The 1,073,877-nt window shown below is 47.7% G+C and overlaps 410 protein-coding genes across 410 annotated transcripts in view, besides 2 other annotated features; 190 read left to right on the top strand and 220 right to left on the bottom strand.

The window, feature by feature from the left end:
* Window positions 1-318, bottom strand: part of N7479_008485 (DNA-directed RNA polymerase II subunit RPB1) — a gene marked incomplete at both ends in the record, with an annotated part of 5,452 nt that extends 5,134 nt beyond the window's left edge. The window contains 2 exons of the mRNA XM_057256179.1: window positions 1-83; window positions 190-318. The exon at window positions 1-83 is cut by the window's left edge and continues 74 nt beyond it. Of these exons, the coding sequence (XP_057110041.1) occupies window positions 1-83; window positions 190-318 (212 nt within the window). The remainder of the gene's footprint in view (window positions 84-189) is intronic.
* Window positions 319-1,160: 842 nt separating this feature from the next.
* N7479_008484 (Set1-mediated histone H3-K4 methylation subunit Swd1) lies at window positions 1,161-2,867 on the top strand (the record flags this gene model as incomplete). Its single annotated transcript, XM_057256178.1, has 5 exons — window positions 1,161-1,230; window positions 1,290-1,351; window positions 1,432-1,520; window positions 1,587-1,727; window positions 1,793-2,867. The coding sequence occupies 5 exons, from the start codon at window positions 1,161-1,163 to the stop codon at window positions 2,865-2,867; spliced, it is 1,437 nt and encodes a 478-aa protein (XP_057110040.1).
* A 990-nt stretch (window positions 2,868-3,857) lies between these two features.
* On the bottom strand, window positions 3,858-5,199 carry N7479_008483 (class I SAM-dependent methyltransferase; the record flags this gene model as incomplete). Its single annotated transcript, XM_057256177.1, has 2 exons — window positions 3,858-4,758; window positions 4,814-5,199. The coding sequence occupies 2 exons, from the start codon at window positions 5,197-5,199 to the stop codon at window positions 3,858-3,860; spliced, it is 1,287 nt and encodes a 428-aa protein (XP_057110039.1).
* Window positions 5,200-7,513: 2,314 nt separating this feature from the next.
* Window positions 7,514-9,397, top strand: N7479_008482 (WD40 repeat domain-containing protein; the record flags this gene model as incomplete). The annotated part of the gene is made up of 6 exons (XM_057256176.1): window positions 7,514-7,823; window positions 8,091-8,190; window positions 8,339-8,405; window positions 8,533-8,870; window positions 9,029-9,155; window positions 9,257-9,397. 6 exons carry the CDS (start codon window positions 7,514-7,516, stop codon window positions 9,395-9,397), a joined length of 1,083 nt encoding a protein of 360 aa, XP_057110038.1.
* A 635-nt stretch (window positions 9,398-10,032) lies between these two features.
* Window positions 10,033-10,824, top strand: N7479_008481 (uncharacterized protein; the record flags this gene model as incomplete). The annotated part of the gene is made up of 1 exon (XM_057256175.1): window positions 10,033-10,824. The coding sequence occupies one exon, from the start codon at window positions 10,033-10,035 to the stop codon at window positions 10,822-10,824; it is 792 nt and encodes a 263-aa protein (XP_057110037.1).
* A 197-nt stretch (window positions 10,825-11,021) lies between these two features.
* On the bottom strand, window positions 11,022-12,444 carry N7479_008480 (tRNA guanylyltransferase; the record flags this gene model as incomplete). The annotated part of the gene is made up of 8 exons (XM_057256174.1): window positions 11,022-11,234; window positions 11,305-11,409; window positions 11,461-11,549; window positions 11,629-11,804; window positions 11,883-11,927; window positions 11,986-12,117; window positions 12,287-12,376; window positions 12,431-12,444. The coding sequence occupies 8 exons, from the start codon at window positions 12,442-12,444 to the stop codon at window positions 11,022-11,024; spliced, it is 864 nt and encodes a 287-aa protein (XP_057110036.1).
* Window positions 12,445-12,801: 357 nt separating this feature from the next.
* On the bottom strand, window positions 12,802-15,981 carry N7479_008479 (Fibronectin type III domain protein; the record flags this gene model as incomplete). Its single annotated transcript, XM_057256173.1, has 3 exons — window positions 12,802-15,725; window positions 15,782-15,889; window positions 15,954-15,981. The coding sequence occupies 3 exons, from the start codon at window positions 15,979-15,981 to the stop codon at window positions 12,802-12,804; spliced, it is 3,060 nt and encodes a 1,019-aa protein (XP_057110035.1).
* A 728-nt stretch (window positions 15,982-16,709) lies between these two features.
* On the top strand, window positions 16,710-19,126 carry N7479_008478 (putative lipin Smp2; the record flags this gene model as incomplete). The annotated part of the gene is made up of 3 exons (XM_057256172.1): window positions 16,710-16,818; window positions 16,883-17,242; window positions 17,298-19,126. 3 exons carry the CDS (start codon window positions 16,710-16,712, stop codon window positions 19,124-19,126), a joined length of 2,298 nt encoding a protein of 765 aa, XP_057110034.1.
* Window positions 19,127-19,871: 745 nt separating this feature from the next.
* N7479_008477 (putative transcription initiation factor TFIID, 31kD subunit) lies at window positions 19,872-20,753 on the top strand (the record flags this gene model as incomplete). The annotated part of the gene is made up of 1 exon (XM_057256171.1): window positions 19,872-20,753. One exon carries the CDS (start codon window positions 19,872-19,874, stop codon window positions 20,751-20,753), a length of 882 nt encoding a protein of 293 aa, XP_057110033.1.
* Window positions 20,754-21,521: 768 nt separating this feature from the next.
* Window positions 21,522-22,110, bottom strand: N7479_008476 (uncharacterized protein; the record flags this gene model as incomplete). The annotated part of the gene is made up of 2 exons (XM_057256170.1): window positions 21,522-21,781; window positions 21,930-22,110. The coding sequence occupies 2 exons, from the start codon at window positions 22,108-22,110 to the stop codon at window positions 21,522-21,524; spliced, it is 441 nt and encodes a 146-aa protein (XP_057110032.1).
* A 415-nt stretch (window positions 22,111-22,525) lies between these two features.
* N7479_008475 (rRNA-processing protein UTP11) lies at window positions 22,526-23,499 on the top strand (the record flags this gene model as incomplete). The annotated part of the gene is made up of 2 exons (XM_057256169.1): window positions 22,526-22,631; window positions 22,723-23,499. Exons 1-2 carry the CDS (start codon window positions 22,536-22,538, stop codon window positions 23,497-23,499), a joined length of 873 nt encoding a protein of 290 aa, XP_057110031.1. The 5' UTR covers window positions 22,526-22,535.
* A 395-nt stretch (window positions 23,500-23,894) lies between these two features.
* Window positions 23,895-24,148, bottom strand: N7479_008474 (uncharacterized protein; the record flags this gene model as incomplete). The annotated part of the gene is made up of 2 exons (XM_057256168.1): window positions 23,895-24,062; window positions 24,086-24,148. 2 exons carry the CDS (start codon window positions 24,146-24,148, stop codon window positions 23,895-23,897), a joined length of 231 nt encoding a protein of 76 aa, XP_057110030.1.
* A 53-nt stretch (window positions 24,149-24,201) lies between these two features.
* N7479_008473 (Zinc finger C2H2) lies at window positions 24,202-27,644 on the bottom strand (the record flags this gene model as incomplete). The annotated part of the gene is made up of 5 exons (XM_057256167.1): window positions 24,202-24,998; window positions 25,066-25,162; window positions 25,214-25,839; window positions 25,891-27,021; window positions 27,044-27,644. 5 exons carry the CDS (start codon window positions 27,642-27,644, stop codon window positions 24,202-24,204), a joined length of 3,252 nt encoding a protein of 1,083 aa, XP_057110029.1.
* Window positions 27,645-27,873: 229 nt separating this feature from the next.
* On the top strand, window positions 27,874-28,991 carry N7479_008472 (uncharacterized protein; the record flags this gene model as incomplete). The annotated part of the gene is made up of 2 exons (XM_057256166.1): window positions 27,874-28,266; window positions 28,329-28,991. The coding sequence occupies 2 exons, from the start codon at window positions 27,874-27,876 to the stop codon at window positions 28,989-28,991; spliced, it is 1,056 nt and encodes a 351-aa protein (XP_057110028.1).
* Window positions 28,992-30,253: 1,262 nt separating this feature from the next.
* Window positions 30,254-31,275, top strand: N7479_008471 (Cytokine-induced anti-apoptosis inhibitor 1; the record flags this gene model as incomplete). The annotated part of the gene is made up of 2 exons (XM_057256165.1): window positions 30,254-30,896; window positions 30,968-31,275. 2 exons carry the CDS (start codon window positions 30,254-30,256, stop codon window positions 31,273-31,275), a joined length of 951 nt encoding a protein of 316 aa, XP_057110027.1.
* A 481-nt stretch (window positions 31,276-31,756) lies between these two features.
* On the bottom strand, window positions 31,757-34,510 carry N7479_008470 (histidine biosynthesis protein HIS4; the record flags this gene model as incomplete). The annotated part of the gene is made up of 2 exons (XM_057256164.1): window positions 31,757-31,956; window positions 32,029-34,510. The coding sequence occupies 2 exons, from the start codon at window positions 34,508-34,510 to the stop codon at window positions 31,757-31,759; spliced, it is 2,682 nt and encodes an 893-aa protein (XP_057110026.1).
* A 316-nt stretch (window positions 34,511-34,826) lies between these two features.
* N7479_008469 (uncharacterized protein) lies at window positions 34,827-35,066 on the bottom strand (the record flags this gene model as incomplete). Its single annotated transcript, XM_057256163.1, has 1 exon — window positions 34,827-35,066. One exon carries the CDS (start codon window positions 35,064-35,066, stop codon window positions 34,827-34,829), a length of 240 nt encoding a protein of 79 aa, XP_057110025.1.
* Window positions 35,067-35,413: 347 nt separating this feature from the next.
* On the top strand, window positions 35,414-35,871 carry N7479_008468 (GFA family protein; the record flags this gene model as incomplete). Its single annotated transcript, XM_057256162.1, has 2 exons — window positions 35,414-35,737; window positions 35,785-35,871. 2 exons carry the CDS (start codon window positions 35,414-35,416, stop codon window positions 35,869-35,871), a joined length of 411 nt encoding a protein of 136 aa, XP_057110024.1.
* A 1,063-nt stretch (window positions 35,872-36,934) lies between these two features.
* Window positions 36,935-38,638, top strand: N7479_008467 (glycoside hydrolase family 47 protein; the record flags this gene model as incomplete). The annotated part of the gene is made up of 4 exons (XM_057256161.1): window positions 36,935-37,161; window positions 37,211-38,258; window positions 38,309-38,483; window positions 38,553-38,638. The coding sequence occupies 4 exons, from the start codon at window positions 36,935-36,937 to the stop codon at window positions 38,636-38,638; spliced, it is 1,536 nt and encodes a 511-aa protein (XP_057110023.1).
* A 696-nt stretch (window positions 38,639-39,334) lies between these two features.
* N7479_008466 (arylsulfotransferase family protein) lies at window positions 39,335-40,954 on the top strand (the record flags this gene model as incomplete). Its single annotated transcript, XM_057256160.1, has 3 exons — window positions 39,335-39,890; window positions 39,948-40,013; window positions 40,065-40,954. 3 exons carry the CDS (start codon window positions 39,335-39,337, stop codon window positions 40,952-40,954), a joined length of 1,512 nt encoding a protein of 503 aa, XP_057110022.1.
* A 2,428-nt stretch (window positions 40,955-43,382) lies between these two features.
* On the top strand, window positions 43,383-44,575 carry N7479_008465 (uncharacterized protein; the record flags this gene model as incomplete). The annotated part of the gene is made up of 2 exons (XM_057256159.1): window positions 43,383-43,464; window positions 43,515-44,575. 2 exons carry the CDS (start codon window positions 43,383-43,385, stop codon window positions 44,573-44,575), a joined length of 1,143 nt encoding a protein of 380 aa, XP_057110021.1.
* Window positions 44,576-45,052: 477 nt separating this feature from the next.
* Window positions 45,053-46,720, bottom strand: N7479_008464 (TPR domain protein; the record flags this gene model as incomplete). The annotated part of the gene is made up of 1 exon (XM_057256158.1): window positions 45,053-46,720. One exon carries the CDS (start codon window positions 46,718-46,720, stop codon window positions 45,053-45,055), a length of 1,668 nt encoding a protein of 555 aa, XP_057110020.1.
* Window positions 46,721-47,178: 458 nt separating this feature from the next.
* N7479_008463 (uncharacterized protein) lies at window positions 47,179-47,756 on the top strand (the record flags this gene model as incomplete). Its single annotated transcript, XM_057256157.1, has 2 exons — window positions 47,179-47,462; window positions 47,525-47,756. The coding sequence occupies 2 exons, from the start codon at window positions 47,179-47,181 to the stop codon at window positions 47,754-47,756; spliced, it is 516 nt and encodes a 171-aa protein (XP_057110019.1).
* Window positions 47,757-47,898: 142 nt separating this feature from the next.
* Window positions 47,899-48,775, bottom strand: N7479_008462 (superoxide dismutase; the record flags this gene model as incomplete). Its single annotated transcript, XM_057256156.1, has 3 exons — window positions 47,899-48,006; window positions 48,074-48,550; window positions 48,611-48,775. 3 exons carry the CDS (start codon window positions 48,773-48,775, stop codon window positions 47,899-47,901), a joined length of 750 nt encoding a protein of 249 aa, XP_057110018.1.
* A 792-nt stretch (window positions 48,776-49,567) lies between these two features.
* On the bottom strand, window positions 49,568-50,653 carry N7479_008461 (uncharacterized protein; the record flags this gene model as incomplete). The annotated part of the gene is made up of 5 exons (XM_057256155.1): window positions 49,568-49,925; window positions 49,979-50,038; window positions 50,106-50,177; window positions 50,242-50,461; window positions 50,521-50,653. The coding sequence occupies 5 exons, from the start codon at window positions 50,651-50,653 to the stop codon at window positions 49,568-49,570; spliced, it is 843 nt and encodes a 280-aa protein (XP_057110017.1).
* Window positions 50,654-57,508: 6,855 nt separating this feature from the next.
* On the top strand, window positions 57,509-58,197 carry N7479_008460 (Acyl-CoA N-acyltransferase; the record flags this gene model as incomplete). Its single annotated transcript, XM_057256154.1, has 2 exons — window positions 57,509-58,131; window positions 58,161-58,197. 2 exons carry the CDS (start codon window positions 57,509-57,511, stop codon window positions 58,195-58,197), a joined length of 660 nt encoding a protein of 219 aa, XP_057110016.1.
* Window positions 58,198-59,268: 1,071 nt separating this feature from the next.
* Window positions 59,269-64,278, top strand: N7479_008459 (Sec7-domain-containing protein; the record flags this gene model as incomplete). Its single annotated transcript, XM_057256153.1, has 7 exons — window positions 59,269-59,632; window positions 59,692-62,261; window positions 62,314-62,603; window positions 62,656-63,004; window positions 63,056-63,450; window positions 63,504-63,996; window positions 64,075-64,278. The coding sequence occupies 7 exons, from the start codon at window positions 59,269-59,271 to the stop codon at window positions 64,276-64,278; spliced, it is 4,665 nt and encodes a 1,554-aa protein (XP_057110015.1).
* A 2,383-nt stretch (window positions 64,279-66,661) lies between these two features.
* Window positions 66,662-73,993, bottom strand: N7479_008458 (type I polyketide synthase; the record flags this gene model as incomplete). Its single annotated transcript, XM_057256152.1, has 4 exons — window positions 66,662-67,489; window positions 67,549-73,169; window positions 73,225-73,479; window positions 73,549-73,993. The coding sequence occupies 4 exons, from the start codon at window positions 73,991-73,993 to the stop codon at window positions 66,662-66,664; spliced, it is 7,149 nt and encodes a 2,382-aa protein (XP_057110014.1).
* Window positions 73,994-75,141: 1,148 nt separating this feature from the next.
* Window positions 75,142-76,650, top strand: N7479_008457 (cytochrome P450; the record flags this gene model as incomplete). The annotated part of the gene is made up of 1 exon (XM_057256151.1): window positions 75,142-76,650. One exon carries the CDS (start codon window positions 75,142-75,144, stop codon window positions 76,648-76,650), a length of 1,509 nt encoding a protein of 502 aa, XP_057110013.1.
* Window positions 76,651-77,216: 566 nt separating this feature from the next.
* On the bottom strand, window positions 77,217-78,352 carry N7479_008456 (uncharacterized protein; the record flags this gene model as incomplete). The annotated part of the gene is made up of 3 exons (XM_057256150.1): window positions 77,217-77,518; window positions 77,579-77,984; window positions 78,038-78,352. 3 exons carry the CDS (start codon window positions 78,350-78,352, stop codon window positions 77,217-77,219), a joined length of 1,023 nt encoding a protein of 340 aa, XP_057110012.1.
* A 1,847-nt stretch (window positions 78,353-80,199) lies between these two features.
* Window positions 80,200-81,470, bottom strand: N7479_008455 (cytochrome P450; the record flags this gene model as incomplete). The annotated part of the gene is made up of 2 exons (XM_057256149.1): window positions 80,200-80,979; window positions 81,027-81,470. The coding sequence occupies 2 exons, from the start codon at window positions 81,468-81,470 to the stop codon at window positions 80,200-80,202; spliced, it is 1,224 nt and encodes a 407-aa protein (XP_057110011.1).
* Window positions 81,471-82,650: 1,180 nt separating this feature from the next.
* On the bottom strand, window positions 82,651-84,370 carry N7479_008454 (cytochrome P450; the record flags this gene model as incomplete). The annotated part of the gene is made up of 3 exons (XM_057256148.1): window positions 82,651-83,084; window positions 83,152-83,491; window positions 83,552-84,370. 3 exons carry the CDS (start codon window positions 84,368-84,370, stop codon window positions 82,651-82,653), a joined length of 1,593 nt encoding a protein of 530 aa, XP_057110010.1.
* A 1,082-nt stretch (window positions 84,371-85,452) lies between these two features.
* On the top strand, window positions 85,453-86,211 carry N7479_008453 (alpha/beta hydrolase; the record flags this gene model as incomplete). The annotated part of the gene is made up of 1 exon (XM_057256147.1): window positions 85,453-86,211. The coding sequence occupies one exon, from the start codon at window positions 85,453-85,455 to the stop codon at window positions 86,209-86,211; it is 759 nt and encodes a 252-aa protein (XP_057110009.1).
* A 1,712-nt stretch (window positions 86,212-87,923) lies between these two features.
* On the top strand, window positions 87,924-91,294 carry N7479_008452 (General amidase; the record flags this gene model as incomplete). The annotated part of the gene is made up of 6 exons (XM_057256146.1): window positions 87,924-88,039; window positions 88,103-88,417; window positions 88,475-88,885; window positions 89,224-89,710; window positions 89,777-91,073; window positions 91,137-91,294. The coding sequence occupies 6 exons, from the start codon at window positions 87,924-87,926 to the stop codon at window positions 91,292-91,294; spliced, it is 2,784 nt and encodes a 927-aa protein (XP_057110008.1).
* A 582-nt stretch (window positions 91,295-91,876) lies between these two features.
* On the top strand, window positions 91,877-93,524 carry N7479_008451 (uncharacterized protein; the record flags this gene model as incomplete). The annotated part of the gene is made up of 5 exons (XM_057256145.1): window positions 91,877-91,973; window positions 92,029-92,137; window positions 92,197-92,312; window positions 92,383-92,625; window positions 92,686-93,524. 5 exons carry the CDS (start codon window positions 91,877-91,879, stop codon window positions 93,522-93,524), a joined length of 1,404 nt encoding a protein of 467 aa, XP_057110007.1.
* A 670-nt stretch (window positions 93,525-94,194) lies between these two features.
* On the bottom strand, window positions 94,195-95,459 carry N7479_008450 (Winged helix-turn-helix transcription repressor DNA-binding; the record flags this gene model as incomplete). The annotated part of the gene is made up of 2 exons (XM_057256144.1): window positions 94,195-95,253; window positions 95,301-95,459. The coding sequence occupies 2 exons, from the start codon at window positions 95,457-95,459 to the stop codon at window positions 94,195-94,197; spliced, it is 1,218 nt and encodes a 405-aa protein (XP_057110006.1).
* Window positions 95,460-96,122: 663 nt separating this feature from the next.
* Window positions 96,123-96,623, bottom strand: N7479_008449 (uncharacterized protein; the record flags this gene model as incomplete). The annotated part of the gene is made up of 1 exon (XM_057256143.1): window positions 96,123-96,623. One exon carries the CDS (start codon window positions 96,621-96,623, stop codon window positions 96,123-96,125), a length of 501 nt encoding a protein of 166 aa, XP_057110005.1.
* A 2,947-nt stretch (window positions 96,624-99,570) lies between these two features.
* On the bottom strand, window positions 99,571-100,565 carry N7479_008448 (RTA1 domain-containing protein; the record flags this gene model as incomplete). Its single annotated transcript, XM_057256142.1, has 3 exons — window positions 99,571-99,806; window positions 99,867-100,246; window positions 100,306-100,565. 3 exons carry the CDS (start codon window positions 100,563-100,565, stop codon window positions 99,571-99,573), a joined length of 876 nt encoding a protein of 291 aa, XP_057110004.1.
* Window positions 100,566-101,007: 442 nt separating this feature from the next.
* On the top strand, window positions 101,008-103,208 carry N7479_008447 (Zn(II)2Cys6 transcription factor; the record flags this gene model as incomplete). Its single annotated transcript, XM_057256141.1, has 6 exons — window positions 101,008-101,102; window positions 101,170-101,241; window positions 101,309-101,743; window positions 101,809-102,021; window positions 102,079-102,338; window positions 102,409-103,208. 6 exons carry the CDS (start codon window positions 101,008-101,010, stop codon window positions 103,206-103,208), a joined length of 1,875 nt encoding a protein of 624 aa, XP_057110003.1.
* A 110-nt stretch (window positions 103,209-103,318) lies between these two features.
* On the bottom strand, window positions 103,319-103,709 carry N7479_008446 (uncharacterized protein; the record flags this gene model as incomplete). Its single annotated transcript, XM_057256140.1, has 2 exons — window positions 103,319-103,595; window positions 103,648-103,709. The coding sequence occupies 2 exons, from the start codon at window positions 103,707-103,709 to the stop codon at window positions 103,319-103,321; spliced, it is 339 nt and encodes a 112-aa protein (XP_057110002.1).
* A 625-nt stretch (window positions 103,710-104,334) lies between these two features.
* Window positions 104,335-104,789, top strand: N7479_008445 (kinase-like protein; the record flags this gene model as incomplete). Its single annotated transcript, XM_057256139.1, has 3 exons — window positions 104,335-104,357; window positions 104,388-104,533; window positions 104,623-104,789. The coding sequence occupies 3 exons, from the start codon at window positions 104,335-104,337 to the stop codon at window positions 104,787-104,789; spliced, it is 336 nt and encodes a 111-aa protein (XP_057110001.1).
* A 280-nt stretch (window positions 104,790-105,069) lies between these two features.
* Window positions 105,070-106,830, bottom strand: N7479_008444 (putative pyridine nucleotide-disulfide oxidoreductase; the record flags this gene model as incomplete). Its single annotated transcript, XM_057256138.1, has 1 exon — window positions 105,070-106,830. One exon carries the CDS (start codon window positions 106,828-106,830, stop codon window positions 105,070-105,072), a length of 1,761 nt encoding a protein of 586 aa, XP_057110000.1.
* Window positions 106,831-108,233: 1,403 nt separating this feature from the next.
* N7479_008443 (Hsp20/alpha crystallin family protein) lies at window positions 108,234-109,694 on the top strand (the record flags this gene model as incomplete). The annotated part of the gene is made up of 1 exon (XM_057256137.1): window positions 108,234-109,694. The coding sequence occupies one exon, from the start codon at window positions 108,234-108,236 to the stop codon at window positions 109,692-109,694; it is 1,461 nt and encodes a 486-aa protein (XP_057109999.1).
* Window positions 109,695-109,978: 284 nt separating this feature from the next.
* Window positions 109,979-111,399, bottom strand: N7479_008442 (uncharacterized protein; the record flags this gene model as incomplete). Its single annotated transcript, XM_057256136.1, has 3 exons — window positions 109,979-110,453; window positions 110,529-111,319; window positions 111,385-111,399. The coding sequence occupies 3 exons, from the start codon at window positions 111,397-111,399 to the stop codon at window positions 109,979-109,981; spliced, it is 1,281 nt and encodes a 426-aa protein (XP_057109998.1).
* Window positions 111,400-111,816: 417 nt separating this feature from the next.
* N7479_008441 (RTA1 domain-containing protein) lies at window positions 111,817-112,819 on the top strand (the record flags this gene model as incomplete). The annotated part of the gene is made up of 3 exons (XM_057256135.1): window positions 111,817-111,976; window positions 112,043-112,285; window positions 112,368-112,819. The coding sequence occupies 3 exons, from the start codon at window positions 111,817-111,819 to the stop codon at window positions 112,817-112,819; spliced, it is 855 nt and encodes a 284-aa protein (XP_057109997.1).
* A 232-nt stretch (window positions 112,820-113,051) lies between these two features.
* Window positions 113,052-116,438, bottom strand: N7479_008440 (ankyrin repeat protein; the record flags this gene model as incomplete). The annotated part of the gene is made up of 1 exon (XM_057256134.1): window positions 113,052-116,438. The coding sequence occupies one exon, from the start codon at window positions 116,436-116,438 to the stop codon at window positions 113,052-113,054; it is 3,387 nt and encodes a 1,128-aa protein (XP_057109996.1).
* A 1,045-nt stretch (window positions 116,439-117,483) lies between these two features.
* Window positions 117,484-120,202, bottom strand: N7479_008439 (uncharacterized protein; the record flags this gene model as incomplete). Its single annotated transcript, XM_057256133.1, has 2 exons — window positions 117,484-119,592; window positions 119,657-120,202. The coding sequence occupies 2 exons, from the start codon at window positions 120,200-120,202 to the stop codon at window positions 117,484-117,486; spliced, it is 2,655 nt and encodes an 884-aa protein (XP_057109995.1).
* A 1,071-nt stretch (window positions 120,203-121,273) lies between these two features.
* On the top strand, window positions 121,274-122,805 carry N7479_008438 (aminotransferase-like domain-containing protein; the record flags this gene model as incomplete). Its single annotated transcript, XM_057256132.1, has 3 exons — window positions 121,274-121,762; window positions 121,875-122,260; window positions 122,346-122,805. 3 exons carry the CDS (start codon window positions 121,274-121,276, stop codon window positions 122,803-122,805), a joined length of 1,335 nt encoding a protein of 444 aa, XP_057109994.1.
* Window positions 122,806-124,401: 1,596 nt separating this feature from the next.
* Window positions 124,402-127,366, top strand: N7479_008437 (glycoside hydrolase family 55 protein; the record flags this gene model as incomplete). The annotated part of the gene is made up of 2 exons (XM_057256131.1): window positions 124,402-124,657; window positions 124,713-127,366. The coding sequence occupies 2 exons, from the start codon at window positions 124,402-124,404 to the stop codon at window positions 127,364-127,366; spliced, it is 2,910 nt and encodes a 969-aa protein (XP_057109993.1).
* A 1,293-nt stretch (window positions 127,367-128,659) lies between these two features.
* N7479_008436 (uncharacterized protein) lies at window positions 128,660-133,906 on the top strand (the record flags this gene model as incomplete). The annotated part of the gene is made up of 4 exons (XM_057256130.1): window positions 128,660-129,196; window positions 129,251-129,875; window positions 129,928-130,531; window positions 130,597-133,906. The coding sequence occupies 4 exons, from the start codon at window positions 128,660-128,662 to the stop codon at window positions 133,904-133,906; spliced, it is 5,076 nt and encodes a 1,691-aa protein (XP_057109992.1).
* A 1,458-nt stretch (window positions 133,907-135,364) lies between these two features.
* On the top strand, window positions 135,365-136,429 carry N7479_008435 (Ribosomal protein L10e/L16; the record flags this gene model as incomplete). The annotated part of the gene is made up of 1 exon (XM_057256129.1): window positions 135,365-136,429. The coding sequence occupies one exon, from the start codon at window positions 135,365-135,367 to the stop codon at window positions 136,427-136,429; it is 1,065 nt and encodes a 354-aa protein (XP_057109991.1).
* A 1,402-nt stretch (window positions 136,430-137,831) lies between these two features.
* N7479_008434 (cation diffusion facilitator family transporter) lies at window positions 137,832-139,312 on the bottom strand (the record flags this gene model as incomplete). Its single annotated transcript, XM_057256128.1, has 2 exons — window positions 137,832-138,073; window positions 138,163-139,312. 2 exons carry the CDS (start codon window positions 139,310-139,312, stop codon window positions 137,832-137,834), a joined length of 1,392 nt encoding a protein of 463 aa, XP_057109990.1.
* Window positions 139,313-139,996: 684 nt separating this feature from the next.
* On the top strand, window positions 139,997-140,546 carry N7479_008433 (uncharacterized protein; the record flags this gene model as incomplete). The annotated part of the gene is made up of 2 exons (XM_057256127.1): window positions 139,997-140,287; window positions 140,376-140,546. 2 exons carry the CDS (start codon window positions 139,997-139,999, stop codon window positions 140,544-140,546), a joined length of 462 nt encoding a protein of 153 aa, XP_057109989.1.
* Window positions 140,547-141,110: 564 nt separating this feature from the next.
* On the top strand, window positions 141,111-141,778 carry N7479_008432 (uncharacterized protein; the record flags this gene model as incomplete). Its single annotated transcript, XM_057256126.1, has 4 exons — window positions 141,111-141,159; window positions 141,207-141,379; window positions 141,435-141,566; window positions 141,626-141,778. The coding sequence occupies 4 exons, from the start codon at window positions 141,111-141,113 to the stop codon at window positions 141,776-141,778; spliced, it is 507 nt and encodes a 168-aa protein (XP_057109988.1).
* A 222-nt stretch (window positions 141,779-142,000) lies between these two features.
* Window positions 142,001-142,789, bottom strand: N7479_008431 (Trans-aconitate 2-methyltransferase C-terminal; the record flags this gene model as incomplete). The annotated part of the gene is made up of 1 exon (XM_057256125.1): window positions 142,001-142,789. The coding sequence occupies one exon, from the start codon at window positions 142,787-142,789 to the stop codon at window positions 142,001-142,003; it is 789 nt and encodes a 262-aa protein (XP_057109987.1).
* Window positions 142,790-143,212: 423 nt separating this feature from the next.
* On the bottom strand, window positions 143,213-144,115 carry N7479_008430 (lytic polysaccharide monooxygenase; the record flags this gene model as incomplete). The annotated part of the gene is made up of 1 exon (XM_057256124.1): window positions 143,213-144,115. The coding sequence occupies one exon, from the start codon at window positions 144,113-144,115 to the stop codon at window positions 143,213-143,215; it is 903 nt and encodes a 300-aa protein (XP_057109986.1).
* A 1,539-nt stretch (window positions 144,116-145,654) lies between these two features.
* On the bottom strand, window positions 145,655-146,653 carry N7479_008429 (NADP-dependent oxidoreductase; the record flags this gene model as incomplete). Its single annotated transcript, XM_057256123.1, has 1 exon — window positions 145,655-146,653. The coding sequence occupies one exon, from the start codon at window positions 146,651-146,653 to the stop codon at window positions 145,655-145,657; it is 999 nt and encodes a 332-aa protein (XP_057109985.1).
* A 918-nt stretch (window positions 146,654-147,571) lies between these two features.
* Window positions 147,572-149,100, top strand: N7479_008428 (uncharacterized protein; the record flags this gene model as incomplete). Its single annotated transcript, XM_057256122.1, has 9 exons — window positions 147,572-147,613; window positions 147,667-147,713; window positions 147,763-147,873; window positions 147,899-147,940; window positions 147,995-148,108; window positions 148,174-148,199; window positions 148,262-148,448; window positions 148,505-148,933; window positions 149,004-149,100. 9 exons carry the CDS (start codon window positions 147,572-147,574, stop codon window positions 149,098-149,100), a joined length of 1,095 nt encoding a protein of 364 aa, XP_057109984.1.
* Window positions 149,101-149,697: 597 nt separating this feature from the next.
* Window positions 149,698-151,207, bottom strand: N7479_008427 (VHS and GAT domain-containing protein; the record flags this gene model as incomplete). Its single annotated transcript, XM_057256121.1, has 4 exons — window positions 149,698-150,438; window positions 150,495-150,869; window positions 150,940-150,996; window positions 151,049-151,207. The coding sequence occupies 4 exons, from the start codon at window positions 151,205-151,207 to the stop codon at window positions 149,698-149,700; spliced, it is 1,332 nt and encodes a 443-aa protein (XP_057109983.1).
* A 422-nt stretch (window positions 151,208-151,629) lies between these two features.
* N7479_008426 (putative haloalkanoic acid dehalogenase) lies at window positions 151,630-152,340 on the bottom strand (the record flags this gene model as incomplete). The annotated part of the gene is made up of 1 exon (XM_057256120.1): window positions 151,630-152,340. One exon carries the CDS (start codon window positions 152,338-152,340, stop codon window positions 151,630-151,632), a length of 711 nt encoding a protein of 236 aa, XP_057109982.1.
* Window positions 152,341-153,060: 720 nt separating this feature from the next.
* On the bottom strand, window positions 153,061-154,106 carry rpl17 (60S ribosomal protein uL22; the record flags this gene model as incomplete). Its single annotated transcript, XM_057256119.1, has 4 exons — window positions 153,061-153,210; window positions 153,280-153,467; window positions 153,720-153,933; window positions 154,104-154,106. The coding sequence occupies 4 exons, from the start codon at window positions 154,104-154,106 to the stop codon at window positions 153,061-153,063; spliced, it is 555 nt and encodes a 184-aa protein (XP_057109981.1).
* Window positions 154,107-154,494: 388 nt separating this feature from the next.
* Window positions 154,495-155,830, bottom strand: N7479_008424 (D-mandelate dehydrogenase-like dehydrogenase; the record flags this gene model as incomplete). The annotated part of the gene is made up of 6 exons (XM_057256118.1): window positions 154,495-154,701; window positions 154,788-155,069; window positions 155,123-155,232; window positions 155,308-155,539; window positions 155,592-155,690; window positions 155,744-155,830. The coding sequence occupies 6 exons, from the start codon at window positions 155,828-155,830 to the stop codon at window positions 154,495-154,497; spliced, it is 1,017 nt and encodes a 338-aa protein (XP_057109980.1).
* A 676-nt stretch (window positions 155,831-156,506) lies between these two features.
* N7479_008423 (NAD(P)-dependent alcohol dehydrogenase) lies at window positions 156,507-157,790 on the top strand (the record flags this gene model as incomplete). The annotated part of the gene is made up of 2 exons (XM_057256117.1): window positions 156,507-156,563; window positions 156,618-157,790. The coding sequence occupies 2 exons, from the start codon at window positions 156,507-156,509 to the stop codon at window positions 157,788-157,790; spliced, it is 1,230 nt and encodes a 409-aa protein (XP_057109979.1).
* A 232-nt stretch (window positions 157,791-158,022) lies between these two features.
* On the bottom strand, window positions 158,023-158,903 carry N7479_008422 (SDR family NAD(P)-dependent oxidoreductase; the record flags this gene model as incomplete). The annotated part of the gene is made up of 3 exons (XM_057256116.1): window positions 158,023-158,294; window positions 158,347-158,777; window positions 158,848-158,903. 3 exons carry the CDS (start codon window positions 158,901-158,903, stop codon window positions 158,023-158,025), a joined length of 759 nt encoding a protein of 252 aa, XP_057109978.1.
* A 241-nt stretch (window positions 158,904-159,144) lies between these two features.
* On the bottom strand, window positions 159,145-161,581 carry N7479_008421 (uncharacterized protein; the record flags this gene model as incomplete). The annotated part of the gene is made up of 5 exons (XM_057256115.1): window positions 159,145-159,594; window positions 159,654-159,687; window positions 159,743-160,028; window positions 160,079-161,370; window positions 161,481-161,581. The coding sequence occupies 5 exons, from the start codon at window positions 161,579-161,581 to the stop codon at window positions 159,145-159,147; spliced, it is 2,163 nt and encodes a 720-aa protein (XP_057109977.1).
* Window positions 161,582-162,090: 509 nt separating this feature from the next.
* Window positions 162,091-163,025, top strand: N7479_008420 (putative 2-deoxy-D-gluconate 3-dehydrogenase; the record flags this gene model as incomplete). The annotated part of the gene is made up of 3 exons (XM_057256114.1): window positions 162,091-162,219; window positions 162,270-162,485; window positions 162,576-163,025. 3 exons carry the CDS (start codon window positions 162,091-162,093, stop codon window positions 163,023-163,025), a joined length of 795 nt encoding a protein of 264 aa, XP_057109976.1.
* Window positions 163,026-164,237: 1,212 nt separating this feature from the next.
* On the top strand, window positions 164,238-166,094 carry N7479_008419 (ferric reductase family protein; the record flags this gene model as incomplete). The annotated part of the gene is made up of 1 exon (XM_057256113.1): window positions 164,238-166,094. The coding sequence occupies one exon, from the start codon at window positions 164,238-164,240 to the stop codon at window positions 166,092-166,094; it is 1,857 nt and encodes a 618-aa protein (XP_057109975.1).
* A 531-nt stretch (window positions 166,095-166,625) lies between these two features.
* On the bottom strand, window positions 166,626-171,113 carry N7479_008418 (pleiotropic drug resistance family ABC transporter; the record flags this gene model as incomplete). Its single annotated transcript, XM_057256112.1, has 1 exon — window positions 166,626-171,113. The coding sequence occupies one exon, from the start codon at window positions 171,111-171,113 to the stop codon at window positions 166,626-166,628; it is 4,488 nt and encodes a 1,495-aa protein (XP_057109974.1).
* Window positions 171,114-172,484: 1,371 nt separating this feature from the next.
* N7479_008417 (clathrin-mediated endocytosis regulator UBX3) lies at window positions 172,485-174,114 on the bottom strand (the record flags this gene model as incomplete). Its single annotated transcript, XM_057256111.1, has 2 exons — window positions 172,485-173,915; window positions 173,980-174,114. The coding sequence occupies 2 exons, from the start codon at window positions 174,112-174,114 to the stop codon at window positions 172,485-172,487; spliced, it is 1,566 nt and encodes a 521-aa protein (XP_057109973.1).
* A 559-nt stretch (window positions 174,115-174,673) lies between these two features.
* On the top strand, window positions 174,674-177,366 carry N7479_008416 (PAN-complex poly(A)-binding subunit PAN3; the record flags this gene model as incomplete). The annotated part of the gene is made up of 9 exons (XM_057256110.1): window positions 174,674-174,746; window positions 174,871-174,936; window positions 175,002-175,053; window positions 175,126-175,268; window positions 175,330-175,427; window positions 175,687-175,872; window positions 175,936-176,080; window positions 176,134-176,289; window positions 176,342-177,366. 9 exons carry the CDS (start codon window positions 174,674-174,676, stop codon window positions 177,364-177,366), a joined length of 1,944 nt encoding a protein of 647 aa, XP_057109972.1.
* Window positions 177,367-177,645: 279 nt separating this feature from the next.
* N7479_008415 (fasciclin domain-containing protein) lies at window positions 177,646-179,267 on the bottom strand (the record flags this gene model as incomplete). Its single annotated transcript, XM_057256109.1, has 2 exons — window positions 177,646-178,350; window positions 178,425-179,267. 2 exons carry the CDS (start codon window positions 179,265-179,267, stop codon window positions 177,646-177,648), a joined length of 1,548 nt encoding a protein of 515 aa, XP_057109971.1.
* Window positions 179,268-179,921: 654 nt separating this feature from the next.
* Window positions 179,922-180,974, bottom strand: N7479_008414 (intradiol ring-cleavage dioxygenase; the record flags this gene model as incomplete). The annotated part of the gene is made up of 2 exons (XM_057256108.1): window positions 179,922-180,192; window positions 180,256-180,974. The coding sequence occupies 2 exons, from the start codon at window positions 180,972-180,974 to the stop codon at window positions 179,922-179,924; spliced, it is 990 nt and encodes a 329-aa protein (XP_057109970.1).
* A 531-nt stretch (window positions 180,975-181,505) lies between these two features.
* Window positions 181,506-183,523, bottom strand: N7479_008413 (Zn(II)2Cys6 transcription factor domain-containing protein; the record flags this gene model as incomplete). The annotated part of the gene is made up of 2 exons (XM_057256107.1): window positions 181,506-182,842; window positions 182,911-183,523. 2 exons carry the CDS (start codon window positions 183,521-183,523, stop codon window positions 181,506-181,508), a joined length of 1,950 nt encoding a protein of 649 aa, XP_057109969.1.
* Window positions 183,524-184,865: 1,342 nt separating this feature from the next.
* N7479_008412 (U6 snRNA-associated Sm-like protein LSm7) lies at window positions 184,866-185,438 on the top strand (the record flags this gene model as incomplete). The annotated part of the gene is made up of 3 exons (XM_057256106.1): window positions 184,866-185,049; window positions 185,172-185,243; window positions 185,311-185,438. 3 exons carry the CDS (start codon window positions 184,866-184,868, stop codon window positions 185,436-185,438), a joined length of 384 nt encoding a protein of 127 aa, XP_057109968.1.
* Window positions 185,439-185,909: 471 nt separating this feature from the next.
* Window positions 185,910-189,758, bottom strand: N7479_008411 (uncharacterized protein; the record flags this gene model as incomplete). Its single annotated transcript, XM_057256105.1, has 2 exons — window positions 185,910-189,532; window positions 189,608-189,758. 2 exons carry the CDS (start codon window positions 189,756-189,758, stop codon window positions 185,910-185,912), a joined length of 3,774 nt encoding a protein of 1,257 aa, XP_057109967.1.
* Window positions 189,759-190,432: 674 nt separating this feature from the next.
* Window positions 190,433-192,758, top strand: N7479_008410 (CCAAT displacement transcription factor COY1; the record flags this gene model as incomplete). The annotated part of the gene is made up of 2 exons (XM_057256104.1): window positions 190,433-190,562; window positions 190,609-192,758. The coding sequence occupies 2 exons, from the start codon at window positions 190,433-190,435 to the stop codon at window positions 192,756-192,758; spliced, it is 2,280 nt and encodes a 759-aa protein (XP_057109966.1).
* Window positions 192,759-194,535: 1,777 nt separating this feature from the next.
* Window positions 194,536-195,349, top strand: N7479_008409 (uncharacterized protein; the record flags this gene model as incomplete). Its single annotated transcript, XM_057256103.1, has 2 exons — window positions 194,536-194,799; window positions 194,855-195,349. 2 exons carry the CDS (start codon window positions 194,536-194,538, stop codon window positions 195,347-195,349), a joined length of 759 nt encoding a protein of 252 aa, XP_057109965.1.
* A 770-nt stretch (window positions 195,350-196,119) lies between these two features.
* On the top strand, window positions 196,120-197,448 carry N7479_008408 (rRNA 2'-O-methyltransferase fibrillarin family protein; the record flags this gene model as incomplete). Its single annotated transcript, XM_057256102.1, has 4 exons — window positions 196,120-196,192; window positions 196,318-196,517; window positions 196,586-196,771; window positions 196,921-197,448. The coding sequence occupies 4 exons, from the start codon at window positions 196,120-196,122 to the stop codon at window positions 197,446-197,448; spliced, it is 987 nt and encodes a 328-aa protein (XP_057109964.1).
* Window positions 197,449-198,798: 1,350 nt separating this feature from the next.
* N7479_008407 (SDR family oxidoreductase) lies at window positions 198,799-199,767 on the top strand (the record flags this gene model as incomplete). Its single annotated transcript, XM_057256101.1, has 1 exon — window positions 198,799-199,767. The coding sequence occupies one exon, from the start codon at window positions 198,799-198,801 to the stop codon at window positions 199,765-199,767; it is 969 nt and encodes a 322-aa protein (XP_057109963.1).
* Window positions 199,768-200,051: 284 nt separating this feature from the next.
* On the top strand, window positions 200,052-201,795 carry N7479_008406 (mitochondrial processing peptidase; the record flags this gene model as incomplete). The annotated part of the gene is made up of 5 exons (XM_057256100.1): window positions 200,052-200,272; window positions 200,328-200,453; window positions 200,511-200,588; window positions 200,649-201,343; window positions 201,405-201,795. The coding sequence occupies exons 1-5, from the start codon at window positions 200,123-200,125 to the stop codon at window positions 201,793-201,795; spliced, it is 1,440 nt and encodes a 479-aa protein (XP_057109962.1). The 5' UTR covers window positions 200,052-200,122.
* A 665-nt stretch (window positions 201,796-202,460) lies between these two features.
* N7479_008405 (2EXR domain-containing protein) lies at window positions 202,461-203,393 on the top strand (the record flags this gene model as incomplete). The annotated part of the gene is made up of 1 exon (XM_057256099.1): window positions 202,461-203,393. The coding sequence occupies one exon, from the start codon at window positions 202,461-202,463 to the stop codon at window positions 203,391-203,393; it is 933 nt and encodes a 310-aa protein (XP_057109961.1).
* Window positions 203,394-203,477: 84 nt separating this feature from the next.
* N7479_008404 (tRNA (cytosine-C5-)-methyltransferase) lies at window positions 203,478-206,292 on the top strand (the record flags this gene model as incomplete). Its single annotated transcript, XM_057256098.1, has 4 exons — window positions 203,478-203,501; window positions 203,569-203,759; window positions 203,841-205,943; window positions 206,007-206,292. 4 exons carry the CDS (start codon window positions 203,478-203,480, stop codon window positions 206,290-206,292), a joined length of 2,604 nt encoding a protein of 867 aa, XP_057109960.1.
* Window positions 206,293-207,318: 1,026 nt separating this feature from the next.
* On the top strand, window positions 207,319-210,691 carry N7479_008403 (glycoside hydrolase family 35 protein; the record flags this gene model as incomplete). The annotated part of the gene is made up of 7 exons (XM_057256097.1): window positions 207,319-207,453; window positions 207,511-207,587; window positions 207,652-207,954; window positions 208,016-208,397; window positions 208,450-208,584; window positions 208,637-209,309; window positions 209,364-210,691. The coding sequence occupies 7 exons, from the start codon at window positions 207,319-207,321 to the stop codon at window positions 210,689-210,691; spliced, it is 3,033 nt and encodes a 1,010-aa protein (XP_057109959.1).
* A 532-nt stretch (window positions 210,692-211,223) lies between these two features.
* N7479_008402 (uncharacterized protein) lies at window positions 211,224-211,880 on the top strand (the record flags this gene model as incomplete). Its single annotated transcript, XM_057256096.1, has 1 exon — window positions 211,224-211,880. One exon carries the CDS (start codon window positions 211,224-211,226, stop codon window positions 211,878-211,880), a length of 657 nt encoding a protein of 218 aa, XP_057109958.1.
* A 1,375-nt stretch (window positions 211,881-213,255) lies between these two features.
* On the bottom strand, window positions 213,256-213,681 carry N7479_008401 (uncharacterized protein; the record flags this gene model as incomplete). Its single annotated transcript, XM_057256095.1, has 2 exons — window positions 213,256-213,594; window positions 213,664-213,681. 2 exons carry the CDS (start codon window positions 213,679-213,681, stop codon window positions 213,256-213,258), a joined length of 357 nt encoding a protein of 118 aa, XP_057109957.1.
* Window positions 213,682-214,667: 986 nt separating this feature from the next.
* N7479_008400 (DNA-directed RNA polymerase core subunit RPB5) lies at window positions 214,668-215,582 on the bottom strand (the record flags this gene model as incomplete). The annotated part of the gene is made up of 3 exons (XM_057256094.1): window positions 214,668-215,193; window positions 215,317-215,399; window positions 215,487-215,582. 3 exons carry the CDS (start codon window positions 215,580-215,582, stop codon window positions 214,668-214,670), a joined length of 705 nt encoding a protein of 234 aa, XP_057109956.1.
* Window positions 215,583-215,883: 301 nt separating this feature from the next.
* On the top strand, window positions 215,884-217,599 carry bfr1 (putative nuclear segregation protein (Bfr1); the record flags this gene model as incomplete). Its single annotated transcript, XM_057256093.1, has 3 exons — window positions 215,884-215,994; window positions 216,160-217,326; window positions 217,384-217,599. The coding sequence occupies 3 exons, from the start codon at window positions 215,884-215,886 to the stop codon at window positions 217,597-217,599; spliced, it is 1,494 nt and encodes a 497-aa protein (XP_057109955.1).
* A 738-nt stretch (window positions 217,600-218,337) lies between these two features.
* N7479_008398 (putative integral membrane protein Pth11-like) lies at window positions 218,338-220,051 on the bottom strand (the record flags this gene model as incomplete). The annotated part of the gene is made up of 2 exons (XM_057256092.1): window positions 218,338-219,604; window positions 219,681-220,051. The coding sequence occupies 2 exons, from the start codon at window positions 220,049-220,051 to the stop codon at window positions 218,338-218,340; spliced, it is 1,638 nt and encodes a 545-aa protein (XP_057109954.1).
* Window positions 220,052-220,917: 866 nt separating this feature from the next.
* N7479_008397 (histidinol-phosphate transaminase) lies at window positions 220,918-222,338 on the bottom strand (the record flags this gene model as incomplete). The annotated part of the gene is made up of 3 exons (XM_057256091.1): window positions 220,918-221,968; window positions 222,034-222,204; window positions 222,259-222,338. The coding sequence occupies 3 exons, from the start codon at window positions 222,336-222,338 to the stop codon at window positions 220,918-220,920; spliced, it is 1,302 nt and encodes a 433-aa protein (XP_057109953.1).
* A 390-nt stretch (window positions 222,339-222,728) lies between these two features.
* Window positions 222,729-223,483, bottom strand: N7479_008396 (uncharacterized protein; the record flags this gene model as incomplete). The annotated part of the gene is made up of 3 exons (XM_057256090.1): window positions 222,729-222,936; window positions 222,965-223,394; window positions 223,459-223,483. The coding sequence occupies 3 exons, from the start codon at window positions 223,481-223,483 to the stop codon at window positions 222,729-222,731; spliced, it is 663 nt and encodes a 220-aa protein (XP_057109952.1).
* A 2,254-nt stretch (window positions 223,484-225,737) lies between these two features.
* Window positions 225,738-227,230, top strand: N7479_008395 (uncharacterized protein; the record flags this gene model as incomplete). The annotated part of the gene is made up of 3 exons (XM_057256089.1): window positions 225,738-226,694; window positions 226,749-226,790; window positions 226,859-227,230. The coding sequence occupies 3 exons, from the start codon at window positions 225,738-225,740 to the stop codon at window positions 227,228-227,230; spliced, it is 1,371 nt and encodes a 456-aa protein (XP_057109951.1).
* A 941-nt stretch (window positions 227,231-228,171) lies between these two features.
* On the top strand, window positions 228,172-229,011 carry N7479_008394 (DUF1115 domain protein; the record flags this gene model as incomplete). Its single annotated transcript, XM_057256088.1, has 1 exon — window positions 228,172-229,011. The coding sequence occupies one exon, from the start codon at window positions 228,172-228,174 to the stop codon at window positions 229,009-229,011; it is 840 nt and encodes a 279-aa protein (XP_057109950.1).
* A 379-nt stretch (window positions 229,012-229,390) lies between these two features.
* N7479_008393 (phosphatidate cytidylyltransferase) lies at window positions 229,391-230,953 on the bottom strand (the record flags this gene model as incomplete). The annotated part of the gene is made up of 1 exon (XM_057256087.1): window positions 229,391-230,953. The coding sequence occupies one exon, from the start codon at window positions 230,951-230,953 to the stop codon at window positions 229,391-229,393; it is 1,563 nt and encodes a 520-aa protein (XP_057109949.1).
* Window positions 230,954-231,374: 421 nt separating this feature from the next.
* On the top strand, window positions 231,375-234,116 carry N7479_008392 (uncharacterized protein; the record flags this gene model as incomplete). The annotated part of the gene is made up of 4 exons (XM_057256086.1): window positions 231,375-231,512; window positions 231,577-231,855; window positions 231,926-232,035; window positions 232,085-234,116. The coding sequence occupies 4 exons, from the start codon at window positions 231,375-231,377 to the stop codon at window positions 234,114-234,116; spliced, it is 2,559 nt and encodes an 852-aa protein (XP_057109948.1).
* A 213-nt stretch (window positions 234,117-234,329) lies between these two features.
* On the bottom strand, window positions 234,330-234,971 carry N7479_008391 (U4/U6-U5 snRNP complex subunit SNU23; the record flags this gene model as incomplete). The annotated part of the gene is made up of 1 exon (XM_057256085.1): window positions 234,330-234,971. One exon carries the CDS (start codon window positions 234,969-234,971, stop codon window positions 234,330-234,332), a length of 642 nt encoding a protein of 213 aa, XP_057109947.1.
* Window positions 234,972-235,540: 569 nt separating this feature from the next.
* Window positions 235,541-235,999, top strand: N7479_008390 (uncharacterized protein; the record flags this gene model as incomplete). Its single annotated transcript, XM_057256084.1, has 1 exon — window positions 235,541-235,999. The coding sequence occupies one exon, from the start codon at window positions 235,541-235,543 to the stop codon at window positions 235,997-235,999; it is 459 nt and encodes a 152-aa protein (XP_057109946.1).
* Window positions 236,000-236,796: 797 nt separating this feature from the next.
* N7479_008389 (blue light-inducible protein Bli-3) lies at window positions 236,797-237,563 on the top strand (the record flags this gene model as incomplete). The annotated part of the gene is made up of 3 exons (XM_057256083.1): window positions 236,797-237,003; window positions 237,061-237,469; window positions 237,541-237,563. The coding sequence occupies 3 exons, from the start codon at window positions 236,797-236,799 to the stop codon at window positions 237,561-237,563; spliced, it is 639 nt and encodes a 212-aa protein (XP_057109945.1).
* A 309-nt stretch (window positions 237,564-237,872) lies between these two features.
* N7479_008388 (uncharacterized protein) lies at window positions 237,873-244,439 on the bottom strand (the record flags this gene model as incomplete). Its single annotated transcript, XM_057256082.1, has 1 exon — window positions 237,873-244,439. One exon carries the CDS (start codon window positions 244,437-244,439, stop codon window positions 237,873-237,875), a length of 6,567 nt encoding a protein of 2,188 aa, XP_057109944.1.
* Window positions 244,440-245,476: 1,037 nt separating this feature from the next.
* On the top strand, window positions 245,477-246,966 carry N7479_008387 (FAD-binding oxidoreductase; the record flags this gene model as incomplete). The annotated part of the gene is made up of 2 exons (XM_057256081.1): window positions 245,477-245,572; window positions 245,650-246,966. The coding sequence occupies 2 exons, from the start codon at window positions 245,477-245,479 to the stop codon at window positions 246,964-246,966; spliced, it is 1,413 nt and encodes a 470-aa protein (XP_057109943.1).
* Window positions 246,967-247,359: 393 nt separating this feature from the next.
* On the top strand, window positions 247,360-248,869 carry N7479_008386 (Winged helix-turn-helix transcription repressor DNA-binding; the record flags this gene model as incomplete). The annotated part of the gene is made up of 5 exons (XM_057256080.1): window positions 247,360-247,590; window positions 247,640-247,769; window positions 247,818-247,941; window positions 248,016-248,500; window positions 248,550-248,869. The coding sequence occupies 5 exons, from the start codon at window positions 247,360-247,362 to the stop codon at window positions 248,867-248,869; spliced, it is 1,290 nt and encodes a 429-aa protein (XP_057109942.1).
* Window positions 248,870-249,412: 543 nt separating this feature from the next.
* On the top strand, window positions 249,413-251,480 carry N7479_008385 (MDR family MFS transporter; the record flags this gene model as incomplete). Its single annotated transcript, XM_057256079.1, has 6 exons — window positions 249,413-249,702; window positions 249,780-249,858; window positions 249,929-250,199; window positions 250,259-250,762; window positions 250,830-250,990; window positions 251,049-251,480. Coding segments are annotated over 6 exons (1,737 nt in total), but the record flags the coding sequence as incomplete, so codon positions are not given.
* Window positions 251,481-252,047: 567 nt separating this feature from the next.
* Window positions 252,048-253,193, bottom strand: N7479_008384 (zinc-binding alcohol dehydrogenase family protein; the record flags this gene model as incomplete). The annotated part of the gene is made up of 1 exon (XM_057256078.1): window positions 252,048-253,193. The coding sequence occupies one exon, from the start codon at window positions 253,191-253,193 to the stop codon at window positions 252,048-252,050; it is 1,146 nt and encodes a 381-aa protein (XP_057109940.1).
* Window positions 253,194-253,900: 707 nt separating this feature from the next.
* On the top strand, window positions 253,901-254,971 carry N7479_008383 (uncharacterized protein; the record flags this gene model as incomplete). The annotated part of the gene is made up of 2 exons (XM_057256077.1): window positions 253,901-253,986; window positions 254,074-254,971. 2 exons carry the CDS (start codon window positions 253,901-253,903, stop codon window positions 254,969-254,971), a joined length of 984 nt encoding a protein of 327 aa, XP_057109939.1.
* Window positions 254,972-255,098: 127 nt separating this feature from the next.
* N7479_008382 (uncharacterized protein) lies at window positions 255,099-256,066 on the top strand (the record flags this gene model as incomplete). Its single annotated transcript, XM_057256076.1, has 2 exons — window positions 255,099-255,345; window positions 255,489-256,066. The coding sequence occupies 2 exons, from the start codon at window positions 255,099-255,101 to the stop codon at window positions 256,064-256,066; spliced, it is 825 nt and encodes a 274-aa protein (XP_057109938.1).
* A 1,335-nt stretch (window positions 256,067-257,401) lies between these two features.
* On the top strand, window positions 257,402-257,694 carry N7479_008381 (uncharacterized protein; the record flags this gene model as incomplete). The annotated part of the gene is made up of 2 exons (XM_057256075.1): window positions 257,402-257,436; window positions 257,529-257,694. The coding sequence occupies 2 exons, from the start codon at window positions 257,402-257,404 to the stop codon at window positions 257,692-257,694; spliced, it is 201 nt and encodes a 66-aa protein (XP_057109937.1).
* A 793-nt stretch (window positions 257,695-258,487) lies between these two features.
* N7479_008380 (transcriptional regulator SPT3) lies at window positions 258,488-259,948 on the bottom strand (the record flags this gene model as incomplete). Its single annotated transcript, XM_057256074.1, has 3 exons — window positions 258,488-258,493; window positions 258,546-259,373; window positions 259,427-259,948. The coding sequence occupies 3 exons, from the start codon at window positions 259,946-259,948 to the stop codon at window positions 258,488-258,490; spliced, it is 1,356 nt and encodes a 451-aa protein (XP_057109936.1).
* Window positions 259,949-261,449: 1,501 nt separating this feature from the next.
* Window positions 261,450-262,462, top strand: dph5 (diphthine synthase; the record flags this gene model as incomplete). The annotated part of the gene is made up of 3 exons (XM_057256073.1): window positions 261,450-261,584; window positions 261,682-261,806; window positions 261,865-262,462. The coding sequence occupies 3 exons, from the start codon at window positions 261,450-261,452 to the stop codon at window positions 262,460-262,462; spliced, it is 858 nt and encodes a 285-aa protein (XP_057109935.1).
* Window positions 262,463-262,982: 520 nt separating this feature from the next.
* N7479_008378 (putative MFS transporter) lies at window positions 262,983-265,028 on the bottom strand (the record flags this gene model as incomplete). Its single annotated transcript, XM_057256072.1, has 2 exons — window positions 262,983-264,121; window positions 264,191-265,028. The coding sequence occupies 2 exons, from the start codon at window positions 265,026-265,028 to the stop codon at window positions 262,983-262,985; spliced, it is 1,977 nt and encodes a 658-aa protein (XP_057109934.1).
* Window positions 265,029-265,568: 540 nt separating this feature from the next.
* On the bottom strand, window positions 265,569-266,258 carry N7479_008377 (uncharacterized protein; the record flags this gene model as incomplete). The annotated part of the gene is made up of 1 exon (XM_057256071.1): window positions 265,569-266,258. One exon carries the CDS (start codon window positions 266,256-266,258, stop codon window positions 265,569-265,571), a length of 690 nt encoding a protein of 229 aa, XP_057109933.1.
* Window positions 266,259-266,984: 726 nt separating this feature from the next.
* Window positions 266,985-268,869, top strand: N7479_008376 (aminoglycoside phosphotransferase family protein; the record flags this gene model as incomplete). The annotated part of the gene is made up of 2 exons (XM_057256070.1): window positions 266,985-267,134; window positions 267,184-268,869. The coding sequence occupies 2 exons, from the start codon at window positions 266,985-266,987 to the stop codon at window positions 268,867-268,869; spliced, it is 1,836 nt and encodes a 611-aa protein (XP_057109932.1).
* A 1,312-nt stretch (window positions 268,870-270,181) lies between these two features.
* On the bottom strand, window positions 270,182-272,392 carry N7479_008375 (arylsulfotransferase family protein; the record flags this gene model as incomplete). The annotated part of the gene is made up of 4 exons (XM_057256069.1): window positions 270,182-270,468; window positions 270,535-272,023; window positions 272,082-272,210; window positions 272,276-272,392. 4 exons carry the CDS (start codon window positions 272,390-272,392, stop codon window positions 270,182-270,184), a joined length of 2,022 nt encoding a protein of 673 aa, XP_057109931.1.
* Window positions 272,393-274,792: 2,400 nt separating this feature from the next.
* N7479_008374 (sulfotransferase family protein) lies at window positions 274,793-275,830 on the bottom strand (the record flags this gene model as incomplete). Its single annotated transcript, XM_057256068.1, has 3 exons — window positions 274,793-275,231; window positions 275,301-275,577; window positions 275,686-275,830. 3 exons carry the CDS (start codon window positions 275,828-275,830, stop codon window positions 274,793-274,795), a joined length of 861 nt encoding a protein of 286 aa, XP_057109930.1.
* A 2,767-nt stretch (window positions 275,831-278,597) lies between these two features.
* Window positions 278,598-279,339, bottom strand: N7479_008373 (AP-2 complex subunit sigma; the record flags this gene model as incomplete). Its single annotated transcript, XM_057256067.1, has 5 exons — window positions 278,598-278,699; window positions 278,808-279,038; window positions 279,115-279,144; window positions 279,211-279,250; window positions 279,305-279,339. 5 exons carry the CDS (start codon window positions 279,337-279,339, stop codon window positions 278,598-278,600), a joined length of 438 nt encoding a protein of 145 aa, XP_057109929.1.
* Window positions 279,340-279,787: 448 nt separating this feature from the next.
* Window positions 279,788-280,526, bottom strand: N7479_008372 (uncharacterized protein; the record flags this gene model as incomplete). The annotated part of the gene is made up of 2 exons (XM_057256066.1): window positions 279,788-279,829; window positions 279,936-280,526. The coding sequence occupies 2 exons, from the start codon at window positions 280,524-280,526 to the stop codon at window positions 279,788-279,790; spliced, it is 633 nt and encodes a 210-aa protein (XP_057109928.1).
* An 822-nt stretch (window positions 280,527-281,348) lies between these two features.
* On the bottom strand, window positions 281,349-282,533 carry N7479_008371 (IST1 family protein; the record flags this gene model as incomplete). The annotated part of the gene is made up of 1 exon (XM_057256065.1): window positions 281,349-282,533. One exon carries the CDS (start codon window positions 282,531-282,533, stop codon window positions 281,349-281,351), a length of 1,185 nt encoding a protein of 394 aa, XP_057109927.1.
* An 8,340-nt stretch (window positions 282,534-290,873) lies between these two features.
* N7479_008370 (dual specificity phosphatase catalytic domain protein) lies at window positions 290,874-291,224 on the bottom strand (the record flags this gene model as incomplete). Its single annotated transcript, XM_057256064.1, has 1 exon — window positions 290,874-291,224. One exon carries the CDS (start codon window positions 291,222-291,224, stop codon window positions 290,874-290,876), a length of 351 nt encoding a protein of 116 aa, XP_057109926.1.
* A 194-nt stretch (window positions 291,225-291,418) lies between these two features.
* N7479_008369 (terpene synthase family protein) lies at window positions 291,419-292,768 on the top strand (the record flags this gene model as incomplete). Its single annotated transcript, XM_057256063.1, has 5 exons — window positions 291,419-291,431; window positions 291,807-291,896; window positions 291,954-291,982; window positions 292,044-292,303; window positions 292,393-292,768. The coding sequence occupies 5 exons, from the start codon at window positions 291,419-291,421 to the stop codon at window positions 292,766-292,768; spliced, it is 768 nt and encodes a 255-aa protein (XP_057109925.1).
* Window positions 292,769-294,034: 1,266 nt separating this feature from the next.
* Window positions 294,035-294,989, bottom strand: N7479_008368 (uncharacterized protein; the record flags this gene model as incomplete). The annotated part of the gene is given in 3 exon segments (XM_057256062.1): window positions 294,035-294,636; window positions 294,758-294,885; window positions 294,901-294,989. Coding segments are annotated over 3 exon segments (819 nt in total), but the record flags the coding sequence as incomplete, so codon positions are not given.
* A 452-nt stretch (window positions 294,990-295,441) lies between these two features.
* N7479_008367 (putative transsulfuration enzyme family protein) lies at window positions 295,442-296,672 on the top strand (the record flags this gene model as incomplete). Its single annotated transcript, XM_057256061.1, has 2 exons — window positions 295,442-295,594; window positions 295,647-296,672. 2 exons carry the CDS (start codon window positions 295,442-295,444, stop codon window positions 296,670-296,672), a joined length of 1,179 nt encoding a protein of 392 aa, XP_057109923.1.
* A 78-nt stretch (window positions 296,673-296,750) lies between these two features.
* On the bottom strand, window positions 296,751-298,406 carry N7479_008366 (Zn(II)2Cys6 transcription factor; the record flags this gene model as incomplete). Its single annotated transcript, XM_057256060.1, has 3 exons — window positions 296,751-297,450; window positions 297,522-297,999; window positions 298,052-298,406. The coding sequence occupies 3 exons, from the start codon at window positions 298,404-298,406 to the stop codon at window positions 296,751-296,753; spliced, it is 1,533 nt and encodes a 510-aa protein (XP_057109922.1).
* A 567-nt stretch (window positions 298,407-298,973) lies between these two features.
* N7479_008365 (uncharacterized protein) lies at window positions 298,974-299,273 on the top strand (the record flags this gene model as incomplete). Its single annotated transcript, XM_057256059.1, has 2 exons — window positions 298,974-299,112; window positions 299,140-299,273. 2 exons carry the CDS (start codon window positions 298,974-298,976, stop codon window positions 299,271-299,273), a joined length of 273 nt encoding a protein of 90 aa, XP_057109921.1.
* A 513-nt stretch (window positions 299,274-299,786) lies between these two features.
* On the top strand, window positions 299,787-300,119 carry N7479_008364 (uncharacterized protein; the record flags this gene model as incomplete). Its single annotated transcript, XM_057256058.1, has 1 exon — window positions 299,787-300,119. The coding sequence occupies one exon, from the start codon at window positions 299,787-299,789 to the stop codon at window positions 300,117-300,119; it is 333 nt and encodes a 110-aa protein (XP_057109920.1).
* An 803-nt stretch (window positions 300,120-300,922) lies between these two features.
* On the bottom strand, window positions 300,923-302,374 carry N7479_008363 (SUN domain-containing protein; the record flags this gene model as incomplete). The annotated part of the gene is made up of 1 exon (XM_057256057.1): window positions 300,923-302,374. The coding sequence occupies one exon, from the start codon at window positions 302,372-302,374 to the stop codon at window positions 300,923-300,925; it is 1,452 nt and encodes a 483-aa protein (XP_057109919.1).
* Window positions 302,375-304,299: 1,925 nt separating this feature from the next.
* ppm1 (protein C-terminal leucine carboxyl O-methyltransferase ppm1) lies at window positions 304,300-306,825 on the bottom strand (the record flags this gene model as incomplete). The annotated part of the gene is made up of 5 exons (XM_057256056.1): window positions 304,300-305,231; window positions 305,312-305,584; window positions 306,013-306,169; window positions 306,231-306,410; window positions 306,469-306,825. The coding sequence occupies 5 exons, from the start codon at window positions 306,823-306,825 to the stop codon at window positions 304,300-304,302; spliced, it is 1,899 nt and encodes a 632-aa protein (XP_057109918.1).
* An 856-nt stretch (window positions 306,826-307,681) lies between these two features.
* On the bottom strand, window positions 307,682-312,948 carry N7479_008361 (ubiquitin-protein ligase RKR1; the record flags this gene model as incomplete). Its single annotated transcript, XM_057256055.1, has 8 exons — window positions 307,682-308,203; window positions 308,265-308,564; window positions 308,623-308,996; window positions 309,046-309,459; window positions 309,514-310,361; window positions 310,417-312,142; window positions 312,199-312,592; window positions 312,649-312,948. The coding sequence occupies 8 exons, from the start codon at window positions 312,946-312,948 to the stop codon at window positions 307,682-307,684; spliced, it is 4,878 nt and encodes a 1,625-aa protein (XP_057109917.1).
* Window positions 312,949-313,288: 340 nt separating this feature from the next.
* Window positions 313,289-315,844, top strand: N7479_008360 (TFIIH/NER complex ATP-dependent 5'-3' DNA helicase subunit RAD3; the record flags this gene model as incomplete). The annotated part of the gene is made up of 4 exons (XM_057256054.1): window positions 313,289-313,305; window positions 313,366-313,822; window positions 313,873-313,989; window positions 314,048-315,844. The coding sequence occupies 4 exons, from the start codon at window positions 313,289-313,291 to the stop codon at window positions 315,842-315,844; spliced, it is 2,388 nt and encodes a 795-aa protein (XP_057109916.1).
* An 822-nt stretch (window positions 315,845-316,666) lies between these two features.
* Window positions 316,667-317,924, bottom strand: N7479_008359 (alcohol dehydrogenase family protein; the record flags this gene model as incomplete). The annotated part of the gene is made up of 5 exons (XM_057256053.1): window positions 316,667-316,724; window positions 316,773-316,817; window positions 316,872-316,923; window positions 316,974-317,752; window positions 317,806-317,924. The coding sequence occupies 5 exons, from the start codon at window positions 317,922-317,924 to the stop codon at window positions 316,667-316,669; spliced, it is 1,053 nt and encodes a 350-aa protein (XP_057109915.1).
* A 601-nt stretch (window positions 317,925-318,525) lies between these two features.
* Window positions 318,526-323,757, bottom strand: N7479_008358 (DNA-directed RNA polymerase I core subunit RPA190; the record flags this gene model as incomplete). Its single annotated transcript, XM_057256052.1, has 4 exons — window positions 318,526-320,163; window positions 320,226-322,944; window positions 323,011-323,508; window positions 323,573-323,757. The coding sequence occupies 4 exons, from the start codon at window positions 323,755-323,757 to the stop codon at window positions 318,526-318,528; spliced, it is 5,040 nt and encodes a 1,679-aa protein (XP_057109914.1).
* Window positions 323,758-324,037: 280 nt separating this feature from the next.
* N7479_008357 (U4/U6-U5 snRNP complex subunit PRP3) lies at window positions 324,038-325,768 on the top strand (the record flags this gene model as incomplete). Its single annotated transcript, XM_057256051.1, has 1 exon — window positions 324,038-325,768. One exon carries the CDS (start codon window positions 324,038-324,040, stop codon window positions 325,766-325,768), a length of 1,731 nt encoding a protein of 576 aa, XP_057109913.1.
* A 292-nt stretch (window positions 325,769-326,060) lies between these two features.
* N7479_008356 (RNA-binding snoRNP assembly protein NAF1) lies at window positions 326,061-328,076 on the bottom strand (the record flags this gene model as incomplete). The annotated part of the gene is made up of 1 exon (XM_057256050.1): window positions 326,061-328,076. The coding sequence occupies one exon, from the start codon at window positions 328,074-328,076 to the stop codon at window positions 326,061-326,063; it is 2,016 nt and encodes a 671-aa protein (XP_057109912.1).
* A 171-nt stretch (window positions 328,077-328,247) lies between these two features.
* N7479_008355 (dolichyl-P-Man:Man(6)GlcNAc(2)-PP-dolichol alpha-1,2-mannosyltransferase) lies at window positions 328,248-330,188 on the top strand (the record flags this gene model as incomplete). Its single annotated transcript, XM_057256049.1, has 4 exons — window positions 328,248-328,303; window positions 328,355-329,027; window positions 329,078-329,872; window positions 329,934-330,188. The coding sequence occupies 4 exons, from the start codon at window positions 328,248-328,250 to the stop codon at window positions 330,186-330,188; spliced, it is 1,779 nt and encodes a 592-aa protein (XP_057109911.1).
* A 526-nt stretch (window positions 330,189-330,714) lies between these two features.
* Window positions 330,715-332,191, top strand: N7479_008354 (heme-dependent oxidative N-demethylase family protein; the record flags this gene model as incomplete). Its single annotated transcript, XM_057256048.1, has 5 exons — window positions 330,715-330,901; window positions 330,960-331,062; window positions 331,121-331,173; window positions 331,235-331,358; window positions 331,426-332,191. 5 exons carry the CDS (start codon window positions 330,715-330,717, stop codon window positions 332,189-332,191), a joined length of 1,233 nt encoding a protein of 410 aa, XP_057109910.1.
* Window positions 332,192-332,402: 211 nt separating this feature from the next.
* On the bottom strand, window positions 332,403-334,411 carry N7479_008353 (exonuclease V; the record flags this gene model as incomplete). The annotated part of the gene is made up of 2 exons (XM_057256047.1): window positions 332,403-333,838; window positions 333,973-334,411. The coding sequence occupies 2 exons, from the start codon at window positions 334,409-334,411 to the stop codon at window positions 332,403-332,405; spliced, it is 1,875 nt and encodes a 624-aa protein (XP_057109909.1).
* A 5,606-nt stretch (window positions 334,412-340,017) lies between these two features.
* On the bottom strand, window positions 340,018-341,159 carry N7479_008352 (Mpv17/PMP22 family protein; the record flags this gene model as incomplete). The annotated part of the gene is made up of 2 exons (XM_057256046.1): window positions 340,018-340,450; window positions 340,570-341,159. The coding sequence occupies 2 exons, from the start codon at window positions 341,157-341,159 to the stop codon at window positions 340,018-340,020; spliced, it is 1,023 nt and encodes a 340-aa protein (XP_057109908.1).
* Window positions 341,160-341,699: 540 nt separating this feature from the next.
* Window positions 341,700-343,632, bottom strand: N7479_008351 (MFS transporter; the record flags this gene model as incomplete). Its single annotated transcript, XM_057256045.1, has 2 exons — window positions 341,700-343,160; window positions 343,267-343,632. 2 exons carry the CDS (start codon window positions 343,630-343,632, stop codon window positions 341,700-341,702), a joined length of 1,827 nt encoding a protein of 608 aa, XP_057109907.1.
* A 3,024-nt stretch (window positions 343,633-346,656) lies between these two features.
* Window positions 346,657-347,566, bottom strand: hhtA (histone H3; the record flags this gene model as incomplete). Its single annotated transcript, XM_057256044.1, has 3 exons — window positions 346,657-347,208; window positions 347,284-347,391; window positions 347,542-347,566. 3 exons carry the CDS (start codon window positions 347,564-347,566, stop codon window positions 346,931-346,933), a joined length of 411 nt encoding a protein of 136 aa, XP_057109906.1. The 3' UTR covers window positions 346,657-346,930.
* Window positions 347,567-348,247: 681 nt separating this feature from the next.
* Window positions 348,248-348,831, top strand: N7479_008349 (histone H4). Its single transcript, XM_057256043.1, has 3 exons — window positions 348,248-348,303; window positions 348,371-348,646; window positions 348,706-348,831. Exons 1-3 carry the CDS (start codon window positions 348,294-348,296, stop codon window positions 348,729-348,731), a joined length of 312 nt encoding a protein of 103 aa, XP_057109905.1. The 5' UTR covers window positions 348,248-348,293; the 3' UTR covers window positions 348,732-348,831.
* Window positions 348,832-350,316: 1,485 nt separating this feature from the next.
* N7479_008348 (uncharacterized protein) lies at window positions 350,317-351,310 on the top strand (the record flags this gene model as incomplete). The annotated part of the gene is made up of 2 exons (XM_057256042.1): window positions 350,317-350,477; window positions 350,509-351,310. The coding sequence occupies 2 exons, from the start codon at window positions 350,317-350,319 to the stop codon at window positions 351,308-351,310; spliced, it is 963 nt and encodes a 320-aa protein (XP_057109904.1).
* A 6,008-nt stretch (window positions 351,311-357,318) lies between these two features.
* On the top strand, window positions 357,319-359,415 carry N7479_008347 (stress-regulated transcription factor RPN4; the record flags this gene model as incomplete). Its single annotated transcript, XM_057256041.1, has 2 exons — window positions 357,319-359,293; window positions 359,354-359,415. The coding sequence occupies 2 exons, from the start codon at window positions 357,319-357,321 to the stop codon at window positions 359,413-359,415; spliced, it is 2,037 nt and encodes a 678-aa protein (XP_057109903.1).
* A 4,890-nt stretch (window positions 359,416-364,305) lies between these two features.
* On the bottom strand, window positions 364,306-364,989 carry N7479_008346 (uncharacterized protein; the record flags this gene model as incomplete). Its single annotated transcript, XM_057256040.1, has 1 exon — window positions 364,306-364,989. One exon carries the CDS (start codon window positions 364,987-364,989, stop codon window positions 364,306-364,308), a length of 684 nt encoding a protein of 227 aa, XP_057109902.1.
* An 865-nt stretch (window positions 364,990-365,854) lies between these two features.
* N7479_008345 (sulfotransferase family protein) lies at window positions 365,855-366,646 on the top strand (the record flags this gene model as incomplete). The annotated part of the gene is made up of 1 exon (XM_057256039.1): window positions 365,855-366,646. One exon carries the CDS (start codon window positions 365,855-365,857, stop codon window positions 366,644-366,646), a length of 792 nt encoding a protein of 263 aa, XP_057109901.1.
* Window positions 366,647-367,022: 376 nt separating this feature from the next.
* N7479_008344 (putative integral membrane protein Pth11-like) lies at window positions 367,023-368,387 on the bottom strand (the record flags this gene model as incomplete). Its single annotated transcript, XM_057256038.1, has 6 exons — window positions 367,023-367,491; window positions 367,548-367,918; window positions 367,973-368,040; window positions 368,094-368,130; window positions 368,179-368,198; window positions 368,252-368,387. 6 exons carry the CDS (start codon window positions 368,385-368,387, stop codon window positions 367,023-367,025), a joined length of 1,101 nt encoding a protein of 366 aa, XP_057109900.1.
* Window positions 368,388-372,338: 3,951 nt separating this feature from the next.
* On the top strand, window positions 372,339-374,110 carry N7479_008343 (cytochrome P450; the record flags this gene model as incomplete). The annotated part of the gene is made up of 5 exons (XM_057256037.1): window positions 372,339-372,570; window positions 372,623-372,810; window positions 372,870-372,994; window positions 373,048-373,918; window positions 373,979-374,110. 5 exons carry the CDS (start codon window positions 372,339-372,341, stop codon window positions 374,108-374,110), a joined length of 1,548 nt encoding a protein of 515 aa, XP_057109899.1.
* A 263-nt stretch (window positions 374,111-374,373) lies between these two features.
* N7479_008342 (uncharacterized protein) lies at window positions 374,374-375,273 on the bottom strand (the record flags this gene model as incomplete). The annotated part of the gene is made up of 1 exon (XM_057256036.1): window positions 374,374-375,273. The coding sequence occupies one exon, from the start codon at window positions 375,271-375,273 to the stop codon at window positions 374,374-374,376; it is 900 nt and encodes a 299-aa protein (XP_057109898.1).
* Window positions 375,274-375,937: 664 nt separating this feature from the next.
* N7479_008341 (pentafunctional protein ARO1) lies at window positions 375,938-380,683 on the bottom strand (the record flags this gene model as incomplete). The annotated part of the gene is made up of 1 exon (XM_057256035.1): window positions 375,938-380,683. The coding sequence occupies one exon, from the start codon at window positions 380,681-380,683 to the stop codon at window positions 375,938-375,940; it is 4,746 nt and encodes a 1,581-aa protein (XP_057109897.1).
* A 584-nt stretch (window positions 380,684-381,267) lies between these two features.
* On the bottom strand, window positions 381,268-382,566 carry N7479_008340 (uncharacterized protein; the record flags this gene model as incomplete). The annotated part of the gene is made up of 1 exon (XM_057256034.1): window positions 381,268-382,566. The coding sequence occupies one exon, from the start codon at window positions 382,564-382,566 to the stop codon at window positions 381,268-381,270; it is 1,299 nt and encodes a 432-aa protein (XP_057109896.1).
* Window positions 382,567-383,366: 800 nt separating this feature from the next.
* N7479_008339 (uncharacterized protein) lies at window positions 383,367-387,102 on the bottom strand (the record flags this gene model as incomplete). Its single annotated transcript, XM_057256033.1, has 6 exons — window positions 383,367-383,441; window positions 383,507-385,882; window positions 385,936-386,399; window positions 386,477-386,672; window positions 386,722-386,772; window positions 386,827-387,102. 6 exons carry the CDS (start codon window positions 387,100-387,102, stop codon window positions 383,367-383,369), a joined length of 3,438 nt encoding a protein of 1,145 aa, XP_057109895.1.
* A 441-nt stretch (window positions 387,103-387,543) lies between these two features.
* rat1 (5'-3' exoribonculease Dhp1) lies at window positions 387,544-391,028 on the top strand (the record flags this gene model as incomplete). The annotated part of the gene is made up of 7 exons (XM_057256032.1): window positions 387,544-387,850; window positions 387,934-388,214; window positions 388,274-388,399; window positions 388,461-389,660; window positions 389,714-389,747; window positions 389,810-390,356; window positions 390,419-391,028. The coding sequence occupies 7 exons, from the start codon at window positions 387,544-387,546 to the stop codon at window positions 391,026-391,028; spliced, it is 3,105 nt and encodes a 1,034-aa protein (XP_057109894.1).
* A 672-nt stretch (window positions 391,029-391,700) lies between these two features.
* On the top strand, window positions 391,701-395,344 carry N7479_008337 (isoleucine--tRNA ligase ILS1; the record flags this gene model as incomplete). The annotated part of the gene is made up of 7 exons (XM_057256031.1): window positions 391,701-391,862; window positions 391,923-392,014; window positions 392,089-392,257; window positions 392,318-393,567; window positions 393,630-393,755; window positions 393,820-393,864; window positions 393,961-395,344. The coding sequence occupies 7 exons, from the start codon at window positions 391,701-391,703 to the stop codon at window positions 395,342-395,344; spliced, it is 3,228 nt and encodes a 1,075-aa protein (XP_057109893.1).
* Window positions 395,345-395,571: 227 nt separating this feature from the next.
* Window positions 395,572-395,854, bottom strand: N7479_008336 (uncharacterized protein; the record flags this gene model as incomplete). Its single annotated transcript, XM_057256030.1, has 3 exons — window positions 395,572-395,592; window positions 395,645-395,740; window positions 395,792-395,854. The coding sequence occupies 3 exons, from the start codon at window positions 395,852-395,854 to the stop codon at window positions 395,572-395,574; spliced, it is 180 nt and encodes a 59-aa protein (XP_057109892.1).
* A 363-nt stretch (window positions 395,855-396,217) lies between these two features.
* N7479_008335 (Sfi1 family protein) lies at window positions 396,218-399,565 on the top strand (the record flags this gene model as incomplete). The annotated part of the gene is made up of 2 exons (XM_057256029.1): window positions 396,218-396,281; window positions 396,330-399,565. The coding sequence occupies 2 exons, from the start codon at window positions 396,218-396,220 to the stop codon at window positions 399,563-399,565; spliced, it is 3,300 nt and encodes a 1,099-aa protein (XP_057109891.1).
* Window positions 399,566-400,276: 711 nt separating this feature from the next.
* On the top strand, window positions 400,277-404,705 carry N7479_008334 (uncharacterized protein; the record flags this gene model as incomplete). The annotated part of the gene is made up of 7 exons (XM_057256028.1): window positions 400,277-400,357; window positions 400,454-400,642; window positions 400,736-403,015; window positions 403,063-403,503; window positions 403,555-403,801; window positions 403,857-404,107; window positions 404,157-404,705. 7 exons carry the CDS (start codon window positions 400,277-400,279, stop codon window positions 404,703-404,705), a joined length of 4,038 nt encoding a protein of 1,345 aa, XP_057109890.1.
* Window positions 404,706-405,770: 1,065 nt separating this feature from the next.
* Window positions 405,771-407,207, top strand: N7479_008333 (Cytochrome P450; the record flags this gene model as incomplete). Its single annotated transcript, XM_057256027.1, has 2 exons — window positions 405,771-405,879; window positions 405,949-407,207. The coding sequence occupies 2 exons, from the start codon at window positions 405,771-405,773 to the stop codon at window positions 407,205-407,207; spliced, it is 1,368 nt and encodes a 455-aa protein (XP_057109889.1).
* A 500-nt stretch (window positions 407,208-407,707) lies between these two features.
* Window positions 407,708-408,469, bottom strand: N7479_008332 (putative allergen; the record flags this gene model as incomplete). The annotated part of the gene is made up of 1 exon (XM_057256026.1): window positions 407,708-408,469. One exon carries the CDS (start codon window positions 408,467-408,469, stop codon window positions 407,708-407,710), a length of 762 nt encoding a protein of 253 aa, XP_057109888.1.
* A 1,964-nt stretch (window positions 408,470-410,433) lies between these two features.
* N7479_008331 (SMP-30/gluconolactonase/LRE family protein) lies at window positions 410,434-412,066 on the bottom strand (the record flags this gene model as incomplete). Its single annotated transcript, XM_057256025.1, has 8 exons — window positions 410,434-410,651; window positions 410,704-410,783; window positions 410,846-410,945; window positions 411,002-411,211; window positions 411,271-411,378; window positions 411,434-411,627; window positions 411,694-411,848; window positions 411,905-412,066. The coding sequence occupies 8 exons, from the start codon at window positions 412,064-412,066 to the stop codon at window positions 410,434-410,436; spliced, it is 1,227 nt and encodes a 408-aa protein (XP_057109887.1).
* A 1,198-nt stretch (window positions 412,067-413,264) lies between these two features.
* N7479_008330 (uncharacterized protein) lies at window positions 413,265-415,016 on the bottom strand (the record flags this gene model as incomplete). The annotated part of the gene is made up of 2 exons (XM_057256024.1): window positions 413,265-414,332; window positions 414,393-415,016. The coding sequence occupies 2 exons, from the start codon at window positions 415,014-415,016 to the stop codon at window positions 413,265-413,267; spliced, it is 1,692 nt and encodes a 563-aa protein (XP_057109886.1).
* A 320-nt stretch (window positions 415,017-415,336) lies between these two features.
* On the bottom strand, window positions 415,337-415,587 carry N7479_008329 (uncharacterized protein; the record flags this gene model as incomplete). Its single annotated transcript, XM_057256023.1, has 2 exons — window positions 415,337-415,377; window positions 415,449-415,587. The coding sequence occupies 2 exons, from the start codon at window positions 415,585-415,587 to the stop codon at window positions 415,337-415,339; spliced, it is 180 nt and encodes a 59-aa protein (XP_057109885.1).
* Window positions 415,588-419,364: 3,777 nt separating this feature from the next.
* Window positions 419,365-419,697, bottom strand: N7479_008328 (uncharacterized protein; the record flags this gene model as incomplete). The annotated part of the gene is made up of 1 exon (XM_057256022.1): window positions 419,365-419,697. One exon carries the CDS (start codon window positions 419,695-419,697, stop codon window positions 419,365-419,367), a length of 333 nt encoding a protein of 110 aa, XP_057109884.1.
* A 505-nt stretch (window positions 419,698-420,202) lies between these two features.
* Window positions 420,203-420,698, top strand: N7479_008327 (uncharacterized protein; the record flags this gene model as incomplete). Its single annotated transcript, XM_057256021.1, has 2 exons — window positions 420,203-420,337; window positions 420,528-420,698. The coding sequence occupies 2 exons, from the start codon at window positions 420,203-420,205 to the stop codon at window positions 420,696-420,698; spliced, it is 306 nt and encodes a 101-aa protein (XP_057109883.1).
* Window positions 420,699-430,437: 9,739 nt separating this feature from the next.
* Window positions 430,438-431,584, bottom strand: N7479_008326 (putative C2H2 finger domain protein (Kin17); the record flags this gene model as incomplete). Its single annotated transcript, XM_057256020.1, has 4 exons — window positions 430,438-431,090; window positions 431,149-431,170; window positions 431,226-431,383; window positions 431,434-431,584. The coding sequence occupies 4 exons, from the start codon at window positions 431,582-431,584 to the stop codon at window positions 430,438-430,440; spliced, it is 984 nt and encodes a 327-aa protein (XP_057109882.1).
* A 487-nt stretch (window positions 431,585-432,071) lies between these two features.
* N7479_008325 (uncharacterized protein) lies at window positions 432,072-434,243 on the bottom strand (the record flags this gene model as incomplete). The annotated part of the gene is made up of 3 exons (XM_057256019.1): window positions 432,072-432,637; window positions 432,693-434,064; window positions 434,118-434,243. 3 exons carry the CDS (start codon window positions 434,241-434,243, stop codon window positions 432,072-432,074), a joined length of 2,064 nt encoding a protein of 687 aa, XP_057109881.1.
* Window positions 434,244-435,474: 1,231 nt separating this feature from the next.
* Window positions 435,475-436,154, bottom strand: nctB (negative cofactor 2 transcription regulator complex subunit NCB2; the record flags this gene model as incomplete). The annotated part of the gene is made up of 4 exons (XM_057256018.1): window positions 435,475-435,594; window positions 435,663-435,922; window positions 436,047-436,073; window positions 436,133-436,154. The coding sequence occupies 4 exons, from the start codon at window positions 436,152-436,154 to the stop codon at window positions 435,475-435,477; spliced, it is 429 nt and encodes a 142-aa protein (XP_057109880.1).
* Window positions 436,155-437,012: 858 nt separating this feature from the next.
* On the bottom strand, window positions 437,013-437,921 carry N7479_008323 (SDR family oxidoreductase; the record flags this gene model as incomplete). The annotated part of the gene is made up of 4 exons (XM_057256017.1): window positions 437,013-437,049; window positions 437,099-437,469; window positions 437,517-437,830; window positions 437,882-437,921. The coding sequence occupies 4 exons, from the start codon at window positions 437,919-437,921 to the stop codon at window positions 437,013-437,015; spliced, it is 762 nt and encodes a 253-aa protein (XP_057109879.1).
* Window positions 437,922-439,025: 1,104 nt separating this feature from the next.
* Window positions 439,026-440,386, top strand: N7479_008322 (NAD(P)/FAD-dependent oxidoreductase; the record flags this gene model as incomplete). The annotated part of the gene is made up of 2 exons (XM_057256016.1): window positions 439,026-439,486; window positions 439,537-440,386. 2 exons carry the CDS (start codon window positions 439,026-439,028, stop codon window positions 440,384-440,386), a joined length of 1,311 nt encoding a protein of 436 aa, XP_057109878.1.
* Window positions 440,387-442,420: 2,034 nt separating this feature from the next.
* Window positions 442,421-443,102, top strand: N7479_008321 (zinc finger CCCH domain-containing RNA-binding protein; the record flags this gene model as incomplete). Its single annotated transcript, XM_057256015.1, has 2 exons — window positions 442,421-442,721; window positions 442,774-443,102. 2 exons carry the CDS (start codon window positions 442,421-442,423, stop codon window positions 443,100-443,102), a joined length of 630 nt encoding a protein of 209 aa, XP_057109877.1.
* Window positions 443,103-444,547: 1,445 nt separating this feature from the next.
* N7479_008320 (non-structural maintenance of chromosomes element 1 family protein) lies at window positions 444,548-445,673 on the top strand (the record flags this gene model as incomplete). The annotated part of the gene is made up of 3 exons (XM_057256014.1): window positions 444,548-444,659; window positions 444,729-445,345; window positions 445,401-445,673. The coding sequence occupies 3 exons, from the start codon at window positions 444,548-444,550 to the stop codon at window positions 445,671-445,673; spliced, it is 1,002 nt and encodes a 333-aa protein (XP_057109876.1).
* Window positions 445,674-447,001: 1,328 nt separating this feature from the next.
* treA (alpha,alpha-trehalase treA) lies at window positions 447,002-450,368 on the top strand (the record flags this gene model as incomplete). Its single annotated transcript, XM_057256013.1, has 4 exons — window positions 447,002-447,013; window positions 447,071-448,783; window positions 448,835-449,122; window positions 449,172-450,368. The coding sequence occupies 4 exons, from the start codon at window positions 447,002-447,004 to the stop codon at window positions 450,366-450,368; spliced, it is 3,210 nt and encodes a 1,069-aa protein (XP_057109875.1).
* Window positions 450,369-450,640: 272 nt separating this feature from the next.
* Window positions 450,641-453,099, bottom strand: cat1 (catalase catB; the record flags this gene model as incomplete). Its single annotated transcript, XM_057256012.1, has 6 exons — window positions 450,641-451,548; window positions 451,607-451,781; window positions 451,835-451,999; window positions 452,050-452,465; window positions 452,519-452,744; window positions 452,803-453,099. The coding sequence occupies 6 exons, from the start codon at window positions 453,097-453,099 to the stop codon at window positions 450,641-450,643; spliced, it is 2,187 nt and encodes a 728-aa protein (XP_057109874.1).
* A 1,672-nt stretch (window positions 453,100-454,771) lies between these two features.
* Window positions 454,772-455,432, bottom strand: N7479_008317 (GNAT family N-acetyltransferase; the record flags this gene model as incomplete). The annotated part of the gene is made up of 2 exons (XM_057256011.1): window positions 454,772-454,983; window positions 455,039-455,432. 2 exons carry the CDS (start codon window positions 455,430-455,432, stop codon window positions 454,772-454,774), a joined length of 606 nt encoding a protein of 201 aa, XP_057109873.1.
* Window positions 455,433-457,308: 1,876 nt separating this feature from the next.
* N7479_008316 (calcium:cation antiporter) lies at window positions 457,309-459,233 on the bottom strand (the record flags this gene model as incomplete). Its single annotated transcript, XM_057256010.1, has 6 exons — window positions 457,309-457,339; window positions 457,394-458,184; window positions 458,229-458,246; window positions 458,301-458,496; window positions 458,623-459,019; window positions 459,083-459,233. 6 exons carry the CDS (start codon window positions 459,231-459,233, stop codon window positions 457,309-457,311), a joined length of 1,584 nt encoding a protein of 527 aa, XP_057109872.1.
* A 1,974-nt stretch (window positions 459,234-461,207) lies between these two features.
* Window positions 461,208-462,338, bottom strand: N7479_008315 (SDR family oxidoreductase; the record flags this gene model as incomplete). The annotated part of the gene is made up of 3 exons (XM_057256009.1): window positions 461,208-461,975; window positions 462,034-462,271; window positions 462,319-462,338. 3 exons carry the CDS (start codon window positions 462,336-462,338, stop codon window positions 461,208-461,210), a joined length of 1,026 nt encoding a protein of 341 aa, XP_057109871.1.
* Window positions 462,339-462,657: 319 nt separating this feature from the next.
* Window positions 462,658-464,337, bottom strand: N7479_008314 (putative aromatic-L-amino-acid decarboxylase; the record flags this gene model as incomplete). The annotated part of the gene is made up of 3 exons (XM_057256008.1): window positions 462,658-463,225; window positions 463,287-464,217; window positions 464,289-464,337. 3 exons carry the CDS (start codon window positions 464,335-464,337, stop codon window positions 462,658-462,660), a joined length of 1,548 nt encoding a protein of 515 aa, XP_057109870.1.
* A 342-nt stretch (window positions 464,338-464,679) lies between these two features.
* On the bottom strand, window positions 464,680-464,913 carry N7479_008313 (uncharacterized protein; the record flags this gene model as incomplete). The annotated part of the gene is made up of 2 exons (XM_057256007.1): window positions 464,680-464,866; window positions 464,900-464,913. 2 exons carry the CDS (start codon window positions 464,911-464,913, stop codon window positions 464,680-464,682), a joined length of 201 nt encoding a protein of 66 aa, XP_057109869.1.
* Window positions 464,914-464,922: 9 nt separating this feature from the next.
* Window positions 464,923-465,130, bottom strand: N7479_008312 (uncharacterized protein; the record flags this gene model as incomplete). The annotated part of the gene is made up of 2 exons (XM_057256006.1): window positions 464,923-465,076; window positions 465,099-465,130. The coding sequence occupies 2 exons, from the start codon at window positions 465,128-465,130 to the stop codon at window positions 464,923-464,925; spliced, it is 186 nt and encodes a 61-aa protein (XP_057109868.1).
* A 458-nt stretch (window positions 465,131-465,588) lies between these two features.
* Window positions 465,589-466,173, bottom strand: N7479_008311 (cupin domain-containing protein; the record flags this gene model as incomplete). Its single annotated transcript, XM_057256005.1, has 1 exon — window positions 465,589-466,173. One exon carries the CDS (start codon window positions 466,171-466,173, stop codon window positions 465,589-465,591), a length of 585 nt encoding a protein of 194 aa, XP_057109867.1.
* A 231-nt stretch (window positions 466,174-466,404) lies between these two features.
* Window positions 466,405-467,421, bottom strand: N7479_008310 (Sirtuin family; the record flags this gene model as incomplete). The annotated part of the gene is made up of 1 exon (XM_057256004.1): window positions 466,405-467,421. One exon carries the CDS (start codon window positions 467,419-467,421, stop codon window positions 466,405-466,407), a length of 1,017 nt encoding a protein of 338 aa, XP_057109866.1.
* Window positions 467,422-467,775: 354 nt separating this feature from the next.
* On the bottom strand, window positions 467,776-469,957 carry N7479_008309 (transcription factor domain-containing protein; the record flags this gene model as incomplete). Its single annotated transcript, XM_057256003.1, has 2 exons — window positions 467,776-468,850; window positions 468,903-469,957. The coding sequence occupies 2 exons, from the start codon at window positions 469,955-469,957 to the stop codon at window positions 467,776-467,778; spliced, it is 2,130 nt and encodes a 709-aa protein (XP_057109865.1).
* A 369-nt stretch (window positions 469,958-470,326) lies between these two features.
* Window positions 470,327-471,813, top strand: N7479_008308 (uncharacterized protein; the record flags this gene model as incomplete). The annotated part of the gene is made up of 5 exons (XM_057256002.1): window positions 470,327-470,361; window positions 470,414-470,630; window positions 470,681-471,457; window positions 471,509-471,606; window positions 471,660-471,813. 5 exons carry the CDS (start codon window positions 470,327-470,329, stop codon window positions 471,811-471,813), a joined length of 1,281 nt encoding a protein of 426 aa, XP_057109864.1.
* An 886-nt stretch (window positions 471,814-472,699) lies between these two features.
* N7479_008307 (glycoside hydrolase family 32 protein) lies at window positions 472,700-474,615 on the top strand (the record flags this gene model as incomplete). Its single annotated transcript, XM_057256001.1, has 2 exons — window positions 472,700-474,447; window positions 474,498-474,615. The coding sequence occupies 2 exons, from the start codon at window positions 472,700-472,702 to the stop codon at window positions 474,613-474,615; spliced, it is 1,866 nt and encodes a 621-aa protein (XP_057109863.1).
* A 621-nt stretch (window positions 474,616-475,236) lies between these two features.
* N7479_008306 (ankyrin repeat domain-containing protein) lies at window positions 475,237-476,228 on the bottom strand (the record flags this gene model as incomplete). The annotated part of the gene is made up of 2 exons (XM_057256000.1): window positions 475,237-476,132; window positions 476,177-476,228. 2 exons carry the CDS (start codon window positions 476,226-476,228, stop codon window positions 475,237-475,239), a joined length of 948 nt encoding a protein of 315 aa, XP_057109862.1.
* A 1,371-nt stretch (window positions 476,229-477,599) lies between these two features.
* On the bottom strand, window positions 477,600-479,340 carry N7479_008305 (cytochrome P450; the record flags this gene model as incomplete). Its single annotated transcript, XM_057255999.1, has 4 exons — window positions 477,600-477,772; window positions 477,851-478,117; window positions 478,172-478,838; window positions 478,891-479,340. 4 exons carry the CDS (start codon window positions 479,338-479,340, stop codon window positions 477,600-477,602), a joined length of 1,557 nt encoding a protein of 518 aa, XP_057109861.1.
* A 217-nt stretch (window positions 479,341-479,557) lies between these two features.
* On the bottom strand, window positions 479,558-481,337 carry N7479_008304 (putative serine peptidase, family S28; the record flags this gene model as incomplete). The annotated part of the gene is made up of 3 exons (XM_057255998.1): window positions 479,558-480,803; window positions 480,854-481,068; window positions 481,128-481,337. 3 exons carry the CDS (start codon window positions 481,335-481,337, stop codon window positions 479,558-479,560), a joined length of 1,671 nt encoding a protein of 556 aa, XP_057109860.1.
* Window positions 481,338-483,320: 1,983 nt separating this feature from the next.
* N7479_008303 (SDR family NAD(P)-dependent oxidoreductase) lies at window positions 483,321-484,293 on the top strand (the record flags this gene model as incomplete). Its single annotated transcript, XM_057255997.1, has 4 exons — window positions 483,321-483,604; window positions 483,661-483,890; window positions 483,946-484,047; window positions 484,100-484,293. The coding sequence occupies 4 exons, from the start codon at window positions 483,321-483,323 to the stop codon at window positions 484,291-484,293; spliced, it is 810 nt and encodes a 269-aa protein (XP_057109859.1).
* A 146-nt stretch (window positions 484,294-484,439) lies between these two features.
* N7479_008302 (ankyrin repeat domain-containing protein) lies at window positions 484,440-485,470 on the bottom strand (the record flags this gene model as incomplete). The annotated part of the gene is made up of 2 exons (XM_057255996.1): window positions 484,440-485,305; window positions 485,434-485,470. The coding sequence occupies 2 exons, from the start codon at window positions 485,468-485,470 to the stop codon at window positions 484,440-484,442; spliced, it is 903 nt and encodes a 300-aa protein (XP_057109858.1).
* A 6,424-nt stretch (window positions 485,471-491,894) lies between these two features.
* On the bottom strand, window positions 491,895-493,521 carry cp8 (putative carboxypeptidase Y; the record flags this gene model as incomplete). Its single annotated transcript, XM_057255995.1, has 4 exons — window positions 491,895-491,966; window positions 492,022-492,485; window positions 492,545-492,905; window positions 492,955-493,521. The coding sequence occupies 4 exons, from the start codon at window positions 493,519-493,521 to the stop codon at window positions 491,895-491,897; spliced, it is 1,464 nt and encodes a 487-aa protein (XP_057109857.1).
* Window positions 493,522-494,259: 738 nt separating this feature from the next.
* N7479_008300 (putative nucleoside-diphosphate-sugar epimerases) lies at window positions 494,260-495,149 on the top strand (the record flags this gene model as incomplete). The annotated part of the gene is made up of 2 exons (XM_057255994.1): window positions 494,260-494,588; window positions 494,645-495,149. Coding segments are annotated over 2 exons (834 nt in total), but the record flags the coding sequence as incomplete, so codon positions are not given.
* A 2,589-nt stretch (window positions 495,150-497,738) lies between these two features.
* N7479_008299 (uncharacterized protein) lies at window positions 497,739-497,921 on the top strand (the record flags this gene model as incomplete). The annotated part of the gene is made up of 1 exon (XM_057255993.1): window positions 497,739-497,921. One exon carries the CDS (start codon window positions 497,739-497,741, stop codon window positions 497,919-497,921), a length of 183 nt encoding a protein of 60 aa, XP_057109855.1.
* Window positions 497,922-498,126: 205 nt separating this feature from the next.
* rglA (putative rhamnogalacturonase B) lies at window positions 498,127-500,290 on the top strand (the record flags this gene model as incomplete). The annotated part of the gene is made up of 12 exons (XM_057255992.1): window positions 498,127-498,385; window positions 498,435-498,536; window positions 498,589-498,710; window positions 498,767-498,836; window positions 498,886-498,961; window positions 499,008-499,059; window positions 499,109-499,320; window positions 499,373-499,594; window positions 499,649-499,895; window positions 499,959-500,099; window positions 500,148-500,204; window positions 500,261-500,290. The coding sequence occupies 12 exons, from the start codon at window positions 498,127-498,129 to the stop codon at window positions 500,288-500,290; spliced, it is 1,590 nt and encodes a 529-aa protein (XP_057109854.1).
* Window positions 500,291-500,545: 255 nt separating this feature from the next.
* Window positions 500,546-502,230, bottom strand: N7479_008297 (uncharacterized protein; the record flags this gene model as incomplete). Its single annotated transcript, XM_057255991.1, has 2 exons — window positions 500,546-501,816; window positions 501,891-502,230. The coding sequence occupies 2 exons, from the start codon at window positions 502,228-502,230 to the stop codon at window positions 500,546-500,548; spliced, it is 1,611 nt and encodes a 536-aa protein (XP_057109853.1).
* Window positions 502,231-503,098: 868 nt separating this feature from the next.
* On the bottom strand, window positions 503,099-506,272 carry N7479_008296 (glycine decarboxylase subunit P; the record flags this gene model as incomplete). Its single annotated transcript, XM_057255990.1, has 1 exon — window positions 503,099-506,272. One exon carries the CDS (start codon window positions 506,270-506,272, stop codon window positions 503,099-503,101), a length of 3,174 nt encoding a protein of 1,057 aa, XP_057109852.1.
* Window positions 506,273-506,802: 530 nt separating this feature from the next.
* N7479_008295 (putative phthalate transporter) lies at window positions 506,803-508,653 on the bottom strand (the record flags this gene model as incomplete). Its single annotated transcript, XM_057255989.1, has 8 exons — window positions 506,803-506,926; window positions 506,991-507,452; window positions 507,501-507,718; window positions 507,773-507,918; window positions 507,979-508,096; window positions 508,151-508,279; window positions 508,335-508,374; window positions 508,433-508,653. The coding sequence occupies 8 exons, from the start codon at window positions 508,651-508,653 to the stop codon at window positions 506,803-506,805; spliced, it is 1,458 nt and encodes a 485-aa protein (XP_057109851.1).
* A 1,341-nt stretch (window positions 508,654-509,994) lies between these two features.
* N7479_008294 (putative MFS transporter) lies at window positions 509,995-511,902 on the bottom strand (the record flags this gene model as incomplete). The annotated part of the gene is made up of 4 exons (XM_057255988.1): window positions 509,995-510,316; window positions 510,377-511,438; window positions 511,493-511,655; window positions 511,704-511,902. The coding sequence occupies 4 exons, from the start codon at window positions 511,900-511,902 to the stop codon at window positions 509,995-509,997; spliced, it is 1,746 nt and encodes a 581-aa protein (XP_057109850.1).
* Window positions 511,903-513,366: 1,464 nt separating this feature from the next.
* On the bottom strand, window positions 513,367-514,395 carry N7479_008293 (uncharacterized protein; the record flags this gene model as incomplete). Its single annotated transcript, XM_057255987.1, has 1 exon — window positions 513,367-514,395. The coding sequence occupies one exon, from the start codon at window positions 514,393-514,395 to the stop codon at window positions 513,367-513,369; it is 1,029 nt and encodes a 342-aa protein (XP_057109849.1).
* Window positions 514,396-514,901: 506 nt separating this feature from the next.
* Window positions 514,902-517,445, bottom strand: N7479_008292 (non-ribosomal peptide synthetase; the record flags this gene model as incomplete). The annotated part of the gene is made up of 1 exon (XM_057255986.1): window positions 514,902-517,445. The coding sequence occupies one exon, from the start codon at window positions 517,443-517,445 to the stop codon at window positions 514,902-514,904; it is 2,544 nt and encodes an 847-aa protein (XP_057109848.1).
* Window positions 517,446-518,688: 1,243 nt separating this feature from the next.
* On the top strand, window positions 518,689-519,144 carry N7479_008291 (nuclear transport factor 2 family protein; the record flags this gene model as incomplete). Its single annotated transcript, XM_057255985.1, has 1 exon — window positions 518,689-519,144. One exon carries the CDS (start codon window positions 518,689-518,691, stop codon window positions 519,142-519,144), a length of 456 nt encoding a protein of 151 aa, XP_057109847.1.
* Window positions 519,145-519,302: 158 nt separating this feature from the next.
* N7479_008290 (tyrosinase family protein) lies at window positions 519,303-520,238 on the bottom strand (the record flags this gene model as incomplete). Its single annotated transcript, XM_057255984.1, has 3 exons — window positions 519,303-519,957; window positions 520,030-520,152; window positions 520,222-520,238. The coding sequence occupies 3 exons, from the start codon at window positions 520,236-520,238 to the stop codon at window positions 519,303-519,305; spliced, it is 795 nt and encodes a 264-aa protein (XP_057109846.1).
* Window positions 520,239-521,534: 1,296 nt separating this feature from the next.
* N7479_008289 (laccase TilA) lies at window positions 521,535-523,521 on the bottom strand (the record flags this gene model as incomplete). The annotated part of the gene is made up of 3 exons (XM_057255983.1): window positions 521,535-522,621; window positions 522,702-523,176; window positions 523,257-523,521. 3 exons carry the CDS (start codon window positions 523,519-523,521, stop codon window positions 521,535-521,537), a joined length of 1,827 nt encoding a protein of 608 aa, XP_057109845.1.
* A 2,506-nt stretch (window positions 523,522-526,027) lies between these two features.
* N7479_008288 (WD40 repeat domain-containing protein) lies at window positions 526,028-530,350 on the top strand (the record flags this gene model as incomplete). The annotated part of the gene is made up of 3 exons (XM_057255982.1): window positions 526,028-526,440; window positions 526,506-528,084; window positions 528,137-530,350. 3 exons carry the CDS (start codon window positions 526,028-526,030, stop codon window positions 530,348-530,350), a joined length of 4,206 nt encoding a protein of 1,401 aa, XP_057109844.1.
* Window positions 530,351-531,097: 747 nt separating this feature from the next.
* Window positions 531,098-532,728, top strand: N7479_008287 (dienelactone hydrolase; the record flags this gene model as incomplete). The annotated part of the gene is made up of 3 exons (XM_057255981.1): window positions 531,098-531,347; window positions 531,417-531,854; window positions 531,908-532,728. The coding sequence occupies 3 exons, from the start codon at window positions 531,098-531,100 to the stop codon at window positions 532,726-532,728; spliced, it is 1,509 nt and encodes a 502-aa protein (XP_057109843.1).
* Window positions 532,729-533,574: 846 nt separating this feature from the next.
* Window positions 533,575-534,813, top strand: N7479_008286 (uncharacterized protein; the record flags this gene model as incomplete). The annotated part of the gene is made up of 1 exon (XM_057255980.1): window positions 533,575-534,813. The coding sequence occupies one exon, from the start codon at window positions 533,575-533,577 to the stop codon at window positions 534,811-534,813; it is 1,239 nt and encodes a 412-aa protein (XP_057109842.1).
* Window positions 534,814-535,592: 779 nt separating this feature from the next.
* N7479_008285 (NAD(P)-dependent alcohol dehydrogenase) lies at window positions 535,593-536,711 on the top strand (the record flags this gene model as incomplete). The annotated part of the gene is made up of 2 exons (XM_057255979.1): window positions 535,593-536,231; window positions 536,283-536,711. 2 exons carry the CDS (start codon window positions 535,593-535,595, stop codon window positions 536,709-536,711), a joined length of 1,068 nt encoding a protein of 355 aa, XP_057109841.1.
* A 503-nt stretch (window positions 536,712-537,214) lies between these two features.
* Window positions 537,215-539,702, bottom strand: N7479_008284 (uncharacterized protein; the record flags this gene model as incomplete). Its single annotated transcript, XM_057255978.1, has 3 exons — window positions 539,472-539,702; window positions 538,725-539,419; window positions 537,215-538,276 (listed from the first exon to the last, which is right to left on the bottom strand). Exons 1-3 carry the CDS (start codon window positions 539,629-539,631, stop codon window positions 537,215-537,217), a joined length of 1,917 nt encoding a protein of 638 aa, XP_057109840.1. The 5' UTR covers window positions 539,632-539,702.
* Window positions 539,703-540,526: 824 nt separating this feature from the next.
* Window positions 540,527-542,228, top strand: N7479_008283 (FAD-binding oxidoreductase; the record flags this gene model as incomplete). Its single annotated transcript, XM_057255977.1, has 4 exons — window positions 540,527-540,889; window positions 540,945-541,642; window positions 541,691-541,899; window positions 541,957-542,228. The coding sequence occupies 4 exons, from the start codon at window positions 540,527-540,529 to the stop codon at window positions 542,226-542,228; spliced, it is 1,542 nt and encodes a 513-aa protein (XP_057109839.1).
* Window positions 542,229-542,980: 752 nt separating this feature from the next.
* On the top strand, window positions 542,981-543,865 carry N7479_008282 (uncharacterized protein; the record flags this gene model as incomplete). The annotated part of the gene is made up of 1 exon (XM_057255976.1): window positions 542,981-543,865. One exon carries the CDS (start codon window positions 542,981-542,983, stop codon window positions 543,863-543,865), a length of 885 nt encoding a protein of 294 aa, XP_057109838.1.
* A 432-nt stretch (window positions 543,866-544,297) lies between these two features.
* On the bottom strand, window positions 544,298-545,837 carry N7479_008281 (putative MFS transporter; the record flags this gene model as incomplete). The annotated part of the gene is made up of 4 exons (XM_057255975.1): window positions 544,298-544,687; window positions 544,740-544,857; window positions 544,928-545,392; window positions 545,446-545,837. 4 exons carry the CDS (start codon window positions 545,835-545,837, stop codon window positions 544,298-544,300), a joined length of 1,365 nt encoding a protein of 454 aa, XP_057109837.1.
* A 402-nt stretch (window positions 545,838-546,239) lies between these two features.
* Window positions 546,240-546,941, bottom strand: N7479_008280 (Cytochrome P450; the record flags this gene model as incomplete). Its single annotated transcript, XM_057255974.1, is given in 4 exon segments — window positions 546,240-546,317; window positions 546,334-546,667; window positions 546,729-546,759; window positions 546,809-546,941. 4 exon segments carry the CDS (start codon window positions 546,939-546,941, stop codon window positions 546,240-546,242), a joined length of 576 nt encoding a protein of 191 aa, XP_057109836.1.
* N7479_008279 (putative cytochrome b5 reductase) lies at window positions 546,927-547,620 on the top strand (the record flags this gene model as incomplete). Its single annotated transcript, XM_057255973.1, has 2 exons — window positions 546,927-546,981; window positions 547,007-547,620. The coding sequence occupies 2 exons, from the start codon at window positions 546,927-546,929 to the stop codon at window positions 547,618-547,620; spliced, it is 669 nt and encodes a 222-aa protein (XP_057109835.1).
* A 1,429-nt stretch (window positions 547,621-549,049) lies between these two features.
* Window positions 549,050-549,513, top strand: N7479_008278 (uncharacterized protein; the record flags this gene model as incomplete). The annotated part of the gene is made up of 2 exons (XM_057255972.1): window positions 549,050-549,204; window positions 549,252-549,513. The coding sequence occupies 2 exons, from the start codon at window positions 549,050-549,052 to the stop codon at window positions 549,511-549,513; spliced, it is 417 nt and encodes a 138-aa protein (XP_057109834.1).
* Window positions 549,514-549,860: 347 nt separating this feature from the next.
* N7479_008277 (uncharacterized protein) lies at window positions 549,861-550,529 on the bottom strand (the record flags this gene model as incomplete). The annotated part of the gene is made up of 1 exon (XM_057255971.1): window positions 549,861-550,529. One exon carries the CDS (start codon window positions 550,527-550,529, stop codon window positions 549,861-549,863), a length of 669 nt encoding a protein of 222 aa, XP_057109833.1.
* A 570-nt stretch (window positions 550,530-551,099) lies between these two features.
* Window positions 551,100-551,990, bottom strand: N7479_008276 (uncharacterized protein; the record flags this gene model as incomplete). The annotated part of the gene is made up of 2 exons (XM_057255970.1): window positions 551,100-551,780; window positions 551,832-551,990. 2 exons carry the CDS (start codon window positions 551,988-551,990, stop codon window positions 551,100-551,102), a joined length of 840 nt encoding a protein of 279 aa, XP_057109832.1.
* A 463-nt stretch (window positions 551,991-552,453) lies between these two features.
* N7479_008275 (uncharacterized protein) lies at window positions 552,454-554,435 on the top strand (the record flags this gene model as incomplete). Its single annotated transcript, XM_057255969.1, has 11 exons — window positions 552,454-552,578; window positions 552,630-552,785; window positions 552,838-553,012; window positions 553,060-553,153; window positions 553,207-553,292; window positions 553,346-553,476; window positions 553,528-553,657; window positions 553,709-553,805; window positions 553,855-554,124; window positions 554,182-554,266; window positions 554,318-554,435. 11 exons carry the CDS (start codon window positions 552,454-552,456, stop codon window positions 554,433-554,435), a joined length of 1,467 nt encoding a protein of 488 aa, XP_057109831.1.
* Window positions 554,436-554,569: 134 nt separating this feature from the next.
* N7479_008274 (phosphatidylinositol-specific phospholipase C/glycerophosphodiester phosphodiesterase family protein) lies at window positions 554,570-555,853 on the bottom strand (the record flags this gene model as incomplete). The annotated part of the gene is made up of 2 exons (XM_057255968.1): window positions 554,570-555,593; window positions 555,636-555,853. The coding sequence occupies 2 exons, from the start codon at window positions 555,851-555,853 to the stop codon at window positions 554,570-554,572; spliced, it is 1,242 nt and encodes a 413-aa protein (XP_057109830.1).
* A 306-nt stretch (window positions 555,854-556,159) lies between these two features.
* Window positions 556,160-558,112, bottom strand: N7479_008273 (3-oxoacid CoA-transferase; the record flags this gene model as incomplete). Its single annotated transcript, XM_057255967.1, has 7 exons — window positions 556,160-556,294; window positions 556,355-556,694; window positions 556,746-556,777; window positions 556,828-557,206; window positions 557,263-557,449; window positions 557,498-557,782; window positions 557,836-558,112. 7 exons carry the CDS (start codon window positions 558,110-558,112, stop codon window positions 556,160-556,162), a joined length of 1,635 nt encoding a protein of 544 aa, XP_057109829.1.
* Window positions 558,113-559,205: 1,093 nt separating this feature from the next.
* On the bottom strand, window positions 559,206-560,609 carry N7479_008272 (uncharacterized protein; the record flags this gene model as incomplete). Its single annotated transcript, XM_057255966.1, has 1 exon — window positions 559,206-560,609. One exon carries the CDS (start codon window positions 560,607-560,609, stop codon window positions 559,206-559,208), a length of 1,404 nt encoding a protein of 467 aa, XP_057109828.1.
* Window positions 560,610-561,010: 401 nt separating this feature from the next.
* On the top strand, window positions 561,011-561,922 carry N7479_008271 (uncharacterized protein; the record flags this gene model as incomplete). The annotated part of the gene is made up of 2 exons (XM_057255965.1): window positions 561,011-561,147; window positions 561,499-561,922. 2 exons carry the CDS (start codon window positions 561,011-561,013, stop codon window positions 561,920-561,922), a joined length of 561 nt encoding a protein of 186 aa, XP_057109827.1.
* A 407-nt stretch (window positions 561,923-562,329) lies between these two features.
* On the bottom strand, window positions 562,330-563,742 carry N7479_008270 (uncharacterized protein; the record flags this gene model as incomplete). The annotated part of the gene is made up of 1 exon (XM_057255964.1): window positions 562,330-563,742. The coding sequence occupies one exon, from the start codon at window positions 563,740-563,742 to the stop codon at window positions 562,330-562,332; it is 1,413 nt and encodes a 470-aa protein (XP_057109826.1).
* Window positions 563,743-564,749: 1,007 nt separating this feature from the next.
* Window positions 564,750-564,957: a sequence feature (Protein overlapping with rRNA (N7479_008269, KAJ5961119.1) was converted to a misc_feature.).
* A 49-nt stretch (window positions 564,958-565,006) lies between these two features.
* Window positions 565,007-565,140: a sequence feature (Protein overlapping with rRNA (N7479_008269, KAJ5961119.1) was converted to a misc_feature.).
* An 832-nt stretch (window positions 565,141-565,972) lies between these two features.
* On the bottom strand, window positions 565,973-568,522 carry N7479_008268 (Zn(II)2Cys6 transcription factor; the record flags this gene model as incomplete). The annotated part of the gene is made up of 7 exons (XM_057255962.1): window positions 565,973-566,655; window positions 566,705-566,778; window positions 566,831-566,907; window positions 566,990-567,128; window positions 567,181-567,705; window positions 567,762-568,265; window positions 568,335-568,522. 7 exons carry the CDS (start codon window positions 568,520-568,522, stop codon window positions 565,973-565,975), a joined length of 2,190 nt encoding a protein of 729 aa, XP_057109824.1.
* A 1,444-nt stretch (window positions 568,523-569,966) lies between these two features.
* N7479_008267 (uncharacterized protein) lies at window positions 569,967-571,286 on the bottom strand (the record flags this gene model as incomplete). Its single annotated transcript, XM_057255961.1, has 1 exon — window positions 569,967-571,286. One exon carries the CDS (start codon window positions 571,284-571,286, stop codon window positions 569,967-569,969), a length of 1,320 nt encoding a protein of 439 aa, XP_057109823.1.
* A 562-nt stretch (window positions 571,287-571,848) lies between these two features.
* On the bottom strand, window positions 571,849-572,562 carry N7479_008266 (putative SNF7 family protein Fti1/Did2; the record flags this gene model as incomplete). Its single annotated transcript, XM_057255960.1, has 2 exons — window positions 571,849-572,433; window positions 572,518-572,562. The coding sequence occupies 2 exons, from the start codon at window positions 572,560-572,562 to the stop codon at window positions 571,849-571,851; spliced, it is 630 nt and encodes a 209-aa protein (XP_057109822.1).
* Window positions 572,563-572,899: 337 nt separating this feature from the next.
* Window positions 572,900-574,231, bottom strand: hacA (transcription factor HAC1; the record flags this gene model as incomplete). Its single annotated transcript, XM_057255959.1, has 2 exons — window positions 572,900-573,977; window positions 574,029-574,231. The coding sequence occupies 2 exons, from the start codon at window positions 574,229-574,231 to the stop codon at window positions 572,900-572,902; spliced, it is 1,281 nt and encodes a 426-aa protein (XP_057109821.1).
* A 1,414-nt stretch (window positions 574,232-575,645) lies between these two features.
* On the bottom strand, window positions 575,646-577,319 carry N7479_008264 (snoRNA-binding rRNA-processing protein ENP1; the record flags this gene model as incomplete). The annotated part of the gene is made up of 4 exons (XM_057255958.1): window positions 575,646-576,278; window positions 576,310-576,517; window positions 576,565-576,809; window positions 576,861-577,319. The coding sequence occupies 4 exons, from the start codon at window positions 577,317-577,319 to the stop codon at window positions 575,646-575,648; spliced, it is 1,545 nt and encodes a 514-aa protein (XP_057109820.1).
* Window positions 577,320-577,756: 437 nt separating this feature from the next.
* N7479_008263 (SPRY domain-containing protein) lies at window positions 577,757-579,547 on the top strand (the record flags this gene model as incomplete). The annotated part of the gene is made up of 1 exon (XM_057255957.1): window positions 577,757-579,547. One exon carries the CDS (start codon window positions 577,757-577,759, stop codon window positions 579,545-579,547), a length of 1,791 nt encoding a protein of 596 aa, XP_057109819.1.
* A 122-nt stretch (window positions 579,548-579,669) lies between these two features.
* N7479_008262 (glutamyl-tRNA(Gln) amidotransferase subunit HER2) lies at window positions 579,670-581,323 on the bottom strand (the record flags this gene model as incomplete). Its single annotated transcript, XM_057255956.1, has 4 exons — window positions 579,670-580,535; window positions 580,588-580,763; window positions 580,811-581,135; window positions 581,188-581,323. The coding sequence occupies 4 exons, from the start codon at window positions 581,321-581,323 to the stop codon at window positions 579,670-579,672; spliced, it is 1,503 nt and encodes a 500-aa protein (XP_057109818.1).
* A 325-nt stretch (window positions 581,324-581,648) lies between these two features.
* On the top strand, window positions 581,649-582,916 carry N7479_008261 (enoyl-[acyl-carrier-protein] reductase; the record flags this gene model as incomplete). The annotated part of the gene is made up of 2 exons (XM_057255955.1): window positions 581,649-581,827; window positions 581,875-582,916. 2 exons carry the CDS (start codon window positions 581,649-581,651, stop codon window positions 582,914-582,916), a joined length of 1,221 nt encoding a protein of 406 aa, XP_057109817.1.
* Window positions 582,917-583,031: 115 nt separating this feature from the next.
* N7479_008260 (metallophosphoesterase family protein) lies at window positions 583,032-584,851 on the bottom strand (the record flags this gene model as incomplete). The annotated part of the gene is made up of 2 exons (XM_057255954.1): window positions 583,032-584,649; window positions 584,697-584,851. 2 exons carry the CDS (start codon window positions 584,849-584,851, stop codon window positions 583,032-583,034), a joined length of 1,773 nt encoding a protein of 590 aa, XP_057109816.1.
* Window positions 584,852-585,277: 426 nt separating this feature from the next.
* Window positions 585,278-586,589, top strand: N7479_008259 (pyruvate dehydrogenase (acetyl-transferring) subunit E1 beta; the record flags this gene model as incomplete). The annotated part of the gene is made up of 4 exons (XM_057255953.1): window positions 585,278-585,531; window positions 585,593-585,716; window positions 585,777-586,063; window positions 586,118-586,589. 4 exons carry the CDS (start codon window positions 585,278-585,280, stop codon window positions 586,587-586,589), a joined length of 1,137 nt encoding a protein of 378 aa, XP_057109815.1.
* Window positions 586,590-586,903: 314 nt separating this feature from the next.
* Window positions 586,904-587,581, bottom strand: N7479_008258 (putative C2H2 finger domain protein; the record flags this gene model as incomplete). Its single annotated transcript, XM_057255952.1, has 3 exons — window positions 586,904-587,434; window positions 587,496-587,522; window positions 587,573-587,581. 3 exons carry the CDS (start codon window positions 587,579-587,581, stop codon window positions 586,904-586,906), a joined length of 567 nt encoding a protein of 188 aa, XP_057109814.1.
* Window positions 587,582-588,106: 525 nt separating this feature from the next.
* On the top strand, window positions 588,107-589,144 carry N7479_008257 (MCP1 family protein; the record flags this gene model as incomplete). Its single annotated transcript, XM_057255951.1, has 2 exons — window positions 588,107-588,311; window positions 588,366-589,144. The coding sequence occupies 2 exons, from the start codon at window positions 588,107-588,109 to the stop codon at window positions 589,142-589,144; spliced, it is 984 nt and encodes a 327-aa protein (XP_057109813.1).
* A 477-nt stretch (window positions 589,145-589,621) lies between these two features.
* N7479_008256 (tRNA (guanine26-N2)-dimethyltransferase) lies at window positions 589,622-591,706 on the top strand (the record flags this gene model as incomplete). The annotated part of the gene is made up of 1 exon (XM_057255950.1): window positions 589,622-591,706. The coding sequence occupies one exon, from the start codon at window positions 589,622-589,624 to the stop codon at window positions 591,704-591,706; it is 2,085 nt and encodes a 694-aa protein (XP_057109812.1).
* Window positions 591,707-592,151: 445 nt separating this feature from the next.
* Window positions 592,152-598,397, bottom strand: N7479_008255 (tetrafunctional fatty acid synthase subunit FAS1; the record flags this gene model as incomplete). The annotated part of the gene is made up of 1 exon (XM_057255949.1): window positions 592,152-598,397. One exon carries the CDS (start codon window positions 598,395-598,397, stop codon window positions 592,152-592,154), a length of 6,246 nt encoding a protein of 2,081 aa, XP_057109811.1.
* Window positions 598,398-599,600: 1,203 nt separating this feature from the next.
* Window positions 599,601-605,282, top strand: N7479_008254 (trifunctional fatty acid synthase subunit FAS2; the record flags this gene model as incomplete). Its single annotated transcript, XM_057255948.1, has 3 exons — window positions 599,601-600,117; window positions 600,179-605,118; window positions 605,172-605,282. The coding sequence occupies 3 exons, from the start codon at window positions 599,601-599,603 to the stop codon at window positions 605,280-605,282; spliced, it is 5,568 nt and encodes a 1,855-aa protein (XP_057109810.1).
* Window positions 605,283-605,770: 488 nt separating this feature from the next.
* Window positions 605,771-606,333, top strand: N7479_008253 (GFA family protein; the record flags this gene model as incomplete). The annotated part of the gene is made up of 3 exons (XM_057255947.1): window positions 605,771-605,836; window positions 605,902-606,064; window positions 606,128-606,333. 3 exons carry the CDS (start codon window positions 605,771-605,773, stop codon window positions 606,331-606,333), a joined length of 435 nt encoding a protein of 144 aa, XP_057109809.1.
* Window positions 606,334-607,127: 794 nt separating this feature from the next.
* Window positions 607,128-607,385, bottom strand: N7479_008252 (uncharacterized protein; the record flags this gene model as incomplete). The annotated part of the gene is made up of 1 exon (XM_057255946.1): window positions 607,128-607,385. The coding sequence occupies one exon, from the start codon at window positions 607,383-607,385 to the stop codon at window positions 607,128-607,130; it is 258 nt and encodes an 85-aa protein (XP_057109808.1).
* A 1,204-nt stretch (window positions 607,386-608,589) lies between these two features.
* N7479_008251 (transcription factor IIF subunit TFG1) lies at window positions 608,590-610,835 on the bottom strand (the record flags this gene model as incomplete). Its single annotated transcript, XM_057255945.1, has 4 exons — window positions 608,590-608,822; window positions 608,880-609,105; window positions 609,153-609,449; window positions 609,498-610,835. The coding sequence occupies 4 exons, from the start codon at window positions 610,833-610,835 to the stop codon at window positions 608,590-608,592; spliced, it is 2,094 nt and encodes a 697-aa protein (XP_057109807.1).
* Window positions 610,836-611,477: 642 nt separating this feature from the next.
* On the bottom strand, window positions 611,478-616,374 carry N7479_008250 (uncharacterized protein; the record flags this gene model as incomplete). Its single annotated transcript, XM_057255944.1, has 12 exons — window positions 611,478-611,540; window positions 611,591-612,224; window positions 612,476-612,980; window positions 613,029-613,182; window positions 613,233-613,592; window positions 613,638-613,993; window positions 614,045-614,780; window positions 615,094-615,879; window positions 615,940-616,050; window positions 616,103-616,206; window positions 616,254-616,299; window positions 616,354-616,374. 12 exons carry the CDS (start codon window positions 616,372-616,374, stop codon window positions 611,478-611,480), a joined length of 3,876 nt encoding a protein of 1,291 aa, XP_057109806.1.
* A 441-nt stretch (window positions 616,375-616,815) lies between these two features.
* On the top strand, window positions 616,816-617,798 carry N7479_008249 (inositol monophosphatase family protein; the record flags this gene model as incomplete). Its single annotated transcript, XM_057255943.1, has 3 exons — window positions 616,816-616,933; window positions 616,984-617,069; window positions 617,133-617,798. 3 exons carry the CDS (start codon window positions 616,816-616,818, stop codon window positions 617,796-617,798), a joined length of 870 nt encoding a protein of 289 aa, XP_057109805.1.
* Window positions 617,799-617,940: 142 nt separating this feature from the next.
* Window positions 617,941-621,205, bottom strand: N7479_008248 (lipase ROG1 family protein; the record flags this gene model as incomplete). The annotated part of the gene is made up of 2 exons (XM_057255942.1): window positions 617,941-620,947; window positions 621,018-621,205. The coding sequence occupies 2 exons, from the start codon at window positions 621,203-621,205 to the stop codon at window positions 617,941-617,943; spliced, it is 3,195 nt and encodes a 1,064-aa protein (XP_057109804.1).
* A 273-nt stretch (window positions 621,206-621,478) lies between these two features.
* Window positions 621,479-622,801, bottom strand: N7479_008247 (diacylglycerol/lipid kinase family protein; the record flags this gene model as incomplete). The annotated part of the gene is made up of 1 exon (XM_057255941.1): window positions 621,479-622,801. One exon carries the CDS (start codon window positions 622,799-622,801, stop codon window positions 621,479-621,481), a length of 1,323 nt encoding a protein of 440 aa, XP_057109803.1.
* Window positions 622,802-623,324: 523 nt separating this feature from the next.
* N7479_008246 (inositol polyphosphate kinase VIP1) lies at window positions 623,325-627,275 on the bottom strand (the record flags this gene model as incomplete). Its single annotated transcript, XM_057255940.1, has 3 exons — window positions 623,325-623,433; window positions 623,487-624,798; window positions 624,851-627,275. The coding sequence occupies 3 exons, from the start codon at window positions 627,273-627,275 to the stop codon at window positions 623,325-623,327; spliced, it is 3,846 nt and encodes a 1,281-aa protein (XP_057109802.1).
* An 827-nt stretch (window positions 627,276-628,102) lies between these two features.
* Window positions 628,103-631,437, top strand: N7479_008245 (rRNA-processing protein UTP21; the record flags this gene model as incomplete). Its single annotated transcript, XM_057255939.1, has 5 exons — window positions 628,103-628,210; window positions 628,271-629,758; window positions 629,820-630,071; window positions 630,136-630,774; window positions 630,826-631,437. The coding sequence occupies 5 exons, from the start codon at window positions 628,103-628,105 to the stop codon at window positions 631,435-631,437; spliced, it is 3,099 nt and encodes a 1,032-aa protein (XP_057109801.1).
* A 390-nt stretch (window positions 631,438-631,827) lies between these two features.
* On the top strand, window positions 631,828-633,625 carry N7479_008244 (PIN and XPG domain-containing protein; the record flags this gene model as incomplete). Its single annotated transcript, XM_057255938.1, has 2 exons — window positions 631,828-632,087; window positions 632,161-633,625. The coding sequence occupies 2 exons, from the start codon at window positions 631,828-631,830 to the stop codon at window positions 633,623-633,625; spliced, it is 1,725 nt and encodes a 574-aa protein (XP_057109800.1).
* A 515-nt stretch (window positions 633,626-634,140) lies between these two features.
* N7479_008243 (rRNA-processing FCF1 family protein) lies at window positions 634,141-634,897 on the bottom strand (the record flags this gene model as incomplete). Its single annotated transcript, XM_057255937.1, has 4 exons — window positions 634,141-634,222; window positions 634,286-634,648; window positions 634,702-634,770; window positions 634,827-634,897. 4 exons carry the CDS (start codon window positions 634,895-634,897, stop codon window positions 634,141-634,143), a joined length of 585 nt encoding a protein of 194 aa, XP_057109799.1.
* A 589-nt stretch (window positions 634,898-635,486) lies between these two features.
* On the bottom strand, window positions 635,487-636,702 carry N7479_008242 (S-methyl-5-thioribose-1-phosphate isomerase; the record flags this gene model as incomplete). The annotated part of the gene is made up of 2 exons (XM_057255936.1): window positions 635,487-636,114; window positions 636,179-636,702. 2 exons carry the CDS (start codon window positions 636,700-636,702, stop codon window positions 635,487-635,489), a joined length of 1,152 nt encoding a protein of 383 aa, XP_057109798.1.
* A 1,957-nt stretch (window positions 636,703-638,659) lies between these two features.
* Window positions 638,660-639,028, bottom strand: N7479_008241 (U4/U6-U5 snRNP complex subunit LSM6; the record flags this gene model as incomplete). The annotated part of the gene is made up of 3 exons (XM_057255935.1): window positions 638,660-638,682; window positions 638,751-638,864; window positions 638,917-639,028. The coding sequence occupies 3 exons, from the start codon at window positions 639,026-639,028 to the stop codon at window positions 638,660-638,662; spliced, it is 249 nt and encodes an 82-aa protein (XP_057109797.1).
* Window positions 639,029-639,680: 652 nt separating this feature from the next.
* Window positions 639,681-640,856, top strand: N7479_008240 (Ubiquitin supergroup; the record flags this gene model as incomplete). Its single annotated transcript, XM_057255934.1, has 1 exon — window positions 639,681-640,856. One exon carries the CDS (start codon window positions 639,681-639,683, stop codon window positions 640,854-640,856), a length of 1,176 nt encoding a protein of 391 aa, XP_057109796.1.
* Window positions 640,857-641,192: 336 nt separating this feature from the next.
* N7479_008239 (RNA methylation protein TRM112) lies at window positions 641,193-641,722 on the top strand (the record flags this gene model as incomplete). The annotated part of the gene is made up of 3 exons (XM_057255933.1): window positions 641,193-641,378; window positions 641,468-641,657; window positions 641,718-641,722. 3 exons carry the CDS (start codon window positions 641,193-641,195, stop codon window positions 641,720-641,722), a joined length of 381 nt encoding a protein of 126 aa, XP_057109795.1.
* A 439-nt stretch (window positions 641,723-642,161) lies between these two features.
* set1 (histone methyltransferase SET1) lies at window positions 642,162-645,843 on the bottom strand (the record flags this gene model as incomplete). The annotated part of the gene is made up of 2 exons (XM_057255932.1): window positions 642,162-642,265; window positions 642,321-645,843. 2 exons carry the CDS (start codon window positions 645,841-645,843, stop codon window positions 642,162-642,164), a joined length of 3,627 nt encoding a protein of 1,208 aa, XP_057109794.1.
* Window positions 645,844-647,754: 1,911 nt separating this feature from the next.
* gfa1 (glutamine--fructose-6-phosphate transaminase (isomerizing) GFA1) lies at window positions 647,755-650,030 on the top strand (the record flags this gene model as incomplete). The annotated part of the gene is made up of 4 exons (XM_057255931.1): window positions 647,755-647,759; window positions 647,812-647,882; window positions 647,941-648,172; window positions 648,257-650,030. The coding sequence occupies 4 exons, from the start codon at window positions 647,755-647,757 to the stop codon at window positions 650,028-650,030; spliced, it is 2,082 nt and encodes a 693-aa protein (XP_057109793.1).
* Window positions 650,031-650,340: 310 nt separating this feature from the next.
* Window positions 650,341-651,935, bottom strand: N7479_008236 (uncharacterized protein; the record flags this gene model as incomplete). The annotated part of the gene is made up of 2 exons (XM_057255930.1): window positions 650,341-651,647; window positions 651,701-651,935. The coding sequence occupies 2 exons, from the start codon at window positions 651,933-651,935 to the stop codon at window positions 650,341-650,343; spliced, it is 1,542 nt and encodes a 513-aa protein (XP_057109792.1).
* A 1,052-nt stretch (window positions 651,936-652,987) lies between these two features.
* On the top strand, window positions 652,988-653,735 carry N7479_008235 (lumazine synthase RIB4; the record flags this gene model as incomplete). Its single annotated transcript, XM_057255929.1, has 3 exons — window positions 652,988-653,030; window positions 653,089-653,254; window positions 653,336-653,735. 3 exons carry the CDS (start codon window positions 652,988-652,990, stop codon window positions 653,733-653,735), a joined length of 609 nt encoding a protein of 202 aa, XP_057109791.1.
* Window positions 653,736-653,935: 200 nt separating this feature from the next.
* Window positions 653,936-655,174, bottom strand: N7479_008234 (proteasome core particle subunit alpha 7; the record flags this gene model as incomplete). Its single annotated transcript, XM_057255928.1, has 5 exons — window positions 653,936-654,262; window positions 654,337-654,663; window positions 654,802-654,960; window positions 655,036-655,101; window positions 655,172-655,174. The coding sequence occupies 5 exons, from the start codon at window positions 655,172-655,174 to the stop codon at window positions 653,936-653,938; spliced, it is 882 nt and encodes a 293-aa protein (XP_057109790.1).
* Window positions 655,175-655,781: 607 nt separating this feature from the next.
* N7479_008233 (uncharacterized protein) lies at window positions 655,782-656,562 on the top strand (the record flags this gene model as incomplete). The annotated part of the gene is made up of 2 exons (XM_057255927.1): window positions 655,782-655,880; window positions 655,945-656,562. 2 exons carry the CDS (start codon window positions 655,782-655,784, stop codon window positions 656,560-656,562), a joined length of 717 nt encoding a protein of 238 aa, XP_057109789.1.
* Window positions 656,563-657,140: 578 nt separating this feature from the next.
* N7479_008232 (mating alpha-pheromone PpgA) lies at window positions 657,141-657,488 on the bottom strand (the record flags this gene model as incomplete). Its single annotated transcript, XM_057255926.1, has 1 exon — window positions 657,141-657,488. One exon carries the CDS (start codon window positions 657,486-657,488, stop codon window positions 657,141-657,143), a length of 348 nt encoding a protein of 115 aa, XP_057109788.1.
* Window positions 657,489-658,303: 815 nt separating this feature from the next.
* N7479_008231 (isocitrate dehydrogenase (NAD(+)) IDH1) lies at window positions 658,304-659,834 on the top strand (the record flags this gene model as incomplete). The annotated part of the gene is made up of 5 exons (XM_057255925.1): window positions 658,304-658,333; window positions 658,438-658,495; window positions 658,556-658,630; window positions 658,698-659,601; window positions 659,660-659,834. 5 exons carry the CDS (start codon window positions 658,304-658,306, stop codon window positions 659,745-659,747), a joined length of 1,155 nt encoding a protein of 384 aa, XP_057109787.1. The 3' UTR covers window positions 659,748-659,834.
* A 500-nt stretch (window positions 659,835-660,334) lies between these two features.
* N7479_008230 (18S rRNA methyltransferase BUD23) lies at window positions 660,335-661,243 on the bottom strand (the record flags this gene model as incomplete). The annotated part of the gene is made up of 2 exons (XM_057255924.1): window positions 660,335-661,154; window positions 661,221-661,243. 2 exons carry the CDS (start codon window positions 661,241-661,243, stop codon window positions 660,335-660,337), a joined length of 843 nt encoding a protein of 280 aa, XP_057109786.1.
* A 216-nt stretch (window positions 661,244-661,459) lies between these two features.
* N7479_008229 (uncharacterized protein) lies at window positions 661,460-662,198 on the top strand (the record flags this gene model as incomplete). The annotated part of the gene is made up of 2 exons (XM_057255923.1): window positions 661,460-661,529; window positions 661,588-662,198. The coding sequence occupies 2 exons, from the start codon at window positions 661,460-661,462 to the stop codon at window positions 662,196-662,198; spliced, it is 681 nt and encodes a 226-aa protein (XP_057109785.1).
* A 604-nt stretch (window positions 662,199-662,802) lies between these two features.
* Window positions 662,803-666,874, bottom strand: N7479_008228 (GTPase-activating protein BEM3; the record flags this gene model as incomplete). Its single annotated transcript, XM_057255922.1, has 2 exons — window positions 662,803-663,452; window positions 663,505-666,874. 2 exons carry the CDS (start codon window positions 666,872-666,874, stop codon window positions 662,803-662,805), a joined length of 4,020 nt encoding a protein of 1,339 aa, XP_057109784.1.
* A 919-nt stretch (window positions 666,875-667,793) lies between these two features.
* On the bottom strand, window positions 667,794-669,488 carry N7479_008227 (mitochondrial distribution and morphology protein; the record flags this gene model as incomplete). The annotated part of the gene is made up of 3 exons (XM_057255921.1): window positions 667,794-667,925; window positions 667,979-669,180; window positions 669,233-669,488. 3 exons carry the CDS (start codon window positions 669,486-669,488, stop codon window positions 667,794-667,796), a joined length of 1,590 nt encoding a protein of 529 aa, XP_057109783.1.
* Window positions 669,489-670,237: 749 nt separating this feature from the next.
* N7479_008226 (pre-rRNA-processing protein PNO1) lies at window positions 670,238-671,109 on the top strand (the record flags this gene model as incomplete). The annotated part of the gene is made up of 3 exons (XM_057255920.1): window positions 670,238-670,307; window positions 670,361-671,001; window positions 671,053-671,109. The coding sequence occupies 3 exons, from the start codon at window positions 670,238-670,240 to the stop codon at window positions 671,107-671,109; spliced, it is 768 nt and encodes a 255-aa protein (XP_057109782.1).
* Window positions 671,110-671,327: 218 nt separating this feature from the next.
* Window positions 671,328-672,161, bottom strand: prs3 (proteasome core particle subunit beta 6; the record flags this gene model as incomplete). The annotated part of the gene is made up of 2 exons (XM_057255919.1): window positions 671,328-672,015; window positions 672,070-672,161. 2 exons carry the CDS (start codon window positions 672,159-672,161, stop codon window positions 671,328-671,330), a joined length of 780 nt encoding a protein of 259 aa, XP_057109781.1.
* A 370-nt stretch (window positions 672,162-672,531) lies between these two features.
* Window positions 672,532-673,326, top strand: N7479_008224 (HCNGP domain-containing protein; the record flags this gene model as incomplete). The annotated part of the gene is made up of 3 exons (XM_057255918.1): window positions 672,532-672,578; window positions 672,628-672,710; window positions 672,773-673,326. The coding sequence occupies 3 exons, from the start codon at window positions 672,532-672,534 to the stop codon at window positions 673,324-673,326; spliced, it is 684 nt and encodes a 227-aa protein (XP_057109780.1).
* Window positions 673,327-673,759: 433 nt separating this feature from the next.
* Window positions 673,760-674,425, bottom strand: N7479_008223 (uncharacterized protein; the record flags this gene model as incomplete). Its single annotated transcript, XM_057255917.1, has 2 exons — window positions 673,760-674,035; window positions 674,063-674,425. 2 exons carry the CDS (start codon window positions 674,423-674,425, stop codon window positions 673,760-673,762), a joined length of 639 nt encoding a protein of 212 aa, XP_057109779.1.
* A 458-nt stretch (window positions 674,426-674,883) lies between these two features.
* Window positions 674,884-675,793, top strand: pre4 (proteasome core particle subunit beta 7; the record flags this gene model as incomplete). Its single annotated transcript, XM_057255916.1, has 3 exons — window positions 674,884-674,913; window positions 674,966-675,113; window positions 675,189-675,793. 3 exons carry the CDS (start codon window positions 674,884-674,886, stop codon window positions 675,791-675,793), a joined length of 783 nt encoding a protein of 260 aa, XP_057109778.1.
* A 184-nt stretch (window positions 675,794-675,977) lies between these two features.
* Window positions 675,978-676,976, bottom strand: N7479_008221 (fumarylacetoacetate hydrolase family protein; the record flags this gene model as incomplete). The annotated part of the gene is made up of 3 exons (XM_057255915.1): window positions 675,978-676,110; window positions 676,174-676,895; window positions 676,962-676,976. The coding sequence occupies 3 exons, from the start codon at window positions 676,974-676,976 to the stop codon at window positions 675,978-675,980; spliced, it is 870 nt and encodes a 289-aa protein (XP_057109777.1).
* Window positions 676,977-677,140: 164 nt separating this feature from the next.
* N7479_008220 (succinate dehydrogenase assembly factor 1) lies at window positions 677,141-677,566 on the top strand (the record flags this gene model as incomplete). The annotated part of the gene is made up of 2 exons (XM_057255914.1): window positions 677,141-677,247; window positions 677,443-677,566. 2 exons carry the CDS (start codon window positions 677,141-677,143, stop codon window positions 677,564-677,566), a joined length of 231 nt encoding a protein of 76 aa, XP_057109776.1.
* Window positions 677,567-678,241: 675 nt separating this feature from the next.
* Window positions 678,242-678,841, top strand: N7479_008219 (Hsp20/alpha crystallin family protein; the record flags this gene model as incomplete). The annotated part of the gene is made up of 1 exon (XM_057255913.1): window positions 678,242-678,841. The coding sequence occupies one exon, from the start codon at window positions 678,242-678,244 to the stop codon at window positions 678,839-678,841; it is 600 nt and encodes a 199-aa protein (XP_057109775.1).
* Window positions 678,842-679,587: 746 nt separating this feature from the next.
* On the bottom strand, window positions 679,588-681,549 carry N7479_008218 (uncharacterized protein; the record flags this gene model as incomplete). Its single annotated transcript, XM_057255912.1, has 1 exon — window positions 679,588-681,549. The coding sequence occupies one exon, from the start codon at window positions 681,547-681,549 to the stop codon at window positions 679,588-679,590; it is 1,962 nt and encodes a 653-aa protein (XP_057109774.1).
* Window positions 681,550-682,826: 1,277 nt separating this feature from the next.
* Window positions 682,827-683,701, top strand: N7479_008217 (ATG3/ATG10 family protein; the record flags this gene model as incomplete). The annotated part of the gene is given in 4 exon segments (XM_057255911.1): window positions 682,827-682,955; window positions 683,072-683,176; window positions 683,193-683,495; window positions 683,517-683,701. The coding sequence occupies 4 exon segments, from the start codon at window positions 682,827-682,829 to the stop codon at window positions 683,688-683,690; spliced, it is 711 nt and encodes a 236-aa protein (XP_057109773.1). The 3' UTR covers window positions 683,691-683,701.
* Window positions 683,702-683,805: 104 nt separating this feature from the next.
* N7479_008216 (U2 snRNP complex subunit MSL1) lies at window positions 683,806-684,488 on the bottom strand (the record flags this gene model as incomplete). The annotated part of the gene is made up of 3 exons (XM_057255910.1): window positions 683,806-684,081; window positions 684,140-684,356; window positions 684,415-684,488. 3 exons carry the CDS (start codon window positions 684,486-684,488, stop codon window positions 683,806-683,808), a joined length of 567 nt encoding a protein of 188 aa, XP_057109772.1.
* Window positions 684,489-684,742: 254 nt separating this feature from the next.
* On the top strand, window positions 684,743-686,002 carry N7479_008215 (WD40 repeat domain-containing protein; the record flags this gene model as incomplete). The annotated part of the gene is made up of 4 exons (XM_057255909.1): window positions 684,743-684,965; window positions 685,031-685,617; window positions 685,669-685,906; window positions 685,962-686,002. The coding sequence occupies 4 exons, from the start codon at window positions 684,743-684,745 to the stop codon at window positions 686,000-686,002; spliced, it is 1,089 nt and encodes a 362-aa protein (XP_057109771.1).
* A 312-nt stretch (window positions 686,003-686,314) lies between these two features.
* On the top strand, window positions 686,315-687,628 carry N7479_008214 (lipase family protein; the record flags this gene model as incomplete). Its single annotated transcript, XM_057255908.1, has 2 exons — window positions 686,315-686,536; window positions 686,597-687,628. 2 exons carry the CDS (start codon window positions 686,315-686,317, stop codon window positions 687,626-687,628), a joined length of 1,254 nt encoding a protein of 417 aa, XP_057109770.1.
* A 385-nt stretch (window positions 687,629-688,013) lies between these two features.
* On the bottom strand, window positions 688,014-692,030 carry N7479_008213 (WW domain protein; the record flags this gene model as incomplete). The annotated part of the gene is made up of 3 exons (XM_057255907.1): window positions 688,014-688,547; window positions 688,611-689,217; window positions 689,278-692,030. The coding sequence occupies 3 exons, from the start codon at window positions 692,028-692,030 to the stop codon at window positions 688,014-688,016; spliced, it is 3,894 nt and encodes a 1,297-aa protein (XP_057109769.1).
* A 613-nt stretch (window positions 692,031-692,643) lies between these two features.
* On the bottom strand, window positions 692,644-695,304 carry N7479_008212 (uncharacterized protein; the record flags this gene model as incomplete). The annotated part of the gene is made up of 8 exons (XM_057255906.1): window positions 692,644-693,066; window positions 693,172-693,693; window positions 693,750-693,932; window positions 693,986-694,650; window positions 694,717-694,791; window positions 694,989-694,998; window positions 695,081-695,090; window positions 695,147-695,304. The coding sequence occupies 8 exons, from the start codon at window positions 695,302-695,304 to the stop codon at window positions 692,644-692,646; spliced, it is 2,046 nt and encodes a 681-aa protein (XP_057109768.1).
* Window positions 695,305-696,475: 1,171 nt separating this feature from the next.
* On the bottom strand, window positions 696,476-702,198 carry N7479_008211 (ECM29 family proteasome component; the record flags this gene model as incomplete). The annotated part of the gene is made up of 3 exons (XM_057255905.1): window positions 696,476-696,852; window positions 696,940-697,201; window positions 697,288-702,198. 3 exons carry the CDS (start codon window positions 702,196-702,198, stop codon window positions 696,476-696,478), a joined length of 5,550 nt encoding a protein of 1,849 aa, XP_057109767.1.
* Window positions 702,199-702,572: 374 nt separating this feature from the next.
* Window positions 702,573-706,915, bottom strand: N7479_008210 (uncharacterized protein; the record flags this gene model as incomplete). Its single annotated transcript, XM_057255904.1, has 2 exons — window positions 702,573-703,100; window positions 703,160-706,915. The coding sequence occupies 2 exons, from the start codon at window positions 706,913-706,915 to the stop codon at window positions 702,573-702,575; spliced, it is 4,284 nt and encodes a 1,427-aa protein (XP_057109766.1).
* A 3,984-nt stretch (window positions 706,916-710,899) lies between these two features.
* On the top strand, window positions 710,900-711,877 carry N7479_008209 (uncharacterized protein; the record flags this gene model as incomplete). The annotated part of the gene is made up of 1 exon (XM_057255903.1): window positions 710,900-711,877. One exon carries the CDS (start codon window positions 710,900-710,902, stop codon window positions 711,875-711,877), a length of 978 nt encoding a protein of 325 aa, XP_057109765.1.
* Window positions 711,878-718,726: 6,849 nt separating this feature from the next.
* N7479_008208 (BTB/POZ domain-containing protein) lies at window positions 718,727-719,598 on the bottom strand (the record flags this gene model as incomplete). Its single annotated transcript, XM_057255902.1, has 3 exons — window positions 718,727-719,296; window positions 719,361-719,487; window positions 719,540-719,598. 3 exons carry the CDS (start codon window positions 719,596-719,598, stop codon window positions 718,727-718,729), a joined length of 756 nt encoding a protein of 251 aa, XP_057109764.1.
* Window positions 719,599-719,980: 382 nt separating this feature from the next.
* N7479_008207 (uncharacterized protein) lies at window positions 719,981-721,860 on the bottom strand (the record flags this gene model as incomplete). The annotated part of the gene is made up of 2 exons (XM_057255901.1): window positions 719,981-721,560; window positions 721,617-721,860. 2 exons carry the CDS (start codon window positions 721,858-721,860, stop codon window positions 719,981-719,983), a joined length of 1,824 nt encoding a protein of 607 aa, XP_057109763.1.
* A 715-nt stretch (window positions 721,861-722,575) lies between these two features.
* Window positions 722,576-723,665, bottom strand: N7479_008206 (CCDC90 family protein; the record flags this gene model as incomplete). Its single annotated transcript, XM_057255900.1, has 3 exons — window positions 722,576-722,678; window positions 722,737-723,070; window positions 723,137-723,665. The coding sequence occupies 3 exons, from the start codon at window positions 723,663-723,665 to the stop codon at window positions 722,621-722,623; spliced, it is 921 nt and encodes a 306-aa protein (XP_057109762.1). The 3' UTR covers window positions 722,576-722,620.
* Window positions 723,666-724,032: 367 nt separating this feature from the next.
* Window positions 724,033-725,084, bottom strand: sec53 (phosphomannomutase SEC53; the record flags this gene model as incomplete). Its single annotated transcript, XM_057255899.1, has 5 exons — window positions 724,033-724,282; window positions 724,343-724,417; window positions 724,497-724,813; window positions 724,864-724,926; window positions 724,983-725,084. 5 exons carry the CDS (start codon window positions 725,082-725,084, stop codon window positions 724,033-724,035), a joined length of 807 nt encoding a protein of 268 aa, XP_057109761.1.
* A 572-nt stretch (window positions 725,085-725,656) lies between these two features.
* On the bottom strand, window positions 725,657-726,465 carry N7479_008204 (putative DnaJ chaperone (Caj1); the record flags this gene model as incomplete). Its single annotated transcript, XM_057255898.1, has 4 exons — window positions 725,657-726,233; window positions 726,282-726,342; window positions 726,394-726,405; window positions 726,459-726,465. The coding sequence occupies 4 exons, from the start codon at window positions 726,463-726,465 to the stop codon at window positions 725,657-725,659; spliced, it is 657 nt and encodes a 218-aa protein (XP_057109760.1).
* A 793-nt stretch (window positions 726,466-727,258) lies between these two features.
* Window positions 727,259-727,786, top strand: N7479_008203 (uncharacterized protein; the record flags this gene model as incomplete). Its single annotated transcript, XM_057255897.1, has 1 exon — window positions 727,259-727,786. The coding sequence occupies one exon, from the start codon at window positions 727,259-727,261 to the stop codon at window positions 727,784-727,786; it is 528 nt and encodes a 175-aa protein (XP_057109759.1).
* Window positions 727,787-728,587: 801 nt separating this feature from the next.
* Window positions 728,588-729,910, bottom strand: N7479_008202 (uncharacterized protein; the record flags this gene model as incomplete). The annotated part of the gene is made up of 3 exons (XM_057255896.1): window positions 728,588-729,621; window positions 729,731-729,796; window positions 729,844-729,910. 3 exons carry the CDS (start codon window positions 729,908-729,910, stop codon window positions 728,588-728,590), a joined length of 1,167 nt encoding a protein of 388 aa, XP_057109758.1.
* Window positions 729,911-730,524: 614 nt separating this feature from the next.
* On the top strand, window positions 730,525-731,043 carry N7479_008201 (putative COPII vesicles protein Yip3; the record flags this gene model as incomplete). Its single annotated transcript, XM_057255895.1, has 1 exon — window positions 730,525-731,043. One exon carries the CDS (start codon window positions 730,525-730,527, stop codon window positions 731,041-731,043), a length of 519 nt encoding a protein of 172 aa, XP_057109757.1.
* Window positions 731,044-731,069: 26 nt separating this feature from the next.
* N7479_008200 (uncharacterized protein) lies at window positions 731,070-732,209 on the top strand (the record flags this gene model as incomplete). Its single annotated transcript, XM_057255894.1, has 1 exon — window positions 731,070-732,209. One exon carries the CDS (start codon window positions 731,070-731,072, stop codon window positions 732,207-732,209), a length of 1,140 nt encoding a protein of 379 aa, XP_057109756.1.
* A 995-nt stretch (window positions 732,210-733,204) lies between these two features.
* On the top strand, window positions 733,205-734,214 carry N7479_008199 (Frag1/DRAM/Sfk1 family protein; the record flags this gene model as incomplete). The annotated part of the gene is made up of 4 exons (XM_057255893.1): window positions 733,205-733,259; window positions 733,321-733,402; window positions 733,457-733,726; window positions 733,791-734,214. The coding sequence occupies 4 exons, from the start codon at window positions 733,205-733,207 to the stop codon at window positions 734,212-734,214; spliced, it is 831 nt and encodes a 276-aa protein (XP_057109755.1).
* A 420-nt stretch (window positions 734,215-734,634) lies between these two features.
* N7479_008198 (tyrosine-protein phosphatase) lies at window positions 734,635-735,862 on the bottom strand (the record flags this gene model as incomplete). Its single annotated transcript, XM_057255892.1, has 5 exons — window positions 734,635-735,130; window positions 735,199-735,399; window positions 735,465-735,544; window positions 735,641-735,677; window positions 735,756-735,862. The coding sequence occupies 5 exons, from the start codon at window positions 735,860-735,862 to the stop codon at window positions 734,635-734,637; spliced, it is 921 nt and encodes a 306-aa protein (XP_057109754.1).
* Window positions 735,863-736,444: 582 nt separating this feature from the next.
* On the bottom strand, window positions 736,445-739,550 carry N7479_008197 (glycoside hydrolase family 35 protein; the record flags this gene model as incomplete). Its single annotated transcript, XM_057255891.1, has 4 exons — window positions 736,445-737,576; window positions 737,628-738,129; window positions 738,187-739,263; window positions 739,316-739,550. 4 exons carry the CDS (start codon window positions 739,548-739,550, stop codon window positions 736,445-736,447), a joined length of 2,946 nt encoding a protein of 981 aa, XP_057109753.1.
* A 435-nt stretch (window positions 739,551-739,985) lies between these two features.
* Window positions 739,986-741,650, bottom strand: N7479_008196 (uncharacterized protein; the record flags this gene model as incomplete). The annotated part of the gene is made up of 3 exons (XM_057255890.1): window positions 739,986-740,419; window positions 740,633-740,895; window positions 741,118-741,650. 3 exons carry the CDS (start codon window positions 741,648-741,650, stop codon window positions 739,986-739,988), a joined length of 1,230 nt encoding a protein of 409 aa, XP_057109752.1.
* A 1,223-nt stretch (window positions 741,651-742,873) lies between these two features.
* On the bottom strand, window positions 742,874-744,628 carry N7479_008195 (uncharacterized protein; the record flags this gene model as incomplete). The annotated part of the gene is made up of 2 exons (XM_057255889.1): window positions 742,874-743,991; window positions 744,175-744,628. The coding sequence occupies 2 exons, from the start codon at window positions 744,626-744,628 to the stop codon at window positions 742,874-742,876; spliced, it is 1,572 nt and encodes a 523-aa protein (XP_057109751.1).
* Window positions 744,629-747,117: 2,489 nt separating this feature from the next.
* On the top strand, window positions 747,118-747,612 carry N7479_008194 (uncharacterized protein; the record flags this gene model as incomplete). Its single annotated transcript, XM_057255888.1, has 2 exons — window positions 747,118-747,431; window positions 747,486-747,612. 2 exons carry the CDS (start codon window positions 747,118-747,120, stop codon window positions 747,610-747,612), a joined length of 441 nt encoding a protein of 146 aa, XP_057109750.1.
* Window positions 747,613-748,474: 862 nt separating this feature from the next.
* On the top strand, window positions 748,475-751,167 carry N7479_008193 (uncharacterized protein; the record flags this gene model as incomplete). The annotated part of the gene is made up of 3 exons (XM_057255887.1): window positions 748,475-749,076; window positions 749,142-750,299; window positions 750,357-751,167. 3 exons carry the CDS (start codon window positions 748,475-748,477, stop codon window positions 751,165-751,167), a joined length of 2,571 nt encoding a protein of 856 aa, XP_057109749.1.
* Window positions 751,168-751,854: 687 nt separating this feature from the next.
* Window positions 751,855-754,339, bottom strand: N7479_008192 (ankyrin repeat domain-containing protein; the record flags this gene model as incomplete). Its single annotated transcript, XM_057255886.1, has 5 exons — window positions 751,855-752,911; window positions 752,969-753,039; window positions 753,111-753,834; window positions 753,895-754,117; window positions 754,186-754,339. The coding sequence occupies 5 exons, from the start codon at window positions 754,337-754,339 to the stop codon at window positions 751,855-751,857; spliced, it is 2,229 nt and encodes a 742-aa protein (XP_057109748.1).
* Window positions 754,340-755,067: 728 nt separating this feature from the next.
* Window positions 755,068-755,736, bottom strand: N7479_008191 (uncharacterized protein; the record flags this gene model as incomplete). The annotated part of the gene is made up of 2 exons (XM_057255885.1): window positions 755,068-755,459; window positions 755,514-755,736. The coding sequence occupies 2 exons, from the start codon at window positions 755,734-755,736 to the stop codon at window positions 755,068-755,070; spliced, it is 615 nt and encodes a 204-aa protein (XP_057109747.1).
* A 1,114-nt stretch (window positions 755,737-756,850) lies between these two features.
* On the bottom strand, window positions 756,851-757,078 carry N7479_008190 (uncharacterized protein; the record flags this gene model as incomplete). Its single annotated transcript, XM_057255884.1, has 1 exon — window positions 756,851-757,078. The coding sequence occupies one exon, from the start codon at window positions 757,076-757,078 to the stop codon at window positions 756,851-756,853; it is 228 nt and encodes a 75-aa protein (XP_057109746.1).
* Window positions 757,079-758,446: 1,368 nt separating this feature from the next.
* N7479_008189 (Cytochrome P450 E-class group I) lies at window positions 758,447-759,401 on the bottom strand (the record flags this gene model as incomplete). Its single annotated transcript, XM_057255883.1, has 2 exons — window positions 758,447-758,971; window positions 759,021-759,401. 2 exons carry the CDS (start codon window positions 759,399-759,401, stop codon window positions 758,447-758,449), a joined length of 906 nt encoding a protein of 301 aa, XP_057109745.1.
* A 440-nt stretch (window positions 759,402-759,841) lies between these two features.
* N7479_008188 (alpha/beta hydrolase) lies at window positions 759,842-760,862 on the top strand (the record flags this gene model as incomplete). Its single annotated transcript, XM_057255882.1, has 2 exons — window positions 759,842-759,961; window positions 760,029-760,862. 2 exons carry the CDS (start codon window positions 759,842-759,844, stop codon window positions 760,860-760,862), a joined length of 954 nt encoding a protein of 317 aa, XP_057109744.1.
* A 214-nt stretch (window positions 760,863-761,076) lies between these two features.
* On the bottom strand, window positions 761,077-763,592 carry N7479_008187 (uncharacterized protein; the record flags this gene model as incomplete). Its single annotated transcript, XM_057255881.1, has 2 exons — window positions 761,077-762,107; window positions 762,161-763,592. The coding sequence occupies 2 exons, from the start codon at window positions 763,590-763,592 to the stop codon at window positions 761,077-761,079; spliced, it is 2,463 nt and encodes an 820-aa protein (XP_057109743.1).
* A 923-nt stretch (window positions 763,593-764,515) lies between these two features.
* N7479_008186 (Eisosome protein 1) lies at window positions 764,516-769,831 on the bottom strand (the record flags this gene model as incomplete). The annotated part of the gene is made up of 3 exons (XM_057255880.1): window positions 764,516-768,801; window positions 768,875-769,435; window positions 769,675-769,831. The coding sequence occupies 3 exons, from the start codon at window positions 769,829-769,831 to the stop codon at window positions 764,516-764,518; spliced, it is 5,004 nt and encodes a 1,667-aa protein (XP_057109742.1).
* Window positions 769,832-770,687: 856 nt separating this feature from the next.
* N7479_008185 (uncharacterized protein) lies at window positions 770,688-771,799 on the top strand (the record flags this gene model as incomplete). The annotated part of the gene is made up of 4 exons (XM_057255879.1): window positions 770,688-770,757; window positions 770,816-770,934; window positions 770,996-771,331; window positions 771,353-771,799. The coding sequence occupies 4 exons, from the start codon at window positions 770,688-770,690 to the stop codon at window positions 771,797-771,799; spliced, it is 972 nt and encodes a 323-aa protein (XP_057109741.1).
* Window positions 771,800-773,945: 2,146 nt separating this feature from the next.
* Window positions 773,946-774,330, bottom strand: N7479_008184 (uncharacterized protein; the record flags this gene model as incomplete). Its single annotated transcript, XM_057255878.1, is given in 2 exon segments — window positions 773,946-774,174; window positions 774,185-774,330. The coding sequence occupies 2 exon segments, from the start codon at window positions 774,328-774,330 to the stop codon at window positions 773,946-773,948; spliced, it is 375 nt and encodes a 124-aa protein (XP_057109740.1).
* A 507-nt stretch (window positions 774,331-774,837) lies between these two features.
* Window positions 774,838-775,364, bottom strand: N7479_008183 (uncharacterized protein; the record flags this gene model as incomplete). The annotated part of the gene is made up of 2 exons (XM_057255877.1): window positions 774,838-774,843; window positions 774,933-775,364. The coding sequence occupies 2 exons, from the start codon at window positions 775,362-775,364 to the stop codon at window positions 774,838-774,840; spliced, it is 438 nt and encodes a 145-aa protein (XP_057109739.1).
* Window positions 775,365-775,369: 5 nt separating this feature from the next.
* Window positions 775,370-775,672, bottom strand: N7479_008182 (uncharacterized protein; the record flags this gene model as incomplete). Its single annotated transcript, XM_057255876.1, has 1 exon — window positions 775,370-775,672. The coding sequence occupies one exon, from the start codon at window positions 775,670-775,672 to the stop codon at window positions 775,370-775,372; it is 303 nt and encodes a 100-aa protein (XP_057109738.1).
* A 283-nt stretch (window positions 775,673-775,955) lies between these two features.
* Window positions 775,956-776,851, top strand: N7479_008181 (Mg2+ transporter protein CorA-like/Zinc transport protein ZntB; the record flags this gene model as incomplete). The annotated part of the gene is made up of 5 exons (XM_057255875.1): window positions 775,956-776,004; window positions 776,160-776,215; window positions 776,275-776,589; window positions 776,648-776,782; window positions 776,837-776,851. 5 exons carry the CDS (start codon window positions 775,956-775,958, stop codon window positions 776,849-776,851), a joined length of 570 nt encoding a protein of 189 aa, XP_057109737.1.
* A 655-nt stretch (window positions 776,852-777,506) lies between these two features.
* Window positions 777,507-779,567, bottom strand: N7479_008180 (putative MFS transporter; the record flags this gene model as incomplete). Its single annotated transcript, XM_057255874.1, has 7 exons — window positions 777,507-777,577; window positions 777,644-777,811; window positions 777,861-778,269; window positions 778,318-778,785; window positions 778,849-779,238; window positions 779,315-779,451; window positions 779,522-779,567. 7 exons carry the CDS (start codon window positions 779,565-779,567, stop codon window positions 777,507-777,509), a joined length of 1,689 nt encoding a protein of 562 aa, XP_057109736.1.
* Window positions 779,568-781,009: 1,442 nt separating this feature from the next.
* N7479_008179 (nuclear transcription factor Y subunit beta) lies at window positions 781,010-781,642 on the top strand (the record flags this gene model as incomplete). Its single annotated transcript, XM_057255873.1, has 1 exon — window positions 781,010-781,642. The coding sequence occupies one exon, from the start codon at window positions 781,010-781,012 to the stop codon at window positions 781,640-781,642; it is 633 nt and encodes a 210-aa protein (XP_057109735.1).
* A 485-nt stretch (window positions 781,643-782,127) lies between these two features.
* Window positions 782,128-782,885, top strand: N7479_008178 (CFEM domain-containing protein; the record flags this gene model as incomplete). Its single annotated transcript, XM_057255872.1, has 3 exons — window positions 782,128-782,211; window positions 782,278-782,407; window positions 782,530-782,885. The coding sequence occupies 3 exons, from the start codon at window positions 782,128-782,130 to the stop codon at window positions 782,883-782,885; spliced, it is 570 nt and encodes a 189-aa protein (XP_057109734.1).
* Window positions 782,886-783,143: 258 nt separating this feature from the next.
* N7479_008177 (uncharacterized protein) lies at window positions 783,144-783,961 on the bottom strand (the record flags this gene model as incomplete). The annotated part of the gene is made up of 3 exons (XM_057255871.1): window positions 783,144-783,215; window positions 783,289-783,711; window positions 783,824-783,961. 3 exons carry the CDS (start codon window positions 783,959-783,961, stop codon window positions 783,144-783,146), a joined length of 633 nt encoding a protein of 210 aa, XP_057109733.1.
* A 280-nt stretch (window positions 783,962-784,241) lies between these two features.
* Window positions 784,242-785,678, top strand: cdc43 (protein geranylgeranyltransferase type I subunit CDC43; the record flags this gene model as incomplete). The annotated part of the gene is made up of 5 exons (XM_057255870.1): window positions 784,242-784,746; window positions 784,860-784,934; window positions 784,981-785,324; window positions 785,384-785,492; window positions 785,545-785,678. The coding sequence occupies 5 exons, from the start codon at window positions 784,242-784,244 to the stop codon at window positions 785,676-785,678; spliced, it is 1,167 nt and encodes a 388-aa protein (XP_057109732.1).
* Window positions 785,679-786,397: 719 nt separating this feature from the next.
* Window positions 786,398-789,288, top strand: N7479_008175 (non-specific serine/threonine protein kinase; the record flags this gene model as incomplete). Its single annotated transcript, XM_057255869.1, has 5 exons — window positions 786,398-786,448; window positions 786,546-786,574; window positions 786,638-786,755; window positions 786,809-786,956; window positions 787,019-789,288. The coding sequence occupies 5 exons, from the start codon at window positions 786,398-786,400 to the stop codon at window positions 789,286-789,288; spliced, it is 2,616 nt and encodes an 871-aa protein (XP_057109731.1).
* Window positions 789,289-790,031: 743 nt separating this feature from the next.
* Window positions 790,032-791,404, top strand: N7479_008174 (uncharacterized protein; the record flags this gene model as incomplete). The annotated part of the gene is made up of 2 exons (XM_057255868.1): window positions 790,032-790,139; window positions 790,598-791,404. 2 exons carry the CDS (start codon window positions 790,032-790,034, stop codon window positions 791,402-791,404), a joined length of 915 nt encoding a protein of 304 aa, XP_057109730.1.
* A 1,743-nt stretch (window positions 791,405-793,147) lies between these two features.
* Window positions 793,148-794,128, bottom strand: N7479_008173 (uncharacterized protein; the record flags this gene model as incomplete). Its single annotated transcript, XM_057255867.1, has 2 exons — window positions 793,148-793,584; window positions 793,792-794,128. 2 exons carry the CDS (start codon window positions 794,126-794,128, stop codon window positions 793,148-793,150), a joined length of 774 nt encoding a protein of 257 aa, XP_057109729.1.
* A 1,246-nt stretch (window positions 794,129-795,374) lies between these two features.
* On the top strand, window positions 795,375-795,682 carry N7479_008172 (uncharacterized protein; the record flags this gene model as incomplete). The annotated part of the gene is made up of 2 exons (XM_057255866.1): window positions 795,375-795,424; window positions 795,517-795,682. The coding sequence occupies 2 exons, from the start codon at window positions 795,375-795,377 to the stop codon at window positions 795,680-795,682; spliced, it is 216 nt and encodes a 71-aa protein (XP_057109728.1).
* Window positions 795,683-796,082: 400 nt separating this feature from the next.
* Window positions 796,083-796,606, top strand: N7479_008171 (uncharacterized protein; the record flags this gene model as incomplete). Its single annotated transcript, XM_057255865.1, has 2 exons — window positions 796,083-796,341; window positions 796,464-796,606. 2 exons carry the CDS (start codon window positions 796,083-796,085, stop codon window positions 796,604-796,606), a joined length of 402 nt encoding a protein of 133 aa, XP_057109727.1.
* Window positions 796,607-798,310: 1,704 nt separating this feature from the next.
* On the bottom strand, window positions 798,311-800,077 carry N7479_008170 (putative l-fucose permease; the record flags this gene model as incomplete). Its single annotated transcript, XM_057255864.1, has 6 exons — window positions 798,311-798,517; window positions 798,578-799,014; window positions 799,092-799,436; window positions 799,516-799,733; window positions 799,792-799,892; window positions 799,943-800,077. 6 exons carry the CDS (start codon window positions 800,075-800,077, stop codon window positions 798,311-798,313), a joined length of 1,443 nt encoding a protein of 480 aa, XP_057109726.1.
* A 961-nt stretch (window positions 800,078-801,038) lies between these two features.
* Window positions 801,039-804,577, bottom strand: N7479_008169 (calcium-transporting ATPase; the record flags this gene model as incomplete). The annotated part of the gene is made up of 6 exons (XM_057255863.1): window positions 801,039-801,144; window positions 801,202-801,524; window positions 801,581-803,896; window positions 803,973-804,130; window positions 804,192-804,322; window positions 804,429-804,577. 6 exons carry the CDS (start codon window positions 804,575-804,577, stop codon window positions 801,039-801,041), a joined length of 3,183 nt encoding a protein of 1,060 aa, XP_057109725.1.
* A 3,054-nt stretch (window positions 804,578-807,631) lies between these two features.
* On the bottom strand, window positions 807,632-808,542 carry N7479_008168 (uncharacterized protein; the record flags this gene model as incomplete). The annotated part of the gene is made up of 2 exons (XM_057255862.1): window positions 807,632-808,156; window positions 808,237-808,542. The coding sequence occupies 2 exons, from the start codon at window positions 808,540-808,542 to the stop codon at window positions 807,632-807,634; spliced, it is 831 nt and encodes a 276-aa protein (XP_057109724.1).
* A 1,424-nt stretch (window positions 808,543-809,966) lies between these two features.
* N7479_008167 (uncharacterized protein) lies at window positions 809,967-810,221 on the bottom strand (the record flags this gene model as incomplete). The annotated part of the gene is made up of 1 exon (XM_057255861.1): window positions 809,967-810,221. One exon carries the CDS (start codon window positions 810,219-810,221, stop codon window positions 809,967-809,969), a length of 255 nt encoding a protein of 84 aa, XP_057109723.1.
* A 1,852-nt stretch (window positions 810,222-812,073) lies between these two features.
* On the top strand, window positions 812,074-813,469 carry N7479_008166 (14-3-3 adaptor artA-like protein; the record flags this gene model as incomplete). Its single annotated transcript, XM_057255860.1, has 8 exons — window positions 812,074-812,085; window positions 812,229-812,236; window positions 812,301-812,347; window positions 812,414-812,433; window positions 812,490-812,501; window positions 812,572-812,846; window positions 812,919-813,006; window positions 813,089-813,469. The coding sequence occupies 8 exons, from the start codon at window positions 812,074-812,076 to the stop codon at window positions 813,467-813,469; spliced, it is 843 nt and encodes a 280-aa protein (XP_057109722.1).
* A 2,335-nt stretch (window positions 813,470-815,804) lies between these two features.
* Window positions 815,805-816,293, top strand: N7479_008165 (uncharacterized protein; the record flags this gene model as incomplete). Its single annotated transcript, XM_057255859.1, has 1 exon — window positions 815,805-816,293. The coding sequence occupies one exon, from the start codon at window positions 815,805-815,807 to the stop codon at window positions 816,291-816,293; it is 489 nt and encodes a 162-aa protein (XP_057109721.1).
* A 338-nt stretch (window positions 816,294-816,631) lies between these two features.
* Window positions 816,632-817,621, bottom strand: N7479_008164 (eukaryotic translation initiation factor 3 subunit J; the record flags this gene model as incomplete). Its single annotated transcript, XM_057255858.1, has 3 exons — window positions 816,632-817,330; window positions 817,416-817,498; window positions 817,603-817,621. 3 exons carry the CDS (start codon window positions 817,619-817,621, stop codon window positions 816,632-816,634), a joined length of 801 nt encoding a protein of 266 aa, XP_057109720.1.
* Window positions 817,622-818,012: 391 nt separating this feature from the next.
* On the bottom strand, window positions 818,013-819,737 carry aspf22 (enolase acuN; the record flags this gene model as incomplete). The annotated part of the gene is made up of 5 exons (XM_057255857.1): window positions 819,602-819,737; window positions 819,382-819,521; window positions 819,268-819,324; window positions 818,863-819,202; window positions 818,013-818,808 (listed from the first exon to the last, which is right to left on the bottom strand). The coding sequence occupies exons 2-5, from the start codon at window positions 819,503-819,505 to the stop codon at window positions 818,013-818,015; spliced, it is 1,317 nt and encodes a 438-aa protein (XP_057109719.1). The 5' UTR covers window positions 819,506-819,521; window positions 819,602-819,737.
* Window positions 819,738-821,188: 1,451 nt separating this feature from the next.
* rpt4 (proteasome regulatory particle base subunit RPT4) lies at window positions 821,189-822,546 on the top strand (the record flags this gene model as incomplete). Its single annotated transcript, XM_057255856.1, has 4 exons — window positions 821,189-821,396; window positions 821,462-821,848; window positions 821,911-822,367; window positions 822,426-822,546. 4 exons carry the CDS (start codon window positions 821,189-821,191, stop codon window positions 822,544-822,546), a joined length of 1,173 nt encoding a protein of 390 aa, XP_057109718.1.
* Window positions 822,547-823,417: 871 nt separating this feature from the next.
* N7479_008161 (glycoside hydrolase family 47 protein) lies at window positions 823,418-825,580 on the top strand (the record flags this gene model as incomplete). The annotated part of the gene is made up of 3 exons (XM_057255855.1): window positions 823,418-823,871; window positions 823,925-824,569; window positions 824,622-825,580. The coding sequence occupies 3 exons, from the start codon at window positions 823,418-823,420 to the stop codon at window positions 825,578-825,580; spliced, it is 2,058 nt and encodes a 685-aa protein (XP_057109717.1).
* A 314-nt stretch (window positions 825,581-825,894) lies between these two features.
* On the bottom strand, window positions 825,895-827,232 carry N7479_008160 (M20 family metallopeptidase; the record flags this gene model as incomplete). Its single annotated transcript, XM_057255854.1, has 1 exon — window positions 825,895-827,232. One exon carries the CDS (start codon window positions 827,230-827,232, stop codon window positions 825,895-825,897), a length of 1,338 nt encoding a protein of 445 aa, XP_057109716.1.
* A 1,404-nt stretch (window positions 827,233-828,636) lies between these two features.
* Window positions 828,637-831,942, top strand: N7479_008159 (putative NRPS-like enzyme; the record flags this gene model as incomplete). Its single annotated transcript, XM_057255853.1, has 4 exons — window positions 828,637-828,915; window positions 828,969-829,236; window positions 829,286-831,462; window positions 831,562-831,942. The coding sequence occupies 4 exons, from the start codon at window positions 828,637-828,639 to the stop codon at window positions 831,940-831,942; spliced, it is 3,105 nt and encodes a 1,034-aa protein (XP_057109715.1).
* A 1,724-nt stretch (window positions 831,943-833,666) lies between these two features.
* N7479_008158 (uncharacterized protein) lies at window positions 833,667-835,204 on the top strand (the record flags this gene model as incomplete). The annotated part of the gene is made up of 2 exons (XM_057255852.1): window positions 833,667-833,946; window positions 834,009-835,204. The coding sequence occupies 2 exons, from the start codon at window positions 833,667-833,669 to the stop codon at window positions 835,202-835,204; spliced, it is 1,476 nt and encodes a 491-aa protein (XP_057109714.1).
* Window positions 835,205-836,844: 1,640 nt separating this feature from the next.
* Window positions 836,845-838,597, bottom strand: N7479_008157 (putative DNA 3'-phosphatase Tpp1; the record flags this gene model as incomplete). Its single annotated transcript, XM_057255851.1, has 8 exons — window positions 836,845-837,212; window positions 837,267-837,327; window positions 837,381-837,517; window positions 837,592-837,719; window positions 837,771-838,076; window positions 838,129-838,241; window positions 838,300-838,457; window positions 838,507-838,597. The coding sequence occupies 8 exons, from the start codon at window positions 838,595-838,597 to the stop codon at window positions 836,845-836,847; spliced, it is 1,362 nt and encodes a 453-aa protein (XP_057109713.1).
* A 783-nt stretch (window positions 838,598-839,380) lies between these two features.
* N7479_008156 (uncharacterized protein) lies at window positions 839,381-840,225 on the top strand (the record flags this gene model as incomplete). The annotated part of the gene is made up of 4 exons (XM_057255850.1): window positions 839,381-839,538; window positions 839,675-839,741; window positions 839,856-839,924; window positions 839,989-840,225. The coding sequence occupies 4 exons, from the start codon at window positions 839,381-839,383 to the stop codon at window positions 840,223-840,225; spliced, it is 531 nt and encodes a 176-aa protein (XP_057109712.1).
* N7479_008155 (uncharacterized protein) lies at window positions 840,222-841,713 on the top strand (the record flags this gene model as incomplete). Its single annotated transcript, XM_057255849.1, is given in 4 exon segments — window positions 840,222-840,298; window positions 840,433-840,651; window positions 840,663-840,820; window positions 840,896-841,713. The coding sequence occupies 4 exon segments, from the start codon at window positions 840,222-840,224 to the stop codon at window positions 841,711-841,713; spliced, it is 1,272 nt and encodes a 423-aa protein (XP_057109711.1).
* Window positions 841,714-847,649: 5,936 nt separating this feature from the next.
* Window positions 847,650-849,807, top strand: N7479_008154 (MDR family MFS transporter; the record flags this gene model as incomplete). Its single annotated transcript, XM_057255848.1, has 6 exons — window positions 847,650-847,895; window positions 847,975-848,374; window positions 848,529-848,922; window positions 848,987-849,057; window positions 849,148-849,286; window positions 849,354-849,807. Coding segments are annotated over 6 exons (1,704 nt in total), but the record flags the coding sequence as incomplete, so codon positions are not given.
* Window positions 849,808-850,002: 195 nt separating this feature from the next.
* Window positions 850,003-852,384, bottom strand: N7479_008153 (uncharacterized protein; the record flags this gene model as incomplete). Its single annotated transcript, XM_057255847.1, has 4 exons — window positions 850,003-850,802; window positions 850,877-851,157; window positions 851,213-851,732; window positions 851,793-852,384. The coding sequence occupies 4 exons, from the start codon at window positions 852,382-852,384 to the stop codon at window positions 850,003-850,005; spliced, it is 2,193 nt and encodes a 730-aa protein (XP_057109709.1).
* Window positions 852,385-852,626: 242 nt separating this feature from the next.
* On the top strand, window positions 852,627-854,971 carry N7479_008152 (uncharacterized protein; the record flags this gene model as incomplete). Its single annotated transcript, XM_057255846.1, has 3 exons — window positions 852,627-852,756; window positions 853,749-853,769; window positions 854,748-854,971. 3 exons carry the CDS (start codon window positions 852,627-852,629, stop codon window positions 854,969-854,971), a joined length of 375 nt encoding a protein of 124 aa, XP_057109708.1.
* A 484-nt stretch (window positions 854,972-855,455) lies between these two features.
* On the bottom strand, window positions 855,456-856,324 carry N7479_008151 (mediator of RNA polymerase II transcription subunit 18; the record flags this gene model as incomplete). The annotated part of the gene is made up of 2 exons (XM_057255845.1): window positions 855,456-855,774; window positions 855,834-856,324. The coding sequence occupies 2 exons, from the start codon at window positions 856,322-856,324 to the stop codon at window positions 855,456-855,458; spliced, it is 810 nt and encodes a 269-aa protein (XP_057109707.1).
* A 1,066-nt stretch (window positions 856,325-857,390) lies between these two features.
* Window positions 857,391-857,812, top strand: N7479_008150 (alpha-ketoglutarate dehydrogenase subunit KGD4; the record flags this gene model as incomplete). The annotated part of the gene is made up of 2 exons (XM_057255844.1): window positions 857,391-857,466; window positions 857,529-857,812. The coding sequence occupies 2 exons, from the start codon at window positions 857,391-857,393 to the stop codon at window positions 857,810-857,812; spliced, it is 360 nt and encodes a 119-aa protein (XP_057109706.1).
* Window positions 857,813-859,037: 1,225 nt separating this feature from the next.
* Window positions 859,038-860,815, top strand: N7479_008149 (RUS1 family protein; the record flags this gene model as incomplete). The annotated part of the gene is made up of 4 exons (XM_057255843.1): window positions 859,038-859,050; window positions 859,378-859,718; window positions 859,794-859,838; window positions 859,952-860,815. The coding sequence occupies 4 exons, from the start codon at window positions 859,038-859,040 to the stop codon at window positions 860,813-860,815; spliced, it is 1,263 nt and encodes a 420-aa protein (XP_057109705.1).
* A 1,043-nt stretch (window positions 860,816-861,858) lies between these two features.
* N7479_008148 (regulator of G-protein signaling domain-containing protein) lies at window positions 861,859-862,929 on the bottom strand (the record flags this gene model as incomplete). The annotated part of the gene is made up of 1 exon (XM_057255842.1): window positions 861,859-862,929. The coding sequence occupies one exon, from the start codon at window positions 862,927-862,929 to the stop codon at window positions 861,859-861,861; it is 1,071 nt and encodes a 356-aa protein (XP_057109704.1).
* An 8,108-nt stretch (window positions 862,930-871,037) lies between these two features.
* N7479_008147 (casein kinase I) lies at window positions 871,038-872,644 on the bottom strand (the record flags this gene model as incomplete). The annotated part of the gene is made up of 6 exons (XM_057255841.1): window positions 871,038-871,042; window positions 871,099-871,668; window positions 871,727-872,132; window positions 872,187-872,335; window positions 872,391-872,460; window positions 872,516-872,644. 6 exons carry the CDS (start codon window positions 872,642-872,644, stop codon window positions 871,038-871,040), a joined length of 1,329 nt encoding a protein of 442 aa, XP_057109703.1.
* Window positions 872,645-874,027: 1,383 nt separating this feature from the next.
* rtt106 (putative negative regulator of DNA transposition (Rtt106)) lies at window positions 874,028-875,669 on the bottom strand (the record flags this gene model as incomplete). The annotated part of the gene is made up of 4 exons (XM_057255840.1): window positions 874,028-874,596; window positions 874,689-875,045; window positions 875,136-875,480; window positions 875,567-875,669. 4 exons carry the CDS (start codon window positions 875,667-875,669, stop codon window positions 874,028-874,030), a joined length of 1,374 nt encoding a protein of 457 aa, XP_057109702.1.
* A 297-nt stretch (window positions 875,670-875,966) lies between these two features.
* Window positions 875,967-877,150, bottom strand: N7479_008145 (mitochondrial 54S ribosomal protein uL24m; the record flags this gene model as incomplete). Its single annotated transcript, XM_057255839.1, has 2 exons — window positions 875,967-876,650; window positions 876,734-877,150. 2 exons carry the CDS (start codon window positions 877,148-877,150, stop codon window positions 875,967-875,969), a joined length of 1,101 nt encoding a protein of 366 aa, XP_057109701.1.
* A 2,784-nt stretch (window positions 877,151-879,934) lies between these two features.
* On the top strand, window positions 879,935-881,280 carry rho1 (Rho family GTPase RHO1; the record flags this gene model as incomplete). The annotated part of the gene is made up of 6 exons (XM_057255838.1): window positions 879,935-880,149; window positions 880,338-880,405; window positions 880,497-880,524; window positions 880,635-880,832; window positions 880,923-881,057; window positions 881,113-881,280. The coding sequence occupies exons 2-6, from the start codon at window positions 880,338-880,340 to the stop codon at window positions 881,278-881,280; spliced, it is 597 nt and encodes a 198-aa protein (XP_057109700.1). The 5' UTR covers window positions 879,935-880,149.
* Window positions 881,281-882,105: 825 nt separating this feature from the next.
* N7479_008143 (uncharacterized protein) lies at window positions 882,106-884,805 on the bottom strand (the record flags this gene model as incomplete). The annotated part of the gene is made up of 4 exons (XM_057255837.1): window positions 882,106-882,954; window positions 883,006-884,256; window positions 884,306-884,399; window positions 884,456-884,805. 4 exons carry the CDS (start codon window positions 884,803-884,805, stop codon window positions 882,106-882,108), a joined length of 2,544 nt encoding a protein of 847 aa, XP_057109699.1.
* Window positions 884,806-884,886: 81 nt separating this feature from the next.
* On the top strand, window positions 884,887-886,240 carry N7479_008142 (methionyl-tRNA formyltransferase; the record flags this gene model as incomplete). Its single annotated transcript, XM_057255836.1, has 4 exons — window positions 884,887-885,145; window positions 885,204-885,274; window positions 885,322-885,449; window positions 885,508-886,240. The coding sequence occupies 4 exons, from the start codon at window positions 884,887-884,889 to the stop codon at window positions 886,238-886,240; spliced, it is 1,191 nt and encodes a 396-aa protein (XP_057109698.1).
* An 82-nt stretch (window positions 886,241-886,322) lies between these two features.
* N7479_008141 (SDR family NAD(P)-dependent oxidoreductase) lies at window positions 886,323-887,625 on the bottom strand (the record flags this gene model as incomplete). The annotated part of the gene is made up of 10 exons (XM_057255835.1): window positions 886,323-886,339; window positions 886,389-886,467; window positions 886,532-886,594; window positions 886,647-886,735; window positions 886,796-886,847; window positions 886,916-887,023; window positions 887,079-887,141; window positions 887,194-887,280; window positions 887,360-887,504; window positions 887,576-887,625. The coding sequence occupies 10 exons, from the start codon at window positions 887,623-887,625 to the stop codon at window positions 886,323-886,325; spliced, it is 753 nt and encodes a 250-aa protein (XP_057109697.1).
* A 2,278-nt stretch (window positions 887,626-889,903) lies between these two features.
* On the top strand, window positions 889,904-891,083 carry N7479_008140 (glycoside hydrolase family 16 protein; the record flags this gene model as incomplete). Its single annotated transcript, XM_057255834.1, has 3 exons — window positions 889,904-889,994; window positions 890,042-890,602; window positions 890,665-891,083. The coding sequence occupies 3 exons, from the start codon at window positions 889,904-889,906 to the stop codon at window positions 891,081-891,083; spliced, it is 1,071 nt and encodes a 356-aa protein (XP_057109696.1).
* A 1,231-nt stretch (window positions 891,084-892,314) lies between these two features.
* N7479_008139 (uncharacterized protein) lies at window positions 892,315-893,081 on the top strand (the record flags this gene model as incomplete). The annotated part of the gene is made up of 2 exons (XM_057255833.1): window positions 892,315-892,836; window positions 892,899-893,081. 2 exons carry the CDS (start codon window positions 892,315-892,317, stop codon window positions 893,079-893,081), a joined length of 705 nt encoding a protein of 234 aa, XP_057109695.1.
* A 304-nt stretch (window positions 893,082-893,385) lies between these two features.
* On the top strand, window positions 893,386-895,624 carry N7479_008138 (ketoreductase domain-containing protein; the record flags this gene model as incomplete). The annotated part of the gene is made up of 2 exons (XM_057255832.1): window positions 893,386-894,874; window positions 895,047-895,624. 2 exons carry the CDS (start codon window positions 893,386-893,388, stop codon window positions 895,622-895,624), a joined length of 2,067 nt encoding a protein of 688 aa, XP_057109694.1.
* Window positions 895,625-895,933: 309 nt separating this feature from the next.
* On the top strand, window positions 895,934-896,281 carry N7479_008137 (monooxygenase; the record flags this gene model as incomplete). Its single annotated transcript, XM_057255831.1, has 1 exon — window positions 895,934-896,281. The coding sequence occupies one exon, from the start codon at window positions 895,934-895,936 to the stop codon at window positions 896,279-896,281; it is 348 nt and encodes a 115-aa protein (XP_057109693.1).
* A 260-nt stretch (window positions 896,282-896,541) lies between these two features.
* On the bottom strand, window positions 896,542-899,024 carry N7479_008136 (Zn(II)2Cys6 transcription factor; the record flags this gene model as incomplete). Its single annotated transcript, XM_057255830.1, has 2 exons — window positions 896,542-898,330; window positions 898,396-899,024. 2 exons carry the CDS (start codon window positions 899,022-899,024, stop codon window positions 896,542-896,544), a joined length of 2,418 nt encoding a protein of 805 aa, XP_057109692.1.
* Window positions 899,025-900,701: 1,677 nt separating this feature from the next.
* Window positions 900,702-902,164, top strand: N7479_008135 (MCT family MFS transporter; the record flags this gene model as incomplete). Its single annotated transcript, XM_057255829.1, has 3 exons — window positions 900,702-901,232; window positions 901,286-901,580; window positions 901,632-902,164. The coding sequence occupies 3 exons, from the start codon at window positions 900,702-900,704 to the stop codon at window positions 902,162-902,164; spliced, it is 1,359 nt and encodes a 452-aa protein (XP_057109691.1).
* A 710-nt stretch (window positions 902,165-902,874) lies between these two features.
* On the top strand, window positions 902,875-904,170 carry N7479_008134 (bZIP transcription factor; the record flags this gene model as incomplete). The annotated part of the gene is made up of 3 exons (XM_057255828.1): window positions 902,875-902,955; window positions 903,009-903,993; window positions 904,046-904,170. The coding sequence occupies 3 exons, from the start codon at window positions 902,875-902,877 to the stop codon at window positions 904,168-904,170; spliced, it is 1,191 nt and encodes a 396-aa protein (XP_057109690.1).
* Window positions 904,171-906,277: 2,107 nt separating this feature from the next.
* On the top strand, window positions 906,278-908,792 carry N7479_008133 (uncharacterized protein; the record flags this gene model as incomplete). The annotated part of the gene is made up of 2 exons (XM_057255827.1): window positions 906,278-908,249; window positions 908,305-908,792. 2 exons carry the CDS (start codon window positions 906,278-906,280, stop codon window positions 908,790-908,792), a joined length of 2,460 nt encoding a protein of 819 aa, XP_057109689.1.
* A 697-nt stretch (window positions 908,793-909,489) lies between these two features.
* On the top strand, window positions 909,490-910,938 carry N7479_008132 (putative aminotransferase family protein (LolT); the record flags this gene model as incomplete). The annotated part of the gene is made up of 2 exons (XM_057255826.1): window positions 909,490-910,169; window positions 910,245-910,938. 2 exons carry the CDS (start codon window positions 909,490-909,492, stop codon window positions 910,936-910,938), a joined length of 1,374 nt encoding a protein of 457 aa, XP_057109688.1.
* A 360-nt stretch (window positions 910,939-911,298) lies between these two features.
* On the top strand, window positions 911,299-912,037 carry N7479_008131 (beta-class carbonic anhydrase; the record flags this gene model as incomplete). Its single annotated transcript, XM_057255825.1, has 4 exons — window positions 911,299-911,384; window positions 911,472-911,509; window positions 911,576-911,715; window positions 911,804-912,037. 4 exons carry the CDS (start codon window positions 911,299-911,301, stop codon window positions 912,035-912,037), a joined length of 498 nt encoding a protein of 165 aa, XP_057109687.1.
* A 983-nt stretch (window positions 912,038-913,020) lies between these two features.
* N7479_008130 (uncharacterized protein) lies at window positions 913,021-913,287 on the bottom strand (the record flags this gene model as incomplete). Its single annotated transcript, XM_057255824.1, has 1 exon — window positions 913,021-913,287. One exon carries the CDS (start codon window positions 913,285-913,287, stop codon window positions 913,021-913,023), a length of 267 nt encoding a protein of 88 aa, XP_057109686.1.
* A 939-nt stretch (window positions 913,288-914,226) lies between these two features.
* On the top strand, window positions 914,227-915,196 carry N7479_008129 (oxidase ustYa family protein; the record flags this gene model as incomplete). Its single annotated transcript, XM_057255823.1, has 4 exons — window positions 914,227-914,494; window positions 914,549-914,671; window positions 914,727-914,863; window positions 914,927-915,196. 4 exons carry the CDS (start codon window positions 914,227-914,229, stop codon window positions 915,194-915,196), a joined length of 798 nt encoding a protein of 265 aa, XP_057109685.1.
* A 1,424-nt stretch (window positions 915,197-916,620) lies between these two features.
* Window positions 916,621-917,581, bottom strand: N7479_008128 (oxidase ustYa family protein; the record flags this gene model as incomplete). The annotated part of the gene is made up of 3 exons (XM_057255822.1): window positions 916,621-917,075; window positions 917,140-917,265; window positions 917,533-917,581. The coding sequence occupies 3 exons, from the start codon at window positions 917,579-917,581 to the stop codon at window positions 916,621-916,623; spliced, it is 630 nt and encodes a 209-aa protein (XP_057109684.1).
* Window positions 917,582-919,165: 1,584 nt separating this feature from the next.
* Window positions 919,166-919,843, bottom strand: N7479_008127 (mitochondrial fission 1 protein; the record flags this gene model as incomplete). The annotated part of the gene is made up of 4 exons (XM_057255821.1): window positions 919,166-919,495; window positions 919,576-919,669; window positions 919,748-919,766; window positions 919,828-919,843. 4 exons carry the CDS (start codon window positions 919,841-919,843, stop codon window positions 919,166-919,168), a joined length of 459 nt encoding a protein of 152 aa, XP_057109683.1.
* Window positions 919,844-920,094: 251 nt separating this feature from the next.
* N7479_008126 (kinetochore Spc24 family protein) lies at window positions 920,095-920,810 on the top strand (the record flags this gene model as incomplete). Its single annotated transcript, XM_057255820.1, has 3 exons — window positions 920,095-920,121; window positions 920,182-920,579; window positions 920,633-920,810. The coding sequence occupies 3 exons, from the start codon at window positions 920,095-920,097 to the stop codon at window positions 920,808-920,810; spliced, it is 603 nt and encodes a 200-aa protein (XP_057109682.1).
* A 201-nt stretch (window positions 920,811-921,011) lies between these two features.
* N7479_008125 (uncharacterized protein) lies at window positions 921,012-921,986 on the bottom strand (the record flags this gene model as incomplete). Its single annotated transcript, XM_057255819.1, has 1 exon — window positions 921,012-921,986. The coding sequence occupies one exon, from the start codon at window positions 921,984-921,986 to the stop codon at window positions 921,012-921,014; it is 975 nt and encodes a 324-aa protein (XP_057109681.1).
* A 143-nt stretch (window positions 921,987-922,129) lies between these two features.
* Window positions 922,130-922,789, top strand: N7479_008124 (med21 domain-containing protein; the record flags this gene model as incomplete). The annotated part of the gene is made up of 2 exons (XM_057255818.1): window positions 922,130-922,171; window positions 922,232-922,789. The coding sequence occupies 2 exons, from the start codon at window positions 922,130-922,132 to the stop codon at window positions 922,787-922,789; spliced, it is 600 nt and encodes a 199-aa protein (XP_057109680.1).
* Window positions 922,790-924,040: 1,251 nt separating this feature from the next.
* Window positions 924,041-927,909, bottom strand: N7479_008123 (DEAD/DEAH box helicase; the record flags this gene model as incomplete). Its single annotated transcript, XM_057255817.1, has 2 exons — window positions 924,041-926,817; window positions 926,883-927,909. The coding sequence occupies 2 exons, from the start codon at window positions 927,907-927,909 to the stop codon at window positions 924,041-924,043; spliced, it is 3,804 nt and encodes a 1,267-aa protein (XP_057109679.1).
* A 1,840-nt stretch (window positions 927,910-929,749) lies between these two features.
* Window positions 929,750-932,116, bottom strand: N7479_008122 (1-phosphatidylinositol 4-kinase LSB6; the record flags this gene model as incomplete). The annotated part of the gene is made up of 2 exons (XM_057255816.1): window positions 929,750-930,565; window positions 930,620-932,116. The coding sequence occupies 2 exons, from the start codon at window positions 932,114-932,116 to the stop codon at window positions 929,750-929,752; spliced, it is 2,313 nt and encodes a 770-aa protein (XP_057109678.1).
* Window positions 932,117-934,034: 1,918 nt separating this feature from the next.
* N7479_008121 (putative GATA transcription factor (AreB)) lies at window positions 934,035-935,031 on the top strand (the record flags this gene model as incomplete). Its single annotated transcript, XM_057255815.1, has 2 exons — window positions 934,035-934,262; window positions 934,363-935,031. 2 exons carry the CDS (start codon window positions 934,035-934,037, stop codon window positions 935,029-935,031), a joined length of 897 nt encoding a protein of 298 aa, XP_057109677.1.
* A 1,083-nt stretch (window positions 935,032-936,114) lies between these two features.
* N7479_008120 (uncharacterized protein) lies at window positions 936,115-937,918 on the bottom strand (the record flags this gene model as incomplete). The annotated part of the gene is made up of 5 exons (XM_057255814.1): window positions 936,115-937,316; window positions 937,369-937,473; window positions 937,524-937,656; window positions 937,707-937,778; window positions 937,838-937,918. The coding sequence occupies 5 exons, from the start codon at window positions 937,916-937,918 to the stop codon at window positions 936,115-936,117; spliced, it is 1,593 nt and encodes a 530-aa protein (XP_057109676.1).
* A 1,209-nt stretch (window positions 937,919-939,127) lies between these two features.
* On the top strand, window positions 939,128-940,744 carry N7479_008119 (serine incorporator domain-containing protein; the record flags this gene model as incomplete). The annotated part of the gene is made up of 4 exons (XM_057255813.1): window positions 939,128-939,178; window positions 939,255-939,334; window positions 939,389-939,977; window positions 940,028-940,744. The coding sequence occupies 4 exons, from the start codon at window positions 939,128-939,130 to the stop codon at window positions 940,742-940,744; spliced, it is 1,437 nt and encodes a 478-aa protein (XP_057109675.1).
* Window positions 940,745-941,018: 274 nt separating this feature from the next.
* Window positions 941,019-944,213, top strand: N7479_008118 (ATP-binding mismatch repair protein PMS1; the record flags this gene model as incomplete). The annotated part of the gene is made up of 3 exons (XM_057255812.1): window positions 941,019-941,051; window positions 941,107-941,203; window positions 941,275-944,213. The coding sequence occupies 3 exons, from the start codon at window positions 941,019-941,021 to the stop codon at window positions 944,211-944,213; spliced, it is 3,069 nt and encodes a 1,022-aa protein (XP_057109674.1).
* A 74-nt stretch (window positions 944,214-944,287) lies between these two features.
* N7479_008117 (uncharacterized protein) lies at window positions 944,288-944,809 on the bottom strand (the record flags this gene model as incomplete). Its single annotated transcript, XM_057255811.1, has 1 exon — window positions 944,288-944,809. The coding sequence occupies one exon, from the start codon at window positions 944,807-944,809 to the stop codon at window positions 944,288-944,290; it is 522 nt and encodes a 173-aa protein (XP_057109673.1).
* A 3,410-nt stretch (window positions 944,810-948,219) lies between these two features.
* N7479_008116 (uncharacterized protein) lies at window positions 948,220-948,520 on the bottom strand (the record flags this gene model as incomplete). Its single annotated transcript, XM_057255810.1, has 2 exons — window positions 948,220-948,363; window positions 948,419-948,520. 2 exons carry the CDS (start codon window positions 948,518-948,520, stop codon window positions 948,220-948,222), a joined length of 246 nt encoding a protein of 81 aa, XP_057109672.1.
* A 291-nt stretch (window positions 948,521-948,811) lies between these two features.
* On the bottom strand, window positions 948,812-950,710 carry N7479_008115 (putative alpha-1,3-mannosyltransferase; the record flags this gene model as incomplete). Its single annotated transcript, XM_057255809.1, has 1 exon — window positions 948,812-950,710. The coding sequence occupies one exon, from the start codon at window positions 950,708-950,710 to the stop codon at window positions 948,812-948,814; it is 1,899 nt and encodes a 632-aa protein (XP_057109671.1).
* Window positions 950,711-952,978: 2,268 nt separating this feature from the next.
* On the top strand, window positions 952,979-953,539 carry N7479_008114 (aminoglycoside phosphotransferase family protein; the record flags this gene model as incomplete). The annotated part of the gene is made up of 1 exon (XM_057255808.1): window positions 952,979-953,539. The coding sequence occupies one exon, from the start codon at window positions 952,979-952,981 to the stop codon at window positions 953,537-953,539; it is 561 nt and encodes a 186-aa protein (XP_057109670.1).
* A 309-nt stretch (window positions 953,540-953,848) lies between these two features.
* On the bottom strand, window positions 953,849-954,379 carry N7479_008113 (uncharacterized protein; the record flags this gene model as incomplete). The annotated part of the gene is made up of 1 exon (XM_057255807.1): window positions 953,849-954,379. One exon carries the CDS (start codon window positions 954,377-954,379, stop codon window positions 953,849-953,851), a length of 531 nt encoding a protein of 176 aa, XP_057109669.1.
* A 483-nt stretch (window positions 954,380-954,862) lies between these two features.
* N7479_008112 (uncharacterized protein) lies at window positions 954,863-955,252 on the top strand (the record flags this gene model as incomplete). The annotated part of the gene is made up of 1 exon (XM_057255806.1): window positions 954,863-955,252. The coding sequence occupies one exon, from the start codon at window positions 954,863-954,865 to the stop codon at window positions 955,250-955,252; it is 390 nt and encodes a 129-aa protein (XP_057109668.1).
* A 1,002-nt stretch (window positions 955,253-956,254) lies between these two features.
* Window positions 956,255-958,043, top strand: N7479_008111 (sugar porter family MFS transporter; the record flags this gene model as incomplete). The annotated part of the gene is made up of 6 exons (XM_057255805.1): window positions 956,255-957,089; window positions 957,144-957,184; window positions 957,243-957,511; window positions 957,565-957,647; window positions 957,697-957,782; window positions 957,846-958,043. The coding sequence occupies 6 exons, from the start codon at window positions 956,255-956,257 to the stop codon at window positions 958,041-958,043; spliced, it is 1,512 nt and encodes a 503-aa protein (XP_057109667.1).
* A 408-nt stretch (window positions 958,044-958,451) lies between these two features.
* N7479_008110 (uncharacterized protein) lies at window positions 958,452-958,902 on the bottom strand (the record flags this gene model as incomplete). Its single annotated transcript, XM_057255804.1, has 3 exons — window positions 958,452-958,561; window positions 958,612-958,690; window positions 958,840-958,902. The coding sequence occupies 3 exons, from the start codon at window positions 958,900-958,902 to the stop codon at window positions 958,452-958,454; spliced, it is 252 nt and encodes an 83-aa protein (XP_057109666.1).
* A 667-nt stretch (window positions 958,903-959,569) lies between these two features.
* N7479_008109 (DUF1996 domain-containing protein) lies at window positions 959,570-960,816 on the bottom strand (the record flags this gene model as incomplete). Its single annotated transcript, XM_057255803.1, has 2 exons — window positions 959,570-959,848; window positions 959,911-960,816. The coding sequence occupies 2 exons, from the start codon at window positions 960,814-960,816 to the stop codon at window positions 959,570-959,572; spliced, it is 1,185 nt and encodes a 394-aa protein (XP_057109665.1).
* Window positions 960,817-961,558: 742 nt separating this feature from the next.
* chsE (chitin synthase class Va) lies at window positions 961,559-967,278 on the bottom strand (the record flags this gene model as incomplete). Its single annotated transcript, XM_057255802.1, has 4 exons — window positions 961,559-961,590; window positions 961,642-966,866; window positions 966,919-967,107; window positions 967,169-967,278. The coding sequence occupies 4 exons, from the start codon at window positions 967,276-967,278 to the stop codon at window positions 961,559-961,561; spliced, it is 5,556 nt and encodes a 1,851-aa protein (XP_057109664.1).
* Window positions 967,279-969,282: 2,004 nt separating this feature from the next.
* On the top strand, window positions 969,283-974,736 carry csmB (putative chitin synthase; the record flags this gene model as incomplete). Its single annotated transcript, XM_057255801.1, has 4 exons — window positions 969,283-969,578; window positions 969,632-973,219; window positions 973,276-974,579; window positions 974,639-974,736. 4 exons carry the CDS (start codon window positions 969,283-969,285, stop codon window positions 974,734-974,736), a joined length of 5,286 nt encoding a protein of 1,761 aa, XP_057109663.1.
* A 532-nt stretch (window positions 974,737-975,268) lies between these two features.
* On the bottom strand, window positions 975,269-977,427 carry N7479_008106 (glycoside hydrolase family 2 protein; the record flags this gene model as incomplete). The annotated part of the gene is made up of 3 exons (XM_057255800.1): window positions 975,269-975,452; window positions 975,526-975,942; window positions 975,995-977,427. The coding sequence occupies 3 exons, from the start codon at window positions 977,425-977,427 to the stop codon at window positions 975,269-975,271; spliced, it is 2,034 nt and encodes a 677-aa protein (XP_057109662.1).
* Window positions 977,428-978,144: 717 nt separating this feature from the next.
* On the bottom strand, window positions 978,145-981,464 carry N7479_008105 (KH domain protein; the record flags this gene model as incomplete). Its single annotated transcript, XM_057255799.1, has 6 exons — window positions 978,145-979,206; window positions 979,264-979,628; window positions 979,681-980,005; window positions 980,061-980,522; window positions 980,576-980,857; window positions 980,946-981,464. 6 exons carry the CDS (start codon window positions 981,462-981,464, stop codon window positions 978,145-978,147), a joined length of 3,015 nt encoding a protein of 1,004 aa, XP_057109661.1.
* A 4,975-nt stretch (window positions 981,465-986,439) lies between these two features.
* Window positions 986,440-986,800, top strand: N7479_008104 (uncharacterized protein; the record flags this gene model as incomplete). Its single annotated transcript, XM_057255798.1, has 2 exons — window positions 986,440-986,451; window positions 986,519-986,800. The coding sequence occupies 2 exons, from the start codon at window positions 986,440-986,442 to the stop codon at window positions 986,798-986,800; spliced, it is 294 nt and encodes a 97-aa protein (XP_057109660.1).
* Window positions 986,801-986,961: 161 nt separating this feature from the next.
* Window positions 986,962-989,485, bottom strand: N7479_008103 (uncharacterized protein; the record flags this gene model as incomplete). Its single annotated transcript, XM_057255797.1, is given in 2 exon segments — window positions 986,962-987,553; window positions 987,573-989,485. The coding sequence occupies 2 exon segments, from the start codon at window positions 989,483-989,485 to the stop codon at window positions 986,962-986,964; spliced, it is 2,505 nt and encodes an 834-aa protein (XP_057109659.1).
* A 415-nt stretch (window positions 989,486-989,900) lies between these two features.
* N7479_008102 (putative pyrimidine 5'-nucleotidase) lies at window positions 989,901-990,872 on the top strand (the record flags this gene model as incomplete). Its single annotated transcript, XM_057255796.1, has 5 exons — window positions 989,901-989,969; window positions 990,029-990,041; window positions 990,088-990,138; window positions 990,199-990,624; window positions 990,691-990,872. 5 exons carry the CDS (start codon window positions 989,901-989,903, stop codon window positions 990,870-990,872), a joined length of 741 nt encoding a protein of 246 aa, XP_057109658.1.
* Window positions 990,873-991,226: 354 nt separating this feature from the next.
* On the top strand, window positions 991,227-995,399 carry N7479_008101 (uncharacterized protein; the record flags this gene model as incomplete). Its single annotated transcript, XM_057255795.1, has 2 exons — window positions 991,227-991,655; window positions 991,716-995,399. The coding sequence occupies 2 exons, from the start codon at window positions 991,227-991,229 to the stop codon at window positions 995,397-995,399; spliced, it is 4,113 nt and encodes a 1,370-aa protein (XP_057109657.1).
* Window positions 995,400-995,983: 584 nt separating this feature from the next.
* N7479_008100 (uncharacterized protein) lies at window positions 995,984-997,445 on the bottom strand (the record flags this gene model as incomplete). Its single annotated transcript, XM_057255794.1, has 2 exons — window positions 995,984-997,284; window positions 997,340-997,445. 2 exons carry the CDS (start codon window positions 997,443-997,445, stop codon window positions 995,984-995,986), a joined length of 1,407 nt encoding a protein of 468 aa, XP_057109656.1.
* Window position 997,446: 1 nt separating this feature from the next.
* Window positions 997,447-997,716, top strand: N7479_008099 (uncharacterized protein; the record flags this gene model as incomplete). The annotated part of the gene is made up of 2 exons (XM_057255793.1): window positions 997,447-997,488; window positions 997,540-997,716. The coding sequence occupies 2 exons, from the start codon at window positions 997,447-997,449 to the stop codon at window positions 997,714-997,716; spliced, it is 219 nt and encodes a 72-aa protein (XP_057109655.1).
* Window positions 997,717-998,051: 335 nt separating this feature from the next.
* Window positions 998,052-1,000,216, bottom strand: N7479_008098 (OSTA/TMEM184 family protein; the record flags this gene model as incomplete). The annotated part of the gene is made up of 7 exons (XM_057255792.1): window positions 998,052-998,184; window positions 998,263-998,618; window positions 998,675-999,697; window positions 999,756-999,843; window positions 999,908-999,961; window positions 1,000,014-1,000,031; window positions 1,000,116-1,000,216. The coding sequence occupies 7 exons, from the start codon at window positions 1,000,214-1,000,216 to the stop codon at window positions 998,052-998,054; spliced, it is 1,773 nt and encodes a 590-aa protein (XP_057109654.1).
* A 341-nt stretch (window positions 1,000,217-1,000,557) lies between these two features.
* Window positions 1,000,558-1,010,275, top strand: N7479_008097 (uncharacterized protein; the record flags this gene model as incomplete). Its single annotated transcript, XM_057255791.1, has 2 exons — window positions 1,000,558-1,000,613; window positions 1,000,747-1,010,275. The coding sequence occupies 2 exons, from the start codon at window positions 1,000,558-1,000,560 to the stop codon at window positions 1,010,273-1,010,275; spliced, it is 9,585 nt and encodes a 3,194-aa protein (XP_057109653.1).
* Window positions 1,010,276-1,010,632: 357 nt separating this feature from the next.
* N7479_008096 (aminotransferase-like domain-containing protein) lies at window positions 1,010,633-1,012,728 on the bottom strand (the record flags this gene model as incomplete). The annotated part of the gene is made up of 9 exons (XM_057255790.1): window positions 1,010,633-1,010,890; window positions 1,010,972-1,011,334; window positions 1,011,358-1,011,795; window positions 1,011,849-1,011,925; window positions 1,011,983-1,012,150; window positions 1,012,203-1,012,245; window positions 1,012,301-1,012,332; window positions 1,012,419-1,012,455; window positions 1,012,558-1,012,728. The coding sequence occupies 9 exons, from the start codon at window positions 1,012,726-1,012,728 to the stop codon at window positions 1,010,633-1,010,635; spliced, it is 1,587 nt and encodes a 528-aa protein (XP_057109652.1).
* Window positions 1,012,729-1,015,000: 2,272 nt separating this feature from the next.
* N7479_008095 (uncharacterized protein) lies at window positions 1,015,001-1,017,006 on the bottom strand (the record flags this gene model as incomplete). The annotated part of the gene is made up of 3 exons (XM_057255789.1): window positions 1,015,001-1,016,629; window positions 1,016,732-1,016,854; window positions 1,016,914-1,017,006. The coding sequence occupies 3 exons, from the start codon at window positions 1,017,004-1,017,006 to the stop codon at window positions 1,015,001-1,015,003; spliced, it is 1,845 nt and encodes a 614-aa protein (XP_057109651.1).
* A 3,358-nt stretch (window positions 1,017,007-1,020,364) lies between these two features.
* On the top strand, window positions 1,020,365-1,021,699 carry N7479_008094 (uncharacterized protein; the record flags this gene model as incomplete). Its single annotated transcript, XM_057255788.1, has 5 exons — window positions 1,020,365-1,020,526; window positions 1,020,582-1,020,689; window positions 1,020,742-1,021,133; window positions 1,021,190-1,021,254; window positions 1,021,302-1,021,699. The coding sequence occupies 5 exons, from the start codon at window positions 1,020,365-1,020,367 to the stop codon at window positions 1,021,697-1,021,699; spliced, it is 1,125 nt and encodes a 374-aa protein (XP_057109650.1).
* A 723-nt stretch (window positions 1,021,700-1,022,422) lies between these two features.
* On the top strand, window positions 1,022,423-1,024,520 carry N7479_008093 (T6SS phospholipase effector Tle1-like catalytic domain-containing protein; the record flags this gene model as incomplete). Its single annotated transcript, XM_057255787.1, has 2 exons — window positions 1,022,423-1,023,185; window positions 1,023,271-1,024,520. 2 exons carry the CDS (start codon window positions 1,022,423-1,022,425, stop codon window positions 1,024,518-1,024,520), a joined length of 2,013 nt encoding a protein of 670 aa, XP_057109649.1.
* A 516-nt stretch (window positions 1,024,521-1,025,036) lies between these two features.
* Window positions 1,025,037-1,027,372, top strand: N7479_008092 (IQ calmodulin-binding motif protein; the record flags this gene model as incomplete). Its single annotated transcript, XM_057255786.1, has 6 exons — window positions 1,025,037-1,025,441; window positions 1,025,502-1,025,807; window positions 1,025,874-1,026,384; window positions 1,026,434-1,026,565; window positions 1,026,636-1,027,028; window positions 1,027,098-1,027,372. 6 exons carry the CDS (start codon window positions 1,025,037-1,025,039, stop codon window positions 1,027,370-1,027,372), a joined length of 2,022 nt encoding a protein of 673 aa, XP_057109648.1.
* A 400-nt stretch (window positions 1,027,373-1,027,772) lies between these two features.
* On the top strand, window positions 1,027,773-1,029,310 carry N7479_008091 (putative 2-methylcitrate dehydratase (PrpD); the record flags this gene model as incomplete). Its single annotated transcript, XM_057255785.1, has 2 exons — window positions 1,027,773-1,028,103; window positions 1,028,172-1,029,310. 2 exons carry the CDS (start codon window positions 1,027,773-1,027,775, stop codon window positions 1,029,308-1,029,310), a joined length of 1,470 nt encoding a protein of 489 aa, XP_057109647.1.
* A 96-nt stretch (window positions 1,029,311-1,029,406) lies between these two features.
* N7479_008090 (alpha-ketoacid dehydrogenase kinase family protein) lies at window positions 1,029,407-1,030,855 on the bottom strand (the record flags this gene model as incomplete). The annotated part of the gene is made up of 2 exons (XM_057255784.1): window positions 1,029,407-1,030,580; window positions 1,030,659-1,030,855. 2 exons carry the CDS (start codon window positions 1,030,853-1,030,855, stop codon window positions 1,029,407-1,029,409), a joined length of 1,371 nt encoding a protein of 456 aa, XP_057109646.1.
* A 508-nt stretch (window positions 1,030,856-1,031,363) lies between these two features.
* Window positions 1,031,364-1,031,735, bottom strand: N7479_008089 (uncharacterized protein; the record flags this gene model as incomplete). The annotated part of the gene is made up of 4 exons (XM_057255783.1): window positions 1,031,364-1,031,451; window positions 1,031,511-1,031,579; window positions 1,031,633-1,031,673; window positions 1,031,721-1,031,735. The coding sequence occupies 4 exons, from the start codon at window positions 1,031,733-1,031,735 to the stop codon at window positions 1,031,364-1,031,366; spliced, it is 213 nt and encodes a 70-aa protein (XP_057109645.1).
* Window positions 1,031,736-1,032,299: 564 nt separating this feature from the next.
* N7479_008088 (urea carboxylase-associated family protein) lies at window positions 1,032,300-1,033,287 on the bottom strand (the record flags this gene model as incomplete). Its single annotated transcript, XM_057255782.1, has 2 exons — window positions 1,032,300-1,032,496; window positions 1,032,552-1,033,287. The coding sequence occupies 2 exons, from the start codon at window positions 1,033,285-1,033,287 to the stop codon at window positions 1,032,300-1,032,302; spliced, it is 933 nt and encodes a 310-aa protein (XP_057109644.1).
* Window positions 1,033,288-1,039,265: 5,978 nt separating this feature from the next.
* On the top strand, window positions 1,039,266-1,042,963 carry N7479_008087 (GTPase BMS1; the record flags this gene model as incomplete). Its single annotated transcript, XM_057255781.1, has 3 exons — window positions 1,039,266-1,039,323; window positions 1,039,400-1,039,470; window positions 1,039,529-1,042,963. The coding sequence occupies 3 exons, from the start codon at window positions 1,039,266-1,039,268 to the stop codon at window positions 1,042,961-1,042,963; spliced, it is 3,564 nt and encodes a 1,187-aa protein (XP_057109643.1).
* Window positions 1,042,964-1,043,815: 852 nt separating this feature from the next.
* On the top strand, window positions 1,043,816-1,044,324 carry N7479_008086 (uncharacterized protein; the record flags this gene model as incomplete). Its single annotated transcript, XM_057255780.1, has 3 exons — window positions 1,043,816-1,043,967; window positions 1,044,021-1,044,151; window positions 1,044,206-1,044,324. The coding sequence occupies 3 exons, from the start codon at window positions 1,043,816-1,043,818 to the stop codon at window positions 1,044,322-1,044,324; spliced, it is 402 nt and encodes a 133-aa protein (XP_057109642.1).
* Window positions 1,044,325-1,044,785: 461 nt separating this feature from the next.
* On the bottom strand, window positions 1,044,786-1,045,318 carry N7479_008085 (uncharacterized protein; the record flags this gene model as incomplete). The annotated part of the gene is made up of 4 exons (XM_057255779.1): window positions 1,044,786-1,044,801; window positions 1,044,963-1,044,972; window positions 1,045,018-1,045,189; window positions 1,045,211-1,045,318. The coding sequence occupies 4 exons, from the start codon at window positions 1,045,316-1,045,318 to the stop codon at window positions 1,044,786-1,044,788; spliced, it is 306 nt and encodes a 101-aa protein (XP_057109641.1).
* Window positions 1,045,319-1,045,365: 47 nt separating this feature from the next.
* On the top strand, window positions 1,045,366-1,047,053 carry N7479_008084 (uncharacterized protein; the record flags this gene model as incomplete). Its single annotated transcript, XM_057255778.1, has 2 exons — window positions 1,045,366-1,046,085; window positions 1,046,148-1,047,053. The coding sequence occupies 2 exons, from the start codon at window positions 1,045,366-1,045,368 to the stop codon at window positions 1,047,051-1,047,053; spliced, it is 1,626 nt and encodes a 541-aa protein (XP_057109640.1).
* Window positions 1,047,054-1,047,381: 328 nt separating this feature from the next.
* On the bottom strand, window positions 1,047,382-1,049,384 carry N7479_008083 (MFS transporter; the record flags this gene model as incomplete). The annotated part of the gene is made up of 7 exons (XM_057255777.1): window positions 1,047,382-1,047,396; window positions 1,047,447-1,047,524; window positions 1,047,578-1,047,672; window positions 1,047,744-1,048,202; window positions 1,048,266-1,048,697; window positions 1,048,776-1,048,853; window positions 1,048,913-1,049,384. 7 exons carry the CDS (start codon window positions 1,049,382-1,049,384, stop codon window positions 1,047,382-1,047,384), a joined length of 1,629 nt encoding a protein of 542 aa, XP_057109639.1.
* Window positions 1,049,385-1,050,274: 890 nt separating this feature from the next.
* N7479_008082 (transcription factor domain-containing protein) lies at window positions 1,050,275-1,052,663 on the top strand (the record flags this gene model as incomplete). Its single annotated transcript, XM_057255776.1, has 3 exons — window positions 1,050,275-1,050,359; window positions 1,050,419-1,050,473; window positions 1,050,530-1,052,663. 3 exons carry the CDS (start codon window positions 1,050,275-1,050,277, stop codon window positions 1,052,661-1,052,663), a joined length of 2,274 nt encoding a protein of 757 aa, XP_057109638.1.
* A 463-nt stretch (window positions 1,052,664-1,053,126) lies between these two features.
* Window positions 1,053,127-1,053,992, top strand: N7479_008081 (uncharacterized protein; the record flags this gene model as incomplete). Its single annotated transcript, XM_057255775.1, has 3 exons — window positions 1,053,127-1,053,257; window positions 1,053,312-1,053,479; window positions 1,053,644-1,053,992. 3 exons carry the CDS (start codon window positions 1,053,127-1,053,129, stop codon window positions 1,053,990-1,053,992), a joined length of 648 nt encoding a protein of 215 aa, XP_057109637.1.
* A 542-nt stretch (window positions 1,053,993-1,054,534) lies between these two features.
* N7479_008080 (O-methyltransferase) lies at window positions 1,054,535-1,055,360 on the top strand (the record flags this gene model as incomplete). Its single annotated transcript, XM_057255774.1, has 2 exons — window positions 1,054,535-1,055,012; window positions 1,055,161-1,055,360. The coding sequence occupies 2 exons, from the start codon at window positions 1,054,535-1,054,537 to the stop codon at window positions 1,055,358-1,055,360; spliced, it is 678 nt and encodes a 225-aa protein (XP_057109636.1).
* Window positions 1,055,361-1,055,623: 263 nt separating this feature from the next.
* On the top strand, window positions 1,055,624-1,056,332 carry N7479_008079 (putative lactoylglutathione lyase (Glo1); the record flags this gene model as incomplete). The annotated part of the gene is made up of 2 exons (XM_057255773.1): window positions 1,055,624-1,056,232; window positions 1,056,294-1,056,332. 2 exons carry the CDS (start codon window positions 1,055,624-1,055,626, stop codon window positions 1,056,330-1,056,332), a joined length of 648 nt encoding a protein of 215 aa, XP_057109635.1.
* A 147-nt stretch (window positions 1,056,333-1,056,479) lies between these two features.
* N7479_008078 (CCCH zinc finger and RRM domain protein) lies at window positions 1,056,480-1,058,870 on the bottom strand (the record flags this gene model as incomplete). Its single annotated transcript, XM_057255772.1, has 5 exons — window positions 1,056,480-1,056,794; window positions 1,056,851-1,057,830; window positions 1,057,879-1,058,550; window positions 1,058,604-1,058,722; window positions 1,058,806-1,058,870. The coding sequence occupies 5 exons, from the start codon at window positions 1,058,868-1,058,870 to the stop codon at window positions 1,056,480-1,056,482; spliced, it is 2,151 nt and encodes a 716-aa protein (XP_057109634.1).
* A 632-nt stretch (window positions 1,058,871-1,059,502) lies between these two features.
* N7479_008077 (elongation factor 2) lies at window positions 1,059,503-1,062,527 on the bottom strand (the record flags this gene model as incomplete). Its single annotated transcript, XM_057255771.1, has 5 exons — window positions 1,059,503-1,059,639; window positions 1,059,696-1,062,127; window positions 1,062,196-1,062,253; window positions 1,062,450-1,062,465; window positions 1,062,520-1,062,527. The coding sequence occupies 5 exons, from the start codon at window positions 1,062,525-1,062,527 to the stop codon at window positions 1,059,622-1,059,624; spliced, it is 2,532 nt and encodes an 843-aa protein (XP_057109633.1). The 3' UTR covers window positions 1,059,503-1,059,621.
* A 2,633-nt stretch (window positions 1,062,528-1,065,160) lies between these two features.
* Window positions 1,065,161-1,066,776, top strand: N7479_008076 (uncharacterized protein; the record flags this gene model as incomplete). The annotated part of the gene is made up of 3 exons (XM_057255770.1): window positions 1,065,161-1,065,343; window positions 1,065,433-1,065,730; window positions 1,065,785-1,066,776. 3 exons carry the CDS (start codon window positions 1,065,161-1,065,163, stop codon window positions 1,066,774-1,066,776), a joined length of 1,473 nt encoding a protein of 490 aa, XP_057109632.1.
* Window positions 1,066,777-1,066,808: 32 nt separating this feature from the next.
* On the bottom strand, window positions 1,066,809-1,067,288 carry N7479_008075 (uncharacterized protein; the record flags this gene model as incomplete). The annotated part of the gene is made up of 1 exon (XM_057255769.1): window positions 1,066,809-1,067,288. The coding sequence occupies one exon, from the start codon at window positions 1,067,286-1,067,288 to the stop codon at window positions 1,066,809-1,066,811; it is 480 nt and encodes a 159-aa protein (XP_057109631.1).
* Window positions 1,067,289-1,073,877: the final 6,589 nt, after the last annotated feature.

The following is a 1,073,877-nucleotide window of genomic DNA, read 5'->3' as shown; positions in this document are numbered from 1 at the left end:
GTCTCGCAGTTGTATTGACGGTCAATGGTACCTAGGCGAGGGTCGTTGATACCCTTGGTCCGAGGCCGTTGGCGTTGGTCATCCTATTTCCCAGTCAGCAATCAAATCGTTGTCGCGCATAGGCAGGGTAGGCCTTATCTGAAAATAATTCATATGCTGGCAAACGAAAAAATACCGAGAGTTACTCACCAGTGTTTCAGGATATTCGATATGGACCACACTCATGCGCTTGATCTCTTCGGGGGCAAATAGACCGAACTGGATTTCCTTAATGGTGCGCAAAGGCGCCTTCGAATAAGGGAAAAACACGTTAGACATGATGGCGGAGTTGTAGTGACAAAAAAAATGAGGATGAAAAAAGGCGGATATGACCAGTCACGCAGGCGTGTCGTAAAACTGGTGTAAACGACGAAAGTCGGCTCGTAAATGTCGCGGGGAAGGAAGCGATAGACTCTATCGCAAGCTAGAAGTCAAATCTACACGTAGCGGCGATAAAAAGAAGGTGGTGTGGAAGCAGTTGGCCGGCTGAGGCCTTGGGCAGCCCTTGCCACGAGGGCGCCGGCGACCTAGAGGTCCCGAACGTCACGAAGAAGAAAAGAAGGAGAAAAAAGAGCGCGGCAAAGAATATTGTCTTCGCAGTATCTTGAAGAAGTATCGCGATGAGAAGACGCGATCCTCCTGAGTTGTAAAGGCGGTGGGTGGATGGCGTGTCGGGGAGATGAAAGGGTGATGTTCTGAGGTTGCCTCCCAGTGATGGGGCTTGAGTTTTCCCTGCACGATGGTTGCCGTCTAAACGGAAACTCACCGCTTTGGCAGATTTGTGGGTACCTTCCCCAAAGTACAGGCAGCGGCAGATTGAATGTGTCATTCACTATGGTAGATGAAAGCGGTGAATGATCCAGGCATCAATGTTAGGCATCGACTTGGGTATATTTTAGATGGGCTTTGTCACCGCCCTAGCATCTTCCAGATTCTAAGGATATCGACACTGGCAGAAGGAATTAAGATTATTATCACTACGCTATACATATCAGGTGTTTCACTGTATCTGGAGGTCACACTGGATGCTTGAACACCAGTTATTATCCTGGCCTATCTAACAGGCTGAGGATTCATCTTGAATTCAGATATCCCACATTCATCTTCATGCACCTAGCGCAATGAATCTCTCACTCGTCGATCCATTTGTCCTGGCGCAGGAATACCCAGATACTTTGACTGAGAAGCTGAGTATATGCCACCTACACTTGCTGGCAATGGATATAACTGACCAGGTCAACACAATATAGGCAGCGGTCATGCGACATGTTTAAGCTTCAATCACAAAGGCGACTACCTTGCCTCGGGACGAGTTCGTGAACCCCAATAATCCAAAAAAAAAAAAAAAAACATATATCAATATAACGGCTGGAAGACTAAGAAATATTCTAGGTTGATGGCACAGTGGTAATCTTCGATATTGAAACTAATGGCGTGGCGCGCAAATTGCAAGGTCACACGCGACAGATCCAGTCTCTGAGGTACAATTTCCCCAGACCAGACACGCCGATCTACATTGAGACCCAAAATACTGACTGAATGTCCAGTTGGTCTCGCGATGGTCGATACCTTCTCACTTCCTCCCAAGACTGGAAATGCATCCTCTGGGATCTCAAAGACGGTTCACGAATCCGCACAGTCCGGTTCGAGGCGCCAGTATACATAGCCGAGCTACATCCTTTCAATCAGTACAGCTACCACAATTCCCCTACTATCTATCAAGCTATATCAACTAACTCCTTGCGTTCTCCAGCCTCCTCTTCGTAGCCTCTCTCTTCGAAGACCAGCCAGTACTGGTAGACGTCTCCGACACAAAACCAATCAAACGAATCCTCCCTTCCGCCCCCCTCAGACCGCAAGCCTCAAAAGACGAAGAAATCGACCCAGCCGTAATCGCCAAACAAGCAGCACAAGATGCTAAACACTCAACATGCGTAACCATCTTCACAGCCTTCGGTAACCACATAATCGCCGGCACCTCAAAAGGCTGGATCAACATAATCGAAACACAAACCTGCACAACAATCCACTCAATGCGCCTCTGCAACGGAGTAGTGATCCTCCTCCGTCTAGCCAGCAATGGGCGCGACCTCCTAGTCAACAGCTCAGACCGAGTAATCCGCACAGTATTAATGCCAGACCTATCACAACTGGGGATCGACCTAGAACCATCGGCGATAAAACTGCAAGTGGAGCACAAGTTCCAAGACGTGGTTAACCGTCTCAGCTGGAACCACGTGACATTCTCATCGACCGGCGAGTTCGTCACCGCGACAACATTCATGAACCCAGATATCTACGTATGGGAACGCAGCCACGGATCATTGGTCAAGATCCTAGAGGGACCACGGGAAGAGCTTGGCGTTGTGGAATGGCACCCGAGCAGGCCGATGGTTGTGGCGTGTGGGCTGGAGACTGGGTGCATATACACGTGGTCGATAGTGTCGCCGCAGAAATGGTCGGCGCTGGCGCCGGATTTCGGCGAGGTCGAGGAGAATGTTGAGTACATGGAGGCGGAGGATGAGTTTGATGTTCATCCAGCCGAACAAGTGCATCAGCGGCGGCTGGATCAGGAGGATGAGGAACCGGATGCTGTGACGCGTGAGTCGGTGAAGGGGGATGGGGATGCTGATGGCGTTGAGCCTTTTAGTCTGCCTATCCTGCTGGATGTTGAGGACAGTGATTCTGGTGAGGATGTTGTCGCTATTGGGCCAGGGACTATGCGGCGGAGGACGCCTGGGACTGGGAGGGAGGGTGCCAATGGGGATTCGGAGAAGCCTACGGCTAATGGGGCTTCAAGGGGTGTTACTAGGAATAGGCGGCGATAGTAGGCAGGTCTTTCTTTTTTTTTGTGTGTGTTTTGTGTGCGTTATACTTTCCTTTTTCTACCTTCTGCATCTCCATTGGAGGGCTGTGCTAGCATGTTTTGCATATGGTGGCGTTTATTTTCTCTAGGGGATGATTGGTCTGCAATCTGGCGTTGGGGAGGGGAAAGCTTCCGGGGCTCTGGACTTTGTTTGATCTCGTGCAGCCAATGTATGATAAAAGATATACGAATACCCGTGGACATATGTATACGACGTAGTCAGGTCATGATGATTATAATGGCCCAGGCTATATTCATCGGAGTTACATATGTTCCTTCTGAGACTCATGATCTTTTTTCATCGATAAACTAAAAATACAAAGAGCGAAAGTTGATTCCAAATAGACATATTGACTCGGCATTCAGGTAGCAAAGGTCAGAAACTATAGGAACCTTGGAAAGTAATCTGGGTATATATAAGCCGAAAAGATTCGAATCCTTGGCTGAAAGCCCAAAACGCCAAAAGATGCAAAGTCCAGCATGCAAAAAGTAAAGAAACAAAAGCAAAAGAGAGTAGAGTAGAAAGAAAAGTCATGACCCGAATGGGCCGTAGGTACACATACACATCGTGTCAGCCGTCAATCCTCCAACCCTGCTTAAGTCAATGAAACACCATTCATAGTCCTGCCGTTGGGGCCTACAAGGCCATTTTTTTCGGAGATAATAGATATCTCGGTTCATACAGACCTGGACATGGAACAAAAAAAAAAAAACAAGAATCATAAAGCTGTGCTGTAAAGTGGTTCTAGGGCAAACAACCCGTTGCAACCACTTACAGCAGAAGCACATTCAACGTAACGTGGCAAGTGCACACTCTGGGCCAGCCAAAATCTGTGAGTGGCCTGGTCTATTTTAAACCCGTTTGGGCCATAACCCCAGAACTGTCGAGATCACCTCCTTCGAATTGGAAGGCGGTAGGTACCCTTTGGTCCGCTGCCATAGCGGTTAGAATTCACTGGCTTTCCTCGATGGGTTTTCGCGCTTGGTAAATATGCAGAAGGTTGTACGTTTTGATCTTTTTGTCGAAAGCTTCCTGTTTAACGTCGAATGCGATGCGGTCAATCTGCTCCCTAGACCAAGAAAGAACCCGGCTGAAAGGGGCCAAACACAATGGCTGAACGCTCTCGGAGATAGCCAAGTTGTACCAGCGCGCAACCTTCTGCTCGTGGGAATCGGGATGCCATGGGTTCATAGGCAACCCCACAATTTGGTGGTCGATCTCGGTGAAGCCTGCTTCTTGCAGATTCCGGATTGTCTCGTTGGAGCTGTGGGCCAGCGGTCGCATGGTAGCTTCAGTTGCATGCTTCAAGGTCGAGTACCAGCTAGCCATAGCACGTCCCGGTTCGCCGTTTTTGTCCTCGACGCGGGGCCGGAAATCGATTTCAACCTGCTCAAACCAGGCGCCCGGCCGGAGATGCTGGAAGACTCGTCGGTAGAGACTTGGCCAACTTGCGACACTACCACATCCCATCTGCATATGGATGATGTCCCATGAATCCTCTCCCATGGTCCAAGGCGCCTCGAAGTCAAACGGGGCATAGAAATCGCAGTTCTTTGGGAAATTGGCCGGTTGTATTGGCGCAAGATCAACACCGACCACGAAGGAATTTGGGTATTTGTTCGCAACTTCGATGCTCCAGATACCTGTTCCACAGCCTAGGTCGAGAATTCTAGATCCCGGAGGGTGTGGTGCATAGATCAAGCCATCCTCGGCCCGTGCAACAGTGAACAATTTGTGGAATATGTCGAGACGGTCCTGTTCTTCCTCGTCGCACGGGAGCGGATATATTCCTTTCCGATAGCCATGGTACAATCGACCGTTCTCTTTGTGATTCGGATACTTCTCGGGTATCCTATCAGGACAGAGGTCAGTCATTGAATTACACAATTGAGTATGGAGTGACATACTTGCGATCGGAAATTATGATTGGAGACGTTCGGGATGCTTGAGATGCGTTTGACGTGTGAGATGCCTGTGTGGCTACTGATCCATTGCTAGTAAAGCGAGCATTCCTGCGAGGATCTTTATCAATGGGATCTCTATCGATCAGCGTGTACAAGTCCATGGCGGAAGAGGGTTGTCGTGATCGGACTCGATCAGTCGCGACGGAGTGTGAGTAGTATCTAGAATGGCCGGCATCACTCCCTGGAGTTGACTCGGACTTGTATCGTTTGGGTGGGGGTGGAGAAGTAATGGGAGGCAGGTGTCGCAGCCTGGTATCCCCATTAAACATTTTCGGCAGCGATGTGCGGTCAGGCACAGGGAAAGAACCAGAAGATTCTCTGTAAGACATGTTGATATCGACCATCAATGATTGTGCAAGATATCTAAGGCGGTTGTGAATCGAGTGATTATGCCAGTTACAAAAAAAAGCCTCCCAAAAGATTCCAAGGGGAAAAAAAAAAAAAGCAGATTAGCTCTCTGAGATGCTAAAACGCAGCGAAAGCACACGAGCAAGAGGTAAATGGCGTGAGGATTTGAGGAATGGACGGTCGGGTGAAGCTCTCATTCGAATTCCCAAACTGACTCGGAAGCAGTTCAAGGTATATATATATATATATATAGCTAGGTAGCTCTCAAGAAAGAAAGAGAGCTGAGGGGTGAAGGGGGTTTTTAAGGTTGTGAAGCGATTTCCTTCCCGTCGGGCGGGATAGCGGGGTGCGGGCCAAGCAGGTAAAGAAAAACAAGGATGAGAGAAGGGGAAGAAGTTGCAGAAGTTGCAGAAGTTGCAGAACTTTTGCAGAAGGGAAAAGTACGACCCGGGCGACTGGTACTTGGTGTTAAAAAAAAATATTTAGTCGAAAGTACTTCATAGAATATCTATTTTCTAGCAACTTACGATATTTGAAATGATAGTTTGTTTATATTTTGTTTATATCTTCTTTCTATTATTTTTTTAATGTATATTTATATATTTTTATTTGATTTTTTCTATGTACGGAGTAGTATATATATTCAGTTTTGTACACTTTATGCACAGGAATCCCAGAACACCGGATGAAGAAACAGCTAAACCAATTAGGGGGTAATTCTACATATATATATATATACTCCGTACACATATAGGATTTTATTCTTTTTATTCTCTTCTTTTGCTTTTTTAAATAGGAACTTCTAGGAATTCCAATGTCTTAGGTAGATCGGGAGCAAAAGTTGACCCACGTAGCGGGACGCGGACCGTCTGGGCCTACCATTTCCTGGGAATGAAAAAAAAAGATTTAATAGTTAGGCCCAGTAGATTGGTAAAGGCGTTTACTTACGGCGTGGCGCTTTTCTGCCTTGGATACGGGAATACGGAGAGTATATTACATTATATATACATCCCTATCCATATCTCTAAAAAGTGCCCGGGGAATGTCTATCTCCAATGAGTTTACATTCTCTCTATATATATATATATATAAAACCTATACTCTGGACTTTGTGTCTGATAAAGTCCCCCCCTCACCGCAACCCAAATCCCCGGGTCCGTGGATGTGACATTGGAGCGAATCAAATGAGATACCACATCTTGGCACCTTAGCTGCCTTTTAGCACCTTGGCCCTGGTAAATCATTTTACCACTTTGTGATATGTAAGAATGACCCTAAGACCGGACCACCGTGCTGGGTCTCAGGTCAAAGCACATGAGATATTTTGTTTCTAATTCTATACGGAGTACCCGTGGACTATCCACATGCATACATAGATAATGTACATATATGTATTACGATATTATCATACGTGTCAACATTCCCAATGGTGTTTCCCCATTTAGCCTTCCCAGGACACCGGGTCGGTTTCCACCCCGGGATTCATATTACTAATACATATTACCTATGCCCCAAATAGCCCGACAGGGATTGATCTACTAGTAGAAAGTACTCCGTAGTGTACAAAGAAATATATATATGGTCATAGCGTCAAATCCCGAGTTCTCTCCTTGCATCGTACATTAAATCTACAATAATATAGGAAAGTGAAATATACAAGGCGCTTGCCGCGCTGCTCCACGTATTGAGGTCGCCGACTCGGGGATATTCTACCAACCCTCCTTGGTACTGACAGCTCATGCCAACTACATGCCCGGGTGGGATTGGGTTTAGTGTGCATAGTGCATTGTTTGGGACTAACATCTAGCGTACATTGTACATGGTACTTTTTTGGCCCCTTATTTTAGGAAACAAGTCCCTTTTTCTTTTTTTTTTTTTTTTTTTTGGCTCGATGTTTTACAGTAAGGGAATCGATCCTTTCCTACATTTACAATGTTGTATAGTCTTATTCGAGTAAATAGGTTTGTAGTGAACAAGATACATCGATACATCGTACATCGTACATCCGTACATCGTATATGCGCAGATATTGGCCCCACAGCCAGGAAATTTTCCCTAACCCTCCCCCGAAGAACTTCATCCAAACCCAGGAATTGATTAAATTGCTCCTAATAATACAACGTAATACTCAAACATCATTACAGCCAACACACTTGAAGACAATAAACAAATCGGATAATCGCGTGTTGTATCGCATCAGCCACAGTGGGATCAACCCCTCCAGAGATCAATATCTCTATATCAAATCCAGACAACACTGCAGGGACTAGCAGCAACTAGCTCTCAAATTCTACAATGCACACACTCAAAGCAGTGGCCTCATCGACTCTGTCGCTACCGGCCGATAATTACATCTACTCGATCGTCCCATCGGCGCCGGGAACATTCGCCGCCATCTCGTCAGATGATTCGCTGCGCGTGTTTGACGCCGCCGATCTTGATCGTGGGTCTGTGATCTCAAACGCTACTCACAATGGTGTTACCACATTGCGGAGCTTCGCCATGGGCGAGGCGCACCTCTTGACTACGGGTGGCCGGGATGGGAAGGTGAAGGTTTGGGATGTTCGGACTGGGAATGGGAGTTCGGTTGTGGAGATGAAAACCGGTGAGTTTGTTTTGTTCAAGCTTTTTTTTTTTTAAAAAAAAAAAGAAAGAAAAACAAATGGTTTTATGCATCTATTGCCTCTTTTGGTCTTCGGGAACCTGCCGTGGCAAGGGACAAGGGCATTTTGTGTTTTGCTGCATTTCCGGTGGCCTGTTACTGGTTTTCGGAGAATTTATCGGCGCTTGGATTCAAGGATGGTCCTGGCTTGATTGGAATATGGCTGCTGTTCTCCTCAAATGCATATTTGCTAATTGTCTACGTCTCTAGCGAAAAATTCGCCTGTTCTGTCTGTGGCTTGTAACCCGGGGACAAACACTATTGTTGCGGGTACGGAGCTTGTCTCTTCACAGGCTGTTGTTGCATTCTGGTAGGTTTCATCTTAACACTTCGGTTTTGATTTGAATGCTGGACCCAGCATTGTTATTTGATAACTGTATTGGGATATGTCTTCCAACCTCAAGACAAGACCAACTGTGCTCTATTATCAAAAGCCAGTCCCACTAATCAATAAACAGGGATATTCGATCCCCCCAGGAATTCCGCCTCCAATATGTGGAGAGTCACAACGACGATATCACCGAGGTAAGTGTACCTCCATTCTAAGCTCAGTCCCTCCAACATTCCCCACCATCCCCATTTAATGCCTACATGCAGCACCAGCCAGACTAACCATTACATCGGCACCTTGCCTATTACCGGTGGTACACAGCTCCAATATCACCCGACGCGCAGCAACATCTTACTGTCCGGCAGCACGGACGGACTAGTTAACATCTACGATACAACCGTAACAGACGAAGACGAAGCCCTGGTGCAAGTGATCAACCACGGCTCTGTACATCATGCCGGGTTCCTATCGGAGCGCACAATCTTCGCCCTCAGCCACGACGAACACTTCTCCGTGTACCCGGCCACGGACCCGGACGACGCCTCGCAGGAGCCCGAACCTGTGCACTTCGGTGACGTGCGCGACCCGCTGGGCTGTGAGTATGTTGCGCAGCTGTGTCTTGGTGCACAGGGGCCGTATATCGCTGCTGGAAATAAGATGTATGTTTCTTTTCTCTTATTTTGTGTCTTTTTTTTGTGTGTGTATTTCGTGCTGTGAAGAAGTGATGGCGTACACATTCACACCTGCTGGTGTGCTTGTATTTCTTGGGTTGTTCGTGGGCTAGTTTTTTAGGTGTTTGCTAACTAATGACTTGTAGTGACAACCGTCTCGATCTTGTCCCACTCGTTTCCAGCCCGTCGTGGAAGCTAGACCGGGATAATCTGTGGCGCTTGCCCCGTGCTCATTGCGAGGAGGTTGTGCGCTCGGTTTATTTAGATGAACAGGTACGTTTGAAGGGAATGATTCTTGTTATTTGTTATTATCTGTTTGGCTGTTTTTGGCTTTTTTTTATAACCCTCGCTAATCCCACTACCTCGTCTATCAGAGTCAATCAGTTTTCACCTGCGGCGAGGATGGCTTCGTGCGAGCATGGAGACCAGCTGAGGAGAGTAATGCTCCAGTCCAGCCTGGGTCTGCAAAGGCTCGGCCGAAGGAGAAGAAGAAGGATAGGTTCAAGCCGTACTAGTCTGTGTACTGTGTGCGGGTGAATGCATCTGCTGCTGACGGTCTGTTGTGTATCATTGGTGTTTGGGGTGTGGGTAAAAATAGATAGTTCCGCACTTGAATCATATGAGGTTATCTCGTTAGTTTTTGAATTGCTGTGGTGTGTAAAATAATTGTTCATTGAGTTGATAGTATAGATGTTGGAAATATATTCCTAGACGTTTGGGCATAAATTCCAAATCAAACAACATCCATTATAAGAACTACCTACCAATTGGACTAATTTATATGGTTTAAAATCACATTTACTCTTTCTAAAATAAAAAGAAACCCAGAGCTATTTGTGTATTGTGATAGAATGAATAGCAAAACAACGAAAATAGGAGTCGCGGCATTGAACAGGGAACATTCTCTGACTGTACACTGACGTCCCCTATTGTAGCCTGATCCTTGAGGTGTCGAATCTTATCTCAAACATTTTTTTCCGTATCAAAACTTTTCTTCAGGCACAAGGGACCAGCTCCAAATTACTTTTCCTCCCATTCCACAACGTACCTAGGTACATGCTCAACTCCTAAAATATCCAAGTCTCAATAACTGAACCTCATTGTCCACCCAAACCCCACACCTCCAAGGGAAACTAAACATACCCACAAAATGGACGCCCAAGCCTACCTAATCAAGCACGGCTGGTCCGGTCCAGGCAACCCGCTGAACCCAAACAAACGACCGGGCGCACACAGCGGACTCGGCCTCACCCGTCCGCTCCTCGTATCACGCAAAGCCAACAACCACGGCGTGGGCAAGAAGACAACAAAAGACCCGACAAACCAGTGGTGGCTGCGCGGGTTTGAAGATGCCCTGAAGGGCGTCGGGAATGACAGTTTTGAGGCTACATCTGCGCGCGAGAACAATGCGCTGACGAGTGAGCTGTATCGGCATTTTGTGAGGGGGGATGGGTTGGCTGGTACGCTTGAGGGGGCGGAGAAGAAGAAGGATGACAACGGAACATCTACCTCCAAGTCGAAGCGCAAGCGGGAGAATGAAGACGATGGCCTTGATCGTAAGGCTAAGAAACTAGCGAAGGCTGCGCGGAAACTAGAGAAGGCGGAGAGGAAGGAGGGGAGGCGTGTAAAGAGGGCCGCAAAGGCGGAGAAAAAGGAGAAGAAGGCTGCTGAGAAGCTCGCGAAGAAGGCTTTGAAGGAGAAGAAGCGGACTGCTTCTGAGGAGGAGTATCCTACGCCCACATCGATTGATCAGGAATCTGATCAGACTGGGGCAGAGACCACGGAGACAGATGAGGCTGTTACGCGGTTAGAGGAGAAGACGACGAAAAAGGAAAAGAAGGAGAGCAAGAAGATTAAGAGCACAGGGAGTGAAGTGGATGCCGAAGTCCTAAAAAAGAAGTTTAAAAAGGAGAAGAAGGACCGCAAGGAAGCCAAAGCCTGATGTGTTCATTTTGTTACAACTATTTTGATATTGGAGCGCTTCACATGCATGCCAGGACCATGTATAAAATTTTGCATATCCAACTTTTTCTTATGCCATCTAGAAACCAAGATACCCTTTTTGTTTGGCGAAATCATGAGTATTACAACCATAGGAAATGTAATTGCCTATCTTTGGTTTTTGTGTGGGAAGCTAAACTACGCTGGTAATTTTCCAGGATTACCTGATAGAATCCATGGTCGTTTCTCCCAGAACTCATCCTTGATGATATCGACATGGTCAACTACGACCTGTGCCTTCCGGCGCAGTTTGCGAATCTTATCTTGTTGTGACCTTGACTGCTTAGATTCGACCACTGGTGGTTCTTTGCCTGCAGGTGATTTTGTAGGCTTAGGTTCCTCTAGCTCATACTGTTGAGATGAATGTTAAAACGCGTCGAAATACAGAACAGAGAAACACGGCATAGAAACTGGTACATACCTGGCGATAGAGAACAGTGCCCTTTTTATAGATCTCTAGCTCGTTATTGTAGTTGATTCCAAACCGCTTGAAGAGAATCTCGTTCTTGTCGGCAGACAAAGTGCCCTAATATCAAGTCAATTGCCTGCAATTCGAATTGGAAGAATAGTGGCTCACCTTTAACTCTTGCTCGGCGTCTGTGTTGCTCATTCCACCTTGCAGCACCATTGTCCAGAACGTAGTATTGTAGAGGTTATTGATATGACCTAGGTATATTGGGTCAGTCGGATGTGGTTCGGAACTAGGGGCATTGCGAGGCCATTTCGCCATGACAAAGTCACTTACAATCAACTTGTCTCCAGCTCATATAATCACGGAGAATTTGGTAATTTGGGTAGATGACCGCACGCCCATCAAAAGATGGCAGATGAGATGGTAGGAGAGGTCTTTCAGGGAAGTATTCGCTCCATTTGTAAATGTAGTGTGCTGTAAACGTAGAGACAATGGTGGTCACTAGTTTCCTGGATGGAAGAAGTCCTGTCAACGGCCGTTCTTGCAAATTACACCGCACGAGATAGAAGCAAAGAGGAAATACTCACCCATTACGCCGCTCAAAAAGTTGGCAGTTGGGGTGGAAAACAAAACTGAGAGAGTACTGTTAGTAGTAATTGCGAGGATACCGATGAAACGAGCTGAACACACCTGAATTCATCACTGACTCCGTAGGCGATACATAGGTCCGGAAGCTCCTTCATGACCTCAACTGCCGCAGCATTCATCAGATCCAGTGCCCGGCGGTCATTTGGTTTCGCGAACGCGTAGTGATCAGAGAGTCTATATATGTTAGATCCGGAATACAGAGATGGATGCATTGCTTGAGAAGAACAGCATATCTTAGTGAAAGATATGTATAGAAATATGGATATGTAGATGCTATTTTATCTTCTTGCATGAAGATTCCTCAGACATGCATCCCTAAAAGTAACAAGAGATGGAGACTCACTTGTGAAATCCTCGTCCATCAATGCGGACCACAATCCAGGTATTGGGGAGCAGCACATCCGGCTGCTCGAAGGACTTGACGTACTCGAATCTGTATTCTTTTAGGAGCTGGATATAATTTTTTTTTGGAATTTTCAATACGTACCGTGAGTTCGCCATTGTTTGATTTATTGGACTTTGATGTTAAGTGATGAATACGTCCGAAGAATGGCAGTTCTCATTTTGTGCGATTTCTGCCCGCCCGCATTTGCCCCAGTCAACTCGAAAGGTTCTTGATTTCAAGGACTTGGAAGTGATTTAATGGATAAGAGTAATACATTTTTTTTTGTAAAGACTACACGCTAATACATAATCTACAGATACTTAGGTAGCTATTATTCAGAATCAAAATTCCATAAATAAAACTAGTATGTCGTTGAGATGTATATCAAAAACCCTAATGGAGGATGATGCTTTAGAATCTAGGAAATGAAAGTGAAAGGACAGAACCAAATGGTCTATAGATACACGTGAGAATCAAGAATTCTCAATCTCCTCGGGTATCTCTTCATCGCCAGTTTCACTGGCTCGTTCGCTAGTCTCGCTGGCCTTGTCAGACTTGCGGGACTTACGAGAAAAGAATCCCAGGCTGCTGCGGGTTGAGCGGTCGGCGGATGTCACGCTTGAGACAGTGCTATCGACACTTTTGCCGAGCTGCGCTTCGCTCGCTACATCCTCGTCAATATCACCTTGCGAGGATTCAGCTTTCTTAGAGAAAAGTCCCGAGCGATCCTTCCATGAGCTGAACTTGCTGGAACTGCCCTTACGCGTGATCTTGCGAATGAACGACTCTTTAGAGGCATTGTCCATGGAAGTCGCGGATGGCATGAGCTCCAACGATTCATATGAATCGCCAGTGAAAAGGGAGAGGGAACGAGATGTACGAGACTCTGAAGGAGATCCATCGTACTCATGAATATCAAGTGGACTGTCAGGATCATTGCTCTTGCCTGTGCCTATTTCCGACTTCTCGTCCGTCAAAACCGCCGTGAACGATGGAGCAGCTGGATTTAGCTTTGGGGTCAGTGGTCGATGAGACGATGATGGGCGAGTGCCAATGGGTGCCTGGAGGGGTCGATAGTGGCGGTCAAACGTGTCCTCAACGAAATCAGGCTCGCCGGTTAGACCGAGAGGAAGATGACCGGACGATCCATACTGTATTGAAGGTCGCCGAGAAGGGGCTCGAGACCAAGTGGATGGCGCAGCCCAGTCGAATCCAAGCGGGCTGTTGCGATGCCCGGCATTCTCAGTCGATGGCCACCCGAAATGGCGGTTGTCTGTAGAGGTGTGCGGCAGCTGATTCGGTATGTCGAATGAGGTCGATGAAGGTCGCGGAGACAGAGAACCTCGTCGAACGCCACCGAGAAGTGATGATGGATCAATAGGATCATGTCGAGGACTGAATTGATTGTATCCACTGCTAAGATCGGGATTCCCACGGGTGCCAGCACCACCGAAGCCAAACTTGCTGGATGAGAAGATATTTGAGAAAGCAGCTCGCCGGGAGGGTGCATGATCAGAAGAGCTGTCCAAGGTGACACCAGCCGTGTTGCTTCGAGGGAACAATGACATCGGGTTTGCCCAATTGCCAGTATAGCTCGATCGTCTCCGGCGTGCACCGATTGGATCCAGCTCATCAATATTGCGAGGGAATGATTGACTCTGACCGGGTTTCAAACTACCCAGCATAGGAGATTCATCTGCCAGGGTTTTCCCACGAGGCCGGTGAAAGCCGAAAAGTCCAGAAAGCTTTCGGGATGCGCTTTTCGGGGCATCCCCAGCAGCAGACAAATGCACACCTTGGGATTCGTCCTGCCGATTTTGAGTTTCTAGTGGACTGGCAAAGATGCTGCCGGCTCGACTGTCCGAAGAAACAGGCGACACTGGGCCATGGCCGAAGCTGTCTAATGGAGTACTAGACGCCTCCATAGTTGCGAATCTTGGACGAGTTATAGATCGTGGGAATTCTGGCGATTCCTCGTCACCAAGGAGATCGGATGGCAAGAGAGCATCTGCACGGGGACTCATTTGCGGGTTATTGAAGGCAGCTTCCGTATCTGAGCGCATGATCTCGGGGGGATCAGACAGGCCCGGAAGAGCCATGCCATTATTGATATTGAAAAACGCAGAGCTCGGAGGAAATGTAGGTGAATGACCGGACGGGTAGTTGATGGTAGTTGGAAATGACGTTTCGATACCCGGGAAGTTCAGAGGGGAAGACATATTGCTATTGAGTGAGCTGCGATGGCGACGGGGCCGAATGGTGGCAGAATTCGACATATCGAGATCCAAGGTCGGGAAGGAAAAGGGTCCTGAGCTGCTGGGTCGTTGGGCTGTAAGCCACTTTAGGCGTTCTTGGGCTTCTTGATATTGTTGCTGGGCTTGCGCGTGCAGATTCACAAGTGTGGCATAACGTGCATGTAGGTTGCCCAGTTTGTGCTCCCACTGACGAGCTCGCTCGTTGTCGATCCGATCCAGCTCCTTGCCATCTTCACTATCGCCCTCTTGTAATCCCATTCTTTCTTCTTCGAGCTTCTTAACCCGTCCTCCTTTATCCTGAATCTCATCATCGATGGTCTTCATCTCCCCCTGCTCTTTCGCGATCTTGGCTCGGACCTCATCTGCGCGCACCGTGCCTTCTTCTTCAATCCTGGCTTTGTCATCCTTCGCTTGTATAGCATCGGAGTTCATGCGCGAAATCTTCTCCTGCCATCGCAATATGTCATTCTTGCGCTTCTTGCGCTCCGCCTCTTTCTGTTGAAGCAGTCTCATGCGCTTAGACTTCTCGCCCTGCACGGTTCGGTTGACACTTTCTAACTTATAGACATGCTTTTTCAAATCGCCGCTTGCTTCGTCCTTCTCCCTGACGCGCTTCCGCAATTCACTGCGCTGTTTTTCAAGGTCCTTCAGGACAGCAATATGCTCATCTTCCTCCTCTGCTGCCTGCTTTTCCATGCTCTCATTCTCGTGCTGTAGCGACTTCAAGCGGTCTGCTAATTGCTCCAAAGTCTCGTCTTTGGCAGTCTTTGCTCTGCTCTTAAATGTTTCTTCGAAATTGCCGTGTGAGACGTCCGTGGTACCAGCCGCGGGCGAAATTTTCCGTCCTGCCGAGGGCCGTTTCCCCGGTAATTGGCCTGCACTATGCTCGCGAGACATTATCGGGGCGGATGGCGTTGGTAGGCCTACTGTAGACCTAGGAATCGAGGCGCGGATAATGGGACCTCCAGCGTTGCCATTCTGCTGTGCTTCGGACAGCGGAAGAGATTTTGTTCGAACATGGAGGATCGCGCTGGGTGTTTGGAAGTTGGCGGCGCTAACGGAAAGAACACAAATGTGATAGATATTCCCAGGTAATAGATTTGATATTTCCACCGCTGTTTCTGCTCGTTTGGATTCGCCAACTAGAGGCTATTAGTGCTTTGCTTCGTTGTAGGAAAGAGCCAAGTCTATCTCATACCTTTCACGTTATTCACTTGAATGATATGCTTATGTATTGAGTTATGGAAGTCGGGTTGTTTCCAAGCAAGGCGGATCTCACGGGCTGTGATCTCTTCGAGGGTGACCTCTGGCGGCGGAGGAATGTCGAGACCCAACTTCTCCACCAGGACCTCATTTGAAGTCTGACATACTTGCCATGCACGGTATAGAAGCCTTCATAAATTGGGTCAGCCGAGCAAAGGAAACGTTGGAATGGACAAAGGACTTGCCAGATCAAAGCCCATAATATCGAGACGGCGAGGAAAAGTGCCATGACGCCTCGCACTCTCACGCGAGGGACCACTGCTGGGTAAGCGTCAAATGCAAAGTATAGCGGCTCATACATCCCAACGTCTGTAACCCATTGGACGCGGGCAGCGGGATACAGGAGAATTGCAAGGATCGCCAATGGCTCTACGGAGTGGGCGGTGGGATATGAGCACGTGATCCAAATTATTGGCCACCCAAAATAGGTTAGTGCCAAATGGAGATCAGCCGCTACGGGACCTCGGCATCCATCCATTCCCCAGTGCTGACATAATCGGAATTGTTGGGCGTTGAATGCTGTTGACGAAACCAACAAATGTTAGAAATACGGAGTATCTCGGAATAATTTATATGTCCTTCTTTCTCATCAGCCTGAGACTCTATCCTCTCATTTTCGTCACCGACATTGTGCTGATATTGTCCCGTGACAGTGGTTATGTAGCCGTGACCCATTTGTCTCCAAGTGTCAGTCACATGGGCCAAAGTTAACTTCCCGATTCTCCAAAACTCATCTCAGTCTTTTTGACCGTTCAGACCTTCTTTTTACCTCTCCGAATTTCTAGAATTTGCAAGGTTACTTCGGATTGGCCTGAAAACTTACCCAAAGCCGTTGTTAGAGGTGCTAGACACCACTTGGCGGGATGCAGCTCTATCGCTCTATAAGTGGTTCCGTCTCCAAGACATGGAATTCTATCAACCCAGCCACCCTTAGCGGGGCTATTGATGTTATTGTTATAGAGCAAGAAGATGGTATATACAGATCTCCGAGAAGTGGCATTCACACACGATACTGATTTGGCTTTTCTCTTTCAAGGCACCCTCGCTTGTTCGCCCTTTCATGTTCGGTTTGGCAAGTTTTCGCTCTTGCGTCCATTTGAGAAGAAGGTGGAGTTCAAGGTGAACGGCATAAAACAAGAATATGCTATGAAACTAGGAGAGGCGGGCGAGGCATTCTTTGTGTTCGAAACGACCGATGACATCCCCGCATCCTTGCAGACTTCGCCGTTGGTGTCTCCAGCAGCCAGCCCAAGAGCCCAGAGTGAGCCGGATATTCCCAATTCGTTGCAGGAACCAGATTACCTTGACTTGGACAAAGGGAATGGGGATACTTTGTCAGAAGGCGCAAAGACTCCACCGATGCCATCGAACCAGGTACGGGCAAACACAGATTTAGGTAGGACAGACCTCTCACCCTGACTCTCGATCTATCTCGCTGACCATTTCAACAGGTACAATAACTCCCTTATCGCAATCTCCCGACGAATCCGACATCACTCATTCACGGCACGGCTCCTTGAGCGCCAAACCACTACTTGATCACACACTGTCGGACAATGTACTTTCGACCAGCTCTCCTAGACTATCTCTGCCAAATCGCTCTGCAAATGGGAATGGCGAACCCCATGATATCGAGGGCGAAACAGACAACCGCTCTCGTAGCCCTCCTCTGTCTCCCCAAGAAGCGGTGTCTCGTGCTATTTCACTGTCAAAGAAGCTATCTGGTTCAAACATTCCATCACATGTCACAGAGACTGGAGATTTGATGTTGGATATGACTGGGTATAAAAGCAACGAAGAAGATGCTCTTCGTGCGGAGGTTGTTGCGCGCAAGATTCTCGCGGAAGAACTCGAAGGAAGTTATGATATCGGAGCACTGATTGGTGCCGATGAACACGGCAACCTATGGATCTACAGCAGCGAAGAGTCAAAGGAACTGGCTGATCGGAGAGCCACCCTCAACTCGATGCGGCCGAACATAGGGATAAGTGATGATGCTCTCTCTGACCCGGGATACCACAGTGAAGGCGAACACGCTGTCTTGGAGCCATCATTGACTACACGCCATCACCGAACTAAATCAGACGTCCAGCCAGGCTTTCCCACACCTCCTCACTCACCTTTGCATGATTATTTCCCCGTTGAAACCCGGAACTACGCCAAGACACTCCGCTTGACAAGTGATCAACTTAAAGCCTTGCAACTGAAGCCTGGCGGCAACACAATGTCTTTCAGTGTCAACAGAGCAGTTTGCACTGCGAACATGTATTTGTGGAATGGCAACACCCCGATCGTGATTTCCGATATTGATGGAACTATCACTAAGTCGGATGCGTTGGGACATGTTCTCAACATGATCGGACGCGATTGGACGCACGCCGGAGTCGCAAAATTGTACACCGACATTGTCAACAATGGATACAATATCATGTATCTTACGAGTCGGTCTGTAGGCCAAACAGATACCACCCGGGCATATCTCAACGGCATTTGCCAAGATGGTTACAGACTACCAAGGGGCCCAGTGATCTGTAGCCCAGATCGCACGATGGCCGCTCTGCGGCGGGAGATCTACTTGAGAAAACCCGAAGTTTTCAAGATGGCGTGTCTGCGGGATATTCTCAACCTCTTTTGCGGCAAGGAAAATCCCTTCTACGCTGGTTTCGGAAATCGACTGACAGACGCATTGAGTTATCGTTCTGTGAATATTCCATCTACTCGGATTTTCACAATCAACTCTAATGCTGAGGTGTCTCTGGATTTACTTAGTCTCAACAAGTACAAGAGCAGTTATGTGACGATGCAAGAGCTGCTCGATCATTTCTTTCCACCAACCAGCCTCCTTGTGCACTCCGGTGGCGAGGAATATACGGACTTCACCTACTGGAGAAACACACCGCATGAGCTCGAAGACTTCTCGACAACAGACAGCGAGGATGAGGATGAGGATGAAGACGAAGACGAGGAAGATGCCGATGAAGACCTGGCTGAAGAAGACGAAGAAGGTGATGATGATGATGAAGAATACGACGAAGACTTGAGCGAGGATGAAGGCAGCGAGTACCTTGACGAGGCTGAGTTGGCCGAGGATCTCGGCGCAAGCTACATGTCGCAGGACTCGGTTGCCTTATCCAACCCAGCCGGCTCAATAATCGAGTCAGTTGAAGGGGATCTCGGTGTTGAAGAGGAATTGTCTCCTATCGCCGAGAAACCAGAAGCAGCAACTGAGCCAAGCACAAATTCTCTTCCCATCCGGTCTAAGATGCCTCAGAATCTTTGAACATACACTCACCGCTATGCCTGTTTGATAAGGGGTCGATCCTAGGCATTTCTTGCGTCATAGATACCCGTCTTGCGAGTGCTTAACTGAGTCAGATTCTGCAGTAGACTGCTCCGACAGCGATATATTCGCGTTCAACACTATTGCATGCAGACCTGGAGTTGCATACTGCATTATAAACGGCCATTTGTGCCCGACTCTTTCTAATTCATGGCATTCATGGTGCTCATGGCGTTTCTGGTTTTGTTTTTGTACATTCATGGCGCACATACTTGGAGGGTTGAATAGGGTCATGAGATGAATGGGATGTAATGAATGAAACAAGTGAATAGACTTGTGCAAACACATTGAATGGTTAATAATTTATCTGTTGATATTCCATAGTGAAAGCATTCTCAAGCTCATCTAACCTCCCGGTAGGTAGGTCCACGGGTAGGTAGGTACCTACCTAGGTCCACAGGCAACGCGATTACCTAATCGTGATATTGGCTGGAGCCCTGGAACTCATGCATGCTTCTTTTCGGCCTCATTTAGCTATCACTTTCTCTCTCTCCATCCATACACTGAATGCTGCTAGCAAATTTGGCTATTCTCTAGCCCCTGAGAATTGTGATAGGAATCCTGCTCGACTACCTTTTCCAGGCCTTCTAATCACCACTTAATTCAACATCTTGACCACTTTCGTAACATTGCAATTCGCTCTTAGCCTCGTGCTTTGCCTTTGATTAGAAATCCAAGCAAAAAAATGGCATCTCCAGGCCAAACACAGGGCCAAGCGCCCACAACACAACCTCTCACTCCACCCGCCGAATCTTCCTCCGCTGCGAACGGGGCCTCCGCGCCCGCCACAACAAGCTCCCAGAGCCAACCCCATGTCCCGGCAACAGGCCCTTCGGCAACAGCTCCACAGCCGCCACCAGTCCCCGGCATATCAACTCAAGACAGCGGTAAAACGCGACGACCACGGGACGTGCGGCTGGTCCACATGCTCCTCGCCTCCCTCGGGGTAACATCCTACCAAGACCGGGTGCCACTCCAATTGCTCGACTTCGCTTACCGCTACACCGCCAATGTACTACAAGACTCCGTGCACCTTGCGACGGAAGGATACGCTGCGGCAACAGACGGTACTCCCGGCGCAAAGGCCTCCGGCGAAGTGAATAGTGTTTCTCTGCCTGCATTGCGACTGGCTATTGCCTCTCGATTGCATTTCCAGTTCCAGACAGGGCTGCCGAAGGAGTTTCTTATGGAGGTTGCGTCGGAGAGGAATCGTATCGCCTTGCCCGGTGTATCGCGCGGCTTTGACCCTGCTGCCGGCGCTAATGGTGCTGTTCCTGCGGCGAACCAGAGTGTTGTTATTGGCGGCATGCGCTTGCCTCCTGAGCGCTTTTGTCTTACTGGAATGGGCTGGAATATGAAGGACGAGTGGGACAGTGAGGGCGAGGAAGATGATCTGCCGGATGTGATGCAGCAGCCTGGGTCTGGGAGGGGTGTTGGTGGTGATGGAGCTGAAGACAATGAAGAAGAGGATGATAATGATGGCAAGATGGAGGATCTATTCGGCGAAGATACTACTATGGGCGAGGCAGGCGATGGAGATGAGGACCGGAACATGACTGATGTTTAAGGGAGTGCATTTACGTCTAGGGGTTCTTCTGCCATTTGGCCTCGGACTGGTGGTGTTTCTGGCGCTTGGTGTTGTCATTCTGCATTTTCTTTTTAATCTGCCATGGGGCAAGGCCTGCTTTTTACTATCATGGAGAGCATCTGTTTCATGACTTGTGTCTACAAATTGGGGTCAAATTCCCCCCCCTGACCATGAAGGCAAATAAATCGATAAAGAAGATATCTTTCTGGTCAATTAAGCCAAAATATGCAATCGTCTGTGTGTATATTGTACATAATTCAGTCCATCCCATCGCTCCGCATTCGGGATGGTCATGCAATGTAATAAAGATGCCCAGCAAAACGCCTGCTTTGTTTGCCTTTGTGCGCCATGAGGGGAGAGAGAAAGATAAAGTATGAGCGAGTCTGGCTTGGCCAAGAAAGTCCAGGGTTGACCTGTCCAGCGGGGGCAGTCTGATATCCGTCGATCATACTGAGGACGGGAAGAGGGCCAGGCTGGGCCACCAGGACTGTGAATTATGGGCCAAGTACTTTGGGATGTACAAGGTCCAGCCAATTAGGCCGTCAGGTCAGGTAAGAGTCCAACACCTCCCTTCCCCTTGTCCAAACGCTTAGCCCAAACACGAAAGCCCTCGCCCTCCGACCTCGGAGAAACGCAAGAAGCAGAATACTCAAGACGCCGAAACCCATATAGACAAGAAATACTCACACAAGAAGTGAAGAGAGCGAGAGAGGAAGGGATACATGGAGTAAGAAGGAAAATCTCCAATCATTTTCCCGCCGCCGCTCGTGTCCGCGCCTCATCCTCACGCATCATGCGAATAACTTCCGCACGCCGCTTCTCAACACGTGCAAGTTCCTCTTCGCGTGCGCGTCGCCGTTCCTCATACGATGCGAACCACTCCTCACGTGCGCGGTCCTCTTCTTCCGGCTTCGCGTGGGCAAGCATGCATGAATTCATTGCGAGACGTTGCTGGCGGCAGACCCATGTTGCAGTGACAGTCCGGTTAACGGCGCACTCGGCAAATGCTATACCATAATTAGGTTAGTAGGTTGTTCTAGGCATCTTCCAGGTGTGGCCGCTCGAGACTCATGACCGGCTTTTGCAAGTTCAAAGCTATGCATTGATTGCAAAGAGATGATGGATATGGCATAGAAAGCAATGCAAATTGCGTACCTTTAATCTCGGGAGCGCAATGGGCGCGTACTCGCTTGTAGTACAGCAGTTTCACTTCTTGTTCTTGGGGGGCTGAGAGTGGAAGCGGGTTGCGAAGATTATATTGTTTGGGTGCACTTTGGGGTGCACTTTGCGGTGCACTTGTTGAAGAGGTATCGGAGGATGTGGAAGACGCAGCCATTGGGACTGTAGATCAATTTCAAAGATCGAAGTTGACTAGATTGAGTGTATGGGACGGTCGATCGGAGAGTTTGTTTTCGAGGGGGATTGGGCCCAGTTGCTGAGGCACAAGATGTGAATTGGGCTGCCCCGGAGCTCAGGAAAACGGACTGAGAGAGGTAGAAGTAGGTTTAAGAGAGGTTTACTAAATGGCTTTGCAGAGAAGATCGCGGCCAAGTGGGAGTGTTGATTGCGAGTGAGCCGAGCTCGGGCGGAGAGAATGTTACCATTGGCAGAATCAGAAAAAAAGTTTCTCCGACTTTGCATCTGAAGACTACACTCTTCTGTTAGGGACTTTGCATCTTTTCGTTTTTCGGGATTTTATTTATTCTCCACTTTCTTCTGCTCTACTTCTTGTCCCGGGAATCACCGACCTTAAAACTCAGCATGTCGTCCATGCGCAACGCCGTCCAACGGCGGAACCACAAAGAGCGTGGTCAGGTTCAGGGCCGCGAGAAATGGGGTCTCCTCGAGAAGCATAAGGTCAGTTTCTGTGGAGAAGCTCTTGGGATATTTACCAATGATCCAGGATTACTTTCATGCCTAATCTCAAGACATATGCTAACTTCAACAGGATTACTCGCTCCGTGCCAAAGATTACAATGCTAAGAAGGCTAAGCTGAAGCGCCTCGAAGAGAAGGCGCGGGATCGCAACCCCGATGAGTTTGCCTTTGGTATGATGGGAGACAAGAACCGGACTCAGGGTCGACACGGGCGTGGCAAAGGCACAGCACGAGAGTCTGCCGCAGCGCAGGGACTGAGCCATGAGGCAATCAAGCTGCTCAAGACGCAAGATAAGGGTTATCTTCGGACAGTCGGCGAGCGGGTGCGCCGCGAAATCGAGCGCCTGGAGCGCGATGTGGAATTGCAAGATGGCATGAACAAGGCCCTTGGCAAGGAAGGGAAGAAGGGCGAGGAGAGCGACGACGAGGATGACGGGTTCGACGATGATTCCGATTTCGATTTCGGAGCCCCGGTGCAACAGAAACCAACCAAGATGGTGTTTGCGGATGATCGACAAGCCCAATTGGCAATGAAGAAGCAGAGGATACAAAAGGAAGAACCTGCTTTGGATTCAGAGGAAGAAGATCAGACATCAAGCAAGGCTCGTAAGACACCTAAGCAGATTCAGGCTGAGGGGCAGGCACTTGCGGATGCTCGGCGGGCTCGCAAGCTCCGGAAGCGAGCCATTGAGGCTCGCAACAACAAGCTAACTGCGCTGCGCAAGCAACATGCCGAAATTCGGACTGCAGAACAAGAGCTTGATTGGCAGCGGGCCAAGATGGAAAATTCCGTGGGAGGCACCAACAAGGACGGAATCAAGTGGAAGATCCGTGAGCGCAAGCGCTGAGTGCATTTTGTTTCGACGGAGTTTATGAGTGATGACTCGCTATCATCTTTTTTGTACATATTGATACCAATTACCATAGAGGCAGTCCGGCGCATACCGTAGCATTCAAGGAACCCACTTCAGTTCTGGCCATCGACTCCTGGAAAGTTCGGTAATATCAAGAGCTTTGTGTCAGGCAATTGCTGGAAGACCTGTGATATACCAGTAAACTCGACCACCAGATAAAGTACTGTGGCCTCGCTACATCTACATCTAGATGTGATTGTTGAAACAATATCAGAACCGACTTCTCTTTCTTTGATAAAACTTATGAACACTCAAAAGAGTGTCCATTCTGTACTGACAAACCTACAAAAGGCATATCTATACAGGAATCTAGGGTATAGACGATATAACTATACTGGTTTGGCCGCATCCAATCCATTTAAAGGATGTTGCGATTGTTTGATGAGGGCCCTGCGGGAATTGCGTATGGCCATATCGCCGCCTGGATTGGTCACTTGCGCAATGATTGTCTCACTCAGCTTCATATGCTTGACATATAATTTCTCAATATTGGCCGACTAGTGGGCTATATATCCGTCACAAAATCACAAAGCGGGATGATAGCACGTTCAAAATACCTAGCCAAGGTAGAAAGTTGCTCCATCGCTGTACGCAATGTTTTTTAGTTCCATGTGTGGCGTGATGGGAGGAGGGTAATTATGCAGTTTCGGTTTCATCACGAAGAGGAGAACTATGTATAGTCTGCTTGTTCCTCTGATTGACATCAATTTTGGAATGGGCCTGAGGCGGACCGCCGCTTTCATAGTCGGAAGAGTCGCTCAGTGTATCAGTACCTATTTCGGAGACGACACATAGCACTTGTGAGTAATGCCGGAGCCCCTCTGCTTTGCACGTTTGTTTGTCATCTTTTAGAAGATTTTCCTTATACATTAACCTAATAAGGTTGGGAAAAGGGCTTCCAACTTTCCTTGCAGCTTCCAGCCGCAGGTCGCGAACAGTGAGCACACCGTCATTGATATGTGCGCGGAAGAGAAGCGGATATATGGCTCCACAGTGAATAAGAGCGATAACATCGGGTTCACTCTCATCAGATTCACTCCCATAGTGTTCACTCCCATCGTGTTCATTCTCATCAGCGTCCCATCGGCGGTCCCAGTGCATTGGCTTTGTGGACCCCACGTCCACAAGATAGTCCGGGGTATAACTGAAAGCATCCTCCCTAATTTGTGACGAGTGATCTTTTGACGAGTGGCGCCAAAAGTTGGGTGTATCGTAGGTGCCGATTGCTGGCTCATGCACCTCGAGATTAATCTTCCCAGGCAAGTTATCCTCCTTCGCAGACTGAAGGTCCGGCTCTAGTTCTAATATGCCTTGACTCCCTTGAGGCCTTGTTTCTTTCTTTGCCGCATATTTATCTCCGGATAGTTCTGAACTCGAATCATGGTCAGTGGGGGAGTAGTTATAGTCCGGTTGGTCGACGGGGTCTTCCACGCCTAGAAATCGAGTTAGTGTTACTCTTCCTTGTATGAACTTGGGGGTACGGATACGGATATCGCTCACTTTCCACGGGTGAAGACCGCCTAAAATCGCGGCTTAAGCTAAGTACTTCGTCGATCGGGGCCTTCGATAATGCGCTTTGAATGACGATCAGGTTTTTCTACTTAGGTTAGCAGCCGATAATAGCACTATCAAAAAACAAAACACCAACCTCTTCCTTAAACGCATACCCTAAATCCACGAGGGCGTGGATATGAGTAAGGTGACGAGGAATACAGGTCTTCCCTTTGCGCGGGTAAGGCTGATCCTCATAATTTCCAAGAACAGTAGTGCTAGAGTGGCGGCCACGATCAATCATTTCTCCATCATCGTCCACCCCAGCGAGGTGGGTGTGATTGGCAGCCTCGGGGGAATTTTCTTGCATCACCTTGAGCATTACACAATTGTCAATGTGCTCGTAGAAGTCCTGGGCATCCTTGAAGACTTCACTGCAGATAGAGCAATTTCCAGTGGAGTTACTGGTGTGATTCATGCCTATCTTGATGGAAGAAGTCTGCTTGTGATTACGCTGATTTGGTAGCATCTGCTCCACCCCATGGACAGACACAAGGTGACGTTTGAACACATCGGCCCGATAGAAGCTCCTTTCTTTTGGTTTTCCAGAGCCTAAGCAAAGGTCACACACCATGATGCCCTTGTAGTGAATCAGGACGTGGCGCTTCCTATCGTATGCGCGAACGAACCCCTTGGTGTGGTACTCGCATGTTACGACGGGGCACTTTTCTGGGCGCTCGGTTTGGGTGTGCGTCACGATATGAGCTCGTAGGTCGGGGAAGACTTGCTCACATTAGGAACATCGTCCCTTACCAATCGAATAGCGTGACATACCAGAATCCTCATCAGAAGAATATGCAGCTATATTGTCGTCTTCTTCTTCGGACCGCGGTAACGCAAAGAGCGACAGCTCTTCCAGATGTCGGCCCACGTGTCTTTCAAGCTGCTTCCCAGACGGAACCGAAGATAGGCAAAGTGTACAGTCCACATGTATCCTCGGGGTTTCAGATATGGAATGCTGGCTCTGCAAATGAGAAAACCAAGCCCGGCGGCTTTCATACAGTCGATGGGGTGTCGGGCAGCTAGGGAAGATACACAGATATGGCATCAAGTCATTAGAGACATGACGAGCCCAGGCCCTTCGGTTTGTGATGGTGATAATTACAAAACAATAGGGACATTCAAAGGGGGCTCCATCAGCCGAATCTTTCGGAGGAGGCGGGAGAACAGTCCCTTTTGCCCCGTTCAATATAGTTTGAGCATACGAAGTTTGAGAGGCGACAGTCAGCAGTTCTAAATCATTCTTTGCCGCCGGTAAATCTTGCACGAACTTAGTCGCGACAGTGTCTGATAGAATGGCTGATTGCCCGTCTGCCTGATCCAAAATAACCCGATTGAGACCCTGAGCGAGTTTAGTGCGATGACGCTCACGATACCGCATAACGGCTCGACGTTGTGATATTGCCGGCCCAAGACGGTTCAGTATATCTTCATCCGCTTGTGGGTATTTTGCTACGACATGTAGCCGGTCAAAAGGTTCGTAGAAGACTGCATCTGATCTTTTGGTGCCAAGAAGTCGATCGTGTTGGGCTGGCTTCCGGATGACCATTGACAACTGGAAAAGGTTGTTGACGGTATCTCGCAGAGCATGATATATAGACTGTATCTCGGTTTGATGCTCGTCATCATCTTCATCCTCGCTTAGATCCGAGAAGTCGTTATCTTCGGGTGAATGATGCAAAACATCATTGATATCTTCGGTGGTCTGTTGCAGCCGCCGAAGGACGCGAAGTGTCTGCTCTTTAATGTGCGATGCGTCTCGTAATCGATGATCTAGTGACGATTGACCAGTCTGGTGCGCCCCAATATTTGCAGCCCAAACCCGTAAACGTCCTAGCTCATCTTTCCATAGTGCTGGCGGGACTTGCGATGCGAACGATGACAAGTCTTCGGAAATGAGCCGACCTAAATCTTTGAGACATTGTACCACGACAGACGAAATATTTGACGAAATATTTGTCGTAGAGATACTCGCAGCTGGGGCTGTGGTCGCCTCCAGCATAGGCGCCCCCCCCATGCTCCCCAATTGGCCTCTCCGAAAAGGCCGCTTGCTTATCGAAATTTGGTTTATTAATTGGGGATGAGCCCTGCATATTGTTTTCCGTTTTGTCAGACCTATCCTCAAGAACAGTTTCTTCAATAGAGGAATCAGGACGACTGAGTGGTGCATAGTGGCGAGCAATCTCCTGACTCGGATCCGCTTCATAATTCCATCGTGACATTGGAGTATCGAGTGTCTCCTGAAGCTGTTGGAGTCCGGATTGAAATAGGTTGAGGCGATCAGAATCAGTTGCTATCTGAGAGGCTCTCAAATCGGCCACGTTACTGTACTCTGGCTGGGGCGCGAGTTGTGGCGAACTATACGCACTAGAAGCAGAAATGAAGTATTTTTGCTGCTCTCTCAGGTCTTGACAGTCTGAAATTACAGATTGGTCGCCTGGGGCCAGGGTATTGGTTGTGGAATTCTCATCTTGGGAACCGCTCTTCCGCTTGGAATGCTCTGGTTTAGTGGCTTTGGGACCTTCCATTCTTTCAGATTTTGTGCAAATGCCTTTGCATTTCTCTGAATATTCTAACAAAGAACAGCACCTGACTTTGTGAGACCTGACTTATGCGATTGGGGTTGACAGGGATCCTGGCGGAGTTGTGGCCGACATGGATGTCAATTGGAAGCCCCGCGCTTACGCGGCATGACCTTTGGATTCCTTTTACCCTAGGCGATTATTCATATTGTCCGCTTCAATTTGATGCTCGAAAATGGAAGCAGCAGGAATTGCCTTGGCAATTCTCCCGCTTCTCATCAATCAGCTCGATAATTATGTCCAGGGTCTTGAGGTTATCAAGAGCTTCGGAGCCAAGCGCTACCGCAGGGAACTTGAAAGCTATTCATCAAGTCTTGGAACCCAACAAGCCATCTTTGTCAATACCCTAGAACGGGCCCTGGATGGAGTGGTAGAATATGAAGATGGGCTGGATGAACTAAGGAACAATCCTCTGGGCAATTTGTGGAAAAGGCCGAGTCTGCAAGCGAGTCTTCATAAAAAACTAGAAAGAGATTTCAATCCTTTCAACCAGAAGATGATAAAGATTGCGACTCTATTGGAGGAATTGTCCCGAAAATTAGGACTGGACAAGAATGTCCCGGTGAACGTGAGTGATCGACAATGAAATGCTTCAATCCTCGACTAACCAGCGCCCTGATAATACTACAGAACTATCGGGCCGACCAGTCTTCTATCAAGAAGGAGGTCAAAAAGTTCAAAGATATTTTCTCGAAAAGCATCTACCTCAGTCTCTTTGCTCGTATCGACGCAGCCAATATAATTCTGAATATCTTAGTGGAACAGTCCGATTATCGAAGCACGATACAAAAACGGAGAGTATCAAAAAGACTCCAATTGCGCCAGAAAAGGGCTCCGAAAGTAGCTCGCAGTCTGCATAACGCAATAATACGGGGCAAGTATTGGAAATGTGCTTGTCTGAATCAACACTCAATTCATTTCGTTCTTAGTGATCTGCCAGAGGACTTGAATGATGGGTCAAAAGAGTCCTCCCATTGCTCTCGGTTTCGAATGATTTTCACTTCCAACAGCTCCATAGATCTTGCAGAGGGATGGTGCGAGATCGAAGCCGAATCGGATACTATAGAATCGGATATCATCCAATCAAGCGTGGATCCGTTGAACGGATTTCCTCTCAAGGGCAGTGAAGAGAACTTCCTTTTCGCTAAAAAGAAGGCCAAGGTACAGTTTGCGTTCGATGAATCATCTGAAGATGTTGCACCATCCATGATATCTGATATTGCCTTCGGTGCCTCCAATTGTGGACATCTGCTCAACGCTGTCTACCGTGGAGACCCACGGCGAATCAAATGAACTTATTGGGTTTATCTCCGATGAAAACCACCGGCATAATATGTATTATGTTCGGAAGCTCGCCGGGAATCTGAGATCGCAATCACTTGCTGAGCTCATCGCAGCTTCAAGTGATATCTTCAAGGTGACTAGTGGGGGCAGCTTTCTTTTCACATGGGACACCAGTTGCGGTCAATCTAACCTGCAGCGTGCTCCAGTTTCACGGAAGCTGGTTGAAAACACAATGGAGATCACGAGATATTATGTTTACGAAGAATTCATCTGGGGATATCGATAAGCCATGCGTCCTTTGGAACGTAGGCTGTGAATTGGATGCCTGGAGTCTATGCAAAGACAAGCCAACATTCTCGCTCATCCAAAGCGAGATTTTGTTTCCCTTGGGCCTCGTTCTGGTCGAACTTTCTTTATGTCAGACACTACGCGCTACGTATACCGGAGGATGACGATCGTGTGGAAGCATATGTGAATCTAAAGACTGCGACTCGCCTCTTGCAAGTGGTGGAGGAGCAAAGCGGTGCAGAATACGAAAAGGTAGCGAGACGATATCTCCTTTGGCCTGGAACCAAAGAATCTTCACTGGAAAGCGAGCAGATGCAAGATGAGATATTTCAACTCATCATCTCGCCATTAGTCGAAAATCTGAGGAATTTTGAGGGTAGGTCTTGATTCCTGAATGTATAATAAAGTCAGAGATAATGCCAATTATCAATCAAGTGCTGAACATGTCCCTACAAAAAGCCCACGTTAAAATGAAGTAGTTGAGTTAATTACATAGTGTATCTTTCAGCCTAGTATTCTAACTCTGGAAGCTTCAACACATCTTGTATAACTGACTTGTTAACTAGCTGAAAAGATATCAGGAATGAAGGCCTGATCAAGGTCGATATCCCCAACCCACGTGCGAGTGCGATTGCCTACTTAGGAAGAACATCGAAGAGTCGGAATGAGGCTGGTCATGTGACAAGAGTTGAGTGTGCCATTTCTAATACCTACATAGGTTAGATCTAAGTACTATTAAACTATTAACGCCACAATTGCTAATCATTATCTCTGACTGGCATCAAGATTCCAAGGTTGTGATACTCAAAGAGTCAGCCGTCTAAGTAATCACACCATCGCTGATAGGACAATCTCTCTCCCTAATCGGCACTGGAGCGCATCCACAAGGCTTAATAATCATTTGCCACCCCTCCATCGAGGATTATATTCTTTCTTTTTCTTTTGTTCCCTCCAAGGACCTCATATCTCAAAATAAAAGTACAATGGCTCCTTCATTTGTGACCATTGATAATAACGATATGGACGTGGATTTCTCCACGCCCAAGCCAGTCCAGGCCAAGCGCACCCTTCTCCTAGCACCCCCCTCCATCGCCACCCAAGAGGACAAACTCCGAGGCCTCTTCAGCACATTCGACCGCTCAACCACAGATCTACAAATGCTCGATCGTCTCTCCGCAGGCGTCGTCTCCCTTCCCGCAACAACCTATGACCTCATACTCATACTCACCGACACAGACGGCACACGACGCTCCGAGGCACTGAAACTTCTCACCCGAGATGTATACGCTATATTAGTCCCCGCCATGAAGGCCGGCGCCAAGTTGCAAACCCAAGACTCAACTCTCAATGCCTCAGAAGCCATGGAAGCCATCCTGGCTGGCCTCGTGCAGTCCGATAACGGCTTCGAGAAGCCAAACTTCGAGCCCTCCGCTGCTATTCCTTTAAAGTTTGGCCTGAAGAAGAAGAATAAGCCTACGCCAACTGCAGTCCCTAATATTCCCACAGGATTTACGGCACCTATGGGGATAGATGCGCCAACTAATCACGACCGTGACGACGATGACGAGCTCATTAATGAAGATACGCTCCTCTCCGAGGAAGATTTAACAAGACCCATAATGCCGCGTATGTCCTACACCCCCTCCCTTCAAACATTGCATTCCTACAAGATCTATCTCATCTAACTCCATTTTCAGCCCCAGAGTGCCAACCCAAGACCGGCCGCCGGCGACGCGCCTGTAAAGATTGCACATGTGGTCTAGCCGACAAACTCGAAGCAGAGGATAGAGAGCGCCGCGCAAACGCAGATAAAGAATTGAAAGTGATGAAGCTGGATACGGACGACCTGGCTGAGCTGGATTTCACCGTTAAGGGCAAGACTGGTTCTTGTGGAAGCTGTGCTCTGGGTGATGCCTTCCGCTGTGACGGTTGCCCTTATATGGGTCTTCCTGCCTTTAAGCCTGGCCAGGAGGTTCAGATATTGAATGATGTTGCACAGCTTTGAGATATCATCTCTACCTTACGATTCTGGGTTACTCTCTTTTTTTTTTCCTTCAATTTTTGATGACGGAAGTGGGGGTATTGGGTATTTGCACTGGGTATTTCTCATCCTTTTTTTGGGGGGGCAATTCATACAAAATTATGCTAGGGGCGTCTGGCTTTAATTTGATTATATCCTATTCTTCTTATTATTTGATCGTGACTCATTGAAGATTTCCAACTGAAATTTTGGGTGGAGCCCAACGTCATTAGGCCTAAGATCAGATAAGTGGGACGATCAGCCTCAATGCCGTTGATCTGATACAATTTACATATGTATCTGATTTCTAAAATATTCTATTCATTGTCTAAACATAACCAATTTCAAGTCAAATAGCGACCAATTGCTTTTTAGCTATGTATTTATGTTCATGGCACATCCCATCATGATAAAAACCGAAAAGTAAAAAAGAGAACGAAAAATATATATATATGGTCTACCTGACCTATGACTGGTTCGTTTTCATGTGGGCAACTCGGATACTCACAGCACGCTTGTGCGCCTCCAGGCCCTCCACAGCGGCGAGGGTCTCAACAGTCTTGGCGAGACCGAGCAGGCCATCGGCCGTCAGATTCGAGCTGGTGATGTGCTTCAGGAAGGAACCGAGGTTGACACCAGAGTACTGCTTGGCGTAGCCGTAAGTAGCTGGAAACGAAAATGTTAGCAAGATTCAGACAGGAAGGTAAGAGGGAAAGCCGCCGAGAGAGAGAGACTTACGCAGCGAGTGATTGACTCCGGCAGAGTAATCGCCAACACTCTCGGGGGTCCAGGGGCCAATAAAGACACTGCCGGCGTTCTGGACATCCTTGACAACAGACTCAGGGTTTTGGACTTGCAGGATGAGGTGCTCGGGCGCGTAATCGTTGCTGAGGGTCATGGCCTCGTTGATGTCGCGCACGACGAATGTGACGGAGTGCTCGAGGGAGCCACGGACGATATCCATGCGAGGTAGGGCCTTGGCCTGTGCATCAACCTCGTCTTCAATGGCACGCAGCTCGGCCTCGCTTAGGTCGACGGCGATGAGGATCACCTGTGAGTCGATGCCGTGCTCAGCCTGGCTGAGAAGGTCGGATGCAACAAAGGCTGGGATGGCAGTCTTGTCGGCAATCACGAGGACTTCACTGGGACCGGCGGGCATGTCGATGCTGACGCCTGCGGAGGTATCGTTGGACACGAACATCTTTGCGGCTGTCACGAATTGGTTGCCTGGGCCAAGGATCTTGTCGACCTTGGTGATGCTTTCGGTGCCGTAGGCCATGGCGGCCACAGCCTGGGCACCACCAGCCAAAACGATGCTCTCAGCGCCGACCTTGTGGGCGACGTAGACGATTTCGGGGGAGATGCTGCCGTCTGAGCGGGGAGGGGAGGCCAGGACAATCTTGTTGCAGCCCGCCACCATGGCAGGAACACCTAGCATCATGGCAGTGGAGGGTAGCACAGCGGTTCCGCCGGGGATGTACAAACCGACACGCTCGATGGGGCGCGAGAAGCGAGAGCAGACCACACCGGGCATGGTCTCCATCTCAAGGGCTTCATTGCTTCCCATCTGTGCGGAGTGGAAGCGTTCGATGTTGCCAATGCTGATATCAAGTGCCTCCTGCACATCAGGGGACAGCTTCATGAGTTCAGCGGGGAACGGCGCGTGGATAACGGGGGAGGTAAGTGATGTAGCATTCTCAAACTTGTGGGTGTATTTGAGCACCGCGGCGTCGCCACCGTCGCGGACATCCTGGATGATTGGCTTCACCAGATTGACAATGGCTTCATTAGATTTCTGGGAAGGACGCTTGAGGTAATCAGTGACCACCTGGGGGGTAGTAGAGGCAGTGATCACACGCTTCATCTCAATTCGGGATGTGCGATCCTCGACCGGGGCGGGTGCGGGTGCAGGGGTAGGTGTAGGCTTCGACTCAGGCTTGGCTAGGCCAGCCTTCTCAGCCCAAGGTCCCTTAGCGTCGCCCTTTCTCCGCTTCACCTTCAAGCTCTTGAGGTCAAGGTTCCGCTCGATATCCTCCAGGCTAACACCCGCAGCAGTGCACTTGGTCAGGGCAAAGTACAACAGGTCAGCGGCCTCGAAAGCAATCTCCTCCTTGGTTTCCGCACGGCACAACTCATCCGCCTCCTCCATGATCTTAGCATCAATGAGCTTGGGCTCATTGAACAAACGCGCAGTGTATGATCCAGCCGGAGCATCCGCCTTACGAGCATCCAAAGTCTTTTGGAGACGAGAAAGACCAGTAGATGCGCCGAAGCAGGTTTCAGTACCAAGGTGGCAGAATCCTAACGAGTCATCATGGTCAGTATATAGGTAGACATCATCCATCGATGTAGATAGTTGGCTCTTACCACGTCCAATTTGCTTGACAACAAAGACCAAACAGTCGGCATCACAATCGAAGCCGATGCGAATCAACTCCTGCACATCTCCGCTGGACTGGCCCTTGTACCACAGACCACGCTTCCGGCTCTGGTAAACACCAGTGCCAGTACGCAAGGCCTCGACAATGCTCTCATCACTGCTCCAAACAAAGCCCAGACAGGCTCCCCGCTCATTAGTGACAGAAGTGGCATACAAACCATTGGCCTGGTCCGTAACAGCGGTCGATGCAATAAGCTTAGCGGCAGAGATCTGGCCAGCCACATCCCGCTCAAGGGTCAATGCCCGCGAGGGAACGATAGCAATGGCACCCTGCTTTGTAACCTGCGTAATGGCATTTTCTGACACTGTCTGAGTACCGAAGGTAGTGAAGAGCCGTGGGGAGTCCGAGCTAATCTTCAATTTGTCGGCGGCGGCGGGGACGGTGGAAGGTGCTGTGCAGACGCTAGCTTCGCTGCGCTCAGTATTGACGGCGATCCATTTCTGGAAAGTATCCAATTGAGAGTCTGACAGGGCATTAACGAGCAGACGGGACGAGGGCACGGATTGTTCTTCGGAGAGGGTAGTTAATTGGTCCAAGTTGATCAAGATCTTGGCAGCACCGGCGTTAAGGATATCGACAAGATCGCCGGTGGAAGAGATCTCAGTTGCATCGACGAAGACATCGAGGGCGCGGAAGTTCTGACGCAGGAATTGCTCTGCCTGGGCGAGACTCGAGACCTTGATCAGTACACGGCCGAAGTAGGCGATCTGCTTGAGCGAAAGTCCGGAGTCGGAGGTGGGGGAGGAGGGGTCGTGGGAGATAAGGAACGGGGTCGCCATGATGGGTAGATGTAGTATATTAAGAACAAAAAAACTGAGAAGGAGAATTATATCTCCTGAATAATAGGACCCTTTTGAACAATTGGGGGGAAGGGGAATTGTGGAGGAGAACGATGACTCCCTCTGGTGCAACCTTTTTTTTCGGCCCGCAAGCCCCGCTGAATCATCGATTAGCTCTACGGAATTTTGATATTAGTGATTTTATTTAGTGATCTATAAAATTGTGATATACTGTATTTCTACTTAATATGATGCGTCATTTATGAGGAATCTAGAGCTATGTCTATCTTAATCATGAATTAGAGATTTTGCTATGCTAGTGCTTCTGGAATCCCTGGGGAACAGAGTCTAACCCAGGGAAGACTTTAGCCTTGCTTCGACCACGAGCGAATATTCTCGAAAAGCTTGCCGTTGATGTTAATACAAACAAAAGAACAAATGATTCTGCAGCAGAGGCACTCACAGCTGCCACCCCATACCAAGATACTGGTGCCTTGGGGACCTCTGAGTGATCAATGTTCAAGCAGCCCCTCGAGAATAAGGCGAGCCATGCCATTGTAACAAGAATAATGGGTCTTGCCTCACTCCCGCGAGACGCTTATAGGAATCTTGAAGGAAATGCGCTGTGATTGTATTCCAGCACGGGTCATCCTTGTCAAGTTGACCGTGTTTCTTACTCCGACAAAACCACATACATAGCTCTACTATGTACCTAGGACCGCCGAACCATCGGTAGGGAACTGCCCAGAAGTGCGGCCGTACAGGTACATATGTAGTTAGTGCCATGTGATACAATCCACGAGTAAACTGCCTCCGGTCTTCCTTTCCTAGTTCTACTTTATATTTGATCTCACCTATTAGATATCATTCAAAGTACCAGAGCAAAATCGATGCTATTCCAATATGCCATTCCCACCTATCCCCACTGGTGAGAGCAGCTCCCACTCCGGCAATTGTCATTGCGGTGCCGTGCGGTTCAACTTCACATTATCCCCGCCTCTACATGAATACCCCACCAATAGCTGCAACTGTTCCATCTGCACAAAGAACGGCTACTTGCTGGTGTATCCGTTCACCAAGGATTTTACCATCGAAAAAGGCGAGGGTGCGCTAAAAGATTATTGTTTTGCCGAGCACAAGTCGAAGCACCAATTCTGCGGGGAATGTGGAAGTAGTTGCTTCATCCGTCTTCTCGAAGAGGGAGCCCCACCGATCACTGTCGTTAATGTAAGTTGAACGGCCAAAGTTACGTTGCAATTACTAAGTTATATTAGGTCCGACTACTGCGCGACTTTGATATTGAGAAACTGAATATCAACAAGGTTGATGGAAGGTCGGTCGGGCAAGAGTACAAAGTCTAGTCTAGATTATGATCCTAGAATTTAGTTTAAATTGGTGACTTACTATTATTATCTAGTGTAGAGATGGTAGATAACGTAGAAAGCATATGTTATGAGTAAATTATATATAGTGAAATTCCAGAACATATACGCTTTGGTAGGTATTACCCATTATATATTCGGCACATATGTTGGATTCTCAACCGAACCGAACTTCAATTTTTCAAGACAGGTGGTTGGAGTTCAAATGCACACAATATGTCGGCACGGACCTGTTCCTGATCGACATAAATGTTCCGTGGAATTACTCCGCAAATCGATCATGCTTTGAAACTGGAGGCGATTTTGATGTATTGACAGGTCAGACACTCCAGTCCGGTGACAAAGCCCATCACATTGAGGGGTATGTTGCATGTCAAAGCGGCGTGATAGTACGGAGTAGTGTTTTTTAACAGCCAAGACCGTACTAGTCAGGAACATCCTGGACTGAGCATCCGAAGATGATATCTTTTCTCATCACGCCAACTGGTCGTCTGGCTTCGTCACCCGTATACATACATATGTATAGTTATGATCTGGGAAACTCTGAATCAAAGACCTGAATATGGAGTCTTAGGTATATCCTAACATCTCAGCTTGAAAATTGAGACCCAAGATACTTCGGCCAACTTTTGCATTCTCCTGCGCACCAATAGTTGGTGGCGTCCTTGCAGATCCCTAAGGCCCCTGAATCTTGTCCGAGTGGAACCTTTTTCTTTTCCCCGGAATGACATCAAATGCACACAATTCCCAATTTTATGGAGGGTTAGAATGCAAGTGACATGGAGAAAATAGTAAACAAGTCGGGGTCGCGTGCCCGCGCGCCTGCATGCTGCCTTCCCCTTTCGCCCTGTTTCTTTCGTCGACTGCAACCTCACTATATCCTCATTCCACACCCCCAACATATTTAAGAATTGCATTGGCCTGCTGCCGTTGCAGCTTAGGTGGTCCCTCGTTCTGCAATTGAATTATTCATACGCCCCTTGCACCGAGCAATCCTGCCTAAATATACCCCGTATATCTATATCCAATCACACGCGTAATCATGCGCGTGTCCTCTTTGTCATTTCCTTTGGCAGCGCTGGGCCTCGTTGGCTCTGCTGTCGCCTATCCCTACCCTGAACCAGAGGTGGTCTTGCGCCGAGACTCGGACAAGCAGGCCAAGGCCAATGCTGTCAAGGAAGCCTTCCAACATGCATGGAATGGATATGTTAAATATGCTTTCCCTCATGACGAGCTACACCCCGTGAGCAACGGTTATGGTGACTCCAGGTGAGCATATCCGATTATACAGTTCTTGCCGTGAACTGACACGCGATAGGAATGGATGGGGGGCCTCCGCTGTCGATGCGCTTTCAACCGCCATCATCATGGGTAACCAGGATGCTGTTCAGAAGATCCTGGACCACATTGAAACAATTGACTTCTCGCAGACTGAAGACGAGGTTAGCCTGTTTGAGACTACAATCCGATACCTCGGTGGCATGTTGTCCGGCTATGATTTGCTCAAGGGTCCTGCAGCGAATCTTGCCCCCAAATCAAGTCAGGTCGATGCCCTGCTTACCCAGTCCAAAAAACTTGGGGATATTTTAAAGTTTGCCTTCGATACACCATCTGGTGTTCCCTACAATAACCTTAACATCGCTTCCAAGGGAAATGATGGTTCGAGCACCAATGGTCTTGCAGTAACCGGAACCCTGGTGCTGGAGTGGACCCGATTGTCTGATTTGACTGGAGATGATGAGTATGCCGATATAAGCCAAAAGGCCGAGTCGTACCTTTTAAATCCTCAACCATCAAGTGGAGAGCCATTCCCCGGCCTGGTGGGAAGCAACATCAACATCTCCAACGGCCATTTCACCGACGGCGCAGTCTCTTGGAACGGCGGCGATGACTCATTCTACGAGTACCTGATTAAGATGTACGTGTACGACCCCAAGCGGTTCAAGTCGTACAAAGACCGCTGGGTCCTTGCAGCCGAGTCGACAATTAAACACCTCCAATCGCACCCAGCTCCTCGCCCAGAAATAACCTGGCTGGCCTCATACTACAACGGCCAATATGATCTTAGCTCACAGCACCTGACCTGCTTCGACGGCGGCAGCTTTATCCTGGGTGGCACCGTGCTGGATCGGCAAGACTTTATCGATTTCGGTTTGCAGCTTGTGGATGGCTGCGAAGCTACTTATAACCAGACCCTGACTAGTATTGGACCAGACTCTTGGGGGTGGGATCCGAAAAAGGTGCCTTCCGATCAAAAGGAGTTCTACGAGAAGGCCGGATTCTACATCAATAGTGGCGCATACGTCCTGCGCCCTGAAGTGATCGAGAGTTTCTACTATGCGTACCGCGTCACAGGGAATGAAATCGTGTGTCATTCTTTCCTCTACTGATGTTTCAAGCATACTGACTCATATAGTACCGCGACTGGGTGTGGAATGGATTCAAGGCGATCAATGCCACCTGCCGCACTGACTCGGGCTTTGCTGCTGTAAGCAATGTGAATGCAGCTGGCGGTGGCTCAAAGTACGATAATGAGGAGAGCTTCCTCTTTGCCGAAGTCCTGAAATATGCGTACCTTGTACATGCAGAGGGTAAGTTGTTGGCCTTTCCAGTCATCTATCTTCTTTCTCAAACATTGCTAATGCTGCGTTTTGGTATAGATGCTCCATGGCAAGTCCAGAAGGGTCAAAAGAATGAGTTCGTGTTCAACACTGAGGCTCATCCCATGCGCGTGTCGCATACCTAGTTTAGAGGATGGTTGAGCTATCACTACAGTATATAGTGCATGCATCAATCCTATATTATCCTTTGTCATTGGTTTTGAGATGTAGAAAAAAAAGACAATGTTGTAGCTCGCTAAACCATTATCCTATTATGGACGATGTTTTCTGATTTGAAAAATCCTTCAACTCTCGACGTCGCAAGCAAGGACGCCAGGTCTGACACAGTTCCATTGGCCATTCCAACATGCGGGAATGACAGCCGATACTTGCCCAAGGACGGATTAATAGCAAGCCATGTGGCTGATGCCAAGAGAGGACCTCGGGAGAAACCCCAACATTACTCATTTTATTGATTCTAGAGCTGTCTGAAGGATTATGTTTATACAATAAGTGGGAAAGAGTATAAAATAGTACAAAAAAAGTCTTATCGGCAAATGGTTTTAACTCGGCTATACATATTCGACTTGCGTCATTTGCACAATCAGTGAGACAATAACTACAGAATGCAATCTAACCAAAGATAGAAAAATCCCCATAAAACAGTGCATAGATACGGATAGTACAGACACGATGATACCATTCAGGATTATATTACGAAAACGCTAACTTGCTAGTATATATCCGAGAACGGTTGTGTTAGTGTATAAAATGGCTACACAACTCTCTTGGAACATAGAAAGTAGAAAACCGACAATTAACAATTGAAATCACACGAAGCTATGTCTTTCCTAAAACAAACTCTCCTAGCAGCCCTAGCAACAGGATCCTTACCCCAATCAAGCGCCAACAGCTACTACCGCTCACGACCCGACCTCATACCGCCTCAGTTAAACATCACCACCCCCGCCGCAGACGCCAATGGGTCCGAATACATCTTCATTACCCCTTACTCTATGGGGGGGACACTCGAGAGGCCTGGTCCTTATATCTACCGCAAAGACGGTGACCTAGTGTGGGCCGGCACAGGATACTATGCCGGGTTCGTGGCTAATTTCCATCCTACCACATACAAGGGAAAACAGGTTCTCCAGGCATTTCAAGGGAATATGGATATGTCCCACGGTGAAGGGTTCGGTCAGCATGTTTTGCTGGATCAGAGTTATCAACACGTTGTTACCTCGACCGCCGGGAAGCATCGTGTTTCGTCGCTTCATGAGTTCAATGTTATTCGGGGAGAGACAGCTTTAATTGAGGTCTTTTATACCACTCCGGCAAATTTATCGGCTTACGGTGGGAATTCGTCGCAGCAGTGGTTGGGGAATGGGATTTTTCAAGGTTTGTTGGTCGGGAGAGCTGGATGATGACCTTTGCTGATTCTAATTATTATCATAGAAAATAATATTGCCACTGGAGAATTGATCTTTGAGTGGAATGCTTTGGAACATGTTGACCCATCTGGTGAGATTAGTTGCCGTGACTCGACAAAGACCATAGCTAACCTCCAACTAGAAAGCCTGGTGACATTAGGTTCTACAAATGATAATAGCGGCTTGTCCCCCGCTAACGCATGGGATTACTTCCACATCAACAGCCTTGACAAAGATGAAGAAGGCCACTACCTACTCTCATCCCGACACACGAGCACGATATTCAAGATCAACGGCACAGATGGCTCAATCATCTGGCGGCTTGGTGGCAAGTACCCTAGCTTTTCGCAAATCGGCAACTGGACCTTCGGATTCCAACACCATGCCCGCTGGCAACCACAACTAAGCGAGCCCGGGACTGAGGTAATCTCGTTCTTCGACAACTCTGGCGACGGTACTATCACATTCAATGAGGTATCCCGCGCATTGGTCGTCCAGATCAACCATACAGATAGCACGGCGACAGTGCTCCGCAAGACAACCGCACCTTATCATTTGCAGGCAGAATCCCAAGGAAATGCGCAGCTGCTTTCTGGAGACCGAATCTTTGTTAACTGGGGATCGGAGGGTGCTGTTACAGAATTTGGTGTTGACAATGAGATTCTGTACCACGCTTTTATCCAGACTGGGTCGGTCAGCTACCGTGGTTTCTTGGGGAACTGGACTGCTAAGCCCAAGGAAAGTCCGGCGCTAGTTGCGCTAAAAACATGTTCTAATATTGTCGAGCTGTATGTGTCTTGGAATGGAGATACCGAGACTTCAGCTTGGAGATTCTTTTATGTCGACGGGAAGAAGAAGACGCGAGTTGGCCAAGTGGATAGGAATTCCTTTGAGACGGCTTTGATTTGGAAGTCGACTTTTGAGCTGTCTCCTTCTGCTAGATTTATTGCCCAGGCTGTTGGAGCGAATGGGAAGTCTCTTGCGCAAACGAGTTTGACTGCTATCACTGCCAACGTGAAGTTGCTGGCGTGATGACCAAGATTAGGAAGTTTTAGACAATGATTGTCCTCAGACCTTAAGCGCAATTATTAAGATTACTTGGCCATGGAGTAAGCTCAATGCCAAAGGTTCTCAAAGATAGATACATAGAATATTGATGTATCGGATAAGACTATAAACAAACGTTGCAACACTAATTAAGCATTAAACATTAAAATTTAACGTCACTCAGTAGGGAATAAGTCACAAAACTACCTCCAATAGCGCATATAGGAACAACCGCCAGTAAATATCACGCGTCGAAAGTCTGTTTGGTATTTAACCGCTTTCTAGCCTTTCGTAGCCTATGATAGGCCATAGAGGCACGCATACAAAGGATGAGATTGAAAAGGCTGAAGAATAATTTTTCGTCAGATATAGAAACAAAATGAAAACGAGGAGAAATAATGAACTCACATCCCGAGAAGTATCATGGAACACCCCAAACACTCTGCTCCATACAATGGGCCAACATCATGGGTACTAGAGTAAGAATAACCACCGAGGTTCCAATAGATAAGCTCATGCAAATCAAAGCAGACTGTGATTAACTGGGCAATGAAAGCAATGCAGTCACATGCAATGATTGCACCAGGGTGTATAGCGTAGTTGTAAAAGACGGCGATGAGAAAGATAGTTGACCATACAAATCCATATGATGCCTGAACATGACAGGAATGTAAAGTCAGTAAGTCTCTCTAACATCTAATAGAACCATTGTAGTGGGTATACTTGGACTCACTGTGCCTAGGTTGATGCTAGACCATGCTTCTCCTAGCCCATCGCTTGAAACAACTCCTTCATGATGTTGAACCATCGCCCACGCAAAGCAAATTATCGCTATTATGGTACATAGAACAGCGCCAAATCGCAGCGACAGAAGCGAGAGCCATTTTTTCTCTTTTCTCGGTACTGCTTCAATGCAGAAAGAAGGGAAAGGTTGAGGATTCAAAGCCATAGACATGGTTGTAAGTAGCATGGGATATTAAATACTAGTGTAGAGTAAAGAAGAGACGATATGGACAAACCATGACAAGAGCACTTATATAATTTGTATGCGACCACATGAAGCACAACAACTGTTCACACGTCATGCCAATCATTGCCTCTTATATGCTAACACAGCCCTCAAGATGAGGTGGCTTGGAACGCCAAGGGCCTATCTAAGATGACCCCCCACAAATTCCGATCCTCGATGAATAGGCTACAGAGCATTTATGCAGGGTCCAACCCACACTGGCACCCCCCCAAATGAGCCTCTTACTTACCTATTTAGCTAAACTATGAGCCATTTGCACCAGTACTTCGCCGCCAGAGTGGTTGTCTTAGCTCGCCTTGGCGTTGTTCTCGGACAGGAAGGGAGTGACATATCACAAAGCCTTGAGATAAATCAAAGTTTTTCTATAAATATGTTAGCTTTTACTTTTTGAAAGTTCCTCTAGTGGATAACGCGAAGCTGAGGTAAAAGATGCAGTTGATTCGATGTTTAAATGCTGGTGAATCCGCACATACTAACCATTTTCTTTGCCACTTTAATTTTTATCACCATCTCATTCTTTATTAAACGGTATGATGATTGGTATGTTATCTCAGCTTGAAGTCTATGCCTTTTTACATAGTACCTCAACTAGCATTCTTGAACGTTATCATGAACGAGGAACTGGCTTTGCTGAATTTTTATAAGGGACAAGAGAGAAATACATGACCTCTGGTAAGATGAAGGCAAGAATACTTATTATTATTTCGTTTCTCGCGGTCTTTCAGCTATATTTCACTTTACACCTGTGGTTCTCAACCAACTTCCCTAAAATTTTGATAACAGAGACTAAAATGGGATTTGGTGAGCGAGATATAATTCGTTGCGAAGTGTGACTGGAGAAACGTGAGTCAAACATGAGGGATCCCGTCATAGATGGCATCTCTGTATGAGTTTTCTTGACTTCGGAATGGCGGCCTGTCAGAATCTGCTATAAAACAGTGCGATCACTGGGGCATCATGGCTTTGACTTCATTCTAAGATCTTGAATATTTTGATCTGATTGATACCCCCCAAAAAGCAAGAGTCCCTGTATAAAGTAGTTTTTATTGCTAACATCGCTACTATTGCTACTATCTCTTTTTATTTCTATTATTTCCGGTATCTGTTGGGGTTACTTTTAAGAACCATCTCCAGATGTCTGTTGGTATCTTGGATCACATTTCTTGTTTTCGTTCTATTCGGGCCAAATTCTATTAATGAAGACCATGAATCTTAAAATATCATATATCGTCACTTATAGAGGAATGAATAACACTGAGTTTGACAATCACTTGCCGAGGGATCACTTTAAAAACTTCCACCCTTCACAAACAAATCCAATCCACAACTCAGTTAACGACACTTTCCATTCATTTGAAGATGATACAGCAACGCCTTTTATCAATGTCTAAAGGTCTACGTTACCTCCCTCGCGATATTGAGCCTAGTAGTCAACACGGTGCTAGCCAAGACGGGACCAGACAAGGTGAGGCAGACCAGAAAGTGAAAATGTCGGCATGACAACTAACTAACTAGCTCCACAACAATCCTCGACTTCACGCCTGATACGTCAAACATCTGTTACCAACACCAGCGCCGAGAGTTTTGCACTGCGCCACTACTCTTTTGACGGACCTGGCGACGCTCCAGCAGGCCACCGATCACCCTCAGCAGCTCGTCGGAGGAGAGCCAACCGCACCAAAGATGACACGTCTTCTGACCAGCCTACTCGACGGTGCAGCTCTGAGAACGAATCATCTGAACATGATTCTTCTCCACCCCAGATACCTCGAACGCAATCAGCAAGGCCACTGCGGCAAACAAACCCAAAATGGCAACTCTCAGATGCCATTCTAATACCAGCGAGACGACCTTCTGATCAGCCTCTGCCGTTCCCCTCTGAAAGACCTTGGAATGAATATTTCTCAGATGATACTGTCGCCAATTACCGAGCCATTGGAGCTCAATATCAAGCATGGATAGCCGGTCTAACCACGACAGAATGTCCAATTCAACGATCAAAAATCACCTGGGCAGACTTGGTTGATCACCCGATCGAAGAGCACAGCTTCGACGTGTGCCTCAACGAGCTTAGATCTACACCCGAGGAAGTGGGAAACATTGAATCAACCGGGCTCTCGATGGGTAATAATTGGCGTTATGTCCTTTTGAGAAGATATCAATACTGGGATCATGGTCGCCAACAGGGCGAGACAGTTTACCAGCACCGTACCGGACTTGGGGCTATTTTCGTTGAGAACATTGCAAGACGATTTGGGCCATACTGGGCTCAAGTGGCTCAAGCGCAATACCAGCTCGATAACCACGTTGATACGCTCCGGTATGTTTATTTTCTCAACGTTCAGAACCTGTACACCTGGCCCTACGTGGAGCTTCATCTATACCCTCGTCATGGTTTGGACTGGTTTGACAATCCTGAGCCTCAGTGCTGGAAATATGGTACTAGAGAGTACCAGGAGCTTCTGGGCACAAAGCTAGGAAGGGGGTGGCTCGTCTGGTTCTGGGGGCTTGGCCGAGAGGCACACATCGTATCGATGCAATTTACACATGGACTTTTTTCAGAAATCTACAGATGAAGTTTGATATCAAGCGAATTTGATTCAATATTTCAAGCTCCATGGAGCGAAAGGTCATCTTGATTCAACCTAGAGCCAATTATAGAGATATCAGAAGTATTAGTCGTTACTGGAGGGTTGACAGAATCTTGAGGTAGGACGTCTATTGACCATGGCAGAGAATAATGTCGCTGTGGCCAATAAACTGCCCGACTTATTGTGACAGTTTTAAACCCTTACATATACAGTATGATGAGACATTTGAGACATCACTTGACAATGTCGCCCAATCTAGTAGACAAGATAAGATGTAAACTTCAACACTCTCATACCAGTTCTTTAGTACGGCCAAAAAGGTTAGAGTCAGTACCTATGTCAACGACTCAGTGATATATCAGGCTCACGAACCACAGCATGTATTCCGGCCACCTCAAACGAATTCATGTCCAACAATATTCCAAAGATCAAAAGACATACCCCCAAGATAGGAAAGAGATATCACTCAGTTCTCTGCCGACAGAAACAAGATGATTTAATAGGCACATCCGCCCAGGCTAAAGAACTCTTCAATTGCGGTAACATGGCGCGCGCCTCATATTTCCGCCCCATTTTGACCAAACACTCATGATACCCATGCGAAGCCCACACATTACCCGGGTGTCTCAAAGCGCGAGGCAGAGATGTGTCAACCCCAAGGTCTGCAGAATAGACGGCTGCAGCCTCCTCAATGCGATCCTGTTCGAGCAGCAACGCCCCCAGGGCGTGTCTAGTCGGCTGCATCCAGCCCCACGGCTCATCATATGGCAATGCATCGTCACGCTTAACAGCATCCCGGAGATAGGAAAACGCAGTATTGTATTCGCCACGGCGGTAAGCGATCTCGCCATCGAGCATCGCCTCACCGACACTGAGAATGTCAACGCAACGGTTATTGAATATTGTCCGCGAATCTGGGACAAGCTTTATTGCTCGCAGAAACCTTTCTCGCTCTTCCTCTGCTTCCGAAACACGACTGGTAGCAGCAAATGCGATGCCCTTTGCATAATGGATCATAGCAGTGGTGACGCAGTATAGCGCTGCATCTTCCGGCAGCTCCACAGCAATGATATCCTCCCAGCGGCCGAAACGCACAAATCCATGCATTTGCATAGCGACAAACCCCTCTAGCCAGTCTGCCATCGGCGGAGACTTAACGCGCAGCAGAGGCTCGGTGATTATCCGCGCGAGCTCGGCCCCAGACTCAAGCGCGACCTTCGATCGGCCCCCTAGCATAGCAGCATACATCCGGAAGTGATAATCGTGTGCACGGTACAGATTATAGAAATGGCCCAGAGGCTGGTTGGCAAGGAACTTCTCATCTGCGCGGATTGCAGAGGTATTAGCCGCGACTGCTCGTTTGTACTCGCCACATAGGACATCGATATGGGATGGCATATGCTCCAGATGGCCAGCATCTGGTACAAGGCCTCGCAGGTATCCCGCTATCGGCAAGGCAATTTCAGGCGTGGGCGACATTTCCATCAGATGGATGTAGAGATGCAAGATACCGGGATGATCCAGGGATTCGTCTCGTTGTAAGACTCGATCTAGCGCTTTTTTCGCTTCGAAGGTTTTTGCTCCTGGTCCGGCCTTGCCAGTCTTCACGTCCCACAGACCCCATGGAGTCAGGTTCATCAGCGCATCGCAGTACAGCGCGGTCACGTCGAGGTCATCCGGGTGATCATTGTACACCGATGTCATTGCCTCGGCGTATTTCTGATCCCATTCTGTGCAGTCTTCTACGGGCTGTTCTCGGGGGTATCGGTGCTGCAGTGCATCGATAAGAGCATTCTCCAAAGGCGTCACGGTGGGAGCGTATTTTTTCGCCTCCATGATCGCGCGATGGGCGCGAGTTGTGGTGGCGCAGAGATCTTCTCCGTCAAAAAGCTGCCATGGCTTGTTATAGTTAGGCCCCAGGGCAAGCGCAATGCCCCAGTATCCCATAGCGCATGTCGGGTCAAGCTCGACGACCTTTTGGAAGCATCGGGCGGATTCTTCGTGATTGAAGGCGTAGGCCCAGATCAAGCCCCGACTAAACCAAAGTTGGGCATCTTCATTTTTTGTGGTAACATTGCGACGGTATTCGCCTAGATCATAGTAATCCTCGGCGGGAGATGGCTTGTCCATTTTGTTGATGGTGGGGTTGATGTTGTGGAGAGGAGGGGTAGATATGGTTGCCCAACACGGTCTCCTACCCCAGACTCTCATCTAACCATTTTGATCGCATTGGACACTAAGACAAGCGCTTATAGTGAAACGAAGTGTATAAGGGGTTATTTATAAATAGTGACAGATGAGTAAAATGCCTGAGGCAGTATTGTATCCCTGAGGCAACAAGGCAGTAAGGCAGTAAGGCATCACAGGACCCCACATGAGCAGATTTGAGGAAATCCACTTTAATGTGCTCAGTCATGCTCGATCACTCTCATCTTGAGCACCTTGGGGGTTTATTGGGAATCCTATTTAGATTATCTGCCTTGGTCTTTTTGTCTCTCTTTGTCTTTGGTCCATACATTCAATATAATCACTTGTATATCAATCCTCCTTCTCATCTCATTTCAGTATTTTCACTTTTATAGATCAGCATGTGTGGGAAAACCAACCGCCCAACATATGGAGGCACCATTGCCGTCCTGTTTCCTCGAGGAACTGATCAGAGCTCAACCATTTCGCATTCATCATTATCCTCGCCACCGGAATCAGTATCCTCATTTGCATCATCGTCGTCCACCGCCTCAATGTCATCATACTCTCTTTTCTTCCGCGATACGGATGCAACTACCAGTAAAACTAAAGCAATTCTCCGAAAAAAAGATACAGAGACATACCACGTACTCGGAATGTCTCGAAATGTCGATATACGCATTGAGTGAGTTGATTCTGTCCCACGAGTTATTTAAGTACGGATAAAGGTCTGACCGTTTATCTCAGGAAATATGGCGATCTCTCCACTACAACACAGCCCATCTCTCCGCTTTATCAATTCCACCTAAATTCAGAACGAGACAAGAACTCTAACACGACAAATCTAGCGGAGATTGAGTTCGAGCTGCCCGAAAGACTGGACCTGGGCGTCTCGGAGAAGGGTATCATTGGCCGACAAGTTACGGTCAGAGAGCAGGGCGGTTCAATCCTGTGGATTGGAGTGGTGGGATACAATTAAAGTGACGAGCCCATGATATCTAGAAACATATTTCATAGACATAATTGAAACCATGAATCACGTTGCATGAGTTGGAAGTACTAAGTCTCCTTAGTAGAGTACTGAACCGTTGAAATCAAACCAAGCTAGTTTATTACAAACCTCACAGTTTCAGCAAGCTCTCTAGTCCAGAAGCATAGCGCTTCTCTGCTTCTGCCCAGTGAATGATTCTCCGAATCCCCTCGACATAGTCAGCCTTGTTGTTCAGGTACTGTACCCAACGTGGATTAGCATGCAAATACACCCAAAAATGGGCAGAGGCACGGGAGTCAACCCACCTGGAGGTAGTAGGCATGCTCCCACATATCCACACCGAAGACAGGCACATTAGGCCCATTGACAGGGTCTTGATCCTTAGTCGTAACAATATCAAGTTGTCCCTTGGCACCACCCTTGCTCACCAGCCATCCCCAGCCACTCCCCTGAAGATTGAGTAGCTCGGCGTTAAAAGCCTCGACAAACGTGTCCTGCGTGCCCCAACGAGAGGCTATGGCTTTGCGTAGAGTAGGTGCGCTGTCGATGTTATTTCCAGGTGTTCCGGGAGGAGTCAGATTATTCCAGAACAGGGAGTGATTGATATGGCCACCGCCGTTGAAGCGGAGCTTTTGTTGCAATGCAATCAAGGTAGGGGCATTGTTTGATGAAGCTGCGGATGCTTGAGCGGAGATCGCTGCGTTCAGGTTGTTTATGTATGTCTGGTGGTGCTTTTGATGATGGAGCTCCATTATCTGCTTGGAGATGACGGGTTCCAATGCCTGTTGGTTGTTAGCTTCATGGTGAGAGATTCTCGCAATTCATAATCAAACGAGGCTTACATCGTAGGCGTAGGGGAGAGGAGGTAAAGTATGAGTTTGAGAAGCCATGGAGGAATTGTGGATGTAAGCGTGTGTCAAGTGTAGAGAAGAGTGGAAAGGAGGAGTAGAAGTGTAGACAATAAATAAACCACCAAGGTCCCCCTGGATACCCATCTTAGGTGACATTATGTTACGGATCTTGAGGCCACAAAGATAGCATACCCACCTGTGGATATGGACGGAAATATGAGTTAGATTGAGTATAATTTAACCAAATTTGCTCTAATCTGCTCACAATGTGATTTCTTTTTAAACCGATAGCTGGCCTCCTTCTTTACCTACAAACTTGTGTCATATGACATATCTATTATTGCCTCTTTAGAATTTCCTCGAATGTATAAGACAGTCCAATTTCTAACAAATGCATATATGATGATCTTTCTGGTCGGACAGAGCAAGGTAGGGAACCTAGCGCTCTATGCTCACATTGACCTTGAATAAATATACTAATAATGTGCGAAATAGAGTGAAAATTAATAAGCACATCCTCCAAAATTTATCAACGGTAAATAAAGAAATGGTGACCTAAGTATTGAAGAGGGGAAAAGAGAGAAATATATTCTGGTTTTATATGTATCCTGGGTGATGGCTCAAGATAGGAGAGACTGAATTTTGTTAGTTGTTTACATATAAAGTGTAAGTACTAGCTGTCCTCCTATTTGACAGAAATGCGGTGTATAAATTGGAAGTCGGTGAAAAGGGCGGTAGATAAAGCTAGGTGTTGAGGTAGGAGTGGTACCCAATTAGGAAAGTACACCTAAGAAGCTAGGCAAGGGAGGGGAGAGGGTTGCATATGTCAATTCCCTGAAATATAGTCACCAGCACTAAAATCCTGGTATCAACGAGAATTCCTCGCCTATTAAATTTTAAATCTGAGAAGTTTGCGACGATTGAAGAAACTTGATTCACATGGAAACCCTAGCCCGCCATAGTCAGTTGTCCCCCCATTTGAACTCCAACACCTGGACATCTACCCTCAATAATATGAGTATTGCGTGCTGTTTTGCGAGTGAAAACAGCTCCACATATAGAACATTCTGCTTTAGTAACTGCGCCCGACCTTTCACGCTGGTGTCGCAGAAGATTGCTAAAGCTCGAGAACTCCCGACCATTGCAGCCATGATCCCAATCCCAACATTGAGGTCGTCGTCGCGAGTTTAACACACATACTAGGTATCCATTATCGGAATCAACTGGTTCTGACTCTTGTTGAGGATAAACAGGGTCCTGGACCATGGAGGAAGCCTGCGAGCTTATAGAAGCGTGATGGGGAAAACTAACAGTTTACCATTAGAGCCCTCTCTAGATGACATGAGAGAATTGACTCACAAAATTGGGGCCGCTTCGGGTATATGATAGGCATGGTGATCCACCATGTATGGCGGGGAGCTGCGCAACCAGCTGTTAGTGACTCAACTCTTGGTATATATTTTTCAGGGCTGGTATCAAGGCTTACGAGGTAATCAAGGGTTGGTTGTACCAATGTGTTGGAGCAAAATAAAATGGGAGAGAATGAGGCATCGGATGACTAGAGAGCAGGTCAGTTCCATTTCGCTCTGCCCCATCTTTCAATTACGTGGACCTTCACACACCTTGGCGAGGGACTCTGCCGTTCAGCGCTAACGGGTGCTAGGAGAATATACGGGGATGCTGCTGGCAGATCCTGGGAATAGCTATGAGCCGATCTATCTGCATGTCCATTGTGACCGAGAAAAACTCCCGGCGAGTACGGTTGTAATTGCGGGAAATGCTGGTTCAAGTGTCCTGGTGGTGGCTGCGACGGCTGGTAAGTGCGGTTGGCCCATATATAGTCTATATGTTGGGTATTAGACGTTTCTTATTTTAACAATCAAGACATAACTTTTGCTTACGGGCCGAGTTGTGCTGCATTGAGTCAGCAAAGTAAGACTCCGATGGTATGAGCATGGAGTATGGCGCGATCTTAATGTCACTAATCTCGGATCTGGTCAGCTGCAACACAATTATAATAAGTGCAGAGGACATATGAACTAGAACTACCTTGCATGTTTGACCGTCACTTTCCCCCCCCCAATTCGTATCAAAAGACAACGGACCACACTGAGCAGAAAGTGGCGAAGTCAAATCCAGAAGGGGAGAAGGCGAACCTGTGCTGGAGCTGTTTAGAGAAGTATTTGAGCCCTGGGGAATAGTAGATAGGATTGATTGGGATAGTTGTGGATCTCCCCCTATGGCGGCTACAGGACTATTAAAGGACCATGAGGATTGGATTGGAAAATCGCCTTGTTGGTAGCCTAGCACGTGCACTGAGTCAATCAAAGAGGCGTATACATCGGCTTCTGCCTGCGAGACTGGGATATTTTGAAGATCATTTTGATCCCAGTGATATAATGGGAGATCCTGTGAGCAGGAATTTTCAGACATTAGGACTGATTCGTAGATCAGGGCTTTCGTGCAATATAATCGAGCAAAAGGTAATAAAAAGGGCCAGGAATCATCTGGGGAGAACGGAGAGGGGGTCTGAGTTTAGGAGTAGCCAGAAGAGGACAGGCAATTTAGAGAACGACATATAGTACAGTTAAGCAAGGCAAGGTTGGTATCGGCAGACGTGAATGCTTTTGTTCTTCGCGGATGGCAACCAAGTGTTGGTCAAAATAAAATGTTCATACGGAAGAGCAGGTCATTGTGAGTCAGGCGAGGCCGCGCAATTTATGTATTCGGGAGAGCTGATTATGTACCATCCACTCAGGCCCCCCACTGGGGCAAAAACGTGCTTCGAGATCCTCAGTGCCAACGGGGAACGTTCGCGGGCGATCAAAAGTGGGCCGCATTTGGCGCACTCAACCCCAAAAAGGAGGTCATTGAATCTTGCCATTTGATTGGATTTGGTGCGCAGACGTCCCGTATTGCCTATTGTCAGACTACAAGGTCCCAAAGAACCTATGATCTTCAAACAGTGGGCCAGCATGGCCTACAAGAGGGCGAGTACTTTTCTTACAGCCTACGACGTGACACCAAGACCGCCCCCGTTACTTAGCTAGGTTAGAGCCAGAAATGCTCGAGATAAATTAGGTTTATAATGATTCTGAGTGGTATATGCAGTCTTTTTCTGACCGGAGTTCCGGGTGGCTTGAACCCTATAGAGTAAATGAGGCTGCTTAATTACGCTGGCCTCTATTCTTGGCTATAAAAGAGAAAATTTTAGTCGCGGACGACTCAGCTACGATTTTGACAGTACATTGAATTCTAGCCCCATTCCACTTCGAGGTCAGATACACAAGTTACTACGTACATTCAAGTGACGCTCCGGAGAAATAGCAGCTCTGATGGCCTCACGGTATAACTGGTCGGAAGCAATGCGAAGATGCGAGCGATTGATATTGGTGACGTCGAGTTGAAGTAGCCGGTGTAAGACTTCAGTTTGGCAACATAAAAGTGTACGAGCTCCATAACTATACTCGGAAATTGTTGTTTGAAATAATCAAGGCTAGGTTTGCGAATTATTTCTTTCCTTTGCACAGTGAAGGAAGTGGTTTGGGACCTCTGGCATTTTACTAAGTACAGCACATATATGCGATCCGATTATGTCTGGCCGAGATCAAAAGCAAACCTTTCTACTGGGCCATGAATACATAATTAACCTCGAGTAATCTGAAGAAGCAGATGGAGGAGAAATCGATGCATGAATTGAGTACATACCCAAGAACGAAATCCACTACTTACAAGCGGGAGTTAAGGTTATCATGCTACCTACCTAGGTAGAGATGAAAAAAAACTAACCTCGGGGCGGTCCGTTACCCGCAGGGCGCTAACCTTCCACATGTTATCCATGGTTCCAACTTAACCTCACCCAAACCTATGGACACCTATTTTGCCTACCTACCTAGGTACCTTACTACGCTTACAGACGGGCCCACAAGTACCTAGTATAGGTGGATGTTTAAGTATGTTATGATTACTCTGCATTATTACCCATAGTAGTATATGCACATGTGGATGCGTAAGGGGGCTTAGATTTGAATTTAAATTTGAGAGATTCATCCGCGGGCAACTCAGGTATGGAATTATGGATGTATCAATACACACATAGCGTATTTTAATGGACTACTTCACTAAACAGACTTCATACATACCTACTTTTTGAAATATAACCCTTGATATAAGCAGACTCCCGGATAACCAAACTGGAATAATTGGCTGAGATTCTTACGACCACTCCCTTATACTTTTGGCTTGACTGTACTATTTGCTAATAAATGATGATAATGTCTTAATGAATATAATGCTACATTTCTAGATATGTATATATGGGTTTTAGGTTTTTAGAGTTCAACATTCCTAGATGTAGCACATCCTACATACACGCAATGGGAATGTATAGTCATCGTAGGCTGGTTATCGCCTCAGCAAGGGGTCAGGGCAAAGGAAGCCATACATATATACGTACATATATACATACTTTGACATCTGAAAACTTACGCCATATCAATCCGGGCCTAGAAAACCATGTAATTATTGTGAAGGATGGACGTTACTATAATTCGGCGTTATCATATTTTGTTTCAGCCTAATTACACCTATAGTATGGGTTGAAGTGAAGTTCATAATACTCTGGATGGTATAATGTACATGAAAGTCAGAGAAACGTGAACATGCACGAAATTCCCAGCACCGAATAACACCAACACCGAATAATACCGTGACACCGATCTCGCAGATTCATCGGAAGTACCTGTGTTTCCGAAAATAAATGCTGAAACTCAACTCTATCCAAGTTTCTGAAAAGATGTCGGATGGTATCTGACGTACGTCATGCGTACATACGATCTGACATGACTCGACACCCTAAAGACAAAGCGGCCATCTCCGACTGCTATCACTTCCAAATAATAGCGCATAGCATAGATGGTATTCTTACTACTACCTCCGTGGCAGTAGGCTGAATTTCGGACATGGAAGTAGCATTTGAATTGGCCGTGAAATCCTATGGGCGATCGCCGCGATACGTACTTAATGCTTATAATTCTAGATTCCTTCGCATTTATGTTGGCAAAACGGGAATTTGATAACTGGTGTTCATATAAGGTGACATTGGTTACAGAAAACGGTTGAGCGTGATGAGGGATCACATGGCTTAGTCCCTCAGCCACAGCTCTGGCTTGGAAAGGCTTACTTTGTAAAGCATATACCTGCATTAAAGCCTTACCTAGATAGGTATATGGATGGAGGATTGCCCAGATGCCTAGGTGGGCACCTGAACACCCAAGTAAGCTGGGGCAGCCCTGGAGAGACTTGTACTCCGTACTGAGATCTACACTTTGTTGCCTATCTTGTTCAGATGCCTATTGTGGTAACTCTTCCTGTTTTTGATAGGACCAGTTTAATATTTCTGAAAACAATACCCCGTACTTTGTTTGATCTTCTAGTGGAAAAGGCGCAATATGCACTAAATCCCCGACACTTGACTAACACCAAAACCCCTGAAAGCTACATTTGAGGGGTTATTTTGTGGTAAGATAAGGCAATCTTGTAATCGACGAAGCCCCAAGTCGATCTCAATTGATACTAGGCTATAGATGTGGTATATTAGAGCCAGTTCTTGGGGTCACTGCATCCTCCTCTTATGAACAATGAAAAGAAAAATGCCTAGTTACACATTCAAGTGTGCTCTATGTACTCCGTACCCCGTACATATTCTAAGCCCTTTCCCGCTAGAATAACACCACCCAAAACGACATAACAAGGCGGTTGACTGGATATGTAGTTTATGTGAATATACATAGAGATACCAGGCTGAGGAGGGTAGGAATCCGTACTGGGGCTTTTATCTGGTTGTACCGTTCTAATTTTAGGTATCATAAGCAGTAGTAGATATAACGCAGTATTAAACCTATTCAAAAAGGTGGACCGGGGATTCAGGCGGCAAGATAAAGGAAGCAGGGATTATTTCAGATCGAGTATTCCTGCTGCCCCAGGAGCGCGCCGTTTGCTACTTTTCTACCCAGAAGCTGTTCCACGGTGTTACACTTGAATGTGTTCTAAATGTTTCAGATTTGGCCCCTTAGCGCAATACCGTCGCTATGACAAAGCTTGACTCGATATGAAATATTTGTAACGCGGTGCAAAAAGAAAGGCAGAGTCTGGTCTATCAGGACAACTAAAAGAAATGTGAGGTTACTCGGCATATCTATTTAAGAGGGTATATTTCTAAAGAGACCATATTAACTAGCATAGGTGCAGGTATAGCCACACTAAAAGATGAGCTGCAGATAGGATCGACTAGAGAATGGGCAGGGTAGTGAGGTAGTATACGCCCATATTGATATTTGTTAAAGCACGATACCCCCACAGTACTTTGTTCCGCCTAAAGAGCGTCTAGTACGATCAACTATATCCTATATCACCCTAGCTAGATGGGAATCTGTCTCGCCACTAAATATCATAACAAGATTTGTATGAAATGTGGATGTTGTATACCACTAAAACCTCGGTACTACAGTGGTGGAACATTATTCCGTCTTATAACACGATGAAATTCTATTATATAGTACTGTTAGCACTGTAACACTGTACGATAGTTGATCCTGCCAGCCAGGGACTAATACCAACAAGTAGACTTCCGCACCGGCCCACAAAGCCCAAAGCCCAACCCGACCTAACCCGTAAATGGGCCGGGTTTTGTGCCCGGTCCTTAGGCCTATCGATGGGCTATGGACCCCAAACAATGCAAACATCCTAAGTTGAACCCCCTAAAAGGGTTTTTAGAATTACCCTTCGTTTTACCCCCGTTTCTAACCCTTATTCTAAAGGTAATATTTTATTGGTTTAAATTATTTAGAATCAATTACTAGTGATCTCTCTAGGGGATTGATACAGCCACCCCCCATGCATCCCATCACCCCCCTTTGGATCAGGCCATCCCTGCTGCCTGATTTTTCAGTACCGCCTTCCCAATTGGGTGAGACTGATGATTCTGCCATATATCCTGCCACCACCACAGTAATTCTGGTTTACATAGTAAAAACTGGACCATTTTAATCAGAAAAAATCGTACATTTTATTGGTTTCTGCATTGATCAACTCTACAAATTTAGTATACTAGTTATCAGCCCCCCCCCCCCCCCCCCGGCGCGCGCGTTTTCGTCCACGTCCACGTCCACGTCCCCGTCCTCCGGTCTCGGTATCATTGCTCTCTTCGGTACCCTCAGTGGTAGTTGCACTCGCTCCGCGTCCCCGTCCCCGTCCTCGTTCCTGCGCAAGCACGTATTCGAATCCTGAAGGATCTCGTTGGGTAGATCGGTGATTGGCTCAGTGGGAGGAGACTCGGGAACTATTTCTGTATAGTGATTTTGATGAGATTGATGGTGTTGATAATGAAGAGATTGATGATACTTAATAGGTGTAAACCAGAATTGGAGTATCAATTTGTTTGATCTAGTCTATATAACAAGAGTGACTTAATTTTGTACAGGGTTTGTATACAAATTGCAGGTACCCGTTGTCTACTACTATTGTGGAAGGAGTGTACCAGGAAGGCGGTGTGGAAAGCGGTAGGCAGATCTAGGCGGCGAGGCAAAAGCGGTACCCAATTGGGAAGGCGGTACTGAAATTTCAGGCAGGGGGGGGTCCCATTAGCAAGGGGGGGGTCCCATTAACAATCCCCTACTTATATAGCTAGTACAATTCTGAATTCTGAACTTGAACTTTATATAGCCAGTGGAAGGTCGTAATACAGCGATTACAGAGGCCGATAAGATAGGCTTTAATGGGGGCCTCATGGGCCCCCATTAGTGGGCTACGGGTTGGGTCGGGTTTCGAAGGTTAGGCCCATAGCCCACTGCGGGTTGGGCTTTGGGCCTAGGGTGGGGGCCCATTTGTGGGCTTTGCGGAAGTCTACCAACAAGTGCCAAGACGGCCACACTCAACTAAACCAGGAAATATCACATCCTACGTACTCTTGTGCTCTAATTATACTTGCAGTCACGTTAATAAGTCCTCAAGTGATGGAAGAACATAGGATTAATTTCTCACTGATGGCAAAAGCAGCTCGCGACTACCTATCCATCCTCTTGTCAAAGGTTGGGATTGAACCCGATTTCAGTAATCCTAGAGATATCTTGGGCCTGAGAAGACACTGTCTGAATGCGAGGACTATGCGATGGCTTATCCTACACACTAGTATTGAAAGGACGGTATTATATATAAATTCCTATTGGTGTAGATTGAGGGCTTGTATATATTTCGCCGTTTAAGCAAAGAGTATGAACTTTGATTTATCGGGGTTTAATAAAGTGAATGGTCATGTATGATACTTTACTATATCATTGAATATGAATTACTTGTTTCTTCATATTTGCAGATATTCACGAATATTCATATATGGTCATATTTCGTTCGCTGCCCTTAACTCCCAGCATCAAAAGCATATTGTGGCGAGATTGCTCCTATACATATGTAGTTACCATATTATTTTGATATGCGAGCAAAAAACGGGTGCCAATGTCAGAACAGCAGACTGCACTTGCCTGAGCAACAGATCAGTCTAAACTCTAGAGGTGTTGATTCGATATGTCCAGCAAGTACTACTCGCCGGTTGCCGAACACCGCACCGTCCGGCTTCAGCTTTCGGTAAATGAGGTGCCGAAGTACTTTCAAAGTAACCTCTTTCCCTGAAATATCCTTGGAGGCGCAGCGTCCTGCCTAGGCCCAGATATTGATCAGACTGGTAGAGTTCAGATAAGAAACCATGACGTGATTTCGGTGGATTCCAAACTATGTCAGCTGAACTTTCAGCGCAGGAGTCTGGTGAACTGCGTCTTGCGCCCTTTCTCTGTCGCAGACTGCCTCAGGATTTGGGCTTCCTAGTATCCCTTATCTAGCATGGCTCCCTTTGTAATCTCTCAATGCAGCATCGCTGACGGTACCACCCTAGCCGCCAATAGCATCCCCGCTTTCTGGGCTGACCCGCACTGGGTCCTGGCCTGGCGCCATCGGACCCTCGAGTACCACGTTTCGCAGATAGCCCTGCGCTTCCCGCGCAACCTGCTGAATAACCGGGAGGCATTGCGACATCAGAAAGCAGTGGATATAGATACGGGTCGCATACTCGGCTACGCCCGATGGCGCTTGCCAACGTCTTATGAGATAAACACAGATGATGGCACGCCGACATGGCCTGACGCCCAGGTCCCGGCGGTTGAGCCCGGAAAGGAGGCCGAGATCCGGCGGATTGCCAAGACTGTTATTTGGGATCCCAACGATGATGCTGACGAGCTGTTGGATCGCATAAACGCACTTGAAAAGGAAGTGACGCCAAAAACACCATATTACAGAGAAATATTCCCTGGTCTGACACGTCGGTTGATAGGTCTGGAATACCTTGCTGTGCATCCAGAAAACCAGCGTAAAGGAGTCGGGACGGCATTGGTGAAGAGCGGAATGGACCAGGCTGACAAGATGGGATTAAACATTTTCGTTCACGCTTTGAGAGAGGGAGCTGAACTGTATAAACGAGTGGGTTTTCGGCTCATAGCAGAGCTCGTCCAGGACGACTCCCCGTATGGTGGTAGTGGGGTGTACGGTACATATTTCTTCATCTATGAGCCTGGATCGAGGGCCGATTCGGCACAACTCCTGGTCCTCCGTGTACTCGATACTGTACACTGTGCTTCTATCAAGTCAAATATAGTAGAGTCATTCTGCTATATATTTACTTAGCTATCCTGCTTCCAAGCGATAGACAGTACCTAGTACTGATCAGGTAGTTGCAGATTGACAATACACACTCCTGCACCCCTCTGAATTCGCTTCTTGGACGACTGTCCTGGTCCACTTTGTGTGCCTTAGTTGGTATGAGGACGAATTGCAAGTGCTGAATTGACCCGTATGTCTAAGCTAAACCCTGAAACCTCTTCAATATGTATGGATGTTATACTCCGTACCTATAGCCATGTAGATCACCAAGGTTAAATCACATAAATCATAAATCAGTCGGCCTGACCTTACGGTTATAATAGGCCACACAGAGGTAACTACTAAACTTCAACAAATATTTGCTTTTTCGGCTGGGTAACCCCTGAATTGTGTACAACATACCACGGAGTACGGAGTACCGAGTAGCGGTCTGTGTGATTTCCCACCTTTTCGACGAAAAGACAATAAAACACTATCCATGAACATCCACATAGAAATAGACTTAGTGGAGGAAGCGGGGCAAGATTCGGCGATATTTTTTCAATTCCTACATGGAATATCAATACCTGCGGATATTGAGGTCACATTCCTTTCGGAACCCTAGCCATAGTGGCATGGAAAATGTTTGAATCTGATTAATTGCAATAACAAACTTTGGCTGAAATCACAGTAATTTGGTATTACATAGATATATAGATATCTACATGTACTCCGTCGATGTGTTGTATTTGGCTTAATATATCAAAACCTATATACATACCTACCCTGCGTACTCAGGGGTGATCGGCTGCGGGACCGCTCAATTGATCGCCCACTAGAAAGAGATTGTGGAGACATAGTGGTAACTCTCATCTCCACTTGTACACGACATAAATATATCCGCCAAATACTTGCATTTTTCCTAAGTGATCTCGAGCTCTCACAGAATGAGTAATCACGTTGTTAAAATGCATAGCTCCGTGCTGAGCTTCGGGCTGCCTCTTAGGACTACGAACCTTACGTGCACATCCCCTGTTACGATGGCTATTAACCCAGTGGCCCTCATTGTTACAGAATGTATAACGGTAACAACTGCTCTGCGCAAGCATGCGCAATGGGCACATTCTAGTGTATCGGCCATCCTTGGGAATAGCCCTCGAAAACCACCGCCTACACGACGTGATGGAAAAATTGGAAATGTGGTGATGCTGGACGAAGATAACACGGTATCGAGTCGTTGGGGCTTGAGGGAAAAGAAGGGGGGAATCGTCCAAGACAACCCGCTCGTGGCGGCATTCTTGAGGCTGCAATCAAACCTGAGCAACTGTAAAGGTACAAAATGGAAGTTGAAAGGCCGGATGGTTGGCATCATCACTGCTGACCACGAACAGACATCACGAAATATGACACACCTGCTCTACTACACCCCTTCCTCCAAGTAATACGATCATCCTCAACCTCTGCTGCGATCACCTCCCGCTCTCTCATCGCCATCACGAAATTCCTCTCCTACAAAATAATCTCCGGTGACTCCGCTCGGCTGGCTGAAGCCATGCAGCTCCTCTCATCAGCTCTCACGCACTGCCGGTTCGAGGCAAGCGATTCAGCAACGGACGAAATTGTACTCCTGCAGGTACTGAATCTCATGGAAAGCATTATCTTGAGTCCAGGAGGTGAATCTCTCTGCAATGAGAGCGTTTCTGAGATGATGCAAACTGGACTGAGCATGTGCTGCCAACCCAGGCTTTCGGAACTCCTACGACAGTCTGCTGAGATTGCCATGGTCTCTATTTGCCAATTGGTCTTCGAGCGATGGAAGCACCTAGAAGAAGAGGTGGGCGAAGAGCTAGGGGCCTTGGATCAGGATGTCAGGGCCGATATGGGCACGATGAAGCTCCTTGATTCAAAAATGCAGACCTCCTTGACCGGTCCAAACTCCAAGAATCTTAAATCTGAGGAGAAGACACGGTCTTTTGCGAGCGTGGAGAAGCTGATCAATGAGTCCACAGGGATGACACTGCAAAAGGGCGACGCCACAATTGATCTACCGTCAATGCACGATGAACAGGATGAAGGCGAGGCGCTCCCAATCAAGCCATACTCCCTGACGTTGATACGAGAGCTTCTTGTGATCCTCATCAATATACTAGATCCTGAGGACAAGAAACAAACAGACACAATGCGTATCACGGCACTGCGCATTCTGCATGTTGTGTTGGAAGTAGCGGGCCCATCAATCGTCAACCATACTAGTCTAGCAACCCTGACAAAGGACACGCTATGCCGATACTTGCTCCAATTGGTTCGCTTGGATAACATGAAGATTATCAGCGAGTTGCTCTGTGTGTGTGTTACTTTATTTGCAACATGCCGAGGTGTACTCAAGCTACAGCAGGAGCTATTCCTATCGTATGTGGTGACCTGTGTGTTTCCGACAATGGATATTCCGCTAGAGCCTGGTATCGACCCTTCTCTTTACGAGGGTGTACCGCAGTCATTCAGCCTCCTCAAGCAATCAAAATCACAGTCACCTGCGCAAAAATCTACAAGTGGCAAATCGACGCCCAAGTCTGCCAAGGATCGACAGAAGCTGGGACCCGAAGACAGCATAAGGACACCCGATGCTCGTGAGGCGATATTAGAGAGCGTGAGCGCCTTGGTTAGGATCCCCTCTTTTATGGTCGAGCTGTTCGTCAACTACGATTGCGATATTGATAGAAGCGACCTATGTTCGGATCTGGTTGGACTTCTTTCGCGGAACGCTTTCCCAGACTCAGCCCAGGGGAGTACAACAAACCTCCCACCGCTATGTTTGGACTCTCTTCTATCCTATGTGCAATCCATTGCAGATAGACTCGATGATGCGCCCCTGATAGAGGGCTTCCGTGACCCCAATGCCCTACGACAGCAGCGGTCACGTAAGAGTATGATTATGAAGGGTGCCTCGAAATTCAATGAGAACCCAAAGGCTGGCATCGCATTTCTAGTCGCCCAAGGGGTCATACAAGAGCCTGAGAATCCTAAGAACATTGCGGAGTTTATCAAAGGCACTACGAGAATTGACAAGAAGATCCTGGGGGAGTTTATTTCAAAGAAAACAAACGAAAATATATTGAACGAGTTCATGAAGCTTTTTAACTTCGCCGGAAAACGAATTGACGAGGCTATACGCGAGTTACTGGGTGCATTCCGCCTTCCTGGTGAGTCGGCACTTATAGAGCGAATTGTGGAGGTGTTCGCTGCACAGTATATGGACGACGCCAAACCCGCAGGAATTGCAGACTCCACTGCAGCATTTGTTCTCGTGTATGCCACCATCTTGTTAAACACAGATCAGCATAATCCCAATTTCAGGGGCCAGAAACGTATGACCATTGAGAACTTTGCCCAGAATCTCAGGGGTGTTAACGATCAGGGGGACTTTGATTCCAACTTCCTTCAGGAAATCTTTGATTCTATCCGGACACATGAGATTATCCTGCCAGAGGAGCATGATGATAAGCATGCCTATGATTACGCTTGGAATGAGCTGTTGATCAAGGCCGAATCCACTTCAGACTTGGTGTCTTGCAACACCAACATTTTTGATGCGGATATGTTCGCGGCAACATGGAAGCCAATCGTCGGGACACTATCATATATGTTCATATCCGCGACTGACGACGCTGTGCTTTCAAAAATAGTAACCGGTTTCGGCCAGTGCGGTCAGATTGCTGCGAAGTACAGACTAAGTGATGCCTTGGATAGGATAGTAGCCTGTCTGTCGCATATCAGCACGCTTGCTCCAGAAGTCACACCAAGCACGAGTCTCAAAATCGAGGTCCAGCATGAGAAACTTAGTGTAATGATCTCCGAAACCGCCGTTCGATTTGGGCGTGATGACAGAGCCCAGCTTGCAACAGTAGTGCTGTTCCGAATTCTCAATGGTAACGAGGGTGCAATTCGGGATGGATGGGAACAGGTAAGACTTCCATCAACAAAAGCAATTGAGATATATAAGCTCACAGCTGTAGATTCTGCGAATATTGCTGAATCTTTTTATAAATTCTTTGATACCCTCCTCGTTCTCCTCAGCTCGCAAATCGCTTGAACTTCCATCTATCCCGCTACAAAGCCCCACTCAGATCATCAACAAAGATGATAGAGCAGCGGACACCAGCCTGTTTTATGCCTTTGCTTCTTATGTTTCGAGTTTCGCGAACGGTGAGCCACCGGAACCTTCAGACGAAGAGATTGAGAACACCTTGTGTACAATCGATACTATCAGCGCTTGTTCGTTGGACGAAATCACATCCAACATCTTGTAAGTCATAAACCGCGTGGCTAATCAGGACATGAATTAACAAGACCTCTAGCGACATGTCCACAGAGGCTTTGAGACCTCTGTTCATGGCGCTTTTGTCACGACTACCCGAAGATACATCGCTCCACGGTATTGCAGTAAAGCCTGATATTCGTCCCTCGGTGCCCATTGAACAGAGTCACAGCGAGATAATTGTACCAACGACAGCTTACGACCCATCGCTGGCTTTTATTTTGGATCTGCTTACGAATCTGACACTGCGAGACCGGAAGACAACGGAATTATTTGGCAGAGAAACCGTGGGCGCATTGAAGAATTTCATACATGACGCAAATCAGGTACACCCAGTACTAGTCTCTAGGGCTGTCTACCATCTACTGCAATTCGTAGGATCAAGCAATGTGAGTGATGATTTACGTAGCTCAGATCTATATATATTGATGCCTTGACAGGACTATGACTTTATCAAGACTCCCATCATCCTGCATGCCTTATCTAGCTTCGATGCCGATCATCTGCAACAATGCGCCAGGCCGCTACTGCAAGGACTTGCAGCCTGCATCGGTGGTCCACAGCCCCTACGGAACGAGATCGCTACCTCTCCCGATTTCTGGTCAATCCTTCACCAGCTACTCGTCATACCTGAGACGGCTGCGGGTGTTTTCCAACTTGCGGAGGACCTAGCTAGCACTGTGCACACCAGCATCAGTATGAAGAACTATGAGGCGATTGTTCAACTACTCAACAAATTTGCAACCGCTGCTAGCGTTGGTGCTGTGCCAGAGCGGAGAATAACACAAGGGCGGAGAACAAAGTATGAAGATCAGCCTCCCCCAAAGAAAGCCGAGTACATAATCTGTTACTCCTTGAGCAACTTATTGCAGGCTAACAGCTCCCTAGACCCGATGAAATGGTCCAACGCGGCGTCAAAGCCACAAATATTATCTACAACCTCACAGTCCGTGTCCCGCAACTCATCGCCCAATCCCAACTCTCTACCCCCGAGGCCTGGAATGCGTACTGGTCCCCCATCTTCCGCGTGCTCATAGCGCAATGCCTCAATCCCTGTCGCGAGGTTAGCACCCAAGCCTTAGAATTGCTTAAAGATACGCTTCTTAGTAAGAATACATTATTCTCGGGGGACCACACAGAGTGGATCAAAATATTTAGCCAGGTGCTGTTCCCGTTGGTCACACAGCTGTTGAAGCCGGAGGTGTACCAGCCTGATCCCGTAGGTATGGGTGATGCAAGGGTCAGGGTATCGACGCTGTTGTGCAGATGCTATCTGCATTATTTGACCGAGTTGGCGGAGTCAGTTGGGTTGCTGGATGTGTGGTTGAATATCATTGGTCTGATGAATCAGTTAATGAATTCTGGGCAGGGGGATAAATTGGTATGTAAACTACTCTCTGTGTCATTTCCCTTTGGTAAATACTTCATCGCTAGTTACTCCATACTAACCAACGTATAGGAAGAGGTTGTCGCCGAAAACATGAAGAACATACTTTTAGTCATGGCAAACGGCGGATATCTTGTCCTGCCTGAAGAGAAACCTCAGCAAGCAGAGTTATGGGACGAGACATGGAAGAGACTGGAGGCCTTCCTGCCGCATTTATTCAAGGAATTGTTTCCTGGGGTGAAAATGCACAGTGAGGCCGTACACAATCCGATTTAGGACGGTGTAAATGCAAGAAGCATCGGCGACATATATAAAGGCATTTTATCGATGACAAACAATAAATCAATCAATCGTCCTCTCACGCTTGGACCATACCTAGTACCACTTCTATTCCATGCTGATTTCCTAAAGTCTGATACTCTTCTACGACCCCGAACTGCTCAAACACTGTCGCAGCTCCGAAGCGCTCACCATTTAACGGGTTTGAATACAATATCGTTAAGATGGACTAGGACTATGGAATTAGAGGAACATTGAGCTATATAGGACAGACGCGATATGAGATACGAGTAAGACTAACTCTTCGTACAGATCGAAAATATTTCTGATATTAAAGTATAATTAGCCCTTTTTTCGACCTCCACTGGTTGGATTTTATTCATTTAAAATTAGAGTACACGCTTATATAGTAGACGAAATTTTAAATTCTCAATTTCAAGTCTATACAATTAATAGAAGGATCAGAATACAACGATTACAATATCCTAGTTGAAACCCCAAATGGGTTATAATGGGGGCCTTAAGGGCCCCTACGAATGGGCTGTGGGTTGGGCCTTGGGTCTGGAGTCTGGGCCCATTTATGGGCTTTGCGGAAGTCTCTAGACGCCAGTGCGCCATACAGTGACTGGACATAAGTAATTGCATACCCCTCGGCCCCACCCAACTCACCGCTGATACCGCCTTCCTAAAATATATAACATGTATGGATAGAACTACCTGGAAATAGTATAGGAAGCAGCGGTTTTTTGTAGGCAAATCCCTGTCTTATTTTTTCCCTGACTCTTAAAGCTAGTGCTCTTATATATGCAGTGATAGTGGAGATAATTATACTTTATGGAGATTCTTTTGACGGGCAGAATATTAGGTAATCTTAGGGGTGTGGGGCGGGATGCAATTATTTATGTCCACTGACTGTACTCATTTCGCCAGCAGTACTTTCTAACATTTCCGTATTTTATAGAATGCAATACACAAATATCGCTCTGATTCTTCAAGTTATAGTAGGTATATTACTTAAATGTTTAGTTTAATTCTCGATAATCGAATTCTTGATGCTTAAATTGCGGTTGAACTAGGCATTATATGGGAAATAATACAGCCATTTTTACTACTAGACCTGTCATGTCATATGTCAATTACACTCGTATCTTGAAATATATGGGTCCAATCAATGGTGTTAAAATCTCTGTATTGCAGTATCCGTTTTCCTAGCAATTTATATGGATAGCGGATTACTAATTCAAAATTACTGCACAACCTGGATTAATTAAATCCCCGGTATGCCGGTCTGTATGCTCCGACATCATATCGGAGCCTGGAATATCCGAGTGTAATGCTCAGATATAGTGGTCTTTTTGGCCTAGTGTGTAACTCGCCAGTCCAGGGGCAGGTTCTAACAAGACCATAACAAAAACTAAGGTTCCTGTTTAGGGCCTGGGGCCCGTAAACTTCCGCACCGGCCCATAAAGCCCAGAGCCCAACCCAACCCAACCCGCAAATGGGTTGGTTGGGTTTTGGGCCCCAAACAATACAAATATACCGAGAAATCTAAAGTTGAACCCCCCTTTTAGTTTTTTTTAATTACCCTTCGTTTTACCCTCGTTTATAAGCATGATCCCTAGTGTAATATTATATTAGTTTGAATAATCTAGAATTTATTACTAGTTATTTCTGCAAATCACGTTTAAAAATGCGAAAAAACGCGTTAATTTAGAAATTTTAAAAAATACAGAGGTTCTACAGAAAGTAGTACTTCTCTGTCTAAATATATATTCAACATCAAAACATCAACTGTTACCTCTTCCGCGATAACCCAATCCTTACTGGCTGTAATTTGTTTAAAATGAAAATGTATACTTATATAGCTCCTGTAAATCTAGGTTCTAAACTTGAACTTTATACGACTGGTAGAAGATTGTAATACAGCGATTACAGAGGCCGATTTGTTAGTGCCGAAATGGGCTTTAATGGGGGCCCATAAGCCCATTTGTGGGCTTTGCGGAAGTCTACCTGGGCGGGGGGGGGCCTCACAGTCTGACACATTGTTATGTGGATTTAGTAAAGTTCCAGTACTTCTTGAAATTTTTGAATTCGCTAATTAATTTGTACTACTCCGTACCTTAATTCTTAATAATTGAATTCTGTATTTGATATTTATTTACATCTAGAAATAGAGCAATTAGATTCAAAGAGCTGATTGAAAGGTATTGGGAATGAGTACATAGATAATGCCGAACAAGCGGTAAGCTAGGCGGTCAAAATTTACGATTGGAAATGCGCACTGGCGGTTGGAGACTACCTGCAACACTGAGGAAACTCAGAACTCTCAGAACTCCAATGAGTGATATCTAGGCAATAAAACGGTTACAAACAAATCGAGCTATGCAGCTGTCAAACGCGCAACAATCTTCTGAGCCAGCTGCTCTAGACTTGTGGCAGAAATGATGTCTAGAGTCGTCACTTCCACCTTAAGCTCCAACCTCACCCAATTTCTAAACTCGACTGCAGCAAGTGAATCTAACCCATAGCTGGAAGGAGCCTTGGCTGGTTCCATTGGCTCGCTCAAACTCAGCATCGTGGTGAATTGACAAACAGCAACAGCAATAATAGCATCATGAATCGCGGCAATGGCTGCCTTGTTTTTAACCAGGAGATGTAATGCCTGAAGACCGGCATCCTTGCTGTCCTTGTTGGCGCCCAAATCTTCGCCGTCACTGAAGTTGAGAGTGCTGAACCGGGCGTCGCGCAAAAGATTGGAACTCTCGCGCTGAGGTACGGCAATCGAGGTGACGAGCTGGCCAGCACTGGCCTCGCTGATGGCCGCGATTTGCTGCGTGATGGAGAAACCGACGATCTTCAACATGAGAGCTTCGTTAATCGGGGTCCAGGCATCGGAGCTGAGATTCTGTAGTAGGTCGACGTGGTGGCTCATGTAGCCGACATCTTGAATAGCGCCCAGGTCGACGGAGTTGCCGGCTAGGCCGAGGCTCCGGCGGTAGATCGCGAAAGCGTCTAAGAAGGCGTTGGCAGCAGCATAGTTAGCTTGCCCCTTTTGACCCACGACACCGGAGATTGATGAAAGCATAGTGAAAAAGTCGACCTTCATGTTCTCTTCAATGAGAGCATTGTGAATGTTCCAGGTTCCCGCAACCTTACAATCCACAGCGGAATGGTACTCTTCAATGCTCATATCCGTGAAAATACGATCCTAGATCAACACGTTAGCACACATCATTCAAATGAGTCATTCATCAGAAGTAGACTTACCCGAAGTACCATGGCTCCCTGAATCACACCCCCAATGGATACTGGAGACTGTTTAATTACCCGACGAACATCATCAGCCTTGGACACGTCTCCTTGGCCAAGGGTAACACCGCAGCCCAGAGCAGCAAGATCCGAAATCACGCGCTGGGACACTTCGTCGCCATAGCCGCTTCGGGCCATGACGACAATATGCTTTGCACCAAGACCAGCTAGATTGACAGCAACGCTTCCACAAAGACCTTTCAGTCCGCCAATCAAAAAATAACTAACGTCACCTCGGAGCTGAAGCGGCAACCTGCTCGGACGTACGGGCACATTGACAGGCCCGTCTCCACTCGTAATGACAATCTTTCCAATATGGTTTGCGGAACGCATGTAACGCATCGCGCCTGAAACGTTATCCCATCCAAATGTCGTCGCCACATGGACGGGCTTGACGTGGCCAGCATCGAGGAGAACAAACAGCCTCTTGAGCAAGTTGTTGATCATGGCGTCAGACACCACATCGTGACCCATGTCAAAGCATCGGTAGGAAGCGTTGCGGCTGAAAGGCTCCATGCTCAGGCCCTTGCGGTCAAGCATGTCTCTCTTACCAAGCTCGACCATGGTACCTTCAGCGGCAATACAACGCCAGGATTCGTCGAGAAGGTCGCCCGTCAAAGAATTCAAGATAGTATCAACACCATAGCCGTTTGTAGCTGCCATGATATCCATTCCAAAAGAGGCATCACGAGAGTTGAAGATGTGATCGGTGGGGACACCTGCATGCTCAACTAAAAAGTCACGCTTCTCATGATTACCACATGTCGCAAAGACCTCGGCGCCAATGTACTGGCAAAGCTGGATACAAGCCAAACCCAACCCACCAGATGCTGAATGGATCAACACTTTGGAACCTTTCTTGGTATCAGCAAGGTCGAAGAGAGAGTGGATGCCGGTCAAGTAAGAAGATGCCAAAGTACAGGTCTCCTCAAAAGTCATGGAGTCCGGAATTGGGAACACACGCTCAGCCTCAGCGTGAACACGATTGGAAAAAGCGCCCTTCTTGAAGACGAGGACCCGTTGCCCGATCTCAAGCTCACGAACATTATGCACATTTTTCCCGAGGCGGCGAACAATACCAGCGCCCTCCAATCCGAGAATATGCTCGTTCTCAGGCACAATCCCCATGGTGATGACGACATCCTTATAGTTTAGTCCGGCAGCATAGACTTCGACTTCAACCTTGTTGTCATCCAGCGGTAGCTCGTGGGGTGCGACCTCGGAGTAGATAAGAGAATCTGTCGTTCCAACACGCTCGCACCGCAAGCGGATCATATTGGGCGAATCGTGCAGAGACTGGTTGACCAGCTCAGAGCCCTGGAAATTCTCACTTGCGGCAGCATTGACTTGATCATCTGGCTGGATACGGTTTATGTAAATCAATCCATTGCGCTCAATAAACTCGCTGTCAACGTGGTTGAATACTTCGGGCTGGCCCAATCTCTCGAGAATGGTCTCCACTGACTCCAATGTAGCCTCTGTCGAACTACCGGAGACATCCAAGGTTGTTAGTTGAACCAAAGGATCCTCGGCACGAACAGTGCGACCTAATCCATGAATCATAGCTTTGTTGGGGCTCGAGACGCAGGTCTGCGACCCAGTGGTCACCCAGAGGATGCGCTTATCCAAAGCAAGCAGACTCTTCAATGATTCCCATTGCTCAGATGATAGGGTTGGCAATAATGCTGCATCAAGCTCATCGAGCACTAGCAAACGCTTGGGAGCTTTGCCGGCCTCACCGGCACCATAAGTGGTAACATTCCAACCGCGTGCCTTCAGTGCGGCAATGAGCTTAGGTGCCGAGGTGCTCCGCTCCAAGAACTGGTAGATTGAAACCTCTTTACTGGTGCAATCAGCCTCAGCCTGTACACAAGAAAGATTCAGACTTGCGAACTCGTTGCTCTCTGCAAATGCCAAGTGGCCGGCAAAGTTCAAGCCAGCGGATTTGAGCAGGTCAGCGTACGAGCCGTTGTCGAATTTCTCAGCTTCTCCATTAATAATGTCCTCACTATGCTGAACAGCGCGATGGCGAAGGAAGAGAACTTGGCCACCCTTCTTGACGACATTTTTGAGTTGTTTTGCCACCTGCTCGACATTTACCGCTGCTGGTGACAGACGGACCACAACAAAATCGAATTCATCCTCGGCAGAAGCAATGTTTCCAGGGTCGAACAGGGAGACCTCCATCTTCTCAGATGTGTATTGCTGGCCGGCCTCAACGAGGGCCTTCGGGTCTGTGAGACGATAGACGAACTGGCGATAGGTTTTGCCAATGATGTCTTGACCCGCAATGGAGCTGGCCCATACGCTCTGGCTTACTCCAGGAACAAAATTGAGTTCGAGAACACGCTGGGTGGGCTTCTTGTGAGCGGCGAGCTTGATTATCTCGCCTGCGACGCCTACACTGGGGTCCTGTGAATCTTGCTCCTTCTCGGCTAGTTGTTGCAAGCTCCGGGTGGAGAGGAAAGAGACGTCAGGCTTAGAGACCACGGCGCTGAAAGTATGGGCATCGTACACGCTTGGGCCAGTATCAATTCTAGTATAGCGGAGGCCAGACAAATGCAAGAGGAGGCTGCCAGTCTTAGGGTCATATACCCTCGCGTCGGACATGTAGTTCTTGTTGTCGGTGGGACGACCAAGACCGACATAAGCAGCGGAGGTCAGCGAGAGACCGCGATCAGCCTTGCAGGAGGTTATGACCAGACTGTCGATCATCGCAGGAACAAGAACAGCGTTGATCGCATGGCGGTTTCCTTTCCAGAGAGACGGCGCGCAAGTCTGAAGGCATCCATCCATGGCAGCGGGATGCATGGGGTACTTGGACTGTGGGTACTTGGACTCGGGTACTTCTAGCTCCAAGACTGATCTGCTAGTCCGCGCTCCTGTACGTGCTTCAACTTGAACTTGCTTGAGAAACTTGGGACCAAAGCTATATCCGGCGTCGAGCATAGCCTTGTGCCATAGTCCTGCCTCGACTGGATGCTCAAGAGGCTTGGTGTCTTCAGCAGAGGCCACTTGAGGAATGTCCTCGTCGATTCGGATCAAGCCACGCACGTGTTCAGTCCACATTGTGCCAGAAAGTGAAGATACCCTGAACTCAAACCAGTCACCAACGCCAGTGTGGGCAGTCAAGCTCAGCGACATCCGGGTAGATTGGTTGTCTGGCAATACGAGCGCCTTCTTAAACTGCACGTTCCGCAAACGGTACCGAGGGTTCTCAACCTTCTTCCCGCCTTCGAGGATATGTAAGGCGTCGGATCTCTGGTAAATAGCCTCGATCGCCATGGAGATATAACCAGTAGCTGGGAAGACTATGTCGGGACCCATCTTATGGTCAGCAATCCATGGCAGGTCCTGCACGTTCAAAGATCTCATGAAAGCTGGTGATTGCCATGGGCTTCCGAGGACCTTGCTACCAAGCAAGTCATGCGGCGGGAAGAGTCTATTGCGCCAATCTTTTGATGCTTCGCTCTCGTACCAGTACTTTGTCGAGTGGTTCCACGAATAATTTGGCAGATCAACCACCACCTTTGGGTTCACGCCTTCAATTTTGTTAACCTGGTTCAGGCTGACCTTGCCACCAGCGATGTGAAGAGATCCGGCAACTTGGAAAATGGACTTCATGTCTGTTGCACCACGAGCCATGGCGCTAGTGTATTGAGTCTTGATGCTCCCGAGACTCTTCAAGACCTGCAAAGTCGGGCCCTTCAGAGCACCAGCAGGACCAAGCTCGATAAGGAAGTCGGGAGCATCGCTGCCTGTCAACATGTTTGTCAGAGCGGCGTCAAAGCGGACAGGGCAGACCATATTCGACTTCCAGTAGTCGGAGTCTGTGGGTCCAGTCAATTGCTTTCCTGTCACAGATGAGAACATTCGTACAGCACCCTCTTTAAATGGAAGGTGCTCAAAGTCCTTGGCCAGCAGATCCGTATAGCCATGACTGATCTCATCCATGAAGGTCGAATGGTAGGCTACATTGACTTGTAGCATTCGGGCAAATTTGCTATCCTTAGTCAATTGCTTCTGCACCTTGGTGAGACCCTCCATGGTACCGGAGAGTGTCAAACTGCTCGGGCTATTGTAGCAAGCAATCTGCACGCTCTGCCCCAAACCCTGAAGGTAATTGGTGATCTCTTCGGCACCGATACCAGTAGCCAACATACCACATGCTTGCCGATGCTGCTGTACCTGAGACGCTGGGCCCTCGGCAATTATTCCAGCCAAGGCAGCAGCTTGACCACGGTAGTAAGCTGCCCTGATGGCTGCTTTCTTGGAAAGCAGGCCTGCTGCGTACGCGGCAGCAATTTCACCCGAGGAGTGACCGACGACAGTCTTTGGCGATACCCCCCATTTCTTAAAGATATCGACCAAGGCAATCTGGAGAGCAGTGACCAGAGGCTGGGAGAATTCTGGCTGGCGGAGATGTTCTGCCCCGCGCGGTTCGATCAGTTCACTCAAGAGAGACCATGATGGAGGAAGTGAGCTGTCCTGGAGGAACTTGTCAAGCTCAACAACGATTTCGCGAGCTTCGGGGAACGTGTCGATAATTGCTTTGCCCATTTGGGGCCATTGAGCTCCCTGGCCAGTGAAGATAAACCCTACACGGGGCTCAGTGATAGACTTCTTACCAACCACAAGAGAACTTTCATCGATGAAAACTTTATCTGTGATCAGATAGCCGCGGTTGAAATGGTGCGACCGACGTTCTGAGAGCGTATGCGAAAGATCTTCTAGCGAAACTTTGACATTAGGGTTGGTCAGATGATTCTTCAACGCCGTCGCGCTTGCACGAAGGGATGCTTCATCGTTTGCAGATAGTACAAGAAGTTGGGGCTGGCCTACAGAGGCCTCCTCCTCGTCAGCAAATAGGTCAGCTTCAGCCTGGTACGAGGAAACATATGTGCTCTCAATATGAGGCAGGAGGACTTTAGGCTCCTCGACAATGACGTGTGCATTTGATCCCCCGTAACCAAAGGAATTCACGCTTGCACGCTTGAATGGAGCGACTGGCCAGCGGCGGTTTGCCCGACTGGCTTGCACCTTGAGACCTTCGAAATCGATCTTTGGGGTGGGGGTAATGAAGGTCGGGTTTCCAGGAATCAGGTCTTTCTCAATGCTCAAGACAGCCTTGATCAATCCACTGATTCCCGCAGCCGGCTCCGAATGACCAATGTTACTTTTGACTGAGCCAATATATAGTGGCGCCTCCGGCTTCCTAGTCGGGCTGAACACTGACGATACACCACTCGCCTCAAGAGGGTCTCCCGCCTGAGTTCCTGTCCCGTGAAACTCCAGGTAACTGGTGTCATTCAGATTCGTAATCCCCGCGTGGGCGTAAGCAGACCGAATAGCGGCTGCTTGAGCTGCGGAGTTGGGACTGGCGATACCGGGCGTGTTGCCATCACTGTTGGTCGCGCTGCCTCGAATGACTCCGCGAATAGGGTCTCCATCGCGTACCGCGTCACTAAGTCGCTTCAAATAAACGCAGTTGATTGCCTCCGCCTTGCAATACCCGTCTGCCTTCTCGTCGAAGGTATGGCAGCGACCGGAAAGGGAGTTCGCGACGCTCATAGCACCAGCTGAACGATAATCCTCCAGTCAGTTTTGTTTACTCCCTTGACAGATTAGACTCACTGTTGAGGTTATGCTCCGGGCTAAAGTACATGTTCGCTCCACCAATGATGGCGCCATCCACTTCCCCGGTATGAAGATAACGGCATACCACATCCAGACCAACCAAACTCCCAGAGCAGGCAGTGTCTATCGTCATACTAGGCCCCTTGAAGTTGAAATAATGGCTGATCCGGTTACTCAACATCGCACGCCCGATACCAACAACTGCTCCTGGCGCCCGATCCTCAGGATCACGAGCCTGTATCGCATCGTAATCTTTGCACCATCGTCAGCGTTTCTTCATATGTACATACCATGCTCAAAATTAACGTTGATTATACTCACCAACGGCATAAGAGCCTACATGACACGCGACCTGTGCCCCATAAAGCTTCTCAAGTGGCACGCCCGAATTCTCCAAACACTCATATACAACTTCCATCAGCTGCCGTTGCTGTGGATCCATAGCCGCCGCGTCGGCTCCTGAGATACCGAAAAACCCGGCATCAAAATCCCGCGGGTCGGCTTCCTCGATGAACATGCCGCCGGGCGTGCGCATCGTCTTGGGTTTCTTGGAACCATCGTGATGTGCGGCGAGGTTGAAGCGCGTTGAGGGTGTGTCGTTGGAGGCAATACCGCCCCGTTCGAGGAAGTCCCAGAGCTTCTTTGGAGTGGTAGAGTGGCCGGGGAGACGACAGGCCATCCCAACGACAGCAATGGGTACTTGGAGGAAGGCTTTGGGGGAGGGTAGGACGCCATCTTGGAAGGGCTGTGAGTTATGAGTGGCCATGATAGTCAACTAGGGCCAATATTTCTAGTGTAAATAGGTCTAAAGAAGGGTGTCTCTGTGGAAGAAGAGGAGGTTGAGAAAGTGCTATACTTGATTGTTGCGATCCAAATATTATATATACTAATCAATCTAAACCACCCAGCATCGAGTGTTATATAACAACCTTGAAGTGGTCCTTTTTGCCAAGTATGTTCACTCAGGCTTACTATTCAACAAGCCTCGCGCTCTATCGTGCCAGAAAATGCCTCTTGCGTGAGCCTGCAGCGAAACTGAATTTGCATATTCTGTCAGCATCACATGTGATATTTCTTGGTCTCGCGCAATATAATTCTCATTACTCCGTACCTACTCTAAGAATTTCAGCCTCTTCTCGAGCTTGTCCTACTGAGGAATCCTGCGGGAATAGATTGTAGATAACGATGTACGAGGAATCCTAGATCCTTACCCCGTATGTTGTAGGTAGCGATGTATAAAGAATCCTGTAGGAATAGGTTGTGGATAACAATGTATGAAGAATCCTATAGTAATAGATTATAGATACATACTCTATTCGCTAAACGTCCCTGTCCCTATGTATGTAACAGGGCATCCTATAGCGGTATAGATCATCAATGCTTCAAATGTTGTGACTACAAAGTAAAATGATAATGTACGAAGAATCCTGCAGGAATAGGTTGTGGATCGATGTGTGAGAAATCCTGCAGGAATAGGTACCTTCTAGGTACATGTACCTCTAAGGTTACAAATAGTCTTTGCCCCACTAGGAAGCGGGCCGATCCTTGCCAAGGTAACCCCATCCCTCCGCATGGGGGGTCTTTTGGTAATGGCTGGCGCGAGGGGTACGATAAGAATTAGGAAGATGGTAGAGAGGAGTGACGAAATATATTGTGGACACTTCTACTACTCATAGGGGCTTTCTCCCCATAAACTGTAAACGCTTGTTCTGAGTTTGATAGACTATATCTATATCTTTTGAACTTTTAAAATCATTGCCAATATTCATTGATCCAAATAGGCCGTCGGGTACTGGCATTACTATTGTACAATTATACTATTACACCTTTTTCGTCAAGATCATCAACGCATTCATTTTCCCCATCGAGCAAGGGGCTTTTGGATCTCCGAGACTGCTTCCAACCCTATCGAATATGTTATCATTGTGGTTATTTGCAGGGGCTCTTGCAACCTACCTCATTTGCATTTCTATATATCGTCTCTTTTTGGATCCTCTTGCGAACATACCAGGACCCAAATTATGTGCCCTTACTGGGTGGTATGAAATATTCTGGGACATTGTGGTCGGAGGCCAGTTCACCTTCAAAATCGAGGAATGGCACAAAACCTACGGGCCCATTATGCGCATAGGACCCAACGAAGTGCATTTCAACGATCCAGACTTCTACAATGAGCTTTATACAACTACAGCAACCTACCAGAAGCCAGCAGAGTGGCGATACCGCTTCGGCTTCGGGTCTGCGCTATTCGATACCGCTGACCATGAGCACCACGCCAGGCGACGTGCTCCGCTGGCAGCATTTTTTTCACGATCGAAGATCTTGGATTTCAGCCCATTTATTCAGGAGCAAACTGACCTTTTGGTAAAGCGGATCCAAAATCACAGAGGTCAAATCATCTGCGCCAATGAGGCATTCGACGCCCTCACGATGGATATCATCGGATACTACGCTTTTGGCCTATCCTATCACTCCGTGGATTACCCCAAATTCCATGCACCCTATAATCATGTTACTGAGGATGTGGCCCGTATGGTGCATACTGGTGCCCATTTTCCTTGGGTCTTCACGGTCCTTAGGTCGATTCCCCAAGCTATCGTGTCCTCGTTCGCGCCGCCAATGAAGAAGATTTTCAAGTTCAACGAAGAGATTGCCGCCCAGATCGGAAGAATACTCAAAGATAGATCTAAGCACGATCAGGAAAAAAATTCTCATCAGACTATCTTCCACGAGATCCTGAACTCCAAACTGGATCCTAGTGAATTGACCCAGGAAAGGCTGCAGATGGAGGCTGGCAGTTTGGTGGGCGCTGCTCTCGAAACGTCAAAGATGACTACTGCGCTGGCAATCTACTACATCCTGGCCCAGCCCGATGTCGAGAAAAAGCTCCGCGAAGAGCTAAAGACTTCCATGCCTGATCCGAACAAGATTCTCACGATACCCGAGCTCGAAAACCTCCCATATTTGGCCGCATGCATCCGCGAAGCACTTCGACTCGCGATTGGTGTATGTCAACGTATTCGTCGCTACAACACCCATGCTCCCACGCGATACAAGAATTACACAATTCCCCCCAACACCGTTTTCGGCATGTGTCACTGGGAGCAACTTCGAGATGCCCGCATTTGGGATCGTCCCTACGAGTTCCTGCCCGAGCGGTGGTTGGCTAATAATGGTAACCCCCTGGCCCTTAACGGACAAGCATTGAGCAAGTACTTTGTCCCTTTCCACCGAGGACCGCGTGGCTGCCTAGGCAAAGAGATGGGGATGGCGCAGCTAAATATTGGGCTTGCAACGCTGTTCCGCCGTGTCGATCATCTTGAGTTATATGAGACCGATCAGTCAGCTGTGGATATTGTGGCTGATTACTTCGTGCCGCTGTGTGTGAAGGGCTCAAAGGGTGTGCGTGTTCTCGTAAAGTAGGCATAAACCTATTGAGCTCCTTCATAGCTCTGGTGCTGGGGTATCAGTTCCCAAGTCTCGGGGAATCTTAAGACAAGGGGAAATTTCATCCATTAAAGCAGAACATGAAAGAGTGGCTACGCCGACCTGGATTTGCAGGCTGCCATCAAATACGAGGGGCAATTTGTGTTGAATGCCTCAAATTTCTCCCTGAGATTCCCTATTTCTCCTATCAAGGTTGTGGTATAGTATTTGGTGTATTCCATAGTTTGAATATATCGGAGATTCCTGGCTTCTTCCTATTCTTTCCAATATAGCTCTCACCACTCTACTTACCACTATCTAACCGTAAACTAAAACTTTGTCTCCAGCACTGTAAATTCTTTTACCCATATCTGGTATCAAGAAGAACTTATTGCACCGTCCTCACAACCTGGCCTGTCTGTTTACAATTTTTTTCTTCCAATTCCACTCGCCGAAGTTTTGTATTAGATATGTCCTGCTAGAAGTTTGTCTTCTTTACATAGCTCGCTCGTTCTCAATCATCCGATTCGAGCGTTGTCTGACTTTACAGGAAGAACGTTCAACTATGACTTCGACTGGTGTCGCCTGGTAAACTTCAAGCTTAAAGATGCAGCGACCAAGGTGAAGGCATCGACCTTCCCGTCGAGAAAGCCCTCCTCTGTCTGATCCGGGCCAAGCGCAATATCATATCTGCAAATTATGGCAGCGATGGCACGGCGCACCTCCATAAGTGCAAGTCGTCTACCTACACATGCGTAGGAACCAGTGAGAAAAGGAATAAAGGCAGACTTGTCTTTTAAAAGCTCAGGGCGAGTCGTGAAACGTTCTGGAATGAACTCGTTTGGCTGTTCGAAGGATCTGGGGTCTGTGAAAGAGAAGGTTGTTCAGACGTGAGGAACAATTTGGTTCGGAATAATTCGCTCACCTCGGAAGAGAGTATACATTGGGACTTTAACTATCGTCTTTCCTGGGACATATCGATCACCGATATGGATTCCTTCCTCCGGGGTTTCTCGTTGGACTCCAGCTGGGACTGCCGGGCACAGCCGAAGAGTTTCATTGATGCACGCATCTAACAGTTCAACATCGCGGAGGGTTTCATCTTTCAGTTCATCTAGTTTGTCTAACTGAGCTTGAAGCTTTCGCGTGAGAGGCTTGTTGCAGGCCAGGTAGAAGAGCATATGAGTAATGGTCGAAGCAGTCGTGTCGCTACCTGCAACGATCACGAGATATCCATCTCCATGCAGCTTCAGAGTGTCTGAGCTTGTCTGAGGCCCATCCAGGTATGCTTTATGGAGCCAATTGAAGACATCAGGTCGTTTTTGCCCTCTCTTCATATGTGTCAAAAGGAATTTGAGAGGATAGATCAGGAAACGTTACTCACTGATATCCTTTGCGTGAATTCATTTTCAATCCACTTCCAAAATTTCAAATGATTCTGATTTAGCCCTGGGATCCTCATAAACAGATATGAAAGCCAAGGTAAGTTGAGCAGATACCCAATAGCATTCATGTCTTGTCGAATTACCTCCAAGAAGTAGGCCTCTTTCCGTTCTTTCAACATATTGAATGGCTTTCCAAAGGTCAATTGCCCCATGACTTCGAAAGCATATTTGTCAATCCATTCAGTAATGTTGATAGGGCTCTCCGACAATTCATCTATGATGTTGAGAAGGTCTTCTGTCAGGCCTTGTATCATTGGCTCATAGGTGTGCAAAGCTAAACCACATTGTCAATAACATATGCTGGGCAATTAGGTGACTCAATTACCTGCTGTACTAAAACCTCGATCCCATGTGCGGCGTCTTCTAGCATGCTCGATTAGGTTTCTCGTCGAGGAGAGATTCGTTCGCGGATCCAGAAGCGTATATACCGGGCCCTTGGTGCATCTAGTTTGTGAACCATAGATAGCTTGCACGCACTCAGGATCAATTATAGAAAGCTCTCGAGGTCCTGAATGATGTCAGTTCATATATCTGGGTGGCATGATGATATTTCACCTGTCCTAACGTAGTCTCCATATCGGGAATGCAACACATCAATTTCATCATGAAGATGAAGTCTCTTCGCCGATAACCATGTCAGGTAGAAATTCGAGAGTCGCGCGATGAACGGTCCCCGAAAACTAGAAAGCCTATGGAAGAAAAGCCGGTAAATGGTGATGCTAGTAAAGAGCCCCGTGATATGAAATGCAAGAAGGTGGAGGAATTCAGTAGACCCAATATTAAATACGCCGCTGGTGGCTGCTAGCCTTGATGCACTGAGCCACAAGGTCCCTCCAAGTGCAGTAAGTAGATAGCTGAGGATTATCGTAGGAGATCTGATCTCCCATTCTCCGTGCCTAAATACAGAGAGATGGACCATTACCCCGCTAGCCAAGGAGAGCAGAGTAAGCATGTTGAGAAAAATGCACTCTGCTTTGACTAGGTGAGTGTGTCGTTATCTAAGTATTCTGACTTTCCTTGCCATTCTTATTGCCATTCGATTTAGTTCTCCACTAGCAACAGGCGGTATCGAATAATGCACCTAAGAGTCGAGTACAGTAATTATTCTAGCTTAGTGTAAAACTTGACTAAATCATGATGCCTGGCCCTGCAGCTAACTGGTCTTGCATATTTTCCGCCATGCCTCTGAATCCTTCGTATTATTATTTGGTTAAAAAAAACTCTGCTCGACCTCATCTCAGGGTCTTTTTTAAGCAGTAAGTGAAGTCTAAGGCTGGATAGCGAAATTTCCCATGCCTGATTTTTTTTAATATAAGCATTCCTTAAAAATAGTGCGTACGTATCTCCTCTTATGTCTTAGACGTACGAGGAATCCTGCAGGAGTACATAGGTTGTAGATGACGATGTACGGTACGAGGGATCCTACAGGAATGTGTACGAGAAATTCTTTAGGAATATACATGGAGATTGTAAGTAATATGTTTGCCATATGTCAGTATCTATTCACGCGGTAAGTACCAGAGCTTCAATAAATAAAGAGTGCAATCAATTCAATGTACTAAATATGTAAAGATGGTAGTAGGAAGATCTCATCCATAGAGAGGGATGACAAAACACCACCAATGCAACCACACCTGGGCAGTGTGACCCAATATACCACAAGGCAAACAAGGCAAACATGTAAACAAAGCAGACAAACTAGCCCTGGAGCATCAACATGCTTTTTAGCTCCTACCAACATTCTCGACTATCCCTGAGAACCAATCGTGATGATTTGCACTATTTTTGAGCGATCAGTCTATTTCATGCACGAGTATCCCACACCACACGAGCGAAACCTTCGCCTATAGCTACACACGTACGTAGCAAAGGCCGATTATATATGGTTGGAAGGCACAGCCGTGGGGAGATAGTCTGAAAGATAATGATAAAGCAGGGGGGACGCGAAAATAAACTGCCGTGGAGATACAATTGGGGAATCGCTATTCGTCGTCACCAGGGTCAGGGTGAAGGGAATTGAAACCAACTCGCTTCCTCCCCAACCTTGCTGTCCGCAAATACCATGAAAGCATTATTTTCAAGCTGCTCTATTATCTGACAACTAGACACCCCTAGCTTCGAGCTTCTTCACCCTCACTCCCTTACTCCCGATCCTTGGTCGCGGCACAAACCGATCCCGAACAAACGTGATATCAGTCAGGTCAGTGTCGAACAGATCAGCATCGAAGCGCGAGAAGAACGACGGAATGGCAATATACATCTCGGCGAGAGCTAGTTGCATGCCAAGACAGCTTCGGGTGCCCCGACTGAAGCTGAAGAGATACCGTGTCAGTGGCTTCCCGTCGAAAGCCTGCGGACTGTTGAGCCATCGCTCAGGTTTGAAATTGTAGGAGTCGGGGAAGATTCTCTCGTCGTGGTGCGCCGGGGCTATATCCATGCTGAAGATCACTCCGGGTGGTATTACCCACTCACCATACTGAATTGGTATGTCCGAAGTGCGAGAGATGCGCGCGTACATACCATATGACAGTCGAAGCGCCTCGTTGATGATCCCAGTGAGGTATGGTAGCTGCCATAGGATCTCAAGACTAGGCATTGAGGCATCTAACGACCGGGAATCAGGTAGGACAGCAGCCAATTCCTCGTCAAGCCGTCTCCGAATATGCGGGTTGTTGAGGATATGGAAGGTCGCGACAGATAGGGTGGCTGCGACAGTTTCTGTACCTGCAGCTGCCATTGCGATTGCTTCTTGGTGAACTCTTTCAATAGATTTCTCGGCGTCTGGAAGGTTCGAGCTGAAGATTGCGCGGAACACTGTGTCGTCTTCAGAAAGATCTTTCTCAGAGTTGGCTTTTGCGATTCTGACTTGGTCTAGGATGTCCTATCTTGGTCAGCAGGCCCTTTTAAAAACTCTTATCGATAACTTACAGCTTTGAATTTGTTGAAAGCAGCAATGTGCGGATGCAATGATTCAAGCACCGAATTTGGCAGTGCCTTCAATAAATCTGTGAGCCATGGAAACTGTTGGGCCAAGTGCGTCGGTTCCGAAAGGTGCACTAAGGCTTTAGTGAAATCGGCCTTGAAATCTGGCCGGTCGATGAAATTATAGCGCCGTTCAAATGCATATTCTGCAATCAAATCGGCGGTGTACACACTCCACATGTCGTTAATGCAGACCACTCTGTCCGAATGGCCGAGAAAGTCCTGTTCAAGGCGCTCAGAAAGCCTGTCCATCACCAACTGGATTTTGGGGCCTCTTTTCAGCAGCTCGCCCTTCGAAAAGAACGGATTCAAAGCCTTCCTCCGAATCTTGTGCAATTCTGGATCCACGGTGGAGAACCCCGATAGCTCATTTTCGAAGACCCTGGCCATATGTGGGAGCTTCCTCAATGGGCGGTTTGTGGAGTACAAGATTTCGAAAAAACACGAATCCGAAATATGAACCTCCCATGGATTGATGCGAATTATGGGACCTAGATATGCTGTGAGTCCAATGAAATGCTCACGGCTGTTGTCAGAAAGGTTTCTACCGTATTGACGATGCCACTCTTTGTAGAGAAATATAAATTGGCCACCTTCCCCGTGACAGAGCTGGTAGTAAGTCTCGACCCATCCTGTCACAGCAGCGAGCTTCGGGCCTGGGAACTTCGCAAGGGGACTGAAAAAAAAGGCGATATATGACAAGTGCTAGAGTATAAGCAAAACCCAGAAGACCGATCAGCGAGATAAGATGATACATTGTTGTGATTTGAGGTGCAATCAAGATACTGGATTCCGAAGGCTGGCGAGAGTTGGATTCTTCGGTTTGAATGTGCAAACAAGGCACTTTTTCCGTCTGGTGGTACGATTTTTCTCTTAGCAGCAGTATCTTCCGTACGTTTTCTTTTATATATTCGGATGTCTTGGCGGGGTTACGCAGGTAGGTATTGTTGACTTCAGGAGTGTCCGGAAGGATAGATTCGAAAGGTTTCCTGCTTCTTCCCATGGACTAATTCCAGCCCCGTGATATAACCTTGGAAGGTGATTGCGCTTACTGATCTGCAGAAATCAGGATTCTCCAAAACGGGTCTATATTTGACCTATCTATCGAATTCCTTCAAATCCTTTCGACTTCCTGTCACTTCTACTCTGCCTGCCCCACCACATGCAGCAAATACGAGGTGGTGTTCAACTGACTTGGGACTTTTTAGAGCGAGCACTCAATTTATTTCACGCGATACCACGTTACCCTAATACACTGCGCACGAATGATAATATCTTAGAAGTATAGAAATATCCATCGATGCTCAGCCTCTAGATGTATGAATATCCCAAGGTTGCTTTCATGAGAGTAGCGGTCATCCAGAGCATGCAAGGTAGATCTTGGCACACTATCGAGTCTTTTCTGCTCTACTCCGTACACTCTGCCAAAAGGAAAATCTCACCTGACTCGACTCAAAGCGTGCGTGACCACCTACAAACTTTTCATAGCATCCAACGATGATTTCTATACAATAGTGCTAAACGTATATTCGCTCCGGACCTTGCAGTAGGCTGAGGAAATATCAGTCTCTCATTTCACCGAAACCCTCACCCCCTGGCTCTCCTTCATCGTCAAAGGCACAAAAAAGTCTGCCACAACATCCACATCCTTGCTGTCTGTCTCGTACAACTCAAGCTTGATATCCTCCTGGCGGAACAATGTAGCAAGCCCGATGTTCAGCTGCGCCATACCGAATTCCTTTCCCAGGCACATACGCGGGCCGCGATGAAACGGCACAAAGTACTTGTTAAGTGGTTGGCCGTTGAGCGCCAGCGGCCGCTCTCCTAGCCAGCGTTCAGGAAAAAATTCGGTCGAGCGGTCCCAAATACGCGCATCGCGGAGCTGCTCCCAGTGGCACATTCCAAAGACAGTGTTCGGCGGGATAGTGTAGTCTTTATACGTAATGGTCTCGGTTGGAGAATAACGACGCATGCGCTGGGAGACGCCAATGGCCAAGCGGAGGGCTGATGTAATTCAGCCACATGTTCTTTGAGGTTGGCACAGTTGAGAGAAAGGAGGGGAAAGGCTTACCTTCTCTGATAACTGAGTTTAGGTACGGCAGAGCCTCCAGCTCGGGGAGAGACAGGCTTTTTGTCTTATCTGGCATGGCAGCGATGAGCTCAGCGCGAAGAGTGGTCTCTACGCCTGGAGTGGCAAGGATGTAATAAACAGCCAGCGCAGTGGTCCTCTTTGACGTCTCGAGGGCTGCGCCGACAAGACTGAGGGCTTCGTGATAGAGGCGGCCCTCGTTGAGCTCGCAAGCGGGTTGGTCGGAGTTGAGGATCTCATGGAAAACAGTTCGATGCTCATTCACATTCTTATCCAGGTACTCTTTGTTCTTTTTAATCCGACGGATCTGCGAACCGATTTCCTATCGACCAATATGATTAAAAACTAACGATAGTGCCGCCCTAATCAGATCTTAATGTACCTTTCTGAACATGAATATCTTTGACATAGGAGGCAGCAGGTTGGTGATGTACTTCTCCGGCAAAACATTGAGAATCTTGAAGACCCAGGGGAAGTGAGCCCCCACATGGACCATGCGGGCAATGTCCGCCGTGACGTTACAGTACGGTGCCTTGAACTGCGGATACTGAATGGAATTATAAGACAATCCGAAGGCGTAGTAGCCAATGATATCCATAGTCAATGCATCAAAAGCCTCGTTAGCACAGATAACTTGCCCTTTATGGTTATCCCGGATCCGGCTGACTAAGATATTAGTCTGGTCCTGGATAAAGCTGCTTAAATGGAGGATTTTCTGACGCGAGAAGAAAGCAGCGACAGGAGCTTTTCTCTGGGCGTGGTGCTCGTGGCCGATGGTATCAAAAATTGCAGTGCCGCAACCAAATCGCCAGCGCCACTGGGCAGGCTTCTCGTACATGGCACCTATCGTCGGGTACAGCTCGTTATAGAAGTCAGGATCATTAAAGTGTACTTCGTTAGGACCGATTCTCATGATCGGGCCTACTTCAGTGAGCGAAGGAAGAATAGGTGGACAGGAAAGGCCAATACCGTATTTCTTATGCCATTCTTCCACCTTGAAGGTAAATTGGCCTCCAAGAAGAACGTCCCAAAAGATCTCATACCAGCCTGTGATAGCACAGAGCTTAGGACCAGGAATCTTAGCAAGAGGATGGAAAAATAGACGGTAAATCGTCAGCGTCAGGCTGTAGGTAGCGACGGCTGCAGCAGATGCGCCTAACGCCATTGCTTTTGGCGAGTAATCATAAAAGAGCTCGAACATCTTGGTAGATGAATTGAAATAAAAGTCTTGTATTCAAAGATAATGGAACTTGCGTTATCTTAGGCAACATGATGATATATGTACATTGGCAAGCCTTCCTTGGTGTTCACTCTATTGGAGTCGCATGTTGAGGAAGAGGCATTCCAACCGTAACTAAGAAACTCTGACGTGGATCTTACTACTTGCACAAGTAGCACAAGATAGCTCCCAGCCCCCGAGAGCCTAGTATTCAGATATTTCAGACTTTTCAGCCTATGCAGAATGTGTCATTCAGTGTTTTTACTAGTGAGCGTACTTGGTTTCCAATCGCATGGTATAAAGTTAGATGGATAAATTCACTGCCTTATTTGATTTTTCGCCAACTACATAATCAGCAATGTAGCGTATATTTAGGTAGAATTCTCGTCTATATGTAACGATGTATGCATAATCTTGTAGGATTAGGTTGTGGATCACTGTACGAGGAATCCTGCAGGAGTAGTTTTTGTGTGTGAATAACGATATATGAAGAATCCTGCAGAAATACGACAATAATGTATGAGGAATCCTGCAGGAATATGTTTTGCATAACGATGTACGAGGAATCCTTTAGGAATCGGTTGCGGGATAGTCTCTTCATTAAGCCTGTAAATTAAGGAATCTTTCCGATTATTAAATATCTCATATACATCAAGGTCTTAGGTGCGTATCTAGTATCTAAGTATAGATAATTAAAGATTATACTAATCTTTGGCTCCGCTAGGAAGCGGGACTTGAGAATCTTCACATTACATATATTCTTCAGCCGTTCAAACTTCGTTGCCAATAGTTCCAAAATTCCCTTCTGCCAACATATTCACAGACCTCTCTTCTTTCGACCATAAACCTCACCGGTTATACATTCCTTTCGCAATGCCTGGTCGGGCATTTCCTCCTCGACAAAATGTTGAGTTCCCCACTCTTGATGGCCTCAAAATTCGCGGATGGCTCTTTCCAGCACAAAGTCATGGCCCAGCTGTCATTATAACACCCGGGGTAATGTCCCTTGTCCCCTGTGCGTGGCTCCGTGTGCTGAATATATCTAGTTCAACTGTGTTAAAGAGATGTTCGTCTCGGAAGTAGCACAGTCGTTCCAGCATTCCAATGTCACTGCCTTAGTTTACGATCCTCGCACGCTGGGCGAAAGCGATGGTCTGCCCCGCAACAACATAGATCCATTAGCTCAGATTTCGGACTACTCTGATGCTCTTACCTTCCTTAAAAAACATGCCATCGTCGACCCAGACAATATCTCGTTCTGGGGAATGTCCTTCTCTGGCCTTGTGGCCCTCAATGCGGCCGCCTTAGACAAACGAGCCAGGTGTTGCATCGCAGTGTGCCCGTTGACTGGCATGCAACCTGAACCTCACATGCTTCCCAAAGTTCTTGCCAGATGCATGCAGGACCGAGAATCACAGGTGGTCGGTAACCCACCAGTTACCCTTTCTGTCCTGACAGAACAGGGGCGAAATCCCGCCGGCATGGGAATTGGCGCCGACAAAATGGAATATGACTACATGGTAAATGCCAAATTTAGAGGAGCACCTAACTACGAGAATCGAACAACTCTGCAAAGTTATTACAAGATGATGGCCTGGCAACCCTTCGAGATCATGAAGTACCTTTCGAAAACAAGAGTACTCATGATCATCCCGGAAAATGATACGATTTCACCCGCTGTTCACCAGCGGGCGTTATTCGACAGTTTCCCGGAGCCGAAGACGGCCTACGTGGCGGAAGGGAAGGGTCATCTTGACGTTCTGAGTGGAGCAGACTACGAGATATTGGCGGATATGCAAGCGAATTTTATTAAAGGACTGTGAAAATCGTTCGTACCAAGCTTGTCCCTGCTTTCCGCCTTCGAAGAGGATGTATGGCAGTGTTTTGATCTGAAACCTTACGGGTTGTTGCATCGATGCTTCCACAAGCTTGTCCTTTGCTATTCTATATTTTTTTACCAATGTGATTTATAGTGTTCCGCAAAGCCCATAGCCCAACCAGCAGTGGGCTGTGGGCCTAACCTTCGAAGCCCAACCCAACCCACAGCCCATTTTTGGGGGCCCATAAGGCCCCCATTAAAGCCAATTGAGAGGGGTTCAACCTGCGTCTTGTAATCGCTAGACAATATTATATTCTAACTCTTCTACTACTTATATAGAGTATGAATTTAGAATTTAGAATTCTAATAGCTATATAAGTATATATTTCAATTTTGGATAAAATCTGACGGGTAGAGGTCGAGATACTACGAAAATAGGATGATATCAATGTTTTGATACTCGATATATATTTTGGATTTGTAGGAATACTACATACTACTCTCTACTACTTTCTAAGTGAACTTCTGTAATTTATAAGTTATCTAAAGAACGCGCTTTCTCGCGTTTTTAAACGTGATAGTTAGTTAGTTATAGAGAGATAATTAGTAATTAATCCTAAACCATTTAAACCAATCAAACAGTACCTTTAGAGTAAGGCCCAGAAACGGGGGTAAAACGAAGGGTAATTTTAAAAACCCTAACAAGAGGTTCAACTTCTGAATTCTCGGTATATTTTTACTGTTTAGGGCCCATTTTGGGGGCCCATTAACCTCCAGTGGGCTTCTCCTCAGGCCCATAACCCACCGGTGGGCCCGAAGGTAGGGCCCAAAGCCCAGCCCATTGGCGGGTTGGGTTGGGGTGGGCTATGGGCTTTATGGGCTTTGCGGAGCTCTAAATGTGAACGATACGCGGAGATATACATGATAGGCATTTTCTAACAGCATCTGCTTGAGCTTTATGTGACTGTATTGATCATCCGCTAGTGCTATTCCCGTTAGGTATATGGGTGCCAGGAGTATGTACATACTAGCAAGAAGAGTCAACAAGTGTGACATTGCACTATGCTAGTGGGGGAGTTTGCAAACCCCCCTGCTAGTGCTATGTGCAGTTCCCATCATTTCCTCACTGTGTGCGAGTTGCCGACTGCCCCTATGTGACGGGATACGAAAGCTGCCATTTCAATTGCAATGATGGGCGCTGCGTGGAGTACTATGCTCCCATCCCCCCAAGACCCAGGTGGTCAATCTACCCTGAGCCCGAATACTAGTATCGCTCGCCGGCTCCTTGTTCGCACTCAAGCAGGACTGGAGGTACTTGAGGCTGCTACCATCGCCAATAACATGTAGCATGAATTACTAGAAATCTGATAGTAATCATAGTGGTTTGAGAAAATTGCTGGTCTACCGCTGGATAGAAATAGAGTTGTGTACAAATTGGATCTTTTAAGAGCTAATTTGACGCATGGTAAGAAAAATTTACTATAATGCATACATGATCCGCGACTCTGTATCCCAACATAATTCAAAGGCTTTGTGCAGAGTTGATAATCTACGAGCAAAATGATGTACTAGCGCACTGACGATAATAGACTACTTCAGTTTTCCAAGCGGGGTTGCCTCGGCCATTTCGCTCATAAACCGAGGAACGAACACTCTTAAAGTCTCCCTTCACTCTTCGTTTCCAATCCTCGCACTTGACTTTTAATCAATTCCATAATGTCCGCCGCCGAACAAGTCAATCTCTCCGACTTTTCCAGCATCTTCTCCCTTGAGGGCAAGGTCGCTGTTGTAACAGGTGGTTCCCGGGGACTAGGACTACATGCAGCCTCAGGGTATATTTCTCTATCACTTTATCAAAATATCTGTTAATGGGCAATTCTCACACATCTCTATAGTCTCCTCCAAGCTGGCTGCTCGAAGGTCTACATCACCTCCCGCAAGAAGGCAGGCTGCGACGAAGCAGTCGCAGCTCTCAACGCCATTTCTAACAAGCGGCCCGGAGCACAAGCTATCTCTGTGCCGGTCGACAGCTCGGATATGAACGAGCTAGATCGACTTGTCGCTGAAGTTGGCAAGACTACAGACCATGTTGACATTCTCTTCGCCAATGCCGGTGCAACATGGGGCGAGAATTTCGATACATACCCCGAGAAGATGTTCTCCAAGGTTATGGATTTGAATGTGAAGAGCGTGTTCTACACGATCCAGAAGTATGTTACTATCTTACCTGAAACCAAGGATGAGACACGATTCTAACATCGAACTAGATTCGCCCCTCTCCTTACAGCAAAGGCAACCATGGAAGATCCATCCCGCGTTATTATCACCGCCTCTGTAGCAGGTATTGGGATTGGCTCAATTGGCGAGAATGGAACTCCGGCCTACTCTGCTTCCAAGGCGGCTGCGATCCATCTGGCGAAGAACTTGGCCGTCGAGCTTGGACCACGCCATATCCTGACCAATGCTATTGCACCTGGTTTCTATCCCTCGAAGATGGCTGCTGGACTTATTGAGGCAAAGGGCGGTATGCAGGATCTTGCGAAATACTCACCGAATGGTCGGCTTGGCAAGCCTGAGGATATTGCTGGTTTGGTTGTCTTCCTCGGATCTCGGGCTTCGAGTCATTTGAATGGAGCCGTCATTGCCACAGATGGTGGAGCTGTACTCAAGGGCAGACTGTAAGTTTTTGATTTGATGTTGTTATAGGTGTTACAGGTGATACTGGATCACATTTTCCATAGACAGAGAAAGATCAAAATACTAGCCTGATTCATGTTCCGATGTAAAGCCCCATCATCAAATGGAATTAGAATGCCTAACCAGAGGCCCTGATGGAAATGTATCGGAATGAAAAGCTTCATAAGTTCTAGAATTGGTATAAGGCGGGTGGCTTCTGGCCCGTTCAGGAAGTTTTGATTTCGGACACCCGAACTCTGCTTTTTGCCGAGATCTTCAAAGAGTACACCTGCCTATCCAAGTTGATTGGGGTTACATTGTACATATGTAAAATCTATAGATATATGTTTTGGGAGCATCCAGTCGATCAGGATGTTCTTTTGGCTCAAAGTAACTACCCGTGGACAAATACTCCTTCTCCAACATCTGGGCCGAGGTTGATGTTCTCCTCATTCCCCGCCCCCGCATTAAAACCCACCCCTCTCCGCGATGTCTTCCAATCTTTCAACACATCTACCATGACCTCCCAGAAACCCCGTTATCTTGCTGTTGCCCAGCGCAAGCAAGCCGAGCTTGCTGCAGCTATCCCTACCGAATGGCGGTTGCCCACACACAGCATCCCTGAGGGGATGCTCTCATTTTCTGAGTCGATCACCGTGGGCCCAAAAAGTTACCAACGAGTCAGGGTGATGGATATTCCTCGAACTTGTGGTATACTTACACCCAAGGAGTTGGAAATAACGGAGAAATATGACGTGCGGAGCCTTGTAGCGGAGATGACAGGGGGTCGGTTGAAAGCCGAGGACGTGGTGCGAGGGTTTTGCAAGGTGTGCTCGCATAATAGCTAATCCTTCTCCGATCATGTCATTAATATTATATATGATATACTGTAGAGAGCAGCCATCGCCCAACAACTCACCCGCTGTCTAACCGAACCCCTCTTCGATCGCGCATTGCAACGAGCCCGGGAGCTGGACGATCACTTCCAGCGCACAGGAGCCCCGATCGGGCCCTTACACGGGCTACCGGTATCTGTGAAGGATACATTCAATATAAAAGGTGTGGATTCAAGCATTGGATTATCTGCATTGGCATTCCAGCCTGCAAAAGCAAATGCCCCGCTAGTAGACCTGCTCCAGTCTCTGGGCGCGGTAGTGATCGCAAAGACAAACGTCCCACAAACCCTTGCAACATTGGACAGCTGCAACCACCTTTTCGGGCGCACATTGAACCCCCTCAACTGGAAATGGACTGCTGGTGGTAGCACCGGCGGCGAGGGTGCGTTGCTTGCCATGCGCGGGTCCATGGTCGGCTTTGGCACAGATATCGGTGGTAGCATTCGTGTACCAGCTATGTGCCAGGGTATCTACGGGTTCAAACCGAGTGTTGGACGCGTGCCATTCGGAGGCCAACAGAGCGGCCAGATTGAAGGGAAGAGTCGGATAGGGTTGCAAGCAGTAGCTGGACCGTTAGCTCGCTCTGTCGCGGATATCAACACCGTCATGGCGGAGATCGTGCCTCGCGCTGAGCTATTCGGCGCAGATTGTATTCCGGGCTCCTGGCCGTCACAATCGGTACCGATTACTCTTGGTCCTTCGCGCAAATTTACTATTGGTGTTCTCAAGACAGACGGGCTGGTCACACCTCTGCCCCCAATTACCCGAATCTTGAACGAAGTCGCCAGCAACCTGCGCCGTACACCTGGCATCGAAGTGGTTGATATCCCCATTTTATCGGTTCTACCGAAATGTCAAGGCGTTGCTGGTCGACTGATGGGCGTCGACGATGGGTCTCACATGCTCGACCTCATCGAGAGCATGGGTGAGGAGCTCATTCCATGGCTACAAGGCCGTATGAAACGTGGCAAGGCTCTAACGGTGGTTCAACTGGCAAACCTACAAGCTCAGCGTGTCGAGATTGAGCAGGAGATGATGAAAATGTGGACGTTGACGACATCACAGGCTTCGTCTGGCACCCGAAGCGTTGACGCCATAATTTGTCCTGTGGCACCACACCCGGTCCCAGAGATCGACCGGTACAATGCCGTTGGATACAGCTCAATGTTTGTGCTGCTAGACTACCCGGCTGGCTCGGTTCCTGTCCGTTCATTCACAGAATCCGATCTTGAGCTTGGACGGGAAATTGATGCGCCTGTATTAGGAAGTTGGGATAAGGCTAATCGGCAGTTGTGTAAGTTTTCTATATTAACACTCGATGTTATCCGAGTGAACTCTCGCTAATTTGCTTTGACAGGGGACGAGAAAACGGTTGACCGTCGTGTGTACCTTGGGTCACCTCTCAGTGTACAGGTTGTCACTCCTAAGCAGCATGATTATCAACTTTTCCAAGCTATGGAAATTGTTGATCGAGCTGTCCAAGGCCACGGGACCTCGACTAGTGCGAAGCTGTAGTTTCTTCGAATGTACTACATAGCAAAGTGAATTTCTGGATACAATTTTTTGTTCCCAAAAAGGGGATAACCCGCTTAATTTATCTTCTGATTGCAAAGCGATTGTCCAATCAGACCCAATTGGCTGATAAGCAAAATGATAAGCAAATAATAAGCAAAACTGACAAACCTTCGAAAGTAAGCTAAAATGGGCTAAAACAGACTAAAACAGACTAAAATGGACTAAAATGGACTAAAATGGATCAAAATGGATCAAAATGGACTAGAACAATACTAAAATAACACTAAAACGAACTAATCCCTGACAAGCTAAAGCCAATATCGTGATGCTCTTAATTATGGCGCAATACTTGCCCTTTGGCCGTTTATGGACTCACCTCGAAGGGGATTACTTTTGTATTAAACGCCAAGGCAAAAAAAAAAAAAAAAAAGGCAAAAAAACAAGCAAAAAATAGAAAGGAAAAAAAAAGAAGAAAAAAGAGTTTCTCGATCCACGTGTAATGTGTGTCTCATTTGTTTATAAACGTAGGGCTGATCTTACCTAGACTTACCTTCTTACACATCTCGATCTTATCTTGAAAACATGTCTCAGGACGAGAAAAAGGATCCAGGCTACGTCCTGGGCACAGAGACTGATGGAACAGACTCTTTTGATACCATCACTGCTTTGGTAGCTGCAGGTGCGCATTCTCCTGCCTTGAATATCTCACCAAGCTGACATTATTTTTCGTCCAGACCATGAACATGATATCAAGCTTCGGACAATGTCGTGGCAGAAGACGGCCTGCTTGCTTGCTGGTGAGCAGGTCTGTCTGGCCATCATGGCACAGTCATGGTCTCTCTCGTGAGTACCCATTTCCTTCCAATACTGGTTTTCAATGAAGCTGACAGTTTTCCCCGCAGTGTTCTGGGATGGGTTCCGGGAATCATTACTATGGTCCTATGCGGGCTCCTCTTCTGGGTCACCTCAATCACAATGCACAAGTATATCATGAAACATCCTCATATCATGGATATCTGTGAGTTTGCGACAGTCCAAGCATCCTAATTTATGTGTGCAATGAAAGCTAATAGCTCCATTACCGACAGGCGACTTTGGATACCACATATTTGGACAGAGCAAAACTGCCTATGCCTTCTCCGCATTCATGATGCTTGCGAACAACATTCTTCTCATTGGATTTCACGTCCTGACTGGCGCCAAGGTCTTGAATACCCTCTCGGACCACTCAATGTGCACCGCTGTCTTCTCAATAATTACGGCCGTTATTGGAATTGTCATGTCCATGCCCCGGACCTTACAGCATATTAGCTTCATGTCAATGTTCTCATGTGAGTAGCTAAATACCCCCTCTCTAGCTCTTAAGTGGCTCCAACTGACCATCCCCACAGCCGCCTGTATGGGTATCGCAATTATTCTCTTCCTCGTTTTCGCCGGTATTGAAGAAGCTCCTCTCTACGGATACAAGGGCAACTACCCGACAGCCGGACTCGTGAAGACTTATGCCTTCCCACTGCCAGGTACAACATGGGTTGCGTGTATGAATGCTGTGTTGAACATCACCTACCTCTGGGTCCCGCAAATCCTATTCCCAACCTTCATCTCGGAGATGGAAAGGCCGCAGGATTTCCCCAAAGCATTGGCCGTTCTCGGCGTGATCTCCGCCATCCTATTCATCGTCCCTTCAGCGATTGGATTCCGCTACCTAGGTCAATACGCAACCGCCCCAGCTTTCGGCAGTCTAGGAGTCGTATCATACAAGAAATCATCCTTCGGTTTCGTGATCGTCCCCACCCTGGTCATCGGCGTGATTTACGCCAACGTAACCGGGAAATGGATCTACACCCGCGTCCTCGGCAAGTCCCGACACTCGCACAGCCACACCGTGATTGGATGGGGTGTCTGGGGGGTAATCATGGTCGGGGTCTGGGTCCTCGGGTTTGTTTTCGCAGAGATCATTCCCAGCATGGGTGATTTTCTTTCCCTGCTCAGCGCAGCCTTTGATTCTTTCTTCGGGTTCATTTACTTTGCCGTCGCATACTGGCAGCTTAACCGGGGATCGCTTTTCAACGGTCTGGGAAAGACCGCTATGACTCTACTTAATGTTCTCATCATGATGGTTGGACTGTTCTTGCTGGGTCCCGGGCTATATGCAGCTGTTGAGGCGATCATTGCTGACTATTCGGGATCTGTCACACCTGCCTTTACTTGTGCCAATGTGGCTATCTAAAGCGGAGACATTTAATAGCTGCTTTTGACCGGATGTGTGATTTGATGTCCTTCTTATGTTTTATGATCGCGCAAGGCCAGCAGGTCACTTCAAAAAAAAACGAAATGAACTGGAATATCACCAACAGGTGAAAATCCAGGTTTCGGTCTATCATGTATTTGTAGAGTCCCTTTGGGCGATATTCTGTTTTGTGATACCATCGCGCACTGCGCAAATTTCCCACAACCACCTTCAATTCCCTGCCTATCCCACCCTCGAGACCAGTTTCACATCGTTCTACTAATTTCCGGCGTCCAAGATATACATCATTGGCTACCATCTCTTTCGGTGGCGTATCCATTACTTCTACCGAGCAAAGTATCCGATGAACAGGCAATTGAGCTACTGCTGATTCAAATACTACAGGGCAAGAGCGTAAATGATAACCAGAACGTGAGTCACTAATATTCTTGGACAGGGAGGTCTTTGATCTAAAAAAAAAACCATTTCAGCAAACGGCCGCATAGCTGCAATACAGCGACTATAACAACGTTTTCTTCAACCCTCCAAACAGAGATTAGAGAGTGGACATGTCGGAATCCACCTATGCGTGGCTTAAAAGTGTTATGCAGTCAGACTAACCCCATCAGGAACACAAAAAATACCTTAAAAAAAGCAATCAAAAGTCAAATTATGCCAACTGAGCCTCAATCAGACTCTCCGCGACACCGGGGTAATTATATATCCTAACAACTCTCAAACCAACTCTCGCCAAAATCTCCTCCCACTCCACCTCTGTTCTCTCCCTCACCGCAAAATGTGATAACATCATCATATCCATACTCGTCGCCGCCAGCGTCGGCTTCTCCTCACTAATAACAATCTCATTCAAGAGAACCCATGAATATCCCCTGACCAAAGCAGGCACCAGATTTTCCAAAATTCGCACACAATCGTCATCGCACCAATCATGCAAAATAGAATGCAAAGAATAAGCCCTCGCCCCCTTCACAGGCTGCGGCGTGAAGAAGTCATAAGCCTGAACTTCGAATACCCTCCCCTCAGCACTATCCAAAATACTTGCAATAACAGGCTCACGGTCCTGGAGCACAACCTTCCCAGGCAGGTCTCCATGAAGTGCCACAAAGGCAGTAACATCATGACCCCGTCCACCACCGATATCAACCAACAAACCATCACTAATCTCCGCATCAAACCCACAAACCAGCCGTTGGGAAACAGGATAAAACTTCTCCTCGAACCAATTCGCCTTCCCAGCCCTGTAGACACTCATAAACGAATCAAAAAGCTGCAGCCGTGGCGGCGCGGCAACAATCCAGTCAAAGAACCGTAAGTCTGTCCCATGTGCGTCCTGAAAGGGTCCATCTGTGCCGCCGGGGGTCGGAGACCGGTATGCATTTTTCTTGAAGTAAGTCGGCAGCCCGCCCAGCGCTAGCCGCGAGTTTTCATAACAGCACACAATACTGTGCTGGTATCGTTCTTCGGCAAGAGCGTTGCTCAATGCTGTGCTGTGGAACGCACCGGAGTGGAAGACTAGCACGTTCATGGCAACTAGATGCCGCGCAAGACGGGCCAGGAGGTCGACTTCCACGCCTGTTTTCTCAGACAGAGCTACCGGGCTGAGACCTGATGCTGCTTCTTGAAGGTGCTGGAATAGATGTACGTCTACAGCAAGCCGAATTATCGCCGACTGGGCTGGCTGTAGCACAGTTTGAGCTTGCTCGTTGGGCTATTGGGGGAAGTTTTATGACACCGGAATGGAACTGGTCTTCTTACCTCTGCCCAGAAAGTGCGCTGGATAAATTCACTTGGGATTTCAAGTGCAGCCACCAGCGCACGGCTATGTGCGATGAGAGCTTCTCGTGAACCGGGTTCATTTTCTTTGAATGCTTTTCCTGTGGAGGCGATTTGGTTCAGAATTAGAAAGGGATCCATGCTTGAAGTATAACGTGTAGATTTAGATATCAATATAACACACCATGCAAGAGGACTCAGATTAAATATCTCAGAGGGCTTGGGGTAGCACTGGTACCATTTTCCGTTGAGGTGTGCCGTCCCACCCGGTACGCCCTCAATACATGGTGATCTATTCGCGTCTTTACTCCCCGGAGTCCTACAAGTGTTTCGAATACGTACCTTCTACATTTTGGAGAAAGTTTTGAGCGAATTACCGGTCTTTATATTGGCCCCGGGGAATATTAGAGAGCCGCACTAGAGGGACCCTATGGAAGTGAACTATGGTTGATGACCCTTTGGGCAAGTCGATTTGTTTGATATCAAACAGCATCTGATACTTGATTTTATAGGTCACACAGCCAGGATATTATTCCTACATGGAGCAATTGTTGTTGGGGACCTTAGATCCTCCAATAACCTCAGGGCCGTGTACTCATATCTATCCTCTGGTTATTTCTCTATTTCTTTCTCTCCCCTCTCCGCTCTGCTACTTGTCAACTATTTAGTGAAATAAAGTAAGGCGCCCGGTCTTTGTAGGGATTCTAAACTTGTTGCTGAAAGGGGGCATAGACTAAATCAAGAGAAAGGACTAAATCAAGATGTACTCCTGAAACAGGGACGTTGAGACTAACATATGTAATCTTAAGCACTAGCTATACGTTCATGCCTCCACTGAATTAGACCCGCATTGATCAAGATCGGAGTAGCTTGATCCTCAACCCACTCTGTACATTTGATCAACGGCCGACGAGGCTCTCCGGGCTCGTAAAACGTCACAGGATCCCAACTCTTGATAGGCTCTGTCTTCATCGTCACTATGTTAAAGGCTTTCTGCTTCCCTGGCGCAGGGATAGACTTGAGAATATCATTCCAGTTCTTGGGATAGTTGAGAGTCCTGGTATGTCCAATGAGTTCCTTTGAGAAGAAGTTTTCGTCGGTCTCGGGGTCGTCGTATTTTGCTGGTTCGTAATGCATGCCTGTGACAATGTCGCCGGTGACGTGGTGCTTGATGCCGCTACCTGGTCCTTGCGCGTCTGTCTGGACGAAGAGTATGGTGTGGTATCGGGGTGACGGCATATCTGGGTCTTGCATGCCGAGTTTCAATTTGACTTTGTAGACTGGGTAGATCTGGGAGGTTGACATATTGATGATGGTAGCTGGAAACGAGGATAAAAGAAATCAATGTGGCTTTTGGTCAAGTGCCTAAAGGTGTAATGACAAGAACCTCCGGTCTTTAATACCTTTCTCCCCGCTTTCTCCTAGCAGCAAATAGGGTATCACGGAATGCGCCTAACCGCCCCAGACAAATTGGAAATAGTAGAGTATATGTGCTGACCTTCAGTATGAGGGCTTAAGATCTTGTCTGACAATTGATGCCGGTATTTCCAATATGTCTAGTCTTAGTATCTCGCTTTCTTTGGTGTACGCTTTCCGTGTCTTTTACCCCTCATTTCCTCCCACACCCTGCTATGATTTTCTATAATTGAGTCAATATATAACAACCAAAGTCCGAGAGCGGTGGGAGAAGCAATGGGAGCGAGAAAGGACCTCGGCTCCTACGAAGCGCTTGGTGCAGGCGCCGAACAAGAAGACCCTTCGTCTGTACGAGGGGTCAACGAAACCACAATGTGCGATTCTGATCCAAATGCGCACGATAGGGATTGCCTCCGTCACTTCTTCTACAAGATCAAGGCCGCGGAAACAGACCAATGCAGCTGCGACGCAGACTCACAAACGCCGAGATATATCCTGATACAATTTCCGTTGTATATCGGGCTTCGCGTGAAAATGTGGAAGCAGCTCGACAAAGTGGGAATGAAAGATAAGGATTACGACAAGATCGTATCTAACCCACAGGCCATCCGCTACGTGACTAACTTTATACACCGAACAGGTCTCCTCTAACAGTTTCGATATGTGGGAGTCGAGGATGACGACGACGAACCGACAGGCCTTGCGGTAATAGAGCTAGGTGTGGAAGATGATGGGTATTAGCCAATGACGAAAACGAAGCTAGAAAACGAGAAGCTCTGCCAAAGTCGACAAATATACCAGGTAAATAGCTATGAATAATACACAACCAATTGCAACTGGAGCGGGGGGAAGATACACGGAGGAGAAAGAGAGAGAGAGGGAGAGGGAGAGACTCAGAGAGAGATAGGAGGCGGAAGGCGGAGGGTGCACTCCACCGTATTCATTTGATATTTTTACTATGTATGGATTTGTGGGTTTACAACATGCGGAAATGGGCTGATTCCACGCTCTTTACAAATCAGCCTCTGTATTTACTTCCGGGGGGAATCCCAACTCGGCGTTTGGCTTCGAGTTCTTGCTTCAGCTGGATGAAGCGCCTGCATAGTCATACGCAACTAGTCAGACTGCAACAGGTTAATTGAACTTTGATTGATTGATTGATTGATAACAACCAAAGGAGAATTTGTACAAACAGTAGGAATATTCATGCAACCCTCGACAGAACAGCCTCGGGTATCAATAGAGTATTCAACTACAGCTACGAACTCCAAAATTCAAAGAGCCTACTACAATGGCTATTTTGATGTCATATGTCGTGTCCTCGCAATTCAATGGCTTTTCTTCCTATGCGAAACTCTGAAGAGCAAAGCCTTTACGATCATTTGTTATATTCCTATAATAGGTAGCATCTCAGCAATCCAATGCCTCCTCTTAGAGGAGTTATGACATGTTGATGAATAAATTGCTAGATTACATAGCTGCAATAAATATAGCAGTTGATGCATTTTCTAGGGAGTCTAGGAAACTGATTATTTGTTCAATTATTTTTCGTGCCAATGATGCTATCTTTGACATATACCCTGCGGTAAGCAAAGCACGAACATCGGCTTCGACTAGGTCATTGGCGCCTATTTTACTGTGAGTATTCAAGGAACATGAATAAAATTTGCTAATGTAATGTGCTATGTCCGCTCATTGTACCGACCAGAGGTGATACCAATGATGATATAGCAGATCCCGGAGAACACATATGGAAGGTATATCAGAACAAAGGTTATCTTGCTGCTAAAGCCGAGACTTCCAACGAAAGTGGGGAAGTTGTTGAAGCCGCAGGCCCTTAGATGCATATTCTGCATAAAAGCTAGTAGGTACACGCGCGAGTCGGCCATGGCTTGGTTCAATCCGGCGAGAGCGCCCTTGGACTCCTCCCTATTGACCGTGTCCCTTTGAATTCGGCCGTGGGTAAGTTGGCGCTCTTTCGGAGTTAACCATCGTCTTTTTTTAGTGGGTGATCGGGCAGCATGAATATGCCGAGACCTGCAATACCAAATGTAACTGCACCCTAGATGATAGTGTCGCTGTTGTAGGATTTATCATATCCTGCGTGACACTAAATAAGGGCGCAATATAAGTGGCTTGTTTCCTCTTTGCCAGAGTTGTGCATCTGCTGTCAATTCGGTGATTTTGGGCTGGGTCTCTGCCAAACTAGGCCAGACGCCAGAGAAGAAAGCCGCTTCTATTGGCTTTATCAACGTTGTGACTAACGCATCTTATATCTATACGGCCTACCTCTACTCAAGAACTAATTGCCCTCGTTACTTGACTGGATAGTCGGCGAACACGGCATTTGGCATTGCAACTATTAGAAGTGCTTAGACTTTGAGATGGTGGCCGCAGAATACAAACAAGACGATTAGCAGGGGTGCTCTGCCTAGTGCTGGTGATGTTCTTTATGCCTATTGAGAGATTATCGGGGATGATATTGTCCAGTATTTTTATGTCTGTGTTGAATAGGAAACATGACTTTTTCCACGGTTGACGTTAGCTTACGGCGATATTTAACTTTGAGCTGATCTAGGAATCCTCTGAGAGAACTGCCTGTCTTTGAAAGCAGATATCAAATGATACAAGTGCGTCATATACTTATCTATAAGCCAAATAATCTAAATCTGAATCCCATCAGTCATTGCTGTATAGAGCCTTAAAATAGCTCCTCCATGGTTTCAGTTGATATCCAATAAGCATTCTCGTGCGCATCATGATTCAAATTAGCGGCTTAAAAGCCGCCAAACCCACAGGTTCATAACCAGCTTTGATCCGCCATTCTTCTTGTGGTTTATTTATCCTCCGTTTCCATGTCTCGTGAAATTGCCCGAGGCGTTCTCCAATTTTTACCCACAAGCAGAGCTGGATGTAGAACAGTCAAGCAAATACACGCGATTGAAACCATAACGCCCTCAAGGATCATCAAGGCTACCTCGTCGTTGGCCAATTTACTGTCAAATCCACCCTGGAGCTCGGCCACTCGGAATGAAGATCGAATCAATATAGTTAGAACGGCAGATGTCAAACCTGATAATCAAACTCGAGTCAGTGGAATGCCCTTAGAAAAGATCGAGGGGATATACATACCAAGCAAAAACGATCTCCTCATCCAGCTTGCCGGCCGTTCCTGAGTAGGGGAATGCAGGCGTCTTCCTCGTAAAACCCGGACTCCATACTCAATCGCTAGAATAGAGAACACTACCAGCGATGCAACTTGAAAGACTAGTCCAGCGATCATGATGTTGACACCAGTATCGTGAAGTGACTGTTCATCGGCAATTGAAGTGATGGCTCCACCGGCTGCTTGCAAGACCAGGGAAATCAAATCGCAAGCCACGAACAAGTAGGTGTAGGTTCTTGGTTTCAAGCGTGAGAACTCTTCGCCGTAAACTGTAATAATACGACCGAGGCATAGATAGATTCCAGCTGTGAAGAATGCCGGGGCAATGGTGAGACATATCAAGTACCTAATGTATCACGCCTCGGTCAGCATATATTCAATCATGTGGTAGGCTCGGTAACTTACATCAAGAAATTATTGAAGCTGAATGGGTTATCATGTAAGAGAATTCGGCCCAAATATCCTATGATCTCCAGTACAAGGCCCGCGACCATTGGCACCATGAAACTCCAAGATCGGAAGACGATACCCGTGCCGATCTGTCCAATGAGTAAGATGGCGAAAAGAGCGAGATAAAATATGTTTCCAGCCATGTTAGGCTGATACTGGATGTAAGCATCACTTAACGGACATGTTTGCAAAGTACAATCATCCGTATTTGACATGATCACGGATAGTAAAGAACCTTGGAAGATTAAGTAGGCTAAAATGAAGTCTGAAGACAATGAGTGCTGCGATTGAATATATTAGCAAAACCATGATAGATTCGTCACTATTTATGTGCAGACCCAAAGATGTTTGACGCTGCCTATTCACAATCAATAATCATCATGAGGCTGTGTGGGTATTTTTAAAACTTCAAATTGATAATCTCACTCCCAAATCCTTCGAGGTTTATAGTCAAACCAATAATCAACGCTGCCATGAAGATTGATACGATACAGTGGATCCCATTTAAGCCGTTGCCTGACGGGTTACCGGTGCCAAGACTTTTGCACTTCGACCGTGTCCTTGTCCGTGTCCTTGTCCTTATCCTCTTCAACTCGCCCATTTCCTTGTCCTGGTGTACCTGTCACTAGAACAGATCGACTATACTCAATTTGGAACATGGCATCTACGTCGGGACACATAAAAACGTGTCAAAACTGTGCTCGTGGCAAAATCCGATGTATCCGAACTTCGGATTCCTCTATCTGTGATCGGTAAGTAGTGAAACTTGATCATCATTTTTATACTCAACTATAACCATATTCTAATATAAGGTATTAGATGTCGTCGCCTTGATAAAGAGTGCTATTTTCGGGCCGCTCGACCTCGTTACAACCCCGCTAAGAAGGGGACGTAAGGCTCCCAAATTCCATCTGATTCCTGACAATGAATATAAGCTGACGGAAGCTTAAAAAATCAGACGAGTCGACGCTCTCGAAGCCAAAGTGGATCAGCTCTTAGGGCGAGTCGCTCATAGCCAGCACACTAAACACCAGCCTGATGTTCCTTTAGCCCTGTCTGACCCGGGACTTCATTCCATCCCAGATAAACCCCGAGATGTTATTGATCGCGGGATTGTGAGATTTGATGATGCCGTCACTCTTCTTGAATCGTTTCGGGAAACCTTGATGCCATGTTTTCCATTTATCTTTATCGCACCGGAAGTGACGCTTGCTCAGCTGCGAGCGGAGAAACCGCTTCTCTTGCTGGCTATCCTCAAGGGCTCATCATACAAAAGTGCAGCCGCTCAGCAGATATTGGAAGAAACATTTCAAACAGCAGTTGCTGATCAGATGATCTTCGCCCATAATCCATCCATGGACGTATTGCTGGGACTCCTTGTGGCTTTGGCATGGTGAGTCTAATTTAAAGTGGTTTGATTGAAGACGGCACTACTGACTCAAAGCTTCAATATCCCAGGTTGCAGCATCAGTCTCAGCACGAAAGATTTTCCAGCTACCTTCATCTTGCTTGGAGTATAGTCGGTGATTTACGGCTTGACCAGTTGTCGGAAACCCAATCATTCTATTCACGGATGGCTATGAGCAAGGTCTCTTCAGATGAAAACAGTAGTAGATATTCACTGAACGAGAGAAGACGAGCTCTGATTGGATGTTACATGCTATCCTCCTCGTCAGTAAAAATGCCCATATCTCCCTAATATTACTGACTGAGTATGGGTGTGTGCAGCCGCTCGACAATATTGCAAAAGGATCGTATGATGACTCGGCTGTCATGTGTTGAAAAGCATGCACTTGAATTACTATCAAATGCTGAGATTTCCAGTGATCGCTGCCTAATACAATTAGTAAGATTACAACAAATCTTTGAACGGATCGATGATGCTGTGGTCACTACTGCGAATCCAGTACGAGAGGTTGATATGCATGCATTCCAAACCGAAATCAATGAGTACAGAACGAACTTGCCGGCAACGTTTTCGGACAATTGTAAGTGACATCGCTTGTGAGTTTGATTGAATAGACTGGAACTAATACTAACTCAACGTCCACAACATAGCCCTACTACAATTTCACCTACACACTCTACAATTGTTTCTATGCCAGGCTTGCTTATTTGATAAACATGAAACAGCCAACTATTCGGCTTCGTCCGCGCCTCGCTCCCATGCAGACTCAGGGCTCTCACCACATCTCCAAAGTGGCCACCAACCGTTAGACTTATCACCCTTCCAGGTTGAATTTCTCAATCGCGGCATGACTGAAGCAAAGAAATTCTTTGATTACGTTTTCACATTTGCTCCGGATACCTTTCGACGGATCAGCTATACGCAATGGCTGCAAACAGGATTTAATTTGGTTCTAAGCTGCAAACTGGCCGTCACGGGGGCAAAATACGCCCCACGCAGTCCACATGTTCGTGCCCTATGCTCGGCTTTGAATATGCCACACGTTCTGCGGGCCGTGTTGCAACGGATCCAATGGCTCAGCAAGGACAGAGTGACTGTAGATGGGAAACAGCACTCCAAATACTTCTACGAGGCATGGCTGTGGCATATTCTTGAATGGTTCGAGCAAAAGTATCACCTGGTTCCCTCTGAAGATACGAACCAAATACCTACAGGATTACCCGATGGCGGCCTCGGACCGTCTACTTTGGCCAACAGCGCAACCTCGCAGGATGTCCCCCTGATAGGTGAAAATTATGGCCCCACACAAGTAGCACGGGTAGATGATACTGCCTTATGGCCGGACTTCTTCTGGAACATAAGCACGGATGACATACTCAATGGGTATATTGGGTTTCCGGATATGCCGTATCCCACATTACAGTCTGGATATGACGTGCCACTGTCATGAGAACAAAAGACATTGACACTATGCGAATGCATAACACCGAAAGAGACCAAATAAAGAAACCAAGAGCTTGTTCCCGCGGTGGCATCGCTTTAACTCAAATGTGTTGCTATTTACACCAATAATCCAAGCTCAACAGGAGCTGATTTGATTTGGTCCTCTTGGATCTCGCAAATCAACGCATTACTCGGGTAGTCTTCCAGATCCAGATCCATGTATCCGCTGGATGCCCATTTCCTTCCTGAGACAAAGAAGGAATGCCCATTGATACTCCTGACGCTGAGGATTCTCAGCAAGCACTGCGTTGCGTCTTCCGCCTGTGCAAACTCTACCCCAACACTGGAAACACGCTTGAGCGCCTCATCCGACAGAATTTTTGTATTCACATACCTTGTGACTTGATCAGCAATTGTACTTCTCATGATAAAACGGCCGTGCTTACCATGGGGAGGTGACGTTGACCCGACTACCATAGAAGAAAGCAGTTCTTCTCAATGAATACATGATCCCGCGCATGGGCCTTTGCGTGCACAATATTGAGGGGCCCGCGGACAGCCCAAAAAGGCTGCCCCTGATCCAATCGAAATCAAAGATGTATCTTCTTGCTCGGGTGAGTTTTTCGTGCCATTTTGACGGATGAAATGGTGGGCGCAAGACCCAGGAAGAATGGATACGTTGGTGTATCGCATTTGAGAAGAAGCTGTGTTAGGCGCTGTAAAGCCAGATCCTCGAGTCCGGAGAACAAAAACTGGTGTGCAAAGTAGTAAACCTTGGAGTGCATAAGAGCGATGTCACCAAGGCCCTTCTCATTCTGATTGATACGTACAAGACCCTACATAGTGGGGTCTTCGCAGGTTTCCTATTATTGCTCACTTATATTTACCATTTTTATGAGTCTCAGATCTATCTATGTTGAAAGATCAAGGAATTTATATCAATGGTATACTCATCAAACAACACTAATAGCACATTGAAAGATCGCTGAAGTTCGGATTTCTGATTTGTATGGTGAATTGTAACAATCAGGGTTTGAGGGACACAGTTGCCTACAAGTATGTAGTATGTGATGTTCTTTCCTTCGGCCTATCTCTGCCGGGAAAGGGTTAACCCACCCTCATTCACCGTAAGCATGAAAGATGATATCTATGTAAGGTGAGAGGCATCTAGAAGTACAAATCAAAGAGTAAAGGATGCCAAATACCGCATTGCTCGACAAGCAATCGAGGCAGTGGTCTTTATTCATGGAAAAGATGTTATTCATTCCGATCTAAGCGCTCGTCAATTCTTGGTAGACAGGAACTACAATGTCAGATTATCCGACTTCGGAGGTTCGTCATTACAGGGCTCAGAGGCGATTCTCATGGAGAATGCCTCACACTTCTTACCACGAGATGAAGATTCTCCAAATTCTGTGCAGACCGATCTCTTCGCTCTGGGTCTACAATCTACGAGATTTTGCTCGGCAAGAAACCCTACGAAGGAACAGAGGAGGAAGAAATCCAGCGCCTTTTTTCTCAGAAGACTTTCCCAGCGCTGAGTGGAATAATGGATCGACAGTGGAGTGGTGTCATTCAAAAGTGCTGAATGTACAAGTATGACTCCGCATCCGATATCTTTAAAGATCTTCCCTCTGTTTCATGCTTTGGACGTTTTATCACCACAATTAGGCCCACACCATGAAAAGGTAAGCTTGGCTAACGATCTAGGCGTATGTGAGGGTTGTGCAATGACATCCTCTTTCATTGTACTGCTAGGCACCTAGTTGGCCACCCAGTCTATCAATGAGCTAGATTTGCACTTGATTTCTTGGATTTCATGTTGGCTCTAGGCATACTGAGTGGGACATATTTTGTCTATATTATCTTTAAAACCGCGAAACATCCCGCCCAAAGAACCTATTCAATATCCACCGGAAAGCCACACGCAATTTATTGCGCCAGCTGATGGACATGCTGATGTACGCCATCTTCCAAATGAGCGAGGCGGTTCGTCCCTTGATACCTTCTGGCAGAAAACTGTTGGAACCACGATCACCCTTATGGGGTATTTGCATCAATGCCCGTTCGTCGCCGATGTACGCCATCGTGCCCAAGTTACGGAAAGAGAACGGCGGAGTGTGAGCCATGTCACCTTTGTTCAAACGATCGGCTAGCCACTTTGATTCTTGGTAAGTGGCCTGTGCCGTTGCAGGAGGGGCACCATTTTCCGGCATAGCATTGTCACCCAATGCGAACACGTCCTGGAGGACGGCTGTTTGGCCTTTTTCGTTTTGCAGTTGTACGTGTAGATGCCCATCGACAAGAAGAGGACCTTTCTTAGGAGCTTTCTTGAATTTCCACGATGCGTTTCCGGAATTTTCGGGTTCCTTTGAGGAGCTCCCGATGCTATAGACTGAATCTGTAGGGAATTCTTCGACTAAATCGAGCGATTCGGTGATAAACTTGGGCATGGCATTGCCCGTCGCCCAAACACACATTCCAACGCCCATTTCACCGTTCTCTTCCGTTGTGAGAGTCAGACAGCGCTTTGGATCTATATGGTACGGTGGAGGTGCACCAGGCGGGCCCCAGCGCAAGCTTTTGACATGGTGGGAGGTCTTAATATCAATACCCTCGCGCTTCATAGTCTCCATCGCATAGCGCGAAAGCGACTCGTCGAACATTGAAAGTACATTGGGCGCAACGTCGTATAGGGTGATCTTTGGGAGTTCATCGAGACTCGGATATAGCGCCATCATATCAGAATAGATGAAATCGCGCAGCGATGCCGCAAGCTCGATGCCGGTTGGACCTGCTCCGACAATCGCGAAGTTCAGCAGCCACTTTCGCATCTCCGGGGTAGTTAATGGCAGAACTGCTAGCTCAAAGCATTCCCGCACGCGCCGCTTGACCCTTTTTGCGTCTCCGATATCTTTGAAGAACATTGCATTCTCCCGCACTCCCGGTGTTCCAAACGTCTGGCTCACAGCGCCCACCGCGATAACAAGCTTATCGTAGGGTACTTCGAATGTTTCTCCCTGTTCCCATTGACGCTGCGCTTGCATCGGCTTCATATTTGTTGTCTCCGGGCCTTCCTCGGTTCTTCGCTCCTTTTCGGCTGTGCGAGGTGACTCGGTAACACCGCTCTTTACGACTGTTGCTTCGCAAAGAAGAGTCTTCTTTTTCAGGTTAACTGCACGCGCAGCTGCTTGAATGAAATCGACTTTGGCACGCGGATCACGCACGGGCTCGACGATGTTTGAGAAATCGAGGGATCCGCTGGCTGTATTGGTGAGGAGAGGAGTAAAGACAAAGTATGACCGAGGTGAGATTATGAGAGGCGCATAGTTCTTTTTGGAAAGCCTGCGCGAGAGTGTGTATCCACCCCAGCCGGATCCAAGAATTACAACTCGTTCTTTTTTAGTATCAGACTGCGGGGCTGCGGCGAGCTGTTTAGCTTGTGTTGCGAGGCACCTCCGACCTGGTGTTGTATGAACTGCCAGTGAAATTCTAGAAGAAGATATGTATGTGGAGGTGGGGTGCGCGATGCAGGGAAATGAACTCCATATACATCGGGCCTGGCGCCGGAGAGGGAGCATCGCTCTCAATGGCCGTGCTTGCATGACAACACAGAACTCAGTGTTCATCAATGGATTGAAGGTAGTCCGTTCAAAATAGGCCCATTTCAGCACCAAAACCCGCTATATAAATGCGGCATTGGTGCTGTTAAAGAAAAGTTAGCTTCTGCTGACACATCGATGACTTCACTTCGGCAGGGCAAGGAAAGGAGATGTCCGGAGCGGGTCTCGTGTCTGGTCCACTTGGTAGGGTCCATAGTGTATCGGATACTCATGCTCCCGTGAACTGTGAGCGTGTTGCGAGCTGAGAACTGTTGTTACTGCTCTATCTACGCCGTACTCCGTACCAAGCTCGTGGACACCCGGAACTCTTCGGAGCTGTCGGTGAGAAGGAGCTGCACGTGTCCTCGGAGGCGATCGGAAGCTTTAGGCACATGCTGTTCACATGGCATTGAAGAGTTTTGGGAGGTTTCTATCAGATGTGAATATTTTTGAAAGTTTATGAACAAAGGAGAGAAACGAAAGATATTATGAGTTCGAGGGGAGTGTCATATGATAGGGTTGGGCTAGGGCTTGGCAAGATCACATGGATAATATAAACACAACAAGTTGTTTCAAGGGTCTCGGGGATTCTAATGGCTTGAAGCTTTGATGCTACTAGGGTCCGGATTGTTTTCTCGCATTGTCTTCCGCGGTCCAACGGGCGCCATTGTGTTCGAGAACTTGAGAGCCCAAATTCCTCAGCGAAAAGAAGCCCGAGTCCAAACCTATCCCGTTTATGACGCCCTTCGGTAATACCCACGCAAATAGCATGTGATGGATTGAAATGAACTTGTCTATCAGTTCATATCAACGATCACTACTCCGTACCCATGTCCTGCTTCAGATTTTGCCTCGATTCTATAGGCGGTGTGCAGAGCGGTATCAAGTAGTCGGTGTTATGACGCATCCATGCGTGACAGCGTGTGGCGCATACGAGTACACCGAGTGGCGCAGCCCTGGTGAGTCAAAATTCGGATTTAGGGGGTAATTGCCTAATTGGGATGGTCCTTTTTCCCCGCGGTATACCGTCAGCCTCCATTCTATGTATCGTTATTCGCCCCTTCCAGTTTTAGGTTTCTTCTTGGTCCGGAGATCATCGTTCAATACATTCTTATAACCGATATATTGCTACATGGGGACCAATACTCGGCTCCGAGCCCTGATGGCGAATTCGCATGAAGATTATGCACATGGTTAGGCAGGGCTGTAGTACGTATACTTCCAGAATGACGGCTAACACGGCTGCCTGGGTGCGACACCAGTTGCATATAAAGAGCAGCTTGTCGTAGCTCGCATATTTCTGGTATCAGATCAAGTTATCTTTCACTTCTCTGGCTTTTCTGGCTTTTCTTGAGTCCCTTTTCGATATCTTCCAACGTATCACATATCATTTCCTCTCGCAAGTTCTCACAACAATCTACCACACCAAGATGGCTTCCATCTACCAACTCAACCAACCTTCCAATCCATTTTGGGACATGGTCAATGGCAATCTAGAGGACCATCCATTCTTTGCTCCTCGCGGCCACCGCGGCCACCACGGCCACCACGGACATGGTCGTCGTGGATGGGATAATTCCCAGCAGAGCGACAATACCTCCCGGGGAGCTCAAGCAGCTAAACCCACTAATTCCAACGGCAACATGGAGAAAGACGAAGCATCAGCGTCGGAATCTGACTCCCCAGAAAACCACCACCATCGTTGCGATCACTGCGGAAAGGGTAACGGTATGAGCAAGGGCCACAGGGGTCCAGGCCCATTCCATGGAAAGGGTGGCAAGGGAAAGCATGGACATGGCCCTCACACCGGGCTATATGGCTATGGTCACCATGGCCACCACAACACCTCCAAGGAGTTCTCACGCGATTCCGAAGCAGTCGGCGAGCTCTCAGAGCCCAAAGCTATTTCATTCGCCTCTAAGGAGAAAATTGAAACCTCGGCATCGGACTCTGACTCCCCTGACAACCACCACCGCCGCCACGGCGAAAAGTCCAAGAATAAGGGCCATGGAGGCCCCGGTCACCATGGACCAGGTCCCTTCCGCGGCAAGGGCGGCAAGGGAAGACACGGCCATGGCCCTCACGTTGGGCCATATGACTTCCACAGTTCCGGCCATGGCCACCTCCACGGCGCCGGTGCTTTGGGGGGCCCTGGGCGCGGCGGAAAGGGCAGACATGGACATGGACACGGTCCCTATGCTGGTCCATACGGCTTCCCGGGCCACCATCACAACGCCAGTCCTCACGATTTCGGGTTCCACGGACAGGGTCACCACGGAAAAGGAGGTCGAAGTGGTCGCGGCAGACACCATGGCGGTTTCGGCGGTCCCTTCGATTTCCTGCGCCAGTTTAGTGCAGGACTTGGTTTCCCCATGGATGGAGCTACTGCAGAGGGCGTTGACTTCACGCCTTCCGTTGACGTCTTCGACACTCCCACCAATTATATTGTGCATGTCTCACTGCCCGGAGCTAAGAAGAGTGATCTCAGCATTGACTATGATGCTGATGAGTCTGTTCTGCATCTGGCAGGTGTTGTTTACCGGCCCGGCGTCAATGAGGATCTGAACCAGGCTCTTGTTATAGAAGAGCGGGCTCAGCACGTTGGCGTCTTTGAACGCGAGGTCCGTCTTGGGACTCGTATTGCCCCGGCTTTTGTCATTGTTGATGAGATCTCGGCAAAGCTGGAGGATGGTGTTTTGAATGTTACTTTGCCTAAAATTGTCCAGGATCCTGAAGTTGGGAAGAAGAAGGTTTCTGTGGAGGATGGCGAGTTGGAGAATGAAAAGGACGCCATGGCTATGGATGAGAGGACTCTCACTCCGGTGGAATCTGAAGAGAGCGATGTTGAAGATGGCGACGCGAGAGAGTATGTCAAGGTTCATGTGCAGTGAACAAAGGTCAAACTTCTGTGATTTTGGATTAGTTGGATTTTTGTTATGATTTTTGTTATGATTTTTGTTATGATTTCTGTTATGATTCTTTGTTTTCATCTATCATTTAATATTTGAAGTTGTTTGTCGTGAAATAATCAATCGCTGCTCAAATTTGGGTGGAATAAGTACCAATTTTGCTCTCTCTTATAAACCAAAGTTCCATGGCGAATATCGATGACCAAAATGCCGAAAATCTATCAATAATTCAGATTTGAAAATCACTAAAACAGGGTAGGTCGAGATCATTTCCCCAAGACCCATCGTTTCGGCCATATTAGCCACTCTTTAAAACCGGGGTTGAGCTTGAGCTCAATCTCCTCCAGCAATTGAAGCGAAGTGCCTTTGATGAACCAAGAATCGTCAACAATATGCAGCAGCACACACCAATGACTCAGCAGCACAAGAGCTGCAGGATGACATGCTTCCATGTCATCTCGAAAGTGTTTGGAAAGCGAGTATGCCCACATTAGGACCATTCCAACCTCCACATGGGGCCCTGCGAGCTCTATCTGACGAGTTGAGTTCTCAAAGAACTTCAGTGAGCGCTTGTAGTCTGCAAGGTGATCTGGAGGACGTGGTAATCCATCCGAAGCGCTCAAGTTCTGGTGAGACTGCGGTTGTATATGAGGGAATGGATAATCGTCAACAAACCGATGGAGTTGTGATATCCGAACCTGGATGTCGGGAGGAAGTAAAGATTGCTGCATGCCTGCTGGGCTGGAACGGAATCAGTTGGTCCAGTTAAGGGTTACCATGATCCCGATATAGGATTACAAGCACTCAAAAACTCACCTTGCAATAAGCATTTCACTTTCAAGCCAGACACAGTTAACAAGCGGTGCGAGCCGAGTTCTTCGAAGAGAGTGCAGCCATGGCTCCATAAGAGTCTGTAATCCCTGGACGACGGAGAAGAGCTCTACCATATTTGATATCGGAGCTGGCCAACGATCCTCGCCCAGTCGGACCGGTGAGGCACAGACATATACCATGATCATAGAGGCAAAGCAGAAAACAGGCTGCCAGTTGCTAGGGTCGATTGGGGAGGAAATGAGCTCCCGGAACTCTTTTAGCCCGGCTGCCTGATGGTAGGCAGACGCCTTGATGTTCCTTTCTTTCTGGGTTGGGAAGAGATAGGCGCGGTGCAGGGCAGCCAGAGCTAACAGTCCGTGCATCAAATATCGATTGGAATATCCCTCCACTGGGAGAATAACTCGCCAGACATGCCGTGAGTCTTCGCGGATTGTCAGTGTGTTGCATGTCACGGTACAGTAATGGTGCATGAGTTCAAGATCTGATGCCCAGTCATCTGTGTTCAACAACGGAATTTCACCTGGCGAGTCTGACAGGAATTGCAGTAGACCAGATCTACTCTCTGACTTGGGCTTGGTATCACCCACAGCCCCTGAGCTCCCAGCGGGAGTTACCGGGTATGACTCCGCGTTCAATGGCGAAGGTCCATACGACGATGCCAATGACTCTGACCGAGTAGCTGGAGTCTCGGCGGGAGTTGATATGTCACGCTCAACATAGGAGCATTGAATAGCATGTTTGGTACAGTTGGTACATGGATATTGCTCATCACACTGCGCTAGTTAGAAAAATCTGAAGCCGGGGCATTTTTGACGCACCTTCAGTCTTCGTGCCTTACATTGGGGACAGCCATTTCGTGACTTCCGATGTGTTCTCCTTGGGCCCATTATCAGAGTATATTTAAATTTAAAAGCAATATAAAGCTATTCGAACGCGGATACGGGGATACGGGGAAACGAATACGGAAACGGAGACGGAAACGAATTCGCTGAAAAGCCTCCCCAAGCCCCCACTTCGCCTGTCAAGGCTGCGTAAAAGCCAAGACATTTCCCAAAATGATAAGAATAACGCTCGAATCAATGTATTCAATTCGAAAGTCTGCTAAATTTATAGTGGATCGTAGACCCTGTCTAGGTGTCAAAGCTATGGGCTATGGTAGCGATGGTTGTTGCCCAGCCGATGGCTGTTGCCAGTTTGATATAATTCTCATCTGACCCCCAATTAGCAGAAATGAACTAAACTTCTTCAACCTTTCAAATCTCATTTCAAGATGGCGTCAGGCGAAAAACATAATATCTACGGGTACAATCCCTCTCTTCCAGCCGCTATCATCTTCATCATTCTCTTCGGCATCACTACCGCTTACCACGGCTATCAGCTCGTCAGGTCGCGATGCTGGTACTTTGTGCCATTTGTGATTGGCGGGATCTGTATGTCACCCACGCAAGCTACTTGTTCGATTATGTTCAAGCATCACTGACTCTGAACTCATACAGTCCAGATCCTAGGATACATATGTCGAGCTGCATCGCATGATAACTTTTATGGAATCCCCCTATATGCCATGCAGACTCTATTCATCCTGCTCGCTCCGCCACTCTACGCGGCCTCGATCTACATGATCCTCGGGCGAACAGTGACATATCTGAACGCGGAACACCTGAGCTTGGTCCCAGTCAAGTGGATGACCAAAGTCTTCGTGGCAGGAGATGTGTTCTCGTTCCTTCTGCAGTGCTCTGGTAAGTAAAGCCGCTATTATCAAATCATATAGCAGGTTAGTCATGGACTGAGAACATAAATACTAACTACATCTCATCTCAGGCGGCGGTCTTATGGCTACTGCGGGCTCTATGCGTGAAACAGGCTCGAACATAACCATAGGTGGTCTCGTCGTCCAGCTTCTCTTCTTCGGCTTCTTTGTGGTTGTCACGACGGTCTTCCACTTCCGCATCTCACGCAACCCAACTGCAAGATCGCTGTCAGATCGCGACCAAACTCGCAGTCAGGGGTGGAAACAGCGCAACTGGTTCACCATCATCCTCGGACTATATATTGTCAGCTTCTTGATTTTGGTGCGGTCCGTGTTCCGCTTGGTCGAGTACAAAGAGGGCTACGATGGGTACACCATGACACATGAGGTCTTCATGTATATCTTCGATGGTCTTCTGATGCTTTTCGCTATGGCCGTGATGAATGTGTACCACCCCGCTGAGATCCTAGGCAATGGAAAAGGTGGGAGCCAGGGGTATTCGGATGGAATGGAGATGGAATAAACACTAGACACTGTTTTTTACGAGTGCTAGAGCTAGCGCCTTTTAATTCATCACAGTGTCTTGAATTCTCATCCAAAGGTTCTTCAATTCTAATCGAAACTCCAATTACTTTCAGCGTTATTTAGAGGCGGGTATATCCAAGTTTTGCCCAAAGATCGAAGCAGCAAAACGGCCAAGGTGAAATGAGAAACCAAAAGACACGATATCCAATCATTACATGCCGTAAATCGTATCATCGTGATCTGTAATCCTGACTAAACCGCAGATCGTAACTTGTTCGCACAGTGCCATTGCCTAATTCACTGACGTATAGATTAGGCCGCCTCGACGCCTCAGTGCCGCGTGTAGAAACAGGTAGCAGAGTGCCACTATATCCAACGTCGATGCTCCTCCGCATGCGCGACAAACTTATAATTTTCTCCATTTCTAAAGTCTGGAACGTGTCCTCGCCCTGTTCACCCTTTGCAAGCATCTTCTCCCGGTTAGATCGCCAGCGTCGGCTACCCACGCGGAAGAAACCACCAATATCATCAACAGTGAGAGCAACCCAGATAAGTGGGATGGAGATTGCAAAGCCGATACCAAAAGTATACTTTGCCACATAACCAAGACTCAAGTTTTCGAATTGCTTCAGGTTGATCGTGAAGACAGAAGCGATAAACGATAACGGCAGGAAAATAATAGTAACAATAGTGAAGACCATGATTGTCTTTCCCTGACGGGCTGTACCGGCTGCCTGGTCACGGGCAAAACGTGCTTCAAACGCATTGGCGTGTTTCTGCTTGAGATCGAGCAGGTCCGTGATGGAGTGGTAGATTCGCTCAGCCTGTTTATCCATGCGGTCAATATCCTTCAGATGCATGTCGATCATGCGCTGCTGGTCTTTGAACCGTTTTTTGACCTCGAATTGAGACCGGTGCTGGCCTTGATAGGTCTCACAGATGACATCCTGGAAATCAAGCAGTACGTTATTCTGGTACTCCAGCACCGTCCGGATCATGTTCAGCTCGTCTCGGATGTCCTTTATCTCGGCTAGGAGATTAGTTTCCTGTCCGATATCCAGGAGCCGGTCGACGAATAGTGGCTGCCCGTCCTCGTCGCAGTAGTTACTGCTTTGATCGTTGTCGGTTGTTCCATTGCCTGACTTTGGTGAGGAGCTGTAGGAGCCGTTCAGCTTCCGGTGGCTTTTCAGCCAGTCTGATGCCTGTCCGGAGGCGTGGTTGAATTGGTTAAAGAGCACGGTTTCTTTGTCCGTAGCTATACCAATGGATGACTCGAACATATCTAGGAATTGGTACTCCTCATCGCCCAAGCGGTGTCGATCAAAGACTCCCGAGCATCGATTGGTGATTATCATGGCTAGATCATAGACAGATTTAACAGGGTCTCGGGTTTTAGAATTGATATCCTCGATAATCCCATCCAGCACGTTGAGCGGGTCATTCTTAGGTTGATCCCATCTCTGTGGGAAGGCTGTTACAATCAGATTTGTACCTAGAACCCACATCCATAGTTGATCCACCATGAATATCTTGGGGTCTGACTCCATTCCTGGACTTTTGGTCTGGTACCGGTACACCACTTGATCCTGGTCACGGCTCTTGGTATCGATGTTTGGGTAGAAAAACTGGTCCAGTGTTCGACGGACATGGAGGGAGGTTGTTGAGGATGATAGATGAGCGTCGATGAGCAATACGTCTCTTGTGCGCAATCTCTTTATCCCATTGGGTGCAAGATCAAGCGTTTCTGCTCGTGAGATTGCATCCTGCATCCTTTGTCTGCGCTCTGTGGTCTCAAAGTGTAAATATGGCATGAATACGCAGACATTACATGCAGAAACCAGAGGGTGAGGATCTTTACAAAGGGTTGATGAAGGTAGGGTTGATGACCTCGCCTGCTTCTCGCCCTGGCCCCACGGTGACTTCCCTTTCGTCTCCTGCGGCTTGGGAGTTCCCGGTGCGCTGCCCGACTTGCCACGCTTTGGGTTGGTTTTACCCTTTTTCCCATGTGGCCCTGCCCCTTCATCGGGGAAATAAGAATCCACCTTTTCAGGCTTGCCACTTGTGCTTTTTTGCTTGCGGGCACCGCTATCTGTGGCCTTCGCCTGTGCATGATCAGATACAGGCTCCTCGGAACTCTCCTCCTCATATCGCCGCAGCATCGTCCGGGGTGTATTCTGACACAACGGCCGCATAAAGTGCGAGTGAGTTCTTTGACCCCGATGCTGATAATTGAAAGACTTCTCCAGCCCCTTGAACCCATCAACATCGTGAGCCCCCTCCTCGATAAAAGACTTGGTAAGCAGAGCTTCCACCCACGCCATATTATTCGCCGGTAGGTGAATCCACCGGAAATCAGTTGCGCGACTATCAGCTGGCACAGTGGTAACAGCCTGTTTTCTAGGATTCTCCTGGTCTCTCCCATAAAGCAAATTAAACACTGACATGCGCTTAACCCGATTCTCATTATGAAAGTTTCCAAAATCAACAACAGTAGCATCGAATGCCGCACAAGCCTCCTTGACATCATCGGACAGACTCTCGACATTGTTAAACGGCGCAAGCAACAACACAATATCCTTTCGCTTGAACTGCGCCGCGCGCAGAAACGGTGTACTGCCAAAATTATCCCTAACACGGCGTTTCAGATCCGGCCTCTCGAGAAGACACCGCACAACCTCGCGGTGGCCCCCCTGCGCAGCAAGATGCAGCGGCGTAATTCCATTTAAAAGCTGAGCATTGATATGCGCACCTTCGCTGATCAAAATGCGTACAATCTCCTCACACCCATTATCACAGGCATTATGAAGCGGCGTCCAACCACCATCACTAGTAGCATTAACAGCAGCCTTGTGCGCGAGCAGCAGCAGCACGATATCCGCACGGTCATGAGCCGTAGCAATATGCAACGCCGTCTTACCACGCAGCTCAACTGCATCGATCTCTGCGGGCATCTGGACCTCCTCCCCGTCCCTCTCAATAGTCCTCGTCAGCAACAGCTCCGCCAACCTCCAATTCCCCGTTGCACAAGCCCAATGCAGCGGCGTACGCCCAAGTTCATCCTTCCCCTCATCCCCATCAACAAGACACTTTGTTCTCAATAACAATTTGACAATCTCATCCCCCCACCCCCATCGGCAAGACTTATCAGCAGCGAGGTTATGCAACACATTCCTTCGGCGCAAATCGTGCTTGTTCATATCTGCCCCGCGCATAATGAGCAAATGCAGGATGTCGGCGTGGTTCTTCCATGCTGCGGTCATGAGGGCTGTGCGGCCCTCTTTATCGGCGGAGTCAGGACTCGCGCCGTGGTCAAGGAGGAGACGGACGATTTCGTAGTGGTCGCGCTCTACAGCACGGAGGAGGGGTGAGGCTCGGTTGGAGGGGACGTCTGTTTTCGCGCCTTGGGTGAGGAGGTATTCTGTTGCGGCGATGCATCCTCGTTCGGCGCTGCGCATTAGCCCGATGCGGAGGAAGTTGTCGGTTAGTTGGTTGTACTCTTGGGCGAGGGTTATTATATTTTTGAGAGAGTCGATATCGTTTGATTCTGCTGCGCGTAGGAGCCGTGGTTCGAGGCGCTCGTGGCTGTCGCTCGTCACGCTGGAGCGGGAGGGTGGCATGGTGGGCAAAGGTGAGGTGTGAGGTAATAAGGTGAGTTGCGACGATTAAATTATATATGGTTGTGTACAGGGTGTCGTTAATTCATGGTCGGCGTTCTTGATTGAGTGATTGGGGTTCTTTCACTTTTTTTTTTTTTTTCCCTTTTCCCCCGGTAGGATAAAGAAAGCACGAGGGGATGAATGGGTAGGAGAAATTAGACAAGGCTAGACTTGAATCAAGCTCAAGCGACAGCATATGGTACTTTGCCCAGTCCGGAAGAGATCTGCAGGCGTGAAGGTCCTTTCGTCGACTCTGCACCTAACGGTGACAAAGGAAAAGAGGCTGTGTGGCTGGTCCCTCTCGTATTGCCTACTTAAGTGGGTTTTGCTTCAGCATATGTATGGTATGCATGATTTCACAGTCTGATAGGTTCGATCTTTTGAGTGGGAGAAATGAAGGACATTCGTGTAAAGTGCAGCCCCTGGAGGTCAATCCATATGGGGGGAAAACAAAGAAATTAAGAATATGGTTACTCCAGCCAGAACCATGGATCCAGGACAACTCAATGGTCACATGAACTACAAAATATCAACTCCACACAAAATCAGGAACTAAATATATAAACCCATACAAATTTGCACATGGAATTGTACATTAGAATCTATATTTCTATTGGGCAGCTTCCAGGGTAAACTACGGGAAAACAGGGGGAATCCATGGCGATGAGAGAAAGGCAGAAAGAGGAAAAAATTAAAATAACAAGGTGAAAGAAAAGTCCCTCCTCCGGAGATGCTGTTGCCGATATGCTGATAATTATGTGTTTCCTTCCCCATGCACGCTGCCCCCGATGAATTAAAAAGTTCTCGCTTTTTGTTTTCGTTTCCCTGTGCATCACGCCGACCCAACCCAGTAGTTCATGTCACAAAATGCGCCTATCAACAGAGAAATTAAACAGTCAAGAGTATGGAAATCAGAGTTACAAAACAAGTTTGTATTCTGAATATGCAGGCCGTATCGTAGTGCCATGGAATCTAATCATAGAGAATAGACACAAGACAATGGTATTTAGTGCTTCTTCTTGTTGTCCTTCTTCGGGACTTCCTTGAGAATATCGTCGAAACTCATGTTCGGGTTGAATCGACTAATCGGACGTGTGGGAGGTTCGATGGGGGCAATGCCTGCGGGAAGGGGTAAGGCTTCCAATCCAGGGTAGAATGAGTGACGATGTTCAGATCGTTGGGCAGTGGCGGGCGAGCGAGTTCGGGGAATGGCTGGAGGTGGGGTGAGTCCACCCGGGACTATCATAGGGTTCGGGTAAGGTTCCGAAGACGATCCAGCCGACGAATGATGGCCTGGGTAAGGCGATGATATAGAGGACTCCTCATCATCGTAGGCGACATCTTCCACCATAGGTGGATCGAGAAGAGAGCCCGCCTCGGCCCACTGCTCGGCGACTTGCCAGCAATGACTACGGCGGTATACACCTTCCACTCCGTTAATGACAACGTCAGATGGCAAGCTAACAACTCCAGCACCACCTGCAACTCCGAACCAGCTGCGAGCAGTCTTGGTGTCGTTGTGGATCCAGGGAGCACCGCCACGTGGGGCAATGCAGAGGAAGTACTCCACGCCCTCGTTGAAATGAACATCAGGGACATCCACCACCAGCATGGGAAGGGCTTGAATGACGGCGTATAGGAAGATCCACTGGCCACATCGGAGGTCGGTAATTTCATTAACATTCTTGCTCTGCGCGGAGCGACGCTCGAATTGCATGAAGCTCTCAATGAAAGGAGTGGGCCGCATGGCCTCCCGGGTATAAGATCCCATTAGGACAGCATTGATGTCGGAGTTCTTGAGCTTTTTGACACTCTGCTTAGCCTCCTTCTTGGTGTCAAGCGGTTTCCGATGTAAGGGCTGCAGCGAAGGCATCTGTGGAATATCGAAGGGAATGGGGGGTAGCACTGGTGGTGTGCTGCGGTCATACTCAGAGAGAACTTGTCGCAAGGCACGAACGGTCATTTGCTTTGGATCAGATGTATCTACCAATTCACTGCCCGCGCCCGAAATATCAATTGTGCGCGTCGTCAGGGACGTGCGATCGACCATCAAATCGTAGAGATCGGTGAAGTCGTGGTACAGATCCAAAAGGAGAAGACGGTTAAGTCCACTTTCCTCGAACTCGTTCTTCTTTGACCGAGCCTTGGGCGGCCACGAGCCGTACTTCTGTCGGTAGTACTGAATTGTAAAACGGCGGAATTCTTGGAATCCGGTCTTCCAGTTCTTGAAGCGCACCACCTTGCTTTCCTCGGAAGTAGTTGAGTTGGCGATACCTGAGAAAACAGAGGGGAAATCAAAATCTTCGATTTTGCCGTAGAGACCGCGCAGACGAGTGTCGAGATCAATGAACGCACGCTCCATTCGTTTCTGCGTGATAGGGTGGATGAAGGTATATTTAGGGCTCCGCAGTTGTTTGAGCTCATCCAGTTTTCCAACACCATGGACAAAGCCCTCCACATAGAGCGGATAGTAGCGCAGACGCTCGCCCAAGACGATGGCCTCGATCGTCTTCTCCCTGCTTCGACGGACATCTGCAAGGCGCAATTCTTCACAGTAATTACTAAAACTAGAGGTGGCAGTCTCACCAAAATTGGACGCATCCAAGTTGGAGAACTCAAAACGGGCCAAAAGGACTGCCACGTCCATGAAAATTGAGAAAAGAGTGGATGACTTGGGTGAGGCAATTAAAGACTGGCCAAGCAGGAATGCGAAAAGGTTGCGGAACAAAAGCAGAGTCTCTATGTCCTCTGGAGTGAGCCTTGCTTGCGGATTAGAAACATCGCAGTTCAGAGGAATAGGGAGATAAAGATGAAGCTCCTGCAATTCGTCTGGTGTATCTTCGAATGCCATTCTTTGGCTTCCAGCACTGTCGTTATCGTTGTCGTTTTCGGGTTGGTGGTCCAGCGGTGACATAGGAGGAGACATTGGGTTGAGTGATAGTGTTCGGGTTGGCTGCTCGAGGCCGCTCTTGCCATCGTTGCCGCGGGCTAGATAGGTCAGGGAGGGGGATTCGGCAAATATGGTAGAATCGACCTTGAAGGATGGGGCGCGGCCGGTATTCTGGGGGAACATGTACACATAAGTGTCACCTTGTTCGTTCCATAGTTCCTGGATCTAGAGAGTAAAATAAATATCAGCTTAAAGCCTCTCAAGACGGAAAAGGCTCGCGTATGCATACTTGTTCTCCTCTGGACAATGGAGACAGATCATAAACGACCTTCTGGTCCAGCCCTGCGATCCACGCAGCCGGGAGGGCGGGGGATGGCCGCTTATCGATTGAGCTGGCGCGCGAACGACCCGGCATCCAACTTCTGCGCTTCGACGGTGTGCTGGGGCGGGAATCCGGGGTTGACCCGGGAATAGTCAATCCTGCCGAGCTGGAGGGCCTGCTCATATCACGACCTCTACTCTGCGGACGGCCAACGGGCGAACTCGGAGTGCTGTTGGCCAGATCTTGGTTCACCGCCAGCAGTGAAGGTGGCGGAGGTAGACTCTCCATATCAAGGCTATCGGGCATGGTTCGAGGCTCGGAAGAAAAGATGGCATTCGGGGTCGAGACATGGCGACTGGGTTTTGAGCTGCTCTGGCGTCGTTTATCGATCGGGGTGTTTTCTGAGTTCAAAACTGGTGAAGACGCGGGCGATGAATGGGAGTCCCGATCTTTGGATCCTAGGGAAAACAGGGAAGAGATCCGCTTCGCCGACTTAACGGGAGCCGACAACATGGTGATAATAGATGGTGAATAGGTTTGAGGAGGAAGGCGACCCGTAGGTAAGAGAAGGTCAATCCCGCATGGGAGCCTTGGAAGAATGAAGTGTGTTACTTGGCAGCTGATGAGGGGAGTTTTAGGGGGTTGTGGAATGGATCGGCAGGAGGGAGAAGAATGGCAGGGAAACTTGATGAGCCCTGACCTCACACACTACCACAGAGAATGGATGAGGCTGAGGTGAGCCAAAAAGAAAACAAAACAGATTTAGTTAAAAGGGAGAACCTTTAGGAGAACTAATATGTTTGAAAAAAAAAAACAATATATATAAGGCTCCGATATTATTTTTTTTTCACTTAATAACATCTTACAATACGAAAAATGAAAATGACGGAGCACATTCGATCCAGTTTATTGCCAATAATAGAACTATAAGGTGGTCCCCTGGCTGTGCATGTCTTGGATGTGGACCTAATTAATTACAGGAGATTTGGGTGTTGTAGAGTATTTATATTATCTAGTAATCATATTGATATACACAATTGTCTATATATTGTAGAAAAAAGGGAAGAACAATATATATAGACATGTAGACATGTATATATATACCAAGCTTGGATATAGAAATCAACTTACATATCTCACCCCAGCATTCCCCATCTAATAAGAGTTCATATCCAAAACACGATCATCCTATGCATTGAGGGGATACAAGTGCATACTAGCCTGTATCGCCAAGGCACCTTCTTATGACATGCCTTGGGTACTCTATATATATATATATATATATATTAATACAACATATTCAGATGACATTTGCATGTCAACCTAACATATATTGTAGTACACAAAATATACAACTTTCAATGCCTGTATATTTAGACACATAAACAATAGCCAATAGGCAATTAGCTAATTCTATATGTTCCTGTACCTCTCCCCCTGGAACCGTTCCATTCCCGATCTCGGATGTAGTGTCCACCTTTGCCACATCTTAACCTTGGAAGCCCAAGCTTCATTAATTATTGGTTTCAAGTTTCAACCTGTATATGAGCACATGACACATATTCACAATTTAACATATTCGTCATGACTGTCACCATCTCCCCTGACCAGCCCATTGACCTCCAAATCGGTTGGCCCAACCCCGCGCTCCTCCCCGCCCCCATCCTCCGCCACTCCGCCACGACCGTACTGTCCAATCCCTCAATCGCAAACCCAGCCCTTCTCTATGGCCCCGATGAAGGATACGGGCCACTGCGCACACACATTGCAACATGGCTGAGTGATTTCTACCAGCCACGCGAGCCCATCTCATCACAGCGCATTTGCATCACCGGCGGGGCTAGCCAAAACCTAGCATGCGTGCTGCAAACCTTCACAGACCCGGTCTACACGCGGAATGTATGGATGGTCGCACCGACGTACCACCTGGCCGCGCGCGTTATGGATGATGCCGGCTTCGCCGGGCGCCTACGTGGAATTCCCGAAGATGACGAGGGCGTCGACATAGCGGTGCTGGAGAGCGGGCTACGCGCTGCGGAGGATATCGCCCTGCGTGCTGGGAATATCGAGCCGGTAGGATAACCCCGGGTCCATGATCCGTTTGAACTGGCATGAGCAGCGTCACCATGTCATGCCACTGTGCCATCGTTTATTGAGTCCCGGACTGACCCCTCTTTCCCTGCAGAAACTGAAACCACCCAGACCCTGGCGCAAAATCTACAAGCATGTTATCTACGGTGTACCGACTTTTGCGAATCCCTCTGGGAAGATTATGTCGCTACGTAGACGTGAAGCGCTTGTTCGCCTCGCTCGTCAGTACGATGCGCTAATTGTTACGGATGATGTCTACGATTTCCTTCAGTGGTCGGCTAAGCCGGACGGAGAGGAAAATCTCGGTGATCGCGCATGTATTGCGCGTATTGTTGACGTGGACCGCTTCTTGGACGGTGGTCCACAGGATGAATGGGGACACGCACTAAGCAATGGCAGTTTTAGCAAGCTAATCGGTCCAGGGGCCCGCACTGGCTGGGCCGAGGCGTCGGAAAAGGTTGCCTATGGATTATCACAAACGTACGGGGCACCGCTCAGGATGACTTGACTGACCACCCTTCGTTCTCACATACGGATTCGCAAACTAACCCGGTATCGCTTACAGAGGCTCTTCCCGATCGGGCGGCGCTCCTTCTCATCTATGCGCCGCTATCATTGACCAGATGTTCCCCACTGGCATCATCCAAACCCATATCCGCGACGTCCTCCAACCGAAATACGCCGAGCGCTATCACACCTTGCTATCTGCAATCCACAAGCATCTCGTCCCGCTGGGCGTCACAGTCCCAGCACCCACTACCGCAGCTGGAGGCTACTTCATGTGGATTGGTCTACCAGCACCATTACTCGCCGCCAACGTAGTCCAGCGAGCGCAGAGCGAAGAAAATCTGCGTTTATGTCCGGGTGATCTGTTCCAGGTGCCAGAAGAAGACCCTCGGGTGCCTAATGGGAAATTTGCGGACCATCTGCGTCTCTGCTTTGCGTGGGAAGAACCACAACACTTGGCGGAGGGAATATGTAGACTAGCGCGTGTTCTCAACCGTATGACTCGTACCCAGGTCTAGGTATTGATGCGCTGGATTTAGATCCCACTACAGAGTCACGCCGGTTGTTCCGGAGCACGGTCCAAGCGTGTCCACTAGGGACGCGTGGCGCATGGAATTCAAATACAATACTCCGTATTCGGAGTAGTTAGACAATTTAAACGTAGGCTTGCCAGCTCATACAAGCCCATCGAGTTGGATATACTACTTTGCACGCGTGTACATGTTGAGGCTCTGCGTCGGGCATTGCACGGACTGTGCCCGAGTTGCCCCTCAGGTGCCTCCAAAGGGTATTTTTGGAACCTTAGTTCATGAGGCCGACATCGCCACCTGGGAATTGAGCCTTGGGAGTCGATGTAATTTCCCTAAAAACAGGGGGTTAATAATAAGGGCAAGAATAAGAGACAGTTCGAGGGATGGGAAGTCAGAAGGGCAAACCAATCCCGAGCCGGTCTGGTTCAGGGGGAGGGGCAAAGCTTGGTTTTAACACTTTCTTCGCCTCTCTTCTCCTTACCAAAGCCAACTCTTAAGTTGACCTGGAATTCCGCAAGTTGTGACCTTTGTGTCCTGACCTTGTCTTTGTATTCTCCGTCATCAGGAATCCTCCCAACCCCTATGGAATGTTCACCCATAACAACACCCCTGACAACACAACACTCGATCTGAGACACTGGGAATATAAACGCGTTTTTGACTCGAGGCATCGAGTCTGATCTGTGCTACATATGTTTATTACACAGACACAAACGCTGGCCCTGTTTCTAAAGTAAAAAAGGAAAAAAAAGCAAGCAGCGTTTGATCTTTTCCAAACACGATGGTTGGAATCGCGGACTATCATCAGTACTATTTCATGATTGCATACATACTATTGGGGGATCCACCCGGGTCAAGGACATAGTGATACCCGGCAACTTGCAATGCTCGTGTCTCCTAACTACATCTAGATGGTTGGAATGGACGATCCAGCATACCCTGTTTGGGGATGGATTTGGTTATATAGCGCGTAGACCCAGGGACCCTATTATTGTTCATTTCATTTGACTCTTCTGTTGATAGAATTTGGAGTTACCTACCAATCAAACACTTCAAGTGCAATTCGAAACACTTCCCGGCGCTATTTAACCGAGTCAATCTGCAAGAGTGATCTCCTTCAGCGTTTCAACTCCGGACTATCACGTTTCAAGCTTCGTTGTCGCCAACCTCTGGAGTGTGATTGGTGGAGTGTGGGAGGACTTCAGGGCTGTGGTGCATGTGATTGGTTGAGAAGGGGAAGTTTGCAAACGCCTCGTTTTTCTTATAGGTATGAATCCCATCTCTATATTGTGCCCGATTTTGTGTGCTATTCATTCTTCTCTTTCCTTCATTTCCCTTCATTGTCTTTCTTTCGGCATAACTCCATTGTTTTGTCTGTGCTCTTTTAGGCAGGAACGGTACATCTGAAGATTGACTCTTTAAATCTTCTGTTGTTTTCTGCCTGCATATCGCTGCTGGTCAAGCGTTGGACTCGATTCTTATTTCGATTTATTCAGTGCTGGTTGCTGAACTATCTTCATTCCTTAGTCTTTTTTTTGAGGCATTTTCTACTTCGCTGCTGGTCCAGCGTTATCGATTTTCAACATGGCTGTTCTACAGACCTCCATCGCGATTTTCGTCGCCCATATCATCCTTTTGCTTGGCTTGCCAGGCTCTTTGGTCGCAGCTGCGCCAGTCGCCGCCCCAGTTTCTCTGGTCAATAATGTGTTGGCGACAACTGAGAAGAGATCTGCCGCTTCAAGCTACTGGGTCGCCAATGTAGAGCGCCAGGGTGTCATCCCCTTCGCCAATACACCTGATTACAAGATCTTCAGAAATGTAAAGGACTATGGTGCTAAGGGTTAGTCATCCATCTGAACTCTGCGCTCTCGGGCAACATGCTGACTATATAATAGGCGACGGGTCCACGGACGACACTGTCGCGATCAACAAGGCAATTTCTTCTGGAGGCCGCTGTGGTAAGGGTTGTGATTCCTCTACCACAACTCCCGCTATTGTCTACTTCCCGCCAGGTACCTATGTTGTCTCAAAGCCCATCCTCCAGTTCTACTACACTCAGATCGTCGGTGATGCTGTCGAACTGCCCATCATCAAGGCCTCCGCCAAATTCACAGGTATGGCTGTGATTGATTCAGATCCATACGAGGACAACGGCGACAATTGGTTCACCAACCAGAACAACTTCTTCCGGGCTATTCGTAACTTGGTCATTGACCTGACCAGCGTCCCCGCTGGCTCTGGCGCTGGTATCCATTGGCAAGTCGGCCAGGCTACTAGCTTGCAGAACATTCGCTTCGAGATGGTCAAGGGTGGTGGTCAGGCCAATAAGCAGCAGGGTATCTTTATGGACAACGGATCCGGTGGTTTCATGTCCGACTTGACTTTCAACGGCGGTAACTACGGCATGTTCCTTGGTAACCAACAATTCACCACCCGCAACTTGGTCTTCAACGACTGCCAGACTGCTATCTTCATGAACTGGAATTGGGCCTGGACTTTTAAGTCCCTCAAGATCAACAACTGCGAGATTGGACTGAACATGTCTACCTCGCCTTCCAACCAGACTGTTGGCTCTGTGTTGATGCTGGACAGCAAGCTAACCAACACCCCCACTGGTATCGTGACTGCGTGGACCCAGGAGAGCATTCCCATCGGTGGTGGTGACCTTATCTTGGATAACGTGGACTTCTCTGGCTCCAAGGTCGCTGTGGCTGGTGTTAATGGCAACACTATCCTGGCAGGTGGCTCTGTCGTCGCCAACTGGATTCAGGGTAATACTTACACCCCGTCCAGAACTATTCACAAGCGTGCCAGCGAGCCTCAGCCTGAGCTGGTCACCGTTGTCCAGACCGTTACGGAGACTGTACTTGCCTGTTCAGCCTCAAACGGCCTTCCTAGCGCTAGCCTTGCGGGCGGCGAGGCTCCTGCCCCTGCGAAGACTTCATCCCTTGAATCTGCCCCCGCTCCTTCTCCCGCCCCGGGTCCTGGTATCAGCAGCGACACCGATCGTTTTCCTGGGCCTTCTTCTCCCACTGGGATCCCCGGGCTGAATTCTGTGTTCTCTCTCCTGGCTGGATGGTCTTCTGAGGCCTTCGAAGTCCCCGAGCCCACTCCCGCAGCTGCTCCTTCCAGTGAAGCCCCTGCAACTTCCGCAGTGCCGATTAGTTCTTCGCACCCCAGTGCACTCTCTACCCACCAACCTGCTGTGCCCGCCGCCTCCACTGTTGCGTCTGCTACAAGTTCTGCCAGCGGCTCTGAAATTAGCCAGGGCCCCGAGTCTGATAGTGATGGCGACTTTGGCTTTTGCCCAGGCGCACGCCCCGTCGGCTCTGCCCACACACAGAGCATTATGAGGACTGCTTCCAAGCCCGCTGGTCTGCTCAACGGGGGCGCTATCTTCGAACGCTCCAAGCCACTGTATGAGGACCTCCCAGCCTCCTCTTTTATCAGCGTCAAGTCTGCCGGCGCCAAGGGTGACGGAACCACTGATGACACCGCGGCCATCCAGAAGATCTTTGATAGCTACAAGGATGGCCAGGTCATTTACTTCGATCACGGTGCCTACGTTATTACCTCTACCATCAAGGTTCCCAAGGACATCAAGATCACTGGTGAGATCTGGCCCATGCTCATGGCACATGGCGAGAAGTTTGCCAACCAAGCGAAACCTGTTCCTGTCTTCCAGGTTGGCCAACGGGGTGAAACTGGCTCTGTCGAGATGAGCGACCTCATTATCACCACAAAGGGTCCCGCCCCTGGCGCAATCCTCATGGAGTGGAACGTTGCTGGATCTTCTCAAGGTTCCGCTGGTATGTGGGATGTTCACTTCCGCATTGGTGGCGCAGCTGGCACCGAGTTGCAGAGCGACACCTGCCCCAAGACCCCTAAGGAGGAGACCACACCCAAGAAGGAGTGCATGGCTGCCTTTATGCTCCTGCACATTACCCGAACGGCCAGTGCCTATCTCGAGAACACCTGGTTCTGGACTGCCGATCACGAGCTGGATCTCAAGGACCACAACCAGATAAATGTCTACACCGGTCGCGGTGTGCTCATCGAGTCGCAAAATCCCGTTTGGCTGTGGGGTACCTCATCGGAGCACCACCAGCTGTACAACTACCAGGTCTCAACTGCGAAGAACGTCTTCATGGGCCTGATTCAATCTGAGACTCCGTACTACCAGTCAAACCCGAACTCACTGACCCCATTCACCCCACAACGCTTCTGGAACGACCCTGAGTTCTGGAACTGTAAGACAAACTCTTGCCGCAAGGCCTGGGGTTTGCGTGTACTACGCTCCTCGGAAGTCTTCGTCTACGGTGCAGGTCTCTACAGCTTCTTCGAGAATTATGCTCAATCCTGCCTCAACTCCGAGGACTGCCAAGAGAATATGGTCGAGGTCGATTGTTCGGATGTCAAGCTGTATGGCCTTAGCACAAAGGCCGCTGTCAACATGGTTACCTCAAACAGAGGCAGGCCTCTAGTCCCCGCCAAGCCAAACAACAGCAATTACTGTTCTACCATTGCTCTCTTTGAACAGCTCGTCTAGATGTCTAGATTACTCTTCTTTTCCTCTGGAATCATTCTTATTCTCCTTCCTGTTCTCGTCCATTGTTGTAAACAATACCATTTAACTCTTTTTGTACCTCCCCCACCATTCTATGAGATTCGATTTCCCTCTTTCTCTTCTACCTTCCTGTCCTTATGTTCGCCCTAGACACTTCTTTCTCTCAGGTTGTTATCGTGCATTGGGAATGTAGCTAGACTGCCTTTTGCTCAATAACATTAGATTTGAATTTTATGAATGAGATCAGTAATAGACTTCTTTTCATTCATGATATATAATGCTATGGAATCCAACTTTCCAACTTTATACTTGTAGTTCCCATGAATTGTAGACTGGAACTCGCACCGAAAAAGAAAGCGAAAACCACAGCACGGGCTGTCCGAGCCAATGATATGAGATTTTCCATCTTACAGTTAGACAACCCGAAGCCACAAAGCGGGTAGATCGCGGAAATGGCCCCGTCCTCGGAACCTGAAACCATACGGCTCTGATATGCATCTGCATATGTACATATATACATTATGTATGTATATATATAACGATAGACAGGACTTGGAATGTCCGCCGGGTGGGGCCCTTCCTATCTGGGCTGCCTCCTCTCTATGAGGGCGCTGAGGCTCAGGCTTAGTGAGCATGGATGCTCTAGTTAGTTCAGCCACGACGGGTGTATGTTGACTAATTAGCAGCATGGAGGTCAGTAAGCGAAAGTGCGTGTCCATTAGTGAGTGCTTCATGGAGTACTTAGTTGTGGAAAGAGTCATGGTAGAGTTGTGTCATTTCCAATATTACCAAGGGAATACCATCCATGGCCGAATAACATATAGATAACCTTGAACTATTTAACACAGTGAGAAATGCTGATAAAGAAGCGCCTTTCTCAATGTGGCTACATATATGTGTGTAATTATGTAGTTTAAACAGGTGTGTACAGGGCTAGACGTGTATCATAAGAGTACCACATGCTAAGCGCACAGGTCCACACCTGGGCATTCATGCATGCTAGCTCATGCATCCCACACAAGACACCATAATAACCAACCATTCATTCAGATCCTGGGCTCCGACCCAATGGGAGAACTCCCCCTCCAATGATAGGGTGATGGCTCAACTATCCGACTTGTTCGCTAGCCATTGGCTAAGCCCATTTTGGGACCAGCACAGCCCTCGATTGGGCCCCAATTTCTGCTTGCCAGGAGCCTCAGACCTGGCAAAGTTCCAACTTCCTCCATCTATTCTCTTGAATGAGCAACCAAAGAGGGATTCTCTGAATCTGCTATGTGGCTATCCAAGATACTCAAACGCAAGAAAAACCGTCGCCGCACAGAGGATTACCCCCAAAATCCCGAGCCCTCCAATCAACACGATGGTATCACTCATCTCTCCTCAAGTTCGGCAAGTGCTTCACCACCACGGCCTTCCTCGGACTCCCTTTCGTTACATGGTCAAACGCTCAACACTGCGCTCCGATCAGACCCAGCGACATCTGCTTTGCGGCACGATAACCTATGGCTGGAAGCCCATGATCAGCTTTCGGCTGATGATCGTGTCATAGTCGGAGGATTTGTTCCACAGGACAAAGGTGCACTTCAGTTCAACACGAACGATATGGTTCAAGAATTGAAAAACAAAGGGGAAACCTGCAAGGCAGGAAATTGGAGATTTCGGGTAGGGAATCATACAGTCAGCTTCCAGGATGCAGTAAACAAGACGTTATACTGGATAGAAAAAGTTAAGGCCCCAATCGACATCGCCGTCAGCGCTGACCCAGTGCATGCTGCTTTACCCTGGGCCGGTATCAGATTCTTAATTTCGGTACCTGATTCCTTGCCATTGCCAATATTGAATTACATCTCTAACAGTTAATAGATGGTTGAAGCCAACAGAAACCAGATCGAGTCCTTGCTATCTGGTATAAGCCATATTTGCTATATCACAAGACGTTGCCAGCTGTACGAGGCTCTTATGAATGACCTCTCGCTGCCGAAAAACGACCTTTCAATGAGGGCACGCCAGGGGTTGCGCTCTGCATTGATCGATTTCTACATTCTGATCTTACACTTCCTTGCTCAAGCTGCCCGTGTTTACCAGCTGGGATCTAGCCGTAGGGCCATCACTGCCATCTGGTCATCTGGTGATATTGGAGAGTTCGAGCTCCAATGTGAGAAGCTTGAGAGACGTGCCGAGACTGAAGCACAGGTTTTCGAAAGATTCCAGTCTAATCATATGCTTCGGCTGTCCAAAGAGCTCTTAGACGTGAAAATTCAGAATGATGACGTCGGCCATGTTGGCGTGACAGCCATTTGGGACTATCTACAGGGGAAAGAGAGAGGCGAGATTCTCAGATGGGTATCAGAAATCGACACGCTAGAACAACATCGAGTCACGAAATATAAAAGAACAGCTGGTACTGGAGAATGGGTCTTGAGGCATCAAGAATTCCAAAGTTGGCAGTCTTCAGATGAGCCAACCATACTGTGGCTTCATGGTATTCGTGAGTTTTCCCACGATTGTAACAACACTAAAATGACTAAAGGATATGATAGCTGGCGCTGGAAAGTCAGTATTGGTGTCCAGAGTAATCGATCATCTTGAAAACGACCATCCGGACACAACACTCGCCTACTTCTATTGCGATCGCGGATATCAAGAGCGTCGCAACCTAGGAAATATTCTGCGGAGCTACATCAAACAACTTTCTATGTCACGTCGGGTAGATGCTATCCCGCACTCTATTATTAAACGATACAAAGAGATACACCACAGCGGGTCATCGACAAGGCTGAGTGTTGAGGAGAGCAAGACTCTTCTCTTGGAGTTAATCAACTCCTCCCGAAACCCGGTTCTCATTCTTGATGCACTAGACGAGGCCGACGTTGAAGACCGAGAGGAGATCCTGACATCGTTTGATCTATTAATGGTCGAATGTTGCGACTTGAAGATATTCATCTCAAGCAGGCGAAATGAGGACATCAAGAGACGCCTGCAGAACAAGGGAAACCTCGGAATTGAAGCCAGTGACAATCAAGGAGATATCGAGACATTCATTCACGCGCAACTCGAAAGAATGGCGAGGGTTAGCCACCCAAACCTGTCCCAGGCCTTGAAAGACGACATCGTGAAAAGTCTTCTTGGAAGAAATGAAGGAATGTGAGTTGACAAGAGCATCAAATCACAGGTACTCTTTGCATTGCTGATTTTACCCATGGATCTAGGTTCCAGTGGGTGACTCTCCTCATCGGTAGCCTGCCTCAAATCCCGGAAGACATCCCAGACTGGTTGAAACAGTTACCTCGAGGGTTGCCAGAGGTGTATAAAAGGATCTTTGCTGAGATCCAAGCCCAAGGTGGAAGCGAGCCCAAGATTGCTCGGGCGGCTTTTGAGTGGATGATCGGCTCTTACCAGACATTGGACCAAGGTACTTTAGTTGATCTTGTGCGTCAGAGTCTCGAATACGATGGGCGCAAATATCCGTCATTGACAATCGACATGGTGCTTGGTGCCTGCCGCAATCTTCTCGTCGTTGATAATTCCACACGGTGCCACTTCCCACATCTATCAGTTCGGGAATTTCTGGAAGATCCGACCCATGCGAGTGAAGAATTTTTCATTGATCATCTCCATTATAGGCTAGCACTAGCCAACTTAAGCTATCTGCTTGAAGCCAATGACAGTTTACTACTTTGGGGGGAAACGGATGAAGCGAAATGGTACAATTTCATTGAGTCTCAGAGCCAGGGGCGGATTTATGCAGCGATATTCTGGCCATCTCACGCGAAACTCGCCTTTTCAGAAGAGAGTTCCTCTGTGGTCCAAAATTCAGTGCGTCTGGAACGTTTGATCGAAAGGTTTTTCAGTCCTAGCTTCCTCTGCGCATACAAGAACTGGCTGTTGATATATGATTGTGACCAGGAAACCTACTTTGACGTCTCTGATAAGGAGAATTGTTCGGAATATGGTGCTGCAACCTATCTTTCTCATCTCCCAGGAAAACTTTACTATGCCTCCCTATTTGATTTTGACTTCTTGGTGGAAGCACTTATCAGTCAACGTACAGAAGTTGCTGCCAAGGGGAAATATGAAAATGCAATTGTTGCAGCAGGCGCCAGGTCTAGTCTGAAAGCATTGAGACAGCTTTTGAGAGCCTCCGGGACAATCCGTGTCGAAGATGCTGTCTCCATTATGCGAGAGATCGAGAGCAGGTTTCTTGAGACTTCCTCGCTTCTGGTGGAATTTTCGGTTCAATTTCAAGATCAAGTGCCCGTGTCTACAGATGGCAGCTCACCAGAAAAGCCCCCTTCTACGGCGTCTTTGTTAACAGCAATGGCTCTCGGAGCAGCGCAGAATCAAAGGGTGGGCCATCAAGCGCTGGAGTCACTTTTAGACGCTCGAGATCCTATCTTTATCACCCACGATGTGCTTTATGCCATAGTAGAAAATGAGGATATTGGAGATAAGGTATTGTTAACTTTGTATAAAAAGTGCAAGCCTGGAATTTCAATCACGGAGACAGTTCTGCAAAGGGCTGCCAAGAATATGGGTTGTGGTGAGAAACTCATGGCTATACTTCTAGACCAGCCGGGGTCCGAAATTTCAATGACGGAGACAGTTCTCCAAAGGGCAGCTGAGAACAGTGGTTGTGGTGACAAGCTCATGGCTATACTTCTACACCAGCCCGGGTCCGAAATTTTAATCACAGAGACAGTCCTCCAAATGGCAGCTGAGAACAGTGGTTGTGGTGGCAAACTTATGGCTATACTTCTAGCCCAGCCGTCCGGAATGTTAATCACGGAGACAGTCCTTCAACGGGCGGCTAAGAACAGTCGTTGTGGTGACAAACTTATGGCTATGCTTCTACACCAGCCCGGGTCCGAAATTTTAATCACAGAGACAGTCCTCCAAATGGCAGCTGAGAACAGTCGTTATGGTGATAGACTTATGGCTCTACTTCTAGACCAGCCCGGATCCGAAATGTCAATCACGGAGACAGTCCTCCAAAGGGCGGCTGAGAACAATGGTTGTGGTGACAAACTTATAGCTCGACTTCTACGCCGGCCCGGGTCCAGAGTGTTAATCACGGAGACAGTCCTTCAACGGGCGGCTAAGAACAGTCGTTGTGGTGACAAACTTATGGCTATGCTTCTACACCAGCCCGGGTCCGAAATGTTAATCACAGAGACAGTCCTCCAAATGGCAGCTGAGAACAGTGGTTGTGGTGGCAAACTTATGGCTATACTTCTAGCCCAGCCGTCCGGAATGTTAATCGCGCAGACAGTCCTCCGAAGGGCTGCTGGGAACAAGAATTGTGGTAGTAAGCTCATGGCTATTCTTCTGGACCAGCCCGGGTCCGACAAGCACTCCAACACCGAGTCACACAAAATGGATTCAGTCTTCAACACCAAAGTCTTAGATGCTATCTTTGAAGGTAAAAGCGAAAGGCGTAGGGCCGAAATCATGGAAAAACTTTTCGACTGTAAATTTGGCGATGTGCTTATAACTGAGGAGCGAATGAACTCTTCAAACTCGCAGTCTGTGGTAGCCGTCCTTTTTCACGGGCTATCTAGACTACTTGTCAGCGAAGATTTCCTCTGTCCAATCGCAAAGTGCTTGAACATCATCAGGCGCCTCTCTTATCCCCAAAGGGCCGAGGCCACTGCAGAAGATGTGTTGATACTCGCTGCTATCAATGAATTCGGTGCAAATACCCCAATTATTGTGGCTTTGGAGGACAATGAAGCTACTTTGCAGGTTCAGGAAGACTTGATCACAATTGTTGATAAGGGTTCTCAAAGAGGAGACTATATGCACAAACCACTCGTTGCAGACCTCGGAACAAATTTTGCGTTCCCGGATGACGCCCCCTTATTTGCAATCAAAGGTGGGGATCGTGGGTACAAACTTTGGGGAATGCTCGTCAAATTCAGGGCTTTCAGTGCCAGAATGAAACGCTTTCTGGATATCGATGGAGGCGTGAGCGGTGCTTTGAGTGAAGACATTTGGAGCCATCTAAATCTGGAACAAAGGCAGGATATCTTCGAATGTCTGATCGAATATCAAATTTCGGTGACTTTCACGGAGAACCTTATTCGGGATCTAAATAGTCTTCATTTTAGGAAATATGGGAGAATTCAGAAGCTCTCAAGATACGCACATCACATCACTGAAGGTGCCTTCATTGAGCGCTTTCGAGACCCTCGTGCAAGTGAAATACTGCCTCTCATTACGAGAAAAACTATCAAGCTTCCCTTCACTGAGAATTTGATCAAGGCGGCAGCGGAAGTAAAACATGGAGATAGTTTGATCATCTTCTTCATCAGAACTCGCGGTTCGGAATTGAAGGTTACAGAGTCAGTCGTCATTCAGATTTCGAGGCTCCTCAAGGCCAGTGTGATGGAAACTCTCCTTCAGAAATGCAGTGACGTGCCTATCACTCATGCTGTTTTCGAGGCTGCAAAGGAAAATACACAAGAACCGAGAGAGATGGAAAAAGTTCTTAAAGAACGAAGGCAAACAGCAATGCTGTAATATTGGAACACTTTGTATCAGTAGCAAATGACCATGATTCTCCTTTTCAGGTATCCTGTCCTGCCATGATTTCGAAATAGCTGATGCTTCGCCTTCTGCGCGATATGCATGGCAATAGTGCAACATAAGTACGCTGCACCAATAGGCCTTGGGAGCTTAGCTATATGACTAGTTGATATAGTTTCCAACTACGTTATCCGAAGTAACAAGATGCTCCGCGTCGCCGGGGGAATCGCTTACAATTAGGCATGCGAGGCGCATTCGGTGAACCGGTCGGGGAAGTTGCTCGGGTGAATGTGGGTATGTTGATTTCTGTAAGGACTGTTCATCGTGCGATGCGGTCGAGGTGTTGCGGAGGTCGATGTATAAATTTCCCGGTCGGCAAAAGCCTATTGTGAGATGTGGGGTTTCACACATTTACCACGTGAGGAATATCTGCCGTTGAAGGAGGATGGGATGGTGAAGGGTTCTTATGTGCAGTTTTGTCGCCGGAAGGGGGAGGTCGTGGTGAGTATGAGGGACTTGTGCTTATGGTCAGAAGGTTGGAGTTGGGGCTTGAGACTTTACTCTTAGCTTTATTTGTATGTATGCTCTCTGTGCTTTTAGGAATGCTACTTCTAGTATCTTCAAAGAAGTGATCGCTTTTAATCTTAGTAACTTGAAGGCTCTGAGGATGTTGAAGGTCAAGATGTTCAAAATTCAGTTAGGTTCATACTATGAGGTTTCAAGGCTTTGAGGATGTATTCATGACTGATCTCTAGCACGTATAGATTGACTAAATAGGAAAATGAAAATCGGCGCCAATGTTGGTAGAAACACTGTGACACGACTACATATGTAATAAGCACTAGGTAACATCGTTGGTGATTGGTAATTTGTATGCCTCCAAGGTTGAATGTTATTCGCCAGATTCATATCTTTTCGACATCGTTGGATCGAATCAGCGTAAGCTGTGGCTGATTTACGACAGGGGTTCGCTCCAATCTTTTGAAAAGCGTTCCTGGGCCCAAAAATAAAAGAAGAAAAAAAAATCTCGAGATCTGATGGAATGCGATCTTCACCTTAACAATGTTCATGACTCCGTCCGAAGAGATGGAGGTGCAGACATATGATCACCAAAATCAGAACAATACAAAAAAGTCCCAACGGCTTCCATTTCGGACTTCATGTGATCCCTGTGCAGCATCGAAGGTGCGCTGTACGAAAGAACAGCATGGTTGTTCCCGTTGTGTTCAAAATGGCCTCAAATGCGTGTATGGACGGTCGCGACGAAAGGGTAAACCACCTTCCAATAAAACCACCGCCTATCCGCCTCTCCATTCTTCGTCTTCTCAAGTCCCAGTATCTTCTCCTGCTCCAGCTCCAGCTTCTCCTGTTCCCGGTCCACCATACTGGGTCACAGGCCCGAGTCACCATCAACCCAACTATAACTACAGCTGCCCTTGGTACCGGTCTTCAATGTTCCCAATGGCTAATCCTCCAAACCCGGGCCTTGGAAATGCCGCGTCGAACGAATGGGAAAGAGACGCACCAAATAGCTCGACCCCCAGCTTGACTCCCCATCAATCGCTATCAGATGAAGATACAGGAATATCATATTTGCCAACAACAGGATTCATTTGGCCTAATATGGCCGGGTCGGATCCGACGGTGGCCAACGGTGGAAACATCGGTTCTCTTCCAGAGCCGATCCATGAAGAGCATGACCATTCGAATTATAATGAGATGAGACACATGAACGATGAGAACGGAGTTGGACAGGAAGAAACCGAAATGCGAGACGATTCGGAAGGCGATCAACACGAACCTTGTATTGTGGTCGCATGTCGGACGCTTTCCTCACTATATCAATTCGTTCAATCCGACTGTATGAATGGACATGCAAGCAACGATGCTCAATCTCGCAAGATATTAAAACCACCTACCCCGGAGGAACCTTCTACAAACGATACTGTGTTTTGGATGACTCGATCTGCCACGGAAACGATTTCTCGACTATTAAATTGCGCTGGAAGATCATGCGCACATGACCCTCCCACGTTCTTGGTTTTCGGCTCTGTTCTTTTGAAAATTCTGAGCTGGTATGAAGCCATGTACCAATCTGAAATTGGTGGGCTTGTTCTTTCAACCACTCCACTGGCGAATGGTCTCGAAGGCGTGGGCTCGCGACCACATCATTCGAACGACAGCCAGTTTGGCGATAAGAACTCTACTGGCCTGTCTCAACCGTCTGAAAATATGAAAGAATCGACATATGCTGTCCCATTGACTATTCCATTGGCTGTCGATGCTTTCAATATGTCCCGTGCAACAGAGACAAAGATGAAAGCCCAACTACTGCTTTGTGAGGTGCAGGCTTTATCTCATGTGTGCCACACTCTCAATCGTCGAGTACAGGCTGTTGTGGGTATACAGGGAGAAAATAATATGTATGGACAAGCGAATGTCGATCTATTACGGAAGTTGGGTGAGCTGCAGCACGCATTGACTGTGGTGTGTACACAGGTGCCGTCACTGGGATAGAATATTTATACAGTATCATTGCCCTGGTCCCAATACATAAACAATTTCAGATTACAGTCTGTTTTCCACGCCCGAGACATTATACTTTGAAACCAAACTTGGGATATCGAGGGGAAATCAGGTTGGTGTGAATTCACATTTCAAGTGCACTAGTGTAGGACCTAGGCTTTGCATCGTGAGATTAACATGGGACAAATAGAGGGGAACTGTCAATTGGACTATGTTTGCATGTTGTCTAATATTTTTCCAATAATTTTATGTCCGTATCACGGTGTTTAATTGAAAGACTAGTGCAGTACTACAATGTAGTTAGGTAGTAGTAATATACCAGGAGATATTTACTGAGAGAGACGTATGGTGAGGTTGATCATTGAAGTGACTAACACAAAGTTCTATTGTATTTCTAAATAAGGAGGACTTGCTTGGTTTCACCATAAAGGCTACTTATCCTGAACACCACGTAAAGGTGCAAGTCTTGCTCAGGTGCTGCAGACAGGACCCGTGCAGCTGGGTCGGTTGAGGGGGGGGGGGGAGGGCAGGGGCGAGGGGGGCGGCTCCTGACACGGTCGATGGAGAACCCAAGAAAGTACAGTCTGTATCCACAGAGGCTTGGGGGTACTAGGTCCCAGATCCCTGGGACCGTTCCGGGCCACGCATGCTTCGTGCCATTAGACCAGGACCTAGGGCCCCAATCTAGTTTCAGCCTAACCTGGACCGCGTCAAAGATCCGAATCAGGGTCCTCGGGACGCCTTCACTGGACAACAGGAACCACGATGTGCAATGTGGGGCCCGGAGCGCGCCGAGAGAAGAAAGAAAGAGAAAGAGAAAAGTGGGAGGGGGCCAGGTATTTATATTTACCTAGTGGCTGAGGATGATGAGGGTGGGTGACGAGTTGACCTAAAGGAAGGAACCAAAAAGGGAAGGCGCGAACGTGGGCCTCTTGTGGACTTAACAGTGGGAGAACATATGCGCAGACTCGGCTTGGACATTTCTATGATCCTGGATATGTAGATTTCTAGAGTCACCTAGGACAACTTCGAGGAAGTTAATCACAAGCTCCGGGCTACGGTACAGTATATTCTCCCTCAAGGGCCCTAGAACCAGTGGATCCTATTTTGGGTACTATCATAAGCTGTTGTCAACATCATGTCAATGTCTCATCTCTTAAAAATATTCTTCAAACAGAGCAGTCCACTTAAGATTGACCAATGCCAACTACTATAAAGATGCCGAGAGCCAAAACGGGATCAAAAAAGACATCAGAAAAGACACTGAGATTTCAAGTCATTATGTGATTTCCAATAAGATATCCCCCAAAGCAAATTGAAGCATTGGGTGGACTTCGAGTTAACGCTGTCCAAAATAAAGAAGCAGTCCAAACCCATGTGCCAAGCAAAGTCTCTAGAGTTCCTTTTTCAGGGAATGCTCAGGTTTGTGAGTGGTCTCGTAGTCAACATGCACATAGGCGCGCTCAACGTCGGGAAGTGACTCGAGCTTAATCTGGAGCTCTTCGGCAACATCGTGGGTGGCACGCAGAGATGCTTCCGCGTCCATGACAACATCCACCTCGACCAGAAGGCGAGGGCCAGAGGTGTATGCACGGACAGTGTCGATGGCAGTGATGACAGGAGAATGGGTCATGGCTAATAGGAATGTTAGTGGATAGTTTTTTTTTTTAAAAAAAAAAAAAACAAAACCAAGAGCTCAAAAGAACCAAATTGAATGAACATACAGATATACGTGATGAGCTGCTGCATCTTGGTGTCGGCAGTAACACCAACGAGCAACTGGAACTCGCCATAGGCAGAGTGCAGCCACAGCACACTGACCAGCACGGACAGAATAATAGCACCCATAGGATCGATCCACCAGCGCAGCTTACTGCCACCGACGGAGGTCAGAATACCGAACCCATTGATGAACAGATCGTTGCGGTGATCCTCCCACAGAATGCGGATCTGCGAGACCTGGTTGCGCAGGGCCCAGCAGTACAGGAAAAGGGCTAGCTTAGTGGCAAAGGCGACGGCGACAGCAATGACGGAGGGGAGGTGGAAATTCTGGGTTTCTTCCTCAGAGCCCACCGCCAGTTCGCGAATAGAGAAGGCGATGATGATGAAAGAGACGGCGGTCATGAGGAAGCAGAAGCAAATATTGCCAGCGGTTTCGATGCGGGCTTTTCCAGCCGGGAATTTGCGGGGGTCGACACGGTTGACGGCCTTGTTGCACAGTAAGAGAGTCAGGTTGGACATGGGGTCGAATACGGCGTCGGCCATTGTGGTGAACAAAGAGAGTGACCCGGACGACACAGCACCGTACACCTGGATGACCGAGAGTATAATATTCGCGGCAAAACTACCGTAAACAGCGATTCGGTACTTGAGACGATTGTCGATGCTCAACTCGCGGGCGGCACGTCGGTGCTCCTCAACGGGTTTCAGCATGCGCTCGATGTTTTCGTTTTGGGACTCGTAGAATCCCTGCAGTTTCTTAGTGACAAAAGCCTGCTTTCCAAGACGGGCAGTGTCTTGGACTATGGATCCCATTTTCCGGCTTTTGTTTGCAGTGGTGGAATCTCGTTTCCGCGAGGTATTAGCTTTCATCTGTCGGATCTCATCCTCGGTCTTCAGCTTCGAGGCAAGCTGGAATGGATCGGTTTCGGGGGTATAGCGTGGTGGAGGTTGACCCTCTGCATCGGCATAACTACCACTACGGTGTTGTTGTATAGTGGTGAGCTCGTGGTCAAGCGCAGTTGTGGTACCTTCGTTAATAGAAAGTGAAGTCATTCTGTCAGACCGGTGCGACGGCAAGTTGCTATGACTATGATGCAAGCTCTGGAAGGCATGAGGGTGGTTGGAAAGACTTTGGCGCAAATGTTCCTCCATGATGAATTGGATGAATGGGGTGTGAATTGGGTGAATGTGATGAAAGAAACCCTACATGTAAGGAGCAAAATAACCCTGGAAATTCCCCTGTGGCAGTGCAGTGCTTAGTTATCTTATCAAGCTGATCCTGCCCGCAGTACCGCGCAGGCCCCACTTAAGCGCCTTGGCACGTAGTTATGCATTTTGGAAGTACGACATCCCAACGTACATATACACTGCAGGTATTTGGCTTCAAGGTACCTGCATAAGGCAAGTATGTATGCTACTAGAACTAGATATTATGCTACATCGCTAACATGATAACTCAGATACCTCGATTCTCCAGCAGATTGATGTCTGCTGGGAGTGCTCACTGTTGCTATCATGGAGGCAAGAGAGACAGTATCTCTGCCTATAAATGCCAAAATCACCTTGAAGCTTATGTTAAATTTGGCGCGGCTAAGTTGTGGCTCTGTGGAGATTGCCTAATGTTTGTCCTGGCTTAAGTCAGAACAAAATCGTCGGCGGCTTGACCTGCGCGAGGCAACGCACCCACGCGCGCAAGACCCGCTATAAATGACAATCCGTCTCATTTGTCTCTCTTCTTCTCTTTGCTTCTCCTCCCCATACCAAATCATTTATTCCCAACCACATTTCTGTTTTCAAACTACTCCTACACAAACAGAACTCAAACTTGCTATCGACATGGCGCCTAAGGAGCCATCCACCCCCAAGTCCAAGTCCAAGGTCACCAAGCCGGCCAAGGCAAAGATCACGAAGCGAACTACAGGCAAGGTCTCCCCTGCCAAGGCTTCCTCTACCAAGGCTTCCCCTCCCGATGCTTCCCCTCCCAATGCTTCCCCTCCCGATGCTTCCCCTCTCAACGCTTCCCTTCCCAGGGCTTCTTCTGGCACGTTTTCCTTTGCCAAAGCCGCCGCTTTTGAAAGGGACCTAGTGTTCTTGTGGAAATGTGTGAAGATGTCTAGCGGTATGAAGGTAAGTACAAATATATGTCAGATGTGTTGACATATCCATACATACAACACATAATACTATGACCTCTACTGACTGAGTTGTCTTACAGATCGACTGGGCTGCCGTCGCAAAAGATGCGGGCAAGCCGACTGGTACTGTGCAGAAACAGTACTGGCGACTCAACGCCAAGATGGAGAAGCACACTGCCACCACCGACCATCTTGATCCCAACGAGGAGGACAATGAGCAGGAGGATCAAACCGCCAACGACTCTGAGTAGATGGGAAGGGATTTAGGTGGCAATGCACGCGAAGCATGAGAGGCTCGGATGGGAGTCTTAGTCACCTTTTTTGTTCGATTTTTACTTTGCTCTGGTCAATTGGTCTTGAATTTCTCTTTTTCTGTTCTTTGCTGGTCTCAGACTGGGTTCACTTCACCATGTACCCCTCAGTCTTGTCCCTGTGAAAACAGCATCTTTGTGAAGATGTCTGGGACTGTCTGAGACCCCTTATATCTTTTCAAGACTGAATACGAACAAGCTTTTACAAAGATCCTTTAGTTTTGATTTCACAAAGTAAACTATATATCAATAACTTCTGAGTCGTAGTAAAAAGAGTCTACATCATTCAAAGTTGTAGATGACCTTCCAATAAATGAGAGGCTTGCCAAGTGAATCTGACATCAACCCTTGTCCAACTAAGATGTTCTAGTTCATATATCCTAGTGTGTCCCAATTCAATTGCGATATGACCTCATTGCTGCATAGGCCCCCTCATTTATTACCCCGCCCCCTTCCAGCTCTACTTTGTACTTCCCATCTCACCTCGACATCTTCAAATTCATCATGTCCAATACTTATTTTGATATTGAATACACCTCGGCTGGCGGCCAGGGTCAGTTTGCTCTCTTGTCTCACTCCTAAGACACTAACACCATGTAGTGGAAAATTGGGGCCGCATCGAGTTCAAACTTTATGACGATGTCGTCCCGAGGACTGCGACCAACTTCCGCACACTTGCCACGGGCGAAAAGGGCTTCGGCTATGCGGGCTCTGCTTTCCACCGCGTAATTGCCGGATTCATGGCCCAGGGTGGTGACTTTACTCGCGGAAATGTTAGTCGCGCCACGGGAAGACCCGAGCTCCGACTAATCTATACTCTCTCTTTAGGGCACGGGCGGCAAGTCCATCTACGGCGAGAAGTTTGCGGATGAGAATTTCCAGATCAAGCACACCAAGGGCGGCTTACTCTCCATGGCAAATGCCGGACCCAACACCAATGGTTCTCAGTTCTTCATTACTGTAAGTCAAAACTATGCTCAAATAAAAAGATCTGAGACATGTTGTTCTGACTTGATTAGTTTGTGAAAACTCCCCACTTGGACGGCAAGCACGTTGTCTTCGGAGAAGTTGTTTCTGGTCAGGATATCCTCCAGAAGATGGAGAGCAAGAGCTTGGATCGGTCTGGAAAGACTGATGGTACAATTAAAATTGCTTCTTCCGGAACTGTCTGAGCTGCCATTGGAAAATGGTGCTCTGGTATACCCAAGCAGCTCACCGAGTAGCACTGTGGATGTGAATTCGTCCATTTTTCTCATCGAACAATGCATTCCATATTTCTCTATCTCTAGATGTCCATATTATCTTTGAAAACAAAAGGAATCAGTAATAAAATGCTATAGATACACAAGTAGATTTCTATCGAAGCTAAAGCAAGAACTACCCATCCAGACAAATCATTTTACAGCAACCATAAACAACCGCGGATACTTCAACAACACCCTCCCATCAACAGAAACAGGATACGCATTCTGCAGGCGCCTCAAATAATCCTTCAAGAAAACCTCCTTCTCTCCGTCCTCCAACGGATCCAAAAACGGTCTCAATCCCGTCCCCTTCACCCACTCAATAACAGCCTCGTGACTCTCAAGCGAATGATAATAACTTGTCTCAAAAACCGAAACCTGACTACAAAACGGCTTAACCAGATCATAAAGCTCCTGCGGCGTTTGGAACCCATCTCTCTGCACACCGGTGAGTTTGGCCGCCCACGGGCCGTCAGCAGCAGTCTCCGTCATAAGAATATGCGAAGGCTCATTCAGATTATGCGGGACCTGAAGAGCAAAAACAGCGTCCTTTTGCTGTGGTTGCATTAGTCGTTTAATGACCGTAATTCGGTCGTCGGCTTTCAGCCACTGGAACACCGCATTTGAGAAGAAGAGGTCGACTGGCTTAGCTGGGTCTGGTGTGTAGCTGTTGAGGTCTGTGACGTGGAATTCCCTGTCTGGGAGGACTTTCTTTGCGCGCTCGATCATGTCGGGTGAAGAATCTAGGCCTGTTATGATTGCTGATGGGTATCGTGTTGCCAAGACTGTTGTTGAGTTGGCTGGGCCACAGCCTAGGTCGATTATTCTCTTTGGGGCTGCTAGAGGCACATGCGAGAGGAGATCACGGGCGGGTTGGGTGCGTTCGTTCTCGAATTTGAGGTATTGGCTTGCGCTCCAGTCTTTTTTTTGCTTGAGCATTGTTGTGGTGAAGTGTCTGTAAACTGGTCGGATTGGGATTCCTAGGGAGTTGTTGAATAGTCTGGTTGTTGCGCAGTTCAGGCGACAGTGCATTGTTTTGATGATTTGAAATACTAGAAGATGTTTGGTTGTATAGGGAATATGTACTTGTTTTTATATGAATATATTATGCTTAATAAAGTGAATCGAGGAAGTAGCGATGTCGGATGATCGGCGGTCTCTCCGATATCGCTATGAACAGCGTTGCATTGGGATCCAGGACGATGAAGAAAGTATGGTAAATGGTAAATCTGACATTTAATTACCGATATATCTAACTACTAGCTAATATGGGAGGTACAGGTAGCTCCAAAACTGAAATTGATGTGCTTCCGACATTATGTCGCCCACTTTTTAGTGGGTCAGTCTTTGCGCCATCCGCATTTAGTTACCCACCAAGGTGCCGAACATGGCCTGGAGCCAGGCCAGGACATCTGCAGCACTATCAGTTGGGAAAGGCAGGGCATCATCGGCGGTATCGGTAGTATCGGGGCTAGCTGGAGCGGTGGTAGGGGCTGACACCCCGGCAGAAGTAGCCGATTGACGGACACTGGTGGCGAAAGTAGTAGTAGGCTGAGCAGGAACCGTGGTGGTAGGTTGAACAATGACAGTTGGGGCCGCAGTAGTAGTGGGAGCAGCCACCGTAGCGCTGGAGGTCGACGAGGCCTTCGACGACGGAACCGGAGCGGCGCCACCACTGGAGCCAGATCCACCGAGAGTGAAGTCGATACAAGATTCGTAAGTCTGGTCGATTGATTGAGCGTACCAGTACCACTGCAGCACACAGTCACCGGCGGTGACACACTGGTCTTCGAGATCATCGGGCATAGTGATGCTGAAGCTGGTCTCGTCGGCTTTGACGCCGGTGGCGACGGATGCATAGTCAGACCAGGAGATCAGGGGGCTGCTAATGACGGTGTTGGAAGAAGTATCGACGACAGAGACATTAGCGACACCGGTGTGCGGCGCGCGGATGTCGACGGTGAAGTCGACTTTCTCGCCTGCCTTGTACGAGTAGACGTTGTCCTTGTTGTCGTCAAATTTGTAGCCCTTGCAAAGCCAGATGTCGCACTCGGCGGCTTGGTAGTCGCTCTGGCCAGAGGCAACTTGCAGCTCGCCTTGGATGTTGCCATACTTGTCGGATCCTTGGTTGGACACTACTTGAGCGCCACAGGCGTCTTGCATTGCGGTACCGGGCTGGCGGGCTTTCGGGTTGGTGACGAAGCCATGGCCGTTGACCAAAGAGACAATGCTGGCGAAAGCCAGAGCGGAAGTGAAATGCTTCATGTTTGGGGAGTTGTAATGTCGGGGGAAGTGAATGTAAATCGGTAAACCGGACCGAGGAATGAATCTATACTTGAATGAAAGTCTGCACGGTCTCAAACCGGAGGAAACGAATGTGAATGTGAATGAAAATTCAAAAAGGACTGACCAGCATACTCAACTGGTCTTGTGTCGGGCTGGTATGCCGCCGCTTATATAGTCGGTAGACATATTCAAAAAGGAGCTTGAGTTGAGCTGTATGCGCCGCATTAATTAACTACAAACAGTAGACCGACACTTATCAGAGACATGTCGAACGGCGCGTAAGGCCGTACCATGCTGAAACACATCGGACATACCCAAGGGACGGCGCTCCCCCACCGGGAAGTGACTAGTGAGACTGCCGATAAGTCTAGATCACATCCTATCGGGATAATATGGCCATCGGGTGCATATTGAACCAGGCCGGATGATCTTCTCTCCCGAGACAAGACCGATGTTCCTGAGGCTAGGGTTGCCAAGCCTGGCTCCACGCGCCGAACAGGGATGTCCTGAGTTTCAAATTGATTGGGACCTGCCAAGGAGGTCTGACAGGTGAAACATGACATTTTATGAACACTCTACTTTGATTAAGAACGTGGAGATCATAGAAAAAAAGTTTACCTGGAGTTCTGCTCGGGCATTTATCCAATTTCATTCCAGGATTATTCCGACTTTTAGGTAGTCCACTTTGGTGCTTTGAAAATCAAACTAAATCTTATGAAACTGACTAGGTACTTCTTAAGTCCACCTATCAAGGGTTTCACAATAAATTCAAATAGAAAAATGAACGGAGAAATGAATGGGAAAAGTTCGTCTCCTGCACTAATAGTCAAATTGATCCAGTTGATCGACCTACTACTAGAGGTACATATGTAAACCTAGATCACCTTCCTGGATATTGTATTGAATTCTAAGGTTATCAAATACAAATTCAATGCTATAATCATAAGGATATGATGTGATATAGAGCGGGGTATAGGGTCACCTGTTTATATGGTTCCCATTCGGCCTCATAAATACGAGACAGAGCCTCCGGTGCATATTTATACTAGTCTGGACTATCTAACCACGTGGAATCGGAATCAAGCTGTCAGGGGCATGGATCTACGGCTGTAGGTTCGGTTTCCTATACTATCCTATTTAAGTGCTTACAGCTTGCCCCCTTTAATCTGTAAACTAATGAGGATTAGTGCATTACAAAAACAAGAACAATATCACATGTGCGAAAAGGATAGCTTATACGAAACGCCTATAGAGAGTAACTTCAGCCTGCTTTGCAAAGTCAAACAGCTTTGTTGGTGGGAACACGGGCACCGATGAAGCCATAGATAATATTATTTCTATAGATTAAGTGAATTACAATCATTCGCATGAGAGAATTTCGGTTGCTATGATATGATTTCTTCCATGTGTACTAGCCACTACCCAGAACCAAGCCTCCAGAAGTGACAGTGATCTTCTATTTCTCGTATCTCGTGCATTGTAGCGGTTTGTGTAAATAATGCTAGAAAAGCATTATTACTAATGATTCAGCGACAGATCAAAGACTATCTTCCCCTTTGTATGACCTCCATCCAGTCTTTTGAATGCCTCTTCGTACTGCTCAAGAGGCCAGACACTATCTACCAGTCCCCGACACACCCCCTTCTCAACCAACTTTGAAATCTCCTCCAGCTGTCTCCTCACAGGCTGCATAACGAAAAACAAGTCTCTCACACTTTCACCCTCAAACCCCTCTGGACAGACCTGCAAGGGCGGCTGATAGATACTCAACACAACACCACCATCCTTGACAGTCCACCACGCATCCCCGAGGGCCTTCCCTCCAATACAATCAATAACAACATCCACCTTATTAGAAGGCGACTGCGTAGCCCATTCCCTTAAATCCGCAACACGATAATCAAGCACCTCCTTCGCACCAAGAGACCTCACAAGCTCCACATTCCCGGAACCACACGTCCCAACCACCTCCGCACCTAGCAGAGTCGCCAACTGCACAAGCCAAATACCCACACCACCGGAAGCAGCAGTAACGAGAACTCTCTTCCCAGCCCAAGCAAGCTTGGCAGCCTCCAAATCCATCTCTTCCACATCTCCGGTAGCAAGGGCATGAACAAAGAGAACCTGCCAAGCTGTCTCGGCGGAGACAGGAACCGCAGCAGCCTGGACCCAGCTTAGGCCCTTAGGCTTGTGTGCCAGCTCGTCCGTAACGGCGATGGAATACTCGCACGCATTTCCTGGTCGGACATAGTTTGTCCGCGCGTACACTTCATCGCCTGACTGGAAGGGTGAATCTTCCGGTGCTGAGACGACGATTCCCGCCATGTCTGGGCATGGGATTAGAGTACGCGCTGTTGGCGGGGGGAAATTCTTTGGCCAGAGGAGCTCGCCGGCACAAGGGCTGCAGGCTTTTACTTGTATTAGGTGCTCTTTCTGTGCATGATTTGGGATTGGGAGGCGCGTGCTTGTTAGAGTGAGGGCTTTGGAGGAGGCGGTTTGTTGGATGATGCTGCGCATTTTGAGGGGGAGGGAGTTTGACATGTTTAGAATTTGTAGATATTTGAAGAAGTTGTTTTCAATGTTCTGCTATTCTTATGGAATGTGTTAACAGTGTCTTGTTCTTGGGTTATATAGTTCAAGTCTTGAAGTATCATCCGGCCGGATTCCCGGCATAGCCTATCTGATAGCCTACTTGATAGCCTATTTCCTCACATATGTCATGCAGTACTTGTGCGATGTCCCCAAGTATGTACATATGCTCGTTTGGAATAGGACTAACCTACATGAAGCAAGCTGCTTCGTATTTCTCGTGTCGGGAATTATAGCTAATTATAAACCAATGCCCAGCCGGAAAGTCATGCATGCTACCTCTCCGTTGTCTACGGAGTACAACTTTAGAAAATACCAGATAGATAGGTTCAAGGATGTAAGAGTAATAGTTAAAATGCGATATTTGGGTGATTGTCTGAGAATGCCGCCATTAATAAGCTTTGGTATACGTTGAATATTTCTGTTTCAAGGAGTGGAGTGAGTTTTAGCCCGATTCTGCAGAATTTCTATGAAGGATATACTTTTATGAGAACACTTTCTATTGGTAGGTAATCGTACTTTTGCACATTCACATGTAACTGTAGAAATGATATCCAATCCGACGACTCATAGCGACCGGGATAGGTTTCCACCCCACAAGCCCACATATAAAAAGCCCACATTTCAAGCCTATGATGGCGGAGGTCTCTACGGAGTAGTTCCTAATATGGCCTTTAACATAACTAACCTTTTATCAGATGTCTGAGCGGGGGGCCATGCGCTCTGATGCCTTTCCAATCCAAATTCGTATCGCACAATTGCGGGCTCGTGGGAACATGTTTGAGATTCTTCATTTCTCTGATCTTCCACTTTGCTTTTTCTGTAAAATTCCAACCAATTTTGACAATGGATAAAATACATACTGAGCCGGAGGATAATATCGCTGTGGTATGTCTGCTTCTTTTTGTATCTTTTATATCTATTTTTCTGACAAGTCTTAGGATCCCACAACCCATATCGCGACCGTCTATGGCGATGACTGGCAGTCGTATGTATTACCTCTTTTTCTATATGAATAAACTCTCACACAATCTTAGGGAAACCACTTCGATCGGCTCATCGCTTTATCGGGGGCTCGAGGAGAATGGCCGACGGTATCAAACATTGAGCCACAAAGAATATCTGTACGCCTGGGTTTCCGAATCAAGGTGTTCATTACTTACTTTCTACTAGGATTCCATCCGATGAGAAGCAGTTTGAGACATACGAAGCTGGGTATGTGGAACCCTCTTATATATAGTCTCTTCAAATAATAGCTAACGGTTACAGCCATTTGGTAGCCCTCGTTATGGACTCAGACCAGGAGAACCCTCTCTTCCGGGCGCCCGTTAAGAACCCCAAGCATATCCTCGACCTTGGAACAGGTTTAGGTAACTGGGCCATGTACGTGGAAAGAAAACACCTTTCATGTTCACAAATGATTACACCACTCACCCTCTTTCTTCTAGCGATGTAGCCGACATGTTCCCAACAGGTGAGTCCAGAATCTCGATCTAATTAACCCATAGTATATCAACATATTAATCCAGACCCCAGCTAGCGTTCGCGGAGTCGATCTCTACCCACCACCAGTAACATGGACGCCACCAAACTGCATCCTAGAAGTCGACAACATCGCCGAAGACTGGACCTGGAATGAACCCCAAGACCTAATCCACATGCGCATTATGATCGGAGCCTTCGATAACGCAGAATGGGATCGAGTCTACCAACAATGTTACGAGTAAGCCACTATCTCCTCCCTCCTCCTTTCATCCGTCTAACCAAAACCCCAACTAGCAATATCCGTCCCGGCGGCTGGATCGAGCAACTAGAAGCAAGTCCCTTCATCGAATGTGACGACGACAGCCTACCAGCAGACAACATCCTCCGTAGCTGGGGACCAACGCTGTCGGCGTGCGGTAAGCGTGCCGGGCGGCCACTGGGAACAATCGATATGATGCAAGACGCCTTCCGCAAGGCTGGGTTCGTGGATATCTGTGAAAAAGAATACAAGTGGCCCATTGGGCCTTGGGCCCGTGACCATAGATATAAAGAGGCCGGTACTGTTAACTACCATCATTGGACATCTGGTATGGAGGGCTGGGCTATGTGGTTGCTTTGCAAATTCGGGGCTCCGGAGCCTTGGTCGAAGGAGGAGGTTATTGTTTATGTTGCGAAGTTGAGGAATGAGCTTAAAAATCCTCGCTACCATATTTATGAGCGCGCGTATGTGTCTTTTTGCTTCCCTCTTTGTCAAGTTGCGTTGGTTGGGCTGACTTTTTTTTTTTTTATGCAGGCGACGTGTGTGGGCGAGGAAGCCTTTCCTTGAGGAGATCGCGGCGAGAGCGAAGGATGCGACTAACGATGGGGTCACTATCAAGAGTGAGAACTGAAAGGTCATATACTTTGCCGTGGGTGAAATTGGTTGCCAGATATGCCCTTGTGCTTTCAGATTATTTTATAGCCGTTTTAATTTCCTGCCAATGTATTCAATCTTTCGCTTGTGCTGCGGGTTTTGCATATAACTAAATAGACGCCACCCTTCACACGCCACAACGCTGGATCACAAAGGATATAAGACTTATAAGACTCGCATGTATTCACTACGAAAGTATATGTACCTAGAGTATGAAACGAGGGCTCGCACTCGCTTTCCTATAGGTCAAAACATGCTGCTGAAATTGCAGTAAAAGCTGATGAATATGTAAGTAATGGCAATGTGCGAGGTATCATGGAGAGCAAAGGCCAAGAAAAGAGGACCAAAAAGAGGACCAAAAAGAGGACCAAAAAGAGGACCAAAAAGAGGACCAAAAAGAGGACCAAAAAGAGCAAAAACAAAGAGCAAAAACTATGCGCTGGCAAAAATAGACAAAACCGTAACCAAAATTTGATATAATCCCAAGAAAAAAGTTCAGGCGCTAGATGTTAAAAAAATCAGACGTGCTATCAGCGATCACCAATTGATCCCTGCATGACACTAGCGCTCCTGCTCAGTGGGCTGGGGGCTCCGAATTACCATGCACCGGTCGATTCCTCTCATGTTCCGATCCATTTGTAGCATAGTCATCGGCGAAGGGATTTCGCACCTGGAAATCCTCCGAGTTGTATTCATACCGGCCGGTAGTCGCCGATCCCGATGCGGGATTGGAAGCAGGTGTGCGGCTACCAGTCATAGTTGTCGAAGGCAGCTCTGTCAAGGCAGATGCAGGGGACTCGGGGCTCTGTGTTGAAGTCCGAGGTGGGGCTGCAGGAGGAGAGAAATTCATAGCGCCTGAAGCGACAGCCGCCTGCGATGTCGGCGAGGAGCTATTCAAATTGGACGAGCTTGGCGAGGAAGACCCTCTAATCTTACGCGCCTTCAGCATGGCGCGCTGCTGCTGCGACAGCGCCACAGAGATCTCATCGTTGGTCTCAATGAGCGTCAACAGGGTGTTCTCGTCCGGAGGCGGGTTGGTCGCGTGAATATATCCCTGAATAGTACGCGAGCCAGTCCTGCAGCGGTCAACAAACTCCTTGATGAGATCGTTATCTTCCAGCTCTGCCGGCGGCGTGGACTGGACAAACTGCATTAGCAGCTTTGCTGAATTGCGCGCCTCCTCGATGCGGGCCGTTAGTTCTACCGCATCAGGGAAAGCATTTGTCGGCGCGCGGGACTGATGGTGTGACTGTTGGTGCTGAGGCCTGGACGGGATTTGGGGTGGGACGACGGAAGTCATTGGGAAAGGGTCGATCTGGCTAGGTTAGAGTCTCGGATGGCGGGTACTCAAGTATAGTGGGATTTGCTTACCAAACCGCGCAAGGCTTTCGTCTTCTCCTTCGCCCACATCTGAAGCAGTAGTTTGAGATCTTCGTCCCATGAGCGCTGTTGCTCGAGGGTATCCAGGTACTGGCGGAGATAGCTCTGCACGTGCCAGTCGCGTCCTGTGCGCAGCAGCTCTTTGATGGTCGTCACGAATTTGGCATCGAAGTTTCGGGTGAATGTATGACCTGGGTTGTCGACCAGGATACGCATAAGCATGATCGCATTGTACTGGGTCTGGTTCGGGGTGCTGGCGGGATTGGTCAGATACTTGCGAATGCGCAGGGCCGCCTCCTTGGCAGCATTTGGGCTCGACTCGGCGGTTTCGACGATTTTGGGGAGATGGACGAATTCATTTCCTTGCTGGAGTGGTGCAAATTCGATTGTCAGGTCTTGAAAGGGGGGTGATTCTTGTTATCTCCGAGGCACATACCGCGTCGCGCGAAGATGCATTCGCATTCCCATTTGTATTTGATTCGCAGAAGGCAGCCTTGAGAAAGTGTCAGTGTGTCTTACTAAATCTTTCTGAAATCAGCGCAAACCAATTCTTTCAAGACAATGCCTTCTGGTGAGTCTTCACGGTGTTCGACACTGTCACTAGAGCCTATAGTCAGGTACAAGTCAGCGGATCTGCGGGAAGACGTGGAGACAGTGAGACACTCACTCGAGCGCCTGCTCAGAGATCCCAGGAAACGTTTCATGGTGATGGCACAGTCTTGTTTTTCGAGGGAAATTATGAAAGGGAAAAAAATTGTCCAAATTGCCAAAGAATAATTCTAGCCGGAAGGCCAACTGCCGGCGTCGGACTAGCTGCAGGGAATAGGTGCCTCGCTAAGGGGTCAACGAGAAAAATGAGATATATATATGCGGAGTATAAAGTCAATATCTCCAGCGGTCAAAGCCACATTCCACGCACGCATCCAGGTGTTCTGCATTGCCAAGCGGATAGCTATCCAGGCTCCAGGCAATTTAGTCTACAGGGATGGATGTTTTAATTCCTGAGTCAGCCACGTGAAAGAGTAGACAGTACATAATTTCAAGGTGCATTAATCATATATTTAGAAGTACCAAGTACATGACATCTAGTGCTTGGAAGGTTCCTCGCATATCACCTATCACCCCTCTACTCTGCTTCAACAGCATCAGCCATTTCGCCCAGAGTATTAAATCGCCAATCAAAGATCGTATCCCCGCGGTTTCCCATCAAAGCCCCAGGCCTCTCAATCCAAACCGACTTAATGCCCACCTTCTTCGCAGGTTGATGATCATGGAATTGGCTCTGCGCCGTCTGCAAAACCTGCTCAGGCCCAACCCCAAACTCGCGCTGCACAGCACTCAACATGTACTCAAAGTTCCGAGGGTCAGGCTTATAACTGCCAATATCCTGCGCGGTAAGAATCAGATCAAATAGTACGCCTTGCAAACTTCCGGCATTGGACTTGGCGAATGAAGCCCGGTCTACGTTCGACAGCACCACCAGCTTGTAGTGCTTTGATAGTCGGCGCAGGGCATCGACGGTATCTGGGAAGGCCGGCCAGGTTCCGACGGAATTGCCGAATTGGCGGCTTTCCTCCTCGGTTGGCGGGCTGAGGCCTAGGCGCGCGGCGAGAGTGGGGTGGATTGCTGATAGCAGGTCTGAGTATGGAAGGTCCGGAGTTGCGATTTGTTGGGTGCTTTCAAGCTCGTGGTAGGTTGTTAGGAGGTGTTCGCGGGTGAACTGAGTGGTGCTGTTTGAGAGAACTGGTGCTAATGCGGTGATGATGCCGCTTTCCCAGTCTATTAGAGTACCGTAGACGTCGAAGCAGAGGAGACGGTAGTCTGAGAGGTTGGTCATTTTGATTTGACCTGGTGAATATATATATAGAGAGAGAGAGAGAGGAACTTCGGGAGGAGATTGGGATGAAGGAATCTTGAACGCGTATTCCACCCTGGATTCTGGGCTACTTATACCCCCGCATCGCAGATCCCTGGTTATAGATGGATACTATTCCCCTTGGCATGTTTCCAGATAAGGACTGTCGGGGACCAGAAGTGGTATAGGCAGGATGTTGCCCCATTTTTTTGCCAATAATCCCCTCAGATAGACTGCATATATAGACTATCCCGTAGTCCAAAGCATCGAGTCATCTAGTCATCGCTACAATGGGATGCATATTAGAACAGAAAAATTAAGATCATATTATATGACCGGAAGATCGGAATCTTTGACAGAGGCGTGCAGCTAGACAAGGCCGAAACCGAAAACACCCTCTACCAAAAGAAAGAGAAAAAAATCACTCGATAGAGTCACGGAGAAAGAACCACGTTTGTATCATGATTGGATCGGGAAGTACAGAATCCTATTTCCATCATCCTGGGCCATATCGTTTTAACTTTTTATTGGGTTCTCCTCCGAGTGTTGGCGCCATGACCTTAAAATATTGTATGATCCGGTATCGATTCCGTTCCAACATACACAGCTGATGCAAAGAACTCCGATCCTTCCCGTCCACCGCAAAAATCTTTTCACATTGCGTAACCACACGTCCCCTCACACCTTCTTATGGCGATCCGTTTATGCCTCAATGAGAGCACGGCGAATCTGGGTACCACGCTGGCGGGAAGAGAGGCGAACCTGCTTGTCATCGGTGGCCTTCTTGACCTGCTCGTTAGCCTCGGTGAGGATGAGCTCGATGTGGCAGGGGTTGGTCATGTAGGGGTTGATCTGGGAAAAAAACAGTCAGCATTTTCCTCCACAAAATAGACTCAGCCGAGAATCTTAGGAAAAACGTACACGACCGTGAGCACGGTAAGTGCGACGGCGACCCTTGGGAGCCTGGTTGACCTGAATGCGCTTGATGATCAAGGCGCTGGTGTCGAGACCCTTGCCATCAGCGTTGGCCTCAGCGTTCTTGAGCAGATCAATGATGTGCTCAGCGGACTTGACGGGCCAGCGGGCCTTGGAGACACCGAACTGCTTGCCTATAAACCAAAAATTGTCAGTCGATGTTCGACTCCATTCACAAATTTTCCTCCGGATCGACAAGAATCCACAGCATCGCCAATGAACCAAGAAATCCATCCTCTTGTTCCATTCGTGTTTTCCTCGTCACTTCATTGAATATACCAGTGGCTGTCGTATATTTGGCGATGCTGTTCGTCCTCCGCACAATCCATTCAAAACTCCAATCCAATCGATCCGGAATTTTCTTGAAGGAATAAAGGGCGACTCACCCTGGGCAGTGCGACCGGTAGAGCCAGCGTAGCGGCGCATGGGAACGGCCATGGTCTTGTTGGTGACGTTCTCGAGGAAAGTGAGAGCCTTGGACAGCTTCATGCCGTTGACGGCCTGGGCGGTCTCACGGGTGTTCTTGAAGCTGACACGCAGGTAAGAGCCGCACGCGCGGGCGCTCTTTTCCTGCGAGATCTCCTGGGCGGCGTAACGGACCTGTGAATAGCATCGCTCGTTAGCAATGGGATCGTCGTTGGATGTTGGTGATGTTGGCAGCGAAAGTCGACCCGGCGATCGGACATTGAATGTGTATCACACGGGTGGCATTTCGTAGAGAATGTGATTCCGAATGGTCATTATCGATGACAGGGGCATGCAGCACTCACCATCTTGAAGGAGTTGGCGAGGGGGTGTGATGGTCCTCGGTGATGAGTTGTTGTCGCTTTTCGTCGTCGTCCGGCGCTCGCTTGAGCCACTAGCTTTGGTGCGGTTTTTTTCGCTCTTGGCGCTCTGGCCCTAAGCGAGCCCTAACGCTAGCCGTTTTTGGTGGAAGTTTCCTTCAAGTCCACCCGTTTATGTCAGACCTTAGTCATCAATAGATGCCCCATATCTCAGGTGTCCATATGGTTGCACTTGCGATTTGAACGAAGGCCAACGCTGCCCTTGGAAACTATACTCGATACTTGATACTTGATATTTGATACTCGATCATTGAACGGAAAAAATGTTATTCTTCATAGATCCATATTTATATTGTCCATATTTTGCTTAATTTCCCTATTTCTTCTGCTCTGGCACCTGTGTAATAAGCTCACCCTTCTCAACAGCCAACCGCAGGTTATCCAACACCAGAATCTCCATATCCTTCTGAGTCTCATAAGTGCCAGTGCCAATATGCGGGGTCAACATAACATTAGGGTTGCTAATAAGACCAGGCTCAATTTCTGGCTCACACTCGTATACGTCCAGACCAGCAGAGCGCACCTATAGAACAACCACCAGTCAGCCGGGATTGTTCGCACATCCTTCATGGAATGAAGGTTCAAGTTTAAATGCGCGGCATTACATACCTTGCCAGAGTCAAGTGCTGCAACCAATGCCTTCTCATCAATCAGCGCACCACGCGCCGTGTTAACAATCACCACACCATCCTTCATCTTGGTGAACTCGGTGGCACCAATGATGTGGCGGGTGGATGCGTTCAAGCCCAAGTTCAAGCTGAGCACGTCCGCATTGGCGAGCAACTCATCAAAAGAGACATATGTCGCGCCCTCTTCCAGGTCAGCTGATAGACGGGTCCGGTTGTGGTACTGAATCTTCATTCCAAAGGCCTTAGCGCGGATGGCCATTTCCTGTTCATGGTTAGCCGGGGGTCAAGTGTTATACTACAGTTTGTACTACATACCCGTCCGATGCCTCCCATACCCAGAATTCCGAGGATCTTGCCCTTGGGGTCGTGGCCCAGGCCGGTTCTGTACTCCTTTCCTCCTGCGGTGATGGGGCCTTGCCACTTTCCTGTTGTCATTTGGATTATGATTAGTTTCTGGTTATCGAGGGAAGATCATTCCACCCAAGTTCAAAGCTACCTACCTTCACGGAGAGCAGTAATAGGCACGTGAGCCTGGCGCAGAGCACCGATCATCAGGAAAATACCCACGTCGGCTGTCGCATCGTTGACAGCGACTGGGGTGCTGGAGACAGCGACGTTCTTCTCAGTGCAAGCAGCGACATCAATATTGTCGTATCCCGCGCCGTTGTGACAGATGTACTTGAGAGATTTGGGCAGGACTGCGAGCATCTCTGCATTGAACGGACCGGTGTACTATACGCTGTAAGTAGGTGATCTCGAAGGGAAGGAGAAGGCTGCTGTCTACCTTGGTAGAGTTGTTGGACCGGTAAAGGGCGACTACATCATCATACTCGCCAGCCTTACAGTTTGCGATGAACTCTTCTCTGGTTCCGCTGGGGAATTCCTGATTTTTTTGCTTTAGCAGGATTCAATCGCGGCGCAATAAGAATTACTTACCTTCAGTGTCAGAAGAGATGAGAGGCTCTCCCACTCCTTGCGCGCGTGCATGATTTCTCCAATGAGGAGAGCTGATTGTGTCGCCATGTTGTTTCTGCAAATGTTAGATGCGCTAAATGATGTCAGTAGAGCTGCTCACATTTACAAGCTTCTTTCTGTAGAAGTATATCAAGACAAGAGAACTGAAGGAATGAAGCAAGCAATTCAAAGATTAGAAGCAACTGTGAGAATGAAAAGAAAAGAGAGATTACATTCGAGAAATCCAATTATTGGAGATGCAGATGTTCCCCCCGCTATCGCCGAACCCCCATGTCGTAACGGGGGCTCCTCCGACGGTGCCTTAGATATAGATATATAAGTATAGATCCCAATGGATGTTTTTAGGTCAACCTTGATATTCAGATATTCAGAGTTTTTACTAATCAATTTCTACATTTATTCTTGTCTTTAAAATTGTATTAACTTCACCTATTAACTTAATACTTGTGAACTTCAATGTTCTTAATCTGCAAAGTCATGCAAAGATAACCCCCACGTCGGGTATTGAAATCACCCTATTTATCCAATACCCGACAGCGGAGCACCTCCGGGCTCAAGTCTTTCCCCCCATGACGACCAAGTGGGGTTTGAGGGGAATTGAACGGAAGTTGCGACTCCAAAGGCCGATGAAATCGGGCTTCGCTATTCTTTTTACATAGAACATTTTCTTCTTTCTATCTGTAATTATTTACCTGCTAACAACTCTCTACTTACATTATACACCATGGCAAACACAACTACCACTGCGCTCGTTCTCCACGGCGCCAAAGATCTCCGCCTTGTAAGTAACCCCAAACATATATACCAAAGACCCAAACTCTAACCAAAACTTCAGGAACAACGTACTATCACCGCCCCATCTACAGAAGAAGTCCAAGTCGCCATCCGTGCAACCGGACTCTGCGGCTCAGATCTCCACTACTACAGCCACGGTCGCAATGGCGACTTTGTCGTCCGGGCACCAATGTGTCTCGGCCACGAATCTGCGGGTACAGTAACGGCCACCGGTAGCGGTGTCTCAAGCCTCAAAGTCGGCGACCGTGTCGCCCTGGAAGTCGGTCTCCCATGCCGCAAGTGCGCTCTCTGCAAACAAGGCCGCTACAACATCTGCAAAGCCATGCAGTTCCGCAGCTCAGCAAAGGGCTTCCCCCACCTCGACGGTACTCTGATGGACCGCACAAACCACCCAGCAGATATGTGCCACTTGCTCCCAGACAGCGTGTCCGACGCAGGCGGTGCGCTCGTCGAGCCGCTCGCTGTCACACTTCACGCTGTGCGGCGCTCACACCCTCCTAGTAAGGAGGAAGTTGCGCTGAACCGCGCTGCTGGAGAGGAGACCGCTGCCTTGGTTTTCGGTGCCGGTGCGATTGGCCTGCTGCTTGCTGGTGCGCTGGCTGCTAGTGAGAACTTCTCAGCGATTGTTGTTGCTGATATTGATGCGCGGAGACTCAAGATTGCCGAGGAGATGGGACTTGGTCTTAAGACTGCTCTTATTCCTAGAGCTGATACTCCCCCTCCCGCGAAGGATGCGCCTCATGCTGAACAGACGGCGTATGCGCTTGAGAATGCGCAGAAGGTTGCGGCTACGTTGATCGAGGCTGTGGGTGCGAAGGATGGACTTGTCGTCCCCGGATTCACTCGTGTTTATGACTGCACTGGTGTGCCAGCTTGTGTGCAGGCTGGAATATATGCTAGTGCACCCGGTGGTGTGCTGGTACAGATCGGCATGGGAAATCCTATCCAGACACTGCCTGTTGGTGCTGCGGCCCTGCGCGAGGTCGATATTATTGGTGTGTTCCGTTATGATGGACAGGCTTACCCTGCTGCTATTGCGCTGCTGGCCAGTGGCAAGATGAAGAGTGTCGAGGAGAAGGTTGTCACTCACCGACTCAAGTTGGAGGATGGAGAGCGGGCGTTTACACTTGCTGGAAAGGGAATTGATGAGGAGGGAAACCCTGTTGTGAAGGTTATCATCGAGAACCGACGCGGCTCTAGTGGATCTCTGTGAGTGTGATGATGGTGACGACGGTGATGATGATGAATTGTGTTTGAAGATACCCGCATTGTGACAATAGAGCAAAAAGATGGATATATAGTATGTATGTATGGGGGATGAGGATTGATGAACAAAATTGAATCTACAAAATTGAATCAAAGTGTTGATGATAGTGATAACTTGTAGGGCGCGAAAGGCCAATCACTCCTTATACTATGTATTTTTCCAAATATTACTGGGTTGCTCATTTCAACCCTCCAGCCAGCAAGAGGCTCTGACCCGTCATATATCCTGTTTTCACAAGCATAGTCACAACATTGGCCGTTTCCTCGGGGGTCCCGAGGCGACCAAGCGGAATACCAGCTGCGACCTCAGGGATAGCCGCAGCGTTAGGGATCATACCGGTGTCACCAATCATGGCGGGTGCCACGTCATTAACACTGATATTGAATTCAGCCAGTCTCGTAGAAAGGTTCTTCATCATGCCTGTCATGCCACCTTTAGAGGCGGCGTAATCTGAAAAAAAGAGTCAGCTTAATATTTTCTAGAAAGGGAACGGATTACATACGACATCCATTGATTCCTCCACCTTGCGCAGCAATTGAGGACATAAACACAATACGCCCCCAATTCTGGCTCTTCATATGCTCAACCACTCCCTTAACGAGAATGAATGAAGCGCGCAGGTTGACGGTTAGAGTATAATCAAACTCTTCGAGAGAGCAGTCCCAGATTTGAGGAATCCGTTTTCCGTACCCGGCGTTTGAGACCAGGATATCAGGTCGGTGGCCGTGCTCTGTGTCGATTTGTTGGAACATCGCCTCGATGTTGTCTGCGGATCCAACGTCCACTTTATGGATTGAGATAAGGAGCTTTTTATCGGCGTATTTGCTCTGTAGATCGGTTACTAGCGCGTTCATTGCGGTCAGGTTGGTCGCATATGTCAGGGCGAGATGCACTCCATGTTGGGCAAGCTGATGTGCGCAGGCAGCTCCAATACTACAAAATTAACTGTCAGTAATTCATTCTCGGTGTTGGGGTAGTAGTATGAGCGTTGGGGATAGCTTACCCTCCCGACGCACCGGTGATAAGCGCAAGTTTGCCCTGGATCTCGTTAAGTGACATGATGAGATGGAGCTCAATGATATGTGTATGATGGTATATAACGATCAAGTGTGGAAGTAATCTTCCGTATATCCAGTTTGATCTGGCAAAGCAAAAAGAACTGCGTTGTTGGCCTCGGTTACCCCTCGGAGCCATCTCCGAGTAACCCCCGCACAATCGGCCCCCGCGCATCATTTGCCGTCAGATTGGGGTGTGGGGGTAACACACGTATCACATGATAGACAAAACCATTCCCAAACATTTAAAAGAGAAGATTACTGCTCATGTCCCCCATCCAAGCAGATGGCTGCCAGGACTGCGAGCGCGGCTCTCCAGATTGGTACATATCGGATGCATTCTGGAACGCATCCAACCCCAACAAACCACCAGAAATCTGGTCCCCGGATACATAATCGCCCACGGCCTCCAAATCCAGCCATGAGAAGTCATTGGCGGGGCTGAAATGCATGTACCCTGGGTCTGCGACCGGGTTCGGAAGCGCTGTTTGCAATGAGAAGTCACTATTTTGCTGCGTGTCCTCGGTCGAGTTCGATGTGGATTTGGGTTTCCACAGAAGCTCTAGAAGGCGAGCATAGCGTGCCCCGACGTCATCGGTACCGGCGCTTGCCTGTTTGAGGACTTCGGTGGTTCGGATGACTAGACCCTGGACTTTTGCTTCCTCGGACGGGACCATCATCCCGAAGGAACGAGCCTATATGGTATTGATCAGACGATATGCAAAAGAGGAAGGTGTTGAAACAGGGATCTTACCTTGTAGAGGAAAACAGCAGAGTAGATGCCATATCTAAATAGCATGAGCTGTTTACCCTGGCATAACATGCGACGGAAGAAAAACTTACAAGTAGAAGCGAAGAGGCATGAAATGAAGATGCTTTTCAGGATCTACCAGATCCACAAGGATTGTCAGGTATGACTTGGCCGCATCAACAGATTCATAAATGAACCGCGAATCCTGCATCGAAGCGACATTCTTGAATGTCGATCGTAGATGTTCTCGCTGGCTCTGTAGGTCTGTTTTCGGTTTGACTAGCGACTGCGAGATCGCAGCTTGAAACGCGAAGGCAGTTGTATACAGACGCAAGTACTCGTATGACAACTGCAGCATTGCTCGCATAGGTGGTGAGCCTATTGATATATTAGAACCAAGACATACACAGGATCGAGGAAAGTCTTACAGTCGAGTGACCCCCAAAGTGACTTCCATCGCAAAATCGCCAGACGGAAGTCATCCACATATTTAACATAGTCTCCCATCAACATCATCTGGTTACTAGTACGCATCCCCGAATACAAAACCTCATGGACATTCCCATAAAGTTGCGTAAGATCCAGTATAGCCTGGAAGATCTTCGCATAGTCCTCTTCGCCCTCATTGACCGGCTGCAGCGATGGAAAATCCTGACTGACAAGACCAGTCATGGGCCCTGGACCACGAGACCAGAAAGCACGTCCAATGCGCACGGAAATCAATCGATCAGAGACATAGCAGCTCGCCCAGGCCAGCCGCCGACGAGTCTCACTCTCTTGATCACCATAAGGATCCCCACGGAAAGAAGTGCGATCCATGCCGATGAAATATCCCGATCGCAATGCAAGCCCGACATGCATCCATGCAGCACGGTCTTCCTCTCCGCGCCCGACGCGCTCGATGCGAGGCCGCAGTCCCTGCGGTTCCCACTCGGCAAGTAACAGAAGCGCTTCGACCGCTTCGACATCACACTCCGCTCCCGCAGCGATGCCAGAAATCAACTCGTGCATGTACTTTGAGCAGTACTCGTGGATCTCGGGCTGGTCGACCAAGTCCTTGGAGGCGATGGTCAGGACTGCGGTGAGCAAGTGCTTCTCATTAGCGGCGAAGGCGTCTAGGGCAGTGCGGGTGAAATACTTCCGCGGCACGAGAGGAAGATACTGGTGGAAATTCTCTGCGTAGCGGGAGACCAGTTGCCACACCGTTTCCGGATCTAGGGCGTGCGACTGAACGAGTCTGTAAGCCCTGATACCGGTGGCTTGGTTGCTAAAGTCCGGGACAACGCCGTTGCGTAGACCGTTGTAGGTTGGGAAGGCTATTGGTTCTGGCCGAACATGGTCGTTGCGGGCCACGGGGGTGGACCCCGTGCCTTCTGTGGCGATGCCGGTTAAGCATTGCCAGGCGTCTGATGGATTACGCGGGACAGACGATATAGAGGTATCATCTTCCTCGACAGTTGCCGAGACTGGTGCTGGTGGGTTAGGCGGCAAGAAAACCAACGGGCCGGGATAGGATGCCGATTGCACTCTGTGGTTTTCAGAGTTTGTTGGGCTTGATCCTTCCGAATCCTTGCTTGGCGAGTTATTGGCTGGTGTAAAATTTTTGATTTTGTTCTTTCGGATTCGACGACCTCCACGATTCGAACCACCTAATATACATTCGCGATTTTCGCGTACGCAGCGCTGGCATGGTGGTTTGCCAGGGTTGCCGTTAGAATCTCTGCATGCGATCAGCGGGGAACCCAAGTATACCGCAGATCCGGGGAAAAACAGCAAGGGCTTGAGTGGCTGAAACAGGAAGAAGAGATAAAAGAAGAGAGATAGGCTTACAGGTCACATCGAGACTTGCGCTGTCTACAATGTAAACAGGCTCGAGAGACACGTTTGGCGATATCGCGCCGCGAGGCTTCTGAGAGATTTTCTTCGTCCATAGCTAAGGTATAACAGAGACATTGAAAAGTACAAAATTCAAGTCAAGCGCCCCCGCAAAGAAGTCCACAGACCCTTACTCATCGTGTCCATGAACAGTTGTGGGGGAAACACTAAAAAGCCTTTTTGGGAAAATTTGGGGTTAAACGTTTTGTACCTACTTTTTACCTCTATAGACTATATCATTCTTGTTTTCTTGAGAGTATTAAAATAACTTGACTAGAATATTTAGAAGAGAATATTCGAGACGTCTTGTCTCTGCACTATTTAATACTCCTTGGCCATATCTTTTTTTAAAAATTTGAAGGAAAAAACACCACGTCATTTGCCGACGGCTAATGATAAACCGGCTATTGGTATTACCCCGATCGGAGAACCCCCGCGTTCTCCATTTTTGCTTGATTCGGTCTCTTATTTTGGAGCTCCTCCCTTTTTACTTGTTCTTTTTTATTTCAAATTAAGAAAGAAACAGAAATTCCTTTACATCTTCATATCTATATTCATATTCACAATGACAGACGTTATGTCCCTCTTCTCCCTAAGCGGGAAAACCGCTCTCGTTACTGGTGGAACACGAGGCATTGGCCAAGCTATGGCATTTGCCCTGGCTGAGGCCGGCGCCGATATTATCTTGATTCAGGCGAGTTATTCAGAAAAGTGTTGGAAAACTACATGCTAATATCTCAATAGAGAGACAACACCAACACATCAACTAAGGATGAGATCATCAACCGCCTGGGACGTAAGGCATGGATCCATGTTGCCGAACTGGGGGATCGGCAAGCCGTCAAAGCCATCATCCCCGCATTGATCAGCCAGGGACTGAAGCCAGAGATTCTGGTGAACTGTGCAGGGATCCAACGGCGACACCCGGCCGAAAAGTTCCCGGACGAGGATTGGGACGAGGTGAGTCAAGAGTCCGATAAGGAACAACCCCCCAATATAATATATCTTCCCCTTGAAACACTTTTTCTTATTTGTGGAATAAATTTACAGGTCCTGGAAATCAACCTATCCTCCGTGTTCATCATGTGTCGAGAATTCGCCGCATACCTGCTAGCCCGTGACGCCTCAGAATTCCCCCAGGGTCGCCGAGGCTCAATCATTAACGTCGCATCTCTGCTCACCTTCCAGGGTGGAATTACGGTCCCCGCCTATGCAGCATCCAAGGGAGGCATTGGGCAGTTGACCAAAGCACTCTCGAATGATTGGGTCGCCAAGGGAATCAATGTTAATGCAATTGCGCCCGGTTATATTGCTACTGATATGAACACCGCCCTAATCAACGATGCTTCCCGCAATGCCGGTATTATGGCACGTATTCCTGCTGGCCGATGGGGAAACCCTGAAGATTTCAAGGGCGCCGTGGTGTATCTGGCCAGTCGGGCTAGCAGCTATGTGTCTGGCGAGATCCTCACAGTTGATGGTGGATGGATGGGACGGTAAATATTGAAAATATTGAAGATGAATATAGCGTGCATTATTTCAAATAGATTGGGCATATCACTGGGTTACTATTTTGTCATTTAGATGTGTACTATGTACGATGTACGCTGTACGTCGAAGAGTGGTCAGTGCGCTACCCGACCTGAAACCCTCAACAACGCCAATGGACGATAACACAAAGGAATTACACAATGTCGGGTGTTCACCGGATGTCCACCGGAAAGTTTGAAGTTTGCAATCAATAATGTTTCAGAAGATCACAGGCTCTTCACCAAAGGCGTCACGCCCAGAGTCGAATTTGGATCTGCAAGGATCATCAGCAAATCACCACGCCTGTCTGAAGGGGCGCACTAGTCTTCTTAGAAACGCCGGCGTCTTTAGTGCGACTAAAGGAATCATCCTGATAGGCTTTCGGCCATTTAAACGCTTTGCACACCTGATAGTCATACCATATACAGGGGTCTTGCAGAAACACGATATGTCCCCTGCTTACTTTTTTCCTTCAAAAGTCCGTCTTCAGGCCGAGCTTTCTTTCACTCGCATTTCTTCCATTTGTCCATTATATTGGCATTGAAGACAGTCGGCTGGTCTCGATTGTTAAATACATTCTCTTCATTGGACCACCATTTGCTTGGCTCAATATCTTCTGATCTGGACTGCCTGTGCATTGTTCGATTCCATTCTTGACAGCAAAACGTGCCCTTCCTTGCATTCCAGATGCCTCTTGAGAGTGAGCCTCTACCAAAATCCGATTCTTGGTGACGTGCCAATTTCTCTCGAATTCCAAAGATCAGAGTTATTTTGGGTCGCTTTGTTGACTTCAACCTGGACATTCACATTGAAACAATCCTCATTGTCCATTGTCAACATCAAACGAACTAGCTACCATGTTCATATTATTGCACATTGTCTTTGTCTGACACAATCAAAGACATCTCCATCTATATCGACTCACTTTCGCCAGCCCTGTTCGGGATCTATTTCATCTGATCTATCCACCGTCTTCGACTTCGATCTCCCCGCAAACGCCCACCTCTAGTCGATATCTAAATCGTCATATTTTGGTCACAGCTGTTGAGCGGCTACTTGAAACAAATTCCAGATTGCCATCTCAACCAAGGGGTTGTGCAACGTCGAAAAGCACAGCCCTTGCATGTTTTCTGGCCAGGGCGCAATATCTCTCTTTCCTTCCTCAACATCTGCGCCTGTTCAATGGCAGCAACCCATCCGCATATTGCGGCACGAGGGTACGGCTCAAACGCCACATACATATATGAGTATTCAAGGGGGCTTGGTGGTGTGGACGTCCCCCGCGATGTGATCATTACTCGGATCATCTACATTTCCCTATGTGTCGTGGCATTCGTATTGTTCTGTGGCCGGGTTGGCCAGATCAGCCATGCCTATCTACGCCGAATCACCGCAAATGGCGCAACTCATCGCCAACAGAACTTCTGGGCCCAGGAACGATCATCATGGTGGTCAAACATCAAGAAACACATCCTATACGCCCCATTAGGGAGGAAGAGACACAACCGAGAATTACAGCTCTCTTCCGCTGTCAATGTCGGCACCTTGCCCTCCCGACTGCAGACCATCCTAGTTATACTGTACTTCGTCAGCCAAGTCACATACTGCGTCTTGCTTGACTATAGTGTCAACAACAAGGCAGCTCTAGTCGCCGAGCTACGCGGCCGATCCGGGACGCTGGCCGTTCTTAATATGATCCCACTCTTCATTCTCGCCGGTCGAAACAACCCCCTTATCCCAATCCTTCACATCAGCTTCGACACATACAACCTCCTCCACCGCTGGCTGGGCCGCATCGTCGTTCTTGAGTCGGTGGTCCACACAATCGCTTGGGCTGTCAACGCCGTCGACGAGGAAGACTTTACGCACATGCTCGCCCGTTTACGTGAAACCCCCTTCTTCGCCTGGGGCCTGGTAGGCACAGTCTCAATGATGTTCCTCTGCCTACACTCCCCGTCACCCATCCGCCACGCCTTCTACGAGACCTTCCTACACCTACATCAGCTCGCCGCAATTCTCGCGTTCCTAGGCGTATACGTACACCTGAAGATCGACGATCTCCCGCAGCAAAGCTGGGCTCGAGCGATTGCCTCAATCTGGATAGGCGATCGACTCGCACGCCTCTTCCGCCTCCTCCACCTCAACGTCTCGACCTCCGGCACAACAACAATGGTCGTCCAAGCGCTCCCAGGCGAAGCCTGCCGCGTAACCTTCCACCTCCCGAAACTCGTCGAGATCGAACCAGGTTACCACGTCTTCGCCTATATCCCCAGCATCTCATTATGGATGTCTCACCCATTCTCAATAGCCTGGGCTGAACCGAGCACAAGCAATACAGCAGCGCCTCTCCCCTCTTCATCCCGATCCTCAACACAGGGCAAATACACCGACCTAGAAAAACAATCCAATCTACCAACCAAACCCGCAAAACCAACAACCCAAGTCTCCCTCATAATCGGCGCCCAAAAGGGCATGACCCGCCGTCTCTACAACCTTGCCAACGCATCCCCCTCAAAATCCCTCACTCTAGCAGGCTTCATAGAAGGGCCCTACGGCTCAACCCCAACAGACCCCTCAAGCTACGGCACAACAATCCTCTTCAGCGCTGGCGCAGGCATAACCCACCATCTCCTATACACCCGCAACCTCGTCATGCAATCCGCACAGAACACCGCCGCAACGCGAAAAGTCTACCTGATCTGGTCTGTCCGTTCAACAGACCACCTCGCATGGGTAAGTAGCTACATGGACCAGATCCTGCGACTACCTCATCGACGAGATATTCTCGTTGTTAAGCTTTTCGTCTCGAAGCCGCGTCGGGCGGCGGATATCGTCAGTCCTTCTGCTACGGTGCTTATGCATTCGGGTCGGTGTAGACCGGATGTTGTTCTTGATGAGATTTTACCTGGGAGGACGGGGGCCACGCTTGTTAGTGTTTGCGGACCTGGGGCTTTTGCGGATGAGGTGAGGTCTGCGGCTAGGGAGAGGATTGGGAAGGGAGCTGTGGTGGATTTTGTTGAGGAGGCTTTTACGTGGTGATGACTTAGATTGGAGTGGTTTGTGTATATGGCTTTTATTTCCCTCCCTAAGGGGTGTGTTTCTTGCTTTTTTGTTAAATGTAATTTTTTCCCCCTCGGGTTTCGTGCCTCTTCGTCTCTTATGCTTTGCGGTTAGCGGTTCGCGCATATAACGTTGCTTAGTGTCTAACTGTATAATATCACTATGATACTCTCTGGACTTTCCTATATATATAGTATTTGATAAATAGTGTCTTGTTGAGAACTTAAAAGGATATTTACTGTGCACGAGATATTCAAATGAAAAATAATCCATATATGATTGAACAAGAGGCTCTATGCTAATGTATGTAGTATCTAGGGCATCCCCATCCGCCAGACCAGGTGTAATATGTAAACAAAAGAATGTGCAACAAGAAGAGGGGAGGAATTAGAGATGGCGATCTAATGCAGTCTTTTATGGAAGAAACAGTAGCGCTTCAAAGCCTGTCCAGTTGAGCGGGGAAAGAAAAGAAAAAAAGAAAGAAAAAAGAAAGATGAGAGAAGATTTAAATCAAGCAGTCTTGGTCTTCTTGCTGCGAGTGCCCTTGGGCACACGTGCAAGCCAGTAAATAGCCAGAGCAGCAGCAATGTTGAAGATGATATACACCCACATGAGGCCGAAGTTGCGCCACGCGTCCTTGTAGTAACTGCCCACGCTGCCGAGGAAGGTATCAGTGTGCTTGATGGCACAGAAAGTGCAGTCGGTAGTGGCGTTCTCGTTCAGAAGGTAACCTCCAGCTGCAGAGATGTAATCGCTCATATACTCCCCACATGTGTTGCCTGCCGGCTCGAAGTGGAGGTACTCGATGTCCTCGCAAACGACATTTGCGCCAGAGGTTCCTGTGGACAGCATTGCAGAGACAAGATAAGTGAATGGCGAGACGCGGTACATGAAGATCCAGAAGCGGGGCATTTGTTGAGGGGTAGCGAGGACACCACAGAAGATCAGGCAGAGAGAGAAGAGAAGATTAGCAAGGTTGCCTCCTGTTTCAGCGAGCTCGATACCCGCAATCATCATGTGGGCGAATGTACAGGTGAAGATCATGAAGGTCAGGATGAGGAGCCACATAAGGGCGCCGCGCTCATGGAGGTCTCCATTGCTAGCGTTGCGCTCTAGACCAATGGGATAGTACCAGCAGAGGTAGATAAGGACGGACATGAGAGCGTTCCAGGGGAGTTCGACAATGATGTTCGCGTACATGAAGGCTTGCCAAGAGTATGCTTTGGAGGGGCGTTCACGAACTTCGTAGAGACCGCGCTGGGTGACGAAGTGTGGCATGATTTGTTGCACCAAGTTACCGAAGACAGTCATCAACATGAAGACACTGAACATCTGGTTCTGGAGACCTTGCATACTGTTTTGGGCGTGGAAGAAGGAGAAACCGACAAAGAGAGATGTCAAGACGCAAAGCGCCATCTTGGAGTAGATGTAGATTGGGGTTCGCCAGTACTGGCTGAACACACGGATGAGACACTCATAGAGTTGGACGGAGAATGGGGCAGCGAATTCGTAGAAGGCGGCTTGATTGGTGTCGTTGGTGGCAACGGGCTTCAGAGAGAGGTTGTTCTTGAGGTCGGCGAGGTGCTGCTTGACTGCCTTTCGCTCGTCGCTCTCGCGCCACACGGCAGGCCAATCAATCTCACTGTGAGTTCCGGGGGCAGCTCCAATTACCTCAAGCATCCATTCGGCAGGGTTGGCCTCGGGAGACAGCTTGGGTGCACCGTTTCGTTCAAAGTAGCTAGAAAGAGTAGAAGATTTGTCACCGATGTCTCCGAAATAGACGGTCCTACCACCCCTGGCGAGGAAGAGAAGACGATCGAATCGCTGGAAGAGCATGGCAGAGGGCTGGTGAATAGTGCAGAGAATAGCCTGGCCGTGCTTGGTCAAGGTATCAATGAGATCCAAGATAGACCAAGAAGTCTGACTGTCAAGACCGGAAGTAGGCTCATCCAGGAACAGAAGCAGCTGCGGCTTGGCAGCCAGCTCGACACCAATAGTAAGACGCTTGCGCTGTTCGACATTGAGACCTTCACCGGGGACACCGACGACGGCATCGGCATAGAGTTCCATTCCAAGAAGCTTGATGACCTCCTCGACATAGTCGAGTTTCTCCTGGCGAGAAACGGTACGGGGTTGACGGAGAATAGCACTGAAGCGGAGAGCCTCACGGACGGTGGTAGTGTGGAGATGCAGATCCTGTTGTTGAACGTAGCCAGTCTTACGCTGGAAAGACTGGTCGCGAGGGCGGCCATCAACCAACATTTCACCAGTCACAACACCCATAGTCACACGCGTGGCAAGGACATCCAGAAGAGTGGTTTTACCGGCTCCAGAAACACCCATGAGAGCAGTGCAGGTACCAGGCTTAACCCAGCCATCAACGTGGTCGAGAATGCGACGTTCCTCTTTCTTGATGTGGATATCGTAACACACATCTTCCCATTGGAAGATAGCAGTTTGTCTCTGGATCGCGGCAGTGGATTCTTCGCCGTTGGGGCTAGCACCATCCTTCTTATCGGCAGTGGATACGTTCTGGGCCTGCTCGGGGTCATCCGAATCTCCCATGTTGGGGGGAGCGTGGCCGCGACGGAAAAGCAGAACCTCGCCCTTGGACTTGGACTCGGAGATGTACTCAGTACCGATGAGATAAGCGGCCGCGAAGAAAACCATAAACCCAATCATGATTCCCATATTCCTCCATCTGTGGCCATTGGAGTACTGGAAGCTTGCAGTGTAGTAGGCCTCTCCAGTGACATAGTCCTGACCGGCCACGGCTCCTTTCACCGAGCAGATCTTGCTGAGCGGATCAACATCCAGGTAGGAGTCTCCAAATGGAATGAAAGATTCGGGTTTACAGGGGAAGTTGCGACCGTGGAACTCGTTCACAATCAAGGTCTCGAAGCCATAAGCAATAGGGTCAATGTAATTCATCCAGCGAGACCAACCAAGCATGTTGCGGGTGGGGATAGTGAAACCAGTGTAGATGACCAGACCGAGGATCAGGATAGCAGCGGGTACCAGAGCCTGCGACAGCGTACGTGAGTACGAAGCGATAGTACGGAAAATCATGGACATGGTCAGAGTAGTCACGAAAGAGAAGAATAGGAAGGTGAAGAAGGCGCCGGCCTCTTGGCGAAGCCCAGTCATAAAGTAGAGCGTGATGTTGAAAGTGACGGCGTTGAGCATCTTATACGGCATATCACATATCATTGACGAGATCGCTTCGGCAAACGGATGATACATGGCGTAGCGAGCTTGCTTTTCGACAATAGGACGTTGCGCGTAAAGAGTCAGAATTTCCAAGGCACTGGAGAAGGAGTTGAGTAGGACAGCGAAGAAGAGAAGGGCACCACGAGAGTAGAAACTGGTCACATCGCCCTCCAACTGGTAGAAGACCGAACCGATAATCAAAGCCATGATCGTGTTACCAATCAAGGCGCTGATACTCAGACTGTAGTCACCCTTCAAACGCTGGAAACCACGGGTCACACAGATTTGGACCTGCTGGAGGACAGATAGGGTGTATGGAGACTTGACACGCTGATGCTTCGACTGCATAGCCTTGCGAGACTCGACGAACTGGTTGAAGGACTCGCCACCAATAGGGTACTGCTGGTCGTAGTCGGCGATCTCTTTCAGAAGCTCCTTGTACGCAGCACTGTTCTTCCAAGCAGCGGCGAACTCATCGGGGGTACGGGGAGCGATGTTCTCAAAGCCACGCTTGACGATACGCTCAGTTGGGCTGGTGAGAGAGGTCAGGAAATCGGCGGTAGTCTGGCGCTCGGGACACTCGAAGCCCATAGTGGTGAAGAATTCTCTAGCGTCGCCGGTGCGGCCGAAGTAGATCTGTCGGCCCTCGTACAACACAGTAACCTTGTCGAAGACATCGTAGGCGCTCTGGGATGCCTGGTAGATAGCGACCGCACAGGTAGTACCGGAGTACTGGGACATCAGACTCAATGTCTTACAGAACTCCAGGGCATTGGCACTGTCTAAACCACGGGTACTGTTATCCCAGCATTGGAGAGGGCTACCGCAGAGGGTAGCCTCGGCGATACTGACACGCTTGCGCTCACCACCGGAGACACCACGGATGAAATCGTTACCGACCTTGGTGTTGATGGTGTGCGAAAGACCAAGCATGGCCATGACGACATCACGCATGTGCTCTGCGTGCTGATCACGGCTGACACCGGGCAAACGGTTACGGGGGGCACGAGCCATGGCAGCAAACTTCAAAGTATCTCCTACGGAAAGCTGGGGGAAATGCACATCGGTTTCGGCAGTGTAAATGGCCTCGCCACGGAACTGGTTGCGCATCTGCTTGTCGGAGATTCCTTGGTAGTTCATGTGAGATTTTTCATCGCGGTAGATACCATTCATCTCTCCTGCGATGGTCTTCAAGAAAGTCGAACAGCCGGATCCAGGACGGCCGAGAACGACCAACATCTCGCCGCTCTTGACAAGACCGTCGAATTCGTGAAGGATCTGGATCTTCTGCTTGCCAGTACCGGTCATGGCGCGGAACAGGGTACCGATTTCCAACAGAGCATTGGCGACATCCTTCTGGTAATCTGTGGGACTGCCAAATCCATGGACACTGAGGTTTCTGAAGCTCAGGCCGGCTTGACGTTTCGGGTATCGTTCTGGGTCGCGGGATTGGATAGCAAGAAGATTCTTCATCCAGTTCTTGGCCTTGAAGTTTTCACTGTTAGGGTTGAGAGTCGAGTCCTCACGGGTTTCAATGAAAGGGTTCTCCGCATTGTGGGTCGAGACGGAGAAGCGTGTTGACTGGCGGGTGAGTTGACGGGCCAGGCGGGCGACCTCGACCTCTCTCTCTTCCTCCTCGTTGCCCGCCTCACTCTTCTCATTAGCGGTGTCATCGGTGCTCACACTGTCAGTGGGTTCATGGCGGCGAGACTCCATCATTGCGATATGGGACTCGTGTCCGTCTTGGGCACCGCTAATGTTGGAGTTCAACGTCCCCAGAAGTGACATGACCTTCTCCAACACAGGTCACTGTCAGATTGATAAGGGGGGATGTTTCTAATTAAAGGTGGGTAATAACCCTAGATAAGATGAATATGGTAAGAGAGGATCACCATGAAATGGCTATAAAGATTGTAGGGAAATTAGGGAAAAGGGAAGAAACGAGCGAAGGATTTGAATTAAGTATATGGGAAAAGTCGAAAATCAGAAAATAAAAGGGACAAGATCTAGAGATCGGGACTCGGATACATTGTAATCCTTTTGGTTCGGGAGAGAAAAAAAAAACAAAACGGGGACTCCCGTTGAAACAAACACGGGGCGGAGCTGTGACTTTCCGGAGACATTTTAATGGGGAATTTTCAGGGATTTCAGGGATTTCAGGGATTTTTTCAGTTAGATTATTTTTTTCTTTGGAAAGGACTTCTAGGCTCTTGAGTGGCTTGCCAAGAGACACCAACACGTCCATTATCTCTTTAGGGTAACAATAGACTTATTTCCTGCATATACGAACAAGTACCGAGAAGGCGAATATGACTATGTATACTAATATTATATATATATATATATGTACCTGATACTTTCAAACTGACTGCTAAACAAGGGGTATATTGAATATAGTTTAAATGTATAGATGTACCTGGATACATGCCATGTGTTATACATTGCACACGTGTTGGAGCATAAAAAATGTTTCCAGAAGAGTCAGCACGGGACTATCACTATCCGAGGTCCACACAGTCCCTCTCGGATGCTCGGGTGGGGTGTATCCGAGATGCTGACTCAGCGGTGAGCGGGATCAACCCATGGAGATAACCTTGGGATAGCTCAACGCTAAACCTTTAAGACCGTGGAAATCGTGCATAACTCTTTGTCTTATCTCCGCTTCCTAACACCTTATCCTCTTATCCTCGTATCCTCTTATGTACGCTTAATGTACGGAGTACATCCCATGGATTATGAACGGACCAACAACGGACCAACAACGGACCAACCTAATCATTTCCCGATATTTAAAATTCCTTAATCTCACTGCCATATGTTACCCATGGGCCCCTTGCATGGGGCTGACATGCAGCCCAATGTCCATTTCACCAACGCCCACCTATGTTGTATGTTGTAGGGAGGCGTCAGGCTGCAATAATGTTTACGCCATGCCAAGTACGGTATATGTCTGTTTCCAAGGTCAATTAAGCCTATACCAAAATTTCAAACTCTGAATGTGAATGGGCCACCGGGAAGACCAAAAAAACAAGAAATGTGTAATCATAATCATCTACATTGTACATTATTGGATATTGTTCAAAAAAACAAGAAAGTGGTGTGTCAGTTGTGGTAGTTGTCCACAAAAAGCAACCTGTGAATCATGATGATCAGTCATATTCAAGGCATGTCGGTCACAGCCTCGTCATCATCTGTATCATCTTCATCTTCGATCATTTCCACCAAGAGATTGCCACCACGGCCAATCTTCTCTCTGATTGATCCTCCCTCATCAACGGCATACACCACCCGAGGCATTGGGGAGACCAGTCGAAATCCGTATTGGTGCACGAACCCCTCTGGCTCACTCGCCACCGGCTGTTCGCTAAGCCGCTCACGTAAGACCTCGTGACACTCCACCACAGCGTAGATCTCTTCAATATCTGCATCGGGTGAAAACTTGCGCATGACACGCTCGCCGGATGGGAGCCGCACGCTAATACGAACGGCGTCTTTGACATCTGGCCCGGGCTCCGCGCTAATAGATTGCCCGCGCCAAACCTTCCACTGGGCCAGATTGCGGCGTCGCTGCTCCTCTGCCGCCTGTCGGGCCGCGGCTTCCTGTTCTTCCCGTTGACGTTCCATCTCCGCTTCCCGGCGCTGGCGCGCCCGTTCACGGTCGATCGCCAGTGACCGTTCGTAGGCCGAGTCTTGTTCTTCGCGGAGGCTGCGCGAGGCTTGTTGCTCCGCACGTGAAGATCGAAGTCGCTCCAGCGGCTCGCTGTTAGATGTCACCACTGTTCGGAGCTTGTTCACAACCTCAGATGGTGTAGTGAGGCCTGGAATCCGTCCTACAACAGACATGGCGGTGGATGAAACATTGGGGGTATGAATGATGACGGCTGCGAAAGGGAACTTGGTGCATTTCAATGAGTTGGCAACTTGGTATGCTTCGGAATCTCGCACATTGCCGCCCCACACTAGGAGGTTATTTTGTGGGTCGTTGATGAATTCCACGACTTCAGGTGCTAGCAATGTATCACGAACCCAGCTGTTCGTATCGTCGTGCTCTGGGGATAAGAGAATAACCAAGAGGTACTTCAAGTCGCGATGAGCTTTCTCCAGCGCCATGTTGTATCCGTTCTCCAAGAACGGAATTGGGTGAGATTCATACTCTTCCTCAAACTCGCGGATAAAACGGGCGGCAGTGTCCTTGGGGCCAAGGGATCGACGACCAGTAGTATTTCGGCGGGCGCCTTGCAGCGCAGGGTTCGCCGTTCTGTTGAACAAGCGTGGCAAGAAAGGGAAGAGGACGCCAAAGAGGCGGAACGAACTGCAGAGGAGTCGATAGACCAGGTTAAATGGAGTTAGAAGTAGACTAAGAATGAATGGAGGCCGATAGATAGTCTGTTCTCCTGGTTGGGTGTCAACTCGCGGAGCCAGATCTGTAGCCGCGGCACGAGTAACTTGCGACAAGTGCTCGGTCAAGTCGTCGGTCATTAAATTCTGGGTTCGGCGGTTGGGTTGGGGTGGAGGTGGTCGGTCCATTGCAGCGCGAGCTTCTTCAAGGGGATCTGGGCCTTCACCATCGAAGAACTTGGCTATGGCAATCTATCATGCGGAGATCAGCTAAACTCTCGAACACTTGGCCGGAACCTGGGAAATATAGACGAACCTGCACATTCCATTGTGAGCGACGTAACAGCGGAATTGCTTCTGATGGCTCCTGGCTGGTGACAGCCATGTACATTTCTAGCGCAGACTTCTCGCTATCGGAAAGCTGGTCTAGATCAACCTCCGGTTGCGACATGTTGTCATAGAAGGGCCGTAGGCCGTAAACTCAAGGATGGGGGTGTGTATCAAAAGAGATCAAAATAAACAGCCATGGATTGGAAGATCATCTGAGGGTGATCATTGAGCACGTGCACAAAGTCCAAGTGGTATAATGGTAAGAACGACGTCGAAGCTCAAGTGGCCTCAAAGACGAAGCTCTAATGTTCTGACCGCCTGGTCCGTGCGCATATCCCCCTTCGCTCGAGTTCGTTTCTCGCCCCGCGTCTTGCATTTCCATCAGTTCTGTTGCTGTCAATCATTCCTTGGGATGAGAGACGACCTTAGTCCTATCCTTACATACCATTCATGCCTATTGTTATCGGTTGAGATACCGCCCGACGTCCGTGGGCTCTCCGGGAATTGACCCGCCGCCAATCGCCAAACGCGTCGGCCACTGGTAACTTGAATTTGTATCAGACCAAAGCAGGGGAATGCGGTTTTCACCCAATAACATCCTTTGTTCCCTACCGAGTTCGGTTTCAATGGGGATCTTTTTGCGCTGATCCGCACCATCAAGTGGGTATCAGCCAGATATCATGGCGTCTACCGGAAAACCTCCATTGGAGGATGCTCGTCGGACGACAGGATCGCCGAAAATGAAGAGCCGTGGTGAGTAATCCGAAGTCAGCGGCCGGCATATCACTTCCACCTCAGTTCTGAGATGGGCAAGCTGGAAATAAATCCCGAATCTGAGACGGACGGAGTTGCTGATAACAATCATTTTGTTTGATAGAGAATGCGAAAGACACACTGTGCCGCAACGTGACCATTTATGGGCGATGCCGCTATGAAGACAAAGGTATTGGCGAACCTTGATCACAGCCAGCGTGGGTGGTGAAGCTGATTTGGAACTCTTGTATCCAGGTTGTGCTTTCAATCATGACCCGTCGAAGCTCAATGCAAACCAGTCGGACAGGTGCGGTGCAAACATAGTCTTGAGACGAAAACCTGGATAAATTTCACTAACCAGGACTGTTTCGTTTGATAGCAAGAAGCGGTTCAATGTCGACTCACCTAGTTTTACCCCGTCTTTGCTGTCTGGGAATGGTGTATCAGCACCAAAAAAGTCCACTGCTATATCTCCTAAAGCTGCCAGTGCAGCTCCTTTTCAACCTCGAACAACATCGTCGCGTATGTGCTTCATAGGAAGAAGGAGGACGGTCCCAAAGGCATCCACTGACATGGAAAACAGGTTCTAACACAAGTACGCCAACAACGCGGTCAGAAGCAGTGCAAGATTGGGCAGTAGCCGATGTGCAGGAATTTGTTCCCCAGAGCTTCGAGCACGTGGTCAGTCGTCCCTACCCTCTTACTCGGGTTCCCTCGATTCCCTTCGATTATTCTTGTTTTCTGGAATCATCCCATTTTCCCTGCACTAGCAGTATCATTATTGCCATCTCTATCACCAACAACAAGAATGTCGAATAACCATATCCGTCGTACCAGGAGCTTGTCTGTTCGGGTAGAGGACTTCGATCCTTTGCCTGAGCATGCTCGTCCTCAGTACCACGACTCTATTATGGGTCCTCGAGCTAACGTTCCCATCCAGGCACCTCTTCAGGGCAATGGTAATGGAGGAATCACTCCCACGGGTACATTCGATCCCTTCGTAACTACCCCAACTCCCATGACTCCTGGTGCCGTTGGCCCTGTTTCTGCCAATCCTTATTCCCACGACCCTACTGGTGGCATGGGAGGCGCTTTCTTTGCAAACCAAACTGGATTCCAGCAACCGGTACGTTGATATCCTGGGCTCTTCTCTTTGTTGCTTTGTGTATGAGCTCTAACCACCCAATAGATTCAGTACCATCTTTATGCCCCAATTGGCCCTCACAGCCAGAACACATTGGGATACCAACGCAACGTGCACGATCTCTTTATCCCTAATGACTTGCGCGAAGAACTGCAGAAGAAAGCTGCAGCTACTCTCCAAGTTCTCCCTAGTATGTTGAACTGCAATTGACAATAATTTGTACTCAAGCTGACGGACTTGAAGACACCAACCTTCCTGCTCAGGTGGACTACTTCCACTCCCTTGTCCCTCTGGATCTGAGTCATCAGAAGAATGCTGCAACCTTTGGCTACCCGAGCTGGATCTACAAGGCCCAGTCTAACAAAGACGGGAACTTTTATGCTCTTCGCAGACTTGAGGGTATGACAGTCTCTCATTCTTCTTTTTTGTAGCTCCAAACTAATCCTAATAGGTTTCCGCCTGACCAATGAAAAGGCTATCCGTTCTGTGCAAGCCTGGAAGCGCATCTGCAACGCCAGTGTGGTGACCATTCATGACGCCTTCACCAGCCGCAGCTTCCAAGACAGCTCTTTGATCTTTGTGACCGACTACCATCCACTATCCAAGACACTTGCAGACCAACATCTAAGCTCTGGAAGAAGCGGGTTTCCAGGCCGTCCCAATGCTCATATTCCTGAGCAAATTCTCTGGGGCTACATGACCCAGATTGCTAATGGTCTCAAGGCGATTCACACTAGTGGTCTCGCCGCCCGAGTGCTCGAGCCTAGCAAAGTTTTGATTACCGCCAAGACCCGCGTCCGTATCAACGCCTGTGCTATTCTGGATGTGGTGCAGTTTGATACCCAGCGTACTGTGGCTGATCTCCAGCGACAAGATCTGGTCAACTTTGGCCAAATGATTGTCACCCTTGGCGCCAACTCGCCCACTGTCATTCACAACCCAACCAAGGCCATGGAGCATTTCACTCGCGCTTATAGCCCTCAGTTGAAGAACTCTGTGTTCTGGCTGTTGAACGGACTACAGAAGGATCAGGAGCGAACCATCGACACTTTTATCACTGGCATTTCATCCCAGCTAATGTCGACTTTTGATTCGGCACTCCACCTGGATGATCAGCTGACCTCTGATCTCAGCCGCGAGCTGGAAAACGGACGAATTGCGCGCCTGATGGCCAAACTCGGATTCATCAATGAACGCCCTGAATATGAACATGACCAACGCTGGTCAGAGAGCGGAGAACGCTACTTCCTAAAGCTTTTCCGCGATTACGTCTTCCACTCGGTGGATAACCAAGGTGAAGCAGTGGTTGACCTTGGACACGTTATCACTTGTCTCAACAAGCTCGATGCTGGAACTGACGAGAAGATCAATTTGATCAGTCGCGACGAGCAGAGTTGCTTCATTGTCAGCTACAAAGAGATCAAGAAAGCTCTCGAGTCTTCCTTCCAGGCTCTGTCGAAGAGACGAATGCACTAGCCTTTGGAACATCTTACATGTGGTAATCGTTATGGTTTCTAGCTGCTTGCTGCTTGTTACTTGCTTTTTTTTTGACCACCTGTGCGATGCTCATATCTCTGGGTTTTGGCAGGTTGCCAACTAGATCGAGGCATTCGCTCAGGGGTGAACTCAAGGGTTACATCTTGTTAATTTTGTAAGCACCGATCTCGCCACTGTAATTGATCAAACATAGGAATGAAGAATTTCAAATTGCTTTCCTTGACCGTAAGTGTAAACATCTCATATAGGGTAGCAGTCTCACAGTTCACCGTGAGTCCCTTCATAGACACAACCATCCAACCTTCCCACAAGGTCCTCGATCATCAGTTCTTCCTCATTTTCACCTTCAAATATAACTTTGATCTGTATCTTACTCGGTGGAACCAACACTCGATCCAACACATGCACCACCCCATCCCTCGCCAACAAATCCAATCTTTCAACCCTACCAAAGCCATTAACTCGCATGCCAACTTCACCAAACCCCCTCTTAATATCAATCCCCAAATCCCTCTCCTTCAGTAGAGTCACAAGCCGCACATTCACAGAGTCTTCCTCTGGTCCATCCACACACCCGTTCTCACACTTGTGCCCATGTCCATGCCCATTCCCATGACTAGAAAACAACCCCTGAGCCTTCCCATTACTATACAACACATCCGAGTACAGCGTCCGATTCGGCACAATGTGATACTGCATCAGCGCACGCAAACACCCCTCACCCTGCGCCGAGAAAAGGAATCGATTAACATGCTCCCCAAGTCGTCTAAAGGCAGCGTTCGTGGGTACGAAGGTCGTACCGCCCTTTCGTTGCGCCGGGTCGAGGTTGTAGGTGAGTTTCGTGTGTGCTAGCGCCAGCGTGAAGGTGCTGAAGTGGGCCGGTGAATGGTGCAGCATTGTGCGTGTCTCTGGGGGTGGGTGCAGGGGGCTGGTTATTATATGGATTATGCCATTTTTGGTTTTCTTAAGAGGTGGCATCAGGTTAGTATCTATATATGTATAGATAGATGGCGAGGGATATGCATTGTTTTACTTACCATATCAGCTCCCACAACCCTGCTTTTCCCGTTCAACACCACTCCGTCATGGTGCTGTCTTACAGCGATCCTTTGTGGCAGATTGAATCCTAGAGCTGGCTCTTCAAGCTTTGTCGCTAGCGTCTGATGGCCCGCTACATGGTGGATGGAAAATCGGCCAGGCAGGATATGATACCGCAACAAACTAGACATAAACTTGGAACTGGGGCCATTTCGCTCTCGTGGAAGTTTCTCTAGAACATGGTTCGTCGGCGCGAAGAAGGTGTGGTTTCCTGTCGTGCTGTTAAGGATCTCGATCAGGGCTTTATCGTCGGCAATGAGCTCGGCGAGTCGGGATGTATGCTCGCATTCTTTGATGAGTTCCCACGTTGTTCTGTCTTTGCGACAGAGCGGGCCTGGACAAGCATCAATTCGTCGGTATCTGTCTTCGCGATCATCTCCTTGTCCAGGCCATCCGCCGTATCCGGGTCTTCTTCCATACCCAGGGTGTTCGTCACCGGGCCATCTCCCATGTGGATCTTCGTCATATCCGGGCCAATCACCGTGCTCAGGACATTCATCGTCATCAGGCCAGTCTCCATGTCTTCTCCAGTCTCCGTGTCCGGGCCAATCACCATGTCTAGGATATTCATCATCATCACGCCAGTCCCCATGTCTTCCCGGGCCTCTATGTTCGTTATGAGAGATACCCAGTAGACTCATATCAACATCTGCTTTAGCCAACTGATCATTCACGGGTTGGCGAGTCTCAGAGACTATGTCTGCAAGGATACTCTCATCCGGAATGACAAAGGCCGAGGCCAATTGAGCTGCCACAGACAAGAAAAGGTAAGTGGAACGCATAGTGCCGATATCGACAAGAGAACGGTTTCAAATGCAGATTCCCGATCAAGCCATGGTGGTGTGTCTATATAGACGCAGAGGCCCGTCGAATACCCCCTCAACTGCCTTGATTTCTGGTGGTACCAGTGTATGAAATTGACTAGACTACGTCGAATAGGCTGAATGAAAACTGTTTAGTCCTCGCTGGTCCGGTCGTCATGCCGTACACAAACTCGAGAGACAACTTGGGCCAATAGGAGCACCAGTCATGGCTGAGCTCATGTTACATATATATATTCAAAGGCTGTACCTAGCGAAGTCGTTTTCACAAATTAACAGCCCCACCATCTTTGTCTACCATCTACCTACAAAACTGATCTAAGAAAAACATCAAAACGTCAAAACGACTACCAAAAAGACATCATGAGGCCGCAAAAAGGCCGACCATTCTTGTTCCAACTAAGACCGGAAACTAGCGGAATGCAGACATGGGGCTAGTCCCGGCTCCGGAGCTAACGATATCTTATTCACATGCAATTCTAATTGGTACTTCTCGCTATGCAACAAAATCGGGCGGTATTGGAAGAATTGATAATAGTTCCTAGCTTTTCGCTAAACTCATACAGATGCACATCATGTGACATTTCCTCGTACGGTGTTTTTCCCCCATGGCATTTAATCCAGGTCCGGCACAGGCAGCCCATTGACAATCTTGACTTTCCGGCCTAGATTGTCGAGCGCGACCTTGGAGTTGTGCGCACGCAAGTCGCTCGTCTCTTTGTCAGACACAAGTACAAAGTCATATGTGAGGAGAGGGTGACCCTCTGGGACGTTATATTTCTTAGCGACCTCGGCGTCGGCCTTGCCGATGTCGACGATCAAGGAATCCTTGACGCCGAAGACTGCGTCAGAGGTTTCATAAGGGTCGTCGCGGAGATAGAGAGCGCTGGGGTCAAGTTAGCATGATATAATTCATAAGAATAAGTTGAAAAAAATAGCAGAAACATACGTGATCAAGTGATCATAACCCTCCTTCTCGAACATAAAGTGCATATGCGAGGGCCGATAGGGATGGCGATGCAACTTCTTCAACAACTTGCCAACGGGCCCATCGTGAGGAATGGGATAAGGCACAGGCGTAATAGCATTAAACCAAAAGATGCCTTCCTTGTCGGAGCGCATAATACACCTCCCATCAGGACCCTCTCTGCCAGCATACTGGACATCATAATGACCTGTGGAATCCGTCTCCCAGATATCAATCTTGACATCGGGCACAGGCATCCCATTCATATCACGCAGCGTACAGACAACCAGCAAAGGCTCGCCATTCGGATCATGCGACATGGAATCGCCGGCAGGCATTTCCTCCGCGTCATGCGTGTGGAATGGACCCAGCACGGTTCCCTCCGTGGAGCCCTTGGGCTTCGGGTGATCTATTGAGTCGACAAGGATGGACAGACCTAGCACGTCGGACAGCAGGATGAATTCCTGTCGCACGTCTGTGCAGATCTGGCCCACTTCTGTGAGGAAGCGGAGGCCGGTCATCCATTCGTCGCTGCTGAGGCGTGTTTCGCGAGCGAAGTCGTGTAGATGGGTTACTAGTCGCTCGAGGATGTACTTCATGCGTTCATCCTCGCAGAGACTGTTGATTGTGATTACATTGTCGGTGATGTTTTCGATGGTTTGGTCTTTCATCGGGGGGATCTTGACCTGGGAGGGATCCATGGTGGGATATATATCTTTGTAGCTTTGTGTAGAGGAGAAAAAAGTAAATAATTGAGGAGTAGGAGCTAGAATCCGGGGGTCAAGCTGTTATATGTGGGAATTAGTGGGGTGTCTGTACTCTTCCCAATCAATGAGAAGCTCTCGAATAGAAACATTTTCACCCCGCAAGCCCCATCAGATGGAATGTTGGAATCTCGGGTTTAGATGTGGGTACATTGTGGATGGGAACTTGGATTAATCAAAGCCCACGGGTATAACATAGGGGGAAGTGCCGACGGATATATTCGGGGTAGATTATATATCCGGCCCCACTGGTGCTAGTTCTATCAGAGAATCAGAGATGTAAGAATATATTTACATTAACATTTTGAAAGAGAGAGAAAGAGAAGATTTCGATGATAAAAGAAAACGCTATCAGAGGGATATCTAATATACTCCCACGCGCCAACCCATTTTGCCAAAAACGGCTATATAAAAAGACAAGAACAAAAGAAAAAAAATGTATACACGAATTAGTAGAAAGCCAATGCTTTACGCATGTACCATACGCCGATCACGATCACGATCAGCCTCTCGCTCACGGTCACGGTCACGATCTCGGTCATGAGCACCTGAACTGGAAACCGGAGCCGGGCCCGGAGAAGGAAGAACTACACCTTGGTGTTCTCCAGTGCGCTCTGCGCCACGTTCCCTTTCCTGTACAGCTGCAGCGACACGAGTGTGGTGATCAACGGTATCCAGGATAGCCTGTCTAAGACGCTGATTGGCATCGGGATCCTCATCCTCGATGCGATCTAAGACACGACCAGTAGGGATAGGAGGTCGGATACTATTCTCCGTCTCACTCACTGCCCGTCGCGGGGAATTACTATTTGAAGGAAGTTCCATCGGAACTGCAGATCCAGGAGCCAGGTTTGGAGCGGAGGGGGCCGACTCGCGTCGGTGTTGATGTGGATAGTAGTAGGCTTGCATCTCTGGCTCGAAGGGTGGTTCCCGGGGACGCTCACGCTCGGCGGAGATCGGGGGTAGTGGGCCCATACCGAACTGGGGTGGGGTAAGGTTTGAGCTGGAGCGGTCGATGTCGATGCGCTCGTGGGATATCGTTGTCGTGATTCCTGCTCGCATTGCTGTGACTTCGTCTTCTTTGACGTCGCGCCAGGAGCACTTGGCATGTTTCTTTGTGCAACCAACGCAGGCTGTGAGGTTCTTGAGGCAGTCCATATGGAGGCGGCGACAGCGGTCGCAGGGTGGGATTACGCGCTCGCCGCGCTGGAGCTCTTCCATACGGGCTATCATTTCTAGCTTGAAGGGGCCCCCGTCGTCTTTTTCTTGGTTGATTGATTTCGGCGGCGGGAGGAGGGAGGATGGGGTGTTTGGGATGGCGACTGGGGTTGCCGTCGCAGGGTTGTAGAGACTGTAGTCTGCTGGATCGGAGGCACGAGGCCGAGGAACTGGTTGAGGGTTAACTGGGGCTGTTGCGTCGTCATAGCCGCGGGCGTGGCGGTCAGCCGTTGTAAAAAACCTCTTCATCAGGTCTGCACGGGTTGTAGGGGAGGCACCTTTGATCGATTGACCGTTGATCATGGTGACATTATCGGTGTTGGTATGCGAGAACATGAATTGGGATGCTAAAGGGTTCTCCTCGGTGTGCTCAACTTCAGGACGATAGGTGTTGACAGCGACGAAACCAGACGGAGAAGGGTGAGATGATCCATGGCCGTTTCCTGGGCCATGACCATTGGCATCGCGCCAGATCTCGGTGACATTTCGGGATTGCGTATGTAGAGAAGCATCATTCTCTCGTCGGGTGGCAATAGCATTGCGGCGGTTCTTCAAACGATGGTTAAGCTGTCTCGCTCGAGCAGAGACTAAACACACGAAGATTGTTAATGAAAATGCCCTCCTAGGCTAGTATATGTATATAGGGATTCCTTACCTTGATCGGCCATTTGAGTTATATGATGCAAGTTCTTCTCTAGGATTTCTAGCGCACCCAGCTCCTTTTCCTCATCCTCGATAATAGGTTGGGGCGGGATCATCTTCTGTGGCATGCCGGAAGCAATCAAAACGAAATCCTCCTCACTGATTTCTACGCGACACTGTTTGGTATAGAACTGGCAGACTCGCACACCGTTGCGCGACTTCTCTAGATTGAACTGCTCGGGTTTATTCTTCGCGAATTCGACCACATCGAGCCAAGTCACCGTGGGCCCGTCTTTGCCATGTGATTTCAACACTTGCGGCGGTCCATCGAACAGGCGCTCGAAGCGCTTGATCAAGATCGGACCGAGTGGGCATGCGCCTAGATTGCCAGCGATGCTTTCGTGGCGGTGTAGAACGCCATCGTATTCGCCAAGCAGATGGACGATCGCGGGCATAGTATCATCAACGGAAACGAGCGGTAGGTTGTCAGGGTATTGCCGTGCGAGATAGTTTATTTGTAAGTGGTTCGAGTGTGTTTTGGGGACTTTCGATGACATGCCATTATCGGCGGTGGGGGACCGAGGCCGTTTGTGAGACGACTCCGCCGTTTGGGCGTGGGACTCCATTGTGGGAATGAGACCCAATAAACACCCAGTGGAAAGAGATCTTAAAGAGAAGAAGTCGCGGAGAGTGTCAGATAAGAGCGCGAAGAGTGAAATTTGCCCGGAGATATACCGGACTTGCGCGGAGAGAAACCGGCAGGCAACTCCTTTTATACTTAAGCAACATCCAGGAAGAAATGAAACAAAAAGAGAAAAGTCGTAGGGCGCCTACAGAGGGGACGGAACAGCGCACGGGGAGTGGAGAGGAAAAACGTGATCTGTGTTTCCGTTGGGGCCTTCCCGAAGCACTTTGGACGATTATTTTTGTGTTTATTTTTTCTGTTTTTTTCCCTCCCTTTTTTTCTTTCTTCTTCTCTATAATTTAAAAAAAATATAGTGTTACAGTGGAAATTCCGATTGCAACTTGTACATGTTGAGAATCCTTCAGTGTAGGGTACCTGATCAACCTGGAGCTCTCAGCGGAGTCCCGCCGGAGGATTCCGCTGGCCTGCCATACGCTGGTTAAACGGTGTACAACAGTTACGCCTTACAGCCTCTCATATCCTCTTATCAAAGATTATATATAGAAAGGTCGTCTACGCAATTAAGGCCTTTTTTCCCCCGATGTCTAGCTATAAAACTGAGAAAAGGGAAGAAAATATCTATAAAAAAAAATATCTAAAGCCACCAAAAAGACTGCATCACAAGGCCGCACAAGCGGCCGACTATTCTCACATCTTATATGCAGAGAGATAAGTCTATGTAATAACGGTCGCAGATCATTCTATAGGTCCCTCATATCTGTCGATCACCAAAATCAAGCCTTGAGCCTTGTGGAGGTCTTTGGTTTCGCTGATGCCTGCGCGGGCTGAAACATTTAATGTTTTATTTCCGGAAGCTCGGAGGAATTCACAAACATAATCATCTGGCCTGGGATCGGATTAATTGAAAACAGCCATAGTAAAGGCATAAATAATATATATGGAGCAATTGAGAAAAATATCCAAAGCCTTCCAAATGTTTTGAATGTTCAAATATTCAGATCAGAGCTGACAAAGATTACCTGTAATCCACCTGTAAAATACCTCCGAGCGGGATTCCTCATGGCGGTGAAATAAAATAATACAGCCATAATTGGTAATTCCCATACCCAAAGCGAACTTCCGACTTTCCACTGTGCCTGAATTTATGCCTGAGGCCACAACTCCACCTAAAAATCCCTCATATACGCGCCCACCTTGCTTGTACCTTCCGCTATCCCCCCCATACACAAAAAGTACCCCAGTCTATCCCACGGGTATTCCCATATATCTAATCTCGCCTCTAATATCTTCCTTTTATTTTCTCAACTCAAATTACACAGGCCATGTCTGAACGAGGATCATTTCGAGGCGGTGGCGGTCGCGGTCGTGGAGGTCGCGGCGGCCAGGGCCAGCAGAAAAGTGGCGGTGGTGGCGGTGCACAGGAGAAGCCCAAAAAGGAAAATATCTTGGACCTCAACAAGTACATGGACAAGGAGGTCCAGGTGAAGTTCAATGGTGGTCGTGAGGGTATGTTGGATTGATTGATTCTCATTTATTCCTTTTTATTTTTTACTTTCCTGTCTACTTTTGGTCTTTTTGATAGTTTCACCTCGCCATCTGTGAACTATATATGCTAACTCTAATAACAGTCTCTGGTACCCTCAAGGGTTACGACCAGCTGATGAACTTGGTCCTCGACAACGTCAAGGAGACCATGCGTGGTGAGTTCCAAGCTTCTTCCTTGGATCTATTCCTACATCTTTAATTTTTATATACTAACTTCCATAGATGAGGAGGGTAACACTACCACCCGCTCAATGGGTCTGATTGTCGCCCGTGGCACTTTGATCGTGCTGATCTCCCCTGCTGACGGCAGCGAGGAGATTCCCAACCCTTTCTTGCAAGCAGAAGAGTAAACACAAATACTCTTTTTCTGACGTATTATCTTCTTTCCGGGTTTCATTCCAGGTTTGGATGTCATTTCAGGAAATGGACCTCCTCGGCCTGATTGGAGCTTCAAAATACTACACACCTTAATGTCCCCACAGGCTTTCGGCGTGCGCCGGAACATATGCTCATCAGTAGCTACGAAGGGAACGAACGCAATATGATGGTTTCGCTTTTTTTCTTTTCTGTCGACTTGGAATGTGCATAGGACTGTTACTGTTGTGCAGTTCTGTTTTTAGTCTCTTTTCTTTTCACGAAAAAAGATGATGGATTTGGGGATCGGCTCATGATACATAGCGCCAAAACCAAAGGATATAACAAAAAAAAAAAAAAAAAATACACAAAGTCAACACGAAAGGTATCCGAGCAAACTGCATAGGTATCGTAGATTCAAAAGCCAACATATCCACATTCCATCCTGTACAATCCCTCCCCCTGATCTACTGGGCCACTTCCCCAGGTGTAGGCCCCACCGTGTCTCCAAATTCAGAGTCATCAGAAGCCTGGTCAGGATCATCAGTTGGCAAGGAAACTCGCCGCGGCTCTGCATCCTTCAATCTTCTTACACCTTCTGCCTCCTCAACCCAGGGCCCAACCTTCTCCATGCCATCGATATACTCAGCGCCAACACGCAGATTCAAACCCGCGCCAAGGGCACGCTCGATGCGGGTCTCGCGACTCTGCGACACAAGGGTGCGGAAAACGTGCACGAAGAAACCGCCGAGGATATCAACGCTCCAGTCCTCCGGAACGAGATCGAGGACTTCGCGAACATCGAACCATGCTGCGAAGCGCGCGAGGAGATCGCTTGTGCGCTCAATGCGGTCTGATAGATCCTCAATGTGCAGAAACTCGTCGAGCAGGTGGCGGAACAGCGTTGACTGTAGGGTATAGTCTGCTAGTTCTGGCGGGGTGCCCGTTGAGGAAGAAGAGCTGCGCGGGCCGCCGAAGAGGCAGTAGCGGATTGCGGAGTCATAGTCGCCTAGCCCATGTGTGAGGAGATGGAGGGCCGGGCCATGGCGGCCCTGTAGGCCATCGAGGATAATACATTCTGACACTAGCTCATTCTGGAATGGCTCAATGCGGGTGAGGACGTTGGGGATTGAGTAACTGATTCCTGTTGGAAGAGGTTGGGAGGAGAATTGGGAGCTGGAGATTCCACCTAGCAACTGAAGTAACCGGAGTCGGGACTGCCACCAGGGCTCTGCGGGTGTGTTCTCGATTATGAAGTTTAGATATGTCGGTTTGGGAGCACGCAGGGCTCGATAGGTTGAGTAGGAGTCGGCTAAAGAGGCTCGTGCTTCGGGGGATGACTCAAGCACGGAGAGTACCGTGTCTAAGTAGTATGAGATCAGGTCATCGACATATTGCGTGTACTGTTTCCACATGTTAGTTGGACGTTCATGAATCAAGGCAACAGGGTGTCTCACATTCTTTGCAAATACTAGGTGCTCTAAGTAGACTTGGACCGCGTTCGGAGCTCGCTCCTTGAGTAAAGCAACAACATCCGTCGGTTCCAGTCTAACACGGCTGGCATTGTCTGCGAATACCTGGATGCCTAAGTTGGGGTTTCGCCCAGCTAGCCAAGAGCCATACTCTTCAACCAGCTGCACGTCCTTGATCTTGACCAAGTACCTGCGCATCTGCGTCTCCACGCCATTCGCGGAGACCTCTCCACCAGCGTCAGTCTCCCCATCAACGATTCGTCGCCAGGTTTTGAGAACATTTCGAGACATTTTTTGGCTTTGATACAGACGGCTTAGAACATAGAGCCGCTTGTATGTTTCCAAGAGCATCACTGCTCGATCGAAATTGCCTTTCCAGTTATCGACCAGCCTATTCAATTCAGGGCGAATTGGCGACTCTATCCGCTGATCTCGCGTCAGATAGGCATCTTGTTCCAAGGTCAAGTGTAACAGTGCGGCATCTGTGCTATCCAAAACATAGGTCTCATCGGTGATGCTACCATATCCTCGCTTCTGCTGCCATGATAGAAGGAACCGTTTCACCATGTTGAGGATAGGACTGCGAGAAGCATCCAATCCGGAGGATTCAACGCCTATCTTTCCGACCTGTTCAATATATTTTTCGGCCATGCTTGCCAGCCCAGCATGTATCCATATACCTTGAGGCCCCTGCAAAACCTCACAACGTAACAGGGGAATAAAAAGCAATGCCAAACGCGGATCAAGGTTACCTGCCAGTAGCGCTTTTTCGGTTCCATCGATTGCCATGGCATTGCGATCGTCTGACTGCATAGAGAGAAGGTCTCCATAAAGCATAAGACTGGCCTTTTGTTTCACATAGCTCAATCCAATGAACTCGGCCTCGGTCTTTGGCTCGGTGTTCTGGATGGAGAGCAACAGATCCAAAATCGCATCCCTACGCAGCACCGTGTGCTCGCTCTCTTCTGTCTCCTGGGCCCTCTGCAAGGTGTCCTCCAGCTGGACTATTAATGGATTCTGCAATACACGCCATATTTGAGATCCAGACCACACAACAAGACTGCTTTGGACCTTGCCCAGTCCATGCGCAAATTTTGCTTCTTCCGCATCGCGTTGAGCCTCCCAGCCCTGGCTTGCTGGACTGTCATTCTTCCTAGAACCGTCCGAATCGGTCAATTCTTGCGGATCGAACAGCTCTTTTTCCTTTTGCGAGTGTTCGATGGATGCCTGGGTTCTTGAGTCTGCTACTGACACATGCGGGGGCAGCATGGGGTTTTTGAGGCGGACCATCCGCAAGAGCTGCCCGATTTCATTGAGCTCCAGATGGCTAGGGCTGAGGGTATGCCGGAGGCCAATCTGGGTAGATTGTGTCTCTCCGGGAGGTGGTATCTCTAACCAGCTCTTAGTCCGCTCAATCTCTCCTGGGTCGTCGTCCCAACGTTGGATTTCGAGTCTTGTTCGAGACCTTCCAGCGTCTTCGTCTTCGATTACAGCGAGAACATACTCCTCTCTAGTTTGGAACATTTCATCATGCTCGTTTGTATCAATCACAACCGACTTTGGGAATCTGTGGAAGTTTATTGTGCCCCGAACAACTTCCCCGTCCATGTCAACAAACATTCCAACACCTGGTCCCGTTTCCTCGGTTCCAGTCACAAGTAAAAATTCAGCAGGCGTTGGTGATACCACATGAGGCTGGAGACGCTTCGAGCCTTGTTTTATTTGGGGAGGTAGAGGTGGTAGGGGCTTCAAACTATCGTTGGTGGGAGACTTATTGTCTGGCTCTTGGTCACTGGGAAGCCTGGGGGAGCTTTTCCCTTCTCGCTCCTCCGAGCTTGATCTTCTAGGTTCCCCGGTAGATGTGAAAGGATCAGGTGTGCCTGATGGCGATCTATCTAGCTGAGCCGCTTGGGCCTGTGGTGAGAGCATGCCCACAAAAGTATTCAAACTAGTGCTTCTGCCATGCACAGAGTTATCACTCGGTAGTGAGGTGGGGTAGGAGGAAGAGGGTGAACGTTTGAGCGGAGTGCGCGGCGCTGGGTTCATATCTTCCACATGCCCCGACTCAAAAACCTCATTCGAAGAGGATATCGGGAATAGAGGGATTTTCTGCTGGTGTGCCACTTCAAGTAATGAGTATGAATGTGTATCCGCAGCACATGCGATCGTTCCTCGTCGGGCCGCAGTTAAGCAACCAGGGAACTCAATCTTCTTGATCCGTCGCGCCTCATCCCCAATCTGGACCAGCATGATCCTGTTCTGCACAGCAATCATGATAGTCGGATCCTCTCCTGACTCTGCGTCCCAGTTGAGATCCAACCCACCGATCCAGCGGCAGTGATTGACCTTGGTAGCTCCAAAAGCCGGGCTGAGCTCCGGCAGCATGTAGAACGTAACAGTGCCATTGCAAAGGACACATGCCTTGTTCACTGAGGATAAGACAACTATCTGTCGAACACCTTCTTGGTCACTGCCCGCTGGAGGAGTGTGGGCGAATAGGATCGGTAATCGGGATGCTAATATAAAGGTAGGCTCGGCGGCTTCGTCCGGGGAAGCTGGGGGGAGGCATACGAAGTGCAAGATCTCGGCTGCAGAGGTGCCGATGTATAGATTTTCATCTGTTCATCATTAATATTAGTCAACTTGGCGCCATCGAGGAGACAACCCCCACGACCAAAACAGGTAGAGCTTACTCCAGTATTCAACACAGGTGATGTAGACATCGGAGCTATCCTCGGTTGCTAATGGCACATCCTCGAAGAGGGAATGTAACACGTAGGGTATAGTCCCTGGTGGGCTGATCTTGCGCCTCTTGCGGGGACCAATTCCATCGCCTGAAGCCATCATGAGGCTGTAGTTCCAGGCATCTCCCCGCAAGCTTGGAGAGTGACGATGTGAGGGCGGTCAGTATCTAGGGCCAAAGCTCAGGGGCCGCAGTTGATGGCGGAAGACGACGGGTATTTGTCTGGCAGAATCTGGTGTTGTCTGTAGACACCTTGTTAAGGTGCACATGTGCAATTCTAACTGTACACATTGGTATTAAAGCCAGTTTACTGAGTCTTGAACTTATTCTGAAGTTGTCTTTTAGTTATCCTAATCTTCATGATTTTTATTCACAACATGGATCTTTAAATGTGATGCAAGAGTAGGATGTAAAGGCGGCCAGTAAAGCGGTCGCCCCAATCTATAAGCGGTTGTTATCGGGCTCCTGCCGTACATTGTACTATTGTAAACGGGTGCTTCGGGTCAATTACTATCCTCTTTAAACAACACACCCATTATATACCTGCATATTTGAGGTTACTGGGTATTGTCTCGCCTTTGGAATTCACCTTTGTTATAAATTTATATCCAACAACTACAGCCCCAGATTGTACGTTGTACACATACAACCGGAACAATATCGGCCCGTGCACCGCGTGTCCTGTTCCTCGCGATAACAGATCGCCATCCTTTCCCCTTGGTGGACTGCTATTTGATGTGGGGTGACTGTGCAGACCCTGGGGTTAGGACCGACAATGGATTCATTTGCCATTACAGAGGGTTTGATTCCTCAAGACCAACATGACGGCCAATCCGAATCCCCTATGTCCAGCAAATTGACCGAAGAAACCAATAAGTTCCAACGCGCCATTGCAGCCTGGCGAGGTAATTATTATCTTATATGTTGCCGGGCCTTACTGACATATAATAGGTATTGATTTGGCCAATACTATCGCGAAACTTGATACAACCGCTACGGATCTCGTCGAACAACAGCGTGTGGCACTCGTGCAAAGAAAGGACCTGGCGCAGAAGACAAAAGACTACAAGAAGCTAGATGATGAATCTAAGCTTTCAGAATATAAAACACTGCTGAAATCTTATCAGTCCTTTATCGATCTCTTGACCAACCAAGGCAAGACGTCATCGTCTTCATTCTTACAACTATACTCTTCATTATCCGAGGCTCCAGACCCATATCCCCTCCTCGAAGCCTCTGTTGACTCCCTTGTCCTCTCCGAAGATACAGTTCCTAAACTGACCTCAGAACGGGACCAATTGCAGAAGTCAGTGGATCGTCTCACCAGGCAACAAGAGGAGACCGAGAAACGCCTACAGGAGGAACGCGCTGCGCGGAAGAAATTAGAAGAAAACCAGGAATCAAGAGCCAAAGAGATTGAAGCATCGTGGGAAGCCGTCTTGACAGAAAAAACAAATAACTGGGCAGCAAAGGAGAAGACTTTAGAAGAGAAAGTGGAAAACCAGGATCGGTTGATCAAGGAGCTCAAAGCAAGCTACGAAGTCTCCCAGCGCCTGGGTGAGGGTGAGAACCAGGGTGACGATACTGAGGGCTCGCGGAGTGGCGCTACTGCAGCTGAACTCGAGCTCGTTTCTGCCGATTTAGAGAAAACAAGCCTGAGATTGGCTGATGTGGAAGCACGCAATGAACAACTGCGGCTGGAGCTGGCTCAGGCTGCATCACATGCATCTGGTCCATTTTCTGTGGAGGACGACCCCGATTATCTACGACTCCAGTCGGAGAACTCTTCCTTGCTTCGGAAACTAGATGCTGCACGATTTGACAAGGACTCGGAACGACATACCTGGGAAGCTAAACTACTTCAATCGGAGCGGGCAGCTTCAAAGGCAGCAGTGGAAAGGGAAGAGCTGCGTGTGCGGTTAGCAAAGGTAGCCGACTACGATGAGATCCGCCGGGAGCTGGAGATGATCAGGTCTATTGAGTTTGCAGCTGGTGATGATGATGAGGCCGGAGACGGTGCTGGCGACGGTGGTGCGGTTGACGTCAATGGTGACGAGGCCAAATCCAAAGCCAAGAACTCCCTAGAGCAACTTCTTATGGCCCGGAATAAGAAATTGACAGATGATCTCACCCTTCTGCGAGTGTCTCATCGTGATATCCAAGACCAGCTTGAAACACTACGAACCGAGCTTTCGACTTCTAAGGGAGAGCTAGAAAAGTCACGAACCCTGTCAACTACTCTTGAAAACGACCTCCTTCGCGTGCAAGATGAGGCTGCAAACGCATTCCCGCCCTCGGCAATGTCTGTTGCAGGGACCTATGCCTCAAGATACCCCCACTCTGCCCGTCGGGGCGCATCATCGCCCACCTCATCCATCATCTCTGGCTTTGACCAAAGTGCCGTGTCTGCAAACACCATAGAATCTATCCGTGCCGGAGAAGCCGTTGGCGGCGGTTCGGGCCTCCTACCTATGATCCAAGCCCAACGAGACCGCTTCAAGAAGAAGAATGCTGAACTCGAAGAAGAGCTGTCAAAGCTATATGCCACTGTCAAGTCCCTCCGACAGGAAATTGCGTCGCTCCAGAAGGACAACCTGAGTCTCTACGAAAAGACTCGCTACGTCTCAACATATAGTCGTGGTCAGGGTGCCTCCACATCTGCATCATCGTTTGCAAACACGCCCAGTTCAACTTCTGTCTATACCTCTGCAGACACACCTTCGGGTCTGTCCCTTGACCGATACCAAAATGCCTACGAGGCTCGAATCTCACCGTTCGCCGCCTTCCGGGGCCGTGAATCAACACGTGCATACAAACGCATGAGTCTACCAGAGCGGATTGTCTTCTCTCTCACTCGGGTCATTCTTGCCAATCGGACGAGTCGGAACTTGTTCGCTGGCTACTGCTTTGCACTCCACCTTCTGCTTTTCACTGTGCTCTACATGATGAGCACGACGGAGATTGAGAAGCATAGCGCCATGAGTGCCGTCGCTGGCGCTGCTACCGTTGCATACGGTAGTAGCAGTGGAGTGGGAGGGGGCACGGCAGGTGGTGGGGGCCAGCTGCACGGTGATGACTGGCAGCAGGAAGGTTTCAACTAATGTTCCAAGGTTTTGTCTGATGCTTACACAGCGAAGAGCTCCGGAGTTCTTTTTTTATCTTCTTATCTTTTTCTCTTCATGACTGATCATAAGTCCTGGCGTTCTTGGGTTCAGTGCTCCAAGTTGTACTATTTTGGGATGTGGGTCGAGCTGCATCGTGTGTAAATTTGATTCCTGGCAAATATCATGTGTCTGTGACCAATATAGTGAGATCGCCGTAGGTTTCGGGGCTTTCCAAAGTTGGATATCGTGAGGTTTGGGTGGAAGCTGTATGGACGTCCGAAGTAGACCCAAGCCCTAAGTTTAGATTCCTTGATACTCCTCGGGAAGTCACTCCATTGGGTTGATGGCCGCAACATTACCTCAATATGTCTATGGATGTTCTGATATTAGACATTGAGAACTTCCCGATTGGCCAATTAGAAATAATATCCAAAAATATACAGTAGCCAGCCAGTAAAAAATAAGCAAAGAGACAAGAAAGATAGTGATAGAAGGCCCGAGCTACAGATTGAACGCGGGACCTCGCACAATAAGGCTTCTGACCCGTGCTTCTTGATAGATGGATGATGGAAAAGGGCACGCTTGAGATACCAACATTCTCTCAATCCTTAGTCAATTTCTATTTTTGATCGTATCCATATCCATACCAATTAGATACCTGTCAGATTGATGCTGATTCGAGAACTTTACTGTGATGTGCTCTGATGTGCATGTCGGGGAATTATAGCATGGCAGATACATAATAATCTCACCAGTGGCTTGCCTAAGAAGACAAAAATTGCGGACGAGAAAAAAAGATGTCACATAAATAGAATTGAAGCTATCCATAGATAATAATAACCAAGTGGTCAGAGCATATATGTAAGATGGCGTTCTCTGAGTACCAATGCGTTGCAACGGTGAACTCGGAAGGGGAAAATAAGAAAAGTCAAACCCCGCCATACCAGCCTCCGCAGTTCAACAAAGACAGATTGTAAATAAGTTGAATGCTCAAATTTAGAGAGTATGTTTGAAATCAGGAACAAGCTCTATTTGATAAGTGCCTGGACCCCATGTAGCTAATGCCTGCAACAATTTCCCCGAGTTTCTGCACACACATTTTAGAATTACGTAGGATTACTCCAGGACCCTAAACATCGTTGTCTCTGCACACTAACCTGTATCGGAAATGATTTTACATATCCAACCGCCCAACTCACATGGCACTGTTCTTCAGTCAGATTTATTAATAGCCCCGGGGAATTTTTAGAGCTCATCACATTGGCTCGGTTCAAGCTCCTATAACAGAATCGCCAAGGGAATACCCCGTTGTTTTGCTTAGCGCGTTGCCATCTTGATTTAGTTAAAACTTGTTTGCAACTAGCGACAAATCAGAAGGCAGAGAGGCTGGGAGGGTCAGCCCAGGGCGCGTCCATCTACCAATAAGAGCCCGCAGTCGAGCTTTGACCCCTGCTAGTATGCAGATTGCATCGATTGCTCTGTTAATAGACACAGCGTTGTTTCGAGTTGGACCTGTGTTACTATCTTTGATATCTGCGTGAATTGAAGGATGGGTGCAATTACCACCACATCTATATGTATATCTGCCCCCGGTCTGACGCCCAATTTATCATGTCAATATCTTCCTCGTCATTCCTTTTATCAACTCGCTTACTTCCTTTCTTCATACCCGACCTGTATCAAAGGCTTGCTAGACAACCTTTGATTAATAAAACGTCACCGCCATTGACCGCCCTTTTATTCTTCTGCCTACTAGCATAAATCTATAGCAGCAATGCGTTTTGCTCTTCTCATTATCTGCCTGGCGGCAATATCGCTTGCTGCCCCAACAAACTTCTTTGATGATGCATACGAATGGACCGATGAACTGGAAGAATTCTTTGGAAAAGTCAGCGAGTACATCAACACTGCAAAACACAACATCAGATCACCAGCAGCTTGCGAAGCCTCCAAGATCGCTCTGCCTTCTTATGCTTCGGGCTTGACCAGCCCATCAGGCCTAAAGCCGAAATATGTTGCACTTGGACGCGGCACTCAGGTATGACAAGGTTTCGGGATATCCTGCTGGGTTACATAGCTCATTATTAAACTAGAACTATACATGTGCGGACTCTACTTCCAACTCCAAGCCCGCGGCAGTAGGAGCTGTCGCAAGACTTTACAATGCCACATGCATTGCAGCCAACTATCCCGATCTCCTGGCAAGCCTCCCCAACCTTGCCTATAAGATTTCCCTATCAACCAACGAAGATGCCTCGTTCCCTCTGGCCAACCTCGAATTGATGGGTCACCATTTCTTCTACGATGCAACAACTCCCGAGTTCAACTTGAATACCACACCTAAAAAGCAGGGTGGAATTGTCATGACCAAAAAGCAAGGCGCAATCGATGCACCCTCAGGTGCATTTTCAGGCAAGTACGGTGCTGTGCCTTGGCTCTACCTCACTGCTACCGAGGGCACGGTGGGTAACTACAAGAGTGTCTATCGAGTCAATACTGCCGCTGGATCGCCACCAACTACCTGCAAGGGCATGCCACCTGCATTTGAGATGCAGTATTCTGCAAATTATTACTTCTTCGGGGAATAGTTCATTGGTTCTTTTGTTATGATTGTATATACAGAAGGGGGACTTCGATGTGAGGATAAGATTTTTTTTCTTCTTCTATATTTACGGGGCGGGCTCTATTATTTGTTATTTTTACTTTATTTCATGACTGATCATGAGCCTGGTCAAACCACAGAATCAATTGTTACTAGTATTATTTCTCGTCATCGATCGTAATGTTTCGTCCTGTCTCATCCACTACAGGGCTTATTGATGGGACCGCACCATTTCCCATTCTGTAGATAATAACTTATCTTTTAATGATTCAATTACTTCATTTAGCTTCCGACTCTCAAATTACCGTCACTAAACAATCAATGATTATCTTTATCTATTTCTAATCGCAGCCTGCCAATCAAACAATGCAGGGCTTAAGCAGGCACGTGACATTAATATGGAGAGGAGGCAATTCACGTGACATTTTTACACGGAGGAGACACTAAGCCTAAAACAGCCTAGCGCCGTTCTGATTTTCTGAAAGATCCCAAAGGCGCAAAAAAATCTCGACCGCATCAACGAGCAGCTTCGGTACCGATCCGCACCCGACAGATAGTCAGCGGCCAATTCTGTTTGAATTGCTTGATCCAACTATCTCAGATACGTTGTCAATTTTTTCTCCATCTTTATCGACTCTCTCGGAACTTTCATTCCAATTTTCAACTACACTCGGTTCAAGCACTCGGAAACGACAGCTTAACCTCCCTCCCCTTTGACTCTCTTTGCACCGAGTCTTTTCTCTCAAAACATATACAATGTCTTCTTTCGCTCCTCGTGGACGTGGTGGATTTGGTGGTGACCGCGGCGGTGGCCGTGGCGGTGGTCGAGGTTTGTTCAGTCCAGTCCATTCGAAGCAGCAAGACCAAGAATCTCGCTGGTGATTCTATCGCACCGATGGCGATGATCCTCTATCTTGCTGCAATATTCCAGTTCATGTAGCTGACTTGATAAAGGTGGCTTCGGCGACCGTGGTGGCCGTGGTGGCTTCGGCGGCCGTGGAGGTGGCCGTGGTGGTGGCCGTGGTGGATTCGGCGACCGTGGCGGTCGTGGAGGTGGCCGCGGTGCTCCCCGTGGTGGCCGTGGTGCTCCCCGTGGTGGCCGTGGTGCTCCTCGCGGTGGTGGTGGTGCCCGTGGTGGTGCCAAGGTTGTCATTGTAAGTTTTGGACATGTCATGGACATAGGTATCAGACACTGACAGAATCTTTTTTTCCTTGCGAACAGGAGCCTCACCGTCACGCCGGTATCTTCGTCGCTCGTGGTGGTAAGGAGGACATGCTCGTGACAAAGAACCTTACGCCCGGAACCGCTGTTTACGGCGAGAAGCGCATCTCCGTCGAGGGCGCCCCTGCTGAGGATGGTGCTGTTACCAAGAACGAGTACCGTGTCTGGAACCCCTTCCGTTCTAAGGTAAATATTCCATTTTCCCTGGGTTTAAAGATACCTGGCATCGTTGGCGATTTATTGAATTTTTCTCGGAATTCTTCAATATCCCCCCGATAGCGATGACTGCCTAATTGCTCAGACCTTTTTTTCTAACGTCTTTCTCTCTTTTCTAGTTGGCTGCTGGTGTGTTGGGTGGTCTTGATGACATCTACATGAAGCCCGGCTCCAAGGTTCTCTACATCGGTGCTGCCTCCGGTACCTCCGTTTCTCACGTTGCTGATATTGTCGGACCCACTGGTAACGTCTACGCCGTTGAGTTCTCTCACCGCTCCGGCCGTGATCTGATCGGCATGGCCACTCACCGTACCAACGTCATCCCCATCGTTGAGGATGCCCGTCACCCTCTCCGTTACCGCATGCTCGTGCCCATGGTTGATGTCATCTTTGCCGATGTTGCCCAGCCCGATCAGGCCCGTATCGTCGGATTGAACGCTCACATGTTCCTCAAGGCTGAGGGTGGTGTCATTGTCTCCATCAAGGCCAACTGTATTGACAGCACAGCCAAGCCCGAGGTTGTGTTCGCCAAGGAGGTCCAGAAGATGCGCGAGGAGAAGATTAAGCCTAAGGAGCAGTTGACCCTCGAGCCTTTCGAGCGTGACCACTGCATTGTCGCTGGTATCTACAAGCGTACCGCCGCATAAAGGTCTTAATCTCTGGTCATGTCCATTCCCTTTTGATGTTCCCCTCGGCGTCTCGTGTTCTGTGATGTATCGAATGTTTTCCACCTTTCTTGTGACAGGTCTTTCCGCCTATGTACTTTTGGCTGCGTCTTAAAATTTAGTTTTCCTTTTCGATGAATTTTACACGCTGGAATGTGTCATACTGAGTATCTTGATCTGAGGTGATGAGATAGCTCTGGTTAGCGTATGATATCCGTACCTAGTTAGCAACCAGTGGCCAATACAAGCGATTTAGTTTTGCTAAAATTTCGTCGGCAATATTTGAGAAATTATATTAGATGTAGCTTCTAGCCTTGGAGGTCCAGGCTTGTTCTATAGGTGCCGCTAGCGTACCCCTAAGAGTTGGGCACGATCCTAGGATGGGGAATGTATTTGTAGAGAACTGAGGCTCAAACCCCCCAACAAAGAAGCGACATTTTACTAATTATTGATAACTTCTAAGCATGACAAAAATCTCTGATACGTTTTCCTATGTCATCTCGCCTTCCCAATCCTATTCTCGGAGTTGCGCCGGGCCTCCCAGTTATAGCAGTCTCCAACCGCCAGTGCACCAGAACAGATTTTCCCATAGTAAATTTTGACCGCCTGGCTCACCGCCGGTTTTTCCTTCATTGCAGGTTACCAGCTGTGTGATGATACTATAGTCACTTGTTATACATAACTAGAAAAGTAGTTTTGAGAAAGTAAGCCTTCTCCCGCCCTTTTGTAGTGTGTACCTATAAAACTGAGAAGTTGGAGAAGATATCTAAAGAAAAAGACATCTAGAAAGACCATCAAAAGGATTGCTAGAAACCTTGATATTATAAGGCCGCATAAGTGGCTAACTATTCTTGTCTTGTATAGTTATATGGAAAAGTTGGTTTGCACATTTTAAGCTATTTTTACCACTTATTACTATCTCTGTCAAGATATCTGAAAAGACATCTGAATACTATAGACAAATCTGTTACGGCACATTGGTGGTTGGAGACCGTCGGCCGTACTCCCGGTAATCGGATTTACCACCGAGGCTTCCACCAAGAAAATGACTCGGAATTGATGCGCGAGACTTGTATTAAGTGGTCATATTCGTGGGATGGAGTAATACCATTGGCCGACGGTGGATTATCATAACTGAAGGAGCGTGGGGGAAGAAACAAGGTCCGCTTCAACCCCGCAAGGTATGTTACTATATATAATGCTAACACGACCATTTTCAGTTCTACATAGTTGAATATACTCCGTATTTCATTGTACCACCTTCTTGCCAACCACCAGACTGATTTACATCAATTGATTGAATTGCATAAACTACGTTGTCACATACCTGTCATGTCGATTCTCATTACTGGGGCGGGGGGTTATGTCGGCCAGGAACTGGCGGCTTCCCTCCTCGAAAGCACACCAGCCACGACGACCGTCACAATCACTGATATCGTTGAGCCCGAGACCCCAGAGTCAGCTGCACAGCACGCAGGCCGCCTCAACCGTGTCAAGGCGGACCTAACCTCCACTAAAGAGGTTGACGAACTGATCAGCGCATCTAATCCCTACGAGACTGTCTACATCCTCCACGGCATCATGTCTGGCGGCTCCGAGGCCAACTTCGAGTTGGGCATCCGGGTCAACCTCGACGCAACACGATACATTCTGGATCGGCTCCGCGCGACCATGCCCGGAGCGAAGGTGGTCTTCACATCATCACTGGCAGTTTACGGCCCTGCACCACCAGGATTCGTTATCGACGAGACAAACTTCCCACCCATGCCATCTTCCTCATATGGCTCGCAGAAACTCATTATTGAGACACTGCTGAACGACTACTCGCGGCGCGGATTCCTGGATGGCCGGTGCGTGCGTCTGCCCACAGTGACAGTGAGAGCTGGTAAGCCCACCCAGGCTGCCAGTAGCTTCGCTAGTGATATCATCCGTGAGCCCTTCCACGGTAAGAAGGCTATTCTACCTGTGGCTAGGGAAACGGAGATGTGGATTTGCTCGCCGCACACTGTTATTAAGAACTTGATTCATGCGCGCGACGTGCCCAAAGAGGCATTCGGAGAGTCAAGATCTGTTAATCTCCCTGGGTTGAAGGTCAGTATTCAGCAGATGTTGGATGCTTTGTTGGAAGTTGGTGGTAAGGAACGTCGGGCTCTCGTGGAGGAGAAGTATGATGCTGCTACTGACAAGATTGTGCAATCATGGACTCCTCGATTTGATACTGCTCGCGCTTTCAAGTTGGGCTTTTCAGCGGATGTTTCGATGGAGGAGAACATTAAACAATTTGCAAGCCGATTTGTATGAGATAGAGTATGTAGCCAATCAATAGGCACGAAATTGGATGACCGAAATTGAATGATCGGAAAACAAGGAGTATCGGGAGACCTCAGCATCAAGCGAATCGTATTTTGACATCGCAAACATCGATATAGACAATATATAGGCCCATTTAGACGGTATTTTATTCCACGTCACGAATTAAAGCAGAGTAAGGAAGTATTCGGGATGTCAAGGGCGGTTTGGAAAAGCGGGTTATGTAATTGGCTGAGCTGGGCGAACAATTTCAGACTTCGGAACCTCAACCTCAGGGTGTCTCCATCAGCTCTTTTCTCCATCTCTCCCCCTTCCCCCCCCCCTCAACCTATAAAAGTCGTTCTCAATGGCTTCTCGGCGCCTCGCTTTCAACCTAAACCAGGCTCTCCGCACTCGTGCGGCCCTGAAGTCCATCCAGCCCGTGAAGCGTGGCTTTGCGTCGCCGGTTGCGTTGCCGTCCACCACCCAGTCCACCACCCTCTCCAACGGATTCACGGTACGACCAAGCAACTCATCTCAATGACATCGCAATTTAGCTAATTCACTTCTAGATCGCCACTGATCACTCGCCATGGGCCCAAACCTCGACGGTCGGCGTGTGGATCGATGCCGGTAGCCGGGCAGAGACTGACAAGACCAACGGAACTGCACACTTCCTTGAGCACCTTGCCTTCAAGGTTCGACCGCACAACCCCCCAAACTACGAAGCGCCTTTATCTGATAAAAATGACTAGGGCACCAACAAGCGCTCCCAGCACCAATTGGAGCTTGAAATCGAGAACATGGGCGCTCACCTTAACGCCTACACTTCGGTACGGCCCGGGAAACCACCCATCAACGTCTACCAAACCAAATGCTGATCGCGACTACAGAGGGAGAACACTGTCTACTACGCTAAGGCCTTTAACAATGATGTCCCCAAGGCCGTCGACATCCTCGCCGATATTCTTCAGAACTCCAAGCTCGAGGCTGGTGCCATTGAGCGTGAGCGTGATGTGATCCTGCGCGAGCAGGAGGAGGTTGACAAGCAGCTCGAGGAGGTTGTCTTCGACCACCTTCACGCCACTGCTTACCAGGGCCAGCCCCTTGGCCGCACCATCCTCGGTCCCAAGGAGAACATCCAGACCATCACCCGGGACAACCTGACCGACTACATCAAGACCAACTACACTGCTGACCGCATGGTCCTGGTCGGTGCTGGTGGCATTCCTCACGAGCAGCTCGTTAGACTCGCTGAGGAGCACTTCGGTGGCCTCCCCAGCAAGGCCCCTACCTCCGCTGCCCTGGCCCTCACTGCCGAGCAGAAGCGCATCCCCGAGTTCATCGGCTCTGAGGTTCGTCTCCGCGACGACACCATCCCCTCCGCTCACATCGCTCTCGCTGTCGAGGGTGTTAGCTGGAAGGATGATGACTACTTCACCGCTCTGGTCACCCAGGCCATTATCGGTAACTGGGACCGTGCCATGGGCCAGTCACCCTTCCTCGGCAGCAAGCTCAGCTCCACCGTCAGCCACCACAACCTCGCCAACAGCTTCATGAGCTTCTCCACCAGCTACAGCGACACAGGGTAAGTTCTTTATTGTTAATAATTTATGTGTTTAATCGAAAATAAGCTGACTTGATATCAGTCTCTGGGGTATCTACCTTGTCAGCGAGAACCTTACTCAGCTCGATGACTTGATCCACTTCACTCTCCGCGAGTGGTCTCGTCTGTGCAACAACGTCACCTCCGCCGAGGTCGAGCGTGCCAAGGCCCAGCTTAAGGCTTCCATCCTCTTGTCTCTCGATGGCACCACCGCTGTCGCTGAGGATATCGGCCGCCAGATCATCACCACTGGCCGCCGCCTGACCGCTGAGGATATTGAGCGTACTGTCAGCCAGATCACCGAGAAGGATGTCATGGACTTTGCTACCCGCAAATTGTGGGATCAGGACCTCGCCATGAGCGCTGTCGGCAGCATTGAGGGTATCCTTGACTACCAGCGTATCCGCGCAGACATGTCCCGCATGATCTCTTAAGTTGTCCTAGAGTATGATCGCGTTGTGAAGATAGCTGCTGAATGCTCCAGGAAATCTGGGTTTTTGGCGGCTTTGATTTGAATGTACTATCAATCATTGCCTTGGGCTGTTAGATCCCAAATTCGTGTGTGAAATAGCAATTAATGGTTTGCCATAGTAGACTATATAGTTTGCTGCCTTGCAGCAGACATACCAATTATCTCCTTTGTTTGTTCTATTTCCTCCCGTGCACTGTGAGGTTATTTTTTTTTTAGCGTATTGCCATCGCCGTTGCCATCATACTTGCCTTCCGAGGTCTGCTGCCTGGTGTGCTTCTCATCACCATCTTCCAAAGTTACATACCCTTGTGTTTTCTCACATAAAACCCCAATTCTTCACACAAACCCCCGAAACCTTGTGTTTCCTCCATCTCACACAGTTCTTTGGATTGGTCGTTCGTCGTTCGCTTACAAACTTCAAAACCTTCCAAGGTTAGGTACGTGCCTAGGTATCTATCTATGTAGGTACTTGAATTGACGATTGACATTATTTAGACTTCGCTCAGTTTTTAACCTGTTGTATGTGGCCTCAATCTTTTCATTTGCTGATCATTTTATATCACTGCTTTTCATCACTGCTTTCTTACAACTGACATTGGGCTTTTTAGTGACCGAGCTTCTCTGATCATGGCGCACCCCGCGCAATTCTTCACCCTGCCAGCCGAGCTGCGTCTGATGATTTGGGAGTTTGCACTTCCAGCTCGAGTTGTTGAGATTGGAGAACCGTGCGACCCAGACATCATACCAGAGGAAGACCTCAGGCAAGCATGGATCCTCAACAGAAAGTATCCAGTCATTGCTCATGTCTGCTGGGAATCCCGCCAGGTTGCTTTGGCCAAATTCAAGCTCCCTAAAGGTGTCAGTCTTGCGCCGGATTGCGTAACAGACATTCGATGGTGGTGGAATTCCACCGACACCATTCACTTCAATGCTCCCGAAATGAAGTTCGCCCGACAAAGATGTAGACTGGAAGATGACTTGCTCAGATTGGTCAGAGTTCCTATTCTGAGGAAAAAGGTCTCAATCAGTGCGGACGTTGTCCACCCTTTTCTGCGTTTCCGTAATAGGTGTGACATCTCAAAGTCCTTGGTATGGGATGTACTTTCCTCAGTGAATACATGGATGGTATCCCTACATACCGTTTGTATTCGAGCCACCAACGAGCAGGCTCGGGAGCTGGGCCTCTTCGGCAACGGTGAGGAGCCAGCACAGTTGATCGACCCATTCGACAAGGCAGCTATCCAGCGGTTCAGACAGCTCTGGGGCAACACAAAACAAGAGGTATCTTCAGTCAAGTTCTTTGAAACAATTGACACCAAAAGATTCACCTTTCGAGTCGAGAGGTGGCTCGCGGAGATGTCAGCGGAGTACATCGATTACAAATGGACCAATCCACCATTCCTTACCCCAGGACCGCAGGACGTAATTGCATCACTTCGTCGGTACCCAAATCAAAGACATCACCCTGATACCAAACAATATCTCGTTGGGTTTCCCACTCTGGACCTGAGGATCATGTTTCGACTCTGCCCGCCTACGGTCGAGCATGTGATTACATAACCATCCCGCATCTGATCGGGGAGATTTTTTGAAGGCAATTTTGTTTGAAGTACACTTTCTTATAACTTTTATCACATCACAACAATGGGAAAACGTGGCGGCAAAAAGGTAAATTTATCTTTCATGTATGCCATATGAGGTGATTGTTGTACTAACCGTGTCTCCTTCTTTCTAGGGTGGTAGAGGTCGCGGCGGTGGCGGCGCAGGCCGTACGCGCTCTCAATGGCAAGATATCACCAGAGAGAACGAGAAGTTCGAACGCTACTACAATGAACCCGAGTTCATTCCTGAGGAGGAGAAGGAAATTTTCTGGGCTACTATGCGCAAGGATCTTCCCAACAGTTTCCGTTTCACTGGTTCTCGAGGGTAAGTTGCAATTGGGCCTTTTTTGCGATTCGCGCCTCGGGAGAGTTCAAATAATATTGACTGTCACATGACTTTTATTAGACATGCATTGGCTGTTCAGCAACGTCTTAAGGACCACCACATTCCCGAAATCACTTCTATCAAATACGAGGACGAATTCGTCGAGCCCCCGCGCCCAGTTTCGTGGTACCCAGATCAGCTCGCTTGGTCCATGACCACTCCTAAGAACGTCATCCGCCGATTCGCGCCTTTTGCCTCATTCCAGAAGTTCCTTGTCGCTGAGACCGATGTCGGAAACATCAGTCGCCAGGAGGTTGTCAGCATGATTCCTCCTCTTCTCATCGACGCTAGACCTGGAATGACTGTGTTGGATATGTGCGCTGCACCGGGCAGCAAGTCTGCGCAGCTCATGGAGCTGCTTCATGCTGGTGAAGAAGATGCCATTGTGCAAGTCACTGAACAGATCAAGAACGGCACTGCTGGACCCGAACCCCTCGGCCCCGAAGGACTGAACGATGACGGCCGAAGCACCGGCCTGTTGATTGCTAACGATGCGGACTACAAGCGCGCCCACATGCTTATTCACCAGATGAAGCGCTTGAGCTCGCCCAACCTGATCGTTACCAACCACGATGCCACAATGTTCCCCTCCATCAAGCTGCCTCCTCTGCCTACTACCGATGGCAGCAAACCCCAGAACAGATACTTGAAGTTCGACCGCATTCTGGCAGACGTTCCTTGCTCTGGTGATGGTACCGCGCGCAAGAACGTCGGTGTCTGGAAGGACTGGACTCCTGGCAATGCTTTGGGACTTTTCAGCACACAGTCTCGAATCCTGGTTCGCGCTCTACAAATGCTGAAGGTCGGCGGACGGGTCGTCTACTCAACCTGCAGTCTGAACCCTGTGGAGAATGAGGCTGTCGTTGCCTCCGCAATTGAACGCTGCGGTGGCGCTGCTAACGTTAAGATCATCGATTGCAGTCAGGAGTTGCCCGGTCTCAAGAGAGCTTCCGGTCTGCGAAACTGGAAAGTTATGGACCGAGAGGGACGCATGTGGAACAACTGGCAGGAGGTTGAGGAGCACCGAGACCAAGAGGGCATCAACGGTCTTGCCAGACTTGCAGAGGGCATGTTTGCCCCAACAGGGGAGGCCGCCGACCTGCCGCTTGACCGATGCATGCGTGTTTACCCTCACCAACAAGATACTGGAGGTTTCTTCATTACAGTGCTTGAGAAGACCTCTGAAATCAAGGCCAAACCGGAGAGCAGCAACGTTATCCCCAAGGCTTCCGTTGCAGCTCTCGCCGCGGAGCTTGATTCTAAGAATAATGAGGTGGATGGAAAGCCTCTGGAGAAGCTCCAGACGCTGGATGAATTGGTCACTCCCGACCAATCGGCTGAGGCGGAGCTCGCAAAGAATGCTACTGTTGCTGAGTCCACCCATCAACTTCCGTACTCTGCTACTCTTGATGCATCAACCACTGTCTCTGTCCCCAAGCGGGATGCAGATGATCTCGAAGAGCAAGTTCCTGCTAAGAGAACTAAACTCGACGATGGTAGTGAGGTCCTTGTCGGTGACCGGCCCGTCCACATCCCGGCGTCTGCAGTGGGAACTGGCATTGAAACGCCTGGTGACAGCACACCTGCTACCTCCGCACCTACTACACAGCCTTTCAAGAAGAAGGGTCCCCGTCAAGAGGAGCCGTTCAAGTATCTTGATCCCAATCACGAGGAGCTTCTCCCCATCTATGAATTCTACAAGTTGTCGGAACGATTCCCCCGTGACCGCTTCATGGTCCGTAATGCCGAAGGTGTCCCAACCCGCACAGTTTACTATACCAGCGCCTTGGGACGCGACATTCTCACCTGCAATGAAGGCCAAGGCATGAAGTTCGTCCACTGCGGCGTGAAGATGTTCGTTAAGCAGGATGCACAGCGTGAGAACGTTTGCAGATGGCGCGTTCAAACCGATGGCCTGAAAATCATCGAGCCTTGGCTGGGCCCTGAACGGTCCGTCATCCTGACTAAGAGGGATACTCTGCGTCGTCTCCTTGTGGAGATGTTCCCCAAGATCAATGATGATGGCTGGAAGTCTCTGGGCGAGATTGGCGAGCAAGTGAAGGATATCCCCATGGGGTGCAGTATCCTGCGCGTTCAGGCGAACGGCGGAGATGATGGTCTTCCGTAAGTTCCCCCCTCTTCATATTCCATCGAGCGATATTTGAATTTTACTAACGTAATACACAGTGAGGCCATGGTTCTGCCATTGTGGCGATCTCTCCATTCTCTGAACCTTATGCTTCCCAAGGAAGAGCGCCGCGCCATGTTGCTGCGTATTTTCAATGACTCCACCCCTCTGGTTAACACCACACAGAAGCATGGTACCAAGACGGAGCCGACTGCTGAGGCGGAGGAAGTTGCACTGATGGAAGAGAATGCGGAGCTTGGACAGGAAGCGCAAGACCATGTGGATGAACGTGAGACATACACCAAGGATGGCGATGAGGAGGATCGCTTCAACACCACTGTGTAAATGCTCCCATTACGGAGATCTATGCAGTATCAAAAAGCCAATATCATGACTTGTGTACTATTTTAGGCCCCACCTGTAATTTTCATCAGAGAGTACAACATTTGAAAGTACTTTGTACAAAATATCCGGGGAAACATCGGTAGGACTTTCATATTGCAATGCACCTCCGTAGACCTACGTGTCCCGGCTAAATTCAAGATCCCCACAACTTCCCCGCAGGAAAATTGCTTGCTCTTAGTTCCGAGTTGATAAAACGGTTTAATTAAAATGGCTCCAGTAATATATGGCACCTGCGGACCGTCCCACTGAACCGGATAAAGGGGTATCTTGTTTTGACAATTTGTATAGTTCTATAGATCTGATATAGCCGACGAACATCTATGCACACAATACTCCAAAGAAAAAGATCATATTAGGCAAAATCTCCTCCCATCTGATATGTGGAAAAAATAAGCCCCGTAAGGTAAGGATCTTCGGGCCGGGGATCGCGTGAGGCTGGGGATACAGAGAGTACATAGTACAGAGTAAGGGCTCGAGGCCACGACCAGCCCCGGGGGGCGTTTGGGTGAATAACTTTGAAATATACTTATCATCTCTTATAGATAAAATGTTTGTCATCTATTGAAGATTTCAATTACACATTTAAAAACCAGTGTACTTTCTTATTTTGTTTGAATCAGATTTCTCCTAATATCCCCCCACAATCCTCTCAGTATAGCCGCAAATATACATAGTGGACCTCCTCCCATATTCAATGCGGAGTATCCGGGGCACCCCCCTCAATCTGGAGAATGACGAACGGCCTCGCTTGAAAAACGGGGTCATTGTTACAGTAGTACAGCATTGCATGTTGTTGCATTGATCCGTGTCAATAATGATGTACCCAGTCTCCATGTCTCCTGTCTCCATACTATATGAATGGCGCAACCCCTGCATTACAGGGAAATTGGACTTGAATCAAAGTGCTTTTTCTCCTTTCTGTCCGTAGCACCCCGCTTCACCCCTGTGTGAACTGTAGAGACAGCCATGAAGCTCTTGTCCTCTTGGGCCATTGCCTATCTGGCAGCCCAGGCTGCTGGTGCTGCCATTAGCCATTCGTTGAATGGCTTTACTATCACCGAGCATCCCGATCCAGCTAAGCGGGAATTGCTCCAGAAACATGTATGTTGATTTTGGTTCCTGGATTTGGATGGCTGTGTTGACGGGCGTGTTGTATAGATCACTTGGGACGACAAGTCTCTCTTTGTCAATGGCGAGAGGATCATGATCTTCAGTGGTGAGATTCACCCATATCGGTAAGTTTAAAGACACCAATTAGCTTCTTCCAAATGATAATTGTGCTAATAAAGATCCCTGTAGTCTACCTGTTCCATCGTTATGGATTGATGTGCTCCAAAAAGTCAAGGCTTTGGGATTTAATTGCGTTTCTTTCTATATTGATTGGGCTCTGCTGGAAGGTAAGCCAGGTCATTATACTGCCGAGGGAGTCTTCGCTCTGGAGCCATTCTTCGAGGCTGCCAAAGAGGCCGGCATTTATCTTCTGGCCCGCCCTGGTCCGTACGTCAATGCTGAGGTATCGGGTGGTGGTTTCCCGGGATGGCTTCAGCGCGTGAATGGAACTCTGCGATCCAGCGATGAAGACTACCTGAAGTCAACGGACAAGTACGTGACTCTGCTAAGACATAATATTGGAAGCACAATGAATACTGACATGTTTAATCAGCTATATTGCCAATGTTGCCGCGACCATAGCCAAGGGTCAAATCACCAATGGAGGACCTGTCATTCTTTACCAGCCCGAGAACGAGTACAGTGGTGGTTGCTGTGGATATGACGATTTCCCAGACGGAGCTTATATGCAATACGTGGAGGACCAGGCTCACAATGCTGGAATTGTCGTGCCTTTTATTAGCAACGATGCCTGGGGTGGCGGCCACAATGCTCCTGGAACTGGCGAGGGTGAAGTGGATATCTACGGCCACGATAGCTACCCTCTCGGCTTTGACTGCGCGAACCCTTCTACCTGGCCAGAGGGTAATCTGCCCACAGATTTCTATAAGACACACATGGAGCAGAGTCCTTCTACCCCATACTCTCTGGTTGAGGTAAGTTATATGGACATATGCCCTGTGGACTATTAAGCTAACTGGAGTATAGTTCCAAGCTGGTGCCTTTGACCCCTGGGGAGGTGTTGGGTTCGCCAAGTGTGCTGCCCTCCTGAACCACGAGTTCGAGAGAGTGTTTTACAAGAACAGTCTCGGCTTCCGAGTTGCATTCTTCAACCTGTACATGGTATGTTCCAACAATCCCGTCATACTCACCAATTCTAATATTTCATTCGTAGACCTTTGGTGGTACCAACTGGGGTAACCTGGGCCACCCCGGTGGATACACATCCTATGACTATGGTGCCCCGATTACTGAATCTCGCAACGTCACCCGCGAGAAGTACAGCGAGCTGAAGCTGATTGGCAACTTTGCTAAAGTGTCACCGGCCTACCTTCTAACAACACCGGGAGAGTTGACTACTTCCAAGTACACCACCTCACCTGATCTGGCCGTGACTCCCCTGCTCGGAGGCAATGACACCGCTTCTTCCTTCTTCATTGTCCGACACTCCGACTACTCGAGCCAAGCCTCTGTTGACTATAAGCTCAAGGTTACTACTAGCGCCGGCGATTTGACTATTCCCCAGCTTGGCGGAAGCCTTACTCTCAGCGGCCGTGATTCCAAGGTTCATGTCGTTGACTATGATGTGGCGGGCACCAACATCCTGTACTCCTCCGCTGAGGTGTTCACCTGGACAACGTCTGGTAAATCCAAAATTCTTGTGCTGTACGGCGGCCCCGGCGAGCACCACGAGTTGGCTGTCTCTTCCAAGTCGAAGGCATCGGTTATTGAAGGGTCATCGTCAAGCATCACCACTAAGCAGGTGGGCAAGACCGTTGTTATCGGTTGGGACGTCTCCACCACTCGCCGTATCGTGCAACTTGGTGATCTGCAGATTGTTCTTCTGGGTAAGTGCTGTCTCAAATACCGCCCTGCTTTATCGTAACTGACTAAACTACTAGATCGGAACTCTGCCTACAACTACTGGGTCCCTCAGCTTCCAGCCAAGGGAGAAAGCCCTGGCTATAGCACCCAAAAGGCCGCCGCCGAGTCTCTGATCATCAAGGCCGGCTACCTCGTGCGGACTGCTTATGTGAAGGGCAATGACCTTCATATCACTGCTGATTTCAATGCCACCACCCCGATTGAGGTGCTTGGCGCCCCATCCAAAGCCAAGAACCTGGTTATCAACGGCAAGAAAGCAAATTTCAAGGTCGACAAGAACGGAATCTGGTCCAGCAGCGTCACTTACACAGCACCGAAGGTTCAGCTTCCCACTCTAAAGACTCTGAAGTGGAAGTCTATTGATTCTCTTCCCGAGCTCCAAAGCTCATACGATGACTCCAAATGGGTTTCCGCAGACCAGGCCACCCAAAATAGCATGAATCCACTCAGGACCCCAACCTCGCTGTACGCCTCTGACTATGGCTTCCACACCGGATACCTCATCTACCGGGGTCACTTCGTCGCAACTGGCAACGAGAAGACTTTCTTCGTGCAGACTCAAGGTGGCACCGCATTCGGCAGCTCCGTATGGTTGAACGAGAATCACATAGGATCATGGGCCGGAGAATCCGTCGACAACAACCACAACGGAACCTACGCGCTACCAACTCTGAAGAAGGGCAAGTCGTACGTGCTCACCGTCGTGCTGGACAACATGGGCCTAGACGAAAATTGGGTCATCGGCGTAGACGAGATGAAGTACCCCCGCGGTATTCTGAACTACGAACTGTCCGGCCGCTCTGCGAGTGACATTACCTGGAAGCTGACCGGCAACCTGGGCGGCGAGGATTACCTGGACATCGCACGCGGCCCGCTCAATGAGGGTGGTCTCTACGCCGAGCGCCAGGGCTTCCACCAGCCCAAGCCGCCGACCGAGAGCTGGAAATCTGGCAGCCCATTCGACGGTCTGTCGGCGCCTGGAATCAAGTTCTACAGTGCAAGCTTCGATCTGAATGTGGAGAAGGGATGGGATGTTCCTATGTACTTTGACTTCGGGAACAGCACTTCCTCGCCCGCGGCTTACCGTGCTCAGCTCTATGTCAACGGATTCCAGTATGGAAAGTATGTGAACAACATTGGTCCCCAGACCAGCTTCCCTGTTCCCGAGGGTATTCTCAACTACCGGGGTACCAACTATTTGGCTTTGAGTCTGTGGGTGCTTGAGCCGAATGGTGCTAAGCTGGAGAGCTTTGACATGATCCATACTACTCCTGTTCTGACTGCTCTAGATGAGGTCAAGTCAGTTGAGCAGCCGCAGTATAAGAAGCGCAAGGGAGCTTATTAGGCGTTCAGTCGCAAGTAAATAAATAGTTCGGAGGAGGATATACAATACAAAGAGAATTAGTCCAAGACAATCAAAATGATATTGTAATGTTAACTTGAATATATTATTTCTACTCCGTAATATCACCTTAGCCTAAATAGATCAGACTGTTGTTCAAACTGTCCGAAACATCAAAAAGTAGGGTTTCCAAGGTCATCTCCACTTCTCCGCAGATCCCAGCCCCCCCCCCCCCCAACCTCCTCTTATCTTCTGTGTTTGTTTTGACATTTACGGACTATTTGCATCTTTCTTATTTCCTCGCACTTTTCAATTGATTCTTTTCGATATTTTTCAACATTGTGCTCCATATTTCCAACCAAATCCACACCTCTGACACCGCATATGCCACCAAACCCCACAAGCGCATATTAGCTCGGAAGCTGACCTCAAACCATTCATTCGCTGGGATTAAGATACTTAAACAGTCGCACAGTCATCTCGACGTCTACCCACCCTCACAACCACAAATCCAACAATTAGACAACCAGACACCATGTCGACCCACCCTCTCGAAGGCCTGGACCTAGGTCCAACCAAGCCCAGCCTGAACATAGGAGACTTAGACCCAAACCTCCTGCACACGGACACCTCCCTCCAAAAACGCTACACAACAATCTCAATCCCGTCAACTTACGGCCGAATAAACTCAAGCCCCGCTGCCGGCACGGTGGTGGGCATCATACTCGGCAGTGTAGCAGGCTTCGTACTGCTAATGTACATACTCTTCCTGGCCGTGAACCCAGGAGGCATCGCGCGGGGCGGGGTGGCAGCGCCAACCTCATCATCGATCTCAATGTCGATGTCGATGTCGATGGACGACGAAGAGATCGTGGAGGTGCGCAGTCGACGCGGATCAGCGGTTGGACGGCGACGACGCGACGTCATCGAGGTCGAGGAGGAGAGAGAGAATTACCGTGATAGTTACCGGCGTCAGCCGTCGTCGAGGCATGATCTCGTCGTTGTCGAGGAATCTTTGGCTACTTCTACGACTGGGGATGCGGACGCGGATGTTATTGAGGTCGAGGAGGAGGAGTCTACTGTGCCGTCTGATGTTTCGCCGCGTCCGCCGCGGAGATCGAGGAGGGGTGGGGTCAGGCATGTTGACCCCCTTGCTTATGGTGGAGGTAGTGATTACAGTAGTCATCGGTGATTTGGGAGATGTTTGTTTTGAGGATTGGGATGCGATACCCTTATGTGTTATGTGTTAATGTATTATGATTTATTCTCTTTAATGTTATTGATGATGCTACTTGTTCTATTCCGTGTATATTCAGGCTATCCTGTACATAACAGGAAAGAGCCCTGGACGTACTTTCCCTAGTATCAGCAAAACAATGTAGCTAGTCACTTCAATATTATCTCCCGTAATCTCACTTCATTCTCTACCCAGCTCAGCTCAGCTCATCTCGTTAACAAAGACTGATTTTCAACTTAAGGACAAAGTTGGCTTCGACTAAGCCTTGGAAGATCCTTCCCTTTGCTCGCAGATGCATTTGTCCATCCTGTCTACCTCATTATTCAATCAGACTCCAAGGTTGGTGGACTGGATTACGCTATCCGTTTTGCATTCCTTTCTTCTAATTGTCATTTGTTCTTGGCTCGTTCAATTCAAAAGCAAGTCTGCAGTTGAGTCTTATTACCTCTAATCTAACGTATGATAGTCGTTATTCGGTCCATACTGTCGCCGACATGAACAAGACCAAGTAAAGGCCAAAGCCCTCTGATTCCTCGCCTCAAATCAATCTCATCTTGTCTCTGTACTCAACATGGAGAAGACTAGAGCCGAGAGAAAAAGCCGCAAACACCTACAAGGGATAGAACTAGTTCTTTCATGGGTATCGAGACGACTGGCTCGGACGCAGGGCATATGGAATCTGGAATGGAATACAGAAAAGCAGGAGCACATTAGAGCTAGGCAAGTGAAGAAGACTTCATTTAGGAAGATATGCTAACAGATTCCTATACAGAGATCTAGTCACAAGGTTGTAAGCATGGATGAGTATGCTTCTGTGTTATTGAAATGGACATATATCTCCCTTCAAGCTGTATCACCTCAGTCTATCTGTAAAACTTCTTCCTAGATTAACTTCGGACTGTACTGTATGTAGAGCGACTGAAAAGTATGAATTAGGTCGAAAAAAATAAAGCTCGAGGGAGAATAAACAAAAAGTAGGGTAAAAAAAAATAAAAGTGTAATACAATTGAGGCCAGAATCTCAGGACTCAAGAACGCCGTGTCTTGTTTTGCGCCAGACGTAAGTAATAGAAGCCAAGGATATATACCAGGGAAGCCAAAAAAAATAAAAATTCACACCTTGAGACAATTTCCCAACCCAGGATTCACCAATCAGCAAATCCCGAGTCAAAAGCCAATCCCAGGAAACGCCAGTCTCATATCTCTCGATATTTTTCTCAAGAGTGTAGTGTATGCATGGCATAGCGATTCAACAAGGCGGACCAACACCAGCCAGAAACCCAAACATCAGTAACGTAGTCGCGTATCAGAAACCAAGACCACAAGTAGGCCTAGAACAAGATATCCAAACAGCAACAACATGCCATGGCAGCCATGATACCTGCGCAGAGGCCACCACCGGCGGAGTTCCCGCGGTCATTGGCATAATAGCCCTGTTGCTGTTGAGGGGGGTAGCCCTGCTGCTGGGGTGGGTAATACATGGGCTGGCCCTGGGGATAATAGCCCTGTTGCTGTGGCTGGCCATAGCCTTGCTGGGGTGGGTAGTAGCCCTGCTGTTGGGGCTGGCCGCCGCCGTAGTAGTCATTTGCAGCGCCGGGGCTTTGGTTTTGCGGTGGGTAGTAAGCGCCGGCGTCGTGGGCCTGGGCGGGGTAGGAGGGTGGTGGGCTTGTCTGGAAGAAATTAGTATTAAGAATTTGCATTTCAGGATTGTTTGCGATTGATTGCTTTTGGGAACTTACGGGCTTGTTGTAAGACATGGTGGGATTTGAAGGTGGAGTTCCCGGGAGAGTTGTCAGACTTAGTGCTGATTTGGGGAGATTGCGCTTCAAATGTGGGTGTGGGGGCTGGTTCTCTGTCTGATGGGTTTGGTAGGAACTCGAGGCCCGCGAACAATAAGGAGAGAGAGAGGATAGAGGATAGAAATGAAAAGGAAGCGCCGGGATCGAGCAAGTGTTGCAGTGGCGCAGTTCCGGGATTAGTCAACCATTTTCCAGGGTTTTCCACGTTCCAAGGCTTTATACTTACGCGGCCTCATTTTAGTAGATCTACAAGAATAGTGAAATTGAGATATATTTTTTTCTATTTGCTTTTCTCCCTTGGTGTTTTAGCTAGGAGGATTGAGATAACTGGTTACAAATAGGTAGGTATGTAGGTATAGTATATGGAATCAGTGGCCTATATGCCTCTATAGATATAAGCAGACACTAGTCATGATCTACGACTTCCTACTCAACCAGCTCGACTCGAAATGACAGCCATTCATAGATTGGTTCATCTAGCTAGACATACAAAGACACGGCCATTATGTAAAATCATAGGCAAACCCCCCATCGCAACCCCCAAAGCAGGAGAAACTTTGCACCTATACGCCATGCTGCCCATAATACAAGGGGGGAACCAAAACTTTTTTTGTGTTTGTTGAATGTGAGTCCATGAGTAAAAAAAATAACTCCCAAGTGTCCACTTCTGTCTGACATCAGCTGCTTTTTCTCAACTACCAATTAGGTATTTCCTGTAGAACTGCGTAGTCTGGAAAGGGGCCATATCAGAGACAGTGAAGTGGACCTGATGCGATTCGAATTTGCAGATCAAGGTTCAAAGGAACCGAATTTTGACTCTTTGGGTTTGCAAAACCTTCAAATGAGAGAAAAGGAAAGGAAAAAAAAGAAGAGAAAGATCTAGCGTCGGCCCACGAAGAGCCGATATCAATCTTCCTGTTCCATTTCCAGCATTGTTTTGCAGCTTAAATGACCCAGCGGTAACTGGCATAGCGACCCGCAGTCTCAGACTTGCGAATAATCTTGACGACCTGACCCCGGCGCAAACCAAGATAGCGTGCGACAGGATCGGAGATCTGTATGCGGGGTAGCTGAGACTCCTTCAGACGATAGCGCTCGAGGAGCTTGGCCTTCTCTTCTGGGCTAAGCAGGACATGCTTGGGGACAAGCTCGTGGCGGGTGATGTTGACAAGCAGATCCTGTTCCTGGAAGTGTTCGCAGATGCGGCCGGGGACGCCAGAAAGCAGGCGCACAGCAGAGGGCGAGATCGGTGTCTGCGTGATGAAGATACCAGTGTGGAAGTTGTTCTCATCGACAAGGTGGTTGAAGGCGCGCACCTGCTTGGTTCCGACACCCGAGGAGTCTGGGCAGAAGTCGACGTAAATTGTACCGCAATCTGGCTGGGGGTTTGGGTTTGCTTTGCTGGGCAGTGCTGTGTATTTCAATTTCATGGTTTCGGTGGGGCGGGCTTGGATTTTCATCTTGGTGCGACTGTTGTTGCGAAACAGTTTGTTAGTGATATGTTCTTCTTCAATGATGTGTGTCGGCATTGTTTAGCTCAAGTTTTCACCATCACAAGACAATGGGAACAGTGGACATAAGGGTTTAGCATACTCAGGGTAGCCCAGAGGGTCAGCATATTTTGCGCGAAAGTCTTCTAGCGGGAGTACCAGCTCGTTATCAGAAACTTCGTAGCCCTGGTGTGTCGCCGATGGTTAGCCTTGGGTAAATAGGCATTATGGGAGAGACACCGAGAAGTCAGGGACTCGATCTGAAGTGCTTACCCGGTCAGCGAGCAGTTCATAGACTGTTCTAAAGGTGCGCCAGAGCCGAGTCATCTCGCGCTCGGCCTCCATGGAGTGTGCTGAATCTCCGTCCATAATGGAGTGAGAAGTCAATGACTAGGATAGAAAAGGAAATAAAAGGTTAGCCTGTCAAGAGAGCAAAAAGAAAAACGGGTAGAAAGAGCTCCGGTGGTGGAGAGATAAAGGTGAAGTCGAAAAATCGGCGGAACTTTCTGCCAGCGACTGTTAAGCGGAGAAACCGACCGAACCATTTTAATTATCTCAAGTTTCCCCTTTTCAGTTTCCCTTTGGTCTCATTGGGCTATTTAATCCTTTCAGGACCATCAGAAGGCAATCTTCCCTTCTCTGTCTCTCTTTCTACATTCAATTCGTCGCAATGGCTGCCACTGATGCGGAGCGGGTTAAGCCCACCAAGCCCGATGAGGCCGCCTACAAGGCCAGTCTCGCTGAGGCTGAGAAGGAGCACACTGCTGCCCAGGAGAAATTGGTATGGAAGCCTTTTTTTTTTGTTTTTTTGGAGATCGTCACTTGAGCTCTCATTTGACTCTGTGTCCCGAGGATGATACTCGACCCACTCTGATTGTTGATTGTCCTCGTGTTCACTATTTACTTGCATACATGTCCTCGGGCCGATGACTGATATGCGCAACAGAACCAAATCAAGGCCAAATTGGATAACGCCAAACCTAACAACCAGGATTCGCCCACCGTTAAGAGGCAGCAAGAGCTGCGCGCCGAACTCTCGTCCATTCGCCAAACGCAGTCCGGCTTTAAGTCCAGCCGGTCCTCCACCCAGGAGAAGATTAACGCCTTGGATGCCAACCTCAAGGCCCGCATTACCGAGCAGAACGCCTCTCGCGGACGCCTGTCATTCAAGAGCGTCGAGGAGATTGACAAGGAGATCGCCCGCCTCGAGAAGTCGGTCGACACTGGCACCCTCCGCCTGGTTGATGAGCGCAAGGCTCTCACTGAGGTCTCTAACTTGCGCAAGCAGCGCAAGAGCTTCGCCAGCTTGGATGAGGCTCAGAAGGGCATCAACGACATCAAGACACAGATCTCCGAATTGCGCAAGACCCTCGACAACCCCGAGGCCAAGGCGCTGAGCGACAAGTACGCCGAGATCCAGAAGGAGCTCGATACCATCAAGGCCGAGCAGGATGGCGTCTTCAAGAACTTGAACGCTTTGCGCGATGAGCGCACCAAGCTGCGCAACGAGCAGCAGGAAAAGTACACTGCCATCCGCACTATCAAGGATACCTACTTCAAGGCCCGTCGTGCCCACAAGGAGTATGAGGATGAGATGTACCGTGTGCGCCGCGAGCGTATGAAGGCCGAGCAGGATGCCTTTATGCGCGAGAAGCGCAAGAAGGCCGCTGATAAGAAGCTGGAGGAGGCCTCGCAGCTTGCCTATGCCGACGAGATCCTGACTGCACAGGGTCTGATCCGTCACTTTGATCCCGCCTTTGACTTCTCCACTCTTGGTCTGAACGAGAAGAAGGATGAGGGCAGCAATTTCCGTGCCGGAGTTGGCCGCACTGTCGAAGCCGCCGAGATCAAGGGAATGAAGATTGTGCGCAAGAACGACGAGGAGGACTACTTCACCGGTTCCGGTGGCAAGAAGGGCAAGAAGGGTGGCAAGAAGGGCGGTGCTGCCGGTGCTGAGAGCACCAAGTTCAATTTGAACGTTGGTATCATTGAGGACTTCGCCAATGTCAAGATCGACCCCCCTATGAACCAGGCGGATGTCCCTGCCGCTGTGGAGAAGCTGGCTGCCAAGATCATCGAGTGGAAGAAGAACCAGGCCAGCAAGACCGAAGAGGTAAAATTTATCCTTTCCAAGCTTATTTGATGTAATCAGTTGCTAATTACCCCGCAGAACATTAAAAAGGCCCAGGAAGAGATTGACCGTCTCGAAAAGGAGGAAGTTAAGGCCTCTGCCCCTCAGGCCAACGGCCGGGCTACCGACGCTGCCAAGAAGCCTGCCAAAGCGAACGGCACTCCTTCGGCGGAGGCTGAACTGGCTCAGGAGCAGGATGCCGTGGCTGATGTTGAGGAAGAGCTCAAGGCGGCCGCGATCGAGGATAAGGCATAGATTCAAGGAGGAGGTTATCCGTACATGCAACTTATACATGAAGTCTAGCGTTTGTCTAGCATTCTCTTTGCGTCTTTTTTTTTTGTCGTTTGGTTCTTGCATATGCATTATAGTATTTAAGATTCATAAATGGACATCTGGTTGTTTCAAAATTCATATAATCGAGGCCTTTTTACTTCCTACATCCTCGAATCCTTTTCCAACCTCTTTTCCAACCTCTTTTCTAACCTCTTTTTTTTTCAGCACAGTTCAACACATCCATGGATACTCTGCAAACCCGCCCCCACCTCCCCCCCCAGAAAGCCCAGTCATACTCAATTGATTGATACGATATTGAATTAGTTTCCAAACGGTTGTATTTCTTACTATTTTGTTGTAAATATATGTAAAGAGTATGTAGCATATAGGGATACATTATTAGCAAGGCTCCAAAGAGAAAGAGTGCCAGTCATGTCCGAGCCGTTGGAAGTGTCCAAGGGGTCTCATGGGGTAATACCTCGAACGCCAACGCTAATAATCGCATGAGGGGGAATAGAACAGGGAGCAAGAAACAGTAAATAGGGAAGAAAGTACAGGGTGATACGAGATATGTAGTCCCGACAACCAAAACGAGAGACTCCAGCCAAATATTCCAGATACAGGAGACAACAAGTCTCAGCCCAAAAGTGTCTAATCAAGAAGAAAAAGGTAGAAGTAAAACAGCCGTTACATCATGTCACATCACATCGCATCAAGTGGTTAATGATCATGTCGCGATAATAACCCACCAACATCATGAAGCTCAATATTAGCATCGAGCGTTAAATCCGACGAACTAGGACAACGAGCCATCTCAAGCCCAAATTCGGGATTACCAAAGGCCGCCGCGGGAAACGGCAGGTCCGCAGGACCAGAAAGCGGCAGTCTCGGTACATATGTAGAGCGTGGACCAAAAATGCCCAAATCTTCCAAAAATGTCCTACCCCCGCCACTTCTGCGACGCTGTCCGGCCTCCGCTGGTGACGAGCAAGTCTGGGCGCGCACATGACCAGGCCCAGTCTCCGGTAGTCCTCTTGTCAACAAACCGCCGACATCCGAGAACGACACCCGACGTGGATTTTCTGATAGTGGCGAGATCTCGCGCGGGGAGTGATTTGTACGCAGGTATTCGCGCGGCGAGACTTTGGGCTCGAGACTGTCTGTTGTCGAGGCGTGGTCGGTGTCTCCTGAGCGACGGGTTGTTGCAAACGACCACGTTGGATCGAGAGTTCCGGTTCGTGCGACTGTTAGTGGGACGTGAGCTGGTGGGGCGATAGGTGCTGGTCTGGGTTGACGTGATCCGTCTGATGTGCCGGGGATGGAGTATAAATCTGGATCTAGACGGATGCATAGACCAGTTGCGAGTTCCGAGTCTGAGCCCCATTGGTTTTGCATGACTGTGTTTCTGCGGACGTAGGATTTGTCCATGCTTTCTGAGACGGAGGCTGAGCCTTCGGTGCGTTTGTATTTTAGTTTCTTGACACCGCGGTCTCTAACGAAGGAGCCTATGACGAGGACGTTTGAGACTGCTGTTGCGGCGAGGATTTCGAGGGAGGCGAGGAGGGAGCGGTATTGTTGGGAGCCTTTGTGATCGATTACGGAGGGGACACGGTAGGAGGTTATGGCGACCAATATCAGGGATAGACAGAAGAGGAGTGATAGGGCGAGTTTGCGCTTCAGAGGCATTTGGGCCATGAGGATTATGGGCACTGGGATGGCGACGAGTAAGACGTCGGTTATCACGTCGCAGGATCCCATTGTTATTAAGTTGACGTAGCCAGTGCGGCATATTGGGCCTGGGTCTGGCGTGACCTGCCAGTAGTGGTTGAAGGGTTGGCATTCGGCTAGGGTTGCGATAACCACGGCTACTAGGGTCGAGAAGAGGAAGATGGAAATGAAGCGGAGGAAGAAAGTTGTTGATCGGCGCCAGGTAAGCCCTGTGACTCGCTTTAAGAATTCGCAGACGGTCACCTTGGCTGTCCAGATGCTATATTTGTTTTTCTTTTGTGAGTCACTTTGGCCTAGCACATCCGAGGTGTAGATAAGGGTGTATTTCGTCTTACAAGATGGCGTAGAATATACGCGCCGCTAGGACCAGCTTACTGCCCAGCTCTCTATTTGATATCTCCCGGTCTGTCAAGCCTGCGGTGGTGGTATTGTTGGTCCCCAAGATAAGAACGAAATGCACGAGGACCATGCGAATCATCAGGGGAATGACGCTGATCATCATGACCTTGTCCTCGACGAAAAAACGTTCCACACGAACATAGCGACCAAATAGGCGTATGATGATGATAGCCAACGAGAATATAGTAGCCCACCAGCTCATCATAAGTGTCGGATTGATCTGGTTTCTGGTCTGGGCGGCTGGCGGGCTGTCGGGATAAATGCCACGCGTAACCAGCGATATGGCCATGGAGGCCATAGAGGCCATGCTTAAGGAACAACAGCAGACAGTCTCGCAGAAAGCGAATCTTTAAGTGCTCTTTACATTGCTCCTCACACACGTGCCAACTTGAGAAGTGTGGGGTGTTTTTTTTAGGAACGATGGGGCGAACTGCGGAGACTAAAATGATGCTCTGGGCGATCCTGAGATCTAAGGGATGTAATAAGTCGGGAGATATAGGGGGGAATTAATAGTTTCAACTGGAAAAATAACCTTGGAAGAGGGGAAAGATATTCAAGCACAAGATTACCTAGATAAGCCCACACAGCCACTGAAATTCAACTGGCTAATCTAGGAAATTCATATCACACATTTGGTATTTTTTAAGCATCTTACCTTCTCAGATCTTTGCGGTGAGCGCGTAATACGTCTAACAAAGGAAAACGGTCACACGTCCACAATAGCTTTCATATGTTGTCATTGTCCGTGTTAACCAGATTACCTTTTTAGGAACGGGAACGGTCTTGGCTATACCTATGTCTCCTTGATGTCTTTGGGGAGATTGTTAATAGGTAGGCACTTAGGGTTACATATCCATAGATGTAGTATATTTTAATGTGTTTAATGTGTTTAATATAACACGATGTATACGTTGTATACTCGGTGTACACGTGGACGATTACTTATAAGATAAAGCCATAAAGGCTGTACTACGTTGCATCCTCTATAAACACATGGACACATCTATAAAAAAAAAAAAAGACCAAAAGACAATAATTCCGATAAGCGGGTTAGGAGCACAATACATCTATATTCCCTTCTATCACACTATTTTCAGCCCCCAAAAAAAACAAAATGTGACAATGTTATCTCCCTAAACCTTATGATCCCCTAGATAATTAATCGCGCAACCTTCATCCAACCACAGCTGCCGCCGTATCCTCCCGCCTCTCCTCATCCCGAAGAGACTTAATTCCAGCCCCTGCGCGCAGTCCGCCCAACACATTCCGTAACTCCTGAAGGAATTTGGTAACTTCCGCCTCGGTTCCGACAGTGATACGGAGGCAGCCCTCACATCCAAGCTCTTTGCCACGGAAACGGACGACCACACCACGCTTCTCCGCCATAGCCTCGTAAGCAGCAAGAGCGGTCACGTTACTTGGCCGGCCCTCGGCGTCCAAAATCTCCACGAGCAAGAAATTCGCGTCGCTGCCGCCAAGGAACTGACCCACACCGGGGATCGCTGGTAGTTCACTGAGCAAACGCTCACGTTGCGCGATGATCTGCGAGCGGAAGCTGTGCATCACTGCCATATTTGGCGCTGTGAGTGCTGCGGAGGCAAGCGCGCTCGTTGGGCTGGAAATGTTATAAGGGGCTTTGAGGCTGTTGAGGAGACGGGCGACCTCCACGCTGGCGTAGGCCACACCGAGGCGGATACCAGCCAGACCGAATGCCTTGCTGAGTGTCTGCATGACAACTAGGTTGGGCCATTCGGTCACCCACTCCGCCAGACTGGAGCCTTCGGGCGCAAAGTCGATGTACGCCTCGTCGACCACTACGATACCGTTCCATGTCGGGTGTTCGAGCACCTTGCGGATGTCCTCTTTGCGGATCAAATTCGCGGTCGGGTTGCCTGGCGAGCAAATATAGGCCAGCTTGATAGATGGGTCGGCTGATAGAGCCTCGTTGACTTTATTGGGTTGTAGGTGGAATCCGTTTGTAGCATCCAGTGGTACCTTGACGATCTCGACGTCGTTTACCTGCGCGCTGACGCTGTACATTCCGTAGGTCGGGGGACATGTGAGGATCTTGTCTTTTCCGGGGACGCAGAAGCAGCGCAGTAGCGCGTCAATGGCTTCGTCTGAGCCGACGCCGCAGAACATGTGCTCGGGGAGGAGGGTCTTCGGGGTGTGGTGGTGGGTATTTCGAAGGTTGCAGAAGAGCTGCTTCAATTCAATCTGGTGACTAGGAGACGAATTGTTAGTCAAATTGGTCTTTTTGATAAGATGCGACAGCAGAATTCCACTCACGGATCGGGGTAGCGATTCAGGCCGAGAAAGTCAATCTCTGGCTTGGAGGCTCCTGTGGCATTGCCAGTCTGAGAGGATTGCACTGCTCCCTCACTGTTCAGGGCAAGACCAGGACCGAAGGCATTCTCGTTGGCGTCGAGGAGGACGTTCGTCCCATCATCTTTGTAGTCACTGACTCATTAGCTCGCCGGTACCGGTGCAGGTAATTGGGGAAGGGCGGCGTACTCTCTGGCGCATCGGTAGGGCTGCAATGCCAGGATATTAGGACGGGCGCATGTGGCCAAATTAAAGGGAGATGGAGCCATTGTGGTGAGGAATGTGAGATGTTGGGGGAGAGTTGGTGGGGGGTGGGGGATTTTATCGGAACTCTTATGAGTCAAATGCCGATCTATAATACATTCTGTACAACATACTACACATTATTAGATTCTACATTTAGACACCATATTATAAGCGTGTTAGCGAGCGTAGTACGGTAAATCCATTATCTACGAGGCTTGAATAAATATTATCTCTCTGATTTGACTACCGAGTTCATCGCCATGATCACACATAATGTGTCCAATAAAGCTATTATAGTTCTCTATCTTGAGCCAAACGAAGCACATTTTGGACAGGCTCTGAAGCAAGAAGCAAGTATCTATCCCTGAGCGCATCAAAATATAATCAAGCAATAAGCAGTGTTACTCGGCCATTCAACTCTTTCTGAATACTCGCTTCAACGCCGAATTCTTATTACTCTTGCCCTGCGTTCTCTCCTCCTGGGGCTTCTCCTCCGGTGGCAGCAAAAAGAAAGCCTCCGCCATTTGGATGACACAGGCTGGGTTATTGTCGTATAATTTCGGTTTGAAATCATCGACAAGGCATTCTCTCTCGTTTGTAGTATACTCGAAGCCTCGTTCACTTGAACAACATCCGCACGCAGGCGTACATTGTCCAATACCTTGTTTCTTTCAGTTTTTTCATGGCGAGTTTGACAGCATCCACAGCTTTGACTACAGCAGCCCCCCTCTTCACACAGTCTTCGACCAGTTCTTTTCGGAGATACCAAGTTGGGTTTTGTCGTAGACTATCATAGGACTGTTTGATACGCCCAACAGGAAGCATTGTTTCGGTAAGGTAAAGCTCATACTCAGCCTCGCTATATTGCCGGAGTAGATTTCTAAGCGCCTCATCATACCGTGTTTCTTTGTCTTGATCTTCGGCAAGCTTTTTTGAGGCCCGAACCTTGTTCTTTAGAAATTGTTCTCGTTGAACGATTTCACGGAGAAGATATTCAGCTATTATAATATCCACAAAAACGGCGATGTCGAAAAATCGGCCATTAAAATGGAGTAGGCGTATCTGTTCGTATTCCCGATCTGGGACTTGTGCGTAACGTGTGTCGGGCAACAATTTTTGTCAATTCAAACATATTGTGCACACCCCGCTTTGTTATCCACCTCGACATTTTCGGAAAAGTCAAGTGAAGAAGCGAAGAGAAGAAGTGAGGTAGAAAAAGTGAAGGATAAATCGGATCTAGCCCAAACCCTAATTATGTACATAGGACGGAGTGGAGGCATAGGGGTTACTATAACCTATATATCTAGTGAGAACAATTCTCTAAATTGCTATTTAGCTACCTAGCTCACTAGGCTATACTATACGGAATATTAATATACGGAGTATCTAAGGTTATTGCTAGTGGGCACGTCTACAATCCTCTAGTTGACTATAAGAATAGGAAATACTAGAAAACATAAGTACAAGAAGCTACCTAGGTATCTCCGAGGAAAAGAGAGAGATATATATACTAAGTACAAAAACAGCCAAATCATTTTGAAGTGAAATATGGGCAGAGATTCAGTAAATTAAGTATCTCATAAAATCAGCCCTGGATCCTCCCCCTACATATATGTAAGGTCAGCCCTATCATCGCTATGACTGTGCATACTCTGCTCATGATGTCCATCGTTATTAGTACCACCTCCTGCAGACTCAACTAGGCCTTTAGGCTTGACTGGATCTGTCGGCTGAAAGTCCTGCTTTCTTGATTTGTTATATTATCTTGGTTCTGCTTCGCTACTGATAGTATTTTTTATTGGTAATATACCAGCTGTCTAATAATAGTACATATGCTTAAAATGTGTCAAATCGTTTTAAATGTAGATCAGATTGGCCCGCACATTAGTGCATCGCGTGGGCTCTCACGGCTTGTCGGTAGTATTTAGGAGAGCTTTCATGTCAGACCTTCCGATCAAATCCAAGGGAGCACTTAGGATGCATGTGGGACCGGGAACCAGGGATAAAAGGTATGCGCAATGGTATAAATGCAACCCATAGCCCTCTGTATAGGTCACCTAACTCGGGCCCGAGCAGGTAGTAATATTATTATCTATCCTATTGATCGATAGATGTCTATTACCTTCAATGTTAGGTATTAATGTCTTGACTGGAATAGCGTCCTGTCATTTCGGGAACCTTTAGGAGGAGCATCAAAATTTTAGGAAAAGTGGTGAGAATTACCATATGATTCGCGTAATTTTGCCCGTAAATATCTTGATACCGCACATATGCATAAGGCACTAGAAATTAGGTACATATGTACTCCGTACTTCATGTAGTTCGTGATTACTCCGTAGCGCAGCTGCCAAGCCTTCGCTCTTAGGTATCCACAGCCCTGCCCAGGTGGTTATTACGGGTGGGGTACTACTTAGGGTAAGCGGGGATCAGTGCCCAGATGATCCCCGCTCGTTTGCTTATTGACAGTCGCTTTGGAATTTCGACTGTAGTACTTTGTATAACCGAAAATACTAATAACCCGATTAATTGATTTAGTCTATTGCTGAAATCGTTTCAGCCTGCTCATCTGAGTACATATATGTACATAACAAAGATGCCAAACTTGAAAGATAACCCGAGCCGTGTCCATATTTCATCACCTCTATAACTTCTTCCCGTCCTCGTATCTTTTACCTTTTGTTTGGTGTCAGTTGTGCCTGTGAAGCTTCACTGTTGCAGGGACAGTCGCAACAAGCCTCGTTGTGGCACATATGGGAAGAAAGACGGCATTGGACTGTCGCTCAACAAAAGTAGTCCAAGGAGACGGATCGCTTTCGCGCCCAGTCTATGGGCAACAGGTCATCAACGGATGGATGAATTTTAATTGAGCTTACACAAGTCACGTAACTCGGGTTTAGAGAAGCTGCCTGGTGAGCATTGAACCATGAGCACGTAACTGGAAGCCAAGAGATAGTTAGCTAGCCATCCAAACTATGGGCCTGTGTGGAGCGTTAAAATGTGAGTTACAAGTCAATAATACGGGGTACAACATAGATAATAGCATTCAGCTGAGGACCCCCGACGTCAGATTGAAGTGATCAATCATCTGGTAACCTTCTTTTGATCAAGGCGATGGCTAGCGGCCAATGGCAGGCGACTCTGAAACGCCCAACCACCTGCGCCTCAGTTGCCACTGACTGCGCACAGTCAGTCTGTCAATACAAAACCGAAACCTTGACAGCCTCTACTCCATGCTCTTACACTTCTTTCCGAGCATTCAATAATCAGCACTTATGCATATTATAGATAAATACTTGAACCCCACCGCTGGTCGCACGTCATACAGGTTGCTGCCCAGTTCCCATCATCCAGATTCCTCTTGTCTGGACCCTAGCTCGACCAATAATTGCTCGTCATCTCCAGCTAAAGATCTAAGATCTGCTATGGAGACGCGAGAGGAAAAGCTAGCTTCTTGGGCTGAACCTTCTATTACCTCATATCAAGGCCTCAGGGTCTTGAAAGGCTCGCTGTCGCTTAATCTAAACGAGTTAGGGAATCGCATGCGCATATTGGAGGACAGAATCCAATTCAATCAAATTGAGGACTGTCTCCTAAATACCCAGGATGAGGGTATAGTACGCGACAATGTTGATAATCCAAGTCTATGGCACTTCAAAGCGATATCTTTCCCCCGAATCCGGCCCGGCAGACTTGTATTATCCGTTCCCAAGCAGGCCTTCCAGAAGATCCAAGACTCGTGGAATCTTCACCCACGCACAATCGAGATATTCCTGTCCAACAATGGAGTTCTGACGACACTCCACTCCTCCGGACGAACCTCCCTCGTCATGAAAGTAGCCAATTCGCGCACAACAGGCTTCGACTGCGTGTCAGTAACCTGTGACCCTTCTCATCGCACAACCTATGTCTTATACCACCATCTCTTCGATGAAGATGCCGTCTTCAACACCCTGCTCTCGACACCAGAACGATGCATCGATTCTCACTTTTTTGTCGCTGCCCTCTATCGCTCGCACCATCAACGTATTGAACTATACCGCAATACCATTGATGATACAATCCAGGGAATTGAGCGACAAACGGGCTTTGGAAACCCGGGGAGGTTGGATCAAGGGCGTCGTCCTAGCATGGACGAGTATCCCGCCCTTGACGATCCAAAAAAAACAATTCAACAGCTGGGCTACTGCCAAACGGATCTTGCAATTATTGGACACGTTGGACGATGTTGCTTAGATTGCGGAGAATGGCTTGTCCAAGCTATCGACGGGAGGCTTCTAGATGAGCAACCCTCACATGACGGAGGGAAACAGAGCAGTAGTTCCAATCCCCAGCAGCAAAGCCAGCAGTTATCGGAGCACCTAAAGGCTATACAGCGGATGGTTCGCCAAGAAGTCGAGTATATGCGCAGACGGACTGTAATGCTGTTGTCACAGGTGCAGCAAATGAGTGACAGAACGCAGAGTCAGACTAGCTATGTGAGTTATCCTTGATAATCTTAACATCTCAACCACATGGGTAATAGCTGATACCTTGAGCTCTTTAGATGCTGGGTGTTATCACGCAAAGCGATGCCGAATACACAGCCGCAATAGCGATAGACGCGAAGCGCGACAGTATAGCCATGAGAACAATCTCTATTCTTGGCATTGTTTACTTGCCAGCTACGTTTGTGGCTACTTTGTTCAGCATGGACATGTTTACTTGGGGTGGTACTAGCAGTGAAGAACCATCTTCTCTGACAGCATCGCCGAGTATCTGGATATATTGGGCAGTAGCCGTGCCATTGACAGTTATAACCATACTCGTGTGGATTCTTTGGTCCAAGAGAGAAAACCAAAAGAGCAATAAGCGATTGATGGTTTCTCGCATAAAGGCGTCTGAAGCCGAGAGCATGTCTAGTGACAAGATGGTATAAAGAGCGACGGATACGTCAAGTGTTGTTCTCAACGTGGAGTGTGGAGCCCTGTAATTGAGGGCAAATTATTTTCTATCCTCTCTTTCTCTCCAGTAGCTCCAACAAGAACAATAAAAAATAGAACGAACATATTTTACGTATGATGATATACAAGACACCTGGACACCTGAGAGCCACGGATTACATTCATAGTAACCACAGGGCTGTACCTGCCTTGGGTACATTTTTGATATTTCCCAATTTAGTCCTAGATAGCCCTGGAGGTCTTAGGCACATTAGATATGCACCACTTTTAGCGTAAACTGTCTACGGGGATCTGCAAGGGCCTCAAGAATTGCCCATTTACTTGTCACCTCGGGGCCTATTCCTTTTTTCAGATTCATAAAGTTCAATAATGTCTACTATGCAAATCTGCTCATAACTACCGCGAAGACCACAACAAAGATTTTCAACCCAACAAAGACGCTGAGACTCATATTCGATCGCTAAGTTTGATTTTCCGAGATAGCTAGCGGTTGCCAATGGTGGAATCCATCCATCCATGAATGGATGGATTTTGATAATTGATTACATAAGAACTGTCTGTCCCTGCAGGTGGGCCGGGGCCGGCCCTGGGGCCCGAGGTCGGCCGTCAGTGCGAGGTTGGTTCTAAGATAGGTAGTAGTTTCGAGACTCCAATTCGGAAACCTCAAATGAAACAGAAGCTCAAGAAACCAACCGTTCAATTCTTTACATCGCCGCGTCCCTTCTAGCACATTCATTTCGACGCCTGCAACTGACAGCCACAATCGCTTTATTCCACACATTTCCGATTTTATCGGCTCACAAGCCGCAAATCACTCTACACTTGCTTTTATGCATGTTCTTCGATATCGGTGATCCCTGTGTCTGTAGTGAACGTCATGGCATTTGAAGAACCATCTATTCTACCCGTGGATACCATGGAATCCCGATTGTCCATAATTGACCTCCTAATGGCAATGTTTCCGTCTCCGGGCGAGCTGGAAATCCCTGAGTTCACAACGCAGTGTGTCGAGAGACTCCGCGACTGGTGCGAGAATCCAAACTCCAAACCTCCTAGAATCCCTTCAAGTATCTCTCTCACCGTCTGTCTACCAATCGCAGACGGAGACAGCACAATACAAGTGAACATTTCCGTACCATTACAATGTGATAACCCCGAGACACTTGACGAATCACTGTCATTGGGCTATTCGCTTCGGCAACCAGAGTGGATGTCTAGAGCCGAAGTTGCTGGGCTTACCGCCTCAATACCTCAAGGCGATGATGCTCTGGAGGCATTCGAATATATCCAGGCAGAAGCCAGCCGCTTTTATGAAAGCACGCAATCTCAGACTGTAGCCCCAGAAGATACAGACAGAGGGCCAACCGTCCGAGTCTGGTTTTATTTCCCGTCTCTATCAACCCGCAAAAAGAGGGATGATATGGTCAATCTCGCACCGGGATATGCTCTGACGGGGTTTGTGCTAGCAGGAAAGCCAGGTGTATTGTGTCTTGAGGGTGCATCGCCTGATATTGATTCATACATGAGTTTCATAAAGACACATTCCTGGGGTGATATTCCCAGTCATCAGAAAAAAGTCAGCGAGAGGTTTCGAGAGACAGAGGGCGTCGAGAGGGTGTTTCCGGGGATGGAGGAAATTACGGATTCGCTGGGAGAGCGGGGTGGTCAGCGGGCTAATCGAGGTGATATGCAAGCGCTAGAGGCGTGGTTAGGGAGTAGAGGACTACAAGAGGCATTTGAAAAAGTTATATTCTAGATGGTCCTGTAGTCTGCCCTGGATTCTGCACGTCTGCTTGGTAGCTACCAGGTTTTCTTCCAATCTCAAGTGGATATAAGCCAGTCTCTCTGCCTTGATAAACGGTTCCTAGCTTCTAGAAAACCTTGTAATAGCAAAACTTTGGGGATCAGATATAGTGATATATTAGAGAAAAAAAAAAGCATCCGTATGGTTTATTCAACAAATGAAAAAGGCTCTATGCAGTCCGTATGTATTGGGTCCGATGAAAAATTTCCTGCTGACGCGCAGATATCAGATACATCGATGATTTTGATACATGGGTCACAAACACCCACAACGCCTCTATATGCCCCATGTCTAAAACCTAGGGCTATTCGTCAGAACACACCTGAATCGCCTATTCTTTCTTCGTTTCCTTCGGCTCTGACGGCTTGTGTGCCGGAGTGGGGGACTTATTCACCCCAGGAGGGGTTTCAAGTGCTGAAGCGGCTGCCATCTGGGATTTCTTGTGCTTGTCGCGTTTCTCCTTCAGGTAAGTCCAGCTTTTACCAAGGCCTGCCGTGAACGGCGCTTTGATCGTCTGCACAGTACTTGGCCAGCGAATTGTCTTCTCAATGGACTTGGAGACCTCCTCCTGAAGGAAATCATCACCGGCAATCCGTCGCTCGAACGAACCACCTTGAGGCCGGCGAAGAACCTCATCTGCATCCTTGCTCTCCTGAATCATCTTATTGAAATCGGCTCGAGGAATTCCAAAGCGAGACTGGTATTGGAAGTACAATTTTTGCCGGAAAGATTCAGGCAGACGACGAACCATGTTACCACGCTTTACCGGATCCATATCTTGCTCCATGGCTAAGATGACGTTCGGGTCATCAATCCAATCATCGTTGTTGCAGCGGGGATCTTGGAAAGTGACATTGGGCAGAGTGTCAATGAGGGGGGCATAGAGCCGGCGGAAGTGCGCCATTTGTCCTGAAACAATATTTCGCACCTTGCTGGGATCCTCGGCTGGGAGGGCCATGCGCAGATCTCCCATATAGCTCATACCTGCAATTGTGCTATATAGCTCGAACTCACTGAATCTTTCTGGCAGTAGCAGTAGTGCGACCCGCAAAGCCGACAACAGGTTCATCTGGTTAGCCAATCGCACCTTCGGGTGATCCCGCAAGATCTTGACGGGCTTCTGCAGACGACCGGCGAGATACATGGTGTCCCACTGGGTGAGATCTCGACATAATGTATCTAGGTTCACTACACCATATTTTATCATCGTCCCATTCACGGTGATATAAGGATGGAAGTAGACACCCGCACCAAAGCGGTCCTGTACTTGGGAGACCACGTAAGACCCCATCGAGCCCAATCCAGAATAATGATCACGATGTTGGTTCAGATTGAGATCGTGCCAATGCTGGGAGTATGACACTCCGAAAATGAAGTCGATCATCTTCCCGGAGCCCTTTTGCATATTCTGGATAGCTGTGGGTGCCGAGGGGTGAAGTGAGCTGGACGGAGCTCCACTGCCATTCTGCGGAAAGACACCCGATCCATAAGCAAATGCATATCGAATTGGTGCTTTGAACTGCCAAAGGATCATTCGCAAAGCCTCCTTGAAATCTTGGTTTATGATCATGTGCTGGTTGACTCCGAAGTCCTTCGAGGGAAGTTCCGAGAAATTGGTAATTGATAAGTTCGGATTCTCGTCCCAGTTCGAGTCGGATAGCAGCGAAGACGAAGATGTCGAAAATAAGGAGGAGGATGATTTGTTGGTGGTCACCTTGCATAGCAGATGTGATGCCGAAACACCGTTATTTGCCGAGAGTCGACCATTGTAGGGAGTAATCGGATTGCGATTGAATGACAGAAAACGAGCCGGAGAAGGAACAATGCGTGGTGATGAGAGAAGGGTGCGAGGGCGCCAGAGAGAGCTGGGGTTAGCTCCTCGAGAAGCAACCATCTAGCAGATAAGTTGTAGCGGGATCATTGCGGAGAGTGGGGGATCTGACATACTATTACTCCCGGCATAATTGGCGTTCAGACAAAAGAAATCGGGGCGCGTAGCGCAATGAATGAGTCAGATCAAAGAGCATGAGTTGTCCCGCATGGAAAGCAAATGAGTGAATTGAAGTGAAGCGAATTGGGATGCTCCGTCAACATTTCCGGCTCTGACGTACTCCCCGTCCTGGTCGCGATTATTCGGGTGCTGAGTAAGGGTCACGTGGACGCGTGCCGAAGATGCGTGACAACCAAAAGTAAACAGACGCGGAGGATCAACAACAACGACGCTTTCGACAATATTCGCCTACTTACTCCACAAAAAGTGTATCTACATGTCTGGCATTTGTGCTCATTGCCTCTGATTGCCCTCAAACCTCGCCATGGGCTCGGAAATGGACACCTTTGCGGCCCGCCTAGCTAGCTTTGATACAGTGCTGAAGCCGGAGAAACGCCGCTCTTCAGGTACAAAAACACCCAAATCGATTATATGGCCACACCAGCGACCCTCACCAGCCGAGGTATGTCATTCTGCAGAGAGATTAAATGGGCCCATTTTAAGATGATTGACTTGGGGGATTCTAGTTGGCGCATGCTGGATTCTACTATAAACCATACGAGACAAATCCTGACAACACAACATGTTTTGAGTGCCACCGGGCGCTGGACGGCTGGGAGGAGGACGACAACCCCGTCACAGAGCATCTCAAGCATGCGCCCGACTGCGGATGGGCCATCATGATGGACCTCCAACAAAATAGTTCCAACCCCGCTTCAATTGAAGACCCTACAGGCGACCGGATTACACAAGCGAGACTGTCAACATTTAGTACGAAATGGCCTCACGACGGGAAAAAGGGCTGGGTATGCCAGTCTGATAAGGTAACGCGCGACTTCACGGTATTTACATTCTTTTGGCTCACAACGACAATAGATGGTTGAAGGTGGATGGTATTTCTGCCCTACAGACGAGAGCAATGATCTAGCTAGCTGTGTTTATTGCAAGTTGTCGTTGGATGGGTGGGAACCCAAGGACGACCCATTGTGGGTACCCATCGCTCTTTCCTAGTAGGACGGTTGCTAACTTCTCCAGTGATGAACATTATCGCCGCTCCTCAGATTGTTCATTCTTTGTCTTCGCCCAGCCGCCAGGAAAGAAAAGCAAATCTACCCGTGCGAAGAAAGCCCCCCGTGTTTCCAAAACGTCCTCCCGGCTTTCAACCCAATCCGTTGGCCCAGTTACTTCTGAAGCGCCCGACACAGAAATGGACGAGTCGATGGACCAGAGCATCATGTCCCAGCCCAGCACGAAATCAAAATCCACAAAGAAGGCACCTAAGAGCAAATCAAAGGCGACCAAGACTAAGAAGGAAGAATCAGCAGAGGTAGAAAGCCAAATTGAGGCCGACATTGGAGAAGTCGCCCAACCAGAGCCTATCAAATCCAAACGTGTAGGCAGAGGAAAGAAGAGGGCCAGTGAGGATGTCAAGGATGAACCAAATCCAGTCACTATGGAGGAAAGAGAGCCGTCGCAACCGCCAGAAGAACCCCCAGCAAAGAAACGCGCTACAAAAACACGTAGCAGCAGCATTGCTCGCAACTACAATTATGAACACAGTGACTCTGCAATGGCGGACGCAGAGCCGGTGGATGACACTGCTTCGGAAGAGGAAACCAAGAGAGGTCGCAAGCCCACGAAAAAGGCAGGGGCCAAGGCTCGAAAGGTCTCTGATGTGCCTGTTGCGTTAAAAGGTCTGTCGAAGGCACGAGCCCCTCGTGACTCCGAGATCGACGCGGAAATCGAAGCAGGTCTCGAAGCAGATATCCCTGAACCTGCCGAACCCGAGCCTAAGATCGAGGCAGAGCCGTCAGAGCCACGGGCATCGAAGAAGATAAAATCGAGCAAGAAGTTCAAGGCTGTGGCTAAATCCCCCGAGCCGGCCGTACGTGATCTAGTAGAGGATGTCAGTGATCACGATGAACGCTCAGATCCTCATGTGGAACCAGTTGATGATGAACCGGCGGCACCCGAGCCGCCAGCCCCGAAGACCAAGATAGCAAAAGGATCCAAGAAAAAGGTGACAAAAAAGACCAAGACCGAAGAGACGATAAAAGCACAGTTGCCAGAGCCTCGAGCATCTTTAGAGCTCAGAGCTCCCGATGATTGGGATGAACCCGAACGTCATGACTCTTTCATCTCTGTCGAGATTGTGAGCAAGGAGCCGGAGTATGCATCGGAGCCTGAAGAACCCATGGCGAAGGCTGAATCGAAGAAGACTTCCAAGAAGAAGGATGCCACATCAACCAAAGACAAAAAATCTAAGAAATCCGAGAAAAAGGCGGAGCAAGCTGCTGTTATTGAACCCCCAGCCGAAGAACCTCGCGCCGAAGCGTTGATGGAGGAACATGATGATGAATTTGAGACTGCAGACGATTTGCCTGACCAGCTTCAGATGGTCAACCCTCCACAAGAAATGTCTCCGGGGCCACAATCTCACCAGAAGACGCTCAGTCTACCGCCAAAGACTGCCAAACGGTATAGCGATATCCCTCATGAAGAGCATCTTGCAGAGGCCCTAGTCCAAAGCCAGGATTCCCCCCACGAAATGCACCAGTCCCGGCGGAATTCAAAACGCTCTAATCGGGCAGTTTCACCACTTCCGCCAGCTCACCAAAACACTCCCTCGCTATCGCCTCAGTCATCAGATGCTGAAAACCGGCCTCCATCGTCGCGGCCCTCAGCATCCCGTCCACCTGTTCAATCAACACCCAAGCATCCCGATTTTCGAGTCCCTCTGGCAGCTAGTACCCCGTCACCATCCAAGCGCAATGCCAACGGCGGATTCGGACCTTCCAGCCATCCATGGACACCAGTGGATATTGATGAAGTACTGTTTGGAGAAGCTAGCGACAAGGAAAACGCAGATTTATCTGAACTTTTCAAAGGCGCAAAAGCTGGCTTGACTAGCCCAGAGAAGAAGATGACGGTCCAAGAATGGATCGCGTGGAACGCGAAGAATGGCGAAGAACGACTGAAGAGAGAATGTGAGCGGCTTGTCGGCCAATTCGAAAAGGAAGGTGGCCGAGCAATGCGACGACTCGAAGCTATCGAGTGCATTGACTAAATCAACGGTTCTACTATGTTTCCGGATGATATGATTCACATGTTAGGCGTTATGCTAGGTGTTGGGTTACCCTTGTTAGATCTTTAGCTCGCAATTTGAATTTTGGAAGTGCCATTATTGCACATGAAGAACATGATCAGTAAAGAAAAGCCTGGAAAATATGCCAAAACACCATGGGTATCAAGAATAGAACGCGCACCCCAAGAACAATACTCAAGAAATGATTCCCAACCGGCCCTCCCAGCTATCATCCTCCTGCTTAACCTTCTTTTCCTTCCGCTTCTCACTGCGCTTGCGCCTTTTCTCCTCCCTCTCCTTCGCATCAATCTCCTCCCGCTCCTTGAGCCGCACCCCTAGATCAAGTTGCCAAGCCTTGCGTTCTTCTTCGTCCCTCTGACGCTTCCGATGCGCAAGCATCCTCAACCGCATACGCACGTCCTCAACATTCGCCCTCTTCACCTCGCCACTCTGTCCTGTCGCAATCAAATGCTGCTTGCTGTTCAAGTGCTCCACAAGCTGCAAGTTATCCTTGTAGGTAAGATCGCAGTCCTTGCAGTAGAATCCAGCGCTGAGGCCGCGCTTGCCCATCCCCGCGCCTGAGGGCACAATCATCGTCTTTCCCACCATGGACGCGACGTCCAGGCGCTGGTTGCGGGCTGTGGTATCCTCGAGTATGCTGTAGTCGACCGGTGCGTGGTATTTCTTGCCCAGTAGCTTCGCCTCATAGCGGGCTTTGCCTTCGGCTTTGCGCTTTGCTTCATCGTCGGCGGCCTTTTTGGCGTATTCTTCACGGTCCCAAGTTTTACGGAAGGCCGTGTCCGACACCGGGGCGCCGTAGGCGTTAGGTCCTGACATATTTGTGGTTGGTGTAGATATTTGTTTTAGGAGGTTGTAGTGGGAAGTTGGTGAGTGGCGTCCTTTAAAAGTTGAAGCTTCCAAGGTTCAGGCCGGATTGAGGCCGATATTGAAGATTATGTAAGCCACACTAATTTTCAATGTTCCAAGGTTCCAGTGGATCTGAGGTCGGAAGGTTGGAATAGCTACAAGATAGCTGAACACATCTTTGTCATTGTCTATATTCCAGTTGTTTATTATCAGGTATCTCCTAGAAAAGAATCACTACCTAGAGCTTGGCGGTTATTAGGCACCATAATAATAAGCACATAAGTAGGATTTGATGATTACAACATCTTCACAATTATCCCACAGTTTTAGGAGGCTGAAAATAGGCAGCTGTATTTGGATTAATCGAGCATTTGATGATTACATCTGGACAAAATGTAGCTCCCATTAGAAGCTAGCGTCAGTGGAGTGCGGTTCAGGCAACACTTTCATCCCCGCTCGTATAAGATGAACAACACCACCCTCACCTCGAAGGTACACAATCGAGCCACAAGCAACAGCCTCGGGAAATAAATCCAAATATGGAGCAATCCAACCCTTCTTCAGATTCTCAATCCACCAGCATCAATTTAATGACCCTTCCCTCGGAACTTCACATCCAAATAAGCACCTACCTTTCCTACCCCGACGCGCTAGCCCTAAAACACAGCAGTCGCCATTTCTACTCGATTGTCTACACAGGCGTGCGGCTAAAAGTTGACTGGCTCGTCGAAAGGTTCGAGCATAAGCTCGAATGCCCCATGGAGAAGTGCTTGTTCAGTACGGACGAGTCCTTTTGCAATAAACGCGTGCGCGGAATTATGGAGCGCCGTCGGTGGCATCTTGAGTGTCGCCGGGTTAAGAATGGCTGTCTGATTGTCAATGGCCAAACCTGTCAGACAAATTTAATGTCTGGTTGGTTCAAAGCGAGAGCACAGGGAAATAGGAGAGCTGTCAAGGTGGTGGAGAGCTGGGGGCATGAAGGTTCGTTCCCTGTTTAGTTCTATCTGCTTCCCATCTGATAACGAAATTCGGCTAATATTGTGTTGCATAGCCTTTGTGATTGGAATAATAGCTGTTCTACTGAACTTGCTATGGAATTTTGCCCAGAGGTGAGACATTGTTCCGTCCTGGGTTGTGGTTTGGAGACCTTGCTGATTGGACTCGCCAGAACTTGGTATTTTGATAGCAGATTGAGAGGATACCTCACGACTACTCATTGAGCGGTGATTCAAATTCAGTGATTCGACATATGACTGGAAATAACAGCCATATCTCATGCCAACGCCGAGCTCGGAAGTTAATTGACACATGCCGACATATTTCGCTCTATATGATCAATTATGAAGTTGATCTGGCATATTCTTCTGTACAGATGGGGACTCCTTTTTCACGAGAGATAACTCACTATGCGACCTAGCAACCATGCCCACAAAGAAAACACACCTGCTACACTGTGCGCGCGTTTTCAAGAGCATTTTGCATAGGCGTGGTGTAATGGAGTTGCGCAGAATATTCGCGGACAATTGAAATGGACCCCGACGGAAAGTGCATCCTCACAGGGTCAGAGCTGTGGAGACTTGATCGTCACATATTGCAAGCTTTTCAGGATACTGCCCAGGCATGATGCAGGAACTTGTTTGACCTCATGTCTTATGGAGAAGCTGGGCCCTGATCCGGATCTTGTCGGTGACGTCATATTGACGACCATCTATAGTTCCTACATGTATATAGCTTCTCCATCTTTCTCAAGACCTTTATACTTTGCTATATCCTTTCATTTCAATAAAAAACAAAAATGTCTACCACAGATGCCACCATCAACACCAAGACGGGCAACCACCCCGTGGACCCCTACAAGACCCAGAACTTCGAAGACCCGCCTCTCTCCCAGAAGATCGAAGAGCTGGTTGAATTCATCACCCAAGTTAAATTTGGCATGTTGACGACCAAGCAATCAGAGGGTGACTATCTGGCCTCGCGATGCATGGCATTAACAGCGAAGGTATGAGCAGAGCCACAACGAAGAGGGGTAAACGTGCTAATACATCCCCTGAAATAGGAGAATGGCGGCATCGACCTCATTTTCCACACAAACCTCTTCTCCGGAAAAACAACGGATCTCACTGTACATCCACAAGAAACCAACATGTCCTTCCTCGACCCCATCAGCGGAGCCTGGGCCTCAATCTCAGGCACTGCATCAGTGATTGGTGACCCCGCCACCGTGGAGAAGTACTACTCGCCCACACTCAAGGCATGGATTGGCGATATGGGTGATGGATTGCACGATGGTGGGCCCTCAGACCCCCGGATTGGAGTTATTAAGCTCGAGGCCAAGTTAGCCACGCATGTTGTTGCGCACAAGGGCCTGATTGGCCGTGCCTATGAAACTGTCAAGGGTGCCGTACAGGGCAATGTTCCTCATGTCAATGGCATCCGAGAGTTGAGTATGCAGGAATTGGCTGAGTGTATGTTTTTTTTCCCTCTGCCTTTTGATCTTTTAGATATGTGCAACAGAAATGCTAACTAGTCTCTGTAGGGCGCCGAACGCATCAGGAATAAGTGCATTTTACTCCACTATGAATGACTGGAGATTTGAAGCTTTGATTATGCGACATGAAAGAATGACATAGCTAGATATGTACCACTTAATGACATTGCCTGATACATGAAATGATGGAAATATTGTAATACTATTGACAAGAGTAGTCGATGGTTTTTTTTTAGTGATCTTCTCAGATACTCTTTTTACATGACTTTTGGTTATTTCTCCCCCTTGTCAGTTTATGACCTTTGATGGTAACAATGTCTTTCCCCAAATTATGTTTTTGCTTCATATTGTGGGCTTCGCATTGGTCTATTGCGCCCTGCCTATATCGTCTCTTGTACCTGATTTGATGGCGCGGGTAAAAAGCCGATCTTGACAAGATACTCGGCACTCCTGCTTACAGCAAGTTTCAATGGCAATGGTGTGCTGCTACCCTTGTCTCGCGAGCTACCCGCGACTCGCTTATCGCTCTGTAGGCCCCCGATCATGTGTGCTAGTGGCCACAGGGGATGTTTCTCTCTTACAGCTTCAATGTCAGCACGGACAAGAGCCAGCCACTCTGCCATGCCCCTAGCCTCAAGCCTATAACCCATGCCCTCAAGAATAGCCCAGAATTCCCTCCATGTCATGCCATCCACGGGTGGCTTTTCAGCCACTATGTCCACCATTTTGCCTAGTGCCGCATCAATAATGGCTGTCGCAGTCGTCGCAGCATCTGATATGGTAAGCCACCCGTCCGCCTCAGCAGCATTGTACGCTCCTATCTCGATGCACGTTGCCACCAGTCGCCATATATAGTCATTGAAGTTAGAGAAGCCCTCAGTTGGTGTGCCAATGACCCATCCTGGGTTTAGCACAGCGAGTCGATTGGTTTCGGATGGGCTCCGTCGCGCCGCGCGCCTGACTACAGCCTCGGCAACAAACTTAGTTTGGCTATACGCGATGGCATCGACGGCTGAGAGCTCCTTCAAAACGTCCAGCTCTTCGTAAGAGTTCCAAGGACGGCCACCCGTAACATAAAGAAATCTCATGCGAGGGAGACCTACGGCGAGGAGTAACAGCTCGATGGTTGAGCCAACATTGGCAGCCTCTAGGACTTCGTAGCTTTTTGTCCAGTGCACTGTAGCGCCGCTGTGAATGATCAAATTGACTGCTTGGCCACTGGTTAGAGAATCCCAACGCATCGGATCAAGTCCCAGGCGTGGGAGCGCCAGGTCGCCCTGCCAGACTTCCAGCTTCTCCGCGTGGTGATTAGTCCACCAGAGCGCTTTTACGGCCGCACTAATAGTGCGCTGTCTGGCTGCATTGTCCGTATCGCCGCGTACAAGACAAATGACGCGACTAACTTGGTAGTGTTCGAGGAGCTGACGGAGGATTTGGGTACCGATAAAACCGTTGGCACCAGTCAATAACACGATAAACGTTTTATTATCTCCGTCCATCGGCTGATCATTACTCGCTATAATGTCACGCTGTACAGCTCTCTGCTGGGCACTCAAAATCTTAGAGTCATGCCGGCTGATCTCAGCCGCGAGATCAACTGAGATCAAGGCACAAGTTAAAGAGTGTCGAACTGAGTGATCCTGAGCACCAATCGCCTGGGAATCGACTATATATTGAGCTAGGCTCCTGATACTGGTTGCTTTGTTCATCAAAAGCTGCATTCCAACTTGAACATGAAAATTCTGGGAGATGAAAGACATGAGTTCCATCATGTCCACCGAGTCTAGACCAGATGAGTGTAAAAACACATCGTTCAGCTCAATTTGCTGGTGCTGCTGTGACTCGTCCTCTTTGAACGACAGATTCTCCCGGGTCCATGAGGCACGCATGGAATGTAATTTCTGAGCTAGTTCGTACGCTGGCTGCTCAGTCTTCAATATTGTTCTACCGCGTGGGGACTCATTCTCGAGGGGTTCTTCAGATGCATTGAACGGGTGTTCCCCTTCAACCGACAGTAGTTCCCGGCCGATCTCACGAAGTCTTCTCCGGTTCGTCTTCCCTGTGGCAGTTAATGGCAGACCCGGCAGAGAAAAGAATACCGTCGGCACCATGTATCTCGGCAGATGATGTTCCAGCTTCTTCTTAATATCAGCAGCCGCTGGGTATTTCTTGGCTACCAAAGTCGACTTTTCGTTAATCTTCATGCCGTTACCACTCGTCTGGATGAAGGCCACCAACACCGGTCTAGGATTCTCCTCGCCCTCAGGCACAACAATTTCAGCCACAGCCTGACTCGCTTTTGGTAAACAATCAAGAATATGGTGTTCGACTTCTTCAAGCTCGAAACGCTGCCCTCTAATCTTGACTTGACTATCTTTGCGGCCCATAAACATCAAACTCCCATCATCGTTGTACTGCACCAGATCACCCGTCTTATAAAGGCGGCCGTGACGCCCAGGTTGAGTATCTGAACCCTTTAGTAGCCATTTAGGGTCTTCGATAAACACCTCAGCGGTCTTTCCCGGGTCCCCCATATAGCCATTGCCAACAAGCGGCCCTTCGAGGAGTAGTTCACCGGTGCATCCCGGTGGCAATAAGCGATCGTGGTCCTCTGGATTCACAATCCATGTCACCAAACCCACACCTTTTCCTATCCGAGTGGCCTCCTCTGTGTTGGATCCAATGGTGTTGATCGTGCTAATTGGTGTGCATTCGGCGGGCCCGTAGGCGTTTATTATTTGAATTTTATGCGACTGCCATCGCTCAACATCTCTGGTTGTGACTGGTTCACCAAGTAAAATCAAAGTCCTAAGGCCCTGCACCGCCACCGGATCCAACAAACGTGCTACCGTGGGAGTCAGATTGACAATTGTAGGCCGCATGATGGCCATGATGTTGCCAATATTATTACGATCCCTTTCTGATGGAATGCACAGACACCCTCCAGCAATGAGTGTGGCTACAACATTATGAATCGCCGCGTCAAAAGCATATGATGCGAAATCCAAGACCCTAGATTCCCTGTTAAATCCCAATAGCTCCAACTGATAGTGTACAGCAGAGCAGAAATTCTCGTGCGACACTAACACCCCTTTGGGCACCCCAGTGCTTCCGGAAGTGAAGACTGCATACATCATCCTCGATGATGGTTGTAGCAGTGTGAGACTCGTAGCATAACTCGAGACACTCGGAACGCTATTCAAGATCTGCGATATGTCTGGGCCAATTTGAACTACTATCTCTGACAGTCTGAGGCTTAAACCGATGTTGGCTTGGGAGGACAATAACAACTTCGAGCCCACCTGTTGGACTACTGATTGTAGTCGGGGCTCAGGGAGGGAAGGGTCTAGCAACACAAAACCTGCACCTGACTTTAGGACACCAAGCATGGATACTACTGTCCACTTGGACTTCTCGGAGCATATTGGCACCAGGATATCCGGCCCTAGTAGGTACGGGCCAACTCCAAATTTGACAATCTGGTCCGCTACCGTCGTCGAAAGTCGGTCTAGCTCACCGTATGTGAGCTCTCCATCCCAAGAACATATAGCCGTTGCCATCGGCTGGCTCTGCATCTGCCACTCAATCATATGATGACCATATCTTTTCACTGGCGATGGAACGGTACGATTCCAGTCCCATATTCGCTCAAGACTCTGGGATGTGACGAAGTCGATGTCTGCTATGCTCTGTTGAAATTCTGCCTTGTCAAGCTGCTTCATCACAAACTCAAGCCCTTCTAACAATGCCTGCACAATCCATGGCTTGATCACGTTTGAGTCAAATCTGGCATTGACCCTCTTCATGCCAATTTGTACTTCAAGAGCCAATGCAAAGGTGTTGACCCACTCCGGCTCGTAACTCTCTTCCCACACCCCAAGTGTACCGCCAGACCGGGTATTTTCTTGTGGCTGGATAATAAGAAGGGTTTGGAACATACATGCCTGCTGGGCTTCGGGACATGTTTTAGCGATCCGATGTAAGCCGAACTGCTCGAAAGGAATAATATCCGTTGATTGCTGCTGTACGGCCGCTAGATAGTCCAAAACCCTCTGGTGCCGTAATATCTTGACATAAAACGGAACTGTTGCTACTGTTGGGCCCACCAACTCGTTGATGCCGCTAATGGGTGCCCCGCGTCCTGATGTAGTGATACCAAACACGATACTGTCCGAGTTTGTCATGCAGCTGATAAGCAGAGCCAAGGCGGCACGAACGAGCGTCGTAGTTGTAACATCTCGCGGCTGTGTGTTGAGCCATGGTATTTGATGCGTTATATCGCTGTCTGCTACTGAACGCTGTACCGATGATGGAAGCACCGGAAATGGGGTACAGTCACAATTCTCAAGAGTATTGCGCCAGTAGTCAGCTATCCTCTCACTGTCTTGTTCCTCAATATACTTAATAAACTCTTTGAACTCGCGCTTCGTTGGTTGTGTCAAGGTGCCACAGTACTGTCGATCAACCATGTCAACCATGAGTGGCAATGACCAGCCATCGTACAGCGCGTGGTGAAGCGTCCACACAAACCATCGATGCAAGCCTGTATTGTCTGTGACCATGGTGTAGCGTGCAAGAGGCTTTCCAAGTTCCATTGGCCTCTTTTTATCCTCTTCGAGATGCTCATTCAATCCTATCGTATGGGTCCATTGGATTTTTTCGTTCAATACTAACTGCAAAAGACCCACGCCGCTGCACTGCACGATGCGTGTACGTAGAATTACCACATTCCGAGCCATTTCCTCCCATGCTCGACAGAAATCTCTTGTTTCAATGGTCGAATGTAGTTTCAGAGTACGTTGAATCATGTATTCGCCTGGGTGCTTTAAAGATAGAGATAGAAGACCTTCTTGTAGCGGAGTGCACGGGTATGCATCTTCTATCATGGCAGGATCTAGTTGGTACTGACCCTCAATTTCTCGGAGAAGCATGCTTTTATTGCATCTGTCACCCAGAAGAGCGAAAGACGGAATCTTTGCCGGGGCCTTGTCAGCTACATCCTGGCACCGACTGACCAGTCTGTCAAGTGTAGGATATTTGAACACGTCTAAGACCGTGAGCTCAATACCAGCCTTTTGAGCCTCGGAAACAACCCTCATCGCTGCAATCGAGTCTCCCCCTAGCCGGAAGAAACTATCTTCAAGTCCTACCAGCGCTGAGTCAATGGCCAGAACTCTGCCCATTATCTTTTGTAACTCCAGTCCGACTGGTGATGATGGCTGTGGCTTCACCGTTTGAATTTGCTTTTCCATGTATTCATGGAAACATGAAGTACCAATCTGGCATAGCCTTCTTCGGTCCAGTTTCCCTGTCACCGTTATGGGGACTTCACGTATGGAAAAGAACATGGTGGGGACCATATAGCCTGGCAGGCGCTGAGCCAACATGTCTTGGATATCAGTGGAAATTTGAAGCATCTCCGTGGTGTAGGTAGGCTCCGGCTGTTTGGGATTTTCTGAAATTGGGTAGATTTGAATGAAAGCCGCCAACACTTTACTTGAGTTTTCCCCTCTCGGCATGATGAAATCGACCATGACTCTCTCCGCTTCTGTCATGAGTTCATGTAAATGGTGCTCAATTTGTCCAAGCTCGACTCGCTGTCCGTGAATTTTAACCTGTGTATCTTTGCGACCGACATATGTCAAGCTTCCATCCTCGTTATAATGAACAAGATCTCCTGTTTTATAGAGGCAGTGTCGGTATCGTCCTTGTTGTTTCGAAGTTCCTCGCCGCAACCACACTGGGTCGTGGATAAATGCCATTGCTGTCCTCCCCGGGTCATTCAAATACCCTTCACCTACGAGTGGCCCTTCTAGAAGTAGCTCGCCAGTGGTACCAAGCGGAAGCAAGTGATCGTGGTTATCTGGATTGACAACCCATGTCACCTGGCCAGCACCAATGCCAATTCGAGTGGCTTCTTGTGGACAAGAAGCGTTACTATTGATGAGGCTGTATGGAGTACACTCACTTGGCCCATATATGTTGAGAACTCGTACTTTGCCCCACCAAGGGTTAATATCTCTAAGATGTAATGGTTCAGCAATAAAGAGCATTGACTGTAGTGTAGGAGTATCCTTGGGGTCCAGCAGTTGGGCAACGGAGGGTGTAAGGACAGCAACATTTGCGCGTAGAGATGCTATGCTCTGAGCCAGCTTGTTCATCCGATCCTGCTCCATTGGTACACATAAGCAAGCTCCTGCAGCCAGAGCTGTAAAAGTTTGGCTGATTGATGCATCGAAGCTGTATGAGGAAAAGTCGTAGATTCTCGATTCTTTTGTAAATCCAAGGTGTTGTGCCTGATAGTAGAGAGCTGATGCATAACTGCTATGGGTCAAAATAACCCCTTTCGGGGCCCCCGTGGTGCCTGATGTGAAATTCAGATACAGGATTGAGGATGGGGAAACGGTGGGAAGGCACCGGTTTGCTTGAATATCCAGATTTATGAAAAATGCTCGATCGATAGGAACCACATTTTGAGCCAACCGTGAACTGAGCGCCTGGGTTGAAAAAGAAGACAAGATGAGGTCTGCCTTGACTTGTTGGACGATGCGATGGAGATGTTGCTCTGGGAGCAAGGGATCGAGCATCACAAATCCTCCGCCGGCCTTAAGAACACCAAGCATAGCAACTGTCGTCCACATCGATTTCTCGAAACACAGAGGTATCAATAAACCGGGTCTAACTCCCAATTCTATGAGCCGGTTCGCTAATTTTGTAGCGAGCTGATCCAGTTCCTTGTAAAGTAATTCTCCATCCCAGGCACAAACAGCAAAAGAATTAGGCTGGTCCTGTGCTTTCTCTTCGAATATTTCGTGAACACATCGTTCGATTGGTTTCGGAGATACCTTGTTCCATGTCCAGATCTTTTGTAGGTCTATTTGTGTTACCATCCCAATGTCCGTCATTTTGACATCCGCACTCTCATTCCGCTCTGCCGTACGTGACATTGCTTGTTAGGGTGAATGATCACGATTTGTTTGAGGTTCTTTCGAAGAAGTCGTTGATTCTTTTTTTGTTCTTCCTTTTTGTTCTCTTTTTTTTTGGCTGAGATTGTGCTGATAACTGGGCGCTTGTTAAGTATAATAACGTGTTACATCTTCAAGACCTTGATCTATGTATGACAAGAATAGCCGGCTGCATATGCGGCCTTGTTCAGACTATTTGGTACTATGCAGTCTTCTAGGTTCATCAATTGCTAAATATTTTCTCGCCTTTTCCAGTTGTAAGGAGACAAAAGAAACGGCAGAAAAAGGCCTCAACCGTACAGATTCCTTTTCCAATAGGGAGGTATCTAGATAGGCCAGCCAGCATGAGTTTATTTGCTTGAGAAAGTGGGAGTGAGAATTCGAATGCCCGTCGAATCACGCACAGACACGCTAAAATCCTCCACACCTTCACCCTCTGTGCTTCAAGGTATGTCTGCACTTCTACAATATCAGGAGCAAGGAGCCCAACATGCCCAAAAGTATTAGTCCTTTTTGTCAACGCAGTAAGCCGATCATCCGAGATATTCAAGTGCACCAGTTCCAGTAGCCTGGAAATATTGTTCTTGGCCGCCTCCGTCTCTTCCGTACGGCTATCACTCGTGGTCACCCGTACTCAGATTACTGCAGATATGAAAAGGGAGAGGCAGGTGATCTATGTCAAATCCTGATCGATATTCTAGGCTACCAATTCATAACCATCACCTTGCCTTCCATGTGTACCCCGAGCAACTCCCGCGCCTTCCGAGATCCTGGTTTATCCATTACACTACATGTGGACTAAATCTTCGCTTAATGATGCATGACTTGATGGTTATGTAGCATCCATAGATACTACCTTGAAGAATATTCTCGCTACAACTCGCCATTTCAGGGATGGGTATACGTCTCCTTTGGGTGAGAGACGCAATCTTAACGTAATTTAATTATACACGGTAACACTTAAACTTGATTCGAGCCACATCCAATTTAGTGAAACCAGTTTTCCTAGGACTTACATGATGCCCAACTGGAACGAGCTACGCGGCGACATAGCCAAAGGTGATGTGCTGATTCCATGGGATGATGGATACGCCACAAGTCTCAAGAGATGGAGTGTAGCAGCTGAAATAGCACCGGCCAGTTTGCTCTAATTCCTCAGACACGACTTTTACGCTGACTAATTCTCATTTAGGCTGTGGTTGTTAGGCCTGTATGTGCCGAAGAGGTCTCTGTGGCCATAAAATTTGCTACCGCAAACAAGCTCCCGCTGGCTGTTTGTGGTGGTGGTCATTCGACAAGTGGGATGTCATCATCAAAAGGCATGGTCATTCATCTTGGAAATATGCGAAATGTTGAAGTCGATCAAGTCAGTATGACCGTGTCTTTTGATGGTGGCTGTCTTTGGGGCGATGTAGATACTGCTCTAGAGGCCTATGGACTAGCTACTGTCGGTGGTACAGTGAATCACACAGGCGTGGGTGGGCTTATCCTAGGGGGAGGCCACGGCTGGTTGACAGCAAAATATGGCCTCACAATTGACAACCTGATGTCGGTTCAGATAGTGACAGCCGATGGATCCATCCTTGAAGCCTCTGAATCGCAAAATTCAGACCTTTTCTGGGCTGTCCGTGGAGCTGGGGCTCAGATTGGAGTCGTCACACGCTTCAGATCTCGCGTCTATAAGCAGGGACAGGTCTGGAGCGGAACTATAACATTCATACCTAGCAAGCTGCGTGAACTGGTGGCATTTGCAAACGAGTTTCACAGTCGGGATCAACGAGAAGGCCACTGCTTAGCTATAGCTGTGGGTTTCACACCAGATGGAGCAAACCGCATCCTTTCTGCTATTCCGCTTTACCATGGCCCAGAATGGGAAGCGAAGGGATACTTTTCAAACCTTCTTAGCATCGGATCCATCGAGGATAGCACAAGTATGATGTCCATTGCGCAAGTCAACACACTGCAAAACCCAATGTGCGAATATGGCATCCGCCGCCTCCAGGGCTCTGGCAATGTGACGATGCCTCTCCACGCAGCCGCTTTCCAACAAATGGCCGATACCATCTGGTCTTTCCACGATATGCATTCTGACGTAAGGATCTGCGCCTTAGCAGTTGAACTTTTTTCAACACACAAGTTGCGCGAAGTGCACCAAGGCACTACTGCATACGCCAACCGCGGGGAGTACTACGATGCTGTTACTATATTTGGGTGGAGCAACCCGGCACTCGATTCTACTGTTCGGCTGTTTAACTCGGAACTATGCGCACAGATACGCCGTGCGAACGGATACGAGTACCTGGGTCGTGATAGAGAGGAGGACTCTAGAGAAGAGCCAGTGGGACGTTATCTCAATATGGAATCAGAGCCGTTGATGCCATCTGAAGCATATGGTTCGAACTTGGAGAAATTAAAAAAAGTGAAAAAGAAGTTTGATCCAGGGAACATTTTTCACAAATGGCATGGGTTAGGGGTTGAAGAAATGGAAAAAGCACCTAGTAATTCCTGAATCACGAATAAATGTACTGTGACAAGATTTCATAAGATTCCCAACCTGGATGTTAGTGTTGGCTGCAACTTCACTAGCTTTCCAGTACTTTCTTCTTTTTTTCGTTAATCACTATTTTACAGTTTAATTTTGATATATATTGAATTCTTGCTTGAAAATTCCACAAAGCTAAGGTCGTGTGACTATCCATAGTAGGGACTACGAATAATATATAATATTTTCAACGCCAAAAACACGGATCACCCTTCTTATATACGTCAAAAGGTGACGTAGTTGCTGGCTGCGACCTTCCGAAGGGCTTAAATACGCAATCGATCCCACCACCTCTCCCTCTTTTTTCTTCTTCTTGATATTCAACAATTCTTTTCATTTTTAGCTTTCATATTCGTCAGCATGGCAGCCGAGAACGCAAGTTGTACTTCATGCCCTGTCAACCTACTTATTGCCACGCGCCCAAACATTGCTGAGGCAGTCCCAGGCTTGCTAGAGGAGGTAATTGAAGGTGTTAACAGCCTGCCTACTGGGACTGATGAGGACCGCAAGGATGTGTTAGTCAAGTGTCGAGCTTTAGCTAGAGCCCTAGAGACTCCTCGGGAGACGATGGTGGACCATTGTTGGGGACAGGTAAGCGCTCTAGAGTCTCATCGGTCGAGCAAAATCAGTGACATAATAGATTGGTGCAATCGGAGCAATAATATTTGGTGTGGATTCAGGTTTGTGGGTATTGATGGCTCGGAATGGCGATAAATCCCAGAAGGTTACCGACTTGGCCGTGAGCCTTGGGGTTGATCCTAGACTTCTTGGTGGGTTTCATATAACCCGTTCCAGAGGTCTAGCTGACCATATAATAGGTCGCCTGATGCGACATATCTCTGCTATGGGACTCCTCATCGAGGTCGATCAAGATGAGTACAGGCCCACAAACTATACCAAGGCGCTAAGCCTTCCTCAGATTGGACATGGATATCTTGGTCTGTAAGTGCTTATTCAAGCCCAAGTCAAGTTCTAGAAGGTAACAGTGTGACTCATGCCTCCTGCCACTCGCTTAGTACCGCGTGCACTGTTGCAGGGACCTTGAGATTTCATGAGTTTTCGCGTAAGAGGGGCTGGATGAACCCGACAAGGAGCCAGGACACATCTTTGATGCATGCCTATGGTACCGACAAGAATTTATTTTCTTGGGTGCATGACTTGGGCTACGGAGAACAGCTGAATGATTACCTTGGTGGTTATAACCTGGGTCGCCCACTCTGGATGGACCCTGGTGTCTATCCTGTGAAGGAGAGGCTCATCGATGAGGCCGATCCTAGCCCGGATGCACCGTTCCTCGTGGATATAGGCGGCAACGTCGGTCATGACTTGGAGAGATTTCACAGTCGCTATCCAAGCGTCCCCGGAAAGCTAATACTTCAAGATTTGCCTATGATGATTCACCAGATCAAAGATCTAGATCCGGATATAATCCGAATGGAGTATGACTTCCATAATGAACAACCCGTTAAAGGCAAGAGTGCAGAGTTATCTCCTCAATTCCGTTCACATTCTCCCTATCAATCTCGAGGGATTACTTACCATATTCTCAGGTGCCCGTGTCTATTATATTCACTCAATGCTACATAACTGGCCGGACGATGTATGTGAGAGCATACTTGCACGAGTGAAAGAGGCCATGAAGCCTGGTTATAGCAGACTACTGATCAACGAGACCGTTATGCCGCATAACAGCGCCCATTGGGAAACTACGGGACTTGATATGATGATGTTGACCCTATTCTCTTCCGAAGAACGGACTAGTACAGCATGGTACGACTTGATTGAGAATAAGGCAGGCTTGAAAATTGTGAAAGTATGGAGCGCTGGAAAGGGGGTAGAAAGTGTGATTGAGTGTGTCAATGAGCATTGATATGGGTAGTATGGACTCATTGCAGTCTTTGGGCCTAAGGATGTACAAGAATATTCGGCCGTTGTGTTGACGACGTAAGACTCTGATAACCTCGGGCCTGATATTAGGGATTTCAAATGGAACAACACTCCGATGTGCTCTTCAATGTTTTCTTGACACCTCTTTTTAGATGTATATAAAGACGATAAAATACATGAATTAAGTAGACGAGTTTTTATGCATAACCTTTGATGTAGTTGACGGTGGTCGATTATAGTACTATTGTCGCCAAAGGCGCTCGGGCCGACATAAGCTTCGGATTTCAGAAGCAGACTCCGACTCACCCTATACTCCGACCAAAATCCGAATAGATGCAGGTGAAGGAAGCCCCTGTTTAATTTCGGATTTCGAAAGCCAATGTCCGCTTTATCTCCAGGAGGCGGAATTTGAGATATACAGATAAAAGTTGAATATGACTACTTTATTTTGATCACGACCTAACAGCCATCACTCATCACAGTATCATACCAATAAATTAGTCTTCCAGCTACGGTACTTGACTAGACCTCCTGTCTTGCAATAGCCGAGATGAAACCTTCCACTCTCGATGAGATTCCTATAGACTCGTCCGAGACGTCGCCAAAGAACTCGATGGAAAAGCAACATGGTTCCGAGATCAATGCCTCCGGCGATGATGCAGAGTTCAAGGCCCAATATCCGTCGGGCCTGGCGCTTGCTCTTATCCTGACATCAGTTACTCTGGCCTATTTCCTGTTCTTCCTTGACCTTGCTGTCATTTCTACGGCCGCTCCGGCCATTACCTCCCAGTTTGACTCGTTGGTAGACGTCGGTTGGTGGGTACCCATCCTGCTTGTCTAGGCCACAATTACTGGTCTTTTCTTTTCGTGAGATGCTAATTCATCTTTTCCAGGTATGGCGGCGCCTACCAGCTGGGGAGTGCAGCATTTCAGCCCTTAAGCGGCAAGATTTACAGCCGATTTTCCATCAAGGTATACTCTAGCTCAAGACTCACGCATCTTAACTCCACTGAAAACAAATTCTAACGGGGGCGTCATATAGTGGACCTTTCTTGTCTTTTTCGTAATCTTCGAAATTGGATCCGCCATATGTGGAGCCGCTCATTCATCGGCCATGTTCATCGTCGGTCGTGTTATCGCGGGTGTTGGGTCTGCTGGAGTGTCCAACGGCGCAGTGACAACCATTTCCGCCGTCCTCCCAACACAGAAACAGGCCCTTTTCATGGGGCTCAACATGGGCATGGGCCAGATAGGCCTTGCGACGGGGCCCATCATTGGGGGCGCGTTCACCACGAATGTGTCCTGGCGGTGGTGTATGTTATTCCATTTCTTACATTGGAGATTACCAAAAGGCTAAATTTTCTTCTTTTAGGTTTTTATATCAACCTCCCTTTGGGCGTCATCGTCGGCGGGTTCCTTCTCTTCAACACAATCCCCGAACCAAAACCCAAGGATCCACCTCTCCAGATTCTTGGCTCTGCTATCAAGTCTCTAGACCTCCCAGGATTTGCGCTCATTTGCCCGGCGGTTGTCATGTTCCTCTTGGGGCTCCAGTTCGGCGGTAACGAATATACCTGGGATAGTTCAGTTGTGATAGGATTGCTGGTCGGCGCTGGCATTACCTTTGTTGTCTTTCTTGTCTGGGAGTGGCACCAAGGGGACAATGCCATGGTGCCACTTGCCATGCTCAAACACCGAGTTATTTGGTCCGCTGCGATGACAATGTTCTTCAGCTTGTCCAGTGTTCTTGTGGCTGATTTCTATATTGCAATTTATTTCCAGGCAATCCACGATGACACGCCCCTAATGAGCGGTGTTCACATGCTCCCAATCACCCTCGGTATCGTTCTGTTTACCATGGTCTCGGGCACTCTGAGTAAGTGCTTCCAACTGTGGCCTTTAGTCCGTTAATTTATATGGCCACCGTCGCTGATACTGAAAAGTTTCCGTTTTGGGCTACTATCTCCCATTCCTTCTTGCAGGGGGTGTGATATCATCTATTGGCTACGGACTCCTGTCGACATTGAGTGCTACGACTCCGGTTGCAAAATGGATTGGGTACCAAGTTCTCTATGGTGTTGGAAGCGGTTGCACGACTGCAGCTGTAAGTTCGATTCTTGTCAAATAATGGCCCCGCCAGCTGATCTGTATCTTTCGTTTAGCCCTACATCGCTATACAAAGTCTTGTGGCTCCAGAGCAAATTCCCCTTGCCATGGCCATTATCATCTTCTGGCAAAACATAGGTGCTGCCACTTCTCTGATCGCCGCAAATGCCATCTTCAGCAATAGCCTTCGTTCAGAGCTTCAAAAACGCGCTACACAAATCAGCGTTTCTCCAGACGCCATTATAAATATCGGAGTCCGCTCGATCCGTAACCTGGTATCTGGCTCCGAGCTAACTGCTGTGCTCGCCGCTTACGCCAAAAGCATCGACAAAGTGATGTACCTCGGTATTGCTGTCAGCGTTGCTGTCTTGGTATTTTCCCCAGGGCTTGGATGGAAGGACATCCGGAAGGTCAAGGAGCTTCAGGTCATTACTGAGAAGTCTTCTGATAGCAGTTATAAAGATTCAGCAGGGATTGGTGAAAGGTAGCCTCGTTGATCATCAATGAATTGCGACCCCAGGGAGGGTTATACTCATCCTTCTTCATATCATCTTCGACTGATGCAATTACATTCGTTTTCGACGCCGCCGATTCTAGCACTCCCCTCAGGGGTCAACTAGTCGGTCTGCTGTCGTTTTTCTTTGGGGAATCTGCTTTTTGTTTTAGGATCAACATTGTCCAGACAGTTTGTACAACATTTAAATTTATTCTTTTGTCACGATTTTCACTTTTACTGCACCATACCAAGAGGTTCCACACTAAGAATTAATAAACATCCATACTAACACCTGCGCATAGGCACCGCCTAGGTATCTTCACTAGCCACGCCTTGTTCGTCTATAAGTGCCTCTGACTTCCTTGTACGGGTGTATGTTTATTTGAATCTAAAAGACATAACCAAGTAGGAGAATTTTGGTTATATAGTGAGATTAGTGGCTACTATATAGATATGACTGTCAGAAAATCGCAGTAATAGGAGAGTATATTAATATATAACCGAAATCCTGCACCTAATTTAAGTTTATCCTAGACACTGGGTATCTTTCGTCACTAAGCTAAAGCGTCACGACAAGCTTCTTTCCGGATACACCTTTTCTCTGAAGATGGAGAGCCTCTTGGATCTTATCCAGTCCCTTGCCCACAACATACGGAGGAGGAGCTGGCACAAACTGGCCCTGTTCAAGAGCCTGCGGCAAAAAGTCCATGTATACATGAGAGACGACGCTATCTGGATCAACTAGGCCATCAACGATGATGAATTTGGCCTCCACCCCAGTTCTGATGCGCGTCCCGCTCGATTTAATCATGCCACCCATCATGCCCATCAAGTACGTACCTTTGCCAACAAATGTCGTTAGCTTCTCGGCAGGTATGATAGCGCCGGCCACGGCAATGAATTTTCGTGTGAGTTTGGGATCATGCTTCCTCATAACCGTGGTGCATGCCTCCACGGCACCATTGCCAATTGTGTAAGCACCGACCAGCTCGTGGCCTTTCAGAGCGGTGAGGAGATCCTTGGCCAACCTTTTGCTCTTGTAGTCGAAGACCTGAGAGGCACCAAGACCCTTGACATAGTCAAAGTTCTTAGGTGACGACGTAGAGAAGACTTGGTAGCCAGCAGCCACAGCAAGCTGTACGGCATTGCTACCAACACTCGAAGCACCGCCAGTGATAATGACAGTGCGCGGCAAGCCTGACTTGCCTACAACTTTGATGGTTGCTGGAGTCTGAGGCATGTCGAGGCCCAGATAATCCGGGTGGAAAAGGCCGTAAGCCGCAGTCCCGAGACCCAGTCCCAAGACACAGGCCTGCTCATTGGTGATGCCGGGTGGAATCGGCGTCAAGATGTTCTGTCGCATTACTGTATAGAGTTGGAAAGCTCCCTCGGCCGGGCGGTTGACCTCTTTCGCAATGGCCGCAGCACTACCGCAGACTCGGTCGCCCACGCGGAAACGCTCCACACCGGGACCGACCTCGACGACTTCACCAGCAACATCGGTGCCAAGAATGAAGGGATACTTGATATAACCAGCAAGCGCTGGGCCAATGTACTGCAACACCCAGTCGAAAGGATTGATGGCTACGGCGGCGTTCTTGACTACGACCTGGCCTGAGCCAGGACGGGTGTAGGGCGCGTCGCTGACCTTGAATGGCAGGACCTTTTTTGCGGGGATCCAAGCCGCCTGATTCAGTGGTGCCATTTCTGCGAAGGGACCAGGCGGGTATGCAAAATGAAGCAGCACTAATTAGAGGGGACGATGTGTGCAGGAAAAAACTGAAGCAAAATCAAACCCGCCAAAGGCTCGAGCGGAGTTATATGTGCATGTCTTCACAGGATAGTGGTCAAAGGCTCTAGACAGTCCAGGGGCTGCAAGGTACGTGCGACGGAATCTGTACGGTATCCAGAGGACTGAAGTCCGGTTGAGGCGCTACCCCAACTCTGATAGTTCATTGTGACTCGAGCGGCATTCTTCCACCTGTATCCCCGGGATCGACATGAAAGCTGCAGCAGTATTTGCCCATTGCTACCATCTCAGCGAGCTGCTCTTTTGCGAGACATGCTCTCGGCCGGTCGTGTCTTTCGCCTCATCTTCTGGCACTGGGGGATAGTTTTTCAAGATGACTAGCCGATTTGCGTCAGCTTTCTTCCATAGGCCATGGCGCAAACAAGACCTAAACGGAATATTTTATTGATAAGGCAAAATAAATACTATGGTGGCGGACTTCGGGCTAAATCCGACGGCATTCTCACGATATAACACGGGATATTAGTAACCGGCGGAATCATCTCCGTTAACTCCGTTCCATAAGTAAAGAACATGGAGGTATCTTTGAAGCCTGCCACCTGGGGACCTAAATTCCATCGAGATATTTTGACCATCTAGCCTAGCCTGTCTCACCAATCGCTATGACTATGGACAGATCGAAACTAGCCCCGGGCCAAACTAGCACCTATGGCCAGGCTTGCACCCATTGCTACAAGGCAAAATCCCGGTGTGTGCGTTCTGCAAATAGTGATGATTGCGAAAAGTAATCAGTGTATGGCTCTTGACATTAGACATCAAGCTAATTATTTCCTAGATGTCTTCGCCTTGGGAAAAGGTGTGAGCCATCAGAGTCCTTTCGCAAGCGTAATGCTCAAACAACTCCAACCGATGTGTCCGATACACGCATCGCTCGGCTGGAAAACAAGATCGAGAGCTTGCTATCTGCAATGCAATCTTTTATCGGTTCCACGGCTGGTTCTGGGTCTACGTTCAACATCCCACAACCCCCTTCCCTCAATGGAGACAGCATTTCATCAGCCACGTCTTATTCGAATAACACTCTGATAAACCCCACAAGCACTAATATGAGCTACAATGAGCGGCCTACATACTCCACCAACTCGATTGCCACAGTATCGGTAAATCCAAATCCGACTTTCCAGTGTCATCCTTATCCTCTATCGCCCTCTACTCCATTGCCAAATCAAGCAGACGAACGGCTCAATTTCTTCCGATCTCGAATGCTGCCATATTTCCCTTTCATCAATCTTACCCCAGATATGACAAGCTGGTATCTCCGCCAAAACAGGCCATTCTTGTTTCAAGCTATTCACACCGTTACCACCTTCTCGACACAGGAAAGATTAATTCAAGTTGAGGAACTGAAGCGTCTTCTGTTCACATCTGCTTTAATCAAAGTCGAGTCAAATATCGACCTGTTGCTTGGACTACTAACTTATCTAGCATGGAGTACCGATGCTTTCCTTGGAAGGGCGGACCTGATCTCTCGTCTCATGATGCTCGCTATCTCGCTAGTATATGATCTACGGTTATTCAAACCATCCTCACCAGAGGTAAAACTCATGATGACTATTACCCAGGGGCGGGAAGACCAAGATGGTCACAGTCCCAGCGAGGGAACCCCCTACAGCTTATTAGAAGGGCAACGGGCAGTACTGGCTTGTTTCATTTTGAGCTCCAAGTGCGCATAACCTTCCTGATTTTCCATCAACCTTAATTACCATGACATATCTGAGGAGCGAGCCATACTAACATATGACTATCTGTAGTGTTTCATCACACCTTGGGCGTCAAGATGCTATACGCTGGACTTCACAAATGGAAGAGGCGCTTCAACTCATTATAATAAGCAAGTCATGCGCCACTGATGAATTGTTTGTCGCTCAAGTACGCTTGCAGCTGTTGAAGCAGAGAGCGGATGATGTCCGACAGCAGGATGAGACAGATTATGCTCGTATAGGAACAGCTCCTGCGGCCTCGGCTCCTCGCATATTATATCTGAAAACATTACGAAGGCAGCTATATGAGTTAAAATCTTCATTCCGCGCAGATCTCCAACAGAGCTGTAAGTAGTTCCTTGAGTAAAATATATCGCAATTTACCTCGGCTGCAGCATGGCTAACATTCACCTGGGGTGCACCTGGGCTTGACGTACAGACATTCTCAACACACACGCGCAATACGTCGAACTATACATCAATCAGCTAGCGTATTCTATCAGTCAAGACACGCCTCTAGATTTAGCTGGACGAAGGGGCGATGGCGGGATCCTACTAGGATTTGAACGTCTTGATTGTCTATGGCAGTCCGTCGAGAACATCAAATCGTGGCTGGACAGTTTCTACAAAATCCCTTGCTCAAAACTCGTCGGGCAACCCTTTCACCTTTGGTCACAGATGATTCTTAGCATCACACTCTTGAAATATCTTTCGACACTCAAAGACCCAGAATGGGATTGTCAAGCGGTGCGAAATACAGTTCACTTAATATCGACGATGGACTGTATGCTTCAGAAGCTCGATCTGGGCAGCAAGGAACCGGAACTTCAGTGCAATGACCATTTACTGAAATTTTTATCCAAGCTCTTATCCAAATGTCGGGTGTGGGCTGAAACTCGGTGGAACATATCTTCTCAGGTGCAAACCGGTGATATCAGGCCATGTCAGAGTGACTCTCACAGTAGCCATATCCCGGATCTAGATCAGATGGCCTGGATGCAGTCTATGGACTTAGGAAATGATCAGTGGTTTGAAGATGTACTGGGTATGTCCACGACATTGTACTAGTTTATGTTATTAGTGTAAATAATATACTAAAGCCTTCAGAGAAAACATCTTTGGGCAGGCAGAAATCCAAATAATCCAGCTCCTGTTTATTTATGGTTATAATGCATTTTGTGTGATGCAGATGATATAAGTAACTTGTAGTTTTTATATATTTTAAGAAATTGCTATATACTAGTACACTCTCTATATATCTGCCCTATATAATAGTCTATAAAGTAATTTCGTAGAACATATAAGAACTTCAAGTTACTTATATCATCTGCATCACACAAAATGCATTACAAACATATCTTCTTCTTGATTTTTTTATTTTCTTCTCCTATCAATCAATCAATCAAGCAAGCAAAGTTCAATTAACATGTTGCAGTCTAACTAGTTGCGTATGACTATGCAGGCGCTTCATCCAGCTGAAGCAAGAACTCGAAGCCAAACGCCGAGTTGGGATCACTCCCGGAAGTAAATACAGAGGTTGATTTGTAAAGAGCGTGGAATCAGCCCATTCCCGCATGTTGTAACCCCACAAACCCATACATAGTAAAAAATATCAAATGAATGCGGCAGAGTGCACCCTGCGCCTTCCGCCTCCTACGTCTCTCCCTCTCTCCCTTTCTCTTTCTCCCTCTTCTCCTCCCTGTATCCTTCCCCTGCTCCAGTTGCAATTGGTTGTGTATTATTCATGGCCAGTTGCCTGGTATGTTTGTCAACTCTGGCTGAGCTTACCCATCGTCTTCCACACCTAGCTCTATTACCGCAAGGCCTGTCGGTTCGTCGTCGTCCTCCTCGAGTCCCACGTGTTGAAACTGCTGGAGGAGACCTGTTCGGTGCATAAAGTTGGCCACGTAGCGGATGGCCTACGGGTTAGACACGAGCTTGTCGTAGTCCTTGTCCTTCACTCCAACTTTGTCGAGCTGCTTCTACATCTTTACCCGAAGCCCGGTATACAATGGACATTTCATCAAGATATATCTCGGTGTCTGTGAACCTGCATCGCAGCTGCATTGGTCTGTCTCTGAGGCCTTGGTTTTGAACAAGAAGTGACGAATGCCGATCCTCATTGTGCGCATCTGGATCGGAATTGCACATTGCCGTTTCGTTAATCCTTCGTATAGACGAAGGGTCTTTTTGTTCTTGTTCGGCACCTGCACCAAGCGTTTTCTTCTCCTATCTGGTAAGTGTGATATCCTTTTTCAGCTTTTTGGCCCTCCACTAATATACTGATTTACCTGCGCTCCCAGTCCGCCGCGACAAACGAAAGGAATTGGCAATTGCTGAACTAGTACGTTTGGCCGAAGAAAAGGGTGACGGGGTTATGAACACTGTGGGGCTTAACCTGATATGGCTGGTCTCCATCTTGGTCATCGCAGTGAAGGGTATCCTCTTCCTCTGGTTCGTTTTTGAACGCTTGTTTGACCGGTATATTCCTTGATTACTGCGCCTTATATAGGAATGCTGACCTATATAGCCGTTTCCCTGCCCCAGGTGTGTATATTCCTACTCCTTCCCGTGTCGAGCCCAACGCTGCACCCCTACAGTTAGTCACAAGATGGGCAGGCATCTTTTTGCAGGTCTTCGGTTTCCTACAGAGCGTTCGTTTTCCGCGTATTTTCCGTGAACGTCGTGCTGCTTGAACTACGGTGAAGTTTGGTCTGGGGGAAACCCCATTTATTAACAGGTACGTGTACAAATAAGAGAAAACAGACAAGCAAGTTCACTCTAGGCAAAACCATCTATATCTATCATTTATATAATTTAATCTAGACCTACATAGCAATGGCAGAACTCCATACTTGATTCACTTTCTTTTTGCCTTGCTTAGACCTATAACACGTCCACATGCTGACCAGGAGAATTATGGATTGTTTCCTGAGCCGTATTACTATTATCAATACCGAGAGAAGAGGAATCCATTAGGCCTTCAGTTATACATAGTTACTCAACTGGCAAAGACATGTAAATAATAGCCACGGGACCCTCATTATTCTTATACCATTCTTCTCTCATCGCTTCAGACCAAGATACGTAGTATGATAAATCTAAATAATCCAGCTCCTGTTTATCTATCTCATCTGCTGCTCATTCTCAATGTCACTCTCAGTTCACTCCTGGCTCGTCTTCTGCCCAGAATCACTTTACTGTGTTCATGATGTAAGTATTTTCGAGCTCTTGTTTTAAGTGGGACAGTTATACTGAGCGAGAGCTTTGATGAGATTCTAGTTGAGATTATTACTACCCACAGTGAATTTACAAGCAAAGATACAACATTGAACTAATCAAACATTCAATTAAACTAGTGAATTGTCACCACCACCGAATGCACCGCAAATCAAACAAGGTAAAACTGGGTATCGTTCGCAAACTCCCGGTCCCACGCGCGTAATTCATGAAGGGGCCTCTGGGAGGGAGGCCCAAGTGAGCGAACATTTAAACCTAGTGACTTTGTTAGCATAAGAAGATAAAGTGGTATTTTATGTAGACTCACCAAAGCAAGAGGGTGGCGGGGGGGAACACGACCCTCGTGCAACAGCATGGCAACCGCTTTCTGGGGAGTAGCCTGTAGCTTGCGGTAGGCCTCGCGAACGTGCCGAGGCTCAATAGGAGTGCGGCCCTCCTCGGGCGGGTCGAACAGGCCCGTCTCGCGCTTCCGCTTCTTGAGGTTCTCGCCGGCTTCGGCGCCACCGCGACGGTGCTTCTCATTGTCTTCGCGCTCCTTGACTTTGAGAGCTTGCTCAGTCAAAGTCTGGACAATCTCGAATGTGAGGAATCCTAGGATGTCCACGATATCGTCGTTTGGCTTGGATTCGGTGACGATGCCGAAGCCTGCCCACTCACGGAAACGCTTGCTCTTGCGGTAGGTGAAGGAAGCCTGGCGACATTCAGACCAAAATACATACTCCTCTCTCGTCATGTGGCGAGTGCGTTCGTCGGCAGCAGCAAGACGCTGGAGAGTCGCGTAGTTCTGCTCCTCCTCCTCTTCATCTTCTTCATCTTCACGCTCGGGGACCTGAACTGAGTAGAAACTGTTGACATCCCACGCAAGTCCGACCTTGGCGCGTTTGTTCTTGGGTTTGGGGGCCACGTCTTGGGGGCCTGCAACGACACCAGCCGCATCGTCGGCGGCAGCGAAGTCGGCGGCATCACCACCACCCTTGTCGTCGGAGTCCTTCACATTCTTGCGGACGTCCTTCCAGGATAAAAAGGTTCGCAGGCGGGAAACCTTGGCCTTGTCGTGACGAATCAGGAAAATCAGGTCGTCGGTAGAGATCGAGCGGACTCCGCGGCGAGTTGCCAATGCGGTGCTGCGGCTAAGCTATTTGCTCGTCAGTGACAAGAGTTCCTCAAGGCAGAATGACTAGCACGCACAATTTCGATCACTTGTTGGCGGGTGATTTCTTCAATCAAAGTAGTGGTCTCAGGAGACGGCTCTGCTGTCTCTCCAGAAACAAACATCATCTTAATATTGTCGTCAGTAATGGATCCTCCAACTATGTTTGCCTCTCCCATCTCATAATCTTCCTGGCTCTCGATAATTGTTCCGGAGTTGGTCGTCGCACTATCTTTCTGAAAACTGAACGAGTTGAAGATACGAGTGCACAGCAAGCAAAGGCGAACGCGAACGAGTCGCTCCTTGGCAGTGCCATGATGCTTGGTGTACTGCCCGCAAAAGTACTCTCCCATAGAGAAAAAGTCTGACTCAGCATCGCCGGCCAGGTGCTTCTGATTTGCACCAGAGACTTCTTCAACAGGATGCATGGGAACATCATCAGAGAAACCCAAGCCTGAGTCTGGAGCTGCACAAGGCGCATTGATAGAGGTGTTCACGGTACAATCACCCATGGTCACATTAGGATCAGTCAAGGGCTCATCAGCATTACTGATGATCATATCAGGATCGTTCAAGTTCCTTTGAGAATCACTCAAGGGCACATGCGAATCAATTTCCATCTGTTCCACCCCATTACGGTCGAGTTCTTCCCGATACTGTGTCCAGTGCTTAACAGTGGGTTTGAAGTAAGAGCTGGAAAAAAGACATGATGGGCAAATGATGAAAAACAAATGAAGTGCTTAATGCCGTAGATGAAATGTCGAAGGACGCGCGAGATTGGTTTGTAGACGGGGTTGACAGGGGTATTCAGAAGACGAGTTCAGTTGAACAAAGAAGCAAGGCAGTAAATGATCTGCCGAAAAGACGAAGGCGTAGAGTTGAAGAGTTCCGATCTCGGGTAGAAGAGCTGAGTGACAGGCGAAGAGGAAAGGTGAAAGTGAAGAATAGAGGTATCGAAGGACCTCGCCAGCTCAATGGGCTGAATGGCAGCCCTCACAGCCTCGATATCGATAAGCTCACTCGTGGCCCCACACATATCGTAGAGAAGGCACGACCGTGTTGCCAATTGCTCTCGACTCTAGAAACACTGACATCATCCTCAGTCTTCAAACCGGTATCACTCATTAATCCAGCGTCAAAGCTTCGATCTTGGCAGAATCAGTTGCATAGAGGATGCGAGCAGTTCGAGGATTGCAGTCTTTTTTGCTCGACACAAGATGCATGCATCCCAACAACCCAACAATGCAACACCGAAAGGCCCAGCTGGGCCATGATATGACAGGGCCACAGATTTTTATAGCCAATGTCGATCTTGTTTATAAAGAATTGAAGAGGTCAAGAATGACACGGCGTTTTTCCAGCCAATGAGTTCATCCGAAAGGCAAGTGTACGTCACAAGCCCAGCCAGTTCATCCATGAACATCCCATCGTATTTGCTGACCTGAAAGGCAGCTTCGAAATTCAGAGTATGGCTTCTTCCTGTGGAACTTGGGGAATCGAGGACGCTGTGGCACTGTCCCCTAAGAGAACGTGTTTGCGCCTCGCAAGTATATTGTGTCGCAAAGCCAGGTGACGGTGACAATATGTTCAAAACTCTTTGGAGACCTGACGACAGCACAAAATTCAAATACTCGAGAGCCAGAAATATCGAGAGACTGAAAACCGCAAGCGAAATGAACCAAGGATCGTGAAGGAACTCACCTGCTGTATCTCCTGTCGATACTTCGGATTCCGATCAGTGCTCATGATGGATGGCGGTAACCCTACCAGGGGAGGATGTCTTTGTCTATTGATATGAAGGCTTATATAAGAAGATGAACTTGGAATATTGGATTGATTCAAGACAAAGTGAGAGATGATGATCACAGGAGGACGAAGCTCTGGACGTGCACAGGCCGATCTGGGGGAGATGAGCGATAACCGGATATTGTTTGATCCGGCGGTGGCGGAGTATTCTGCCTGTATCGCGGGGCACGGTTATTCTTTTTTTCTACCTGTTTGTTATATGGTGAGATCCATTGCGTTTTTCTCAATTACATAACCTGGGACTTTACAACCAAGATGCTTCATTTAGTTGGACTCGGTCTCGCTGATGAGACGGATATCACCGTCCGTGGTCTGGAAGTTGTGAAACGGGCCGAGAGAGTCTATCTAGAGGCATACACAAGTATTCTTCTTGTCGATAAGGAAAAACTGGTGAGTTAAGTTCCAGGTTTTGACTTCCAATCCTATATCCCAATGAGCCATTCCATATCTTTTGCGCAGATGAGCTGATGAAAAATAATACCAGTAGGAAGCGTTCTATGGCCGCCCCGTCATCGAGGCAGACCGTGAATTAGTCGAAACCGGCAGCGATGACATCCTAGCCGGCGGCCAAGATGTTGATATTGTGTTTTTAGTAGTGGGAGATCCGTTCGGGTACAGTTTTAGTCCACTTTTCTTTCGAGATCTATAGCTAACACCATAACACTAACAGCGCAACAACCCATACCGATCTCGTCCTCCGTGCGCGCGAACTTGGCATTGAAACCAAAGTCGTGCCGAACGCCTCCATCATGTCCGGAATCGGTTGTACAGGACTCCAGCTGTACAACTTCGGACAAACAGTCAGCATGGTCTTCTTCACTGAGACCTGGAAGCCCTCCTCATACTACGATCGTGTGCGCGAGAACATACAAATCGGCCTACACACACTAGTCCTACTCGATATTAAGGTCAAGGAGCAGTCGCTGGAGAACATGGCACGCGGACGCCGCATTTTCGAGCCGCCTCGCTACATGACTGTTGCGCAGTGTGCGGCACAGATGCTGGAGACTGAGGAGGAGCGACAGGAGGGTATCTACGGGCCAGACAGTTTGGCTGTTGGTGTTGCGCGTTGTGGCGCTGCTAGTCAACAGCTTGTTTCTGGTACACTTAAGGAGTTGTCTACTGTTGATATGGGCGCGCCATTGCACAGTCTTGTTCTTCTTGGCCGGAGGACGCACGATCTTGAGAGGGACTACATTCGTGAATATGCAGTCAATAAGGAGACTTTTGACGCGAGCTATGTCAAGGGATATGGGGCTAGCTTGTGAGGATCGACCTTCTGTGAAAAGATATGATTTCAAGATTAAAATGCATGATAAGTTTTTATAAATGAGGACGGATGTACTTGCTATACACTGATGTTTGGATGATCAAGTTTAACAAGAAAGTTTAGTATATTGGGCTTCATTCAGGTTGATCCGAGGATCAACTGACCAGAGCAGTGTCTGGAATTTTTCTATTCTAACATAAGACAAAACGAAAGTGTTACAACATAAAGATGCAAAGCAATCAAATGGTATCAAACAGAAATGGGAAAAAACAGATGCAGGCATAATATCAAAATGTTCAATATGCAAAATCACCGCTGCCCACCGGTGCAGCAATGAATGCAAATGGGAAATATATTGAGTCGCAGGTATTGGCGTGACCTGCACCAGCAGGACAGCAAAACCAAAGTGTAATAGAACAAAACACACCCAACCAACCGACACCTTATATGCAAAATGTTAAAGCAATGTATAATTCAATCCTTGAAAGGAAAAAAAGACACGCTCATATCGTATCATATTAGATCTCTTCTTCCTCGCCAGGAAGAAGAATCTCATGTCCAGAACCTTCATATACGAAGACAGCTGCAAGACAGCCAAACACGGACACCAATGCAATCAACCACCAGGCGAAGCCGACCATACCAATATCCAGGCCATATCCGTACCATGCACCTGAAAATATAGGACCAATGGTACGGAATGCTGATGACACGGACTGACCAATTCCGTGGATTGTGCCGAGAACCGATGGGTGCGGCGAGCAGTTATTCAGCAGGATTATGGAGGTGGGAAGAGTGAAGGTTCGGGCAGTGACCTGGAAGAAGAGGACGATAATAATCCAAAACCAGACCCAGGGACCGTTGGCTTGGCCAGGAGGGGGAATTGTAGATGGAGCAAGCGATATATAGGGGGCAATGAAGTATGCGATCGGGAAGAGGGAGAGGAAATACTGGTAGCTCCTGGCTGTTCCCAGTCGGCCGTTTATGGTAGGGTAGACGGTGAACTGAAGGAACATACCAATCACACCCAAGATGGCAGTCGCGAAACCAACGCTCTGCGGCAGCATACCCAGTCCACCGGTGAAGGCGAATGGCAAGCTTTGAGCCGGGCTCGCGGGGTCATTGGAGTCATAGCGGGGAGTAGACAGAAAGAGTAGCCAGAGGTTGTTGAAAGCACCCATTTGGAAGTCGAAGAAAGCCTGTGCGCCGAGTGTGCACAAAACGTTCTTGGTCCAGATTCTTCGGAAAGGTAATACAGGTCGAAGGTGGGCAGGCTTATGCGCCTTTTCTTCAAGCTCGTAGCTTTCTGAGCGGTCCATTGGTTGACCCGTCACAGGCCCATCCTCCTCGTAGTCACCGAGCGGAAGCCTTGTATACGAGGACAATGAAGAGGGGAACAACTTCTTCACGCCGCGCGCAAACAATTTCTTAGCAAATGCACCCAGGCCAGGCTTGCCCTTGCAGGATGCCAAGGTCTCTTCTAATCCATACGCAACCAAAGCTGCAGTTGCAGAGAGGAAACAGAAGTTCGCGAACATTGGTAGTGCATAAGGGTACTTCTCGAGCCATTGCACTCCATTAGCACCTCCGAAGGAAGAATTGAGACCGAAGAGACGGGGATAGCTCTTAACGGGATCAGCCAACATGCCACCCATCACTGCGAAACTGGTTAGCGGATTGTCGCATAGCCGCGAACAGCATTGGCAGAATGAGATGAGATACTCACCAGGCCCAAACAACGAAGCTATGTTAAAACCAATAGGCAAAATTAAGAAAGCCCGCGAGTGATATTTCTTCTCCTTAACATTTTCCGCAATCATAGTTCGAATAATGCCAACAGTACCATTAATGCCGCCACCAAACGAACGCCAGAACACGGCCTGCGCGAACGACGTCGAATATGCGACACCCAAACAAGACACCGCAGTGCCAAGTAGACCAACAAGTAGAACGAACTTCCGACCACCCCACTCAGCATCAGCAACACGGCCCCAGGGGATCGCCGTCGCAAACTGAGCAGCGGTAAAAGCACCCTGGAGAATTCCCGCCTGTGTCGCAACATCGGAGTCGGAGAGGTTTGGGTCGAAGGACTTGAGCTGATAAAACATGTAAGCCTGTAGCGAAGCGACCTGTAGGAAATCGAACACACGGCAGAGCCCTAGCAGCGCCAATTGACCCTTCCGCGGCAGCGACATCCACGTTACGAGCGCAGGGCGCACTGGCGTCTGCACAGTCGGGAGCTCATGCCCTTGCAGGGTCAGTACCCGTGGCTGGCCCTGGCTAATAGAGCGGTCGCGCACATGCTGGGTTTTGCGGTCACTATGCAGTTTCATCGAGCTATTGCTTAACATGTTCTCATCGATGGCGGGCGAGTCGAGCGAGTCGTGTGAGGAGGAGCGTTCTTCAACACTGGCGAGGGAGGTATTGGACTCGCGTCGTCGGCGGCCTTGGGCGTTTTCAGAGGATTCACCGGCGTTCTGGATGAAATGGAAGCCACTCGACCAGGATGTTGTACGTGCATGGCGGGCATTATTCGTTTTATTATTTCCAGACCTGGCAGGCATTGAGGAATGTACTAGCGTAAGCGGAGGCGCCGTAAGGTTCAAAAGCAGTACTGTGTAGGCACCTTGGGTTTGTTTTGTGGTTTGGGTGGCTTTGTGGCTTTATTATTGGCTCTATGTGAGAGATAAAAGAGAAATAGTAATCTTTTATTTTTCTTTTTTTTATTACTTTTTTTCAATATTATTCTCCTGTATATGTGCCATCTCGGCCCAGGGGAGATGACGTCCTTTTCTCCATACTTTATTGTCGGGGCCCACCAGGTTATATTACCGAGATTACCATATTGGAAATACAAAGGTATTGTAATTTATGTTTATAAATTTCAAGTTCTTCGGTACTAAGTATACATATTAAATACATACTAGTAGTAGCCATGGACCTATAGTCACCTGGGTATATGCTGTAGTCTCGTAGTCTCGCTCCGTCCAAATATAGACTTGCTTCTAATGCGTGGACTCCATCCTATTATAGGTTTAACTTCTATGCATCATGTACTTTAGGTATACTGTTTGTGGCGATAATTTAATGCTTAGACAGTGCATTCAGTTGTTCCTCTCATTCATCTTGCTAAAGAAAGGACTTGACACATAAAACGGCCGTTCTACAGGCGTCTTATCATCACTCCTTCCACTCCCCTTGGGACCCAAAAGTGACTGTATTCGCGCCCGGAATACCTCATTCTGAGCTAACTTCCCAACAGGCTTCACTGTGTCCCGTTCTCTGTCCACAAACCTTGCATCGGGCTCTCCTTCATACGTCGACTCCGGACCATCTATCCATTTCCTCTGCCCTTGAAGACACTCATTTTTCATCTCCTCCGAGCTTCTGTTAATCATACTCTTCCAGAATGCCCCTTCTCCGGGCGAAACATAACTAGCGTGCTCAAGCATTCCAACAGCACCAGCAACCCAATCTTGGCAATTTCCAACCCCAAACTCGGGGTGGTTAGATTCATCCTTCCCAAACGCAGAGATCAAGCTAGCAACTTGTTGCATCTGCTCATAATTGAGTGAAGCAAGCTCACAGCGACCCTTGAGAACCGGGTCTTCGAGCGGCTGTGTCCGCGGATCATAAATGAAGTCTTCGTCTGTGGGGTTGCGTATATGGTGTATTTCACAGGTTGAGGCGCCATACTTGTAAATGGCGATTCCCATGTGTGAGGGGCCATCGCCGAGTTTGGCATCGCCGCGGCTGTAGATGCTTATTGCAAGGCCATAAGTGGGAGATTCCATGGTTAGCGCTGGTGGAGGAAAGGGAGCTAGATGTCGGCGGTTAAGTTACAATTCCCAGTGCTTTCCCCGCACCACTCCCGGGTAGTTATGTACTTTGTACATGGAGTTTCATGTGATACACAGAATCTATTCCTGTGATCCGTAATGGATATTAGGACCTACCTAATATATATACTGTTACAATGACAAGCACACGTTCTGTTTGTTCTTATGATCTTTTGTCCTGGCGGTTAAATGCTCCTATGGTGACTTAGATATAGCGGCCTAGGTTGATCTCTGGATTATATTTCGGGTATTGACCCGTCACAGATATTATGTCTGAGTCGGGTCATCTTACATTTAGTAGCTGACCCTTCTCTTGCTCTTTACATTAGGTATGAAGTTTACAGAAAGGTAATAAGAGCCTCATGGAGTGCCTCGGCGCGTATTGGAGTACTAGCTGGATGTCAAGTGGATCAGCCATGGGGCATCAAATTTAAGTGACTAAGCCCATTGGGCCCCCGGGGCCCGGCGCTTGGGGCCTGGACGGCTCAACACATCGAGATAAGGCCAACCGGCAATCTCGATATGGAACGTTGCCTCACTTTCTCCTACCGCAAGTAAGAAAATAGTCATTATTTAATTTTTTACACGGTATGCGAGCCTTTGATAGACCTACAATTAAAATTTCAGATACTAGTTTGACTGACAGCGTTTCGGTTCCCTTTTGAGAATGACTTTTTGACAATGTCTGTTTCCTTGGATAAACCAAATTCTCTGGCTAGTTGCTTTCGGGATGCTCTTCCTTCTGTTTTGAAAAATTCCCGAAATTCTGAGATTTGGGGTGTTGATTTGTTGCACGCAGAGTGGCAGGTACTGGAGCTGATTTTGGGAAAGGTACTTGGACTACAGCACACACCGACATTCGTCACTAAATTATTTATAGTTCCTCAGAAGACATTCTGCAATCCCCGCACTTCAACTCTCCAGGGCAAGTGTCTCACTTGAGAAAACTTTGGAATGGCGACGCTTCTATGACCCGAGGGCTCTCTTCACTGAATTCGAGCCTCTGCTTTGTGACTTGGACGTGTGCCATATTACTTTAAATGAGGGTCAGTATGTGCTATGGGTTAGCATTGATGAGATGAAGATTAAGGGATACTCGCCAATACATCAAATCCTGACGACATCCAAAGGGTTGGTGAAGTTAGGTCTTGCTGTAATGGAAAAGCTTTCCATGCTTCTGCTGCATGCAACCGCTAGTTCTGATCTACATGGCTATTCAGCTTCCTGTGTGATCGAATTCAAGATACATGCCCCTCAAAATACAAAGGAAGGACAACAGTCCTTCCAGAAAAAGCTACGCAATGCCCTCGAAGAATTGGTGACATTCATTCGGTACCACTATCCCAATATACTGGAAAGGGCATACATCATCAATGCTCGGGATGAATACCTCGCATACCTTGATATGGACGAAGGTCTCTTGAGAGAGACAATATTGCTGAATAAACCAGAGGACCTTAGTCTATATCTTGGATCACAAATCCCACCTCAATATGGCGGTACTGGAAAATCATTTGGGGAATCCGATGTTCTCCATAGCGACTGCCGTGCGAGGAATTTAGGGAACAGCAGTCTCGAGACGCCAGAGATCAGTACAGCAGCAAATACTGACGTGGAGAAGACCAAGGTGGAAAATGAAACTGCAGCTTCCGCTGTGAATATCAGCTGCACCAGTCGCGAAGGCTTGGAAACAGAGGCGCAGAAACTTCGCTTATTTTACTCAGAAACCATTGGACCTCCATCTATCATACTTGACCCTGGCGATTTGCAGACAGCAGATGACCTTTGTCCCGGTAAAATGGGCCCGCGTGTTGTTTTCGCAGATTCAGACATGGTTGTGAAATTCGGCCCTGATGTTTATTTAGCCGAAGCCGAAGCGCTACATTTGGCATCTACCCGTACGACCATAGCAACACCAAGGCTTCTGAGTGCATATATTCTCGACGATGTTGGATACATTGTAATGTCATATGAAGCAGGCGAGCCACTCAAACGATACTGGGACCGTGTTTCGAGTGCCGAGCAAGATCGCGTACTGGAGCAGTTACGGGACTACGTGAACCAGATGCGGGAGATTCCAGGGGATTTCATCGGCGGACTTGACGAATCGCCCTGTCGAGATGGCATCTTCGAGGCCGGCTACGGTGACTACACGAAGTATAGCTACGGCCCATACCCATCCGAGGAAAGCTTTGACGAAGGAATCATCCAAGCTTTGCGAGATCGAATGCCCCCGAAAGTGCTCGAAGGTGAACATGACATGGAGTCTAACTTTTTCAACACCGATTACATACTATACCAGACGGTCCGAGGTCTCAAAAACCACAAGATCGTGTTTACACATGGGGATTTACATCCGGGGAATATCCTTGTTCGGGCCGATGGCAGTGTTGTTCTACTGGACTGGGGTCTAGCTGGATTTTGGCCGGAGTATTGGGAGTTCTACCGTGCCATGCATACTCCACACTGGAGAGCCTCATGGGATCGCATGGTGGAGAAATTTATTCCACCTTTTTATGTTGAGTATAGCGTGATTAAAAAGGTATTCGCGACCGCGTGGAATTAAGGGACATTTGGAATGTAATAATCCCTTGCTAAGATACAGTTTCTCGGAATTAATTTTTGATTCTACCGGGCCGATGTAGTTTACACAACGTACTTACAAAAGTAAACATCCCATAGATACAATACCACTCTCTGATACCATTGAGAACGACAGCTTGCGACGACTACTCCACACCTCCCTGCCGAGCCCTCCTCCCTTGAATCAGGCGTTTTGACGGAAGTCTTGGCATATAAAGTACGAACCGTAGTGGAGAAGTTATTTTAGATTTACTTACGGTCCTTTACAGTCCCAATTTGATCGGATAAATACCCCCTTGGACACTTTTTTTTTAGAATGTGGTGCTTACGTAGCACGTTATGTGTTGATCTCAGTTTCATAACTGTTTCAAGTCCCTTCAAAGTTATCCATGGAATTCACGTTTAAGCTTGAATGCATTGGACCTTTGAATAGTACTGCTAGTACTTTGTACTTTGTACGAAAATATTTCCGAAGTGCATATTTTAAACGAAATCTTAAATCAATATCCGCCAAGCCAACACTGGCGGCAACCTAGCGCCGAGAGTAAAGCGGTTCAGCCACATTCCACGTCACTAAATAGTAGAACAGAAGAATCACCTCGATATATCACATACAATTCAAAATCTATACTTCAGATCTCCTTATACTATGTACGTACATATGTAAGTATTTTGATCGACATATGTCGTACATAGTGATAGACATGTATAACTTAGTACAGTGGGGCCTCTTGAAGTACTATGGGGCGACATTTTTGTACTTTCGTATACCGCCTCGTATGTACGGAGTAGATGTACAAGTGCCCAATACTCCATAGGTCCCACTGTGGTCCTGTATAGCACATTGTACCGCTTGCCACATCTATACTAGCAAAACTAACAATATACCATATTCTCCTACGAGGTAGTTCATGCAAAGGATAAATGCCTGGTATCAACAACTCCGCCACACTCTGTACGTATACCCTACATAGTTAGATATAGTGTGTAGGCATCAGCATTATGTATTTTTCAAGTATACGTACATATGTGTTATGTTATATGGAAATACCCGCAGGGTGTTCTTTACATTGCACAGCATGGTTCTTCCTATATTGTGGACTGTGGACTGTTTGTCCCATTCCTAAGTCTGTAGCATACATAATTGCAACTCAAGACCATATTCATATTTGTGTAGCAGATATGAGAGATAATGCTTATATTTCGAATATATGGTTTATAGTATGTAGTAGTATTATATGTACAGAGCGGTATCAATGCAAAGACAAACCGAAAAAAATGGAGAAAAACATTGACTATTCGTTCCTTTCTCGCTCACGCTTGTGGCTGTATGGACTCCGCTCGCCTAGCGGGAGGTAGGAGGCTGCTTCGTCCTCAGAAATCCACCGGCGCCAATACCACCAGGGTAAATCAATGGCTTGCACGGGAGGATGTTTCCGCTCAGCCATGCCATTCATAGTCCTGGAGGACTCCCCATCTCGTAGTCGGTTAAGCGAATGCTTGTTATGGTATCGGTATGCGAGGAAGACTCCAGCGAAGAGGGGGATCGCCACGATTAAAACAGCGCTCCAGGCAATGAGGTCTGTGAAGTTGTCAGTTTTGCATCTTCGACTTGGTGAAATGAAAAGCTTGTTCAAGATATACTCACGGTTATTATTCTGCTCGTTTGAGTTTGGGTGCTTTGGAGCACCAGAAGGGTGTAAATAGGCCGAGGCATTTGTCCAAATATTGGAGCCAATCCACGGTACAGTATTGACACCTGCTGGTGGAATGGAAGGGAGGGCTGCCTCTTCGCCAGGGAACCCATATCCCGGTGCATCCAAGCAAGTAGAAGCGGCACAGAATTCGCGCAGCCCAGACGAGGGCACGAATGTATACTTGGCCTCAGACTTTCCCAGCACAATGCCCTCACGATCCACTGCTTCGACCTTAGACCAGAGGAAGAATCTGTCGCTGGTGTATTCGGTCTCAAAGCCTGTTTTGGAAACCTCGCCCAACACAGTCCAAGGCCCAGTGATGTTCATCGCTCCCCAAAATCGCCACGTGTTGACGCGGGTCGCGCCGTTCCAACTGACATAGAAGCTAGTGGAAGAGACTGGTTCTGAAGTGCGGGAGTATGTCCATAGGGCAGGAGAGTCTGTTGGCACACCATCCCATTCGAACTTCATTGCGCGGTAGTTCATCACAGTGTCTTTGGCGAAAGAGCCCCAGAACAGTAGATTGCCCGCTTCGTCGTGCTCCGATACGAATGGATTATTTCCCCATCCAATGAAGACATTTTGATTGGGGAGCATCTGCAGATTTCCCTGGCTAGAGCTCACTAAGTCGTTTTGAATTGGGACATAATCGCGGAGCTGGATTGCTGTTTTTTCCTCGTGGTCAATCATAATTATCATACCCGCTGAATAGGTATGGGTTTTGTTGAAGCCGTTATAACCATTGTTGTAAAGTGAGAGAATTGTATGCGTAGCATTCTCATGTAACCACCGGGCGTCGTGCTGATGCGAAAAGCTGAAATTAATGTTCCGAAAAGAGGGCTGCGCGCCGTGAAGCCGCCAAATTACGGAGCCGTCTTTACCAGAGATTTTGTAGATGGCAGAAGTATGCCGCGACGAAATCAGATAGTCACCGGCAGCGTTTTTGTCAACAGAGTTGATATGGAAGTAATCCCAAGGCTGATGTACATTCAACCCCGTCCCAGAAGTATCCGTATGACTCGGCCATGTATAGCTCAATGATGGATCAACATGATCGAGAGACCGCCATTCGAACAGGACCTCGTTGGTCTCCACATCAACCTCTTGGAAAACACTCTCCATGAGCCACCCTAGGCCAGTTCTGATGTTCCACGGCGTCATATCGAATTGCCGTTGCTGGTAGATGGTCATGAGAGCGGTTCTGCCATCATTGATGGGACGGAATTCGTGCATGTCGCTCGAGGCCATTCCTCCACCCGGCTGAACTGATCGCACAATTCGGTAGTTTTTATCCATAATGATACCATGTCCGCGGCAGTATCCTTTTTGCTGGTTGCCCTGGAAGAAACATAGGTGATCGGTGCCGTTATACTTACACACGTGGAGGCCGTGGCCGTTGCCCGGCCCCGAAATACCCCAGCCACTCCATACTAATTCCTGCTGAGCGCGTGCCGGGTTAGCTTTTCTATGGTCGGGGATCATCAGCACTGCAACCTACCCCTGTATTGTCGTAAATGTACGGGCCAGGATTCTGAAGTTCGTATGGCGTGATGAAGATGTAGCCCGGGCTAAGTTTTTCTAGATCGGACTTTTCAACATTGAAGACGGGAGGGTATATGTCGGGTCTCTGTTGCACGGATGATAATTTCAGTCAAAAAGCACACATAGAGACATCAGACTAATTTTACTTACTGATTTGTAAAAAGAGGTTTCCTCTCCAAGTACACCATCAATAGCGCATAACCAGATAATACCAAGAAATAAGAGCGACGGCGCAGTCCTCGGAGAAAAAAATATGGAGACACCCATGGATCGTTTGCATCACTTCCTGATGAAAGATATAAAAGCCCGTAGAGCCAAATAAAACAACAATCACCCCAGATATTGCACGCAAGGGAGGTTGGGTTGAAGGCAAAGCATATAGGAGAATTATAAGAGAATGGAAGCCAACCTTGGATAATGCTCAACCATACCCAAGGGGGCCAAAGGTGAACAGTGTATGTATACGAGTCCCTCTCCATCTGTCAATGCATGCTTTTTTTTATACATAGTGGGGCATACATTGTGTTGATCGTCTATTTTCATTGGCTAAAAGCCATTTAAAGCCAAACGATGATGCTGAGTCAAGGGCAATAGACCACCTGGGCACCTACCCAAGTAGGCAATACCCGTCCATTGCCAAGATATGTAAATTGTCTCAGTTGCTTAACTTGGGAAGTATTCGGGGGCTTGATACTATACAAGCAAAATCAAGATTAAAGATCACATCCCCCTCATGAGGCCCTCATGAGGGGGTTTATTATCTAGCTATTGCTACGGAAAACCTGGTTGTTTTCTTTCCCCCCAAATACATGTCCCAAACGGTGTGACGGTACGGGTATTTCTTACTTAGTAGGAGCCGCGTCATGGCTGCCAGACTAAGGCAATGTGGCTGCGGCTTACAAGCCCCGAACTCCATAGCTCCGAGATCGTACGTGTACTATAAACCCGATAGCCTCAATTCACTAAAGGCTCAGGAAAAGTCCGACGCTTCGGCCACGTAACCTTGGAACGTGTCTCGGGGACGAGACCGTGGACGAACACCTACCTACCCATTAGCCAAACTTAGATAGACAGCTGGATCCACTATCCTGTCCGGGAGGGCCCGACACATCCGATTTCGAAGCCTCCATCTGGATAGGCACTCTGACAAAGCTAAAAGCCACGTGCATGTGGCTGAGAAAATGCATTGGTTGCTGCGTGTGCCAGTTGAAAGTGGGGGGAGTATCGGTTCAGGCACCGCATTGGCCCATAGTGCGTCGTCAGAGCCTACGCAGGCTATCTTGTAACATCTATTCTGGTACATCTTAGATTTGACTAAAATGTTAACTAGTGGCATGTGGAAACTTAGAAGCATAGTTTAGAATCTTATAACAATATGGATATTGTCGTCCCACACATGTCATTTGACCTTTAGGTAACATTTTGAAAGAATGGAACTGTGTGTGAGAAGCACGCACAAGAGCCAAAGAGGGCTGGCTTATAAGTATCCGTGGTCACAGTTGATACCTCTTTTCCAACATGGTGCAATTCCCAGAATCACCGCCCCAAATATTAAAGCTCACACTGGGCCTTCTGACTCTTCAATTCCAAAATAATCTACAACATAATCCGCGAACAATGAAACACTCGAGGCGTCATTAGTCCACGTACGCCAAACCAATCCTGTCTGTATTACGTACATATTTTGTATTTTAATCAGAGCCTTCAAGCCTTCTAACAGGGTCCGCTCCCGAGCCTAGAATGAAACAAGCAATTGTTTTTTTTTATTGGAAGGAAGAGAAGCACGGAGTTGTATCGGTTATTTGTCTGTTCCAGTGGGACCTACAAAGTGGGCGACATTTTTGTACCATAATATACCGTACCGCCTAGTATGTGTGAGTACAAAATTCCAATGTAAAAAGTACAACGGTAAATAACAATATACGTATTTTTCAATATTGTGTGTACCGCATTATATCTTTCTCACTGCCAAGCCACTAGTCATTAAGTCTCCACAGCGCTTCTCGAATGAAGTGTGGCTGGTACATACATACGTACATTTTCTCTTTATTTCGTACGAGTACGAGTACGAGAGTGGAGCGGAAAAGAACTTCAATGTTGGGACCAGGTGTGGACGACCTGCTGGACTTGAGAAGCTGGTGTACATTGTATTGCTCTATTTCATGTGCGCCTTGCATTTGATCCCGATATATTGAAAAAGTCGGTGGTGAGGCTTTTTTGAGCCAAGTTTTTAGGCGCCCCTTGCCTCAGGGCAATGCATGATGAGCACAGTGCCTTAGGAAAACGGCTCCCTTGTACTCAGTGGTTTATCCCTCGATTGGAAAGCTGGAGATGCTTTTGATGTGATTGTGCCATACTTGTACAGATTATGCATAAGGAATGGTGATGAAAATCAAAGAAATAGTATATACTGTTTTATTACCGGATTGTTCTCCCAAAAGTCTCTGTTGAATCAATTATGACAGAATGAAGATGACCAAAACAAGGGATATCAGAGATCGACGTGATAGATGCAGTAGTCTGTCCCAACGATAACAGAAATAGGTAACAAGAATGACCAGAGGGTCTGGCAACACAGAGGCGCCTGCGCACACTGCAGCCAGCAAAAATATGAGATGTGGGGAATATGAAAAAAAAGGAAAAACGAAATGTGCAAGGACGATAGTTTTAGCGAGGGGAGAAACGCTTGAAAGCCAAAGTAGCAGCGAAGCCAGCGGCAAGCAGCGAACCGCCAATAGTGACGGCCTGGAGGGCAGCGTTCATCATTTGGTGACGGTTGCGGGTGCTGCAACGCTTGTAGAAGTCGGCCATGTCGTTTCCACGAGGGAAGGGGGTGTCGGGGACCTCCTCCTCGAGGAACTCGCAGAGCGGGGCCCAGCCATCGTTAATGTTATATTCAAGCAGACGCTCGGGGGGAACCAAGCTGCGGACTTGGGCGACGTGATCCTCATAGACTTGCTTGCCCTTTCCGGGGAAGTCACCGCGGAAGAATGTCTCAAAGAACTTGTTCAGCATGGGGTAGTACATGCCGGCGGCCCAGCTGAAGTTTGACACAAACTTGTGCTCTGGGTCTGAGACACGCCAGTAGACAGTCTTCATGACGGAGCTATTGGTTTGTTAGTATCATGTCCTTTATACCAGAAATACAGATGTATAAGATATCGGTGTTACTTACGCGTGCCACGAGTCAACCTCACGGGTGGTCAGAATGACCTTCGCATTAGGGTAGGCCTCGATCAACTCCTTTGCAAAAGCACAGGCAGGCCAGTCACAGACGGCCTGGCAGTCACCCAGAAGTTGGTCCCATTCCTTGCGGCCGAACTCGCCGATTCCGTCGTACTTCGCGTTCAGGGCATCGTGCCACATCAGACAATCAGGCGGGTTCTCAACGCTTGCGCACATCATATGGTAGCACTTGCCATAGCCCAATCGCTCAAAAGCCTTGCGGAGAGCTACCAAATAATAGTTAGTTTATATGTTTCTCGTTCCCATCAGACCTGGTATATACACAACACCAATACACCAAGTCCAATGCAACACAGCCAGCACATCATACTTACAGGCAGTTCCAGTACGACCAACACCCAGAGCAAGGACCTTCATAGGAACTGTGCGGTGGCACTGTCGGCGGTCAATGTTTGTATCATCGGTGAAGATGTCGGTCATGGGCTGGGGAGCCAGATTATCAGAGAGCATGAGTGACATGGTGGGTGTTTATAAGCTCAATTGTAATTCAATATAGTTGCAACTTCTATAGAAAGGGAAGAAGTATAGAGTATAAACGAAAGGAAGTAATAGAGCTGGATAAAGAAAGGATAAGACTTATAGAAAAACTTTAGAAGGAAGGGGGGTTTTTAAGAGTTTGATATGGAGATAAGGGAGAGATTGAATGAATAAATGCAAAAAATAAAAAACAATCAGCTAAAAAAAAATTCCAGACCTCGGACCTGAACTGATCAAGGGAGATACAACGATAGTGGACATTCATAGTGGCAGTGCCAATGACGAGTTTCGAACCACTTTTTCCAAAGTAATATGCACATCTCCCCGCAAGTGGCAATGTGTCCACCCATTAAGTTCGAGTCTTGGCTGGCAATTCCTTCATTCCTGACTTCTGAAGGTGCCCTATTTGGACAAGTTTCAAGACCCAAGCGCCAGTGTATGCAAAGTTGTATAATCCGTCAAAAGACGCCCGGGCACGTACCTTTTGAAAAGTCATTGTATATTGTTTACAATGTATGCAAGCGCATAGAGACACAGCGTCACTGGCTGACGCAAAGGGATGTCAAAGGATTGTCAGGGGGGTCAACGTTTTTGTGGAGTCGTGTATGGTATAGTCTGTATGGTACGGCCAATGTGCAAAAAAGTCGGGAATTTCGGTAATGAAAATTACCAGGAATTGTTTGCCAAGACTTATCCACGTACGCTTCGAAATTCGAACGACCAAATTTGTGGCGTACTTTGTATCCATGTAGTGTTGGTCATTGGTGGAGCTTGAAATGAAAACGCGTACACCTTGAACTTGTGGAGAGTTCATATATCTGAAGGCTGTGCATATTTGGGTGCATGCTTTGGCGCATCACATACATCGCAGGCCCATCGTCGTAGACTCATCCATGTATGGGCCTGCATGTTGTGCTTCTGTATGCCATCTCATATCCAGCACATGACAGTTAAAACGGCCGGAATTGTGTCTGACAAGCTTGACCCACAGTGTTCCACGCAGATCAATCTCGTAGCTGTAGCTGTATCGCCCAGGAAATTTTCCGGGTACAAGAGCCCGGTGCCCCCGCTCCGTCAGATTGATTGCATCTGGCTCGTTCGAGGCTGTAGTTGCGAGTTCCACATGCCAAGCCCAGTCCAATTTACCCTCAACATTGCGGAAAGTATGTAAAAGTTTTAGTCTGTCGGTCGCGATGAGCCCTTCTCCTGGATCGACGGGCCACACTGCCTATCATGGGAAAGATGTTTGATATGTCGCGGGAACAAAAGTATCGATAAGGGGGAGTTGGCCTTGAGCATGTTGGAAATCAAATTTCACATGTTTTTCATCACCAGGGGTACAGGCGTCCGGTTTATGAGGATTCCCGCGGTTGTGCTGTCAGGCATCGGTATTGTCACAGTTGAAGTGATCGTCCCGATGTTGCTGAGATATTTTCCATTCGGGGAATCGTACTTTGCAAACTCTGTGCCGGACGATCAGGGCTTTGTCACGTGTCTAGAAAGACTGAGCAGATATCTGTGAGGCTGTGTGGGCGGCTGGTACGATGTCATAGTCGGCCTATAACGGATGGGGTTGTTCCGAAGAACCCATCATGATAGAGCACCTGGAACATGCATTGCTGAAGTCAGAGCAAGATAGAACCAGAGTAAGATAGAAGCTAGAGGGAAATAGACCCTTTGCGCGAGTCGAATGTAGTAAGTTCGAAAAAGAAGAAGAATTCTCAGCAGGACAGACCCTTTTAAGGATCAACAGCGACAGAGCTCCTTAAATGTGCTGTGCCAAGACTCTTAGACCAATGCTCGCCATCGACAGCTATGATCACCTCACCAAGCCATCTTTGTAATTAGGAAACTCCTCCACAAAATGGAAACAGGCTGAATATTGCAATCTAATTAGACCTTAAAGCGCCTATTCCGTCTCCGCCAGACATCCGCCAGACATCCGCCGGCAGTGTTTTCGGCAATTGATCACAACACAGCTATATTCCAAATTATGAGCTAGGACTCCGGGTTCCCTGACAGAAAGAGAATACGAGAAAGCTTGGCATTGGCAACCAAATGTGCAGATTGGTTTGACTAGCCCGATTGTCAGCTTCGTTGTCTCAGTCCTGGCAATCACAGCATGCCCACGGAGCAGGAGGCGATCCTTACGATTGAAGAAAAATAGAGTCGAATTAGAGATTGAGTAAAGCAATATAGAACATTATCAGATGCCAGGAATTAAAAGCCTCAAGGTGGAGGGAGAAGCTGCGGCTCGTAGGCGTTATATATCCAAGCTTCGCACATGTTTCCGCTCTACCATAAGACGTTTATAGATGGAATTTACATAGAATCGACTCGAATAACCTAAAAAGCGTTGATTTGCACATCTGTAAAGCTTAATATCCTGCTCGGATACTATTCCATTTACCTTACAAGCCTTATGATAAAGCGACACTTGCTCTTAAAGGTTTATTCATCTGTACTTTGTAATGAGCATATAGACTAGAAAGAGAACTGTATACGGCGTACTCGCATGGCCCGTGATTTCGATACTGGCCCCAATTGGTGGCAAGAAGTATACTGATGATTTGATATCTCCAGAATAATCCCTAATATGAACATGAACAGCACTAATATTGTCTGAAAGCCACCGATACACCTGAAACTCCATGCAAATGACTGTTTTGATTTGATTGTCCAATGCAGTCGGCTCCGTAATCGATAAGGGTCCCATATCGTTCCCGAATCCGAATATCACGGTTCACTTCTACTCCAACTTATCCAGGTGTTCCAATCGCGTTAGAACGACCTGCTTGCTTGTCTCTTGAATCTCGCCTGCGAGAAAGACTTCGTCTAGGATAGCGTAGACCTATCAATCCAGCATATATGGTCAGTATATAACGGTCCATCCAAATCCGATATCTCACGCCAGCCCTGGTTCATTCCGAGCAGTGCGTTCCCGGCGACTTGCACGCACCTTGTAGAAATTGAAGACCAAATCCAGCTCACACACATTGCCAAAGAATTGGTCCAGCACTTCGACAAAGAAATGGATAGCCTCGAGATAGGCTAGTTCGTTGTCATTCGCATCGACGCAGACGCAAAAGAACAGGCCAGCATATCTTCGGTAGATAACCTTGGTACTCCGGCGAAACTCAACAAAGTTGGACTGGTATTTCTGATCTCGGGGGGCGACGAGGCGATGGACCTAGAGGGTTGTCAGTGGTTAGTTGGATGGGAACCTCGGGGCAAGTGCGGGTAAGGGTGGTATTGCATTAACGAACCTCGCCTTTCAATTTAACTTTCTCTTCATCCTGTAAGCCAGTGTCAGCTGAAATTCCCAGTTATGGGTTGACTTATGGGTTTCCGGCGACACTCACACTGTACGGTGAATACCATTTTGCCAGGCGCGTCTTCCCCCTATACCGTCATTAGTATCGAAATCGAAAATGATTGGAGCGGACAGCCACCCACTGGCGATTCTGAACCAGGATAAATGAGAGGACCATTGCGATTGAAAGCCAGGATGTTACCTGGTCAGCATTTATAACCACTCGGGGGGAGTGTCGCGACAAGCTTTGGATGTGCTCCGCTGTTCCCGTTATCGAAGCTCCCCTCCCATATTGCCTGAACTCACCGCCCAGATCGGATTCTATACAAAGTACATATGTACATTGAGATGCAGGTGAGATGAAAGCGCATAGAAAATGATATCAAATTATTCTAATTAAACCCTCAAGCAATTCAATTCCCATTGGACATCCAATATATTAATTGAATTATTATAGCAATATTTGCAAAACATAGAGTATCAACAGACATAAAGCGTAGAATTCGTTAAAAGCTCCCATCACAGCCCGGTGTAACACATGCAACAACGAGGCAATGAGTGACACTGCTTAGTGACGGAATAAGTCGATATGATTTGCCATGTTCCATAGCACCCAGCCATAGCTCTCATCCCGAGCTCATCCGATTCCAGAATCGCGTCAGACGACTCTAGAAATACTCCATTAGCAAGCATGTAGCTGTGAGTGAGACCGAGGGGAATTCCGCAAACTCCTCTCCAAGTAAAACAGAAAATAAAAGAAAGAAATCAACATACTGTATAGCTTTGCGGGCTAGGAGTCTCTGTAAAACTACTCCTACTCTCCCTCTGGCTCTGGGCCTCACTCTGTTGCTGAGTCTGGCTCTCATCCTCAGAGTCCTCAGACTCGTAGTCCTCCTCATCCTCAGAATCAGGGAACCACCGTTCAGGATCCCCATTGTAAACAAGATACCATCCGATCTTCTCGCCGGGCGCTAGACGATCGCGCAATGCCTCCAGTGCGGCCGTCTGATCGTCCGTCAACCCAGAGCCCTGTTCCACGCAATCCTCGATATTCTCTCCACCGGCACCACCACTCCCATCCTCTGGAATCTCTAGAACCCGCGTTGAAATATACGCATGGTCCTGGCTGACAGTGGCACTGCCCTCATCGGCGGGGTCATACTGTTCGATAAAAGACAGTTCTGGCAAGCGGGTTATGAGGTCAGATTGTGTTTTGTGGAAGGATTCTGCGAGGAGCTCTGTCGTCAGCGGTTGCTGGATGTATTCCGCCGCTGCTTCTTCCAGGTTGTGGAGTACGATGTATACGCGGATCCCCGTGAAACCAGCGCGGGGCCAGCGGAAGCCGTGGAGCATATAGACCGGCATAGTATGTGTTTGGGCCTTTTCTTTGGGGGTAGTGTTGTTCGGGGTACCGGGGATTTGTCGCAGTATCTAGCAACTGCTAGCTGAGGGGGACGGTCAGATTTGTAGGGGATTCGGAGTTCATGTTAAGTCTGTGTCATAGCTTGCGTTTGTCGGGGCGGAGGTGTATTGACGCGATTGGGTTTTGCGGGTCCCGTGCGTATGTAGTTCCAACGGGGTTCCGATTTGCACTAATTCAATGCGTTAAATATTGGGGGAAATTCGATATTTAAAGTAATATATAAATTAACACTTAGGTGGCAACTGCAAACCCACAGCTCTGGAGAAGGGTCGTGTGCCTTGCTTCTATCACGTGGTAGACTATTAGTTGGACTATAGATTGGCTACGGAGTACTCCGTGCACTAGTATGGGTTCTTAGGTTCTCGTTATCCCCAATTAATACATTGAGATAGGTCTTCTTAGAATACTCTATTGAGTGGAGCTGTGTTAATTAAAATGTAACAGTATCTCGGATTTGTGTGCATTCAACCGTTTGAAGTACGTACCCAACGTCGTCGTTCCCGCATTAAAAATGACAGGTCATATCTTTGGGGAATCGCTTGGTCTCATTCGCAATCTGGCATCTCGCGGATAGCGAGTCAATTGCAATTAACACAAGTCGTTTGAAATGAGAACATGTGATGTGTTATGCAGGGCTAGAAGCAAGACATTCGACCTAATCTCAGTCAAAGGCAATGGAAATGAAACATGAAACATCAAAAATAGCTAAAATCAAGACTTTGAGTGCCGAGTGTCGATGGGTATTGAGACGCCGAGCTTCTTAATCATGGTCTCCTGGTCAAATCCGCAAATCTTCGTGTCAGTTCATCCAGCTCGGGTATCCCGCTGTTGTTACTTTTGCTCTTAGAGCTATCCTCCTTTGAGACAACAGCAGCTTTCCCTTGTGTGCCAGGAAGCTTGACTCTGGGATTGGGATTGTCCGTTCTGGGAGCTGGCGGTGCAACGCTAACAGGACTTCGACCTGCAGCGAGTCCACGTGGAGGTGTAGCTTTGGTCAATTCGCTGGTCTCCGAGGCACGTCTCGCTTCAGATAGATTCGGCCTCAACGCCGAGTCCCCTTGCTGCTTGCCAGGGGTTTGCGGTAATTGCGGTTCCTCTGTATCACCATCACCACCATCACCAAGATCATCCACAAATTCTGGCGGCGCACTGCCCAGCTCTTCTTCAGCTCCATACCATTCCACGCCGTATGCCTTCGCAATCTCTCGGAGGTAACTTTCGACAAGTTCCTGTCCTGGCGGACGCACACGCAAGCTCTTTAGAAGCCGCTCAGGAACTTTGACAGTATCGACCTTATTATCTTGCGCCAAAGTCATAAACTCCTTGCCGTATCTCTCGCCCAGCATAGTACGGAGCATAGTGAATTCGCGTACCTCATGCGGAAAGCGGTGCCAAGCGTAGAATACCACAGTCGCAGCCTCGTCGAGAGCAGTATCCATGTAGGGATTATCTTCATCCGCAAGCCCATCATCAGAGTCATCCGCGCTACCAGATGCTATGGGCGCAGCCCGCTCAGTCTCCTTCTTTTGCGCTCCTCCTCCCAGCCAAGAGAACCCGAATAGTGAGCCAGTGTTTTCCCCAGCACCCTTGACACGTGCGGTGGTTGATGCCGTAGCAACAGCTTGCTCTTGGGTGCGCTTCTTGAGCAATTCCTTGGCGCGAAGTCTGGCGCGGGTCCCCTGGTCGCTGAAGGCCATTTGATCCAACACGTTTGCGCGCGCTAGCAACAGCTCACAATAGAGCTCTACCATCTCCATTACCTCCACTGCGATATCGGTTGCAATGACATTTTCGACTCGGATGCGCGCTGATGTGTCGCGGCCTTCGCTGAGGAGTTGGGAGAGTTCGCGGCGTTGGACGACTGAGGAAGCTGTGTCTTTCTTCTGTAGGAGACGGAGACGGGGGATAAGTAAGCGAAGGGTGGAAACTAGTCTGGTCTTTGATTCCATTGTGTTAGTTTGGTTTCTGCATCAGACGCGCATGGGAGATGCATTTATAGGCAGTGCGGGGTAGCCTTGGGGGCTTCTAGGTAACAAAGTTTTGGGGAAGTGTCCCGATCATGAAATGCGTATGATAAAAAAGAAAGAAAAAAGAAAAGTAGGTCATGATGACTTACTGTTTGGGCCGAGGGAGGCATTTTGGCGTGATATGTTGTTAGAAGAGAAGATGTGAGGGGGAAAGGCCGAAGGGGCCGAGAAACGAGTGGGATCGGTTTGAATACACAACCTTGGAAGTTATGGGACACATGTTCCAAGGTTGCTTAGATAGCTTGAATATCTACCTACCAGACCCGGTCCTTACATATCTTAGGTATGCAACACCCATTACCTTGACTAGAGGATTCTAAACGTGGCTATCACAACCTTATGTAGGTATGACCTACAAAGTAGTCACCTGGTCAAGCAAACCACAATTTAATGAATTCACCTCACTCAGTCACTAGATTAAGGGTTCTATACCCAATTAGTTATTCCAGGGTTACCTAAATATTGTAGGTACTCGTGAACTAGTACTCCGTACCTGGAACATCCATCCATCCATCCATCCATCCATGGATAGAAGGTTACCTACAACATAGGTAGGTCCACTACACCCGTCTGCCCACCTGTGAGTAAATGCTTACTAATAATTACCACCGTCTACCTTGGAACTACCTAGTTAGTTAGTTAACTATGTAACGTATTTCACCACCGAGTGGCCACAACCACCGAGTGGCCACCCTACCCAAAACGCGTTAATTAATTTAATCCCTTCTTCTTTAACCACCTACTATACCACCAATTCGCTCTCAAAGCTCGAAAAATTCAATTGAGCAAGAGGGTAGGCTTTTATTAGCTATCTAGGCTTTTAAAAATAGAGATATCAGTAATATTACTCTCGCTGCTCGCACTTTCAATGTGCCGCGTTCAACTAGACTTCCGCAAAGCCCAACTTTGGGCCCAAGGTCCGGGCTCGAAACCCGACCCTCAACGAGCTGGGGGTCGAACTTTTTGGGCTCGACCCGGACCCCGGCTCGAAGGGGGGGGGCTCGTCGGGCCCCCCCCCCCTAGGCTCGAAATTGCATAAACCATGGTCTTGGCGTTCATAAAATGGCTGAATCACCCAAATAAATGACAGTCTTTTACCCATGTTTTGGTTCAAACATAGAATTCTACTCTATTATCATAATCAGGAAGGTGAAATATTTAGAAATTCTAGTGAATAGATGTTTATCTTTGATATATTAGTATAATAACTAAGCTTTATAACTATATAGATCAATTTGTTAGAAATGTTCTACGCTTATAAGTTGATATATACTGAGATATATATTCTGTACTGGGAACCATGTATATCTTTATGGTCGAGTATCAATCTTAGATCAATACTAATTATAAGTGGCTTGACTTATTCAAATTTTATATAAAAAGAAAGTCTATGCCTTTATGATTTCTAGGAACATTTTAGATTGCTAGTCCTAATGGTTCTGGATAAGCTACCTATGTTTAACAATTTCTTATAGCTAATCAGTTGAAATATTTTGAGGAAAATCAACTTCTAACGAGCTAGGAATAGGCCGGGAATAGGCTTTTTACGGGTTATTAGTGGGCTTTACGAGCTTTTCTCGAGCTTTACGGGCTCTTTTTCGAGCTTTGTGGGCTTTTTTCGAGCTTTATAGGCTTTCTTCGAGCCGGTCCCACTTATTATAGACAATTTAACTAATTATCTATTACTGTTATCACCCTCTATTTTGATCTATCGATTATTGATTTAACTAGCTAAGTAACACTTCTAGGTAGTCGAGCTTCTTGTAACGTATTAACACTCCTTTATAGATTCTTAAAAGCCCTTACAGTTATAGGTTTTATTAACTCTGCGATATCCTAAAGTCAGTAGTCCGAGTTTATATCATCCCAATTCGGAGGTGACTACGATAACTTATCCTACCTTATACCCTCTAATTATCTAGCTACACTATCGATAAGCTAACAGACTTTTAATATCTCCGTACCGGCTTTTCTTCGACTAGACGACCCTCCCTTACTCCCCCAGCTTAAACGATTTGAACGTGTCGGACCCGATCGGAAAAGGTTATACTTCTTGTATAATAGAATAAATCACTAAGAATAGGTAGAGTGGTGGTTACAAACTGATTATAGATCAAAGGGTAAGGTCGTATAGCACTCAAATCATCTTTTATATATCTGGGAGTACTTTACCTAGGTAGCCTATAGCAGCGATAGCAGCCCAAAGGTTATATATAAGTATTGCTCTGCGATCCTTAAGTATCCTTATACAGCCAAAAAAGATACGAACGGGAAGGATACGCGTTATAGTACAACTACTATAACTAGGTATCTTCGGACTTCTACCTATAAAAGGGCTATAAGTGGAGATCAGCAACGAGGGCGACTCGATAAGTTTATTCAGTTAACAGTATAGATATCCCTCTAGTACGGTTCGTACCACTAATATAATTAAAATAGGAAAATACTATCCGAGAGCCATTCTCCGAGGTAGCTTAGGAGGACAATCTGTTACAGTTTATCACGATTAATCGACTTCCCTTTTACCTTATCGAATATCTAACGTTTCGACGGATAATATCACAAGCACACTCGGCCCTAAGCCTACTATCTATCCCCTCTGCTGATACAGTTCGACGTCGACTATCTGCTCGTGTAAAAGAACGTTAACACTCTACACTTAAACTACTTCCAGTAGATACAAAAATTTCAATTGTATTGGATTGCTGGACTTCACTATTCGGATAAGTATTTATAGCTATTACTGGCTATTTTATTGATATTGATTGGTCCTACCGGGAGGTGCTTCTTAGGTTTAAACCCCTCGAAGGTACTTACACTGGTGCTAATCTAAGTGGTGTCCTCTTAGAGATACTTACTGATTACAATATCTAGGATCGTGTATTTGGGTTAACTACGGATAATATATCGAATAACAAGACCCTTGTTGACTCGCTACAATAGGTATTGTCGAGCGATATTTATATTATCCGAATACCCTGTCTTATATATATTATCCAATTGAGTCTGAACCAACTTCTTAATCGCTTGAAAGTAGTCCCTCTAAATAATACTACTGAGACTAAATGGTCTGATCGCCAATCAATACTCGCGAAAGCAAATACCCAAAGCAAAAATCGCAGTATATCTTATACTTTGAACAAGGTACGGTATCTTGCTGTTTATATCCGGGCTAGTCCCTAACGTCGCGAAGCTTTTGTTAGTCTTCAGCCCTCAGAGTAGGCACTTATACCACTTCAGGATATAAAGACTAGGTGGAACTCAACGTTTCTTATGCTTCGCCGGGCAAAGAGGCTCCGTGATTTCCTTGGTATATTCTGTACAGACTATAACTGCGAGGAGATAGCACTTAATAACGACGAATAGCGTCAGATCGATTACCTTCTTTATCTCACAAAGCCATTCTACGAATACACTCTTACGCTTTCAAAGACTCGAGATATAACTGTATATCTAGTATTCTAGATCTACAATATATTGTTTGAGTACCTTGAGAAGTCTATCAAGCAGCTTCAACGAAAGCGTGTCCTATAGAAATAACAGATACTTTCCTCCCTTAAGGCTGGCCGATTGAAGCTTGATAAGTACTATTCGCAGACAGATTATGATCGTGATTACCTTTATACGATTAGTACTATACTGGCGCTAGATAATAGGTTCCAATTCTTTCTCTCCGATAATTGGACGAAGGAATAGCGTGATAAATATCGAGCCTTATTCTAAGATACTCTCTTACCTTACTAAGAGCGTTATACTACTAGTTAAGGCCTACTAGTCTCCTCTCCTAGATTAAGGCTAAGCACAGCTCTTTATAATCTGCTTCGCCCAAAGAAACCTAAAGCGAAGCCGGTTAGTGACGAGATAACCCAGTATCTTGATAGTGGTAAGTTATACTCTTCTTCTGATCTTATTTCGATGAATATTCGTTACTAATTCTATATAGATATTGTTGATTCTGAGCCGCTACCCTTTTGGCGAGAGAACCACAGTCGCTTTCCTGCGATTGCTTCGCTTACGCGGGATATTCTTGCAATTCCAGCAACTGGTGTAGGTATAGAACGATTATTTAACACTGCTCGCGATATTTACTATTATCGCCGCGGTCGTATAAAGTCTGAGACTATTGAAGAGTTGATGCTATTTCTTTATTCTTTAAGATTTGACCTTGAATTATATAAGGTAAAAGAGCTTAAACGATTCTTCTCTTTGAATGAGATCGAAGTATTAAGAGAGGAAAAGGACGATAAGCTTAATAATGTTGAATTTGAACAGATTAGTGATACAGAAGAACAGCCTGAGAGCTCGGGGGGTTTGATTGATGTTGATAATGATAATACTGGTGATGATGATACTGGCGATCCTCTATTACCAATTTATAGTACTCAGCCACGTATATTAGGGAGGAAAAGGAAGTATGTAGAGGATGATATATATCAGTCTTATTAGTTTACACTGGATTTAATTATAATATATTGATATATACGTGAACGAATCAACGATTTATTGAATTTGAAGTGAACGATGTAATCGAAATACTCAAAATTACTGGGAATTCCTGTATTATTTGTGCAGTCACGAGAAATTAGTATGTTTGCACTGTTTAGTCGTAGGGGGGGGCTCGGGGGCCCCCCCCTTCGAGCTGTGGGCCTAAGCCTAAAGCCCGAAACTCGCTGTGGGCTTTGACCTTAGGCTCGAAACCCGACCCTTTTGAGGGTCGGGTCGGGTCGGGTTTCGGGCTTTTCGAGCTTTGCGGAAGTCTACGTTCAACTCTCCGCCGCCGCCTTAGCGGCGTCTAAGACCGCGCGACTTCTCGCGCTAATTCGTATAAATTGACAGAACTTGAAGAGGAATCTCTTAAAAAATAGATTATCTCTATGGATTCTCGTGGAGCAGCCCCCCGGCCCTCTTCCGTACGAGAAATAGCGGATCTTCTTCTTTAACAACGTGGAACTACCCCGGTTCTTTCGGTCGGCGAAAATTGGGTTACGAAATTCGTGAAACGATATCCTCTCCTCTCCTCCCGATTCTCGAAACGGTATAATTACGAGCGTACGAAATACGAAGACCCTAAAATCATTGGGGAGTGGTTTAATCTAGTTTAAAAGACGATCCTTCAATTTGGAATCGACCCCGATAATGTTTATAACTTTAACGAGACCGGTTTCGCGTTAGGATTAACCGCGACCGCGAAGGTTATTACGAGAAGTGATATAACCGGTCGGTGTAAGACTTTACAACCTGGAACTCGCGAGTGGGTGACAGTAATTGAATATACGGGTGCTTCTAGCTGGGTGCTTCCTCCGTGTGTGATTTTTAAAGGTAAAGTCTTCCTCGAATCTTGGTTTAAAAGCGTCCCGAATAACTAGCGCTTTGAAGTAAGCCCTAACGGTTAGACTTCGGATAAAATTGGACTTCGTTGGCTCGAAAAGCTTTTTATTCCTTCGACTTCTTCGCGTACGAAGGGGAGGTATCGGCTTCTAGTACTCGACGGTCACGGAAGCTATTTAACACCGAAGTTCGACGAAATCTGCGAACAAAATAGTATTATACCAATTTGTATACCTCCGTATTCCTCTTACCTTTTATAACCTCTCGATATCGGCTGTTTTGCGGTACTAAAACGTGTATACGGTCGGTTTATTGAATTCAAAATACGGAGTAGGATAAATCATGTCGATAAACTTAACTTCCTCGAAGTATACCTACTTATACGAATTAAAGCTTTTAAATCAGAGACTATTAAAAATAGCTTCGGAGCAGTTGGTTTAATACCTTTTGCACCCGATCGAGTGATTTCAAAGCTTAATATTCGTCTTCGAACCCCGACCCCCCCTCCGAGCCGGGGTAGTGATTGGGATCCAAAAACCCCTTCGAACTACGTCTAATTATAAAAATAAGCTTCGTCAATTAAAGCATTGCTTCGTATAAGATTAAGGAGCCCTCTAAGTCCTCTCAATTCCGCTATAAACCAGGTTTTAAAGGCGTGCTAGATCACTATACAATCCGCCGCACTTCTTAAGAAAGAAGTAAGCGATTTACGCGCCGCCAACGAGAAGCAGAAGCAAAAGCGCACTCGATCCCGAAGGCAGATACCCGCCGAAGAAGGCCTCTCAGTTCAAGAAGTATCTGTATTAATTATACAGCAACTGGAAGTAACTGAAGCACCTTCCCCCGCCGCCGGTATACCTAGAGAATCGGGTTTACAACCACGTACAAAGCCCCCCCGGGGATGTGGAATATACAGATTGCCAGGGCATAGAAGAGAAACATGTCCAGATAGACCAATTAGTTAGTTGAATTAATTTAATGGAGTTTTGGTTGAGAAAAATGCATTTAAATTTAATATGTAGGGTTGGGGTGGCCACTCGGTGGTTGTGGCCACTCGGTGGTGAAATACGTTAACTAACTAACTATTTAATTACCTAGCCAACCCCTAGTAGTATTTGTCAATCTGCGCAAATCTACGGAGTAGGAGAAAATGGTTCGGCTAGAAAAGTAGTTTTAGACATAGTCTATAAATACATACCCATGCATCCCAGGAATTGGGCTTCTCTAGTGCTTACCGTACCCTCCTTATTTGCTTCGACGATAACTAGGTTGATAGCCTTTTCTGACATTGCGCAGGTTTCACTATACCCTCTGGTATAGTCTGCACGCCCGCTAGTTCTATACTGTTGCGTGTCGTACAGGATTGTTCGAGAGGTCATATATATTTCATATTCCAGGTTTAGGGGCCATTACCGATGATTGCTAGACGCAGAGGCCTGATCCAGCACTGAGTATAGGAGAATATCAATAACTGATCGTGCTGCTGTTTCCTTTTGAGCGCTGCACTAGCTGACTCTTTGAATAATTTCTAACATTTCGACTATCAGATATCAGTATATAGCCACAAGGTTACTGCAGCTATCTGACCTAGCACAACTGAGTATAAGCGGGACAATGTGTGAGAAATAGTAGGCCATTGGGATATAACCTAGCCGGGAAGTACCTTTGAAGGAATGGACTTACGAGTATATTGTGGGAAAGGGGCTCCTGGATAGGGGTGTATCTACAAGGCCTTATCCGTTGGATTGCGGGTTAGGCGAAACGCAGTTTGAACCTCTTTCCGGCTTATTTTACCAATAGAAACCTTTGGTAGGGGGAGGGAAATCTGCCTATATCTTTGTTCTGTCTTTGCTAAACGTGCCTAAAACTGATTCTGTTGACCCTCTTTTAAACATTCCTTTGCATCCCGATATACTTGATTGAAGAGTAGGGAGGGATCTTTGAGCAAGTTTGAAGATAGAGATATAGTGGCCGGAAATTTGGATGTTGGGCAGCCATCCGAAGAGGGACTTAACGATTCTGGAGACGAATATGTTCCCATGGGATAAGACGATATAGGCCCGAAGATATGGATTTCTGCGAAGAAGATGAGGCTTTTCGAGGCATGATTAGATTCAAATGTTTGCTGTAGGAGAGAAACGAAGGAAACAGCTGGATGAATAGGTACGCCCCGAAAGCTTACGAAACCTCACCAACACCTCATCGACACGCTAGCTGCCTTTTTTTCCTATCCATAACTAATGAAAGACCTCGGGGAAACTTCAGAAATACCTCAGATATAGGGTTGATTTACAACTAGAATATGAGGACCTGTGGGGTTGACGCCGAAAATGACCGCTTTTGAGGCCAGAAACGGCTGCCTTTCCACCCGTAACTTTGGACGTCCAGCCGCCCCTTGACCGCCCACTTGGGATGCAATTTTTTTGGCAGATCATGCTGGATAAACCTTTCCTCCATGCAGACGTTAAAGGTTCTGGGGTGCGAGCGGCTCATTCCCGGTTAGCCCCCTTTTTCCAAAAGGGCAGCTCGATCTTCCAGAAACGCTTTGTATGGCGCTTTCGGGACAGTCCTATCTTCATTCTCCCATACTTGATATCCAACCTCCTCCCAAACTTGAAGTTGACGAGTAAGATTCAGGCTCGGTTTGACTTTTTGTTTGGATTGGACAAAATTCAATACGTCCACTCTCTGGATACGGAGTTTGCGCATAAGATAGGCGACAACGATCGTTGGCGAGCGTGATATACCAAGATCACAGTGGGCTAATATCGCCTCCGAAGGTGCACTATATAGCTCATTATTCGTAGTATTTTTGTGGTCGATAGGCAAAGAGGACAATAAGGAAAGAGCAGGAGATGCCATTTGGTCGATAAAGTCGCAAATATCGCTCATATAAGCAAGGAGGTCTTGCGTTGACGAGTCTATACACTGAACCTATTTGTGACGATGCTCTGGAATACCTGCCTCTCTTGTAGCAGTGTTCCACCATACCCACCGAGCATCGGTAAAAGAGACAATTGTGTTGATACGATTTTTTTGAAGCAGGTCCCGTTTGTATGATGCCTCAACATTCCCAAGAAAGAGACCAGGGACAATCTGCCTCATCCGGGCCGTGAATGCCATCTCCCACTTCTTGTTCCTCTCATTTCCGGTATCCTTTCCTGTTGCGTTTTCACCCATCATGGTTTGCCCGTGTCTTCTCCTTCCTTCGAAACCGAGGAAGATGAATGGTGATAGCTGAGGGATTCTGAGATTCCTTATAGTGGAACCAATCTTCAATGGCATTGTGAAAGCGTGATATTTGCCAGCTGGATAAGGTCAGCTGGGTGACCCCGCCTTCCTATTTTGACTTAGGAGTCCTGAATGAGCCCCACTGATCACCACCAATAAGATTGAGTGACGCCATTGCTCTGGGTCGGTCCCCAACGTACACCGGGCCTGGAGAATCTGTCGAGATCTAGTCCTATCACCACTTATATATGGATACTTGCGGTGAGTAACTCAAACCATCGCGCATGTATCCACCCTGGTCGGAACTCTGCGGAACCACAGTGAATAACTATCATAATATAGGACTAAGTCGATGATACAAAGGACCAATATTATGTCTTGAATAGAGTAATGCCCCGAAAGTCTGCTTTATGCCAATTGTTAATTGATTAGGCATCAAGTAGTGTCGTAACCGATACGGTGAACAGTTGTAGCCCTTGGAGAATAAAATGATATCAACCTCCGCAGATTCTTACACTTCACTTCAATCAAGATATCAACCTACTCTAGTCGCAGACCAGATTTTCGAGCAATAGGAGAATACTTTTAGCGATAGGCTCACGAAGACTCGTCACGGAAATAGTAACCCAATCGCAGGAAACTGGGACAGTACGATTTACCCCGAGGCAAAGCCGGAGCGTCTTGGGTACGCCTTGTGGTTCACTGAGTTTTTCTTCCTCGTTGATAGTAAGTGATAGCAGACGCCTAGACAGCCAGATGGACTATTTAACATATTTTCTATAGACAAAGCGGACACCATAACGGACTACGAGGTAATTCCTCTTCTGATAAATAGGCCATGGCACCATGAGAATATTGGCTTATATAAAGCAGGCTCATACGACGCTGAACAAAGAGTTTGACAAGCTATTTGCAATCGAGGACGAGAATATCAGGCTACAGCATAATGCTTCTGCAATAGAAAAGATGACCATCCCATTCCTTAAGAACATTTTGACCATCGACAAAAAGCGCGCACTCCCCATTTTGCGTGAATGGCGACATTGGCTCCTGAATGTTGACTCTAATACGGTCGACTACTTCAACACTATAGAGGAGTATATTCTCTATCGAGCCATGAACATCGGTATTCGGTATGTCTTGCATCAACTCCTCTTTCTGTCGGTATCAAACAAAAGAGACAGGGAAATTTCAATCAGCTGATGAGAGTACTCTTTGCCAGACCATGCGGTCCTACTATGCGCTTTGTTATGGAATTAGACGTTACCGAGGAAGAGGTGGAGTTAGCCAATCCGATCCTCTGGTACGTTTGTGCAACTATCGCTCTGACGAATGACTACTGGAGCTGGCATAAAGAAGCTCTACACGCCGGTCCAGAACACCAAATGAAGATTATGAGCGGAGTAGTCATACTCATGAAGGAAAAGAAGGTAGAAGCACCGGAAGCTCTCGAGATGCTAAAGCAGCTCGCTTGCGAGTATGAACAGAAGGTTGTAGATATGTGCGCCGGCATATTTTCAAAGTATCCATGCGCTTCCAAAGACTTCCATGCATATATTCAGGGTCAGCTCTGGCTGGTGGCTGGCAACAATTACTAGAGCTCCACCTACCGGCGTTACCATACTAGTACAATCTATACTTGAAACTTGAAGCGGATTAGAATATCCCGAGGTTTTGATTGAGGATATATGATTCTTTTTTTCGGTAAATAATGCAGCAGCCCTTGATTTCGACCGAACTTTTTTGCTTCTGTAAGCTGTACTTGCCATCTGTATTCGTTTTTCTTGAGAAAGAGGCATTTTGCAAAGTAATGGTGTAGACGCAAAGAGATGGATCGTACTGCGAAGGTGTATCCCGGCCAGGGGTCGGAAACTAATTATTACTAATATTGGTGCCTTATGATGCCTGATTATGCCTGATTATATACCGCCTTTTGGCACCGCTCTTACAGTGTATTGTAAATGAAGCCCTCAAATGGAAGCCTCCCTCCCGGGTAATATTGAAGCTATTCCCACAATACAAATATTCCAACCCTCCCGTTCCTAGGCGTGAAGCCTCTCTTATACCATATTCTCGACGATTTCAATGCCCCTCGACCATACATATCGCCAATCTGTCCTCATCGATCCCGACCGTACAAATCGCTATCCATCCTCATCAATCCGAATACCCCTGACCATCTCCATACGCCCACGGATCAATCTCGACGCTTATAAACGTGAGATTCGGAGTCAGCCTCGGCGATAGGAATACAAGGACGTATATTTTATCTTGAGGGGAGCTTCAAGTGGTGAAAGAGAGGGGGACGAGTACACAGTGGGAAGACTTCAACGCCCAGGAATAAGGGAATTCCAGGATTTGTATAGGTGCGAATAGCGTCATATTTGTGCCTATTTCTTGAGGCACCAGGATTGTCGACCTCGGGAGAAATTAAAGAATTCGTAGTACTTGAATTCTTTAATTTCTCCCAAGGGCTCTGTTATGGTAATTCATGTATTCATATTTTCTGCCGGCAAATATTCAGGCTTATTAAGGCATCAATATTACTAATATTGGTTTCCGACCCCTGGCCGGGATACACCTTCGCAATCGTACGGACGGAGCAGGACGTGTTGAAAGCCCGCATTGGGATCTAGTCCAAAGCCACATGGACATGCTGGAGGTGTGTCCCTTCGATTCCATTATGGACTAGAGCTTATTTTCATCAACTGGGGAGGTCGAGTTGATTGAGATATTAAAACCGGGGGCTGGAGGTGGTAAAAAGTTACTGTTCACCACCTTTCTTGAAGTAGTTTTAAACGCGAGAGACGAGGGTATGGCATAGTTGATAAAGATGGCATTCTCTACGTGGCATCCGCCAAAGATCAACGCTGTTTCTTGAGCGTCGTGCTCCAGTACACCTGTATGGACCCTTTGCTCCTTCCAGGGAATTTCTGTGCAAAAAGCTTCGTCATCTCCGACCACGCGAGATTCTGTTCTTCCCTGAGCTTCACCAATAAATGACTTTCTTCCACGGACCACGGTAGGCCTTTCCTCGTAGGAGTAGGTTGCACATCAACTAGTTCGGTGTTTGAGCTTGGATAGTCGCAGGAGATGCTCACGTCTTGACTCGGAATGGATCTTGATACAGAGGCGGCATCTGTGTTGGCACGCGTAGAAATGTGGTGTGATATAGCACTCTTAAACAGCCAAGAGAGGAACTGTAGCCGGTCTTCAACTGAAAGGGCTGAGAATTGGGCACGAATAGCAGGAAATGAACCGTTCTTTCCACGACCGGGCCCTCTAATGGACCGAGAGGAACAATTGTTTGCTTTTCTCTTCCCTATAGGTGGAAATTTCTGTACTTTGGAGGACTGGCTATCATGATCCACCGTCTCCTTTTTAGTGTCCTCTGCGCTAGAAAGACGGGTCTTGATTCGGGAAGCGAGAGCAATTCGAAGGACATTCGTCCAGATATGTTGCGATACTAGTGATATCCTCCATTGCTTGGATATGCTCAGAATCAGGGCAGTCATGATCGCTTAGGATTGCAGGATCAATGGCTTCATTGCCTAGAAGGTCCCCTATCCGGATGTGATTTCCAGAACCGATAGCTTGAAGGTGCTGGCCAACAATAACGGCAGGGTCCAAGTCGCACGATCCAAAACCGGGGGATCGATACTCAGCACCCAGACAAACATTATCGGGTATTGTGGCAGAATCGATATCTTCGGTGCTCCGTAGGTCTTACAACTGCAAAAGGTCTTCAGAGTCGAAAGTCTCGGCGTAAGGACTAGTCAAGGTGGCAAGGCTCAAATCCTCCGGCTCGTGTTGTAGGCACCTATAGAGGCCCGACAAATATAGGCTAAGTTCTTAATTCTAGCTGCTTTATTTGTGTGACCTTGACTACGGCAGACTTTTGCTGTTGTCTTGAGATATCTCATACTTCCATGTTTTATGCCTTTGGCAGTCTTTTTTAGCAGTCTTTTCTTTAGATATTTTCTTCCACTTTTCAGTTTTTAAAGGTAGACGGCAGAAAAGGGTGGTAGGAGGCTGAATTTTTGAAACCGATTTTTCTTATAATATTAGGTATATTTCATATAACTAGATTTTTGTAGGGCTTCTACGGGCTTCGCTTTCTATGCTCCCGTTAACTTCCGTTTTAGGAAGTTATCGGGAGTGGGTCTCAATCCATACCATGAAAGTGAGAGGTCAACGTTGGAAGAGCAGCAAATATATATAAACACCGTCTCGGCCTCAATTTTCTCATTCACAAGGATCCTGAAAGCAAAATGGTCTCTGATAACGCCCACTCTTCCACCAAAGCGTTGCATGCAGATGGTGGCCTAAATCTAGTGACCGATGTCGCACCCCCAATCCATCTATCTACAATATTCAGATATCCTGATGACCCAGCTCAACTTATCCCATCCGAGGATCCAGTGGTACGTCCCAAGCCAACACACAGCCATATTCCCAGCTAACATCCCCATCTAGGATGAGTTCAACGGCAAGAACTATGTCTATTCCCGTGAATTTGCCCCAAACGCAACCCGATTCGAAGCAGTTCTCTCATCTCTCATAGGCGGGAATGCAGTGAGCTACTCAACTGGACTAGCCGCCCTACACGCCGCTCTCACACTTCTCAACCCGCGCCACATCTCCGTCGGCGAGGGATACCACGGCAGCCACGAAGTTATCGCTGTGATATCGCGTCTTTCCGGGCTACAAAAACTGGCTCTTGACTGTCCCGCCGAAAGCCTAGGCTCTGGCGATGTCATCCTCCTAGAAACACCCATCAACCCGCTGGGAACAGCGTTCAGCATCGAGGAATACGCACGCAAGGCCCACTCGCGCGGCGCATTCCTCATTGTCGATAGTACTTTTGCGCCGCCTAGTTTGCAGGATCCTTTCCTCTGGGGCGCGGATATCGTCATGCATTCTGGGTCGAAGTATTTCGGTGGACATAGTGATTTGCTCTGTGGCGTGCTTGGTACAAAGCGTGCTGATTGGACGAAGCGGTTGTTTGAAGATAGAATTGCACTTGGAAGTGTGATGGGAAATATGGAGAGCTGGCTCGGGATCCGGAGTTTGCGCACGCTGGAGGTGCGGGTTCAGCGGGCTAGCCAGAATTCGGCGAGGTTGGTTTCCTGGCTTCATGGTGCTATGCAAGTCTCATCTCCTGCTATGGGTAGTGAGGAGTCGGTCGTTCAGTCGGTTGTACAAAGGATTTACCATGCTAGTTTGCAGGATGAGCCGTGGTTGCAGAAGCAGATGCCTAATGGGTTTGGTCCAGTCTTCTCCATTGTCTTGCGCAATGAGGAGTTAGCAAAGACTTTGCCATCTAAGCTTCACTTCTTCCAACATGCTACTAGTCTAGGCGGTGTTGAGTCTTTGATTGAGTGGCGGGCTTTATCGGATTCCAAGGTTGACCGAAAGCTACTGAGAGTTAGCATTGGGCTAGAGAACTGGGAGGATCTGAAGGATGACTTGCTCCAGGCATTCAAGTCGCTTTTGGGATGACAGCTAAGTTAACTTTTATCTTTTCTTTTGTGCTAGATTATATGGAATTTTCGTTATATTCTTGGGATACTTGGTATATTATATCAGAAGACAGTCGCGACCCAAGCGACCAATATCAAATATCCACCGCGACGGAGTCTCCAAGCCTTCTTCCTGCTGCCAATAATCTTTCAGGATCTTTGCTGCGTTGATGACATTCAAACAACTCGTAGCAATCCAAAATTTCTCCAAAGATTCAAGCAAAAAGTCTTTCTGGGCCTGAGATCTACACTCCACACCGGCCACAAAGATAGCCCACAGAACGCATTTGAAAAGCGCCTCGTCGTCTTTCAAAATATCAATCAGGCCCAACAGCTCAGAGACTAAATCGTCCTGCACTGTTATGGTTTCCGTGAGTGCATCAAGAACGCGTCTCCCATATAGCAAAGCCCCGATTTTGAATGCCTGCGATAATTTGCAGAGATCATTTATTTCATCCAAAGAAGAATGTCTCGATCGTTGGAGACTCAAAGCCCAGGCGTAACAGTCAAAGTTTTGGATGAGTTCCATCATCACGGTGGTATCATGTATATGTGTTTGGAGAGCGGCGCCATCCGGCAGCTTTCCTGCGATGGTGTCCCTTTCGTTAGAAAGAAATTGTATCGCCGACAGGAGGAACTCCGGACATCCAAGAAAAGACTTTTCAATTTCTTCTTGGGGTTGTGTTTCAGCTTGCCTGTCAAACATGAATTCTGACAGTAGTTTCGGTCGTAAGAACGTTGCTCCCAGCGTTTCAATTCTAGTTTGTAATCAGTCAGTCTCTCACATGGGTTTAGGTTTATGCTATTCACTAGACTTAGTCTAACTCACGAATGAATCTGATTGGAGATAAACTCCCAGATCTCCTGCACCGTTTGGCCAGGTCCATTATTAACTCCGGCTTGCGCTCCAAGCATCGGCTGGTACGATGTAATCAAACGCTTAGCACCCTCGAGATGGATATTCCAGCCATCACTTCCAGACTCGAGGAGATCCAGGAAAATAAGAAGAAATATGCTAGCGACAGTCGTATCACTTTTTTTTATTGTGCTGTCCCCAAGCACCCGGGAGAGAGCTTCCATGGCTTGATGTTTGAAAAGTAGCGCATCGCGATTGGCATTAACGAGACCAGCAGGTGTTAAACCTTGAAGTTGATGGAACGAATGGCCTGTATTGGCATGGTGCCGCGCCGCAAGAGCGAGGATGCCCTTTTGTAAGACCGAATCTTCCAACCCGAAGGAGATCAAACTCCGGAAAGGATTTCTGGCGCTGTCGTATACAATGAATAATTTGCATATGCGTTCGTTATCTGAATGCGATGTCAGTACACCCTGGTTTTCAAATTTAGACACAGATCTTACAGTAGTCTATATAATATTTCGAGGTTTGATCCAGGTTTGACATATATGGGTCTTGCAAGGTAACCGGCAGACTTCTACCGCCAGACGCTTGGACCAGAGCATGAGGCGATTTCTTCGGTGTTGATGGCACGGGTTTGGTAATTCTAGATGTGCGCATAGGAGAGCCAACTGATTTACCCTCATACGAACGGCCTTGCATCTTTCCGCGAACTGCCACGCCTTTGACCCATCTCAGCGGTCTTTTGTCGAAACATTCTACGCCGGCCTTCTCGCACTTGGCGCATGGTATTCCGGACTGGTCGCACTGAATGCGGCGATTGCGACATGTCCAGCATGGATCACATACTATCTCCATTTGGATGTGGCATAGGGAGTGTGGCGAAGAAAAGTATAAGATTCGAAGTCGAGGATTTGCTGACCGAGCGAGCGGACTGGCTACGGTTGCTTTTTGCGGCCATCATGATAATGCCATTTCGAATCTGGGTCATTTGATATATCAACTTCACAACTTCGGTCCATGCTTGATGTCCGTTATTTTGATCTGCTAGAGAATGAGAAATTTTTGAGAAACAGTGTGGAAAAGAAAAAAAAAAAAAAGAAAAAAATCATAAGAGATCCCAAAAGAGATATTTTGAATGCCAACATGATGGATCAAAGGATATTAGAGATGATCTATAGATGCCGGTCAGAGGCTAGTCAGCCTTTATAGACAGCTCTCCGGTCTTTTTATGCTTACGTAGACATTTGATTTCTCTCCACCTTAACTTAATCTATATAATACGATCCCAGTATGTTACCCCTTCTCATTGACAATTAGATATCATATTGTGTATTACGAACTATAATGTATTCCAGTAAATAGATTTCTAATAAATTTGAGTAGAAAAAACACATCTTTGAAGCTGTTACAGAAGAAGAAAAGATGGATATGGCTGGGCTGAAGTACACCACCCCCTCCACTGGTAGACGCACAGCGACAGTGGGGCTCTCAGAGTCACATTTGACAAGTATCAACAAGATTGGCAGCCGGAGAGACCGACTTCGGGAGCTATCTGAGACATGTAAGCCCCAAACAAATACACTTGCAGATACTCCCAATCCTCGAATTGGTACAATCGATGCGGGCCCGACGGACCAGAGAGTGACAACAGAACCGGTCGAGCCAATCGTGCAGAGCATACAGCACAACCGGACCAATGAAAGCGAGGAAGAGCCACTATAGCAGATTATATCTGGAATTTGGGGCCGAAGAGCAGAAGCTTACACTCCGGTCAACATCAATGTACATATTTAGAACATTTAGCCCCAGAAAGTACAATTTTAATTGGTCGACCCACTAGCCCTTAACCCATGCTGATTGGTCTGCTCGGTTCCTGACATCATTGGCGTGGAAGTCTGTTGCCGCTATACCTATTTGGGAAGAATATCACAACTGTAGGGTTCGGTTTTAGCAATCCCTTCGTGTTTCAGTATTGCTTGGCCGTAGATGTAGAAAAGGGAGGCTTTAGCGTACAGTTTCATTTTACTTATATAGTCAGATTTCGCCCACTAAGTATAGTTTAGCTGTTTCCTGTCTCTATAAACCAATCCCCCCGACATTGGCATACCAAAAAGGAAGAATTTGACATCAATACCTTCTATTAACCACTGTAAGTACTTAGCCAGCCTCATACTATGCCCCTTATGTCCAGCAACTAATGGGACTCCTTATCTTCTACAGCCTCTCCAAACCACTATGCCTACCATCCCACCCACAATGGAGACAACAATCACACAAAAGTCCACAATCAACAACGCTACAAACTTGCTCAAGCGCAGCAGTATGAGCAACCCCGACAAATACCCCCTCTATATCTTCCTCATCATCGCCGGCTGCGTTGTAGGCGGGCTCATCGGGTTCAGTGTATACACTATGTACTATGGCATCGACGAGTCGGGGAAGCACAAGGACATTTCCCACGAGCAACACAAATACATGCGGGAGACCAGGCAGCGGAATTTGAATGCGCTCGCTGTTCAGGCGGGGAGACCGGATATGGTTGTTCCTATCAGGGAGTTGGATGCTTGAATTGCTTGGTTTTGGAGTTTGGGATGGGCATGTCTGCATGTGGATTGAGGGCAAGGACTTCCTCGGTCCTTGGGTTAGTATCGGCGTTATAGTTTGATGTATGCTAGATGTGTATCGTCTGATAGTAATGATGCATGTACATACAGGGTGGATCGTATATTGGAGCTAGCACAATTTCAATGTTTGTTTATATTCAATTTCACCAAGTAACTATTTCAAGGACAGTGTGATGCTTGGCCCGAAGAATCAAAGCAAGGATAAATAGTGGGTGGACACTCTGTGTAATCTATAAGAATCTGTCCACACGTGTGAGATCTTGAAAGGTCCTAGTAGTAAGGATTGACGAATAAAAAAACAAGCAGTATTTTTCTTTGTCCAAGCAAAAAGATCTGGTTGGTTTCAGCCCCAACCAACCATCATATGTAACCAAAAACAAACCCCCCTGCATAACAAAAGCAAAAACAAAAATATATATTCCACAAGCCGAAAATGAAGAGCAATGCTGAGGAGCCAAGGAACCAAGGGATATAAAAGTCATGAAGCAGAGTAAAAAATAAAGGTCAACGTTGAGCGTCGTGAAGAAAGGGCATCCAAGGGATGTAAAGAATCATAAAAAGGGGGATTATGTAGAAGAATTAAAAATGTGAAGGAATCAAACAATAATAGACGCCCGCGGAGTTTCAATTCGATTGAGTACCGCGGGCAAATATAGTGCAGAAAAGAAGCCCCAAGGTGGTGGCTGTACACACCCCGTACATATATGCAATGTTGCAGCTAATATAGCGAAATCAGTCGAGCCTGATTTAGAATTTCACGACCATGGCGGCAATGGCGCCAAAGGCCAGGGTCATCATGGAGGCGGTGGCGCTGGTAGCACCATTAGTAGCGGAAGACGTAGATGCAGCGGCAGCGGCAGCGGTTGTCGTGGAGGCCGCTTGGATATCAGCAGAACCGGTCAGAACGTGCGGCTGATAGGTATAGCCTGCCGGGCTCGACTTGGGCAGGTGGGCGCTGAGGCTAGTGACAACCGGAGCTGTGGTGGAGGTGGAACTAGCAGTAGGGGTGGAGCTCGAGGTGGAGCTAGAGGTAGAAGTACGAGTCGAGGTTGAAGTCGACGACGGAGTAGACGTGGGGGTGGAGGTAGAGGTGGAAGTCTCAATAGTGCTGGTGCTGGTGCTGGTCGGAGTAGGAGTCGGTGTGGGAGTCGAGGTGCTAGTGCTAGTGCTGGTGCTGGTGCTGGTGCTAATGCTGGAGCTGGAGCTGCTAGTGGCGATATGAGTGCTTGTGGAAACCTCGATGGTCTCGGACGAGGTGCTGCCGTCGCTCTCCCTCTCAAAGACGATAATGTGCGCAGTCTCGCCCTTGGGGATGGTCACAACGCAGCCAGTGGCGCCGCCAGCGCCAACGAAGGGCTTACCGATCATCTCGTTGACCTCATTGACAGCAGGGTCGATCTTGCAGGGCAGGCCGTTGCAGCCACCACCCTCACACTCAATCTCGAGACCGAAATCAGGTTTGACATTGCGGAAGGGTGTGGTAGTTTCCAGGTAGATAGGGTTCCAGCCGATCTTCAGGAAGGTGTTGCCATTGTCGTCGGTGTTGGCACCAGCGGTGTACGGGGACCAGTTACCGACGGGGCTCTGGTTGGAACCCCAGACACAGCCCTCCTCCGCGGTAACACCAGGAGCGTTAATGTAGTACTGGGCAGAAGTAGAGCACCAGTAGGACATATCGGGCACAGCCAGATCGGCAGTCGTCTCAACCATGGTGGGGATAAGCATGGCCTCATTTCCGGGCAGCACAGTCTGGCAGAAAGAGACAGACTTTCCACACTTGTTGCGGGCCTTGAGAACACCAGCGGCCGACTCACAGTAGTCACGGTTGGGGAAAGGTTTCTGGATTTTGCCATCCTCGTCACAGTACAGACCACCCCTCATGGACATAGGGTAAGAGTAGGCCGTCGCCTTGGGATCCCACTGCATAGACACCTGACCGGAAGGGCAAGCGTAAGGGCAGTAGTTGCCAGGTGTGCAGGGCTCGTCGGGGCTCATAGCCCAGCCGGCGTTTTCCTCATTCGGGGTGATTGATACCAAGCCAGCATCGGAGGGAAACTCGCACTCTCCACTCCTCCTCTTCAGAGTCACATTACGAGTCTCGTGGTTATGGCTGTGGCCATGGCTATGTTTAGCGGCTTCAGCGCTCGCGATGAGGGCGACAAGCGCCGCTGCGCGGAAGGAAGTGATCTGGAACTTCATTGTGTCAGGGGGAAAAGACTTGGCAAGTTGATAAATATCAATAAACGAATGAATGTATGAAGCGAATGGCTAAGTCAAACGAGTGACAAAAAAATTATACGGCCGATGGCCAAGGACAGACACAGTTCTCACAGATAATGAAGGTCAAGACGAGAGAAAGGAAAGAAACGGGGAAAGGCACCAACAAAAGGGACACGGCCTCTAAGGAGGGTCCCGGCTCAGGTCCACGAGTGTGCTAGCCTCAAAGAGCGTTAGATCTGGGATGATTTGCGCGCAATTCCGGGCAAACAGCCCCGACTTTCACGAGCGGCTCGTCCGTGATTGCCCATAATTTCCACAATTGCTCCCCAAGACAGGAATTATGCGGGCTGCCTTGGACCCCCAAAACTGTGCCCCTGAAGCAAACTCCACTAGTGGACAGCCACATGGGACCACTAGACACTTAGCGTCAGGGGGAGCAATAATCTCCAGCCAATGATGAACGGCATTACCCCGATGGTTCCTGCTTGGCAGGGGGAGTGAGGCCAATTATCTGAGAGAACTGATTTTTATGGAGTCTCTCGAACTCTTTCAACGGTGAAAAAACAAAAACAAAATATAAATGAACAAATGAAGAGGGTGGAGGAGGAAGAGGAACACGTTGCTCGGCGCAACCTTTGAGGAACTTTGGAGATCCTATCACATGACATCTCAATATCCAACCTTCGAACTTGAAACTTCCAACTTGCAGCCTTACAAATGTTCCAAGATTTCATACATGGAAAATCAAATCAATGCGTTGTGCACCAAAAAGGAGAGAACTCCACCGAAGCACATGAATGGGAAAACCAAGGCTGCTCTTTTAACCTGGTAGTCTGTCAATCCCAATCAAACCCACCACGCTGCACAGGTCTGGGTCTGTTGATCATCATACCATCCAGCACATATCCATTCCTGGAGCCAATGATACCATATTAATGAGAATTTGCGACTTTGATAGGCACGGTATCACATAGCCAAGAAATATCCTAACTGTCGATGCGTCGCTTGTTGGCTTGGTTAAAGCTTGGCCTAGGATAATATGGGGTTTTTGATAGTCTAGCAAGTGATCAACAGGCTTACCGCTGTGATCACTTTAATCACGGGCTCTATTGGCTATGTAAAAAACGCATCAGGGTTGCGCATATTGTAACTTAAGTGCATAGCGAGGATGCACGGTATCACCCGCATGTGTAATTGGTATGAATCTCAAATGCAAGCATGGAGCTGTTATGATACAGTTGTCCGATGTCGGCATTTTCGATAACTTGGGCCAATTATATCTGATTATTCAAGTCTTTCAAGGCTGTGTTGCCGAGGACAAAAATTGGGTGACTCTTTTTCTTCTTTGTACTTCTCAAACTTTGATTTGTGGTGAGATATTTGTCACAGTAGCCCTAAACGGTAGGTAGTGATCCTTGCGTCAGCTTCGATCACATCCTGCTGCAACGGATGTTAAGACTAGAAAGCAAGAAAGGCATTGCATTATGCATGATAATCAGGAGGTCTTTTTTGGGTTTGCTGCAAGGACTACTCTGTATTGATGTTCCTCACATGGTGAATATCCCCTTAGCCTATCACTTGGATTTTGCGGGGCCCCATGCTTCTGACAATATATGACAGGTCGTATTGACGCAGCCACACCATGATATCATGTTCCTAATTCCTCTAGCGGATGATGAGCCTCATAAATATGCGGTTGGACCGGAGTAAAGGTGTGGAAGATAGGGTTGCACTTTAAGACTTCAATATAATATGCAGAATCATATAAATTTGCTCTGTAAATACTGTATCGTGTCGAGCAGGGCTTCTTGGCCCAATGTTGTTTTAATTTGTATTTTCAGATATGCATCATGACCTTTCGTTATAGAGCTGTATCATCAGACATCAAATATTCACAAATGAAGCTACTCGCCTTGCTGAGCCTCTAAGTCCTTCCACCCAGCAAAAGCGAGGGCATTATCGCGCTCCCTCCAACCCCAAGCAATGCAATAATGCCGTGCAAGTAACTGCCACTCCTCCATCTCATCAAGCATCTCTAGTCCAGCAACTCTTTCCTTCTCGTCCTCATTAACCCACCGCTTCCAAATAAACTCGATATCAGCTGCAGCCTGACCATCCCCAAAGCCCTGATCCCGGAAGCGGCCTCGCTGCGCCTCAAGCGACGCATACCTAGGGAGAGTCTTGAGCTGGATCCCCCGGGCCGCAAGGTTCGACACCATCGTACGACCAAAGGCATCATTCGGCCGAATAGGCTCATAAAGAATCAACCCAAGCGAGGCGCCATTTGATTGCACTTCTTGCAAGCTGTCTCTAGACCCAGACACTGCGTGCCCATGGCCGAAAAGGCGTTGTGTGAAGAATGCAACCACCTGCTCCGCTTCAGTGGGCGACAGATAAACCAAACAGCACTCGGAGATTAGCAGAGTCGGTAATCCCGTATCCACACCTGGCAGTGCTCCAGCAGGGTCACTGCATGTAGATAGCGACCGCAGATCAACCGGGTGGACATGGTACGAGGGGGAATGGAGCGCGTCCCCAGCCACCGACACGGTAACCCCAGTGTCTTTTTCCGAAACTTTCGACGAGTCAATCCCCAGTGCGCGCTGCAGTATAGGTGCTGACCTAATCGCGCGGATTTTGTCCGTCGTATTGACGGCGAAATCGAGCTCATGGTAGATGAAATCCGGGGTTTGGCGCGACGAGAGAAGCCGGAAGACGCGCGTGTCTGACCCGGCGCCTAGAGATATGATTTGTTTTTTGTGTGTATTTTCCGGTGAGGACGGTCCGAGGAAACGCGCGACAAGCTGGTCGATGGCTGTTGTGCGGGCGTAGGTTCCTGGTGCGCGGGGAAGTCTCTCAGTCAGTCATAGGCTCTCTTGTCATCGGGGATAGCATAGTTAGAGGAATCAGGCTCACCTCTGTTAATGATTGGCAATCTCCGCGTTGCTGACCCCGCAGGTGTCAATGCTGCCGCGTACGCATCCTCCAGGTATCCTAGCTCGACGGCGCTTAGGCGGGACACACTTGCGTCATTGTCTGTGCCTTGAACGATGCGGTCTTTTCCAGAAGAAAGTCCTGTTTCTTCTGTGCGACCTATACCACGGCCTCGACCTCGGCCTCGGCGGAGGGTATTTAGGTTGGGAATGTGAGAGGCCATGAGGAATGGAGAAAGCTTGAAGCTTGAAGCTTCTGTGGTGGGGTAGCATCAGGTGGGCATGGACATCGTCACTTAATTTCATCTCCAATTTCTCCAAATCTCCACATACATATCCATCTACCTAGGTAACTTGATCTCTAGTATAAAATCTCTAGGTCGCTTTCAAAATCACATCTCCTTATCAGGTTTTCCATCTGCGTCCTCATCTCTACAGAATCTCACATCTAGTCTTGCTTGACTTGGCAGTAACTAACCCTAATACTCAAGCTCCTCATGCTTTTAAAACTGAGGTCCTACACTCAACGGCGAAGAAAATTTCAGAAGTTATTTATATTGAAAGTTTCAGGTCCAACATGTACTACAAGAATCTGGCTCCCTACTATCGATACCATAGTACTACCTATCTGACTCTCCCAGGCACAATATCCTTGCTACTAGACCTCCATCTAGGCCAATTTACCCTTGACAAATGCGATGGCCTGTGCGCCATACTCAGCTCCGTAGCCCTGGTGGGTCGCGGCATTGCTGCCGTTGCAGCAGTATGGGTCCGTGGAGTCACAGTACGATTGAATCTTACCGGCCGACGGGCAAGAGAATCCAGAAGGACGTGCGTCAAACTATATCTCAGACATTAGATCCAAATCCCCCAAATTCAGGAGAATACAGGGAAGTACATACGCCTCCAGCAGCACAAGTTCCAACATCATACGGCAACCCTGCCACGTATAGCGGATCACCCATGAAGACGGCTGCCTTAACCATGTTCACAGCAGACATCGACAACTGTACCGCAGTGTTGGTGTAACCTTGATTTGGGACACCGCCACCGCACAAGGCTGCGTCCATGATTTCACCACCCTGGAGCATCGTAAGAAGTTGGTCTTTCGTTTTGAATGACCGAAAAAACATAACTCACCTGGGAATATCCGACCAGAACAAGCTTGGTAGATGGACACTGTGCGTTATAAGAGTTCACAGCCGAGGCGACAGCTGCGATGCCCTGAGCAACTGAGTTGGAGTAGCTCACGCTGCCGCAGGACGATTGTCCACCGCATGCAGGGTAGCTGATGGCCTCGGCCGTAGAGCCCGAGTAGGCACTAAGGAGGCCATTGACAACCGTGCTGGATGAGCCGTATCCGGGGGATACGGTGGTCTCGCGCGCACCAAAGATGTGGACACCAGGACAAGTGATACGTTTCTCAATGTCAGCCTCAACCGGGACGGCGAGGGCGCTGCCGGCAAAAAGGGAGAATGTCAAGACTTTGTAAAGCATAGTGTCAATAAACATTAATCAAAAATGTAATCAAGGAGTTGAATATGCTCATGGATGTAGGTAGTTGATGTTCGAATTCCAGAGACCACGGTCGCTTTATATAGATATAGAATCCTCCCTTTTCAATTAGAGTCAGAAGACCATTGCATTTTGCCGTGTAGTATGTCATTAAGAACGAGGGTCCGAGTGAAAAATTTTGCCTAATGGTCGTTTCAGTGTGAAACTTCGTCTGTGTTCTGGCAGGGTTGTGAAGTTCAGCCGTGAAGAAATGGAACAGGATCCACACAATTAGGCTGAATAAACTGATATATAGGCTTGAATAAAGTTAGATCGGCCCAAACATGACAGGCCATTGGATATGGGGTTGGAAATAATCCGTATGACACACCTGCATATAACTTGTGCCAGTTCTCCGCGTTGTTATAGGTAATAAAATCATCAGATCTTTCTGGGGTATACAACAGGGATGATCGTTCTAACTGATTTGGGTGAGCTATGATTCTTTACATATATATTTTGGCAAAAAACGCTATACCTATTCCCGGGACCATAGGCAAATATACAAAGATACCTAATTGTAATATTGTGACTACCAAAAGACGGGTCCATCGAAGAGAGTCGGTTCAATCTCCCAATTGGGTATGGCTCGAAACGTACTTGTTTCATTAGTCTCAGACATAGGATGCTAACAGTTGATAATTGATCCTTTGTCTGATAGAATCTGAAGTACTGAAAATACATGTACGTAGTCGGATCCTGGAATGCTGCTTTCATGGATATCGGGCCTAGCCCGAGGGCCCTGCCCTATATTTGTGCCATGTCTCCTTTCTATGTACAAGTGGACCTAACAAAGTATTTAAACATAAACAAAGTTGTTTCGGCAAAGAGGACAAGTGCTCTGGTTGCTGCTCTTGAACCAGCGGAACAGGCAGACCGAGTGGAAGGTGTTCTTGCAAGTGGCGCACCGCTTGTTCGGTGTCTGCATGTCTGTTGAGATGACAGAGTAACAGATAGCACACTCGCTCTGTCCCTTCAGAGCACCTTGAACATTTCGTCGGAAGGCTAACAGTCCGTCAACCAGGTTGCCATTAGCAAACATAATAACTCCCTGGATCGTCAGCAGCCAGCTCTTCCATTTTTTTTCGTCCACAAGCACGCGACTGCGACCGACAACCATCGCTGGTTGAAGCGGGTACGCGGGTGGAAGAGTGATAGAAATGGCAACTGGGGGCGATTCCTCGTCGACTGGAATGCTGGCAATGATTTCGCCTGTCTTTGGGGAGATCTTCACTTCCAGTGCGCGCTCTTCGTTTGCATCTTGGGTGGCAATCCAGTCGGTCACACTTTTAAGTGCATCTTCAACGACGAGCGGAGATATCTGAGAAGAATATTAGTTACAGTTACGAGTTTAAAGGGGGCGATCAGCAAATATCACTTACATATCTCTCTGACCAGATTTCCACCGGACCCTTGATGCGTTTCTTGGTGTCAATCCACCAGTTTTTGGTCATGTTGGCAGAGTATCTCAGGCATAGATAGTACAAATGTACCAGGAGCCATTGCGTTTCTTTTTCAGCTGTCTCGGATTCATCTGGCTCAAATGATCGAATATCAAGTTTGGATGCATCAATCATCTGTCCATGAGATTTCTGAAGGAAATCAAATGTGAATTCCAGGAGTGGGATAAGAATATTGTTCTCTCTGATACTCGATGTGTAGCATTCTTGGACAGGAAGCGACTGATCAGACTGTTAGCAAGTTGATCATAAAGTTTATTATGGAGGGATCAAAACTTACAGCGTTTGAGAAATGGTCAAATACCACCTTCCAGCTAAGAAGGTACGACCGCACACTTGTCCACATCTTGTCATCTCCGTACGCAGCAGAGACCATTTGCATTGTCGGGGGCTCAAGCAATAGAGACACGAGCTCATCGGGAAGGCTGACTGCGGTCTTTGATAAGGCGACCTCAAAAGATACCTTCTCCTGGATATGGGGGATATAGTGATGGAGAAGTGTGTAAGCAGTTCGCTGAACTGCTCGACTGTGTGCAGTCAGAAGATGGAACGTTTCACTAACATCCTCCAAATTGTCAACGGGGATAGTATTAATCAGGCGTCGTAATAAGTCAACAGCAACATCCCGAGGTTGATGGAATGTGGTTGAGGAATCTATATTTCGTTAGACATATCAATGACAAGAGAAACCTAAAGCGCTTACCAAACGTGTCAATGGTAGAGGCCAGGGAATTGAAAAGATCGGCCTTTCGATCCGACCAAGCATCTTGGACATCGTCATTGCTGTCACTCTCCGAGATAAACTTCAATCGTGCGAAGAGTCTGAAAGACGACACGAGTAATGGTAGACCCTCCTCGCCTCCATTAGTCCCCCGCAATACAGAGTTAAGAATGTTCATGCTTTCTTCCCAATGAGATCCATAGATTTCTCCGAGAGCTGGAAGAATAAGAGATAAGGTTTGGGTGACTTCGGATTTCAAACCAAGAGACATCGAGTCAGATTGAAGACATTCAATCAAGTTCTTAGTGAGGAAAACTAGTCTCTGTGTCGGAATGGTTGAGACAACATCTTCTTCCCCGGATAATAGGATATTCAGCAGAGCCAGCTTCCGCAACCCTGTGCACTGTTAGTATTGGTGCGATTTTTGCTGATGTCTTATCAGATACTTACCAATCTGGGAAGAATCCTGGGGCTTGAGTCCGGTGGAATCGGCGACTAGCTCATTGCAGATTCTATTTCCGATCGGATTCGAAAGTATGGAGCTTCGCAAAACTGCAAACCACGATGCCGAGCGGATGAGATTTGCTGTTCGAGCCTCTCTACAGATCTTCGCAACATCCTCCGATGATTTGGACTTTTGCAATGAATCCGCAACAGTCATTATTTTGACGAAAGCTTCACCAATCCTATAGTCCAATGGAGATGTACCCTTCAGTTCCTCTAGGCTAGTTTCCCAAAACTGGGCAAACGAAGAGGAAACGGTCTTCTCGGGTGCGAAACTAACTGGGTTATTGTCACGAATCCAGTTACCGACCACCTTTCGGCCGGCGAAAACAACCTCCATATATTCTTCACGCTGATCAGCCAGCTCGAGACCTGAGATGCCGTTGCAATTCTCGATGCTCAAATCGTCATCTATAATTTGAATTGCCAAGGGCAAGAAATGGAATAAGATCTCTAGGTCCTCCCGGCCCAGATGTTTCAATAACTCAGAAGTAGAGAGAATGCTGATGGTGAAGATTGTCAGGCGGAATGCAGAAGAGCGATGGTCTGAATCTCGAGGAATACTCGGCCATAAAGCCTTGAAGGAGTCAGATAGCTCACGCTGGATCAAGTGAACAGTGCCTCCTAGAGGGCTTGTTATGGAAGTGGAAGAGCGAGGGGGAAGTTGGAGAAAGGGGGTCAGAGAATCCTCCCATGAACGACGAGAAGGCAGAATATCCTTCACGGTGCCAGCTGCGCCTTCGGCAGTAAGACCTGGCAGCAATTCATCTGCGATAGCAAGAAGGGATTCAATCCTGAAACAAAGTTAGCACAATTCCCTATAGAATATGACAGCAAGGCGGCACTCACGACAATGATTCTTCATCCACATGGCTGAATCCATGTTGGAGAATTTCGATGCCCGACTTGGCACTCGTGTCGCCAACACCAGATTCTTTCAATGATTTTAGCAACGCCGACGCCAAGCTTGCCACCTCTTCAGATGGTGATTCTGCGAGGAAAAGTAGCTTTCCTGCTAACTTCGATCCATGAGCTCCATTTTGGAACTCCCGAACTGAAGATGGCGCAGACTTTCCGATATGAGAAAGTCCATGCAAGGTATCAAAGATTTTATCATCTGAAGATAACGCCTCGATCAAAGATAAGTATATCTGATCCATCAATTCACCGTGTGATGTTTTGTTTTGAAGAACAGTAGTGATAATAGGCCAATGGGCATGGCTTCCTTGGCAAGCTTTGTTAAGAGCCCGCACAACAAGTGAGTTGAGCTTCTCTTTGTGTTCGACATCGTTGAAATCGAGGGAAGAAAGTAAGCTTTGGAGTACATGCACATTAGACAGCTCTGGCTCCAGGGCCAAGGCTCGCTCAACGACGTTCTCAAAGCTAGGTGCAAATCCATCCCACTCCCGACATTCCAGGATGATTGTAATCAATCGATCAGCGGACGGTGAAAGCAAAAGCTCCGGTGCATCGTTTTGCACAAAGTTTTGGAGGTCTTGGGACTTTCTGGCAACAGATGGCAGGCTGCGAACACACTCCACCACCGTGGCGGCAGCCCCATATGGCTTCCCATTGCGGATGCGCAGGACTTCGAGACAACCTTCAAGAAGGGAAGTGCTTGTTCTTTCAAAGACCTCCGATACTTGAGGTTCGACTTTGGTATCCGCGACCCGTGAGAGAACAGCAGACTTCAAAGTCAATAGGCGTTTGGATTGGGCGCATATTGAGTCTTGAGATTCACGGAAGTCCTTAGATTGTTCTGGGGACGACAGCTTTATAGCTTCTAGCAGACCATCGGAAAGGGATGTACACAATGATTGCAGTTCCTGGGCTTGTACAGTAGAAGCCAGAGTAGAAATATAATCCACACAGGTTTCTTCGGCTGACTGGGCCGGAAGTGACCATTGGGCCAGCTCGGGGTCAATTTGCACATACTGCACCACCAAGGGAGACAGTCTCTTCGCAATAAATTCAGATTTTTGCTCCTGGGGTATCAATGTTGCAAGCCATGTTCCTATCTGGGTATAGGACTTCCATCCGACGGCAAGATTTGAACGCGGTTCTTCTCTTGAATTTAGGCCTTCTTGCAAAGCCTCAGTTAAGGCAATTGCGCTGGTACAAGTGATTCCATGGTCAGCAGTGGCCTTGTCGGCACCTGCTAGTACTTCTTGGGGGATGATTCGAAGCAATTGGTCTAAGTTTGACCAAAAGTTAGAATGCCCACCCTGGGATCCTTTCTGCATGTACTGGCGCAATTTCTTCGAGGCAGATGATTTCCCAGTGTAGTCACCCGTCCATATTTGAGGCCTCATCGAGGTTAATAAGAGGATAGACTCTGACAATTCGGTGGCCGATCCGATTTGCTGGAGAGATAAAGATTTCCCGATGACAGCTGAGCTGAGAGTCTTCCAGTCTACCCATCCAGGCTCTCGAGAAACCGCAGATCGGAGCAGGATGTATATAGACCGGCGAACATATGGATCATCGTGGTGACAGAGTGCCCACAAATGTTTGCTGGCTAATAGATTCTCGATTTCTGTTAGGTTCTTCTGCAAATCTTCATCAGACGAATTGCCTAGAGACAATATAATGTTAGTTAGGGAGTATTACAAGTAGAAACAGTCAACTCACCTAGTACGCGGTTAAACAGCAAAATCGCAGCTCCTGCAACACGGGCATATTTCCCCTCGGCATCGTCTTTCTTCACTGTCCTTTCATCACTCAATGTCAAGGGTGTTTGGTGAAGAATAACATCATCTACAAAGTCCAAAATGGAGCTTTGGTAAATCCTCCACACGTTGTTTCTTTTTTCTTCAGTTGCAAAGACTTTTGTGAAAGATTCAAGGGCGGCACGGTGGACTGGTCGATCATTGTCGTACATTCCTGCGATCCATGCTCCGATGACCTTTGGTAAATTGGGCAGGATTCGCTTCCCAACAAGGCCAGAAATTGTACCTTGTATCGGATGGGCAATTTGGCGTACTCGGCGAGACAAATCGATAGAGAGTCTGGGATAGATTCTGACCTGGGAGAAACATTGTTATTACTTGGTTGTTGTATATAGAAGCAATTTATACATACCCATGCATCTAGAAACCCGTCATCCAGCGTTCCCTTCTTCTCTTCCACTGCTGATATATGGTCGCGCAGCTCCTCTAGAGCCTTCAATCGTGTGATGTCATCTTTCTTCAGTAAATTCTTGAATGCGATAACTAGTTGCTGGTCCGCAATGCGAGAAAGATCTGGCGGTACTGCAATGTATGTGAGAGCTGACGGATCCTTTCCTTCACTGGAGAGACCACCGGAGAAGCCTCCAAATGATCCAAAGGCACTCGCAGCAGCGCGACTGCTGGAGGCCTGGGATTTGAACTTTTTGCTCATGTGGGGTATGAGGTCAGCGGGACAAGGAAGTAGTGGGGGAGGACCTCAAAATTGAGGGTTTGGAAAGGCTTCGGAGAGAGCAAGGGGCTCTGTTTGCGAATTCCGTGTTTGAATGTGATTTGAGCGCTGTATCACTCTTCCATCGCATGTGTGAAGGTACAGACACACTCAATATCGGATCTCCAAAAGATCCGCGGGACCAAGATATCCATCACGTGAGTTTGTGTCATCGCTGTCCAAAATAGGACAAGCGCGAAGGCGGAGCCGCGAAAGATGAGCGCAAGCTCTCTTCTTTTGTGATCCTTTGCCCTCTTGCGTTTTGCATCGGAGCCCAGCCAAGATGAAGTTCTTCATTGAGTACGTCTCCTGGGTGTGGTCCTATCTAATCTACAAGCTGACCATATTTGTCTCTCACAGTGATCTTCCGGTGCTGTTTCCGTATCCTCGAATCTACCCCGAACAATATGCCTACATGTGCGATCTTAAAAAGACCCTCGACGCAGGGGGTCACTGTGTGCTGGAAATGCCCTCAGGAACTGGCAAGACAGTTTCGCTATTGTCGTTGATTGTCGCCTACCAACAGCACTACCCGGAGCACCGTAAGCTCATCTACTGCTCCCGAACCATGTCGGAGATCGAGAAAGCTCTAGCAGAGTTAAAGGCTTTGATGGAACATCGTGCTAAGGAGCTGGGTCATGAAGAGGAGTTTCGTGCGCTTGGTCTGACCAGTCGGAAGAACCTATGTCTTCATCCTTCAGTAAAAAGAGAGAAGAGTGGTACAGTGGTTGATGCCAGATGCAGGAGCTTGACGGCTGGGTTTGTCAAGGAGAAGAAGGAGCGTGGTGAAGATGTTGAACTTTGCATATACCATGAGGTAGGACTCTGTTATCTGCAGTACGGCATCGAACGCGCTAACAGGCCTAGAACCTTGACTTACTCGAACCACATAACCTCGTCCCTCCGGGCGTTTTCACACTGGACGGATTGGCAAGATACGGAGAAGAGCACAAGCAATGTCCTTACTTCTCCGCTCGGCGCATGGTAAGATAATAACCGAGTATCTCATACAAATTGTCATATTTCTGACAACCTTCACTAGATGCCGTGGTGCAATATTATCATTTATTCCTATCACTATCTTCTCGACCCAAAAATTGCAGAACGAGTATCCCGAGAGCTCTCGAAGGATTGCATTGTGGTCTTTGACGAAGCGCACAACATTGACAACGTCTGTATCGAATCGCTCAGTATAGACCTGAGCGAGGATTCCCTACGAAAAGCGACTCGGGGTGCAAATAACTTGGAACGCAAGATCGAAGAAATGAAGAGCACGGATGAGGAAAAGCTCAAAAACGAATATTCAAAATTAGTGGAGGGGCTGCAGGAAGCTGAGAAGGCCCGGGAAGAAGATCAATTCATATCGAATCCGGTCTTGCCAGATGACCTACTCAAGGAAGCTGTTCCTGGCAACATCCGCCGGGCCGAGCATTTCATCTCTTTCTTGAAGAGATTTATCGAGTATCTGAAGACTCGAATGAAAGTCACACATACCATATCCGAGACACCCCCTTCTTTCCTCACTCATCTAAAAGACCTTACCTATATTGAACGGAAGCCTTTGAGGTTTTGCGCCGAGCGTTTAACGTCACTTGTACGGACGCTGGAACTTGTCAACATCGAAGATTATCAGCCTCTTCAAGAGGTGGCCACCTTTGCAACCCTGGTCGCAACTTACGACAAGGGATTTGTTCTCATCCTTGAGCCCTTCGAGTCCGAAGCGGCTACCGTACCAAACCCCATACTCCATTTCACATGTTTAGATGCCGCCATTGCTATCAAGCCGGTATTCGATCGATTCAGCTCTGTGATCATTACCTCGGGAACTTTGTCGCCCTTGGAAATGTATCCGAAGATGCTGGGATTTACTGCTGTTCTTCAAGAATCGTACAGCATGACACTCGCTCGGCGATCTTTCTTGCCCATGATTGTCACTCGAGGCTCAGACCAAGCACAGGTTTCATCTTCGTTTGGAATTCGCAATGACCCCGGTGTTGTGCGAAACTATGGAAGTCTGGTGACCGAGTTTTCTCGCATTACACCCGATGGCGTTGTTGTTTTCTTCCCCTCTTATCTCTACATGGAATCGATCATCAGCATGTGGCAAGGTATGGGTATTCTGGATCAAATCTGGAATTACAAATTGATTCTTGTCGAAACTCCCGATGCACAAGAATCTTCACTCGCTCTGGAGACCTACCGAACAGCGTGCTGCAATGGACGTGGCGCGATCTTGTTCTGTGTCGCTCGAGGCAAGGTTTCCGAGGGCATTGATTTCGATCACCACTACGGTCGTGCAGTGCTGTGTATTGGTGTTCCCTTCCAATACACTGAATCTCGAATTTTGAAAGCTCGTCTAGAGTTCTTGCGTGAGAACTATCGTATTCGGGAGAACGACTTCTTATCCTTCGATGCGATTCGACATGCTGCCCAGTGTCTAGGTCGTGTCCTGCGTGGCAAGGACGACTATGGAGTCATGGTGTTGGCGGATCGTCGATTTGAGCGAAAGCGCCCCCAACTCCCCAAGTGGATCAACCAGGCAATGTTGGACAGCGAAACTAATCTTAGCACCGATATGGCTGTATCGAATGCGAAGAACTTTTTGCGGACCATGGCCCAGCCTTTTAAAGCGAAAGACCAAGAAGGCATTTCTACCTGGGGCTTGGCTGACATCGAGCGCCATGAGGCAAAGAGGAGGACGGAGGAAGAGCGGATGATAAGAGAAGAGGTGCATAATGGGCACGCAATGGACGGAATGATCCCATCCGCATCCCGGATCATCGAGGATGAATACGATGACAACATTGATGAAGACCTCATGATGCTCGATGCGCCATAAAATAATCTTGTTTGTTCTTTACATAATGACGCATCGCATCTACTGGCATGGACGGGGCGTTTGGAATTAGACATAATGCCAGTTAGCATAGACGGCGTTTCTTTGCCTTTGTTTGAATTGAAGACAAATCTCTTGAACAATTATCCTTAGGAACTAAGCACAACTAAAAGCAGATACATAATCAGCTAAAACAAGAATAGTCAGTCGCTTTTGCTGCCTTTTTGATATTCTTTGCAGATTCTCTATCTAACAAATATTAGAAATCTCCTCTTTTCAATCTTCAAGTGATGCTTTGTCGTCAGTATGTGCCCTGATCCCCTCTTTCGACTTGATTTCGCGTTGAGCATGCTCCCGAAGTGGTTTCCAGCTGCAGTGGCCTTTTTATATCGTCATGGTATTCTTTTGAAGCATAATGTTCAACCCGAGTTGTCAATCGGTAGTTCTGCAGAGCATAAAATTTTCTAGATTCTTTGAAATTAATCTCCTTTTGCAACTTTTATTCGAATAAATGGTCGTTCGTCTGTATCAGACTGTATGCTGGTTACGCTGAAATGAAAAGAGATGTGATATACATCAATGTTTACATGAAGTGATCTCCAAATCCTCAAAGAAATTATCCTTGCGCTAGAAAGCTTATAGAGAATCTCACCAAGTATGCGAGTACAACGGATAGTTTTCATAGCTTCGGTAGCTTCTTTTACTGTGTTTATAGAGCGATCTTACCAAACTCCTGGGGGAATGAACTAGACTTTGGAGGATAGGCATTGAGATATTTATGTACTCAAATCATATGAAGTACTATGTAAGGCTGTCTGAGTCTCTTCACTTATCTGCCTCAAAAATCACCTTATGGGCCCGCATGTTATCGAAATCATCATATCTACCAAAGGGTCAATTACATGGTCTCAAAATTTGAAGAAGAACCTACGCCTGAACTGCCTGTGAGAGTGGACGGATATCTTCAGACATGAAGCTGGGAATCATTAGACACTCGTACAACAGAAAATATCGGGTTATCCAAACTCACTTAAGTATATCCTGCTTTTTCTCGAAAAGCTCCATGGCTGGACCGAAGATACCTATCACAAATGAGCAAGACAGTCAAAGTAAGATGTGGAATCAGACATACTCCGAACAGGGCATCGGCCCATCTGTATACGAAGATTCTTTCCGTAGGCTTCGTTCCCAGTCCATGGGATATCCTGGTTGTGGACGCCCACACTCGATATACGGCCCCAAGGCCGTAACAAATCGAAACCCATCCTGAGAGCGCTACTATGTCCGACAACTTCAATAACGATATCCGCTCCACGACCGTCAGTAAGCTCCATCACTCTTTGGCGCAGTCCTTCTTCGTCCTCCTTGAAATTCCAAGGCTCGGCTCCCAAACTCTGTGCAAGGGCTAATCTGGAAGGCACACTGTCAATTGCAATGAGAGTCTTCGGCTTGTAATCGAGGGCACTAATAAGTGCGCAGATTCCGACAGGCCCACACCCAAAGAGGAGTACCGTGCTTTTTTGAATCTCCTCCGGAGATAAATCAGAGAAAGCATTCAGAGAAGCAAAGTACCCGGTTGGGAAGATATCAGCCATAAGAACCAGCTTCTTCTCGTCTATGGTAGCTGGGACGTGGGCAAGAGTCGAGTCGGCTAGTGGAACACGTACGTACTCGGCCTGTCCACCATCAAGTAGAACAGTACCGAATAGCTGGCATTGAGCGCATCGAGAGGAGAAGCCACGCTCACAGTAGAAGCATTCCCCACAGCTCGCAGTAAAGGGCGAGACTACTCGATCTCCCTTTTGGAAGCTCTTAATGTCCGATCCAACCTCGACAACTTCACCTGTAAACTCATGGCCCATAATAAACTCTGTGCCAGACTTTTGGTGGCCACGAAACACATGAAGTTCACTTTGTAAAAATAAGCGATTTTGCGCAGATAGAGGTTGTTATTGGGCTCTTACCTGCCACATAACGCAGTGTATCGCACCTTCAGGATGGCATCTGTTGGATCTTGGATCTGGGGGATGGGCTTTTGCTCGACGGCTACCTTCGACGGGCCCTTGAAAACGACAGCTTGCATTTTGGAAAATTATGATATTTCCTACGTTTTGCGCAGAGTATGTTAGGAGGTTTGATGATATGCAGCTGTGAGATTCAAGTCTCGTTTTAAGTCGCAGGGATGTCCTCAGTCCGGCGACATCACCGATGTACCTCGGCATATCTCGGATTTATCCTGACACAGCAGGAATACGAATATAAACAGCCTTTTTGCATAATTGGATTGAAAAGGAACAAATTTTATATATTTAAATTGAGATTCGAAGTGTTTCAGAGGCAAAATTGACCTTCACCCTTCCAATGAACGATGTATCAGAGCTATTGTTGATAGTGGGGGGCTTTTTGCGGGGTAATTGTATAGCGTCCTGAAGATCTACATACTAGCCGTCTAAGGAATATAAAGAAGTAGCCATGTTACAGCATCATTAGGAAAAGATCTATTTATCGAACTAGTCAAGATGCTAATATGAACAGGACTTTTTGGTTCCGCTGCACAAACTCCAGATCATCGACACATCAAAGATGAAGCGAAAACACAAAAAAACATAATAGCTTTGCATGAAACAATATACACATGAGGAAAAGAGAATACACACATTTCAAAACTCCATCCGGTCAAGAGACTATGCTACAGGAGCAAGAATGTCGAAGGAACCAGTGCCGACGGTGCCGACACGACCAACAACAATTCTGGCACTAGGACTCTTGAGGTTGTCAGTACCCCTCTCGAGCACAACGTCCTTCAGGGCGCCGACAGTAGTCTCGAAACTGGCACGCGCGAAAGCAGACGAGGCATCCTTGACCAAGCCATTACGGCTGAAGGCCCTGAAGCCACCGGACTGTGTCATCACATCGCCAATCAAGTTCAAGTGACGGTTGTCAACAGAGATACTGTGGCCCTTGAAAACGGCATCCATTTCGCGGACGATGGTGGCACGAGCAGCTTCAACGCCATACAGGTTGAGCATGTCGTGGATGGAGTTGGTGTAGATCGAGTGGGGTTTGATGATATCCTGGTAGTCGCGCATGGCGAGAAGATTGACACCCTCAGTGAGGATGTTGGCGGGGTCACCCTTCGCCTCGTCGGCCTCAACGAAGACACAGTTGCCCATGCCGGGAATGCACTGGATGACGGCGAGGTGGAGAACCTTCTCAACCAGGGGAAGGAGAAGAAGCTTGGGGGTCTCGACATCGTATTGCAGTTGGATGGAGCACGCGTTGCCCTTCTTCGGGTCGAACTTGAACTTCGTAATCTCCTCGAACTTGCCTATGATATCATCCTCCTCGCGCGCCTTGCTATCTTGGGCGGTCTCATCGTCGGAGTCATCCTCGGAATCATCCTCGGAATCATCCTCGGAGTCGGAGCCGTCTTTCATTTCTACATCGCGAGTGCGCTTGGCAGACTTGCTGCTTTCATCCTCGTCATCATTGTCTTCGTCAGGGGTGTCTTGGCGTCTGATGATATCCTGCTCGGCGGCGTCGGGTCCTTCATAGGAGACCTGGTGCCCCCTGTTCTGAGCTCCGGCGGCCCGCTTGGCATCGTCCTCATCATCTTCATTGTCGTCGTCGGCTGGCTGAGCCTCAGAGTCGGCGCCTCTCGGTGCCTCCGCGATTTTACCAACTGAAACACCGATTTCAGGCTGAGAAGTTGTACCCTTGACGCCCTTCTTCTCTTCGTTGCGCTTCTTGAGCTCGGCCTTGGTGAGTCTCACCAACCGAGGGATGAGCTTGGATTTCAGAGCAACCAGAACATCCTTAGTCTCAATGGCGTATTCCTTGGTGTATTCTTCAGACGGGAAGAAGTCAATCTCAATATCGTAGATCTTAGCCTTGGCGTGGCCAATGCCCGAGCCAATTCGTTCCTTGACTTGCACCTTATCAACAAGTTCAGCAATGCTAAGTTTGCTGATAGCCTTCGCGAATTTCTCTGAGTCGTCCTTGGAAATCTCCTCGTTCAGAAGAAGAGTCATCGTAGGCGTCATAATCTTGGCACTTGCAGTCATAACAATTTCACGTAGACGGGGAATACCCAGTGTGACGTTCTTTGCCGAGTGACCAGCCAAATGGAAAGTGTTGAGAGTCATCTGTGTGGACGGTTCTCCAACGGATTGACCGGCCATAATTCCGACCGCTTCACCAGGGTCAATGATAGACTTCATGTACTTCATGTTCATCAAGGCCTCGAAAGTCTTCTTGGTAACCTTGCCCTCGATGTTCTTCTTCTTGTCTTTAATGAGCTTGCTCTTGTTGATATCCGCATACTATTTTCAAAAACTTGTTAGAATTGTGAAGAATCAGAGAGGGGGAGATAGCGAGTACATACCTTCTTAAGCTCCTGGGCGAACGCTTCAGATGTACTTCCAAGGTTTCCTCCAGGGGGGAAGCGCGACAACACAGGGTCCACAGCATCAATGTGTCCAGTCTTGCGGACCGCCTTCATAGCATCCTTGTGCCAGGCCGTAACATTTTCCTTCGCCAGTTTGTGGTAATCGTCTGCTTGGACTTGCTTAGAAATGGAGATATGGTTCTGAGCAAGGAAGTCAAAGTCGTTCAAGTGCACCTGTTTGGTGATGTCGAGGCCGTCCTCTCCGTACAAGAACTGGACAATAGAGCCATCTGACGCTTCACGGACAGAAGAGTCGTATTCAGCCTTGAGGCCTTCCATACCCTTGATCAAACAACGTTGCAGGTAACCAGATCTAGAGGTCTTAACAGCAGTATCGATCAGACCCTCACGACCAGCCATGGCGTGGAAATAGTATTCTTGGGGCTTGATTCCAGTCAAGAAACGACCAGAGACGTAACCACCAGCCATTGGGTGAGTCTCGAAGGCCTTGAATGACGGAAGAGTCTTTCCACTGATCATGAGTGGTACACGACGACCTTCAAGAACCTGTTGGCCGAGATTACAAGAAATCAGGTTGGCGTTAACACCGGATCCCTTTGCTCCAGATATCGTCATAGACTGCATCTGATTCCAGGGGAAAGGCTTAGCAAGACCGTATGGGAGACAGGCGCTAGTGATTTCAGAGGAGAGCTTGGCAGACCGGGCGTTAGAAACACTATCCAGGCCACTTTGCTTGTCATCATCGCGAAGAACCTCTTCCAAACGTCGGTTCAACTCGGCAGTCTGGTCACCAGGGACCTTGTCCAAGGTCACATACTTCAGAGCAACTTCGCGACCCATCTGAGGAGCAGTGGCCAACTTCTCCTTGCGGATTCGGTCACCTTCCTTGGTCAATCGAAGATCGTCAATACCACAACTGAAGCCGCGCAGGTTGAGGACGCGAGTGAGAAGTCTTCCAAGAATACCGATGAGCTTGCCAGCAATGCTGTATCCATAAACTTCATGGATAGCATCGATGAGACCACCGGCGGTGGGACCGAGCTGTTTCTTATCAAGGATACCACAAAGGTACTCTCCATCCTGGAAGATAACTTCTCCTTCTTCGTTGCCCTCACCCCATCGGTCGCCAGGGGTTGAAGACTTGCTCTTTAACGTCAAACCTCCTCGCTCTGGGGGCTGAATGTTCTTGAGGATTGTCGTGATGATCTGCTTTCCGGTCCAGAGGCACTTAGGCTTTCGCATAGCAGGCTCAACCAGTTGGATGCGGTCAGTGACGATATGCGAATGTTCTGGCCTCAAGCAACTGTACAACAGCTGGTGATAATCCTCCTCATCGTAGAAGCTGTCACGGCATGTAACCCACGTTCCCATTGAAATATGATCTTGAATCAGACCTCTCAACGGTTTGCCTGATGTAGCAACGAGATACTGGTGGTCGGCATCTGCCAGCATCCTGGCTTCCGCTTGAGCAAGCTCATTTTGAGGGAAATGCATGTTCATCTCGTCACCATCGAAATCGGCGTTGTAAGTGTTACAATTGGCGTAGTGCATGCGAATAACCCGCTCGTTAGGAAGGACTCGAGCCTTGTGACCCATAATAGAGGGTTTATGCAGAGTTGGCTGACGGTTCATCAAGACATAATCACCAGTGGTGAGATGACGGTAGACCTTCTTGTTGCGCGAACCTTTCTGGCGCCAGTTTGATGGTGCGAGAAGTTGGTTGGCAAGTGCTGTCCGCTCTTCCAGATTCTTGAACTTCAGGTTGATGACTTGTCCATTTTCGTTCTCGATGGAAGAAGCACCAGGGTATTTGTCGGGACCATTGATAACAGCTTCCTTCAACTCCCAGAAGTTGTGGTTTGTCACAGGTTCAGGGAAAGTCAATTTCTTGGCGAAGACGAGGGGTACACCAATCTCATTGGGTTCGATATTGGGATCGGGGGAGATAACACTACGAGCAGCAAAGTTGACACGCTTACCCATCATGTTCTTTCGGAACAGACCCTCCTTCTTCTCGAGAATCTGCTTGATACCGTTGGGCTGTGCCGCGGCAGCTGAGCCAGTGACAGAGGTACGATCGCGGTCGATCAAACCGTTGACCACATCTTGGAGCTGAACAATAGCTTGAAGGAGATCACTGTAGTTCCGTGCCCGAGACATGGTCTTTTCTTCCTCGTTTTGGATCTCCTTGCTGATTTGGTTTATGGTATCACAGCCCTTCAAAATCGCATTGAATGAAGTGTTCTGTTGTGCCTCCATGACTGTTCCAGCACCCTGCTGGACTGCGGGACGGTACTTGTTTGGCGGCACCATAAGACTCTTGATGAAGAACATGTCTGCCGACACAATTTTCACACCCTTGGGAACAGGCCGAGAGTTATAAACAAGCTGCAGGATCTCACTTTCCTTTTGGAAAAGGATATGAAGAGCTGCATAGACCTCAGAAGAAGACATGAATTCCTGGCCGGTCGATCCTGGCACCTCCTGCACGACAGCCACACCACGGCGGATTTCCTCCTCGGCTCCGTGGACCTCAGAAACTCCGTTCTTGGACTTAACGTTCCTTTCTTGCTCGAGAAGGACCATGGTGTTCGGTGCCTGGAATCCTCCTTGCAGCATTCCAAGCTTCTGCTTCTCGGGTAATTGCTTTCGGAAGATTTTGTTGTAGCGGTCCTTTTTATAACCGGGGGACACTCTGCCATAAAGTTAGCCGGAAAATTCAAAGTTAAGGTCGAGGAATATTGTATATTGTATAACGTACCCGCTGCAGCCGACACATTTCTTGAATCCGCTGATGTCCTTGAAGAAGGCCTTGATCAACTCTCGCCTGGCTTCTGCGGCAATGGGGTTCTGTCCGCCAGGCATCAATCCGTCCAGTTTACCCTCCTTCTTGGCTTCACGGATGCGCCGACTGACATAGTCGGTCCTCTTCTGCATATAGTCATCATCATCGGGATCGTCTGAATCGTCCGAATCGTCTTCCTTTCCCTTGGTGGGCTTCGATTTAGCACCTTTTACGGCTCCCATCGCATCGACAATAGCTACTTCATCAACCAAGCCATATTGCAGAAGGCGCAATTTGGAGGTGTACATGTTGACCTGGTTGCGGCCCATCTGCAGGCGAAGACAGTACACACATTGTGCTCGGAGAAGACGGAAGATGTGATCGAAGAATGTGACATTATAGAAGGGTACTGGCAACTCAATGTGTCCAGGATGTCCGGTACAAGTGAAAGAATTCTGGCGACAAGTAGTGCATCTGTAAAATAGGAAAATCTCTCACGTTAAAGATTGAACAGTATACTAATCAAGTAAAGACTTACACATGATCACCCCAAGCGCCCATAGCAGGGTCTTGAAGGCCACCAGGAACAGGATTGTTAAATGAATCCAAAGTCGGGGTATTGTGAATTCTTTTCACCGAGAGAGCTTTAATCTCTTCCTCGGAGTAGACATTGAAGTCGACCCCATTAATGGTCGAGGCGACCGGGCGCGCAAAAGTTGCCATTGTAGCCTGCAGCTCCTTGAGCAACAGAAAACGCTGGCGCACGAAATCAAAGTGCTCGGATTCAGATCTCCAAGTGCTTTTAGTTCTGGAGCGAACTTTTTTTTTTCCGGAGGAGCAACTTCTTTTCTGCCTGGATCCACCGCCTTTCCCTTTTTGGGTTTCTGCGTGGATTGCTCTGCCTCATACCCCAACTCCTACTACTTTTCTATCCTTGTCTCATTCAACCTTTTTGTATTTTCCTATCGCCAGAAGACTGAGTGAGTCGGAAGTTATCTACATTATGGCTGACACATCGGGCAACGCGCTGAAGCGTCCTCACCCTGAAGATCAACACGACAACTCCCAGAAAAGGACCCGCTCCAACCATGGGTCCCCAGTACCAGGTCAAGGAGGTGCTTCCTCGGGCAAGCCAGATATTGCGAAAATAATGGCAGAAGCAAAGGCAAAGGCAGAAGCTATGCGCGCTCGGCTACAAGCGCGTGGTGTCGTGGCAGCGACGCCAACACCACCACCACCACCATCGGTTTCTGCGAGTACTCCTCCGCCAGCACCCACTACCGGGATGTCAAAACTAGAACAAATGAAAGCTCGAGTTGCTGCAGCTACTCAACGAGCCAGCGCACCATCCCAACCACGACCCAGTGCACCCGCACCATCCTACCAGCAACCACTGGCCCATGACGACGAGGGCATGGCCAAGGCTCGCGGCGGTCTGGATGTCGGCCTTCATCCCGCGCTTCTCTCCGACGCTGCACTAGAATATCGCGGTGCGAATGGACGACAGTCTAAGTCAAAACGTGCCGGTGGGCCCCAGCTTGATCTGTCCGGTCCGTCTGTGGAGGAAATCAGGAATAACCCTTACTTTGACCCCGCTATCAACCCAAAAGCAACAATTGCGAAGCCTCGACAAACTCGAGAGCTTCACTTCAATGAAAAGGGCAAATATATCCAACAGGCAGCGGCTCTACGCACACAAGCACGGATGGAAGCTATGAAGAAAAGAATAGAAGAGCATGCCCGACAGGCCGGGCTTGATGAGGACCTGGATGTGGAGAAGGCATTCCTTGTTCCTGCTCCGCCCGCTCTCGAGTGGTGGGATGCAAAATTGGTTGATGGTGACAGCTACGACGCAATTGATGACCCTCAAAACATCAAACTTAATACCATCAACGCCTATGTACAGCATCCCATCGAGCTCCAACCCCCGCAAGAAAAGCACATGCCTGCACAAAAGCCCATGTTCCTTACTCCGAAAGAACAAGCCAAGATTCGTCGACAGCGACGCATGGCAGAACTGAAGGAACAGCAAGCCAAGATAAGACTAGGACTTGAGGAAGCACCGCCTCCGAAAGTCAAGAAATCCAACCTCATGCGGGTCTTGGGAGAACAAGCTGTGTTGGATCCCACGGCTGTGGAAGCTCGTGTGGCCAGGGAGATCGCAGATCGGAAGGAGAAGCATGAGATAGACAACGAAAACCGCAAACTGACCAAGGAGCAACGGCGCGAGAAATTGGCAGCTCAGCAGGAGAAGGACGCCTCTTTGGGCGTCTTCCAATCTGTGTATCGAATTGACAGTTTGGCGAGCGGCCGGAACCGCTTCAAGATCGGCAAAAACGCACAACAAAATAATCTGACAGGTGTATGTGTCATGCATCCCCGGTTGAATCTAGTGATTGTCGAGGGCGGCCAGCACTCCATCAACAATTACCGAAAGTTGATGCTGAACCGCATTGATTGGACCGAAAACCCTGGATCTGATCGAGTGCCTGCAGACAGCCCTGAAGCCCAGGTTTCCTGGTTATCCACTGAGGATGAAAAGGGAGAGCCCCGGGATTTTAGCGCGAACACATGTAATCTTCTCTGGGAAGGTCAGGTCAAAGACCGGGCCTTCAAGAGATGGCTTGGTGCTCGTATCTGTGAAACAGACTCTACTGCCAAAGAAACCCTGTCCCGAGCCAAGATGGAGAACTTCTGGACACTGGCGAAGAGTTCCAAGCAAGCTGAACATTAACGAGAAAACATTACATACTACGGCTGGATCAGCAAGGTCTAGGTCTATTGTACTTTTACAGATAGCGAACCTGCTTCATAGCGATTATCATTCATATACATGATGCTTCAGGCGCTTACTATTCCCCGTCCCGTAGGCACCGTAAATCGTTCAAAACAACACTCAATTAGAGCTATGAAAAACTTTTGATCAAATAAAAAACCCCTACTCATATAAACCCCGCTCCGTATGCAAAGCAAATTCCGCCAGGATATCACAGATCACAGAAGAACATGTATGGAAAACAAAGTTATCAGGAAGGAGGAGGACCCTGGTTCCCGCCGTTCAGGTTTCGCAGCAGATCCAACTGGGCTTTGACTTGATCAAAGTTCATAGCTGGGGTTTGGGCCTGGGGAGGCTGTTGCTGCTGGTGCTGGTGCTGAGACTGTTGGTACTGCTGCTGTTGTTGCAGAAGCTGCAAGAATTGTTGCTGCTGTTGCTGCATCATAGCCATGGATTGAGGATTGAATTGAGCAGCACCCTGCTGCATGTTCGGGAAGTTGTGGGGTTGCGGTTGTTGGAAGGCCGGATATTGAGAGAACTGGAAGGGCATCTGTGGTTGCGCTCCACTTTGGCCGAATTGCGGCTGATGTTGCATGAGTTGCGGGTTCTGGGCTTGCTGTTGTGCGTATTGCGCATATTGGGCGAAGGGCTGAGGAATTCCATATGGCTGCTGCGGCTGCTGGTACATTGGCTGGCCGTAAGGAGCAGCGGGTTGGGCTTGAGGTTGAAGCTGAGGCTGAGGCTCGTGGGTTGAGCCGCTGGCCTGCTGGGGTCGACGGTCCTCCCATTCCCTTCCTCCGCGTCCACCTCTGCCTCGTCCTCCACGTCCACGGTCAACCCGGTCACCCCGGCCACGACCTCTTCCGCCACGGAACCCACCACGCTCGTTGCCTTCAACCGGTGGCTCGCGGGTCTTCATCATCTCGTGGAGATTTGTAGGGCGTGCAAGAGGGGTGTAGCCCTCCTCACCTCCGGCATCGTCATAGTTGAGTTCGGTCTGATTCAATTTCGAAGGTCCTGGGGCCGGCTTCTTGCCTCTTGGGCCTTCTCTGGCTTCCTTTCGCTCTTGTCGCTTCTGCTTCAATTTCCGCTTGTACTCAGCCTCCGCTTCATCGTCGGAGAATTCCATCTCTTCGGCGGCAACTTCCTCGTCGTGGAAGTTGGAAGCGTCACTTCCCTTCAGGCCCTTGAGCGGCTGGGTGAACACAAAGGTGGAGTGCGCCTCAACATAGAAGACATCCTTCCCCTTGACTAAGCCCTTTTCCTGAACTTCGGAGGCTGTGGCATATGTGATGGTATAAAGAGGATTCTCCACTCTGCCCAGGGTCTCTGCTACTACACCAATGACCTCGCGATCGTCAGAGCAAAGCAAGGAGCCTGACTCGAGTACCTGATATTCTCCAGAGGTATTAGCCTCGATAAGGACATTGTTATCGATAGCGGCATGAACTTTGCCCAGGAACACAATCTTCATCTCGGGGGTGATCTTAACATCAGGTACAGGCAGAACCTCCTGTTCGATCTCGTTGGTGGTTCGCAGTTGTCCACCTGGTTTCCCTTTGCCGTCTCCTTCGTCATCGGAACCACCTTCCGCGCGCATGAGAATCTGTGCTTGCTCCTCGGCAGTGAGGATAGGATAGTCTTCATCGTCACTATCATCGGAGTCCGAGGAATCAGAGCTGTCTGAAGATGACTCGTATGGCGATGAGTCTTCCTCCCACTCAGGGTGCTCCTCTTCTTCGCCGTCACCAGCCTGACCAGTGGCTTCGATCATATTGTCTTGGTTGGTATCTTGCTCGACATCCATGGCTTCGAGGGGAGCAGTGGTTTCATTTTTGATTTGATTCGCTTCTGTCTCCTCCTTCGTCACTGCCTCGGTGGACTCGGGCTGGGAGATATGCAGGATTTCTTCTTGTTTGGTTTCTGTCTCGGCTTCTTGGTGGTTCACTGGTTGTTCTTGCTCTTGCTTGGTTGTCTGTGCGGTCAAGTGCGAGCCAGTTTCTTGTTCAGAGGAGTGGTGAATAAGGTTCAATCCGGGGATCATATGGCTTGGCTTCGAGGAAGTAGAGGGTTCAGTAGTGCTGGTTCCATCATTTAAGCTGGTTATGCCCATGTCTGGTGTGCCTGCAGCCAAGGGAGTATTATAGAAATCGCTGCCGTTGTCTGGGGTCCCTACGATAGGCGTATCGATAAGACAGGTTTTTTTCGGAGCAGGGCCTTCATCAGCACCTGCGATGTTATTCGAGGGGTGGCGATTTTCATCCATATTGGATCTCCAGCTCAAGAATTTATTCAATAAAAAAGTGTAACCCGAAAGATCAAAAGCCGGACGAGAAACTTTTTTTTATTTTGCCGGACTTCGCAGGGCGGTCAACAAGGTCTTATCAGTTATCGCAGCTCTTTCCATGGATCCTCAGCGTAACTTCAACTTGGCAAGATGACAGGGAACGACAATGGCTTGGGTGATGCCCATAAACCTCGTACAAAGAAGCAGTATGTGTATGAATATGTGTGGGATCAAACGTGACGCTAACCTATATACAGAACCCCATCACCTCCCTTCTACATTCCCCTCAACATCACTCTCTACCTATGCCTAGCTGCCAACACTCTCGCCGCAATATTCTCTCCGATTCAGGATTGCGATGAGGTGTTCAATTTCTGGGAACCTGCGCATTATCTGCAGCATGGATATGGCCTTCAAACCTGGGAATATTCTCCGGTTTATTCCATACGGAGCTGGCTCTACGTGTCGCTCCATGCTGCTGTAGGCAAGATCGGGTCTTGGGTAGTCCACAGCAAGACAGCTGAATTCTACACAATTCGCCTATCTCTCGCGTTTTTATGCGCTGCCTGCCAGACTCGACTATACTCTGCGATCTGCCGTACACTCAGCCCTCGCATCGGTCTCTTGTTTGTGATGATTGTCACACTCAGCCCTGGCATGTTTCATGCTTCGACTGCCTTTTTGCCCTCTACGTTTACCATGTATATGTCTATGCTTGGTCTAGCTTCATTCCTGGATTGGAAAAATAGCCGGAAAACAGCCCAGGGCATCATGTGGTTTGGGCTGGGGACAATCATTGGATGGCCGTTTGCCGGTGCTCTCATTGTCCCTCTTTTGGCTGAGGAGGCTATTATTAGTTTCAGTTCTGGAGATGTCGGCTGGCTCTTGCAGAACGTCTTTGATGGCATCATTCGTTGTTTGTCCATTCTGGTAAGTGACAATCTACTTTGTTTCAAGGCCTTTCCTAAGACCTAGTACAGGCTCTTGAGGTTGCAGTTGACTATGCTTTCTTCCGAAAGCTCGTTCTCGTGCCTTGGAACATTGTTGCATACAACGTCTTGGGGGGAGAAGGTAAGGGACCGGATATTTTTGGAACTGAGCCGTGGACTTTCTATATTCGAAACCTCTTACTCAACTTCAATGTCTGGTTTGTCCTCGCCATGCTATCCGCACCCCTCCTCCTTTTCCAGATCCTCCTTCGATCGCACACCACCTCCTTGCAAACGTCATTGCGGTCCATGACCCTGGTCGCTCCCTTCTACATGTGGTTTGGGATTTTCTCGGTCCAGCCACATAAGGAGGAGCGGTTTATGTACCCAGCATACCCGTTTCTAGCACTTAGCGCGGCTTTGAGCTTCCATATTATCCTGACCTACCTTGGCTCCACTAACCAGAAGGAACTGATCGGCCGCGTACCAACTAAATTAAAGATTGCTGCAGCCATGTCTGTTGTTCTAGTTGCACTAAATGCCGGCATGCTGCGCACTCTAGGAATGGTTACAGCTTACAATGCCCCATTGAAGGTGTTTGAGCCCTTACAGCATGTGGATATCGCGCAGGCGGGAGCCTCGGTGTGTTTCAGTAAAGAGTGGTATCGCTTCCCGTCATCATATTTCCTTCCCAACGACATGCGCGCCAAGTTCATCCGAAGTGAATTCCGAGGACTACTTCCGGGCGAGTTTCCAGATTCGCCAAGCTACCTTGGGCGTTTGAATGGTGCTTCACAGATTCCATCTGGCATGAATGATCTCAACATCGAGGACCCTAGCAAATACGTAAGTGTCTCAATATGGCGCTGGAATGATTACTCCTGTCCATATGCTGATTTCACAACAGGTTGATATTTCTCAATGTTCCTTCCTGGTTGACTCTTACTTCCCTGGCCACGACGCAACCGAGCTAGAACCTCATTACCTCTTGGATAAGGCGCAGTGGGAGCCACTTTCCTGCGCAAGCTTCCTCGATGCGTCTCAAACAGGTCTGCTAGGTCGACTGATCTGGATTCCTGATTTTCCAGTCATCCCAGCTCGGTTCCGACGCAAATGGGGCGAATACTGTCTTCTCCAAAGGACAGCCGCAGGCCACGTATAGATCCAGGATACGCCTGGAAATTCTTCTTGGTAAAACCTTTAGAAGAATTATGTAAAAACATCAACACACATTCACATCGAAAGAAAAAGTGACATTTGAGGTTATCGAGTACAAGTGTAGCGTCACCTTTCCCAATTCGGATAAAAGATCCCTACTAGCTTTTCTCCGCAGATAGTCGCTCACTCCGCTTCACTACCTAGAGGCCAACAACAGACAAACAACGGACAGAAGCATGCAGTCTCGGATTTGAGAGCTCGAAAAAGACGCTGCCCCCCTCTTCCCCGGACAAGATAGTCTCTATTACCAGCCACAATTAGCATGTTGACCAAAAGATGACCTATCTCGTATCGGATTGACACGGCATCTCGCATGAGAGAACCATCTGAGTAGCTAATATCTTTCTCCGCACTGTACTTGATAAGGGCGATCCGCTTTGTGTTCACTATATACTAAAACGACTTTTGGTTCCTCGCCTTTCTATTCTTGATGTATCCTCAAACTAGGTACTGTTTAGAAGTGTCTCGCGATGACTATGTCGGTACTTGAGTCCCTACGGGTTATTATCTCATCAATCCCAATTAAAAAGGTCGTGGAAGCCTTTCTCATACTCAATGTCTGTATATGGCTTGGTATCATAGTCTCACGGAAGTGGGCTTCTAGAAGTATAGAGAAACCCGCAGGTGTGAGAGGAAAGGTTACCAGGCCACCGGGTGGTAAGTAAATGCCAGCCTATACAAGAATGAGAAAGACTCACTAACTCTTGGTACATAGAATGGACTCCATCAGACTTCAAACGGCCAACAGCAGCCCCGTACTCAGGATGGGATGTGCACTCAACAAAGCCAATTCCCTACCGGCCCTTTAGATACGGCCCGTATGTTGAACAAACTCATTGGATATAATACTGGATGTGTTTTGACCTTTTTTGACAGAAACTACTACGTCACGCTGGGTCTAAGAAGCATGAAATGGGACGAATGGATCGGTGAGTTGTTCTTCGATACTCAAATCCCACCAACCATTAAACTAATATACCCCGAACACAGAGCTCGACAACCACTATCTAAAATACCACGCCGACAAAGCACTCCGCATCAAAGAGCGCGGGAGCAAATGCTGCCATACAGCACCCGAGGCAATGGATGCGGCAATCGAACTGCTCGAAGAACTGTAAGAGCCAACAAAACATACTACATCCATATCCAAGTAAATCCCACACTAACACCCCTCCCACCAGATGCGCCTACCTCCCCGAAAGATACCCAAGCATGTTCACCAAGACCGCAATGGGCATAACCAACAAAGTAACCAATGAAACCTTCAACATAACCCAACGCCCACTGCCAGAAGACCCAATAGCAACAGCAGCGCGACTGGTCCAAGACGACCTAGCCATAATGATCGAGCGTCCAGACGGCGAATACTACCTACTAGCCGGCGCAATTCTGCTAGCCGGGTTCTGGCGCCTGAGCGACAAATTCGGGATGCGACTATCTGAAATCCACACATCGGGCGACGTACCGCAGTTCAAAAGCAAGCTGGAGAAAGGAATGATGAATTTCTTCCGACGACTCAAGCCCGAAGAGCCTGTTCTGCGGAACAACTATTTCATCCAGGTTGACGATAACCTGGCGTGGTCTGGTAGTATTGGGTCCGAGGATGCGGAGACCGTGTCGTGGAATACGGCGGAGAAGAACCGGACTATTGAGAATCATTTCTTCCGTTCGGAGAGGCAGTCGTTGAGGAGATTGCCTAGATCTGGGGCTGTGGTTTTTACGATTCGGACTTATTTTGAGCCTATTACTGGTATTGTGGAGGAGCCGTATGTCCCTGGGCGTTTGGCGGATGCGGTTAGGAGTTGGGGGGATGATGTTAGTCGGTATAAGGGGAAGGAGAAGTACCAGGATGTTTTGTTGGAGTTTTTGGATGAGAAGCATAGAGTGCAGATTGAAGGGGGGTTGGATCTTGAGAAGGAAGATGAGATTAGGAGGTATCCTCTTTGAGTGGAATTGTGATATATTTCGGCCTATTTTGACTATATTTCTTTTCGAGTAATATAGAGGTCTCAAGACCGTATCTCCAAAGCCGCTCGCTGGATTAAGATGGCCTCGACAGGCGCAAAATGGATGTAATAAAAAGCATGCTCAGAGGTAAACTCCGTATATCTACTCTCGCTGAACGCGTTTAATGTAACCGAGACTCAAGCAAGACAAATCATATATCCGCAACGGACCCAGCTCTCCGACCCCCACCCCGTCTGGCATAAGCCATCTCACGTTCTTCACGCCAAGAGCATTCATCGCGGAAATCGCAGATCCGACATTTCCACGCGTCCATGATATCCACGCCGCGGGGATCTCGCTCGCCGCGCCACCAGGTCATCTGGTCGGTGAGGTAGGAGGTGAGGGATGTTGGATCGAAGAGGAAAGATCGGCTTCCGATGAGCTGTCTCTCTCGGTCCTCGTTTGCGGCAGATGAGAGATATCTAGCTGTGAGAACCGGGGAGAGGAGAGTAGAGTAAGGTTCCAGAATCTCTGGCTGGGAAACAGATGGGATAGATGGTGCAACGGATTGTGTGTCGGAGGAATTATCGGGGAGGAATGTGAGGCGGAGTTGGTGTATCATGAGACTCCAAAGACGGGAGAGGTTGTTATGTGTTAGCAGGATGCTAGTTGAGTCCTCGCTAGCAGTAGAAGGGCCCTCGTTCGGCTCAGATTCTTGGGAGGGGAGAGCGTCGAAGTATTGGTCGTTCAGGCCACCAACCTCCGAGATGAAGGTATCTGAAAACGGCTTCTGTGCATCGAAGTCGTATCGGGTGCCGAGAAGTTCAATAGTGACATCGTCACTCGTTATCATTCTGTTAAGCATATGATAGTATAACTGAACCTGTAAAAGAGTAGGCCGGAAGCCCGTACTCTTGACAGTCGGCAATGATCGGCTACCCTTCGTTTTCACATCTGTCAAATAAATCCGGCGCAGGTTATATACCGCCGCAGGCAGTTCCGATTCAATGTGCCCCGTTTCCTCAACCTCAGTCTGTCCCAGGTCCGAAAGCTTCATCCCGCCCTGGGAAGAAGAAAGCAAATAGTCCGACAACGACATCTGATACTCTGGCAGCGCAGTGCGCGATGCTACAGCATCTGCATAGTACCCAGCAGCAGTGGCCTCAAGCTCCGGGTTGGGGCACTCGTAGGACAACTCATCAATAACACCATTGACAAATTCCCCATCGACAACACCCCAAACCTCCAGCTCACGCGTAACACCATAATCTCGCAGCATGCGCAGTCCCTGGATAACATTCCATATTCTGAGACCCCACGCGTCCTCTTTAGTCGTGATGTCCACGGGCACAGTAGTGTATATCTCATCCTCGAGCGTCTTGTGCATGGAGCTGCCCTTCTTCATCGCAGCAGTCGGCTTCTTCCGCCCATGTTTGGTCAACGTGAGCCAGTACTGCAACTCACACCAAGCTGGCGAGACGAGATCAGTCACTGAGAATGCTTTATTGGGTGCTTGCCGGTATCGTTCGACGGGGGTTCGAGTGTCGAGCGCCGCCTCGGTGGGATCCTGTTTTATCCATTCTTGCTCGCGTACTGCGTTGCGCTCGCGTTCTTTTGCTCGACCTTCGGTTGAAGTAGGGTTCTCAACTAAACGCTTGGGAGAAGATGTTGTCAGCTCGATTCATGTTTGACGTAATGGGACGAGTCTATAAGGAAAGTGCGGACGATCGACCGGGAAGGGGAAGGGAAGGGAAAATGTAAAGACAAAAACAAAAACATACCAAACGGGCTGTGCCTGTTGCTGTAGCCAGTGTGCGGACCTGGCCTCCCCATTGCACTCGAACTCGCACCCCGTCTAACCGCCTGACCTGGTCGAGGCTGCGACTGCCGCCATGGCGAACGAGGCTTTTCCCGGCCCAGCACCTTAGGCAGCCGAACGCTAGCTGGCTCAATGCCATCCTCTATATCTGCAACAAGTGCCGCTAGGGCTTCTGGTTGCAATGACTCGAGATCGGCGAGTTCTGGGGATTTTGGGGCGGTGACTTGTTCGAGGGGTGTTGGGGTCGAGATCCAAGTTGGCGTCGAGATCAAAATAGCCTCGGGGTCGTTCGCGTATTCCACGACGGCCTTGTTCAGCAAATTATTTATCAAATCCTCTTCATCTGGAGTGAAGTCTGATCCGTAGTCAGATTCATCCTCGTTTCTCGCTAGGCAGGACATGCCTGCGACTGGAGGGGATCATGTTCTGTTCTGTTCCGTAAATGGAGTTGACGCTCGGGTGCGTCATTGCCATGTGAGGTGTCAACTACTCCGTATGGTGGAAATGTATGGGTCCAATCAATGGTATTCAACTCTCCGTATTGCTGTATTGACTTCCTGGCAATTTATACTGTCCTGATTACATAAGAAATATTACTGCATACTTAGGATTAATAAATCCTCCGGTATCCTGGTGTATCTGCGCCGACACACCCCCTCAGCGGTCCCAGTATGCTTGCTGAGATCGCTGTATCATCTTGTAATTCCTAGTCTATAAGATGGCCTATATCAACCATGTTGAGCAGTCGCACGAAGTTCTTATGCTTTTGCCGAGTGAGCAATTTGGTGAGGCCATCAGCAACCATGCTTGCTGTAGGCACCCAGCGCACCCGTATTCGACCCTGTTGGACTTCCTGGCGGAGCCAATGGTGGTGAATATCGATATATCGAAGCTTCGTTTCAAAAGCTGTGTCCTCGCTTGTCAATAAGCTGATAGTCCTCTCGTTATTACAGTCGATTGTTAGGTGGTGTGACGGAGTAAAGGCGAGGTTTTGAAGCAATCGGCGCTACTATTGGAGCTGCTTTCCTGCCTCCGATAGGCCGAGTAGCTCTGCTTCTGTGGTTAACGTTGTTACTGTGGGTTGCTTACTTGCTTTCCAGTCAATTGGACCGCCGTATACTTGACAGATATACCCAGCTGAGCTTTTTCTATCCGGGTGGTCTCTATACGAAGCGTTACTTGCAAACTGCACCGAGTCGGTCCCAGTATTGGCTGTTCCGTACTCAATCGCTAGGTTCCGGGTGGAGTAGAGGTAGGTGATAACTCGATCAGCTGCTTACTGGTGCTGTGGACCGGGGTTTGTGAGAAATTGCGCGAGCTTCGCGGTCGCCTTTGCAGCGTCGGGCCTAGTAATAATAGTGGTATACCCTGCTAAGCCCACCTTTTGCTGGTATAGCAGGATTTCCTTTAGCGTTACCACCCCCTGAAAAGGGGTCAATTCCTCAACCGGCAGTGGAGTATAGACTAGTGCCCTTTCTGTTAAGTGATATCGGGTAGCAATACTTGTTATATAGCTATCTTGATATAACCAGAGCTTCTTTTATTGCCGGTCTCGAATGATTCGTATATTTAGGAACTATACTGCTTCTCTATAATCGGTCAGTTCCCAGTGTGCTTCGAGATCTCGCTCTAATTGCTGTGCCTACGCCTTTGCATTGGTATAACTGGCGATTAGGATATTATCTATATAGAAGAAAACCAGTAGTCCTTTTCCTATAAAAACGTATAGGTCTTCTGGTACTTGCTGTAGACCTAGCTTGCGGAGTACGCTTGCTGCTTCTTGCTGCCAAAGTCGTGGTGAAATCCGTAGACCGTATAGCGCGCGACGTAACTTCCAGTATTTACCTAGGTTTTGAAATCCCTTAGGTATATACGTATACGTCTCTTGGTCTAACTTGCTGTTTAGGAACGCGGTGACAGTATCTCTCTATCTTAGGTCAAGATCAAAGGCAGCAACCAAGGCAAAAATCATCCTCGCTGTCCTTGCTGCTAGTGTAGTAGCTCTCTTTTCCTCGTAAGAGATAGTTTCAAGGTCTCCGCGTACACAGATACGGGCCTTAAGCTTCAAAAGGTACCCGTCCTAGTCAAATTTGTATAAGAACACCTATAAAAGAGGGAGAATCTACTTCCCTCGGTCTCTTAGTTTCTTAATAACCTTAAAAGTCCCCTTTTCAGAGAGGGAGTTGATCTCCTTCCTTATCGCTGCGAGAAAACCTTCCTGAAATAGGTGGTTTATTATATCCTTCCAGTATTTTAGCGGTGGTGGGAGGTCGTCTCGGTGGCGGCGAGTGTCTGGTTTCTCAGCGTATAAGCCAGCGGTAAAAGTATAGAGTAGCGCCGGCGGTTCCACTTCTTAGGTAGTGCTTATCGCGTAGGCGAAGTCTTTTTCCTACCTTACTTAGCGTCTACGCCTACCACTGAGTATATTGCTGGTATCTATATCTCCGATTATCTCTCTTCTCGGAGCCAGTAGCTCTGTCTGAAGTTGCTTCTCTAGTTCGTCTTTAGTGGTTTTAAGATCCGCTTCTTCTTGCTGGATCTAGTCCCTTTAATCTCCCTCGGTATCTACCCCCTAACCAGAGCCAGTATACCTCTCTTACTCCTGCGGTGGGGTGATTAGTAGTGGTAGTAGGGGCTGTTCAATCGGAAAGGAACCTAGTAGTGCTTATAGTGGAGGGTCTGGGGTCGGCCAATATAACCTATCACCCACCCCCTAGACTGGGGTAGTCCCTCGTTAGTTAACTGTTATCTTTTGGACCTCTGCTTACTGCGGAACCTCCTCTTACTGCTGTACTTACTGAGGCTCCTGTGCTTCCTGTAGATCCTGAGTCCTCTCTTCTATCGTACTAGTCTCCTCTTAACTAGTAATTTGGTGGTTTATCACCTATACGACCTCCTTAACGGTGAGTTCCTATGGTCCCGTTATAGCTGGTAGTGGGATAGGCTGATATTTCTTATAATCAGGGGTATATTTTCGTATCTCGTCAATAACTGTATCCCTGATATACCTCACTTTCCCACTATATAGGAACCAGATCTTCCAGATATTCGAGGTAAGGTATCCTACTACAAAGCCAATCTCTGCACGTAGGTTTATCTTATCGGACTGTACTTACTTCTCAATCCTGCAGTACGCCAAGCTTCTATATAACCTAATATTTGATAGGTTTATCCTCGGCGCCTATAGTGCGACTTCCTTCCTCACTTCCTCCTATAGTACCACCCACCGATTCTCGGCGGCGATATACGTTGGTGTACGATTTAATAACTATACGGCGGCGCTTACGAACTCCGGCTATAGCTCCTTTAGGAGGTTCCCTTCGAGGGCGAGTATACGCATCCGGGTAATAATCATTCTACCTGATCTCTCAGTATACCTATTTATCTCTGAGTACCCTAGGGGGGAGTGATATATCAGGATACTATCTCTTATAAGACTATACTCCGCTGCTCTACCAGCTGCTGCTTTATTGTTGTAGTGGAAGGCCTTAATTGGTAGCTTCCACTGATTTCTTATAAGTTGTACAAACTGGTTGATGGCCAATTAACATTCAGGTTTCACTTCGTGAGTTATAATCCAGTGGAATCTCGGTCCTTCTAGGTAGAAGTGGGATATCCAGCGGTGCTTATTGTAGGCTAGCTGCAGCTGAATTAGGTCGAAATACACCCTTCCAAAACGTCCAAAGGTACGTCCAACTTATCGTCTTAAAATCTACCTCGGAGCACTTCCTGTCTTATAGGTCTAATATAGAGATTCTTACTCTGTGCTTACTCCTCCTTTATCGTTAAGAACAACGCTGTCTACTATAGTAGTAAGCTTTGCTACGGTCCGCGGTTGAATATATACTAGGCGTCGGTGCTAAATTTCAGAGGAAGCCCTTGATTCCTGTGGCTTCACTGATTTCCGTTGTGCTTACTGCACAGTATATACTTATTGTAGCGGAGCCTCGCCTAGCTTGTCAAAGATCCAGAGATTGAATTGATCCTATAGGTTTATATAGACGACAGGTCTATTATTTGGGTCCCGTATACAGTTTGTACGTTGGTACCAGAGGCCGCCTTTCTTCTTTAGTATCGCGTATAACACGAGACTCGTATAGAAACTTGGTGAGTATAGAGCGTCGCTTAAGGTGATCTCTATCCTTCCCTTTACCGGGTGTCTCCCTAAAAGTCTAACTTTGCCTCTCCCTAGCACCTGCGTAGTACTATCTCCGGTTGTTAGGTCAATTATATTAGGTATAAAGTCGACGAATAGGGCTCGGTTATTGTAGATATACGCACTTGATCCGGTATTAAGAATCCACCGGTTACGGAGGGAGGGCTCGCCTACCTTTACTACAGAGAGTATATACTTACTAATCTGTATAGCTTTACTTGGCTTGCTTCGAAAAGTGGTTGTAAAGCTGACTTGGTTGGCGGATTCGGCTGGTTTTTCCTGTGCTTGCTGAGCTTACTAAGCTTCAGCTATCACTTTATCTATCTATTGCTTCTAAGCGTGGTCCTTTCCTAACTTCTTCTTTGCTTTCTCTAGTTTCCCTTCGTTTAGGGTATACCCTTCTGGCCGAATCGCTTCGTTTAGGAGCCAGTAAGTAGTAACTTTATACTTCGGGTGTGAGCTACTATAAGGGCAGTGTCTCTTCTTAAACGGAAGCTTCTCTTGCTTTGTTTCCGGTTTCGCCTCTTAGTGACCTTACTAGGTCGAGAAAGCGCCTTTTGGAGGAGTGGTTGATAACACTACCTGTGCTCCTATCTCGCGATTTATCGCGCGGAATGATTTAAGGAGATCTCGGGTATCGTATACCTTCTTTTCTATCACTATTTCCTGGTATTTGCCTTACCACTATATAGGTAGAACTTCTTTCACGGCGTATAGGAAGTCCCTATTGGTATCTCCGTCCTTAATACCAAGACTAACCGCTTGCTCCCTTAGCGAGTTCTACTTTTAGAGCCACTTATCGATATCTCTAGTCGGCTTCTGTATTGTAAACACTTTCTAACTTATTCGGATTTCCTCCTTATACGCGGTCGATCGAGCGAACCGAGACTTCAGATATATAAGTCTATTATACGGTGTACGATATATGATCAGTGCGAGGTGGTGTACTGGGTCAAGATAGGTGAGGATATATTTATTTATATCACTCAGTCCCTTTGCTTGCTTCTCCCATCGAGCATAGCTCATTTTATACACGTCTGCTTGGTCTCTCTATTTCCTTCGATCTGTTTCGGTGCCCTCTTTAGGATATTCTGGTTGTACCGGTTCCTTTAGAGTATTAGGTCGTTCAGTTGACGGGGTATCCGGGTTGCAGTGATCCCAGACATTTTTTTACATTGCGTATAGCTGCACCTTCGCAAACCAGGTGAGCTATTGCGGTGTATCCTTCAGTTTATCGCCCTTTATAGCGGAGAGAATCGATACTGTTTCTATTGCTGGATGCTGTGTTGTTTTGATGTGAAACAAGGGATGACTTTCTGCGGAGTGGCTTCGTGGAGGTTTATAAGACAGTTTCTAGCAAGTTGCTAGGTACTATATGCCGATATAGTAGTCTTATTCAGTGCGAACCGGGCTTATAACTGTCAACTACTCCGTATGGTGGAAATGTATGGGTCCAATCAATGGTATTCAACTCTCCGTATTGCTGTATTGACTTCCTGGCAATTTATACTGTCCTGATTACATAAGAAATATTACTGCATACTTAGGATTAATAAATCCTCCGGTATCCTGGTGTATCTGCGCCGACATGAGGAAGCTGCCTTAAGAATCCGGTCGCTCTTACTGGTTGACCATCTCATACTTGGTAATCGTAGAAAAGATTAGATATTACATAGAAAATAAATTAGCAAAGAGAGTGAAGTGTCTATGAATCTAAATAATTGCTCTTGGTATCCCATGCTTCGCTCTAAAACAAAAAGAAAATCCCCGACGCCAAGATTCGGCAGGGGTCTATGAATCTATATATATCCACCAGCCTAAACCGTGCTTTTAAATTTACTTTCCCTGAATTCATGCAGTCCCAGCAGAGATCATATTCCCACCTGAAACAGCATGCAACGCACCAACACCCATCCCCTCTGCCGCAGCAAGCGCCTCAGCAGCCGCAACCTCTTTAGCAGCCTTCTGATTCAACCAGCTCAGATATGTCTGCCAGCCCACCGCAATGCACCCGGAGAAGATGTTCCGGAACTGCGGCGGCACGTACATGAACATAAACGCGGTAACAGCCGGCCAGAGCTTGACGCTGTTCTGGATGCTAACGGGCAGAGCCTTCTTCAACCGCTCCCAGGTCTCGTCGAGCGTCGCACCAGCAAGCAGAGAGTGCACGCCAAAGAAGTATGTATTGAAGACAGGTGTAAAGCACGACTGCTGCACGACGACTTTCGCCAGGATCGAAAGGAACTTGCTCGAGTAGTTGAAATGGTTGCCGAGGAATATGAACCTAAGAGAGTAGTTTATGTCAGTAACAAGTATGCATAACCAATATCCCCCACGTAGTAAAGTAATAGCCCGATAAGAAACCATCAATCGCATATCATATAGCAAAGTCCCGAAACATACCACTTATAAGACGGAATACTCGACCCAGCACCAACACATAAATGCCGCAGCGTCCTAAGCGGATCATAACCAGCGCTCACAGTTTCCCCATCCCCCTGCGCAAAGACATCCCCATCCTCAGAGTCCGATTTCGCAGGCGCAGGAACCTCAGAAGGGAAGAACAATTGCGCGCTCAGATCACCACACAGGTAGATAACAATCGAGCTCCAGAACTGCGTCGTGTATGGCTTGCGGTCCTGCGCGCGCGCATACCATCTTCCGAACTTCCCCACCGGACCCGCCTTTATCACCTCGCGGACTCCACGACGCACGGGTGTGGTTGCTACTCCGGCTGCGGCTGTGGCAGCGGAAGTTGGGTCCGGCAGCTTGGGTGGAGTTGAGGATGTTGAATGGTGCGAGTGCGGTGGGTGTGAAGGTGTGGTTTTTCTCTCGGCAGGCGTCTTCCCTGTAGGGGAGTCGGAATTGTATCGACGTTGTGGGCGTGCTCGGCGCAATATCTGGGGTTGGGATCTGGGGGTTATCGGTCGGCGCAGGGTGAAGGTTGATGAGGTCGAGGCCCTGGATAAGAGGCCATTTCGAAGGAGGCTCATGTCCAAGACCACGCCTGGTTTTATTTACAAAGAATAGTTGAAGGAAAGAGGGTTGTTAGGAATTCGAAAACAATACATTAAACTTTGTAATCCGAAAATCCGACCTCGGGGTTTGTGGCGATAAGAGCCGAAAAGCGGGTGAAATCGAACTAAGTGCCGGATGCAGGTTCCGATTGAATCTACTTGGATTTACTCTATTTATAGGAGAAACCCATAGGAGAGCCTCATCAAGGTATCTGAAGAAAACTGAACTGATTTGAAAACTGATAAGAATATGTATTTCTCTAAAAACAAACTCCGGCTCCAGCTCTATACGATGCATCCCATAAAAACAATAGTCGGATGAGGTTCAAACGTTGTCCTCAGTATGGTATGAACGGGTATCAAAGGCAAAACATGCAAACGGCGTACTTTTTGTGACATGAAAAAGGGGGTGAATAGAAACTATGATTATAGTGACACAGGCGGCATGTATATGTATGACGAGCCCGGACAAGGGATGGTGTTATGGGGAATATAAACAAGCTTCTCAGCAGCCGCTTATTGCTTGAATGAGTCACGAGTATGGACACGATCGATATCGTAAGGGTTTCCATCATAGGTAACCGAGCGAGCCAACGAGCCAACAGTGCGAGTGGAAGCGACCGAGTGCGCACGGCTGCGAGTGCGCTGTGTAGCGGCAGGTTCGGTAGCAGCGTCCTGGGACTCGCTGGAGACTGAGCCTTCGATGGCGGGGGCCTCTGTGCGGTCGTATTCCACCTTCTCATCTGCGACCGGCGCCGGCGCTGCGGAGACCTGTTCCTGGATCCTGCGCATGAATGCCTCAGACTGGGCGGCGAACTTGCAACGGGCGCGGATCGAGGCTCCGTATTTGTAGAACAAGTATGGGAATGGCACGCAGGCCAGCGCTAGGAAGGCCGGGATCGATGATGCCCAGTGGATACCTAGGTCCTGGTACATGTAGGTGGTGAAGAGAGGGAAAACGGCACCGAAGAGGGAACGAATGACGGAACTGGCGGCTAACACAGAGGCGGCGAAAATGGTGTAGGAGTCAATGAGGTAGTTCATAGTGCTGAGGAAGACTAGAACCATTCCGAAACCAAAGGGCACGCCGGCTAAGATGCTGACTATCCAGTGGATTGAGGGGTAGTTGGTCCATGCGAACCAAAATAGACCGATTGGGATTGTGACAGATGCGATGAGGCAAGGCGGGAGACGTGCCTCCGGGGGTGCGAAGCCCTTGTGTGCGTTGGACACCGCGACGTAGCGCTTGTTATCCCAGATGGAGTAGCAGACGGCAAACAACATACCAGTCATGATACCGAGGAAGGGGAGACCACCAATACCCTGGTTCCAGCCGCGGGACTGCTGGTAGACAATAGGGAAGGCAGCGAACATCATATACAAGGTACCGTAGATGATTGCCATGTAAAGAGATAGCAAGAACACAATAGGTTCCTGGAACAACAGAATCCAGGGGCGGGACAGTGACAGTTTGAATGATTCTTTGAGAGAAATTCTGCCTTGGTCAATGTCAAGCTGACTCTGGTAGAGCTTGCCCGACAGCTTTGAGAGTCTCTCGGCACGGCGGCGGAGAAGCACGGGGGCATATGTTTCGGGGATAAGCAGACCGCCGATAATCCAAACGGCACCAGAAAAGGCGGCAAGGAAACCCATGACCCATCGCCAGCCACCATCACTCATACCAATGAATCCACCAATGATGGGACCAAGAACGGGGCCAAGGAAAGGTGCGGAGGCAAACAAAGTCATAGCGAGACCTCGCTGATTAGCGGGAAACATGTCCGCAATGACACCACCGGCGTTGGTCAAAGGCGAGGATCCAAAAGAACCGGCGAGGAATCGAAAGATGATGATAGACCAGGCATTTTGAGAACCTGCAACACCGGCATTGAAAGCTGTGAGAGCGCAATATGTAGTAACAAATAGGATTTGGCGACCAAACAGCTCACTCAGTGGAGCCCAAAGCAAAGGTCCGATCTATACCAAAGCGAGTAACAATGTTAGTATGCATATAAAACAGATTGCACAAGCTCAAAAAAAAAAAGACTGATAGTTTGGATGTTCAGGGGAGTCCAGGTCTTACCGCGAAACCGAGAACGAAAAGGGAAACTCCAAGAGTGCCGACTTCTTGGCTGATGTTAAACTGCACCAGGATCTCTTTGAGACCACCAGTATAGGCAGAAGATACCAGTGAAACCGCCAAGGTTGCAACGGCCACCAGCATAGTAAGGGACCATTTCTTCGTTTCACTGAAGTTCATGGGATTGCGAGGATCCTCGGGAATCCATGTTACTGCATAAGGATCCTCTTGCGTTCCAGAACCGGGGTATGGGTGATCGATAATCTCTTGCGTGACGGCGCCCTGATCAAAGACCATGCGCCAGTATGGAATTTTCGTCGGGGTAGATGTCTCAATCTTGTCGGAGACACGAGGTTCTGAGTCTGCCATGATGGGCAGGTAGCTTGGAGATTACAATAGTTAACAGTATTAGATATAATAAAAAGAGGTGGGGTAAGATTTGTGGAGAGTAAGACCAAGGAATGCCGAGGAAATATATATTTTCCTAGGAGACCTCCCAGTTATATAATATATACATTATATATAAAGGTATGGGGGGGGGGGGGGGGGGGTCTGTTCATTAAAATGTACGAATCCATGGATTCATATGCAGATAAAGTATGGATAAGTGGAAAGTAGAATTACATAGGTGGACCCCCGGACCCGGACAAGATACCTCCGATGAAACATCAGATCTTGTGTGTTTTTTTGTTGATATTTTGTTGATATTTTGGTATATTTTTGTAGATGTTTCATATTTCATCTTCTATTAAATTGTATACCTTTTATTCTATATTTTTTTTATAAGTAAAACCACAAAGCTAGATGTAATTCAACCCAATATACCATATGTACCCTGTAAAAAGGGAGATGGCACTTATCTGTTTGCAGCCACGTTTTTACGCCACGTGATTTATGAAAGTTTTTATTCCCAAAGCCACCCGGGTATGCGGCATCGACCTTTTAGCTACCTAATGTTTCATACTTCAACCTTATGATTCTTAGCACTTTCTATTCTGTTATGCTACCCTGTTCTGTATAGTGGAACTTATTTTTACCTTATTGTACATAATACCTGATACTACATATTATACATATAATACTCAGCTTCATAAGATGTACAATCCATCGGGACCGTGCATAAACACTCAGACCCCGAATTCGGTCGTTCCGTTTCGGACTCGGGACCTTACCGAAGCTTCATTCAGAATCTAAAGTTCTCTAAATCGGGTTCATCTCATAATCTCCGACACACGTACATAAACGGGGGTTTATGATCCTTATGACCGACTAAACTCCATATATGCACACATGATACTACGGAGTACTCCGCTGTAAGACTATGATTATCAATCCTCAATCTCAGGGGTACTTACTTTTTTATGGCGCTTATGTTGTAGTTATGAGTGGAGCTGTTATGTATATGTACGGAGTAATCTTTTTCCAATTCAGCCCCCAGTGCTCGGTCCGCAATAGATACGACTGCCGAAGTCAACGTCAGCATTCGATTATTTGATCAATTCCAAGCTAGGCATCCACGATGTGCTTTATCCCGAGGTTCAGATATAATCAACATCTTAGTCAGACCAGCGAATGCGCATTCCGTTCGTTCTTGATCTAACTTCGCATAGCCCCATCAGACCATCTGGGGCCATTCAAAGACACTCGTGGACTGATATAAACTGTCACCTGGGCAATTTGAGCACGGACTCAAGTAATGTAATCAACCTTGGAATTCGGGATATCTCCCTAGGTCCAGCCCTGGTTCTAATCTCTGATAGTGATTAGTTATGCACATTGGGAAAGAAAAAAAAAAAAGAAAGGGGAAAAAAAAAAAGCCTTAGGCTAGTATAAAAGGCTAGATCTCCGAGATTCGCCCGGCAGTGCCACTCACTAGGAAGAACTAGGAAAAACTACACGGGTGGCTTGCAGGAAAAAAAATGAGCCCAAGGACAACCAAGGAAAGCGAAGCCACCAATACTACGGTCAACATAAGCTAGAATTTTCCAGGAGTCTTGGCATCTTGTTTTTCGCCTCAGGCCACTGCCTGCGTAGCTCTTGGATTGGGATCCACCAAGAGGTACATTTGCGACGAGACTACATACCCTTGATCTTCGTACCCAAAAGGGTTATACGTGTCAAACTATATTGATAGATATCCGTCAGCTTCAACTACTTGGTTCTCTCATCTTAACAATTTTCCAGTTATATTGTTAGTAAGATCACAGAAACAAAACACGCGTTCAAGTCACTACTTAGGTATGTCTCCACTTAAAGCTTGAGACCTCAACTGCCATCTAACGTCTAGTTCAGCCTTACAAGTGCGGTGTAGGAAATATCAAACAGATCACCTGTCCAACAATCCATATACATACGCAGTGTCAGACCGTCAAACCTGCATTGTCGTCCTGGAAACGTGCTGCAGTTGCCTCTATTTCATATCCATATCGAGTTTGATACAAACATCGGAAAGAACTCACCTGATCTACTTACCTTCCAGGGTTTTTCTCCCAAATTTGAGACTTGATCATCTGGTACTATACTAAATGCACGATTCCGATTTATTCGAGAATATCCCCTCGTGATATCAAGACTAATGAGTCATTCTGATATTCTTTCTACCCATAGATGGTCGGGACTCCTCCAGGTGCAGCCCTGCAGATTTTATGAGACGTCATTGTGAGTCAAATCCCAATCCATTTGGGATTTTCCTTTGGAGGTAAGTGCTTGTGTGGCAAATATTTGGGGGGCTGATCAGGGCTTTGCGGTATGGGTATGAACTAGTTTGAACCCCAAGTTCAGGTTGTGTGGTATGTAATTGATTGTTTAGTTGTTCGTTGTTCGTTGTATTGTTGTATTGCAAAACTTGATTGGAAACTTCCAAACCTGGAACTCCCAGTGAATTGTTAGATCAGCATTAAGTCATGGCGAAGGCATGGTTGAGTCTCGGTCGAATTACATTGGACGGTAGGGAAGTCCTGAAGTCCCGGTATGAGGAGAAGGGCCACGTTCTTTTGACTATTTTTTCTAAGTGGTCAAGAGCTGTTTTAATCTTAAGGGTCTGTCTGTTTGTTACTGTCTAATTATAGAAGTATCGTATCACTTACCTCTTTGAGGGGAAGATTCAGGCTGGGATACAATCACTTATGTTGACATAGAAATAATCATGTCAAGAGATAGAATAATAAACAGATTTAATAATTTCCTGTATCATTTTTGGATAGTATCGTTGAGCGTTGGACGAAGGGCGATCTTGCGACCGAGGATTGTCTGACACGAGACCACGAGAACACGAAGAGGATCCAAAACAAAGACAACCCCCTCCCATGGAAAGCCCTAGCCGACCGATACAGGAGAATACGCGTGAGTCACAAAGAATTACGCTTTACTGTTTACGAGAAAGGAAAATAGTGATGAATCATAGAAGACAGCATTGAAGCGTCTTGTCATGAGATGATGCGCGCTAAGGCATCATGTTAAAGGGAAGCCCATAATGTACATGCCCATGACTGATCCATCAATCGATGGTGAGCAGTAGCATCGATAAAAAAGCAAAATTGCGAAGCAACCCGGTGCCGAAACCCATTGATATTTGAAAGCAAACCCATCATGTATCGCCAGTAGTCATGATAAAAAGAAAAAACAAACCCCGTGATCGCCTTTCAGAAAACCAGCTCGAAAGAGAAAATTACGAGCGCTCGCCACGGAGACGGCGGGCCAACTGGATGTCCTTGGACTGGATAGTGACACGCTTGGCGTGGATGGCGCACAGGTTGGTGTCCTCGAAGAGAGAGACGAGGTAGGCCTCAACGGACTCCTGGAGAGCACCGATGGCAGAGGACTGGAAGCGGAGATCGGACTTGAAGTCCTGGGCGATCTCACGGACCAGACGCTGGAAGGGGAGCTTGCGGATCAGGAGCTCAGTGGACTTCTGGTAGCGACGGATCTCACGGAGAGCGACGGTACCTGGAGATGGAATGTTAGAATATGTTTCACAAGTATAGTTTACGGATATCTCGTTTGACATGAGATGAAACTTACCGGGCTTATAACGGTGAGGCTTCTTGACACCTCCGGTAGAGGGGGCGGCCTTGCGAGCGGCCTTGGAAGCGAGCTGCTTACGGGGAGCCTTGCCACCAGTGGACTTACCTATCAGAGACAGTTAGTACAAATGTTTTATTTTGAGATCCCAACGCGTGAACGCGTCACCAAATCCTCTCTTCATGTTGAGGTCTGACTAAGCAGACGTCGACGATGAAGTAGAAAAAGGTGAATAAAATATGATAGATATATACTTACGGGCAGTCTGCTTAGTGCGAGCCATCTTTGATGATAGACTTGATGTAAAAAGTGGTTTTTGTTGATGAAATAGTTGGTTGGTGGAGGATAGATGCAAAAGGGAAGAGAGAGGCGGGTGGGGGAAGAGTATTTGTAGGAAACGGGAGGGGGGGATTGATCTGGAAGGGAGCCACGAATCAGGGGAGATGAGCCGATTTTGCGTAAGATTGGGGACCGCATAGAGTGTAGCCCAGAGACTGATTTGCGGTGAGCTCTCATTGGTCAAGTTGAATCAAAGTGCTGGTACTGCCAACTAAGCGAGCCCTGGACCAATGAGAGTACAGGATCAGGGAGTATAGAATGTCAAACACTTGAATTCTTGATCTTGCACCCAACCCCCTTTGTATGAACAATTAATGCATTCTACTCTATTTACCACCCTTTGGAATGTATAATTGTTCCATTTTTATTATAGATTTACATTGTTGGTGGCAGATTATAGGAGGATCAAAGATGGTCCACGGCAAAGTCGGCGTTCCAACTCTGGGGTCTCCCGGTAGATCAAGGTTGGTCTGTGATCCTGTGCGCTCATTGGTGGACGTCATCCCTAGCGCGTGATTTCCCAATCCTCGCTGATTCTCGTATCATACAAATATCCTCTGACCACTTCTGTTTCCTTTTCCTCTTTTTTCCATCGATTCCATCAATCTCTCAACTACCAACTCTTCATCCCACTTCTAAAACCTCCCTTTTTCTTCTAATCCATATTAAATATGTCTGGCCGTAAGTCACTACCCCACACTGAATCTGCTTCTTCAAGAGAAACGCGTTCTAACGCGTCTCATTTCAGGCGGCAAGGGTGGAAAGGGTCTCGGCAAAGGTGGCGCCAAGCGTCACCGCAAGATTTTGCGTGACAACATTCAGGGAATCACCAAGCCCGCTATTCGTCGTCTCGCACGCCGTGGTGGTGTCAAGCGTATCTCTGCTATGATCTACGAGGAGACCCGTGGTGTCCTCAAGACCTTCCTCGAGGGTGTCATCCGTGACGCTGTTACCTACACTGAGCACGCCAAGCGCAAGACTGTCACTTCTCTTGACGTTGTCTACGCTCTCAAGCGCCAGGGCCGTAAGTTTTCCACGCGTCTTTCCGTTACAAAACGCGTCTCTAACATTTTTTTGCCTCAGGTACCCTCTACGGTTTCGGTGGCTAAATTATTTGTGCTTTTCTTTTCCGGGCTGGTTCACGGTACGATGGGACGTTGGGGTGTTCTCTGATTTATTTTACTACAATCATCATGGGTCTCTGGGTTTTGCTTTTCATAACACTCGATTACCACTATTGCGCGTCCATAGTGTTCGCTTCTGAGCTTTTTTGTATCATAGCAGCCTTTCTACATCACGGCTGGCACCATGGACATGGTGGGATCAAGCACTCAAGTGCGATCCGATACGAATACAATCAAAACTTGAAATATTTTTGACCTTTTGGACTTGAACGTAATATCTTCTTGGGGTGGATGCCTTGGTACCCTAACGCGTTTGTATTCTAACATTTAGGGTTGGGCTTGGTCTTTTTCATATTTGGCAGTTGAGGTCTGCATGGTTTAGAGTTCTTGACGCGTTCTTTTTGCTGCCTGAGGCCTCGTTTTTCATGCTCGGCATCAACCACCATTGATTTTGTAGTTTGATTAGATCTTCGTGTTACTGACGCGTGATCCCTATTTCTCTAAGTGTTTATTGTGTATAGGTGTCTATATATCATACCATATACCAAGCTATCGCAGGTTTTCTTTGGAATTTTATGAGGTACATAGAATATACTCCGTACATAGTGTACACATGTCTAGACCAACTTGATTTTACTTTTTTATATGTTGCATTTAGTTCGTATGCTTGGTGGTCTTCTTGTGTTTGATTATGCCATGGGCTGGTCCACCATGGGTTGGGGTATATAGGTTGTGTAGAGACAACATAACATGTGGTATTCTATACATATATATATCCAACACCACATTGCACTTGATCCCAGGCCAACGTATCGAAATACATAAAACCCACAGAAAAGACACACAGAAAACAACAAGGACACCATCCAAAGTGTATCTGCGCAGATTGGAACCGTACGAACCACACATTGCGGCGTGGTGAGCAAATAGTTGATTTGCTAGGCAAGTTGAAGTTGAACCCCCCAAAACGGCAGTTCAACATTACTTGGCACCATGAAACACGATGAATTTACTACCCACAACCAAGCTAAAAATCCATATATTTCATTAAATATACCAGATATTGATTGGATTACCAGGGTTAAAATAGCTGGATGCCGACACCCATTTGAAATATGGCCGAAGCTCAGTTGGTAAAATAGGACCGAATTGAACACCTAAAGGGGGAGCCCAACTCTACTTGGCACCACGAGTGTATACCGGGGAAGCTGGAACATCGAAAGAAATGAACCCGTTAGCACACCTCCTTAACCATCCACAAATGTACACAAAGATTCAAAGGTAGACAGAAAGAAAAAGAACACAACCAAAGACTTGGTAACTGATTGGCTATACCTGCTGGACTGGAAGGAGGGCTTGACTACTAGGGCCGCAATGCCGGTCATGCAGGCCAAGCAAACATCAACCCACATGACTATTGCTATTCATGGAAGGACATAGAGAAACTCCCATCCCCCTTAAATATCCCTCCTCCCCCCGTCCCCCACCCGGCACCCAGCCATATCAGCTACCCAAACGCAGAAGAAAGTCCGAGCCCCCCGTACCCAAGGCTCACCATTGTATTATCAACATGAAGAAAAAGAAGGTGTCCGCCCGAATAACCAAGCAGCTGGAACAGGCAGCCAAGAAGGAGGAGGAGGAGGAGGAGGAGGAGGAGGAGGTTGTGGAAGATATAAACCCTGCCAACGAACTACTTCATGCTCTAGCAATCTACCAGATGCTTCTGCAGAGGTTGAAAAAAAAACCACTAACGATACAACAGGGTGCGCCTTGATCCGAGATACAGTGACCTGACCATTGAATGCAGAGGGGATGAACACGCTGTGCACAAATGCATAGTCTGCCCGCGATCAGCCTTCCTTGCCAAAGTCTGTGATAGTGGGTTGCAGGCGAGACATCAATGGGGCAGGAACAATATACCACGGGTGTACTGCACGGTAGCTAATTCAATAAAGGAATCATCCACAAACAGGGCCACGCTACAAGAAGAGCCGCGCTTGGTCAAAGGGCTGATTGAGTATTTCTATTACCTGGACTACGAGGTGCAACCTCACTGCCCAGACACAGATGTCTTCATCGGCCTAGACAAGCCAACACCAGACACAGAAACGGACGCGGACGTCGTGAGAGCACCTAGTGAACCGAAAGAAGACCTGGTGGCCACATTTGATCCCCTATCGATTCACATTTCGATGTACTCCCTCGCAGACCGAATGTTCATTGAGGGACTGAAGGTTCTTTCAAAGAAAAAATTTATACAAGAGTTGGACCAACGAGTGAATACGGAGATATTCCCGTATGCCATCACCCAGATTTACAACTCCACACATGCAAGTGACCGAGGTCTGCGAGACATCGCGGTCAAAGCAACTATGGACAATCTTCAGCAGCTGAGAACGGCACCCTATGGGCATGTAGCGAGCACGGCAACCTCGGTTTTCACAGACAGCCTGCTGAAAGAAATCCCACAATTTTGTTATGACTTGGCTGTGGCAATGATGGAAAAGACGGTATCTGACTGGCGATGCTATGGATATAGTAGGAAAAATTGGATAAGCCAGTGATACTAGTTGCGAAGAAAGAAACCGGAATGTTGAAATGAGACTAGTTAGAATTTACAAAGAGATTGGATTATTCTGCACTGCCACGCAAGCAGCCCGTAGATGAGATAGTCGAATCCAAGATGACGAGCATATTATGGAAACGTGCGCATCAAAATATCGATCTCAATACCCCACGCTGACCAGAGTACACTACGACAATCATCCACAGCATAGCCCTCTGCCTACGCCACTATACAGCCCGAAGAAAGCAAGCAAACAAGTAATAAAAGAAGGATGAAATAGGCAAGTCCGAGTGAGACCGGGACAGGGTATCATCCTGGTCACAGCGAGACAACCCACGAGACATTCGAAGATCAACCTGACTGCCTCTCTTGTCGCACAGCGGAAAAAACCATAGAAGATACACACTTGAATCCCGACAGCCCCAATGCCGACTACCATTAAGTTGATATGACCTTGCTGATTTTAAAACTTCCTGCCCTCAATGAAGCTAATAAGACCTAGCCCCATACCATGGGTTCTCAACTTACGAGGCGTCTGTCACCTTACATGGTCGATCGTTGGCGGCTTTCCTCGACAAATAGTCCCTGATCTCCTCCCTCCCCCGAAACGAGTTCTGATAACTGCGACCCAGAAAACGAACTACGCCACATGGTGAGAACATTAGCCAAAAGCGACTCTACAAACAGTCGATGGACAGTGAATCAACACGTGAGCCCTGTTCGGGAACACGTCTACGGATATGGCCTCAGTGTTCAGCAGGGCAAGTGATCAGCGAATAATCTGCATGGGGATACTGAAGACCGAAAATTACGATGATAGGCCCAACCCTGGTCTCAACCGTGCTCAACAAGAGGATGCTGCAGCGTTTACGACTGACTCGACATAATGTCACCGAGCCTCAGCCTGCATGCTGACCCATCTGGCACTGACCCAACCAACAACTTCTGCAAGAGACTTGGATCTCCAAATCTGCAGGTCAAGACAGTCACAAATAAAAACCGTCAGCGGTAGCAGTGATGGATAATGGTGCTCTCTATGTCAACAGGGGCCAGAACCTTGTCTTCCACGTGAAAGGGCTCAAAGACAATGAGACATCAGATGGGCTTGAGAATAAATATGGCTTCCTGAATTACCTGGGTTGTCTCATCATGGCTGATACTAACATAACAGGGTCTGTCTGCTTCGTCACTGGGGAATACCCTCCAGGTCAGTACCAAGAGGACAGAACCGACAAGCGACAACAGTGGATCAATCAAGAGAAATATGTACGTGAATCCATAGACACTGGCCGTTCCATCACAGCTCATAACAGGCAAGCCCGGCTGTAAATTCCACAAGGCGGCAGAAGCACCCGATGACCTCTATGCTTACCGCATGTGCTCTTGATTCTTTTACTCAGATGGATCAAATTTACGAAGGGTACGTAAGTCCTCGACACCGCATGCATGCCACGTCGCGATGCGTCTCTCACCACAATAAAGGACATAAATAGAGAAACCAAATTAAAAATATATATATAGGTGAGAGAAGAAGAAGAGAGGGGAGGAAAAAAAAAACAAAACAAAAAAAAAAAGATAGACATAGCATGTCCTGGTTTCGATCCAGGGTCCTATTGCGAGTTAGTTTGATGTTTAGGTGTGAAATTGTTGGCGGTGAAACGTACCTCCGGGTTATGAGCCCGGCGCTCTTCCCCTGAGCTAACATGCTGAGTTGTTGAAAACGGATGCCATCATTGCCTACATTAGCCACGAGAAATAATGTCGTATACAGCAATACTCCTATTAGTTAGCTCGTTCACAGCCATTTACAATAACCCTAACTCACGAGAACATGCTGCCAGTCGGCCCGAGCTCTTAATTTAGCAGCCGAGTACATATTGTGGAGTTTATGCAGAATGTGTGGATTTGCTAAGGTTGATTTGGTAGAGAAATTTAATTGCCTTGGATAAGTGAAGTTCTATTTGAAGGACCATAATACTACTATCAAATGAAAAGGCAGTTTGTGGTTATCACCTTGAAACGGCTTCTGGAGTCAACAGATACAATAGTCCTAGAGTCGGGCAACTTGTCTATAAAAGCTCTACCTAGACCATTTCCTCTAGAGCTGAAATTTTCTTGTGACTGGACGCCACAATGTTGAGTAATTACCTCCTCTTTCCTGTTCAGGAAATACCTATGTCAAATACCCATGCCCTGCAGCTTGCTGCCTCGTTCTCAAGATGGTATCCTGCAGTTCCAACCTATAGGCTTACTGCGATCTGTGGCATCTATATCTTGTTGTATAATTCTATTGCCCCTGGCTCAGAAGATTTCAATGTAACTAACTACATATCCTTGTGTCACTAACAAATATCCATGGATGGTACAGAAATGACTTTATAACTACATGTAGGTACCTGCATTTTAGCCTTGCTAGTCAAATAGATAGTAGCTGAACTCCATCTATACCAGGGGCTAATTGGCTCGGATATTTCAAGGGTCTGTCTAAAGGGCCACAAGCCATTGACCCGGAGGCTGAATCATGGGGCGCTTGGTCGTTGACTGGCTCCTTTACAATTCTATACGGTACACGGAGTTAGTATCGTATAACAAAAAAAACATAATCATGTACTATCCTATTATCAGAGACTTGTGGCACTCCGGAATGTAGAGATCGATCGAGGCTAACTCCTAAAATTCTAGTATAATACACTTGCACATAGGCAACCAAGTAAAGCATTTGCCATCCCTTGCTGTCATGAATTGCATAGCCACAAGTCTTACCCCAACAGAGCTCCTTGGAGGCTCTTTCCTAAAATTCCCTGACTCAACATAACCAAGCGTATGGTGTACGCGGCTAGCCTCCAAGATCTAAAACAGCCACGTGACAGTTCTCCGGCGTTGCCCAGGAATGAGTCAGAGCAAAATAATTCGAATGACGAATATCAGAATGATTGATAATCATCCATAATGAGAGATGCAAAGCGAGAAAAAAAAAAAAAAAAAACCAACTTCCAAGATTGTCTGAACAAAAAATCTGTAAACAGGCGCAGGGTCCTCCAATGTCGGCGATGGCCGGAGGCCGGTATTCCGGGATGAAAATAGAAAGCTTCCAGAAGAACGAAAACACTCACGCTTTACTGAAAGAAGGACTAGCGGCATGCACAAGCCACCGAAAAATGCTTCTGGAACATACGAGAAATACCGAATACGATTACCTGCAGACTGGTGGCTGCTGCAAGTGCTGTATGGTAACAGGTTGAACCGGCAAGTTGAAGGATGTAACGGCTGTACCGAGATGTGGCTGTGCAACCCTTGCTGCTGCCAATCATTTACATTGAAAAAGTTTTTCACTGTGCATTAGACTGTTACTAAATATGTATGAACCTGCATGAACAATCTCGCCGAGAAACCCGCATAAAGTGCTGACATGTTTTTATTCTTTCGGGATCGCATGCCGGTGAAAATTTTTTCTCCGTGATTCTTCTGAAGCAGGGGCCCTCTGGTAAGGATGTCTCAAATTGAGAAGGTCAATGTACATTATGTGTTGTAAATCAGGATGCCTTCGGTAGGTAGACCATCCTATTAGAATCATTTTAAAAAATTACCAAAGGTGAATAGATCTACACATTCCACAATCTGAGTGGGCCACATAGATCTTAAATATTCCAAGATTATCTGAGGTTTGCCACTTCCCCGGACTAGCCCACGTTTTGGTGTAGCCTCCAAGACAGATAACCTTGAAGGGACCTAAGAAAAAAAGAAAAGGGCCAGACTGTTCGGTAGACACGGCAGACCCCGGACCCGTTTTCGGCGCATGCCTAGTCCGAGAAAATCAGTCCCCGAGAACGTGCCGGATGTACGGAGTATTTGTGCTGCAATTTTCAAATGATATTCTGGTCACATGGCACTTGGATTTTGGATGAATTGTTGCTGCCTTAGTTTCTTAAACAACATTATTTTGAACATCTAAGCTGAAAAGGTCGGGGTTGACCGAAGCGGTTTCCCCCTGATAGAGAATTCTTAGTGTCCATGCATATGCACGGTTGAAAAGGATGACAGCGCTAAGGAAAATTTCAAATGTGACCGTACATGGCATACCACGCTACCCAGTCCTACAACATTCGCGCTAAGAATTTCGCTAATCTCTATAGCCCTGGTAAATATGTACAATATCAATATATCTGTATGTCTCAATTTATACCCAAATCAATATTCCAATTTAATATTTTTGATTTTCTATATTCTCAACCCCTCTTGAGTCAAAATGAGGGGTAACATATGATTCACATGTGATCGAGTCAGATATTTGATCCAGAAAATTAAGGCAATCAGCCCACAGTCTACAGTAATTGAGCATGTGACCATGTAAAAGCCTGGCGAGATTCTTATGTAGCTAGGTTGGGCATTTCCCGCCGAGCCTATGGTAGAGCTAAGTCCTATAGAGCCAAGCGCTTACATTGGAACCAGAGTAAGACATGTAAAATGTAGACACCCAACCTTCGCTAAAAAGACACATATTCTGGTGAGTCAAGATCCGGGGTCAGCTGGTCAGTTTCCCTTACACCCGTGTCCAACTTCGGCTTATCATGCCATTAAATGCATTGGAGATGGTCAGCTGACTATCGCGTTTGTCTGCGACCGGAACCCACCGATTGGCGCGAAGTGGGGAGACAAAGTAGACAATTACTTTCACAGCCACAATTCTCAAGTATTCCCGAGGTCGAGTATTGGAATAGTTAGTATTTTTCAAAAAAAATCAGGAAATGTGATTCTTAGGAATGTTGTTTTTGCAAGGTTTTCCCATGTGTAGAGGAATGCTACACCGTTGGGACGACCCGAACCATTGGGCACCAGCCACATGGTTCTCAATGTGGCTACAAAGAAAGGATAATCAAAAATAATTAATAAATATATTATGCAATAATAACACTCCGTTCAATTGTTCTTCGGCATTCTCATTACTTCTGACTCAAATTAGTAGATTAGGCCGAATTGTTCCATTCCCATTCACTATGGGAAAATGGGGTACTCCATACAAAAATTGAAAAAAAGAAAAACTAAGGTGTGGCTCAGTCCTAAGGGATGTCTCCTCGGCATCTCCACCCCCCATTTTCCTAATTTTGGCCCTGGTCACCCGAGTGCAAATCGGAGCTAGTTCTAGACTATAAAGAAAAATTTTCCTCTTGGTTCTAAGCGATGTGTGCTGTAATCCTTGGCTAAGTCCAAAATTATCCTATCCTATCCTACTTATTAATTACTTACAAAGTAGATCTTTACAATTACCATTCAAAAAAAAACAAAAGCCCAATCACATAGGAGATCACACAGTGATAGAGGTATGGTGGATCCTTGTGGCTTTTTTGTAAGCCACAACTTCAAGAGACCCGGATCAGATCAGTGGGACTCGGTAAAAAAAGAAAAAAGAGAAAACCCCAAAAAGATGTGTGATACGAATGCTACCCGATCTGGACTAGTGTATAAATTAAAAATAATTCATAAAAAATAATAATAATAAACGCCAATAATACCCAAATATACCCAAATATACCAATTATATACCAAATATGGACAATACGGTAATCTTGTTCGGAGAGCCCGAGCTAGTGTGAGGTCATCTAAAGTACACAAGAGTTGGACTTATTAAACTCAACTCGCTCCCTCTTTTAACCTCTTCTCTATTACTCATACCCAAATACTCTCTGACTCTTGAGATCATCAAATGTAAGATTTTCGAACTTTCCGGTCGAGTCATTGTTCAGAACCAAACTCATCTCAACCATAGTCACCTTACCTTCCAGCCCTCTGATATCTTTTCGATCAGCCTCCGAACCTTTCCAGACTCTTCCATACATAAAAGCTTTGAACCAAAGTTTTGAAGAGAGTCCCCTACTGCTTCCCAAGCACGGCCACAATTGATCAGGAAATCTTAATCGGATTTTGTGCCGTCTGGTTCTATAAAAGCTCGCCTTACCCCGGTGGCGAAAACACTACCCACCTTTGACGTCCCAAACCCGTGATAACATAATGCTTATGTACCCACGTAAGGGTCTCATCACCGATTCCTACAGCGCAGAGGACATCATCATACAAGACGACCAGTATCCACCTGACTTTTATCCCGAGAACTCCTTCCACTACTCTCAATCTCGTTTGCAATCACCTTTCCAGTGTCACCCCAGTGTACAACTCTCTCCACTCTCTTCCGCACCTTCCTCGCCTACTTTCTCCTCTCCGACCTTCTCAACTTCTTACCCACAGGCGTCTGACTCTCAGTCTTTCGGGGCTCCTTCGATGACCCCAGCGTCTTCATACAACCCGTCGTACGACATCCAGGGTTCCAGTTCGCCTTCACACTACCTACCTCAATATCCTCAACAATATTATACGCCGATGTTGGTACAGCAGCCTCTCGCCAGCAATCAGGGTTGGGATAGCAACTTGCAGTTGTTAAGCCCTGCGCGCATCCCATACGCCGGTGTGCAAAAGAGATCTTCACCCTCGGCATCCTCGCGCTCAGTTCCCTCAGGGTTGTCAGCCAATAACTACCACCGCCGGTCCAACAGCGCCAACAAGCCACTACCCACCCCGGTGCAAACCCCACTTCAGAACTCATTCCTTGCGACTCCCTTCCAAACTTTCGATCCCTCATCCCAAGATGGTCACAACGCCGAGGCCGAGTCTGCTATGAGGAGGGCGATCATGGACCAGCAGAAGCAGTCACCCCCGCAGCAAATGCAGAACGACTACTCGCTAGCTCCTTCGGTGTCCAGCATGAGCCATAACTCGCCGGTGACCCCGCAGACGACCCTCGACGAACTCGACGACGCATCCAAGTCGATGACCAATGGTGAGAATGGAATTCCTGATGTTGATTGGGGGTTGGACCAGTACTTACGTTTCGACCCACCTTCAGAATACAACGGCGCCAACAGTGCCATGTCAATTGGAGTCCCCAAGCTGAACAGAACCATTTCCGATATCTACCAAGACGAATTATACAACCCCGCTATCATGGCTGCGCCCCAGGTGTCCAAGCCAATGGGACAGAACCACCTCAACCCGCGCAATTTTATGGCCGATCGTCTTCAGGCTGCCAACCAGGGACATTTGTCTGCTCGCTCACAATCGCCTTCCAACAGACGGGATCGATCACCTTTCCGCACCTCTTCCCCATTCGCCGGTGACATGACCAACAACGCTCTTCAGCAACCCCAAATGGCTACCAGCATCCCTATGGGACAGAACACTATGGGTGGTATGAACGGGATGAACGAAATGAACATGAACCAGACCTCCAACACTGGAGATATTAAGACTATGTCACCCAAGGATGCAGTCTTGGATTTCCAAGATAATGATGATAACATGCCTCCTCTGTTTCCCTCCGGTCAGGCTGATTTCAACCTGGGTGATGCGCTTGGTTTACGACGCGACAATGGCCCAATGCGACCGATGGAAGCATTCCCTCAATATACGGCACCCAGCATGGCTCAGCCACAATTCGCATTCTCCGAACCCCAGATGCATCGCTCTCAGAGCAACCTCTTGCAGCAGGGTACCGACTTCCCTTCGCTTCCAGCAGTGGAATCTACCGAGAGCTCGCCCCCAAGCCAGATGAACATGCAGATTACAGAGGACATTCCCCGTCCCGCCAACACATCTTCAGATGCGGGTACCTACACTTGCACCTACCACAACTGCTCCTACCGTTTCGATACTCCCTCCAGACTCCAGCGACACAAGCGCGAGGCACACCGACAAACTACACCGGGCGGTCACCTGGTCGGCCGCGATACCTCGCTCCGCAACTCCCAGGCCGGTCCCCACAAGTGTGAACGCATCAACCCATCTACAGGCAAAGCATGCAATTCTATCTTCTCCCGGCCCTACGATCTCACGCGACATGAGCATACGATCCACACAGCCGGGAAGCAGAAGGTGCGCTGTCACATCTGTAACGAGGATAAGACATTCAGCCGAAACGATGCTCTGACAAGACGTAAGTGTTTTACCTCCTTATTTCCCCCCTGTGATCATACACTAATTACATTAATTACAGATATGCGAGTGGTTCATCCTGAGATCGACTGGCCAGGCAAGCAACGCAGGAGGAGAGACTGAGGGCGCCTTCCACGTCATAATCCACCGGATCGGCATGCCGAAACGTCATAGGTGGACCCACTTGGGCCCCACCAAAAATCCGGGGCTTCGTCATGATGACGTATGAGCTCTATGTATCACTATTCGGACTCCGACTTTGATTATTTTATGTGTACGATTTACGATTCGTTTCTACATCTTTTAGCATTTGTTTCTCTTTTTTTTTTGCTTTTTTCTGTCTAATGGCTTTGGTGGGAAACAAATAGTCTTGGTGTTTGTACATTTCTGTTGTACATGGTGTTGCTGCATTTTTGATCTTAAGTACAGTGTGTCCCCCCTTTGTACTATAGTACATGCCTCCAAAAAAAATGTATATTATCTTTTGGACATGAATATTGGAAATAATGACTTTCTCTTCCATACTTACACTAAATTTGGAAATCCATAGTGAAACACGTCTAAAGGATATCTTGGCTCTTGAAACAATAAACGCTCCGATGGGTACACTTGAATCCCTCGAATCCCTCACATCCATGCACACTTACCCACTCAGGTCAGCCATGCTGACCGTTAAGCGCCGATCTGCAATGCACCATGTATAGCAATATCATAGGTACATATGTACATATGTACAATGTGTACTCCGCACCGGGTGGACTAATTAGAGTTGACAAAAATACCTCTATGCAGCACCGGCAAGGTTATTGTATATTGGGAATTAATTAACATCTTCATGGACGAGTCCCGATTCGTGCTTTGCATATTGCACTCCCGTTACTCCATTCCTACAATCATCCATGTAATTACCCATATCTTGTATAATATTGCATTTGCAAGTATATAGATATGATCCCATAATTACGTAGACACCTCCATCCTTGTTAGCCTTGGAACAAACCCGACTCCATCCCAAACTCCCTAATAAGCAATTTCCAAGGCTAATATATTCCCAGTATCCTGGTACTCGGTACTGGGATTCGGTGGGAATTTGGGTTGGGTTTGGGATGTCGTAATTGTATACATTTCAATAATTCTAGCCATTTCCAGGATTTCTTCCTTGTTTCTATTTTCCAGACCGAATTGCTTATTTGGGTATATGGTTTGTATATTGGGATTGTATCCATGTACCCCCCGGTGTTGTCCCATATTTTCCGATTTTTGGCCGGATACGAATGTGGCTGTTGACTTGTCGTCGTCATCAATACTTAGATCTTATTCGAGATCATTTTAATTATTAACTTTTATTTACTCTTATTTTACTACTATAGACTGTACAAATAAGCCTGTATATTGTGCAATACTTACATTTGTACATTTGTTCAAACTGATAGACAGTGATAGACGTGATATACAGTGGGGTCTACTATGTGGGTCCTAATGGTACTATAATATGTGGAGTGGGAAGTCGGATAGGTGGGACGATCTTAAGGACTTCTTAGTGGTGTGATGATCATGGACCCTGATTATTAGTACTAGTATTAGTATTAGTATTAGTATCAGTATCAGTATTGTGTATTATTTGATGGTGTGATAGATGGGTTGATCGTGGCTTTTTTTTTGATTGGTTTTTCATTTGTATACTTCCCTCCCTTGCGTGGTCGCATCGAGGGAGTCATATGAGATGTACATGTAAAACGTGAGTACGGAGTATTGTGGTCCATAGTACACATATGCACTCACCATTAAACGCCAATTTGGACTGTATACATCCTCCGTACGGAGTATAGTCAGACAATATTACTCTGTAGAGCAAAGCCCCTTATTCATAATATACAGAGCACCAGCCACAGGATACCCCCAATACCAGCCTTGGAAAGTATTATCTTTGTATTATCTCTTCTCAAACTGCCAGCGATCCCAAGGGACTTCAAAGCCACCGCCCCACATTCTGTCTCATGCAAGTGTCTACTCTATGCCTGCATATTCCGGTCGGACGACATAGGCGCCTATAACACGGGCGGCTACAGACAACTATGGAACCATACGGTCTCGGATGAGGTCGGTATGAAGAGACAATCGTTAATATCATTTTTCTTGTATGTAGACGGAAATTATGGAGGCTGGAGCGGCCAGAGGTCTGTTCTAGAGTAGGCGGTAGTAAAACAGCCACTCTCGATAAATGTGGGCGATTTTGATAAAGATTGTTGACTACGAAGAGCGAGGATATCAAAGATATTAAACCTCCTCTCTCAGATGCCATCTTGGATCATAGCTTGCATCCCAGCATTCTTCAATTGACTACGATATTGGCTCTTCTGTCAAGTCCCCTGTGGAGATTATGCCATTTTCGCTCGCCAGTAGATGCCATAGTCTCATACTGTTCTTCGCTGACGCTACCATCACACCGTTCAATGAGGTCCGTGGTTCCAACGACATCAGCACAACTCTGACTCTGGAGTCCCTCGCTCGGATTTGGAACTGACAATCTACTATTCAAGTAACTTTGATAATATCGCTGTTATACCCATCACTTATCACCTTTTTGACAACATCACGGCGGCTAGGCATCACTTTGAAAGGGTCAAAGCTCTCGTTATATTGCATTCCGCAAACCAGAGAAACTACCAAACTGAGGTCAGAGCTGATATTTTCAGGTTTGCTGTTTTACAAACGCTTGGGTTTAATCTCCATGACGGCGACGAGACTATCCTCTAATAGCTCTTAACCTAACCTCACACCCACATGCTTGTGCTCCTTCTGACGAAAACTGGTTCTCCTACCGCTTGGGGGTTTCTATGTACAGTCAAGATAGCCATGGAGGCTTTCATCGTTGAATCGACTGGAGAGTATATTATACTAAAAGTGAATCTGTTCGTGGATATCCTGAAGAGCTATCGACTCTATATCGAGGAACTCATACCACTCAGATCAGAGGACGTGATATCCAACGACTAGCTTGAGGCAAGCAATTTTAACGTGAGTATATACATATGTCAGGATAAGAGCTTAAAAGAGTTTCTGTGAGTAGCCTGCAATTTAGGCGAATTTATTGAATCAAGAACGTGTTGGATTTGATGAAATCCACACTAGTAAAAAAAGAAAGGCCCAAAAAAAAGATAGACATAGCATGTCCTGGTTTCGATCCAGGGTCCTGTTGCGAGTTAGTTTGATGTTGTGTGTGTAAGTGGTTGCGGTGAAACGTACCTCCGGGTTATGAGCCCGGCGCTCTTCCCCTGAGCTAACATGCTGAGTTGTTGAAGCACTCACTCTTTTGGGATATATGACTCTACTAAATTTCTACATGTGAGCATATTGAATAATATAAAAAGGAATACTCTTATCAATGTGTTTAGCTAGGATATATGAGGAGAGAATAAAAAGTCTAGTACATTAATCTACATAAACCAACGGCGATGAAAATTATCTAGTCATCCTGGTAATAAATCACATGACCTCTGCCGTTTGCTGTACATAGTGGCATAACATATAGTTTTCTCAATGAACTTTATATTTCTAGATCTTACTCTTGCGCAGTTCCAGATGTACCCCCTCGATATCCATTCAAATGTTGCTAAAGAATGGTAATCTGTTTACTACAGGGTAATTTTACATATGCGTCCTACTAGCTGACGGCTGTTATTTATATTACTTCAAAGGGATATCTATCATGAACATATTCTCGACAGCGCTTAAAATTCCACCAATCAGCATGTTAGCTCAGGGGAAGAGCGCCGGGCTCATAACCCGGAGGTACGTTTCACCGCAACCACTTTCACACACAACATCAAACTAACTCGCAACAGGACCCTGGATCGAAACCAGGACATGCTATGTCTATCTTTTTTTTTGTTTCTTTAAATTCAAACCTGATATTATAATGTATAAACAGCGGACCTGTGAATTACTGCATCAGGTTATTTTTGCCTTTTTAGGTTTAGCGCACCCAATACGTGGTGAGAGAGCAAGAGAAGAGAGAGCAGCAAATGTCACTGTATTGATACTGCTAAACTGCCCTTCCTGAGGAAAAGAGGAAGAAGAGGGAGAGGAAGCTATTGGTAGCTGCTAGTCCTGGCAAACAGGACCATGTGATCTCAACAATACGCTGTCACATAACCTACCTTCAATGCCCTCCGATATAAAAGACCCGTCTTCGCTGATCTTCCTCCCCATCTCTCACTTTTCCATTCTTCCTACCTCTATCTTGCACTTGCACTCATCGCCGGCTCATTTCTTTCACTCTGGCCCCCACCGACTACTGTACATTTGCTTCCAGCCCACGCACTACCCCTTTCATTTTACCGGAGATACCGCTCGATCCGACGCCGTGGTCGTTCTGACCAGCGTGGGCTGCAATGCGGTCCAGCCGCTCAGAGGCGGAAACACTGGGGTGATCCAGCCATCCACCACATCGCATGATTATGTGTCGATTCTCCATTTTTTCAAATAAGTCTACGAAGCCATCTAGATCGCTTTCTGCTGGTGAGGCATTCCCGTTGAGTGTCTGTTATTCCGCTGACCTCCCTTGTTGCGAAGTCTCCTCAATTGCCCTCCTTGATACTGCATACTCTACTTGATCCGCCCTATCTCGGTCCCCACCTGAGGTTACATTGCACAGTCCTTGGTGTCGCAGATTTACTCTCGGTGGCAAATACCTCGACCTCCAGTCTGTCGTTATCATCGGCCTCTCCAGTGTATTCGCTCCCAATCGGTCAATCTCGACAGTATACCCCGGTGATACGAGCCAATAGCGAAAATACCGCACATTCGCTAGACCCCAGCCGATACAGCGTCGTGAGGTCAATACCTAGCCGGGCTGTAACAAGACCCTACGATAACACAGTCTAGCGAATAGAGGTATAGCTGGTGACCTAGCATAGTGGTTGTGATTGGTTTTGCTACTCATAATTGCCCCACATTTGAAACGATGATCGCCCCAGCTGATCCACTTGGGTGTTTACCCCAAAAAGCGATTCATTCAAAAACAAATTTCTCATCCGCCGATCCAGTCAACCAGATTTGTAGATCTTTGAAAGCGTCAAGATCATTTTTCTCGAGCGAAATATCGATAGCAGGGTTGTGCCAGTGGCGGGTTCTTTTCGTTTCGGTATCGCGCAACGACTCCCCGATATATCGACAGCTATCGAAATCGATAAGAATAAACGTACCATCATCGCCAAGCATAATATTTGCAGGGTTGATATCGTTATGAACAAGTCCGAAAGAATGAAGGTACTTGATAGCGGCCAAAATTCCTTCTAGGCCACTTTTCATATTCGCTTTCACCAGTTCGCGCGCACTTGAAAGGAAAGCGACCTTGCCCAGACGTTGGGGATTGACTGCTTCAAGTAGTGTTGACGTATATCGTCTGAAGCATAGCCCAGAGACTCGACCGCGGGTATCCTTGTAGCCATAGTAGGTTGCGATATTCGGATGGGGGTTCTTGCGGAGAATTTCGCATGTTTCGACTTCGCGAGCGATTTGCTTTTCAAGGTTTCCATCGATATAGGCGAGGAGGCTTGGTGTTTTCACATAGATCGCTGACCAAGCGGGTTTCACTTCTGGGCCCCTGTCCTCGGTTGGAATTTCCTTAAGTTCCTGGAGATCGTCTAGCGTTTTTGGCGAATTGAGTCCATTTTCCGGAATATAAAATGCCATCTTGCCGAACAAAAACCTGGACATAGGAAAATTTCATTTTGCCATCAATCCTTCTAAATGCCTCATTCTTTTGGATAACTTCCATATTTATGAGAGACATGAGTTCCGTGGAGCTGTGCTGGCAAAAGCAGTGGGTGGCCTTGAATGTTTCTATGTTGGAAACCACACGTGACTTTACAGCGAACCTGCTTCCACCTTCGGCGATTTGATTGGCTGTCGACGGCCCTCTTAAAACAGCCCTGAAGTATACAGTCAGTTGTTGCAGTTGTCGCAAAACATTATGGTTTCCGGCATAAACTCATCAAAATTTCGTCGAAATATCGCATCTCTTTCTTATGTCATAGTCTTACCAGTGATATAATCAAACACAAGTCAGTTCATATACTGTCGTGCAGCTTCCTTCTACCTCAGGCCACAAAATATATAGTCTACGAACAACACTTATACACAGGAAATACTTAATCTATGTACTTTCAATATCTATGTACTATGATCTGAGCCCCATACTCCTTATTTGATCACCCGAAAAAACCCCGTTATTGTGCGAATCTAAAAACGCTAACTCATCGCCAACCTGTCGATCATGCTGGAGGTGACCAAAGTGGGGGCGGAAATCACCAAACAGCCGGACCTCGGGGGTATCCTACCTGTCATTTATAACAAACAAAGAAACCTAAAGCCACTCAAATTTTGGTTATATTTTGACCGTATATATAAGCCCCTATCTTCATAAGCCCCGGTATTTTCAAACAGCAAAAGTAGCCAGTGTGTGGGAAAAAGAAAAGAAATAAATAGTGTCGGTCAACCTGAAACCAACCACCAACCAACACAAATCCAACACCAAGAAACACCCTATACAGACAAAATGGGCCAAAAAGCCTCCGTCCCCAAACAGGGCACCCAAATCCAAGTCATTGGCGCCGGGCTACCGCGCACAGGAACTTCATCATTCAGCGAAGCGCTAGAAATCCTCCTAAACGGACCGGTGTACCACTGTGGCACACAAATATCGATAGGCCCACCAACGGAGATAAAAAGCTGGATGCCAATTCTACAGAGCTGGCTCAAACAAGAAAACAGCACAAGCCGGACCAAAATGCTCACCCTCCTACGACACCGATTGGCCGGCTACGTCGCCATCACCGACTCCCCAGGTTCCGAGCTCGTCCCGGAACTCATGGAGCTGTATCCAGACGCCAAGGTCATCTGCACAGTGCGTGATCCTATCTTGTGGGAGACGAGTATGCTCCACGTGCAGAGTTTGACTGGTGTTTGGTTTGCGCGCGCTGTTCTACTCCCGCTGGACGGGATGAGACATTTTATCCCGTATGGGTATTTGCTCGCTGCGCTCTGGGAGAGGCTTTATGGTGGTGTTGCTGGTCAACATGGTCGGGAGACTTATGTGAGTCATGTTGCTTGGTTGAAAAAGGTTGTGCCGGAGGATAGGTTGGTTTTCTTTGATGTTAGGGATGGGTGGGGACCGCTGTGCAAGGCTCTGGGCGTGGAGGCGCCGGTTGATGTGCCGTTTCCCCGTGTCAATGATTCGGAAGCTATCGAGAGGTCTGTAAATTATCATTTCAAGAGGGGCCTTACGCGCTGGGCTTGTATATTCGCTGTGCTTGGTGTTGGGGCGGCGGCTTTTCGCATGTGGAAGTGAAACAGGGATGAGATTGAAGGGATAGGAGGTGGTCATGTGGTTCTCATTTTGGTTTCTGGAGATTGGTATTGTGAATTTGTGGGCTTTTTGGAAGTTTTTGGGGTTATCAAACTTTAGTACATTAGCGACTCGCATGTCTTGGATGATGTTGGTTTATTTCAGAGCTAGGTGGAGGAGCATCGGGAAAAGTCTCATCACGAACAAATCAAATAGATCCATCTATACAGTCATTTACATAGCCATTTAAGCATAATATCTATGACATCTACGTCCCCTGGAATGTAAGAAACCGAAATACATTGTCCAAATATTATAATATTGTAAACAAGAAAAAAATTTCATACACAGCCGCCAACTCATAAGCATAAACCCAATATCATTGACGAGGCCGCTCGAGCGAAGAACTGCAGCTTCTAGAATCATTTCTTTCAAAGGTAGTTTCTATCTCCGTGTGAGCGAAGATCTTGCCATGAGGGATAATGCGCTCCTCGCTGGAGTTGCTAGCTGCGCCAATTTTAGTTCCCATGGTACCATCCTCCTTGCAGTTGATCGTGTCCATAGTGATGCTTTTGGGATCTGTGACCTTGGCGAATCCAGATGGATACCGCGGGGTAGTGTTGTCGCTTGACCAGGCGCCATATTTTTTCCCACTGGTGTATTCGCCGATGCAGTGAGGCAGGAAACGAGAGGCAAGCGCCTTGAATGACGGGATCGAGGCAGCGAGGATGCCGACGTTGGTTTCGATGACCGACCAGTACATGGCACCGCTGATGGCGTAGGTGGAGTCATCTGAGTTAACCATGGTAGGGATGTAGGTGATTCGGATGATCGAAGAGACACAAGCGCTGTAGAAGATATTCCGTTAGTAATTGTCCAGGTGGAAGTACCAGGACACACTTACAAAAGACCAAGACAGAGGGTTATGCCGAGAATGATCTTCTGTTCCCGAGGTATCTGGAGATTAAAGACTACCTTGATGGGCAAGGTAAAAGTCAAGAGATTGGTGATAATGTTTAGGGCAGCGTTGCACAGGTGGAAAAGGTTGATGGTGACGCATTTTCCAGGTCCAATGCCAGTCCAGGCCATGCTAACGGGTCGACATTGAAATGCAGCCACGAGAACGAATGAGATTGCCTGTGCCGCGATAACTCCTATCATAACCCAGGACAGGCGAGTGAGATAGGGATCTCCGAGGCGAGTATAGAAGCATAGGACGGAGGTTTTGATGAATCCGAGTGTTGCAAGATAGAACATTGTGCTTAGCCAGACGGCCTGGGGCGAGGTTAGAAATGCGATGCTGTACAAGTCTAGGATTCACATCCTTACAAAAGAATAGTCGACGATCTCGGTCGGGTCGACGTCCACAATGTGTTTTCCCAGTCCATGTTTGACCGCTAAATAATCTTAATTTCTGCAAAGGGTTATAGGGAGTGAAGCTAGAACATACCGACAAGTATGGCACCAATAAATGACCACGAAAAGACCTATTTTCATTAGTTACAAGTCTGGATTATGTAGTCGACTCTTCTTACACAAGCGCCAATAATGAGGCCTAGAAGATGTTAGTTTAGTGTAGGTAAAATAGTTTAAGCACAACCCGCTTACAGTCATCAATGCCCATTCGACCCGAGATAGCAATGCGCGAAAAAAGACGAAGAGACAAGACAACGAATGTCAAGACAGCAAATGCCACGCATATACCCTCGACCATAGGGCCCCGAGAACCATCGCCAGCAACCATGGCGAGGAATATAAAGGGATCAAACAGTAATAAAAAAGGGAGAGTAAGTTCGTAAATCGATGTAAAGGAACGAATGGGGTTTAATGAATGGCACAGACGGTTGTCGTTTCATATCCATCTAATGGAGATCGGATGATAAAAAAAATTCACTGTAAGTATCAGCGAAAACATGAAAAAAAATGGCCACTGGTACCCCGGCCTGCAATTTATAAAGAGGTTAATCCCATATGCCCCTGGAACTAGTAAAATGACTGTGCACATCAGAGATGCGCATCGTGCATGGTTCTAGTAGCCTCCGAGATCCACTGTATACCGCCCAACAGGCCGTTGAGAAAAAAAAAAAATAAATAAGGTAGGGACTGACAAGCCCTCCACTTTTCAGGGCAAGGCGAGACTGTCCGAACTGTGCATCTCCACCACTTGAGGCATTTGTTGACCTATTCGTGCTAAAATAAGCCTTTTATGGGGAGTGCTCCATTTCCACGTTTTTCAGAGGTAAACAGGAAGAGCCTTAGGGTAGGCTTTCTAGCAATATGATTTGCCACACGGAAATGCTGTCTCCGATTCTCGAAGTGAAACCGTTGGATATATCCAAAACCACTGCCAAGCCAACTGTTGATAGGGGCCTTGGTTCCGGGAATAAGAAAGCATTGCATTTTTAGCACAGACAGGGATGTGATTGGCTCGAACAGGGATCGCTGTCAATCGTGGACCGGTATCGTGGGTCGACATATTCGACGTCTCCGAAACGATCATTGTGAGTTCTTGACTATTGGAAAGTACCAAACCTTGGGAGGTTTGGGCTATTACTCGTAACCAAGAAGTTGAAAAGCAGGGAAAAAATTTAAATAAGACTCGATAGAACGAAAGCAAAAGAGTTCGTGAGTCGGAAGACTCCCCGTAAGACGGAGAGATCTGATTTATCGTTATTTTCATGCTCATTGAAATGTTTGATGGCAATCCTAATATGGTTTAGTCTGAATAAGTTGTACAGAGTACGGAGTACGGAGTACATTGTATGATAACCCTAAATCTAACTGACGCACAGAAGAAGGTAATCTAGGCGACTAAAAAATCTCCAGGGTGCAGTACATTCCTCGGAAGATTTGAAGGCGAATCCTGTCAAATATGAAATAATATCTCGAGGAAAGGGACCTGAACAATCTGCGCATTCCAAGGCGCTGAGATCTTTTGTCCATGCGCTCAATTACTGAATACTTACGGATTACTGAGTAATGAACAATGCTCGTAGACTTGAAGCAATATCTCACCTACATGTGTGCAATAGTTACTACGGAGTATGAACTTTCGATTTACACGGCTCCATTTGCCTCCCAAGTTGTCATGTGAAGCACTTCATTAAGCGAAAGCGAAACTGGCTAGATTGTGGATGATTTGGAAGTGCATGTCATATGTGATATGAGTTATTCTTAACAATGCACATGTACGTACTCCGTAGATTGTAGATAAATTAATTTCTTACACATCGAGCCCCTTTCCGCAAGCCAGAATCAATTTATTATTCCATTCCCCAGACTAGAAGTATACTATTGCTTCGAAGTACAATATAGGTGTTCCAGTAATAGTTGGTCTGTCTCATATAATATACCGATGAGCTAGGGGATTGATAACAGCACCTTTGGATACTCGCTGTCTGCCTTAATTTTAAGGAACCTTCCTAATTTGGTAAAGTTCCTGCCTTGATGCCTGGTTGTTATCTACCGCTCTTTTCACCGTCTTCCAATTGATTTATGTTGTAGGTACCTGCACTTCATATGTAAACTGCTAAGAAAAACAAGTCACTTTTCACTTCATATCTCACTCTGCAAGACTCGTAGCGGTGAAGCTGGAGGACGTGATTGTTGGGGAGGGGGGGAGGGGGTGGCGCCGTTCATAAGAGCAAGCATAATGAATCTGTAAAGTAGTTTGGGGCAGGAGGCCGAAAACGAGCAATTTTTTTTTGACCGAGTTTTATAAAAACAGATGGCAAACAGGAATTAATGAAGTGGCAGAATATGTGTCGGAACTGTTTGTCCGATTAAGAAGGCGGGACTGAAAATTCATGCCAGAATCCAAAGGGCAATTATCAATCCTCTATACTCCGTACAAAAAAAAGAAATCTTTTCTCAACAACTCTACGTGTTTCACATGTTGGAAAAACTTACTTCATCATAATCTATCTCTTCTCTAAGAGCAACCAGCATGGGCAACAAGTAGTGAAAAGACTTAAGATGATATTGTTTCAAAAATTCCCAAGCGTTCCCAGAGGCCCGCTTGAAGAGGTCACGTTGGTAGTTTTCAACCAGCAAAAACACGATCTCGGATGTCTCCTCACTGATCCGTGTAAAGCCCGTGCACTAAGATGGAGAAGAAAAGAAAGAAAAGAGGAAGAGGATCGGGGCCGGGGCCAGGTATTTTATAATTTCCTGTGGCTCGGTGCGACAACGGTGGGCAACACGATCATGATAAGGATAAAGAACGCCGAGAACTGATGGCTACTTGTAAGGTTAATAAGTAACTATTTTACACAAGGCACAGGATAGGTGAGAGCGAGGATATGTTCTCGCAGTATAGACATCTGATCTTAGACCCGAAGGAGCAGCAATGGCCGCTAACCCGAAGCGACGCACGATGTCCTCTACTGCGCAGCCCATTACCGAATTAATTTCTATACTTCGACTGTTATATTGATCTGATTAGAAGTTCCTGCTTATATAAGTTTTCTAAATATACATTTCTAAAGATCCTCAAAGACATCTGATCGCCTACAAAGATAGCATACTGTAATATCATCCAACTTATTGGTAAATACAGAGGCCATGTAAACGGCCAGCTATTCTGCTCCTATTCAATAACCAACCCAATATAAATGCAGGCCTGAATGGGAGGTATAGAAACCTTCAGGTACAACTTAACAACTATTGGAAAGTGCATATATACGTATCATTTCATATTATTAGGGAGATCTGAGCGGTAATCCTAAACGCTACATTGTTCCTTTATCGGTTTATCATCGGCATATTCTGACTTATACTTGTCTCATTCAATAGCAAATAAATAGATACCATTCATTACGACACAATTTTCTTTTTATGAGTGAAGTTTTTGGGAAATTAGTACATGAATATGGGCAGGTTTCCCATAATGTAATCAAACCTCAAGCCGCGATTTTTGATGTCATACATTGAGAATGCATATGCATTTAGGTTAATAACATACAACATAGTCAACGTCTGCAGCTTAATTTAATTCACAGAAACGGCTCAGTGAGAAACATCGGATATTGGTGGAGAATGCCACGGCAGTCGCTCCACAGTCTCAGTATTCTTGTGGATGCTTTGTTATTCCTATGCCCTATGAAAATGGCAGGAACACTGAAAATCTTGTCTCACACCTGGCAAAGAACTCTTGAGCATCTATCCTCCTATACTGTCCTTGTCCCTGATTTTTCGTGGGCAACAGTAATGGTAACGGCAACGGCAGACTCGCACGGCCCCCTCTGATGGACACTGTTTTTTCTGCATATCAAGAATATCTTTACTACTTTTGGCAACCAGGCCACGATGGTATCTTTGCCAGGAATGTACGCAACGATGGATCAGCCACAGAGCAGCGATTCTGAATTAGCAAGTTGAGCCGCGATCCCTTTAGGGCTACGATGTCCGTGTTACCAATGCTTTAGCGCAAAGACTGGCACAAATTGGGAAGGTTAGATGCACATAACTGCCCCCTGAAGGATAGCTTCAACCGTTTATACCTAGATTGGTCTAGGCTTGTAGAAGTGCCGTGGGGTGCTGTAATTTGACATAGCCCTTTGGCCAATGACATTTGGTCCCTTACTACAATATGGTGTTTAATGCGAGCCATTTGGGGGTTATTTCAGGAGGGACAAATTCCCTGCCTCGGTCAAAAAGGGAGATTTTCATCTTCCATGCGTATCTCTAAGCCACCATGGGTCTTGCAGAAAATGCCCTGTCACTGGTGACGGTGACCAATGTCATCCTGGGTCTTATTGCCTATATCACGTTTAAGTTTGGCTGGCAAGTTATTTACCATCGCTTTTTCAGTCCACTCGCAAAATTCCCCGGTCCTTTCTGGGGCTCTGTAACCCGTCTTTGGATTGCATGGCATAATCTGCTGGGCACCGAGATTCCAACTGTTTATGCACTTGCTAAGAAATATGGTTGGTTCTGATTTTATCTCCGAAAGGAATGTTTCTAAGTCAATTCTCTCAGGCCCTGTTGTTCGCATCACCCCAACGTTGTTGCTGGTCAACGATTATGAAAAGCTCCCGGAAATCTACCACCGCAATGCAGACAAGACTGGACACTATATCACTGGAAGCTTCGGCGAGACCGAATCTCTATTTAATATGAGGTCTCACAAGACACATGCCATGTTTAGAAAGCACGTTGCCGGACCGGTATGAGGATATATGAGTTCATTCGAAGATAGTTTTGCCAAAACTGACACCCAACATAGTACAGCTTCAGCAACATCAAGAAAATGGAACCACTAGTTGATCTGCGTATCACCGAATGGACCAGAAAACTCAGTAAAAAGTTCGCGAAGAGCGGCGAAGCCTTCGACTTCTCCTGGTGGGCAGTGTAAGCAGCACACGAGCCACATGACACAGCACTCAAACTAACAAGTCGATCAGTTACATGGCCTACGACATCATCAGTGAAATCGGATTTGGTGAGCCCTTTGGCTTCGTTGAAAAAGGCGAAGACATCGGCGGCCTAATCCAAGGCTTCCACGACGGCCTCCCAGCCTTCGGCCTTCTAGCCCGCCTCCATCCCTTCACCTCATGGGTAAAGACCACTGCCCTGAAAAATTTTCTCGTCGCCAAACCGGCAGACGACTCCGGCATTGGCGTACTAATGCGCTTCCGCGACCGGCTCATCGATCAGCGCATCAAGGACATCGAAAACGGCAAGAAAATTGATCGCACAGACCTACTCCAGACCTTCCTCGAGGCTCTCACAGAAGACGGCAAGCCTCTCGATCTAAAGTACATCCGCGCGGAGGTCCTGCTCGTCCTGCTCGCTGGCTCAGACACAACCGGCACCGCCTTCCAGGCCATGGTACATTTCCTCATGACGCACCCGGAAGCGTACGAGCGTATGATGGCGGAAATTGATAACGCAACTCGGAGGGGCCTCATCTCCGATATGCCACAGTACAGTGAGGTCCTAGAAAATCTGCCTTTCTATGTCGGCTGTGTGAAGGAGACTATGCGTCTGTGCCCGTCTGCGCCGAATATCTTCCCCCGATATGTCTCCGAACCTGGGATTGATCTTTATGGTCGCTTTGCGCCGGCTGGTACGGAGGTCAGCTTTAACCCGTACCTTGTGCATCGGGATCCGAAGCTTTATGGGGATGATGCTGAGGAGTTCAAGCCTGAGAGGTGGTTGGATGTTGAGAAGGCGAAATTGTATAATAAGTATAACTTTTCGTTTGGGTATGGGTCGCGTATTTGTTTGGGGAGGGATATTGCTATGATGGAGTTGTTCAAGGGTCCTTTACAAGTGAGTTGTTCTCTTGTCATGCGAGGCTTGTTATTTTGGGGTACTAACATGTCGTTTTAGTTCTTTCGTCAATACAAGGCAGAGAACGTCAAGGATAAGCCTGAGGCTAAGTTCATGATTAAAGGTGGTGTTGGATACTGGACAGACGTGTGGCTGAGCATCTCCCCCCGACCAGAGGTAAAGGCCAACTGAGATTTTGATGAGCTTTGGAAGGAATGCAGACAATAGATCTGAATATAATGCTAGTAGAAGGCTTTTTACGAAGAAAAGCTGCATTTCAATTTCCATAGGTTTCAGCTCGTAAGTTCCCCATTTCTTGCCTTTTTTTTTTTTTTAAACAAACAAGTGTGTATCATGCAGTCATTTCCATTTCCCCCGGTCTGGCTGATCTTCATGAAAATGTATCTTAAAAGATGAAACCGAACTTGATCTTAGCTCAAGGGTAGCAACCACGTTTATTCAGCATCATCATTCAGCCTGTCTCCTTGGCCAAATTGACTAACACGTTGAATAGGCCGGCGAGTTGAGGCGCCAGTCCTATGAATGATAGACACTGGCGACATTTTGGGTCTCTTAGAGAAATCCCAGAAGGTAGACTGATCATTGATCTTATTCAAGACTTCAGAGATTGCAGAGGTAAATGCAAGGAAGTCGGCGCAGGTGATATTTGCAGCTGGGTTCTTGACTAGACGTAGCTCATTGTTCCAGAACCTGATATGTTGTCCGAGTCTAGGTATAGATTGCAGCTCTTGAAACATGATGATGACCGCGGTGTATGGCGGGACTTGTCCCTTGAGGTCGCTGGTCAATTTGTAGCGTGATTTCAGAGCGGCAATGAATTCTTCTGGACTATCAAACTCAGAGCGGGTTTTTTTGATAAGCTTCAAGATCGCAGCGGACAGCACATCGTGTCCCTCATCTAGCATAAACTTCCGTGTTTCAGCCATGAATTCATCGGCAAAGGTCACTCGTCCACCACGTGCCATGATTCCCTGAAGTACCTTTGCATCCATTTTCTTCGTCAGCCAGGCTCGGACTTGCTGCGATAGCTGCCTCCATTTTTCTGCATTGGGGCTATCTCGGAAGGGTCGTTTGATGGTTGCATCGAGGAGATGGTGGAGCGTGAGAGGACGGAGGTATTGCTCGACACCCTCAAGCCATACATCAAAATTTTCTCTCTCTTTAAGTGGCTCAATGAAAAACACCTCGAATCTGCATTGGTCAGGCAGGTCGGTTGATTGATCCTCGTCGGTAGGGTTCTCGAACTCGACTTCATCCCAGTCGCAGTTACTTGGTGCGCCTGATTTCACTTTGATGCAGGCCGCATCGGTCGTTCGAGCGTCGCTGCCACTCATTGTGCCGTTATGAAATCCTTCAAACGATGGAGGAGCAGGCGAGGACTTCATAGCTAGGTAAGACAAAGTGGTAAAGGAGAAAAGAATGAAGTATGGAAAGAGAGAAAAGAGGCCGAAGAAGATAGAGAGGAAGATAAGCAGGCTACGAAGAAGGAAGAAGGAAGAAGGAAGAAGGAAGAAGAAGAAAAAGAAGAGGGAAGATAAGTGTGGAAGAAGGTATCCATCTGTGGACAGTTGAAAGTTTTTAAGGCAGATATCTGATCTGGCTACCTGAGTAGGAGATAACTAAGACAGAACGGCACTTCGAACGGTGTACAATTAATCTAGGACACCCGAATCCTACAGAACAGTGAGATAAATCAGAGAGAAGACAAGGACAAACGTGATGTGGAATAGTACAATATAATTGACCAAAATGGAATTATATGGATGAAAACTTTCGTATGAACACTGTCATATGAACATAACAAACAAGATGCAACTCAAGACATATTTTATTGAATGCTTTTTAGTAACCCGCTCACCACCGCTAAAACATGGAACATGTCAAATATGGAAGATCGAGGAAAGAGCCCGAGATATTGATGATGCATTCAGGATCATTCATTCAACAGTACCCATGACAGCATTCTAAACACAAAGACAATAAATGTTAGTGATGGAGCTAGAAAGGGAGAATATAACCAAGGTATTTGCTTACTCTTGCCTCATGGTACAAAGGAGTGATACCAGTCCAGTGAACGAACTGGTGCACACCCTGTCCAACAAGGACCTCCAGTCCAGGAATGGTACTCCAACCCGCATCAGATGCAAGCTGCATCAAGGCGGTGACAGCAGGCTTGTAGGCCATCTCAAGGAGAACACGGGGCTTGCTAGACTCGGAAGTACCATCAATCTCCTGAGCGCGCTTGAACATGTGACAGAGGGTCTCGCGCATGGCAGGGTCGATAGGACAGTCAGCGGGGATGGTGCCGATAGCAACCTGGGGAACGGTGTCAAGCTGAGCCTGGTTGTCTACAACACGGATGTTATAGTTGGTCGGGAAGGTCGAGGCCATGCCCTCGAGCTTGCTGGCGGTACGGCCCACCACATAGATCGGAGAGAAGCCCATGTTGTGGAGGGCGAAGATGGCAGCACGGGCAGTACCACCACCACCAATGACCATGGCACTTTCGTTGCCGCTGGAACCGTAGACGCCTGCGTTGCGCATGCATCGAACCATGCCTTGCCAGTCGGTATTGTAGCCAATCAGACGAGGGGGCTTGTCGCCGTTGGGGACGGGCACGACGGTGTTGACGGCGCCGATGATTTCAGCTTCCTGGGCGACTTCGTCGAGCAGGGGCATGATATCAAGCTTGAGGGGGATTGTCACCGAGGCACCACCGAAGTCGGAGGAGCGGATGAAGTCCTTGACATCTTCGATGTTGGTAGTCTCCAGGCGAGAGTACTCGTGTGGAAGACCCATTGTGCCAAAGAGGGTGTTGTGAAGGGCGGGAGACCGCGAGCCGGAGACAGGGGAACCAAAGATAGCGAACTTCTTGGCCTTGATCTCACCCATCAAGGAGAGACCACGGCGAATCTCTGCAGCGGACAGCTGACCAGGTGCAGCCTTGAAAGGAAGGCTGGGGTGAGACACCGGGGTCATGAAACCGTTCAGAATACGGCTGAGCTGACCACTGTCGCCCATGTTGATCGCAATCAGGGGCACATCGTGGGCTTCTTCTGCCCATGTCTTGAACTTCCGAAGGGCAGTGTTATCATCTAGGGTATTGGCAACACCAACCAGCTTGATCACATCGCCGTACTCCAGAGCACGGTTGTAGGATTGCATCCAGGACATGTTAGCCCACGACAGAGTGCCCTTGGGATCGTGGTGCGAGGCGATGATCTTAGAGTGACCCTTCATCTCAGTAACGGCACGAAGCATCGCATCGGGGAACGCGATCTCAAGATCCACGAATTCGCACCCAGAACGGAACGCTAGCCTATACAGCTGCAATGCCGCATCATGAGCATCATCAGGGAAGCGGCCGCCTTGACTCTTGGTGCGGATGGTGAAGATGATCGGTAGGCTAGTACGGCGGCGAAGGAGAGACATTTGTTCGTTGACGTAGTCAATTGAGGGGATGTCGCCGTCAACTGTAGGGTCCTTTAACAGGTCGACTCGCAGTTCGACAGCATCAGACCCGACACAAGCTTCAGTGATAATATCGCCCGATGGTTGGAGATCAGGCAGGGTCAATGAGACGAAGAAGCTGTGCTTCTTCTTCTTAATGATACTAAGGCTGTCTACTTGACCAGTGACTACCCGCATAAAGCGGGTGAAGTCCTCCGAGGCAAGGGCCAGATCTGTTGAGGTGGAGTGCTGGCTATAGTACTGGATGTTACTACACTCTTGGAACCAAGGCTTACGTCGCAGCCACACGCCCATCATGTCCTCCACGTAGGCAGGGCGAGTCTTATCAATCTGGAGGAAGTCCATCACTAGCTTGATATCGCGCATGATGAGGAGCACGTTGCCCTTGCTCTTGTGGTAGTCAGTAAGCAGCTTCCGTGCCTCTGGCATTTCGACAACACCTCCACCGCATGCGAATACATAGCCAGTGGGGTGGTCCTTCATGACGCGCCGAAGAACAGCGAGTTCTGCGTCTCTAAATCCCTCCCAGCCGCGTGCCTTGATCATCTCGGGGATAGTGATACCCTCAGAAGTCTCCAACTCTGTATCAAGATCGATGAACTGACGGTCAAGGGCCTTGGCAACCCAGTTGCCAGCGGTGGTTTTTCCGGCGCCACGCATACCAATGATGAAGACAGAGGCGCTGCTCCGCTTTTCATCGCTCGAGGCAACATGCTCAGCTTCCTTCAGTTCTTTGCCATTAAGGTTCACACTGAACATTTGCTTCAAGGCGTCCCACCAGCCAGGCCAGGTCTTTCCAACACATTCTTTCTCCAGAATAAGGGTAGACTGGGGAGCAATGAGAGATAGCACACTGAAGCTGAACGCGACCCGGTGGTCATCGTAACAGAAAACACCACCAGAGGGCTGGCGAAGGGTAGAGCGCTCGATGCCGTCGATCTCAAGACCATCGTCATGCTCACGGCACACTACCCCAAATTTAGCCAATTCATCTTTCATAGCCTTGATACGGTTGCATTCCTTAACACGCTGGTTTGCGATACCGTAGATACGAGTTGTGTGGTTTGAACCCTTGCCCCGGGCAACAGCCGCGAGAACGGAGGCAGTAAGGAAGGCATCTGTCATGGGCTCCATGTCCACATTAGGTAGCGGTTGCAAAACGCCATCAGTGGGCCCTGTAACAGTGGTGGAAGTATCAGTCTGTATAACAGAACAGCCCATAGGTCTTAGAATATCCACTGCGAAACGAGCATCGCCCTGAAGGGACTTGGAACCAATGTTAGGGACGGTGCAGGTGGTGCCAGTGACGGCCGCGATGGCCAAAGGATAAGTTGCAGAGCTTGCATCGCTCTCCACAACATATTCGGCAGGGTTCAAGTAGTGAGCTTGGGGAATATGGTAGGTATGCTCCTCGGTAGTAGACTTCTTCACGTCGATGCCGAATGATCTCATCATCGCAGTGGTCATGTCGATATAGGGCTGTGAAATGGGTTTACCACCAACCAGCTTCAACGTCACTGGCTCCTTGGCATACGGAGCACACATGAGCAGCGAAGAGACGTACTGAGAGGAAACTTTAGCGGCCAGATTGATCTTTCCTCCTGCAAATCCTCCAGAAGCGGCGATCTTGAGAGGCAGACATCCCTTGCTTTCCATGTACTCGACACCGGCACCGTTAACGGTAAGAGCGTCAACAAGATCGCCAATGGGCCTTTGCTTCATACGGTTGTTGCCGGTCAAGACACTCGAGTCAACACTGCTGGGAGTAGCGAGTGTAGCCACGGTGGTGAGGAATCGCGAGGCAGTACCAGCGTTACCCAAGTACAAAGGGGAAGGACTTGCGATAATCTTTCCACCTTTGCCGTTCACAACAAGGACCTCGCCTTCCTCCTCCCAAGAGAAAGTTGCCGCACCGAGTCGCTCGAGGGCATTCAACATGACCTCAGTGTCATCGGAGTGCAAGAGATTCTTGATGCGGCAGGTTCCAGAACCAAGCGCAGCAAGCACAAGGGCGCGGTTGGAGATACTCTTTGATCCGGGAGGTGCGCAAGTAACATTGAGCGACTTGGGCACTCCGGGGTGAACCTCAACGCTGGGAGCAAGGACGACCCCAATATCCTCATTAGAGACAACGCTGGCCTTTGGCTCGTGAGTGCGGCCAATTGCTGACAAGAGAACAACCTTCTTTTTTGGGCCATCATTTTTCTTGTCTAAAGCCATGTTGAACAGCAATTGGTCTACAGAGCAGTGCTTACCAGCAGTCAACTTACGAACTCGGGGATCTTTCATGGAAGTGGGCAAGCCGTAGGCCGAGATGCACTTCACCACACGAGCGACGGCAACACCCTTAAGGATGCCCAAATGTCTCGCAAGCTCTGCCTCCTTCACCATGCCGATTGCGACACATTCACCGTGAAGGATCTGAGGGGTAAGGATTGCCTCAATAGCATGTCCAATAGAATGGCCCCAGTTCAGGAGGTTGCGAAGGCCGCCCTCACGCTCATCTGCAGAGACCACAAATGCCTTGTGACGTGCTGATGCTAGGATTCTAGCTTTCAGGATATCCCGGATGCTGTCGAAGCGACCTCGGCCAGCCTTTGGCTCGCTGCGCACAGCTGCCAAGATTAAATCTGCGTTATCTTCCAAGGCAGTGAACTCCTCTTCACTTGAGATGGCAGCAGTCTTAATGACCTCGGCCATGCCATTGATGAACTCTCGGACGGGAAGAGTCTCGAGGAACTCAAGATCAATGTAGATTCTTGATGGCTGCCAGATGGAACCAATGAGGTTCTTACCAAGCGGAGTGTCAATAGCTGTCTTTCCTCCGATTGAGGAGTCCACCATGGCAAGGAGCGTGGTTGGGACCTGCACGAAACGCACACCGCGCATGTAGGTTGCTGCAACGAATCCAGTCAAATCCCCAATTACTCCACCACCCAAAGCAATGATCACCGTGTCTCTACCACATGGTGGGTTCTGGCTCAGCATCCAATCTTCGATGTCGGCCTTTGTCTGCCGTGACTTGGAGCTTTCTCCCGGGGCCGCATTGTGGACGAGGAGCCGCGGGGCTGGGGTGATGGAAGCGGCGGCAGCCTCAAAGGTCTTTTGAAAAGTTGGGGTATAAAGAGATCCGAGATTGGTATCGGTGATGAGAACGTAGGTCGTTGAGGGTAAGCCACTGATCAGGTCCTTTGCGACAAAATTGCGCCAAAGACCAAAATCAGCGACAATGCTCTCCTGGCCCAAGATGCTGATCTTGGTGGGTTCAGACATTGCGGAGGAGGAAATAGACGAGGACTTGGTAATGGCAATGTTCAATGACTGCTCATTTCATTCTGTGACTTCTTAGTACCCTGACTCACTGTACTTTCTTTATCTGTTTTACCCCCCCACAATGAATCTAGGGATACAAGGTGCACACCGATCATTTGGGGTAAAGTGGAGGATTATAGGAGATTTACCAACCTGGACAGGGTTAAGCCAAGAGCCAATAGTTTATCAAGAGAATATAATCTCTAAGTCAAGAGCCAACAAGACAAAAAAAGGAAAACCAGTATTGTTTCCCCTCCGGTGTCGCGGGCAGTTTCTTGACCGCCCGGTGACTCAATCTGTCGATCTATACTTCGTACTCCGTACACAGTCTGCGTTATAACACTCAGATCATCTACAATGTATATTATAAAAAAATGTACTTGTACATGCAACTTTCTTGACTAATCAAATGAGTTTTAATCCAGACTATGAGGAACTGCATTCTCTAAAAATTTGCCAAATTCCACATCTTAACCTCAACTTTTAATTTGGCCGACATCGCCTGTAACGCGAACACTACAAATAGCCGAAATCGTCTTGAGGATTCAGTCTTCTGTTAAATCAACTTCGATTACCGAATCTAACTCGATTACGGTGTTCGAGTTGACTGCATCCAACTGATCCAAGTTCGATGTGCCGGCCAATTCCCAATTGACTACGTCTAACTGATCTGTCGAGTTCAATGTACCTGCTAATTCCGAATTGAATATCGCCTGGACACGTTCCTTCGATCTTGTGTTGTGACCTCTTGATGATCGAGTCGTGCTTTTGGAAACACCAGTATTCCGCCGGCTGATTTGCGTCTTTGGAGCGGCCTGGAAACGTTTGCCGGAGCACTTTAATCCGGGGCCAGTGTTTCCGACAGGGCCAACTTCTTCTCGACGGCCGGTCTCACTAGCGCTCTGGCTCCCCATCTGAGCACAGTGGCTTGCAAGTTGGCCAAAAGCCCGATTATTGGCTGCGAGGCCACCCATGCAGCTCCGTTCAAGTGTCTGAGTATATAGTTCGACCAGCCCATCGATACCAGCGAACTGGGTACTACCGTTCTCATCTTTCTCAGGTTCATCAGACTCGACTGAGAGTTGGACTTGCTGTAATTGCTCGCATAGTTTGCTAGCAAATTGATACAATATCTCACGAGCGCCGGTATAATCCCTGATAGCTCCTTGTTTAGGTGGACCGATATCGTCGTCCCCCAAAGCGGCTGGAAGTGCATACCTGGGAACATATGCGTTTGCGGAGCCCGATGCTGTTGCTGGCTCTTCAATTTCGATGGGGAATATGGGGGATGGAATACCAAGTCTGCCAGTACTAGGTTCGCGGTGCCACCTCACCGGAAGTGCAGCTTGTGTGCTAGTTTGCACCCTTATGGCCTGAGACCCCCAGCGAAGAATAGCGAACGCATGAAAAAATTCGTATGCATCAAGCTCCGGGGGAGTCGTGTCGAGATTGCAGCGGGGAAATAGCGTCGGGACCAAACGTATGAGCTGAGTTATACACCAGTTTGCCGACGCAAAGATGAAGACCTCGGGAGTTACATTCTGTATACCGACTTGTGGGGGCGCAGGAGCTGTTGTGGCATACCCAAGATTATCTTCGTGAGCGTATTGCCAGAGTGCAGGAAATTTCAACTTTCGATCTTTTCTGAAGCCAGACCACATGGTAATAATTCTCCGAGTCTCCGTGTTATTATACCTTAATGCGTTGATCTCGTATGTTGTTGGCAAGTTCAAGGCACCAGCAATTTTGATTGCTGAAATGTACATACCACTAGCCCATTGATACTCATACAAAATCTCAGGTTCATAACAGTACTGACGAGATGGTATCATAGTTTCAGCCATGATGTATGGGTGACGCTCGATGGAAGAAGCTTGAGCTGTCTCCTTCGATGAGCATGGGCAAGTGGGTGAAAGATAAGTCTAGGTTCATGTGAACGGGTTTTAAATAGGCACCGTGGCTTGTTTGCTATATGAAAATGAGCCTAACGATCGGAAGCTCTTGTAAGCCCTTCTGATTTTCTGATCTTCCAAGGGTATGTCATATACCCAATCTACCTGGGCATGTCGCATGGTAACTTTCTATGTAGTACTATGCATATCCCTGGGGATAGAAAAGTCGTCTGTACAAATTATGCTTTTCACCCCTCTTCGCAAACGCCTTGGAAGACATAAAAGGAACATTCACAAACACATCCGAGTGTTCTTACATATCGCGTCCTGTATATTATCTTAAGCCAAATGTCTGCGTCGTTGAGGAGAGAAGCCGCTCATGCCGCTGATTATTCTTGTGCGATATACTCCGTAGATTTGAATCATTAGTTACCTGAGGGCATTTGTAAATTAAGGATTCTATCCATGTAACACCCACGAGCGAAGAATGGAAGATGTCATTTGAAGATAAAGCCGAATCATCCTTTGTATTGGACGCCAGGCTAACCTATGGCCCCTACTACTCGCTTAGGCAGGTAAAAAGCCAAGGGACGTGAACATATATGGGAAGAGTAAAGAGAAAGAGATAAATCTTGGAACTATACACAGCAGCTACCTATTCAAGCTGAGGCATTCCGTGGTATCACACCGTGAATCACTGAAAATTTGGAATCTTTGTTTAGCCTGGCTATTTACACATAGGCACATGTCCTTCACTCATCTTCCTCATCCTCATCGTCGTCCTCCTCAGCCTCCGAAACCTCCTCTCCGAGCTCCTTGAGCCGTTTCTAATAATCGTTAGTCATTCAAGGGTCAAGAGCAGATTAGGGATATATTGAGCTAGTGAGCATACCTTGTCCTCCGTTCGCTTAGCTTCAAGGTCCCCAAAGACAATTAGCAGGTCTTCCAGTTCAGACTGGGCTGACTGGCGAGCCTCCTCTTTTTCTTTGGCTTCATTCTTAGCCTTGTTGAGCTGGGCCTGTATGCTTTTAAGGGCTTCGGCCACACTGCGAGCGTGGGACTCAGCGTCTCTGGCCTTATCCTCAGCTTCTTTAGCTCGTGCTTCCAGTGCAGAGGTCTGTGATGCGGTGCCTTCTTGGGCTGTTTCAACATCATTGCTAGACTTCTGGGCTTTGGCAAGGTCTGACTCCAGAGCTGAAACAGATTGCTTTAGAGCTGCGATCTCAGCTTCATGCTCCTTTTTGGCTGAGGCGAGATTCGACTCAAGAGTCCCAACTGTATTATTGTGGCCAGTGAATTCAGTCTCATATTGCTGCTTGGCTGTAGAGAGATCGGATTCTAAGATTTCAACCTTGCTCTTGTAGTCACCAACTTCCACTTGATGCTTTTGCTTGGCGGCGGCCAATGTAGATCCCAGGGTTTCCAACTTTCTGGTAAGATCAGCAACTTCTACATCGTGAGTTCCCTTGGTGCTTTCGAAGTCTTTGATTCCCTTGTTGAGTTCGGCCACCTGTTTATCATTGGCTTTCTTGGTGTCTTCTAGTTCCTGAATCTTCTTTTCAAGGTCGGCGACCTGTCCACTGTGGGCCTCTTTGGTCTGGCTGATCGTGTTCTGCAATCCCTGGATCTTCTTGTTGAGGTTATCAACTTGACCAGTGTGGGATTTTTTGGTGCTTTCGAGATCTTGAATCTTCCTTTGAAGACCAGTGGTCTCTACGCTGTGAGTTTCATTGGACTGGCTGATAATAGTTTCCAACTCCTGGACTTTCTTATTGAGATTGAAAACTTCTCCTTTATGTTGTTCCTGGATGCGGGAAAGCTCCGACTCCAAGGCACGAATGGTTTGTTGCAGACCAGCAACCTCCCGCTCATGGTGTTCTCTCATTTCCTTGGCTTTTCTGCTTTTGCTTTCAGATTCCGCTGAAGCCTGCTTGAGTTGATGTTCAATGGCACGGAGCTGATCGTTATGCTGCTTGAGTAACTCGTTCTTGGAATGCGTATGTTCGTTTTCGAGCTTCGATAGCTGTTGTGATAACTCCTGTGTATGGCGTTGTTGTAGATATTGGTTGGCTTGTTGAACCTTTGACAATTCAACCGCGTTGGATTCATTTGTCTTTTGGTGATCTAGCTGTTCTTGATCAAGCATCCGTTGGATGCTAGCGAGATCAGATTCCAATGTTTGAAGGGTCTGGGTACGATCTTCAATTTCCGCACGCAATGAATCAACAAGCTCACGTGAAATTCCTTTTTCGACGCCATTGGCAACAACAGAAATCTCAAATCCGGGTTCGCGGTCAATGGCACGAAGCAGTCGGCTAAAGTTATCTTTGAGGAACTCAACGAATGAGCGGTCAAAAAACACCTCCGGCAGTCCACCTTCAAGCTGACCACCAGCAGTTTGGGGAAGGACCTCAAAGTCGCGGACCAATGGACATTCTCGAAGTCTTGTGATCTTGTCAATATACTGTTCCCTGCCAAGCTGCTCGATGAGTAACTTGTGGAGCGTGACGCGAGGGATTGGCGAGTCTTTGGTGGAGAACTCATATATGACGCCCAATAGCACGGTGCAGAGACCCGGAACCAGTTTACTAGGGGCGCGCTGGTGCTTGATTTCCTGCAACAAGGTCTGAATGCAGCTTCCCTCTCCAAGAAGATCATTCACGACATCTGGGTCTTCAAAAAGCCAACCACAGAGCAACATCAGATAGCCGACTGTGATTCTTTCATCATCGCCACGCTGTAGACCAGTGATCAGGTTTCCAACGACAGATTGTACACTAGTGACCACTTCTTCGCCGCTCTCAGCATCGCCCTCGGTGACACTCATAGCTGTTGCTTTCGCCTCTGCATCATCAAAGAGCAAATGGAACATCAGAACACAGGCCATCCACACTTGATACGGATCAGCATTCCCTCGCGCTTCCGGTGCAGTAAGTAGTACAGATAGAATATTGGGAATCCGATCCTGCCCGCTGGTGTGTCCTTCAATCGCTCGCCTGAGCACATGCATGCGAATTCCAGGATGATGGGCGAAAAAAGCTTTCATGCATTCGCAGGCAGCGAGTCGCGCGTCCAGAAGGTTGTTAGGGGCAGGTTCAAGACTGAGCTTTAAAAATGCTTCAATGACATTGATACGCAGGGGTTCATTTGCATCACCATTGGCAGCCTTGTCACCGCGGGTGTATGAGCCCCATAGGACTTCGATGTCACCGAATCTCTCCTGCAACGGTGAGTTGCCGCGAATCAAATCGGCACAAGTTGATAAGGCCTTTATTTGTCAGTGAGAAATACGGATTAAGAAGGGTAATATCAATATCTCACCTTTGAGGTTACACTGACACTAAACTTTTGACCGAATGCAATGCTAAGAACTTGTTCTGTCACGCCATTCTGCCAGAATGCAGTCTGGTTAATGGGTGTGGTCATGCCACCGCGTATCAAGAACAACTGAATGATGGCTAATAGGCCCCAGACATTCTTGTCTCGGTGGACCAGAGTCCACTGTGGTGCCGGCTCATTGTCCTTTGGCTCCTGTTGACATTCATGAAACAGCTGTGTTACCCTTTTCACACAACCGGTCTCGCGGAAAAATGATTGGTTGGAAACATTGAACCTCAACAAGTGAGCCAACAAGGAGAGGCAATCTTCCACTACATCGGTCCCATGAGTCAATGCTCCCTCTGCTTCGATAAGAGAGAAAAGTATTTCAAATGCATTCTCGAATGCTACAAGTTTTTGCAGCTCTTCCGAGGTGGGGGTCAGGGCAATCAACAAGACGAGAGCCTCTAGTCAATGAAGAAAACAGTTTGTCAGCTCCAAGCTTTCACATCCAACATGGACGCAAATATTCTACAAGACATACCGTTCCTTACTGGTTCCCTTGCATCTGTCAGGACTCTGACTAATTTGGAAATACCTAGCGGCGCTGTAAAAATGCATTCCTGTGTTCGTTCGGGTCGTGCGCTGCAAATGTGGGAAATCAATTGGAGTGAATAAAGGCGGGGATAAAATTCACGGTCTTCCAAAAGGTCGAGCAGGGTAGTTATATTATCTTGCCGCTTTGGAAAGGTTAGTCTATCATCTCGGGACTAAGATCACAATGCGTACCTGAGTGAATTCATCTGCCAGCCACAGAGCTATTTCATCCGACGCTTCAGGCTAAGCAAATATATGAGCAACTCGAGTGCAATTATCAGAGTACAAGATACCAACACTAGATTCATCAGGCGTGAAGAGCATTAAAAGGGTCTCGAGGACCACTTTGATGGTGTCCACATCCTCGCTGTCATTACGCAGACTGCTGATCAATGACCGCAGGCCACCGGAAGCGACCGATGCAGGGTAGAGTTTTGCAAAGCTTCTTAATCCTTGGATTGCTGCGCGACGATCTTCCAACAATGTAGCACTTTGCAGTCTACTGCTTAATACGTCGATGGTGTCCGTAGCCGTTTGTTTGGCCGGAGCTTGCGACTCGAGGATTCGGAACATCGTAGTTGATTCGCAATATCATGGTCATTGCCGGCCGAGGGCATAAAAATTTGTAGTCATATATGAGATATCAAAAGGGGAAAAAGTTAAGAGATTGGTTCGCAGTAGAAAGCTGTCCTATTGTACTGCCAAAGGGGGCTAATGGCCGATCTTGGCCCAACCCGCAGAATCGCCGACCGCCCGGAATTTATCTTTTCGTCAACGGCAAGCTCGCTTTCACTACTCTCAACCTGCACCGCGATCATATGTGCGGTTGTCTCTCTTTTTACCTCTATTATATGCTTTAGAGGAGTCTGCATCTCATCTGAGCTGGCTCAAATTGCATCTCATCCACGAACAGAGAGATCGCGCCTGCGCCTGCCCGAACCCGATCAACTGATTGCGACATAACAGTACTGGAATTCTCCAAAATATTCACACCACGAGTGTCGCATTACCATCATGGGTGTCCCAGCACTGTTCCGATGGCTCTCCAACAAGTATCCGAAGATTGTCTCTCCGGTTATTGAAGAACAGGCCCAAGTGATCGATGGAGAAGAAATCCCAATCGATATCACCCGTCCAAATCCCAATGGCGAGGAGCAGGATAACCTTTATCTGGACATGAATGGTATTGTTCATCCGTGTACTCATCCCGAGGGGAAGCCTCCCCCAGCAGATGAGCAGGAAATGATGATGGAGATCTACAAGTACACCGATCGCGTGGTCAACATGGTGCGCCCCAGAAAGCTTCTTATGATCGCTATCGGTATGTCTATATTCTAAGAGGGCTTGCAATTCCCTGATGTCTTCCAAGTTGGCGATTTCGACTGACCTCAATCCTATGTATAGATGGTGTCGCCCCAAGAGCGAAGATGAACCAACAGCGCGCGCGTCGATTCCGCTCGGCGCAAGAAGCGAAGGAGAATGATGAAAAGAAGGAAGAACTCCACAAGATGCTCGCCAAGCAGCATGTTACGAAGACCGGTGACCAGTTGATTCGGGAGGAGGTTGTTCAGAAGACCTGGGACAGCAATGTCATCACGCCAGGAACGCCTTTCATGGATATCCTTGCTGCCTCATTGCGGTACTGGATTGCCTACAAGCTCAACACTGACCCAGGCTGGGAAAATGTATGTTTTGGTCCATTCTCTTGGTACTCATGAACATGTGAACATGCTGACTTTGACAGTTGAAAATCATCATTTCGGATGCCACAGTCCCAGGAGAAGGAGAGCACAAGATCATGAATTTTGTGCGATCGCAGCGAGCATCGCCTGATCACGATCCCAACACTCGTCATGTCATCTATGGTTTGGTGAGTTTGTGGTGGTTTTTCCAAATCAATTTTCTTAGATCACTAATTTCAAATTTAATAGGATGCTGATCTGATTATGCTGGGTCTTGGTACTCATGAGCCTTACTTCCGAGTACTGCGCGAAGACGTGTTTGCCCAAGACTCAAGACCTCGGGGTTGTAGACTTTGCGGACAGACTGGGCATAAGGCCGAGGAATGTCTAGGCCGCCCAAAAGAGAAGAATGGAGAATTCGACGAGAAACAGCATGCTGCCCCTCTGAAGCCATTCATTTGGCTTCATGTTGCCGTGCTAAGAGAATATCTTGCCGTGGAACTTCGCGTTCCTCAGCAACCGTTCCCATTCGACCTGGAACGTGCACTGGATGACTGGGTCTTCATGTGTTTCTTCGTCGGAAACGATTTCCTTCCCCATCTGCCTTCTTTGGATATCCGCGAAAACGGAATTGATACGCTGATCGCAATTTGGCGTGACAATCTTCCCGCCATGGGAAGCTACCTCACCAAAGATGGAAGCGTCGAGTTGAAAAACGCTCAAATTATCTTACAAGGACTGGCTAAGCAAGAGGATGCAATCTTCGCACGTCGTAGGCAAGCAGACGAAAGAAAGCAGGCAAACGAGAAGAGACGCAAGGAACAAGATGCAGCTCGAAACGAAGAGCGTTCTCAAAAGCGAAGGCGGAGTTCTCCCCAGCATGACTTGACAGCTGGCGATCGCTCTCGCGGCGAGCCCGTCCCTCCCATGGAACTCATCACTCCTGGTCGAGGTCACTTGAACAAGGAAACCAGAGAGCTGACACACAGCATGGTCATCAATCGGGGAGCTGTGTACCGTGCTAACATGGGGAATAAGAGCGCCGCTGCTGTGCTGAAGAGTAAACTCATGAAGGGCAACCAGGCTGGAGCTGGAGATAGCGAGACTCCAGTCACAGATGGCGAGGATGTATCAAGCGAAACCCCAGAGCAGACGTCTCCTGGAGTTCTCGGAAAACGAAAGGCGGATGAAGCCGAACAGGCTACCGAGGCAGGAACACCGGGAAGAGACTCTCCGCCACCCGTTCCTATTGTTGCCGATAAGCCCAAACAAGATGAGATCCAAGAAGACACTGTCAAGCTGTGGGAGCCAGGATACGCCGATCGATACTATGAACAAAAGTTCGGCGTAGACCCTAAAGATTTAGAATTCCGCCACCAGGTCGCTCGCGAATATGCGATTGGTCTTTGTTGGGTCTTGCAATACTATTTCCAAGGCTGTCCCTCTTGGGTATGTTGTTAATCTCTCGTAATTATGATTGAGCTTCGCTAACCTGATCGCAGACCTGGTATTACCCAAGGCACTATGCACCATTTGGTGGGTTTACTCTCTATCTTTTTTCTTGAATTTCCATAAAGAAGCTAACACATAATGTACAGCCGCTGATTTCGTTGATATCGCCGACTTGGACGTCAAGTTCGAGAAGGGCACGATATTCAAGCCATTTGAACAACTGATGGGAGTCTTGCCTGCCGCGTCTAATCATGCGCTGCCAAAAGTTTTCCATCCTCTCATGGAAAATCCCGATAGCGAGATCATTGATTTCTACCCGGAGGACTTCCCACTGGACTTGAACGGCAAGAAATTTGCCTGGCAAGGCGTGATTCTTCTCCCTTTCATCGACGAAACTCGTCTTCTAAACGCCATGGCGAAGGTATATCCTCTTCTTACTGAGGATGAAAAGATTCGCAACTCTCATGGTCAGGATGTCCTTCTGGTATCCGACCGAAATCCCTTGTACCAAGATCTTGTCGCGAACTTCTACTCTAAGAAGCCTGGTCCGGCACAATATCCCCTTAAACAGGATGTGAGTGGCGGCCTGGCTGGTATCGTCGAGCGTAGCGACACCTATGTTCCCCATAGCTCGTTGGTCTCGCCATTGGAAGCACATGGGATGCCGGGAGTTGATGACGATCGTTCTCTCACGTGAGTTTAACCTTCCCATCTCCGCAGTTTCTTTCATATACTAATCTTGGAACTGATCAAAGGGTTGTTTATAAAATCCCGAAGTCTTCTCATGTCCACAAGTCTATGCTTCTCCGTGGGGTGAAATTACCCACGCCAATGCTGGATTCAAATGATATCAGAGCCACCCAGAACCGATCCCAAAACTCGGGCCGATCATTTGGTGGCGCACCTTTCCAGGGCAGAGGGCGTGGAGGCCGGATGAACTACGCGAGTGATCGCCCAAACCCATTCGCCGCACACCTTGACCCGAAGTTCAACTCCGGCCCACAAGGTGGTCCTGGCGGTGCCCCCATGGTACCTCCTGGATGGGTTCCCCCTGGCCAAGGATACGGAGGTTACGCTAGAGGACCGCCTCCTCCTCCACGTGGCGGGATGTCACACCAGTATCCACCTCAACACCCGCCCCAACACCAATCCCAACACGGCTATCAACAGCCTGGGGACTATTATGGCCAGCAAAATAACCAGTATAACCAGGGTGGCCAGTACAATAACGTGCATCAATCAGGCTATGGCTCGCAGGATTATCGTGGGGGCAGAGGAGGTAACCGTGGAGGCCGCGGCCGTGGTGGGCAGAACCGAGATCACTACTCCCACAACCAAGGCGGAGCAGGGTATAATCGGTACTAAAAAGTAAATGAGGGTCCAGCTTTCTATTTGGCTTTATTGTGGCTATCTCTTCCTGCTTCTTTCAATACGCCATTGGTATCTGTTGACACGTTTGGGAATTGGGCATAAGGAAGAAATGGAGTTAAGGAAAATGTAAAATGGATTCATTTGATGTTCCAATGTTCTCTTTGTTGCCCTTGCAGAGCATGCATGAGTTGAGCCCCTGTCTGATACGCCAAGGTTAGGTTATACGTAGTATACTCCATAGACCAGAGTGCTCGAATCGTATAACTACATTGTTGTATGTATGTGTCCATTCCTTCCTGCATTAGTGAACTATAATTGGCAGTAAAAAAAAACACAGTCTACTCACGATGTAGTCCCCTTTCAATATAAAAATACAAGGTACCTATGGTCACCTAGTTACGGAGTAGTAATTCGCCTTTTTGGTTTTTTTTTTTGGTTTTTTTTTGGTTTTTGATTTTTTCTGTCCATTCTAGGAGCCCTTGCAGCTCTCGCAACCCTAAAATGATACTTGTCTGGTTGTAGAAAGGCGGTGTGTATAGAGGGGTCAAGGCAACAAGGCACACTGGCAAAAAAACGAGGCGGGGTGACTCACCCGCAAGCCCTGAGAGATTGTTGGTCGCAGTCAATCTTCTCTCCACTTTCGTAAACCACTGGAGTCACTACATCATGGATTTTCCTGCAGAAGAAGAGCTCGTGCTCGCTCGGTGGAGGGAGATCGATGCTTTCAAACGACAAGTTGAACTTTCGGCTGGAAAGCCACGCTACGGATTCCTAGACGGCCCTCCGTTCGCTACTGGAACCCCTCATTACGGACACTTACTTGCTTCGGTAAGATCGCAACGAACAATTTGCGAATGAGTTGGGAGTAGCTCTAATACTTTTTACCAGACTATCAAGGATGTGATTCCCCGTTATTGGTCTATGAAGGGATTCCATGTGGAGCGCCGTTTTGGCTGGGATACACACGGTGTTCCCATTGAGTAAGTTCAATTCAATTTAGGACACAATTTTGCTCAAGACTGTGTAGCTTGGGTTTGGCTGACACAAAAACTAGATATGAAATCGACAAAAAATTGGGCATGTCTGGTCTGCAGGCGGTCCAGGAGATCGGAATCGAGAAATACAACGAGGAGTGTCGGTCGATTGTTATGAGATACGCGACAGAATGGCGCGAAACCATTGAGCGGTTGGGTCGCTGGATTGACTTCGATAACGATTACAAGGTACGCTGGAGAAAGCCTGACCCTCTGTGTCCCTTTATTAACGCTTCCCTTGTCACTTAGACCATGAACCCATCATTCATGGAATCTGTCTGGTGGGTTTTCAAGGAGCTCTTCGATAAGGGCCTCGTCTACCGCGGATACCGTGTCATGCCTTACTCCACCGCTCTCAATACGCCGCTGAGCAACTTCGAAGCCCAGCAAAATTACAAGGATGTGCAGGACCCGGCCGTTGTAGTGACATTCCCTTTGCTGGATGACCCCGAGACATGCCTACTTGCGTGGACCACCACCCCATGGACTCTCCCATCGCACACCGGTCTGTGTGCCAACCCCAACTTCGAATACATCAAGATCTACGATGAAGCTACAAAGAAAAACTACATTCTCCTGGAGGCTCTTCTTCGCACCATCTACAAGGACCCGAAGAAGGCTAAGTTCAAGATCGTCGACCGCATCAAGGGTTCTGACATGCTTGGATGGAAGTATACCCCTCTCTTTGATTATTTCTATGAAGAATTCAAGGACTGTGGCTTCCAAGTGCTGAATGACGAGTATGTCACTGCTGAGGATGGTGTTGGTATTGTTCACCAGGCTCCTGCATTCGGTGAGGAGGATTACCAAGTCGCCATGAACCACGGCGTCATTTCTGAGACTCGTCTTCCCCCCAATCCCGTTGATCCTCAGGGCTGTTTCACCGCTGAAGTCCGTGACTTTGTGGGCCAGAATGTTAAGGCTGCTGATAAGGGAATCATCAAGCTTCTTAAGGGCAATGGTCGTGTTCTTGTTGATAGCCAGATTACTCACAGCTATCCTTTCTGTTGGCGGTCGGATACCCCTCTGATTTATCGTGCCGTGCCGTCCTGGTTTGTGAAGGTCAAGCCTATCATCCCCGACATCCTTGATGGCATTGATAAATCTCACTGGGTCCCCTCTAATGTCAAGGAGCGGAGATTTGCTAGCTGGATTCGGAACGCTCATGATTGGAACATTTCTCGAAACCGATTCTGGGGAACACCGTTGCCATTGTGGGTTAGTGATGATTTCTCAGAAGTTGTTGCTATCGGTAGCATCGAGCAACTTAGGGAATTAAGTGGCTATGAGGGTGAACTCACCGATATTCATCGGGATAAGGTCGATCACATCACGATTCCTTCTTCTAAAGGAAACGGAGTTTTGAGACGTGTTTCGGAGGTGTTTGATTGCTGGTTTGAATCAGGCAGTATGCCTTTTGCAAGTGTCCATTATCCCTTTGAGGGTGCAGAGGAATTTGAGGACCGTTTCCCAGCAGACTTTATTGCCGAGGGACTTGAGTAAGTTCCCCATTTTTTTGCCATTCTCTGTCAGGTTTCACCCGCTAATATTGGTATTTCAGTCAAACTCGAGGGTGGTTCTATGTACTCAGCGTGATTGGAGTTCACTTGCGCCAAAGACTACCATACAAGAATGTAGTGGTGAATGGCATTGTTCTTGCAGAGAACGGCCTGAAGATGTCCAAGAGGTGTGTAAACGCCATTTCAATATGACCACGACATGAACCCTATCTAAATGTGCTAATTTCACAGGTTGAAAAATTATCCCGACCCATCGCTGATCATGAACTTATACGGGTGAGTTCCGCAGTTCTTCACCACCCCCCCCCGGTTTTTCATACTTTTTCTGCTCTTCGGGAATTTCCCCATAGGACTCTCATTGACATTCAACAGGTCGGATGCTCTTCGATTGTACATGATCAACAGCCCTGTCGTTCGTGCCGAGCCCCTCAGATTCAAAGAAACTGGCGTCAAAGAAATTGTCAGCAAAGTGCTTCTCCCGTTGTGGAACAGCTACAAGTTCTTCGAGGGTCAGGTGACTCTCCTGAAGAAGGCTTCTAACATTGACTTTGTCTTTGATCCTACAGCAGAGAGCACCAACACAAACGTCATGGATCGCTGGGTACTTGCGAGCTGTCAATCACTACTTCTGTTCATTAACCAGGAGATGGCAGCTTACCGTCTGTATACCGTTGTACCACGGCTCTTGGAGTTGATTGACAACACGACCAACTGGTACATTCGCTTCAACCGCAAGAGACTAAAGGGTGAAAATGGCGTTGATGACACCTTGCACGCTCTGAACACTCTCTTTGAGGTCCTCTACACTCTAGTTAGAGGCCTTGCTCCTTTCACTCCATTCATCACCGACAACATCTACCAGCGCCTTCTTCCCCACATTCCCGAGTCGCTCCGCGCCGAAGACAGCCGTTGCGTACACTTCCTTCCTTTCCCCGAAGTGCGTCAAGAGCTCTTTGATGAAGTTGTTGAACGCAGAGTTGGCCGGATGCAGACTATTATTGAACTCGGCCGTATCTCGCGTGAACGTCGGGCCATCGGTCTGAAGACCCCCTTGAAGACACTTGTCGTGATTCACAATGACCCGCAATATCTGGAAGATGTCAAGTCTCTCGAGTCGTACATTCTCGAAGAGCTGAACGTTTTGGAGCTTGTTCTCTCCTCCGACGAAGCCAAATACCATGTCGAATACTCAGTGACCGCTGACTGGCCTGTGCTAGGAAAGAAGCTGAAGAAGGCTGTTCAAACAGTCAAGAAGGCCTTACCTACTCTCACTAGTGATGACGTGAAAGGATATCTCGCGGACAAGAAGATCTTGGTTGATGGCATCGAACTCGTCGAGGGTGACCTCGTTGTAAAGCGAGGAATCAAGGAGACTGACAACTCCAAGGGCATGGAAACCAATACGGATGCTGACGTGTTGACCATTCTTGATATGGAATTGTACCCAGAGCTAGCTCATCAGGGTCTAGGTCGTGAGATCATCAACCGGGTTCAACGACTTCGCAAGAAGGCTGGTCTTGTTGCCACCGACGATGTGAAAATGGAATACACTGTGATTTCGGACCCGGATAACATTGGCCTTGATGAGGCTTTCAAGTCTCAGGCTCAAGCCTTTGAGAAAGTTCTGCGTCGCCCAGTTGAGCAGAGTGAGTTTAGCGGCGATAAGCTTCCTACCGGAGAGGAAGAGGGCACTATCTCGCAGGAAGAACAGGAGGTGCAAAACGCTACTTTCTTGTTGCGCCTTCTCAAGCTTTAAAAGTCAAACAAAAGAACATACGTAGATCAGAAGTCTACTTTTTTTTAACTATTTCTCTTGCTTTGAATAAAATTACATGCCTTCTATCAATAGTAGTATCTTCAATACCTGGCGATCAACCTAGAATTATTTACAAATGCTCCTGCTTGCGCCGCCATATCCAAACAGCTCCAAATATTTTTGATTGTTTCCGATTCTTCCGACATATCATTCCAAGGGACCCTTCTTCAGCCCTTTTTGGATGCCGCCTGTTGGGGCTAGTTAGCATATCGAACGACCCAGCACTCGTTCGTCACCTACTAGGTAGCAATTCTTGAGTCGCATGAATTCTTTCGCACACATATCTTTATGTACTGAGTTGTAATCCGTAACAACACACTTGCCATATGCCGCAATCTACCAGACTAGTCAGTGGGCAATACTGAGGCGAGATGAACAGAGGCATACCTCTACGGAGCATTGGGCTGAAGCTTTGGCAATCTTCTCGACTGGGCGAGTTCTTCCAGGCATCTTGGAAGGATAATATGAAGATACAGCCCTGAAATACAAGGAAGCTCAATGCTCTGATGTGAAGCCAATAAGACCTCACCTGGGCACCTTCGAAATCCAAAAATGTTACATAAGACCACGTGACCGTCCTACATGTTTCTGTCGCGACAACCAAAACAACCCGTTCAGCCACTGTTGCTCTGATTGATGGCGCATGGGTTCAGTTTATTGTTCCTGTTTGTTTTTTGGAATTACTGATTGCAGAGTGCCCCTGTCTGCGCATGTGTTTCATCCTCGGCGTTCCCCACTTTCGCGATGATTTATTTGGTCCTGCAGCTCTATGACCCAGATGCGACAAGCGCGCCTTAAGATCGCGAATTTTCGATGCCTCCGATATCCCCTCAGCGTCGAGCCGTGACCGAGGAGATCTCATCGCTTTCAGACGATGGTAGGGCGCAATCGATCACTTAATTTAAATGGAGTCTGACCTCTATAGATGTCGGTTTTCTCTACCAGGTTATCGCTAGCGCCGAGACAAAACCAGAAGCGGATCGACTCCCATTCCGAGCGCTCTTCGAGGCATATGACGAAGTCATTGCTGAACATGGCGTCAACGCGGACCCAGGCCATGCATGTCTGCGCTTCCTGTTCAAGATGGGGAGCAAAGCTGTGCGCGGCGAGACTCTCTTCGACAAATTCGAGAATGCGCTCCAACAGATGGGAATCGTGATTGAAATCGGCGATGAGGGCTCTACGAACCTCAATGAGACACATGATTATGATCAATATACAGCGGATGTTACCCGCAATCAGACCGTCGACCATGGCCATTCTCCAATTATGAATGGAGTGCCACCGACACCCAAACGGCGCGCATCATTCAACACTACGTATGACATTGGCGAGGATGCTACACAGAGAAGTTTAATCAATCGTCCTAGCTCTCGATCATCAATGTCGCGACTTGAAATTGGAAAACCCGAGTTTTCTGGACCAAAACTGTCACCTCGCTCTCGGCATGATTCCAGGCCTACCAAATCGCCAGATCGGACGCAGTTAATCAGCCAGTTCTTAGATGTTGGTCGGCGGTTACTAAGCAGATTTGACGGAGCAGAAAGCAAGCATGGAGCCACGGAAGAAACTCCCTTGACTAATGGAGTGGTTGCAAGATCGGCCGTTGCTCGTGATCGTTCGAAGAGAATGGTTAAAGCCTCGAATTCTCGGCGTTCACCCTCTTACAAGTCTTCGGATAGCTCCGAGTCTGATGAGATGCAGTCAATCATGTCGCGGAGCCCAGAACACGATTCTTTTGACAAAGAAGAGGTGCCACCAGAGTTCATTTATCGCCCGCAACTTTCGGATCTACTTCGGGATGCATCGACCTTCAACATGTACCGACAGCGATCGATCTGCCGTCGAATTTTGACACAGTGGCTGAAGAAAGCTTTCCAGGCGCGACAGACTCGCCAGACTAGGGAAACAATCGCTGTTAATTACGACCGAGGCCTTCTCATCCGACAAGCCTTTGATCCATGGAGAGGGGTGATTCAAGAAAAACGCCACTCGGTTCGAACAGATCGATTCTTTAAGCACCTTGAAGCTCGTGCCAGTCGCGCACGGGATTTGTATCTAATGACGAAGGCGTTCAGTCACTGGGCCCAACTTACGTCGGAAGAAGTAGCTCGGACCTCTGCAGCTCGGAGATATGTCCTGAGCGTCAAATACTTCAATGCCTGGCGCGAGATCACTGCCGTCAATGAGCTGAAGGCCCAGCGTTTTGCGCTACAGAGGCCTTTCAATGCGTGGCGGGGGAAGATTCAAGATTTGAAGGCAGCAGAGGCCCAGGCAGTCAGTGTACGCAACACGAAAATTCAAAAAGCATCTTTTTGGGACTGGTGGTGGTGCTTCTGTGACCGGCGTGTTCTCGAAGTTTCTGATTATCGACTCAAAAGACGGTCGCTTCTTTCCTGGCTTCGGAACTTGCGAACCAATCGAGAGCGTGACCATGAAATAGACGTGCATAATAAACGGTCATCTCTGAAGTCGGTACTTCAGATATGGTCCCATCACTCGAAAACTATTACACTTACAGACCAGGAAGTCCAGGCTTCTAGGCGCCAACATGACCTCAGAGAAACCTTTGATGAATGGAGAATTCAGTCCCGGCTGGCACCGGCTGCTTCTCGGGTTTCTGAAATGGTTGACACTAGGATTCTACGGAGTGCTCTTTCACAATGGATTACAAAGGCCCAAATGGCCAGGCAGGCAGAAGAGGTAAATCGTCATCGAATCCAACACAACGCGTGGATCTCCTGGAATGATACGCTCCGCTGCTTGGCTCTTCGTGCTCGAATTGACGAGCGGATCAAAATGGAGGCAATGTACAAATGGGTTATGATGGAAAGATTTGAGCTGATGCGAAGGATTCGCGAGCAACGCATTAAGCGAGAAGTTTTTTCTCGATTTGTGACAAACACTCGGGACACTTACACCCGTTTACTGTTTCATGCTGAAGCTCACGAGGATCATCAGACTGAAAATTTGGTTAGATCTAAATTTGCCATTTGGCGTGACCAGGTGCAACTTCAGCGCGAGCGGGACTATGTAGCGTCTGAGTTCTATGCCCCACGGCTCGCAGCTGAGTCTCTTACGATCTGGCGATCCAAACATAATCAAGTAGTCAAGTTGGAAGGTTGGGCTCAAGATGCTCGGTTCTATTTCTTGATGAAGAAGTCCATGAAACAATGGCATCAGGCCAAAGTGGACTCTGGCAAAAGACGGCGGCAAGAGTCGTATGCTAAAGTCCGGCGGCATATCAAGGTCAACCTCGCGTCTAAGGCGCTGGCTGCCTGGTCATCAAAAACTCGAATCATCATGGAGATGGGGCAACAAGCTGGTGATATTGATCGCGAAAAACTGCTTGCCGACACGTCCGAGATATTCGTCCAATGGCATGACAAAACAACCAAGAGGATTCAGGATTGCCAGGATGCGGATGATTCCTATTTCCGACAAGTCGCGTTTGACCAGATGATGCAAATGTCTGAAACATTCATCATTCGGCGTGAGATGGAAGACCAAGCAGACAATGTATATCGGTTGCATGTCCTACGACTAGCGGCGGCTTCTCTTCGCAAGCTCAGCCTTCGTATCTTCCAGATAGGCAGTACCGTCGAGACTGCTGAAGCCATGCGGGAAAGGAATCTAAGGAAGCACTCGAGAAACATGTTCCGCGATTGGGTGGACAAGGCCCGAATGAAGCTGGAGGCTCGGGATTCTGCTGGTCCGTCTTTCACGCCTGCGCGAATGTCAACCTTTGGAAATGGCGATGGCGCCGAACCAGCGATGTTCGACCCCTGGTATCAAGAGCAGGCTGAAACACCTTTCAAAATAAGCGACTTGACGGCGACATCTCAAGCAACATCTCAGGCAACCTCCCATGATCCAATCTCTGCAAGCCCCTTAGCCACTCCCAATTTCACGACCTCTCCCTCTAAACGAGCCGCCCGAGCGCGAGCCCTCGCCCAAATGTCCACCACCCCCGCCACACCCCTACGTACACCGTTTGCAAGTCGATTACTTCGAGCGGGGACTACGACTTCTTTATCCACCTCTTCTAAACGACTACGGACTGGTCGGCGAAGCTCCGTGGGAAATAGCGTCCGGTTTGTGGATGAAGAGCCTCCCGAATCTCCAACAGATGGTCGCAAATCAGCGAATCGACGATCTTGACGTTCTTGTTTGTCATATGACCTCTTTGCAGCCGCTTTAGCCTCATGTACATCAGCGATGGTTATACTTCTTTTCTTCTCTCTCACGTCCTGTCGATATGTGCGTGTTTCATTCAGTGCATCATCCGGCGCAACATATAGTGGGTTCAACGGTTTCTGGGTCTTTGGTATACTGTTTTGTACTTTTGCCATGATTGAATGTGATAATAAAATTATGAAATGAGCTTTTTTTCTTTTTAGAGAACCTGTAGAGAAAATCATACATGGATTTTCATTCAATGAGATATATAATTATTATTATCTGTTATAAAGCAGCACCTGGTTGATGCCGAGGTCAGGTATAGGTAAATGCTTATCGGGGAGCTCTGTAGCTATGCCCCAAATAACTTATAGCTTTTGTAACGTAAATTCTCTTAGAAATAGCAATTGTTGAATTCACTGCATTGTTATCTCTAGCTGCTTTGTCTTGTTAAAGTCGAAGGTCACCAGCCCTGGAGTCACACTGAGCTGAGTGGAGCGGAAGCGTCATCCCCAGTCTCTTCCGCCTTGTCCCCTGCGTGCATCCAGACAACCCTCTAAAGACACATATTCTACTCTCCGTTTCCCTTGAGACTTCGGTTACTCCAGGTATAATAATTTTTGAACTGGAAATGTTGTAACGTGTTTTCGAGCGCAACAAGCGTCCAGTCTCCTGACCCAACCAACCGCCTCTATGCGAGCGGTACTGCCGGGGAGACCCCCAGCGAAGCTCCAGTCATTCAGCACGGCGCTGTGGAAAGGTCTTCGTATTGTTGTAAGTGCTCTCAAATCTTGTTTGGTTTCCGCTCCAGCTGCACAGCTCGTTTAAAGCCCCCTGTTGTTGACCCTTGCCCTGCGCGTTCCCCAATAGGCATACATCTCCGGCCACGCGCTGGTTATCCTCGGCGGTCCGCAAACACTCCTCCAAACGATATACATCGACGACACAGATACTCTCGAGGCCATAGCGTTTGACGAAACATCTGGCAAGATTGCTGTCTGTGGCGGTCCTGATGTATTCGTGTACCAGCCATATGGCATCCAGGGTGAAACGCTCAAGGTGCGCACACAACCCCACTACTCCAAGCTTGGGCGACCAACAACAGCCTCATAATGACATCCATAATTAATGTTGACATATGGCCTCATTTAGTGGTCGCTTCTTTATACATTCCGCGCTCCCGATGACGACGAACCGATCTATACACTATCGTGGGGTTCCTCGAACGAGCTCCTGGTGGGCAACTCCCGCCTCGCCCTTTGGTTTATGAACGACGAACCACGCCTTGTATGGAAAAGAAACCTTGCGACACCCGTGAAATTCGCGCAATTCTCTCCGGATTCGTCTTTAATAGTCACAGTGGGGCAATATGACCGCTTGGTCAAGGTATGGAGACGACTTGCCTTCGGCGCAGACGAGGTTCGGTTCGAGAACTCCTATCTACCTCATCCAAATGTCATCACAGGGATACATTGGCGGTTACCTCGGCACCCCGAGCAATCTATGGATAATGTTCTGTATACATTTTGCGCCGATAACAAGATTCGAGTATGGGCAGTGACGGACCTTCATGCACTTTCTGCTCTACAGTTCTGGGCAGAGATTGACATGGGTGAGTCAGTTCAGCCTAGGCATGCGTTGGATGAGGACCAAGGACCGCAACGGCGGTATGGATTTATTTTGGATGGCCGCGACTTCTGTGCCGCGACTGAGCGTGCTGTTCAGAGGACGACAGGAAACAAGGAGAATCATGCGCTAGAACATATCATCGAGGTTGCGAGCAAGGCGCCGGAGATCTGTGTGGTCATTGACGGCCAGGGCCACATGTCTGCTTGGGCTTTGGAAGATATCGGTTCTAAAGCAAAGACCAACTTGAGCGTCTTCAATATTCTTCATGTCGAAGGCTTAGACTTGGGGTTTTTATTCGATCAGTCACCGCAAGAAGACTACGCTCAAATCCGTGCATTCCAGAGTACAACATCGGACGATAAGCTCAGTGTTCTGGTCCATCATTTCGACGGTCGCATCGAATGGTATGATTCTCATGTGGACGTTCTGTTTGATCCTGCACCCCGCACGAAAAGAATCGCCCAAGTGGCTTCTTGGTCTGGCCATACTGCCCCTGTCAAAAAAATTGTCCGGAATGCGATTGGAGATACATTAGTGTCACGTACCAATGAAAACAAAGCCACGGTATGGACACAGAAGCGTCGGGATGGAGGATCGATAATGGCACACAAGAGTGTCATCCTCTCAGATGAACATATCCATCGGACATGTGTGCTGGAAAACAGGAATCTTCTCGTCAATCTCCACCACAACGGGGTCTCTCTATGGGATTTCAGCTCAAATCATGCCAAGAAATTGGCTTCTTTGCAATTCACACTACCCGGCAAGCCACTATGTGTGCTGCCAATCCCTAGCACCCAAGCGACTCCGGTTGTTTCCTATGTAGCAACGATATGGGCGGACATGCACGGAATTGTGTGGGAAATACGAGACCCAAGTCAAGAAGGCCAGAATGGGAGCTCAGTAAATGGCCATGACTATCAATTACGAGAATTCTGTACCTTTGACATGGGGCTGAAGGAAGATATTGCATATATTCTTCCTGTGGACCCAGCAGGCCCTAAAACAGAAGCATCGGGGTTCTTCGATTCTTTTTCTGCTGACATTGCTCTCTCCTACACCCACAGTGGAGTTGTGCGGACTTGGACAGCCAAGGTCGACCCAGCGAATATGAAGGTCGATTGGCTACTTCAATCAACCGTTGATACAGGCATCATCAACCCGTCTATGGCTAGTGGGAGCTCTATTCGCAAAGCAGCTCTGGTTGACGAGGACCGGACTCACCTCACAATCTGGGACACCAACAATGCTCAGCTGGAGTTTGAGGAACATTTTGCTCCACATGACATTATACAAGATCTAGATTGGACCTCAACACCAGACAAACAGTCTATCTTAGCCGTGGGATTCCCACACAAGGTTGTTCTCTTGTCTCAGCTACGCTACGATTATTTAGATTCCCGACCCTCGTGGACACAAGTCCGGGAGATCTGGATCCGAGATCTCACACCCCACCCTATAGGAGATTCTTGCTGGCTAAATAACGGTCATTTAGTCATTGGGGCTGGCAACCAACTGTTCGTTTATGACAAGGATATCGATGTTGGAGACCGCCTAGTGTCTGAACTTCGGATGCCATCTCGAGGGTTGTCATCTGTCGATCTCTTCGACGTTGTCAGCCGGCTGAATGGCCCGCTGCCTGTATTCCATCCACAATACTTGGCACAGTGCATACTAGCTGGGAAGACCAGCTTGGTACATTCAATCCTGTTGAACCTACATAGCAAGTTGAAGTTCTACACTGAGGGCGATGAGCTAGATGGTTTCCTGGATATGCCGGTAGAATATCTCTACGAGCAAGATGTAAGTGCGCATTATATCATTTCTCTTCCTGGTACTAATAAATATAGGCCCAACAAGAGGTCTCCAAGGAAATCCGCTCTTCCTACGTTGATTCCACTGATGAGGAACTGTTATATGTCGTAGATGAAAAGGCTGCGGCCGCGCTCAATGAGAGTTTAGCACGGATTGCCTTGCCGCAATTGTCTAGCCATGAACAATTCCGCTTAGCAGATACCATTGAATGTGTTGCTATGGTTGAGAAGCACCGGCGCTCAATGGATGATAACGCAGCACGCTATCTCTTATTCTTCCGGCAGCATATGCTGCGGCGGACCCAAGGAGTCGCCAACAAAGACACTGTCTCATGGCGAGAGATTGTTTGGGCTTACCATAGCAGCAGCCAAGATATTCTCACCGATCTTGTCTCCCGACAATTCAATGGAAAATTGACTTGGAAGGCTGCTCGTGAAAGTGGTCTCTTCATGTGGCTGTCGGATCCCGTAGCTGTGGTGCGTATTCATCATATCATCTCCTTGATCAGAAACTAACCAGCTGATTAGAAAGTACAACTCGAAATCCTCGCCCGATGTGAATACACAAAGACAGAAGAGAAAAACCCCATCGACTGTAGTTTGTATTACCTCGCTCTCAGAAAAAAGAACGTCCTCCAGGGTCTCTGGCGTATTGCACACTGGAACCGCGAACAAGCAGCGACCCAACGTTTATTGGCAAACGACTTCAAGGAACCGCGATGGAGGACAACTGCGCTCAAGAATGCCTACGCATTGCTTGGAAAGCGACGATTTGGTAATTCCAACCTCATGTTGCCTAGGAATGAGGACCGCTAGCTAACGCTAAACAGAATATGCTGCATCTTTCTTCCTTCTCGCCGATCATCTGCGTGACGCTGCAAACGTCATCATAAACCAGATGGGCGATCTTCAGCTTGCAATCGCAATCACTCGAGCCTCAGAAGGGGACAACGGACCAGTTCTTCGGGAGATTCTGGAAGAAAAAGTATTACCTGAGGCTGCTTCTGAGGGCAACCGCTGGATGGCCTCTTGGGCTTTCTGGATGCTTGGACGACGTGATATGGCAGTGCGGGCACTGATTGTGGGTACTTTTCTCCTCTGACCCTCAAACCCCAACTAATCAGATATAGTCGCCGGTCGAGACCCTCCTATCACCATCGACCCCAGCCACCCCGGGAAGCCCAGGACGAGGAACCCTCCAGTCCAAGTCATATCTTTCCAACGACCCTGCTTTGGTAGTTTTATACCACCAACTCCGCGCAAAGACACTCCAAACCCTCAAAGGCGCCTCCAAAGTGAAACCAAGAGAAGAATGGGAATTCGTTGTCCGCAACGCCCGACTCTATGACCGTATGGGCTGCGATTTCCTTGCTCTTGATTTGGTACGCCACTGGGAGTTCCTGGGCGGACTACCTACCGATGATACATTGAAGCCTAATACCACCCTGGAGATGGATGAGAATGGAGTCGATTACCGGAAACTGCTTCGCCGACGGAGCAGCCTCGTTGTTGCTGACATGCCGGTGCACCGAGCAGATATCTTGCAGGAAGCCACCGTTTCTGAAATCACTCCTGGGGAGAAGCCGAAGAAAGAAGAACAGAAGCCCAAAGCGAAGCCACCTCCTACGATGTTTCATGAGCCTGATGCCAATTCGTTGCTGGACAGCTTTGGGTTCTAGGTTAGAGACTTATTTGCGTGGACACTGTACTATTTCCTGGATATCTATACACCCAGTTACTATCAAGTGAGAGCCGGGGACCTGGGAAACATATAATGTAGAGTCTCTCACGTCCAAACAGTTAAATAATAGTGTAGTATATCACTCCCATGGTTCACGTGACTTGAATGACTTGGTAAGGTCCAGGTGTGTAGGAGTTTCACAGAATACAACGTTACACAATATATTTCCTCATTTTCATTTTTGATCTTGCCTAAGGAGAACTCGGCCAAGGATAACAACTCCAGCAAGTGGATGGATGTTATGGATGTTATTTCCACAGTATGGACCTTGATCCTTACGGATTATAATGTCAGTCACAGTCTACCAATTAGCTTGACAGAGAAAGCATGTTATTATTATGATTCGATCTCGCCAAGATTCTGTACTATGCACACATTATACGAAGTACAACAAACGTCTGTGCGATGCCCATCCTACCCCTCACACAGTGATCAATAATACCCAGTCATTGCAAGGACAATGCTACACAGAAGCGGTCAAAATACGTGGAGATGAATACAGTTTGAAGCGATGCAGAGTGGAAAAAAAATATATCAGCAGAAGGTTTCGGCTTACAATTGTGCTAAACGTAATTGATCTCACTGGTTGCACTACAGCGTAGCGCGCTTTAGCTACCCCAGCGGCCCCAGGTGGCTGTAGCTGGTCTCCAGATAGTCTGATGGGTTTGCCTATCCTAGTGCGATCGGCGCTACCAATCCGCGCTATTGTCTCCCGATCGCGCTGATCCTTCAGCTCGCCTCCCAACATCTAGTGAACGATGGAGACTTGGGCCGAGGGTGAGGTCCCTCTTGCACCAATGGCCTAGTTCGCCTTGATCTGCCGATCGGGAAACCATGCAGACTTTCCTGCAGACTCTCCTGCAGACTGAACTTGAGACCTGATGCTATAAGACTTCCCCCGCCCGTTGGGAGCTTGAAGCTCTTCTTTTCCCTTTTGACTTCAAATCTTAGTTTTTGTATACTATAGTGATATCCCCCCCAGACTTTTTTTTTTTCAGCGACAATGCCTACCAAAATCCCAGGACCGCCCGGAATTCCACTCTTGGGTAATATTTTCGATGTCAACCCTAATGAGACGTGGAACTCGCTCAGCAAGTTGGCCAAGCAATTTGGTATGCAACCCAACCCGTCCATAGACACGAGCAACAACCAGTCCTAACGAGTAATCACTAATTTTTTAGGCTCCATTTTCAAGATTAATGTACTCGGTCATGAGCTCGTCTTCATTGGCAGTGTCGCTCTTTTGGAAGAAGTTTGCGACCAGACCCGATTCCGCAAGTGTGTGACTGGACCAGTAGTCGCCATCCGATATACCGTTCACGACAGTCTATTCACGGCATACGATGACGAGAAGAGCTGGGGTATCGCACATCGGATCATGATGCCTCATCTTACGCAATCTGCGACCGACAACCTCTTCGGCGACATGGCGGAGGTCATCCCAGACTTGACTAAGAAATGGAGCGCAGGAAACAAGACACGCACTCTGCTCACCAAAGACCTAGACCGTCTCCTGCTTGCATCCTGCATGCAATGCTTCTTCAACCAGCGCGTGCACGTGCTCGAAGGTGCTGAACCACCTATGCTCAGCGCTATGGACGGCGCCACCATGGAGGCGATGAAGCGACCAAACCGCCCCAAGCTACTGAACTTGTTATATCAGCGCCGATTCGACAAAGACACGAAGACCTTGCGCGATTTCTCTGCGCAGGTAATCAAGACCCGAAGAGAGCAGCCAGAGACTGCCCGCAAGGACATCCTGGATGCGATGCTGAACGGCGCTGACCCGGAGAGCGGCGAGAAGCTCACCGAGTCGCAGGTTATCGACGAGATCATCACGATCTTCATCGGTGCCGCCACAGCACCCAACCTCGTCTCCTACGCCCTGTACTACCTGATGGAGAATCCGACTGAGATCACCAAGGCGCATGAGGAGATCGACCGTGTGGTCGGTGACGGTAATATCGGGCTGGAGCACCTGAAGAGTCTTAATTACGTCGAGGCCATTCTGCGCGAGTCGATCCGTCTGTCTGCCACCGCGCCCGGCTTCAACATCGAGCCTATTCCGTCTAATAATAAGAGCCCTATCCTTCTTGGCGGTGGCGAGTACCAAATTGCTCACAACCAGCCCATGATCGCGGTCTTGAGCCAGGTCAACCGCGACCCTGCTGTCTTCGAGGACCCTGAAGCCTTCAAGCCTGAGCGTGTTCTCGGTGAGAAGTGGGATCAGCTCCCTGCTGCTGCGAAGAAGGGCTTCGGCAACGGCAAGCGCGAGTGCATTGGCAAGCTCTGGGCTTGGCGGTGGTCGTTCTTTACTCTCGCTAGCATTCTCAAGGAGACCACGTTTGAGCTGGCGGACCCCAATTACAAGCTTGAATCGAACGGTGCTTTCAGTATCAAGCCTCTTGAATTCTACGGTCTTGTTAGCGCACGGAAGTAATCTTGGAATTGATATTTGTTTGGTTGGATTGGGTCAGCGTCAGTAATTAATTTGTCGATATACTCAAACATTATTATGAAAGGATTGCAAAATGGACGAGCTTAACACTTTTTTTTTATTACAATTATTTCTATCTTCAATTCTGAAACATGGGTGGTTCCTGAAGATGAGCTCATGGTGTGTGGCGGCTACGTAGTGGGTGATGGCGTATACAATCACTCACGTCACCCACGTTAACGCCACGCGAACATCTGAAAATCTCCAAACTAAAACTTCGAGTAAATACAAGGCCTAGATTTCTACAATGGAAAAGAAGTAATTGAAAGAATGTGTTATATTGTATAAGGCAAAAAAGGACCAGCCTAGAAGTCTCCATATTGACATAGAAGCAGAAACCATTCCAGCTGGGTATAGACCATCCTTCGAAACAGAATGATCCAAGAGTCTATCTTCAAAATCATATCAAATCGAAATATCAAATCTCAAAGAAAAATAAAAATCTAGTAGTCAATGGTGACAGCCAGACGAGCAGGACCAGCGCCCAAGTTGGCACCAATGCCACCGATAGGAGTCTCAGCAGAGGTATAAGCGTTATCGACGATACCGGCATCCTTGGTAATAGAAGAGCAAACAGAGCCAAGGGCGTCACAGATCTTCATACCGGAGATGGACATGCCGGCATTCTGTGCAGAGATACAAGAGACATCGAATCCAGACCAGCCACTGTTGGTAGTGGAGCCGAAGTCGAACTCGCCCCAGGTGGAGGCGTAGCCACCGTAGGTATCAGTGGGGATGGAGGAACCTGCAGCGGCGGCCCAGCCACCATTGGTGTCCTCATCGAAGGCAACGTACTTGGTCTCGCCGGGGGCAAGAGTGAAGGTCTCGCAGGCGTTGCCGAACCAGCCTGTCATCTTGCCATCGGGACCGTACTTGTTGAAGACGGCAACGGTCCAGTCTTCGGTGTTGGAGCCGGTGAACTGCGCAACGTACTTGTAGTTGGGAGCGGAGGCGGCGTCAATGCTGATGATGTTGCTGCCGTAGGGGCTGCCCACGTTGCCGGAGTAGGTTTCACCAGAGCCCGAGGAGCTGGTGGTGCCACCGAAGCCAGCGGTGGAGTATGAGCCGCTGGAAGGGGTAGAGGTCCAGTCACTGCCGGAGCTGGAGCCTGTTGCGGCGGCCTGGCGGCGCTCAAAGGTAGAGGGTCTGGCCAGAGTGCTGCCAGTGAGGGCTGCGAGCAGAATGAGAGACTTGGCGAACTGCATTGTGGATTTTGTTGTGGTATTCTTTTTGAAAAAAAAAATCACAAAAGATAAAATATCAATCAAGATATAAAAGAGTGTTATATGTAGTTGGATTGCAACGACAGACAGTTTATAAAAGAATGAATGGTGAAACCAAAAGGAGTGTGGTTGTTTGAAAGAAAGAAATCAGACTGGGATCAAGGCAACTATATATACCTTTGAAAGCGACAAAATCTTCTTCCGCCACGCATTGAGTCGAGACCAAAAGAACCGTAAAGTTCCGGGTACCTGTTTCCACCGAAGTGAGCCAGGGCGTGCGTACGTCAGATCATTGGAAGAAAGGATTACATGGATGATTCCACAAAGATCCAGGCCCTGGGACAATCCTCTTTGTGGATATTGCCCCAATGGTGGCTGAAGGTTAACAACGCCATGAATGGAATGGAATCCGATCCATGGTTTAAACAGTCAAAACAGCAAAACAGTCTGATTGGGTCCATCTGTGTAGATTCAACGTAAAACCATGGAAGTCTCATGTAAATCCAGCGTAATACCAAACTAGATAGACCAATTATGATTGGTTGAACCACATTCAATCTATAGATTTGGTTATGTCCCATGGACATGTCCCCGGAGTAAGGTCGGTGAACGACCTCGATTGAGGACGCGAATGCAAATCTGTATTGATCTCCAACTATATAAGGATACCCCTAATGTGGATCTAGGGTCAGATCGTTTTAGTCCGGGACTAAAGGTATCGGAATTGTCAGGAACTATCCCAAATTATAACTCTGGCCATTGTCGAGATGTACAACAGTCACATACTACTTTTTCCCCTGGTGCTAGGACAATCCTATCACTCTCCGAGAGGTCTCCGAACTTGCTTGATAGAATTTCGTAGAATGTTGTGTGATCCGTGGACGATGACGCTGTGGTCCAGAAAAAGATTTAAGGTAGTGCGATTGGCTAAAGATATAGACAAGTCGACCAATCATAGTACAATTTACAGTCTTGGCAAAACAAAGTTGTTCTATAACCAATCATCGCTGATACTCTTTTTTTCTATCTGCTTTACTAGTTGTTCCTTGATGTTCCTTGAATTTTCTTCATGCGGCGCAAAATGTGTCCTTTGGAAAAGATTTAGTCTTGGCTCCGGCTTCACATGGAAGCCATCAAATCCAGCTCCATTATCTTCCAACGGCTTAGATTTCCCTGGATCGTTTGATTGTTTCTATTATTCCGCCACGTTCCACGTTCCACTGAAGATCCTATGCCCCAGCCCTAAGCCAAGAAGAGGCGGATTCGGGGTAATGAACGCCTCAACTTTTGCAGAGTGAACCTTAGAAAGCCGGATTCCTTGAGATTCAGGTTGCAATCGCTCAAGTGCGGAAACAAGCCCTGGCCTGTTGTATTAGGTTCATTGTTTTCGATATTTGAACAGAGATTTAAATAGAGATTGGTCTTTTATTGAGCGCCAAAACGGTCGAAAAGGTTAAACGCTGCACAGAACAAAGACCACTGTGATTATCAGTGCGAGACTCGGCCAAAATTGTGAGTTTCTAAGACAAAAGACAAGTCTAGAAATAGTAAATAGCCTATAATGAGGTTGGCTGAGCTCTGCCATGTATTTACGGTGATGTTGGCATATTCCAATTTTATTTCGTTCGCATCTCCCGCAATGACAGAGAGCCACAAGGTATTTACCATATGCCAGGGTCAATGCTTCATCCTATATCCATACTGTATAGTCTTAATATAGAACATTAAACGAAAAGAAAACAAGGTAGCTTCTCTTTGATTGAACGTGCCATCCTTAGTGCTGGGGCCATGCTAATCTTCTCTGTATATTTTCATTTGGCCATATGCCCCGAAGGGTGAAATGTCTATTCGTTCTGTGCGATATAGCCTCACATTTCGGTAGAAAATTACCACCTGCCTGCATGTGCCATCGATAGATTCTCATAAGAAAAGGCCCGCTGATTCTCTCACATCTCACTATCGATATAACTCCCGGCCGCGGCTAACGTGGCGTAGTAAAGATCTGTTTCGGCGCAGATAACCATTCTACCTTTTCCAGCGAAGTTGAAATTCGCCGTACCAGAACCAAGATAAATCTTGCCAATGAGCTTGCCAGATGGATTCCAGACATGAACACCGTCGCCACAGCCAGCATACACATTTCCCCATGAATCGCAGTGGATTCCTTTTTGAGATATTAGCCTAGATATCATTTAAGTACAGCTCGCTTGACTTACCATCAGGTGCACCCGAGTGAACAAAGGCAAAAGTCTTGCGATTTTCGAGTGTGCCGTCAGATTTCACATCAAATCGGTAGCTGTGGTACACATAATCAGCTTCAAGTCCAGACAAGGGAACACTAGAACCAATATCCCATACACAGAAGCAGGGCGCGTGAAGTCGAGACCGAAAAAGCCGCTATCGATTCCGGTATCGGCGACATATGCGTACTTGCCATCCGGAGAGAAAGTGAAGCCTGCTGTAATATCAGTCGCACTTCCCTTTTTGAGCCTATACACATTCTTCGTCTCCTACCGTTGGGATGGTCAAATCCATCCGCGACAACTGTCACGGCACCTGTCTCGGGGTTCATCCGGTAGACTTGATCCTGCAGACCGGGTGCAGGGCGGAAGTCCTGTGCATAGCCATAGATCGTGTCTGTGAAGTAGATATCTTTATTTGTCGGGTGGATGGCCACATCATTCAGGGAGTTGAATTGTCGGCCGAAGTAGTTGTTAAGGATAACTATGGATGGACTCTGTGAGCCCCTGAAATCCAAAGAGCTACATGTAGTATGTACTGACCTGTAGTGTTATATGGAGTTTTCGGGTTCATAACCCACAGAGCAGGCGGTTCATTATCACCTTGACCCTCACCGGCGAATATGATTTCTCCCCGGTAATTGGTAGCTCCTAGACCACAGTCAGCTATCTTTAAATTCTAAAAAAAAAAGAGCTGATTGCCTACCATTTGGATTGAGAATCATTGGCGATGAAAGAACGGTGGTCACATCAACAAGGCCCACAGCATCTGACTTGTCCGAGACAGCAGCAGCATCCGCAAGGGAGATCTTCTCAATAATAGCCGACTGCTTAAGGCCGGTGCTGGCGTTCTTAGCGCCTGCATTTTGGACAAAAAACACCTCGTCCGTTTCCTTAGACCTAGAAGCTAGAGTCAGACTCTGATATATTCTAAGCTTGTACTTTATTTGTGTGTTGAGTACATACCATACAACCGCCTCATGGAACAGAGGGTCCTTTGGGGAGTGCGCGATCCGGGTCAAAGTTGGAGCTTTTCCAATGATCTTCAGAAATTCCTCGTCGTACACATGGAAAGGTTGCTTGGCGAGACTCTCTCCTGTTGACCCTGGAGGCACAAATAGCTATGCATTGATCAGTAAGAGGTGCTACTGGAGACTGTAAATGAGGAATCCCATACACTCTTCGCATTGAATTCGGTTGGGGGCTGAGTCGTATCGAGAATATTAAAGGCTCTTTGGTCAATCAACTGTGCTTGAGCAGGGATCTTGCTCGAGCTGACTGGTGCTAGAAAGGACCCTAAAAGCAACAGCGTAGCTAGCAAGGAAAATTGGGAAGTCATCTTTGAGATAGTGCTAGATAAAACAATCCTCCGAGGAAGGGGAGATCAGGCATTTATTCCAGGGGGCTGGGAAAGTGGGGACATAGATCTGTCATGCTTATCTCCAGAAACAATACAGAAATTCTCCGGAACTTTTAGTCAAAGCTATGGCGTGTGTCAATTCTCGGAGTTAGCCCGACAATCTACGTCGTTCGGCCCGATCCATTCCCCGCTCATCGACGTCAGCGCCGGAGTACATGTTGCCAAACACTTCAAGGTCCGCAGATTAATCTGTAGTTTAATGAAGAGTTATATAGAGCTCTGGCTTTTCCTTCTTTTATCAGTTTTATTATGTAAGCAAGAGAGAACGGAGGTCACAAGTAGCAGATAGTTACAGATTGAAGAAACACACTCCTACACCTCTGAGATCGTTTCCTGGACGGTGGTCCCAGTTACCTTTGTATGATTCAGTCGGTATCACGTGGACTTACGAGTACTGAATCGACCCGTATGCCTGAGAGCATATACGCTAGAGCGTTCCCGTCTTCAATATATACTACCCAGTCTTTGTCTAGTCCCTTTTTCTCTTCCTTTCTAGATGTACAAAGTACCATAGTACAATCTTGAGAGCACAGATCTACACTTTGCCAATTGTGAAGTCATTTTAAAACGTTAAAACTCGACTGTATTTTTACTAAATGAAAACAGCCTCTGTTAATTATTAAAGAAAAACAATCTTTATAACCTGACGCCTAAACTTTTATACATTAGGCCTTTCGCTTCGTTTATACTTGCAAGGATAAATATTCTATTATCCGTCGAAAAAGGGATACCGAACCTAGATACAGCCATTACTATCAGTATTATTATTATTATATATTTTGATAAAGCGGTATAAGGAAAGTGTTCTCCTTAGGATAACTTCCGAATAACCTTTACAATCTGAGGCTTTCACTTTGATGCCGGATCTTTATGTTAAAGTTGTACTCCATAGAATTCAGCGTCTTCGCTAGTCCTCTCGGACTAAAGCCGAAGCAATTACACGTTACAGACTGTAATTTCTACCTAGTACGCAATTATTAAATAGGATCTTTATTCAAGTTAATACAGCTTTCATTATTATGCCATGTTCCTGGTCCTGTACTTCAATTGGAGTGGATCGAAAAAATTTCATACTTGCCAACGGAAAAGGCCACTAGTAAGCCCGTGTTTTCCTTGCCTATTTGCCCTTTTTTTGATGATTTTGTGCGATTTTCAGTTCCTTCAGTTTCGCGATTGAAAAAGGAATAGATTCCTTGGAGAAAATGACACCTCCATCTCGTGGATAATCGCTCAAGATACAACCCCCTTGGGCAAACTGGGACGATAATCGGGAGATGTTAGACTGTCGAGTGACTTTGTATCGTTTCAAAGGTGCCCAGTACCCACGGTTGCCGCACCCATTCTCAGCGCCATTCTTTGTGCCCCCACAATAAAGATATGGAATCAAGAGCTTTGGCTGGATCTGAATGGTCCACTTCGCTTTCACGACTTTTGTTTGTGGGCAAGAGGGGCATTTTACTTCTATCTCATCCGGGAGGGTTCCCCGCTCTGCCTCAGTACGGAGGAGCCAAGTACTCGGCTTTTGAGCTCGCCGGGCCTCGGCTTTGTCAAGAGCTTGCTTGCTCACTCGACCCACGTTTGCTGCAGACCAACACACCTGGTTATGAAAAGGTTTGAGGGAAGCGTATGAAAACCCACAGCCAGGGTTTCCGCAGCCGCCTGCAACTGCCCACGATACATAACGACTAGGTTCGTACTTAGACCAGTATGGAAATGGATCATCCAGGACTTGTTGATCACAACCACTGCATCTTCTTGGGAGAATATCGTAGGGAGCCTCACGAAAAATGAGCAATTCGCCCATATGCGGCCGCCGATCCCGGGAGATCATTCTGCCGTATGCAAAAAGCACCGACATAGCGAGGTTGGCAATTCCCAATGTATTTGGAGTATCGTCCCACTCTGGAACAAAAGTATGGAGTAAATCGTGGGCCCTTTCTAGATCTTCGCGAGAATCCAATGGCCTTGTACTAAATTTGAGACCAGGCTGGTCGTGGATGAGCGCTGTTATTTCCGTCGGCAGATCTTGCCACTCGTTGGAATCTTCTATGTCGTTCATTGTGCTCAAGGAAGATTCAACTCTTTCGGCAGTCAGTACATTGGGCACTACCGGAAAACCAGATCCATCCATAATTCCTTTCAGTGCCCTCCAGAAAGAACTGATTTTCTGGAGGCGGCGGTGGCGCTATCAAGTGTTAGAAACGAAGATATTCTAGTTAATAACTCAATTGTTGCGTAATAATACCTGGATCTTGTCTATAGCGCCAATCTCAGTTGTTTCACTTGAATCCTCAGATTCCCTAAGAGGCCCATCCGCACAGACTTCGCCGATGGTGAACTGGTTCATGAGCGAAACAATATCATCAAGATTGTTTGGGTCTCGCCCTTGCGGACCGCGGATCCGATGAGACTTTTGCTGCGATAGCACTGCAACGGGGAAAGCACGTTGAAGCTGTGCTGCCGCCTCTCCCTTCCAGCCTTCTCTCTCCATAGTCACTTCACGTGGTACAGTTAGATTCACAGGTAGTCTCGGGCTAAGCTCGTAGAACTGGGCTTCGATATGGATTTGACCAAGCTTTGCGGCAACCTCTAAAGCCAGGTCCTGGGGTCTTCCTTTTTTGCGTCGTAGGTTTTTAGCACAATCTTTGTCACTTTGGATGTAGAAAAAATAGGAAGGGTGTTTCACAAATAGCACAACTCGCTTCATTGCCTTTCTGTTCGAGGTGAGCTCCAAGAACACCTCGATACCGCTGTAGCGGCCCCAAAGCGGCATAACTTCAAAGTTCTGAAACCAACCACGTTTCTTCGAAGTGCCCAGCAGACGCTTTCGAACAGCCGATCCCCAGCATATTACCACAACTGCTCGCATATTGTCCTACACCTCCCTCAAGAATCTCTCATGAATATGCCAGAGGTCCTCGGGACAAACGCTCTCGACATTTTGGCTAAGGTCTCGTCTGGCAACTTGGTCGACAAATAATGTATTTCCGGGGTTGAATCCGGCTCGTTCCATTTAAGATATTGTCGCTTTTGACAGATCAAATGTCTTTTTGAGACAAGGATCTTTGACTGAGAAAGTGGGGTTAAACAGAATGCAAGCCACTGAGGCAGCTAACGAGCCGCTTGGACGAACAATGTACTCTTCGGGTCTTTCGACATTTTTAGTCCTCCACCAGGTGATGTCATCGTTCACGAGCCGCTGATGTGCAGAATCGATGTCTCAATAACATCTATTAGCTAGATTTCAATGCATGTTGGTCTAGCTGAATCCATCACGGGCGCTCTTAGGATAGATACTCACCTGGAAGGGCTTGCTCAAAGTCGCGCATGAGTGCAATTACTCGATTCACTAGCGACTGGTCTTCTGGGAGTAAGCATCGTTGAGGGTCGGAAACAAAAAGCCCCCCGAACAAATGAAATGTCTCCGGCTGGGGCTCCATGTTGAGAGGGTGTAGAGGTGAGAAAGTGTGTCGATTGCAAGAAATAGCAAAGAGAAACCGCAGTCCACTAGTTCTGCAAGCTGACAGAAAAACGGAGGAGGACGGAAAACAAAGGGAGAGGAGGGAGCCAAAATGTGTAATCCTGTGCTCCGCTTCTAAAGTTATGATGCTACCTAGGTACTCTTGGTGATTACATAGATCTGCAGGATCAGGTCTACCAGTTGAACCAACCTTGAGACAGGTGCTGTGATAGTGTCGCGGATTGCTTTGACCCAACTGTAGATCAAGAATCTGTACAGGCTCGAAAAGGAAAGTGCGACTAACATTACAGCAGGCCGGCTTCCGCATGACCCATTTTGGTTCGGATGTTGGTTCTGCCGAAGTCTAGGTTTCGGTGATACTTAGAATTATATTACCTACCAGTTCTTGTTTTATAGAAAGAGTGTGTATTAAATTCGAGAATTCTAAGTATAGGGAGAGGAAGGGAAAGAAGAGAGGAAATAGAAGGTAAACCAAATTGGGAAACCAGTGGCAATTGGCCGAACCTTTTTGGCGGAGAAGATATGTCCAACTGTGGATTATCACATTCATCAACTGCCCGGGTGGTCTAGTGGGTAAGCAGCTATTAAGTTCCTCAACAACCAAGTTCATTTCACTAACATGTATACAGTATGATTCGCGCTTAGGGTTCACCCAAAGCATTATTGCGCGAGGTCCCCGGTTCAATCCCGGGCTCGGGCCCATCTTTTTCATTCTTTTTTTAATTTACAAAGATATATATAGCCGTCTTACCAGCCCACCCCAACATGTTGGGGTGGGTCTGTCCCATATAACGGAACTTTCCCAGTAAACGGAAATTGTAAAAATTAGGTATCTTTTGTATAGGATGCTCATAAAAGGTACATGTATAAGTATTTTACTCTCTTAACCCCCTAACTATTTAAAGCAATAATAAGCTAAGGAATAAGTAAGTAAAGTCTAGTCTAATTGATTTAGTATTAAGATTAACCTTAGATATCTCTTATAGAGGATTTATGGTCGTTTTTAAAAAAAACCATGTATGTAGAAATATAAATCTTCGATACTTATGGAGTACTGAAAATTTCTTCCTAAGCCTACTGTTAGATAGAAAGGACTTCCTTTACCCTATATATGCCCTACTATACCTTCCCTAATTATTTATAGGGATCAAGATAATTCCTATTATACTTATGCCATATTTATGTACCTTTTATATAGACACAACATATAAAAGATACCATAAATTCCGTTTTGTGAAAAAAATTCCGGATTGTGGGACGCACCTTCAGATTCTAGATCGTTACACTAACTAGTTAACTATGTTTGTTTATTAATATCAAATAAATTTACTCGTTTTCTTGATTAGGAGAATCGAACTAAAATGAATAACTGTAGGATATAGCCGTGCTACCGCACCCATACCTGAAAAAGGTATGGGATATATTTTCTACCAGGAGTTACCGCCTTGGAGATATTTGCACTGTTTGATTGTTTGGTTTTAACAGGACGATCCTATCTAGCCCTCTTTTTCTTCCTTTTATTTTACTTTTGTACTTACTAGTATTCTTGTTGATACACTCTTGCTTAAAGGATAGCTAATAACATATAACCTCTTTTACACTCCTACCTCATCAATCGCCCGGGTGGTCTAGTGGGTAAGCAACTCTTCAGTTCCTCAACAACCAAGTTCATTTCACTAATATGTATACAGTATGATTCGCGCTTAGGGTTCACCCAAAGCATTATTGCGCGAGGTCCCCGGTTCAATCCCGGGCTCGGGCCCATCTTTTTCGTTCATTTTTTAATGAACTATTTTACAAAGAGATATATATATATATCCCTACAGTTATTTATTTTAGTTCGATTCTCCTAATCAAGAAAACGAGTAAATTTATTTAATATTAATAAATAAATATAACTAGTTAGTTAGTTAACTAGTTAGTGTAACGATCCAGAACCTGAAGGATATATTTTCTACCAGGAGTTACCGCCTTAGAGATACTGTACTGTTTGATTGTTTGGTTTTAACAGGACCCCACAAACGATCCTATATAGCCTCTTTTACACTCCTAACTCCTCATCAATCGCCCGGGTGGTCTAGTGGGTAAGCAGCTATTCAGTTCCGCAATAACCAGGTTCATTTCACTAACATATACACAGTATGATTCGCGCTTAGGGTTCACCCAAAGCATTATTGCGCGAGGTCCCCGGTTCAATCCCGGGCTCGGGCCATTTCCTTTTTGCCTAACAAAATTCTTTTTAACTTTGCTAATAACTAATACTAAATATGTTATGTTATTTATACCTTTCGCGACAGCTCGGCGAGGAAAGACAGCTAATGCATATTTTGAAAGATTACTGTACCTAAAATCGGTGGCGTGTGCATTAGCGTCCTGTCTCGCCCGAGCTGTCGTGGCAGGGTATATGTTGTATGTACTCCATACTGCTATTTCTCTTAGTGCGATTCGAGGGCTAATTAGAAAAAAAAAAAAATAAGAACCAAAACCCCACGAGTCAGCCTTTTTTGTTTCCAAAATTTGAAAGGCCCTTATTTTGACACCTATAGACCCTGCCTACTAGTTCCTCTATAGGCTCAATTTGTTTACTCCTCATTTTCAAAGTTAAATGTCTGATATCTGATATCTGAAGTAGCCCATACGGGCCCTCCGTCCGCAGAAATGGATCCTGCCTCAACACCGAAGAAAATTGCGGCCAAACCTAGGTACCCTTCCACGTCTGTTGTCCCAATAGCACAAAATGCCCAGCTGGCCAAGAAAACGCGAAGTGCTGCCCATCAGATGCAGACTGTTCCCAGTTGTTTGATAAAACACATTGTGCAAACAGCACTCCAAATGTCTACAAGGCCAATGGTTGGTTTTGTTGCGCTGAGGGCACATCAGCTTTCCAGAAAAAGAACGGATTTGTCGGCTGCACAGGTGATATATCCACCTTGGACAATAGTTTGACTCTATTGAAAATTCAGTATCACGGTATGTAATGCTTTGGCAGCTTGAAACTTCATTACAGAGTCGTAAACTCCTTGGACTGGCTTTCTAATCCACTATCTATAGCTACTACCTCAACACACACACCCTCGCCATCGTCAACAATACCTAGTACAATACTCAATACCACAACCGCTACTAGTCCTGCACAGTCCTCCCTCTATGGGAGTATAATGGGTGATTCGTCCTCGGTGTCATCCAATACCTGGGTCATTGCTGGCAGCATTGTTGGTGGAGTAGTGACCATCCTGGCCGGCCTACTCTGGTTCCTACTCCGTCGCCAAAACAAAACAAACAAGAGCATAGGAACACCTACGGACCACACCCCTCTAATTTCCAGTACTCCCACATCGAGTGTGTCTGGATCGAAGATCATTGAGAACTAGGATAAGGACCCCGAATGCCCACAAGAGCTCGCAGGTCGAGTCCACGAGGCCATCGCAAGCGACATATTGGCGATGGCGTGTATGGTGCCTGGGTGGAGTAAAAGGGGTGAGAGAAAATCCCATTCTCTCTCACCCCTTTTATTTTACAAACTATTTTCACTTTTGCGTATGTCAAGATAACAGGCCACTTCTACGATATCACCTAACAAGAATATTTGGCCCCTTATGAGGCCTTGTGATCGATTTTTGTTGGATTTATTTTACACTTGGATTTCTATAGACGGTTTAGTGATTTAAGACAAGTGCAAGTACGGTTAGATTGATCTATACAATGAGGTATCTGTGAATGCGTGTGCATATAGCACTTACCACGAGGTCGGATTCTCCCAGGAAAATGCTTTCTCGAGCTGTTCGGCAACCATATCTCCAGTGAAGGGATCACTGTCTTCAGATAGAGTGGCGATCGCGCTGTCGAGGACAGGCTGAAAAGTCCAGCAACTATCATAGAATGGAGTGTCACTGACGCTATATGAAGCCTCAATGTATTGAGACATTAGCTGAGAAAGCTCTCTAAGCCCTTGGAGCACCCTAGAGCGCCCACTGGGGTTAACTCGAAGCTTTGCGATCTGAGACTGTAGAACGAAAAGGAAGTAATCTCGGTCCGTCGCGTAAGTAGAACCAACAGTAGCTGGAGACATAGTGAAGGGTTGGTGAGAGTATTAGAAGGTTAGTATACTGGATCTATAGGATTGTGTTAGATAGACTGTTACTTGGCGAGGAGATATTGAGATAAAATCGAAGCTATTTATGTGGGTTGAGTAGTCGACTCCGAATATTTGACAAAGCACAGCTCAGAAAAGTGGAAAAATAGAAGTATAAAAGATCCTTTGTTTATATCTTATCTTCTTAGTCCACATATTTCAACACAATGACTATCGAAGAAGAAAGAAGAAAGAGGAAAGAAGAAGAAGAAGAAGAAGAAGAAGAAGAAGAAGAAGAAGAAGAAGAAGGGACCAGACAAATATGGAAAATCAAAATCGGTCCGCTGGTTCTTACATCTCACTGTCGACATAACTCCCAGCCGCAGCTAAAGTGGCGTAGTAAGATCTGTTTCGGCGCATATACCATTCCATGTACATTTTCCCACGAGGTTGAAATTCGCCGTACCAGATCCAAGGTAGATCTTGCCGATGGGAATACCGGATGAATTCCAGACATAGACAGCGTCGCCCACAACTAGGATATACGTTACCCCATGAATCGCAGTGGATTCCTTTCAGGATTTTAGCCTCAAAATCACCAATTACGGTTTGCTTGACTTTCATCGGGGGCGCCAAAGTAAACGAAGGCAGAAGTCTTTCGATCTTAGCTACATGATACATATGTCTCTCTTGACTATTATTTATAACTGATACATAGGATACTACTATCCGTGCTAAGCTTGATATCGACAGATCAGCTATAGGAGATTTTATAGGTTAGTCTTACTACATCTTTTTCAATATCACAAGTCAAGTTCACACTATAGTTCTTCCTCAACTTACGTCTGTCTATACGTGATTTCAGTATTCACAATTATTATAAAATTCTTAATCAACTTCGATATATTTATAACAATCCAAATAAGACTTCAGAAGCAAAAAACTGTCTCCTTTTAATAAAGCAGGATATCGACTCACTCGCCGCTTATACCGCTTAGTTTGAAATATAAACAGCCCTTGAGGTTTTACTGTATTCGCAAAATAGTTGATAGAAAAAATAGATTCAAAAAAAGATGGGCCCGAGCCCGGGATTGAACCGGGGACCTCGCGCAATAATGCTTTGGGTGAACCCTAAGCGCGAATCATACTGTGTATATGTTAGTGAAATGAACCTGGTTGTGGAGGAACTGAATATCTGCTTACCCACTAGACCACCCGGGCGATTGATGAGGAGTAAGGAGTGTAAAAGAGGCTATATGTTACTGGCCATCCCTTAAGCAAGAGTGTATATCAACAAGAATACTAGTAAGTACAAAAAGTAAAATAAAAGGAAGAAAAAGAGGGCTAGATAGGATCGTTTGTGGGGTCCTATTAAAACCAAACAATCAAACAGTGCAAATATCTCTAAGGCGGTAACTCCTGGTAGAAAATATATCCTTCAGATTCCGGATCGTTATAATCGTGCCACCGCCTTTCACCACCACCTACCCGGTGTTGGTGGGGCCCCACCGGATCCCCGATTTTCAATTAACAATGCATTGAATATACTATTTACAAATAACCACCACGAGTATCTATATACCCATTTCCACCATTACTACCTCTTCCCGCTATTGATGCTTTATACTCAGCCTCAGCTAAATCCCTTACCTCTTGCGCCTACTGTTGAGCTTCTAATTCCTTGGCTTACTTGGTATACTTCCTCTGGAGCTTATTGGTAGATATAGGGGATAGGACCGAAGTTGAAGCTCTAAGAATCGATTTCCTGCTTCTCGGTTGATTCCTAGCTTTCTGGTGGGTAGACTTCGGCACAACCCACTCTAACCCGGACCCAACCCAACCTAACCCAACCCAAAATGGGTTTTGGGTCCATTGCTTCGACCTAACGATAGGTTTTAGGTTATAGCTTATAACCCAAAACCTATTGGGTAACCTATTGGGGCCCCAATATAGTGTAAACTAGACAAACAGACTTCTAGCGTGTAACTACATAATTAATATATTTTTTGCTTATAATATTGAGTATTTTACTTATAGCGCTCTTCTAGAAAAAATAGAGAATAAATCAAATAATTAAACCAGGATATATTTCTCTAATATTGCTCAAAATCCTTATCTACCCTACTCTTACGCTTCCTCCCTAAGGCCCGTCTCTAAGTTATAGTCTCTGGTAACTCTGGCTCTGTTACCTCTATATAGACTGCGACATCGCCCGTCTATAGGTACCTAGGAGGTGCCTAAGGCCCGTCCACGGTAGGCCTTGGGCTATTTGGATTTTCGAGTGCCCGTCTATAACGCCCAAGGCCCACAGGTATACCCACGGCGGGTATACCCACGATACCCACCATTGTATAAAGTCACCTAAAATAGATGTATAACTCGCTGACTTTGTATAATAAATAACTGTTATTTACACCTATTTTACCAACTCTATATAAAATAGCAGTTTTAATCTACAATATCTATAAATTTTACTGAAATATCTATATATATAAGAAACTAGTATATATATAATACGAATTAGAATAAACTTTTAATCGAAATATATTATATTGTGTGGTATTTTTATTAACTTATCAAATTATACTGTAACAGCTTAAAGATATATATTTAAGTCAGTGGTATATACCTAGTATTTTCTATAAGTAAAATACTACTTATAGATTCTACTTTATCTCTTACTCTAGTATATTTCTTATAGGTAGATCGAAAGATAATTAGTATAATTCTTATTTTATAAGCTTATATCACTAAATTCTGTCAATTATATCACTTAAAGACTTATATTATTATTCTAGGAGTTTTAAATCCTTCGATTGTAACTTAAGATAGGCGTTTAGGTATATTCCTATAGGCGTACCTACGGGTGTACCCACGGGTATACCTATAGACAAAGACACTTATAGCTAATCAGCTTATAATATATAGTGGGTCTACACTCAATTTACGATCTATTAGATCTATATAAAGCACCCCTTTTACTAGTAATCCTCGTTTTACACAGTCGTAAGTTACCTATTGTAAGTTCAGATCACTCACTCTCCTATAGTCGTTATATTATCCCTTATATTATATTAACTATATCCTAACCTAGTACCTATACCGTAGGGCCTTCTTTACTTTCTCCGAGCTCCTAACTAGACCTCTCCTACGTTACCGATATATTTAATCCTAACCTTAATCTAAATATTAATCCTAGTCTCTTTAACAGCCAATAGACTTCTATCTCACTGATAGAGTCCGAGTTCACTTAACCGGCTATTCTTGATTGCTCTCTTAAACGCGTCGGCCCCGATCGGAGAAAGTAGTTTATCCTCTACGACGCGATAAACAACGCGTCTAAAGTAAAGTTTATCGAGTGGTAGCGTACTACAGTACGCGGCAGCAGTACTAAGATATAACAAAGGCTACGATAGGATACAAAATATATATCAGATATCTAGGAGAACTTCGACTAGGTAGTATATTATATTATAGGCGAACCTTTAGTTATATATCGGACGTATAGGGTTATATTACCTTATCTAAGTATAAAGCAAAGCGGTACTAATACACTTAAGCGGTATCTAGCCTTAGGTAAATACTAAAAGGGGGTGGTAAAAGCAAGGCTATATAACAGTCGATTAAGGAGACTATACAGTATATACCGGTAAGTCTTATATTATTATACCCTTTAAGATAACTAATATATTATATATTAGGCACTGGAGTTATCTTATAACTCAAAATTCTTAAATAATAAATAGGAAAGAGAGTAGATTGAATATCTTACTAGTCTAAACCTCCCTTTCCGGATACTTAAGAGGAAGTAATTTACTTCCTTAATTCGAATAGTATAAAAGGCTCTAGCTGAACCCACTTTACTCTATCCTCGCACTGCTTAACGCCGGCTTAAGAAATTGGTCGATAAGGAGTAATATTTAATTCTCGCTACCTTACTATAAGATATAAAGCTCTTAATTACCCTCGACTGCTAGATATCGCCTTTTCAGTAGGTATTTATAGCAATCACAGGGTACTTTATCGACCGAGACTAGAATTACTGTGAGCTCCTACTTAGTTTCGAACCACTTAATAGGGTATATTCTAGTATAAATCTAAGTGAAGTACTTATAGAGATCTTTAAGAAGCTTAATATTACTAATCGTATATTAGCGATTATATCAGATAACGCGTTAAATAATATAACTTTAGTATAGGTAGTTTAAGACTCTATTAACTCCCTTAAACTACCGAATAGCCCGGTGGTTATTCGAATCCCTTATCTTATATATATTATCCAGCTAAGCCTTCGCGAGCTACTTAGATCGGTAAAGGCCGATCCCTAGAACGATACTATAGATCGGAATATTTCTAATATCTAAGCCTAAGCCTAAGCTCGATCACTCTATACTTCACAGAGTGAATAAGTTATTGTATAAACCCTTATTAAGGTAAGTATATCACTTTGTTTATCACTTAATATATCTAATAACTATCTAGATTCGAGGGCTTACTGTGTTTATTAATATAAGCCCCTAACGTCGCGATAATTTCTTCCGTCTCTAGACCAATAGAGTAAAACTTACACCTATCTAAGATATCCGTACCCGCTGGAATTCTACCTTCTTAATACTTCGTTATACGAAACACCTTAGTAAGCCCTACGATAAATACTATAATAATATTAGGACTTAGAAATATAAACTCAGTAAGGTAGAATAGCGGTAGGTTAACTACCTTCTATATATTATAGAGCTGTTCTATCGCTTTACTATAATACTTTCAAAGACTAAAGAGATAACGGTATATTATATTTTTAGTATTTATAACGCCCTCTTTAAGTACTTCGAGGAATTGATTGTATAACTTACTCCGAAAACTATACCTTAGAAGAAGGCGATACTATAAGCTCTCAATACTAGGATAGTAAAGCTTACCTCTTACTATATAAAGACGAAAGAGATCTATAGTAGTCTCTACGCGATTAGAATAATTCTTATACCCTAGTATAAGCTTTACTTCTTTTTAAGTAAGGCGTAGGGTATATCGGAGAACAATATAAACTAGAGTGATCAGTATAAGGAAACGCTTCGCTAGTTTATAGCTCCTTACACCTAAAGATACACTCAGATATAGTCCCTATAAGAAGAGTAACCCCCTAAGCGTTACTCAGCTAGTATAAGTGACCTAGATACCCTCCTTAACCTTCTACCTTATATCTACTCTGATCTATTAACGTCGGAGTACGAACTTACTAGATACCTTAAAAAGCGTACGTTATATTCACTGTTATTACGAGCGGGAATACTAATACCTATAATAGTAAGGAGAAAGGTCGATCCTTTACAATTCTGGAAGGAATATAAGAATAAATTCCTAATTCTTTTAAGTGTTACTCGCGATATTCTCTCTATTCCTATAATAGGCGCTAGAGTTAAACGTCTTTTCAATTTAGTATAGGATATCTACTACTACCGACGTAGGCGGCTAAGTGCGAAGACAGTCTAGGATATTATAATATTCCGGTGTAAAACCTAGTTCGATATTGAAATAGAAGAACTACCCGATAAGGATATATCCTTAGATTCAATATAAGAAGTAGACGAATAGAGAGAGGCGGAGCTTACTACTGATATACCTAAACTAATCAGCGATAGTAAGGATTCTGAGGATAATAATCCTATTAGACTAATCGAGTACGAGTTTATAATAGAGAGTTAGCTTCCTTATCCTTCTATAGTACTAAGTACGCGGAAGCGATAGAGAAGTAAGCTAGTCGACAGCGAAGATAAGAGTAGTCCTTATCTCCCTAATTATAGAGATAAGGGTAGCACTTAAAAGCGCCCTAGTTTAAGAGAAGTAAGGAAGTGTAGTAAACCCAATAATAATCAATTTGTATTATATTAGTGTGAATATATAACTATAATAAATACCTAAGTTATTATACAAAGGCTTCTAAGGCTTATTTCTGACCCCGGTTAAAAAAGTGATAATATATTAAGTTATTGTATAAAGGCTTCTAAAGCTTATTTCTAACCTCGGTCAGAAAATTAACTGTAGTGTTAAGTTATTGTACAAAGGCTTCTACAGTTTATTTTTCTAACCGAGGTCAGAAAATTGACAGTAGTATCGAGTCATTGTATATATAATCGAATTACTCAAAAATACAGAGAAAAAATACACAAATAATACAGGTCACGAGGTCAAGAAATTCTGCTTACTAAAAAGGCCTATAGGCGCCCACGGTGTCTATAGACAATGGGCCCTAAGGGTAGGGCCCGTCTATAGGCGTATAGATAGTGCCCATCGCCCGCTTACATAAGGCCCGTGGGCACTGCCCACCCGCCCGTCCATGGGCGATGTCGCAGTCTACCGTCCGGTCGGAACCAGCGGTCTTTAAAAGGTGATTTACAGAGCGCTCAATACGCTCTGGGGTATTTGTAGTATATAAATTGCGTAGGGTATAAATCTAAGATATCAATACTTTTTCTTGAATTGAATTTAACACCTTACTCTGGCTGGCAATAGTCGAATTAGACTTCCGACCGTGGACGCGACCGCGTAATCGATCAATTGGAACCGCGAATTCTCGCGCCAGTTTAGCCAAATTGGGCTTATTGCGTTTCTTGTAGGCTTCCGCGGCCTGTAGGGTTCTTATTTCAATATCTCAATTTGATTTGACATCGTGGTGTAGTAGAAAAATGAGTAGGAAGATGATGAAAAAACGAAAATCGGGGATCCGGTGGGCCCCACCAACACCGGGTAGGTGGTGATGAAAGGCGGTGGCACGATTACTTGTTTTATTAACATAAAATAAACTTACTCGATTTCTTAATGAGGATAATTAAACTAAAATAGATAACTGTAGATTGCACATATATGGTTATATATATATAAATATATCTTTGTAAAACAGTTCATTAAAAAAATGAACGAAAAAGATGGGCCCGAGCCCGGGATTGAACCGGGGACCTCGCGCAATAATGCTTTGGGTGAACCCTAAGCGCGAATCATACTGTGTATATGTTAGTGAAATGAACCTGGTTGTGGAGGAACTGAATATCTGCTTACCCACTAGACCACCCGGGCGATTGATGAGGAGTAAGGAGTGTAAAGGAGGCTATATGTTACTGGCCATCCCTTAAGCAAGAGTGTATATCAACAAGAATACTAGTAAGTACAAAAAGTAAAATAAAAGGAAGAAAAAGAGGGCTAGATAGGATCGTTTGTGGGGTCCTGTTGAAACCAAACAATCAAACAGTACAGTATCTCTAAGGCGGTAACTCCTGGTAGAAAATATATCCTTCAGCTTCTGGATCGTTACACTAACTAGTTAACTAACTATATTTGTTTATTAATATTAAATAAATTTAACGTATTTCACAAGCGAGCTGCGCACCCCACCCAACCTATTGAATTTAAATGCATTTATCTCAACCAAAACGCCATTAAATTAAATCCACTAAAATCATCTATTTAGCTGGACACCTATTAAATCTATGCCCAGTCTCTCTGCATCCACTACACCTTGGTGTGGCCCGCGTACGCGGTTCCAAAGCCGGTTCTTTATGTATACCGGTACTGGGTGGAGGTGCTTTATCTGCTTCCACCGGCCTAGTAAGCAATTGAGAAGCTTCCTGTACTGATAGGCCTGCTTCTGCCTATATCTGCTTCCGGGATCTAGCTCGTTTTTTCTTCTTCTTCTCGTTTTCCGCGCGTAATTCCTTGTTTTCTTTCGCTAGTAAGATAGCGCCTTGCATTGTAAGACGGAAGCCTTTCACAAGCTGGTTTAATACACGATCCGATAGGCTAGGCGGACTTTGAGATCTTGTACGAAGTAAAGCTTTGATTGACGAAGCTTGTCGACGTAGTTCTTTCTCTGTAAATAGAGTTTTTGGGGTGAAATTCCGGCTTGATTCGCTCCCCCGGCTTAGTGGGGGGGTAGGTGTTCGAAGACGAATATTCAGCTTTGAGATCACTCGGTCGGGTGCAAAAGGTATTAAACCAGCTGCTCCAAAGCTATTTTTGATAGTCTCTGGTTTAAAAGATTCAATTTGTGCAAGAGGGTATGCTTTAAGGAAGTCAAGTTTGTCGATATAATTGATCCCGGTCCGCATTTTGATCTTAACAAACCGACCGTATACGCGTTTTAATACAGCAAAACAACCAATATCAAGAGGTTGTAAAAGATAAGATAAATACGCTAGTATACAAATTAGTATAACCTTGTTTTTCTCGCAGATTTTATCAAATTTAGCTGTTAAATGACTTCCGTGACCGTCGAGTATCAAAAGCCGGTATACTCCTTTTGTACGCGAAGAAGTTGAAGGAATAAAGAGTTTCTCGAGCCAGCGAAGGCTAATTTTATCGGAAGTCCAGCCGTTAGGACTAACTTCAAAACGCCAGTCCTCTGGAAGGTTATTAAACCACGATTCAATAAAGACTTTGCCTTTAAAAATTATACACGGAGGAAGAACCCAACTAGAAGCATTTATACACTCAATAACAGTTACCCACTCTCGATTTCTAGGCTGTAAAAGAGAGCGCCGACCGCAGTATTCACTCCTTGTAATAATCTTTGTAGTTGCAGTTATTCCTATTGCAAAGCCGGTCTCGTCAAAGTTGTAGATATCATCGGGGTCGATTCCGAATTCAAGGATCGTTTTTTCAACCAGATTAAACCACTCCCCAATGATTTTAGGATCTTCATATTTCGCGCGCTCGTAGTTATATCGTTTCGAGAATCGAGAGGAGATAGAAGGATATCTTTTCACAAAGTTTGTAACCCAGTTATAGCCGACCGAAGGAACCGGTATAGTTTCACGCTTTTCGAGAAGAAGATTCGCCATTTCTCGTACAGTAGCAGGCCGGGGGGCCCCTCCACGAGAGTCTATAGAGATAATCCATTTTTCAAGAGATTCCTCTTCGATTACAGTCAATTTAAAGCAATTGGCGCGAGAGATCGCGCGGGGAATGGTTCCACGAAGACGTGTCCGGAAGGTTGATTCGGGTACGTTAAAACGGCGCGCTGCTTCACGAATTGAAGATATTTCTTTATTCTCAAAAGCCTGTAGAGCTAGTAAGATCCTACCCTCTTGCTCTATTAAATTGATAGAGTTTTTAGAGCGAATTGGTGGCATGGTAGGTGGTTGAAATCATAAAGTGCTAATTTCTGGACGCGTTTTGGGTGGGGTGCGCAGCTCGCTTGTGTGCGCAGCTCGCTTGTGAAATACGTTACTCGTTTTCTTGATTAGGAGAATCGAACTAAAATGAATAACTGTAGGGATATATATATATATCTCTTTGTAAAATAGTTCATTAAAAAAATGAATGAAAAAGATGGGCCCGAGCCCGGGATTGAACCGGGGACCTCGCGCAATAATGCTTTGGGTGAACCCTAAGCGCGAATCATACTGTGTATATGTTAGTGAAATGAACTTAGTTGCTGAGGATCTGAATAACTGCTTACCCACTAGACCACCCGGGCGATTGATAAAGTAGAATTATTCTAAGAGCACCATGTTTGTTTTATTAAATAAAGTTACTCGTTTTCTCGATTAGGGTTAGAAGTATGTACACTAAGATGGATATAACTAACCGTAGAATAGTTATACATGTGTTATAACTAATACGTATACAGTGAACCCTATTTATAACGTTCAAAATCAGGTGCTTGGATTAATTTCGCTAAAATCTCCTTTCTACGAACTTCGTTAATTCACATCCTCTCCTAGGCAAAAAAAATTGTGATATCCAGATCATATAACGTCATTTTGAACCAATTCTAACCAATTGAAATACCTCGCCGATCGATCTTAACCTCCTAAAAAGTGGTTCTACGAGAGTAGTTAATTAGTACGCTTAATACACGTAAAATGTTGTTATTGGAAGCGAGGAAATTAGGGGTAGCAAAGCAGAGCGATATTAGGAGCTTTGTTTGGAGTTTTGGAGTGTAAACGTATATGTAGACCAGGAATATTTTCAATATATGGTATCTGGATATAACGATATTTTCTCCGTGTCTGGTTTATATCGTTCTAGTTGGGTTTTACTGTACGGAGTATGGAGTGTACATAACTATATAAAATAGTTAAGATAGAAAAAAAGATATTAAAAAAAGAAAGGCCCGAGCCCGGGATTGAACCGGGGACCTCGCGCAATAATGCTTTGGGTGAACCCTAAGCGCGAATCATACTGTGTAATTGTTAGTGAAATGAACTTGGTTGTTGAGGAACTGAATAGCTGCTTACCCACTAGACCACCCGGGCGATTATTGAAAAAAATTTGAAATAATAATTACATGGAGAAAAAACCTTAGTCAATTAGATTATTCCCTTTTCTCTCATTCAGTCAATCCCGACATATAACTACATATGTAACTATATGGTACATATTTAATACAAACCATGATAAGCTCTAACCGTCACTTTTGAATCAAAGTCAGAACTTGAGAATACCTAGAAAGCTTTGGGGGAATAGGACATGGATATATATTTAGGTGGTTAGAGTCTACCTTCGGTTTTATGCATCATGGACAACCTTAGAAATTTAATTCAAACGAAATACAATACGATTGTGTATTTCGTGAAAGCCCACATGCTATGCACTACACAGCAGTTATCCTTCAGCCCCAACTACAATAAGACGAAGCGAATCCGAAGAAACGATATACCCGGCCTAAATGTAACCCGCCTATGATGTGGCCGAGGGTGACCGGGTGGTTGGGTATGTATTTTGTATGTAAAATATGCCACTTTAAGTGATCTTTGGTCGCTTATTCGTGGAACCAGAGTCTGGACGAGATCGCTTTCGCTCCATTGCCTCCATTTCAGCTCTCATAATCCTCTCCTGTTCAGTCATCTTCTTAGGAGCCGAGAATATGGAACCCTTCTTCCCAGCCAAAGGGTTCTTCTTAGCCGCAGCAAACACATTCTTCGGCTTCTGTGCACCCATCGACATCGAAATCTTGACCGGTGCGCGAGCCGCAGACGGAGCGGCAGAGTCGGTTCTTTCTGTCGGTGCATCTGTTTCATCTAGCGGTGGTGTAGTCGTTGTTGTAGGAGGCGAAGCAGGCTTCGTATCTCTCTTCTTCGAGCCAAGTCCAAGATTCAATGTCATCTTTTCTCCTTCCTTCCTCTGCAGCAATCTCGCTTCGGGTTCTTCCTCTGCGTCTTTCTTGCTAGTTATCGCCGCTTCCTGTGCTCGCTTAATCTGGTCCTGAATCAAGCGTTGTTCTCGTTCTTCGTCTCCCTTCTCCTGGCGCTCTTTCTTCAAGATAGCCTCCCGACGGCGAAGTGTGTCTGGGCTGTTATCAATCCACGCTATGACCAAGCCCTTCTCGGTGTCCTCAACTCGACATTTCCCCTCCCGACCTAAATAGGCCGCGAACTGTGATAAACTTTTCCATTCTGCCTCCAAAGTTAGCATGAGTCCTAGTCATCGCTTCTTCTCTTCAGCCAGACATACCTGTGCTGTTCATGTGAATATGCTATGAAAAAAATTAGCTAGAACCAACAGAAAAAAAGGAAATGCTAGGGACATACTTGCTTATCGGCCACAATCTGATTATAGAAATGATTGACGTTGATAGGCTTAGTTCCATGCGTTGTTCTCAGGGTATCCAGGAAGGTGCGCTCGAATTCGCGACTAAACTCCCTGATGTGCTTGCGCGGGTCCTCTCCAATGATCATCATCTGTCGGACTAATACAAAGTTAGCTGGTGGTCCGGTCATAGAGAATGAAGTTCCGTACCATGCGCTTCAGTCATCGTGTGGCACTTGAAGCCATTTTCATCTCGACATTGTTTCTCGCATGCCTGGCAAAACCATCGGAGGCGACCCAGTCCTTTACTTTTGATCTTGTTGCCGATGGCTTTTGTACTGCCAGCCTCCGCGCGGCCCATTTTGTATGTTGGTTGACGAAGTCAAGGGAAATAATCGAAGAAAGCAATGAGAGAGGAGAGCTTCGATGGGTCAAAATATCAGAAAGATGGGTTTATTGAGAGGCCTTTGAAGAAGTAGCGAAAGTAGCTTGGAAGTGGCGCAGATCAACGCGATAAGACGCTGTATTACATAATGCATCACATGACCCGGAGCTCTCTCTCCAGGGCTCGGAATTGATTGGTTAGTTTAATTTCATGCCCCGAGGTCTATGTATATGGATGGTTAAATATGAAATGAAGCTGAGTATTTTGGTTCATTGAACTATTCTGATAAAATTAAACAAAACTCCCCCAAATCCTACGCCTGCATCCTGAGATCGCTTTTCTACCTAGGATCATAGCGTACATAAAACAAGAAAGAGATATTTCGGAGACAAACTAGCAAACTTCGCCCCGGCGAAGAAAAGTGCGATAAATCAGCACGAATATTAAATCATCAAGTCTGAAATTACAGGATGTATTCGTGGATTGCAGATGGTCCGCTTTCGTTGTACTCAACCCGGCTCATGTAACCCTTGCTAAGACCCTGATCAATGACAAAGACAACCTTGGCAGCCATCTGAGCGCCGAGGAAAACGGCCTCTTCCATTCCATGGCCACCTTGGGATGTGCCGGAAGCGCCTGGGTTACCCCCAGCACTGCCACTGCTGGCGCCGGGAGCGTTGCTGTTGCCTTGGTCCTTGAAGTCTGGGAAATACTCAGGAAGCTTCAGAGTTTTGACTGAGGTTGGAGTTTGGGAGTGGCCGGTTGAACGGTAGTGTGATACCATGCTGGGATCCATGGAGGGCGTGCCGGGCATGCCGGGATTGTTATGAGTAGCAGCCACGAGGAGAGGGTTTACTCCATGTGCCGCGGGGTGGTACATCGGGCCAGGTTGACCCATAGGAGCGGGTGTGTTGGCGCCGGTTGGAAGAGGGGTGGTGAAGTTCGAAGGAATTTCAGACGTGAAGATTGTGGCGGATGGAGAAAGTATGAACTTTTGCGTGATGGTAGCCAGCAAAGCCTGTGTAAAACCTGTCTTAATGTTAGCAAATAAACCTAAAGCTATAGGTAGCAATATAAAACATACCTTTGACCTTGCTTCCACATCCAACGATAATTAAAGAGTCCCAGAGCTCGCTTCGTTTTGTAGCATCTGGTACGGCAAGAATGGTGTGGTGAATTTGAGTCGCAATGTCTTCGAGGATACCACCAGTCAAACGGTTCCCGACCTTCGAGCGCGGCGAAGTCAAAAGGAAACGCTCAACACTGACTTCAATGTCTCGAGTATGACGAATGTACTGGCGAGCACCGTGGGCTGTTGCCTTTTCTCCTTCCAACTGAACAAACTCCTCAAACTGGAAGGATGCCTTCTCTTTCTTTGAGTTAGGCAGGCGGGCTCCCTTGGGATCAACTGCACCTTTCTTGCTACTTGTCTTTTCTTTCTCGACATTGGCAAGGTATTCGGTGGGATTGCCGCTGACGATCGCAGCGACATCCAGAACACCCTCATCTTCGTCGCCGTTATCACCCTCTATTCCTGTCTGAGTGCCATCTCCTGGGCCACGCGGAGCAGACTCATCGCCATCTAACCCGCCCGTCGAGGCAGCAGCAGCAGGGTTAGTGCTCTGGCGTGCAGTAGCAGAAGACCCCGGCAGCGGGGTTCCTGGGGGCAAAATCTCAGTAATATTGCTTCGCTTGAGCTGTTCACACATCTCTCTTGTAAATCCCTTCGGACCCAGCAGCTCAACAAGACGATCGGTCATGGCGTCTCCACCACATCCCTCCAATGCGATTCCCCTGCCGTGTTCGTTGACTGCAAAGTCAGTCACAGCAGTGACATCAACCTTACCCTTTCCAACATCGACAACAGTAGCTGTAGCTGTACCATAGCCGTAGCAAGCTGCAAGAGCAGAGTCCATAAGACTAAATGCGGGTGCCTTGAATTTCTCAAAGACGAATTGAGTAATGGCTTCGCGATCGCGTGCGGACCAGACGGGCTGACCGATAAGCAAAATGGGGGTGTGGAAAGGCGGGCTCAAGGTATTGTAGATATGAGTGAGCAGGGCGAAGAAACAGGGCCAATCGACAATGCGCCCGTTCGCAATCGGATAGATTGCCCCTTCATCAGATGCCAGATCCTCCTCGTAGAAGACCTCTTCGACAGTCTTGGTTGACTCGACATCATTCTGGACATTTTCGTCGGTCTTGGCAGGGGTTCCTGTGGCTGGGGTACTCTCGGCCGCGGCGGCTTCAGTGTCCTTCATCTCCACATCTGGTTTTGGGGTATCGGTGCGATTGTTGACTTTGATCTCTTGTCGTCTCTCGTGAACACGGTAAGGCTCATATTCCCCCTTCTTCTCGGCAGGGAACATGCGGGTTGGGAACCGAAATCGCGCGGGTGTGAATGTTTCGGGCAGGCCGAGTTGCGCCAAGGTCATTTGCGAACCCGGCGCAATTAGCTACACGGATTGGTTAATTCTGACTCAAAAAAATACGAAAAAAGTAAACATACCAAGATATGCTCATCCTTGAAGGGAGGCATCGTTATCGGTGGCAGCGAAGAGCGTTGCGACGAGTGATGACTGCTCAGAGGAGCTCCGCGATGGCTCGATTTGCGTTGGTTACGCTTTCTTCCCATTGCGGTTTAGCGTAGTTTGGGCAGATCGAAAAAATCACGTGCGCTGAAGTTAGTGTTGGGCGGGGAATAATGTCTCCGAATATTCGGAAGGCCTACGGAGTACAACGTAAGGTAACTGTGGCAAGCCTATGTATGTACCAACACCGAATAGTGTGTTGATGGGCTTCACCGGATAGCAAATTATCACCAGATAGCAAATAATAAGGATTAGGTATATTTTGTATGGCAACTCCATACAAAAAGTACATACACACAACATGGTTACAACCTCAATTTTCTCACACTACGGTGTAGTTAAGAATGATATATGAAGATACATATAGTGTAAATGAAGTTTCAATTCCTTGCCATCAACCTTACTAAGAGTTATCAACATTGTACGTATATGTATTCCTAAAGTATGAAAATGGGTTTACTTTTATATGCCATTTACACTTTTATATCATAAATTGAGAATCAGTCTTAGTAGTGAATCCATTAAACAAGATCTCTGTTGGAATTCTACTGTTTTAATTTTTCCTTAAGCTAGTTTAAAAGTTGAGAAAAACCGATGTTATATTATACCTTTGAAATCTACATATGTATCAACGCCATACAAAAGGTACCTAATCCTGATTATTGGCTATCCAAGCCCACCAAGACACTAGTAGTATTCGGTGTTGGTGGGCTTGCCACGGTTACAACAAGCTTCGATTTACCTATGTTGTACTCCGTACACAACATTAATTTACTAATACTGGAATATTTACCTAGTTAGTCGATAATTTTAACCAATTTCCTATGATGCTATATCTAGGACTAAAATAAGAATATTGATTGAAATCATATCAACATAACTACATATATAACAGGCTGAGCAGGATACAACTTACGCACAGAGCCACTTAGGTAGGTAGTTTGCCTATGAGCTCAGCCAGGACAAGACTTGTGGACATCCTCCAACCTTGGAAATATCGTGAAGGCTGCTGACACACTCCTTTGTATTGCTAGGCCTTCTAGACGTAGACCATATTTGTTAAACATTCAAATCATATGCAATTGACTAATGCATTGTGCGATCTCGCCCATTAGATAGTATATCATACCCAACCCACCCTCTCAAACTAGAGGAAGAAAAAAAAACAAAAACAGAAAGCAGTGAGGAAAAAAACTCCAGACCCACATATCCGGTGGAACACACAAAACGCCTTCATCCTTTTCACTCTATGACCAGCACGAGTCTCAGGTGATTCTATTCTGGAACAGCATGATATTTGTCAGTAGCTGATCGGAAGAGCTCCTGTTGCTGCCGTAGGAGCTCCTCTTCTGTCAGACCACTTTGCTCCATCTTGCTCTGCTTCTTCTCTCGTGACTATAGTGAAGATTGGAGGTCAGCTTGCGCTCCAACGTGTCACAATTCTACGCAAAATATCGACATACCTTCAACTGCTGCTTGTGTTCTTCGGCAACAGCAAGGACATCAGCAATATAATCACTGAACCCGAGATCCCGTAATGCCTTCTCCACATGCTCACAAGCGATAGTCTTCTTGGCCTCTTTCTCGCTAATATCGTTTGCTTCGGAGGAGATCAGGGTGATGAATTCGACACAGCATTCCATAAGCAAGTCGCGCGCATCCTTGGAGAAGGTTTGGCCGGAGCTAGGTGGTAAAATCTCGGTGATAATCTTCTGGACCGTCGCTATTATAGAGACAAGTTAATAAATGCTAGCAAACGCGTATGTGATGCCACAAGTGCATATGCTGTGAAGGGACAAAGAACCCCCAAAGAGCTATACACATTCACAAGGGTTATTGCACCGTACCTTTAGGCAGCGATAGGTCATCGTTTGCTATTCACGTACAGGTCAGCATGTTGCGCGTGGGCGGCCAGCATCTAGAGATCACTTACAGTTAAATTCTCGGTCAGACATGGCGAATCAGGTGATATATTGACAGGGGAATAGAGAAAAAGTGTCAGATCTCTAGGGATAATCGCAAAAAGGGATGCTTGAATTTCTTTGATCTTTTGCGTGGGGCTCAAAGTTTCAAGGCCCATTGCAGGCGCGCGACGGAGTTAAGTACAATTTCTTGCCGGCAGAATCATACCGCCTTTTATCACATAAAATGCGCTGAATTTTTTCTCAATTTTATTTTCTTCTTCATCAGTCTTCACTCTCCTCCAACTACCTTGGAAAGAGTGCTTCTAATGAGATGCACTCTTTCCAAGGCCAAACACTAATGGTAAGCTATGACTCGAGTCCTTTCTCTCCCAATTTTTTCTTTTTTATCATGATGAATTTATTGTGTTCGCCCCTATCATACATTCTATGGTGACCAAACCTGTCCTAGCCAAACGGACTATCTGATCTATACATCAATACTGCATATTTGCATCTTACTTCATTTTTGAAGCTGTTGCTAACTTTATTGAAGAATTTTACAGGAAATCCATTTGGTTATTGTAGCTTGGAATTAGTTTCCGCTTGAATTATATTCATGGAACAAAATCGAGAGAATGGAAATTTTTACATCTGTATTTAAAAGGTACGCGCAAAAGTTTTTGCTATATTTTCAATTCCAATTACATGATGTATACCCTTACATTCCATGCTAAACATGAAGGTGCACTGCGCCTAATGCTTATAAAATGTATTGCTTTTCATCTTTCGACTGACTTGTAAACAACATTGTCTCAATTTTGCATTCATTGTTCTATGGCGATCGTTACTGACTTGCTATAAAGATTACAGATATGAACAACATTTTAATACTAGCTATCAATGATATTTTTATTCCTGAAAAACCTCGAGCTCCTTGTCGTTCCATCTGCCAATTATTAGTACTTCTCGCGTAATTTGTGTGGGATAGCACATACGAATAGAAACGCCCACTGATGTCCTTCGGCGCATCGAGCACCAGCTTAGCCATGACATGGCCAGGCTGTTCAGGCTTGAGGAGCTTGCCGTCCTTGTGGACCCCAGTGAACTTGGAGTGCATTTCGGCGTCTAATGCTGTGGCGTGGTCCTCCCGTAGAGCACGCTGCATCTCAGTGTCGACCATACCAGGTCTGATAGAAACGGAGGTGACGTCGGGTTCTTCGGCACCCAAGCTCATGGCAAAGTTGTTCATGGCGGCTTTGGTGGCAGCATAGAGAGCCCAACCACGGTAACCGGTGACGGCTGCGCCGGAGGATGTGAAGACGATTTTTCCTTTGGACTCACGGAGGGCTGGGAGAGCTGCACTAGCCTGGGTTCCATTAGTAGTGCATAGTCAATTTGGTGTAGGTCCCGTACAAAAGCAACTAAACTGATAAAGTTGATGTCAAAGCCTTCCTTCCATTGCTGCGGATCAGCGTCGGCGATTTTGCCGATCTGGCCTAGAACTCCGTGGTTAAGGACCATTCCATCGAGCCGGCCGAAGGTCTTGATGGCTGTGTCGACGGCCTGTTGGGCAAGAGAAAAGTCTGCCAGGTCGCCATTCAGGACTGCCACCTGTTTGCCGTACTGCTCCTTGAGCTTTTGGAGGGGCTCAACGCTGCGGGCTACCACCACGACATTGTGGGATTGAGGTGCCGTGAGCAGATACTTGGCCACGGCAAGACCGATACCTAGGGGCTAATGTCAATATATAACGATTCACGAAGCTCAAGGAGTGGTACCTCTTGAGGCTCCTGTGACAATGATGGTCTTGGCTGCCATTTTGATGAATGCTATAGTGGTGTTAGTGGTATGAGACTTCCAGTAGCAAACCAACACTGCGACAAATGGAAGCTAGACAGGATGCTCAGTTTGAGATGATAGCAGCAAGTAGTATGCATGGTAGCCGGTTTTGACATCGCTTTGTATGCCGAGAGACTCATTATCGGGTTCAGGAATTGTTCCATAAACATGCTTGAGCTGTCTTGGGTATATGGGCGAACAAACGTGACTGAACAGCTCTATAAAGCCAGCAACCCAAGAATTGGAAAACTCTGGATAGGTATCTAAGATGACTTACTTAATTTATCAGATGTCTTCAATGCCGAATATCTATGATGAGAAATAATAACATGAAGACCGAGACAGAGTGCCGCGAAAGGTTTAGTGCGGGGCTTATTAATCTCAAAGGGTACCTAGGTAACATTCCAAGGTTGGAACCTCCCCTCCCCTCCAGGGCTGCAGGACAGTAGACGTCATGTAGTACACCTTTTTTTTATACAGACTAGTGTATATGGAATAGAAATTATAGGCATATATTCGGGCCATAGCCCAATTAACCGTTTAATTCAGAGAAAATAAGAGATTGAAGGTACTATCCACAAGCAGGTTTTTTTCCCAATCAATAGCTCTCGAACTATGATACTGAAATTATCCATAGTTAAATCATGAAGCTAGATTGTAAGAAGCATTATTATCAGATGGACAATCTATTAATATATATCCTGAAGTTGTACTCCGTACAAAGTACATCGTTCAGCGAAGCGAAGGGAAGATAAAGCCGTTACCGATTTCAGAGAAGAGATCCGAGAGATCCACTTTCGATGAAAAATACTTGAACGATCGCCCAAAAGAGCCAAATTTTGCGATCAGCTCTTCCCCTACTATGCCAAGTCATGGTATTCCTCCCCACTATCCTATCCCACTAGTACTTGTATGTTTCTACATATTCCCGGGCCGGTGCAACGGAACACGGGAAACAAACTTAGACTGCCGAGGAATATAAATTTGAACGGTCCCACTTGTAAACATTCCAGGGTTAATCACGACCACACTTCATTCCAAAAATTTGCGTTGATCCTTAATTCTGCACATATAAAAGTGAGCATGTCGACCGTCATCCTTGGAGGAGGAATAATTGGAGCCTCAATTGGGTACTACCTATCTGCCAACCAACCAGAAGGCGAGATTCACATCGTTGAGCAATCCCCGGAGCTTTTCACTGCAGCCTCAGGATATGCCGCGGGTTTCCTAGCTAGAGATTGGTTCGAGCCCTCTCTTGCACCTCTGGGTGCTATGTCGTTTGACTTGCATCGTGAGCTTGCTGCAGCGCACGGCGGAGATAAGAAGTGGGGATTTATGAAAGGAACAGCGTTCAATTTGGATACCGTTGCCCAGCGCAAGCGAGGCGGTCCACGCGGTGACGATTGGTTGCGAACAGGCACAAGTAGAGCAGAGACAGCGTCTGGGTCTGAGGATACCACTCCGGTTGAGTTTCCGGAATGGTTGACGATGCAGAAAGAGGGTATCCTTGAGAAAATCAGCCAAGGAGAAACTGTGGCTCAAGTGTGAGTATAAAATCTAAGAATTTTGCGGATGCTTTGCTGATTATGTTCAGAGATCCATTACGGTTGAGCCAATACCTCATTGACGGTGCTATCTCCCGAGGCGTTAAGATTCATAATCCAGCCCAGGCCACTGCAGTGGTCAAGGATGGGAACGGCACAATTACCGGTGTCAAAATTGTGTCTTTGGATTCAAAGAAAGAGTCAATCATTACGTGTACGAACCTGGTTCTGAGCATGGGGCCATGGACACCACAGGTTCTCAGAGACCTGTTTCCCTCCACTCAAGTATCATTTGGTATAACGCCTTTGGCTGGCTATTCACTGGTGCTTCGTTCCCCTCGGTATACAATGGAGCACGAGAGCGATGTTTACCGTGGAAGCAGCCATGCTGTATTCACTACTCACCCTCCGTCATGTGGGTTTAGCCCTGAGATTTTCCTCAGGGAAGGCGGGGAGATTTATATCGCCGGTCTCAACAACCCCGCAATGAAGCTTCCACCTTGTGCTGCGGATACCAGCCAGCTATTTGATCCCTCCGAAATGCAAAAACTCAAAGATGTTGCAGTTCGTTTAATGGGAGATCTCCCCAAGGGTACAAAAGAGGCAACCGACGAGACGGCAAACACAGATGACTTTGAGATTATCCGTGAAGGACTATGCTTCCGCCCAGTGGGAAATACTGGTGTTCCTACAATTGGAAGAGTTGGGGACTACTCTTTGGGAGGAGCAAAAGCAAACCCCAAGGGAGGCGTTTTTATAGCTGCTGGACATGGAGCGTGGGGAATTTCTTTGAGCTTGGGAACCGGAAAGGTTGTTTCTGAGATGATCAAAAAGCAAAAGCTTTCAGTGGATGTGAGCGGCTTGGCCGTTAAAGACAAAGCTCCTAGTTCCAAACTGTGAGAATTCGATCTAAAATACGAAAGAACTCCCCCTAGACGTACTTTTCCTAAAGTCGTTAGCAAAACAACATCGCGACCCCGCACTTCTCTTGTGATACCAACGATTTCATCCTCGTGGTGAAAGGTCCAGTATATCTTCTATCAACCGATCACTACTGTTTGAAGTTGACACTGAGACCCTCGAACAGTATTTCCTCAACCCTGAGATTGAAACCATCTCATTTCTCTGCCCTTTAACAATTTTAACAATACAGAGAAACTTCTTTTACGCAATATGGGAACCGTGCCTACGTGTGAACATGCGTGGCTACTTATAAAGGACAAGTCGACTTGACTTTACCTTGAAAGATCTTAGAGCGTTAAAATCATCAGTTTTCAACATGGGTTCCATAGACGAGTTTCAGAGTCTTACGACTTCAGCTTTGAATACCTCACTTCCAATCGCTCTCAGGCACATTTGTCTGTATTGTCTACTGTGTTATACAAGCCGATTCCAACATTGGTGGACTCGATTAGATTGTACTCTCTGGATTCCATTCTTCCCCTTTCTATGACTTCTTTTTGTTGTTTGCTTTTATCATATTCGACAGACACAAACCGGAGGTCTGCAATTAAGTCTTATTACCCTACTTATGATAACAAATATCTAGTTCATACGATCCATGCCTTCACTCCGGCTCTGCACCCAAAATTACCAAGCGCTGAACGAAACCACTGCTGAAGACACCAAACGGACGCCTAAAATCACCTACCAGCGTCTGGACTTTACCACACAGACTTATAGTGGCAATCAGCCCAAACACAAATTACGGCTGCAAGCCTGGCTGATATTGATACATACCGACCTTTACGCGATCAAGGCCCTCGGGGGGATAAACCCAGCCCATTAGGTCAGGTATGCTTGAGGAAGCCTAGAAGAATACCCGAAACACAACCACAAGTTCTATCAGAGGCACACGTACCCGCCGTGTTATCTCCTTTTCCTTCCTATTTCGGTCTTTCTTTTGATTTGGCAATTTTTTTATTATAATCATCACCCTTCGATTCGAACTTAGCTCATGATTCTGTTGGGTGTCTACGGTTGTCTCTTACTACCTCTAATCTAGCTTGCGAGAGTAACTATACAGTCCACAGTGTCCCAGAAACGAATATGACCCAGCCAACGTTGAAGCTCTCTGATCCACTGCTTTCTCCAGTTAATATCGCCCCCGTGCTACACTCATTGTTAAGCAGTCCATGAAGAACACCACCAAGCCCAGAAAAGGAAAGCAAATCTTTATAAGTGTCGAGACAACTGGATCAGATATGAGAAATATGGACCATGGCCAAGTAGGAGATACCTACATTTAGCCAAGTAAAGAAGAAGTTATTTAAGAAAATGTACTAACTGATTCCTAGAGAGATTCCTACAAAGGAGATCTCACCAGCAAGCTGCATATCAACTAGCCACCATCAAATACCCCTCGTTCCCTCATCCCGTCATCATCAGCTACATATGTAGCTTCTGTTTTAGTGGAACATATCTTTAATATCATCAAGGATAAACCACCTTATTATGTAATAGTAGATGTCCAGGTTGTTAACTAACTAACTAACTAACTAGAATTATAGCTAAAAGACAAGGCATACTTAGCCGTGAAATATAGAATATATGCAGTGAAAAAAGTGCATTCAGATATGTAATCTTTCTATATACATGCATGTGCAGGTGGGACATCTGAAGTAATGAGCCATACTATGTACTATCCCATACTGCCCCATATGTTGGGGTACAAGATGCCGTCCAATACTTTGGAGATCCCACTTGTGTACGTCCCGGAAAATAAATAATCCGACCAGGCAGCTCCCCAGGTTTAGTCATCAGTATTCGCGCCACTCGAGCTCTCCAGAAACTTCAAGCATCCGATATCACCCAGCTTTCAAAGCAACTCCGCCCTCCTTTCATTTGTGTCCCCTTCTCCTGCGAGCCAACCCTCTCATTTCACTTTTCTTCAAATCCTCCTCAGCCAAGCCCCGAGCTTGACAGCAAGTAATCATGGCCAACTACCTTGCATCCATCTTCGGCACCGAGCAGGACAAGGTCAATTGTTCCTTCTACTACAAAATTGGCGCGTGCCGACACGGCGACCGCTGTTCTCGCAAGCATGTCAAGCCTTCGTACTCTCAAACCATTCTCATGCCGAACATGTACCAAAACCCGGCCTACGACCCTAAGAACAAGATGAACCCCAGTCAGATGCAGAATCACTTCGACGCCTTCTACGAGGACGTATGGTGTGAGATGTGCAAGTATGGCGAGCTCGAAGAGCTGGTCATCTGCGACAACAACAACGACCGTAAGTAGTGTTCTCCTTAAGATATCCGACTCTCTACTGACATCTGTGTTAGACCTCATTGGTAACGTCTACGGCCGATTCAAATACGAAGAAGATGCACAGGCAGCGTGCGACGCATTGAACTCCCGTTGGTACGCAGCGCGGCCCATATACTGCGAGTTATCACCCGTCACGGATTTCCGAGAAGCCTGTTGTCGACTCAATAGCGGCGAAGGCTGTGTACGAGGGGGCTTCTGCAATTTCATTCATCGGAAAGATCCCTCACCTGAGCTTGACCGCGAGTTGCGACTCAGCACTAAGAAGTGGCTCAAGGAGCGCGGCAGAGATCCTCGCAGTGCTAGCCGAAGCCCCAGCCCTGAGCCCGCCCGCCGGAGATACTAGGGGTGTGCCACGGCTCTTGAATTTCCTCATTGTTGTTTCCATACATTCGATCCTTTGGCGTTCGGCGATACCAGTCGGTGGTTCGATTCCACTTTCCTTTGCGCAGCGGCGCTTCTAGGGCATGGGGTTTCGGTCTTTACTGTTGTTGATTGGCATTTGAAGTTTACGATATCAGACTTACGCGATCAATAAAACTCACAGCTAGACTGTATGTACAAATATTGCTCAGTAATTCTCTATGCGTATTTCAGTTGAAGCGAAATCCGGTACGTTGACCAGCACCCACTGAGTGATATGGGTCAAGGAAACCGATTCAAAGGCAGAAGCCACCTGAAATACCTCTTCTCAATTGACTCGGGCGTATATGCTTGTTAGCCAACGCAGTCGATAGGTACTATGCATATCTCTTCACCGGAGATGGCCGATTTCGACAAAGCGCCTTGGCGTTGGGGGGCCTGAAATCCATAATGCTTATGATAACAATGTTCTTAAAGTTTTCCAAAGGAATCTTCGGAAGCATTGCTCTTCAAACTTTTCATTTCCAACTGGCCTTATGCAGCGTGATTGAATATTGACCGATTGGACCAATGGGGCTGCTCATTAAGCCACACCAAGGGGAACCTCTACGTATCAAATCATAAATATTTCAATGGATAATTCATCTCATCAAGATTCTGTCATTTACCTTGTACGCGTAAGAACAAATGACGAATTGGCTTCCTGTTTTGCAATCCTATTTTTGACTAGTCACTACTAGGCACGTCCCCAGGCGCTTAATATCCCTGGCAAACCATTTACAATTCACCTGGGAGCTCTCACCCTGCATCTTGATCCCTAATAGCGTGTTTCCTACTAGTCAAGATAACCTCGACAGCATATTTGGGATCATACTGTAGCTTGTTAGAACCGTGACTATAGGGACCCGTAATTTAACCCTAATTAGAGCATTATACTCTAGGAAAAGTACGGATGTTCAATTCATCATGATTATGGAGGTAGTAACATATAATACTGATCTTCTCGATGCTGGACCTTACAAGAGACAGCCAACGATGGATGTTGTAGGGCTGTTCACGGGTGGATGCCTTAGGCATCAAGTTAATTATTGAGATGCCCAGTCAATACCTGTTTGTTCAGGTCCCCTAGCCTAGCTCGGACATCCTTAATAATCGTGTTTTATGAAGACCCAATTTGACTAAGAATAGAAAGCGTGTCCTCTACATAATTTTTCTTCCTGAGCTTCTTCAAGGTTGGTAGCAATCTGGTGCCTCAGGAATCAATAAATTTACTAAGCTTTCTTATCGGGAGCGCTTATCTTTCTTTCATCTACAGTCACGCGAGCGCGTCGAAGCGCGTCAAAGCCAGTGCTGCGTTGGAACAAAGGACCTTGAACTGACTGATATCGTGAAGTCTGAGAGCTCAATACCAAATTTACCTTTGAAAATATGCCCGAATACAATGATAGTAATCGTGCCTTTCTCCAGGCATTCATGGCACGCTCGACTATGACCTTTGAAGAAGCGCAACCCATCCTGGCTGCGATATTAACAGTATCTGGTACTTGACTCTTGTTTAAGCCTCATTTTATGAATGGCGATAGTCGCTGACGTTGAAATTATCGAGCAGAAGGGCGAACAGTGGAACCTGACGAGGTTGGAGAAGATCAGTTCTCTGACTTTGTCTCAGCCGCCAACACCGCCGTGTCACCCTTCGACCTCGAGATTAGAAGCTCTTTGCCACAGATCCTTCTCCCAGCCCAGCAAGATGCCACAATCACACCACTGAAGCGAGTGTATGCGCTTGTGAATACTACAAGTGATGCTTTGACACAGCTCGCGACCACTTATTCTCCGGACGAGATCGCATTTCTCAAGCGCTTGCTTGACTACATGTTTGTCACAAATAATACACGGGTGTGCGAAGCAATGGTAGCTTCGCAGATGCAAGCTGTCCAACTCCATAAGGCTCCGTCTAGCGAACGACAATACACGAGCAATGATTCAACACAGACGCAAACCGCAGCGGTACAGTCATTGCGTATGACCCAAGCAGAAACCATGATTATTCACTTGATCGAAGAAGGCTGGTTGCAGAAGAGCGCGAAGGGCTACCTCAGCCTCACACCACGAGCGCTGATGGAGCTGAGGGGCTGGCTAGCCTTAACGTATAATGACGAGGGTCCCGATGGCCAAGTTGTGTATCGGATCAAATCTTGTGCTGCTTGCAAAGATATTATCACCGTGGTAAGTATGCTTGATCCCAAGTTAGTACGAAACAGACCTGACTGAGATACTCTAGGGCCAACGCTGCGAAGACCATGCATGCAAAGGTCGACTTCATGACCATTGCATGCGCAACTTCTTCCGCATGCAACAAGCAGAGAAATGCCCCGTGTGCAAAAAGGAGTGGCCCGGCGATAACTTCGTGGGTGAGAGAGCGCTCACTGTGAACTCGAGACTAAGCAACGCTGTTCCGCCTGTTCCACAGCAGAGGGAGTCCTCGCCTGCTGCGCCTAGTGCTCTTGGCGAAATTTCTGATGACGAAAATGACATCGATGAAGTACAAGCTTGAACATGCTGGCGTAGTAGGTAAGACCTGTTTTGAGTGTTCAAATCGGTTACGATGTGTGCTCGCACCATGGACACGCCCATGTGAATAGTAATGAATGAATGAATGAATGAATGAATGAATGAATGAATGATAGGGAAAAATATCGAGCGAGGATTGCTGTCAGCTTGCTTGAGGTGACATCCTAAGCGATATCCTATCTCGTTCCTCGATCCCCTTCCTGAGCTTTTTGACAAGACTCGACCTTCCATTCATATGCGATGTGATATCCTGTGATATCCTGTGTTATTTTTTGGTCCTTTTTTTCATTCATAGATACCTCTTTTTCTAAAGCTCACGATGAACAGGGCTGTGATAGTTTTTTTTGGCTCTCAACACCATGTACGGAGTAGAGAAGTACATACTCCGTACATCGTATACTTGGAGATCTATATATACCAATTTTCAAAATGTACTTTGAAGACACTGGAGATCATGTGCATGAAAAGGGTCAATCCACTTCGAATATACCATGGACTCTAATCTTGAACAGCCTACAAGATAAAAAAAATAACTCGAACATGTTGAAATACATTTTAATAGTATATCCAAGCCATCACATAACACGGGGAAAAGATGAGAGTGTTGATAAAAGACACCTGAGGCATCTATATCTCCCTACAACCATCAAACATTTGAACTTTCGTCATTCATCTCTTCAGTCATTCATCCTAATAATGATTATTTTAATACTTCCCTGATCTGCTTTTTATACAACTGCATAACTTTCAACCCGGACTTTGTCGGAGAATTTACTAATGAAATCCCCCCCTGGCTCCCCACAAAATCCCACGCACCCAACCCTGTGCACTTGATGACGACGATCTGGGGTGGCCGGGTCCAAAACCGGGCAGGTCTTGGCCATGAAGGATGCTGCTTTTACAGCCAATATTAACTAAAATTAGCCAATGTTAGGCTGCATACACCATCATATTGGGTGCCCGCCCCCGCATATTCCAGTCCTCCTGTTATAGGCCGTTTTCATAGTCTAAGCCACCACCTGGGCACCAGCCTCATGAGACGTTTCCCCCCCTTGGCTGACGCCAGACCTCCACCCATGAACTACTTGGAAGGCGTATAACACAGTAAGCTTTGAGGCATTTCACGTTGCTACGTACCTGGATCATCGAGTTTCCTGCTGAATTAGGAAAGTACCATAAAATTTCTTTCTTTAAAAAACCATCTTCCTCCCTCTCTCCATGAGTGCCGATCGCTTCTTTTTGTTCAACTTGATTTCAGGTCATTTATTAGAGAACCTGATTTGGCTGGTAAAGTGGTGTTATAACTGCAATATGCAGCTCAAGGTTTGTTTGTACATTTATCCCAGGATGCCCTTGCCAATCTCCTAACACCCGGCTTAGTCTTTCACGTGTGCGGTATTGCCGCTATTTCTGAATCTTGCCAGCGGCTCTCCTGACAGTCGTATCGCAAGATGCCTTAAAGCACACACAGGCTCTAGCTCGGCGGCTAACTTCAGCAACAATGTGTACAAGACCGGCTTCGATGGTGTGACCTGGGACGAAGACAATTGGCTTCTGAGCTCAACCAATTTGGAACAGGGTCGCTTTGAATCTCGAGGATCCGTAGCGAACGGATATTTGGGTATCAATGTTGCCAGTGCTGGCCCTTTTTTTGAGATTGATAGTGACGATAGCATCAACGGCTGGCCACTTTTCTCTAGACGCCAGTCCTTTGCAACGATTAGTGGGTTCTTTGACTCGCAGCCTACCACAAGAAGCTCCAACTTTCCCTGGTTGTCCCAGTATGGAGGTGACAGTGTGATCAGTGGTGTTCCCCATTGGGCTGGCATCATTTTGGATGTTGGTGATGATACCTATTTGGATGCGAATGTCGACAATAAGACTATTGCCAATTTCCGAACCACATATGACTTTAAAGCAGGAATCTTGGTCTGGTCTTACAAATGGACTCCTCGGGGCAACAAGGGATCATACCAGATTACCTATCGTCTTCTCACCCACAAACTGTACGTCAATCAGGCTATGGTCGAAATGGAGATTATCCCGACCATGGGATCGAATGCGACCATCGTTAATGTGATCGATGGAGCTTCTGCAGTGCGCACGGACTGTGTGGAGATCGGGGAAGACAATGGTGCAATCTTCTCGGCAGTACGACCGAATGGGATGGCTAATGTCACAGCTTATGTCTACGCAAACCTCACTGGGTCACCAAATGTGAATCTTTCTTCCCAGAGGATTGTGTCCGACAAGCCATATGTCCACTCCCACAACTCGTCTATTGCGCAGGCCGTGGATGTGAACTTCAAACCTGGTCAGGTAGTCCGTGTCATCAAATATGTCGGAGGTGCCTCTACAGATGCCTTTGATGATCCGAAACAAACAGCTAAGGAGGTAGTCTCTGCCGCGATGAGCAATGGCTATGTCAAGTCTCTTGGAACCCATATTGCTGAATGGGAAAAACTTATGCCCGAATCTTCTGTTGACCACTACGCGTTCCCCAACGGGACCTTGCCTGCGGATAGCCACATTATTGATTCAGCAGTAATCTCTGTGGCCAACACTTACTACTTGCTCCAGAATACTGTTGGCAAGAATGGAGTCAAGGAAGCCGCGGGAGCACCGGTAAATGTGGACAGCATTTCAGTTGGTGGCCTGACCTCTGACTCCTACGGTGGCCAAATCTTCTGGGATGCGGATGTATGGATGCAACCTGGTCTTGTTGCCTCTCACCCAGAAGCGTCTGAGCGGTTCACCAATTACCGTGTGGCGAGGTATGCCCAAGCACAGGAGAATATGAAGACTGCTTTCAGTGGTTCCAAGAACAAGACACATTTCAGCCCATCGGCTGCAATTTTCCCTTGGACCAGTGGCCGTTTTGGCAACTGTACGGCCACTGGCGCCTGCTGGGACTACGAGTATCACCTGAACGGAGACATTGGAATTTCCATGGTGAACCAATGGGTTACAAGTGGTAATACAAAGCTATTTAAACAAGAACATTTCCCAATCTACGATTCAGTGGCTACTCTCTATGCGGACCTGCTGGTTCGAAACGGATCTTATTGGACACTGACCAACATGACTGATCCCGTAAGTCTGGCGCTCTATTTCTTTCGAGCATCCAAAATTGACATAAAGTAGGATGAGTATGCCAACCACGTTGATGCGGGTGGCTTCACAATGCCGCTTATTGCTGAGACCCTCCGACATGCCAACCTCTTCCGTCAGCAATTCGGACTCGAAGAAAATGCTACCTGGGATGAAATGGCTGACAATGTCTTGGTGCTCCGTGAAAACGAGATCACTCTTGAGTTCACTACTATGAATGGAAGCGCTGCGGTAAAGCAAGCTGATGTGGTTATGGTCACATATCCCTTGGGTTATACTTCAAACTATACCAGCCAAGATTCGTTGAATGATCTGGACTATGTGAGTATTTATCTTCAGCCAAAAGGATGCCAAAACTAACTAGCTCTAGTATGCAGCCAAACAATCTGCTGATGGCCCTGCCATGACCTGGGCCATATTTGCTGTCGTCGCAAGTGAAATGGCGCCTTCTGGCTGCTCAGCATACACATATGCGCAGTACTCATATAAGCCTTACACCCGCGCGCCATTCTTCCAACTGTCGGAGCAGATGGTGGATAACGCTACCATCAATGGAGGCACGCACCCGGCATATCCATTCCTGACTGGCCACGGTGGTGCAAATCAGGTTGCCCTATATGGTTATCTTGGATTGCGATTAGTATCGGATGACATTCTTCACGTGGATCCAAATTTGCCTCCACAGATCCCATATCTGAAGTATCGTACCTTCTACTGGCGGGGGTGGCCTATCGAGGCGTGGTCAAACTACACACACACGACCATCAGCCATGCCACAGGTATTCCCCCACTGGAAACCGCCGATAAGCGATTCGCCAACAAAACAATCACGATCAACTCTGGCTCAGAAGTCGATGCTACCATTTATCACCTTCCCCTCAAGGGTTCTGTTGTCCTTCCCAACCGACAGAGTGGATCAGAGAACACAGTGGCAGGCAATCTCGTGCAGTGCCAGGCTGTTTCTTCTTCAGATGCATTTGAACCCGGCCAATTCCCTATTTCCGCAGTAGATGGCGCAGCCTCGACGAAATGGCAACCATCACTGGCCGCTGAGGTAAACTCCGTGACAGTTTCTTTCGAAGATGAGGTCGGCGCTATGGTATCAGGCTTCTACTTCGATTGGGCGCAGGCGCCCCCAGTCAATGCGACAGTGATCTTCCACAATAAGACACTGCAAGATCCCGCAAGGGCGCTTTCCGCTCAAAGCTCGGACTACACAGTTGTCCACAAACTGACAAATATCATTCAATCAAATCCATATGATTCTGAGACCACAGACCTCGATGTCGTTGCCATTCCTACCGGAAACACAACAAATGTGACTTTGTCATCACCCGTACGAGCAGCACGCTATGCGTCTTTGCTTATTGTGGGAAACCAAGCACTTGACTCTGTTGATGTCGAGGCCAAAAATGGCACTGGCGCCACTGTTGCTGAATGGGCGATTCTCGGGCGAGAAAAGATGCGCTCTGATTCCTCAGGCCTCAAGTCTGCCAATAAGAAGATGAAAGTGCGTGCAGCAGCAGCTCTATCCGATAGGAACACCTCAAGGCGTCGACGTTGGTAGTTTGTCTGCTAGCTTTAGAGGCTGATACACTTGCGCTGCATTTCCCCTGATTTCCCCAAGAATTCAACAAAAGGACTCTTTTGTAAATATAGCCTGAGTTTCCATTTGATATTATACAGGTACTTTGCCCAGTACAAATCTATTAAATAGGACCTACAAATATAATGCATACCTAAGTGTATAAAAGTTGAGTAGTAAATCGCAGCAAGTTGAACAGAATGCCACCTATTTATTTTTGATATATCCATACATACAGTCATAATCAACATCCTCTACTCATCAGTCGCAAATCGATCCAGGAACTTGAAGGTCCGAAGTCCCTCCTTAATATCCTTGGCAAATGCATCTCCAGCATTGCTGGCAGTATACACACCCTCTCGGTCTGTAGAAATGAGCCCAGAACGCAGGGCAGCAGAGCCCTTACCCAACGCACCAACAGTCTTTCCGAACCGGAAAGCATCAAGCAAAATATCCAAAGGCCGGCCAGCAGGATACAAAGTGGAAGCCTTTTTAGGCACACTAGTGAAAGACTTGGATCCAAACAGACCCTCCGCCCCATCCGAAACAACAACAGCATCAAACTGTACCGCATCAGAAGCAGAATAGGTCTGATCAACATTATCCACCATCCTTTCCGCAACAACAACGACATCAACACCAGCAGAAGACAAAGCAGACTGTAACTTGGCGCCCTGCGCAATAGAAGCTGGCTTATCCACAGACGCAAGAAGTCCAACCTTCAAACCATCCAACTTGGCGAGTTTCTGTCCAAAGGCACCGATATTCGCGGTCGTGTTATCGTGGTAGTATGAGTCATCTGGCTTGGGTGCGTCAATGCCAATGGCCTCTGCGACGCGAGTGGCGAGATCGTTGCTGATGCGGTTGAGTTGAATGATTACGTTGTTGCGTACGACGCTACTCTTGACGTTCGAGGTCTCGAATCGCATTGCGTCGACGACGAATTGCTTCTCGGCTGCCACAAGCGAGTTCCAGAATAGGCGGGGTTGTGACCACACGTCTTCGAAGGTTGAGCTGACGGTGCGTTGGAGCCTGCCGCTTGTTGTGCGGTCTGGGGCCGTGAAGAAACCCTTGCCGGCAGTTTGGTTGGCTTGTTTTGGGGAGCCTTTGTTTTCAGTGTTGGGGGAGTAGGCATTTGGGTTTAGGGGGATGAACATTTGGCCTGGGGTCGTTAGAAAGGGGGGTTTTAAGTGAGGTTGGGAGTGTGATAGGTAACGTACCTGCTCCGTCGCGATTGTTGTTGTGAATTGGTGCGCGGGGGCGGTTGATGGGGAGCTGCTCGAAGTTGGGACCGCCGTGGCGGTTGAGTTGGGTGTCTAGGTAGGAGAAGATACGCCCCTGGAGGAGGGGATCATCTGTGAAGTCGACCCCGCGGACGATATGGCCCGGTTGGAACTAAGAAAATTAGTGTCAGTATTACTCGCTGGTGATGGTAGGCCGAGACATACCATAACTTGCTCTGTTTCAGCGAAGTAGTTCATAGGGTTTCGGTTCAGTTGCATCTTGCCTAGCTTTGTGACAGGAACGAGTTCCTCCGGGACAATCTTGGTAGGATCCAAAAGATCGAATCCAAATCGAAGCTGGTCCTCTTCCTCCATGATTTGAACACCAAGCTAAGGAATAATTAGCAGGAATTGCGATACATGTGGGGGTTATTACCTACCTCCCATTCGGGGAAACGTCCAGCTTCAATAGATTCGAAAAGATCCTGACGCATAAAGTCGGCATTTTTACCAGCGGTCTGCTGCGCTTCCTCCCATACAAAGCTGGCCTTACCCTGCAATCCCTTCCAGTGAAACTTGACGAGCTTGGTCTTTCCATTGTCAGTAACCAGACGGAAGGTGTGCACACCAAATCCATCAAGATGCCGGAACGACCGAGGAATACCGTGGCCAGCCATTGCCCACATAAGTGTGTGAAGTGTACTAGGCTGTTGACTGAAGAAGTCCCAAGCCGAGTCATGCGCGGTAGCAGCCTGGGGGATCTCGTTGTCGCCGCGGGGCTTGACCGCGTGAATGAGATCTGGGAACAGGATGGCATCCTGGATGAAGAAGACGGGAATGTTGTTTCCAACAATATCTAGATCTCAATCAGTTATGTTACTTGGTTTGTCAAAAGCGGATCTATCTTACCGAAGTTTCCTTCATCAGTATAGAAACGAGTCGCAAAGCCATGGACATCTCGCCCGGTATCCACGCTTCCGCGACTACCAGCAACGGTAGAGAAGCGCGTAAACATTGGGGTTTGTTTGCCTTTGGCGGAAAGGAAAGACGCGGCTGTTATGTTGGACCAATCGCCGTAGGAAGTGAATGTTCCGTGGGCGCCAGCGCCTCGAGCGTGAACAGCGCGCTCCGGTACCTTGAAAAAAAAAGCAAGTATTAGCTTTAAAACTTGAACTAAAATGCAGGACACGTACTCTTTCATGATCGAAACGTTGTATCTTTTGGCGGAAAATGAAGTCCTCGAGCAGGGTCGGTCCACGCTCTCCTGCGCTAAGACTGTTTTGATCCTCGATAGGGCCACCAACGTCAGAGGTCATATAGACGTCTTCATCGTTGAGATAGAATTGGGAGAGGAATTCTTCGGTGTCGGCAGCAGCATTTCCACCATCTCGGCGCTCGATGTGAGGATTGTTGCCGGCTTCACCAGTCATATAAGGACAGGCAGCATTGGCAATGCCAACAAGGCCCGTAACGAGGGCAAGTACATGCATTGCGACAGTTAAATAATATAACTGTTGATATAAAGATCAGCCTTAATTGAGTTGCTAACTGTTCGAATTTCAACAAGATAAGGACCCGAAGCTCACTTTATATACTCCGTACTCCGGTTTGAAATGCAAACCCGAACAGGGAATTAAAACCGCCGAGTGAGACGAATTTTGAAATGAACCAATCAGAAGCTCCATAAGAATACTATGACGCACGAACCAAGTACTATTGATCAGACCTGGACTGGTTATTCTCCAACCAGGAACCGTTTGATTATTTCAGCATAATGGCCGAGACCAACAGTGTGATCAAACCACCTGTCGCGCATATAGTGGGGCCCGGAAAGAGTGTTGACCGTTTCCACGAGCCAAGGAGAAGAGCAGAGACAATTATGCATGATTTGCCCCGAAGGACCTTTAGCTCGAATGGGAATGCTGGTGTATCGATCCATAAGCAGGCTATAAGCTAGACTACAGGGATCAGATCACAATGCCAGTTACAGATAAGAGGTTGGCAAAAGGAGTACGGAGTAAGCTGATCGTTAATAATATTGGCGACTCGGGTTTGAGTCGGAATACGGATTTGTCGGACGTATCTCGTGGAGTCTAAAGTCATAGTGAAGGGGGTTAGTGAAGGGATGATCCATGTCTTGGCGTTGATTAAGCGTCACAGGCGACGTTGGTCGAGGCCGCGATGCTTGGTAATTGGCGAATAATACCCTTGTAACAGCCACTTGGCGTTTGTTTGAACGAGAAAAAAAAAATTGTATGATGTAGGGGATATCCACCCTAGCATCAAGAAATTATGTCTCATGTTGAATTAATCTCCCAATTGATATACTGTACTCCGACTCCGTAGCAGGTAAATACTTACATTCCACATTTGTAGACCGGCACTCGAAATTGGGACCTGGAAAATCACCAGGGATTACGCTGCGGCGTAGATTACCAAGACCCCCTTCTGCACCTGATCCCTGTCCACGCACATCTCTACCATTTTTAGAACTCGCCCGCAATTCAGTTGGGATCATCCGTGAGAACCCGTTTGTGTTAGTGACAGCCAAGAGCATCGGTCTCCGGGGCGGCACGAGAGAGGAGAGGGAAAGATCCAGTTACATGTACTTTTATATATTGGCAGTCTTGTCCTGCATCAAAGAATATATTGCCCATGTGCCATTCGTGGTCGCTTATTGCTGGATTCGTGGGGTATGACAAACTGAGATGCTTGGCGAGGGGGAAAATCACCTATCCAGCCTTGGGACGAGATGAGAATGGTCCTTAATGATCTTGGCAACTGTGAACTTGGCGTAATAGTTATTGAAAGAGCTATTTTTAATGTGATATGTGTGTGATAGAGCTTTCGGCCGGCGAGAACGGAGTATGCCCGTGATAGTGAGGGGTCAAGATGTAAGATATCTTTTTTTGGATTGAGTACTTTGTTTTCGAATCAGGCAGAGATTTTGAGCTGCTGAGTAGATTGAAGAAATATTGGCATTGGTCTACCGCGCGAAAAGAAAAACATAGAGTCACGATCGAAAAAAGTCATCAATGTTTCATTTTGACTGTATGTACATATGTAACCCTCTTCTCTACAATTCGAACACTTACAATTCCAATACGGAGTAAACCGCTTATCATACCTCTTCGAGTATACTCGACCGATGGCATAGCAGATCTATCCTCGAGCCATCGCGACCACATCTCTTGGTCCAGTGGGTTCACTGCGATCCACAAATCCATGTTTCGCATAGAGCGGGACACCAGCCTTACTAGCATCGATATACGCTCCAGCACCCTCGCGATCTGCAATTTCGCATCCCCAGCGAACAAGCATAGAGCCTGCCCCGCGACAGCGGTAGTCAGGATGCGTACCGAGCATATCAAGATCTGCCCAGGGGCGTCAACAAAGAAGTGTTAGCGGTTAATGGAGCATCAGACTTACAGTAATGCTTCCGACCACCCATCACACGCTTGCGCTCTATCTCCAGCCCTCCAAAGAACGCATCGCAATCATGGCTAGGCATGTCTCCGTGCCAAGGCGGGAATCGAGCCCCGCGTTCGTCGGGCATGGCTAGGTCCCATTTCGCATATGCGACTATCCGTGTCTGGCCCTGGGCGTCTTTTGTGCTGGGATCGATGATTTTGATGTATTTTTGATAGGGCTTTGTGAGCATGTCGATGCGGTTGGCTTCAGTGAACCATTCACGCGCGCCTGGCGTGTCTGGGAATAGCTTGCGCATGCCGGGGTCATTGAATACGGTGAACCATAGCTCTGTAATGGCGGGAAGATCTTCGATAGTGGCGAGTTCTAAGACTAGAGGGGCTAGGGTAGACATTCTGGGCTTTTTGTTTCTGAGGTTGTTATCGACGGGTAGGGGGGTCAACGATAAAGAGTTAAATACTCGCAACTATTTGAAAACGTGAGTCAGACATAATTAATTTAAAGAAATTAATAGATCAGAAAAGAATCTTTGCTCATTGGCGGGTTACATGCACGTCTACATTCTATAAAACTTTAAATTATGAGTATATAAAATAAAAAGGGGCAGTATACGATGTCACCACAGAATAATCCCCGATCTATATAATGAGCACGTCCTTCGAAACTTCGAGAATAGAATTCCCAGGCAATATGTATATGGGCGTAATGACCTTGGTCTGGGTGTAGTCGGCGTCCTGGGACTGCCTAGTGACCAGTGGCTGGATAAACTGGTAGCCGCACTTGGAGTTTAAGTACTTGGAACCGTATCTGTTTGCAACAAATTATAGCATGCCAGAGGTACCGAGCGAATTATGGCCAGTGTGCTGATCGGAGTCATCCACGGTAGTGGCGTTGTTGGCCAGGTCACAACGGGACTCGAACCCAAGCTGGACATAGACGTCAAACTTTTAATAGATAATAATAACATTTATTATTGATAACCAGGGTCAAAGATGTAATCACAAGGTGCTTAAGCTCCACGACGCGCTTGGCTGATATCGCAATTTTGGCACTTCGGTTTGAAAAATGCTATACGCATAAAGGTGTTTGTTTCTTGCCATGAGCTCAAGCATCTACAGCAAAAGAAAGTATAGCACCAGAAACCTATTAGGGCGTCTTTGAGTCAGCGCCTTGGGGGTTCGAATATAAACCAAGGGCTTAGGGAATACACAATATCAGGACCGGCTGTGCTATACTTAATGTTGAATGCATGTGTTTCTTCAATTGTGGCGTTGGCAAATTCTTGGGCGCATGCATTGTATATTAGCGTAATTCAATTCCTATCAGCAAAGCGTTGCTTGATTCTGGCGGCAATGGCAGAAACAGAATGCAGATCTCCCAAGAAGACATTATTCGCCAGTTGGTGCAGTGAGAGCAGAACCTAAGATGAAAACTGGGTTAGACTCCGTTAACAAATGTAAATGAGAACGAGAGTAGCAAACTTCGAGATGATAGATGATGAGAAAGAATGGCAGGGTCTCGATGGTAGGAGTGGATTATAGAAAGGAGAAATGGAAAGAATGAAAACACCGAAAGGAAGGAAGGAAGGGAGGAAGGGACAGACGAATTGCATAGCATTACGATATCTCTCCAGGGCTTTTTAGATAGATCCATTATGTATGGATCTTTTTGAATGTATACAAGACTAGTCATGCGGCTCACGACGTAGCTTGCGGTTTAATCTTTGCCAAAGTGACACCCAGCCACCATGTGGCTTGCCATGGGGTTGTCCTGGAAGTCTCATTGCAGGTTGTCACCAAAATGAGAAAGTGACAATTTAACTGAAATCATATGGAAACACGGGGTAAATTGGAAATAATTCTCTGTGGGCCCTCATATATTGTAGTCCTGTTTCGAATTGAATTAGCTTGGCGGGAGTCGTGCGACAAGCTCCGACAATCCAAAACGGCCTAGGTTTGAAAGAAGAGAAGTTAGACCAGATATCATTCGAGCAGAATCAAGGGAATACTCCATAAACTGATACCCACTTCCCGAATGGCGTTTCTTGTTCAATGGACGGGTTTGGCTTGGATCTTCAGGACTCGAGGGCGATTAATCCGGCGAAATTGAGGTGAAATGAATTTTAATTTCAATTTCATGACTATATCTACAATTCCTATTTACATTGGATAATAACAAAAGGATCTAGGGACAGGCAGCAAGATTTGGCCAGCCTAGGTTCAAATTGGCCGTCACACCATCCATGGATCAGCACTCTTGAGATATGTGTCTCAAGTGAACGGCAACAAGTATGCGCCAACACTATTCGAGAATATTAGCAATTGAATCTTCAAGAAATAGACAGAATGCACGTACGAAATAGCCGCAAAGCAAGCACACAGGATAGCCCCCTCCATATAATTGGTCTTTCCTTTGAGAACGATGAAATCAACCAAAAGAACAGCTCCAATCAATGTGACCATCTCGAACTTGTCAAAGTGCAAGGTCATGGGCTTGTCGAGAGCCCAGCCGATAAGCACCATGGCAGGCGAAACCAGGAGACCGATTTGAATGGCTGATCCAAGAGCAACGCTGATGGCAAGATCCATTTGATTTTTTGAGGCCACAACAACCGCAGTGACATTCTCAGCAACATTTCCAGCAACGGGGATGATGATCAAACCGACGAATGATTCACCAAGGACGCCCTGATCATTGAGCGTTGAGAAGCTCGAGGCGAAGTACTCAGCGCATATAGCGATGAGAATTGTTGATAGGGCGAGGAGGGTGACGGATATGATTCGGCTGGATTTGACAACATAGCGGTCGCAGTGACATCCTAGAGGCTCTTTAATGGGTGTTTCCGTTTGCCCATCGATGCTCATGCTTCCTTCGGATGGCTCGCTATGAAACAGTGGCATTCCTGATGCCGTCAATGCGTCGACTGAACATGACCGTGATCGCACCTCTTGCATCTCTAGATGGGGAAGATCTCTGCTGGTTGCTCTTGCGAGTCCGGTGGGATGCGATTCGAGGTCTGTATATCCCTGATCATGGTTTGGCTGTGGCACATGAAGCCGTGTAGAGAGGAATAAGTGAGCGTGTGATTTGAACTGGAAGAAAAGGTATAAAAAGTATGTGGCTAGGAGGATGATGGACACCCCCTGCTAAAGGACAATGACATATGATCAGCAGAAGTGACGCTCTTCACGCTGCCGTAGAAAGCGGTCTATGTTCAAGATTAGCATCCAATGTAACTAAAACAGGTGAAACATCGCCTTACTGGAATCATGAGACAAGAGATTGTGAGATTGAGAAGTCCCACAAATGACTGTGTGAGATCAGTGTTATATGTCACATCACTCTTCGAGATACAGCCTGCTATGATTGCAGACCCGAGGACGAGTAGGAGGTTCACAAGAATGGAGCCAAGGAGTGACGATTGAACTACTTTAATGTTGTCTTTCAACAAAGCAGTGCTATAGAAGATCAGTTTCCACTCAGCCCTAAGGCAGTCAACCTGGTACTATATTCAAACTTACACGCTATAAGATAGTCAGTATATATTGACTGGAAATGCGGTGATTTTCAAGGTTAGGACTCACAAAATAATAAGCTCCGCTAGATTCCCTATGGTGATATTGAGGAGAGCGCCAGCGGTCTCGCCCAAATCCTTGGATATCCTTTCTGTGGCTTCTGTGAGCGTAATCGACAGCGGCACAATAGCAAGGAGGTTCCAGATGAATATTACAAGCGCCGGGCTGTGGGTATTGGAGATAATGATTGCTGATATGGCGAATGCACCGGAGAAAATGATCCTGGGGCTGACAATTTGTTTTGTCTGTTGCTTGAATATGGATATCGGGTTGCAGTGGTGGGGCCAACCAGACAAACTATCGTCATCGGGGATCTGTGTATTGTCTGGTCGAAGGAAGTTTTTCACTTTATGGAAGATGTGGTTGTTGTCTGAACTTGGGTTCACAGAGGCCAGCTCGGCTTGTCCTTGATAACGATAAGAAGTTGATATCAGCTTTGGCAAGACGAATTGGAGGATGCAGGACTCACTGCTGATTTCATATTGACAAGGATATGAACCGCTAGACCTGGGTTCAGATTCGAAAGAAGTATTCAGGGCAGCATGCTCGTCACTTGAGCTTTCAGCGAAAGCATTAATATCATGCAGGTTATTATCTTTGGAACCATGCACTGTGGTCATCATGAAAAAAAGCCCCCAAAAGAAATGGAAGTTCAAAACCACTATATAAATGCCAAAATTGAGGGCAAAATGGCCATCTGAATTTGAAAACGAGAGTTTGAAAATGAGCGTGTTACATGGATTGGGATTGCGGGAATTGATTATCGACACGCGAAATGATCGTGGCACAACCCCTTTTTCTCAGTGGCTCCTGTTTAAACCAGTTTTAGTTAGTGCATCTTGGCTACCACGTAATTCGATATAATTTCCCCTTTCTATGGAGCAATAGACAGCCTACAATGCGTTGTGTGGGGGCAATACACCGCCTGTCTACCGCCTACCATAAATATACTAGTTGCAATTTCCCATTAGAATATTCAAGAAGAAAAAAAAAAGACATGTCATGATTTCTCGCCGGTCAAGTATATATTTGTATAGAAATTATAGATAAGTCATATGATTCGAGTCTGGCTTTTCCTTTTTTTTTTCTTTCTTCCTTAATATTGATTGTAAAGTGGATAAAAAACACGCTATTTTAAGACCGGCAGTACCGGCAGAATCAAACGGTGTATAAGTATAAAGTACTGCACAAAAGCACCACTGGACGTTGGATTAGCGGTCACGTGATTGTGGAGACTATAGGGCTAATCCTAAAGTAGCTTAACGCAGTGCCGCAAATAAAAAGGGGTGGGTATCAATTATTTTCAACATGACGAATCCGAAGGTGTTATATCTGGGCTACAAGAACAAGTTCAGTCATTATATTCCAACCCCTCACTAGGGAACTTCTCACTAGGGAATCCAATCACGGGCCAGTCAAACAGCAGATTTTTGTTATCTGGAAGGAGACAGTGACGGAATTGGTGTGGAGAAAACAAGACTGGGGACCAGTCGCCGATCTCGTTCTAATGGGCATTATTGGATGCAATTATCCCCGCAGAGATTGACGTAGCGGGCTGACATTTTTGGAATACTTCGTAACCCCATATGAGGCTACGATTACGAATGGAAAAGGGGCTCAAGCATCCAGGGCTGGAGGCCCCCGGGGCCATATGTGTCAGCCCGTGAACAGTCCTAGGCCCAGAAATAGGCTCTCCAGTTTCTCAGGATCGAGCTCGGCTGTGCTCGGTTACTCGTTCTTGGGAAGTTGGAGTATCGTGGCGGATCGCCAAGAGGAATGGTTCGTTGGTTTGTTTAATCGCTCATATATATATCCTCAAGATGCAAGCTGTGTTGGCTGTGTAGAAGATGTAGAAGAAGAGAGAAAAAAGGAATGGAGCTGCAAGGCTTGACACATGTGTCGTAGTGCATATCGACCACTAGGGACTTTCGTTTTCTTGGATTGTATATGCAGTTCGTTCAAGTTGACCAGTCTTGATGATGCGGAGGGAGATGTATTAAGTTGCGAGTATAACATACAGCTATCTCAAAACCCGAACAAGATAAGAACAAAAAGCCAACCTTGAAATAGCTCGTTTTACTCCAACGCATAGATATAAGCGTGTAAGATAGCAGCGCTATACCTACTCATGGGTTGGGTTGAAATATCAAATTCAAGTTGAATCAATTTTTGACCTGCATCCCGCAATTCAACCTCGTTAAAGATTGCAACAAGCATATTCAATAGTACAATTTCCTCATCCGATTAGAACCTGTGAAGTGATATATAGTTGCACCTTCCTCTCTCTTAGACCTGCTCTATCTCACCCGTTTTTATTCGATGGATACACTCTACGTGGGTAGAGAACGAGGGAAGTGATCGACAGAAATTAATGAGGATTATAATAATGTATTTACGTCATGAAGCTCCCTATATAGCTCCATAGCGACAAATGGATAGAAAAAGGGAGCCTTGAAAAACTTCATACAAACAAGCAGCGCCTCCATGCATCGCTATTGATAACAGATCCATGGATACGATATAGTCCTGGGAGTATGTCGGGCACAGAGCTGAGTTACACGTTAAACGATATGTATTGATATACATAATGTACATTACACTGCGAGTTCTCGAATCTGTCCAACCAAATCCACCACAGTCTCCTTGAAGGGCCGATATTTCACCCCTAACTCCTGAGCGGCAGTCTCCCCATCAATCCCATAAGAGCTACTCGGCTTCTCACCCATCTTATAATTAGTAGTCACAGTCTCCTTTGCCCAGTTGAATTCGTCACGAATGATATCCGCAGCATATTCATATGAGAACGGCTCCGGCGAAGCAGCTACAAATCTTTTACCACCAGCTTCGGGTGTAAGCAAAGCCTGAACATGCACCTCAGCGAGGTCACGAGCATCAATCCAACCGGGTACACGCGTTCCGGGAAGTGGATCCGCACCTGCGGCAACACTCCAGAGCATCATGTTTGACTCGTTGAGCTGCTGCACAGTCGGCACTGGGTGCACGACCGGACCGAAAACCATAGGAGGACAGAGGGTTACCAGATCGAATTTGGTTTTCTGCTCCTTGACAAACTCCCATGCCGCGAGCTCAGCGAACTTCTTGGAGCCGCGGTATGCGGTGACAGAGTCAGATTTCGGATCGATTGCCTCCTCGTATGTCAGCGGATTCCAGTTTGCGGCGGTATACGTGAAACCTGGTTCTGGAGTGCTGCTTGGGTTGACTACTGAGGCGAAGGAGGATGTCATGACAAGGCGCTGGACTTTTGAGCCTGGCTTGGCGGACGCGGAGAGAATCGACTTGACTCCGTTGATAGCGGGCAAAATCAATTCCTGCTCGTTGTTGGTGGTGTCATAGAAGAACGGCTGGGAGATATGTTAGCATGTTTTGTCAATCACCAACAAAGAATTGGGAGTTGCATACGCTCGCCACATGGATGACTGCGTCAATGCCATCCATTACAGAGTCGAAAACCCCAATTTGGGTGAAATCTTCCACAACGACAAAATCAAGCTTTGAAGCGTACTGCGGACGTGCAGCTTTCATTTGCTCTCCCTTTTGCTTCGATCTTGTCGAGCCTCGGACTGAGAATCCACGAGCCAATAGATTGTCGACGACATGGGCGCCAATGAACCCTGTTGCGCCAGTGACGAGCACATACCTGTCATCATGAGCACTGATCGTGCGGTTAGGAATAGAGCAACTTACGAGGGCTTTTGAGAAGACATTATTGTTAGGTATAGGTATCTAGTTCTCAAGGGGTAAGAGGATGGCAACAATTGTTTTCTAGGAATGAAGTTATTATAGTAGCGACCCCGCGTGGGGGGAACCAGAAATCCGGCTCGGGTTGGTGCGAGACGCGAGATTCATATCCACATTGCCTCTGTTAGTGTGGGGGAACAAGACAAAGCTGGGAAGATAGGCTAGATAGAAAAGAGTGTTTAATTGACCTAACTGGTCTAGTTCATTGATTATATCGTCTAGATATATGTATGTATAGGTGATCAATCACCACGTATCTATATGTACTATATCATAACTTGCAACTCACTTCTGCTCCTTCAGCACCTCCTCCGCTGTACGGACGATAACATCAAAGGCATTGCGGATATACTTCTCTTCCGCCATAGGGTTGGCACTAACCAATCGCATAACACAGACGCCATCAACTACTGTAGAGGTGAAGAAGATCTCGCCCCGCGCGTTGACCAACTCAGAAGTCTTCTTGGTTAGATCGTTAGCAACCTCATCTTTGGCCACACGGTCAGACGATGCACTGGCTCTGTTAAATACAGCCTGGGGGCTCTTGACGCGGAAGACGGTCAAACCAAAGCCTGGCTTCGTGACAATCTCAAATAGATCGGCCCGACCGCGCACCAATCCAGCGAAGAGATCACCAAACTCGATGGTCTTGCGGATGTGGGCTTTCATGCCGTTGAGACCATAGCTGCGAATCACGAACCAAATCTTCAGTGCGCGGAATCTGCGACCGAGGGAAATAGACCAGTTTCGGTAGTCAATTACGGTACCCATATCCGAGTATGGGTTACGTAGATATGTTGGTGTGATATCCAATGCGTTCGTTAGATCCAAGCGATTTCGGACAAAGAGGACGCTTGGGAATGTTAGACCAAGGATACAAACTTCCCCACAGATCATTGGGGGTTGAAGCTTACCTAGCATCAAAGTTGACCAGCAACCACTTGTGCATGTTCATGTTGAAGCTGTCAACGCCTTCCGCAAAATCCTTCGCAATATACTGCCACTCATCCGCAACGAGCGACGCACCGGCATAAGCGGCATCAATATGCACCCAGATACGCTGCCACGCGGGCTTTTCTTGCAGAACTGCCTTAAGCTCTGCAAAGCGATCCACGCTGCAGGTATTTGTTGTGCCAAAGGTCATAGTGAGGTGGTATGGGGTAAGTCCGTCCTTATCGCACTTCTCGAGAACCTCACGGAGACGAGGTCCCGTCATTTCCATGTTATCCTCCAGCCGTGTGGTCACGCCACGGAAGCGAGTACCCGCAATCAAAGCACCCTTAGCAGCGCTGCTGTGGGTTTGATCACTGGCAATAGCGACCAGCTTGGCTTGCACATCGAATTTGCGGTCCTCGTACTCTGGTGTACCCTCCTTAAGGTCTTCGGCAAGCAGCAGTTCACGCACACGCCTCTCTCGTGCAGCGACAATGATAGTCGCAATAGCATCACTTGCACTGTTCTGGATCACACCGCCACCATGGGTCTCCGACGTACTCCTGAAACACTCGGGTAATGCCAGAGCTTTCGCAACCCAGTCCATAACAATGGTTTCCATCTCCGTACATGCTGGAGAGCATAACCAGTTGAAAGCAGGGGCGGTGAATGTGGCGGAGTACATCTCACCCAGAATGCTGGGATATGTCACACAGGCGGGGTAGTATGCCATGAAATTGGGAGACTGCCAGTGGGTCAAGCCGGGTTTGATCTTGGTGTCAACATCATCCTGGATTTGTGCCCAGTCCTCTGGCTCATCAGGGGGGTTTTCCGGGATCAGAGGGCGAAGGTATCCGGGCTCGACGGCGGGTAGGACTCGGCGCTCGGGTACGCTGTCGAAGTAATTGACGACTGCACAAAAGCTTGGTTAGATGAAAAATTATTGAGACTGAAGATCACCATAAGGTTAGAAAAGCGCGTACTATCGTCAATGGCAGAGTGAGCCGCGGTCTTGAACTGGTCGCGGTCCATGCTGCGCGTCAACTAGAGATCTGCGACGCGGGGTAGTTTTTCTATGGAGCTGCAAGTGCGGCAATTGGCGGCACAGGAAAATACAGTATCAAGTAAAAGATGTAGAATAATACTATAAGTGGAATTTGTGGAATTGAGGTCACAGCAAATGTTTGAAGGCAAATGGAAGAAAAGTAGAAATGTCGAAGAAAGGGCGCGGGGAGGACTGGAATGAATTCCGTCGGAAGTCTCATTCCGTGTTCCGAGAGTTCGGAATATTCCGCTTTTCCGAGGAGCATATAGAACAGAATATTCCTCTGGATTAGTCTATACATATACTCCGTATACTAACTAATTTCCCTCTTATTTGGGACTATAGATGCCACTCGCAGATGCTTTATCTAATATCTTCCCATCTTCTATCACAATCTTCTTGTTAGGGATAGCCAACTCAAAGACTCGAGCAACATCCTTACCTCGATTCACCCATTCGTGGTTTGCGCCGCAGCAGAAAATGACACCGTGCTGATCCGGGATCCTCTCTTCGCCTCTGTATTTGGTAACCTAGACAGTGCCAATTAACACTACAGCATACATAGTCTAAGCTCAGTGTCCGATGGAACCAGCCTGCATCTGCCGGGGGCGCATATCGTCCGTCGACTGGAGAGCCACACAAGCGGCGAATTTGGATAACCCCGAACCCAGAGTCAGACCCCGGTTGTGAATGCCGGAGCAGATTTGGGATCGTATGCCATCAAATCTTCGTTGAAAGCAAAATACACCTTTGCATGAGCATTTTGACCTGTGATGACATGTCAGATTGGAGTATCAATGGTGAAAGATTATGTATCTGGAATGACTATAGGGTAGGAGGAGTTGGAAGAAAGTATTCGAAGCGAAAAGAGAATTATATGACAGCAGATCAAAGAAAGCAAGTCGGAAGACTTGCTCGATTTATACATCTTGGAGACTCAGGAAATAACTGGTTAATGAGTCAGAAATGAGGATAACCAAGCACGCCAAAAATGTCGACAGTGATTCATGCGATTAGGCATGGATGCTTCTCCAATTGATAATCATGATATTGGTACGACGAGGGCTGAGCTTCTACTAGACTGGAAGAGCAGGGCTTCGGGGCTAGTCTGACTGCTGACAGGTGTCATCCATCTAGAAAGCGCTGACATACTTTTGGTCAATTATATTTAGAGACAAGAGCGCCTCATTTGAATCCCCTAATAGCCTTGTTCGTTGTTTGGTTTCTTGAATCCCTCCTCAAATACCCCCACATTCAGGTCCCTCCTCCTTATCTGGTCTGTCAAATCCCTCATCGTATACTTCCGCTTCCAGGTCCTTTCCTTGAATATTCACCTTCTGCATTGGTAAATATACAAACAGCATGCGACACCATTCTGTATCACTCCGGTTCCGGAACGAATGTGCAGTACCCCTTTGCACACTCACATCGCCACGATGCATATGCCGGCTCGCACCTGAGTCCAGCAAGAGATCAACCTCCCCCTCAATTATTACCCCGTAGTCGACGCTCACTGTCCGATGCATTGGAGTCGCCCTTCCCGGACGGAGATCAATTAGACGGAAAACGGTTCCATTGTCGACTGTTATTCCTGGAGGCTGATGTAGGAACTCGTCGTACATGGCGACGTCCGCCTCAGCATCGACTGAAGCTGGTGTGGTGGTCGTAGCGTATAGCAGGGCAATCTCGCCATCGTCCCCGCTTGGTGTCGACGGGAGGTAGTCAGGAACCTGTGCGTGGGAGAGAAATACTGATTCGCCCTCGGTATTGTGGGTGGTTATGTAGCGGCGGATATAAGGGAGGTTGTTCTTATGGTAAGGCATAACGAGCTGATAGAGATGACATTCGACGAAGAAAAATGTGGTGTGATTTCGGGGATGTATTCAAAGTTGCGACCTTGAAGTTGAGAAGTTGCTAATATACCCTTGAGGAAATACTGTCACATCATGGTGGCATCATTCTTTAGGTAGATCGGCCTTTTCCCAAGTAGGATTAAGCATAATTCAGTTCCGAGGTTGAGCAGAAGTCAAACCGTCACACACGATGTATGCATTCTATGAGTATGTAGGGTCTTTCGCTATTATCTGCCCAAGTTTGTTGTTCAAATGGTTCTCCAGCATGCGTTTGTGCCCATCCGATACATTCATCTTGTCCTTCATGCCACTAGCTAATTTCTCAATGCACTCGTCTAGGCTAGGACCACCCTCAAATGTTTCATCGTGCTTCTTAGCGGCGACTGCCTCCTTCCAGAGATTGTTTAAGTCGTCTCCCCATCCAAGTGCATCAGCTAATCGACGAACGCCATCGTCGCAACTTCCGAGAATACACACATCCTCGGCTCGATTACCCAAATCTCCTGATTTTTCATTGTTGATCAAAACCCGAGGGATTCCTTCTTTTACTAGACCTGGAAGCCTAGAGCAAGGGGCGACCCTCAAACTAGTTCCCATTACAAGCATCAAATCCGCCTCAAGGACCTCTTTCTCTTTTTCTTCAAACTCAACCGGTAGGGCTTGCCCAAAGAATACAACATCTGGCTTCACCGCACCCCCGCACCCGGTTTCAAGACAATATGGCACTTCACCCGCTCGAATCGCTTTATTCATGAGATCATCGGGATATGACGACTTGCACTTGTAACAATGTTGACTCTTCCAGTTTCCATGAGCCCAGAGCACCTTTTCAGGGGGAATCCCGGCATCTTGCTCAAGCCCGTCGATATTTTGAGTGAAAACGAAATGGAGCAAATTCTTCTTTGCTAGCAGTGCCAGGAACGCATGAGTGATAGTCGGTTTCAGATTTCCCGGGTGACGCGCCCGGGCGATTGCGTAGAATGGCTCAGGTGTGTGGGAGAAATAATTGATGTGAAAAATTGCCTCTGGATATGGGAGCCGCAGTGGAGCGAGTTTATCGTACAATCCTGTGTTTGGAGACCTGAAATCTGGAATCCCGGCGCCAGTGCTGATTCCAGCGCCAGTCAAGACGACAATTCGCGTAGCTTTTCCAGTCCTGATGCGGTCCACGATTGATTGGATATCGGGTTTCATACTAGCATCTGTATTGTTGGACATATCTTCGAGTTCGGGCGTTGATAGGTCTGGGTGTTTGTTGGAAGTAAATGATTGTTTTGATTTTGGGGCATCAAAACAAAGAGGTTTCTGTCAGCGCTGACTGGGTTGCTAGCAGAGCCTCATTTATCGTAGTGCATAGTGACCACAGGGAACTTTGGCACCATTGGCTTATTGATAGCAGAAAATTGGCCATCTGCTTGATTTGTAGATTATTCTACTGTAACAATTAATTGGATAAGCCCTTCTGGTCACATCGATATTTTATATGGAAAGGTTGTTCGTTTTGTAGGAATTGTGCATTAGTTGGTGGCTAATTATTCTAAATAGACATTTATGAAAAGACATCATCTCTTATTACTCGCTTGGCAAAGTAACATTTGTCAACTCGGTGAGCAAGTCTGTCCAGTCTGGTGTATTCAGCTCAACATTAATGCTGCTATCTAGCATCTCTGCCCATATGTCTTCAAGAGGCAATGGATCAAAAAATGCATCTTCTGAATTATACACTATCGATTGATCATTGGGAATTCCTGGTGTAAATGTGGCGCTCTTGGAACCCAATGAAATGGGTGTGGGGATATCCGGGGTATTTGTCGTTGTGGCATTTGAATCCGAAAATGCAGAGAGCTCCTGTGAGTTGCGAGAGCTTGCTCTTTTTTGGTGTCTCCAATGCCTTCGCAAGATCCCCATCATTGCGTTAATTCCTTCACGTGCGATGGGCGATGATTGTTGCGCCCGGCTGAGCATTCGACAAGCGTCGAGTACTTCCTCTTTTCGTTTCTCGGCAAGAATGTCATCCCAGTTGAAACATACATCTATCAGAAGAATGGCAGCTGCCATAAACACATGGTGCATGACTGCCCATATGACCGAGCTATGTGGTGTGAACACAGGCTCTTCCTCGTCCATAATGCGTTTCACTTCAAGCACCTTCCGTGCAGACTGAAGGGATACAACATGCGAATAGGAATATTTGGGATCCTTTGCCCCACTCACGAGGTAGTGGCGATGCAAGCGACATAGACGTGAATGGTAGCCCTGGTTGACCAGAGCTCGCTGCCATGCAAGAGTTGGTCGCGCATGATAGAGCGCTGAGTATTCACGCCGGGAGGCTTGATCAAAGCGAAAGAAGCTAGGAATCTCGGCGCAAATATTGTGAAGCTTTTGATCAAGCCCGAGTATCTTCTCATAGGGTACTTCTTGTCCATGGAAATGGTAGTAGGAAGTTTCGTCCACTATTTGGCGACACACAATAGCCAACTTCAATCGACATAGACTGTATGACATTGCGGTCGGAGTAGACAGAGGAACACCGTTCTCGCTATGATCGATTTCGTGATCTTCGACATTGAGAGGCTCTTGTACGACCATATGCTGAGGTTGGATCGAGTACGTCCACTCTTGGGGTCCGCTCAAGAAGCCCATTAACCTTCAGATACCATCAGTCATAGTACCGGTAAGGTATCTTGCTAACAACGTACCAGTCGTATGTTGCCAAGTCCCACCACAACCGTCGCTTGAGTTCAACACTGGTTTTATCAAATCCATTTGCTGAGCGTTCGGATACAACCCGAGGACAGTCGACAAGATGAAGTCCCATACCAGTGGCTTGACTCACAAATGACCTATGCACAAATAACGGACTGACGGAGGAGGGCAAGTTCATATTGGACAAATGATGGCCAATGATCATAGTCGCTTGCAGTCCTTCGAGGCTGGGATAAGGAATATAATTGCTCTGAATCAATGCTGCTCCTGCTAAAAATGTACTTTCCTGGCTGAATGGCTCTGCGTGCTCGGGTGACTCTATTAGGAGTTGATAATACAAAGCAGTAGCAGCGATACCAAACAGCAGCGCAGTATGGGCCAAATTGATAGTCTCATTTCGTGCAACGCAATCGTAAATTGTCTCGATCTGTCGTTCCACGTGACTGGGTATGATGAGATGATACTGGAAGTCAAGATATTTACAATAATATCGAAACAGACTCAGGGCTTCTTTCAGCGGTGGCAAATACGACGGCAGATGGATAGTCGCCGGATTCTCACGAGAGGCGAGCCTGTCGCGCATCGCAGGAAATCGATTGCCAGGTGTGTTATTTCGTTGTGAAGGCGAGCGCTCGGATTCTTGATGGTGGAAAAGCTCCGCCCTCAACGTAGCGGGGACTGCACTCGGGACGCGGTGACCCATAACAATTGTCTCAAGCCAATCGGCCGTCAAAAGGGGCTCATTTCCGTCGTGGGTTTGTGTCTCTGTCTCCTGTTGTCGAGTCCACTGCAAAGTCCGGGGTGGCCTAGACACCGGATCGCTCAACGTGGGCCTCTGATCCGTTTGGCCCGTGGCTTGTGCGTACTTTGTACCCGGGCCATAGCCACCATAGCTGCAGTCCAGTTTTCGCGCAGAGCAGCTACTGCATGGGAGGTCTCTGTCACACTTGAGCTTCTTCTTTCGACAGGACTCACAGGATACGGGATCTTGGCGAGACTGTCTCTTCGAGTCTTGGGTCGCTACTCCGGAATCTGGTCTCCGTTTCATGTTGAAAATTTCCCTCAAAACAGTGCAACAAAAGTTAGAATAGCAAAAGCGAAAAAGCTAGGCGATCATTGTTTGTTTTGCGCAATAGACAGCTTGTAGATGTTCGACCGGAGAGTCCGCGGATGCCCCGAAACGCTAAACCATATCCGTCGATCTGCCTCCGGGCATCTATAGACAATAGCTCGGAGCCTCCGACTCACTACATTTCCAAGGTAAAGAATCAAAGATTTATTATAAGAAGCATGGATTTCCGTAATACTTCCCTTTCGAATCAGAGCTATTGCACTTGTTGGGATGGATGTCTAGTTTGCCAAGCTCCAACCAATAGCCCTTCCACATTAGCCTGCGATATTTCCGTTTACTGGCGAAATGTCACAAAGGCATAGTCCTCCAACTGAATACACGTACGTGAAATATACCTAAAGCTAGAATATAGCCGATCACTGACTCTTCTAGGCCTCGGGCATGGCTGGTCATATTCGGCGCCTTCACGTGTGCCTTTTGCACTGTTGGCTTTATGAATTCGTTTGGTATCTTCCAAGAGTACTACACAAAGAACCAACTATCCTCAAGCTCCACCTCTACCATCGCATGGCTTGGCGCTATAGCAATGTTCTTTTTGTTCGCTATATCTATCGGTGCGGGAGCAATGCTTGATATTTTTGGACCAACAGTAAGCATACTATTCCTGGATCTATGGGAGTGAAACTAATACTTGAACAGTTCATGGTATATCTTGGCTCATTTGGATGTGTTTTTGCACTTATGATGATTTCACTATGCGAGGAGTTTTATCAATTCCTACTCGCTCAGGGCGTTTTGCTTGGTATTTCCATGGGTCTGGTGACATGGCCAATGCTTGCATTGGTCGGGCAATACATCAAAGTGAAGCGTGCTGCAGCGATGGGGATTGTTCTTGCAGGTTCATCGCTCGGCGGAGTAATTTGGCCTATTGCGATCGACAGATTAATCAATGAGCCCATCATCGGATTTCCATGGACCATGCGAATTGTTGGCTTTGTCATGATTCCTTGCTTCATATTCTCTTGCGCAGCTGCCAAATCTCCGAATAAACCTACAGCCACTGTGGAGAGTCGCGATACAAATCTGGCAAATAACGGAAATGTCACTGAACAAAAAGACAAAACGCAGAGTCACAGGGCAGAGGCCATGGCTCTTTTGCGGAAGCCATCGTTGCAGCTACTATGCCTCGCCATGTTCATCATATACTTTGGCATGTTCTCACCGTTCTTCTATACCACTTCCTACGCGGTTGAGAAAGGATTCTCGACATCCCTAGCATTCTACACTGTTTCCATTGTGAATGGTGCTTCATTCTTCGGTCGGATCATCCCCGGCATCATTGCTGATAAGTTCGGAAAATTCAACTGTTGCATCACAGCTACTATATCCGCAGGGGTTATTGCATTGTGCTGGACGAAGGTGACATCGGTAGCTGGTCTGGTAATTTGGTGCGCTGCATACGGCTTCGCGTCTGGAGTGAGTTATCCTAGGACGTTAACAAATTCCGAATATTAAGTGAAGCTATAGGGCATCTTATCCCTCCAGCAAGCTTGTGCTGCCCAAGTTGCTACTTCTACCACACTTGGTTTGGCAATCGGGACTGTGTCAGGTTCCACAGCTCTATCGTATGACCCCCATTTCTTGAAATGATGATGTGAGGTGCTGACAAAATATTCAGTGCTATGGCAAATGTGCCTATTAGCGGTGCCCTCGCCGAAAAGTATGGTTATCTTTCCCTGTCAATATTTTCGGGGGCATCCATGCTACTAGGTGGTCTCCTTTTGATTGCTGCCCGTCTGGTACAGAACAGACAACTTCGAGCTATCATCTAATGTTTGACAATCAGGGCTAGTTGCTGATTTTTTATTTGGAATTCTCATTTCTCTACTTTATACTCTCAAGGGCAGACTTGATATTATGCCATCCCGCTAGAGGTGGCCAGTCTAAAACCACGCCGTCAGTGTAGAATAGGCGCGAACTTAATTATATGCCAACAGATTTTGAGACACGCAATGTGTGCTATTTCTTATGCCTTTTGGGGTAGAAATACCTCTATCAAAAGTACAAGAAGGATAAATAGTCCCCAGAAGATGAAGAGCACTCCAAGAATGTAGAGCATTGGCATTAGAAACAAGGCCGGTCTATTGCCTAGCGTTTTCTCTAGACTCGCACTCTCCACCTTCCTCGACAGCAAGATTTCCAAAATTGCCGCGATTCAACAGAGATACTCAACACACTAATGTTATTTATCAGACAGAGCTGAGGCTACGCAGAATCTGGAAGTCTCAGGTTGAACCAAATCATTGTTTATACTCTTCATAAGTAGTGAGATCAATTTCACTCTCTGGTATTTATTCATCAAATATGTCTACCTGGATAGGTAGAAGTTACTCAAAATTATCAAATCCAGGAAATAATAGGGGATTCCACTGATGCAAATGGATTGTGAAAGTACGTTTGTATCTGGGAATTTGTCCGAAGTTGGCAGCCGGAGTTTCCCCGCGGTTTTGCCGTTCGTTCATGGAAACTGCCGAATGCATCCAAAGAGGAAATGACCATCCTATATTTCTCCAAATTGAAGAATATGATTTTTCTATTGGCTTTTGCTTCCAAAAAATCTCGGTGAAATCTATTCTAGGCATATTAGAAATATTGGGATATATAGAAGTGTGTATATCCCGGGGAAATACTAAGGATTATGCAAGATCTATCTACACTATGAAACTTTCAACTGGAATCAGCGTGATTTTGGCAAACCGGGCAGTTGCTTTCAATTTGCATAAATCCCACATTGACTATAACTCAGCTCCTCCAAACCTTTCTACCTTGCCAAATGCATCCCTTTTCGATACATGGAGACCTAGAGCCCACCTCCTCCCTCCATCTGGGAAGATAGGCGACCCGTGCGGGCAATACACCGATCCTAAGACTGGTCTCTTCCATGTGGGTTGGCTTCATGATGGAATTGCAGGGGCTACAACCGATGATCTCGCTACCTATCAAGACCTTAATCCCAATGGAGCCCCGTCGATTATTGCGGGAGGAAAAAATGACCCCCTTGCTGTCTTTGATGGCTCTGTCATTCCGAACGGCATCGACGGTATGCCAACTCTTTTATACACTTCTGTATCGTATCTACCAATACACTGGTCTATCCCCTACACCCGGGGAAGCGAGACACAATCATTGGCCGTTTCCTATGACGGTGGGCGCAACTTCACCAAGCTCAGCCAAGGCCCCATGATCCCCTCGCCTCCGTTTGCTGTCAATGTCACTGCTTTCCGTGACCCCTACGCTTTCCAGAGCCCGGTTTTGGACAAAGCTATCAACAGTACTCAGGGAACCTGGTATAGCGCTATCTCTGGTGGTGTCCACGACGTCGGACCTTGCCAGTTTCTCTACCGCCAGCATGACACGGATTTCCAGTATTGGGAATATCTCGGCCAATGGTGGAATGAGCCTGTCAATACAACCTGGGGAAATGGTGACTGGGCCGGAGGATGGGGCTTCAACTTCGAGGTTGGCAATGTGTTCAGTTTGAATACAGACGGGTACAGCGAGAACGGCGAAGTCTTTATGACCCTCGGTACTGAAGGCTCGGAAGCTCCCATTCTTCCTCAAGTCTCTTCAATTCATGATATGCTGTGGGTAGCTGGAAATATCACAAATGATGGCTCCCTCGCCTTCAACCCAACCATGGCTGGTGTGCTTGACTGGGGCCTGTCGGCGTATGCTGCTGCAGGCAAGGTCTTGCCAGCGAGCTCTCAGGCGGCCGCAAAGAGCGGTGCTCCTGATCGTTTCATTTCTTACCTTTGGCTTACTGGAGATCTATATGAGCTAGCGAAAGGATTCCCTACCGCTCAACAAAACTGGACAGGGACTCTCTTGCTACCGCGGGAGCTTAATGTGCGTACTATCCCAAACGTGGTGGATAACGAACTTTCCCGCGAGTCCTTGGCATCGTGGCGCGTGTCCCGCGAAGGTACCGGTGATGTTGACCTTCAGACGATGGGAATTTCAATTGCAAGGGAGACTTACAGTGCTCTCACATCCGGCCCATCTTTTGTTGAGTCTGGTAAAACGTTATCGAAGGCAGGGTTGGTGGCATTCAACACCTCTCCCTCAAGCAAGTTCTTCGCTCTGGCAGCGAATATCTCTTTTCCGGTCTCCGCTCGTGACTCCGGTATTCAAGCTGGGTTCCAGGTGTTGTCCTCTGGTCTTGAGTCTACAACTATCTACTATCAATTCTCCAACGAGTCCATCATCATCGACCGCAGCAACACAAGTGCCGCAGCAAAAACAACTGATGGAATTCTCAGTGACAATGAGGCGGGTCGTCTGCGCCTGTTTGACGTCTTGGAAAATGAAAAAGAACGAATCGAGACGTTGGAGCTCACCGTTGTGGTGGACAATGGAGTACTGGAAGTATATGCTAATGGACGGTTTGCTCTGAGCACTTGGACTCGGTAAGTTTATCTTGTTCCTACGAGATTGGTCAATAACTAACCGCATGAAGGTCTTGGTACGCCAACTCGACTGAAATTCAGTTTTTCCATAACGGGGTGGGAGAAGCAACATTTGGAGATGTAACAGTTTTTGAAGGATTGTATGACGCCTGGCCACAAAGGAGGTGAACAAAACGTCGGTTTTGAATGGCCTCAGTGAGACTCTTAGATGATACAGTCTATATATAAGTACGTGAGCTGCCTTGGAATTTCTGTTGCCTAGAAATAAGTTCCTCAAAATTCGGTGTTTGCTTTCGTTCACTTCTGCACTGCCATTATTCTGTTCATTATATCAATTGAAATATCACAATCGTAGTCGACGGTTTATGTGGCCTCTATCTTTCATGGCATAGGGCTTTCATAATCCAATATCTGGCTCAAGATGGCATGAAGAAAGGTATAGGTGAGATAACACTGCGATGTCTTTTTGGGTATCTTGCTAAACATCCTTTCTTCTTCGTTCTAAGGATAATGAACATTTACGAGTATGTAGATATGCCAAATATAGGACAATATGAATGCGACAAAAAGTCACGAAGGAAATTTGCACGTACAACTAGGGATGGGCTCCCAGCCCGTATTTCTATCCAAGTAACACTATAGCCCTGCTATTGTTCCCCCTAGACTATTCCTACTCCATCGGCTTTCTTGCAAATAGTTTCATAATATGCTCACTATGAAAAACAGCAGCAACGTCTAAACTAGTCCGCTGATGTGCATCTTCCATCATAGGATCAAGTCCACGACTCATCAGAATCTTGAATCGCCGGACGATATTGTGTGGGCATTTCTCATCGGGCCCGAGGCCTGTCTTGGATGCCAATAAATGCAGCAATGAGGAACCTGCATTGTTTCGTGCGAGAAAGTCGGCTCCTGCCTCTTCAAAAAGGTCGAGGATTGTCTCTGGGGAATCATCCCCTCCTGCTCAAAACCGTTATCGAAGTCATGATGAGCAGCTTGCATGCCGTTCTGTATATATTTGAAGAGAGGCGTGTCACCATCGTGGTTCCGAGAATTGATATCCACGCCCGCTTCCAGAAGTCGCTTGAGTTGAGCTTGTTGCTCGAGGCGATGTGGTGACCGCCACCCTTTTGGGAGATGCTTAGCCAAATGATGAAGCGCTGTGTCCCCCTTGGAGTCCGGCTGGAGAGGATCAGCCCCCATTTCGAGAAGAGCATCAATAAGATCGAAGTTCTCTAAAATTAGAGTGCTGTGAAAAAATGTTTCGCCCTTTCGATTAGGCAGTTGGAGGAGCTCCGGATTTTTGACGACAATTTCCTTGAGAATTTTGAACAACTCCCCATCACCATCCAAATAATCAAGATGGTGGAGGATGGTGTTGCCATCATTGTCCTGTGTCATGATATCTGAACCGCAATCTATGAGCTCTTGGAAAATCGTTTTTGTAACTGTTGTCTCAGCTTCAATGAAATTGATCTTAGTTTTCAATGTCTTATGGCTCTGGGCAGCTGCAAGAAGTAGTGTGCAACCACTTGGATCCCGTCTTTCAATTTGCAAGGATGGCAGCTGAAAGAATGGCTCACTTATGAGCCCGGATTTCAAAATTTCATGGACCACAGACTTTCTTTGGAGTTCAACTTGCGGGTGCAAGATACTGGGCTTATCTAGGTCTGAGTGAAGTGACTCTGGAGTGGAAGGATGTTGTGGACGTTAAAATCACGGAAATAACTTAGGTCAACCATGACGGCATCATTTCCCTCAGAATCGGGTGTAGAGGACATCTTAATATTCACTTGTGGATGACGTTTGCAAAAGTTGAAAGGTGAGCACAAACGTCGGGGAACAGCTAATCATAAGATATCCCCCCACCTCAGCGCTTGGGATTCGGGACTAGCGCACTGAATAGCCGAAGATTGCACAGCTTTGCTCCAATCAGGCTTGGCTTTATGTTGACTGGCTCAAAATGCCAACTCATTGCAATGAAGGTCGATAATTAGCACCCGTCCTCGCTTCCCTGCGAAATGGATACAGCAATTGGATCAATAAACTAGATCTCTGTTAGGCCCCTGCCACCTCTTTTTCAGCCCATATTTGTTGTTGGGCCTAGCATATCGGAACGTGCCGGCAGGCTACCGATTGATGCACACAGCTAGCTAGATGCACATCAGTCGCTAATTCAAGCCGACATCACCATCCCTTCAAGTATCTCTCTGTGTATTTCGACGAAAATCCACTAACAATGGACTTTGGAGCTGTGCGTAGAACTTCAACATCGTGTGGTTCTGTTTTCAACACAATGATCACGATATAGCCCCGGGATTTTCGTTATAGGAATGTTTGCATTGCTAGGAATCGTCTATCAGTTCAAAAATTCAAATAACCGCTCCTTCCTTATCATTCAAATGCCGCAGCACGACGGTGGCGCAGAGGGATCGTGAGAACTTGAGACCTTGCAAGGTTGGTCGTTGGGATTTTGTCTGTTGGTGCCTGATCCTTCAGGTTGCTAGTGCAGTGTTTGTTTAAATATTTGCAGGGAGCGGGGAGAAGACATCGGAAGGCTTCTCCTCCCCCTCTCTCGTTTCTCTCCTTCTATTATCTATTAACTTGCAATACAATCAAATCATTGCAATTCCTGCTTCTTTCGATATTCTCAAGTAGTGAGGCACACTTGTCCCAACGTGCAATCTGTTAAGACTATGACTTGGGTGGTAACTCATGAAAATGATAAACTAACATTTGGCTATGAACTGTATTGCCTGGATTTCTGGGAATATTCTAAGAGCTAGTTTTTCCGTTCGCTATCCCAAGAAGTGATCCGGGGTCGTTCACTCTTGAAAGAGGGTCATGATTCTCGGAAATGTGTAGATTCTTCTCGAACATTGAAATATATCCTTCTTCTCTATACTACTAGACTATGCTAATAGATAAACTCTAGACTGAAAAAGCTAGGCTAGGAATAAATTTGAGGGGCCAAGAGCGTTCGATTTGGGTTGATCCAGCAATAACCCGAAACCTCCAAGGACTAACATATACAAGTTTGCCCCGAAACTATATATAGCCTCACAGCCAAGCATGACCCCATAACATCAAAACCTGATATCCTTCCCTACAAAGATCCATATACACATTCAATCATAAGAGAAACCAAGAACCTAAATCTTCTCCGAAGCGTACAAACGAACAGGAACGCCAAGATCATGCGACATCGTGATAGTAGATAGTTTAATAGGCTCCTGTCTAGGATGGGGGTCCGCGTTTTCGAGAGTATCGAAGTGCTGCATGATACGAACGACGGTGTAGCTTGCCTCAGTGAGGGCGTATTGTTCTAATTGATTGTTAGCGAATGATTCCATGTGGTCTTCTTTAGTCTCTCTAGAGAAAGACAAGCACATGCAAAACTTACGACCAAGGCAGATACGCGGCCCACCATTAAAAGGCAGATATTCCCAGCCATGCTTAGCATTTTCCTCCCAGCGCTCAGGCCGGAAGGAAGTTGCGTCTTTGCCCCATAGATCTGTCCGGCGGTGCATAGCGAAGACGTTGTAGGCAACCATTGTGCCCTTCTCAACATAAACAGGCGATTGGAAGTCTGCGCCACCGCCGACCGGTAGGGAGGTATCTTTGGTCGCGACACGGAAGTTGATAGGCACAGGAGGCTGGAGACGAAGGACTGGGCTACAGTTAGTCGGATATCCATTGATAGAGTATTGCAAGATCGACCTACCTTCGTTCAATACATATCGTAGATAAGGCATATCCTTCAGCCTTGTCTGTGTCATTTCCGACCGCGGATTCTTCGCATCTCCGAAAATATCCACGATCTCACGGCGCAGCCGGTTCCACACATTAGGGTAACGGGCAAGATAGAAGAATGTCGAACTCAGGAGACTGGCTGTGGTATCTCGGCCAGCCAATAAAATATTTAGCATGTTATCGCGTAGGATCTTCGGGTCATCGGTGTCGGCCGCCAGGGCTTCGAGGAAGATATACCGACCGTCTGCGTCCTTCTTTTCGGGATTACGTTTTGATTCAAGAGCGAGATTGACATAATGATCGACGACTTCGTGAACCTGTCGGTTTGCCTCGCGGAATTCCTTGGGATTGACAACCCAGTATAAGCCCTGGGCGCGACTCCGCGCAGCGAGATAATCCTGAGCGGTTCCGAACGCGTTGGCGAAACCCTGTGCACTACCTACGGCGCATTTTTCTAACACTCCTGTCTTTCCGGAGGGAGGAAGCATGCAGCCAACCGATTCCCCGAATAAGAAGTGGGTTGCTGAGTCGAGAGTCAGTAGGAAAAACAAACGCTGGATGTCGAAACTGCTCCTGTCCTTCGGGATAAGGTCAATCAAGTTGGAAATGTGATCATCCAACATGGAAAGATCGGCAACCTGTTTCTTTTGTCACTCACATGTCGTGCATAAATTCTCCGATAAAGCTTACCTGATCTCTGGTGAACTGCGGGCGCAACAATCCCCGCGCATGCGACCACCCAGCACCATCGAGGGTGAAAATACCGTCTCCTAGGAGTGGGTAGAACTGTTGGTGTCTTGTTCCAAGAGAAAAATCTTTGAATTGAGTAGCAAGAAGTGCCTTGACATTTTCCGGCTCGATGGTAGTAATTATGTTTTGAGAGAGGAATCTCTGTTGATAAGTATTTCCATGGACAGCATATTCGTTATAGAGATGATCGATCCAGCGCTTTTCGCGGACAGCCTTGGTCAACCGAATAAAGCCTGGAATACCGAAGAAACTTGAGGAGCCCGAAGGGGGAGGTTTGCAGTGTAGGGCTTTGGATTGTTTACGGTGATGGTGTAGTTGTACGCAATAGCTCACGACCAAGAAGGCCACAGACAGCGCACCAACAAGGGCAAATGTAGAGCTAAACAACATTTTTTCCCCCTCTTTAATGTCTATTGATTGAAAGAAAAAGCAATTAAATATGTGAAATATAATTGATATAGAGATATGTTCATGGCCCTCGGCCTAACTTCACGTGAGAGGATCGCAAGCTGATACAAAAGGGGAATAGGGCCAAAGTATGGGGGGGGAATCCAAAAAGAGATCAGACCATGCCGATCCCGATCGATCCTTGAACATTAAACGTCATTTAACGCTTGGCTTCGAAACACCCAAGCCATTCTTTCAAAGCAGCTGAAAAGTATCCCCGGGCAATCGCAGCAGGTGCAAAGCTCATGCGCCATTCAAAGCAGTGCTCTGCATTCGGCATGATATAGCCGAAAAGTGTCTTCTCGTTCTCCACGTTGCATTTGGGGATATTAGTTGTGTGAGTCACTCCCTGCGGGGCTAGTCTTGTACCAACCGCGAGGGTAGACAAAGTACGCCAGGGATCAAACTGACCCCCGCCCCAGTAAACGTTGGACGGGCGAATAGTCCATCCGCCAGTCTCTGCATTGGTCGCCTCGACCTGCGGGCGTTTTGGGAACAGACCCTTCTTGACAGCCTCCGGGAAGGCTAGGTAGCAATACTCTTGTGCATACTGGAGAGTCTGGAATTTTGACAGCAGCGAGCGAGGTCCGTAGTTCTCGGTCTGGAAATATCCCCATTCGGTACAATACTGCCACGTCCAGCTGATGGTCTCTGGATCGGTGGATGGTGCCGAGAAATCACACGAGGCCGGCAGAGTGGCATCAAGCTTCTTGCAGTTGGAGTCGAAGTACATATTAACCATCTCCGTGAACACGGGCCATGCCGCATATCGATCTGCGGCATACTTCTTACCTCGGGTTGCAGCGAATCCATGTGCGGGCGCTGGTGCACCAGTATTCGGGTCGGTCTCCATGTGCTTGCAGAATGCGCCCAGGCCACCTGAACCACCTTCAAAGCCATAGGATTGGAAATACCAGTAAATTGTCTGGAGCGCATTGGTGAAATCGCCATTGCTGTTTACCTCTGCGCCTTCGCCGAAGAATTGCTTTTTGATGGCTGCTGCTGACGCTTTGCTCCTTGATAGTTGCTCGTCGATGTACTCCAGTGCCGCCTGGATGTCTCTAGTGCAGTTCAAGTATCCATTCGCAACCATGCCGTCATAAATCTGGTCGAAATAGACACTCATGTCGATCCGTGCTTCGACGGGCGCGGATGAGGCGAAGGAAGCATAAATGGTCTCCGGATACAAATGACGAGTGAACGCAGATCGCATGCCAGCGTACGAGCCTCCGACCATGACCCACGGCGTTCCGCTTGGGGTCAGGTCCACATCACTGTAATTTTCGCGAGTGAAGTTGGCCGCAAAGAATGGCATGTCTGCCAGAGCCTGTTTATTGGTGAGGTACTGGAAATCTTCAGGCTTTGTGTCCAGGCTGACGTCGTAGGGCATGGAATCCCCATAGTATCTACTTGGCGTTAATTGAGTCTGGGATTTTATCGGGGAAAGGATACAAACCGGTGCTCCCAAACGATACCAATCCCATTGAACTCCTCGACCAGCCGATTAAAGAACGTCGTCGAATTAACCAAATAGGCCTGAGCCGAAGATTCGGCAGATGCTTCACCAACATCATACACGAAGACTGGTCCTCCCTCCTTGTAATGCTGGTCGGATACCCAATAGCGGTTCTGGTAAGTACCAACCGAGGCATTACTGTGATCAATTGGGATCTACAAATTGTCAGGATTTATCCATGTCTTCGACATATCTGGCAAACCCATATACATACTGAAACATACTCTGCCTTGACGGCAGAACCAACCCGCGCACTGGTGATGGCCTTCACCGAAGTCTTCTGACCGAGCAGGATATCGGGATGAATGCCAAACTCAGCGGAAAGCCTCAAATCGCGCTTGAACGGCGATGTTACAATTCCGGCAGCTGTGCCAGACAGCGCAGCCAGGACCGCAGATCCCCGAACCATAGTAGAAAAATGCATATTGACAGTGCCTTCGGAGTCTCTCGAATACCCAAGGACACACGAATGCAGAAAGTTTTTGATGATCTCCACTGTTGGATCCCTTGCGGAATATATACATATGCACTACGGAGATAGGTTACCGTTCAGGAAAAGGCAAATGATGGCACATTGGGCCATTGCCCCCGAGAACAATGCGATAAGAACAACATGGATGCGTTTACAGCAAGACTACAGCCATCTGGAACATTTGATGGATTGTGGATTCGGGTGACCCGATAGGATTGTAAATGAGTGGGTACAGCTGCGCCAGGTACAGCCGAGACATGACCATCGCGTGCGGCCAGTCGCTGTGTCTGCATGACCGGGCCGGGACTACGAGAGGTTGCAGAGTATGATTCCTGGGGGATTTGAGTTGGGATGTAACCTAGGAGGACTAAGACGTAGGTCTCGAATTAATTAAACAATTACCACAATTACCCCTCGTTGTTATCGTTATCGAGGCTTTTTTACGCTCTGATAAATGTGCACCGACTTGCATTGCATTAGCGATGTTGCTAGCTCACCTGGCCATATTGACTATCATTTCCAGATTCGGCAGGAATGCGATCGACAGATTCAGCGATGCAGTCCTGAAATTGTGTTGTCGAATGCAAATGATTCAGTTTCTTGTCTGAGACGGGGCAAAAACATTTCCGCATCTGGTTTTATCTAGATACACCACGCGATCCCCATACCTCGTGAGTAGGAGTACCTGGGGGTGGATCACCTGTGGACATCCTGGAACCGGGTGAGGGATTGCGGTGGATCATTGGGCTATCAAAGAAAAGCAATCATCAACCGGACTCCGAAAAATAGCCGGAACTTAGTATTGTTGTTTTTTAGTTTAATTAACTTATGTCTCTGCCGACTCGATTCATGACATTATCACCTGTCTCGGGATCTTCTAATCATATCTGGAAACAGTGGGGGATCGTGGAATGTTGATCTGGAATGTCTGCGACAGGTGGAAAAAAAAAAAGCAATCTGGCCCTCACCGTAGAAATTGGATTCATTGTGGCTTAGATTGACATATTATTCCATGCGCTTTTCTTCTTTAAGGGGGTTCCCCTCTTTTCCTCTTTTTACCCCTTCAGGCCAAAATGTGACACGGGGGAACCGGTGTCCCGTCAAATATACAAAAGGAGCAAAAAGAGGAATTAATTACAGATGCAATGTTGCTATGGAGTATAATGTGACTACAGAGTGTGTGATAGTAGGCTACAACATATGTACCTACATATGTACTAAAGCTACAGATACCATAAGATATACCTAGAATTAAGGTCAACTGATTGCCGAACAACATCTGTAAGCTTCAAATCAGAATATTCCCCAACTCCGATCTTTAAACATCTTCGTTATCAATCTACATAAGTTTGACACATGCTTTTATCGACTTTGTGCAAGGTTGCACAACAGTGCACCCATTTCTGTGTACAAAACGGACACGGCGAGGGGAAAAGATTTACCCGTATAATGTACATTGGAAGTGCTATCTAATCTCAACTCAACCCTGGAGAATCATGCAATGGATATTCTCACGATATTTACATAGGTAATAATAATTTGAGATAAGCCACACTTCAAGTAGACTGTGGCAATAGAAAGGCAAACTACTTTATGGCCCAAAAGGGAAGGCAAGACGAGGCCTCGGCATGCCTTTCACATATATCAACTTCCCCATACCATCGCGCTTTCCCCAGACTTCTTGGCTACGTAAATCGAACTCGGCCCGATTTGTGAATTTAATCTGCAGAAACTGGCCACGCGATGATCTGCAAGAGTTAAGGCGACCCGCTTTGTTCCATAAAGAGCAATTGACGTCTACAAGCATTTCGGCCCAGTTTCCAACTCTATAAACTGCCAGCGTATAAAGCCATGGCGCCTGACACGAACAACACCCCCTCTTTCCTCGCTATTGTCTCTTGAATAACTGCCCTCTTCCGAAGGGACCATATAACTATGCCGCAATCGTCTCGCTTGCAAGACAAAGTAGCTATCGTCACTGGGTCCTCATCTGGCCTAGGACGAGCAATCGCCATACTCTATGCCCAAGAGGGTGCAAAAGTGGTTTGCGCTGATCTGACACCAACTGCTCGATCCCAGGAGGAGGCTGCTATCACGACGCATGAATTGATTCTCAGGGATGGTGGACAGGCGAGTTTTGTTCAGACGGATGTCGGGGACGCAGCGCAAATGGAGAACTTAGTCGCGATCGCTGTGACACAATATCGACGACTGGACATGTATGGAAATCCCGATGATGAAGATCTTGAATACCCAATCTGACGATTTCCCTTAGTCTAGTTAACAATGCTGGGATCAGCATCGAGGCACGGACGCCTGCTGTACTGCATCTGACTGATGAGTCAACCTGGGATACCACAATGCGTGTCAACACCAAGTCTGTGTTCCTGGGTTGCAAGTATGCTCTTACTCAGATGCTAGCGCAAGAGCCTCATTCTTCCGGAGATCGGGGCTGGATCGTCAATATCTCTTCTATTATGGGTATGATTGGTGGGCCCGAGAATCGTGAGTGGTTAAATCCCCAGCCTGTGGAGCCGAGTGTTGCTGATCCTTGAGCTAGCATCGTATTGTGCATCGAAAGGTGCTGTGAGTAATCTCACGAAGCAGATGGCTCTGGACTATGCCCCTCATAACATTCATATTAATGCCATTTGTCCTGGCTGTAAGTTGGCTCATTCGGAGGATCGGCTAAATTTCCATTGACAAAAGTCCAGACACTCAAACGGCTATCTTCAAGGAGACAATTACTAATCTGACGCCTTGGGAAGACCTGAAAAGGCGTCATCCGCTGAAAGGACCCGGAATGCCAGAGGATATTGCTCGTATAGCTGTTGTGTTGGCAAGTGACGATGCCAGCTGGGTGACTGGGGTTTGCCTTCCAGTTGATGGCGGATATACTGCTCGTTAATTTTCTAGCTATCATACTAGCTTACGGTACAAATTCTGAAGAGGTCTTTTTATATTTCCAAGTTTGCTATTGTGGAAAAAAAATGACATACCTAAATTCATACCTAAATTCATAAGAGTACAACGAGCTGGAAGACATTCAAGAGTTTACGCAACATATTCTGGGGGTGCAGCCACTGCCGCCTTCCAAGGGGGCAAGACTTTCCTGCCTTTAGGGTCCAAAGCAGCAGCTTGATCCGCCCGATTCCGAATAAGCATAGTCACCTCCTTATCCCTGCTACACTCGGAAGGAGTATACCCAATGGAATCCTTAATCTTAGTTGAAGCGCCATTCTCAAGCAGAAGACGCGCAATCTCAAGATTGCGAGTATCAGCAGCGAGATGAAGAGCATTCTTCCCATCATCTCCTTTCAGATCAACGTGCCCCTCTTTCACAGCATAGACCAGCGGCGTATGCTGGCATAAATCCTGCATTTTGACCTGCGCTTTAACGCCAATCATGCGAAGTCTCCATCTCGGCTTGTGGGCATCGTCGTATTGCATGAGAAGTTCGCAGACTTTTGGATGTCCGTTGTTTGCTGCGCGGTGCAGAGCGGTTTTGCCACGGGCGGAGGATGTCGTCAAGACATTGAAGCTCAGGAGAAGCTGCACCAGCTCTATATTTCCGCTTTCGGCGGCAAAATGTAGCGCTGTCTCGCCCCGCTTGTTGGAATAACTTCCTTTCGCTCGGTCGCATTCGAGGAGTAGTCGGGCTGTCTTTAGGTGGCCGCCTTTTGCGGCGTTGTGGACAGGCAGTGAGTTGTTGGCATCTTGGGTCCATGGTGACATGCCCTTTTCTAGGAAGAGTCGGGCGATATCCCAGTGGCCTTGCTCTGCTGCGGCATGGAGGGGCAATGAGCCTAAGGAATCTACCACATTGATATCTGCTCCATTGTCGAGAAGGGCTTTGACAGCTTCGAGGTCACCACTTGTTGCAGTTTCTTGGAGTGACTCATAGGGGGCACCCTTTATATCTGCTTTGTTGGACACGGTTTTGGGGATATATAAAATTGAGATGTGATCAGTTGTGAGATGTTAGACCAACTTCCGGGTTAGTTCGCATCTTTTACACGACGTTTGAAGGGATCCCCGGGTATAGTACTTAGCTCCATAAAATCCTCAGCAGATTTGCTGCTCATTGGATGTGTAGCTTGTGGACGACAGGCTTCCCCATATAGGTAAACAACAACACCGCGTCCCATTAAGCTAGAGCGAACTCACCTGATACCTCGTTAGATATTACTTCTTCTTGGACACATTCATGATGATCTCAATTCAGAAACCGAGGTGCCCAGTACACAAACCTTCTACTCAGCCCCGTAAATACCTCTTGATTTTCGATCTCTTCGAATCCATCAATCAAAATGCAGAGGCAATCTTACTGATAGAGATATGAGATCTACAATGAAAGTGTAGATGTAACTGGAAATCTCTGTATTGCGTGGAGAAAGAAGGAAAGAAACTATCTATATACTAAGACTAAAATACTGGGAGCAATCAGCGGCAGGTCACGTGACCTCCCTGTCAACACCCCCCACGACTAGTATCCATAGTCGACAGCATAGTTTAAACAGACCCAACTTTTCAAGAAATAAAAACCAGTATTTGATATCTTCATCAACCCCCTATTTTCAGTATACAAATCGTAAATTAATAACCTAGCGCTTCTTTATAGGCCGTAAGACCTATTTGTTTAATCCAGCGCTTGAATAACGTTTTCGTAAGGGGTTTTGTAAGTCCATCAGCGGCTATATCAGCGGTCGCAATCTTAACAAACTTGATATTTCCTGCAGTAACCTCTTCACGTAGCCTATAGAAGCGAATAGCGATATACTTTGTTGCCGTATAAAACTCTGGATTCGAAGTAAGAGCAATAGCTCTATTGTTGTCTGTATAAATCGGGATTGGCTTTTTGAGAAAACCTTTAATTCCAAGTTCCGTAAGTAGTTATATTAACCAAATTGCTTCTTGAACTGCGAGAGCTTCAGCAATATATTCAGACTCAGTTATAGAAAGAGCGACACAGGGCTACTTTTTTGATATCTAGGATATAGCTCCGCCAGCTATTTTGAACAAAAATCCAGAAGTGGATAAACCCTTTTCACTATATAGTCCCGCCCAATCGGCATCGCAGAATCCGTATATTGCTGCATTTTCTATACCTAGATAGAAAGAAATTATAAGAGATTTAGTGCCTATAAGGTATCTGAAGACACGTTTCAGAGCTTAAAAATATAACTCTCCAGGATTCTTAGCTTATTTAGCTAGCTTAATAACAGCAAAGGAGATATCTGGCCTAGTCGAGACTATCAACCAGATCAATATACCGATTTTTGTCTAAAATTTATATATCTATCCCTTTGTCGCTATACCTTCAAAAGGAACTAGCACCTGTTTCTTATCTATAGGCGTAGCAATAGATTTGTAGTTTTTAAGACCGAATCGAGCAAGGATTTTATCGATATAATCAGCTTATAACAAGTGTATTATACCATTAGCGTATTGAATATTAATCGACAAATATCGTTAAAGTTTACCTTTGTCAGAAGTATCGAAGTGTTTTAAAATAGCCTCTTTGAACTGTTAAATAGCCTCTTCTGATAGAGAGAGTACTAGTAAATCATCCACGTAAACTATAACGTAGAGAGGTGAACCACTATATTGTCTCTTAACAAAAATAGAGTGGTCCGATTGAGTACGATCAAAACCTATTGACACCAGTACATTATAGAGTAGCGAGTACCACTCCCGAGGGCTTTGCTTTAGTCTATAGATAGTCTTTATAAGTAGACCAATATAATCAGGATACTCTTCCCTCTGTCCTTCCGGTAGTTCAATCTCGATCGGTTCCTTAAGTTCTGTATAAAGAAAAGCAGTAACAATATCTATATAATATAGATACTATCCTTTTGCAGCAGCAATTGCAGTAAAGACTTTAAAGGACATTGGCTTAGTAACCACCGTATAGACTTTATAGAAATCTAGATCTTTGACTTAGCGAAAACCTCGAGCTACCAGCCGTGCCTTATAGGTCCCATTATATTTAATCTTAAACACCTAACGCAGAGAGAGTGGCTTCTTCTTACTCTTAGTTCTCGACATCACCTTCCAGGTACCGTTAACAATATACCGGTGTAACTCTTTATAAGCTGCAACTAGCTATTTGTCCTTCTTAACACAAGATATAGCTTATTCCTAGCTATTAGGCTCAAAGCCTATATCCTGTGGAGTTATTTTGGATACTGCGTATTGTTCCTTCTTTATAGTATTTGCAAAAAGGCTAATCACAATATCTGGCTGATCAGCTAGCAATTAAAGGATATTGGAGTCGAAGAATAACTTACTAGCTATACTTTCAATATAGGCTCTGCTCGGTTTCTTGATTCTCGTAGATCGTCGTAATTAAATAGTTCCCGGCTGAGTAGGCTCTATTGTTTAAATATAGTTTCGATCTCGACTCCTGTTGTCTAATACCGGATCTTAATAAGAAAAATCGTACTAAAAAGACGCTTTATCTGTCTGAACCGGTTCTTCTTAAGAGGGATCAATTGTTATTTCTAGGGGAATATCTATATTAATAACCTGTCGGGAAACAGGCTATAGTTCGACAAGAACCCCTCGCCTACCTACTTCAAAGTGGGCACCAGAATCCACCCTTTGTTCCTCTACACACCTTCCAAAACTACCCGCTATTGCATTATTCGACCAGGCGAGATCTTCTTCAAAGAGCGCAGGATTGGATAGATCGAGGTTATTCGGGGCTTTCGCTTAATTATTAGGATCTTCTTTAACCGTAGGGATAGGTAGGGAATTCGACCGAATATTGAACGGATTCTCGAGATATAGCTTCAGGAAATCAATTGGGATATAGCGATCCTGCGAATCGTATTCCTGAGTATTTATACCTATAATATTAAGATTATAGGCAGGATTAGGAAGGCTTACCGGAGAAGGGTTCTTATTGAAGATAATATTCCGTAAGCGTTCAATCTTCTTTGTACAAACGTTATAAAGTATATAGTTATCTCCTTTATCGTAAGTAACCAGCCTTACCTCCTCTATATAAGGATTAAGCTTTGTATTTCGCTTCTCCTTTGGGATAAGAAACTAGCACTAATAACCCAGTGCTCGAAGATTAGCGAGGTTCGGTTTCTTTCTAAACAAAGCTTTATATAGAGATATACCAATCTTTGACGTATAGAGGCGATTTATAGTGTAGTTAATTCTACCAAGAAGGAGTCCCCAGAGATATTTGGGAAGCTGATACTCGGCTATAACAGCGACTAAGGGCTCAATAAGATAACGATTCTTAATCTCTACAACACTATTTAACTGTTTAGTGTAAGGTGGTGTAGGGTCCTAAATCGTTCCCTTACTAGTAAGGTACGTAGCTAGAGGTTTGTGTTCTATAGTATTATCGCCGTGAACCTTCTTAACAATATAGTCAAATTGAGTCTTTAAGTAAGTCTCCAACTGTATATAGACTTCCGTAACTTAGGATCGTGATTTAAGTAAAAACAACTATATAAATCGAGTCGTATTATCTGTGAATATCACAAAGTAGTGTTCACCGCTATAAGATACAATAGAAATCGGACCCCAGATATCTAGATAAATAAACTCGCTAGGTTTTGATCTAATAGACTGTTCTTTACCGAAAGGTAGAGTATAACCTTTACCCTTAATACAAGGCGTATAAGGAAAAGTAACACCTACACCCTTCTTTAACTTAACGCTATCAGTAAATATCTCTATTTTTCTTACTCGTTCTTCACTAGTATAACAGGCTCGACGATATACTAGATCAATAGAAATAGGCGAGACACCAGCTTATATAGCGAAAACAGAGTTTAGAGAGCCAGTAACGAGATTACAATCAAGTATTTGATCAACCTTATCGATTCCAGCACAGTTTAACCAGTAATACTCTCCTTTATACGTAGCAAAACTAACAGTAGACTCTGGACCGTAGAGATCTTGATACTTAAAAGTTATTATCCCGTTCTTTGTCTATATCCCAATGTCTACCTTGTCTAAAGTAGATATAGAAATCAGACTAGACCGAAGATCTAGAGCAAGCTAGACCTTTTAAAGAGTAAGAGGGGCCAGTTTTGTGGACGAATTTTTATCCAATAGATATAGAATTATATCTCTATAGCCCTCAGTGTAAAAAATATCTCCAGTGGCTGTCGAAACAGGTAACACACACTGTCTGAAATTGATAAAGATAGATCTATAAGGAGTTATATATATACTAGTACCAGAATCGATTATCCAGCGTATAACATTATTGTTGTTATTGGCTATTAGGCCTTCTTTTAATACAACGTAGGAATTATAAACCGTATTTACCTAAAAAAGAGTATTCGAAAAAAGGTTGTTGTATCGAAAGAGGGGATCCCCGGAGGGGGGACCTTATTGTAGTGTAGTAGGATAAGATACCGGTGTAAAAATCGTATTAGCTCCTTATCGAGGTTACTGTTAAGGCAGCGAAATAATTCTTCCTTAATTGTCAACCTAGCCGATAACTTGTCCTAGCTAAGGCACTGCAACCTATTGGAATTAAGGTTGTTACTGTTGATTCTGCTGGATCGAAGTTGTATTCGCCGAGTTCTTTAGTAGGGGATATCTATTGGAGTAATAATTACCCAAAGTACCGTGATATCTACAAAGAATCATATTCTCCTCTCTGACAAAGTCAGTCTTCTTCTTAGAGGATTTATCCTTATTGTTGTTCGAGGAATTACCTAAATTGGATTGCCTGTCGCCTCCTTTCTTCGTATCCTTTTTCTTATTGTTATTGTAAGAAGAGGTAGGATTAGTTATAGTTAAATTCGCAGAGGCGTAGGAGGGATTCACAGTCCGATTGTGAATATCTATTTCAAGAAACTCAGTATAAACTTGATCTATAAGATTGGTATCCTTCTTATCAACCCTAAGGTTCTGGAGAAAGGTATAATATTTCGGATTCTTATTAACAGCTTTCTTAAACTAGCACAATATATACACCGAGTTTATCTTACTATTGACAGCAGTAAGATCACGAAGTGTCTCTTAAAACTTACGCACAAATTCAGTAGCGGTCCCACTCTTAAAGCGTAGATCAGTCTACTTAATATAGCGAGTAAATAAATATTGATATAATAAAGCTACGTACATTGATCGAAGCTTCTTAAATATCCCCCGAACATCTGTAAGATAAGAGATATAAGCAAAAGGTTCAGGACTAAGAGTGCTTCTGAGTATTATAATCGCTCGTGAGTTGTATAAATCCCAGTTCGTACATTTGGAATCATACTCTTTTCGGAGTGCAATATTGGATTCGACAATCTCCTTCACTCGAGCACGAACGTTGGCAGCAGAAATAGTTACCGTAGTAGTCTTATCGCCAGCGAGGTCTTTAGCTTCTTGAATCAGACTTTCGCGAACATCATCAGGAGAAGTATCCTGATACTCAGGGACCTCTGGGATTGCAATACCCCGAGAGATTATGTATATATAATAACGATTGTTAGCCGTAAGAGCTAGATAGAGAGCAGTTTCCTAGTCTCTAAAATTAGATTGTCCCTTCAATTTCGGGACTGCAGCTGAGATATCAACCTTATTGGTGTTGAGAACAAAGTCCTCGATATTGTATAAAGCCTCTATCGCGACACCGGGGTGCTTATTAACAGACGAATATATAGAGGGTACACGGGATCGATAGTCCGATTTTCGGGGTATCGATTTTGTCGAAAAAGACAGAAAAGACAAGGTAGGTTTCTCCTTCAATAGGTTAGATCCTAACCTCGTAAAGAACAAGGTGTTAGTCTTGTCCAATCAAGAGATGAAAACTCTGTTTTGTGGGTTAAACGAGACCACAGAGGTTCCACAGTGGGGTGGTGTGACGCAGTACACCAATAGGAGGAAAACCAAGGTTTCGAGTCTGTACTGTTAAGTAAAAGATGACTCGAAAGCACGAGGCTCATAACCTGATAGAGATATGAGATCTACAATGAAAGTGTAGATGTAACTGGAAATCTCTGTATTGCGTGGAGAAAGAAGGAAAGAAACTATCTATATGCTAAGACTAAAATACTGGGAGCAATCAGCGGCAGGTCACGTGACCTCCCTGTCAACACTTACTCAAGTCGCAACTGCCAATCAAAAGCTCATAAAGGAATGTGGTTTCCCCGAGGGTCCAATGAAATAAAAGTAAACAAACGGTACCCACGAAAGCCAAGGGCGTCAGCCACTGATCGCATCGGATACAATGTTATGATCTTCTCCAGATCCTATTTAGGCAATAAAATCGTCAGGTTTTCCCCCCAGAAAATCTTTTCGATAAGTAAATAAGTGCAAATTAATGACGATTAGGCAAGTAGTTTTGTCGCATATGTAAATTTGGAGAATACGATCATGCCCAGCATATGTGGTACCTTTTGTCTATGATAAAAAGCAGGCCTTGGAAGGGCATAAAATAGTACATACTAGCCTCCTTTTTCTAGGGGATAGATAGTACAGCGGCCACTTCATCTTTTGAGCGCCGCGCTGAGATCACATCCCTTGAGCCTGATTCCAGGACTAAACAAAGGAATCACCCGCAAGCCACCGGCTTAGAATATCAAATGCCACATCTCCACGGTCCTGGGGAAGCTGTTATAACCATCAGAATCTGCTCAGATTGAAATAACCGAATTGATGAACTTACCAAATGACCCGCCGCATTAACCGTCACAAATGCAAACCGCGATGTCTCTGGCTGGCCTTCCAACTGCACACGCACCTCTTTCGCGGTGCCAACCGTTTCATTACGTCCCGCCACATTTGAAGTCCAAGGAAGCATCGGCTTCGATGCAAACTCAGTCTGTCCCTTCCAAGCAAGCGAGTTGGCCCACCGGATGTTTCCTGCCGTGTTACAAGCTAGGTCGAGGTTTCCTTGGTAGGCCAGGAAATGCACCCCGTGAGCAAGCAGGAAAATTATAAGGTCGGATGAAGACGTCATCACTTCCGATGTCGTTGCAAAAGCGTCAACCACGGTGATGGACTCCATTTTGTACTCCTTGGCCCCTTCCGGTGGTGACAGGGCTTCTCGAACCACAGGTGAGTTTAGATATTGCTCGATATAGCCTGCTTCTTTGTAGCATACGTCGTCAAGATAGCATGGGGCTGTAACTGTTGGTTTGATTGCGTTAGGCAAAGGGGACCCCTGGTAGTGGATAGAAAGATCTTACTGTCGAAGCGGTTACGGCCGCCTGCCTTGCTCTCTTCTTCGTACCAACTGATGATTCCCTTGTAGCAGACAGAAGATGCGGCCGTGCAGATTGCAGTGTCAAGGCTCTTGGTGCAAGTATCGTAGACTTCCATGCATCGCGGCATGTTGGTGGCTATAATATCGCACCGAGTCTGATTGAACACCGGCGTGGAAACGCCGGGATTGGTGGTGCAAAGCGTCTCCCAGTACCCGAAGGCAGTGTCCTTGGGTGACATGTAGCCATTGCCTATCAGACATGACTTGAGGTTGATCTGAGGCTCCAAAGGATATTGCTGGTTGTGAGTTATAATCTCAGCCCCGAGATAGGGAATGTATTTCCCCTGAACGTGTTAGCGGTGCATCTAAAAAGCTGAATGGGAGAGTCCTTACTGCATAAGATTCACCGGAGAGATGGAAAGGGGAATCGCGTTTGTGGGGGAAGATCTCGGACACAAAAATTTGAAGAAAGCTGCGCATGTCAATCGCGGCCTCTTTCGAATCGCGAGCAACCTCGTAGCCCTCGTCAATATAGGACCAGCCCACATCGGCTGGCTGGTCTACGAAAAGCAATGAGGAGTTTCTAGACCAGCCCCATGGATTGTGAACGGTCCCATTGCCGTACTCGTTTATGAGACATGGTCCGTTTTCTTCAAACAGGCCCATCATACTAGAGCCCCCGGGTCCACCATTCATCCACAACGTGAGTGGATCGGCGATGGGATCATTCTGACTTTCGAAGTACCAGAAGAACAAGTGCTTTGGGCCAATATCTAACCATCCTGTGTACTGCGCAGAGCCGGCAGCACATATAGACTCATTTTGTTGTCGGATACGTACGGAATGGGGTGAATTCGTACTTCGAAACGTGGTGAAGTTCGACTCCAAGGGGTCTGGTCGGAGCACGGTCTGTGACGCATGGGCTGCGCCGACAAGGGTAGCAAGCCAAAGCTTCCACATTTTAGTGATGAATGATACCTTTTTGGAGACAAGAGCAATAATGGAAAAGGGGTTTTTATAATGACTATTGGTCGGCGTCACATTGAAAAGTCGGAGTTCGGGCCTCGGGCCTCAAACTGGTATTGCGAATCCACTAGCTTTAAAAGGCATGGACTGTATTCATTTCTCGTCAGAGGTTTTTCGCATATACTGATATTGTCATTATACAATTATGAGGAGAGTTTAGAGAAAGCAGCACCCACACAAGGTGCAGTAATATCCCTCTCGCCAAGACGAATGAGGCTCAAGTGAATGCGGATAATTAAGAGACAAAATCTTTATCTTCTTTTAGGAAAGTTAACTCCAAGAGAATAATCAACCAGTATTGAGAGTTAACGGGTAGCATATCGCTGAATCACTGCTCCCTTACGGAGTAATGTGGTGATTAGGCTACAATTATTCAAAATGAAGGAGACCATAAGTGTAAGTATCGCTATGGGATAAACGTTGCCCAAACTGTTACTGTTGAGGTATTAATAGTACTCTTATCTCCGTCCAAATGTGGTTTAAGGTGCTGTGGGTCATGTTTCAATCTGACTAATAAACACGTGCACAGCAGCCTATCCCTAATCTACTAACCGTATATAGTTAGTGCGCTGTCAGCATCAGCCGCCTCCCAACACCTGGGGCCTAAATTGCTCTTTCGCGGACTTAAGACGTTCAAAATGGAACAACATAGACGTATATAATCGAGGTAGCTCCCTCCTAGTCTCTCTTTTTTTCACCATTCTCTTTTGCATCAATTCCAATATCTCCACTATTTCCAAAATGCATCTTATTCTCACAGGAGCAACCGGGCTAGTCGGGTCTTCAGTGCTCGACGCCATGCTCAAAAGCACAGCAGTGTCCAAGATCTCAATCCTGAGCCGAAGTCCTGTACGAATGGCAGAAGACGCAAAAGACCCACGCGTTCGCGTCATCACCCATGCAGACTTTGAATCATACAAACCAGAGTTGCTCGAGCAATTGAAAGATGCAGATGGATGTGTTTGGGCTCTAGGAACAAGCCAGACAAACGTCACCAAAGAGTATGAGGAATTATTTGTTACATCCATAGATGGATATCAAAACTAACAGTTAATAGGGAATACGTTAAGATAACCAAGGATTATACCCTGGCAGCTGCGAATGCCTTCTCCACAATCAAACCATCAGACCATCCCTTCCGATTCATCCATGTATCTGGAGAAGGCGCCACCCAGAATCCCGGACGATTCTCGCCCATCTTTGCGAGAGTAAAGGGCGAGGCTGAAGAGCTTATCGGAGCACTGTCAGAGACAAAGCCGACCTTTCGGGCCGATAGCGTGAGACCTGCATTCGTTGACTCAGCCACGCACGATTCTATCAAGCCATATATTCCGTCTAGTATAGTGAGTGGAATGGTTGCAAAGGTTGGGTTGGGTATGCTTGGCTCCACTGTGCGGTGTTTCATAACGTCAATGCATTCACCAACGGAGCACCTTGGGTCGTTCTTGACGAACATGGCGATGGGACGCTATGAAGAAAAATTGGAGGGCCCGGGAGTATTCAAACTGGGGGGAGGGTATATTGTTGAGAACTCTGGGATGCGGAGAATTTTGGGGCTGTGAGCATCCAAAGAACTATTATGATAGGAATGGCTCGATATGCACGGAGTGTAGATGTGTTTAAATAGGTACCCTTCTAATTTTTGTTCTCACTCATCCCTAATGATCCAGATAAATATTAATACCCTCTACAAAAGTTGGCACGCTTTTTTCTATTGGTAAATCTAGTTCGTAGCTCTTTGGTCATATATCACGAAGTTTTATAAACCTCTGGAGCTTGTGTGCATATATGAGCTTCTACATGATATGACAATATGAAACAGATAATCCAGTCATAAGTTTCAAATTATTCAACCAAATACAAAGGATCCATAGGATTCTAGACTCTTATCCACATCTCAGAAGGCCATATGCAAGGGAGAGAAGTGAAAACAAACAGTAGAACTATCTGCAATTAATGATGAGAGGAAGATAACCTTGTAAGCCAGTCGATCTGAGGGCCCCATTGCGGGCCTTTTACACCTAACTTCGGGATGGGGGACTGAGAATCGCCCATTTGCACGCCTTGTGGAAATTTAATCCGGTAGAACCAATGTCATAGGTTTTAATAGGGACTTGAACCCCATTCACTGAGCTTTTAGACTCCTCCACGAGCAGATGATGTTTATGTAGCCCAAGATACAAATCTAGGGGTTGCGCGTCAACGAGGGCAGCATCAAGGGGGATCCCTAAATATCACGCGTAGAGAAGACAAGACCTGATGAGAAGCTTTGACCATATATCCTCTTGTCCGCTTCCTGAGTTACCTGCTCCAGGTGGAAATAGGGGGGTGCGGAGAAGCACGACTTTGGAAGGAACGACACAAGCATTTCAGTATTTCAACTCAAAAGAGATTCTTATTGGCCCGTGCCTTCATTTTAATTATAAAATATATCCATCCATAGGAAGGCCTTCTTTCACTATACAGTTTGGATATAAGTGTTCATGTTTATGGCTGATTCTTCTCATCCTTATTCTAACCCTAATAAAGGTGGAAAGATCTAAAGATTTATTTGAAGACTACGGAGTACTAAAGGACCACAAGGCAATACAAGCGACTGACTATTCTTCTAATATTGGACAAAATTCGGAGTATAAATCTGAAACAAACGTCTAACGATCCAGAAATTCTATTAAATATCTGTCAACTGTGGTGAAACCATTTGGCCCTGCCAGTCGCAAGGCACATGGACTGGAAAAGGAACATAGGCAAGCTCAAATCAAATCAAATGGCGTTGATAGACACGTTTGACATCCGGTATGAATAACGCACTTTCAATTTAAGTCTATTCAGCCCCATTTTTAGTAACAAAGACAACGAGTTGCGCAACAGCCGGTCAAGGATTCGTGCTGGATTTCCGCCCAGAAACACGATATTGTTCTTTGTTAACACAACGTAGCACATATTTGAAAATTTTCATCCAATCAACCCCATGTTCTCGGGGAGATCGGAGGTTTGGTCGGGGCTCACAGAACGCTGATCTCGACCTTCAAACGTTCCTCAATAAATAATTCTCCTCTGAATAAGAAATCTTTCCGAAAGAAACATCCTAATGCTTATTTACGACATGGCGCGAGTTGCGCCCCCGTTAGTAATATAAATAAAGCGATTAACTGTTGTAGTCTTGGAATCGTCACGCCACATTCTACTCTTCTTCTACACATAATGAAGTACTTCCAACTTGGCAAAATCCTCGCTCTATGCAGTATGCTTTTGGCAACTGTGATTGCAAATGCAGATGCAGACGCCTCGCCCAAGCTCAATGGTTTACCATGTGTGAGCAAAGGGAGACACCCAATACCAATTGTGCCGGGCACCGAGTGTGGGAACTTCCCCTAGGCTGATCTCGTCATCAGGACAGACATGCTCGTGAAAAGGCATGTAAGGGTTGCCCCGAAGCTTTTATCCCAAAACATTAGCTGACTCATTTATTAGCCGTCCTTCCAAGCGCGTTTAACCAACCTGTCTGGTCCATCCATTGTGACGCATATACTTGGTTCGGAAATTCGGAAATTCTGAATTGTGAATTTTTGTTATTTGTGGTTCCCAATATTCTAGCTATTTTGTATCCTATCAGTCTATCTTGGTGGCCCAATATTTCGGGATCTTACAATCCTTTCTTTGTTCACTATGGGTGCGATGGCTGGTATTTATTTCAATGTCAGTCTTTCTCGAGCAATACGATATTAGATGTAGTACCATTTCTGCAGGTCCTTTCGTACTATTGCGGTCTACTTATCTTCTTAATCCCCCGAGTTTTCTATATAAAATTCAAGAGAAATGCTCAAGGAAATCATATAGACCGGATAAACCTCATTTCCACGGGATATACGTACTTTACCCTACTCCGACGCCAGCAACTTCTGTACACTCCTAAGATGGTTAACTGCGTATTCAGTCAGCCCATTCATTTTTCCATTAAAATTGAATGATGTCCACGCCAGGAAACCCCCTCGTAATATCTAACTTTCCGACACCTATGTACCTTTCTCGGTATTTCGGGAAAAGGGAGTCCGTACTCCGGAAACTGGGATGATCCCTTTCTATTCGCTCAAATGAAAGTCATCGGGAAATTTGCCTTTTTAGGTGAAGATATTCATAAAATCATCAAGATGTCTCAACATGAATCCTTCCTTGAACTACTACAGGTGCTCCGTGGTGATGAAACAACAACCACCCCACACGGAGTTGCAGGGGCTCTTGGTAAGGCTACAAGCTACATCCGCTCAGGGGAATCTGAACCCCTCACTCTCACGCAGCTTGTGCTTATTTTCAGCCAGCGGCCTTTGCGTTGAGTTTGAATCCGTATTGGTGGAACCATGGCTAAATTCAGGGAGAACTGTGCAGAAACGGAGCAACCGCTAGCTGCCAAATCTCCACCTTTCAGCATGCAGGGTTTCATCATGAAGAAACAAGAATCCTCTCCTGTTATATTAAGCTGCTCTTCTCCCCTCATATATTGCGGGATACCAGCAAGTTTCTACAGAATACACGTTGGACATGATGCTTTTCAAGTCCCTGGCCGTTGCTTCGCTAGCCCTTTTGGCCAAGCAGGCATCCGCAGCCTTTGGAATTACTACCAGCACGTCTTCCTATGTAATCGATGCTGGCTCTGCAAACCCCCTCAAGTTCACTGTCAGCAGGACAAACTGTGACATTACTTCCATCAATTACTATGGATCGGAGCTTCAATACCAGTCGACTGGGTCGCATATCGGATCGGGTCTTGGTAGCGCAACTGTGACTGCGACTCAGACTGGTCAGTTGAGAATCAAGATATCCGTTGGAAAATGCCCTGACCAATATAGACGACTTCATTAAGGTGACCTGCGAAACGTCCACCTTGACTCATTACTATGTTGTTCACAGTGGAGATTCGACCATACATATGGCAACATATACAACTGCCGGTCAGTGCCCTTCGGGGTAAAGTTTGGTGGTTATATTAATTATTTTCTTTAGAACCTACTGTTGGAGAACTTCGATACATTGCACGCCTGAATGCAGACCTACTCCCCAATGAAGAGCCATTCGGCGATGTGTCCACTATTGCAGATGGTACTGTTATTGAAGGAGAGGATGTGGTAAGTTTCCTCTAAAGCTTTTTTGAACTAGTACAAACAGCTAAATATCATATTAGTTCTTGGTTGATGGAGAAACACGAAGCAAGTTCTACTCTAGCGAACGGTTTATCGATGACAAGATCCACTGTAAGAACACCTCTACCCCGATTAATGCGACTCCTCATAACACAAACAGGTGTTTCTGGAAGCGCACACCGCGTCTGCATGATCTTGAATCAATATGAGACGTCCGCTGGCGGACCTTTCCATCGGTAAGATCCTCGGTCGGCATTACTTGATCTAAACTAACATGTACAGTGATATCAACACCAACAACGTTGGCTCTTACACTGGCCTGTATTGGTACATGGTATATAGCCTCCTTCGCTCAACTAGTAACGGTCTCTTACTCTATACAGAATTCCGGACACGTTCAGACCGAAACCTACCGCCAGGGCCTGCATGGCCCGTACTCGATGACCTTCAGCCGAAGCGGTACCCCCAGTTCTAATATTGACACATCGTTCTTCGCCGACCTCAATATCAAAGGATACGTCGCTACGTCTGGGAGAGGCTATGTCAAGGGTACTGCATCTGGGGCTGACTCGAATTTCAAATGGGTCGTTCACTGGTATGTCAAATGCAAATTGTACTGGGACGAGACATATCTAAAACCAGGACAGGTATAATGCAGATGCACAGTACTGGACCTACGCTTCATCTTCCGGCGCTTTCACCTCTCCTGCCATGAAGCCCGGTACCTACACTATGGTATACTATCAGGGTGAATATGTCGTCGGCACCTCCTCAGTGGTTGTTAAGGCCGGATCAACCACGTCGCAGAATATCTCGGGGTCTGTGAAGACCGGAACAACAGTCTTCAAGATTGGAGAGTGGGATGGGACGTGAGTGTATTGATTGTACTTCACATAATTGATCTGATATTGACTACCCTACAGACCAACTGGCTTCCTCAATGCTGACAAGCAGCTCCGAATGCATCCCTCTGACACCCGCATGTCTTCCTGGTCCCCAGCCACCTACACAGTCGGCACCTCCGCAGACTCCTCTTTCCCCATGGCCATATTCAAGTCGATGAACTCACCTGTGACAATTAAATTCACGGCAACTTCTTCGCAGACAGGAGCTGCAACACTGAGAATTGGCACCACGCTTTCCTTTGCCGGTGGTCGGCCTCAGGCTGTGGTATGTTCAAGTCCCGTTCTCCATCTTCGGACTCTTAGCATGCATCTCTAACCCTTTGCATAGATTAACAAATATTCGGGTGCCATCCCGGCTGCCCCGACTAACCTCAACTCCCGTGGCGTGACTCGTGGCGCGTATAGAGGGTTTGGTGAGGTTTATGATGTTTCTATTCCGGCTGGAACTATCGTCGCTGGATCTAACACCGTAAGAACCTTTTGCGTAATGAGATGATATGATGCTAACTCCGCTCAGATCACCATCAGTGTTGCTTCTGGTAGCTCCGGGGAGACCTTCCTGAACCCGAATTTTGTGAGTATCTTTTTAATCATCTGTTCTTTTTGATGGAAGCTTACCTATCTTGATAGATTTTCGATTGCGTGGAGCTCTTCCAGTAAATATCTGGGATGAACAATTCAGTTTTTGGGCGTCGCAGAGCAATATATTTTTTAAAAAAAATTGAAACAGCAAGAACGTGAATGACCATTTCGTATCCAACATCACCTTACTGCTTGTAGTATTAATACCTCGAAAAGTCAGAAGTATGAACACTGAATATCAAACATGTCATAAAGATTAATTAAATCTAAAAGTGAGATATCACAAATATGTAGAAATAAAATCTAAACCCGCAAAATACATACAGTGGCCACTCAAACCCTTGAATGAACCAACCTCCCCCCAACCCAGACAGCCTTCACATTCCGATCATCACCACTCCAAACCCACTTTTGGATCTTCTCTTCCCAACTCTCCGTCCCGAACAAATCAACATTTCCGACAGGACCAGCCTTAACAAGATCCACACTACCATCAACAACACCATCCAGCGGACTCTTCTCCACCAGCTTAACCCGACCAAGCCGAATCAACTGCACATCCCACAACATCCCCATATCAAAGCCACCAAGATCGCTCGCCATGTCAACAACTGCCGCGCCACCGCGTGTACCAAGGTAAAGACTCTCGGGAACAGACAATTTCTCCCATCCATCACCCTGAGGATGATCCTTTTGCCATGCAGCCGAGTGGCCTAACAACCTCGAGGAAAGACAAGCCTGTCTGGCCGCCTCAAGAATACTAGGACTATACCCACCACTAACATCCGTACCCAGACCAACCGTGATACCATCATCAAGCAGCGTCCTAACAGGACAAATCCCAGACCCCAGCGCCGAGTTCGACGCCGGGCAGTGTGAGACTTTCGCGTCGCGCGTGCGGATCAAAGCCCGCTCATCCGCGGTGAGATGAACCGCATGCGCGAGGATTGTGCGTGATGTGAGGAGGTTGTATTTATCATAGACGGCGGCATAACTGTCCGCCTCAGGGAAGAGTTCTTTGACGAGCGCGAGCTCGTTGATATTCTCCGAGATATGCGTCTGGATATGCAGCGGGGGCGAGTAACTTGCAGCTAACTTGCCGAGGCTCTGCAGTGCAGGTCTCGTGCATGAAGGCGCAAAGCGCGGTGTGATGATTGGCTTGACAAGCTTGCCGTCCGGGTCCAGGGTGTGGATGTATTCGATTGTTTGGCGGGTTGCGACGATTGAGTCATCAGCGCTGAAGTCACGGTAGTAGTCTACGCAGAAGTCTGGGTTATCCATGCATGCGCGGCCGATGAAGGCTCGTTGGCCGCGGCTGTGGCAGAGGGATGATAGGGCGTTTGTTGCTGGGACATGGGTTGTTGCATAATAGGAGGCGCAGGTTGTGCCGTGGGATAGAGTGCGGGAGATTACTTGGTCGTAGATTTGCTGGGCTAGGAGGGGTGTGTCTTTGGGGTCGGTTTGGGTCTGGTGGCCTGTTTTGGGGTCTGGTGGGGACCCAAACCGTGACTCTACTGGGAATGTGTAGGTCTCTAGCCAGTCTAGAAGTGTTGATGAGCCGAACAGGCCCGCGTTAGGGTACTGTGGGGCATGAATGTGTGTGTCTGAGGCAGCAGTTAGTATCAAGGCTTGAACTATGGGACTTGGCTGGGGTTAGGAAGTTGTATTTAATGCATACCAATAAAACCGGGGAAGAAGAACTCGTTTTCTTCCTCACTCGCAGTAACAATCTTAACTCTAATTTTCGAATCATGACCATTGACTTGGTCCTGGGTCGCAATAGCTTCAATATCAACCCATCCACTCCGGTTCATCAATTCGGTGAAACCATTCTCATCACTAGCTTCCCAGTCCCAGCCTTGGATGCGGCCATCAGCAGCGGAGACCCATAACGCGCCTTGGTTGCGAGACAATTCAGGCTTTGAACCCAAATCTGGTAGAATTGATTGAATGAATGTGCCACGATAGACAGTGAAAGCATAGTCCGTTGTGAAAGCATAGTCCGTTATCGAGCCCATATTGCCGATAAGATACAAAGTATTGGCGCGGATATGATCAAGATGAAGATGAATGTGTGCAGTGGTGTAGGTATAACTTTCCACAAAGAAGCTGGATCAGCAGTATCAATGTATATTATAGATGTAAATGTAGATCGGTCTCCACAGTGGAAACAAAGGCCCGAAAGATCAAAATCAACAAGGCGAGCAAAAGAGAGTCAGACACACGTTCATATATCTGTCTTCTGGTTTCTTCTTAGGTAATATTGCCCGGTGAGAGTAGGGGCCGAGCTGTGGAGAATATCACGGCTATTCCTGTCCGATTCGAATGTCCTCAAGGTTTCTTCAGCGCATGAGGTGGGTTGCAGTGGGTTGGTTGGTGATTAGGGCCAACGGCGGTTATTGGAGAGGGCGGGGGTCGGCCGTCTCCGATATGATACATGAGGAATACGGTATTTGGAGCGGACGAGTTTGTTTATAATAAGGTAATTTACTAGTGGAGGGTTCCGTATGGTAATAAATCACCGATAAGACCGTCAAAAGCATCACCGCGGCAAGTTTGTAAAGCCAAGTCAAGATTGTGATGCGATAGTTGTTGCTATTTACATTGTTTACAACATGGATATTGTCAAAGAGAATCTAATGGAATGTCTAGAGGACTTTTTAATTCTTTGAATTGTATTAGTCTTGGCATACTGGATGATTATGTTGAATCAATCCAGCCCTCGTAAAGAAGTAGTCTGTAGGTAGATTTTTTTCTACCCTCATCAAAAATAAGAAATGTTGAATGTATACACAGAGAAGAGGTGAGCATCAGAAGGAATGAAGCCACCATACAAAAAAAACAATCAGCGCAGCATGGGTATCATAGATCTGTCTAGATCTGTCTCTATTCGGTGTCCTCGACAGGACCACAAGTGCAGAACAAGTTCTGGTCACCAAAGGCATCATCGACACGAGTCACGGTAGGCCAAAACTTCTTCTCCAAAAGCAAAGGCAGGGGGTAGGCAGCCTGCTCACGAGTGTAAGGGCGGTCCCACTCGGAAACGAGCAGGTCGCGCTGAGTGTGGGGGGACATCTTCAGCACGTTACCCTCGCGAGGCTGGGCACCAGACTCGACCTGGCGGATCTCCTCACGGATGGAGATCAAGGCATCGCAGAAGCGGTCCAGCTCGTCCTTGTTCTCGGACTCGGTGGGCTCGATCATAAGGGTATTGGCGACGGGCCAGGACATGGTCGGGGCATGGAAGCCGTAGTCCTGGAGACGCTTGGCGATATCGATGGCCTCGACACCGCAGGTCTCCTTGAAAGCGCGGACATCGAGGATGAACTCGTGTGCGCAGCGACCGTTTTCGTTGGTGTACAGGATTGGGTAGTGGGGCTTCAGGCGGGAGAGGATGTAGTTTGCGTTGAGCAAAGTGATCTTGGTGGCGTGGGTCAGACCACGCTCGCCCATCATGTTGATGTAGTTGAAGGTGATGGGCAAGATGCTGGCACTGCCCCAGGGAGCAGCGGAGATGGGAGGTGAGGAAGTGTCGCCACGCTTCGACTGCAAGTACTCGCTGGTAGGGTGCGAGGGCAGGAATGGACGCAGGTGCTCGCCGACACCAATGGGGCCGACACCGGGACCACCACCACCGTGGGGGATACAGAAGGTCTTGTGAAGGTTCAAGTGGCACACATCGGCGCCGATCTCACCAGGAGAGCAGAGACCGATCTGGGCGTTCATGTTGGCTCCGTCCATGTAGACCTGGCCACCGTGCTGGTGCACGAGACGGCAGGCCTCCTTGGCACCGGGCTCGAACACACCGAAGGTGCTAGGGTAGGTGATCATGAACGCAGCCAACTCGTCCTTGTGCTTCTCGCACTTGGCCTTGAGATCCTCCAGATCGAGGTTACCAGTCTTGGTGTCACATTTGATGGTGACAACGCGCATACCAGCCATGGCGGCACTCGCAGGGTTGGTACCGTGAGCAGAGACAGGGATCAAGCAGAGATTGCGCTTGGCATCACCCTTGGCCTCGAAGTACTTCTTGATAACACGAAGACCGGCGAACTCACCCTGGGCGCCAGAGTTGGGCTGCACGGTAACCTCGGCCATGCCGGTAATATCGGCCAACTGCTGCTCCAGATCGTCAATCATCTTTGTGTAGCCCTTGGCTTGCTCGGCAGGCATGAAGGGGTGGATCTGGGAAAACTCGGGCCAGGAGACGGGGATCATTTCTGTGGTAGCGTTGAGCTTCATAGTGCAAGATCCGAGAGGAATCATGGAGTGAGCCAAAGAAAGATCCTTTGATTCAAGGTGGTGGATGTACCGGAGCATCTCAGTCTCGGAGTGGTAGGTGTTGAAGACAGGGTGGGTGAGGTAAGAGGAGGTACGCTCAAGGCTGGCGGGGACGGTGGCGAGACCAAGAGTGCCATCAACCTCGACGGGAGAAGCGGACTTGTGAGCGGCAAATACGTTCAAAATGCCCTTTACCTCATCCCGACCAACAGTCTCGTCCAGAGAGAGACCGACTTTGTTTCCGCCAAGACGGCGAAGGAAGACAGAGGCAGCGCGAGCCTCGGTCATGATGGCATCGGCCTCCGCAGCACTGGGAAGCTCAATGGCCAGAGTGTCGAACACAGCGGCGCCATCAGTGCTGTTGGAGCGGACTGGAACATCATATCCCAGGCCGACAAGCTTCTCGCGCAGCAGTGAAGTCATGGACATGATACGCTGGGCAATGGACTTGAGGCCAACAGGGCCGTGGTAGATAGCATACATAGCAGTCATGTTAGCAAGCAAAGCCTGAGCAGTGCAAATGTTGCTGGTAGCCTTCTCGCGGCGAATGTGTTGCTCGCGAGTCTGCAGAGCCAGGCGCAGAGCCCGGTTACCGAGGCGGTCCTTGGACACACCAACGACACGACCAGGTACCTTGCGCTTGTACTTGTCGGCACAAGCGAAGAAAGCGGCGTGGGGACCACCGAAGCCCATGGGAACACCCAGACGCTGGGCACTACCGAAGGCGATGTCGGCACCGAATTCGCCGGGGGCCTTCAGGACAGTCAAAGCCAGGAGGTCAGTGGCCACGCTGAAAGTACCACCCTGGCCGTGGATTGAGTCACTCAGAGCCTGGAATTCGTAGATACCTCCCTCGGTATCGGGGTACTGGGCAAGCACACCGATCAGGTGGTCCTTCTGGTCCTTGACGATCTTGAAGTCGTCGGCCAAGATATCTCCAATCACGAGATTGATTCCGAATCCCTCGGCACGGGATCGCATCACTGCAATAGTCTGGGGGTGGCAGAGGTGAGACACAACGTAGGACTTTTCGGCCTTCTTCTGCTTGGAAGCGGGCATTGTGGCGAAGGACATGGTCATGGCCTCGGCAGCGGCGGTGGCCTCGTCCAAAACAGAGGCATTGGCGAAGGGCAAACCGGTCAGATCAGCTGTCAGGGTCTGGTAGTTCAGCAGAGACTCTAGACGGCCCTGGCTGATCTCGGGCTGGTAGGGTGTATAGCTGGTGTACCAGGCAGGGTTCTCGAGAACATTGCGCTGGATGACCGGGGGCACAATGGTGGGGTAGTAGCCAGTTCCGATATAAGTCTTGCCGGAGATATCAATCTGCTTCCGGTAGGTGTCCAGCAGCTTGAGCATATCGGTTTCGCCCAATCCACCCTGCACACTGGAGCGGTATAGGCTGATATCGGCATTGGGCTCGGAGACCTTGAGGTCCTTCTTGGAGAGGATGTCCGCAGGCAAAACCTGCTTCACGAAGTCATCCAAGGATGCTACCGGCGGGTCGAGCACGGCGAGCATCTGTGCCGCGGCATCTGGGGAAGGGCCAATGTGGCGGCGGGGGAAGGTATCGAGGGGTTGGAAGATATCTTGGGGGCGAGGATCTCCATGATCGGAGATAGAACTAGTATAGACACCACGACGGGCCACAGGCTGCGGGGTGTGCAATGCTCTCCGAGCATTCAATGGTGACAATGAAGCTCTAGCAATTGAGGGCACGCGAACACGCGACCGCAGAGCAAGCTGTCGGCCGCCGCGGAGAGCAAACAGTGATGCCGCCATACTGAGACCGGATAATGAGAGCTTTAGGGGAAAGCACTCAACACATCCACAGGTAAATCAGTAAATCAATGAGCTAGGAGGATGAAGAAGACAAAAAGTCCCAGACCTGTAGGAAATTAATATTTATTGCCCACACCTCTTCTTTTCCCTGTCCGATGGCCCGATGACGGAGAACCTTTCGGAAAACTTTCTGTGGCGATAAGAATATCTCTTATCTGACCAATTGTAGCCATTACGATTTGCCATGGGCCCCAGCTCGACCACTGACCGCCTTCGAGTCGGAGCAAACGGCCGGTTTCCCGTCGGAAAAGTTAACTACCCGCAGGTCCACGGATGTACATCTACTCCACGAATTCTCCCCACCGAGGGGGAAGGGGGAAGCTCCGATGTTATAGCTCCCTTGAGCTTCTTCATGATAGATAAGGGAGATTCAGAAGAAAAAAAGAGAAAGAAAGAAGGAAAAGGAAAAGGCCTGCTTTCGCATTGCTATATTGATCCCATCTAGTCTAGGACATGAATATCCCCCGACCTCAAATTGTATATCGGAACTCCGCATCGCCCTCAATGACCCGCTTTCCTTGGTCCGCCTGCTTATTACAGATCCGGAACCACAAACTCAAAGCAATCACGATGAAGATGATGAGAATGTTACACCTGGTGAAGCACAGTCAGTACAGTACACAAGCACAATCTGAGATAGGGTGAAAAGACCACATACGCGATAGCAGCATATATTCCTGGTATGTACTGGGGAGCGTCCTGTTCCCGAAATACCAAGGTACTCACGATACCACCCAACCCTCCAAAGCCTACAAGTGTAGCACTGGAGAGAGCGCGCGTCCACTGGCCACGCACATTGTTTGCCTGGTATGCCATGCAGGCTGGGATATTAGCGTTACAACCGGCAACAGTGAAAAACACGCCCACGTAGCGGGCGGCATCGTTCTTAGCGAATCCCATCATCGGCAAACCAATGATGGTGAGCAGGGCGTTGAAAATAACAATCTGTGCGCGCATGCGGTACTTGTCGGCAACCCAGGCGGTGCTGTACATGACGATTCCTGCGAACGCGTAGGGCGGCGCAGAAAGGCATTGGGACTCGCCGACGCCGTATCCCATGCCAAGGCGGAGGATGATGGGAAGGAAATAGGCAATGGCGTAAGTAACTGTAGTGATGCAGCTGGCATTGGGTTAGCAAGAATCAGGTCTGTTTGGAAGGGCAACATACAAAAAGATCATTGCAAAGCCCCAAATCTTAAGATCCAATGCAGGCATTAGGAACTTCTTGAGAGAGAAGGCTTCCATATCTCCATCGTTTCGGTCTTTGTTGATGCGACGGATGATAAATGCGCATTCTCTCTTGTTTAGGAAGCGCCAGGACTTGTGTGCGCGGTCAGGGAAGTCGACAAGGAAGAACAAGCATAGGATGCCAATAACGCCGGTAATCTATGTTTATTGTTAGCTCGGTGGTTTTGTTTCAGCTCACCCAACTCTGCGTACCACTCCCTCAAGGATGAAAATCCATCTCCAACCACTCAGCCCTTGCTTTCCGTTCAATTGCATCAGACCAAACGCAAGGATTCCCGATAACGCAGAAGCGACACATCCGATGAGGTAGAAAATAGAGAATCGCTTTTGGACCTCAACTTCGAGGAGTCAGCACTATGCAGTCACATAAAGAACTGTGTTTTGGCTATTTCACTTACATCGCGTATACCAGCAAGATAGCAAGTAGACGCAACCAGGGAAGTACCCAGCTTCCAGTCCACCCAAAAGCACACGCGTTCCAACCAACGCACCCCAGTCGTTGACGAATCCCATTCCCTATGCCAGTCAATAACTGAAATTCTTGATTTCGAGAAAGCGGAAAGCCCTTACAATCATGGCCCCCGCCCAGCATACAATAATCCCGCCCAGGAAATATGTTGGGCCAAGTTTTCGAATGATGACCGTCATTGGGGGCTGTAAAAGGATGTATGGCACGAAGAACATCATCACGGCAATGGACTATTCAGAAGTTAGCTATTCGCCTTTTGGAAAAACTGCATGTGTTTGAACATACATAGCGCTGACCTATGTCCAGTCGCAGTTCTTCTTTCAACCTATTCAAGATTCTTAGACATTGCTGCACATGACTTTCTTACATGACTGCGGTCTTACCCTGCAATGGCTGCCATACTGAGATTCGTCCGGTCCATGAGTGAGATGCAATAAGCTAATCCGGTCATGGTCACCAGACGAAGATCAATTCGTCGAATGATCTTCTTCTGTTCCTGTGGTGTAAATCCCTCATCTTCTTCGCTGGGAGATCCTTTCCCCGCGATATCCTCGATGAGGTGGTCAGCAGGCGGTTTCTCATCAATGGAAGTCATAGTTCCCATGTCGATATGTCCAAGGTGAATTTCCAGAAAGGAAAGATGAAGAGGAAAGCAAGAGGAAATGAACAAATTGGAAAAGAGATATGAGAAGGAAAAGAAGAAACAAATCCAATTGTCTACAACCCTAGATAGAAGACAAAGCTGGAGCCTTATAGCAAACGACAAGAGAGGCAAAGATCAAGACCAGCATATCCAAGAAGGAATATACTCCGAAAGAATGCTATCCATTCCTAAACCAGCCATTCAAGATCTACGCTCGCCTATTCCAACCCGCTCCAATCTGCCCAGGAAAATCTTAAAGAGACCAGATCATCGAGAACACAATAGCCGAGAGCAAATGGGCAAATGCCTCGGGACAAGGACAACTGCCATATTGCATGCAAATATTCCGAAACAAATGAGGGGGCACGCACCCCACTTAGCGACAGCCTCTTCGAGTCATCTCTCGCACACAGAGCTATTTGGGGTCAGTAGTGGCTGCTTCTGGGGACAATCCGGGGACGAGGGGAAGGTAAATGCGGGGGAAAGCTACTTGGCAACTTGGCAAATGGCGCGTGGACTGTGTGACCACACCTTAATCCCCTCCTTTGTTTAGGGTTTTTTTTTAACCTGATGGGTTGGAGACGTCACACTTGTGGGACTACATAGGGATGATCTATCCTATCTCTCTGTTGCCAAGTGTGCTTGGTTAGTGGTTCTTGGCTATCCACGTACTTTGTAACTTTTGTTGTTAGCAGGAAATTATAAAGAATGCTACTCAATGATGAATCTTTATGGAGAGAATTAAAGTCGAATATATCTGACTGTATAAGGTGGTGACCTCTTACGCCACCACAAAATTCCAACCCCAGTACGAACCTCGATACTGATCTACTTGTCAGCGGGTGGTTCAGGGAGTTTAAGAGCCCCAGAGTTCCAGCCAAGACCTCCAAGAGTCAGCTATGAGTTTAGAATGGAGTTTTTTAGCATTCCACCTTGATACGTCGGGGCTCGATCCTAGATCGGAAATGCCGAAAGTATAATTTATTAGGCAGAACAGCCTCTATAATCCGGGTCTGATGCTGGTAAAATCTGGGTGTTGACCGTTAGATAGATAGCTTGCTGTATATGGTGATAAAAAATTATGCAAAATGTATGCATAATATGTATAAAGATATACTATGCAAAATACTCCCTTTTATTGTAGTTGGTAGAATATAGCCCCTCTTTTGATACTATTCAAGTGTCCCATGCTAGAATTGTTACAAGAAAGCCACAATGTAGGCGATGGATAGAAAGTGCTGACCATATTGGAAATTAAATTTCATTTTTATACCTCGGTCCACGCTAAAAATGCTATCCCTATCAACGGTAACTTTCGTCATCTTCGTATTCGTCCTCTTCTTCATCCTCTTCCAAAATAAGTCTCTCACGCTCTTCCTCGTCTACCCGACCCTGCTCTCTCAGCTGTCTCACAGACACGAAAACAAAGATCACGAGTGCTGTTCCAACAATGAATCCTGCGACTGCCAAGGAAGCATTGATTGGAATTGGGTTTCCATCGAACGTATGGTGCGTCAATGCGTCGAGCCCGTACTGAGAGAAGTTTGCAAGTCCCGAGAGGCAAATGATAGCACCGTACACACGTCCAAACGTGGCAAATCCGAAGACTTTGGTAGTATAATCGCTAGGGGCAAAATTAACAAGTTTAATATAGCAGTGAGTGGAACGGAAAAAAATAACATACGACATGGCCGAGTAATAGAGAGGTCGGAGTAAGACAAAGAGCACAACGGTCATATAACCAGCCCACACTGCCGGGATGGAGTTCAGCACGCCAATAACCGTGGTGAAAAGAACAATTAGCCCAAGCATGGCTGGCACACTGAGGCGATCAAGAAGGTACCCGATCCCAGGTGTGAATAAAACACCCCCGACCGGCAGTGCGACGTCGAAAAAGGCACCTATTTTATCTGCCTCATCGATCGATCCGAGCATATATTCATACTGCGAGCGGATCGTTGCGATAAAATAGTTCATGCGAATCATCTGCAAAACAGTCATCAGCGTAATCAGGATAAACCAGGGTGTAGCCATTTGCCTGTGCGCCGGCAAGCCGTGCATTACACCCCAGACCGAACTAGTCTGCTGACGATCCTCTTCTCGCTCCGCACGCATCTGCCGCTCATCTTTATCACCAAGCACCGCATCGATCTGGCGAATCTTCTTCTGCCGCAGCTCCGCACGCTTCTTCCGCACGCGATTTAGCTCCGATGTGCTTTCGATTTCATCATCGGAGTCGTGGACGTCGCGGGTGGCATCTTCGGCCTTTTCTATCTTATTCTCCAATTGCAGGGTTGAGACATAGTCGCGCGCTGGCATTATGGTAATCAACGCGATGACAATACACACGGGGACTATCAGATACCCCAGAAAGAACTTATCCGGAGTGAATGATCTGCCTGAGCCCTCATAGATGAGCCGGTAGAATAGGAATACAGCAGCAGAGGCATCAAATGCACCAGTCACCAGCGCGACGATCGACCCCGCATGTTTAGGAAAAGCATTCGCGATCTGGAACGAGGGAACAAATAAAAAGGTGCCAGCCAGTGCGAGGAAGAAATTTCCCGGGATATAGCCATCAAAGCCAGGTTCATGGAATGCAAAGGCCATTATGACACCGCCAATAGCAAGCAGCAGACAAGCAATGAACCAGCACACACGTGAACCGCATCGATCCAAGATCGTCCCCACTGGAAGAGCGGAGACATTGGCTGTTATCGAGGCAATGGTGAAGAACAGGTTAAGTCTAACAGCGATCAGTGATAAGCACAAATCGGTGTGTTTTGTGCAACAAACATACCTAAGGTCCTGCTGTGCGCACAACTCAAGTCCTTCGTCTATTTCGGCAGGAGTACAACGCTCGTGATACACGCCTTCTTCGACGAGCACAGGCTTGAGCGCGGCGAAACCAAACACGATCCCCGACGCGCTCCAGCATGCGAGTACAGTAACGGCCACCTGAGCTAGATGATGTCAGCAGTTTGTCTTACCCTGGGCTGAAGAGTACATACCTATTCTCTTTGCGGGGGAATGTTTGTACGCCGGTGTTCCAGGGAGTAATTCTGCGACCGGGATAGCCTCGCTCGGAGGCTGGAGGACATCGTAGCTTATTTTTCGGCGAATGGGAGTGAAGTCGCAGTCATCAACTAGGTCTGGTTCAGGTTCACGATCAACACCGTCAATGACAGAAACATGCTGCACCAGTGACATTCTGTGTTGAACAGAGGTGTTGGGGAGGGGAGGTTGATCTTATCGTGAGAAAAACCTGGTTTTGTTCCCTCCCGTGCTAAGACTTTATGCAAGGCAGGTTTTATGTATTTTAACATGTGCTTGGAATTATCGTCTTTTCAGTTACTCAATTGGTTAACATTATAATATTCTACATGGGGATACCTACTCATTGTGTGATTTTTATGCTTAACGTAGCTTGGAGGTGTAAAGCTATGGCAGCTGACACTTCTAATTTTCCCCCCTAGGCTCGAAGTACACTAGCAATGCATTCATAAACTCATTAAACTGTGAAAATATGGATATTACCACTATTAATAGTACTAGATTGGACAGGGGTAGCTATTTGTCATCTCTGATTCGCTCGGTTTCGCTTAAATTGCCCAGGGGCCACTTGTTAGCGATTCTCTTAAAACGCCTTGTGAAATTAAGGTGGGGACTATCCATCATCTAGGCTCAGACAACCCTCAATGTTCTTACAAACCTACAAAGCATGTAAGTAGTCGATATGTACGGAGTACTCCGTACGAATTAACTACTTTATCCTCTATTCACTCCAGAACTGTTAAAACGAATATCCGCAAATAAAATATTGTATGTCTAACCCCTGGCCCAGCCACTAACATTCTAGGATTTTGCCTGGAAACTCTATAGATTGGATAGAGATATATATTCCAACACACCTCCTAGCCATACACTATAGTACCTCTTCCTAAACAGCCGTAACAGATTTCTCCTTCTTGATTGATCTCCATTCCATCGTCAGTGCGGGAACGATCATTAGACAGGACACCGCCACGGCGACAATGAACGAATGTCGGAGGCTGTCATTGCTAAGCCTTTGCAAAGCCCACAAAGCCCAAAGCCCAACCCAACCCAGTCCACTAATGGGTTGGGCTTTGGGCCCATCCTTCGGGCCCATCGATGGGTTATGGGCTTATACAGAAGACAGATTCTGTAATCTCATGCGACGGACTGGTGCGACGCTGTGGCCCAGTAAGGAGGCTTGGATGGATGTATTAATTGGCATAGCGCAGGCCACGGAGGAAGAAAACAAGGTGTTGGTGTTTGGTTGGCCGACAGATGGAGTCGGTGTGTGGGTGTTGAGGTTTGAGAGTGCTAGCCAAATGCCAAGAGATTTCGGGAGAATGAGTTTAGCGATGAATATGGAGGAGAAGATACAGATGATGATAGAGTATGGCGCTACGTTTATTGAAGATGTCACGCAGGTAGAGGAACTAAACATGATTTGATGTCTACTAGTCTTGAGATGGGTACTTGTGGAGAGGAATTTCATTATGTTACCACATGTAGTGCCGTGGGAGGCTCGGGCGATCTGGAGACGGAGTCTCCGCAGTCCATAGCATCATGAGAGCTGTAGCCGCTTGAGCCAATGGAAAACCCGGCGGGTAAAACAATAGGCCAGCTTTCACTCAATATACCAAACTACAAATCATCTATCCTAACGGTCACTAGTCTACCACCTGCCTTTTTGATTCCATCACTTGTTTCACTAGCGGTGGTCCCATAGAGAATCCGACTTTTCTTGCCCTCCCCAAACACCAGGCTGCTCGGTGCCGTCACATTCCCAACCACTGTCTCTTCTCCTTCTCTATTCGGGCTGACTCTGACGATAACATTGTCCATATGTCCAGCAAAATACACATCGCCTGTTTCATAGTCATATATCAGATCATCGGGTGAGAAAAGTTCCCGAGTCGTCGTCAAAGTTGTATAGGGACCCCTAGCGTACCCAGATAGAGGATCAATCAAGACTCGATTTATTGTTGACTTGTTGCTGTTGCTGTAATAAAGATAGGTGTCGTTCATGGTGGTCACCTTCCGGATCCCATTCAGTGCAACAGAGCGTAATGAAACCGGTTCCTCAGGAGCACCACCGGGCTTCATCGTCTCATCTTCTAGGACAACTTCTAGCTTTCCTGTGCTGGCATGCAGACGGTACACACATCCAGCCAAACTATCAGCGATCAAGACGGTCGGTGGATCTTCGTTCAACGTAGTCATGCCGTTCAGCATGCGAGCCTGGGCGATGTCGGTGATCTTGTGCGCTTTTACAGCGGCTCCGGACTCCTGGGATGAGCCATCATCAGGAAACGTGATACTCCAGATTGAGAACGAGGTATTCTGGCCAAAATCGGCGATAGAGAAATTGCCAACAACGATGGCATATGTATTGAGTGCATACTTGACAATTCCGAGTAATCCAGTTGCGTTTGGAAAGGTATAGATTGGCAGTGCTGCTACCTTACTGCTGGGATGGGTTGGGATATTGATTTGGTAGACCGAGGGTGTGTTATCGCTTGTGACAAGAATACTGTTGATGGATGGGCCAATGGCGAGATTCTCCAGCGATATACTAGGGGGAAATTCATAAATTGCGGAGATAGGGGATGACTGTGCTGTCAAAATAGCGAAATAAAACACCGCGACGAAAAACGTATTTGGAAGTATCATGATTAAGCTTGGTTCAACCGTGAACTTGAATTCGACAGCTGGTTACTTGGAGCCGGGGCTTGATATTCGTATCAATCGTTTCCTGTATCATATATGCTACATGCAAGTATTTGACAGTATTGTATCAATCTGGACGCACAAAGTTTTCGAAGCTATGTCATATTACTCGTGCAGATTGATGCCTGGTTGAATTTCCCTTGCATTGTTCGACTCATACCTAGAAAAAAAGTCCTCCTTGACCGCCGCGTAGTATAACTATACATTGTAGATATGTTAGGTAGTAATTGAATGTGAGACCGAGATAAGGGTGACCTTAAGCATAAACAAACCTGGAGCCACAAGAAAGAGTTTCTACGCAAGCAAATTACTTTCTTCCGAGGAAATTCCGGCTCATATTGAATAACCAAGAACATTTATTTAGAAAAAAATATCGATAAAAAAATATCGACTGATGTGTTGCTAAGCCGAAATATCGGGAAGAGGTAGAAAAAGGAAATGTGTACTATTCAAATCCCCCGCGCTTCCAAAGCACCACGTAATACCTTCTGAAAAGAGAAAACATTATCCGGGGACAGCATGGTATAGTGAGTGCCTTGCACCTCATGAAATCGTGCCCCAGCTCTGGTAAAATCGTTCCACTTGAGAAGGAATTCTTCTAGCCAAACCGCCTTTGAAGGAGCCACCACAGTGATTGGATCACAGAAAAACACATCCATGCTAGCTACCGAGGACGAAGGCTCGTATGTGACCGCGATGCGATGCAAATTCAAGCCAATTCGCGCCCATCTAGTAAGGGCTGTGGAGGATAACGCTAACTCAGCCAACCTGTCAGAGTTAACGTGAACCATAACTTCAGATATCAGTCTTTCGTCGGGAACATCCGCAAGTTCATGCGCTAATTCCGCTGCACGATCCTCCGAGACCAATTGTAAAAAGTGGCACAGGTCTAGCACAGACATTTTCCAATTCACCTGGCTCATGCGTGTTCGGATATGTGGTGGCAAGTTAAAAGAACCAATAAATTTCACCTGGTCACCATTCGCTTCAAGAACTTTTCCAATCTCAAAGGCCAGCATTCCTCCATAAGAGTAACCGGCTAACGCGTACGGTCCGTGAGGCTGTTGTGTCTTGATGGCCTCATGATATAGGCTGATAATTTCTTCAATGGACTCCGACGGCGATTCTCCTTCGTTGAAGCCCGAGGCCCGCAAGGCGTAGACCGGCCGATCAGTGAGGTATTTGCATAGATTCATAAACACCATCACCTCTCCCACACCAGGATGAGCAAGCCAAAGAGGAGTCTTGTGGCCATGGCTCTGTAGTTTAACAACGGGGTTGTATGCCTTTACATGCTGTTCGGGGCCTTCCAAATACTCCGCCAGAGCATGCACGGTGGTATTGGTCATTAAATCAATCAAGGGAATATCTTTGATATTGACACATGTGAGTTTGGTGTCAATTTTTCTCTTCAATTTAATCAACTCAATCGAAGAGATACCTAAGTCCAGGATGGAAGTTTGCACATCGAATTCATCGGGGGCCACATCAAGTGCGTCAATAAATATAGACAATAGCTGGTACTCCAACGTGCTTTGAGGTTCCCGTCTTTTATTGGTGCGGTGAAGCACGAGCTTATCCATATTGTCTTTCTCGTGAATCTCGTAGCCTCTTTGTTCAAACGTGCTTTTGATCATTGCCCGAGACAACTTTCCCAGAGAGCTCTTTTGCAGTAAAGATGAAGGGAGTGGTAGAATTTGCGGCCGACAGCCAGTCAACATAAGAGAAACCTTCGCAATTTCAGCAGCAGTCTGGGCACGGGAAGTAATATCCTCCGAGTCGTATGTCGGTGAATAGATAATCACGACCTGCTCAGTATTCCCTCCAGACAAGAATGAAGAGAAACAGCAACTGGAGCTAGGTGCCAGACCCGAAATTTGCGCTTCATCTAATGCTCTCTCAATGTCGGATGGGCTATATTTCACGCCATTGACAATCAAGAGATCTTTGGAGCGACCCTGGAGGACCAGACATCCATTTTGATCAATAAATGCCCTATCCCCTGTCTTGAACCATCCATCATCTGTAAAAGATAGCTTGGTATCGAGTGTATTGTTGAAGTATCCTGCGAAGACCACCTCACCCGATACTTCCAAGTCACCCACCACCCCAAACGATGGAGCGAGGCAATCTTCTCCACCTTCACCAGTTATTCTCATCAATATCCCTGGCATGCAGACACCCAGTGAGGTAAATTGAAGTCCTTGTTTCACATCATAGTGAGGGCAAGCATTGTTGAAAATCGCGCCTGCGCAAGTTTCTGTCATACCAAAGCCTGGCACAATCACGTCCAGTGGGGCACCATATTTTTCGTAGAGCAATTGAGACAACTCATCACATGTCTTGGTCACATTAGCTTCCCCACCGGAGGTAATTTGTCTGAGACAACTGAGATCCAAGTAACCGTGGCCAGTTTTGCAGTTGTCCTTTTGTTGAATGAAAGCCAGGAGTCTGGCCAGGAAAAAATTTGGCGCAAATGTAGATGCCACATTATGTCGTTTAATTAAGTTCAAGAAGTGTGCGGGGTCCATCAGGACATCTGTGGCCTGCACAAGCACCTGGTCCCGTCGAGTGTAAATGGCTTGGAGATGGATCTCCACAAGACCGGCAACATGATCAAGGCCGGTCCAACTCATGAAGCTGCTTCCTTTGGGGACTGGCATCAGCCAGGCCTTGCCGGATATGGCAGCGAGAATCTGCCCATGGCTTAGAGGTACTGCTTTGCAGCGCCCAGTACTGCCTGAGGTCAACATCAATACCGCCGTATCACTTGTATTGGGTTGAGCTCTCAGCTCCGTCGTATCCATTGAAACTGGCAGAGCCTGCTGAGCGAAATCCAAGGATTCAACGCAGCAGGGAATGATTTGGTCCTGTCCCTGAAAGTCAGGCAAAAGGGCTTCTGTGGTGAGGCACTCAGGCATCAAAAGCATTTCATAGAGATGATTCAGGTGGGCTATTCGTTGCCCGGTTTCGCTCGAGAAAGCAGTAGACATGGCTGGAATGTAGCCCGCTATTAGGGTGGCCCAGAACCATAGTATACTATCACAATGGCTATCAAAGTGTAGTATTACCACAGAGCCTGGTTGGATGCGATTGTGGAATTTTTGGGATAGAGCACAAGAAGCTCCCTGAGACATTCGAAGCAGTTGTGCATACGACCATGTCACTGGTTTCGTGGTATTTCCCAGTGGATATGATAATATAATACCGCTTTTTCCCATCGAAGCAGTTGTTGTCAAAAGTTGTTGGAGAGTTTGGAAAGACATGGTTGCTTCGAAATTTGCAAAGAAAAGGTGCGATATTGAGACTGCTACTGAAGAAGGAACTCCAAACTGTGCACAATGCGGACCACCTATAATTTAACATTCAGATAGCAGTCTATAACTATAATGACCATTTACCCTAATATCAGATTGTAATACAGACATTTCACCCACATAACGAGGAATTCGAAAGTCTACCCCGTCCTTCAGGCGCGATACGCCACAATCCACGATTTTGGACTGATTAATGCAAGTTCTCCCTCCTTACATATACTCTGCCACGACAGTTCGGGCGAGAAGGGACGCTGATGCACACAGACCATCGATTTTAAATATAGTATTCTTTCAAATGCATATACGAACTCAGATACTGAGAAATCTAGGAACTACATAGTTATCAATAATTAATTAGTAACAATTATCAGTATTGGTATTACCAGCAAAAAAAGCAATATACATTAGCGTCCGTTCTCACCCGGGCTGTCGTGGCAGGACACTAGTAGTATAGACTTTCCCCAAGCCCGGATGTACCTTGTCCACTCAAATGGCGTGAAAGATACAAAAGGCGAAGTATCACAGTATGAAAAGAGAAACAAGGAAGGATCCTCGTTACGCCCTTTGGCTCAATTGCAGCTGACACAGCGATAGACCGATCACCACCACGAAATCAAGAAACAAGCTAGTGGCTGATTGGTGTTAAAATAGAGGATAGGTTATACAGAGTTAGTAAAGCATCAGCTGAAGGTGCATCGAATATTGCATTTTGGTATGCATTTTGATGTCGATGAATTGATAGATCACATGGAGGGGCTATCAAGTCTACCTTGGTGAATTTGATCAATTCTAAATTCTCAAGTGTCATCATTATCACAGTGATAACTAAGCTACATACGCAGTAGCTCATCAACAATTGAACTCATCGATTAGGTCTATCTTCCTTTTCAAGCATCATCGATCTTTTACTACACTCCTCATGGCTACCTCCAATCATGAATTAATTCGCAACACAATTGCCCGATGGCCATTGATTATGGACCAGAAGAATTCCGATTTGCTTTCCAAAACGTTTACTCCTGATGCCGTGTTCCATTACCCGCCACCCATCGGGACCATCCAAGGCACCATTGGGATAGTGGAAATGCTTCAAACTTTGAAAGATGTCACAACATACCACTCCTTGGGCACGCAGATTATCGAACTCACAAGTGCGACTACGGCTACAGCGACCACATACTGTATCGGTATCCACGTGAGAACGGGAGATAGAGCGGGAGAATCGATCACGATTCTGGGGTACTATGAGGATCGCTTGGTCAAGGGCAAAGTTGCTGAAATTGGCCAAGATGACGATGTATGGCGGATTTTTGAGCGTCGTGTTCACCACCATATCCCCTCTACGGGAGGACAGAAGTTCCCTGCTCTAGCTTGATTGAATATCTGCAAATAAATAATCTGCGTTTCTTGACTAGATGCTGCTCACTGAAGTTTACACAAGCGTAGCCCATAGCTAGGAAAATATATATCCAACAGTTCTTTAATGTTTTCAATTGTCTTTTGGAAACATGGGATCATATGAGAAACAAACATTCATGCATATTCATAGCAATAATCACCCTGCTCAGGATCCATTAACTCCCTCATTTTCTTGCTTTGCCCTAGAATACCAAAGGTAAATTCTGTCTCCAGTGTCAATTCTGGTGTCAGGGGATAATTATGGAGTGTCATAGTCCCATTAATAGCGAACCGGTGATTCTTCTCATCCCGGGCCTGCCAGATCGTCCACATCCGGTCGACCATTCCATGATGCAACATGAAAGCGGGATCCTGTGGCGAAGAGAAAAAGTCCTCCATGGTGCCTGTCATAGCTTTATGTCCAGCTGTGTGTGGGCCGTACCCTCGTGCCGCCAAGGTAGGGTCCATGCTGATATCCATTCGCTCCTGGAATGCAATAATATCTGGGGAGTTTAGCAGATGGTTGATTACACCGGCGTTTGCAAATTTCGCAGTGATAGAGGAGTTTATGTGGCGGTTTAGGCAATGAGGCTTGTAGTCGAACAGATCTTCGGGCAACTCGAGTGCCGGAAGCCTCCCTTGACCGAAATTGACTTGCATATTGGCGAAGGGGCCAGTTGTCACACAATCATTGTTATTCGGGTCCCCATCACCGGAGAGCGAGGTGGGAGATCCGTCAAACAGAGGGCTGGAGGTGAGGCTGCTAGCATATAGGGGCCAATCCCAGTATCTTGATGAAGTTAGATTTAGTACACCATCTATTGTATTGACAAGATGGGATCCAAATGGAGAGACTACATACGGAAGGTATCCTTTGTACGAGCACTCTTGTCTCAATGCCTGTTCCCACAGCGAGATGTACTCACGATGCCATGCCAGGAGTGCACCGTTCGCATGAACATGAGGGGCATATTTCATATGCACACTTTGTTTCGTAAAATAATCAGATACACAAGATTTCTTCGAATATCAAAGGAAGGTGGACTTTACGTACACTGTGAAATCATCCATCCGATGGCGAACACCTGGATAGTCCTCCGATGAAAGAACTGGAGGCGTGTTTTGCATGCAATGGACAGCATCAATATAATCTATGCGTTCTGATATAGACAAAGCGCCCCTGCAAAAATTTTGGTCAACTGTTAGGTATATCATTCTCCTCAAAGGGTCCATCTTCACCTAACTTACCATTCCCGTCGAGTTGCTCTAATTTCGGGAGAGCAGTCTCGGGCGTATGCAGAAAGAATGAAAAGCAGCAAAATGTATATCATTGCAAAAAGAGATTGTAGAACCACACTACGGACGGAGTACACTCAAAAAGGTTGGTAAGAAAGTTTTGTCCACTATAATATATTGATGTAGACGCTTATCCGAAAAGGGATCGAATTGTGATCTATACTTCTTATATGAGCTGTAGATTCAAAGTCTCCCACCCTAAGATTGATAGTGCTGACGATACCGATACTTGCCTTTTCAAATTTTCCTTTTTTTTTATGATATATCCCAGCAAGGAGCTCACCAGGCATGAACCTGTCTGATTTTTAAATCCATCGCGACCCCGCACAAGCCACAATCATGGCGATCAATTAGAAGGGCGCAAAATATGTAGACACTCCTAAGTCAAAGATTCAGAATTATCCGATGCAAGGGACATGCAGTCTTCACGAAACCAAGTTTCAGCCAAGTCATTCAATTTCCTTGTTTTACATGTCAGCAACTGCTCACATGCAATGCAACAAGCCTAGGATCAGTGTAAAATATACGGTGACCATTCCTGAAATCGGCTTGACCGAAAAACTTGACAACTCTTCTTTAATCCCATCATTAAGGCCTTGATGTAGATTGAATATGTAATATGGCTTAATTCTTTTAGCGGTGAGCGAGAAACCCTCGGAAGAGTGCCCACGAGGTATGTTGTGTATTATTACGGGCCTACATAGGTAGCAAGTCCTGATATGTACAGTACTACGGAGTACATGACTAGTGTATGTACTCAGATGCGCCCTTAATTCGATGCGGCTCAAAATGATCTACACCAACTTCTCGGCGGCGGGTCTAGAAGATAGTTGTCAAGTGACTGTACTCCGTACTGAGATTCAATTCTCAGATTCAAGTGGTAGATAAATTGAAGCTGTTATTCTCGCCGCTACATATCCAAAAAACGATGTGAAAATCAAAGCCAGGGATAATCAATGACATACAGTAAGGTACATCGGAATCGTCAGCAAAGTGAATATGAATATACAGCATACATCAAGCTTTCCTGCGTCTCACATCTGAGCTCTCGCATCTGATCTCTCGCATTTTTTAGAAATTTGAAAGCTCATATTCTGGTGGGATGGCTGGCCAAGCATCCAATCCATCCAAGATAGCCATTGCCATCCCCCCACTGAAATGCGGCTGGATGTGGCAATGAATAATGAATGCACCTGGGTTCACGACATGATAACGGATAGCCAGCCAGCTCTGCTCCTCATGTGTGCCCGCAATAGTAAACCCATCCCGGATCTGAGGATTGACTAAATTAAAATTCTGCGGTATAGACTGCATCGCCTCAGCAACTGAAGTAAAATTCCACACGCCAGTTCCACTACCGATGACGTAGAACTTGTTGGAATGCTTGTGAATTGCGTGAGTAGGCTGGCTGAGATCCAAGCTGTGGATGATGATGTCGACCCAGGTTCCATTTTTGGTGTTGATCTTTAGCTCGTTGTCAGTGATGGCAGAGGGATCGAACAAGAGTGGAAGATTCAATTTTTCAAGGGCCATTGGGAAAATTGCGCTTCCAAGGGTCCAGGTATATGAGTTATTTTGGCGAGAAATTCTGAGTATGAATGTCTGATCAATTTTTTTTGTCGTAACATCTTCTGCTGGATATGGAACAATTTTAGATTCGTTCAAAAATGCCACATTTGCAGAGGTATTTGCCCCAGTAATGTCAATATAAGGGTCATCTATTGTGAGATTTACACCGGTCGTGGTTCCAAGAGATAGGTTTTCGGTCTCATAAGATAGAACAGCAGTGGCATTCACGAGCTGGATTCCATCGTCCACCACCCGCATGGCATATTTTCCAGGAGGTTTATCCAAATTCACAAGGACTGAGTATCGGCTGCCAGTGAAGAGCGTTACCGCATCTGCCTCAATGGGCTCAATATAGCGGCCATCCACTGCATATACCCATAGAGGATGCCGATCGATAGAGAACGTCATAAACCGGGTACTAGATGCACTGATAATATCCCAACTCGCATATCGACTGGAAGGATCAATTTTGAATACCTCGGTCTGGCCTTGGGAAGCCTTGCAGCCAGAGAATGTTCCAAAGGGGATCGCGCTGTAGTTGACCGGTCCATATGTTCCTTCAAGATTGATACTACCTGGTGGTGGACACCTATGTAATACCAGATAAGCCAATTAAAATTTTTTTGGTAGGGTTTGGGGAGATAGAGGGCAAAGCTGGGAGACACTCACGCAATATCTGTAAGATTTTCACCACGGAGAAGGGATTTGATCGTGGGCGAGGTCATTTGGTTGATGAGTTCTTGATCAAAGCAATTGACCGACCCCTTACCATTGATAAGTAAAGAGTTCACGCAGGGCATATCCAACCCTGTGGCCTTTTCAGCTTGCCATAATTCTTCAAACGTTAGGTGACGCCAGTCGGAAAGGATAAGGGGATTTGTCATTTTTTCCGCCTGTAGCATGGCTTGGATATCACCAGCGTCACCGCTGATTATGTCAAAAGGTCTCTCTTGGGAGTCAAGCGGTTCGATGTAGATAGCGCCATACAATCCATCCATAAGTTGCCCCCGGGAATGGGCATGATAAAAGTAGCTTCCGTAAACATTGGCGTTCCAGCGATACAGAAAACTTGATCCGGGTTCAATTGGTCTTTGCGAAACTCCTGGAACACCATCAGACCAAGGTGTACCCAGCTGATCGATCCCTGCAAGCATAAAAACGAAAGTCATCAGCTTTCAAGATCTGAGGTACATATATAGCTTACGATCTAGGTAGCTGACTGACCATGAAAATGTATGGTGGTGGGAAAAGGCATTGCATTGTGAACCAGGAATTTTACATTACCGCCTTGTTTCAATCGCAGAGTGGGACCAGGGAGCTCATTGTTCATGAGGATAGCTTTCCTCGCCGTCCCATCTGGTGCCACATCTTCCCATGTCAAGTTCAATTGAAAAAGCACGCTGTTGGCGCTTGTTATTGTTGGGTTACTTTGGGAATATACCCGTTGTAGTAGTCCTAAGGTTAGGTTCAGAAAGGTGAACAACCTCATCTTTTTGGAGAATATATGAGAGAAGAACTTTTGATTACTATTGAATTTGAAGGGGATTTTAGAGTATTTCAAGCAAAAAGAAATGATTCCCCCTTGCTTCTTCACATCTGTATACCTACTAGGATCTTCACTCGGACAGCCTCAATAGAACTGTGTGGGGGTCAAGTTAAGAAAAAAAGGAAAACACAAAAGTTATAGGTGAGGACGGCATGGACAAAATCGGTCTGCTAGACTAAACTTCGTGCGCGCTTCATTCTCAGTACTAATCATGCGAGGATCTACTCGAGGATAATTGAGCTACCTCATGAAAGTGATGACAGATCTGATATTTTATAGGGCTTCCATTGGATCATCATTATTTATGGCGTTGGTCATGATACTATCACTGTACTGATCAATTGTACGCCACATCTAGAAGATGAATCAGTAAAATAACTATATATTGAAGCAAGAGACGGTAATTCAATGTCTTACCCGGCTTTCCCACCCGTTCAGGGCTACGAGGAGAATAATGAAGTGCGGGTTATTTTTTCTACTACCAAGAGCATTTATCACTCGTGTTGGAGGAGTTTATGGTGCTGCGCCACCTATTATTAGAGGTGCATTAAGCAACATTGAAGTATTATGCGCTTCGATATATACACAAAATAGAGCATAATTTCTGGGTTGTGCTCCAGATGGTCAAGTTCCTACATAGTATTACAGAAGTACTACGAGTATAACAGCCATTGAAAAATTCAAACTACGGTTCCACCGGACTTTCCCCTGAGTAAAAAGTACGGTCATATAGTTTCCCCTTTTGCGGCTTTTGGCGGAATCTAATGCCATATCTCTCTTCTCTTTCAAATATTTACATCTCTGGCGAATCATGCCATATAGCGAATTTCACACTGGGTGCAAAAAACCTAGAAACAATACTAATACACACTCTATGAAGCCGATGGTAAGGCCCTGTTGCGCAATATAATTCTCAATATCGTTCTAAGACTGAAGCAGTATATTTCTGTGTATTCTCCGTGTCTTGAAAGTGAGACCGAGGGAAACAGTGACCCACTCTGTGTTGTCACGGGGAAGGGGCGCACTGATGCTCTCCGTCCACGGGTGTTTTTGTGGATTACAACAACACCGACCCAACCTTCAAAGATCCTACTTCACTAGCGGATATTATCATTGTCGAATATGGCATGCAAAGAGGCGCAGCTTGAGACTGTGCGAATTGTCCTGGATAGTCATCCCTGCGCTCCGCTTAGCCCCTGTCAACGATTCGTACGGTGATAAAGCGCTACTGGCGGCTGCGAAGTCTTTGACTGTCTTGTCCATAAACATCATTAAAATTGAAAGATTACCACGAGTGGATGAACGATCGCATTAGCCGTGGTGGAAAATTGATACACTTACTTCTCGATAAAGGCGCTTCTACTCAAGCAGTGGACGCGCCCACAACGCAGGCGTGGGTAGCCAGGCTGCCCTCCCGAGATTTCGCGGGAAAATACAGTGATTAAGGGCGGCCGCTTCAGCTTTCTACAGTCCTCAGTTTTGTTCTTCGTGGGGTAGTTATGCGTTGGTGAAACGACTCATTGTTCATGGCGCCCACCCACATGCCAAACAGCACGACCCTGCATCTACGTCTTATTCAGAGTTTGTGTTTCCTTTGGAAATTACTGCAATTCACGTTGCCTCAATAGAAATGGTCATCTACATCTCCAATGGGCAGCCGCGGGTCCAGGCACATTCAAATGCCGACTTCCTGACGATGAAATCAATTTATTCCAGTTACTTGTCTCTGGCTGTCTAGAAGCAGCAATGTCAACGCCCTAGACAAGCAGAGCGAGACTACCTTACATTACCCCATAATAGGAGCCTATGCCTTCTGTGGCAGAAGCCTACACTCTAATAATGCCGTTGTCAGGTTATCACTAGTGAATTGGGCGGACGAATCTGTGGTAGGCTCCAATGGCCAAACTGTGCTTCACAAACTCGCCCCCAACTTATGGTTGGAGAATCCATTGACACTACTCTGATAGACACACTTCTATTGTCCGGTGCCAAAATGAATCAACAGGATAGAAGCGGCAGCACCATATTGCATCCTATGGCTAGAATTTTACGCCGGACTGAGGCGTGGCGGCCAAATTGTTACTTAGTCAACGCGCTGATGTCGATCTCATCAACAAAAAAGGGAATTGATAGCAATCATTTTGCCAAGGCCGACAAGAAAAGGGGCCTCGGACCCCGCGTTTGCTGACTGGATAAGAGCGCTGGATGAGATGGCTTCTTTCCTGCTTGAGGCAGGAGGCGACAGGATGATGGATCAGCCTAATTCAGCGGGTGACACACCGCGACAAATGCAGTTTGAAAAGCTGGTTATGTGAGCGACAGCTCGCACCGCAAGAACCTGGAAGAAATAGTAATTTATCAAAGGGGCTAGCATGGTACCTATGTACCCAGGCAGCTGCCCCGCTTTTTCGGCTGACCTGCATTCATTTCTCCAACATAACAACGTGTCATGGACGGCCTCTCGGCAGCATCCAGTATTGCTGGTGTCATTCAAGTGGCTGGAGCTATTTCCAAACTATGTGGAGGTTACGTTCAAGACGTAAAGGATGCCACGGCCGACATCATCGCACTGCAACAAACGATTCAGGGTCTCGTCGATGTTCTTGAGCAGCTTTTGGCGTTCCTTGATAATCCCAATTCAAGGTTTCGTACAAAAGTGTTGAAAGATGATGTCCGCGGTTGTCTTTTGGCACTAGAAGCCCTTGAAGGAAAGATTGATCCGGGAAAGGGCAAAAGAGCGATGAGAAAGCTAGGGTTTCGAGCTCTAAAATGGCCATTGAAGCGTTCAGAAGTCGAAAAATTGATGGGTGATATTGAGGGATATAAGTCGTTATTTTCTTTGTCGCTGCAGACCAATCAAATGTGGGTGCTGATTGCATTGGGCGTTTTTTATGACGCGACTAAAGCTGACTCTGTTCATCTACCAGAGCAATCATTGCCAATGTAGCTGGAACAACCAGCTTGATTAATAAGAATATGGATCTAAAAAAGCTGCCAATCGCTCATGGGGCTGAATTTGATATGGATCAGCACGAAGAGGAATGTCTTGAAGGGACCGGGACAGACCTCCAACAACAAATAGCAGCATGGGCAGCATCACCAACAGGCTATTGGATCTTCTGGTTGAACACAATGGCTGGAACGGGAAAATCGACCATATCCCGCACAGTAGCCCGGTCTTTCAAACAGAATATGCAGCTGGGCGGAAGCTTCTTCTTCAAGAGAGGTGAGGGGGACCGAGGAACTGCGATGAAGCTATTTACGACCTTGGCGCAACAAATCATGAATGCGGTTCCTGAATTGGTTCCTATGATTCGAAAAGCTGTCCGGGATGACCCTTTTATTGCGAAAAGAGGACTCAGACAACAATTCAACAAGCTTCTCCTTGAACCATTGCTTGAATTGAAAAGCTCAAGTACACGGCGAATTTTGGTGATTGTGATTGATGCCCTAGACGAGTGTCAATCGGATCAAGATATACGGGTAATTCTTCAATTGATACCACAGTTTCAAGAGCTGGAAACGGTGCAAATTCGAGTATTTTTGACGAGTAGGCCGGAGATGACAAATCGTCTTGAATTTTTCAAAAGGGTCAATATAGACTACATGTATGGTCTTGTCAGTGAGATACCGGAAGACGTGACTGCACACGACATATTATTGTTTCTGAAGCATCGACTAGCTCAAATTGGGAAGGAGCGCTCATTATCTGTTGGCTGGCCTGGAGAAATCAAAACACAACAGCTTTTGAAAGTATCTGGTCCGCTGTTCATATTCGCCGCTACCATATGTCGTATAATCAGTGATCCTCAACGGGACCCCACAGACAGCCTCGAAAATATTCTTACTTGTCAAGGAAAGAGCGGTAGCCTTGACGGAACGTACCTCCCTGTGTTCAGTCGACTTCTTCTGGATCAGAATGGGAAACAAAAGAAGCAAATTACACGGGAGTTTCAGGATATAGTCGGCACAATCATCATCCTTGAAAGTCCTCTTTCTGTTATCTCGATATCTGCGCTTCTTGGCATGTCCGAACATGTCATCAAGCTGAGATTACGTTCATTAAATTCTGTGCTGAGCATCCCACAAGATGAAATCATGCCGATCAGACTTTTCCACACATCGTTCAGAGATTTTCTCCTTGATCCGCAAACGTGCGAGAAGACTTCATTTGCGATAGACGGCAAGCTTTCGCACTCAAAATTGGCGATAAGATGTCTTTCACTCTGTTCAAGTTTGCAAAAGAACATTTGTGGGCTTGAGCATGATGGAACTCAAAGATCTGAGATTGACCCTTCACGTATCAGCCACTGTTTTCCTCCCGAAGTTCAGTACTCGTGTCGGTTTTGGGCCTACCATTTCACACAGGGTGATGACCCAGAGACATTAGATAATGTTTTCGCCTTCTTGCAGACACATTTCCTCCACTGGATGGAAGCAATGGGAATCATGGGTCTTGCATACGAAGTGGTAGGGATTATTGACCTTCTGTACTCCTGGGTGGATGTGAGTTTTTTTACTATTCAATACGTATCAGTGACTAAACTGACTAAGGCAGAACCATATGTCCCGTGAGATTTCTGGGTATCTACGGGATGCCAGACAATTTGCATTAAGGAATACTGTCATAGCAGATGAAGCCCCTCTCCAGCTTTATTCCTCGGGTCTGCTCTTTGCTCCGGAAAACTCGATTATACGAAATGTCTTCACTAAGTACCTTCCTACATGGATTTCCAAGGTCCCAGACGTCGAAGCAAATTGGAGAGCAGACGTTCAGTCTTTCGATGACTTCTCAGGGCTGATATTTCCAATATCCTTCTCCCCGGATAGTCAGACTTTAGCATATGGTGCTCATGATGGCAGTATCAAGCTCTGGGACGTCATGACGGGAGTCCTGAAACAGTCTTTAGAGCAACATCCAGAGGAATCAAAAAACCCTTCGAGGATTGCCTTTTCGCCAAATGGCCGATTCCTCGCTTCTACCGTTTTTAATGGTCGCACTATTAAGCTTTGGGATCCTGCCACAGGTGAATTGAAGCAAGCGCTTAGCCATTCACGGTGCTCCCCTTGTCTTCCGATTTTCTCTCCTGACGGCCGCTTCTTGGCTTCCCCTTCCAGTAACCGTGATTGCCCCACAATTTTCCTGTGGAACTTGGTCGAAGATTGCTTTGAGGAAGAAGCAGTCAACGGGCTAGGAGATGCTTATTGTGTAGCATTCTCCCCTGATAGCCAGCTTTTAGCGTTTGCTTCAGATGATGGCTTGGTGAAGTTGTGGGACATTTCTTCCGGCACTCTTCGGCAGACCTTGGAATGCCACACAAAGCAAATAACACGTCTCTCATTTTCTCACAATGGCCAGTTTCTTGGGATTATGTGCAAGAAATACAGATTCATAATCTGGAATATCGAGACCGGCGCTGAGAAGATTCTTCCGGGTCAGATATTTGCCGGAATATTCTCACCCACCGAGAAGATTCTCATGACTGTGTCAGATAAGTTTTTACTATCCTCCTGGGATCTTGACACAGGCCTTCCAATGAAGGAATTTCAAGGCAAATATTGCAATTATGATCAAGTATTTTCTCCTGATGGCAAGTTCTTGGCCCTTGCGCAGGACCAATCGCATGTCATGATGTTGGACATGTCCACGGGTATTCCGCATGCCCCTTTTGGTGCACACGCTGATAGCGTGTTATCTATGGCTTTCTCCCCCAACGCCCAATTTTTGGCGTCTGCCTCAGGGGACAAGATAGTTAAAATCTGGCATGTTGGTGCAGGTATACCGAAGCCAGAACAAGTTCCTGAAGCTCATTCAAACAGAGTTTCTTTATTAAGCTTTTCTTCTGGCGGTGAGACATTGATAAGTTACTCGGACGACGGGACAGCGGCGCTGTGGTGCCCGAAGGTAGGCAGTTTGTTCCAAAAGCAACCACTCGGAAGCTCTCCTGGGAGTTCTCCTGGACGATACATCGCGTTAGCACCCAGCGGCAAAGTTCTCGTTTCTATTTCAGTCAACAAAGAAATCAAACTGTGGAGAATATCTAAGTTCACAATTGAGTCTATTCCGAGCTTCCAGGGCCTGGAATCCGCAGATGAGCCGCGTGAGACTCGTGGGGTGATATTCTCTCCCTGTAGCCGCACTTTAGCCTCCCTTTCGGGGAACACTATTCAGCTTTGGGATGCAGACACCGCGACGGGCTCTCTCAGCCTAAAACATACTCTAGATGGGCATTCAGATCATGTTTGGGATACTCTATCATTTTCACCAAACAGCCAACTCCTAGCAACTTCTTCAAAAGATAAAACGGTCAAGCTTTGGAACACCACAACTGGCTCTTTGGAGGAAACATTTCAATGCCATCCGATGGATGTGTTCGATGTGAAGTTCTCTCCCAACGGTCGATTTATTGCTTGCACCTTGACCGGTGAGCGTAGACGGGATCTCTCTCTCCTGGATATTGCTACCGGGGACCAAAAACAGACCTGGCGATCTGTGGGATACACCCGCAATTTAACATTCTCTCGAGATGGCTCATATTTGAACACAGATTTTGGGTCCCTGGACATCCAGCCTGAGTATTGGGACACTCCCATTTCCCCGAAGACGGATATGGAGATTTCTATCTCAAAGTCACACTGGGTGACCTTTAACAGCCGAAAGACATTATGGCTGCCTCCCGAGTACCGACCCAGTTGCTTCGCGATCCATGGCAATATTCTTGTACTCGGGTATGAATCAGGAAGGGTTTTGTTTCTAAACTTATGTTCTTAATGATCTTGCGAAGGAACTCAAATGGAAATATATCAAGTGCTTCTTGGCAGATCAAGATACATATCTAGGTGCATAGTAGGAAGGTAAATGGCAGGAGCACGCTAAACTGCATTGCGCGATTCACCGTCACCGGAGACTACGAGGTATACATCGTACTTCGTACATCACATATTGTGGGCTGTACAACTATGGATGTGGCTCATGGCCATCGACCCAGTGGTAAGGCAGTAGATAAAAATAGTAACTATATCCGCTTCTGGTTTGTCGAAGCCGTTCCACATGGAGTGCGAACGTCCTTCACTCGAGACTTGGTCAAGGGAGTCGAGGTCTCTGGCTATGATTGACTATAAAGAAGTATTGTACACATCTGGCCACAGAAAATATCCGAAAGATCAGATGATGGAAAAAAGAAGAAATACTTTTGTACGAAGTACATCAAAATCAAGTTCTAAATGTCGATGCCAAGAGTTAACATAAAAAACTCCGTTGTTCCACGGATATTCGGTATGACGTATCCATGGGAGCCAAACGCCAATGACGTAGGACCCGTCTATATGTTAACTACCATGTGCTCACCATGTTTTTCATTTATACCGGTTTTATGGATATCTCCAAATCTTTTGCATAGCATGTTCTTGGGTTGACATTGAACTACAAGAAAAATCCCACAATAAGCCGTGTTGCAGTGATATAACAACTACATTACATACATTCGAAAACCACAATCAAACCAGCGCAAATAGTACAATGGCCAACATATCGATTAGCGCTCCTGGCCTGAACAGCGGCGGGTTTCTTTACAACAATGGCAACAATAATGCTCGACTGTGCATCACAGCTGAATCCGAGGATTTCGATATGGAGATCATCAAGAACTGGCAAGAGGAAGGATTCGACGTGGTATACCTCCCTTTTAACGGCGGAGGAAAAGACTTCGCTCGCCGACTGCAGTCCGTAAAGGACGGTCTCGGTGTAGGCGAAAACTACGGCGTGATCGGTATGCACATGACTCTATAAATATTATAAACTACGAGTGATCAACAAACTGACTGACCCTAATTCCTAGCGTACGGTGATGCCGCGGACTTTTGTCTTGGCTACTATATCAATTCTGTCAACGCCAGTCGACTCTGCGCCCTGGTCGCCTACTACCCCAGCCTAATCCCCGATACACGATCGCGATTCCCGCTCTCGCTCCAGGTTCTCGTGCACTTGGCAGGTGAGACTGTGGATGTACTTGTTCAGCCCGTCGCCCTTGGCATTCAAGGAAAGAAACGCCGACAGACCCGGCCGATCAATTCTGGTATCGGGACTGGAGAGCGTTTGAATCTGGCCTACCCAGCGTTTACGTATGATAATGCCGAGCCCGGATTTGCGGAGGCGGATGTGGAGGAATATGATCGCCTGTCGGCGGATCTAGCCTGGACGCGGACTTTGAAGGTCCTGCGAAAGGGATATTCCCGGGATCCGGATTATGAGCAGCGGTACGAGCAGCATGTGGATGGTAAGTTGTAATAGCAAAAGGATCGAGCGATAGCAGGCTAATATTTTTGTTAGGCAAGTTTTTCTCGTCAAATGTCCGGAAGACGATGGATGGTTATGTCCAACACAAAACTCCCGGTGTCACCTATACGCCGACAATCAGCGGCGGGATCGGGAAAAAAGCCTTGCGCCATTTCTATGAACATTACTTCATCGGCAAACTGCCTTCATCCATGCGCCTCCGACTGCTATCACGTACCACAGGAGCTGACCGCATCGTGGACGAGCTGTACGTAAGCTATGAGCACACACAGGAGATTCCATGGATGCTACCAGGTGTCCCGCCAACAAACAAGCGAGTTGAGATAATCCTCGTGAGTATTGTCAGTTTGCGCGCCGGGCGCCTTTACTCTGAGCACGTGTACTGGGACCAAGCCAGCGTCCTCGTGCAGGTCGGTCTCCTGGACCCCAAGTTGATGCCGGCTGGAGTCCAGGGTGTCGATCGACTACCCGTTGTTGGGCGCGAAGCTGCTCGTCGCATCCTCCATGAGGATACGGAGCTCGAACAGGAAGACTACCACAACAAGATGATTCGTCGTGCACGTGCACGTGCGAGGAGAAACCTGAATCAGAGCGCCCGCGCATCGCAGGCTGGCGATGAGTATGGTGACATTAAGAGTGAGGCGGAACAGTCATTGCCTGATAGGAGTCGAAATAAGGGCAAGACCGTTCAGAAAACGAAGCCTGCAAGTCTGCAGCGGACCAACACAGAAATGGCTGAACATGAGAATGATGATGGCGCTGATACGGAGACAGAGTCTAAGGCTGGCGATCAGACTGCCTATGTCGAGGATGGGGGAGATGATAGTGGTGAGAACGGGTCTAAGCAGACGTGACTTCTCACTTCTACTTCTCTTTGTCAGGATGACCACAAAGTCATTGTAACAGCCCTTGCTCTGCCTCTAGAGGAGATCAAGCCGACGATTCATATGGGCAAATTGAGTTCGGAATGTTGTTTTGATATTTTAGGCGATTGTTTTTTGATTGTGAGTGATGTTGTACCTGTTGATTTCTTCTGTTTAGCATTAATGATTGTCACTATTGTGGATGTTATGATGAATATGATATGTATATGTGAACAGATGTTGCAACAATTCAGTTGAATCCGTGGATGGAAGCTCAGGGTACCTGCCCAGGTGATCAAATGAAGCACAGTAAGCAAGTATCGGATAAATAATTAATCCGTGTCTGGGCGGTACTTACCTAGGCCCATTCCAGCAATGCTCTTCCGACAGACAACTAGCCGACCGTCCGTCAACCACCCAATGAACATCATTACTGACCTTGGGCTCCATCCGGTGGGAGTAACCATGGACCATTATATATAGTGTAGCATGTTGGATTCACTCAATGACACCTACATATGTACAATCTGCTATACACATATACATATTATTCAGTCAATTACGGCCTTTGAAGCTTATTGTACTAGCAACAGGTCTGTGGTTGCCATTTTCGGGGGTCGAGGCATGCCGCTTTTAAGGTACCGCATATCTACATAGCGCTGACGTCGACCTCTTCCCATATGGAACGCACACGGATTGAACATCGCACTTTCCGCGGTGACTCCAAAGGAGACCATCAAAAAACACAACTCTGATATGCATCGACCCATCTCCAAAATGTGCTCCTAGCCGCTCAAAAACGTACTTCAACGCAATCTCACCTCGGCCCCGGCCAACATGACGCGGCATAAACATTTTCAAACCGGTCGCAAACCTCGAGGTTATCCTGGGTTTAAACTAGACGAGACGCATGTTACGGGCCCAGTACCCTTCCTCAATCCCACCTCGGCCCATTATAAACCTGTCCAGCACCCAGAAGAGACTCGTCCTCCCCCGCAAGTCGAGCGTCTCTGGCGATCTCGCGACAACAGAAAAGGCCGACATGCCATTCGCGTCGATACACAGGCCTTGCCCCATGAAACGGGACTTAAAGCACCACCATTGACGCGCTCCTTCTCAACAGTAGCCAAGATCATTCTTCGGATGATGACCTACGCCCCTTATTGGGACGTATCTTATCTAGTGGCCATGAGCTTCACTATCGGATCCGCAGTTTTCATCATCAATGGGTTCTTCGTGTGGTTACCACTCGCGGACAGGAAGACCGAGTTTCACAATGAAATTACTGTTGCAGGTGGTTGGACGGGGTTCGTGGGCGCGACTATTTTCGAAATTGGAGGTGTATTGCTAATGCTTGAGGCTTTTAATACCAATCATACTGGATGTTTTGGCTGGGCACTTGATACTGTCGTCGAGAAGAAAATCGAGGAAGGGATTCCTCACCATGCGATAAAGGAGATCAAGCCAAAGGTCTCGCAGTGTGAGCATCATCATGCGAATCGGAAATCGTTTCTCAAGGAGATACACCACCATCATTCCAATGACAATTCCCAATCTCATCTAGATGAGACCGGTTACGTTACTTCATCAACAGATGGCAGGTCATTCCGATGGATTCCATCGATGTCGGAATTGCGCACACATTATCTTCATGAAATTGGCTTTCTAGCTTCCTTGATCTTATTTGTGAGCGCAACCATCTTCTATATTGGTGCAATTGTTGGTCTTCCTGGTATCTTCAACCACATGAGCAAGGGGCTCATTGATGGCCTCTATTGGGGTACCACTACTCTTGGTGGGGCGGGATTCACTCTGAGTTCATGGATGTACATGCTTGAGACGCAATCAAAGTGGTATATCCCTGCTTGGCATGTTCTGGGCTGGCATATTGGGTTCTGGAATTTGATTGGCAGTATTGGGTTCACTCTTTGTGGTGCGCTAGGGCCGGCGAGTAGTAACTCTGGAGCAAATTTCCAATCTTCACTTGCTACATTTTGGGGCTCGGTGGCTTTCATGATAGGATCTATGATCCAGTGGTACGAGAGTTTGCAGAAGCATCCTGTTGAGAAGAAGTGATGATACACTTAAAATTAAGGCATACATGAGAATTATAAATAGACGTTATAAATACATTGGCTTGTCGCTAGCCATGTCTATCAGGAACACATGAAAAGTAAACTTTCCTTTCATTAAAAGTCAGGTCTCAGCGTCATGGGAAACTTGACCCAACATGGATTTGGGTCCATTTCATATTACTAGACTGTCACTGCCTAAATAACTAGCTTTCTGGATTATGAGAGAAACCCCCCTTTTCATGAATCAGCTGAACTGTGAGCGGCTTAGCGGCACTAGATACCCTGTCAGCCTCGCTAATACATAGTACAGATGTGTAGGGTCTTTTATCGGGAAAAACAAACAATATTAGAAAGAAGAAAAGAAAAATATATACCTTGAGCAAGAAAATATCTGTCTCTTAATTATACAAGGCTAGTTCCAACCAAAGATTAAAGAAACATGAGAGCGATTATATGTGTACACATCGGAGAGTTGGCCCCCTAGGTTTCATTTTGTGGCGTTCTTTCTAAATGTCTTCCAGCCGGTCCGTTAATCTTGTCCGATTCGTCCGTTTTTGTTTGTCTTTAGAGAAGCTCGAGAGACACCTTTTTCTTGAGTTTCCCGCTTTTTCTTGTCATACGGGCTGTCGGGCCTGTCGATCGCGTTTCTCTTTTCTACACAGTTATAGTACTAGGTCTTTTGATTGTTGTCAAATCGCACAACAACGCCCTAAATCTCCCTACTTCTACCGTGAACTGTCCTCCTCCTCATCTATTCACCACGCACCAATAGTAGAAGAAATGTCATCGAGGACCCAGCTCCCAACCGTACCGCCGACCATGCGTGCCTGGGTATGCCGGCGGCGCGGTCCTGCTTGTAGCACTCTCGAGCTGGTCACCGACCATCCAACACCCGACGTGCCCACGGGCTCATCGTCCGACGTCCTAATCCGCGTGTCAAACGTATCACTACAATTTAGTTCTGAGATGTTGATGAAGTCATTGCCTAAAATGCCTTTTACTAGCCCATGGGTCCCGGAGATTGAGCTTTCAGGTGTGGTAGTAGCGGCTGGCGGGGGTGCACCGGCAGAGGTACGCGATCCGGGCTCCCATGTTATTGCCTTTCAGAATATTCCTACCGCCGTGGTTATGGGCCGCGGTGTGCTGGCAGAGTATGTGCGACTTCCTGGGCGCCAGGTCGCACGTATCGATGACGGTGTTGATATGGCGTCGGCCTCGGGCATCATCGGGTCCGGTTGCACCGCGCTTAAGATGATTCGCGCAGGAGGTGTGCGCGAGGGCCACACAGTGCTCGTGAATGGGGCTAGCGGGTCGGTCGGTTCGGTGCTCGTGCAGCTGTGCAAGCTGCGTGGTGCAAAGGTGGTCGGCGTGGCCAGTGGAGGCAACGAGGCTATGGTTCGTGATTTGGGTGTAGATGAGGTAGGCACATTTCCTAACTTTGCACAAAGGAACTGACTAATATATAAATAGTTCATCGACTACCGCAAACATGAACCGCTGCCAGCCTACCTAGCGCATCAGTATGGCGACAAGCCGTTTGACTTTGTGCTTGACTGTGTCGGCACGCAAGCACTTTTTGTCAACTCCCCAGCCTATCTTAAGCCTAAGGGAGCTTTTATAAACATCGGTGTGCTTGAGGGCATGTTTGTAACGTCGTGCAATGCGCTGCTCAATAGCTGGCTCCCCACCTGGCTGGGTGGCGTGCAGCGTCGCTTTATAATGTTCAGCACGCCCCCGGCGCGTGACGATGCAGTCTACCTAGCACGCCTCATCGAAGAGGGTCGCTTGCGTATTCCTGTGGACTCTGTCTTCGAGATGAAGGATGCTATACGCGCCTACGAGCGTATCGCCACACAACGTGCGCGTGGCAAGGTCGTGGTCAAGGTGCATGAAGACTAAGCCGTGGGCAAGTCGAGGGCGTATAAGGGGGCTTATTGTATAATTATATGCCCCGCTTAGGCCATTACCTAGGTACATACCTAGGTAGGTACTTCCAAGGGGTTACAAAAGAGCATTTAACCGCCCGCTAGGCCAAAAGATCACAAGGACAAACAGAACGTGTTTTTGTCATTTCAGCGGCATATGAGGCCCTCACATTTGTCAAGGACCATAGGTCTCAGGAGTAGTAACTAGATCTCCCTCTTTCTCTTTCTCTTCGTCTCTTCCTCTCTTCTCTCTTCCTCGAGAGCTTTTCCTCGAGAGCTACTAGTTAACATAGTGATATATATCAGATCTTGGGGGAATTCATTCAAAGCCTGATTGCATTGCTTCTAACCAACTGCTACCTCAACACTGAGATGGTTCTATACGTTTATGCCAAGTCAATTATAAATTATACTGGCACCTCCAGGGACTGCTCTCAAAGCAATAATCGTCAACCTAATTTGGATTATTTCACTGATTCATGGAACCCATCCCACCTGTTGCATGGGCCATTGTAACCAGCAACGATGCTCCTCATCCAAAAGATAGTATATACCACTGATAGTATGGACACTAAACCCCTGCATCCACCAGGCCCATTCCATCTCTTTCATGACAACACAGAAATATCCAAAAATCACCATGGCTTCAGGTGTGCGCTGCTGGAAGTAGGCGAAATACTGATCCGAAACTCTCAATAACCAAATAAATATATCAGAAGTCTCGCAGTTATTTGAGCCAATTTCGTCAACTGTCGCGAATGACATTGCCATATCATCGATTGATTTATGATAGCATTCCAACTCATCGCGATCCTGAACTGTATCTTGCAAGAGCTGTTTCAAAACGAGAAGAAACGGCGGCGTGGGCCTGTCTGATCTCGCATCCCGAGCTAGCTTTTTGCGGTGGCCTATAGCAAACATCGGTGCTAGTAGGCCTGTCTTGAGGGAATTATCTGATGACATTATTATGTGTGTTGTGCCACGAAAGAGGGTCAACCACTCGATGTCTCGATCACTATTTGCCCAGAAATCGTGTCTGATGCGCGGCTTCGCGCAGGAGATAATGCAGGTCAGGATCGAAAAAAGATATATGCTTTGGCAGTTCTCCTTATTGACGTTTGGGAGGATGGCAGACACCATCTGCAAGGCGGTGTTATGGTGAAGCTCGGCTTGGGAGACATAATGGTCGTGGAATTCGGGCTTCATATGAGCCAGATGCAGCGCGGAAAGAGCGATAATGGCGCGGAATACAAATGGTGACGAAAAGCTGACTTGTGGAATCCGGATTTGCCATACTGTGTGCAAAATTGGGTTACGTGAAATTGTATAGCAGGTTGAAGTAGAGAAGTGGTGGAGTAGAGCCATCTCGGGCATGCCCATTGGTGGGGTGTTCTCCCCTGAGCAGACGGGACTTTGGGCGCTGGAAGTGCTGAGAATTGAAGGAGACCCTGACTGCCTGGCGGACCCTGGACCCTCGTCAAAAAGACATTGGATTCCGTGCTTGACACAGTTGTTACAATGCGGCCTGGTTTCATCGCACTTTTGATCGTGTTAGATAATTAAGTAGATATGTTCACTATTATCTTTGGAGTCACTCACTTTTACCTTGCGGGCTTTGCACCATCGGCAGCCGTTTCTAGACTTCTTGTGCGACCGTCGAGGGCCCATATTAAAAGCCCCTGAGTGAAACTGTACAGGTCGAGATGGATGTATAAATACAGGATAGAGAGGGCGTGCTTAAATAAATTCCAAGATACTATTTGCAATACACATATATCTCAGAGGATCAAAAAAAAAAAATTCTTCCAAAATTTCAAATGCTATGTTTTAACCTTGGGAAGGTAGATGCCTCCGGCCCACAAAATAACGTTGATCTAAAAATATCATTCCATGGTACAAAGTACCTTGTGTACCTACCTGGTACACAGGTAGGTACACAACCTTAGAAGGTACTTTCCAAGGCTCTTTTCCTCCCCTTTCATTTTACATTTCTAATATCGACCATTTCACTGTTACTCGCTCGAGACTCAATGTCACGTGTAGCCGATCGAGAAGTCACCAATGCCTTCGGAGAGAAGATGTTGAAGGTAACCATAGTCAGGAACATCAGAGCAGCATCAAAAATATACAGGTACACCTCCGTTGACATGAGCGGACCATCTGTACCTGTAATATACTCAATGGCACGGAAGATAGACCGGACCATGATGAACAGACTAGCCGTGTATAGGACAAAGAAGCACTTCAGCCAGGGCACCTTGATAGAAGATATGGGCAGGTAGTCACGGGAATTCCAGAGTCGGTAATGGAACACGCCAGCAGCAACAACGAAAACCCCGAAGAAGGCAATCTGTATGAAAAGACCGGCGATGATGATGTTTTGTCCGAGAGTGATTTTGGACAGGGTCTTTGCGGAGGAAAGAAAGCTACCACCAGCACATTGGGCGAGGAACGAGATCACATCTCCGCAGACAAAGATCTTGGTCAGCCACTTGACTGGGATGAGAGAAAGCGAGTCGTGACCCGTGGAAGTAATCGAGCGGCCAAGGATCATGTAGATTGATGCAGCGAAGAATGCTGGCGCGATGAGGAGCAGGAGTGATTGCATGACATATGGGGTTGTTGTCCAATTGGGACTTTCTTGCGAGTTAAGATAGCGACCGACGTAACCAACAGCTTCAACTATACCCAAGTTAGCTTAATTTCTTCGTTACTGAATAGGGTATATACTTACAGATTCCTCCGATAATGAAAGTAATGAAGAACCATGAACGGCTCCGGATCATTTGGAAAATGTGCACCAAAGTGGTTAATCCAAAGAGAACGACGAAGATGATCGCCGCAACTCCCGACGGGTTATAGTTGTAGAGAGTGAATGTGGAGTCGTTTTCCATGGCTTCGGTGGTCTGGATTAAATCAAGGGCAAGACGTAATTGAATAGTAAGAATAGTATCAAAGCTGAAAGCTATGTTGACTATGAATAATAGAGTACATGTAGTTAGAGATTGACGTACTCTTTTATATCTATGTATCAATTTCACTTCTACCAATTTTCTGCAAGATCTAGTATTGCGCCCTGGAAAGCTATTTTGGTGAGTTCACGTACTCGGGTTGGAATCCGAGAAGATGTAAACAGGCTTGTCCCTAAAAGCTTCTTTTGAGTATGGGACATAGATTGTGGCTTAGTGTAAGGCCATAGAATCTAGGCTGCAGATTAAAATCTACTTGCTTAGGCATTGTTGAAAACATATCAGTTTTTAAACTTACCGTTTCAAACGCCAAAACTGTTCATGTTTGAAGATCAAAGATCCGAACCCGAAGTCCGAATAAGAGTAAAAGATCGATCCCTGATTGGTGCTAAACTTCGGGTTCGTAACTTAGTAATTATTCGTACTCGGGTTCGTATTATCCAGCATCTGATCTCCGTACACCTTTGTGTCTTCTAATGTGGTTCGGTGAAGATGATAAGCTTAGAATTATCCAGATGCCTAGAGCCACAGTTAAAATGTCAATTATTCTGCCTGAACAAGACTCAGCCCTGTTTCTGTTTAACTCATGTGGAGCAATTGGGAGTATCCAAACTGTTGATCCGAAAACGAGCCCTTGCCGTGATCATCATGGAGAACACCAAAAGAGAATTAGTTTCACTGTTGACTGGAGTGAAACTATCCTGGGCACAGATACCATGAAGTCTGAAACCAGAAGAATCGCAAACTTCTATAAGAAGGGATCGTCCCCTACGGTTAATTAAGAAGCATCGACCACAGATTTGATTTTACAACAATCAAAATGTATCTTCTCCTCCCTTTTGTCGGGCTGTCCCTCTCAGGCCTTGCATATGCCAATTTGAGCAGTGCGAGTGCCTCGGCAACTGTAACAGGTTTTCTCTCCACTTCTTCTGGTGATCTTCAAGTTCCCAAGGGAGTTTCATGTGCCTGCGCGAAGCTTTCTCGGTCTATGCCAAAGAGCGTCATCCTTCCTGGTTCGGCAAATTACACAACTCAGACCGTTGATAACTACTGGGATATTCGGGCAAATCTTTCTCCTGCATGTGTTTTTGTGCCCAATACTGCTATTGAAGTGTCGCAAGCAGTCAAGATTATCAGTGCCTGCGATGCACAGTTTGCTGTTCGTGGTGGAGGTCACATGAACGTAAGTTTATATTCGAGATGGTAGTACCAAACATGGAATAACACTAACTCTACAGTATTATCCTGGATCTAATAACATTGATGCTGGAGTTCTGATTGCTCTGTCGAATCTGAACTCCATCAATGTGAAAAGCAACACTGTGGAGGTTGGCCCTGGCCTCAATTGGTACCAGGTATACTCAGCACTTGACCCTCATGGCCGTGTCTGTATCGGCGGCCGTATGAAGACCATTGGTGTTCCCGGACTCAGTCTTATCGGTGGCTTCCACTACTTCAACAATAAGTATGGATACGCCATGGACAATGTGGTCGCCTACGATGTCGTTCTTGGAAATGGAACTCAGATTACCGTCAACAAGTCCTCACACAGTGACCTCTTCTGGGCTTTGAAGGGTGGTGCAAATAATTTTGGAATAGTCACCAGATTTGAACTGAAGACTTATGCTGTTCCTAAGGTCAGCACCACTATCCAGGTTTTCAACGAGACAAACATTCCCCAGTATCTTTCTGCTGTCTGTGAGGCTGCCAAGTTGGATGAAAAAGATCCCATTGCTGCGGGCATGATCTCCACTATCACCTACAATGCGACTACCAAGGTGGCACAAGGCTCTGTTCTCGGTGTCCAGGAGGGTGTCAGCAGACCCCCGTCTCAGTTCGCCAACTTTACCAAGATCCCAGCAATCGAAAGAATTAACAATGTCACCACTATAAAGCCGTGGGCTGATACTCTAGACTCCCCTAAGCAGATGATGCGGTATGTAATCTCAACTATATTGGAATTTCCAGTTCACTAACCATTCAGTGTCCAATTTTCCCACAAGACAATGAAACCTGATGCGAAGGTTCTTTACTCGATTTACGTAGCCTGGAAAGCCGCAGTTGACAAGATCGCCGATGTCCAGGGCCTTTACCCGACTTTTGTTACAAATGTCATTTCCCCGAGCTCAGTTCGCGTAGCCAAGACTAACGGTGTTGGCAACGTTTGGGGTCTCGAAGAAGAACCTCTAATTAGTAAGTTCTTCCAGCGTTCGTTCGTTTTCGCTTTTTGAACTTACCATTGTTTTACAGTCTGGCAATTCAGTACTGGCTGGGAGCTAGCCCAGGATGATATCCGCATGGAAGCTTGGTCTCGTCAATTGGTCGAGCACCTTCACGGTATCAACAAAGACCTAGGGCTTGCTTCCGAGTTCATCTATATGGGTGACGCTGGTGAGTGGCAAGATCCGTACGCGGGTTTCCCCAGTGAGAACGTCGCTCTTATGAGAAAGATCAGATCTTCTTATGATCCCGCTGGAGTTTTCTCCACTCTAAGCTGGGGTGGCTTCAAACTTGGTCTTTAGAAAGACTGGGAGTTTTTTGCTCAGACCTTACGACCGTGTGGTGGTTCCTGCGATAAGTGTATTGGGTGGTGGTCACTTTGTTGTGTGTGCAATCTATGTATAATCAAACCCATTCTTCCTTTATAGGCTTGAGTTCTTGGCTGGATTATAATCACATATTCGCGTTGCAATCTAGTAGCATCAACAAGCTGTCAATTCGAGCTGTCAGGGCCAATAAAATTCCCGCGGAATGATCATCGCCAACCTCATACATTCAAGTCACCAATTATGTTTGACCTACCATTTATCTATGTAGAATGGTCGAATAGCATTACAGTATTGAGTGTTTATCAGGAATTTCCAAGCCTTTTGAGAAGCCCACGGCGGTTCAGTGGAATGTATAAGGGGTACACACATACCACGCATGATCCTAGATCGACATCATATGGACCCCTTCCGACTGGAATGTGCCGTCAGCCACCCGATTGAGAGAAGATTCGATTTAATGACACTTGCCAGCCCCTGAGTATGATACAGAAGGTCTATTAAAATTTTAGACGCGTTTCATGTTCAGTATCATAGTCATTCCAGTCATTCTTTCCCGCCATCCCATTACTGCAGTGCGGCAACTACGGAATGAGAAAGGCGATAGGGCGTACTATGTATATTATAAGAGCAGGAGATAATTGTCTTACAACCTGTGCTTGACAATCACACATTTCAATCTGATCATCAAAATCTATACGTTCGCAGATATCAAAATCCCACCAGCTATGCATTCCCTTGCAACATCACTTATCTCTCTATCCCTGCTATCAGGCACAATCCACGCCCAAAGTATTGCCCGTGTCTGGACACACTTCTACCCAAACTGCCCCGGCGAGGCATTTAGCAAGCTCGACACATACGAAAACTACCAAGAATCTGCCCCATCCCAAGATATCACCGAGGGCAGCTGCAAAAACTTCGCCGTCCCCTCATACGAGCGCAATCTCGTTAGCGCCATCTCCGTCGATTCAGAGCTCCTCTCCCACAGCCACGACCTCCCCTTTCTAGAAGGTGGCAGCGGCTGCAACATCACCGTCCACGAGGTCCCAGGGTGTATCGACCCGCCCTTAATCACCAAAGAGATTCGAGACGGCGTTGAAGTTAGTCAGTGCGAGCCGCGCAAATTTGTCGCTTACACCCAGGTCTGGGTGGACCTTGTTTGCGACAGCAACAGTCCTTTCCACGATGAGAATATTCCTACGTCGGAGACAAATGAGAACAAGCAAGCAGATACCAAGCAGTCCATGCCTACTGCTGAGCCCGATACGCCTGTGCACACTGAGAAACAGACTTCCGTCGAAGATATTAATAATATCCAGACGCCTGGGTCAGAATCAGATTCCTGGCGTCCGTCCCAGGTTGCGCAGACCCAGCGTGAGCCGGTGCAGGAGGGACGTGTTAATGATGCAGGCCATGCGCAGAGCGAGCAGATGGTTCATCAGATGATGGAGTTGTTGAAGAATAGGACCTCGCATAATGTCACTGGCAACTATCAGTCTGCACACTCAAATGTTACGCTGCATATCAATGGCACCACCGCGGGTAATCACACTGCGACATCACGTCGACGTTTGTCTGTTTTGCGAAACAAGGCTCCTCATTTTGTTTAGAGCCGATTTTAGGTTGTATATCCGATCCTTTGGTTCATGTTTTATGAATTGGAATTACCTGTGCATACTATATCAATCAAAAGTTCATTTTTATGTGAAGATTTCTCAATGCGGCTATTTTCACTAATACTATTGCATTGTAGATTGAGATTATACGCAACGCGTCATTTTTTGAAGCTGCGGCGGAATCTGAAAGGTCGTATAAATTGGGGGCTATAACTAGTAGTTATGACCGAAACGCAGAAGCCACTAGGTAAAGAGCGGTTTTTGGTGTCATCAAGATCCCATCCAAGTCTACGCATCAAATAAAATGATATTCTAGGTTATTTTAACTCACATCAACCTCTCAAACAGCAAGACAATGTGGTACTTCTTGAATGAGTGCAGCAACTTTATTGACAAGTCGTCTCCATGATTCCCCAAGTAATACTCTTAACTTGTCTCTTCGCTGGCGTCTTGAGCTGCCTGTTTCCGACGGGCAGCCTCATTTCCAGCAAAGCTGTACAGCATGCCAAGATCATAAACCACTTTCAAGCATCCTGCAATGATGAAGGACACACCGAAGTGGCCATTACGCGACAGGATACCCGTCAACAGAGGACCCATGCTCTGGGCAGTAGTCTTCACGACATTCACCGCGCCCATGATAGCAGTGCGCTTGTCTGCCGGCAGAGCTGCAGCGAGGAATGCGGAGCGAGGCGCCACATCCATGTTCTGGGTGCAGGCTCGCAGAACCAAGAAGGTCAGTGCCAAAGGCAGGCTGGATGGGACGGAGATGAGAGCCAGGCAGATCGCGGACGGTAAATGAGTGAACACCATAGTCTATCAAAAGGTTAGAAGTCGCTCAGGTACCCGACTTGGAAAAATATCTTACCTTGACATTACCAATTCGCTTCGCGAGAGATGAGGCGACCAGCATGGATACTGCGGAAATAATGTTTGTGGTGAAGAAGATGGTGCCGAGTTCGCCTTCAGGCAGATTGAACTTGCCCCTAAAGAAGTAGGTCATCCAGGACCTGATAAATTAGCATTGCAGCCGACAAAAACTGGGATCACACTCACAATGACGCCAATCCAGACGCAAACGAGTCCACTCCGAATAGGATGAAGAGACGAATAACCAGCGACCACAAGTCCTTCTCGATAGACGAAAATAGTCCCTTCTTCTTTGGGGGCTCGACATCCTGTGCGGCTTGTTCTGCCAGCAGCGGTCGGGTTTCAGAGCTCTGCTCCTGTGGCTCTTCTTTTTGGACCTCGACTTTTCCGCTCAGGCCCAAAGTAAAGATCAGCTTAACGACGCCAACGCCGGCATAGACGAAGAAAATGATACGACAGGCGGGAATGAAGGCCCATCCGTGGATTGACTCAAGAGAATTAATGATCCAACCACAAACAAGCATGCCTGTGGCCGAACCAGCAGTGCCAATTAAGGAATACCAAGCAAAAACATCACTCAAAAGTTCATGCGGTGTGAGATGAGCCAAAGTGGATTCCTCGATGGCGCGGAACGGACCAATTTCATTGCCACTAAGTAAAATTAGCCAAGGTAGGAATATAAGAAAGAAGCAAAAAAAGCAAACCTCGGACTGATGACACCAAAGACTGCAGCCGCCAGTAAAATCCAAAAATTTCCGAACAACGCGAAAACAATTCCGCTGCCTGCCATAAGGATCGACCCGAGTGACAACACCGCCTTGCGACCCATAGCATCAGCAAATAGGGTGAGGAAGAAGCTAATCACCACATCTCCGACCAGCGTGAGGGTCATAAACAAGCCAATTCGATCATCTGAAATCCCCATGGCCGACAGATACGATACTAGAATTAAGGTCGAACCGCCGTACGCGAAGAGGCGCACGAAGCGTTGCGCGCAGAGAAGCTTCACGTCCAGCGACGATCGCCACATGGTGCGTAGGCCCAGCTCTTCGAGAACATGGGCCATGTAACGCGTGGGTCGCGATTCGTTCTCCATTATTAGATTATCAGATGGTTGAAAGAAAAAACAAGGTGAAACACAAATTCACTTATCACCTTATAACTCCGACGTCGGTGTAAAATATTCGGACTTAATGCCGGAGCTAACCTTTTTTTGGATCGCTGAAGATATCTCGAAGTATACTGACCTCTCTTTTTTTGGATATAAAAAACAATCATTATGTACAAATATTCTCTCAACTACAGCTATCACTCAGTCTTTAGAGGCCATTTCACTCGCTGTTCCGCCCGCACATACAAGTTGATAGGTTGGATCAACTGGAACATGAGATCATACTCAACCGGCCCATCATTTTCTTTTGTAAATTTGTATCGACAAAAACTTGGGTAAGAACAATTTTACTTCCTGCAAGGCAAAGCTGAACCCAATGCACATACGTTATCTAGCAACGAAGGGAATATATGTGGTCTTATGACGGTTCTTCACGTCCGCCGTATCCCAAAGATCCGGGTCAAACTGTGCTGGATTAGACCACTGCTTTCGGCCCCAGTGCCGGTGGGAGGGACCTGTGTGCTGCACGCTGTTCGGGTATATCGGTGTCACCCAAAATTACACTGGCCTGCTGGTTTTTAATCAAGTATAAAGGGTGTGCCTCGCTGATCTTCTTGGTGAAAAAATCGGACTCGGCAAAAGCAATGGCCGATAGCTTGGGGTCATTAGTATGATATACTGTCCAGCCCATATTTTTGGTTTGAATGATGGATCCAGATTGGTCAAATAGACGCTGGTGGTTTCCCAGGTCATCAGGGTAGATCTCGAAGAAGTTTTCCACGAATGGCAGTAGGACCAGGAATCTCCCGTACTGCCTTACCGTCTACTGAGATGGCAATTTGCTCTTCATTAGCAGGGATCTCCGAGTGAGTTCACAACATCGACTCCTCTGACTGGAATCCGATGGCTAAATTTTGAGTTAGAATGATATCAGAGGTAATGAGATAAAAACTTACCATTTGGGTCAACAATGGCAAATTGATCAGCAATGAGGATCTGAAGCCCTTGGTAGTCGACTGTTGTCTCTACCTCGATTGGGCGCGCTGAGGTGATAGCCTCGCCCGGCAGGTAGAAATGTTTAGCAACCATCGTGGAATTGGAATGAAAACTCGCCCTTCCTATCACATTCGTGTTTGCCCTGCCAACTACCACAGACTTTTTGGGTCTACCCATTGGCCAACACGTTGCTATTAGTGCCGTGGTCAATGAAAAGACTGTCACTCGCTCATACACCCCTACCTCAAACAACATCGACCGGGGCCGCATTGAACTCGCGATCAAATGCTATCCGGACGGCCTACTGAGCGGAAAGTATCTGGCTGGCCTGACTGTAGGTGACGAAGTCGAATTCCGCGGGCCTAAGGGCGCTATGTGGTACACAAAGGGTCATTTTCGCAAGATCGGCATGGTGGCCGGCGGTACAGGCGTCATGCCCATGTACCAACTTATCCGGGCAATCTGTGAGAACGACACCGGCACCACAGAAGTTAGCTTGTTGTACGCGAACCGCAGCGAGTCTGATATTCTCTTGTGCGGGGAACTCGAACGGTTCGCACGCCAATACGCAAAGAACTTCAGGCTGCGGTATATACTGGACTCTGCGCCGGAGGGCTGGACTTATGGGTCCGGATATGTGGACCGGACAGTTCTGGCGGAGCAGCTCCCTGCATTATCGCCGGACACTAAGGTGATGCTATGTGGGCCGCCCGGAATGGTCAATGCCACTAAAAAGAATCTTTTTGCGCTGAGCATTGCCAAACCAGGGTAATTGCGAAGATGACGGATCAAATCTTTTGTTTCTAGAAACTTGCCTAGTATATTAATAGCCGAGGGCTGGAATGGAGAATCGTTAAAGAAGTTAAGTTTGTTAGTTTTGTTGAGTTGATGGGATTACGGCCCTGTTGCCGAATGCGTTCTCGTGCCCGACACGGAAATGAAGAAGAAAGTAACTCTCCTCCGAAAGACTCCACTCCCCGAATTGCTGATCCCCGAGACTTTGACTGGTTGGGGCTTATCTATGTACCTAGACCAAGGTGCGATTCTCAGATCCATGGGGATATATATAGATCAATTACTGTGGATAAAGACTATGTCATACTGAACTGTTGTCAAATTGACTTTAGAGAGTAGTACTACTTTGGCCAAGGCTTAGGCCAAGGGGTCATTATGTGGACATTCATTAAACTGAGTCACGCATTGTACTTCGATGAGCCTCGATACTAAATATTAAGTTGCTAGGTAGTTCCCGAGGTCGGTCCGACCTCGGGGTTATGTGCCAGTATTCCTGATATAGCCCCGTCGAATCAAGGTGTGTATTCGGTTTGTCTGCACTACCAAATGACGGACCAGCTATCGAGACTGTTTTTGGTCTATGAAATCTTCATCTACGCAGTCTCATGTGGGCCTCGGAGAGATGATGGTCGAGGGGATTGGAGAGGAAGAATCATAGACGAGGGGGGGCTTATACTCTCAGCACATGCCCCTTCCCTGATTCCCAGATTGTATTGTCACATGTTATTGCTCTTTCCCAATCTGCACAAAACATTTGTTTGCCCAGTTCCCTTTTGGAAAGTACGCAGCGTCCAAGGTTCCCAAAGCCGCCACTTGCCCTTGGTCTCTTGGCCGATAAGAGACTATTTGGGCACGTCAGTTGGATTTTGTCTGTGCAGTAGATCTATGCAGTGAGCCAATTCCGCCAATATTCAAAGGTGATATTCATGAAGGTGCACTGAAGTAACATGAAGGGCGTCCTCTTGTAGTCGATACCCCAGGCAGTAGATAAAACAGTATCTTAAGGGCGATTCCAACTATGTAGAATCTGTATCTTTAACTGTTCGGATGATATATTAGTGTAGGAACATCCATACATGCTGTAACGTAAAATCGGTATCTGTTACCGATACCCCAGCCGCGGGTGACTTCCCCTGCGCTCGCCACAAACTAGCCCTCCTTCCTATTCAGCTTTTTCCACCCGTTGGTGGGTATTTCGAAGCTCTCCGGGGCTGGAAAGTGGTTGATTTATAAGATAAGACACTCATCGGGACGGGGGAACCTAGGCGATCCGACCCGGCAGTTCGGCCAGTTGATGTCCCGAGTGACAAATATCCCCCTTTCTAGAATAACTACCAAAGTATAGTATATAAGTTGAGGTATGGATAAAACGGTTGCCCTCTTCACAATAAATTGTGTCCCTCGTCATGTCTCTCAAAGCAACTCTCGAAGAAACCGCTGCTGGCTGGATCTCAGATCTAGAAAGTCGTTCGCTAGATAATGTCGTATCGAGGTGGACTGATGACATTCACTACTCTCTCCACCCAGACGTCGAGGGTGTTTTCCCAATGAATAGGGAACAGTAAGTCTTGAGCGCAGTAAAAGAAATGTTTATGCTGATACTTTCAGATTTCGAACATACGAACGGGCAGCTAGCTTCTTCAAGCTGTTAAAAACGTTCAAGATCACCATCAACGAGATGTTCACAGATGAAGGGAAAAGGACCGTGAAGATGCTTTGCAGTAGCAAGGGTGAATTAGAAGCTGGTCCATATGGCACTGACTATGTCTTCGTGCTTACTATGACCGAGGATGGAAAAAGGATCAAGAAGTTGTCGGAGTGGCCGGATTTTCACAAAGTGCAGATGGTACTCAGCAAGACCCTTGAGTAGCGCACTGTTGGCGCCTGGTTCTTCGGACTAGGTCCTGCTTGATTGTGGGAGTTGGAGGGTTCTCCCTTCTCCCTCTTTGTTATCTCCCCCGGTTCTCTGTTGGCTTGCAATGCTGATCGTCTTGGCTGCGCTTCCTGTTTTCGGCCATTGACTGGTTGGAACCTATCTACCTGGAGGTAGGCAGAAGTTGCAGATTCAGGGGAATATGTACTCCGTATAATGGTATAAATTAATGTACATAAAGACCATGTTCCGGGGGCAAAAATCGACAACCACGGGAAATGGATAGATATAACCTGCCTCTTTCAAACATTCCAAATCCCCATCTTGGATTGGAGACAATATTATCAATGCTGATCAGCCTTTGCTTTGTGTTTGCTTCGACGCCTATGCCTCCGGCGCTTCTTAACCCTCGGCGGTTTCTCCCGTTCTCGAATCAAAAAGCGAACCGGTTGTCCTAATCTTCCCGCTCTTGTCTCCAGCCCAGTGCGCAAATTCATTTCTGTCGTTATCCTCACAAGAGGTGAAATGATCGGCTTGGTACTCTTCGAGGCTGAGTATGGAGGAAAGTATCGAGGAAGATCAGAGGATATGGTAACGGTCTTCTTTTTCTTCGATGGGTTGTCAGTAGGAGAAGGATCTGGTGGTGCTGGGTCTGAAGCTTCAGGATCTTTCGGGTCAAGTGGAATTTTTGCCGATCGCCGAGTCGATGTCCGCTGCAGACGACATAGATGACAATAGTACAAGAGCAGTAGAAAGACTGCAGCACCGAGAATAGACCCCGCTATTGTGCCTTTGTCTGCATTTGATAAGCCGCTGCTTTTGTCTGAATTGGTTGTGTCAGGTGCAGAAGTTGCTGTATCGATCACCCGAAGGACAGTCGTGTGTGGAGTCGTCACTGTGAATGTAACCAAGTTCAAGGTTGGCCACGGCTTGGTATTCAGAGTAACGACTTGCACAACAGTGGTGCCCTCCTCGATGAATGTCTGGGTAACCTCGCGGATCGCAGGCGCCATTGCCCAACACCGATTGAAATTGACATGGTGGGCCCTGGTTTAAGTGTCCACGGCAGCTTCACTTATTTGGCTCGGGCCACAAACACGTAGGGTACCTAATTATGCATGAGCGGATGAAATGGGTCTTTTAATGTATGTGACAAAGCAATGGAATTGGTGCTATTCGTATCTCCTGACTTAATTATGCAGCTTACGCTGCATAATCACAGGAGTATCATGGCGATTGGTGGAATTGTCTGCACGTTATCAATGTGAGGCGAGCTCACTGCATCTTGGCGCGGGGATTGTGATGAGCACGGAATCAAGACGAACATCTTTCTTGTATGTCGGGTTTTTTTCCCGTAAATACTACTAGGTGGTCTCATGTTGCCTGATTTCGATCAGGCGCTGACCACGCCTCATAGGCATGCAGCTTTGTATCGAATCAATTTTCTACCCGAGGACCCGAAGAAGAATAAGCGCAGTTGTATGGTCGCCTCGCCCGCACGGATAAACCGGCTCAATGCCAAAGTACGAACTTCGGAGCGAACTCATAATATTGAAGATATGTGGTATAAATTCTCTCTATAATTACAACTTCGCCCGCACAGGAGCAAAGTTCGACCCAGCGCCCTGGCTAATGGCCTCAACGATGGCATCAACGCTATTCAAGATCCACATATTCCCCTCATCACTAGCCAACCACCGCGCAGCCTCTTCCCCCTCGACATCATTCGCCCATGATCCATCCTCAATCGCCTTCCGTAACCCAAACACATGGGAAATAACCTGGGGGCCCACACCAGACTGAGCGCGCAGGCACGCGACAGCAACAATAGATGTCAGGATGCGACCAGCAGATGCGCCAGTGCTACGCTCTGGATCAGACAATAGGGCACCATAGTTACTGTGCAGGATGTGTACCGGCAGGTCAGGGTGTGAGTCTGCCAGTTTATTGTATAGCTTCTTCTCGAATGGGCGATAAATAGAATCCCAGAGTGCGTGGCCGCGTTCACTAATCGCGGCAATATTCTCCGGTGTTGGGGCGCGGGTGGGGGTGCGGGAGAGCTGGTCGCTGACTGAGTCTGGGAGGCTGGATTTGAAGGCGTTGAGGCAGTTTATAGTTCGTGGGATGCCGTTGAAACTAATGCATTTTAGTCCGACTTCGCGCATGAGCTCGGCGGTTTCGACTTGTTTGTCGGGATTGGCGCTAGCTAGTTCGTAGAGGGCTGCGAGGGACTCGGGGGAGTTCATGGTCATTGTTGCTGCAGTCTGGCATTGATATTAGATCGCGTTCAATTTTAATTGGAAGGGTTAACCTACCGATAGTGCGACCCATGATGGCTGTGAGATCTGTTTGGATTGCGCGGTCTGTTGAATCTTTTGGTAGACCGAGGTTATGTTTGCTGGCGCAGGAACAGTGGATGGCCGGGCGGCAGGTGCATTGATTAATGCCTTGAGGCTAGTTGAAAGTCTAGACATGTTGGGTGATGAGCTCTTGTGTCCTGGGTGTGGATGTTTAGCCATTAACGGTTATTTAAGACCAATTCTTGTTTCCCGACCTCGGAAGGTTTGGGACCAAACGGAGCTCAGAAGTGAGCACCGAAAGATACCGGGAGTATTGTAATATAACAGTAATGTGTCCGAAATATTTCAGTAATATTACCAGTGGAGAACACGTCAAAATCCGGGGATCGCGGGGAAATAAAGCACCCGGAGGCGATGTCAAGGGATCCCTGTCATTGGTGTGTCTGTAGGGTTGGTTTGGGGCTGAGAGGAGCTCGGACCCAGAAATGCCAGCCGAAGGGGAGAGTTTTCTGACTGCTTATAACCTATCCCTTTCAAATCCTTTTCCTCTTTTTCCTTCACCCTACGAAGTACACTGTGACAGAAGGAGAAAAAAAATTGTTCGTGCGTCGCCAAGCAACAACATACATCGGTGATCATGGACCCACCCAAGTCAGAAGTGGCAGAGCTCGAAAATGCGAAGTCATCTCCCCTTGATCGACATGGCGACCACGCGCAACAGCAGAAATTGACACGGAAAATATTGTGGAAGCTAGATATACAGTCAGTTCCGGCACTAGAATTAATTACCACACGCTTGCTAATAATTTCCAGTATTCTCCCCATACTAGCACTCCTTTTCCTCATGTCATTTTTGGACAGAACGAATGTCGGTAATGCGAAGATTATCGGTTTAGAAGCGGACCTTTCGATTACAGATCATCAATACGATATCGGCTTGGCTGTGTTCTATCTCACCTATATTTGCAGGTGTGTTGTTCATACAATTAGACTCGGTGCCAAGGGCTAATTGATATGAAAGCGAGCTGCCGAGTAATTTGGTGCTTAAGAAAGCATCGCCAAAGATTTGGCTGCCGTTCTTGACCGCTATTTGGGGCATAATTACCATGTGTCTAGGATTCGTACAAAATTTTGCTGGTTTTGTCGCCGTCCGGGCTTTGTTAGGTATTGCGGAGGGAGGTCTTCTCCCTGGCATGGTATGTTTGAAGTGAAATTTACACTGGTCATAACTAACAAAAAAAAGGTTCTATATCTATCTTCTTTCTATAGACGAGGCGATTTGGCCCTGCGGATTGGCTTGTTCTACACAGCTGCTTCCCTGTCGGGCGCATTTGGAGGTACATATACCATCGATTTCTTTTTTTTTTCTCGATCAATTTTAACAAATTAGGGCTCCTTGCTCGTGGTCTGGCCGAAATCGGGCCTCGAGGGGGCATAGAAGGCTGGCGCTGGATTTTAATTATCGAGGGACTTTTGGTATGTGAACGTGATTGCTATTAAAACAAGGAATTTGGCTAACTCTTCATCAGACATTTGTTTCTGGAGTATTGAGTTTCTTTGTCCTTCCAAATAGCTTGGAGTCTGCGTCTTTCTTGACTGCGGAGGAAAAGGAATTCGGGGGAGAAAGACTGAGGCTTGATAAGCCTGGATCACTAGAAGGGTAAGCTTTTCCGTCCTTCTGGGCAATAAAGCTTGGCTAACGCCCGGACAGATCCTTGGCGCCTGAGGCAGAAGTGTTCAAATGGTCCGAAGTGCGTCGAGGTGTGCTAAATGTACAAGTGTGGCTCTCTGCCTCGGCTTACTTTGCCATTCTCTCTGGATTATACTCCTTTGGCTTGTTTGTATGATTCCCCTGTTTCTATGTCCGTCTCAAAGTCACTGACAGTTCCTAGCTGCCAACAATTATCAAAAACCTCGGTTTCGCTAAAGATGCTAACGAGGTTCAACTGTGGTCTGTGATACCTTATGCTGTCGCAGCCGTACTTACAGGTCTGTCTACCGTTAATCAATCTCACATCAGATGCTCACCCATTTTTAGTCGTTGTCGCCATCATCTCTGATCGCCTCCGTCTCCGAGGCGTGGTAATGCTCTTTACTCTCCCAATCGCTATCATTGGATATGCAGTCATCGCCAACATTAAATCTCCTCATATTCAATATGGCATGACATTCCTCATGGCAACTGGCCAATACGCCAGTGTACCGTGCATTCTGGTGTGGTTGTCAAACAACTCTGCGGGGCATTATAAAAGAGCCACTACATCAGCGATGCAGCTGGCAATTGCAAATGCCGGAGGATTTGTTGCTAGTAAGTTGCCAACCTACTGAATTCAGTTTTTTATGTAGATCTCTAACATTGCTATAGCTTTTAACTATCCGTCTCGCGATGGGCCCCTCTTCCACCGGGGACATACCATTATCCTTGGGTTGTTAGTGTTCGCATGGTTTATGTGAGTTTTTTTTTTTTTTTTTGCTTCAAGAGTCATCACTGATTTAGATAGGATCCTGCTTAATGTGCTCTACTGCGCAAAGATTAATCGAGACAAAAGAAAGGGTAAGTATGATCAATACGCAGGGTATAATGATGACCGTAACCCGGAGTTTATGATGGTTCTATGAGTACATATTGTGGCCATAATTTCTATATAATTCAAGTGCTCTAATATATTGATTTCGGGTTCTAAATGACAATCGTGGCAAGCCCCGTTACTTTTTCAGATTCAACGTATAATTCTTTCCAAATTGTATTGTAGCTACCAATTCCACCAGTGGTGAGACTTCCAGTCCTGCTTAGTTGCACCGCGCAAATCATCTGTATTTATCACATCCACACCCTCGCGCACAAGTACACTCCAGATATAGTTCCGCAATCCAACTGGCCAGGTGGGAGTTCCCCAATATCGTACCTTTAACCCTGCCTTATGAGCTGCATGTACTTGACTCCGAAGAACAGCGAGCTGAGCATCTGACAGACGGCCAAGAGAGAGAGACCCAATAGCCTTGCGGAAGTCTGCGGATGCATAATAGCTGTTGGATGGATTATAAGTGGAATACCTTGGTTTTTTGTCATCTGCTGTTACTTCGGTAGGAAATGCCAAGTCGCTAAGAGGTGCATCGTAGAAGACGTCGCGGTAGGTCGCGTTTTCCAACATCAAGTTAAAAGGAGCGTCTCCACTGGCGACAACAGTGATTGGGCCGTATATAACATCAGAGCCATTGAAGTGAGTGAGGTAACCCTTTTCACGCAACGAGTCCAGCTGTTCGAGAAGAATAGGCCAGGTCCGATCACCCTCGGTTTTGAAATCAATCAGCAAGGTCAGAGTCTGCCTTGGGTCATTGGAAAACAGCCCGACCATCTCCTGGCTCATGGTTTTCGGCCAGTTGCGAGGAGGTGCATTGTGTGTGTCGAGCATCTTCAGCAACGGGTCAAGATAGAGGCTCTGCAGTGTTCCCCGGAGGACCGTGTAACGTGAATGACCGACTAGAATCTCATTTTCCCATGGCCAGACGTCAACCTCGACGCTGATGCATCCGGCACGAAGTGCCGAGTGTAGTGGGACACGGCGCCAGTAGTCATTGTGCGAGTGGCATGGTATGGGGTTGACACCGTGGGTGGTCCAATCGGAAAACCTAGAGGGACGTTGACTGGGGATAAAATCCAACGCAAGATCCGGTCGAATGAGATAAACGATGGATTGCCATGCAACGGTGAGAAGATTGGTGATGCCACTAAAGTGAGACATTGTTAGCTCAGGCACGGGGGTTTCAAGTGTGGAGCTAACAAATCAGGCTGAAATGTAGGCTACAGCAGATACGCACATAACAAAAATCAGTGCCCAGAGAGGTCGCTGCACTCCCCGACAGAAAATGGCTCTCTTGGAGCATGGATTTGCAATGCAGTCCGGGTGGGAGCATTTCCAAACTGAAAAAGAGGATCTTGGTTTTGTGTAAGGTTTCGATACCATCATTTTGTCAGAGACCAAGAAAATGGCTTCATTCTCTGGGATGGACTCCAGAGTAGATGGATGAAATGTCATGAGAAAAGTTGAAAATTGCAATCCCAAGTTCAAAGAATTCCAAGGGCTGGGCACAGGTGAGCTTATTTTAGCTTATTTTATAATGGCCAGACCCTTAGTCCCTGCAGTAATCCGCAGTACTCCGAAAAAAACACGTCTGCCTAATTTATGAACTTAGAACTTTGGAAATATAAGGAGTTAAATGAAGTAAAGTAGTAAATATAAATCTTGGCTTCGAAGAGAAGAGAAAAGAGAAGAAACAAAGATCTTTGTTTCCAACTCCCAATATTCAGGGTCTAGCGGGGTATATATCTCCTGCACGGCTATTTACTCCATAATTTCAAGTGTATCGGCAATAATGAACTCGGCGTCCGTCTTTCTTTGCACCTCTTCCACTTCAACACCGGGAGCAAGTTCCGTCAGTGTAAGCTTTCCAGTAGCCCGATCCACCTGGAAGACACACTGTACTTTTGTCAGTTTTGCTTCAATCAATTTTTTTTTCTTTTTCTTTTTCGCACTTACTAGGTCGGTGATAATCGTGCTGACCACATTGGCACCAGTCAGTGGCAGACTGCACTTTTGGACAATTTTAGCCGATCCATCCTTGGCGACGTGGCTCGTGGCCACCACGATCTTAGTCTTGTCGGGGTTCGAGATCAAATCCATTGCTCCTCCCATACCCTTGAACACCTTACCGGGGATCATGTAGTTGGCCAGATCTCCGTTGGCACTCACTTGCAGAGCGCCGAGAATGGACACATCCACATGACCTCCGCGGATCATACCAAAGGACTCGGTGCTGTCGAATGTGGCAGCTCCAGGAACCAAAGTTACGGTTTCTTTTCCAGCATTGATGATATCGCTAGTGTGAATTAGTGAGAGTATAGGCCATCGCATCTGGGAACAAACTTACGCATCCAATTCTTGCTCGGTGGGATAATCCCCCTGAATCTTGTTAGACCAGTGAAAATATTTGAAAATTTTAAGAAACTTACCATTCCCAAAATTCCATTCTCAGACTGAATCCAAACCTTCACATCTTTTGGTAGGAAGGACGGTGCCAATGTAGGAATCCCAACACCCAGATTCACGTAGAATCCCGGCTTAAGCTCCTTGGCCGCCCGACGACCAATGAGTTCTCTTTGGATCTGAGCTGCGTCTTTAGCCGACTCAGCCACATTGGACTCGCCCGATCGCAACTTCTTGTTTTCAATGTGCTTTTCGTCCGTGGCAGGAACGATCCGATCCACAAAAATCCCCGGTAAGTCCACATCATTAGGATCAATGGAGCCAACCGGGACAATGTTCTCCGCCTCCACAATGGTCAGAGTTGCGGCCTTGGCCATGATAGGGCCAAATGCTTTGGTAGTATATCTAACCAATGTCAGTATGCAGATTCGGGAACGTACTGACAGATACATATAACTCACCGGAACACGCAGTTACCTGCCTCATCCACTTTCCAGGCTCTGAGGATAGCTACATCTCCAGTCAAGGCTTCTTCCATGAGGTATGTCTTGCCGTTGAATTCTCGGGTCTCGCGCGGCTTTCCAGACTCCAGAACTTTACCAGACTCATCCATGCGAACAGGGATCTTTCCCTCCTGGATAAACGTGTCTTTGCTTGTCAGCGACCGAATATAACCTGAGGAGAATCTATACATACGGGCTCCTGTTGGGGTAAAGAAAGCCGGAATTCCCGCACCCCCAGCACGAAGACGTTCAGCCAAAGTGCCTTGTGGGCAAAGTTCAATAGCAATATGTCCCGTCAAATATTTCTTCTCTAGCGCTTTATTGTTCCCGAGGTATGAAAGGATCAGACGGTTGATCTGGCCGTTCTGCGAGAGTGTCGAAAGGCCTCCCTTGCCCGCAGAACCGGCATTGTTCGAAACGGCTGTCAGGGAGTGCAATTGATCGGCGCCTCGGCGGCGCATAGCATTAATGAGGGTTTCTATACTGTGCATCAGCTTCTCTATTTCTCGCGCTGGTTACTCCGCCACGTACCTGCGACTCCGCACAGACCGAACCCAGAGCTAAGGATCGTTGATCCGCTCTTGATGTCGGCGACAGCGGCATCGGCATCTTTGAAGAGCTTTGAGCCGCCGCGCTCAACCTTAGGAGCTAGAGGTTGTGATGGCGCAGTTATGGAGTATCTGGTGTTGGTGCTGGTACTGAATGCTTGCGAGGGGCGCACGTTAGCGCGAACTCCGAGGAAGAGTCGAGGTCGACAAGCAGTCAGCGCTTTGCGCGACAAAGTAGTAGAAATTCTAAGGGTTATCATATTTTATAATAGTTTAGATCAGACAAAAACAAATGAAAACACAAAATGAAATCATTGCGCAATTAAAAACATTGACGGCATCGGCTCGTCGGAGCTACTTTTGGATGCCGAAGGGGCCACACGTGGAAACCCTCCGAGCTCTGGGATTTTCTTCTAATCTTCTACCCTTCTATTCTTCTATAAACTTAGTATTAAATTCCGCAGAATGACATCAACTAGAATATTCTCATTGGTCTATAATGGGAACTTCCCAAAAATCACCTCGCATAAGTCATCATATAGAACCCCAAATACAATACATAATAACCCAAACATCTCGATCTACAAAACCCTTACTCAACCCGTTAACTACTTCTTAAACCGACCCAACTTCCTCTTGACAGCCCCACACTCCCTCTTTTCATCCCTCCACTCTATCAAATCCGCATCGGGAATCATTTCAGACCTGAGCCTATCACCGCCATCTTTAGACCTCTGCGATTTACTCTCACCGGGCGATGACGTTAGCCAAGATGCCCCTGGTTACTATAGTAGGATGATCTATCTGAGCACAAGTACTTTGTACATTTTACGCTGTGTAGTATTTTCCCCCAGATACATATTGGGGACTTGGCGAATTATACTTGACATTTAGTTTGTAAACGGCGGGCTGGTGAATTACAGTCACATCCCGTTAAAATGGAAGGATTGTCGGAGAGCAAATCCATCCAAACAAACGGGGTTTCGGAAATAATTATAGAACATGGAGCGTGACTGGCTTTTCGTCACAATATTGATTATACCTTTGCATTGCTTTATGCGGGTTAGTCACATATCAGTTGATCACATCGTCCTCGCTCCCTCTCTTGTTAGCAAATGAGGTGGTGAATAGAATTATCCCTAGGAATCCTCCAAGGTTGGACCTTATTTTATAGGTATCCCTGAATTAGAAACTTCTCTACTAAGCTCGGAATACCCAAAAGGCTAGTTCTACCAGGCCTATCTAGCGTCGACCTGAGCTAGGTAACTATTGGATAGACCTGTGACTTGGGCTTACACTACCAGCTACATGAACAGTCAGAAATGCTCAGCAATCGACTCGATAATTGATAGCCTAAGAAATACATATAAGCGATGTCGCGGTGGGGAGCAAGTATTGGTATTCCGCGAAAGCAACTAAGACGCGCTCAAGCCAGGCCTCAAACTGTCGTGATGTCAAGGGGAACACAGTCACACTGCTGGACTCCTCCAACAAAATATCTCCATCTTCTCCTTTGAACACGTACTGGACGGCGTTGCCTCCATCGCTAGTCTTGTGAACCATTTGCTCCGTGATTTCATTTGGAGACCGCATCCTGCCAATAACAGCGTTTGGCTTGCCACAAATGGTTCCAATTACAAGCTTAGCAAGTTTGTACTTCTGGAGTTCAGAGGGGAGCTTTTTCCCCTGTCGACAATGAAAGATGAGCGACTTCCATTCTGCGCTGGGCCAATAGATAAATTGGATATCGGGTGCAGAGAGGGACTCCATGACCGAATTCGGGATGCTAGCGTGAATAATAACAACCCCGCTGCACGTACTGCGGCGCTTGATATAGCAAGCATAATGTTCGGCCACTTCTCGGTCAGCAGCGAAGTAGAGATCGGCCTGTCTTCCGGAGAAATCACACCGTGGTGGGGAGACAAGGCATCCGAAGTTTGCGTTGCCATTATCGTCGAATAATCCTGTGATACTAGCTTGGTCAATTCCCTTGTAGATAGTTGTATGGCCCAGTGCTCTTAAGGCTGCAGTTGTTGCAGCTTCCGACAAAGCGGTTTCACACGATAACCAAGGGACCATTCTCAAAGAATTTGAAATCGACCACTGTCCAGATCTAACAGAACTGCTTTGTCCAGGTTGGGAAGCTTCCCGCCGACTAGCCATATCTCGCTCACGGGAAGCTTCTTGTACCGCCTGGAGGGCTCGGTTGCGTAACTGAAAGGTGTCCCGAACCAAGAACTTGCATGACTCGGTTAGGCGGATCGACTTGAACTTGGGATCCATAATTGCCTCCTGAAGCTCACGATTAATCCCATACAAATTCATACAGTGCAACCATTCGACATCATTCTCTGCGCAGGTATCGGGAGAATTATCAAGGTGACCTTCGGCGACGTCAATAAAGAGAACACCATTATCAGTGTTATCAGTCTCCCTTTTGGGCTCCCCAGGTGGCCAGTTATTCCAATACTCCCAGATACGAGTGGCAGTTTCCGAGTTGTAGCCCAGATGCTCGAGTGCGGCCAAAGAGACGAGATGATCCGGGATACTGACAAAGGAATCGGAGCTTGAGGAGATCAATACGGGGGTCAGCGGAAGATGCTGTTCTTCTTCATCGCTAGATTGGTTCAAACGTCGTTTATGAATGCGACGTGTTCCATCAGACAAAGGAGAGCTGGCCAGCCCAGAGTTTTGTAGGGTTACTGCATCATCCGGAACCAGAATTTTTGTCCGCATGCCGTCATCGCTGGTCGACATAATGGACTTTCGATGCGCGGGTAAAGGTGCCGTGGTGGTGAGCTAGCTTCGTTGAACGGGGTGTGACAGCAGATAATCCGACCCCTACACCTTGCGAATAGCGACAGATTCTCTTCAGACGTATAATGATCCAGAGAAATGATGCTCACGAAACTGATAATTGGATGTTTCTGAAGAATGATCCCGAGTTCTCTACCAGAGGTAGTTGATGGAAATGGGCCAAATGTGATATGGTTTTCTATAGAAAAATAAGCTCCGTTGCCCTCTTAGTCGGCGGCACCTCACCCCTACGGGCGACTACCTAAGTATGCCATCGGACCTTAACTCTCTCATTGGATAACCTTGGAATCCATGGATATAAGGTTGCTAAGCAGTATTTTAGTCATCCAAAGGTCATTGGAATGCCTCGGACAAAATTAGGCCCACACACCGCGAGAGCGCTGTATACCAGTTGCACGATTGGCAAGTGTATCGGGTCTCTAATCCCGATAGACCTAGAAAACACAGTCCCTAATAGAGAGGTAGATTTTCTTATATAGTAGAGATATCCTACTAAAATACCCGTAAAAACGCGACTATCAGGTGTGTTTATATAAAATTGTGATAGAAAGTGAAGTATAGATATGTACGGAGCATGCCCATATATCTATATCTCACCAATACTACAAAAACTACTACAAAGACTACTGCAAAGACTACTGCAAAGACTACTGCAAAGACTACTGCAAAGACTACTGCAAAGACTACTGCAAAGACTACTGCAAAGACTACTGCAAAGACTACTGCAAAGACTACTGCAAAGACTACTGCAAAGACTACTGCAAAGACTACTGCAAAGACTACTGCAAAGACTACTGCAAAGACTACTGTAAAGACTACTCAATCATAGTGCTGCAACAAATTGGCCCGAGGACCTGAAGGGGAACATGGCAACCGACATCATACACACTTGGCAGTACGGCAGCCATATCTTTTTCGCAGATACTGTCATTTATTCGGAAGATAAGAACGGTAAAAAAATCTCCGGAATCTCCGACGGGCAGCTCTGGCAAATTTCTCGAGATGCGGTCGATGAAATGGTGGCGGACCGAAAACGGTACGGGAAAGGCGACATAGCAGAGCCCATGGCCATGGGAAACTTGGCCTGGGGCAATGAGATTATCCTTACCTCTTCTATGAAGGGAGCGCCTCATTTCTTTTATAATTTCGAAGGCGGCAACACAGTAGTCGGTGACGCTCTAAAGACGTGCTCGATTTTGTCAAAACGCCACAAGAACAATGCCAATTGTGCAGAACCTATGTCAGCCCATTGATATTATAAAGAAGTAGGTATTCCTCGCAAGCCGCTGAAAGCTGAAAGACCGAGAATTGGGGTTTGGGTCAAACGAAAAGACGGTGGCTGGGAACAAACAGACCCATATACCTAGAACCGGAAATTAGTAAGGAACCAATTTGCTCATAGCTTTGGCCTTCTCAAAAACCAGTAAACGAATGCACAGGATATTTGGGGTTGCAATAGGTTCATCGCAGAGGTGAAGATGATACTCATGAATATCGAAACGTTGTTGAGCCCCTACACGCTGGAAGCCCTTGCTGGAGGGCCGATTAGCAACGACCAAGTTCAGTTGTGTGGTGACGTTAGAGAATTTTGGAAGAAGAAATAACTGTATGTTGGATAGTGATCTAGATAAATATTGGCTGCTGAATCGTTGGTACTGTATCATAATTGGAGATCTCGCGGCATATGACCTGACCACCTGGGTTCAATGTCAGTTATTTGAACCTCGATTCCGGACTGGGTTCCTAAATCTCTTAACCCCTGTATCATGTCAGGTTGCCAATCTTGCGCTTTCATCACACTTCCCAACAGACAAAATCCCTGAAGATTAGGTGTGTGTCTCTTCCAATCTTGAAGCCATGATCGAATAGCCTCCAAAAGGTAGTCAGTCTCCCATTGCCACATCCATTGTTCATTGTAACACAAGCAGTCGGTTAAAGTCAGCCATTCAAGACTTGTAGGAAGTGCAACTGCCAAATGATTTGCTTTTGACGCCGAGGGAGAAAATCCAAGCAGAAACGGAATCGGGACCTTCAATCTTTTCAATGTATCAAGTTCGCTAAAGACCTTGAACAATCCACTGAATTGGACCTCTGGCACTTCAAGGTCGCCTCTGTAGCCTTCTGATCCGGCTGTAATAGTCAAGTCTGTCAAGGTCTCTTTGACATAAGATAGACCCGTGGCGATTTGGTCCAAATCGATGATACCGGTGACAGAATCATCTTCCAGATCTTCGCGGTAGTACCAGTCCCATTGAAGCTTCTGGAGCCTGGTTGTGACCGATAAGACTTGGCCAAGATGCTTTTCACGCAACATAGTCAAGTCGAGTGTTCTGAGTCTCCGTAGATTTGGTGGATTCTTTCCGGTCCATGCGAAAGTAGCAGGGTTATCGACCAAAGCCCTGATCCGTTTGACTGACGGTAGGTAGAAGAGAGGGAGAATGTCTTGTGTGTTTCTAGTGTCCGTTTTCTGGCGAATATTGTAGTGAAGGCAGGCAGATTCTACAGACACATCTTCAAGATATGCGAAAGAACTAAGATAGCTATTTGTGGACTCCTCGCAGAGTGCCGACCGGAGCATCATGCCCCTGAGGCGGGTCTCTCTGTTGTAATTTTTGTCGAGGAAGAGACGTTTTAGATTGTGGAGTTGTGATATGAAAAGAGTGGTAAACGCGTCCATCGATCCGGCGCGTAGCTTTTGGATCCATTCTTCAGCATATGGAACATTGATCCTTGCAACAAGTTCCACTAGCTCATTCACGACAAGTTCTGTAACCGGTATTTTAGGGCTTTCGTTTCCTGGGTCATTTACGCCCTTGTTGAAACTGTCACCATTGAGGACCACATCGTGGACATAAGTTGCGAGCTCGGGCCTCTGAGCGATGCTTCGTAAGAATTGAGCAATTGGAGGGTGCTGGGAGTCTGACCACGTCCATTGAATGTGGGCGTAGAGAAATAGCTCGGCAGGAGATCGCAAGCCCCTATGCGTAAGGCATACCGCGACAAGATCGCCGTGCGATAGGGACGCAAATATCATGCGAAGAATCTCTGTAGGCGTCGAGAGAAGGGACGCCATTTTTTTCAACGGGGAGTCCTGAGGTCGAGAAAAGGCGCCAACACAGAGTTCTGCAGGGTGCTAAAGATTTATACCGTACTTCGTTCGGGGTACAGACCTGGGCAGGCTAGGCCGCCGATCTAAGCGAGACATTGCCACTGCAATTCACTAGACCTAACCAGAATAGCGCTCAAACAATGTTAGACAACTAGCGTGCCCAGATGATCAACGAATAATTTTGAATAAATTCTCATTTTGGATCACCATGTAAATGATATTTGTAGTTTTTTTAGACGAAAAAAAAATGATAGTAACGTTGGTGTTACGGACCTACCCGTCACCCATCGATGGTGCCCCACAGGGTACACAGATGGGCCACCAAGAGCCAACCAATTTACCTGTCCGCAGATCACGTGCAGTATCCAATACTCTGCCAGGGGAACCAGAACCGGCCTCCCGCTAGCCCGAAGTATACCCGGCTAGTCATCACGTGATCGGGACAGGAGTATACGCAGGAGTATATGGTGACTCCCAGTTATACTCCCGCAGTATATCTCGGAGTAGGAAACGAGGGATATATAAGGACGCTCATCCATGTACTTAGTTTAGTTCTTCGTCTTCAATCATACATTGTTACTTGTGTTTACCTTTGGAACTTCGGTGACTCTATTACTTGATTATAACTTGACAACATTCACGAGCAGACCAATACTCCGGTATAGATCTACTCGGGGCTCTATCTGGCATCGCTCCTCGATGTATCAAAGGGACCTATAAGGCCTGTTGGGCGACAGTACGGTTGAGAGAACAGATCGTTGACGGTGGACAACCGAGGAGTATTAAGGCAAGTATACCTCGAGCCCATCTAACCTATTTGTGGCCAGTTGACAGTGCACTTAGCAGGTGTTATGGATATATTTGGAGCGAAGAGTTACTGATTGGATATCTGGGTGGGAGAGTAAACCAGAACCCCCTGTCGCACGACTCCAACGCAGCTCTGTTTTATCAAATGTTTGTTTCTCCATAATCTACTCCGAGGTGTTCACAAGCACATACGACCATAGGGTGTGGAAAACAGGGCTTCCCGTCCGCTCAGCCGTACTTAAGCCACACGCCGGTGAGTTAGTAGTTGGGTGGGTGACCACCAGCGAATCCTCACTGTTGTATGTTTTTTGTCTGTTCTTTTTTTCAAATCCCCTCTCGTTGCCACAGTCAAGCCCTGGTAGATCCAATCTTCTGTAAAAACCATTCCCAAACAGATATGTATGCTTCTCTTCAAAATAACATGTAGATATCTTCGCCAAGCCGGCTGAAAGTGGAGAGCCAACTCAGCCCAACAAGGCCTCGACGAACCAATGCCTCACAGGTCTTTGTCTCTTTTTCAGAATCAATGAAAATGTATTCTGTATTCGAAATCATATCCTTTGTTTGCCTTGCGTTCAAAGTCGTATGCTACCAATGCCATTGTAGGAAAGACATTGTGCCAGCAAGCAGAGATGAGACCATCAAAAACTTCGTTACGGTTAAGTTCCGGAAACTCCATTTCCCCAAATCGGCGATCCCATTCCGAGGCGCTGAGGATAACGTCGTTATAAGGTTCATGGCCATATCATATGAAGTATAATGTCTCGACGGCAAACTGCTCAGTCCCGGCGGAATAGAGACCGTGTGTCCCTTTCAGTGGTCCAGCAAGTATTGGTATGGCCCGTGGAGGCACGACACCTTTAAGCATCTGTCCAATGGTGGTGGCACGACCAAAATCAGTCAGCTTTAATTTGAAGTTCCTATCAAGAAGATAGTTGCTGGCTTCCTAGGTGCAACTGAACCCGTTGCACATATGAACGCGCTGAGAATTAATGAGATGGTGACGGAGAAAATCTTTTCGCTTGGCTGGAAATTTGTGCGGAGGATTGGACGAAAGTCAAGCAAGACCTCGCCATCCAAAGTTACGTGTGGAAAGGCCACCATTTCTGGCGCCGGAAGCTGTCATTTTCGGTGCCAATTTCACAGGTCCTCAGATTCTAGGTATGATGTTGGCACGGAGATAGTTCAGGCTCGTGGGATATACATCTACAGGGATATCCGGGAAATCAGTGCATTGCATTGGGTATGCTCATGAAAGGATATCAAGATAATTATTAGCAATATGTGCAAGTTGGGGATATAGATATATACAGAAACGAGGTTTGATCGGACAAACGCAAGAAAAAAATAAACACTGAAGTAAACAAATATCCAGCGTTTAGTCCTACTAAAAATTGAAATCCGAATTGGCCAAGTCAAGCCAATCCCAATTAAGCATGTCATCAAGAGGCACATCCGGAATTGACGCACCAAACGCGGTTCCCGCTCGGTTGACTGCATCGACGATTTGATTATCAGACATGGCAGAGAAGTGCAATGGCTCAGACCAGATATCCTCAGGTGGTAGTGTTACTGGCAACGGACCATGATCCAGACATGCAGACGGAAATGCCGGCTCGGGTGGATCGAATTTGCCTATTTTTCCTCGTGGTTGTAGAGGCAAAGCCGGTGCACGCCGGATCAACTCACGCAGGAACCTCCCGTAAAGCACAGAGGCGCCGCCTCGGTGACTCGGTGTTGCCCCGATTCTCTCTAGGACACCGGCAGTCTCTTCGATGAGATTTCGGACGCTTGGTGCCAGGCTGGATCTGCTGTCGCCGGGTGTTACGCTGAGACTGAGAGCAGAACATGCGGCAAAGGAGATCATTATGACAGTATTGTTTGGCATTGATTTCAGTCGAGATTCGCCTTGAATGGCTGCTCGTAGGACGTTCAATGCAGACGACAGACCAGCGGCTCGGAAGAAACGTTTAACTTCGATTGGAGCTGTTGGGTGATTTATAACACCACTGTAGGTGGACAATTGGGTATGTGTGACAAGAATCTCGACATATGGCGGTAGAGAGCGTGCTATAAATGGTTAGTGTTCTAGTCTGTTAATTCGAGGCCTTAGGCTTACTATCTCCTTCGCCAATCGACAAAGCCCATGTTGCATACCACCGCTCGTAGAAGGTTTGAATGGTTTTCTTAATCCTATGATATAATCAGTATATAAATGATATTCATCAAAGGAATAATATCATACGACTGAGCAGCTTCCGAGCCGGTAACGACGACGCGGTAACTATCACAGCTTGATTTAACTTGCTGAAAGAGTCCATCCTAAAATTGTTAGAATCGAATTAAATAGCGTGTTATGGATATTTGTGATGCGACTCGAGACCGGATTTGGAATGGCACTTACAAGGTCTCTTCGAAGAACTGCCATGGAATTCATAGGACCATCACGCGGGTCTGCAATGTTGGACATGTGCCAACGATCACATGTTTCGATGAGCGTTGTTGCAGGTACCGTATAGCTTCGTCCACGCGCAAGACAAACACTGAACAAGTTAGCGTCAGATTTAGATACACTACTAGGAAAAGCAAACGCACCCCCTCTCAACGACATACAACGCAATCCAAGCTCTTTCACGTCTTCGCAACAGCCTAAGGCCCCACTCTGAAGATGGATCAATATCATCAAATCCATCCATGTGCAATGCTCTCTTAGCATCAATACACTCTGCCCGTGCCAGACGATTCATGAGTTCTTGGTCGAAGCTTGAAGAGGGCGAGACAATCTTATTCAAAGATAAGTCTAGAGCAACAGTGAGAGCCATGGCAATATAGGAGCAAGTGTCGTCGTCTCCTAGTCTATCACCGGGGGACATCCATGGAACGTTCACCATGAAAGCCAAAACGATCTCAACAGATTTATAGCGGTGAGTGGCCACTCTCTTCGCGAGCCATTTGCAGTGCCTCGATAATCTCTTGGATAAAGCAGCAGCAGACGGCAAAAATAGGGCTGCGCCTGCCATTATTGAAGTAAAAAGAAAAGCCGACTGGGAACGTACAAAGGAGGGGCTGTGTATCACAGGATCGAGGCCCCATCGAGTATGTGCGAGATTTTGATAGAAGCTTGATCTGTCAGTTATACTCCGTACATGTTTAACAATAGAAAGTAAACCACTCACAACGAGAACAATGACTCCGACTCATCAAATGTGACTAATCCCAGCTCGACAGGGTCAACTTCAGGTCCAACATCCAAATTTGCTCTTGCAGGAACAAAAAAGGATTTAGCGCTCGGTTCACCTCGAGGGGTACTCTGAAGGAAATATGGACCCTCTGATAACGGCAGTGGAGACATCTGTGCACGTCGCACCCCGGTAGGCGAAAGCTGAAGATCCGAGGCTCTAGCAAGCAGCTGCAGAGGATTTTCTGCATCATCAAGGGCCAGACTCTCCTCTGCATGAGTATCACGTGGAGATATCATGCGCGTGTAATGTGGTGCCTCTGAAACGCCATGCTCATGCTCATGTTCATGTTCATTCTGCATTAACTGACCCTGGACTTGACTGAGAAGTTCTTGTAGGACTGAAATGGCCTTTTGGGGATCATCGTCACTGGAGTCGAGTTTGGGCCGTTTGATCGCCTGCTCGATCTGATGTATCGCTTTCTCCAGACCCTTGCGTTTACTAGATTCCGGTAAATATTTATTTTTCTTTTCACACCAGTCTTATTTGATTTATTTTGATTTGACTTACTTTTTAACACCCTTTTGTCGGCCCAGATGGTGGTTGGGCACAATACATTCTGCATTAGTCTGCTTACATTTCTCGCAGCTGGACTCGCCTGTCAGGCGGTTGCAGCGAATCTTGCTCCGCCGACAGTTCAAGCACGCAGCTTGTTTTCCATGTGGACTTGAGGCTGAGCCTGCCGACTCGAGCTCCATGAGTAGGTGTTTTGACCTAGGCCATAGACGCTGAGGTGGTGAGATACGGGAATCGGAACAATCAGCAAGTGGTGTTTTTGCTTATGTAGCACTAAAGTGCAGCCTCCTTCAACAGCCCGGCCGGGCTAGCTCAATCGGTAGAGCGTAAGACTCTTAATCTTAAGGCTGCGGGTTCGACCCCCGCGTTCGGCTATTCCTAAAAACCAAACCTGAGATTTCTTTTTTGCTCTTTTCTTTTTGCAATTTGTGTATGATAAGACCTAGAAGATAGATCAATTGACTTTTTTGAAGTTTCAATACGACAATAAATGATGGTTGCTTCTAGCGAATACTACATAGTGTATATCCAACAGGCGGGGGGGAGGGAACCATCCATGGATATATCTGGGTTTATAGCCATAATGTATTATTCCACATGCGAGTTGCTGCGCAGTCTGATTGATGCACGTAGTACGTAGATGCGATAAATTCCAACTATATATCTCAACAGAAATTGCCTGTGTGAAGTTTTCTTATAGCCTGATGCTTTTTGTGTGGAATTTTGCCACTTTAAGAGGTTTCAGGGGATTTGAGGAATTAATATCAGAGATATATATATTGATACATATTTACATGCAGGTCTTAGAGATATAATTTTCGATACCATACCAATGCACGTTTTAAATCTATTTGAAATTGATATACGCTACTAAACTATGCGCATCAATGGCCATTAGCAAATAAAACAACAAGAAAAAAACGTTGGTTGCTGAGATATAAGTGTAGTATATACTGCATTTACTACGGTGTCTTGACTACACAGCTCGCATATGAAATACGTTAAACCTTAACAATGTCATGTCGTTTTCAATCCAATTACATATTTCCCACTTCTATTTGAACAAGAATACATATGTAGTTGGTCGATTATGCAGCCTTGTCATGTCTTTTTAGATGTATACAAAGGTGGTAAAAAAGCATAAACTTTCCAGCAGGCTTTTCTACGTATAACCAGGGACTCTCATCTATTGTGCCAGCTCGAATCCGGTGGATGCTATCTGGTTGTGCCTATCAGGGTGGTGCAATGTGAAGCAATTTTTCCCTGTTCGATGAAATGAATATAACGCAGCTGAGAAGGAATCAAACCTCTAAAGTTGCCAAGTATTTACTGTGAACATGGCTGATTTTATTCAATTTAACTCGGGATGATATCAACATATTTTAGATTTAGATATCATTTTTACTTGGTTTCTTGATTTTTAGAGTGGCCACACAGTATGCATATCAAATAACGAGTGAATGGTATATATCATTTAAATATTAGTGCCAGCTAAATACAAATTCTAAAACAACATTGCCGTTGGACTCCTCTTGGCCTATTAGTAGACAGTAAATATAGATCCAAACCCCACATAGCAAACAATTACATATCAACCATTAATCAAGTGTAGCGAATGGGATCAGACTACTCACCACGACCCGCTGGTGGAGTACTGGATGGTTGTGAAACATCATAGGGGTAAGCTTGATGACCAGGAGCCTGAGCCTGAGCCATCTCAGGACCAGCAGGCGGAGCAGTCCCCGCCGATCCATCCAGCGAGGGCGCATGGGTACCGGGAGGAGTAGCATCCAGCAAGCGCGGACCAGACTCAGTAGGCCTCTTGCTTGCCCTGACAAGCGCAGGTGCGGGGCCCAAGACATCCGGGTACTCGAAGCGGAAACCCCAGATGAAGAACAAGCGGATCTTGGCCCAGAAACCTGTGTTCTTCCACCTCCGCTGGAGGATCTCTGCGTCTTCTTTGCTGCGGGCGCGGTATCCCTTTCGGAAACAGCACAGGAAGAAAAGAGACAAAGGAAGCAAAATAAATGCCCAGAAAAGAGGGAGACCACGACGGGTCTGCCAGCCTGTCATGAGACGACGGAATCGTATCCAGGCTTCGATCATGCCCAGGATGAACACTAGGCCGATCCAGCCCAGCAAGCAGATCAATGTAACTGCGAGATAGGAAATGCCAATACCGGTCCATCTTTTGCTGGTGAACCAGTTGTCGCCGTCCCAGTAGTCGTCATAGTAGCCGGACTCGGAGTCGTTATTGTCAGTTGAACTGCTGGAGCCAACACCAGAGGCGGTTTCGCCAGTGTTGTAATCGTCAGAATAGCCGTAATGAGAGGCACGGGTTGTGTACTCGCATCCGGAACCTGAGTATCGAGAGGTAGGGGCATTGTAGAGACTCAGAGAGTTCATAGTGATGGTGGGGATTTGAGTGGGATCGACGAAGATCACTTTATAGATGTAGGTGGTGGGCTGGAATGGCTGACTGTTGTCGACCGAGGTAGATGCCTCTACATTATCCGTAGGAAGCAAGCTCGCAATCTCATAGGGAGGGCTGAATGAAGCAGCGGTTGTGGTGGTCCATTGAGTAGAGCAGGCCGTCGGGGCCGAGTAAGTCAGGTTGACTTTGTAGATGGTGCTATGATAGTTTCCATCACTACCAAGAGATTCACCGTAGCCACCGTAATAGCCCTTTTTTTCACCATATCCCGCTGGATACAGCTTTTGAATAATGGTGTAGTCATAGACGGTATTGGTCGTAGTAAGGGTGGATAGGGCCTCGTCTGGCAAAGCTGCAGTTGGAGTGATTCTCTGGACTATGGTAGTCAACTCGGAATAGTAATCTGTAGTAATCACTTGCTCGTAGACATCTGTCACAAGCCAAGGAGCAGCCTGAACGAATGGGCTCAAAACGAATGACAAGAAAAGAATAAACGATTGTGAAGGTGCCATCTTGAATGGTCTTGGAGGTTTACAGGGAAACTAGTCAGGGATGAGGCGTCCATGGCTTTATAAAATGAAACCTTCGTAGCGCCTCGTATTGGAAGAAGATCCTTTACCTGAGGGCTAATCGTCGTCTAACGCTACTATACTGGGTTCACGGGCGGAAATTGGTGCATTAGAGTAGGTAGATGCTCTTGTGTGATTGGCGATGTCTCTCAATTTGCCCGAGTTGAGTGGAGTGTCTAGTCTATTTATGATCTAGCCGCAAACCCTACAGTACTTTCGCCTCAAGTTTTTACCGGACTGATCTTTTCTTGGACCTTTCCAGCCTTGTTTTACGGCGATGAGTCAAAAATTCGACTAGTCTCATGTATGGAAAAAAAATCTTCATTGAATACGCCGAGTCGCGTATAGAACAGCGCAGAAAGAAAATACAAGCGTAACTTCGTGGATCGTCAGTGTTGCAAAGTCCAGAGATCGCGAGGAATCTATAAGAGGGATTGACAGTCCCGTAAATCCGGAGTACCCAATAGGAGAGAAAGAGAGAGAGAGAGAGAGCACAAGTCATTTCTCAATTAGCAGCCCGTAAAGCTCGTAGCCTTGCACCCAAGCCATCCTCAGCCTCAGCATCCACCTGCCTGGGCTCCTTAACCTCCTCCTTCGGCGCAGCATCCGCATCAAGGTTCATGCGCATATCAACACCCGCATCATCAGCTAGTTGTTCCATAAGCCGGTCAACGTCAGCCTCGCCCTCCGCACCGTATTCCTGCATCGATATACCCTGAGCGACATCCTCGATCGCACTACTGGCGATCTTGAAGTCCTCCGACCGGGCGAGGAAGTTGTTAGCGTGGGAGACGAGGTGTTCGAGGTTGACGCTTCTTGAGGCAGCGTCTAGGCCGCGCGATGCCATCGCGAGCGTCCGAGATGTGTCGCGAGTGCTTTGGGCGGCCTTGAGTTCGTTGATGATGACGTCTGCGCGTGCGGCTTCGGACTTGAGCGTTACTTGGCGTCGCTTCTCGCGCACAGCGGAGGCGGCGTGGATGCGGGCAATTTGGAATTCGCGGTTTTTCATCGCTTTGTCGGCTTTCGCCTTTTCGGATTTGAAGGTCGCCTCCGCTCGGACGGCTTCTTTCTTGAGTCTGTTGGAGTGTAGCTGGGAGATAAGATTAGGAATGGGCTCATGTAGAGGCGGGGTTGATGCACGCTCTGAGGAGTAAGGTGCGGGGAGGTAGCTCACTTTGACATTTGTGCGGGCTTCGAAGATAGGGTCTTTGCGAACCATGATGTCGGTTAAAGAGAGTATTAGAGAATGAGGTTTGCAGTTGTTGTGGAAGGCAGATGGATTTGGGGGCGCGTGGCAACGTCACTGACCGCATTCAGTCCATTCTTGGCGTCTGTTTATTTTAGCATTACAGACAAGGCTAGATTTGAACTATGCCGAAACAAGGTCTCTAAATGATTATCGAGTAAGATTACTAGGCCCGGAGGTTGCCTGTGGCGATTTAGAAGGATTACTGTTACATGGACGAGTATGTACGTTTCGGAAATAATTGCAAGATGAGCCAGTCGATTTTGCATTGTAAAAACTATAGTGTACAGGCCAAAAAAAGGAGGAACCCTCAGCGCTGTTTGCTCATAAGCAAAGATGATAGTGCTTTGCTCGCGCTGGAACTCCGGAAACTCCGTTTACCCCGATGCATCTTTCCATTACTGCGTTGCCGACCGGATTTCATAGTGTTTCCCCGCTGGTGTCGTTTAGACAGGCTGAGACTATCGATTGCCCAAGCCATGGTTAATAACGACTCCCAACTCGGTCGAGCCTCCGAGGCGCCAGCCGACCAGGTCTGCGGGGAGAAAGTCTCACTAACCGCTAGCTGCAATGCTCTGCCCGTCGCATCTCGAAGTGGACGCGCCAAGGCTGGGCTGCAAGCTAGCAGTCTGGTAAGAAGTCTCATCCGAAAGACCGGACGATTGGACGCCGTCGAGGACGACAGATTCGGGGTCGAAATCAACCATAGAATCAAAGGGAAATGCTGATAGATCTCCTCCGTCGAGAACGTCAAAGGCAAACCCGTCTTCAGGGAAAGAAGAATTTGGCTCAACGGGTGAATCACCGTGGAACAGGCGGCGGAAGTCATCGTCAGAAAGAGGAGCTGCAACATCATGTGCAGTCTGACACTCGTCGGAGAGGTCGAAGAGGGGTAGACTTCCAGATCCTTCGAGGCCAACGACGGACACTGCAGGTCACATTCACACAACACCGCTGCAGGATGTTGTGTCACGTCGGAGGCCTCAGCCAGAGTGGAAGGTTTGAGGGTGGGAGAGTAATCGGTAACGGAGGGAGTGGGGAAAGGAATTCGTTCCATCGGAAGTTCGTCGCCTTCTTGTTTGAAGAGAGTAGGCGTGAGGGTGGGAGATTCAAGTGCGGGAGAGCTGGCCTTGGGAGTCACGCTGCGAGATCCACGGACCTCGGCGGAGAGCTTAGCCACTTGTTGGCTCAGGCGGTTGTTCTCTGTCTCCATTTGCGATAGACGCTGGATCAGGAACTGATTTTGTTGCTCCATGCGGATCTTCTCGGTCTCGAGCTTCTCCATTTCGAGGCGCTTGCGCTCGCGTGATGTTTGAGCAGCGGCACGGTTCCGAAGGACCCGTTCTATCCGACGCTGCTCCTTTTCATCATCTGTCTTGGCGCGTTTTCTAGACGAGTCAGCGGGGGCTCAACTTTTATATAAAGGATAGATAACATACCTAGGAGGGAGGTTTGTTTTCGGGGTTGGGAGTTCTTGTCCCCAAGACTTTCTCTTCTTTGTTGGCTTCTTCTCATCTTCTTCCTCCTTGACATCATCTTCAGGCTCCGGGGAGTCTAATGATGTATCCGCGGGGGAAACTGTGTACATCTCTGGAGATGGTGAGACTGGGAGGGTATCCAACGGGTTGATAGTATCCGCCATGGTTACAGTGTCAAATGGATAACCGGTGCCGGACGTGAGTAATAATTTTCACTATATTAGACTTGTAATGACTTAGGTGAAAAGGGTGATCAAGTTCAAATCACGAAGGCCACGTTATCATCACGATCGGCACCGGAGACCAATGACTCCGAGGAAGATTGAGTCAGAGGGTGAGTCAGCGAGAGAGCTGAAGAGAGAGAGAGAAAGAATGGAAAGGACAGCTGTTCAACTGTAAATGGATGGGGCAGAGTTGAGGTTTAAGTAGAGGCCAGCGTGGTCTGAAAGGGATGGGAAGGTCGGTGGGAACAAAGGGGAGAAACCTTGGAACCTGGGCGCACACGTACGTCAGGTACATGCTACACCATACAATTTACCATGTGCTATCGAGTACCTCAAAAGGGGCTGAGTTCTTGTAACGAGACATGTAAATTACATTAATTTCCCCCTGCATTCCATGGTAACCCCCCTTTTAGTCTTAAGAGTGGCCAATTATGATTCGCCGCCTGAAACACCACAACCTGGGCAATTATTGCAACATCCCACCTGGGGATTTGGTCACTTTCTATTGCCTCCTTTCTATAAATGGAGGATATATTGGTGTACACGTGCATCTATTGAATATGGAGTACAACATATAATATTATGTAGTACATATGGGGTTCACTTCAGCTTATCTCTCGGGTAATACAAGAGACACCGTGGACATCCAGTCATTCCGACTCGTCTAAAATCATACTTATGTCCCACAATATACGGAGTAAATGATCTAACATCAAAGTCTCGAACAATCTAGGGTGGACCTACTTAGTATTGATACGTTTCTCTCCTGAATCTGAAGAGGAGACTAGAATTGCCCCGGAGAATGCTCCATTTGAACGCCAATCATGAGTGTTTCGCAGGTAGACTGCCCCGCCCCGTTAATTCTCCGTGTCCCCCTGAGTCTTAGAATGTTACTCTATGATTATGCACATGGTCAAGGGGCCCGGTGTGCCATTTAGATTGGCGGAAATCAACCTGGGGATGCTACGGAACTACTTCGATTACCGCAGAATCATGCAGAGTCCATTAGGATGAGGGGCCGAACGGCCAAAACGGGCGTTGTACAATGAATACATTGCCCCTCCATTGCCTTTATAGGATTGAGTTCGGGAGTTCCTAAGACGGGTATCTCCTACCATTTACTGCACATGGACTATTGATGAGTTGCCTGTGAAAAGATAACGATATATGTCTATCTCAATTCAAGACACTAAATTCAGTGATCGGTATGGACATTGCCATTTTTTGGAAACCTTCGACACCGGGGGAATTATATGCAGTCCCTCAAACAAAAAGAAAAAAACGCCATCCCATAGAAACGTGCTCATGACAAGATCGTAAGCGAACATGTGCGGGGCTAAGAATCAATTACCCTCTACATGGTGACATCCATCGTGTCATCGCCAGCATCGAGAGCATTCTGGGCCTCTGGGTCGGGGACCACCACACCACGTCCTCGGCCAGCAAGCAGTTCGCGTCGCACTTCAGGTCCAATGTCCTTGTGTCCACGGACAAGAAGCAAATCGAGAAGTGCTTCACGCTGGTCCTCAGTGATATCGTTACGATAACGCTGGGCAAAGACCAGAAGAGACTGGTGCCAGAGAACTGGGAGCTTGTATGCCTTGGAACCGAGCCCTGAGGGTCCGTCATTCATAGCATCCTCCGAAGGATCGACGGCGCGGAAGCGCATGAAGTGGAATACCAGAGCATCAATGACCTTGTAAGGCAGGGCGTACTTCTTCTCTAGGAAGACGCGGATGAACATGTTGACAGCACCGGTGCTCTCAATGGAGGTCAATGACTGTTCCGCAGCCAGATCACACATGCGGAGCAGGGCGGCTGCGGAGTGCAGCACGGGAACGGAGACACGGGCAACCACAGAAGAGACAATGTGGGCTTCACGCAGGGTGCAGGTTCCGGTAGACACGAGCGGGAACAGAAGTCCCTTGAAGAAGCATGCGGGCTTGTACAAGGCCTTGCGCAACGCATTGTAGGTATGGATGTTCAGCTTTTTGGGTTTCGTGGATTTCATTGCGCACGCGCTCCAAAAGCACAATGTTGATGAACTCCTGGGCAACTGCAGGCTTGGACGAAATGAAAATACGGGTTACAGCGTAGACAGCATTGCCGGTCCATGACTCGGGACGAGTAATATCCAGAATGGTCTGCCAGTTCGGTACAGAGGGAAGGATTTTGATGGGCTTAGGGAGCGGGCCAGACTTGTAGCGAGAAAGAATCATACCGACCCTAGAACAAGTTAGCTTGACCTCACAAGGAACCGTTGCAAGACATACTTCTCATATACTTCCACGGCCTTGGCAGGAATCTGGACTGCATCCTCGGGGATACCACCACCTTGGATGTACTGGCCGTAGGGGCCTTCGCCCGCCTGCCTAGCCTCGTGCTCGGCAATCTTCTCAAGAATCAAATCGGCAAGGTTGGTGGGGCCAGCGGCACTGGGATCCTTGGGGTGGAATATAGGGTCCTCATCGTGAGACATGAATTTGTTGAACATATCTAGATCATTGGGGTCGACCTCCTTGTAAAATGTTAGAAGCTATATCATTATGCAAAAATTCGGGAGTCTTACGACTTGCTCGACTTCATCATCAACCCAATCGTCGGCCTCAAACTTCCCCTCGTCGTCGGAGAAAGCCTCCTCATCCTCGAATCGAGTATCGAATTCAAATGCATTCGTCTGGGGCCGTGCTGAGTTCTTGAGTTCCTCGGCGGCATCTTCGTCGGCCAATTCCTGTCCAATCTGTAGAATCTTGCGTGACATCTTCGCATCGACATAACGCTGCTCATTTTCGCCATCCTCATCGTTTTCGTTGGCTTTGCCTTTGCCTTTCTTGCTGCTCTGCGTTCGAAGGTGCCCCGCGGAAGTAATATCCTCAGCGAGAGGGTTGTGTCTGCGTGCCGCCGCAGCGGCGCGGGAGCTTGATACCTTCGGCATGGCGGGTAATTCTTCAGATAAACCGAAGAAACTGAAATGAGTAGTTTGGGCTGGCTTATCGAAGTACACACGACGATCAAATTGTGTGGTCATATTTTTTTTCTGCCAGGCGGTGCCCCCCAATATTCTTACCGCCTGTACCCCACACCGCCTGAGCCGCTTCACACCTTTTCTGCAATGAATTATTGACCGCCTTTATTTCCCAAGGAGATTCTTGTGCAGCGCGCATGCGATTGATTATTATATGCACAAAAGGAAGTTTGCTGCCTGTCAATGAATACAGGAACCATTGTCATACTATAATATATTCATTGGTAAAGCTGCAGGCTGCCAACTCCCCGGACCTTTTGCGTATATACGCCGGAACAGCTTGACAACATACAGACAAGCTTCAAATTAAGTAAGGACCTGGAGCAAACTGCTGCAGAGCCATACTCATTTGATTGAATTTTGCTCAGATTTCTGAGTTTCTTCAGACTGACAGACTAATCGACAAACCACAACCCCATCAGAAAAACCTAGCCTCCATCATGGCATCTGGCCAAGCTCCCGGGTCTTCTGCCCCGTCGTCCAATATCAACTCTCCGATCCTACCCCCCATCGGTGGACCTCTGCTCAATGCGCAATTTACCGACTTGAATCCACGATCTTCTCCGGCTCCATCCGCCCAAGGTGATGGTCGAGCCAAGCGGAACAAGCGAGATAGTCGCAAGAAGCGTGAAGCCAAAGGACTAGACCTGGAGAATGCACCACCACCGAAAAAGCGAGCCACAACTGCACCCAGCACGGCCTTACCTAGCTCCAAACTGAGCATTCTTCGTCCGTTGCTGCTCGCCGAGCCGCACGCCTCAGATCCGTACCCTCCACAACCTCGCCAATTGAATCGCGTGAGCCGAAAGACATCGGAGGTCTTAGGCCAGAGCTGGGATTTTTACGAGGTTGTCGATAAACTCACCAACAAGAACGGATTTCGTTACAGCTACGCTATTGCAGATCCTGGATTCCCTCATATCAAATACCGACAGACCGATGTTCGTCCGTACCATACCCGCTTCAGTTTCGAGGATTCACCGGCTGCCATATCGTTTTCAGAGAGTGCGACTGCGGTGACCACCAGTGATGCGTGGCATACTGCACGCGCCAATGTATGTGCTCGAGAGGGCACATATTATTACGAAGCTCGTGTGATTAGTGGCATAGTCAATGATCCTCAGGCACCTCAGAACGGCAGATCGACAACTTCACCCCGTGGCCATGTCCGTCTTGGATTCGCTCGACGTGAGGCCGACCTCGATGTGAATGTTGGGGTGGATTGCTACGGATATGGAATTCGAGATGTGAACGGCGAAGTCGTCAATCGCATGCGATGCGAGTTCTTCTTCCCCAAGGGGGAGGCCATCAATGAAGGCGATGTTATCGGCATGCTAATCACTCTTCCGCCTCTTTCTCTTCACAAGAAAATTGTTGAAGGCACTTACGATCCTGCCGATAATAGCCCATCACAGCCGGTAGCAACCAACATAATCCGAGATCGGATTCCCTTTCACTATAAATCGGATTTCTGTTGGCAGCAATCGAACGTATTTTCTACGAAACACCTTCGTGACTACGCTTTCAACCTCAAGGAAACGCCAACCTTTGGTCCCCCGTCCCCTATGAACAGCGAAGACGCCACGCTTCGCACACTCCCGGGATCTAGTATCACCATTCTAAAGAACGGAGTACAAATGGGCACCCCCTTCAAAGAACTTTACGCCTTCCTACCGCCCGCAAGTCGTCTCGCTAATGGCACAAACAATCTTGGTATTGGCGAGCGTGAGAATGCCGACGACGGCTTGATCGGCTATTACCCCGCTGTGAGTTGCTATGGCGGCGGTGCCGTAGAATGCAAATTTGAGGGGCCATGGTGGGTTGGGCCACCCGAGCAGACTGAAACTGGAGAACCAATCCGGGCCATGGGCGAACGCTACAATGATCAGATCGCCGAAGACGTGATGGCTGATATTGTGGATGAGGTAGAAGCCATGTTCACATGGGGCGGTATTGATGGCGATGTCATCAATAACAACACCGAGCTTGACGGAACTGGAGTTATGGGAGGGACAGAGGTGTTGAAGGGTGGTGTTGGTGCGGCGCTTGACGCTTCACTTGCCCATACTCCTGGAACTGCTGGGGCGTCTGATTCCGCTGCCAATAGCAATCGTGAGACACCGGCTGCAGGCGATGTTGGGAACCATGGCCTTGAAGATGCGATGAGTGTTGGGACAGCTGACACTCCCAACGTTGAAATGCAGGGTGACGGAGATGTCGAAATGACTTAAGTGACATGGTCAACCGGAAGCGAAATGGGCGTTTGGCTTTCACAATAGCATTGATACCAATTCTGATTTCAAAATATATTCACATAATATACATTTCATATAGTAGTCGTACAGGTATAGGTCTAATCCAAATTCCTTCCCTCCAACATCTCTCCCACTTTCATGACCAACTGATCGTCTCCATATTGGCCGATGACCTGGATTCCTGCTAATTCAGTATCTTTCTCCCCAGACACTGTCACGGGGACTGAAATCGCAGGTAGACCAGCCAGACTGGCGGGAACGGTGAATACGTCGGTGACATATGCATCCAAGGGTGATGTCTTGGTAGATTTGCTCATCAAGTCCGACAGTCGTGGCGGGGACGAGGGAGCAGTAGGACATATGATGACGTCTACGTCATTGTCCTTTGCACTTTTGTCTGTGCCTTGCGCAGCGAGCGGATTTTTGGCTGCAAAGACAGCATCAAAGTCTTGCTGTACTAGACGCCGCACCCGTTGTGCTTGGATAAAATAATTGTCAATGGCATCGGCACTCAAAGTGAATGTGCCTAGAACAATTCGTCTCTTCACTTCTTGTCCGAACCCCTGTCCCCGGGTATTCGAGAATAGATATCCATCGGGCTTTCCGTCGCCATCTGGGCCTTCGGCGCGAGTCCCGTATCGTACTCCGTCGTATTTAGCCAGGTTTGAAGATGCCTCAGCAGGTCCCACAACATAATAGGTAGATAGCGCGTGTTTGGTGTCGGGCAGAGAGACGGAATGTACAGTGTGTCCTTGTTTCTTGAGGTGTGCCAGAGAAAGAGCCCACGCCCGCCGGACTGAGGGAGTTAGCTCAGAAACATTGTACTCCATTGGCACACCGATTCGGAGAGGGGCTGAAGCTAGCCGCGAGGTAAGCTCCGGTGTATGTATAGAGGCTTGGATTCGAGAGCGGGAGGATATTGAGAGACTGGTCGGGTCGCGCTGGTCATGTTGGTTGAGGATATCTAGGCATACTATTAGCACAGTTGTTATCCAGTGACACCGGTCAAAACCTACTAAAAATATCTCGCACATTTGCGGTAGATTTACCCAGTATACCCACGGTATCTAGAGAATTGGCATATGCCACCACGCCCCATCGTGAGATCAGTCCGTATGACGGTTTGAATCCCACTGTCCCGGTATAAGCAGCTGGAAGTCTGACCGAGCCTCCAGTATCCGTTCCTAGCGAGCTGTAAAAGTCAGCAATCAGTCTCCTTGCTGACCCCTAGTCACTTACGCATAGCATTGGTCGGCGGCGACTGAGGCAGCACTTCCACCAGAGCTACCACCGGCCGAGAGGTCTTCCCCGCTGGAATCCCGACGAGGGTTCTTGACAGGACCGAAATGTGAATTGATCGAGTGTGATCCCATCCCAAACTCGTCCATGTTTGTCTTTCCCGCAATAATGGCTCCGGCAGCCTCTAATTGATCAACAACGGTGGCATTGAACGGGCTCGTAAATTTATCCAGGATCCCCGAAGCGCAGGTCGTCGGAAGCTCGCGCGTGCAGATATTGTCTTTGATGGAGATCAAGCGACCGTCTACTGCGGACTTGGGTTTCCCTGATCATATTGGTTAATTCTGAAGTAGAAAATGGAAGTCCGATGTTGCTACCTTCTTCTTTGCGCACATCTGCTTCCTTTACACGGTCTAGCCATGGCCCCGCGCGCGATAGCGGGGTTATGAAGGCATTGAAACCATGTGCATATTGATTAGCGACGCATCTCTCAGCCTCGCGCAATAAGGACATTTAGACGAGTGTGTGAGGAGTTTAGTATAGAAAGGGAGTGGAACGCGAGTTTCCCGGGTCCGTGCTGCTTTCTACGGTTAGCACATTTGAAGATATCCATGGATGTACCTGTATATAGGTATTGGGTACATATATATACTATAGAATTTATAGATCACTTAGAAATAAATAGCCATTGCTCGGATATAAACAAAATTGAACAATTCTAAGTCACCTCGGAGCTAACTAATGTCAACAGTTCCTTCGGGCCGAGCGAAATCGACTAAGACGTCATCCGGATTTACTCGACTCTTTCTCTTCTCCTCCACCTTCTCACCTACCAGCTATGTTCTCACGAAGTGTACTACAGGCGGCCACCCGAAGCGCTCACCCGGCCTCAGCTCGAGCCGTACCACAGGTGCTCGGTAAAGCTCCATTCGGTCGGCGATACATTTCGGTCTATGGCTACACACAGGCAAAGGCTCTCATCTACTCCAAATATGGTGAACCCAAAGATGTCTTGCGGTGAGTCCTCCTAGCTGTAATTGAGCGAATAAAACTGATCAATATAGCCTACACAAGCACTCAATCTCTGCGCCGCATGCAACCCAAGTGAATCTGCGCCTGTTGACAGCGCCGATGAACCCAGCCGACGTGAACCAGATCCAGGGTGTCTACCCCAGCAAACCTCCCTTCTCGACAGACCTCGGAAACGCGGAGCCCGCCGCAGTCGGTGGTAATGAGGGCGCATTCGAGGTACTATCAACCGGTGCGGGCGTCAAGAACCTCAGCAAAGGCGACTGGGTCATTATGAAGCGCACAGGCCTGGGTACCTGGCGTACCCACGCACAGCTGGACGAATCCCAGTTGATCAAAATTGAGAACAAGGAGGGCCTAACCCCGCTACAGGTTGGCACCGTCAGCGTCAACCCCGTCACTGCGTACCGTATGCTCCGGGATTTCTGCGAATGGGATTGGATGCGTGCCGGTGAGGAGTGGATGATCCAAAACGGTGCCAACAGTGGTGTCGGACGAGCAGCTATCCAGCTGGGTCGGGAATGGGGAATTAAGACTCTCAATGTCGTTCGACAGCGCAAGACACCCGAAGAGACCGAGGCTCTCAAGAAGGAGCTCCTGGATCTGGGAGCTACCGTTGTTATCACCGAGGAGGAAATGCTTACTGGTAACTTCCGGGATATGGTTCACGAGTTCACCCGCCAGGGCCGGGAGCCCATTCGTCTGGCGTTGAACTGCGTAGGCGGGAAGAATGCCACTGCTTTGGCAAAGACTTTGGCTCCTGATTCGCACATGGTGACCTACGGAGCCATGTCAAAGCAACCTATTGCGTTGCCCTCGGGCTTGCTGATCTTTAAGAACCTTGCGTTTGACGGATTCTGGGTCAGCAAGTGGGGTGACAAGAACCCCGAGCTGAAGGAGAGCACCATCAAAGATGTGCTACAATTGACTCGGTCTGGAAAGTTCCGGGATATTCCCGTGGATGAGGTCAAGTGGGACTGGGAGTCCGAGGGCTCGGAGTTGGCAGAGAGTGTGCAGGGCACTTTGGGCGGCTACCGCAGTGGGAAGGGCGTGTTCACCTTCAACGGCGGTGATTAAGTGAACAGCCAATATGGGTGTATTATACAGCTAGGTGGATTTTTCTCGATTTACAATATGGGTCCAGAAACTAGGAATAGATTGTAACAAAATGAACTGCTAGAAAGTATACATATCAACACTTCCAATTCTTCTTCACCCAATCAAGAATCAAGTTTGTGAGAGTCATGTGCGGCATGTATACATCACTTTCCTTTGCAATGTCGACATCGAAACCAGCAAACTTGGCGGCCAATATCACCTTGCTCTCTATGAAATCAAGGTAGACCATATCCACCGTCTTTGGTGTCTCCGATGCATTGGCAGTTATGAGAGTTTGAATACAGTTTGGCACACGGTAAAATGAGATGGGTGAATGTATGGTATCATCACCATCTGTGCCCGCATCATCTTTTGTCGTGTAACCGGGTACGAGGTCCGGACCTGACATGAGGATTTGCTCGCCGGATGAAGGCCAGTTTTGAGCAATCACGTCTTCTGGATATGCAAGTTGCTCGAGGGGGCCCAAGGTTGTCAATGAAGATTCATCTGTAGATAAAATTTGAGGCTGCTCGTTCAAAACCTCGACAATAAGCTGTGCCTTGTCATATGGGACATCTTTCACATAGCGGAAGGTGCTGGTGAATGGCGAGATAATAAAAGTCGAGTCTTGGGTAAAAGGCCCCTTGAAGATATCGAACCTGATGGCACCCGTATTAACAATGGCTAGCCTAGGCGTGTCACCACGTGACGCATCCCTCACGTCGCCTAAAACCTGAGTCTCAAGCCAGGTGTAGATGTTGTTAGGGTCTGAATACTTGGCTCGTGACATCCATAGATCATGGGGAGCGCATCCATGGACGGTGTCTAGCTGAAGGTCGGTCCGTGCTTTTGCGATCAATCGGGAGACATTGAGGCCTTTTTCGGTTGGGAAGGTCTCTTTATCAAGACCGGTATGATGATAATAAGAAAAAAGATTGCTGTCAATGTACCTGCGCTTGAAGACGGGTCCAACGGCAGACTGATGACTGGCTTTGCTGGCGAGACCATCGATTGACATGAAGCCAACAGTTTCCATGAATCGGCCGCTCGCCAGCCCAAAGGCTTTGGAATCATACTGCGCATAGTCACGTATATGCTGGTGTCCTCCAAAGAATTGGATTGGAGTATCCCAACGAATTCCTCGGATCGCCTTGAAGATCGTCCGGTATTCGGGTGAATGAACAGGCACATGGCCGATCACCAAAAACAAATCCACTTCTTTATCCCGAATGGCTTCTTGGAACCAATCCTCTTTGATAGTAGAAGATACTCTCTGGACTACAGTGTTGTTGTAATTCCCGTTGAAATCAAAGAGGAAGCCAAACGCTACTATACGAATGCCTTGGTTCTTGGTAGTGAACTTCTTAAACCGTGGGGCCAGAGGCACAAGTTGTTTCGTGGTCGGGTGAATGATATCGATATTCGAAGCCAGATAGTTGCCCCGGAAATTAGGAACGGTGACTAAAAGCTCAGCCTCCGATGTGTTTTGCTTGTATAGTTCATGGTTTCCCGATGTTAACAGGTCAATGTGCTGGTGTCGGAAGATATCTGAAAGGTAGATACCCTTGGGCTCGGACGAATCATATAGGCCGTTTCCTTCGACCCGATCACCAGTATCTATAACGAGTAGATCTTGTCCTTGTGCTTCTGCCTTTTCCCGCATGCGCGTCGTAAACGATATATAGTCTCCCCAGTCCGCGGAGTAGGATGGTCTGTAATTATTAGTACAACTCGAAGCTTGGCAGGGTGTAAAGCCTACTCCTGCAGATGGCCACCCAGCCAGCCATGGGTATCAGTAGTATGGAGGAAATTCAGTTGTCCGAAATCAAGGGCTCGCAGCGGAGCGGAGATAGGGTCGGGTGAGGAGGGTTGAGCGGCGAGTACCGACGGAAGTAGCCATAGCAAGGACAGCATCAGTACGAACATTAATACACCCTTGGGAGGGTATATAAAAGCATAAATTTACAGTAATAAAATATATAAAAGGTGTTAAAACGATCTGGAAGGGAGCTCGTAGTTATGCAAGTAAAAGTTGATAGCTCACAGACGGCCAAGTCAAAACAAAACAATGTGTGACCTCAGGTTGAGCTCTCTCCAATTCTGTATGGTTACAGTTACAGTACCGGTGAGATCTGATATCACGTGTTGCCCAACATCTTCGGATTTGCATCTCAAAGATTATTCGGACTGGCGATAGGTTTCCCTTGGGTATTCACTTTTTATCTTCTCTCCGTTCTCATATTCAATTGCTTTTGCGGTCCGGTTAGGTCTGCGATCTTTAATTGAATACTTTTTTCTTTTTTTTGTTTTTCGTCTTCTCAATTCGATCATATTTCCGCAATGGCAGCTCCCCGACTTTTCCGCCCAACAGCCCGTCTGTTCTCCTCGCGCCTTGCTTCTACTGCTCTGCGCTCGAACCTCCGCCAGTCCGCCTGTGCTCCTTCAATTCTGCGCCGCGGATATGCCACCGAGAACGGCAACGGCACCAAGCAGGTCACCGTTCGCGATGCCTTGAACGAGGCCTTGGCAGAGGAGTTGGAACTCAACCAGAAGACCTTCATCCTCGGTGAGGAAGTTGCACAGTACAATGGAGCGTGAGCAACACTTCAGAGATCCAGTTGAATCGAAACCGACGCTGACATTCCGCTTTTACAGATACAAGGTGACGAGGGGTCTACTCGACCGTTTCGGTCCCAAGCGGGTTATCGATACTCCCATCACAGAGGCCGGCTTCTGTGGTATCGCCGTTGGTGCTGCTCTCGCTGGTCTGCACCCCATTGTGAGTATTTCTGGACATGAATGTTGATCCAGGACCGCATGCTAATCGCTCATGATCTAGTGCGAGTTCATGACCTTCAACTTCGCCATGCAGGCCATCGATCAGATTATCAACTCCGCTGCTAAGACTCACTACATGTCCGGTGGTATCCAGCCTTGCAACATCACTTTCCGCGGCCCCAACGGTTTCGCCTCCGGTGTCGGCGCCCAGCACTCCCAGGATTACTCCGCCTGGTACGGCAGCATTCCTGGCTTGAAGGTCGTCTCCCCTTGGAGCGCTGAGGATGCCAAGGGTCTGCTCAAGGCTGCTATCCGTGACCCCAATCCCGTTGTCGTTCTCGAAAACGAGTAAGATTTCATCCACTTGTTTTGCTTGATTTTGCGCGAACTAACCAATGTTAGGCTCTTGTACGGCCAGGCTTTCCCTATGAGCGAGGCTGCCCAGAAGAACGACTTCGTCCTGCCCATCGGTAAGGCCAAGATCGAGCGCCCCGGAAAGGACCTTACCATCGTCTCTGTGTCTCGCTGTGTTGGTCAGTCCTTGACCGCCGCCGCCGAGCTCAAGCAGAAGTACGGCGTTGACGCTGAGGTTATCAACCTGCGCTCCATTAAGCCTCTCGATGTTGAGACCATCATTGCCTCCCTCAAGAAGACTGGCCGCATCATGGTCGTTGAGTCTGGCTACCCCATGTTCGGTCTTTCATCCGAGATCCTGGCTCTGTCCATGGAGTACGGCTTTGATTACCTGACTGCCCCTGCCGTCCGTGTTACCGGTGCTGAGGTTCCTACTCCTTACGCCGCTGGCCTTGAGGCCATGGCCTTCCCCCAGGAGGACACCATTGTCACTCAGGCCGCCAAGCTTCTGCGCCTGTAAGCCAATAAATGAGGGCGAGTGAGAAGCTCGCAATAATATAGCTATGTGACTAGTACCCTTTCATCTGTTCCAACTTATGTCGTTGTTTTATTCTGTTTTTGTTATCCAACCGTTTTAGACAGTCTTTTGGAAAGCATGTACCATTACATCCAGATCAGGACCAGCGTAAATGTGCTTAAACGGCTTAGATGGAAATTCATTGCTGCCCAGTAACTGAAAAAGGAAAAAAGGATATCCATACATGTACCATCCAACGCCGTCGCATATTTGATACTCAACTGATTGCAAGTCATTTCCAGCATCCACGATATCCATCAGACCTTTTGAGCAGCACACCCAGCAAAACAGTCCGTTGGCCGGCGAGGATCATAATGTCCTTCTGGGCCATATTCCTCATCGGTGTCACTTTCGACATCGCCATTTTCACTCTTTTGTGGTCTGCCCACATCTGATGGATTATCGTCTTGAGCTTTGGGGCTATTATCTTCCTCGTCGTCTCCTAGAACGTTCTTCTTGACCGGCGCTGCAGGGGTCGCTGTTCCCTTGATAGTGGCGAATGAGCTTTTGAAACCTCCCTTCTTGAAACCCGTTCCTCCTCCACTTGGTATCACATTTTCCACAGTCTCAATGACTTTCAGACCAGCTTGGGCATCGGCTTTACGTTCTGCCCGGCGGTTCTTCTCCACAGCATTTGGATCACGTGTTAACTGCTTAAGATCCTGCAGACGCTTTCTGTGCTGGTGGTCGTATGAGCCAATATGTGCCTCATATTCCGGATGGCGGGAGTAAGATTTATTGCAGAGGGCGCAGGTGAAGGAGCTGAGCGCAGACCGCGCTGACTCGGTCTATAATATTCCCAGGTTAGCTTGGCGATAACAGAGATAGTGGAGCTGGAGGAATCATTACCCTAGGAGCGGGATTCGTTGATCCGCGCTATATTTGTTAGCCGATGCACCATATTTGGACCAAAAAGAAGAGCATACCGGTGCCATTGTTCCTCAACTGGAGCTTAGGTGATGTTCGCAGAAACAGCGTGTCGTACGGCGGGGCATTGCGACCATGTGCGTATTAATAACTGACGTGGAGCATACCTGCATTTACGTCTGGGGTTTCAATATCATGCACTCTTTTTTAATAATTACCTATGTATGTAGCTATTTGGATGATAATTTAGGAATAGTAGATATTTGCACTTTATGCAATAACATTGTATTGCTAACCCGGCAAACTATACTCCGTAGTAAAATTACATATATATATACCGAGTCACCTGACCATGGACCCTGGGCAATCCGTCGTCATTCCACCTAGCCTTGAAAAGTTACCCGCAGAGAAACGGGCCTATCACAGCTGCCGTATTTTCGCGACTCAGCTATCCTCACCCCCAACATTTCCCTGCTTTTTCCCAGTTTGCCTATGCAAGTATGGATGCATGACTGACGAGTAACTTTCTTACGAATTTCATTTTTGCGCTGTTCCAAAACCCTCGGAAACCCCAAAATATCAAAAATCATACAATGCCGTCCCACACGCTCTCCGAACCAGAGGATATTGACGCGAAATCTATCCTCTCCTTGCAAGAATTAGACCCCTCGCCTGTCCATGATGTCCCCGATGTTGAAAGCGGCGAATACTTTCCTAGGGCCACATCTCCCACGCTACATGGAGCTGGGATTTCGATTCCCAAACTAGGCCTTAGTGGGCATCGCTGGGATTCATGGCGTATGTCTAGCAACAAAAGCTGAATTATATCTTCTAACCACAATGATTATTTAGTAACCGGTATTCAAAAATACGCAACCTACCCACCTACGGTCTTCTTCATTCTACATCTCGCCAACACCTCTCTTATCCCACTCGTGACTCGCTCCGTCCCCGCCAGCGAAACCTACCTTTTGCTCACACGACCGGTATACCAGGCCCCCGGGCTAGAACATATTGTCTTAACAATTCCTATACTTGCGCATATTGCCTCGGGAATTGCTCTCCGCAACACTCGTGCTGCGCGTAGAGCACGTCTGTATGGTGCCGAGACTCGCGCACAGCGAAACACGTTATATTTCTGGCCGCAAATGTCTTTACAGACACGCACTGGGTACTTTGTTGCGCCACTGATTGGATTCCACGTATGGGTCAACCGTGCCACGCCATTGATTGTCGAAGGAGGAAGCTCCGGTGTGGGGCTTGGGTATATTGCCCATGGATTTGCTCGGAGCCCTGTGTTCTGGAATGTCTTCTATTTCTTCTTTGTGACTGCCAGTGTGTGGCACTTCGTTGGTGGTTGGGCAACCTGGATGGGCTGGAGAGTGACCACAGCGCGCAAGGAGCGGGGCCAAAAAGGCTCGCTGGATGGCTACCTTGGATTTACAGAAACAAAGTCGAAGAGACAGCGCAAGATGTGGTGGGTTGTCAATGGAATCGCCGCCGCTGGTGCGGCTCTCTGGCTTGGAGGTGCTCTCGGTGTTGTTGGACGTGCCGGTGAAGGCGCGGGTTGGGAGGCCAAGGGGTGGAATGAGATGTATAGTCAGGTCCCGATTATTGGGAAGTGGCTGTGAGAGATTTTCATGATCGTACATATTATATAAACTTAATCCTAATGTATAAAAAGAGGCTGAAGACATCATGAAAATCTTTCTTTTTACCATATAAACATAAAAGCTTGTCCTCTGATATCACCACGATAATCGCATGTGATGTACTACATGCATCTAGAGCTTCCTGGTCTCTTCGATGCTTTTATAATACTACATGGGTGTACGGAGTACTGTTTGTAGTTGATATATAAATTACAAAACTGGTATCGCTGTGTACTGCAAACATGGTCCGTGCGTAGAATCTTTTTCTCCGTCGCATTCAACATCTCTTGCGACATGCTGTGAAAGGCTTCGCTCATGAACCCCTCGTTGATTTTTGGTTCAGCAACGAAATGCGCTAGGCGAAGACTCGTTCCTCCTCTTATCATCGCCCAATTCCCCCGCTTGACCCCCGCTTCGATCCGATCTTGTGTCCGATTCTTTTCCACTTCTAGAGCCATGGAGGATCCTAAGATCCAGCTGGTGGAATACCAGGGAAATCAATACCATGTCGTCAAGGAAGGGTTGGCGAAGATTCTCAACCCGCCTGCCCAAGAAGCCGCTTCCAAGGGAACGAAGAAGGATCTCAAAGATGACGACCAAATGCAATCCGTCTTCTATAACCCGATTCAACAATTCAATCGCGACCTCAGTGTGCTAGCCATTCGCGCTCATGGAGAACATATCATCGACCTGAAGAAACAGAAAGCGGCCCAGAAGCTGAAGAGGCAGGCAGGCAATGGGGAAAAGAAACGGAAGCGTGAAGACGACCAGACAGAGAACCCGAGGCCTGCCCCCAACGCAGAACACAAGGAAAACACAGAGACCAACGACCAGCCGGTTTCCGCTGCCCCAGTTGACCAAGAACCACAATCAGAAGCCCGATTAGAGCAACCCGCACCTTCTTTCACTGTTCTTGATGCTTTGTCTGCAACTGGGCTGCGCGCTCTTCGCTATGCTTCGGAGCTTCCATTTGTCACAAAAGTTGTGGCTAATGACCTGTCAGAGTCAGCAATCAAGTCCATGAAGAAAAACATCGACTACAACAATCTCAAAACGATTAAACCCAATCTGGCCGATGCTCGAGTTTACATGTATGGGCTTGACAACGCGAGCAAGTTCGACGTCATTGATTTGGATCCATACGGCACAGCTGCTCCATTTATGGATGCCGCAGTTCAAGCAGCCAAAGATGGTGGCCTTTTGTGTGTTACTTGCACTGATGCTGGCGTCTGGGCCTCGACTGGTTATTCAGAAAAATCTTTCTCTCTGTACGGTGGTATCCCCATCAAAGGCCTCCACTCCCACGAGGGTGGCCTGCGATTGATTTTGAATGCCATTGCTATGTCCGCAGCTAAGTATGGAATGGCTATCGAGCCATTATTGTCTCTATCTATTGACTTTTACGCTCGTGTCTTTGTTCGGGTCTACCGATCTCCCGCACAGGTCAAATTTACAGCAGGCAACACGATGCTCGTCTACAATTGCGATGTCGGCTGTGGCGCATGGACAACGCAATTCATTGGTTGTAACAAATCCAAAACGGACCGCAAGGGAAACCCCATATACAACCACACCCTGTCCCAAGGGCCCACAGCCGGACCTCACTGCGAGCATTGCGGCACAAAAACACATCTTGCAGGACCCATGTGGGGTGGCCCGCTACACAATCCTCAGTTTATTCAGAAAATCTTGGACATGCTTCCTGGAGCTGATCCCGAGACATATCAGACCTGTGCTCGGATTGAGGGGATGTTGACCACTGCCCTCGAAGAAGACCTGGACCTCACACCATCTCAATTCGAGTCATCTACTCCCAAACGACCTGTGCCGAGCACAAAGCACCATCATGATCCTGCATACCCTGCCATCATTCCTCGAATGGACGTCGCCGCTCAAGAAAAATACCCTTTCTACTTCTCAATCAGTGCTCTCGCAAAGGTTCTCCACACAACCACCCCTCCAATCGACGATTTCCGCGGTGCTCTCAGCCACCTCGGATATCGCTCTACTCGCAGCCACACCAAGCCAAACTCAATCCGCACAGATGCGCCCTGGGAGGTGATTTGGGAGGTCATGCGCGAGTGGGTCCGTCAGTGGTCACCTATCAAGGAAACTTCCTTGAAGCCCGGAACCGCTGGTGCTGCGATTATGGGCAAGAGTCGTGAAAACCTGCGTAAATTGAGCGACGAAGATCAATGGTTATCTCTTCTCAAAAAAGATCTGATGTCTGCCGTTGAGGCTGGCAGAGATATTAGTGACTTGGTCACTAAGGTTGAAGCTGCTCTCTATCGGTCTGGATCGCGAACCTCCTGGAAAAGTGCTCCTGCTTCTGCAGAGAAGAGCTCCGATGCTGATCCCCAGCCTGTACCGGAAAAGGCACCTGCACAGCCCTTCAAGCGACCCCATCCTAGCACGCTTGAGGTGGTATTTGACGACGCTCTAGGCCGTGAGGTGTCTGCTGTGCATACGAAGAAACGACTTGTGCGGTACCAGCTCAATCCCCGTGCTAACTGGGGTCCCCTCAACCGTGCGGGGCGATAATAATGTTCAAATATCCCTGTCCATATATAGAAAAAAATCCTCTGTACGTTCCATGCTTTTTATCATCAAACTTATTGGTACATCGGAATGTTCCATTGCGTCTAGTTTCGCTTATATCAATTGGGCCTCGTAAGCCAGATAGATCAGATCATTGAAGTCTTACGTTGTCAAGGACAAGTCTTTTGATGATTAGTTTAATCTAAGTACATATAATATTTTAAGTCTGAATAACTTCAAAAGCAAAACAGCAGTATATTTCTTACCAAGAACAAGGCATGAAATAAGAAGAGAAGAAAATAATATTAAAATGCGAACTGAAACTCATATACATGCACGTAAAAACTCCAAGGCTTTGAGACATATCACATAATGACCCATGAAACAAAAAAAAATGGTCTATCAAAAACACAACATTATCGAGAGGATATCAACATAATTAGATTGATCATTTAGCAACGGTTTCGTTGCCCTCTTCGTATTTTTCCCAGTTCGCCAAGATAGAGGCAATGCGGGGGGAGTTGGTGAGCCTGTAGACATCCTCGAAGTATTCCTTGGTGATCTCGAAGGGACGGGCAGTGACGTTGGGGATGTACTTTCCGATCAACTTGCTGGGATCGATAGTGGTCTTGTTGATCTTCTTCAGCAAGAAAGAACGGAAAGGCTTCACACCAGAGCGCAAGAAGGTGCTGTGGAAGGGCACATCGATACCCTTGAGAGGAATGGTGGCGAAACCACGCTCCAGGGCGATAGGACGGGGCTTGGCCTCGGTTTGCTTGACACATTCCTGGATGATGCTGACCAGGTGCTCCTTGACGTCTTCCAAAGACATGCTCTCCATAAGAGCAGGAATGTCAATGTTCTGTGCTTTCAAGAAGTTCAGCAGGTTGGTGAGGCAGTCAAGAGCACGGAGGTCACCAGCGGCGACGTATTGCATGTTGGCAACATTGTAGTTGACAATCTCCAGCAGCCAGCCAGTGGTCTCGGAAATGTTCTCAACAACGTACTGCAGTGCCTGCTCGTTGAAAGTCTTGGAGATACGGCTGGGGTTGACAGCGCACATGGAGTAGTTGGAGCGACCCTGTGCATCACGCTCGACGGCGACTTGCATGGTCAGACCACGGTAGAACACGACAGACACCAAGCTCTCAATGGGCATGACATCAGCCAGAGCGGCCAGAGCCGAGTATTCACCAAGCGAGTGGCCAGCGAAGCTGCTGTCGCGCTGCACCAGGCCCTTGGCACGCATGTCCTCAAAGCTGGCCTTCTCCATCAGAGTCAAGGCTGGCTGAGTGAACTGGGTGGCGGAGAGCAGACCGGTGGGAGATCGGTAGGTGTACGAGGCGGTGTTCTCATCGACCTCCTTGAAGATCTTCTCAGACTTGATGGAGCCGTCTGCGTTCACCGACTCGAAGGTCATGGCCATGTAGTTCTCCCGGATGGCCTTACCACGAGGACCACCGAAGTAGACTGTCAACTCCTTGGGGTTGTTCTTGACGATGTCAATAATGGAAAGACCGTAGTTCTCCATGAAATGGCGATCAGCCCGGTCCCAGACCTCCTGGGCCACTGGGCTGGAACCATACAGCTCCATGCCCATGCCCTGCTCCTGGGAGCCCTGGCCAGTGAAGACGTAGGAAGTGACTGGCTGCTCAACCTCGGCCTCACCCTCCAGAACCTTCTCTTCGGTGTCCTTGTTGCTGGCTTCGACCTTGATGATCTTGCGACCAGCAATCATGCCGACATGCTGCAGCTTGACAGTGATCATGTCGTTGGGCAGAACCATGCCGACCAGTGAGACTTGGAAGCCACGAACACGGCCAATGTTGTTCTCGGCGGCCCAAGTCTCGACAAGGCTGCGAACAGCGGCACTGCTGTACATACCATGGGTGATGGTTCCGGGCAAGTTGGCGTAGCTGGAGAAGACGCGCGACACGTGGATGGGGTTGTAGTCACCAGACACGCGGGCATAAGTCTCGTTGGAGGCCGGAGCACGCAGTTCCAGAGCGGTCTTGCCACTGAGCGGGATGGGGTTTTCAAAGTAGACCGGCTGCTCAATGGAAGTTCCGTTACGCTGGAGGTAGTCAATCACGGGGTTGCCGTGCGACTCACCTGCCTCGTATTCGACAGACGCAACTTGGACGACCTCCTTGGTGGGAAGCTCGAGAAGAACCTGTCCAACGGTCTGGACGTTGCTGAAGACAGTGGTGTTCTTGAAACGGATCAAGCTCTGCAAGCGGAAGGTCAGGGTTTGGCCCAGAAGCTCATGGTCAGATTCGTCCATGCGGAACCATTCCTTCGAACGGAGGATGGCGACATCCCGGCTGGTTGCGAGGTGAACCTGAATGGGGACCTCATCCTTGCGCTGGAAGGTGTTCTCATAGTCGGTGTAAGCACCCCGGTACAGGAACTGACTGGTGACATGCATGATGGCTTGGTTGTCTCGCTTGATAGTGCCGCAGACCTCGACCATCTTACCAGAATCCTGGTTGATGACAGAGTTAATCTGAGCAGTTGTATCCAGGACATCGCCAACCTTCAGGGGCTGGGCGCCGGGCACCATCTTGAATCCGTTGGACAAGTGGACAAGCTTCAGCAAATCTCCATCAATGGTGCGAGGGAAGATAGGCTTGGTGATTGCCTGCCAGCCTGCCACGATGGCAAAGTCCATAGGGGCAAAGACCTCCTTGCCAGGACGGTCAACGAAAGCCTCGCCGGTGTTGCCAACTGCGTGAACGAAGTCGGCAACATCCTGGGCAGTGATGGTCTTCTGGCCACCACTGAAGGTAGCAGTAGTGGGGGTGTCGAAGGGCACGTCCTTGTTGCCGAACCAGATCCGGTAGTAGAACTCCTTGATGCGATCGTTACGGTCACCCATAACCTCACGGATAGGAGCATATCCAGTCTCGGGGTGATAGGTGAACAAGAAGTTCAGAGGGACAACGCCATTCTCGGCGGTGCGGCCCTCGAACAGGGTCAGACTAACCTGTCCCTTCTCGTTGATCTTGGCCTCGACTGTCTTGACCAACTTGCCAGACTGGTACGGTTCTCGCACGCTGATAACAGTCTTGGCAGGATCATTGGGGTTGGCTACTTCGACATACATGCCTGCGGTGGGAGCGACAATTCGCTTCATGGGGTTGGACTGGAAGCGGTGGCCCTGAACGAAAACATCGGCCAAGAACAGAGCATGTCTCCAAGAGTAGGCGTTGCCGGCGAGAAGACTGAGCCAGCGGTCCGAGTCTGGCAAGGCTGCAGTGGAAGACAGGCGGAAAGTGGTCTTGCCCGGCTCTTCCGAAATAATCAAACCATCCGATTCCTGCTCGGTGGTGTTCATAAGGTGCCCACCGAAGTACTCAATGACAGGAATCTTGGTGCTGTCACCACCGTAAACATCACGGAGGAGGCCAGCAATGTGCCCCTGGTGAACACCATCAAGAATATCCTTAACAGGCTCATCAATGATGTTGGAGTAGCGGGCAGCCATAGGACCCTGAAGAATACAGGTTCGGCCGACATCTTGATCGACAACAGCCTCAAGATCCTCGCTCTGCCACAGAGAATCCTTCTTGAAGAAGAATTCGAAGTTCTCATCCAGTACGGGGACGAAAGGCACGGGCTTCTGGCCGCGCTTCTGGCAGAGCAGTAGGAAGTGCTGGACATCCTGCGCGTTGATCAGCTGATCGGCAGCTTCGGGATAAGCAGCCAAAATATTGTCAATGGTAGGGTAAGGGGTATCAATGTCGGAATAACTTTGGAGCAGCGATGCCTGGCCGTCGGCAGTAGTGAAACGCTCTTCGACGCGACGGATGAAGTCACCCGTCAAGCGCTTGAGCGAGGGATCGATCCATCGCGACTCGTGCTTGATGTACATGAGGTCCACCATGCGGTGAACAACCTCGGCATAAGTCATATCTTCCAAATCCACAGTCTCACCTGCAGCGTTGCGACCGAACCAGACCTTGTGGAAGTCATCATTCAGCTTCTTGATGATGTAGTCCCGTTGCTTCTTCAGTTCAGGGATACGCTTAGCCTTGTCGAGCTTGAAGATCTTCTGATCCATCTCCTGCCAGAACAACACACCGCGAGTGGCAAGCTTGTGGATAGGCTCACCCATCTCGGACAGAACAGTGATCACACCACCTGTGGATTTCTGGTAGGTCTTCTCCCATTCCGCGTCGTCCACACCAGGGGCATCGGCAATTGCCTTCTTGGCATTATAAGAGGTGTGTGCCTCCTTCGCGATCATCATGCGAGACCCAAAGAGACAGCCGTCGAAAGGCATAGGAGGGTAGCCAAACTTAGCGGACCACGTACCCGAGAGGTAAGGGTAAGTGTCTTCCGAGCCACCGAAGCCACTGCCGGCAACAAGAACAATGTTATCTTGCTTGCGAATGCGGCTGTACATCTGGAGCATGGGCTGGTGGAAGTCCTCGAAAGAGTGGTGACCACCGCCACGACCACCGGTCCACTGAAGGATGATGGGGAACTTGGGGTTGGCCTTGGCAATATTGATGACTTGCTGAATCGCATCGACGGAGCCAGGTTTGAAGGCAATGTGCTTGATACCAAGAGTTTCAATGTATTCATTGGCAACTTCAATAGATGGCACACCAGCACCAATGGTCAGACCCTCAATCGGCACGCCTTCCGCGCGCAACCGACCGATCAACGGAATCTGCCAGGCCATCGCACGGGGGTTGACATAGATCAAGTTAATAGTAATTCCACGACCAGGAGGAATGACCTTCTCAATCTTGGTAATGGCCTCCGTCATTGTCTTAGCATTGTAGTAACCACCACCACCGAGCTCGATGTGATAACCAGCGTTCATAGTAGCAGCCACAAAGTCCCAGGCAACGGTGGTGGGAGTCATACCAGCCACCATGACCGGGGGAATTCCCAAGAGACGGCTCATCTTAGTGTCCACATAGGTTTGACCAGTAGATGTCCGTGTGAGACGAGGGCCGTGTTCCTTGACCCAGTCCACGGCAAACTTGACAGAATGCTCATCACGGTCGAACAGTTCTGGCTTGTAGCCAACCTCTGCGTTGGTTCCGTCCATTTCACCGGCGAGAATGACCCGAACACCGGTACCGTCCTTGTTTCTGTTGGTCAGAACGCCCAAACCAGAGATGCCACCGGGGCCGAAGTCAAGGATGTGGGTTGCGCCAGGGAAGACAGTGGCTGGCTCCCAGTTGACTGCATCGTGGGTGATCATGCGAACCAATGCGGGCACAATGTTCTTGTCGCCTAGCTGTCGCAGATCCTCTCCAGTCTTAGTGTGGAAGACGGGGATCTCCAGTGACTTGGCGGAGATTTCAACATCCTCCAGATCCTCGAGAATGCGGTCATATGCAGAAACAAGGTACTGGCTGTGGAAAGGAGCAGTAATGGGGAGGAAACGGTTGACAAAGCGAACCTTGCGCTGGGTGAATGGCACGCGGTTCTGGTCAAGTCCGGTGGCCGCCTTGACCTTACGAAGGCGAACATTCAGACCGTAAAGCGAGATGGGAGGACCAGTAACCACAAAGTTGCGAGCACTGTTCACTAGAGAAACGGAGATGTGGCGGTCCTCGGGCAAATGTTGGTTGGTGGCATCGATGTGCTCCTGAACAGCGACGAGCGAGAGATCACGGATAGACAGCATGGGAGTAGGGGTTCCCTCGCCATTCTCAATCGAGTCCTGGAGAACGGACGGGGCGATGGAGGTGCGGGGGTAAGCCTGCTGACTGCGCAAACCAATCCAGAAGAGCATGGTCAGGGCGTTCTGGGCCGCTGTGGCGAAGGACTCCCAGCTGGTAGCGGTTGCGATGGCGGCAGCTGTGACAACGCCCTGCGAATGACCTGTAGTACCGAGGAGGCGCTCCAGAAGATCACCAGGTTGGCGGCCCAGGACTTTGCAGGTAACCATATAGTGGGCCAACTGGACCAAACCAATCAATGGCAGACTCACGGGAGCAGACACCAGATAATCGATATCGGGCTGTGCGTCCCGGTCCTGCAGCCATTGCATAATATCCAAGCCCTTCGGGTAGAGCTTGCTAGCCTCGGGCTCGTGAGAGAGCGATTGGAGCAATTCGGCGGAGGAAGTGATGAGCTCTTCGACGAAAGAAGGGTACGTAGTGTAGATGTTGCGCAATTCATCGAAGTACTCCTCAATGTTGCCCTGGCCACCGAACACGGAGTAGATACCTGCGGCTTTATCGGATGCCGCACGGAACAAGGCCGAGTCGTAGGGCTTGGTGGGCCGGCCCGCCGCAGCTCGCCCGGCATAGTAGGCCTCAACGACTTGGTTCTTCTTGGCAACAATGCCGGGGAGCGCAGCTGCCACGGCGTGAACGTCATTACCGCGCATGAAGGCACGTTCAAATTCATTCAGAACGAGCTTCAGAACGTCCACATAGTTGCCCTGTGCATCATCTTCCTCATCGAGCTCGTGGGCCACATGGCCAATGTAACGGGCGACCAATTCGGTCACTGATGATGGTTCATCATCTTGGGCCAATTCGTCTGTGGGCTCGGGTAAAGAAGCGGTGAAGCTGTCTTTCAACTGCGATGCATGGAAATGAAGCGAGGTAGGGACGAGGAAGGAGAACTCGAGGGATCCATGCGAGAGGATGAGAGGGCGGAGGGATTGAGAGGATCGAGGGGTGTTGATACCGGTTTGGGGACCGGTCAATGTGCCGTACATGATGTGGCTCTCTCTCTTTAAAAAGTAATAGAAGGAGATGAAGAGTTAAAAAGACCAGAGGGACCCTAAAATTGAAGAAGCGAGGGGTTTCCTTTTTTCCTTCTGTTAGATTTCGAGAACCAAATTCTGGAGGGGGGCCAACTCACTGGGTTAAGACCTGTCCTAAAGGTCGGGAAGTGAAAAAAGGGGGGTATTATCAAGGGAATAAAGAAAAGTAAAGGGACACAATTTCAACAGATATACATATAAAATAGGAAAAGAGGTCCAGAGCACAATTGAGCCTTGAAGGGGAACGAAGCAATAGGGAAAGAAAAAAAAGGTCTGGTTGAACTGAAGACAGCCCAAAGAGGTTTAGCGCAATAGTAGACCCGCCCCAATGAGTTGTTGACTGGGTTGAACCCGTTGAGAATTACACTGCGTTACCAAATGTATTGTAACCCTTATATCTTTTTTTTTATTGTAGGTACTTTTGTATAGTTAGATCTAAATAGTATATAAAATATATATGTATACTTCACTTCGTAAATTGTAGTTGGGGTTGCTCCTAGAATACTAGTATATTATACATATGTATATATATATATATCTCCCCCCTAGCCCCTGACACAGCTACTACATATGTAGCTACCAAATGATCCGCGCAATGCCGCACCATCGTTGCTTAGTGTCAGATCCCCCCGGCCGAAGCTCGCTCTGGAACCCCAACGCCCTCACCAATTTTGACGTTGTCCCTCCCCATTCCTCCGAATGTCGCTGTTAATAATCTAATCATTTTATGGGATCATCAGAATTATTGCTCTTCTCATTCCTCGAATCTCATCTTTCGAATTCCACCGTTGTCTTTAGGGTAAGTGGTTCCTTTTTTATTTTCTTTTACAAGTGTTGATAAAACTGGGAAAATTACCATCCGGTATTATTTGATACCACATCTATCTCCGTGCTCCATTTCCTTTCCCACCTTTTTTTTCCCTTCCTTCTTTCTGGGACCATCAATCCAATTGTCTTGGGGAGTTTTAACTGATACATTTCATAGGATTGACTCCTATTCTAATTCTCTCTACTTTTTTCTTTCAAGTCATCCTCCCTACTCACTCCTTCTCTCCTCCGCTTGGGGCAGTCTACGACGAGTCTGTCGCGCCCGCAAACCCGGACAGTTGTCCTAATTTTGTTCTATTTAATCAATTGATACCCATTACTTCCACCATGCGTCCGGAAGTTGAACAAGAGCTCGCTCACACCTTGTTGGTGGAGTTGCTTGCCTACCAATTCGCCTCCCCCGTCCGATGGATCGAGACCCAAGATGTGATCCTCGCCGAACAGCGCACCGAGCGCATTGTTGAGATTGGTCCCGCAGATACCCTTGGAGGAATGGCTCGGCGGACGCTAGCCTCCAAGTACGAGGCCTACGATGCTGCCACTTCAGTCCAGCGCCAGATTCTCTGCTATAATAAGGATGCCAAGGAGATCTACTACGATGTTGACCCCGTGGAGGAAGAACCTGAGGCTGCTGCAGAGCCCGCTTCCTCTGCTGCCCCTGCCGCAGTAGCAGCCGCTCCTGCAGCCGGAGCCCCTCCCCCGCCCCCCAGTGCAGGCCCCGCTGCCTCAGTCGAAGATGTCCCGGTCACAGCAGTCGATATCCTGCGGACACTGGTTGCTCAGAAGCTAAAGAAGAGCCTCGCAGACGTGCCATTGTCAAAAGCCATTAAGGATCTTGTTGGAGGTAAGTACAGCCTGGTCCCGTCAAAAAAAAAGAATTTTGGTCTGGTCTAACACGTGAATAGGCAAGTCCACATTACAAAATGAAATCCTAGGTGATCTAGGTAAGGAATTCGGCTCCACGCCCGAAAAGCCCGAGGACGTTCCCCTTGATGAGTTGGGTGCCTCAATGCAAGCCACATTCAACGGCCAACTTGGCAAGCAGTCTTCCTCGCTCATCGCCAGAATGGTCTCCTCCAAAATGCCCGGTGGCTTCAACATCACTTCCGTTAGAAAATACCTGGAGACTCGGTGGGGTCTGGGATCTGGCCGCCAGGATGGTGTGCTCCTGCTTGCTATCACCATGGAGCCCGCTGCTCGTCTTGGTTCGGAAGCAGATGCTAAGGCCTATCTCGACGACGTAACCAACAAGTATGCTGCCAGCGCCGGAGTCAACCTTTCGGCTCCCGTTGCCGGTGGTGATAGCGGTGGTGGCGCTGGTGGTATGGTCATGGACCCTGCAGCCATTGATGCCCTGACCAAGGATCAGCGAGCTCTGTTCAAACAGCAGCTTGAGATCATTGCCCGCTACCTCAAGATGGACCTCCGTGGTGGTGAAAAGGCCTTTGTTACATCCCAAGAGACCCAGAAAGCGCTGCAGGCCCAGCTGGACTTGTGGCAAGCAGAGCACGGTGACATCTACGCCTCGGGCATTGAGCCATCATTCGATCAGCTGAAGGCCCGTGTCTACGACTCCTCATGGAACTGGGCTCGTCAAGATGCCTTGAGCATGTATTATGATATTATCTTTGGTCGCCTGCAGGTGGTCGACCGCGAAATTGTCAGCCAGTGTATCCGCATTATGAACCGCTCCAACCCCCTCCTCCTTGACTTCATGCAGTACCACATCGACAACTGCCCAACTGAGCGTGGAGAGACCTACCAGCTGGCCAAGGAACTTGGACAGCAGCTCATCGAGAACTGTCGCGAAGTGTTGGAGGTGGCTCCAGTTTACAAGGACGTCGCTGTGCCTACAGGCCCACAAACAACCATCGATGCCCGTGGCAACATTGGGTACAAGGAAGCTCCTCGCACCAGCGCTCGCAAGCTGGAGCACTACGTCAAGCACATGGCTGAGGGCGGCCCGATCTCTGAGTACAGCAACCGCACTAAGGTTCAGAACGACCTGAAGAGTGTTTACAAGCTTATTCGTAAGCAACATCGCCTCTCTAAGTCATCGCAGCTCCAGTTTGATGCACTGTACAAGGACGTCGTTCACGCTCTCGGCATGAACGAGAGCCAAATTATCCCCCAGGAGAACGGTCACTCCAAGAAGGGTGGTCGCAGTGCTGCCAAACGCAACACTGCCACCCGCCCTGGCAAAGTAGAGACCATTCCATTCCTGCACCTGAAGAAGAAGACAGAGCACGGCTGGGACTACAACAAGAAGCTGACTGGCACCTATCTGAATGTGTTGGAGTCGGCTGCCAAGGATGGTCTCACCTTCCAGGGCAAGAACGTTCTGATGACCGGTGCCGGTGCCGGTTCTATTGGCGCCGAGGTCCTCCAAGGTCTGATCAGCGGTGGTGCGAAGGTCATCGTCACCACCAGTCGCTTCTCGCGTGAGGTAACCGAGTACTACCAGGCCATGTACGCCCGCTACGGTGCTCGTGGTTCCCAGCTTGTGGTCGTGCCGTTCAATCAAGGCAGCAAACAGGATGTTGAGGCTTTGGTTGACTACATCTACGACAGCAAGAAGGGTCTTGGATGGGACTTGGACTTCATCGTTCCATTCGCTGCCATCCCCGAGAACGGCCGCGAGATCGACTCCATCGATTCCAAGTCCGAGTTGGCTCACCGTATCATGTTGACCAACCTGCTCCGTCTTTTGGGCTCAGTCAAGACCCAGAAGCAAGCTCATGGCTTTGAAACTCGTCCTGCTCAAGTTATCTTGCCCCTGTCACCAAACCACGGCACCTTTGGTAATGATGGCTTGTACTCCGAGTCCAAGCTTGCTTTGGAGACTCTCTTCAACCGTTGGTACTCCGAGAACTGGGGCCACTACCTCACCATCTGTGGTGCGGTCATTGGCTGGACCCGTGGTACTGGTCTGATGAGCGGCAACAATATGGTCGCTGAAGGCGTTGAGAAGCTTGGCGTCCGTACATTCTCCCAGCAGGAGATGGCTTTCAACCTTCTCGGACTGATGTCTCCGGCCATCGTCAACCTTTGCCAGCTCGATCCAGTCTTTGCTGATCTTAACGGTGGTCTGCAGTTCATTCCGGACCTCAAGGGTCTGATGACCAAGCTTCGCACCGACATCATGGAGACCAGCGATGTCCGCCAGGCTGTCATCAAGGAGACCGCCATTGAGCACAAGATCGTTAACGGCGAAGACAGTGGAGTTCTTTACAAGAAGGTTGTTGCGGAGCCCCGTGCCAATATCAAGTTTGAATTCCCCAACTTGCCCGACTGGGAGAAGGAAGTCAAGCCGCTTAATGAAAACCTGAAGGGTATGGTCAACCTAGACAAGGTGGTCGTTGTCACTGGTTTCTCTGAAGTCGGTCCTTGGGGTAACTCCCGTACCCGATGGGAGATGGAGTCTAAGGGCAAGTTCTCATTGGAGGGCTGCGTCGAGATGGCGTGGATCATGGGTCTGATTAAGCACCACAATGGTCCCCTCAAGGGCCAGGCCTACTCTGGCTGGGTTGATGCCAAGACCAACGAGCCCGTTGATGACAAGGATGTCAAATCCAAGTACGAGAAGCATATCTTGGAGCACACTGGTATCCGTCTCATCGAGCCCGAGTTGTTCAAGGGATACGATCCTAAGAAGAAGCAGCTTCTTCAAGAAATTGTTATCCAGGAGGACCTCGAACCTTTCGAGGCTTCTAAGGAGACAGCCGAAGAATTCAAGCGTGAACATGGAGACAAGGTTGAGATCTTCGAGATCCCCGAGTCTGGAGAGTACACCGTCCGTCTTTGCAAGGGCGCCACTATGCTCATCCCTAAGGCATTGCAGTTCGATCGTCTTGTCGCCGGCCAGGTGCCTACAGGCTGGGACGCCAGTCGCTATGGTATCCCCGACGATATTATTTCGCAGGTGGATCCTGTGACCCTCTTTGTTCTGGTCTGCACTGCTGAGGCTATGCTTTCCGCCGGTATCACCGACCCTTACGAGTTCTACAAGTATGTCCACCTGTCTGAGGTTGGTAACTGTATTGGCTCGGGTATTGGTGGTACCCACGCTTTGCGCGGTATGTACAAGGATCGTTTCCTGGACAAGCCCTTGCAAAAGGATATCTTGCAGGAGTCCTTCATCAACACTATGTCCGCCTGGGTCAACATGCTTCTGTTGTCCTCTACCGGTCCTATTAAGACTCCCGTCGGTGCTTGTGCCACGGCTGTTGAGTCTGTGGATATTGGTTACGAGACTATTGTCGAGGGCAAGGCCCGCGTTTGCTTCGTTGGTGGTTTCGATGACTTCCAGGAGGAGGGCTCTTATGAGTTCGCCAACATGAAGGCCACTAGCAACGCTGAAGATGAATTTGCCCACGGTCGCACCCCGCAAGAGATGTCACGACCCACTACCACCACTCGCGCTGGTTTCATGGAGTCCCAGGGTTGTGGTATGCAACTCATCATGACTGCACAGCTTGCTCTCGATATGGGTGTGCCAATCCACGGTATCATTGCTCTGACCACGACCGCCACCGACAAGATCGGACGGTCCGTTCCCGCTCCTGGCCAGGGTGTCCTGACCACCGCCCGCGAGAACCCCGGCAAGTTCCCATCCCCTCTGTTGGACATTAAGTACCGTCGCCGTCAATTGGATCTTCGCAAGAAGCAGATCAACGAATGGCAAGAATCAGAGCTTCTGTACCTCCAGGAGGAGGCTGATGCCATGAAGGCTCAGAGCGATGAGACCTTCAACGAGGTCGAGTACATGCAGGAGCGTGCTCAGCACATTGAGCGCGAAGCCATTCGCCAGGAGAAGGATGCCCAATACAGTCTGGGTAACAACTTCTGGAAGCAAGATTCTCGCATCGCTCCTCTCCGTGGTGCTATGGCTACTTGGGGTCTCACCGTTGATGACATTGATGTTGCCTCCTTCCACGGTACCTCGACTGTTGCAAACGACAAGAACGAGTCCGATGTTATCTGTCAACAGATGAAGCACCTCGGACGCACCAAGGGTAATGCAGTAATGGGTATCTTCCAGAAGTACCTCACTGGTCACCCCAAGGGTGCTGCCGGTGCCTGGATGTTTAACGGCTGCTTGCAAGTCTTGGACAGCGGTCTCGTTCCGGGCAACCGCAACGCTGACAACGTTGACAAGGTCATGGAGAAGTTCGACTACATTGTCTACCCCAGCCGCAGCATCCAGACCGACGGTGTCAAGGCGTTCTCCGTCACCTCTTTCGGTTTCGGTCAGAAGGGTGCTCAGGTTATTGGTATTCACCCCAAGTACCTGTATGCCACTCTTGACCAGGCTCAGTACCAGGCCTACAAGACCAAGGTCGAGGCTCGCCAGAAGAAGGCTTACCGCTACTTCCACAATGGCCTGATCAACAACACTATCTTCGTTGCCAAGAACAAGGCTCCTTACGAGGATGAACAGCAGAGCAAGGTCTTCCTGAACCCCGACTACCGTGTGTCTGTCGACAAGAAGACCTCTGAGCTCAAGTACTCGACCACTGCCCCCGAAGCCAAGCAATCCGAAAGCACTCGCCAGACCCTCGAGTCCCTTGCCAAGGCTAACGCCGCCAAGAACTCAAAGGTCGGTGTTGACGTCGAGCACATCGATTCCGTCAACATTGAGAACGAGACCTTCGTCGAGCGAAACTTCACTAAGAGTGAACAGGATTACTGCCGCAAGACTGCCTCCCCACAGTCCTCGTTCGCGGGCCGGTGGAGTGCCAAGGAAGCTGTCTTCAAGTCATTGGGTGTCAGCAGCAAGGGTGCTGGTGCTCCCCTGAAGGATATTGAGATCGGAGTTGATGCCAACGGTGCTCCGGTTGTGAACGTAAGTGCATGATTATCCCATGATTCCCGGTGACAACGCTAACATATCTCTAGCTTCACGGTGCTGCCGCCGCTGCCGCCAAACAGGCCGGTGTCAAGCATGTCAGCGTTAGCATCAGCCACAGCGACTCGCAAGCTGTTGCTGTTGCTGTCTCGCAGTTTTAGAGGTACATTTTCTTTCTTTCGCATATAGATCCTAGGGGCTAAATGTTCTCTTGGGTTGAGACGTAATGATTGTGATTTATGTTTTTTTTAGATTTCGAACCAGCTTCGTCTCCTGGTTCGTTGTGTTTATAATGGGAGTGATGACATTTATTAGTTCTTTTTCATTTCCTTTCTCTTCAAATAAACAAAGAGCTCTGTCCAGTATACAATGTAAAAAAGGATTCACAGTTCCATAGTCCACAGAGACCACCTCGGATCCTTTTTCTGTACTCCGTACTCCGTATACTTCACGCTAGTGCTTACCACTGACGTAGGCATTCATCTCAACAAGTTTGCCCAATACTTTTACCTAGGGAGTGTTGAGGCCCCCGGAACCCCACCAAGTGCTTAGTCACAAGTCAGAATGTTGCCTATATTCATACTTATGTCTCTTAAACCCTTTGTGAAACACTTCTCGAGCAGATACTATTACGAAACACTCTATAAGAATGGCTGTTGGCGGCTGTTTCTGCGGCAATGTCCGAGTTGAACATCATGGCCAGCCTCTAACGACGGTAAGTACAATCTTACAACCCATAGGATTCAAATTTGGTTAAACCAAGCTAATCTTATATTCCAGGCACTGTGCCACTGTCTCGATTGTCGCAAGCTTACTGGGTCACTCTATACCTACAGCTTCATCGTCAAGACCGCAGAACTGGAGATCTCTGGAAGTCCGAAAGCAGTGGCCAAAATATCGGACAGCGGAAATCCTATTGAGAACTATATCTGTCCCGACTGTGGTATGTTTTATGTATTATACTGATACTAAGTTTGGGGAAGACAGCATCTAACAAAAGCAATAGGCACCCTGCTTTTCGGACGGAAGACAAACTCCAACGGAGATCCTGACGAGCTTACAGTCCTCCGGGCAGGAATATTTGATGACATGGGAATGTTGAATGAACGGAAGCCTGAAATCGAGATATACACTGATAGACGGTTAAACTGGGTTTCTCCAGTTGAGGGGGCTCGTCAATTTAGCGGCATGTTGTCACTATCATCTATATAACCTAATGATTGAGCTTGATGTGGTAGAGCAGAGGGATTGGATCTCTATCATACATATGTATCACGGATGAGTTGAAGCTACGGATCACCAAATCTTGGAAATATGTTGTGTGGACTATTATTGTATGACGTCGGAAGGCTGCCTGTTGTTTGAGCGTATCGATTGTGGCATAGAATTCACTACGTGCTCTGTTGAATGCATCTTTCTTCAATTTCACTCTAGTACATTCATCTATAATAGAAGCTAAGCCGCTTATTATGCACGGAAAAAGGCATTTTTATATGTTTTTCTCACTACCTGTTCCCTGTAATTTGCGGCTAATTATTCCAAAAAGATATTGGAAGGCATCTGAAAGATGGATTCGTCCCACCGGCGAGGAATCCAGCAAATTTCCCGCAGCAGAGACATAGAGATGACCTCTTTTGTTGAGATCCAGCAATCGATTTCCGACATCTTGGAGGGTATCTAAAAAATAAATCATAGTGCCAGTTTATATTCTTGTTCTTCAATGAATAGCTCATATGGGATAGAACGACCGTTTCGGATTTGAGCATTTCAATTTAATTCATGCTCTGCTTCGCAGTAGAAAGAGCATGTAGTTAAGGATTGACAGTTTGTGCTTTAAAAAAGGAAAGGCGATTCAAAAACGGGATAGTGATTGATGCAGGGAGTTGCGTTGCTGACTACTAGTGGTTTGCATGGTTCTCAGGGTTAGCATTGGCCTGAGTTTTGTGGTCTGGGTTAAAGCAGCCTATCTCTGATGCTTCAAGCTTGTGTTCGAGGCCGCCAGCTCCCTAACCATGGCTTTTTAGAAAGAACCCGCTGAGGATGAATTGTTTCTTCTCGCCTGCCTTTTTAGGGGCTTTGCCTTTGTTTCTGGCCACATATCTTCTGAGAATTCGATCGAAAGACAGGGAAGTATTGCGGTTCTCGCGGCTCTTGCTAAGGGCCCTGGTGTGCTCGGTGGCCTCCGGGTTGAAGAGTTGACGACCATTGCCACGTTGCAGTCCGTTTATGGCACTCGTGGTAGCTTCATATATCATTGTAGCCATGACGTTTCATTGTCCTAGGGTAAGCCCGGCGGGTACGAAGCACCTCCAGGCCGGGAATCATCTTCTGAAGCCATCGTGCCTGATGGCTCTCCCCAAGAATACGAATACCTTCGCCTGTATCGACTTGATGGACGAGGGTCTGTTAGTCTTTGAGAATCAGATTTTCTGAAAAAGAACCGAGGTGATCAGAAAGTGTCGACATTCCTGGCATTGCTTGGTCCGAAACTAAACTTGGTAAGGGTTTTCATGGTGAAGTATCGCGCAACAGGGCTTCAAGGAAATATCAGACGTAACCTGTATCTCTTCGATCATATTCAATCTAAATAGCATGCAGAATTTTGTTTTCAGAATGAAAATTTCCAGCACGGCAATGAGAAGAATTGTGGTGACGATGCAGTGAGAAATCCAGAAACTTGATTTCCAAGTGTGATAATCCCGGTGGTAGATATGATCGGGATCAAAGTCGTCATATCCAATGTTGTAGCGATTATGACGGTGAGTTGAGTTTTAATCCCACGTAATGAACGAGCAACAGCGGCACCATTTTGAGGGCTGATTGTCAGGCTTTCATTGCTGAGTGGAAAGAAAACGAAAATGAAAGGAGGAAAGTCAACAGAAAGTACGACCGACGTCCTTCCAAGCTTTTACCTATACAACCTTATGCAACCTTAAAAAACCCTAGTACCAACTAATATGATTGACCAGGTAACAGCCCTGGAGTGGCTTCCCCCTTGCTCAGGGTCTCAACCCAGGATTTGTTCATGTCCTAAGGTTCCGTCTTTGATTCGAACCGAGTTTTCGGATTTAGTATCAACCTGGCCCAGGCGAAAGGCTGGCAAAAGGGAACCTACGCTAATGAGCATTGATCAGGAATCGATGATACGTTCGTGCCAGTTGCTTCCAATTCTTTATTTCGGCCACCAAGTGGGGGTATCAAATGTGGATAGGGTTTAAGATCAGTAAGAATGTTCATTGGTACATACTATGTAAAAGCAGGTTGCTCATGGTAATGATATTAGGTAGGTGGTCTTTATGAACAACTATGATAGACCGCTGACGGAAGATATTCATAGTCAAGGTATTCCCGGTCACAAAGTGTTTGTTGGACAGTGAGTGAAAGATAGGAAATAAGAAAGGAGATAAGAAGTGAAAACATAGAAAGTATTCGACATTTGATTTTAACTTGGAATACTTTGTGCAACCCTCAGTTCCCCTTCCAGGGACCTGGTCGCAGCAGCCGATCCTCTTTGCCATAAACACTGACATCCTTGACAATGGCAATGAATCTCCGATGGTTCTCTTTGGATTCGCCAATACGAGGACGGAAGACCTTCAAGAGGTCGCTGCTGAGGATGCCAGATGCTGGAATGGCTGCATAGATTTCCCCGGCCGTCGGGAAAGTCTGGTTTCCAGAAATAGGGGTCGATACACGAAGGCCTGCAGGTGGTTAGTTTATGTCTTGTATTTTTAAAATAGATTTCAAGAGGAACTCACCTCTGGGACCGTCGGGGCTGTTGGCACGGCTTCCGGGAAGTCGAGGCAAAGGACTTGCGGCGCGGGACCCTTGCGGAGTTCCACCACGAGAAGCCACACCAGGGGGGTTGAGTTTCAATTTCTTGATCTTGCCACCCTCGGTCATTTCAGCTCCAGATCCGACACCAGTGTCGACATCACTGCCAGATCCAGCGCCGCCAGGAACGTTTCGCACGCGTTTCTTGCCCTAGATCAATCAGTATGTATTTAACAAGGGAGAATGATTGTACATACCTGCAAAGCAGATGGGGAGATCGGACGAGACGGAGGTTGAGACGTAGGGAGATGCATGTTTTTAGCCTTCTTCCGAGATGTATCGGTACCACTTGCATCGGAAGCGTTGGGCGATCCAAGTCTTTTCCGAGATCCAGCAGCTGGAACTTTCTTCAGGGCATCTGTATGCTTGGGTCGACCGGAGGGAGTATTTGTTCCCTTGGAGGAGATCGCTTCTTTCTCTTTCTGGATCTTTTCTTCTTCTGCCTTCTTCCGTTCCTCCTCCTTGGCCCGCTCGGTTTCGCTGTCATCGGAGCTCTGTCTACATTAGTTTTGGGTTACTATCGAAGGCAGGTGAATATCTACCTCCTCATCCGTGTACGGATTGATGTCGGAACCGCTGCTGTAATCAAAGTTCCGTTCTCTCTTCTTCAGGGCCTTGCGCACACCCTTGCCCAACACACGCCGGGCCTCTCGTTCACGTTTCTCGCGCAATTCTTCAGCGTCATACTCCTTCTCGTCCTTGAGATTGAACACATTCGCCTTGAGCTGGTCCTCTTTGATCCTCTTTTCGGCATCCTTGGCATCTTCATCCTCATTGAAGAGGTCATCATGCTCTTCGTCGTCGGCAAATCGATCCTCTTCAAAATCCATCTCACCAGCCTCCAATCCCGCGCCCTTTCCAGAAGTTGTGCCCTGTTTTCCGGCGTAGACTTTGCGCTGCTTAGCGTATGTTTCCAATTCTTTTTCTTGCTCCAACTGCTGCTGCTTTTCCATGAACCATCGAGGGTCTTTCACTCTCTTGGCCATGAATTTCTCTGCTTCATCAATGGTCAAAGCCTTAAAGTTACTCTTAGCGTTGAACTTGTACCACTTCTCAGCCGGAATCATTCTCATCTTTCCGTTTTCGAGGATAAAGATTGCATGTGTTTCAGATAGTGCTGCTTCGTAGTTTCCAACCCAGGTATGCTGGTTGTCGAAATCCTCCAAATGCCATGGCAAGGCCTCTTCATACTTGATCCGTGCCCTTGCAATCTCTTCGGGGGTCATATCCGACTTGAAAACCTGCTGCGTCTTCTGCTTCGGGGCATTTGGTCTTTTCGAGGTTGAGCCGAGGGCGGGAGCGATTTGGGAAAGGTTCTCAGCGCGCTCTTTTTCGCGTGCTGCCTTTCGAGCATCAAAGGCTTCACGTTCAGCTTCATCCATAGGCTGGCCATCGATTTCGGTCCTTCCCGAATTTGGATCATGATTTCGTGAACGTGGGTCGCGGCGGTGAAGTCGAACTGGTCGGGTAAATTGTGATTCATCACGTGGGTCAACACTTTTCTTCGAGGCAAACCGCGCTATGTGGTGCTTCAGCCCCTCCATCATCGCTCGCTTTGTCGTCACCACTGGATAATCAAAGTATTTATCACTGAGCAAAGGGCCGCTGAATCCATTTGATGCCATTTGGTTGTTTGAAAGCTCAAGCATAGGTCGCTCGGATGGAAAGATTGTCTGGGGGTTGGACATCTGCGGCCGTGAGGGAAGAGTCTTGGTGGCTGTTCCATTGCGGGCGGGAATAGCGCCAGCTGGTTTGGGAGCAGGCCTTCTCTTCGGTCGAACTAAAGGATCTGCTGCTTTTGGGCGACGCATCCTCATCAGCGGTGCACCATTTGGCCCAGTTGGAGTGCGGGCATTCGAGGGATTTGTTGGGGTCGACATGTTGCCGACGTACAAAACAGAGTCGTACGAGTTGTAGAGGGCGACGCGACAGATCGCGCCAGGAGTAGAAATATGGAACAAATGTAACTTTTTTTTTCTGGCTTATCTTGCGACAAGGGGGGGGGCAGATTTAAAAAGAGTGAGAGATGGGAAACCTTGGAGGTCACTTTGAAAGAGCTGAGGCAGTGAACCAGAGGTATGACGGTAGACTTCGGAGCGAAAGTTTACCCGCCCCAATGAGAGGCACGTGACTAGGTGATGTCTCCGGGTCGTGTGGTCCGTGCACTAGGAGGCTCTTTTACGTACATACTTAAGATCACTTCCTTGGAAGGTTCCAACTCCAGTACGTGAGCTCTAACCGCTACTTACTTAGGTAGCCTTCCAGGTCATAGTCAATACTGAGGGAAATAGAAAACAGAAGGATATCAACACATCGTGATTGACCGTCTTCAATATTCTCTTGAGCTAACTGACTACATATTCAGATTATCTAAGTATAAATGCCGCATAAGTGACCGACTATTCTTGATTTTCTATTTTGGTATGTAGGTACAAGACGTACGTAGCATATTTACTGATATATTTCAATATTTGTATTATTTCACTGGAATTTCTATATTTCTTTTTGAATTGATGCAAAATCTACTGTCCGAATCGTTGGCCTGGTTCTAGTGGTTTATACGGACAAGCAATCCAATCACAGCCCTTAAGACATAGTTAGCAGACATCAAGTGACCAGAGGACCAAGGACTTACTTGTTTATAGATCTCCGTCCCCCACCATTTGAAATTATCGACCCAGCCAGGGTAAATGAAGGCGAAGAAGACAACGACCACTGCAAATGCCAAGCCAGAATCCAATGCGGCTGACAAGGTCATTGCATATTTTTCCCACCATGCGGTCTTCCTTCTCCGGATCACATAATTGAACACAAAACATACAAGGGCCCAGATGGAAAAGTTGAGCCCAGTTGCAGGTGGGATCCAGCTCAGACTGCCAAACAGTATAGGGAAGTTGACCTTACGCCAGAAGCTCTTCTTGCTGTGTCTGCCTAGAAGCCATGCTCCGAGAGGGGCGACTGCTCCTACTAAAAAGGCCCAGACAAGCGGACGATATAGCCCTCCTGGGCCAAAGAACCGCTGGGGTCCAACGACTCCCCAGAGAATGCTGCCGTTGAAATGGACTCGAGCAATGGGACAATTGAAACCATTGATGGCCTCCGGGGTGCAAAGTCCTGGGACGAAAGTGAACATCCAGTTCAGCACACCAATTTGGGTTAGACTCGAGACCAACGTCGCCATCATCTGGACGCTAAACAGAATTCGTGGTGGGATTTTCATGTAATGGCCAAGTTTGAGGTCCGAGGAAAATTTGATCCCTTGTGCAGAGCTGATATATGAGTAGGTCACGAAAATCATGTTCGCTACAGGCCTTCCTGGGAATACAATACCGCAAGTGAGTTGGCAGATTAGGTAGAGGCTGCTATGCTGATTGGTGACGGCCATTATGATGCCCACTGGGATGAAAAACACACAAGTAATACCAAGGGCCAAGAGTAGCCCATACCAAGGTAGGTGCGTTGGATAACTTTTGGGCCAGGGTCAGCTACTGTCAAAGATCAAAGAGAGAGGAAAACGTACTATTCCACTGTGAAGATGGCAATGGCCAGCATAGAAATGAGCACGAGAAGATACCACATGAGAGGAGCGTCCTTGTAGCGCCTCATCAAGCGGCAATGGACATCATCCCCTCCCAATGGAACTTCCTGACTCGGTTCATGAGAGCTAGTCCTTGGGATATCATAACTCTGACGAATCGTATCATTGCTTCCGCGCAGGGGCTGGTATGTCTCCATGGCTGGCACTTCTCGTCTTTCCTCAAAAGACTTTCTGGTCTGATGCCAGATGTCCTTCCCATACCAGCAAATGGTGTGAGTGACAAGAGATGTCAAAGCAGCAAATTGAACACCGTAGGACAGCACATAGGTGATTGGGAGATAAACGGATGAGTAATCCTGATAGGCCTTTTCATCGAACAAAAAATCCGTGGTCAAGATTCGGCTCACGTTGTATGGTCGCCCAGTATTGTCGAATACTGCTGTTGAAACTATGGGCATATATGCGGAGAAAAGAACATTTTTGTAATCTTCGTTTGGTCAGCCGATTCAAATGAGATAAGATGGACAGATCTTACAAAGTATTGGGGCGACTATCCAGATGACAATCACCAGTCCCGTCACGATATTAGCTGCAGCCCACCAAGGGGTGAGTAATGGGGAGCCAATATAGGCAATCTGAGCCCAATCGAAGGTCATGGGGAACATCCCGAGACCAGAAGCAACACCAAACTAGAAAAATTAGTCAAAGCAGTAGAAGACGACCGATCTGGGTGTCTTACCAAATTGGAGACCACAACGTTTTTGGGTGCCAACCAAGTGATCACATTAAAATAACTTAAAGCAGGCATTAACAGTCCAGGAACAAAGTACCAGAGAAACGCCCCTGCCCACACAATGACGAAGAATTTATATCGGGATATACTCCATCCATTTGCCTTTTTGTTGACAGACTTGTGCATTGTAGAGAACATTGCAGTGGACATCAGGGTTCCGGGCCAGATCATAGCCGATGGCCGCACGAGGAATCGTCGAGTTAGACCCGCGAATGCATATCCCAAAACCTGAGTCGATATGATGAGCAGCAGCTGATACATAATTGGAACATCTTGGTTGTAAAATTTATGTTGCTCGACAATAACCTGTCTTGGTCAGCTTCGTCACAGATATTTTGTTGGTGTACTAACATCGGTGGCAAAAGCAAATCCAAAGGAAACATTGCTGCTAATGTAGACACAAGCATGCTCCTTCTCGTTCCAACGGCCCTGGGCAAACCAAAGTCTGACCCGAGATGCCAATGGAACAGGAAGGGCCTCGATCTCGCCGGAGGGTGATTCTCGGTGGTGAAGGGATCCGTTCTCAAAAATCTCGAGAGGGTCACCTGTTTGTTTGAAAATCACATCCCAAAACTTGCCCAGTGGGTGGACTAGAACAAGGGCAATGATTGGGGTAATAGCAACACTGGGATAGCGCAAGGAAAAGAAAAGATTGGCGGCAGACCCGCTCAAAGAGAATAACAAAGAGAGAATCCACATCCGTGGTGCTAGAAGCTATTAGATATAAGCAGGAAAAATGCATCAGAAAGAAAGCCTACTGTTAATAGAAAGAGAGATATCATCCGTCGCTGGAACTGAAGCTCGTACTTGGGCGTACGGCGAATTGTCTGGAGGATCCTCACCCGAGGATTTTGAATCATCATCATCAATGTCGAGGACATTTTCATCATCACTTGTCATATATGGCGAAGACACCGGTGTCTCCTGCCTCACCGGGTTGCCCGGTATGGCCAATCCCGTGGCAAACGAGTATTTCGAATCAGGGCCCAATCCCACATCTGACGCAGCGGATGAAGGCCGACGATTGCCCCTCTCTGCATAGAAGCTGTTTCGTTGTCTGGCAGAGGAATGTGATCGCCTCGGAGTAGACCCCGGTACGTTGGAAGAACTTCCAATGCCATTTTCGAAGCTCGCGCGTTGTAATCCCCCGCGAACGTTCCGACCACGCGAAATCGATATATCCTCTTCCGATTCGTCTGGGCTTCGCAATGATCCGTAAGAGGAAGCACCCAGGACGGGCGTCGAGCGAAGAAGAGGGGCGCGCGACATGAAGGCCCGAAAGCGCTGAACAATCCCTGTGTCGGGGTTCACGTCGGGTGGTAGATTGTCGATTTCGGGGTAGTTTCCATTGTCGCTCGCACAATCATCAAAATTGGAATCAGTTCGATCCGATTCAGCGGGAAGCCACTTGCGCCTCGGGACCGAGGGGCAAGACAGCTTCCGCGTCCGCAGTGGAATATTGCTCGACGTGATGGTGGGGGGAATGATGAAATACTTTTGAGTATTTCAGGTTAGGGCGTGCAGTAGCTCGAGATCGATTCTGGGCATTGAGGAATCAGAAGAGAGAAAACCAGAGCTAGTGGAGGTCTAAAGTCATAGCGTAGTGTGGTGAAAAGCCCCCCGAACAAGGATGCTGCCCCACCCGACATCGGCAGATTTATCTTCCCTTTCCAAAGGTTCCAAGGTTACTATGTATGTACTCCGTACTCCGTACGATATACAATTATACAATATTTGTTGTATACATACATGTGTTAACTTCTATATGTACAATTGATTTGGTATCTAATCATTAAAACAGTTCTACAACCTGTTCATCCTCGTTTTTAGGTGCCTCGACTTGAGGTTGTTCGGGCTCCCCTTGGGCCTCTTCGGGTTCCTCGTCTCGCATCAGGACCTGCACTAACCGGTCGCAAGCCTCTGTCACATTCTCATCTTCAACATGCATATGGGTTTCACGGATCAAAGGGTAAACTCCAACTGCTCGCATCTTCTCCCGGCCGTCCCGAGTTGTGGTCAGGAGAAGCAAGGTTTCGAGATGGGTCGTGATGATGGTGGTATCGCTATCTCGTTGCTTATCGGGGGGCAATAACTGAAGATCTGGCAGCATGTCTGCCGTATCCTCTTCCGACAGCTCCTCTGGACCTGCAAGCGGGAGCAACAGATAGGGCAAAAGATTAACCTCATCCTCGGCAAAGAGCATTGGATGAGAATCGACTTCAAAGGCCACGTTCTTGATCGTGGATGCGATGCCCTTTCTCCGAATATCACTTTTGTGCTCCGTGAAGACTGTGAGCTTGGTGATGGGGACCACCCCATCGTACTCCTGGCGTTTGATGAAATATGCCCTGCCCTCTTCCGTCTGGGACAGGTCAGCAAACACGTACGACAGGTAATCATAATTGGCGTGCTTGTTGAGAGAACCCTCGGCACCCTTCACAAAGCAGTCCATCAACTGGTCGATCGCGTTCCCGGAGGTAGATACAGATTCGGGGGCTTTGCGCTTGAGGGATAACAGCTTCTTTAGGTTTTCGGATTTAACGAGATTGGCCAAAAGCATGGCCACTTCATCGGCGTTGGGCTCCTTGACATTCTGGGATCAAACACATTAGCCCCATTGCTGCCCATAGGATTGATATCCAAGACAACTCACTGTCAATTTCGCAAGCAGGTCCTCAATAAACTCATCCTCGGCGAGAAGTTTCAATATCTCTTCATCACTAGACAAGTTGATCAGGATGGTCAATGCATTTTTCGCAATTGGCTGTCCAAATATATCAGTCAAGTATGACCCGCCATGATCGCAAAGAACGCACAATGTAATCGCGGACTAGAAGCTTCAAATCGCGGACGGGTAGGAGTTGATGGCGCTTGAACAAGTCTGGCTGGGCCGTGGAGAAGCCGACGAGGTTTTCGCAAGCTTTGAGCTGTTAGATCATATATTTTGGGCGAGAGAAGCTGCCGTACCGATTTGTCTGATTTGGGTGTTGCCATGGTGCAGGAATTCCACCAGCTATAGAAAGATGTGAGTAAGAGCTAATCGATATCGTAGGCTGTAGACACGTACCTCTTCGAGTTCAGTCGGCATAGTGGAGTATAATCTATGAGCCAGAAAGAATGAATCCTGAGTGTGTTGTCCGAGGTTTGTCAATTCCAAAATTGTCGAATCTCAAAGATTTTTTTTTCTCCCGCGGAAGTGGGGGTTTTCGACGTCACTGGAAACGCGGAGATACTACTTAGGTTCTGGAGAGATCTTTGCGATTTGTAATACAACACATATGGATATAGAACAATATTAGAGGATAAAGACATTCATTCAATAATAAGCAATGCATACATATGTATCTCTAGTTAATCAGTATTTCTACAATATACATGTCGAGGTTACTACTCCATATATTCCTTCGAAAGAAGTCAGAATTGCCCCACCCCTAGCGTTGCCGGAGATCATCTCTTTCATTAAACCACATGTGCAGCTATAGGATTCAACATTGAAGTCTACCATTTCAATATCTCAACCGCTCACATCATGGAGAACCCAAACCTCAATGAAATTCATGACTTCCTAGTCTCGTTGGCCTTCAAGGCCGGGGACATTATTAACAATGCGCTCCCAGGAACCAGCGACACAGGATCCAAAATGAATAGTCCGTGTCCATACAAACAGCATAAAGAAGAAAACAGCTAATCTCCGTAGGCGCCGACCTCGTCACAGAATACGACCGTGCCGTCGAAAACATGATCTCGACCTCTCTAAGGGAGAAATACCCCCATTACGAGCATGTAGTTCCTCTTTCGCGCTGCTAGCATGCTTCTAATATTTATTCTCTCAGATTCCACGGCGAGGAAACATACGATCCAGCCAGCCCATTGACCGACGCCCCTACCTTCGTCGTGGACCCCATCGATGGAACAACAAACTTCGTGCACGGCTTTCCATTTGCCTGTGTTTCGCTAGGGTTCGCCGTTGGACGTATACCGACGGTGGGGGTTGTGTATAACCCCTCGACCAAAAACCTTTATTCTGCTATTCGAGGACAAGGCGCTTTCCTCAATCGTGAAACTCGCTTGCCGCTTAAGGGCGACAATGTCGAGCCCCTGTCGGGACTGGCTAATGCTCTCATTGCCATCGAATGGGGTTCGGATCGCAGCGGGAACAATTGGGAGACTAAGATCCGGACATATGAGAAACTGGGCCAGTCAAAGGAAAACGGTGGGGCTATGGCACGCTCCATGCGGAGCTTAGGCTCTGCCGCATTGAATTTATGTGCCGTGGCTGATGGCACGCTGGATCTGTATTGGGAGGGTGGATGTTGGTCTTGGGATGTCTGTGCCGGATGGGTTATCCTCTCTGAAGCCGGGGGCATTATGGTGGATGGTAACCGAGGAGTTTGGGAAGCTCGTCTTGACGGACGAAAGTATCTTGCTGTCCGAGCTTCTCCGAGCGGAACTGGACAAAAGGAGATGGTGGAGGAGTTTTGGAGCTACGTTCAAGGTGAATTGAAGTATTGATTAGGTGACCCATGAACCCCCCCCAAACTACTTGAATACAGCATAGAGTAAAAGCAGTCCCAATTAAAATATAAAATCTACATAATTACAGGGTATATGTCTAAGGAAATCGTATGTACAATGAAAGTCAGAATGGCGCTAATTATCTGTGACGGAAACCAGTGTCGGCTTCCACTTCGAAGCCGGACTCGTTGTCATCTTCGACAACTTCACGATCAGTCCATCGTGCTGAATCCTGCCTCGATACATGGCTTTTGTCACCGGTGCTCATGTGCGATCTATCTTCGGCCGGTAAGCTGTCACTCGGACCAGAATATACATGTTCCGATACATGGAGATCGGATACATTTGGCAAATCGTCTGTATCTCTTACTGAATTTGGATCGACAGGATCGGACTGTCCTTCAACCTCATCACCCGAACTAGTCGGATCAACATTTAGAGACCTGGCCATCTCCACACTTGGCTTCAGAGAATCGTCGGTTTCCACAGTGGGCGTGTGGCCGAAGTGTGTATCAACTAAGTGTTTCACAACAGGCCAGCCATAGGCATTGGTGAACATGCGCCGCACAATAATGTTATTATGGGCATCAGGCTCAAGTCGAACAAGGACCTTACGCCAAGTTAGATCACGGTGATAGGCTCTCGCAATCTTTTCTTCAACCTTGAGGCCGCTTTCATTGTCTGCGATGCTGGCAGGTGGATACTGAGTGGGCATCGATTTCGATTGCTTGCCCGGTAGCGAGCCAAATGTTAATGTGCGTCGCTTTACCGGTAAAGGGGTTGGGATATCTTCTGGGTGATAGATGCGGTCGTGGAAGATTGTCCGGGGTCGCGAGGCAGGGTCCAGAATGAAATCCGCAGGTGGTAAAGGCGGCATCAACAAGTCTCCTGCAGACTCGAAAAATGTTGTCTTTGGAGGCGTGTGCACTCCTTCGTGCTCGTGCTCGGAACTTCCAGGACTAATGGGCATTGTGCCATCGCCATTGCCATTGCCAGTCTCAAAAGTGCCCAGGGTCTGGCTACGCCTATAAATTCTAGCACTCTTGCTATTAGGGGGGGCATGCTTGCCCTGATTTGGGCGAAACAGCGAGAAAAAGCTTTCCAGGGGGCTGGAAGGCGCATTTCCCGAGTGATTTTCCTTCACCAAGTTCTCCTCTGGAATCCTGTGATTGGACACACGACTGGGCTGTGATAAGAATTGTCCCGGCCTTGGAGAGATTGGATCGTCCAAAATGTCGTCTTTGGGGCTTGGTGAAACCTGGGTTGCAGAATATGCATTTTGATGACTGGTCTCTATTGTCGGAAGACTCAAATGCTGTTCCTCATCGATGCGAGGGATTCGCGGGGATTTCGAATTGGCGCCTGTTAATTCTGCCCATCCCCATTCGGCCATAGTTCCAACAAGTCCATTGTCCCTTCTCGCTTTCTCGACCCGATCCAGACCCTTCCAGTCCAGGAACAAAAGAGAAGACGTCCGCAAAGGAACTATCCCATCATTCACCACATTTGAGTACACTGTCCGATGTTGGAATTTCTTCAGAACTTCGTGGGCAGGGCCACAAGGAAGAATCCGTAGAAGTGGCTTGGAGCCAGGATCCGAATGGCCAGGGTCTTTTGTAGACTCTCCTCTTCCAGCAATAATGGCCCCCCAACCACTTCGAACTTTCGGTGCCGTCCAACTCAACCCGAGATCCTGGCCGGTGCGACCGACTAGGCCTAAATCCAATGCAAATCGAACATACATTGGATTCTCATTGCTGAGACCAAGAAAGGGAGTTGCAAGAGCAATGAAGTTAACAGGCCTGATTTGTTCAAAGAACTGAGGTGAGTGCTTTTGGATATATGCGATTGCATATGTTTGGACTAGCCCACCCAGAGAGTGGCCAACAAAACTAATGCTCGTAATCTTATACGCGTGGTCTTCATTTTGAAATTCTTGGGCATCTTTTTGGGGCGTTGAATCAGCCGAATGAGAAGAATGTTTAGCTCGCTCCTTACGAGCACTAAACGGTCGAGAAAGTGGGTTCGATTTCGAGTCCTTCAGAGGAAAATAGGGTTGATCAGGATATGTTAGAAGTAGGACATATTTGGCTAGCCGTTTACCGAGGTATTGAATCCCACGCTCAGTCCGAACAACATTGCCAGAGAACCCTCGGACAATGACTTGCTCTTCGTCGTCATCTTCGGTGTTATCACCAGACTGGCTATTTTGCTCCTCCTCAACATGACTGGTTTTACTGCTGGCAAAATGTAAGTTTTCTTGATCATCCAGTCCAAGTCCAACAGGGCTGACGTGGGGAGCTTTGGATTGACTGTCTTTCTTTTTGGAATTTCTCATGGCTGCGTCAATGCTCTCTTTTAAATAGAGCATGTCTGCACCGAGGTTACTGTGCAACCCATGTGTCAGTAACACAAGATGAACCGACTTCTTCTTGGCGCTTTTCGTCGGAGATTCAGTAGAGTTCTCCGGCGCTGGATTATCACATAGAGGCTGCGAGCCCTGACCCTTCCGATTAACGCTTTCGGAAGTCGGCTTCGCCGACGGGAATGGTGGATTGCTCCATAGACTAGTTGTATCGTCGACATGAAGAGTAATTGCCTTTGAATACACGCCTTTCGAGGCAAGCACCTGACTCCCTCTAGTTCCAGGTAGCCAATGGTCTTGTAGCTTTGCCGGAGGCCCCGTCGAGCCATTTCCGCTACTCCACGTACCGCCCGAGAAATAAGCCAGCGATTTTTCATCTCGGCCCACTAGCAGCTCAAAATGCACCGCTGCGCTACTCGAGAATATCACCTGAGATTGTATCTCAATAATCCAGCTAACGCTCTGTCCACTTGCCGGCCCGCCTTGGTCCGGAGAGCCGAAGTCGTGAGCTTTCAGGAGATTAGCCGGCACCTTGATGACGGCGTCCCAACCACCTCCGGCCTTGAGGTAGGGCTCAAACTGAGGCGTACCCTCCAAGTCCTGTCGCTCATATTTGGTATTCGGGTCAAACCGCGAGGGATAGCAGGCGGCGTATAGCGTGTACGGACCATGGAGATATGCGGCACGTAATGGGATAGCAGATGTGTTCTTCACCTTCACATAGAGATTTGAAGGAATGGGCAGGATCGGATCGGCCGCCGGTGTGTATGTAATCGTGTATCTGATGGACGATTTGCTATTAGCGATCCAGAAGGACTTCGGACTTGAGGGGCTGTCCGGACCAGACTCACCTAACGACTTCCCCAACGCGAACACTACCAACTTGATGGATTAACAACATGTCGGTTGCTTCCTTTGTATCCACTGGGCTTGTTTGCCAGCCGGAGAGGGTATGAAATCGCGACCTGTTATTGCAGGGTTGTGCTGCACCTTGGTCTGGGGTCTGGGAGGCTGAATAGGTGCGTGCAGTGATCAGCATCGAATCTGATGGGCAATTCCATTATAGTCACGCAAATACAGTGCGCTAGATAGGAGAGACTGGCGAGACAATATCATTTGCTGGCGCATCCCATACACTGGGATGGGTGGAGCGAGGTTTACAGGGTCCAATCTCGGAGATGGCGGAAGACACATGATTACATTCCCTTTACGGATCAACTCTATAAATACACTGGCCCTTGTTCATACTTTGTATGTCATATTCTAGTCTAATATATTATGTATTTTCTATCCTATTTTAGTGAATCTCTGCCTAATTGATCAAGTTCAGCAAACGGCTAGATTCTTTACAAATTTCCACCCAACCATCCCTTTCGACAACGACGATCTTTCCATCAATACAAACGCGTCGCCATCTCTCCTCATCTTCTTGAAAATCGATTCGAACTTTCTCAGTGTCGGCATAAGTGACCGTATCTTCCATCACATGTCGACCGCCCTGATAGGCCAAAGTCATCAAATGCATCGCTTCTTCTGCCGACATAGGACCGAAGCGGATGAACCTCATCTTTCCATCCAGGGGCACTGAGTCTGGGGAAATCAAAAACTCCTTCTCAAGTCGTGGAACGAGTGTAGCAAGCGCATACATGTGCTCAAGCCCATCCACTGCTTGTCGGCAACCTGCCTCGTTCGGGCCATTCGAGGTGGTTAATGTGATTTTGCCTTTGAATTGGTGAGGCGGAGTGCCGTCTGAGGGATAGAGTAGCTCATTTGCGGCCATCTTGAAACGGTCGCTTCCAAATTTGCGATATTCGGATGTATCACTGTCTGCAACTAAAGCAGCATGGAGCCCCCAGCTCGCAACAACGGCCCCGTATAATGTGTGGTGAACATCGGTGTCGATATCGGCTCGCTGACGACCTTCATCGATAACTAACCGACTGCCAGGTGAAAATTTGGCTGCAAAGACCGGTATAGAAGACGGGCTGCCTCGAAGTAGAGTTGAAAGACCCGGCACTGGACCAGATCGTAGTCCAATGGAACTTGCCATAGCATTACCTGTCCCGCAAGGAATTAACACAATATTGGGAGATACACCAATCGGTTTCTTGGATTTGTAGAAAATCTCGAGGAGGTCGATGAGGCCGCCGTCGCCAGAAAGAAGGATGATGGTCTGAGGGACGCCATTGTAAGCTCGCTCCAGGAATTTCGATCGTGCGAGCTCGACAACAGTTTGCGCAGATTTTGTTTCGTGAAGCTCATAATCCTCTAACCCAATATATGTAAGAAGGGGCCGTACAGCATCTTGAAAGACCGTCTTGGCTTTCCCCGTTCCTGATCCAGTAGATACCACAACCTGGATGATAGGCTGTTGATTTTCATGTCGAAGATGGCTAGGAATCTTAGTCAAAAATGGAGATAGTGCTGCAGGCAGGGACTTGATCTCGATCTTTTTCAATGAGAAGTCCTCAGAGCCATCCAGTTCGGTTTTCTGAAAGAACAGCACACTATACGTGGCTACCGGATTGGACAACACGCAGAGAATGTCATTGTAGTCAATCAAACACTCAACACCTGCGTGGGATATGTATTTCAGGGCGCTGCCAACAATATCGACCGCCAAAGGATCAGACATCCTTGAGTATGTAGTGTAGTGGGAGAAAAATCAACAGTTCCTCGACAAGGCGGGGTTTACGGCTTGCCCGGACTTTAAACCCATCCATGTCGTACTACTTACTAGTAAATACATAAGTAGTTTTGTAGCATAAATCTCACTCAATAACTACTTGACTCTTTAATTACTCATACTTGACTACCACCTTACCAAAATATTAAAATCTTACTTAACTAGTCGACGCCTTTGTCAACATATAGTCGAGACACCTCACATAAAATGGTTGGCGATCTATATGTACTGGGACTGGAAGGAGGGCCTGATATGCAATGCATGTTGAGTAGCGTTGAAATGCACAAACATAGAAACATAGAGGACACCCGATTTGAGATTGCTAATATTTTCTTGCTACATTGTTTTACTAGATACATAATACAACCTCAACAAGGCAGGGGTACATAAGAAGGAATCCGAACCAAATGTGTCGATCACAAATAAAACCCAAAAAAGCCATCACAAATACAACGTCCCGGGGACATCGATCTTAGTCCTGAGTTGGGGAAATACCACGCGAGGGCGACGGTGAGTTCTCATCATGCGAGCTATGCTTGTCACTAAGGTTTACTGCAATGAAGGTCTTGGGTAGTTCCACACTATATGTAGTGATCAGTAAAAATCCAGAGAGTAAGGTAGCGTACAAACTTACGTGTCGAATTTCGCCTTCAATGTCTCAATCACCTCCTTCCAATCCTGATGGGCCGTCAAGCTTCGGCGTGGGGTGCAGCCGATGGAGTGCCTGGAATCGAGTTGCACGTCAAGCGGGTCGAAGGCATGGCAACCAGGGCTGACTGAGATGCGGATTGAGTATGAGTAGGAGTCCGATTCACTGTCCCGAGCTTCGTACAGCTCAAAACAAATCTGAGAGAGATAATCAAGCTCCGGGATGGCGCTCCTGGCAATTTTAGTTTGAATTCCACCTTCCAAGATGCAGTTCAGGAGGGTGTAGATATGAGATTCTTTGGTGAAGTAAAAGAAAGACTTGGCATCCTGCGAAGCCTGCACCTCTTCTAGATCCCCAACAATTTCTTGAAGAAGGGGAAGAGAGGTTAGAAGGCCAATCTCGAGTTTCTCGCTGTCAGTGATTCCATATTCCTGAGGCGTCACGTAGTCGAACAAAACCTTGGCTAACTTGTACAGTTCCCGGAGCTTCGAAAGCCGCTCATCCATCTTGCACTTAGAGGACTGAGAGCCAGGGAAAAGCTTAAAGTAATGATCGTATGAATCATCTAGTGCCCGAAGGTGCGGCAATGACTCGAGGGCAAAGATGCGTTTTTTCAAACCAAAGCGATGGACAAACGTCTGGCTTTCGGTACGCTCTTCAGATTTGTCGTTCCCGGCTTCTTGTCCAAGTTTCCCCTCCGCGCCCCCGTCTGTTTTTGCTGCGTTCTTGGTTTTCTGATCTTCCTCATACTCACGGGCGCTTTCTTGTGGCATGAAGACCCATTCCAAAAACTGTCTATTGTGGAGTGCATCGAATTTCATACTGTCATAAAGCTCGGAAAGCTTGCTCGGGTCGACCTTTTCGGTGTCGCAGAACTCTGCAAAGAGCTTTTCCCACCGTTCCTTGAAGAGTCGAGGATCTTCACCTGCGCACCAACGGCCCTGTATACTAGACATACCAGAGGGTTGGCCTGGGGTCTCAAGGTCATCGGATGGGGTCGAGGAGATGCGTGGTGCACTGTCGAGTTTCTCAAAGTTGTGTCGCATGACACCCCGGTGGAACTTCATCAGTTCAACAACTCTAGCAAGGACAACCGAAGGTTCTGGGATGTTTTTGTCCTTGGGCCAAGCAAATTGTGAAGGCGCAGACCCTTCTCGCAAAAGCAATTTCAGCTTTTTCTTGACTTTATCCATGACATCCTTGGCGGCATTTGAGTCGTCAAGCAAATCTTTCCGGACTTGTATCAAGTCTTCGGGGATATCCTTCTGGTCCAAAAATGAGCATGCCCATATTTGTGCTTTGAGACTATTATTAGCTTGATGCAGATCCTGGCAAGGAAAGTGACTCACCACTGGTGCTCACTCTACGTTCTGAGCTGGTAAATATACGAACGTTATTCAACGCCTCCTTGTTCAACAACTTGAGATCGTCCCGCATGTTCAGTCCAAGATCCTGCGATTGATAACGCGCGGCATGTGTAGGCTCGCCGCCCCACTTGATCACAAGCTGCAGTTTGTCCAAGACCAAGTCATTCTCGGCGGCAGAGAACCGAGAGAAAGTCGCATCTGAGATAGAATCACTCCGTGTTTGTGATCTGCGCAAGTCCTCGTTCTCCGGTGTCAGTCCCTCTCCCTCATTGGGCACAGGAGCAGGAGGATCTTCACAGAGTTTGCCCTCAGGCAATGGAGTCGAAGGTTTCTGTCGGCCCTGTTCTTCCATTTCCTCTGGCTTTCGTTTTCGGAACATTGGCTTGATCTGTACTTTAGTACCAGGCCAACCACCCTTTTTCTCTAAAGACGTGCGGAGCAACTTGAGCTTCTCCATGTCTTCTAGGCCCTTATCCATAGCCAACTTAACAGCATCGGAAACACTCGCCAATGCAGCTTCGCCCTTGATCACTATCTCCTCCTGGTGCCCTTTCAATAGATTCACAAAAGGTTGACTGTGAAAAGTGAATTTGAACTTTTGCTTCGGGGTCCGATCTGCGTGTCGAATCACTGCCACCATGCCCTTCAGCTTCCAAGAGTGTTTGGAAGCAGGGAGCGGCGGAAGGGCTTCATCATTGGCGTGCTGTACTGAAAGAGCCGGTGATTTCGTGTTCGAGGGACTATAGCCACGGGTAATGGAGTAGTCTTCCCGAGAATTCAACTTGCTAAGAGCAGCGCTGACATCAGTACTCTCTACCCCAGATGACGTTAATGATGGAGTGTATGACTCTGAGACTTCGGTAGGTTTCTGGTTTGGGCCGTAAAGCCTGGAAGTGCTAGGAGACTTCAGCAGTGTCTTTGTGGGTTGGCGATGAGATCCTGCCGTGCTTCTTCTAGATGAGCCTACGTCCGGCGATGGCGGCTCAGACGATTCTGATATCCCTTCACATTTGCGTCTTTCTTCCAAGAAAATGTCCCTGAGAATGTTGGCACATTTATCATAATAATCATTGTTGTCCTTGACGAAGCTCCAGCCGTTGACATCAATGACATAGCTTTTGTCTCCCACGCGGAGCATGTCAAAGCCACAAATTCTTTGACCAAATCCATTTGAGATCTTTGATGCGATTATTGCCTCCTCCTTGCCAAGTTTCGTGATGTATCGTACTTCCTTCCCGTGGGTATTGCGCCGAACGAGACCGTCGACCACGGGAGATTTGCGTGTCTCTGCATGACAGAAGTCTGGCCCAACGGTGTAGGCTTTGACGTCTTCCGCATTGTCAACCCTAAGGAACTGTTCGTACAGATAACTTGCGTCCTTCTCGGTGATGGATCTTGGAACAGTGAGAGTGGGATCATATTCCGAGCTTTTGTTGCCGACCTTGCGGAATAGTCTTCTTCCACCTCCGCCGTACTGCTCATCGTTGGGGAAGTAGATGTGAATGTTGTGGTCCTCGCCATTGACAGGTTTTTCAACAAAGGGCTTTTTGAAAACTTTACCGTCAACAATCAAGGCTTCGCCATCCTCAGACATTGAAACATTCTGGCTTTGAGGGGCACCGCCACCAACTCCATTCTCTGGGCCTTCTAGCTTCACACCAGTTAGGCGATAGATATGCTGGCCTAGTTCCGGCGATTCTAGAACGGGACCACCATCGCGGTTGACCTCCAGCCGCTTCGGGGTGGGGACACCCATATGATCCAGAATTCTCAGGCAGAGCCGCCTATCCCACAATACCTTTTGCATAGGCAGATCATTGACACAGAGCGGTTTGCGAAGTTTAGCATACGCAATGGCTTTGTCCAAGGGGAATCCATCGGAAAAGAAAGCGAGCAAGAAGTCACACACGGGCCAATTTTCGACTGCCTCATCGAGAATAACCTTGTCTCCAAAAACGATCACCTCGAATTCACCTTTCGATTGGAGTCGAGTCAAGATATTCTGGCTCGGCTTGCTGCGTGCTTTCACATCCAAGGCACAGACTCCGATCCTCCATGGCTTTAGGGAGCCGTATTCCACTTCATTGATAGAGCTTGCAGCGGTACTAGCAGCCGTGCTTCCACTGAACCTTCTAGGTGTGTGGCTAAAGGGGCGTGTGGATTGGTTCAGTCGACCGGGGCGAGGGTCAAATCCAGAATCGGCTTTTCCTGATTGGCTTTGAATCGACTTTGCGGGTGATGGAGGCTTAGTCGATACCAATGGGGGCTCGAGAACGGGTCCTGTGGGCGTCTGATCGTTATCTTCGCATTCCATATCAACCAAGGGCGACGAGAGGTTGGGTTCTGCGAGTCTCAAGGGTTCAGCATTGGCAGAAGAGCCGGTGCTGTGCTCAGCGGCATTATCCATATGAGGGGTCAATGAGCAGTATTGTGTTTGTAAACCAAACCAAACCAAACCAATATTGATCAATGGGGTGTGGGGGGAGGGATTCAGGTACAAATTCTTAGCAGTTCGGAGAGAGAGCGCAGATCGGGGAATCTTGGAAGCTCCAGGCTCTTGGATTGTATTACCAAATATGATGGGGGGTTCCGCATTTTGCATAGGCGGAGAGAAGAAACGGACTTTTTCGCTGGTCCAAGTTCGTAAATTTTGCTCATGATCGGACTCAAAGGGCTGAAAGTGATAAGTTACTTGTGAATTAGGTTCATCGGGCTTCCTCGTATAGCTTATAGAGTACGGCATAGTAGATCTAAAAGTACCATATGCCCCATCTATTCAAGTACTTCTTGCGGAAGTTTCCAATACTTGACTATACTACTTGATAGCATTTTAACCATGCAAAGAAGTCTCGATTAAGATGATCAATGAGTTTTCTTTGGAGAATATAGCAAATTAAAGATAATTAACAACTATATAATTATGTTAAGTCATGGTAGACCCAAGATATACTGTAAATATTCCCATGTAGTGAAGGTATTCTATACTCGGGGTAAATGTATATCATCCGCTTGAAGGCGGTCTAAGGCCTGCAGGACTAGGCGGGGCAGAAAAAAAACAGCGGGAAAAAAAAAGACGAGCTAAGTGAGACGACTTAGACTGCTTAGATACCCTTCGTGATTGACTTGTTGAACAAGTCAGAACAGAATTCTCACCTGAAAGGTTAAGGGGTTCCTTCTGATTACTCTGCACCCCCCGATATATCCGTCGTGGTCTGTGTGTCCCTCGATATCAACATGCCTTCGGCCGATAATTTCGATGTGCCTCTTGCGAAGAGGCAGAAACGGGTATCGCAAGATGTTAACGCTGGAACACGTGGTTCCAAGATCTTTGCTCCTTTCCGTGTAAGTTGAGAGATATATTTGAATCGCTTCTTTTCTCTAAGCTGACTTGTCGACATAAAGACACTAGGATTGGTCTCACCAACACCCGTTCCTTTTACATCGGTGCGCCTAGGTAAATCGACCTTTCAAATCACAACCTCCGTGGGACACTCGCTGCAGACTTATGATTTGCGCCGAGGTTTAAACCTTATCTTCCTGACTCGACCGCAAACACCGGAGATCATTACGGCAACATGTGCGTGGCAGGATAAGGTATTTGCAGCTTGGGGCCACCTTCGGTCGCAGTCACCCGGAGGAGTCTGGGTTTTCAAGCGTGGCAAAAAAGTTGCAGAACTGAAGAGCCCTGAAGATCTGAAGGGACCCATTGAGCGCTTGGTGGTCTTCGGTTCATGGGTGGTTGGTTGTTGGACTGGTGGCCTCGAAGTTTGGAAAACGGGCACATACGAGCACTATGCCAGTTTGCGGCCACAATCTGCTCGGGGTTCCTCTGGAGGGAAGATTTACACCGGGATAATGTGCAATATGCCGACTTATTTGAACAAGATCTTTGTGGGCCGATCGGACGGAGCGGTCGATATCTGGAATCTCCGCAGCGGAAAACTTCTTTACACGCTGCCGTCTTTGTCGCCAGATTCTGGGCCCGTGACTGCGATTCACCCCACCCCTGCTCTATCACTTATTGCCATTGCCTATAAGGGCGGTGCGTTGGCTATTCAAAACGTGAGTTCAGGTCAGCTGGTCTTGTCTCTCAAGAATGCTTCATCTAGGGGTCTCCCCGTAACATCCATCACTTTCCGCAACGACGGATTGGGTGCTGGCCACGATGGTCGCAGCTCAGGTGTTATGGCCACGGCATCAAGTGGTAGCGGTGATATCACCCTCTGGGACTTGAATAATGGAGGTCGCATTGCAGGCATTCTTCGTGGAGCTCATCGAGTATCAAGTGGTGAAAAGCCCATGGGCGCCAACCGTGTTGAGTTCTTAGATGGACAGCCAGTGCTCGTGTCTTCGGGTGATGACAATTCTTTGAAAACTTGGATCTTCGACGAAACGCCATTCTCGCCTATTCCTAGACCTCTTCATAGAAGAAACGGACACTCTGCTGCCGTCAGCGCTCTTGATTTCCTGCCGACATCCTCGGATGGTTCCGAGTCTGGCGGCAAGTGGCTTCTTAGTGCAAGCAAGGATTGCAGTCTCTGGGGACTCAGTCTGCGCAAAGACAGCCAGCATAGTGAGATCTCGCAGGGCAACGTGGAACGCAAGGCTAAGAAGGCAGGGCCATCAGACATCTCAAATACAGAAGATCTCAAAGCTCCTGAGGTTACATGCATTGCCTGCAGCCTCAACCGTGATGGCGGAATGGGAGTCACCACTTCCGGTCCGATCTGGTCGAACCCGAAGGTTACAAACGCCGACGCTTCCAATGCAACCGGCTGGGAAAGCGTGGTAACTGGTCATCGGGGCGACAAGTTCGCTCGTACTTGGTTCTGGGGCAAAAAGAAGGCAGGTCGATGGGCGTTTGCAACCAGTGATGGGACAGAAGTCAAGGTGCGCAGGTTCTTGAAAATGACTGAACAATTGTTCTCTTTTACTAATCCAGTTTTCATAGAGTGTGGCCGTTTCGCAATGTGGAACTTTCGCTGTTATAGGATCAGCTGGAGGTGCTATCGACATGTTCAACATGCAGTCAGGTCAGCACCGACAAAGTTTCCCAGCTCGCCCCCCAGCTTCCCGTGCCACCAAATCCAATGCTCAGGTCTCGGTCGCTGCGGCTTTTAAACACACTAAGGCTGTGACCGGCTTGATGATTGACAGCTTGAACCGTACCGTTGTCAGCTGTGGCTTGGATGGCAAAGTCAAGGTACGCCCCACCATTCTCTTTTTTTTCTCCTGGGATTCACAAATTGACCTTTTCTGGAATATAGTTTTGGGATCTCCTCTCTGGGAAATTCCTTGATGAACTAGACTGGCATCCCATGGCTGCCATTACTGGACTTCGCTATAACAAGGCCAGCGAATTAATCGCTTTCAGTTGTGACGACCTCTCGATTCGTGTGATTGATCTCGAGACCAGAAAGCTCGTTCGTGAATTTTGGGGATGTGTGGGTCAAGTCAATGATTTCATCTTCTCGAATGATGGACGATGGATTGTTGCTGCCTCCATGGACTCGGTAGTACGCGTATGGGACATGCCCACTGGGCATCTGATCGACATTTTCCGGGTTTCGAGCACATGTGTTGCTCTGGCCATGTCTTCAACAGGTGAATTCCTTGCCACCGCACACGCTGGTAGCATTGGTATCAGTCTTTGGAGCAATCGCAGTCTTTTCATGCCTGTGTCGACCAAAAACCTAGACGAGAACGTTATTGAGAACGTTGGACTCCCGGCAACATCAGGAGAAGGCGGTGCTGGTCTTATTGAAGCCGCCTTTGTCGATACTACCGAGCAAGATGAGGCAGAGGGCCCAGTACTGGCGACGGAACAACTACAACACGACATGATGACACTGAGTCTTGTCCCCAAAAGCAGATGGCAGTCATTGATCCACCTAGACACTATACGGGTATGTTTTTATTCATGCAAAAGTGCCAATCTCTAGCTAACAGTTCAAAAGGAACGTAATCGTCCCAAGGAAGCTCCCAAGGCACCCGAGAAGGCTCCGTTCTTCCTTCCTTCTCTCCTCAGTTCCAGTGGGCCCGAGATCGCCAGTGAAATCCCCGGCACCGAGGATACCGATGTTGGATCGCTAGCCAAAACTGCTGAAGCCGAAAGGTTACGGATTGCCAAGTTGCAAAATGGTGGAAACCCCAGTGCTCCTCAATCTATTTTCACTCGATCATTGGCATCTGGCCATGATTCTGGTGACTTTAGCTCATTTATCGACCATCTCAAGACCTTATCTCCGGCCAAAGCAGATCTTGAGATCCGTTCACTAGATCCTCGGGTACTTGATGGACACTCTGAGTTGTCCGATTTCGTCACTGCCCTGACTGCTCGCCTAAAGTCAAAGAGAGACTTTGAGCTTGTGAATGCTTGGATGGCGGTCTTTTTGAAAATTCATGCCGACACTGTGAGCCTCAGCTCTACTCAGGATGAGCCTCAGTATCGTCTATTGCAAGAGGCTCTGGCAACTTGGTCTGTCGAGCAAAAGCAGGAGGGAAAGCGCCTGGCTGAGCTAGTGGGCTACTGTCGCGGAGTGGTTGGATTCTTGCGATCTGCTCGGTGATTTGCAAAGGACAACTCCATACATATTCTTACTTATTGGATAAATATCTCTCGGGGCATAGTGCCTTTTGTTTTCTTTCGTTGTTATCTATCATGCTTGTTACGTTGAATTTATAAATCTATGCATTTGGCTTATAAATCCAGTGGTTTTGTAGGAATTTGAAGGAATTATACTAACCCTACCTACTTTGGTGCCATCTGATTTTCGTCTCAGTACCTTCTGAGTCTTCGGTAAGAATGATGAGACAATACCCAAAGTCTTCTTGTCTTGCCTAAAGTTGGAACCCGGGGCCAGCGCCTCGCCATCCCTGACTAATACAAAAAAAACCCGAAAAAAAAAAAAAACAAATCCACAACCCCCAACGAGAATGGTTCTTACACGACATTGGCTATGGGGATCCCTCACTTAACCAGACACCTGCTTCCCTATGCCGAAAGTGTCTTGTTAGATGGAAGGACAACCGATTCAGAATCCCCGCGCGTCCAAGCCGTTGTCATCGACGGGCCCAGTCTAGTATACCATGTCTACCGTCGACTGTTGGGTTGGATGGACCCAAGCAGTGATGTCCTTGACTACCAGCCAACCTGCGATGAAATCAGTCGTGGGGTGAGCAGCTTCCTTCTCCAATTAACCAGACTGGGAGTTAAAATGTAAGCCATCACACTAGTCCGAAAACACAGCTATCGTCTGATATAAATTTTCTTTTTCCTCTCTGCCCTTCAGACATAAGATATGCTTCGATGGTGCTTTGCCCGTTTCGAAGCGAGAAATCCGCTTTTCCAGAATTGAAAAACTACGCCATCGTCTGGAATTAGCTCGTCGAAATCTGTCTCTGCCTGCAACGCCCAAATGTCGCGATGTGATGCCCACTGAAAGAGGACAGATCTGGTGCAGTCGAAGCTTACCTCGGCGACGAAAAGGCCTTCCAGAGAATCCTTTCATGGTATCCGCGGTCTTTGAGGACTTGCGGAACCGATGGAACAAGGAGCAGATCCAGAAAGAGGTTGACGAGGACATCAGCTGCCTTGTCACTGATGCTGATTACCCCTGGGCGAAAATCACCGTCATGGTACCAGGAGAAGCAGATGTTGAGTGCGCCCATGTGGCAAAACTTACCGGATGTGCAGTGTTGACGGATGATTCGGATCTCTTGCTTCACGATCTTGGCGAGCAAGGTGCAGTCTTGTTTTTAGACTCGGTGCAAACGTCCTCGGGCGTCTGGGATCCGGCCGAGCCAGATATTCGGGGGCTGAGAATATGTCCCCATTCGCTATCCGGTCGGTTAGGCATCCCAAGCGTTCAGTGGTTTGCATACGAATTGCAAAGAAATACTCATTTGCGGTTTGCTGAACTTGCCCGGATATCCAAAGAGAGTAGTAAGGCGACTGAGCTCTCCTCTGAATATCTGGAGTTTCTTCAAGAATATCAACACGAGACCACGGATAATGAGGTTATACGTGGAGCAAAACAGTCCAAAAACCCGTTGGATCCCAGGGTATCAGAATTATTCTGGCAGTATGAACTTCCTAGCATCTACTGCTTGGATGAACAACCGCACATCTATCTCGGGATTTTGAACGAAGACTCTTCTAGGCGATGTGCCTGGGAACAAGGTCGAACATATAGGTCCCTTGGGTACTCATTTTTCAATATGTCCCGTCCTGCTGCCGATCGATTTACTGTCGTACATGAATTTGTTCGCAGAGGTGGAAGGATCGTGGCCGAAGAGATCACTTTAAGCGGAACAAAGACCGTGGCCTCTGATTTGGATCTCCTTCGGAGACGCCTTGCCACAGCACATACTACCTTTGACAATGGTTTGGCAGCGGAGGGCTTCTGGTTTTTATTTGCTCTTTCCGATATTTATCGTGATGGATCCGGCACAACCACAATTCCGAGTGCGAAGGAATTGGAGAGTTTTCTTACAAAGGGATATATGGCGCAAAGTACCAAATGGGCGGATATCCACCTTCTTGCTCAAATACAAGCTGCACTGTACTCTTTACGAATACTGAAGCAGCTTTTTGATATCGCAGCTCCAGGTGATGAGTTGGTTGAATCCAGCTCACTACTCACGGATTTGCCTCCACTGCACATATTGATGTCGCGACAGCGAATGACCCAGAGCTTTGCCAATACTCGTCTTGTCCGCCATGCGGTTCGTCAATTGATAGAAACGTATGGTTGACGAATATGAAAATACATTGCAAGCCAATGCACTACGTGCTTCACAAATGAAAGACCGCTGGGCTCACGAGCGCTGCGGCCAATGACTACGATCAGCTAGGGATTAGACATTCATGCTTCCTTGTAGATTACAATGAGATTTGCATTGGCGGTTGCCACAGACGGAAAGACATAAATTTGCCACTGTATAATAACCTTGCCTGAGAAGCCCCGGGTCCTTCAAATGATTCATTCCATTGGCATATAGGTTTAAAGTACTAGAACCAGCCCTGGGAGGAGCGATGCTGCTGGTTCTCGATGCAGTCGTTTTGTTTGATCGCATACGGTCGATTGACAGCATAACTTGGTCTTGCGGTCGTGTGTGTCGTGGTTGCTTGCCCGGTGTCTCGAGGCGAAAATTGTTCTGTTATTTTACAACTTTCCAGCAAAGAAAGAAACGGAAGATTTTGTGGGTATCATGTGGATGGTCGCAATAGCGATAAACGACTGGATGCAACGATATATCGTTCAAGTCGCTCATTTTTCGGGGGCATCGGGAAGTCGTTCAATCACATATTTGCCACGAGCAACACTCATGATAGGCGCACCGGGAATCTTGCTATTATGGAGGTTAGGACTTTACAGGTACAGCGCAAATGGGATCGAGATGTAGGTTACATACCGAATACGTCTCTTGAGATCACGATCGTTTGTGGCGACAATGTAGACACGATGCTTGATGACACGGTCGACTAGGCAATCATCGGCATAGGTTCCCTTGTGATCACACTTGACTCGCTCGAACCGAGGGTCTTTGGCTACACGTAGGGCAAGTCGGTATTTCGGGCCAAGCTTCTCCAACTCGGCAAGTACACAATCCGTGACGATAGGGATACATTTGGCGTACAAACAATCGAGCATGGTGGGAATGACCTCAAGTTTGTGCTGAATGGTATGGGAGATGAAATTGGTATCGACCAGCACAGAGTATGGGGGGGCAAGGGCTGTGTTGAACTGGAAGAACATTGACGAAGGAGCTTGGGGGCTAGAAGCAAACTTATCAGTATAGTTCTTGCGATTTATATATGATTTACTTACGCCTCTTTGACGAGATCATCCTTTTTTGCCGCCTCTTTGCCTTTCTCTGTCTTGTCTTGGTTTTGCTTCCTATAATTAACTGTTAGCGTGTCGCGACAAGACTGTGTTTCGTGATTGCGACGAACAGGCGATTGTCGCGCATAGAAATGGCTCTCTTGGCCAGCGCAAACTTGCGAGTCTTCTTCTGAACTCCCATGACGACGAAATGTGGATGGTGATAGTAGTGAGGAAGAGGTTTTTTTTTCTCTTTTCTTATCGGGGAAATCAGGTATCTCGGATTCGGGCTGACTAATCGTGTCGATGGGCCCCGGGGGCCTCCCGCTCATCTGCAGGCCCCGCGGACTTAGGAATCTCTTGTCTTCAAAACGCCCTTATACTCAGCAACACATCCTCAAACGCTCAGTATGTCAAAACCGGATTCAGACTTCGATATGGCAAAGGTAAGTCCAACTACTGCAGCGTTCGCAAGCAGCATATATTTCCCTAGAATATGCTGCTAGGCAAGCCCCTCTGCGAACTGATCCAAGGTCTGGCAGCTAACTCATGCCATAGATACTCGCAGATCTTGCAAAGTACGTGAGCTCGCTATAGGTTACATAAATCATTCCATGATATTGACATATATTTAGGGGAGAAATGACTGCCTCGGCCCTCGAGAATCATCTCAACACAATTGAAAGCCAAGTCGATGAACTCTTGGCATCTTTCGAAAATCAGGGTACTGCTGCAGCGGGTACTACATCTGTCGATGAAACAAACTTGAGTCAAGTGGGCACAGATCAGGATCAAAAAGTAGAACCGTCAAATAGTCCACCCAAGTGATATTGGCCATCGGATCCCTTCTCTACAACTCCGACCTCTGTGATAATCCCATCTATCAAACTCGCGGGAGTAATATCAAATGCCGGGTTCCAAACATTGATCCCTGGCGCGGCAATTTTCACGGTCTCGATCGTAATCTGGTCAGTGGCCTCAGACCCCGCGCAGGGACCCTTGATGCTGGTTACCTCGGATGCTGCACGTTGCTCAATAATGATATCCTCGCCTGATTTTGTGGCCATATCGATGGTTGTGAGTGGCGCTGCAACGAGGAACTTGACGCCATGGTACTTTGCCAAGACAGCCAGGGCATATGTGCCGATTTTGTTGGCTGTGTCACCATTGGCTGCTACCCTATCCGCTCCCACCACAATTGCATTCACACCCACTTTGGTATCTGCAAGCAAAGCGGCTGCCATAGAATCCGTGATGAGTGTAGCTGGAATTTTGTCGTGAACCAACTCGAAGGCTGTAAGGCGAGACCCCTGGTTGTAGGGCCTAGTCTCTGTGCAATAAGCGTGACGTAGGATTTTCTTCGATGCCAGCGAACGAACCACGCCCAACGCTGTGCCATATCCAGAAGTGGCGAGGGAGCTAATGATTCAGCATTAGTGAGAACATGCAACGGATAATGGACAGCGTAGTGAATTGGCCCTACCCAGTGTTGCAGTGAGTCAACACAGCAACTTCTGAATTCCCTGGCTTGGCTGCATGAGTGGCGATCCATTCTGCACCATTGTGCCCAATTCTCTTGTTATCCTCGAGATCCTTTCCCATCATATCTTCTGCCGCCTGGATAAACGCGGCTGCGACTTCGCTGCCAGTAGAGCCCGGTGCTTTTGTGCGACTGATGACTACAGCCTCCAGCTTGCGCGCAGCATCAGCGAGATTGACGGCAGTTGGCCTACTCGTCACCAGATAAGCAAGCTTGTCTCTGATATACTGGCACACCTCTTCTGGTGATTGTGAAAGGTTGTCACTATTCACAGCAGAGGTTAGTTCTGCGGCGAGGGCAAGCATTGCTACGATAGCAATAGCAGGTGCCCCGCGGACTTTCATATCTTTGATGGCGTGCCATCCATCTTCTGTAGTTCGAATGGGAATATATTCTTCGACGAATGGAAGCTGTAACTGATCCAGGATCTCAAGGTTGCCCTTGCTGAACTTGATTGCTTGTAACATCTTCGTAGGTGACAATCAAAAGTTCTTCAGACCTGGATAAGCAGCGAGAAAAGAACCTTAAAAAGCGCCGCGGGGACCCCTCGGCGGGACTTGGGAAAGCTTACTTAATCAATCTTCCGGGCGCAGGGGCCGACCTCGGGAGGTCAGTGGGGGGATACCAAAATGGATACAAGGATACTACAAGCTATAATTAGCTGTCTAAAGATATTCTATCTCTTCTCTAAGAGCCACCAACATGGGTAACAAGTAGTGAAAAGACTTAAGATGGGACAGTATTGTTTCAAAAATTCCCAAGCGTTCCCAGAGGCCCGCTTGAAGTGGTCAGGTTGGTAGTTTTCAACCAGCAAAAACACGATCTCGGATGTCTCCTCACTGATACGTGTAAAGCCCTTGCACGAGGATGGAGAAGAAAAGAAAAAGAGAAGGAAGATCGGGACCGGATCAGGTATTTTATAATTTCCCACAGCTCGGCGCGACAAGGGTGGGCAGCACGACAATGATAAGTATAGATAACCATGGAGAACCCCGGAGCCTTCCAGGGCTGACTAGATGGATGTACGGCGGGCATACTTAGGTACATGTAGGGCATATGTAAGAAGGCGCTACTGAAATTTCAGGCACAGAGGGGATACGAGTAGCCAAGGTGACCACACACCAGAAGGATCCTTCTGACCTCTCAGTGGGATGTGGGGCCTAAGGCACCCTCAAAATATCATGTATGCCTTATTCCTTTCATTACCTTAGGGCAACTTCCTCCACTTACTCACCTTCTCCCAATACCAGTACTTTACTACTTTTTTTTACACAACTGCATACACCACATACACCACGTACATACTACTTCATCTTTATCAGTATAAAGTACTCACTCCATATTAGTATTAATCTGTGAAAAACCAGATAAAAAGCTCTAGAAAATAGTGCAATTGAGCTCAATTTGAGATAAAAACTGACATTTTCTTCTATATAGACTGCTTACCTTTGGTACTGCGCGTAGCGCTCCAAAGCTGAACTCGAACTACCCGATCTCATTGAACATTTCTTTATCAACCACCGCGGGTATATCTTGTTCAAGATATAAACTACATAGATTAGAGGCTATAAGCTCTCTCATCTAGTAATCGCGGTATACTATTAGGTAGATTGGTACGCTATTATAGTAGTAAAATAAGTGAAACAATAGTAGGTTGGTTTATACAAGAAGTAGACGTGTATATAGATATAAATATAACTAGGCCTAGGTATATCTAGTTGTTTATTAGTAGTAAACTAGCATATCTATGGTATACAGAGATACATAATATCCCTTGTATTGGAATGCACCCTATATATATACCTATACCCGTGGACATATTTTATAGTTAGGTACCAAAACGGGATGACCTAATCAAAGATACCATAACTACCTAACTAGTTAACTACTTTTCAAAACCAGACGGTGTCTTTGTAACAGAAACAAGGGGAAACACACTGAGCATTGACCAACGGATACTACTGAGAGGTCAGAAGAATCCTTCTGGTCTGATTTCTGGTAGCCAAGGGAGGTTGTTATATCAACACCATCCATGGATGTACATTTAGGCAAAGTAATCAGGTTATAGAGTGTCAAATGCTATAATTAAAACACGAGGTCAATAACATACTGCCAAATCACTAGATATTATTACCAAGTCGCCTGGGGACATGATGGGCTCATGACCATAGTTGCTAATGTCGAGCTCAATACAAAGTAGGGTAAAAAAGAAACCCTGTGGGTACGTAGCCTCCAGAACTCCAGGCTCATAAGTCTGGTCAACTGCACCACAAGCAGAGTTGGTCAATCACGACCTAGGCTTGTATTCCATCCTTCTAGCTAGAAGACTCCAGATCATTGCAATACGGCTCGATGCGCGTCTTTCTCATCATCCTCGAAGTTGTCATACGCCGACCCAATTGAACATCGAACAGTATTTCCGAATCAACTGGCAGAGATGTAGAGTACTATAGGTTCTAGTCAGGAATCTGTCACGCAAGCCATAGGATTGGAAGAAAAGAAAGGAGTGACAAACCGTTATTTCCGCGCACGAAAGCATCCCCGTAGTTTCGTCGTAGTTTTCCGTTCACATATTCCTCCGTCTTCTCAAGGGCAATGTTCATGTAGCCATCAACTGATTGCAATTCACCTATAGGCGCATTAGAACCTAAGTCACCACAAATGGAAAGAAGAGCCCATACCCTTGTATACCACTCCAGAATTCAGCTTTACGATCACAGGCGCACCGATGATCTCACTCAGAAAGACAGAGGGATCTTTCCCTTCGGAGGTTGAGGCGTTCTCCATATCCATTATGTGTTCTAAAATTTATGAAATGTCAGTTAGAGCAAAGTCCAAGGGAGGAAAAAAGGCGAGGCATACCTGGTTGAGATGTGTCTTGTGAGTGGAGGGACGAAGCATTCGAAAGCGAGATAGCAGGAAGGCGGTGAGGGTGATGAACTATCGCAAGTGGGGCAGAATGTGCCGATAGGTTTAGTCACCGCCATTGTATTCTGCCGATATTGCCTGTCATAAAATAGTTCACCTTTTAGTAGCTTTGCAAACAACGTTCGAAATATTGAAATAGAGAGATTTTGAAAAGATGTGGGCTAACCATTGCTACCTAGGTACGTGTAGCGAATTTGTAAGAAATAAAGAGGAGAGGGGTCTCCGCTGGTCAGAAAGTGCTCTAGTCTATTTTTAGCAGGCGGTAAGCAGGACGTCCCACGAGGCTCCACCGTGCCTGTTCTAAGTCTGGAAAGATGTGATTACATGCACATGTTCCCTCCACCTTGACTGCCAATTGTTCGCATCATGCCTAGACTCTAATGTTGCAATTTTTAATTTTCCACTAACATATCGCGGATCATAATCGCGCGCCCCCGAGTCATCTCTAAAATCCATTCAGTCATCCCACGATACTTGCATTTTTTTGACTTGGCCACAGGTTCTGGCGCCGAGAGTCATGAGCTTTTTCAAAAAGCCCGAGTGGGCAATCAAGAATACGAAGGATACTGGCACTGATTTTTATCGACGCTCAGAACAAACATACTCTGATATCATTGCTGCGAACCGTGAAGCACACCGAAAGCAGCCGAAAACACCGGAAATCCCAGAACATACTGAAGACACCGAAGATACCGAAGACATAGACCGGAAGAAGCGGCGTCGACTTTCTGCGGAGAAGGGGAAAGGGCGCGCTGATAGCCGTCCAGTGCGGGATGCGAGCCGTGAGATTGATAATGTCAAAAGTGTGTTACCAGAGCCACAGGAGCTCTCGAGTCCCTCGCATAATTCCTCACCCCAGTCAGCCAAGTCAGTCAAGCAATGCGAGACAGCCCAAATACGCAGCCCAGAAAAGAGCTTGTCTCAGTCACCACAGAAAGCAAGTGGTACGAAACCACTAGGCGCTCTGCCTGTTCAACCAGTGATTGTCCTGGCGGATGACTCGGAAATTCGAAGCCCTCAGCCTGTTCAACCTCCACCCCCTCGACCTGCTGCTCAACCAGCAAAAGTTCCAGCGGATGATCCGGTCGTCCAGATTATTATTACATCTGAAATTCCGGACACCAAACCATTACTCGTCCATCGAAAAATGTCACAGCGACTAAGGGATGTTCGGTTGGCATGGTGCAATCGCCAAAATCTTGATCCGCATATACAATCATCGATCTACCTGACCTGGAAAGGACGACGTCTATTCGACGTGACAACTTGCAGGAGCCTAGATATAAACACCGGGAAGAAGTCTGCGGCGATCCTTGACATTGATGACGACTCTGCAGACCAGAAAGCGCTGCGTATACATATGGTAGCAGTTTCCGATTTACCTGTTCAGGTCAATCAGCAAGCTACCTCGCCTGATAATGACAGGCCCCCTACAGCGTCGCAATCCCCAGAAGATGATCAGGGTGAGCCAATGAAACTTATTCTGAGGAGTCTTGGATACGAAGATTTCAAAATCAAAGCAAGACAAAAAACTGTGATCTCACGACTCATATCTGCTTTTCGGGATAGACAGAACATTTCTGTTGACCATGATATCTTCCTCCTGTTTGATGGCGACAAACTAGACCCCGATCTATGTCTTGGCGACTATGACATTGACGATCTAGATCTGTTGGATGTCCAGATCAAATAAGCGGCCTTGAAGGATATAACTGCATAATGGCTAATCAAAGATAATCAAATCTTCTATTTGAACCTAGCAAATTTCTGTAAGATCATGTATACACGGTTTCAAAGTAAATAAACCATCAACATGGATGGTACCTAGTGGTCCAGGTATCCATATCACATGATATCCGATAAGCCGTGGGGCTCTTTTTTTTTCCTCCCTCGGAGGGGCCACCGACGCTCATTATCCTTTAAATTGATCTCCTGTCTAGACCCAATCGATCTCCCCATACTTCACCAACATTCGCAGAATCTTCGTATCAACAAACTACCGGCAATCACCCACCCAAAGCCCGCTACAATGAAAGTGATCACCGCCAACTTCGTGACATGCGCCGTGAAGGAATGCAAGACATCACCGGCATCATTCCCATTACATTTCCACGATGCCGAGCTAGAGCAACAGGAATTGGATTTCCAGCCCGAGTTCATCCGCAATATCCTTCCCCGAATTGACTGGCAAGCCCTGCGCACCATTTCCAACGAGGTATGAACATCTACATCCAACACCGAGTTGATCAAAACCCGGGTTGTCTACCGACAATTAGAAATAAGCTGACTCTTGCATGATCTCAGCTGGGATTCCCTGCTCTCCCGGATTCGAAGCCCGAGGGCGAAGTTCTCGACAACGAGCAGACATTGAAGGACTTGCACCGGTTGCTACTTGAGACGCACGTCACAGAAGGGAAATTGACCTGTGGGAACTGCGGTCATTCATATATGATTAAAGAAGGAATTGCGAACTTCCTTCTTCCAAGCCACCTTGGTGAGAAATATCGTTTCTTTCTTTTTCATGACCGTATTCATCTTGCTAACATCTCTCCAGTCTGAACAACACATTTCCACACATGCACTCTCCACCCAAACTGCTTCGCAAATCGATACCCCAGGGCTAGGAACCGGTTTTTGAGAGCCAGTCTCTCTTCCTTTCCTTTCCTCTTTTTTTTTCGAAAGAAGACCCTACGCAGTGGCACCAAGGTTATCGGATATCCGAGTCGAGTTAGTTCTTCTGGGATTTGACACTACACTCTCATATTGCTTTCTAAGAGGACTTTGCTCTAGGGCTATGACTCGAAAGGTAAAACAGGCGAAATTCTTTTGGAATTGGTATATTGTACAAGAGAGTTCGTAGTTTATGAAATCACGATTGCCATTGATAAATGCTTCAATGCTCCCACCCTGAAAACGCCAGCCCGATTCAACGCCACCTAGTAGATGGGAGCGAATATGCCTCCCAAAGACCTTGCTTGATAGATCTCGGAAAGTGGGTTTAATTAAGGAATCCCTTGCAACCCGTTGAACCACAGAGGCAGGGGATTCGGTCATCGCTGTCCCACTCTCTCTCGAATTTGTAGTCGTACGTTAGCTCCTCATCTGATAGATTTTGTTAGCACCTGTATTTTTCATGAACCCAGCGCAGTTTACGAACCTCTTTCGATATCCCTGAGCGCATAAATCACTATCCGTTTGCTGCCATCAACCTTGATGATCTTGGCAGTGCAGTTGGGTGTACAGCTGTGATTGATGAATCGCGCAATTCCTCCTCTCTTTGTGGCATCGATGACGGTGTTCTCGTCGATTCGGAAAAGATAGCTGCTGCCGATCCCGCTCTTCAGGTATCGTCTTTCTCTCATATCGGCGACCTGCTGACGCACTTTCTCCCCGACATACTCGATGATCATGTCATTGGCAGTGATGTTTTCCTCGGCATACAAGCCCCAATTGTGAATGGCAGAGCGAGCGAAGCGCACAGGCTTCTTACGTTTCTTAAGCTGATTGAATCGAAGAACGTCTCCTTCGCCGCTCGCAGTGGGAAGGGCCTGCTTTTGCGCATTGATGTCTGCGATGAGCCGGCGGTTGTTGACTCGCGTTGATCGGGATGTCGATTTCGATATTGTTTTGGCGGCTGCAATTCTGGCAGCTTCGGCTGCTGCTGCCTGGGGATCTGCCTTGGCATTCGCTTCACGCTCCTCGCGAGCCTTCTGAACCTTGATCCGATGGGGTAGATATTTGGATTTTTCTGCTTCGAGAATCCTTTTTCGACCTTCCGTTCGTGCAGCTCCTGTGATATTTGGCACATAATAACCAGGAATATGGATAGCGTCCTGAGTCGTGCCGGTTTCCAAGCCATTGAGGGCTTTGATCTCCTTCTGTTTCCAACCCCATGCAGCAAGATTTCGAATAACCGATTCTGGCTGGTCCAGTAGGATTTCTCGCAAAAATCGCAAATCTTCGTCGTCCTTGATCAGGTGTTGCCAACCATCCAAATCAAGCACGATAGTTTCATCATCCTCCACCGTAGCGCGGGGCTCACCCTCGGAACAGCCCCATTCAATCTCTGTTTTCGGCTCATCAATAGGTTCTGCCTTCCAAGTTTCGCTGACCGAAAGGTCATCCCGCTCGGGATAATTGTGAGAGACATGCTCGGTGAATTGCTCTACGGATTGATCGTGTGTTGGTAATTTTTCGTCATCCTCTGGAAGATCATCGCCAATAGCCGCGGGAATTTCCAGGTCCTTGGTCACACCCTCTTGTTCGGCCGCTTCTGAGTCAATGCCAAATAGCTCGTCCTCCTGTCGCTGCCGCTTTCGTGCTTCGTCATCTTCAGCCAATCGCTTTCTCTTGCCTGACGTGGGAGACAGCTCAAGTTCATGAGAAATATCGCCGATTTCATTTGCGGCATCCAAATCGTCCACAACTTGGACGCCGCGCTCTTCGCTCCCCTGAGATGACCCCAGATCGTCTGACCGGTATCCTTCGTCCTCCGATGACGTTGAACTTGCGCGACTGGGGGGTCGGCTCTCTCGCTCATCGATATCCCTAGTAGCAGGAGTGCGCTGATCGTCGTCGGAATCTTCATCATCGTGCAACTGCTGTAAGCGATGATACAAGGGCCGAACTTCTTTCTTTCGTAGTGGTTGCCTGCGCCGTTCGTCTAAGAAAGCAGCACCCGCACGGTCAAGACCATGGGCTTTCCGGATACGAGGAAGAGCGAGTACATTCAGACCAGATGATCTGAGAGGGTCTCGCCCGGCAGACATTTCTCCTCGGGAGCCAGGGGTGCTGTCGATTTGGAAAACAGATCGTTTTGTACCTTCAGGGTCAGAAATACCCAGCCTTTCCCTTTTGGCCGCATGTTTACTTGGCTCCAAATAGTCGTAGAGAGCCGGAGCAGCTATACGTGATTTCACATCCTCGAGAAGCTTGTCCCTTAGGTCACGGATTATTATAGACAATACCTCTCGGCATGGATCCAAATCAAGAGCCCGCTGCTTTTTCTCTTCCTCGATGTCCAAGTCCGCCTCTTTCCTTGTCCGATCCTTTTCGGCCTTGTCTCGCCGTTCGGTGCGGAGGCGTTCGGGGCTCGGACTTCGCTCGTAGTTCGGGTTCCCGTAGGGCTGGCTCTCCATATTCATGATGTAAGTGAATAATGGTTGCATGTGGCATAGTCGGTAGCAGCGTTCAGTCTCCTCCTCGCCCCGGCGCGAGTTCTCGAAGATGATATAGTAGCCGGTTTTGTCGCAACGAATATGCTTGTATCCAAAGAGCCTAAGCCTCTTCCTCAAGTGCGGAACTGTTGTGCTGAGAACCGGGACGTAACAATGCGCAATGAAAATGTATGGATCGCGTTTGATCTGACTCAAGATAGCAGTTTCTTCTACCAACGATTGTACAACTGGGGATCGGACACCGGCCCTAGGGCCTTCCGGAATAACGATCCCCGGTCGTAAGGATGACCTGCCTGAGGGACCTTTAGGCGCAGTCGGTGGTGGTTCGCTTTTCTTGATCTGGACTTCCGGTCTCGGTTCACTTGAGGGCGGAAGGGGAATGGTGCTCTTGGAAGCCAGTCGCTGGGACTCGACTGCTTTCGCTGCCATTCGATCTGAGACAATGCCATCGCGGTCCAGCTCGACTCTAATCCTGCGTGTGCCAATGCGTTGTTCTTTTTTACATTCAAAGTATGCACGTCGCGCTGCGCTAGATGCTGACGCCGGGCCATTCCCCCGGGCTGACGTGCTATCTTTGTATTTGATGGAGCAGATTCCGAGGAACCGGCCGGTGATAGGGTCTGTGCGGTTTTTGATTTCGGCGACATCTCCAAAGCTCGAGAAAAGCGCGCTGATCGGGGCGATCGGGGTCAAAGGGTCAAACCCCGTCACCACAACCTGGATTGGAGGCCCCGGACCAATGCTCGTTGCCACATCGTATGACCATGGCTTCAAATTGTAAGGCGCGGGTCGATATTTTGTCTTTTGCTTGCAGCCAGAACCACGGGTATAATTGGCAATTGCACGACGCGGATCGGACGGTGCATCGGCTTGGCCATTATGCACAATGTCCACATACTCGAGCTTTTTCCGTTTTTCCTTTGACGAGGCCCGCTTGTCCAGATCGGGGTCATAGACAACCTTGCAGCCTGTTACACGGAGCTCGATATGTCGGGTTTGCGACTGAGGGGTCGGAGGAGTGTCGATTAGAGTGATAGAAGATTTGGTGGTTTCGGGATTCGGCCTGGAAGAAGTACCCGGGGAACGACCGTCTGCTATCTTTAGCTGCGAAGGGCTAGTTACTTTGCAAGGGGGTGAGGACTCCGCATTAGTGAGCGGTGTCAGTGTATCGATTTGTGATGGGACGGGATTTGCTGTAGGTGGTGGAGGTAGCCCGGACCTATCCTCCACGCTTTTCGCCTTGGCGGAGATGGTCAATTCAAGCTCGTTAGGGACCGATGGAGTGCGAGCGCCCCCCTCGTTTGCATCAGGTTTGAGGGGCGTCCCAATGGTCGCGGATGTGGTCGAGGCAAGAGACACTGGACAATCCGAAATCCTTTCAGAAATTTGTTCACCTTCGACATGTAACTTCCGTCGTTCCTGCGCTGTTTTGAAGCGCTTCTGCTGAAGGACTGATGGGGCGGTGGGGAAGAAGTCTGCAAAGCCAGCCGAGGCGCGTGACATGGTGAGAGGTTGGCTACACGCCAGAGACCGTGGCGCGATCAGAAGGCAGCATCCTTGACAGTGGTGATTCGGCTATTGCGGACACATGCGACCGAGAAGGTCCCGGCACGACAGAATTGAGGAAATTGAGATGAAGGGGGCTTATACAGGAGTGTCGATGTCAATGAAGAGATGAGAGAAGAGAAGAGATCTGAAGAAAAAGAGGGCTGAAAGGCGATATCCAGGAGCTGTTCTGCGGAGGTGCTGTTACGCGCAAATCAAGAGTTTGCAGGAGGCTAAGACGCGATCGAGCGGAAAGAAGTGGAATGGTGGGGACACGGGAGTTTGAACTTCACGCTTTCAAGGGATATGAACTCCAATAAGGAACAAAAGAAAATGGAATAACAGTGAACTGCGTAAAGCGAGTATAATTAGGTATTAAGTGATGAAGTTCAAGTTCAAGTTCCCGTTGCGGGCAGTAACCTTGAATGATTCAGCAAGGTTTTTTTTTGGGGTGATTTTTTTTTTTTTTTTTGCCCTTGAAAGGGACTTGAGTGACCTCACCGCGACTTAATCATTCACTAGAACAATGCCTACAATTGAGGTACCTTTTAGGTATCTTTGGGCACTCATTGGGAAATCGGTTTGATCTTGGATTCTGTTATTGCTATTAAAGATGATTGTTGGTAGTAGCCTTGGGATTGATCTCGTGAATACATATGTAAGTTCTAGCTAATAGCAAAGCCTGAAATCTTTGAACTTAATGGTCGCGTGTTCTAATATATATATAGACAACATTTGAACATTATATATATAGCATATGGAGTAGTATATATTTGGAATAGTATCTACTCCGTGCAATTCAGACAAGGACAGAATAGGTAATGATTACGAAGTATATTTGAGCTTACTACATGTAGTCATAGCCCTCGCCTTCAAGGTTTCTCTTTCTCCCGCCATCGAAGGATGAGGCTGATTTATATACAGAAAGAGGTTAACCATATGTCTCAGCCTATCTACACCAACTTATAATAAGCCGTCTAAGGCCCACGGGTAACATAGTGGGTAGTTCCCTTATAAAGTGACATCAAGAGAAAATATTGGGGTAAATTGCCAACCAATAGTATATGCAGTCGGCGATACCGAGTCCAGGGGTATTATAAAATCGATAAAATAGTCATTGCAGAAGCGTGGAACGTCTGTCGAACCTTTCCAAGGTTTCTTTTTCAGGGGATCTTCCCACTAAAGAATGTGCCGGGGGCCACTAAAAGATATAATTATAGATTTTCCCTATATAAGATTTTTTTTGGACTTCCATCTCAAAGCTCAGCCTCTTTTATTATTTTTATTTCTGGTAGCTGTGAGCTAGCGTGAATTACGGAGTATATTGGGCCCAAATAGAAAATAGAGAAAACAGGCGAAGATCAGACCAATATAGTAGTCCCTGGGCAACCAGGTACAACTGAAGATGCCAAGAAGAAGAAAATAAAATCTGCTATTTATGTATTATTTACATTATCATCTGTAAATATTATTCCAATAACTATTTACTATAACACTGATACTATATGAATCTTTTTTTTAAATAATTTTTTGGAATTTTTCTTCTATTTACAAGTACAAAAAAAAATAAGAATGGTATGTCATCAAATGATGGAATCTATGTGTCTTTGCCAAGTGAGACATTGATTCCCCTGGGAACCAAATTGGTCCGAGCACCATCCTCATTGGTCCAGAGCTTGCACAAAGTGAAAGAGCTAATAATATAATCGCCCCTCCCCCCTACTCTGTTCTTGCCCCCCCTCTATAAATACGAAACATCTGTTCCTTGCTTGCTGCTCTCTATCTTTTCTCCCCTCTACTGCTTTCTTTTAATCTTCTCTATTTTCATTCTCTCAATACCATTGTCTTTACTTTTCGTTTTTGCCCATCATGTGGTAAGAGCTATTGGCTACCTTTCTTGGTGGGATATACTCACAGTCTGCATAGTGGAATTTTCGGTTACATCAACTACCTCGTGGAGAAGGACCGCAGGTTCATCATTGACACACTTCTTAATGGTGAGTAACCAGAATTTATCTGATCTTAACCTCTTGCTCACCGTTATTTCCCTCCCAGGCCTCTCCAGATTGGAGTACCGTGGTTACGACTCGGCTGGTATGGCCGTCGATGGCAACAAGAAGAATGAAGTCTGTGCATTCAAGGAAGTTGGCAAGGTGGCCAAGTTGAAGGAACTCATTGAGCAGAGCTCAGAGGACATGACCAAGACCTTTGAGTCTCACGCTGGTATCTCTCACACCCGTTGGGCTACCCACGGAACCCCCTCCCGCCAGAACTGCCACCCCCACCGGTAAGTCTCCCAAATTCGATGGAAAACATCATACCCCGGATCATATTGAGAAATTGAGAAGCTAATTGGATTGGTGTTGGATAGTTCTGACCCCAACTGGGAGTTCTCCGTGGTTCACAACGGTATCATCACCAACTATAAGGAATTGAAGGCTCTGTTGGAGAGTAAGGGCTTCCGCTTCGAGACCGAGACCGATACCGAGTGCATTGCTAAGCTCGCGAAATACCTTTACGACCAACACCCCGACATCGAATTCACAGTCCTGGCCAAGGCAGTCATCAAAGAGCTTGAGGGTGCCTTTGGTTTGCTGCTCAAGTCGGTCCACTACCCCCATGAGGTCATTGCGGCCCGTAAGGGTTCACCCCTGGTCATTGGTGTGAAGACCTCTAAGAAGATGAAGGTGGATTTCGTGGATGTTGAATATTCCGAAGATGGTGTCCTTTCTGCGGAGCAGGCCTCCCAGAACGCGGCAGCCAAGAAGTCTGCCACAAGCCTCCTTGCCCCTCCCGACAAGTCGCTCTTGCACCGCTCCCAGTCACGGGCGTTCCTGTCCGACGATGGCATCCCCCAGCCCGTCGAGTTCTTCCTGTCTTCTGACCCATCTGCCATTGTGGAGCACACCAAGAAGGTGCTCTACCTTGAGGATGACGATATCGCCCACATCCACGAGGGACAGCTTAACATCCACCGTCTGACTAAGGATGACGGCACCTCTAACGTCCGTGCTATCCAGACCATTGAGCTCGAATTGCAGGAGATCATGAAGGGCAAGTTCGATCACTTCATGCAGAAGGAAATCTTCGAGCAGCCCGAGTCTGTCGTTAACACTATGAGAGGTCGTCTGGATGTGGTCAACAAGAAGGTCACTCTTGGTGGTCTTCGTCAGTATATCTCGACTATCCGTCGCTGCCGACGAATCATTTTCATTGCCTGTGGCACCAGTTACCACTCTTGCATGGCTGTGCGTGGTATCTTCGAAGAGCTCACTGAGATTCCTATCGCAGTCGAGCTCGCCTCCGACTTCCTTGACCGACAGGCCCCAGTGTTCCGTGATGATACCTGTGTGTTTGTCTCTCAGTCGGGAGAGACCGCTGATTCCCTGATGGCTCTTCGCTACTGTCTGGAACGTGGCGCCCTGACCGTTGGTTGTGTTAACGTTGTCGGATCTTCTATCTCTCTTCTCACCCACTGCGGTGTACACATTAACGCTGGTCCCGAGATCGGTGTGGCCTCAACCAAGGCATACACCTCTCAGTTTGTGGCAATGGTCATGTTCGCTTTGTCGCTGAGTGAAGATCGTGCCTCTAAGCAGGAGAGGCGTGAGGAGATCATGGAGGGTCTTGGACAGATCTCCGAGCAGTTCAAGTCGATCTTGAAGCTCAATGATCCGATCAAGGAGCTGTGTGCCAAGTTCAAGGACCAGAAGAGCTTGCTGCTGTTGGGCCGTGGTGCTCAATTCCCCACTGCTCTTGAGGGTGCCCTGAAAATCAAGGAAATCTCATACCTCCACTGCGAAGCTGTGATGTCCGGCGAATTGAAGCACGGTGTTTTGGCTCTTGTTGACGAGAACCTTCCCATTATCATGATTCTCACCCGTGACAACCTATTCACCAAGTCTTTGAACGCATACCAGCAAGTCATTGCTCGTGGTGGTCGCCCTATTGTCATCTGCAACAACGATGACCCCGAGTTCTCCAACGCTCTAACCGAGAAGATCAGCGTGCCCAAGACTGTGGATTGTCTTCAGGGTCTGCTCAATGTCATCCCATTGCAGCTGATCTCTTACTGGCTTGCAGTTGCTGAGGGACTGAATGTCGATTTCCCTCGTAACCTGGCCAAGTCGGTCACTGTCGAGTAAATGTTTCTTTAGGGCAAGGTTAGACGATTCTTATGATCCGGTCATCTTTTTATCTTTAGGTGTTTTCAGCTTCGGGACAATGGAATCTCGTTTTATTTTTTTTAATCACTCTTTTTCTATCCATTGCGTATTATTCTAAGGAGTCTTTGTCCAGCTGTAAAATTGAACTATAGAATGATCTCATTGGGCTAATTCCGCTCAACTGCGTTCGGCAAGGTCTAAGATATAATAAGTAAGTATACATCCATAGATAGGTAGGTGCGTTCATCAAGGTCTTAGCAAGGCGATACCACAACAGCTAGGCGAAGAATCAATGTCCGGACTCTCGCGCAATTTTAAAACCGCGTTCAATGATATGATCAGCTCCGACGCAGAAAGACCACTCTAAAAAGTGACCGGACGTCGGTGCAAAACGGAAGAACCCAATCACATTTCCCTCCTTATCCCAGATCGCAGATCCGCAAACACCTTCTCGGAGACTTTCGGTGGATCCTTGGCCCATATAGCACCAGCGAGTTCTAACCCATTCGAATGTAGGTTGACTAGGATCATCATGGGGAATTCGGTTACGAGTGTGAGGTCCACAGATACCTTCAGAATAACCAACAAAAGGGCTATTCATATAGACACTGTCACCGGGCATCAAGCTATCGACGTTAACGAAATTTTGCAACTGGGTAGGTCGTATTCCCTCAATGGTGCTCTCGAAAGTATTATTCACAAACGGAATATCATCATGCAATTTCACTATTGCGATGTCTGTGTGTGTGATCTCCATGATGATACGACCAATCTCTTTACCGCTAGCACACGGATGGAAGACTTTATCGTCATTTGGAAAACCGTGGGAAGCAACAGTGATATATCGCTCACCGGAGTTAGAGTCTTCAACAAGTACACCAGAGGTAGTGAGATATTCAGAGTCTGTTGTAGAACATGTGCCATAACTCAAAATGACGCCGGGACGCAGTGTATCATACTTGCTATTGTCGATAATATCATTAGTCGGTTCTATGAGCTTGCGAGCCGGAAGTTGGTCTCGTGTCGGTCGTCGTACCTCCTTGTCAAACAGATAAAAACAGTTACAGCAGCCTATCGAACGGGGAACTGCACTCATATCTGTTTCTTCGTTCTCTAGCACAATCATGAAGAAATTGCCCCAGTACTGAACTTGGGTGATAGAGATCTGAGTTTTCGCAAAGAAATCGAAGACGAGCTGGAATGCATTGTCAACTTGAGAGGGTGGAAGGTGGGAAACGTCGATTTTAACGTCTACGAAAAGGCGCGATTTGCTCATACGCTTCATTGACGGCAGTGGGCCAGTATCATCCGCGTCCGTCGTAAAGTATGGTTGGACACCAGCAATGGTCAGCGGCCACGGCTTTGGTGGCAGGGAGCTGAGCAAAAACACCATAAAATAGCCATCGAATAGAATTGTCTTTGTGTCAGGAAACAGCTGCATAAGGTGAGCAGAATTGCGATGGAATGTTCGTTTTTCACGAAGGTTGAAAGGTAGAATCACATGTCGGGACGGCGGAATTTGGATTACCGGAGGCTCCGACTCTAGCACCTCTGATGACTCTAGATGGGTATGCGTCTTAATCTGGGACCTCGTATCTAAATAAATCAATTAGCATATCACTCAAAATATAAACTTAGGAAAGACTTACTGATAGTAGCCTCACCTAACGGAAAAAGTCTCTTTGATGGTGCAAGCACAGGGGAGTCATTCAGACAGACAACTCCCTGCCCCGAAGAGAACACGGCATCAGGGGATAGGATGCACATTTTGTTAGGAGAGGACAGTTCAAGTGAGGGTGTCACCTTTCGTTTACGCATCACAGGTGGAGAGTGTGGAGTCACAACCAGAACTTCTTTAAGCTTCGCGGGGGTTTCCGGTGCCATTTTAGAGGAACAGTAGCATAACAGTGAAGATAAAGTGAAGATAAAGTGAAGATAAAGTGAAGATAAAGTGAAGATAAAGTGATGAACGTGTGAGAGATGTTGATAGACTTCGTCGAGGAGCCAAGTGAATCTTCGTTGGGGTGATATGACGTCAGTTGAGGTGTTCAGTGAGCGAGTTCATTGTTTACGAAACACGAATATGCCTCCCACGACGGAATAAAAAAAAACTGCCCAAATTGTGAGCACTGAAAGCTATGGGGAAGTAATCGTGATCGGTCGAGTCCTTTCTAAGTACATACATGTAAGGCAAGCTAAGCGAAAAGTCAAGGAATAAGGTAGAAAGAAAAAGTTCATGTCGGGCGTTATAATAGCTTTGCGGTGCTAGTATATAGAAGTGTCAAAAACAGTTGTTTTTACAGGCAGTTCAACGCCTTAGTGTATCCCCCCTAGCTACCTGGACGCTTGATAACTGGGATGATAACCTACATAGTGAAACATAAAACTCGGTATTTATTAGAAGATACCCACTACTTCATCTCTACGAATGTGAATACGAGTATAGATAGAAGCCAAGTCTTGAAATGGCTCTATGTTTATTACGCGGATAGCCTTTCCAACTCGGTATAAATACGATCTAGATCGCCTATTCCCGTACAGCGTAGGCATTATCTAGAACTATACCTTGCTCTGTATACTATGCTAGCTCTGTATGCCTTACTTTGCATGCTCTACAATAGCTTATCTCTAGGCGTTTTCAGCTTCGGGACAATGGAATCTCATTTTATTTTATTTTTAATCTATCCATTGCCTATTGCCGTAAGGAGTCTTTATCCAGCTGTAAAATTGAACTATAGAATGATCTCATTGGGCCAATTCCGCTCAACCGCCGTGTTCGGTGTTGACATTCCGCCTTCCCCCACCAAATGCGGGACCGAGGGTTTTCGCCCCTCAAGCTCTCTGATTCATAAACATTTGTCAAGCTCAATTCTCCCAATTCCCAAGGAAAAAAACATCTTCCCCCTTTTTTAGACTAATCATCCCACTCAAAAAAAATGACTACTATTAAAGGCCCCGGCGCTGCCCAGACTCACGATGGTAAAAGCAAACAATAGCCCTTGGAGTCACCCCCCAGCTAATGCCGATTTTACAATAGGCTCCGGCCTCCGCGTGGCGATTGTGCACGCCAGATGGAACACAGTAATCATCGAACAACTGGTATCAGGCGCGAAGAAGCAGCTGCTCGCAGCCGGCGTGACCGCGGACAACATCACAGTCCAGACAGTCCCCGGCAGCTACGAGCTGCCCCTCGCAGTGCAACGGTGAGTGCGGGGACACCATCACAAAACACACACTGTGTACCGTGCCTGTCGAAATTGGCTTTAACTAACACCCTTTTGCAGCCTTTACGTCGCCTCCCAGCTCCAGGCCAACTCCTCCGGCGAGGGCGTCAGTGCCACCGACCTCCTGTCATCGCCCACTACCGAGGTGGCCGGCTCTGCCGGGTCCACAAGCGCCAAGAAGCCCTTCGATGCTATTATTGCCATTGGAGTCCTCATTAAGGGCGCTACTATGCACTTTGAATATATCGCTGATGCCGTCAGCCATGGGCTCATGCGTGTCCAGCTTGATTCCGGTGTTCCTGTCATCTTTGGACTGCTCACTGTTCTCACCGAGGAACAGGGATTAGAACGGGCTGGACTTGGAAATAGTGGTATGCACAACCATGGTGAGGACTGGGGTAGTGCTGCTGTCGAGTTGGGATTGAAGAGGAAGGAGTGGGCTGAAGGCAAGATTCTGTAATTCTTGCAATAGATTAGTAGATTGCTATTGTATTTGAGGATCAAGGGTTGAGGGCTATATTGGAACCCTCTTAACATATCTGGTGTGGCTTTTTGGAACCTAAATGACTTGATCCTTGGTAAATTGTTTTTCGTTGGAGTATGAAAGGAAACACAACTTCACAGAACCATAATTCTTTGGGGGCATAATCTATTACATGTTCACTCTTCCATCTGTTCGCCTTGACCCTTGTCCTCCTCCTCTTCATCGTCTCCTTCCAGAGAGCGCTTTGCTGCTTTCTCTGCTTCCTCAAGGAGCTCCTTTGGCACTTCCTCATGACGACCCTTGGTTGGTCCATCCATCGAGCTGATCCACGACATCTCGAGCTCAAAGTCCTTATCCTTGCTATCCTCGTGAGCAACGTAGATAATGCGGGCAGCTTCCTTCACACCATCTGCCAAAGACAGATTACCCGAGGCAAGGTCTAGTTTCTCGAGTTCGGCTTTGGCGGCCTGTCGTCCCTTGCCAGTAGCAGCACCGTAGTATCCCTGCCAAACCAATTATTGTCAGCATATTCAACCACCTACACACACAAACATGTCACAATGTGGTCACAACGTACCCAATACAGTCCACTAGGCTCGATCATGTATAGACCAGGACCTCCCGCTTTGGCACCCTCGACCTTTCCACCAGAGCCGGACTTGGGTCCAGTACCAACCTGTCCGTCAACTGGAAGCTCTGCCTCGGTATCCCACCCACCAACAATAGCAGTCACACCGAAGGGCCGTACGCTGGAGTAGAGAGTGTACGCCTGCACGTAGCCACCCAAGCGATTGGCAAGCGCAGAGGTCGGAATGGGACCTTTGTATGTGCCTCTCCACGAGGAAGCCTCATCTCTAGCTCTGGAAACAAAGTGACGACCGTCGGGGACGAGTCCAGCAGATACCTGCATTGGTAGAAAGAAACCGGATTAGCAACGATGTACTTTGAAGCCCTTCCCTAATAACATGTCATGGTATGGTTTTGACGAAAACGCATTGCTTTGGGAAGAGGTGATATGGGTAAAAGGAAAACGGGGTCCCACAATTCCAACATGACGATCGACTGTTGCGATTCTCTTGTTCGCGCCTGGCTTTAGGAGCTTGCTCGTGATGATCTTCTCCACTGCCAACACTACACCATCCTTGCATCTGATTCCGACAGCGGTGCCTCCGTTTTCAACTGCCTTGACAGCATATTCGACCTAGATGGTATATGGTCAGCATCGTAAAGCTGGGATTCTGTTGCTCGTTCACGAGCTAGGTTGTGTTTGGTTTACCTGGAAATTCCGGCCGTCTGGCGAGAACACCGAGTTGGAGAGATCGTAGCCTGTGCCGATTGACGTCTAGATAATCATTCTGTTAGCTTGATTGAGATACAAGATAACATATTGTGTAGATCGGAAGCTGACTGACCATGATTTTGGTGAGGATGCGATGCGGTGAGCTTCAAGAACAACAGACGTCACCGTGGGTAGGCCGAAAGAGTTAATCTGTATATTGGACAGATAAGGGAAGAGAATGGCAGGGTTGGAGGGTGACTATGGATAGGTAGGGTGAGGTTGGAAGCTCTGGGGATGATAACGGAGGTTCCTAGGCACTAAGCAGTGACGCTGTCGCGTCACGGGGTTGCCTGGCAGAGCTTCCAGTCACATGACCTTGAGACACCTAATTTTGGTACTTCGGTTTGTACGTCTTCTCTACGAGTTTTATGGGTACTACTTCACTTATCTTGTAGTATTGGGTGTTGTATGGGCACACTATGGATACTATAGTGGCATGTTGTGGGTATATTAGAGTCATGATATGCAGTATAACATTTGAGCATCTCCTAGTGGCCCCTCGGACTGCAGCCCAACCGAACAAGCACTTGGGCATCTTTGCCCCTCGATCTAAACAAAAAAAAACACAACAGTTTCAATTCTTTTCTCATATTCAGTTTTGCAAGGAACAAAGATTCGAATTGAGCTTCAACATTTCTCTATTCATTCGGATATTGTTGAACTATATCAACATCTACCCCTCCATGTCTTCCTCCATACTACATCAGTGCCCGCACTGCGGGCACGTCTCCGATATCTCGAATGCACTTGCAGCTTTTATCGAGAACCCTCACTGTAAACAGGTAGCTTACGCTCGTCTTGTCTTATTATTCCAAGGAACCTGACCAGGAGGACACATATATATAGTGCGGCATGTCTGCTTCGGAAAGCAACACGAAAGTGCAGGACGAACTGGCAGCTCTATTTGATAGGCAAATGAGTATGACACAACTGCATCCCGCCCCTAGAGAAACGATCATACCATCTCAAGCGCCAGAAACTGCATACAGCATCACCCAACACTACCAGCACACCAACCAACCTACAAGCATGGATGTTCTACGACATCACGGTCTTGATCCAAGTTCCCTTACTTCGGACCAGCTTACCCTTTTTGAAAACGCCGATTCAGAACAGAGAGATCGTTTGATTCAAACATGGCAGCTCTATTCGCAGTTTGGAAATGAAGCAAATGCCCCTGCTGGGGACTTTGCCATGCATGATTCTGCTATGGACGACAGTGGAGATGGAAATACCTATGTTGATGCTGAACCATACATGGTATCTGGCTATGAGAACGCCAATCAAGCTCCCCATCTCCCGAAAGAGCCCACCACTGGTGAATCCTATGTTGGCTCAAAGGACCCGGTGTATCAAGGTCAACAGTGGTGGGAGCTGACAAAAGCTGGTCCAATGGAATCGCAATATGGTGCATTTGAAGAGTCGAGAAGATATTACCCTAGCTGTGGTGTATACCACTATTAGTTTTGTCATTTCTATCATTGTTGTATTTGCCCTTCGCCTTCAAATGTTCTAACTAATATGAAAAAAATATACCAACTAGATTATATAGTTCCATCTTCCATCCTTGGCCTAAGGAATACCTAAATATCAAAATATCACAAAATGAAAGCCAAATTTAGCAGCAACCTAAGATGACCGAAATATCTTGTCTTTTGGGATTTCGAAAAGAGGTGTTGTGTCAAATGGGGATGGCATTATTTGCATCTAGATACATATTTCTCAGAGTAACGATCCATCAACCCCCGCAATTCAAATGTAGATTTAACTAGAAACTAGAAATCAATGCTATGACCAACGGTGAAGATAAAAGAGTGTTCGCCATTGGCATTTTCATAACGCATCCATAACATGCCAACCGGGCTTCCCTGAGAGCTCTCACATCGAAAAAGTAGTCGATGGTGTGCATATTGGCGATCAAAAAGAGAATCATCAAACAATCCCTACCGATAGCAGCACAACGGAACTCAAAATTAGAGGAGACACTGGGAAAAGTCAGTCGATTGAATCCTCCAAAGAATAGATGAAACTGTAGCGTACCTTTACTCTGAGTAGTCATCTTCTTCTTCGAGAGCAGCCATGGCATATGCGAGAGCATCGCTGGTACGCTTGACCTCATCGGCGGCGTCGGCGGCACGCTTAGCCTTGTAGCAACCCTGGCCAATGTGGCCACACCACTTCTGGAGGACCATAGGCAAGTTGCGGGCCATGGCCTCGGCGAGAGCATCAGCCGAGCGCTTGACATCGACGGACGCATCGGCAGTTCGCTTGCAGCCCTGGCCAATGTGGCCACACCACTTGGGAAGGGTTGTGCCGGGACCACCTGCGACAGCGGCGGCGTGGACGGTGCCAGCAGCGAGAACAGCAACGAGGACGGAGGTGCACTTCATCTTGATTGTTGAAGAGATAGAAACCGGGGTTTGGAATTGGAAGGTTGGTTCGAGAAGCGAAGGATAGAGAAGAGACTGAGAAAGCTCGATGATGGAGATGTCTGGAGAAAAAAATGTAGGAGACGAACTGCAACGAGGTTTATATATTCCTGAAGACGAGGTATCATCGCTGGTTCAATAACCGTATAGTCATTGAGAAAGGCTTGTTGGCCATGGGTTCGAAGAGCTCGTTACTCCGAATGGAGGCATGATCCTGAATAGCGTTCTTTGTCGACCGATATCAGCCCGAATAGAGGTACTGTTCGAGGTTGCCCGTCCTGAATAGGGATCTTATTGACGATGTCCACTTGCCACTCCAATAATGAACCGAGGTCTCGTATAGAGAAGTCTAGGGCAAGCCATCATCTCGAATGCTTTGACAGAAAAGTAGGCTAATAAGCCAAGTTAATTAGCTAGAGTGTGTTAGTTAGCATCGTATATATCTTCTTTTGTTCGAGTTGACCACTGACCTTAAAGTTGTGACATTTGTGAGGACCAGAAGAGGATATGAATAAGAATTGGCGAAAGAAACATAATTTTCGGGGATTAAATGAATAAGGATGAAAATTTTAGGATATTCATTGTTTCATTGTTTAGTAGTCCACCCAAGACTGCCCAAGTATCCATTGAGATAAGATCGGGCCGGCGCTAACCATGCCGAGCCCATCCGGAGGCTTTTTTTCCCGTTTTCACTGATTCCCTTTTCCAACCCCCTCGAATTTGGTGATTCGTGATTCTGTCCCAATTTCTTTGTTTAATCCCCGACTCATTTGAAAATGTTCTCCAGAACGGCACAGCCTGCCCGGGTAAGATCTCATTTTTGCTTTTTCCGTGTTTCCGTGTTTCCGATGTTTCATATCTTTTCTCAAGGCAATTGGGGGCTTCGCTAACATCACCTTGTTGTGTATAGACTCTGCTCCGCAGCGCTTCCGCAGCTTCCACCCTCGGTCGCTCTATTCCCGCCAGAAGTACGCCATTGATATTTCCTCATGTGCTTCGCAATCACCCCCGCTAACCAATTTGCGCAGCCTTCGCCAGCATTCAGTCGGACATCTTCAAGCCTACCAAGTATGGTGGCAAGTACACCGTGACCCTCATTCCTGGTATGCCTCACATATTTTGCGCTTTTTCTGCTTGCCTTGCGCATGCTCTGAACTAACATTGGATAAGGTGACGGTATCGGCGCCGAAGTCGCCGAATCGGTCAAGACCATCTTCAAGGCCGACAATGTCCCCATTGAGTGGGAGCAGGTCGACGTTAGCGGTGTTGACGCCGGTAACAAGCACTCCGAGGAGCTTTTCCGCGAGTCCCTGTCTTCCCTCAAGCGCAACAAGCTCGGTCTGAAGGGTATCCTCCACACTCCTATTGAGCGCTCGGGCCACCAGTCCTTCAACGTTGCCCTGCGTCAGGAGTTGGACATCTACGCCTCCATCTCTCTCATCAAGAACATCCCCGGTTACGAGACTCGCCACAAGAATGTCGACCTCTGCATCATCCGTGAGAACACCGAGGGAGAGTACTCCGGCCTCGAGCACCAGTCCGTCAACGGTGTTGTCGAGTCCCTGAAGATTATTACTCGCGCCAAGTCCGAGCGTATCGCCAGATTCGCTTTCAGCTTCGCCCTTGCCAACAACCGCAAGAAGGTTACCTGCATTCACAAGGCCAACATCATGAAGTTGGCCGATGGTCTCTTCCGCAGCACATTCCACAAGGTCGCTGAGGAGTACCCCACTCTGGAGGTGGAGGACATGATTGTCGACAACGCTTCCATGCAGGCTGTGTCCCGCCCCCAGCAGTTTGACGTGATGGTCATGCCCAACCTTTACGGTGGCATTCTGTCCAACGTCGGCGCTGCTCTCGTTGGTGGACCCGGTGTTGTCCCCGGTTGCAACATGGGCCGTGACGTCGCTGTCTTCGAGCCCGGCTGCCGTCACGTCGGTCTTGACATCAAGGGCAAGGATCAGGCCAACCCCAGTGCTATGATTCTGTCTGGCTCCATGCTTCTGCGTCACCTTGGTCTCGATGATCACGCCAACCGCATTTCCAAGGCTGTCTACGATGTTATCGGTGAAGGGTGAGTAAACCAATACCCTTGTGGAAAAACGACCAGCTTACTGATTTTCTTCTTTTAGTCGCACTATGACCCGCGATATGGGTGGTCAGGCTACCACCCACGAGTTCACCCGGGCTGTTTTGGACAAGATGGAGGCGTCTCTGTAAATTTTGGAATCCCCCGCGCTCCAACATACCTACCGCTACGATTGAGGATGCTGCCTGCTGATTCTTGGAATGTGTTCCACCGTGAATTGGTCGGTGTGGTCCTCATTTGATGTATTATCTTTCCTTTCAATTTAGCTCGAAACGTCCCCGGCAAGTTATAGCAATAGACACTTTTTCTTTTGTGATCATAACATGGACATTCATTGCATTAGTAGTTGGGTATAAACATCAAGGCCATGAATATTCAATGGGCCAACTTCATATCACGGTGCCCAGAAGGTAAAGAGCTCAATCTTCAACCCTCCAACCGGTTGCGAGGCCTCTAACAGGCACCTCACAATCGACTAACTTGACTCGAGTCGAACTTGTAGAAGGTGAGCATCCCTCGACAAGACTATGTGATCAAATTCCGATTCAGATGTGTGGATAACGCTCAAGGGAATGCGCATACACAGACAGAATGGGTGAAAGCTATATACTTGAGGATGAATGACTTGAACACTCTTTCCATCCAGGCTTTTTCTCCTTTTTTTCTTTTCTTTTGGTTGAATCCACCAACGACGAACGGCGTCTGTAAAGCAGTTCAATCAGAAAGCGATTCGTCGTTTGCGGCCAGTGTATTTCGACGTAGCCTTGACAACCTTGCCCTTCTTCGTCATCTGCTCCTTTTTGTTCAAAATCCAAGCCTTATCTCCCTTCCTCGGTGGCCCACGAGCATTATTGATCTCCGTAGCCTTGCGTCTCGCATCCAAGACATTGACATCATCCATGCCGTTCACAACACCAGTAATATCACCAGTCAAACCACCACCACCAACAGTCAGAACCAGATACAACTTGCTGCTCTTAGTGCCGGGGTCATCTTCAAGGATACCCGCACCAAAGCCAGCTTTGATTGCAGCTCCACTGATCATACTCCGCTGGACATCGTTCTTCGGGTAGAACTGGCAAACCGCACGACCACCCCGACGAAGACTGGCATACAGACCTTCGAAGAAGCGTCGCAGACGACCTTCAGGACTGACATCGCTGGTTTCCGCATTGCACAGCCACTGGATCGCACTGATGCTGATTGCGGCGTCGAATGTGCCCGGTCGGAATGGGACGCCCTGGCCGATATCTGCGAGGAATAGATCGCCTTCCACTTCGCGTTGTAAAGCCACGTCCAACATGCTGGGTGAAATATCCATCCCGACCCAAGTGTGCGGGCCACCTTGTTCGGGCTCAACTTCCGATAGCATTTCGCCGGAGAGACCGGAGCCGCAGCCGAGATCGAGAATAAAGGAGGGGGATTTTAGGTCGAGAAGTTCAAGTGCACGACTGGTCATGCTGGCTTGAATGTTGCGAATTCGCGAGGATTTCGTATACTTTCGCGATTCATTGTCATTGTAGAACAGGTCCGGAGGGCTGGGGTTTCGAGAGATTAGTTTTTTTTTCCTTCATGATCTGTGGAGTAGAGCCAGGCGGTCATACAGGATATCTTCAGGGCGCGACATGGTGTGTGGTATTGATGTGCAAGTTGCGTTGCAAGTTGCAAGTTTGGAAAATCATTAAATTATTTTTGGTTGTGCTGCCTGAGGCATCAGTACCCCAAAACGTCCACGTTCCTCCGATTGCATCTCGAATCTCTCTCTGAGGCAGATTGCCTCGTGTATTACTTTTTTGCTTCTCAACATTACGACCATTCTATAGCTCTGTAATCACTGGGCATCATGTGGATTCTACCGCTAGTTGGATATTTCGGGGTCGTTGTTGGGTTTGCCTTTCTCACCTTGGCCATAGGTATGAAGCGACATATGCAATCATAACAACAATGGAAAACTGACTTTGAGATATTCAGCTTCGGGACTCTACTACCTATCCGAGCTTGTGGAAGAACACACGGTTCTTGCCCGCCGTGTGTTGACCCGTCTGATCTACGGCATCATCGCTATACAAGTTCTGCTTATGATAATTGACCGTTTCCCTGTATCACTATCTCTGCTAAGCATTGCTTCGCACATGGTCTACGCCAGCAATCTGCGCCGATTCCCCATCGTCAAACTATCCGATCCTCTTTTCCTCCTCTCCTGCCTTCTAGTTGGTCTCAACCACTGGCTATGGTTCCGCCATTTCTCGAAGCCATTGCCTCCGTCGAACAACTGGCGTCAACCGTATGGAGTCAGTTATGATGAGATGCCCTCTTTCTCCGAAGTCGCTTCATACTTTGGTCTGTGCGTTTGGCTCGTTCCATTCGCTCTGTTTGTTAGTCTGAGCGCGGGGGAAAATGTGTTGCCAAGCATGGGTTCTGAGTATGCCACTGGGACCAAACCCACTGGCCTAGGTCCCTCTGATGGCAAGTCCAAGAACAAGGGAATGGCCAAAGCCTTGGTAGATGGTGTCCGAGATTGGACAAGAGAGACCGGTGAACTTATGGGTCTTTGGAGAGGAGAAAGTACAACACGATTTTGAGAGAACGAGGCCACGGGAATTGATGTTACATATAAATGAGATAAAATGAAATAAAATTTGTGTTCCGCCATCACAGGTCGTGTAAATTGTGAAAAAAATAATTTGGCAAAATGTGCCACCCAGCCTCCATATCGCGTAACCGTAGACCACCAAATTTCCAGATAAATAAAAGCAGATAATAATATATCCATGGACATCGAGCCCTAGTGGAAGCGCTGAAATGTGGGGGGAAAGAAATAAAAAGGCGAATAATAAGAAAATGAAGTGAAAGAAGAAAAAAAGAAGGGGGTATAACGACGGTCAAAGTTGCTGACCATAGCATGGGGAACTCTCAACTCCAAGATAGACAACCCATCAAATCTGGTGTGCAACCACATCTTGGTTACCATTATCATTATACATTCCCTCGCGACTTTGATGGCTGAGATTGCCAAGTAGGTTAAGTCATCATTCTGCGGTCGTGCAAGTCGTAATTTTTCTGGACAAAAGAGGCATGACCACTAGGACAGTCCAGAAGAAGGGCGTGGAAAAAGAAAAATCAGTGAGAAGCGAATCATAATTCAATTGCCCTGGTGGAAGGAAGGATCTTTATGAGCAGTATAGATTAGTAAAGGCCGTGAGGATCTTCTGGTGTTTGGCTCTTACCCTCCATAAAGAGCATTGAACTCTCCCGTCGCTTCGTCTTTGCCGAGCGAGTGTCTTCTGAGCTAGGTACCAACATGCCATTCAAAGAAGAATACGAAGTGCCAGCACCCGGAAGTTGGTTGTACTGCTCATGTCTGGACGACGCCGGTTGGTCATAGCTCGGTTGCATTGGGGTAAAACCAGTGTCCTGGTGTGTTCTGGAGCCATCAGAAGGACCGTTCACATCATTAGTGGTTCGGAACGAAGTCTGTTGGTACGAAGGTGTAGGGAGATCTGAGAACATTTGATGACGTGGGGAACGAATATCATCGGGCGAGAGGGTGTTTTCAACCGTTAGTTCCCTAGCCGGTTTGACAAGGCTCGAATCAGTATTATCCCCAAAGATACTATCGTAGTCTGTAAGGAACATCGAGAAGACCGGCGCCGGAATATTGAGGGTTGGGGCAAAGACAATGCCCACGTTCCTGACCGTCATCTTGTTAACGTCGGAATTGTTCACAATCTCGATCAAAAACTGCGATAGAGCCCGTAGCAATGCGAGGTTGGGCTTAGGTAGTCTATGCACTAGAGAGTGGAAGGCAGCGACCTTCTTTTGGCGATCGTCGAGTTCTTTTCGGCAGGTTAGCAGGATAAAAGACTACAACGCCGGACATGTACATACCAAGAACGCGAAGGAAGTCCAAATGAAGTTCCCGGGTCAAAACTGTCGTCGGAAGCTCTCGAAGGTATTGCTTGAAGAGAGAAGCCACAGCATGAATGTCGTAGTACTGGTCTCCAGACACGAAATCAACATCACCTTCGGTGTTGAAACGTTCTTTCAAAGCTTTGATCACCACATTGGAACCGCTTAGACGGAAGATTCCTTCTTCTAAGGCTGCTTCCTTGGCATGGAGATATTCAATGCAGCGATAAACCACTGCCGGCAGCTCCACATCAATGCCTGGCGGTCCGCAATCCTGTACGGCCTCTGCCAGGGGTATACCGAATACAGGCCTAACAGGACCTGTCCTCTCAACATTGTTGCTTGCTACTAATGTATCGCTGCTGGCCTGGGTGGCAAGATCAAAAGAGGACCTGGTGCGGAAACCCCAGATACTGCGTTTCTTCTCTTTTGTCGATGTCTTTGCCTTGTTGCCCCAGGCTTCCACGTCCTGAATGACTGTGCCGTTTGTGGGCCTAGATATCATTCTAGGAGACTGCATTGTGTGATCGGGATGAGACATAGCCATATCCCTGAATTCTGCCGACAAAGCCGCCGGGATTCGTGGGGATCGGGGAGCTTGCTCAAGGGTGGAGCCAATAGTTGGAGGCTCGGCTTGCACTGCGTCCTCAAAGCTGAAACCTTGCACAGAGCCTCCTAGATCCTGGTCGGGACTATCAACTCCTCGGCCAGATCTCTTGCTTCCGTTGTTGAATATTTTAGACTTAGTCTCGGCCCCGGAAAGTAGTTGCCTTTGCTGGATCTGAGATTCTTCTTGAGATTGAGGCTGACCTTTGGACGATACGCTCCCACGTCCCTCATTCTCGGAAGAAACACTCTCAACATATTCCATGAGAGCATCAACCCATGTGTCGCGCTCCTCGTCGCTCTCACCGCAAAGAACGTGCCGGACAAGTGCCGAGGAATCCTTTTTCTTCGGTTCCAAGATCAAAAATGCATGGCGATACTGATTGTCAATGTCTTCCTCGCCCCCAGGAGGCGAAGCACTCTCAGTGGATTTTGGTGATTGCTTGCCGATCTGGGCATGATGAAGTTTGATAGTACCCATGTGGGGACCACCTGGAGATTCATAGTACCTCAGTTCGGGTCCATTTAGAATAAAATATCTCGCTTTCCAGCCACCAAAGTTCTTGCCTCGTTTGGTCAAGTAACCTTCCTTTTGCGGCTTTCCGTCTGGTCCTCGTGGCACATCGGGCCTTGTTTGGGCGTGGCCTTTTAGCAGACTTGTCTCGTCGTCTCGAGGCTCAATGGCATCACATGTCAAAAAGCGGCAGATAGCTAGCGCGGCACTCTCGTCCATTGGCGTGTCCAAAAGTCTGTCGAAGTACGCATTCAGGGCGGCACGTCTCAAATCAACCTTAGCAGGTGAGTGTCCGCTGAAAATACTTCTATCCGGTAATTTTCCGGGGAACGGAGAAGATTGTCGGACTTGCTGATCCAGCTGTGGCAAAGCACCTATGACCTTTTCAACTCGCCATAGCTCTGACATCTCTGATCGTAGGATCACACTGAGAGTGAAAACAGGCTCCTCGTCCAGGGGCTTAGATACCATATAACTGTTCCGGGAAGGACGAAGCCGCGACGAAGATACTCTGACTTGAATCAGAGGAAGGGCATTCGGAGGCAAAAGCAGGCCCTGATATTGATCAGACATCAATCCTCGGTAAATTTGATTGTCGGGAAAATTTGGGGATCTCGGGCTGTCAATCATGACTGTGGGATCGATTAATGGAATAGAGCCACCGGGACGTCCCGAAGGGATGGGAGCAAAGCCCATGGGGTGGTTGGCCATTCTTGGTGAGAGCGGTAATCCTGGGCCCTGATAGCCGGCTGCCATGGAAGTGGACAAGTCTCGTGGCATGCGAGGCATGGGGGAATTAATAGGTCGATCTTCTGGCCTCGGGCTCAAAGGCAGTCCAGGGCTCATGGGCATGGCGGCGATAGAGCGCCCATTAAAGGACGAAGCGGGAGGAGGCCGAGAGCCCAAAAGCGACCCCAGTGAGCTAGAATCGCCCACATTGGGTGGTGATCTCGTAGAAAGCTCCCTGGGGACCGTTTCTGGGCTACCGATTGCTGTATCCCGGGAGTTGTGAGAGGATGCCACCTGGGGCAGTCCCATAGAAATATCCTTCTGTAGCGCAGCTTCGCGGTCCTCGTCATCCTGCTCTCTCGTCTTTCTCCGCCCACGGCCTGCACTCGGGATCCCATTTATATCCTTGGTGTCACCGTAATCAGAACCAGAATCGGAATCGGAATCGGAAGCGGAAGATGCTCTTTTATTTTCTGTTGGTCGTAGATTCAGAGGCGCAGGCGGTGCTTTGCGAGTGGGGTGGGGAAATCTGCTCTTTCCCTCTCCTATTGGAGATGAGGTATCTATGGCAGAGACTGGGCTTGTGGTGTTTTCGAAGCCCCGCCGAGAGGTTTCAGATGGTGGGACAATCGATGGTTGGTCAGGTTTGCGTGACACATTCTCTTTGTCACTGCTTGGTGCAGCCACAGAGGCTAAGGGCTCGGCAACAGGCAACGGCGGAGCGTCTTGTATATCTTTAAGCTTCTTCCGATATTTATCCTTCTCCTGAAAAGCACGCTCTAGATCCTTGTTAAGACCTAGGATTAAAGTCCTTTGTTTGTCAACCAATTTCCAAAGTTGCGCGTTCTGAGAGGCCGCTTGGTGTTTCTCTTTCAAGAGGTGCATGATCACAGCCTCGGCAGATCCAGCGGCATTGATGAGATTATTAATGTCGGCTGAACTCAGAGCATTGACATCGAAGGCCGATCTCTGAGAGTTGGAGGACAGGGATGAAATAGCAGAGTCAATCGACGAGGTGCGAGGCATGACGCGATGGGGCGTGCGGTCTCCCGGCATCGAGTGTATAGAGCTGACGGAGGAAGAGGCAGATCGATCGGGATCTGGCGCACGGGATGGTTTTGGCATACTGCTCTCACTAGGCCGGCCACTGGCATTCACAGATTCTGTCCCTACCATTTCTGGTGATTGCGACAGTGGCGCAGTGTATATTGCATTTGCCGCGCGAGTGGTTGGCGACCGATTCTGGGAGGAAGTAGGGTTGGATTTCGGAGAAAGGGGGCTCTGGGATGACGCAGATCCGTCGACACCGTACGACTGAGGCAGGGAACTTGTATGCAACGGGGAAGGTGTGATATGTCGAGAACCAGGAGCAGGTCCAGGTCGTTGATCAGATCGCGCTAGATAATCCCGCGGGATGGGGCCGTTATTGACAGGGTAGCCGGACTGGTTCTTGGAGGAAGTTGGCGAGCTTTCATCACTCCCTCGCGGAACTTGCGACATGGCTGGTGTAGGAATCGAGACTCATCAGAGGGGTCACGTTCGGGGGCGACACGAGGCGAATGCCCAGAGGAGGCGAGAGCGCGGAATCCCGGAAGCTGAACTTTAAGCGCCAGGGAGTTAAAAAAAAGGGGACCTGTCAACCGATTGGAAACAAAATAACGGTAAAAACTCCCTTGGTGGCACAGCCCTGGAGAGAATGAGAGTTGAGAGGGTGAGAAAGAGCTTAAGAAAGTGAAGTGGGGGCAAAAAGGGGGTTTCAAGCTAATACGAATAATAACAGATCATAATAATAAGATAATTATAAAATAAACGGTGATCTTGGACAACTCAGTACTTTTGAAGAAGAAAATAAAAGAGGAAGAGGACTTGAGATGTTGGTATGCAGAACTGATCCCTTTCAATCTCCCGGCTCCCTCTCCAGGGCTCCAGCTACCTCGGAGTTACCTAACAGAGTATCGTACCTAAATGAGTAAAATGCTGAATCTGTTTCTTTTCCTCGGTCTTTTTTTTTAATTTCATTTTTTATCTATCAAGGAATGTATTGTCTATGGCCTTTTACGAACATTATTATAACAGGGAAAATGGATATATGTATTATTCGTAGTACAAAGCCGTCCCAGCATTCGGCACAACTGCGGTGCAACTAGAGCAATATGAAAGTGATCTAGAACTATCGGAGAGCTGGTGATTAGTAGAATGATTTGAATATCCAGGGCAATACCTTGGAAGACCGTCTCACAGTTGCACTAGTTTGAGTTGCGTTTTCTACTTAGCTTGAAATGGATTCTATCTTGAAAATAAAATAACCTAGACTCCTGTAAATGCGACCGCAATGACTATAATACAGACCAAATGAAAAAGAAAACCTCCCCCCCCCTCCAAAAAAAACGCCAGTCAAATGAGGTACATAACGGTACAATTAGGCGATGTTGCCAGCCATGCCCATGAAAATAGCCTGGGCGGCCAACTGAAGGGACCAAAACCCGACTTTCTTGAACCGCCTTTTCCGGGCTTGATCATCCACGACATCTCGGGCAAACGCGTCGTAGGTCTGGAGAAGTTATCAGTAATGATCTGTAGGAGAAAAAAAGAATGGGTACTCACTGTAGCTGACAAGTCATCCATCAGGCCACTGTCAAATATGGTCCAGCTTCCATCAAAATCGCCAACGCGCTTGACTAAACGGCAATTGATGGGAATAAAAGTGCGCTTGGAGTTGATATAGGCAACGATAGGGCGAATCAGTGCGTTGTTGATGTACGAAAGGTCTCGGGTGAAGATGGGTACGACAGCTCGAACGTTGTTAAGATGCACGCGCAAATCCATAGCAAGGAAACGTCGATCTTCAGTCTCTGATTCTGGACTGGAGTCCGAAGACAGAGGCTCTGGGTAACGGTTGGAGGTAACAGTGGCCTCCAACCGATCATAGAAATCAACCATCACCTTGGCCAAACTCTCATCATTTTCTGCAGGTAACATGATGTCCGCTACAATATCCACAGTCCCTTCGTGAATCCAAGAGAAAGGGCCCTGAACACCACGGTTGAGATGGTCGACATTGAGTCCGTCGACTCGAATCCTGTTATGTTTCTTCCATGGGCTTGGCTTGCCATCTTCCTCTTCCCCGTCATCGTGCCGAATACCAGTGAATCCATGGGTTTGACGAGCGTGAATTGTAAACAAAGAGTTGTCATAAGACCCAGACATCATGTTGGCAGAGAGGAAATCGTAGAAGAGCCATTGTTTTCGCAATTGAGGGAGATCGCACGAGAAGATGCTCACAGAGAAGGGACGGAAGTTGTCCGGTTGGTAAACGGTGACAAGCAGATCATGCATCTTGAAAGAGTCGATCTCAAAGTCGCCAGGATTATGCTCATGTCGGTACGATTTAGGATCCAAGTCCTCCTCCGGCCAATAAACATGGCGCCGGTCGACGACACCCCGTATGCCCTTAACCTCGACATCATGAAGTGGGCCCTTTCCATTAAGCCATTTGGTAAATGATAGTGTCACGTTGACTGTCTCGATCGACAAATCGAATTGTGTATAGTTAGTATCTTCCTCTTCAGCAGATACTGTCTGGGAATCTTCGAATCCAGTGTCACCTCGAGCTGCGGCCGCAGCTGCCGCAGACTTCGATGACCCCTTACTGACATGACCTGTGCCCTGCCCTGGCCGTTTTGAAACAAAGACATTCTTGAAGGTGATGACGCCATTTTTCCATTTGGGCACGATTGCAGATTCAAAAACAACTTTGACCCCAGAAGACTTGGTGAGATAGTTGCCCACCCACCCTGCTAATGTTTCTGTTCAAGCACATTAGTATCTAGACCTTAATGCAACAAAAAGTGGACGTACCTTGAGCAAAGACTGTGTTGATCGCAAGGATCAGAAGAGAGAAGAAGGTTGTAGTTCCTACGACGACCCAAACAACGTGGCCCAGCAAAACCCACGAGAAGAAGGCAGTCATCTCATCCAAATTGTAAGGACGAACACTTCTTATAGAAAACCATTTGAATCGTACTTTGAGGCGTGACCAAAACCCAGTTGCTGCGGCTAAAAGTTCCTCCTTGGTTGGCCGATGTAGATGAGGCATATTTGGTAAGCGATCCATTAAGTGGCGATTGTTCGTTGCTGGTTGTTGAGTATCTTGGGATGGTCTAGCTTGTGAATGTGTGGTGGAGCCGGATTGGCCGGATTTCTGGGAATGGTCATTTTCGTTGCGTTCATGAGTGTCTTGAGAGGCTTCTTTCCCATCTCGACGGTCGTTCGAGGTATGTAAAGTTCGTTTCCAAACATAGTGGGCGGCAATTTTGGGAGAGGAGATGATGCATGTTGCAGTAGTGTCCGTAGCAGCTGAGCTAGGTGAGATTCCGAGGACGAAAAAGCCCCCAGAAGCGAATCTTTTAGTGAGATGGGTCGGTTTTTTTGGCAGTGTGGAGATATATCTTGAGTGACTTAAAAGGGATGAATCGAGGATTAATCTTGAGCTATAAGCATCGGAGGCCGATACGCGATTTATTCGTATGCGACCAAGAAATGGATTTGCTGTATCCCAGATATGGGCATACAGCCGGCGTCCCAGATTGGCAGACATCTTTGTCTTTACATACTGGACATGAATGAGAAATCCAGAAAGTAGGACAAACACACTGTTTCATATACAGCCGTTGACTTGTTGACAAGGAAGCTTCCAAGCTTGCGCGGGTTGGAAGAACCTAAATGAAATCATCATAGTTTGTCTTGTTTGCATCAAAAAATTCCGCTTCCGCCCACACTTCATTTTTCCGGGAGGGGGGAACTGATTAAATTTTGCGATAACAGTTTTTTTATTAAAAAACACTTCATTCTTAAAGCAACACAATGTCGGCACCTACAGCTATTCGCCAGCCAGAGCAGGCCCTAGGTCTTCACCCTGAGACCATCTCTCACGGTTTGTACTGGATCTGATATGGAAAAATCCTCTTCACCACTGACAATCAATAGATCAGGATGATGAAGTTTTGATCGATGTAACAGCCATGAACGAGGGCGCTCCGATTAACCCCGTCGCTGAGTCTGCGGAGGATAACGAAATGCGCATCGATGAGGAAGGTCGCCCTGTCTTCACCCCTGCCAAAGACGTCGCCGCCGCATATAAGATCGAAACACGAAAGGTGCCTGTCCCACCGCACCGTATGACCCCACTCAAAGCGAGCTGGGCCAAGATCTGCCCTCCCATTGTCGAGCATCTCAAGTTGCAAGTGCGAATGAACATCAAAAGCCGATCAGTGGAATTGCGAACCTCCAAGTTTACCACCGATGTGGGAGCTCTGCAAAAAGGTGCTGATTTCGTCAAGGCCTTCACTCTTGGCTTCGATCTCGACGATGCGATTGCTCTTCTCCGACTTGACGATTTGTACATCCAAACTTTCGAGATCAAGGATGTGAAGACTCTGGGCGGAGAACATCTTGGTCGTGCCATTGGACGTATTGCAGGCAAGGATGGAAAGACCAAGTATGCGATCGAAAACGCCAGTCGGACACGAGTGGTACTTGCAGACTCGAAGATTCACATTCTGGGTGGATTTAAGAACATTCACATTGCCCGAGAGGCAATTGTCAGCTTGATTTTGGGTAGCCCTCCGGTAAGCCTTTGTCGTATCAATCCTCAAAGGAAAATTTCTAACACAAAACAGGGCAAGGTTTATGGCAATCTCCGGACCGTCGCCTCGCGAATGAAGGAACGCTTCTGATTGCACAACTCATTTATCTCATCCGGCATGGTGTGGGCGTTCAGGTGCATCGGGTTTTACGCTGTCTTCTTTTTCTTGATCTTAGAGGCCTGACGACGTATAACGTAAAGATATCAATTCATGGAAATTTCAGTCATCTCGATTATGTTTGTGATCAACTGATCAAAAAAGAGCTCCACGCTCCGATAAGAAGGTCATGCTATATCATGTCCTACACTCTAATCCTGCTTCAGGGCATGGAACACCTCCTCAATCCCTTCCCGGGTAACAATCACCATTTGCAAACCATCACCAACCTCGATATGTCTTTCCACGGCACTTGTAAAGGCATCCTTTACAAGCTTCTTCGCCGTTTCCTTGTCCAGAGGCTCAGCCTTTTTGGGCACAAGGGCATGTCCTTCTCCGCTTCCCGGGATGTATTGGTTCTTGGAGTTGACTTGGTTGTCCAGGAAAGGCATGATCAAACTAGATGCCGCACCGGCAGCACGGCACTGTTCCCGCTCGTAAGAACCCACGGGGTCGTAGCTGTACAAAGCTCCCACGCCTTCCTCATCCAGGCCAGCCAGAATAGCATGTACGTAGTATGGGAAGAATCGCTTCTCGTAGAGAATGGTTGACAATCGCTGTGCACATGCTCCAACTGACATGGATTTCCCATGTTGGTACTTGTACATCTTCACCACGGTGTCCAACTTTTCCTTGAGAGCGTTTCCATCTGCGGCGAAACCAACAACGGAAAGAATGATAGTAGCTCCCTCGCCGGTTTCATCATCACCGCCAATCTTGAAGACTTTCGGGACCATGCGAGAGTTGATATTGTAGCCTGATGTGGAACGAGTATCACCGGCGAGGATAGCGAAATCAGCACCCGTGATGCCGAGGGTGGAACCGCCATTATCGGTGTAACTAATGAAAATGTTAACCAATGTTCCTGCTCAGTTTCATCAAGTCGTTCCTTACGGGTAGAAGGAATGTTGTTTGACATTGGCGGATGTTGGCTCAGCGAAGGAGTATCCAATAGTCCCAGACTGGTTACCCATGAGCGACGTCATTTTCGGGGGGATGGAGCTTGATCGGGAGGAAATATCACAATCACAGTGTGGTAAAAGATATTAAAGTGTTGAAGGTAGAAGATTCTCGAGATTGGGGAGTTCTGGAAGATGGAGAGCAAAGAAGCTGGGTGTCTGACGCGATGCGGTAGCTGCCTTCTGATTAGGTAAGAAATATCCAAGCTTCAGGGCTCTCCAAGAGCCCTGGATGGCCGTCTCGATAGTTAGTCTCGGCGCCTCATATATTCCTGGATATTAAGTTTGACATACTCTGATTCGAAAGATAAATTTGCCCATATCTCTGAATCTTATTCCATATCGTCTTGATTTCTTTCAATTTCTACGTCTATCCATAGACACAAACTGCGACATAATGCTTGGTCTTGGTGACTATGAGAGCAGCAGTGAGGATGAGGTAGAGTACAAGGGTCCTCCACCCAAATCTCAGGTATTTTGACCTCCGAAACAGCATCACCGAAGAGTCGCTGATTCCAGAGCAACAGAGTAACAAGGATATTCCACCTACAACGTCACAAGCTGGCCAGAACGAAGGTAACATACTTTTTAATTCTCCGTTAGTAACCTCTAAAGGTCGGCTCTGACAATTTATCTAGATCACAAACCGTCCCACCAACAACCAAAAGAGGCGCCCTTTCAGGTTGCCACCGATTCAGTCCCAGAAGGACCTGTCCTTGGTCCCGCGTCTATGGGCATGGCGCCCCTCTCGGAGGACAAGCACTCGACAAGCGGGCGGTCATCTCCCTTTTCAGCTTCACGAGCACTCGTTCAAGACCTCACTCTCCCTCCGGTCCCCAATCTGGACATCCCACCATCACCTCCCGGGTCTCCCAACCCAGCCGCGAATGCAAAATTCGAGCATTTTCTTTCGCTCAAAAAGCAAGGCATACACTTCAACTCAAAACTGGCAAGCTCGTCGTCACTTAAGAATCCAAGCTTGTTGAAGAAGATGATGGAACATGCTGGGATCAATGAGCAATCGCAATACGACACATCCCTGCCCGCCGACTTATGGGATACATCTAATCTACCCAACTGGGCTTTCAAGGAAGAGCTCTTGAAAACCCAACAAGATTTACGTAAACAATCAGAGGAGAAAAAGGCATCGGGTCAGCGAACCTCGGTTGATTTTGTGTCTGGGTCTGCCTGAGGATTCATTCAGCGGCAACTGGACCAAGAAGACCAACCCTATAGTATGCCAGATCTTGAACGGCAAGGCCGAATAGCCTCGGGGGCACTAATTCTTTTGGGAAATTCGATAATTTGAAATTGTGACCCGAAAGGGTGGCTCCGGCACATAACACGAATGCTTCGAATGTGACGCAGTATTTGCCTGTACGACAAGGGAACTTCCGTTCTGGTATCTTATCGTTCAAGAAGGGCTCTTTTATCCTCAATCAAACTGCAAGGCTATGTGCGCGTCTCAGGGAAACATCTACGGTGGTATATCGCATGGCACTAGAAAGAGTTCTAGAAGGAGAACGAACAAAACTCTCTCCATTGACATAGCACACACTTCAACTCGTGTATATTATCATACTTGTGGATTATACATTGGAACAACGATGCTTATTTCAGCCTCCTCATCCACCACCAGCTGAACTCTGTCTGCGCCGCCTCGCCTTCTCATACAGACTTAAACAAGAAACGAACACCATTCGATCAAAGTCCTCTCCGTATTCTACTCTGATTCCAGGTTTCCCGCCTTGTCCCAGTCTTTTCGCACCTGAAAATACGGCCAGAACCTGCTCGGTGTGCTCATCCACAAGCTTATAGTTCCAGCCGGTCCATTGAGATGGTGCTGAGTTTCCAACACCAATGGTTCGTGTTCGCTTCCACAGGAATGACCGCCTCCCGTTCTGGGTTTAATTAGATCCACATTGCACTGTCATCTCCAAGCGGTATTTTGGTTTGTGAATGAGTTCCTTGGTCATGTCCTCCCACTGGACGGTATTTATGTCGTCGGGGTTCCCAATGCCTATTTTGTAGTCACCGGACGACTTCAGAAATTTGGAGATGGCCACAATTGGAGCCCGGGTGCTGGTATCAGCATGGAGAATAACATCGGGCTTGTTAGGGGTGAACATAGATATTTCCCCGTAAAACAGAGGCTGGTCATCCGCCGAGTTGATATCATAGTGCCTGTGGAAGAGCCTGTTGACGATATTATACACGCGTGAAGAGCCATCGTCGTCAATGGGAAGGGCAGATGCCATAGATCCAGCACGACTTGAACTCGGAGAAGGCATTAAATTTTCCAGAAAGGAGTCTGGATATTCAAAAATTGTCAAATGGAGGAAGGTACGAGTGCACAGTTAGCTATATATGTATATAGTACATAAGGCGAAGCATCTACCAGAAAAAGTGGCATCATCATTTTGGAAGCGAATACGAGCGCCAAATTAGGTTGAACATAAGAATAGGCCTTAGGAGTAACTAGATAAGTGTAGAGTAACCAATTGTTTATCTTCATTTCCTAAGTGTTCGTATTTAAAGGATCTGCGACAGTTGTATTTAGCTACATGCTCCTGCCCAGCTTCGTAACCGCGAATCTTAGTCAGCCGAGCTCCGTCAGCTCGACTGCCTAAGGGAGCTCCCCATCTATCGTCATCACTTCACTGTACTATCCATCTGTTGTTTTACTTTGTCTTCAATCTACCTTCCCTCTTCAAGAACCCTGTTGAAACTGTCTCAATTTTCATTCATCATGAACCACTTCCCTGAAGCTTGGGGCCGCGTAGGTGGCACATCTTTCTCAGTCCTTGCTCTGTTGCTAACTATCCGCCCAGCCCAGGAACGATGTCTACGGTGCCTACGATCACTCATATTTGCAGACCACAGGTCCCAAGGCCCATACCTCATCTCCTGCAGTGACCGGAACGTCAGTGGTGGGTGTCAAGTTTAATGGTGGAGTCGTTATAGCTACCGACAACCTGGGTATGCCGTTCCAATGTCACGTCCCGTTCCTTCGCTGCATTGCCATCTGACATGATATGATTTGTGAATATATAGCCTCCTACGGGTCCCTAGCTCGTTTCTCTGACACGAAGCGTCTGCGTACTTTCGGCGATAAGGCAATGGTTGGCTTTGGCGGTGACGTTTCCGACATGCAATATCTCGACCGTCTCCTCGACTCCATGGATATCAAGGAGAACTACTCGCCTCATGGAAACATGCTTAACGCTAAGAACCTGCACACATACCTTGCAAAGGTTTTCTACAAACGACGCTCCGAGTTCAACCCACTGTGGAACCACGTCCTTGTCGCAGGCTTCGATGGGGAGGGGGAGCCCTTCCTTAGCTCGGCAGATTTGCTCGGAACAACATTCTCTGCTCCCCACCTGGCTACAGGCTTCGGCGCTCATCTTGCGGTCCCCATCCTGCGCCGCAGGTTCCCCGAGGGTACTCCGCTTGAACAAGTCACCAAGGAAGAAGCCATTGAGGCTTTGAAGGATTGCTTGAAAGTTCTGTTCTACCGCGATGCACGAAGTAGCGACAAGTACTCGATAGCCGTGATCACGAAGGATGGTATTGATCTGAAGGAGGATGAGCAGATTCAGGGTCAGAGCTGGGCCTTTGCCGAGAGAATCAGGGGGTATGGCGCCCAGACTGCTTAGATCCTTATTTATGTTTTTTTCTTTTACATGTAATGCACACGGGATTACGGATACAAAGATAAATTTTGTGTCCAAATAACTTCAATGATCAATTGTAAAGACTCAAACATGCGGGTAGTTATATACAACTTCAACTAGTACCAATCTTTTTATTGGTCTCAAGGCAAGTTCAAGGGTAATAAATTTAGAGCTTGGCGGTAAGCTTGTCAAAGACTACGCGGTTGACACAGGACCCGACGCCCTCGAGCGAAACCTCGACTTTATCGCCATCCCTCAGCCACACAGGAGGCTTGCGGCCCATTCCCACGCCTTGGGGTCTGTCAAACAGTCAGTCTATCAAGTTCAAACGGCAATGTGCTTGCTCATTAGGGTATACTCACGTTCCAGTGAAGATGACATCTCCAGGCAAGAGTGTAGTTCCCTGAGACAGGAAAGATATCGTCTTAGCCACGCCGAAGATCATATCCTTAGTCGAGGAAGATTGGACTGTCTGCCCATTCAACTTGGTCGAGATGGCCAAGTTATTCGGGTCCGAAATCACACTAGAGGAAACAATGCCAGGACCAAACGGTGCCCAGCCATTGAATCCCTTACCCAGGCTCCACTGACCTCCACCGCGTTTGATTTGCCAATCGCGGTGGGAAACATCGTTACCGACAGCATAGCCCAGGACATAGTCTAGAGCCTTGCTCTCGGGGACATCAGTGGCCTCTTTGCCGATAATAATGACCAGTTCACACTCGTAATCAAGACCTTCGCCCTCTTGGGCAAGCTGGGGCACGGGGATATCATCTACTGGGCCCGAAATTGAGGTGGTGGGCTTGTAGAACAAGATTGGATATGTTGGAATGGGCATGTTCGACTCCTTAGCGTGTTGCTCGTAGTTGAGACCCAAGCATCGGACTGTGCCAATATCCTTACGGGCCAGGGGTGCAAGAAGCATTCTCACTTCTGCGACCTGGTCGGTGACCCGGTGCTGGCCGAAGATGTCACCTTGAATGACTCTGGCTTTGGTGACTTTGGCGATATCGCTCACTCCTGACGGAAGAATAGCATCGCCGTAATAGATCTGGCCATCTTTGGCCAGGAAACGGACAAGGTGCTATTTAGAAAATCAGCTTTTTGTTCTTACTCTCTTAGAATGATAGATATTAAATTTCATACTCACAGTAAAGGTAGCCATTGTGGAATAATATGGTGAACTGGAATGTCAAGGGGAATATGGAGATGGGGCAATATCTGGGCACTCGGCCGGGAAAGACGAAGCTCTTTTTCCCCAGAGCGGGAAACAATGTCTAGCTCCACCCAATGATTTGCAGGCTTTTCCCCTCTTCATATTGATTCGAAATGGCTCGGCTCTCCGGTCTCCAGAGGGACGTTTTGTCTCTATACCGAAAATGCTTACGGGAGATTCGAAATAAGCCTGAGGTGGGTTATATCAAACCTCATCTGACGTCAACCTCGGCTGATAACTATTTCTTTTGTAGGACTCCAGGGTCAATTTCAAGAAATATGCTCGGTAAGGCTCTATCAATTACCTATCTCCCTATTTGCCTATCTCTCTATCCTTTCTCTTTCTTCTTCCGTTCCCGACGACGTTCCCCCTAGATATCGGTGCAATTCGGCTGAGACGGGATATCGATCTACAGGGCAGAGTTCCAAAAGCATCTCTCAGTGAACAAGAAGGACTTTAGCACTGTTGAATATCTCTTGCGCAAAGGCAATCGACAGCTCGAGTTGTATGCTACCCCAGGAATCCGCAATATCCGATGAGCGGACGGGGCGGGATTTTAGTTCTTCAAAAGTGCCTACACAGCTAGCTTTGTATGTCTTGCGCCTTTCAGCCTCCTATCTCAACCAGTTCACTCATTGAAATAGAATCGGAGATCACTAGCGTCGCCGGTTTCACCCAGGACGCATTGCTGCGAATAGTTGAGCATGTTGAACATGTTACGCAAAGACATGGCCATGTGTGATCTAGTTGAGGCCTGATTTTGGAGGCATTTTGTATAATAGTATATCATAGAATGTTGAGTCATTGGAGCTTTGTCATGGAGTGTTCTGCCTATACTACTGTACTACTGTTGACGCATTGTAAAGCCCTGGAAGTTTCGAGGTTCAAAAAGAGGTAATTACCAATCATGAATTATTCACGCTGTCTAGAGAGCATTTGTCAGAGTTACTATTAGAATTATTACAATTATATCGATGTATGGAATGTAGTGGTTGTGTCTTGAAGTCGGTGGCGGCTTGTCGACTGCGCCACCAGTTTCTGGATGCTTCCGCCGAAGTATGAGCAATCAGCCTCAGGTAGAACGAACAACAGATATAAAATGGCAGATATTCCAGGGCAATTAAACAGAACAAATCAATCAGAAAACAATCTCCACAGTCTCTTAGACACTCTATCTCTCTTACAACCTTTTTTTCGAACAAAAATCCCAAACAATGGCCTTCTACTCTCAATCCGGCTTCGCGCCACTCTTCCAATTCCTCAGTGACTACGAGACTCCCCACCAATTCAAGTCTCCACAATGTTCCAAGTCTCGCCAGTGCTCCAAGCTCCAAGCACGCAGCTCCTTCGCACCAGCCTTTGATGTGCGCGAGCTAACCAATGCCTACCACCTCGATGGCGAGCTCCCAGGCGTGGACCAAAGCAACATCGAGATCGAATTCACCGATCCACACACCCTCGTGATCAAGGGCCACACAGACCGCAAGTACAACAATGACACCAACAGCGATGATGCCAGCTCAAGCCGCAGCACGTCTCCTGCAGGCTGGCACAAGCCCACAGTTGAAGACGAGGATGCAGAGTCTACTACTAGCTCAGCCGACACTGTCGACACCGCTGCTTCCCATCCCATCGAGAACGATGAGCCTCATTTCTGGGCCAAGGAGAGGTCTATCGGTGACTTCCAGCGCACCTTTAGCTTCACCGCGCGTGTTGATCAGGACTCTGTCAGCGCAAGTCTGAAGAATGGTGTCTTGTCTGTTATTGTGCCGAAAGAGGCTACACCAACGCCGAAGAAGATTCGGATCCTGTGATTGAAATCAAATTTATGGGTGTCATTGGCTTCAAATCCATCGACTCGGTATAATTGATTGCATTTGCATTGGGATCTCTGGGTGGCGTTTGTTTCCTTGCTATATTTGCTGCATTTGTACTTTTATGATCTGACGTTGTTATTATTAATTTAAATCGATGTTTATTCATTGCTATCCCATGTGTAGACATGTAATACGAACTAGACAATACGAAGTAGAGAACTTAGCTACACTGAACCTACGCAAAAGCCCCTTGCTTGACTCGATAACCTTACCTCGCATACACGAATGGGCAGGAATACCTGAGCCACACGGTGAATAATATATATATATGTATGTATGCATAAGAAAGTAAGATAGCCGAGAAGTGAGATCGTATCCCATTAGGGACATATATTCCGAGGACTGGAACTAAACGCCTAAGAAAAACCCTAATATTGCAAAATAACAGTATATGTACGGGATACAGAATTCAGGGATATGTGTAAAACGCCAGATATGATTCATGCCAATTCCACTTCCAATTCCAAAAGGGTATACCTAATAAGACTCCATATCCAAAATGTGTATTAAAACTCCCCGCCAAAGCCCCCCCCCCCCCCAAAAAAAAAAGAAACGCATAACCTCCAGAATGAACTTTTGTGGATGCCATAGGCAAACAAGACAAGATCAAAATAATATCCAGGGCAGAAAATGGTCAACAAAATCGATACCAAAAATGTGAATAAACCAAAAAAGCGAGGTTATCATGTGCACAAATCCGTCTGGAGAGGGACCTTTGTCAACCTACGACGGCGATAGTCATTGCTCCGGCTTCGAGACCGGCCTCGCATCGGCTCAGAGGAAGCTAATTCAGCATCAAGGTCAAGGTCATCCTGCAAGTAACCTGGAGACATGATGGTGGGCAGTGGAGGAGCTTCAACGCCTGGTTTCTTGCTCCAGATGCGACTTCCCCGTCGACTTCTGGATTGGGAGCGTTGTATATCGTATTCTCCATGAATGTGATAGTCAGAGGCTGACCTTCGAAGTCGCTCCTTGGTTTCCGTAGTTGGCCGTTGGAGACTGAGTTGTGATTCTCCGATTGCGGCAGACCCTATAGTAGACATGGTATCAAACGAGCTGGATAATCTATCTCCATAAAAAGGCCCCCTGGTAAAGCCATTTGGGTTCTGGCGTGGAATAGAAACCATGGCGGTAGACTTGACTTCGAGGAATGGTTCGAGCGGTGAAGAATATTCCGTGTATCGAGGCGCACACAATGTTGACCGACGCGATCGCGACGGGGCGAGGGGAAGTGGGTCGCCCGAGTCGTACCAGCGAGCAGCGGCTGGATATAGCCTTGAGTAGTTCTCCGGGTTTGTCTGCAGGCTCAGGTGGCGCTGTACTTTATCGCCTGATAGACCTGAAGCCGAGCCTTTCAGGATACATACATTCTTTGAACTGTCTGCACCACATGAGCTAGATGTTTGTGAGGTAGCAGAGCTCTGAGTCCGGCTCCGCTGTATAGAGTGGACTGATGTGGCAGAGCTGTAGCCACTGTCAGACTTGTTAAGGGATTGAGGTGCGCTCTGGGCAAGGCCAGCGTCCAGAGCACCTTTTTCCAACTGGATTCTCGTATCGTCGCAGAGGACAATCCCTTCGTCTTCTGGATCCCCGGGGAACAATGATTTTGTCCGAGGCTGGACTGTGATAGTGGGAGACCTTTCAAAAGAGAATGGACTGCCCGGAACATCGTCCGATTTCTTCGGATCAGGCAAGGATGGAATATCCAGCGTTGACCCCCTGCTAGGCACTACAACTTCCATGTTCTCAAGACCAAGCCCAGGATCTGGGACGTAGGGCCCATTTAAAGGAACGCGCTCGCTCGGACATGGAGAGGCGGAGCCATTTACAACTCGTAAAGATCCTAATTTGAGTGCCCCGAGCTGAGTATATCGGGTATCAGTCGGACTGGACGGCCGTGCTGGCGATGGCAGACGCAGTGGTCCTCGGATCGAAGGCAATGACCATTGCAAATCAGTTGTCGGATCTTCGATCTGGCATTCGGGCTCGCCAATGGGCGATGGAACGCGTCGAATTGTGCCTGTTGTTCGTCTTGTAGCAACCCCAGGACGCGTCAGGAGCGATCGTCGACGCGTTAATGAGAACCGTTGGTTGCCAACCAAGAAGTGGGTGTTAGAAGATGTCGCGTCTCCGATGTGGTTTTCATAGACAGCGCTGTTGTGCCTCTGTAGGGGAGTTCGAGTCGAACTGGCCCGCCTTGGTGGCTGCTCATAAATAGGCGAGGGTTGGGAAGCTGTTTCCCAAGTTTCCCAAGTTTCTGAATGGTACGATGTTCTTCTCGAAGAGCTTGCGGTCAACAGGCTTGGGCGGATTGGATGACGCTTGGTGGGACTCTGATCGTATACAAAGGCTCGATCCTCAGTCGGGGTCTCTTCCGACGACTCTGTTTCAAAAAGGGTAGGTGGAATCTCTGCTTTCTTGGGGTAGCTGCCCCGTTTTTCCACGGGGGTATTGGATATACTGGAGATATTGCTGCCAACCCAAGGGTTTTGCCACCCTATCAGCCCTGAACTGATCGTCGAAGAGTCTGTTTCGGGTCGTTGAGAACTTTGAATGGTAATGAACTTCTTTGTCAGGGGCTTTGAAAGGCGGTTAGAGCGGCGGGTCTCATCTTTTTTGGCCTGGCTCGATTGAGAGTTGCCCATGATTCAGATGCAATGCAGGTAGATTCAGATATGCTCTGGCCAGATTCAACTGGGCATGTGCAGTAGGGACGGCCAGAATGATATACAATTAGAATAAGGGCTTGTTGACAGGCTGGCGAGCACTGGCCCCCCGCACGACGATGGGGTGACCTAGCTCTGGAATTTCCAAGCTTGTCCCGATGGAGCTTTTCAGATTAGATCGCACCCCGGACTACTGACGTCAAGCCACGCCCTGATTGCCCACAGAGGACGCAATCCGAGCCCCAAGCTCGTACAACCGCTGTAATTGGAATTGGTACGATTGGCGGCTCAGGGTTTCCCAACAAACCCGGAGGTGATGGTCCGTGTTTCAGATTGGTTGCAATTCAGGAATTGGTTGGACTGGAGAGATGGAAGATGGAGAATGAGAGGGGGAATTGGGGTAACGTCAAAACAAATAGCCAATCTTGTAAGCTGGGGAGTCCCCTTCTTCACAAAACAGGATTTGATGATTTCTGGATTTCACGATCTCGGCTCACGGGGAAGTTGGCCGACCAGGGGTAGATCAAAATCGGCAAATACACAGTCAGATCAACATTAAGATTATAGACAATTTGCAAATAAATTAAAAAGAAAAGGAATGAAAAGCAAAAAAAGAACAGTATGTGGTGGTGGGGGATAGATGGTCAGTAGCCTGGAAGGGGGAACGTACGATACATAAGAAGTGGATAGAGAAGCAGACAAACGAGGTGTATATGCAACTAAACGCCAGAAACAAAAGAAGACGCAAGCATGTTTTCGCCACAAAGATTCAAAATACGCGCATTTGCATCAGACGAAGCTGCATGCAGAGAGATATGAACAAGGAACTACACACATGTCCACGCGGGAACTGGGAAAAAGGTACCGCCTCCTTCTGCCGCATATGACTGAAGAGGTACTCAGTACTTATATTTAATGTGTTATCACAATACATAACCCTTGTACTGGGTACTTCTTGGCACATGTAGTATTCTTGACAAACTCCATTGTTTTCTCTTTCTCCTTCTATATCCGGATCACCGCAATCATCTTTTCTTTTCTTTTTTTAACCACACATGTATTTGGTATCCATGGATTCATCTTCCAATGTCTCTGATTTGACATATAGTGACAAGTGACAAGATTGAGTGGCTCTTACTCTCGCGAAACCCTCCGTACCCTGGCCACGCCACATTCACAGCTGAGCATCTGCATCCGGGACACTGGTACACACTGATACGAAGTAGATGACAGTGGTCATCTCGGGTTCTAGCCGCATGGCTGAGTATTGCTCTACGTTTCCCTTCCTGGCGCAGTCGGAGTTTGAGCGTGCATGTCAGGATCTCGCCGATCAATGCACTTCGGCCCAAAATATTACCTGGTCTGACATTAGACTGCTCACAAAGGTATCCCCTTTTTTATGCATGAACCATTAAACTTTACTTTTGGTTCCTTATTTGATATATACGACTTGAGGAATGAAGAACTGATGTGAAAATATAAAAAATTTGTATGAGATCAGCCAGGTGGAACAGGCCTCAGAATAACAAAATGTGTTGATGTCCCCAGCCCGCTAGAAGCCCCAGCGCTGGCAGACCTTGAAGAATCACAGGAAGATGAAGATCCGGTCTGCAGAGTTCTAGCCCCTAAGGGACGTGTCCACTTGTCCTGACTCTTCACTGCAGGAAGCTCTCGTTCGCGCCAAACCCGAGCCCAGATTACAGATTGACTATGATATCTTGTTATCTCCCACATATCAGGTCCCTGTCTTGTACTTCGGCCTTAGGTGGCACAACCACGGCCCACTCGGACTAGACGAAGTCTACCAGTATGTCGTGCCGGAACGGTACAGACAAGAATTGAAGAGTTTTGGTGTAATGGGTGGGATTAGTATGGGTGTAGGTGCATTCTCGGAACCTCGTGACAAGAGCTCATGTCTTCTTTTTGTTTTTTTTTCTTTCTTGTAGTACCATCCTGACTCTGGCGCCCCGGCCTTTTTTGTCCACCCATGCAACACCGCGGAAGCCATGGCGAATATCGCAGACGCACAGAACGTCACTCCCGGGTCATATCTCCTCATCTGGCTCGGCCTTGTAGGCCATTGCGTGAACCTGCACGTCCCACGCGAGCTTTTCGCTTAGCACAGTACCAGCCAATAATTGCATATGCTGGAAACGCTGGGGAATAAAAAAAAATCAAATGCAAAATGAGGACTTCAAGTCTCTCTCAGTCCTTGGTAGGGCCCCATTTATCAGATTACTCCTCATCTGAGGAAGCTTCCATGGGCACATCGCTGTCTTCGTCCATTGGAGCCTCTTCATTGTCACTTTCCTCTTCACGCGGTCGCTTCAGGCCATGGCTCTCTCCATTGACATTGGTCGTGGGTCGTGCAGGGAGTGCGCCCGGAGGAGCACCGAAGATAGACTTTTGGAGGTCTGTTGAGACTGGGGCTGGCGCAGCATCAACTGGCGCAACGTATGTGCCGCGAAGTTGGGAAATGATATTTGATGATCCTTTGGCGTAAACAATTTTCTGGATATCCATTGATTGAGCGGGAGTTTGCGACGATAGAAGGCCAAGAAAAACATACCATCTGTTTTCCGAAAAAATCAAATCCTTGTAAAGCCCGCAGAGCCTGTGTACTGGCTTGGACATCCTTGAACACAATATGAGCCTGGCCTCGCATTTTGCTGGTTTTCATGACCACAATGTCCAGAACGGTGCCGTATGTGGAGAACAGGGCATAGAGGGCCGTTCGCAGATCATGTTTCGGAATTCTCTTGTCGGGCAATTTGGTACAGTAGAGTCTGAATATTGTTAGTGCTAATGTACAACAGTCTCCTCTACTTGGAAGGACAAGCTCACGTCTGGTTAGGAGCGCCGATAGCAATGGGCTTACTGTCAGGAGCTCCACGGGCGGGCAATGATTTTGAAGCCATTTCTCAGATGGTTAAAATATTGCGTAGGCTGTATGTTTGAAAGAGTAAATGAGGTAGCGTGAGGGAAAATGAAGCTCAATCGCGATCTGTGTCAATGGCGACTCAAATCCTCGACACAAAAGTAGCTCTGTGTCATGTGATGCACTCCTTACTAAGCGCCACCGTCATGACCCAGCTCCCCTCCGGTCCCGCAACTACAACCAAGTACACAAGCACGACGGTAGAGAGATCCTCCTGTCGTTATTATCTCCAACATGGCTGCTCCTCAGGTCCACCATCTATTCCATGCACCAATTGCAGACCACTCGTTCTCATCCGACAAGAAGACACTTGCTGTCGCTCGGGAGAACAACGTGGAGCTGTATCAACAATCAGGCAACAAGTTTGCGCTGAGCGATGAGCTCAAGGGCCACGAGAAGATCGTCACCAGCGTTGACATTGCTCCCAACAGTGGCCGAATTGTCACTTGCTCGCAGGGTATGTTTTGACAAGGCTCTTTTTGACTATACCATCTACAATACCTAACGGTGTTCGCTCTATAGATCGCAATGCCTACGTTTGGGAGCAGACTCCTACCGGATGGAAACCTACTCTGGTCCTTCTCCGAATCAACCGTGCCGCAACCTTTGTGCGCTGGTCTCCATCAGAGCAAAAGTTCGCGGTCGGCTCCGGCGCCCGAGTGATTGCAGTCTGCTACTTTGAGGAGGAGAACGACTGGTGGATCTCGAAGCACATCAAGAAGCCTATTCGCAGCACCATTACAACCTTGGCGTGGCACCCGAACTCCGTCCTGCTGGCAGCCGGATCGACCGATTCTCACGCCCGAGTCTTCTCGAGCTTCATCAAGGGTATTGATACTCGCCCGGAGCCTAGTGCGTGGGGAGAGCGCCTTCCTTTCAACACCATCTGTGGTGAATACCTGAACGACACCGCTGGTTGGATCCAGGGTGTTGCATTCTCTCCTAGTGGTAATGCGCTCGCCTTCACTGGACACGATAGCAGTGTGACTGTCGTGTACCCCAGCGCTCCGGACCAGCCCCCGCGGGCGATGTTGAATATTGCTACCCGTTTGCTCCCGCTCAACAGCCTTATCTGGAATGGCGAGACTGAGATTATTGCAGCTGGACATGTAAGTGATTTCTCATTAAGTAACACAACAGCTTGTGCTAACCGTATCTAGGACTGTGAGCCCTTCCGTTTCCGCGGCGATGAGAATGGATGGCAACTTGATGGCTCTCTGGAGAATAAGGCTGGAAAAGCCGGGGGTGCCCGCGAGGAGTCTGCTTTGAATATGTTCCGGCAGATGGATCTCAAGGGCCAGGCCCAGGCAGACACCAAGCTCAAGTCTACTCACCAGAACACTGTGCACACCATCCGGGCCCACGAAGAATCCAACGGGGTTGTGAGATCCTTCAGCAGTAAGATTGCCCTCCTGAAAATCGAGAGTCATGAGAGACTAACATATTGTTATAGCGAGCGGTGTCGATGGTCGTGTTGTCATTTGGGCCGCCTGATTTGAACTACCTTTTAATGCGGCCCTAGTCTACGGTCGGCATGCATATACTATAGGATAGAATTCTTCGAGTACATTCTGGTCTCTCGTGACCATTCAGATTGCAAGATTGTGACACTCATGTTGTAGTTGTACATACCTCCGGGTATCTTCCCAGATCGACATGAACCGACCAATAGGAAATCGATGACATAATGGGATTGCCAGGCTACCCCGGATTCCAGTCACATCTCCACATCACACGGCCTTGTTCTCTTACTTTAAAGATGAATTCATACCTTCCCTCCTACCCAAGTCAGCATGTGAAGCCACCATGACTAGCATTCTCTTACTTCCGCTACTACTATACATCTGCTTCCTGGCCCCAGCCAGGGCCCAGAGCAAGACACAACATGTTTCAACTGAGCTATTCAACTCCCTCGAGGAGTTATCCCGAATAGTAGACATCTCATATTGCGTCGGAACAACGGGTGTCCAACAACCATTCCAGTGCCTCAGCCGCTGTGATGAATTCCCAGATCTAGAACTAGTAACCGTGAGTCAGCTACCTCCAAACACTCATCTCGAAGACAACAACCCACTGACCAATCCATAGACCTGGAACACCGGCGTCCTCCTCTCCGACTCATGCGGCTACATAGCGCTCTCCCACACCCCGGCCTCGAAAAAAATAATCCTCGCCTTCCGCGGCACCTACTCAATAACAAATACAATAATCGACCTCTCCGCCTACCCCCAAGCCTACATCCCATACCCCGACCCAGATGAAAACCCCACCACCACACCCCTCCGCCCCGCGGGTCCCCGCTGCGAAAACTGCACCGTGCACGCAGGCTTCATGCGCTCATGGCTCCACACCAGAGCAGAAATACTCCCACAGATCTCCGCCCTGCGCGAAAAACACCCAGATTACGCCATAACGCTAGTCGGCCACTCGCTCGGCGGGGCAGTGGCAGCACTAGCAGGACTGGAAATGCGTCTGAAGGGCTGGGATGCAACTGTGACGACGTTCGGGGAGCCGATGATTGGGAATGAGGAGTTTGCGAGATTCCTAGATGAACAATTCGGGCTCGGGAATGGTATTGCCATTCCCCCGCTTGACCCCCCTCTTCACACCCCACCTGGGGGCGGTCTTGGGCGGGGTCAGCGCTTCCGCCGTGTGACGCATATCGGGGATCCGGTTCCTATGCTGCCGCTTGCGGAGTGGGGGTATAGGCCTCATGCCGGGGAGATTTTTATTTCGAGGGAGGGGCTGCCGCCGCAATTGGAGGATGCGGTCCATTGTGTTGGCGCGGAGGATCCTAAGTGCATTGCCGGTGGGGGAAGTGAGGGGCTTTTGGTTGAGTTGTATCGGTATTTGAATGTTCCTGTTGGGTTGGCTAGTACTGGTTCTAGTGGGGACGGGTGTCAGTCGACTGGTGATGGTGCTGCGTCTGAGGAGCAGGAGGTCTTGGGACGCGCAGGTGTGAGTTCAGATATTGCTGGTTGTGAGGATAAATTATCGCCTCTTCGGTGGGGTTGGTCTCTTATACCGGCGAGGTATCGACTATGGGAACTGTTTTATGCTCATCGGGATTACTTTTGGAGAATTGGGCTGTGCGTTCCAGGGGGAGATCCAACTGGATAGAGTATATCTCCAGAGCTACGTATCCGGATTGGATACTGGCATTGGCTGCTATGATGATTGTTGTGTTTACTATTTTTTATACTCGGGATACCCTATTCTGTATATTATTAGGTACCTTCTTTCAATCTGATATCTATCATTCGATTTCTAAGATTGTCACTTCAAAGCAATTGCAGTACAAGAATCAAGTCATAACAGCGGTGTGATTGTCTCAATATCATGAAATACAAAGCAGACAACCCACGCTAGGGGAACAGAGAAGGAAGAGCGAACAGTAGATATGCAAACACGCCAAAAAGAACAAATTCCAAAAAAAATCAAACAAAAACAATAAGAATGCTGTGCAAGAAAATCAAACATCCCAACAACCTCTCAAACATCACAATCACCTCCCATGATCCAAACACGGCACAATAACCGGCCCAAACTTAACAACATTCCCCAGCGCCCCATCACCCTGCACCATAAAGTCCGCCGCCAGACTCAACTTACTAGCACCCGGCGCCATACCATAAGAAGCATTAACAGCCTCGGGGTCATAAGCGACAATAGCAACATAGTTCCTGCGGGCCATGAGCTTGCGATACTCCCTCGCCTGCCCGTTGACATCGGTCTGGAAGATCTCCATCATATCCTCCTTGGTATCGGTGACCTGGGCGGAGGACTTGTGGCCGTTGGAGGGGACGTAGAGGGGCTTGCTGTGGCTGTGCAGGAGTTTGATGATGTAGGAGGGTGGCGGGGTGTTGACGACGGAGGAGGCGATGAGTTGGTACATTGTCTTGTGGTCTGAGGGGCTTGAGGGGTCGTGGACGAGACCTGCGCCGCAGACGTTGACGGCGCCGGAGAGGAAGGTCATTCGGATGGATTTTTGGTGCGCTATGCCTTGCAGAGTGCGGATGAGGTATGTTCGTTCGAGATCCTGGTGGAGTTAGTATGGATGGATACGGGGTAGATATGGGGAAGTTGTTGGGGTGGGACTAACCTTCGACTCGTGCGTCCATTGATCGCGTAGCTCGTCCATCGAGCTGAATTCGCCAAATGGACTTAGGATACCACCCATCAGCCCAGATTTACCTACAGCACGCTTGACAGAGTCAAAGCCCGAGCCGACGAAGTCTTTGGCACCAACCACTCCGGCTACAGAGCTTGTTACTTTGCCTAGCACATTGTACGCGCCAGTCACGGCTCGCTTTCCCGTCGCGACAGTCTGGACGATGTGTTCCGCCGTTTCCAGACGGGGGTAGATAATTGGGACGGCGATCATCCAGAGACAATGTTGTACACTTGGCGGTAGCATAGCGACCTTGGGGAAGAGACCCTGGTACGTTGGACCAGCCATGACCTGGTGTGGGTTTCTTTCGGAGCGACAATCGGCGCCGATGACGACGACGCCGGGGCCGAGGTATTTGACGAAGTGCCAGCCTGTGCCTGTGATAGTGAAGAGGTCTGTGTCGTTGCTGACGTTTCGGAGGATGTCGAGGGTTGTGTGGTGCTGGAAGAGGAGGTACATTTCTATTCCGATGCGGCCGATGTTCTTGAACATGTTTGAGAACTGCATGTGTTCTGGATACGAGCCGAAGCCATCGAAGCTGTGGATGTTTATGTTAGTTGCTGCTCGTTGCTGTGCTTGATGTACAAGGGATACTCACATGTCATGATCATCAATCTGGCAGACATAAGGAATCTGCGCAAATGACTCCCTTATGTGCGGTTGATCGAAGTGACTAGTATAGTAATGGAAGTATGCATAAGAAACATCCTGCTGGTTAGCCGCTGTCCAAGGCGCGTTCTTTCTCGCTTCTTTTCCACTGATGGTCAACCACTGCTTGAGAGACGGAATCTCCTTCCACATGCGATCCGCATAGATCTGACCACCCAGACATAACTGCGCATGGAAGCCTCCGATCTCATTGTGTTTTTGCATGATATCCTTCCACATGTAGCCAACACCGCCCACACGGGCTCGCTCACTGGCATTGACATTGAGCGAGAAGTCATTTCCAGAAGTAGCGATGAAACGCCAGTTTGTCTCGTTTCGACCAGCGACGAGGAACTCGTAGCGAGTACAGCCCAGGTGCGAGGTGATGGCGTAGGTCCATTTCGCTGGCCCCGCGTCGTCCATCTGCAGATCGATCTCGTACTTGTAGAATGTCCAGCGTTGGTGGGCGGCGATGTTGGATGCCTTCAACTGTCTTGGGTTTGGAGACAGGTCTAGACTCTGGTGCATGTGGATTGTGGGTGGCTGTGCGGCATCTGTCACGAGCAGGATAGATCCCATCCAGATACCGCGCTCGAGATCCATATTGGTGTAACGCAAGTAAGGACCGAAGTAGACGCCGTTTGTGGGTGCGTTCTTGTACAGATCCATGCCGCTGCTCGGGGGAGGTCCGGAGAACCCAGTCACTATGGGAGACTGTAGGCTTTCGAAGCCAGGGGTCAACGGCACACCGGGCGACGCCAGAGGCTTTCCGAAAGCTGAGAGACCTGGGGAAACTAGCGGGTGGGCGCTGTACACACTTCCCACTGGGGACAAAGGTGTGTCGTTGAGGTTAAGCGGCGTAGGACCCTTCGGGAACTCCCACTGAGTTGACTGTGTAGGCAAGTGGATGTAGTAGTACTGTCCCGAGCTTGGATCCATGTGTGCAATCCATCCCTCCGGAAGAGGTGGCGGAGATGCCGGGCCTGCGCTAGAGGGACCCGGAGAAGTCACCTGGATAGTCTGATGATGGAAACCGGACATGTCATTAGAAGTAGAGGCTTGTGGAGATTGGCCTGCTTGGTGGTGCTGCCGGTCATGCCTGAAAGCAGGATGGTCCTGCGGCGAGACTGACGATGCAGGGGAAGAAGCCTTTGCAGAAGGCTGGGAGGATTGATTTGCTAAGGCCGGGTGCATCATTGCAGCACCGGCACCAGCTGCTGCTGCTGTTGCTGCCGTCGCTGTGGCACCACTGTGCTTTTCATTGGGATATCCATTCGAAGAAGGGCCAGATACACTTGAGTAGGCGGGAGGAGGAGAGGAGCTGAGGCGCATCCGGTCCATGTCTTGTTCCAGGGGATTAGGAGCAGCACCATGCTGTTCTTGCTGCTGTTGCTGCTGTGCGGGGTGCATTTGGGATGGAGATCCACTGTATTGGCTAGGGTGAGCCTGTGGTGCCGGGCTGCTATATTGACTTGGATGAGCCTGGGGAGACGAAGTACTATATTGACTTGGATGACCCTGGGGCGCTGGGCTACTATATTGCGCTGGGTGAGCCTGGGGAGGCGGAGTACTATATTGACCCGGATGGGCCTGAGGCGCCGGGCTACCATATTGGCCTGGATGAGTCTGTGGCGCCGGGCTGCTATATTGGCCTGGATGAGTCTGTGGCGCCGGGCTACCATATTGGCCTGGATGAGCCTGAGGTGCCTGGCTGCTGTATTGACTGGGATGAGTCTGTGGCGCCGGACTACCATAAGAACCCGGCATCTGAGGCGCCGGACTACCATATTGACCAGGATGAGCCGGCTGCTGATTATTCTCAGTGACGACCTCATCACCCTGATAAACAGTTGGAGGTCCATGAGGCTGCGAACCAGGCTGCTCAGTGGGCGTCCATGGACGCTGCTGCGGCTGCTGGCCAGTATACTGCTCTGCTCGTCTCTGCGCAGCGACATTATGCGACTGTATATTCTGCAAGGTCCCAGTACCAGCGATACCAGCCGCCGCATATCTCGCCTCGATATCCGAGGCGGGTCCCTGGCCGGGACCAACGATAGGCGTCTCCGGGGGCGGGGGCGAGCCACGCTGGGCGCGGGTTGTCGAGGTAGAACTGATGCGATTGAGCGGGCCCTGCGAGGCCTGTAGACTTGACGGGGGACGGGCTACCGAGGTTGAATTTTGGCGCTGAGGAGGCGGGTAGTATTGTTGACGGTAATCGTATTGGCCTGTGTTTGCTTGTGGCTCCGGGCCTGGTGGTTGGCCTGCTGGGGGTCTTGGGTACTGTCTAGCAGCTATTGCATCGCGATCTGGGGCATCGTGGCTAGGAGATTCGGGTAGCGGCTTCGGGGCCGCGCCTCTTCTTTCGGCCAATGTTGCGACTCGGGGCTCGCGGCCGTCCCGCGGCCGCAGCGCTGTTGGGTATTCGTTTGGACTCGCGGAGCCGGAGCCAGGACCAGCTGGCGGAGATCCATATCTGATGTTGTCGTATCGGTCGTTTGAACTTGAGGCGCGCATTTGGAGCCGTTGGCGGTCATCCGGGTAGGGGAGCGGGGCGTTTGGTGGGGGACTGGAGCCTGCGGATGGGGATGAGGAGTCCCGTTTGTTGATGCGGAGAGGGCCGATGGTTGGTGATTCTTGTCTGGCTGGGCCGTTGTTGAGGAAAAGCTCCTCTGGATGGAGGGCACGGCTGCTGCCTGCACTCATCGCTTGAGTAAATTGCGGCTAGGCTTGAAGCTGCAGGTGGACGGAATTCAGCCACAGTAGAATGCAACGAGGTACTTCTCGTACCCAATTACGAGAGATAAGCGCGAAAATAGGAATACTACTTCGGAGGGGTAGATGCGGGGCTGAGATGAGAAATACTATTCTCGTCTATTCATAGAAATTGTCCGAGTGTAAAGAAGAAAAGGAAAAAAGCAAAGATGAAGAAGATCAGGGTGATATTTTTCTGTAGGCGCTAAGTTGGGCGAGACGCCGACCCCGCAGGTGACGAGAAATGATCACAAGTTGCTGCCTTGGTACAGATAGCAGTACTATGTACTATGTACACCATGCATATACAGCCAAGATCGTAAGGATTATAGCCAAGGAATGTATATTACATTCTATAAATGGGTCGGCCCGAGCACCATGATTTGAAGATCAATAACCAGTTCATTTCTATACATACAACCCATATACTAATATCCCATCGTCAATCATGCTAACATAGTCAAAACATAGTGCCCCCAAAAAATACAAATATGCCCATAGTATGCGCCAATGCTCTGAAACAACAAGAAAAAAAAAAAAAAAAAAAGAAAGCTCCACTATCCAATCAAAACCCGAAATTAACCATCTGGAGGCCCTCCTGAGCCATTAGGTCAGACCAATCCACATCAAATGTATGACCCACATGCATAAGGCGCTCCAATTGCCTCTCATAGACAATTTGTAAGATAGCGCGAGTCGTTGCTGTATTGCGGCCCATGCCATCTTCCTCGTCTTCCATGCTAGTCATCAATTCCATTGCCATCATCTTCAATCCACTAGCTGATGCCGTGGCACCTGCTAGGAACAAGGGGAAGACTATGAAATGTCGATCAGCTCGGCGTGTGTGTGTGGTTCGCTCGGCTAAACGTAGGATCTCTGTTGCGTGGTGATCGATTTCTCCATCTGGAGCGAATTCGGATTCGACTCGTTGTCCGGGCCACATGCTGCTGTAGGAGAAGAGTTGACAAGCATGATATAGTGTAGCAGACTAGAAGCACATAGTTAGCATTTTTGTTTTTTTTTTCCCTTGTTTTTTCTTTTTGCTTTTTGCTTTTTCAAATAGACGAAAAAAAGTAAAGGTAGAAAGACTGACCTGCTGCATGATTTCCCTCGACCGTCGCGGAAGGCTATCCTGGTGTTGATGTAGGAAAGCAACGTCAGGTGATTCCCACAGTCTCCCGAAAGCCTGACGCAGATCAGTTACTTCCTGGGATTTCTGGTCGAACTCTGCAAAGGGCAGATTCTGTTTATCGTGACGAAGGCGGGTAGCCAAGAAGCCGAGTTGAGCCGCAAGTCGGAATGTGTCGTGGTATAGACGCATGATCACTGGTAAGCTCTCATGTTCATCGGAGTAAATCAAACTGTAGCCCTCCGGGGCCGAAGGATAGAGAAGACATTCCGAGCCAGGGAGCATCTGGTGGTCGATGACGGCTCGTACGAACTCTCCCGTCCCTGCTCCGCTGAACAGGGCGTATAAGTCAATGTGGCACACCCACCAGAGGATGAATGGGTGGGGTTCTTGGCCGTACTTGGCGCGTCGAAGGAAGGCGATGTGGAGGAGACGAGAGATATGGTGAGACCAGAGGTTCGAGCCGTGGGGTTCGGCGGCTGCGATCTGGGGGATTGTAAGCATAAAGACGAGAAATTGCAACTGTAACTGTAACCTCTTACCTCGTAGATCAGAAGTAGGAAGTGGGTAAGGAACAGTCCGTCGGAAACGAGATCGTCGTTATTCCGTAGGCTGACCTGGAGAGAAGGGAAAGCTTGTTGATAATATTGTAGCGCATCGACATTGTGACCTGTGCCGCTGTGCGAGAGACTAAGGGCTGATACAGCCATCATAGCGTGGGAAAGCTATGATTCTTGTTAGTCGGTCAATCTGAACCCAGGGAATGAATTCTACCCACAGGAGGGAAACGAGTGGCTTCCTGCTCTAGGAAGTCCATGCTAAGAGTCATAAAATGACTATGCCTATCAGATCCGCAAGAATCATCAAGTCTATGGTCGTGAGGGAACAACTGCCTCCATACGACATGACGGAAGTGGGAAAAGATCGTAGAATCCTGGCTTTGCTTATCGAGACGCGGATCGAGGAAATTCATCTCCTCGACCTTGACATCGGGCGAAGGAAGCGGATTGAAAGCGGGCGAGAGAGACAGATTGCAGAACGGATCTGAGATCTCAGATGTCGGAGAGATCCTCGAGATCTTCCCATTTGACGGGGAGCGCCTTGTAACATCTTCAAAAGTCTTCAAAATAACCACATTAGGATCTTCGCCTCTCACACTGGAATCCGGCTTGGGCGCGATTGTGGGCGCGAGCGTGGGGCTATTTGCGGCAGAGCTCCTACACTCGCTGGTGGGATTTGATCTAGATTTCTCAATTGCGTCGTCTGCATACTCTGGCAGGGAGGAGAAACTGTCTGGTGTCATGACGACATGGTACGTGCCGGGACTAAAGGCTTCTGCTTTCTTTTCGCGCTCTTCGTCCGAAGTGAGCAGGGAAAAGGGCGGAAGTGAATCCCCAAGAGAGAAATAATCGGTTCTCTCATCATTGGAACTTGGCGAAGTAACTACTCTGGTTAGTACTCAAGAATATGAAAAAAAAAACCCCCCAAAAAATAAAAGAGAGTGCTTACGATCCCAAACGACATGGCCATTTGTCTTCACATCGGCCATACGGCCCATGATACGAGGGGTATCATCGCGAAAGGCTAGACGTGGGCGATAATCGCAAGTATGGCCTAGACGTGTACATTGCTGTAAAAAAAAAGAGATATAAGTGAATGTGGAGATTAGCAAAAGCGTGAAGAATGCATACATTACATTGCGGATGTCCTTCATCACATTTGACTAGAGAATGTGTCGGTCAGCCACGGAATTAGAAAGATAAGTCTCTCAAATCACTTACCCTTTCGACTCTGGAAGATAAGAAAAAACCAATTAATAACTGTTTTTTATTCCTGATTCCAGGAGAAAAGGAAAAAAAAAACAGTGACTCACTCGACATGTCCTTGAAGAAAATCAGCATATGTCGAAAATCCCAAACCTATAGAGATGATCACTTACCAACACCCGGTACGAGATCGCGGAGGCAAGCGGATGCGTGGTGGAGCGATCAAGGCCTTTTCGGACTTGGCAAAGGCGTCGAAAAGATCTTCCTTGGGGGCAATGATGGGTAACCGTAAAGGAGGTTTCCCAGAGACTTTGCTCCGTCTGTTTTGCATGATCAGACTGGTTGCCGTCATAAGGGCTAATGATATCAGTATGTATATCAACACCGAATTGGGTAGATATACTTACTAGGGTGTGTGTGTGTATGGATATATATTAAGACAAAGAGAAGAAAAGACGGGGGAATGGCAAATTAAAAGGAAGTATATAGAAAGATAGAGGGGAAGAGGGAAAAGGCTAGATGTAAGGCTAGATGCAGTAAAATGCACTTTTCATATGGGCGCAGTCTTGACGGGTGGCGGGAATTAAGGAAAATTAAAATTATTTAGTGAGAAGAAAATAGAGAGAGCTAGGGAAAAAAGCGAGGGGAAAAATATAATAAAATCAGGCAGGAAAAAAAAAAAGACTAAAAATCAAGGAAAAATGAGAAGAAAAAAAAAAGAGAAAGAAATGAGAGAAATGAGGAAGAAAAATACCAAATGGCATGCAGATGCCAACCATGTGGACTCAAAGGACATATTATTACCGAAAGGATAGACCCGGACTAAGGGGGGAAACTAAGGGAACTAAGGGAACTAGTAGAAGAAAAAGATAAACAGGAAAACACACTCGGAACTATTAAAAGGGGCTGGCTGAAGAGAAAAACTCCCTTTCATCGGATCCGAAGAACTCAATTAGGGTATACTTGTAGTGTTAATAGGGCTATATACTAGTAGTATACTCCGTATAAGTAACTATATATACAAGGTGTCTGGGGAAAATACAATATAGTGAGATATCCAAAGTCTCGATCGGCCGGGACCCCGGTCTGGATCGACTATGGATGTGAAAATCGAAGAGATCACACTTGTAAACTGTTTTAGGACTACCTCGGACCTACTTGGGGATTATTTTGGAGTATTTTGGAGTATTTGGGCATTTTGGGATGACTTGGAACTATTTAGGACACATTGGGACTCTCCGCATTCCAAACGGACTTGGCCGAGTATTAAGCGAGTGGCGTATCCGTGAGAGCATTTTCTACTGCAGGGAGAGAATTTGATACTGTTTTTGTAGGGGCTTCCTATTGGTACGATTGGCTTCTGGATATATATTTCCACCCCCCTCTCTCTCCTAAACCCGAGATACGAGGAATAAGAAATAAACATGATCGACCTTATAAAAAAAATCAAGGAAAAAAAGAAAAAAAAAGTGGACGATCAAAATCAAACCACGTGGGATTGCTTAATTAGGAAACGCCAGGACCTCGTCAAGTAAACGCTGAACCGGTCCGGATCTCTCACTGGCTCTCCACTCACGAACACGCATGATAAGGTCAGGCACACCCGCTTGCGGACTCACTTTCAGGTACGCTAGAATAGCCTCTGCACGACCCTTGCGGATAGTCTCAACAGAACCCTCAACTTCATCACTGAGGATCTTGTTTGCTAGAATACCCAAAGGCAAAGGCATTTGTTCACCGGATGCCTCCGGTGAGATCTGCTCCACTCGTGTAAAGAAAGCTCGGAGCTCATCGTAGCCCGTGCTCACGACCTGTCGTCCGCCAAGTTGGAGAATCTGAGCCAACGGACCGGTCATCTGTTCCACGTATTTTCCCAGCACTATGGTTAGTGTTAGCAAGGAATGACGCTAGGGGTTTCCAAGACTTTTTTTTTTCTTAAAAAAAAGGGCTATAGGGAGAAAAATACCTTCAGCCGAACCAGTAGGGTTGAAACATTGCAGGAGACATTGTACACACGCCGCAAGGGTGTCATCTTTGGTCGAGCCGCGCCCATTCCTTGAGTCTATCTCCATATCTGCATCCATTTCTTCAATTACCTCCGGAACAATCTTTAATGCATCCGGCATGAAATTGAGGTCCTTGCGTGCCTGCGCAATCTCGCCCATTGCTCGCAGTCCATGCGGCCGGTAAAGAACGTTAGCTCGCTTCGCCTCGCGAACCGTAATAGTCTGACATGCGTTAGCAATTGCAATTTTTTTGAACCCTTTTTTTCTTTCTATAGATCAGGGAAAAGTGGCGACATATCAGCCCATACCTTCATCTTACTCAGCTCCTCTTTGGTTTGCCACTTTTGGGCTTGCCCGCTAAATTTCACTAGTGCCTTAAGCACCACTTCTTTACCTTCCCACGTCTTCCCCGCCAAAGCCCGATCTAATACTGGCCAAATCAATTGAGCCGTAGTTAGGTCAATCTCCGCATCGAGCGATAAAATTGCTTGCGCAATCGCCCGTGCGGCCGTGTGCTTGATAGCCCAGCGGGGGGAGTCCAGATTATCCGAAACGAGGCCCACAATCTCACGGATGTAAAGTGACACCGCACGCGATCCACCGACATTATCTTGCCATGTCTTCTCAAACTGCTCTTTCACATGTTCGTCGCCATCGTGCTTACACACAAAGACGAATGGTAAGGCGCTCGCCGCAAATGCCATGAACCGATCGTTGGACAGTTTGGACGCCGAGTATAGGATCTCGCCGGAGATCACTCGTGGTGCGGCATCCTCAGCTGTCAGATAGAGGTTTTTCGCATAGTCAAAGGTTTTGAGAACCTGATCGTCCGAAGCCAGTCGTAGCAGATAGCCCATGGAGGAGCAGTACGAGGCGCTGACCGTCTCATTTCGGTCCACCACATACTTGGTGAGCACTCGGATGAATCGATCTGCGTATGGGCGGAAAAGCAAGGTTTTCATGCTAAGCAGCACCAAAACGCGACTGCAGCCCACCTTTGATGGTAGGCCCACGGCCGACCGAAGCACATCCTCGAGTCTCTGCGCCAGTTCTTCGAGATTGCTTTCATCCAAGTTGTCAATCAGATACCGCTCAATCACCTCCATCATAGGAGATGTGCGGATGCTGGACAGACGCATTTTGTCAATCTCTTGGCCGGTGAGACCATATTTGTCGGCATTGAGATGGACATAGTTCACAGCCTGTGGCTCTAGAGAGCTCAGAGAGCTAAGGAACTTCTCCAGCATATTGGGAACATGTGGACGCAGCAAGTTGCCAGGGCTCTTCTTAATCATTGAGATAAGGGCACCAATCGCATATCCTTGCACTTCTTCCACGCTGGAATCCAGCCCCTTGTCGCTCAGAAGGAAAGGAATAGCGCTTTTGAGTAAAGTACCTGCGCGCTTCTCCGTGCCGCTCGTCTCGAGTGTGCGGATGACCGAATTGGTAATGGTTTGGCAGAGCTTCAGCGCGGCAGTGCGCACAGATTCTTTGATATCGTCCAGTAATTTGAAAGCCTTACTGTAAATCTCATCGAGATACTGGGCGTACTTCTCCGAGCGACGACCTTGAATCAAGTCTGCTACCGCAGCACAACTTGCTTGCCGAACACGCCATTCTCGACCAGCTAGAATGCTCTTGAGAAGATCCTGCATGATATCATCAAAGTGGGTATCGATGACCACAGTAGGGTCCTTGACTAGTGCTTGCCAGATGGTGTTCATAGATCTTTGCACGTTCGGGTTGGGATCGAATCGGTAACGGAAAAGCTTGGGGTAAATTTTAGGGTTCTTTGCCAGATAGCCATCAACACTAGAATCAGAAAAGATGCTACTGATTCCGAAGCGGCCAAAAGCCGCGCGATTTGTCCAAATAGCATTGTTTGAAGCCAATGACATAAACCGGTAAACTAGAGTGGGGTCACCCGCCTCGGCGGCCAAGTTCATGATATCCTTGTAGGTGTTGACAGATGACCCTTCACCAGTGGGGAGGGCCCCAGGCTCAAATAGCTGGGTGTCGGCCTCAATTTTGCCACCCCCGAGATTGGGACCGGTCGAGGTGAATGACTCGACCAGGTCTTGGACCAGATCGTCTTTCAGGGATTGGTCACCGATCTCATATACAAGGCTGAGTCCGTGCGCACCAGTCTCCTGCACCACCTCGTCCCGGTTTCCAAGGAGACTACTGAAAGTAGCTTGGCACTTACGCAGCCGCTCCTGCATCTCCTGCATGTGCCCGCAGTTCTTGACTAGCGACAACAGCCAGATTGCAGACGCCTTCCGCAGAGATGGCTTGGGCGCAATGCAATCAGCAATAATTTTGTCACAGATTGCTGTAAACACTGAGCGCGGGACATCTGAGCGAGGGAACTCTGCATCGATGTCGAAATCTTGGATAAGAGCCCGAGAATCCCAACCAACAGCGACATTGCTCAAGGCCTCGCCTACAGTGAACTGAACTTCGGGACTGCGGATTTCATGTAGACTGTATAGTGAATTCAAGAAATCATTGAACAGGGTACTGTCCGAACCAGATCGAGAAAATGTCAGAGTCAACAGCCCCAGAGACCTGATAGGGATCTGATTCTCAGTTTTGGCGTCGCGCGATAGCTTTTCCTGGATCTTTTTCCAGCCATCTTCGGTAAGAATACCAAGAGACAGCACACCAGAGAGACTTAGCTGTCCAATGGCCTCTTGTGCAGTCCTTTGAAGCAAGATATCCCGGGAAACATCTAGAATATCGAACAGAGTCTCAATAAACTGCTGGGTTTGTGCCTCTAGAGCTCGGCCCAGTAAACCACGGTATGAAAGTCGGCTTAATAAATACGAGAGCGCTAAAATCGCCCCACGGGCTCGCATGACCTCTTGGCCAATAGCAGTATTCCACGATTGGATGGTAGCAGCTAGTTGAGTAATGAAGCTTTTCAGTTGCTCCTCTGAGAAGGCAGGATGCGAAACCAGAATTCCAAATGCTCGTGCAGTAATACCCTGGTTATCTTGGTTGTTGCTACAAATAGGCTCCATCAAGGATGTCGCACGTGAGATCAAGTGTTGGACGACGTCATTGGGTGCTAGCGAGCAGATTTCCACGAAGTGAATACCGCATTGCTGCAGGCCTTCACGCTCGCCAGTAACAAGGCCTTCGAGGATGCCAGACAAAAATGCTAAAACGGAGTCTTTTGCAGACTCTCGAATGTACTTTCTCACGGCTGAACGGGCTTCCACGCTAGTGGAGAGGAGCACTTCTAGCTTATAGTCCCAATCTTGTTCTAGAGCTGCTGCAACCCCCGAGGCTGAGAATGCCTCCCAAAGCAATGTGTTTCGGAGGAATGAGATGGCAGGCACAAATGAACCTTTGTAGGGACCGGACAGGAGTTGCGATGCGGATAAAGCCTGAACATTCAAGTGTTCCTCTTGCCCTCCCGAACCAAGCAAGAAGCGAGTAGCCTCATTAAACTTTGGGAAGTCAAACCAGGATTCATCCTGAACTGGAGCTGCCGATGCAGCTGACCATTTCCCATCCTTGGCAGGATTGAGGAGTCGGTACCAGTAAGGATGGAGACCTTTCTTTCCTTCCTCAACAATTTCTTGCTGTCTTTCCGGGCCCCTTGCAATGGCCATCAGATCGATCCAACGGGCAACCACATCGCCAAATGGCAGGAATCGATTCGCAAACCGCACTGCAGCATACTGAACACCTCGCACCGCACGATAACCAGTGTCGGGATCCATATCGCCAGGCTGCATGCTCATCTGACGAACCAGGAATGGCCGCAGCTGGTCCTGGAAGGTTTTATCGTGGCTGTCTAATGAAGAATTGAGAATACTTCCTAATGCCTGATCGATACTAACGAATATTTGAGGACTTGAATCATCCGCACTCAAGGAAGCAAAGAGCCATCGGATTAAGTCGAATTCGAAGTTCTCTACAACATCTGCTTGCGACATAAAGTCGACTTTGGGAACCATGATGCCGATACTCTCGTAGGCAAGACCTCGTAAGCTGAGGTCTGTTGTGGGTAGTTTCTGCCCACTAGCAGCCGGACTGGGCCATCCTTGAGACTGAATGAAATCCCTTAATCCTGCAATGAGTTTAGGTGCGATTTGCTTAAGATCCGATGGTGCACCCATACGGACTACCCAAGTAGTAAACGTAAAAATTTGGGTCCTTAGTTTCGAGGCTTGCAACCCCTGAGAGGATCTAGCAGAGTCTGATAGGAGCCCATCTTCGATGAGCCTCATTACTCTCTGGGGGTCTGCAGTAGCTTTGATTGACTTCCCTAGGAAGACGAGAATCTTCACTTGGAGTGGAAGGCGTGCGGGAGGAGCACCACCGGGCGACGGGGTACCGAAATACAGATCATACAGCTCTTGCACCACATCAGGATTCTCAATATCCGCGGTAAATCTCTTCAGAGTCTCATCTCCCAGATCAGCAAGCCGGGAGTTGGAATCAGCAGAAGCGATCAACGAAGGCAGAAATCGTTGTGGATCATTAAAAGCACCGCTTCCGATGAATCGAAGGGCGGTGACTTTTGTCTCGGTTAGATTCAAGCCGCCATCGGTAGAAGGATTCCATGTCTCATTTGCGGGGACACCCTTGTTCAGGAAGTTATACTCGTCTGGAGATAGACCGGGGCATGTTGAAGTTTCCTTGGGGCCAGGGGTAAGAAGTAACAATTTCGCCAGCCAAAAGGACAAGAATTGGGAATCATCGTCTGATAGACCGAGTCGGGCTTTCAGGCCCTGATCTTCTTCACTGCCTCTTGCTGGCAGCTTCAGAAGTGGCAATAGACGCAAAACCAGGTTAAATACGATAGCACCCTGAGTGGGTGAAGTTCCGATCTTTGAGATACCCTGGAGCAAGGGCAATAGGATTTCAACTCTGGCTGTGGAGCCGAGGCGATCAATACCTTGCTGAGCATAGATGAGATCGAAATGTCTGATCAATTGAGATTTTTGCTCCTTGAACTGTTTCAACAATGCTGCCACGGGCAACTGAATAGAGGGGGCTTTGATTCGGGTGTTGACATGCTGGCAGACCGAGATGATCTTGTTGCGCACCTCCACGTTGTCTGACCCAAGCTTCAGCAACAAGGGAGGTAGATATGTCCCAAGTAGTGACTGCAGTTTCTCATCTGTGTCTGCCATGGCAATTCTGAATTCCACTTTGCCTATCAGACTCAGCTCACGAGCCACAGGACTCTGTGAGTCCGCCATGATGAAAGTGTTTTGCAGGAAAGTGATTCTAACGAAGCATCAAATTCACATGTAAAAAATGTCTAGATGATCAAATTTATAAATGAATAGATGATATAGGCAACTGCACTCACGTCATCGCCATTCAAGTGAACAGTATGGGGGGCACCTGCCCAGGTGGTCTATTGATTAGTCAGTGTTTACTTAGTCATTATTTTCTTGGCATAAGGTTCCATCTGTATCTGGCAGGTGCGATCCAGAACAATGATTGTCAACATGAATGAGTCTATAATAAGAAAAGAGGACAGGAATCAGCAAGCAAATATGCCCATATGTATTGACTCTACATAGCAACAGGACATAAAATATTCTAAATTACAATAATTATTGGCATCTCAACCCTCCATTCTTTGCTCAGCAGCTTCGCCTCTCAAGAACCGACCAACCTCCCTTTCTGCCTCAGATGAAAGATCAATGCCATCTTTCTTCTTGGCATTTCCAAAGAGGCATTGCCAAAGGTCGTCCTTTTTCACCATCTCTCCACCTATGTCGCCGCGTTGCATCAAGGTTGTGAGAGTGGCATCTTGTAGTTCCATCGAGTTGGCAGATTCGATAGCTGCTTCAGTAACACCGTCGCCATCGGTAGGAGGATCCAAGAGTGCTTTCTTGTATTGCTTCTCTTTCTCCATGATGTGAGCTAGTCGGCGGGTTACTGAGATTTCATATATGGATTCTTCCACCGTGCCGGAGACAAGGTACATCCATACTGTTGTTGGTCGATATTGACCAATACGATGTACTCGAGCAATGATCTGGAGTTCGATTGCTGTGTTGATGAGTGGCTCGCATAGGAAGACATGAGTCGCAACGGTCAAATTCAGCCCGGATGACTGTGCTTTGCCATGTAAACAAAAGCACTCAATCTAGATTATCAATCGTCAGCGTATTCCTTTCAATGAGATATGGGGTCTGGGCCGCTTACAGCCGGGTCTGTTTTGAAGTTCTGAATGCCATTCGAAGCGTCAATACTGGTAGTGACTATTCCAAGGGATCTGAATGCGCTCTGTAATACCGACAAAAAGGATCCGTACTGAGAGAAAATGATTGACTTTGCGCCTGGGTCATGTTCTCGCAGCCATAGGATGTGCCGGGCTAAAGTGTCAATCTTTGTCCCGTAAGATCCATCCAAGTCAATGTTCTTGATCTCATTGAGATGACTGGAGCTGATGTCACTGTAAATCGCATTTTGGGAATGACCTTCGTGGTCCAATTTGACATGTGACTTTTCCTCTTGCACAACTAGACCCTGTGGCTTGTATGTGATCTGATGGAAATCATTGCGCTTTAATTTCTTCTTGCACAGTGGGCAATTTTGGTGTGCAGCCCACCATAGTCGCAAGCAATCCTTACAGAACTTGTGACCACACACAGTCAACACACCAACTTCGAAGGTTGATTGGCAGATGATACACTCTCGAACGTTATTGTCAGAGCCATCATCATCTTTTAGGTGAATGAGATATCTTGCTTTGGATTTGAGAGTAGCAATTCTGCTTTCAAGGGATTCCTCTTGCTCCAACCTCGAGGTAAAAGCGGCTTCATCTAGCGGCTTGCCTGCATTTTCCTCGTCGTATGGAGCCACTGTATCCGAAATCTGCTGCAGGTGACGATAATACTCCAGTCGATTGTTCATGGTGTCGCGGAACATTTCAACTTCTCTACTCAACTTGTGCGATACTTTCAGTTGCTCGGCGATCATTTGACCGGCATTTTTCAGTACCATTTCCACAACTTCATGTTCAGCACGAGCACGTGAATTGCCCAAGGTGGCTTGCCACTCCAGCGATGCCACAAGTTTGCGAAGCTCACTGACAATATCGCGGAGCGATCCAAGATTGGGATCAGGCATAAGCTGACTGCGAGTTTCCATGATTTTGAGAAATAATTGCGGAGAAGGGCCCTCACCTCTTTGGGCTTGGGCGATTCCGGATTTGGCTTCGTGGGAAATGAGATTGTTCTTCTGGCCGGTGAGAGCATCGTGACGATCGCTGTACATTGACCTCAAAGCCTCCATGTAGACATACATTTCATCTTGATGCTTTGTTGACCGCTCATATTCATCACCCTCCAGCTTTGTTTCTTCTTCCTGGTCAATGAGTGACTGAGAGACCAGTCTGGCCATGACATCCCGCCATTCCTTGTATTGGTTAGCATGTTTGTTAAGAGCGTCGCAAAAATCTTCAAATTTGGTGAGCAGATTGTATGACTCGACTCCTTTGCTGTAGAGATGGGGTTTCATTTTAGGGATGTTCACGAAAAGTCTGCCTTGTGCCTTAATTTTGATTTCGTTCATGTAGCGCTCGACTTTCCGGGAAATATCAGCCAACATCTCTTTCCGAATGACTTTTGCAGCCTCATAGGCATCATCTTCACGTTTCTCGAGTGCTTTAAACTCATCCGAATCAGGCTGGGTCAGATTCGGATCGCTCTTGATTTGGTAATATGCGTTCGCTGTGAAGAACATTGCAATATGCTGGACCTCAAGTGCAGCTCGAAGCTTCTGTCGACACTGGATGAGGCTGTAATTGCCTGCCTCCTCGTCCTCATCATCCTTATTATCCGGATTGATGAGTCCTGGAGTAGCCCCGTTATTGTCACTGGTAGTGCTTTTGGACGTCAGGAGACGCATTTGCTCTCTGCTGTCTTCAACCAGCTTAGTGGCATGATCCAATGCTTTCTGCCAGAGAGCAAGGGCTTCTTGGCGGCGTTTTGCATTTTCTAGAAGTTGGCCTCGTCGAAGTTGAGATAAAAGGAGCGACCGTTCTTCCGTACGTATGGCTGCTTCGTTGCTCTCGGTCATGGCTTCTAGGACCTGATCCACAGTCCGCAAAGGACCAGAGCCTGGTCCCATCACTCGACGATGTCCGACTTGAGGATGGAGACACGTTTGGCGGAGTCTTGTTAGCCAATTACGCATCTTTTCGATAATTACAGGATCTTCGGGGTCCCAGTCGCCTCGAAGGGGGGCTCCTGAGGCGTTCAAACCGCATTCTTCACACATTTTCTCAAAGAGCTGACCGTATTGCTGTTCTTCTACGGCCGTGAAGGGAGTAGTGATGACAATGCGCTTTTGGGGTGGTAGACGAAGCTCATCCAATAATTGACCTTTCCTGTGCCGAAGAGCGATTGTGTTTATGATTTTTGCCAAGACAGGCCCAAAACACACACACAATCTCCTCCACAAAGGGGCTGAAAAGTTGAACGGCTCATAATGGAGGAAAACGAGAAGACCGAACAGGTCATCTATATTTCGGCGCAGTGGGGTACCAGTCACAGCCCAAGCAATCTCCCGGGGGATCAAGCGAGCTACTTTCGCTGCATTGCTGACTCCACTCTCAATCATCTGAGCCTCATCGAGACATACACGCCACCATGAGAGGCGAACGAGTGGTGTCTTCCTCTGCACAAATCGCTTTTCATGTCGAAGAGATCGCTTCGGAGGAGTCGCCGCGTAGTGAATTTCTTTCGCAATGACATTGTAGGTGGTCAGAACGACATCAAATTCGGCAAGCTCGTTGACAATCATATCATCAGTTGTTTCTTTCCCACGTTTAATGCCAGTGTAGTGATGAACACGCAAAGTTGGGGCATGCTCTTTCAACTCTTGTCTCCATTGTTCAAAAATCGCGGGTGGTGTGATAATCAAAGTGGCGCGAGTATGTTTCAACCCGTCGAGATCAGCCTTGAGTTGCTGTTCTCGCTTATTCAAACTTATCAACGCAATCACTTCGACTGTTTTGCCCAAACCCATTTCCTCTGCAAGTATTCCACCTTTCAAATTATCTGCGGCATCGTGCCACCCTGAGATATCTGTCGTCAGAACCATGAAGAGATGACTGAAATAATAAGTTCCTCCATCCGCATCTTTCGTGGAACTAAAAGATGCTGGAAGGTCACTTTTCGGAAGTTCTCCAATAGGCATAATCTCGCCACCTGGTCCGACGTCTCTTCCTTCTCTTTGTAAAAGCCAACGAACAGCTCTTCTTTGGAACGGGTATAGCTGGCATTTTAGATCAGCGCATTTGAGATTCGTCGAATTTTCCGTAGCATTAGGAACGTGAACATTGCTGTAGAAATCCCGGGGAGACCATTCCTTGGGGATTCCTAACATTTTATTGCGATATTCACGCGGGTCGGTCAATTCCGATGGGCGAACACATTTTTCCTGCAGCACATATCTTGTGAAGGTTTCCAGGTCTGCTTCCGTCAAGCGGTTCAAATCCGGGACCTCAAGAGAATCCCTCCATAGCGCAACCACCTCGAGAGTGAAACCTGATCCATCTGGCGAGACACACAAGTGCGCTTGGTAGCAGGCTGTAGGAACATTATTAGAGAACTGGTCCACGTGAGCAAGTTTGCCCACAGTCTGCAGTTGCCCAAGGAGATCAAACAACTGCAAATTCTCGCATGGATACATCAGCAATCCTTCTTCATCGAGACTAGATAGTTCCAGCTCCATACGATTGGCGTCACCATTAGCCGAATCTGGTTGCGACGTGTTGTTCAGATCATCATCGATAAAATGGACGCTTCGAACATCAATGAGTACAGGAACACGGGAGATAGAAATGCCTAGGTCATAAGGCCTTTTGTACTTGCGCGTGCTCGTATCCGAGGGTTTCTGTGGAAGGTGATGGATTAGTCGTTTTGCTTTATAGCGGGATATCAGTGGCAACATGCCATGCGCATTGTCAACCGTGCCAATGGAATGTAGCCTAAAGGTATTCCTGTCATCGATATCCCATTCTCTTCTGTCAAACTCCTTGCGCCCCCTTTGGTTGTCTTGCGCCGCTTGGCGGGACGGTCATCGCATTGGAAGATGGGGTATAGAGACTCAAGAGTTGCATCTAAAATAGCAATGGATGTCAGTGCTTCAATCTCGTCAAGACAACCAACAAACAAGAAGAGTACCTGGTAATGCGATATCTTCTACGACCACACTCATTTTGAAAACCACAGCTTATCCTGTCGCCACAACGGAGAGTTGACAAGGAGAGAATGCGGCTTGGAAATGGGGGCGATCTATGGATGGGCTATATCTTATCGTAATAGATCACGGGACGATAAGATCGGCTAAATCCACGGCTAAATGCAATTGATTCAACTTGGAATGTCAATACGGAGTACTCCGTAGGACAATAGACAATAGCTCAGGTGTCAATATATTGCATCTGGCTGCCTGTAATCCAACATATTGAATGGGGTTTATGGTATTTACCTCATCTGGTAACATCTACATATTCTATTTGTCAGACAGGGATATGGCCTAGGCCTTAAACAGGAACCTTGGTTTTAAGTTATGTCTAGTGGTAAAAATGGCCGTATTATTTCCCACACTATTCAATGCCCTTTGCTAGGTAATGATCAACACCGCCCAGACGGCCCCGGCACTTGAGGAACTAGAGCCCCAGTCTTATCCCTGGCCCTTCCACGCTTCACTGTCTGTCACTATTTCTTACACTATGGACCCATTTACTCGACTACCCTCAGAATTGACCCAAAAAGTCCTTATTCGTATCGCCGATTTGCTGCTGTAAAATTATCATCTGCATCTCCAGGTCCACGCTGTATTCCGGGCTCACCCCGCCATTATACAGGATCTTAACAAGTATGCATAGACATACCAAGCCTTGGTTATAGGGCATCACTTAGTATAATCTATCTCGTTGCCAGATACAACAACTTTCTTGTATATACCTGTCGCGTATGCAGAATATACTTGCCTCTACCATTAGCGAGATACCAGCCGGCTCACTAAGTGGACCTGAGCGAGCAGAAAAGGCGCGTAAGCCCTTTTTGTGGATTGAAGAATACCGCACGTACTGGTCCTTCTTTCATCTCCAGCAATTTTCGGCTCTCCGTAAAACTGCAACGGAGCGCTGGCATTGGCCGGTAGACTTCCGCAAAGCCCCTAAATAATGGGTTTTGATCCCTGCACCCCAAAAATCTGCATGAGCACCCTGGGCAATTATATGCAATTATATAATCAATAAAATTAGTTACATAGTTAACTAACTAGTTAACTAACTAACTAATTGATATAATTAACTATCGGAATAAACAGGATCAAGATCATATGATTATCAACCTCATCTATCAGATCTACTATACAAAAACCCTCAATTCTTCCGTATTGGGAAGCTTCTAAACGTATGATTGCTCTCCCCACAGCCTGAGCACCTACTCGGCACCTTCTGTTTCTTCTTCGGGTGCTCCTGCTGCCTAAATAGGCAATTTATGTCCCGTTTTGGCTCCGGTATCCTCGGAGGGAGGATTAGGACCAATTGAGCGCTTAAAATTGCTCTGATATACCAAAATATATCGATATCACTGGATCTAATTGGCTTATTTGATCTGATAAGATTAGATAAGTGGTGTTTGTATAGAAGCCCTATAGAGCGAGTAAAATATGTACGCGGAACACTGCCCAATTGGGCTAGTAACTAGCCGCTAGTTTATAGATCAATCTGATAGTATAATCAGATATATAAGCCCTAACCAAATCATATAGCTAAGATATTGCTATCTTTGGTATTAGGATCTTCTCAGATTCAATCTGAATCTAGATACCTGCTTACTGCTGCGTGATAACCTTATTAATTCTGTGGATTTGGACCTTATATAGGATCCCTGATCACGTGACGTACACCCGAGTCCTTGTGATAAGAGTTGCTTCGCTTCGCTCCGCAATTACAAAAGGCGGAAACTCCAGCGGTGAATCTTATATATTACAATGACAGGTGTCTTATTAAGCAAAGTACCCAACCTTGGAACGTGCTCAAGTCCAATAAAATGAAGCTATTCCCACCGCACAAAATATTATGCACCCCCCGACCGCTTACCGCTTATTCTACGAAGTTGAAGTCGCAACTGTTTTCATCCGCATTTGTTGGTGCGAGACGCTAACCGTAGATCCGAATCCAATGATATAGCTCACTATCGTTAAAGGCGCCTAGTCAAGCCTGTCCGGCTGATTTTGATCTGGTATTTGTCCTTGAGAATGGTGCGAATAGCTTCATAGGTGGTTTTTTGTTAGAGAAGGTCGAGTATCTCGGCCTTATAAGGCTCAATATTATCGATGTAGGCCAGCATTTCGTGCGTCACGACGATGGCTGGAGATAGGAATAGCTCCAGGGCGATGACGATGATAGAAATGATGATAGGAACATTTGAATAGCTTCATTTACAATAAACTGTATAGAGCGGTAAAAAAAAGCGGTCTATAATCAGGCATCATTCAGGCATAACTAGACCAAAAGGTTCATTGGGACATTGGCCGTTATGCCCCTTCGCACACACTGCGTATATATTGTGTAACATGGAAACAAGGAGGAAGTAGGAACATGAGTCTACTACTACTCCGTACCGGAACGTCATACAACTATGGACAATACCAAACAAATTGTAAAATCGATCAAGTCTGAGCGCTTCTGCAATAATAAGGGAGCCATTTCCTGTACAACATACCGGAATTGTCCCTCTGCTTGAATTAGTGAAATATACCCCCCTCATGGTTCAAATCCCCTTGTTAGATCATCTACCTACTCCAAATTCAGGTTTTCTCCATCCTCCAACCAGGACTGCACCTAACATCTGTTTATTCACCTTAGCTTAGTAGCAATACCTGACCCAGTTCAACCAGGGCTCCACACTGGAAACCAGCTTTTTTCCTAGTGTAATAGAACAAGTTTGATATCTTTTGTGATTCATGCAGAACCCCTAGATATACTTGACCATCCAAATCAACCTTCCACTGTTTAGTTCTTCTGTCTAATAAGCCAATATTGAATCTCTTATATGCAGTCTTTCTTGGCCGTCTTCTGTTGTTCACATTCTCTACTGTACACACAAGGGTTTTATACATATAGCGTAAAATCCATTAGTTACTACTGATCACGCTATTAGTATAAGAGCCGACCTTAGAGAACCAGCAATATATAATGTTCACTCCGGATTCTTACTGTAAAGCTAGTATTCGTGATACTACCTTCTTGATTATTATTCGCTACTATTGCCTGTATTTCTAGGATACAATTGCCTACTGCTCCACCTCCCAAGGTATGGCACTTGAGATTGAAGTAACTTATCTTTGTAAGGGGGACTGACGTAGGCTATTCTATCAGAAAGAAAAGTGTTGCTGCAGTACATACATATAAGTATGATTTATGGGAATGTGCAGTGTGAAATAATTATCAGAGGTTCAAGCTTAGGAGGAAGGAGTACAACATAGGTTGAAGTACATAATTATAAATTATAATAATAATGCAGTACATTATCATCATAGTTTCAAGCGTACAACGTATGAGTAAGAAGAAGGGTAAGTACAGTTTATAGGTGGATATGATCTGTAATAGTAATGCAGTGTGACATTGTCATCAGAGCTCTAAGCTCATGGGTAAGGAGAACGGCAATTGTAGTACAAAGGAGGATACGACTTGTAATAATAATGCAGTGTGACATTGTTGTAGAGTCCCAAGTCTGAAAATTGGGGTATAATTGGAAGATATAAAGACTGAGGAACAGAAGTCTTCAGTATCTTCCAATTATACCAATTCACGGTTTGCTCTTCAGAATATTGGCTATCTTATTCTACCTTACAGTCCAACGTTGTTTCCTTATTCTCCAAGACTTTCGTTTGCTCGAGGTGACTACTCTTATAAACATGACAGTCATCAACAAGCAGCCAGAGGAAATCCTTCGAACATGGCTACACAATGTTGGATTTGACCTCAAGCAGGCAGCTCGGCCATTTCACACAAAACTTTACGCGGAGCTCGAAGAATGGTTCATTTCCCAAAATCTTCAGGAGCACCAACTGAGCCACATTTTGATCATCTTACCAGCAAGTACCAGCGCTGCAGATAAGTGGTATCCCCATGCTAGCCACGAGTTAAAACGGTATCTTGCGCTTCACACCACTTTTCTCCTCTATGTGGACGATAAAGTAGATCAGGACCTCGAACAAATCCTCCCCGATCTTCAGAAGATTTCATCTGGTGCCTGCAATGGTCTTCATGGTATCAAGTGTGATGATCCCGTTGTGAATTTGTGGTTGGAACTCGTTACTACGGAAACCGGAAAGTTCTATGGCCCTTATTCAACTGGGGTCATTACCAAAGGCTTCATCGACTTCATGCTGGGGAACACAGTTGAAACAATCTTTGCGACAGACCTGGAGCTTCCCGCAAAGTTTGGACGAAGAGCATCCAAATTTTTACGCGACAAGACCGGAGCTGGGGAAGTTTACGCCCACTTCATATTTCCTGAGCACCTTGCAGCAGAAAATGGGCACTTGCCAACCTATATACCCTTTATTGCAGGTATACTGGACATCATTGACGATGTGAATGATATTCTATCGTTCTTTAAGGAGTCCGTGGTTGGAACCGAGATGAACACAAACATCATGAACAGAGCTCGTACCTCATGTTGCAGCCCTTATGATGTACTGGAGCAGATTTGCGGGGAAACAGTTGAGGCTATGTATATTTTCAGTAATGCAGTTGGAGAAAACGGTGTTATTGGGAAGCTTTGGAAGGACTTTATTAATGGCTATATTACGTGGCACATTTGTGAGGACCGGTATCGGCTGAAGGAAATTGGAATCGCGATGAGCCTCGGACAAGACAGTGTCTCATAGTATTGAATAATTGATTCTTTTTCGGTATCGAAACTTATCGATGGAACGTACAGTATCGTCTAAGATCCTTTCGCGAGATTTTTGTTATGATAAAATGGCTGTATTTTTTCCCACGTATCCTCAGTACGACCTGACTCCAGAAAGACTGCACGGTTCGAGCATTGACTCTTCTGTGTTCATTGTCTACGGGGTAAATCGACAAATTGCGACCGATTATATTGTGATGGAGACTACGAAGTAGTATCCAGAGCGAGAGGAGGGAGAGAGTTAATTCCTAAAGGGAGCAAACTCCCGAACTATCTACTATCGAGGGTGTCGGCGCAGATACACCAGGATACCGGAGGATTTATTAATCCTAAGTATGCAGTAATATTTCTTATGTAATCAGGACAGTATAAATTGCCAGGAAGTCAATACAGCAATACGGAGAGTTGAATACCATTGATTGGACCCATACATTTCCACCATACGGAGTAGTCGGACAGTTATGAGCCCGGTTCGCACTGAATAAGACTACTATATCGGCATATAGTACCTAGCAACTTGCTAGAAACTGTCTTATAAACCTCCACGAAGCCACTCCGCAGAAAGTCATCCCTTGTTTCACATCAAAACAACACAGCATCCAGCAATGGAAACAGCATCGATTCTCTCCGCTATAAAGGGCGATAAACTGAAGGATGCACCGCAATGGCTCACCTGGTTTGCGAAGGTGCAGCTATACGCAATGCAAAAAAATGTCTGGGATCACTGCAACCCGGATACCCCGTCAACTGAACGACCTGATACTCTAAAGGAACCGGTACAACCAGAATATCCTGAAGAGGGCACCGAAACAGATCGAAGGAAATAGAGAGACCAAGCAGACGTATATAAAATGAGCTATGCTCGATAGGAGAAGCAAGCAAAGGGACTGAGTGATATAAATGAATATATCCTCACCTATCTTGACCCAGTACACCACCTCGCACTGATTATATATCGTACACCGTATGATAGACTTGTGTATCTGAAGTCTCGGTTCGCTCGATCGACCGCGTATAAGGAGGAAATCCGAATAAGTTAGAAAGTGTTTGCAATACAGAAGCCGACTGGAGATATCGATAAGTGGCTTCAAAAGTGGAACTCGCTAAGGGAGTAAGCGGTTAGTCTTAGTATTAAGGACGGAGATACCAATAGGGACTTCCTGCACGCCGTGAAAGAAGTTCTACCTATATAGTGGTAAGGTAAATACCAGGAAATAGTGATAGAAAAGAAGGTGTACGATACCCGAGATCTCCTTGAATTATTCCGCGCGATGAATCGCGAGATAGGAGCATAGGTGGTGTTATCAACCACTCCTCTAAAAGGCGCTTTCTCGACCTAGCAAGGTCACCAAGAGGCGAAACCGGAAATAAAGTAAGAGAAGCTTCCGTTTGAGAAGAGACACTGCCCTTATAGTAGCTCACACCCGAAGTATAAAGTTACTACTTGCTGGCTCCTAAACGAAGCGATTCGGCCAGAAGGGTATACCCTAAACGAAGGGAAACTAGAGAAAGTAAAGAAGAAGTTAGGAAAGGACCACGCTTAGAAGCAATAGGTAGATAAAGTGATAGCTGAAGCTCAGTAAGCTCAGCAAGCACAGGAAAAACCAGCCGAATCCGCTAACTAAGTTAGCTTTGCAACCACTTTTCGAAGCAAGCTAAGTGAAGCTATATAGATTAGCAAGCACGTGCTCTCTGTGGTAAAGGTAGGCGAGCCCTCCCTCTGTGACCGGTGGATTCTTGATACCGGATCAAGTGCGTATATCTGCAATAACCGAGCCCTATTCGTCGACTTCACACCTGATATAATTGACCTAATAACCGGAGATAGTACCACGCAGGTGCTAGGGAGAGGTAAAGTCAGACTTTTAGGGAGATACCCGGTAAAGGGAAGGATAGAGATTACCTTAAGCGACGCTCTATACTCACCAAGTTTCTATACGAGTCTCGTGTCGTACGCGATGCTAAAGAAGAAAGGCGGCCTCTGGTGCTAACGTACAAACTGTATACGGGACCCAAATAATAGACCTATTATCTGTGTGAACCTATAGGATCAATTCAATCTCTGGATCTTTGATAAGCCAGGCGAGGCTCCGCCACAATAAGTATATACTGTGCAGCAAGCACAACGGAAATCAGTGAAGCCACAGGAATCAAGGGCTTCCTCTAAAATTTGGCACCGACGCCTAGTATATATTCAACCGCGGACCGTAGTAAAGCTTACTACTATAGTAGACAGCGTTGTTCTTAACGATAAAGGAGGAGCAAGCACAGAGTAAGAATCTCTATATTAGACCTATAAGACAGGAAGTGCTCCGAGGTAGATTTCAAGACGATAAGTTGGATATACCTTTGGACGTTTTGGAAGGGTATATTTCGACCTAATTCAGCTACAGCTAGCCTACAATAAGCACCGCTGGATATCCCACTTCTACCTAGAAGGACCGAGATTCCACTGGATTATGACTTACGAAGTGAAACCTGAATATCAATTGGCTATCAACCAGTTTATATAACTTGTAAGAAATCAGTGGAAGCTACCAATCAAGGCCTTCTACTACGACAATAAAGCAGCAGCTGGCAGAGCAGCGGAGTATAGTCTCATAAGCGATAGTATCCTGATATATCACTCCCCCCTAGGGTACTCAGAGATAAATAGGTATGCTGAGAGATCAGGTGGAATGATTATCACCCGGATACGTATACTCGCCCTCGAAGGGAACCTCCCAAAGGAGCTATGGCCGGAGTTCGTAAGCGCCGCTGTATAGTTATTAAATTGTACACTAACGTATATCGCCGCCGAGAATCGGTGGGTAGTACTATAGGAGGAAGTGAGGAAGGAAGTCGCACTATAGGCGCCGAGGATAAACCTATCAAATATTAGGTTATATAGAAGCTTGGTGTACTGCAGGATTGAGAAGTAAGTACAGTCCGATAAGATAAACCTACGTACAGAGATTGGCTTCGTGGTGGGATACCTTGCCTCGAATATCTGGAAGATCTGGTTCCTATATAGTGGGAAAGTGAGGTATATCAGGGATATAGTTATTGACGAGACACGAAAATATACCCCTGATTATAAGAAATATCAGCCTATCCCACTACCAGCTATAACGGGACCACAGGAACTCACCGTTAAGGAGGTTGTATAGGTGATAAACCACCAAATTACTAGTTAAGAGGAGACTAGTACAATAGAAGAGAGGACTCAGGATCTACAGGAAGTACAGGAGCCTCAGTAAGTACAGCAGTAAGAGGAGGTTCCGCAGCAAGCAGAGGTCTAAAAGATGACAGTCAACCAACGAGGGACTACCCCAGTCTAGGGGGTGGGTGATAGGTTATATTGGCCGACCCTAGACCCTCCACTATAAGCACTACTAGGTTCCTTTCCGATTGAACAGCCCCTACCACCACTACCAATCACCCCACCGCAGGAGTAAGAGAGGTATACTGGCTCTGGTTAGGGGGTGGATACCGAGGGAGATCAAAGGGACCAGATCCAGTAAGAAGAAGCGGATCTTGAAACCACTGAAGACGAACTAGAGAAGCAACTTTAGGTAGAGCTACTGGCTCCGAGAAGAGAGATAATCGGAGATATAGATACCAGCAATATACTCAGTGGTAGGCGTAGACGCCAAGTAAGGTAGGAAAAAGACTTCGCCTACGCGATAAGCACTACCTAAGAAGTGGAACCGCCGGCGCTACTCTATGCTTTTGCCGCTGGCTTATACGCTAAGAAACCAGACACTCGCCGCCACCGAGACGACCTCCCACCACCGCCAAAATACTGGAAGGATATAATGAACCACCTATTTTAGGAAGGTTTTCTCGCAGCGATGAGGAAGGAGATCAACTCCCTCTCTAAAAAGGGGACTTTTAAGGTTATTAAGAAACCAAGAGACCGAGGGAAGCAGATTCTCCCTCTTTTATAGGTGTTCTTATACAAATTTGACCAGGACGGGTACCTTTTGAAGCTTAAGGCCCGTATCTGTATACGCGGAGACCTTGAAACTATCTCTTACGAGGAAAAGAGAGCTGCTACGCTAGCAGTAAGGACAGCGAGGATGATTTTTGCCTTGGTTGCTGCCTTTGATCTTGACCTAAGACAGAGAGATACTGTCACCGCGTTCCTAAACAGCAAGTTAGACCAAGAGACGTATACGTATATACCTAAGGGATTTCAAAACCTAGGTAAATGCTGGAAGTTACGTCGCGCGCTATACGGTCTACGGATTTCACTACGACTTTGGCAGCAAGAAGCAGTAAGCGTGCTCCGTAAGCTAGGTCTACAGTAAGTGCCAGAAGACCTATACGTTTTTATAGGAAAAGGACTACTGGTTTTCTTCTATATAGATGATATCCTAATCGCCAGTTATACCAATGCAAAGGCGTAGGCACAGCAATTAGAGCGAGATCTCGAAGCACACTGGGAACTGACCGATCATGGAGAAGCAGTATAGTTCCTAAATATACGAATCATTCGAGACCGGTAACAAAAGAAGCTCTGGTTATATTAAGATAGCTATGTGATAAGTATTGCTACCCGATATCACTTGACAGAAAGGGCACCAGTCTATACTCCACTGCCGGTTGAGGAATTGACCCCTTTTTAGGGGGTGGTAACGCCAAAGGAAATCCTGCTATACCAGCAAAAGGTGGGCTCAGCAGGGTATGCCACCATTATCACTAGGCCCGACGCTGCAAAGGCGACCGCGAAGCTCGCGCAATTTCTCACGAACCCCGGTCTACAGCACTAGTAAGCAGCTGATCGAGTTATTACCTACCTCTACTCCACCCGGAACCTAGCGATTGAGTACGGAATAGCTAATACTGGGACCGACTCGGTGCAGTTTGTAAGTGACGCTTCGTATAGAGACCACCCGGATAGAAAAAGCTCAGCTGGGTATATCTGTCAAGTATACGGCGGTCTAATTGACTGGAAAGCAAGTAAGTAACCCACAGTGACAACGTCAACCACAGAAGCAGAGCTACTCGGCCTATCGGAGGCAGGAAAGCAGCTCCAATGGTGGCGCCGATTGCTTCAAAACCTCGCCTTTACTCCGTCACACCACCTGACAATCGACTGTGATAACGAGAGGACTATCAGCTTATTGATAAGCGAGGACACAGCTTTTGAAACGAAGCTTCGACATATCGATATTCACCACTATTGGCTCCGCCAGGAAGTCCAACAGGGTCGAATACGGGTGCGCTGGGTGCCTACAGCAAGCATGGTTGCTGATGGCCTCACCAAATTGCTCACTCGGCAAAAGTATGAGAGCTTCGTGCGACTGCTCAACATGGTTGATATAGGCCATCTTATAGACTAGGAATTATAAGATGATACAGCGATCTCAGCAAGTATACTGGGACCGCTGAGGGGGTGTGTCGGCGCAGATACACCAGGATACCGGAGGATTTATTAATCCTAAGTATGCAGTAATATTTCTTATGTAATCAGGACAGTATAAATTGCCAGGAAGTCAATACAGCAATACGGAGAGTTGAATACCATTGATTGGACCCATACATTTCCACCATACGGAGTAGTCGGACAGAGGGTTAATGCCTAAGGCACCAAGGCATCCATAACATATTGTATCCAAAAATTTTCAAAGTTCAAGACGTCCACAGGTGTTCATCCCGGCCCGAACCTCAGTTATTTGCGCCAGTTACATAGATACTGTCGTATTACAGTAGAAAGTAGTAGAGTAAGTAATGGTATTAATCTGGTAGTAGCACCGTAGTCATATTGACACGGTAGCTAGGCTCTTGACCCTGTATCTGGAAGGGATAAAGAATACTGCTTCTTCTGTCCGTTCAGCATTTGATGCTGTTCAAGCGGGAGCAACCGAGCGTGCTCATATAGTGTCCTCTGTTTAAAGTGCAATTATGCACGCTGTGGCAAATATGCTATTTATTGACGTGGAAGACATTGATATATATATATACACAGCTGGCTGTGAAACGCCGGCTGGAAAAGAGTTAGGCCAAAAGATCATAAGAACAAACCGAACATGTGTTTACCATTGCAGCGGTATATATTCGGCCCTAATATCCGGTGGGTGACCACAACTCACAGCACTTGGCAGATAGAAGTTCTCGCATGCCGAGATCTTCTCCTCTCCCTCCCCTATGAATACGACTTGCGTACGCCTTCACTTGCGTCCTCCTAGTAAGCCTGGTATCAGGCTCTTCTAGGGTTCAAGAAAACGATACGAGGAGTAAAATGTCACATATAGTGATCTTCAGGCGCTTGCAGGATATACAGGTGCAAAATAATGGTGTTTAGGCCATTCAGGTGAACGGGCTGAATAGTAAAATAGTAGGTGTAAGGATAAGCAAAAACAAAAACATAATATATAGTCAGGATTCGCATGTGGCCAGCTGCCATAATACTAACTAGCTAACCGGTGTATGGCTTAAAGGATGGAACACCTTGAAAATGACCTCTGTTAATATATCTACCGTCCCCAATCTTATACTCTTTACGATCTAATCTTTGACCGCTTACGCCTTATCGGTGATGCTCTCATCCTGAGACTTGATGGCCAAACTCGGGTCAAGAAAGTCTAATATGCTAATGTGTCGCTAGTGCTTGGAGGAACCAATTCCGCAACTCAGCTGCAATCGAACTATCTACACCGAGCTCTGCCACGGACTTTGACGTATAACATCCGTTCCCCCATTCTCAAACAAACCACTTTATTCATAACAAGGATATAGCCAAGCATGACTCTGCCTTGCTAAATACTCCTACTAGCATTACAAAAGAACCACAATATCCTCAAAAAGAGCTAGCATCGCAAAGTAAATCAAGAAGAACTCAAAAAGCTCCAACCTTGTCATCCCGGCAGAACGGACATGCAATAAAATACTCTGCCACCCCGACCTCGATCTGCCATTTTGCAAAACAAGACATACAAGTGAAAGACTGGACTATACGAACTCTCATAGAAGCGGGTTGAGGTAGCCACCTATGCGAAAGCAGCACAAGATCTGTAGCCAGCCCAGGTGTTTCCTCAATCAGCCTCTCAAATGCGCTCTTCTCGCGCAGGTACCTCCTGTGCTTCTGACAAACCGCAACCACCACATCCCTCAGACCTCGATCCAACCGTGGTGTCGTTGTGTATGCTTCAAAAGCAGCCGTCAGGAAGTTGTCTGAGTTCCAGTGTTCTTGGGCGAGGGTGACGAAGGTTAGTTTTGCTTGGATTTTGAGATATTCCACCTCGAATTTGTCGGCAATGGAGTATACTCTGACGTTGAATAGCATGGGAGACATTTGAAAATCGGATTGGTTGATGTCATAATGTAGTCCGTAGAACGAGCGTATCATGGCTTCCACGATTCGCGGATGCTCGTCTTTAATTTCGAACACATGAGCCTCTTCGCTTTCCTGTAGTTATTACAGTCAGCTGGGTCTGTGAATAATAAGGAGCTTGGGTTTGGGGGCAACTCACAGGGGAAACATCAGAGAAGAACCTGCAGAAAGTCTCAGATCGGCTGCAGACTATGAGTCTGTGCACCTTGAAGGCTTGGTCCGTGGTGTGAATGGTGAGATCGGAGAAGATGCCTGTGTGGTAAAGTCTGTCTCTTCTCAGTTCCCTTATTCATACCGTGGATAGACCCAGTAACTTACTCCCCTAGTCGGTGGATAAACAGGTCGGTACCCTCAACGCTGTGAGAGGTAAGCTCCATTGCAAGAACGCGTCGAAAAGAAATGTTACGCGAGGGGGGCAAGAAGAGGCTGATAAAATATGTGAAGAAATAAAATAAGATTCAAACTTGTTGGGGCAACAACGATGAGCAGTTTGTATGCTTTTTGTGCTCAATGCCAAATGAGACTGAAATATTGAAACAAAGGTAACTGATTATCTGGGACCTTGTCTCATCTCCGACTTGGCTATTATTTGTGCAAAAAGAATTACTAAATTTCCTACAAGATCATAAAAACTCACTACTGGCGCTACTCTATCATGACGCGTTGTATCCCAGCTCCGTGTCCCAAACGGGAGAGACATCGTCTACCTTGCAATATTGAACCTTAATGTCCAGAAATAGTCATATTATGCCATACTCACTAGTTTATCAGAGACCCGGGTCCCTTTCCAATCATAGCCCTCACACTGTCTCTCCCAGTATTCTCATTATCTTGTGGAGAAGAAGGTGAGGACTTGCCGTTAGGGTCGGTGTCATGTACAACGGTACTATTGACTGCATGAACAGATCGGTGGTATGATTGCCCATTCATCCGACTTTCGAAAACATGGTTGGTTTCGCCCCAAGAGCCTGAGTTTCCACCAGTGATGGATTTATACAGCGCCGTGCCGGACTGACTTGTGTTTAGGTACGATGGCCCCGAGCTGAAGGTATAAGTGGAAATACCGATCCCTCCTGTTCCCTCGATTTCGAGACCCCTCTCCATCCAAGCGTCAATAGTTGTCCCATTCGGGGGGAAGCCGTAAGTTGCATTAACAACCAGAGGGTATTGGAATGTAATGCTGTTTGAGATGGGTTTGTGTCCGAGCGCAGTAATAGTGTTATTGCCAGTTGTGAGTTGTGTGTTAACTTGACTGTATCCTTGCTGGTCGAGGAGACCATAGTTGGAGAAAGATAGCTTTTGAGACCAAGAGTACAGGGAAGAGGTCACAGTGAAATCTCGCTCGGCGACGACAGAGTATGACAGAGAATCGTTCCCCCCGGCCTCACTGTGAATAAGATTCCGAGCCACAGAAAACACTGGCAAGGGAGCATCCACCGTGGGCGCCTTGCTGTGATGAATGGTAGTGGCTTTAGACCTGTCGTCATCGATATATAAGAAGATATTTCCTGTGACAACCCAGTACGAGCCCACGGTGTTTGAAAATGTGGCGGTCCCATCTGGCGAGACATTGAGCCCAGTCACCCGAATTTCAAACGAATGTTGTTTCCCGTCTTGCATCATGGGGAGGAATGGAGAAATGTCAATCTCCGGCTCTCGAAGGTCAAATGCATCAATTCCAACAACCGGACGCCAGAATCCTGGAGCCACGCCTCCCGTGAAGATAATAGGGAATGGCCAGACAAGCCCAGCAAGGATCCCATCGATATAGAGCTGAATTTCACGGAAAGGAGTGTACCCATAGAGCCCACCGACAGTGCTTTCAAAGTCTTCGGTATCCTCAGAGAAGACATTGGACCACCAGAACTCTTCTTCTGATTGTCCACATGCCGATATGGACACAACAGCACGCGATGCTGCAGCGGGGATCTTGTACATGACTGTTGTGTTGTCTGTGGGAAGTTGGAAGGCACTTGCAGAGTTTGATGCTGACTTTTTGGCAGAGATTGGGAGAATCATATCCGCGGTCTTGACATTATGCTCCTTTGAGAAATGCGCAGTAAGGGTGGCATTGAACGAGGCAGTATAAATATCGTTCATAATATTTCCCAAGTCAAATATCAGCTTCTGGGGACTCTTCCATAGCGAATTGTACTGTGACATCTCTTTAATATAGGTCCAGACAATGCCAGTGGCTGAAGGCTCCGCGGTCGAAGTCCGGAACACTTCATTGTCTCCAAGGTACATGAGTGCCAGGCGGTCATATTGCCTTCCCCGAGAGGTGACCGTGAGATTAATTCGCACAGTATCAAAGTCGCAGTTTGGGGGCACGTAGTTGCCTAGATGAAATAATTAGACCACACGTACAAGTAAGTGGACTATCGAGATTTCTTACCAACAAATGGCGCCCCATAACTGACTGCAAAGACGTGATCCATGAGTAGCATCTCGATATTGCAGTGGCCTTTCCCACTGGAAGCCAGCGATATTGGCTGATAGAGCTGGAAGAAATCCTGCAACCCAGTTGGGCTAGATGCCTGGGATGGAAGGCCAGTAACAGACTGCGGTCCGCTTTGAAGCGAGAAAGCCGATGGAAGGTGCCCCAAAAGCAACAACCCACATATTGCGAGTAAAACCATGATAGATAGTAGCCCGGAAGTTAAATTAACTCTTCTCGGCTTGCTGCGGGTCTCGTTCGCCTTTGATTTGAAATCGCAATGGTCAACAGACCAAACAGTGCTCTCAGTTTTGCAAGACTCTTGGGGCTTCAGTGGTTCTTGACTAAGTACCAGGACCGAATATCGATTCCAGGACCTGTGATGCGATTTATAAACATTGCGAAACGTAACCACAAGCCAGAGAAGAAGAATGGTTAACAGCCATGCAGCTAGTCGGGTAAAATAATACTCCATTGGAGGTCGGGGATCCATCATCAGTTGATACAAGTGCCTTAGAGGGACTAACATGTTAGCTCTACCCAGATGAACCAGTCAGGATATTGGGTTTTATCCAAGACGGGTGGCTAAAGGCTATGTAACCTTGAAAGTGGCTCTTGCGATGCAACGGAATAATATTCATGCATGACATGTGTACTCTGCTGGACTTGCCCCTGGAGATAAGGTGCATAAAGAGGGGAAGGTGCATCGGACTTCTGACACAAGCCTTATGTAACCCCCGACACCTCAATTGTACCCGACATTTGAATTATTCAACAATTTTCATTGAGATTTACCAAGAAATGCTTGGTTGTCTTGACCTACTTAGAAATATAGCATGGCTAGACGAGTAGAGAGTACATGTAGTATACAAAAAAGAGCAGTTGTGAGACAATACATGTCTCATGTAAAGCAAGCCAAAAACAAAATCACTCCATATCCAATGCAGACTTTTGTCCCAAATTCACATAAACAAGCGCCAGGCACCAAGAATAAGGGCCGCAGTACCGGTACAGACACCCCTGTAAAGAAAAGAAAGTCAGCATAATCTCGGGTCTCAAAATACTTCGGGGATCATACATAAGCCACTGCAACGTAGAGAACTTGACAGCCTCCACTCGTTCCCTTAATCCAGCAACCTCTTGTTCAATTCGCGTTTCAGTCTCCTTGATACGCATTTCTTGACTATTTGCCTCCTCACGAATCCGACCCTTCTCAAGGTTCAGATCCAACCGGACCGATGCTTGTGTACGTCCGATCTCATCCCGGAGTCGTGAGTTAAGTTTAGCGAGGTCCGCTGCGATCTTCTCGTGTGATGATCGGGTCAACTGTGCCTCTGTGGAGTCTGCGTTGAGTAGTTCGGAGCGCAATTTAGCAAAATCCACTTTTTGGGTGTAGGTTGATCTCTCTGAATCTATTAAAGCGTTTCCCGTTAGATACCCGGACAAGCATTATAAAGCCGCGATGCGCCTTCTCATACCTTCTCGGAGGACCATTGTCTTGGTAAGATTCTGGATTGATTCTTGGATAATATCGTTCAATACCCGCATCATTGCTACGGACTGTTCCTCGCTGAAGCCCTCCGCCTGCAGGCGCTTCACGAATTTCAGGGTGTCAAAGTGATGATCGCGGGCCCGAACTGGTGTCGCATGAAAGGCGCGACGAGCGGGATGATAGGTAGCCACGTATACACCATTGTGCCGGATCGGATTGCCGCGTTGGATTGTAGACGTTGCCGGGGTGGTTATAGAGGTTCCTCGGGAAACAAGGTATGCAGAGATAACATCCCGGGCGGATGTTGAGATGAGTCGAGAAGACTGAGAAGGTGGGCTTGGAGAATGAAATCGTCGTTTTAAAGGACTCCAGCCTTGAGGAAGTGGTTGTCTTGGACTTGTGGTAAACGCAGGATGGTGGGTGATGGTAACGGAGGGACGCGAAGAGGAGCTGTTCCAAGTCAGGCGGGGAAGGATATTGCGCGGGACATCCGCGATATTTTTTTGTGGCGCCATGTCAATGACAGTGGGCAAGCGTATAATTTATTCAATAACTGCGCTTGAAACTGATCAAGAGTGACGCCAAAAAAAAAGGAAAGCTTGGAAGATTCCGAGGCCTGAAATGATCAGGATGACTAAAGGATATCGGGAAAGATCGACGCTTCCAGCCTGGAGTTTCCCGGTCCCGGTGCCCGCATACCCGCATTGCCTGGAAAAACATTTTTCTTAAGAGTTATATTCTCCTTTCATGCAATTAGAGGACTATTTTGATCGATCATTACCTAAGGCTGTCTTCAGAAAATATCCAAATCAGACTTCGCATGTAAACGCTATCACAAATCCATGCCCTTTCGGCTACTTGACACTCAATCTAACCTCGTACCTATAGGTCAAAGGCTTTCTTCAGCTGGCTGATGGTGTCTAGAGGACCATCAACGGAGTGTCCAATAGTGCGGGGGTCTTCGTAGATCTCATAATCATTTCCTCCGACGAAAGTCTTGTCGCCGAAGAAGTGGATGGTTTTGTAATCGATACCCGAGATGCCCTTTTCAGCTTCGATGTGCTGCAGGCAGTAGGTCTTATCCCAACCGGTGGGGAAGACGTCGAAAGAGATCTGGCCGCCGATAGAGTAGCTATGTTGGCGGATCAATTAGCACCATACCAAAGGCAAAACCCGCTGGACAAAGACCTACGTGAGACCGTAATCAGGGAACTCCTTTTTCAAGGCCTCCACCAAGGTCTTTCTGATGTTGTGGATCTTATCGAATCTATAGCGCAGGTCAGTCAGCTGGCCCATTGTCGTATCCATGATCACCTTGATATAGTGAATGCAAGATCAGCACGTACGCTTGGAACTCATCACGCTCTTCGATGCTAGCATTACGTCCAACGGGGCTAATGTTAACCATTCCATTCCGGAACTCAATGAAAGTACCGCGCTTGCGGGGCAACTTGGTTTTGGCAATGAACATGAGAACGAAATCCACCAGCGATTGGTACTTGTCTTCCCCGAGCCACTGAATGAAGTTGTTGCTGGCAAGCGGCTTGCCGAGGCGGAATGCGGTGAGACCATTTTCAGAGAAGCAAAAATCGAACATGGTGGTAACATCAATGGTGGGTGATCCGAGTTGCTCTTGCTGCTTCACAAGGTTTGAGCCGCCAACCTGAATCATGTTAGGAATAGGGTGGGTGTATTGATTGGGAGGAGACGAACGAATCCAATAGCGACCTTGTGGCGCAATCGAGAGAGCAACTCGAGCATCTCTGGCGAGGCATGCTGTAATAGAAATCTATTAGGATAACTGAACAGCAGTGAGTCTCATTGCGACGTACCCGTCTCGCGGGGGTGAGAGTCTCATCAACATCAAACAGAACAACGGTGTTCTTGATGGGACGGTCCTGCAACGTGGGGTAAACACTGGTAGCTTCAGTCATTTTGAAGAATTTGTTCAATTGAATCTCAATAAGGAATTTCTCAAAGATGAAAATTGCGGGCAACTTGGGGGTAAATATAGAGAGAGGGGCCTATTTTGGCCGCAAGCGGTGAGCGAAGGCGGAGCTTAGCGTGAGGTCCAGATGCAGATAGAAGGCCACCTGGTCTGTTTCACTTGTTTAGGGGGACTGATTATTATATAGAATGACTCACGCTGATCATTGAACTAAATTGATCTTGTATACGTTGCCGTCCTGGACCATGCTATGTTGTGCAGCATTGACATCCAGACCTACCTACCTAGACTCTTGTGCCTGACTGTTATCGATAAGAGATGGAGGGGTCTGGAATCATCAGAGTCTTGGAAACATGCTTGAGAATTATCTTAACTTAGGTACTTGTTTATATACTTGGGACATGTATGTCATGCTGTAATAATTGGTCCATAGCCACGTAGACATGTATAGTCTGAATATCCAACCCAACCCAATTCCCACCAAGGCCTGTAAGACTCAGCTTCCAAATCCCTAAATCCTCAACGCCCAACCGCTCAGAAACCCAGAATTAGACAAATTTAGCGTCCCATAGTAGACTGGAAAACCTTAGCGGCAAGTTCACTCAGGAGCCTCGTCCGATCCTGCGTTGGAAGGTCCAAGAAAACCTCATAGACACTTTTGCCCTTAGCATCTCGGACCGCGCCGATACGATTACCCGCAACAGCGCCAGCCAGCGCACCAGGCAAATTGCCAACAATGAAGCCCATAGCACCACCACTGATGCCGCCAACCAGCGCCCAAAATCGCCCGGTTGGGCGAGTCCGCCTCCCGCCTTGTCCCTCATTCTCCTCAGCCAGACCCTCTTCGCGCAGCATCTCTTCAAAGACGGAGCCAAACTGGTCACTGTCACGTTCATCGCGGTTACCACCGAATCCAAAGCTGGACCAGGGGAAACCGCCGGCGCCGGTTGGTGGGACTTCCGCTTCGGCTTCCTCGTCAGCTGCTTGGTATGCGCGAGTAGCATCATACTCCCGGCGGCGCGCAGGGTCTGAGAGAGTGTAGTAGGCGTCGTTAATTTCCTGGAACTTCTGTGTGCGTGAGGGTCGCTCCGGAGAGTCGACGGGGACTCGGTCGGGGTGGGATTTCAGTGATTCCCTGGACCTGGTTAGAGTTTTATCCCAAGGCTGGTTGTGGTGCACTCACCTCTTATATGCATTGCGGATCTGTTGTTGAGTAGCATCTTGAGCGATGCCTAGAGTCTTGTCTGGTATGTGTTAGTTAGAACAGTCAGTTGGGCCTTCGGGAGAGGTCTTACAGTAATCGGGCTCTAGTCAAAAGTTAGTATATATTTCGATAAGAGAGTGGGAATAGTTAACGTACTCGACATGATCACACCTGTTTCTGGGGTTCAGCAAGAAAAAGCCGTAGTATGCTAGACTAATGATAGACTCGAAGAAGAATCTGGAGAGAGTCTTCCATGGAAAGCTATCACATGAAGTGACGTCGTTATCGCCTTAGGCATTGATCCCCATCAAGTTCCATGGTCCAACTGTCAGGTTTTAAACAACTATGTACATCCTTATACTCCAAGAGACAACAGTAATATTCGAAAATAATTTTGAAGGATAATTCTTATTTCGACCACCGAGAGTGGATTTCTTTACTCTCTGGGTACTTTGTCTACCGCAGAATGTCGTTTAAGACTAAGTTTAGCCGGTTAAACCCCAGCCACCTTTATTCCACTAGGGGTGACCGATCAGTCCAATCTGAAGGCCCCATTGATTCGTCTGAAATTAGCATGCGGCGCTGTTTACGAACCCCCCTTAGAATCTCGATTGTGCCAGCTGTCAAAGAAATTTCCTGCATAGAAAATCCGCAAAGCGGGTGCACACATTGGTCTAGACTTCAAATTGCGCATTTCCGCAGCAGCTAGTGGCTGACTTGCATCTGTCTCTTTCACTTTTTCAATTGCCACGCAGAGGGTCAAAAAAAGTTTCAAAGAGATCATCAGGGGCATTGTCACGAAGCAACATCTCAAACCCACCTTCTTTGTGTACCAACCTACCGCAATCCCACTCATAACACCCACATTCCCTCAGACCAGAAACCTCTGGCCCCCAAGTGCGCAAAGTTGCACCCGTAAGCTTCAACTTCCGCTTCCACATCACCAAACCAATACAATGGGTTGGTTCGACGGTAGATCTAGCGCAGTGTCGTCGAATGGATACGTGAGGCGACGGTCATCACCCACGCCTAGCAGCCACAGCACGCACAGCAGACGCAGCAAATCCGGCCACTCCACGCACCAGTCGCGATCAGCGCCATCTTTCTTCAGTGGGTTTGGTGGAAGCCGAGCAGGAGGCCGATCAAGCCCATCTGTGTTGTCGTCGTTCTCATCTTCGTCGCGACGGGCCCGCCCCCGTGAGGGATTCGTCCAGCGCATGATCCGCGACATCAAGCGTCTCTTCCGCGATATTTATCGCTGGGCTCGTCGCAACCCCATGAAGGTCTTGATGATGGTTATCGTGCCGCTCCTGACCAGCGGTGTTTTGCCAAAGCTGCTTGCCATGATTGGGATTCGCTTGCCGCATGTTGTCACGAGTGCGCTTGGTGGTGCGGCAAAGTCTTCTGGTGGAGGTAATGGTGGCGGTAGGGGTATGTCTGAGAACATTGGCAGTCTCGTGAACATCGCCAAAATGTTTGCGTAGGCGATATCCCTGAACTGGCTGCTCTGTTCGAGCGCCTGAGGTCCCTTTCCGGGTCCCGTCCTTTTCCACGACTTGCAATGCTTTGCTGAAATTCAACACATGACGATCACGATGATGATACACCTACTGTCCTTTGCTTCTTTTTCTGCTTGTTTGCTCCTAACTCTGTTTTCTTGTTGGACTATGTCACTTTTTGATGCTGCCATGAGCTGGGAGGCCTGTCTGAATCCGATAGAGTTGATTTGTTTGGAAAAGCTGTTGTTTTTTTTATCGACAATGAAACATCTGAAAATTTGAACCAAGTCCAGAGATATGTTGAAGTCTCCTATTTGTACTAAACTAGACAAGTGTTGGTGCCCAAGCCGGTGGATAGGACGGCGTCGGACAGCTGTACACCGCACTAGTTGTGTGCACTGCACTATCCCTTGTATTGTACGGCGGACCCGCCTATAAACCCACCAAACAAGTATGATGTACAGATCTTACTGTGGCAAACCGGTCTTCGCAGGTATAGTCCATAGTATGGAGTGCCACACATGAGATGGATCTGCAAGTATGGAGTACATATCGTACACAAATAGGATCACCAATGACCCTGTGACCGTGCACAGCTAATTTTTGCCCTAAGATTTTGAATTTGAGAAAAAAAACTTATGTGTACATTTTGGTTCTACTTGGGTATTGCCAACAATTCGAGCAGGAATTGTATAGTAAAGCAACCTTGGGGAACTTTTGTGATGATCCCACAGGCAGAGAAAACAACAACTAACGCCCGAGGTGCAGCGACACAGCTGCCCAGCTCTATGATCGCTGGGACCGCTTGTTACGCTTTCGAGAGCGGGAGTTTGAGGTGGCAGTGGTCTCGGCTTCTTCAGCTAGGGGCTCCTCGGCCTCATCGGAATCTACTTCCTCCTCGGTAGTTCCAGTTCCCAAGACCCGACCAACAGTCTTGTTGAAGCACCAAATGGGAAGCTGGCACACCATTGTCTGACGGATAGTAGGGCGTTCGATCTGATCAATGTCGAGCAGGAACTCCTGGCGCTCGCCAGCCTCGTTCTGCTCTTCCAAAAAGACATTGCCAATAGAATCGACGATCAGGGTCTTTCCATTCTCAGCAACGACGCGCTTTCGCTCGCCAGTGCTGACAGGCTGCTCAGTGGGGGTGGAAGTACCAGAGGAGGCACGAGCGCTCACACGGGCACCTCCTCCCTTTTTATCCTTCTTGTTCTCCTTATCCATCATGCGCTTCTGACGACGGTTGACAGCCACGGCACCAGTATCACCGGATTCAGGGGCAGGAGGAGGCGCGGTTGCGACCGAGTCGAGTCCAGGGACACCACGAACAGCCATTTCATCACCCCAGGCAGCTCTACGGGCCTGGCGAATATAGCGATCCACAAACTCGCGCTGGCGCTTCCAGCCAAGGACCAGCGCAGCGTAGTGAGCACCACCACCGAAAACTAGGAACAGACCCACCAGCACGGAGCCCAGACCAGGACGGAAGCGCGAGTAGTAATATCCGGTACCCTTCCACAGGGGGAAGCCATTCTTGAGGAAGTGGTCGTAACGCTCTCGGTTGGGGCCACGCAGGACGTTGGCGACGAGGTTCAGACGGGCAGAGCGGGCATCGGCGTTCTTGACTGCGGCGTCAATCTCGCGCTTGGAAGGACCCTTGTTGACATTGACCCCCTGGTGGGAAGTGGCCTTGCTCTTGTCCTTGGCATAGTTGGCGATGAAGGCGCGCTTGACCTTGTCCGGGTGAATGGTTCTCGACTTCTTGCGGTAGGCCTTGGTGATTTGTTCCTGATTGGCATTGGGGCGGATCTCGAGGAGGTCTGCAGTGGGTCGGGTATAGAAGTTAGATACGTATCCCTGAAAATAAAAATAAAAAGAAAGTAATGACAATTGCAATGACAATGGCAATGCTAGGGAGAAGACACGTACCGTAGAAGGTCACATTAGCACCCTCATTTGTGGCCACGTCGTTTTGTAGCTCAAAGATCTCATGGTCTGTTCAATGTCAGTATGGGGATCTGGCCCGGGGAAACGATACCCACCTTCTTTGGACCAGGCAGAGACGAGGCCGCAGAAGACGAACAGCGACAGAAAAGCAAACAGCTTCATGATGATGGAGCGGTCAATGCCGCAGAAGCCAGAAACGAGTGAAGTATACTGAACGAATAGGCTGTGTGTTAGTGGAGGACATGTAGGGAAAAAAAAAAGCGGTCGGGCGTTTATCCACCACGAAGATCAAACGTGGCCCCAATTGAATTGGTGTTTTTTTGTTTTTTACTTTGAGGAGAAATACAGTTGGGCTCTGCATGAATAATTGCATCTGAAGATGATATATATAGAGAGAGATCTAGATTCTATGTGTAGTTCTTTTTACTTTTCTTCTGTTTTCTTTGCAGGAGTTCCTAGGCAAATTGCCCAGGGAGCCAGGAACTGGTTGACCTCAGGAACCCGTTACTATCATTAGAGAGACAATTGACATTGTCATTTTATTTCTATCTAACTCTGCTGTCTATTTCGTCTTATTACTTGAGAAACTCTTGGTGAAACGACCGTGCTTCTTGACTAAAATCGAAAGGGGAAAAGACCAAAAAAAAAAGAAAGTGACTGCCTCTCCGACGTGTCTCTCTCCGGCCCTCTCTTTCCTCTCCACTCTATCACCTATATTACCTGTCCCATTTTCAACCTTTGATTTTTCCACCCCTTTCCTACCATCTTCATTCAAAATGGTCTCTATTCCAATTGACGCGCTCACTTCGCGTTTTGGCGATCGTTTCAACAGCTTTCGCAGCACCTCTTTGAGCTCACGCTTCGCCAATCTACGCCCGATTTCTGAGTTCCTCGACATCAAGCGTGTATCCAAGCCCGCCAACTTCGCCGAAGCTCAGAGCCGAGTCAATTACAACCTGGCTTATTTCTCCAGCAATTATGCTGTTGTGTTCGTGATGCTCAGCATTTACAGCTTACTGACAAACATGTGGCTATTGTTCGACATGATCTTTGTGAGCTGTGGTCTCTGGGGAATCAACATGCTACAAGGTCGGGATCTGGATCTGGGCTTCGCTCGCTTCACCACTTCGCAGCTCTACACCGGACTACTCATCATCGGTGTGCCCGTCGGCATCTTCTCCTCTCCCTTCACAACCGCCCTGTGGTTGATTGGCGCAACCGGCGTGACCGTTTTCGGCCACGCCGCTTTTCTGGATAAACCGATCGAGAATGCTTTTTCCGAGGAGGCGGTCTAGGTGGTCGGCCGCGAGCTCCTTTTGACATGCCCCCATGGGGAAGACCACCAGGGGCACGAACGGGGAGAAATAACAGGGGACGTGGGGTGTGGGAGGAGACACGACTGGAGGAGGTGGATAGCGAGGAAGATGCATATGGGCGGGAGCTTGTACGGAGCGGTCGACACAGGCAGATGGAGTATGGAGGGCGAGGGCCACGGAGACGACCTGCGGATTATGAGGATCTGATGGATGAACCTGAATTAGTAGATGGGGGAGATTTCGATCTATACGACTATGAGGATAGCACGGTGGCATATGCGATCCAATTGGCTATGCGGGACAAGGAAGATCAATTAGTGGACACAGCGCTCGAGCGGATTCGCCGCGCTCAAGCTCTGGGGAGGAAAAATGTCCGGTTGTCGAAACAGGAACTGGATGCCTTGGAGCGTAAACGCCAACAAACAGACAGCTCAAGCGGAAGCCGGCGCCCATCCACCGGTTCTGTCAAAGTGACGTCGCGCCCATCGTCCCGACGGAGCGCAGTAGTTGGTACGCCAGAGCACCTCCCTGGCGCATATTCGGCCTTCGCACCTGATGGACTTGGCAACTGGGCTCGTGGGACGGCTGGGAGCCGGCCGTCTAGCTCTTCTTCTGCTCGTCCCCGGACTCCAACGACACAATCTCTTCGTCCCCAGCAGTCTAGTTCACCACTTCGACCTACTTATCCAACATACACTCCTGAGCGCTTTGCCCCCAATGTCCGACCACAGTCGATGCAACAACCGCCTACGTTTCAACGGCCACTGCCAGACGACCCTCAATGGGTCCCACCCTACTACAATCCAATGCAGATGAGCCCACACGGGGAACCCCCATACCAACCGCAGGTTCCCACCGATCTCCGGGCTGGGCAGCAGAGTCGAATGAGTTACCCCTCAGGACCTCCATACCCAATTTATGAATCTCCGGGTAAACGCCCGCAAGGCACACCGCAGGTCCGGGGAGACCTAGCTGCTTCAGTCAAGTTAGGGTTGGAGAAATCTAGTGAAGATGAACCGGAGAGCAGCGAAGATGAAGTGCAGGTCGTCAAAGTGGGCAAGGTGGAGCGCATGGTCCCAGTTGCAGTTACGCAGAAGCGTCCGGTTGCTGGAACCACCCGTAAACGGACCAGCAGATGCAGCTGAAGTGTCTCTCAGGGCTGTCCCTGAGCTCCCTCTAAAAATTTCGGTTTGGGGGGGGTTTTTTGTGCTCTCTTAAATTTCTTTTTTTCTCCGATTCCATGCGGTCTTTCCGCGGCGTTTTAGGTAGATCGGTGATACAAACACATTATTTCCGCTTTTGGCTTCTATGTGGATAAATCGTAAGAACATGGAATTCATCTTGAAGTTTAATTTTGTCCATAAGTGGACCTCTTTACACTACTTTGTGTACATACAGCGTGGCTGAAAGCGTCTGAGCCCCCTTGACCTTGGTTTTTTAGTATGCCAAGTATTCAGCCACCCGGTTCATCCGTAGATCCCTACAGGCACTCCATGGATATCGCTTATGTTAATAGTACAATGGCTACGATTTAGGGTAATACAACTACATGGTAAGCAGAATCGACTATTGTAGTAAATATTGAGGCCGATCGTTTCAACCAGGCTGTGGGGGCGCACAATTTTTCTGCCTTGGCATAGCCCTGGTTATGACGTCTTTATATCCGTAATCTCCAGTTAGGGGCGTTGAAAGAATAATATTGACTGTTTCCTCTGATGTTTATTTCCTTTCTGTTTCTCCTTTCCAGGTATCTAGTACCACAAACACCTAAATAGATCCCCCTGCGCATCATTGTTGTCCCGGTTCCAATTCGATATCTCTTTGTCATCTAAGCGCCACTGTCGCCTCCTTTAAACTTGCCATTTGAGCCTGGAAGGCTATATTCTGGTGGAATATTGTACATAAATACAGGGATATAGGTGAGTTACATTGGGGAAATTCCGGGAATCCACACATTCCACCTTTCTGGAATAAACATCGCGTGGAGAAGCTGCGACTGACAGGTTTCTATAGACTCTCGTTTCGCATTGGTTTAAATCTTCCACTCTCGTTGATCTGGATTTTTAGCGGTCATACAGAGCTCTCACATAGCTCTATTGCATCACAATCGTTCTCGAAACACAAATCAAAAGTCACAAACATGTGGATTATATCATTTTGGATGTTTCCGTTGGTGTCAGCCTGCATGTGGGTTGGTAAGGCATCCTTGGACTGGACTAGATATCTTGTTTTGGGCTGCAGCTAACACGGTATTAGCAATGTTGATTGCCATGTTGGTCATCTGGGTCAAAGACGGGAAACCGCACTATGCTAGTATGAGTGACGGACAGACCATTGCGTATGTTTTTCTTTCCACTATCAGCCCATCCATGCGCTAACAGGACTGTTATAGGTACATTTCAGATGTCGGAGCGCAAGGCTTGAAGCCACTGTTCATTGCAGGCAGCGTGGTTACTGTCGTTTTCCTTGATTTAGCATTCCTCTCCGAGCGGTGGCTTCGACACTCCAACCAGTTAGCTTCGAACAAGGGTAGATTGGACAAGACATGCGCTATTCTTTCAATCTTCTTTGCGATTGCTGGTGCAGCCGGTCTGATCCTGCTCTCTATCTTTGATACCCTCCGCCACCCGAAATTGCACGACGGGTTCCTTGGTCTTTTCATGTGAGTCACCGCCTCCTTTTAACCATGCAGTCAACAACCAACTAACCAATCAATTACTCTCTAGTGCTGGATACGTGGTTAGTGCAATCTTGGTTTGCATCGAGTACCTCCGTATCGGGATCTTCTACCGTCGCGATCATCGTATCTTGCTCGTCAGCTTCTTTATCAAGCTTGCTTTCGTCATCATTGAGCTCGCACTCGCTATCGGCTTCGGTGTGTGCATTGGAAGCAAGAATGCGTCTAAGCAAAACCCTGGCGCGGTTCTCGAGTGGTGTATTGCTTTCGTCTTCACTGGCTACGTTGTCTCCTTCGTCGCCGATTTATTGCCTTCCGTGCGCACCCGAAACCACGTGCCTCAGGGTGAGAAATACCTGATGAGCCGGGGTGGATTCAGTGGAACACACGAAGAAGGTGTTTCCATCGAAGAGCCGCTGACCCATGACTCGGTGGGCCCGAGCACCGGATACTACCGTGGCCAGCGGGTCTGAACTAATTCTCTCTCCTGATTTCAGATTCCTGTATTTACTTATACGACGTGTACGATGTCTATACATTGCTTCTGTTAATGTTTTTTTTTATACCTTGTCATAGATACTCATATATATGGTGTTTTCGGGCTGGGCAGACATTGTTAGAGCCGATACGTTGGCCTTGGATATTTAGTCCCTCTTATATAGCAATTCAATAACGTTAATATCCTTGAATCTTTCATAGACTTCTTTTTTCTCAATCTATTCAACAGACATGAAATAAAAAAACATGCAATCCTCCACCATTTATTATCTCATGCATATAATCAGAAACGCTAGACCCATCCCAAGTATGCCAAGCTCATTATCGTATCTACAAATCCCATATCAAATACAATCCGTCAAACCCCTATCCCAAAAGAAAAAGAAAAAAGCCCCCTAAACCATAAACTTCTGCCTAATCCTCTCCTGCATCTCAAACCCTACCCCAACTCGTTCCAAATAGCCCCTCACACCCCCATACCTAGTCTCCAGGTACTCTGTCGTATCAGCAACAAAACCAGGTGGACAACGGGTATAATCTTCCCCAAGCCCAATAGCCCTGATCTCTTCCATTCTTTCCTCAAGCTCAGACACAAGCTCCAGCTCAGACCGACTATAATCATCGACAATAGCGTCCACCGGCACACCCCCGACAAGAAGTAGCATAAGTAACACAACCAGACCTGTGCGGTCTTTTCCCTGCGTGCAATGCACTAATGTTGGATATGACTCCTCGCATGCGAGGATCTCGAACACGGAGCGCATTTCGCCCATGCTGGATTCGAGCGTGTCTTGAGCTAAACCTGTTAGCCCGCGCGGTTGCATTACGGTCCCGCATACGAGACGCACTGCGTCGCTGCGGTAGCCTGTTGTCACGAGGCCGATAATTTTCCTGGTTTATGTATTAGTTATTTGTTTGCATGTCGATGATTTGCGCATGCACGGAGAAGGGAACTTTACAGATATGTAAACCAGTCTAGTTTTGATAATAAGGCGCGTTCGAAGCCTTTGCCTGTTAGGCTTATTAGAGCTCGTTCCGAGCCGGGGATTTCGAGGAGGTGTTCGTTTGGGTTTGTTGGGATTGGTTCTTTGGGTGGTTTTTCTGACTCTGATTTGGCGTTTTGTGCTCGACGTTTCCGTGTGCCCATTTGGTGTTCTGTCCTGTGTTGGTATTAGTTTCTGGGGTTGGCTTTTTCGGTTTCTGATTTTCTGGTGATTTGACATACTGGGAACGGAGATCGATGACGGTGTGAATGTGTAGTTCCTCTGTTAATCGGCGTTTATCTCGTTCTGATGCATCGTCGAGCTAGAAATTTCAAATTAGTTTCTGTTTTCCCGGTAGTCCTTTACTCTGACAACGCATCGACGCATCAGGGTCATAATTGAGCGGGGTTAGAATTACCCTCGCACTGCGGAAAAACACGCCTTCTTTCAAGATTCTACACGAATTGTTAGTTTTGTAATTAGAAGATACTTGAATATCTTTAGATCCAGGGCAAAGACGCGTCTCAACTCACTCTTTGCGACAAAATTGGTTAATGGCCCGCCCGACATCGCGGAAATTGATGATGTTGTCGAAAGGCCGATCGGGCGAGTCTAGATCAACGCTGTTATGGCGCGACATGATTAGATATTATAGGGAGTATAAATCAAAACAGAAGATGTTTATAGAAATGAGAAGGAGCAACGTGTTTAAACGTGTGGAGATGTACAAATGGCGGTGGACACGGACGTTGGGCAGACATGTGTTTTTGTGGCCGATAGTCGCCTGGACAATGAACGTTTTATTTGGTTTTTTAGTTATAATTTATTCAATAGTCATTGGTTATGTTTATTGACTCTTGGTGAAAGCGTTGACTATATATAGTAGAGACAGGTGTTTCTTGTATCTGTTCTAAGGTCCTTTTGTATACATTTCTAAAGAACATTGAAAACTTGACTGGGGGGTGTGCGTTAGGGTGTTTTTTGGACTTCTTGGTACATAAAGTACATAAAGTACTAAGCTCTGATGTAACTAACAAAAAAAAAACAAGGAAAACAGGGCTCCATATAAAGCGATGATGAAACAGGTACCCGAGCTAAACAAAGAACTACATGGGGGAAGACCCTGGTTCTAGGCCCGGAAAAATTCATAAGGAGCTAAACAAGGGAGGATCTGAATTCCAATGTGTCATAAGACATCATAAGTAGTCAAGACCTTTATCAACTAAACATATTGCCCCCGGTTGTTCTTCCACTGTGGCTGCAGGTAGGACCAATCGTGATTGAAGTTGAATCCAGTGCGATAAGCCCCATATGCAACCAGATCCACCTGACTTAATTTCGCTCCTTGCTCCGTCAGCGCCCACATACTAATCGCCAGTGTATTCTCCCCGCGGTTATTGATCACCCCGGGCGGGAAGGGAAACCTAGTTTGGGGTCCGATGTGTGGCAGGTAATGACCAAACTGGTACCCATTCATGAAGATCTGCACTACTGCGGGGGAATCAGATGCACCGAGCTCTAGACCAATCGGAACATCTAGGTCGGAGTCCAGGTCGAGCTTGAATGTCGTGGTGTAGAATCGGCCTGCAGCACCAGGTACACCGTCTAGAGGGCTATCGTTTGTAGCTATCTTGGACGCTTTGTATCCTGGTAGATGCCAGCCAAGACGCTCTCCATAGAGACCTCCTTCGTTCATGGGTCCCCGGACGGGGTCAATGTTGGTCTCGCCTCCTGCATTGCCTTGGATGCGCCAGGAAGTGAAATCACCGCCAAGAAGCGTAGCGCCGAGAATACCACGCGGGTTTTGGGCTCCATTCGGTGACACATTTGCCTCGTCGTGGCCGGTGTAATCCATGACAACGGTCAGAACATTGTCTTTCTTGCGGAGGGTGGAGCTATCAAATAGTAGCTCGGCTGATGTCGCTGCTAGGGCGGGGTCGCCAACGTCGCCGCCAACGTAGACTCCATTTAGCCAGGCGGCCCAGCCAGCAGCTACGCCGTTTTGGACAGTGAGGTTTGCACCGGTCGCGGTCACGCCGTCGAACCGTCCGCGGTAGACTTTAGTTCCAGCATGGTAGCCATAGTCGCCAGAGTAAAGCACAGGAAGTGTTAATGGTGCTACAGCGTTGACTGATTTTGTTTTGTTGCAGATGGTCCAGCGAGAGTCATCATAGTCTGGGTTGATCTCGGGAAGTGTATCTTGCGCTTTCCATGATTTCAGAGTCGGCAGTGACACCTTGGAATTTTCGGCTCCCGGGGCTAAGCCGACCAAGCTGCCGTAGGCTGTCTTCTTGGTTTTGATCTCCTTGCCATTCCACTTGACCTTGGTAACCTTTGAGTTGCCTGTGTAGACTCTAGAACAAATATTAGCCAATAGCTGGGTTGAGAGTTAAAACTGCACTTACTCAAGAGATGTTCCGTTTGCATTATCACCAACAAGATTGACGGTGTTCCCGTTGACAGTTGCTGTGCGAACGAGATATGGCCCAAGGGCAATGATCTGCTCACTGGGAGACACAGTCGGATTGGAAGTAGTCGGCACTGCAAAAAAGTTCCACGCCGTCTCCTTATCGAGAAGATAAACCAGCACGCCGTTCGAGAATTTCAACACTGTGGTGCCATCTCCTTGAGTGTATGTGTATTTGGCGCCATTATCCGATGCAGCAGAGCTTACTTTCGAGTTGCCGTACGTTTTGAAAGTCAGACCGGCTGGTGCGTCTTTGAAAACAAACTCTCCTTTCTGTCCAATATTCAGATAGAAAACAATGACATCAACATCGAGGGTGGCATAGGTCAAAACCTCAGCGGACGAATAGAGCAAGCTCGAGCCCTTGCCGATCTTGTAGTCCGTGACGATAATTTTGCTCTGGCGGCCAGCCAACTCAATATCGGGGATTGTGATGGCACCTATTGTTTAGACTCCAAATTAGTGTAATTCTTCCTCTCAGAACCTGGAGTACATACCAGCCGAGGTGTTGACATTAAGAGAAGTAGTAGTGATAGCACGGGACGAGCTGGTAGAGTGCGCGAGAACATAGAAACCGGCATGGGTTTCTGGGTTTCGCAAGGCCCAGGTAAAGATACTAGCATCACTAGTGTACCCCGTTCCATTCCCTTCCATTTGGGTGTGTACAAGGTCGGAAGACACACGAGTAAAGAGACCAATCAATTTGGTCTGCTTGAGCTTGTCACGGATTTCACGGGTCTCTCGCATGGGCGCGGAGTAATCATATGAAGTGTAGACAACCGGGGCAGCACTCTGTCCCCAAGAAGTTGCTCCCATCACCATATAGAGGTTCTGCAATGTGACTCTTTGACCAATGTTATTCTTATAGTAAACATCGGGGAATTCAGGCGAGAGCTCCGTAGAGCATTGATCATAGAAAGTCCCTCCCCAGGCGGAGAACCAACCGCCCTCAAACTCTGGCAGGTACTCTGGCTGAGAACTCGAGTAATTCTGGAACCACTGGTAATAAGTGCGAACGAGATTGAATCCGGTATTCGGGTTGGTACAGGACAGACCACCAGGATAGGAGTCCAGACCATAGACGTTGACGGCACCACCCACATCCTGGTAGTCTGTTGACCAGCTCATAGAACGCATTCCCTTCTCGTTATGCGAGCTTGGGACAACGATGCCAGCCTCAGCGAAAGCGGCTTTGATTTGTTCCATGTACTTGACAACAGTGTTATCGGCACTGTGAGTCAACTCCTGCAACTCATTCTCATGTTGATTTAGAATGACTGGACCACCATTTGTGATTTGGTTTGCAGCAATGATCTTTCCGATCTTTTGGATCCATGGGTACCATCGGTCATAGTAGGAGCTTGCGCTGGTGCGCGCGCTGCCCATTTGACCATTGGACGCCCACAGTGCGAAACCACCAGCAGAAGTCTCGGCATTGCAGTACGGTCCAGCACGCGCGATTACATATAGACCTGCCTGCTTGGCATAATCAAAGACCCTCTGGACGTCATGGGCACCGTTCTCGAAGTCGAAAGTATCCTCGGAAGCAGAGTGGTAACTCCAGAAGAAGTAGACTAATCGAGATTAGGACAAGTGCAGCATAAGAGTGATTGTCAAGTTACTCACTAGAAATTGCATTGAATCCATTTGCACGCAGCTTCTGAAATACGTCGAGCCATAGTTCCGGCACGGGCAGTCGCTGGTAATGGAATTCACCGGAAAACACATACACCCTCTCTCCTTTGACTGAAAGACTGTATTGATCCCATGTTACATCAGTAGTCTTGCCATTGTCTGTCGCAGAGACAAAATGGCTAGACAAGAGTCCAAGGAGGACGGGGAGGAGCGCGAAAAAACGCATTGTTAGGCACTGTGCTAGTACCCATCTCAGAATATGCCTTGTTATAATGCATTTGTTTTTTCGGTCCTCGCTATAGAGATTCCCGGTACTTTACTAGGATTGGTGGATGTTTTGCAGATCAAATGTCAGATCAGGCAATTTTCCATGGTGTTTCAAGGGCCGTGAGGATGCGGGGAAATGAATTTGACCGGGGAAAGGTGCATTGTTACATTTGAAATTAGAATAATTTAGACAGCCCGGAAGTAAGAAATCAAGCCAGATACTAGTACATATTGTAAAAAGCCAAATAAAAACCTCGGAAGTATCGATCGATTAGTCGGGACCGGGACCTCTTCAGAACCATATTTTCGAGTACACTCGGCTTCTGTAAGTTATCAATCGATTCTGCTTTTCTCTGTTAAATGGAAATTGCTCTCGATGGCGTCGCCGATGTGCTCAAAGATCCATTGGTGTCTCCCCATTCAAATTCCGGCTGCTTTGGTCTGCTCCATGTTGAAGAAGTAGCTTGACAACGTCCCATGATGATGTGAGTGAGGCCAGATGAAGAGATGTGTTGCCATCTGCGTTCTCTGCACCCAAATCTGCACCATTATCCAAGAGTAATTTGATTGTCTCAACCTTATCTCTTGATGCCCCGTAGACCATCGTATGTAGTGGGGTTTGCCCATAAGAGTCCACTACATTGACCCCCGCTCCATAGTCAAGGATAAGTTCCACGAGAGACTTGGTGTCAGTTTTGTAGAGGAGTATCTGCTCTTCGTCGTCCCGGATGCTTAAATCGGCTCCATAGCTCAGGAGAAGCTTTGCTGTTTTGCGAACGAATGAAAAGTGAGTTTCGTAGTCGGGGTGCTCAGGCTCGGGTTTAGCCACTGGGTGCCCGTTTCAATCCAATCCTTCGATCTCATATCCATCTGAATCATAATCATATGACTTTGCTCTGTATGAGAAGACCGATTGTAATGGAGTTTGTCCAAAGGGAGGCTAGAAATCCACATTAGCTCCAAGATCCAATAGTACCTTCATCATTTCAATCCTAGTTTCGGATGCTTCTTCAGTCGCTAGCGCATCCAGCAGGGTTTTACCTGATTCATCCACATCGTCTGGATTGAGCCCACGAGCAATGAACACTTGGATGAGGTCTCTTTTGCGGGCTTTTGTTAGAATGGACCGACCAAGACTATCCCGGGAGCTGAGATTTGCTCCATGATCGAGAAGAAACTCTGCAGCTCCTCCATGAGAGATCGTGCATTGATTCGATGTATCGGTGAATGTATGAAGCACGTCTTCGGCGCTCATATCTGCACCGCGCTCGACAAGCAGCTTCACAGTACCATCGGAGATTAATCTGCAGGTATCTAGTGCAAGCGCTAGTGGTTCACAAGAGGATACAAAAGATCCAAATGGAGACTCAGGCCAGTTTGAATTGGTACCTGAGTCAAGCAGAAGCTTTACTGTAGCAAAATAGTCCGGTGCTGATTTCTGACCCCGTGCAGAGCAGGCTTTTTGCTTCGAGCAAGAGCAGTCCTCTCTGCGGGTTTATCCATGACTTCCTTGCAATGCGAAATACAAAGCCTTGTCGTAATAATTAGACGATCGGGTGATTTCATTATCGATATCAAGTAGCGCTCTTGTCATGGCAAAATAACCACCTTCAGCAGCAGAATTTAGTGCATCTCCAACACAGTTGACCTTGAGCGCTGGGATCTCTATCTTCACTCGGCCAAGATGTTCAGCAAGAGCTTCCACTATCTCATCATGGCCACCTCGAACAGCCAAGCCCAACCAAAAATCATCCCAGTAATGTCCTGATGTATAATCTGGCGGTTGTTCTTTTTGGATTTGGGGCTCGTCCTTGATCAACTCGATATCTGCGTTAATGGAGAGTAGGAGGCGGGTAGCATCTAAATCACCAGCTTGGATACACGCTGTTAGAGCTTCTCGTAGTTCCTGGCTCTGGTGCTGGTGCTGACAGTGCCACAACAGAGGTTGGCAAAGGTTGCGGTAACATTGAATCATAGAGATTATGTCGCGTATGCACATGTATGAGGCAATTTCACATATCAATTCATTCGGCAATGTAAGGAGAGACACCTTTTCCATGTTGTAAGTGGTGTCAAGTGAGAGGAGGAAAAAAGAAAGAAAGGAAAATCTGAGGCTGAAGAATGCAGGAGGAGGATCAGAGAGAGAGATGAAAGTGAGAGGCGAGTCAAAAATATGATCAGATGGTCCGCTGTAGGAAGTGAAGAGAGTGTGAAAGAGACGTGTAGGGAATTGAGGGAGTGATAGAGGATGAAAGTGAGCAAAGCGAAGGTCACAAAATTTCACAAAGGTATCCGTATCGTGCGCAGTTCTCTGTTTCTTCTGAAACAGAAATCTCGTTCTTACAACTGCTGGAGGACTACACTACTATGCAAGCATTTGAATATACCCGGCCCTTCGCTTTCGCTCCGCAACCCTTTCGGGGTTTGGGGCCGCACCACACTAATTATAATTATCAAAAAGTGTACCTTTTGTATGGGTGTCGTATACAAAAGGTACATTGGGAGGAAAAAACAGAAAACCTTGTATCTCGACCACAACATTGTCTAGGTAGGAAATAAAGCTAGCACACGATACTTAGCTTTAGCTGTATACAGTTGAAAGGGACTAGTTTACAGATAATAAGTGTCTAGAATAGTGGCTGAGGGGGAAGATTTTGCACTATTATCTTTTAGTAGGGGTTTTCAATTTCCAACTATACTATAAGAACCAGAGTTTTTATTTAACAACTAATAAGTTAATATCAATTTTTAAGGAGTTTCAATTCTTGATATTAAATTTTATACCCTATATCCAATATAATGGTCGAGCTATAACGGACTTCGACTTTTTCCCCTCCCCTCTAATGTACCTTTTGTATAGGATGCTTGTACAAAAGGTACCTTTTTTTTGATAATTACATGTACATTAATTAGTGTGAAATTATAGTTAGTACGGGGCGAAAGCGAAGGGCTGGGTATACTTATTCTTCTTTGCGCCCCTTCAACATAGCTTTGAAAGGTGCGTTTCCCCTGGTAGGATAGAAGATTCCTACATTTTGTGCTTTTTGTGGTTTTCATATTCATCCAGAGAGATATCCAAAACGAAGATCCAAGAACAGATTCCGTTATTCTTATATATAGTATACCCAATAGGCATCACATTTTTGGCCAAATATATTTACGTCATTGACGACAGAGGCCGTATGAGCTAGCCGATCATTAACTATTATAGATTTAAATTTGACATTGAAAACAAACGTGCCAGTGATAGAACCAAAGAACTTGATTTATGTACTACTTGGCCTAATACCCATAAAAAGGTGGAGGAGCCCAGTATGTTTGCCACCCCCTCCAATAGGAATCGACGAACTTGAAGGTTTTCAAACATATCAAGCCCCGCCTATTTTCTCTGTTAAGCGAGAACTGCTCTCGATGACTCCGACGACGAGCCAAAAGATCCATTGGAATCTCCCCGTCTAGATTGCGGCTGTTTCGGTCCGCTCCATGATCAAGAAGCAACTTGACTACTTCCCATGATGATGTCAGTACCGCCAGGTGAAGAGGTGTGTTGTCGTCTGCATTCTTTGCAGAAATATCTGCTCCATGCTTCAATAGCAATTTGATTGTTTCAACTGTCGCTTTTGATGCACCGTATGTTATGGTATGCAGCGGCATTTGACTATAGGAGTCTACTACATTCACTTCCGCTCCATGGGCGAGGATAAGCTTCACGAGACCCCGGTTGTCAGCTTGATGGAGGGGCCCTCGTTGTTCACTGTCTCCGATTTTCCCGTCGGTTCTGTAGCCCAAAAGAAGCTTCACAGATTTGTGAATGAATGTCAAGCAGGTTTCATCACCAGTTTGCTCAGTTTCGGACTCAGATTCACATGTCTTTGACCCATTCGAGTTGCCCGATTGAAGCAGTGCTGGCCCAAAGAAAGTTCTGTGTCTTATATTGGCATCAAGTTCCAACAGCTGCTTTATCAACAAAGCCCTGTCCTCAAATGTCTCTTTCGGTCCGAAAACATTCACTGGTACTCGACCCCAACCATTGGTTTTGTCTGGGATAAGTCCGCAAGCAACGAGCAGTTCAATCAAGGCTTTTTTGTTGTTTTTGTTCATAACAGCCCTAGCAATATAATCCCGCACACCGGCAGATGCGCCATGCTCGACAAGCAGCTTTGCTGTTTCTTCATTGGAGAACGTACATCTGTTGGACGTTGCGATGAACCCATGAAGCACATCTTCGCTGCTCACATCTGCGCCGGTCTCGACAAGCAGCTTTAAAATGCTGTTGAAGATTGAGCTACACTTGAACAGTGCAAGTAATATCGGCTTGTGCGAATCATAATAATGGAAAGCGTCGGTAAGATTGCAGTGGGCACCGAGATCCACTAGTAGCCTCACGGTAGTATAATGGTCTATTAGTAGATTTTTCTTGAACCTAGAACCAATCTCTTGCTCTTTGCAACGGCAATATCTGACGTCGTTGTACCAATAGTCTCTCTCTCCTAATGCGGAGGATAAAACTCTGTCCTACAAAGCAGGTTGTATGGCATCAGAGTTAAGATCAGCCAGTATCTTCAAAATGGAAAAATAGCCACTCCGAGCAGCAAAATGCAGTGCCTTTTCAACAGAGTCCACACTGAGCCTTGGAATCTCCATCTTCATCTGAGCAAGATGTGCAAGACAGGCCTCCACCATCTCCTGGTTGTTATTTTTGAGAGCCCAGTACACGTTCGAGCCATTCCAATAGTAACCCGAGTTACGACGGTCTGTTGATCGTTTTGGTCGGTCATTGGTGTTGTCCCCGATGTATTCGATGTCCGCATTGACCGAGAGCAGGAGTCGGACTCCATCCGCATTGTCAGTTTGGATACACGCCGTTAGAGGCCCTTGCAATTCTTGTTTCTTTCGTTTGTGCTCGCAGAGCCAAAGAAGAGGGTGACGAAGCGTGGGGTAACATTGAATTAAAGAGATGATGTCGCGTACGCACATGTCTGAGGCAATTTGGTATATCAACTCATTTGGCAACGAGAGGAGAGACACATTTGCCATGTTGAAAGTCGCGTCAAATGAGAGGAATATCCGAAGGCAAAGACATGGACCAAGGAGAGATGAAATGAAAAGACTGATGGAAGATGGAAGATTGAAGTGATGAAAGTGAAGGTCACCGGGACTTTAAACCTTAGAAGGAACTCAGATCTTACGTGTGTAATCTATTTTCTTCTGGGACAGACCTCGTTCATCCATCTTTATATATGCTCTGATTTAAAACTCTTCTCGATATCAATTTAGCAAGATGTTTTATGAGGTTAAGCCAAATAATAAACTTCCGACTTCGCCTTTGAAACTCCAGATACGGTAAACCAGAGGTGAGGACACTTTGATATAAAATTAGTGCTCAATAAATTCGATATTTGCGTTATTTACGTTGATTGGGAGTGGGAGCCGGGTTTCATTCAAATCACCAGTTTGGATACATGCCATCAGAACTCATTACAGCTCCTGGTATTTTCGCCAGGACTGACAGCACCAAAGAAAAGGTTAACAAAGGCTAGGTCAGTATGGAAACTAATATAGGATGTCACCAATGCACATGTGCTAGGCGATTTTGCAGATCAACTCATTTGGTAACGAAAGAAGAGACACACTTGCCATGTCCTGAATGGGTGCAACAGATAAATTAGAGAAGGAAGCGAAGAAATAGAAGAAAATGGAAGAAGAGACTGACATAGTGAGACGAATGAACTATACGTCTGTATTACATTACGCTTATTCTTTCCATACTAGTATTCTCTCGGGTGTTGCTATAAATATAAGAAGAACAGCTGTTGGATTACAAGGTTCCGCAGAGTGATACTAGGCAAATCACACAGATCCACTCGTCTGTAAGATCAAAAGAGACGAGGACGACTACAGGTTAACTTCACAAAGACTATGTTCGACCTAGGATTGCCTATATCAAGTATCTGATCTAAATATTATATACACATAAAAACTGACTCAAGTACTAAAATTCAGCCTCTAGTCGGTGCTTGGCTCTGATATGGCGCTGGAGATTGTCTTGTCGCATTAACCCTTTCCATCCATTCGCAGAATAGTCACAATTAGGATAAAGACAGTAGACCATGTCGTGCCCACCAGCCTTATGTACTGATTGTTTGTGTCGCGTGAGATCTTTTGGAGTTGCAAATCCCCTAGTGCATGCGTCCATGTTACACTTGAAGGGTCGCGTATGTGTTTTTGTGTGCTTGCTTATAGATCATCAGAACAGTGTTGGAACGCACAGCGGACTATTTTCATGCAAACGAAACGTACTTTAACAATCCACGGTTTTCAAATTCCCTTTGGCAGTGTTCACACTGTAGCGAAGAGAGGTTGGTTGCCGCGGAAGATGAGGTATATCGCTCGGATTTTGATAAGGTAGAAACCACGTCAGAAACATATTCTTCTATTTGTCCATGTTGGGAATATTCTTCTGGTTGTTGTTGTAAGACTTGCTGCTGATGTTGCTCTTCATCATGTGTTGTAGTATCAGGAAACTGAGGTTGGGACGGAGAAACAGGAAATGCATGGGGACCAGTAATGTCCGACACGTGTAGCCACGTTGGATCGACAAGTCCAGAATTCAAAAGAAGCTGTTGTTGTTGTTGTTGTTGTTCAAGAAGATTGGACTGTCGGTCGATGGCTTTTGGTGAGGGTTCTGGTATGTGTATTCGCCGCGGGAAAAGGTAGAATATGTAGCTTCACCCGTTCAAAACCCCAGTACACAGACCGAACACAGATTATATGATATAGAGAGGATAGATGAAAAATCCAGTCTCTCAATTGAAAGCAACACAGAGAATAATATTCTTTTCAATGAACGAACGAAGGACAGAATAAAAAAAAGCAGATTCGAAGGCGCGGAAAAGGAGTGACAGTGGTAGCGGGTGAAATAAAGAGCGAGGATAACAGGCCCGCTGCCCCTAAGAAAGAAAGAAGAAAAAAAAAGAATAGGGAATCAGCAACGCTTTATACTTTTCAAATGGCACATTGGAATTGTTCCACTAGTCTTGAGTATATACCTCTACTCCGTACTCCGAGATGGTTTCCATCAATCGCCCTACGGAGGGACCGTGCGAGGGGGGCCTCAAAATACAGTATCCTGATTGGCGAGTGACGACCATATCATAACCTGCTTATGTAGGGTATCGATTTACAATTCCACGATGGGCATAGAAATCTTGAAGGAGATATGGATTGGGTCTCAGCAGAGCCGATAAGAGGGGGCCTCAAAATGAAGAGCTATGATTGAATGGTCAGCCTAGGGAATACGACATCTATTGATAAAGCGACAGGTTAGAGCATGCATATAGTCGTCATTCTATGTCTGGTTCGTCACAATTCCCTCTAGAATCAATCTGCTTACCTCGAAGGTAGTTGATATTCGAGTTAATTAAACAAACTTGAAAGGCATATAAAGACAGTCACTCCCCTAGAGCAGAAATATCTTTATGATCATTCACAGGAAATTACAAAGGTCAATAAACCTCTATCCAACAATGTCTTCCATTTTTTGTTGCTCTTCTCCATCTCCTTATCGACCGGCCCATCTAACACACGAGGCTAAGTTTAGCCCGTTTATTGCTTGGGCTAAAGGATCCGAATCAACCCCCTCCGCTATTTCAGCTTCGTTCTTTCAGGATCCGAATAATCCGCCACCTTACGCAATTCAGTTTGTTCGACAAATCAATTTTGGTGCTATTGAGGCCAGAAGATATTTCATTCCTCTTCCCGAATCAGTTGGGGGTCGGGTTGAATTTGTGGAGATTGCCGAGCAAGATTTGATCGCTGGGAATTTTCAGAAGCTCAATTCGTACGTTCAACATCTGATATGTATTGAAATGTACAGATATCTAATTGGACATAGATACAAGAACTTCAAATGCGAAACGCACAACAAGTTCTTCGAAGTCAACCTGTATCAGAAGGACCCAGTTAACCTGCACCATTGGCGATTCAACATTGCTCGGCCGTCTAGTGATATCGATCTTTAGATCATTGTGGAGAGAATGCGGGCTATTCAAATGACAAATATTTTCTGATTTCAAACATGATCATATTCAAAATTAGTGTAGATTTGGAGCCATGGAGTGCGTATATTCAAAATAGACAGATCATGTAGCTATGATCTAGACGAGGAGTTCGTGTTACGGAAAGAACACAACAACTGTTTGATAGCTTCAGGCGTATAAGGCACCCCATGCTACTAGTAGTAATAGCACGTGTAAAGTACTTTCCTCCTTCCTTCCTCCGTCGAATTCGTGCTAAAGGAATACCCAGTCTTTCTCCACAGAGCTATTCTCTGTGTAGCGATCCCTAGATCAACCCAACAATTTTGTATATTCTATATTGGCTGGAATCTCTATCATTGATCCACAACCCTGCATTTAGTCTTTTCCTCACTGCTCCCCATCTCTTGCTAACTGAAGAACTCTTCTTTGGCTACTTATTTGGCCAGTTAATCCAGAAAGAGATGTACCTCTCAACTTTGGGCTTTTTGTCGACATTTACCTGAGTCGTTTTGATGAGCATTATTAGTATCAAGTGTCATTCGTGAAAGATTCTCAATCCCTTGAAACACAGGCTTGGGGCCAATGGCGAAGTACATATGCCAAGAGCACTAAGTGCATCGTGCGGGTATCACCACCAATGGGGTTGATGGGGCTAAAAAAAGCACTGAACATAATTTCCACATTCACGGGAACAGGTACGAAACTCAGCCCCATTTGCCCAAGCAATACGAAGTCGGAAAATTACCTCAACCCCCATTGCTGGTACTTATCTGCGGACCTGTCTCCATCCCAAGCCCGGAGTGAAGACCCATCCTACGTTACAGAGAACGCACCCAATCCAAGTATGAGGAGTGAGGCTGTATGGCATCAATGGCTCCGTGTCAAATATGTGTTCTTTGGTCAACGCTACCATGGCCTTCCTAACGGTCAAACCGAGAAGGCAGGTGCTAACTTACCAAATCGGATAGAAGGCCAGAAAACGGCCAGGTGGGATACCGAAGCAGATGTTATTGAACGAGAGCCATCAAGCCTCCAAAAGCCACGCTGGATTAATGGCGTTCTTCTCTGTGCTAAGGCGTCTACCGTTCTGCTCCTGCTGAATATTATCTTCATTGCCGTGGCTGCTGGACTATCTAGCAGAAATGCAGAGAACAGTGCATTCTCCAGCGCTCAAATAGTGTACCAGGGCAGCTGCGTTCTGTCCAAACGATGGAACATCGCCCTGCACTTGATAATCAACATACTTAGTACTGGAATTCTGGGTGCTAGCAACTACTGTATGCAGTCACTAGTCGCGCCGAGTCGGGAGGAGATTGACAAATACCACGCGCGAGGTCGATGGCTTGACATAGGGTGCTCGAGTGTGAGGAATCTTTTCCTTATTGGACGGTCTCGGCTCGCCCTGTGGCTGGTGTTACTTGTCACGGCGACACCTTTTCATTTGTTGTACGTTCTCTGACAAAGCCTAAGAGACTATGTATGGATGTGAAATTGACATACTAATTTGGCAGGTACAACGCGATAATTTTTGAATCTGTAGCCATAAACGAACTAGATTTTGTTGTGGGACCTGGGGATTTAAATTCTTCCAACATCGCGACCTTGAAGACTCCTACCCTTGATCAGTGCTTTAGCATAACTCCGAGGTATCCTGGTGGTGATGCTGCTGTATATCGGGGTGCCAATGTTGATACCGATGATATCAGCGACTCATATTGGTCAAATATTTCGGCTGATGGGTATTCAGAGGGTGAAATGAAATGGCACGACTTTGCCTCTGACATTGGGCGGGGAGATTATGAGCGCCTAGATGTTCAGCAATGTTTCAATCTTTACAGTTTTGGAAGCAATGGGGGAGCAAGGGTGGTCGTCGTGCTCACGAACGAATTGTCTGCGAGTCAAGGTGGGAATACCGCGATACTCTCGACAACCGTATCAGGCAGCCTAGCCGAGAGCGATACGAGACTTACTCATCAAGTAAAGGGCTTCGAGTTCGCTGGCAAGACTTTGATGATCAATATCCTTAACTCTGGTCGAGCCCATTACTACACGAACCAAAATTTCACGCAGAAAGCCTGTCTTGATAGCCTGGATATCACTTCCTGCTCGGATGCCAACGATCTGTTCAACTGGTTGAAGCTCGATGCGGATCAGCCGACTGTTGAGAGAGTGAATCAATATATCCAAGCTAACACCACATCTGATATTGTGGCCAGTGGCTATGTCATTACTTGCGATGATACATCCATGAATAAGTCAAAGAGATACAGCATCGATGGATGTCTTGTGATCAAATCAAAAGAGCGATGTCAGCTGCTCTATAGTCCTCCGATTTGCATTATTATTGCTCTTACGACTTTCCTAAAAGTCATCGCAATGTTTCTGGCAGCAAGAATAAGTCGTCACCGATCGGCACCTTTGCTCACAGTGGGCGATGCTGTAGCATCCTTTATGGAGAAGCCAGATTCTACCACAGAGGGAATTTGTTGGTTATCTAATGCTGATGTCCGTCGTGGGGCATGGAAGGTACCTCAGAAGTCAGAAGACCCTGCTGGAGAGCCCTTGGCACGGGTCGGTGAGCGAGAGCCGAAAGTATACAAGCGGTTATCGCGACGCAAGCGCTGGATGCAAGCCTCGAGTCTTTCACGCTGGATAACGACCCTCGTCTTGTAAGAGCTTACATTCCAAAATTCCTGTTCACTCTATATTAATCACAGAGCATCTAGATGCATAGCATGTATTGCCGTGGGAGCCTTCCTCTTCGAGCAAGCTATCATCCCACTAGGAACTCCTTGGTTGACGACCAGCACGCTCCATAGCCTGTGGAACGAAGCGTTCTCTGACGCCATTGGGTACACTCGATTTGTCGATCTAAAAAGGAGTTTGTCTACTTTAAGCTCTGTGGTTATAGCCAATATACCACAACTAGTCATCACAGTCAGCTATTTCTTCTACAACAGCGTTCTGACCAGCATGCTCGCGACTGCCGAATACAGCTCCTACGGGGAAAGTTCGAAGCCCCTTCGAGTGACATGGCCCGTTAAAGACAGTGAGCAGCAGTCAACGTACTGGTTATCTATGCCCTATCAGTACGGAGTCCCTCTAATGGTAATCTATATGGTCCTCCATTGGTTGATTTCGCAGAGTGTCTTTTATGTTCGCATAATAGCCTATGACTGGATCGACCGACCAATATATCAGTACTCGGTCAGTTCCATGGGCTACAACTCCCTGGCTATCTTTGTTTCTATTCTGGTGGGTGGTTTCATGGTCTGTTTGTTGCTCGGATTATCTTTCAGAAGGTTCAAGTCTGAAATGCCGCTGGCGGGGGCTTGTAGTGCTGCGATTAGTGCTGCATGCCATGTGCCTAGAGACGAAGATTTAAACAATGCCGTTAGAGGGCCGGTGATGTGGGGTGAAACTTTAGCATCGCCACCCTGGTCAGTAAATTTTGGTGGAATCGAGGATGGCAACGGACATTGTAGTTTTACATCTTTGGAGACAGTGAGGCCTTCGTTGAGCAAGATGTATGCTTAGAGGAAATTGCTAAATGGAAATCGACAATAAACTAAGGCCTATCGATGCGTGTAGGCAGCGAGGCAGCAAGGCCTTCCAAGGTGGCTTCCAGGTTTGCTAGCTTGCACTGCGTCAAACCTCTGCGTTTATCTCAATAAAGATATATAGAGAGCTTCATGGCAGTAGGTAGGTCATCATCAATATTCAATATTGATCATCTCCCTTGCGTCGTAATGTCTTGTATAGTCTATAGTTGTATTTGATATACGGAGTACCCTTTGTGCAATTTCTGTTGCCATATTTGGCTATGGCTGCTGTCCTGCGCACAGGATAGGTCATAACGCGTAGGTATCGCTTAGTGATTGTCACCAGTACCTCTACCTGTTACCCAAGAAGATTAATAAACAGGGCATTGAAACATTTGCATACTAGCAGGTGCTGGGTAGATATAAAGCCTTATATTCGGCATGCCCATCAAGCCCAATTAGAAAAAGTGAAACTCTTGGTGCTCTTGTGGCTATTATAGGGATGTAATGATACTATGGGTGAAGCACATCTCAAGTGAATCGGATACTAAGTAGGAATTGGTCCCATTGGCTTCAATTCTCAGGGTCGGTGTGCAGCCAGCACTAGTTTTCACTCGTATCTTCGGAAATTTAGAGCTCGCCAACCCCTTGGCCCCTTACTACTTACCCTCTCCCTCACAAGTTAGTCTATGTCAATATTGTCAATGGTGTCAAGCGCATCCTCAAAATCTATATCACAGCAGCTTTCTGGGGAAGTTGTCCTGTAGCCCAAGAGCCCGCTCTCCATCAAGACACTGGTTTCTTTTTCCATATCGTTCTGGGACATGAGGCACAAGAGTTCGTCAAATGCAGCTATGAGCTTCTCCGACGCATTTGGGCGGTTTCGGATACGTTCTGATGCCCCTGCAGAAAGCACATACTGTCTATCGCTATTAAATCGCAGATGCTCGGCCATGGCCAAAATATGGATCGTCTCGGTGTCGGCAAAGTCGGCCACGACGTCTAGTAGGTTCGGACCGGCGAGGCGGGGACAAGTGATATAATTGTTCCAGCCATTAAGCAGGACCCGTAGGACACCCCCATTGTTATATGTGATGGCTGCCGTTAGCGGTGTCTTTCCGTCGTTCATCATGGCATTGGGATTGGCGTTGTGTTCCAATAGAAGCAGGGCATGCGCCGCCGTCTGGCGACGCGCCACAGCCAGCAGCGCAGTTTCCCCATCCGGACTTCGAGCTTCAATGTTCGGGTTGAAGTCTAGAATGGTCTTCAGGGCCAAGAGGTCCCCAAATTGCCCGATAAGCACGAGTGGCGGTGTACGAGGCGGGGTGCCTTGAAGCGAGATGGGATCGGTTTGCGCTCCAGCTTCTAGAAGGAGGCGGATGCAACCAGTACGTCCTGACTCTGCTGCAAGATGAAGGGGGACTCTGCCGTCCTGGTCCATGGCATTGGGGTCAGCCCCACATGCGAGAAGAGTGATCGCGGAGCGCTCATCTCCCCGGGCTGCCACCCAAAACAGGGCGGTGCGACCTCTGGCGTCTGTCTGGAATACAGCATCTACATTGTAAAATAATTCGTCCTCCAAACTTCGCAACGACATCTTGAGAATTATTTTGTGGATCATGGGGAATTTCTGGTCGTCCACAAAATCACTACCAGCTAGGAGATTTGTGACAGCCTCCAGATCTGAATCGTTAATGGTAGCCCAGAGAAAAAAATCCCACATCATTGCACTTGCGCCTCTGTCAAGCCAAGTTAGCTTGACATAAAAAAAATGTCGGGCGATAGGGACGACATACGCTTGGTTGGGATCCGAGCCGGCATCTAGAAGGAATTTGCAAGTTTCGTACTGCCTGTCGAAGACCGCCCACTTTGATTTGTGGTTAGCTAAATTACTAGGACATTGGGATTGGCGATGGCTGAACATCTGAAGCAACCTACGCGAAGCATGGAGAAGTTCCGCGACTGGCTGACGTCGAACGGGGACGCCAGCCCTTCCTTGAAGAGTAGTTTGATGCCTTCGATGTTGCCAGTTCTTGCAAAATCAATACATTGGGCGGCGTCTGGAATCCTCCGGACAACGCGAAGCCGAAGCTCTGGGCCGGACCGTTGAAGTGAGAGAATGATCATTAGAATCCGTGACAAGAACCACAGTGGGAACCAGTATTCTATGCTGACATGACGTGCTCTGCTTCGTCCGCAGCGGTCATCGTCGCAACGGCTGCGGATACGAGGAAATCCCGCGTAGCCAAAAAACAGCTGCCCCACGACGGGGCCAACAAGACTTGGAGAATGATATTTGACGCGTTGGTGACAGGCGCATCTACAATCTGCCTCGCATATCTTGCCAATGTAATGAGCAGCACGGATCCTAACAATGCCTTGGTTGGAAGGAGCGAACGATTTTCGGTTCTGCTGGACGGTGCTTAAATTTGGCGCTTGTCCGTGGAGCTTGGCGCCCATATCCGAGTTTAGGCGGAGCTGGAGTCGAGAAAGCTGTTCGTTAAGGGCCCTTTCCAAAGTGGCCAGCCTTTCATCGACACGGTGGGCGCTTTTATCAATGGTTGAATTTATCTCGTCTCGAAACACAATTTGGGCGTTGGTCATCCTGGCAGAGACCAGTGATATGCTCTGGAGGTCCAGCTGGACACGCATCATGTCTTGGCTAGCGGGAGCAAATAAGTAGGTGACTACTAGAGCAACTAGGTTTCTACAGCCCACTTACGAATGGATAACTCCCAGAATGAGATTCAGGGTAGCCTTGAGGGAGTGCAGCTCCTCGTGGAGTGCATCCAGTTTGGGCTTCTCTGTCAACCAAACCTTTGCGCGAACAAGAAATTTGCCGTTTCCAACGCAAGACCTCACCAGCAGGCTGATGATGGTTTCCAATTCTCGAAGCTTGCTCTCTGCTCGGCGCAGCACGTCCGCAAGGGAATTAGGGTTTTCGTCTGGAGGGAATTAGGGTTTTCGTCTGGTTGCGACAACTGGCGGTCGGTAAACTTCGACTCGATTTGACGAAGAATGACCTCAAGATCGGCCACCTCATTGTTGATAGCTTGTAGTCGGCCCGGCAGCTCACCAACATGTCTGAGATTCGACAACGTCGATGTAACACTGGCGGCCAAGGTAGCAACTGTTAAAAGGCTAGCCGTAAAAGAGAGAGGATCCATGTTTAGACGTCAAGATATTTTCAATACTTGAGCAACTTATGGATCTCTGGCGAGTGGATGTGCGATCATACCTGAATGTGAAGAGGGCCAGGATAAGCGATGACCGTCATATGTATTTTGGGGCAGTGCCTTCCAGCTCTGGTAGAGCCGCACGCCAAGGCTGACCAATGCGTTGCACGCATAAGTGAGGGGCTAAATTGATTCATATGCCTACATAGGTACTTCCAGAAGGTACTGGGATAGGCGTGCCCTGGTATCTACTGAAGTAGGGAAGACTGGAGGTGCAGTCTTGACTGGTATTTTCTCATTAAAAGGGAGCAAATGTATCCAAATGGGTCACTTTCATTTTTAGGTTATATTTATTAGTTTACGAGTATACCTTATGAAATAGGCCATATGGAGAACGGAATGGATCGAGTTGAGGCTTCCTTGGAGGAGTCCCGCTTGAGATGGGATAGAATATCTGAAGAATTGCAGCCTCTTTCGACGGAAGAGGTATTAATATAGGTATATACATTTACGGGCGACTAAGTATGAAGCGGTCTAAATGAGATAACGGCAAGACGAGATACAACGAGAATTTATCTTGCATTGTTGTCAAAACTTTGCAGTGATCAGTGTGCCTTTTGAGATTGAAATTTCCGTAAAGATCCTCGAAATTTCCCTTTTTGGGCCATCAAGGATACGCCCAAGGACCTTGAATTGGCATTAAGTATACCTAAAGCGATTTACCTATTCAAGCTCAAGTTTTCCACCGCCAGCATCAAATTCCCAATCGGGCCCATGCCGGCTTGATCAAAGGTAGCAAATGCACCACAAGAAGAGCTGTCAGCCAATCCCTCGATAAATCCCTCGATAAATCCCGACCATTCCGTCGGTGAGAAATATGATAATTCGAGAGATATACGTGCCAAGACAGCAAATTCATCAGCGTACTGCATAAATCCATCTTGCTCATCGGCTATACAGCTTGTATCACCCGATGCCCGCGTAGATAGTCCTTGGCGCTGATTTGATCTACAAGCGATCTCCAACCGGTCGAGCGCCTTGCCCAGCGGGTTGTCAGAAAGTGGAAGGGTGTAGAGCGAGGACTTTTGATGAAATATAAGGCCATGCACCGCTGTTTTCCGAGAGTTAATTGAATGGTTGGGAATACTATCGAGTGAGAGCTCACCTGTGGCGATTGTGAATAGATTTAGCTTGCTAGCACCGTCCAAAAAGTCTGTGTTGTGATTTGGACTATCATTGCACAATTTGCGAACGGAATCAACAAGAGATAGATGCTTCTCTGGTAGGCCTGGGTTTGACTGGACAGCAAATAAAAAGTCGGCAGGAGAGGATGCTTGAAACCATGATTCTGGTGATGTCAAATCGATTTGCATCTCCTGGAGAACCATTCGTGGGAAGGAATTGTGGAAAATCACGAAGGCAGAGTCAAGAAGAAAAACATAATTGCACATTCTGTGTTGAGATTAGTATACAACTGGCGCGTTTGCCTTCATTGAACACACCTATTGACTTCTTCTCTTTCAATCCATGCTCGCCATTGAGAATTGTCAAAGGTAGAGGTAATGGGTTGATGAGTATGTCTACCCCTCGACAACCCCATTGCCCGCGTTGCCTAAAAATAATTAGAGACGAATGCTGAGGAATAGTAAGTAATTTGATGGACAGTACGTACTGAGACGAATTTTATAAATTGATCCCGCTGAATCCGAACCTTTGATTCGTTACTTCCTTCCCATTTTTGCATGATACAAATCAAATATGTTGCTTGCAAAGTGCTGATTTGGGTTTTATGGCTTTGATCCGTACATTCGACCCTGGTCGCTGCGGTCGAGAACATAGGCTGAGAGAACACAATCGCTTCTGCAATATCTAGTAGTGACCTTGCAATATGGCGGTCAGCCTTATATGAGGATGTACAGCCCCCCATTAGTACCATATTTATAAGAAGGAGAGGCGAGCAGGAGTCGATTTGGAATGTTAGCCTATGGAAGATTAGACAGTGGGGATACCAGCGATCCCAAAATATATCAATAAAACGAAGTATATTTTCTGGCGAGAAGAATGATATGACATCGGCCATGGTTACGCTTCCTTCTGTTTTCTCATCACAAAAAGGGAGAATCATGTCCCAAATGCGACCGGACTGAAGCCTTAGGGCATCATTGACGAGGCCTCCTGTCGTACAACTGTTGGATTCGGTAAATGGCGCTTTATCTCCATCTAGCCATAGGTAGTTCTCATCCAAAAGGCATGGATCTAGGTTCGTTTGGGAGGTACCATCTTCAGTGGCACTGCGGCCGGATAGTTCATTTGCCATAAACAGGCGATTGCAATTGTACCCTTCATTTATTCCAGCTGCACGAGTAAATTTCAAAAGAAAATCAAACCGGAACCGATCGGCAATGCCAATCTTATTTATCAACTGTTGGCCTCGGATACTTGACTTTTGTTGGGGTTTGGAAGCGTTAGGGACGTCGTTCCCGTCATTGTCATCATGAGAATTTATTCCGCTCTCAGATATTTGCGAATATCTCTGCTTCTTCTGAAGGTATGTGCATTTGGAGTCTTGAAGAGCACACTCAGCACAAGGGTTCCCTTGGTTACAGGCACGTTTGCGCTTTGTGCAACGATCGCACGCATGTTTTCTCTTTCCAGACCGAGTACGCTGTGGAACTTGGCTGCCAGATGCCAAGCGAACTGTGCAAGTCTTCCAGTGACGGCAAAGGGCATCGCTATCAAGATTTGGTTTCGTCAAATGGCCGAGCTGTCATCTGAAAGTTGGCCCCACGTTACCTGCGTGTGAATTCGGAACCACAGAACTGGCAGAGATGTGGTTTCTTGTCAATATCTACCAAGTCAGAATTCAGTAGATGGCGACAAGAAAAGGGATATTAATAGGGATTTGGATCGTACGGGTTGATCTGTGTCTCTTGAGATGTTGGATCTTCCCGAAGATTTGGGAGCAAACTGAACACTGAAAAGGCGCGGGGCTCAACTGGTCATTTGATAAAGTTTGAGCCTCCATTTTCAGGGAGTCTCACTGAATTCGTGTGTCCAAATTGAGTACATGTATCTCTCATGATTTGGGGTGGTGCAGGTGGAGAAAGGCTTGGGGGGTATTGGTGATGTGCATGTCACATGCTCGGGTATTATTACCATATCAAACAAGCACACTTGCCCTTTATTGTGCATAAATATGCCATATGCATACATAAATATGTATTATTACAGTACCATACTGCAGCCTCATGCCAAGCGCGTAGTATAACCCCGGATATATTGATGCCCTAATAGTACCTACATGTATTCTTCATATGTAGTACATATATTGTAGACTTCTCCAATAGCGTGCATGAGCCATGCCTCAGCGTTTTACCGAAACTTTACATTGAAAAGACCCCTCCATCTCCCCAATCCCCGAGCTGCGAACTCGGACTTCGTCATCCTGAGAGATCGGATGAAACTCAAACTGACTGATTAAAGTAGTGAGGGTCTTCAATATATTTGTCATGGCGAGATTGCGACCGATACACATGCGGTGTCCAATACTAAACGGAATGAGGAATCGACTCCGGTTAGACTCGTCTTTCCCCAGCCATCTATCTGGTCGAAATACTGCATGATCTTCACCCCAGATCTCGGGGTTATGGTGGAGGACATAATTCGAGATGCAAACATTGGTCTATTTTTCAGATTCAAGGGTCAGCAATATGAACCGTAGCCCATGACCTTAGTAGTTAGAAGGGTAGGCAAACTTACACCGTATGGTACATCGAATTCTCCAATTCTCGCTCCACCTGGTGACCCGACACTTCGCCACAGAGGCATTGTAAACACTGGATTCAGACGAAAGTTCTCCCTCACACATGCCATGGTATATGGCAAAGAAATCTCCAGTCGCCTGATAGGATAAGAAATTTCTCCATCTTGCAGTGGTTGAAGAGTGCCAACTATCTCTGCAGCGACGGCAGTATATATCTCTGGGTTATGGATGAGGTGCCAAAAGAGCAGTGTCAGTGTACCCGAGGTCGAATGAGAGCCTGCTACCCTAGTACAATTAAATAAACAATCGATGATTCTTGAGTACCAGAGATATACTCACAGCATAGCAAACGCCTCTGAATTAATCTCTTGCTCGGTCAGACTGGCACCGGTTTCAACGTCTTTCGCCGTGACAAGACTTTGAAGTAAATCCTGGCGGTCGGATGCATTGTGGATCTTGTTTCTAACGCACTCAGAGCACTTTACTTTGAGGTTGTTTCTGCTTTTCACCAGTTTTCGCATCCACGGAACGGGCGACCACCGTGCTAGGAACTTTGACAGTGCCTGGAGGGGAAGTTCACCAATTACGCATGATAGGAGGAGATGATCGTTTATTGCGTGTATCTCATCTGCTTCGCTTTTGAGTTGAGCATTGAATGGCCGACTGAAGGCGACTTCGCCTAGGATATCAAGAACAAAGTACGAGATGGTAGACTTGAGGTCGAAGACCTCTTCAGTCTTTGCGAAGTTGTTAAGTTTCCCGAGCAATATCTCTATGTGACCATTGATTAGAGGTTCGAAGTTTTCGACTGATACCTGTGAGAATCCGTGTGCTAGTTGTCGTCGACGAAGAGCATGGATCTGTTATTGTTGAGCAGGTTGCTTGATAAGTATAAACACAATCGCTTACATCTTCGTCCCTGCCTCCAAAGAGATTAGGGTTAAATGCAGTGAAGGCATTATAAAATTCTGTTTTTCCCATCTTCCTGCCCCCTTTGTAAATTGGAGCAATGGCTTCGCCATCCCAGAAATGGAGATGGTTAGGACCGATTCGGACGACGGGGCCATACTGCTGGTGTAGTTCGACTAGCCTTTCGTGGAGAACAAGTTTGTAAACGTAGTAGGCCTTCCAGAGGTTTGTCAAGGAAGCTATCTTTGGACCTGGATATCTTAAAAGGGGGTGGAAATATGACATGTATGATATATATCCTATGAGAACAACACCGATTACCAGGCTGGTTGTTTGTACCAGTCCCAGCACCGAGAATGCTGCAAGTGGCACTTCGAGCATTTCAGATAAATATTGCAAATAATATGATAGTCCAATAGCCCGTAAGCTACTAGTAGAATATATATGTGAGATGTAACTGCCGTGACTGCCATCCTGATTGAGTACCCCCACACTTTGAAGCCGCGGGATTTCCCACAGCCCTTTATACTATAATATTATACATTATCACCACCTATTGTACATACATTGAAAATTTTGGGAAGACCACTTACAATATACACAAGATGCTATCAAGCTAAAATCAAATTCGGCTTAGCGTATTGGATATAGACTGTTCCGTCTTTTCTCTTCAACTGCCGACACTATATATAGCGTGGAGATATCCCGCCGGCTCTCCCCGGGGGAGGGGGCCGGCGGGGGTACCCTTGACCAGGTATATAGTTAAATACGAAGACGATCCTGCATTCCAAAAAAAAAAGTAGAAACTCCCACACGCAATTATGTCGGTTACACATGTTTTCAAGGTCGTAGACGGCCTCTCACTCGAGATCGATGTTCTCTCCCCACCAACTAAAGACGAAAACAGCCCCGTCCTCCTCCACTTCCATGGAGGCTTCCTAGTAAGTCCAAACCTTGGAAATACCAGAATCTAAACCAAAAGAAACCCATCTAACATCCACCCTACAGTTTATTGGCGAAAAAACCACCTTCCCACCGCACTGGCTGATAAATGCCTGTAAAAAACGCGGCTGGACATATGCAACAGCCTCTTATCGGCTCCTTCCCGAAACCCCAGGTCTAGAAATCCTCCAAGACGCAATCGATGCCGTAAACTGGGTTCATGCGAACATCAGTAAGCGGGTGATAATCGCCGGCTCTAGCGCAGGAGGCTATCTAGCCCTCGCTGCAACCGCGCACCCAGCTACACCTCGACCGCTCGCCTTACTTTCCATTTATGGAATGATGGATTCCTCTAGCGAGCGGTATATCCATCCTGGCCAGCCACTTGTTGCTCCTGTCGATGATGAAGCGCAGACTTTGAAGGATGTCGAGGCTGCTATGCAGGATGATGCTATTGATGGGTATCCGTTCCCTATGAACCCGCCTGCTGATCGTCGGTTTGGGTGGATTAGGGTTTTGCATCAGGCGGCGCAGTATCCGGATGTGCTTGCACGGAAGCCGGGGTTGGCGGGGAGGATTGCTAGTGAGGGGGTTGGGGCGGTTTCGGTGGAGGATCGGGTGCTTTTCCCGGTTAAGTTTGGGTTGAATCAGGACTTCCCGCCTACGATTCTTGTTCATGGAGATGCGGATGAGTTGGTTGGGTTTGATCAGAGTGTTGCTGTGGCTGGGGCTTTAGAGGCGCTTGGTGTCGATGTTTCGTTCGAGCGTGCAGAAGGACAGGGGCACGGGTTTGAGGCGAAAGGGGTTATTGATTTGGATGGGGATGAGGAAGTGGGAGACAAGGCTGTGACTGATCCGCTTCGGCGTGTTATTGCTCATCTTGAAAGACATGTTCAATGATGTTGCTATAGCTTCATAAAGACATCGTGAATTAGATTGATTATATACGAAGCACCGAAAATTACTACCAAGTACACAATCCGACACCAGTATCCTCCAGACCATTTCAAGTTCTAAAAACACCAGTAAATCACCCATAAGATTCAAAAATAACAAAGTCGTACATCAGGTTAACGTTTCAAATAGACATAAACATCAAAATTCAATATGAGAATCACAGGATCTCGGAGAATCTCGATTCTCTTCTTCCGTTCACCGTCTCACCAATAGTAGGTGGCACAGTAAGACCCTGGTCAATAGCACCATCCTGCACACTCTGAGTATCAGTGCCATCGGCATCCTTGGACAAAGATGGAACTCCCGAGTCACGACGGGAGTCACCGTCGTTCGAACTAGGCTCATCATGGTTACCAGAGACGGTCTTGAAGAACGTCCTGCTCAGGCGATTTCTCTTTTTGCCATTACCATTTTGTTTGATAGACTCGGGGGAAGTGTCGGCACTGTTAATCTTGGTCACATTAAAGTCGTTGCTGTAGTAGCTCGAAGATCTGTTGTGGGTCGGGATAGCTTCAGCCACAGGGTGTGAGCCCAGTGCTGTGCCGCGGGGCTCGTCGCCGCCAGTTAGACTGGCGCCTCCTTGAAAGGCGGGTTCGCTGTCTGTGTTGGTTTCCGGGCCTGGCTGGCGGGGATAGATGGCGACTGGCCCACTGGAACGGCGGACGAGACGGTCGCGGAACCAGTTCTTGAGCTTGGCGTCAGCGCGCGGGCTTGTGACTGGTGGCGTGAAGTAGTGCACGACATTTGGGCCTGAGGGGGCTGCATCTGGCTGCTCGATCTGGAGAGGCTCGGTCTGGCTTCGTGTTGGCCGCCGTGGGATTGCCACGGGCACGTCGTCTTCCTCGGGAACGTCGTTTTCCTCGGGATTTGAAGGCTCAGTCTCTGGAACTGAGGAGGCAGCTGCAGCAATGGTTGTGGGACCGGCTGTCTCTGTTTCAACAGAAGCTTCGTCGGGGATAGAGCTCCTCGGCTCTGTCGTCACAGAAGCTTGCTCGAGGATGCTCTCCGTCGAGACCATACTGCCCGGAGCTGTACTCGGAGGCCGCTCTAATACAGCTCCCTGAGCCACAGGCGAGACAGGCTGAGCCTCTTCGGTGTCGGATTCCTCAACCCGGGCCCGCTTGCCCTTCTTCCTCCACAAGAATAATTTGGGAATAATACCCTCGGACTTTTCGCGCTTGCTTGCACCTGATTTATTAGTCAGAGGATATCCCATAAAAGAGAAGGATCGGGTAACTAACCTCTTTCTTGCTTCTCCAACTCTTTCACTTCAGCTTCGCGCTCACGCTCCACGGCAGCATGTCTCTGCTCCTCCTCAGCGTCCAGACGAGCTTCAATTTCATGCGCTCTCCGTAGTTCGGCGTTATCTGTAATCTCATCGAGAGCAGGCTGGAGACGAGACCGAGCGACAGCGTCAACATCGGCCATGTCCATATACGTCTGGCCGCCGATATTCACTCGGTCCCCGGTGGTGGGAGCGGCTTCAAATGATTCTGCCTCCAGTCGCACGCGCTCCTGGGTAACCTCATCCCACTCCCTCTGTACGGAAGGCGGAGCGCGACCGGTGTCCGCGTAAACTCGCGCCTCCATGGCCTGGATGGTTTGTTCCACATTGCGGCGGGCGGCCTGCATAAGCAGTTCCCGATCTTGTGTCCTGCGTCCATCTACTTGGTTCATCTTGGTCCGCAGCGTGGTCATCTGGCTCCGAATTTGTCGCGACTGCTCTACATCGACCTGAGAGGAGTCCGCATCGCTCGAAGTTCTCTTACGGCGGGTTGCCAAGCGCGACCGTTGCGGTTGAGGTGTGGTGCCATAATATTGCTGGTAGTCGGCATGCTCATCCTTCATTAGTGCTAGTTTCTCGGTGGCTCGCTTTTGTGCTGCCTCTTGTAGGGCAATCGCACGCCGGAGGGCAGCCCCATCTGCGGTGGATACAGTCTTGCGGTAGCCCAATTGACCCTGTCCCCTTTGGGCTGCCAGGACGGCGGGAGATTCACCAGATCGTGCCTTGGAATCGGTAAGTCTATACATGTCCTTTGCCATTGAGATGGCAGCAGCACGCTGCGAGTTCTTGGAGTTTTGTTCTCGGATAGGTGGCGATGATGTATACAGCTTCGCGTTAGCATTAGCCCTATGCTTGATCCGGCTTGCTTCCATGGCAGGGTCCAATTTTCCAAGGGGGTCCTCCTCTTCCACACGCGCATATCGCGATGCGCTAGCGGTCGAACTGCCATATGGTGACTCGGAGGTAACTCCAGTGTCACTGGGTGCTGAGTCGGCTCTCTTACGCGAGAGAGTGTAGGCACCAGATGCGGCCTTCAGTGCCTTGTCTCTTGGGTTGCCGCCGACAGCTGTAAAGTGGTAAGGGTCGGTGGAGCTGCCACGTCTGTCAACAGCAGACTTAGCGGTCTGGTCTACCGAGGCTCTCTGTTCACGAACAGCGAGCATTGCAGCTCCAAGTCCCTCTGCACTGTGCTGGGTGGTGGGTTGGGGTTGCTGTGGCGGAGCGTAGTCTTTCACGCATAACGCGGCCTTTTCGGCGGCAGGCTGTCTAGCCGGGGGCCGCCATACTTCGACAGGTTTGCGATTCGCGTGTGCGAGAGCCGAGGCAGCGGAGGCATGGCTGATATTTGCAGTACCGCCGGCCGCGCGTGTGTCTGCGACGAGACGCATTGTGAGCTTGGGTGTACTCGACTATGCTATCGAGGGATGATACTTACTGGAGGATTGGGGTTTGATTGCGACCGGGGCACGCAGAGACGCCCTACGTCCAGGGTGTGTCACATATAGGGCAGCTGTTGCGGCTATTCTCACGTGAGGTTAGCGATCAGAGGGAGATCATGAGATGTATCATTCTTACCATCATCTGCTAGTCGTGGCTGACGAGACACTTGCGCAGTTGCCGCCATAGTTCAGGGACAAATTTAGATAAAACAGAACTCATGAGAAAAGAAAAGAAGAAGACAGCAGAGAACAAAAACTATATGATGTGGATGTGGAATGGAAGTCCGGAAAGCTTCTTTCATCCCCGTGACGTAGATATGGAAGCCATTGCATCATCATCGTGGGATTTTGGGGGGAAGCGGAGGGAAGATTGATCTGCCCCGAACCTCGGGAGTTATTTGCTAGGCCGTAGGGGGTAACTGCGAGATCTAAGTGGAGTGAAAGGATCAAATAACATTCCGCATTTAAACAAGTGGAGGGCCCATTTTCAGGTGTGGTGACGTGAGGACTCGAAGGACTTTTTTTAAATGAACCCTGATCTACATCGATCTACGTCGATATACACTACATATGCTGATCCTCCCCATTCCAAAATTCAAATAGTGACGATAACACTCTACAGGGCTACATTAAGGTATATATGTAGTGATCGGTGATGGCTTCAAAGTCCACCGGATTAGGCTCCTGAAGCCTTAATAATAAGGTGTCGACCGCCAAGCATTTCATTAACCACTAGTATGCAACTACATATTGGAGTGAGATGTCAAGTTCTATTTGCTATGTAGTATTTTCATGTATACCACATATAGATCTAATTCTCGGGCATATACATAGAGCCCAACGTATCATGACCACACCAAAAGTGTTGTGCTTTACCAGTCCGTTCCGATGTTACTCCTAATCACCGCCATCTCACCCTTACTGGGGCACAAGAAATTCCCATTCTCTTGCACCTTACATAATATCAAACCGGCGCTATCTAGCCAGTCGCGAGGGATAAAGAAGTGTCTGGTCACTGTAGTTTCCGACCCACGCGCGGGCTGTAACCATAGCTGTGCCGTGCACACCCATAAGGCCTTGTCAAGGAAAACGAGACGGCCATCTGCAAGAATTCCGACCGGTTGCTCCATACATTCGGTGATAGAAAGCGGGATGTGGACAGCATTCAAAGGTTCGGGAGAGAGGGTGTGGATGTGATCTTCGTTTAGCACAGAGGTGTCTAGCAGTAGAAAGCGAAAATGCCTGCCATGCACGGTGTCCTCTGAGGCAGTCGCCAACTGCATTTTCGGGTGGTATGACTGTGCCAAAGCCTCCAATTTTAGAGATGGGGCCGGCTGACCATCGGAGCTGTCGCTGCCAAGGTTGTACGAGAGGTTATACTTGAATTCCAAGGCCTCCCAAGATACTGTGCGAACTCCGTGAGCTGTGAAGCCCAGTAGGATGTTCGGATTTGTTGCGTGATTAACCCATTGTGTAGGTGGATCTGCCGGGTCGATTTCTATATCAGCAACTATGCTCCCATCTGCGACGTAGAGAATCTGAAGTCTCTCTGTGCCGCAGACTAACAGTCGCTCAGATCTGCTATCGAAAAGAATATGTCTGATCAGGCCGCGGCTGAAGGACTTCTTCTCGGCAAAGACTGTTTGGGTGGAAATTTTCTCCGGATTTGAGGACATGTGGATGCTGTTTACTGTGACATGCCCATCAAGCAAGCAGTACGCGGCATATTCACCACCCTGTGCTAGGGCGAAGTGGACAATATCCATGCCGAAAGTAAACTCCGTAATGACGTGTTTGCATTTTCTTCTCATGTCACATATCTCAATTGTCCCATCATCTGTAGCATGCGCAAACATATTCTGGTTCCTCGCGCAGTTTGCAACTGCCGTGATCGGCGGCTTGGTATCAGCATACGCTTCGGACGTCGGCAACGAGACTACGGAGCCGCTTTTGTCGTCTAGTTCCGAGGCCCAACTGTTTTTCCTTTTTTGTTCGTCACTCTTCACGCTCTCGCTATCCTCAGACGGATCTATGCTGGTGTCATTGAGCCGGATCAAACAATTTGGTTCCCATACATTGCAACAGGACCCTCGCAAATCATAGAGCCTACGACTGTCCGGGCTGAATGCAATATTCGTCACAATAGAATCCGAAGTCAGCTTATACATCTGAATCATCTGTGAGTTGTCGTAAATTCTAATTGAGCCTCTGACGTCGCTGGTGGCAAAGACGAGCCCATTGGGACAACACTGGATATCCGACGGCGTATTATCTGACTCCTGTTTCACCTCTTCATAACTATCGTCCATCGGACTCCATTTGAATATATTGCCATCGCGGTTGATTCCCAGAACTTGGCCACTGAAAGGATGCCAGACTACACGGTTGACACCTGTCCAGGATGTTGTGTTCGTTGTCTGTCCCTGTTTTCCCTTTTGCTTGCACCTGGCAATCACTTCCGGTGGGTCAATATTCCAAACGGCCAGGGGGAAGTTCCGATAGGCGACAGCAAGCTGTGTGCAGTCTGGGTTGAAGTCAACCGATGATGGGGCATTGATGAAAGCCCCTTCCGGTAGTGAAGTTTCCAAGAGAAGGGAAGGGTCATAGCTATGCCAAGTTGGGGTCTTGTTATCAAATTCCAGCCGGTACAGACGACGAAAGTCAGTGGCAATGATGAGAAATGATTCGTCTTGTCCGAACCTCAATGATTTCGGTCGTTCCTGGTAGGGGCTTTCGATCTTGGCGACGAGAGTTCGGTCACGTACTCTCCACACGTAGGTATTATCCAGACAGTAACAGGCTAGGAGCGAGCCAGATTCGCTAAAGGAAATGGAACATATTGGCTCGCCGGGATCGAAGCCAGTATGCTCTTGGAAGATGACATTACTCCACAGCCGAATCTTGCCATTCGGTCTGCCGTCCGCAAGAGCAAGATACTCCGCCGAAACTGCAATATATAATGCAGAATCAGAACCATTTGACACTCGAGCGAGACAGTCATCCCAGTCCGTATTTGTTATACCAGAGACAGATATCGCAGATGATGATTTGTTCGCGTACTTCTGATGAAGCACTGAGTTCTCTGGACTGAGGGCAGGAATGTATTTGTAGATCGCATCGGGATCATCACCCAAATGAATCCCAAATTTTGCTGTCATTTTAAAGAGATCCAAAGCCCATGTCTCCAGTAACGCTAGTTCTGGCAAGCGAAGCAGTGTTGGCGGCTTGATCGCGTCGAGTTTCCTCCGTTGCCGGACGAAGGTCATGAGATGGGAAGATACTGCCACCAAATGCAAAAGATGCCCATTTATAGCTAGGAATTGAATCCAAGCTAATGGGAAGCTACCACTGAAGAATTTAACAAGGATCTTAAGTACCCTGTCAGATTCAATAGATGAGCGATTCAGGTGAAGGGCCCAGGAAACAGATGCATATGAGACGAACATGGGAGTCTTGCGCTGTCTGATTTTCATCCTTAAAGACATATCGCAAAGGAAAGTGAGACATTGAAAGAGGAGCTCTTCATTCACCTCGTACGCATCGAGGGAGAATGGAAGCCTGGTGCACGCTCTGAGGTATTGTCGTGCCGTCTGGTGGACCAACACGACCTGGTTGTGGGCGTTGATCACCACAAACTGACCACATATTTCGCTGGTTGTGTGTTTGAGATCTATGACGGTGTCAAGCTCCGTGGCATATGGCTCCATGAGTTCTTCAATTCCAATAGGTCTGGTCGAGTACATAGCCCAAGAAAGCAGCATCTTACAAAGAGTTGTATTTTCCTCACGGTCTACTTTTGCAATAGCCTCGGCCATTCTATAATAGAGCTTGTCCATGCCATCCGGCGTGGCACGTAGGACTTGTTTCACTTCTTCTTGACGATGACAGGTGACGACCATTTTGAGGATGAGACTAGCCCATAAGAAGTTGCCTTGTGAGCGGGACGTAATTTCCTCAATGGTTTCGTGTTTAAAATGCTCAAACTCATCGCCGGAGAGAAAATATTCCAGCTCATCTGCAGCCACGAGACGGATATCTTCCAAGTTGTCTGTCAAAGCCACGTCTGTGATAGTAACGTGTCTCCTTGCTCTCTGGATGGCTTGATTGATGTTTGACAGTGGACGACTGAAGAACAGGACTCGGATATTGCTCTGGGACATGCTAATATTTGAGATTAGATCAATAAATGTTCTGCTCGATTCCGACTCATCCAACCCATCGATGACCCAATACAGCTTAGAGCTGATGGCTGAAAGTCTAGAAGCAAATATATTTCGCCAAATCGTCCACGCATCCGCTTTGTTGACATGCATGCCGGACTTGACGACTTCCATGAGAGCTCGCCGAAACGACTCATCTTTGACCGCAATCTGGTAAGCCACTGAGCGAAGCATATTGCTTAGGGAACGCTTCTGGACATCGCCATCCTTGAAGAACCAGTACGCACAGCTTTCTTGGCGCAGTTGGAGGGATTCGATCAGAAAGGAGCATTGAATTGATTTTCCACTCCCCGGGGGAGCGTGTACCCAGAGGATATGAGGAATATCCGAATCAAGCCAATCTTTGAATTTGGGCTTTTGCAGTAGATGTTCACATGTTCCTGCCTTCCGCACTGATCGAAGCGAAGCCAAGTCTTCTTCCGGCCCCGTCACTCCCAGCCACTTTTTAATGATGTTGAAATCTTTCTCCGTATCATTCTCGTGTAATTTGGAGGATCGGAATGCATTAACGATGCTACGCAGAGCGCCTCGCACTGACTTGTAGTTCGGGTCGTTCCGACTGGAAAATTTCACCACGTCATGATGGTTTGCCATGAGAGGCTCTGGAGTCTCGTTATGGTAGCCCAGCAAGGATGAATATTTTTCTAAAATCATCATATTCATCGGACCAATAGCTGTAGTGAGAGTCTCGTAGAACGAAAATATCTGCAATTTTGCCGCATGATGGCGAAATGTATCATTCAGCTCGTCGATGGTAGTACTGCCCTTCGTAAGCTCTCTAACGTAATCTTTCGAGGAATGGCCGAAAATGGAGCTCGTGAGAATCCGGTTTAGGGACTCTGCGAGATCGGTTCCCCTGTGCGGAGTAGCCATGAAGAGGACAGCTTTGATGGAAGATGTAATCTCGCGATACTGCTCGTTTAGATGCCCATGGATGACTGCCAATGAATTTAGTAGGCAAATTTAACGCATGATCATTCGGCGGGAACTCTTCCACATTCGATCACATACAAGCTTTTTTGAACACGAGCCCTCCCATCGAGTGTGCGACAATAATGATGGGTACTTCGCCCATCTTGTCGTCGCCATCATCGTCATATTTCATGTGAAACAGTAGATCATTTGCGAAATCGCCAATCGACAAGGATGCCTGCTCCTTTTTCGCGGCAAAGTTTGCATTGTAGCCAAACGTCAAGATGCGCGCTGTAGACATGTCTGGTTCTTCCGCCAGCCACTTCTTGGGCCAGAGAAACTCCAAGTCCCGATTCTTGCACCATGTTCGTAGACTAGTGCCTCCAAGTCCGTGTATGAAGAGGATATCCACGGTCCGTTTTTTCGACTCTGGGGCGTGGAGGACGGTGAGGCCCATTGGGTCATCTCGGCGATCTTGCGAGCGGCGCCGTTGATGTTCTGGAGATATCGACGGAAATAGTTGATTATGTGCATTAGAAATCTCACTGAATTGGGATGTCCGTCGTCGATCATAGGGTGAGGGTTCTAAGGAAGTCGATATCGGTGAACCATGTTTCTGAGTGACTTGGTCATTCAGGTCATCCAGTCGGGGAGTCTGGGCTGGTTGTTTTGATTTAAGTCGTCTCCACTACCCAGGCGAAGTTGACGAGTGTCAGCAATCTCCCATCAACTGAGATAGGTTCAGCGTTGGATATAATATGTGCTTTTCATTTCCTTCTTTTGACAAATGAAATTCGTTGAAATACCCTGGACGGGGCGGGTGAGGCATCTAAGACCCCGCCCGACGCTTCGTGTCTGGAAAGGCTGGGTTTCCGGCAAAAAGGGCCATTTCAACGTACCATTTTGGCTTCCACCGAGAGCCTCCACCGTTTTACGGGTAAAATTCGCGAGTTTCATGAGTTTGAAGGCGGTTGATAAGGATTGGTAGAGTGCCAGGTGGCAGCTCAACGGCTTTTCCGGCAATTGGCCTTGCCGCCTCTTTAATCCTAGCGCCATAGTGGCACTAAGTGTCCTAACCTGGGCGTTCAGTTAGATAACTCGGTCGATCATCTGCCCGGCTATTTCCAAGATTGTTGGGTTCTAATATCGGCGGTATGGGCAGGATCAAATGGGGTGTCGAAATACATTTGTACATAACTGTGTACATTGAAATACTGGGTGAAAACAGGGTAAAGTGCAGATTCCATGACCAACGCTAGCTCCGATCGTTACCAACCTGTATCATAGCCGAAAATCATCTGACGGTACTCGGCATACTGCCCGGGTGGGCATACCTACAAAAGCCCTGGAGTGCATTTACAATTAGTCATCGATGTCCGCACAGATTGTGAAAAACGCGGATTTTGTCATTTTTAGTTAAGAGTTATGCATATACATTGAACTTATCATTTCTTGCAATAAACCTTGATTTCTGCCATGGGCTCTGTCCCACGACTTACTGTGGAGCCAGAATTATGCCGTAGGCGCCTGCAAATGCGGGCATTCTTGGACGGGGTCGCCTGGTATCACCCACCTTAGCCTATCAAATCCATACGCTAATCAGTAAAGCGTCTACTCAAACCACTACTGTAATCCGTGCATCGTCACATTCCGGGAGGTCTACTCTGAGCTAGGATCTTAGACTAGTCACACCGACGTGTTGGCTTTCGATTGGGTCTGGCTGCTGCCATGACTCGCTCACCCCAGTCTTCTTCCTCTTTACCCTTCTCCTAGCACTCTTCATATCAAGTTGGCCAAATGGGGCTAAAATGATGGGTGCGGCTCACGGTACGCAATATAAGTTTCAGGTGATTTCTGGACCTTAAGATCGTTCATTTAGGTGTCTCGATTTCTGTTTGCTCATTATATCAAAATGACTACTAGTATCCCCGGGGGCGTGGAATCATGTCCCACTTTTGTACTCGACAAGGCCGTGGTCAATGGTTCGGATATCGGTCAATTCGTTAAAATCTCGTGGCTACTAATTCGGTGTTTTATTAGTTCTCATCAAGGGTCAGGCAGTGGTATCCACAGAGCCAAGTGGTAATTCTGCCTGGGCATCAACCGCAAAGATCACGACCAAGAACAGTAATGGCATTTTACACTCTTATTTTGTGAAGGTGAGTGGGCTTGGGCAACAATTGGCCTCCTGGGATCGCTTTCGCTGATATGATCTCGTAGATTGTCAGAGGTGAACTCGCAGGGCCGCGCGTGTTAGGAGAGTTCTTGTGTATGTCTGAGCTGTACAAGACTATGCCTTCTATTGTTCCTGTTCCAAGAGGGTACGGGAAGTGCCTGGATTCCGACGACCACTTCTTCCTCTGCGATTACCTAGAGATGGATCATCGGACGCCTAACGAAGCGAAGCTGGCGGCAAGTATTTCTGAGCTTCACCGTACCAGCGTTTCTCCTACAGGCCAGTTTGGCTTCCATGTCACTACTTATGATGGGAGGCTCCCGCTGATGACCAACTGGGATAGCAATTGGGTCTCTTTCTATGGCAAGCTACTAGAAGGAGTATACAACCTTGACATCTAGGCAAACGGGCATTGGACAAGATTTGATGACGCTATGAAATTGATTTTGGATAAAGTTGTTCCCCGGCTGCTTGGTCGCTTATATGAAGATAACCGGACCGTCAAGCCGTGCTTGATCCATGGCAATCTCTGGGAGCAGAACATGGGCACGGACCCACGCACGGAGAACATCTACATTTTCGACGCATGCGCGTACTATGCCCATCATGAGATGGCGATTGGGATGTGGAGGGTGAACCATCACCTCATGAACGCGCCAAAATACCGCAACTCGTATTTCAGGCACTCCAGGCCGGATGAGCCAGTTGATGAGTACGACGATCGGAATCGCTTGTACTCTCTCAAGGAGAGGATTATGTACTCCGCACATATTCCCGGTACCAAGGCGAGGGGCGAAGCATTGGATGATATGCTATACTTGGTTGATAAGTATGTTGACCATGAATGACCAATATATAAATATATGTATACATACTTGGATATAGTTCTACGAACTGATAACTTTTGTTTGGCCACTACCAGGTGGTACATATATTTCTGTGCATTATGTATGTCATGTGTACGTGCATAGTGCAGCCACAATGCTTGCCCGAAGCCTTATGATCGCGGGGGCTTTGCAGCACCGGCTTTATTGTACATAGCAGAACTATTTATTTCAATGGCTAAAAGATAACTATATATGGCCTGCGTCAAACAACCGTGGACAGGTCGATTTTCTGTTCCATCCCGACTAGACCTTGGGAAGTATTCGCTTTATATAGGGTCTTTCTCTTTGTCTTGATAACCACATCCTACTCGTCCCCCGCTCACTTCTACAACTTCGCATTGATATCAGATGTGCGTGACTTAATTCCAGGCTTACTCGGACTAGCAGGTTAAGAATTAAGAACAATATAAAATGTCGAAGCACAATTCGAAGTTCAAGTTTTTGATAATAGTTTAATTCTCATTTCTCATCATTCAAGTCGCCTTGCTAGTAATATAGACTACTCTTATTATAGTTCCCCCTTCTCCACATATTCATGATGAACAAGGGCCTTGAAGCAATTTATATGGCTTCATACTGACTATGTCTAGATATTGGTAGTAAATATAGAACCATCTTTTTAAGCATTTGCATAACGGTGTAGGGAAAACCTTGACCAATATATGTGAAGAAAATCATCGTGTTGAAAACATATATCCTCCTATCAACAGGTCATATGTCACACATTACAGCTTGCTAGTTGATGGGCATGCTCATATGCATACACCTCATATATATATATATAAGGTGTAGAGAATAGAAGTACTTGCATATGTCAAGCTACTGAGCGTTTCAGGGGAAACTAGTGCGATCCAAAAATGTTATATATACCATAGGTCAGTGAAAAGGTCCCTGCGGGGATTGCGCGACGCGCGGGTGACTAGTATCAGCGAATCCCGACTCTTTTTTTCTCTTGTTATTTATCGTGTCTTACTCTATATATCCGTATCTATATTGATGCCAAAAGAATACTGAACCAACTTGGACTTTCCGACTTTGTTTCTTGAAAAACATGGGATTGTTGATATCCGCCTGAATAGTGGGAATAATGAGCGCAAAGCATGCCCAAGGGCCATTCAACCATGATCCAGACATTGGAGAGACAGAAAACAGCAGAGAGACAACATCAGCTTCTTCGGAGTCCTTGCCCTACTCCGCGTTCAGCATCTCACAGAAAATATGGATCATCGCCCTCGTTGGTTTTGCAGGATGGTTCTCCTCTCTCAGCAGTTTTATCTATTTCCCAGCGATCCCTTCCATTGCTTCGGATCTCGATGTCTCTATTGAACGGATAAATTTGAGCGTTACGGCCTACCTCATCATGTCCGGCATCTTCCCTTCCATTGTGGGCAATGCCGCCGACACGCTCGGCCGGCGGCCCGTCTTTATCGTGACACTGGCCCTTTATGTCGGAGCTAAAATAGGCCTAGCACTGCAATCTTCTTTCGGCCTTCTATTCTTTCTAAGAATGGTCCAGAGTGCGGGTATCTCAGGCTCATACTCTGTAACATATGGTGTCCTGGGCGATTTGTTTACCCCTTCTGAACGGGGCGGGTATTCAGGAATCGTATCCTTTTTTCTTAATACACCACCAAGTGTTGGGCCCGTGATCAGCGGATTGTTGATGTCGAGATGGGGCTGGAGATCAATATTTTGGTTTCTTGCCGCTATTTCGCCATGCTGTCTCCTTGCTATTCTGCTGTTCTTGCCGGAGACGTCTAGACAAGTTGTTGGCGATGGCCGCATAGTAGCGACAGGAGCAAATCGAGTTTTTTTCTCATTTTTATCTCCCTCAAACCTTACCATCGACCGTCAAATACCTATCTCAAAAGGACGCTCATGTCAGATCCCTAAACCTTGGGAATCCCTGGTTGTTCTAGGCCGACCAGGTACTGCCATTGTGATAGGATCTTTTGGAGTCTATTACACGCTATACACTTGTCTCCAAGCATCCTTATCAAGCTTATTTGTTCAAATCTATCACACTTCAGGCTTAGTTTCGGGCTTGACATACCTGCCCTTTGGGGTGGCATGTGCAATCAGTGCCTTTGCTGCTGGTATGGTATAGCTACTTATTACGAATGATCTTGATATTTGTGCTGATTTGGGTGTAGGTAGAATTCTCGATGCTGAATATCGATCCACGGCCTTCAGGCACAATATACCTGTGGACCAGAGCAAGGATCATAATCTTGTATCGTTTCCAGTGGAAGAGGCTCGTTTGCGAATTGTCAAATACTTCCTTGTCGTATGTTGTTTCCTGGTAATTGGCTACGGTTGGTCCCTTCAATACCGAGCTGTGAGTACATCCTTTCATGAGCAATGTTCTCTCTTTTGTAGATAACGCTGATAATCAAAAGCATATGGCCGTGCCTCTTGTTCTTCAATTCTTCATTGGCCTTACTATTCAGGTTTTCTTTACCTCTGCAAGTATTCTTCTCGTCGACCTTCATCCTGAATGCCCCGCCACAACCCAAGCGGCAAATAATTTTGTACGATGTGAAATGTCTGCAGGTATGCTTGCGCTGCTAGATTTGCTTCTTGGGAAGCTTGGTCCGGGATGGTATTTTGTTCTCTTTGCTGCCCTCGCCCTTCTCACCCTATTACCGCTTTATCTTCTAGAAATGAAAGGCATGTCATGGCGACAGAAACGTTCGAAATCAGCAACAAATGATCCAGTGGAGGAAGCAGGGATGGGAGAAGGAAACAAACAGACGATGGCCAATTAGAAAATAGACACCATACTACCAAACAAGGAGCAACTTCTTAACTGCTTGAGGCAAAATAAAAAATCTTATGTGTTGTGCGCTTGGTACACTTGGTGCACAAAGGTTATCTGATACGTAGAAGCATCTATCGATGTTGCGAACAATGTCCAAATGTGAGGTCGCTCTCCCTTTGAATTAGTGGTAAAGTTCAACTTCATATGCAAATAAGAATTCTCCCAGACCCAAAATAATTTACACCTAGTGAAAGATAGAGGATAACAACCTACTGTGTGACAGCACGTTAGTCTAACCTATAATTTCCCATTCTAGAACCATCAACTATATACTATGAACGAAACGTATTGAACTTGAATGCTTGTCTTTATTTTACAAAGATGCTCCTGCATATTCCCTCCCAAGTCCTCTATACCTAAATGCGCGGCTAGGACTTGTCTGATTTTGTCCCAAATATCTTTCCGCGCACTTATGACAGCTTCCTGGCGTTCTGTTGCAAGACTATATATGTAATTTTGTGCCACATTATCTGAAATGAAGCGCAGATATCCGAATCGAATATTGTTATCTTGGCAAGTTTCTGCTAGGTAGCCGACCTCGCAGTCCACCCAGTCTGCATCCTTTTTGTTTCTGGCGAACCAATCCTCAGTTTCGACCAAGGGGCTTGGCACTGTAACATGAGTCCCCTGGTAGATGTGTTCAATTTTCATTGTCGATAGTGTCGTATTGAGTGGGCTATCCCAAGAAATAAGCTTGCCATGCATACGGCTCATTCGCCAGTGACTAGCACCTGATTTTGCACATCCTGGGTTCTCAATGAACCTGCTTTGCCCATGTAAAGAACGTTGGATATGTTGTTCTGGGCTCGCATTGTGCGAACGGCATTTCCAATGATACCACCCCAAAGGCTCATCATGCTTCCCACACAGGCAACAACACTTCCGTCAGCCAGGTAGAAGCGTTTCCATGCAAATAACTGGTTTGGGATATCTGTCCCCGTCTCCCAAGTATAATCCTCGTTGGTGGCCAGATGATCCACATATCCGGGGATGACTGTATCGACAGCACCCATAAATTGCAAATTTGACTGTCAGAGAATATTCATACAAGCTTCTGAAGAAGGTAGAATATATTCTACCACCAATGCAGGCGCCTTAATCGAATTCAGATTAAGGTGATATGCGATGAGGAGGGCATAATGTTGCACGTAGTCTTGTCCAGGGAAACACCTGATTTCCAGCGTCTCGTTGACGATAACCGCTGTTGGTCGATACCAATTAAATCGTTTGTCCCGTTTCTCGGTATGTGAAATATATACATTGGGAGCACTTCGAGTATAGTGGCCACAGACCAGAATGCGCGGCCAAACGCGGCTCCTTGAAGCGGATGGATTTTCCCATCGATGTATGCCTTAAGAGTTTCGTGCATCAAATCTTTTTCAACTTGGCGAGAGTCATGGTCAACTCTTACTACAGCCATTGCTGTTCCGGGTTAATTCCGACCCTTGTAAATACAATTCACGGTTCGGGGTTAAGAATTTGCACTGAGTATCGTAGTAGACCAGTGCGAAGAAGACTTGTGGAGTTTCCAGAAGCCAGTGCGAGATAGAGAGAAGGTATTTGCGTCTAAAAATATGATACAGAATGCGGTTTATATATCTGACAACCTCAATAGGGACGAGGTCAGGAACTATTCAAAGAAACCAGCTCTCATGACAACGATGAAACATTTGACTCTCTTGTCGAACGATACACTCGGCTTCACGAATTGTCACGACATGTGATTCATATCTCCGAGGCAATGGATGCGGCCTCCAACAACCTTTGCGCCATTGTGCGAGATCACGATCTCTGGATCCACTCAACTGCTCGTTCTTCTACAGCAACAAAGAGACTCTCAAAAGCCCTACTGCTTCGTGAAAACATGATTTCCAATTTGAATTTCCGGGCCAAGTCATTTGCAAGTTGGATGGACAATGAGATCAAATGTGTGAGTGGTACCTACAAAAGGAGTATTTTGAGACCTTGCTAAATTACATTCAACATAGGCCTCCAACTTTGTGGCCGTTGCCGATAATAACATCTCTAAAGGCATTCTCAAGCAAATTCGCAACGAAGGCAAAGTATTGTCCGACACCGTGTCTGCCCTCACATTGCTCTTTTTACCAGACACTTTTATCTCGGTGGGCTATAATCCCAACCCTTTTTTTCGAACAAAACTTACCCCTTTTTGCAAGGATTTTTCGGTATGAATTTCTTCATCCTCCAAACCAACAGCACGACGCAAAATTTACAATGGGAGGCACATCCGAAGATCTGGGGTTTCTTCGTTTGCACACTTCCAATTACCATATGTGGCTTCTTCGTTTTCATGCTAGAATTCAACTTGTTTGTTTTTCTTGAAGACGTGAAAGAATTCATATGTGCTATTTTCAGTCGAGAGATCCTGAAAATCCCAATCCTAAGACGTTGGCTTCTTCATATGAGCCAAGAAAGTCGTATAGGAGTTTCGGATTCTCTAGGCGTGCTACGTTGCACAGTGCACCTAGGATTTAGGCACATATATAGCTGTATGTGCCTTTGCGAGAGCGCTAAACGAAATTTGATATTTCTCGTCCAGTGCGCAAAAGCAACACCCAATGAATATTGCACCATACCACATAACACTTAAGAGAACAACCTTGGAAGAAAACCTGGAATCTCATCGTGTTAACAATCATCCTTATTGCAAAAGTGCCCATTCATTTATCATCAGCTAATATTATCACCCCGCAAGTTCAGATGGGAGTGTAAATTTTGTGGTACCGAATTGTGTAAAAATGTTTAAGGCTTGTAGCCTGGCCAGGTGTGCTTGTTCTATTACTCATAATCCCCTGTACTGCTGAAACTTCCCGCATTGCCAGGATATTACCGGAGATGAAGCATGTCAAGGATGTCATAACGCGCAAAGAAAGACCGGTTCCATTTCCCAAACACATCTATATCGGGGAAATGGTTAGTCAGGTGGAAATGAAGATGAATGCCGCAGACTTAGTAAAACTTACACATGGGGATACTCAACAGGCAGATGCCCACTTGTATGCTACCGATGATAGTCATGGTATGCTTGATTCCCCCGTGGGCAAACCAATTATAAGCGAAAAATGTCAGAACAAAGCTGAACATGTTTTTGAAAACCAGCATGCAGGTAAATGCCTCGACGGCCATCTCGCCTAGTACTGTTAGCCGTCATTTCTACCCAATGCCTGATGATTCACGTACGGTGAGCATCGACGATATATAGTGAAGCAGCTACAGCGCCCATCACCATACCGACGATCAAGAATGCGAAGAAGACGTCTGGTAGAAGCCAGCCATATTGCATCACATCGTTTGCAGTCCATCCGAACCCATAGATTCCGATGCCACAGAAAATGAGTTGGGGAATTACCAAGAGGATCCGGAATTCAGGCTCGTATTTGCCGCAGTTGAGTCGGATCATCAACTTGTTGATAGAATCAGAAAGCAGAGCAGACAATATGAGACCCACAATGGAGCCAATGAAAGCACCTGTGTAAAGATACCCGGTCTGGTCTTCCTGGAACCACATTGGAGGTCCGAGGAACACGATTGCTAGAACCACACCCACGAAGACCGCCCATCCGATGACAGCGCCTTGGATCAGACAAGCCTGGACTTTAATCAGTGGGTGAAACTAAATGCGAAATTAGGTACTTACCCAGAGAATGGCTGGATGGAAGAACAAGGGGAATGGACGAAGGAGCAGCTTGAAGAAGCTTTCATCTGTCTTTCGTCCATTGAAAAGCCTAAGCGATTTAGCAAAAGAATCCTTCTCGGGTACTTTTTTCACGGCTTCGGTCCTCGAGATTGCGTCCAGGCCGTTGGAGTCTGATCCAAGCTCTTTGGTATCATTATTAGAAGCTCCATTGAGCGGAATATGACATTCCATGGACTCACCCTGCCCATCGCTTTGCTTGAAGTCGATATTCAAGTAAGCAGAGCGCCGGAAGGCAGTTTCAGGCACGAAAAAGAACATCAATGGCAATGAAGCACCGAGGAAAATTGCCACAAAGTAGAAAGACCACTGCCATCCCATGGACTTGGTGATCTTGCCCACTACAACGGGAGTCAGAAAGGCCGCGCCAAAGAGTGCAACATTGGATACAGCCATTCGCTTTCCTCGTTCCTGTAATATCTCAATCAGTCTCCTCATATCTCAAACCTGCGGAGGGAATAAGGCCCGACTCACATGAACGAAATAAAGGTCGCCAACACAGGCATTGACCAGCGCCTCAAACGGAGCCAATGCAACACCCTGGAATATCCGTGCCCATATGAGACTATTCACGTTTTTGCCACTAACCCCAGCCCAGATACAGCTGATAATCATCAAGATATTCCCGATTAGGAACAGATGACGTTTACCCCAGACTCGAGCCGTCGGCACGATGAGAATACCCGCCACGCCAACACCACAAAGGTGATACCCAGTTAACAGGGCCGCTGTTGTGAAACTAATTTCTTCGTAATCTGCAATGGCAACTGTATTCGAGGCGAGGATAGAGCTGAGGGATGTGCAGAGGATGGTTACGGAGCAGAGGATAGCAAGGATCATATCGCGTCGCCATAATGGCCAGTTCTGATGGAACCGTTTGGGTCAGCTTTTGTGTGATTGTGGAACCAAGACTTGGGATATTGTGCTCTCTGGGACATACCAAAGGGTCGTTTGGGTCGTCGCTCGGTTGCGGAACGAGGATAATTGGCTGGTTGCCCGACCAGTCGCATTTGAGACCTGGACCGCCTGGGGTCTGATCGCTCGCATCGCTGTTTTGTTCGTAGATATCGATGGTGCCTGGAGGTTCCGAGTTATGATGAGCCACTTTGGATTCGTTGGCGCCTAGGCGAGGGTAGGTAAATCTTACCTGGGACATGCGCAAGTTTCGTATCTTCCAGTACTCCAAGACCCATGATTGCAAGAAGCTAGAGAGGCGGTGCTTGTAGGTAATGCAGCGGCTTAATAGAAAGCAAAACCAAGGCAGGAGGGGTATGGAGTACAGCAGCTCAGACCAAGTCTCAGCCTTCTGAATATGGAAGCTACATGGGAAGTCTTCTCGGGGCCAATAGGAATAAATAGTAGATATGAACAAAGATCAAATTTCTTACTTTTAGGACTTAATATAGTCCTAAATTTAAGACCAACCTTAGGAAAGATAAGCAGTTCGGTCGATATATTAAGGCCCGGATGTGGGCGTAACCTGCAGGGTTGAATGTGATAAGGCGAATTCCAAATTATTTTCTATGATACAATATACTACATTGAAAACTACTAGTATATTTAAGACTCTATTCTAGGTACATTTAGGCCAACCGGAAGCCGTTACAATTTAGCAGTAGAACACGCACATAACGCGGGGAAAGCCACTGACGATGTTTGCGCCTGGAAAAACGTTGGAAAAGCTTAGACGGCGCTTCTAAGCTTGAACCGAGGCATCACATTCGGGCTTGAACATTGAATCCAATATTCGGCGTGCAGATGGACCTATGCGGTCAAGAACGAAACAGATCTAAAGAAGTGGATTTTCTTTGTAGTACACATGCCAGAACCCACAACTTCGGTGTTGATCGGGGACCCGCCCACTGTGGTGTAAACAGGACAACCAATTCTAACGGGGAGCTTGCATATTTTCCATTGGCACCTTGTGATTGGTATAAAGTGTACGCCGTAAAACCCGAATGATCGTCATTGAAGAGAAAATAAACGGTGTGGAAGCGGAGTATAGTAGGAAAAGAAGGTGATGAGAGGTCTGTTCTTGGAATATAGTTCGTAAATAAATGCCACAGCCGCCGAAACACCAATATCCACAGCTAGGCCAAGATCTCTAGTAATACCAATACATGGTGTTCTCAGGCCATTTGGGACCTATCGATTTGATCTACATACCACAACGGTCCTTAGCCCAGGTCCCAATATTGAATGCAGTAGGCCCAATTTCGGATACGGACTTTGCTGTCTACAATACGCATCGATAGCACGAATATCTAGGGGAAGAGACAGGAGCAGAGCAGGAATTTGTATTTACCGCCGTTCTTACCATCACGTGACCGTAACGTATCATGTGACAGTCATGTGACGATCAGTATCATTGGACATCACCATTCGTAGCTTCCAGAGCTAGCTAGACTCTCAAGTTGTGAAACGCAGTATTCCCACAGAAGCGGTTGCAACGTGATCGCGTTATATATTGAAGCTGGATCTTTCTTTTTGAAGAGCTATACCCCGCATCATTGCCAAATCCCAACCACCGGGTTGACGCTCTCCTCACCTAAGACTACTGTGCAGCGAGCACGCGCACAAGCATTGACGCCAATCCCAAAATCCACTACTACACATATTCAGTCCAATTTTAACCATGTCGGCCTCTCCTTCAAAGGAACATGATCTTGACCCGGAGACGCAATCGGGAGAAGAGCAAGACAAGGATCACCATGACGCGCAGGGACACCAAGGCGAGTTTGAGGTGAAGGAACAAGATCGGTGGCTTCCAATTGCCAATGTGGCTCGTATAATGAAGCTTGCGCTTCCCGACAATGCGAAAATCGCAAAAGAAGCCAAGGAATGCATGCAGGAATGTGTGAGCGAGTACATCTCATTTATCACGAGTGAAGCCTCGGAGAAATGCCAGCAGGAGAAGCGCAAAACAGTCAACGGCGAAGATATCCTATTCGCTATGACCTCGCTTGGCTTTGAGAATTACGCTGAAGCTCTCAAGATCTACCTATCCAAATATCGTGAGACCCAATCTGCCCGCGGCGACAACCAGAGACCCCCAAGTGCTGGGTATGGAGCCGGAGCTGGAGGACCGGTTGGTGGCCAGGGCGGAAGCGGATCTGGGCTAGCTCGTCCAACGGGGTTTCCTAATGCGGAAGGCGCAAATGCGATGTCGAACCTCAACCTTGACCCGTCCGAGCAAGACGCCTCTGCCTACGGCTATCCGCCCATAGTTGGCCAGTCTCACAACGGCGCAGCCGGCGAGTCATACTAGTGCATGATTTGAAGGGGTTAGCTGAGGGATATTGCGGCTAGTTTCAATATCGGCTGCATGTCCTGGAGATCCCCGGCACTATTGATCTCGACGCAAGTCTAAGTGGGGGCCCCTTTGTTCATCTGCACTGGTAGGTATCGCGGCTATTTGACATAGAAAGAGGGAGAGATAGACGTGGGGTGCCGTTAAATACCCCCCTATGTATAATACCCAGGAGTTATGATATTTAATATCCAATCATTCAAAAATACCACCATACTGAATTTTGTGGAGAAATCCAAGCCAAAATCTGATTGTTTTGCGGGGAAATCTGGCTACCGACGGTTGATCTGCACATGCGCGTACTAGTGTATTTTTGACTTATCAATTGGTGTATTACCACGACCTGCCAGTGGCTACTACCTGACCAAGAGAAAGAAAACTTCTCACATTTCCTCCCCTACCAATTACTCACTTCATCCAACAGCCCATCTACACCTGCAAACATGAAGTTCACAATTATTTTCGCCCTGGCAGCTCTGCTGACCACTACCGCTGCTCAAGGCTTGGGTGATCTCCCCGACTGCTCGGTATGTGTTTATAGTCAATCTATAACTGTGCCAAATGTGCCGTCTGCTAAACAGCCCATTCTATAGAAAGCATGTGCTACAGGTTCAATCCCCCAGAGCTGTGGCATTGATTTCAAGTGTGTCTGCGAATCCAAGTCCTTCCTGAGCGATGTTGCCTGCTGCATCGCCGATAAATGCTCCAAAACGGACCAGGATAGTAAGTTTTCTTCCCTCTCATCTGTCCCCAATCGAGTGTGCAAATGTAGGATTATTCCAAGTGGCTAGCACAATGGATAGCGGAATATATTCAGTGAGCTGATATATTATTCTTCACCACAGCAACCATTAAGGTCGCCAAGTCAATCTGTGCCCGGGGTGGTGTGACCGATTTACCCACCGAGGTTGTCTGCTCGAGCAGCAAGTCTAGTTCCAGCTCTGGCACCAGCACCAGTGCTAGCTCCAACTCCACCGAGACTGGAACCAAGTCTAACACTGAGACCTCGGCGGCGACCAAGACTGATAATTTGACTACTGTGACGGGCGCCAAAGCTTCTACCACCACGCACAAGGCGTCGTCCACTACTTCGTCCACCTCTGCTGCTGCGACTAGCACTGGCGTTGCTGCGTTTTCCCACAAGGATTCCTCGTTCGTGGCTGCTGCCGGTGCTGCGGCCGCGTTCGCCATTCTGATCTAGAATGAAGCGTGCTGGATGATCTCTGATTTCAGGAGAGATATTATGTTTAGCAACGTTGAAATTTCTTCACAAGGATATTGAGGATGGAAACACGAAAAACTGGCTGAGGAGGCACCTGTGTCTTATTTTATCCACGACATAGTTTTAATTGATCAGGTACACAGTGTGTGACTGCCATCGCTTTTTAATGGCGATGGAATAGTTCGTAATAATAATAATACACTTGTAGAAATAAATACCGAGGAACCATGACAATATTCACATTTCACGGGTATCCTCTAGCAGCTTGGTCAGGCGTTCCTGGCGCTCCTCACGGAGGGTGGTGAAAGTCTATAGAGTAGCACATTAGCCTGAAAAACTGCCAACAGGATCAACCCTGCCAGATTAAAAAACTCCCACTTACCCAGAACCAAAACATCATTTCGAAGAAAGTAAAGCTGAAGACCACCCGGTTCTTCAGGCGATTCAAGCCTCCAATACTCGCAGCACTTGTATAAGATGAGGCCAGGTGTTCACCTTTGCCCTGGTAGATAAAGAATGCAATGCCGGCATACACAGCAAAACGGCACGCAGCAACTGCGACCCAAACGCTCCAGTAAACCGTCAAGGACTTGGTGATATATTCAGGCAGACGCTGTAGAACCTGTAGGTCCTCGGCGGGGAGGTTGCCGTTTCGCAACGGCCGGATATAGGGGAGAGCTTCATCGAGGGCTTCATGGAATGGGATGTTGGACAGCAGGACGAGGTCGATAAGGGCCTCCACGAAGAGGAGTATAGCACAGAAGGTGAAGGGGGATTGTTGCGGGCTTGACAGGGATGGAAAGTCCTGTATTGTGGGTGTTAGCAGTCAACGTCAATAATTCAAGTACATCTAGGTAGATCCATTGCCGATATGATAGGAATGGGGTTGTGAATCGGGGATGTTGGTGTGGGCTTACAATTTGCAAGGCTTCTCCCATCATAAACACTAGATCACAGTCCGTAATAACCTCCGGACTCTTGACCAGGTAGCCAGCGACCACAAGCAGACACACAGCATGTATCTGGATAAGGGTCTTAGAAGAAATGAGAACCATGATGGGCAAGTCACAATGGCAAAGGGTTGTGGACAAGAGGAAGTTCCAAAAGTCACGGAGATAACTTGGAGAGTTGGTCCGAGTGTTTTTGGTTGTGAGCCATGTGGGGAAAAGCAGCTCCGGTCGAGATTCCCCCACTAGCACAACACTGCGCTGATTGTTGGATCTAATTTACGACTTGATGCTTCTTGGTTAAATCAAGCGGAATAGGTAGTACCGCTGTCATATCTCCCACTTCTTATCATACTACATTGTGGTCCAACCGCGACCAACCTCTACGATGACCGACCCAAACCCGACCTTCAACACAGAGCGCCATGTCAAATACTACCTCCGATGCCTGAAGACTTTCCTCCCGTCCGCCTACACATCCAATGACTCTAATCGCATGCTTCTTGCCTACCTGACCCTCTCAGGATTGGACGTGCTCGGCGTCCTCCAGAGCAAAACCACACCGGAAGAAAGACAAGGGTACATCGACTGGCTCTATCACTGCCAGGTGCCCTCAGGCGGGTTCCGTGGCTTCCCGGGCACAGATTTTGGGCCGGGAAAGCGAAATAAGGATAATGAAGCTTGGGATCCAGCTAATGTCCCCGCGACATTCTTTGCGCTAGTCAACTTGCTCGTCCTCGGGGACGACCTGTCGCGTGTCAAGCGACGGGAGTGTCTTGAGTGGCTTCCCAAAGTTCAGCGCGCCGATGGAAGCTTCGGTGAGATTATTGGTCCTGAGGGGAGTGTAGGGGGGCTCGTGATTTGCGATACTGCTGTTGTGCTGCTGGCATACGGTATGTCTTGCGTGGGCGGAATGAGACGGCGCTTGAGGGGGTAACAGATATTGATGTGCTGGGTTTTATTTCTTTTATTCAGGGGTGCCAGGTATGTGACTACTTTGAGATAGTGTCCGCAATTCAAACACTGACGGAACAGACGTACGACGGCGGCATGGCTGAATCACCTTTCTGTGAATCGCATAGTTCGTGGATCCCTTTCCGCCAACTGAATCGTCTAACAACTGATAGGTGGACACACATATTGCGCGGTTGGGTCTCTGGACTTCGTGCGCCGGACTTCTAACGATCTAAAATCAGTGCCCCTACTATCGGCAGGGTCTAATCAATTCGAGGCTTTGATTACATGGATCGCTTCAAGGCAGACCGCCCAGCTGGAGGAACCCGAGGAAGATGAAGATGATGATGATGGACAGCTTGAGGTGACGGAGACGAGATCTCTCGATGATAGAGTCCACGGGTTGCCTAATGTTCAACCCATCATGGCCGACACAATATCATGCGCCGGGTTCAATGGCCGATGCAATAAATATGCAGACACATGCTATTCATTCTGGAACGGAGCGACACTGATGGTATGTGAAGTCCTGGGTGGTAGCGATTGTCTATGCTTATCTATTAACACGGATATCAGATGCTGGATCGGTATTCCGTGATAGATGAAGTTCGCAATCGTCGATACTTGCTTGAAAAGACACAACATATTGTCGGCGGGTTTGGGAAAGCACCCGGGGATCCTCCTGGTAAGGTGATAGCATGCTGATATTAAGACTGTTTTGCTGACCAGACATATAGACCTTCTTCACTCATACTTTGGCATGGTGTCCCTGGCTTTCCAGGGTGAGGCAGGACTCAGCCCCGTCGATCCCACGATGGGTTCCAGTGAACGCACAGTCCGACATCTTGAATCACTGCCTTGGTGGCAATGAAGTATATAATACCCATGCATATAATATGACGATGGTTATTCAGCCATTTCTCCAATTGGCTCATGTCAGCACAAACCAGCCAATAGGTGCACTCGACTAAATTAATCGGGCGCCGGTGTACATCGTACGTTGTACAGGTACCGTACACAGGTAAGGGATCAGGTTGAATTTTAGGCAGTAAGGCACTAATAGCCCATATTTTCTCCCTACAACGTAGGATGGCGATCATGATTCGTTGTTTCAGGGCTATAGTCGAAGTCTGGCGTTCTAGCCAATTGAATTACGCAGACTTGCTGACTATTACAGCGTCATATCCAAATTCCTAGATAGGAACGGAGTCCGGGATACATAATTTGCCTGAAATATATAATTTTATATTGTATATTGTACATAGAGATAATAATAGAAGAATCCCCCCCCAAAAAAGGAGAGCCCGTTCAAGTCCCGGGTTCTCCACACGGTCCACGTTCCCGTTGACGTCTTGGAATCTTCCAAGGCCTTTGTGTATGCAATTTCCCATCTCCTTTCATCTTTCGTGGTGTTACTCTATTTCTCCAGCTATCTTTCCGAGCCAACCCCTTTCTGAAATTTCTCGACCACTGTCCGGATACCGCTTATCCGCGTATCTCGGGTCCCGTTGAATGGCACCCCGGCACAACTATTCCCACCCCTTGACGCGCAGAGACCCTCTCGACCGCGAAACCTGGCAATCATAACATATGCCGCCCCGAACAAGAGCGGGGGTTCAAAGCCAAAAACAAAAGGAGAAGGTGTGTCATGAGGGATGCGACATAAGGAGCTCCGGTTGCCTTTGTTCGAGCCTTGCGCAGACCCCATGAAATATGGCTAACTCAAAATTCTCGACAGCTTGCCAACTCCTACAATGAACTCCTCGAGTAAGTGATCTCTTCGGTTCCGGTCTAGATGGCCAGTTGCGCTAACATAGTGCTTCTCCGCAGGGAGTTCTCCTCCAAGGATCTTCGGACCGTAGGGAATTACACATTGGGGAGGCTGATTGGGAAAGGTTCCTTTGGCAAGGTCTATCTCGCCTCACACAAGCTCACCAATGGCTCCAAGGTATGTCATGTGCGGAGAACAAATTTGTGGAGGCAAGGCTGATCAGTCGGCAGGTGGTGCTCAAATCGTCCAGCAAGGAGGACACCAATCTCGTGCGCGAGATCCATCACCATCGTCAATTCCTTCATCCTCATATCGCACGGCTATACGAAGTGGTTGTGACGGAGAGCCTCGTTTGGCTTGTGCTAGAGTATTGTCCTGGTACGTTGGGTGGCGCATTGTAGTAGACGCCTAGGGAAAAATACTAACAAAAAAAATTCTAGGCGATGAACTCTACAACTACCTCCTCCGACACGGCCCACTACCGGTAGAGAAAGTGAAGCGGATATTTACACAATTGGTTGGAGCGGTCGCCTACGTCCACAGTAAATCATGTGTGCATCGTGACTTGAAGCTGGAAAACATATTGCTGGATAAACAAGAAAACGTTAAGCTGTGCGATTTTGGGTTTACGCGTGAATATGAAGGGAAGGCTAGCTATCTCCAGACATTCTGTGGGACGATCTGCTATAGTGCACCTGAGATGCTGAAAGGCGAGAAATATGCGGGTGAAAAAGTGGATGTATGGAGCCTGGGGATCATTCTCTATGCGCTTTTGGCAGGCGAGCTGCCATACGACGACGACGACGATCAAATCACCAAAAAGCGGATATTGTCAGACGAGCCGGCCTTCAACGATAAATTCACGGACGATGCCAAGGCTTTAATCAATCTTCTGCTGTCCAAACGGCCTTTGATTCGACCCAGTCTGGATGAGATTTTGGCTCACCCTTTCCTTGCAGAACATGCTCCTGAACAGCTTGCAATCCTGAAAATTCCAAGACCATCTCCATTTACTACACCGCTGGAGAAGACTACCTTGCAGCGGATGAAAAGCGCTGGAGTCAATATTGACGAGGTCATTGAAAATGTCCTGGCTCAGCGGTGCGACCCACTGGCTGGCTGGTGGGCCCTACTGATTGAAAAAGAACAACGGAAGGAAATAAAGAGAGAGCGTAAACGTCGCGAGCGGGATGTCGAAGCAAAAAACATGCGCCGTCTGAGCGCTGCGAGCAGTCGTCTAGAGAAGCGATCATCGGCTTTAATGGAGGTGGCAGAAGAAGGCTCTGGATTGCAAGATCGTGGGAGACGGGACAGAAGAAGCTTACCATCCCAGTTGGCAGTGCCAGATCTCCCTGCGCTTCCTGAACCGCTTCCTGTATTCCCAATCGAGGTCACCACACCGCCATTGCCGCTCGACAAAGATTCGATACGGTCCCACAACTCGACACGACGCCGCCCAGTTCCCCCGCCAAAAGACAGGCGCCGATCACGGCCAAGCATACTACATGTTAGCGCATCACAGCCGGAGTTGACACAGCATCAAGGCATCTTCCGGCGCCGCACTAGTCGTCGTCACCAGTATCCGATACTCAGCCAGCTAGCATCTCTCAAGCATTGGTTTGTAGAGTCAGCGAAGAGGGCGCGGTCGCCCCATGCCAAATCCACAGGCTCGCGCAAGTTTCTTTCTGATAAGTTGAGCCCGGCGAAGAGTCAAGATACTGGAAAGAAATCTGTAGCTTTGTCGTCCCCAGCAAGCGAGATAGCAGGAGATGATGTTGCGACACCCACACAGGTCAAACGAATCTCCAATGCTAGTAGCCTCGCTCCTAGCAGTGCCTCATACCGCCAAAACCGGCACTCCTACCCTCGCCAGCCACGGCCATTAAGCACCAGTCATAATAGTCATCGAAATTCTCTCTCGCCCTCACCTATTACACCACGTGGATCTTATCGGCGTTCATCAGCGGGACTGCGAGGACGGAAATCCACCTCCTCCTCGGTATCATCGATCCGCAGCATTCATCACACTCGTGCTCATTCCAAAGCCTCTTCGATTTCCTCCAACAGTGTAGATACTATAACGACGCCCACTGGCAGAGCCTCCAAATCGCCTCACTCATCTATCAAAGTCCTACCCACCACCCCAGGCGCCTCTTCCCGCTTTCCGAGCAATATTCGGTTGGTAAGAGGACCAGGTGGAACACCTCGAGAGATTGGCAACCTCGGAAGTTCGGTGTCGTCGTCATTTAATGAGGCGGCACCAGCCCCATTACTTTACTCGCCATCTTCAAGCCTAGTGTTTGCAAGACGAAAGAGATCTCTCTTCAAAGGTCCTATGATCCATACCACTAACTTGATGGTGTCTGGTGGGATAGTCAACTCCCCCGTTCCCGGTGAGCCAGTGAATGCCAGCAGTATCGACGTCATAGCAGGGCGGCCTGTTGCACGCAAGAGCCGAATTATTGAGGAAGACGAAGATTTCGAGGAGATGGAGGAAGACATTGAAGAAGTCGACGAGTTCGACGAACCTGGTACGCCAGGTTATATTGTCACCCCTGATGGTAACCCAGGAGACGAGCCCAGCTCTCCCTCGAGCGGCAGAACGCCATTCGCTCCTATTTCAAATCATGAAACCAGTCCTCTTCGACCTCCTCGCTCCTCCTCTTTGCGCTCGCCGTCCGATGCAGACAAGATTGGCAGCCCTGAATAATACCGATATTAACCCGACAGCTTCCTCGCAATTTTCCCATTTGTGCATCATATTCGGGCGTTCCTTTGTCCATCCCACAATCCCTTCTTCCTATGTTTGGTTAGATGATAGAACTTTTATACCCCCCTACACAGCGTGTTCTCGTTTTTCGTTTCCTTGGACTGTCTTTTTCGGCATAATTGGATCCATCATTGGACCTATGCCTTTCTCCTTCTCTTGCGCCCTTTTCCTTCGCGTTTTCCTATCTCTATGAAGCGCTTCCTCCTGCCTCCATTTCCTTTAAATCCTTATGACCATTCAACCCTCGCTTGATTTTGATGTCTTTTTTCCTGGAATCCCCCTGTTTCATATAGAACTCTGTCTCATCCATATCATCTCGCTGGATTTATCAGCAACAGAATACTTTGCATAATGAAATTGCATAGACCAATACCAGCTTCGATATCCCCGACTCCAAACTATAAACTAACTGCTGATAAATTGTTGAACTAATAGCTATAGACTTTTCGGGGATGAAACTGGATAGTTTGATATTGATTGGAGATTTAGAGGAAGTACAAAGAATAACTCGCAAAATTCGGTCACGGTGGTGGTGCGGAAACCAAACTAAGGTTAAAGTTAAACATCCTCAGTCTCGTTGTACTTGCCATATCTTTCTTTCAAATCCAAACTAGCTTCTGGTATTCTCCTTCTTGCACTTCTCATCAGCTTCATCAACTATCTCATCTCCAACCTGTATCAAAATGGAATCTGCTCCTTTCACTGGTCTCTTGAGCTGCCCTCAGGAAATCATCGGTGCTATCCTCGCTGAGCTTCAACCAAACCGTGCAAGCATTGCGGCTCTCGCCCGTGTATGTCGCAAGCTTCATTCAGCTGCCACTCCCAGCCTTTATCAAACAGTCGTGATATGTCAATCAGTCAACGCGGAGCGCTTTGCCAGAATTATCAAGAAAAGCCCATACCTTATTTCTCTTATTCGAAAATTACAAGTCCACCACCATAAGATTGCAGATGTCGGGGAGAAATCTTTGCGTTTGTTCCAGCTCCTCGATCTCATTGATTTGCAGCCAATGCGAAATTGGTCAATTTGGAATCTCTAGTAATGAAGACAGACTGTCTTCCGAAATTGATCAAGCCAAGACTGTTTCGACAACCTGGCATTCTTCCAAACCTTCGTTCATGTAAGATTCTTATCAGGCCATAGACATGCTTATTATTGATGCTTTTTATTATCTCTAACATTTTAGGTGTACTTGGCTATGACTCCTGGTTCCGGGATGTCTGTATACTCCGCTACTCCTCGGTCTAGGAGCCCTTGGATAGCAAACTACTCGATTCCGTCCTCTCTTACTCAAATCTCGAAAATCTCACTTTCGCCGAATATTTGATCAAAGCAAATCCGCTAAACCGACTCAAATATAGCCTGACTCATTCTACACCATTGAAAAATCTCTGGCTGTTGAACTGCTGTATTGGCGCAACCAGTCTCGCGGAGATTATGAAATATCCGCGCGCGTTGAAGCCTATCACTTTCAAAGACGAGTATCGGATATTCAAACTCAACAGCTACGAAAATCAAACCGCACAGGAGTATGTGAAAGCGATTGGGCTCCAGGCCTCCTCGCTTGAGAGCCTGGATTTGGACGTTCCCTTTTCACGGCCGAAAGGCACCAACCTTGCTTCATTATCGCTTCTGCGAGATCTCACCATCTCACCAAGCCATTTGGCAATCGACCCTGATAATGGCGACCATCTCGACTACAGCTTAATGCCCATGGTTGTGCTTTTACCACGAAGTCTCGAGCGTCTCACATTCCGATATTTACAATCCGACCATTATGACCATAACCGCCTTCAAAGGAATCCCCATCTTGAGGAGTATTTCTATCTTCCTTACGTTTACCGGCTTGTTTCTGGGGGTAAGCTTCCTCGTCTCTCACGATTTACGTGTGTCGTTACTCCTCCTCTAACTGTTGATGGTGATGTAACTCGAAACTTCACCCAGGCGTTTGATGAGTTGGGAGTTCAGTTTATGATATCGAAAATCGATAACCCAATTACAATGCCAGAGATCGAGGAGTGCAAGCAGCTATGCCAGTTGTCCAACTCATGGTAGAGTCCACTAGGTATACTCCTAGTGATGCCAAGAAATATTTTTTTCTGAGGCGGCGTCTCTGGGGGCTCAAGTTTGAAGAAAAAGATGTGAATTTGGTATGCCCTGCTCGGTATCCTATGGAGCTTACAACAACATCCCCAACCCCTATTCAAGGTTTCTCGGACCGGAACGTGGCACCGATATCTCTAATATCAACCCTTGTTGAGACATATATCTTAATGCCCTGTTTGCCCGGGTTTCACTCGCTATTTACCTAGCCTCAGTTCGTTTGTAGAGAACTACATATTTCTTTTTTTTTTTCCCTTTTCTCTCCTCTCGCGTAAGCCCTACTGCATACCAACACTCCAATATGGTTTTGCATTCGGTTATTATATAAAGTGCAATAACATTGTTCATCAGATGTCAAAGCACACAACGATTGGGATTGAACCTCTACATGCCACCGGGAAGACGAACATTTACTAAGGCCTTCGACAACTTGGGAGTCAATCTTTATTTGTCGCACAACCATGATTTCATAGTGTCACCAAATCACGAGAGCCCTTGCCCACGCTCGCTCGTTGCTTATCAAATTGAGGTGACTCCTCACAAATTTTGGTGACTCAAAAGCCAGAACTAAGTCTTGTAAGGGTTAACAGGAATATCTTTTGTTTGGGTGTCAGTGACACAAGCTTGGATTATCGATAAAGTCCGTACGGAACTGTAAAGTCCAATGTAATTGGTCTGAAGAGTATATAAATTGACTATTGTAGGCCTGACATACTGGGTTGGCAGTATGCATATGTATAGTTATTCAGTTCTTAGTAGAATAGATACGTATAGAGATGGCGAGATGGCTGCCTATGCTAGATGAAGAATTAAAGACAAATAGATATGTACATAATGTATAATGCCAGAGAGGCCATACTAGACTACATATATATTGTTGAAGCAGCCTTCCTGCTTGAGGCGAATAAGGCCTCTGCTTCTTTCCTGTATTGTTCTTCCTTCCTCCATCTCTATGTATACCTATACGAGAATAGTTGGCCGCTTATACGGCTTTGTTAAGTCGTTTTTCAGTAGTCTTTCCTGGGTAACTTTGTTTTGGATATTTCTTCCCTTTATTGTTATCATAGCTAGAATGATAAGAGTTCGCCATAAAATATGTAGGGTGTATAGGCGGTAAAAATGGCTTAGAATATTCAAACCGACTTTTCCATGTATATCATTTCAATAAAGACTATGAGGTTTCACTAAAAGACGAAATAGCTAGGGAAAGAAAGGCATAACTTTGAAACAAGCAAATTCATTTGGTCATAGCTTAAAGGGCTGTATCACTTGCAGTATGTCAGGAGCAAGATACTGCAAAGAAAATGGACTAGCGATCATATTCTTACTGACTCGATAGGTCAATAGAACAAATAGAAAGAGGCATGCAAGAAAAGGGATAGCGAAGAGAAAAACGCCATCAACAAACTTGCGATCGCTGATGCCTGTCACGTCACTGCTAGAGAGGCTTCGGGGCTCAGCGGGTCGGTGATTTCTTTTCTCTTTGATATCGCCCAGAGGGTGGATTGGAAGCTCGATTTAGCGTGCCGCCAATATATTTGTTGAAGTGATGTGTGACACGTAATTTTACGCAGGTTCGTCTGGTGAAATTACCCATACTTTGACTGGGAGCTAGAATAGCATGAGCAGAGGCTCGGTGTACACTGCCTCAACATTGATGGTACCAGGTGGCATACCCTCACAGGCCTGGGAAGACTACTGTCTCCAGAAATCGATGTCCAATGTCCTTGGATCATTGATATTATCAACGCTGACACTAAGCAGGACCCTAATTTGGTTCCTTGTTGCAGCCTGAGATCGAGGCCGCGCCTGGTAGTCCTGGTAGCTAATGGTGACACTTCGCGTGGGGGACTTTCTGCTGTAGAATGGAGAAATATGTACCTGACTTGATCGAGCCACATGTAGAAGCTGGCTGTACACTGTAGCAAGTATACTATTCTCATCTCTCATTTCATCGAGGGTATCAATGAGGGCTCGGATAGAGGAAGTGTTATAGGTGGAAGCCGGAGTATTATTCCACGCGGCTGCAGCCATAAACTCCGTCCCTGATGTCGATTCGGACACACCAGCAACGGCAGAACACGTATCAAAGATGTAACACACGGACCCAGGAAAGAGCTCAAGGTTACCCCCTATTGCCCACCAGTTAGTTGACTTTGGGGGCACGGGGTTTTAGTGTTCCACTATAATATCAATATTAGTATGTAACTCATAAGGTGAAAGAGCCAATGAATGTAGACCTCGGGGATATGATTACTACCGTAGGTTCCATACGGAACTCATCATTCTAGGGTTATATGGGTGTCCCGAGTAAATATAAACCCGGAGTGTGGTGGCACCGGCTGACTTATTGCCATGATCGATGAGATGCTGGAGGAATTCGATGTGGGAATTGATATTTGGGCCCACCGGAATGGTGTATGAGCTTGTTTCGAACCCATGATGCGTTTTGAACACTTCGAGGAGTTCGGTCTCCAGATGCTCAACATTGAGATTACCATTAGCCCAGTGGAAGGCTAACACTGACACTTTGTCGTAGGACCGGAAGGAAGAAGAGTCATCGTATGCCCAACAAAGCTCATATTCAAATTGCGAGACAAGCTTGGTCTGCTGTGGCCGGGTGACACTCCTGGTAAAGGCGTAGAGTGGCTTTGGGGTTGGAGTAGTGCTGTTCATGTTGATATTCCGGATGTATAAAAGTAGACTTCGTGAAACGCCAACAGTACTTGGGAAAGAGAGATAGGTAGTACCGAAGGAAATTTCTCTGTAAAAGTTTGAAAAAATAAAAATTTCTGCTTCCCAAATTCATGTCTAAGACTGGGTGTATCCATGGATGCATAACAGTAATAGTCGGCCCCTGTCTTTGGGGTATATCTGGGGTGTTATATGGAAGAAATTTCTAACGTGTTTTTAGATATTTTTTCCAAATGTCTTTTTAGATATATATGAAGACGGTAAAAATCACAGACTGTGTAAACGACTTTTATATGTATAATTCCTTTGATGTAATGTATATGGCAGCGTTCTGCCTAAGGCGGATAGGATGTCTACTCCTTCCCTGGAGATTGTTCTTTGTTCCTTCCTCTATCTCTGTCTCTGTGTCTGTCTATGTGTGGTTTAATTCCTCTTTCCCCCTCTCTACGTATATATCTATATATATCTACAATAAATGTTGCGAGGGGCATTCCTAAGCCAACTCGAAGCTTCTGATTCTGTTGAACATGCCCAGGCCTTCGATGCTGGGAGTTTAGTAATGACCGAGCATCCGGCTTTTCTGCTAGGGGATTACAACTGAAAGTCCCCGTATGAGTGCTCCAGTTATTGGGTAGTGCTGACTTCAATGTACTTTCTGAAGATGCCGAGAAGGCTTTTGTTAAATCATGATCTCTGAAGGTACGATAATGATGAAACCATCCATTTGATAAACAAAGAAGAAGATACAGCAGTTTTCCTAGATTTTGACATTCATTAACAATGTGATAAATTTTACACCATATAGCAAAGTGTCGGTCATTGCTTGTCATTAGCAAAATGACGAGTTTGCCGTGGACAAAAGTGCTACATATTTTTCACTCGTTGTCTAGGCTTCAGGTTTCTCAACCTACTACTAACACTGCCATAAGCCAAAGCTCCGATATGGCGTCTGCCTTCTATATAAATTATACCAAGCATCGAGCCCAATCCACACTTTTACTTGGAGTGCCACCCGGTCACATATTTTATCCTCACTCCAAAAAGCTCTTCTCATAGCATTGTCGGTCATAGCCTTATACCTCCGAAGCGACCGGATAAACCACCTCTTCTGCAGAGGTCTTCAAAGTTCGACCAAGGCAAAACACTTTGCGCCACCCCGGACATCAGCTGGTATTCCTAACGAATCGACGCCATGGAGAGATACCGTTAATCTGAAACGAAATCCAGTATGACAGCGACGGCAAATAAACGCACCAGCAAACATCCAAACATCCGCGTGTCCGATTTCATTGTCTTTCTAGTCGTTTCTTACCACGCCATTCATTCCCATTTCGTTCTCAGTTTTGAGAAATCTCACTTTCGTCTTCCAGCCATTTGACAGGTAGTCTTCAGGACAATCACTACTTGCTTCTCAACTCTATCAGCGCACCGAGCTTCGTGAGGCTGATGTCAGATCTGCATACATTGGAAACCTTCAATTTCAAGGGCGGATGTCGTGGAAATGAGGAGGATATATACCAAGGATACACTCGATAGATGTACGAGGAAGCTTTCCAGGGACAGTCCTTTCCCCTGGAGAAGTTATACTTGGATTGCGACATGCCATGGGGGAAGAGGCCAAACTTTGCTCTCACTTTTCTCTCAGATTTCAGGAATCCCAAACTCCACAGTGACTTCCAGCCATTCGGTGTCCAGTTGCCAAGACGATCACGATAACTCTACAACCATTCTCAACGATGGAGCTTTTACGACGAAGTCTCCGGCCTGCTGTCTTCTATCCTGCTACTGCCCATTTGGATATGGATCCGACTGGCCCAGAAGGGAGGGTTTCTCTGATTCCTGAGAAACTTTTGCTAATGGTGGCTGTAATTCTCCCGAATGGGTGGAGTGGAGTGACATCGAATGCGAATACAAGGTCTTCATGCGTTTCAGGGCAATGAATCCGACATTGAAATGGGGGAAGCTCCCAAGCGCCCACTACAACCTCCTGTTCGAAGAGGTCGTTCATCCAGATACCGCGGAATTCCCTCATCGACACCCTACAGCACAACGTAGGCATAGGGCTGGCCACCAAGGCCCAGCACACCATGAACCGGGTTTCTGCAATGGTGGTAAGGTCAGAAAGCGGGCTGACCGTGTCACGCAAGCCCATCGGTTTCCCGATGGCACATCCTGGCATATCTCCCCAGATGAGGGTCAGATACTCTCACGCTGCAGTTGGTCGCTCATACATCGATGCGGCAAAATCTAATGGTTCCATCGATCGAGAATGAAATTAGGGACACTCTTACTTGTTAACTAGTTTAACTTTGCTAAGTCCCTATCAGTCTTGGCCGACTCGCCATAAGTTCCGGTGGTATCACAAGCCAGGATCCATTTGCTTCTTTGTCGTCAAATGCCCGAAAGATCGAACTGAGCAAGACGCAAAATCTGAAACTGGATTGCACCAGTATGAGCTGATGGAGACGTTTGATCGCGAATACCCTCTAAGTTAATAATATCCAAGGAGTGACCGAAAGAACTTTGCCACGACTGGATATAGGAAACAATAATCATCTCAGATGAAACCACTTGTCTGCCTCGGTAAATGATGGGAACTGGCATGTGGACACTGGTGCGCGATAGATACCCGAAGTCTTTTCACAACAAATCACCTATCTTTGTCCTTTTGGTAGGTACAAAGCACTGGTTGAAAAGTCCCGAGGTCAACAAACCCACGGCAACAGAGGAAATTCCAGAAGACCAAAAGATGTTGTTCTCAATGAAGTCCTCTATGAGTTATGTGTGGATCTCAATATCTTTGGGTCACAGAATTGCTGTCACAAAGTGTGCCCCCATTCTCTACACTAAGAATGATCAACCCTGCAACATAATTCTAGGACCGTGTGGGCCACCAAGAAAAAGTCGAAGAAGAATCCGAGATTCTGAAAGCCTGCGAGAAAGCCCAGAAAGCGGCCGTGTAACCCAACCCAGTCGGTTTCCTCATGACACACTCCAGCATACACTGGAAGGAGGATACAGATATGATATCTGTGCGTCATGCGCAAATGAGCCAATCAGTCTTGCTGCCAGTGTTAGGTCTGGAAACCAAATCGTACTGCTGGCTCTCCTGATAATCGCCGCAAGCAAACTTTCATTCTCCTTGTGAAGAAGAATACCTGTTGCATGTGCTGTCTCTGTGTATCCAACCGTGAAGGGGGAGGTCAACCCAAAGAACTCCGCCTCCCCTTTGGGACTACCCATATCTCCGACACTCCAAACAGCAAGTCTTGTGCTCGCTGTGCTCACTATGCCTACCAAGTCAAAGTTTGCAACTCCGTATGTTGTTAACCTAGTCTCGTTGGGAGGGTGAGTCGTGCTGACTTCGTTTATTTCAAGCTCCCTTCCGACATAGCTGGGAACTGCTTTGAGTTACTATCTCACCTACCTTGGGCTGAGCAGTTTTTTCTCATCTACGGAGGGAAATTCGATGCGACGATTGGGCAGGAGAACGAGTTTTGCGAATTTTTCGATGTCTTTCTACCATGGAACCTGGTCGTGGCCATTTCCGAGGTCCAAGATCTTGTTGTTAACTTAGACAACCTAGTTCCCAACTATTGCCATTACATTTCCCAGATCAGAGCCAGACACCATCCTGCACTACCCACAAGTGGTAGCCTATGCCATGATGTCGCAAGACTTGATGGTTCCATCATCGACCGACAATGGATGAATGAGTTAGTCGACGGATGGAATCGGACAAAATGAGCCAGGTGATCACCCCTCAGGGAAATTTAGAATAGCCGCGCCACAGCCTGATTCTCAGCCAAAAAATAATTCTAGGCTGCGATTTTGAAAACAGGGTGTTGGTGGTGGGCACATGACCACCTTTTTCTCCTAGCTTTAGCTATCCTTCTCGTAGTTGGTTTTTCTCTCTCCTCACGCAACTTGAGTATTTTCCAGTTTATCTGCTTTATTTTGTAGATACTGCCAGTACTCTCCACACAGGGGTATTTGAAATATCATTTAATCATTGCACGAAATCAAACATCGTTGTATCATCTGGTCGTCACCTATAACTCTATAAAGAGAATCATTCTGAGCAAGTAGAACAAAATAAAAACTCCCATCACCCATTAGCCGTTAACCATTAACCATTACCCCGAAAGAGATACCCAAAGCAGATCAAATTACACCCATCCCCCGCTCCACATGAACAGCTTGGTGCTTCTCGTCAACAGTCTCATCAATAGCATGAGAGCTCAAAGCCTCCTCGTCTTTGGTCTCCCGACTACCAATACCAATATCACTTTCACCGACCTTATCGACGGTATTTGTATACGACGGAACAAAGTTCACCGCCACAGCATACGTCCATGCGACGACCATGAACTGCAACCAGCATTAGCGACGAACAAAAGAAAAGAATCCAAGAGAAGAGTATCGACATACCATAGTCGGAACAATAAACGCGAATCCCGTATTATTCCGCATATCAGCAACGTGCCCGAGGATCGGTGGCACGACAGCGCCACCACAAACACCACCGACAATAAACCCCGAGCCGCGCTTATAATGACGTCCGAGACCACGGATTCCCAGCGCCATAATCGTCGGGAAACACACAGATTCAAAGAACAGCGTCAAGAAAAGCATGGCAACACCAACCTCTTTCTTCTGCCTCACCGACGCAGCAAGGAAAGCAACCGTGCACGACAAGTAAACCAGGAAGACCCAGCGCGCACGCACAAATTTCATAATTCCCGAGCCGAGGAATCGACCGACGGCGAATGCGCCCTGCGCACCGGCGAGATACTTCGCTGCTGTGGCATTCGGTGTACCGGGCCATGTATCCTTAACATAGTTGATGAAGTAGCCGGCGATAGCGACTGGAATCGTTAGCTTGTGATAACGGAGGAAGTACGAAAGTATAAGATGAAGCCGAGAAGTGGGGATATAAACACACCCTGTGCGCCTGTATACGTGAACTGTGCCAGCGTCGCATGGAACAACTTGTACTGTTTCCAGAAAGGTTTGTCCTGCTCATCGACATGCGTCTGTGCGACCTGGAATGCCATATCCTCGTCTGTGACTTCAGGGATATTGGATAGGAAGAAGACGCCGGCTAGCAAGAAGACGAAAATCCCGATGGCGAGATAGACCCATTGCACGCGCTGCAGGGCAGATACGTCATCTTCTGTCTCTGTGAAGAAGACATAAGATCCCAGCACCGGGCCGACGACTGTGCCGATAGCATTGAAGGCCTGGGCGAAGTTGATTCTGATTTCTGAGTAGCGGGGCGGACCGCAGACTATACGGATGCAAGGGAGCAATGATCAGTATCTATGCTTGATTCTGGATTCTGTGTGAAATGTAAATGTGTATCTTACCGGTTAAGTAGGGATTAGCTGCTGTCTCGAGAGATCCCAGTCCTGATCCAATAACAAATGTAGCACCGCAGAAGCCGCCGAAGGATTGGTTTAGTCCTGCGGGCCACATACATAGGGCTCCGACGCCGTATAGACAAAGACCGAAGATGAAGACGGTTTTATAGCCGAAGTTGCGGAGGATCCAGTTTGCGTAGCCGAGGGAGGCTAGCGGGTATGCGCTGGGTTTGTTAGAGAGGTTTTCTATGTATGCATTTGTTTTATGGAGAGAATTCATACCCGAAGTAAGCTGCTTGAAGACCAGCTGAGCGACCTCGGTCGATATGTAGGGTTTTCTGGAAATGCGAGTTGAGGGTATCCAGCAAACCATATGCGAAACCCTAATTGAAGTATGAGTATGAGGGTTTCCTATGAACAAAATAGTACATACCCATAAGAAGAACAAGGTCGTAACCAAAGTCAAAGGCCACAGACTCTGTCTCAGAGTCAAAGTTGCAGCGGAAGTAGTCGCGCGATTATCAACACGCAAGCCCGAACGGCTTTTGAGGAATTCCTTGACGCCCATACTAAAATATAGAAAAGCCCACAAAGACGAAAATAAAAGACAGGGAAGGGACTACAGGGGGTATTTAAAAGCAAAAAAAAGGAAAAAACAAAAAAAAAACAAGGTAACACTCTTTTCTCCGCAAACTCCACACTTTCCCCCAGTCCGGGGAAATTCCACAGACGATCCCTGGGGTAAATGCATGAAAGACAAGGAAACGTCAGTCCACCACCAATCACACCTCGCGACACGGAGTTGCACCGAGGCTCGAAGGTAACTCTCTATCTTCTCCCCCTGTCGTCCCCTGTCGTTTGATCAAATTCCCCCGCTTTGAGACCGTGGGGTGGTGTCAGCGTTGCATGGTTGCTCCCACGCTATATACATCTTGGGAAAAGCGGGATGTTATTCCGGTGGTCTGACGGGCTATTCTCTCCCGTGTCTGGTGGAATACTACTCCGATCTTGGTTTAGGCTATATACTACCCTAGAAACAGCCAGTAGAGCCCTTAATATATTATGCTTCCGTGGAGCTAGGAGCTACAAACTTACACAGTAGGTTAATTTCTCCTTTAATGGCCGTAGATATGAGTCGCATTACAACTAGATCACATCATTCATTCTCATTCCAAGGATCACAGCCTCCAAACATTTGAAGCTACGTAGACGAGGACCTGGAAATTAGGGGAATAATGCGGCAATATCGACTCATCGTTGAATAAGGCTGGCGTTCTACAAAGACACAAAGACATATTATCTTACTAGCCACAGATGCAACAATAACAGATTGAAATCTTTCATTCAAGGCGATCTATGGGCATCCATGATACATACATGTAAGTAATCCACGCACTTTCGTATTCAATGCGCGACAAATATCCAGCCAATCAGGTAAAATCTATCTCTATTACACACCGGCTAGCGCCTACCTAGGCAGATATCCGGGAAGGTAGGGTCGTATTTAGGCTTTCGCCCAGTCCCATCCTTTAAGCCCGTTTAGGCTTGCCGAGGGCGCCGTTCTGGGCGACCGGGTTCACGGCTTTGGTGTTGTAGAGACGACGCTCGATGACTTTAAGGACCTCGTCGATCAGACTAGGAGTGTGGGTTAGTAAGAAATTCTTTCACCACTAAGCAGAGACAGGCACTTACATCACAGGCGCACTGATCACCAATACTGCCTGCCACTCATTCCAGTCCATAGGCAGAATCGAGAACAGGTTCTGGAGGAAGGGAATGTAGAGGATGGCAAAGTGGAGGAGCATGGACAGAGTGATGGCGTAGATGAGCATGGGGTTGTTGCCCAGGAAGAAAGTCAGGAGGGACTCGCTGGAGGACAGCGCGTTCATGGCGTTGAACATCTCAATCACCACGAGGATGGAAAGAGATACGGTCGAGGCAGACTTGCCCATATCGTTGCTGAACATTTCGCAGCCAATCTCGGGGAACTGGGAGGCACACTTGTGGTAGTGGGACTGAATGGCCATGTTAGCGACACATAGTTAATACCCGGAAAAATTTTTAAACTTACCAATTGCCAGAAAGAAATACCAGGTCCAGCGGGGTTGTACACAAACCACCAAACGTAACCAAACACGGTGGCAACACCAACGTAGATACCGACAACCATGTAACGGAAGAACAACCAGCCGCCGACAAGGGCCTCGTCGCGACGACGGGGAGGGCGGTTCATGACATCATGGTCAGGAGGGTTGAAGGACAGAGCAGTAGCAGGCAGACCGTCAGTGACAAGGTTAACCCACAACAGCTGAACGGGAATCAGAGCCTCGGGCATGCCAAGGGCAGCAGTCAGGAAGATAGAGACGACCTCTCCAATGTTGGAAGAGATCAGGTAGCGGATGAATTGTTGAGTGTTACTGTAGATGGAACGACCTTCCTCGACGGCGATGGCGATGGTAGCGAAGTTATCATCAGCCAAGACCATATCGGCGGCCATCTTGGCCACGTCGGTTCCGGTACCCATAGCCACACCAATATCAGATTTCTTGAGAGCGGGAGCGTCATTGACACCGTCACCGGTCATAGCGACGACATGGTTCAAAGACTGGAGGAGATCAACAAGCTTGGACTTGTGGCTAGGCTCAGTGCGCGAGAAAAGGGAAGCATTCTCAACGGCCTTCACTTGCTCACTTTTACTAAGTGCGTCGAATTCACGGCCGGTATAACTCTTGCCAGTAAGATCCTCGTTGGCGCCAAAGACACCAATTGAGCGACAGATAGCCTCGGCGGTATTGCGGTTATCACCAGTGATGACAATAACACGGATTCCGGCGGCGTGGCACTTCTTGATAGCAGCGGCAACCTCAGGACGAGGGGGGTCCAACATTGCGACAAGACCAATGAGGGTCATGTTCTGCTCCAGCTTGGTGTAGTCCTCGGTGGTAGTGGCGTTTTTCAAGAGGGGGTTTCCAGAGACGCCGTCAACACTTGCAATGGCCATGACACGAAGACCACGGTTACCATACTCAACAACTTCCTCAGAGAGAAGCTTCAAGTGGTTCTTGGTGATAGAAACGCGAGATGCATCGGCGCCTTGAAGAACGTACGAGCAGCGGTCCAGGATGCTTTCAGGGGCACCCTTGACCAGCAACTTCTGTGCGTGGCCCTCACCAACGAGAACAGACATACTCTTGCGGTCACGGGAGAACTCATAGGTAGCCTTAAGGGGAAGACGGGACTCATAGTGAGCGCTGGCGGCATGCAATCTTTCGGATGCGGGGAGACGGTAAAGCTTCTGGTTCAGGGCGCTGTCGGTGGTTCCAATTTTCTCAACCAGAGTACGCAGGGCTCCTTCGGTGGGCTCACCGATGTTGGAGATGACTCCGGTCTTGGCATCGTGGGAAAGAGTAGCGCCATTGCAAAGGGCAGTAACTTCGGCCAGTTGTGCGATTGTTGATGAAGAAACAGCCAAGTTCTCGACAACCTTTCCGTTCTTGGTGAGCTTGCCCTCGGGAGTGAAAGTAGTGCCTTCGACGTCGATTTCCTCGAAGCTAGTGCCAGTGCTGGTCAGATAAACAATCTTCTCGACGCTCATTTGGTTAGTGGTCAAGGTTCCGGTCTTGTCAGAGCAAATCACGCTGCAGCTGCCCAGGGTTTCGACGGAAGGAAGAGACCGGACAACTGCGTTCTTTTGGGCCATCTTGCGAGTACCCAGAGCCAGACAGGAGGTAATGACCACTGCCAGACCCTCGGGAATAGCTGCCACACCAAGAGAGACAGCAATCTTCAGATAGTAGATAGCACCCTTAGTCCAGCCACCGAAGGCGGGGTCGTTGAAGTTCTCATAGTTGATAGCCCAAACAAGGACACAGATGACGGTAATAACCTTGGCGAGCATGTCACCGAAGTCGTTCAGCTTCTGCTTCAGGGGAGTCGGCTGGGAGATCTGGGAAGTAATACTCTCTTGGATATCTCCAATAGCAGTCGAGCCACCGGTCAACACAACGAGAGCTGTAGCGTGGCCGTTGACAACGGTGGTACCGGAGAAGAGCATGTTGATCTGGTCCTGCTTGACGGCCTGTTTATCCTTGATAGCCGGGGTTTCCTTTGCAACACTTTCACTCTCGCCAGTCAGAATAGCCTGGTCGACACGGAAGCTGTTGCTTTGAATGGCGATCAGTCGACAATCAGCGGGAACACGGTCACCGACAGCAATGTGGATCACGTCTCCGGGAACCAGATCTTCGGCCTTGACCTTCTGTGTCATTCCATCACGGACAACCTTGGCCTCGTTGGCCGAATATTCCTGGAGCGCGGCAATTGCCTTCTCTGCGCTACTTTCTTGAGTCACTCCGACCACGGCATTGAGGATTAGGATAGTAAGGATCTGTGAACAAAATACAAATTGATCAGCAAGATAGAACACATTGGTATCCAGAGATGTAGAATATCCAGGCACTTACAACAGCGGGGTCCACGAATGCAGTCCAGTCGTCACTCTCTTCGAAGAGAGCTAGGACAAAGGACACGGCGGCCGAGCCAAGAAGGATAAGAACCAATTGGTCCTTGAATTGTTCCAAAATCATCTCCCACATGGGGGTCGGAGGTTCTTCCGCAAGAGCTAAGTGAACACCAGATGTCAGTTCTGACAATTGCATCATTATCGCGGGGTGTATACTAACCATTCGGTCCATATTGTTGTCTGGATTTTAAAACCGCGTTCTGCGACAGACCAGTCTGCTCCGACACCTTGAAGTGCTCCAGCGACTGCGCTGGAGTACGGAGAAAGGCGTTCTCCATGATCGCGAACACCCTCAACGGCAATAGGCGGGATCAATTGCAATAGCCGCAGAGGTGAAGAATAATAGTTGGGGTAAACAAAGTAGAAAAAAATGGGTGCCTGTCGTTAGGATAGATACATACCCCGGTATAACACGGAGTTGGGAAAAAGAAACAAAACCCAACGCGAGGGACCGGGTGATATAAAAAAAAGATCAAGAACAAGAAATCCAGATCGAAGACCGAATGGGGAACCTCCAGTGGGGGAAGTCAACGTGTTCTCATCCATTTGATTCTAGATGAGTAAGCACGGGTCCAGGTGGGGGCTTGGAAGCTACAGGGCTGAGGCGGGTCACTTGGGAATTCTCCGCCTTGTTTTCTTTTTCTCCTGTTCTTCTTTATTTTGCTTTCTATTGTGTATAAAAATGCCCTCGAAGCTTTATATTTGACTACCTTGAACATATTCAGTCTATTGCTATATCATTCTCTCTTCTTAGAGTGAATTGAAGACCTTTCAAGAGCCTCTTGTAGGGCTGTAACGTCATGAACGCCAATTCATTTCCCAACTTGGTAAACTTATGGGGCATCTCTAGGCTGCATCGTTTTTTTGCGTATCAGATAGCTTGGCATCTCGGTCGTATGCAGATAGCGTAGCCTAAAACGCGTATCCAATCTTCTAAATCGACCTAATCAACGCCTTACTACTAGTGTCTTCTAGCTTTGTGCCATGACAGCCCTTCACGTGTACAGGTTATCCCCGGGGGTAGATATTTGATACAATCGCTCGGACCATGCATGGCTGGGAATTGCTTTATTCGCGGGGCTGAGATCTTCAAGGCTAAAGCACAGTCCCCGCTAGATGCGCGAAGTGTGGTGTCTCCATAAGCACGCTAACAGATCCATGCTCATAGGGCTGGCGTTAGAAACATAAGCTCATTTGCCTCACTACCCTATTGAGCATATATTCCATCCTCAGTAATAATATGTCGTTTAAATAATAATATAATGTCCAGTCGCTTGATCTCCGTCGTCTGAGCTCATTGCCTTAACTACAACCTTGGAAGTTAATCAAATGCTCATTTCAAGTTACTTTGGCGACCAATATTAGAAACAAAATCAGGAAGTTTCTTGTATTCTACTACAAAGTATGCACTTGTCAACCCTAGGATTTAGTTGCTAGCCGATATGATTAGTCTGACGGGACTCTGCATATTCAACACTTGGTCGATTCATGTTCTAGCTTCAGCCATAGCTTGACCGCAAGTTACGCTCTTTGAAGACTCTGAGAATGGGCACTATTTTATATATGCTTGTTATAGCAAGGTATCCATTCAACAGGCAATTACATGGCAAATTTCCTAATAAAAGCAATGCTGACTCTCATTTTCTTTTACTATTATAAACTAGCAGACGGTAACTACAGGCTGATAGAAATGGCCAAGGTGAGGTTGTTTTAGGCCATCAACTTCCTAAGTCTCATGCCACGCACCCCTGACCTCCGTGCACGCCCCCAAGGCCGTCGCACCTGCATCCTCTGTCTCCACCTGTAGGTTTCGTCCGGAGCATAATCTACACCGTCTCCCACTTTTCTCACGCGTGTCTTTTTCAGTATGATACGAAAATGCTGCGTCTGGTGGGAGGCGCACATCTAGAGCTTCCCCCAGCTCTTGTCTCCTTCCAACACCTATCCGAGTCAATCTACTCCGCGTATAGAGGAAGTGAAGATGGTGATCTGGTTCGTGCACCAAAGTCCATGGTATTTGATCTAATGACGGCTGGTCTAGCCACTCAAGTAAATTATGGTATAGGTATATTCATGAGTGCTAAGTTGCCTGTGAGTTTCTAGCACGTTCAGTCAACGCCTAGAAAGGAAATTGGCACCAAACAGATATGCTAGATTGTTGAGCATACAAAACACTCGAAATAACATGTTAGAGAAGCACTATGGGACTTGTCACTGGTCTCCAGACGGTCCCTCGCCGGCGAGATTCAAAACTCGTGCATCATGATCATATCACTCCCTTCGAATGTATTTGCAAACGCCAAATAAATAGTATTATATAAAATGTATGACTTACTTGGAGAACGCCCTGGGTTGTGCATAACTAAGAAATAGGTGTTAAGACTACGCTCTCGGTTTCTGGGCTCGGCCCACACCATCCATAGAGATTGCAGCGACACTGGTCAACAGGACCGCAGCTAGAAAGAACAAAAAGAAGTCAGTCTTCAGAATCTCATCAAGTTTGAGGGAAGCGGAGAGAAGAGAAACATACTCGACAGGAAGTATCCCAAATACAACATGCCATAGTTTCTCCGTGAGCTAGCCTACCCATAGCTGTCTAGCCACTCGGTCTTAGCTATCCATTTACAAATTAGAGTATTCAACTACAATTTACATCTCTATACGACGCATCTTATCATTCGCTACCCACGCGGTCAATTCAACGTCAACAATCTGCTTTCTGCACAGTAACAAGTCTTATAGCGCTCTCAGTAACGCTCAAAACAAACTAAAGCAATTCCGCACTTACCACCAGCTTAAGGCCGTATACACTTGAGAACAATGCCGCCCTGACGTCGCCGATGCCGTATATAATACCGGCGGTCCCATAGTACCATAGAACAACCTTTTTACTAACTAGATTCATTAACAAGGTATACATTTCGTGCAGGGATGTAATTATTCGGCTCCATGGTTTCATACCCGAGGGGGGTTGTCAAACTTCATAGTATCTGATTTAGTTTCTTCGACTACCCAGTAATCTTATCTCAAATTCGCCATGTACCTAGACGTCCACGGGTCTCCGTACAACTCTTCTGACATAAGCCTCTAGACGATTGGAATTCCTATAAGAGTATCATTTACAGCTCGCCGTAATAAAGTTTCTCGGGCTTAGGTGGTTATATTATCTTACTACTCTATCAAAATCCGTGAAGAAATCTCATACTACATCTTCTATCATGTATAATAATACTAGCGATGCCACTAGAACCCTTTATACACCACTATTAATGGATCTAAAGACATGGTAGTCGGTGCAGGAGTTATTGTTCCTCTTAGTATGCTTACCCTACTCTCTGTTAGGTGAGCCCTTTAGGGGTGGGGGTAAAGAGAGCGCGGGCCTCTTAACCGGTCTAGCTATTCTAGTCATTCTAGATACTGATAGCTAATTATTGCAGTTCTAACTAGTGAGCTAGGGGGGATATTGTGAGAGGGGCTGTGGTGACTACCAAAAAAGAATCAGTTTTTTTTTTGTGTGAATGGAAGCCATATCTGTATAGGCTCTTTCTTATATACATGTATTAAAATCTCCCCTATATATAACGTATCAACCCAAAATTTCTATCGAAACGGCCCTTTGCTCCCAGGCAACTCACGAGGCGATTGCTGACCTGAAACCTCACAGAGCGGCTTTGAGTCTCCGTACTTCATTCTTGATCCCATATACTCTTCCGCATTTAAATACCCATTTTTACCACCTGACACATTGTATTTTGCCTGCGTTTTTCTCCTCCCCCAAAAGAAGCCTACTCCAAGCATTATAAAAGCAAGAACTGCCAACGGAGCCCCGACCCCGACCCCAATGACCACATTTGATGGTCCGTGGTCATTGGAGGATCCTGAGACTTTTGATATCACAGTCACAGTGGCGGTTGCAGTTGCAGTCGCAGTCGCAGTCGTAGTCGTAGTAGCGATTGCAGTTGTGTTTGCGGTATCAGCCGCAGTGGTGTTAATTCCAATGTTGACTAGTGTATCCGCGAGCGTGAATGTTGTGCCTTCTAAACAGCAGCTTTTATCTGTACCACAGCAGAATGCGCCGCTGCTGCATGCGACGAGTCGGGCAGTCCAGCTTGAGGATCCTCCAGCCTGTAACGGAAGGTTTGTCAGTAGGGATTCAACGGCGAGATAAAGAGCAGGAGGGTGATGTGCTGAGCTCATGGACTTACGCTCTTATCGCAGAGTGTCTTGCTCAAGCAATTGGGACTATCCCATGTCTCGTCGGTACAGAAATTTCGCCAATAGTTCGCACCGAATGTGCTATCTTCATTGCTCAAACATAGACCGTTCGGCTGACATGTGTCAGGGTGGGTTGAGTTAAGCGAACAGCACATGGAATCCACCCCGACGATTGCAATACATGGCTGGTAAGTGTGGTCGGCGATGGATCCATCCGGGGCAAAGCAGGTTTTAGCCAGCGCGTGCAATGGCGCAAGAGCGAGGAGAATGGAGATAGAGGAAATTCTACCAAGCATTCTGTCGGTGCGGACAGTATATGAACATAAAGAAAAGACAAAAGAATATAAGCGGGACATATAGTCCGGCCACCAGGTGCATATAAACAGTCACCCCGCTCATCATACAGGTCTGATCTTCCAAGGTTGCTACCCAGTGTCCAGTTAGATCTACAACAGTTGCCAGCGCTAAAACATGGGCGCGTATATTGTAAATTTTGTTTCAGCCCCTTTTGGGTAAATACCAAACTTTTCATAATTGTGTCATTCGTAGGGAGAAATCCCCTAGAGCCTTCTAGGCATAGGTTCAGGCATGATGAACAAATGGGATATCCCGAAGATCTGGGGAACGTCGAGACTTTTATGGAAGGCAAAAGAACTGAAATTGCCTGGTGCATTATAATAATCAGCTTTAGATTTGGACTTGGTTGCCCAGAGGCTCCCCGAGCGTGACAACTTAGCGCCAGGCTATCCTTAGATGCATAAGCCAAATTATATTTCGATTTGATTGGGTACTGTATATAGGTCTTGGCTCCACCCTGAGCGGCTGAACCCGTTTGGTAAGAGGCGGGCTCCCTTTGTTTAGCGCTGTCTCTGCCAAGATTTAATCTCCTTCGTGCACTCAGGGTACCTGTCTCCTGTATTAGCACTTTATGAGGAACATAATTCCGAGATCCCGATCACAGCTCAGAATAAAATGTCAAATTAGCTGAGCATCATATTGCAGTTCAAGCAAGGTACGGAGTGAATACTGCCCTTATAGCGCACGACTTCCAACCACTTATGATACTTCGGCAAAAGAGCTGCCACGTACCCTTGCCTGGCTTAAGCCCCTTTACGCGACATTATTATTTCACCCGCAGACCATGTTTGCCCCTATTTAGGGGCGAGATCCCTAATCTATCGCAATCCGTCTCATTTTACTCGCCCTCGGCCAATATTCTATAACTCACAGATCCACCTATATTATCTGGATTGCCCTAAACAAATGGCACCCTTCATCTCACCGCCACATTATATATAGCAATATATATTGGTAGCATCCGAAGAGAGACTCTACGAGGCCAGAAGCCTTGTTCAGGACGCCCCAGACAGCTCTCTGCTATATAAGGGACGCCGCAAAGGCTACCAGGTCCAGCTCTGTAGTCAACAGCTTGGTTGAGGGAAGTTGAGCGGCATCTCCGTCTTATGTCTTACGTCTCCCGATGCCTACGATATAATTGGCGAGATATTAGCTTTGATTCAAGACAAATCAAAGGCCTTGGATGCATTTATCCACCAGGATGGGAAGGAGAACTAGACTCTTGCTACCTGTCTTCCATCCCTAGAGGTGATGGTCTCGATCTCGATTTGCTGCGCGCTCCATGGGAGAGGGTTGATCAAGCAGTGGCTGGGGCGAGAGTCTGTCTACTTATCGCTCGTCCAAGCTGTATGGAGCCTACTATCTACCCATCACTCTCTCGTATCCCTCGATCATGAAGCGGCAAAGCTAAACGCAGCCAGCTGTGATAGATAATCAGCGCAGGATCACATGAGCAGTGAGCGAGCAATTTCAGATCGCCGACTGTCCGACAAAAGCTAAGGAATGAGGTGGAATCCGTGTTGTGTAATGGTGTTGCCGAGGTCCTTGGTTTCTCAGAGGAGAACGTCTGCGCTGAAAACAATTTCTCCTGCCGTGGAGAGGACTTGGTAGCAGCCATGATCGTGGTGATCGTGCGAGAGCATGGTTCACCTTACCGTTGCGCACATCTTCCAGCACTCTCGCTTGGGATCTACCCTCATAGCTTCTGCCTGTGTCCTCATTCATCGCGCATCTACCAGCAAGGATGGAGCCAGAAATTTTGGAATCGGGAACTGATAGAGATGCGTGCTTTTATCTCTCCCAAGTCCCTTCAGCAACCTATAGGCCCCATCCCAACGCCCTGCTGAGTCGACAGTCACCGTGCTGAAAGTTACCTATCGCCAAATCATACCCCTCTATATCAGTCTCCCGGAGGCGGCAATGGGTCTGGGATGGCTGAGCGGGGGACACCAGTCGCGGAAACTTGAAGACGATCGCGTGAACAACGGCCATCTTTCCCTATATCCTTCGAATCAATCCGACTTAGACAGTCGTCGACACCCTTCCCGATTCTCAGTGCCAGTGATATGCTGGGTTCTTCGTTTGGGGAATGTGATGGTGAGCAAGGGTAAAAGCAAGTCAAATGATAAGATCTAGGGTTTATTACTTGAGAAAAGACGAAATTGAGGAGGGAAATTTTTGCCAAAAAAAAAAAGAGTGAGGTAAAGCATTAAGATTGAATCATGTAACTGACGTACATTTAGTTAGTAGACGGTATTATTATGTACCTAGAAGACACTAAATGAGTGAGTTGAATGCTCAATTTGTGCTAGACTGACAGAAATTATCCCTGAGGCACTAACACATCAATATGTGCAACAGCTTCAGAATATTATACGCTTGTGAAATACGAGACATACTAACTCTATCAATACTTGAGAAATACTCAATGATTGGTATGGGCAATTCCCTGATATCAGTCATACATTTTGAGCCAAGCTTAAATGCTTATACAGCCGATAATTGACAGCCAAAACGTTTAGTACTACAGAATATCATCTCTACCTGTAATGAACCTGATGATCGATATTGGCCGTACCCCCTTTCGATATTTTTTATAGTACGGGAAACACCGCAGCCTATTAGTTGGAACTATGAGTAGTGTTTAACTTTGCCCAATCTGATTTTGTGTACACATCCAAAAAAGGAGGGAGTCGACTGAGTCTATATATTTGATATCTACTCACATACTTCTAACTTGAATTGTATTCCAAACTTCAGCAATACTTGTGGTACTTTGAGACCTGATTTTGATTGCGCGGCTGATCAACTACATCATAGCTTGTCTGGAAGGTTCCAAGGAGATTTGCATCATCATCATCCCCAGACTTTTATATCGCTGTCCGGAATAGTCAATCAAAAGACATACCTACCTCAGCAGTACCTATATAGATACATGTACTCCATACTTCGTGTAAAAATTGCTAATTTTTCAGCTGACCATCGGAGGTGGCTGTACCGGTCGGAGTCTCTAGGACAAGGTAATATGATCCTGTAGACACACATAGAGGAACTCTAGGTACAATCAACTGTAGAATCCAGTCAAACGCCATATCTTGTGGTATAGGTATCTGATCTCGTGTCCATGTCTCCTAACAGGAAAGATACTTGGTAATAGATACGGTCAGATATACCCCACCCCGCGTAAATTAATTAATTACTAGGGAGGATCGACGGTAAAATGAATACTGGGCTGCGGCCCAAGTACCGGAGTACTTACACAATGCGGTGCCACAATAGGGGCAACTAGGTACTAGGTACAAGTCAACAGCGTATTATTGTTATGATTCAAATCCCCCCAACTCACTTCACTCTCCATCTCTCTCCCCCACTTGGTCGTTTCTACCCATCTTCCTCTTCTGCATCTTGCGCTTCCTATCCCTTTATTTTAAGTCTCAAATTCTAATCACCCGTCTCGATTCAATTTCATCATGGGTTCTGAGGTACGTTGCTGTCCCCCTCTACCGGGCGCTCTGTTGAGTTGTCACCGCCATCGCAATCCCACATTCCCATCCTCATCTGAGCTCACCACTATCTGGATTTTTTGTCGATAAGAACTGGGCTAACAAATATCGTAACTATGCAGCGTGAGAAGTATGTCCATTGTCACCCCTGTCCCTGAAACCCCACAACCCGACATGACTGACCCCCTCACCAGCAAGACGTTCCTCGCGCGGCTCTGCGAGCAGGCCGAGCGCTACGATGGTAAGTTGGCCTGCGATCGTTTTGTTGTTTGACGTGTATATTGACGTGTTGCTCTCTGCTTCCTAGAAATGGTCACCTTTATGAAGGTTAGTCGCACCCCCCTCGTGTTGTTTACTAGGAATACATGCTAATCGCCCAACAGGAAGTCGCCAACGTATGACACCATCGTACCCCTATCACCTTCGGGGTTTATTTGGACGTATTCGCGATTGACACATATCTAGATTGGCGGCGAGCTCACTGTCGATGAGCGTAACCTACTTTCCGTCGCCTACAAGAACGTGGTCGGCACCCGCCGTGCCTCCTGGCGCATCATTTCCTCCATCGAGCAGAAGGAGGAAAATAAGGGTTCCGAGGAGCACGTCAGCATCATCCGCGAATATCGTCAGAAGATCGAAACCGAGCTGGAGCAGGTCTGCCAGGACGTGCTTGATGTTCTTGATGAGGCTCTTATCCCCAAGGCCGAGACTGGAGAGTCCAAGGTCTTCTACTACAAGATGTGGGTTACACTCCAACCACCCTTCCTTTGGAGACTTCTCGATTTGTGACATTGTACTGACTTTGTAAACAGGAAGGGCGATTATCACCGTTACCTTGCTGAGTTCGCTTCCGGTCCCAAGCGCAAGGGTGCTGCCACCGCTGCCCACGAGGCCTACAAGGTAACTCACCCCTCTTTAGGCTTATTGTTATAGGCCTTCCTCTATTTTGCAATGCAATGAACAGCTATTGATCGTGTCACAGAATGCCACCGATGTTGCCCAGACCGAACTCACCCCCACTCACCCCATCCGCCTGGGTCTTGCCCTGAACTTCTCCGTCTTCTACTATGAGATCCTCAACTCGCCTGATCGTGCTTGCCACCTTGCCAAGCAGGCATTCGACGATGCTATTGCAGAGCTCGACTCGCTCTCTGAGGAAAGCTACCGCGACAGCACCTTGATTATGCAGCTGCTGCGCGACAACCTGACTCTCTGGACCTCATCCGAGGGCAACGAGGGCGAGAGTGTTGCCAAGGAGGAAAAGTCCGAGGAAGAGACCGCTGCTCCTGCCGCCGCCACTGAGGCCGCTGCTCCCACCGAGGAGAAGGCCGATGAGGCCAAGCCCGCTGAGACTGAAGCTTAAAGGAGCAACATTAGGGGTCGCGACGAGCCGTATGCCGTTTGGTAGGGTGGGCGTTCGCATTTATTCCTGGACGTGGTTATGCAAGTCGCTTCTTTGTTTTCACTGAGCGCTGGGTTGGACCGGCAGATATCTTGCACGTCTTCGGGACCGTGTGGGTCGGCCGGCGGAGTTTGATATTCGGTTGACGCGAGCGGAAAAGGGGCTGAGTGGAAATTTCTCTCTCTTTTATTGTCTCTATTCCCACTCCAGCACGTTTCAATGTGTTTATTTTCCATTCCATTCCGAGCTTCTTTACTTTAGATGCAACCCTGTGTTGGGTTGCTTGCGTAGTCAATGATTCCCCATTTACCAGTATTCATGACTGGAGTATGAGCCGATACAAGAGTAAACATAGTTAATTCTTTGCACGGAATCACCTTTTTAATCATTAATCTCAAAAGCCTTGACACATTCTAGCCAAACAACACTTCAAGAGATCTGCAGACCAGTGTGTGCATTTAACGCTTCGAAGTTAACCAAATTCCTACTGTCTTCCGTCAGCGGTGGTATCGCCTACTCAAAGTTGCCACCATCAGCTCAGACGCATCTTGCTCATCATAGGAAAAATCCACGTCATCAACCTCCAAAGCAAAGACGCTAGTGTCCGAAAATTACAGGCAACCAAAAACGCCACGGAATACGCCATCCCATCAAGCGCCGAAGACGGAGAACCAACACCATCGGGGACAAACATCCCTCAACCGATTCGTTGGGCCCAAAAGCTGAACAAAAATACCACTGAAAACAATGAGGCCCTAACAATCTCCAGTCCGCCATCTCCCATCCTCGAAGCGAACCCAACCAAAACACACGTCTTCTCACCATCGAAGAGCAACCAATCGAAACCGCGCGTTCGCAGGGAGGGGTCCGGGCACTTTCTGGAAGATGACAGCTGAGCAGGTGGGCATCGCATTGCATTTGATGCATGATGCAATCTTGCTGTGCCGATAGGAGGTCTGAGAACGCCACGAGGGCAAGGCGGAAGTGTTGGCGAATGGTGGCCGGGGGCTGTTGATGAGGTGGTCTGTCGTGCATCGATTGGTTTTGTTAGCTGATCCCTGCATGTGTGTAGATCTTTCTTTGCGGTGATAGGTGTTGCATATATGTGGTCTGGCCAAGTGTTGCGCTTAAGGACTATACTATGTTTTGTGTCTGGGGAGTTAGATGGATGTTATATTCCGATTGTATTGGGATGCTAATTGTGCCCTGGTGGTTTGCATACAAATATCAAGCCACTTTGTTCTGATATAAACCCGAGTTGATCAACTTTTATTCAATATGATATAATATCAGCCCTTGACGATCTAATTGATACATAGTATTAAGACTTATGCACTAGGATCCACTCCCTGAGATTCTGACTTGTCTAGCAAACTGTCGGCTATAGAGTTTAGAGATCATGACGGATAGAAGACAAACATATGTACATCTGTACTTATACGAGACATAGAAGTGGGACATTGGAAGAAGCAAGTCCGGATGCATAATGCCCGTATCCGTTGTCAAATCAGTTGATGATGTATATCTGAGATTGCCGCGCGTCAAGCAACACGACAAAACATGTTGGGTCAGCTGATGACATCTTGCTTTCACCGCACAGTAATTATGACTTGAATTGGTCCCAGAGCCCCATACTAGGGACTCGCAAGCGTCACGTTTGTTTGCTTGGTTCTTGGCAACAGCTAGGATGAATGCAAGTGCTTACTGCCGATCCCTCAGTAAATGTGTACCTGCTCCAATCGAAGATTAGAGGAAAGTCTGAAATCTCAAAATGACGGTAAATTGTTTTATCATATTCTCATCGATAGTTAGACGAATATATAAGATACATAGAGATGTCTATTTTTGGCATGCATGCAATTTAAGCGAAGTATGTACGTTGACGTACATATACCAGGCTTGCTCAGGAATTTCTTATACACATCCATGAATGTATGTTATAGGTACATAAGCATTGCCACATGACCAAGTCAGTGAATCCTAGTTCGATACATATGTATGTGGTATGCATGACTACATTACCTCTATTTAGACATTATACAGACCCTATTACGGAGTATGCAAGTATAGATTGGGTAGATGCATTGAGATCAAAATCATGTCTGGTGAGATTTTCTCAATTGCCCCTGAGTTCTATCCGGCTCCATGCTATCGGGATCTACACGAAAGGAGAAGATGTATGTAAAAGAAATGCATATAGTCAAATCCACATCTTGCTGCAATGAGGTATATAAACTGGTTGAGGACACAAACCTCCATCTCGAGCAGTATTTTATCCGAGAAAACCAAAATCCCAATGTCAATCACCCAACCCCTCTCCCTCGAACCCAACGCTCTTTATATCCTCCTCCTCGATCTAGGCGGGAGCTGCCTCTTCGAATGGAAACTATACCTCTCCTCAACACCCACAATGGGCCGAACCTTCCACATAACCAACGAGACAGGCCCGATAGCCTGGCAATACAAAACCGAAGTCGTATACAACATAGCAAGCAACATGCGAGTGGTGCTAGCGCTGAAAATTGGCGTCGTCGAGCCTGTACTGCACGCTGCACTGGGAGCACGTCTGGCACTCGTCCCATTAGCGCTGTACTCCGCTCGATTCCGAGAGGGCCTTTGTTGCCGCGTGTGGGTCCAGGAAGCGCTTTTTGCTTTGGATGATGAGGGCTATCTGGGTCTTGCTAGGAGCGTTGTTGATATCGAGCAGGAGGGTAGGCAGATTGGGATGCTTAATAAAAGTCGGGGGACTAGGTCGGTGGTTAGGAGTAGTGGGTTTGTTGGGTAATTTCTAAAAGGTTGTAATGTGGTGGTTATTAGCTGGGGGGGTTAGGGTTGTGGTTGATTTATGTGAGGTCATATAATAATAGGCATGGATTGGTTCTTTCTATGGGTTACTTATGCCCTGGCATTTTGAGATAGAAGGGGATGTACAGGGCGAGGTTTGGGAAAAAGAAAAAAAAAAAAAGTGGTCACATTGAGCAGAAACCTGCATATAGGTGAGGCAAGAATAAGGATGGTCTTCTTTTAAAAATGCATATTTTCAAGAATCCAACCCAGGAGAAAGCAAGAGCGAAACAAACACCCCAGGTAATTCAAATGGAGACGAGTCGTTCGTATTCACGTTCACATAAAGTCATCATCCCCAAGATCATCACCACCGTCGTAGACGGTGCTATCACGCTGAATGTCGCGGCTGGCATTCAGCGAGATCTTGGTCTTCGCCGCCTTGGACTTCTTGTTGCCCTTGTCATTTGCACGCTCCTCACGCATCTTCTCGTTGGAGGCAGTAGTGAGAGCACTGGCAATCTTCTTGATCTCAGCACTAGGCAGCTCCTTCACGAGCTTACGGGCGAAGTCCTGCGCCCAGAGAGAGTAATGGGGCTTCTTGGTGTGCGGGGTGAGGAGCGGAAGAAGGGTCTCGGTCAGACGGGTGAACTGGTCCTTAGTGACGGGGTTGAACAAAGGCATGGCAGACAGGTCGACAGACTTGGTAGGGTCGTTTGAGTCGCTGACAACAACAGCCTTGGGGGCGCCCTTGTTGCGCTTAAGATCAACAGAGCCGAAAAGATCCTCGGCGTGGGCAAGATCGGCTTCCTGCTCGGTCTTGCGCAGACGAGCGCGGCGGTCTGATTCGTCCTCGCTCTCGAGCTCATCCCCGGCCTCCTCACGGAGGCGCTGCTGCCGGAGTTCCTCTATCCGCTCGGCTTTGGTCTTCTTGTTGGCGGCGGCGGTGGCCTTGGCCTTAGCTTCGGCTTCGGCGGCTTTCTTGGCCTTCTCGCGCTCTACCTCGGAATCTTCGGCGGCATCCCATGAGTCAAGGACCTATTATTCGGCGGTTTATTAGTTTTCTGGTCTGAGCGCGAAGGTGAGGGCCCTGCTGGACAGGTTCGAGCTTGTGTTCCCTTACATCTTCGTCCTCTTCATCATCGAAGCGGCGGCGAGGCGCAGCAATAACAACAGGAGGCGCAGAGCTCTCTTCTTCTTCTTCGTCTATATGAAATAAAAGGATTAGCAACAGCAACAAGGATCAGAACACGAGCTAAGCAATTGTGGCAATTACTATAGAAGGCGATAATACAAGGATAGTAACATACCCCACTTAGAAGGCGGCATTTTGAACAATCTAAAAGCTCGTTGATAGAAAGAAAAGAAAGAACGTAACGCGCTATACGCAAGGCCGAAAGGAACAAGCCAACAATAGGACCCAGCAATGGAGGGGCGAGGGCAAATTTTATGTGGGACACACTTATCATCCCCAGGTGGCATGTTCACGTGATCTCGGGCATTAGATGCCCGATGAGCATGATTTTTGTTCAATCTATACTGAGGAAATCTTCATTTACTACTCATTTTTCTTAAATTATCGAAGGGTGGAAATTTGTTTTCATTGAAAAAGATCCTATTAAATTCATAATCATCATGTGCGATGGTTCCGTGAATCATCCAAACCATCGTTTTTGATGGGCCCTCATCAGGCCCGATCTATGCTGCCGAAAGGCTCCATTTACAGAGTGACAGCAGTGCGGAACTTCTCGCCGGCGTAGATAGCGTTGGCACCAAGCTCCTCCTCAATACGGAGGATCTGGTTAAGCTTGGCAAGACGCTCGGAACGGGCAGGGGCACCGGTCTTGATCTGACCGGCGCGGAGGCCAACGGCGATATCAGCAATGGTGACATCCTCGGTCTCACCGGAGCGGTGGGAGACCATGACACCCCAGCCGTCGGCGTAGGAGTCCTTGGCAGCCTGGATAGACTCGGTCAAGGTACCGATCTGGTTGACCTTCAGGAGAAGGGAGTTGCAGGACTTGAGCTCAATGGCCTTCTTGATGCGCAGAGGGTTGGTGACAGTCAAGTCATCACCGACAATCTGGAAGTCGGAGGTCTTGTAGAAGTAGCTCCAGGCCTCCCAGTCGTCCTCGGCGAAGGGGTCCTCGATGGAGACAATGGGGTACTTGGCAGCGAGGGACTTGTAGAGGTCGGCAAGCTGCTCGTAGGTGAGCCACTTAGTAGGGTCGCTCTCGGGGTTCTTGAAGTCAAGATCGTACTTCTTGGCATCCTCCTTGTAGAACTCGCTGGAGGCAACATCCATGGCAATCTTGATCTGGCCAGTGTAACCAGCCTGCTCAATGGCATCGGTGATGAGGTCAAGAGCCTCCTCAGCAGTCTGAATATCAGGAGCGACACCACCCTCGTCACCGACGTTACCGGCGGACTGGCCGTATCTCTTCTTAGCGAGAGACTTGAGCTTCTGGTAAACCTCGGAACCCTGGCGGAGGGCCTCAGAGAAAGTGGGGGCAGTACTGTGATGTTGTTAGTTGATAGTTGCAATACAGCTCTGAGGCTGGAAGACCTACTCGGGAACAATCATGAACTCCTGGAAGGCGAGACGGCCACCGGCGTGGGAGCCACCGTTCAGGACGTTCTGGAAGGGAACGGGGAGGACGAAGGGCTTCTTGGTTCCGGCAAGGTCGGAGATGTGAGCGTAGAGGGGAACACCCTTCTCAGCGGCGGCAGCCTTGGCAATGGCCAGAGAGACACCGAGGATGGCGTTGGCACCGAGCTTGCCCTTGTTGGCAGTTCCGTCGAGCTTGTTCAGGAACTCGTCGACCTTGGCCTGGTCCTTAACATCGATGTTCTCCTTGATAAGAGCGGGGCCAATGATCTCGTTGACGTTCTTGACGGCATTGAGGACACCTATTTGAAATAAATATATCAGTTTCCGGTTTACTTATGCATATCAACCGAGCTCATCTACTTACCCTTGCCACCCCACTTAGTCTTGTCACCATCGCGGAGCTCAACGGCCTCGTGCTGGCCTAAGAGTTAATGTTAGCAAGCTATCAATGCTGGTCTAGAAGGCAAGGAGGACAAACCAGTGGAAGCACCGGAGGGGACAATGGCACGGTGAAGGCCAGTCTCGGTGACAACATCCACCTCAACGGTGGGGTTGCCGCGCGAGTCGTAGACGGAGCGAGCGTGGATCTTGGAGATAGGCATGTTGGAATTGGACAGGCTGATTATAGTTTCAGTCAGTTGAAAGAAAGAAAAAAGAGAATCCGGGCTGATATATGGCAAAAGCTGCAGGTGACTAACGGCGGGGGGAGGTTCACCGATGACCCAAAAAGATTGGGCGGGAAGAGGGTAAGAAGGATATGATTTGCTTGGAGAGCTCAACGGGGGGCAAGTTCCTACTACGATCACCGGTAGGTCTTTGGTTGGTTTCTATTCCTTTCCAGAAGACTTGGAGTGTAGTGTAGAGTGGAATGATGTGGTTGGAGGGGTAGATGTGTTATGGCGGGGTATATGATGTTATGATGGTTATGATGTTATATGATGCTATATTTCAACTCACCTGTTATAAAAGGAAGAACAACTTGGTAAATAAAACGAAAATTCCCTACGGAGACACCCGACTACTTAAATAACTTTCCCCCAGAGAACCCCGGGAAAGCTCTTGCTGCTCCGATTCTTTCCAATGCAACAGTGGGGCTCGATGACCATTCTCTAACACTTGCTGGCTGATCCGACCATATGCGGCCCTCTTAGCTACGAGATCTCCCGTCCCTCGGAAGATATTAGACTTATGATGGCATTCTCCCGATTGTACGGAGTACGTACACTCCGTACTTTGTATATATATACCCCTGTTGCAGGACGTGCACATCGTACGGCATACCCCTCAACCCCTCCATTATGCATCTAGCTTGAGCTGTAAAACAGAGCTCCTTATTGTTTGAGCTGATGTTACCTTCAAGGCTATTATATATTCAAACAAATCGAAAGGAAATTTTCACATTACGTAGCGTAGCATTCATTCCGTTCCGACGTTGACGAAGACAGCTGTTGATTCCTTATTGTTAAGGCCAAACTAACTCGAACCGTCTTCCGGATTATCCTCCCTTCCGAGATGCTCCCATCAATAATAGCCAATAATAGCCAAGGTTTGAGACAAAAGGAAAGGAGAAAGGCCCACTTCTGGGATCACTTGTATGAGTGAATTGTTGATAAAGAATACATACAACATACAATGCGCACGCAACTACCACTTCGCCAAGCGGGTGACATGACCTACTCAATATTTTAGCGCCTATCGCTAGAAATGTGGTAACTCGCAGACATCCATAGCCTGAATCCATAAGCACCGTATGAGGATGAAGAAGCATCTCCATCTTGATCAAGAGGATTGTGATTAGAAAAAGAAGGATTAGGACCTTGGGAGATATAGGAATGAATAGAAAATGGAGCATGAAAGGCGCAAAAGAACCCAAAGTAGAGAGCTCAAATATCTGGAGCTAAAAGGCGAACTGTTTCCCAAAGCCTATATCATCGTTACATTATCATCTCTTATTTATTCGAAGCTAGCATGGATCCATTAAACTCCTCAAATTCTTTGGGTTATATTGTCCAAGATTTCTGCCTTAGGTGTCTAAAAACCTGCTGATGACCAAGATTATGACATAAGGCAGCTATGTGGTCATGTGATCATCTCTTATGGACGCCGCGCTGGAAGCTGGAAGCTCCCCAGGCAAGGTGCTGTCGCCCTTTTCAATCACGATATTCATCCATTTCGCATCCACGACTTTACACGAACCCCGGAATCCTTAACTGAATTATAGCCCCCCTTTGGCTACCATCCCAACTCGTCCACACTCGGTGAATCTCGTTCGTCCGCCTTTCATCATGAGCGACCCGGAGCGCGGCCAGGCGCTCGAGGACTATAAAAAGAGCTTGCTCGAGCTACGAGAATGGGAAGCCAAGTTGAAATCGCTTCGCTTGGGTATCAAGGATCTTCAAAGAGAGTTTGATGTCTCTGAGGATAACATCAAGGCACTACAAAGTGTTGGTCAGATCATCGGCGAGGTGCTGAAGCAGCTCGACGAAGAGCGATGTAAGTATCGGAGGTTCAAGCTTTTTACTCCAATGATCGCATAAAGAAGCTAATCCGCTTTACAGTCATCGTCAAGGCGTCATCGGGTCCTCGATATGTGGTCGGTTGTCGTTCAAAGGTTGATAAGTCCAAGATGAAGCAAGGCACACGTGTGGCCTTGGATATGACAACACTCACCATCATGCGGATGCTACCTCGTGAAGTTGATCCCATGGTGTACAACATGTCTCTGGAAGATCCAGGGTCCGTCAACTTCGCAGGTATCGGTGGTCTTAACGACCAGATCAGAGAGCTCCGTGAGGTCATTGAACTGCCCCTGAAGAATCCAGAACTCTTCCTCAGAGTTGGAATTAAGCCTCCGAAGGGTGTTCTGCTCTACGGTCCTCCTGGTACTGGTAAGACACTGCTTGCACGAGCAGTAGCTAGCTCGATGGAGACCAACTTCTTGAAGGGTATGTTCAACGTCTTTATAACATCTACGCCCGCAACATTCTGACTAGTCTACTCTCTTTAGTTGTATCCTCGGCCATTGTGGACAAATATATCGGTGAATCCGCTCGATTGATCCGAGAAATGTTCGGATACGCCAAGGAACACGAGCCCTGCATTATTTTCATGGATGAGATCGATGCCATTGGTGGACGACGATTCTCAGAGGGTACATCAGCAGATCGAGAAATCCAGCGGACGCTCATGGAGTTGCTGAACCAGCTGGACGGTTTCGACTACCTAGGAAAGACAAAGATCATCATGGCCACCAACCGACCGGATACACTGGACCCTGCTCTGCTGCGTGCCGGTCGTCTGGACCGCAAGATTGAGATTCCTCTTCCCAATGAAGTTGGTCGTTTGGAGATTTTGAAGATCCACACAAGTACAGTCCAACAGGAAGGCGAGATCGACTTTGAGAGCGTGGTCAAGATGAGCGATGGTCTTAACGGTGCCGATCTCCGAAACGTGGTTACTGAAGCGTGAGTGACACTCCTACATTATATTCTACCTGAAGTTCGTTAGCTAACCCTTTATTAGTGGTCTGTTCGCGATCAAGGATTACCGTGACGCTATCAACCAGGATGACATGAACAAGGCTGTACGGAAGGTGGCAGAGGCAAAGAAGTTGGAGGGCAAGCTTGAGTATCAGAAGCTGTAATTGTATCTACCTTGCGGGGCTGGTGGCCCACATCATCTGCACGGTTTAGATCTCTATCTTGAAGCGCTCATGCTATGCATTCCTATTCTTCTATTGATTCAAGCTGGAGTCTGTAGATCAGGGTTCTTGGAAACAATAACTTGCTTAATTAACAGTTGAATAACTGCTCCAATCAATTGATGAGAGGATGTAGGGTTTGATAAATAGCTCGTTGCCCTGAATGTTGATTATATACAAGTACTCTCAGACTTGATAACCTTGGAAGTTATGAGGCTTACGCGTGCAATGATATGATTTGCGGGCACCCCTAGTGTCGCCTCTCCACTTCCCCAGTTTCCCTTGACCCTTGCCACGTTCTCAGTTTTCAAGTGCGCACATTTTGTCTCGAATTAAATTAAATGCTTGTTGCGATACTTGGCTTTTGTTTGCCATAGGATTGCTGAAAACACGCGGGATTACCTCCGCGCTCCGCATTTCCGCAGAGAAATTCTTTACGAACCACCAACCCACCAAACACAACTGTATCGTTGCATTTTGGCCTTTTAGTCTAGAACTGAGAGATCAGATTGTCTTTGCGATCAAGACTTTTAGACCACAACCGCCCTAACGAAGGGTTGTTTCGGTAAGTGTGCGGGTGTCTTTGTCCGAAGGGTTGGCTCCTCTAGGGCTGGAATCAAACCCGACTAACTGTTGCATGTCGAATAGCAAACGCGCTTGAATGAACCTTGAAATAAAATCTTGATCAACACCAAGCGAAGGCGAATCCTCCGATATTATCTCGTCCTCCCCCTCAGTCCCATGTGGCGCATTCGGTAATTACAAGACCGACAGACATTCCCTCACGGAACAAGATACAAGATCGAAGAAAACAATGGCCTATCAGCCATCGCGCAGTCCCTTTGCGCCCGCGCGACAAGACAGCTACTATGGAAACCCTCGTACTGGGCTCCGTGGATATGGGCTGTCGAACCAGCCCATCCCCCTATCCAATAAAGCGAACGGCTACTTCGAGAAGGACCGCACACTACCTTTATACAAAGACAAGCCATTCTTTTCGCCGCGGCGCACAGGTCCTCGAAGGAGATGGAGGCCATTCCTGAACGTGCTGGGGGCGTGCACGGTGTTGTTTTTCTTATATTATAACTTCTACATGCGCACGTGGTCGGGGCTACAGTCAAATGATAAAGGGGTCGAATTATGGAAATGGGCCCAGACATTGGAAGACGGAAAAAATTCCGGCGACTTGTCTGACTGGACTGCGAGACGAGAGAAAGTGCGGGACGCCTTCATCGTTAGTTGGGAGGGATATGAGAAGAACGCATGGGGTAAGTCATCCAGCAGCCTTGTGTTCTGTGATAGCGCTGACACTATTGTTCAGGATACGATCAGTATCGCCCAGTATCGAACGTTAATCAGGAAGACACCAGCGGCGCATTGGGCTGGATGATCGTTGACTCGCTGGACACATTGATGATCATGAATCTAACGTCCAAGGTCCACCGCGCGCGCCAATGGATTTCCACATCGTTGAATTATGATCAGGACCGTGATGTTAATACGTTCGAGACGACGATTCGCATGCTGGGTGGTTTGCTGTCTGCACACTATCTGTCAACCAAGTACCCCGATTTGGCACCCATCAACGACGATGATGTCGGTGCTGCTGGTGAAGACTTGTACATCGAGAAAGCGGCTGATCTCGCTGAGCGGCTACTCGGGGCTTTCGAGTCTCCAAGCGGTATCCCGTGGTCGAATGTCAATCTCAACACTTCAGCAGGTGTCGTCGTGCATTCCGACGAGGGAGCCACGTCTATTTCTGAGGCTGGCTCATTGCAGCTTGAATTCAAGTACTTGGCCAAGCTGACCGGCGAGGCGGAATATTGGAAGTTGGTTGAGAAAACGATGAAGCTAGTCGACCAGCAAAAGCCTCAGGATGGCCTTGTCCGAACTGCCATCCATCCTGATAGTGGTACATTCAAAGGAGACAGCATTACTCTAGGCAGCAAGGTGGATTCTTATTATGGTATGTTGATAATACTCCGTTCTTTGTAGTTCTTCTAAGCTGACTCGCCCAGAATATCTCATCAAGCAATATCTGCAAACCTCAGAACAGGAGCCCATCTACAAAGAGATGTGGGATGAGGCATTGAAAGGCATCCGCAAGCACCTGGTCTCGTTCACCAAGAACTCTCAGCTGATGATTATCGGCGAGCGGCCCCAGGGCCTAGACCAGGATCTGTCCCCCAGAATGGACCATCTAGTCTGCTTCATGCCCGGAACAATCGCACTCGGTGCGACCGGTGGCCAGCCCTTGTCCCAAGCCCGAAAGTCAGCTGGTTGGACTCAACAGCGCGAGGAAGAGATCCTCATGTCCAGAGAATTAATGAAGACCTGCTGGGCAATGCACCAGGCAACAGCAACCGGCCTCGCAGCCGAGATCTCCCACTTCGTCCTAGACTCACCTCCCGTGATGATGGCAGACAAGTACCCAGATCCAGCGACAAATCTCAAACACGCATCCAAGCCCGAGGCACTGCGCGGCATTTCCAAGCCCCTGGAGGCGCAAAGCGATGCGTCCGAGTCCTGGCGCGCGGACATCGATATCCACCGCGACGACCGTCACAATCTCCAGCGCCCGGAAACAGTCGAGTCTCTCTTCTATCTTTACCGTATTACCGGCGACGATATCTACCGCCAGTGGGGATGGGAGATCTTCAAGTCTTTCATCAAACACACAGCCGTGGTCGAGAAGAAGAGTACCTCCCGTATTCCTACGTCGACCAACACAGCACCTGTTTTCCGTATCAAGGGCTTTACATCGCTTGGAAATGCGGATGCAGTTCCTTCGTACAAGCGCGATAATATGGAGAGCTACTGGATGGCTGAGACGCTCAAGTATTTCTACTTGTTGTTCTCGGATCGTGATTTCATCTCGTTGGAGGATCACGTTTTCAATACTGAGGCCCATCCATTCCCTCGGTTTAAGCCTACTGGTGAGCTTAAGACGGGATGGGAGAGGGCGCCCAAGCAGTAGATCTGCTGAGCAGAGCCTTGGTTACGGCTGTGATGTCTCTTATGTGTTTTTTACAGCGTTTTTCCTTATATTTTTTTCGTTTGTCCTCTAGGAATACCTAGATTTGTGTACCAACACTTTGTACATGGCCGGTTTCCCTTTCAGTAAGCAACATTCCTAGTAACGACATAGAGATGGCATTTCATATGCAGAGTCAAGCCACTATTCTCTGTTGGAGACTTAAGATGACCCAAAATAAGACCTAGTAACCGAAGTTATGTACTATATACAGCAGATATCACACCGGTATCAAGATAAATGCAGCGAGAAACAAATCATACAGCCACCTCACCCTTTCTCTCTCTCTCCAGCGCAGTCACAATCAGCTTTTTGTAACCAACCACAGCCTCCTGAAGCTGGCGGACGGTCAAGGCCTCATTGTCACCATGAGCAACAAAAATACTGCCAGGTCCATACAAGTAGCGCTTGACACCAGGACGGACAGCCAGATTGGGCACATCCGTACCGTAGTTAACAGTAATAACATCAAACCCATCAACATCAACATCCAAATCCTGCGGCGGATAAGACTCGCCATGCGAAACAAAGTCCACCACAACCTCCGCCTCGACATCCTTGACCGCCTCCTCAACAGCGCGCTGAACGATCTCCCGCGCCTCAGCAGGCGTCCCAGCCGCAAGTCTGACAGCAACATCCGCCCACGCCTCAGAAGGAACAACATTCGTCGCGACGCCAGCACGGATAACGCCGATATTTAGCGTCGTGGGTCCGTACTTGGGCGAGGCAGGCAGACCACCCTTCTCAACGGGGATATTACCCAGCTCGTCGACGCGCGACAGTGCAGGCAGAATCGCCGAGACGGCGCTCTTGCCTAGCCACGGGTATCCCGAGTGCGCGGCGCTGCCGTGAGCGAGGACCTTGAAGCCGACCATGCCCTTGTGTCCGGCGACGAGGGCTGCCTCGGTTGGTTCACCGAAGATAACGGTGTTGAGGGTGTCTTTGGGGTTGAGTACCGAGTCCGAGAAGACTTTCATTCCGTCGCCGCCGATTTCCTCGCCGACGACGAAGAGAAGCCCGAGTCTAGCATCTGGGTTCTCGTTCCGTGCTTCGATAGTCGCGATGATCTGTGCTGCGACGCTGGCCTTTGCATCAACGGAGCCGCGACCTCCAATGATGAAGTTCTCCGGGTCAAAGTTTGGGGAGCCGTCTGGGACGGGCTGGCGAATGGAGTATGGGATGAAGGGCGGGACTGTGTCGATATGGCTTGTGATGAGGATTGAGGGTTCTGTGTCTGATTTCGTGTGTGGTTTCGTAACGGCGTAGATGTTGTAGCGGGGGTTGAGGTGCTCTTTGCCTTTTACTGCGGGTACTTCTTGCTTTATCACGGTGAAGCTGCAGGCCTCCAGGAAGTCCGCGAGGAAGATACCGATATCGTGCTCGTTGCCGGAGATTGACTCTCTACGGACCAGGTCTTGGTGGAATGCTAGTAGAAAGGAATCGCTGATTTTTCCATATAGCTCTGCTTGGCTGTATCTAGGCCAGAAGGATGATGCTGGTTCGCCTAGGAGCTGCTGCTCAGATGCGGGGTGCGGAGAAGCATGGACACCAGACATGACCGCGGCTGCGGCCGCGAGGTATGAAGAGAGCTTCATTGGGAGATTGGTGTATGGTATGTTCCAATGGGGAGTTGGGGAGTCGGGGAGTTTCTGTATCCAAAACAATTGAATAACCCCGACAACCAGAAAGTTGTGTTTTGCCAATCTTGGCAGTAGCTCCGATGTCCGTGATCGGAAACAAACCCGATTTCGTATACGGTCACGTGGGTATATCAAAACATGGTTACTACATACATAGTACATGTAGTAGTAGAATAGCTTAAATGCAATTGGATTATTACGTCTATGGTTATCGCGTGAGCGAGTTTAATTACACTGATTCATATCGACCAAGTTTTTAGATGCATATTTGTCTGCAACCCCGATGTGTATATACATATGTTTACGCTCAAATACTACATAGTATGAAGATGAAGAGTTACATGTCGGTATTCGGCTCAAGAATGTCGCACATGAAATCACAGTTGCATGGGGATCTAGATGTCGCCACATCACAGGCAATACCACCGCGATATATATCCGGAAGCAGGGAGGAATATTGATGCAGAGAAAGACAAAAGAATATAAAAATCTAGGTACTTTATTCGGGGAAATAAGTATAGATAACGCAATAATATCTATCAAAACTATACAAAGTACATGTAACCCATTATATGCAAAAAACCCATTGGCAAATAAGATATAGTCCCGAGCCCGAATGAAGAGCTTATGTATAGCCAAGGTTTGCACCAAATATGTAGCGAATGACATACAATATCAGGAGACCAGGCCATGTGTTGTCTGTAAATTAGTACTCAAGATCTCTCGTGGCACATTGATATAGGAGGCATGAGAGACCTTACATGGTGCATTGGTCAAGTGGCCTGTAATTCATAGATACATGAGTATGTCTTTCCACAACGTATGTACACAAGTACTAGTACATAGTTAGTGATCTTTAGCAAACTGACTAATTAGCTGATAAGCCCCCGCCATGCTAAGTCGGCTCCACCTGCCATATCACGATCCATCACATTTCCAACATATTCGGCACCGATATCCCGGTAAGACGGAGGGATTCGGTCATTGTGAAGCCAAAACAAAGCATAGCAATGCTCAGCAGGCGGTATACGCTCTGAGTAGGTATGAGACTAGTGTGATATCAGCAATGATCTACACCTTCATACAGTCACTCCCGTAATGTACACAACATGAGCTATCTTGTACAGCAGATATAGTAAATAATAACGATAATGAACGGTGATTCGCCACTTCTGTGACACCTCAAATGCAGGTCATCTTCACTGAGTATCAGCTTGTTTTGGGGAACTATGTTGGATATAAATATGGATTTTATATCCCTTAGAATGGATAGAAGATCGCATTGTTTTGGTACATACTTCCCAGTATTCTTACTGCTTCAGTTTACCTTGGTTCCTGACATCTAAACCATTGAATAATATGGAGTCTCATCAGAAAAGACTGCTTGCGACAACGGTCGACGATCATGCTGAAACAAATCCCAGCCAACGATTTGCTGTTATCCCACAGGGACCAGAAATAAGCAATGGGTTCCAAGACCTTTCAATCAAAGACCTGGCACAGGCTGTGAACTTCATGTGCTGGTGGATTGAAAACACCATTGGACCGGCACAATCCCCAGAGACGTTGGCATATATGGGCAGCAACGATGTGCGCTATTTCTTCTTTATGCTTGCATGTCAGAAGACTGGATACCAGGTAAAACAAAGCCATTGTAGCCGTAGACAGAATAATCAGACTGATTTTCATAGGCCTTCTTGCCTTCCACTAGGAACTCGGACGAAGCCCATGTCCATCTATTCAAAGCGACAAACTGCACCAAGTTCTTCTTCAGCGAGGAGCGCCAGATACGAACCCTCGAGATCCAGGGACATCTTCCGGCATTAGATATCTTTCAAGTCCCGACTATCAAGAAGATTCTCAGTGACGAAATCGGTCTGCGGCACTATCCATACACCAAATCTTATGCCGACGCAGAGAATGATACAATATGCATCATCCATAGCTCTGGAACAACAGGTAAACTCCCTGAATGTGACACCGTGAACCCGGCTAATTCCCGCTCCAGCCATGCCAAAGCCAGTATATCTCACCAACGGCTTCTTCATGGCCATGGATTCTCTTTCCAATCTCATAAAGTCATCAGGTCGCCAGCCAAGCATGTTCTACGATCTAGACCAAACCGAACTAGTCCTGGGCACGCCGCCTTTCTTCCATATAATGGGCCTAATACCACCCGTGTTCTCAGTGTGGTTCGAAGTGCCCGCCCTCATTGGCCCAGACAAGTCACTCTCCGTCGACCATATGATAGACCTGCTGCGCACGGCCCGTCCCACAGCTATGCTCTGCACTCCCTCGATCCTAGAAGACCTAAGCTACTCCGACGCAGCTTTGGATTGTCTGAAAGAACTCAAGACAGTGTACTTCGGCGGCGCACCTCTATCTCCAGAGATCGGAGAGCGGTTGAGCAAGTATACGCAGCTTGTATCGTCTATTGGAAGCAGCGAGGCGGGCGTGTTGTCAGCTTTCGCGCCGGAGGACCCAGCTAACTGGAGTTACTTGGAATGGAATGAAGCGTACGGCATAGACATGGAAGATGTCGGGGATGGAGTATTCGAGATGGTGATTCCTCGACAGGAAAATGCTCGCGACTTCAAGAGCATTTTCCACACATACCCCAATATCAATGTGTATCACACCAATGATCTCTTTACCCAGCACCCGACGAAACCGCATCTGTGGAAGTTCTGTGGGCGCAAGGATGATGTGATTGTCCTCAGTAACGGCGAGAAATTCAATCCCGTTGGGATGGAGAAAACCATTGAAGGACACCCGCTGGTCAGGAGGGCGGTGGTGGTCGGGCAGTCCCGGTTCCAGGCCGGTCTGCTCGTCGAGCCGAGTCACGGAGGACCGGATTTGCACCTGAAGCTCTTTGTTGAGGAGATCTGGTCGACGGTGCAAGCGGCTAACCAGACTATCGCGGCTCATGGGCGGTTGATGAAGAACAGGATCTGGTTCGCGGCGAAGAATAAGCCGTTTAAGACGACTCCGAAAGGTACTGTGCAGCGTCAGGCTGTGCTTCGAGATTACAAGAAAGAGATCGATGAAATGTATGCCAAAGAGCTTGAGCATGACTTGGAACAGTGTCTGCCAGAGAGGTTGAACGGTGAGAGTGTTACAGGGTATATCCACCAGATTATCACCCGTGTTCTGGAGAAATCGAATATCGAGAATAGTCAGGACTTTTACTCTGCCGGTCTTGATTCTCTGATGACCATTCATCTCGCCCAGGTGCTGCAAAAGGGTATCCAGCTACGTCGGCCGGATGTGAAAGCAGGAACCATAGACGCCCAGACGATCTATCGGAACCCAACAGTAGACCGGTTGTCTCTGGTCGTTATGGCCATCTTAGATGGAAAAACCCAAGCTGGGATCCCGCGAGCAGAGAAGATCCAGAGTCTAGTGGAAAAGTATACGTCCGATCTTCCAGCGCGGGAAGTCTACCCTCCGAATGGATTGCATTCACCTTCGACCGTGATACTGACCGGATCAACCGGCTCTCTGGGAACATATCTACTGCATTCTCTACTGAGCAGCGATTCCATCACGAAGGTCTACTGCCTCAACCGCTCCGACGCGGAATCACGACAGAAAAAAGGCTTCGAAGAGAAAGGCCTGCGCCTCGACGCAAGCAACTGGGAAAACAAAGTCGAATTCCTCCAAGCCTCATTCGGAAAACCCCAATTCGGACTAAACGAATCCAAATACGAAGAACTCCTCAACTCAGTCGATACCATCATCCACAACGCCTGGAAAGTCGACTTCAACCACACCGTCGATTCCTTCGAGGAAACCCACATCCAGGGCGTGCGCCGCTTTATCGACTTTAGCTTGGCCAGTCGCAGCAATGCCCATCTTCACTTCATCTCCTCCGTCAGCACGGTAGGTGCTTGGACCCCAGAAATGGGAGCCTCGATCCCAGAAGTACCGATGGAGGACATTGCAGTCGTTCTCCCGCAGGGCTACGGTGAATCCAAATACATTGCCGAGCGGATGTGTCTCGAAGCCTCGAAACGATCCCACGTCCCTACGTCGGTGTATCGCGTCGGACAAATCGCCGGACCAACCAGTGCGCGCGGACGATGGAATCCACAGGAATGGCTCCCGACGATCATCGCAACGTCGAAAGCGATGTGTAAAATTCCGACTGGACTAGGCTCGACCACCGTCGATTGGGTCCCGGTAGTAAGTCCCCCTGATCAGCAAATAGATTAACCGGAGCCGAAGGAAAAATTTTTCCTTGAAAAAACAAGACCTAGCGCTGATCACTTTCCATTCCTCTAGGATATTCTATCGAAGATTATCGTGGAAATTGTCCACACGCGTCATAGCTCCGACGCAGAATCGGCCGTGTTCCATCTCACGAATCCCGAACAAACACCATGGTCTTCGTTGATCCCGGCTATCCAGAGCCAATACGCGGTCGAGCCGGTGGATTTTTCCGCCTGGCTGGCCGAACTGGAAAGTATCGTTAACCCTAATAGTGTGGAGATTGCCTTGAAGCCCGCGCTCAAGCTGTTGGGTTTTTACCGCGGGCTTCAAGGGGAAGGTGCCTCTGTGGCGCTGGATGTCCGTCGGGCCAGAGAGGCCAGTGTCAGCATGAAGGCTCTGGGCCCGGTTTCTGGGTCGTTGATGCGGAATTGGTTGCAGCAATGGCGATTTTGATTACAAAGGTTATAGATTAAATGGCTAACAATAGATTGGATATGGTACAAAGTACAATGTCCTTGTATAGATATATCGCCATGTAGTATTTAGAGGGTTGAATATGTCATGCCGGTGTTCCTAATCCTTCCTAATTGGGTACTTACCTCAGCAAATTCACCCGATTAGGTTTTTTTTCTTTATTTTTTTTTTAACGAGAGACGATGATTGGCCGATCTACCAGAACCCAATACTATTTTGGACTGCAGGCTCTGTAGTAAGGATGTTTCTAAGAGATGATCGTGGGATCTCCAGTGTCAAAAACAGATGTGATCTATCACCTACATTATCAACTTCATTGAAGAGATTTTCTTGACTTGTCGGATAAAATCGAACCCGGTGGCTGCGCCAAGACTCGCCTCTCACGCCTCCAATGGCGTTCCAAAGCACTAAACACTACCTATTTTTCCCCATGGAAAAATCGAAGGTTCTCCGAGAACACCGAGAACGTTTGGTTAGGGCCATGTGGATCTGACGTCTGAATGCCATTCGATTTCCCCTAAGTAGGGCCTGGTGTGGGTATCATTGGATGGCAATTTTTACCTTCTTCTAGTATAGTATTGTAGTACACTACTGTATGTAGCGCTTTGATATAGTCCAGGTCTAGTTCGGAGTTCATATACAACATATAGCACCGTGCCCTACAGACTTGGCCTCTGTACAACCATCCTACAAAGTTCTGACTTCTACGGGACCTTTGTTACTCAACATATCGGAGACAAACGGGGATGCACCAGTGTACAGAATGGATATACAAGGCCAAATGATGAAGAAAAAGAATAAATAAAAAAAGATGTATTCAATTATTCCAGGGCTTTCCCTTCAGGCAACCAATCAACATCTGTATACCCGTACGTGGGGTCCAAATTGCATCATAATGGTTCCCAATCCACTTTGGTCTAGAATGCACGGGTTCTTTTGTACCTAAAGGATAGGAATATTGGGCTACACAACAGATCTGTGTAGCCGTTGAATTGGGGTATATATATGTACTATCTAGAGATAGTATACTACACTACATACATGGATATGTGCTACCTATGTACTTAGTAAACCAAATAATAAATGAAAAAAATACAAAAGAATCCAGACTCTTTAATACCATGGTTCAAATATAGTCAACCACCGGATCTTAGCGGAGAGAACCAAGTTTAGTTTCAATGGCCGTGTTAGTCAGGGAAGAATTCCCCACCGGGTTTGTTTGGGAGGTCTAGAGCCACAACAGTAGAGTATTCTCGTAGTGCCTCTCTCTCTCTTCTCTTCTTTGAAAATCTCAAAGAGACCTGTACTACCCAGGATCTCCCTGTTAGTCCGTTTGCCGATTGTAAGCAGAAAAACACAACTCCCTTTCTGCCCAGCCAGTTGGTGTCAACTTGTTTGGTCCACGTCGCTCCGGAATTCCTTTTTTTTTTTTCCTTTTTGGAATTTCTCAATTGAGAGAGGCCTACGATAATTCCATCGCATTTCCCATCGCTAACTGGCCCTGGACCTCAGTTCCCGCCTTTCCCGGTTACTCTCCATCACACCGCTACCGTCTTTTTCCGCCCAAAGGCCAGGGAATGACTTGTTCGAATTAAGGCCTTGTCTCTTACTCTCTTTATCTTCTCCATCAACCCCTCACATCAAATGCTGAACTGCAACAACTCCCTATATACCCAGCCACCTTGTCCAGCGGCACTCTGAGAATGTATAAACTGTCTCAAATAATCGACGCGACACGAGAAGGTCTCGACGCGGATTCACCTATACGCCAGCCGCACTCCCCATTGACTATTAATACCAATCCCTCTGCCCCCGCATCACCGGCCATTTCTTTGTTCTCGACTGGACACAACCGCGTCTCTAGTTCGGTATCTTCCCTCGTCTCTACAGTGGGAAATTCAATGGACAGTCCCAGTCGGAGTCATTTGACCGGGGTCAAAGAAGAGGAATGCACACGCGATTCATTGGAAGATAGCTATTTCCGTAGGTGTCAAATCACCACCCAAGAGAAAAACACCCCCGATACTGACGACAACCTTCTATAGAACATTTCGATTACCGCATGTCTGCAGAAGAGTCATACTTCACTCCCGTCGATAACTCAGATAACTACGATCTGACTGATACTGGCATGGAGACGGCCCCATCACCGAAAAAGAGACGCTCAGACAGTGTGTCAATAAAAGGTGTCTCGCGCATCAACTCGCACATCTCAACCATGTCAGCCCGGTGGAAGACCAAACGATCCTCCGGCGGCGCAGAAGGCGATATCTTCCCGGAAGATCTAAGATCGCGCGCGAACTCGGCGGCCTCCTCCGCCTTGGCAAGTCCCATCGTTAGCTCCATGCCCATGAGCCGGGTCGATTCTATCCCCCCGTCCCCCGCGCGAACAATCTTCGAAGAACGCGCCAGCGAGTCCGGCGCACGCCCCATCGATATCACCCGAGCAAACAGTCTCAGCCAGGACGACAATGATCTACAGAAAGCGACAACACCCCTCCTGCCGCCGTTCATGGGAGACGACCCAACGAGCGCCGCGGCATCCCGCGTCCAGTCGCCACTACAGTCTCCCTCAGTTGCAGACATGAGCGAACAATCACACTTTAACTACAATGTGACTTCAGACCCGCGGTTCATGGGCGTTCTCCCCTCCCCACCACTCTCATCCAAGCCCTCCGTGGCCTCCTTCAACCGACCACGCGCCAGCACGGTGCGCACAGTCTCCGGCGAGGTAACACCGCTCGTGCTCTCCGATCCCAACGACGAATGGGCCCACAAACTCGGCCACGCAAACTTCACCATCACACCGGAGCCCTACGACCCCGTTGTCTGCGATCTCGGCAGTTTCCGGCAGATGCGTGCAGACTGGGATATTGCGCGATGCAATTTCGCCAAGCATCTCGTCCGCACCGGCGAGCACTATGGCGTCACATCGAACATCTACAAGCTCACCGTGGAGAAATGGGAGTCGATTAATCGCGAGTGGGCAGCGCAGCATGAGGCCATGCTCGATCAGCTTAGCGCTATTGATGGCGTTGCTCTCACGCTTACTCAGTCTAATATCCACCCCTGCCAACAACTCTGCATCCCGCGTCTGCATGACAAATTCCCCGAGATGGGCGATGAAGACATTGTCGGCCCAATGGCTGTGGCGCCTGCTACGGAGATTCCCGGTCCTTGTCGTTCTGAGAAAAAGAGGAATTTCTTCCGCTTTTTCCAGGATTTGGTTTCCCGACCTTGAGACCTGAGTCATTTTGGGCTCTTGATTCTCCCGGTTTCTTTTTTCTTCTTCTTTTTCTTATTCCTACAGCGATCCGCAACGATAATGACGATAGATTATTCCCCGCGCGCCTTCTGATGACTTCAATCTCGCCCGCACTGTTACGATTAATGTCTCTCCTTTGGTTTTCTTTTTTTTTTTCTTTGACTGTTTATAATGACTCTTACGACTTACGATCCGGATCTGCGACTACTGTTCTCGCCCCGGATCATGCCATTCCTTCGTCTATAATCCGAGTCTTTGTCTTTTCTGGTTATCTTTTCTATTCTTGGTCCTGGATGTGTTGTCTTGTTTCCTAAAGACACACTACAATCCTCTCAACAGTCGACAAGAAACAGATCGAATACACCACTGACTGGGTATCCACCCCTCCTCTCCTTTTGGTCTGTCTCTATACATATCTACCTATACCCCCCATACACCAGCCTACCAGTCCGTTTTACCACATAGACTTCAGCCCTATCCATCATCTCTGCTCGCAGAGGCCAAAAAACAAAAAAAAAAAAAGCATTTCAAAAAGCATTCTACCTTGTTTCTATATGTATATACCTATCCAGATTACTGCACATATAACATATGATCATCATATGCCATAATTACTACATTTATATCTACATTCTCAAATCTTAATACTCAAATCTCAAAGATAAACTGAGCATAATCTATGAAACATCCATGTACATGCCTTGGAAAGGATGACGCGGTGCATACTAGAATTCCCGGATAGACACTACTATCACAGCTACTACCATCCCTACTACCTATATAGGTATCTCGGTACAGCCTACCAAAAAAGAAAGCGCAAAGCGCGTGTAATGAGTCACATGTACAACGACTACGACAGTGGAGATGAAGTGCTGTGGGTCGGCCACGTTGTGAAGCTACCGCCATTTGGAATTCCATCCAACAAACCACATACCGACATGAACGATTGGGGGCTTCCACACAGATAACAACCGTGATCCCATGATCCAGGATCCACTTGAGACATGTCATGTCCGCACTGGGCAATTGAGTTTAGCGGGTGTGCTGGTGCCTGTCTGTGCCTGTCTTGGCAGCGGTTTTCCAATAGGATGATTTTGCCCTTGATCTCGTGAGCCACGTTCGTTGGATTGGATTGTTCCTGCTGCATCCGCGGTGCTAGGCAGTGTAGATGTAGATGTATACTGCTAGGGTTAGTCCTTGAGTCGTATTCAGTCGCTTACTATACATGTTCATCTACATGCAATGTACCTGCTAGGTGATGTCATGTGCGCAGTCATGTCTGTGATGTATTTATGCACGAGGCTCGGGAAGGATGTAAGTCATGGATATAAGGCGCGATAGCGATTATAGCACATACAGTACAAATATAGATATCTCATAATCACCCTATACCCCTCTTCCAGGGTCAGAGCTGATGTCTTGATCTAAGATTACCACAGAACCGAAACATGCATTGACGCAGTCGAGATCAATATTGCGACTCCGAGAGCGTCAGGTGAAACCCGACAGATTGTGGGTGCCTAGACACCGGGTTTCAGCTTCGACATGCAGAACATAGGCAATCATCAACCACAACATGAATAGTCAATAAGTAGTCAGCGTGCATTCGCGCACTTTCAAACCCAGTACTGTCCCCAAAGACCCTTCGCTTCTTCGCTGCCGCGGAACTGGAATTCAACCGGGATGATATCGTCAAAGCCCTCGTCCAGCGTGGGAGCGCGGAAGCGGCGGCCGAAATCGCCGAAGGCGATGCCGGGGAGCGAGATTCGGGATTCGGGGTTCTGGTTGCGATGAGAATGGGATGGCGTTCGGGTGGGGATGGGCGTGCTAGTACATACCAGTTCTTTGTTTGATGCTCGGACGGCGTTGTTGTGCTTGCATAGCTCTGGTGTTGAGATGAACTGTACGCAGCGGATGGGGACGTTGAATTCCTTTGCGAGGGAGGTCCAGTGGGCTCGTGTTTCTGGGTCCGCGTTGGTGTTATCTAGGTAGGGTTAGATTTGATGAAGCGAAAGATAAAGAGTATATGATCACGTACCCACTGCCACGGACTTCTTGGCTTCTAGATGCTCACGGGCAACCTTGAGGCATTTTGGACGCTGTGTTTATCAGCATGCGCTTTCGGTTTCGTTTGTGGTTACTTGTAGCATACCGTCTTGAGAAGATCCTGGTTGACCCGTTCGTAGCCTAGAGGCTCCAGGTGGTTCCAGTAGAAAGTGGATTTCCCGGCGCCTGGGCTACCGCAGAAGATAACAAGTTCAAGCGGGTGCTTGCGGGTGAAGGGTTTCGCTGTGGTGAGGATCTATCAACAATCTGCAAGAGGGATTCCTCGGGGGAGTTGGATGTAAGGAAACAGCACATACCGGGCTCTCCAAGATCCGACTTGACAAAGGACATAGGGTCGAAGCCCATCGCCGGCGTCTCAGTGGTCTGCCCGAGGAAAAATTCCTCGGGAGTTTTGAATGGCACACCCATGTTGATAGCAAGTCTCCTAGAGTAGAGATCAGACTTCGTTCGCAACTGGTAGTCATGATGTTCTTACCGATCCACCGCTGAATGATCACCTGGCCGTCCAGCCGCATCACCGACAAAGAAGGACGCAGGCAAGTCAACACCCGTCACATCGAGATCGTAGTCATCCAGGAACTCGTGCCACATTCCCAGACGCGGTTTCCTGTATTTGGGGTCTGTGGTGGCCGCATAGACGCTGATGGGGAAATCAAGTTCTGTCATGACGGCTTCCATCTTGTCTGTGAAGTTCGACATGCTTTTCGATTTACTCCGTCCGCCCTTGATATCCTTCTGCGTGCTGATATTCTTTTGGTTGGAGAAGATTACGACTTGGAAGCTGTCAAAGCGTGAGTTCGAGTGAGCCGAACGCTACATGAATCTGCACATACCCTTCAGCATTGAGCTCCCTCAATCGGGTCGGGACTTTGGCGTTCCACCATTGCCAGTCAGTTGCAGATTTGGGGAACACATTGCCTGATTTAGTCTTGATTAATGTCGAATCCTATATATTGACGTTAGTAGGGCTTTCATGTCTCTCGATGCTACCGGTTCTATCACACCAGGTCAAAGCCAGCAATTCGGCGCGGTTTCTTAGTAAAAGGCACCGCATTGCCCGTTATCTGTTTTCCGATGATAACACTTGTGCCGATGACACGCCATGTGATCGGTGCGGGCTGCTTCTGCGAGACAGGGGTGAAGAAGTTTGCCGCGGAGTTCTCTGATTGTTTTTAGTAACTGCCACAGAATAATTCATATTTGGTACTCACTAGTCGCCGTCGAGGTAACCTTTCGGCGCAATGGGGGTGGAGATATGGCTTGGGTAGGGGAGGCGTGTCTCTTAGCTGCCCCCTCCGCCATTCTAACGGTTCTAGCGATTGAAAACGTCGTGAAGGGTTGGAAAATTCAGTTGGGTGTTTTTCGGTTCAACCAGTCGGTACGTTGTAGTTAGATCATTTACGGGCGACTAATTGAGCCACCTGGACACAACTCTCTCATTGGATAATATTGCCAGGCAGTATTTTAGATCCAAATATACGTAGTAACCCCAATATATATCTATGGGACAGAACGAGAGTCTCTATCAATTACCCTGTATATATCAATACTGGAGTCAACTTTATAATATCTATATAATGTACAAAGTTAGGCCTAGGGTAGGAGTATACACCGCGGGAGCGCTATATTCCAGTTACACGATCGGCGATAGTGATAGCCCTGGACGGCAAACGTTATCTACCATGGGAGGGTCACAAGCACTTTAATATCACTACTCAATAATCAACTAATTGTTATGAAAAAAAAAACCTCTACATAAGGTTGAGACGGTGATTGAGAGGCCAGAAACGGCTGCTTTTGACGCCGTTTTAGGCCGCTCGCTCACCGTGGACGGTCTTGGCGTCACGTGCACTAAAACCCACGGCCGACCTGGTTTACTGCCACCCAAGTCTCGCGTTGGCCGTGCCTAGTGCCTAGGCCTTCGATCCAATTCGTGTCCATTCATGCTGCAGGCGCCGAAGGGGCCCTTGTCCATTCACTCGTCACCACCGTCCCGGTGGAGTGAGGGCGCCGAAAATGGCTCCTCTGTTGGAAAACCGTCCTTCTCTGGGTTTCCATAAATATCGACTACCATGGCCCCGACCGATGCACCTCGTCTCTACAGCAGTCTTTCCTAGCAGCGAATTTGAGTCCGAGTCGGAGGAAGAGTCTCAGGATAAACTGGGCCTCGATGATAAAGATGAACAACTCTCCCCGGAGTACTTTCTTCAGGAGGCCGAGTCTCTGGATATGTCTCAGCTCCGGTAGAAGCGCTACAGTCTAAAAACGCAAATGAGATTGGATAAGACGCAGGATCTGTGGAAAGAGTAGATCCTGCGGAAAGAGTAAGTTATAGCTTGAGTGTTATACTTGCGCTACTAAACTCACTGACTGTACCAGGTTCTGCAAAGGTGCAAAGCGCGATCCAGTTGAATGTCTATCCCAACTCTCTAATACCGAAAAGACAGTGCGCTTCCTGAAGGCCTTCTTTTCGTGGCGCTGTAGGCGGCGACGGGGGGAAAATAGCCGTCGTAACCTAGGATTGAAGCACAAATCCTCGCTTGAATCTTTATAGAAATAGTGGTATCTGATCTACAAGTCCGAGGTTGGATATAAACTTAGCAAAGATATTCAGGTGAAAATCCGCGACGTGAGTTATCCGAAGCGATATAGAAATGACTGAAATCTGACTGAAATCCGACTGACTATCACAGGTGCTTGCGATAGTAGCGAAAGAAGAAAAGCTTTCCCTCCAACCTCGACCGAAAGCGACTATATATATCGAAGATATGGCTGAATTTGCGCGAGTAATCCTGTCCACGACCGAGCTAACGTTTCCCTGTGGCTGGTACAGAATACAACTTCTCCTCTTTTACCAGCTGGCGGCTATCACTGGTAGTCGTCCGGGGGCGCTATTGGAACTACGCTTCCGGGATCTAAAGCTGACATGAATTCGGGATCCAAACGGAAAACACCCTCGCTTGTTCATCTATTTGAGACCAGAGTTCACAAAAACCTTCCTCGGTGAAAAGGAGTCGTAAGAGCCCCTGCCTCCCTCCCTTCCTTCGCGCTGTCTCTTGTACCCCTTTGCCTTTCAATTCTTGTCAGGAAGCTTTCCGGGTCAACCTGAAGCTACCATACTAATAATTATTGAATAGGAATACATTCCCAATCCCGGAAATTATTTTCGACCTCACCTTAGCCCTCAGTCCTCATATTTTCCTGTTGGGTATGCTGTTTAGGATCCGTGCATTCAAGAATATATCTGAGGATGGCCCTATTTTGGACTGTCCTGAAAAATTGTATAGACTTCGGGTCTTAGATAGGCTAGGCCAGCAGGAACTAAAGCTCAAAGACGAGATTCTCGATGACTACGTGTTTTGTCAAGTATTGCGGGAGCCCGATGGATTTCGCATCGCATTGGACCAAAAGCTTACGGCTGGCTGCGCTACCGAATAAAACGAGGTGGTCTAATCACAGGGTTTGCAGAAGTCGCGAGGCCTTACTGCCTCCGATATAGCGCAGCGAAAGCGTTCAACGACAGTCGTAAGTGGCCCTTGGAATTCTGAATTCTTCGGCTAACGCGTTTTCCGATCAGCGGATATATCGAATGAATTGCAGAACGTAAGCAGTGGAAAACCCAGGAGAAAATTGTGAAGAAGCTTCAAAAGAAATATAAACACGCCGAGGAGCAGTATGACCGTTCCGTGAAGCAATTACGCAACGAAAAAGGCCGACAACGACACTGCTTAATTCGCGAAAACCTAGAACGTTATAAGAATGAACAGCCGGTGATCGACAGCGAACGGCAGCTGTCAGAGAAGATAGTTAACGAGGAGGTCAAGGTTGCACTAGAAAGTACAGGCTCTATAACACCACAGTATATAACTCTTATCGACACAGTCTTGACTATACCCGGTGCAACTACTGAGAAAGAGTATAAGCGAAGGATTGCTGCAATCAATGCGGTGATTGCTGTTTGTAATGCAGAAGAGGGCTCACCTTCCCGGCCCCCTACATCAAAAAAACGCTGCGTTAATTATATCGACACTTCGCCAGCTGATCTTATACCTAAAAGGCAGAAGCCGGCTGCTTCAGATATAGAGGACGATGTTTTTTCTCAAGCCATCGCTTCGGTCTGCGTCAAATCTCCAGAAGAGAGACCGACGATCTGCTTTATCTGCCTCGGTAACCCAATGCTGCCGGGCAGTGAACGACTGCGGAAGTTCAAGAACTCAGGGTCTCTCAGCCGACACTTTGTGAACAAACATATCAAACCGTATTCGAACAGTATACAATACGAGTGCACGATATACGGAGAGCAACTGTCGTCTAAATCAGCACTACTGAACCACGCTCAAGGTTCACATAGAATTGTTTCTTGCTTGCCTCTACCAGTTCTTGGTCTGCCTTTACCAGGAAAACCAAGCTTCGATTGATTTCATCATAGACTACCAATCCCTCGAAGCTTCTTGTGCTGGTAATAGATATCTATTCATTCTGGAGGGAGATGATTTACGCCGGTCGGACCATCTTCACTTTCTGTGCAATGTCGGCTGAATGCTGCTTGAGGGGTCGCGCTTTTACTTGATACAGGGAAACGTCGAAGTGATCCGGTGTTCAGTATAACCTGAATTGCAACTGCCGTTGGTATAATGGTTGGGATTTCCAGGGAAAACATAAATTGCGAGTGTGCTTCCCGGCCAGAAAACAGAGAAAATCTAGTATCTCCAGAGGACGTTAAAGAAAGCCGCTTCTCAGAATACTTTTGGAATGACACTTGGGATTAATCGCAGCTTAGAAAAGAACAAGTTATGTACAGTTATTCCATTTCCTTTTCCCGGCTTTTGATGCGGTCGCGGCGCCAACGTAGGCAAAGTAAAACTTCGATCCGTCCCGAAATGAGCGCGAACGTAGGAAACTGTCAATTCTCGGTACTTCTTCGTGTACCAGTTTGATCATGTTATGGACATCCCTCGGGGTCAAATCTAGCCGGTCGCGGTCCTCGACCATGATATTATGAAATTTAAGAGAGCGCAGGGACTTAACGTTGTTTTGTAGAAAACTTTTTAAAAAAGCCCGCGTCGTATAAATTGAGCACAAGTCTACAGTGACTACGCATAAGTCTTAGCACCCCTGGCCCCACATAGAGTAGTTACGTAATATTCTGCCGGCATAATTTTCCCCTCAAGATTCACTAGGTAGCTATTAAAGCCGCCTTGTTATGCAAAAATTTGCCTTCCTAAATAGAAATTAACGTTAAAATTCTAGAGGCAATTCTTAACGGGTGCTTCAGATAAATTGGGTGCCTTATGGCATAAGTTGTATGAGCGTTTGGTAGGCGGTAGAGTGACGTTTGGGCGGTGTGATAGATGGGTCTCAAAGGGGTGTTAACACTTATGCGTAGTGACTGTAACTCACGTAGACTCAGATTTGTGCGAGACAACAAAGCCAATGCTAGACTACTACCGACAAGACGTAGAACCTGGGTATATCCCACTAGTGTGGTGAGAAGATTCGTCAAAGAGTTCCACTGTGGGCTTCCCAATGAAGGATAGTCGCGGTGTGTCAACGAGGTGAGCTGGATTTCCTGAAAAGGTGAGCCGGCAGAGACAAGAGCATTCAGCACTACTTGGATATGATGTGTATAAGCATTCTGCTCCGTCATATCGCATACTTCTTGGTATTCTTCCTCCTAAATCTCGCCTTGAAACTCACAAAACACCAGCACTAATTCTTTCAAATTGAAGAACTGTTTGAACGCGAGATTTAACAACTCCGCGTCTCTTCCGATGTCTATAATGCTTTGTTGCTCAGCACATCTTCGCCGTATTGTTTCATAGACATCCGTGTATGAAGGATGATTGCATCTAGACTTCCGCAAAGCCCACAAATGGGCCTAACCTTGGAAACCCGACCCAACCCGTAGCCCACTAATGGGGGCCTATAAGGCCCCCATTAAAGCCCATCTTATCGGCCTCTGGAATCGCTCTATTACGACCTTCCACTGGGTGTATCAAGTTCAAATTCGGAATTCAGAATTTTACTAGCTATATAAGTATATATTTCAATTTTGAATAAAATCCAACCTGTAGAGGTCGAGATACTCCGAAAATAGGTATTCTGGTGAGATATATATTTTGGGTTTGTATAGCAATACTACTACTTTCTACGTGAACTTCTGTAATTTATAAATTATCTAAATAACGCGCTTTCTCGCGTTTTGGAACGTGATATAGAGAGGTAACTAGTAATTGATTCTAAATAATTTAAACTAATAAAATATTACCTTTGGAATAAGGGTTAGAAACGGGGGTAAAACGAAGGGTAATTCTAAAAACCCTTTTAGGGGGTTCAACTTAGTATATTTACATTGTTTGGGGCCTATTGGGCCCCTATTAAAGCCCAGTGGGCTTTCACCCCGGGCCTATAGCCCATCGATGGGCCTAAGGACCGGGCCCAAAACCCGGCCCATTTACGGGTTGGGTCGGGTTGGGCTTTGGGCTTTGTGGGCCGGTGCGGAAGTCTAATTGCATCCGAGATATTCATGGTCGTGCCAATCCTCATCACCATCGATATAGTCGGGGCCTCCACATAGCTCAACATAAATCTGAGGGTTCAGGAAATCAGTCTTGAACTTCTCAAAATTGCGTATCTCTGGCTGAATGTTAGTCTTCTCCACAGAATATTTCCGTAAGGACTCTTACCAGGTTTCAGCAACTGCGGGATAGTGTATTGGAAAGAACGTATGTACTGATATAATTGCGAATAAAGAATCTTATCCAATATATCGAAACCCGCATTCGAGAAGTCAATTCGAATCTTATAAAATAGAAATGGCAAGCAGACATCCCTCGCTCGCTTGTTGACAAGGGAAAACTGTTTGATATCCCTTTTCCGAAGACAATTGACAACGCAGAAGAGAATTTCAGTAGGCATTAGCTCGAAGCGTTTCCGCTCAGAAGTTTTCTTCATCATATTCGACACCTCGGAGGATGATAAAAGAGTCATATCAGAATGTTACAGGTCATTGTAGTCGGGGAGTAGGTCGTATTGTTGGAGCAAGTGGTATTGTAAAATAGGGGGGTCCAATGAATGGGTTTCAACTCTCTGTATTTCTGTATCGGCTTCCGGGTACAATTTATATGAAGCCTCGATTACATAATATTAATTACAAAACATGAAGGATTAATAAATCCTCCGGTATGCCGGGCTTCATGCACCGACACCTATTTATTGCCTTAGGATCTATGGCGGGCCAATGGTTTGGCTTCCAGGAAGCTGACTAAACAAACTGGTGCACCACCCCTGACGTAGTTGTAAAGGTCAATGCTCAATACCATAAACCTCACAAAGCTGAATTGGGAGGTAAATAATCCTCTTTTTATTGGAATAGAAGATACTAGCTCTTTCTAGGCGATTCATGCTGGAAGCCGTCGGTGGCAGGTACCGAGCGTGTTGTTGAAGCGAGCATGCGAAGCGTAATTTCAGGAGACACTCCAAGAGAGTAAATGGTGGGGCTTCTACAACATCAAAATATTGATTTACTAATTTCTAGTTGCAAAAACACATAACGTATTTCACATGCGAGCTGCGTACACAAGCGAGCTGCGCAATCGAAACACCATAGTAAAATCGATATATGCTACACTTATATCTCCACAACCAAACGTTTTTTATTAACAGTAGCTTACCGATAGAAATTGATAAGAATTTTTAGTAGTATACATCAATTTCGAGTAGATTAAAAACCTGCATTATTATGGTATCGAAAATTATATCTTTAAATCCTGTGAATATATATATCTCAGTCATGAATTTCTTAGCCTTACTTAAATTCCCCCAAACTCCTAAAAGGAGCAAGATATTATATGAAAAGTATTAGGCTATAAGGAAAAGTTCGCAAAGACAAGCATTGTTGAGATATCTAGTTGTAATTTATCGCATTTACTATAGGTATCGGACTGCGCAGCTCGCTTGTGTGCGCAGCTCGCATGTGAAATACGTTAGAATGAGAGGATAGAACGTGTCTATAAAATCTCTATGCTTTATAAAGAATCACATATTCTAACACTTAGACAACTGCTGAAGTTAGGCTGTTCTTGCAAAAGGTAGATGAAGTTGGGAAAACACAAGAGAAGATTCAGGTGCGAAGAGACGTAATAAAGCATCAATTTAGGCAAGAAACCGACGGCACCTACTCCCTTAGAAAACCCTAGAAGCTTAACGACTCCCTTCATACGTTTAACGTCCAACGTGAGCTCTGAAAGTGTCCAGTAAAGCTTGTAGATGCTTATATGCTGAAGCTGTTACAGACCATGGCTAGTGGCAAAAGCGTACAAACGGGTATGTATGAGCAATGTCTCCGGATGTTTGCACAAGTAGCCACCCTTTTCACAATAGGGTATAGTTATCGAGTGATCTGGCTGCTCTTGAAGATCTTTATGGTCTAGGAAATAATTATTCCGAAGAGGAAGGAGTTTTTGTACTCTAGCATCGAATACATCTTCGTATGCAACGTGATTTGAGCTATCGGAAGCTAAAGCAGGGACCGAGTACTCTCCACTGTAAAGAAACTGTAGTACCTGGCCAAATATATCGGCTACATTATCGTATACAGTAAAGGTGTTTCCATTTGATCGATTGTCAGGACGAATGATGCTTCGGATGATTCCGGTATGCGCAGTGAACCTTTCTTGATTGGGACCAACGTCGAAGTATACGATAGGAGAAACAATGTCACTTCTCCATGAGATTAAATTATTCAGAGCAGTTTCTGTGCTACATAGTGCACTTACCTCGGCTCCATATAAGGTTCTCGAAGAGGTCTCATGAGTTTTTTTTTTTCGTCTAATAAGTCAGCGTGACGTGAAATTAAGAAGTGGCACGAGGTGCGATATTTATGATGGTCAACACTATACACCAGCGATATTTGTCATCGCTTTGAATTGCCTACGAAGATACCACATAGGTATCGTGCCAGAATTGATAGAATAGCAGATCCAGCCGGGTCCTTGTGGCGGTCGACATAATCTGGCCAGGAGGCTGACTAAGAGCGCTGGTCACACTTAGGTTTGATTATCATTCAGTTCTCGGCCACGAAAACCAGTGTCAGAAAATTCCACTTTACCAATACCAATAGCGAGAACAAAAGAGAATCAATGAAGACAAATTTGTTGGGCTCACTGAATTCTATCACTTTTGATCATATACCATTCCAAGAAATGAGTATTAGGGTGCTTCTGTTTTGGTCGAAGCTAGCGCACAAAAGTGACTTTACAAGCAATAGCATAAACCCTCTATCAAGACAATGGAGACACGATAAAAAATAGAAAAGGATCAAAGCTAATAGCTGAACCATGAATTATACTGGATTATACTGTACGTGGATCCTACACGATATTAAGATTTAAAAAATAGAAGAACAGAAAAGCCATCCTGGTGCAAAACAAAAATAAACCTGAACCACCCTTACTGTGCATTTTCTTTGAAGTACCTATAATCAACGGGAGTATCACCAGCGGATTCAACAGGGGCTCGAATTTTGCGGATAACTTTTCCCTTTTTCTTCTTCCTAGTAACCTTTGTTCCAGTAGGTGCTAGCGGTAGCTCCCCCGTCCCTGTTAGACCTAGCACTCACCCGCCCCGCGGGTCCGAGATTAGGAACCTCCACCTGTACCTCAGAGGGTCAGGGTCCAACCTCCGCGGGTAACTCTCTTAAGGGTTATATATCTAGGCAAACGACCCTTAGGGTCGATAACTCGGTCGCTTACCCACCCGCGGGGCGGGTCGGGTAGAGGGTCCGGAGGGTCACCCGCGGGTGAGGGCCAGGTCTATACTCTCCTACACTCTGCGAGTGTGGTGGTTTTGTCCTCTTACAATCGACCTGTCTGCCAACGTAGACTGCTACAGCGAGTATTCCTCTTACATTAGTTAGTTAGTTATAGGTCGGGACAGTGAATAAGCAGCTGGAAATGGCTCCCTATTTCTGGTCATATGCTTCCTCTAGATTTGTTGGCTCTCAGTGGCCCATCAGTAAGTTGCGGCCCCTTATATAGTTGGTGGCTGCAGGGGTCGTAATATAGACCATTACATGATTCGGTTTAGCGAGAGAATTGGAAGGACGGAATATGTTTCGGGAATTACCATATTGGGCAATCGAATATCCAATGATAGTGATTTCCACTAAGAAGAGCTAAGCCTAAATTGGCAATTTTCCAACCAATGAAAAGTCTCATCTCTCTTTTCCGGACGGAGAAGGCATTGGAGATTCAAAATAACCCTATTGTCTTATTTTGCGTAGGGCTATAGATACTGGGATCCTTTTATATAAACCAAAATAAAAGTTCATTCATTCACTTCATTCTTTACCAGTTATATTCTTTTCCCTCTCTTTACGTATTTGAAAAGCCACCGCTGCGATATGGTGCGCGGACATGATGATGCGTTTGAAGGGCCAGGAGTGAAGAGGTCTCAAGAGGACAGCCAACAACTCACTTCCGACAAGAACGTTGAACGAATGAGAGAAACGTCCGGTCCAGGGACCCCGAAATACCCCTCTGACATCAAATTAACCTTTATCTTTGTGGCTCTCTGCTTGACTGTTTTCTTGGTCGCTCTGGTTTGTTCTGCATACTTACTTCACCTCTGTAACTCTTTGAGAAGGCTATACAGGATAGCTAATACGAATGCATTAAAAGGATCAAACTGTCATTGCTACCGCCATCCCGACCATCACGTCCCAATTTCACAGCGTCGAAGATATTGGATGGTACGGCAGTGCATTTCTCCTCACGACCTGCAGCTTCCAACTTCTTTTCGGGAAGCTCTATACCTTGCTATCCCTAAAATGGACTTTTGTTGGTGCCGTCTTGATCTTCGAAGCCGGCTCTGCCATCTGTGGCGCGAGTCCCAACTCCGTCGCCCTCATAATCGGACGAGCCATTGCCGGAATTGGAGGCGCGGGCATCTTCTCCGGCGCATTAATCATCATTGCCAAGTCGGTCCCCCTAGCGAAGAGGCCTGCATTTACAGGAATCATTGGCGCTGTATGGGGCATAGCGAGCGTGGTAGGTCCCCTTCTAGGGGGTGCTTTCACAAGTCAGTTCTTTTTTCTTTCAAATTTACTCCGTATCAAATTTGGTGCTAACGTCAGAGATCGTTCTAGCTCATGTCTCGTGGCGTTGGTGCTTCTACAGTATGATACCCTTACCTCTTGATGTAATTGGCGCGGCAAAAGCTAACTTAACCCCAGTTAATTTGCCAATAGGCGCCATAGCCATTCCCTTCATACTTTTTTGCTTGCCTTCGCAGCGACCAGAAAAGCAGTTGAAGCAGGAAAGCTGGTCTGTGGTGTTAGGTCAGTTTGATCCTGTTGGAACAATCTTCTTCGTTGCAGGCATCATTTGTCTGTTAATCGCACTTCAGTGGGGAGGGAGCCAAGAACCTTGGAGCGATGGCCGCGAGATCGCATTGTTAACGGTATTCGGTGTACTCATTATCGCCTGGGCAGTAGCGCAATGGCGAGGCGGTGAAAATGCTACGGTGCCGCTTCGTATTCTGCGGCAGCGAACGGTTGCATTTTCGATCTTTTATATCTTCCTTGCGAGTGCGTCATTCGTTTTGCTAATTTATTATTTGCCGATCTGGTGAGCTCAGAAATATCCTCGCTCATTCTGGTGTAAACTTCTATTAATCATGAGGATGAAACAGGTTTCAGGCCATAAAAGACGATTCTGCAGACCAATCGGGCATTCATAACTTGCCAACGGTGTTGAGCGTTGGTAGGTACACCCCCTTTCCGACCCCCCTCACTCAATCATGGTGGAATGCAGCATCAACCGGAAGACTAGAGCGACTGACAAGGAATATAGTGGTATTTGCCATTGCAAGTGGACTAAGCGTCACTGTCGTGGGATACTATACCCCATTTATGATTGTAGGGTCGATGGTAATGGCGATTGGTGCGGGCCTACTTCTGCTATTCAGAGTGGATATTCCCCTGTCGATGTGGTACGTAACTGCCAAAGCATACCATCCAGCGCTCCTTCGCTAACTCATACTCGCTAACCCATACTAGGCTTGGATTTCAAATCGTCTTTGGTGCGGGTGCTGGTATTGGACTCGAACTACCGAATATTGCTGTTCAGACAGTCCTTCCCGAAGAGGACGTCTCCATCGGGACATCTTTGGTGGTCTTTGCTCGATCTCTTGGGGGCGCTATCTTCGTCTCTGTGGGCCAGAATATTTTCAGCAATCACATTGTCTCTGGCATGCTTGCCCGAGTTCCTGAATTGGACCCTTCTATTGTTCTTGAATCCGGAGCAACTGATCTACAGCAAACTGTTAGGCAAGCCACTTCGGGCCAGGCCAATGTGGTAGCCTGTGTATTGGAGATCTACAACGATGCCATCGTCCAAACATTTGTGGTTGCCTTGGTCTTAGCCTGTGTATCCATCATTGGCGCCTTGGGTGTGGAGTGGCGCACCGTGAAAAGCTCCCCCGAGGGAATGGAGTCGGAACAAGTCGATTAAATGTACGCGAAATGAGTGGTCATGAGAGTTTATGAAAGGGATAATTTTGAGCTGTCGGGCTGTCGGGAATTGAAGGCAATAGAGCCAGCGTGGAGAACAATATCAATAGATTGGAGGAGGGATTTAAGAACATCTCTGCTCTCAGCAGTACCACGCCCGAAAATAGTAGTCTATCACACCCCGACCGGCGATGAACTAATTAAGCATGTCAATGTTGAAGAATTCCCAGAACCAAGTATCAGATGCCACTGTAGGTCCAGATATTCCAAAGCTAGTATCCTCACTGTGCGTAACAGGATGGAACGGAGGAATAGCAGGTTGGATAAGCTCATCCAATTGGCGCACAGGTCTATCAAGCGGTCTAGAATTGCCTGGGGTTGACTTATTTTCTAGCGCCTGAATAGCAGTAGAGGAGTCGCTGGGAGCCACCGTTGATATCGGAGAAGCAGTGTCCAATTGCCCGTTACCAGTCTTGGTTGGAATACTGCCCATTGTTGGATCTTCATCTGCTTTAGATGGCCTTTTGAACAGCTCTACCAGTTGAGGCATGATCAGGAATGCTCTACTCAAAGCGCTGCGTCCATCCTCCGTTATGAGGCGCTTTGAAGTGATGAGCAGCTGCTCAAGGTACACTTCCAGGCGCAAATTGTCAGCATAAATGAAGTCACTTACTCCTTTTTCGAATGTCGTGATTGCTTTGTGTATCTTCATCAGTAGTATGACTGCGTATATCACGCGACCACCATAAATATGAGGTGGTAAAGTAAGCATTTCGGAAATGGAGAACCCAAGGAAAATATCCAGCAGTCCTTGTGACGCCATTATTATGGCGCGGATCATTGACAGATTAGAAGAATCTTGCATATCAACGAAGCTACATGTCTTCAAAGACTTCGCAGAAAAGGGGGCCTTGAACTCGTCGATGTTGTTGTTGACGTGTAAAGCCAGCTCATGCATATACAGTGAGCTGGCAAGCCGGCCGAATTCAAAAAGAGCTAATTCATAGAAGTTTGTCAACCCTCTTTACCTAAGGTCATCAGGTGTTCGGTTTCCAAAAAAAAAAACGTACATCTTTCCAACGGATGAAACTGGCCAAGAGCTAGCCAGTCGATTCGGGTCTGAATGGTTTGAATTATCGCCATTGACTTCAGACTTGGCGCAGATACCGCTTGGACAGGATTGCTCAAGCATAGCTCTTGATCTATAATATGACAAAGAAGCTCCGTGGTTACAAGCTTGCAAAGGAAGGCATCCGTAGGCGATGCATTGTTTTGTTGCAAGTCGAAAATGTAGTCGTCGAGCTTTGCGAAACAGGGGGTGGGATTGGGACGTCTCAAAATCAAAGAAAGACTAGGAGTCGGTCAAACCAAGTACTGGCTGAAGCTGTGAAGCCATAATTACGTACCTTGCGGATAGAAGAAAGCAGCTAAGCCAGGCTCGTTGCGCCTCCGCACGACTCCATTTGTCTTGAGCTCTGCTAGCCAGTTTGAGATTGTCCAGTCCAAGATCCATAGCCATAGTTGTGGAGATGGAAGCCAGCTGATTCTGAATCATTTGTGTGTAGGTATCAGGTGCTCTATACCAGAACGACACGACCTGGAGCGCTTGAACAAGTTCGAGCGATTTCTCACCTCGAACAATAGCAGTGTCTGCTAAACAACCTCTGACCTCGAGTGCCAATTCTCTCTGTTTAGTAAGCGGGCAGTATCCAGCACAGGCAACGCTAAGTATGGATAAAAATAGCAAAGGCTTGGAATTTCGCACATCCACAGGCGTTGTCCCGGGCGGAAACACGACAATGGGGTATTTCGGAGCGAATTTGGTTATATACTGAAGAAATACTTGTTCAGCTATCTCGGGAGTAAGAATAGAGTCACTCTTATTTTCAAGCTGCTTGGTCGAAGTGCGAGATGATGGACTAGAAGCTGTCACAATCAATCAGCTGTGTTTTCAGGACAAAAGGACGACAAGCTTTACAGACTCACGTAGATTGGTTTCGGTGAATCCCATCGAAAAGGCCGTAGATGGGTCCGTCTCCGAGTTGAAATCAATGCCAATAGCCCCATCTTTAGACGGGCCGTCAGAGCCTTTCCCCGAATGCTCGACAGGGGACGGTCGGGCTGAAGAATACCTAATACACTCCTTATTCTGCCGCAGGCACCGGCGGCATTTATCCTTGGCTGTAGTAGGAGACTTTTCGCACCGAGTTTTGGAGATTTTGCACTCAATGCAGGCGGATCCGCGCCTTAATTGGCGCCATTGTCTGTTTTTAGGTCCGACGTGCTTTGAGTTCGTGATCTCATCTGGCTGATGGATTCCCAACCTTCTGCTACAACGAGCCGTAAGATCAAGTCCAGGAACGCCCAGATCATGTTCGCAAATTTTCCCTGCACGACTTGCTGAAGGCGTAATAGGTATTCTCTCATCAGAAGATGCTTGGTCGCGTAATCTCCTAGGTGAATCGTGCTGCACATCGCCGTTTTGCCGCCTTAAAGACGGTTGGGACACAGCAGCAGCTATTGGGACTGGGGCGGAGCGTTCTCTAGTATTTTCCAGTCTGAACTTGAGGAAAGCCATTACGGGTTCATATGGTCGTTGAATGCTGTTGGAAAAGTACTTCGTCTTGTGTTGCATGTCAGGCAGCAGATAATCCTAGTCACCGCCGAGTCCCCGACCTTATAGGTCACGTGTAGGCTCTCCACTGTCGAATACAGAAAGCGGTCACCATGATCAATGATATTACACGGTGGTTTTGAATATATAGAGATGAAATCAGTATGCCGGTATGGGCGGTTTCCTATTCGTTAGCTATTTCTATTATGTCTAGATCCAGTGCCTTCTCCCCGTTGCTTCACCCAAAGGCCAATATCGCGTCCAAACCGTCGGGCCGCACCTACTTCCACACCATGCTTAACGAAGAAACCTGGATCCTGATCCTTATGAACCTGCGTAAGACCAAGGCAATTTTCAAGTGTCACATCGCGTGCTTTGATAATATTGTCCCTGAAAGCCTCGTTGCTCACCCGTGCTCGCTGCCAGTCTGTATATTTTTCTTCCTCTTGTCAAGTCGCTGGTTCTCCTCAGCATAGAGCTGCTCGCAAACACTGTCAGGGACTTCATTATGGGTCTCGAGGACTCCTCCTTGCTCCACGTATTAGACGAGGGCCTTTAAATAAAACGTCCTCAACATGTCGTGCCTTATTCTCCTCCTGATCTTGCCAGCAATATTGTCCTTTATGGCAACGTGGAGGCCCGAGACATCGCACAACATGATAGACATTCCGCTATACTGATTGTTGGCCGGAGGCCTGCTCAGTATCTATCTAAGCGTCTCTTTCAGTAAGTTTCCGGGTAGTGACTGATGACTTTCCTCTCTTATCGGTTCTAGAAGGGAGAGGCCCACCATCCTTTATATAGTGGATTGATATCTAAAGCCGAATCTTCTTACCACAACGAAATAGATAGGCCCACGTTAGTAGCTGTTTCTCTGCCATTGTCCAATCGACACTAGTACCTTCAAAGTATTTATCAATATCCCGTTGGGAATTCACAGAACTATATCAGTATCATCTAGTCTCACCTATCGGCCCACGGGCTATCTTCCGTCATAGAATATTACTAGTATCCTCTTTTATCTGTTCCCAGAAGGATCTAGACAGTTGAGTCAGGCCCTGTCTTATATCCTTGATCATAACTCGATTGTTCAATTAAACCCTCTACTCGATCTGGTAGTGGATACGGTCCAGAGTTTATTTATCCTATACACTTCTGTCTGTAGGTTCAACCACAGAATCAAAATTTATATAGCCACTGTAACGGGCCCAGTAAGATTCTGTAAGGATCGTATAGTTTCTATTGGATAGTACTAGATACATAGCGAATATATCTTATCTAATTATATAAGCCAATATTAACCCGTGGATAGCCCTGGCTCTTTATAGGATTACTAAGCCCTACCTTTAGTAATCCCCCTGTCGAGTCCGCTTCCTTGGCGAAGCCAAGGACATGGCCTCAGGCACCAAGCAGTATACAAACCCTGCAAACTGCTTGGGAGCACACTCCGTATAAGAAGATATTATACCAAACAGATATGAATGATTGAATATGACCAGAACCATAAATTTCATGATAGTCAAAGTAAGAGAAGGAAAGAAAAAAAAAATGGTGAGGAAGAGGGGACGGCCTCCTCGAGGAGGCAACAATTGGTCTATTGCGCCTGTCAGAAGAAAGGAAGTTCGAGGCGCGAAACGCACGCGCAACCCAATATATTGGGTCGCGGACCCAAACGAGGCAACATAGGGGAGTTTTTTTTGAAGCCCATTTTCGGGCTTCTTCTGGCGTCTAGATAGGACGGAGCTGGGGGATTTTCCCGCTCAGTCACGTCCTATCTGGACGAAAAATATATGTATTGATGCTCTACTTATACTATCTTTCTTGGTCTGGTGACTCAGTTATCTCTCACTTGTCATTTTGATATCAGCGTTTTCTACTCTCAACTTTCAGTTATCTCTCTCACTTGTTCCCCTCGACTGAGTATTCGAGTCGCCCTCCCTGGAGTCTCCCTCCCTCACTCTTGTAGTCTCACTCTTAGAGTCTCCCTTAATCTTGGACTCTCCCTCCCTCACTCTTCGACTCCCCCTCCCTGTAACGGCCTAGGCCGTATGATTAAGGTATTACTCAAACAGGAGGGAGGACCTCGGGACCTCCCGAGGTCGAGATCATAGGAATATGATCATCTTTACCAGGCATATTCCATGACACACTGGTAGCATGTCCGAATAAGCCAGAGGTCCTTCTGGTTAGGCTTACCAACCGGTTATCGAAATTTCCGGTGTCTCTTACGCCCCTGGGCTACCAGCGGTGGAGGGAAACGTACTGATCATCACTTGCATTATCTTCATACGGACTCGGAACGTCTCTCAACGCTATCCGTGACGCAGCCGCGCTCGCTGAGGGCCTGCTCGTGGACAGATCTATCGAGACAATGAATAATGATGATGATGATGATGATGATGATGATGATGATGATGATGATGATGATGATGATGATGATGATGATGATGATGATGATGATGATATGAAGCCGGAAATCGAGGCAATTGCGAACCAGATGCGTCCGCCGCCGCAGACACCCCTGCATGGCCAATTCATGCCGGGGTTCTAGGGAGTTTTTCTTATGGGATTGCATATTGATGTTACCGAGGACGGTAGCAGCCTCTTGGAGGGGGCACTTGTAACGGCCTAGGCCGTATTAAGGTATCACTCAAGCAGGAGGATGGATACCTTCGTAGCACTAGTATAGGAATATGATCATCTTGACCACAACTGGCATATTCCATAACACTCTCTCCATCTTAGGTCGCCCTCCCTTACCCTTGGAGTCTCCCTCAACCTTGGAGTTTTCCTCAATCTTCCTAGTATTCTTCTCCTGCCCTCAACCTTCACCTCGTCTCTTTAGACCTCGCCTATCACTTGTATGTACCGTGGTCATTTTTCTAAGGGAAATTAAAAGATTGGACTTCATTGCTATGATGGGTATATCTCTTTCAATAAAACAAGCTCGAGATCTCTATCAACGCCATTCCGCTGGAGACCGGGTATCTCGTAGTCTCCAGCATGCTCAGACAAACCGAAGTAAAAGTGGCCGTCTACTTCGCCCGCGTATCAAGAGACAGTCGATCCGCCTGCTCCAGAAGAACAGCCGACTTCAGCTGCTCCCGCAACCCAAATAGATGCTGCGAGGCAGTCTTCATCGTCTCCTGGTTGCTCCCATCCTGAACAATAATGAAAGCCTGCAGAACATAGCTCCCGCTCTTCTCAAACAGAACCATATCCTTCAATGCAGGCAGCTGTCGTCGAGGCGTGTTCAACTCATCCCCGCCCGGGTAATGCAGCACGCGATGCAAGAAGATAGCAATGTCATTGAGAACGAACATATCGCCCTCGACCAAATACTCCGTAGTGAAACTAGAACCGACAGGGTTAGTTCCCGCGATCATAAGATCGACTCAAATCACGCCACTTACTGGTAGCCCCACGCATTCATAGCTTGTACGACATCACCCCGCGGCAAGGTCGCACTCGACATCAGCCGCGACGTAACCGCCGAGCGGGTACCAGCTTCCGGGATATCACGGAACTCCAACTTCCATTGCTGACGTTCATAGTCGTAAGACGGAGATGAAGTTCCAGAAGGCTTCGAGTCATCCACGCCGGCCATCTGGATGTCTCGGTCGACAGGAGCAGTGGATCCGAAATCCCGCTCGGAGACCGGGCCAACTACCTGGGTGTAGTACATGTTCCCGTTGAGCATCTTGTTCAGCCGCTGCAGGTCCGCTTGTTGGAGGTCCTGAGTGGCTCCGACGCGCCCCGCCAGCCCGGGTTTGCGGTAGGCCTTGAAGATCAACCGCCGCTCTAGGCAATGGCGGGGCTGCATGGCTGTCAATCCAGCCAGCTGCTGAAGAAGCTCATGGTGTTGGTGGACTGGAACCGAGGCGAAAAGCGACTGCTCGTGCATATTGTCTGATATTGTGAAGGTAACGGGTGAAGCCGGGATGTGTTAGTCAGGGTCCAAGCTTCAGTGGCGTAATGTTATCAGAGATCAGATTATTTTTATGTGTCGCTGTTATTGCTAATAGCGTTTAATGCTCCTGTTGGGTTGTTTGTTCTGTTTGCTTTGATGTTTTTTTTTTCTTGGCAGTACTGATCTTCCAACGTTGAGACTTTTCCGGTGCTTGTGAAAACTCAGGAATATCAATTCCGAAGGGATGATCTCGGGGCTTGGGGAGATACCATCCAGTCACAATCCCTGAAACGTTTGGACTTTTGCCTCTGATTGCGGGGTGGGAAGGTCTAAGCTGCGTGTGGGACAAATAAGCTTGAATGGTTCATGGGGAAGATAGAAATGATTGGCGGGTTAGAGGTTCAAAGAATGGGAAAAGTAGGGTGTCAGGCAGCGACTAGGCATCGACTAGGCATCGACAGGGAACGGAAAATGGGGAGGAGCTCTTAGGAGCTCACCGGAGGCACTAAATGGGCAAAGATCAGAGAAATATGGCTTCATATGATGCCAAGGTAGAACGAAGCTGCACCGGGATGAGATTCCGATGCAGCGTACTATTTGTACTCCGTACCCCGTATAGATTGTTCAGTTACTAGGGAATATGGCGTGACATATATGTACGGAGTATAGATGTATTTCTACATACCACTCCGTACATTATACTACATTGTACCTAGTAATTAGTATACTAGTCCATGTACTTGATTATACCGTGCACAAATGCTTTGAAATATCTTAGCCGGTTCCGAATCGGCTTATCCCAAAGCGGTAATTCTTGCCCTTCTTATCTTCTCGTGTTTTCCCACTTCCCCCTCCTCTTTCTACTCTAATTCTTTAATTATCTTCACCTTCTCTCAACTCATATCCTTCATTACCTTTAAAAAAATACCAATAACTCACTCTCTTGTTGAAACTACCTCGTCGGTCGGATTCGGATACTACCGGACCCGTTCAATTTCGCACATTTCCCGCGTCAAATTGATCTTGCCAACCTCCTACCTACACATCCATAACCACCACAATGCGTGTCACCTCCGTCCTCAGCAGCGCAGCGCGCACTCCTCTCATTCGCTTCGTTGGCAAGCGCTCCGTCCCTAGTACGTGAAATTCTCAATTCCCCGAGCTATCCCCCTCGATCCAAGCTAACCTCATATTCCAGAGTCCATCGACCACTCTCCTCGCGTCCACCCCGCCTCTCCCACCGGCGCTCTCCCAGACTCCTTCGCCACCTACCGTGCTAAGGCTCAGCAGCACGGCCCTCTCGGTCGCTCCTCCTTCAACAGCACCATCGGTGGTCAACCCGGCGCCGCGCTGGGCCCCGTCAAGCCCCAGGCTGGCGAGTTCTTCGACCGCTCTGAGCTCCCCTCTCGCTTTGGCCGTCTCGCTTGGACTCAGGCCGAGATTGAGGCCATTGAGACCGGCGGCGCGAGCTTGTTCGCATAAGCGTTCCCTCGGGCAAAATATAAAAAATTCTTCAAAATGGATGTGGCATGATGCTTCCAATGGAAGCTGCATGATGAGCGGGCCTGAGTCTTTGAGTCTCGAGTTTGCGGCTGGTGACGCGCGGTCATGATGTTGACGTTGGCCGATCGTGGCATTTCATGCCTCGGTCGCTGGAGACGGAGATCTGATGCTTGCTCACTCGTTCCGAGAGTTTCCGAGACCAAAAATTCTCACTTTATACCTTGTTCCTTGTGATGGTTGGAGGCCATGCAAGGACGTTTTTCTCTAGCGGTGATTCTTTGTCGCCCTTTTTTTATTCTCTTTCTCTTTCGGTGTTTTCACTCCCCGGCGCTGGTGGTTGATTTTTGGTGTTCTATTTCCACGCGCAACATGCAGCTGTATCGTCTTGACGTCGAACAAGCGGAGTCGTGTTCGTTTTATACATAGATTGGTCACTTGGTGATTCTTACATAGTATAGGCTCTGTGAGCACTATTCGAAGAAATGAATTTCTTAAAGCAAAACTAAGCTTTTCCATAATGCTCTAGAATATACATATAGACGAGCTACCCCGAGCTACCCCGAGCTATAGTCTTAGCATTAAGTCAAGGTACATGTGGTCTCATGCACGTGCCTCCCGATTAGTACCTCGATCCGAGCAACGTCCACGGGGTTGTTTACTTCGCATTCCGAGGTATTAAACATGACCTCTCACAGTGAAAACTGGTTGACTTTCCAGGAGACCGATGAGGCTGGAAATCCCACCGCAACCTACGTCTACTCAGGAGACTCTTCCTCAAAGACACCAGCTGGCCGAGTAGATGTAATAGTAAGTGGTCATTTCTTAGTCTCCTGCATATTCTAGCTCTGGATGTTTGAAAGCACGCAGTCAGTTCCACTATCATCTTGTCCACTGGCGAGCATCCCAGTTTTTGTCCTGGAACACCTGCCAATCCCCTCATAAGGAATTTGGTCCCTGGAACTCTGTCTTGCATTTAGCATAGGAATGGTGCTCGTTGAATCTCGATCTATGATTGGTTCAAAATATGGATGTCATTGCATGATTCGGAAAGACTACATCGCTATGTCAATACCTCAAGTGTTCGATCTTAGCTGACCTAGTATACAGCGCTCTTCTTCATCTACCTCATCATGGTCAGGCAAGCTTCTAGTCAGCTCGCTGAGCGATGTTTTTCTTCCTTCCGGATACCCCCAAAGTGTCAGCGATGACTATTTACCGTGAGTACAGACAGGAACTTGTTAAATACATGAAACATTACCAATCTACGAAAAATGCTAATGAAAAATCCAGATATCAAATCTTTGTGAGCAATCAATCCCAGCCAGAGCCAGAAACCCCATGGCCAAGCTACCTTGCTATACCAAAAAGCAATACCAATACACCCAGAACACAAATCTAACCCAAACCACAGGACTCCCTTCAAGCCTTCTGCAGCTCAATAGCAGGCCTGCTCTCCTCCCGAGCCGTGCTCCAAGGTCCATACCCCACCCAATAAACCTATATACAAATCAAACCACACGGCAACTAACACCGAAAACATACAGGAGTCGGCGTCGGAAATGCGAACGCCTCTCCAACCTCAGCACTACTCCTACATATCCTGCAGGATATATCAGGCCGCGTGGCAACGATCTGCTTCGCCCACCGTGTCGGCACAGCCCTCGAGCCAGAATGCAAAACTTACCGCCTGGCAGCAGACGTCTTCAACGATATCGCCATGATCCTCGACTGTCTCTCGCCGGGCGTTCCTGCTGGTCCCGCGCGGGTCATTGTTCTCAGCACAGCTGGTGTTCTCAGGGCTCTATGCGGTGTCGCTGGAGGTAGTTCGAAGGCGAGCTTGAGTGCTCATTTTGCTAGATGGGGGAATCTGGCTGAGCTTAATGCCGTATGTGTTTCGAATTCCCTGGTGTATCGTTGGTTGGAAATGATAGACAGCGCTAACATGATATAACTTGTATAGAAAGACTCATCTCAGGAGACTGTTATTTCTCTTTTCGGCATGCTAGTAAGCAATCCACTCATCCATCCTATCCTCTCAAGAACCAACCCCAAACCAAACCAAACCCCCCAAGAATCCCCTCCTAACCACAAACATAAACCCTAACAAACCCAACCCAGGTCGGATCGGTAGTAATCTCCCACATAACCAGCTTCACAACAACCTGGCTAATCCTCCTCCTCCTCCTATCCCTCCACCTAAGCATGAACTACGCCGCCGTCCGCGCCGTACAAATGACAAGTCTAAACCGGCAGCGCGCGAACATCGTCTTCTCAGCCCTCCTAGACTCAGACAGGAGTCTAGCCCTAGCACTCGATCTCGACGTCGGTCTCAGTCCTACGAAAACGACATCTAGAAAAGAATGGAAATTCCTCACGCCAGCTCACGTAGCTAAACACGAGCGTATCTTCCATCGGGATGGAGCGTTGCAGTGGACGCAGCACGCGCATACAGCAATAACGCACCATCTAGGATCTGCGCAGATAGGCGTGTCCATGTCGACTTTCCTAGCCGGTCCTGCTACCAAGCCTAGCTCCGGGTCACGATTTGGCAGCATGATATCGGCTTCTATGTCAACTTTCCTAGGCTCGTTATCCCGCTCGTCCCAACAACACCTCCCCCTCCAGCGCCTTTCATCTGTCTTCGCAAATGAATCCTATATCCTCTTCCTCGTGCCGAGCACAGGAGATAGTACAAATGCAGAATGGCATGCTTCGATCATGCTGAAACGGGGGTGTACTGTTCGACACCAGTTGAAGGCGTGGGCTCATGCGCTACTTGCTGCACGGGTTCTGGGTAGGATGTCAATGAGTTCTTCTGCTGAGGCGGTGCTTGTTGTTGTCGAGGGGACGCTTGGGTTGTTGAATGCCGATAGGCGCTTTGAAGGGTATTTGGTTGGGTTGAGTGGTGTTGGGTGGGATGTTGATATTGCGGCATTGGAGACGAGGGGGGGACGGAGGGTTGATGTTAATGTTGGGTTTTGATTTGCTTTTGATATCCGCGGATTTGAGATTCATATTTACATCTTGTTCTTGGCTTTTTAAGCTTTTGGTTTGTATACCTTAAACCATCCACCCAACTATTCCTTCATGTAGTGATGTAATAAACAAAGTCCAAAGTCACAGTCATATCAAAAGAACCACGACGCATCCAAGTGCCGAACAGACATCGCATTAACGTTAATCAAAGGCTTTAGGGGTTACGTGTGCATCTGTACTACAATGCTACAACCCTTGGAAGTGTATGCATGTCTCCCCGGCATCCGAACATGTCTGAGAGTGTCCGACGTGTCACCAGGTCGAGACAAGGTGGTGTTTCGGAGTACAGGATAACACGGATGCCTGCTGGATTAATTCTTTCATGGTGAGACATGTGGAGAATTGAGTAAGTATTTGTCTTGGTCATGGTTGGGATTGGAATTGCAACGGTCAAGCATAGTGCAGACTTGGCTTGCATGGATCCAGAGACAGATACGAAGTACAGTTTACGGACTGGATAGGAGTGATGTGAAGAGGGGGTATCAAGTCTATTGATTCCGAATAAAAATCCCGGTTTTGGGGGAGAGACCAAAACAATGTCTCATCAAAAACGCCGTGTCCAGAAGACCCGAAAAACCGAACGGGTCTTCTATCCAATCTATAGATGAGAACATGATATGATATATGTTGGGTTTCTTCCCGTGATGCCATCCGCAAAAAAACAGGATAAAAGGATAAAAAGTAACAGGTGAAGTTCGAAGAAAAACAAGATGCTCAGCCGGAGACATCCAATGGAAAAAAAAAATAAAACAAGGAAAACGCCGGTTTCATATGCTTTCAATGCGTCATGCTCTCATACACCGCCAATATAAACGCTCGACAAAGGCTAGAATGAAGTCGTGGGATGATGCATTTCGGTATTTCATGCAAGGTGTGAGATGAGATGTGGTCGTTGAGGGGGTCGTAGTTGTCGTGAGTCAGATGTTTTGTAGGTTTTGTATATGTTGACAAGAGTCGGTCAGGGAGGAAAAAAAAGTAAAGAAAGACAATTAGTCGTCAAGACCAAGGATCTTAGGATCACGAGGACCACCATTGCTGCCTCCAGTGGAACGCTTCTTAAACCCAAGCTTCATACCCATCTTCTTCCAAGGGTTCTCGGTGCGAAGTTTGGGGCTTTGAATATGCAGATGCGGCTCGCCGGCAGGTGGGGTGGTGGGCGGCGTCATTGGCTCCTCAGCAGTGGGGCTGGACTGCGGAGAGGAAGAGTCATCGGTTAGAGACAGGTAAGTCGACTCGCCGCTGGTGCTGAGCAGACCGCCGGAAGTGCGTTTGCCGATGGCATGCACAGCGCCGAGGGACATGGTTGAGCGGCTGTGACCGGTTGCGGGAAGATCCTTGAGCGACGACTGCGGGGAGATGCGCTTGGACACGCGCGATCGCACCCTTTTCATCGAGTGCTCGTCCAGGCTCGTGGATGATAGACTCATGAAGTCGTCGGGGCCCATGAAGGGGTCGGAGGGACTCATGGAAGGGGAGGTGGTGTGGCTGTTGAGGAAAGGGAGGAAGATGGATTCCTCCATCAATTCGTGGATGCGCTTCACGGCGGAATCTAAGGTCTCTGGCACGGGCGGCACAGAGACATTCTTGTACTTCAGCAGTGCGTCTCGGACTTCGCTTGACAGGTTGATCTCGCGGGGCGACCCCGGGAAGATGTAGGCGGCCAATAGACGTTTCCAGAGCATTCGCAGGTGCTGAGTCTCGGCACATTCCGATTCCAACGCGGCGGGACCGAGTCGTTCGGTCAGGGCGTAGTAGGAATCCCGGTATCGGTTGGCCTCCATGGTGAATTCCAAGGTTTCGAGACAGTGGTTCTGGGAGAGGTAGGCCATGAAGGCGCTCAAGGTGTATGGAGGTGGAGCGATGTTGGCCAGCACCTCATCGAGCGTCGGCCGCATGGAGAAGGCCCCCGACGAGATGGTGAGACTGGCGGGCCGGGAGCCAGTTGATTCCATATCCTCTTCGGAGTCGCTGTCTGAGGAGGTGGGGGACAATTCGGGGGTTGCGGTAGGAGGATGATTCCGGAAGAAGAGAGACGGAGCCAACGTCTTCTTTTTAAGCATAGCGTATAGTGTGCGTCGGGGACCCTTAATCGGCTTTTTTCTCACCGGCCGTCCCCTGCGTGTAGGACGAGGCTCCAGCTTGGTTAAAAGAGCGTGGTTATCGGGATACAGGCATGGGTAGTTTTGGCAGGTCAAGGGAAGGTATGTAGTTAAAGAGGGTTGGGTATAAAATTGGAGATGGACGTTTATAATATAAAAAGAAGTTCAAAAGAGTTAAAACGGGTGGAAGCAACTAAATGAATAAAAAAAGGGCAAAAGAGGGATTTCTGGAATCAGAATTCATGACGATACCCTTGGGTAATTGTTACGGGACTTTCAAGTGGAGACTCTCAAGTTGTGGTCCTAGGACATAGGTGGGGACGCTAAACTAGTTTCTGCGCCCAAGTGGATCCCCCTTTCGATAAGATGTCATAATTGTTTTTTTCTTTTTTCTTTTCTTTTTTTTCTTTTTTTCTTTTTTGGTTTTTTGTATTTCCTTTTTTTCTATTTTTTCTCTTTTCTATTTCTTCTTTGGGAATTATTTGTTTCTTTTTTTTTCAACTGTTATTTTCTCATTGGCTTTGACTTTCATCTTATTGTGGCAACACACTGAACTCACGTTTGAACAAGCGCCCAAAGATCTGCAAGGGATGCATTTTTTCCAAAGTTCTTCTTGAGATTAAAATAAAAGAAAGATATATGTAGCCTTGGTAGAAGTATTGTATGCTGGATACCAAGTATTATGTAAGTAATAGTCCAAACTGACCCTGTTTCCGATCACTCCACAATCCTTCCAGAAGTCATACGTGTAAGCTTCCACGGGTTCTGGAAAAAACGACCAATGCGCCCAACGTGGCGAGTTCGAATTTTCATTCCCCTGAACTCCACTATGGAACACGAGGAACAACTATATTTTATGATTCAAAGTATACATTCTGTATTCTACTTTCAAAATGCAATGTCTATCCTATATGATATCTAACTATATCTACTTCTTAATTCAAGATAACCTCTTATCTCCCGGCCGCTAGCACGCCATCCGAGACCGGAATGTCAATCCTCGACCCACGGTTCTGCTGTACCAGAATCTGTATCGATACCGATACAGATACAGATAAAATACAACGATAAGCCCGTGTCACGGCATTCTCTCCCTTGCGTCAAAGGTCCCCCGTACTTGTCTTGCACGTCATCTAAATCCATTCCCCTGTTAGTTGGTATTAACCATGATAATCATAATATGATAACCTTGGACAAACATATTAAATCTCACACTAGTTAGGGCTTGTATTCGACGCCAATTATGGCCCTGTCGATCATTCCAAACGGAATGTCACATTTGTCGTTCTTTCTATCTTTCTACTATTACTAGGAATGGAAAATACCCGGGATTCACAGGGATCGGACAACGTATGAAAGAAACACATCTTGATTTGGTGGAGGCGAAAGACATCTGTGATGACTCGGGCAACATTGGAAGAGACTATAGTTTACACTACAGGTACATAAAATATACGGACTACTCCGTAGAGTAGACAGAATTTTCACTGCTAGTGCAATATATAACTATAGAGAACTATATGCAAAATCAAATCGGTATCACCGTGCCCAGGCCTTCTAGAATTCTAGAAACCCTCGATCGAAGCACTTTTCCGATCGCCACATAAAGGAAACCCCCTTCAAAGTTCCACCAGTCACCCGTGGAATCTGAGTTTTCTCTGTAGATCCGGCCGGGGACAATATCGCCACTCAATGATTCAGGTTGTCCACATAGTAGTACGCACTTTCCATGCATGCCAAGACAATATCATATGCCTTGACATGGAGATGAACAAGTCCTATTTCTTCCGACCGGAATACGGAAATATTCAGTGCCGAAGTTATAAGCCGACTCAAACCGAGCCAAGATTTGGAAGATCTGGCCGGAGGCTTCAGGCACCTCCGGTATAGAGATCCACTTGATAAGAGTAGAGTAGTATCTCTATAGACTAGTAGACTAGACTAGTAGACTAGTAGACGGCGACTCCGTATCTTTATACATGATTCAGACATAAGTGTCATAGACTTTGCTGTTCCCAGGATAAGGTTGTTCGAACATATGGCTCTGTTAAGCTTGGTTCACCTATCACTTCGATCTGACAGGTCTGACAAGGCAAAGCCATTTAAGTATACATTGCATGGTAAAAACAGCTAGAATATATGTTACTCGAATAGATTACTCATTACGTTTATATTGCGTTGAGGCGAAAGACTTTTCATATTACTCTTATTAACCATGCCATTGCTCTAGCTCAGGGTCTGGGCTAATATAGGGCAACTAGTATTGCGATCTCGACGGTCAGATAGCGAAACGGGCAATCTTTTTTTCATGCAACTAGCAAGAATAGTCGGCCGCTTATGCGGCCTTGTCGTATCCTTTGGGTAGTCTTCTCGGCCTTATATATTCATTTTAGACGTCTTTCATTTTAGATATTTAGAAAAAAAAGGCAGCAAAAACTGTAAATTATACCGACTTGCCAAAATACAAATTCATTCGGAGCACAGACCGTTAGAGAAAACTGCCAAGTGGCATACGTTATAGCATATGCAGTCGTATACATAATAGAAACAAGAGTCAATATACACCCACCTGCAGATAGATAGGTAAACACCATTCACCTTGTAATATGCAATGCACCAAAAAGCAAAAAAAAAAAGAACAACACGCAACACAGTACGTCGACCACCCTCGGCATGATAACAACACCCAATGACCGCAACTATCACTCACAGCACACAACAAAAGCAAATCGCAAATCGCAAATCCACGCGCCTAGCAAAGACCAAGTTAGCCCCTCGGAGCCCATACATACTATACTTCTCGTATACGCATCGAAGCGAATAGTAGGCCCGTATTGATCAGGTACAGGTACAAGCGACGCATATATCCAAGGCCTACCCCCAAACTCCCAATATCCACAAAGCACGCAAAGCCTCCAAATCGCCCAATACTACCCCCAATACTACCCTCAAACTCCCAATATCATCGCTCTCGGGGAACAAGACTAGAACAAAGCAGGAAAAAGAACAAAAAAAAAGATCCACTATATTTTCCCCGTTCCCCAATGTCCGAGACGGCATCAAAAACACCCCCACATCGGTGCGCACGGGATCACGGTGCGCCCTTACCGTGGCCGAGCTGGTTTACGGTGTCTCCCCTTTCTTCCCTAGCGTGGGAGTGAAGGCGTCTAGAATGGGTCTTTAGCGAGGGAGTGGATAGATGTGACTCTTCTCTTTTGTTTTGGTTTTTTATGGATCGTGTGTGTTTATGGGGTACATTTCCATTAGGACGCTACTGTAGTTCCTAACGCTGGCGGGGAATTCTTTTTTATTAGTGGGAAGGGGGGTGAGGCTTTTTTTTTTTTTCCTTTCGGTTCCCTTGCTCTTTAATTTCTTTTCCCCTTTTTTTTTTGTATGTGTTTATGGGGTATTCGGCGTACTTCGGTATATATATTGTTATGGCATATCTGCAGATAGCTTCAGGGATCCCCAGGGTTATCACCAGGATGTTTTGGTGTAGCGCCTCCGGAGTAGGCCCGTTTCTTCACCTGAGGCGGACAGGGGTTATGGTTGTCTCGTGCGTCCATACCTGCACGATCCTTGACGATAGTGACATCCATATCCTGTCTTAGCCCGTTTGCTATATACCTCCGTGTACGGAGTACAGGGTTCGGACTATCTCTCGGTCTTTCCAGCCGATAGCTGTAGAATTTACAATCATATAACGTACATTGTATGTATTCAATGCAATATATCTTGTACGACACAGCTAAAATCAAATTGATAGGATAAACCAAAACACAAATCGAGTATGGAGTAAGGAGAAAAACATACGCGCCGGGATCTACCCCTGAACCCATCAATTTAGCCTACTTAGCCTACTATATCCCTCATGATGTGCAGACAAACAGAATGCTAATCAAGGCATGGCCTAACATAAACAAGTCAGTCGCACAAAAAAAAGTTGTCAGAAGATTGCAGATCCGCACGGGATGATCTCTGATTTGGGAAAGCAATATCCTAACGCTGTTCCAGACCATCTCTCCATACGAGCCCCCTTCTAGTCTGACTTAACACATAATACAACACTAAGCAGAGCTAACGGGGGGCTAATAGGACATAAAATACAAGGAAAACTCACCCGGTCTCCCGAAGCAGTTCAGCGTAGTCGATCAGACGGCAGAAGCCGCGGATGACCTCATTTTTCTCCACTGTTTCAAATGAAATCTTGATTTTAGAGAAGAAAAATCAAATATAAGATAGTGTGATGTTGAAAAATTGACAGAGAACGATCGAGACTAATAGACTCGTTTCAGATCGGAGGTCGAATCCTTTGGTGATTCTGGACTATGGTGTGTTCTCGGCGCTACGTGAAACATATACAACTTGGGTAATTTATTATATGAGAAAGGGCGTGTTTTTTTTCCTTGAGAGTGTGGGGGGTTTCTATTTGACTAGTTTGGTCTAGACTTATTTAGGCGCTAAGGATTCTCTGTACGGAGTCGTTTCGGGGGTTTGACTCTCAATCACATACAGAGAGCACATCGCTGTGATATTCGTAGGCTTGAATAAGATAAGCAACTTGATATCGGATATAATGCACCGGAGTATGTACTCGGGTGCTATCATTGCCTTTTATGCACTCCGGAAACCGGAGTGTTCGGAGCTCGGGGTTATTCTGTGCTTACTATGGAATCCCTAGAAACTGTTTCATATTACGCGCCTGGGTTAACCTCCAAGATAGCCAATTGAAACGTTAGATTTAGTTGTAATTTTCATCAATGTATACAACAACATAAGAAATATCAACATGATGTGTTATAGGCAGGTCAATTGAACAACACCATCGGCATTTATAAAGATATTCAGCATCACATGCAGGAAGTCAATAGCTTGTATATCCCAGCACGTATTTAGTATTAACTAGAATAATAACGTTCAACCCTAATTGTACTAATTGTACTAAAAGCAAAGCACCTATCCCCTTATCACAATATATATAGTATATTGTATCAAGTACCAAGTAGGAAAAAACCAAACACAAATCAAAAAAAAGAAACCGAAGAGCCCAAGCTCAAACCCAAGCTCAGCTTCAAACCAATAATAACATCCCTCCACAGCCCAGCACCTAATCCCAAACACACAACCAATCATCACCTCTCATCAACACCCATGTCAATCACGACCAGCCCATCCCCGCAGAAAAGCCCTCAGCCCATGCGCCAAAAAAAGCAAAACGGAAAAGGAAAAGAAACTCCTCTGCCTACAGGAATGCCAAGCAAAAGCCAACCAAGCGGGGAAGGAGATAAATGCGGGGGAATATGCATTGCTAAAAACATCCCTATTCCTCCGTATACTACTCCGTAAGTCTAAACAAGGTAGGCAAAACTACTAACTAGTATGTATTACACATTATAAATTACACTTATTCAAACCCACTGCCAATTCTAACTGGCCCTGTCCTCAAGATTCCTCTGCAAGGTGCACCGGATTCGTTCCCGGGGGTCTACGGTTTATCTTTTCAGTTGGGTATGTATTGGGAAATCATACTAGATGCGGATACTCGTCGGTTCTTGGCTGCTTGGCTGTGGTTAGGTGGCTGGTGCATATCCGTATTCTCGCTGCGATTCACTGCGCGTGCAGGTGCATGCCGGTTGTTATTGGTTGCGACTGCGCCATAATATAACGAACTTTTTTTTTCAGTGGGGGGTCGATGGTTATTGGTTGGTTAAGTACGGGGGCGTTGAGGGGGGGATTTGTATATCCGTCCGACTGTGTGAGAAAGGCTTGCTTATTGGGTCATGGGGTTTGTTTGATATCTGTTAGTATTCCCGTATATTGTACCTAGAACCGTTTCTTTCTACATATTGTTGTATATGTTGTATATGCTGTATATGTAAAGGGATGCAAGGTATTGTGATACTTTAGAGTTTACGTCTCTGCAGAGTCTGGGGGATCAACGATCGACGTTAAATATATGTTTTGTTTTTGAAACTGAAATCATATGACGGTTTGACACATTCTTGCTAGGCTCAAGATGGAGATGCCGGAGAGGTTGCGTTGCACTTTACGTTTCGCATGCACGTATTCTGCACTGCTTTCGGGGAAGACCAGACCCTACATGTTGTTTTCAAGGGTTGTCGTCGAGACATACTACGTTGAGCATATAGTAGGATTGTCATAATCTCCGCTGGTCTACTCCACCCTTGAGAAGGTTACTCTGTTGGGTGACTTACGTCATGCTATGACCTGCCACGGACTGGTGATCCTTGCATTAGCGTGTCATGTAGAGCTGCAGAATGGCTACGGGGTGGTGTGGCTGCGCAGTGTTGTTTGGCTATGTTAGTCAAAAGCTTGTGATTGTCAGAGCAGTGGCGAATTGAAGATGTAAATATACCAATAGTATTGGGAAGATGATCATGCGACTGTGGTGTGTTTGTGGCAACGGTGGGATATACATAGACCGAAGGACTAGGGTGAACATGCTATACTGCTACCTCAGTTGTTCTGAAAGTACTTCCAGCTATCGACTTCACATGTAGTCCTATGCTCTACCTGATCTGTGTGGGGCTATATGGTTTTGTAGTACTAGGAGGCAATTGAGAATGCCTATCAAATACTCATTCACCTCCGACTATTCTTGGGAAAAAAAATATATCCCTCAAGCCTGTATAGTATCAACATGATATGACCAAGAGGATCCATGGATATCGATCTACCACAGAAGACCGCCGAAGACCCCTTCTGCCTAGTATATATCTGCAGGATACAGCAATGAAAAAGATAAAGAATATAAACCGATTCATGGCGGTGCCAGCATCTTAAGAGGCATATCCACGAATATAAAGCAAATGATACCGAAACAACTACCTATATTATACTCCTAGACTAGATCAAGAGAGGATATAGAAATGCAACAGCTCTTATTACAGGAAGTATTTATATAGGCCGTACGAATAACCACGGAAGACTGGTAAGAACAAACCAAATGAAAAAAAAAGAAAAATGCTATCTTATGCCACAACTACCGGTAACAAAAACTCGCTTCTGAAATAGAGCAAGAAAAGGAGACGAACAAACAAAAGACGATTATAGACATGGACAGTAGATCTTTGGAACAATCAAAGGGGCAGAGCAGGCGGTTGAAGGGAAGGGGGAAGGGGACGGGGATATATGCAATATGCTCTTCCACCAGGTTCTGCATGCATGCAATAATGAAAAGACCACGCAGTGGAAAGGATTTGTTCTCCCGGATGCACGATATGAGAGGAAATGGCAAGGACGACAGGGCTATGGTAGACGGCCCGAAGGAAATAAAACACCCAAATAGAAACGAGAGTTGCCTGGTATGCTTGTCCAGTTGATGAACAGGACAAACTGAGACCGAGAGCTGTATACCAGAGACACGGACAAGCATGGCCCAAGATCAATCGATTCTGATTGTCAACTCTCACAGCTCGATTCATCATTAATGGCGTATTTGTGTCATTAAGCCTTGCAAATTCTCGTACGGGGGATTGAAGCCATTAATCCATGTTGTTTGTCTCCCGAGCCAGCGCAGGAAACAAAGCCCCAAGGGCGGCGCGCCGCGAATAAATGGCATCAGAGGATCAACCGATGAGTGCCTGCCCATTTGAAAAAAAACCAAAGGGTTGATATTAAACGGTGCACGCCGGATATAGTGACGAGGCGAGGAAGCGAAGTCGAAAACACAAGACAAAAAATCTCACTAGTTCGCCGTTCCGAGCCGTAGCACCATGAAAGAGTGATGAGACGTAACATCAATGAGAGAAAGGTTGTTCCTACCCGCAGTCAAATGTATAGGCTGAAGGATCGAATGGGACAAAAAAAAAAGGAGTATGGCCGGAAGGTGATATAGGCCGAGAAGCACGATTCTTGCTCGGCAAAGCGGCGCTAACCACTTGAACACAAGGCAAGAAAGGAGCGAGAGGTGAAAGTAAACAAGAATAAAAGAAAGAAATCCCATGCAGACCTCCTTAGGCCATTTTATGACATGAAGGGCAGGAATCAGAGCTGAAAGCGTGGCGCGGTAGGTCTAAAAATGCGCCATCGCTTCATTTGACTGGAATTCAACCTGGATCCTGAGATGAGCTGGGTGCTCAAGTGATGCAGTTCAGCCGAGTCACCTACCGCAGCACAGAGCCTTCATCAACTTCTGTGCGAAAGTGGGCGCCGATTCAGGGGTCCCTGGCGCACCGAGTGGCTGTTGGCTACTGAGCCCCGGGTTCCCTGGACTTCCGTTACGACCGGGGAGGTGGGCATTGGAGTTTTGGAACTGTGCCTGGGTTGACGCGGCCGGAGTCGATGCTTCCAATCCGACACTCTGGCGTTTGGCCTGCACGCCGCCGGCGCTTGGGCGATCGCGTGTCTTCCCAGCTCCAACTTTCGCTGGTGAAGGAGGCGGGGGCTGCGCGGCGTTTAAACGGTCGGCTGTCACCCCGGGGCGTTGGCTGCCGCGGAGCTCCCTTGCGTGCAGATCGCGACCGGACGAGCTCTGGTGCTGGTTGTGGAGATGTGCCTGAGAGGAGTAGGACTTGTAGTCCCAGCCCCGTCCGTTGTTGAGCTTCATCCAGTCGTATTCGCCATCCTCAACCTCGCCGGCATTCTTGAGAGCTTGTGTCAAGATATCACGGAGATAATCGTAGTCAGGGGTATCCTCAAACCCAAGGTTACGCACGTAGCTCAGGTACTTGTTAAATTCTTCTGGCCGAGCGATTAGCAGATGAATATAGACATGGATATGAGTGAGATAACATACCTGGATAACTATCGCAGAGATCTTTGATCGCTGTCGTTTGCTTCTTCTCGCCAATCTTCTCGTACTTTTGCTTGTTGGTAGCTGCCTTCAGGCCCTGCCAGGGAAGGCCACCCCTCAAGAAGTACATGAAGACATGACCAAGAGCTTCCAGGTCATCACGCCGAGATTGCTCACGGCCCAGATGTGTGTTGATACTCATGTAACGAGCAGTACCCGACAAAGATTTACGCTCGCGGTAAGGGATGTGTTGCTTGGTCTTGGGATCGCGATATTGCTTGGCCATACCGAAATCAACCACGTGGATAACGTTGGCAGCCTTGGTTGATGGCCGGCCAATGAGGAAGTTGTCTGGCTTGATATCTCGGTAGATGAGGTTCTTCTCGTGAATCGTTTGAACGCGCGAAAGCTAGTCACAGTTAGCCATGGTCCATCTTGCAATTTGAAGCAGGGAAAGACGCACCATTTGCTTGGCTACCATCACAACAGTCTTCGTGGAGAAGCGGCGGTTGCAGTGATCAAAGAGATCCTCCAGAGAAGGACCGAGGAGATCGATAACGAGGATGTTGTGGAGACCCTCCTGTCCGAAATAGTAGACATTGGGAATGCCAGCTGACATGAAGTTAGAAGAGCGCACATCGTATGTTCCTGGATCTGGAATACTTACGGCATCCAACCAGGATCTTATATGTCCGGTACTCATCGCGGAGTTGGGGTGCATCGCTTTTCCGGGGTTCCTGGTTCCAGGTCAGCCAGGGGGCTCGCCGTGACGAAAAGGGGAGGGGAACATACGAATTTGATAGCGACCTGCTGGTTGTTCAGGAGGTTGGTGCCCTCAAAGATGACACCAAAGGATCCTTCACCGATCTTCTTGCCCACGCGGTAGTGGACACCCACTACGTTTGACGACGAGGAGGCCATGGATGCGGGAGTAGGTATTGCGACCCGGAGAAAGTAAACCTTGGATCACGGGGAATGGCTTCAGGGACGTAACACGTGATTGGTGAGTACTATCACTGGGCGCAGTCAGCATACACGAGGTCGGGCAAGGATGAAAGCAAATATTGAAGGGTCCTGTCACATACATCACAACGACCTCTATTTTTTCCGACCGAAGCAGCTCTAACAGGTTCAATGGGGGTCTATTTGCCCAATTGTTGGTGTACCGGTGACGATAAATAGGAGGCAGGGCAGCAGGCGGAATGCACAGTCGGGACAAGATCAAAGGGGCGTAGGGGACGTATAAAGCCGGAACAATCAAAGACAGGCGGAATTGGCAGTGCCGAGGAAGAATTGAGGAGCTCGTGGGTCCTTTTTTTGACGGTCGGGGAGTGACGAGTTGGGGTTGAGGCCGGGGAGATTCTAGACAAGCCAAAGCAAAAGGGTAAAAAAGGGGAAAACAAAATAAGTATGGTACTTCGACCTACTGCGAGTACGAGCCGCACTGAGCAGTGGTTCAAAGATAGACCAGAGGACCTGAGAAGGGGGGAGATGGAGAAGAGAAAGGGAAGCAACACTCTAGGAGAGAGAGAGAGACAGGGAGCGGAGGGTATTGGGTTGGTATTGGTAAAGATGCCCTGAGGGGGTGGACGCAGGAACTGGCGGTCACGAGCGTACAGTAACTGTATGGTAATTTTGGGGTTGGGGGAAATCCTCTACTCCCGTAATGTTCTTTGAGACCTATGAGAGGCCATCGTCTCCATTGTTCTCTCCATACTACTCATATTAAAAGGCTTGCCCTTATTCAATAAAAAGATTAACGAGGAAAAGCCACCAAATTGGTTACTGAATCTTCCTATGTACCTTTGTACCTACTCTGTACCTAACTCAGACCTAACTCAGACCTAACTCAGACCACGGCGCTTCCGCAGCGGCTCAACGTCCAGGGCTGCATTAACCAGGCACCAAAAACATCAGGGATAGGTTTCAGATATGTCTACAAAGTACAGAGACAGATGTAATTTTTTTGTTCAAAAAGAAAAGACAGGGTCTAATCCCATAGAAAATTTGATTCAATTTTCTTTTTTTCTTTTTTTCAGGGGAGAGCTCTTCCCGTCTGGAATTGGTCTGGAATGTGGTTAATCAAATAATATTAGAGTCTTGGCAGGAACCCGGTCTTCTACAAATTGACTCTATACCTAGAAGAGTACTTTATACGATGTACAAGCTTTATGTATATGACATATATCTTGAGCCTCTGATCTTCTGACATGTCTAACGGATAGACTTTACAAAAAGAAGTTCATGGATCTAATCCTATCGTTACATTATAGCAGATATCATGATAAATGGCCCCCGTGTTGCCTAATGGTCGTTGGGGATGTCCTCAGCCTCGCTCCCAAGTTCATTCTCAACCAAACCCATGTCTTCGTCACTGTCCTCACCGGCATCCTCGTCGTCCTCATCATCATCATCTTCTTCACTGCTGGACCCACTGCCTTCACTATCCTCACTGTCAGGGTTGTAGTCTTCCTCCTCTTCGTCTTCTTGATCTTCAAGCTCCCGCTGGGCTTTCTGAAGCTCGCTTTCATCTTCAAGGGTTGTGTCAGGGGCCGGTGCCGCTGCGTCCTCCCCACCAGCTTTATTAACATTGTAGACCTTGGCGCGCCGCGCCTCTGCGAGACTAGCATCTTGGAGACCATGTCGTTTGATGTAAGTGTCGATCCCGGAGAAATTATCCTGGTCGATCATAGAAAATTCGAATTCCTGGATGTCCTCTTCGGACCCATTCGCCGGGCGAGCCATGACATTGAGATTGAATGTCCGCTGGAGAACGGATGTATACGAGACAGAGTCAACAGTAGCGAATGAAAAGAACAGAAGTGGTTTCTTGAATGCAAATAAGATCCCCGTAGACAGAAGGAAGAGGTAGCCTGGCGCAAGCCACAGTATGTTAGAACGATCGGGACCAAAAATCAAACCCACAATTGCTTCCGGTGAAATGGAGATAGGGGATATTACATACCTTCTTTGCTACCGCGGAATGCCTTGACATGGTATGCCTTCTCGCCCTTTCGGTGCGCCTCAGGCATGGCACTGACAAATTGTTTATCATCAGGGCGCACAACATTGGTGTGAGGCATATTCTCATTCAGAATTTTGCGAATAAATGCCTCGGCCGATTCACCGGGACCGTGGCCAAGCTGATCCCCATTTCCTGAGAATGCAGCCTTGGCTGGTCCATCAGCTATCGTAAACACCATAGCTTCGGAGACTGTTGTTCCCTCGGGCGGGGGTGTGATGCCATCCGCATACTCGGGGATGATACAAAAATTGAACTGTTTCTGTGTCTTCTCCGGCACAGGAAGACAAAGCGCATGTCCTAATTTAGTTACAGGTCATGTTAGCAACTCTTCTTTTTTTTTTTTTTTTTTTTTTGAAAAAAATAATTATTTTTCCGGTTCGAACTCACGAATCTTGTCCATAGAAACGCCGAATTCAATCTCTTTTGTAGCCTGATTCCTTGCCCGAAGATACTGATGCCCAGCAGTGATCTCGAGCGTGAGCTTCTTCCTTTGCGGTGTAGAGAACGAAACATCTTGAACATAAAATTGAAGTGGCGCATTGCCATCTTTCAGGTTGACTGACGCCTGCGCAGCCTCCCCTGAGTCTCCATTTTGAAGCTTGCGCTTTTTAGCGGCAGGACCATCAGCAACCGGAGGCCGCGAAGGGAGGGTAGTGTTGGCAGTCCTGGCCAGCAGGCTGGAGGTATATTTCGCAAGATCTTCGAATAGAGGTTTGTGCTGTGGGGTTGTGCCTAAACGATAAAACCCATTGGCGTCGGTCAGTAGGAGGTCGACGGGGTCATCGAATGGGGACGCAGGTGCGTTGTTGGCCACACACCGATCGCATCGTAGACTCGCTTCTTCAGCAGGAGTTCTGTCGCAAATGCCTCCTCAATGGCGGCGATAGGTGCGCCCGTAGAATTAATCGAGGCAAATGCCATGTTTGTCGCGACTGCTTTGGTTCAAGAGAACAGCAGTGCAGGGAGATGAAGGTTAGTCGGAGAATTGGGGGATAAACGTAAGGGTGGACCCGAAGTATCCGCATTGACTGGAACCCTAACGTGGGATCATGTATTGGATATCTACATACTCCTATGAATTCAAAAGATATAATTCCGTAATAACTTTATCGAGAAATAGATATATGAGTGAATGCAAAGCTCCAGACTAGAATACAGTGGTGTGTGTACACAATGCTACAGAAAAAAAACCCCCCTCTGACTTCCACCTTCGCTCAATCAAGCAGCCTGCTTGGACTTTGAAGTCTGGACCTTTGTGAACTTCTTTGGCTTCTGAACCTGTCGTTGGGTTTGGATGTGCTGGTTAATGAAGTTAATGGCGCCCGGGGTTAATATCCCATTCCCGTTGGCATCCAACTTTGCCTTCCTCGCCTCCGCAATTTGAGCAATCCTCAAATTTTTGACATCTGTCTTCGGTGTCATCATGGAGACAGTTTGTCTGTATTCCTTGCGGAGGTCCTCCTTCATCTTCTCTTTCAGGTATTCCGGATCGTGTCGAGTGCGGAATCTGGAGTATTTGTTGCGCAGCTCATCAATGACGGTTGAAGGCATAGGCGGCTGCTCCAGTGTGGGTGTGAATGTGTTGGTCTCAACTGTCATTCGTGTTGTGTCCATGTCACCATCAGTGATGACAGGCGCTTCCTCCATTGGCCAAGGAATTTCGATGTCCAAGCCGGAGACATAGCGAGTGAATCTTGGGAGCTTGCTGTGTTCTTCTCGCTCATGATATGGCCCGGCGGCGTAAGCGTGCTGGACAATGACGTTCTGCATCTTTCCAGTATTTGTGTCTTCCAGCGGAATGACGTGTCGGATATCGTCGAAGGATACGGGGAAGGACTGTGGTTGGGTATCACCTGCGTGTCCCATTCTGTCCTTGGCCCATGGGGGAATGATCACGTCGGCCTAAGCCAGAAACATCAGTGAGCGGTTTGTTTTAGCAACTAAGAGGTTGTTGACCTGGCATGACTGGTCTGCCGGAGACATACCATGTTGATACCCTTGATAAGAACAGTCTCGCTGTCTCGGTTGACCTGCTGGATCACGTTGATCTTTCCCTGGTCCCGTCCACGTACAACACAGACTCGATCACCTTCGGCGAAGAGGACATGCCTCCGTTGTTCCTGCTTAGGGAGGCGCGGCGGGTGCAAGACGGAAGCATCCTGACCACCATATGTTGTGCTCTGCAGACCGGAGTCTCGCATAGGTGCAAGAGGCCCCTTTTCCCAATCCTCCCAGCGGTTCTTTCGAGCTTCTTGGAATTGAGTAGACAGTGCGCCGCCGTAGTCCTTTCGCGCCCGCCGAATCCCAACACGCTCCAACAATTCCTGTCGTTCATGAGCTTTGGTGGTCCTTTTAAGAGCCTGCTTCCGGGCTGTAGCTGTCCGCTGGATAACTCTCTGCATATTGGGTGTTGTGGTCCAGCAATGGCCGAACGTTGTCTCTGCCTCAGAATCCCCGAATTGCGGATCGAAAATTGAAGATGGCCGACGGTCCACGTGACCATAATAGTATATGTATTATGTCAGCGCCAGCCCGCCCCGCCTGTACCTAAACATAAAGTAGTTGTACTGAGACCCTCGTTCTTTGTAACTACATGCTAGTCGGTGATTCAAATGCCACCTTTATTGCTCTCTTTGGAATTTAGTTATAAGTCACTCTTTCTATTTGCAGAAGGAATATACTTCCATGGAAAAGTGACAAAGGCTGGGAACGATTGATACTCCAACAAAGCCAACAAATGCAAATAAAAGCTAATCTCAATAAAACCTGGGATTTACGGATATATTTGTGTATAACAAAGTTTTAGGTATAGCTCACAGTTCACACTCGAAGTTCCAGGGCCATAATCCACATAGAAAGTGCCTAGAGGTGAAATCAATGCCATCGTGGTATCAAAAAGATATTCGGGGAATACCATGATTAAAGGTCTATATCTAAGGATTTGGAGACCCATAAGAGCCCTTGAACAGCGACACTCGACAATCCGTGGAGCCATGTGTGTTTGGGACCTGATTTTTCGTACCGGTACATGTATGCAAAATGATGTGTGTGGCGGCCACTTACCACCAGAGCTCATTTGGTTTTCGAATGTCGATGAGAGGAATCCACTTATCTGCAACCATCCTCGGAGAATCAAGAAACACAAGCATGAGTTGTGAGATACGCATGCACACCGATGCCACGTAGTTTGAGATCATTGCTGGATGCCTGCTTCATCACCGCAAACCCTAGGAGACCATAGAAGGCCGGCACAAATGCAGCATCGTAGCTTTAGGAGTGATATCATGTAAAGCTTGAATAATGTCTTTGAGAGGCTGATGAAATTATGAAGGTGGGCATAAGAACAGAACACTTGACTTCGCGATTCTTCTTGGGCGCAAGAGAAGTCGGTCAAAAAGTAGACACCGGGGATGTACTTGTCGTAGTGGTGTGTTGTATCATAGGTATACATATATGTAGTTGAGATCTACGGGTATCCCAGAATGATGAGTGGTCGAGAGTGGCAAAAGCCATACTCATCCATATCGAACGTTCATAGTGTACATGTATGGTAGAGCGTCGTAGCATGGCGTTGGGATATGGAACTGGATTGGAAAGACCCTTTTGTGAGTGGTATTTGCTCATGCATATTTTGCTTTCGATACTTGTCCCCAAGCTGCCTCAACCTTGTTTCTAGTCAAATCTGTTTCGAGATGGGGAAGGAAATCTCTCCTAGAGTTGCATTTGTATGTTGAATCGATCGTCGAGTTCCACACCAATCGAAATTGCGAGATTGATCCATTTTTAGTGGCCAATGAACAAAGACAGACAAATTTAGACAAATTTTCTGTGTAGATCTAAATTTGTCTGTGAAGATTATGTTGGCGCTGAACCATTGAAGCGCTAAAGTGTTCACATTGAACTTCAAGGATTATGCTCTCATAATTTTTTTCTGATTTTCCGACGGAACAACTTAACGGCCTGTGGCTCGTGGGCGCAAGCTCCAGGATTTGGCCCCTGTTTACTATTTTTAGCCGGCGCAACGCAATCATTGGAGCTGGCAATATATCAGCTCCACTTTCAAAACAGCTGCCTCAAGAATGTTGTGAAGCTATGTAAGCTCAAACCAAGCGAAGGGGGTAATGTTTTGATGATCTGGTTGAATTAGAAATTTAAAGATTCCGCAATTTGATTTGTTGAACGGATTGACATATTCAAGTTACTTGGGTCCCCCCTGGATACGGTAGCAAATGAGACAGAGTTTGCCAGCAGAGAGCATGAGAGAGGGTTGGAAAACTCCACCTACAACTTAGTCAGTACATACAGAGAGCTCCCGCGGAACGTCAGAGGACCTGAGATGCAGCGAACTATGGGAATGATCTTCACTGGTCCAGTTGAGCATTTTGGGTGAAATTATCTGTACAGCGTAGCTCTGAAGGCAGCCACGTAAGAGCATTGCCCTTACCTAGAAGCCCACGCATCGCAGTAGGTAAGTACATCATACATGAAATTTGAGGACGTGGAGCTAATAAATTTTTGTGGTGAATGTTGCTGGATAGGTACCTTGGGATTTCCATCGAATGTACGGAGTAGGTTTTAGGTGATCATTGAATGAATGGACCTGAGTTGGGTTTTCTCAACCTTAGAAAGAGAACAAATTACTAATTGAAGATCTCCATAACCTTTGAAAGCCAGAGAGTATGAGTGAAATCCGGGGCAGATAGAACTCTGAGAGAACTCATATCACATTATGCTCATTGTATCAGATACATGCATAGCCACTGGTGGCTGTGCTGGCTGTGCTGGCTGTGTGGGCAACAAAGCGACCAAGTGGGCCAGACGATGTGGATGGAGCGGGTTGTTTTGGGGGCCTCAGCCACACATACCTTGGGCTGTGTACGTATTAATGTTTTCTGTTCCTCTCAAAAGGGGAGAAAGGTATAAGCCACAGTATGTAAAAAAAAGGGCAGCCTGAAACTCAGGGGGTACACTGGGGTATGTGTGTGCTCGTGTGTGTTGGCACAAATAGTTACAAAGTGAAGGTAACACTTATGTACACATGCATACCAATACCAAAACTTGTACAACCTTCTTGAGTACCTTTAAGGCTGCCACATACGCAAGTCGATACCTCTTCTAGGCCTTCCAAGTTTTGCACGAAGGAACTCCAAGGAGAAAAGCCACAATACCGGTACACCCACTGGCAACAACAAATACCCGTATACTGCCACCGCCCTCCGTTGTCTGGCCTGGTCTTCTATCTTTCTCTCCTCCACCTCCAAATCATCATTCCATCGTCTTTTTTTCATCGCTTCCCATCGGAAATACCTACTCCATCTTACTCATTTCCCTAGAGCTATTGCTGCTGGTACTAGCTGATTTACTGCATTAAGTCTACCACACCGTTGCGCCTTTGAACACTGTATGGGATCACCCTTTTCCTTTCCCCCCTCCTAGTGAGCGCCTGACTTGGCCTTTTCTTCTTGATCATCTGGCTCTGTGATCCCCTCGTGCCTATTGAAACTCTTCCCTCTTGGAACTTTAGGACTTGCGGGGCTACCTGGTCCTTTCCTGCTTATTTGCCCCTATACTGACTTGTTCCTTATCAAGATGGCCGAGATCCGTCGCAAGCTCGTCATCGTCGGCGATGGTGCCTGCGGTAAGACCTGTCTGCTCATGTGAGTACTGCAAGTGGCTCTTTTATCGAGGGCGCTTCCCCCAAACTCTGCATTCACTTTTCTGGTTCGGCGGCCTGACTGAATTTCACAGTGTTTTCTCTAAGGGCACCTTCCCCGAGGTAAGCTCCTATCCATCCTCGAAACTCCGATTCCCGAAATCACATTCCTTTCGGAATATCCGCCGGGGAAGAATAATTCATGATGGATAATCTGACCTTGCTTCCGTCAGGTCTACGTCCCCACAGTCTTCGAGAACTATGTTGCCGATGTCGAGGTTGATAACAAGCACGTTGAGCTCGCTCTTTGGGATACTGCTGGCCAGGAAGATTACGACCGTCTCCGTCCTCTCTCATACCCCGACTCACATGTGATTCTGATCTGTTTCGCTGTGGACTCACCCGATTCGCTCGACAACGTCCAGGAGAAGGTGGGTGTCTCATCTCTAATCGACTGCACAACCCCAAGCAAAGAAATGTTGGGGTTTGAAATAGACTGAAGTGCTGACGTACTACAATAGTGGATTTCCGAGGTTCTGCACTTCTGCCAGGGTCTCCCTATTATCCTCGTCGGCTGCAAGAAGGATCTTCGCGACGACCGCAAGACTATTGATGAGCTTGCTAAGACCTCTCAGCGCCCCGTCTCGCAAGAACAGGTACGCTCTCGCGATCGCATGGTATATCTAATCATAAGCTAATTTATAACTACAGGGTGAGGAAGTCCGTAAGAAGATCGGCGCCTACAAGTATCTCGAGTGCTCTGCTCGCACCAACGAGGGTGTCCGTGAAGTTTTCGAGGCTGCTACTCGTGCTGCTCTCCTGAAGGCCGTTAAGGGCAAGGGAGGCCGCAAGAGTGGCAAGGGTTGCCTGATTCTGTAAACGAACCAATTGTTGAGGTGGTCTCGCTCGAGCAGAGATCATATGTATGAGAGCCTCCACGATAAACAATTGGTGACGTTATTCTCGGAAAGGAGGAGGGCTTCATGGCCTGCATGCGAAATTGTGGATAATATCGAATCCGGGCACCCGAATCGTGGAGGTTTCCCCCCACAATTCAGCTGGTCGACCTTGTGTTTTTCTTTTGCCTTTATTTGCAGAATTTGTCTAGGGAGGCGTTGTCTTCATCATAACCCTGTGGGCTTTTCTTTTTCTTTTCCTCTCGTTCCGACACCGTGAATTTTGAAATGCCAAACTGCCGTGTTGAGATGGCAACTATAAACATACCTGAAAAGAACTGAAAAAAAGACCCCGGACTTCGAACGATCAGGAAATGAAGAAGGGAAAGCCATTCAGTGTAGCACCGGTTGTGCAATTTGGTCAACGCCGTGACTCGCCTTCCCTGGTCGAGTTCCCCTTGTGTCATAGATTCTTGTCCCTGCGGTTATCTCCCCATACGCGAAGAGCTTGATTCGGCTTTTATTGTTTTCTCTCCCTCCTTTATTACATTTGTTTTTATGTTACAGCTCATGCATGGTACTGTCTATTTGATCTGATACGTGTACCTTATCAGGCTTAATCCTGCGGTGTAGTAGTGTGTCCGTAAGGCTGTAAGTATTTCAATAGTTCCAACTACTATGTAGAGTATTTTGATAATTTCTATACCCAAGTTCAAACATTGTGGTTTGTAGTGTCGGATTATGTACCTATTTGCAGATACATAGAAACCCACAACTCTACACTCCACTTCACCAAGCCCCATCTCAACTACCGATTCAAGCTCAGCAGACCCTCAATATAGCGTCTAGCATCCATACCAAGGCCTTCAACCAGCTTCGACGGCGCCATATCCGTAGTACGGGACAATCCCGTCAATCCAGCGGAAGGAGACGCGCCACCTAGATCACGGAAGAAGCGAGCGCTATTGCTGACACGGCCATGGTTTGCCGGGGAGATGTAGTCGCTCGCTTTTCGGATGAGGAAGGCCTCCTGAGGCAGGGGAGCAGATGGCGCTTGTGACTGCTTCGCGGGGGAGGAGTCGTCGTTGTTGGTCATGGATGAAAGGGCAGTGGAGGAAGGCGTGGTGGACAGCGCAGTTGGAGTTTGGGCTGTGCTGTGTGGGATGCGGACCCAGACGACCCACCATCCGCGCTGGGTTTTGCTTGTGCGTTCGAGCTCTTGCGGGCGGGAGCGCGTGTCTGTGTACGTTGATAGGAGACGGTGGTGGATTGCTATGCTCTCAACGCGGGACCAGGGTGGTGGGGTTGATGATAGGGAGAGAGAGGGGGACGGGGTGCGGGCTGGTGAGTTGATTGGTTGGGTGGAGGGGGAGCTGATGTTCATGCTGGGGATGTTAGGGATAGAGGAGCGGATGGTTAGGTTGAATGGGTCGTAGACTAGATCGTAAACTGGCTGGGTTCGAGTGGAGAACCGTTTATTAGGATCTGGGGAGGTCTCGGACATGGCGATTCGAGAGGCTGCCATTGTTGGGGATGTTGATAATAGAAGGGGTTTCTGAAGAGGACCAAGTTGGTGATGCATGCTTGAGTATAGTGACGGTGATGATAATGCTGGTGTTTGAGGATCAAAGAGGAATGTAAACATGAATGGTTGATGCTGGGATGGTGTATTAGCGAGCTGGTTCGTATGGAATAAGAAACCACATACCACATATATCACAACTTGGAGCTTTCTCGCAGTGGTATCTGCCAGGTGGACATGTAGAGTTCTATTCACTATCCGAGTCTTGGGTTTGCTGTTCTCGGATTCGGGCTCTGGGCTTCTCTCTTCTAAATCATCCAATTTTTCCAGATCATCACGAGGTCCAAGAACAAAATGACCCGATGGACTGTTCCTCGTACTGCTTCGATCTTTTGCGCCGGTCTGGGGCGATTTGACAGCACTGATAGGCTGATTCTTTGGGGTTGAGGTGTTTGAATGGGGATCATCGCGCGTTGGAGTAGAACTTTCAGGCGGCGTAGATGTCGACTTTGGAGAGAAACTCCAAGAGGAGCCGTATCCAAGAGTGAGGTATTTCATAACCGCCTCTGTTGGGAACCCTAGATTCTCGCTCTTTTGCTCAGTGCGAAGTGGCGATGCCTCATTTCTTGTTCCTGCTTGATTCTCCCTAACGACGTCCGGGATTGGCTGGGGTGCTGCCATTATGAGCGGGCGAGGTATGCCTGGCTTAAATTTGCGATCTGGAGTGAAGGGCGGAGGGGCATCTTCCGAAATTTGCCTTCCACGCTGCTTTCGTGGTTTACGGCGACGCAGCGAGGTTGGGTCCCGCCCAACTCCATATGCAGCATCTCCAAACCGATAAATGCATTGCATCCAATGTGACACATGCGCCAATGAGTGCCTAGAAAGAGCACCGATACCAGTAAATATGACACCATCGGATGGTCGAGGATCATTATCGGCCCCAAGCCATCGACTTGGGTCATTTGATCCCGAAGCAGGAGACCCCTCGAACTGTGGGGACGGGTCCCCAAACCTGGAGACAACCAAGTCCACCAATCCGTCTGTCCTTGTCACGAAGTCTTCAAGCACTTCTCTTTCCCCGCTGCCCCACTCCTCCTCCCCAACGCCGATCCCCAACTCCCCTCCCGCAGAGAGTTTGATGCCATTATAGATATCGACAATTGGGTTTCCGGTCAACAGAAGCTCCCAATTCCACGCAAATTTCTCCCAGAAACGCTCAAGAAATAGACAAAATGTGGACCTGCCGACTTGATGCAGGATATCGTATAATTTGAAGTCGTGATGCAGGAGGAATTCCGAATGGGCGCGACGTAATTGCTGGATCAGTAGAGGTGGGGGTGCCATCTCTCGCGACGAATAATAGAATGCCGGAGAGTCGGGGGATGAAGAGGATCTTTGCGGTGGATCGGCGGGAATTCGAGTCAGGTCGATAGACTGGCTTAACATGAGCTTTGTGATCTGTGTCGTTATCTTCATCACTTACGGCAACAATCCACCAGTCCTTCTCCAACTCAAGCAGAACCAGCTGCGCTTTGTCTGTTTCAACATATTCCAGTGTCTTTCCGGCGGAGAAGTTACTATGGATCAAGCAAGATTAGATTAGTTCATTTGCGGGGGTTGCGGGGATGCGTACCTAGCAAAGTTGACCATGCCCTGCGCCAGACCTATTTGGCGCAATCTCTCATTCTCTTCATCCTCAATACATTTTTTTGCTTCAACTTCTGCCGTGGAGCCATCGATGCGCCGCGCATGGCTCGATTTCGAAGTATAGAACACGATCTGGTCCGCTATCGTCTCGTCGGTAGGTCCGAGGGCCGGGTTATAGATGGCAAGGTACGAAAGTTGGGCTGGAATTACTGAATCATGATCGCTTTCAGGCATCGCATAGTTGGATGGCGTCTGCAGGTCGCACCAGACAGGCAACAGCAGTAATGGTTGAAAGACAAATGCATCTGAAGTGGGATCTGGGGTGGATGTTGACATCACGTGCGTGTTTTATCGATAAGCTACTATGGAAGCTTCAACTTTGTCCTTTCCAACTTCTAGCAATTAACTGTCAAAATCATGTGGATTATTCCAGGTCCAGGGAGCCTGCGTCTCTGCAAGAGATCTTTGATACCCCGAGGGCTTGCCTTCAGGTCATATGCTACCAAGACCTCTGATCCGCTCCGCATTCTCTTTTGCGGCTCTGATGAATTCAGTATCGCCCACTTGAAAGCTCTCCATGCTTATCATTTGAAACAACCGGAGCGTATTTCCTCCATTGACGTTGTCTGTAGGCCCGGAAAGAGAGTTGGACGAGGGCTGAAGCAGGTTCGAGAAGGTTAGCTTCATTTTACGCTTCCTTGAACGGCCATGTTTTCTAATTGGCTTGCCCTCAGTTCCACTCAAAGCGGCCGCATCTGGTCTCTCTCTTCCGATCCACGAGATTGATACCTTCACTGGATGGACGGTAATGCCAAAACTCAACCCAAGTGGTACTTTCGCTGACTGTGCTAGCCCCCGACCTCCCCGAACGGTCATATAAACTTGGTGATTGCTGTCTCATTTGGACTTCTTGTTCCGCCGCGCATATTGAATGGTGCCAAGTATGGAGGCTTGAATGTACACCCCTCGTTACTACCAAAGTATGTGGTTGTTACATGTTCAGTATCGAGGAGTAAGACGATTGACCTGATTGATTAGCTTCCGTGGTCCTGCACCGCTTCATCATACTCTTCTTGCCGGCCAGACCACCACTGGCGTGACGGTACAGACCTTGCATCCAAAGCACTTTGATCACGGAGTAATATTATCACAAACGCCAGCTCCCGGCTTCGACATCCCCAATCCAGATTCATGCACCGTTCCCGAGCTGGTGGATTTCGTTGCACCGAAAGGAGCACAAATGCTCGTGGAAAGCATCGAAAAGGGACTATTCGTCCCTCCTATTACAAATGCTGGTGCTGAACAAACCGGAAAATTGAAACATGCCCCCAAAATCACACCAGAGGACCGGCATATCAATTGGGCAAATTGGACCCTGGCAGATATCAACAGACGTAACCGAGTGATTGGACCACTCTGGAGCAAGGCCCTATGTGCGAGCAATGCTGTAGATGGGACTATATCATTCCAACAGAAACGGGTCATTCTCACAGATATCGAGGAGGTCGACCCGCCTAAGGGATGTGATTCGTTCTCAATACTCCCGGGACTACCGTTTACAAATGCCTCCCACCCTGTTGAGCCAAAGAAGTCGCGGCAGCTATACGTTTTTACTGCTGACGGCAAGGTTCTGCGCATCAACCGAATGAAAGTGGAAGGCGAACAAGATGCAGAGGGCCTGCGAGCTGCTATCAAAGCTCACATGTTCGGTGATCGAGCATTCCAATATGAAGGTCGGGACCTGACTCCCTTCCGCAACTCTCTTGTATAATAAATATACATATATAGTGGAGTTATGTGTACTATAGGTAATCTCTGTTATAACCAGTTCGACTAATTTCCGTTCCTCATTTCTACGCGAAGCCAGAATCTAAAAATTTGTCAGCTTCAACCAAACCCGCAGGATCTGACAGCCATACCAATTCTAACTGTTTGTCCAGTGATAGAAGTGTTCTTGGCTAATGTAACAAACATGTCCGCACAGTCTTCAACATCGGGCTGTAGTTGGATTTGTTAGCACCCAAGGGTTCCTTCGAAGGTTGAGGATACCAGGATTGCTTACCGCTCGCTTGAGTGTTGTTGCGTTAGTCCAGGACTCGATTTTCTCGGGCGAGAAGCGTTGACCCTGGGATATTCTCAGTATTCATCAATGCTAGCGTCGAGCATGTGCGACTTACCCATTCAGTGAGCAATAGACCAGGAAGAATAGCATTGACGCGAACTTTCGCTCCTTGGCTCTTAGCAAGACACTTCATGAGATGGATAGCTGGGTGATACAGTCAGTAATCAATAATCAGCTAGCGTGGGTTTAGGAATGAAAGCATACATGCTGCTTTCGAGACAGCGTACGGCAAGCTGCTGCCACCTGCCAGGACACCCTAGAAAAGACCCCGTAATCAGCATTTCAATTTTTTCATAGTAGTGGACAGTTGTTTTGGTAGCTTACCGCAGTTGAGGCTGTGATGAGAAACACACCACCTTCAGGATTCGCATTGAAAGTGGGCAAAGCTGCCTTGAACAGGTGGAAGCTGCTCTTGACATTAACCGACCAGCACTGATCTAATAGTCAGTCAAACCAAAACTTCCACCAAAGAGTGCATATTCAATACCTTATCCCAGTCATCGTCGTCCATGGCATCAAGATCGCCGAAATTGGTCATTTTTGTCCATCCCTTCCCATATATCAGCATTGTGCATCCCTCTTGGTCTGCTCGTATAACTCACGGCGTTGGAGATAATAATATCCAAACCACCCAGTTTCTCAATTGTGGTTTTGACGGCGTTGATACAGTCATCTTTGACTCCAGCGTCCTATTTCCGAGTGCAAGATCATGTCAGCGGATCAACTATAGACAAAATAGCTTATGTGCCTTGGATTTGAGTGTCTTACACCTTGGATAACCACAGTCTTTACACCATATTTGCTTGCAATGTCCGAGGCAAGCTTATCCGCAGCAGCCTTGTTGGACATATAGTTGATAGCAACATTGCTTCCCTCAGAGGCAAATTTCTCGGCTGAAATGGCACCTAGCCCGCTGTTAAATGAGATTAGCTTTGATTATCATAGCATATTGCTCCAACCTTGGAAATGAAGTATGTTTCTTACCGAGAGCCACCGGTGATCAAAACATTGCGACCCGACAAAGAGTAGGGCATGGCGAGTAGAATTTTTAGATTAAGTATTTGTTTCAAAGAGGAGGGACAGATTGAAATAAAAGAGTTGAAGAAAGGTCCGATGCGGGGTAGAATCGATCAAAGTATTTACATATATTCCGCACTCCTAGTATAACCGCATTTAGTCGATGTGAATGTAGGGATATAGGTACTATCTAGTCATTTTGTACGGCAGATCGCATCACGGAAATTATCTTTATATCTTTTAGTTTTTGCCAAAGAGTCGACCTCTACCACCAACGTCCATAGCTTCAGCTACAAAAGACATGCCAAGGAAGACGATAACAGTATATATACTGGTGCTCTGGAAAAATATCTATATTAAAGAGAAAGAAACTATATATCGAGACCAGAGACAGGCTGAGAGCAAACAATAAAGGCCACATGCCCTTCAAACAAGGACCTACTATTCCACAACTCCCTAAACCGACTACCCGCCTCGTCAATCAATTACCTCGGCTAGCCCTTCCACGGGCCTATCTTAATCTCATCATAATCCACAACTATGCCGAGCCTATAGCTAAGCCCCCCGGCACTTAGTCCCGCTATAAATCTCCCGCGATTAGGCACTAAGGAATATAACGCTATTATCTCGAATGCCGCCTAGCACTCCTCGTCCGCGATATAAATAGATGAAGGGTTTTTCCGAAAGCTTTGCTGTCGAGGAAGGATATTAGGCTCGCAGTAATACGCCGGCGCAAGGTACACTGCCTTGCCAACGCGGCCGAGAAGGGACGCTAATGCGTATGTACGAACTTGCTTTTTTCCCCAGTAATACCAATACTAGTGATCATTAATAATCGATTGTTAATATGCAGCTTACGGCCTTTTTCGTATTTAATTCCATGTATTTGTTTGAAAGAATACCATATTTATTACTCGTGGCGTGCATGCAGTAGCGTCCCTTCTCGGCCGGGCTGGCAAGGCAGTGTAGAGCGGTCGATCGTTAGGAGTGAGATATTATTGATATTGCGTTCATCGACGGTGTTACCTGTTCCTACAATACACTTTAGTATTTTCTATAATGTTCCCTGGAGCCTGTTTATAATCTGGGCCACTTTGACGTTATCACGGCAAAGGTAGCCTGATATACCGCATGAAATTTGTTTCTGGTCATGCAGGGGTCTAAATGCGATCACTCGACAAAACTTGTACCGGTTCTTTAAGCCCAGAAACAAGTTCTTTGTCTACGTAGCTACTGAGAGATAATGGGACCCACAGTTTTCGAAGTTTCTATTCGTCGCCCGGCAGATCGCCCTTACATCGATCGTCTACGGAGTACATCGATCAGTGGCTTAATGTTGAGGCCTCGACCAGCCTCTGCTATCTGCGTCTAGGCAGAGTGCACACTAAATACTCCGTAGAAATTACAGATATTGCAAGGTTAGTCAGAGTTAGTCGTTAAAGTCATATCATTTATAGGTTAGAACAAATGGGCAGATGTCTGCCCAATGGTAGGCAGCCCTGGCCCGAACATTAGAATCATGACTATTGATTAGTACTACTAGTACACATATGCCAAGGTTAATTGTTTCGGATAGAAGATCAGTACTACGTACTCCGTATGAATTTATATGATGAAGAGAAGATCTTTTATATGAGATCACATCTCTAATAATAAGTGTAAGTAAAGTGGGAGGCTGGGAGTTGTGGGGTCTTAATATATATGTGTGCTCTGCCAAACCTATTATTTTGCTTGTGCCTTGCCGCTTTTTCTTGGTTTTTTAGGTAGACATTCTTTTTCATATGTATGAGTATCGACGGAGTACTCCGTACTCCGTATATATTCGCGACGAAGACATCTATTCAAATATGCTCTGTATCACATACCCAGAATAGCCATTGTATATGCACATATACTCAGACTGATACAAATTGGCATCTAGACTGCACACCCGTAGAGTGAACGGGGGACTACATGGAAATGACTACTCCGTACATGTAAACTCCATGGAACAACGTGGCGTAGCTGTCTACTTCGTTGTCTGTACATTCTCGATCGGGATGCAATGTTATTGGTCCAATGACAGCCCGGGACCCACGGATCGACCGAAAACAGAAACAACTAAAACAGAGGAGGCTGGCACCTTCCCTTACCGTTTGTTTATTCCATTGGGTTGAAATCTCCCTTCCTCTTCTTTCTCTTCTTTCCTGATTCCTCACCTTTTACCCCTTTCATATCACATTCAACTTCATCATTGCATAATAGTTGGAAATTACGTATTGGAGATAACATATAACTTACTCTACTTGGCCCACCATGCGATTCTTTGTTGGTGCGGCGCTGGGCCTGCTGTCTTCCACGTTAGTCGCGGCCCAAACTTATACCGATTGCAATCCGACACAGAGATGTAAGTTTCACCATCGCCGTTGTTGACAGAGCACTAACAGCCACCAGCGTGTCCTGCTGATCCTGCATTTGGCCAATCCGACAAGACATTTGATTTCACAAGTGGCGCGGCTAATGCTTTCAAGTCAACTGGAGCCGTCACATATGACCAAACGAATGGTGCAACCTTCACTGTTTCGAAGCAGGGTGATGGCCCGCTAATTCAGTCCGGCTGGTACATCATGTTCGGCCGCGTGGAATTTACTATCAAGGCAGCACCAGGGACGGGAATCGTGAGCAGTGCAGTTCTACAGTCGGACGATTTGGACGAAATTGACTGGGAGTGGCTGGGCGGAAACAACGCTCAAGTACAGACCAATTACTTCGGAAAAGGAGACACAACCTCATTCAGCCGTGGCGCCTTCCACGACAATTCTGGAAACCACGATGACTTCCACACTTTCTCTATCGACTGGACCAGCAGCCAGATTGTGTGGGCAATTGACGGCAAGACTGTTCGTGTTCTCACTCCCGAGACGGCAGACACCAACCAGTACCCGCAAAGCCCGATGATGATCAAGGTTGGTGTGTGGGCTGGCGGTGATTCGAACAATGCCCAGGGCACTATTGGTGAGTGGAAAAGTCCTGAAAATTACTCTCCGCGTGCTTGCTGACAGTTTGTGTTTGTGCAGATTGGGCTGGTGGCCTAACAGACTATAGCCAAGGTCCCTTCATGATGTATATGAAGTCAATGATGGTGACTGATTATTCCACTGGAACCTCGTACAGGTATGGTGACCAAAGTGGCTCATGGCAGTCGATTATCGCGGAGGGAGGCCAGGTCAATGGAAACAAGGGCGCCGAGCCCAAGTCGACCGAGCCTGCACCTGCAATTACTGCAACTATCGACAGCGTCCCAGTTCCCTGGAGTGGAACCCACAAAGAAACCTCAACCTGGGTCACCCCAAATGTCTGGCCCTGGGTGGCGTCCGAAAGCCCCACGGCCGCGTCAACAGGATACCAGTATGACTGGGAATCCAGCTCTGGCCACAACAGGCCACTGGGTGGAGGCTCAATGAGTGAGCAATCCCCTGAATCCCTTTTCGATTAAATTTCCCCGTTAACATGGAATATCTTACTCCACAGTCTACCTTCCGCTTTATGTCAGCAGCATCGCCTTTTTCTTCGGCTGCCTTTTCCCGCTCTGGCGTTGAGACTTCGCGAGAAATCTCGACTTGATTGACGAGGAGAACCGCACGTTCGACAATACCCACTACTGCCTACCATTACTTCTGTTAATACGCTCATTCGACAGACTACAGCCGCAGCTTTCGGTTCTCATATTGCTTCATCGGTGAGCAGTGCGAATAGCCAGCTCCTGCCATGGCATGTGTCTTGTGTGCTCTCTTTGGTCGTGTTTTTGCATCGCGTTTAACGCACCTGCGTTTGTATTATTATTGATGACTTCATCGGACCTGGCGTTGGCTTATTCTTATTGGAGATGACACATGAGCGATGACTTGAATGGCTCACGAAATAGCCACAGCGTTTGGGCGCTTAGAGGCACCTTGTATTCTTGTTTACACTTTACCTTTATCATTCATAGACGTCAAACTGGAATATCCATTTGATTGGACACGCGTGTCCTACATATATAACGACCCTTGTTGCATCCATAGGTAGCTTATTGGACTACCCATAGTCTGGTCGTTAATCAAAAGCCCTATTTTCTATACACATGTCTCTCATATCTACTCCATTCATACAAATAGCTTCAACTTCCACTACGTAAATTTCCAAACCTAGTACAAAGTGTGGTATACACAATTGTTGGAGCGATGATAGAAAGAGAAGTAAGTCATATCTATAGCAAGATATTGCGATCAGAATAGCTCTCGTCTGATGTTCCGGTACCAGAATAGTAACAACTGCTTAAGTTTGGTACACTACATGTATATATTGACAGGATCATGGCATTGAGATATTGAATCGCAACATTAAAATACCTCAGTCAACTGTAAGCATTTCGAACAAACATTAGAAGGCATAAATTAGGACATCACGAAGATTAAGTAAGGGAAAAGAGAGTGTTTTCTATATAAGAAGAGAAAAATAACTAATACCCGACATGCTGCTCAGAATAGGACTAGGAGATAACTATGAGCCATGGCTCTTCAACGGAGCCATCTACGAAATGAAACCTTGAAATGAGTCGCTCCTTCAGAGACAATTCCCTGCTTCAGAGACACTTCACTTTGAAGATCGACTTATTGCTCTCAAAATTCAATCATTCTCAACATCTTTCATTTCCAACAACCGATCCCATACCATCGCTTCCTAACATGAGCGACAAAAGCGTTACTCTCACTGCTCACCGAGCTTTGGCTCTTCCAGAAATTGTGGGTGAAATCCTCTTTTGGGTCGAAAGGGACACTAGAAACACCAGAATATGGCATCTCGGACGTTGCTTACTGAACTGCGCCTTGGTAAACAAGACGTGGTGCCATGAAGCGATACGTATCTTGTGGAGCGACATGGAAGTACATGGGAAATCACTCAACGAGATCATGATACCAATCTCCCCCGACCGCCGCCAGAATTATGCCAACCTTGTGAAGAAGGCAGCGGTATTAACATACAGCGAGGCGACTGAAAAGATAGTACAGCCAGCTTTGGAAAATGTGATCTTCCCGCAGTTACACACTTTACACCTTCTTCTAGTCTTTCGTGACTTGAGCACTGAGGAGTGTATCCGCACCCTAAATTTAAACATACCCAATCTCCGGACGCTTCACATCAATTATTGGATTGCACCCATGTTTCTATATCCTGACCAATGGGACTATCTCACTGAGCGGATTTCGGTTTGTTTTACTAGCTACCATCTGCTGCACCACATGACTAACTGCAACTTCCCCATATCTAGGTGATCTTTCCGGGGTTGCTAAATGTTCGAATTGAGATGCCAGTGATACTTTATCTTTCAGGGTTTGAGGCTCTATCTGAAAGCCTGCCGAACTTGGAATCTATCGAGTTTGAGGATATAGTGTCCCAGTGGGAGGAAACTGATGTCGAGGATTTGGACGATGAGAGTGCGGATGAATTCTGAGGGATCCCATGCAGCTTCTCATCTATACATTGTCTTGATATTGATTGTATTTTGTTTGCGTGGGCTTTTACATTATTTTTGCTTGAACTTAGCTGGTCTTTCATGGATGAGATAAATACAGAAAGCTCTCAATTTTCAGGCGATGCTTCAAGTCATAGATGGGCCGTTGACCTTTTTGTCTTTGGGAAGGCCAACTTAGACCCTCGCTCATTCGTAGAAGTCCGAGTCCATCTATTAATTGCCGTTATTATACCTCCCTATTGATAGGTTGTAGACATTTACTAAGTCCTCTGGTGAGTCCGTCATGTGCCTGTCCTTGCTAAATCGTTCACACCCCCAGGTTCAAAGAAGTCAACTTCACTTCGTTGATGACGATCAGACCATTGCGACCAAGGCAATCCTGATGCTGGTGAAAATGTTCTTGATAGTGCTTGCACTGGCAAACGTTGTCCAAAGTCATCAGACCGCGATGGTTCACAATGTAGACGATCTTCTGGCTCGAGCAATTTCACAAACGACCTTCGGTCGTTTGCATTTCTCAGCGTCGAATGCTGTAGTGCGTCAAGACTGGATCGTCATCCACCCACGATCGACCGCTCGTATCGTAAGACGCGATCTACCTGTTGACATCGCCGTGCTACTGGACTGTTCCGAGCAGTCTCAAAGCAATGAAGTTCTGGTCCAGCAAATTCCAGCTACCTGTCGAATATCTGGTCTTGATAGCTCCTTAATCAGGAATGCCATTGATCAACTCGGTACGGCTCCATTGCTCACGAAAGCAAATGGCCTGGTTCAAGGATTCATTCGCCAGAATGACATCTCAGAACCGCAAGGCTTGAATCCCGATGTACAAGGGATCGCGAACATCAGCAAGAGCAATGTGAAAAGTCTCGGCCTGGTGGACTGGGAGGCAACAGCTCCTGTTGCCCTCACCGTGCAACCTATACAACCACGCCACATGCTCAGGCCCGATTGGACCTACCTCATGATTGGAATGACGGGCGCTATGGGGATATCTCTTTGCCAGTGGGCAATACGAAACGGAGCTAGATCAATTGTTCTCACAAGCAGAAATCCTAGCGTGGATGAAGATTGGCTCATCGAGACGCGCTCACTTGGGGCAGACGTACAGGTGTGGCCGATGGAAATCGCCAGCAGAGCTGCAGTTGGGTCTGTCATCTCCCGGATCAACAGCACGATGCCTCAGCTTGTAGGGGGCTGTAACGGCACCATGGTTCTCAATGACAAACTTTTCCTGGACATGGATGCGCAAGGAATGAATGCGGCCCTCGAGCCCAAATTTCGCGGGTCTCAAATCATTGATAAGGTCTTAGGAGACCAAGACCTGGACTTCTTTATTCTCTTGTCGTCCTGTGCGATGCCCATCGGAAATCCCAGCCAAACGAATTACCACGCCGCGAATTTGTACATGGCCAGCCTTGCTGCCAATAGACGGACCCCCAGGTCAGCTGCCTCCATCATCCATCTTAGTTATATCGCCGATGTGGGGTATGTCACTCGACAAGATCAGAGCATGCGAGAGCGACTTGAGCAACTTCCGTTCTGCCCGCTCTGTGAGTCTGACATTCACAACACATTTGCGGAAGCAATCAGAGCTAGCAGGCCCAACGGTCGTGATGATCCTTTCGATTTCGCAATAAACATGAGTCCTTGCAGGGAATATGTTCCTCCGAACTTTTGGGATATCACCACATCATCATGGACGCTTTCAGTCTCTCCATTTTCTTCCGGGATCTACATACAGCATATCAGACTGGTACATTACAACGGAGGTCTGTCGACTACATGGACTTGGTGACCCAAGAACGAATGCTTTCGGAGGACCAACTTGATGACCTCGACACTACAGCAAAATTTCAGTTCCGGAAGAACGAATTCACCGAACCAGTTGATATCCTGAGTAGACGGCAACGAAATTTATCGTGGATCCGACGATATCTACAGAGTGGCCCTTCAAGCGCTTGTACCGCACAGGAGATCAAGGACGTCTGCTCGAAGACGGATCTTTGCTATTCATGGGCCGCCTGGACGGCAACACTCAGATCCAGTTGAATGGCGTCCGCATTGAGTCGGAGAAGGTCGAAGGCGCAATCTTAGCTGGATCTGACGGCAAACTGTCGACAGCAGTTGCAGCGGCGCACAAAGACCGTCTGCTTGCGTATGCGACATTAACAACTGGAATATCTTTGACAGAGACAGAAATCAAGCAGCTACTGATCTACGCATCTCTTCCCTTACTGACCACTATGCAACCCTCCAAGCTGATCATCATGGACACACTGCCGCTTACGTCCGCTGGGAAGATTAATCAGGAGGCAATTCAGGATCTCGCCATGTCGGGTCAACCGAACCGACCTATTTCCAGCAGCGGAACAATAAACAGACTGATATTGCGTCAGGGAGAACTCCGGCTACTCTGGAAAAAGGTTCTCGGTGGCCCAGATCGATCATTCGGTCACGAAAGCGATTTCTTCCATGTTGGGGAAACTCAGTGGCCCTCATGCGCTTGCAAGGAGCCATAAGAGAGTCGATAAACGTTGTAGTCTCTACCAGGCAAGCACGCTTTCTGAGAGGACTGCTCGAATCCAAGTCTAGCAGGAGCAAAGCCAAGTCGACCAGCCACAAGATGAGATTTCATGGGACACTGAGACAGAAATTCCAGCTATTGTTCGGGATGCTCTAAGGCAAGTTTCGACCCGTCGTAATGATGTTAAAAGTCCTAAGAAACATGAGATTGAGATTCTCCTCACGGGTGCCACATCTTTTCTTGGTGGAGCCATTTTAAGAGCTCTTGTTGAGCTGTGAAATTGGATCCGGTCGTCATAGAATCCATGGATGAGCGCGGCAGAGCCCTGCGTGAGGAAATCGATCAGTACATTCAGCAAAGCGATGACTATAACCAGAGCTTCGGCGTTGAAATGGGTCACCGCTACGAGTTGAGTCTGGCAGTACTGAACGGGCAGGTGGATGTTGAAAAGGCAGCACCACAGTTCGACTCACGCAACTATGTACATCCCAACTACCTTTCCTGGTTCGCGGGTACCGCACGTGGCTTTGTCGGATGGCAGCGCCATTTCCGATGGATTCGGGAAAGGCTGCACCATGGTTGCGTTTCTGCAGAAAGAAGCAGTAGCAGCCGGAGACCAATGTCAGGTGCCCATCGCACTGGTCAGTTTTGAAGAAGCAGCACGCCAACACAGTATTCCTTTAAAGAGGCTTTGTTTGATGAATGAGACTCATGCGTTCCGAATTTGGGATGCTTGTCTTGTCCTCGTGCGGCCTGATGGATTTTTAGCGTGGCGCTTAGATGGTATGGATAAGGTGCACAATGCATCACTTGGAAGTGTTGCTTCAAGCAACAGGTCATACCTCACCTTTGTAAGCAAAACCCTCCGAGAAAGAGACGATCGAACATAGAACGGAATGGAAAGAATTAACCTCAATTAATCACGATCTTCATTTCGCGACGTAAATCGTCCTGTGAACTTGCTCTATCAAATAGTTGGAACCAAAAAGGCCGAAAAGTCCAGGTACTTGGGGTCCTGACTTCAGTCAGTAGTGCTATGTAAGAGGCGCATATTTGGTAATTTGTACTTACCATTGCGCCAAAATTCAGGCCGTCAAGAAGCCCATTATCGATCACGTCTTGTGACACTTCTCGGGGCGTGTTGGCGGCCCTGTAGGACTGTAGTACATCATAACACTCCTTCAGGCTGTCTTTTGCAGTGTTCAGCACAGCAGACAAAATAGGTTGGCCGCGTTCCATGGCGTGTATCTGGGAAAGAATGCCAGCAAGAAAGATGTAGCGTTTCAACGTAGGATGGCCCAACTTTACGATCTGCAGTAATTGTTCGTTGATGTGTTCCAAAAGTCGAATGATGGGCGCTCGCTGGCCGCGCGCCAGTTCAGCGAGAGGATCAAGGACCAATGTGTGGTTGAGACCAACCGAAGCAGATGACAGACCGAAACCCGTTTCCTCCAGCTGAGACACAACCTCCAAGCCCAAGACTGAAATTACGTCCAGGCTCAAAGGTCCGCGAAATGACCCTGTGCTCATCACCATCAACTTGGACAGATCGTCAAGAGAGTCTGCAGGTAGCCGAAGTCGCTCGGCATAAGTGGCGATAATCATTGCAGACTCCTGACAAACCCTCCGGGAAAAATAGAAGCGGGGGTCCTTTTGCGCTTGTAGCATGAAAGGCCGATGCAGAACCAGAATATACCGACGAATCTGCATATCAAGGAAAGCGTGATGCATGCCTAGGAATTGCGACCAATGCGACCGACAATAGCTTGCAAGAGTACGGCAAGCTGTCTGAAGTTTCGTAGCTAGCTCAATGGCAATTTCGTATGAGTGCTCTAATCGCTCGTTTTGGACCGCCCTGACAACTTCAAGTCGTATCGGCAGGGACTGACGCATGAGAATTTGTATCGACGATTCCGTATAGCTTGTCAACGGTTGTGGAGATGGAGACTGTTTGCTGGCTGAATCTAAATCAGCATCGCTGACATTAAGAGGCATATGATCGTCAAAGTCGTTCGAAGAAAGAAGCAAAGGGACGGAACTATCCATGGAACCATGGATTACGAGCTCTAGGACTGTTGTCCAAAGCCTCTTTCGTATCCCGGCTTGAAAAGGAGACAGAGAAAACAGTTGTGGATCTCGGTGCAGGCCCATGGCCATAGCCGCCCGAAGTAGACCACTTTCCGACAGCCACGGTGAGCGGCCGACTAATGTTATCTGCCGCGAAACCAATAGAAGACAGAAAATTTGAATTCCATCAAGATTGTTGGTAGTTTTCTCTGACGGTCCAACCATCCAGTATTGAGCAGCTTGTATCCAAGTACGCCGCGAGCGCTGTAGAACTTTGTCGTCGTCATTGCTGAAGACGCTTCCAATGGCCAACACCAAACCCAACTTGATTGCAAAGTTTGTAACTACAGGCTGCGGCTGGCTGAAGTATTGTTCGTATTCTGCCCAGAATGTGGGAATGTGAAAACAACGATAGATCAACTCGAAAGTCCGCATGTAGTGATTCACCAGTCGGTCACAGATGGAACGAGCCGGCATTGTACTCAGAAGTTGAGGAACGGGGTCATCCATCTGCGGTGCCTGCTCATTTTTCATCGTGAGTCGCAAGTTGCGTATCTCATTTACCGAATCGGCTAGCTCGGCCTTGGTATCCACGAAGGTCAATTCAACGTCGCTGTCTCCAACATGACTGATTCTGAACTATTGACATGTCAGCCAACGTTCAGTCAGTCAATGTGTTTATTAGAAATGAGCCTCGACAATACCTTCTCAGCAGTGTGCAGCCAGTGGCTTGAAGGAAACAGTTTTACCTTCTTCGGGTTGTGACGAAGTCGAGGGATGACAGACGGAATTGTTAGAGACTTATCGCCCGTGATAGTTGAAGGCGCAGGACGAGCTTGGGAGAGCTCAGCAAGCCGCTGCTCGACGTGTTGGAGGCGATCAGACAATGCCAGCAGCGTGAGATGATTGTTGCTGCTGCTGCTGAGGCTGTGCTGCTGGGGATCGACTTCTGGTACAACCGAGTGCTCAAGCTCCTGTACACGTCGCTCTACGCTCCGAATTCGTTCCGATTCATTCGTTTTTCGTTGCCTCTTTGCAGGGTGATCGATGTTGTTGTTTGGGGCAATGCTGAGCGAGCGAGGAACTTGTTGTTGGACATTATTGCCCTCGCTTCCACGATCTTCCAGGGCGAGACTGGGTTGCTGCTGATCTCCTTGATATGCGCACGTCACCGAGCTTCTGGAGACTTGACAGGCTGAACATGGCGATTTGAGATCGCAACGTACCTTTCGGCGGCGGCACGGGTCGCAGGATTGCGCAGGTCGGCGGCTCCGACGAGCGAGTGAAGGTGCCGACCGGGTACTGCCAAAGCTCTGATCCTCAGTCATCTTGACGACAGTCCAAACTGCAGGTATTGAATGTGCGGTCAACGGACATCAATGATGTTGGAAAGCTCGGAGGGAAAGCTCGGGGTCGGCAAGCTACTGAAGTGAGGTCCATCTTGCTCTCGGACTCGGGCCCGGGTCCGGGCTCGGGGCTCGGACATAAAGCCCACTCCTCTAAACGTTCGCCCACCTACCGATCAATTCAACCTCCTCAGTACAGGTATTTTCATACAGCCCTTATTGGTGTCAACAGCTAGGCTGCGAATCCCTTGCCGATCATTGCTGACACAATGTCGTCGCTTTTGATCGTCAGACATAGCCTTCGCTCCTAGGCGTCAATGCAACGTTTCTTCTTTAGATTTCCAAGTTGTGCTGGTCCGTTGCAGGAATTTAGAAACGAGTGAAACGCGGATATACAATAAAGAGTTGCAAGGCATGGATCTGACATTTTGGCATCTAACATTCAAGCTAATGTTCTCAAGTTTGAGCTAACGTAATTCTTGTCGAAAGCTCTGTTACAATGACTGGAAACCCGAGTACATATTCCCTATAATCTGAGAATTCTCGACTATAACACTAACCTGTCTGGGAGCGTTCGACCACATGTATATACTTTAATACCTTTTGGGAATTTCGGACCATAAGGACGACAATCTTGGAAGTTGAACATCTTCGTCAGGAGGTAAGATGAAATTCCCAAAAAATACATAGTCATTAGAGCACTCTCTTCTCCCTCTATTTTCTCTGAAACAAACGGCTAGAATAGTAGGTTTCGAACGATACCTAACAGTCCCAATTTGCCTTATAGAATCTTGAGTAAGTCGAAGCCCACCCCAACGTCTTGTATCCATTGCTTCCGTCACCACCGCCCAGGCCGTCGAAGTATGCCTGTTGGCTACTGAACCTAGGAAAGAGTTGATTGTCGGGGCTGACTGGCATCATGGCTGATGACTGCAAAATGCTAATGGTATGGCGTCCGTGGAACGTTCGTCGGTTGCTACCTGGATTCTTTCTGCCGCTCATGTCCGCACGATGCACATTGTTGAGGATTTTGACGTGGCTCATTCGAGTCTCTGATAGACGTCAGTTAATAATTCTCGACTTGACCATAGTGTCTTGGGAGTACCGAATTACTGAACAAGCTTCTTCGCGACGAAGTAGCCAACAGTGCCGAACAAACCGATCTTGAGAAGCGCCATCCCTCTTCTGGGTCCGTATGCTTGCAACGGAAAGTTGGCTCGAGCAAAGAGTTGTCTGGCATGAAATCGACTGGATCGGCGAGTAGGATAGTCCATGATTTGTTGTTGAATGATTCCTTAAAACCTCGTAGGTGGACGACGAATGTTTATAGGTAAAAACATTTAAGCCGGCTCCGGAACTCCAAGGCTGATCGGGGTCGGCTTTCCTTTTGAATAGCTCGGCCGCGGATTCGGCCTCGGGTGTGCAGCAGTGCCTTTGCGTACATCACCAATGAACAGCATCGGACGTCCGATCTTTTACTCGACGTCGGGTATTACTAGCGACAGCATATATGTCCGACCTCCTTTTATACGCAGAGCTTGGCCTCTTGCCGGAGGTATATAGCATTGGCCATATTCCTTAGAATCGGGCTCGTTATTTCAATCGACGTCACAAGCCCAACTATCTTTTGCGCGCCCTATTAAGCACCCCCCAGCAACTATGCACGACGACCGCACCGCTGAGCTCGAGAAGGGCAGTCCAACCTCTTTAAGACTATCGAGTCCAGCGGAGCCCGTGCCTCAAGTATCTGGCCCACCAGCAGTACCTGAAGGAGGCACAAAAGCCTACCTATCGCTACTCGGAGGCTCCTTGGGCCTTTTCATCTCATTTGGATGGGTCAATTGCATTGCTCTGTTCCAAGCTGAATATGAGACCAACCAGTTGAAGACCTATAGCAGCTCGGAGGTGTCCTGGATCACTTCGTCCGAATGTGAGAGCCTTCTTCCCCAACCGGCCGTGAAACAACAAGCTCATTTCAATCTAGTTTTCTTTATGCTGTTTATATCACCGTTGTCTGGATATCTATTTGACAACTATGGACCACGATTGCCGATCTGTATCGGTGGATTGATGCATGTGTTTGGACTCATGATGACCAGCTTGTCAAGTAAATACTACCAATTCTACTTGGCACAGTCGATTTGCTCAGGAACTGGCACATCGCTTATTTTCACTCCGGCAATGACTTCGGTTTGTGTGATCACTCTTGGAATTTATCGCTCATTTTCTGACAAGCTTCACAGCCTATGACTTACTTCAGAAAGCGCCGAGCTTTGGCAGGAGGATTGACCGTTGCAGGCTCGAGTCTGGGTGGTGTAATCTTTCCCCTTATGGTCAACAAACTCCTTTCGGAGGTCGGCTTTGCATGGACGATGCGAATCTGCGCTTTCTTGATCCTTGGGCTCTGGGCTATTGCCATGCTCACCATCTCCTCCAACTTGCCTCACACTCGCAAGGAGTTCAACCTTGCGAACTACCTTCGGCCTTTCACGGAATTCAACTTCTTGATCTTGTTGACGTTCTGCTTTTTCCTTTATTGTGAGCCGACTATCATCATGTTTCATCGTAACACAGCTAACCAGGGTTTAGGGGGATTGGTTGTCCCTTTCGACTACCTTGTCCTGTCTGCTATGCATAACGGAATGTCAATGACTATGGCCTACAATCTGATTCCCATTATGAACGGAGCGAGCTTTTTTGGACGGACGATTCCCAATGGCCTTGCCGACAAGTACGGCCGTTTCAATGTGCTTATCATCATGCTCGTTTTCACTGGTGTCATCACTCTGGCCTTGTGGCTGCCTGGTCGCAGTAACGCGGCCAACATTGTCTTCGCCGCTTTGTTTGGTATCGGATCTGGCACCACCATTGGCTTGACACCGCCCCTTGTGATGACTCTCTACCCCCCTCAGGAGATCGGATTTCGAATCGGGTTGGCTCTTGCTATCGCAGGCATTGGTGCCCTTACGAGCCCTCCGATAGCTGGTGCAATTTTAGGGACAGGTGGAGGCTCTTTCCGCTTTGCGGCCTTGTTCAGTGGCGTGAACTTTATGGTCGCGACAATCCTTTTGGTGTGGCTGAGGGGTAGAGTTTCTGGTTGGAATGCCCTCACAAAAGCTTGATGCCTAAGCAAGGGCACTGAGTGCAGCAGCCTGCTGCAACTACAATATTTGGTGAAGAAGAGGAGACTGGCGTGGAGGCAGAGAAATATAAATCGGCACAGGCGTGATATGAACACGATCTTACGGCGGTATGGCAGAATCCCTTCTATATAAATACAGAGATTTTAGTCTTGCATTTGAATCAATCCCTGTAGACGAACAGACGATATATATAGATTTAGAGAGTCCGGAAATTGATTTTATGACTATTAAGATCATTACCTCTTCGATACGTGCTTGTTAAACCAATTTATAGATTATATCTACATATGTCAAATACTTAAATATACCTTATAATTTGATCTAGCTGATTCTCTCCAGTCATTAGCGAGAACAAGGTAGTAAATATATACTAATCGTACTAAGTAGAATATATAGACACCTACGACGTCTACTATAATCAGAATCGATCCATCCATGGATATGTATGATATTAATAAGCAGCTTACCAAGGTTGCGTTGCCCCACCTAGGCAGGTGTGAGTGGTCCACTCACAGGTCCATTGGTTCACGCATTCCAAGGTCCACGGGTTGATTTTCCGATTATTCAACATCCCGACTCGGCCTGGTCATATAATCATCGTATCGCCTCTGCTTTTGTCATGCTGCTTAATTTCTAGCTACATACTTTTGATCTAACTCAAGCTTTTCCTACATATTTAATTTCAGACAATGAGTGAAGAAACGGCTAAATCGAGTGGTCGCAAACGCGGTCGCCCTCGAAATGTGACTGACGATCAAGAAGTGCCAGAGGTGGGATCCCAACGCTCTAAGTGCCGAAAGTTTATGTACTCACTAATTACTAGAAACGTCGCAAGCAACTCCGCCTTGCGCAGCAGGCATATCGCAAAAGAAAGGAGACCACGATCGGCAACCTGCAGAATCGCGTACACGAATTAGAAACTGGTATCGAGAAAATCAGCCACTCTTTTCTCTCCTTCAGTAATCTTCTTATAGAAGAGCAACTCCTCTTACAATATCCGCATATCGCATCGGCCCTCCAAGACATAACTCAGCAATGCGTGTCGCTTGCAAAGGCTGGGAGTGAGGAATCGACGGAGAGCGCACTCCCTCTCGTTCGGACCCCAAAAGAATCTCAAATTACAAATAATAATACAACCTCAACATCAGTTCTGGATAATCCACACTCGGAAGCTTCAACGGATGTCGAGGACATAATACAATCAGCTGCTACGAGCTGGCCTGGCCCTCCTACTCCACCATATCAAGATCGCTCAATCCTGCCGTTTGACCTCGTCATGCCATCACCTACTGTTCAGTTTCCTTATACCAGTCCACCTTTATCGGACTGCTCATCAACACTCGGCCTACTCTCTAGTAATATAACGCCTGACAAGCAGTGGAATATCGCACAACGTCTAGTCCGGGCTTGCTGTCAAAAAGGATACCGCTTTCTCGTCAACAGCCCCGACGATTTCCCAGTCCAGCAGTGCATATTTGGGTCTGCTCTGAGTCTAGCAGACCGCAATAGGTTGATCTCGGGCTTTTACGCCGTCATACAAGACAAGACCGGGGAATTGACAAACTCCAAGGCTAATGTGCTTCACGCCCTGCGGTCCAATATGAACACATTCTCGAATGAACAACTCCAGCTCTCCTCTAAAATATGGCAGATTGCTCTCGAATCAGCTTCTGGTCACTGGATGGATGCCGGCGAAGTGCAAGAATACCTGCGCGACAAGAGAGCAATCTTTGAGAGCTTCCCTGGCTCCTCTGGCCGTCTCGATTATACAGTCTCGCCATCACTTGATATAACGTCCTTCATAAAATGTGAGTTCGTGGGAACAGAATGTCTCGAAGAAGTCTACTAACGCCACTGTAGTCCTCTCACATGATGCCATATGCGTTGGGAACGGACCGGCATTCCGACGACAGAGCGTTGAAAAAGCCCTTCGTCAGGCAACGATTAGTGTGCCCTGGGATTTCGATAATCTTTGTGATTTATAGCACATATCTTTACCTGTAATATAGTATAATGCACACACGAACGCAGCCCACATGGCCCGGAAACTCAAGCAATTTACCGTCGCCTATTTTGTTGTATTGGCAGCGGCTTCTCCCAAGTTTGCAAAAGTTTGCAAAACAATGCTCCACCCATCCATTATTTAATTTCCACATTAACTATGCGAGTCTGCTAATTCGGCCCCAGGGCAATCGAGCAAGACTATCCTGAGTCCCCGCACTAATATGCAATCACTTTCACAGTCAATTGTTAATGTTCTTTTGAAGCCCGAACGCGTAAGCTGAATCCCCGCCAAGACTTGGCTCTGATCGTCTACGGGTAAACCGACGGTTGCCCCGCAAAGTCCATAATGAATTCGCGCTCACGTTCACCGGGTATGTATTGCCCAAGTGGACGCTTGGCACGGCCACTATAGTGTATACCTAATCGGATCATTATACTACCTAGGTATAGCGTAGTAGTGGTTATTAGTACAACATACGGGGTGGTCACTAAGCTAATAACGTGTATGTAGGCCAAGTCACTAGTTATCGAGGTATATATTAGTCTAGAGATAAGGCCGCTAGGTACGAAGTACATATGTGCATATCTATATTTCCAAGGTTGTATGTTATATACTAATCATGGCAAGCCACCAACACCGGACCGGGTAGTGCGTTGGTAGGCTTGCCAGAATCATTGCTCCTTACCGATGAATTGCCCTAATCGCTATTCTGTAGGCTAAACTAGCTTCGGTGGTCAGATTTCTTGTGGATTTGACCGAAACGCTGCTAGACTAAGGGACATGATAAACAAAAGAGTCCACGGGTGCGAACACTGGCTATTTGTTCGTCCACTTGAGTCACAGAGCAATCGAATAAATTTACTACCTATTTGCGACTCTCGCACAAGCCGCCTAGCATGCGACTACCCCTCATAGCTAATTGTTCGACAGACATCCCTTCTAACCTATATAAGACGTGTAATATCCCCCTAGATAAGGCTGAAACCCCCCTGCTCCTTCCCCGGCCCGGGCGCCAAGTTTTGGGCTTTTGTCGTAGGACGAAGATGCGCCACAAATTGTGTGATAAATTCCGAATATTCACACTTTGTTACTAGTAAGAGTATATTAATATCAAATTAATATGGGATATATGCTATAGTTATATCTAATCTCCTCATATCATAATGGGGCAATGGTTATTAATACTAGGCGTGAGTTGGTCGCTACACTGATAGAGTATACTCCGTAGCTAATGTTCTATTTGGTTACTGATGCATATTAGCTTAGAGATAAGGCCGCTATATTCATACTGCATATGTATGGATACTGCGGAGTATCATTGGAATAGTTACCGATCCCTCGGGTGTTTATAATAGTAAATACAAGCCTTGTACGGAGTACTCCGTACTCCGTACCTACATAAGGGCCCTCTTCCTATTCTTCCTGATTCATTGCGCTGATCACTACTCCATCCGCTGAAATGTCTTAGGCGGTCAGATCTCTAGTAAGTTTGATCAAATACGGGCTGCTCGAATAAGGGATGCTGGTAAGCGAAAATAGAGTGCTGACCGGTGATTTATCTTATTTTTCATACTAGTACATAACAAAGGACACGGAGCTCCGACGTGGTTGAAGATGGTTTGGGAAAGTATTTAAGCGCTTTGGAACAGACTCTTACAACATAATTCAACAATCAAGCTATGAGATAGCGCTAGCACCACCTGGGTAATTATGACCGGGCTACCCTGTATGTCCGAGCGAGCTCTAAGGTCAGCTCAACGCTAGCGATACATTTGCCCTTTAACTCTCATGTCAACTACTATAGTGTAATCCAGTTACATTGGTGCAGACAGACTGATATGGAGGCTGGGTCTTATTGGACAAACCCTGTCATTTGCCTTATCTGGCACCTGGGACCGAGCATCGGGTCATGGATAGTGGTTGGATTATACCACAAGTCTATACAGAGGCGTTGTTCATTGAATGTATAAAGTATGGCTATGCCCTCGTAACCCAAGACGGTCAATCAAGACTTGTTGACAATCGCAGGCTATCAGCAAACACCCTGCATTGGTATCACCTAGGGCCCACCTAGATTGATTCTCGCCATGGCAGACTCAGAGAAAGATAGTCCTCCCTACGAAAGTACCACAAAGACCCATTTTGATGTGGAGAAAATCCAGCCCATTGTCGAAATCTCCAACACAGATCTCTCAGACTTGTTGGATACCCTTCGTGAAACCATCAAAGATCATGAGCTGGATCCCAACTTTCCCACTGAGATCCTCAACTCGGCTCGTGCTGCGCTGCAAGAGACACCCGACAAGCTCGATGCAACCCGTATTCAGAGTATTGTAGCTCAGATACAGGCTGAACGTGACCTTCTTCTCAATGATTCCCCTTACGCTGAAGTTCGTGCAGTCGTCGACAACACCGATGATCCTTCGACACCAGTCAACACCTTCCGTGCCTGGTCCCTCGGCATCCTCTTCACAATCTTGGGCACTGGCATAGATCAGTTCTTCTCTTTGCGGTATCCCGGAATTTATCTCTACACTGTTGTTGCTCAGTTGCTCGCTTATGCCTGCGGTGTGTTCATGGCTCGAGTTCTACCCACCACCTCCTACAGTGTCTTTGGGAAAAACTTCAGCCTCAACCCAGGCCCTTTCAACCAGAAGGAGCACATGCTCATCACCGTCATGTCCAATGTCGCATACGGAGGTCTCAATGGAACCGCATACGTGACCTACATCTTCCAGGTTTTGAAGCTGGACATGTTTTATGGAATGAAAGAATTGGCCAACAGCGCAGGGTTCCAGATTCTGTTGACACTATCCACCCAGTTGATTGGTTATGGGTGTGCTGGCATAGCACGTCGATTCTTGGTCTACCCTCCCGCTATGATGTGGCCCAAGAACCTGGCCCAGATTGCCCTGAACCGAGCCCTGCACAATGATGGTGCTTCAGGTTCGATAAACGGATGGTCGATGTCTCGCTATCGTTTCTTCCTGTACTGCTTTGGTGCAATGTTCTTCTACTTCTGGTTCCCCGACTACATCTTCCAGGCTTTGTCGTACTTCAATTGGATGACTTGGATCGCACCGGAAAACGTCAAACTGGCTATCATCACTGGCTCGATTGGTGGAATGGGGTTCAATCCCCTCCCTACCTTTGATTGGAATATGATCTCATACGCATTTGACCCAGTTGTCACTCCGTTCTTCTCGTTGGTGAACAACGTGATCGGCATGGGTTTTGTTGGCATTGTGATCATTCTGCCTGTTTATTTCTGCAACGTGTGGAATACTGCTTACCTTCCCATCAACAGCAATGGGATTTTCGACAACACCGGCTCCAGCTATAACGTTAGCCGCATCCTCAATTCGGAATTTACTCTTGACGAGGCTGCTTACGCGGAGTACGGCCAAGCCTACCTTGGTGCTGCTAATTCGGTCCTGTACTCTGCCTTCTTTGCTATCTACCTAGCGACAGTTGTGTACGCAATATTATACCACAATCGAGAGATCATGACTGGCTTCCGTGCGGTACTCAAGTGGACTAGTGCCAGAGATGAGTACGACGATGTGCACAACCGTCTCATGCGCGCGTACAAAGAGTGCCCAGAATGGTGGTACTTGAGTATCCTCGCAATCGCGTTCATTATGGGTTGCGTTTGCTGCAGTGTCTACGACACCGGCATGCCGATCTGGGGAATCGTCATTGGGCTGCTGCTTTGTGTTTTCTTGCAGATCCCCATCGGAATCATTATGGCTGTCACCAATGTTGAGGTCACCAACAATGTTATTGCCGAGTTTATCGGTGGATATGCTGTGCCAAACAACCCAGTCGCAAACATGATTTTCAAGTCATATGGCTATATCGCGTCAGCACAGTCTATTCAGTTTGCAGCTGATCTTAAATTGGGTCATTATATGAAAATTCCTCCCCGCACAATGTTTGCCGCCCAGACTGTGGCCACTGTCATTGCTGGGTTTGTGTCGATCGGAGTCAATGCCTGGCAGCTGTCCAATATCAAGGATATTTGCACTTCTCATCAATCGGCAAACTTCACATGTCCTGGTAAAGGCTCTCCAGTCATGAAACTACCATAGAGAAAGATTGCTAACTCTTCTAGGCTCCCACACATTCTTTACTGCCTCCATTATCTGGGGAGTCATTGGCCCCGCGCGCATTTATGGTGACAGTGGCATCTACCACCCTCTAGAATGGGGATTCCTTGTCGGCGCTCTTCTCCCTATCCCCACCTACTTCCTTGCTAAGCGTTTCCCCAACTCTTGGGTCCGCTACGTTCATATTCCTCTTCTGCTGAACGGCGTTCTTTGGTGGGCCCCGTACAATTTCACTTATGCTTGGCCAGCTCTCGTAGTCGGATTTGGTTTCAACTACTACGTGAAGCGCCACTACGAGAGGTGGTGGCAGAAGTATGCTTACGTGCTTAGCTCCTCGTTCTCCTGCGGAATTGGTATTGCCGGCCTGATAATCTTTTTTGCTGTTCAGTTCAAGGCCGTTGATATAAACTGGTGGGGCAATAACGTGCCGTATGCTGGTTGCGATAATAATGAATGTCCCTTGTTGCCGATTCCAGAAATTGGACATTTCTGAGGTTGGTAGTAATAGTTAATGGCTAGGAAGTTATCGTTATATATTATTGAAGTTACTACCGTGGTTTCGTGATATATTTCACTGTGTCAACAGTGTTTACCATTCCATCTGCTTGTTCTTTCCTTCACCCCATTAAATTCTTAGGATATAGTGGATCGGGACATATACTGATACATTAACTTTCAGCGTCTTCAAGTTCTTGCATATTCAATCCAGTGCAACATAGTGCAAACTTTCATCTTGTATGAGTCAATTATATAGGAAATGAACTATATACCATGGCGCTACCCATCTTTTCTCCTAGGCCAAAAAAGCCGTATTGTTGTTGCTCTTAAGATCTACTATATGGGCGTGTCAATGTAATACAACTAAGCATGCTGATATTGCACATTCTTATCTCCTATCTCAGCTTTGTATGAACAAGCGATATTTTCTACGCCCTTCGGCGGCATGTGGGGCTCCGGAGCTTCGGGTAGCATCGCAAGAGCCTATGGGTTGTCATTGGCTCGGGTTGACTCACTCTTGTTTTTAAGGATCAGACCTCTCGATCTTTGAACAAAGTTGTTATAGAGCCAACCTTAAAACTTGACTCATTGCGCTTCGGATCTGTGTTTAAATTGTTCTTCTCCCACTGAAGTTGTGGTGTTCCTTATCCCATCACTTTCCCCAAGGTTCCTTGAATTCTCCATTCTCCATCATGACCTCGACAAGTCAATCAACTCCTTTTGGCAAGCCGATGCTGAAGCATTGGATGTTCGATCCCGCCTATAAGAACCTAAACCATGGATCATTTGGTGCCCATCCAATTCCAGTTAAAGATGCACAGCGTGCCTTCATGGATATCGCCGATGTGCGACCAGATCCATATATCCGCCGACACCACTCAGAGTATCTGGACAAAGCTCGTGAAGCTGTCGCAAAGATCCTCAACGCTGAGCGGGACGATTGCGTGTTTGTTAAGAATGCGACTACAGGCGTGGCGACTGTACTGTATAACTTGAATTTCCAACCAGGTGAGGCTCTCATTTACTTTGAGCCTGTCTACGGTGCTGTTGAGAAGGGCGTTGTCTCGCTACAAGAGCACAAGTCTTTCCAATCCCGAAAAGTGTCTTTCCAGTTCCCCATTACCGAAGACGAGCTAGAACGCCGTTTCCGAGAGGTGATTCGCCAGGCTCGTGAGGAGGGACTCAAAGTCCGGGCTAGTGTCTTCGACGCCATCGTCAGCAATCCGGGTGTGCGGTTCCCCTTTGAACGGATTACTGCAATTTGCCGCGAAGAGGGTATTTTGAGCGTCATCGATGCTGCGCACGGCATTGGAAATATCCATCTCGATATGAAGAAGCTACAGCCTGACTTCTTCGTGTCAAATTGTCACAAGTATGAACTATCCCCTATTATTTTACCCTTTGTGATAAATTGAGCACACATCGAATATTAACTCGACTTTAAAAGATGGCTCTACACACCCCGTAGCTGTGCAGTGCTCTACACGCCCCGGCGTAACCAGCATCTAATGCGCACTACTATGCCGACATCTTGGGGATTTATCCCAGCCCCGGAGTCTCCCGAGACAATCGCCTCAGTGCTCAGTGACCCCAACGCCCCCGTGAAAAAGACTGCTTTCGAGCAACTCTTCGAGTTCGTCGCCACGAGTGATGACTCCGCGTACATCTGCGTCCCGGCCGCGCTGAAATTCCGCACCGAGGTCTGTGGAGGTGAGGATGCAATTATTGCCTACACTCACCGTGTTGCAAATGAAGGCGCAGACGCTGTTGCTGCCACTCTCGGTACTGAAGTCATGCAAGAACCTGATCTGAAGCCTGGCCAGGAGAGCCGCATGCGCCAGTGTGCCATGACTACAGTCAGGCTCCCTATTGCTGTTGCACTTACTGGAAAGGAGACTGAACCCCTTAACCATACCCCTTTGGTTGTATTGTCCGAGGAAGAAGCTCCCAATGCATTTTCTTGGATTCAGACGCAGCTCTTGGACAAGCATGACACTTTCCTGCCCGTTTTCCGCCATGGACCTTGGCTATGGACACGTCTGAGTGGCCAGACTTACTTGGAGACAAGTGATTTTGAATCTGTTGGTGTTGTCTTGCGCGACCTTTGTGAACGTGTTGCGAAGAAGGAGTTCAAGGCTTGATCTGGCTGTCTATATTTAGCACTGATTGAGTAGCAACAATTACAAGTAATTAGTGCATTCATAACCATGTTCGTATTAGGATCAGCAAATAGGTAGTGTGAATGAACTACAATGGAAGTAACCCTTCGTAGCAAACTCCAGCCATTCCATATTTTTCCGGCAGTTGAATTTAGGAAGTGGAGTCGGAATTAAATATTATTACTCACTCAAGCTGCTTTCTTTTCGGTGAAGACTATTTGGAAAATATGTTGCCTTTCTTCCCGCATATGACACCAGAAGCGGGGTGTGTACGTCCTTTATATATACCACTATCAAATCCCGGTGTCTGAATAAATCTATTCAAAACATACTAAATTTACTATGTCTGTTGCAAAGGAATTCGAAGCAGCTAATGCCAATTATGTCGCATCTTTCACCAAGGGTGACTTGCAGCTACCCCCACAGCGGTATGTTGATAGCGCTCGTTCTAGCTCCAATTTTTCCTATACCAATATCCCAAAAAGACATATCTGACTCTGTTTCTTCGTTTCTAGAAAGGTAGCCGTGGTGGCTTGCATGGACGCACGCCTTGGTACGTACACTCCGCGGTACATCTGATACAAGAGAATGATACTCACACCTGCTATTTACTCTATAGACCCTGCCCGCGCCCTTGGTCTTGAAGAAGGCGATGCCCATGTAATCCGCAATGCTGGTGGGAGAGTCTCAGACGCCCTGCGCAGCATCATCATTTCGCAGCAGCTGCTCGGAACTCGTGAGATCGTCATCGTGCACCATGTACACAGCCCCTACAGACAATTGAGACCGAGCCTTAATCATGGCTTACATCTTATTCATTTTGAATCAATTGCTGATGTATTTGCAGACAAATTGTGGAATGCTCACTTTCACCGACCAGGTAATTAGAGACAAGATCCGTGTGGATCTACACCAGAATGTCGACCACATTGCGTTTCTACCATTCGGGGATCTCGAGCAGAGTGTTCGGGATGATATTCGGCTATTGAAGGATAGTCCTCTTGTTTTGGATGTCCCCATTACAGGATATGTGTATGAAGTTGAAACTGGGAAGATTGTCCAGATTGCGGAGAATCAGTAACTGACACTATTGACATTGTGGTATGTTGAGCTTCGATGCTGAGGTATAGAATACACAGCGATATATGAATTAGCTTTATTCATGCTAGTGGCTTTTGGGACAAAAATCACTATTATCGTGATACCTCGGTTTACCTCTTCTACAGCTTTTCGAGTAGCCTCTACCTAATTATACTATTTTATATAAGCAAAATGGCTTTGTAAAGGATGGGTCACACTTAAAGCATGAGGTTTCCACTTTGGTATATTAGGACTCTTTGTACATAAAGCTTCTTTCATACTTGGGCTTCGCTACACCGAGGTGCTGGGTGCCTAGGGTGCCCAAGGCATCTACTAGTGGCCTAAGGCCCAGTCATAGTCACCACAACAAGTTTCAAACCTTTATAACAGCCGCCGGAAATTGTCCCAAATAAACCGAGGAATTTGCTTTCTATCTTTCCTCTAGAGCTAGTGAAACTGCCGAGGGCACCGGGGCTTCGTGCCTAGCTTAGAAAGGGATCCACTAACATTAACTTGTAGGAGAGCATGAATAATATTTATGCCCTAGAAGATAGCCATTTATTTATAGTGGAACATGATATTTCTCCAGCTTATATAACCGCGACGATAATATTCTTAGACTCAATTCCTGGTGATAGACTTCTGTGGCAAACTAGCTTAAGTTGTTCACACCTTCAACACGCACGCATGCCACTTCCCTCTCAACTAAGCGAGTATTCATTCCGAGGTTGAATTCGTTTTTTATCTAGTAAATACCACTTTGAATGAGGGCCGCCATGGCATGTCATCATCATTTGTTGAATTTCAGATGAGCACGAATCGAAGATTGAAGAGGTGCCGAAGTACTAAAACCAAAATCCGAAAATAAGTATATAACCATCCTTCCCCACAAGACACGGCTAGGGTATAGTTAGTCAAGTATAAGAATACACAAGAAAGGGTTTTCAACTAGTGACTTACTGCTGGTTGTTTGTCAAATTTCTCCTAACCAAGCACATCGGCCGGATCCTGAACGGCATCAACCTCATCCTGGTATGGATCAATTGCATCGGCATCGTCTTCGAAAAGCACCAGGATGTAGTTGGCGCTGTCAACAATCTTGCCATCATATCCTGCACGCTTGTGAAGTTGAGAGTTGGCAGGTTCCCTGCGCTCCATGGTCAAGGACACAGACTTGCCCTGCAAAGAGACGGGGATGGCGGCGACAAACGCCGCACAGCCAACCAGGATTGCAGCAAGGGTAATCTTCATATTGGATACAGAGGGGAATGTGGATGGATATGGGTAGAATGAATTGGCCGGGGGCTTTGGAGAGTTCAAGACTATGAGTGAATGATGTGTTTGAGATGAAGACTATACCAGTGCGTCGGGAGACCGGCTTATATATGTGAGATTGGAGGGGGGCACAGATATTTTGGGTTCCAAATCGTAATGTATGTGTACTATACTTCCCCGACAGCATGTCCCATGATCCTGTCAAGTCGTCGGAGCATCTATCACGCTTTGAGCTATGATAACCGAGCCCGAGCAGCCCAGTTCTCTCTTCATCATCTTCGTGCATATATTGGAGTCAATATGTTGCCAAGAAATCCTGGCTAGCTACTGGCTATCAGTACCATGCAGGCAGAAAATTTCTGACTTCATGTCTGCCAGGACGGACTTGGTCTAGGGCTCTGTCGTCAACACGGGAGACAGCGAGCCAATCCCGGATAAGGCTAATAACGGCCGTTCTTTCGCGTGATGCTGTATTCGGACAATAGGTCCTCTTTCAAGTAGCGTTGCAATACCTTCATATAATCTCGCTGATGCTACATATGCAATGTAACCTTTTAGGCAATCTGAGCAAGTTGACGGCTGCGGTATGTAAATAGATATACTGGACGGGAAATTGAACACAGTCTTTGCATGTATCTTGAGTCAATTGGTCAGAGGAGTGCCCGAGAAGACAAAAGCCCAAGTAACTGATCGTAACCACTAGTAATCTAGGTATAATGATATGCGGGCCCATCCACACACATGATGTATGGCGTTTCACTGTTAGATACTTGGGTTGGAGACTCAAGACTCAAGGTCCAGCCCTTCCCCCCTCGTTTCTGTTTTTTCCTACATCTCACATCCCGATATCCTTTCATCCCCTTTGCCCGTCCTTGACTTTTCATCCAAGAATTTGCACTTGTCATTTTCAGCACCATGGAGCCTAAACAGGTGACATATCACCCTCTCATGTCTGAGTCGCGAGACTCTGAATCCATCACAGAGCACGACCAGGAAGACACTTCGCATGATGGGTACATCATTCCGCGACATCAACGTTTCCGTGGCTGGGTGCGTCACATCGCTAATCCAGTGCTTATTGCTCTGATTGCACTATGTTTATTAGTGTGCGCACTCATCGTTGCCGTCTTGACAAAGCTCAATCCTAGTGACTTACAATGCACGAAACAACTTTCATCTTGGTGTAAGTACAATATATCTTTACAGGGCTTTGAATACGAGCTTAATTCCAACACAGCACCCGCACTCGATGCGGTCGAGTATATCGAGTACGACTTTGATGGGGCATTCAATGCCACCAGTATCTACCGTGGGCCTCCAACTGAAGAGAGAGAGTCTGCTTGGTTTAATTTAACGTATAGTAAGAGATACTATTCTATTCCTGAATACTTTTTCATTTATCTAACTCCTCTCAGAGCACGGTGTCGAAATCCCTCCGGACAAACTTAGTACGCTGAACAAGACTGAGGAGGATCACCTACAACACGTTCCTTCTGATGTTGGCCCTGGATACACTGGGCTGCTGGAAGTATTCCATCAACTACATTGCTTGGTAAGGATGCCATATTGGTTTCTCTAGGACCTGTAAAAGCTAAGACCAACTTTCTGACCACAGAATATCGTGCGTATGTACACATGGTGGCAGGCAGGTAAATATGACGAGCCCCCAGAGGGGTTGGTGAGAAATGAGCTCAAGAACCGTATCCATGTCGACCATTGCATTGAGTCCCTGCGAGCTACCCTCATGTGTTCCAGCGATGTCTCATTGTTATACGTGCAGGTGGGAGGGGCAGCCGGCCTGCGGGCAGACTTTGCTTCTCACCATAAGTGCAGGGATTTCAGGAAGATAGAACGGTGGATAGATGAGAATTGGACGGTTGTCTAAGCAGCCAATGCCCGATAGGGGCAGCCGGGGAAAACCGCTCGCCTCGCTGGCAGCGGTGGCAGAGACAAAGGGGCTTGAGCCTCGTAGTAGATATATGTATTGATTAGAATCTGATATTTACATGGAATGAAACCAGAATATCAGCTCTCTAGCTAAACTGTTAATCTGTAGAAGCGATCTATAGATGTCTCAGTACAGACCCAATTATAGATACCTAGGTATGCTTCTAGGGTTTTGAACATGTTATAAAACCGTACACAATAATGCATAAATCAAATATGTACATATGGCTGGCGTTTCAACACACATGCTAGTGGCTGCGGTACGCCAATGAAGAGCAACGTTTGGAATCTTGGGAGACAGACTCCGACAGACAAGACTTGATTTGGCCCGCCGGGTGTGAGGTTTTAGCCCCGAGATATATCCGCAGGTATATTTCCTCCGCATATTGCGGGAAACACTGATCAGGTTTCAGATTTAGGGGTCTTATATGTTGTGCGTCAGCACTAGCTTACCCCAGGGCTTTAAGGCCGATATCTATTTAGTCTTACCCGCGCCAGTGGGCTGTGATCCACTATGAGTTCGTATTCAAGAAAATTAACAGACTGATTCTGCAATGGGCCTATATTTGACTGAAGGGAGAGAAAAGTGCAAGAGCAATATGGCCTCTGGATGGCTCCCCGGTATGAAGCCTTCGACTAGACTCCAATAATAAATTTGAGGACAACAGGAAAAGCTGCCGGTACCCTCTCACAGGGCTTTACTTGTTCGAGATTTGGGGCGAAGGCGCAATGTCTTACTACCCTAGTAATTCGGAGTAAACTCCCTGTTGTGGGGTTTTAAGCAATCCGCGGAACTAGATGTGATGCAAGATTATGGTGGTAGTGAGCACTCTTGTCTGGTTATTGTTTCCTTGATAACGAGCGGAACTACAAAGTATCGAAACTGCGCTGATCCTAAAACTATGCATTTGGTCAGATGCGGTACATCATGTGCCACTCCAAATAGCCGGGGATTTCCCCACAGGTCCTCTACGGGTTCTTATCTATTGCTTAGCCCATCTTATTTTTGAGGATTCTAACCTCAATTAGCCATGTCTGCATTTCCGGTCGGGTTGGCGTCCCACCGGAGCTCCTTTGGAGTCCCACTAGAGTCCTCTCGTCGCCTGAAGTGACTCTCATCCTGATCGGCATGACAAGACTTACACGCGTCATTTAGTTCCCCATTGCCCAAATTAAAGCAAATCCTATCTTCAGACCTTGTCTAAATCAGGCTGCACTACCCCGCAGCGGCTGCACGGGCATGAATCTATACATTGTTTTAGCGTAGATGGCGCTGTGGATACAAAAAGGGTCCGGGTGTACCTCATATATTCCTTGCTAACGGAAATTAAAGTGATTTATATTTTGGGGTCACTGGGCTAACTAGGTAGGATTACCCTTTTGAAGCCAGGGCGGCATTACCCCGTTGGTATTAACCCAGTCTAATAGACGATCAAACTTCCTGCACTTATGAAACGCCTGGAAGTCTTCCCTGGCAGGCACCTTCGAGCCAGGCTCTGCCTCTTTCTCGTAAAGCAGATAGGGCGTAACGTCAGCATTACACATGAGTGCAAGTCTGACAGTCTCAGTACAATGATCCACATGTGCACGCACAACCAGAGGTGAATTATACTTGAAGAGACTGGGAAGTAATTCCTCGGGGTATGAATCACGCCATGCATACTGTCGCAGAACATTGAGACAATGAAGATGATGGAAGACTTCGATGCCGGCTAAATAACCATGCGCAGAAGAGTTTGAGGACGCGGGCAAAAACCCTTGCTCGGCACTCCGGTTAAGGGAAGGCAGGCGTTCAGGTGGGATGACAACACTAGGCACTAATTATCAATAAATCAGCCTAGAACTCCGATAGAGGATCGCCTGGGACAAAACAGTGCCTACCTTCGACAATACTCTTCCATTTTGCTTCGATTTGCTTTGAAGGAGTGCCCGTGAAGCCTGAGCTCTCCATTGAGAACGTGTCGGTCCAGTCATGCTCTTCATATTCGACTGCTTCAAGCAATGGTGCTTTACACAAAAGTCAGAGTTAGAAAACCTAACGTGTAGATGAGGTGTGCATATTGGGACGGGGACAATTATCAAGATACATACACCAGATGCTGAGCTGCGCAGCACATTCCCTGTCTGATGACTTCCACCTTTGAGTGGCTAGTATCATTATACTCCCCGATAGAAACATCAGAACACAGACTAAGCTCCATGCCATTTGGATGAAGTGGCCGCCACGGTAAGAAATAGTTCTCCCCCCAAGGTCAGAGAACCTATCAGACTCACCCGAGTTGTCGTCATTGCTCACCCCAGAGTACGCATGAGACCCTTTCATTGTTGTGGGTTGATGGGCAAATAATAGAAAAATAGATATCTTGACTGATTACTTCTTTTGTCTGCTTACCAGGTTGACCAAAACAATAGTCCAGCCATTTCTAGGGCTATCCACGCTAGCTATATAGGACTCGTGATCTAATGAAGGAGGGGGCAGCTGTGCAGGATAAGCACTCTCTGGGCTGAAAAGGGATATGCATCTCAGTCTCGGAGTGTGACCAAGTTTTTAGTGACATGATAAGCGACTGGGAAGCGGTATTATGATAATATACCCCGGTAGAATGAAGTACTCTCTGCAAATAGCAATGGTACACTAAATTTCAGTAAATTATCCATTTAGGTACTTCGTACATATTCCCAGGATGAAATGTTTCTTTGACTGGTTCACTTAGTAGGGTAACATCACGGCAAAGTGGCAAGGATATACGGTCTTTTTTTTATCTTCCACGAATAACCACCTTTTTCTAAAAAAAGATAAAAAGGAAAGCTCGCTGCTGGGCATCGGCTGTCAACACAGAACAGAAAACAAGGGAACAGAGCTCTTATTTAACCAACTCGTAAATTATTTGTGCCTAGCATTCTGTGCCTGTGCCTGTGCCCACCTTCTTCTGACCGGATAGCCGCAGTCTAATCCAATTGATCCTTTACCTGGCATGGAATTTTCAAGATGCGTGGGTGATGTTTCCGTTGGCTCTGCAGTCAAAGATCGCCGTGGAGGCGTTGATTTTGCGCTGAAGTTCGAAAAACTCTTTCCCTCAATACTGCCTCCCACTATATTTATTGCAGACGTAACCAGTCCCGAGAGGTATTTCCTTCTTTTGTAGAACAACGGGCGGCGCAGCCTTCTAATTTATTAAACCTGTGTATTTTCCTCAGGTCACTTAGTCCCTACTAAGCATTGAAGTATCTTAGCTAATATACTTTAGCAACCATAAGCAAGGGAATTTCACAGGTAGGGGTAATGTACATACATATTAGTCTTATAAAAATCTAGGTCTTTAATCTAGTGAGATGCTCGAGTAATCGGCATTGCTTTATAGGTGCCGTTATACTTGATTTGAAATACCTAGCGTAGAGAGAGGGGTCTTCGGCCTTTTCTACTAGATCTACTAGGGATCATAGGATTATATGCTACATGCGATATTATATATAGCTAATGGGATACCTCCTTAGATGTGTGTTGTAGCAACTAGCTATTTGCCTTAACGTAGGCTATAGCTTCCTTCTAGCTACTGGGTTTGAAACCTATATTTAGACTTAAATTTAAGAGAATGTGACGAAATGACTTTGCTACTCAAACCTGGGAGTATGCAGCATGAGATGAATTTTGGGTCATGTACGATTGGCAGGTATGTATCATACCACCGCCCTACTGGTGGCTGAAAAAGAGAGAGACAGAGATAGAAATAGAGAGAGAGTAGAGACAAAGAGATAACGCCCTCGGATGCTCCGACAATAAAAGAAATCGCCAACGGCCAAGATACCAGATCCCACACGAAAAATATACATAGGTGGTCATACTTTAGATAGACACCCCTTTCGGCTGTCAAAGCCTTTGCAGGCCATGCCAATCCTAAACAGGTGTTTACCGTCTTCTGGCCCCCTTGATCACTAGACTACCAACCACACCCGCGACGAGAGCCAAGCCGCCCACAATCGCGACGCCTACCAGGCCCTCCTTGGCAACTTTATCATCGATAAGTGATCCAAGGCTGGCAGCTTGGAGGTTTGCGGGCTCCTTCTCCAGGAGCAAATCGTTGTATCGGCGGGCTTCGCCATAGTTCCCTAGCTTGAAGTTGCCAAGGGCGAGATAATAGAGACACTCGCGTCGCCGCTCTGGGGCTCCGCGGAAGATCTCTGAAAGCAGGCGAACACCTTCTTGCTGCTCTGAACGGATGTTCGATTTGATCAGACCCTAAAGTTAATACCACCCCCGCATAGGCGGGGAGTACCGGTTAGCGCAGGCACACCTGCTCAAGTCTAGATAAACCATACCCATGCGTAGTTGAACTTGGTCTGGATTCCGACATAGTCGCCTTCTTTCTCGTATTGCGCTCTTAGGACCTGTAGCTCGGCGGGTTTCAAGGGACTGTGTCAATAGTAGTCAAGTCAGTTCTTACGGTTCCGAGATTTCCTTTCGCTGCAGTTTTTTTGGCGGAAAACAAACCTTTCCGCATCGGCGGCATCTGGCGGGGCAAAGCAAGTTAGTTTTCAAACACCAGGCATCAGTCGGAATAAACCACCTACATGGAAGGTTGGACATGGCGAAACGGGGAGTTGGTGGGTTTTAAATAGATGACCAGAACAATGGTTTCAATGATTCAATAACAGTTTGTCAAAAGTAGGAGTGTTGGTTGCGTTAGGTGAGAAGGCAAAGCCGAGGATGGAGAAATCACAAGCGCAACGTCACTTTGCGGAGGAGCAACATATGTGGCGGTGCTGTGGCTGTTGCTGCCGCAACAAACCACAACAACCGGGCGGCTTTCCACCTCGACATCTGTAACCACCGACATCATGTTGCTCGACGAGGACCCTGGAACTGTATGCGCTACTCTCTTCGCTCTCGTAATCTAGAGTTAAGGAATTTGCTGACGATTTCAGCTCATCCACCACACTATTGGCAACTTTAATATCCATCCCGATAAACAAGCCATCACACGCATCAATGACTCGCTCTCAACCCTCCAGCAATCGCGCGACCTGCGCATTCGTGAGGCCGAGTCGGCCATGCGGAAACTTTCGCGCCACCTGAATTCCCTATCTACACAACACGAAGAAGCCGTGGCGGTGCACGACTCGGGCAAACACGCGGCGGAGATTGTGGAGTTGGACACCAAGAAGTTCCGCATTGCCAAGGCAGCATCGGAGCTAGAGATTGAAAGTGAGCGCCTGGAGAGCGAGTTGGAGATGCTTAAGGAAAGACTAGTCGACCTAGAGTCCCAAGGTCTTGAGGGCGACGAAGCAACACGGCGCGAGCGCGAGGCTGATGATGCGACCATGTGCGTGCCTGTGTTCCGGTGTTGGATTGATACTCTTGCTAATACATATCTAGCCTGCGGCTCAAGATCTTCCGTTCGCTCGGTGTTGATATCGAGCCTGATGAGGCGGGCAACTTCAACCGAGCAGTCATTCGCAATAGCCGCAAGGGTGATGTTCATGTCGTCAATATCGACCCAAAATTCTCCCGCCTCTTCTACGCAAACTACTTTTGGTCAACGATGCAAGGATGATCCTGATGAGGGATGGTTTTGTGGGCGTCTGTGCTCTCTGGCGTTTTCTTCTTTTTGGAGGCTGGAAGCCGTGTTTTTATATTACTGTTGGTGTTTCTATACCCTTGGATTATTTTCTATCATGAGTCATACAATTCTTCTTCATACACTCCAGTCATATGGGCTGTCTGTACATATTATGTTTTTCAGGTAATATAGCCTTTAGTCGGATGCTTGCTGCTGTGCTAGGCGCTCTTGTAAAGCTTGAATGACCTTCTTCCGGTCTGTGTCCGATATCATCCTATCAAGCAATCGAGTAGAGATGTCATGAGTTAGGACTCTTTCTACAGTATCCAGCAGCTCCTCTTTCTGGGTTTCCGACAAATCCATACCCCAGGATGCTACCCATTGCTCGGCAAAATCGATAAGCTTTTGCTCCACCTGGTCCATATCCGGGATATCACATCCATCCCACGTCAACAACATTTCCTTTGTAATTGAGCCCGACTCTGCATTTTCTGTGGTTCCATATCGTGTTTCCACGCCTAGAGGGCCAACCCCAAGTTCCTCTGCACGGGCATTCCAAAGCGCCTGCTTCAAGGTTCCGTCCCTTTCGATCATCATCCAGAATAGTGGATATGCGCTCCGAGCTAGCGTATCACGAACACCTTTTGTTGCCTCGCGCGGGCTCACCAGCACGCCAACCGTCTCGGCCGTGCGCCACCCGACAGGTGCCTGGCGGAAGGTTCCCTCTAATTCGCGGACAACATTAGGACCTAGTTTGGCTTTGAGTGATTTGCATTGAACTAGTACGCGGAGTGCGCGCTCTCGCTCCCGCTCCGGGAGGTGCCAAGTGCCAACGAGATCAATGCCGGCGTCGTCACGACCGCCAATGCGGTCGAGGCTTAGCGCATAGCGACGTAGGGTTTGGAGAACAGTATATTCATAGTGTGTTCCGACATATACCGTGCTAGTCTCTGGAAGGGAAATATGCTCCGCGTATGAAAGAAATGTCGTCAGGTCATTGTGATGTTGTGAGGGCGGAGATGGGGCCAAGGGGAGTTTGAAAAGCCGCCGGGCGAATGGTGTCAGCTCATGATGAACTTGGGAACTAGAAAAACAGCGACAGATACTTGTTCTGAGTATCAAGGGAGAGTATCCGGCAACAAGGCCATGGCGTAGCCGCAACAGGCGCATTGAGTGATGTGAGGAAGAAAAGCCTCCTCACCGCATTGGAGCTTCTCTCCGCATTTGCTCCGCTTCTTTCACTCGACCAGACATTCTGAGTTTATTTCTTAAGCTACTCTAAGCCTCCTTGATTTTCTTTTCGAATCGCTACCATGGCTGACATCCTTACGCAGCTCCAGACTTGCCTGGATCAGGTAAAATTCCCTTCTGTAGAACCTACATTCAAACCCTTGCTCATCATGCGGACCAAATAGCTCGCAACACAATTCTACGCAACACTTGGCTATCTCACAACATACCACGACAATGCCCCCACGATACCACCGCCGAATGTACCCGATGCAGTACCGGCCCTAGCCAAGATGACCAAGAACTCATCATCACCACCGGTCCCAGCAGCGATCGCAAACAGAGTGGGGGGTGCAGCCACCGTTGCAGGAAATGCATCACCACCGCTTGCGCCTCCTCAACAACCTGGCGCTGCGCCAGCAGCAGCAGCAGAAGGTGGAGATCCTAACCTCCCTCCTGCACCGGACTCACCCAGCACATTTGCGAGTCGGCAGCGGGAGCTTGCGCGCGATCTCATTATCAAGGAACAGCAGATTGAGTATCTCATCTCTGTGCTTCCTGGGATTGGCGCTTCTGAGGCTGAGCAAGAGGCTAGAATCCGGGAACTAGAGACGGAACTCAGAGACGTTGAAAAGGAGCGCGCCGCGAAAGTCCGGGAGTTGAAGAAGTTGAGGAATCGGCTGGATGATGTTCTCGGCGCTGTGGCTGTGGGTATCCATGGGGATGGGTATCCTCCAAAGTGAGTCTAACTGTTCTTAGGAAATACGATTTACCTGCACTTTGGGAGTTACGAAGCAGATAGGACTGGCGCGGGTTTTCATTTTCCTGGCTGTATTTTCGGCGTTATGTGATGGAGAGTCTTTTACCGATTGCACATGAAAATCTCACGAATACTACATGGCACAAAGCCGGTTTGTACAGAATCTAGCTACCAAGAAGTTATTAACATGGATATTGACTTTCTAATTGTCTCTCGATTTGAACTGATATATATGGTAACTAGAAATGACATATTCATACAAGTCCCCTTTGAGTGCTGACTTTGACTACATGGGCGAGTCATATTAACCGTTGATTTATTAGAAGTATCCTTCGATATCAATGGACTTCGCTGGTATCTTCTGTTGAACCCCCATTTTTACGGCTAAAAAGAAGGTGAAAGCGACCCCAAAGGACTTGTCAAAATTTGATAAGTAGTATATTGGGAACAAGATTTGTCGTGAATAGCATTTATGGGCATGGATAGGTGTCTTGTTCCTGACACATTAAGCGCTGGTTAAAGCGCACGTACTAATACGTTCACTTTTATTGGATCTAGGAGGCAAGCAGTCACCAGCCGGAAGTTCATTATATGTTTGATTTGATGAGGTTAAAACGGCGCATCTTCCGTCTAGGGACTTAGCACTGGAGTGATAATAGCCATAGATTCTCAACAAGTGTGTGAGATTGACAGGGCCAAAGAAAAAGAACTAACAAGGAAGGGTCTGACTATTAACAGTCGACGCCAATATTGACCGGTAGATATTAATTTGTAGAGACATACGAAGAGCTTAAACGATTCTATTCTACTCAAGGATCATGTTACGATGACTGCTATACTCTCTTTCTGGAAGTAAAATAGGAAGTATGCATAATCTAGTTCATGTGTGAATATACTAAAACACTATTAATAAATAGCACACGAAAATAAAAGACCTTCTATGGTTAAAGCAAGCAAACCCGTGTATAAACGTGCCTATAAACTGTGCTTTAAAAAAAGGATACAAAGAGAACGCCCGGTATATGGTCACAAGGAGAATCAAAGATATAATAATAGATACTAACGCCTTCTCCTTTCCTGGGTATCATGAAACGAAACCAGCGAGCCACCGGCATTGGGGCAGAAAAAAAAATCAAATGGGAACGGAAACGAAAAATCAAAAACGAAAAATCAAATGGGGAACTGAAGGGGGAAAGCACACATCCAGAGCTGGGACGAGAAAAGATAAGAGGATCTACTTGAAAAGACTGCGGTATTCACGCATGCGAGCCTCCTGGCTCTCTCGCTTGTCTTGCTTGACGCGATTCAGGCTCGTGTCGGCCATCTCTTGCTTCTTCTTGGCGAGTTGCATTATCTTTTCCTCAATGCTGCCCTTCATGACGAATTGATAGGTTTGCACAGGTCGAGTTTGCCCAAGACGATGAACGCGGTCAATCGCTTGAGCAACAGCGGCGGGGTTGTACTGGGGCTCCATGATAAAAACACGCGAGGCAGAGGTCAGATTCAGGGCCACACCGCCGGCACCAATGGTTGCGAGAAGAACTTTGATATTGTCATCCTTTGCAAATTCCTCAAGTGCCTTTGTGCGCGCTGCAAGGGTCATGGTACCATCAAGTCGAGTATACCCATCAAGCCCATTGTTTTTCAAGGCGATTTCAATGAGATCCAGGTGCGAGGTCCACGCAGAGAACACAACACTCTTGATAGGCGACTCGCCTTCGAGCTTCTTGCTGTCTTCAACACTTTCCTTCAGGTAGTTGAGCAGTGCAGTGGTTTTGGTGTGGGGTCCTTCGTATTCACCCAAGTTCTTGCCCAGCTTCCGGGTTTGCCGATCGCTTTCCTTTTGGGCCTCGTATTCTTCAAATCCAGCCGGCGTGATGGTCGAGTATTTCAAGACAATCCATCCTTCGCACCTAGGGCAACGGATCTGGGCATCGGGACACGAATCGTATGCATGTTTCCAGCCTGAGAAGCAACCAGGGCAGAAAATATCGAGACATGGTAGGACAATGGCCATTGGAGAGTCACGGTCAACAGCTCCCACTGAATTCAGAGGTTCATCGAGTTCTCGATTGCAATTGCCACACCGGGGGGCTGAGGTCTGCTGCATGAGATCGAACATTTCATATGCCTTCTTGTCTATGGCTGCCGGATTTTTCTCCGGTTCGCCTTCCTCCAAGTCAATCGCGTCGTGCACAGATAACCCCTTGGCTCTCTCTCGGTCTGTAATGTCAAGAAGCTCTTTCCCGTGTGCGCTGACTTGGCGGAGAATCATCATAGCCTTCAGAACATGGTGATACATACGACCACCCATCTTGCGTCTGTCCTCACCAGCAATGACACTCATCATCACATTTGATTCCGCTTTGAAGAAGTCATGCAACTGCTGTTCTTTCTCAGTGAATTCTAGTGTGACGATATGGTCTTCCCTGGGTGGCAGATTGATTTTGTCCTTGACTCTGCGCAAGGTAAATGAATCAACCAGAACTCGCAACCTGGCAAGTACATTGGGGTCGCCATTTTTGACCGGGCTAGATACATGCTGGGAGAATTGGCTTCGTTGATCGTAAGGCGCGATCCGTAAAAACTTGGTCACAGACAGGAGATCTTCCATGCGATTCTGAATTGGTGTTCCAGTAACCGACCACCGACGCTCGGAGTGGAGCCCGAGAATCGCCTTGGTCTGTGCCGCATTTTGTTCTCTGATGATGTGAGCTTCGTCAAGAACAATCCGGAACATGTTCATTTTTATCAAAGGGCTGAGTTTTCCACTCTTGGCGCCACGCCCCGAGATCTCACTAAGAATGGTACTGTAAGTCGTGATAACGATATCGAACTCGGCAAGTTCATTGAAATCACTGGTACGCGATGGACCGTGAAAGACATAATAGCTGATGGAGCGTGGCTTGAGATGGTCCTTGATTTGGGTAACCCAGTTGCTCACTGCACTCAACGGGACAACTAGTAGTGTTGTCCGTGTGTTGCGAATTCCTGGAACTCGGCGAACAAGGGCGGGATCAGGAGCCATCTCAGTCCAGTCATCAGCTAACCCAAGGGATGATGTGATTAATGAAAGAACACTCAGAGTCTTACCCAGGCCCATCATGTCAGCCAACAAACCGCCTAGCGACTCCTCGGGTTTTTGCTCTGAAATCATCCCAGTGATGATCTCGCGGTACTGTGTCTTCCCACTAGGTGTACGTTCCATTCGCCACAAGGAATTGTTGTCTTCTTCCTTCTGGCCAAATTTGCGTGGTTTTTCTTTCTCCGTCATAAACCACAGGGCTTGCTTTTGGTGATGGAGCATTGGTGTCATGATATGAGAAGACGGCTCCATTGTCGGAATGTTCGCGTTGGCGAGTTGATCGAACATCTTCATGACTGCATCGTTGGCCTCTTCAGCAGTTCGCGCTTCATATCTGATAGTTGAACCTGGACGAGAACGCCCAGCGTTGGCGGCGGCGTTGGCGGCGGCAAGCTGGCGCCGGAGCTCTGCGTGTGGATTGAACACAGTAGTTCCTTTGTCCACGGAATTTGGAGTCCCTAACCAGATATTGCGGTGAGAGAGAAATTTGCCAACAGCCTCTGCCTGCTTTCGTTCGCCGTATATATTGAGGCTTGCACGCCATATCGCCGAGGTAGGAGCCCAAATTTCTTCATTTGGCGACGTTCTCCGGAAATCCAATAAGGCTGTTACATCGATAGGTATTTCAGAGTCCATGAGTGGAGACAGTCCTTGTGCCGTTTTAGGGTCAATTGTACCGAAGACTTTGCCGTGAGGGTCAGCCACGTCGATCTGAAAATTGCCATTCACGGGCTGGCGTTGCAAGTCTAATTTAATAGACGGCCAAGCGTGTGAGAAGTCGTTGAAAACAGTGTGTCCTGGTCTGGGAACTAGATGGGCCATGACCATTGCGTTTTCAACTTTTCCGAAGCAAACACGCTGGGTGCTGAGATCTGTTGAACCAGTGCATAGGACTTCGTCATCATCCTTGGGCGTGTTCATAAGGTCTAGAATAATATTAGTTGAATTCCAAAAAAACCAGGGGAAATAGGAGAAAGAAAATATCTCATACCAGCTGTCAAATCCACTACCTCGGGTGTAGTGGAAATTGGAGTTGATTTCACGTCCTCCTCTTTCATCCACTTCCCAAGCCCGCTATTTCCAGAGATTGAGACCGGTGCTGTCGTCATGTTCGGCTTTTCTTCCACGTCGTGCTCAGTCTTCATTTTCTTCGTCGGCTGATTCTTCCGTTTTTCAACGCCATAGACATTTTCGATCAAATTAGGGCGATAGATGGTCCCTTCGTCATCACTCATCTCGCGGTGACTTCTTTTCGCGTCGCTTTCGTTGTCTTCGTCGTGGGTGGAGCTGAACTGCACTGTCAGACCGGGTTCTGACTTCATAGCTGGGGTCGAAGCTCCCGATGCCACACTTGGGGAGGCGCGAATAGCGGGTTGATGAAATCGTGTAGCAGCTGCAGTGCCTGCAGGAGCCATGGGAGAGGCAGGAGATGAACCATTTCCCCGCTGTTTTCCTGGACCTTCCAAAAGTGAGCCTTGGGAATGCATGGGGCCGAGAAGCATGGGGTCTATCAGGGGAGAAGTAACAGGTAAAAATATATTTCCAGAAGAAATAATCGAAGAGGGACCAAGTGAATTGGGAGCACAAGGGGGAAACGAGTCGGCAGGGCCAAGAGACTTGCTATGCATAACCGAAGTATCCACCTGAGGGGCAGAAGGGACACAATGTTCTGTTGGATGTATCATGTCCGTAGACATGGACTGGGTATCCATCTGGGTGCCCAGATGGACAGAAGCTCCAGGTGAGTCAAGGTCTCTAGGCATGGCTGAAGTATCCGTTGTGTTCACACAAAGAAGTGTGGAGACATGAGGAGAAGCACCAAGGGAATCAGGGGAAGCAATTGCAGAAGAACAAGCCATAGGCCTAGATTGGTCCGAGGGTAACTGGCAAGGCATAGCGACAGCATCCATGGGGGTTGAATCACTCGCTGGGGAAGAAGAAAAGGAAGGATTACCGTTGCCTTGAGCTTGTCTTTTAGAGCCCTTTGGATTCAGGAGCATTGCGGCATGAGATGCCATGATGTCTCAATTGTTGTCAAGAAGCCCAAGATAAGGTTTGGTCGGATTCAAGTTCGCGCGGTGCTGTGAAAGCAAAGTGATAAAAGTCAGTGGATGAGAGAGCAAACAGTGCTGGTATTTTGGCTTCACTTGCTGTGAATAGAAAGACAAGATCCAGTTCCTTCAGGCAGGCAAGCTCTATGTCCAACCTCAAAGTTGAATAGTATTCGCAGCGGTGTCGGGAGGGTTGGAATGCAGGACAGGCGACTGCGATTTGGGATTAATTTTCTACCTGATTTGTCGAAGGTTCCGCGTGTGAGGGCAAATCAATCAAGTTCAAAATATTTGAGCCTTGATGTCGTGTATCAAATATTAACGCTGTAGCGGAGTGATTACGCAAATGGGCTGGCCAACGAAAGGTGCGTCTTCCAGACGCGAGAGTCGCGAAATCTCCGGCGTCATTGAAAGTGAGAGATACGGAAGAGAATCGCGCGCAACAGCAGTAGCACTGTTGTCCCGGTTGTCAACGTATATATTCCCGGGGAAACCACGTCGTTTTCCCAGTTGCAATCCAGTCGGCGCCTTGTCGTTTGCCTCGTCGAGGGAATCGTGATCAGATCTGTAGGCGACTCTTGGTCGAGGGGAGGGTCCTTGACCTCGAGTTTTCTCACTATGGTGGTCCTTCGATTCGCGCGACTTTTTTTGCTCAAGTCAGTCGTAAGATCAGTCGCGTTGTTAGCAACTCGAAATGACGAAGTGGTTCTTCTGAAGTCGGTGCCTCGGAGAAACCCGCCGATAAGATCTTATCAGTCCACGCGCTTCCAAACACGGTATTCCAAAGTGTGATAGAACGCAAGTACTACATGTATGTACTTAAAAGGACTTAGATTAGCTTAGAGAAAAGCTATATCAGTGGCGAGTCTAGGAAGAACTCTTCCAAATATAAGGGAGCAAAAAGTCTATGCATCTGGACGCGTGACATACATATATCCCAATCTGAGGTTGGGAGATCCTGTGCTTAGTTGCCCCCCAGTCATTTTCTATACTTTGTACTCTGTAGATTGTGGAGATTTATTGGATCTAAGGCTTGGATACTCTCTTTTTTGTCTCTTTTCTGCTTCTATGATACTTACTTAACAGTATATCCTACCTATATATTAGGTAAATTGTCACGTCTAGTTATGGATTGCTTATCTGTTTGATCCTGGCCCAGGTGTGTTTGCGATGGCGAAGATGATGTCTCACAAAACAATGTCATGCAAGCAGTCGATGGAGTGGATCGCAGTAGTATTACCTTACATGAGGGACTATCTATTGCATCTAACCTTGATTTGCTTTTTTAACAATACTATGACATAGTACTGACTGTGGAGCCCCAAAAGTCGAGTATTGGTTATGCCTACGCCCGAGTTGGGATCTATATCTCGTGACATACTACAGGGTCACATGCCACTACAAGCTAACCTGATCAGCATGATTGATACAATAATAATAATAATAATAAGACGATGAAGGTATCATAGAATTAAGTCTCGTCAATATGCTACATGAGGCAGATCGCCCAATCAATGCGCCACAGCCCAAGGCAATCCCAACAGCCAGAGAATGTCTATATACAACAAGGAAATCTCCCAAATCATGAGCATGTCCAGCAAAGGACTCGTGTGAAATGTCACAGAAAAAAAAGGTACAGTCGAAATCTTGAACAGGAATTGGGAACCGTTTCCCGGAGAACAGGGACGCAACAAATACCCCGAGAAGACAACGCTGTAGAAGATAGCTGCAGATTAAATGAGAAAGAAGTAATGCAAGAACGTAGGAGAGTGAAAAGTGCAAAAGGATAGAACGACAAAATCTGACCTTAACACCAGGTAAAAACGGGATTTTTGCTCTTAACAGCTTCCAGGCGCTCAACAATCACCTTGCGCTGGTTGCCTTCCATGCCCTCTGCAACTGCGTAGCCAAGGTCACCTTCAAGATCGTCGTTGCCAAATGTATTGACATGAGGAACACGGAAGGATGTGGAACCGCCGTTTCTACGATGGTTGTGCTGGCGGGGAGGAAGCGAAGACCATCCATCTAGAGAACCCCCGGTGTTTCGGCCACCGAAATCATTTGTAGTTGCAGGGCTACCGACAGAACCATCAGCACCTTCGCTGTCAGCATCAGTTCGACCACGGGTGAGTTCGAACCGGTTTGGGTTGGGGAGGTCGCTTGGCGACGAATTCAATCCCAATAAGTCGTACTCGGGGATTGGCTGCGAAGATGCGGATGCACCAATATCCATCTCTTCTTCATCAGGGTCGTAATTCATAGATTTGTTCCTTTGCTTGTCTGTGGAAGGCGGGCGCATCGGAATAGCAACAGGAACGTCAACCAAGTCATCCCATACGCAGACCCGGGTTCGTCGAGTAAGCTCAAGCGGGCCGTGATCTGGTTGTTTCAATGTTTCCACCACATTCCAGGCTTGACCTTTCATAACGGCGATTTGTCGAGCGAACATGCTCTCTTTGAAATCATCATCTTGCGCAAAGACACTACGCAAGGCCATCTGCGTACCGCTCCACCAGGCTGTGGATGTCAACAAGGGAAGGAAATGGTCACGAGTTCTCTGCGAGAATGGTTGTCCGATCAACGAAACTGGCAGGAAAAGCCAACCGAAGGGAAAACTGCGCCACTGCTTGTTGTTAGTAATCGAAGGTCGTAATTACACGTGAACTCCAAAACTTACGGCATCTGGGTGTTTCCATGGCCAGGACAAACTGTTGTCAATGGCACCAAGCTGGACAGAAGCTGATTGTTCTGAAGAGGCTAGTGGAGTTCCCGTGCGACTGATGGCCATCATTGTTTCATGCCGCTTGTATGGGTGGAAGGGGGGATTGGCGGTGCCATTTGAATTCACGGAAATGGGACGAGGCGGGGGCATAAGCTCGTCATCATCGTGCTTAGGTTGCGGCTCAGTGTGTTTTGGGGGCTCTGCCATGATAGAAACCTGCTCTGTCCCCCAGTCAATCTTGACCATCCAGTTGTCAAGACCTCGATCGGTATTTCGCATGATATAATCTAGAATCACAAGCTTCTCCAACTCCTCGCGGAAGGATTGTTTGAGATTCTCGGTCCAGTAGAATCGGCGCTCAGCGCTTTCGTCACGCGAACCGGCTGGCGAGGGAACATAGCCTGGATCTTCGTCATCCTCCTCGTCTGACTGTGCCCCCGATGGACGACAGGCCTCGTTCCATGGCCGCTTCTTGCGCTTGGGGGCATCCTGGGCGCGGAATCCAGTATTCACCTGGTCAGGCCAGGGATGTTCTCGGAGGAAAATGTTGGCGTCCTTAAATCCCTTTAAAAAGACTTGGAAACTGCCAGCCTTGGGAGGCAGAACTTTCTTACCTTTCCATGCCTTTCTCCGATCCCAGAAATCGTAGAAGAACGATTTCGAAGACAGTCGCACAATACCGGTATAGGGAACGAGGTTGGTGTGCAGGCGGGCATCGAGAACGTATGCAGCGGCTTCGGAGACATATGAGAGATTAGGAATGAGACACGCACGGCCAAAGAAACAGGGGAATAAGTTGCGGTGAATCCATTTTGTCCATTTAGGGTTTCGTGAGGCGTACGGCTCTTCGTCCTTCGGCTTGAACACACCCACTACTTTTCCTTCAGGGTTTCGAGCAAAGTAGCTGCCTGAGCTTCCTTGTGAGATCATCCGAGGATGTATGTCCATTTCAATCGCGAGGCGCACACTTTCGACAATCTCCTCGTACTCGGCGCGGGCCCGCCGTTGCTGACCCTCAAACTCCTCTGACTCAAGAGCCTCGGCGCTCACGGGGGTAACTCCGGGAGGTGCCTGGAAGACTGAATGGTAAATCTCAAGCTTCTCCTCCTCATAGCTTTTGCCCTTGACACGATTGATCTTGAATTTGGAGGCAATCTCGTCCGCCCATTTTTCGAGACGCGCATTGATGGCCTTGATATCCACCCCGGAGTTCCGACGACCTCGAGCATGCTGAAAACCACTGTGCCTGCGTCGATGGCCTGGGGGGGTTTGGAGACCGGACGCCTGCATCTGGGCTCGGGAGGAGATGGGAGCGTATCGGGGAGCGGAGGTGGACACTGTTGAGATCGCGCCCATCTCATCGTCTTCTGAGTCATCATGAAGGTAGCCTCGTTCCTCGTCAGCCTGGGCGAGCCGGGCGTATCCCGAGGTAGCGGGACGAGTCTTTGGCATTGTTATTGAGGGTGGTTGGATATATGGAAGATGAAAACAGGCAATATAGCCCGTAAAGAAGGGACAGAAAGGCCGGCAAAAGAACGAATGGACACGAAAGGAGATTAATCCATCACAATGGAGAGAAGAGAAGAAAAAGACCGCTCGTGGATAGAATAGAGAGTTGATAGAGCCAAGGCAGTTGAAATAAGTGTCACCTATGTCCGGACGCCGCCAAGGGGGCGTTCTGAAAGTAATGTTACAGCTAATTTACATAGCGGTGGCGTGATAAGTGGCAGAATGCAGTAAATTTGGTGAGCCGGTTAAGACCAGCTTATTAATTACCGTTATACAATTACGCACCGCCACACTCTGTCTCCACCCCCTAAATCGAAAGGGGCCTTGATGGATGCATCCAGTATTATTTTGTTTGCCCTGAAACTTGGCCAGAACCGCAATTGATCTCCATATGGAACCCCTCTATGACGAATTGGGCATATTCAGGGGATGGCAGCTCCATACAGCATACATATATATGTACAACATAACCCTACTCGGTAAATGTTGGTAAAACCGCCACGCTGGCAAAATATCCGCTTCAGTGCAGGGAATTTTATATACATAAAAACCGTCTAGGAGTGTTGATCACCTGTAAGTAAATTAGATGGTGCAGAATGGACTCATTGTTGCGCTTCTGGTCCAGGTTATATCAAGAGACTATAGAATGAAGAAGTAGAACAGAACAGGTTAATTGAATACATTCTTTGGAAGACGAAATATCCAACGTTGACGCCCCTGACATGCCGTATTAAATAATGGTTGATACTGGGGCAATCGTTATCCCGATTGTTATTATCGCGTCTTATCGTCCATCTCAATTCTGCAACTTCTGTCAACCCCTACCCTCACCTATCCTCGGCCATCATGTCGTTAATTTAAAACTTCATTCTTTCCTTCAGACTTGTTATCTTCCTCAGACAAAATAATTGTCGGGACCTCTAATCCTCTCCCTGTCCGGTATCGAGAATCATTGTTCGGAATTTCACCTTGAAGCGATCACTGAAGAATTGTCTTGATATAGACCCATCCACTCCTAGTTCTGCTCCGAGTCTATTGTTTCTAATCGCATCATTTGCGCGATTGGCTTGACACTCACCGTTTCCCTTCAATTCGGTCTAGGGCCGGATTTGAATCGATACCTACGTCTCTCCTCCACAGTGGCTTCCACCCTCTATAGGGCGTCGCCCATCGACCCGGCTCTCAAATCTCGTTCTTCACAGGAGCGTGAGTTTCCTTACGATTTGTCCACAGACAATTCTTCTACCCGTCACGCATCTAACGGATCCATACCATTTTCGACGACACTACCGGATATCAAGAGCGTGACCAAATTTGGTTCCGGCGAGAGTGACGGATATCCGGGCTCTTCTGTTAGCACTTCGCTTCCTGGACTAGCGGCTCTAGCCTCGGTCGCTTCAGCACCAACCTCTAATCTTCGGTGCGTTGATACCCCATACCAGTCTAAAATGAAAGCCACCGGTGGACCCTTGGGCGATCAATCTTCGCGTAATCTTCAATCGGGCCCTGGAGACCAGTAATCTGGCCCCTCATGAGAATTCGCATCAATTGGCTAATCTATATATTTCCTCTCATTTTTTTAGTTCATCCAGTGATGCAAGTATGAATATGGCAAATATGACCTATGCTACATCATCACCGGCAGCTACAACAGGAGGACAAGGGAGTGGACCTGTAAGTGTGAAATATGCCTTATATCAAGAAACTGTTATCGGAGCGCGCTGGAGGTCTTATCTCTGGGGAGTTATCGAAAGTCTTGGCGCCACTCGATCCGTGCACCCGCTTTTTCCCTTTCCTTATCGACACAAATCTCTCACAATCTTATCATCCTCTTCCTCTTCCTAACTTCTATACCCTCATAATGGCGACCACATTGACTGACGACAAGCGACCTCAATTACAGCCCGTTTGCCAGAATTGCGGCACCTCTACCACTCCCCTGTGGCGTAGGGACGAACTCGGTTCAGTCCTCTGCAACGCATGTGGACTCTTCTTGAAACTGCATGGCCGACCTCGTCCGATAAGCTTGAAAACAGATGTGATTAAAAGTCGCAATCGCGTGAAGACTGGCCAGGGACCTAAGCGCAAGGTGTGTTCGTGATCAAAATTTTTTCCCTCCCCGTCCCCTACCTCCAAATTCCACCTGTCTTAGATAAGAACATGCCCTAATCAAGATTGTGATCCCATAGTCTGGCGGCCCTGTTGATACCAATGGCATCCCGCCGCGATCTGAGGCGGGGACCCCTCCCCTCGGGTCGCATGGATACCGTCGCGCGTCGCGCAAGATGTCCCCGGGTCATTCGGATCGCTCCAACTCCCCTGTTTCCCGGACCGAGACACCTGGCTTTAGCTCGATGCACGCGCACAACTCGAATATCGCGCCGCAGCACATGTTTGATAGCGTTACCCTGGGCGACAGCATGAGCTCCTCCGGCGGCCTCCCATCCCGCCAGATGCGCCAACCTTCTCCTTCGGCAGTCGATCGCCAACTCGAATCTCCCCACACATTCGAAAGCCTCCTGGCTCTCAACACATCCTTGAAGACACGCGTTAGTGAACTTGAATTCGTCAACGAGCTCTTCCGCGGCCGTGTGACGGAGCTCGAGCAGAGTGATGCCAGCGCGCGTCGGTCGGAGATGATTGTAAGAGACTCTGAGGTTCGTCTGAGGCGATCTCTTGAGGATGCTCAGCGCCGTGAGGAGGATCTCAAGCGTCGTGTTAACGATCTTGAGCGCCAGCTTGGTTCTAGCAGCGCTGGCGACGCCGAGTCCGGCGAGCCACTCGCAAAAAAGATCCGGCTGTCGGATGTTGTGGAATCTGGCGAGGACGTGGTGGTCAAATCTCCCAAGAGCGTTTAGGTCCTGTGGTGCCCTGCTATTTTCGACCCTTTCCAATGTGCTTGTTCATTCCATCATCGGTCCACACGCAGTACTGCAAGCTTATAAGCTGCATTACGCTTGCTGGTCCCCACCAACCTCTGATATTCTTGATACCCTTCATGGCTCCTCCGTCATCACTGGCTGGAACTTTACCCAAAAAAAGCTTCTATTGAACGGTCTCGATTTTTCTTACTTTCTTATGTCCGGATGTTTCTCCAAACGTCTTGTTTTAATTTGCTTTTCTTGCGGTGTGCTGTACGAACTCTTTCACTATGCTTCTAATACAATACTTTATCCCTGTCCTTCTCTTCCAGAACTCAACGGTCTGGAAGATCGATGGATCGGCGATCCAACTGGGAAGTGTCTTGTTATCTGGGTGTTTTTCCTGGGATGTTCCTCTCAATGTGCTAGTTGGTGCTTGCAATCATCATTATCTCAGTCTGCTGCTTTAACAGAGCACTGCAACCGTTTTTGATTGTTTAAGCCAACTTGGCGGGTCTATGGGCCGTGTTTTTGATTGATTTAAACGAACGTTCTCGCTTTCTGTGTTTCGATATCTACATGTATGTTAGGAGGGAAATGAAAGTGTCATGCAGAATTCTCGACTCCTATCAAGCTTGAGGTCTCGTTCGAATATAGCATAGATGAGGCGGTAAGGTATCCGAATTGGCAACATTGAAGCACATTCACCGCTTATATCAAGACCGATTATACTAACTACATACCCACATATATATATACTTGGAATAACACCGCATAATCCCCAAATGTACAGTAATGAAATTGACCAAGTTCTGGCCTATGGAAAGGTAAAATAACCCGAACAAAGAAAGCCAGACGCAAAGTATCAAGTCTATAAAGAGAAAACAGCCCATGGGTATACTAAATGAGGACACAAGCCAAGTAACATCCACCATGAAATGTACTCTATGAGAAGTCGTAGCAACCCTCAGCAATATCCAGGGAAATTTGCAGACAGGAAGGCAATGCATAAGCCCATGCTTGCCATGAAGGTGGTACTACACCTAGACAATCCAAATCGATCGAAAAAAATCATCAATCTCACGCGAGTCGGTGGCCCAACTTCTTGTTCATGATGTTATTGATGTTCCTCTCGCGCATAATGGTCCACAGACAAACAGCGATACCAAATAGCCCGGAAACGAAAGTCATGAAGTAGGCAGTGCGGTAGCAGCCTAGTCCATCTGGGCACTCGCGGTCGCCATCGTGGCCGACAACAGAGTGCCCGTCATAGATATTACCGTATAACAAATTGAAAATATTACCACTGAACACTGGGGCTAGCGTCATGACGCCCCAATTCTGGGACAGGCCGCCAATGCCGAAAGTGTGTGCGGTTAGGGAAGGGAAGACGCCAAACAGGAAGCCATAGGCGATTCCGGTGAAGCCGGAGACAACGACTAGGCTGTTTGGGTTCGAAATGGTGGTTCCAGCGAGCTGGGTCAGGGTGAAGACAACCGCTGACAAGAATAAACACCAGATGCGGGACATACCGAGCTTCTTGACTAGTAGGTCAGAGCCTATGCCGCTGAATAGACGGCCAAGGAAATTGCCGAAGGAAAGAATGGAGACGTGCATGACCTGGCGGTGTTGAATGAACACGTCTGTTGCACTATCATCGTAGTATAGCCACAGAGCTTTCACGCTGTTGCCGATATTATTGATGGTCATCAAGCCGATACCGGACAAGAGTCCCATGGTCAAGAAGAGCTGCCAGAACTCGACTTTGCGGAGCATGGCGAGACCTCTGATGTCAGTTTGGTGTGCCTCAATGGCCACTTCGTCTAGGAAGTCATCGTCAAGTGTATCAAAAGAGGGGCGTGTGCGGTCGTTCTTGGATACTAAGGTGGCAGTCTCATCGTCATTGGCGAACGCTCTGCCTTGGGAGTTCGAGGCAACCGAGTGCGACCGCGCATGCACGGGGTACTGCTCGTGAGTATAAGCTGCAGAGCCATGTAGATCAGAGTCCTCCGGCACAGGTTGAAGATCGCTGGAGTGGCGTCTTCCGGACTCATGTGGGTTGGGTGAGACGGACGAGTACGCCTCGCTGTCGAGAATTCGAAGGAATGGAATTGAAGCAAAGGACAGAATCGAGGTCCCGAGGGCTAAAAGCAAAAGAAAGCGACCGGTATCGTCTTTGAAAATGAGAGTTGACAGATTGGACCAGAATAGCGCACTGAGTCCAAAGGCCGCCATGGGGAAAGCTGTACTTGTGCCCCGATGGTCGGGGAAGTTGGATGCCGCTAGAATCAATGGGTTAACTCTCATCAAGCAGAGTTCTTGAATATAACGTACCAGTTTTGATGGCACCGCCAAAGGCAGAGCAGCCACCCATGCCGGTAAGGAAAGCGAAGAGGCATAGGAAGACAACCGGCATCGATCCTTGGCCATTATCGTATGCTACAGATATTAGAGCTGCTCAATTTCGACAAGATAGTATCACGACATACCCATATAGATTGGGAAGTACCCCAGGCCCAGGCAAATAGAGCCAATGAGCGCGACAAGTCGGGGACCGCGGGCATCTGTCAGTAGTCCCATTGGGATCCCCATAGCATACATCCCCAGGTTCCCCGCGACGCCCTGGAGCTTGTTAGGACACATTTCCCAACACCGGACACGGGATAACTCACAATAAAATTACTCTCGGTTGAAGAGAGCTTCATTCGGTGCGCGAATTGTGGCGCCCACGCGGAGTATGCATACTGATAAGCAGGTCAACCTTAATAGTCCTAAATGAGGATAATATCGAGATATCACGCACATTGGTTCCACATGAGAGGGCGACCAGCGTCCCCGCAATGACGGAAATAACCCGGGCAGTTCGGTGGAGAGAGCCGGTCATTATGTCGTTCTTCTGCAAATTGTTCTGGTTATCTTGTGCGATACAAGTATTTTAGCGGCGGGAGTCGTTAATTAGGCCCTATACAGATGTGAGGCCGACACTAGGAGAAACATCGGGCCTGAAATGAAGGACGAAAAGGGTGAAAAGAGCGAATGGAGTTATATAGGAGGAATTGAGGGAGAAGGCCACTTGGGAGTTTTCAGGAGCGTACCCTTAGGTAAGGACTTGGAGATGGATCACCCCGGGGGGCCGCGTGGTCGGAACAACCGTCAAGCAAGCGCCAAGGAAACTTTGCTCCACGTCAACTGACGAATACGATGGAGATGAATTGATTTCTAAAATGTAAAGGAAATTGAGGGGACAAAAAAAGAGGAATGGAATGTAGTAGGGGATGTACTATGTCGCCTTTAAGTCCTACGTTGCATTGATAACACAAGATTATGCATATCCGTCAAATCCGTCAAATCCTCCGGAATTGCGCGAATCGTAGCTCGTCATAGTTGGATTTCCACGGCCAAATGTGTTACTCCACGCGATAAGGCGGATACATCTCCACTACAACGTAATGTTGAGACTGGATTCGTCAAGCCTTCAGGGCTGAGTGCCTGGATTATGTACAATGGTTTCATAGGTCGAAATACCCCAATTATCAAAACAACATGTCCCAATTCGTTGTTGGCAAGTTGTTCCCGATTCGTTAACTTGTACATTCTCCCTGCAGTATCTACAATTTAAAAATACATGTGATGTACTATGATGTACTTCGTAGTTATATGCTGTGCAGGTTTCTAAGCTTCTATCTTAAGATAAGAATAACTAATATCAATGTTCTTAATAAAGCATCGTTTTTAATTCACTACGGACAGATGATCTTGAAAGAACTTAGACATTTGAAGTTCCTTTAGTCCTATAAAAGGCAATCTATTCAGATAACTAGATAACTATGTATGATGTCGAGGATCATGGTACTACTAGTGGGGGTGGAGAGCCTAATCCCGAGAGGCTTGGCACGTGATATATTTTCGAGTTGGAGGTATTACGTAACATCCATCCATGACGGAGGCGGCCTCAGGTGATGATCTTCAATCTGATCACTTGTCTCTCTCCACACTCTCATCGATTCTCGATCTTGGTTTACTCGTACATTTTATCAATTCACTTGTATATTACAGCCAGAACACTGGGTTACCTGACACCTGCACTCCCAAAATGGGTGCCCTCCTTTCTATTCCACTGTTGGCCGTCCCGAGTGTCGGTACAGTATGTTGTCGCCTACCAATCTCCAGTCACCGATACACTCATTGCGCAGTTGGCTAACTCGGCTTGTATCCAACAGATCTTTACAGTCGCAACATCATGCTGTGGGGCAGCGACATGTTCTGCAGTCTGCAGCGCCTGCGGAAAGTTTCAAAACAGGTACCACTTACCAGCTGAGTAGTGCGGAGAACCTCGGACTAACAAGCACAACAGCATGGCGACGAGAATTGCCTATGCCTTCATCCTTTTGATCAACTCCATAATCTCCTGGATTATGCTCACGCCATGGGCTCTGAAAAAATTGCAACACTTGACCTTAGATTATATGGAGATTCGATGTGACGGGAAGGAATGTCACGGCTGGGTCGCGGTCCATCGTATCAATTTTGCCCTCGGTCTCTTCCATTTGATCTTTGCTCTTTTGCTTCTCGGAGTTAAAAGCTCGAAAGATACTCGCGCTGCTCTCCAGAATGGATATTGGGGTCCGAAGGTCATCCTCTGGGTGGCCTTTGTCGTCATGTCATTCTTTATTCCCGAGCCCTTCTTTTTCATCTATGGAAACTATATCGCCTTTTTCTGTGCCATGCTCTTCCTGCTTTTGGGTTTGATCCTTCTGGTGGATCTTGCGCACTCGTGGGCGGAGCTATGCCTGCAGAAGATCGAAGACAGCGACTCACGTATGTGGCGCGGTCTGCTTATCGGTTCGACCCTCGGCATGTACTTGGCATCTCTCGTCATGACCATCCTGATGTACATCTTCTTCGCAAACAGCGGTTGCTCCATGAACCAGGCTGCCATCACCGTACGTATTTCTCATACCACGAATCTTGGTACCCAACTAACTCGTCGTAGGTTAACTTGGTTGTCTTTTTGATCATCTCTTTCGTTTCTGTTCAACCAGCAGTGCAAGAATCGAACTCTCGCGCAGGACTGGCTCAAGCTGCAATGGTCACTGTCTACTGCACCTACCTCACCATGTCTGCCGTTTCGATGGAACCAGATGACAACAACTGCAACCCTCTTATCCGGTCCCGCGGAACCAGGACTGCCACTATCGTCCTCGGTGCGATTGTCACTATGCTGACCATTGCATACACCACCACACGCGCTGCCACTCAGGGAATTGCGCTGGGATCGAAGGGCGGTCACAACTACATCCAGCTAGGCATGGATGACAATGAGCACGGTTTGGTGACCCAACAACCAAACATGCGTCGGGAGATGCGCGCTGAGGCCCTTCGGGCCGCTGTCGAGAGCGGCAGTCTTCCTGCTAGTGCTCTGGAGGATAGTGACGACGAAGATGATTATGAAACAACCAAGGACGACGAGCGTGGTTCAACCCAATACAATTACTCACTCTTCCACATCATCTTCTTCCTTGCCACGACATGGGTGGCCACTTTGTTAGTCCAGGGACTAACACTGGAGACCACCACAGATTTCGCACCGGTCGGCCGCACATACTGGGCCAGCTGGGTGAAGATCGTTAGCTCTTGGGTCTGCTATGCCATCTATTTGTGGACTCTGGTTGCGCCTGTTATGTTGCCGGATCGATTCGGTGTTTATTAGTTTTTTTTTTGTCTTAGTTTTCGGGCGTCAAGAGCGATAGTGTTGCTTCTAATCATCCGTTTTGGTTTATATCCGTAATTACAATGCTATACAATTAGCAAATGAATACCTCCACACCCTCATAGCACAAATACAGCTTTCTTCAAGTGGAATAGGGGCGTCATCGAATGTAGGTAGAGCTGTCATATCCAGTTGGTCCACCGTGGTCTTGGCAAAATCACGCGTCTCACTTAACGCGTGCCAACATATCTTCCACAGACATCATGGGATGAAGATGGCGACAATCCAAGCCATCGAGGCCCGCTCTGTATGGAATTCAATATTCCCCCATAAAGCCCCAATCTAACCAGCACATCAATCAGGTACACCAAATCCAATCGGGTCAAGTCATCGTTGACTTGTGCTCTGTCGCCAAAGAGCTTGTCGAAAACAGTCTGGATGCCGGCGCAACAACAATCGGTGGGTGAATAAATTTCCGGATATTGGTTGTGACATATTTTCTGATGATTTCGGGGGGGGGGGGGGTTCAGAGGTCCGATTTAAGAACAATGGACTGGACCTAATTGAGGTCCAAGATAACGGCAGCGGGATCTCGCCGGAGAACTATGAGAACGTCGGTGAGTTGTCACTTTCTCTCTTGTTACATTGCGCTCAAGCTGACTCTCTCTTCCTCTTAGCATTGAAACACTATACCTCAAAACTGTCCTCATACGATGACCTCTCCAGCCTGCACACCTTCGGTTTCCGGGGCGAGGCGATCTCCTCACTCTGCGCGTTGGCCGATTTCCACATTGTTACGGCACAAGAAAAACAAGTTCCCCGCGCGAATCGAATCGATTTTGAACAATCTGGGAAACTTCAGAAGACACAGATCGTGGCTGGGCAGAAAGGAACGACCGCATCAGTAGAAGGCATCTTCAAGCGGCTTCCAGTGCGTCGGCGGGAATTGGAGAAGAATATCAAGCGGGAATATGGGAAGGTTCTGAATCTGCTGCATGCATATGCATGCATTAGCACTGGGGTCCGGTTCAGTGTCAGGAACACTGTTGGCAAGACGCGGAACGTGGTGGTCTTTTCTACAAATGGAAATAAGACTACCAAGGAGAATATTGCCAATGTGTATGGCGCAAAGACATTATCTGCCCTGATATCCCTTGATCTAGAGCTGGAGTTTGAGCCTGCCGCAGCTACGAAACGGGTTGGTGATGACCAACTGAGTAAAATTCAGGTTCGAGGCCATATCTCACGTCCTGTATTCGGCGAGGGCCGTCAGACTCCAGATCGCCAGATATTCTTTGTCAACTCGCGGCCATGTGGCTTGCCGCAGATTCAGAAGGCGTTCAACGAGGTTTACAAGTCGTTCAATGTCTCACAGTCGGCGTTTATCTTTGCGGACTTTCAGATGGATACAAACGCTTACGATGTCAATGTTTCACCTGATAAGCGGCAAATTCTGCTTCATGATGCGGGCGCTATGATTGAATCGCTCAAAGTTTCTCTTACGCAACTGTTTGAGGATGCGGACCAAACTGTGCCACAGTCATCGGTCAAATCCAAGCCTTTGCCAAAGCAACAACCGCTATCATCGCTTCCAGGGTTCGTTTCTGCTCGGGAACTGAACCAAAACGGTGGACTTAGAAGTCCAAGTCAAGATAGGACTAAAGAAAGCTCGGCAGAGACTCCAGGTGTAAGTCAACAGAGTGCGATTCAGCGTTTCACAAGCTCACAAGGGGGCATGTCGAGGGTGCAAGCCACGCCATCTCCAGCTCCATCAATACGAACACCACGGGCTGCAACCAGTCGCTCTTTGATGTCGACGCCAGCCCCAAGTGAGCTAGAAACGCCTGCTGCGGCGATGTCTGACGATGAACTTTTCGTCCGAGAAGCCGCCCAGGGGGAGCCTGAACCAACCCCTGTCCCCGATGAACCCTCATCCCAACCATCAGGTCCTGATGAGACCCCATCCCGCGCTCGTGGAGACCCAGAAGAAATCCCCAACATTGTCCAAAATGCCTTCCATAGAATGCGTCCGCGAAGAGAACCCGCCGAACTGGCTACCATCACTATCGGCAACCGAACTGTAATGTCCATGGTCGGCAGTGGTCCTTCACGAAAGCGAATCCCAGAAGATCCACCTTTAATGAGAGAGCCGCCTCGGCGGAAGAGACGGATACACACACCATCACGGCCTAATATATTTGGTGATCATATGAGAGCGTTTGCTGCACCGGGGTCGCAGCTGGCTGACGAAGAAGATGAAGAACCCTCCGCTAGTGAAAATGACCAGATTGAAGACGATGGAAATAACCTTTCCAGTGAAATCAAGGACGCACAAGGCGCTGAGGAAGAGCCCGTAGACGAAGGCTCTCCGCCTGAGGATCTCGACTATATTCCTGGCCAAAGTGCAGCTCAATTAGAAGCAGAAAACACCGAGGCAAGAGACAAAGACACTACTTCAGATCACACTCTCGATGAAGCTGAGAAGAAAGCGCAAGAAGAAGCTACTGTTCAACGGCTCATTCAAGAAGCCGAGAAGGCTGCTGTGCTCCCCCAAGAAAACAGCGCGAATCGCGCAAAGAAGATGAGCAAGGGCGCTGCGCATCGTGACGCGACTGTACAGCTTGTCGGCACGGTAGATGGGTCTATTTCACATCTCCAATCTCAACTCAGCACATTGCGAAAGACCCTGCAGGCGGGCACCAAGAAATCGCAAGAGGAAGCCACTGATCTTGGCGAGAAAACCGCCGAGGACAAACTTTCCTTAACTGTGAGCAAGAACGATTTTGCCCAAATGCGCGTCATCGGACAGTTCAACCTGGGCTTTATCATTGCAGTCCGTCCAGGAGAAGACCACGATGAGCTCTTCATCATTGACCAGCATGCCTCTGATGAGAAATTCAACTTTGAGCGCCTGCAAACTGAAACCGTGGTGCAAAACCAGCGACTTGTCCGTCCGCAACGCCTCGATCTCACTGCCGTCGAAGAAGAGGTTGTCCTTGAGAATCGCGCCGCTCTTGAGAAAAATGGTTTCCTCGTGACTGTCGACGAAAGCGGCGATGAGCCTATTGGTGGTAGATGTCAACTGGTTTCGTTACCGCTGAGCAAGGAAGTGGTATTCGGGGTACGCGACTTGGAGGAACTGATCGTGTTGCTGTCAGAGTCAATTTCCACGTCGGATGGATTGTCGGTACCACGGCCAAGTAAAGTGCGCAAGATGTTTGCTATGCGCGCTTGTCGCTCAAGTATCATGATCGGGAAGACCTTGACGAATCGCCAAATGGAACGAGTCGTTCAGAACATGGGGACTATCGATAAACCGTGGAATTGTCCCCACGGTCGACCAACCATGCGACACTTGATGAGTCTGGGCCAGTGGGATGAATGGAATGAATTTCAGGAAACCGAAGGACTCGACCCTTGGAAACAATACTTGGAAGCAGAAGATGAAGAAGACGAAGACGAAGAATAGTCCATAATGATACCCTGTGCGTGATATAGATGTATAACAAGAAGAACAAATCAAATAAACAAAGACATGAACCATCACCACCATCGCAACCACCCTTTCGTCGGCTGATCCACTTTCTTCCCATTAGCATCAATATCAGCATGTCCATTTAGCCCATTTACATTGCCATTCAGTTCTGTATCACTATCCTCCCGGTCATCGCCATCCTCACTTGCATGTTCCCCATGACTCCTCTCAACATTATCCATCATATCCTCCAAGGCCAGCAAATCACACTCGATCATCTCCGTCCAATTCTGCACATCCCCAATCTCCTTTAATCCATCGCGCGTCTCGTCCGCGAATCCGATCCACTGCTGATTTTGCCGCGCCAGTCGCTGCGTATTCTCCGCTAGTTCGGCTTCTTGCCTTTCCAGCGCCTTCGCGTTGGATTGGATGTTTGCTGCACGGTCGCGGAGCGGCGCCTCGAGGTTTGTTCCAACTGAGTGGAGTGTTGCGGTAAAGGCTGCCAGCGCTTCTTTTTGACGTTGGTCATCTGTGTTTGCGGCTGGGTCTGCGGTTGGATTTGGGTTCGGTTGCGGGGTGGAGTTGTCCATGGTTCTTGGTTGTTTAGTTTGATTTGGATGGTGGATTTGTAGACTATGACTCTGGGAGAGATGATCAAGATAACTCTCTTGATCTGTAGGCCTCTTTGTATTTTTTGGATATCTGGTTACTGGTATACGAAATCAAATGTAAACAAAAGATCGATAACCCCACCCCTATCACCTGGCACATGTCATCCCCTGGCCTCCCTGGGGCCGTTCCCCGCCCTAACTAAATGATGGAGATTTGTCAACCAGCGTGTCTGATCGCTCTGTTTTTATCTCGCAGACTGGAAATTTCAATCCGTTGGCTGTGCTTGGCTTGTGAACAGGATATATATTTGACTTTTTTTGGTCCAATAACAGTATGACGGGCTTACGCACGCAAATTAACACCACAGGAGAATATTGTCCCTGTTCTACATTGTTTTCGCCTTGTCGAAAACAAGATTATTGCAGTAAATATTTATGACATTTTGCGAGAAATGATCGAAATAGGAGAATCTGGAAAAAAGAAGGCACGTAGAGCGGTGCTTGAAGTTGTTTCTTGCTTGTCTGATGCGTTCTGTTTCTGTCACGATGTACCATCGCCTGTAACGCGCGGGCTTCCTTCACTACTGTTGGGGTAGAATCAAGACCATATATTTCAGGACGCTTCCCTTCTGATCATGGCCTGAGGCCGGGGTATACTCAGAGTTGCATATAGTATTTACACATGTTGTGAGCTTTGGGGCACTGAGAACAGGTTTCCATGAGCGTGGTCCGTAATGTTCGCCGGCTAGGTAGCATCGCAATCCCATTCTGAAAATGCTTACACTGAATGTCTCACACTGTTTGAAGTGGATGAGAAATATAAGGATGGCTCATCATATGTACAAACAGTACTTCGATAGTAATCTCATCCCAAGTAGGCTCTTCTATCTCATGACAGCGGGTAATATGGGAGACATATCACATTTATGATGAACAGCTATCGGTGCAATCACTACGATGTCGACCCAAAGGGTCGTAGAGCCACGGTTATCCATTTTTTACGAGGCAGCCCAGTTGCCAGGGCCCTGAGGTTCTAGTTGAGGGAATTGCGTCTTGATAAATCATACTATAAAAGAATCGCCTGGGTAGATGAACAGTAGTTATTGTTTACTTAAATTGTTACTAGTATCTAGCTCATGTAGTCCTCGAGGTACCGTGAGACCTCTAAAGTATTGGGTGACACCTATGTACTGTCATATACCGTCTTGTGTGTAGGGGTACAAAATTCCACTCAATCCTTTGAAGGTCCAACTCGGTCACCTAGGGACTGAGTCCCTTTTCCCAATTAGGCTTAGTAGAGGATTCAATTTCTTTGTTTGTCAAAAGATCCAATCTTGGAAGGTACCTTGGCATGTGACATGGTGGGTATGTGGCGTTTTAGGAAAGAGGGTATGTTTATGTAGAGTCGCTCCTTCCTGGAAATAGTAGCACTTGATCTTGTGTCGCGTCGCGAGGTCCCTGATATAAAAGGCCCCCCCCCCCCAACATTTTTTCAACTTCTTCTTTTCAACCATCTCTATCATAAGCTTCTCAGATCTAATCTGATGCGGCTTCCCTGATGCAGTGAGTAGTGGTTCAGGTGAGTTCCCTCTTCTCAGGATAATATGAGTCCAAACTCTTCTGACAATTGACAGCCTTAGTAGGGAAATGGGGGACCCTGCGGGGTCTCTCGAAAGTATCGAACAGGCTTTGTAAGATATCGTTATCCCACCCACAAGTTTTTGACATGGCTGACTTGGACTTCTTTCTGATTAGCTCCTTCGTTGGAAAACCGAGATGGGGTCCCCGAAGCCTCGACATGGTGGTATGTTCTCCTGCTAGTAACAATCTTTTCCTCATCACTGACTTGGAATCTCTCAGGACCTTCGTTGGATGTTAGCAACATTAGTACCTGCACTGAGCATGGGCTTTCTCTGATCGTCCTGTCAGCCTTGCTGATGTGGGGTGAGTTCTCCAGCCTGTGACATTTGGCCTCTTCTAACCACATTTTCGTATTAGAATCGTTATTGACAGCCTGGACCAAGTGGGCCCTCTCTTATCCAGGGATACTCAGTATACCTACATGATAGGAGGTACGTTGTGCTGTAAATCTTGGGGAGGTAGATGGGATCTAACGCCCATCGACCTACGAGGGGAGGATGCCTAAGGTGGATTGGTATACGCGTAGTAATATGCGTTGCTGGTTCGTCTGCGGTGGCATCCAGGACGCAAGTCCAAGGTAGGTGCTTTCCCGCCTGTGATTCTTTGTCATCTTTAACTTACGGTCTTCTTTCATTAGAACCTTCGTGGGCAGACCTGAAGTCAGACTGGGCGTGCACGATCCCAGTTCAGGCGGGTCCGGCTAAATTCCAGGTGAGTCCCCCTATCAGTCTGTGTTTGCTTTTGATACTAACTTAGGGTTATTTCTGATCAGTGCATTCAGCGGAGTTTTTGGCATTACACAGCAATGTGTGATGTCTCTTGCAATTGGCCATGCGCCCCGCTTTTTTTTTCTATAAAGCGATGAAACAACATTGGAATAAGAGCCTTGCTATTATTTCAATGTTGTTTGCCTTCGGGGGGCACCTTTTTATGGGCTGTGGGCTTTGTGGGTTGTTGGTTTTGATCTTCCTTTAGGAAAAAAATGAGAGCTATTGGTCTTTTGTATGGGTACATGATCCAAACGGAAGATAATTTTGGGTCAGTACCCAGCAGGGCCATAGAACAAAACTTCCATTACATGTCTGATCGGAGCGGGTTGAATATTACAACGTATCATTCGTCTGCTATGCTCTTGGTCATCAATGTGCTTGGAGACACTCAGCCCAATCAACCAAGGTTGGGGATAGATTTATTACTATCTAACTTCGAATGAAAGGGACTTTTGTTGTTGCAACTATAGCTCGAGCTACAATACATTTTCTTCCAGTTGATTCATCCTTTTCTTGACCATAGCTCTTTGTAGACAATAAAAAAAGACTGAAAGGATATAAACGGAGGGAATAGTAGTGTCTACACCAAATAAGTAGTCAGCTAGCTTTCATTTGTCGCTTTCCCATTGTAAACTATAAAATATGCATATATTTGGCCCAAGGTAACTTGTGCTGATAAGCACGCACGACACGACATCAAGGCTGAAACAAGGTAGACTCAACAAAGAATGGCATTAATCCAGAACAAAGAAACAGACTTGACAAGCCCGCATAGATGGTCGACTATTTGTGCTCCTATTCACAGAAGAAATTCCATACACTTTTATCTAAACAAAGACTTTATTCATGGACAAATTAATCCTTGCATAAGGGACAAAGGGACAAGAGGCAAGAACCCCTGAAACGATGCGACAGTCCACCTTCTGTCTTTCCCACATCTTCCCTGGTATATATCCCCTTTCGCCGTGTGTGTATGGGTCATGATCCTCTTCCGATGCTCAAGAACATAGAGAATATCACACCAGACAGATGGCCAATCAAACACAATTGGGGTACCAAGCCCAGCGGTCTCTGAATTAGGATGACTTCAGCTTGTGTACCAGCGAGTTGGTTCGCCTTGCCCTATCAAATATATCAGCCCAAAGCCCATAAATGAAGATACCATATCGATTCTTACCGCGATGTACTGAACCATAAGGTCGTTGGAAATTGCCTCAATGTGGGCACTGTGCGCCTTCTTACGCTTGCTTCTCCCGTTATTCGCAGTATCGCTTGCCATTTTCTTCTCCTTGTTATTTTTGGGAGGCGGCGGCGGCGAGGGAGGAGCCGGTGGAAAAAAGTAGCGAACGAACGCATGGTCTGAGAAGCTGGTGGAATGATCTCTTGGAAGAATAGCTGTGGGAGAGCGTGGGAGGAGAAAGAAGGAAAGCCATTTTGGTGCACCCTTTTCGGGGACTTCGAAGGTTGCTTAGATCCTTCTTGGCCAGGCACTTGTCGTGCCCAATCCCTGAGATATTTCCTTTCAGTGTTGGAGGATAGTCAATGCAGCCAGGAATATATTCTTTCCCCGCTAATTATTCACTGTCTTTGCCATCTCAATCAACTCTCCCAGCCATTCGAACTCCTGCTTTGTAAAGTGATTTGTCGCAGAATTCGACAAGCAACAGAGATTGCTTTCTTTCATTTCCCACGCCGAATCTGATGATTCACTCGGCTCCTCCATAAACATCTCGAATCTTCCGAGAACTCGAGTCCTCGCGAACTTGTTTTCATACAGCCAGCCATTGAACCACAAAGGTCGCTTTTCACGATCCAAATGAAGAAGTTGGGGGGCACAGATAGTGAGGCTGGTGTCATGGACAGAGGCGACGGCAATTTCAGCATTGGAGGTCAATGTGGGCCGTTCCTTAGTGGAGTTGGGGCTGTCAGAGGTTTGGGCTATGCCCATGACTCCGGCTGGACCCTGGTGGAATGCATAGGAAGTATCACCTGCAAGTTCCCATCCGATCCAGAAGGTCTCTTTGTCACCTGTATAGCCCCAAAGGTTAGCAAAAGAAAGGAGACTAGGAAGATATGTACTGGGGCAAGACGAACCGTAGACCATATCATAAGTCCCCACATTGTTTGCGCCATCACCGTCCCTATCCGGCCCATTCATTCTGCATACAAGTAACAATGCGACAAAGTGCTTCCACTTATCCACAACAACAACACCCGACTCTTGTACGTGCGCGCTCTCCCCAGTCCACATTCTGCTCTGCCGCACGGATTTTGAAATCGGCTTTGGCAAGACCTTCTGCAGCCACTCTTTCTTACTCTCTGGTATGATATTTCTATCTCTAAAGAAAAGGGCGCCCGTGCGCACATACTCCGGGTCATCGAATAATGACTCGGGGCTAACAAAGAACAGCGAGTCGGCGTCGATGAACAGGACTTCACGGAAAGATGAGAAGAGCATAGCAAAGGGCTTACCAGCCCATCCTTTGAGCCGCCAACCTTTGTCGTTAACCATTGCGGAGAGGTCACGCGTTGTGACTCCCGGTATGGCCTCAAGCCTGGTGCGGAATTCCTCGCTCAAATCGTCGTCGCCGAGATACATGACCTCGACGGGAAGGTTGCAACCTAGGAGGCGGAAAGAAGGAATGGCAGCCAGTAGAAAAGGCGCATGATCATTGCCGGCGGTTGTGACAATGCCGCGACCTCCATAGCGCGATGAGACGTGCAAAGTCATATGATCTGCGAAGTATGGGCTCGGCCATGGAAACAACAGCGTGGTGAATTTGGTGAGAAATTGGCGGTAGGATTCGTATTTGTGCAGGGCCTCAGAGAACGTTGGCTCGCTGAACTTGTTTCGGATGTAGGGGATAACATCGTCCCGCACGTATGTATGATTATCGTTGTCGACGAGGTGGACATTCTCCCAAGCCTCGAAGAATCGTTTATATGCGCGTGTGCGTAGGCCAAGCTCGTGCAGCCTCTCTTCTCCTGTGACTGTTAATGGCCGCAGGAGCTCTCGAATGTATATCTCGTCAGGAATCGTCGACAGAAGGTGGTCCAGAGCGGCGTCAAAGAAATTTGGATCCAGACTTTTTGAATTTGTCCTGTCGGTATTTTCGATTGATTGCGGTGACCCTTGGTCGTTGGTTGTTGCGTTTACATTTTCCTGCAACCCTGCTGGATTCTCCACAATGGGGTTTCCATCACGCGGATCATGTCCCGATAACTCCACCGTCTTGATATTAGTGGGCCAAATTTTCCAAAATCCGTCCGTGACCGAATTGGAACTCTTTGCGTCTGAAGCTGGCGACGTAGGGAGCAGAAATGATATTACCAACCACCCAGCTACTGCCGCAACGATGAAGCGGGCGATCCGCAAAATTATGCTTTTTGGTCGTGCTCTGACTTTGGACCTCGGATATGATGGCGTAAAGCGGCCTTCTTTAAGCGGAAGTGAGTGCCGTGGGAGCATGTTGTAAACAGTGTAAAAGGAGTCAATTACGTTCGCAACATTTGGTTTCACAAAATGGGTGAACCCAGACCTTATAAGAAAGACAAAAATAGGAGAGTTTCAAGCCATCTGTGATCATTTACCCAAAGGAAATGTATTCAAAAGGACCCGTGGGCAGCTTCCACAAAAAACATCGTTCCATACTCTTTCTAGTTAGCGTCGTTCTTTGAGGTCTGACCCTTTGACTTGCATTTCCTACATTTTCCTGGGCACTTTATATGAACCTCCACTTGGGGCCTCCGGATAATTGTAACCCCTGACCTGAAAATACTCCAGGTGCACCATATTCCTAATTAGTTCCCACTCCTACTTTGAATAAATCGCGCGTTTCAAACCCTGCTTTTAGATTCAAGGCTGTTGCTTAAAAATTATTTAGTAAGTTATCAACATCGTAGATTGCCTTTGTAGCCTTTTCAAGGTTGAAATTTAGAATGTCCGAATAACTCACGGGACAGGCGGGGTATGCCCCGTGGACACTTTAGAAAGTCTGCTACCGAGGTTATCCTGAGATGTTTGGTAAGTAGCATTAATAGTTATACCAGCTGTACGGAGCAGATGAAATTATATCACGTTCCAGAGGGCAAGCTTTTCAATTCATTAATGAGCGTAGCAGACTCAGGGTGTACCTGAGTGTAGGAGAAAGAGCGGCTTCAGTATTATTGGGAAGATAATCCACATAGACGGAAACTAGAAAATATCACTTCTTGTTGTTTGTGTCAGTGGAGGAAGATGGGGGCGGAACAGGAGGCTTAGGGGGGGGGAGAGAGGACGAACTAGGGAGTGCTCCAGGGGTGAGGTACTCACGTAAATACAAACAGTGAAATGCGACACCTTCCAATTATAGGGTCATTCTTTCGTGACCGCCAGCCATAGCCCTAAGAAACTGCTTCCTCCGTACTCCGTAGTTTGTCCAACTTAGTTAATATGGAGTGACTCAGTTACTTAATATTGCTCTAATGAATTCAGCCCGGTGTTTCAAAGTACGAGGGTGTAGGTTTCAAACATACCCACATACCCTGAACTTCCCCAGAATGTCCATCTCGGATTCGCTGAAGCCACACACCACACCTCTGTCGCTAAGACATAACTAGATTAGACTTGCATTTTTGTAATCTGCAATTAGAAATATCACTGGCGTGGTTTCCAAATTTTAGTCTTATCCTGTACATCGTATAGTCCGTATAACTGGCACCGGTCTCAAGTAACCTTGAATGGGTTACTATAGTGAAGCTTTCAATCTCAAGACATAGTCAAACCATGACCGATGCTTTTGTTGTAGTTCCTAGCGCTATTTAGGGCACCCAATTAAGATGATTGAACGGATCGAACTGCATCTACCAAATATTTCTATATTCGTGCACTTCGTTGTGAGTAGCTATGCTACTATGTTGACGAATTAAACTTCATGATATTTCAAATATCGTTCGTTGTAAACCACCCCTGTCTCCAGTTCCGAGTACTTTTTTGCATTGCACAGCTCCCAGTGTTATAGTTATTCCACAGTTTCCTTCCTTCGAATGCCGATTTATATTCTGTCCTTATTTTGAGCGTGTTGGTGCGAAAATAACACATTAATATTGTTTTGTTGAGCTCGAAGAAGGCAAATAACATGGCCGCCTTTATTAGGCGTATTACGGCAATTTGGAGGTATATGTTACCTGCCAGGTCTTCTTCAAAAGATTGCATTCAACTCGAGAATTCTATGCATGGGGACGAGAGAAAAAGGATTGGTAGGTCCAGGTATTTGTGGGTCTCCCCCACATATGGACAAATATTTGCGTCCTGCAGACCCTTCAACCGCTTGGGAGCACACCGCGAGCTCGGACCTGTCATGTGGCGCCTAATCCCAGATAAAACTGATGTACGCCGTCACGGCATTGAAGCACCCCATCCCACGCAAAGGACCCGGCCTAGGATTGTGATATACACTGGCATCAAAGCTCCCTTATCACAGCAATGTACGGATCGTGGATGCCGTCTTTTTTGTGGCCGGATTTCACCTGGCCCCGACCGATGCAGTCAACAATATGCGAAGTGACACCCAAATTGCCACCTACTCCAGGCAAAATAAAACGCAGAGCCTGCGGCTTATTCCATGAAGCATTGTACCGGTTTTCAGCTTGGTACTGCTCATGGTGCGATATACCTTTCGATGCCAATATCGTACAATTGCCGTTTAGGTTGGTTTTGAAGTGGACAGATCGAACGAGTATAGAGGAAGCTGTCGCAATGCAAATGGCGCGAGCTGCCGGAATGCCTGTTCCAAAGGTTTTGTCTTGCGGAGAGCACCCCTATGCGCCCTTCAATCGCGTTTTCTCGATATTGATGACGAGATTGCCTGGTACCCCACTTGAGAACTCAGACGACCCTTTATACATTGAACTGGAAGACCCGTGGCTTTTCAAACTAAAGAAGTATGTTACTTCGATGCGCACTTGGTCCTCACCTTACGCACAAAGTATTTGCTCGGTTTTGGGTACCTCGTTGCGAAGTTCAAGAGTGCCTAATCATATTATGGGTCCGTTCACAGATAAAGACGAGCTCTACGACTATCTCTTGAGTCCGGCATCTAGACACGGCTTCAATTCGACTGCAGATTACAATCAAGCTTTGGCACAAGCAAATGAGATTCGCAAATACTCTCACGAAATTACTTTCACCCACGGTGACTTCAAGGCCCATAATATTCTCATCGGGGATGATGGCCATTTATCGGCTTTTCTTGATTGGGAATCTGCTGGCTGGTACCCTGAATACTGGGACTTCACGACAGCATTAAGATATGGATAGAGCAGCTGGTGGGCTCAGGTGGCTTTGTGGGCTGGAGGAGAGCAGTACGACGGGGAGTTGGCTTGTGATATTGCGCTCAACTCATTGACCGTTGACTCTTACATAGCCTTCTAATTTCCGGGCTTACATTCAATCTATGGTTTGCCTTTCCCCCCCCCCCCCCCCCCCCCCCCCTTCCCGCATTCCATTTGCGACTCATAGATTCATATTGTACTTGCAACTGAACACATGACATACAGGAACAATTCAACGACAGAAATGCACGCGACATGACTAAATCCTCAACTCGAGCAAGCGTTCGTAGCAATTTCAGAGGCACAGCCTGGATCTCACAACCGGCCGTGGCTGTTGGTTGATGGCAGCGCTTGCGCTATACTGGTTTCCGATCGCCATGCACTCCAGCAATAGAGCGTCAAAATTTCTGCATCGAACAATGCTTTGCTCAGTGAGTTTCTCTAGGATCCTCATCAACAACACACGACAGGTAACTCCAGGTATGCTGTTGACATCCCCATCATGCGGTCTCATTATCCGATCAAGCTCACCATAGACGGTCCCTGGAACGATGGCGACTTGCACAAGGACACACAAGAAATTCGATTTGAAAAAACCACCGGTAGGGCCGTGATCGGGTATCCAACCTCCGCCGAGGTTTCGCATATGATATTCGGTGCCGTCCATTGTACTAGTATGGAAGTAGTAACCCCAGTGGAAGTCGTTTTGTGGAGGAGGGTCGGATCGGATCCAATGAACGATGAATAGCGTGTTGAGCGGAAGTCTGGCTAATGCTTCTTCTTCTTGTTGCTTCTTGATTAGGCCTCGGCGACAACACGCACTCATTAGTTCCGTATATGCCTCCCTACCCGAATGTACGTGACGATTTATCTCATGGCCTGCCTAAACCCTAGAACTTTCCCCCCCATTGTTGAGAACAGGAGCAGTCATTCTATCGATACATAATTACCACGCTATTCTTAATATACCTAATGCACTATGGTATACCAAAAAGCTGAGCAATGCCTTTCAGTGACTCGGCTTCAGCAGTGCAGCAAGTTTATTTCTGTTTTCAAACCACAAAGAATGAAAAGAATACGATTGAGATTCTTTATCACTTGCATTGTTTATTTTATGTTATTATTCTCCTTTGTTTCCAATTATCAGGCTTCTATCATTCAAATTGCATAAATAGACTCCGTCTTCTCAAAAGTCGTCAACATCACTCGAAGCATCTGCATCGACTAGGCCTTCACTGACATTACCAGCTAACTAACCCTACAGAATTTTGTCCGTTACCCAGGTATCGTAAGTTGCCCGTTTATAATTATGTTGATCCTTACAGGAAACCCCGAGCTGCATTTTTTGTGCATACGCGAGCAGTTCAAAGCTGACCTACAGCTCGAGCTTGATGCTATTATGAATCGCGATGGGATTTCGCCTCTCTGCCTGGCGCTCGCTGTTGACAATCTCAATGATCTTATTGACGAGGTACGTGTCATTGAGCGAGCTTGTGCCACTATGTGTAGGGAGGTGCCGAGTTGCAGTACCGTGGTCGATGGATGCGGCTATTACGAGCAGAAGTGCACATTCCTGGAGAAGACAGAACATCTCCAGGAAGAATTGATTAAGCTCAAAGAAAACCTTATGCGCTCGCATTCTGACAGGCATTGGATTGTTCGACAGATTGGGGCTGTGCAGCGATATTTAGATTTTTAGATATACGCTATTTCATTCACTCCAAAAGGTTCCGCTTGAAATGTGCCAGAATAATTTGTAGTATTGTAGTATTGTAGTTCAATTTATGTCTTAGAAAGTTGTTTGGGGGCAGTCACAAATATCTTAAGTCTTAAAATTTCGCTCCGTTCCTAAACTGAGATTGGCCCTTTTGCCGCCCTGTTTGTCAATATTCAACTGGTCATAAAAATTAGAGACTGATCAAGATGTGACAAGAACGATAAAAGCATACGGAAAACCTTGATCGTGACCTTGATTTATTGGGCACCACAAGGACTATCAGTACTGTTATATTAGGCTAGCCGTGGTTTTGATCTTGACCAGCAAATCGTCCCATTGAATGCCAACTGCCAGATATTTGGGCCGCTCAAAGCAGCACAAAAGGCTCAGCCAAGCCTATCCTCTGTAGGCAGCTCGGCTATTTATCCATAAACTAAGTGTAATAAATCTCGGTTTCTTCCAAGCGTATACACCTGATCCACTGAGGCGGCTAGCTACTCCCAGAAAAAATTACGCTAGTTATTACAATATGATAATGTAGTTATTCTAAAAAAAAAGCACGCATGTCGACCCATTTTCTCAGCACGACACAGCAAGATAGTGCTAGAAACCATCCAAAGGCCGTGCTAATAACATCACGGAGTCTTCAAATCTCTAAAATTCAGGGTCTAGGTATGAGGCGTTAATAGCGGTGTTTAGACTACATACTACCCTGTCCAGCCTTCCGGGACGCTTGGCTGCCGTCTCATCCAGGGATTCGTCAGTGTGGGGAACTCCCCGCGGGGAAACCCTTACACTAGTCCTGTTTCGTCCCGTGGGTGAAGATTACTAGCCTCCCCGGGTTACATTAAACCGAACAGTCAAGGCCTTTCGGACAAGAGGGAACCGAGATGTTATGGGGTCGAAATGGTTGAAAGCGTGGAGAAAAGACTAGGGGCCCCAGATCCCAACACCTCTCTTTTTCCCCATCAATACAAGCACATTATGGTCCTACGTGGAAAATACCTACACTGGGCTGTGACGGCTGCAAGCTGTCAAGCCTTTCTTCTCCTCGGATATGACCAGGGAGTGATGAGCGGCCTGATTGGCGCGAACAATCAGTTTGGACAAACCTTCAACAATCCTGACAGTACAATGCAGGGTCTCCTTACTTCGATCTACGATATCGGCTGTGCAGTCGGCTGTCTCCTCAGTCTCGTCATTGGTCACAAATACGGTCGCCGCAAGATGATCATCGCGGGTGGTTCAATCATGATCATAGGGACAATTATCCTGGGCACTTCTTATTCCGTTCCTCAATTCCTCGTTGGCCGAATTGTCACTGGCCTTGGCAATGGAATCAACAGCAGCACCGTACCAGCCTACCAATCGGAGCTGGCACGCCCAGAACAGCGTGGCATGTTGCTCTCTGCCCAAGGCACAGTTACAATTCTCGGGCTTTGCATCGCATACTGGCTGGACTATGGACTGAGCTTCGTGGACACACCCGTTCAGTGGCGGTTCCCAATCAGCTTCCAGGCTTTCTTTGCTATCTGCTTGGTCTTGCAGATGATTCCCCTGCCTGATTCCCCACGATGGCTCTGTGAACAAGACCGCAGTGATGAGGCAGCGTCGGTCCTGGCACGTCTACAACTGAATCAGCCCGCTGATGAGTCGAATCCTGAGGTTGTTATTCTACGTCATCAAATTGAATCGTCTATCGAGATTGAATCTGCTGGTGGACCCTTCAAATACAAGGAGCTCTGGTCGGGTGGCCCGATGGGTAATCTCCGACGCATGATCTTGGCTGCTGTTATTAATATCCAGCAGCAGTTTACTGGTGAGCAATACCAATTCGGGTACTGTAGGGGATTGACGCATTAACATGTCTTAGGTTCTAACATGATCAACTACTATGCCCCTGTTGTCTACCAGGTATGTTCATATTCCTATCTCCAGTTGTACAAGTGAACTGACAGCAATTCCGAAATAGAATGCCATGAATCTATCTCGCAACCTATCCTTGGTTCTCGGCGGGTGCACCTCTCTCGCGTACCTTGTTGGTTCTATTATCCCCTTATGGAGTATGGATAAATTCGGCCGACGGGCATCACTCATGGTCTCTGCCGCTGGTCTTTGTTTCTGCTTTGTGATGACTGCTATTCTATTATCGATTGGGACTTCCTCGTGTGCATATGCAGCTACTGTGTTTGTCTTCATATTTCAGTTGTTCCTTGGCATTGGTTACCTGCCAGTTCCTTGGTTGGTTTTTCCTATCACGGCTATATTTGTGAGCCCCTGCTAACAATTAACAGGTTCTATCCTTCTGAAATCTCGACTACTCGTATCCGAGCTAGAGCTCAAGCCTTTGGTGGCTTTGTCAATTGGATTTGTGTTTGTAAGTTGACTGGCCCCATGGAAGTAAGTGACTTCGCTAACCCTCGCAGTCATTGTCGTCCAAATTACGCCAACAGCAATTGATAATATTGGATGGAAAACATTCATCATCTTTGCTTGTTTCTGTTTTGCCTGGGTATGACTCCGATTCTGAACCTGACTTTGATGTTTTTGCGATACTGACTAAACAAATTTGAAGATTCCAATGGTCTTTTTCTTCTTCCCCGAGACTAAAGGCTTGGAGCTGGAGGATGTTGATCACCTCTTCTTGAGGGGTGGGATCACTGGAGGTGTTTGGGAAACTAGAGGTTATCCTGTCCACCCTGGGCACCACCGAACTTTGAACACAGAGACGAGTGAAAAGCCAATGATTGAGGCTGCACACATCGAGGTATAAAATAAAGATGTGCCAAGTACATCCTTGGGGCTCTTTCTGCCTCAGTTTTTATGTCTATATGTTCTTAGAGTTTATAAGAATTTAGATTTGGACTTATTGATTGAGATTTTTATCCATTTTGCAACCTTGTCTTAGTTGGCGAGCTATAGAGGTCGGTGCTCCCTATCTGGCACCAGGGAACTCATCCTAAACGAGAAACCCCAAGTATTGTTGTGCATTGAATGAGGTGGACATAGGGTGCGGCTCAACTAGTTCTAAGCCTAATTGGGAAGGGTTAAAACCGGGTACTGTCTACGAGTTGGGGATATGAGACAGCAAACCCAGATATTCATTACGAAGCCGTAAATTGCCTCAAATTCCAGGTATGGATATTCACATGGCCACAGGCGTGTATAGGCGTTCCCTCTCCTATTTATCCTTACGGCGGAAATACCGCCATATCATGTCGGCTACAGTCTCCTCGCCTGATTTTCGGAACTTTGGGTGCTTCATACGCTCCCCTTGACCTTTGGGGTGAGCTATGCTGTATTAGCTCTATTGCTTTCGATAGAGTGTAGGGAAAACTCACGTTGGCAGCGCGAGCAGAATACTTGGGCTTCTTGGGGATCAGTCCCGGCCCCGCGCTTAGCCTTTTCTTCGGCCCTGGCCTAGAATCGCTGTTAGTAATTAAACATCAACTTTTAAATAGAATACAGTTTGCCTAATATACGAATGAGTTGTCAGATTGTAGTCATCTGATGGATGAGGAGAAAGGAGCTGACATGTTGAGATACATGACAGCTAAGCAATAGCTTACCTCCTTTATGACTTGTCGGATCTGTCCCTTCTTGTGACGTCCGCGCAGGAATGGTATGTCCATCGGCCTTTAGGTAGGAGGTGGAGGAAGGGGTGGGAGGAGGTGGATGGCCTACGGCCACAGCAGAGACAACCAAAGCAGACATTCAAAAAAGTAATCGAATTGAAGTTGTAAGCTGACTTGATGAGATGAAAGGTAAAAGAAGAAGAGAATGGTGGTGAAATGAGATTAAGAAGAGAGTGGAAGTCAGATTGGGAAGAAAGACATAAACAAGGGCAAAGTGATACATAGAGAGGGAAGGTACCCTCGGTAGCCGGACATGTCTCCTGCTCTTCTCAACCAGCCTGTGATTATGTACTAAATCATCATGCTCCTATATATCTCCCTAGACTCTTCTCTTTCAACTTCCCCATTTACACTAGCTTACGGTTTAATCATTTGAATTACATGCAAGTTGATAGACATAATCAGTCAAGAGAAAGGTGACGGAGGTATGATTGATGATTACCTGCAATAAGAAGTGCCATAAAAGTCAGTTTTAAAGGTAAGGAACTAGTGCTGAATAAGTATGTACATCAGCTTCACTACTCACAGCCATAGTAGCACAGTACAATCAGTGTAAAAGAATATTATACAGATGTTCCAATTCGCATGGAGACCATATACATGCTGCAGTCGGTAAGCCCTTGACCATAGGGGCAACCTTGGAACACAGCAAGATTCAGGTGTCTTAGACATGTGTTCCGTGTACATGTCCACGGAAGTGTCTCTGTTTCTTCGCTCGCTGTTTCGCAGTCTCCTCCACACCCTGACCCCAACCTGTGGGCGTATTATCACCGGGCAACTTCTTCAACACACCATCGATCTTCTCAGGCACCAGATTTGGAATATTGCAGGAGGTCGAGGCATCGTTGATGAACCCCGCATCACTGCACTTATCCATACCCAGATCCCCGGTATTGCAGTTATCAATAATTCTCTGCAAAACCTCCTCATCCCAGCCAGCGATCTATTCTTTCATTAGCCGTTGCTCATAATATCAAATCGTTCATATATTATCGATATCCTCACAAAGTCACCATGAAGCGAATATCCAGTGCGATCCCCGTTGCTAAGAATAAAGGGCTGCGAGCCAGTTCCCTCAGTCCACATTCCCTCAAACAGAGGGGTATTCCAGTACACCTCATAGAAGATATGAGGAACGTGAATCCAGCCAGGTGGACAGTTCGCCTTGCCACCAGTTGTGCCCTTGCTACTCGGGAAGACCATGTTAGTCTCATGGGCGTGGAGGCCAGCCTTGGGGTTGTAGCAAGAGGGGAAGTGAATATCAGCACGCAGAGGCGACGCATATCCGTCGCAGTTCATATGCGGGAACCCAGCGCCTGCACCAGCATTGTTAGGGTCCTGGATGCCGACGCCGTGCATACCATCCGAGTCTGATGGGTAGGAAGGGATGTCGTAGGAAGAGCGCGGACATGTCCATTGCACAGGCTGGATGGGTCCTTGGTTTGTGTCTAGGACGTTGGCGGCGCCGCCTTGGGGTGGGGTTCGGAGGGATGCGTTGCCGATGAACATGCGCAGGCCGACGGGGAAGGGCTTGATTTCGTCATCGGTTGGCTCGAAGAAGTAATAGACGTTCATGTAGAACATGGGAACTGAGAGGAAGCTTCCGTTGGAGTGTTGGAAGTACAGGGATGGGGTCCAATAGTTGCTTTTGTCGGCGTCGACTAGAGAGGAGGTGCAGTTTGAGTACATGAGGGCATCGTCGGTCATGGTCAGATTGAAGTTGCTCCCGCCCTGGATTGCGTGCGAGTGTGTTGCTGCGGTTCCTGGGTTCATGATCGGGTCCATTCGTCCCATTGATAAAGCACCATTGCCATAGAAGTGGTTCACAGCGAAGGTACGTGTGTCCTTTGCGAATGCACACGCAAAGATGGCGGCAAAGGCCATCATAGATAGCGAAGGTTTGGCATACATGTTGATGGGCTTTCAACTTGCGTGCATGGAAATTTGGAAAAGAAATAGCTGGCTAAGGATGCAGCGGCAAACTCAATACAGAAAGAAATGAAAGGCTCAAGTACCAGACTTGAGGAAAAGGAATGACTTGAAGGCAGCAAAAGTGAAACAATGCCCATTGCAATGGTTATATAGGCCCATGGAAACTTCGCTCTCGCTTTCGTTCAATACTTATTACAATGTCAATATATGAAACTCCCCAATTTTCTTTAGTGAAAAATCAGGGTCCAAGACAAGGACTCCACCTTCTGTCACGTTGTTCTCAGGCACCAGGACCGGGCTAGACTTGCCCAAAGAAACTCTGTATATTAATTTCTAGGCGCCATGGCTGAGATCTAATGAGACGAAGGATACTCCACTCAGTCAAGGATGTTTCAGAATTGATTAATATGAAACCTACGACGGATCACTCGGAAGACATTCACATGGATAACAAGCCAAACACCAGAGACAAACTCTGGGAATTATCGATTTGAAGGATGCAGATAATATGTAATTTTATGAGGTAGGCGAAATGTTCAAGAAAATCAAGGGCCCAAAGGAAATCGCTGCGCAAAGCTCTCATCCATGCATAAGTTCGCTTGTAAAAAGAAGAAAAATGAAGACACAGGTACAAGAATTAATAACACACGTTGGTCATCCTATGCCCACACCGTAGAAGGACCACGGAAAGCGGAAGGGGTGTAATGAATGGATGGATTGTTCAAAGAACTCCCGATAGAACGGCTTCGGTGGCTGCATATCTGTTAGCTGTGTCCCTTAAATATCGAGTAAATCATGACTTACCAGAATTGATGTATGGCCGCTTGGCGTCCAGGTTGACATCGAATCTCCTTTCAAGCTCTTGCTTGACGGTCTTCTTCGAGACCTTCATCAAGTCTGCAGTCGCCAAAATCTTGCGGATCTCTTCGAGAATCTCATCATCAGGAGGTAGATGGCTGAGGTCTTCCATGCCAAAGTTGCTCATCATTTCAGATGGGGCCGCCGAGTAACGAATGCCACTGCCGTTTCCAAGAGGCAACTCGAGCTGCGAGACCGGGCGCGAGCCGGTATGATACCCATACTCTGACTGTGCGAATGGAGGCGGTCTGGTGCCATAGGAGTGTGCAGAGAATTCAGATCGGTCATCGCGCGAAGTTTGGGATTCCCACAGCTCTGCTTGGTAGTCTTCCCAGATTTTCTTGGGAATGGAGTCGGGGTCGAATTTGCCTTCGTCGGAAATGACAACCTTGCGACCTTTCTCTCCGGTGATAATACGCGTATTACCCCAGGAGAAGTCGTCCATGTGCCAGAAGGAGTACAGTGGCAGAGCAAGAGAAAAGATTGGAATGGCTAGGAGGTAGATCAACATCCAGCCAATCATTTCCCACTTGCGTCTGATGAGGAAGATCAAGGCCTGTAGGCCGTAGATGACACCAAGAAGAATGAAAGATGTGATAGGCAGCACATCTGGCTCACTAACACACCAATAGATCAGGTAAGCGATATAGGCAACTGTGACTGGCTGAATGACAGTCATGAGCAAATCGGTGAGCACAATAAATCGCATACTGAAACAGCAGAAACCACACAGTTGTTGCAGCGGAATCAACTCCATCAAGTTGTGAACGGTAGAATTAATCCATCTACGGCGCTGGGAAAGGAAGACAGCAAAGCTTTCTGGTGCGACTGTCCAGGCATGACACCTGAAGATGTACTTTGTCTTGAACTTCGGGTGATGCTTGATGAGCAGCGTTGTCAAGTAGCGATCTTCACCGAGATGTAGTAGATTTTTCATGTGGAGTGTATCGACCCGGATTTCCGAGTATGCATCGACCACGGCCTTGCTGACAAAGAGAGGCGTTCCATTCTCCGCTGTGCGGATACGGTACATGGTGAAACAACCGGGCAAGCAAGTGACGGATCCGAACAAACTTTCAAACGCCTTGGTCAGGTTGTGAGAGATGTAATATTCATAAACCTGGATCATTGTCACGATGGAGGTCTTGGCGTTAGACAAAGATGTCTCTCCGCAGCAGCCAATGAGACGTGTATCAGAGAGGAATGCCGAAACAAAACGCGTGGCGGCATCAGGCGCTACCATGGTATCAGCGTCGACCTGTAGAATATACTCGTAGAATTGCGGGTTGACGCCAATAATGTTCCGGATATGATGGTGCATCTCGAGCTCCATGGGGCTCATGGGTAGATTGTAGTGGACACGGTTGAGGAAGCGCATAAGAACCATCTGGGAATCACGTTTTCCGCGGTTACCAGGACGAGACACTTCAGAAGGCTTGCCAACTTTTACAACGACCAGGAAGGGAACGATGTGGCCCTGGACTTCGTACAGACCAGAATAGAGCTTTGCCATGTTGTGTTGCTTCATACCTTCGCCCAGACTCTCGAAGCTGAGCGGTTCAGGATCCACAGATTCGGGGACACCCAAGATGTCAAGGACGATTCGGGGAGTCGGACGATCGTTGCCCTGACCGATAATCATACCATCACAGATGACGAGAAGTAGTTTGCGCTTGTCATCATAGCGCATGCGAGCCATCGAGTCCATAGCACGACGCAATGACTCTTCGTCCTCGGTATACACAGGGACTTGACAAATGATGAACTTGTCCAAGTTCTCCGGAAGGCTCTTCTTTCCGAATTGCAACGCAGCCAAAAACTTGAAGCCAATAATGGAAACAAGCATGATCGAAATCGCGAGAATGAAGTATCGCGCAAACTGACAGCGAACTGAGTCTCGAGTGTCGACCTTGCCAATGAAGAACAGGTTGTCAAGGCAAAGTTGCATACGGGCCCTGAGTGCTGTGTCGAAATTCAAGCCATCCCAATACTTAGTCACATCATCACCGGCCTTTCCCTGGAAGATATTGACAAGCAGAGGGCTCATGTAATCAGTATTAACATTGCTAGTGCCGTTCTTCCCGGCCGGAAGGCGTGGTACTCGGGGCCCAGCAATATAATGAGTCAGGTCATAGATCTTGCCGTTGATACTTGCAACATTCCTGGAATCGTCCGTGGCCAGCTTCTTGATTGCCTTTGAAGTATAACCAACGTAACCTTTCTTGTAATTCGAGCGCAACATTAACATTTGCTCATAGAACCAATCGGGCCGGGAATCGTTGGTCCAAGAGCGGAAATCATGGTACTTGGCATTGATATCAAAGGTGGAGCTGGAGCGTGTGACTGCGGAATCATTCAGATTTGATCGATAGTCCAATGGTACGCTGGGATCCACGCGCCCAGAGACACCCTGACATAAAGCCGAGACTTGAATAGGGAAAAGATTTGTAGCGTCAGTGCCTGCATAGTTCTTAAGCGACTTCTGGGGTACGATGTTAGGGTAGTGGAATGGCATGAAATCTCCTAGGTTGAAAACCACACCTCGAATAGCAATGTAAGAATCTGCATCGCCGTTGCCATTCTTACCACTGAGTTCTGCCGTGTTGTAAACATCCTGGGTTGGACAAACCACTCCAGGAAAGCCAACAATCATGAAAACGGCTACACCACAGGCAAACCAAATGATCATGTTGATAGCGAGCTTTTCACGCCATGCAGTCCGCACATCCTTGCGCTTCATTCGCCCAATGAAGCGGATCATGAAATCGGGGATGAAGAACGTGAGGAGATAGACCAGGAACATCCAACGACGACGACCCGCAGACGTCGGAACTTCGTCGACCTCCTCCATTTTCTTTTCATTGTTTTTCTCAAGCATTTGCTCTTTAGTGTCAAGATTCTTGAACATATCACCAGAGTTGAATGCGGAACCTCCGGCATCAGAGCGCCCGTCCATTTCGCGACTACCGAAGTAACCTTGTTTGGGATCATCTCCATAGATAAAAGCACCTGGAGACTGTTCGGTGGGGCTGAGAAGTCGGACTTTGGAGTCTGGGTTTCCACCAGCGGTCTGGAAGCCATCGCTTTCATCAGCACCGTAGGATGGTACCACGCGCTCGCCCACTTTGGCGATATCGGCCCAGCATCGTTCGCTCAGGAAAACACCGGTGCTACCAACACGAGCTTCGTTACCAGGCCAACGTTTTTCATCGAGAACAACCTCAGACTTTTCACGGTCACTTCCAACCACAACATTCCCAATGTCAGCTAGTCCAAGGAACTCTCCGAATGGAAGGAAGACACTGTAATCAGCGTTCCGCAGCCGCGAGCTGATTTCGGCGATGCCGAATGTTTGGACCTGCATCCGCACACATTTGCTGTCAAACTGGTTGGCAATGCGACGATCATTGGGCTTGAGACAGATGACGAAATAGGGATTGAGGTTCGAGGAGCTCAGGCATTTGTTCACAATTTCCAGGCCAGAGAGGAACTGGCCGGCGGCTCCCTGGGCCGGCCCGGAAGGCATTCCGCTCTTCCGACCATTGGCTCGCTTTGATCCTGCAATTTGGCTTTCGTGTTCATCGCCATCCTCACTTTCGGGATGGGCACTTGGGGCAGCGAAACGGGATGGGGGCCCGGTCTTGCGCCTAGCCATGCTAGGCATCCGAAGTGGCTTTGAACTCACCTGAGCCTGCATGATGGCAGTTTTCTCCTGGGGGTGGGATACGGTCTGCAGAGCTTCTTGATGGAACAATTCACGTACAAAGTCACTCCGGGTCGAGCGCATCAGGTTCATCAAATCTCCTGAAATAACTTCTCCGTTCTCCTCGAGCAGGCCGGTCGTAGAGTAGTCCACCTCGCCGGCGAAATGCTTGACGGTGAACGCACTCCGGGTCTGAGACATATAGCCACTTGATCCACTGGTGCCACCCACAGAGATGGAGGGGTTCTTGTTCTCAAAGCGCTTTCGCACGCTGTCCAGGAACTGTGCATCGGATCTTCCGCGCCGGGTTTGGTCATCCAGAATGCTCAACAGACCGTTGCCATGCTTCAGCAGACCACGCACGGTATCCGTGTTATCGAAGTAGCTTGTCGCAGCCACTGTGATCTCCTCGCGATCCAGGATATCTGCTTTGTGGTCGAAGAATGACTGAAGGCAGTAGTTATAGAGCGATTCTGTTGCGGCATTGCAGAGAAGCTGATCGAGAGTAGACCCTGTGGAAGATGCTTGAGCAAAACCGGGGAAATCCACAATGGAGATGGTATTAGCGACACTGTCCTCAGCTGCACAGAGCCTTTGATTCACGGTTTCAATGACGTAGGTCACTAAGAGAGAATAGATGGTACGTGCAAATGCATCAGCATTCTCTCGCGCTCCCTTCGGATCGAGCATGACCGTCACCCGCTCGCGGTGGATCGTCTTTGTCCGGTAACCAAGGCTGTTTTCCAGAGCATCAACACTAAGACCCAAGAACGCGGCGACATTATCGAGGACCTCCTTGTTCTTGACTACCGTCACAAGCTCACCACCCTCGTGAGAATAGCCACCACTTTCTTCTGCGCCAGTGGTGGTAGACTGGCCCGTGGCGAATTCGAGTTGCCCAATGTGCAGGATACTGGCCAGGATCTGACAGATCTCGGCGATTTCGCCCCGGGAAAATTCCAACTTCCGCAGCGCGGTTTTGAAATGCTGGAAGCCCTCAGCATCATTGATTCCGACCTTGAGCTGAGTTGGATGACCGAGATAGCGCCAGCGTTTGTGGCTAACAGTTCCTCCGGACAGCCTGCTACCAGCAGTTTGAACATTGATGTGATTCTCAAATCCCAGGTGTGACTTCTCTGCCGCACTTGTTCCAGATAACAAATAGTACAGCGCATGGAAGCTTCGCTCTCCCGTGGGCACGGAAGAAATGCGGCTACGCTCCAATCGGTAGTCAATGATCTTACCACCAATCAGGGTGGGATTTACAGAGGATGATCCATCATATTGAAGCTCAAGGAAGAGACCAGCTTTTGAAGCAGTGGGTGTAGTGACGGATTTGGTGGTTGTGAGAGTGTCGAAGACAAAAGCGGCATATGAGAGTTTAGATGAGAGCGGGGTTGATGAAAAGGATAAGAATGAAGACAGCAAGTGCGAACGAAGGGTGGTTTTTCCAGATCCGCTCTCTCCTCTGTAATCGGACGTTAGATATAGGTTTTATATAGAGGGTTGATTCAGCTTACAAGAAAACAACGGCTTGGTTCTCAGCACGTGCACCCAGACGGGTGAAAGCGCGACGTGCGAGATCTTCAGCTTCGCCCGCCGCACTTCCCTCTTTTCCGCCATCGGGTCCTTTAGTCGCCGATGAATACGTATTCAGAGCAATGAGGGCCTGAGATGACAGATGGGCAGTTGGTAATCCCACATGAAACCTAAGATACACGTTAGCGATGCCCAGATTCTACTTGTAAACAGGGTCAGGGATCTTCATACCGGCTGGCGAGATGAGCCGTGAGATGTGTATCAGACTGCAGGTGGGCGGGCAATGAGGGGAGTGATGGCTGAGCGTGTGCCGGGCCACTCCCGGAGAAGGTATTGACCATATTTGGGTTCCCTCAATTGAGATCTCGAGGGCGTGAACGAGTGTATGAGGGGCAATCGGAAAAGCCAAGTATCGTCGGAGCGAGGGGCTTAGGAAGCCTCGCAATGACGGAATGAACGTGGAGCGAAACCAACAAGGAATGCCTTGTAGACTTGGCGGTTGAAAGACCCCTAGCAACAAATCGAGATCGCACGCATCGGTGTGCTGAGTGGGGAAGCTTCGAGGAGGTTGTGATTTTGGGGGGTACAATGGGCGAAAGTATAGGGTGAACGAGTGGCGGAGAGACAAAAAAAAAACGAAGCAGAAGCAGAAGCAGAAGCAGAAAATCAGAGGCCAAGATTGCAAGATCACAAAGGGAAAAAAAAGCAACAAATCGATAAGAGGTCGGGGATGTGTATTGTCCAATACAACACAAATTACTAGCTCGGTCGCTAAGAATAGGTGAACCTCGGCCATACTTGGGGATAATAACATAGTGTATTATTGAATATTTAATATTTAATTCCGTTCGGCTTCATTGGATGTGTCTCGGATGGAATCCACTAAAGCTGATAGTCTTTTCCACATAGGTTCTATTACAACATAGAGAGAGATATTTACCGAGTACAGAATCAGGAGAAGGATAATATATGTACGGAGTACTCCGTAGTGTAGAAAGAGCTGGGAAATACAAAGGGGGAAGATAAAAAATCGAAAACAAACACTTTGCAAAAAAGAACCTGTTTTTTTTAATGTTTTCTTTTAATACAAACAGTCTCATGTTAAGAGATCTCCACTATTACAGAGCTACATATGTACATCTTTGTACTACGGAGTACTACAATTAGCAGTCCTATATGCAAAGTGCAAAGTGCATTGACAGGTTACAGGTCCAGAGCTAGAACACGTCAACTTTTTTATATTTTCGTCAAATATTGACCTCCTTACAAGCAATCTGCATATCAAAAACTCTGACAATATCTGAAACTAGGGGCACTTCTCGGGCTAAGAGAGTGGCCCGACATTCTTGCGGCTATGAATAGGCCAGTAAGTAGACAAAGCTAGTAAAGGTGGCACACAGTGTGGGTCAAGTCTCCGATCATACAGTGGCGAAACTGGTCATCTGTCAGGGAAAACTAAGTGTGAGACATCCCAAATATAGTGCATACAACATATGTACAAAGTACATACACAAAAAATGTTATTAATACTATTAATACTATGTATAGTACTACTCCGTACTAATAACTAGTACTAATAACTTGTACTAATAGTACTAATAGTACTAATAGCACTAACAGTAAATTAAATACACATACTAAAGAAATACAGTAGTGTACTCCGTACTCCATTCTATCATTCTACGGGGTTCTGGATCCATGTCTATCTAATCTATTTTTAATTGGTCGGAACTTATCAAACACACCCGTGGACCTCTCGGGAACAGCCCATCAGGGTGAAAGAGCAACAAAACCATCAGGGTTGCAAAATTACAAAGCAAAAAGTGTCTTGCAAATTACAGAGTTAGAATAAAATCTAGGATACCAAAAAAAACATTTGAAATCAGGCATTGAGGCCTTGAATCGTATTGTTTTGTTCAGTAAGACCAGAAAAAGAAATTCTAAAAGCTTAACTGTTTACATCAATTGATAGCAACTAACTGCGAAGTCGAGACGATCGTCAGGATCGACGGTATTTTTCGATACCCCGTAATTTTCAACTCCATCGATTTCTTTCTCCCCACGCTTAACTTCTTTTCAGCTGTTTTGTCTTCTTCCTCAAACCATTCAGGAGTTCCGTCTCCAGTCACTCGCTCAATTATCCAAATCCTTGATCGTTCAACCTTGGTCTATTCTCAAGCCAAACTCTCTTACAACCTCTACACGCCGACTCTCACTTACATTTAGCGAGACAAGTGATCAACACGAAAGAAAAAAGAGAATACCCTCATGCGGTTGTGATAACGAATAGGCCAGGCATCGTTTCTCGCCGTTAACATCGTTGACCCTCTGACCTCACGTTCGTCATGTCGAACCGTCATTCGGTTTTCTCCACGCAATCCACGGGTCTCTCGGCCGGACCCAGATCACAACATGGAACTCAGGTCTCAACCACAACATTATTGAATGCCCTTCATTCTTTTTATACTGCCGGTCAACCATATCAACTAGACTCAGCCACGAGTTTGGTTGTGAATACATGGGTGACTGCAGCAACCACTTTACCCGATGGGCGAACTGGCGCCACGGTCGACCGTGACCTAGCTATCAGAGCTTGGGAACATGCCCGACGCCGGGCCGAGGATGGTTGTGTTGTTCTAGGGTATGTTGAAAAAGTGCGTTTATTTGAAGACCATAAGTGCTGACATAGATTAGTGCTCTCCATCAATCCACGCCCTCGTTGCTCGAGCCTTTCCTCACGGCGATCCCGGTGGAAACACCCGAGGTAGCTCTAATCGCGCTCTCCGCTCTACGACCCTTCCTCACTGCTGTCACCTCCTTCAATCCCTCCTACTCTCTTCATTCGGCATTGGCCGCCACTTTTACCTTATCTTTGCAAGGATCTGTCGTTGGCCTCTCATTCGCCTTGTCCACCTCGGGCATCAATGTGCGCAAGGGTCTTCTAGACATCCAGCCTGATACCGGCTACCGTGCATTTGATGCCTTCTACTATCTCCTCACCTCTACATCGACAGCTGCCGAGCGTGAATTCTTAGACTTGAAAGACCCCGCTGCGTATACCTTGCTCAACCGATCAAAGACATACGATCCTCCACACTATCTACCCACAGCCGACGATGCCGCTGCAGCAGAAGACTTCCGTGCTTCCTTGAAAGCGATTGGCATCAAAGGTGCCGCTCAGCGAGGTTTGCTGTCAGTTCTTGCTGGGCTCCTTAAGCTCGGCAATGCAGTCGGGTTCGAGGTGGACCAGGAAGATCTAGAAGAGGTCTGTGAGGATGCTGGCGGCCTTCTGGGAATTGATCCAGAAATCCTTCTTCACAAATGCTCCACTGACGACCGGGAAGCGTTGATCGCCGGGATCTACGAGGCGCTGGTCGATTGGGTCATCAGCAAAGCAAATGAAGCCATCGCAGCTGATATTCAGCTTGCATTGGAAAATGATTCTAGCAACGGGGGTGGTGCAGCACAATGGTCAAACGATGACACAGTCAACCTGACTGTTATCGATATTCCACGACCGGCTCTCGGTAAAGCGATCATGATGAGAGGCATCTTCGATGATAGTCTCGGTCTAAACGCTGAAATGAAGGACGATGGAATTCCTCTCCCGTCCATTGGGGCTTCTGTCATTAGCGAAATGAACTCCGCAGTGGCCCAAGTTGAACCAGACCTCAATATCCTTACAGGCCTTGCCGGGCGAGAACGCGAACACGATCTCGACAAACGACAGGGGGTACTGGAAAAGGTTGGTGTTGAACTTGAGATTGACGCGTTCCTCCGACGCATCCTATTCCCCATTGATACCGAAGGTATCTCTGTGGGGAAACGCGGCCGATTCGATCTTCCCAACACTCTTAACAGTAGCCGCGTCTGGTACCACCTCTCCCTCCATCCGACTGATGACATGCCCGAGCAGCTCGCATCATTTGCACCAACGGCATGGTCTGCGGGTGCAGTCTCTCGCCAATTGCGAGACTGGCGACTCCCAGAATGGGCTAACCGCCGTTTGAAGCAACTCGATTTCACCGCTGACTTCGATGTGGAAGAGTTTGTCGGTCGGTATGCGCGTCTCGGTTGCGCCGAAGGCCAAGATGGTGTTGAGAACTGGATCATTGAGAGAGGCTGGAGCAATGGCGATGCTGTTGTCGGTGAACAGCGCGTATGGATGCGCGAGGGGGCATGGTGGGAAGCAGAGAGTATGCTGGATCTCAAGCCAGACGAAACTCACGTGGATCCCTTCATGTACGGCCCTGCGTTGTACGAGCCCGGCTTCACCCCAGATGGCACTGCCGTCCAGGAAAACTCTAATCTTCTTGGTATGCCACCTGGCGGCGCCATAGCCCCGAGTGTGATGGGCGGTGCCAAATCCATCGCCCCCAGTGCACCATTCACCAACGCTGCCAATACCGGTGACTACGGGCTGGGCCGGAAAGGTGACGATAAGAAAGGAGACATTGCATACTACGACGAATATGGCCGGTACGTCGGCGAATTCGACCCTGAGTTTGGTGATCCAAAGCACATTGAGAAGAGAACTATCACCTGGAGCCGTCGAGTCTGGGCCGGTTTTGTTTGGGCGATGACCTTCTGGATTCCTTCCTTCGTGCTTCGATATGTTGGCCGCATGAAGCGCCCGGATGTCCGCCTGGCCTGGCGAGAAAAGGTCGTCCTTGTGTCCTTGATTCTGCTCTTCAACGGAATTGTCTGCTTCTATATCATCGCTTTTGGTGACCTTCTCTGTCCCAACAAGGACAAAGCCTGGAATCAGAGGGAGGTCAGTTGGCACACAGAGGATAAGAACTTCTTTGTCGGTATCCACGGCCGTGTCTACGATATCAGCAAGTTCTGGCGCACGCAGCACAGTGACATGACTGGATTCGATACAACCACTGACAACATGCGTCCATTTGGAGGGCAGATATTAGATGCCTACTTTCCCCCTCCACTTACCCGGTATTGTTCTAAATATGTCAAAGACGATACGATTGTCCTGATGCACAACAACACAGACGCTATCACCGATCCTACGGCTGAACACAAAACAGGGAAACTGTCATTAAGCCCCACATCTGCACTCCACCAGAATACCTGGTATGAAAATAAATTCTTGCCAAAGATTGGTACATACTACAAGGGTGACCTGGTTTGGACAAGAAATACCATCAAGGAGCAGGCCGACTCAGATTCTCGCTACTGGATCATCAAGGACCAAAAGGTGTATGACTTGACGGACTACTTCTATACACTAAAAACAAGAGACAACCTCGACCAATTCAATTGGCTGCCGAGCGCTGTGACTGATCTCTTCAAAAACAACATGGGCGAAGATGTCACCGACCTATGGAAGGACACAGTGGACTTCAGGGATGCTCAGACGTGTCTTGACTTTGTCTTCTATGTCGGCAAAGTTGATTTCCGTGAAAGCGCACGATGCACAGTCAACAACTGGATCCTGCTCAGCTTCACTGTTCTCATCTGCGCTGTTATCCTTGTCAAATTCTTGGCAGCTCTGCAGCTGGGATCCAAACGTCGGCCCACGCCTCAGGACAAGTTCGTCATCTGCATGGTTCCTGCATATACTGAGGGCGAGAACGATCTTCGGAAGGGTCTTGATTCTCTGACTGCCTTGCAGTACGACAACAAGAGAAAGCTGATCTTTGTCATCTGTGATGGTATGATTGTTGGTGGCGGAAATGACCGCCCCACACCCAAGATCGTTCTGGACATTCTTGGGGTTGATCCTAAGATGGACCCGCCGGCACTCCCATGCAAATCCCTTGGTCAAGGTAGCGAACAGCTGAACTATGGCAAGGTTTACTCTGGACTCTATGAGTATGAAGGCAATGTCGTGCCTTACATTGTGGTCGTGAAGGTTGGCAAGGAATCCGAGCAGCGTAAATCCAAACCTGGCAATCGTGGTAAGCGAGACACGCAGGTCCTTCTTATGCAATTCTTGAACCGCGTGCACCACCGTTCGCCTATGTCACCCCTTGAACTCGAAATGTTCCACCAAATCAACAACGTCATCGGTGTGGATCCAGAGCTGTACGAGTACTGTCTCATGGTCGACGCCGATACCACTGTTAGGGAGGATTCTCTGAATCGATTGGTCGCTGCGTGTGCAGCCGATGCCAAGATTGCCGGCATTTGCGGCGAGACCAGTCTTCAGAACGAGGAACGCAGTTGGTGGACGATGATTCAGGTTTACGAATACTACATTTCCCATCATCTGGCTAAGGCATTTGAATCGCTCTTCGGCAGTGTTACTTGTCTTCCTGGATGGTAAGTCCCTATATACATCTTTCTCTCACAAACAATCCGATACTAACAATGCCCAGTTTCACCATGTATCGCCTTCGAACTGCAGACAAAGGACGTCCTCTGATCATCTCGGACAAAGTCATTCAAGATTACGCCGACAATGATGTTGACACCCTCCACAAGAAGAATCTCCTCTCTCTTGGTGAGGATCGTTACCTGACAACCATCATGACCAAACACTTCCCATCGATGTCATACAAGTTTATTCCTGATGCCTATGCAAGCACAGCAGCCCCTGAGACCTGGAGTGTGCTCATGTCGCAGAGACGTCGCTGGATCAACTCCACAATCCACAACCTGGTGGAACTGGCAGCTCTAGAAGATCTCTGCGGTTTCTGTTGTTTCAGTATGCGTTTCGTCGTTCTCGTCGATCTCATAGGAACACTCATTCTTCCTGCGACCTGCGTATACCTCACCTACCTGATCTACCTAATTGCGAGCAACACAGGTCCCTTCCCTATGATTTCGATTATCATGTTGGCTGGTGTGTATGGTCTGCAAGCAATCATTTTCATTGTCAAACGGCAGTGGCAACACATTGGATGGATGATCATTTACCTTCTTGCGTATCCGATCTACAACTTCATCTTGCCGCTCTATGCCTTCTGGAAACAAGACGATTTCACATGGGGTAACACCCGTGTTGTCATTGGCGAGAAAGGTGACAAGCGAGTCATCGCCGTGGAAGATGAGCCCTTCGAGCCACGCAGCATTCCACTCCAGCGCTGGGATGACTACGCCATGGCCAATAACCTTCCTGGCCGCCGCGGCGATCTCAGCGCCAGCCAGGAGAAGGTCTACGCCACCGGCCGGTACGACGACATGGCCATGGAAATGGATGACATGCACTCGCAGTACTCATCCGTCAAGCCAGCCTCCACCATTCTAACCGGATTCCCGGGCCAGGGCCGCCACCCATACATGCCCCCGCAGTCGCCCGCACCTTTCCTTGGCGGCAACGTCCCCGGTAACCGCAACTCGCACATGTCAAACTTGTCCCGCTACACGGACATGCCACAGATGAGCGGTCCAATGGGTGGCCACTCTGCCCAGGCTTCCCGGCACATGTCTATGGGTGGCCTCAGCGCCTACCAGGACAATCAGATGACATCGAGCAGACACAGCCTCGGTATGATGCGGAGCAGCGATAACCTCCTCGGCGCTACTGGCTCTCGCAGCCCCTTGCCTCAGTACCCTTCTCGACCCGCCAGTACTGCCTTTGATTTCCGTGCTGGCAATGGACCCGATGAGGCTGCCATCACCGAGGCAATTCGCACCTGTCTGGCCGAGGTTGATCTAGATACTGTTACCAAAAAGCAGGGTAAGTTCCTAACTCAATCTCAATAATACCTATACGGTTTGCTAACCTTAGCCTAATAGTCCGCGTTCTTGTCGAACAACGCCTGCAAACCTCCCTCACGGGTGATAAGCGAGCCTTCCTGGACCGACAGATCGACCAGGAATTGGCTAACATGTGATAATCCTACTTGTAATATGCATTTTGCATCATCCCTGCACCTATCTAGTACATTTCTTTTTACTTCTTTATATGGGGTCTCGGCATCTCTGGAGTTTTTGAGGTTTTGGGACTTTCTTTTTCGAGCACAGCATCCAGCGTCGTGGTCTTTGAGCTATTCCGCTCTTTAGTCTTCACTTAATGAGATATTTTCTTCTTGCCCAGTGACAATAATATATGTTATGACGATGTTGAATTCAGGCCTTACGTATCGTATCGTAGGAGTGGGGCTTGATCATAACCCGAAAATATATCGAGTGCATACACATGTGTAGATATCGACAGAGCGCTACATCTTCGTCTCTCAGCCTAACCAGATGAACGTTTTAAACTCTATTGTATATTCTGTGGGAAAATATCAATTGCAGTTCAGCGCTCAACATTATAGATTAGAATTACCCAACATAATGATGTCTTTTGCGGGTGAGTATGTATGGTTTTGAAGTTATCATGTCACCGGATATCCCTCAAATCCACAATAACCATTCCTGGACCTAACGATGCACAACATGCTTATACTGATCCAGCAGCTTCTTAAAGCCCTTCGAGTGATGAGACGTGACATGATGGTAATAATGGTCCCTCGCAGCATCCATAATTGCCTTCACCTTCTCCGCAGGAACCTTCTCTTTACGATCATAGGTATATAGACCATTCACCTCTTGCTCAATATCACACCTAGATTAGAGAAAATTCTCATATTAGCAGAAATTCGCAGATCCCAACCCCAAAAGCCAAGAATGCAACATACAACTGAGTCCAGACAAGCCCACAAATATGTCCTGGTCTCACAACCGCCATAACCAACTTCTCAAACCGAACCAAGAAATCTGCCGGGTCACTCGCAGTCGTATAACCCCAGTCCCGCTCCCCGGCGGCAGCAGAGTTCTTAGGCGGTGCGATATTAACACCGCCGAACTCGGTGCAGATCACCGGTGCACCAGGCGTATGCCGGGCACCTTTGTCGACGATCGTTGAACCAAGTAGTCCCGAGTAGATTGGTTTGGTGAAAACCTCGTGTCCACCTTTCGGTTCGAGGATCCCTGATATGCTAGTGCATGCTCCACCAAGCTCGGCTGAGTCTCTGTAGTCGTGGAAAGTCGTAAGGTCTGTTTTGACGTGTTCCCAACCGCAATTGTCGTTGATTGGCCTGCTAGGGTCGAGGTCCCTGTGTTTTTGTGTTAGCTAGCTCATTTATTTCCTCTTGGCAGCGTGGACACGTAGACAATGCGCCACCGGGTGGGCCATACTTGGTCAAGTAGTACAGAGCGCGAACATGATTGCGCTGCTCGATATTGTCCTTTAAAGCAGATACACCCCAGGACTCATTAATTGGCGTCCAGGTGATCACTGATGGGTGGTTGATATCTCTCTTCACGGCTTCGGTCCACTCGTTAGTAAACCGCTCAATGTAGTTAGAGTCGAACTCGTAGGCATTTGCCATCTCGCCCCAGACGAGGAAGCCCATCCGGTCCGCCCAGTAGTAGAAGCGCGGGTCTTCGACTTTCTGGTGCTTGCGGCATCCATTGAACCCAAGTTTCTGCGCTAGCTCGATATCCGTCCTCAAAGCCTCTGAAGAAGGAGGTGTCATGCCCGTTCCAGGCCAGTATCCCTGGTCCAGGAATAGCATCTGGAAATACGGCTTTCCGTTCAGCCGGAATGTTCCGTCGCCGGTTTGCCAGGATAGACTACGCATGCCGGTCGTAGTCTGGACCTCATCAACAAGAAGGCCTGCCCCATCAAACAGCCGAAGCGTAATATCATAGAGAATGGGATGCTCTGGCGCCCAGAGCGCAACACCCCGACTCCAGGCTCCATCAACATCAAACAGCTGCTGGTTCGCTGCCTTCAACTTCGCAATCGCAGCCTCAGGGACTTTCATACTCAAATCAAGTGCAATGAAAAATTTATCCCGCGGAACCTCACCGTCCACCTTCGCAACACTTACTCCTGCAAGCGATGCCTCAACCTCGACCTTCGCCACACTTCCAGCCCGACGTCCGGCAACTTGAATCTTTGCATGCAACTTCCTGCCCTCGATATCATTAGAACGAAGCACGGTGCCTCCACTCCCACATAGCAGCCGCATAGCAGGAACGCTCTCCAACCAAACAGAAAGCCAGATACCCCCGCTGGGCGTGTAGAAGATACTCTCCGGAACAGGTCCCCAGAACTGCTTACCACGCGGCTGGGTCAAGTCATAAGGTGAATCTCTAACGCGGAGAGTGAGACGAGCTTCGGTAGCGCCTTCGGCCAGGGCGTCGGAGACGTCTATATCGAATGGCACATGTCCGCCACGGTGTCCGCCGACAAGGACACCGTCCACCCAGACGGAGCACTCGTAATCGACAGCGCCGAAGCGGAGGAGGAGTCTATTTCCCCTTTGCTTTTCATCGGCAGTGCGGATGTCTGTGATGCGTCGCTCGTACCACATTACCTCGTGTGCTTCGATGAGGTTTACCCCCGATGCTGGGGTTTGGAAGGCGTATGGGACTATTATCTGGTGGGAAGATTTCCCTTGCAGGCTTGTTTTGTGCCATTTCGCGAGTAGGCCTTCGTCTTTGTCGTCGAAGGTGAAGGTCCAGGGACCGTCCAAGGTGCCCCAGTTTAGAGGGGTGCGTTGGAAGTCCGGACGGGGGTAGGATATTGCCATTGTGGGTGTTGAGGGAGTTTAGCTATATAGTTCAATGGTATTTTATGGTCCTTTGGGGCATGAATTGGTGATTTGGGGTGTGGGAGAGGAGTAGCGGTGTCTTTACTTCGACCCCGCGTCTATAACGTCACTAGCTGCGGGGAGCATATCGATGTCACTGGAAGCTATCTATGAGGTTCATATTAAGGTTTCAGGTATACTTAGCGCCATATATACTGGCTGCTCAGGTGTTATGCTCAAAGGGTGTCACTATTCTCAAGTATTCCTTCAAAAAACAACTTAGATTGGAGAATATCTTCTAATGGCAAAATCTCATTGATGATTGGGGATATCAAAAGAGTAAAAACATCAACATAAAAGCCCAACTTATCGGAAAACTCCTCTGAAGTCAATGCCAGTTTCTGGTATCAACGAAGACTATCCAATCCCACCCTTTCCTTCGAATGCGCACCGCGAAATAATAAAAAAAAAACAAAAAAAAAGAGGCAGGATATGGCCGAGACCATGAATCGCTGCTCTATCGCACGCAGATCTTGGATATCTCGTTTTCTTTTCTGACGCCTTCATTGCTTGCGTTCCGTGGTATCAATCAACAAGAAGACCAACAAAAAAGACAACCGAAAAAACACGCTGGGAATGAATAAAAGCAGGAAAAAAGAAAACAGAAAAACAACTCAACCAAAAAAGGGTATACTGCTGCAAATGGATATTTTGGTTTTAACGCGGTGGCCCAATTGGGGCCGGGTATCCAGAAGTAGAATTGGAAGTGCTAGGACGACCACTATCAAAAGAGGTGCGCGGGTCATGCTTTGGTGTCATGTCACCCGGCGCAGTGCCGAAGGGGAATTTAGCGTCGAAGCGCGTGGGCCAGCCATTGCTGGTACTGCTCTTGTGGCTGTGTGAGCTGCCCAGGACGGGCAAATCGTCTTCGGGGAGATTCACGCCAGAGTCATTCCATGGGTTGCGGTAGCCGCTGTCCCGCGACTCCATGGAGACGAGTGAAGCCTTAGAGGCGTTGCTCGAGGCGTGTTTGAAGAACGATCCCGGCGAGGCCGAGTGATTCTTGCGGCCGATGAACGAAGAGAAAGACGAGATGCTTCCGGGCTTGCGGAGGCGCTCGAATATCGATCCCCGTTCGCTGGTATCGTCGGAGAAGTTCGGCCGGGTGGGCGAGTCGGTCGATAGAGGTGCTGGGGCATGCTGCAGTAGCTTCGAGTCGAAGAAGGGCAGCGACTCTTCGAACGAATCGGATTTAGGGCGCGGGATAGCACCCTTGACGGTGTTCGCGTCAAGTCCATGCGCAACAAGGCGGGAAATCAGGAAATCAATTGCGTCCTTCAAGCCGCCGGCGTTGTTGCGGGTATATCCGAGGACCACGCGGTCTTCAGGCCCGGGAGTAGGAGACGAAGAGCCTTCCTCTCGGGTAGTAGGAAGATCAGTACCGACATCCACGTTGATATCAACCTCGTACTGCTCCTTGAGCTTGGTCCGAACATCGGCGAGGAAATCCGAACACTTGAAGTAGTCTTGAAGTTCCGCGGAGCTCTGGAAGTGAAGCTCGTGGCTCTCTGGCACCATGCCAAGCAATGCGTCGACCGCTTGGGGGACTTGATACTCAGGGCCGGAGATGGTTACAACGTCACTGGCAAGTTCAGTGCTTGGGAATTCGATCTTGCAGTTCCATTTCTTCTCCAGCTCTTCGATCTCAGTCATACGGGACAATAGCTCCCGATGATATAGGCGGTTGATGACGACTCTCTCGGCCACGTATTCTGCATCCTGCAAATTGTAAGTTTCTATCACGATATCAAAACTGTGGGGACTGTAAGCACTTACAACTTTCTCGACCATGTCCATAATCTCTTGCTTAACAAGATCCAGACTCTGAGCGTTGCGAGCAGGGGTTCGGCAGATCACGTTGTCAACCTTGATGTCGTCATCCTCCTTGCCCATGCCGCCGCGGTCCATGGCATTAGAGAATTTCACGAAGACAGAGTACTTCTTCATGATGCGCTGGATATGCTGTCCACCAATTCCAATGATACGCTTATGATACTGGTCAGGTACATGGAACGAGATTGACGCAGGCATCTCCTGCTCAACCAAGTCCAGGCCATTCTTGGTCGACTCATACTGATTGCCGCACACGTCAATATAGAAGTTATACTCATTGAAACCATCAAAGATGATCTGGACATTGCCTGAGTGCGAGTCAGTATCTCATGCCACAGGTGGATGTCCGTTAAAACTCACTCTGCCCCATGATCTTATTGATCTTTCCGTTCTTCTTGCCACTAACAAACTCCTTGTGCTCGTTGGCCAGCTCAATCTTCACTCGCATCTGGTATTGGCTTCGCATCACGAAAGGAATCTGGTTAATGACTGTCATGGCAGCCTTGACTGCATCATCGGAACCATTGATCGTGAAAGTCAGATTATCGAAGCTGACCTCCGCTTCCGAGTTAGTACAGATATCCGATAGCATGGAGCGAATATCGGCAGTTGAGGGAGCACGAAGACCACCTTGGGCGGGGTCTGGCATGATGATCCACCATGAGGCGCTATAGAATTGACCAGCCTGTGGATTTAAAAATTAGCAGATAATTCCGTCAAAATCCCACAAGGCGACGCACTAGGGCCATGATTTCCCTAACTGTTCGCTCAACGTGCAACACTTCGGTTCCTTGAATTCGAACAAGACCGCGTTGGCTACCCAGCTGCGGGAAAAGAACATAAGACCCGTTCATTTCCATCACCTTCCGGACCTTATCCAAACGATCGAGAAGGATGTTGTCGATCTTACTCGAGCTGACAACCACATCCTTGACAAAAATCTTTACTCCCATCACCAATTCTCGCAGCTTCTGCTTCGCGCGAGCAATCTGTTCTGGCGTCTCACCCGTAATATAAACTTCATCCTCGCTTCGACGGTTCGCACCGGGGGGTATATAGCCGAAAATTTGGGGGAAAGGCGGAGGGAAGTAAATAGCGGTGCCTGTAGCAGCTTCGATGAGCTTGATGTTCTTGCGGGTACGACCACAGACCAAGGTGTGCATAGTCGAGTCCAATTTGATGGCATCTACATGACGTTTGAGCTGGTCTCTGGTTAGTTTGCCGGCCCTCACGACACACGCACACAAAGACGTACTATTTGGTCAATCATGATCAGGACCCGGGTTTTGGCATGTTCCGAGCTCTCCAGATCGCCATAAATGGCAACCCGGAAGCGCTGGTCCAAGCCATTGTCCGACGCGTAGCCATAGGATGAAACTACCGCGCTATCCGCGTCATGGAGCTTGGGAGTCAGCAGGAAAATGTCCGCCCCGGTGTAGGCGGCCAACGTGTCGAGGTGCTCGAGGACGCTAGCTCTAATTCCTTTTGGTGATCCATCTATAATCAGATGCATATCCACGTCAACGGTCGCGCATCGCTAGAGAAAGGTCCGATGTTAGCAAGGGATGTCTGTAGACCTGAAAATCCTGGTGATGTCAGAACCCAAAAAAAATTCGTCCACGTACCAGCATGATCGGGGTCTCGTTCAAGATTCTTGCCCGCATCTTTCGCGCCATCTCCCCATCACCTGTGACACAGACGTTGGTCACCAAGCCGTTCGGCCGGCGTTGTAGCGCTGGCACAGCCTTGGCCTCCGAGGTCGTAAGGGTAGCTTCTACCCGTCCTCCTTTCTCTTCCGTGATCTTCCGACATAACCTCTGCAAACCCTCAACATTGTTTGTGTGGACGGGAAGCTGGTGCACCGATGTGCCCTCTAGTGTGCCTTCCGGGAAAGTCCAGCGCTGGAGGGCACCGGGACTGGCGTGGAGTACATCCTCAACATCTGGGCCGGCTAGAGTCGACGAAAACGGGACGTTGAAGGACAGATTGACTGTAGGATCGATACTAGTTGGCGGTGTCATAGGTGGCGCACCGTGTGGTCGGCGAAAAGCCATGTCGGTGTGAGGTCTGGACATCCCGAAAGTCGGCGTCATTCGTTCCCAACCATGACGGGCTTGGCCCGTAAAGTTGGATATCTTGTGCATGACTTAGGTAGAGAAATCTCTAGCCCCTTGAGCGAGTCGAGGGGATAGAGAGAGAAAGAGTGGATGGATTCGGTTGAGGGGGGTGTGGGAAGGAATCAGGCCGTTCTCGACAGGGATGGGAATGGACCAGTGTGGGCGTTTCGACCCGGGAATGGTGGAAACGAAGATCGATGGGGCCAACGCAAATCTCTTAAGGACTAGATGAAAACGAAATGAGATCAAAATATAAATATGCATATATATCTTAATAGAAAATAGAAAATAGAAATAGAAATAGAAATAGAAAACAAAACAATAGAAGACAAGAGAAAAAAAAAAAACCCTGGTGTCGTCAGTCCTTGCGGGTCTAGTTAATTTTCGTCTTGATTTATATTCCTTTTTAGTTGAGAGTTGAAATCTTAGACATTTAGCTATAATAAAACGTATTTTAAAAAAGTCTTAACGTCCCTTAGAATCTGTCTCTCGAATCCACATTGCCCTGGATCAAGAATGCAGGATCTTGAATGTCCATTTGCAAGGGTCTTCTTGGCAAATAGAATCTGTCCGATATTAGATTGCTAGTACTTGATACAGGCATCCTATCTTATATAAAACTAATATTGTCAAGTATCCCCGAATCCAAAGTCCTTCGAAACTGTGTCTCATACCAATTCTATCTTATCACGTGTGTGAAGTGATGAGATCCGAGTGAAAGTGACCATTCTGCGCCTCAAGGCTGTGTGCACTTGGCTTTTAGTGTGGGCTCCAGGCGCTTCGGGATCCGAATCATTCCGTACCGTACCAAGCATACACGGGTCGATCATTTCATAGGCTCCGGGATAGAGAACCCTGTATGCCGCGGTATCCTAATCCACTGGCCTGGAGGCAGTGATAGGACGCCCATCACTGTGACCGGCTGGGCCGGACGCTGAGAGAACTGAGGGGTCAAGCTTGGTCAGGTGGAGGCTAAGGTTGATCATGGCTAAACTGGATTCTGATTTCGGATGACATGTCTAGACGGCCCAGGAACCTGTTGTGCTTCCGATACATACAATACACAACTTCTGTAATTGCAAATTGTATGCGCAAACGATATGCATGTGTATGTTGTAGTGGGAAAGGGCTGGGAACCATTGCCTAGGTGGGATAACTTCCCCTCAAATAGTCGACGTCATCTTCTCGTATAGGTGGTAGTGGGTCACTTCTTCACCTCAAGGACTCGACAATTCCGACTGGACCGTTGATTTTGAAAATCAGACTGCAGGGGTTGTCCCGTCCCCGGTTTCAAAGAGGAGACTTGTCACATCGGCCTGTTTGGATTATGGAACTTCAAGATTTCATGCAAATCTGAATCAGATCGTCAATTGGTGTATAATATAGCTTGTGAAAGGTTGGATTGTTCTTTTTCTTCAAAGTCGGGAAATTAAACCCTATACGGCAGAATAGGCTGCATGTCTGCATGTAGGATATATGACTGCGAAATGTGGCAAAGGTTATGGTGGTATCAAGGGTCAAATCATCTACCGTTTTTTTTTTTTCATCACAAGCCTTTTTAACTCCATGGAGTACCTCTATGGGCCGCTTAGGCGGATCAATCGCTACAAGTTGTCGATCATCAGTACTCCGTATTCTACTACAGAACTAGTATGTACTCCATACGTTGTGGTACGGTACCCGTGGATGTCGACTACATCGGTAAACGGATGAGAACTATCGCTATTAGCCGTTAGCTATATGTATGTTCAAAACCATGGCGCCTCAGTCGTCACTGATCCTTGTGTTCAGATAGATCTATTCCCTTCATGTGGTAGTGGTAGGACACTACTTCACGTAAAATATATAGTGATCTAACACCGGCTATTAATAGCGACGACTTCGGTCAATTGAAAGCTGAAATTCATAAAAATTCCTGGTAAGGATAACTGCATAAGAGTGAGGCCTACCAGTTGCGCCACAATCTTTCAACTTGCTGTAGGGTACTAATTCTGTTCCTATTTGTAATCGCTCGACGTATCCGTGGATATATCAGTTGCCTCAGGGATGCACCTAGATTGTACTAATAGTAAATAGTAGTTCAAGGATATCCTATGCTACATGCTGTTAATCACTGAAACGTCAGTCGGTCATAGACTCATTGATTTGACTATGATCCTCGAGTGGGTGAACTGGCGTGACTGTGAGTTGGAACAGCAGTTTGTCTGGATTATATGGCTCATCGTGCCTAGGTCTATTTAACAATATTGAGAGTCTTAATGAGCTCTGATGCCTTTGTCTCAGGTCTTGGATAATCATATAAGTCAAAGTGCTTTCGAAATCAATTGTCCAATGGCTGTAGTGGCTCTAAGATAATATGTTGATACAATGAGTATCACCACGTTGCACCCAAGATGGCGGGCTATGTTCGAGCCCGTCAAAGCACTCGGGCCATGTAAACATAGAGAATCTAATCGGAATAGCAACACTGTAGAATGATGACTTTAGCTAAAGATTCATCTATGGCCATAACTATTGTTTTCTGAGGCAAGGCGATGCTTGAACTCCATCACAACAATCTGTAACAATACCCACTCACTGTGTGCTATCGATCCATCCTGCCATTTGCTAATATGTTATAATTGTATAAATCCTATAGGATTAGTTAATGTTCTGCAATATTACTATATCAAACCAAATTTTAGTAACTAGATGGGGTGAGATAGAAAATAGTTGTGACAGTGTTGTGTGTGTATGACGGGTTCGTGGTGGGCAAACGAAGCGAGAGATTTTCAGGACCTACCTAATCTTTCTCTTTCTCTATTTACCTGCAGCTGATCTCATTTGACAGCTTATCTTCTCTCAACCATCTGCATCTTTCCTTGTCCACTAACCTTCTCCCCATCCTGGTCTACCAGTGACCTAACGGTCGAGGCCAAAAGCTCTGACCTTGTTGATAGACAACGCAACGGTGTTCATTTGGACGTCACATACACAACCTATGCAGTAAGTTGGTCCTGTGCCTCGCTCTGGTCCTTGGGCATGCCCCTCATCTGTCTTAAGATGCCATATTGCAAATGATGATCTAGTCTAGATACTGAGCTATAATGACGAAGGAATTGTCACTCTGATGAGAGATGTGAATGGCTAATTAGAACCAATATGTGCTTGAAGCACTGGACTAAGCAATCTCTATTTGGCATCTGCAATTAGCTGACCTGTTTCTTTTGCTTTGACAGATCTCCATTCCTCTATAGCGTGGCCCCTTGGAACCCCACGTCAAGGTTTCATTGAACCCAGGGAGAAAGCCCTACATGGCTCTCAAACACCGCAGAGGTCAGCGCAATCAACCCTTCTGGTCCTTCTTGGACCTCGCCTGTTCATTCATGCCCGTGAAACGTGATATACCAGATACTCGGCAACCTTTGGCGACCTGGCCAAAGCTAGGTGCTACACAACATACATGGGCAGGAATCGTTTGTTGACCTCAATTTTCTCCTCCATCTGATTTCTGAACCTGTGGCTATGTGGATTTTCTTTGAATCGCACTGAAAGCTAATTGTGACTAGGATATAGTCTAGGGCTCATTCGATGCCTCCAAATGTCTCCTAGGATATTTCCTTGATTCAGCACCAGCGATATGGTCTGCTTCTCACATTTCTATCTTGCGATTCTCCCAGTCCCCTTCCAAATCTTTTGCTCCAACTGATGTGATAATACGGATGTCGAGGATACGGAAGCCCATGATACTATGAGATCTATTTGATGTGACACGCTTGATGCGTGTCTCCTCATCATGGAACTAACAGCATAGTTAACGTGCTGATTGTGAAAGTTCCAGGCCTCGCAGGTTTGTCTACAAGGATGTCATTTTCCCAGCGTCAAAGGCAAATTATATGATACGTTTGCTCAGCCGCATATCATCTTTATGCTTCTTCGTGATCTCTTTCCTATCAAAGCAAGGTAGTGATATATTGATCCTCTCCAAATTGCCCTGATTAATGGTACGCCATAATTGCAAGTGAGGACCAAATTGGATGACAGTGTTACTAAATATGCCATGTTGTACAAAATTACTCTGATACAAGTTGTTGCTAACTATACTACACACTTGCCATGCCACTCTTATGACAGAGAAAGAAACCACTAGCTAGCCATGAGATGATTCTATTCAGATACCTCTAATCGATCTATTACGGGCTATCAGTCGCAAGATTGCGTCTCGCATATCTCTTTTCTCAAAAGCTCGACCACTTTGTCCCTCGGCAATTTTTATTCTGGTTAGTACCGTATACATTTCATTTTTCGATACAGCCTTACTCTATTGCTTTACTTGCACATGACGATAAATTATTGTGTTTTGAAAAGTCCATGAAAACCACTCAGCTCAATCTGATCCAAGCGAAAGTAATCAAGGCTATGTCCCTATTTTTGTTTCTTTCTGAATGATACTACCATTTATCGACTTGAACCGAATGTGGCAGGCTGATAAAAGACTTAGACAGGTATCAGCAAGAAGCCCAACATATAGTTGCAGCCCCCCTGCCCCCAAATCTTGAAATATCCGGAAAAGGTCCTTGAGTGGTGAGTTGAAAACCATTGTCCACCTGCAATTTGATATGCTTTCATCCACCCATCTTTAACCCTCCGGAAATACTTGATTCAGAACTCACAAATGATGATAAATTTTTCAATCTGATGATTTACTCACAATGATAAAAATATCTGGCTATCTGATGTGAAATGAATACAAGTCCGTGAGGCAGAGGGTTGAACCAGCAAAATTAATCTACCTTGGATGTTTCCTAACACACTTGGATTTTCTTTATTTGTACATGACGGGCTGACGATCTGTTTGCAGATAAAATTATGATACCGCAATTTTGATATTAAGAAATCATACTAATATCTAACAAAAAAAGTTTACAACATCTATGCAAATTATGTCTGGGTACTGGTACGACTCGTCGTACATATGAATTCAATTCCTCCGCGCTTCCATCATGCTCAAAACCTGCAAATGATGCCTCCAGCGGTGAAGTTTATTTATGTCCACAATGCGGATAAACTTCCATAACTAATGCGAGTTTCGTTCTGAAAAGTTACCAACGGAAAAGAATGTCCGACGAGGGTTCGTGGATGTGACTGCTGCCAAGATTTCGAACAAGCATGAGGGATTGACAGAGATTGAGAAGTCTTTCAATGAAAAGATGCTTGACATCCAAGTTGTTCAAATGAAGAATGTCAAGAAAGTTGGAATTCTACATGTCAACAACAACAACCATCTGATGTACAACAAGGATTATCAAGCGACTTTCATTCGGCTCAACATCGATGATCATATCTTGTACGAATCTATTGATAACAGGCTACTTGGTATATAGTGATGAGACGATGTTTTTAGAACCTTGCAAGTTTGTATTGCCTAAGGTAAAAATCGCTGGAATGATACATGTAGGTAGAAAGTCATGAAATGCTGCGCAAATGAAGAAAATATCCAAGCGTGACACACTACTAGTAACGCTGTGCACCTCGCTGAATCGTATCATTCGGCCCATCTAGCGCCACGCGATCTCCTCTCTTCGCCTTCACCTTCATAGTACCTTCGGTCCCGAATGTAGTACGGTCTCTCAACGTATTCCCCTTGTCTGTCCTCCATGAAGATACTAGGCTCGCGGCCCGGGCCAGTTGGTCGCACGCTCCCAACTCGCTGAATAACCTCATGCGGGTCTTCATAGCGGGGCTGTGGAGGACGAACACTGGCTGTCCGAATTATTCTTTCCTGGGGCACCCCACGCTCGTCCACATAGACTGCATGACGAGGAAGGTACTCCGCTACTTGTACACTGCTGCTGCGTGAGTAAGGTTCATGGCCTTCCAAAGGAGCAGCGTAGCCTTGTCTCTCATGCGCTACTACCGGACGAGCATACTCTGACGTCACTCGCCTGTAGACTGGCTGGGGCGGGGGCATTTCTTGCACATAGTGTCGTTCACCATAGGGGTCTTGCACAACTGAAGGCGCACGAACGCTGCCAGCGTGATGATGCACTCGTTCGTCGTAAACATCCTTTGGAATCTGGGAGACTGGTCGGGGGGAGGGGCGGGGGCGGAGGAGCCATCGGCTGTAGTCTTGGTGCCTGCAGCAACTCATAGTACTGAGTGCCATGCTCATCAACCACGATCCGACGTTGAGGAGGTGCAATCATCCGAACCGGCGGTGCCTCTTCGTAATAAGTTTCCCGGTATGTTGGATGCGGCATGTCATCCGCAGCAATGTAACGATGCTGTGTGTAAGGAGAAGCTTCTTCGTAGTACCTTGGCCGCTCTTGAATAGGGCGTTCCACAACGTATGATGCCGCTCGAACTGGGCGTGGCTGTGCCTCGATGTACTCACGAGCATATTCTGACTGTCGAGCATACTGCGAACTGGCAACTCGTCGAAGATCGACTTCCTCCCGAATTGGTCGTCTGATGCCCAGACGAGATATTGTGCGCGGAGGCCCAGCATCTGGTTGAGGCTCGCGGTACGGGTCAATCTCGTAAACTGGCTCTCGCACTGGTGGTCCGCGACTTTCGTATACCGGAGTGTATTGAGGGGATGCGATATCAATGTAGATTGGGCGCTCTGCGAGGTTTCGGCCGCGAACAATGGCAGGATCGTCGGCAAATGGTGGCGGTGAGACAGGCTCCTCTTTGATGAATGTCTCGACAGGTTCTACATTCTGTGTCCTGTGTGAGGTTTGACGGTGCCCTTCATCACCTTCACGCAGCCTCCTCCGTTTTCGGGACATCACTTGGAAGTCTGGTGAACGGGGACTGCCACGAGCAGAATCAGGATCCAAGTACACTGGATCAGCACCATGTTCAGATCGTTCATCACGGATTTGCTGGACAGAAGGAACCTTGGCAGTAGCCAGAGGTGACACTCGAGATGGTCGGGGAGCTGCCGGTGATGTGATGTGGTTTCGAACTACCTTCACGTTTGTGGGAGACGGGGGTTTGCGGATATCTCTGGTTCGGTCGGTATATCTGGCATCTTGCCTAGATTTTCTTCCAGCACCACTTTCTACACCACGGGGATATTCACGATGGTCAGCTGGCGGCGCCGCTGGAGCAGGTGGAGAGTATTCGGGTTCGTCCACAGTCTCGAACTGATGTGGATCGCGGAAGCGGCTGACGGGAGCCTCTGCTTTGTGGTAGCGGGCCTGCTTCTGAGAATGGGAGTGACGCTGGTCAGCAACAATATAAGCATCTGGCATTTCCTGATCAGATCCAGGACGGTTGAGAGCTTCAAGTCGCTGCAACTCATCTGCATAATGGGGTACAGGGACACGCGCGGCAGGTTCTGTGGGTGCAAGTACAGCCACGGGGGATGGTTTTCGTTGTACGTCCGTCTGGGGAGGCGAGTCAGGAGCTCTACTGGAGTAAAATGAATTGTCGTCGAAGGAGTCGCTGGCAGCACCACCAGGTCCACTGGCCTCGGACACATCGCTTAGCGAGACTGGTTTTACCGTCTCAAGGGCTTGTTTGAAAACTTCTGAGACATCAAAGTCGGGCTTCGTGTCTTGAACTGCAGGTCTCTGTTTGGTCTCTTGTTTCTTGAGCTCCACTTGATCACGCAGCGCTCTTTCCAATCTCTGCCTTTGTAACTGTAGTTCCGCCCTGATTAGATCATCCGACTTGGTCAAAAAGATGGGATCGATCTCGGATGTAGGTTTTGTAGCCACGCGGGCGGGTTGTGGTGCTGCAGGCAAGGTATTTCTGGCCGAGGCACTGTGTGAGCTGTTTTCGGGCTGTTTTGCGGTTGCAGCCACAGGCGCATTAGCCAGTACGGCTTTCGGGGGAGGGTTTTTAGGTAAATGAGTCCTAAGAGGGACATTTTGGGCATTTCTCCCAGACTTGCGCACCAGGTGCTGGGGAACATTGAGCCGGGGATGAGTGCCCGAGAAGACTTGATCATTGATAGCTAGGATCTTTTCGTACTCCCGTACCTCATCATCCGGTGTAAGGGCTGAAACAGCCATAGGTCCTGCTGGAAGGTGAGTTGCTGGCCCATGAGTTGCGGCCATGGTCCTAGGGGAAGCTGGGGAAAGGGATCGGTGAAGCTAGAACAAGATGAGAGAAACTGGAAGCAGATCTGTTTGCCAACGCGTAAAATACACGTCAAATATCCACTCAGTCCAATCTACGATTGAGAAAGACTCTGAGAGCTGGATGGTAGAGTAAATGAAGTGCTGTAAAAAGTCCGCCATCTTAGCCGTTTGGGCGCTAGATCTGATTAGGTAAGGTCACGGGTGCGTGCTGGACATCGGGAAAGCGGAAAAGCGAAGGAGAGAAAAGAGGAAGTTGATCTGACATTTATCTTGCTTTTGACCTATGCATCCATTATTTGCATTGTCCTCCTGTCGGTTTATTACACCTATTGCGGCCTTGTCTAGGCTGTCACCCGCTTATCTACCCCTCCAATTTCATAATTCAAGATCGATGGCAACCAACGGCCCCAACGGAGTCAATGACTCACGGCCAATCTTTTTCTTTGATATTGACAATTGTGTAAGTCGGGAGAGCTTAAAGTTGGAATTTTGGTTACTAACTGCCATGTTCTCCTACAGCTCTATTCTAAAGGTTGGGGCTCTTGATTGCCATTCTTTATGAGCTACTACTGACAGAGCGTACCTCCCCGCAGCTTGCAACATCCACGATGAAATGCAGGCACTGATCAGTGAGTGAAGCCGACGAAATACGCTGGAACATGTAACTAACCCGACTTTACCTTTGCTAGATAAATTTTTTGTCAAACATCTCGACCTTAACTCGGAAGATGCCCATATGCTGCATCAGAAGTACTACAAGGAGTATGGATTAGCCATTGAAGGCCTTACTCGCCACCACAAAATCGACCCCCTTGAGTTTAATCGCGAGGTTGATGATGCTCTACCTCTTGATAATATCCTCAAACCTGATCCCAAGCTGCGCAAACTGTTGGAGAGCCTGGACACAAAAAAGGTGAAGCCATGGCTGCTCACAAACGCCTATGTTAACCATGCAAAGCGTGTGGTGAAGTTACTCGGTATTGAGGATCTGTTCGAAGGTGTTACTTATTGTGACTATGGAACTTTGCCCTTGGTCTGCAAACCTAGTCAAGATATGTACGCTAAAGCGGAGAAGGAAGCTGGGGCTCCTAGCACAGATCAGTGCTATTTTGTTGGTATGTCAACATCCACTGCATGTCTATGGTTGTTGTGAACTCTTTGTTCTAATGGCGTTGAACCAGATGATTCCCATTTGAATTGTGTACATGCCCATGCTCGAGGATGGACGGTGGCTCACCTCGTCGAACCTGGTATCCCCATACCACACAAGCAGGCCTCAAAGTACATGATATCTAACCTCGAAGAGCTTCGAGCGCTTTTCCCCCACGCATTTAAACAGCAACTCGAAAGCGGTGGTGCTTAGACCTGGACTTGGCCGCGACACTCTTTGTTTATCCCCCTAGACTTTTGGTTTACGACTATGAATGTATATGATTATGAGCCTATTTATCTAGCCAGACACACAAGGCTTTGGATTATTTGGAATGAAATCAAGATTCAAGCCTGCTATTATGGTACAATAAAGAAACTATTAGCTGTATTCCCATCAATGTGTACAGTGATCTACATGGTAAATTAGACGTTTCTGCCTCAGGCATAAGACAATCACTTGACGCGCTCCGTGGGACTCAGGAGTTACCATGTTTCCGTTCTCCCAACAACCATAAGTTCTCAGTTATCGCTCAAGAGCTCATTGTAGCTCTTGAATTTGCTCAATATGTCTGGCCAAGCCTTATCTATAGGCACGGTGATTGAGCTGCCTGATGGACGGCAAGCAACAGTGCGCTTCATTGGCATCACCCACTTTGCGGACGGACAGTGGATAGGCCTCGAATTAGATGAGCCCACTGGCAAAAACGATGGTGCAGTTCAAGGGGAACGGTATTTTGATTGCGGTCCAGGTCATGGCATGTTTGTCCGCCCAACAGTGGTTGGTAAGATTGTCCAACCCCAGCCGGAGAGTAAACAAACCACCAAACCGGCTACCAGCGCTGCAGGTAGCAAAGCACAGCCTAAACCCGGAATCTCCACTGGTATGCGAAAGCAAACTGGGGTACCTCCTACAGCGGCGAGGCGGCAGAGTACCAATGCAGCCTCCACTCCTACTCCGGCGCCGAAGGGTTTAGCCGCGCGATCGGCTCTCCGAGTATGTTTTGTCCTATAGTTGCGCTCTTTTCTGTGCTAACTCAAAATCTATGCGCTTTAGTCACCTACAAAGTCTCCAACGAAACAGCTCGCAACGGCTGCGGGCCCTGCTATTCGCCCGTCCATCGGGAGTACTTCCCGCACCTCTACAGTGGCGTCTAATCGACCCCGACTGGCTCCTAGCAATAGAAGCTCCCTTGGTCCTTCTCCAACACAACATACGGTCTCTAGAGGCTCGCGGCCCTCAGTGTCTGGGCCAGCAGGCCGAGCTTCAAGACCAGGTTCCCAAAGCACTGTTACTTCACCAACTGCGGGATTGACAAAGCGTCCTTCACTACGGCAGGTTAGCAACACAAAGGCATCCGATGGAGGAGATATGGGAATGAGCGGGCGATCCGGAGATCCAACTGATACTGAGTCGCCCGACCCTGAAGGGGAGGGTGTGCAGGACGGGGGGACCACTGCACCGAAGGCCACCCGACAGCCAATGGCTACTACACGCCTAGCAGCTTCGCGTCCTGGGGCCCCGCTCTCGGCATCTCAACGCCAGGGGCAGAGTGCTGCAGTCAATCGCGAACTCGAAGAGCTCAATGCCAAGCTCAAAGTCATGGAAAAGAAACGAGCCGATGACAAGGAGAAGTTAAAGACCCTCGAGCAACTCCAGGCTGAGCGTGATAAATTTGAGACGATCATTCAAAAATTGCAAGCCAAGTATCAACCGCAGCAAATGGAAGTTACTGAACTGCGCAAAAAGCTAAAAGAACTTGAGACTCGCTCTGATGACGTGGAACGCATGCAGGCAGAGCATGAATCACTCATGGAAATGGCTACCCTTGACCGCGAAATGGCAGAGGAGACGGCGGAGGCATTCAAACACGAGTGTGCAGCGCTGCGATCAAAGATGGACGAGCTGAGTTTGGAGGTTGAGGTTCTCCGAGAGGAGAATGAAGAATACAGCCAGGAGACCACACCCGAAGACAGAACCACTCACGGGTGGCTTCAGATGGAGAAAACCAATGAACGTCTCCGCGAGGCGCTCATTCGTTTGAGAGATATGACTCAGCAGCAGGAGGCAGACCTCAAGGCCCAGATTAAAGAATTGGAGGATGACCTTGAGGAGTACGCTACCATCAAGTCTGATTACGAGGCTGCAAAGGAGAGGATCTTAGTTGCTGAGGCCAATGTCGATGATCTCAAGCAGCAACTGGAGACAGCACTAGGAGCCGAAGAAATGATCGAAGAATTAGCAGACAAGAACATGCGCTATCAGGACGAGATTAATGAGCTGAAAGCTGCTATCGAAGATTTGGAATCTCTTAAGGAGATTAGTGATGAGATGGAGTACACTCATATCGAAACTGAAAAGCAACTTCAAGAAGAAATTGAGTATCGAGAAGGGGTGTTTAGCGACCAATGCCGAAAGATCACGCAACAGGACGAAGTTATCGAAGACCTTGAATACACATTAACCCGTTTCAGGGATTTGGTTACGAACCTGCAGTGTGACTTGGATGATATGCGCACAACCAAGCAAGTTTCCGAGGCAGAAACCACCGAAAATGCAATGCGCCACCGTCAGATGCAGGATTTGAATATGAAACTACAGGCCAATCAATCGAAGGCCCTGACTAAATCTATCGACGTCGAACTGGCCCGTATGGAGGCCGAGGAAAATGCGCAGCACCTTTCCATGGTCAAGCTCTACCTTCCGGAGTACTTTGAAGGTGAAAGGAATTCTATTCAAGCTTTACTTCGATTCAAGCGTGTTGCATTCAAAGCCAATGTTATGAGCAGCACTCTACAAGAAAAGGGATCTGAGCACTCAGTACTCTCCAACGAAGAAATTTTTCAAGCCCATGTCGTTTTGGAATATCTTATGTGGATCTCAAATGTCTGTGATCGGTTTGTGAACTATATCACAGCTTGCTCGCCCGAGCAATTTGGCGGCATCAAGATCGCAATGTTCGAAATGGAGCCAGTTGAGCGCATGTTGAACTTCTGGATCGAGCCTTTGAAGAAGGATGAAGTGAATCTTGCAAAGCTCGCAGTGGAATTGCAACGGTCTATCGCTCTGCTCGCACACCTTGCTGAGACTCTTCTTCCTTCCAGTTTGGAGATGTTTGCTGATGAGCTGTGTATGCGGGCCCATTTATCTCAATTGTACATTGAGCATTCAGCCGGTGCAATCTCACGCGTGAAGCTCATTATCAGCTCTAAAATGCTTGCGGCGGCAGAGGGCGATGAGGAAAACTTAATTGCTTTGAACAAATTGGACGCTTTTACCCCCCAGGCCCGAGGATACAAGGTCGCAATGGGTAAGATCAGCAGGTGTCTTGATGATCTGCGTTCGAGGTCACTTGCACTTCCAAGAGAGGCCGAGGAACCTTTTAAGAAAATCGAAAATGAGACCAAGCAACTTTCAGAGCTTGCTCGAAAAATCGGTGAGAGCCTTGTTATCCTCACAAGTGATGAAGGTCGCACAGAGCAATTCAGCCCAGAGGAGATTCTCGACTGCATGTTGCAAGCCGCCGTAGCTTTTACCTCATCTTCCGACACCCCGGATGAAAGTAACGATCCTGTTTCACTGCTCTTTACTAGATTGCGGGAAGTAGGCGATCAATTTGAAGAGCTTGATTCCATCTCCTCAGATCTGTCTCGCACGACAGAGTTCGAGAGGGCTGCATATCCCTGGATTGCCCGTGCTGCGGAATTGAAGTCCAACAAAATGACATCCCCTGATGCAGACGAGGAGATTCGCCAATTGAGGAATGAGATTCATGAGGCGTCAGCTGCGCTTGGGGTCAAGGACAATACCCTCGAGGAACAGGGCTTAAAAATCGAGCATCTTGAATCGAGGATGCGAGAGGCAAGCAAAAAGGCTGCCATGGTCAAAGATCTCGAAGCCAAAATCGAGGAAATTCAGGCAGCAGCGAGTGAACTTGAAAAAATAGTTGAGCAACAAAAGAAGGAGCTTCAGACAGCCGAAGCAGAGCGAGATGACTTCATGGCTCGTCTTGAGCGAATGAAGCGCATGTCTGGAACAGCAGGTCTGACGACCACGGGCAACGGCGTTGCTATTGCCACTGAGGCGTCTTTAGCTGCAATGGATGAGAACGAGTCTCTCCGCGCTGAAGTGGAAAGCTTGCAAGCAGCCGTGCGTTTCCTGCGTGAAGAAAACCGCCGTTCCAACATTCTCGACCCATACTCGGTCCAGCGATCTACTGAAATGCACGCTTGGCTTGATGCTCCGCTCGTGCGTGCCAATCCAACCCCCGAGCAAGAGAAGATCCAACGCACTGCTCTCGAAAGTCGGGACGTCATGAATCACCTCCTCAAACTGACCAAAGAGTCCCGTGTCACCGATCTGAAGTCCACGATGGCCGCCCAGGCTAGTGACGACAACGACAGCAATAACGCCGGCCGCACCGTCTGGCGCCCATCTAGGACCCGCCTCCGTTACCAGGTACTCCAGCAGCGCGAAAACTTCGAGCACTGGGCCGAATGGCGCGATGAAATTGTCAATCACGAACGTGAACAGGACCGCCTAGTCGCCGCTAAGCAGGAACGCGCAATGCGTGATCGCGTCTCCAGACATTCTCACAAGGCTTCTGTCGAATTTCCTCAGGGCTTAGGCCATGGCATGATGGGTCGTGCCTGGCAAATTCTGGGCATGCAAAAACACCGCAAAACTGGCTCTATAAGTACACCTGCTCCGGACGGTGTAGAGATAGTCGCCACGGACTAAAGCTTTGATTTTGTTGTATAAAAGCGAGGACATCGATCTTCTGTGATTGTACATGACATTTATTCTTTCCTCTAACTTGTACCCTATTTGTCTTTCTGGTAGCCACATTGTCCTTTTTGAGATACCCTACTGAGATAGTTAGCGTCAGACTTTGTGCACGTTCACCTTATTTTCCAGATGGATCGGATATCAAGGCCATGTGTATCAGCCTGGACCTTGAACTCTACATTCCTGCTGCCTAACTCTTCTTCTGCTACTAGAATGCTTCTTAGAATAGTGTTTTTAAACCTACTTAAGAACTCATGTAGTCATATTGAGATTGTATTCATTATTACTTCCTAGGTAAGCTACGCACCTTGGTGAATCCCCTCAATAATTAACCAACCTTAATCGAAATGGGGGTATTCCAACGCATAATAGAAATAGACGAGATAGGAGTCGAAACGTAAACACCCAGCAAATATCCAACAAAGTCCAAAAGAAGACCAAATTTCTAACCGAAAGGGGGAAGGAAAGAGATTGGGCAACTCATTATCAAAGCCAGAATAGGCAAAAGTGTCATCTTCATAGAAAACCCAGAGAATTCAAAACGCCAACCCAATACCAGACTCATGGTACCGCATATGTCCATTATCATGATACGAAGAGAACTGATGGTGCTGCGGCTGGCCCTCAAAGATGGTCGGGTAACAGACACCAGAGTCAACATCCTTTTCTGCAGCAGATGAGTTGACCTGGAAGGAGGTGCGGGGAGTGATAGCATTAGAGAAGACACTAGAGATGGAGCTATTGTTCCGTGCTCTTAAACCGCCGGTGATGGTCGTGGTAGTCGACGCGACCGTGGTGCCGCTCAGCGTGCGGGTTCGCTCCCAATTAAACTCGTTCCCGCCGGGCAAAAAGAGTTGCTTTGGGGGCGTAGAGGGCTTGCTGGGCATAGGGAACATCCACTGAGTTACGCGGTTGGAAATAGAGGAGGGGGCTGAATCGATTGTGTCTCGGTTCTCAGGGAATGGAATGGAGGGACGGCGTAGCAATGAGATTTGTGATGGCATCGTGCGCGAGCTGACTGACGAAGAGCTGTCCTTAGACAGTGTCGAGTACTTGGATGGGGATGTATCCGGCGATTCTGTGTACAGATTCTTGGGTGCGGGTGGAGTCCGAGGTACTCGTCCCCAGTGCTGGCTGGTATTTGCGTCGTTTGGCCACGGGTTGTTCGGCGTGAGATTGGTCCCTTCCGATTTTGACCTGCCATGGGCTAGAGATGCTGCCTGAGCTTCTGGAAGAGGGATCTTGACGGGAATGACCGTGGAGAAATGCGGAACCAGAGTACTTGTAGTACGCACAGGCTCTTCGACGGGCAGAGGCTCCGGATTTCCAAGTGACCGCCGTTTCTGAGACCCAACTGGCTTGCGAGAGACTACAAATGATTTTTGAGAATATCGGTCTCGAACTCCTGTTGAAGTCGTGAGAGCACGAGCGGGCACTGGTAGCGTCTTGCGCTGGGTGCTCTCGTTTAGCTGGAAGTCTTCAAATGAAGGTAAGTCTGACAATCGATTGCCTGATCGATGAATGCGGAGGTCCAATGGTTGATAGGTTGGTGGTGGAGGAGAACGGAATGACTGTGGCGGATGATCGTGGAAGGATTGCACTCTGCGAAAGTCTGAGGGTGCGCCAATCTTCAACGGGGTGGTTGAAGAACGTTTCAAAGACATGCTTGCCCGGTTAGAGGCTCGCGAGGCCAAGTTCCGGCTGTCATTGAACCATGATGACAGTGAGTTCCGATGTTGATGGATACTTGGACTGGGGAGGTCATCGTATACCACCAGCTTCATGGGTGGGACAAGGTGCGGTTGAGTGTGGCATACTTTCATCTCCCGTTCAACGCCTGAGATGTATATTAGTCGATTATCTCTAGAGATTTGACGGAGTTGCACACATACCGATCTCGGATTGTCTAGGTTGACAGCCATCCTCGCCCGGTAGACATGTCAAGCATGATCGTATCCAACCAGTGAATAACGACCCCGCCTTCTCCAAAGCCAGCATAATGGCGACCAGCGCGTCGAGAAATCAATCCATCACCTTCAAGGTAAGGAGAAGAGAAAGAGAAACAAAAAGGAGTAACAAACTAGTTCCACAGGCAAAACAGCCCCTCAGACGGGATGGAAACATCCTATACGGAGTAAGCCAAGCCAAATATGAGCGCCTTATCCAACTCGTCTGGGCACACACCGACATGGGGCTATGCCCAGTAAAGCAATACATCCTGACGCCAGCGCATCTGGCACCATTGATCGTCGGTAACGGAGCTGGTTGAATCACTGCTATTCGTTAGCGCCAGGTGGGGTTGTCACATCTGTGCTTATTTGAGCTATAATACCCTGTCAAGCCTGTCAAGTACTTTTTCTTGTGATGAGAAAGTTGGGCGCTTACAGAAATTGGAAGGATAATTCCATTTCCTTGGAATTTCTCGGAGTTTCAAAATGTTTTGCATTCTTCTGTTTACTTTTGAAAAATATATACAGAAAACAGATACAAATATATGAGACCAAGAATGAGTAAATAAGTAAATAAGTAAATAAGTAACTAAGGTAAATGATCATGATTCAAAGTTCATCAAAAGGCAAAGCACGCTACGGAGTACAGAACACGCTATTTGCCCCATACATTATTGTCCTGCTCTAAACCATCGTAGTCCCATCTGGGCCCATCTTCGTCATGAGTGGACTCTGGCTGTGTCGAATCGGCTTCAGCCTCCTCTTCGATTGGCTCTCCGGAGGGTCTTCTGGAAATTAGAGCCGGGGTTAATAACTCTGCTCTAATAGCTCTAGGGCTGCTACCCGCCAATCATTTGAGAACTTACGAGAATCGTCGAGGTTCAGGCTCTGCCCAGGCAGAACCGTACTCTCTCTGTATTTGAGCTCGATCTTCTTCCTCGGCCTCTGTATTCTCCAGAACAAGATCAACTAGCTGGCTGCGCTGTGTGCCGCTGGAACTGGTGGAGCTGACGTTTCGCTGCAAGGGACCGGGAGTCGCCGAGCTTGGGCCAGGTTTATTGGAGTTTGGCTTGGGACTTTGTCTGCTTTCACTATCTGATGCGCGACTTTTCCTGTGCCTACGGGCCTTTTTGATATTTGCCCCTCGGTTTGAATCTTGATTTCTTCGCGAGGGTGGTAGCCGTTGGTCTCTTGGCACCTCGTTGGCGGTAATCACCGGATACTATGCGCGGTCAGCATCGCAATCACTACGGACAATATGCATCAGCATCAACTTACATTCCAGTCTCCGAATTCCAGTGCGCGAGCATTGAGAAATAGTCGCTCATCCTCGTCGTCCGTTGCAGTTTCACCGATTTCACTGTGATATCTAAATCTCTCTCTCGAGGTTTGACTAACCCGTTCACGTCTGGGGCCGCGCTCGTTCGATTCACCGCTCAATAAAGGCGTGCGGCTGTTGGCTTCACCTGGTTTAGGGATCCAATATTTTGCTTTACCTCCACGCTCATACCTCATGCCGTCCATTACTCGCTTGACTCGCGACCCTGACTCCTCATGCGGGATGATATTATCACCCGAGTCAAAGAGCCGGTATCCGTAGTTCTTACCGCGAAGAGTGAGCTTGGTGTCTTCAACCAAATCTCGCACTCCAAACGCGTCGCGCAGCGCGTATTTTACAGGCATGCGTGCAGCTGAGATGGTCGAGTCCGCATAGTCGTGCCACGAAAATGCATACCAGTGAGCCATAGCGAAGAATGGCATCTCAAAACAGATGAGACTATCCTGAATGGCCGCTGCGAGGTTGTCAGGGGTGTACCCAGCAACATTACCAAGCGCCCCCAGCCACTGTAGGATCGACAAGAAGAAGCCTTGCCAATATGAGGCGAATATAATAAGCTTGACGCAGAGAAATTTGGGGACTGGTCGGAATGGCGTAAGATCATCATGCAGACACACCCAGAACATGGCAAGGGAGTAAAGACTGATCGTGACGCTGGCATTATATATGATACCTGTCCAGAGGTATCCAGAACTCAACCCAATATAGCCCTCTTGATACGTGTCGGTTGCCTTCATTATGACGGAGGCGAGAGCAAGAATGGGCTTCAGCCAGGCATACTGCAGGATACCACGTTTGACAGCGAGGAAGGTGTGGGGATCGGAGATGTCAAGCTTTGGGAGGAAGTGATTCAGAGGCCAGGCATGGGAAATAGGAGGGCGACCATGGGCCATGATAATCACGGCCCGTTCGCCGCCGAGAAAGTTGATGAGGAGCTGGAAGAAGGTATAGATAGTGAAAGCCTGCAATGACATCCGTTAATACTGGGGCTATCCGACAGTCGGCCAGGGCCCCACATACCTCGTAGATATCGCGAACAGGATCCAGAAATTGAGACGCCATTAACGACACGATGCTCGTCCATGATGATACTGCATAAATCGGGACCCTAAGCTCAATCAGCACTTGCTCTTTGTCTCTGCCCCTGAGCTGATACTTGAGCCAATACTGACATCAACAATATGCGCACCACATAACGTTGGAGCAAGGGTTTCCGGTAGTTTTTGCTATATATATCGTGAGTTGTGTTTCGGGAATTGGGATGGTGTAAGCTCATACGTTTGAAGCCATATGGATCTGCGGGTCGAGACAACATATTAGCTCAGGGGTCTACAATGATTGCGCCCATGAATTAGAATACACAGGATATATTAGACTCACACAAAGGACAACAGCGAGGAAATCAAGGCCGAGACACCTGTGACAATGATAATTGCGCGTGCCAGGCTGGAGCCTGTTCCTCCACCAGCTGCGGTCGTCATGATTGCTGAAATTTAGGGACAAGCACGGTTGTGGACCGCTTTCTGCCTGCGGAGATAATCCAGCTCATTCCGCGGAGTCGATAGAGGGGCAAAACATGTTGGTCAAGACCGAAATGGGGGGAAATCAAGCTGGAGAAATGTTGGTTCGGAATGAGGAGGCGTGTTGTCCGATGACGATCTTCTCGTGACACCGCTCTCGGGCTTCCTAAACAACGTCCTCACCTTGCGACTTCCGGGATATTTGATCCAGCCAGTCTGGTGTCGATGATCGAGAGGTCAATTTTGGCTCGTCACTCGCGTTCTATCGCGCTGGCGCTGTCCATGTTGGCTAGCGGGGAGAGATGGTTAATACAAGCTTGACATCGGTCTTCCTGACGCCGGATCCTAGCTTTAATTGGTATGGAATCGCTACTTAGACCATGACCGTTATACTGATCGATTTAGGTTTTTTCTCTTGGAACTTATTGTGTCCTGCATTCTGTAAGTTTGTGCTGTTCAAGGCAGCTGGATTACGCTGATCGCCGGCATAGCGCTCTGTTCTTTTTGCTTTACTTCAATCGGCTTTTCGCGAACCTCATTTCCTACGCAATTCGAGCATACACCTGGCATTACTACCGCGCATATGTCGATATCAACGCACTTCAAATCTCGCTAATTGGTGGGAGAATCTTCTTCAAGGGCATTCGGTACCATGGCGTGAACGAAACGATCTTTATTCATGGAGGATTCATAACATGGCGCTATTGGACGCGTACAGTCGAGCGAAATGACTTGACGGGTATTCGGCGTAAGGCAGATCTTGGTCATCATACCTCAAGGAAAGGACATGCGCAGCCCCCGCGCGATGGAACAGACGACAATCTGGGGGAGCAAGGAGGCATAGGAAAGACGACAAAATTGCCGTGTCGGATTACTATCAACACATATGGCCTTGAGTGGTTCATCTACAACCGGACTCCCGCCTATGACAGTATCCTTACTGGCTTTGGATACTCTCCTAAAAATGTTGATTTAGATGACGACACTTCAAACCCCCCAGGGGCTCGCGGCATGGCAGAAAATGACAATGCAGGGAACGCCTCTGATTTTGACGATGTGACTGGCCGTCAGCCAACCATGCCGCAGCGCAGCATGAGTGAGAGGAGCAGGGCTGCGTCACAGAAAACTACGATTCGTGAATCAGAACTATCGGACCCTGTATCCAACATGTTACAACTCCTACCCATAAGGGTGGATTGCCAGAAAGGAGCCATTGTCATGGGAAATGAGCATACCCGATCTGTGTTGACAGCGATATTCGATACGGGAACAGGTACCATCGATGCTTCCAATTCGAGCCCTCTTGATTTGTATCGTCAAATATTTTCGTTTCAGTTCAATAATCCAGTGATTCAAATGCGGCCAAATCCGGACTTCAAGCAGAACCAGTCAGCGACCGCCAAAGATCTAGGTGCTATGCAAGAGACAGAGCCCGAGTTTAAGAAAAAACCGCAAAATATCTTCAACTATCAAAAGCAGAGGCGCAGAGTATGGCACAGCGTTCGAGACTTGGTCCCATATTTTCAGACATCTGTCGAATCGTTCCATGACGGTGGCAGGCACACCAATAGTATGCCGAGAAGCCAGGCAGAGTTTCCTGAGGTCCGTTGGACTGGTCTCTCTCGGTATCTAGACGAAGATAGCGAGGACGACCACGAGAAATGGAATTCAGTCGAATATGGCAGGTTTTCTACAATTGTGGATAGCCCCATCTTGAATATAGCCTACTTCTGGGACATCCCTGGACGAGTCATCCAACCAGCATCAACTGTTCGGTCTCAACCAATGGATAACAATATCAATAATGCTCCTCCTCCGGAATGGGGGATTGACATCAAGGTTGAAGGAGGTACGATAAATTACGGACCATGGGCTGATAGGGAGCGGGTTGGCTTGCAGAATATCTTTTTTCCAAACTTCTATCGCAACGCTGAGCCGACAGAGCAACTAGCCCCTGGTGTTCTACGACAAAGCACGGCGTTTAGGTTACGCGTGGAAATCAACAAGGAATTGACATTGCGCATTCCGACACGGGAGTCGTCCAAGGATTGGCAATGGAAGGGCCGTGCTGATGCCGTTGGAGGTGCATCGAGAGCAAAGAAGCCAAATGATCAGAAGAAAGCTCGAGCCAAAGAAGGTGACAAGGGGCACCTTGGCCCTGAAATTCGCCCATTCGGGTGGCTTTCCCTTTGTGTTGCTGCCGACTCTACCATCAATTATACCATGGATATGGTGGGATCAAGCGCAGGGTTTCGCAATGAACTTTCTATCGACTTGAGAGAGTCAAGATTATCATCCAGCATCAACCACGGCTTACTCTGGCAATGCCCTCGGCAACAGGTCACTTGCAATCTGTCCAACCCGCTCTCCTGGAATAGTCTTCGCACCTGGAAATTTACTGCCGAAAGCCAGGACCTACAACTGTTTCTCCTACGTGATCATATATTCCTTCTTACAGACCTTGTAAGTGACTGGGCTTCGGGACCGCCTTCGGACTACTACGCATTTGTGCCTTTTATCTACAATCTCGATCTCAATTTCTCCGACTTCCAACTTTACATGAATGTCAACGACCGAAATATCATCAACAACCCTTCGGATCTAGGGGATAACCGATTCATTGTCATCAAAGGCAAGCGCCTGACGTCGAATATCATGATACCATTGAACAAATACCAACCTGAACAAAATGCTATCGAGTTCAGGGTCAACCTTGAAGATGGTGGCGTGGACTACACAACTCCTCTATGGGACACTCTGCATGAATTTTTGCCGCAAAAGTCTATGGCCACTCTGGAGAATTTGTTCATCGACGGTTCCTATAACTATCTCCAGTCAACGTCCCCGGAATTGACTGACACGCTGATACTCAACATCGATGGAACTTCGCCTCGCCTATACCTTTTTGGATTCTTGATCAAGAGTTTCATGGCCATCAGAGAGAACTACTTTGGTGAGGAAATGCACTTTAAGACACTTGAAGAATATCAAGAGCTGGTCTATGCCAACGAGCCACCGTCAAATCCCACAGGCATCAACCCGAACCGAAAGTCAAATGACATGGATGTACTTGTGCGTGTCACGGTTGGTGGCCCCCGTGCTTTGCTTCCTGTGAACATCTATGATCACTCAAAATGCATGGGACTTAGCGCGGCCTCACTCGAAGTGGATCTGCGCTTCACCAACTACTATATGGATTTGCAATTTTCCATCACTCCGCTGAAAATTGATTTGGAGAGCATTCAGCTGGATGGCCCCTCCACTGTCTCTAGCACTCAGCTGTTCATTGATGGAATCTCGATTTACGGCCATCGTCTGTTTGGTTTGCCGCCGCTTGAACCAACCTACGTGTGTAATTGGGATTTTGAAGTCGGTAGAATTGTCGGAGAATGCTCCACCGAATTCTTGGCCTGCTTGGCTTCATCTTTGAAGAGCTTTGATTTCTCGTTTGACAACGAGGAAAATGCTTTGCCAATGCTGTTCCCGGAGCTTATATTTGACGTGACTTTCTTGCGAGCCAAAATTGACTCAATTCATGTCTCTGTGCTACTGGACCAAACAGCTGTGATTTTAAGCACACAGCCCTTGAATGTGAACTTCAACGATTGGGCAAACACCAAGTTTTCGAAACGCATGAGCCTTCTCGTTCCAGATATCTCGATCTCTGCCGTTGATCGTCAATCTGTCTCTCAACACAATCCATCAGCAGGAGAAATGGTCCCCCCCATAGGACTTTTCCAATTCACAATTAGGCTGAAGATGGCTTTGCGTAAATCTGATATTGCTGAGGGTCAAAGACTTCAGCAAGAACATATCAAAATCCATGATCAACGAACCCATAGGGCACAGTGGTTGCTTTTTGACTGGGAGGAGACTGGCCCAGCTCCAACGCTTGCTCCTGACGACGACGTATTCCCTCCAACTATGGCCATACCTTCAATGCCTGAACCTATTCATGCCATAATTGGCTCTGTCAATTCATCATCATATCAAGGATCTTTGGGTCATCGTCCCATTCGAAGCGCTAAGAGCTTTCTTGTCCAGTCAGAAGCATCGAGTATGAAGAGTGTGCGGAAACACACTGCCAACAGCCCCAGAGCAGCCTCAGAACCTGTTTCAAAATCACGACCTTTTCTGCCTACCCGAGGATCGACCCCATCCGTCTCAAAAACAGACTGGCCGAGAGATGGACTAAACTCCGGGCCTCAGGCAGACGCATTCTCGTCTTCTGCGACACGAGATGCAAACCCGTGGATAATGCCAAATTTCTCTTATTACAAGCTGCATTTAGATACATCTGAACTTCCGTTGCCATTTACGGATGAAGATTATGCGATGGGTGAAGACTCGGGAATGCACCACAAGTCTGTGTTTCTCACATTTGATGACGATCAAACGAAATACACGAATATTGCGTGCGAGCTCCCGCTTGGTATCCGAGGATTTTGTACACCCAAATTCCTTCTAAGTTTAGCTACCTTACTGGACGGCTTGGAACCAAAGCATCCTACGCGAATCATCGACTCGCTTCAAAAGGATGTGATATCGAACATTGTTGGTTACGATAACGCCATGAGCCAACCGAAAATTTCAACGGCCGTTGCTCTTCGTGTTCCCTCCATTCAATTACGATTAGTTGACATATCGGAGGCCCCCAACAACAAACAGATTGAGTTCCGAGATGAATACAGCCTCGAGATCCGTCGTCTTCATTCTGTGTTCCGGAGAAAGGTTCAACGTCAGAAAGGCGATCTGCTTGAAGGTCTCAAACAAGGCGTGACGGTTCATGCAGCAGCGGACCACGTCTCGATTTCCGTCGAGGGGAGTCGAGAAGATTCTTGCCACGAGAAAGCTGTCTTTAACTCTCACTTGGAAGATGTGAATTTCTGGCTCGTAACCTCGCCCAATGTTCGCTCTAATCTTCAAATGCGAACGTTCAACACAGTGTCATCGGCAAAGTCCGTGGAGCGTCTTGCATTTCTCGTTCGTCGGGCCACGACCATGTTTGATTCTGTCGCATCGTCCTTTCAGCAGCTTTTAACGTCCAGCGAGAAGCGCCTACAGTACCTCTTATACTTCCTCACTCAATCAGCTACTGATATACCGGATCCAATCTTCCTTTCTCGCATATCTTACGTCCTTAGGGTTGCTTCGACTCACCTGCGGCAACATGACTCGTGGAAAATCATATCTCGCATTCGCAAAATTTACAAAAGCCTACCTGGTCATCGCAACCGTGAGTTAGAGGAGAAATGCCGTTGTAACAATTTTGCTCTACCGGCAAATGCCAAAAAGGCTGTGTTGTCTGGCTTTGACCATTGGCGAGCTTGGGACCTAGCACATGTTGCCAAAAGCTATGTCATGCGCCGTGTTTGGCCGCATGCCGCTGAACGGCAGACTTCCCAGCCTTCAATGTTCCTATCATCTACAGTCCAAACGTTCCGATTCTCCATGGATCCTGGCCCAAGAGAAAGCGATCTGATCGTAGGGAATTTGTCCACTGCTGCATCATTTGCTCCAGACGCGGCTGGAGATGAAGGGAAGCGGGGCAAGAAACTCATCACCCTGCAGTCTTATTGCGGATCATCAACCCTTAGGCTGCGCTGGGAAATTCTGGACCTTGTTGAAGGGGTGACCAAGGTCATGTCGAATATCACACTTAAATCCTCGCCGGGTCATGTCCCAAGTGATAAAGAGAAGATACCGACCGAGTTGCAGTTCATGTTTGGCACTGATTTTGGTTCTATCACCCTCGACTGTATCAATGTTAAGCTTGCTTGGATAGCCAAAGCTCTCCGAGGATCGATCGTTCACAAGTCACTTGGTGCCAAAAGCTCAGAACACGAAGACCTCGCGGTACTGCTTAGCGCTGAAGGATGCTCCTCTGAGCTTCAAAGTCAATCCACGGCTCTGATGTTGTCAAGAATCGCTGACCCATACTTGTACGTTTCGCTCGCATCAGAGGAGGATGGCAACGAACGCAGACACGATTGGAAGCTAGCTGGGTCCTGCAGGAAGCTTCGTTATGACATTAAAGAAGACCCTGTCAGCTTGGCACACACGGCAGACAGACTTATCGCGGACGAAGTCAAATACATCCAACAGCTTATGGATAGTGTCAAAGTACCAAAGCCGAAATCAGATCAGAGCCTCGTATCGAATAAGCCCATCCGTGACACCTTCCATGCGGCATTGTTCTTAGAAGATTATCGGTTGACCTTTAGTCTTCTACCATCTTTGACCTACCTTATCTCGGGCGAGGTGGCTCGCATGTCAGTGATGCCCGCAGAGGCATCCAAAATTGAGGTTGACTTTGATGTGAAGAAGAACTCGCACATGTTCGTATCGGGCGAAGGCGACAGATTTAATGTCCTATCAATGCTGGAAATACCCCCCGTAAACGGGCGAATCCTTGCAAATCTCTTATCAGAGCGCAAGGAAGTGGAGGTTGATGTCACGATTGAACTCATCCGCCTAGAAACCAGTGCTGTGCGCAGTCTGCTGGCTGTTTTGACAGGACCTGATGTTTCCCATATGGTTTGTGATCTCAAGCAGAACTTGGATGTTCTTCAGTCACACTTGAAAGACGTGCTGTCGCTACAAAAGGTATCTCCAAAGCCCAAACCAGCATCTGATGGCCAAGAGCTCCTCTACAAATCCCGTCTCACAATGGCTGGATTCGAGATTCATGCCATCGCACCTGGCCTTAATAGCAAAGATTACTCTGCGGAGATGATCTTCAGCCTTGGGATGATGCGTATGCGACTTCAAAACGGACTAGACCGGGGATACTCCATGGAGCATCCCGAGTTCAATATTGATGCCTCTCAAATTATATTTGAGCTTCGAAGACAGGAAAAGTCTAGCAGTCAAGCATATGGCGGCTTTTCTGCTGGGGTGAAACTTCAGGGAACCTCGGCGATCCGCGAAAATGGGGAGATCACCAGAGCGTACCATTTCACCAGCGACAGGTTCGATGTCGAACTGTTCGCTGAGACAGCAGCCCTTGTGGTCGACATTGCCGTCTATACGCAAGAGCGCATCAAGACTCTGGACCTGTCCCATGAAGTCAAGCGTCTTAGAAAATTAAGACATCGTGGCCACGTTGATACAAAAGATGGAGCTACCACTGCCCCCGAAATCCACGTCAACGACGAGTCCACCCCGGACAATTTCCTGAACGCTCTTTACTCTTTACAATTCCGGGACATTCAAATCGCTTGGAACATGGCCACGATGCACGACAAGTCTGGTCGACAGCCCGAAGACTTGGTCTTTTCAATCCAGCAACTCGAATTGTCTAACAAGAAGAAGAACGCGGCCAAACTTCGGATTGAAAACATGCAACTTCAGATGGTACCATTCGGAGCGGACAGAGGAAAGCGCTCGCTCAATTCAGCGCTCATGCCAGAGCTGGTCTTCAACGTAGCGTATTCCTCCAAAGGGAAGGAAGTGTGGCTTGTGTTCCAAGCAGCTGGCAAATCTCTCGACATACGCGCCACGTCTGAGTTTATCATTCCGGCAAGTATGATACAAAACTCAATTGCTACTGCAACCGAGGCGCTTCGCGAAGGCAAGGCTGTGTGGGCAACCAGAGCAGACTCGCCCGAAAACATCGATGCCAACAAGGATCGCAGCCTTTTCGGTAACAGACGATTGCGGTCTCTCCTTGTCGATGTTGACTTTGCAGGAGCTACTGTCACCCTTCAAGGCAAACTTGGCCATGATCACCAGACATTGTTAGCAGCCACATGGAAGGGTAGTCGACTTTCCGACGCAAAATATGGCCAATATGTCCAAGGCGATGCAGCAACCACAGCAACCGTCCGAGCACCGGGAGTGGCGCTCAAAGTCCAATTTGAAGACAACGGCACCGATGATCCCGCACTCAATGCGGAGTTGAAGGTCGATCCCTCCACGAATACATTGTATCCAACCCTTGTTCCTCTCGTCAAGCAAATGACCGCCACGGTCAAGCAGATCATGGGCAACCAGCAGGGTCAGGCCCGAAGGCCATCTGCAGCAGCGAAGCTACAGTCACAGAAACTAATGCAGGAGAAGCCATTTGGTGCCGCCGATCCAACAAGCATCCTTGGTCGGTGCAAGGTAAATGTTGGACTGCTATTTTTCAGACAGGAGTTTAGCTTAAGCTGCCAGCCTATTGCAAGAGTCGCAGCTACTGCAAGGTTCGAGAGTGTCTATGTGACTGTCAATACGGTCCTATCGGAAGAGCACGGCCGGTTCCTTGCTCTATCTTTGGCTTTCAACAGTTTGGAAGCATCTGTGAAGCATGTGTACTCCAATGAATCAACCGCAAGCTTCGAGGTCAAGTCCATGGTGTTGTCTTTGATGAACAGCAAGCACCTTGGCCGAATGAACGGATTGTCAGCTATTTTGCGCGTCAGTCCAATGAAGGTCGCAGTCAATGCCAAACAAGTTCAAGACTCTTTGCTCTTCAAGGAGATCTGGCTTCCATCTGACAATGAAACCAATTCGAGTGAGACCGTCCAGCCAGAGCCGTCTGAAACGCAAACCTATATTGTGCAGCGATACCAACAGGTTGCATCGGCATCCGCATTCCCATGGAACACTACTATCGCAATCGAGAAGCTTGAGATTCAATTGGATTTGGGCTCGACCCTAGGTAAGGCACAGTTTGCCATTGTTGATCTGTGGGTATCTACCAGTAAGACATCCGACAATGAGCAGAACATGTGTATCAATTTCGACTCAATTGCCATCGAGGGTAAGGGTCGCATGAGTGGAATTGTCGAACTTGGAAAGCTGAAAATTCATACCTCCATCGAGTGGCCTGAGGACCCCCATAAGACTGGGGGACAAACACCGTTGATTCAAGCCACAATTTCCTTCCATCACCTCCAGGCCAAGGTGTCATTCGACTACCAGCCTTTCTTAGTTGCACAGATCGCCATGTTCAATTTCTTGATGTACAATGTTCGAAACACATCCGGCGCGCAGAGTCAACGCCTTTTCAGTATCCTAGAAGGTGACAAAGTCCAGCTGTTCTGCACATCTCTGACAGCATCACAAACATTTGCGCTATTCCAGGCATGGCAACGCTTGATCCAAGACGTCCAAGCAGCCTACAAAGCATCACTACTCGAGGTAGAGCGGTACCTCCGTCGGAAGTCTTCTGTTCTCACCGAGCGCCTCGGTGTCAGCGTCAAGGATCTAGCAAAGAAAGACGACGAACAACCCGAAAAAGCACCTATCTCTCTACATACGGGAGTCGTCGTGAAGATCCACCACGTCAACCTTGGAGCATTCCCCAGCTCATTCTTCGACAACCAAATCTTCAAAGTAGAAGCCTACGACGCCGAAGCCCGATTCGCTGTCTCCCTCGAATCCAACAAAATCCACAGCGCCCTAGGCCTAACACTGGGACAGCTTGGCGTAGCGCTATCCAGCATTACACGGCCCACATCCGCGCAACTCGACGAGCTCTCAGTTGATGAGATCGCTGAGCGAGCCGCCGTATCTCGTGGTGGAACAATCCTCAAAGTGCCCCGACTAGTCGCAGGCATGGAAACCTGGCAGGTTCCAGGAACCCACCAGATCGACTACATATTCCGCAGCACGTTCGAGGGCAAAGTCGACGTTGGCTGGAACTACTCGCGCATCAGTTTCATCCGCGATATGTGGGAGGCGCACTCGCGGGCGCTCGCGTCGCGACTTGGCAAGCCCTTGCCGCCGTCTGCGGTGCGCATCACCGGTGGACCGGGAAGCAGTGCTGAAGGAGGCGGTGCTAGCTCTGAGAAGCAGGAGAAGATTACTGCGGTTGTCAATGTGCCCCTGTCCAAGTACACCTATACTGCGCTCGAGCCGCCAGTTATTGACACGCCGCAGCTCCGGGATATGGGTGAGGCTACGCCACCGTTGGAGTGGATTGGGTTGCAGCGTGATAAGCTGCCTAATGTGACGCACCAGATTATCATTGTCACGCTGCTGGAGATTGCTAAAGAGGTGGAGGATGCGTATGGCAAGATTCTGGGTTCATGATCTTCCCTCTCGCCCTTCATTGTTACTTTTTTGATTACATTGCCCGATACCATCCATTGTTGTTTTTGTACATATTAATTAGATCACATCATTAATCATACCGATAATATTCTTTTGGCTTCATATTAAAACTCGGATAGAAGAATAAAATTGTAAAATTCAAATGTTGTTGACTAGGAAGCAATCAATTGACCAAAAAAGAGAGAAAACCGAAAATTTATATTTTCTGGAACACAGCGCAAAACGACCCTTTTCCGAAGCCACGATATCTATCCTCTAAAATCGCAAAACTAACCATGTTCATGCATCCTCTTTGTACTGAAAAAGATTCGTCAAAATCGTAGGCCAGGTACCAAATTACAGGCCAAACTGAGTGCGCAGAGCCTCGGCGAAGCGCGAGATAGCTTCGTCAATCTTCTCTGAGGAAGCAGCGGCGAAGGTCGCACGGAAGAACATCTTCTCCTCGACAGTGTCATGGTCAGGTTTGAACCAGCTACCGCGGGAGAGCAGGACACCTCCGTTCACAGCCGACAGGAAGATATCTTCTTCAATAGCAGCGCGAGTCTTGCCAGCAGCAACGCCAGGGTGCTTGTGCCAGTCAATTTCCATCCAGTTCTGATTAACTAATTAGTATTTTCCAGAATAATAGATGAACGGAATAGACAGGGACGATGAAAAAGACGAGGGGAAACTTACGAACATGCCAGCTGCGGGGGCTTCCCAGTGAACGATTTCGCGGGGCAGATGCTTCTCACAGGCGTGAACGAGCGAGTCACGACGAGCAGTGTACGACATGCGCAGGTTGATCAGCCAATCCAAGTACCCGGAGTGGCCCCAGTGCTCATCGAGAAGTTTGAAGAGTGCGAGCTGGGCAATACCACTAGGGTTCTGCGAGGAGACCTCGAAGTTACGGACGAAGCGCTCGATGATCTGCTCGGAGGCGACGATCCAGCCAACCCGGGAACCGGGCGAGATAACCTTGGAGAAGGACTCGAGACGGACGACACGGCCATCAGTGTCCATGCTCAGGAATGAGGGGACAAGCGATTTGATGAACTCCTCGTGGTTGGAGGGGGTGGGACTGGGGTGGCGTCCCCGCTGGTATAGGGCTGCATCTGCAGGAAGTAGTAGGGCTCGTCCTCGATTATGATGAGGTCGTGCTTCTGTGCGACCTCGTATACGGCGTGGCGGCGTTCCGCGGACTGGGTGGCACCGGTCGGGTTCTGGCCTGTTGGGATGGTGTACAGCACGTGAGGCTTGCGTGCACCTCGGGCATCGACGTCCCAGTTGCTGAGGATTTCGTCCATTCTATCTGGGAGCAGACCTTGTTCATCCATTGGGATGCCCACGACCTTGATTCCCAGGGGGAAGGCGGTCTCGGCGGCACTGGCGAAGGTATATTCCTCCATGAGGATGTAGTCTCCGCGCTCACAGAACAAGCGGAGAGCAGTGTCCCAGGCATAGGTGCTGCCGGGGGTCAGGGTGCATTGCCAGTCGGAGTAGGGAGGGCTGTGGATGATCTGCTTTGGTTAGACTCTGCTAAGAAACGAAAGATGTGGTATTTTCTACTCACTTCAGTGTGCTCTGTGACAAAACGAAGCAATGGCGCAGCTCCGGTAGCTTGTCCGTAGTTAAGGGCAATCTCCAAGTCTAGGCAATTGGATCAGTCATGGCTATTTCTAATGCATGAAGAGAATTGAGACTCACCGTAGGTGCTAATTCCTTCTTGAATATCATGCTTTCCAGCGTGAAGAACCGTGCCTGACTTCCGAGTAGCCTCTGGAGAGAATCCGGGGGCAGTGGGAACCTTGATATCCAAGTGCTCGAAGGGGAAGTATTCAGACGAGGGCAGTCCACCACCGAGGGAAATAAGACCTTGAAATCACAATTAGATAATTGAAAAAGGAGAAGTATTCTGAAGTATTACCTGGGTTTTTCAGGTAGCGAGCGGCAGTCTTCAAAGTGGACGCCTAAGGTGAGCGGATTAGCAAGAGTGGACTTCGCATTGCGCAATTGAGTGCGAACCTTGCGAGATTTGGATTCGAGTGAAAACCGGTCTGAAATGGAATGAAAGTAAGTATAAGTGGGATGGATAATTAAGAAAACAATTTCGTATAGATAAAGGGTACAAAAGTAAACATACGCTCAAATTGCTTAGCCTTGGGCTTGGTATAGCAGATCTAACGCCCCAAGACACAGATTAGCATTCCATATCCTAGAATTGGTTGTATTCTTTGGCCCATATCCTTGCGACGACAATGCCCAATCTAGAGTTATCATACCGGGCTCTTAAACATATCACTGTTGGATGCCGCGGCCACGCCGGTGGGGATCTTGGCCATCTTCTCTCTCCATGCTGGCACGCCATTGACGGTCAAGGGATCCGGGATAGGGACAGCAGAAGTATCGGTGACGCCCACCAGGTTGACATCTAGGGGTGTCGGTGGACTCATTGTGATTGGGTTGGTGGCGGTGTAAATGCGAATTGCGGAATCGGAGGGGTATGCGGGGAGATGTGCGGAAGGGTGCGCGGAGGATGTCTGGTATATCGGATTCGTAGTAGAACTGGTAGGTCTGTGAAAGCAGAGCAGGCTATATATGAAAGAAAACAAGAGAACTCTCAGGTGCTACAAAGTGCAACTCGGCGAAAGCGGAGCGGAACTTGATCTCTCTCCATCCCGAGGGCTTTCTCCGAACCACATGACTCATTTTACAATATTTGGAATAACAAAGTAGATTTTTGATCTTTGGTCTTTATTTCCATACTATCTCCGGGGTCATTGGCTATAGATAATGTGTTTTTGTTAGTCGTATGCACTGGGATGTCAAAGGGCGCATGGTACTTACGCTTTTAAACTGGATTGAGGTATCTTTTGCATGTGTTTTGCATATAAAATATACTTTTCATACTTTTCGCGGAGTCGTTCTGGGATTATAATGTGCATCTATCGACAAGAATAGCTTTGTCATCTTTTTTGATGATTTTTTTTTTATAATTTCTTTAGTCTTCTCAGATGTCCTTTTTATACGTCTTTTAGATATTCCCCTCCTTACTGACTAGTGTTGTAGGATATAGGCGGTGAAAAAAAAAAAAGCAATGACTGTTCCAGCCTCCCCCGCTTCCCCCATAAGGTATGATTACACCCGAAAGTTGCTTGGCGAGAACCGGGTACGGAAAGCTCAACTATCCTCGGGCCATTTTTGAAGTGTCAAGTGTACCTGCGCTGCATAAAGTGTCCAATAACAGCCAGCGTAGCTCAATGGTAGAGCGTCAGGCTTTTACTGTTTCATAAATGAAAATATTATAACCTGAATGTTGCGGGTTCGACCCCCGCCGTTGGCTTCAGTCTTCTGATTTTTATTATTTTTTCCAATAACAGCCAGCGTAGCTCAATAGAGATATTTTGCGATCCACACCCTCACCTCGCCTTACTTCGTACTGCCGGATTTAGATTACTAAGCATGCCAAGCCCTAATTGACTAGTTATAATTTTATATTTTTCATCAACTAGTTAAATTTGAAGCTTAGTAATTAATATAGATTGATCACATGATATTATTCTTCGATGATAATAAAGATTTCAATGTTATAATTTTTATTCTTTTTATTTTTCCAATAAGAGCCAGCGTAGCTCAATGGTAGAGCGTCAGGCTTTTACTGTTCCACAAATCGTGGAAGTATTTAACCTGAATGTTGCGGGTTCGACCCCCGCCGTTGGCTTCATTCATTCAATCTTCTGATTCTTATTCTTTTTTGCTTTCTTTTTTCCCTAAGCTGGCTGGCTGATATGTACATATCAAGTGTGATGTCAAACAAGAGACAGAACAGATGTAGGCCCCCTCTGCCATAATATTAAATAGAGACCATATATATGTATGTAGTTTTTGTTGTGGTCTGACAGGCCCTTACATTTTTTTTACAAAAAATACAGACTATCGCAAGTGAGGGTCCACCACCCACCCATGACACTTTTTTTTGACTATTCACAACTTTCTCTTTAACTATCAACCACTCCCCCCATTGTGCCTAGAATCAATTTAAAATACATATTAGCTTATATTAGGACGGCACAGACTAAACTAGACTAAGCATCTTAGTTAAAAAGTGCGATATCGTAATAATTACGTGTAAATTCGCGGTTCCTAATCGTCGACTTCGACGATGTTAAAAATTTAGTACTACAATTTTCTTTGAAATCTTATTATAACCTAACTTATATAATAATCCTATCTATCTAAACCTGAAATTCAAGTTTTTAGAAAAGATTTTAGGGCCGCTCTGCTGGTATTACAATTGGAAATTTTAATCAACTATACACCCAACATAAGATATAAGATATATAGCTCCGAAGGCGTCCCTGAAAATTGCCCTTAAATTTTTATAAAACCACTAGAATAGCACTAGAATACCAGTGCTATACTTGAAAGGTCCTAATGTAATATTGCTCAGAAAAAGAAGCATTTACATATATACCTTTTGTACGGTCTGCCTAGTAAAAGGTACAGTGTCATATGGGATATGGGTGGTATGTTCCACATAGGTGGCTGACCCTCGCTTGCTTTCGACTAATCTCCATGTCCAATCTACCCTATAAAGACCTAGCACAGTGTGGGCTACTAGGTTGGGTCTATTCAAAATAAAGGACCGAATACCTCTCGGTCTTATCCCAAATTTTATTTCTAAGTACTCTACAACTACCCCTAAAATCTGTAAATTCCACGTTCTCACGAGCTCTCCGTATATTTTCCTGTAGTCCCATCAAGCTGCACTTCCAGCACCGCTGCCTTTCCATCCATAACACTCTGGATAGCTTCTGGAAGCTTCTGGGCAAGCTCAGCAACAGTCGAGGCACGGCCAGCCCACAACTCACCACCTGCTGCGGCCTTGGCAATACCAGCATAATCCGGCGTAGGCGCAAATGAAATATTGAGTTCTTCGTTTGTAGCACGAGAACCGTCTCCTTCGGGGTGAACGAGCAACATGCTTCGCCGAGGGGCATTCCAGCCCTTGTTATTCAGCACGATTGTCAAAACGGGGATTCCATAGCGACGGGCGATCCAGTACACAGATCCAGGTACCGAAAAGAGGAAAGTTCCATCGCCAACAACCTGACAAACAAACTTTCCATTTCCACGTCCTCCATGCTGCATATCACTGGCAAGCTTGATACCAAGTGCACCACCGCCAGACCAGCCGAGACCACCACCTCCACAGTTAATCCATGACTGGGGCTGGGTAGCTGAGACTTGGTCCGCAACAAAATGGGTCAAGGTCACGGACTCGATAGCCCAGATGGTATCGATTGGAACGCCCTGACGGACTTGCGCCATGAGATAGTTGATGTTCAAGAAGGCCCCGTTGCCACCCTCCGGGACCACGGCCAGATTGGAGATTTCTTGTCGACGCTTCGAATACTCCTCGTCTCTCTGTTGGCCCATAGCGATGTTCTCCTTGGAGCCAATGGATTGCTGCAGAGTCTCCTGCGAAGCGACATAATCATTGATTTGCTTGAGTGCCGTGGAAGCGTCTGCACGGAATGTAGCCATCGAGTGAATGTAGAAAACTGGAATCTGTTGCTTCAAAGGGTCGACATCAATGTGGATAATCTTGGCCGACGCAGACGGCTTGAACTGGGTAGGCACCCAGGGGACATCACAGTCTATTACGAGGATTAGATCGGATCTCTCCACCACCTCGTGGCCTGGATATCTCAATCCCAACCATGCAGGGTGGTTAGCGGGGAAACACATGTCGCTACCACCAGTGTCAAGCACACGAATTCCCTTGAAGCTATCTGCCAATGCGACAAGCTCAGTCACAGCCTGAGATTTCCTCCCGGAATATCCAGTAATGATAAGAGGAGCCTTCGCAGCCGCAAGCTCAGATGCGATCAATTCAACGCCGGAAGTTGGTAGGGCAGCCGGTCCCACTGGACCCCAAACAGCCTGGTTCAGCTGGTATGGCTCGATATCCTCCTCCATGACCTCTCGTGCCCCAGTGATGTACACAGGACCCTGTGGGTCACTAGTTGCAAATTGCAAAGCGCGGTTGACAATCTGCTTAACGTTCTTGCCCGACTTGATCTCACCAGTGTACCGACAGTATTGGGAGACGATTTGCTTCTGATCGGGCACGTCTTGGATCCAGTGGATATATTCCGTACGCGACCCTCGCATCTCTCCCTCGATCGTGTAAGGCGATAGACCAGCGAAGATTAAAACCGGGGCGCGTCCGCATGAGGCGTTGTGAACTGCGGCTCCGAGCCCCTGCGTGCCAACATCGACATGAACAATTACCGCTTGTGGCTTTCCAGTTAATCGGGCATAGCCGTCCGCCATGGAGAGCGCAACCATCTAAACGCATTTTATCGTAAGTGGGGCTCTCATTTATGTTACTGACTGTGACAGAAGTGCTACCGCTAAGCTTGGTGGGTTGCATTATGCAATCAAACTTACCTCATTGGGACATGTAATAATTGTAGGGAATTGGTCTTTCTTTTCTTTCTGGCCTTTCACCATTGCCTCGAGGATGGAGGGGTGGTCTGATCCCAAATTGACAAAGACATGGCTAACGCCGCCCTGAGGTTGTATAGGTTAGAATTGCATGTCTACTGAATAAAGCTGATATTGGTACGTACCTCCCAGAGGGCTTCGAAGAAAGCAAAAGATGCTGTATAAACCCTTGTATGATGTGAGTAAATAGGACATTGAATGTTTGTATAGAGCAACATCGTACATAGCTGAGCTCTATGATACTATAGAGAGTTTAATGTTGAATAGCAAAAGCGATGTGTTTCGGGTCTTTGAATCAATATCGGAGTGAAACAGATAGGTGCGGGGAAGCACGTTCCTAATAAAGCTCAAGACCTTTGAAGCCTCGAGTTGGGATCTCGGCCACAACTCCGAGGGCGGGGGGCCGAAGGAACACCGACTGCCTCTGAAGAATTCAATATATATATTTATCGGTTATACCTTCCAAGGACTATCTCCGAACTTCTTGAGAAGCTCTGCTCTCCATATTTCCCCCAAGAACTATGGACATTTGTTGAACCGCGGTCGATGAGGGGGCGTATACCGGGAACCAGTCTCCGACCTCTGTCTCATACATATTTGACCTGATTACCTCCCACAGAAGTAACTAAGTCTTCCACCTAGACACAATCCTCCAAGTATACAAAATGCATGCTCAAAGAAGGCTGAGTACACTAGTAGAGCGAGAAAAGCGAGTCGAGTCCGGCCAAATAAGATCTCCAACTAGAAACTATAGAAAGAACCGACTTTTGGAAGGTCATTCAAAGTCCGGTTGTTCAAAAAAAAAAAAGCCTGGAAAACTGCGGTATTAGTGGCAAGCCCATCAACACGTAACTACATATGTAGATAGGTGTCGGCGAACTGCACCGGATAGCAAATTGGGGGATTAGGTATCTTTTATATAGCAACTACATACAAAGGGTACATAAATACAACATTAACATAACCTCACTTTTCTTAACCCTCAATCTAGTTAGGAAGAATAGAGAAATATTTATACAGCTCTTTTATATTACACTCGTTTTCAAGGATCAAAGAATCACGCTAGAATACATCCCGGAGAATGAGAGTAGTCTCACGGTTCGGACTAGGAGCTCAGTTGCTCAGTTTAATGCAATGAGTTCCTAGATACAGGAGTCTAGAAGAAAATTCAAATTGTGGTCACTTGCGACATGGCATTAAATACTGGCAAGGAAGGTCCAGACCATGACATGCGTCTCTACAACGATAGCCAGGACTAGCGGAATGTCTTGATCCTGGCTTTCCTAGAGAGTAGAAATATTGTCCCCAAGACTGTGATGAGCTAGGAGGGAGTCATAGTGCCATATGTGTAGACAAGAATCCAAAGAATGTGGGTAGAATGGTAAAGAATGACAATTAAAACGAATGACTAGAGATGTATACTCCTATCCTCCAGGGCTTTTTTGCAATTTTTGTACTTTGCTTGGCCCATACCTTTAGAGTTCTAATAGTACTTCTGTCAGAGATGGGGAACCTTGGAAGACTACATAGATTAGGTATATTTACCAGGAAATCAAACCGTATATTAAAGAATCCAAATCCGAGTAAGAGCATTGGGCTGCGGTCAATCTTCCAAGGTTGGTGGAAAATTGCGGGTGTATCACCCAATTGTGACAGTTTCCCTCTCTCATCGCATCTAGCGGTCAATGCGATATGATTGAGACCAACTACAGCATGGCCGATGCCTCATTCAAGGCCTAGAATCGCGGCATTGACAGCTGTATGACTGCCGCTTTTATATCATTTCACCTTCTATATATAGCCATTCACTGACACGTTTATATTAGCATGCTCTAACTTCTGGCTGAACTACTACGTCTGAGTGCATACCCCAGACGCCACAACATCAATTCGACTCCCCAGCCGATGTCCACGAGGGCCTAGCCGTAGATGACTGGTATCAGGGCAACTGTAAGACCTTTTACAAGGCCATGCTTGGCGATAGCTGTTACTCGATCGACACAGCTGTGGGCCATCATGCTTTCCCAGTTCCGCTCCTGGAATGCCCGGATTGATGCTGCTTATATTAATTTGTGGGTGGACGTCCTACTATGTCTGCACTGGACTGGTCACTGTAGTTCACCAGTCACTTTTGTTCCTGGGATCCTCCTATCCTAGGAGATGTTTCCATCATTGAAACGGCCAAAGGGGATGGGGTTATGCCTAAGCTACGTGGTTAACACGAGTGGGACCACCAACGGGAGTAGGTTGGGCTGGTCGCGGCGGTGCATAGACACATGTGGCGCCAAGGCCAAGGCCGTCGACGATGAGAGGCTCAAAATGGCATCAAAGGCGGCCAACTGCGAAGGTGCATAGTGGCCAGGCTTCGCATGTGAATGCAATTAAAGCTAAAATCAGCCTTCCGACCGTACAATTCTCCATATTTAATGGAATTGAAGCCATCCCGACCGTATACAATAATGCCTTCTCGTATTGATATTAAGCCTTCAAACCCAAATTCTCGACCTTCTCTCTCAAGGTGCGAAACAACAAGCTATGGTTGTTTGTAAGATCAAAATAGCTCCATTTTGCCCTATTAAGATCAAAAGATGAATCTTTCTAGGTCCACAGGTCCACGTGGACAGACCTTAGAAGGTCTCTCTCCAAGGCTGTTAGGTCTCATCTCGATCCATGGATCTGTAGACAGTAGTGGACCCGTAGGTATATAGTATCCCGTAGTAATAGGGTCCTGACTCAGGGGTGTTATAAAATTCCTGAACTAATGTACCTACTTATTCCAAGGCTGTGCTATTGACTCATTTGCACCCTGAAAACACCCTGAAAAGACTAAATATACTACAATCGTGGCACGTACCTATATTTTACACAATAACCCCCCCGAAACACTACAATAATTAACAATAAATTGATAACTTGGCGTTCTTTTGAAACAATAATGCCCCCCTTTAGGCCACCAGATCTACATCTGAACCCGCTTTACTCCGTAGATTGCCAATACGGTACGCGATCTCGGCACGAACATCCCAAATAGCCCCTCATTTCGCTAGTTAAATAGATCAGGGAAAACTACGTCGATTATAATTGGTCGGCGGTTTATTGGCGTCTCCAGTATTCAAAATTTAGGAAGCCCGGGGCGTTGATTTGATGTTACATACATGCATGGCGCACGCCTTTGGGCTCGAACGGGGCTAGGACGTGGGGGCTATGCGCCCCTATGCGCTATAATCGCCTATGGTTCCTCAATTGATCTAGGCTTTGACTGCGAACAATTTAAAAATTCTCCGCTAACGCTGGCTTCGAGGCTTCGCTATGGAAGAGTCCGGGGATTTTTTCGGGCTGAGTCTTGGAAATATATGAAAGTCTTGATCCCCGAATTGTAGACAGCTTCTGGCTCGGAAAAATTCCCTTTGTTTTGCCTTTGTTTTGTTCATTGTTTTTTTTTTCTTGGCGGGGGGTTTTTTTTTATCTCCGAGGTCGGCAAATCTTTTTCAAACTGCCACGAGTGCAACTCAGAAAATCTGAACTGGGATATGAATAAGTGACTGAGCTGTTCAGTAAAGCTAGAGCTGTGCCAAAATGGGACACTCAATGCCCCTTGAGGGCCGAAGTCTTGCTATCTTCATCGTCTCAATTGTGATGATGTCTATATCCATTATCACCGTTTCACTACGAAGTTTCGTGCGACTGAATATCCTCCGAGCATTCGGCTGGGATGATGCTTTGATGGTTGCTGCGTTGGTATGGTGACCCCGAATGATGCGACATGGTGTGATAAGATCCTAATTTGCCATAGATCCTTTTTATAATTTTGAATGCTTGCTGCATAGTTGGATCATCGAATGGGGTCGGACACCCCCGTGCAGAATTTATAAGTACGGAGATCTATCAGAGAGCACTTATTGTATGTAATATTTACATTGGAAGATTTTCTCGTTGCTAACTATCTTCTATAGTGGTGGTGGCTGGGCCAAATGCTCTACATATGGGCTTCGGTAGTTGCCAAAATATCAATTGCCCTTGCGCTTCTCCGGTTGGCCGTCAAAAAATCTTACAGACTGATACTTTGGAGCATTATTGCTACCGTCATTACTATCGGGCTTATGTTCTGGTTTGTGCTGCTCTTCACCTGTAATCCGATCTCCCACTTCTGGCGACAAGTGGATGGAACCAGCACCGGGACATGTCTGCACATGTCCACAATTGTGAATATCGCATATTTTTACAGCTCTGTGACTATTCTATGTGATATTGCACTTGGCCTGTTACCCGCTTTCCTCATCTGGAAGCTGCAAATGAATAGCCGGACGAAGTTTGCAGTAGGAGGAATCCTCGGGCTAGGAGCAATGTATGTGATATTTTGACCCGGCCAGTGAAGATGAATCCATTGCTAACAATAAAAAGCGCGAGCGTGGCAGTGATATGCAGAATTCCATTTTTACGATTTTATGCCGATGAGAATTTCCTTTGTATGTCGCCAACCCTTTGCCTCAAGACAAAGTCTAACATCCTCTAGACACCACTTACCAAATCGCCATCTGGTCTATCATAGAGACAGGCCTTGGAATTATAGCAGGCAGTCTTGTCACCCTTCGACCTTTATTCCGCTGGCTCCTGGATGAAAATTCGACTCTTAATCATAAGTCATCCCGGGAAGGAAAGTATTGCGGGCCATACCGACTGTCCAGCTTGAAAAGCGAGCCCACGAAAGGATCGCAGAACACAAAATACTGGCGTCCTGATGTCGACCCCGATGACAACAAGACAGTCATTGTCGTCTCGTCACAGCGGAAAAATAAACTCAGTATTAGTAACAGCAGTCAGGAAGCCCTGAACCCTGAGCCGGGAATCTCGCCAAATCATGTCACGATAGAAAAGACCTTCATTCAAACGGTGACGGAAGGGAAAAAATAGACATTTTTATTATATGGAACAAGGACTATTGATTGATTTAGACCTCAGGAGTTTTAGCGCATTTTTAGCGCATTTTTAGCGCTCCAGGGCTGACCCCGGAGGCTTCCAGGCTTCAGTGCCCACCTTCCTTCCGTCCGCCCTCCGCCCACCTCACCAGGCTATCCCCACATAGCATAGTTACGCATGCTTTGGTGCAAGCACAAAAATTAAAAATTTCAGCTCAGGTATATTGATTTGTGATTCGGCACTCCTGAGAAAGTTTACAGCTGGACCGCCCCGTCGCTGATATTTGCAAACTGAAGATAAGGCTGACCATGCGGGGCTGGGGCAGCTGGGGCAGCTGGGGCCTATGCATTTCCGGGTGATTATTGGCTTCCAAGGTGCGAAACTATCGTAAGCTGAACCAGTGATGTGCTTTAATCCCTGCACAAGCTGAAGAAAACAGAAATAATGGCGCGCCTGAGTGACTTGACACCGGGTTAGGCTTCCCAAAGTGGGCTCCAAAGTGGGCTTGGGGTTCGTATACTAGCGGGTGGCTTTATGCAGGTAGACAAAATAGATGATTTAAAGCGACCTCAAGATGACCCTATTCGTGCAGAAACAGTCATAAGAACATAGACAAGGGTGTAAATCAAAGCTATATAGATGGAGTCTTACCCACCTAGTAGTAGACTTTGTCCAAATCCTCCCCCACAGCGCATCAAATCCCATAATACTTACACAATGTCTCTATGCTCCGAAATTCATGAGCCATCATACACAGCCCAACAGAGAAGAGACTCAAAGGCCCAGCCCATCCGCAAGCGCATAATCATCTGCTGCGACGGAACATGGCAATCTGCCGTCTCAGGCCAAAAAAATGTCCCATCTAATGTTACACGTCTCTGCCGCGCTCTGAACAGTGTCGGAACCGACTCACACGGGCACCAATGGCAACAAATCGTCTGGTACGATTCCGGAATTGGCACGACCTCAGGTCCATTGGCGAAAAAGATCGAAGGCGCCATTGGTCTCGGCCTGGAAGGGAATGTTGTCGAGGCGTATAATTTCTGTGTCTTGAACTACAGACCCGGCGATCAGATTATGTGTTTTGGTTTCTCGAGGGGCGCCTTCACGGCCCGGGCCATTGCTGGCTTGATCTCGGATATTGGTATCTGCAGCAAACAGGATTTGAACCGGTTTCCTGATCTCTGGGAGGTTTATAAGAAAACTAAACCAGGCGAGCGGTTTTATTGCAGTGACCTCTGGTTTGAGTGGATGGATGGAAAGGCGGATGAGAACCAGGGAGCTCGAGGCGAGAGATTCGTATTTGAAAAGCGTCCTGAAGGCGACTGGGCCCAGGAAGGGTCGAGAGATATAGAAGTTGTTGGCGTTTATGACACAGTCGGCGCTATTGGAATGCCAGAGGTGCTGGGAATGAAGCTGCCGTCGTGGCTCTTGTGGTGGATGGATAAGGATGGGTGGGAAAATGTTGGGCTTTCACCTAGTAAGTTTTCAATCTTCTCTTTTTATTCAATATTCTTGTCTCGTGTGGTTCCATGGTGAGTAAAATACTGACAAACGGTCCCCAGATGTAAAACATGCTTTCCAGGCTTTGGCCCTCGATGAACACCGCAACGCCTTTTCGCCTACTCTGTGGTATCTCCACAAATTTGGAAACGTCACTTCAGAGCATATAAAAATCCAGAAGACGATGGTTGATCAGAAAGCTCAACAATGGGACGACCTCTTGCAAGAAGCGATCCGTCTGAAGGGTAGCGGTAGGGCTAGTGATGAGGATGTCAACAACGCAGCCCGAAGGCTCAACGAGACCGCCAGAGCCTTGAACAAGGAGACCCGAAGACTCATAAAGCTAGAAGACGACCACAAGCACCAGCACCACCCCCGAACATTGAGACAAGTGTGGTTCCCCGGCTATCATGTCAACATTGGCGGGGGCTCGAGTGACACCCTCCTAAACGAAGGTGACATGGAAGAAATGTCTAATATCACCTTTTCCTGGATGCTGGATCAGATCAAACCCTACCTGTCGATCAATGACGAGTATCTCGCCGAGGAGCGAGAAGAGAGAGAATATCACATGTCAACGCTAGTCGAAAATACAGACCGCGATGCCTCCTTGGAAGGTTGGGTTCAACGCAAGGCTGCAGCAATAGCCTCTGTTTTCAAACATCCCTCCACAACTCCTGCCAAACCCATCGAAAAGCGACGCAGCTATGGCTGGGGAACAGGCCCGCTGAAAGACAGCTTTACACCATTTTACTACGCCAACGGGTCAAAGAGGCGCACGCCTGGAGGTTATGATGCTTTCGACAAAGACGGAAACCTGCTGGGAGAGACTTTTGAGTATATTCATCCAGTAGTGGGATTTAGAGAGAAGCAGATCAAAGACTACACACCGATCGGGCCTGATGTTAAGTTTGCGCGTCGAAAGGCGGTTGATGAGGAGGGCTGCCCTTGTTATGTCTATGATCTGGGACATACACGCAAGCCCTTGCCCGAGTGGCGCTTAGGAGGACTTGAGTCTTATGAAAGACTGGCCATTGCCGGCAAGGATGCTTATGACTATGTCAACGAACTCGATCTATATTTGAAAACTGGGGTCAAGACACCCCGCCGGTCTGTTTGGGGAGTTCGAGATATTGACCTTGGGATTGAACAGGCCAAAAACACTAAGACCAAAGCTACTGTGCAAAAAGGGGATTTCAAGTCGGAGAAATCTCAACTGGAAAATTTCCAATTTACGGGCTTTGGGACCAAGGAAATGCAAATGAGGAGCTCAGAGATTTCATATGTCGGGGAGCCAGTAGCTCCGATGTGATCTTTTTCTTTCAACACCTCTGAACTGAATTGATCAGTCACGAAAGTCACGAAATAAAATGTATTGGCAGATATATGCAGATGACAACGCAAATAGGTGGGCATTTGGCCTCTCATAATAATTACAAATTGAGGTCCTTTGAAACTGTGTGTTTGGTATCTGCATGAGGCATGGTAGTCAAATAGCTCAGGGTAAAAACAGCAGACTTCTACATATAAGTTCAGTCCTCTTTTCCAATTTGTACACAATGTAATGATGTATCTAATTTAGCATCAGGAACGGCTATGCACTATTTATTTTGTGGGGTAAGCATCCGACGTCATAGGGCTGAAATATCAAGTTGGGAGATTAGAAGACCTGGGCATTCTGCATTTAGAGAGCCAAGATAAAATATTTAGGCATCACAATTCCTTAACTCCATTTTGATTGAATGCCTCCATTTTTGACCCATTTGTCTTTCACCGAAAACTAGAAGCCTCTCATCAGCTAAGGGCCAAGGCCTACGTCATCTCGGCCATGGAAGGTATATTCTACCCGTGGAACTTTTCTGGAACAATATTGAACAGCTTGGAACTTGTTAAGTTACTTGCAGCAACCTGTTCCTTTTCTATCGTTGGAATCATTTTAATCGTTCGAAAACCCCCAAGTCCCAGTCAATTTCGTTGCAAGATGGTATCACGCAAGGTGTACAATATGTGCCAAGGGCAGACAGTGACCTCAGAATTAGCCCGTGACTCGTCGCAGAATCCGCAGAAGCTATTTCATGAGCTGTTCGAGAGTCATCATGCGTCGAAGACATACGATGGCGCGGAAGAATCAGATGCCGACAAAGCGTTGGAATGGGAAGCGTTGGATGAGTTACAAAAAGCTCGCGCTTGCGGGAACTTTGGTTCCGTGGAAACGAGTGATCTATTCCTCAAGGTGAAATTGATTTTCTATATCGACATTGGAAGAGTGAAGAATCTAACACATGTTCACTAGGTTTATCATGACGCCTTATGTTGTTTAGAAAAGAACCCAATGTCTGGGGTTGTATCGCCCCATCTGATGGGAAGCACAGGAGTTCTACCGCTGACAATTGTCGCTCCGTTACCTGATCTTTGTCGCCACCTAGCGAATTGCATTGTGCGCGCTGAACATGAAGTCTTTTTGGGTACCAATTTCTGGATCTATTCGGATGCATCGACATTAGTGACGAATGCCATCCGGGAACTTTCAAAACGAGCAGGAGAAAGGGGACAGAAAATAGTTATGAAGATGATCTATGATCGTGGAGATCCTCGCCAGGTGAGTGCTCTTGCTTCTGATGTATATCAAATACGGTCTACAGACATGGCTCTAATGAAGCACTAGGCATGGGATAATAGACTGAGTGTCCGCGAGGAACAATATGTCGGCGGAAAGGTGAAGCTGCCTGCCGCAAGCGAGATCCCCAATATTGATCTCCAAGTCATCAACTTTCATCGGCCTGTCTTTGGGACGTTCCATGCCAAATTTACTCTTATTGACCGGCGCATGGCGATCATCCAGAGCAGTAATATCCAAGACAACGACAACCTTGAGATGCTATCCCATATCGAGGGCCCGATTGTTGATTCTTTCTATGATACTGCTTTACTGTCATGGGGAAAGCTTCTCGACCCCCCGTTCCCACTTTTGAACTCTCCAGCGAGAGATGCTCCGATACCATGCCACGAAGAAAGGAACGGTATTTCTACAGAGAATGGAGATACGACTCTTCCTGAGCATACTACTGACTCCCCAAATTATGATAAGGACCTTGAAAAAGAGGCCCGAAGAGTCAACGGTTGTATTTACCCACAAGGCGACGAAACGCGCACACAGGCTGTTAGCCGTCATCTCAGTATGTGAAATTTGTGCACTATTTATGACAATGTCTAACAACTAAAAAGATACAACTATCCAGCCTAAAACAACAGGCGACGCACCAGACAGCGATCAGGATAATATGTTCAACCCTTATATGATCCTACCTCGCCACGAGCCCTTTGCAATGGCAGTGGTAAATAGAGAACCATATGGATGTAAGTCAAAACCTCGAAAAGAAACTCCCTCAAACAGCCAAACATGACCCTGACTCTCCATTTCTTCAAGCCCCGAACCACAGCAGCGTCCACACTCCGCAAAACTCAGCATGGCTTTCTGCGATAAATAACGCCCAGCACTCAATACTCATTCAAACGCCAAATATGAACGCCGAGCCTCTAATAGAACCCCTCATTAACGCCGCTCGCCGGGGCGTCGTGGTATCCTGCTATCTCTGCCTTGGCTACAACGACGCAGGCGAGCTCCTCCCGTTCCAAAATGGGACGAACGAAATGATTGCGAACAGGATGTACAACTCCCTCGAGACCGACGAAGAGAAATCCTGTCTACGGGTATGCTATTATGTCGGCAAGGACCAGACTCGTCCGATTCATAATAGCTTCAAGAAGCGGAGCTGTCATATTAAGTTGATGATTGTTGATGAGCAGATTGCGATCCAAGGTAAGTCCCAAGAAAAACACCATGAGAGTAGTACATATACTGTATCCCTGTATCTAACAATATTTCCAGGAAATGGAAACCTCGATACCCAGTCATTCTTCCACAGTCAGGAAGTCAATGTTCTTATTGATTCTGCGCTCGTTTGTCGTGCTTGGACGCAGCTGATCAATCGCAATCAAAATACTGCCAAATATGGCGCTGCAAATACGAAGGATGGCTGCTGGCATGATCCTGAGACCGGCGAGATCCCACCGGGCTCGATTGGGCCTGTACCGGGCCGGTTCAGTTGGGCTAAAGGAGCCATTGGCGCTGTACAGCGAGTGAGAGGTGTTGGCGGATTCTAGACCTCGGGAAACTCATTTGCTTATGTGCTTGAGGTTGCTTTCACTATTTCGGGACATTTTGATGATATAGAGAGACTGGATAACCCTTGGTTGGATCTCTTTGGCAATGTGAATGAATGATATATGAAACTATCTTCTTACGAGATACTTGGGTTCAAGGTGCTGGAGTTCATGACCAGGAGTAGCAGACCACGATGTGAAAACAAATATGAACATTCATAAGGTATGAAACAAGTCAAAAGATCGTCGTGTGCGACCGGACCAATTCAGGAAATCCGCCGAGGACTTCTACAACATGTACCCCAGATATACCAAAATCACAAATTGCCATTGTCCCCTTGATTTTATAAAAACCAGTCCACTGAGTGACCAAAATTCCAAAACACCCATCATTACATAAATGTCTCGCCCATACGACCAGCCAATAGTCGACATAGTGAACTATGTCTACCACCACACCCTCAACGAAGACGATGAATCGATTTGGAAATGTGCGCGGACAGCCCTGCTGGATGCAATGGGCTGCGCGATCGAGACAGCAGCGACGAGCGCCGAATGCCGAAAGCTGCTCGGGCCCGTGGTCGAGGGCACAGTCGTGCCGGATGGATTCAAAGTCCCGGGAACGGAGTTACAGGTCGATCCCGTAAAGGGTGCTTTCGATCTGGGTGTCCTGATTCGGTATTTGGATCATAATGATGCGCTTGGTGGTGCGGAGTGGGGACATCCTTCAGGTATGGTTTGTTGAAGACATGGAGCTGGGAATTCTGCCGGTGAGACTAAGATATGGATTGAATTGCAGATAACATCGGTGCTATACTCCCAGTCATGGATTGGCTGTCGCGTGCAAAATTTTCTGGTCGACTGGTTCACGATGGTCCGCCGTTGACGATACAGACGCTGCTCATTGCGCTGGTCAAGGCGTACGAGATACAGGGGTGTTATCAAATGCGGAATGCGTTTAATACTTATGGAATTGACCATGTGGTGCTGGTAAAATTGGCTTCTGCTGCTGTTGTTTCTTGGTTGCTTGGGATGACAGAAGAACAAGCCAAGGCGACTATTTCTCATGTTTGGATGGATGGCCATCCGAACCGGGTGTACCGATCCGGCAAAAATACTATCCCGAGGAAAGGGTGGGCAGCAGGCGATGCGGCGAGAAGAGCTGTGCAGTTGGCTCTACTGGTGCAGGACGACCAGCCTGGTTCGGCAGGGGCGTTGAGCGCGAAGCCATGGGGATTTTTGGAGCGGACTTTTGGTGAGGCGGGGTTTGTACTTCCACGACCATTTGGGTCGTGGACGGTGCAGAATGTACTGTTCAAAAGCATGCCGGTAGAAGGGCATGCGATCTCGGCCGTGGAGACAGCCGTTTTGCAAGCGCGTCAATTTCGACAGAGGGGCCTGTACGATCCACTCAAACAGACCCAGCGAATAAATCTGCGAACGACAGCTGCTGCGTTTTTGATCGTCAATAAGCATGGGCCGCTGCACAACGCTGCTGATCGTGACCACTGCATTCAGTATGTGGTTGCCTTGGCTTTCTTGAAGGGTAGTCCGCCAGAGGCTGCGGACTATCTAGACAAAAGCCCATGGGCAAATAGTGAGGAGCTTGAAGCACTGAGAGAAAGAATCATGGTGCAGTCTGATCCTAGGCTCACGGAGGACTACTTGGATCTGGAAAAGAAGAGTATTGGTGCAGGGATGACGGTCTACCTCACAGATGGGTCCTCGTTGCCTGAAATACTGATTGAATATCCTGTAGGACATGCGCGGAACGCCAAAACACTAGCTGCAGTACAAGATAAGTTTTTCCAAAATATGGGACTTATGTTCTCTGCAACGGAGATCGGTCGAATATTGGGTGCTGTTCAAAATCCAGATACCTTGATCTCGGATTTCATAGATCTGTTTATCCGGCCATCGGCCAAGGCAAGGTTGTAAAAGGCAAAGCTATTTGCAGATATCAAGAGTTGGAAGTACTAGCCAAAAATGCTGATCTTGTTCAGGGTATCTAATGCTTTCGTTCCATTGGCTTCATCAGTCGATTCTCCCAACTCCCTGCAGTGTCAAGTAAACATCTGTCCCCCATCCCCACAGACTTTGCACCGCAATGCCGCCACCGAAGTACTCAGCGTAGGCTCGGCTGAGAGGCAATCCATAACCAAGACCTGCAATACTGCTGAGATGGCCACCGCTAGCAGAGATGGTGTTCAAGGCATCCATGTTGCCATTTTCTGAACCCTGGCAGTCCATGTCGGAGAAAGTCGTGAAGCTATACGACCAGATATGGGGGAGAACCTCAGGCGGAATACCACCACCACGGTCACGGATACGGATTGTAATACTCTGAGATGACGGAGCCGAGTACCCGATAGTTTCATTCTCATTGGCGCCAGCAAGCTTGGAATCAAGCTCAAAGCCAGCATCGGCATCACCCGAGATCGACCGCTCATGTCCGGGAACATCTGGAGCCGCAGCGATGGTCACCTCGATGGGCTCACGCTCATTTCCATTCTCAATAGTTGCCCGGAATGCGTTCTTCAACAGCTCCGTGATAATGTACTCGATGTGTACAGGGATATGAGCAAAGGAGGCATCGGGCTCACCTTCAATCTTCAAACGTGGTCGCACTCCGTATTTGAGCTCACAGATTTCTCCAACGAAATCCTCGCATACCCGGATGATGCGTGCTGGTTGCAAAGCTGTGTCAATGACGCCTATGTAGTTTGATGGAATCGAGTTATTGGACGCAGGTGCATCAGCACCGTCGGATGGGTTATCGCTAATAGGTTGGGAGGCATAATGAAGAGCTAGATGCTGCTCCGCGATCAAGCGTGTACCGATACGTGCACGTAGATGCGTGTCTAGGAAGCTCGTCACGTCAGCCGGGCTGACATATTTCCTGCACTCCAGAAACCCGCGTGCAAGGACGGGAATTGTATTTGTATGTGTTTGTACGAGATCTGCCAGTACATCCCCAAACTGTTTCTCTTCTTCGAGAGTCGTGATGCGGCGCTGTTGGTATGGTATGAGGGTTGATAGCGAATGGAGGTAATTATGGTAGATTTTAGAGACATGGGGATTCGAGACGACGATGAAAGGGAGGTTTCGTAATGCTTGGATCCGTGAAGCTAGTCGGGCGGGGAGGAGGGAAAGTGTGAAGTTGGCAGAGGCTAGAAGAGCTTCTTTGTTCAAAGGTGGGCGGCCGTGTCTGAGGGATTGACATAAATTTAGCACATTTTGATTCAGCTCTGGTATAAGTTATATAATATATATATGTAGAACTGACTTTAGAAGGTCTGCAAGTGTCAATGGCCGACGGGGACTCGCAGCCAGCTCCGCAACATTGTCTTTGGCGACATCAAATGGGCGACCCGCCCAGTTTGGACTCCGCGTTGATGATTGACGAAAGAAGCGAGGTTTTGTAATTGGAAGGGCTCGGCAGCCAGGCCGAAAAGGCATAGCTTTAGATATTGCGGTTGTCATTGTGAATTGCCATGAAATAGAGAGAGTTGAGCGGGAGTTCACAGTGAAACCTCGGGACGGAAGATCTGCATCGGCGGTGCGGATATCATCGGTCTAATATCCCCAGATCAACACAGGGATTAAACCTCCAAGGTTGTTATTATTTCACCAGCGAAAGGTATATTTACATGGATTTCTACTTTCGAATAGTTGCATAATGCTCACTCAAATTTAAATTCATACACACTGTGCACATAACTCAACTTGATAGTTGGATTCAGGAAAATTGCTCCATCTGTATGAATGCCTGTACCTCTCGTATTTGGAAAAGATGGACTCATAAGATGTACATGGCATCACGGATGAAAACAGGTCGCGTAATTGGTATCAAGTCGTCTCGCTGAAGCAAAACAAAAAAAGAAAAGAAAAGGCCACCCAGATAGCCAGCTTTAGTGTTTCCGTTCGGTCATAAAGCAGAACATCCACAGCCACTGGAGTCTTCAGTCCTAGCAATGTTGACTGGGGACATCTACTGAGTCTCCACTGCACCATCCTGCTCAACGTGGACATGCTCAGTAGATTCGAAGGTTTGGACATTGTCATCGGGGAACTCAGCACTAATATTGATCCATATATTAGTATGCGTCTTGATGACATAGATCGCACCACGACTTACGTGAAGCCTTTGATGATGCTGTATTCATGTCTGATGACACCACCCTTCTCCCTGACCGAGGCCTTGGCCCTAAGAAGACATGTTAGTATCAAGGTATTTGAGATTGTAATAATGCGACATACTTTTCCAGCTCCTCGACGGGAGCGTCGGTCTTCAGCGTGATCTAGGTAGATGTTAGTTCGGTTGATTCCAAAATAAAACCGAACTCACGTTGTAAAGGGGCATGGTGTCAGATAGCGAAATATGTGTCCGAGTGGGAAAGCGTGGATAAAGGAAAAGGGAGAATAGAAAGAAAGAAAGAATTTATAAGAGAGGGGCTTGAGGGGTGGGAGGCTACACTTTATTTTGGGGGAAGGTGCCTTTTAAAGCAGGTACCTTCCAATCATCACCCTTTTTCCCTTTCTCTTTCACTCTTCATCTCCTTGGCGTAGAATGTATATATGTACATATGTGTGTAGTATGTATGCTTGAAATTATTTGGGTATCCCCGTGTTACTTGACTATGTCGTGATCTATTGGTCTTACATGTAGGTATGACATGGGCCTGGTTGCTTCTACATTATACTCTCTCAAAGCCGGATTTTTATTGCATCCCTTACTGAAATGACTCTATACTCCCCCTTATAATTCCAATCTGGCCTACAACTTATGTTGAAAAGGAGGGGACCGCTGTTGATGTAACAATGTGAGGCAATGACATCATATCCGAGGCACGCGAGGCAATATGTCTTGCAGGTCTTCAACAACGCTTCAATAGACGACTCTGTAATTTTATTTGATATTTTTGCCCTAGAATCCAATGTAACCATCCTCTTCGCGGGGAGGCATCTTCATACCGTGCATTCCCTTGTACTTGGGACTTTCTGGAGACTTCCATCCCTCTAGGACCTTGCCCTCTGCCAGTTGATATACCTCCACACCCAATGGACGACAAGTGGCTCCCATATCACCTTCCTTATCATCCCAACCCCAATTAGAAAGATCACCTGGGAGTATCATTAGCATAAAAAAAGGCATTTGTGTACTGTAAAGGTGCCATACCGCCAGGACACGCAGATAGCGCGCAGAGAACATCTACTTCTGCAAAGAACTCAAAGTACTCGCCCACCTTTGCAGGGGAGGTCTCCATGAAGTACTTTCCATCCTCATCCAAACCTGTCACCTGAAACACATTCAAGACATCATGGACATCTAGCTCCGTCAGTCCATGGGGGATGACAGAACGAGTCAGGTTCGAATGGCAGTGGAAGTCAAAGGTCTCTCCACCCATAAGCAAGTTCACGTAAGGATCGCACCGAGTGCCCATCAAATCATGCACTCGCCCACCAAACTGCGTAGTCCCGAACGCGACTTCTGGGTTGCGCTTTCCATCTGGTCCAAGCACGTCATGTAGTTGTCCGCCTCCTAGTGAGTCCCCCGTGATCGTTACGAGGGGCCGCAGGTACGGTAGGTTTGACCATAGCCGATCACCCACTGAGACGTGGGAGGCGTGGATCTGTCGGGTACGCGCAGCCCACATCCGTTCTCGGGGGTTATTTGCATTCCAGATGTTTAAGTCTCCCACCTGTGGTCCCTTCGGCGTGGTCAATCGGCAGATGTGGCCAGCGGGGACAATCCATGCTTGGGCAGAGCATGGCCTGATAGTAAATGATTCCTTCGAAATGCGTGCGGAGGGGCTGGATGCGGTTTTGGAGATTGATCGGTACAACTGCGAAGTTGCATGAACTCCCGAATTGGGCGGTGCTGTGTAAGCTGGAGGTGGCCGACGCGCAGACATTATATGCAATTTGCGGGGTTGTATATAGACCGATTGTTACACAAAAGTCTAGTAGAGGAACACTGTCGGATTCATAGAATCTGGAGGAAGATACGGAATACATTTATAGCTTTCGATCATCGGAGGCTTCCCGATATCGACGACTTCTGCCCCGCATGCTAGCCGTGAAAGGAAGTTACATCCTGCGATTTCTAAAGGAGTGCGTGTGAGATAGCGCCTGTTATCATGCGGAACCTAGACCCAAGGAAAGCTCAAGCAGCGGGGTGATGTCTGTCTCATGTTAAAAAGACCGGGCCGGTGAAGGGAAATCTGTCCGACTACTCCGTATGGTGGAAATGTATGGGTCCAATGAATGGTATTCAACTCTCCGTATTGCTGTATTGACTTCCTGGCAATTTATACTGTCCTGATTACATAAGAAATATTACTGCATACTTAGGATTAATAAATCCTCCGGTATCCTGGTGTATCTGCGCCGACACACCCCCTCAGCGGTCCCAGTATGCTTGCTGAGATCGCTGTATCATCTTGTAATTCCTAGTCTATAAGATGGCCTATATCAACCATGTTGAGCAGTCGCACGAAGTTCTCATGCTTTTGCCGAGTGAGCAATTTGGTGAGGCCATCAGCAACCATGCTTGCTGTAGGCACCCAGCGCACCCGTATTCGACCCTGTTGGACTTCCTGGCGGAGCCAATGGTGGTGAATATCGATATATCGAAGCTTCGTTTCAAAAGCTGTGTCCTCGCTTGTCAATAAGCTGATAGTCCTCTCGTTATCACAGTCGATTGTCAGGTGGTGTGACGGAGTAAAGGCGAGGTTTTGAAGCAATCGGCGCCACCATTGGAGCTGCTTTCCTGCCTCCGATAGGCCGAGTAGCTCTGCTTCTGTGGTTGATATTGTCACTGTGGGTTGCTTGCTTACTTTCCAGTCAATTGGACCGCCGTATACTTGACAGATATACCCAGCTGAGCTTTTTCTATCCGGGTGGTCTCTATACGAAGCGTTACTTACAAACTGCACCGAGTCGGTCCCAGTATTGGCTGTTCCGTACTCAATCGCTAGGTTCCGGGTGGAGTAGAGGTAGGTGATGACTCGATTAGCTGCTTGCTGGTGCTGTGGACCGGGGTTCGTGAGAAATTGCGCGAGCTTCGCGGTCGCCTTTGCAGCGTCGGGCCTAGTGATAATGGTGGTATACCCTGCTGAGCCCACCTTTTGCTGGTATAGCAGGATTTCCTTTGGCGTTGCCACCCCCTGAAAAGGGGTTAATTCCTCAACCGGCAGTGGAGTATAGACTGGTGCCCTTTCTGTTAAGTGATATCGGGTAGCAATGCTTGTTATATAGCTATCTTAATATAACCAGAGCTTCTTTTGTTGCCGGTCTCGAATGATTCGTATATTTAGGAACTATACTGCTTCTCTATGATCGGTCAGTTCCCAGTGTGCTTCGAGATCTCGCTCTAATTGCTGTGCCTGCGCCTTTGCATTGGTATAACTGGCGATTAGGATATCATCTATATAGAAGAAAACCAGTAGTCCTTTTCCTATAAAAACGTATGGGTCTTCTGGCACTTGCTGTAGACCTAGCTTGCGGAGCACGCTTACTGCTTCTTGCTGCCAAAGTCGTGGTGAAATCCGTAGACCGTATAGCGCGCGACGTAACTTCCAGCATTTACCTAGGTTTTGAAATCCCTTAGGTATATGTGTATACGTCTCTTGGTCTAACTTGCTGTTTAGGAACGCGGTGACAGCATCTCTCTGTCTTAGGTCAAGATCAAAGGCAGCAACCAAGGCAAAAATCATCCTCGCTGTCCTTGCTGCTAGCGTAGCAGCTCTCTTTTCCTCGTGAGAGATAGTTTCAAGGTCTCCGCGCACACAGATACAGGCCTTAAGCTTCAAAAGGTACCCGTCCTGGTCAAATTTATATAAGAACACCTATAAAAGAGGGAGAATCTGCTTCCCTCGGTCTCTTGGTTTCTTAATAACCTCAAAAGTCCCCTTTTCAGAGAGGGAGTTGATCTCCTTCCTTATCGCTGCGAGAAAACCTTCCTGAAATAGGTGGTTTATTATATCCTTCCAGTATTTTGGCGGTAGTAGGAGGTCGTCTCGGTGGCGGCGAGTGTCTGGTTTCTCAGCGTATAAGCCAGCGGTAAAAGTATAGAGTAGCGCCGGCGGTTCCACTTCTTAGGTGGTGCTTATCGCGTAGGCGAAGTCTTTTTCCTGCCTTACTTGGCGTCTACGCCTACCACTGAGTATATTACTGGTATCTATATCTCCGATTATCTCTCTTCTCGGAGCCAGTAGCTCTGCCTAAAGTTACTTCTCTAGTTCGTCTTCAGTGGTTTTAAGATCCGCTTCTTCTTGCTGGATCTGGTCCCTTTAATCTCCCTCGGTATCCACCCCCTAACCAGAGCCAGTATACCTCTCTTACTCCTGCGGTGGGGTGATTGGTAGTGGTAGTAGGGGCTGTTCAATCGGAAAGGAACCTGGTAGTGCTTATGGTGGAGGGTCTAGGGTCGGCCAATATAACCTATTACCTACCCCCTGGACTAGGGTAGTCCCTCGTTGGTTAACTGTTATCTTTTAGACCTCTGCTTATTACGGAACCTCCTCTTGCTGCTGTACTTACTGAGGCTCCTGTGCTTCCTGTAGATCCTGAGTCCTCTCTTCTATCGTACTAGTCTCCTCTTAACTAGTAATTTGGTGGTTTATCACCTGTGCGACCTCCTTAACGGTGAGTTCCTGTGGTCCCGTTATAGCTAGTAGTGGGATAGGCTGATATTTCTCATAATCAGGGGTATATTTTCGTGTCTCGTCAATGACTGTATCCCTAATATACCTCACTTTCCCACTATATAGGAACCAGATCTTCCAGATATTCGAGGTAAGGTATCCCACTACGAAGCCAATCTCTGCACGTAGGTTCATCTTATCGGACTGTACTTACTTCTCAATCCTGCAGTACACTAAGCTTCTATATAACCTAATATTTGATAGGTTTATCCTCGGCGCCTATAGTGCGACTTCCTTCCTTACTTCCTCCTATAGTACCACCCACCGATTCTCGGCGGCGATATACGTTGGTGTACGATTTAATAACTATACAGCGGCGCTTACGAACTCCGGCTATAGCTCCTTTAGGAGGTTCCCTTCGAGGGCGAGTATACGTATCCGGGTGATAATCATTCCACCTGATCTCTCAGTATACCCATTCATCTCTGAGTGCCCTAGGGGGGAGTGATATATCAGGATACTATCTCTTGTGAGACTATACTCCGCTGCTCTGCTAGCTGCTGCTTTATTGTTATAGTAGAAGGCCTTGATTAGCAGCTTCCACTGATTTCTTACAAGTTATACAAACTGGTTGATAGCCAATTGATATTTAGGTTTCACTTCGTAAGTCATAATCCAGTGGAATCTCGGTCCTTCTAGGTAGAAGTGGGATATCCAGCGGTGCTTATTGTAGGCTGGCTGCAGCTGAATTAGGTCGAAATACACCCTTCCAAAACGTCCAAAGGTACGTCCAACTTGTCGTCTTGAAATCTGCCTCGGAGCACTTCCTGTCTTACAGGTCTGATATAGAGATTCTTACTCTGTGCTTACTCCTCCTTTATCGTCAAGAACAACGCCGTCTACTATAGTAGTAAGCTTTGCTACGGTCCGCGGTTGAATGTATACTAGGCGTCGGTGCCAAATTTCAGAGGAAGCCCTTGATTCCTATGGCTTCACTGATTTCCGTTGTGCTTACTGCACAGTATATACTTGTTGTGGCGGAGCCTCGCCTGGCTTATTAAAGATCCAGAGATTGAATTGATCCTATAGGTTCACACAGACAATAGGTCTATTATTTGGGTCCCGTATACAGTTTGTACGTTGGCACCAGAGGCCGCCTTTCTTCTTTAGTATCGCGTACGACACGAGACTTATATAGAAACTTGGTGAGTATAGAGCGTCGCTTAAGGTGATCTCTATCCTTCCCTTTACCGGGTGTCTCCCTAAAAGTCTGACTTTACCTCTCCCTAGCACCTACGTAGTACTATCTCCGGTTGTTAGGTCAATTATATCAGGTGTGAAGTCGACGAATAGGGCTCGGTTATTGCAGATATATATACTTGATCCGGTATCAAGAATCCACCGGTCACGGAGGGAGGGCTCGCCTACCTTTACCACAGAGAGCACGTGCTTGCTAATCTGTATAGCTTCACTTGGCTTACTTCGAAAAGTGGTTGCAAAGCTGACTTAGTTGGCGGATTCGGCTGGTTTTTCCTGTGCTTGCTGAGCTTACTGAGCTTCAGCTATCACTTTATCCACCTATTGCTTCCAAGCGTGGTCCTTTCCTAACTTCTTCTTTGCTTTCTCTAGTTTCCCTTCGTTTAGGGTATACCCTTCTGGCCGAATCGCTTCGTTTAGGAGCCAGTAAGTAGCAACTTTATACTTCGGGTGTAAGCTACCACAAGGGCAGTGTCTCTTCTCAAACGGAAGCTTCTCTTACTTTATTTCCGGTTTCGCCTCTTAGTGACCTTACCAGGTCGAGAAAGCGCCTTTTGGAGGAGTGGTTAATAACACCACCTGTGCTCCTATCTCGCGATTCATCGCGCGGAATGATTCAAGGAGATCTCGGGTATCGTACACCTTCTTTTCTATCACTATTTCCTGGTATTTGCCTTGCCACTATATAGGTAGAACTTCTTTCACGGCGTGCAGGAAGTCCCTATTGGTATCTCCGTCCTTAATACCAAGACTAACCGCTTACTCCCTTAGCGAGTTCCACTTTTGGAGCCACTTGTCGATGTCTCCAGTCGGCTTCTGCATTACAAACACTTTCCAACTCATTCGGATTTCCTCCTTATACGCGGTCGATCGAGCGAACCGAGACTTCAGATACACAAGTCTATCATACGGTGTACGATATATGATCAGTGCGAGGTGGTGTACTGGGTCAAGATAGGTGAGGATATATTCATTTACATCACTCAGTCCCTTTGCTTACTTCTCCCATCGAGTATAGCTCATTTTATACACGTCTGCTTGGTCTCTCCATTTCCTTCGATCTGTTTCGGTGCCCTCTTCAGGATATTCTGGTTGTACCGGTTCCTTTAGAGTATCAGGTCGTTCAGTTGACGGGGTATCCGGGTTGCAGTGATCCCAGACATTTTTTTGCATTGCGTATAGCTGCACCTTCGCAAACCAGGTGAGCCATTGCGGTGCATCCTTCAGTTTATCGCCCTTCATGGCGGAGAGAATCGATGCTGTTTCCATTGCTGGATGCTGTGTTGTTTTGATGTGAAACAAGGGATGACTTTCTGCGGAGTGGCTTCGTGGAGGTTTATAAGACAGTTTCTAGCAAGTTGCTAGGTACTATATGCCGATATAGTAGTCTTATTCAGTGCGAACCGGGCTCATAACTGTCCGACTACTCCGTATGGTGGAAATGTATGGGTCCAATGAATGGTATTCAACTCTCCGTATTGCTGTATTGACTTCCTGGCAATTTATACTGTCCTGATTACATAAGAAATATTACTGCATACTTAGGATTAATAAATCCTCCGGTATCCTGGTGTATCTGCGCCGACAAAATCTTTCTGCCTCAGGCCAAAGGCACAGAATTGTTAATGCCTCAGGCATTTAGATATTGTTGGAGCAAGTGGTATTGTAAAATAGGGGGGTCCAATGAATGGGTTTCAACTCTCTGTATTTCTGTATCGGCTTCCGGGTACAATTTATATGAAGCCTCGATTACATATATTAATTACAAAACATGAAGGATTAATAAATCCTCCGGTATGCCGGGCTTCATGCACCGACAGATATCCAATATCCTGACTAAGATTTATCTACTCCGCTTTGGCAAAAAAATAATTACCGCTAATTTTTTGACTGTTGGGGAAAGTCCTCTACCTCGATTGCGCTTGCCTTTATTTCTTTTTGATAAAAGCAGTGAATCTGTTGAGGTATCATACCTCTTTACAGATAGCATGGAGGATCAATCCAACAGGGCGCATCGCCCTGCCAAAGAGAAGAAGAAATTTGAGGGTATGGCGAGACCGCTCCGATACATCTACAAATATTCTGCTTTCAAGCCCATGCTAACAAAGATTTTGCTTTACAGGTGCTAATCCGAAAGCCTTTGTCACTTCCAGACCTGGAAAGCTCAATAAGCAGGCTGCGCGGTCGCATGATGTATGCATATGAAAATTTTCTACTAGTCGATTGATGCTAACCTAGACTTCTTCTCTAGGTCAGAGAAAAGAGACTCCATGTCCCCCTCGTGGATCGTATGCCCGAAGAGGCCCCGCCAGTCGTTGTCGCCATCGTGGGACCCCCGGGAGTTGGAAAGACAACTCTGCTCAAGTCTCTGATCCGCCGCTACACCAAGCAAACTCTCAGTTCGCCGCAAGGTCCGTTGACCGTTGTTACAACCAAGCGCAAGCGTCTCACCTTCATCGAATGTCCGTCCGACTCTCTCGCAGCTGCGATCGATATTTCTAAGATCGCAGATATTGTGCTTCTCATGATTGACGGAAATTTTGGATTCGAGATGGAGACCATGGAGTTTTTGAACGCCTTACAGACGGCTGGTATGCCGGGTAATGTTTTCGGTATTCTTACTCACCTTGATCAGTTCAAGAAGCACAGCACTTTGAAGGATGCAAAGAAGCGTCTGAAGCACCGTTTCTGGAGTGAGCTATACGCGGGCGCAAAGCTCTTTTACTTGTCTGGTGTTATCAACGGCCGTTACCCCGATCGTGAAGTGCACAACCTTTCCCGATTCTTGTCCGTCATGAAAAATCCTCGTCCACTCGTGTGGCGCAACTCGCACCCTTACGCTCTTGCAGATCGTTTCTTGGATATTACACCACCTACTAAGATCGAGGAAAACAAAAAGTGTGATCGCACAGTCGCGCTCTACGGCTACCTGCGCGGCACTAATTTCCCCTCCCATGGCGCCCGAGTCCATGTTCCTGGTGTGGGTGATCTGACTGTTGCCAACATTGAGAGCTTGCCCGATCCATGCCCGACTCCCTACATGGACCAGCAGATCGCCAAGATAACAGGAAAGTCCAACAGGCGCAAGCTTGGCGAGCACCAGAAGCTTCTTTTCGCTCCCATGTCTGATGTCGGCGGTGTCCTGGTCGACAAGGATGCAGTTTACATCGATATTAAGACAAATACCTTTGACCGGGACTCGGACGAGGATTCGGACGATGAGGAACGCCGGGGTCTTGGCGAGCACCTTGTTGTTGGTCTTCAAGGCGAGCGCAAGATGCTGGGTGAGGCTGACCAGGGTGTTCGTCTCTTCCGTGGCGGCGAGGCCCTCGATAAAGCGGATGACGATGATACGGGACGGCAAGATCAACGCCGCGCCCGCGTGGCCGTACCCGAACAAGACGACATAGATATCCCCGAAGGATTCGACAGCGATAGCGAAGAAGAAGCCGATGAAGATATCAACGAAGATGACGTGACAGATGATGAAGGCGAACTCGAAATTTCTGCGCCTGCAGACTTTGAATCCCGTTTTAAGGCCAAACAGAACGGAAATGCTGGTGGAGAGGAAGAAGAAATGGCTTTCGCTGACAGTGACTCTGATCTGGGCTCCATTTCTTCAGTTTCAGACCAGGAACTCGAGAGCGGCGATGAAGACGAGGATGAAGAACAAGATGAGGACGATGAAGAAGATGAAGAAGATGAGGAGGGCAATGTTCGGTGGAAGGAGAACATGCTTGCCAATGCCAAGTCTCTTCACGGAAAGCGCCCTCCTTTCCGAGTCACCGACCTGTCAAGAATGATGTATGACGAGTCAATTACACCAGCTGATGTCGTGAAGACATGGCGCGGTGAAGATTCCGATGAGGAGGACGAGGAAGATAGAACCGCTGACGACGAAGGCGAGGACTTCTTCAAGAAGACAAACAACGAGAAAAAAGACCAAGCCGACTTCCGCGCCGTTCCAGAGTACGATTACGATGAGCTGGAGCGGAAGTGGCGGGACGAGGAGTTGCTCGAGATGATCAAACTCCGCTTCATCACTGGTAAACTCTCTGGTGGTGCCTCTGATGATGAGGACGATGATATGGACGAGGATGAGGATGAAGACGAGGGCGACGGTGACTATGAAGACTTGGAGTCTGGCGAAGTCTTCAACGGTATCAAGGAAGATGGCGATGAAGACGAGGAAGGAGAAGGCGATGATGAACCCGAAAACGCTGCCGACCTGGAAGCCGAGCGTGAGCGAAATGCCAAAAAGAAGGAAGAACTAAAGCTACGTTTCGAGGAAGAGGACCGCGAAGGCTTTGGAAAGACCCAGGACGGGACGCATGATGGTATTGATGGCCACTTCGGGGAAGACGATTGGTACGATCTGCAGAAAGCCAAGCTGCAAAAGCAAGCAGACATCAACCGCGCGGAATTCGAGACTCTTGACCCTACCTCGCGTGCCCGAGCTGAAGGTTACAAAGCCGGCACCTATGCGCGTATCGTCCTTGAGAACGTACCTTACGAGTTTGTCTCCAAGTTCAATCCTCGCTTCCCTGTCATCGTTGGTGGTCTCTCACCTACTGAGGACCGATTTGGTTACGTGCAGATCCGGATCAAGAGACATCGCTGGCACAAGAAGATTCTTAAAACCAACGATCCGTTGATCTTCTCACTTGGCTGGCGCCGCTTCCAAACCATGCCTATTTACAGTACCTCCGACAGTCGGACGCGAAACCGCATGCTTAAGTACACACCTGAGCATATGCACTGCTTCGCTACCTTCTACGGTCCTCTTGTCGCTCCCAATACCGGTTTCTTGTGTGTGAACTCGTTCTCGAACAAGAACCCCGGTTTCCGCATTGCCGCCACTGGTGTTGTTCAGAGCGTGGATGAGCATACAGAAATCGTCAAGAAGCTCAAGCTTACTGGTCACCCTTACAAAATCTTCAAGAACACCGCTTTCATCAAGGACATGTTCACCTCTGCGCTGGAAATCGCCAAATTCGAAGGCGCATCCATCAAGACTGTCTCTGGTATTCGCGGTCAGATCAAGCGTGCGCTATCCAAACCCGATGGCTGTTTCCGTGCTACATTCGAGGACAAGATCTTGATGAGCGATATTGTCTTCCTACGTGCTTGGTACCCCATTAAGCCTCACCGCTACTATAATCCTGTGACCAACTTGTTGGACCAGGTTGATGGCGAAAAGGGTGATAACGGATGGCAAGGCATGCGCTTGACCGGTGAAGTCCGTCACTCTCAAGGCATCCCCACTCCCCAACTCAAAGATTCGACTTACAAACCCATTGAAAGACAAGAGCGTCACTTCAACCCGCTCCGTGTGCCAAGACAGCTGGCTTCCGAGCTTCCCTTCAAGTCGCAGATCACCAAAATGAGAGGCCACAAGGAGCAGACCTACATGCAGAAGCGTGCCGTTGTCCTCGGAGGCGAGGAAAAGAAGGCCCGTGACCTCATGCAGAAGCTCACTACCATGCGTAACGAGAAGCAGGCTAAGCGAGCCGTCAAGCAAGAGGAGCGCCGCAAGGTCTACCGTGCTAAGGTGGCTGATAGTCTGGAGAAGAAGGCCGAGCGCGAGAAGAGAGAGCGTAATGATTACTGGCGTAAGGAGGGCAAGAAGCGCAAGAACCCGGATGAAGACTCTGGTGGCCGTGGACGCGGCAAGAAGCGCAAGTGATCTATTGTTTGTTCTTGGACATGTCTTAATCTACTTGGGTCTTTTGCATAGATGGCGTTTGGACCCAAAACTTGTACCTACATTATGTTGGATGTTCATTTATATCAAAACTATTTCATCGACTATTATTTACCCAGGCTTTCCTCTCGTACCGCCTATACTAACTATATGATTTCTTTCTATACTAGGGCCACAAGATTACTAGTCGGCCGGTATGCCTTTGTCCATGACAGATGCAAGACTTCATAATCTGATTTATCTGGCTCAAGATAATATGATATTATGGGCGTGACCTTGACACCACTCCGATGTCTTGTTCGGATGTCTTTACACTTTTTGTGTTTTTTTTTTTGCCCTTGGTGTTATCACTTCAAAAGGATCAGTAGGTTTATCACCTTACAATATACAGACGTCTTTTCTATGTACAACCAGAGATACTCCTTCTCGCCGTCGGTTGGTCTCCGATGCATGAAGTATAATACCTGACTCACATCAAGGTTGAAGCAACTGAAAGTACCTGGCAGTTCTCTAAGCAGGAAAGTACCAAATAGCAAACCAAGGGTTTGAAATGTATACCCTCGAATGTGGTTTAGTAGGTCGAACTACCAATCCTCTTTCCACCTGGGTACTATCCGGCACAAACCCTAACTTGTAAAGCTTCATACATAATCGCTCATTCCATATCTAGCTTAGTAGCACTCGCAGTCAAGTCTATATTATCCTCGTGAATTCCAACTCTCCTCGATTTTCAATTCTCCAACTACATCTACTTTTCATCAAGCTCCATCAAATCTTTGCCTTCATTCATCAATAAAACATCTTTCCCAAGCATCAAACAACATTTAGAAAGACATGGCTCCTATTCTAGGCTTTGTCGACGTCAGCACGCTCTCGCCTCGGGCTGTCAAGCAATACGAGGCTAATATGGAGAAGGAAAACTCCATAGCCACACTTCTTCTCGTGATCATCGTGATCATCGGTGCAATCGCCTTGGGAGGCACTTTGTAAGTCCACCATCCACCCACCGAGCAAAAAAGCATACTAATAGATTTATTAGTTACTGTCTGATAAAGCCCAAGTGTGAGGAAAAGTGGAAGCCCAAGCTTAAGCCCAAGCTTCGGGACTACAAGAAGAAGTGTGAGGGCTGGAAGAAGATGGTGGGGGACTGGCATATCCCCAAGGAACTAAGTAAGTTGATCTCCTCAATGCGCTTGTCCTTGATATGCTAACAGTGCGTTCTAGGGGCGCCAGAGCCTGCTCATGTGGCTGCTCGCCCTGTTCCTGAGGCTCCGGAGGTCAAACAGATCACCCGTGATCTGACCCCGGAGTACATGAAGATGTCGACGGCGGGCATCCTCTAGGAGGTCGGAGTGTTTGGGGCTCAGTGCTGGTAGAGGTATCAAAGGCCTGCCAGGCTGATGCCTGTGTTTTTATTTTCATGCGGAGGAAGGGATTTCTTTTTTCTTTTTGTTGTTTCTTTTGTCTTTCTTTTGTCTTTCTTTTGTCTTTCTTTTGTCTTTCTTTTGTCTTTCTTTTGTCTTTCTTTTGTCTTTCTTTTGTCTTTTGCTCTTAGATCCATCTTTGCTTTCTCTCAGCTTATTTTTACTTTCTGCTGAGTTTTGACTTGCGTCTCTTTCTCTTTTGTCATTAGAGTTGATTCATTGGAGTATATTTTCTGTATATCATATCATTATTGAGAACTCCGAAATTGATCTTCCTTTCTTGAGTTGTATATTGTAGTCTCATAGATGTTGTGGTAGTACTCCGTATACTTCGAAGTATACCATCGCACTCAAGCCACCAAGTCCACTTACAATCATTTTCAACCAGCTTCATCTCTAAATGACCTTAGAATGATTAATTTGAGAATAATCTCTTTCTATAGAAACTCATTGAACCTGATGAAATTGGTTTAGTACCATCCACGTGACCGCGCCTCACACGCGTGTTCTAAGGCTGTAACCCTTCCCTCTACCAACTATTCAACGAGCTAACATACCGTGGCGCATCTGTATTCAAATTAGTTTTTACTGTTCGCATTCTTTTATTCAAACCCTTGCCGGGCCCTTCATCCGGGGTCAAAATCACGGTGGATAGAAACCAATTTGCCGCCTGCTGTCGCAGCCCTTGCGCGTGTGCTGGTCGATCGCCACTCGATCGGGCAGATGCTCCTGGTTCCCACAGCACTCCCACGCGTTTTGTTGAGATCTCGACTGTTGGTTGTATCTAAACCACTTGGTATCGTACACTACCGGTCCCAAATCTTGATGCAGTGACTCGAGACAGGACATGCGTGTTGAGATCGTGCGGCCGCGTAAACTCGCGATTAAAGCTAGCTCGCGTGTATTTGCCCATTGTCGCTATCCCAGCATCTTTTAATCTTCCACATCCCATCCTTGATCATGAATGACGGTCGCGATGGGCCTAATCGCGGGGCGCTCCATGCGGAGGCCAGTGCGAACACCCACTCTATGAACAACGCGACGTCTCCCGAGCCTCACAAACCAATACCTTCGGCCGAAACCAAAACCACACAATTGCCGCAACCATTGTCACTGCAAATAGATGGCTTGAATGCTGTTACCGTCGCCCACGGCGAGGGTAGCGGTCCGAACTCAGCCTATATTGAATCGTTGGAGCGCGGCAGCGATACATCGGGCGATGGCCGACGACTAGATCTTTCCGCTAGCACCTTCACAGACTCTCTTTCCAGCATTCCTTCATCCTCAACCGATGGTAATAGCCAGTCGAAAGAGTTCGGTACCTCTCATATATTGAATGGACATACATCGATACCGGGGGTGGACCGGGAGTTATTGGAATCCCAACTTCCCCCGCACATGCAGCCGGTGAATGGAGGCTCGTCAATAGATCGATGGCAACCCTCACTATCGCCTATCAAAGCCGGCAATGTTGCAATATCACCGCCACCATCGCCAAAACATTCACGCACAAGGTCGAACTTTGATACTCGCCTGGCCCCAAGCCAGAAACGGACAGCAGCTGGCGACTTCAAATCCAATTTAGATCCCCCGACAGCTCATAGTACCGACGGGAATGGAGCTGCACGGCGACGTTCGAAGAGTACGGGCTCGTCAGCTTATGGGAGTAGAATTGCACAGGTAACGCGCTCACCCGCTCACCCGCTCACTCAAGAGTCTTATAGCTCATTTGTATTACCCAGTTATCGGTCCATATCCGTACACGTCTATCATATGCAGCCGCAAAAGTAGAGCAGGCTCGACAGTCGCGAGAAGCTACCCCCCAAACCGCACTACAAACGCACAACAGTGCGTCGCCATTGAGCACGTCGGCAGCAAGTGACATCGCATCATTACAGGCAGGAAACACCACGCCTTTGTCACAAAGTTCCCAGACATCTTCCAACGGGAACCCTCATCATTTTCCGAGCCATAACCGCTCGCGATCAGCATTCTCATCTAATCAATTCCTCCCGACTCCAAAACTAGCACCGCCTGTGGATATTATCTCATCAAATGGTCATAACCAGCGCCGTCGGCCGAATCCTAACGCAGTCTCCAAACCTTCAGACCACAACCCTATCTCCCGCCACCGACGCCATCATTCACACCAAGAGAACGGCCTCACCCGGCCATTCAACGGCCAACAAGTCCTAGGATCAGAAGCGCCCTTACTCTCATCGTCTCACGCACACGCACCAACATCCACGCCGAACGGCTTCTACAGAACCCGCACCCAATCCCAAAGCACACTCATGGAACAAGACGCCATTGAAACCCTGATGTTCATGTCTAGCCCCGAGAACTCAGGGTATCGTTTCAGCCCTCGTCCGCTGCAACCAGAGAGCACGCAAAGCAGCCTGAACGAGTTAGTAAACGCTTCCAGCAATGGAGCACACCACAATGGAAGTCAAGGCTCCCAACGCTCCAAGTCTCATAATGGTCGTGAGGCCGGAAGAAAACCAGGGCTGGAGGCTCATGCTGGTGATGATATCGATCGTCTTTTGGATCAAATGGATAGTGATAGCGAGGACGAGGAAAGATATGCATCATATCGTCCTCGAATTAATGGTGCACATCCATTTAGAGATCATCAACACCCGAGGTAATTGCATTTTGTTGATCCTAGATTTTTGGATTTTGCATGAACAAAAGCTGGGATCATGTCATGTACATCGCTTTAGCATTGTGGGGGTTTTAAAATTGTGGTATAGCCATACCCAGATCACAGGGAGCGTACAATTGGTACAACTTCACTTGATTTGCTGTAATGAAAATTCAGACCTGGCATTTATCTGGGCTAAAATAGTTGACAATATGCATGTTGTTTGCTCTCTATATGAATAAGGTATTGATAATTACTATGAATATGATCCTGTGCCCAAAAAATACTATGATTAAATTACTTTTTTGTCGTGTTCGTAGTTTGTATGCGCTTTAATGTGCGAGCTCCTATCATTCTGTTAGTCTCGAACTGTGAACTAATGGAGGACATCACTTACACTTGCGAGCTTACTCCTGGCTCGAATCTTGGGTCCATATAAGGCCAGCACCCAGGGGACCAGAGTCAAAGCAGCACCCTGTTTCGATCCAGTCAGTTGATCTTCTTCTTTTAGTATTTGCTGCAGCTTACAAGTCCTCCCAGCAGACTTGATGCCTCTGGATAACCAAGATTGGTGAACATGGCAGTCGTAACCAAAGGAAAGACACCGCCGAGCAAATTTCGGCCTATCGAGGAAGATGTTAGCATCTCAACACATACGAGACCTTCAAGAGAGCGACCCAAGGAAGATACTTACAACAAGACTGCGCCGCAATCGCCGAACTCGCATACCGATGATAAGTATCGGCGAGGTAATTAAACGTAGCAAGATAAATAGAAAAGATGCCCATAGTAGCACAACCAACGGCCATAGCGGGCACGATCCAGTGAACAGATGGGAAAGAACTCCAGCCAAACCAGAACATTCCAATAGGCAGAAGCACAGATTCAATGCAAACAAAATACAGTCTACCTTCGGGGGAAGTGGAGTGTTTCCCGAAGCGCATGGCGATGCGTTCTTGGTAGATACTGATGATTGTGATGAAGATGACGCCAACGCACATAGAGGTGAAGACGGCGCCGGTTTGCTCAATTGTGAAGTTGTGGTTTGTGCGGAAGATGAGTGGTACAGAGCCGAATTGTAGATAGAGGACTGCCCAGCTGAAGGAGACCCAGAGGGAGAAGAAGAAGACCACTGGTTCTGTGAGGAGCATGTCTGAATTTATATGTTAGCTTGATATTCTTTCTTCCTCGGGCATGATTGCTTTTGAAGACTTACGGAATGGTCGGGATACCGAGATCTGAATCATGGTTGCGATGGATTCTCGCTGCTCGTCGCTCTTGACCTTCCATCTGATTCGACGAATGCATTTTTCTTCAGAATCTTCGCTCGACAGGATTACGCCGTGGTGGCCAGCCTCTTCAAGTTGCTCGTAGTACTCGTTTAACTTTGCTGCTTTGCGACTTAGCAGGACACTGCCGCGCGTTTCTTTGAAGAAGAAGTAGATAACGATGACAAATGCGGCGGACACGATTGCATGCGAGTAGAATACCCAGCGCCATGTGGTGCGTGTGATGATTACGCCAGAGATCAACGGTGCCAGGCCAGTACCAAACAAAGCAGCTGCCGAGAAGAGTGCCATAGCTGTGTTACGGTCTTTAGCGTGATAGATATCGCTGATCACGCCGCCAACCATGGTGGAGAATGTTGCTGTGAGGGTCAAGTTAGTACATGTATCTATTGAGCAATGTATGGGAAAATCGAGAATTTGGGAAAGGTTATACATACATCCACCCACACCCTGGAAGAAACGAGCTACAAGCAATCCAGCAAAGGACTGTGTACCTCCACAGCCAACTAAGCTAGCTATTGACATACCAAGTTAGCATATGCCAAGTAATACAGTTAAAGGAAGGTATACATACCAACGAAGAGAACTCCACTGGCAATAAAGATTGGTCTCCGTCCATTGATCTCGGAAAAGGGAGCTAGCACCATTGGCGCCAATGCAAACCCACAACAGAAAAGCGTGATGCTCAGATTGTACACCACGGTGCTGATCCCCCACAACTTAGTCAATTCCTCCGATGCAGGGCTGACCTCGCCCGCTGCATAACCCGCCAATGCAGTAACCCCGCAGGCGATATAGGTCATCATGGACTTGCGCCATTTTGGCCACAGAAACGGAGATATATAATCCTCTAGACTAGGCGGTTCCGGTGGTGCTGACTGAGCAGGACCGGGAGGTAAAGTAATGCATGGGGTCGGCAAGGGTGTTTCTAGCTCTAAATACCGGAATTCGATATATTGGGATCCGCACAGAGACTCGGAATTCTCCTTGAGCTTTTCCATGATTGTTGGTTGTTGTCCAAATGACTCTGGCGTTATAGATGCCATGTAGTGAGTCAGAATAAGGGTTGACAAGAGATTTTTTGGGGGTTTTGACAGAGTTTCGATGATTTATAGGCTAAGTATATAGGGCGTGGAGTCGTGCGAGAGAAAATTGGAGAATCTTGGAAGGATCAAAGGCCGAGTCATAATCATAATAATCCCCCCAATTTGATGATACACCGATGCTACCATATTGTTTGGGTATTGATGCGGAATAATGTTGAGCATGCTACTCCTCTATACGGCCCTTTGCATTTAATCATATGTATCATGCGGAGTTGCATTATATTTTGCTATAAATGCCATGAGTTGAAGAAATCCTTCAAACGAAATAGGCACCGCGGAACTGATAATGGAACTGATAACGGTTTATCCATGGTGGGCCCCGGCCTTGGCGTTTGGAGTCATCGTATACCGCCTACTGAATATGTCCTAGCTTTACTTCCTTTTTTAAAAGGAATTTCACTTCATATCAATGATTATAGGAAAATAAGGAATATTTTATATGTATTACTCCTAAAGATAGAGGAAACACAAGAATAAAACGAGGGATTGGTAGCACATATCATTCATAACAATACGGGGTATAGTTCTCCGCAGTATAATCAGGCACCCGTAGTTGTGATGGTAATTTCCCCAATTTGGGGGACTGGGGAATGGGGAAATTGGACTCGGTAGAAGTGATTAACAATCAACAAAGAATCACCAGGGTATGCCAGCAGACATGGCTATGCAAGGTTAGAGCTGGAAGATATACTCCGTACAAAGTATTCCAATCAATTTGACCTGTATTCGGTACACGTGGACAGGTCATATGGTACGGCCAAACTCACCGGAGATGCGCTACAACCCCCCGAGATATCACACACATCCACTCTACATCATGTCCACCCCCAATGTCGAATAGCAAGCCCCATCAATGTCATCGGTGCCCAAGGGCCTTTGCTCGGCTAGAACATCTTCAAAGACACGATCGCTCACGTATGTATTCAAGCACAATGTTGGACAAGCTTGGATCGAATACATCTAATACCCCACAGATACCAAAGAGAAACCGTACATTTGCGATCAATGCCCGAAGGCCTTTACACGCAAGTATGATACACAATCCAATATTTCAATACATGTTTATTAGACACTTACAACTATAGGGATCTGCTGGGCCGTCATGAGCGTCTTTCGCACAACCCCGACGCCAGTCCAGCTAGCAATCAGACACACACGCCCTCCCCCGCAAATCCTCCCACCCTAAACGGGTTAGAGTCTTTGGCATCTGTAGGCGCGAATCACACCCAGTCTAATCGCAGTGCTTTACACGGGTCCGATGAGCATTTCCCAGCATTATCGCCGGCCATACAGCGCCCGATGCTGGGTGCTCACTTGGCCAGCACAGAAACCCCCTCTACAGGACCCAGAACCCCATCTCCAGGCCCGGATTTTGGATATGCTCTAAGTGGATTCGGACCAGGATCATATCATGGCCATGACTTTACCTCCTTTTTGGATACCGTCCCCTTGCCAAATCATCCTTTCTCGCCGGCTTATCAGCCACTCCCGCTATTCCCACCGCTGAACTTCTCACCGGTTCCGGACTATGATCGATCTTCTGATAGAGGGACGCTGACTGAAAATACCCCATCAACTCCTTCGAGTTCTGTACTTCCCCGACATGGCGCTCAGTTGCCCTCGCTCCAGCCGGAGGGGTATCACATCTCTCCCAAGACCCGCCAGCCCACGGGATTTGTACCGGTCACGGCTCAATGCCGAGAGAAGCTCTTGGATATGTTATCCGACTACGCCAATGTGGTCCCAGATCCATCGCTGCCATCTCGACATGCGCTATCCCGATGTCTGACGGGATATGTAACCGGGTTTCATGATCACTACCCAATCTTGCATATCCCAACCCTCGATGTAGACTCGATGACATTACCGCTCTTCCTATCAATGGCGGCATTGGGTGCACGGTATTGCCGCGAGCCAAACACTAGCATGCATCTCTATCAGATTGCCAAACCAGTGACTTTGGAACATGTTCGTCGGGTCTTCCAGTCGGGCAAGCTGCCTCCGATCAACGCGGCCGACGACATTGATACGCTGGAAACTCTACAATCGTTATTGTATCTGACTTCGGTGTCATTATGGTTTATCAATAATCCCCCATACCACGAGGCGCTGTCGCTTCGCAGTCTAATGGAAATGCTCATCCGAAAAGGAGGACTCAACCGACTGCCCGAACATGACGGGACTTGGCGTAGCTGGATACGACAGGAATGCGTAAAGCGCACCAAACTAATCGTTCTCTGTTTCTTCAACATCCAAACCATCGTCTTCGACGTCCCACCAGTGATTCTCACTGAAGATTTCACAATCGAACTACCCTGCACAGAAAAAGAATGGCAAGCCTCACGCGCAGACCTCTGGCAGGCAGAGCGCCTCAAGAGTCCCGGGGAACCAAAATTCCAAGATGCGCTTTCCGCCCTATTCGGGCAAACCGACAATGTAGAACGATTCTCCTCACTCGGCGGCTACGTTCTAATCCACGCAATCCTACAAGACATCTGGCTAATGACGAAAGCGGGCCGACTACCCGTATCACGACGGAACCGCTTCACCCCCTCATCAATGACATCCACACCGGAGCTCGTACACGTCGAACAAGCACTCGAACGCTGGTGCCAATGCTGGGAACGTAACCAAGACTCCTCTATCGACCCACTCAGCCCGAACGGCCCGCTATCCTTCACATCAGCAGCTCTACTCCGACTAGCTTACATCCGACTCAACGCAGACTGCGGCTCAGCCCGCCAACTACAAACATGGGACCCCGTCCAGATCGCAACGAGTCTCCGTGAGAACCTCTCTGTTCGACGCGGCGACCGGCTCACGCGCGCAGCGCTCCACTGCGCACATGCGCTCAGCACACCCGTCAAGCTCGGTATTTCATTTGTCGCGCACTCGCAGGTGGCGCTGTGGTCAAATCAGCACGCTTTGTGTTCACTGGAGTGCGCGGTGTTGTTGGCTAAGTGGCTGGAGGCGATTACGGTGTCGGATCCGGACCCAAGGCTGACGGAGCAGGAGATCCGGTTGCGGGATTTCGTGCTTGAGATGGTCATGGAGGTGCAGCATGGTGTTTCGAGGGAGTGGCTGCTCGCTACTAATACACGGCTCAGTGCTGCGGTTACTCGTTTGTGGGCGCGGCTGTTTACGGCGGATTATATCTGGGAGATGGTTTCTTTGATCGGGAGGTCTTTGAATAGTTATGCGGATTTGCTAGAGCAGTAAAATGGAATTGTCATAGCGATATTCTGCTTCCAATATTAGGGCCAATTTCGGGCCTGGACAGCCATCATAGTCGCTGTAGTAGCTAGCTAGGTATTTCTAGCTGTCGGACCATACCAAGGCTGCACTTGAATCGACGATATTGCTTATTTCGGTTAGACTCGGCGTTTCTCTCTAAGTATTGTTGATTCTTGATGTTCACCCTTGTCTAACCCCATTTCCCCGCTACAGAACATAGGTACATCGTACGTACCTCGCACAGATCTTCCCTATCTCTCAATGAACATCTTGGCCGCGGGCCTCGGAACTTGGCTTTTTTTTTGACGTGATTTCTCCCAAAACTAGCTTGATACCTCGCTGTCTACTTTGTACCCAGATTGCCTGGCACGGACCAACTGATCATCCGGATCTTTGACCTACACGACACAATTATTCAAAACGGCAATAGGAACGCACGTCACACAAAATGGCCGCTTCATCCTATGGACAAGGCTCGTTGCGATATTTTTTTTTCCATGGAAACCATGGAGACATACCTATTCCATCCCAGATGTCTATCGACGCCAAAATTGTGGTATTTAACGGGCAAGGTCAAATGTAGGCTATGTCTGCCCCCCCCTTTTTTTTGCAAGGATCTTTCTAATAAACAAGTGTATTTGGCGACAATTTTGAAGACAGTACATCGCGATTTCAGTTCAATAATGGAGTCTACGATGGCATCGATGGCAAAAATGGAACCTCTCTTCCAGCAAGGCCATTGGTTGAAAAACTACTGAAAAATGTCTCGGTACCTACACTGGTTATAGCTGAAGTCCCTCAGTAAGTACATATGCAAGTTCTGCTATATACCATGCATGATAGGTACTGATAAGCAGTCATCAAATGGGGATCGAACTTCAGGCACCAGATCCGTTTTTCTATGTGTAAGTCTTTATGTCCTTGTATAAATTATAAATTTGATAGATCTGACACTCTGCTTGTAGCGCAGTTCTAGCCCTTGGAAGAGACGACCTCCGCCCCTGCACTGCTGGCGACAGAGAATATCTGGCTGTCATGATGCAGGGTTTTGTCCCTCGGGTTGTAAGTTCGTTGTCTCCAATGGCTAGCGAGTACCTTCCAGGAGATGCTCGTAACCTGTGCATCGACACCGCAGATCGCATGGAGCTCATTGAAGACAGCTCTGATTTCCAGACGTTTATTGCAATGTACCGGGGACGTTATGTCCAAAAGCCACTGTCGCAAAGAGCTGTGGTTGAGCTATGTTTGCTTCATATTTTGAAAATGCCCTTTGAGCTGACTTCCGCCATCCAGAGCTCGCTGATTCGTTACTGATGTCATCATGTCTTTTTTTCCATTCCTATATATATTTATACCATCTTCCTTGATTTAGACTATTCTTTTGTATATATATTCCAAGGCACTCTCTAATCACATGGATTTCTATAATACATACAATACACGAGCTACACAAGAACCTTAAAATCACTGTTCTCGAAGAACAACCTGAACATGGCTGAAGCTTAGGCCTTCAGGCTTTGTACTATGATCATTGGTAATACGGTCGAAGCAGATCAGGTGATATTTGCATATAGATTCCTACGTAATAGTGCTTATGTCGGCTACACTTGCATGCTGCTTCACTCCAGACTTCCCCGCTACAGGGCGTACGTAGTTAGTACGGATTTCTGAATATACGGACTTTACACAGGGCTCCCCGGTGACTCACTAAACATCTATTTGGTCTGAGATATCAGAGTTTGAAGAATTTTTGAAGTGACTATTTTAGTACTTCTTCCCTTCCTTCGCCTGGCAGCGTAAAACATACCCCCAGCCCACAAATCCCAGTTTCCAAATAACCATCAACCAATATCAAGATGTCACCCTCACCCCTAACAACATCCCCCGAGATCCTATCTCTCCTCAAAGACCTCCACACAAAATCCCTAACCCAAGAATCGACCGTGGACTGGCACACTCTACCGCAACAATGCAGTGCCGAATTCGACTCCATCATGCTGGACAAGTTCATCGCTCTCGACCAGGATAAGTGCGAACTAGTCTACCACGTCCTGCGCACTATCAATGCAAAGACGGTCGTTGAGGCTGGCACCAGCTTCGGTGTTAGCACCATCTACCTAGCACTTGCTGTTGCAGAGAATGCGAAGCGCGTTGGCGCTACCACTAAGCCGCGGGTTATCGCTACCGAGAAAGAGGAGTCCAAGGCTAATATTGCTCGAGAGCATTGGGCGACTGCTGGCAAGGACGTTGAGGATGTTATTGATCTCCGTGTTGGAGATCTGCGGGAGACGCTTACTTCTGATTTGGGAACTGTGGATTTCTTGTTGCTGGATAGTAAGTTGTGTTTATTTTCTCGGGTTGATGCAGGTGGCATAGACAATCCGTTGTTTGATACCACGCCCTGTTATCTTGTATTCGACGTTGCACATTCGATATTCAGTAGTGATACTGGCAGCATCTATACTAACCACTACTTTCCTAGTCTGGACTCCTCTCGCGCTCCCTGCGCTGAAGCTCGTCCAGCCGTACTTCCGACCTGGCGCTGTGATCATCGCCGATAATACGATCAAGGCGGATGAGAAGTACCGGGAGCTCTTTGCGTATCTTGATGCCGAGGGCAGTGGATTCCGGCGAGTGACGATGCCGTATGAAGGTGGTCTGGATATGATTGTTTACCAGTAGACGTAGTCTTTTGAAGTAGTACACAGCAGTACTTTGTACTCTGTTGTCGAAGATCAACTCATTTTCGTGCATCCATGAGCAATAGTATTTCAACATACTCAGATCGATCTCTTTGATAGGCCAAACGGGATCCGCTTGGGAATATCAACCCCTCATTCTATAAAATCTCCCATGAATGCCCAATTTATATACTTTTATATCCCCTAAACCGACCCAGTTCCACCAGAACCAACTCATCTATCTATAACATCCAACATCCAGCCATGTCCTCAAACAACTTTCAAACCATCCCAGCCCAAGAAGAAGGCCACTTCAACGCAGCCCCAAGCCTAAACCCACCTCCAACACCAGCAACAAAAGACTACAAACTAAACCACCTAGCGCTGCGCATCCAAGACCCAGCCCGCTCACTACATTTCTATATCGATCTACTAGGCATGCGGGTAATCTTCACTATGAATGCCGGTCCATTCACGATCTATTACCTCGGCCACCCGCCAGCAGATGCAGAGACCGAAGAGGATATTAGTGCGTGGGCGAAGAAAACAAGTGAAATGCCTGTTATGACTAGGACCAGCGGGTTGTTGGAGTTGTATCATGTGCATGGCACGGAGAAGACGGATGGGGGGGTTTCTACGGGGAATGTACCCCCGCATCTTGGATTTGCGCATCTGGGATTCACGGTTCCTGATGTGCCGGCTGCTGTGCAGAGACTTAAGGATGGTGGGGTTAAGATCCTGAAGGATATTGGTGTTTGTTCGAGGGAGACTGTGCCGCTTTCGGAGTGGGAGGAGGAGAGGGGGATTGGGCGGGGTGAGATTCATGGGAATTATGCTTGGTTTTTTGAGAAGTTTGCTATGGTTTCTGATCCGGTGAGTTCGATGTTTCTATAACATCCTGGGAAAGGATGCTTGGGCTAATGCGAGTTAATAGGATGGATATATGGTCGAGTTAATTCCTCAGGGCGTGTGAGAAGCTAGAGGATCTACTTTTCTGCTTTTCTACTGGAGCTGGATTTTGGTTTAGACAACAGGTCGGGAATGGAACGTCCATTCCCATAAGAATAGCTTAATGCAGCCTATACAACCAACATGTGATAGTACACAAAATGTAACGAGATTAAGCGCCCCAGCTGTCATCCTCCGCAACGTCATAGTCCATATCCCGTGCAGGAGCGGGGTTGCCCACCGAGGTAGACGACATGATAGTGTCTTCTGGTTCGTCCTGTCCAATACCACCCTTGAATTCCGTTGATCCAGCAGTAGGAAGTGTAATGGGCGGGTTGGCCACCCAGGTAAGCTGGACCTCGCCCACAGAGGGGATGTTCCAGGGGGAGAACATGAGCTTCTCGGCCTGGAAGCGCTCTTTGAATGCCACCACAACGGTGTTGGGCTGGTCTGGGTGTGCTTCAATAGATTCATATTCGCCAACGCCCTAGAACATAACAAATTAGTATATGCTTTGTTTGATTGGAAAGATAGACGACTTACCATCAGGTGCTGACGCAATGCTTCGTCCTTGTCTGAGTTGAGTTCAACGCCCGATACGGCGACTCGTCGAGGTCGGTTATCCAGACGCAGCACACCTCCTCGTCCCCGAGGGGCAAATCCACCGCGCCCACGATATCCTCCGCGGAAGTTGGGATCATAAGCGCCACGTCCTCGGTATGTGCCTCGGCCACGGAATCCACCACGGCCCCGGTATCCACCCCGTGCAGAAGGGTCAGCAGAAGGGTCGAGACCAAGGCTCTTGGCCTCGGCTTCGAGGGCAGCTAGCTGAGCCCGTAGCTTTTTCGTCTCCTCACTGATATTCTCATCAGCAGCAGGCTCGGTGGCCATGGCGTCTCCAGTACCGGTGGCATTGCTTGTGTCTGCTGTGACTCCAATCCGCTGCATGAGACGGGCCCGCTCCTCTTGTTGTTTCTTGATAAGTTCATCGCGTTGGCGCTCTAGAGCCTGCTTGGCTGCTTCGGTCTCTTGTCGCTTTTTCATTTTCTCCTCATGCACCCTCTGTGCTTCTTGTTGTTGCTTCTCAAATTCTTCTTGGTTGAAGACTGGGGTCTCAGGCTGTGCGCTGCCCTGATGTTCCTCGCGATTCGGTTTGTACCAGTAAACCTTCACGAAACGGTTATCGAAGATGACCTTGGGGCTGGACCACGCGGCCTTGGCTTCAGGGAAAGTTTCATATTTGACCAAAGCCACCTTTTTGTAGGGTTGCAAGGTGACCTCAGTAATGCTGCCGAACTCAGAGAAGAACTCGCGCACAGACTCCTCATTGAACTTGTCATCGGGAATCTGCTCAACAACAATTGTCGTAACGGACTGGTCCTCATTAGGTCCTGCCGATGAGAAATCGGACCGGCCGCGTCCTCGTCCGCTAAATCCACCGCGACCACGGCCGCGGCCACGATCGCCGCGCATGTGAGCACCGCCCCGCTGCGCATGTGTACCCGCAGTCTTGGGATCATATTCTGCGACTGTTAGCAATGGTATATCTAGGATGAACAGATGTCTCTTACCATCATCTTTCGAGGCACCGCCATCACCGTGTTGATAGGGGCAAGTATTTCCTAGGTAACAAATACCTTGGGTATCATAGAACGGACATCGCTGGGTGCTTTGTGGAATCTGATCGATTCCTGGCTGACCAGGCATTCCAGGCATAGGCATGCCCGGCATCGGCGGGAATCCCATACCCTGCATACTCTGCATAGCCATCATTGCTGCCATAGGATCATTTGGGTCGAAGGGCTGGAAACCGGTCATCATGGGGAAACCACCGGGCTGCTGTGGAGGGAACTGTTGGCCCTGTTGATGTGGAGAGAATTGCTGGCCCATTTGCTGCGGAGAGAACATTTGACCCTGTTGCATCTGATGTCCACCCATGAAGTCACCGCGACCACCTCCGCGCGCGCCACGGCGTGCAGTCTTCATAGCGCGATTCTGGAACCCACCATCATCCTGCTCCGGCTCCCCTTGGAATCCCTCATTGAAAGTACGTTTGCGATTGGCACTGCCAGGAGTGACAGCAGCTCTCGGGCCGCTCGGGGCATTCTCAGGAGGTTGCGACGAGGGGATGTGAGCAGCTGGTTGGGGCTGGCGCTGCGGCTGGGGTGCAGGTGCGGGCGTAGGAGGCGCGGGTTGTTTGGGACCGAAGGTTGTAAAGAGCTCAGTAACGAATGGCTGGGTGTCTAGTGGGTGTTAGTAATATGAAACAATTCGATGCGATTGAGACATGACGTACGTTCGCGCAGGAAATCCTCCAGGTTTTCGACTGAGACCTTTTTGATTTCCTCGGCTGGCGCATCGGACCTAACTAGCGCCAAAACATAGTCTGCAAGTACATCAGAGTCCGCATCAGAGCTATAGGCCAAATAAACAAGATTAGTTACTGCTTTCTTTCCTCGGGACGGGCCCCGTATCAAGACCCGATGTGTCTAACTCACATGTCTTCCAGCTTTTTGACCACCCATTTCTTTACATCAGCGGCCTCCTCATCAGTGAACTGCATGGCGAAGGTGATTTTCGAGCAATTTCAAGGTGTGAAGTTTGAATTGTATCGAACAAACGATTGACGTGTGTGTGGCAACGATTGCAGGGATTCTGTTTTAACAAAGCCGTCACTCGGGAAGATTCCTTCGTGTACAGTGATAATCTTAAATTGGACGAAATCACAGCTTTGTGTTTCAAATAACAAAGCTTAAGAATGAGTTACTTGAAGCCGATAAGAGCATGCACCCCCAACCGTGAGGGAATGTGAGGACATAGCTGGGGACGCGAAGTCGAAGGCAAAAACGCGAGCATTGGGATCACGTGCTTTAATGACATAGCACAATATTTTACCTGTGCAATGGACCCGTCGACTCCTCAAGCTACACTTGTAGGATTGCAACCGTTTTGATCCTCTTTTTTTGGGGAGTGTTTACAATTACTGATGAACTCTACAAATGAACAACTGTGCCTAGCATACCAAGTTTATTTTCATATCGAAACTGGTTGCTAGACTACAGCAAAAAAACGCAAAAGCAAAAAAGAAACCCTCAGTAAAAAGCAAAATGTAGAAAAAGCAATAAAGGGATAGAACCAATGATGCCAGAGGCTTCCAGGCTCATGCCCGGATTTCTAATGACTGAACGATCGAAGCCGACGAATGAGGGAATAAAATTTTGTTGAACCGAAGAAATTGTATTGAATTCATCAATCTCATAAAAGATTCCACGAATGACAGGCAGAAGGGAAAATCTGGATGGCCGTGAACATTTTTACAGCTTGTCGTAGTACTAGAGAAGCAGGTTAGTGAATGAGACCAATGATAACAGTGAGCAAAAAGACTTACGTTTTCGTAACCGGGAACGACCTCCTTGAGACCCTTGCGCTTGCGCATCTCCTGGACGACCTGGCCGGGCTTGGTGGCGGGGTCGATGGGAGAACCACCGGGGAGGATAGCCCAGTGATCGAAGACGGACTGGGGGAAAGCCTGGCCACCGGTGGCGGAGCGCAGATCGGCGGGGAAACCGAAGGACTCGTTGACGGGCAAGTAAGCCTTGACCATGAACAGAGGAGTACCGGGACGCTGCTCCTCAGTGTAGACGTGACCACGACGGCGGGTAAGGACACCGTAGATACCACCCATAGCCTGCTCGGGAACCTGGATCTCGACGTTGAAGATGGGCTCGAGGAGAGCGGGATCAGCCAGCATGGCAGCGGCGTACAGAACACGACGAGCAGTGGGGATCAGCTGGCCACCACCACGGTGAATGGCATCAGCGTGCAGGGTAACATCAAGGATGTTGAAGCGGACGGAACGCATGGGCTCCTCGGCAACGGGACCCTCGCGGGTAGCCCACTGGAAACCGGAGACAACGGAATCCTTGATTTCGTTGAGGTACTGGACGGCCTTGGTCTGGTCGACGAGCAAGTTGGCACCGGTGGTGTCGGGACCGAAGCACCAAATCTTACGGGCATCGGTGACATCCCAGCCGTACTCGTCAGCAAGGACACGGGCACGAGCCTTGAAATCGTCACGGGGGCTGATCTTGCCAGACTCAATGGCGAGGGAAACCTCCTCCTCAATGGGCTGAGCAGTCATGTACAGACGGTTGTGCTTGTTGGGCGACTTGGACAGGGCAGTCATGGAAGAAGTACCAGCGACGGTCTCACGGTAAGCAACGACGGGGTCGGAGATACGGAGAGGAACACCAGCGTGGTCCTCCTCGAGATCCTTAAGACAAATCTCGAGGTGGAGCTCACCGGCACCGGCAACAATGTGCTGGCCAGACTCGTTGATCATGGTCAGGACACAGGGGTCGGACTTGGAGAGACGCTTAAGACCCTCGACAAGCTTGGGGAGATCCTGGGCGTTCTTGACCTCGACGGAGCGCTGCACAACGGGGGAGACGGAGAACTTCATGACCTTCATGTTGTGGGCAGTCTCATCGGTGGTGAGGGTACCGGACTTGAGCAGGAACTGATCGACACCGACCAGACCGACAATGTTACCGGCGGGGACATCCTCAATGGGCTCAACGAAGCGACCCATCATGAGAATGGTACGCTGGATAGCCTTGATGAAGAGATCCTCCTTGCGGCCGGGGATGTAGTTGGGACCCTGGATGCGGACCTTGACACCGGACTTGACGGTACCGGCGTAGACACGACCGAAGGCGTAGAAACGACCCTTATCGGAGGTGGGGACCATCTTGGAGACGTACAGCATGAGGGGAGCAGTGGGGTCACAGTCGCGGATACCAATGCAGGCACGGTCGTCCATGGGACCCTCGTAGAGAGTCTCGGCACGGTACTTCTGGGCAGTGACAGGGGAAGGAAGGTGGATACAGATCATCTCCAGAAGGGCATCAGCGGCAGGCAGGAACTTGCGCATGATGAGCTTGAGGATGGCCTTGCCCTCGAGCTCCTTCTCATCGTTGGTGAGGGAAACCTCGAGCTTATCAAGGAGAGTGAAGATCTCATCACGCTTGTTGTGGTTGACAGCGGCGAAGATCTTGAAGATGGGGTCCAAAATGAACTGGTTGAAGGCACGCTCAAGGGTCTTGCCCTCGTGCTCACCCTTGGTGGTCCACTTCTTGGTCTTGGGGTTGAAGTAGTTGTCGCCCCAGAGACGCTCAAGCATCTTCTTGCGGTCAACACCGAACTTCTTGGCGTAACGGATAGCGAACTGGCGGACAGTGAAGCACCAGCCGTGGAGACCGGAACCGAAAGCGATGGTACCGCGGTCGGGGTAGACCTGGACGTCACCGAGAGCCTTGTCGAAGTAGGTGGAGATAATGACGTTGACGGACTCAATGGTACGGGAGAAGGACTGGTACAGATCCTCCTTGGACACCTGGAGCTCGAGAAGAGCACGATCGACCTTGTTGATGATCAGAACGGGCTTAATACGCTCGGTCAGGGCCTGACGCAGGACAGTCTCGGTCTGGACACAGACACCGGAGACACAGTCGACAACGACAAGGGCACCGTCAGTGACACGGAGAGCAGCAGTGACCTCGGACGAGAAATCAACGTGACCGGGGGAATCGATCAAGTTGATCAGGAACTCGTCACCATCGACGGCCTGGGGAATCTCCTTGAGATCCTCTGGGTCGGGGAACTTGGCGTAGAGGGAGATGGCGGTGGACTTGATGGTAATGCAACGATCCTGCTCATCAGGACGGGTGTCCATGAAACGAGCCTCACCGGCCTTGGCGGCGGAAATAATACCGGCACGCTGGACAAGGGCATCGGAGAGGGTGGACTTTCCGTGATCGACTACACAGACATAAAGGGTTAGAATCAGCCATTTCACTATATCGTATGACCCTCAGTTAAGAACTTACCGTGAGCAATGACGGACATGTTTCGGATGTTAGCCCGACGGTCCATCAAGGTCCGGATCTGATGTAGGTTAGTATCGTTATTCATGATGATTTGATGACTTGTTTCAAGGCAAAAAAAAAAGTTTCAAGCATCACCAGCGAAAGTGGGAGATAGAAGATGGAATGGCGGAAGAGCAATCGAGGGAATTCATATCCCCCTTCTTCCACTGGTAATGTTTGATAGAACTTTGAAGCTTTGAAAGGTAGATACGAACCTCTTCGATAGTGAAGCTGTTCACATAATGTTAGCCATATGTTCTGTTCTCTGGGGAGTCTGATACTTACTTAACCATTTTGGCGGTTGATCCTGAAGTAAATTACTTAGGAAATAAAAAAAAAGAAGAAGAGCACACAGATGACTAGGACCGAGATTCTCGATCACTGAATCAAAAAGTTCTATGTGCAACTGCTCCTGGAGGACAGAGATAGAGGGGAAGGAGAAGAGGGAAGAGAGGGGAAGGAAAAGTGGGAGAAAAAAAAGAAAAGCGAAAGTGGGGACTTTTTTTCTCCTCCCGGTTTTGTGCGTTTTGAGCTGAGCCCTTTTTTTTTTTTTTCATACATGAATTATATATTATCTGTTCTTTTTTTTTTAATTGCTCATCTTCATCTTATTGAATTTTCATTTGGTCCTTTTTTTTTGATTTCAAATCTATACTTTGTCTTGACTCACTAATGACTTTTTTTGCCATCCGTGGGTTATCCGGTGACGTTTGACAGCTATCCCAAGCGAGAGACGTTCCATGTATATATATAAAAGGTTTCTTTGATCTTACATGTCAGAAAAGAGTCAATTCAGCTATGAATCATTCTATGCTTTTACATTTCCAAGGATTCCTATATTCCATACTACTCCGTACTCCGTACAAAGGTAAATGATGACTTTCATGCCCAAAAAGCCCCTCTATCAACTTGGTGGGGCAACGTACATTACTAATTCAAATCTGATCCCGATAAATGCCTCAGGCATACCACTCAACAGCTCAATGTCTGGTACACAGAGCTATACAGCTAGTATGAGTATGTTTTCATACGCCATAGATTAAAAACAAATCTCATCGAGAAAAAAAAATTTTACCCCTATATTGTATATCATTTGCCTCAAGTAAATTTTTATCAGTTTCACTACCACCTCACTCGTGCAGCACCGTGCATTAGTGGGGGGCAGACGACTCCTCATTTGGAGGCATCAAGGCATCAAGGCACTAAGGCATCAAACCGTCAAATCATCCCACCTCCAGGGCTGCATACCTACTACAACTACATTAATAATTAGTTATAGGGAAAAGAAACTGTTAAAATATAGTCTAGGCAGAACCAATGAAAACAAGACTTGAGTACATATGTCTTGATTCTAAAATAGTGGATCTCAAAGCAATCCATAAGCCAGGACAATCTCCAGGGCTTTCAGTCCGAGTATTCCGGTGGCCCCCGGCAGCCACACCATATAATATGGGATCGTGCTGTTCAATGGGCGTACCTTAAAAGATGTTTAAAAAACTAGATGACAATATTAAAGCCTTCAGATATCTGAAAGAGAAAAGAAAATACAGTATATCGCCCCGCTTGCTAGTTTCTTCGTCCCAAAAGCTGAGCACGACTGAAAAAGAAAATGACCCAAGCTTACGAGCAGGGTTGCCAGCTTACCAACCGAAGAATCCAATGACCTCGGGAATCAGCCCATCTAATTCTATTAATGGCCACCTTCGCTATCTACGTACTTTCAAAGCTGTCTGTTCTCACACATGACTTTAACCAATATGCCGCGCTCCTCGGTGTCATCTTCAAGGTGCTTTCCCGGAATGAGCTTGATAACTTTTCGTTTTTATCCAAATGGTATGAGTATTCAAATCCATTCTGTAATAGAGCTCCTTAAATTGTGAAGTGTGTAACCTGGCCTCCTTTCCCTCGCCATTCCCGTTTGGTGTGATACAGCCAAGGAGCAACCCATCAGGGGGATAGTGCAGTAGATACAAAGTCACCAAATCTCGCAACTTTAAAATGATCATACAACTTTAGCGCTATGCATACGTCAATTTTCTCTAACTAACCGTAAAGGCAATGATGTACTCCGTACTATGGCCTGCACTATAGGGGCAAAGGAAACTCGGGCGTTTCCATGTTCTATCTCTGAATAAATATATATACAAGAACAGCTTGCCGCTCATGTAGCCTCTGCTATTTGCGACGTAGATATATTTGGCCCAAGATAATAATATTTTTAGGATGATATATTCAAGAACAGTCAGATATGTTTCTAGATGTTCTTTTTAGATATCATATTGGATGTATACCAAGGCGGGGAAACGTAAATTGTGCAGACGGGTTTTCTGTGCATAACCTTCCAAAGTTTCTTTGATACTATTAGCCAAATCTAGATTAAGCACAAGATAATACCCACAGATATTCCAGAACTTGGAAGCAAAAATAAATACCAGAACTATCTATTAGAAACTACTACATGGGGTGTGAAGAGGACCATCAAGAGTATTTTGGCTTAGACACAAGTGCCAAGTTGCCTTCGTTTTGGGTGAACATCAAACTTGCCTAGGATGGAAACGAAACATCGTCTTGTGATAATCTACATATGTATAACATAGATTTGCATACCGAGTAATGTCTCTTCATAACAGACATCCCAAGCTAATACTTTGTCAATTGGACCCCAAAATAGACAATTGAATACTACTACCTACAAAGTAGCGGGCGCCACCTAATCGCTAAGAGCCTCATTTAATAAGCGAGTCCAATTGCGGGACTCAGCTGAGTGATCTTGGTGACAATTCGGCTCTAAGCTAGAGGTTTAGCGTCAATTGGGCTATATATAATTTTGCCCCTGAAGAATTAAAATCCTTTAAGATCCCCGTACGGAGTAGAAGGATGTGTTATACATTACCGAGTGACATATCACCCTTAACTGCCGATCCACATGCGTAGTGGGTCGTGGCTCGTGGCCCTACTGGGCGCTTCTTTTACAGATGCTTTGTCTCTAGAAAAACGAGAGACACCTGCTGTGTTCAATGTGCCATTAAAACACAAGCAAGCCGCAAAATATGCTGCTAATACTCAATCAAAGAGGGAAAATACAGTTCTTCTTTCAACTGGCAACGATGTATGAGGCTTTTTGCCCTGATCTTGATATTTATATTTACTAACCTTTATCTTTTCAGGAAAATATCTTTTACACCAACATTTCCCTAGGCACCCCGCCGCAGAGCATCAATAGCATTCCAGACGGTCGGCAATGAATGCTGGGTGCCTAGAACGACTTCGCGTGTTTGTGCTATGATTCTAGGCGATGAACAATGCAGCGGCTCTGGTGGCTATAACAAAAGCCTTTCTACTAGCATGAATAATCTACACTCCAATTTCACTGTTAGCAAGTCGATTAGACGATCCCTGGACATTACTGGAGAATTTGTGAGCGATACTCTTGTCATTGGAGACACAACCGTGGAGTCTATGAAAATCGGGATTTTGAACGTGGATGCCACCCAGAGTAAGCACACATATCTATATGTTCATATTTGTGGTTAACTAATCTCTTGAATAGACATTATCAGCTTGGGATATGGCGAAACAAACTGGTCTTTTATCTCCCTTACTGAAGCATTGGTTGATGCTGGGACCATTAAATCCCCAGCCTTCAGCATGTATATGGAAAATCCTCTATCTACGGAAGACTCGCAGGATGAGAAACCAGGTACTCTTCTTTTTGGTGGTGTGAACAAATCTAAATACAAAGGCACACTCCACACACTTCCCATCATCAACAATCCTACCGATGGTAGGAAAACTTTCCGGATCAGCATGACCAGTTTTTCCATCAATGAGACTCCGATTTTCCCCGAGGGAGTTTCGATACAAGCTCTACTTAACTCCGCATTTTCTTATACCTATTTTCCGGAATCCATCGCACAGAAGATCTTCTCTCAAGTTGGCATCGCTGAGATCCAAACGGTTGGGCGAACCTCTGTCCCATGCAATATAACTTCTAGTAACACAAAACTCACGTTCGAATTCGGAGTAGCTAGTTTTAGGCTAGACATCGGTCCGTTTATAGAGACACATAGCGTGTTCAATGATGAGGATCCCTGCTATTTGGGCATTATCGCGCAAGCTGAGACCAAAGGCACAAACAGTGTTGTGCTTGGGGCAAATTTCCTTCAACAAATCTATACGGTCTATGATATGGGCAATGACGAAGTCTCTTTAGCGCAGAGGAACTGGGACTCTGACGAAGATGAAATCCTCGAAATCACGACTGGCAAGGATGCAGTTCCTGGGGCTACAGCAGAACAAGATGTTTCAGGTGATGCTAATGACACGGAAGCTGAAGATGATAGTGAGGAGAAAAAATCCATCGGCTTCCGCATTGGCGAAGGCGCAGGCTTAAGGCTCTCCCTCTGTATCTTTGTGGTCTGCGCTCTCTTTTGTTTATTGGACTCGATGTACAATATGTTCTTTTACCTTCTTCGCCATAAAGCCTTGAACACTTTATTGGGCGCATATGATGATAATAATTTGTTGATTTGGATCCATTGATGAAATTTCAATATATTCAAGACACAAAGAATCTAAAGCCGGGATAGTAAATTGGGTGTAGCATTCCCCTCGAATGTCTCCAACCCAGCGACAAATTCATCCCACAAGCCCTTCGATGTCATAGGAGCATTGCTGTAAGCCTGCAGCCCTGAATCCCGCATGATATCTTTCAAGTCTGGGAGCAGAGCATCTGCCGCTTGAGATTCCATCTCCCGCTGGATCTCTCTATCCAGCCCACCTTGCTCGGCATACCAGGCAGGGTCTTCCTTAATGACTCCGATCTCGTACATATCAAGCAACTTTGAATCAATGTTGGCTTCCTTGGCGGCTTCAAAGGCCATTCGATAACCGATTGCCTCAACCAATGGGAGAGCAAGCGGTAGGATATCACGGTTGAATCGTTCGCTTCGATGCATTCCTTTGGCTGATTGCTGGAGGAGAGCTTTCCCTTCAGAAATTAGAGAGGTTTCATGCCGAGAGATAGGACTATTGGGGTCCTTTGGCGGCGGCATTTGATACCGACCAATCAATAGCTCGGATGCGAGTCCTGTGTTGTAGATGTTAGACTTGTGATCTTGTTAAAGAACCAAGTGTATATGATGGTGACACATACTAATAGCAAGAACTCGTATATCTCCTTCTGCGGTTGATACGCCACGGATTTCTAACTGAAATTTCCCAGTAAGACTTTTTTCTCGTACCTTAACAAGGTAACTGGGCACTTACCTCTAGTTGAAGAATTTGTGCTCAAAATGCCCATGCCATCCGCATCGCTGACTTATAGCTTTAATACTCTTGTCGAAGTGAGATAGAGCTGCTGCTTTAAAGACAGTAGCGATGCCATGACGGACCCGTGGATCGATGCCTTTATCCCGAAAAGCTTCGATCGCAGAAAGGAAAAACGGCTCGAGGACGCTATATTGAGCCACACCATGAAGAATTGGCAGATGCTGTGTTCGGAACCCAATTACTGCCATCGGTTTTGCATCTTGTCCACTAACAATTCTGTTGCAGCTGAAGCGATATGCGTTAAATACCGCGACCTTTAGGCATGGAATGGCAGCTCCGGAGAGTGCGAGAGTCCCTACTGCAACTCGATGGATTGTAGACAAGAAAGCCTCGCGCTCGGGTTTTGTTTCTTCTAGCTTACCCAGAAGAGCGGATTTTGGTAAGCGTACATGATTAAAGTACGTCAGGGCATGGTCAACTGGGCGAGTACCGCCACGCATAGGTAGTGCCCTGTTTTGATGACTTAGTCTATGGATTTGGCTTGATCACACGAGGGCATTCAAAACTCACTTGGATATAACACCTTTGCACATTTCTTTCCCATCTCCAATTTGGACAAGGAACGGTCGAATTCCACAACAATCCTTTTCTTCGTTTATAAGACGAGCCATTACAACGGCGATTATGGGAATGCCGCTTCTCGGGGTAGTTGGTGGCATGACTCTAACGGCTGTATTCTAGCTCTTTTCAAGCAAAAGAGAGGGCAAATGACTTACTTTGCATCATTTGGAGACGGGGTATGGAGGTCAATATCGCCATTCGACAGAATTGTAGCAGTCGTCTGTATGTTTCGCGCATCTAATCCATGGTTGACTTCAGTCAACATAAATTGCGCCCTAGATACGGTTTTTGGTCAGTTAGCTCTCCTGAAATGACTCTTTCATGTGTGAAACTCACGAAATGTCAAATTTCAAAGCAGCCTGCATGATTGTCTGAAGTTCTGGACGATTTGTAGCAAACGGGGCCACTGTCCCAACAAAGAGATTACACTGGATGGTGAGCAGAGTAAAAGCCCCACCATCAAGCACAGCTATGTCATGCATATGCATCTTGAAGAACTTGGGGGTAAGTTGTAGCACATCCTGGATTGTCAAGCCTGTTGCTGTTAGGAAGACTTGATACGACGATATTGAATGATGATAATAATACCGTATGCATGGCTAAAAGCCTTCGCTCTCTGGTAACTCAATCTGGTGCATTCCTGCAAGCTGAAAGTGCGCGGTGCGGGCTTATACAATGGCGACAATGCTAGATCTGTAATCGATATGATCGACTCTTGTAGCGGCCGAGGTTTCTCGAAGCTTGCTTTCTCTATTGCAGATGTCATATTGCGGGGATAGACAGGTTTGCAGACACTAAGTGCTCAGTGAGAAATATATATATAGTCGGATAAATCGGATGTATCAATCTATCTATTATGGCTATATTTTCCCATTCTGATATTTGGAAGCATGCTAGCTGATATTGTCACATGTGACACCATAAGCAGAATGTAAGCCCGAGTCTCTATTGGGTATTCATTTCGTCGGGATGCAGAAAACTAATTTTTGCGACGAACTATATAAAACCACCTAACTCTCCAAGGTTGCCTCCCGAGGTATGTATGATTGATTGTCCTATAAAAGCCAATTATCTATCGGCCTCACAGGTCCGTTTGTAGGACTTGCCATGCATTTGTCAGAATATCCCCTGCATCATCTCACGACACTTTCCCGGCCTCTCTTTGTTATGGATAGTGACTCGCTCACCATGGGGCGCATTGGCTGTAGTGTTTATATTAAACAATATCTTGTGTCAGTCAATGCGTCGTTTTGCTTTCAACCCCTTACATCTTACAAGACCCACAGAGACAAGCTGGGAGCAACTCCGATTGAACCCCCCTGATCGGCAGCAAGGTTAGTCGTCAAGTTTATTGACTTGCATTCCATTTCTTCTAAATAAATTTATGATTGGAGTAGCCTTCTAGGAAGTATAATCCACATCATGCGCCTATCACCAATGAAGTTGACGCCTTTCTCCAATATCACCTCATTATCGGACTCCAATAGTCTGCCAAAAAAAAAAAAAATTTATTTCGCCTTTGACTATACACATATTATAGCACCGAAGAAAGTTAACGAGCTAGCTGCGACGAATTAGTCAGTAGGTTGGTTGTAGTTAACTAACTAACGTATTTCACCACCGAGTGGCCATAACCACCGAGTGGCCACCCCAACCCTACATATTAAATTTAAATGCATTTTTCTCAACCAAAACTCCATTAAATTAATTCAACTAACTAATTGGTCTATCTGGACATATTTCTCTTCTATGCCCTGGCAATCTGCATATTCCATATCCCCGGGGGGGCTTTGTACGTGGTTGTAAACCCGATTCTCTAGGTATGCCGGCGGCGGGGGAAGGTGCTTCAGTTGCTTCCAGTTGCTGCATAATTAATGCAGATGCTTCTTGAACTGAGAGGCCTTCTTCGGCGGGTATCTACCTTCGGGATCGAGTGCGCTTTTGCTTCTGCTTCTCGTTGGCGGCGCGTAAATCGCTTACTTCTTTCTCAAGAAGTGCGGCGGATTGTATAGTGATCTGGCACGCCTTTAAAACCTGGTTTATAGCGGAATTGAGAGGACTTGGAGGGCTCCTTGATCTTATACGAAGCAATGCTTTAATTGACGAAGCTTGTTTTTGTAATTAGACGTAGTTCGAAGGGGTTTTTGGGTCCCAATCACTACCCCGGCTCGGAGGGGGGGTCGGGGTTCGAAGACGAATATTAAGCTTTGAAATCACTCGATCGGGTACAAAAGGTATTAAACCAGCTGCTCCGAAGCTATTTTTAATAGTCTCTGATTTAAAAGCTTCAATTCGTATAAGTGGGTATGCTTCGAGGAAGTCAAGTTTATCGATATGATTTATCCCACTCCGCATTTTAAATTCAACAAACCGACTGTACGCACGTTTTAGTACCGCAAAACAGCCGATATCGAGAGGTTGTAAAAGGTAAGAGGAATGCGGAGGTATACAAATTGGTATAATACTATTTTGTTCGCAGATTTCGTCGAACTTCGGTGTTAAATGGCTTCCGTAACCGTCGAGTACTAGAAGCCGATACCTCCCCTTCGTACGCGAAGAAGTCGAAGGAATAAAGAGCTTTTCGAGCCAACGAAGTCCAATTTCATCCGAAGTCTAACCGTTAGGGCTTACTTCAAAGCGCCAGTCATTCGGGACGCTTTTAAACCAAGATTCGAGGAAGACTTTGCCTTTAAAAATCACACACGGAGGAAGCACCCAGCCAGAAGCACCCGTACATTCAATTACTGTCACCCACTCGCGAGTTCCAGGTTGTAAAGTCTTACACCGACCGGTTATATCACTTCTCGTAATAACCTTCGCGGTCGCGGTTAATCCTAACGCGAAACCGGTCTCGTCAAAGTTATAAACGTTATCGGGGTCGATTCTAAATTGAAGGATCGTCTTTTGAACTAGATTAAACCACTCCCCAATGATTTTAGGGTCTTCGTATTTCGCACGCTCGTAATTATACCGTTTCGAGAATCGGGAGGAGAGGAGAGGATGTCGTTTCACGAATTTCGTAACCCAATTTTCGCCGACCGAAAGAACCGGGGTAGTTCTACGTTGTTGAAGAAGAAGATCCGCCATTTCTCGTACGGAAGAGGGCCGGGGGCTGCTCCACGAGAATCTATAGAGATAATCCATTTTTCAAGAGATTCCTCTTCAAGTTCTGTCAATTTATGCGAATTAGCGCGAGAAGTCGCGCGGTCTTGACGCCGCTAAGGCGGCGGCGGAGAGTTGAACGCGGCACATTGAAAGTGCGAGCAGCGAGAGTAATATTACTGATATCTCCATTTTTAAAAGCCTGGATAGCTAATAAAAGCCTACCCTCTTGCTCAATTGAATTTTTCGAGCTTTGAGAGCGAATTGGTGGTATAGTGGGTGGTTGAAGAAGAAGGGATTAAATTAATTAACGCGTTTTGGGTAGGGTGGCCACTCGGTGGTTGTGGCCACTCGGTGGTGAAATACGTTAGTTAACTAACTAACGTATTCCACTACCGAGTGGGCCACCCCATCTAACCTACCAATTTTAAATACATTTATCTCAACCATAACGCCATTAAATTAATTGAACTAACTAAGTGGTCTATCTGGACATGTTTCTCTTCTATACCCTGGCAATCTATATATTCCACACCCCCGGGGGGGCCGCGTACGTGGCTGAATAGCCGATTCTCTAGGTATGCCGGGGCCGGGGAGAGGTGCTTCAGTTGCTTCCTGTTGCTGTATAATTAATGCAGAGGCTTCTTGAACTGAAAGGCCTTCTTCGGCGGGTATCTGCCTTCGAGATCGAGTACGCTTTTGCTTCTGCTTCTCGTTGGCGGCGCGTAATTCCTTGTTTTCTTTGGCGAGTAAGATAGTACCTTGCATTGTAAGATAGCACCTTGTATTGTAAGACAGAAGCCTTTTATAAGCTGGTTTAATACACGATCTGACGGGCTAAGCGGGCTTCGAGATCTTGTAAGAAGTAAAGCTTTGATTGATAAAGCCTGACGACGTAGATCTTTCTCTGTAAAAGGGGTTTTTGGTGTAAAATTCCGGCTTGATTCACTACCCCGGCTAGCTGGGGGGGTTAGAGTTCGAAGCCGAATATTGAGCTTTGAAATCACTCTCTCCGGTAAAAAGGGGACTAAACCGGCTGCTCCGAAGCTATTTTTAATAGTCTCCGATTTGAAGGCTTCAATTCGTGCGAGGGGGTATACTTCGAGGAAGTCAAGCTTATCGATATAGTTGATCCCGTTCCGTATTTTGGTTTTAACTATCCGACCGTACGATCGTTTTAATACCGCAAAACAGCCAATATCTAGAGGTTGTAAAAGATAAGATAAATATGCTGGTATACAGATTGGTATTACCTTATTTTGCTCACAAATTTCGTTAAATTTAGGCGTTAAATAACTTCCGTGGCCGTTAAGTACTAGAAGCCGATACCCCCCCTTCGTACGCGAAGAAGTACTAGGAATAAAGAGCTTTTCTAGCCAACGGAGTCCAATTTTATCAGAGGTCTAGCCGTTAGGGCTTACTTCGAAACGCTAGTTCTCCGGAAGGCCTTCGAACTATAATTCAAGAAAGACTTTGCCTTTAAAAATCACACACAGAGGGAGGGCCTAACCCGAAGCATTCGTACACTTAATTGTAGTCACCTATTCACGATTTCTAGGTTATAAAACTCCTCTTCGACTAGGTAAATCACTTCTCGTAATAACCTTTATAGTTGAAATCACTCCTATAGCGAAACCAGTCTTATCGAAGTTATAGATATCGTCGGGATCGATTCCAAATTGAAGGATTGTCTTTTGAACCAGATTAAACCACCCTTGAATGATTTTTGGGTCTTCGTATTTCGCACACTCGTAGTTATACCGTTTTAAGAATCGGGAGGAGAGGAGAGGATACCGTTGTACGAATTTCGTAACCCAGTTTTCGCCGACCGAAGGAACCGGGGTAGTTCTACGCTTTTGAAGAAGAAGATCCGCTATTTCTCGTACTATAGAGTGCCGGGGGGCCCCTCCACGAGAATCTATAGAGAGTATCCATTTTTGAAGAGATTCCTCCTCGAGTTCTGTTAATATATAACTATTAGCGCGTGTTTCAGGACGAAAGGTATCACCAGCGAGGCGGCGTTGTAAGGTAGAGCGGGGGACTTCGAAACGGCGCGCCACTTCACGAATTGAAGAGATTTCTTGATTCTTAAAAGCCTGGATAGCTAGTAAGATCCTACCCTCTTGCTCTATTAAATTTCTAGAGCGTTGAGAGCGAATTGGTGGTATAGTGGGTGGTTGAAGAAGAAGGGGTTAAATTAATTGACGCGTTTTGGATAGGTGGCCCACTCGGTAGTGGAATACGTTAGTTGACTAGTTAACTAGTCACGGAGTATCGATCCTATTTTTGCGTGGCTGGCTAATCTAAACAACTTATACCTTCTATATCTGTACCATAGGAAGTTGGAAACCAACTTCTGCCTGATAGGCCATAAAAGCTCATTTTATGCTTCCACAATCACCCATAGTATATAAAAACTGGGCATGCTTCGATTTTGCGATTTTACGCGTTCTATATACATTCCCGCCACTTAGCTGGGGGGTTGGCCTAGTTAATGAACTCTACCTTCGAGTCATTTAGCTTTAGTATCTCTTCTGACTCCATTTCCTATTCTTCCTCATATACCCTTTTGCTTGGGTTGGGGCGTTGGAGTCCTAGTCTTGCGACCCGTCCCCTGCCCACGAACACCATTTTTTCCGTTGGTTCCAA

Source organism: Penicillium vulpinum (assembly GCF_028829585.1).
Source record: "Penicillium vulpinum strain IBT 29486 chromosome Unknown utg000003l_segment0_segment0, whole genome shotgun sequence".
Classification (NCBI taxonomy): domain Eukaryota; kingdom Fungi; phylum Ascomycota; class Eurotiomycetes; order Eurotiales; family Aspergillaceae; genus Penicillium; species Penicillium vulpinum.
This window is presented reverse-complemented; position numbering and strand designations above follow the sequence as displayed.

What these genes read in the sequence shown, in the direction of transcription:
- N7479_008349 (XM_057256043.1), top strand. An exon ending in CGCTCTCAAGCGCCAGGGCC is followed by an intron (nt 348,647 to 348,705) that starts GTAAGTTTTCCA and finishes TTTTTGCCTCAG; the next exon opens with GTACCCTCTACGGTTTCGGT.